General features: G+C 36.7%; 2 protein-coding genes, 1 non-coding gene and 1 pseudogene across 3 annotated transcripts in view; 2 read left to right on the forward strand and 2 right to left on the reverse strand.

Moving 5' to 3' along the window:
* Positions 1-142013: 142013 nt before the first annotated feature.
* On the reverse strand, positions 142014-724841 carry NALCN (sodium leak channel, non-selective). The gene is given in 50 exon segments (XM_043993194.1): positions 142014-143616; positions 143618-143652; positions 146393-146464; positions 146467-146509; positions 148455-148469; positions 148471-148532; positions 148535-148604; positions 152128-152278; positions 155554-155711; positions 157953-158068; positions 158768-158900; positions 159431-159524; positions 162553-162701; positions 164257-164325; positions 166372-166491; positions 167502-167576; positions 167804-167910; positions 168396-168489; positions 182668-182766; positions 182852-182972; positions 188863-188969; positions 193269-193373; positions 196259-196426; positions 199496-199627; positions 199732-199852; positions 200125-200181; positions 202807-202929; positions 203029-203120; positions 207009-207078; positions 207525-207626; positions 226186-226197; positions 227855-227928; positions 266508-266649; positions 268553-268689; positions 322093-322139; positions 322142-322166; positions 341058-341195; positions 396127-396318; positions 412105-412272; positions 429638-429769; positions 467661-467747; positions 476249-476353; positions 476485-476627; positions 584917-585071; positions 643035-643163; positions 643260-643399; positions 645749-645832; positions 685286-685468; positions 689867-690013; positions 721360-724841. Coding segments are annotated over 49 exon segments (5220 nt in total). The 5' UTR covers positions 689975-690013; positions 721360-724841; the 3' UTR covers positions 142014-143457.
* Positions 498264-499499, forward strand: LOC122745960 (annotated as a pseudogene).
* LOC122752438 lies at positions 664516-664643 on the reverse strand. Its single transcript, XR_006356176.1, has one exon. It is a non-coding gene; the product is annotated as a U6atac minor spliceosomal RNA (small nuclear RNA).
* Positions 724842-779340: 54499 nt separating the features above from the next.
* ITGBL1 (integrin subunit beta like 1) overlaps positions 779341-1153433 on the forward strand; it is a 387564-nt gene continuing 13471 nt past the window's right edge. The window contains exons 1-9 of the mRNA XM_043998720.1: positions 779341-779635; positions 780908-781125; positions 945291-945437; positions 947425-947547; positions 950885-951025; positions 956685-956825; positions 982591-982737; positions 1118968-1119084; positions 1145737-1145883. Coding sequence (XP_043854655.1) covers positions 779538-779635; positions 780908-781125; positions 945291-945437; positions 947425-947547; positions 950885-951025; positions 956685-956825; positions 982591-982737; positions 1118968-1119084; positions 1145737-1145883 — 1279 coding nt within the window. The 5' untranslated portion in view covers positions 779341-779537. The remainder of the gene's footprint in view (positions 779636-780907; positions 781126-945290; positions 945438-947424; positions 947548-950884; positions 951026-956684; positions 956826-982590; positions 982738-1118967; positions 1119085-1145736; positions 1145884-1153433) is intronic.

Consider the following 1153433-nt stretch of genomic DNA (forward strand, 5'->3'; position numbering starts at 1 on the left):
GGAGGTAAATTGGGGTCTAATTAATTATCCCAATATACCATATACATGTCAATAACTACCAATATTATAACAACAAATGTGATTTAAAGCCTCTTTGTGATTTCAGTGATGTGCTCCCAGTGTCCATTCACTTAGCAGTTTTCATCTTTGACCTCAGATACCCCTATCGGAACCTTTTACAAAGCAAATTTAATAGCAAATACAACTGTTTCCCAACTTTATCCAAGGAAAGGGTAATCTCTAATTGACCTCTTCTAGGCCTGAGTATCCCCAACTAGACTCAGGCCCACCAGGCTACCACTACATTTCCCCACCCCTCCTTCCAATAGCTAGGGAAAAAGAGGGCGAAGATCTCTTCTTCTGTAACTGCTTCCAGCTGAATATGTGTGTAGAGCTGACAGTGGAAGGTGCAGAAATCCTTGCAGGCCTGGTCCAGATGATGAAGGGGGTATATAGTCTGGAATTGCTAACATAAAATTGAAAGCCTTGAGCTTAGATAAAACAAACTATCAAGAGGTTAAAGAGACAAAGACAAAAAATTTTAAAAGACAACAATAGGGAAAAGGGGCAAACCAAAAGAGTGAATCCAGGAATCCCCAGATCCTGCATCAGGAGCAAAAAGCTGTTCACAAATGTCCTTCATCCAGTGAAAGGTGTCATGAATGCCCCATGCTGTTCAAAGCTTTACCTAGTTCTGTATCTGACAGACATTATTAACAACAAATCAAAGGGTTACCACTATCTTGCTACATGCAAGCCATACAATCTAAATGTTTCAAAATGCCACTGAAGGCAGAACCCTTAAATCTTTCCAAATTACATATATATCCATTGTAAGAAGATGACCACAAATGAACTTACATAAGAGTTACCAAGTTAACTTCAATTCTAATAAAAGACTTAGGATGACATTTAACCAATTAATTTCAAAACAGTGCATGTCAAATAAGTTGTCCATAATAAACCATGTTTGTATTACAGGACATGCTCTATAGACAGATATTATTTCTTCATTACACAATAAACTTATATAACAAAACATTCTATATTTTACTCTTCTCTGTTTTCTTGAAACAGGCTTGAGATGTCTCTGGTTCAGTTTTAACATACATAACTAATAACAGACAGATGACAAGGCTAAATGCTTATACATTCTAGTTGTTTAGATTCTGAAAGGGACTGGAATTTCTAAGCCAAATAGCTTGAATCTTAAACCTGCATCTCACCCAGATATTACAGTATTAATTTAGGGATGAAGAGACAATATTGTGTTCATGCTTATCAAGTGACATGATTATAGGAACTTGCCATAAAAGAAAAAGAACAAAGCTCCAAGGAAAGGTACTTCCCAACTCCCAGTAGAAGTTTTATAGACAGCCAGTGCAATATGCCAGACTTAACATCAGCCAGGTGGGAGAATTTACATTCCATATGTAATATTTGGGGAAACCGAGTCAGGAGACACCTACCTCAGCCTTTGCCAAACAGTCGGTCTCCCATCTTTTCCCAAGAGAACTCCACCTTCAGTGCACACATGTAAAACCCCTATAGGGTTGCTGGTATCATGAATCATATGGCTCACCATTCCTTAATAGTAATAACTGGAGTCAGACTCAGAGCAATAATGATTAATAGTCCCATAACATCTTAGATAGCAAGTCTCAATAATCAGCACTAAAAGCGAATTCATTTCTCAAGGATCGCATATCCTAGACAGCAAGTATTAACTATACTTGTACTTAAATAGGTTTCTCTTTTCATCCATAGGTTAGCACTACACAAATGAATCTGCTTTGAGATGCTCAATAACAAGCAATGGTTGAAATAAGTGTAAGCAATCCCAAATTGCATACTGGGAACAAACTAGAAAATGCCCCGCACAGTAGCACATGGTAAAATGGGTTTAGATGTTAAACATAAGATACTGTCCTCAGAATTCCTCTAAACAATGGGAACATCTTTAAAGTGACAACTAGTTTGCATGTGTTTCTACACATGTTCTAATTCCAATTAATTAAAAACATAAGTAAACTTCAGATTCCCTATTAAGATGATACAAGATAGCTCATAAGTTACTTATTGTTCACTAACATGTCATACATGACAAGTTCAGGCACCAATTTAACTATTACTTAGCACCAATAAATCCAGATCAAAACAGCAAGATCTTTCTCATAGCTTACTAATTATTTAGATGTTCTAGTATTAATTCAATAACCAATTAATTCAATGTTACAATAACAAACTTCCACTTTGTCCATTCTCATAATAGAAATATACACCAAACCTTAAGAATGAAACTCAAATATTCAGATATTCAGGATTCCAGAAAAGCTTTTTCCATTAATTAACACAATTTCACAAATCACAGTAAGTTTGAACATGATTGTTATCAATATCAAATCGCCATCACAACAAATTAGCTTAACTTTATCTCTGCTCCCCTTCTCTCTCATCTAAAGTGTTTGCAGTGGGGAGGAATTTCAGCTTCTTCCAAACCAAAGAGGAAATATTCAAATAACTCATTCCAATCATAATAACAAATTTTACTAGGCCCCTTTTTTAAATCCTCTCATTATCTCTTGTTGTAGTTGTAGTTGTTCTTTCAAACTACAGTATACCAGATCACAATACAACTTAAAGTAATCCAGCAGTTTCTTTTGCCAGTTTTTTTTTCTTTATCTCTAGATTTCGTTTCTTCCTGTCTTTCAAGGTAAGAGACTGCACTAAGGATTTCAAGTCCCATCCCCCTCTAATACCAAATTACATTTCACAAAGAGATCCCATCAAGCTTCTAACTTTTAGAAAAAAGCAAATGACTCTACTGAGGATCTGTTAGATCTTAAAGCCTTAATATACAGCTAAGAATATTCTTACTATGCCCACTTCACAAAAAACCATTATCACATTCAATTAAATTCATAACCCAAAGTAATTTAGAGAATCCAAATCTGACCATATCTCTAATACAATAAACTATTAAACTATTGGGCACTTTTCCTTTACATATTACGAATCACCTTGATGTAGTCAGCTTAAAGTTACACAAATAGAACAGTATATATTTCACTTAGAATTAAATCAGAATTAATTCAATTAAACCTCAATTTGTTTTATGAATGGTATCATATAGAACCTCATTGATAATTTCATATTAGTATTAATTCATCCCATAATCACTTAATCTAAACACTTCCTATTTTCCTGTTTTTGTTTCTCCTTAAACAGTTCCATTACAAAAGAAAATTTTTAAAGTGGCAGTATATAGTTTGTATGATTCCCAAAGTTTCTTAAATAGATAGCCCAATCAAATTCAATTACCCTTCTTGATTCCCTAATAACACAAACTTTTCTTTTGCTAGTTTAAAGGAATATTTTAATGCCACATTTAGTCCTCCAAATTAGTCTGAAAGACAATGCCAGAGCAGCAAGATTCCCCCTGCTCCTCCCCCACTTCCTTAACCTAGCAAGTTGTTTAAGGGTAGCTTCTTCAATTAAACAAAACTTTTCCTTCTAGATTCCAAGCACAGACTTATGCTCTCTCCTCCCCCACAGCAGAAAAAGAGGAAAAAAAAAGGGGGGGGGCTTTCTTTTCTTTCTTCTTTCTCTCTCTCTCTCTTTCCTTCTACTTTCCTCTCTTTTTCCTTCCTTCCTTCTACTTTCCTTCTTTCTCTCTCTCAAAAATCCCAACTATTCACTCTCATACCCCTGGTCACGGTCAATGCAGACAGGGCAGACCATGTAGGCTAGCAAACAACTTCCTAACCATTCATTCCTCCTTCTCACTTAATCAAACTTCCTCATACCTTCTCAACATACTTAAACCATCTGAAACTAGCAAAGTGGCAGCTTAGCCAATATCTCACCAAATAACCCCATTTATCTATTTTAAGATAGACCCAGGGGATTCTCTTCTTTAATCTGCCTATTACAAACTTTAGGTGTTCCCTAAGAACAAACTTCACACTCACTCTTTCTCCTTTGTGGTCAGCAGCCTTTTACCTAAGGCTGCAGACAGGTCACATTCCAATGGCTCAATTCAAATTCTGAGTAATTTACAATTCTACAATCCCCTTCTCAGTCCCTTCTCTAACCCAGACTTCAGGGATCAATTTCCCTTTCTTCTTCTTTTGTCAATACAGTTATTTTGATGGAATTTTTACTCCTGGACCTCTACTTTTAATTTCAATTGAAAAGGTCTCCTTCCAATTATCTAATCCAGGGTTTTTTCCAGCCTCCTCTGGCTCTTTAAACTTGCCCTACTCTAGATGTTCTACCCATTTTGTTCAAGATCCTAGCCTGGTCTGGACTTTTTAACCCTGAACTCACCGGGCTCCTGTTTTTGCTCGGGATGTCTATTCAACCCTGGCTCAGCATGGACCTCCACCTTTAAAAGGTCTCTACCATCTAGCCGGTTTTTCAATCCCACAAACAACAGGTACTAAACCCCCCCTAGGGGCGTTCCTATATTTTGTTCGGGGTGTCTATTGTTGGTTGGGCGACCCCAGACCTTTTCAACCCCGCAAACTCAATAGGACCTAGAGGGCACCCTAAGGTTAATTCTGTATCTCGTATCAGGGTGTCTATTCAGTCCTAGTGACCTGTTCAACCCTGCAAAACTTCAACAGACCTTAGGATGATAACTAGGGGTTCCCCGATTTCTTCCTAGAAATCCCCCTGAATGGTCACCCAGTTACTCACCAGTCTGGGTCTGTGCACACGTTGTGACCGAACCAATCCGGATACTCCTCATTACTTTAGCCGGCATCCCTGTGTCTGGTTGGCTTTTAAGTCTCTCTCTCTCTTTCCGGGCATGGATGCTGAGAAGCCTCACCAAGAGCCAGACCCCTGAACCTGCTGAACTCAGCAGGGACGTCCTTGTTCAGAAGGACAGGCTCCTGGGAGTCTCCAAAGATCCCCAAAGAGATCCCGGATGTGCCCCCATCTGTATGGAGCAAACTGCCTCAGTTTACCCAAATAACTCGAGGAGACCACCAAGTCAAGCAGAGACAGATTTATTACATCCTCATGAGGACGGGCAAAACCCAATTACACATTGAAGTCTTGCAAAGATATGCCCAATCCTCTAGGTTTTTATAGTAATCTTGAAAAGGACTGTCCCCACGTACACCTAGGGTGGATGAGCTCACAATCTAACATCCAATCCGGTCTCATCCAAGGTGCGTGTTCAGCTCGTGATCAATGTATGGAGACATGCATACGTGTTCCAGGAGCAAGGGGGAAAAGGGGAGGGGGAACAAGGTCAAACCAAAGGAAAAGGAAACAGGGGAGTGAGAGTCAGATGTTTCAAATCTCACAGTTCCCACTGACTCCCCTCTCCAGGCCCCTGTCTCTAAAGATAAGGATGACAGGGTTAAAATTTATCTTCAGCTATGTTGGGAAGTCAAAGAAATAATTGGCAATTAAACTTAAAGGAGACAGTGAGAATTTGACAAGCAATAAACTTCTAAACTAACTATATTGGGTCAGGGCTGGGTACCTTCCAGACCCCATCCTCAGAGTTTAATCTGACTCAAATCCATAATCATATCATACAATCTTAACATGCATTTTTTTTGGTGTTAAAACTTTGATATGTGCTGTAACAACTCTATGTAATCGCTTTAATAACCAGTATAATCATTAGATCTGGAAAGAAGCTATTTACCCCTGTGATTTACCAAAGAAAGGACCTGTTTTTGTTTTCTCCCACTGGCTCTATTTCCTCTTCTAACTGATTTTTATTATTGTTGCCTTAGATAAGGACTTCTTAACCTGCACTATGTGAAATTAAAAAAAATTTAATAACTATATTTAATGTTATTTGTCTCCTTTGTAATCCTATATTTTATTTTATGCAATTAAGAACATAATGGTGAAAAGGGGTCCATAGGCTTCAACAGATGGTCAAAAGAATTCACGACACAAAAAGATTAAGGACCCCTGCCTTAAAGCTTATTTCTGCTAGGCCAAAAGTATTTAATAAATCTTATCCTTCTGATCTTTAGCGAGATTCTATCTAACCTTCTGGATCCAGCCACAGATCATCTATTTCTCTGGTTTTCTGGATTGTGCTATAATTTGGGTTAATTTTTGCATTTAGTCCATCTAAGAATTTTAGAATATGAAAATGATAGGGACCTTGGAAGTAATTTGGTTTGATCCTCTCATTTTAAAATTCAAAAAACCAAAACCTTGAAAAGATAAAGTGGCCTGTGTTGGAGCCTATGTTTGAAGCTGGAAGGGACCATAGGAGTTGTCAACTCCAATTACCTCATTTTACAAATGGGGAAACCAAGGTACAAAAAGCTTAAATAACTTGCCCAGAGTAATACTGCTAATAAGTAAGTGCCTGAGGTGGGATTTGAACCTGGGTCTTCCCGACTCCATGTCCTGCCAAATTCTTCACTGTGATACCCAATGCCTCTTGACTTTTTGGGACTATGGATCTAGTTTTTTGCTGGGTCCAGAACTAGAAAGAAGGTCTCAATTCTTACTCTTAGGGTTCTTTCCTCTTCACCATGCCGGAGGAATACTGGATATCATAAATTTATGGAATAGAAGCTAGAGAAATACTCAGTGTCAGTTAAATCATCAAGATAATAGGCTCATAAGATTATAGATTTACAGCTGTAAGAAACCTCCCAGGTCTGCTAATCCAATATCTTTATTTTTACAAGTGAGGCAATGGAGATCTAGAAAGGTTAAAAGATTTGCCCAAAATTGCATAGTAAATAAGAGACTGAGTCAAGATTCAAGTTCAGGTTCTGTGACCCCAGGACCAGAACTCTTTCTACTACCTCATGATGAATGTTAAATACTATATACAAGGATTTTTGCATAGATCTGAGTCTATTAGCAACATTAACTTAGAAGACTTCATTTTCTCATTTCTATTCTTCACTTCAAAAGACACATACCTTGAAAGCTGTTTACATGCATGTGAGCTAGAACACCTGGTAGGCAACGACTCATTATCCTTTGTCAAGGGGCCAGCCCCATCCTCTTCCTTCTTCCAATTAGAGGGATGATACCTAAACAAAAATCCACTTGACTTTTCAATCTGCCTATTGGACTCCATCTATAATGCCATCTTAGGTGAAAAATGATGCTTTTCAAAGTTGGTGTCCTTTCACTTATTTCCTCTTCGTTCATTTGCCATGGGGACAGACCTTGCTCTTGAGATGTCTCTGTCACAACGGTTTTTTGGAGAGTGTAGGGGAAATTACTTACATAAAGTGAATGTAAATGACAAAGCCTCTCCCTTGAATTTCATCCAGAAGCTTCTTTGAGTTAGGGCAGCACTGAGAGAGGACAGATAGGGCCAGCTGAGGACCTGAGAGAGTTAACGCTTCCATTTTGCCCCAATGAGAACGTAGAATGGTTTTTAAGAGAGCCCTTATGTAAGCATGTTGTTCCCAATGAGGGAATTGGAAATCCTAAATTTGTCTGTTTTTAGTCACTGTATAAGATTTTGGGATTTTAAAAGCCTTTGACTTTCTTAATTTATTCTTCAGGAAGACTTGAATTAGGAAGACGTCTTTGACTAGAGATTCAAGTATTGGTTTTTAACCTGGCCCTCAAATGGTTAGAAGCAAAAACATCAGTGTTCTTTTATTGGTGGGCACAGAAGGGAAGCTACTGGAAGCCATTATTTACAGAATCACAGCACCTCTAAATTGGAAAGGATTACAGATGCTATTTCATCCAATCCACACCTGTACAAGAGGACTATTCTCCACAATTTGTTATCCAGTTCCCACTCAAAGAGCTCTACTTAAAAGTAATCTTTCATTAAGTCTGTTCTACTCTTAAAAAAACAAAAACAAAAACAAAAACAAAACTTATTATGTATCAGCCTAAGTGGTGGGAATACGAAGAAAGGCAAAAATGTCTTGGTCCCTATCCTCAGAGAAAGTGAAGGAACTGGATTTGATCATCTCTGAATTCCTTCCCACTTTAAAATTTTGATTGAGGCACTGAATTTGGAGCTACAAACTACATCTCCAGACTGGTACAGAGGAAGGAGCACTGGATTGTAGGTTAGGACCCGAGTTCAGATTTCACTTTTATATTTTAGTACCCGTGTGACCTTGGGGAAAGCATATAGCTTTTTTGGGTTTCAGTCCCCTCATTGGTAAATAAGGGGATTGCAGCAGATGACCTGTAAGGTCCCTTCTAACTATATCTATTATCCTACAAATCTCTCATGCTACACGTGTGTCTCAAAAAGGTGAAATGACTGTTCTGTCATTAGTGTAAGAGCTGAGAGCATCGTCTCCTAACTTCTGCCTGTGAAATAAAGGACAGGGATTGTAGGGCAATCCAAACTTTAGTCCTGCTTAATGCTTCTAATGTGCCTGTCTCCTAGTAGCTATTGCTTCTTTAGGTTAGTGAGCTATCTAATTATATCCTATTAGATTCTGTAAGATCTTAATTAGGCCTTTTAAAATCCATTCTATTTGCATTTTATGTATAGATTATCCTTTAACTCAGTTTGTCTTTGCTGCTTTTATAGCCTCAGCATTCTTTTATCAGACAAGTACCCCTGACCATTGATCCTGAAGGCATCGACATGAGAGACATAATGTGTCATTGAACTTTCAGTATTTTGAGGATGAATCCTCTGTATGAAACAATTTAAAGGAATGTTCTTTAGGTTTTCTGTTTTCCAGCATGTAGGAGTCTAACATTAACATAACCATTTAGATATAATTATAAATACATCAAATGCAATGCAGTTTTAATTATACGAGGGCCAACTGAAAAGGCAAAACATGAATATGCGATTTTAATTAAGATATATCCATAATTGCAAGTGTTCGTCTCATGAGGGAAAGCACAGTGAGGTTCGTTCTTCACTCCTTCTCCTCCCCTTCCCCCACTCCAAATGGTGTTCTTGATCATTAAATTCCTTAATAGCCTTTGAAATTTTCTGCCCTAGTTTTTCCTTGATTGCTCATTGACACCCAGAGTTAAGAACAGAGCCTAGGGCTGACAGAGATTCAGCTGCACCAAAAGAGGTTGTAGTGGGAGTTGATCTGAATGCTCTTTTCAGAATGAGGAAAGGGTTGATAATATTTCTGTATGTCTTAAAAACAAAATGACTAAGAACTATTTAGTTTTTAGAAACTTGTCACCTAGCAAAGACCTTGAAGATGTTGAGTTTCTGAACCACAATTGAAATAGGAATACTCTAATTTCTTTGTATAGCATGTAATTTGGCACTACCCTACAAACATTCACTTGCACTGCCAGGCTGGGTACCAAGGGACAGATGATATTTTCATCCTCTTGGTTCTAGGGGACCCTGAGGCACTGATGGGTGTTGTTCTAATGTTATAGCTTGTGAGTTCCAATGAGTATGCCTCCTTTATGTATCAACAAACTTGTTGATATCAATTAGTAAGCTAGTTTTAATTAGCTTTTAGAAAGGGGTATTTACCAAGGTAGTATAGTAAAAACAACTGGTCAAAAGAATTCCCTCCCAAAGTATGTGACACACTCTCCCACAAGTATCCAGAGAGTCCAGTAAAAAGTGGGCTTATGTTTAGAAAGCGTAAAGGGTTAATTCCTAACTCCTAGAAGTCTTTTGAACATGAGCTCTGAAGATTTTCCTCTTAAACATGGTATAGGTTTTCTCCTACTTTACAGAACTTTGAATCTACCAGTCTTTATTGCATTCAGTCTGCCCTTGGCTCCTAAAGCAAACATTGCCATTGATTGTTGGCCTCCCTGGAACATTACTAGGATACCTAGAAAAAAATTCAAATCTTCAGGTTCTGTGAAGTTCACAAGTTTTTTCCAGCCAGGGAGATGTAGAGAAGACCAAGACTGAGGCCATAACTTTTCTTCTTTCCCTCAAGCAATTCTGTTTCAGGGTCTTGGCTGAAATGGCTCTCCTTTATGCTTGCACATGTTCAAATCACTGGGTTTATCAATGAATAAGTTTTCTCAACCAATCTGAACATACTTAGCATACACCATCATTTTAGTTCAACCAATAGCTTTCAAGGACATGTCAATTGATCAATGGCTTTTTCTGCACTTAAGCTAGACTGTGATTTATTCTACAGAGAAGTGTTCTCACCTGGTTAAGGCATCAAGGTGTCACTTTAAGTAGGGTGCAGTGATTGACTTAATTGTTCATTACTGGGTCAAAGATACCTGGTTAAACATATAAATGGATATAAATATATTAGACCTCATATTTATCCATGCTTACATCACAATGGTTTAGTGGTTCAAAGCTATTTTATTTAATCAAAAGGACTCTCATATATTATCTTCCTAATAGACATCTTGATCTATGTTTATAATAACATACACTTCCACTTCAGAAGACTGTAGAAATGGGATTGTTACTAATCATACTAAGCTTAAATAAATCCCAAATAAGCACATTAACTTTATAGGAATTTGTGAGACTTGTAAAGCTTCATACACACTTCATGTACCTCCATACAATACTTTAGTTGAACTCTAACTAAACAGCTCCTGCTTTATGTTGACATTAAATGATATGGAGGAAGGAGAGGACGGGTTTGCAGGTGATGTTAAATTCCTCAGGGTAGTGTAGAATCAGAACAAAGCTGTTGGGAATAAAGTACATACAGATCTTGAGAATTTTTGTAAGTAAAGAGGAAAGTAGCAGATCAATTTTAATGGAGAAGCACAAGTTATTGCAGCATGAATAAAAAAATTCAAAGTACACACACGCATACACACACACACATACAATATACATACATATAATTAAGCAATCTAAACTATAGAAAAGGGCCTGAGGGATCAATGTACTTTAAAATAAAGGCTAATAAAATGCTGGGCAGCATCAAAAAAGAGGTTGAAAACCAAACCTGGAGGAATTCTTTGTGTAGTTCTCATCACATCACTGTACCTTGGGAAGGATATAATAGAACTAACAAAGACCCGGAGGAGAGAAATAAGAATGAACAGAGGAATGGAAAAGGAGGTGAAGTTGAACTGAAAAGATTAGAATCTTCAGCCTTAAAAGATGAATGCTGACTTTGATCATGATTGAAGTCTATAATTCTAAGAGCAGACTTGTGTCCCTCACACACGATTTTCTGTTTCCCATCTCCATTCATTTGCATTATCTGTCCTCCATGCCTGAAATGTATTCCTTCCTCACCTGTGCTCCTTAGGATTCCTAGGTTCCATCAAAGCTCAGCCAAATGAAGCTTTTCTTAATCTTCCTCCTTTTCCACCCAGGTTCTGGTGACTCCCATTTGAGAATTAATTGGTATTTACTTTGTAATTTTTATATTCTTATATTCATGTTGTCTCCATTATAGAATATAAGCTTCCTGAGAATAGGGACAATTCAATTTTTTGTTTTCATGATCCTCAGCACCTAACACAGTACTTGGCCCAAGATAGGTGCTTAATAAAGACTTGCTGATGGATTGTTGGCTCTCTCTGCTCTTCTCTCTAAAAACTGAGTAGTGTTGACCTTCACCCTGATTCTTCCTTTGGTCCTTTTTTCTTACTGAACTAGATCACAGGATCATAGACTTAAAGTTGGAGAGGATTATATGTTCTAAAGAACCCTTTGTTCTAAAATGTTTATAGCAGCTCTCTTTGTGGTGGCAAAGAACTGGAAATTGAAGGGATGCCCATTAAGAAGTTGCCTTATAGGGGCAGCTGGGTGGCGCAGTGGATAGAGCACCAGCCCTGGAGTCAGGAGTACCTGAGTTCAAATCCGGCCTCAGACACTTAACACTTACTAGCTGTGTGACCCTGGGCAAGTCACTTAACCCCAATTGCCTCACTAAAAAAAAAAAAAAAAAAAGAAGTTGCCTTGTATGATTGTGATGGAATACAACTGTGCTGTAAGAAATGATGAGCTCAATGATCTTAGAAAAACATGGAAAGACCTGCACAAAATAATGAAGAGTGAAATGAGCAGAACCAAATGAGTGTTGTATTCAATAACAATAATAGTGTTTTAATAACATTGAGCAATTAAGTTATTTTGAATATTATAAAATGCAAATTAATTATAAAGGACTTATGAAGAAAGATGCTATCTGCATTCAGAGAAAGAACTGATAAATACAAGTATGTATAGAATAATTTTGCATCTATGTCTATATCTATATATCTATTTGTGTCTAATGGTAGCCTTTTTTAGGGTACAGGGAGGGAAGAAAAAATTACATAATTTTGTTGTATATTTGAAAGGAATAGCAAGTTGTGCATAGTAGATTAGCAGTTTCATGCACTATCATCCTTTTTATTGTACTATGTTATGGAAATGCTTGTTTTATTCCATAACTTAAAAAGAAAAGAAAAAAAAAGGTTGGAAAAGGATTGAGGAGGGCCTAATCCCCTTGTTTTAAAGGGGAAGGAAGTGAGGTCTAGAGAAATCAAACGATTTCCTAAAAGTAACAGGTAATTAGTAGCAGAGCTTGAATTTGAATCCAGATATCAAAATTCAACACTTTTCCCACTGCAAAAAGTCTATAATTTAAAGGGTCCATCCACTAAGGTGTCTTCCTTATTCCCAGATGTAAGATTTTTCCAACTCTTCAAATCTGCTTCCAACCCCAGAGCTCATTCTGGGTACTTGCAGTACTTTATCTTCTCACCCTTCATGACTTTGGTCTTCAGCTCATCTTAATAGAATCATGGATGGGTGCCTCACCCTTCCAAACCAGTTTGAGGAAGGCTTGTCCACTTGTCCTTTCTCTGGGGTAGTACTGCTTGCACTTTTGGTTCAGGTGGACTAGACTGCTGCATCAGAAATAAAAATGCACAGGGGACCAGTATTTTTTTCTTTTGGTGGGGCAATGAGAGTTAAATGTCTTGTCCAGGCTCACACAGCTAGTAAGTGTCAAGTGTCTGAGGCTGAATTTGAACTCAGGTCCTCCTGAATCCAGGGCTGGTGCTTTATTCATTGTGCCACCTAGCTGCCCCCTGGGGCCCAGTATTGGGAAGTGATATCTGTGATTGCTAGAGGCTGTGTCCCCACTCTCTTTTGCTTATCTGCAGGCTCCCCTTTTCTATCCTGAACCTGGGATTACTGACAATGTTATGATAGAGATAATGGAGCTCTGAACTAGAAACTATATTCTCTGACTCTTACTCTGCTTTTTCCCACAGTGCCTTTATAGATTATAATGTTAATGACTTTAAAAAAATCTTACCAGAACTTATACAACCACATGTATAATCTCTTTAATTATCAACTTGGAAGACTATTCGATGCAATTCACTTGAATTTGATTTAATAAATATTTTTTTAAATTACCTACAATGTAAAAGACACCATACCAGATATCACAGATACAAACAGAAAAGGAAAACCATTCTCGGCCCTTAATGAGTTTACATTCTACTAGGGTAAAAAAAAAGAATTTATGTGTATACAGGATAATTTGAATAAGGAAAAAAGCTTTAACTAGGGGCATCAGGAAAGGCTTCCTATAGAAAGTGGTATCTGAGTTGAATATTGATGGAAGATGAAGAAACTAGGAGTTGAAAGTGGAATGGGAGTGCCTTCTACCCATAAAGAATAGACTATGCATTTCTTTTACCTCCCCAGGTTTCCAACCAAGTCTACTGCTCAATGTGCAGGAGAAATGACCCTAGAGTGAATGTGACTCCAGAGAAAGCTGAGCACAAAGTGACGTGTATCTGCAGAAGGGATGGAGTTGGGATGAGAGCTTTGGGAACAGAGACTCTCTGGGAAGACACACATGGAAAGGAAAGATTCTGACATGTAGGGAAAGCCAGGTTCGCAATATTGCCAGCCTGTCTCCCTAGATAGTACTAGAACAGATCTTGGGAGAGATTTGGCTCAATGAGCTGATGAACTGAGTTCAACTCAATCCCAGTTAAATGCTCATTCACTTTTTTATATTCCTTGATATATTCTAATCTGTAAAACATCTCAAATTTTTGTTTGCTATTTGCTTGGATACATGGATTTACTTCCTATTCGTGATTTTTGATGATCTTTTGTGTAAATAGCATTTACTGGGAAGGAACTAACTTGGCTAGTGTAGGTTGAAGCCTACTCTCTCCCTAAAGAGTGTTTAGTGAAAGAGTTTTCCTTCTGAACCATATCGATATCCCTAGACCACATGAGACACCAGTTGGATATAGGTGAAGGAAGAAGCAAGTGTTTTGCTATGGTCCTTCTCCCATTCTGCTCAGTTTCCTTTGGAGGGGGGCAGATTCTAGAGATATCTATCCATGCTACTCATGAGTCATGTCTATACATTTAGACAAACCAGGTAGATGTATCGTATATAGGTACATACATATATTATACTGGAATGTATTCCTTTCTCCTTTCCAGCTCCTAGAATCCTTAGCTTTCTTCAAGGTACAGCTATGGTGCTAGATCCCACCAGAAGCTTTTCCTAATCCCCAACATTCCCTTCTATTTTTTTAGGGCTTTCTTTCCTCCCAAATCATTTGTGAATGTCTTTAAATGCCAAGCTCAGGAGTTTGTGTGCATTTTAGAGTCAATAGGAAGCTATCGAAGGTCCTTGAGCAGAATGGTGACGCGGTCACATCTGTGAATATGATTTTGATAACTGTGTGGAGGATGTTTTTTAAAAGAAAAAAAATCCTTCTTTATTTCCACCTCCTACCTTCCTTCAGTTCTTGGTTAAAGTCCCACCTCCTACAAGAACCCTTTCCCAGTCTTTCTGAGCCTTAGTGTCTTTCCTTTTAGATTATCCCTAAATTATCCTGTATGTAGTTTTATTTTTTTTGTACATAGTAGTTTGCATGCTAGCTCCCTATTAGAGAGCAGAGATTGTTTTTGCCTTTATTTTTTTTATCCTTAGTGCCTAGTTGTTATTTGTCCTTCATGATCGAAGAGGACCAAAATATCATCACGATGTGACTATCTACAGTGCCTGTCACATAGTAGGTGCTTAATAAATGCTAGTTGGCTTATGTCTGAGACTGGAAACAAGGGGATTCATTAGGAAACCATTGTAAGTGTTCAGGTGAGTGAGGATGAAGTTAGGACATATTATGATGGCCTTCTCTCCATCTACTCACAGGCAGAGAAGTCATGATGGGTTGTAATCTGTGTTATTGGAGAGAGTGGGTACATGAATGACGCTATGGATTCATAAGCATAATGAAGAAAATCATTTAAATTGGGGTCAGATTAAGTTTCCAGTAAATTGTATTTAATTACAGTTAGTCTTTTCACACATGCTCAGCCTCCAGTTTGTTACTTGCTTGCCTTGGTTGTCTACTTACAACTTCAGGAAACAGATGGAACATTAGTTCTATTAGTATCTAGTTAGCACTTGGGCTTTGAATTGCCTAGCAACAAAGTATGCACATCTCCTAAAGCTGGGTACAGTGTGACCACTCAGAACACAATGACTGGGAGATTTTCTTTCTTCTGCTTAAAAATGTGCTACCATTATCAAAAAGGTTTGAGTGGAAATTCTCAGCACCACTTTGGAATTGGAAATGCCTTTCAAATTAGTGCCTTTTGTCTTTCAGCAAAATTGGGGGACTTTGTAAGTGGTTTTCTTATGCGACATTCTTTTAATGACTGAGAACAGCATGATGGTTTGTAATTTTTTTTTTATTGAAAGCATTTTCCCATTTTGTAAAGAGGTCTGATTTTATGGGTTAGTACATCCTCCTCCCTCACCAAAAAAAACCTCCCCAACACATCAGCATCTCAAAAAATTGAAAAGTATTTATGTCATTTGTAATGCTCATTTCTAAACATCATCTGAAGTCTTTGTCATGAGCCATGAGGAGGAAATGAGACTATAAGCTATTTATTAATAGGTAGGTAAAACTATACTTACTGTTTCTAATGTTTGAATGGTACCTAATTAGAAGCCATTGAGGTCACCATTGTCCTGCTTGCACTCACCATATAGATACTCCTTAAATATCCCAATTGTATGTATCCCACTCAAAGAATGGGAGTGTCACTGTAATATTAAAAGGCTTGTCTTTAACCCTGTTTTGTCATTCAATGTTACCATAGTTTTCAGTGTCACTGTTAATATTTTTCTTTTTCTTTTTTTCTCTTTTTGGCCGGGCAATGAGGGTTAAGTGACTTGCCCAAGGTCACACAGCTAGTAAGAGTCGAGTGTCTGAGGCCGGTTTTGAACTGAGGTTCTTCTGAATCCAGGGCCAGTGTTTTATCCACTGTGCCATGTAGTTGCCCCCCACCCCAGCCAGTGTTAATATTTTTCAAGAAAATAGAGATGATACACAAGAGATACAAGTACGTTACCCATATCTAACATCTAGGGCAGTGTCTTGAATGCAGTAGGTGTTTAATAACTGGTTATTGAATTGAAATGAATTCAGTAAACTACATGTCTGTTTAGCCAAATAGTCGAGGAAGCAGTATTTTGGTTAGCTCAGATTCTGACTGAGAAGAGATAGTGATTGGTGATTATAAGTTACCATTTCCCAAAGAATTAGAAAACTTCAATGAAAACAAAACATTTCCAATGAAAATGATGCCAAACATTTTTATTCGAAGAATCAAAAGGCACTTCAGATTCTGGTGGATTCACATCTTACCCATAATTTATCATTGTATGGAACTTTGGAAAAACATTCTAGTCACTGGAATTTTCTGGGTATTAGGAGTCTGGGTCCATGGAAGTTTCCTTTAGGTTAGACTCCTCCACATCTTTGCATAAATTGTATAGTATCCAGTAGTCATGGATACAATATAAGTCTAGCTTGGTTGAGACTAGTGTGACTAATGAATCTAGTGTAGTGGTTGCATGTATTCAAATTCACATTATTTGAAATTATAATTACCTAAATATGGTAATTTGTTCCAATCCAGTGGAAATATGCAGTGCAAATTCAAATAATGGGCCCACTATGTAGAATTCAGTACTCACACTAATCAGGACCTGGCTATATATAAGAATTAACATATTGGGTTACACCAGGGCTGCTTAAAACTTTTTTCCATTCATGATCCCTTTTTGCCCAAGAAATGTTTATGCAACCCTGGCTATATAGGTATATAAAATAGGTATACATAGCCTTTTATTGTTGCCATTGTTTTCATGATCATCACATTCAGTTATGTGACCCTGTATGAGGTTGCAACCCACAGTTTAAGAAGCTTTGGGTTACACCACTGGTTTGGAGGCAGTTATGGTAGAGTGAAAAGTGTACTGGATTTGGATTAAGGACAGATGCTTTATGCTGTGTGATTTTAGACAAATAATTTAATCTCTCTATGCCTTGGTTTCATTATCTATAACATAGGAATAACATTATCCGCACCATCTACCTCACAAGGTCATTGTGAGGAAACTGATTTATGAACCCCAAATATCACCTATTATTTCTTATCTTACTATTCTGTTTTGCAGAGTGGAATCTGGGAAAGCATTTACCCCAAACATTTCTAATTTCCTGCCAACCACAGCATGCCCTTCCCCTTCATCTCTCCTGGCCGGACAATGACTCACCCTATTCCACATAGGAGAGAAACAAGAATCCCCATTCTGTTCAGATTTTTGGCCCGCTTTTTGCTTCCCAATGGTGGTGGTCTGGGTCCTTTCCATTCTCTTTCTGCTGCCCAAAACACACAGGGTGGACATAGCTACTTATATTGCTTGGATGGGCAGGGAGTCATTTATAATCCTTCTAGTGAGATTTGGGACCACCAGGCCTTCCCATCTGTTTTTCCACTGTGTTATAAGCTCATCGGGTAAATATTACCTAATCTGCTAATGCAAATTAAGTGCCCATAGACCTTCTAATTCCTTGATATACTGCCACTGCATCCTTAGAACTTCTATATGCGTTTTCTCCCAATTGGAGTGTGAGCTCCTTCATAGCCAAGAGTGTTTTGCTTTTCTATTTGTATCCCTCAGGCTTAGTACAGTGTTTCGTATATAGTAGATCCTTGAAAAATGCTTCATTCCTTCAGTTTGGTTTACTTTGAATCAATTCTTATTATCTCCCCATGTTTTCTCTGTAATTCATTATATTCATCATTTCTTACAGTACAATAATATGACATTACATTCATGAACTACAAGGATTCCCTGATTACTGGGCATCTACTATTTCTTCCTATTTTTTCCCTACTACAAGAACTTCTGCACAAATATTTTGTTGTATATGAGACCTTTCCTTTTTGTCATTGACTTCCTTGGAATATATGGCTAACATTGTCACATACCACAATTCCTCTATAAAGTAATACATGCTCTTCAAGAAATGCTGTGGTTAAAATGTTGACCACTCTTCAGCTAAGTAAAGTGCTTCTCTGAATTTGGTTTGGCTGCTCTATAGACAGTAGACACAAGTCTTGCTGGGTCCATATTTGAAGCCTGTTCAGTTTGCTTACCCTCTACTAGCATAGCTTTTGAGAGACCTGGGTCATGCATATGTGTGCAGAAGCATTAGGATAGGACTGTTGTGTGTCTGTATTATTTATTTTTATATGTGTATTTCTTGTTTTTCCAACTAGATTGTAAAAGTCATTGGAGGGGAAAAAACTATCTTGTACCCCTGTGTCAACCACTTATTAGAGTAATCTGAATGTGGATGGAGTTGAAAATTAATGTCTTGATGATAATGATTGTAAAAACAGGTATGCATATGTGTTACTCTCGGGGCAATAAACTGAGTTGTTCTTCCCTCTTCCTGGACTTTGGTCTCTGGTTTATAGTTGATTTGTTACAAAACTGACTTGCCAACTTTTCTGTATCTGTGTTAATGAGTCTAATGACAATCCTAGACACATTGAAAAGTTTAAATAAGGATCAATTACATTTATATATTCTCAGTTCTTAAATTACTTCCATTTTCTTTGCCAAGGAGCATGACCTTTGCACCAGAAATGATGGAACAACAAAACAAGGCTAGCATGGAATTGACACTCAAGGTAAATAGATAGTAAAAGAACATCTTGCTGCTAGAAAAATTCAAGTGGAACTACATCCTTAGGTAATGAATGAATTGGTGGATATCATCTCAAAGTAGTTTGGTGATCAAAAAGTATGTCTTGAAACATGATTCATCAAGACATTTTAAAATTTTTTTAAATTTTATTTTATATACATTACTATCATGTTAAACATATTTCCACATTAAACAGAACAGGAGGGAAAAACACAAGAAAGAATAAACAAGATTGATAACAAGAAAGCAACAACAAAGTGAAAATAGTATGTTTCCATCTGCATTCAGATGCCATAGTTTTTTCTTAATGTGGAGAGCATTTTCCACCATAAGCCTTTTGGCATTGTCTTGAATCATTGTATCGCTGAGAAGACTTAAGTCTATCACAATTAATCATCACAAAATGTTGTTGACACTGTGTACAATGTTCTCTTGGTTCTCATTTCACTCAGCATCAATTCATATAAGTCTTTCTAGGTATTAAAACATTTTAAAAATTTAAAAATTTTTATTTTATTTATTTATTTATTTTTAGTGAGGCAATTGGGGTTAAGTGACTTGCCCAGGGTCACACAGCTAGTAAGTGTTAAGTGTCTGAAGCCGGATTTGAACTCAGGTACTCCTGACTCCAGGGCCGGTGCTCTATCCACTGCGTCACCTAGCTGCCCCTATTAAAACATTTTTGATCACAACATTTTGAGCCACTGTCTGTGATATCTGAAGGATCATGGTGAACTGGAGGGAGAATCCTGGTCACTGGAAAAGAAAAAAAATTCCTGATTTTTTTTTTTTAAAGGAGGACTTGAGTTTGCAAACTATAGGCCAATGAACTTGACTTTTCTTCCTGGCAAGAAAAGTCTCCCTATATAAATTTTGAGGCACCTAGGTGGCACAGTGAGTAGAGAGCTTGACCTGGAGTCAGGAAGCCCTAAATTCAAATTCTGCCTCATACACTTGCTAGCTGTGTAACCCTGAGCAAGTCATTTAACAGCTGCCTGCCTCAGTTTCCTTTTCTATAAAAGTGAGATAATAATAGTGCCTCCCTCACTTGGTTGTTGTGAGGATCAAAGGAGATAATACTTATAAAGTGCTTTGTAAACCTTAAAGCATTACATAAATGCCAGTGATGTTGATGATGATGACAACAATGACTGGAAATCTAATGAAGAAGCGGTTATTACAAAGAACCAGCAGGGCTTCATCCAATCCCTTTCAATAAACATGTATTACACACCAACTGTTTGCTAGGCATTGTGCTAAGCACTGGGGATACAATTGATAAAAAAAGACAGTCTCTACTCCCAAGGAACTTAGAATCTAACATTCTTCAAGAACAGGTCCTGGCATACTAACCTCATTTACCTTTTTTTTTTTTTTTTTTGGCCGGTGTTTTAAAATGGTTAGGTCATAGAAACACTGTAAATATACCTAATCTAGACATTAACAAAGTATTTAATTAAACATTTCATACTAATCTTGTGGAAAAGATGGATAGATGTAGACTAGATGAGAATAGAGTTGGATGAATTTAGCACTAGTTGAAATGACTAAACTCAAAGGGTGATCATTAATTTGTGAAGAGCATTGGCTCTGGAGTCTGAGGATGTGGGTTCAGTCTTACCTCTGGTATATGCTAATTTTTTTAACCTTGGGTGAATTACTTTAACCTCTCTTGTCTTTAGTTTTCCTAATTTGTAAAATGTGGGGGTTGGACTAGTTTCTTCCAGCTTTAGATCAAGGATCTGCAGGTATTTGAATGGCTAGCCACATGGAAAGGAGTGGTTTGGGGTGGGGGGGGGGATAAGACTTGTTCCATTTGGTGCCAAAGTTCAGAACCAGAAACTTCCTAACAATTAGAACTCTCCAAGAGTAGAATAGATTACCTTGACAAAGAATGGATTCCTCTTCCAGTAGAGGCTGAATGACCAACCTTTTGGGTACAGGCTGGATAATGAAGTCTCTTCTAACTCTAGAATTCTGTTATAGTTCTTTATACTTTAGAAGGCCATTTTGTAACCTCGTGAGGGTAGGTAGTGCAAGTATCATTGTTTTGTTTTGTTTAAATTTTAGAGATGAAACTGAGGCTTTGAGAGGCTGTGATTCTACAAAGTTCTCACATCTAGCCAATAACAGCTACAATTTCAACCCAGGTCTCTCAAGTCCAGTGTTCTTTCTACTACATAACTGACTCTCCAGGACCTGTCCAGACAGAACTGATACTGTAATATTATTTTATAGCTTTAGATGGATTCTGTGTTCGCTATAGTCTGCCAGTCTCTCCGAGGACTTGCTGAGCTTTTGATTTGATTCTCTTACTTCCTTGTCAATCACTGCCTCCCTGGGCCGGGTGATGTTCTGTATTGCCAAGGACAGTCTTTGGCTGCAAGGGAGTATTCCCCTGATGTTACTGGTGTGTGACCTCTATCTCTAAGCTAATTGTCAGTCCTTAGCACCGGGTGTCCCTGCTAAGTGGTTCATCATTTTTCATAATTCTTTTTAAAATTCTGCTTGGAAACACACTGAAGTGTTACTTAATATTTGAAGCTTCATCAGTTGAATGGGTTACATATTTAATTTCCCACAGAATCTGATTTGATCCTATCATCTGCAATGTGTGGAGCACACTTTCCTAAGCACTTGACTAAGCTATGTATAGATAGCAGATTTTTTTCCCCCTCAGAGACTGTGATCTGAGAATTAGCATCAATTATGCTCTATGACTATATTCATGGTCATCAGAATGAAAAGTGTTGGTCTTATTAACATCTCCAGCTTCCAATATTGTCAACAATATACTTTGCTTATTTTAGAAATGAGTTCCATAAGCATCAATACATAAATATCCACTCAAGTCCTGTTTTGATATTTTGTTGTCTTGTAAAAGTGACCCTGGGTTTGTGAAGGATATTCCAATGGAGTATGGGCCCTGACAGGTCCTACCAAGCTGTAAAAGCCCATGTTGATTTTGCTGTCTCTAAGGTCAGCTTTCTATCCCCTGGACCCAGCTGCTTCTCATTCTTCTTCTTTTTTTTTTTTTTTGGTGAGGCAATTGGGGTTGAGTGACTTGCCCAGGGTCACACAGCTAGTAAGTTTTAAGTGTCTGAGGCCGGATTGGAACTCAGGTCCTCCTGACTCCAGGGTCAGTGCTCTATCCACTGCTCCACCTAGCTCCCCCTGCTTCTCATTCTTGAATAATAATCATGCACATTTCTGTAGATCATTAAAGTTTACAAAGTGCTTTCCTCTCAACAATCCCATGAGGCAGATAGTAGAACATTATTACCCTAATTTTATAGGTGAGACTCACAGAGATTAAATGACTTGGTCAGAATCATCAAGCTAGTAAATGGTAGAGCTGGATACAAACTAGACTATCTCTTGCCTCCAAACCCAGAACTCTTTGTAATCTCTCACATTGCTTCTCCCAAGTTTGGTCTTGAAATCATATTAATTAGCATTCTGTCATGTGCTTAATTAACAATTGTCATTTGTAACTAAAATAATCCCATAAATCTCTTAAAATCAACTCGTTATCTCCACCCACGTCCCCAAGTCCTCCCCTCTTTCTACTTTCTTGTCTGTCAACGGCATCACCATCCTCTTGGTTACACAGGCTCTTTACCTATATGTCATCCTCAGCTCTGTACTTCCACCCCTCCTTTCCATTAAGTTGCTCAATTTTGTTGATTCTACCTTTGTAATAGCTCTTTCATATGGTGCCTTCTTTCTTCTGATGCTGCCATCACCCTGGTACAGCCTCTCATTACCTTATTCCTGCCATTCTCTACTCAGTTGTCAAAATACTCTTCTTTGAGATCAGGTCTAACCATGTAACCAGAGCTTAGCACAGTTCTTGGAAGATAGTACGTGCTTGATAAATATTGTTTGAATGATTGATGTAACTCCACCTGCTCAATGAGCTCCAGTGGCTCCCTATTACCTTAAGTATTAAATATAAAATACTCTGTTTCGCTTTTAAAAACCACTCATGGGCTAGTCCCCTTCCTACAGTCTTCTTAATTCTCACTCCCCTCCATATAGTCTACAATTCAGTGACACTGGACTCTGTTATTCCTTGCATAAGACACTGCATTTACAGGCATTTTCACTGGCTGTTCCCTATACCCAGAATGATCTCCTTCATCATCTCTGCCTTCTGGCTTTTCTAGATTTCTTCTATTCTCAGCTAAAATTCTACCTTCTATATACCTTCTATAACCCTCTTAATTTAGTATTGGTTGCCTCCAGTTTTTCCCCTCCCCGCCCCTCTCTCTGTCTCTCTTTCTGTTTCTCTCTCTGTCTCTGACTCTCTCATATCAATTCTTTCTCTGTCTTTGCCTCTGTCTCTCTTTCTTGCACAAAATCATTTGTATTTTGATTCCCTCATTAGACTGTGAACTCTTTGAGAACAGGGGCTGGCTTTTGCTTTTCTTTGTATCCTTAGTGTTTAGCACAATGCCTGCCACATAAGAGGTGTTTAATAAATGTTTGTAGACTGACTGAACCCAGACATGCTTTGACAGTTTGCTAAAAGGGTAGCCTGTAAACTGATGCTCACTGGATACAGTTTAGCAATTAGAAATTAATCAGGAAGCTTCAGTGAATTTTTAACCTTAAGTCAAAGTGAGGACTCTGACAGAAATGCTGATTTTGGTGACTTGGAAATTTTATCTGGATTTTAAATTTTATTAGCACTGGAAATGTCCAACCAGGAAACTGCCTCTACCAATATTGATCTGCAAGTATTCTTCACTTTGTTGTCTTAGGAAGTTATCTGAATAGGAGTCTATGTGACTTACCTGAAGTATCACAACCAGTATGGGTTAAAGAGGACTTGAATTCAGGTCTTCCCAGAAGTAATGCTAGTTATCTTTCCACTAAGTCTTATGGCTTTCTCCCCCAGGAAATGAGTTAAAAATAAGTTGGATTCTTGGGGGGCAGCTAGGTGGCGCAGTGGATAGAGCCTCTGCCCTGGATTCAGGAGAACCTGAGTTCAAATATGACCTCAGACACTTGACACTTACAAGCTGTGTGACCCTGGGCAAGACACTTAACCCTCATTGCCCTGCAAAAAGAAAGAAAGAAAGAAAAAAGAAGGTATATTTAAAAAAATAAGTTAGATTCTTAAGGCACTTATTAGATGGTGATGGACAGGAGGGTTTAACTTTCCAAAGAGCTTGGTATCTTGAGTGAGGGATTTGTTTTTCTAGAGAGAAAACACCCATTCCAGTCAAAGACTAGAGAAAAAGGCAGATTTCTTTCCTCTCTCAAGATGAGGTGACCTTTGAAGGATTTTCCCCTTTATTCATTGATTAACTGGATGAGTAAGGTCTTTTCCTTTCTTTCTTTCTTTCTTTTTTTTTTTAGTGAGGCAATTGGGGTTAAGTGACTTGCTGAGGGTCACACAGCTAGTAAGTGTTAAGTGTCTGAGGCCGGATTTGAACTCAGGTACTCCTGAATCCAGGGCTGGTGCTCTATCCACTGTGCCACCTAGCTGCCCCAGGTCTTTTCCTTTCTAAAGGAAGTGCAACTGCCCCCTCTCTCTTCCCCACTCCCACCTTTAAGATAAAAGAGCAAAAGCAGAGCCCACTCCTCTTATGGGGAAGAGAAAGTGCCTTAACTGAAGAATAGGGCTGAAGCCAGGAGCTGGAAGCATTGAGAATCTCTTCAGCTTTATGATCAGTGGATGTGTATTGAGCAGCACCAACAGGGACCTTGGGATCAGCAGAACAGCACTCAATAGTGTCCACCCAATACCTGCAGGGTCTGAGGCTTGGTAGAGACTATGTGTTAGACCTTTTACCTTTTATAACCGAGAATAGCTCTATTAGAAATTTTTCCCTCTTCATCAAAATTCTTCTTCCCATTGTAAAGGTCATCGTCCTCTTGTTCAGACAGTTGTTGTTTATTCTTAGTTTTCAAAGAGGAACATTGACATCACCTGGTAATGTCTTGACTAGCACTTTAATTGTATTTAAGGGAGGAAGAGTTGCGTAGTCATCAGCCTTGCTCTCTTTTCTAGAGTCATTGAAGTCTTCCTCTCCTCCTGACCTCATCAAGCTTATACTCACTGATCTCTCTCTTTACTCTGGGACATGGAAGGGGCAGCTACGTGGATCACTCTGGGGCAGGACACAGATTTTTCTCTCTCTCCTCTACATCCTAGGTATGTAGGGCTTCTGATCTTTCTGAGCAATATGCTCTCTCTTTATTAATATTTAATATGCTTTAATAAATGCTTAATGACCCAAACTGGTACAGTAGCCTCTAATTTCTACATAGCTACATATTAGAATCCCAGTTAAGTTTCCCTAAACCTGGGACAGCGTATAGGGCAACCCCATATAATTTTAAATGCCACAACACTTACTGGCTGTGTAAACCTGAGAAAGCCACTTAAACATTTCCTGTCTTCGTTTCCCATATGTAAAATGGGAATTTTAATAATAACATCTTACTCTCACTGACCTCCTACTCATTTATACCTTTGGGTTGTTGTGAAGTTCAAATAAGATAATATTAGTAAAGTGCTTAGCTCAATACTTGGAACATAGTAAGCACTGTATAAATGCTAGTTATTGTTATCATCACCACCATCTCCTATAAAATCATCCCTTACTGTTCTCTACTCCAGGCTGAATAATCTTAGTGCGTTAACCTTTTCTTCTTTTGTATTATTTTCCCACTCTTGAATTATCCTCAGTTTCCTTATCTATAAAATGAAGGGGTTGGATTAGATGACTTCTGAGGTTCTCAAGAACTCTAGATCTATGATTCTGTGATCTCTTTGGCTCTTCTCTTTTCCATCTTTTTTTTTTTTTTTTGGTGAGGCAATTGGGGTTAAGTGACTTGCCCCCAGGGTCACACAGCTAGTGAGTGTCAAGTGTCTGAAGCCGGATTTGAACTCAGGTAATCGTGAATCCAGGGCCGGTGCTCTATCCACTGTGCCACCTAGCTGCCCCTTTTCCATCTTTTAAAAAACAAACAAACGTCTTTCTAGTTGTAGAATCCTAAAACATAAAAAAGAAGCTATTTTATCAAGGCCTCAGTAGTCCCAAGTATAAGGGAGGAGTTTGTAGCTACAATCCTAGTATTTACTTACAAATTTTTAACTCTCCTTATGCCAAGGCAGGCCCATGCTCTATTGATGGAGTCCCTTCCCTTTCAGGTGCACCGTTTACTCTGCATGCATCCTTAGTAACTTGACACTGATGGGTAGTCCCACTTCACACCAAGCCTTGGAAAGAGGCTATAGTCTTTCCTAGTCAAGAATAAAGTGTGTTTGGGCACAGTTTCTTGATGTTTTTACTGCAATACTAGAGGAAGGAGACATTCATACAGTATTCACCAGTCCTTCTCAGTCTGAGTTGTCTCATTTGGCTGGTTCTGCTGGCTTAAGTTTATTAGGAGAGCTTCAGTTTGCTGTTCCTCTTGGCTTACTCACTTAAACCGGAACATATCAACATGTGGCTTGCTAGGGCCAAGATTTACATAAATATTTCTAGGCCATCTGAATGCTCTGAATCTCACTCACCAGAGCTCCAGATGCAGGGCATGCAGATAACAATTCCACGTAGAGATCACAGCTCACTAACTCAGGGATAGCTATCCAGAGGAAAACTGTGATTCAATGTAATGCCTCTGTAAGTTGCAGAATAAGGGCCCAGGAACCATGATTCTTTTGGTATGTTGGAGAATCAGGGCAAGGAGCCATTTTTTTTTTTGGAAGGGAAGGGAATTGTAATTTCCTTTTAATATATAAGAAAAAAGTCATTTTGGAACATGCAATATCCATCTCTCAATTAGTATTAACAGTTAATCAGAGTCTGCCAGGGCAGCAGCACTCTCATCTAACAGCAGGCTGCCCGTTTTATTTTTTTGATGCGGCTTAAAGATTATTCGAAAAATCTCCTTCAGGGACCTAGTGTGCAGGGAGCCACCTCGCCCCAGTTAGAGCTTAAACAGATCCAAAATACAATATTAATGATTGATGCAGAAATGCACAGTTTGGTGCTGGGGTTTAATTAGATAAGTGTTGCAGCTGTTTTCGGGTGGAGATGGCTTGATGGCGCACCAAGCTATTAGGGGCCTTCGTATCTATAGGACATCTATTGAAGTGGAAACTGGAGAGAGTTACTAGGAATTACAATGATGACATCCCTCTTTCTGAGTTGAAACTGAAGAACAGCCTGATTTGGGGGAGGGTTGGGCATTTTGCAGTTCAAAAGGAAGGCTAGGGTCTTTTCTTTCCTTTACCTGATATACTTGATCCTCACAGCAACCAGATGGCTACAGCCAACAAAATATCTGGCAATCTGTGTGCAAGAACTACCTTCACTGAGCTCTCCTGGCCCATTCCATTTCACACTTACTAAATCTTTCGGGTCCCAGAACTATCCTTCACCTTGAAAGAGCAACATCATTTATACCCAGCCCTGCAGCAGTCCAAGGAAGGCAGACAAATATCTGTCTGACCACAAATCACACTTTTCCCTGGATGACTTGAGAAGAATTTAAACCAAGGTCCCCAGGGCACTCTTCCTGCCAAGAGGATACTTTGATGTTTAATGACAATAGCAATTCCTAGAGGCTTCTTGGGCTGAACTGAAAATGGCCGAAGAGGTTGTTTTGTGCCTTTCCTTCTTGTCTGTGGTGCTGAAACTCAGTTTATGGGAACATAGTAAGCACCACGTCACTGGAACTGGGGTGGGGTGGGGTAGGGAAGAGAATAATTTATTTGGAGGCAGAAATAAATACTGTGGAGCGAGAGAATTCATTCTTCCAGGATTAGATTCTGTGTTGTGTGAATTTTCAAATGGTAATATTAAATTGATTACCGCCCCCCCACACCAAAAACCAAAAGCTACTTCCATCCAATAAAGAGGAAATCTTTCCTGAATGTTTTGAGTTGGTGGATAATTAAAGCAGTCACTCAGCCAACTATGAAACAGTTTTTAATTGTTGATTGTCAAGAATTTCAAAATGCAAAGTACTTTGGAATACCAAGCATTCTTCTTATTATTATTGCCAAGAACTGGTTGGAAGTGAATCTTAATGAGACTAATCCTGATCATTTATAAATCAGTTTAACTGTGGAAATTTTGAATGGGCCCATCCAACCTTTCCAATGTGAGAAGGGAACAAATGGATCATTTGCTAGAGGTGTGTTAATGCTTTCAAGTAATTAACATAACATTTAATGCACTGAAAAGGGAAATCCACTGAATAGTACCCAAGGAGGAGGGTAGCTAATTCAAGACTCATTTATAGTCAGTTTTGGGATATGTTTTCATACTTAATTTGAAAGTGGGTGTGGCTGACATGCTACATCTTCACTTCACATGATGGAGTTGCTTTGTTGGGGGCAGGATGCTCTATCCAGTATTTTGCTCAATTAATATCACAGATTTAGAGCCAGAAGGGACCTTAGAAGTCATTCATTTTATATATGGGAAAGCTAAGACCCAGAGGAATCCAGTGACTTGCGGACTGTGACATTCAGTGAATGGTAAAGCTAAGATTTGAACCCAGACCCCCTGAACACCATTTCCATTGACCACAATCAAACCTTGCACATTACTTCACACTCCAAAGGCAGTTCACCTAAGCAGATGCACCCTGGCCCCAGATCTTTTGCAGATAAGTTTTTGGGTTTCAAAAATTTTTTGTTTTGGAATTCAGGCTAGTCCAAAAAAAAAAAAGTAAGCACTGACTGAAGAATTAGAATTGGAAACAAAAGATGTTATTAAATAGCATGTGGAAAAGAGGCAATATGATGTGGTGGCATTGAATTCTGAGGAGTGGTGAAGTGCCCCAGGGATATGTCTATAACTTTCTATTATATATTACCACTTATACGGTTATCACCTTTTTTCAGGTCCTCATCATCTTTCAAATGTACTATTGGCAATAGCTTTCTAATTGTTGTTTCTGACCCAGACTCTCCCCTCTCCAGTCTTTATCACACTTGTCAAATAGATATTGCTAAAATACAGGTCTTGATTAAGTCACTCTCCTGCTCAAGAAGTTCTAGTGGCTCTCTCTTTTCCTCTTCAATTTTTGACTTTTAATGCTCTCTGCAACCTAACAATAGCTTATTTTTTCAGGGTTAATTACTTATTTCTCTTCTTCATGCATTCTATGATCCAGAAAAAATGACTTAATATTTGGCTACATGCTATTTAATCACTATCTCCATGACTATATTCCTTTTTCAACTCCATATCATGAAATCCTTGGTTTACTTCAAGCCTCAGCTAAGGTGATCTATCCTATAGGAAGTTCTGATCCCTCAATTTCTAGTACCTTTCCCAAAGAAATAAATTTGTAGACCTTTTCAGCTAGTTGTCTCTTTCATGAGCTGGGTTGCCTTTTTCTCTAATGAAGGTATCTAGGACAGGGAGTTCTTCCCCCAGGCAAAGGCTTGCCCAGACTGGATTTTGTTTATACTCTGAACGAAAATTAGGTCTCCCAGTTGGGTGGGGTCCAGTCCAACTAACAAGCATTGCCTAGAGGGTTAGGAGAATCTCATCAGTCAGCCATGCCCTTCACAGACTGACCGACCTTTTCAGGATTTGTGTTTTAACAGAAATGAAAGGAAAATGGTAGATCAATTAATAATTAGTTATTAATATAATAGCGTAATATTTGTATAATATTAATTTCTCTCAGCTCTTTGGGGCTATTTTTGTTTGTTTTTTGTATCCCAGTACCTAGTACAATGTCTGACACATCAGAAGGTTGGGTTGACTTAAGTAAGATGAAATTCAACATGGATAAGGGAAAATCTACCAGCAATCAAAATATCAATTGTTTGATTAAAGGAGGTATGGCTAAACAACATTTCCTGTGTGGAGAAAATTGGAGTTTTTGGACTTTATATGTTGGAGTTTCAGGAAGTGGAGCAGAGTAAAAAAAATAACCTATATGTGGGCATCTATTTGTAGCAAAAGGTTAACTCATAGATCAGCTCCTCTTTATCTCATATGCAAACCTTGAAAAGTGACATGTTTGACTTATATACTAGGGAATACTCTAAAATATAGATTAAAATGAATGTTTTTAAAAATGATTTCACCTGAAGTGTTTGAATGAGACATTATTAATTCTTAAAAGCCTTTCCATGGATGCAACTGTGGCGTATATATGGGGTTTTCTTTTTGAAATCTCACTGTATATGTAGATGGCATGGTGGATAAAGTGCTGGAATCTGCAGGCTAGAAAATCTCAGTTCAAATCTCACCTCAGATAATTACTAGCTGTATGACCTCAGGCAAGTTCACCAATTTTCTCTGTGCTTTAGTTTACTTAGGTTTAAAATGAGGGGGTCAAGTTTATTGACTTGTAAGAACATTTCAGGTCCCAAGTTTCAGTCTATTGAATTATACTAAAGTTTCAGTCTATTGAATTATAGGCAATAAAATATAACATCTTCATTTTTCAGTGTAGAAAAATAAGGCACAGAGAGATGAAGTGATTTGACACCATTAGGTGAAGTCTATGAATATTCCTTCTTCAAAATCAGAGAATGTCCCCTGGTGGGGACATTAGAGGCCATCAATTCCAACTTCCCCATTTTACAGGTAAGGAAACAGAGGTTGAAGGAAATTAAATGCTTTATCTAGGGTCACACAGTAAATGTATGAGGTGAGATTTGAATGGAAGTCTTCTTGACTCAGAGTCCAATACTCTATTTACTAAGCCCTTCTTAGCATATGAAAAATTGGGGCAATGACCAAAGATATTAGATTGGGGGCCCCATGATACTAGCAGTTGGATAGTAATTGAGAGAGGTGAGCAGTAGAGAAAAAGGAAGTATTTGACCAACTGGTATTAAACGAGAACCAAGGCTCTTGTATCTACAATCAACTCATAAATCACCAACAATAACAATGTGGTAGGATACCCCCTTCCTCTTTCAAAAACCCCCAATCAGGATGCCATTTTGTGAACTTTTTTTCTCTTTTCAAGGCTGCCTTTGGCGTTTAATTGATTTTGACTTCATTTGTATAAAAATGTGTGCCCTTGTAGGGGAGAGGTGGAGAGTACACAGTGTGATAGGTTGTGGATCTCACCCTGTTAGAGATGTCCCTGTCAATGGCAGACTCTATCAGTGCTTTCCCTCTTAGAGTATCTGCATTATTTTAATGGGTATTAGAAGTTTGTGTTGTTTCCTTCCATATGCTCTGTGTAACTAAAGCTGGCTCCCGTTCCCATCTCTTGAGTGGATTTAACAGGTTGTCTTAGCTCCTTGTTTACCTCATGAAAGGATCAGAAGGTTACAAATTCCCATGCTGCTTCTCCAATAATTCCAGTACCTGCTGCAGATGGCTAGAGATGAACAGATGTTTTTTTTTCCCCTTTTGGTATCTAAGAAACAAAAAATGCAGTGTACTTACACTGAGTTTTCTTAAAACCCTCTAATGATTTTTCACACATTCATCCAATCTATATGGAATTGGCAGAGATGACAATAGGTAACCATTTTTGAAAAAGAGTGGGAGAGAATTGGTCTTATGGACTGTTTTTGAAAATATGGGACATGAAAACTAATGGTCAATTTCTAGCAAATATAATAATAACTTAGAGGAGCTATACAAATATCCTTTTAAAGGCTATATAAAATTCAGAGGTTCTTAGCCTGAGGTCTCAGAAATATATTTTTAAAAATATTTTTTAAAATACTGTATTTCAGGGGCAGCTAGGTGGCATAGTGGATAAAGCACCAGCATTGAATTTAGGAGGACCTGAGTTCAAATCTGGCCTCAGACTCTTGACACTTACTAGCTGTGTGACCCTGGGCAAGTCACTTAATCCTCATTTCCCTGCCCCCCCCAAATAAAATAAAATACTGTATTTCAGTATAATTGGTTTCCTTTATAAATCTATGTATTCAGTTCTATGCCTTTAGAACAATATTCTTAGAAGGAGTCCACAGACTTCATGGTCCATGACACAAAGAAGATTAAGGACCCCTGAATTAGATCAATGTCTCTGAACCATTGGTCCATAAACCATTATAAGTCTAAAACAATGTTTTCACTGTATGTTCTTACTCCTGAAAGTCATATGATTTAGAGCTGGGAAGCTCTAAATCCATCCCTTTTACAGTTGAAGAATCCAGGACATACCCAGAAAGGTTAAGTATCTGAGGTCACATTGACAATAAGGAACAAAGCCAGTACTTAAATCTAGGGCTTTGGCTTCCAATTAAAATTCAGCGCTATTTCTCCACATTGACCCTTCTTTAGAATCATAAAAAAATTTAAAAAGCAAAAAAACAAAAAAACAAAAAAAACCCAAACCTAAAACAAAACAACAACAACAACAACAACAACAACATCAAAAAAAAAACATTGCTTCCTAAGTGGCTGAGAACTATTGTAAATAAATTGTAGAGGGTAATGTTTTTCAGGAGGCAGTTTAGCTAATTTAGATAATTTTCCCATGTGTGATATAGTTTGTATTGGGAAACATTGCTTTTTAGCACAATGTCCTGGCCTATTTTCCCACCATTTTACTCATCCTAAACGAATCTGTTTTGTTTTTTTTTTTTTGCCTTCATATCATCATGCAAGTAGGTGAAGGGAAGAATATGAGCTGGAATATTGGTAGAGGTCACAGCTTGTATTCCTCCTCTCCAATTTTTTAAACACCTTCTTAAGGCTTATAGAAGCTTTTAGGCAATTTATACATCTGGATGCTTGCTATGTAGAAGGCATGATGGGGGATTGAGAGGGCAGTTGAATAAAGGATGTATGTATTTTTCTCCAACCTCAGACAAACCATGAGGTGTTGACCATATGGGAGTGCCTTCCCTGAGCTCTGAGGTGGGGAAAAGATGAATGGAATTTAGTTCCCTTCACTCAGTTATGAGTAAGGGTGAGGGGCCTTTCACTGAAAAGGGTAACCCTTAAAAAAAAGGGTAACTCTAGAAACCTTAAAGTTGCCTGTGTAATCCTTTTGTGTATCAACCCGAATGGAAATGTAAAGCAATAAGAGTTTGATAAATGTTTCAGAGCTGGATATGGAAAACTGACGGCATGGGAGCTGGGGGACCATGCTGAGAAATTCATTATGGGAGGAGTAGCTGAAAGCATCAGCAAGATGCAGTTGGTTAACAGGATATGGAATGGTTTTCCAAGTCATTATGTAAGGCCAAAGGCATTAAGACCTTTCCATACCTTGTAACATGTGTTTTCTGGACATTTGTTCCATACTCCTCCTGGTGTGTGAATCTATGGGAAACTGAACTAATTTGCATGTGGTTTGAGAATGGTCTTACTATGTAATTTCTCTCTTTATTTGCTTTTCAGTTCTGTTCCAGTGAAATAACTTGTATTTTGATTCAAGGTTCTTGCCTGTTCTATGGGTGCTCAAGTCATATTTCTTTCCCATATCTGAACCCAAATAAGGTATGATTCCAGAGCTGAGTGGGATAACTGTTACAATTCTTTTTCTTTTCTTTTCTTTTTTTTTTGGTGAGGCAATTGGGGTTAAGTGACTTGCCCAGGGTCACACAGCTAGTAAGTGTCTGAGGCCGTATTTGAACTCAGGTTGTCATGCTTTATCTACTGTGCCACCTAGCTGCCCCCTTGCCCTGTACTTCCAATCTAACTAATCCTTTTTCTGTGTTTACTTTTTAGCTTTGACCTTATACATTGTCTTCCTCTAGGTTTTTCACTGTCTTCACCCTTCTGTTTTCCAGTACTGGATTACTTTCATGAGCTTTGTTTTCTACTCATACTCCTAGACCATCAAGTACTACTGGAACAAGTCACAAAGAGTAGACTGGGACCACTAGTAGGAAGGAAGGAAAGAGGGAGAGAGGGAGAGAAGGAAGGAATGAAGGGAAGGAAGGAAATACTCATGAACTAATTGTTAGGTCCTGTGCTAAGCATTTGAGGAATATTATATCATTTGATCCTCACAATAATCCTGGAACAGAGATGGTATTATCATCTCCATTTCCATTTGAGGAAATCAAGGCAGATAGAGATTAAGTAACTTTCCCAGAGTCACACAGCTAGTATCTGAGGGTAGATTTGAACTATTGCACCATAATCTTTTTATTCATCTCTGATGGACTCCTTATCATACTTCTAGTAATAGATGTTTTGAACTTTCACCTTTCTCAAGTCCCCAGTTCTACTTGTATTAGCACTGTTTATAGTGATTTTTCAGTTGTGTCCAATCTTTATGACTCGCATTTGGGGTTTTCTTGGCAAAGATACTGGAGCGGTTTGCCATTTCCTCCTCCAGCTCATTTGACAGATGAAGAAACTGAGGCAAACAGGATTAAATGACTTGCCCAGGGTCATTTAGCTAGTAAGTGTCTGAGACTGGATTTGAACTCACAAAGCTTAGGCTTTCAGAATCCAAACCCAGCAGTCTGTCTATGGCTCCACCTAGCAAATGAGTTTGTCCCCACTTTAATAAGAGAAGATTGAGACAGCCAGTGGCAAAAATCACTGTCAAACAGTTTGCTGAAATATAGATAAAAATCATGTCTATCATTTTCCACTTGCCTACCAAATTTTCAGTGCTATTAGAACTAAAACTAATTTGATATGATTTAGCTCAGATGAAGTTATGATTAATTTTTGTGATCACTGATTTCCTTTAAAAATATTGAGAAATCACCCTAGATTATCTACACTCTAGAATTTTACTAGGAATTAAATTTAAGTTCACTGGCATCTGGTTTGCAGGTTGTACTCTTCATTTAAAAAAAAAATCAGAATGTCATTTGCCCATCTCTAGTCCTGCAACATATCTCCCATTTTCTCTCTTTTTTTTTCCCCACAGTTCCCTGATGGCACTTCAACAATAATATCTACCCATTCTTTTGGTATTTAGCTTGCAATTTGAGCTTACTAAGAACATCTTACCTTTTCTTGGATTTTAGTTTACTAAGAGCCAGATTTACTCTCCCAACCATCATTCTGTCAGACAGAAAACAGACAAAATTGGAGTTGGGTAGTAGGCCTCCACCAGTCACGGACGACCATGGATCAGCACCTCAAAGAGCCACAGGCCACAGTGTGGCTGTGCAGTCTGATGTGGGAGCCGCAGCTCCTGAGTGACTTATAACTGGTAACTGCCGCATCCCGTGTTGTATCTACCCCATGAGGAATAGCTGGAGTGTCCTCTCCAGGGCGCTGGCCTGGGCAGATCAATATGGAAAACAAGCTGTTGTCCATGCAGCAGGTTTCCCCTCTCTGCGACACTGGTGGATCCAAAGGAGAGGCAGAGCCAATACAGTTTGGTGCCAGTGCCGCTGCAGGGGTTGCCAGAGGGATGTGATGACCAACATCCAACTGCCTAAGGGACTCCAACTCCTGACTTTTCCTCAGGGTAGTTTTTTCTTAACCCCATTGTCCCACCCATCCTAGGTAGTGTCTGGAATCCCCCCCCACTTTTTTATCTTCCTTTCACCCCATTACATTCATCTGCCCAACTCACCATTTATTGTTCTTAGCATTCCTTGCCAACCTCATCTTCTAATTATTTCTGACAATAATTTGAAAGTATCCTGTCATGTTTTTTTTTTAAAGCATGTGGCACTACATTTGTAGCATTGAAAGGTACTAGAAAATTACTGGAATCTTCTCTCTTTATGTACCTATTCCTTATTTCCATTTCTATTGCCACTACCTCAGTTCAAATTCTCATCACCTTGAGCATGAAATATTGCAAGTCTCTTAACTCTTCTTCTGCCATTTAATCTCATTTCCCCTATAATCAATCCTATGTACCATCTGGTTTGATTGCCCTAATGTTCTGCTTTGTAGATGTTGCTCTCCTTCCTGATTTGTACAAATTGCCTTTCTATTCAGTCAGTCAGCCAGTTATCAGTCAATCAGACAATCTACCTGTCCACCAGTCAACAATAAATTATTATGTACCAGGCACTGTACTAGGTTCTGGGAATACCAAGAAAAGTAAAAGCAAACAAATAAAACAGTCTTTGCCCTCAAGAAGCTTAAATTCTGATGAAAAAGACAACATGTAAATAGCTAAGTGTGTATAACAGAGGAAGGTAATCTGAAAGGGGAAAGCATTAGCTTCTGGGAGTACCAGGAAAGGTACCCAACAATTATTCATTCCAGCAAAGCTGGTTGATCTGTTTAGTGTTTTCTAAACATTCTGTATAAATTCCTTTGTGGAATGGAATTGGAATGACCACTTCCTTTCACCCTTGGCTAAGTTTTGCTCTTCCTTCAAGGTCAGCATTGTGTTTCATACCTGTGATATACCCCAATGTGATCTAGCTCTCTTTAAATTGTGGCACTTGACATCTGTACTGCTTGTTTGGGGCTTATTATATGGTATCTCATATCACCATTTATCTTGTGTATGTGCTCTGTCTCCACTGATAGGGAAAAGAGAATGAGATAGAGAGGCTAGTGATGGGGTGGGGGCCAGGGATCCTGAAGAATGGAAATGGTGATTGATGTTCTCATCTGATTCAAGGCTTTAGAAAAAAAAATAGTCAACTGTGTTTTGTGTTCTGTTTTTCTTTGAGTTTTTCTATGTGGAAAAATGTTTGGTCTGCTCAAGAGGACACTGGGAGCAGCTGAACTGTCTGACTGCTAAGAGATCAAAGTAGGAATAATGTGAACTGGATACTTGGCCTATTTGGACAGTGAAAACCACTTTCTATTTATGATGGGTTTATCCTTCTGCATGTAGCATCCTGAGTGCTTTAGCTATTAAAAAAACCCCACAAACACAAACAAACTCATGCTCTTGCCAGTATGACTTATTGCTCCCAGGTTCTATTATCCTTTTGACTACTGTCTTTGCTGGCATATTTGTCTAGCACTAAGCTTTCCCACTGATTCAGTCTCTTAAATTATTTCTCCTTCTCCAGCTTTTTCCATTTAAGTATGATATATTGGAAAGATGGCTTAGTCTTATAGTCTTTGCACTGACACTTAAAAGTTTTGTGTGGGTGTGCAGATAACTAAACCAAACACTTCTTGAGTGTCAATATCTTCATCTATAAAATGATGATATTATAAAAATCTAATATTTTCTTTACCTACTTCACATAGTTGTTAAGAGGAGAGTACTTTGTAAATCCTAATATGTTATCAAAGGCAGGCAGTGTGGTACTACAGGAAAGGGTTGGGTTTGGTGTCAGAAGTCCTGGGTTTAAGACCTAGCTCTACCCTCATGACCTGAGGCAAAAATTTTACCTCTCTGGTTTGAGTCTTCTCATCAGTAAGATAAGAGGGGTGGGTTAGATTAGATTCTCTCTAAGATTCTATCCAGCTCTAAATCTAAGAGATGTAAATTGTTATGAGGAACAAAGAATTGGTGGATCAACTGTGAGTCCATCTCTATAAGCTTCAAATGAAGCTTTTGAAGATCTTGGCTCTTTCCTCTGATTTTGCATACTTTGTTTCTACAGATTGGTTACCTTACCAAGCACTTCAGTATTGGCATTTCTTAGGAATATACCAGGCTATGGAATACCAGGGGTTATACTGTTCCTAAGATTCACTGCCTGAGCTTTCTTCCTATCCTTCTTCCTTTCTGATCTGAATGAATGAAAAAGCATTTATTAAACACTTAATATATGCCAAACACTGTTTTAAGCTCTGGGGATACATACAGAAAAGAAAGATAGTTTTATCTCAAGAAACTTACATTCTAACAGGGGGTAGACACATAAAGGAGGGTTCAACTTGAGGGAAGATGGATAAATCTGGTAGTCCTTAAGGTGCAATTGTAGTTTGACATCAGGCAAGCCATTTCCCAAGTAGGAAGGTCTTTTCATCTGATGTGGTGAAGCTAAATGATATTTGTGTCTAATGGTAGTCATCTCAAGGGTGGGGGGGGGGAAGGGAAGAAAAAAGGGAAAAAGAAATTTACTTGATGACTTTTATATGTTTAAAAGGAATAGCAAGCTGTGATGTTTAAAATCTAAATGTGGGTTCTAATCCCCCCCCCAGTTTTGGGGGGAAAGGTGGCTAAAATCACTGATAAAGTCAGCAAGAATTTAGGCTTTTAGGTATTTATTAAAGTGTATTAGAAATTAGTGAAGAGAGAGAGATTGAGAACAGATTCCTTATAGCATGGAAAATCCTAGTTTAGATCTAGCCAGAGAGAAAAAAACTTCCTTTTCCATCAGCCCATGTGAAGTCCCTCATCACACCAAAGTCCTGGATGAAAAGAGGGGCCCTCTTGTTTTCCGTCTCTTGCCATGCTGGTTCCTCAATGAAAAAAGAGAGATCCAGCGAGCTAACCTCTGCTTCCTAGTTCCTGTCTCCCTCACCAAAAGGGGAGGTCCTTCAAGCTGATTGGTTGAGAGTGGTCTCCTACTGACATCAATAGGCCACAGCCTCTGAGAACAACATGTCACAGGGCTAGCCAAGTGTGGTCTTCATCCAATCACCCTTAAGTAGGTACTCAGTCAGTTTCTCAGTCTCACCCAATTCAAACAATTCTAAATTAATCTTCAGGTGGCACCCCTGGGCATCTGCCAAATCCCATTATTTTATCACAAAGCTGTATACAATAGATTTGCAATTTCGTGTGCAATCATCTTTTTTTTCTAGTATAGTATGGAAATGCTTATTTCATAAATTAAAAATAAAATAAATAAAACTGAGTTCCAAGGAGAAAAATGATAATCTGTAAAGTCCCTTTCAGCTTTATTGTGTGAGCCTATATAGCTTGTACATATTATATATGTTGTTATATATTATATGGAATATATAATGTATTATATAATATACAGTGCATCATCTATATAATACAACCTCTGTTACTGTGTATCTTATGTCAGATACACAATATATTGTGTATAACATATGCAATAACTTGTAATATAGATTATTTATTATATATAAGTTAATATGTTTATATACACTTAAAATTTGTGTCAGATGGAGAACCTAATGGATTGAAAAATTTAGATGACATATTTCATTTTCTATGGAATGAAATTCCTATGGAATTAAAATGAGTGCCATGATCAGAAATGAGAACTCTAGATGACTAGGATTCATTAGATGAGAATACAGTAATTCCCCATTGAGATATAGTAAGTATAAAGCAGAGTCTGTTGTGAAAATGTAAAGTAAGAAAGTTTTCTTTGATATCTGACACTCTAATCCTAAAGATTCCATTGTTACCTGTTTACCCTTAAGTAGAGCCCACCCTTTCTGCTTTGCCTTTCTGATTATATGCAAGGGAAGCATGTGTTTCAGTGTTATTTCTTTTTTTGGGGGGGGGTGTGGCAATGAGGGTTAAGTGAGTTGTCCAGGGTCACACAGCTAGTAAGTGTCAAGCATCTGAGGTCAGATTTGAACTCAGGTCCTCCTGAATCCAGGGCTGGTGCTTTATCCACTGAACCACTTAGCTGCCCCTGCCCCAGTGTTCTCTTTTGAGGCAGTTGATTTCAAGGTACTGCTATTATTCAAGAATCTTTAGAAAGAAAATATAGTCTTGTAGGGAAATGCAATAAATAATATGCTCTCCCTCCTAATTTATACCTTCTGGCTTCATTGGCTTGGTTTGCATATGGGATTCCCCATTAGAATGTGATCTCTTTGAAGGCAGAGACCTTGTTTTTGCCTTCCGTTGTATCCCTAGACCACAGAACAGTGTCTGGTAAATAGTTCCAAGTAATAAATGCTTCTTCTTGTTATTTTTTATTCTTATTTTTATGCAATTTTCCTCTTTATTTTCTCTTTAGTCTTCCTTTATTCTCTCTTTTCAGAGAATATTTGTAGAGTTTTAACATTGTGGTCTCTTACACCCCAAATACTAGACCATCTCTTTGTAGGAAGGAGTAAATACTATGCCTTACTGTGGTAAGATCATTTTAATGGCAAGGAAATGATCATGTTCCAAGACCAGTAATTACAACCTATTCCTCACTGGCTTTCTTCCTTGCTTCCAGCATGGCACCCCTGCAGTCAAGCCTTTTCATAGCTGCCAAAATCATCTTTCATACCCGCTGCTTTGACAATGTCACCCCTATCATCAAAACCCCATAGTGGCTCCCTATTACTCTTCCCACCCATGCCAAAAGCCTTACCCTGACATTCAAGATCCTCTGTTGGGCTGCCCCACATTATCTGACTTTTTGGCTCTGGAGTCCAGCTCTTCTCTGATGATGCTAATGTTTGCATGATCTTTTTGGCCAACTTTTCTCAAGTTTTCACTCTGGGCCTTTAATTTAACATATATTTATTGAGGTCCCAAAATCCTCTCCTCCTTTCCTTTCCCAGGACTGCCAAACCTCTCCCCAACCTCCTTAAATGGCTGTCTCATCAAATTCCTTAGAGCCTTTCAGAATTAAGTAGATAGTAGATTTGTATTCCTTGCACGTTTCTCTTTCTAAATGACAAGAATTTTAAAAAGAGGGAAATAGAAATTTATGGCTCTATGGGGAATTTTAGTTGATTGATAATGAGGAAAGTTTTTATATGTAATGCTTTGTGCCTACCCTGGAACCTATTATCTGGAAAATAAGATAACTCTCATTGAAATTGGGAATTATATTTAGTCATTGAATAGTTTAACTTTTGGAAGCAGTTGAATTGTATTCATCTGTTTAAATGTTACATCCCTACCAGGAAGTTTAGTTGCTTGGGTGCAGGTGACTTCTGTTCATTTTCTCTAGGTATTCTCCCCACCTCAGCCTTGCAAATTTCCCTTTTTTGGTGTGTGTGTGTGTGTGTGTGTGTGTGTGTGTGTGTGTGTGTGTGTAGGGGTCTGAACCAATCAATCAATGATATTTATTAAGCATTTACTATGTGTCAGGCTCTGTCCTTGGTCTTGAAAGGGAGGAAACAAGCATCTCTCAAGTACTCACTACTCTTAGGCACTGTAAGTGCTTTACAAATATCTCATTTCATCATCACAACAAACCTGGGAGCTACATACTATTATTACTGTATTTGAGGAAAGTCAGGTAAACAGAAGTTAAGGGACTTTCCCAGGGTCACAAGGTAGTAAGTATATCAGGTTAGGTTTGAATTCAGGTCTTCCTGACTCCAGGCTGGGTACTCTATCCACTGCATCACTTAGTAATTTACCAATATAAGTAAGAACAAAATAAATTGGGAGGGGATGAGTCAGTGCCACCAGCTAGGAGGATCTGAAAATGTCCTATGTAGAATGGTTCACCCGAGCTGAACTGTGAGAAACAGCAGGTTTTTCAGATTGGCTGGAGTGTGCAAAAGATACTAAAATGGAATAAGCCTGGAAAAATAAGCTGGAGATAGGTTGTTGGAGGGCTTTAAAAGCCAATCAGAGGTTCATGTTAAAGGCAATAGGGAGCCATTGGAGGTTTTTGAGAAGGGAGTGTTCTAAGCAGACCTTTGTGTTGGAAATGCCAGATTGGCAGCTATATGAATTAGAGGGCGTAGAGACTTTAGGACACCAACTGGGAAGATATTGCAATAGTCTAGGTGAGAGACTGTGAGTCTGATGAATCAATTTACCAAGCATTTATTGTCTACAGTGTATAGTATACAAATATGAAAGTGAGACAGTTTTGACCTAAAGGACTTTATGTTTTACCACAGAAGACAACATGTATTAGAAGAAGAGGAAAATGGGGAGTTATAGAAAGAGATTGATATGAATACATAGAGATCTAATCAATTAATTTAGATTTTACATTTTTGATATAAATTTCATTTTTATGGATGCTTTGTTTTTACATCATAATTTTTTTTTTGAGGCAATTGGGGTTAAGTGACTTGCCCAGAGTCACACAGCTAGTAAGCGTTAAGTGTCTGAGGCCGGATTTGAATTCAGGTACTCCTGACTCCAGGCCTGGTGCTCTATCCACTGTGCCACCTAGCTGCCCCTCATCATGTTCATTTTGAAACACATTCCTTTCTTTACTACCTGGTAAGTCATCCAGGCAATAAAGATTAAAAGAGAAAGTGGTTAAAAAAAAAAGCAATAGAGCAAAACTATCTACTATCTCTGATGGTAGAGATAATATTCTATACTCATATTCCCTGACCTTTTCAGCAAAGGGAGGGAGGTACATTTTTCAATTTTTCTTTGGGACCAAGCTTGATCATTATAATCACAAAACACTCAATTTCCTTTTCTTCTTCTTTGCATTTATGCCACTGTAATCAATGTGTAAATTATTCCCCCCCCCTTTTTTTTTTTTTGGATGTAACAATTTCAATGACACCACCTGCTGGAGACTTACTGTAGGAAAGCTCCAACATGAGGAGAGGGCCTCTGAGGGCAGGACCATGCGGCTTTTCTTGGGCGTCAGGAAGTGACGTTGGCTTGTGGGAGGAGGAAGGGGGAGGCTTACACGCTGGCTTGCCCTCTTTTCGGAGGACTCTGATGGAGAAGGGAGCTAGGAATGCTCTCTCCCTTTAATAGATAGATGAATGTAGGCCGTTCTCTCTTTACCAAATTCTTATTCTCCTTAATAAATGCTTAAAAGTCTAACTCTTGCTAAAGCTTATAATTTATTGGCGATCACTCATTAGATATTTTAGACAGTATAGCTAGAATTTTAGCCCTTACATGGACTTCACTCTGAATCAGTTTATATAAGCCTTCAACAACTTCTCTGAATTCTTCAAATTCTCTGTTTCTTACAGTGAAGTAATATTCTAGTATATTCATATGCCATAATTTGTTTAGCCATTCCCCAACTAATGGGCACTTTGTTTCCAGTTCTTTTCTACCTTAAAAATGCTATTATGAATATTCTGGTGTATGTGGGACTTATCTTTTTGCTTCACTTTTTTTTTAGCATATGCCTAGAAGTAGAATCTCTGGGTAAAATGCATATAGCTATTACAGCCAGTTAAAAAAAATATATGATTTCAAATTGTTTTCCAGAATGGCTGGACCAATTCACAACTCCAACAATAGCTTATGAGCTGTCTGCTTTCCACAATGTGACTATCTCCTCCAGCAATGACTATTTACACCTTTTGTTAACTCTGTCAATTTGCCCAGTGTGAGGTGAAACCTCAGAGTTGTTTTGATTTGCTTTTCTGTTGGCAGTGATTTGGAGCAATTATTCATATTGTTGTTACAAGTTTGTAATTCTTTTGAGAATTGCTTGTTCCTATCTTCTGACCACTTATTCATTGGAGGATGACTGATTGTCCAGTGTGTTATATTAATTCATTTATGTATCTTGGATACCAGATTTTTATCAGAGGTGTCTGATGCAAAGATTTTTTTTCCAATAAAAATATTCCTTCTTATCCTGGCTTAGTTGCATTAATTTTGTTCATACAAATGCTCAATTTCATGTAATTTAAATGATCTTTTAAAAAATCTTTTGGTGACCTCAATCAATTAAGGGGCATACGTTAAACATCTATTATGATCCCGGCACTGAGTTAGGAATTGGAGATATAAAGAAAAAATTAAACAGTCCCTGTCCTCCAAGAGCTTAATCCCAGAAGAAGAAAAATATGTGCACATCCGAGTAAATAAAATACACCCCCCCACACACACACACAAAGTAAATACTAGTCACTTTTTGGGAAGAGGCAGCAGTACTGGTCAGGAGGTGGCATTGATCTGAACATTGAAGATAGGGAAGAATTTCTTTATCACTTGGTTGGTGAAAAATTCCATCCAGTGTTTTAAAAAGGTACACATCTTGTTATCTTTTAATTCTCTTGTGATATGCTAACTTAGATTTTTAAAATACATGTGGCACAGTGGATAGAGCACTGGCCCTGAAGTTGGGAGGATCTGAGTTCAAATCTCACCTCAGACACTTACTTGCTGTGTGATTCTGGTAAAGTCACTTAACCCCAATTGCCTTAAAACATCTGAGTTCATCTTCAGTTGTCCTGATGTATGTCTTGCCAATGGACCCAGAAGATTCTGGAGGAGAGAGTGAGGTTGGTGACCTTGTAGAACCCTCCCTCACTTAAGTCCAATTTACTTCAAGTCATGACATCACTTTTCTGATGTCATGGTCCTCTTTGAGAACAAAGGACAAACAATAACAGATGGTAGAAGCAAGGGCAAGTAATTGAGGATGAATACAAAAGCATGACATGGTCCTAAAGATTAGTTTTAAAAGTCAGAGTGAGGGGGCAGCTAGATGGTGCAGTGGATAAAGCACTGGCTCTGGATTCAGGAGTACCTGAGTTCAAATCCGGCCTCAGACACTTAACACTTACTGGCTGTGTGACCCTGGGAAAGTCATTTAACCCCAATTGCCTCACCAAAAAAAAAATTAAAAAAAAAAGTCAGAGTGAGCCAAAGATGGCAAGGAAAGCTGAAGAAAAAAATTTGTATTGGATTGAGTAAAAGAAGATGAATGAAGGGATCGGCCCCCTGCCTGGGTGTCTTGAATGATAATATTGGAATATATAGAGAAGACAAAGTAACTTAAATATAATTTTACTTATTTTTTATATGCCAAAAGAACTATTTTTTGACTAGAAAGGACAGAAAAGTAATGACTAATAGGGAATTAATGATCAAGATAAGTATTGAGTTAATAAGGTGGCAACAAGTTATTAGGTGCAAGTGAATTACTTCCAAGGGTACTTTAAAAAAAATTGTGTTTTCTATTGTTGGATCATTGTCAGTTATCTTAGAATCAATGAGAACAGGAGAAGTATCATAGGAATGCAGAAAAGAATGTCCCGACTTTCAAAGCAGGGTAGAAGTTGGAATCTACACACTATAGGATGGTGAACTTGACTTTGATTTCTATTAAAATTCTAGAATCCATGATCAAAGGAAGGTTAAGGAACTTCTAGAAAAGGATCAAAATAGTATATATAGGGGCAGCTAGGTGGTTCAGTGGATAAAGCACCAGCCCTGGATTCAGGAGGCCCTGAGTTCAAATCTGGCCTCAGACCCTTGACACTTTTTAGCAGTGCGACCCTGGGCACGTCACTTAACCCCAATTGCTTCACCAAAAACAATAGTATATATAGAGGAAGAATCCATAGATTCATCAGAAGTAGGGCATGCCAAAATAACTTTATTTCTTTTTTTTGGTACAGAGTAAACAGAATGATAGATCAGAAAAATGCTATCAGTGTTGTCTATCTTGATTCCAGCAAATCATTTGACAAGGTGTCTTATACTTTTCTTGTAAACCAGATAAAAAGATGTTAGCTAGATGATAGAACAGTTGGCTGGAGGTAGGAACCGGTTAAATGACAGGACCTAAAGGATATTTAGTCATTAATGATTTGATATCATTGTGGAATGAAATGTTTAGTAGAATGCCCCATGTACATGTTTAATCATTTTTATTGATGACTTGTATTGAGGTATGAATACTATACCTAACCAATTTGCATGTAGATCAGATCTAAGAGAGAGACCTAACATGTTGAATGACAGAGTCAAAATCTAAAAATACTTTAGAATATTGGTCTGAATCTTAGAAGATGAAATTGTACTTGAAGTAAAAGAAACGAAGACAGAAAATGTTTAAGTGGCTTTCCCAGGAACAATATTAGGAGGAGGCATAGCTAGACGACAATTAACTTCAAGTGTTATTGGTGTTTTAGTATGCTTCAAGCTCCATATGACTTTAGCATGGCAGCCAAAAAACATCAAGGCAATTTCTTTCTGCATTGAGAGGTGTAATGTCTAGGTAGGACTAGAGAAGTGACAGTTCTATTGTACTCTGAACTGGTCAGACCACATCTGAAGTATTGTGTTCTGGGTGCCAATTTATAGAGAGACATTGACAAATTGGAGTACATCTCGAGGAAAGCAAATAAAATGATGAAGGCCATATAAGAGTCATTTGAAGGCATTGGGAATGTTTGGTGTGGAGAAGAAAAGAAATTAAAATACATATGATAGCTTCTTCAATGATTTGAATGTCATTTATTTGGAAGAGGGACTTTTTTTTCCTGCTTGTCCCCAGAGGTCAGCACTAACTTGGAAAAAGTATGGATGCCAGCCTGATGTGGGAAAAAATCCTAAAAGTTAGGAGTATTCAAAAGGAATGGATTATTTGGGATACAGAGGGTTCCTATTCACAGTGTTTTCAAACTGTTGCTAGACACCCAGCCATTGGATATGTTAAGAATGGATTCTTATTCAGGCATGAACTCCAGTTCTGAGATTCCATAACTGGAACCTCAATTCAAATCCCTCTCAAATCGTTATGTCCAGTTTTGATATCTGAGCTTTAGTCCTGCATTTTCATCTATCTATTGTCATTTTTATTCAGATGTGCTACTGATGTCATGAGCTTAGCTGGTCTATTTCTAAACATCGATTCCTTTTTTTGTTAAAAAAAAGCTCCTGGGGCAGCTAGGTGGTACAATGGATAAAGCACCAGCCCTGGATTCAGGAGGACCCGAGTTCAAATCCAACCTTAGACACTTGACACTTACTAGCTGTGTGACCCTGGGCAAGTCACTTTACCCTCATTGCCCTGCAAAAAACAAAAACAAAAACAAAACCCAAAACAAAACAAAACAACAACAACAACAACAAAACAAAACAAAACAAGCTCCCCCTTCCCGGCTTCTCTATTTTGGTTAATGGTGCAACTTTCCTTCTTACTACCCAGACTTGAAACCTTAATGCCATTTAAAAAATCTTCCCTCTCTTTTTACCCCCTGCTGGCTTCAAACTCAGAAAGCCTAGAACCATACAATATTTGGGGCAGATTTTCCTTAGCAAGCTAAGCTACTGTAATGGGTCTTTTGTCTTGCTTGAACTGGCAATGAGTGTCCCAGCGCAGGTAAGCAAGATCTTTTACCCTGAGAGTAATGGTGGTTGGGGTGGTGATAGCATGTCTCTAGCTGAGAGTCAAGCCAAGAGGGTTGAGATGAGAACCAGAGTTGGTTTAGATTGATTGGTTGGTTGGTTGTGGTCCTTCATTATTGAAGAGGACCAAAGTGACATCGCTATGTTAGAGTTGATGGACGATGTGTCCAGTTGAGGCAGATTGGACCAACATGAACTTGGGATGCTCTACCACAGATAGGACACAAATAGTGCATATAAATATATGTGTGGAGATGACTCTACATTTATTCATCTCATGTTTCTTTTGAGTTTCATTCGTAGAGCACAGCACCTTTTTTGATATGGGCATGCCAAGCTGAGTGGTCCTTTGCCAGTGTCTCCCATGCCATGCAATTGATTCCAAAGGAAAAGAAAATCAATCAGACAGGGCAGAATCTTAGATTTCCAGCTCAAGGCTAGGAGTCATAAGCAACAGTCCAAGTGGAGAGATTAACTGAGGTCAAGAGAGAGGAAGAGATATAGTGAAAGAGGAAGGGGTGGGAGTGTAAATGGAAGGAAAAGAGACCAAGAGACACACATAGAATGAGTAAGAGACAGAGTGATTGAGAATGAAAGAATGAATAAGGGTTATTTGGGGAATCAAACAATTCCAAGGCATAGAGACACTGAAAAGGAAATGAAAATAACATGCATAAGTAATTATGAATGAGTTGTCCTAATGGGGTCTTGCTGTAGGTTATCCCCATTTCCTGAATTTCTTGTCCTGTTTTTACTTGTTTCCTTCATTTTGCTGTGCCCTGATTGACAACATGGTGCTTAGGTATATTCTTGATTTTATTGTTTGAGTATTCCTTCTATAGGTTACAATCCTGCCATAGCCTTTTATAATTCTCCATAAGTTTGCTGCTAAGAGTCTTTTATCCTGTACAATTCTCCATAAATTCACTGCTAAGGATCTACCTGATAAATGAGTTGTCTTCTTATTGTTCCTTTAGTATGACAGTTGCATAATATGTCCTAATTGATGGATTTTTTTTTTTGGTGGGGGAGATGTCCTGAAACTAGAATTTCATCCATGAAGGGAACTAATTCCTATGATATGGCAATGCTAATTGATGAGGAATGTTAATTTATTAGTAGCATTAAGTCTGACTTAGAAAATTTCCTGGAGGAACGGAATGTTAAGGGATTTGCCCATGGGTATACAACTATTATGTACAAAAGGCTGGATTTGAACCTGGGTCTTCCTGACCTCAAGGCCTGATCAATAGTCAAGGTTTAACAGGACAATGAGAGCATTACATCAAATGGTGCTGACTGCTCCTTTAGGTCACCAGGACTTTTCCTCTATTAGGTAGGGGGTCACTCTTCATTTTTGTCATCTTTTTAATTTTTAAAAAAATCTAATGTATTTTTTTAAACTTTTTTTTTGCTGTTAGGGTCCCAGTGGTTCATGCCCCAAAACATGGTTATGAATATGTTTATTTCTCAAGTTGTTTCTACTATTAAAAAAGTTAAACTGCCCACGATCATATTCTTTCACTGTTTCAATGATTTGGGTGATCAATCAATAAGCAATGTGCCAAGCATCAAGATACTGACCAAAGTAAAAATAACGCCTTCACCTAAGGGGTTTACAGTCTAGCCAGGGATCTAGGTCTTACTGGAAAGTTACTTGGCTTCTCTGTGACCCAGCTTCCTTATCTATAAGATGATGAAGTTGGACTAGATGAACTCTTAGGCCACTCCCAGTTTTAGAAGTCTGATTCTATGCAATGAGGTTCTTTAGCCTGTTGAAAAGAAAACTTAAGAAGTGATGTGATGACTGTCTTCTGCAAGAAAAGGAATCAGACATGTTTGCTTTGCTCCCTTAGGACCAATGAAGCAATTAGTGGAAGCTGCAGAAACAGATTTTGGCTCTTGATGAGGAAAGACAACAATTAGTGCTGTCTAAAAAAAATTCAAGTGGCTGCTTTAGGAAATAGTAAGTGTCTCTTGGGAGGCCTTTTTAATTTTATTTAAATTTTTTCATTGTAAACTTAAGTCATTAACAAATGTGAACATTTCAACACACAAAGCAGAAAACGAGGATTGTAAAAGAAAATATGGATTTATGGACGGTTTGTTTTAAAGTGGAAGTTATACATATATAGCACATGAATATGTATTAATGTGTAAATATACATCTATCTCTATATATCTCTATATGTAAATACAATCTATCTTTATATATGTATGTACTGTATACTTATCCACTATATACCACCTCCTCTTTTTCACATACACATCCATATAAGTGTAAGTAATACACGTATATTAACTTTAACAATTTAGTAACAAAAATGCTCTGTACTTCTTTGTTTTCTTCTGTGCATTTGGAAACTCATATATTGAAGTAATTTTTTTTGCATGTCTATCACTATCCATTAACCTACTCCCCTCTATTTCTCAGATCTTCCTTGTGACAAATATGTATATAGTCTAGAAAAATAAAATTCACCACCTCTGGCCATATCTTGTCTCATTCTTCATCCTTAGACTATCATTTTTATGGCAAGAGGTTTAGAAATGTGTTTCATTATCAATCTTTTGAAGTTTCCATTGTAGGGTTCTAGGGAGGTCTTTGAACAAAGGCTGCACGGTTATATGGGTAGGGTAGAAACCCAATTCCTTTGGGAAGAGATGACTTTGAAAGGCATTTCTACTCTGAGATCTAATTTTAAGAATAGTTGAAAAGCTATTAGAAGAAAAGGTAGGGGGGAAGCTAGGTGGTGCAGTGGATAGAGCACCGGCCCTGGATTCAAGGAGACCTGAGTTCAAATCCAGCCTCAGACACTTGATACTTACTAGCTATGTGACCCTGGGCAAGTCATTTAACCCTCATTGCCCCACAAAACAAAACAAAAAAAAGAAAAAAAAAAGGTAGGATAATTATTTTTTTCTCTTAGTTTGGATTGTTTAAATCTTTAGTTCAGTTTAAATTTTAATTCATCTCAGATGTCAAGAATACTTGAAGAGGAATTCTTCTGATTGCTTTATACTGCTGGCAGAACCTGGAATTTCTTATAAAAGCCAAGCTGATGAAGTACAACTATATTTTTTAAAGTTAATAGCAAAGTGAAAGACTAATTGTGGGAGAAATTTTGATTCGATCATGCTACAAGGGATATACCTTTCTCCTCTTTCTCCCCTCTCTTCTTTCCTTTCTTCTTGCCTCCTTCCTTCTCTTTCCTCCTCTTCCTTCTTTCCTTCCCCTTTTCCCACTGTCTTCCTTCCCCCTTCTCTCTGTCTTTTTCTACACTGAATCCCTCTCCCTTTCCTTCCATATCCCCAGAGACTCTACCCACCCCCAGATTTAATCCTGAGGCACCATAATCCTTAATTTTTTTCTTGGCTTTTGTCCCCCACCCCACCCAGGGCCCTGTTCTTTGCTTTGGATTTGAATTGCTCTCATATCCACTCCTATTTACACCAGATCAATGAGAAATTAGAAAGAAAAGAAGGGGGTATGGACTTGCAAGTCAGGAACTATAAGTTTACAGATTAGAAAGTGGTATGCTCCTCAAGGTAATGCTCTTTTCATTTCCATACTTCTGGATATTTATTTATATTGGGTTTTCTCTGGATAACGTGTAAAAACTAAACCTAAATGAATGAGGTGCTCTGTGGTAGGAAGTAGAGAGGAAACTCAAAATTGAGATGCGTGGCTAATCACTTTGGGCTGCTGTTTGTTGTCTTAAAATGTTGAGTAATAGAATCAGCAATATCTTAGGTTTGATATTTTTATACAGCTGGTGTTACATGCAGGAATAATTTCTCTTAGGCATTGTGGTAAGAGAGACAGATTTGGAATCAGGAGAGACTTGAGTTCAAATCTCACCTCAAATACTCAGATGTGGGACCATGAGCTAGGCTGATAACTTCTCTAGGTGATACTTTTCTCATCTTTAAAATAATAATACCTCTAGTACTCGCAATGCCTGTGTAAGCATCAAATATGATAATATAACTCACCAGGGGGTGCTCACGAGTGAATTCAGGAGCTGGTAGCACTACTTTATGATATTATGGAAACATCACCATGGTAACCATGTATGCACAGTTGAAGCCCTCCACCAGACTTATGTTACCTGCATGAAAGTCCTCTCTTCTCTCTGTCCCCCCTCTCCTCCATGCCAGAGGCTAGACTTTTAAATCCATGTGGCTTCTCCTTGGAGAAATAGAAGGTGAGAGGATTATAGTTTTGTCTTCTTAGCTCACATGTGGTCAGTAGTGCAGATCCAGTAGAGACCATAGTTCATTCTCAGAACATCTCTGTCATCTACTGATTCTGGTTGTCATCCCTGTGCCATACTTAAATGATTCATCAGCTTTGACTTCTCTGTAGAAATCCCAAGTAAAGTGACCCCTGGTATGAGCTTTCTTCTTCTTCTCCCAAGTCTTTTCCCATTCAACGTCAAAGGTGGACCCCAGGAACTTTGAGCATGCTGGATAAAACATCTCTGAGAAGCAGCAATGAAAAGGAATCAATCCTGTATGTAGAGGACCATTATTTGAAAGTCTCTGGCCATTTTTGTTCTTGTTCAGTCACTTTTCAGTAATATTTGACTCTCTGTGACCTCATTTAGGGTTTTCAAAGATATTGGAGTGGTTTGCCATTTCCTTTTCCAGCTTATTTTACAGATGAGGAAACTGAAGTAAACAGGGTTAAGCAACTTGCCCAGGGTTACACAGCTAGTGCCTGAAGCCAGATTTGAACTCGTGAAGATGAATCTTCCTGACTCCAGGCCTGGCACTTTGTCTACTGCATCACCTAGCTGCCCCTACAATAATTTGGTGGAGTCCTATTTGCAGACTTTAAAGGTTTGGAGAAAGGCACTTGAGTAGGTACAATCTGCTCCCCCAAGTCTAAGAGTGACTGCTTCCTCCTTCCCACCACACCTCAGGCAGATTACATATGGAAAATGCTTTGAAAGTCTTAAAGAGTTAGATAAATATTAAATATTATTAGCAATCAGATTGCAGTAATCTAGAACAGAGGTGGGCAATTTATTACTTGAGGCTCTAGAATGCCATAGTGCACAGGAATCTCATTTTAACACTATTTGTACCACTTTAATCATGACATTACTTGGGGGCAGCTAGGTGGTACAGTGGATAAAGCGCTGGCCCTGGATTCAGGAGGAACTGAGTTAAAATTCGGCCCCAGACACTTGACACTTACTAGCTGTGTGACCCTGGGCAAGTCACTTAACCCTCATTACCCCAAGCAAAAAAAATCATGACATTCCTTTACTCAGAAACCAATGGCTTCCTGTTGGCTACAGAATAAAGTCTAACCTCCTTATTTTTGTATTTAGGATCATTCATCCCCCAATTGCAACCTCTCTTTCTAGTCTTATCTGACACTACTTCCCTTCACATTTTTTAGGTTCCACATAAATTGAAATACTTTCTGCTCCTTTTAAAAAAATCTACCTTTTCTTTCCCCCCTTATTCTAAATTTAGAAAACACCAAATAAAAGAAGTACTTCTGGGGCAGCTAGGTGGCCCAGTGGATAGAGCACCAGCCCTGGAGTCAGGAGTACCTGAGTTCAAATCCGGCCTCAGACACTTAACACTTACTAGCTGTGTGACCCTGGGCAAGTCATTTAATCCCAATTGCCTCACTAAAAAAAAAAAAGTACTTCTATTTAATTTGTTGTTATATGTTGTTTTGGTGGAAGTATTTCAAGAAATCCTATCTCACACAAATAATGTAGTTAGAAAATGGAGGAATATTTAGTAGGCAAATACTGTCAGTATTTGAAAATAGTTTTGTTCTCCCGAACCTCCTGAAAGGGACTTGGGCATCCCCAGGGATCACAGGTGGATAACTTCTGACCTAGGTAGGTTACCTGGTATTCCCAAGTAGTTTCCCATCCAAATACTAACCATGTCTGATATAGCTTAGCTTCGGAGATGAGCCAAGATCAGGCTTGTTCACTAGTACATACCCCAAGGACTGTTTCCCTGTATTTTGTCATATATTCAATCCTTATGACATTTCTCCCCTCAGACAGTCTTATTTTCCTTACTGCCTATATTCACAAACTATCAACATTTTCTAAACTGTTCAACCTATTTCCGTGTTCATGCAGAATTCAGCATCTGTCATAATGTTGGCCACCCTGAAATTATGTATTTATATTCTAGCTTTATCAAATTGAGGCTAATCAACTTGTCATTCACTGAAGATGTTTTCAATGGAGATTATGCTGACATGTAGCAATACTTATGTCTCATCTATAGGGAAGCTTTTAAAATACATCACTCCATAGGCAGAAATTCTTTGTTAAACAAAATAAAGTTTATATGGATTTTCAGTTCAAATAAACCCTTTCCTTTGGGTCCTATTCAATTATATCCTCATCTATGCCAAGTTCTCTTTGGAATTTTATATGAATTTTTATAATTGCCTCCACATGATAAACACATCACTACTAAAGTACTAAAACAAGTAAATATAAAAAATTCAAATGCACCAAATGTAAGAGCAATGAAGAGTCTATAGAACCAGTCAAGTGCTTTGCTCCAAACCTCAAAGTGTACGAGTAGAATTCTGCCAATGTAGGGTTGGCTGGGTCTGCCACAAACGAGGGTCCTTTTCATAAAGAATTCATTCCTTTTTAGTGCTTATTCTCAGAATAAGATTCACCTGGACCTGCTAGGGATGATAACTCAGGCTCACCTTCAGGTTTTGGGCCCAAGTTGAATTAACTGAGTATTTGGAGGTAATAGAAATTATGATATGTGGCTTCTCAGACTAGTCTCACCATTAACTATATGACTGTTTCTCTGAGCCCCAGTTTTGTATCTCTAGAATGGAAATACTTGCATTACTGCTACTTACCTCACAGAAATATTAATTTACTATGAAAATGTTGGATATTGGTAATTGTATCCTCAGGGAGGCTTAACAACAACTGGATTTAACAACCTCAAAGGGTAATGATGGAATTATTTAGTACTTGTAGGATCATAGATCCAGAAGGGAGCCTAGGGGACATCTGGTATATCCATCTAATTTTATAGTTGAGGAAACTGAGGATTATTTCTTAATTTGTCCAAGGTCACAGAGAAAGTAAATGTCAGAGGTAGGAGTGGAACTCAAATAATTTGACTTCAGAGCCAGTGCCTCTTCATTCAGAGACTGACACAAGTGCCCCTTTCACCATTTTCTTATAGTAATGTCTCTGATCAGAGACTGGCTTTTCAGTTGTCCTGCTCGCTCGCTCATTCTGTCTCTGTCTCTGTCTCTGTCTCTGTCTCTGTCTCTCTCTGTCTCTGTCTCTGTCTCTGTCTCTCTCTCTCTCTCTCACCATTGAACCCACATGACTCTGGAGGAGAGAGTGAGGTTGGTGACCTTGCACAGCCCTCCCTCACTTAAATCCAATTCAGTGCAAGTCATGATATCACCCTGATGTCATGGTCCTCTTCAAGAATGAAGGACAAATAACAACATTTGACATTTGCTGATGATTTTACCTTAGCAAAGTTCTTCTGAAATAAAAGATTAATCTACCCCTCCCAGATGGTAGTCAAATTTGACTCAGCAACCTGGTCTTTGTGAAAAAGAGAATCAGACCTAATTTCTTCTCCAGACCTTGTTACAAACAGTTGTATGACCTTGAGCAAACTATCATCACTTCAAGACTGTTTCCTCGTATATGAAATGAAAGGGATTAGAGTTGGTGACACTTTAGAGAAAGTGTCTTCCAACTCTGAAATTCAATGATTGGGAAATTCTTCTTTTGTGAAAATAATAAGCAAACCCAATAAGCCGAAAAGAATAATAATTTCCCCTTGCATTTTAGAGGCAACATGGTGAAGTGTAAGAGCCACAGATTTGAAATCAGTGGACTCGGATTCAAATCTTACCTTGTATTACTTCCTACCTGTGTGACCACTCTGGACCCAAGATGCCTCATCTATAAAATGAGGGGAATGAAGTTGGTGGTCTTCACTTAAGTCTATCATTCTGTGATCTACTCTTCCTGGATATTGGCAAGAGCTCTTTTGTCACTTCTGTCATCACTGGTCAGACCATATGTGACCTATCTCTTCAGCCAGAGTAATTAGGTGGGGGTTGTAGGTGGCCTGTGTTTGGGATAGTGGCCACCCCTCCAGTAGATGGGCCTTATTCATTCCAGCTCTGAATGTGGGCTTCTTAGAATTGTCCCCTTCCCCCACTTTTAAAAAGAAAGAGTCATTGAGAAGACCTCCTCCAATGCTAATTTAGTGCTGATTTCCAAAGGAATGTTGGATGAGGCAGGAAAAAAATCGCAGTGAAAAATCTAGATGAAGAAAGGATTCTGGCCTTGTGATGTTTATGCCATTTGGGCTTTTAGAGCGAGTATCAAAGAACCTTGGCAAATCTATCACTATGGAAACTAGACTTCACTCCCAGAGGTCATTAAGCCAACATTATTTCTTTTTTCTATTTATGTTTTCTTAAACCTTGGCCTGAAACGTTCTTAGGCTTTGCTGCCTACCTTCTAGTAAATAATATAATTATGTCCTGAATTTCAATGTTTTATGTTAATGATTGTGTTTTCATTTTAGTATTTCTCTTCCCCCAAATACACTCATCCTTCAGACCAGTCTATTGTCTTTGATAATTCATAATAGCAGAGCTTGTAAATTGAATTTGGGGAGCCTCTGTTTCTTGGTTTCCAACAAAGCTGTTGTTGCTGTTAAGCATTCTCCTGAGCAGACTTAATTAAAAATAGTAAGCTACTAAAAAAAATTTTTTTTTTTGGAACTTCCTCTCACAAAGGAGAAAGATTCATATCCAATGATAAAGATTAAAGGCTTTTCTAGAAATCAGAAGTGCATTTTTGGAAGCACAGACACTTCTCTCCCCTTCTCCCCGAGAATACCACTGTGTTTGGAAGGCATGGCTGGAACAGCTGTAGCACATTTGGAATCAGGCTGGTGCCAATAGCATTCAGCTCCTGGGGCAGCTGATGCACCCTGCCAGTCCTTCCTGTCCTCACCACTATTTCTGGTGGCCTATGATTCATGGTTCTAGCCTAATGGGAAGGGCCTTCATTCCAGTGCCTCCTGGGTTTTTATAGGCTAGGGGTAGCTGACTCTTTCAGGCCTTTAATCTCAAACTCACCATCTGGTATTTAGGATTTCCCAGGTATCTCTATGGGGCTGTTCTTAATTTCCTCCTCCTTAGAATGCTCATATTCTCAATTTTACACATAGATTGGATTTTGAAAATCTGGATTTTACACTTGCTGGGTTGTGGGGACCCCATTAACCATGAAGTCTTCATAAAATTTCTGTTGCATTTTGAGGATAGACAAAGGATAGATGTATGGGGTTTTTTTGTTTGTTTTTTAACTTCTCAATGCTTTCTGGAAATCTTTTCCAAAGCTCTTTGAATGAAAGAGGAATGAGTATAGGTTTAACAGTGCCTAGAGAACATTCTAACTGTGATCCAATTACTTTCTCTATTTAAAACTCTGTTTATAGTGATTTTCTTCTTGTCTAACTTGTTCATCTTGTTTCATCTTTGAAATGATGTGTTATTTCGCTACCTGAAGACATTTCTGATGGTCCTGTATTTGTGTTTTAACCCTCAAATGGATTGTATGCCCTTTGAGAAAATGATTATATCTTTCTACATTTTGTGTCTCTCACAGTACCTATAAAAGTGGTTTGACCAGAGGCATTTAGTAAATATTTATTAAATAAATCAACTATTGAATATGAAACTTAATATCATCATTTACATAGGGAGTTCCCCTGCAAAGTTCTTCCTTCTATCAATGTAGATCAATTCTTCTTTTTTAATTTTTTTTTTTAGTGAGGCAATGGGAGTTAAGTGACTTGCCCAGGGTCACACAGCTAGTAAGTGTGAAATGTCTGAGGCCGGGTTTGAACTCAGGTACTCCTGATTCCAGGGCCGGTGCTCTATCCACTGCGCCACCTAGCTGCCCCCTTAGATCAATACTTCTGCAACATCGAATCTTGTGTTTGACTACTTTGTATATATTTGTATTTTTCACTTTCTATTTATGCCATAGGTATTTTTATATGTAATAATAATCATAACAACAATGATAGCTATAATTTATATAATACTTACTATATGCCAGACATTGTACTAAACACTTTAAAAAATTTAATCTCATTCTCACAACAACCCCGTGAGGTAGAAACTATTATTATCTAAATTTCACAGATGAAGAAACTGAGGCAAACAGAAATTAACTAACTTGCCAGGGTCAAATAGTTAGTACTTGGCTTCATTAGAAAGTTAATTTCTTGTAAATAGGGAATATTTCATTATTTTCCTTGTCTCCCTAGCACCTGGGATGTAGTAGATGCTTAATAAACACTTGATTGATTGACTGATAGGATGAGAGGGAATTTGATGGGTTATCTGTATGGTTGGGAGGAGAGCTGACTCATCAAAACATTGAAGTGTTTCTGTATATGCAGAAGATGGATGGGGAAGTAATAAAGGATAAATACAAAAATATAGCGTGATGGATTTATCCAGTTCCACATTTCAGGAAATGAAACACAGCTCTATGCTCCCCAAATTCAACTGTAGTGTTTATAAATAATATACAAATCTTTAATAGTAGATGCCTATACAGGTTACATGTGTTAATCAACTTCACTAATTTCTCAGCTGTCTTATCTGGGTTTTGAGAGGCAAAGATGCGAAGAAAAGCCAGCCCAGTATAGGACTATCTATAGGCAAGGTCTGAGCATTAATAGCATTTAGGGATAACACTGCTTTATAATCACAAGGGTAAAAGGAGCTGCTGCCTTAGCAACAATCTAGGCTAAGCAGACCTCAAGCGCCCTTTGAAATACCCATCATGACTAAGCTAGAGAAGGGTTGGCAGAATTTCTTTGGTGTCAGCGACTGCACTTACAGATTTCTCATTCATTCCTTCTAGCTGTTTCTGTATTCTTTTTGTTCCCCCTCCTCTGCCATGTGGATGAAGGGGCTGCTCAGTCTGGCCAAACTGAATCAAATTCTGTAATTAGTATTAGGATCACTAAAGTTCAGAATGAATGGAGACTGGTAAAGAGAGGTAAGGACAAGTACAAAGGGCTTGCTTGCTTTATGTTGGAAAAAGATGTGGGTGCAAGGGAGTGACAGGATCATGGCTCAGGGTGAATGGGATGATGATGAAGGATGATGGGGAGAAGGTAGAACTCTTAAACTCTTGTTTTCTACTAAGGAGAATGATCTTTTGGCTCCTTTGAGAAGGAAAGAGAAAAAATGGCTAACAGATAGTTGAAACCCAAGATAAATCAGGAGATAATAAGAGTACCCAGCTGCCCTTAATGAGTTCAAGTCACCAGGCCCATGTGAACTGTATCTTGTGCTGAAAGAACTGGTGGATGTAATTACTGAGCCACTGTCAATGATCATCTCTGATCTTTCAGAGATTGTAGTACTTTGAGGAAAACCAGCTCAGCAAAGAAATACAGGCTAGGTCTGTATAGCAATAGCATGTAGGGCTAGCACTGGTTTATACTCAGCAGGGTAAAAACCTGCAGGATTAGAGAAAAGTAAATATGCATATTTTCCAAAAAAGGACATATAATGAAATTAATAAACTAAGGTACAGTGATTTACTTTTTGATTCTTGGCAGAATTGTCTTCCCCTTCCCCTTTCCCTTAGTCTTTGGATAGGTATATGTTCACATGAACAAAAATCTAGAGCTAAAAGGTGCCAAGGGCTCATTTAGTCCAAATCCCTCATTTTAGAGATGAAGAATTTGAAGCCCAGAGAGAATGAAGTGACTTGCCCAAAGTCACAAAGGTAGGAAGCAGTAGAACCAACATTGGAATCCAAGTCCTTTAAATTCAATGCCTGTTCTCTTTCCCCTGCAGCACACTGTTAGACAAGATGGCTTTTGGATTCACTTTCAGCTCTGAAATTTTATGATTACTGAGATCCATTAATTCTGTGATTCTTCCTCCTTCCCTCAAGGCATGGAGAATGTGTTAACTCATATAGGATAATAGCTCCCAGAAATTACTGTAGGCTTAACTTGTGTAGTAAGGAAAGTTTGTTGAAATGAAAAAATGTATGTAAGAAACTGTGATCTTTTTTTTTTGTTGTTTGTTTTTGGTGGGGCAACTGGGGTTAAGTGACTTGCCCAGGGTCACACAGCTAGTAAGTGCTAAGTATCTGAGTCCGGATTTGAACTCAGGTCCTCCTGAATCCAGGGCCGGTGCTCTATCCACTGCGCCACCTAGCTGCCCCAAGAAACTGTGATCTTGAAATCATTACCTATTATTATTTCTCCTTAATAGAACAAACAGAGGTAAATTTGGAGTTGAAGAGTTCTACCTTTTCTTCATAGCCCATTATCATTATAGCCACTCCAAGTGAGCCTCCTGTTTGTTTGTTGTTTTTTTTATCTTCTACTTGTCTCCAAAGTACTTTTTTTTTTTTTAAGGGAGGCAATTGGGGTTAAGTGACTTGCCCAGGGTCACACAGCAAGTAAGTGTTATGTGTCTGAGGCCGGATTTGAACTCAGGTACTCCTGACTCCAGGGCTGGTGCTCTATCCACTGAACCACCTAGCTGCCCCCCCCCCCCAGTACTTTTAAAGTCTTTTTTGGGTTGTTTTTCATGTTTATAGAAAGCCTCAGCTCATACTAATCTTGGCTTTCTTGACATTAATCTTAGTAAACCTTATCATGGGTATGTATTTATTCTGTTAGTCATCCTTATCTTTCTCATACATGTCTAAGCTAATGTTATGGTATCATTAGATAAAGAGCCATAGCACAGAACAAACCAACAACCTCCCAAAACCTGAGACCTTGCACTGACCTGGTGTGTGTGTGTGTGTGTGTGTGTGTGTGTTTGTAGTGTTTCTTCACCTTGGTAGACTACTATCTCTGCCTCACCTTGTCATCTTCTGGAAGTGTTTGTGTTTGTAAAAGTGCAACCCATCAGTCAGTTAGCATTTATTAAGCACTTACTGTATGCAAAGCACTTCCTGCTCTCCAGGAGCTCACAGTCTAATGGGGGATACAACATGAAAACAACTATTCACATACAAAATATATACAGAACATATTGGAGATAATCAGTAGAGGGAAGGCTAGACTAATATTAAGGGGAATCAGGAAGGCTGGCTACTATATCTGGGGGCCTTAGCACCATTTCTACCAGGAACTTCCTCCTTCCAATGTCAGTAAGGGCCAGGAGTCTGGGAGATGACTTCCCTCACCTACTGTACCTGTAGTTGGCTCTCCTCCTTTCTCTCACCTCTTCCCTCCTCACTCTGTACTAGATGAATTTTCTCCAGGTCTAATTTTGGTTATTCATGGCTGTTTAGACTGCTATCTCCTGATTTCCCCTCAGGCCATTGGGTCATACCTATTCTAGCTCTGAACCCTTTGAAGTCTTTTCTCCAAAGGTCCAGGGATGAGAACTGTGATCACCTATATCCACCTTTTTCAGTAGCATTTGAAAATGAGCAGAACCAGGAGAAAATTTTATATAATACCAACAATATTGTAATGAACAATTTTGAAAGACTTGAGAACTCTGATAAATGCAATGGCCAGTTATTATGACTCCAGATGACTGAAGATATTGTTACCCACCTTCTGTTATAGAGGAGATGGACTATGTGTGTACAATAAGATATACATTTTTGAACATGGCTAATATGGAAATTTGTTTTGCTTGAGTATCCATATTTGTTGCATATTTCTTTTTTCAATTTTTTTGGGTGGGGAGGAGGAGAGGTGGGAAGTTATCCAGAAAAACTTATTAGTTGAAAAAAAGTAAAAAGGAAATGAAAATGATTATGCAAACTTACAATGGAAAAAGTAGTTAGATCTTTTAGAACCAAAGAGTTAAAACTTCTTGTAAATTATTCTTTTTAATTTTCTTTCAGAGGGAATGATTTGGAAACTATTCATACTCAGCTGGGATTTCATGTCTATCATAGCTAGTGGAACATTTAAAATGAAAGAAGATCAATATTTGGAAAGAAAGCTCAGCCCAGTAACATTTTTTAAATGAAGTATTATTTAAAAGGAGACACTGAAAAGGAAGTGTCTTAATGTTCTTCACACAGTTAAGGGCAGCACTCTGGCCAATTACTTTTAGAGCCACAGATGCAGGAGATCAATCCAATGGAGAATTCAGAGCCAAGTATTAAAGATGATAGTCTAGCTAACACTGTTAAGAAGTTTGATTTAATTCAGGAAAACCAAAGATTGTTAAATAATGGCAACAGAGAACATTTAGATCAAAGTATTAGCCAGTAATGTACAATTCAAACTAGGAAGATAGTGTCCTATTATTGGTTAGAAATAACTATCGGTATTATGTTTCTTGGTTTTATTTCTCACTTCATATTCAATCTTCAACACCTACACTTTCCTTCTAGCTTGGCCACCCATAAAGGTGGTCCCCTTTGACTTCACCATCACCCATAAGTATTCTGATTCCATGTCCCAGAATCCTAAAATTTCTTTATCTGACAATAAACTATTATTCCATCTCTTTCTATGACTCACCTCTCTCAAGTATATTTTTCATCTCACTATGACCTCTAGTTCCTCTTTTAGTCTAGCAAATCCTTTCCCAGGCAGTTGCTGATACTCTGATTTGATTTTACTTTCTTCTCAATCTTGGGACAATTTAACTTTATACCATCCTCTAATCTTGAATCATTTACCCTGTTTCTATTCATGCCTTACCAAATCTCAACCCTGGATTACCCCCACCTTCTGTCTTCTCTGTTCCTATCTATATACTACTGAAAAGTCCATTCCACATTTATGTTATCCAATCTCAACTGGGACTTTACTGCCAATTAGTCAAACAAGTATTTATTAAGTGCTTTTTGTATACTATGTATAGGCCCACAAACCAATCTGCTTACTACTCTCTAATTGACTATGGTGTCTTCCAAGCCAAGCCTTCTTTTCTCTCTTTAAGCCTTTAGCAGAGGAGAGGCCATTCATGATGGTTCCCTCTTCCTCTATGTTTCAACCCTCTTGGTAACATTCCACACTCTCCTGCTTGGTCTGATTAAGAGATAGACTTCCTGCTGAAAGAGGTCCACCCCTCTACTTAGATGTTTTATTCCATCCCCAACTGATTTTTCAAGCAGATTGTCCCCATTATTATCCCATCTCTTTTTTTAATCTTCAGTATCTCTCTCTATATTAGCTTCCTCCCTAAATACAAACATGCCCAAACCTCCAACATCCTTAAAACCCCTTTACTTAACTCTACCATTCTTGCAAACTTCTATATCTTTAATCTTTTATAGCCAACTCCTGGAAAAATGAATTTGCACTCATTGTCTTCACTTCCTCTCCTATTGCTCACTTCTCAACTCTTGTAATCTGGCTTCTGACCTCATATGATTGAAATTTCTCCCTCCAAAGTGACCAATCATCTTTTAATAGCCAAATTCAATAGCCTTTTCTCAATCCTTAACCTTTCTGATGCATTTGACATGGTTCGCTATCTGAATACTCTTTCTTTTCTGGATGCTTTTTCCTTCTGAAGGCAGCTGTGGTACAGTGGCTAAAGCTCCCATTCCAGAGTCAAGAAGACCTGAATTAAAGTCCAACTTCAGACACTTACTAGCTTGGTGACCCTGGGTAAATCACTTAACCTCTATTTCCTTCAGCTTGTTGTTTGTTCTTCATTCTTGAAGAGGACCATGACATCTGGGTGATGTCGTGACTTGCACTGAGTAGGATTTAAGTGAGGGAGGGCTGTGCAAGGTCACCAGCTTCACTCTCTCCTCCAGAGCCATCTGAATCCAGTGGCAAGATCTATATCTATATCTATACTATCTATATACATATACACATCTATATGTATATGTATATACACATATATGTATATATACACACACACATACATATGTGTGTATACATATATATATATACATATACATGCAATACATATCTATCCATCCACCCATTAATTCATTCATCCATTTATCCATTCATCCATCCATCCATCCATCCATCCATCCATCCATCCATCCATCCATCCATCCATCCATCCATCCAGACAACTGGAGATGGCCCCAGATGCTTAAAGCAATTGGGCTTAAGTGTAAAATGAGGATTGAAAACACCTACCTCCCCCAGTTCCTGTGAGGATCAAAGGAAATAATATTTGTACAAAGCCTTTAACACAGTGGCTGGCACATAGTAGCCACTATATAAATGCTTATTCCTTTGCCCTTCTGGATTTATGTGGCATTGCTTTCTCCTGGTTGTCCTACTTGACCTGCCCAGTTTTCTTTTTCTTCTCCGGATCATCATCCAAGTCCCATCCTCTAATTGTAAGTGTATTCTAGGGCTCTGACCTGGTGCCTCTTCTCTACATACTCTATCAGTGATCTTAACAACTCCCATAGGTTCAATAGTCATACTATGCAGATAACTCCCAGATCAACATATTTGGGCCTCATCACTGTCCTGAGCTCTGATTCTAGATCATAATCTGCCTATTGGACATTTCAAATTGGATGTTTCATAGGCCAAACTTCACATGTTCAAAACAGAATTCATTATCTTTCCCTCAATTGTCATAGTTGTTCAGTCATTTCAGTCTTGTCTGACTCTTCATGACACTGTTTGGGATTTTCTTGGCAAAGATACTGAAGTGTTTTTCCATTTCCTTCTCTAGCTCATTTTAGAGATGAAGAAACTGAGGCAAACAGGATTAAGTGACTTGCCCAGGGTGACCCAGCTAATAAGTGTGTGAGGCCAGAGGTCTTCCTGACCACAGGCCTGGTGCTCTATCCACTGTCCCACCTAGCTACCCCTTCCCTCCAACTTAGTTACCTAGCTTTGCAAGCTTAGAGTTCTTCTTGACTTTTCATTCTTGCTCACCTCCAACATTCATTCAGTTGGCAAGTCTTGTTGATGCTTCCTTCCCAACATGTTTTTTATCTGTTCTCCACCCCTATGACTGCCATTCTATCTTAGGTGCTCATCACCACTTAATTGGACTATTGCAATAATTTAATTGGTCTCTTAGAGTCTAGAGTCTCTCCCTTCTTCAGTTTTTCTTCCTTGTAGCTGCCAAAGTGATATTCCAAAAGCATAGGTCTGGCCATGTCACTTTTCTCCATTGACTTCTGGATTACCTCTAGGTCCAAATGCAAACTCCTTTATTTGGAATTTAAAGAGCGTCCCAATCCTACTCCAGGCTTATTAAACATGGCATATGACTCTTCTTCACATACTGGGTCCTTATAGTAAATTTGGTGTGCTTGTTCCCAATATACAGCATTCTATCCTTGGTCTTTGTTGTTTTACAAAAGCTCTCCCTGCCTTGAAAGTACTCCCTCCTCAGGGCAGCTAGGTGGTGCAGTGGATAAAGCACCGGCCCCCGGATTCAGGAGGACCTGAGTTCAAATCTGTCCTTAGACACTTACTAGCTGTTATGACCCTGGACAAGTCACTTAACCCTCATTGCTCTATTGATGATGATGATGATGAAGAAGAAGAAACTACTCCCTCCTCATGTCTGCCTACACAAAGCTTATCCTGATCCCTCATTTCCTCAAGACATTATTATTTTTATTTGCTTTGCATATGTTTTATATTTATCAATGCATACATGAAATGTTGTTCCTTCCCAATAGAATATAAGCTCAGGGCAAGAGATATAAAGACTGAAATTCTATCAGACAATCACATTCAAGCTCTTAATCCACTTCACTACCCTGCCATAGATAGGAGAGAAAGTGAGGCATTGTGGTCAGACAGCATGGAAGATTGAGAATTATGTCTTGTCTCTGACATATACTGGCTGTGTGACCATTGGCAATTCATTTGACCTAACAGTTTCCTTGGCACTGACGTAAGCAACTTGGCAATTCTTTAAGATGATAAATTGCAGAAAAATGCCCATCTGGATTTGTAGGGCAAGTTTCTTCACTTGAGAGTTTCCTGTACCAATGAAATCACAGTGTTGTGTAGAACAAATGCTCCTGATTTATGTTTCTTCAGTTCATTATTTTAAATATTGGCATGAACAATTTCAAATCAAGCCAATGCTGCAGACAGTCTAAATATATACAGTTTATAGGCTTGAGTGGAAATCATGCATGCCAATATTTAAAATAATGAACTGAAGAAACATAAATCAGGAATATTTCCTGTAAAGGATAGAAACCATTTGGGTTTTCTTTTTTTGGATGGCTAGACAAATCTCTTCTGAATTGTTATCGATTTAAATGAAGATTTAGAGCTAGAAGAGACTTCAGAGTTCAGCTAGTCCACCTTCCTTATTTTATCTATGAGGAAACTGAGAGGAGACTTTTAACTTGGGGTTTGTGATGACTTGGGGAAGTGGAAGTTGAGAAACTGCCACCTAGAGAAGTGCATGGGAGGCTTCAAGTGGTCAGAGGGGCTCTTGAGACAGGATTGCGTGGATGAAACATGCACGAAACACAGTCAGGTTTGGACCTGCACTGTGGAGATCCTATCCTCCCAGAGAGACTAAAGCTGTTGAATTTCTCTCTGCAACTCTCATGAGAGGACAAATCAATTCACTGAATGTGATGCTTCCCTTTGCATTTGGGAGGTATTTACCTTTCTCTGTTTACAAGGTTATTTTGTTTCTTAAGCTGACACATGGGATGAAACTTTTATTCAACATAATTTCTAAACTGGGTGTGAAACTGGTTGAATATAGTTGGGGTGGCATGACTAAAAATGCTATGGAAGGAGAACAAGACTTAAAACTGCTTTATGTGTCCAAGTGAGATGTTTGGTTGGGGGTTCATTGTCAAATAAGAGTTACTGATTTATTTTTACAACTTGCCAGAACAGAGAGAATACATTTCCTGGGCTATCTCTGGGCATCAAAATAAGTTAGGAACACTGTGACAAGCTAACTTGGGGGCATTAAATCATTGCCTTACATCCTTTTTGGAGAAGAAACCCCTTCCCTAGAAAGGTTACTGAGGGAGAACTTCTTATCCTAAAGGTATGGGAGGAGAGCACAAGTGACTGATAGCCCTGCCTGACTGTGGAACTGCCCAGTAGCAAGAAACACGCTTTTTGGGGGGGGGCAATGAAGGTTAAGTGACTTGTCCAGGGTCACACAGCTAGTAAGTGTTAAGTGTCTGAGGCCAGGTTTGAACTCAGGTTCTCCTGAATCCAGGGCTGGTACTCTATCCACTGCCCCACCTAGCTGCCCCCTACCAATCTAGTATTTTTGCAAGAAGCACTCTTGAAATAAAGACAGTAATTTGCTCAAAGTCCAACCCATTCCCCATGCCATGGGGGTGAGGAGTGGTAAAGTAAGAGAATGCCAGCTAAGATTGGGGACAGCAGGGAATGAGTGTGCTCTGACCACCACCATGGATAGCAGTGAAGGCTTGGCAGGAACCCTAACATGCTGTTGAATTAGGTTCTAATGATGCCCCCAATTGACCGGTTTTTTTTCCAATTGACTGGTTTTATGTTTCAAAGATTCAAAAGACTAGGCAGGATGTTAGAGGGTTGTAAACTGGCTCTAAAAGACAAACAACTTTAGCCAAGTAATAGGAAATGACATAAATTCACCACGTATTCTGTTTCTATGTAAAACTAACAAAAAATCAAGAGAAACATGGTGAACAAAATTAGCAATAAAGAAATGTACTGAATATTTGAGTTGTACCATATTAAGACAAATAGAAACTATGTGAAGAAGACTTGAGAGGCAGTTGGTGGTTCAGTGCATAGAGTACTGAGCCTGGAGTCAGGAAGACCTGAGTTCTCTCATACTTACTACTAGCTATGTGATTGAGCAAATCACTTAATCTCTGTTTGCCTTATTTTCCTCAATTATGAAATGGGGATAATACTAGTATTTGCCTCACAAGGTTCTTAGGAGAATCAAATCAAGAAATGTTTTTACAAGCACCTAATGTAGCACCTGGCACATAGTAGGTGATATATAAATGCTGATTCTCTTTTTCTTCCCATGTTTAAAGATGTCTATAGATTTCTAGGAATAGTTGAACAAATAATGGGATATCCTTTAATGCTTATACATTTATTGAAATATGAGCCAAAATACCAAGAGATGACTTCATAGAACTAAGTAAACTAATAACAATATAATATGACAAAGTATAAATAGAAGATATTAAAATGATTAGAATAGAGAGTATTTAAATCATGAACCACCAAGAAATAACAGGTAGAAAATTTGCCCTAGTAAATTTCAGAAAAATTTATAAAAACTATTTGATACTAGAAAAAAATTCAAGAAATAGATCAATGGAATAGAACCCAGAAACCAGAAATAGAAACCAATATTTAAGATTATTATTTGAAAAGTCTATGTGAAAAAAACACTAGGGAGTAGAATGACTATTTAGTAAAAGTTGTTGGGAAAACTGGATAGCAACATGGAAAAAGTAGTTACAACCAAGACTACATAATATAATAAACTTTAGATCAATGCTCTAAATATTTTAAAAACTCATAAAAACTGGAAGAAAAAGGAATAGCATATTTGTCTCTGTTCTGAAAAGGAGGGATGTTTTAATCAATCAAACAAAAGAAAGAAATGTTTGGAGACAAAATTGATGGATTTGATTATAAAAGATGAAAAGATTTTGCACAAAAAAGCAATAAAGCAAATGAAAAAAATATAATGTTGGGAAAATTGTTTGCAATAAATATATCAGAAAATTCTGACCACTGGACTGCATAAATAAATGATTTATATCTATAAAAATATTATTCACTCTGCACTGAAGAGATGGTCAAGATAGACAACTTTTGAAAGAAGAAATAGAAAATGTTCACCCCCCACCTCTCCACACACATACACTAAAAGACATTTAGATTTACTAATGATTATAAAAAAGCTAAATTAAGACATATCAACTAACTTGCCAAAAATTGTAAAATATAATTAAACCCACTTATGAAACACTTAGTATGTGTCAAGTTCAGTGGCAATCTTTGGGGGTGAAAAGATAAAAAAGAAATAATCCCTACTCCAAAAGAATTTACATTCTATGTAGGGAAGCAAAGTGTGTGTATGTGTTTAAAATAAATACAAGCTTAATGAACTGGTTCAACCATTCTGGAGATTTGAAACTATATGGTTATAAAACTGTGTATACTCTTTGACCAACAATACCTGTACTAGGTCTGTATCCCAAAGATCAAAGAAAAAGGAAAAGGACTTATACGTAAAAAAATATTGATAGCAACTTTTTATGTTGGCAAAGAAGTGGAAATCAAGGGGATGTTCATCAACAGAACACGTTGTAGCACATGATTTTGGTGGAGTACTATTGTGCTATAAGAAATGATGAAGGAGGTGGCTTCAGAAAAATGTTGCAAGACCTATATGAACTGCTGCAAAGCGAAATGAGAACTGGGAGATCACTGTGCAAATAGTAGCAATGTTGTTAATGATAATCAATTGTGAAAGACATGGGTACTCTGATCAATACAATGATCCAAGGTAATTCCAAAAGACTCATGATGGAAAAAAAAAAGCACCTAGTGCAGCACCTGGCACATAGTAGGTGATATATAAATTCTGAGAGAGAACTGATGAACTCTATGAGTGCAAATTGAAGTATAATTTTCTAACATTGTTTATTTTTATTGCTTTTTTGGAAATATGGCTAACATGAAATAGGTTTTGCATGATTTCTCACGTATAATTGATATCCTATTGTTTGCCTTCTCAGTGGGCATGGGAGTTGGGTAGAATGGAGGGAGAAAATTTGGGAACTCAAAATTGAAAAAGAAGAGAATATAAAAATAAATAAATAGTAATTTAGAAAAATATTTCAAAATAAAATGAACATCTTGATGTTGGAAAATTTGAGCTAATTTAGGGGAGTAGAAGCACTATCTCCTCTGGACGTGGGGATCAGGAAAGGCCATATATAATATTTGAGACAAGTTGGAAGGAAAGAATGATTCTAAGGGGTAGAAATGAAGTAGTGCATGCCAGGCATGGGAAAGAGCCTGTGGAAAAGCAAAGAAAGAAAGAAGAAGAAATGCCCCATGTGGGAAAGCAGCACAAATGCCAATTTGGCTAGACCATAGAATGTGAGAACAGGAGTAATGTATAACAGTCTCAGAAAAGTTGGATGTAGTCAGGCTGTAAAAGGCTTTAACTACCAAACAGGAGTTTTGTTGCTACAAGCAAGAAAGAGAAAGTTTGAAATTATTGAGGAAGGAAATGGTAAGGTCAGATGTGTGCTTTGGGAGAATCCTTTTAGAAAAATATGTGGAGAATGGATTGGTGAGGGGAGAGACTTGAGGCAGGGAAACCACTCAGAAAGCTATTGCAATAGGCCATGTATGAGGTGATGTGGTCACTGGTTGGGCTGTAGGGAAACAGATACTCCTTTGTGGTGCAGACGGAATTCTAGAGGGGCCCATTTTTTTGAGGAAACACTATGGAAATATATATATATATATATATATATATATATTATATATATATGATAATAGCCACAAAACTGATCATATCCTTTGTTCCAATGATTCTAAGGCAAATGATTTTAATCTAAAGATATCATGAAAAGGGAAAAAAACCATTGTTGGAAAGGGTTAACCACAAGCCAGAGTTGAGCATTTCATAAGATGATAACAGAGATTCCCCAGGTCCTGACAGAAGAGGTTATAAGTCCTAATAGATTAGTAAATAAGAGGGTTATTGAGGAGAGAGCACTAACTACAGGGTTATCTGGGAAAGCTTTAAGTTGACTTTCAGAGGTAACTGAGGTGAACCTTATGGGAAGATGAAGGTTGTGAGAGGAGGAGGTAAAGAGGGCGAGTGCTGTAGTGCTTGGGTATTTATAGCTTCTCCCAAGGCATGGAGATTGAATGTCCAGCTTGATCTGAATGTCCACTTACTTAAAAAATTTCCCTATACCTAGAGTGGTATTTTTGTTAATGGGAATAATATGGAGTCAGGAAGGGAAGGTAGGTTGGGCATACATTATGGAAGCCTTTCAGTGCCAGACTTGGGGATTTGTATTTTATTTTGAAAACAATGCGGAACTACTAGAGATGTTTGAGGAGAAGAAATGACATGGCCATAGCTATGCTTTAAGATGATTCTGACTTTAAGAAGATTTTGGTATGAATTGGATGGATTATAAAGAGGAAGGACTAGAAACAGAGAGACCATTTAGTACTCATCACCCTGATGGGGGGTGATCAGGGTCTCAATTAGGGTAGGGACTGTTTAAGATGAGAAGAGTGTTACAGAGGTACAAACTCTGGACTTCGTAAATGATTGGATATGACAGATGAAGAAGAATCAAAGATGATTCTGAGGTTGCAAATATGGGAAACTAGGATGTGCTTAGCTGAATATAGCTGAATACAAATAGAAATGTTTATGGGATGGGAGGTAACAATTTTGGATTGTGGGAAGGGTCGAAATATTGAGTTCAATTTTGGGCACAGTGATTTGAGATACCAACGGGGCAAGAAGATGTAGTTGCTTACAGGCAATTGCAAATGGGGTATTGGTGTTCAGGGGAGAGGATTAACCAACACATCAATCAATATTAATTAAGCATTATCTATGTGCAAGGCCCTTGGCAATAATCTAGGTGAGATGTAATAAGGGGACTCAGCTTAGTTGGTGGGTTTGTAGGTAGATATATGTAGAATAGAAATGTTTGTGAAGATAGAAATGGCAAGATTTGGCAACTGATTGTATATGTGCATTAAGATAATTGAAGCTCCTGGAAACAGAGGAGATCATCAAGAAAGAATGTTTATATAAAGAAGCTTTCCCAATGGAACCCTGGTTATCCCTTTAGGAGAAGGAGATAGATGATGCAGCAAAAGATCAACAGAACCATCAGAAAGGTAAGAGGAGAACCAGGAGAGAGCAGTGTCATGGAACCCAGGAGAGGGGAAAGTATCAGGTGGAAGTGGCATAAAAGTCTAATAGGATGGTAGATAAATAATGAATTATTTAATATAATGAACTGTGACAGCCTATGCATGTGAAATAGTTATTCATGGAAGTTTTTGAATTAAAATCACTTAGGTGTGGATCATAACAAAATATGGCAAGTCTTCAAAGAGATGGGAGTACCAAATCTTATTACTTGCTCCTGAGGAGCCATATGCAGGCCGAGAAGTAACCATTTGACTCAAACATGGAACAAATGGTTGGTTTAAGATTGGAAAAAATATGACAAGACTGTATATTGTCACCTTATTTGTTTAACTTATATGCAGAGTACATCATGTGAAAAAGCAGGTTGCATGAATCAAAAGCCAGAATTAGATTGTTGGGAGAAATATCAGCAGTCTGAGATATGCTGATGATACTACTCTGATGGCAGAAAATGAAGAAAAATTAAGAAGTTCTTGATGAGAGTGAAAGAGGAAAGTGTAAAAGATGACTTAAAGCTTAACATTAAAAAACAATAAACAGGAGGCAGCTAGTGGCACAGCGGATAGAGCACCAGACCTGGATTCAGGAGGACCTGAGTTCAAATCAAGCCTCAGCTACTTGACACCCAGTAGCTGTGTGACCCTGGGCAAGTCACTTAACCCTCATTGCCCTGCAAGAACAAACAAACAACAACAACCAAAAAAACCCCAAACAAAACAAAACCACAATCTAACAAATAAACCAAGAAACAAAAAACTCTGAAGATCTTGGCAACTGGTCCCCATCATTATTTTGTTGTTGAGTCATTTCAGCTATGTCAGTCTCTTCATGACTCCATTTGGGGTGATTCTTGGCAAAGATAATGGAATGGTTTGCTATTTTCCTTGTCCAGCTCATTTGGCAGATGAGGAACTGAGACAAATAGGATTAAGTGACTTGCCCAGGGTCAGACAGTTAATAAGTGTCTGAGGCCAGATTTGAACTCAGGAGGATGATCTTCCTGATTCTCAACCAGTGCTCTCTCTGTTGTACCACTTAGATCACCCCACTGGTCCCATCACTTCATGGCAAATAGGGGGAAAAGAAATGTAAGCAGTATCAGATTTTATATTCTTGGCTGAAAGATCAATGCAGATGGCAACTACAATCATGAGATTAAAAGATGCTTGCCCCTTGAAGGAAAATGGGCAGATCTGAATACCATGACTAAAAGCAGAGATTTTACCTTGCTGACAAAGGTCCATATAGTCAAAGCTATGGTTTTTCCAATAGCAGTGTATGACTGTGAGGGTTGGATTATAAGGAAAGCTGAGTGCTATAGAATCTATACTTTCAAACTGTGGTTCTGGAGAAGACTTTTGAGAGTCCCTTGGATAGCAAAGAGATCAAATCAGTTAATACTTAAAGAAATTAATTCAGGCTATTCATTGGAAAGTCAAACCCTGAAGCTGAACCTTAAATACTGAGAAGATGGGACTCACTGGAAAAAAAAGACCTTGATGTTGGGAAAGATTGATTATTGGGAAAGATTGTATCTGTATCTGTATCTATATCTACCAATATATACATACATATACATATGTGGTTTTTGTGTGTATATGCATGTATAGAATGTATATATGTACACATATATGTGTACATATGTATATACATGCACACTATATATATGCATACATATACATACATACACATATATATATGTATATATAAACTTTTATAGTGATAAGCATGCTTTGTAATTTCCTCAGAGTGATGTAACTCCAGTTGCCTTCCTCTATTTAATGCTCGGCCTAGCTAGTGGTTTGTTTATTCTGCAGTGTCTATACAAAAGATAGTAGGCATGTAGACCACCTATCCAATGGGTATGGCATTGTCTAAGCTACATGTATTCTGCCTCTACTCTATTTAACTCTTACTAGTACTAATAAAAGACTAGGGATGGGCAGCTAGGTGGCACAGTGGATAGAGCACTGGGCCTTGATTCAGGAGAACCTGAGTTCAAATTAGGCCTCAGACACTTGACACTTACTATCTGTGTGACCCTGGGCAGGTCACTTAACCCTCATCGTCCTGCAAAATCAATCAATCAATCAATCAATGACTAGGGGTATTGATGATAAAGTAATGATGATGATGTTGTAATATATACACACATTCTTCCTATGGCATACAATACTCATGTAGTTCCTCTGCTTTGGAATGGTCTTGACATTTTTCTTACTTCAGTTGAGCCATCAATAGTCCTTGGGAACCAACTGAGTGCTGTGGAAAAGCCAATCTGGGTGCACAGCATGTGTGAAGATGTTGCTTCAGGACTATAATGGCAAGGAAGGAGGTCTAGGTGAAGCTGATAAAGAACTATTCACCTGTAGCCATGACAACAAAGAAGCACAATGGCTGGAAGACATTTCAGTAGAATGTAAGCTCCTAGGGGGTAGGCATTGTTTTGTTTTTTGTCTGTTTTCCTAGTCTGCCCCTTCATGCCTAACATGTAGTGATGCTTCATAAATGCTTGTTAATTTTAAAATGACTTGTACATCTTCTTGTGCTCTGTATGTGTGAATCTTGAAAGTCCAGTGTTAGCCAGGCATGGTGGTGTATACTTGTGATCCTAGCTATTGGGGAGGCTGAGGCTGGTGGTTCTCTTGAGTTTGGGAAGTTCTAAGCTACAGTAGGCTATGGTGATGGGGTAAGCACTAAGTTCAGTATTAGTATAGTGAGCCTCTGGGTTGGAGGGAAAGCATCAGGTTTCCTAAGGTGGATTCCTCTGTGAATATTCTCCTGGTTTTCCATTGATTCTTCACAGAAGCTCAACCAGACATGCTCCAGGCTTCCTTTAGTTACTCATTTTTTTTTCTTTTTGGATATGGTGCCCCACTATCAGGCTTCACTATTGCTAATGGCCATCTCACTTCCTCTTCCAGTGTTTACATACTTTTGTTGTTGTTGTTGTTGTTTTTGTGGGGACAATGGGGATTAAGTGACTTGCCCAGGGTCACACAGCTAGTAAGTGTCAAGTGTCTGAGGATGGATTTGTACTCCAGGTCCTCCTGAATCGAGGGCTGGTGCTTCATCCACTTCGCCATCTAGCTTCCCCCAAGTGTTTTTACGTACTTGAAAGGAAGCATGATGGTGCTAGATGGCATGCTAGAGTTGGATTGAGGAAGACCTGTGTTCAATCCCACCTCAGAGACTTTCAAGCTGTGAGATCCTGAGTAAATCATTTACTTTTCCTTAGCCTGTTTCCTCATCTCTATAGCATCGAATACCTATGGCACTTGGCTCACAGAATTCTTGTGAGGGAAATATATCCAGAACTTGAAGGAGCAAGTTAAAGCTCTGAATCTGTCAGTGGGAGCATCCAATTCTCAAGGATAGTGTAGTCCCTGCACTTCCAGCTGGTTGAGATAGGGAGACCCACTTCTTAAAAAAAATTCAATGCACAAAATTTCTACCTTCTACAATGTTGCCTTCTATTTTCTTGTGGAGAAAAAAGTCTAAGCAAATAAAAGCCGCGAATTTTCTTCTCACTAAACCCTAGGGAAAAAAAAAACCACAAAGAACTTGCTTGCCTCTCTGTATCATGATAGAAAGAAAAAGAAATAAGTCTTGGCACTAGTCAGTCTGATGGCAGTAGCTCAGATCGTGATTGTTCTTGAGGCAAATAAATTTCCAATCACTTAAAGGCTGGTATTGCATTGTTTGTTACTATGACATTCAACCTTTATAGCTAAGGATACCATGTCCTGAAAGAAGATGTTGATCATTCCATTCAGCCCAGATTAATAGTCAGAATAATCAAGAAATGCCTTATGGGTACAGCCTGATTACATTTTAGCAGACCTTGCTAGGATAGCATAGCTTTAAATGGGAATAATGTCAGGTAGAGACAGTCAAGTGAATCATTCATTCCTTTAAAAAAAGGTAGCAAAATTCAGCTTTATACAAGCTTATTGCTTTAATGACTTAGCATGTGAGTGAGAGCCCCAAACATTCCCACAGTTTTTGTATTTCTTAAATGCTATTTCCCCTCCTCTCCTGTCCTTAAATGACACGTATGTCAGTGTCTGGATCAAACACCATGTGGAAGCTTGTACTCTAGAGAGAATTGTTTCTTAATATTTCTCTGGCTATATACTACCATCCAAGATCCCAAGCTATTTATAGTAGTCAATTAGCTAGTTCACTGGTTCATGAAAGCTTTAAACTTTCCTTGTAGGGGCAATAAAATGAAGACACTGCCATCATTTGGAAAGGCAGCATGAATGGTGCAATATGGTTTGTTGCTACTGTCAGTTGTCCTTGGAGTCAGAAACAGCAGCCAACGATGAAGAGCCTTAGAGTCCAATGATGTCTGAAGGGATCTATTTGAGCGTCTTATTCACTTATGGTATTTCTCTAGACTGAACAGGATGTGTCATTTTTGTGAGATGGGGCAAAAACATGACTCTTCACTATGGGAATTATTGTTTTATTTTAAGTCTGTCTCTTTAACAAATACCTTAATTTAAAAATGTATGTAGGGGTATTATGGACTGCCTGTGACAAAGTTTTTGTGTTACCTTTATTAAATTGAAACACCCTTTTCTTTGGTATTGGCTTATATATTTTCAGATTTTTTTTTCTTCTCTTGATCTATCTTTCCTTTCTTTCGTTTTAAAAATCTGTTAGGGCTAATGTTTTTCCTACCAGACTGAGAAATCAGTTCATCAATTAAAAAATAAGCTAACTATGGGGATCTGCTCAATCCAATCTAATCCAGTCCTATCCAATCTATTATTTTTATTTTTTTTGGGGCAATGAGAGTTAAGTGACTTGCCCAGAATTACCACAGCTAGTAAGTGTCAAGTGTCTAAGGCTGGATTTGAACTCAGGTCCTCCCTGAATCCGGGCCGGCCAGTGCTTTATCCACTGTGCCACCTAGCTGCCCCAGTCCAATTCCATCTAACAAACATTAAACTTCCTACTGTGTCTCTGGCACTGAACTAGGTAAATGAGACACAAGACTAAAACAAAATACTCTGTTTCCTGAAGGTATATTATAGTCTAAGCAGAAATTTTATATTAATTTTGTTGTTGTTTAATCATTTCAATTATGTTTGAACTCTTTGTGATCCTATTTAGAGTTTCTTGGCATAAGATATTGGAGTGGTTTGCCATTTCCTTCTCTTGCTCATTTTACAGATAAGGAAATGAGGGTAATTAGGTTAAGTGATTTGCTTAGGGTCATACGCTAGTAAGTGTCCTGAGGTTGGATTTGAACTCCAATCTTCCTGACTCCAGACCCCACATTCTATCTACTGTACCACCTACTTGCCTTTTGTATTAATGGGATCCCAGAAATAGGTATAAGGAAGATAGAAATTTAAGCAAAAATGAAGCATCATGCAGTGGATAGATGGCTAGCCTCTGAATCAGTAAACTTGATTTCAAGTTCTCTGCCTCAGATACTTAGAGCTGTGTCTAGAGGTGTGCAAGATTCAACTGACTGAACGATTGTTCAGCTTTCATATAGCTCCTTGGAAATGTGCAGATGCTAACCTGTCTGTCATTTCCTTATCTGTAAATTGGGAATGACAACATAGGTATTGCTTACTTTCCGGATATTTGTGAGGAAAACACCATATAAATGTGCCTTATTCTTATTATTGGGAAGAACCTTGGCTGGACATTGACAGAGTGCTTCAGGCACTAGCTGGATTAAGTTAAATTTAGTCAGCAGCATTTTTTTTTTTGTTTTTGTTTTTGTTTTTTGGTGAGGCAATTGGGGTTAAGTGACTTGCCCAGGATCACACAGCTAGTAAGTGTCAGTGTCTGAGACTGGATTTGAACTAAGGTCCTCCTGACTCCAGGGCCGGTGCTCTATCCACTGTGCCACCTAGCTGCGCCCTTGTCAGCAGCATTTATTAAGGGCCTACTATGTACCAGGCACTGTTTCTAGGTGCCGGAATTGTAAAACAAAAACCAATATCTCTCAAAAAGCTGTGATCACTTTACCCTGAAAAAACAGCCTTATCTTTCTCAGAACTTCATAGCACTTTGTCATTCTGTTATGTGTTTGGAATATTTTAATTGAGATCGTGGTTATTTATATTCCTGTCTTATTAACCCCCAGAAATGTATTAAATCAGGCTTGACTAGGACTTTTTCCAGGATGTCAAAATTTACAGAGTGCTGACAACACCTTATAAGTCCTTCAACAGAGGAGAAACAATTGAGGATAGTGAGAATCTACTAAATAGGAAACTTTGGGAGTTTTAATCCCCCTGGTGACTGCAGTTCAGTTGAATTCTTCCCCTAAAAGGGGACACTCCCCTTAGTGGTGTCCTTGCCAGGAGAAACTTCAAGGTGTCCTGAGACAGGCTTTCTCTTTCCACTCTAGTGAGATCTTCCCACTCTTTTTTCACTCTGTCCCATTTGCCAGAATCCCCTAAATGGCTACTTTTTTACTTTTTACTTTTTTATTTTTTAGTGAGGCAAATTGGGGTTAAGTGACTTGCCCAGGGTCACACAGCTAGTAAGTGTTAAGTGTCTGAGGCCGGATTTGAACTCAGGTACTCCTGACTCCAGGGCTGGTGCTCTATGCACTGTGCCACCTAGCTGCCCCGGTAAATGGCTACTTTAAACTCCTTTCCACTAAGTTGGGGAAGAGGATATATCTTGCCCCTGCATTCCTTATACCCTAGCACAGTTCACTTCAATGGCAGTTTAATAAATGGTAGTTGAATTGGAAGATACAAAAGAAAAATTTTGTTCAGTGTTCCAATTTCATAAACACACATATATGTATGCTTGTGGTCAGCTAGGTGGCACAGTTGAATCAGGAAAACTCATCTTCATGAGTTCAAAATCAGCTTCAAACACTACTAGCTGTGTATCCCTGGGTAAGTAATTTAGCTCCATTTGTTTCAGTTCTTTATCTGAAAAATGAGCTGGGAGGGAAATGGTAAACCATTCTCTGCCAAGAAAACTCCAAAAGGAGTTGCTAAGAGTCAGACACAACTGAAAACAACCAAACAATACAATACACACAAATGTATATATGTATATGTGTGTATGTATATATAAACACACATATATACAGTACCACACACATACTTACATATATAGTATGTACCTACCTTATTGAGTCCTGGAAGGAGAATATAAAGTAAACTGGAACTTTCTAATTTGCTCAGAAAAAGAACATAAGGTTAAGGTTAAAAAAAACAAACAAAAAACCCCATATCACCATTTTACACTCAACCTAATGCATGAGTCCCTAAGGGCAACCTTCTATTTTACAATATTTTCTTAGGTAACATAGAGAAAAGAAAAGACTTATTTAGGTAAGTGATGCCCCATAATTTTAGGGTTTATTTCAGAGGGATGCTTTGATATCAACCCCCTTAACTGGTGGGAAACAATGCGATTTAGATTGCAAATAGGTAATATGTTACTTTCCAATGAAGAATTGTTGTATGCTAGGTTATACCACCCAATTTTCACAACCACATAGATGATACATGATTAAAAATTCTCAAATTCAGCAGATTATTTTATTTTCCAAATGTTTGAACTAGTTTGCTTTCAGAATTGCACTAGTTTTGAAGAATCTGCTCAGTATATGGACTAATTTTCTTTTTCTATTCAAGTTGTTTGTGTCTTACTGCCACTTAAAATTTTAAAGGATGTGTCGTGATAACTCTAGAAAAGATTATGAGGATTTTTTTTTTTTTTGCGAGGCAGTGAGGGTTAAGTGACTTGCCCAGGGTCGCACAGCTAGTGTTGTGTCTGAGGCTGGATTTGAACTTAGGTCCTCTTGAATCCAGGGCCAGTTCTTTATCACTACACCACCTAGCTGCCCCCAGATTATGATGATTTAAAAATATTCATTTATTATTTGGGCTCAGAGCCATTCCTCTTGCAACTTTTGGTTAACTAAAAGCCTACTATCTATTAGTATTAACCTGACCTGACTAAAACCAGACTCGTGGGATAATAGTATTAAAGGAAGACTTTTGACATTCCCGAGATAAGAAACCAAATGAGAGGAAGTAGGGAATACAGTTTCTTTAAAAACCTCCCAAAGTATTTTATTTGTGAAAGGATTTCCTAACTCCCAGTATCCTGACACATAGATCTCTTTCTCCCAATTAGTCCATTATAACTTCTTTAAATGTAGTCTCAGTTTTTAAGTGTGTGATTTTGCAAACTCATTGTTTAATCTGTAACTGACTTAGTTATGGAGTCTGTTAAACTAGATTTGCTTCTTTCGAGGATTTATAAGATTATGACTTTTGTTAATTAAGTTTGTTCAACTTATGTCATTTAAGGGAGCATGGAATCATGAATCTGTTTCTTTAAAATTTTATAGCCTAAAAGGATATAGGAGATTCCAGTATGTGGAATAATTTATTTTTCAGTCACAGTGATGTAATGTTGTTTATGAAAACCTATTCAGCCTTATTTTTCCTACTTACTGAACTTAGCAAAATAAAACCCTGGGTTTTACTTGTATAATTTCTAACATCATGGCGATGTATGTCAGCATTAGTTGCATACTATGTGAACTCAAAAGGAAATATTTCTCCCATAACAGATGCATAGAATACTAAGAATTATATGAATTTGTACAAAGTTAAATTTAGAATTCTGTGTTTACTGTCATATGATGAATATGTTCATAGAACTAAATATTCCTTGGCATTGTTGGACTATTTCATAGCCTCTCAATTGGTCTTCCTTTCTCTAATCTCTTTCCCTTTGAGTCCATCTCCCATAGAACTACCAAAGTGATATTCCTAAAACACAGGTCTGATCACATGACTCCCTTGCTATTAAACTATTGTTGTTGCTTAGTTGTTTTTAGTTGTGTTCGACTCTTCATGACCCCATTGGAGTTTTCTTGGCAAAGATACTGGAGTGCTTTGCACATTTATTTTCTAGATCATGTTATAGATAAGGAACTGAGGCAAATAAGGTTAAGTGACTTGCCCAGGGTCACTTAGGTAATAAGTGTGAGTCTGGTATGTGAACTCAGGTCTTCCTGATTACAGTCTCCTGGCATTGTATCTAGTGTGCCACCAGCTGCCCAGATTAAACTCTTGAGGCTCCTTATTATCTCTAGGATCAATACAACTCAGGCATTTAAAGCCCTTTAACAATTTGACTCCAATCTACCTTTCTAGTCTTTTTATACATTACCCTCCTTTATACCCTCTGTGGTCTAGCTATATTGACTTTTTTGCTGTTCTATAACTCCCATCTCCATGCCTTTGCACAGACATTCCTTCATGCCTAAAATGCACTTCCTTTTCACCTCTGCCTCTAAGTCCCTAGCTTCCTTCACAACTCAGCTTCAAAATGCCATCAATTATATGAAGCTTTTTCTGATTGCCCTAGGAGAGAGTGTCTCCCCTCCCAATTAGTTTGGTTTATTTTTATATTTACTTGTACATTACTTATAGGTGTGCATGTTATTTCCCTTTCCATAAAGTAAGTTCCCATGAGCAGGGAAAGTGACATTCGTTCCTTCATGTCCCTAAGCACATAGCAGGTTCTTAATGCTTGTTTGATTGATTGATTTCTTTATATGACATTGTAGCCCAATTTCCCTTCCATGTAGGTGTAATTCAAATGGACTTCAGGGGCCAATCTAGATAATTCTACCTAATCAGGAATCCCTTCCATGACATCTTCTTTTTTGGCCTGGGAGAGATGAGAACTAGAACTGTTGAATGAAAGTGGCTGTGAAGCCTATTTCAGATTAATTTAAGGGCAAATTTCTTAATAGATCTATCTAGTAAAACATGAAAGACTGAAAAGTAAAATCTATGTATTACTAATGTTCCTATACATCTTCTGTATAAAATCTACAAATAGATACAACTGAAAATCTATTGCAGTGTTCAATACAAAGTAAAATGCTTTAATAACAGTTTATCAATTGGTAATTATTCATTTAGGGCCTTTGCTGTGCCAGGGCACTTGGCTAAACATTAGGGATACAAGTATAAAGATTAAAGCAACCCCTACTCACAAGGATGTTTACATTCTAACAGAGAGACAAGAACATAAAAGCATACAGCAAAAATAGAATGTGAAGAAATGCAAATATATATGATATACTTAAAATTAAAAGTAGTTTAAGATACAAAAAAAGGAAAGGGACCACATGTACAAAAATATTTATAGTATGATCTTTTTTGTGGTGGCTAAGAAATGGAAATTGAAGGGATGCCTAATCAATTGGGGAATGTCTGAACAAGCTGTGGTATATAATTGCAATGGAATATTATTATGATATAAGAAATGCTGAGCAGGATGATTTTAGAAAAACCTGGAAAGACTTACGTCGAACTGATGCATAGTGAAGTGAATAGAACTAGGAGAATGTTGTACACAGTAATAGTAATATTGTTCAATGAAAGAACTGTGAATGACAGCTATTCTCAGCAATACAATGATCCACGACAATCCCAAAGGACTAATGATGAAGCATACCATCCACATCAGAGAAAGAACTGATATTGTTTGGATACCGACTGAAGCATACTATTTTTCACTTTCTTCTTTTTTTTCCCTTTTATTTGAGTCTTCTTGTATAAAATGACTATAGAAAATATTTTACATAATTGAAAAAAAAGTAGTTTGAGAAGAATGGCACTTGCGGTTGGGGAGATAAGGAAAGGCTTCACACAGATGATGTTGTTTGAGTTGTATCTTAAGGGAAGAGATACATTCCATGACAGCTTGTGAGATGACCAGTGCAAAGTTCTAGGGATAGGAAAAGATGTAGAGTCATGTGGGGAACAGGAAGAAGGCCACTTTGGCTGGATAACAGGATGCAGGAGGGGTAGTAGTGCCCATTGAGGCTGGAGAGATAGGTCAGAATCTGGATGATTTATTTGGGTTCCTAATTCAGAAATGTGAATAGGTAACACTATTTCATATTTTCTTCTTCCAGTCATTCTAGTCATCCTTAGAACTAGTGATAAGAAAATCCTAACCCACTTGGATGTAGCTCCCCTAAAAGGAACCTGTGTATGAGCGCTGTGTATTTAAATGTTCAGAACAGTCAGGTAGGGCATGGTGCCATATTTTCTCACTGGACTCATTTCAGAGTTTTGATTCAATTTTCACTGCTTCTCAGCAAAGAAAGGTTGAAACATTCAATTGAAAGAAAAGCTAGGAGTCGTTCAAATAAGTATCGGTGTCTGCCAAGATCAAAGCAGCGGTTGTACATCTTAGAGTGAAATTCAGCACACCATCTCACACATAAAAGCATGACCTCTCTGTTCTGGAGTGGCCACTCAAGCAGCCAGAGACCTCAGCTCCAGCTGTTTGGTTTCCTGAGTCTGTGAGAGGGAAATGTGAAGTGGGAGAGTTTTCTGTTGGAGAAGGAAGTCAAAGAAAAACTGGATGGAGGAAAAGGGAGGAGGAGGGGAAAGTAAACTAGTGTAAGTCAGTCAACAAGCATAGTTTATTGTCACTAGAAAAAACAATAGTACACTTTGTGCCCCATATTTGCTTCAAACAAGATCTCCCAAAGTGTCATTTTGGGACAAATCTAGTGGTAAACTGAGATGCTTTCAATTTGTGTTGGCTCTGGGCAAGGATGGCTATCAGTATGTGCACCAAGCCCCAGGAATCAATAATAAGAGGTGCATTGTTTGAGGTTGGCTGCTCTTGAGTGAATTTTAATTAACATAGTTTTTTCCCTAAAACTGGTGGGCTTATACTTTAGTTGTATGCTCTCTGCTTTTCTAAGAGCAGCTTTGTAGGAAGGATTCTTCTCAGCCAGTTTTCTAAAAGGGATTTTGAATCCTAATGGTATCTCTCTGCTCTACTATTCCTTTAAATGGGACAGCTAGGTGATACACTGGATAGTGTCTGGCCTGGAGTCAGGAAGATTCGTCTTCCTGAGTTCAAATCTGGCCTCAGACCCTTACTAGCTGTGTGACTCTGGGCAAGTCATTTAACTCTGTTTGCCTTGGTTTCTTCATTTGTAAAATGCGCTAGAGAAGGAAATGGCAAATCACTCCAGTATCTTTGCTAAGAAAATCCCAAATGGGGTCACAAAGACTTGGACAAAACTGAAAAATGATTGAATAATAAAAACTTGTATTTGAATGATGTTGCCTAATGCTAGCCACATAAATAGCTGGAAAAAAAATTTTTGAAGGGACTTTGAAGAAAAATTTCAGGTATTTGCTATGGTCATTTTGTTTGAGGAGGAGATTTCTATTCTGGAAAATACATTTTTGTTTGCATTCTTCTCTTTCTTTTCATATTAAGATTTTTTTGAGGCACAGATTGTTTTTATTCCTGCATATGTTCTGGAATTGTATCTCATATGCTTTAAAAAAATACATGGAAGTGTAATGAACTTATTTCAGATAGCTTGGTTTCATTCCTACCTGATGTTAGTAGGAGAATATTGTATAAATGACTGCAGAATTTATTGGTATGCTGTATCTATTAAAAACTTTGAATACATAATTAATTGTTGTATGCCGATATATGAAAATAGTCATTGGTACTGTTCTAATTTGAATTCATAGCTGATGCTGTGATATTGCATTTTTCAAGTAAACGATTTTAATTGAATAGACAGTTGATACTGTAATACTGCACGTTTATTATTTGCATCAATATTTATGTAATAATATGGGCACATATCGGGACAATTATTATAAAAAAGATGGAAACTAATGCAGTGGAGTGGCATTGGCTTGCATTTTAGAGTGATAACCATTGTTTAAACCTTAAGAATGTGGATGTTTTAAAGATGTTGGGTGCAAAAGTAAAAGGCTTGGGAAATTATAAAATTAAGGCCACTAATGTTAAGGCCTTTGAGTCAACTCAGAAATCAACAATCAATAAACATTTATTAAGCAACTACTATTTTCCAAGCACTGTGGTATGAGCTGGGGATACAAAAAGACAGTTCCTGGTCTCAAGGAGTTTACAATCCAACGGGGAACTTGCAGGTTTTTCTGGTGCTATCTGAGAATTTTGACCACATTGATCTGTCTGAGAAATTGGAATAGGGCTATATTTAAACAGGGCTATTTTTTTTACCCTCTGTAAAAGAGTTGCTCAAAGAAATGGGAAGCCTTCTACTTAAGGGAGGCATTTCTACAGAGGAACTGAATGTCACAATTAAATCCATAAACACTACTTCATCTGTGAGTAAAGATAAGGCACTTGTGATATCTCCCCTTTCAACCCCCATGATAAACAGATACCCTAATTCCCAAATTATAATTTTCTTTCATCACTCTAAGATAACAATACCTGGGTTGGACAAGCAAAGTTAGGCCTGAGAACACCAGAAATCCCCTTAGGCAGATAAAGTGATGAAAATGACAATCTGAGTGGGACAGGCTCAGCTGGAGAGGATAACTTCCTTGGTGTATAGATAGTTATTACCTGGTGTGGCTGTATACAAACTATAGCTGAGATATAGGGGTGGGGACAAGATGATTAAAAAAAGGGCAATGGGTTCTTCCTAGTAGAATGACTCCACTTCAGCAGACTCCAGAGCCTTCTCAGGTATGGCACATGGAAGTAAAACAGGGGAATAGCACCACTAGTCCTGGTAGACAATCTAGGAGGCAGCTGATTAAGAAAGGGAGCAGTACACAAACCTATTCTTATTGGGGAGGTAAAGGGCCAAATGAATGGAGGGCACAAAGGCCTGACACAAGAGCCCCTTTATGAGGAACTCACTGGAGTCACAGACCTACTTCACATTGCAATTATGGATCAGGGGACCATACACATGTTAGTTGTCTTAGTGCCAGTAATGGTGAGTTGATTGTATAAAAACTGATATCTACTTTTCCAGCTTCAAGAAACTAAGTCATGGCCAGGGAAAGGGATCAATTTGGACCTCAAGACTGACTGTCATCATCAATTCTCTTTTTCTTCTTTTTTTTTTTTTTTTTGCAGGCAATGAGGGTTAAGTGACTTGCCCAGGGTCACACAGATAGTAAATGTCAAGTGTCTGAGGCTGGGTCTGAACTCAGGTCCTCCTGAATGCAGGGTCGCTGCTTTATCCACTGAGCCATCTAGCTGCCCCATCATCATCAATTCTAAGGGGCCTATCCTCCCTGGACTGATAGGACCTTGTGTTGTGGTGATGAAATTGTGAAAAATTTAGAAAGGGGGTGGCATCATCCTCCAATTTTTTTTATGACAAGTATTTGAGAGAAATTTGTGATGGTTTGAATGATGAAGCTTGTCTATACCTAGGATATGTCAAGGTGAGTTTGAGATTTCCAAAAGAAGTTGATGGCATCAATAGGAGTGTCAGCATGGGTTGGAGCTAATATGAGTCTTTTTTTTTTTTTTGCGGGGCAATGGGGGTTAAGTGACTTGCCCAGGGTCACACAGCTAGTAAGTGTCAAGTGTCTGAGGCTGGATTTGAACTCAGGTACTCCTGAATACAGGGCCAGTGCTTTATCCACTGCGCCACCTAGCTGCCCCTTAATATGAGTCTTTTTAAAAAAATTTTTATTTATTTATTTATTTTTTAGTGAGGCATTTGGGGTTAAGTGACTTGCCTAGGGTCACACAGCTAGTGAGTGTTAAGTGTCTGAGGCCGGATCCGAACTCAGGCACTCCTGACTCCAGGGCCCACCGGCCCTATCCACTGAGCCATATGAGTCTTTTTAAGATTCTAGTAGGATGCTGAAAAAAACAAGCTGTTTCTCAGTATTTGTACATTTTGATCATCTATGTCAGTCAGTCAAAAAATGTTGTGCCTACTATGTGCAAGGTATTGTGCTAAACTCTAATGATTAAAAAAAGGCTAACGACAAGTCCCTGCTCTCAAAAAAGCTTAAAGTCCAGTGGAGGAGATAGAATACAAACAACCAGGAACAAACAAGCTATGGTAGGATAAATGGAAAACAAGCAACAGAGAGAGGACACTAGAAGTAAAAGGGATGGGGAAAAGCTTCCAATAAAAGATGAGATTTTAGTTGGGATTTGAAGGAAGTCAGAAAAACTAGGAAGAGGAGGTGAAGAGAGAGATTATTTCAGACATGGAGGACAGCCAATAAAAATGGCCAGAGTGGGGCAGCTAGATGGCACAGTGGATAAAGCACTGGCCCTGAATTCAGGAGGACCTGAGTTCAAATCTGACCTCAGACACTTGACACTTACTAGCTGTGTGACCCTGGGCAAGTCACTTAACCCTCATTGCCCCATAAAAAAATGGCCAAAGTTGGAAGATGGAAAATCTAGTTTGAGGTACATTAAGAATGCTGATGTCATTGTATTGAAGAATGTATAGGGGAAGGAGGTATAGGGTATAAGAAGACTGGAGAAGTGGAGGAGGGGGGAACAGGTTATGAAAGGCTATGAATGCCCCAAAGAGGATTTTATACTTGTTCCTAGAGGTGATAGAATCACTGGAGTTTATTGAGTAGGAAGGTGACTTGGCCAGACCTGAACTTTAAGATCACTTTGATAGCTATTTGGAGAATGGAATGCAATTGGTGGCAGGGATAACAACCAAAAAGCTATTGCTGTAGTCCTGACGTGATGAAGGTCTGCACCAGCCTGGCGGCAATGTCAGAGGAGAGAAAGAAGCTTATGAGAATTATTACAAAGATAAAATCAACAGGCCTTGGCAACTAACCAAGACTAATGAAAGTGTTTAATCATCTAGAGAAAGCTAGTCTGAAGCTATTAATGGACAAGTGCCACTTTTACAGAGCTACTATTAACTCACAGGCAATTCCCTTCTTTGTATAGAACACTGGAACTGTAGTCAAGAAGACCTGAGTTCAAATCTAGCCTGAAGCATTTACTAGCTATGTGATCCTGGGCAGGTCACTTAACCTCTGTTTGCCTCAATTTACTAACTGTAAAATGGGGGACATAATAACACTCTCTCCCAAGGTGGTCATGAAGATCAAATGACATAATCTTTGTAAAGTGCCTGACACATAGTAGGTGCTATATAATTGCTTATTTTCTCTTCCCCTCTGATCAGAGAATTCAACCCATCAGACTTGTCACTGGGTTGTTATGATGTTACTGGCAAACCTGCAGAAATGGTTGCACATATCTGGGTGACAGTCCTAGAGATTATTGGTGTGAAATGTGCTTTGCATGCAATTGCATCTGTTTATTGTTGCACGTGGTAATAATTGCATGTTTGAGTATGTTTATTTCTTTTTTTGCTGTTATGTCCCTTTGACTAAGCTGTATCCTTTTAAATATAGGATTACTGATGTTTTTGTTGCTCTAATTAGTTTACAGATCTGGTTAGTTAAAGCCTTCCTTTGCTTTTTTTGTTTGTTTTTAATGGTTGTGGATTATGGATATTCAAGTCCTTTTGAGGCAAGCATGTGCTATGTCTTGCATATATTTAGCATATTGTTACCAAAGAACCCTGTCAGGAGATATGCTGTATATTTCCATATCTATTATATGTATTTTTAATGTGTATTTGTTTTATTTTATTTTCAATTATACTATAGATCAATTACTTGGGGCACTGGAAAAGTACCTTTTGTTTTAATGTGCTGATATTTGTGTATATGCAGTTTGGTTATATGTTTCAAGCTTGCCCAAACTAGATTTTGTAAGGGACTGAAAACAATTTTGGCCTAAGGTAGGGATATAACCCAAGTTGTAAGCCTAAGGCTTTTTGTGGGCTGCCTCCTAGACATGATTCCAGATTGGTGGAGAGAATACCAATTCCACATTGTATGACTGCAGAAGAGAGGAATTGACATGAGACCTTTGGAGACATTCTTCTTTATTACTTCTTTTACAAAGACAAACAGTACCCAGATTCTTTTTAGGGAAAGACTTATGGAGAAAGAGAAAAGAGAATTGGCAAGTGGCAGACATGTAGAAGAACTGGTGCCTCAAAATGTCTCTGAATTCCAGCTTGCCTCTTTAGAGACTTTAGAATATTTCCCTTTCTTTGAGAATGAGTCCTTTCTTGGTTGAGCTGAGGTAGCTTGCTCTCATTGGGGGAGCTCATTCGCTTTATTTTCTCATGTATTCTGATCTGTATAACTTTTCTCATTTGAGTTTTGCTATTTCCTTTGGTAAATGGGTGTACTTGCTAATCACTATTTGTGATAATTTTTGGTAAGTAGCATTTGGTGGGAATGAGTCGTGCTTTGGATGTAAGATTGGGAGGTTACTCCTCTACCTTGATGGTTTAGCAATCTGGGAAACGTGGCTTTTGTTGCTTTGAACCTAACCCCCCGCCCCAAGTTCCTAGACTAGCAAAATTAAGAGCCTAGCATTTTAAACTGTGGGTCACAACCCCTATATGGGAGTGTATAACTTTATTTAGGTGGTGTGAAAAATTTGGTAACAGCAAAAGGTTATGTATACCTATTTTATATACCTATATATACCCAGGGTCACATAAAAATTTCTCGGGAGAAAAGGGGTTATGAGTGGAAAAAATTTAAGAAGCCCTGCCTTAGGGGACAAAATAATTATAATTCTAGATAGATATAACCCCAACATTTGCCACAGTGCAGGCACTAAGGTACATAGTAGGCTCTTAATCAATGGTTATTTATTGATTAATTCTAGTCTATTGCTCCTCTCTTTCAGAGGAAATTGAGCAGTCAGCCTCATTGCCTCTTCTCTTCTGGGGTCCTCTCCATGCATGAATCAAATCCTGCCTTGGAGCAGGGTAAGCAAGATTCCAGAGATACCTACTGGTTGATGCCTCACCATGAGTTGTATGGACATATACAACTTACATGGGCAACACATGCTTTACATTTGTATAATGAAGGCACTAGACTAGATCATCTTAATGATGCTTATAATTCTTAAAGTCTTTAATTCTATCAACTATTATATAAGTAGTTACCGTGATGTTTGGTTATAGGTATTTCAGTATTGCCTGCTATGAGAAACTTCTGGAGGTAGAAATTGACACCGTGGATAATGCAGTCAATTTCCCACAAAAGGACTACATAGAAGACGCTGGCAAATCTAGCTCTAACATCTACGTTGTTATAAAGAGAATGTGCTTTTTTATGACTCCTAGGATTCAGATCAGCCACAAAATTACATTAATGGAACTGTGAGTTATTAGGCATTTGTCCCTTGTCCGTAAAGTAACTAGAGAGAAATCTGAGAGCATGTGTGTCCTTGGTACATTTTCTGCTTATGTATAGTTTATTGCAGCTGCCTACTGACACAATGTTATCCAGCAAAAACCTGTTTGAGTGCATATTATGTGGGGTAGTACTGTGCGAGGGGGAAGAACCAACATAGAAAGGACTTGCAGCATGGGGTACTTTGTGAGTTTAGACAATTGTTCATTTCAGTCCTGACTGACAATAACTAGCTTTATGAACATTGGGGAATCACTTAACTTTTCTGAGTCTGTTTTCTTCTCTGTAAAATGGGGCTAATACTTGTTCAAGTCTCCAGGGTTATTATGAGGATCAGATGATATAATGATTAGAAAGCTTTTTGTAAGTGCTATATCAGTAAAGCCTATTCTTTTTCCAAATACCCTCACCCCTACTTCTTTTTTTTTTCCCCTGCCACATTTCCTTCATTTTCTTAAGACCTTTGATTTCACAAACACATGTTGGGTAAATATTCGTTATCTCCTCAAAAAGGAAAAAGAAACCCAAACCCAAACAACTGATAGATGTGGGTGCACAACCACTTACACAATGCCAAAATGTGCAAGAGTAACTAGACATAGAACATTTTATAATGTCACCGATAAAGTCATTTTGACTCATTATTTACAGTGTATACTCTAGATCTCTAAAGCTCTGGTGTATTTTTTTCTTAGCCATGTTCTATATGTGAATTTAAGCTTGGGAGATTTCAGCTCCTTCTCAAATAAATTTCTTCATTAGGCAGCCCTGCCGTTCTTGCAATGTATATTGTAGCCATTCCACCATATGTTGCCATCTGTTTTTCTGTGAATATATGCAAAACATTTAAACACAAAAGGATGGGTTAGTGAGCATGTTCAGCCCTGTATGACACTTTTATGTGGCCTTAAGTAATCAGACGTTCATCTAAAAAGCAAATCATCACTTAGTTTGTGTAGAAATGAGCAGTAGAATTATCAGAGTTAGGAGCCCAAATGTGATCTTGCCCTATAAAGAAGACCTTATATGTCTGTCCTACCAGGAATAGGCCAGCTATCAGTACTGGGTAGAGATGCAGGGGTTTTACGTTTTAGACTTAAAAGATCAACATACACCACCTACAAGTAGTAAACTGAAATCTTTTATGTTTTGGTATATTAGTCCCAAGAAGCAACTGGAAGATCATTATTTGCCCACTGTCACACAGTTGATACAAGTATCTGGAGGAAGGATTTAAATTCAAGTTTGTATGTTAAAGTCTAATATGGCAGAGCTTAAAAATGCACATGCAGAGAGCAGAGTTAATATAGAACAATCATTATAACTTGGAGCATGCAAAAGTCTCTGGTATGATTTTAGTGCACCAAATGCTGAAGGGCCCTCAGAGGAACATAGCTCACATCTCAGTCTTCTCCAGTGATAGAGTTTTAAGGAGAACACAAATTACTGAAATCCACAGAAAAATCTCCAAACCTCAGTTTAATCAATGGACTGGGCAAGTCAATTAACACCGTTTCCCTTAGTTTCCTCATCTGCAAAATGAATTGGAGAAGGAAACAGCATACTCCTCCAATATCTTCACCAGGAAAACCCCAAAAGGGGTTGAGTTGTCAGCACGACTGAAAACAACTAAACAACAACACTATTTTATTTTCTCAGGACCTTTTAAGCAGAGCTGTATTCAAAGTACCCAAACTAATTTTTGTTTCATCAACATAATTTAGTAGAAGTAAATTTCTTATTTAGAGATTCTTGTTTGAACTTTCTTATATTCAGTACTTATTCTTGATTGTGGTCATTCTGTGATTGTGTTAAATGCAGGTTATCTCGTAAAGCTAAGGTGCTAGAATTCTGGGAAATATGAACGAGTGCCAGAATCAATTAAAAAATATTTGTTAAGTGTCTACTACAAACCCAGACACTGTTCTAAGTACTGAGAATATAGAGAAAGATAAAAGATATCCCCAGCTCTCAAGGAGCTCAGTCTAATGAGGATATAACAAACAAATAACTATGAACAATCTAGACACAGGATTAAACTGGAAATAAATGATAGAGGGAAGGCACTCAAAGTAAGTGGCAAGAACAAGAGAAGAAAGAAGTTTTAAATCAGATGAGAGTCAATTTTATGTGAACAAAAAAGAAATGATTGCCTTATTTCTGTTCTTCCTTCCTCCATGTTCCTTTTTTTTTTTCTTGGTAGGGGCAATGAGAGTTAAATGACTTGCCCAAAGTCACACAGCTAGTAAGTGTTAAGTTCCTGAGGCCGGATTTGAACTCAGGTCCTCCTGAATCCAGAGCCAGGTGTCTTTTCCACCGTGCCACCTAGCTGCCCATCCATGTTTCTTTACCTACCACCCCCAAGCAGGACTAACACAGATAACACAAATGCCAATTTATCTTCATGTATTTAGATTTTTGTTAAACTTAAAGCTAAGATAGTCCCTGAGTTTTGGGTCGAAGTTGGTCAGGATTGTCACTTTGCTGCCTCAAGGAGTCTTAAGGTTTACCTGGAAGTTGACTCATACTAAGAAGGTTTATCCTGGGAAAAGAAGGGAATTACCTGCAGAATTTTCCATTGAGGAGGATCCAGCAAGTGGTTCCTACCAGGGAACTAGAGCTAAGGGCCAGACTTGAGATATTCAGCTGCATGGGAACTGGGAATGGAGGAGCTGGCAGTCACAAAAATGGATTTTTCACACTCAGATATGTGGATAGTTGGCGGTGTTTTTTTTTTTTTTTGTGTGGAGGCAATTTGGGTTAAATGACTTGCCCGGGTTCACATAGCTAGTAAGTATCAAGGTCTTAGGTAGATTTGAACTCAGGTCCTCCTAGACTACAGGCCTGATGCTCTATCCACTGCACCACCTAGCTGCCCCTGTGGATAGTTTTTATGGTAAGGGTGTCACCCCTACATTTTTGTGATTTCTGTAATACCCCAGTCATGTTCCGGAGAGAGTCTAGATGGACACTTTGGAGGTTCTAAAGATGGAAAAAATCTTGGTGTGGGGATGATTTAGTTGCAGCTTCTTTCAGCAGAGCTGATTTGTGAATCTGCTGGTTAAGAAGAGTTCCTTTGCTCCTTCATCCCTTCATGTGCATTTTTTAAAGAGGTCATCAGGGTTGCTAGTAAGTGGTCTGAGCCAGATTCAGAGTCAGGACCTCCTGACTCCAGGACCCATTTCATCTACTGCATCACATAGCTGCCCTGTGTGCATTCTTCCTGAAGCTCTTCTGTTAGATGAGAAAGTCCTTTCTTGATAGAGGAGATAACATATTTTAGTCAGTGGTTTCTAGTTATCTATGTTTTCTTGGTAGCACTTCCCAAATTAGGTATCAGGGTTTATTACAGATAGAAAAATGCTTTGCTTCCATCCCTCTGGGCTGTGAATCTGGATCTGAAATTGGCAAATAGACCTAATTCCAGATTGATTTGGGGAAAGAAGTGATGGTATAGTCTTTGAGTCACTTTTAAGAGGTATGTATCCTGAACACTGTGACATAAAGTCTTTAAGAACATTCATATCTGAAAGTAACAGAAAATAATGTCACAATCTTTGAGTCAACAGGCAAATACATTGATGATCCCAGTAGGAATGGGACCAAAATAGTCCCTGAGGCATTAAGGTTAACATGTGGTTAATGATGTAACTATTTTCTGCCTTTCTTACTTGGCAGGTACCTTTTTGCCTGTAGTATTTGGAACACCAGTCAAAGGAAGGTGGCATTTCCCAAATGGTATTCTTGCACTTTAATGACATTTCAGGAACACAAAGATATTTTGTTTCCTCTTGTACATATGAGAAGCTAAATGACCTGTTCTAAGACAGACCCAGAATTTTTATGATTGCAAGATTATAAAAAATTGCTAGAGGCACACAGAATTATAATTTATAAACTTTCACTGACCTCACATCATTTGATAGGTGAAGAATTGGTCTGTTACTTTTGCAGATACAAAGTTAATATAGATTTCTGAGAACTGTTCTGCTTGGTCTTAGAGGGTAGAACTTAAATCAATGGGTTACATTATAAGGAGGTAGACTGAGATTTTCTCTCCTCTCTCATCCATCCATCTATCATCCTCCATCTATCTTCTATCTTCTTATCTATCTATCTATCTATCTATCTATCTATCTATCTACTACTCACCCAGCCACCTACCTACCTATCCATCTATCCATCCATACATCCATCCACCATTCATTCTTCATCCATTTATCCATTCATCCATATATCCATCCATTCACCATATATCCATCCCATCCATCCATCCATCCATCCATCCATCCATCCATCCATCCATCCATCCATCCAGCCATCCATCCATCCATCCATCCACCATCCCTCTGGAAATTATAGCTTTCCAAAATCAGGAGTTATCAAAGTATGATCGTAAATTCCAAGTCACTGGAGGTATTTGAGTGGGAGACCAGTTACTGGGGAAATTTTAGACATCTTTCATGTTCCAGGTCATGATTGGATTGAGATGGTCTCAGATGTCCTTCCCCACTTCCCAATTTAGTGATTCTTTTTTCCTAAAATATGTACAGAAAATATTCTATTGTTTTTGAAACTGAAAAGTGTCAAATGAGATGTGATATATTATCTTAGTTATAGCCCATCTTTCATCATGTGAACATAGATTTAGAGTGGAAAGGGACCCTTGAGAATATTAGGATAACCCCTTGATTTTGTGAATGAAGATTATAAAGTTCAGAGACATCAAGTGACTTCTCCAAGGTCCACGTAGGGAGCAATTATCAGAGTTAGGATTTGATCTTAGGTCCCCTGACTCCAAAAATAACTGTGCTCTTTCTGCCACAATATTCTGCCTTCTGCTACATTATGCTACCTCATGTTCTATAACAAGACTCTTTATTTAAGATAGTGAAAACTTGAATATGGAATAGATATATTGTGTGTTGCAAACATCTCCTTTTATGGTATGGAATTTATTACAGAGAGTGTTTACTTAAACCTAGGAAAAGATGAAATTGGATTTAATGTTTAACTTATTGGACTGGCAGGAGATGTATCCATTGAAGGCTTTAAAAAAACAACCTATCATCACAATATCTTTAACTAATGATTAATATTAATAATTATTATGTTAATGATTAATGTTAATTCTCATTGGCTACTTTCTCTGATAGCACTTGTTACAGGAACAGCGGAAGAAAAAAAATATTGCTATCAAAATGTTGCTATCAACATTCTAGTGAAGAATTACATCAAAGTCATATGGAAAGGATCCAAAAGGAAAATGTGGAATTTACTAAAGGCCAGCTGCAACTGAATGATGAGTCCGAATATTTTATTACTGTAATGATTGGAATGAGGCCACCTGCTGGAGAGCTACTGCAGGAAAGCTCCGTCATGAGGGGAAGGCGTCTGAGGGCAAGCCATGCGGTCAGGTCCTTGGCATCAGGAATTCCTGACATTTGCTCGTGGGTACTATCTATCAAAATTACCAGCCAATCCACTTAAGGAACCTCTCATTTCTGGGAGGAGAATATGAAGTAGGAAGCAGACACTGGCGGAGGGGTTCTTCCTCTTTTTGTTCTGACCTCGCCATGGCTGGTCGGATGCTGGGGTCTCTTAGAAATAGTTAGATTTTTACCTTCCCTCTCTGATCCTAATGCTCTTTAACAAATACTTAAACACTTAAATACTCTCGCTAAAGCTTATAATTTATTGGTGACCACTCATTAGATTTTAGATAGTATAACCAGAATTTTAGCCCCTTACATTACTTAATTCTGTGTTAACTTGAGTCTTTACAATTTTCTACTAGTCTTTAAATATATGCTGAAAAGATGTGAGTAGACATTGACACTTTATCTAGATGAGAGGGATTCTTTAAAATCCTTTGCTGGGAATAAGTGCTGCCCAACATTACTGAGAATATACTTCTGGTATTCCAGCTTACTTATGGTTTATATGACTTAAAATAATTTTCCAGATATGATCTCACTGAATCATTACAACAAGTATCCAGGGCAATATGCTTACTCCCATTTTACAGATTAGGAAACTGAGGCTCAGAGAACACATGGCAATGTCGAATCTTTTCTATTCAATTTCAAGAGGTTTATTCACCTCCTATAAATTGGATTTTGCAGTTAGGTGCATCTTTTATTAAATGCCACAGTAAATTCAACAGGCCAATTCAATGAAAATTTACCAACTGCTTATTTCATGCAAGTCACTGTAGCTAGGCACTTGGGCTACAAGGAAAAGCAAACACATTCTACCTGTTTTGTGTGTGTAAATTAAAGCTTGTGCAAAATAAATAGATACAAGGTAATTTGAGGAATCAGAAAGTACTAAAACCAAGGAAGTCAGGGAAGACCTCCTCCAAAATGGGGCAACTACGTTGAGCTTTGAAGGAAAATTAGAATTCTATACTGTGGAGGCATTGGGGATATTCAGAGCAAGGTGTGGAGGTTGGAGATGGAATACCAAAATTGGAGGATAGGAATTAGGCCAATTTGATTGGAACAGAGAGAGCATTATTGTGAACGATGTAAAATAAGTTTGGAACCAACATGAGTCCCTAGAATGTAAACTTCATGAGGTAAGGACCTTATTTTTTTGGTTTTTGTCTCACCAGCATACCTGAAGCATAGCAGTTATATAATAAATGCTTATTGATTAATTGAAATGTAGATTGGAACTAGACTAGTCCCAAACTTCTGTTTACTACTATAAGGAATTAATTGTGATTTGGAGTTTTTATAACCTCATCTTTGCTTCATTATGGTCAGACTGAAAAAATGTAAGCTTAAAAGCTAAGAGAAGATGGGTGTGTACCTTGGGAGATAATTGAACAAACAAGAGGAGCTCCTGGGGCCTCTTTACCCCAGAGATTTAGATTCCTTAACTCTATTAACCTCATTTGTTTTTTGAATTGTTCTCATTAATAAACCTGTTTTGTTTTTTGAAAGAGTCTGTTTCCTTTCTTACCCCAATACTACAGCAAGCCGCCCAACTTTACTCTTCCCATACTAAATTTGGCCTTTACACTACCTGTGTGATCTCAGGCTTGTCATATTGCTTTCTTTTATTTATTCTAGCTCTGAAATTCTGTGATCAATACTATTATCACTGCCACTTTGCTATGAAAACATTTGGGAATGTTGGAGAGAAGATATTTCACAAGTAGGCAGATATCTAAAGTGCATAAAATTTTATACTTTCATATCAAGTGTGGCCAAGACAAAGATGGGAAGGAGGAAATCCTTGTTCTTACATAGGTTTAATGAAAGATCTTTAAAAGCTGAAAGAAGGGTATTAAATTGGTCTTACATCTAAAATCTTCAAAGGATACCTTACATTACCTTTAAGATTAAGTTGAGGTTTTCATTTTATCTTAAAAAGTTCAGTTGCTTCAAAGAAATTCATGTTCTCTTCACTCTTGTTATGAATAAAGAAAAATGACTGCTTTGTCTTTATATCCCTAAATGCCCTATGGACTTTCTCCCCGACTCATTAGGTCAAATGGTTTTCTCTCTTTTCTTTATTTGAATTCAGAATTGATATGGTAAAATATATTTTCCTCCCCTAGTGTATTGTTAGACCTGCAAATTAATTATGTATTTTTGCACTTTGTATTTGTCTTTACATATGGATATGATGTAAAATTTGGTCATACATTTCATTTGCTCACCACTCTGTGGATTTTGGAGGCATAGTTTTGCTTCAGCCTAATGGAGAACAACTGGAGATACAAAACAATGGATACATTGCTGTATTTTACTAAGCATATTTTAAATTAATATATCCTAAGATACCAATATAATTATATTCTCCATACCATGCGTATGATGCAGAAAAAAAGAATGCTAGATGCAGAGGCAGAAGGACTGGCATGGAGTCTTAGCTCTAATGACTTAATAGCTACAAGAATGTGAGCAAGGGCCTCACCTTCAAGATCATCAGGCAGTTTCCTCATCTGTTAGATGACGATAATGATAGGCATAGTAAGTACCTACTTGATATATTGGCATCTGAGGATTTTAGTTGAGATCACCTTTTTTATGGAAAATTCTTGTGTGACCATTCATAAATCACTGAAACCTTCCTGTTTAAGTGATTAAACACTTATCTGTACAAAAAATGACTTGGACTGGATGTCCTCTGATGTCCCTTCCAGCTTGAGATCTATGATTTCTAACCATAGCTTTGTCATGAGGAGGAAATGAGATGATGTACTATAGGTAAGGCACTGGGTAAACCATAAGGCATATAACAGGAGTTACTACTGTTTACCACAAGACTCTTGAGCATCAATTCATCATGATGCTGAGATAAACGTATTTGTAACATCACAATGAAAAGAAATAGGATATGTGCTAAGAGAGTAGGGTCACAAGTCTACTGGAAAAGAGAATATTCTTATTTATTAATGAGTCTGAGGAACCACCTTTTCCTTGTTGGGAGTAAGGTGTTACTTGCCCTGGATTTTCCTTTGTTATTATTGGGGCAGAAGCAAGGTAATATTGGTTCCACATGTAACATCAGGGCTGTGACTACAATTCTGGTACACAGTGTGAGGTTCTGGTCTATGCCTGGACTCTGCCAACTCCTTCCCAGAAATTTTGTAAAATGGTGAGTTCTTGTGCCCAAATTTGGATCTTTGTGTTAATCAAACATTAGATTACTCTGGTCATTTACTATTGTGCCTTATCTATTCCATTAATCCACCATTCTATTTATGTGTGTGTGTGTGTGTGTGTGAGAGAGAGAGAGAGAGAGAGAGAGAGAGAGAGAGAGAGAGGCAGTTGGAGTTAATTCACACAGCTAATAAGTGTCAAGTGTCTGAGGCCATATTTGAATTCAGGTCCTCCTGACTCAAGGGCTGGTGCTCTCCTCCACTGCATCACCCAGCTGCCCCTACCATTCTATTTCTTAACCAGTAACAGATTGTTTTCAAGGTTATTGCTTTGTAATATAAATAAAAAAATATTTGTAATATAGTTTGAAATCTGATACCACTAAGCTGCCTTCCTTCACACTTGTTTCCCATTGATTTCCTTGATATTCTTGCACCTTCATTCCTTCCAGATTAATTTTATTATTTTTCCTACCTCTATAAAATAATTCTTTAGTACTTTGATAGGAAATGTTATATATTTTTTTAAATTTTAGCTTGGCCTCTCATGAGTGATGGTCTAGTTATTTAGATCTTTTTATTTGTGTGAAAAAGTGTTTTGTAATTGTGTTTGTATAGTTCCTTATTTAATTATTCATTTTCTCTTCTGTTAATCCAGACATTTTATATTTGTATTTTTGCAAATATTCATCCATTTCACTTACATTGTCAGTTTGTCATAATAGTGCCATATAATTGGACTAAATAACTCCTAATAATTGTTTTTAATTTTATTTTGATTAACCTTTTCATTTGATACTGATAATTTGATCTTCTCCTCCTTCTCCTTCTCCTTTTCTCCTCCTCCTCCTTCTCTGCAGTGAGGGTTACGTGACTTGCCCAGGATCACCACATCTAATAAGCATCAAGTGTCTGAGGCCAGACCTGAACCCAGGTCCTCCTAAATCCAGGACTGGTGCTCTATCCACTGCACCACCCAACTGCCCCAGATTTTCTTCATTTTAAAAAATAAAATTAAACCATTATTTCTTTTATTGTTTTTTAAAATAAAACCAGCTACTAGTTTTCTTTATTAGTTCATGCTTTAACAATTCTATTTTATAATCTCCCTTTGATTTTTCAGGATTTCCATATTAGTATTTAATTGGAGATTTAAAATTTTTTATAGTTTCTTTTTTTGGGGGGGGGCAGGGCAATGAGGATTAAGTGACTTGCCCAGGGTCACATAGCTGAGACTGGATTTGAACTCAGGTCCTCCTGAATCCAGGGCCAGTGCTTTATTCACTGTGCCACCTAGTTGCCCCCTTTCTCTTTTTTTTAAAGTTGCATCCTCAATTAATTGATCTGTTCTCTCTTTTTTTGATGTCTACATTTAGAAATATAAATTATCTGAGATATTAATGCATTGTTTGTAGAGTTGTGAACTGACTCAACCATTCTGTAGAGCAATTTGAAATTATGCCCAAAGGGCTATAAAACCATGCATATTCTTTTACCTAGCAATACCGCTACTTGGTCTGAATCCAAAAAGAGAGAAAAATCAAAAAAGGGAAAAAGACACATAGGTACAAAAATGTGTATAGTAGCTCTTTTCTGTGACAAAGAATTGGAAATTGAGGAGGTGGTCATCACTTGGGGAATGGCTGAACAAATTGTGGTATGTGATTATAAGAAATGATGAACACGATGCTCTTAGAAAATCCTGGAAAAACTTAATGAGCTGATGCAAAGTGAAATGTACTGTGTATAAAGTAACAGCAGTATTGAAAGATGATTAGCTATAAATGACTTAGCTATTCTCAGCAAAACAATGATCCAAGATAACTCTGAAGGACTTATGATGAAAAATGCTATCCCATCTCCAGACAAAGACTGTTGGTATCTGAATACATATTGAAGCATATATATTTTTTACTTTATTTTTCTTGAATTTTTCTTGCCTATGTTTGCTTTCAAAACATGACTAATATGGAAATGTTTTATATGACTATACATGTATAACCTATATCGAATTGCTTGGGCTTCTCAATGGGGGTTGGAAGAGGGAGGTAGAGAATGTGGAACTCAAAGATTTAAAAGTGAATGTTAGGAGCAACTAGGTGGTGCAGTGGATAGAGCACTTTCCCTGGATTCAGGAGGACCTGAGTTCAACTCGGGCCTCAGACACTTAACACTTACTAGCTGTGTGACCCTGGGCAAGGCCCTTAACCCCCATTCCCTCAACTAAAAAACAAAAACAAAAACAAGTGAATGTTAAATTGTTGTTACATGTAATGGGGAAAATAAAATACTAAATAAATTTTTTAAAAAGGAAAAAATTAATTTCCTTCTAAGTACTACTTTGGCTGCATTCCACAAATTTTGGAATGTTGTCATTCTCTTTAATAAATTATTGTTTCTATGATTTCTTCTTTGATTCCTTCCTTCCTTCCTTCCTTCCTTCCTTCCTTCCTTCCTTCCTTTCTTTCTTTCTTTCTTTCTTTGGCAATGAGGGTTAAATTACTTGTCCAGGGTCACACAGCTAGTAAGTGTCAGTGTCTGAGGTTGGATTTGAACTCAGGTCCTCCTGAATCCAGGGCGGGCGCTTTATCTACTACAACACCTACCTGCCCCCTGATTTATTCTTTAGAATTAAATTACTTAGTTTGCAATTCATTTTAATCTGTTCCCATGGTCCCCTATGGTGGTATGAAAAGGGTTAATTTTTAATTTTTCTGATTTTCTACATTTTTTTTGAGTGTTTTACTTCTAAATATGTGATCAGTTTTGTTTTTTTTGTTTTTTTTTTGTGAAGGTGCCATTTACAGCCGAGGAAAAAGGTAAACTTTTTTTCTATTCCCATTCAATTTCATCCAGAGGTCTGTCATATCTACATTTTCTAAAATGCGATTATTCATCTCCTTATAACATTTCTTATTTATTTTCCAATTAGACTTATATAGCTCTGAGAGGAGAAAATTGACATTCCCTACTAGTATAGTTTTACTTTCTTAGGTAATTCATTTAACTTTTCTTTTAAGAATTTGAATGCTATACCTTTTGATATATATATATATATATATATGTTCTTTATAGATATTACTTCATTGTCTATAGTGATTTTTAGCAAGATGCCATTTTCTGTGTTTATCTCTTTTAATTAGGTCTATTTTTGTTTTTGCTTTGTCTGAGATCGTGATTGGTACCCGTCTTTTATACTTCAGCTGAAGCATAATAGATTCTTCTCTAGTCCCTTATTTTAACTCTGAGTGTCTCCCCATCTCAAGTATGTTTCTTATAAATGACATACTGTTGGATTCAGGTTTCTAATCCATTCTGCTATCTGCTTCCATTTTATGAGTGAATTCATCTTATTCACATTCAGAGATATTTATGACTAACTGTTCATTTTCCTCCATCCTATTTTCTACCATTTCTCCTTTTCCTCTGTTTTTTTTTATCCTGTCCTTCTAAAGTACATTTTTACCCTACCTTTTTATAACCCTCCTCATCTCCTTCCTCTCCTACTTCATGTTGGGCAAGATAGATTTCTATACCTAATTATGTGTGTATGTGTATTTTCCTCTTTGAACCAATTTAGATAAGAGTAAAGTTCAAGCATTGCCTGCTGCCCCATTTCCCCTCTCCACTGTAAAAGCTTTTCCTTGTACACTTCTTTTATGTAAGACAATTTCCCCCATTCTTGTAACCCCTTTCTCCTTCTCTCAGTGTATCCCTCTTTCTCATGCATCCATTTTTTAGATTATCCCCACAAAGTTGACTCAGTCCTGTGCTTTCTGTATATGTAGAGTCCTTTTAACTTCCCTAATAACAGTAAGGTTCTTAGGAGTTATATGTATCATCTTCCCATATAGGAATGTCAATAGCTTAGCCTTTGTGAATTCTTTATGATTTCTCTTTCATGTTTACCTTTTAAGCTTCTCTTGAGTCCTGTATTGAAAGTCAAATTTCTATTCATCTTTGATCTGTTCATCAAGAATGTTCGAAAGTCCTTGCTTTCATTAAATGTTCATTTTCCTCCTGAAGCATTATACTGTCTTTTACTGGGTAGGCTATTCTTGATTATATTTCTACCTCTTTTGATTCCAGAATATAATAATTCAAGCCCTCTGGTGCTTTAACAGGGTAGCTACTAAATCTTGTGTGATCCTGATTGTGACTCCATGATATCTGAATGATTTTTTTTTCTGGCATCCTGAGTTTTTTTCTCTTTGACCTTTGAGCTGTAGAATTTGTTATAATATTTTGGGGAGTTTTCATTTTGGTATCTCTTTAGGTGGTGATTAATAGATTCCTTTCATTTCTATTTTGCTCCCTGGTTCTTGGATATTGGGGCAGTTTTCCTTTATAATTTCTTGAAATATGATGTCTCTGCTTTTTTTTTTTGATCATGACTCTTAGGTAGTCCAATAATCTTAAATTATTTCTCCTTAATCTATCATTGGTCAGTTGCTTTTCTAATGGAATAGTTCACATTCCTCCCTCCATTATCTTTAAGTGTTTGTTTCATTGTTTTTTTAATGTCTCATCGAGTTATTAGTTTCCACTTGCCCAATTTTAATTTTAAAGATCATTTTCTTCAGTAAGCTTTTGTAACTCTTCCCCCTTTGGCCAAATCTGCCTTTTAAGATATTTTCTTTAGCATTTTTTGTGCCTCTTTTACCAAGCTGTTAATTGTCTTTTCATGATTTTCTTCCCTTGCCCTCATTTCTTTACCCAATTTTTCCCTCTACCTCTATTATTTGATTTAGAAAATTATGTTTAGTGCTTCCAGGAATTATTGTTGGACTTGTGTCCAATTCACAGGACTTTTATTCTTTCCTGTTTTGACTTCATTGTCATCATCTAAAGTTTGTGTCTTTTCTTCCCTGTTACCATAGTAACTTTTTATAGTCAGGTTCTTTTTTGTTGTTTGCTCATTCCCAGCCTATTTATTGATTTTGAACTTCATGTAAAGGTGGCTCTGATCCTGCTCTTGGGCATTGGGGGAAAGGACATTTCCCCAAGATTTAGGCTTTGTTTTTGCATTGATATTTTCAGAGATAGCTCAAGGGCTTGGAAGTTTTCACTGCTTCTAAGGTAGTGTGATCCAGGGAGAGTTGTTGTTACTGTTCTGGTTTACATTCTGGTTCTTACCCAATAAGGGACCTGATTCCTTGTAGCCTCAAATGATATTGTTCCTCAGGCCCTGCTCCCTTGTGATTGAAAGTGCTTCTCTCCACCCTTGTATTGTGACCTGGAAGTAGGTACAGGCAATGGAGTTACCAAATAGTGTCCAGTCATGTGCCCAGTGCTAGTGTAGAGGCCCCCTTGTAATCTCTTTCTGACTAGTTGCCTGATCCCCTTACTGTCTCTGGCTTGAGAACTCCCCACACTGCCGCTATTGCTGTCTTCACCACTAAGTCCTATCATTAGTGTTGAATCCATGTGGCCTCCAGGCTAGCTCTACCCCTTGTTATTATTCTCTTCTTCCAACCTTCCAAGTTGTCTTGGGATGCAAGAACATCTCTTTAGCTCTCCTGCTCCAAAATTCAATTTGAAGCATTATTTTATAGTTGTTTGGAGGGGAATGTTAGGAGAGCTCAACTGTAGTTCCTTTACTATGCCATCTAGGTTCTCTACCCTAGAAGTTCCCCTAATGTTCTGTTTTCTTTAAAAAAAAAACCCTCTAGTTTCTTGAGCTTTAGAAATCCTGTAATCTGCCTAAATTCTCCTTTTAAAATTATTTTTGGGGGCTGATGTATAGTTGTTCTCTTCTCAAACAGCTTGTGTCCCCTGAGAGCATGGGCTGTTCCTTGTCATTATATTCCCAGGACCTAGCACAATGCCTGGTACATTATAATAGAGTAATAAAATGTTTGTTGATTGATTTCTCATATAGAGTCACAATAGCATATGTTTTGTAATTAATCTTTTCCCTTTTTATTTGCTTCCTCATTTTGGCACCAGTCTTTGAGAAAGTAAAACATTCATGTAGCAAAAGCTTGATGATCTATTTTTTCTTTTCTTAGGATTTTATATTTAATATTGCTATCTATTTCAGAAATACCAGATTTGGGATAAAATCTCCTTGGCATTTTATAAATGATTTAACTGGTATCATTAGCCATATAAGCCTGTAGGTGTCCTTCCTGTAGGCATCAAAGGAATCATATCTGTTAAGTGGTTAGAAGTTCTTATAGTCAAAAAGGAAAGAAATGAACCTGGGGTTCTAAGACTCATCCAAAAGCATTGTTTTGGGTCACAAGTGCTAAAGATGCCCTTTATATAGTAATTAAGAGGGGAGAGGGAAAGCTATGTCTTTCTCCTTCCTTTTTCATGCTTTACCCCCATGAGTTGGAAATAAAATCATAAACCTTTGGGATTTGACATTGGAACCCATCTTCTCTCTTTATCCCAACATCCTTGGGTAGCTAATACATTTTACTGGTACAGTACTCCTGCTTTCACATATCACTGGAGAACTACAGTAATCGATTGTCAGCAGGAAGATATTTAGTCATAACCATAAAAATGGTTGCCAAGAAAAAGAAGTGGTAATTTGTGTAATTGAATAATATCAGCAATATCTCTCTTAGGGAAGATTCAAATCCTATAGTAAAATGGAATTGGTGTATTCCTTTCTTTTGGGGAAAAGGAGTGTTTTTATTGCCCTACTTCTTTCATCAGGCTTTTTGCTATAGAAATCAGAAATATAGTGCTGGATTTTTTTCTCCTATGTGTGGGACCATGGTAGATCTGGCTGCTAGATGGGAACATTGCTTTTCCAAAGTGGGTTTTTCATTGTCCAAAAATCTGCAACAACAAAGTAAATAAGCAAGCTTGAACCCATCCTTATGTCCTAGGAAATGTGATCTCACTTCAACTAAAGTTCATAGAGGGCCAAAGGGAATGCCCGAAAAAGGAAGCTACAGACCTTTGTTTTAACCCCTCTTGCAATTTTTCAAGTTTCAATTAAACTTCAGTAAACCTCAAATGGGAAAATTCAGTCGAGGCCCTGAGATGCTGAGCCCACCATTGGAGTCTTACTGTTTTGTGTTGTATCTGGCTAGCTGTGCTGGCCATTAGTAAGAAAGAAATTTGATGCTTCTCTCATCCCTATATAGTAAAAGGCTGATGAAAATGCTAGGTCCTGGGGATTAAAGAAGAAAATGACAACTAAACATACAAAATAGGCCTGAAGATGGCAGGTGGAATAGTGCAATAATCTATAATCTTGGATAGAAATTTTGCTCATTAGTGCGGCAGGGATCCTGCACTAGGTCTTTAAATATTTCTCTTAAAGGCTGAAATGGCTGTAATGCTCCCTTCTCCAAGTGACATTCCCATTTAACAACTGGGCCTGAGCTACAGAAGCAACAAAGCATTCATTTGGGGTTTGTTTATGGTGAAAATGATGAAAGATGTCAACTGACCCAAGGAACCATGTATTGTGAATATCCTAGGTAAAACATAGAGCATGAAATGGAGGTGACGTGGTATGGTGGAAAGAATGTTGGATATGTAGTCAGAGGTTGTTGTTCAGTCATTTTAGTCATGTCCAACTTTGTGATGCCACTTGGGTTTTCTTGGCAAAGAGACTGGAGTGGTTTGCCATTTCTTTTTCTAGCTCATTTTACAGATGAGGAAATTGAAACAGGGGTAAGTGACTTGCCCAGGGTCACACAACTAATAAATATCTGAAGCCAGATTTGAACTCAGGAACATGAGTCTTCCTGACTCCAGGTCTGGCACTCTATCCACTGCACCACCTAGCTGCCCTTATGTAGTCAGAGGACCCGGGTTCAAATCCTGGTTCTGCTATATAACTGTCTGAGTTATGTTCAGCATAACTTCTTTGGATCTTAGCTTTCTCATGTGTAAAATGACAGAGATATATAAGGGGATAATATCCCTTTTAGCTTTACATTTGTGAGCCTAACTAATAATGGGCACATCTCGAAACAATAAAATGGCTGGTGCTTGAAACAGAGTTCAGCACAGAGCCTGGCGCATCGTAGGCACTTAAAAATGTTTATTGAATGAATGAAACAGCTAGTTGGTGGGGTGGATGGAGCCCTGAACCTGAAGCCAAGAAGACTTGAATTCAATCTAGATTCAGATACTTACTAGCTTTGTGACCCTGGGCAAGTTAAACTCTATCAGCCTCAGTTTTCTCTTCTGTAAAATGCAGATAATAACCATCCCTGCCTATCAGGGTTGTTTGAAGATCACACCAGATAATTGTAAAGTGCTTTGCAAACCTTAAAAGTGCGATAGAAACATTAGCTAAGACAATGATGGTATCTCTTGGAATAATTCTTGGGAATGAGGGTTTAGAGGCAGAGGGATATAAAAAGATCAGTGAATTTGTCATTGGAGATATGGATTTAAACCCCAGATCTGCTGCCTACTCCTTCTGTGACCTTGGGCAAGTCTTTATTTCTCCAAGCCTCAGTTTTTACATATATAAAATGAGGGTGTTAGATGAGGTGATTTCTAGGATTTCTTTATGACTTTAAATTCTATAGGATAGGGGCTAGATCTGTGATTTTACTAGTATAGGGAACTCCTCATTGAGGAAACTCTACCAATGCAGGTTGGCACATTGTCTACAATGCAGAATCTTTGAGAGTTGTCCAGAATGATGAGAAAGTTAAATGACTTTCCTGGGATCAGGAGGGAGTATTTGAACCCATGCCTCCCTGACTCTGAAGTCAGCTCTCTATCAAAACACTACCTCTTCACCTGCTATTTTATATATATATATATATATATATATATATATATATATATATTGCTTGGCACTGTTGTGGAAATAAAGATGAAAAAGACAGTGTATACTGAATGATCTTACAATTTAGTAAGAGAGAAGACAAACACAAATAACAGCAATGTGAAAGGTTGTGACAAGTACATGAGAAAGCTACACAGTATGATGAGACATGGAAGGAGAGGCAGGGCTCTGTTTGGGAATATAAAAAAATAGTCTAAGTGGTGGCATCTAAGAGGGCACAGAAATAGGGGAAGGATTCAACAGAGATGTAGGGGGATTGCATTACAGGGGATAAGAGGGGCAGGATTTCAGCCCTCAGAGATGGAGAAATTAAGCATAGACTTTAAGCTCAGGGGAAGGTATGAACAAAGGCTTATAGTAAAAAGAAAGCATGGGATAAATTCAGCTGTGGGTGAGGAGTACTCAGCTGAACTATAAATGTATGAAGAGAAAATGTATGAAGTAGAGCTATGAAGACAGATTGGAGCCAGATTAGGTAGGGCTTGGAATGCCAGGCTAAGTTAGACTTTAGATTTTAGACTGTAGAAAATGGGAAAACAATGAAAGGTTTTTTTTTTTTTGGTTTTTGTTTTGTCTTTTTTTTTGTGTGGGGCAATGAGGGTTAAGTGACTTGCCCAGGGTCACACAGCTAGTAAGTGTCAAGTGTCTGAGGTTGGATTTGAACTCAGGTACTCCTGAATCCAGGGCTGGTGCTTTATCCACTGCACCACCTAGCTGCCCACAATGAAAGGTTTTAAGAAGGAAAATTATGTGATCAGAGCTGGGAATTAGAAAGATTATCTGATGATGTATGAGATCAAATGGAGTGGTGAGATATTGGGGTGCAAAGAAGGGCATAAACATTTAGACAGCACCTAATATGTTTCCAGAAACTGTGCTAAACACTTTACAAATATTATCTCTTTTGATCCTCACAAAACTCTATGAGATAGATGCTATTATTATTCACACTTTATATATGAGGAAACTGAGGCAAACAGTTTAAGTTATTTGCCCAGGGTCATCGAGCTAATAATTGTCTCATTCTGTATTGGACTCAGGTCTTCTTGATTCTAGTCCCATAATCTAATCTATATGTTTCTGCTTATTCCTCTTTCTGGATCAGTTTATACAAGCTTTCCCAGCTTTCTCTTTCTTTTTTCTTCTTATTCATCATTTCATATGGCACAAAAGTATTCCATTATATTAATATACCACAATTTGCTTAACCCTTCTCCAATTGAAAGGGACCTAAATTTTTCCCCATTTATTTGCTACTAGAAATATGAGATCTTATCCATGTCTTTGATCTCCTTAGGATATATGCCCAGTATTGGTATTATCAGGTCAGAGATCATGGCTTATTGATTTTTGGGGTGTATTATTCTAAATTTTTTCTAGAGCAGTTTAGAGTTTATCCAAAAATATATTAAGGGGCAGCTAGGTGGTGCAGTGGATAAAGCACCAGCCCTGAATTCAGGAGGACCTGAGTTCAAATCTGGCCTCAGACACTTGACACTTACTAGCTATGTGACCTTGGGCAAGTCACAACCCTCATTGCCCCGCAAAAAAAAAAACAAAAAACAAAAACAAAAACAAAATATATATTAATATACTTAGTTTACCACAGCCCTTCTGACATTGGACATTGTCATTATATGCCCTTTTTGCTAACTTCGTTGTGAAGTTAAACCTGAGAATATTTTAATTGATATTTTGCCTATAATGAATATTTTAGGAATATTCTTTCACAAGGCTGTTGGTAGCTTACATTTCTTCTTAAAAAAACTGCTTGTTGGGGGCAGCTAGGTGGTGCAGTGGATAAAGCACCGGCCCTGGATTCAGGAGTACCTGAGTTCAAATCCGGCCTTGGACACTTGACACTTACTAGCTGTGTGACCCTGGGCAAGTCACTTAACCCTCATTGCCCATCAAACAAACAAAAAAAAACCATGCTTGTTATATCCGTTGACTACTTATCTAATGGGGAATGTCTTTTGTGTGTATTATTATACATGCATGCATGTATTTTTATACAACATGTACATATTATATATACACATACATATTTATTTAGGCATATAAGTATACAAACAGGCATACTTACATGTATATAAGAATGTATGTATGTGTGAATACATATACCTGTACACATTAAAATGTACAAATTATCTTTATATTTTTTAATCTGATCTTTATTAGAGGATTTTGCTGTAAAAATTCTTTCTGCTCCCCAACTAACTGCTTTTCTTCTAATTCTGGCTGCATTGATTTTGTTCATAGAAAGTTTTTCAATTTTATGTGATTAAAATCATCCTTCTTGTTGTTGAGGATAACTTTTGTCCCTTGTTGAATTAAAAATTCTTTCATTGGCTTCATAGACATGGACTGGATGTTGTCTATATCTCTGGCATTTCAGATATTAGGGTTATTTTTTACTGTGGGATTCATCAGCAATTAAGAAGTGTTACCAAAAAAAGTGTTACCAAGAAACAAAAACCCAAGAGTTCCCATGAGTCAGCCATGGCTTCTCTGGTACAAGAGCTGCTTGATTGATCCAAATCCAGAACTATTAATTAATTTCTACTCAGTTTTAGGTATTACAGTGGGTTAACATCCTCTCAATTCTCATTATCAAAAGAGACTGAACCTGTAATACTGTTTTGCCCACTAATTTAAGCCATGTCTTGTGTCAGGTGTTTTGCCTCCCTCATCCTTATTATTTCATGCAGAGGAAAGAAAACAAGTGCTAAGGGGTTATTATGCAGCAGCATTGGAAAAAAAAATGTTAAGGGTTACCACATGTTATATTTAGAAAGTAATGTTTGCCAAAGGGAGAAATTAGATTCTGGTTGGACACTCAAGCTGTCTTGTAGGTCTCTGTTTTATCTGGTCTTATAGTCCCATAGGTGTTTATAGCTCCAGTAGCTTTGGGATCTTATTATTAATTCAAGAAAGTAGGAGAAATATTTATTAATAGATTCTTGATTTAGGGGAACAAATCCAAAAGGGGCAAAAATAGGTGGTTGAGTAGGGGAGATATAGAATTATCAAAATTGGTTGCTGCATTTTTCATTTAACTAGATTATATCTTGCAAGTTTTCCTGTGGAAAAAAGATTTATTTTTTTAGTGCCTATGGTGATAAAGGCTATTTATCATAACAAGATACTGTGGCACCCAGTTTATGGGGTGGTTTTAGAGAGGTTTGAGAGTAAAAGGACTAAGTTCTTTGCCACAATTGTGAGACTTTTCAAGTTACGGTGACAGAGATGAACATGACAACACTGTGTGTACATATGATAATTTTTAACTGCATCATAATTGAAATTGTGGAGTAGTTGAATAGTGGGGCAATTTATGGCAGGGGTTTTACTATATTAGACTCCCAAATGTATAAGTGGTAAATCGTATATGTGCCTGTAGGAACTCCCGGGAATTAGATGATTCAGTGAATAGAGTGCTGGACTTGGAGTCAAGAAGACCTGAGTTCAAATACAGCCTCAGACACTTACTAACTATGTGACCCATGGTAAGTGGAGGAAGTCCAGGCCCAGAGTCCTCTGAATTCAGATTAGCATGGAATGAGGACATATTTATTTTTATAAAATATTACTGACATTTTTGTTTCTTACATACACCCATACCACTTTGTAGACGTTATGATAGTCATTGTGTAAATTGTTTACTTGACTGCTTTTTTATTTTTTTGCTTTTGGTCAATTCATGTTTCTCCAGAATTCCTCATCCATTATAATTTTGATGGCATGGTGATATTCCATTTTCATATAACTAATTTTATTAGTCATTGCACAATTAATAGGCATTCACTTTGTGTCCAGATTTTTATTTCAAAAAAGATTCTATGAGAAAATTTTTGTTATATGTAGATTTTTCTGTCCTTGACTTCCTTGGTGGTATGTGCCCAGTTGTATTTCTGGATGAAAAGTTTAACAGTTTAGTGACTTATTGAGTATAATTATTTCCCTAAATTATTTTCTTGAACAGCTGGAACAATTCATAGCTTCATTAACAGTATTTTTGTGTACCTGTCTTCCTATGGTGTAATGGAACAGAATTAAACTGATTTGCTCTTCAGTGGTCCACCAGACTAAAGCCACCCCAGAATTGGTTAGTATTATTTGGATGAGAAATCAAAACAACCCTAAGGTTTCACTTCCCACTTAAGAAATTGGCAAAGATATAAAAGGATACGGAATAGTAAATGTTGCAGAGGTTGTGATAAGATAGGCATTTTAACTACTGTTGGAGCTATCGTTTTTTCCCCAATCATTTGAGAAAGCAATTTGGAATTAAACTAAGAAAGACTTCATCCTTTGGCCCAGAGATCCTGCTGCTGGGTATATAGGAGGTCAAAGACAGAAAGAAAGGTCACATATTCACCACAATTTTTACCAGCACTTTTTGTAGTAGCAAAGGACTAGAAACAAAGTGGTAGCCTATCATTTGGGAAATGGCTAAACAAGTTGTCGCACATGACTGTAATGGTATATTACTGTACTGTAAGAAATGATAAATATGGGGCAGCTAGGTGGCACCAGCCCTGGAGTCAGGAGGACCTGAGTTCAAATCTGACCTCAGACACTTACTAGCTGTGTGACCCTGGGAAAGTCGCTTAACCCCAATTGCCTCACCAAAAAAAAAAATGATAAATATGAGAATATAGAGAAATATGGGAAGACATATAAACTAATATAAAATGAAGTAGTAGAATCACAGAAAAACAACATACACAATGCACAATAACTTCTCCTCCCAAATTAAATTGTGAAAATATAACAATCAAGTTTTCCCCCAAGGGAAAAAAAACACACTTATCTCTTCTCTCTTCTCCATATCACACCATATGCTATGCTATTGTATTTGTTCGATGTGCTGGTTGGTTTTGCTGAAATGCTTTTCTTTCTTCCCTTTTTATTCTCTTTATAAGGATAGGGGAGAAGGAAGTATAATGAAGTCAAAATACCCAAAAAGTCAATATTTTTTTCTTTTGTGACACATGACCTCCATTGCCTGAAGGTCAAATATATTATGACTCACCCCTCGCCCAGAATCCTTCAGTACCCCTAAATAAAGGGGTTAATCCAGGCTGTCATCAGCTATAACCCACTCTCAGTTGTAGGGGTGGGCTTCCCTGAACCCCATGTCCATTTAGCTACTAACAATCAGATTAGCTTCTACGAAGGAATATTTACTTCAATGGCAAAAGAATAAATATACAGATAGCTTAGTTCAGTTCCTATAAGGCACAGTCCCCAGTCCAAAACTCATATTGGAACCAAGTCCCATGAACCCTAGCTTCTCAGTTTCCCTACCAGATTGGTTGACTGCAACATCCCATCTGGAATCCTGACTTCAAGGTCATCATAGCTTGAACAAGTGTTCCAGTGGGGATCATCACCTGCACTCGAAACTGAGAAGTGCAAACAAAACCGAACAAGACAAACACTCCAGGCACAGGGTAACAGTAAGAGAAGGAAGTAAACTCTGCTTTCCCCTCAGCAGTTGAGTTCATGGTGCCTTCTCTCCAGGTGACCAATCTTTACTCTCAGTGATGTACAACATTAATTAATTATATAGAGCTGCCACAGTGAAAAACAAACAAACAAACAAACAAACCAACCGTTGGTACTTAGAAAGGCAGTGTGGAATAGTGGAGAGAACATTGGATTTGAAGTCAGGATTACTTGCATTCAAATCCCACCTCAGAAACTTACTACTTGTGTGACCTGAGCCAGTCACTTTAACCTCTCTTTGTCTCAGTTTCCTCATCTGTAAACTTAGGAAGTTGAGCTCAATGTCCTTAAAGGTCTCCTCCAGCCCTAAATCTATGTCCGTAAATTTTTTTAAAAAAGGAAAAAAAAAAGAAAACATTCATACCACAGTATTTAAGATTTACATGGGACGTTCGTTATACCAAAACAAAATGCCCTATTTTTATTCTGCCTTCTAAGCCAGAATGGACATGTCTAATTCTTCAACACTAAGGTCCTTCAAATATTTTTAAACATATCATCTCTCTACCCATCAACCCTCAAGTTGACTTCTTCCAGGCTTCCTTTCTTTCATCCCCTGTTCCTTTCACTAATCTTAATGTGGCATGATTTCGTTATTACAGACACATCTTGTTTTATTGCGCTTTGGTTTATTTATATATAATATGATATTAATATATTAATATTGTATACAATATCAATACAGTGCATACATAATATCTAATAAAAGACTTCCACTGAGTTAAAAGAAAAAGTGAGTCTTATTAACTTTAAAAGATTTTCTGTTTTAAAACAAATTAAGGATAACAGTTTTATGTAAAGAATCAAATAAAATCCCTTTAACTGCACTTTATAGGCCTTCCTTTTAGAATAAACAAATTGCTAAGGAAATACTAACAGCTGCCAATAAAACTTCCTTATATTTTGGTAAGGTTGCCTTCTTTGGGATACTTTACTTTACTCACTTACTAGTCTCCAGTTGGTCAATAGTAATGAGGAATGCAAAGTGGTGGTAGGATATAGTCAATGTCACAAACTTGTCCAAGGCAAAGGAAGGAAGAGGAAGACTATCCCTTTCTGGTTTGTACCTCAGTCATATGAGCAATGTTTTTGTTTGTCATTGGTTCAAGATTGACATTTGAGTGAAAATTAGCTCTTAGGCTAGGAACTGGGCAGTTACAAATAATTTATAGGACTCTGTGAGGTTCTGTATTTGGACTGTGGGTTGCTGATTTCCTTGTGTTGTGCCCCTCTGGGGGTATCTTCCTCCTATCAACTCAAACTCGTAGATTCATCCCTGGAATGACTCTCCCAGATCACTATGTTTTATGTGTCTCTACTCTTAAAACTATAGCTCACAAGTCCCCACTAGTATGTTTACCTTTTAATAGTCATTCAAAGGTAAAAATTAGCTCAAAGCAAAGGCATTTACTGGAATCACATAAAAAAGCAGGGACAAAACACCCACCTACCCCCATAAACTTGAGGCACATTCACACATAAATACAACTCCTATCACCAGGAGAGTGGGCACACATAGAGGTCATAAATAGATAGGCACCTGTATAGGAAAGAAGTAGCTCAGGTAGATGCAAGGAGAAGTGCATGTTTCATGCTTATAGGGTTTCAAGGCAACTAATTCCTTTGAACTATGCTCATTTCCCCCCTCCCCTCTCATCTCTTACAGTAGCAATTTGTACATAAGCATGTGCTTGGCTGTAGTCTCTGCTGCCTCTAGCTTCTGGCAATACTGAAATCCTTGGTGGTTTTGTGTCACAAGTAGGCTGCTACCCCAGAACTGTGTGGACTGTCTTTATATTTTTTCTCCAAGGGAAAAGAATGAATGAAAAGAAAGGGAAGAATGAATCAGAAATATCTCTTTAGATGACCCATTGCTTAGAACTCTTGAATTCAGGAACTTGGGTTCAGGAAGCAAAATCCTTGAATTCTATTCTCAGACTGTTAGCACATGTCTCCTGTGGATATGCGGTTTTGCTATAAGATGGAAATGTCAGTTGGAAGGAAGGAAGACAATCTATGCACCAGTCTTGCTGTACTCTTGAAGAAGCACAAAGTAAAAAGAAAAAAGTGAGTCCCTCTTTAGAGGTGACTTTGTCCACTCTGTTTTACAGTGGTTGTTTTCTTGTTTTTAAACTCTCACTAAAACCTTCTTCACAGCCTCTTCATAGGCAAATCTGTCTGTGCTAATGTTCTGCCCCTGTTTTCTGAGTTTCAGTCCCTTGCCAGTCTCAAGAGGTATACCTTTACATTTAATTGTCTCTATTACCAGCTCCTTATATCTTGTTTTTTTGTTTGTTTTTTTTTTGTTTTGTTTTTTAGTGAGGCAATTGGGGTCAAGTGACTTTCCCAGGGTCACACAGCTAGTAAGTGTCAAGTGTCTGAGGTTGGATTTGAACTCAGGTACTCCTGAGTTCAACCTCCAGGGCCGGTGCTCTATCCACTGCGCCATCTAGCTGCCTGCTCCTTATATCTTACACATGAGGTTCCTAAATGCCCAAACAACATTAGTCTGAATTGTAATTTCGTATAGTAGATTGGCGGGCTCAAATCACCAGGAAACCTGATCAGTCTTCCTCCCTGCAAAACACTTGCAAACACATTGATTGGTGGTAACTGCTTCTCTCCCATTTAACGATGAGGTTGGCCTTTCAGAGACCTGCAAATGAAAAAACAAAACAAAACAAAAGAAAACAATACCTAGGTTTTCCCATGCAGTTTAAAAGACTTAAAAAATCCTTGTGTGTGTTTCCTAGTTTGATGATATAGGTGACATGAAACCTTTTTGTATTTAATATGTGGATACACACATATCTTTGTGTGTATGTGTACATGTATGTATATATGCATGTATGATAAATAGTGGAAAATTTGAGAAAATGCATTTGCCTCTCTTCTTATAAAGGTATATATGTGCTACCAACCTCCTGACAGGTTTGCCTCTAGATGCAGAATAAGACATGCATTTTTGGACATGATCAGTGTGAGAAACTTTGTTTTTCCTTGATTATTTGCTACAAAGATTTTGCTATTTTCCCCCTTGAGGGGGTGGGGTGAAATAGGAGAGGGAAAAATGCTTGTTAATTAAAAAAGAAGAGAGGAAAAGAAAGCCTGGAGAGGTAGGGAGAGGCCATATGATGAAGTGCCTAAAAAGGGTTTGAATTTTCTCAGAGGTAATAGGAAGCCAGTTTTTGAGTAGGACAGAGCTACTTCATAGAAATATTTTTTGGCAGCTGAGTAAAGGATGGATTGAAGTACTTTAAGATTGTAAGCAGATAGTAGTCTATTATTATAGTCCATATGATAGATGAACAGCATCTGTATTTGAAGACAGTCTAGAATAGGAATCAGTAAACTATAGCTTCAGCACCAAATCTGGCTTTCTACCTGTTTTTATACAATTTGCAAGCAAAGAATGATTTTAAATATTTTTAAATATAAAAAACTTTATCTTAAAAAGTAAAAAAAACCCTTAGCTCTTCAACAGTACAAAAACAGGCAGCAGGATGAGATTTGCTGGCCTCTGGTCTAGAACATTGGCCTTAATCTAGTTAAGATTTTAGTCAAAAGCTGAATGATCACTTTGGGGGCAGGGGTAGAAATAATTCATTTTCAGGGCCAGGTAGGACAAAAGGAAAATGAAGAACCTTTCTCTTCTTAAATTTTTTGATTCTGTGAATATGATGGCAATGAAAGAATTATTACCACCCTGAACTTGATTTTAATGTCTTCTCTGTAGGCCCTCATAGTCAAGGTCAAGCAGGGATATTGAACATATAAAAGCATGTTTATCTACATGTCCATTAATATTTCAGCTTTTATTCTCTGGTCCACTGACAAGAAATGCCTACTGAGGTAAGCATGTGACAATTCAGTTTTTGTTTGTTTGTTTGTTTTGCGGGGCAATGAGGGTTAAGTGACTTTCCCAGGGTCACACAGCTAGTAAGTGTCAAGTGTCTGATGCCAGATTTGAATTCAAGTCCTCCTGAATCCAGGGCCGGTGCTTTATCCACTGTGCTACCTAGCTGCCCCCAATTCAGTTGTTTTAAGCTTGAAGTATGTCCTGCTATTTATTGGAATGTAGCAGCATTCAAAACTTGGCAGTTATATTGGAACCTTTCCTTCTCACAATCTATTGGGGATTTCTGTTATATTACAGAAAAAAAGGATTGTTATTTAAAAGAAGAAAATTAGTCTTTGGTGGAGTAGCTATGATTGGAACTGGTTATACTTCCAAATATCAGATTGGGTAGGGGGGCATTAGGTCCCAAATGTTGGTAGTCACTTGACAAAAAGGTGAAAGACAGATCAGAATGAGGAATCACTATTTCCCTGACCAACTTCAGACTTAATTTTATTTAGGCTGATTTGGCAATATTTGAAAGCAAATCCCAAAGCAGCATACAAACATGGAGTAGAGGATGAGATTTTTTTGTGGAAGTAAATCCTTTGATAGCTCAATCCCATGATTAATTGGGTGATAGGTCCTTTTACTGGTAAATTCTAGTGAAAACTGACTGCTGCAGATTTAATATTTCTGAGGTAATCTTTCCTTGAAAGGATTTCTTATAAACTCATGCTAACATTACATTTATATGGACAGCTGTGCTCTTAGAGGCAGGGAGGGATGGTTGAGACGCCGATGGTTTAAGTCATCATGTTCTTCCTTCTTCCTACATTTGTATTGAGGATCTCTTTCCTTGTTCAAACAAGTGATGCTTAATTATAAATATTGTGTGGTTGTTTTCATAATTTTTGTTGTGGTTGAATCATTTTTCAGTCATGTCTTACTCTTTGTGACGCTATTTAGGGTTTATTGGCAAAGACACTGGAGTGATTTGCCATTTCCTTCTCCAGCTCCTTTTACATATGAGGAAGCAGACACAACCTGGGTTAAGTGACTTGCCCAAGGTTGCATATCTAGAAAGTGGCTGGGGGCTATACTGAACTCAGGAAGAAGAGTCTTCTGATTCCAGGCTCACTGTAGCACCTAGCTACCTAGCTGCTGTTTTATAGCAACATCGCTCATCATCATCCATCTATATGGTACTTTAAGTTTTTCAAAGCACTTTCCAAATGTCTCATTTTATCTCATAACAACCTTGTTAAGTAGGTGCTCTAATATCATCCTCAATTTATGGATAAGGAAACTGAGTCAGATAGAGGTTAAATGACTTGCTCAGGGTCACGGAGCTACTCAGTATCTAAGACAGGATTTGAATTCAGGTTTTTTTTTAACTTCAGGTCTAGCACTGCTCAAGCAGGGAGTAATCGAGCTGTTTGATAAATAGTGACATGCATTGGATAATTTAAAGGTAATGCCAGATTAGTAAGGCAATGGGGGGGAAAGGGCTGCCTTTTGAGTAAAGAAAATGTGGACTGGAGACCTACCTACCTCTGACTGTGACTCTGGACAAATCACATAACCTATTACTCTCTAAACTTCACATTTGACATTGGAGGATGGAGTTCCACACTGATAAAATCACAGTTTACCCCACCCACCCCATACTCCCATTTGAAGTGGCGTGTGTAAGGATGATTACTCCTAAATGTGTAGTGACTTGTCCACGATCATACAACTAGTGGCAGAGCTAGTACTCAAACCCTTTGTCTTCCATTATTATTCTTCATTATTACTTAGACCATTTGTCAACAACCATATTTATACTGTCTATGATCAATTTTTTAAATCTTTTTTTTTTTTTTTTGCAGGGCAATGAGAGTTAAGTGACTTGCTCAGGGTCACACAGCTGGTAAGTGTCAAGTGTCTGAGGCTGGATTTGAACTCAGGTCCTCCTGAATCCAGGACCGGTGCTTTATCCACTGCGCCACCTAATTTTTTTAATCTTAAAAATTAATTTTAAAATGTTATTGCTGCCTCCTCTGAAGCTATCTCATCCCCTCTCAGGTACCTTCTATTCCCCGGACCCCAAATGTTACTTTATGTATATTCCCCCACCAAAATAAAATAATAATAATGGCTTTTTACATAGCACTTAAATTTGCAAAGTGCCCTATAGATATTATCTCATTTGACTTTCACAACCACCCTGCAAGGTGCTATTATGATCTTCACTTTACAGTTAAGAAGACTGATTTTGGGGCAGCTAGGTGGTGCCCTGGAGTCAGGAGGACCTGAGTTCAAATCCGGTCTCAGACACTTAACACTTACTGGCTGTGTGACCCTGGGCAAGTCACTTAACCCCGATTGCCTCACCCCCTCTCCTCCCCAAAAAAGACTGACTTGGTCAGGGTCACATAACTAGTATGTTTCTTTTTGTTTTTGTTTTTTAAATTTAATTTTTATTTAGAATTTTCCCCAAGTTACATGTAAGGAAAGAAAAAAACCCACATTTTTTCACATTGATTTTTTTAATTTTTATTTTATTTATTTATTATTTTTTTTTTTTTTGCGGGGCAAGTGGGGTTAAGTGACTTGCCCAGGGTCACACAGCTAGTAAGTCTTAAGTGTCTGAGGCTGGATTTGAACTCAGGTCCTCCTGAATTCAGGGCCGGTGCTCTATCCTCTGCGCCACCTAGCTGCCCCCACATGGATTTTTTTTAAACTTTGTGTTCTAAATTTTCTTCCTCTGTTGATGGTTTGCATTTTTCATACATCCTTCTGATAGCATACTGCTCATCATTTCTTTCACAGTTACTATTGCTATCTGTACTACTCTCCATCTTATTCCCTCCACTTGATATTTACTCTATTTTCTATCTTCTTTCACCCCATCCCTCCTTAAAAGTGTTTTGCTTTTTATTGCCCCCTCCCCCAATCTGAACTATCTTCCTTTGCCTCTCCCTCCCTTTTCCCCATTTCTATGGTTGTATTTGAACTCAGGTCTTCCAGACTCCTGGTGGCATGTTCTATCAGCTGAACCAGGGTAGGGAATATCTTGCATGCTTGTATTATATCCTCAACATTTAGCACCATACTTGGTACAGCAATCAATTTAATAAATATGTTCTCTTATTCACTGATTATATTTTCACCCATCCTGTTGTCCTTTGCTCCAGCTTCAGAGAGGACTGAGGTGGTCCTCCTGGTTAAAGTTGAACTGTCTACTTTTTCCTTCATCCTTTCCTATCCCATCTCCTTTGGGAGCTTTCCCTAGCTCATTAAAATGATCAAGGACTTTTACCACTAATATCCATTACATATGTATATTCATTCATTTATTCAATCATTCACACACAAAGTTTTTCAGAGAGACCTTGAGAGTGTCCTTGTACCACTTCTTCTGACCTCTGTGTGAGTGCTTGCCTTATGGAAGTTCTCTGTAAAATAGTCTTTTAGGTAGACATACATTTGGCATTTGAACAACATGGCCAGCCCATCAGAATGGCATTCTCTGTAATAGAGTTTGAATGCGTGGCAGTTTAGCCCAAGAAAGGACCTCAGTTTATGGTACCTTATCTTTCCAGGTAATCTTCAGAATCTTCCTAAGACAATTCAAATGGAAGTGATTCAGTTTTCTGGCATGGAACTGGTAGACTCTGCAGGTTTAACAGACATACAAAAATGAAGTAATGGGAAATGCTGGCACAGGACCACCCAGCATGACTTGCCATGATCAAAGAAGGCACCGTGTTCTTATGAACAAAGAATTGCAGTAGCACAGAGAAAACACGAGATGGACAAATCTAGAGACATCTCCATCCCAAATGTTCAGACTCTGTGACCAACCTGTGAACATCCTTCCAAGCTTGCGTTGGACTTGATCAGTCACAGCCAAACACACCATACCTTGACCCAAACATCGTGATGTCATCAGTCTTCTTCAAGTATGAAGGACAAACAACAATAATCATTCATTGCACATACATTTATTTAGCCTCTATAATGGTCCAGGAACTGCCCTTGGTTCTGATGATACAAAGACAATAAAATAATGGGAGAGTCCTAATTTTCAAGGAATTTACATTTGATGTGGAATCTGCTCCCATAAATTGAGGGACAAAAGATTCCAAGGAGTTTTACATATAACAAGAATGATTGTGGATGAATATTCTTTTCTTGGTCAGTCCCATTCAATATTCTGCCCAGTGATTTCAATGGGTAGCTTCTTTATATTGACTTCATGATTTGTCTTCTAGATATCAGCATTTCTGAAGTAAATTAGCTTCCTATCAATAACTCTTCTAGTTAATCCTCATCTTCCTGACTTATTGCACTATCTATTGAACAGCTGCTTGAGGGAGAAGGGGGAGTCCTTCAAATTGCATTAAATATGTTGTTTCCCTCTGCTATAGATTTTCCTACTCTTTTCCTCCCAATGACATTGATTTGATTTTCCTCCCTCTGTTTTTGAAAAAGCTTTGCTCTGTAGGCTTCTTTTATTTTGTTTGCTGACCAAAGTGTTATTCCCACTTTGGTCCCAGCTAGTAAAACCACACCCTGCCTGTTTTCCCTGTGCTCACTGGACCAAAGAGTTCAGTCCCAGGTTGGGTTTATGGGTTCTGCAGTTGAATGTGTTCTTTTCTCCCTGAGGACACCCTCATTCTGTGATAAGCCTGGTAGACTTCAGCTGAAGGAAAAATATTATTTAAGAACTCAGAGGACATATAGGCTTCTACAATTACTTGCTTAATCATTATTTGTTTGATGGTACCTTCTGTTCCATCTTTACAATTACTTGGAACAGTAAAGGGTGGCTGAGATGATCAAAGTACTGCTCAACCAATTTTTCTATGGATAAGTAAGAGTGATGGGAATCATGACCCATCTATAGGTAGTATTAGAAGCATCCAGGGTTAAACTTCAGTGATTTTTACATACATCCAACCCATTTTATGGGGAAATCGAATATAGAAAGAGTTCAGATAATTGAAATCTACCAATCATCTCCAAACTTTCCTTCAAGCCACATAGTTTTATAGAAATGATCACTAAACTGCTTGAATGTGGTTTTTATAAATGAATATGGCTTGCAAGTCTATTGAGATAATTTAGTTGACTTATTGTTGTATTTAACTGTTTGCTTTAACTTTGCAAGAAGCTTGTATTTCTCAAGGGAGAGTCTTTGAAACAACACATACTTCATTTCTGCTCCAAGGAAGGCCTGAAAGCTTTGCTGAGGCTGGTGCTTTGTATGAATCTCAGAGATAAATGATTGGTTTGTTTAGTTGAAAGCCCTTTTCCTTCCCAGTGGAAGGAGTTGAGCAGGAATTTAGGATATTTGAATTAAAAATTTGACTCAGAATTATCTCCTGAGTTAAAACCTTAGCTTTGTTTCATTATTTAGTTTGAACCATGGATTGGAAGTGAATTCCCAGAAGAACTAGCATACTCATAATATAATGGGGTTAAAACCAAAATAAACCAAATATGCATGAGTTTTGGTTTATCCACTGTTTAGGACTACAAATATTTCTGCTTGTTTCCACTGATATGGATGACAGGATGGAACTTTCATTCTTTCCCCTCCAATATTTGATCAGAGCTGCTAATCAGCAGATAAGGTCATTGGAGTCAACTTTCATCCTTTATTTACTTGGTTCTTTCTGTGGAGTTATTACCCCCAACTGTGAAGGAAAAAGAACTTGGATTAATCCAGAATTATAGCCATAAGGGACCTTAAAAATTAGTCACCTCATCAAAGAAACTGAGTCCTGGATAGATTAAGTAATGTGATAATACATGTAGTAAATAGCAAAGCCAAGATATGACTGCAGGTCCCCTGATTGGAAATTCAGATCCCTTCCCACTATATCTTATTCCTTCTCTGACCAACTGAGACTTGTCTAGGAGAGATACTGGATTTATGGGAATTATCAAGGTGATTGGATGGGTATGGGATCTGAATGTTCGCTTCATTATGATTTTTATTTTTTGCAAAGCAGTCATTTTGGTAGTGCCATTGGGAAAAAGCTTGGAGTTTTTCTATATCGTTTCTTCATATTCATGTTAGTCCTTGTGTTTTGAAGTCAACTTTCTGTAACTTGTGGATTCAAGTCCACGACTGCAGGTCATAACACTGTATGCACTCTCAGGCTTGGGGTAGAGAAATTAGGTAATAGGCCATCTGAACAGAAATTGTTTTGTGGTTAGATCCCTCAAAATCCAATATACCCAGAAAGAAGTGATCAATAAACAGATGGCCCAGGTCCATGCACATGCCAAGAGATGAGTTTTCTAATTAACAGTTAGACAAGGGTGTGAGACTATTGCAGAAGTGGACCCAGAGACCCTTCTGGAAGTCCTCTGGGTAAACACTACCAGGATCTGTGGTGCCGACATGTGGATAAGGTAGGGGTTCTCTCCTCCAAAGAAGGAACTCAAAGCCAGGATCTTTATGAAAGTCTCGGATTCCCATGTTCCCTGGGGTCCTCCACTCTCCCTATGCCCAAGAGAAAAATCCTGGCTAGAAAAAAAGGAAGTGATTTAAGATCTTGTTGAATTTCATCCTTGGTGCAGGGAGAGAGTGTGGTATGGTGGAAAGAACACTGGCTCCTGGCATTCAAACTGGGTTCAATCATATCTCTGACACGTACTTTTGCCACCTACTGGGCCTCAGTATCCTCGTGTGAAAAATCAGGGAGTTAGATTTGATAGACTTTGAAGTCCCTTCTGGCTCTAACTCCTAGGTTACTATAGTCACTGACAGAAATCCTGAAGCTTCTGCAGCTAACAATGCTTCCATTGCTTACTATAAAATAACTAAGTCTTTGAAAGTTTCAACAAAATTAAGTAGAGAGAGAAGGAAGGTTTCTAGGCTCCTTGAACTGGATCATAATGCTATTAACTTTCATATCTGATATCAAGGAGTCCTGAAAACATTATTTTCCTTGCTAGACTTTGTACCTCAGCCCAGGAGGAGCACATAGTAAAATTCAAACATGATCAGAGTTGTCCTCTCTTCCTGTCACCCTTTCTTTTAAATGCAGACACTACTCTGATGTACTCTCATCCCACTTTGTATGGGAATTTCTACCTGCTCCATTTCTTATCTGAGCCAACATCCTTAATCCAGTGGCCCCTTGAATCTGGGAATTCACTATATTGTTGCTGAACTTAGTATGGCCAGTTTAGTATAATCAGTTTGGTCTACTGAAGCTCAGAACTCTGAACTCAAGAGATCCAATGGCTTTAGGCTCCTTGCCACAGGACAGTTGCCTTTTGTCCATGCATGGGAGCATACATTGTTTTTGTGGTCTGTGGAAAAAGGGGAGAGCTGGAGTTAAGATTGTAGTCTGTTTTTAATATTTAAAATGTTCCCCATCACTATTTTTATGATCTGATTTACACACACATATATTTTTTACATCTTTAATACTGCCATTGGTGCAGCCCTTTATGTTATCTCAAAATTGAAACATAAAACAGGTATCTCAGGGTTGCTATACCTTAATGCAAATATCCCACTGTTGCTGCAACCTATACATAAAGTACTCCACAGCAACTGCTTTAGCCACCTTCAAGGCCATTGAAACAAATGATTCACATCCTCCCATCCCGTTGCTTTGGGTAGGCATCCCCCTGACTTACCAATGGATTTAAGGCCTATGGGTTACCCTTAACTATGTCTAGTCCATCTGTCAAGTTGGCTTTACCGTGTTGTGGCCAATGCACATGCTACAGCTTCTTGTAACCACAGGTGAGAGTTGGGTGATAGGTGGACACCAAAGGTGGATAGGCAGCCCTGACAAGCCCTCACTCCATGGGTGCTAATCCTCTTTGAGTTGTGGAACTTAGGAAAACAGTGTTGGTGAAGGCTATTCCTTGGGTGTGATATAATATTCCTATATCATGAAAATCTTGGGAATTGCTACAAATAGAGCAACAGTACACAATGTTTTTTAGGATTCCAAAGATTGTATATTTATGGGAGGCCCAGGATTTACCTACAAAGATCACAACTATCCTAAGCCTTAGTAGGTATTTTAATGAGTTACCACAGCCCAGACGAGACTCTCTGCTTATATAATCTAGTTCTTGGAAAATAGAAATATACTCTGATGCTAGAAGTGGTATTTTGATCCAATAATTCCACCAACAAACACTCATTAAATACCTATTATGTGCTAAGTGCTGGGGACACAAGGAAAAAAAAAAGGAATCATTTTATTGTTTGTTTGTTTTTTTTTTTTGGTTGGGCAATGAGGGTTAAGTGACTTGCCCAAGGTCACACAGCTAGTAAGTGTCAAGTGTCTGAAGCTGGATTTGAACTCAGGTACTCCTGAATCCAGGGCCAGTGCTCTATCCACTGCGCCACCTAGCTGCCCCAAAAGGAATCATTTTAATGGGGGAGAGAAACGTATACGTATATAAATATATACTATATGTATCTATATCTATCTATCTATGAAATAAATATGTGGTATTTATACAAGGGAAAGAGATTGATAAGATTTGCCAGAAATTGTGTTTGACAAAGGTACAGCCTTTTTAGAACTCAAGGTCACCTTCATGCTAGAATGAAGTGAGGAAGACTTTGGTGGAATCCATAGGCATTTTTCTTTTTATACTTTTGGTCCCCATGGAGGAATGCAAATGTTAGCATGAGTGAAATCTGTAATCTTTTCTCCTTGCTCAGCATAAATGATTACTTGGCAGGTGGCTCTTTTCTGAGGTTACATGAACCAACTACTAAATAGTAAAATGATACTCATTCTGTTTATTGGAGAGGATGCACTCTTGGCTTCTTAGCCTCTGGGAACATTTACAAGAATGACTGGAAAAAGTCACTTTGTCATGGCTCATGGCCAGTAGAAAACATACAAACAAGACCCATATTGAGGCAGATTGTTTTTGCTTCTGTCAGTCACTCCCTAGTAGTAAGATAGGCACTCAGGAAGGTATAATTCCAGGATCCCTTTGTCAGTGAGTGACAAAGTGTGGTCTAGAGACCACTAAGGGACTATGAGTACACCTCTTGTAGTATGAATGTTTATAAAGTAGATTTGTGTCTATAAATTTTATATTGTCTTTAATTGATAATTCTTTTACATATTCTATCAATGTCTGGTCCAAAGTAAAGCATTCTTTCCCTGTGTGTGTGTGTGTGTGTGTGTGTGTGTGTGTGTGTCTGTGTTTGAGGGAGGGGAGGTAAATTGAGTACTAGTTTTAGAGTCACAAGGAAACTTTGAGGCCATTGAGTCAAACCCTTTCATTTTATCGATGAGGAAACTGAGGCCCATAGAATTTAAATGGCTTGCCCTGGGTCACGTTGTTAAGTGCCTGAACTAGGATTCGAAGTCAGTTCTTTCCAACCCCAAGTACAGCACTCTATATGTTATACCATGTGGACTTTCAAATGGTCCAGTGGGTAATTTGCCTTTTACTTCTCCTGCCTGTATCCATGAACTAAGAAAATTTGAGAACCATGGACCCAGTGGATTAATTGACTTCCTGGTTACTTGAAAGAATGAATATTGACTTACTGTCAGGAAGGGACTTATCATTGTAGAACAAAGTCCAGTCTTTCTCCTCTTCCTCATTTTCTTTCTCCTTTCATATTCCATCTTTCTCCTTTCCTTTTGTACTTATCTCCCTCTTCCTTGTACCGTAGTTATGTTTATATGTCTTTTCTCCATTAAACTGTAAACTCTTGAGCACAAGGCACAATAATTAAGCACATAGTAGGTTATTGAATTGAACTGAATTGAATTCGCCTCCTCTATCACAAATGTTCACATGCACACTCCTCAACAGGTCTTCCCGACTAAAATGAAGTGAAGAATGGCAGTCATTATGCAAATTATTCAGGCAGAAACAACACCCCTCTTTGGCCTAATTTATCTGGATAGTTCCCTGCTGTGGGATCCTGGCCACAGAGAACTTTTCTTGGAAAATGCTCTGGTTGGCAGCCTTTAGCTCAGTCTGTTGATTCATTATTTTAGATTGATTTGACTTGGCTTGAGTTGGAATACAAAAGTATCAGCCTTTAATATGTATTTATTTTCTGAGTGCTGAGAATCTTTTGACAGCACTTTATGGAAAACACAGATGATAATGTAATTCTGCCCTTGCTCAGTACTCAGGGCCCTTTCAGTAACTACAGGTGTGTGTGTGTGTGTGTGTGTGTGTGTGTGTGTGTGTGTGTGTGTGTGTGTGAGAGAGTGACAGCATGTAAATGCTAAACAACCAACTGGAAGATCAGGCATCAGGAACAGTGACTAGAAACAATGCTCCAGAATAAGTGTATTCGCTTAATATATATTACTTGAGGGTCACTGCTCATATCATACAGGAAATGGGAACTACAGATATCAATTTGAGAAAGAAACAGAATGAAACTAAATTATTCACCTCCTAGGTTGGTTGCTTTGTGTAACCAAGCTTTAAGATTTCTATCATCTTCAAAATGCTACTAGCACAGAGTAAGAGGATTGTAAACAACGTCTGCCCAAGCCTTAGACTACACTATTCTCATTTTAATCTGATGGAAAGGTAATGCTAGCCCTCTAGTGTTCAAACAGAATTTCACTGGGGATTATTACACCAAAGAATTTTGAGAAACATAATGGGTAACATGGAAATTATCTACAAAAATGACGCTTTGGGTGCACAATTTTCAGTTCGTTTCTAGGACACTTTGGGTTAAAGGATTATAGTACTTGATTTGAAATAGAGGTAAATAGTTAGCAGAGAGAAAAGAGGTATAAATTAAAACTGACTTAATGTGATGACGGAAGATATTATAAACACATTTTACGGTATAGTCCTTTGAGATTTATGTGTTTACACTTTCATCACAAGAACTGTGTAATGTAAGTAGCATTATTATTTACATTTTACTGATGGGGAAACTGAAGTCCTGTATGTGTCAAAGCTAGGAGCTTAAACAAAGGTTATCTGCCTGATATATGTTTTTTCCACTGTTACATGTTACCTCTGATCCTAATAGGATTATTTAAGGTCATTCTTGCTGAAAGTATGAGACTGGACTTTATTAGGTCGATTTCCAGCTCTAAAGGCCATAAAATAATGAATTTTATTTCTACAAGGCTAGTACTTCTATTGCCATAGGTAACTCCTAGTGAGAAAACCCCATTTACCAATGCAAAGGGGGCAATTCTGTGACTTAAAGTCTTAGAGAGCAGTATAGGGGTCACTGAGAAGGTAAATGATTTGTTCGGGTTCACACAGCCAGTGTTTTTCAAAGGCAGAACGTGGGCTCAGGCCTTCCTAACCCCAAGGCCTGTTCAATATCCACAATGCCAAACTGCCTCTCAAAAATAATGAATAATGGAGGGGTGCAGTAGATAACATACAAAAGTGATCATTTCATCTAGGACCAGATTTTCTCCTGATCCCTTGAGCTATCATGATAAAAGGACCTAAGATTTTCTCAGGTGGTTTTATATCCACATCCTTATCTATATTAATAGTTATGTGTTTCTATATGCATGTGTGTGTGTGTGTGTGTGTGTGTGTATGTATCTATCAAGGTGAGAAAATAAGATTATTTTATCCAAAGGAACCCAGAACCCTGCCTGTTTCCAGGCATTATAGTCTTGAGAGGAAAATGAGGCAGTGTCTAGGGCTAACTGAAGTTGAATTAGTGAATCAGGGCAGCTAGGTGGCACAGTGTATAGAACACTGGCCCTAGAGTAGAGAGGACTTGAGTTCAAATCTTACCTTGGATACTTACTAGCTGTGTGACCCTGGGCAAGTCATTTGATCCCAATTGCCTTAAACATCCAGAGCCATCTCTAGTCATCCTAATATTTATCTTGCCACTGGACCTAGATGGCTCTGGGAGAGAGAGTGAGGCTGGTGACTTTGCACAGCCCTCCCTCACTTAAATCCAATTTAGTACAAGTCATGACATCATCCCAATGTCATGGTCCTCTTCAAGAATGAAGGACAGGGGGCAGCTAGGTGGCACAGTGGATAAAGCACCGGCCCTGGATTCAGGAGGACATGAGTTTAAATCTGGCCCTAAACACTTGACACTTACTAGGTGTGTGACCCTGGGCAAGCCACTTAACCTTCATTGCCCCGCAAAAGAAAAAAAAAAGAATGAAGGACCAACTACAACAACAATAAAAATTAGTGAATTTATCCCAAGATTACAGTTCTACATAGGTCCAGCTTCCAGCTAAACTCAGACTTTATTTTTCTCTCCTGGTCATTATGCATAAAATACAAGACTGTCTGTGGTCTCCATGATGAAAGTCACCATAAGTGGGCTGGGAAAGAGTGGAAAAAAATGGGGATTAGGGATAGCTCAGGCTTCATAGAATCCTAGAATTTCAAAGTTGAAAAGGACTTCAGAGCTTCTCTAAACTGTACCTGAATAGAAAATGTTCCTCCTCTTCCCCTTTCAGGATTACTGATAAGTTCATAGGTTTAGAAATAGAAGTGACCTCAGATATCATGGTGTTCCACCCCTTCATTTTGTATCATAGGAAATTACTGAGACCCAGAGAGGTTAAATTACTGGCCCAGTCATATAGGTGGTGATGGAGTCAGGATTTCAACCTAGGTCTTTTGACTATAGTCCCAACACACCTGGCATCCAACCACATTACCTCCTCCACTCTTTCTTAAGACTTCCAGTAATATTCCCATTACTTACTGAGACACTTCTATCTTTTGTGTGTGTGTGTGTGGGGGGGGGTAGATCAACTTAGGAAGCTTTTCTTACGCTGATCCCATATTTACTTTACTTCTGTACCTTCCATCCATTGCTCTTTCAGGCCAATCAGTTGATTAACCAACATTTCTTAAGTGACTACTATGTATTTGGTGCTGAGGAGACAAAGAAAAACATGAATCTGTCCCTGTCCTCAAGGAGTTGACATTCTAGCAGGGAAGATAATATATTCATCTTTCCCTCTCTGTCACTCTCTGGTTTTATGTATATATGTGTATACAAACAGAGACAGATACACACATATCTCTAAATATCCATATAGGTATAGATACCCACACGTAGGATGTATACTCATGCATATATAGGTTATATATACATATAGATAGCTATACATACATAGGACATATATGTGTATATACACACAAGATACACACATATATAAATAACTATACACATGTATATAGACAGATATACATATACAAGATATACATACACACAGACACGTACATATGTATCTCCTCTTTCTCCCCCTCCATCCCTTTTCCTCTTTCTCTCTCCTTTATATACACATGTGTATCTCCTATTATACTTGTATCTTACATCCTTTGTATCTTTACACACAAACACACACATATATGTGCATGTGAATATATTATCTCCTCTGCTACATTGTAAACTCCTTGAGGGCAGGGATTGATTGATTTTTTTCTTGGCATCCTCAATACATGGCACATTGTAGGTAGGCACTTAACAAATGTTTGTGTCTATTTTGTATGTGTATATATAGAGACAAAATAGACACAAGGTGATTTTGATGGGTAGGATCCTAGTATCTGGGGTATCAGAAAAGGCTTTGTGTAAAAGAAGACAGTGCTTAAGCGGAGGCTAAGAAGGATAAATCTAATTCTTCTACTATATGAAAACCCTTCAAATATATGAAGCTTGCATCCCTGTTCCTTCAGTCAATACCCAGATGGCACAATGTCCAGTCCTTTCAGCATCCTTGTTGCCTACTCTGGACACACTTCAACTTTCCAATGCCCTTAACTAAACCATGACACTAGCTAAAGCCCACACTTCATATGTGGCAGAGCACAACTGAACAATTGCTTCTCTTGTTGACATTTTTTTCCAGGTTCAAAACGTCCACATTGACTGCAATCTTCTGTTCAAGGCGAAAGTAGCAGATCAGGTGATAACTCAAGTGGATGCCCTTGAAAAGGTCTTGGATTTTCAATTTCTAAGCTAAACAACTTTACTTTGATTTTATTCCCACTCTCCACAGTTAGACTGCTCTGAGCAGAAGCCAGATGTTTCATTCAAACCCAGAGCTCTTGAATGAGCTGCCATGGGAAAGACTGACTTTTTTTTTTTAAAACCTTGTTGACTTACCTTTCCAGAATGTTAATATCTGTAATGTCCCTTCCAGCTCTAAAATTCTAAGATTTATTTGGATTTAAACTAGAAAAATAGCTCACTTTTATATTTTACTTTTCTCACAACTACCCAATAAGGCAAGTCAGACAAGTATTATTTCCCCCATTTTATAGATTTGGAAACTAATCTCAGAGCAGTTAAATAACTTTACCAGGATCATAGATCTAGTAAATGATGGAGGCTTCTCTTTAAACTAGGCTTTCTGGGCCTTTCCAGAATACCACACAACCTCCTCAGACCACACTTGACTAATTATAGTCCTCTGTTATTGTGGTTAAGTCATTTCAGTTGTGTCTCTTTGTCACCACATTTGGAGTTTTCTTGGCTAATATTTTGGAGCAGTTTTCCATTTCCTTCTCCATATCATTTTTGTTTGTTTGGTTTTTTAATTTTTGCAGGGCAATGAGGGTTAAGTGACTTGCCCAGGGTCACACAGCTAGTTAAGTGTAAAGTGTCTGAGGCTGGATTTGAACTCGGGTACTCCTGAATCCAAGGCCAGTGCTTTATCCACTACACCACCTAGCTGCCACCTCTCCAGATCATTTTATAGGTAAGGAAACTGAGGCAAGCAATATTAAGTGACTTACTCAGGGTCACATAGCTATTAAGTGTTTGAGGCCAGATTTGAATTCAGGAAGATGTCTTCTTGACTCGAGGCTCAGTGCTCTATCCACTGTGCTATCTTCCTACCCTAATTATAGTCCCAACTAGTGAAATATTATGATATAGTTTTTCTGAGACACTTGGGATCTTAGTATGCTTTCCTGGATTTAATGAAAGGAAATGTATCTATTGTCTGATCTCCATTTACTTCATTCCTGTTGTACTCAGAGAAATGAACTAGGCCTAGTGATACGAATTTTAACTCCAAATCTTGAGCACTTTTCCCTAGAGAGGGCATAGAATGTATACCCTTTGAAAGCAGGGACTTTCATTTTTTTGACCCCTCCCCACCCCAATACACAGCACAGTTCCTGAAAATAGCAGATGTTTGATAAGGAACTGTTGAATGATTACATAGAATTCCAGAAATGCATTAAGAGTTAGCTCAGAACCCATAAAGTCTAAACAGCATCTAAAAAAGAAGCATCTCTAGAAAATATCTGACAAGTGGTCATCTAGCCTTTTCTTGAAGATCTCCTATGATAGGAAACCCAATACCTCCCAAAGCTGTCCATTCTACTTTTGGATAGCTTTGTTAGGCAGTTTTCCTTCTTAGCAACCCTAAATCTACCCTTTTGCTACTTTTATTCTTCTTAAACACTAATACTTAGTAGCTAGTACCATTAAGTATTGTCTGGGTTCCATGAGTCTGTACCCATACTCACAACTCTGTTGATCTTTGGATCCAAAGATCATTTGCAAGACTGACCCATTATGTCAAGTATCCAAAAGACAGGGTATTCCTATTCTCCTATCTTTCCATTCTTCTCTCAAGATCATGAAGACATAAGACTTTCAGACCTTGTCTAATTATTCTCCATCTCAGAACCCTAATAATGATAGGGCTTAGAAGGGGCTCATATATCAACTACCCATACTTGGATGTAAATATTTTATTCTTGTTTAAATCTTTATCATTATTCACATTTACCTTATCATGTTTCTTTTTCTCCTGTGTTTGAAATTCAAAATGTCTCTGCAACTCTGGTCTTTTCATCAGGAATTCTTGGAAGCACTCTATTTTGTTAAAGGTCTATTCTCCCCACTATATTTAGTTCAACTGCTAATTAATTTATGAAATTATGAAATGAGTCCAGGCACACCTGGTTCTTTGAGTACTTGCTGGGAAAACCCATGATGGCAGTGGGAAGTGCATCTTCAATCACCCTTTAATAAAAAACAAAGGGTACAGAGATGAGTGGCAAAAAGGGGTACAGAGGCAGATGTTGTGGAAATGGGATGATAGGATGAAGGAAGACAGTGTGAGGAAGAGGATGGAAAGGTGGGAAAAGCTGACAATATCAATCACATAACCATGGGTTGGAGTTGGGAGCACTGGGCAGCTTGGACTTGATGAAAATGGAAGAGTGGTGAGGGGAAGGAGGGCAGGAGTTTGAGGTCTCATTTTTATAGTATTCTTAGGGGACCAGATTAACTTTTATCTGTGCCATCTTGGAACTAGTTCATTAATATATCCAAATCACCTCAAAGTTGTTGGTAAAACTGCAAAATCAACACGTCCATATCATCTCAATATTATCATCACCTTTTGGTGGTCTGGCACTTGTCTGAGATTTACATATTATAGGATAAGAAATCCTTTACAGCAGCTTCTAGATGGTTTCCTCTGATGCCACATATATTACCAGGATGTGATATTTTGTTAACATATGATGTATTTTATAAATTATGCTCCTTTGATCTTTAGGATGGTTTGTACATGACTTCCAGCAATCTTGTTTCTTGCTATTGACACTTTAAACTGGTTACTTATAAACTTATTATGCTGACTAGCAGGTGAGGATGGTTAGGGAAACAAGAACAATGTACAATTTTTTTTTTTGGTGAGGCAATTGGGGTTAAGTGACTTGCCCAGGGTCACACAGCTAGTAAGTGTCAAATGTCTGAGGCCAGATTTGAACTCAGGTACTCCAGACTCCAGGGCCAGTGCTCCATCCACTGCACCACCTAGCTGCCCCTGAACAATATACAATTTTAAAATATTACTTTTGCTGGTTATTATAGGCCATAGGCCCATATCTTTTACATTCTATAATACATATTCCAAGCTCTCTGCTTTTTTATGGTGGTGGTTGCCAAATAGTGTATGATCCTGACTATGGTGCCTTTAATTTTTTATTTCTAGCTGGTAGGAGTATTTTTTTTTTGACCTGGAAGTTCTGGATTTTGACTATCATGTTCCAGTGAGTTTTCATTTTGGGGTTTCTTCTAGGACATAACCAGTAGATTCTTCCTATTTCCACTTTGTTTTGTGATATTATGAAATCTGGAGAATTTTCTTTTTATGATTTCTTGTAATATGATTTCTAGGCTTTTAAAAAAATCATGGCATTTAGATAGTCCAATGATCCTTAATTTTTTTTCTCCTTGATCTTTTTTCCATGTCAGATATTTTTTCTATGAGATACCCTAAATTTTCCTGTATTTTTTCAGCCTTTGACTTTGTTTTAGTATATCTTGTTGCATCATGGAATCATTGGTTCCTTTTCGGTCCATTCTAATTTTCAGGGAATGTGTTGCATGGCAAAATTTTATACCTCTTGTGCCAAGCTGATAATTCCCTTTCTGATTCTTTCTTTCATAACTCTCATGTCTTTTCCAACTTTTTTCTCAAGCACTTTCATTTCTAGAAAAAAGGCTTTTTCACTCTTTAAAAATCTTCTTCCTTCTCTTCCAGAAATTGTAATGCTTTAATGCTTGTGAAGTGCTTTGCATATATTATCTCTTTTGAGATAATATAAAAAGAAGATGAAACCAACTTTCTAGTACTAGTTGATGAAGCCATGCTTCTTTTTGTGTAATCACTGATACCTTTTCTAGGTGTTTAATAACCACCTTTTAAATCATAAGTTCTAGAATTTTCCAATAATTGAAATTAAACTCATTGGCCTATAGTTATCAGACTCCATTCCCTTCCATTTTTGAAAATGGATGCATTTTCTTCTTTTTCAGCACTTCTCCTTTTCTCCACATGTATTCACACATCAGTGAAAGTGCCTCTGCATTCTCAGCTCACAAATCCTTTTGTGTTCCAGGATATAGTTCATCTAGTCTTTTTTTTTTTTTTTAAGTGAAACAATTGGGGTTAAGTGACTTGCCCAGGGTCACACAGCTAGTAAGTGTTAAGTGTCTGAGGCCAGATTTGAACTCAGGTACTCCTGACTCCAGGGCTGGTGCTCTATCCACTGTGCCACCTAGCTGCCCCCAGTTCATCTAGTCTTATTGACTTCAGTTCATGAAGGGTAGCTATGTGCTGTTTTACTATCTTGCTACCTTACCTATCTTTGGTTTGAACCTTCTCTTAATCATTTTTGTTCATTCCTTTTTCAATTCAGAGATTCATTTTTTTTTTTTTTTGCAGAGAAAAGAGAGACAGATCAGTAGGAGTTAAGTAGTTCTGCCTTCTCTCTATTATACATTATCATTGTCCCATTCACCCAATAAAGCAATATTATTTATTTTTTTGTTCCTTTTCTCTCTTCCCCAAAATAACATTGAAAAAAAACCTTCTTTATTTCAATATCTTTAACAATTCTTTCTAGTTCCATTTCATTCTGAGCTATAACATTCCTGACAATATTGATATAGACTAGTGTCATACTTTGGCATAATCCTCACTTATCTACCCATGCTTTTAGCTTCTATGTTTGGTTTTTTAAAAAATCTAAGACAGTCAATGAGTTCTCTATGCATGGACAATATTCTTTTTTAGATTACTCCTTTTTTCTTCCTCATTGGAATTGTTTCTCTCTGTGTCTTTGGAGTTTCATTCTTGAGAGCTTTTTATCTTTCTTGAGTCAATTTCACCTGTAGAATTTTAGACCAAGGTATCCTACTTATCTGTTATTTTTAGAATTTTCAAAATTATTTTCCCCTAAATCCATAGTTCATGTCAGACCATGCTAGGTTTTTTCTCTTTTTATCACAAATTCTAATATGGAGCAGCCCCTCCTCTTACTAAGATATTCATTATGTTTTCCCCATCCATTAGTTATTTTTTTCCTTGGTGATAAACAGACCCAGAATAGCTATTCCCCTTAGTGGCTTTTCCATGATATGAAATGGAACAGGAGCTATACTTATGCTATACATGACAACCTCTGGTTCCTGTATATACAATTTAAGATGTGGAGAATGGGTGGAAAGAGTCAAATAATGGGAGAATCTGAATAGACCCATGGATTTCCTGAAGCTCTCTTTAGGGTTGGGTAAAGCACATGGCTATCAGATGTGCTTGGCACTTCAATACCTGTTTGTTATTGGAAATAGGATCAGATTAATGCTTAGCCATTTGGTGGTTAAAGAAGAATGAAATTATCATTAACCAAGCCAAGAAGTCATTAATTGCTCTTTCTTTGGCAAAGAAACTCCAGCACAGTTTCTTATTAATTGAAGTCCCTTAACACTGTTATGAGACATCATGTGCTATATTTTATAAATAGATTCCCAGACTTGGAATCAGGAAGTCGTAGGTTCAAATTCAGCCTCTGACACTTACTTAACTGGTTATGTGACCATACGTTAGTCACTTAACCTCTCAATGTTCCAGACAAAACATTATAAATTTTAGAGGAGTTGCTGATCTCTACCGGAGATTCCTTGCTTGGAATTCCCAGTGCTGATTAAGTCAGGCCAAACTATTTTTTAAAACACTATTATATTATGCTTCTTGCCAAGCTTTTGATTTGTTTCTGAGATCCTTCCTCCCTGCCCCATCAATTTCTCCTTTTGGGTCTAGGTAATAAGTATTGTTATTTTGTTCCCTATGCATGGAATGCTTTCTGTGCACTTTGGCCCCACAGATTCCTCCTTATTCATCAAAGCCCAGCTGTAGTGCTATCTTCATTATAAAATTGTTTCTAAGCTTCTCAGGAAATATGGAGAGTCCCCTTGGACCTAATATACAGGGTGGGCCAAAAGTCAAGAAGTGGTTTCAATATTTAATATCTCCTTCATTTTTCGTTTTTAATTTACAGTACCATAGCATCTTATACAGCATATATAGGAAATGAATTAATGTTATGTGTGAAAAAACACATCTTGTAAATGGAAAAAAACATTTTTAAGTTATTAAAACATCATGACTTTTGGCCCACCATGTAGTACTTTGCTTTTTCACCTCTCTAATGAACTTACATAATACTATGTATCATGATTATCTATGTTTGTATCTTATCTCTTTCCTAGACTCTAAGCTCTATGAGGGCAGGGAATAATCATTGGAAGCAAAAGGGACCTATTAAGTGCTTGTTAAATTTGTGATGAATGAATGGTAATGATAAAGGGGAAAGGTCCTGAAGTGGAGAGCCTGGATGAAAAACTTTTTATTTTTTTAGGAGAGATCATGGAGTGGTTTAGACTTGTGACTTCACTGGCATTCAGAAATACCCATTTTATAATGCTATCTTCCATTATATAATGTGCATCTGTTCTGTAAAATTGCCTGAGACACTGAGAGGTTAAGTGACTTCCCTTTGGTCTCAGAGTCAATCTGTGTAAGAGGTAGGACATGAACCCAGGTCCGTGCCTCCAAGATTGGCTCTCTAATCACTGTACTATCCTCTGTCTCTGGAGGAAGCTTTCATGGTAATTCAGATGTGGATTCATAAAAGTTAAAAATAGGATAGTAGTCAGGGGGTTGAAGAAGTAACAAACCTAAGCAATAACACAAATTAATTAAGAATTTTAAAGACTGGGGTACAGACTAGGTGGATATAGGAGAGGGAGAATTTAAAGCTGGCTTCATGGTTTTCAGTTTTGGTGACCAAGCCATTATTATTATTATTATTATTAATTTTTTGTGAGGCAATGAGGGTTAAGTGACTTTCCCAGGGTAACACAACTAGTAAGTGTCAAGTGTCTGGGGCTGGATTTGAACTCAGGTCCTCCTGACTCCAGGGCCTGACTTTATCCATTGCACCACCTAGTTGTCCTCAACCAAGCCATTATTGATTCCATTGATAGAAAGTGGGTATGCGTCTATGGGGAAGATGCAATCAGAGGTGTTAGTATGACACTGAATGTGTCTTTCCTTGGCAGTAAGAGATATGGGTTTTAGGATGAATACTGTCAGCAACTATGGTCTTTTGTAAGCCATATAAGCTCTCTAAGACTTGTCTCCCCCCCTCCAATGTTAATGGAGGAAGTTAGAGTAACTAATCTTAAGAGCCTTTGATTTTGTATAAAAATGATAATAAGAGCCAACATGTATATAGTATTTTGAGGTTTGCATATCACTTTGCATACAATATCTTATTTAATCCTCATATCAATCCTATGAGATAGGTGATGTTATTACCCCCATTTTACAGATGAGGAAATCAAGGCTGAGAGTGACTTGCCTATCACTAGTATCTGAATTCAGGTCTTCCTGATTCCAAGTGCATTTTTTGGTTTACTTTATCACTATATTAGTTGCCTCCTCACTTAAAATGAAGAAATCCTTTAAGTAGCTATGAATGCAGGTGGGAAATTCAGGTTTCAGGTTGGTACTGGAAATATCCATTTGGGAATCATCAACATAGAAAAGAATGGAAGAGATTTGAGGCAGTATTGAGGGAGAATGAGAGAGGGCCAAGAATGGCAACTGGTGTAGGGAGGCTGGTTTAGAGTGAGGGGGCAGGAATAGAAGAGCTGCTGGAGAATGAACAGTTAGATGAAACATGATCTTAGTGTTAGAGAAACTGAAGGAAGAGAGAGCCTCAAGGAGTAGAGTAGGGGGTAGTGGTGATGAACTGAGAAAGAAAAAAACAACCCATTAGATATTGCCAAAAGAGCTAATCAGTGACCTGGAAATAGGATCAGCTGAAGAAACTGAGAACATTTAGCCTGGAGGAGAGAAGACTCAGGGGGAATATAATAGCCATGTTCGAGTATTGGAAGGTTTGTCATGTGGAGGAAAAATTGGATTTGGAATCTATTTGGCCCCACAGGGCAGAACCAAGAGCAATGAGGAGAGCAAAGAATCCAATTTAGGCTCCACGTCAGGGAGGGCAAAACAAAACAAAACAAAAATTACTTTCTGGCAATTAGAGCTCTCAAAAAAAATGGAATAGGTTGTCTCAAGAAGTGGTGGGCTCCCCATTTTGGGAGGACTTTAAGCACAGGCTGGACCACTGCTTGACAGGTATGTTATAATGGGGATTTCTTTTGGTATGGGTTGTTCTAGATCATCTTTGAGGTCCTCTCCAACAATACAATTCTGTGATTATGTCAGTTAGAAGCCTGATTTCAGGGGATTTGGGAAAATGGCTAGGGGGGAAATGGAATGAACTGTTGTAGACCATTGTAAAGGAACTTGTATGTGGAAGAAGGTATTTGCAATGGACATCCTTCCCTTTCCTCTTTGCCCCGCCCTCCCCCCCCATCTTTTTCTAACAGGAAAAGCAGAAGGGAAGGAAGTAGCGAATGGTCATTAAAGAAAGTAGAAAGAAGGGGGATGAGAATAGGAACACAGTTTCCTAGGTTATGAGAGGGAATGAAACCCAGACTGCCACTGAGCTGACTTTAGAGGGGAGGAGGGACCCTCATTTCTCTGAGGCAAGAGTGAAGGAATAGATTGTTATCAACAGAAGTGCTGAGATGGAGACAGTGATAAATGAGGAGTCCTCTGCTAGACAACATTATTTTTCAGGTTTTCATTACCTTCTCTGTTTCCTCAGACTTACCAAATGTACTCCACTACTGAAATGCTCTTTCTCCTCATCTCTCCCCTTTAGAATGAATTCCTTTCTTCCCTTAAAGCTCAGCTTGTGTCTTACCTTCTGGAGGAAGCCTTTTCTGAATACCCCAGACTCCTATTCCCAAGCTGATTATTGGTACTTGTTCCCTCCTCAAATAATCATTTGTTAACTTGTCTATTTACATTTTTTATTCTCTTTAGTAGAATGTAAGCTTCTTCTTGAGGGCAGGGTCAGTCTTTCCTTTTGTCTAGGCACAGAGCTCTAAGTATATTTATAACTGGACTAAAGTCGAATTTGTCGTCTCAAGAGGTAATGAATTCCCCATCACTAGGATCTTTCAAGTAGAATCCGGATGTAGGGGAGGGGATTCCCATTCAGGTGTAGATTTGACCAGACAACCTCTGAGGTCTGTCCATGGAGGTTTGGTTTTCTGACTGTAGGAAGGTATCATAACTTTTAGGATCAAATAGCTGACAAGGACCATAGAGGCAGGCCATCAGTTACAATCCCCTCCTTTTGTTGTTGAGGCATCTTAGACTTAGAGAAATTCTGTGTCATGCAGGTAATGTCAGGGATGGGATTTGAATTTAGGCCCTTTGCCTAAAGAGCCAGTATTCTTTTTGAGGTATCATATCCCTGTGAGCCGCCTAAGCTCAGCATTAAGTTTCTGGCAAAATGTGGCATAAAAAATACACATGTAAGGGGGAATAGAAGTTAAGAGGTTTCTGTGAGTGAAACAATGTTCTGACACCCAGGGAGAAACAGCACTTGACCTAATAACTAAGGTTTTTGTTTTTTTTTCTGCCCTGAGGTAAGAAGTGTTTGTCTTCTTATAGTTTCGTTCAATTTATGGCATAAGAATTGACAATAAGAATTTATGGCAATAAATTGACCACTAAGGTTTAAAGACAGCTTCTTTTGAATACTTATCCCTTTACCAATGTACCACCCTGTAGAGAAAGTCATTGCATTTGGATGGAAAAAATATAAGACAACAGAGAACTCATGCAAGGAATTCATTTTGTATGTCCTGGCAGTAGGGCTATAAGTTTATAGAACTGCTGGTTATGGACATTGACCTGAATTAAAGAGTGTGATAAATTCCAACCACAAATTAACTCAATGTCCAAATCTTGGCCTGAGGTAATTTTCCTCTCTTGCTTGCAGTGATATCTGAGGAAAGGGAAGACTTTGAGGTCTCTCCAACTCTGGGAGACTGTGAACAAATCATTGATTCTCTGAGTGTAGACAGCTATCTTAGCCCATAAGATCATAGAGAGAGAGAGCTACAAGGGACCCCAGCAGCCATCAAGTCTGATCCTCTTCATTTTACAGACCTAGGAAAGTTGATTGACTCACCAAGGTCATAAAGGTAGTGTTAGAGGTGGGATTCGAACCTACAGAGCCAGTGCTTATTTTGATGGTAACACACTGATAAGACCTTACTTTTTGGTAATCAGGTTATAGGAATGTATTGGAAGGGACTTGGAGGAGGATTGGGAAATAAATGGGGTTATCTTCTCATTCAGCATATTTGGGTTGGGATAGGGAAGGGGAGAGGAAATTAACAAAGTAGCCACGCTTGACTCCTCACCTAGCCCAGGTGTGGTTGTTGCCAATAGTTTAGCTACACAAGACAGACAACCAGATTGTCTCCTTGGGCTTGGGCCGAGGACAAAGGGCTGACTGCTGGGTGTTTGATTCTGTAGCCAGCTGTTTCCCATACCACTGGTTTTCGGTTGTTATTAAAAAAAAAAAAGACTGGGTTAATAGCAGCACTCTGCTTGTAATAATGACTTGCCCCTCTTCCATCATTGGTTCTCTCCTTTGGATTTCCCTGATTCGGCCAGATGCCCAGTGCATATGAGGTGGTCTCATTTTAAATCTCCTACCCCTTACACTTAATGGATGCTTCCAGATCAAATGGAATAGTTTTGATTAGAGACAGTGGGTGGTATAATGAGAGGATTAGTACTTGAAGTCTGGCCTCCCTGAGTGCTATGGCTTATTGTCATGTTTTTCCATCTGTGTAACCCTTTCGTTTTAGTTTGTATATGTGTATTTAGTTGTGAAATGGAAGAACAGACAAAAGATTCCCATTCGTCCTCTCTGTCAGCACTGCCTGCTATATCGACAAGTGGGTTGTCCCCTTTTCCCCTTGTGTTATTTTAGGGATGCTATGCCTTTAAATACTCCAGCTGCTATTAGGCCCCTCACTTCCTTGCAGAATGAACAACAATGCCTGCCTCTGCTGAACCTTAATTGCAGACTTTTCAGAGCAGGCTCAGCAGTCTTGGGAAAATGGAGTTCTATTACCCAAATGCACTGAACCAAAAAAAGAAATCTTCCATGAGATGTTGAGAAGAAGTATGAAGCATTGGAAATTACATTACATTTGACATCTGAGGATTCAGGTTCAAATCCTGGCTACTTATTACCTGCTCAACCTTGGGCCAATAATTTCATTTTTTTGTGCCTGACTCTACTCACATGCTAGCTTTTGATATTTTGCTTCATTTGGAATAACAGAATTAAAAAATTTGAGAGTTGGAAGAGACCTCAACAATCATCCAGAATCCTTACATTGTAATGTGATATAATGATATACCCTAAGGTTCTCAGGCCTTTCCATCCTCCCCACAGCTAAACTTTCTCTTAATGGGTTGTGTCTCTCCTATTAGAATGTGAGCTCTTTGAGAACAGGTATTGTCTCACTTTTTTTTTTCTATTTGTATCTTCACTGCTTAGCACATAGTCTTAATAATATGCTTATTAATTAATTAGTCTCGTCCAACCCATACATGAAAGAAATAGCCACTGACAAGTGTCCCTCCAGCTTCTGTCTGAAGACCTCCAAGGTGGAGGAACCCATCACTTATGTCCTCATAACCAAGATTACTTTGTATGTATTTTGCATATCTTTATCCATGTACAGGCTGTTTCTCCATACAGAATGAAAGCACCCAGAGGACAGTAGCTATTTCATTTTTTATCTTTCTTTTTCCAGTGCTTAGTACTGTGCCTGGCACACATACAGGACTTTTAATAAATGCTTTTGGACATTGACTAACCTATAAAGTTAGGGTGTTGATTTAAAGCAGGAGTTTTCAAACTTTTTGGTCTCAGAACCCCTTTAAACTCTCTAATACCACAGAGGACCCAAAAGAGGTTTTGTTTATGTGGGTTATATCTATCAGTAGTTACCATATTGAATATTAAAACTGATACATATTAAAATAATAAATCCATTGCATATTAACTTTTTTGGGGGGGCAGGGCCATGGGGGTTAAGTGACTTGCCCAGGGTCACACAGCTAGTAAGTGTAAAGTGTCTGAGGCCAGATTTGAACTCAGGTCCTCCTGAATCCAGGGCCAGTGATCTATCCACTGTGCCACCTAGCTGCCCTGTATATTAACATTTTTAAAAACAAAAATCTATGTTTTCCAAAAGAAACAAAAATCTAAGAAGAGTGTTACAGTTTTATCTGTTTTTGTTGGTCTCTCTAATTGGCTTAATAGAAGTCATCCGGATTCTTTATTTCTTTCTGCATTCATTCTTTTGAGATGTCTTGTTTTGGTGGACATATATAAAGAAAATCTGGGATAACAGAGGCGGAGTTGGAAAGGTAACTAGCATTTTAACAAGCAAATAATGTCTTAGTATTAGTCAGAAAATGTTTTGACTTCATGGATTTCCGCCCTCCCCTTCCCCCCCAGGATCCCTTGGACCATACTTTGAGAACCACTGAAACTCCCTTCCAAATCCTAAGTCTGGGTCCTGGGCACATATATACATGCATACACACACATACATACATACCTTTATGCATATGTATATATATGTATATAAATATATGTGTGCATATTTATATATTTCCTCATTTGTATTTCAAAAGTTCTCCCACCCAATCTTATCCACCTGTAAATGGAAATATTCTGGCCCACTGAATTAATCTGAAATAAGGTCTCCTTAACTGTGGTATATATCTACTACTGTTTTTTGACAAAAATGGCAGATATTTATGATTTATTAATTAATTGTTTCAGGGAAAAGGAGTAATAAATAATGTGCAACACCGATTTGGTTATTTTATAAACCCAGAGTTTATCTTTTTTTTTTATTATGTACAAAAGGTAAGCTTCAAAACAAAGAACCAAATGTAAACCTTTTTTGACCACAGCGACATGTAGTTTCCCACAATCTCACAGTTACCAGTAATCTCATTAATGACAGACTTTCAACACTTCATCATAGATGTTATACAGAAAAAGTCAAATGTAAGCTATTTTAAGAAAATGTAGAACCGAACCAACTTAAAGCAAATCAAACGCCAAAAGGAATATGTACTCTCTGAGACAATTACAGCTAAAAAAAAAAGTATGAAATGTCCTATACAACAAACCTTAAAACCCAGTAAAGGTGGATTATGTGATCTAGATCCACTTTTGCTTCCCAGGGCCAGCAAAAAATGCCACAAATCCTGCTTTCCAGGCATTCTACACTTTCTCAGAGGAGATACACCATTGACTTTGGGAAGAACAGAAGTTGTCATACACCCTAACTGCTCTTAGGTGGGACCATTATTTCCACAGGAAATTCTGGTGGCAGAAAAGTTGTATTACAGTGAGACAAAGCACTGAGATTCTCACTGCTGAGTCAGGTCATTATGATTAGGAAAAAAAAAAGTAAGAAATGAAGTCTACAGTGATACCATACAGGTGAGTCCTATAGAATCGAACCCCATAGAGTTTCCTTTATTTTATTTTATTGTTATTATTATTGTTATTTGTTGAAGGCTCTTTATGGAAGTTAAGCTATTTGTATAATTATGTCCCCAAGTTATCTATTTACAGGTTTGTCTTAAGCCAGTTAGTCTCCCTAGGCCAAATTCTTTGCCTGGTTCCTACACACAAATTTCCTCTAACCAAGTGGGAAGTTGTGTGAGGATGCCTGAGGCTAGAATTTGACTTGTCCTGATTTCTTTTTTTGCATATTTAAAAAATAATATAAGAAAAAAAAAGTACCTTTTTAAAATTCAGACTTTGGAGTGTGTAAAAATACTATCTCTTAGCATGAGTTCAGGCTGACCTTTTCAGATCAATCATAAATAATAGATTCTCCTAAGAGAAGTAGTTCTAAATGAATTGGGGAAAACATGAAGTAAAGCCATTTCTCCTGAATGGACACTTTGGGCTATTTGCAGGAGGGCATATCTGAATCTACATCTTACTTTATGGAGACAGGGAACATGACATCTAAATGATCTATAGCTGTTTATAACATGATTTCTAACCTTAGTAATAGTACCATCATATACAGATTCTTTAGGGAATGGAAAATAGCCAACTGCCCAAATGTAGCTTCAATAGGCAGGTCTGTTTTGTGATCCTAATGACAGCATGGTGATCTATTGGGGAGGCGGGGAGAAATCAATCCTGGGAGAAATTGGAGTTAAGTTATACATTGGTTACAGTTTGTTCACTTGAAAGGAAAGGGGATATGAAAACTGGTTTTACAATGAGACTTTAATTTGTATTGGTTTGTATTCATATATCCAGAAGGTCATCTCCACTCTCATCACTCTCCACAGTTAGCTGCCGTGTCCACCACTTTTTGACTTCAGAGCCACAGGAAGCGGTGTCGGTCATGGGGTTCATTTTGCATACTACTGACTTCATGGTGGCGCGGCTGCCAAACCTCAAGTTTGACTGAAGACACTGAATGGCTTATTGGTTTTGGTGCTGTGGAATTAGAGAGTGCTGTTATAGGTTTCTATTCTGAATTCTTTTTTGCAGGACCCCTATATGGTTTTAACATTGCATTCATATGACTACTAAAAACTCTTGGCAAATGTGTCTTACACAGTTTACTAATATGAATTCTGCTCATTGATATAATCATTATATATATATTTTTTCTAATCCTCTTGCAGGTTGTCCTAATCATACCTTTTCCCCCCAATATGCCTTTTTTTTTTTTTTAGTGAGGCAATTGGGGTTAAGTGACTTGCCCAGGGTCACACAGCTAGTAAGTGTTAAGTGTCTGAGGCCGGATTTGAACTCAGGTACTCCTGACATCCAGGGCGGTGCTCTATCCACTGTGCCATCTAGCTGCCCCCCAATATGCCCTTTTAAAAAATGTTTCATAATCAATGAAGAAACATGATAACCTGCTGGTTATCATGAAATCCTAACACCTAGATGAAGGGGGTGAAGAAATTGATGTGTAGAAAGATCTAAACATACACACATAGACATAAGAAAGAAGGAGAGAGAATATGGGGAGATTTGGAATAGTTTGGAGAGAAAGAGCCAATCAAGGTAAGCTTTATTTTTCTAGTGAATCCTCACAAGAATCTTCAGTATTGCCTAAGGAGACAGTGATTCTGTAGTCATAGCCAATTTTGAATTTTTCACTTGAGGACCTATTTTTACCTTAGAACTGTGGTAAAAATGATATCAAAAGTTTTAGCTCAATCATTTGGGAGGGGCCACACCTGGCCCACCCTGAGATTACATATGCTACTGAGAAAAACCCTAGATTCCTTTGAACTATTGACAACGCTATGCTAAGGTTTTAGTAAGAAAAAAAAAATCCAGCAATTAAAACAGTTAAAGAAGAGAATCCAGCTTTTCTAGACCAGAGTCCAGAATCCGTTTTCCAGACCAGAGTCCAGTTTCCTCCTGATGACATCTTACCACTCTAAGAAGACAAGAGAACTCAGAGACTTTATACTGAACAGTTTTGTTTTGTTGGTTTTGTTTTCCTCCTTCTGTTATTATATACACCATCTGTAACATGTACTCTTCTGCAGAGGCCCCACCTCTGCAGACCAATGTCAAAGTGTCAAGTCCATGAGGGACCGCCCCTCTAGACAAAACTTTTCTCTCTCCCCTTTTCTATATTGATATTAACATATTGTTAGTTAGCCTAGGATATTACATTCTGTTATTTTTGGCTGTTTCACTGAGCAAACCCATTCGAGTTTTTTCCAATGAAACAAATGGGGGAATGTGGTAAAAATTATTGTGGTAAAGATTAATATCAAAAGTTTTAGCTGAATCATTTGGGAGGGGCCCAACACCTGGCCCACCCTGAGATTATGTATGCTGCTGAGAAGGACCTCCCCTTTTGGGGAGGAAAAACGCCAGCCCACCGCAAGGGAGGGCAATGTCCAGTGTTCTAGAGGTCGGTCTCTTTCGGCCTGGAAAGAGTTTCTGACGGTGGCTGGTGAGTGGCGTGTTTCATGCTCTGTGTTGGGAGTGCTGGTTCTGGGCATGGCGGGCAGTTTGGGTTGGTGAGTTTAAACCTAAGTTCCATAGGCTAAGCTTAGAGCTAAGGACTATCCCACTGTATTTCTACTTCCTTATTTCCCTAATTGGTTTCACCTTTGTGTTCTAATTAATTCCCAAGCAATAAACCCTGATCCTCTATGAACTAAATTTCAGAGGCTCCTTTTCTTATTGGCCTGGGAGGTATATATAAAAGGGGAAAGTTCAAAGGGAGAGATTAATGCTCCATATATCCAATTTTGGCCCTCACAGGACACTGTTTCATAACCAAGGTGTCTATATAAATTAGTGTGATATCAAGATCTTACAGATATGTTACAGGAGGTTAGAGTTTTCAGATAGGGCTCTGATTCCACCCCTGCACAGCACCCTTCACTTTTCTTTAGTGTTTGATGCCTTTGACCACCTACTCCTTCCTAAAACTTCACCTCTTATGAAATCTATAGAAATATGTACAAAATGGAATAGAGTCAAACAGCTTCAAGGATGTAATTTTATTTATTTTTGTTACTTGCTCACTGACACAAATGGTAACCCTTTAGGATTTTAGAGATGGTCTTTAAGAGTTGATATGACCAAAAAAAAAGCAATTACTCTGTGTCAGGCTAGAGCATGAGTGTCTCTGAGCTTAGTCAGGCTGGCTATAAGATTACAGACTTAAGAATGGAAAGGAAATTTGGGGGTTAGGAATCTAAACCCTCTCCCCCATTTTACAGATGAGGAAATTGAAGAAGAGAGAAAAAAGTGACTTGCCCAAGGTCATAGAGTTAGAAAATAGCAGAGCCAAGAGTCTAATCCAGGGCACTTTTCACTTGTTCATCATTGGACTCATGCTTGACTCCTTTCAGCTTGTGGAAGAGTCTACTGAACTTGTGCTCTGCTGGCCATCACTTTTCCTTACCACTGCTGCCCCTTGAGTTCCAACCCTTTTGGTTCTTATGCCTGGACAATTAACAGGAACCTCCAATAATTCTTTCTGCCTCTCCAAACATCCTATGTATTTCTTATGATAAACCAGGATACAATGGTTAATAGCATAAAAGCAAGACCCAGAAACCTAGAATTTTAGGCTAATTTTTGGCTTTCCTTTGGTAAGATGTTATCTCTTCTTATCTCTTTTGGAACCACATTGACACACATGCATTTACAAGTTCTGAATAACAGGGTTATTTATAAGTAATAGACTTACCTGAAGGTAACCGCCACTGCCCCAATTTTCTTTGGGGTTTTCCGGCATCTGTAGAGTCTTGTCGACACCCTCTCTATCTGATAGAGTTGGACTCAGAAGCTGCTGTTGGCTGCTTGTCTAATGGATGGAGAAGAAGAACCAAGAAGTTTTATTTACTTATCACACTGAGTATTTTTTTTCTTTTCCTTATGGCTACCTATCTGAACTACCATCACAGCCCCTGGCTGGTTTAAAAGATTGCTTTAGGTTATGGAGATCTGGGTTGCCATGTGTTGGACTGACTTCCATACATAAAGAAAGGAAATGAAAAACAGGAAGAAAACAAACTGTGGAGGAACAAGGAAGATGGATTAGTAGCAAAAGAAGAAGAATGAATTAAAGGTACCAAGGAAAGGAAAAGAGGCCCCAGCTCTAAATTTGAGGAGGAAGACTTGCCATACAATACCTTCTCCTACATTTTTTCCCTTATATGTTTTTTACTAGAGTATATTTGCTGGGCATACATACAGTGGAAATATTGCTGATCAGAACAGTTTAATTGAGTTATTTGCATTCCAGAAAGGAAGACTTGGATGATGCTCTGCTTGGCATAGGTGAATCTGTCTTTTTTAATCCTCCACTCCCAACTTCTCTTTCTCAGCCTTATCTCTCATAAATTCCAGCTTTTGTACAACTTCAGCTTTATTTTACAATAATGGCCCTTTCCTTCATAAAAACATCATTTGCAGTCCCCTTCCACTTTCCTTTATGTTCTTCTCTTCTCATAACCTTCTCCTTTTTATTGTCTGTCTCTTGCCAGCCATCTTACTTAGTACTGCTGTTTTGGTCTAGATTTTTTGTTTATTGGCTTGTTGTTGTTGTTGTGGACCCACAATTTCATCAATATAAGAAATTCCCTCCTCTGATACCGATGGGCAACTGTTAAGAGTTACCTAGTGCAGTAAGAGTAAGACTAAAACCCAGGTCTTCATGAATACAAGGTATGAATACATCTATCTACTATGTCATGCTGCTTCAGACTAGGTAACTCAGACAAATGGGTCAGAAGGCTTAAGTACATGCGACACCCCACTGTGGGAAACTTTTTGTAAGTCCAGTTATTGACAGAAGTCTCTGTGGTCAGCACTACCCTATAGGTAGTGACAGTTAGTTTATGTCATTCTGAAGATATAAAAGATACATCTATACCTAGCTTATAATTAAATAGTGGTAATTCTGCTGATCTTTTGTGTTTTAGGGTGATGGGTTATCTCTAGAACGGATAAGCTTGTAAATTACACCACAAAGCTTTCAAGCCTTCAAAGAACCCTTCTCAAAATACTGGATTTACTCCAGGTCATTAACCTCAAATAAACAATTGCACATCACAAAGGCTGATGGAAGGGAATAGGATTTCTTTGCCAGCTGTTCCTAATAGCACAATCTCTCCAGGATTTGATTACTGTCTGTCATTTTTTAATAGACTTGTAGATGATTGGGTTTTTATAGATGACATTATGCTATGTCCTGGTAATAGTAGATCCTAGAGATAATTTCAGCTGTATATCCATATGCTATCCAATGCCCAGCCAAGGAAGAAATGAGTCCTGGTGTATTTTCCCACTTAAGTATGTTGGAAGCCATTATAAAGCATTCACTGTCTTTTAGACGAAGTTCATGTGACTTGGTGAATGGAATGAAAATATTAGCTAAGTATCCAGGGTAAGATGAACTGTGTTCCCTAGGATATGAGGTACTGTCTGGAAACAAATCAGGAACTTTTAGGAGCATCATTAATCCTAGCCTAAAGCTGATAGAATTATCATTTAGGGCCACTGAATCTTACTTTGATAACCGTAAAAATAAAGCACTTCTCAAAACAGTATTAACTGGTTTCTAGTATTATACAAATTGGAAATCTCTGGATCAGCAGGCACTTAATAATGTTCTAGTGAGTATTTTCCATTTTTTCCCCTTTAAAGTCAGCTATTGGAATATTGGCATTTTGTCTGAAGTAATTTTTTTACCAGTACAACTGGATTACTTTTCTTTTTTTTAAATAGGCATTGATAAGGATCCATACCTCTGGCTGTAATGTTATTATCTTGATTGTTAGCATTCATATCTTCACTTGGCTGTGTTGTCTCAATGCTAGGAGGTTCAGAAACTTGCTCAGCTCTTGTTGCTGACTCTCTCGAAGGCTGTGGATGATGCTGCATGACTGCTGCTGTTTCTAAGGCAAAAAAGGATTTATGTATATGTATGTGTATATTCATAGACATTTATTTAATAAGGAGGGGAAAATCCCTACTCAGAAGCCTAATAACACAAAATGCCATCATCTGGGCCAAGGTTCTATTTATCAGGACTTTTAAAATCTCATTGTCTCACTTGCTGTCCACTAACAATTTTTAGAGATAAGGCTCCAACTGACCCTAAATGATGGCTGGGAAACAGTACTGTTTTCTATCGTCTTTCATGTCATTTGCATAAAAATTGAATAGTTCTTTTTATTTTTTGAATAGTTCTCTACATTGATTTCAGATTGCATTTCTTTGGTTCTTATCCCTGCCTCCTCCAATCTGCCCTCCCTTTTATCTCAGATTGCATTTTCTTTGGAAAGCATTTTCCTATGTTCATTATTATTGTCTGTTTTCTCTTTCTTGCTTTATTCTACTATTCAACTCTCAGTATTATCTTGGCTTTAGGTAATTTGGTCCTGCCTAGACTGAAGTAATTTCCAATCTAGAGGAACTAGAGAGTCAGTAAGACCATGGAAGATAGAAAGGACTAGAATTGTTCTTACTTTAGTTCTCTTTATAGAGTGGAGAGAATTGTGGTGTTAACGTTGACACCTTCTGAAGCCTGGATGATCTGAAGGTGGGCCAGGCCCATAGACCATTCCAGTCCTCTTAATCTTTCCTGGCTGCATAATATATGTATATATATATATATATATATATATATATATATATATATATATATATATTTCTACTTACTCTCATCCTTCCTAAATTTATTCTTTGTTATCATTTCAGACCTCCAGTCCCCTCCTCGTTCAGTACTTTCTCCAGAGACCATTACCCTGCTCTGACTTCACTCATTCCTCACTCTCAAGTAAGGAGAATGTTAAAAATATCAACTCTAGGATGTCTTTTCTGTTCTTAATTTCTAGCTTCTTTGTCCCATTGCCACTCATTTCTTTTTAAACCTCAGCCTTGGTTGGCTCCTGCCATCTGCCTCCTTCGTTCCTACTTACGTTCATTACTCAACTGAAACTGTTCTCTCCAAAGTTAGTAGTGATTCTATCATTGCCAAATCTCATGCTCTTTTCTCAGTTCTCATCCTTCTTGATGCATCTGATACTGTTCACCACTCTTTCTTCCGGGTGACCTTTCTTTTCTGAGTTTTCATGAAACTACTCTCTTCCTACAAACTGAACACTCTTCAGTCACCTTTGCTGGCTCATTATCCATAATTATCCTCTTTAACTCGGCATTTTCCAAAGTTCAGTTCTCACCCCTCTTCTGTCCTCCCCTTTAAATTCTCTTGCTTGATAACTCTCATCAGGTGGGTTTAGTTATTTATATACCATTTCTGTACTATACTATCCCTTTCTATAGATGATGTAAATCATCTATGTTTTCATATATATGTATGGAATATCTGTTTGTTGGTCTTCATATATCCATCCAGGCCTACTGTCTCCCTTTGGGCTTCAGTTCTGCTTTACCAATTACCTGTTGGACATTTCAAACTGGATGCCTTAGAGACATCTCAAACTCAACATGTATAAACCTGAAGTAATTTTCTTTTCTCCCTTTCCTCTCCCCAAACTTCCCTTTTTGGACTCTCAGGTTTACAACCTTGATATCATCCTCCAAATGTTTAGCTTTTAAGGCATTACTCAACTAAGCCTTAAATTATCATTTGAGTCTCATTGGATAATAGCACCCCCAGGCCCCAACACACACATACACTCTGTGATCTAGCCTTACTTGTCTTCTCTTTGTTCCTCATGCATGACATTTAATCTCCTGTCTCTTTCTATACCTTTGCACTGGCTCTTCCCTATGCGTGGAATGCACTCTCTTTCTCTCCTTACCTCTACCTGAAAGAATCCCTTCTTTTTTTTGAGATTGAGCTCAAGCACCATCTTCTGTATGAACTCTTTTTTTTTTTTTTTTTGGTGAGGCAATTGGGGTTAAGTGACTTGCCCAGGGTCACACAGGTAGTCAGTGTTAAGTGTCTGAGGCCGGATTTGAACTCAGGTCCTCCTGACTCCAGGGCCGGTGCTCTATTCACTGCGCCACTTAGCTGCCCCTGAACTCTTTCTTGATTCTCCCAAATTGCTAGCAACCTAGCAAACAACCTTATATTTAACTATTTCTTATTTATTTGTATTTATTCAATTTATATTTCTGCTTCTTAAATTTATATATGTATCTCTTCTATTAGAATATATGAAGGGATTGTTTCACTCTTTGTACTTGTATCCTTTGTATCTAGCGCAGTGCCTGGCACACAGTAGGTTTATCAATGTTTATTGACTATGTGGTATAGCTATGTAGATCGGCCAAAATACATGAATGAGCCTATCACAAAATACTTGTCTGGGTATTTGTACTGGCCTTACTGCAGACCATTTTGGCTTTGCAAATCCCAAGCAAGATTTTAAATCTTGATCAATGAGATAACATACACAGTGCTTTGTAAGACAATATATAAATATAATACAATATCAATCCTAGTTATTGTTGTTGTTGTTGTTTTTCTCATTATTTCCCAATGGGTTGGTGCTATTCTGAAGTTTCTAAGGGACTATACTTCTCTTTGGAAACAGACTGAAAAATACATATCATAGAGAAACACAAAGTACCTAATTTGAATTTTTTCTTCAAAATCTTAGGTGGGTTTAAAGCTTCTGGAATCATAAAAGATCCTAAATCCAGCCATATAAGTGACATGAACTTTGTATAGTATACTAACAAGATTTTTTTTTGTGAGGCAATTGGAGTTAAGTGACTTGCCCAGGGTCACACAGCTAGTAAGTGTTAAGTGTCTGAAGCCGGATTTGAACCCAGGTCCTCCTGAATCCAGGGCCGGTGTTCTATCCACTGTACCACCTAGCTGCCCCACTAACAAGATATTAATAAAAATTAATTCATGAGAAGCATGATGTTAAAAACCATATTTCAGACACTATGGTTGGAGAAGTGAAATGGGAAACTTTAAAGGTAAGTGGCCTTTACTAGAGATTAAACATTCCTGACATTATGCAGGAAAGCTCTTTAATGATAATATAATTTATTTGTCAAAAAACTTTGGGTAGTTAATACATGGATTTTATTGTTGTTTCAATTCTTTTAAAAAATAGCATATGTTTTAACATAACTATTTTCATAGTCATTATTTGCAAAATTATTTTTTTAAAAACCCTCCAAATTTAAGCACCTCATTCAAAGAATTTATAACATACAGACTTTTGGAATAAGCTGGAAGTAGGACTGCTCTGAAGAAAGTAGGGCCTTTTTTAAACTAGAATTAATTTTGAGTAATCATTATCTTTGTCATTAGTAGCTAGAACTGAATAGTTTAGATTATATTCCATACCCAAGAAAGAATTGAAATTAATAAGGAAAGAATTTAGCTCTTGATCTTAAAAGGCTTATAGTCATAGGTAGTAAATATCATTCTCTCTTTTTCTCCTCCACATTAAAGAAAAAACAAACAAATGTGCTTCCTGTTCAACTCACTGCTCTGATGCGCTTTAAACACTTCTTCAGCCACATTCGTATAGTCTGCTTGGCCACTTCTTCTTCTATGGTATACTCCAATTGTTCCCTGGCAAGGAGCTCCTCCAACTGCAAACTTTTTCTGATGTCAACAGATCTGTATGAGAGCATACTGTTGGAGAAAAGAATGACATTAATATATGGCAAAAGATCCCAGAAGATATCATGGTATATTAATGAGAAGTGAACTAGACTGGTCTAGTTCCAGTTCTATCAGCAACTGACCATGTGACTTGAAGTGGTCAAGTCACTTTTTTCTCTGTATTTTAGTTAAATTATTTCTAAAAAAAAGTGAGGGGGGATTAGATCTCAGAAGACCCTTATGAAATTCTTTGAGAATGTGAGAGGGTGCCTCAAGATTAGAAATACACACACATTTCCAAAGTTTTCAAAAATGGGAAGATGTGTTGAATTCAATATTGACTCCTTGCTAAATTTTAGAAAACATTATATTTTTTTCTGTTTAGAATTTTATTTTCCAAATTACATGTAAAAAGAAATTTTGACATCAATTTTTTAAAACTTTGTGTTCCAACTTCTCTTCTCCCTCCCTTACCACCCCCACCCCAAGAACTCAAGCAATTCAATATAAGTTATGCATGAGTAGTCATGGAAAACATCTCCAAATTAGCTGGGTTGTGAGAGAAAACAGATAAAAACAAAACTTCAGATTAACGTACTGTCAAAAAAATTGTGCTTCAATCTGTCTTCAGATACTATCAGTTCTTTCTCTGTAGATGGATTGCAATTTTCATAACTCCTTCAGAGTTATACTGCATCATTGCATTGCTGAAAATAACCACATCCTTCACAGCAGATCACCTGACACTATTGTAGTTATTTTGTATACAGTACATTTAACTCTGCTTCAGTTCATGTAGGTCTTTCCAGGTTTTTCTGATAGCATCCTGTTCATCATAACTTTTATATAGTACCTTAAACTTGACAAAGAATTTTCTTCACAATAGCCCAGCAAAGTAGGTACCATGCGTTTTGCCATTATAATCAATCATCATAACTATTTCCCTCCATCCTATTCCCTTCCCTCCTTATCCTCTTCTTCCCCTCCTACGTTCCTGTAGGGTTAGATAGATTACTGAAAACATTATATAATAAATGATTTGTGGGCATTTCCAAAGGGTAGTAGTGTTTATTCTAAGCTAGCCTGAATACAAATACAGGTCATGCTAGCTTTATCCTATTTCCATGTTTGAAAATACTACAATAATAGATTAAGAGAATTCTGTAGATAAGTTAAACAATATTTTCAGAAAGTCTTTTGGAGCTCTCTCTCATGATATATATGTGAAAAAAAATGAAGAGACATGGGATACAGTAAGGTGATTTCAGAATTCTGTGAATGTCTGGAGCCAATGTTAAACTGATCAGTTTCAAATAGAATCCTCAAAGTCTCTGAAAACTTATAAAATTTGTTGATGACATGAAGATTTATTGTTGTGGTTCAGTCATGTTCAACTCTTTGTGACCTCCTTTGGGGTTTTCTTGGCAAAGATACTGGAATGATTTCCCAGTATATCCTTTTCCAGCTCATTTTACAGATGAGAAAATTAAGGCAAACAGGGTTAAGTGGTTTACCCAAGGTCACACAGCTAGTAAGTGTTTGAAGTCACATTTTTATTTTTTTTAATTTTTTTAGTGAGGCAATTGGGGTTAAGTGACTTGCCCAAGGTCACACAGCTAGTAAGTGTTAAGTGTCTGAGGCCGGATTTGAACTCAGGTCCTCCTGAATCCAGGGCCGGTGCTTTATCCACTGCACCACCTAGCTGCCCCCTTGAAGTCACATTTGAACTCAGGAAGACTCATCTTCCTGACTCAAAGCCCCAGAACTCTACCCCCTGTGCTATCTAGCTGGCCTGATAAAGGTAGAAGGTATCTAATATATACTGAATGACAGAATTAGTACCACAAAGAGGTGATATCATTGCAATAATGAGATGTGTCCAACAAGATAAAATGTAACAGGGATAAATATAAAGTCTTACATTTATGTTCAGCAATCTACTGTGCACTGAATCGGGAACAAGTGGCTACAGATTTCATGGGAAGAAAGATTTAGTGAACTACAAGTTTAATATGAATCAGCAGTGTGACAATGCAGAGAACAATGACAATCTTAGGCTTTTCCTTGTTTAGAATGAAGGGGATTAGGGGCGGCTAGGTGGCACAGTGGATAAAGCACCGGCCCTGGATTCAGGAGAACCTGAGTTCAAATCCGGCCTCAGACACTTGAAACTTACTAGCTGTGTGACCCTGGGCAAGTCACTTAACCCCAATTGCCTCACAAAAAAAAAGGAATGAAGGGGATTATAGATCTGATGTATCCTTCCTTGGCCAGACCTCATCTGGAATACTATGCATGGGTCTAGTTGCTCTATTCTAGAAAGGCCAGTGAGTGGAATATATGCAGAGAAAGCCATCGAGGGTGCTAAGAAGGAACTGGAAATATTTAATCTAGAAAAAGATAACTGAAAGGGACTCATAGTAACTGACTATCCATTTGAAAGATTGTCACATGGAAGAAAGATTAGACTTCTGGATCTATGAAAAGAACTAAGCAATGATAAAAAGTTACAGACACACAGTTTTGGCTTGACATAAGGAGAACCTTTTGACAATTAGAGTTATCTAGAAGTGATATTGTTGGATGTTTTGATGATAATTATATTGTTGCATTCACAGTCTTAACTATTTTTACATTCACCTTTTTAAGTGTGGATCTCCTGATAAAAATTTCCTACATGTGTTATAACCAGAATTGGCCTATCTTCTCAAAGCAAGCTGGGCAAATTTTTACAGTACCATCAGGCCATTAATCAGTTTCCCCAGGGTGTTGGCTCACTCTTCCAGTATTGCTCAGCAACTTGTACGTCATCATTAGACTATAATAAAGAGTACAGGTTATCCTATGGGCCATTAAGCAAATGCCCAATTACTCCCTGGGGAATATGGCCCAATTCATAACTATGATAGTATAAGTTGTTATTAACATAATTACTTGTTAGAGAGGGAGAGGAGGGGGGAGAGAGAATAATTTTTTGCTAATTAAAAAAATAAAATGAGGGTTGAATCAGGTGATCCCTGAAACACATTCTAGCTTTATGATCCTATATTTAAAATGGATCTAGGGGCAGCTAGGTGGCACAGTGGATAGAGCACTGGCCCTGGAGTCAGGAGTACCTGAGTTCAAATCCGGCCTCAGACACTTAACACTTATTAGCTGTGTGACCCTGGGCAAGTCACTTAACCCCCATTGCCCCACAAAATAAATAAAAAATTAAATAAAATGGATCTAAATCCACAATAAGGTTTTGAGGATTTAGTTCAGAGGATGATTAATACTCTTGTAATGAAAATCTGACTTGTTACCTTAGCACGTCATGGAAGGTGACATCACCACCATTATGCAGCCTCTCCATCTCATAACACATGTGCTTGAACAAAAGTTTGTCTTTGTCAAGATCCACCTCAAGCCTCCCTCGGAGCAGCCTCAGCAGAAACTTCACACGGAAAGTTGGAATTACCCCCTGAAATATAACATGGTGCAGTAAGTCATCATTAGAAAATAGCAATTCAAGGAAACTAGTTGGCGCAGTGGATAGAGCACTGGCCCTGGAGTCAGGAGGACCTGAGTTCAAATCCAGTCTCAGACACTTAACACTTACTAGCTGTGTGACCCTGGGCAAGTCACTTAATGCCAATTGCCTCACCCCCCCCCGCCCCCCAAAATAACAATTCACACAGGTTTCTGTTCTGAGTATAAAATAGAAACTATTTCTCCAAAGATACCATAATTGCTATAGGCAATTACAGTATCATGCTCCACTGCTTTACTAAAGATTACACTTATACTTATCATATATTCTAAGGTAAGCATGAGATGTCAGATTCTGTTGGATGTTTCTCTCATTATTCTTCAGGATTGAACAACATGAATTCCCAAATCAAGGAAGGGGATCCCCACTCCTCTCTACACTGTGTAGGTCAGGCTTATGCTGTTAGCCAATCACCTTCCTACTGGTTTCATTCTCTTCCAATTTCTCTTTAGTACTCTTTGAGTGGTTCATTGCTAAGTCTGGTCCTGGGTATGATTACAAACACACACACACACACATATGCAACTGAAAAGAATGACTTTCTTTTCAGTCATTCCTGACAATCAGAACTTGTAAATATTAATTATAAGTTTTCTTCTTCAATAAATTAAAGCAGGGTCTATGGGAAAGAACCACACAGCTGGAGTGCCACCTGCTAGCTGTATGACTGTATTCAAGTTATACTGTCAAGACCTTGATTTTCTAATTTCTAAAATAGGGACAAGACTATTTGTATTAATTTTATCATGTTTGTTGAGAAGAAAAAAAAATTGGCACTTCCTGGACATCTTCATTTGAGTCATCATCTTCACTCCCTCCCTATTGGAAAATTATGCTCCATCCCTCAAATCACCATGGACTTTGATAGGTCAGTTTTGGCACTATTTTGTCGAGTCTTTGCTTCCATAGTATTTCTTAGACATCTCCAGCCATGTTATCGTGTGTATTTTCCCTCTCTTCCAATTCTTTTTTAGGTTGTCTTTTCTCACTATAATGTAAGTTCTTTGAGGGCAGGGACTGTGTAGCAACCTTTTATGTGTATTTATGGTGCTTGGAACATATTAAGAACATAATAAATGCTCATTTGCTTTCTCTGTGCAATTAATGTTTAAAGCTGATATAAATCTGAGTAATTAACCTGTTCTTATAGTTTTCAATGGAATTTAGATAGAAATATTATTGGGACATGTTATCCTGTTATTATTCTTTTATGTTTAATCTGTACATAAGTATATAACATAGCTGCTTTTTGTAATTAAATAAAAGTGAGATAATAGCTCATTTTCCTTAGACAAATGTACCTCAATATGTTTCCACATGGTTTTGATTTCTTTTCCTCAGTCTCTGTATTTTGAAAGGTTTTATTCCATATAGATTGAAAAGTGTGTATTTGGTCTGATGACATCAAAGAAAATATTTAGAAAAATTTATGTATTATTATTATTTCATGGCTCGTTGTGTTTACAGAATGATTACTTTACAACTCTCTGACCTTTTAATAAATCAAGGTAGGTATGAAATTTATCAATTATGATTCATTTGGCCAAAAAGTATATACTTTCATTGAAGCAGAAAGCACTGGGATTAAGCATCTTTTCACTGTTAGCTAGGTAAGAAGAGCAGGATCAAAAACTGGTCAGTTTGGTAGTAGGAGATTAGACAAAGAAATTATATCATGAAGGAGCTGGTTACCTGTTTGAGGAATGAAGGTACTACCAGGATTGAAAAAGAGTGCTTTTGAGATACTTTATCTTAAGTTCCTTTGGTTTCCTGTCTTTTTTTCCTTCCATTTTCCTCTTTTCTTTTTTCTCTTTCCAAAGTTTGGAATATGATGGGAGATGGAAGAGAAACATCCTATTTGTGTTTTTTTCTTTTCTTTTAGCTCAAGCTCTGGTGAGGGTTTTTGATAATATAACAAAGATATTTCACTAGATTCTTTATAGGTGAGGTCTCATTTCCTGGGCTATTCTCATACCCACAAAAAAAAGCAGATCTTGATGAATTCTTGATTTGAAATGTCAGAGATTCCCTACTGAGCCAATCAAGATATTGTGCATTTCAATTACTAACAGTAAGGAAAGCAGAATGGTTGAGACATCACAATAAGTGTTTTTTTTTGGGGTGAAATGTGAAAGAATTTATAGTACAGAATAGCATCATCAAATTTCCTACCTCTCTTTTGTCATCCACCATATTCCATATGATTTGAAAGTGACGAAGATCATTGTAACTTAAAAGCTGGTCTTCCTCAGTGGAATAAAACAAAGAGAAATTTTCCACAATTATAGCTGAAAGGAAAAAGAAAAACACATCATACAATTAAACATTTCATCTAATTTTCCATGTCTTTCAGAAAAGTAAAGCACATTAAACATAATGGATTTTGTCACCAATAATATAGGCCAAATTTCCAAAGTGGTCTTACTCTGGTCTCCAAGTTGGCATGTCTTAATTTTGAACCAGGCTATTTATGTAAGCTCCTGTCTTTCCAAAACATGAGGGTCACAAGAATAAACATGGATTCTGTGTACACAAATTCCTGCCAACTGGCTTCTTCTCTTACTTGGGGGTGCCAGTATGATTTGTAAAGGCCAAGTTATGTTCTGGGTGGTCTCAAAGCTAGGTGACTAAAATTAATTGCATCAAAGCTAAAGTTTTATTTTGGCTATGCAAAGGTAGCCCTTCATGAATGTTTATTTAAGAACATTAACCCCAAGCCGCACAAACTATAATGTTTGGTACCTGAGCAACTGTGTTAAAATTAAAGTTTATATTGAATAGTGCAGGTCTAGAATTTGCAATCAGTTTTCATTTACATGCCTATGAAATCACTTTTCAGCTTTTGGATTAAGAATCAACACTATAATTAACACTGAGAAATATCCACCCCAAGCAATCCCAAATAATTACTTGAAAATTATGTATACTTATCTAAGTTCCTAGGTTTAAAGAGGTAAATTATTTTATATTAAAAGAATATCACTTACCAACAAGCAGATTTAGCATGATGTAGGCAATGATGACATAAAATGAACAGAAATACATAAGTGCACCAGCATAATTTCCACAGTCTGTTGCCCAGTATTTGAAATCATCTGGTGTGCAAAATGGAGGCTGAACCTTTTTTGGGGGAGGGGAAGAAAGAAAGTACAAAATATTTAATTAATTGACTATATTTAGTAAAAAAAAGAATTCTTGAACAAATAAGACATAATAAATGTCACATCCATCTTTAAATATGATCACACACTGGCCACCTCATCCATTTTATTAATAATAAAATTATATTTTTTGCATTTATGTCTTTCATACTGAAGAGTGTCAAGTGCATTAAATGGGATTAAAAGTTTGTACTGAAGAAATCTGATCCCCATCCCAGTTGATTAAGCAGCCATTCATACAAACCCTGTGTGAACAAAGAAGTAAGGGGGCTTTTGTTTCTCTGCCTTAAACAATAGAGCCAATTTTAGAACGGAGAAAAGTATATGTGATGAGAGGTACAAGTTGGCAACTCTAATTTTAAAGGAAAAGATAGCAAGCCCAGTTTTATTCTATATCCAAAGAAATAATGCTACCACGAAATACTAGATTGCTGATTGGATCCATACTGATTCAAATTAAAGCAGTCTCTGTTATTAGGTCATATTTACCATACAGTCGTGCATAATCTTGTTCCAATCTTCCCCTGTGACGATTCGGAAGAGCACAGTAATGGCCTTTCCAGCTGAGGAAAAATTTGCGTGCCTATTTTATTTTAAAGAGAAACAGAAAAATTTCAGGTGTATAATTGGTCATGGAGAAATTCTGGCAGGTTTTAACTGGGCACAGGTTCCTAAGACCAAAAACTAAAACTGGAAGGAGCCTCTGAGGTCATCTGTATCAAAACCTTTTGCAGATGGGGCCCATGAAGGTTAAATTGTGACTTGTTCAAGGTCATACAAGTGGTAATGGTTAGGGTGGGATTTGAACTCAGGTCCCTTTGATTCTAGAGCCATCAGTCTTGTCAGTATACCAAAGTTGTCTTCATATTTCTTCCTTACTATAATGAAGGGCCATTTCTGCATGTAGTATGATGACATGCAGCAACACAAATGAACTGACAATTATGTAGGGTTATCTTAATAATCAGTCCATTTCATGGAACGATATTTACTGCTGTGCTTACAGAAAGATTGAACTTAAAGGCTACCGATTCCTCTACTCCTAGGTTTGGGATGCCAGACTTTTCTGTAGAAAGTTTCCAAACTGGAAATTCATGCTATCATTAGCTGGCCTTCTTGCTGTTGAATCCTTATTTTGATTCTCCTTTAGATCCCAATCCCACTTCTTTTTTTCCCCAATCCCACTCCTTAAGTTCCCCAATCCCCCAGATTTCAGGGGGTCTTTGAACTCAGGTGAAAAAATTTCATTTTCATTTTCACTAATCATTACTTAAAATTTAGAATTTCTTTCACTAATGATAATTCCCCCTCTTCCCCTCAAAAACAATACCACCACCACCACCAACATTACTCTGAGAAGGAGCCCACAGGCAACACAAAGAAGTCCATCACTCTCTCACACACACACACACACACACACACACACACACACACACACACACACACACGAAAGAATATTAAAAACCCCTGGTCTAGAAGAAGTTCTAGTAAAATCTCGGCAAAGATCAGTAACTTTGTATGCTTTGCCATTTCTTTTTTCAGCTCATTTTACAGAGGAGGAAACTGAGGTAAACAGGGTTAAATAACTCATTCAGGCTCACACAACTAGTAAGCGTCTGAGGCCAGATTTGAACTCAGGAAGATGAGTATTCCTGACTTCAGGCCTGGCACCCTACTGTGGCACCCAGCTGCCCTCTACTGCCCTCTAGGACATACATGATTGTTTGTTTTTTTTTTTTTGCAGGGCAATGAGGGTTAAGTGACTTGCCCAGGGTCACACAGCTAGTAAGTGTCCAGTGTCTGAGGCCAGATTTTAACTCAGGTACTCCTGAATCCAGGGCCAGTGCTTTATCCACTCACTAGCTGCCCCCAGACATACATGATTGTAAAAGAAGGTAGTCTGGCCATGTAGCAAGAGCAAAGGATGACAGAAAGAAAGATTGAGTGCTACAGTAGGGAGACTTAGAAGGCTTCTATTATGTTGAGGAATGTCCCCATGGAAGATCACTGGAAAGGTACAGGCAAGAATTTTACAGACTAAGGAGGCAAGAATAGGTTAGAAACTATAAAGGGGAAGAAATATCCATATCAGTCACATCAAGGATGCACTGATGATACTTCTCTCATCTTACCTAATGATGGAATTTTATGAAGTCTTTCTCTTTTATGCATCAATTTTATCATTTAGTAGTATGATAGTAATTATTATTACCATTATTAAATAACATTTATATAAGGCTTATTCTGCGCCAGGCACTGTGCTAAGTGCTTGACAAATATTAACTTATTTGATTCTCCCAATAAACCTGGGAGGAAGATGTTATTAATATCTCCATTTTATAGATGAAGAAATTTTGGCAAATAGGTTTGTGAGAGGTAAATGTCTCAAGTCATATTTAAACTCAGGTCTGGCACTTTATACTTTGCATGTAGTAGGGACTGAATATACAATATTTGAGTCAAATTTTTAAAATATGCCACAATCTTGTGGTTTCTGTCATTCTAGTCAATAATTATTTACAAATGTATAGTATGTCCTAGGTTCTAGGTAGAAAAAGAAGAAAAAACCCACAAGATATATTATGGATAAGGATAACACAGAATGGGAAATGGTAGGAGAAAAAGAAAATCCTATCTAAAGATCTCTAAGAAACTTCAGGACATAAATACCATTTGCAGCTGGGAGTTGAGGAAAGGGAAATCAGGGAAGACTTCATGGAGGAGGTAGCAGTGGAATTTGCCCTTGAAAGAAGGTAAAGATTTTGGTAATGCATTTCTAGACTGGAGAATGGATTTCATGAATATAATTTCCAATGGGGATATGTTGAGTTTTGGTGAGATTATAAGGTATCTGAGAAGGTATAATAGGAAATATTTGGAAAGGAAAACTGGACCTAGATTCTGTAGAGGCTTCCAAGCATGGAAAAGATTGTTTCCCCCCTATTTATCCTAGAGGCAATAGGGAGTTATTGAAGGCTCCTCAGCAGTGCCGTGCCATGGGAAGGCTTATGTTTTAGAAAAAAATGCTTTAGTGGTTGTGTGAATGATAGGCTGGAGAGAAGAAGATTTTAGTCAAAGAGACCAATTTGGAGTCTATTACAGTAATCTCAATGAGAGATAATGAGTGGGAAGAAGGGAACAGATGAAAGAAAATCTGTGGAGGCAGGCTCAGTATAGCAAAACACAATCACTTATATTGAACTTAATTTCCCGAGCAAGATGCAAGTTGGTAAAACAAAAACAATAATCACATCTCCTTTATCTTTATAAACTTAGAGATTATTGTCTAGACAAAATTCAAAATTATGTCTAAAGTTTTATTTTACTGCACTGAAATATAGACTCAACACAGTGCATATGCAAAGCTTGGGCTTTTATGGGCTGTTTTCAGTGGAAAAAAAGTCACAAGGCTTTTATGTAAAATGATGTGCCTAATTCTGGAAGTTTTAATTGCTTTTGGTTTCTCATCCTCCTTCTTAGTCTCTATCCGATAAAGACCAAAACAAACAAATGACCAACCACACAAGCACCAGTCACATGCTGAGGTGTATAAAAATGGGGATGGTCTCTCTACGTCATTAAAAAAGGAAATAGATACAGGATGTGCCAACCTGTTAATGTTCTCCCCATATTTCACTGTACCAAACAAAACAACTCCAGCAAAGGCATAACACAGCAGCAATAAAAACATCCCCACGATGATAAAGAAACTTTTGTACATGCTGACAACCACTGTCAAAAGGAGCATCTTCAGTGTTACCTATAAACAGGAAGAAGAACATAACTCAATCATGTGGAAAAGGTAGGGAAGGTAGGGTACTTTATTTAAGCTGATCAGCATAAAACCGACCCTCAAGGTTTCTATATGTGAATAGCAACCAAAGAATGCTTTGCTTGGATCAGTGCTAGTTCTTGAAGGGCTGATAAGATGTTTTGGTGTAGAGGATATGGTGTCAATAGTATTAGGTGATGATTGACAAACCTTTATTGAGTACCTTCAACACTGTGCTAAGTGTTTGATTACAAATACAAAGATAAAACAATATCTATTCTCAAAGAGCATTTGCGATGGTGTTATCTGTGCATCCTTGACAATGACATGATGATGTTAAGGTAACAGAGATCCCAATCCCTTAGATGGTTTACATGGAGTTTGTATTTATATTTTCCACCTTATCTATTTCAAAACCTTATTAGTGGAGACCAAGTATGACAAATAGGCAATGAGACTTCTCCAGCTCTAACCTTTTATTTCACTTGACTTGCTAGTACTTTTTTTTTCTGGATGCTAGATCTTCAGACAATTTTTGGTCCTTTTAACCTGGCCAAACAAGCACAGTAAAAAGAACTGTGCAAAATTTCTCTTAGAGGAACAAGGCACCATTTTGATTCTTTTCAGTAGCAATAAATGTTGGTAAGTTTTTTTGGGGGGCGGGGATATTACTAGAACTATTACATAATAGCCGTAAAACATGAAAGTTTGCTCATTTTATAATGTGCTATACTTTGGGGCTCATAGACATTATTTTGTGTCAGATTGTCCTTTCTGGAAAAAGCATAGCAATGGTAAAGGAAACAAACATACATCTACCGTTTACTTTACATTCTGCAAGATATTCTAGAATCATTTTTCATAAGACAATAGAGCTGGAAGGGACCATTCTATTACCTTCATTTTAGAGGTGAAGAACCTGAGTGGTGACTTTCTTAAAGTTACAAAGGTAGTGTCAGAGTCATATTTGAAACCAGGGACAACAGTCTTTCACTGTAATATGCTGTTTCTCAAGTACATGATATTCTTTTTGGTCTCCACAATTATAAGTACCCATAGCTACACCTATCTAAAGTTCTACTTTTGAGTCTTGGTTGTTTTATTGCCTTTACTATTCCCAATATCATTAGGCTGAGGGGACATGGTTTTGATCTATAATAAACATACTCAGATTTTTTTCACAAATGAAGATTCCCATTAAAAACGAAGTTTATAACAGAAAGGAAAATGAATAATACTTTTTGTGGATGATGCTGATCTTTGATTGATGATTTATTTGTTTTGCTGAATGAGTATCACAAAAATTCTATACCATTGAAACCTATGATCCCATCCAAGTGCAAGTAGTTGGTTGGGCTAAGATGGATACTGTTATTGATGAGTTCTTAGGCTTATGATTTTGAATAACTTCTTGTTAATAACCCAGACAGACTTCTACTTAAATATGAAGTCCTCCTTAGGAAGCTCATGCCAACTTATTATTATAGTATTCTCTCTTTACAATACAATTAACTTTCAGAAACACTATCTATGAGATACTTACATGTTTTCCACAAATGGAGAAAAACCTGAAGACAATCACACAGGCCCCCATCATATATGTATATGCATTCTGGAATTTAAATAAAAGAGAGACTTATAATTTGCACAAGAGATTTTGTTCCAGTTCCAGTTCCATTTCTCATTTGAAGCCATCTGAGAAGTCTACTGAAAAATTACCTTAATAAAATGTGGAAATTTATATAGGAAATTTGTCTAAGAAGATGCTGAAAAGGTCACTGTCACATCTCATGAATAAATATTATACATAAAATGAAAATAATAAATGAGACTTGGGACTCTGTTTTGCTTAGGTGGCTTCTATATTGAAGAGTTATTATATGAAATAAGCATTTAACAATCATTGAGTGCTTCCTGTGTGCAAAGCACTGTGCTAGGCACTGGGGAGAGATTCAGAGTTGTGATAAGATGCAGTCCCTGACTTCATGGAATTCACAGATGAATAGCAGAGATGATAAACACACGGATTTCATTTCTATTGATCCTAAGGGTAGAGGATCTTGTGATGAATTATGAGAGATCATGGGATTTAGAGCTAAGAGAAACTTTAGAGTTCATTTAATTTCATCATCTCCTTTTATAGATTAGAACACTGAAGGCTAGAGAAATTACATGATTTGTTCAAGGTCACACAAGTAGTATATAAAACAGTAAGATTTGAACTCAGGTCTGCTGATGCCAAATCCAATAAGAGCAACATTCCTGACAAGGAGGGCAGCTCAGCATTAGAATGAATTACCCAAGAAGATCAAGGCCTCTCCTTCTCTGCAAATCTTTAAAGAGAAGACAGATGCTCCTTAATCTGGGATGATTTGGGTATGATATGCCCTTTCAGTGATGATGACCCTTTAAGGACACAGTCAATCAAATGAATCATTATTTGTTTATCAAAAGTGACCCCACTAACTTTAAAATGAATTAAACAATTGTCTTATTAGAATACCTGATTAGATAGAGCTATAATAACCACTCTGATAAAAAAATAATGGCTGTCAAAGGATGTTTGTGCTATGTTGGGTCAGCTTAACCAAATATCACAGAGAAACTTAAGAAGCATTCTATTTATCAACATATCACAGACTCAGAGAGATATGAGATTGCAGGAACATCAACTCAGAACTGTAAGGTACCTCAGCGGCATTCTAGCCAGTCCTCCTTATTTTACCAGTGAGGAAACTGAGAATTGTAGATGTAAAGTGAATGGTCCAAAGTCACACAGAGCTGGGATTTGAAGCTTGGCTCTTAGAATCCAAATCCAGTACTCCTTTCACCATACCATGGCACCACTCCCACTTGGTAAAGTCCTTAAGCAGAAACATGTCTGTGTCTATGAATATGTTTTATGTGTTTGTTTGTGGGCTAGAAGGGGTTTAGTACCTCTTTTGAGATAATCAGTTCTAAAATGTATGTTGATAAGTGAGGGTGATTTCTGAGTGAAGAAGATAAGAAAATTATCATAGCAGATTGAGTTTCTTGGTTTTAAGAATTCTGATGCACAGTCCTCTGGGTACGGGGTGGGGGAGTAGGCGGGGGCGCTGTCAGTTAGCTGCTACTTATTAAGTGCCTACTATGTGCCTGGAAACTGTGCTGCCTATGGTTGGACCTTGAATGTGAGACATCACTTTTTTCTAGGGCCTGCATTGGAAGGAAAAAAGACAGATTGTTCTTCTTAATCCATTGAAGCACTAAGCAAATGTGCTGGATCCTTCTCCCTCCACACGGCAACAACAGTGAGGATTGGGTTCAGAGAAAAGCTGCTGGTGCCTAGGGGCTCTGACAGCTCACCCTGAGAGAGCTCTACTTCTATAGGAAGGCAGCATAATACATATCACCAACATAGCATTTTCTTAATAGAGTCAGTTCTTGTTTGTAGATGTGGGGGTTCTCTGTGTCATAGATTCTCTATGGCATGCCATGCCACTGACACTGGAGTCGAGTGGAAGGGTGTGTATGTGTGTGTACTCCATAGACAAACGAAGCACTTTCTGAATTAGCCAGTGTCTTGCCTCTTTTATACCTATTCTCTTCTCCATTTGCAGGTCTGATCTGGCTTTAATTATAATAAGCTACAAAATATCATTGCAACTGGGGGTCTTACAAGGAGAGCAAAGTGAAGTATCACCCAAATGACACCAAGAGAAGTCACCAAGAGGTCGTATCGATTCCTTCGGCTTTGCCAGAAGCCAGCAGGTGACATGGCGATAATCTTCATTGTAACCTGGTAAACAATGAAGAAAAAGAACATGATCAATTTTTCTTAGCAAAACTTTAACTTACCAGGCACAAGGAGAGTCTACCACTATAAATGGAAATACAAACGATGAAAATAATTTGAAAATGGAAACAGTCCGTGCAAATTAAAAAGAAGTGTTTCTCACCAGACATGTCTTTTTCTATAAAATACAAACCCATCAGAAATTAAATGAATTATATATTACCTTAATGGCAAGAGTCATTCCTCCATACTCTGTCTTTTTCCACCCACTAATTTAGGCAGAAGCAGATTTTGCTTCTTCAAGTAAAGCACCCATAGGGATAGGAAACATCAAGCACCACATATTTATGGAATATACATTCTAGCATCCTAAAAAATAATTGAACTGAATAGTGATTGTGCAACCAACTTGTATTTGAAGGTAATCTTGGTTCTGTCAAGAGCAAACCCATGAGTCAGCTCTCCTTGCTGTATTTTGAGTACCCTAAATCAGTGATTGTGTAGCTAGCTCTAAATACTTGAGCTGACATCACTAATGCTGCCACGTCTCAGGCACAGCAGCCCACAGTGGTGTCTTGGCAGTTGGAAAAGGAAAAGAGAACATTCATTATACAAATGGAGACCACCATTTTTTTTTTAAAAAGGAGATGTTCTAGTGATGTCTTTTCCAAAACAATTCTTTCAAAATAATGAGATAAAACTTCCACTTTCATTTAAAGCTTCCATCTTAAAATGATAAAATGAGGAGAGCTGGTGTGGTACAGGGGAAAGAGAGCTGGATTTGGATTCAGAGAACCTGGAATCAAATCCCAGCTTTGCCCCTTAATATCTTTGTGATCTTGAGTAAATCACAGAGGTTCTCCTGTGAGCAGTTCAGCTGCTTCATTTGTAAAATGAGGGGGTTTGATGACATGCCCCTTCCAGTGCTAACATTCCATAACCTCTACCCTACGAATGTGAATATCCGGAAAGAAACAGAAACTACTTGGGGAGTCTTAAGCCCTTTACCATACCTCCAGGACAAAAATGAAGGTGAACACAACGGACATTGTTGCTAAAGGAACAGTCACTGGGTCTTCAGCATCCCACTGAAATAGGAAAAAGAAACAATATGTAGCCATGTGATTCCTAAAGATGGTTTTTCTCCTCCCTCTTAGGTGAAGCTTTATTTTTAATATGTCAGAGCTTATGTTTAGACAGGAATGACAGCTTGCTACATTCTCAGCTAGATGGATGAATGAAAAAAATAATTTGCAAATGCATAGTGTGAAGCAAAATATATATTTAAAAAAAAAACTAACACCAACAAATGTACCTTGACTGACAGCAGCACAGATTGAGCCAGGACCAGCACGGCAATAGTCCTCTTAAAAAAGGGATGCTGGGTAATGTCATACATTTTAGCTCTAAAACCATCATTATCTGCAAAACAAGGATTTTTTGCAAGGGCATTTTAGTCCTGGGTCACATTTGCTTTCTTGTTTTTCATTTTCTATAATGATCATCTCAAGACACGTTCAACATTTTTTCCCCCTGCTACAGTTTTAATCTAACTTTGAATATTTAAAAACAACAACTGCATGAAGCCTTTAGTACTGAGAGGACAGTCACATTTCTGTCAGGTTAATACATTTCCCTCACATTATTAAAAGGCAAGCACAAATATATTTTATTTAAAAATTCATTTTTTTCATTAAGGCTTATCCTAAAAGCATTGAAGCACAACCTTTGGGCGGCTAGTTTTAATAGCCTTATGCAGAGATCTGTGCTTAGATGGCTGTTTCTACATTAACTTATGCACAACCTCCTAGTGGCCTCACGATTATTATTTTAATTTAAATCTTAGACTCCTGGGGAATCATGAACACTAGTGCCCAACATGAATGAAATCAGAGCATCTTTGATACCCGGGCGAGGTGGGAGATGAAGAGGTTGTGCTATCTTCAGTCTGCTTTTCAGATCTTCCCATCTTCTCTGATCTACAGTCAGTAACGCCGTTCCCTTAATAAACAAAGCAAAGCATAAAAAGCCTTTTGTCATCTAAACCCAGAACATTCCAAATGTGGTCATCATAAGGAAAAAAAAATACACAGTGCTGCTTTTTGCAGCTTAAAAGACAGCACTTCTTCCCACACAGGGGCACTTGGGTAAACAGGGTCAGAGTTTCTCTCTGTCACCTCGAGAGCAGTTCCCAAAGTTGACGCCTTGGCTGGGAGACCCTACTCCATGAGCACACTTAATGTTTTTTGTAGACGCAGGATAGCCAGTTGTGGAAAATGTTTTATATTTGATTTTCTACTTGCTGGAATCAAACAAAGAGAGGGAATACCTGCTTAAAGGGCAGCTAATTTTTATTCAGTTTGATTGCAGAAGACATTGCTGCAAAATAATGGCTTGCTATTATTGCTTTAGCTTATGAAAGTATTTTTCCGTCCCTCCTTTCTTCCCATTGTCCTCAAGATGCACAATCTTATAAGCCGTAAGGAAGACACATCAGGTGATGAGACAAAAGATTAATGAAGAGGCAACTAATGCTCTGAATTCTGCCAATCCTTGAATGAGCAGCAGAATGATTATATAGCAAGTTCCTTTATTAGAAAATTGTCATATATAGGTGAAAGTAAATTGTAGGTGGTTGAAACAAAACAAAATAAACCTACCCAACATATTTCAAGGATTCAGAAAAAGAAAGTTTTCCCTGTAACTACAGTTCATTTAATGAAAGGCATAGATATGCAAGATTGGAGAGACTTGAGTAGTGATTACTCATTCATTCACTCAGGAAACACAGAGTTCCTATTGTGTCCCAGATACTGTGCGATATATGAAAGGGAGGAATATTTGGTTCTTGCCATTCAGTCACTTATAATGTAGTAATTAAATTCTAGAAAAACCACTAATTGGTTGTAATTTCATACCTGAAAATATTTATAAGTATCAGAAACAACACTATTTCTATGCCATCACATATTCCTTTTTCTCCCTACCTTATTCCACTCCCTTCTTTTCCCTCTTTTTTTTTTTTCTTCTGCTTTGAGTGAGCAGAGCTACCTGGGTTCAAATCCTGCTTTCCTCTGACATGTACTGGTCAGATAACCCAGAAGTCAGTTAACACCCCGAGACTCAGTTTCCTCACCTATTAAATGGGGATAATAATACTTTTAGTAACTACTTCATCTGTTTGCTGTGAAGATCAAATGAGAAAATAAGTATGAAGTGCTTTGCACATGCTAAATCATTATAAATCAAGAATTCTTAGACTGGGGTTCACAGACTCACAAGGGGTCCATGAATTTGGATGGTAAAAAGAAGCACTTTGATTTTTACTAGAAATGAACTGAAATTTAGCATTTCCTTAAATTATTTTAAATCCATTATCCCGAGAAGGAGTTCATAGGCTTCCCTTTACTGTGAGGGTTCCATGACACAAAAATGTTTAAGAACCCTTGCTAAATAGGGAAAAGGGGTACACCTATGCTTTCATTAGCATGGAAAACTCCCTCTACCAATGCCAGTTGGCACCTTCTATACAAATTCGAGTCTTGGTCACACAGCCAGTCACCAATGGGATCTGAACTTTGGTGTTCATGGCTACAAGAATAGCTCCCTATTCACTATACCATGCTACCTCTCCTAAATCAATATATTAATGTCAGTTATTACTATTGTTATTATTCTTATTTTCCTCTTATTCTCCCCTCCCAGGCAATATGTAAATATGTTTCATTAGTATAAGAGAACAGTTCTCATCAAGACTTGAATCTGCTGGACCATTCCAGATTCACCACCACCATGCACCAAGTAAAACAGAAATGCTACAAGGGACCTGCAAGCCTGGAGGAGGGTACTAGAGTTGGAGTCAGGATATTTGAATTGTAATCCAGGCTCTGCCACTGATTAGTTACATGAAAGTTGGGCCTCAGTTTCCTTATCTTTAAAATGAGGAGGCTGGATGAGATCATAAAACCTTTGTTTTGTAGCCATGAGGAAGCTTAGAAGGTAATGGGTCTATTCTTTCCCCTCCTTTCTCTTTACATTTGAGGAAAGAGGCCCAGGAAAGCTGAAAACATCTGTTTAATGAAACAATTTAAATATAGGATTTCAATTATTCTATAATGACCTTCAGCACTTGAAAAAAGAAATTGGGTTCTGAGTTAGGTAAAGACTAGAATACAGACTCCATTTCCTGACTATGTATTTTCACCGGCTGTCCCCTATGCCTGGAATTCTCTCCCTCTTTATCTGTGTCTCCTGGTTTCCCCAGCTTTCTTTGAGTCTCAGCTAAAATCAAACCCTTTTCAAGAAGCTTGTCCTGATAATGCTAGTACAGTTATCCCTTTAGCAGATGACACAGAGCTTGTGGCCAAATACTTAACCCAAATATTATAATAAAACACTCCAAAAAAGAAAAAGAAAAAAATTCAGACTTTTTCTCTTTCCAAAGGGAGGACCAAGAAATTATACATGGATTTTCCAGATCCAGGGGGTGCCGTGCCCCTAACCCCTTTTGATGTGTATATCCCTTGTTGGATATCTCCAATTTATCCTGTATGTGTCTTATCTATATATAGTGGTTTGGATATTGTCTCTCCCATCAGCCTGTGAGCTCATCGAGAGTGGCACTTGCCATTCTTTGTATGCCTGGCACTTGGCATGGAGCCTGGCACATAAAAGGCACTTAAGAGATGCTTGTTAATTTAACTTCTTAAAGTTCACTGAACTCACAGGAGAATAGTTATAGAACTTGGAGGGACCTCAGAAAGCATGAAGCAAGTACACAAACATAATTGCTTTTCTATATTCTTTTCCCTCTTCCATATCTGAAGACTGTTCTCAGTGTCTTAGAATTCCCACTTGCTTTCAGAGATTGGCTCCATCACTACCTCCTATGTGAAGTCTTTCATAAACTCCAACGGCCGGTACCTACCCCGACCAAGAAATGACCTCATGTTTACTTTAAACATACTTCTATATGTTATACATATTGCCTCATTCAATAGGATATAAGCTCCCTGTGGGTAGGGGCTTTGTGATTTTTGACTTTGTATTCCCAATACCTAGCACTGGCATATGTTAAGTATTGAATAAAAAACTTATTGATTGATTCATTTATGTTCCTTCTGAGTCTTCTTCTTTTGAGAGTAACCATATTAATTTTCCTCATACAGTCCTCATATGACACAGACTCTGCTACCCCAGTTGGGTGGCAAAGTGGATAGAATGCCAGGCCTAGAGTCAGGAAGACTTCAGTTCCTGACTTCAAATGTGGCATCAGATATGTACTAGTTGTGTGACCCTGGGCAAGTCACTTAACCCTGTTTGTCTCAATTTCCTCATCTGTAAAATGAGCTGGAGAAGGAAATGGCAAAACACTCCAGTATCTTTACCAAGAAAACCCTAAATAGGACCACAAAGAGTCAGACCTGACTGGAACATGACTGAACAAAAACAAAACAACAACACCCCCATACACCATGCTAGTTACCATAACAAAATTACAGAATCTCAAAGGTGGAAGGGATTCCAAAGGCCATCCTAACAAAGAATTTTCTATGATATCACTGACAAAGGGTCATTCAGTTCTTGCCTTCACTCTAGTGAAGGGAAACCCATTGCCTTCTGACACAAACTATTTCATTTTGGGATACATTAATTGTTAGTGAGTTTTTCTGTATTTCAAACCAAAATCTGATTTTCTCCAATGTTGCAAGCTCTTAGTTCTGTGCTCTGGGACTAAGCAGAAGTTTAGTCATTCTTCCATGGGGCAACCCTTCAAATGCTAGCAGCCAGTTAATAGTCTTAGTGCAATTTTTGTTTTTGTTTTTGTTTTTTTTGCGGGGCAATGGGGGTTAAGTGACTTGCCCAGGGTCACAGAGCTACTAAGTGTCAAGTGTCTGAGGCCAGCTTTGAACTCAGGTCCTCCTGAATCCAGGGCTGGTGCTTTATTCACTGCACCACTTAGCTGCCCCTCTTAGTGCAATTTTTAAGCTGTTTACACTGAAAACTTCACTAAGATTTTTGGTACACCCTCTCTGGTTCCCATCTTTTCCAGGCTAAATAATCCTAGTTCCTTCATTGATTTCTTTTTTTTTTTTTGGTTAGGCAATTGGGGTTAAGTGACTTGCCCACTATCACACAGATAGTGTCAAGGGTCTGAGGCCAGATTTGAACTCAGGTCCTCCTGAATCCAGGGCCAGTACTCTATTCACTGCGCCACCTACACCTAGCTGCTCCTCCTTCATTGATTCTTATATGGCAAGATCCAGTCCCTTCACCATATTAGTTGCTCTCCTAAGTAAGATGTCCAGGTTTTTGCACTTATAGAGCACTTGACCAAATGAAAATGATTAAACTATTTAAAAAATGCATTTTCCTGATTCCTGATCCTGCAGGAATGTGGCTTCTTTCCTGACCCACCAGAGACAGAAAACACTTCTATTTTTTTGGCAGGGAAAATGAGAGAAAGATAGAAGAAAGGATCTGGAGGGAGATTTCCTAACAATAGAATGCAGATAGAGAAGAGGAGACCATTCTCTGGTTTGTGAGTTAAGTTCAGCAAAGAGAATGATCCCTCTTGAGAATGACAGAGGAGTGGCTTCTCTTTGGCTACAGAGAGGATTTTTGGCACAAGTTTTGTTGTTTGGATTCCAGAGATAACGGTTCCTTACATAGTGGCTGGGAATAAAATCCAGGTTTCTATAATGTGTAGAGTGAGAGAATTCTTGTAGGGATTCTATTCATCACAGGACTAAAAAATCTGTTTTATAGTTCTTTTTAAAAATATTGAGTGGTGTCTTTGTTTTCAAATTTAAAAGGAGAACACAAATGCTAATACGATTGGGGGACAAGGATTTAGAGAAAGAGGAATGGGAAGCTCTCTAGAATGAAATTCTGGAGAGGGAAGAAATCTGGGCACAGTGGGATATACAATCTAGATTTGGGGAGAATGGATTTATAAGGTTCAGAGAAAGTACAATTAGGATCCTATGGCCTAAATTTCTAGAGGGGAAGACATTTAGCTGCCGTCAATGAATACAAGTAAAATTCTTTGAACTACATCCTAGGGTACTGGAAGAACTTATGGTTGCTGAGCCACCATCAGTGATATCTGAAAGATACTGGAAAATGAGAGGCATGAGAGGAGGCAGGTCCATTGGTTGATTCAGTGATCACCTCTGTACAAATCTGTCTACCACACCATGGGCTCCAAATACTTACTGAACATTTCTACCTGGATGTTCTGACAATGCTTCAAACTCAATATGTCCCCAAATGAACTCATCATCTTCTTCTGTAAACCCACCCATCTTCTCTCCAAAGTTCCCCATCCCCACTGAAGGCACTAATGTCTTCAAGTCATCCACATTTATCATTTAATGGTCTCCTAATTGTTCTTCTGGACACCAGTTTCTTGACTTTCCTACCCAGCTCCCAAAATAATCTTAATGAGGTACGTGTGACCACGTCACTCCCCTATTCAAAAACCATCAGTGAATCCCTATTGCTTCTAAGACAAAATACAAAATCCATAGATGGTCACACAGTTTTGTTTCCCACCATTCCCTTCATGAATGCTGTTTTCTAGTTAAACAGGATTATTAATTTTTCCCTGGACTCAACAATCTGTCTCCAAGAATTCATCTGGGAGACTAATTTCCATCTTTCTCCTTGTTTAGTTAGTTCCTTTTTCTTCATAAAGATAAGAATTCTCATCTTTCTCCAAGGCTTAGCTCCGGGCAGCCCTCCCTGATCCGTCTTCACAGCACAGGTTCTTACTTCTCTCTCAAATATCTTTGTTCTCTCAGGGTTCTTGGATCTTCTCCTTATACCCCCACTTTCTCACTCCAGTCCTTATCTTGCATTATACTTTTTGACAGTTTTACCATAGGAGATGATGAGGGAAGAATTCTTGCCTTAAGAGAAGGATCCTACCTCTGAGGCCTACAGCCTGTGTGACCTTGGATCACACTTAATCTCCTTCATTTGTAAAATCATCTTTCACTTTTGGAGAGGTGGCTTCTGAGGTCCCTTCAAGCTCTAGGCCTATGATCCTTTGAAATGAAGTTCCTTAAAGGCACAGATTGGGTTTTTCTCCCCCCTCCCCCACTTGCCTTTGTATCCCTAGTGTCTGGCACAGTACTTACACATGGTATATTTTCAATAAATATTCGGTGAATGTTGAATATAATTATAGAAATTGGAAAAATGAGAATAAGTTGTAAACAGATACAAACTACTATAATAGCAATGATAGTAGTAGGAGGTAGCATTTAGATAGTGCTTTAAGGTTTGTAAAATAATTTGTAAATATTATTTCTTTTAAAATTGTTTTATTTTTAATTTATGGAATAAAAGAATTTCCATAGCATAGCATTGCATGTGAAACTGCAAATCTATTATGTACAACTTGAAAGTATTTTAAAATATGTAATAGTTATATAAATTTCTTTCTTTTTTTTCTTCTCTCTCCACTCCCCCCCCACCCTAGAGATGGCTACTGTTAGACACAAATATGCACATATATAAAATTTCATTTTTACAAAATCTTGGAAAGTAGGTGCTATCATTATCTGTTTTATAAATGGGGAAACTGAAGCAAACAGTTTGACTGACTTGCCCAGGGTTACATACCTAGTGAAAGCAGGAAGTGTGGTTTTTTGTTTATCAGTTTTCTGGCCTTTCTTTGGGTCTTCAGTGCTTAGCACAGTGCCTGCCACATAGTAGGCCCTTAATAAATGCTAGTTGACTGACCAGTAAGTATTTGAAGCTAAATTTGAACTCAAGTCTTCCTGATTCCAGGTCTAATGCACTATCAACAATGTCAAGTAGCAGCCTCTAATGACCTAAATTATGGAAATACTTCCCAACAGTCATTCTGGTCAAAGTAGAATGAATAATGGATTATATCTCTTTGTCAGTTTTCCAGCTGAGGCCACTTGTTGGGGGATTCAGCATTAGGTAGAATGGATTGTAGCTATATCTGTTTAATTTTGACTTTGTTGTTGTTTACTCCTGTTCAACTCTTTGTGACCCCATTGAAGGTTTTCTTGGCAAAGATACTGAAATGGTTTGCCATTTCTTTCTCCAGCTCATTTGATGGATGAGGAAACTGAGGAAAACAGGGGTAAGTGACTTGCCTAGGATCACACAACTAGTAAGTGTCTGATGCCATATTTGAACTCAGAAACAGGAATCTTCCTCATGACAGGCTTGGCACTCTATCCACTGGGCCATCATACTGATATAGATCTATATGAACAAAACTATCTATCTATCTGTATGTATGTATGTATATTTATATATGTAACATATGCAAGCATACTCATAATTATACACGGTATATGTGTATATACATATATAAGTCAAAGGAGTATAGATCTGGAGCTGAAAGGGAACTTAAAGGCAATTGAGTCAATTGTCCTAATTTTACAGATAAGGAAACTGAGGCTGAAAGACTAGTGTTATAAGTATCAGGAACAGGATTTAAATGAAATTCCTTGACTGTGCCACCTCGTGGCCAATCCTTAGTATTACACCAACCATAAAACTTGAATAGCAAATGAACAAGGACTTATTTCAGAAGCTTTAAAGAGTACATAATTTGCTTAAGAAGAACCGTTTTTTAAAAATAAGGGACTCTCTTTCCTGTTCTGTCTAATTCTGAATCATAAAAAAAACCATTGCTTCCAGTGCTCACATTATTCCCTGTCTTCCTATTTCATATGTCTTGTATTGATTACCTGACTGAGGAGATAGAACATACTTGCAACCCTGTTTATCTATCACTAGGGAAGACTTTATCTAACAATTTATATTTTCATTTTGAAAACTTAAGGGGGAAGCCTTTCTCGGTAGACTAGAGGTGATTTAGGTGATTTGCTGCAAAGAAGAATTTATCAAAGCTGCAGAGGAGATCTGACTTATAGTTCTAATATTCTCTCTTCCCTTTTCTCTTTAATCTTCCTATCCTCCTCTTCCTCCCATCTCTGAATCTTCACAAAGCTTTTCTCCCTACCTGGAATGTTTTATGTAGCATTGTGAATCATGCACTAGACTTGGAATCAGGAAGATCTGAGCTCAAATCCTTTCCTCAGATACTTGCTTACTATGGGCTAGTCACTCAATCTCTCTGTGCCTCAGTTTTGTCATATGAAAAATGTAACTATTGAACACAGTGGCCTCTAAGGGCTTTTCAAGCTATTATTTATGATCCTATCAAGCATTCTTTTTCTTTCTTTAAAAAAGAAGTATATAATGGGATTGGCCAATGAGTGATTCCTGAGCTTCCAGACTGAGTGAGAATAAGAAGACCTGGTCTTTAAAAACATATGCATAGCTCAGGAATTACTCATTGGACAATCCCCTTTGGATTGGCATAAGAGCTTTGACCTGCTCCAGTTTGCTCTTCCTTGGAAAACTTGGTACCCCCACCACTCCTGGGCATTCAGCATATTTATGCTGAACTTAGAGAGGACATCTGATTGGCTTGCTCACTCCAGAGCTGAAGAGATCCACCAGCTTCAGCCTCTTCCAAGCCGGGCTTATAAATCTTGCTGTCTTTCTTTTTAAAACCCTGCTTAAGCCTCCCTTCTACTAAGCCTTCTCAGATAAGCTTCTTCTGGTTCTGGTCAGTCCAGGTACTTTAGCATTCTGTATTTGTATGTAGTTAAATTAATTATTGATTAATCTGTTTTCCCGAAGACATGCATTTTTATTTAGCTTCACTCATTTGTTCTTGGTCTGTAATGTCTTCTAATTCCTATTAGCAATGTGGGGCATGGTGCTTTGAACAAGCAATATAATGCATGAGAGGCAGGATGGTGTACAGTGCTGGACCAGGAGTGAAGAAGACCTGTCTCAAATCTTACTTCTTACACTTACTAGCCATGTGACTTGTCATTTAACCTCTCTATGCCTCAGTTTCCTCACCTACAAAAGAAAGGGGTTAGACTCACCCTTTATAAGGTCCATCCTAGCACTAAATCTACATTCTATGTTGAAGCATTTTGTGTTGAGAGTACCATGGCAGTTGTTTCACAGGGCCCTACGATGCCTATGTAGACCTTCTAGACTTTCTTTTTACTTGGGAAAATGAGGTGCACTCAGTTTTGTTTTGTTTTGTTTTAGCAGACAAGAAGATAATGATCTCAGACAATTGGCATTTTCTTGGTCATAAATGTATGTATGTCACTTCATATGTTGACAATGAATATTTATGATGATTCCTTTAGGATCCTAGAAGATCTAGTAATGTCTCTGAATCAGCAAAGCAAATTTAATAATTTCCAGTACAACTTTTGTATTACATATAATTTATTGTGTCCTAATTTTTCAAAGATTAATAACCTACACATGAATATATGTGGCTCATTCAGCCTGAATGTTTGGTTAACAAGAACATCTCATTTTATAATATTGTTAAGGTACTCTTGGGAGTCAGGTGAATAGCTTCTACAACACTGCAACCAAACCACTCTTATAGACCACAAACTTCAGGAGGTCCTTATAGCATGCAGAAAAAACAAAATAAAAAATTAAATCACTAAAATGAATGCTGAAAACTACCCTTACATGTAAATGGAAAATAAAATAAAGATTACTAACTAAAGCACAAAAACAAACAAACAAACAAATAAATAGATACAGGGAAGAGAATAACAACAAAAAAAAAAAGCTTCCACAATCAGTTTGCTAGAGAGTTTGTGATTGAAGCAGGCTCCTGGTGGAGGACTTGAGGAAGAACCATACCAGGTTGGAACTCTAGGCTAGATAGGCCTTTTCTTAACTTTCTGAACTCCATGTGAATATCTGTATGCCCCCCCCGCCCCAATCAAATTCCTTTGCTGGGAGTACAAGGTCTCCTATAGTATGGCTGTACCCTAATTCTCCAATTTAATCTCACATTTCTCTTCTTATATGTATCCTATTCTTCAATCCTAATCTTTCTGACATACATGCATTTGCTCACACCAATAGCTAGAATCATAACTAGAGCTCCACTGATGGATGTTTTACCTAGCCTTCAAAAAAGTCTCACATTAATTCTCTTAGTTCTTCCTATACAGGATCAACCCACTCCTATCAGCTCACATTATCTTTGAATTTCACTCCTGGACTTATACACTGGTTTGTATTATATCTGTATCTATACACATATCTGGATCTATATTCATATCTACACCTACATCTTTATCTATATCATTTGTGTACACATCCTCTGGAGACAAGGACCACATCTTCTTTGTGTCATAGGTATTTAAGCATCATTCAGTGCCTAGCAATACATCTTCCTGCAGAATGCATTCAGTAAATATGTAATGATGCTATGAATAACATGTGGATCATGCACTAGACTGAGAGTCTATGCATGAGAGTAAATGAGTAATATTTTAAACCCAAAGCAGTTTATATGCAAAGCTTGAAGACAGAAAATTTGAACAGATTGCATTTGATTGTACGAAAGTAATAGTCAAAAAATCACAAAGCTAAAAGGGATCTATCTCATCTAGTCCTTGCCTCCAGACAGGACTACAATTGATCTATTTCAGAATGACAGCTGTTAACCTATTTATTTAAACTTTCTAGAGGAGGCGATTATCTAACTTTGCTTAATAACATATTCCAGTAGCAGCTTTCCATGTTAGAGTGAGTTATCTTCCAAATATTATACAATTAAATATAAAAGTCCTACTGTAAAAGTAAAAAAAAAGATTGAAAATCTGAATAGAACTGATGGATTCTAAGAGCAGAATGAAGCACATTTTTCCTCTATTGTTCTTCCTTTTTTTCTCACAACATGGCTAATGTAGAAATAAATTTTGTATGATTTCATATATGTACATACATAAATAAATAAAAACTGGTATATTTCTTGACTTCTTAATGGGTGAGGGAGGGGTAGAAGGAAGGTGAGAATTTGGAATTGAAAATAAAAAAAATTAAAAAGAACCTGAATGATTTTTAAGGATAGTTAATCCCTCAAAAATAACCAGGGGAATTTGAAAGGGATGAGTTTGGTGGAAAGATCATGAGTCCTTTTTTGGACATGTTGAGTTTGAGATATCAACTGAGTACTCTGTTCAAAATGTCCACTTGGAAGGTAGCTATGAATGAAAGAGACTAGGGTTGAATAAATTCATCTTTAAAATGGCAAAGAGATGATAACTGAATCCACGGGAACTGATGAGACTGCCAAAATATAGAATGGAGAAAAAGAAGACAGGAGTGCCCAGAACTGAACCTTAAAGTATAGTCATAGTTAGGGAATGGGACTTGGATGATGATCCAGTAAATATGACTAAGGATCAGCCATATAATTATGAGGATAACCATGATAACAATCTCATGAAAAATCAAAAGGGGGCGATGTCTAGGTTGAGACTGTAGTTAACAGTGCCAAATGCTATTGTGAGGTCAAACAAGAAGAATATTGAGAAAAAGTTACCAGATGTTGCAATTAGGTCATTGATAACTTTGGAGAAAGCCCCACATCTCTAGGGTCTGCAAAGTGAATGAGAGCAGAAGTAAAAGCAATGAATGTAGGACATTTTTTTTTCCCTCAAAGTTTAGCAGAGAAAGAGAAATGAGATAGAGGTCAGTAGTGGGAGGGAATAGTAGGATAAAGTGAGAGTTTTAAAGATGGAATTGCCCGGGCATGTTTGTAGGCAGCAATGAAGAAACATGTAGATAGGGCAAGACTGAAGATGAGAGAAAGGATTATAGTAGGGCAGAAGACGAGAGGACATGGGATCAAAGGTCCAAGGGCAGGGGTTGTCATTGGTAAAGGGAAGAATTACTTCTTCATCAGAGACTAAAAGCTTAGAGAATACAGACTCATGTCAAGAGATTTTGAGATATAGAGTTGGGGAGAAGAGTGAGCTCAGAGTAAATGGCTTCTATTTTCTCAGTCAAGTATAAGGTAAGGTCTTTTGCTGAGGGGAAGGGAAGAATGATATGAAAGGCTTGAGGAAAGAAGAGAGTTTGGAATAGCTGCTGTCATGAATTTGATACGATCAATGAAGAAAGAATAAAAGGATTGCCTTACGGCAGTGAAAGCCCATTTAAGATTTAGATAACATTATTTTTTAGTGAATATAATCTTCAAAATTGCATGCTTTCTTTTATCACTGTCCAGAAGCATGTGAGCAAGAGTAGAGAAGACAAATGTGGGGAAGTAAAAATACCTACAAATACTTGATGAAAGCCATGCCCATTGTGTAGTCACAGTTCAAAGAACAAGCTGTCAAGCATGCAGGTTCGTTCTGAGAAAGTATAAAGACTTAAGATTGCAGCTGAAGAATGAATGCTTAGACAATGCACCTGGAATGTGTTCTCATTAGCTGTTGTTCAAGTGGAAGGCAGTCACCCTAGCTAATCAGAACCATTATGAAGGATGCCTCTGTCACTGCTGATCTCATTCTGGCCACTTGCCTCAGCCTGGCTTAGACACGTTATTATAGTATGAAATTCTGTGTGGTTTCACAGTTGAGAATCTCATACTATTGTCTACCCCGAGGAATTCCCTTCTTGCAGGATTTGAGAATCCATCTCTTTCCTTTAATTTTTTTTTTCATTAAAGAGAGTTTTTTCAGGATGTGGCCATTTGGGATTGAGCATAGGGGAGGATATTTCTTAGCTTTCTGTTCCTGGGAGAGTGGATATGGATCCCAATAGTCTCTGTTTGTGGGTACTGAAAAGGAATAAAGTGAATAAAATTGAAGCCAGTCAGAATATTCGGGATGGTAGTCACTGATGAGAAATGGTTTTAGTAGTCTAGCTTAAGTTAGAGGGTTCTTGTATGAGAGGCTCTACTTTTCAGCAGTGACAAGTTGGGGAGTATCCAAGCATTCTCACAACAGAGAAAATACTGGCTCATGCATAAATATTGCTCTGATAAGTTAATTTTATTTACTTTAGTGGAGAGAGAACTGGCCTTAGAGCCAGAATGACCTGGCAAGCTTCATATCCTGGTTCTGACAAATAGCGCTTTTATAAGCTTGGGCAAGTTATTTATACTTTCCATGCTCTAGCCAACTCTCTGAGATTGTGAACTGCAGAGATGGTACTAATCCGCATCACTAGAAGGACTTTCCTCATCTAGGAGGAAATGTTACTGAATATTACTGAAATCACAGCTCCAGTCCCTAACTTTTCAGGTTTGCAAAGCACTTTCCTCACAACGATCCAGTGAGATTGATAGTTTATATATTATCAATCCCATTTTACTGAACAGGAATCTAAGGTTCTACAGAGTTAAGCAACTTGCCTAAGGTCATACAGCTAGTAGGTATCTGAAGTGGGATTTGAACATTTTTTTTTCCTTTTCTTTTTTTTTGTGTGTGTGTGGGGGGGGGGGGCGGGACAATGAGGGTTAAATAACTTGCCCAGGGTCACGCAGCTAGTAAGTGTCAGGTGTCTGAGGCCACATTTGAACTCAGGTCTTCCTGAATCCAAGGCTGGTGCTTTATCTACTGCGCCACCTAGCTGCTCCAAACATGTTTTTTATTTTTATTCCAAATCCAGCACTCACTCCACTGTACATTTATGTGTTTCACAGAAGTCTTGCCAATTGATACTTATTTACTTATTCATTAGTCTTGCTGTTCTCCCAATATTTGTAATCTTGAACTGACAATATGGAATTATTATGAAAGCTTACCCTGTATAAAGTATGCAAAAAATTGGGAACCTTCCCTTCATATCTTTGCAAATTAGGAAGACAGAACAAGATCAATCAACTTCACCAAGATAGGGAAAATTCTACCTTCCCTTCCCCCAACCACTCGATTTTTGATTGCACCAATTTAGTCCATAACAGCATACAATTCATATTTTATGAAAGCAACATTGCATGCAATCACTGAATTCATTTCAGCCTCAGCATTTTAATAACTTTTTTCACCTCCCTTTCAGTTTGAACAATAGGAGATAGACTGTCAGTTGTCAGGGAATCAAACAACACTCTGCTACCCAAAGTGTAAATTTAGTGAAAATTGTATTTGTAAGTAACGTGGCTGAAAGACAGCAATGAAGCAATTTGTAAAAGAGCCATAGAGGTTATTTACGCTAGTTACATTATTGTTTAATATGCTCTCATAGTGCGTGCATAATAAAATACTTCCAAGTAAAGGGCTAGCAACAAATGTGTTATCCCTTGGTATTCAAAGGACGAATTCTTACCTTGTTTTCATTGAAATTAGCAATGACTACTCCAACAAAGAGGGTCAGCCCAATCATGCAACCCAGGAATACGAAAACATGAATATAGATTCCATGGATCTGCATAAATGGAAAATATGGTGATTCATCAAAGCAAATGAAAGCAGCTCTTGAAGCGTTCAAAGGATTCGACTTGCTTGCTTACCGGCCCCACACGATGAATAATAACATCCCTAACTTCTACCCAGCCTTTCAAGGAGAGAACTTCAAACAAAGCCAGCATTGCATTTCCCACATTGTCAAAATTAAAGTTCCGAGGATTGGCCCTGTAATTCAGAGGAGAAATGCACTGTGAAATTCTGATAAGAAACATCCTAGGCCAAGTGGTTGTCATTTCTTTTCAGTTTTAGATGCTGGAGAAAGGCACATCTGACCCCTGAAAATATTGACTCTATGACATCTTGTTTGCTTTATGGAATCAATAAACTAGATTAAATTATTCTGGATCTCGTTTTTATTGGGCAATGATGGACTGTTTCTTTTCAAATAAAATGAAATGTTAGCTATCCCTATATCCAAATTCCCAACCAACTGGTAATGTGTATCTTTTAAAAAAACAAACTCAGATTTTTTTTCCTTTCCTTTCTTTCATTTCTTTTCTACATCTTCTACTTTCAGTAAGCACTGAAAATATATGCACTGAAAAGCTAAATGGAAGGGAAGCTTTCTGTTTTACAATTGCATACAATTCAACGAGCATGTGTTAAGCAGCTACTATTTTAAAGGCACTGTGCTAGGCACTGGGGTTACCCATACTGATACCATGAATAGCTTTTGCTTTCAAAGAACTATTAGGGGATGACTAGCCTAGCTAACTGAGTTTCAGTATGAGCCTTTACACATTGGAAATCGGCAAATTGCTATAAATCTGGGCTTGGTTTATGGTTTTGTGGACTGTCTAGACCTAAGAAAGTGATGGAGAAAACGTTGATAATCCAGATTAAGTTTAAAAGGGTGTTTTGGTGAGCCAGTTTTTAAACATTTACCACCACACTCCTGTAGATATAGCCAGTCAAGAGTTCAATAAAGAAAACTAGGAGGATCAGGAAATGCTTCCCACAGAAAAGGAGGGGCACCTTAGCTGAGCCTTGAAGGAAGCTCAAGATTCTAAGAAGTAGGAGGAAGGGAGGAAGGGCACTCTGAGTATGAGTCTGTGCAAAGTCATAGAGATGGAAGATAGAATGCAGAGTTTAGAGTTCAGCGAGCAGGCAAATTTGGCTATGCTAGAGAATGCATCAGGGTTAGAATTGTGAAATAAGAATGGGAGGGTTCTTGGGTTTACATGGCAATTCAATTCAACAGGCCTCTATTAAGGGCCTACCATGTGCTAAGTAACTGTGCTAGGGGGCAGCTAGGTGGCACAGTGGATAAAGCACTGGCCTTGGATTCAGGAGGACCTGAGTTCAAAACCAGCCTCATGCACTTGACACTTAACTAGCTGTGTGACCCTGGGCAAGTCACTTAACCTTCATTGCCTTGCAAAAAAAAGTAACTGTGCTAGATTCTAGGGGTGCAAAGACAAACCATCTTCAAATAGCTCACATTGTACTGAGGAGAGGGATGATATTGGACACAGAGGAATTATACAAATGTATACAAAGTAATTACAAAATATTTGGTGGGGGACACTAAAACTAAGGGAAATGCTTCCTCTAAGACAGTAGTTGAGCTCAGACTGGAGTAAAGGAAGGGATGTCAAGAGACTTAGGTTAACAGGGAGAACATTTCAGGCAACAGAAACCAGTCTGTGCAGAGGCATGAATGCAGAGGAATTTCTATTTTATCTTAGAGACAATAGGGAGCCCCTGAAGATCCTTGAACAAAAAATTGCCATTCTTGTGTTAGAGAAGAAAGATAATTTTGTAACCTAAGTGAAGGATGGATTGCAGAGGGAAGAGACTCAAAGAAGGAAGGCCAACGATGGTTCTTAGAATGGTCCAGCTGAGAGGAGACTGAGAACCTGCTCTTTTGTGGTGGTCTAAAAAACTGAAAGGGGAAGTTGTGAGAGCTTCTGTGGAAGTAGACTTATCATGGTTCGTCATCTTATTAGATATGTGGGTAGGGCTGTAGGATGATCAGGAGGTGAAGATGACCCCAAGACTTTGGGACTCCATAAGTGGAAGGATCATGATATCCTCAACAGAAATAGGGAAGATTGTATGGGGAGGAGTGGTTTTGGGGGAGAAGAGAATGAGTTCCAATTTTGAACATGCTGAGTTCAGGTTTATATAAGACTTTACAAAGTACTTTCCCCCTCACAATTCATTTGAGAGATAAGGTAACAGATTTAGAGAAATTAGGCATCTTGCCTATAGTAGCACAGCATGAGAAATAGAACCCAATTCCACGTCTTCTGAAAGAAAAATTCATATTTAATCTTCATTATTCTATGGTACTTCTAAGGATAACAGATTAGAAAGTTGGACTGTAAAAGTAATTTCTGTCTGTTCTGGTCAAGTGTAATTGCTTTAAACTCTTACATGTTAACTAAAATTATAAAATTTATACTTCCCTGCCTTAATCAAAAAATATACTCAGTCTAATTTGATGGATTCTTAATAATGCTATCATCATGAGCACAGATTACTGAACTTTGTGGAAAGAGTGTGACTACTTTTGAAGTTATTAAGGTATGACTATTTGCCCTTAGGCTAAGTAGATGGCCCCTGTTTTGTGTGTTCTAAAAAATCTTTTATGCTCACTAACATCAGCATGCCCTTAATGAGACAGTGGTCTCAGGGACCACTAAAGTTTACTTGGCTGTTTGCTCCTGCACTGAATGTTCCCAGTTACATGACCTCTTTTTAGTTGGCATTTTCCACCATAGCTATTTTTCAGATAGAGAATGGGTCTAGAAATTATGTCATAGGAGTTGAAGGAACTAAGTATGATTAGCTTGGAGAAGACTTAAAGGGGACATGAGAGCTATTTTCAAGTATCTGAAAGGATGTAATGACTTTTGTGAGGTAATGACTTCACTGGAAGTCTGCCTTTCATTGCCATCACCACAGCTTCTCATAATCTCTGCTACTGTTTCTGTTCCTTGCTACTCTTTTCATTTGACTGCTCACATTTTTCTTTCATGTCAGCTTTTTCTCTCACTTATCCATATCCTCTCCCCTAGTCACTGACTTTGATGTCCAAAGTGCTTCCCTTTTGAGAACCATTGCTAGCTGATGAGAGCAAACCTTTCTTTTTGTCAGCAGATTGACTACCATATTGCATTCCTTTTCACTTTTATAGCTTTGGTTCTTAGCTTATTTTTGTTGGTATTAATTCTAGGACTTTTTAATTTTATTTTTTCTGAGTATTGTGCTGTTCCAGAAAACTGAGCATACTGGGCATCTTAGGCTGTCTTTATACCCTATTAATTTCATTAAGATTAATTTTAAAGTAGGAAGTGTTAATTTTAAAGCAGGAATGCTGAATATTTTTCACATCATATATTTGATATTTATTGTAGATCTGTCTCTTTAACTATAGACTGGGACAGTGAGGTGGTATAGTGGATAGAAAACTAGGTTTGGAATCAGGAAGATCTGAGCTCAAATTTGGCTTCCAGCACTTACTAGCTGTGTGGCCCTGGGCAAGTCACTTAATCCTGTTTGCCTCAGTTTCCTCATCCGTAAAATAAGCTGGAGAACCCATTCCAGTATCTTCACCAAGAAAACCCCAAATGAGGTCACAAAGAGACAGACATAACTGAACAACAACAGCAAGAATATTTATCTATATCTTTAATTATAGATGAGTTTAGCCAAATTTAACATACGAAAGAAAGTAAGGTCTGATCAGACTCCATGAACCATGGAATACTCTATTTCATTACCATTCCACTACTATTTGCTTTATAGTAGGATAGTAACAAAAAATACTGATGTAATTTTTATCTTTCAAATGCAAAACAACAATAACAACAAAACTGAGCCATATATCTAATAATGAAAACTAAAATGGGGATAACTATTCTATCTTTATCTGTGACAATGATTTTTTTTTTAATACAACTCAGTACTGGCACACAAAATTCACATTTGGGCGTTCTGGTTTTGAACTGTGTTTGATGTATGAAAGTAGATGTGTACTATCCTAGATTACTCACAGAATCTTTCCTTTGGGATTTCAATTGAACTGAATTTTTTTTTTACAGCAGAAAGAAGCTGAAAGGATTTTGCAGATGCCACAGTTTGTTCAAATGATGACTTCTCCCCCTCCCCCTCTCCCCCCCTGGTAGTGTGGCATGATTCTCAGATCTAATGCTGTATACTCTTTGACCCAGGCGTTTTCTTTACACAAAATGGTGGGGGTTTTAGAGCTGAATTTGTAATAACAACCTACTTTCATGATGTATATGCTTCAGGAGTTAGGTTACCTTGAAAAAAACACTTTCAGGATAAAAAGAGCAGAGTAAATCACATATTAAAAAAATCCACCAAAACTTTCAGTTTTAACCATATAAGATGCTGTTTGTGTTCATTTCCTCTCCATTAAAATTGGATGTTAACAAGAACATATCTCTAACTACAGAGGAAACTTTATAAACCACAAGTACCATCCTTTATCGTATTTTCATTGGTAGTATCCTTTCTATCTGAATGAACTACTGTGGCATAATATTTTAGAAAAGTAAATAATTAAGTAAAAAAGTGATGCATTTCTAAATCAGAAAATAAGAAACCACAAAGATAAAAAGTCAGGTTGGACATTAACATTTGCCTAATGTGTATGTTCCAGTAGGAAATGAACAGAGGATAAAATCACATAATATGAACTCATTCATCTGGCAACATTCAGAAATCCTTGTTGATTTAGCTCTTATGTTAGCATAGAGGAAAAGCAAATATTTCTCCTTTTCCTTGTTGTACCCAAGAAAAAAAGTCTGCTTTAAGTCTAATACTAAATAAATATTTACATAATATTTTTCATCCCTTTCTCTCTTTTTAACTGAGGGCATCCCCCAAAATACCAGAGAGCTAGTCAAAAGAATACATTCAGTTTTCATCGAAAGGATATTGAAGAAAGAACATATAGCTCTTCCTAATGAATGAAACACTGTTTTATTATAATCCATAGAGTCTTTGTCTAGCCAAAAATACAATCCCAAAGAATTTTTTGTGATCCTACAACTCTCATATAATTGATGTAGAATAACACATAAAAGCTGATCTCGCTTGGCTAGCTAACTGAAGGATAATTGTAGAAATTATTCTATTTAAGGGTGACATTCATTTGACAGAGAGTTTTTCACCAACCCATTAATAAACCTGATAACATACTAAATTATTGGTCAGCAGCCATGGGAAGTTTAAATGTTATCCAAATTCCCTCACAATTCTAGCATTTTGTGATGATGAACATTTTTGAAAGTAAGGTCAAAATGCTTAATAATAATTCACATCAAACCTGCATTCAGATAAACTAAGATTCATTTATACTTAAAGTCAGAAGAATTGTGATTTACAAAATGAAGGATTAAATAGAAGGAATCTTGTTCCATTTTAGAGTCTATTGATTTCTTGCTTTGAAAATTATGCTCCTATTTTCAACATTAAAATATTTTGAACAAGCTTAAGACTTAGTATTCTGTAAACATTTTATGAAGAAATACAGTTTATTCTAGAATAGTAATGAGTATGAAAAAGTCCAGCTAGATACACCCTAAATAGCTGAGATCTTCAAATATACCACTCCAGTTTTAGACTGAAGTATTGAAAAATATGGTACTGCTAACTTAATGATCGTTGGAACTCCAGCTATGTACTTTGAAATAGTGTGACATGAAGTACTATTAAATAAAATGGCAATTGAATGAGCTTACTGAGAATGGGCTGGGTGTGCCAGCATATCCTGTGGGGGAAGCATTTTCATTGGTCTTCCTTTGAAGGGAATATTCATCCCAGCATGTGCCAGGACATATAGCCCATGTTCTGTGCAAGACCATGAATGACCTTTGTTGGATTTGACTTCAGTGTAGTTACTACTTGCTCCCCTACTTACTATATTCAGAATCCCACTGCTTGGGATTTTATTCTGTACTCTTTGGAATTATTTATAACCCAGTAACTAGCATTTATCTTATTTCCACATGTACCCTTATTACAAATGCTACATCATTCAGATCCCGCAGGATAGTCTTCTCACAATAAAATTACTCACCAGACACGGGGTACCCAAAATCCAGGCTTTTTTTCTCCAGGCCTTAGTTTTAAATTTAAGTTTTTGGAAACACTTACATTAATTCTGAATATGCCATGGCAATCTTCCTAATGGAGAAGCAAACAGAAAAACTAGTAAATAGGTGGATTCCCCCAAATGAAGGATGCAAAGCATGAGATATTTTAAGGGCAGTTTTAAAAACAGGTATTTTAAAAGAAACATGAGCCATTAACATTGGAAAACTTAACAGGGATACAAATCTATAGAGAATATTTCTTAAAACCCCAAATACAATCCTTTGTTATAATTTTATTTTGTTGTACCTTCTTTATTTATAAGGATTGCTCTGGTATCACTTTTTAGCAATAGTGAACGTAAATAAATAAACAAGTAAACACAGAACAATCTCTCAAAACCAGAAAAGAAATAAATTAGTTTGCAGATCAGCACTTGCCTTGCATATACTTATTTTCCAATGAAAAATAGAGAATAAGAATGGAGAACAGAGGACTGAAAGGAAGTTCATGACTAATCTGCTTAGTCTGTGGAGAGATATGATAAGATAGGTATGCTTTGTATACCATGAATTCTACCTCATAAGGACTCCACAAATATGCTCCTGGGAAGCAGTGGAGAATCTTCTAGTAATATAAAAAATATAATATTAACTATCAGTAGCTTCAACCTAAATTATATAATGTGTCTTCTGTTGTTTTTGTGGCACTTTAAGGGTATTTTGTATGGCTCCTTGAACCTACTGCCCTTCTTCTTAAGAGAGACTGAGCTAAGGTTCAGGAGGGATATCATTCCATTCTGCTTCCAGACATCTCCTGACATGCCCCAAAGTCTGACTTTGGTTTCTTTCTCTAAGAAATCATACTTGACTTGAGGATAGGACTGTGTACAGGAAGTAGGTTAAAATGGAAACCTTAAGATACTTAAGGAACAAATACAAATATAGGAAAACCATTCATTAGGTTACCCTGACCAACATCATTTTTGTTTTTGTTTTTGTTTTTGTTTTTTGCAGGGCAATGAGGGTTAAGTGACTTGCCCAGGGTCACACAGCTAGTAAGTGTCAAGTGTCTGAGGCCAGATTTGAACTCAGGTACTCCCAAATCCAGGGCCAGTGCTTTACCACTGAACCACCTAGCTGCCCTACCAACATCATTTTGTAGTAAGATCCATTATGTAATGACAAAGCTTACTATCCACCCCCATAGAAAGAACTGATAAAAAGAACACTTGTAGATTGTACATATATAACCTAGTTGCTGTCTTGTGGAGGGTGGAGGAAAGGGAGGGAGGGAGGCAGAAAAATTTGGAACTCTAAATCTTATGAAAATGAATGTTGAAAACTACCCTTACATGTAACTGGAAAAAATAAATTAATTGTTTGTTGAGATAAAAAAAAAAAAAAGGACAGCGCATGTATGAGGTTCTAATAAGTAACAATTGTAAGGGGCTAAAATTCTAGCTAGTCTGTCTATGATCTCTAATGAGTGGTCGCCAATCAATTATAAACTTTAGCAAGAGTTAGACCTTTAAGCATTTATTAAGGAGAATAAGAATTTGGTGAAGAGAGAGAGAGAAAGGCCTAGATTCATCTATCTATCTCGGGGAGCTACAGTTCTCCTGCTACGCTTTCCACGAGAGTGCTGGAGAAAGAGAGAGCCAGAGCATCCATCTCGCCCCCTCTTCCTCCCACCAGCAAATGGTCACTTCCTGACGCCGAAGAAAAGCCATATGTCTTGCCCTCAGGCACCTTCTCCTCATGGCAGAGCTTTCCTATAGTAAGTCTCCAGCAGGTGGCATCATTCCAATCGTTACACAATCATTTGAATATCTACTAAGGAGATAGGTGAGAAATAAAACCACATATGCCACAAACTGTAGGTAAATTGATGCATATGTGGAAGATTAGTGTCTCTTCTCATCCAAATGAGTGATTGTCACAGAAAAAGATAAGAGTTAGTCTGCTGTGACTTTTATGTGGTAATGGATTTGAAATAAGCTTGGAAGGCTTATGAAAGAGAGGAAGAAGAATGCTCAATTCTTTTTGATTCTCATTGGCTGCTTTTATTTACTGACAATAAATGGGGTTAGAATCATAGCTTTTCTTAGATTTTGGAATGGCATATTTGGAATGGAATAGGTATATTCAAAAGCCACTGAATAAGGAAATTGCCAAGGATGAAAAACTTCTCTAACTCTTTTCATGGCATAATTTAATGGAAAGTAAGCAGAAAGGAAATTAGGTTCCCCCAAAGGAGTCACATTGATAGGTATTCGCTATTTAATAATGCAAAAAATATCATTTGGATCAAAGATCTATTCAACATCCTTTGATTAAATAACGACTAACAGCTAATAAGAGAGGATTATAATTCCATGTAAAGTAGGTTTGCTAGATGCAGACTTATTTTTGTTTGTTCATTTTGTTTATTAAAAGTCTGCCAGCATGGGGCAGCTAGGTGGCACAGTGGATAAAGCACCGGCCCTGGATTCAGGAGGACCTGAGTTCAAATCCGGCCTCAGATACTTGACACTTACTAGCTGTGTGACCTTGGGAAAGTCACTTAACCCCCATTGCCCTGCAAAAAGAATGTTTGCCAGTATGATAAAGTGAACTCCCCCCTGCTATTTTCTCTACCAAGTTCTTTGAATATATCATATATGATTCCTTTCTTCTTGACACTTAGGTGACAGTGCATGGCATGTGGTAAGCACTTAATGAATGGTTGTTGATGGATTATTTCATTTCTGAATCAGCATTTCTTAGAATACATTTGAGAATGATGCAAAGTCAAAGCTGAATGTTGGTGGGGTGCTCTAAGGAGCCATAGCTTTTTTAAGCCAGAGACATTTTAAGAGGCTTGATAAGAAGAGCAATAAAGTGCTTAGGATTAAATTTCTAAAAAAAAAAAAAAAGATCCATTATGACTAGGTTCTCTTTAAATCTATAAAACTTTTCTTATTACATACTGCTATGGAACAAGCTGTAACAGGTGGTATTTTAAATGGGATGTGTGGCCAGGATGGAGGACAGCCACTAAAAATGCCTGTAGTTGGGAGAGGGAATGACATCTCCGAACAAATCGAGACGACAGATTCCTGGAGTTGGGAGGTGACTACATGGCAAAGAGATCACTGTCAATGGGTCACAGAGAAGAAGGTTGGGGAGTTGGGGAGATGAGGAGTGGGGAAGGGGGAAGGTATGAAAAATACCATAAAAGTAGGAGAAGCCAGATTATGTGTAGCTTTGAATGCCAAGCAGAGGATTTTATTTTTGATCTGGAGGTATTAGGGAGCTGCTGGTTTTTACTGAGTAGAGGGGTTACAGGTTTAGAACTGCACTTTAGGAATACCACTTTCACAGCTGACTGGAGGATAGACAGAAATAGGGAGAGACTTCTCCAAATATGGCAAAATTATTTTGCATGTCTTGGCCTAGATAGGGTCCTATGTGGAGGCATGGGTCACATCTCCTTTCCTTGGGCCTTTGACTTCTTTGCTTAAGAATGTCATTACTCCTACTGATTTTCACAGGATTCCCATTCAATCTCCCTATCCTGTCTCACCTCTTCTGGGAAAAGGAATACTATTTCAACTTGATATCCCATTCTATGTATAAATGTATTACCCATCAGAATAGTTGAATACTTGAATTAGATTTAACTAGAAAACTTAAAATTGAAAATTTTATTAGGCTATTAATAATACCCTCTATCACCCCAAACTCCTACAGGCTTCATTCATGCAATGGTGTTATTCATTCTGTTGTATTCTTATTTCAGTTAGCATCTATCAAAATCCCTTATTTCCTTTTTGACCTTGCAGATTTAATATAAGATATGTTCCATTCTTTTCAATTGTTCTTATGTATTCTGTCCTATAGATACTATTTAAAAATATCTAGTTTAGGCAGTCAACAAAAATTTATTAAGCACCTGCTATATGCCTAGACCTGTGACAATTATGAGGAATACAAAGAAAGGCAAAGGACAACCCTTGCTTTCCAGGAGCTTGAAATCAGTGCTACTGATTATTTCAGAACTACTAAGAACAAATGAAATGGTTTTAAGGTGAAATACACACACACACACACACACACATATATGTGTGTATATATGGATATATGTATGTGTTTATATATATATGTGTGTGTATGTGTATATATGTATATATGTGTATGTGTGTATGTGTGTATGTGTATATATATATATATATATATATATATATATATATATATAATATGAAGAGAAACCAGAGCATTTTAAATGGTTTTAGGATAAAAATTAAGGGTTTTAAAATAAAAAGCCTGAGTTGAACTCAGTTTGTTTATTGAGAGAAGGCAACATGATTTTGATTCTGTACCATAAAGGAAAATAAACAGAATTCCTTACCCTTCTCATGATGTGGGGATCATTGCACTTTGCCAGCTTCCCAGCAAAAAGCTGAACTCCAAAGCTTGCAAAAACAAGCATTAATGTCAGCAAGAGAATGGACACCTGAAAGGTTGAAGAAATATGAACACGATTTCCTCACAAATTAAACATTAGAACAATACACCAGATACTTTTCAGACATTCATCAATCAAGTCAGCATATACTTAAGTACCTGGGATGTATCGGGGACCATGCCAAACACTGGAGAGGCAAAAACAAAAATGAAAGCTCCTTTTCTCAGGAGGCTTATATTCTATTAGGGAAAATAGTGTGTTCCCATCTATATAATCATAGATTGTATGCAAAGTAAAGACAAAGCAATTTGTAATATAGATGGGCACTAGAAAATGAGAGTATTAGAAGAGGTGGAGGTTGAGCTAATCTTGAAGGAGGTGACAGATTCTAAGATGAAGAAGTGAGGAGGAAGTGTATTCCATGCATGAGGGAAAACCAGTGGAAAGCTGTAGAGACAGGATAAGTAATATCCTTAGTAAGGATGAGTAAATAATCTAGTTTGGTTAGACCAGACAGTTTGAAAGGGAGTAATGTGTAAGAAAGGCTGGAAAGATCAGGTAGAGATAGGTCATGAAAGGTTTAAAATGCCATATAAAATATTTGGCATTTAAATATAAATATAAAAATATAAGCATATAAAATGCCAAACATTAAAAAATGCCAAACAACATAGGAGTTAGCATTTATCACAGAGGTATTAGGGGACCACAAGTTAGGATTTGGCCTCTGATGGCAAAAGTTATACCTCCCATGTCAAGTTACTTGATTTATCTCTTTGCTATCTACTACCTATATAAACCTTGGGCAAAGCACTTATTTACATCTCTGGTCTTCAGTTTCTTCATCTTTAAGATGGAAAAGATTTGGAATGAACATTAAATCATCAGGACCAAGCCCCTCATCTTAAAAGTCTTTTAATTAAAAAGGGAGGGGTTGGGGGCAGCTAGGTGGTACAGTGGATAAAGCACTGGCCCTGGATTCAGGAGGACCTGAGTTCAAATTCGGCCTCAGACACGTGACACTTACTAGCTGTGTGACCCTGGGCAAGTCACTTAACCCTCATTGCACCACAAAAAAAGGAGGGGAAACAGTGGAATAGGTATTTATTAAGCACGTACTATGTGCCCAGCAGGGGGGTAAGCACTTTACAACTGTTATCTCATTTGATCCTCATAGCAGTCCTAGAAGGAAGGTGCTATTATGATTCTCACTGTACAGTTGAGGAAATTGGGGCATGCAGAGGTTAAGGAGCTGCCCAGGATCATACAGCTAGTAAATGTTTGAGACTAGATTGAACTCAGGTCTTCCTGACTCCAGGCCCAGCACTCTATCCACTGAGCCACCTGGCCGCCTCTAATGACAAACCCAATGTATTTTCTGCTTTGTTCTGCTGCCTTTACTTTACATGAATGTTATTAACACGCAAGAAGAAAGACAGCCTTCATTGATAGCTTTCACTTAAGCAAAGAGTCCAGGTGTTTTAAAAGAATTTTTAGATTCTTTTTCTTCTTTTATTAGCACCAGAACTTCTGTTATCCTTTGTTCAGGGAATTAAATCAGTCCTTTCTTATAGCAATTGGTTTTCCCCCCATTTGCTCAAAATGGATTTCAGTCTCCATCAAAAGGGAACAAATGAGTGGTAGTGTGAAGTTTACTGCCTTGTGGGCGGTCTGTGCCTGTGTGCTGAGATTTTAGATAATAACAGCAAAGCTTAGCCATTGCTGTTTGTTAGGTTCCTTTTGCTCCCTCTGCTGGTTGCTTAATTTAATCAAAGCAGAGAGCACTGGAATAGCTATTAAATTTTACTAGTCGAGATATGAAAATGTATTCTTTCAGTTTGCAAAAAAATGATAAAGAAAATATAATCATTAACAGAAGTAGAGGGTTTGAAAAAACCAACCCTACTGGATGTCCACAATATAAAAGATTATTCAAATGTTTCTTCCAAATTACTAAGCATATAAACAGTCTTGACTTAACATAAGCTGAATATTTGTGTGTTAATTCACAGCATTATATAATGATCCTTTTCATTTGACTGATGCCTGGGAAATGCCATGGAAATCTATTCATGTAGCTCTGGTTTAAAGAAAATATGGAACATGAGAGATATCTTTTAAAGGTTAACATCTATATACTGTTGATATCATCATCTTGTCTTGAGGAATCCTGCTAAGTAAATACAAAAAACTTTGTATTTTGGTTTGTATAATAGGTATGTTGCTGAAGGGTTGCCCCTAAAACAGTTGTGCAAATAGAATCATCTTATAAATATAGAAGAAGAACTCACTACTTCAAGGAATTCAATGGTAATTCCCTTTATAAGGCAAAGATCCTTCTGCAAGGTGAATGGTCTCCCCCTAATTTAATCTATATGTATGTTTGAATTTTTGTTTATCAAGTTGACACCTGTGCCTAAATCACTAATCTCTAGCCATGTTTGTGAGGTAGTGTTAAGTCTTTTTATCCTTAACTTCCAGATAGCAAACTTGAAGCACCAAGAGAAAAATTATGGTCAAAAGTAAGTTCTGAAAGTCGGAAGAAGTTGGCTTTCTTGTGGATTTTGTTGGCTGGTAGATTGGCATTGGATAAACTAAATTTACTGTAACTCAAAAGCATTTTATTTATTTAAATGTCTATCATTATTACTCTCACAAAAATATCCATATTGACTTTTTAATACTCTAATATTAACCAAAAAAGTAAACTTTACATACATCAAATGACCAAAACTTCTCTGTATTGTGTTTTCTTTCTATACTCTGTATCGGAATGAGCCCATTTTCATCTCAATTCAATCAGATAAGCATTTATTGTGTACTATTCACAAAGCAATGACGATACAAAGTTAAGAATGAAACAATCCTTGACCTTACAGAGCTTACATTCTACTAGATTATGTGAATCAGAGATGAAAATCATTGGAACATACCAGAAAGATTTCCTTGAAGCCACTGAAAAGCTCTCGTACTACTTTCCTCATTTGGGGTACCAGTTTGAAGATTCGGAGGGGTCTCAGGCACCGCAGAACCATCAACAACTGAGCTCCTGATTTAGCAGGTACATTCTGAGGCATCCAACAAAGGAATATCAAACTTACCTGGGGGAAAAACAATAACAACAACTCTGGAATATTATTTGAAATATGGAAAAAGTTGTCATTTTCCCATTGTAATTTTCATCAAAATTCAAATATTCCTAGTATAATGTCATATATTCTATTCCTACAGTATTTAGAGTTTTTTTTAAACTGAAGAAAGCCCTTTGTTTTAGATAGTCTGTTATTTATGAGTGGAAATTCATCAATGTGCCACTTTAAAAAAAATTTTTATTTCTTTTTTTGCAGGGCAATGGGGATTAAGTGACTTGTCCAGGGTCACACAGCTAGTAAGTGTCAAGTGTCTGAGGCCGGATATGAACTCAGGTACTCCTGAATCCAGGGCCGGTGCTTTATTCACTGCGCCACCTAGCTGCCCCAATGTGCCACATTTATTAACTTAAATTATATAATGAAACCATTATATAGAAACAGGCTTTAAAGACTCCCAAAGAGAAAAGTTAGGTCAGAGTTACTAGTTGCTCTAAATCAATGCAGAAAAAGGGTAGGCAAGGGAAGAAAGAGTTTCATGATGGAGACTGTGCTCAACACTGCCAAACGCTACACATTAGAAAACAAGGGTGACAACTGAGAAAATGCCATTTCCTTTGCCCATCAGGGGGTCACTGGTAACCTTCAAAAGTGATAGATGCCACATTGCAAGGGGCTGAGAGCTGGTGATAACAACAACAATAATAGCATTTATATAGCAATTTAGGTTTGTGAAGCCTATTATATATTATCTCATTTTATATATTATATTGTGGTGTATACATATTGTGATGTATGTGATACATTACCATATTATGGTATTGTTATATTATATTATGATATTATGAGAGCAATATCATGTCACTTCAACTTCATAATAATCCTGGAAGGGATATTGGTGCTATTATTATCCCCATTTTACAAATGAGAAAACTGAGGCAGAGGTTAACTGACTTGTCCCTAGTCACAGAGCTAGTAATACTGACATTACATCATTGTTTATGGTTCCTTTTAGTAAGATGTAGTTTCCTTCCTTATCTCTTTTAATTAGATCTATTTTTCTGAGGTCAGATTTTAACTGAGGTCTTCCTAACTCTAGGTCTTGCATTGTTTCTATCCATTGTGGCACTATCCTGTCTCAACTGAACAGTGGAGAAGATGTGGAGGGAGTAAATGGGATGGCAAAGAAAATAGCAGAAAATAAATTGATAGGGTAGTAAGGTTGGGTGAACGTTTCTTTTAAGTTAAAGGAAACACTCAATATAAATTTAGGCAGAGGGGAAAAACCAACTGAGAGAGAAAATTTGAAAATTTGAATCAAGAAAAATAATATAGCTCTGAGGTTAGACCCATGAAGTTAGAAGATATTATTTTAGTGGAATTGAGTTGTCTGATTTTATGACTTTCTTCATCTTATTGGAAATAGCAACTATCCTTTGGCAGAAAGGCAGGCTGGTATAGCAAATGCCTATTAAACTAAAATCATTAAAATAAACAGGAAGAATATTTTCAGAGAGTGAGGGAAGTAGGTTGGTTTGGGGATTAGAAGAGAGACACAGAAATTTGGAATTCTAAAGGGAATGTGATTGGTTTATGCAAGTAGAATAAGGATTCAAAAGTTGAAGTAGATTGTTAGACATTTGTGAGGGTCCAGTTATAGTTAGATAGTAAGAATATATAGTGGACAAATTTGTTCTGTTTTTGTGATGCCATTAGCAAGGAGTAGGATCAGAGAAAGCAAATGCTGGGGTTTATCCTGGGTTGGAGAGTAGCAAACAAACTTATTTGATGGGAGGTAGAAAAAGATATTGTTAAAAATACTGGGGTCAGGAGAACATAGCAACAGAAACAGCAATTTTGTAATGATGATCAACTATGAAAGACTTAGTTACTCTGATCAATACAAGGATCCATGATAATTCTAAAGGACTGATGATGAAAAATGCTAATCTACCTCTAGAGAAAGAACTGAAAAACTCTGAGTGCAGATTGAAGAATATTTTTATTCTTTATCTCTTTATTCTTTTTCTGTTCGTTTTTGGCAACATGGTTAATATGGAAATAAGTTTTACACGACTTCACATGTATGCTGGGTATCTTATTGCTTGCCTTTTCAATAGGTGGAGGAGGGGATGGAGGAAAGGAGGGAATTTGGAAGAAAAAAATGAATGTTAAAAAAATTTTAAAAAGAAATTAATGGGGTCCAGGCTGGATAGAGAGGCTAATGAAATCTAGGTGGAAGTATTGGGAAGGAGTGAGAGAAAGCACATAATGATAAGAATGAATTGCAAATTCAGTGGGGAGCAGAGAAGGTATTGACAACAGGAGAAGATAATGAGGAAGGGAAGAAAGATGAAGAAAGGAAACATAAGGAATGTTTTTTGAAAGTGATGTATTATTTCTCAGTCCCGTCACTCAGCCATGATGTATAACCATATTTATCAAATCAGATTTGATCTGTGATCACTTTAATGATGGATATTTATAATAATTCAGGCTGAGTACTTAAGTTTACATGAATAAGTCTTATGTGATAGATGAGTATTCAAAGAAAATTTCATTAATTGAATTGAGGGGCTCAATTCTGTGATTGACCCTTTCTTCCATGACTTACTAATTGAACTACTGAATACTGATCTTGAAGTCAAAAGACCTGTGTTTTCATCCTAGGAATAATCCAATCCTTCTATGTATCACAAGTGTGACCTTGGGACAATCATTGATTTCTCTGGGCCACAGTTTTCTTATATATAAAATGAAGGGGTTGCATCTGATGACCTCTCGAGTCTCTTGCAGCTCTAAATCACTGATACCATGATGATAGATTTGGGAAGAGTACTTAACTCCTCATCTTGTCATTTCCTTTATCTATCTATATAGAGAATAATTCTTGTGCTACCTACTTCACAGGGAGGTTGTGAGTAAAGTACCCACAAACCTTAAAGGGCTGTCTATATAAATGTGACTATTATAATTATCATTATTGAAGGCAGCCTGTCCATGTACCAAAACTATCACTCCTACGAATGCAGGAAATTTCAAAGCTGTAAAGTCCTATATTGATAAGACATTAAAACTTACAAGATAGATAAATATGTCCATTACTCCTCCAAAGTCCCTTATGACTGCAGTTGGAGTGAAAAACAAACCATCTGCCATAATCTTCAGATTGAGCTCAATGCTCATGAAGATCACAAACACATATTCAGCGATCTGCAAAAGCAAAAGGCAGCAGTGAATTTGGGGAAACTCAGAGGTTCAAATTAGGCATTAGTCATTCTCTGTCTTATTTGTGAGCTATGATTTGGTGGTAGTACCTGCAATGTGGGTGCATGCATGACTCTCCGAAAGGGGGATTCAAACATCATTGAAATGCAAGAGCAGATCGTCACAATGATCATCACCCAGTCCAGGTAGGTAACCAATCCCAGCAAGTCACTGCCAAACAGCAAACATGGTCGAAAATCATGAAAAGCTTCAGAGAAGGGCTTTAGGAGTCATGGGATATTGCTTATGTGAATATCTTAGCTCAACTGAAAGACTTGTGAAAGATTTCATCAGCTACTTCACAGAACAGCATAATGAGGGAATAAAGGGCTTCACAGAATAGCATAATGAAAAAATAAAGGACAATACAGAAACTTGATGCAGCATAAAGTAGTACATGAAAACTCCAAATGTGCATGGAAACCCGACTTTGTGATGCTTACTACAGTTGATGGTACTTTGTATTTTTCACAGCTCCTGTGACAGGGTCGGTTTTAGAACTGAAAGAGATAACAGGGATATTAAGTTAAACAATACATCAAACAGAGTAAGACTCAGTAGTGTAGTGTTTGTACACAAGCCTCAAATAGCCCAAATCCATAGAGTTTCTAGTGATTTGAGTGTATAAATTCTGATAGAAATCTCGTAAGTCTTACTGACTCAGACACCAAGTAATAGTAGTTTCAATAACAAAGGGTAAAGAAAAAGACTTTATAGATTTATTTTTTTTACACAAATACAAAGTATATTTTTACCACTTCTAATTTTTTGGTTCAGACTTTGTAGTTGCACTCAAAAACCTTTAGTTGGAGCTTAAAAACAAATGTGATTCTGATGTCAAATATCACTTGAAAACAATGCTCTAAAATAGTCTTTGCCCCATGAACCATGAGATTTCTTAAAATGATTCAGTTAAAATAATTTATGTTTGATACAAAGTACCTCCTGCTACATCTGATCACTATTTTGTAGTATACCTGCACAGAGGACATTTAGGTTGGAATCAGAATTAGACTCTAAAGTTCACGAGGGCCAGGATCATATCTTATCTCAAATTTATATCTCTTCCTCAACACCTACCCTCAAATTCTTAGAACAGTGAAAGAGCTCCGATAAAGTAGACATTCAATAAATGTTTGTTGAATGAACAAATGAAGTCTGTTTTGTGTGTGGCCAGATGCTGATGGGTCTTAAGTTGATTATGTGAAATAGAAAAAGCAAAGTTGACAATAGAACTACAAAGATCTGAGTGTATAAATAACAATTATTTTACTAAATGTAGGCATTCAAGAATAATAATAACTAGTATTTATATAATGCCTACTATGTGCCAGACACTGTACTAAACACTTTATAAATATCTCATTACTCTTGAGGTAGATGCTCTTCTTATTTCCATTTTATGGCTGAGGTAACTGAGGCAGGCAGATGTTAAGTGACTTGCCTCAGGTCCCACAGCTAGGAAATGTCTGAGGCTGTATTTAAAATCAGGACTTCCTGATTCCGAGGCTAGCACCCTATTCACTGTACCACCTAGCTCTCTCATATAATCTAGATAAAATACTCCACTTTGAGACTTATCTACATTGATCCAATTAATCTGTTACTTGCTATTCTTTTCACTTTGTAAGATCTCAGTTAAGTTTTCAAGGAAAAAATAACCTTGAATTTAAAGTGGCAAGAATTGGGGTAAAATTAGAGAGCACTAGATTGGGGAGTGGCAAAATTTTGGTTCTAGTCCTAGCTTTCTCATCAACTAACTGCATGACCTTAAATAAGGCATTCTATTTTGTGAGACTCCATTTTCTCATCTATAAAAAGAGGAGTCTGGAAGAGATATAATCTGATACCCCTTGAGCCCTAGAAGTATGGGATTCTATAACAAGATTATAGTATACAATTTCTAAGATCTCTTTTTTCTTTTCTTTTCTTTTCTTCTTCTTTTTTTTTTTTTGGTGGGGCAATGAGGGTTAACTGACTTGCCCAGGGTCACACAGCTAGTAAGATATAAGTGTCTAAGGCCAGATTCGAACTCAGGTCCTCCTGAATCCAAGGCTGGTGCTTTATCTACTGTGCCATATAGCTGTCCGCAATAAGATTTCTATTAGCTTTAAAATTCTACAATTCACAAATGTCAGGAGAAGATAGGACTTTAGATATTATCTAGTTCTATGACCACAAAGCAGTAACGTGACTTAATCAAAGTCATACTGCTAGGAAGAGAAAGGAGGGAGACTTGAAGAATTCATCTGATACCAAGTCAAGTGATTTTCCTAGTAATGGTGGAATACTTGATAATGGCAGAGAATCACCACCAATAAAAGGGATCTGTTTTCATTGATTTTGGCATTGGGGAAGATTCATTTGAATGCAAGCCTAGACATGGAAAAATTTCACACTTAAGCTTTACTTCCTCTTGTACTTCTGGTTTTAACTGAGGTTTTACTTAAAATAACATTTGAGGAAAAAAAATCTTCTTTCACATTTTATGTTCCCAATAAGTCTGGTCTACAGAGCCAAGAGCATGCTTCATTCTTATGGACTTTTCTGGCTCCCTCACAGCTTTTAATGTAAATCTTGTCTCCCTTCAGGTGGGAATAGAGAAACAGAAGGATAGAAATATGCACATGGTTGTTGCCAACAGAAGCATTATTTCTTTACCCCCATTTCACTTAATATTGAATTACACTGACTGGTATATTTTGATATAAAAGAGGCTGCAAAATTTAAGTGAAGGCATAAAAACTCAATCCTATTCTTGGACTGATTGGTCACTCATTACAAGGCATTGGTCAAATCATTTAATTTCCTTATGACTCAGTTTCCTACTAATAAATCATGGTGCTAATAACATTGATCCAAACCACATTGAGTGGCTGTTTGAAATAACAAGCAAAATGATTGTAAAGTGTTTCGCACAATGATTGAGTGCTACATAAATGTTAAATAATATAAACTTTCCACTTGTCCCACCTTGTTGGTTTGCTCTAAAAAAGTGAACAGTTTGATTAATTAGTTCAAGGATGTTTTTATGACCCTCTAGAATTATACATTTATTTTCTCATGAAACAACTTGAACTTTGTGAATTTAGAAGAAAGAACTGACCAAAACAGAACATACTTACGCATTAAAGCGTGCTCGGACCACTACTCTGCAAAAATTTCTGAACCTGTGCTCACGGCCAACAATGAAAAGGGGTTTGTCAAAATATGGATGGTTTTCTCTTAATTCTTCCTCTTGTACTTTCCTTGGGGAAAAAGGATTCATGAGAAAGTAAGGCTCAATTTTTTTTCAAAACAAGCATCTTCTAAAATGTGACCCATGGGCCCATTATATCATTCAGTACCTTTTCATTTCAGCTTGTTCCTTTTTTTCCTGGATCATCTTGATTTCACTATCTTCTCTCTGTGCATTTCTATATCTCACTGTGTTTGAATGCTATAAATATGTAAGAAGAACACAGGGAAAATGAAAGAATTTCATTTACATGATCATAATAAAATCATTTAAATTTTTCACAAAAAGTTATATTCTCATTCTATAAAGATAACATAGAATTGCCTGTCAATGGGATTTCTCTCTTTAAATATAACCTGAAGTTCATATAAAGTCTTTATTGAGGCAGCATGATATCAGGAGAAAAGCATTTGACTAGGAATCGGGAGATGTAGGTTTTATTCCTGGTTCTGTCATGTGTCATCTTGGTGAAGTGATTTCTTCTCTTTGAACCTCAGTTTCCTTATTTGTAAAATGTGGGAGTTGGACAAGATGTCATCTAAGATCCCTTCCAGATTTGGGGTCTAACATTCTATGATCCCATATTTGTGATTATCCATGCTTATGTCAGGTCGAGTATTTAGAAAAGAAAAAAATTACTAAAATTTAAAATTTTCACTAACTCACAGTGTCTGAATTAGAGCAGGGACCCATAATGGAAATTTAAATGAGAAGCTTGTAGAAATGCAAAAATCTTGTGAATCCCAGGAAATTCTGCCAATGTAATATGGTGGATGTGTATTGTTGTTTTTATTTTTTGTTATGAATCTGTCCCACCCCAAAGTATAATGAAATCCAGCAAGATAAGGGAATTTTCCATTCTGCATTTGGTAATTTCCCTGTAGGGTCCATGTATCACCAAACACAATATATGTTTAAAGCCATCTTCTGTTTTGGACTTTTCTTTTTTTTCTTTTTTTTTTTTTTTTTTTTTTTATTAGGTCAGGCAATTGGGGTTAAGTGACTTGCCCAGGGTCACACAGCTAGTAAGTGTTAAGTGTTTGAGGCCGGATTTGAACTCAGGTACTCCTGACTCCAGGGCCGGTGCTTATCCACTGCGCCACCTAGCTGCCCCCTGGACTTTTCAAATAATGAATTTTTGGTGAGTCAAATTGAAACTAGTACTCCGAGTCAGTATTGTCTCTGTTGGTACTTAGACAAATTTCTCATGATAATATTCTGTCTAAATATTCATCAAAAGAATGATGAAAGGGGGGCAGCTAGGTGGCGCAGTGGATAAAGCACTGGCCCTGGATTCAGGAGTACCTGAGTTCAAATCCAGCCTCAGACACTTGACACTTACTAGCTGTGTGACCCTGGGCAAGTCACTTAACCCCCATTGCCCCACAAAAAAAAAAAGAATGATGAAACCAAAAATCAATTGGGGAATAATAATCATAACTCTGTGATGAAACATCAGTGATTTGTTGGACAGATCTGGATTACAAATAGGTTAAGAATTCTAGTTTTAAAGGAAAACTTACTTGACTTGTATGACATGACTATGAATTAGCTGGTAAAGATTCCAGAAGGCTTCATCATGATTACAGGCAAATAATTTTTTTCAGGCTAGGCAGTAGGTAAAGATCAACTCTGCCCATAATACCCACCACTCTCATATGTCATAGAATACCCATGTAGGCATTAAGGGTTCAAAGCACTGGTTCCTAACCTCATTCTATTGATTCCATGCTTCCTCTGACATATCTATTTATCCCCTAGCTACATGAACAGGAGTTGAATAAGTTTCAAAAAGACTCTGCTATGATTCTCAATATTGGATAAACTGCTTAAGTTGCCAATGGCTTAAGCCTCTCTGCTTGAAATGAGAAATTATATATTCTTCCATCTCTCTTCACTAGAGAAATTTACCAGCATTATGTTTGACTCTCTCCTTTATGCTGACAAATCACTTGCTTATCTTCTACTGTTTTGAATGGTACATTAAAAGCTGTTGGATCCAGTGCTCCAACAGTCAGAAAACTTTTCAAATTGGTTTTTGTGTCCTCTGGTGCATAGCACAGTATAGAGTATGCATTGGATTGATTCTTGTTGACTGAATGATGTCATCTTCAGTTTTTTTATTATAGAATCAGAATGGCTAACAAAGATAGCTATATATTTTGGAAAAAATATGACTTGAGGTTACACAGAATCATGCTAATGCGGGCAGGGGGAGGACTTTTCCACCGAAACTTTACATAAGTGAAGGTTTTTTTTTTCCTTTCCACTTTTAAAAAGTAGAAAACCTTTTCCCCTTTGAAAAGTGGAAATGTTCTGAAAGGATCTGAATTGAGGGAGGCAGTGACAGAAAGGCAAATCTGGAGGGGACCTCTAAGGGCCATCCCTACTGACTGTAAGTTGGGATTTGAAGGGCTCTGCAAAGTTCACCATGCCTCAAAAGTTCTTCCCTACTCAGGAGTCACGGTGCTTAGAAATCTATCATTAGAGAGTCATTGGTGGAGGTGGGGGTGGGATGTGTGTGTGTGTGTGTGTGTGTGTGTGTGTGTGTGTGTGTGTGTGTGTGTTAAATATTGCCCTTTCCACTTGGTCTTTAAAAAAAAAAAAACTCCTGGGAGGGACAAAACTGTAAGTCGCTAATATATTAGTGTGAATTAGTTTAGCAGATTATCACTTTCCTTTGAAACCAGAAGTCATCTGGGCAATAAGAGAACTCTGGGTACCTGGGGGTAAGAATGAAAGGATGGGGTGGGGGAAGGGATAGGAAGGCAAGACAGGGGTCACTGAAGATGAACTTTGCCTAGCTTGTGATTTTGACTGGATCATTTAGCAACTAAAATAAACTTAGAGGATGAAGCAATCAGAACTCCATTTTCCAAAAATTGACAGCAAAAATTTAAAGCTGAAAACTTCTAAAGTTGTCAGGAAAAGGCAAAGAAATGACTTACAAGACCTTTTATTTCCTATCTTGCCATTTCTTGGATTATTTTCCTGCATTATTGTTGTAATTCATTTTATCTTCCCAATAAACCTTAGAAGTAGGTTCTATTATTATTGTATATTTTACAGATGAGAAAACTGAGGCAGAGAGAGGTTATATGACTTACTGAGTGACCCTACTAAGTGAATTAAGTCAAATTTGAACTCATTTCCTCCTGATTCCAAGTCTAGTGTTCTGGCTGCTGTGCAAGCCAGTGACAACTACATCAGTAGCGTCAAACTCAAATGGAACCTGGAGTCTACTAAACTGTAACTAAGGATCCCTGTAGACTACATACTGATTTAGAAAAAAACATTACACATCAATATTATATATGTTTTATTTTATTTTTATTTTGTTAAATATTTCCCAACTATATTTTGATCTCATGGAAGCAGCACTAGGGAGTGTTGTGAGCTGTGTACAGCCCATGATCTGCATGTTTGACACCTCTGAGTTATATAATTACCAAATTATATCAGGAGCTAAGTAATAATTCCCTCTTTGAGCAAGAAGTGAGTGTGGAATAATCCAGGAGCTTTAACTAAAGGAATGCTTGACTGAATACCAAACACTGAAAGATTAAGGCTTTCAGAGTGTTCTCTCTCTCTCTCTCTCTCTCTCTCTCTCTCTCTCTCTCTCCCCTCTCTCCTCTCTCTATTTACTCATTCATCCATCCATCCATCCATCCATCCATCCATTTTCAGAATGCAAGCTTCTAGAGGTCAGAAACTATGTCTTTGCTACTAAAGCCAGAACATTTTAAACTTAATATATGTCAATAGTAAATGATGCTCATTATCTCTATTACATAAAGCCTCTTTGTTAAGTCTTTAATTATAATATAAATATATTCCTCAATTATATCAACTATTTACAACTTGTTTTCATTGAACTAAAATACTACATAAGGAACATTTTTTGGTTCTTCTACAAATACTATTATATATCACAGTGATGTCATTTTTAAAAATTCCATTTGGGACTGAATCTCAGGGCACTTGGGAAATGTGCTCCGAAAGTCTAGACACTTAATTTGTGTAAACAACCATTTAAATGGAAAGTCATAATTTTGTTCTCTAAACCCAAAGCATCACGTAAAGACTTACATCTTGAGTCAAGGTTTCAAGAGATTTTCCCCTGCTGATTCGCTGGCTGTTAGAACCATGTCTCAGTGACCTGAAACAATGATAATCAATTTGGTGACAAATCTCAAGATCAAACTGTGACCTTTAAATGAGGGCCATTATAAAGAACAACTTTGCTCATATGTGTGTATGTAAATGCAATATGCTTAGATTTCCACTTTCTTTTTATACGAAGCTTCTGTTCTTCAATTGTCTCTAATCCTTTTTAAAATGAATTTTTCCTTTGAATCTTTCAATAGCTCTGTAGTCAGTGAAGGAAATGACATTTGAATTTTTTTTAAAAAAGCCTTTTCCTGTTTTATGAGACAATAAGCCTCATTATTGTTACTATCCACAGATGCAACTTATTCTGTTAGTTCTTGCTTTCCAAGAATAGCAGTTATGGTGTGTGCACATTTAACTCTTTCAGTTAAATACTTTCTAACATTTTTTTCTTCTGAAAATTCTCTCCTTCCTCTCCCTGTCCAGTGCCTTTACCTGCGTTCTTGACGAATATGGTGCTGCACACTGAGTATTGACCTTTCTTTTGCTGGCTGCCCCTCAAATGATCCGCTCAGCATGCGTTGTCTGGTACAAGCCCTAGGGGGAAAAAGAAAGAACCAAAGTTAAATGCATAATTCTGAGGCTTCACTAGAAATAATACACAATTGCTAATTATTCTTATTACTTTTTAGGAAACCTATCCGAATGCAAAAACATGGCAAGCTGCATAGGATCGTAAAGTAAAGCTAAACAAGCTAGGGTTAGTGCCCAGAATACCAGCAAAACAAAACCACGATGATAACCAGGTGCTGGGAACAACAACAAAAAGTTCTTCACAAAAACAAAGAAAGATGACACAGTTAAGGAGGCTGGAGTTGCATGATTTCCTATAATTATAGGAAATCATGATGTCCAGTTTTGAATAAGGAAAATGAGGCTTTGTAATGAAAGGTCCCTGAGAAGGAGCTGTACAAATAGGCTCTTGAAATTATGAAGACTCAAGGTTTCCAGCTCTACTTGAAAGAAGTTTTAGAACAGGAAAGACATATAACAATAAAAAGATGGTCAAGAGCAGTGCCCAAGCCTAGAATTAAAAAGTTAGAAAAGTTGAAACTGAATTTATACACAGTCAGACGAATGATAGAAACCACTGCTTTCTAGGACTTTATAATAAGATCCAATGGAACCACATTATGTAGACCAGGGCTTTTTAAACTTTTTCCACCTGCAACTTCTTTTCACCCAAGGAATTTTTATGTGACCCCAGGTATGTAGGTATATAAAATAGCTAAACATAACTTTTTACTGTTGCAACATTTTTTGCCACCTCCACATTCGGAGCTGCAAGAAACAGTTTTAGAAACTTTGACATAAACCATGGCCACCCTTGTGTCAATTTCAGCTAATATAGATTTTTTTGGTAAGGCAATTGGGGTTAAGCGACTTGCCTAGGGTTACAAAGCAAGTAAGTGTCAAGTGTCTGAGGCCAGATTTGAAGTCAGGTCCTCCTGACTCCAGGGCTGGTGCTCTATCCACTACGCCACCTAGCTGCCCCAGCTAATACAGATTTGCTAAGTTAATACAATTATAGTCATGATGAAAATGATTTTGAAGAGAAAACATATCCCACCTCTTCCAAGAAACCTCCCCTAATGAATTCTGGAAGAGTTGCAGTAATTACTCCTGAAAAGACAGTATATCAACAAGAGCAATGGACCAGGAGTCAGCCAAATTTGGTTTGAGTCCAAGCTGTGCTATGAACAATCATTGACAAGCCACTTAAACTTCCAGGGTCTTGGTTTTGTTGCCTGTAAAAAGACAAGGTCAGGGGGGCAGCTAGATGGCACAGTGGATAGAGCACTGGCCCTGGATTCAGGAGTACCTGAGTTCAAATCCGGCCTCAGACACTTAACACTTACTAGCTGTGTGACCCTGGGCAAGTCACTTAACCCTCATTGCCCCGCAAAAACAAAAAACAAAAACAAAAACAAAAACAAAACAAAAAAAGACAAGGTCAGACTAGGAGAGTCCCTCCAGGTTCAAAAATCCCATGTTCCATAAGATGCCATTTCTGAGATACACTTTTCATCCAACTCAGTAAATCCATTTATGATGCCTTAAGTATTGATCTTATTTATGTGTGTATTGCATCTCTCTGATTCATGACATTGCTGCCTGCCTTAGAATATAAATTCCTAGTGGGGGAAGAGACTGCCTCTTCTAAACTCACCAATATGAATCATTATACCATGTTCCAATATGTATTTAAAAATGCTCTTGATGATAATCATGATGATGTTCAAAATAATGACTGGGCCGATATACATGTTATATGACATACTGTAATTATTGTAAGAAATATACAAACTGGCATCACCGTTTATATATTTTAAATAACAAGAAGTGATTTGGGAGGAGGGTTCCATCAGAGTCAAAATTTTATTTCAGAAAACAATGATTATAGCAGGAGTAACAGAAAAGCAACATTTAGCATCAGAATGAAAACTAAGTTACCAATATAAGAGAAAAGCAATATTTAGCATCAGCATCATAGCTAAGTTTTCAATATCAGTTGAAAAACTAGGCTCCTACCATAGGCTATATTTTTGGTCAGGGCAAAGAAGATATCACAGAATCTTCGAATGAATAACTTCAGTTCTTTTGGAGAAAAGGGGTAAGAAATGTGTCATTTTTGATTACAAGGAAGCATCTTTAGTAGAATTCATTCAGTGAAACTGTCTCATATATTCATATGCAGTTAAACCTGCATAGTTCTTGTCAACAACTTTTGAGACTTATTTTATAGTACAGAATGCCTGGCATTCATAAGACCTGGGTTTTAGTTATTTAAATGTTATAAGCTGAAAGGCTAAAATTCCTTTTCTTTTTTATTGCTTGTCTCTGTCTTTTAGTACTGTCTTCTAGAGAGAAGTTGAAACTGACATATAGGGAAAAAAGTATAAGTCAGTCAATAACTGTGGAGATACCTACACACAGTCAAAACTGACAACAACTAGGTTAGAATTTTACTGCAACAAGTCACAAACTCTATCCTCTATTTTTTTTTTCTTGGAAAGATATCAACTCTTCTCCTTCCTTCCTTCCCTGACCTGAATCTCTGCTTGTGATCAACAGCTGAAAGGCTCAGGGATTTCTCACACACAGAGGACAGTACAAAGCAGAACAGAGAATACTCTCCGCTTTCATGTTTCCTGTTTATTAATGAAACTCTTGTTAGCTGACTCTCACCTTCTGGAATCTGCACCTTGCCTGTATAGACACATGATAATTGTCTAATCCTCCCTTCATTAGCTGATTTCTCTAGATGAAACATTTAACATGCCTAGAAGTATCATACCTACCCAACTCTCCCTACCTAGCTAGACTATGCTATTTAGTTCCCTTTCAGCTTATGCCTCAAAGAAACACTACTAAACAATCTAGCATAGAAGATGCCAAAGCAAAAAGAAAAGGATGCCATCATATTTTATTGATCTTTTGTATTCTGTATTGAAATACTTTTAGGGGGAGGGATCAATTATTTAAAGAATTCCTTTAAAATAATTGTTGATATCTTATTTTACATCGTCAAAATTTCTCCTAGTATTCTTCTCTCCCTCTTCTCTCAGAAAACCATCTCACATTACAAATTATATTTTTAAAGAAAAGAAGAGGGAGAAATGAGCAAAGCTCTTCAATGAACCAAAAAAAAATTGAAAATATGAGCACTGTACCACACCTATGAACCTCTTATTTTTGCAAAGTAGTGGGGTAAGGTTGTCTTCTTACATTTTGGAGGGGATAGGGGAGCTGTGCTTGTTTCTCATGTCTTCTGAGGTGTCCTATTGCTCTGGGGTACAACAATTTTTACAAGTTAGCATTTGTCATTTCTTAGCTGAGAAAAGGGAATTATGTCCTTTTAGCAAATTGCCACTTAGAAAATACTTCTTGATGAAGACTACTGAAACAACAAGCAAAGATAAAGACATATATCTTGAAAAGCTTTACTCTAGAGCTAGTGGATGGAATGTTACTAAAAAAATTCTCTAACCATGTGCTTCATCTTAAATGTTTAAAATGATCAGTCTGTTTATCTAAAACAGTTCCCCCTCCCCCCAGAAAAAGTGATAGCAGCAATGAAACAAGTTCTGTACCAACATACATAGTTAAAATAGAAACATGTGGGAATGCCTAATTAGACCATACAAGGAGACATGCTTGCAAAACAAATCAGCAGGTTGCTAGTATGTTGTTCATGAACTGAAAAAGAAAATCTAAGAGCAAGGGTTCTTAACCTTATCTGTGGATAGACTTAAGGAAGTCTGTTAATTTTTTTTTTTAAATTTGATAACTGTTTCAAAATAATTATTTTATAACCTGATGTATCTTATTTTATGCATGAAAAAAAGATCATTCTAAGAAGGGGTCCATAGTCTTCACCCAACTACCAAAGGGGAGAATTCTATTCCACAAAACAAAACAGAAAAACAAACAAGACTTAAAAACCTTGCCTTAGAAGAAATGGATATGAGCTTATTAGAGAGTGAGGGAAGACGGTTATAGGCATTGAGTAGTCATTCGGCAAAGGTGACACTGAGATATAATATGGTAAAAAAAAAAAAAAAGCTGCTTTAGAAGTTCTCCAAAATGCACTGAACATAGAGTCAAAAAACCTAGGTTTTAGGGTGCTTCTGCTATTCTCCAGCTCTATGATCTTAACCGCTCTGAGCTTTAGATTCTTTGCCTATTAAATGGAGACAATGATATTTTCCTACTATATGAGATGAAATGAAAGAAAACATGTGACAATGCTTTATAAACTATAAGGCACCACACACATATAATATACACATATAAATGTATGGTGTTATTATCGTATTACTTGCTGAATTCTTTCAAAACATTTGGCTAGATTGGAAAATATTTGAGCAGTATTCTGGTAAAAAAAATAACATGACTTTAATTTGCTACACTACAATCATCTTCAGATGGGGGAGTATACCTGATCTATGTGATATGATTTACTGATATGGCAGAGTGCTCTAGAATTTGTCAAATGGTGGAAAGCAGGAATATTTAAGAAAGATGAAGGAGTCAGGGAGGAGGTGGGTAGCCTAGTGAGTTCCATCTATAGCATATCACCAATTACAAAAAGTCCTGATTCTCAGAGGCTTTCCTCTCCCTGGCCAGCATCATGGGAATTTTGCTTGTAACCTGCTGTTTACAGACATGATCGAACAGGCATGATGGGTCACTTGGCGATGTTGGAGAGATGATTCTTGTTAAAGAATGACTTGGATTAGATGATCTCTGAGGTCTCTTCCAACTGCCTCCCAATTAGATTGTGAGCTTCTTGAGGACAGGGACTGTCTTTTGCTTCTTTTTATATCTCCAGTGTTTAGCACAATGCCTGGCACATAGTAGCTGCTCAATAAATGTTTATTGATTGATTATGTGCAATTCTGTATTTGAATTTTTGTTGCCTTTTCTTGTATGAAAATTATAAAGCATTTTGTTTGACTCAGTGAGAAAATTGTTCCTGACACAGTATATCCAATTCTTCTAGTCTTTCTTCTTAGAGTAGCACTGTAACATACTAGGAACACTGAAGCATTTTCTTTTTACCAGCAGGGGTGAACACTCTACCCTTCCTCCCCCAAATGCATAACAAGACAAGGACCCCCTGATGATGATTCAAATGTAGGGATATTTTTTACCAAACACACATCCCCACTTGAAAAAATATTATCCCTGGTACTTTGCCAAGTTCACTGAAAGACTGGGTTAGGAAAACATGAAAGATTGATTCTTTTTATTTCTGTATTACCTTCATGCAATGGAATTTTCATGACCTCTTCCATGAAAGTCACGTATAAATAAATCTATATGTGATTTTTTTGGGGGGAAGGGGAAGGGATACATATGTCTTAAGGAGTAATTTTCTATATTTTATTTGATAGTTCAACATCAAAAATTTAGAAATTGGCTCAAGAATAATGGTTATGAAGGAACTTCATTCTTCTTTAAACAGCACTTATTGTTTATAGAAACAGTAGAAGAGATCTTGGTTTCTGTGTTCTCTATCTTCATGTCTTCTTTATTAACATTTTAGAATAAGAAATAGGGAAAACCTGGGATCTGTAACAAAAGAGAGAGGCTTGTGATTCCAAATAACCCTTCAGTATTATTTTTACCCTTTAAGTCAGCATTCATTTCAGAAAAATGTATGAATGATTACATTACACTATATCATATCAAATACCATTAACCTTCTAAGGGAACTGCAGTTCAGCTTTGAAGAGCAATAAAATTTGAGATATTCTGGTCAAATCATGACCCCCCCCCCATGTAATAAATATTAAGTGCTATCAGATGCTGGATAATATAATGTAATCACCCTGAGACAGAAGAAAAATATTTCAGCACCAATTATGCAAAGACACAACTATAGAACTATAGAAGAGCACATAATGAGTATTTCCTGGGAAATGGGTCTTACCTGTTCCATTAGAGTGTCAGTGTGATCATCCAAAGGAGAGACAATAGCAGGCTCTTCTACCTAAGTCCTTTGTAATGGTCTCTTGCTGAGATTACAAAAAACCCCTGCATTTTATCTATGTAAATATCATGAGGATGAGTTACTCCTTCCTAAGCATATGCCTCTGGTTCTTAAATGGCTAGAAAAGATTGCCATTTTATTCTGGTGTAATCTTTCATATAAATGTTTTTCCACCCTGCCCAAAGCATAGATTATCAACACATTTAATTTATGATCATTAAAAAAGCTCTTAAACTGTATTGATAAGACACACATACTGTCACTTGGATGTGATCTTGTATGATTACAATAAACCCACAAAAGTGAACAGTTAATGAAAACCATGTCTTTTCCATGCTTATGAAAAAAGGCAAAAAAGTTGATTTTGCTGGTTTCAAGTAAATGAGTAGGATTCAAATCTTAGTTTTAATAGCCTAACCTTAGCCATCGATAGTTAATGTACCACAACACAATGTGAATGAAAGCTGAATTAGCTGATGATGAAAAAAAACCTTTTTAATATTCTTAACAGCTATATAAGTGATTTTGGCGGGGGGGGGGGGCAAAAACAGGTCAGTTATTTAAGCTCACTGATACAACAAACAGAAAAGCTTACATAATGATAGCCTTTTTTGTGAGGCAATTGGGGTTAAGTGACTTGCCCAGGGTCACACAGCTAGTAAGAGTAAGTGTCTGAGGCCGGAGTGGAACTCAGGTCCTCCTGAATCCAGAGTCAGTGCTTTATCCACTGTGCCACCTAGCTGCCCCATGATAGCCTTTTAAAAAAAGCAAATATAAATTTCCCAAAATATCTTCCCATATGATAAAATGCAATAGATAGTTGAATTTATTCAAATACATAATTAATCTTTCTCATTCTCCAAGTGACTTATAAAATATGTATTATCTCAATAGGTTATAAGATTTCATATGTAATATTAGATACTAAATAGATTGAATATGAGGTGTTTTGGAAGGTAATGAATTAGTAGCTCACAGAGTTAGGATAGGCTTAATATAGAAGGTGATCCTTGGGCTGAGGCTCAGAGAGGTTGATAGTATTATTTTAATAATATTACATATTAAATTTAAGATTTAATATGTTAGAGAAGGCAATGGTAAACCACTCCTGTTTCCTTGCCAAGAAAACCCCATGGATGGATGGTATGATACATGGGGTAATGAAGAGTTGGACACAACTGAATGACTAAGCAACAATTTAATATATTTAATAATTTCATTTTGTCATATTTTGGATGTTTCTGCTTATCCATCTATATATTTATATATCTATCGCTATAATATATGTATAAATACATACACACAACTTGTTCTTACCTCCTTCCTTGGTTTCTGATGTCCTGAAAAAGCTCAATTCTCATTAGTTTATTCTATCTCTTGATCTTCAAATTGTTTCTCAAATTTATCTACATGGATAATAAATGTAATGGACACCCCAAAGAGGTCCAAAAGGGTTCTCTCTTTGAAGTTTCCAAAAATTCCAAGAAAAATATTCACTGAATTAATATGCAGCATTAGCTCTCCTCTCTTGGGAGAGTGAAGGTGAAATTTGGGATGGTGCTGGAAGAAGGAATCTGTGGCTTTGTCAGAGCATCCTCCTCACAAAACTGGTGCAAAAAAAAAAAAAAAGCAATGCTATCATTGGCAGAGTCCTGGGAGGGGGAAGTGAAGTTAATCTCCTTATCTCAGTATCTAAGTAGATTTATTGTCCTGCTTTGCTGCCAGCCCTCCCTTCAGCCAGCTCTCTTGCTGCTGTGGGTGGGTGCTACTGAGGCTCCACTGGAAGGATCATGGAACGCCATGACATACCTGGCACATCTGGCAGCACTGGAGGTGCGTTTTGCCCGACGTACCTGGCACGTTAAGCAGCGGTGAAGTGGTTTGACCTCTTCCAAAGATGCTGAATTGTAACTGGTTAAGAGAAGAAAGGGTAATTTTTAAAAGGAAATTTGCCAAATGGGAAAGCCAAATTGCTGGAGACATGTTTAAATATATATATATATATATATATATATATATATATATATATATATATATACATACATATTTTCTTAAGTCCACTGGGATTTGTAATTATCTAATCCAGTTTGATTTAGTTGGCACATTTGGGGCTTTTAGTCCAGAATCTGGAGGGAGGAGTACTGTTGAAGACTTGTTTCCTGCCTCCTGTTGTTAATTTACATTTTAATGGGCAGCAATCATACTCATTGGCAACTAGTTTGGTTCTTAGAAATTACACTCAGCTATTATGATCACTAAGTACTTCTCTCTAGACTTCTCTCTAGGCTACTCAGACTCTGGAGATGCAGGCTTGCCTAGTGTTCCCTTCTAAGTGCTCTTAGGTGGATAGAAACCTTTTCAGATGTGATGAGCACTTTATCAGTCACTTCAATTGAGACCTGTTTTCCACACCCATGAATCAACAAGGTCAATTGAAAACTTACTTGTAACTTGGTATTGTACAAGATGGTATGTGTGTGTGTTCGTGTGTGTTCATGTGTGTTGGGAAGTGGACAGGAAAGAACAAGGGACTGTAGGTGCAGAGGAAGACAATCCAAAGAGAATGTTGTGGTCCTGCTTTTATGGAATAAAGACTAACTAGTTGGGAAGATAGAATGCAAACACATGAAACAATGGAAGATACCTTTATGAAACAATTTCTATCAAATGGTTGTTGTATGGACTGTGCAACACATTAATCCTGTAAAACTAGTGTACACAGAAGATTGCATAGGATTAGGAAGGATGAATCATAGAAAGTTTCCTCTAGTAGGGAGAATGGTGCAGGTTCTGGAAGAGGGCAGAGGAATGGGTTAGCAGAGAGCATGGGCGAAGGCATGCCAGTTAGAAAAAATAATGTATAAAAGGACAGAGGCAGAAACAAGCAAACTGTGGTGGAACAGTGGCTAACATATGTTGACTATAGCAGTAGGTCCATATCCCAGAGTAATGAGAAAATGAGGTGAATGAGATGAGAATGTTTTATTGGATAAATACAGACAATAGAGTCTTTTAAAGCTTCAAATATAATGGTACGCCTTGCACAGAACAGATAATTGATCCAACCTGCAAAGTTTGCTTTGTGGGGAAGAGAATAAAAATCCTTTGCCCATTTCACTGCCACATCCAGTGACTATATAACTCTTGTCCAGGTAAAATGGCTAGGGCAAAGCAAAATTCAAGCCAAATAGACTTTCCCACATCAAAAGAACTTTAGAACAACTTCCTACCCTGGAGGCAGGAAAATTTGAGATTCAGATCACACCTCTGATGGTTGCTAGCTATGTAACCCTGGGCATAACACTTAACCTCTCAGCCTCAGTTTCCTCATCTGTAAAATGGGAATAATAGCACCTACTTCAGAAGTTTGTTGTGAGTCTCCCAATGAGATAACATGTAAAATACTTTGCAATTCTTAAAGTGCTATATTGCTGATTATTGTTGTTGTTGTTGTTGTTGTTGTATCCTTACCCCCCCACACACACATAGGAAACATATGAATGAATTGGTTATTCCAGACATCTCTAACATTGTCTTCATCCTTCCACTCCCTGAACCTTATGTCTAATTAAGGACTTTGGTCTGGAAAAAAAACAACTCATGCAGTTTAGAGGTTGATTACACCTTAGTGTGAACCAGCTATTTAGGTCTGCTAGCCACTCAGACCTATTCTTCCTTCCCTCCCATCTCTTTCCAAAGTATCTGATACCTTGTGATTCCTCTAACATATTTTGACCTGAAACCAAACAAAGAATTAATAAACACACATTTATTAAGTGTTTACTGTGTACCTTGCACTGTGTTAAGGGCTGGGAGATACAAAGACAAAAGTGAACTAAATGTTCCCTGTTCTCAAGGAATTTATATTTTAAATGGGGAGGTAACATGTAAAATATATAGATTGCATATAAGGTAGTTTTGGGAGGCAGTGAACTAGCAGCTATGGAAATCACAAAAGGCTTTATATAGAAGGTAATGCTTGAAAGGTAACCCTTTTATATAGAAGGTAAATTTGGAAAGAAACCAGAGATTCCAAAGGATAGAAATGGGGAGGGAGTACATACTAGGTATGGGGGATAATGCCTTGTGTGTTTGGAATGAGGCATCAAAATATTCTGTATGATTACTCTTTAAATTTACATCATAGAGGGCAGCTAGGTGGTACAGTGGATAAAGCACTGGCCCTGGATTCAGGAGTACCCGAGTTCAAATCTGGCTTCAGAGACTTGACACTTATTAGCTGTGTGACCCTGGGCATGTCACTTAACCCTCACTGCCCCACCAAAAAAAAAAATTACATCATCCCCATCTATAGTAGGTATTTGTGTAAAGAACCAACTCTCCAACCTTACAGAGCTGAAAAACAAATATTTTGGTTTAAATTCAAAAGGCCAGTGGAGATTGTTTCCCACAATATATCTTCATGGCAGTTAAGTTTAGATAAATTCTTCCTTAGGAGAAGGTCACTTTTAACTTCTCTCTTCAATGATTCTCTTCATAGCCATAATCCACTCACTGTCTTGCATGATACAAGCCATGCCCTTTCATGTAAAGCTTGACCTTTGAAGCATGTCATTGTAGGTAGACCTCAAGCGAATTCAAGATTTTGACCTTTTTCCCAATTGTTAGTCACTTCAAGAGCTGAAGGAGATTTCTATGTATGGCTACTTAACAGGAACAAAAGGGCAGACAAAGCTTCTTAGGTTTTGTCCAATGGGGCTGGTTACCTTTTTTCAATTTTTTTTTCTTTCCCAAGCAAAGGAGAGAGGTCAAGAATACTGACTTGTCCACATTTAAAGGGTGTTTTCTTTGTTGCCAATTGGGACTATGTGACATTACTATTAGGTTGCATTAAGAGTAAATTGGTATCTTTTGGTGGAGAAGACTGTGAGGGATTATACAACTCCTCTACAATTATTAGGCAGAAGATAAAAAGTTGCATGATAGTAATCTTATATTAAGTGGTATTAATATATTACTACCTAGGAAGGAATACTTTAAAAATCTGGCTATTGAGACAAGATATCAGAATCTTCTTTTATAGAGAAGTCTTGAAAATAGGATAGCATCATTGGTCTAGGATGGTTTAAGTGTTCATGTTTAACTAGAGGGAATAGGCAAGAAGAAAACCTGTAAATGCTGAGTTGGGGAAATAGCTTAGTATTCAATTTCATTTTCAAAATGCTTATCCAGGGGCAGCTAGGTGGCGCAGTGGATAAAGCACCGATCTTGGATTCAGGAGGACCTGAGTTCAAGGCCAGCCTCAGACACTTGACACTTACTGGCTGTGTGACCCTGGACAAGTTACTTAACCCTCACTGCCCTGCAAAAAAACCAAACCAAACCAAACCAAAGCAACAAAATGCTTATCCAGTGAGTCATGTGAACTGTGACACAGTCTTCCTTTCTTTTACATGAAAATAAATTTTGTAAAAATGACTTTTTAAACTTTAGCCACAGAAGAATACATGTTTATTATCATGTCCAGCCTACTTTCCCATTGGGTTTGATTGTAGTACTAACAGTAACATAGTTTTGCCAAATTATATTGTTAGGAGCATTCATTTCCCCACTTATCCTTCAGAGGCTTTATTATATTAAATTCTATGGAGTGACATAAGTATCCTTGATTTACAAGAAAAGATGATGGAATCGATGTGGGTAGGGAAGGGAGAAGCATGGGGTTGAGAGTTGAAGGAAACAGAAAGATGGGACAAGGGGCTCCAAAACCTAGTAGTTAGCATAAAGCAGCAGTCAGTGTTCATTGTCATTAGTGAATTACAAGGAGAGGCTGAGGTGGCCACAGTTGGGTAAGAAAGAAGGGAAATTAGTGCTTAGCAGTTAAGATGTTGAGGGCAATAGGCCATTCAATAACTGTTGCAAGGATAGCAGGGAGTACATTTCAGAGAAATAAGTTCTACGATTAATCTCTCTCTTTTTCTCCATATACATAGATACATAGAAACAGATATTGTTATTTATTCGCATATGCATATTTGCTATGTTCATATTCATTCATATAGCTACATCATATATCATATACCTATACCATAGCTATTTAATCTGTTTAGGAATAGTTTGGTGGTCATTTAGAAACGTCAAAGATGTTCAGTGAAAGTAGTTTGTTTGGATTCCTTCTATATGGTTCTTTATTATTGAACTTGCACTGCTATTATCCCAACCAGGGAGAGAAGACAAGAAGGAAGCAGCTGAATCAAGCAATCCTAATAAGTATATCAGCCCCTTTTCTACATTAATGTTGCCAGCAGACAAAAGCAGTTAGACATAGGATCTCTGGGCTGATGTTACTAAACTGGTTCTCAAACTGTGGATGTGGGGTTGATTGTGTCAACAGGAAGAAAATAGAGCCAGATGTGGCACAGCAGGCCAGCTTACAATTGCATAATGTTCTCAGCTGGATTTTGCTTTGTTTTTGTATTTTTGTTTCCCGACATGGTGAATATTCCTGGAGAAGTCTTGGGCATCCCAGTACCAAACATATAGAAGACATTTAATAAATGCTTCTTGACTTGATGTGACTTGCACCCATAATTGTGAATGCATCTGTTATGCAAGCTACTTGAGGTCTTCGGCATAGAAAAGAAAGAGTTTCGTCATCAGTGACAAGATTGGTTCACTGGTTCTTCTATTTTCTATGGTATTTATCTCCAAAATAGGTCAGAGATCCCATGTCCCCCTACAATTCTCAAGTTATTTCCCTGCCATGATTACATACATAATATAATGCATTAAACACATTTAAGTTGCTAATTCTGTACTAGTAACCTAAGGAGTAGGTAAAATGAACAAGCAAGCAGGTGGGATTTCATTGCTATAGACAATAGAAAGTGAAGAACTTTCTTCTAATACCGCAGATTAATTGCTCTGTTATTTACAGTCTTAGCGAATTGCTTAAAAGCATCAAAAAGTTAAATGATTTGCCCAGGATGACGTAGCCAGCTTTTGTTGGAGGTGAGTCTTAAACACCCATCCTTCACCCACACTTTATAACTATCTTTATATCCACTACACCCAACTGCCTCTTTTAATTATATTAAAAATGGAAAATATTAAAAAAAGGAGTTGACCTGAGATAAAGTGATTTAAATATTATCCTGAGATCAAACTTCTTTTCCTTAGACTTTTACACTAATACAAATGTTGGAGAGAAATATGTTAATTTGGACAAAGCCAAATGAAATCAATCATACTTTAGAACTGTAAATATGTCATTATGAATATTAGAAAATTCACTACGTAGCACAGAAGATGTCTTAGCTAGATGGAGGCACTTTTGGGCAAAACATACAAAGCAGTATGGAACTTGTCAAGGCATTTACATTTCTTAATTATTTTCCATCAATATATTAGTGTATCCATTTCTTCACAGGAGAAATAATACATTATTACCCCCATGCTTGGCATCCTGCAATAGATGAGCTGATGACACTGTAGAGAAATGAGGGGGTTTGGTGATGAGTTTGAAAGCACACTGTTACAAGTTCTTGATTTCCTGTGATATATTGAAAAGGTCACTGCATCTTGAAGAACACTTTCTTTGGAGTAGCTGAACAACACTCTTTAAATCAGAATACCAGGGAATTTAATAGTGCCCTTGGATTTATAATTTAGGCAGTAAAACACCATCTCTCTCACAATACACTTCAGACAAGTCTTCAAAAACAAGACAGATGATTGTACCAAGTGAAAACCCACACTTATATCCAAGACCCATGATCCTCTCAAACTCTGTAAAAATGCCATAGATGTTTTCTTATTAAAAAAAGAAAGATTTACTTTATCTAGTAGTGGTTTGGTATTGATAGTAATAAGAATTAACTTGAAAAGACAAATTGGTAGAATGCACAGATGCTAAGGTGAAGAAATGACAGAATTCGCTGTTATTTACAAATTCCAGACTGAGGTGCACTGCATGTCTAACCAGCTTTCTCCTTCAAAGGGTTGAATTTCCTGTCTGTGGCAATTTATAAAGCAGGCCCCTTCCATTACAAAGAATGTTACGAGTTCCACTTCAAATAATGACACGCATTTGGGAATTTGAACCCTCAAAGTGGGTAGAAGTATCCGCCTTTTATAGGACTTGGAAGATTACTATTGCCTATAATAGATAAAAGCTGATGGCTTACATTGAAAATGGAACATTTAATAGACATAAAAGTACGTAAGGCATTTTACCTAACATTAAAAAGCTATTCTTGCTTTCCACTCTCCTTGGATAATTTGTTACCTTTATGGGGTCAGGGAAGTTATATAATGTACTAATTAATGATGTTGACTATGTTAGAAAGACCAGTTCTCTTTCCCCCCACATAAGCTTAGGAATTTCACTAGAATTAATGAGGAGAAAACTTGGGAAATACTAGAACCTCAGACAGAAGTGAAAGGGACCCTGGGAACTCTCTAGACTCAGATTTTTTTCCTCTCTCTCTCTCTTTTTTTTTGGGTGGCCTGGATCTCTTTGGCACCCCTTTTCAGAACAATGTTGGTTTATTTTATTTTATTTTTTTGGTGAGGCAAGTGGGGTTAAGTGACTTGCCCAGGGTCACACAGCTAGTAAGTGTCAAGTGTCTGAGGCCAGATTTGAACTCAGGTCCTCCTGAATCCAGGGCCCATGCTCTATCTACTGCGCCACCTAGCTGCCCCTCAGAACAATGTTTTAAAACACTTAACACAAAAATTACAAAGGAAACCAATTATGATGAAATAAAAAAAAAAAGCAAGGTTGGGGCAGCTAGGTGGCACAGTAGATAAAGAACTAACACTATATTCAGGAGGACCTGAGATCAAATCTGGCCTTAAGCACTTGACACTTACTAGCTGTGTGACCCTGGGCAAATCACTTAACCCTCATTCCCCAGAGAGGGAAGAAAAAAAAAGCAAGTTCATGGAGCCCAGGTTTAGTACCCTGTTCTAGTCCAGCTCTATCCTTTTAATAGAAAATAAAATAAAAAATCAGAGAACTAAAATAAATGTCTTTCCTACTGTCATACACCCTCCACCCACCCAGGCAATTTAATTTCCAATATTACAATTTGGTTCTGTTCAGTTTCATTTATTCACAAAGTTTGGAGCTCATATGATTTATCAGTCACCTATTAGGGAAAAATGGACATGGTCTCCATGTATGCAAATGTCATCTTAAGGTCCACAAAATATCTGATGCAAAGGGTCATTAGTATCCTTTGTAACCCAACTCCTCCCTGCTACTTATTTTTTCTTTTGACCTAGATCTGTGATTTGATTATTGTAATGAAGATAATCACTACACCAATTGGTATAGATGGACAAATCCTCTGGAAGTTAAATTTCTATAATTGCCTGGGCTGCCAAAAATGTATGGGACTTGTCCATGGTCACACAGCTAGTATGAATCAGAGACAGGACTTGAAATTAGGTCTTCCTGACTCCAAAGCCAGAATGCTAGCAGCCATGCTGCTCCTCTGCCTGGATCATGGAAATAACGGAGTGATGAAGCTTACTGTCAGTTTTGTTGTTTGGCAAGCACCCACCCATTTGCAACTCCTCATGCAACTCTTCCACCAGCAATGCCTCCTCACATTGTTGCCCACTTCCTGACAAAAAGGTGATGGATTAAGTATTTAATCCCTCATATGTAGGATGAGACATATTTTTGCACATATTCCCAGAATGCTTGACTGTGGATATTTGTTACAAGATATTTTTGTTTTGTTTTGTTTTTCCCCATAGGTAAAAGGTGAAAGGTTTTGTTTTCCCATGGGGAGGAGAGGTAAGAGAAAGATAAAATAAATGTTTGTTAATTTGAAAAAATAATTGAAATAAGAGCAAATGGAATATAGTCCCCCAAATATCAACCTCACCACATGTCATTCTATCAATATGGTCCCATTCCTTTGTGTTTTAAGAGCCTTTCCAACTTTGAGTCCCGTTTAAAATATGATACCTTTAGCAAGGGTGACAGTTTGATTATTTTCTGATAACCTTAATTACCAGGTAATACCTTAGCAGTTGACAGCCAATTAAGAACAAAAATGAGACACAGAAATAAATCTTAATGATAAAGAATCAGAAGAAATCAATAAAAGTTATTATCACTTAATGTATAAGGGGTACTCTGACAAGTCTTGGAGATAATAAAGATATGCATAAGTATAATTCAGGACAAAATGTGCTAAGTGCAAAGGAAACATCTTTATGAAGAAATTTGAGAAATTTGAATGTGAAAATCTTTTTTCCAGCTAGAGGCATCAGCGAAGACTTAGGTATATGTAGAATGGCTAAAAGTTCAGTTTGCACAGAATACAGAGTGTGGGAAACAGAGGAATGTGAAATAAGGCTTGGATGGTAGCTTGGAAACAGATTGTGGGAGGCTTTGAATATCAGACTAAATGGTTTTTATTTGATTTAGTACAAAGTGGGAAGCCAAAGAAAATCTTTGAGCAGGAGAGTGCTAAGGTCAGACATGTTTATCAGATTACACATTAGGTTATGTGAAAGACTAGAGAGGAGAAATGATGGAGCAGGGACCAACTAGTAGTTAAGAAGAGGGTTAAGGAAGGCCTGAACCACAGTGACATCAGTAGGAGTATTAAGGAAGGGGATAATGAGAGAGGTTAATGAGATAAACTTGATAAGACCTGACAACTAACTAGGGGTTGATCAGGGGTGTTAAGAGGACATAAAATAACCAAGATCCTTGAGGGAGTATCAAAGAGAAACTGCCTGCTTCACAGTTTTGCCTCAGGGAAGCTATATATTTTGGTCTGAAATATTTTGGGTCAATTGTCCTGACAACTCTAAAGATAGTTTTTTTCCCCTAACTTAAAGAAACTTAGGGTAGTATTTGGAGTGTTTTGGACACAATGACAACAGCATATCCTTTTTATACCCATGGCTTGCTGTATAATGTATTCATTTATGAGTAGAGCTCTCAGCTATCTAGACCTTTTTTTCTTTAGGTAATTCTATATCCAAAGTTATTCTTTTCCTTTCCTCACTCCCTGGTGTTTCCTAGAAAAAAGGACATTTTTACAGTATGAGAGCATTACTTGAACCTTTATCCAGAGGCCTAGACTATAGACATATTCTGGAAATGACTAATCATACTTAATTACAGTGGCTTTCATTTCAGAAATGTACACTTTTACTTTGTGGCCTCAGTGGCCACCAGTGAGGCAGCAAACACTTGTTCCCTAAGAGTTTCTGATTCTCAGTCATTTTTCTAATTGTAGATTGCTATTTCTTATGATATACATGGAACAAATACACAGATATGCTGAGAACTGTTGAGCTCAAGCACTAGCATTGGCATCCCAGTAGCAGGAATTTACAAGTATGTCCACCATCTGGTATATAACAGACCCTTCTAAAAAGGCCATTCCAAAGACAGCTTGGGTCATGCTTTGGCAGGTAAGTTCCATATTCTATCTCAACTAGTTATGATCCCTTTGACATAGGAGTAAGGGTCAGAGGGAAGGCTTTGGATTGGCTAGAACCTTCGGGAGCTGCAAATTACCTGGTTAGGAGGGAGGGAGGGAGGGAGGGAGGGAGAGAGAGAGGAAGGAAGGGAGGAGGATAGGGAGAGGGAGAGGGAGAGGGAGAGAGAGATTGCTTTGGATATGTTCAGAATGTGTGAGTTTTCAGGTCTCATATTGAAATATCTTGGTTCAGACAGCTTTTGGAAAATGATACTAAATTTGGTAATGTGTGCTCGGGCCATTCCATTGCCTAGCAGTATTGACTAGGTTAGATGTCAGAGTTGAATGCCTCATCATCCTACAGGTCTTTGCACAGATGACCCATGGGTAAACTGGGGTGTTGTAGTATTCTATGAAGATACACAAAAGCATATCTTTCTTTTCATGCTGAAATATGTCTTTACATATTTATCCCATGGTACCCTGTGAGTGACAGTGTAACATCTTTCTCTGTCTAGATGCACTCATTATTTTTTCATCCTTAGGACCTCTTTTGTGCATGAAATCTTGTGTACCCAATTTTCGGTCATCCTACTTAATTCTTGACATACTGAAATGCATTTCCCTCTGAGAGAAAGTGGACAACTAAAGCAGTAAAAAACAGTAATAACTGGGAAGCCCCTGAGGACTCCTTAAATAGAATCACCAGAATCAGTGGCAAGGGCAAATCATGGCAAAGCAATACTCTCACCCTCCGCTCGGGCAATGACACCACTCCTCTTCACTACAGTCAGCTGGAAGATGCTTCTCATGGAGCACTTAAACCAAGTTTGGAGATGGGTGGTTATTACAAAGTCTGAGCTTCTCACACACTGAAATCTAAAGGACACTTTGTTTGTCCATATTTGAAATCCACTCTTCATTACAACACGTGTCCCATTGCTGTTATTCCCAATGTAGAACAGCAATTTTGTTCCTTTAAGGGTTAAGTTGGAAAAAGGTCATTTTATGCACATGCAAAATTGGAGAGGGATACATTTCATTACCTTTTTTTTTTACTGTATGCATGCAAATGGATTTTTGTTAATGCATATGATGATTGTATTCACAAATGAATGGACATGCAAATGCTGTGGAACACATAAATGGGAAGTCCATTTTTTTAAAGGCCCTACTATACCTTGGTCTGAACCTGTAAAGAAATAAATAATTTCCTCAGTTGGAGTGTTCCCTTTAAAATCGAGCAATATGAGTTATTATATTGGCTGCACCATATTGCTCAGGGATTGTTACCTACTTAGCTTTGACATGTATACTACCAGCTATCAAGTTCAAAAGTACATTGTCCATTGGCTTTGGTAAGGAATCTCAAGACCTCTTAATGGGAGACTAACATGGGATTTGTGGTTTTTTTTTTTCTGTTTGGTAGCAATTCGGAGTTACAGGTGCTCTTTTATCTTTAAGCTACAAGTAGCTAAGCTTTTGTTTACAGCAGCTGTGTTGCTACAAAGCCTAGGATAGGTAATAACACAGGAGAAAACTGTACTAAAAACTCAAAGAGCATAAAAGGCAGGTGATACTGTCCTCTCTTATATCTGATGGTGTCTGTTAATTACCATAAACACCTGCTTTTACCTGACAAAAGCTATTCAGGCCTAACACTTAGCTGTCTACAAATGTCTCTTTCTTTGGTCAGAATGGGGAACAAATTTGTAGAAGATTGTCTGGCTGATTAGCATATCTAGATGCTATAATTTTAAGGTGAGTACAAGAACAGAGCTGTGCAGATCACACACTGTCAGGTTGATTTTTGGCTTTTTAGGCCATAATAAAGAGCTATGTGGGGGAGAAAACTCTGCAGTGGTAACTCTTAGTAGAGAAACCGTTGGGAGATAGGGAAGAAGACAGAACGAGGCTCAGAATTCCCTCATGACCCAAAAGATTTCTCTAATTTTGTGATCTTCAAAGATAGCCTGTCTCTAATTTTCAGTCTTGGAGAATAGGTTTTGTTATACCTTGACCAAAATTTTAACATTTATATACACTTAATGTAATATAGACCGTAATGAAAAGAATATCTAGACTTGTTTGAAATACATATAATCTGGGGCTAATAATTAAACTTTTTGTTTCACGATGGTTATGCATCTGAATGTATTGTCAAAATTACAGAATGTAATATTTCACTTATATACTTTACATGATTATTTTGACTTTCCTCCTATCTGTACTAAATTTCAAAACTTTTTGTTCTGTAACCAAATTATAACATTTAGTAGAATATTCTAGGATATGTAACTTTTCAATTATGTTAAACACCTCTTATAGTAGCACACTTTTACTACAGAAATTGTTTCCTTTTCTATCAATATATGGCTTCCACATACCTGGATATACCATAGATCCCACAAAATAAGTAGCAGGTAAATTGTAAAGATAGTGAACTCTTATGGTAAACATTTTGTGGGGTTACTCCATATTTAAAACTTTTAAATACAGTTTAAAGATATAGAAATAATAAAGAACTATTGAATTTTGTCTCACTGAGCTCATTACATAATATTCGAGGAGGGACCACAATTATGTTAGTTATATTTGTTTGTAAGTAAAAGTAAAAAAAAAATGAAAATTCTTTCTTTTCAGAAGCTGTTATAATTATAATGATCATAGATACATAGAAAATAAGTTGAGTTTTTAACATGTGTACAGGATATATATATGTATATACATACACATTTATATATATATGTATATACTTGCTATATTATGCTTATATATGTATATATGTAGGTATATAATATATATCTATTTTTAAAGGAAAGATGTAGCAATCAACTGTTAATTGTTACCTGAGGATTTTTGTGACTGCTGTCTCCTTTTCCAGAAGATTCCTTGCCCTGATGCTGAAAACAGACTTACGAAGCTGTAAAATTTAAAGAAGGTAATTTTAGATCTTGTGCATGATAGGAAAATACATCGGCAGATAGTGCAACAAGTAACATTATTAAGGATTTGTACAAAGATTGCTTTTCATGAAAGGATCTCAAAATAGGTCTAAGACCAGTATTAGTAGCCCCATATACTGAATGCCTGTACCTTTTGACTCTATCATTAGTTTTTCCTATAGGAAGGAAGGGGACAGAAGAAAATTTCCCCTGATATCTTTTAAATAAATATGAGCAATTTTTGGCTGCCTGATAGTCTTAGCACTGAAAAATAATCCACAGTTCTGCAAAATATTCACTCTTGTGACCCACAGGATAAGTGTATGGAGATGATGTATTTGTACGACCCGTACTTCAGTGTTGTAGTCATTCTGTAGAATAGAAAATGTTTCTCTGCCCTTCATTTATAGCCTAGGTTGGTATACCACCATTAATTTGAATAAATGGTTTAGGTCTAAATTCTTGTAAAAAGAGAAGATGAGCTTCTAAAGTCTCTTATGAACCAACTAGTCTATGATTGATTCTGAGAAGACTGATAAAATAATCCTGGAAGGCTATTTGCTGAACAGCCTAAAAGCCAGACTCCTCATAGCCATCTCTTTGCAGTGGGGTCATCTGAAGAAAATGGCCAATGACATGGTAGATAAGTGCTTGGAGCATGATTAACCAAAGTTGGGGATTAAATGAGTGGGTGGAAAGGATAAAGTGAAGCATGGGTTCCAGCAGGAAGTCATCATTGTAAATGAAGAAGAGTATCTGTAGGGGAATGAATATGCTGGAAGATAGAAACTAGCAACTCTGTTATTATTGTTGGATTACCAACCAGTCAAAGATTTATTGGGTACCTATGATGGATTACAAATCCAGCACTGTTTATTCCTATTAGAAAACACAGAATACAGTCAGACTCTCCATCAACCACCTTCAACAACCTCTCCTGAGATTCATGTTATCCAAATATGTTACTCAGTCCAGATCCTCTATCAGCCCTAAGGATATGCTCCTTCCTTTCTCAATGAGTTCAGTGCCTGAGTCACAGTATTGTTTTTTCGCCTCCCTATCTCTTGCCCTCATACTGAGGGACTTCAGCATTCATAATGAGGTTTCCTCAAATGCTCTAACTTCCCAGATCCTCAATCTACTTAACTCTCATGACCCATTCCTGTGCTCTATCTTACATTACATGCAAAGAGGTCATTTCCTAGATCTTGCCATCACCACCAAATGTTCACTTCCACACTTATGAACTCTGAAATTTCTTGAACTAATGATAATACGTTATCATTATATTCTTTCTCCATGTCTTATGACTCCTAACTCTGTTCTCTGTCCTCTCTCTCATCTCCATTCCCTTCATACCTCAGTTCTTTCCAAGGCTATCACCTCTACACTGGCTACATCTTCTTCCTTTTATATCTTCCCTTTGCTAAACTAACTCAATTCCACATTCTCCTTCATTCTTGAATCCCTTGACCCCTGATCCTGTTGCTGATCATGACATCATTCCTCAGTAAAAGAATAATCAAATCAAATATCTGGTTTGTATGCTGCTAAAGGGAGATGGATAAAATCAAGAAATCACACACAGTATACTGAGACCACCCTGAAGGAAGGCAAATATTCTATTCTTCCTTAATTCATTTGCTTTTCCACTACAATAGCTATTCCAATCCTTCTTGTTTCTCCTTAAGCCTTTCATGGGGATCCATAGCCCCACCAACCCTACTCATTGAAGGAACTTGCCTCAAACTTCACCAAAAATTGAGACAATTCACTGAGAGACCCCTCTTCTCCCTACCACCTTATTGACATCATTCAGACAACCTCTACAACAATTGTTTCCAAATTTTTATAGAGATTAATTTTGGGGATTCAGAAATTTAAAAAGAATTCCTGAGAATTCTCAAAATAGCAAGTTATTCTATTTTTCTATAGTAGTATGTTTACATATTTTACAATAATAATAAATGATCATAATAGCAATGAATCATTTTTCTGTGATGGGAGTTATACTAAAAGTTTCAGAGGTTTTCTGTAAAAGTGATATAATAATAAATTTATGGTTTATTATGATGATGGTGGGGCAGCTAGGTAGCACAGTGGCTAGAGTTGCAGGCTTGCAGTCAGGAAGACTCATCTTGCCAAACCTGGTCTCAGACACTTATTAGCTATGTAACCCTGGACAAGTCCCTTACCCTGTTTGCCTCAATTTCCTCAATTGTAAAATGAGCTGGAGGAGGGAATCTCAAGTTACTCAAGTATCCTGGCTAAGAAAATTCCAAATGGGGTCATCAAGAGTCAGAAATGACTGAAAATGACTGAAGTTGTTATGAACTGATATAGTGTGACAATGATTTAAAACATCTGGCAATATGCTGACAGAAATCCTTTATTTAAAAAAAATACTTCCAACATTTTTCATACTCTTTATTCATTATTATGGACAGCTAAAATGTGTTTGAAAAATATTATTTAGTAATATTTATAAAGGACTGTAGCCTATAACAAATATTTAAGTACTGGAAAATGTCAGGGGACATTACTGAGTCGTATTTTAAAAATGTAACATTCAGATCTTATAGCAAGGTTAACAGCACTACATAGAATCATATATTGAAATAGCTAATATAAGGACTTAATGCTTTCCAGATTTGTTATTTCTTGGAACACCACTCACAGGATTTGTATAAAGTATATGATGCATATAAAGTTATTAATATTTATTTGCAAGAATGACTCACTGTTAGCAAGTTAGTCAATAAGCATTTATTAAGTGTCCACTATATGCCAGGCATTGTACTAAGCTCAGGGGAAACAAATAAAAACAAAAACAAAGATAGTCCTTGCCCTCAAGTAGCTTACAATCTAAGGGGGGGGAGTCAACACACAAAAGGAAAATAGTGGGGGTACAGGAAGGAAGATCCCCAGCCTGAAGTCCGAAAGGAGTTTAGCTGGTGGGAAATGGGAAGAAAATTCCAGTCAAATAATCCAATCAGAAGAGAAGAAGGTATTGACAAGATGGGAGATTCAATCTTGCAGAATACTGATATCTCCTTATGACTAGTTTCCTGGGAAAGAACGGCATGATGGAAAATTCCAGAGGAGCCCAAAAGCAGTGTAGATGGTGGAAAATAGGGAGCAGCAGACAAGGTTGCGGATAGACACACAAAATGGCGAAAGGTACAAGCAAGATTGACTAATTAGATTGTGACCAGTTTTCTCTTGTATGCTCCTGTCCCAGTTCCTAAAAATTTTGACTTTGATTTTCAACTCCACGTACTTCCTGCTCTTACTTTTGACTTGACTTGTAATATCTCTATGTTAATTGTTAAACTTTAATTTTAACAATAGAATTATAATCCTTTTTATGATTTATTGACTTTTCTCAGGATTTAGGATTTGTAAAAACATAAATTTCCCAAGAAATTCCAGGAAGGAATTCCTGCACAGGAATGTAATTCACTACTATCTTCTTCACTTCAGTCTCAGATGAAGAGTTGGTCCTTTTCCATGTCAAAGCTACCTTCTCTAAATACACCTTTGGTCCCCATCCCCTACCAACTTCTCCAGTCAATTGCTTCTATTCACTCTTCCTCTTATCTTCAGTTTCTCCTAATCTAACGGTTGTTTTCCTGCTGCCTATAAACATGCTTATGTTTACTCCCATTCTGAAAACAAAACAACCCTCTCATTTGATCCTAACTTTCCTGATAACTAGTATATATCTTGGACACCTAGGTGGCATAGTGGATAAAATTCTGTACCTGGACTCAGGAGGACTGACCTTTATGAATTCAAATCTGGCCTCAGATACTTACTAGTGTAACCCTAGGCAAGTCACTTCACCCTGTTTGCCACAGTTTCTTTGCTGAGAAAACTGAAAATGGGGTCATGAAGTATTAGACAAAACTGAAATGACTGAACAACAACAACAACAACAACAACAACAACAACAATAACAACAACAGCAACAACAATGTGTATCTCTCCTTCCTTTCATGGCTAAAATCCTTGAGAAAATCTGTTGTGTCCCTCCACTTTCCCTACTTTCACTCTCTTATGAACCCTCTATAATTTGGCTTTAAACAGCATTATTCAACTGAAATAGCCCTCCTCAAACTTGAAAATGACCTCTATATTGCTAAATCAAATGTCCTTTTTTTCAATCTTGATATTCCCTGATCTCTCCGTAACATTTGAAATTCATGACCTTCTTCTGGAAGTACTCTATTTACTACATGTTAACACACAGGAAACGATTTACAAATAAACAGCCATTAAGTCAAAAAGCCTACTTAGTGCTAGGCACAGTGCTAAGTACTGGGGATACAATGAAATCCACAAAACAAAAAAGAAACGCAAACAAAAATCCCTGCTCTCAAGGAGCTCACAATCTAATGAGACAACATGTAAACAACTATAGAGGATAAACTGGAGACAATCGGAGAGGGAAGGAACTAAGATTGAGCTGGACTGAGAAAGGCTTCTTGTAATGTCGGGACCATATTAGTAAGTGCTAAATGATTCTGTAAATTAAAGTGAAATAATTTCTTACAAGCAAAGATCTTGAAAATCTTTCAAAGCAAAGCAAAGCAAAGGGGCAACAAGTGATGATTGCTTCATAACATCAGTGGTACCATGTGGGTACAGTTGGGAAAGAATTGCTTATAACATGTTGGTCTTTTCAACTATATCTGGAAACAGATAAAATAGTGCTATCTTCAAACATGGTGAAGTATAAAAAATTTTAGGTTTGGAATCAGGGGACCTGCATTCAAATCTAATTTCTACCAAGACCTGGGGCAAGTTATTTAACTTTTCTATCCCTTAATTTCTTCATCTATAAAATGAGGGTTGTAGTAGATAATCACTGAGGTCCCTTAGAGTTTTAGATTATGATCTTATGATCTGTTTGATTAGATGATTTCTAATGTTCTTTTCAGTTCTCTATCTGTAACACTGATCCTGTGGGGGAAAAAGACACCAGAATGAGTCTAAGATAAAAGATGAATATACATGGAAGAGGGCAGCTAGCTGGTGTAGTAGATAGAGCACTGTGCTTGGAATCTGGAAGACTCATACAGTCTCACACACTTATGAGCTGTGTGATCCTGGACAAGTCACTTTACCCTGTGTACCTTAGTTTCCTCATCTGCCAAATGAGCTGGGGAAGGAAATGGCAAACCACACCTCTTTCTTTGCTAAGAAAACCCCTAATTGGGGTCCCAAAGAGTTGGACACAACTAGAATGACAGAACAACAACAGATGTAAGAAAACACAACCCGTAATGGGAATGGTAACATGATTTTGATAGAGGAAAATTCTGTTAATATCTGACATTTCAGTAGGCCTTTAAAGTTTACAAATACTTTACATACATTATCTCATTTACATATATTATCTCATTTAATTCTCAATGCTATTACTATTATTACTCCCATTTTCCAGATGAGGAAACTAAAACTAAACCAGGTTGTCTTGTCTACAGTAGTATAGGTAATAAGTGTCTGAGATGGGATCCAGATACAGGCTTTCCTCAAAAACAGTCCACCATTCTATCCTCTCTACCCTATTGTCTTGTTAGAGAACTTCGTGGCATATAAGTCTGTGGAAAAGAGAGGACCAGAGAGCATAATTTATTTAGATTTTCAAAAGGTGTTTGGCAGGATTCCAAAGAAAAGGTGTTTTAAAAATTTGAACTACCATGGGATTGGGGACAATGTTTTTTCACAGAGAAGGAACTGGCTCCTAGACAAAAAACAAGGGTGACCTTTAGCAGAGGCTTAACCTCTTTGGCCTGACATCAAGGATAATAATCACTCTCTCTTGCTAGATTATTGGAATCACTGTCAATGATGGAATGACTGAGCTGAATGGAATATGGTCATTAGAGTCATTGTGGCAGTTCATCTATTATTAAACACACATGCATGCATAAACACATGTGTTCACAAGCAAGGCCAAGACTATAGAAACATTTCAGGGACGTGTGGCAGGACTACAAATCACACATTTGTCTTTCCTGTTACACTTGGGAAATAAGCAATGCCATCTTCAAAAGGTGATGAGATGTTTCAGTCACCTTTTCCTTATCGAAAGGTGGCAGTCTGAATTCAATCAAGCACAGTCAAAGGAAGTGATTGAGCTATTGACTCGTGACAATTTTCAGCCTGTTAGAAAAAAACAAAACCTTTTTTTTTTCAGAAACTGAAGAGAATATTTGTTGAACTGTTTCTTACATTATTTTTATGCTACATATGCTTAAAATACTCTTTATTGTTTCTTCCTCTTGTTTGAAAAGATAGAAAGGGGGAAATGAGTTACTAGTGAGAACATTAGAGCTAGTTTCCTGACTGCTAGTTATTTCACCAAGTTAAGTACAAATACTGAGAATTTACAAGGTAGCAGCAAATGAATGTTTCAGTAGAAACCCTTCTGATGTTACACATGTTCTTGGGTTTTAACTAGATTGCACTGGTGAAAATCTTGAACAGAGTGGGAAATGTTAGTTATAAATGCTTAAATAGGTACATAAAATATTATAATTTACTGATAGTGCTTTTTTCTAGAGAATAACAACAACAAAGGATAGAATTTTCCTCATTTATTGTAACAGTCTCTCACAATGCTTTACTAAAAGTTATTTGGTGGTCATTTAGCAATGAAAATTCTTCAATCACATCAGAGTCCTCTAGACCTTTGGAGACTGTGGGCTTACACTAACTACTCTGCAGTGCCATCTTCTGTTTCTGAATGATACTGCTTGTCACTGCAGAGGCTAGAGAAATAACTACATAATTTCAAAAAACCGAGATTTGATTCAAGAGAAACAAGATAAACTGGCAATCATGTGTCAATGAGAGAATTGATTAATCTAAGACTGATTACTAAAATAGGTATAATGGAATCCAATCTATGCAAGATATAAAAGCATCCCAGAAGGAGCACTTTTATGGAGAGTTGGAATCTATTTTACATAGACAGGGTATAGATTAATGAGATTAAAAACTTTTTTTTGTTCTAGGACTTCATATGTCCAGTGCATTATTTTTAACTAAATATATGGAGAATAATTTGCTTAAATAGCCAACTGATGCACTCCAAGGGTCACCCCGAGGGTATTTGAATATAACTTTTTCATTCTTAAATATGTTTTTTAAAACCATGGTAATGCTGACAGAAGTTTAACTCAGCATTCTACATTCTTTGCATAGATTTATATGTGGAAGACTGTTATAGTTTTAGGATGCAGAATTATAATTGTATTCCACTGGAAAGAGTAATGAATGTAGACGTTATCACTTCACTTTTGCAATTTTAAAGAGCTGAAACCTGAATAGGTTAAGTAGATCTTTAAGATTTTGATAACCAACAAACATGAACCTGACAAAAATGAATAAACAAGAAGTTTACAGATAAGTGTCAGGACTTCAGCAACAGGTCACTATTTTAAAATAATGTATAGAGAACAATAACCAAATAGCAGCTTTACAGATAAGGCCAATGAGTCTCAGAGAGATTAAGGGACTATCTCTTTACACCCAACTAGGTTCTAGTTCTTCTCTCTAGGCTAAAGCAGAGCAAGCTTAATCTCTTTTTTACCCCTAAAGCCTTCAGATGAAGGCTGTAAACATATTCTTCTTAACTCTTATCTTCTCTAGGTTAAACATCCCAAGTTTCTTCAAATAATCTTTGAATATCATGGTCTTCAATACCTTTAACCACGTAGTTGACTCTCCTTGGTCATGATACTTTTGGTCAATACATTTTTTAAAATGTGATATGAAAAAAAAAAAAAACGTGATACGCAAAGAGGAACATATTTTCCAGATAACACATGATGAAATCAGAGTAATTACAGCGAGATTATTGAGAGAGATTATTATCTCTCTTCTTGGAGACCTTAATCCTAAAAATGTAGTCTAAGATTTTGTCAAATTTTGTTTTGTTTTGTTCACATGTCACACTACTGATTCAAATTGGGTTTGCACTTCACTAAAACCCTAGGTGGAAAAGTCGTTATAGTTAGGCTTTTCCCTAAACATAAATCTTAAATCATATAGATAAGTTTTGAAAAGAAACACAGAAATTCTACATTAATCTTTCATGCCCATGTTTCATTTGACTTGGGATTCACAAGAACTACTGGGCTTAATGTAGGATACATTGGATAAGCATTCCTTAGTTGTTCAAGTGTTATCAGTTGGGAACCAGTTGGGAACAGCCCTGTGAAGTAGGTGCTATTATTATCAACATTAGACAGCTGAGGAAACTAAGGCAGAACAAAGTTAAATAACTTGCTCAAGCTCACACACCTGGTCTTTGAAGCCAGATGTGAACTCAGGTCTTCCTTCAGGCCCAGTGCTCTATCTATTGTGCCACCTAGCAACTAATTTTTAGATTTGACTCATTCTGTTTCCAGGCCTTTTTTTTTTTTTTTTTTGGATCCCAACTCTGTCATCTGACTTGTATGCTAAACTTCTCAAATTTCTTTGATATTCAAATTTGATGAACGTGATATTTCTGCCTTCAATGAGGCCATGATAGAAACAGCACAGTGTCATCCAACATGGAAAGGGGCGCTCCATTAATGACTCACCTCTAATATAGTATTGACATGTTTGTGACTCTCTTTGAGTACAGTGATTCACTAAGATTTGAGTCCACTAATCAGTACCACCATCTAGCCTACAATTGCCAATCTTATCCTTTAAGTTAGTATATGTGGAAGGTCAACAATTACCTTGCTGTAGCTAAATATCAGACAAAGTCATTGATTTCACCAGCCTCCAATTCAAAAAGACTTTTGATCATCTGAAACTTCATCTTTTGTTTTCTCAATTGATGATGAAGCTGGACCTTCTTCAGAAGAAGTAGCTTCTTATTTTTCATAGAAGTCTAAGGACAACTGAGAGATACTACCTTAAGAAAGGATAGTTAGGTGTGACCCCAAGAAGCCTGTGATGATAAGTAAATGGTAAGTTAAGTAAATGAAACTCCCAGATTATTTACTTTGTCCTGGTGCTAGCTTTCAAGGCTTTGTTAGGAGTTTAAAGGAATTTATCCATTCCAACCTAAATATCATGCAGTCTTGAGGAATTTACTGATAACAAAGAACAAAATGGTCAAAAGACAAGACTTTCACTCGAAGTCCTCTGCTATCCTGGCTGAGTGTAACCATAGTTCTTTTTAAATTTTAAAAATTTTAATTTAATTTAATTATTATTTTTCATAGTTCTAAAAAGAGAGATAAAATAGTCTCTAGGTTTGGAAAAGTTCACAAAATAGAGATGAAAATTGCCTTTGCAGAGAAAGAAAAACCAATAGCACAAGAGAACTCCAACAAATGGTAGTGCTTCATCCAATATCAGAGAAGTAGCCCAGGATCAAATGTCAGCAGCTCAGTGGAAAAGAAAAAAGTGGCATTTTTGAAAGTAGAGTAGACACTGGGGCAGCTACATGGTGCAGTGGATAGAGCACCAGCCCTGGAGTCAGGAGGACCTGAGTTCAAATCCAGCCTCAGACACTTGACATTTGCTGGCTGTGTGACCCTGGGCAAAATCGCTTAACCCCAATTGCCTCACCCAAAACAAAACAAAACAAAAAAGAAAGTAGAGTGGACATCATTGAAACACAGTGAATTGTTAGGAGACTAACAGAGTTGTGAGTCGTTCCAGTTAGAGTGCAACCATAAAAATGTGAATCGCCAAAGGAGAGTTCTTTCGTCCTCCCACAACACGGTAATCTGTAGGATATTGTGCCTCTTTGGATATGGATGATATTCTTTAGTTGTTATTAATTGAATGCCTTTTGCTTTGACTTAATGTTTCATCTTGCTTGGTTTGACATAAGGAAGTAAATTGGGAAGAGAGGAGGATTAGAAATGCTGGTCATCTGAAGCAGAAGAAACAATAAGCAGAACCCAGGCTTACATTTGTCTTTGTCAAATGATTTGCTGAGATACAGGTACATTATATCTCTGGCCATCTCCAGACTAAGTCTAGTATCCCAATTCTAAAAGAAAATGCTATTAGTCTGGCACAATCTGTTCTTTCTTAATCCAATCAGGCTCTTAAATCATCAATACTTATCTTCCCTGGATGGTCATAAACTTTCTTTATATAACATTCTAAAATTTTATCAGGAGTTCAAGTCAAGCTCAGCAGTATGAAGCTTGAATCTATCACCCTTTTTCCCCTTTTAAAAATACTGGTACCATATTTGTCTTTCTACAAATTTGTAGCATGTTTTATATTTTCCATGATTTTTTACAGTTTACAGACAGTGGCTAAGTAGTCACATTCAATTCAGTTCAATAAAGATTTACTGGCAGTCAGGTGGCCTGATGGATAGAATGCTGGACCTGGGGTCAGGAAGACCTACCTTTGTGAGTTCAACTCTACCCTCAGACAATTGCTAGCCATGTTACCCTAAGTGAATTACTTCACCCTGTTTGCCACAGTTTCCTCATGTGTCAAATGAGCTGGTGAAGGAAATGGCAAAGCACTTCAGTATTTTTGCCGAGAAAATCCCAATTGGGATCCCAAAGAGTTGAAAATTACTGAACACCAATCACAAAGATTCACTTGAGTACCTACTATAACCAGGCATAGGATAATCTCTTCTTTTCTTAATCAAATCTGGGTCTAGTTCACTTATGGTATCTGTCCAAGACATATGGGCTATCAAATTGCATATAATAATCTAGACAAATTGCATTACTTAATTTTGCTTGCATATATTCTTTTTGTGTGTGAGGCAATTGGGGTTAATTGACTTGCCTAGGGTCACAAAGCTAGTAAGTGTTAAGTGTCTGTGGCCAGATTTGAACTCAGGTCCTCCTGAATCCAGGGCCGGTGCTCTATCCACTGCACCACCTAGCTGCCTCTTATGTATGAGTTCTTAATGGGTGCTCTATCCACTGTGCCACCTAGCTGTCCTGCATATATTCTTAAATTGAACTTGTTGGCTGATCAATGGATTTTATTGAAGAGGCCCTGTAGTATTATGGATTTTAATGCAATGAGTGCAATGTCAACTGCAAATAGGAACAACTATAATAAGAAAATCACCATTTATTGGGAATTCTTCTTCCAATTGTGCTTAGTGCAAGGTATCTTCAAGCCCACTGACAAACACCTTTGACAACCAAACATATGTATCTCTGTTTTATTCTTTGATTTCAGAGTGTTGTTGAATTAACCAAACAGTAAGCATTAAATGCCTGCTAGGTGTTACTGTGCTAGGTGCTAGGAATACAAAGGAAAAAAAATACATATGCTCAAGAAACTTGTATTTTACCAGAGAAAACAAAAAGCACATACCCCAAAGTAAATATAAAATATATACCAAGTGAATACAAACTAATTGGGGGAGCGTTCTCTCGCAGGTGAGGTTTACATTTATCAAGGAATCCTGCATGATCTTAAGATATTCATGGATGACAACTTGTCAGAGAAGAGTCTTAATAGCTCTATGATGTATAATGTTTATCTGTTGTCAACAAGTAATAAATATAGTAGCAGCTTTACGCATTTTGGTCAATTGTGTGACTGTGAAGGTGAGGTTTGCTATAGACAATCAATTGTGAAAATCTTCCTGTTTCTTTCTATTATTTTCCTCAAAAATTCTTTTAATACATGCAAAGACCACATCTGTGGGAATTCTCTTGCAATTAGAAAGTAGGCATATGAGTTGGTAGTTGTGGAAGTCATCTTTCAGTGGATGTCTGTTTTGGTATTGCTGCTTTGAACTTATTGAAGAAACCCAAGTGTTTCCTTCTTATCTTCTCACTAATTTTGGATTTCAATTCCACATTGACCATTTTATGTTATCTTTCTAAGCCTAAGGATCATTGTCTTCGGAAGAGAAGATGGAAGCAGAGAAAAGATTGTGCAGTTCTGTAATATCTGTATAATTTATTGCCTACTAGCAAAGATGCTTACGGACAAAGCATCATAAGCATGTGTCAATGTCCAGAATAAAAGAAACATAGCAAATTAAGTAACTTAGCATGAAGAGACAAATATGACCAGATAGATACACATTACATAAATATACCCTCCCCACCCCTCTCTGAAATGTGATAGAATGCAACTTACAACTGCAATATGACAATGGAAGGTCTGCTTTATTCAAAAGTACTCAGTTAAATAGAAGGGGTTATAGGGAAATATTGTGCTTTAAGAAGAAGAGCGTGGTTGCAACATTTGGGCATGGACTGAAAGAGAAAAATAAAAATCAAGCACATATTAAATGCCTACTATATGCCAGGCATTGTCCTAAGGACTTTATAAATGTTATCTCATTTGATAACTTTGAGAGATTATTATCCTCCTTTTAGAGAAAAACAGGTGATACCCAGCATTTTGATTCTTATTTGATTATATGTTCATTGCCAAGGAGAATGGCAATGGCAATGGACTTTTGACTGGAAAATAAGGGGAAAAATGGATAGTAGGCAGTTGATACCCAAGTTAAGGAGGGAAATAGTAACAGAGCACCTAGCTGTTCTTGATAAATTAAAATCGTCTGACCAAGATGATTTGACTATATCTGAAGGTAGTGAAAGAACTAGCAGATTTGTTTCTTCAGCAACTGTTAGCATAAATTGAAACTGTGGAGAATGGGAAAGGTGAGATGGGAATAGAAAAGTACATATATTGTCCAGATTTTTCAAAATGGGAAGAATACAAATTTTGAAAATTTAAGCCAGTGAGCTTGATATTGATTTCTGGCAACCTTTTAAAGAAAACTATCATCATAATTTACCATATCAATAGCAAAAATGACAAAAATCATACAGCTGTTTAAATAGATACAGAAAAACCTTTTGACAAAATACAACACTCATGACTATTAAAAACACCAGAAAGAATAGGAATAGAGTGTTCCTTAAAATGAGAAGTAGTAACTTTCTAAAACTATTAGAAAGCATTATCTATAATGGGGATAAGATAGAAGTCTTCATAATAAGATCATATGTCAAGCAATGATGTCCATTTTCACCACACTTATTCAGTAATTTAAGGAATAAGAACAGTCAATGATGAAACAAAACTATTACTCTTTGTAGATGATTTAATGACACAGAGAATCCTAGAGAATCAACTAAAAACTAGCTGAAACAATGACTTTAGCAAAGTTGTAAGATGTAAAATAAACCTACATTAATCATCAATTTCTCTACATGTTACCAAAAAATATAAAAAGAGGAATTCCATTTAAAACCATGACAGAAAATCTTAAATACTTGTAAGGAAGAGATTTTGGAACTCAGAATGTTAAAAAAGTTAAAAATTATAAATTAATAAAACTGGGCCTTGTTTTCTTTCTTGACAGTTATTAAATTTGAAGTAAAAGGGAATGCTTTAGATATAATTTATCTCATTTTAAATAAACCATTTAATAAAGTCTCTTATGTAATTCTTGTGGAAAAGTTGGAGAGATGGAGTAGTACATAGCAAATTTAGGTGTATTCAAAATTGGCTGGTCAGATTCTTTTAATGGCTAGTCACCTTAGAATGAAGTCTCTGGTGGATTGCCACATGGATCTGTATTTGGCCTTTCACTCTGTTTATGATTTTTATTAATGACTTGGATGAAGACATTTATGGCATGGTTAGCAAAGCTGCAGATGACAAAGTTGAGGTAGAAAGATAGCTAAGACACAGAAAGATCAAGCCATTATTTGAAAAGTTTTTGACAGTACAGAATGCTGGATCAAATATAATAAATTTTAAAGGGATAAATATAAAGTATTATATGGGTATAAAAATTTTACTTCAGAAATACGAGATGGGAGAGGCATGTTAGACAGCTGTTCATTTGAAAGAGATCTGGGAGGAAATGCAGTAAGCTCTTGGAACTTACAACATAATCACTCCAAAGAAACCTTCAAATAATGCTCTAAGAAAATGCCTGGAGCAGCAAAACCCACAAAAGAATGGTCTGAGATCATTTTCCAGACAAAGATGGCTTAGAAGGTCAGAAGGAGGGGGCTGCTGGGCCAGGGCAAGAGTGGAGCCCAACCCCACAGTCATGCTGACACAGATCAAGTCCCAGGCAGTCAGAGCCAGGGAAAGAGACCCCTGGAGCCTCTGAATCAGCTGCAGTGACAGTGTCATCTGGAACTAAGCTGATGAGAAGGTCTGATGAGAGGGCTGAGTGGTTGGCTGGTGGTGGTGGTGGTGGTGGTGGGGGAATTACAGAGGTCTCTACTGGCACTGTGACAGAACTTGGGTTTTTCACCCCTGCTGGAAACCGGGAAGTAGGTTTGAGTAGTGGTGGCCCAGGTGGGGGAGGGGTACAGGCTCCTTGGAGATAAAAACCACAGCATGCAAAGTTTTTCTATCTGGTTAATCAGCAAGTTGGCCTGGTGTCATCTACAGACCAGGGAACAGGCCAGGCAAGTGAAGAACTTGCTTCTCCTTAAATCATACCACCTGGGACCCCTGAAGCTTGGGGTAGTGCTGCCTGGAAATAGTGTCCCACTTTAAGGAGTTGAAAGTCAAGTAAAAGACAGGGAATATGACCAGACAGAGAAAGGTGAGGACTATAGAAAGTTTCTTTAGTGACAAGGAAGATCGAGGTGCACCCTAAGAAGCAGATAGCAATGTCAGGGTTCCTACATCCAAAGCTTCCAAGAAAAATATGAATTGGTCTCAGGCCATAGAGACACTCAAAAAGGACTTTGAAGATAAAGTAAGAGAGGTAGAGGAAAAATGGAAAGAGAAATAAGAGTGATGCTGGAGGGTCATGAAAAGAAAGTCAATAGCTTGAAAAGCTAAATTGACTAAATGGAAAAGGATGTTCAAAAGCTCTCTGAAGAAAATCATTGCTTAAAAATTAGGATTGAGCAAATAGAATATAATGACTTTATGAGAAATCAAGACACAATAAAACAAATCCAAATGAATAAAAAAAATAGAGGGCAATGTGAAATATCTCCTTGGAAAAACAGCTGACCTGGAAAATAGATACAGGAGAGGTAATTTGAAAATAATTAGACAACCTGAAAACCATGATCAAGGAAAGAGCTTAGACAATCATCTTCCAGGAAATTGTCAGAGAAAACTGTCCTGATATTCTAGAAGTACAAGGTAAAATACAAATTGAAAGAATCCACTGATTATCTCCTGAAAGAGTTGACAAAAGGAAAACTCCCAGGAATATTATAGCCAAATTACAGAGCTCCCAGGTCAAGGAGAATATATTGAAAGCAGCCAAAAAGAAACAATTCAAGTCCCGTGGAGCTATGGTCAGGATAGCACAAGATCTAGCAGGTTCTAGATTAAAGGATTGGAGGGCATGGAATATAATATTCCAAAGGGCAAAGGAACTGGGATTACAACCAAGAATCACCTATCCAGAGAAACTGCATATAATCTTTCAGAGGAAAAAATGGAACTTCAATGAAAAAGAGGACTTTCAGGTATTAGTGATGAAAAGACCTGAGCTGAATAGAAAATTTGACTTTCAAAAGCAAGAACCTAGAGAAGCATATAAAGGTAAACAGGAAAAAGAAATGAAGAGGGATGTTAAAAGGTTAAACTGCTTACATTCCTACATGGGAAGATGATATGTCTAACTCATAATAACTTTCTCAGTATTAGGGAAGATGATAGAAAGAAATTTAGACAGAGGGCACAGGTGGGAATTGATTATGAATGGATGATATATGTAAAGTATTTATTTTTTATCTTTTTTTGTAGGGTGGTTGGAGTTGGATGACAGGCCTGGGGTCATACAGTGGGTGAGTGTCTTGTGTCTGAGGCTGGATTTGGCCTCGGGTCCTTTTGGGTCCAGGGTGGGTGCTTTGTCCACTGTGTCACCTAGCTGTCCCATGATGACATCTTTGTGGGGTAAAATTGAGAGGTGAGAGGATTGCACTGGGAGAGAGGAAAGGGGAGAGGTAGAATGGGGTGAAATTCCACATGAAAGAAACAGGAAAGGGTTTATGGAGTGGGGGAAGAGATGGGGGGGAGCAGGGCAGTGAATAAACCTTACACTCATAAGAATAGGCTCAAAGTCCTTAATCTTATAAAAGTTGGCTCAAGGAGGGATTAATATAAACACTCAATTGGGTGGGGTAATCTATATGAGCTGGGCAGTGAATGAACCTTCCACTCATCATAATTGGCTCAAAGCCCTTAATCTTATCAGAGTTGGCTCAAGGAGGGAAGAAGATACACATTCAATTAGTTGGAGTAATCTATCTAACCCTGAAGGAAATTAGGAGGGGAAGGGTATAAGGAGGGAGGGGTAAAAGAAGGGAGGGAAGGTTGGGTATTTGAGAAGGGATAGGGTGAAAGAAGATTGATAATAGAGGGAAACAGTTAACAATAGTAAAAAATAGGGAAAAAGGGAAAAGAAAAAAATGTACAAAACATATTTATAGCAACTTTTTGTGGTGTCTAAGAATTTGAAATTGATGCAATGTCCATCAATTGGGGAATGACTGAATAAGCTATGGTATATGACTGTAATGGAATATTATTGTGCTATAAGAAATAACAAGCAGGATGCTTTTAGAAAAACCTGAAAAGACTCATATGTACTGTTGTATAGTGAAGTTAGCAGAACCAGGAGAACATTGTGCACAGGCACATCATTATAGCTCTATGAGCAATTGCGAATGACTTACTCTCAGCAATACAATGATCTAAGACAATCCCAAAGGACTAATGACAAACATACTATTCACCTCCAGAGAAAGAACCAATACTGATTGAACACAGACTGAAACATGCTATTTTGCACTCTCTTTTTTTTACTTGAGTCTTTTTATGTAAAATGACTAATATGATAATGTTTTACATAATTGCACATGTATAACCTATAGTGATTGCTTGCAACCTTGAAGGGTACGGAGGGAGGGAATGAGAGAGAGAGAGAATTTGGAACTCAAAACTTTAAATAAATAAATAAACAAATAAATAAAAATAAATGCGTGGATGAATAAATAAATAGATATATAAATGTTTATTGACTAAAAAAAAAGATCTGGGGTTTTAGTGGACTGACAATTCAAAACATTAGATTAAAAATGTCACATGGCAGCTCCCCTAAAAAATTAATGTGATATTGAACTGCATTAAGAAAAGCAAATTTTCCTGGACTAAGTTTTAGTCTTGCTGTGCTTTGTATTGTCTGTACAACTCTGGAACATTATGTTCAGTTCCACTTACTGCTCCTAGTTTTTTCTTCTAAGTTTTATCTATTTCAGGCTAAATATCCCCACTAGAAGTTTAGGGGAAGGTAGTGGGAATGTTTTGCCTGATGTGGATAAGAATCAGAGGAAAAAAGAAGAAACTTAGGAGTAGTCAGTAGTTGTTCAGTTCAGTCATGTCTGATGCTTTGTGACTCCATTTGGGGTTTTCTTGGCAAAAATACTGTAGTGGTTTGCCATTTACATCTCCAGCTCATTTTATAGATAAGGAAAATGAGGTAAACAGGGTAAAGTAACTTGTCCAGGGTCACAAAGCTAGTAAATGTCTAAGGACAGATTTGAATTCAGTAATTTATCTTTAATAGACATTGACTGTTATATGATTCATCAGAGACTTGGAAAAATGGAGTATATTTATCCTGTTTATACATATCACATCTTAAAGAGATGGTTAATATGCTGTATGGAAGAGTTAGAACTCCAAAAGATTTCAACAGACTGAAATAGTCAGCTGAAGCTTAAAAAACTGAAAAGCTGAATTGAAACTAGGGCATCCATTATAAGGATTATGATAGTTTAACTGTATTCTCCAGAGTCAGACATACAGAATGATGTGTCCAGTTCTGAGTAACACATTTAAGGAAAGACTTTGATAAACTAGAGTTAGTCCAGAGAGGGAGACCAGTATAATGAGATAATTCAAATCCCTTCATTTTATAATTAGAAAACTCAATTCCATAGAGGATGCCCATGGTTACATGAGGCAAAACCAGATGGGATTTAAAACCAGTTTATCAGACTATACGAGCAGTGTACTTTTCACTTTACTGTGTAGTTGGAGGGTAACGGCAATCAGGATGGTGAAAAGTCTCACGATCATTCTAATGACTGGTAGAGGGATTAGCCTATAAGACAGAAGGAAGACAGAACCATTTTATTCAAGTACTTGAAGAGCTGTCATAGTAAACAGGGTTGGTTTGTTCTGCTTTGAAGAAGACAGAATTAGAAACCTTGGCTAGAAAGTACAGAAAGTCTGCTTTCAATTCAATACAAAGGGTGGGGTGGCGGTCATGATGGATTTTCCAACAGTCTTGTATAAAAATAGCATGGGATGCCTCAGGAAGTACTGAGTTACCTCATCACTAGAAGTCTTCAAGCAGTGGAGAACTGACATAAAAGAGATTCTCAATAAGTACTGGTCAGAGGCTAGGTGGCGCAGTGGATAGAGCACTGGCCCTGGAGTCAGGAGGACCTGAGTTCAAATCAGGCCTCAGACACTCAACACTTACAAGCTGTGTGACCTTGGGCAAGTCACTTAACCCCAATTGCCTTACCAAAACCAAACCAAACCAAACCAAACCAAACCAAACCAAACCAAACCAACAACAACAAAACCTTAGGGGCAGCTAGGTGGCACAGTAGATAGAGCACTGGCCCTGAAGTCAGGAGAACCTGAGTTCAAATCTGGCCTCAGACACTTGATACTTAATAGCTGTGTGACCCTGGGCAAGTCACTCAACCCGAACTGCCTCACCAAAAAAAAATATTGGTCAGACTAGATAACCTTAGATTTCTTTTACATCTGTGAGAATCAGTGCTTTTATGATAATTGAGTTCAAATATCTCAAGGTTTTGAAAAGTTATATAGAAGATAGATTAAATTTGTTTTGCTTAATTATGGAGAAATCAATGGGTTGTACTGGGTCAAATGGACTGAATATACAGGGAAGAAGTATTCGACTAAATATAAGGAAAACCTTATTGAGAGAACTATGAAAAAATGTAATGAGTAGCTTCATGGAGGGCAAGTAAATTCCCCATTACTGAGGATTTTCAGGGAAGGACTGAATGATTAAAGATTCCTACTTTGGACAAAGTCTGGAGAAGGTGATTTCTGAAGTTTCTCTTTATTCTTAGATTCCTGATGATGATTACACCTTGAAGCAGGGAGAATTTAGAGGCTGTGAATTAATAGTCTTGTGCACCAGTAAATGTACTTAAGAATAAGAAGCTATTGGTCTTTTAGCCTTGGTGCTTTTCAGATTATTGAATACATTAATATTTATTTAAAAAACCCAATGAAATGAATATTGCATACTTTCCTTAAAAATCAAAGAAAAATGTTTATGTATTATACCACATATTGTTGGTCCATCTGTGGGAAACTGGGGTTGCTGGTTGATTTCTTTTTCTTTACTTGAAAAAATCAAAAGCTTCATAATATGTGGAAAATAGTTATAATAAATATATGACCTCAAAGAAACAAAACAATGGTCATATGAATAGGGCTTGATAAGAGTTATTTCTGTTAGAAAGGTGTAGTACAATTATCACAATGAGCTACTTTATTGAATGAGAAGCCCACATAAAATATAGCAATTGGGAATAAGTAATTACTCAAAATTATATAGTCAGAAAGTGGCACTTTACTTGAGTGTATTTGAAAGTTTCATGCAACCATGAACTAAAAATCACCCCCAAACTCTGGATGACAGATCTTTAACTGGTGAGAAGGTTAATATACAGTAACATTTTATAGTACCATTTAAAGAATGAAACAGAAAGAGTTTCATTAAGGCAAAATGAATAAAATATCCATGTTAATATTGATTAAGTGTACTATATTGTGATGTTAGCTGGAAGAATGATATGTGTCTATATATTTTATTATGAATTGTTGTTGTTTTTTGTCCTGATGTCATAACTTGCAGTGAATTGGGTTTAAATGAATCAGGGCTATGCAAAATCACCAGCCTCACTCTCTCCTCCAGAGCCATCTTGGTTCAGTGGCAAGATAAAGATCAGGATGACTGGAGATGGTCTGGGATGCAGTGGGAACTAAGAACTTTCCCAGGTCTCAGTTGGCCTGAGGCAATGCCCATTCACTGATTAAGGTTAGGTAAGAAATTGGGCAAAGAATGCCTTCTTTTATAGAGTCAAAAGAAAGGAAGGAAGGAAGGGAGAGAGGGAGGGAGGGAGAGAGGAATGGATGGAGGGAGAGAGAGGTAGAGGGAGATGGAAGGAAGGAGGGAAGGAGAGAGAGAGAGAGAGAGAGAGAGAGAGAGAGAGAGAGAGAGAGAGAGAGAGAGAGAGAAGAGAGAAGAGAGATAGAAAGAGGGGAAGACCCTTAGGATTTATGGCCAAAACAGAAACAATTATTGTTTACACTAACTCTGAGCCATTAAGAGGGCAAAGGATTCTGATCTTTAGTCTATATAATCTGCTAAAACCTGAAACTTTTGGAAACATGACATCTGCCAAAAAAAGAAGAGCTCCCATCTCTGATAGCTGTTATATATGTACATTTGGTCAAGTCACATAGCCTTAGGCAACATATCCCTTAAGCAACTCCCTAGATTTATCTATTAAGTTAAAGATGATTGCAGTCTACATTTGTGAATGAAATTTCCACATCTGAATTCCTTACACTGATAAAATCATATATGCCCTGTATATGTGTCTTGTCCATAATTAAGTTCCTTTTATTATGTACTGCACATCAATAATGCATTATGACATCTCTGACTTCTTCCCATCTTCTTGTGAGAACAATGTGTGCACCAGTAGAGGTGGATCATTTGAAATCTTGGAGAGAACTCAGAAGTTTTATAAAAGGTAATAACCCATTCACTTTGTAATAAAACCTTTATTAAACTCAATTAAATGCATATTTTTGGGCAACTCAACTTTAATCTTTAACAATTAGCACTTATTCAATAAATCGAATCCTATGATTCATTCTGGAATTATTTTACACTTTAGCCTGATATATAGCATTAGTATTGGAAAATGAAAATGAATGGTGAAAATGAAGATAAATATGTCAAAACAGCACCAAAAGAGTATTTACATTATTTTATTATGTCTGATGTATAATGCTTATTAAGGCAGGAATGTAGACTAGTAAAACTTTTATCAAATTTAAGAATAAGAACCAAGATGGCAGAGGACAGGCAGTGACTCCTTGGAGCTCTCCCTCAAATCCCTCCAAATCCCTTCAAATAATGCCATTAAACAATTCCTGGAGCAGCAGGACCCACAAAAGGATGGGATGAGAAAATTTTCCAGTCAAAGATGGCTTAGAAGGTCAGCAGGAAAGGTCTGTTGTATTGGGGTGAGAGTGGAGTACAGATCCAGCCCCAGATCCAGCCCCAGAGAATCAGGCCTCCAGAGCCTTGGAACCAGCCAAGGCAGTGGCTACTTCTGGAACTCAGCTCATGGACTGGTGAGGGGGTCAAGTGGTTGGCTGGGGGGAGATCACAGGGGTCTCTGCTTGTGTTGAGGCAGAACTCTGTTATGTTGCCCATGCTTGGAACCAGGAAGCAGTCTGGAGTGGTGCGCCAGGTGGAGGAGGAGAGCAGGCACACCAGAGCTTGCAACCAAAGTGAAACAGAATTCTGCTCCCTGGTTAAAGAGCAAGCAGGCCTGTGGTTACTTAAGACCAGAGCGCAGGCCAGGGGAATGTAGAATGTACCTCTCCTTAAATCGTACCACCCAGGACCCCCTGAAGCTTGGGACATTGCGCCATGGAAGCATTGCCTCACTGAAGGAGGGACATGAAAAAAGAGTCAGTATCTTGAAAAGCCAAATGGAAAAGGAGATACAAAACCTCTCTGAAGAAAATAATTGCTTAAGAATTATAATTGAACAAATGGAAGCTAAAGACTTTATGAGAAATCAAGACACAATAAAGCAAAACCAAAAGAATGAAAAAAATAGAGAGCAATGTAAAATATCTCCTTGGAAAAACAGCTGACCTGGAAAATATATCCAGGAGAGATAATTTGAAAATGATTGGACTACCTGAAAGCCATGATCAAAATAAGAGCTTAGACTTCTTTGGAGAAATTGTCAGGGAAAATTGCCCAGATATTTTAGAAGCAGAAGGCAAAATAGGAACTGAAAGAACCTACCAATCACCTCCTGAAAGAGATCCCCAAATTAAAACCTCCAGGAATATTATACCCAAATTCCAGAACTCCCAGGTCAAGGAGAAAATATTGCAAGTAGCCAGAAAGAAACAATTCAAGTATGGTAGAGCTACAATCAGGATAACACAAGATTTAGAAGCTTCTACATTAAAGTATTGGAGGGCATAGAATATGATATTCCAGAGGGCTAAAAAATTGGGATTATAATCAAGAATTAACTCCCCAGAAAAACTAATTATAATCTTTCAGGGGGAAAAATGGGAATTCAATGAAAGAGAAAACTTTTAGGCATTCGCTATGAAGAGAGCTGAATAGAAAATTCAACTTTCAAATAAAAGACCCTGGAGAAGCTTTTTACAAAAAGGTAAACAGGAAAAAGAAATCATAAGGGATATTAAAAGGTTAAACTGTTTACATTCCTACTTGAAAAGATAATACTTCTAACTCATATGAACTTTTTCATTATTAGGGCATGTGGATGGAGTATATTTAGACAGAGGGTACAGGTGTGAGTTAAATAAGAAGGAATGGTATCTTTAAAATAATATAAGGGGTGAGAGACGAATTCACTGGGAGAAAGGGAAAGGGAGAGATGGAATGGGGTAAAGTATCTCAAAGAGGGAATAAAATACACACTCAATTGTGTAAAGGAATCTATCTAACCCTGCAGGAAAATAGGAGGTTAAGGAGATAAGGGGGCAGGGGTAAAAGAAGGGAGGGCAGATTGGCAGAGGGGGCATTCAGAAGCAAAACACTTTTGAGGAGGTATAGGATGAAAGAAGATAGAAAATAGAGTAAATATCATGGGAAGGGAATAGGATAGAGGGAAACACAGTTAGAAATAGTAACTGAAAAAATTTGAAGCAGAAGCAAGAGCAATGTATGATGATGATGATGATGATGATGATGACAACAATGATTAATGGACTGCTGATAATTGGATGAAGAGGAGGAGTGATTGATTAGGGTTAATTGATCATTATTGATTTATTGGTGATGATGACGATAAAACATATGGTATTTTGCTGGGCTATTGTGAAGAAAATTCTTTGTCAGGTGTAAGGTACTATATAAATGTTATCTATTACTGTTGTTTATTGTAAGGAAATCTCTCTTTAAAGTACTATACAAATGTAGTTTACTATTTAAAAAATGATGAGCAGGATGCTATCAGAAAAACCTGGAAAGACCTTCATGAGCTGATACAGTGTGAAATGTACTGTGTACAAAATAACAGCAATATTTTAAGATTATCTGCTGTGAATGACTTGGATATTTTCAGCAATGCAATGAAACAAGTCAACTTTGAAGGACTTATGAAAAATGCAATCCATCTATAGAGAAAGAACTGATGGTATCTGAATACAGATGGAAGCATAATTTTTTTTGTTAGTGCCTTTATCTGAAGTTTTGTTTTTGTCTGTTTTCTTTCACAACTTGGCTAATGTAGAAATGTTTTGCATGACTACTCATGCATAAATTATGCTGAATTGCTTAAGTTCTTGCAGGGGAGAGGGAGAGAGGAAGAAAATTTAGAACATGAAGTTTTTAAAAAATGATGTCAAAATTTGTTTATACATGTAATTTGGGAAAATAAAAATTCTAAATATTAAAAAAACACAAAAAGAAAACAAAAGACCCCAACATTAATGGACAATTCTCAATTAAAAAGAAAATTAAATTAACCCAATATTCTATTCCCTCTGTATGTTGAGTCAACAATTTTCTTTACTAACACACACACACACACAGACTTACATGCACAACTTTTGAAAAACATTTTTCCAACTACATATAAAATGATTTTTAACATTTATTAAAAAATTGAGTTCCAAACACTCTCTCTCTTTCCTTCCCCTTGCCCCTCATTGAGAAGGCAAGCAATCTGATATAGGTTATATATGTGTAGTCATGAAAAACATATTCCCATATTAGCCAGGTTGTTAAAGAAAACACAGACCCAAAAAAACCCCAGTGAACAATGAAGTAAAAAAAAGTATGCTTCAATCTGCATTTAGACTGCATCAGTTCTTTCTCTGACCAATAGTGATTTGGAGCATTTTTTCATATTTCAAATAGCTTTGATTTCTTCTTCTGAAAACTATAACCTTTGATATTTTATCAAGTGGAAAATTACTTGAATTCTTATAAATTTGACTCTATTCTTTACATATTTGAGAAATGAGGCCTTTATCAGAGAAAGTTGCTGTAAATTTTTCAGTTATGATTGCTGTGTATTTCCCTTCATCCTATTGTTTCCGGTTCCGCTTCTCTTTTTTTTTATACTTTCACCTTGTTCCTCCTTAAAAGGGTTTTGTCTCTGACTATACCTCACCCAATCACCTTTCCCTTTTTATCAACCCCATCCTTATCCCTTTCTCCTCCTACTTCCCTGTAGAGTAATATAGCTTTCTATGCCCAACCAAGCATGTATATTATTCCCTCTTTGATCCAATTTCAATGAAAGTAAGGATCAAGCATTGTCTGCTACCCTGAACCTTCCCTTTCAATGTACAAGCTCTTTTGTGCCTTTTTATGTGATAATTTATCCCATTCTCTTCTCCCATTCCCCTTCTCCCAATGCATCTGTATCACCTCTTAATTTTTTTTGGATATGATCTCATAATAGTCATGTCTCTTTCTTACTCCTTAATTTAATTTTTTAAATATGATCCCATCGTAGGCAACTCACACCCATTCATTCTGTTTATGCATACTCCTTTTAACTGCCCTAATATTGATAAAGGTCTTATGAATGTTCCCATGTAGACATGTAAATAGTTTAACCTTATTGAATCCCTTAAGCTATTTCTCTTTTCTGTTTCTCTTTTTATGTTTCTCATGAATCTTGTATTTGAAAATCAAGCATTCTATTTAGCCCTGGTCTTTTTTAAATTTTAAATCAGGAATGCTCTAAAGCCCTCATTAAATATTCATTTTTACTTCTGATGGCTTATACTCAGTTTTGCTGGGTAAGTGATTCTTGGTTGTAATTGTAGCTCCTTCACCCTCTTGAATATTATATTCCAAACCCTCTGAAACTTTAATGTAGAAACAGCTAAATCTTGTGTAATCCTGACTGTGGCTCCATGATATATGAATTGTTTCTTTTCTGGCTGCTTGTACTATTCTCTCCTTGACCTAGAAAATACTCCTGGGAGTTTTCATTTTTGGATCTCTTTCAGGAGGGGATTGCTGAATTCTCTTTTACCCTATGATATCAAGGCAGTTTTCCTTCATAGTTTCTTGAAAGGTGATGTTCAGGCTCATGATTTTTTTTTCATTTTGTTTTAACCCTGGCTTTCATGGTAGTTCAATAATTTTAAATTATCTTTCCTCAATCTATTTTCCATGTTAGTTGTTTTTTCAATGAGATATTTTATATTTTTTCTTCTATTGATTTTGTTTTATTATTTCTTGATGTCTCATGGAGTCATTAGTTTGCACTTGCCCAATTCCAATTTTTAAGGAATTACTTTCTTCAGTTACTTTTGTACCTCCTATTCCATTTGCACAATTCGATTTTTAAGTTCTTTTCTTCAGTAAATTTTTGTGCCTCTTTTTCATTTGACCAATTCTGTTTTTTAAGGAGTTATTTTCAGTGATTTTTTCCCCCATTTTAATAAACCATTTGACCTATTCTGTTTTTTTAAAGAGTTGTTTTCATCTTTAAGGTGTTATATTTGTGCCTCCTTTACAAGCTGCTGACTCTTTTCTCATGATTTTCTTGTATCACTCTCATTCCTTTTCCCAATTTTTCCTCTGCCTCTCTAATTTGATTTTTAACAACCTTCTTTGAGCTCTTCCAGGATTTCTTTTTTGAACTTCAGACCAATTCACATTTTTCTTTGAAGTTGTGGATTTTTATTGTTTTAACTCTGTTGTCTTCTGAGTTTGTGTTTTAAACTTCCCTGTCTCCATAATAATTTTCTTTGGTTAGGTTTTTTTTTGTTTTTTTGTTTTTTTTTTGTTTTTTGGTTGTTGTTGTTGTTGCTTTTTCATTTTTCAGCCTACTTTTAATTTAATGTTCAAGTTGGGTTCAGCTCCTGGATTCATGGGGACACTGTTCAAAATCTCAGGTTTTTTGTGCTTCTGTATTTAAAGCTAGTTTTGGAGATCTGTAAGTTTTCAGTTCTTCCATGGTGGTATGATCTAAAAAGAAGTGCTGGGGCAGCTAGGTGGTGCAGTGGATAGAGCACCGGCCCTGGAGTCAGGAGTACCTGAGTTCAAATCCGGCCTCAGACACTTAACACTTACTAGCTGTGTGACCCTGGGCAAGTCACTTAACCCCAATTGCCTCACTAAAAAAAAAAAAAAAGTGCTCTTCTGATTTGTGCTCTGGTCTGTGAACTATCACAAGCACTTTTTTCCACCCTGGAAACATGACCAACATCCCTACTCCCCTGTGGCCCCATGCTCTTTACTACAACTATTCCTATTTGCCCTGGGACTGAGACTTGGAACATGCAACAGAGACCTGTAATGCAACAGACTTCTGCAAAGAGTTCCCTATCACTTCTTCTTCTTTTTTTTTTAGTGAGGCAATTGGGGTTAAGTGACTTGTCCAGGGTCACACAGCTAGTAAGTGTCAAGTGTCTGAGTCCAGATTTGAACTCAGGTCCTCCTGAATCCAGGGATGGTGCTTTATCCACTGTGCCACCTAGGTGCCTCTGGGATACTCAGTAGTTTTTTTTTTTTTTTAAGGGTAGTTTTCAACATTGATTTTCATAAGATTTAGAGTTCTAAATTTTTCTCCCTTCCTCCCTCCCTTTCCTCCAGCCTCCACAAGATCGCAATCATTTATATATGTACAATCCACAAGTGTTCTTTTTATCAGTTCTTTCTATAGGGGTGCATAGTAAGCTTCCTCATTAGTTCCTTGGGATTGTCTTGGATCATTGCACTGCTGAGAGTAGTTAAGTCATTCACAATTGCTCACTGAACAATACTGCTGTCACTACATACAATGTCCTTTCAGCTCTGCTCACCTTACTATACATTGATGTTCATTAGTCTTTCCAGGTTTTTCAGGATCATCCTGTTTGTCATTTCCTGTAGCACAAGTCCATTCCACGACAATCATATAACACAGCTTTTTCCATCATTCCTCAATTGTTGGACATTCCCTTGATTCTCAATTCTTAGCCTCCACCAAGAGTTGCTATAAATATGTTTTGTACAATTTTTACCCCTTTTCTCTTTTCCATGATTACTATTGTTAACTGTTTCCCTTCCATCCTATTCCCTTCCCCACGATATTTATTCTATTATCCATCTTCTTTCATCCTATCACTCTTCAAAAGGGATTTACTTCTGTCTGTCCCCTCCCCAACTCTGCCCTTCCTTCTTTTGCCCCTCTCTCTTTATCCCTTTCCCCTCCTATTTTCCTGCAGGGTTAATGAGATTGAGGTCTTTGAACCAATTTTGATGAGTGTTAAGCTCCTTTACTGCCCAGATTAAATAGATTACTCTACCAGTTGGGTGTGTTTGTTAGTCCCTTCTTGAGGCAGCTCTGATGACTTTAAGATCTTTGAGCCTTTTCTGATAAGTGTAAAATTCATTTACTGCCCTGCTCCTCTCCCATCTCTTCCCCCACTCCATAAGCCTTTTCCTGTTACTTTCAAGTAGGATTTCACTTCTGCCCTTCCCCCTCCCCCAGTGAATTCCCTTCACCCCTCAATTTAACCCTAAAGATGTTATCATCTAGCTAAGTGACACAGTGGGTAAATCATCACCCCTGGACCCAGGGGTATCCCAGCCAAAACCCAGCCTCAGACACAAGACAGTCACCCACTGTATGACCCCAGGTATGTCCCCCAGCTCCTATTTTTTTTTTTTTATGGTTCTCTAGGGTCTTGTATTTAAAAGTCAAATTTGCCATTCAGTTCAGGTCTTTTCATCACAAATATCTGAAAGTCTTTTTCATTAAAGTCCCATTTTTTTCTATTGAAAGATAATGATGAGTTTTGCTGGGTAGGTGATTCTTGGTTGTAATCCCATTTCCTTTGCCCTTTGGAATATCATATTCCATGCCCTCTGGTCCTTTAATGTAGAAGCTGCTAGATCTTGTGCTATCCTGACTGGCGTTCCACAGTACTTGAATTCTTTCTTTTTTGGCAGCTTGCAATATTTTCTCTTTGACCTGAGACCTCTGGAATTTGGCTATAATATTCCTAGGAGTTTTCTTTTTGGGGTCTTTTTCTGGAGGTGATCAGTGGATTCTTTCAATTTCTATCTTAGCTTCTTCTTCTAGAATTTCAGGGCAATTTTACCTGAGAATATCTTGGAAGATGGTGTCTAAGGTCTTTCCTTGATCATGGGTTTCAGGTAGACCAATAATTTTCAAATGATCTCTCCTTGACCTATTTTCCAGGTCGGCAGTTTTTCCCAGAAGATATTTCACATTGCCCTCTATTTTTTTATTCATTTGGGTTTGCTTTATTGTGTCTTGGTTTCTCATAAAGTCACTGGCTTCCATTTGTTCAATCCTAATTCTTAGGCAATTATTTTTATCAGAGAACTTTTGTGCCTCCTTTTCCATTTGACTTTTCAAGCCATTGACTTTTTTCTCATGTCTTTCCTGCATCACCCTCATTTCTCTTTCCATTTTTTCCTCTACCTCTCTAATTTTATCTTCAAAGTCCTTTTTTGAGTATCTCTATGGCCTGAGACCAATTTGTATTTTTCTTGGAAACTTTAGCTATAGGGGACCTGATGTTGACATCTTCCTCTGAGGGTGCCCCTTGGTCTTCCTTGTTACTGAAGAAACTTTCTATGGTCCTCACCTTTCTCTGTCGGCTCATCTTGCCTTTCTTTTACTAGACTTTTAGCTCCTTAAAGTGGGGCACTGTTTCCAGGCTGTAGTATCCCAAGCTTAAGAAGTCCCAGGTGGTATGATTTAAGGAGAATCAGGTTCTTCCCTCACAGGCCTGTTTCCTGGTCCTAGATGACCCCAGACCAACTTGCCAATCAACCAGCTGTACCTGGGCCACTTCTACTCGAGCCTACCACCTGGTTCTCAGTAGGGGTGTAAAATCCAAGTTCTGCCTTAGCACCAGCATAGACCCCTATAGTCTCTCCCCTGCCTAGGGCTCAGCCCACTCACCAGACTGTGAACTTAGTTCCAGACGACACTGGTGCTTCAGCTAATTCAGAGGCTTCGGGGGTCTCCTTCTCTGGTGAGGACTTCCTGAGACTGGATCTATGTCAGGGTGACTGTGGGGTTGTGTTCAACTCCTGTATCAGCACAGCAGCTCCCTCCTTCTGACCTTCCAAGCCATTCTTGGTTAGAAGATGATTTCAGCACATTCTTCTGTGAGTTTTGCTGCTCCAAGTATTTTTATATGACCTTATTTTGAATGCCTTTTGGAGGGATTGTGTCATGAGTTTGGGAGATCACTGCCTTTCCTCTGCCATCTTCAATAGTTTTTAAGAGCGTACAAATAGGGAGCAGCTAGGTGGCACAGTGGATAAATCACTGTCCCTGGATTCAGGAGGACCTGAGTTCAAATTCAGTCTCAGACACTTGACACTTACTAGCTGTGTGACCTTAGGCAAGTCACTCAACTCTCATTGCCCCACAAATACAAACAAACAAAAAAACCAAAACAACAACAACAACAAAAACACTGATTAAAAAAAAGGGTGTACAAATACCCTGGGACCAAAAAAGTTTCTTTTTTTTTCTCCTAATTATAAAAATTTTTATTTATTGTTTTGAGTTCCAAATGTCTGCTACATTTACATAATATTTGATATCATAACATTTGATAATTTCATATTTTAATGTTACAATCAGTTCTCTGATGCCCAAACAGTACAAATACTAACAGTGCAGGCTCAATTTCAAAGCCCTGAGGCAAAGACTTAGTTGCGCCATCCTAAATAAGAGTGTAGATACTCGAGTCACGTCTTCAAAATAGGGCTCCATCATTTTCTTAAACTCACTTCACAGATCAAATACATCCGTATGCTCATGTATATAGAAAAACCAAATAAAAACTAAATATGAATTATCTTCTCATTTCCTGCCACTCTGAGTTATCTGTTCATCTGAAAGCATGGAATAGTAGATAAAATGCTGAGCTTATAGTAAAGAAGACCTGGGTTCAAATACTTCCACTGCCAAATACTGGTTGTATGATGGTGGGTCTGTCGTGTACCTTTCAAGTGCCCCATGCACCACCATTCTTTGGAAAACAGGCACTGAACTAAACTACTGGTAGAGAGAGCTTATTGACAGGAGCTCATTATATCAAGGAAATCATGGGTCCAGTAAAAAACAAACAACAGCTCCCCCCCAAAAATTGTTCTCCCACATTAACATAGCTAAACATAGTCAGACAATAATGTGTTTCCAAGCTAAAAAGAAAAGACTGTCTGATAATCCATTGTTTGATATTATCCATAACACTTCCCTATCCCCTTGCGGTAGTAATTTCTTGTCAATTTTTTAGATATGTCGCCAAGTGGTGAGTGATGTGATTTCCCACCTTTCTTCAAAGCTGTATGTTATATGTTATTACCAAAGTCCTCACTTATTTTGGAAAGCTATTAGAGGATACATAATTCCAAGAAAAATGGTAACAGGCTAATTTTTGGAGTGGAAAAAAAACAGGCCAACCCTGAAAATTATAGAGCAGATTACCAAATCATACCTAGGAAGTGACTAGAACAAATCAAACAAGATGCAATCACCAAGAAGAGCACAACGTGCTGGACAGCAATCACCAGGGCTTTGTTGCGAACAAATCGTTCCTGAACAACTTAATTTTCTCCTATGATAGACTGAGACGCTGCACAGACAAAGAAGGACGCAATGGAAATGTCATGGGGAAAAAGCCAATTCTTCTCTTCAATGAGGGGAAAAAACAATTGGTAATTCATGCATTATAATTTTGTTTGGCCTTTAATCCCAAGGCTCATTTGTTCAAGGAAAGGACCCTTGCCTTGATCAAAGCTCAAACTACCCAAGTTTTTGGTGTGCAGCATGGAATGCAACACTTGTGTAAATATGAATACCAAACAAAAGCATGATTATGAATCTACTCTATTCTTGCCTCTTCCCTTCAACCTAGGGCCAGTCTTTAAGTATAATATAAACCACTTATGTGGATTTCAACAAGGCTTGTGATTCCATACATCCTGTCATTTTATTAATGAGGCAGAAATACCCACAGGCTCTAAACCAAGCTGCAGTGTCCTTGGACAAAAAGGAAGAGTAGCATTTTTCTGACAGGGTGTGGTGACAGAAGCTGCTTATAACCCTCCTTCAGTCTTAAGCTGATACTGTTCTTTGGAGGTCCATTCATGTTTTCCAGACATTTACTTGAGGATTTCCTAGTCTGGATGCACAGAGTGGCAACATTCTCAGTAACTCAGCTGAGAGAGTTGACAGGGAGAAAAAGGTGGGATGGGAATGTGGAAGGAGGACAACAAAATTGAAAGAGGTAACTGCAGAAGTTGGACATCTATTGAGGGAGATAAGGCAATGATATAAGCTAATGTGTGGTTCAGGGTGCCCACATTTCTAAACTGCACATTTAGAAGCACAGTAGAGATTTCCCCTCGCAAATAACATCTGGAATTGCAACTGGACACATACAATTTACTTGCACAGGTTATGGGAAAGCTCCAACTGCTTCTGTGTTTAGGCTGATAAGGGTAGAACAAGGTGCTAGGTTATATTGAATCCCAGCATAAAAGAATATAGGGTTAATCTTGAAAATATGGGGAAGGGTAAGCATGGGTCTCTATTTTAGAATAAACACTGTTTAGCCTCCTTTCACTAAATGAAAAAAAAAATCCTCTCAACTGTCATAAAGAAGAGGAAATTCCTACTTTATCCATCCATGTCTCTGCCTTGAGTTGGTAAACCCTAATCACTGTGGAAATTACTATTTGAGACTATTTCATGGCCAGAAGGTCAAAGCTGTGTGACAAGTAAATAAAACAAGACAGGATTTTCTCCCTCCTTGTCCTCCCTCCTGTTCCCCATTCTGTCATATACCTTAACTTCTTATTCGTTTTGAATATGAAATGTAATAGAAACTGGTGAATCTTTTGTTTCCAGGAAGAGAGACAGGTGTTTAAAAAGTGGGATCAAGGTAATCAAGATAGGATATTTTTTAAAAGCTTGCCAGAGATGTGGAGTTGCCATGGCAACCACTTGTTACGGCTAAAAGCCAGTGTAATTACTCTGACAAAATCTTCCCTAACATACGCTTCCTCCCTCCATTTTCTGCCATTTGTGAAGGGCACTTTGGTTTTTTTTCACTGATTTCCTTTAGGTTTTTGAGGGCTTGAGGCTTCTCCATCAAGAGAAAAATGGATTTGCTTCCATACAGAGGTGGATAGGATTTTTCTAACCTAAGGGTAATGATCACGGGAAGAAATTTTGTCGTTGCTTTGAGTCACGGATATACTGGCCAACAAGTTCTCTCTTTTTCACTTCTCCCTAATCATTGAGGAGAAAAGAGCTTATTTTTCCCCAAAAAAGTGCTGCTAGAGCATTTTAATAAAGTGAAGAATGCTTCACCTGAAATATACAAATGGGCACTTCCTGAGGTCACTGTAATTTGGCATGCCAGTAGAAATGTCTCAGCCTCTCACTGGCAAATTAATTTCATTTGGGGTCCCAATGGTAGTTTCTACTCAGTTAAAATCGAATATAATTTTTATTTTTAACCCCTTCAAATGATTTCCATATATGCAATACATAAATTCTAGAAATTTTATACCTGCATCCCACTTATTACTTCTAAGGTCCTTTCCAGCTTTAAATTTAGCAATTTAGAGCCCTGTTTTTTATCCAGCACCAATGCATTTAATTTCACCGATAACATCTGTTCCTGGTATTCCTAGCTATACTGCAGAGTACAAGGAAAAGTCTCAATCATCTCGGATTTGGGACATGAGAAAACTAGTGATAAAAAGGACAAGAGGAGATTGACAGGTAAACTAAGTTTGATTTTTTGATTTTTAAATTGGACCTGTGATTTCATTTGTGTATGGACTTTTGTCTCCCAATGAGCATGGGACACTGAAAAGTTTAATCCCTTGGGCATAGTCACACAAGTGACACATACAAGCAAGCCAGAGGTGGGATTTGAACCCTGGTTTTGATTCTCAGGTAAACTCTCTATCCATCTTACTATCAATCTTCCTCCCTTCCTCCTTTCTTTCTTTTCTTTCTTCCTTTCTTTCCTCCCTCCCTCCCTTCCTTCTTTCCCTCCTTCCTTCCTTCTTTCTGCAATTGGAATTAAATGACATGTCCAGGCTCATACAGCTAATAAGTATCTAAGGCCACATTTGAACTCAGGTCCTCCTGACTCCAGGGTTGTTGCTCTATCCACTGTGCCACCTAGCTGTCCCTTCTCAGATCTATTTCCACCAGATTTTAAATAATTCTTTAAGTTTTAAATGATTCAAAGAATATCCCTTATATTCTACATTGGGGATTCACTTCTTGGAACCCACACATCTCAGGCTTCCATTCACATTTCAAGGTTTCTAGGCTTACAGTTGCTAAGGCAGAGGTGACAATCCCTTACTATTAAGGCTGTAGGAGGAAGAAACTTGAGTTCCAGGCATCCTAATTTCTGATAGAAACAATGTTATAATTTGTGTTTGGGGTCTATAATTCCCTAGCTCATTTACAACATGGGTAGAACTTTGTGGACTGTGTTGAGAATATTTACTCTATTCCATTATGAAAACACATTCCACATTCCATTTATATAAGTTGTAAATAAACTTCTGAAACACATTTTTTAAGTTGATGAACAACTCATGGTGTAAAAAAGTTCTAGATCTTTCAGACACTTGCCATCTAAACATATCCACTGGTACTGTAGATAAAACATGTGGAACAACATTTCTAGGACCTGCAAGCAACATCCTTAGTTTGTCTATCTCCCCACATTTTAATAATAATAATTATTTTAGCTGGATAGCCTTTACTATTTCTAAAAAGATAAAACTAGAATGTAAAAGTATGATGTTCTTAAATTTCATTGTCTGTGAAGAAGGTTTACATTTTTAACTGACCTGAAATAAAAAGTCTATTTAAACCAGAGGAGGCTAACTTTTAGCCTATAGGAAAAAAATCAGCCCTTAAGCTTGATATTACCTTGTCCCCTAGGGCAAGTAACAAGAGATGAAGAAATGACTATATTTATGTTTCTTGTGATCACAACCCAATGTGGATAGAAAAGTTTTCAGTACCAAAATCCTAAAAAGCAGTAAGATCTCAAACCTAATTCTTAAAATGTCTTTTCTTTATGAAATCATAGTTAACCTTTCTAACCTTCAAGGGCAGTAATAATAAATAGACAATGTAGAATTTTTAGAAGTCTGTACAATTATTTCTACATATTATCTACTCTGGCCCTCCTAACAACTGTATACTATCATTCTCATATTACTGTTGAGAAAACTGAGGCTCAGACACTTACATGTGTAGCTAAGAAGTGTTACAGAATAGACTGATAAAATATAAATTCATCAAGTTATCCCCACAATACCTCATGAATGTCTACTTCCCTCGAATACAGAGAGAAGATTTCTATCATCTTTGAAGGTATAAATTCGATAGTAGTTTTACAAGTTTTGTCACAGTTTAGTTCCAAAGTCTTACTTTAAAAAAGACTTCCATTAGTGAATGGGTAATAATTTGGTTTCTAAAGCTTGGATCAAGTTGCTTTTCTGTCTCTGTCTTCTTTTTCTCCCTAATTTTTTTTTTTGGCAGGGTAATGGGGGTTAAGTGACTTGCCCAGGGTCACACAGTTATTAAGTGTCAAGTGTCTGAGGCCGGATTTGAACTCAGGTACTCCTATATCCGGGGCCGGTGCTTTATCCACTGCGCCATCTAACTGCCCCCTTTCCCTAATTTTTAAACTCTTAACATACCCTGATTTGGGGTAATAAGTTTGAGTTGCCCTATAGGGTTATCTATGAATCATGGCATAGAGTCCTTTTTTATAGTCTAACAACATGGGAGCTTTGGGGCCTACTTCTGGTCATGTGGTGACTAGGTAGATTATTTGAGTTCAGGAATTTGGAGCCGGAGCGATGCTATAACTAAATGGCTGTCAGCGCTAAGCCTGGCACTAATATAGTAAACCCCTCCACCCCCCAGAAAATAGTATCAACAAACTGCCTTTTCCATTGTACTTGTGCACTTGAACACAGCCTCAAGGGGCATGTATCTAGGTATGGAAGTGACCGAGTTATCTGGAGGTTTTGGGTCCAATAAGTGGAGTCAGCTGGAAGGAGAAGATCTTGCTACTGAAGAGGAAGTTCACCATCAAGAGGATTTATCTAAGTGTAGTTATTTCACAGCAAAACTATTTTGTGGTGCGGAAGAGTAAAAGGGAGACATGACATAAAATGGCTATTTAGCAATCTCGTTCACTGGGAGACATAATATAAAATGGCTATTTAGCAATCTCGTTAACTGCTTTATGCTCTGATGATGTTTCAATTATCAATCTCACAGAAGACTCTAATATTAGTTTTAAGTTATGGAATTCTCTTTATTTTTTTCTCGTAAGGAATTTTTTGGGAGGGGTCAATTTGTATTAGTGACTCTTTGATGTTTACCATTTCTTTTATGTGAAAGAATAAATTCTGTCTCAGAATTGATTCATACTGTACACGGGATATCTCTGTTACTTCCATTTTTTTGGAGGGAAGGGAATCCCTAGATATGAGCCAGTAAGTCAAAATGTTCTCTAGACACTGGGCTGGGGATTTAACGAGTTGAAAGTTTGGGAGAACAGGGATCCTAGTCCCTTTCTCATTAGAAGAAATGTTCCCTAAACTGAGACTGGTCCAATCCTCATGCCTGGGAAGACAACAGGGAGTGGGCATAGTAACCTCAGCCATTCCTATGGGCCCAAAAGTTATAGTTTCCTCAGTGTCAGAATTGAATTAAAGTGCACTTTCAGTATTAGCTATATTTGATGAATAGGTTTTATGATTACTTTTCTCAATATGAAAAGTAGATGAGTTGAAGTATAGAAACAAAGAAGTTCAGATTTGGAAGGAATCCTCGTAGTCACCTAGTCCAACTAATATCCGAGAAAGAATTTCCTCTAGAACATGCTTGACGAGTTGTCAACTAGCCTTTGCTTGAAGACCTCTAATGAAGGGGAATCCAGTAATTAATGAACCAATCCATTCCACTTTAAGTGATTTCTAATTGGTGGTAAAATTAATATTTCTAAATTTGCCTCACTGTAAATTCTTCCCCTTATTCCTAGATCTCTTATCTCTGGCCAAACAGAACAAGATTTAATTTGTCTTCCACATGACAGGCTTTCACATATTTGAAGACAGTTTTTATGTCCTCCCTGAGTCTTCTCTTCACCAGAAAAAAACATGCCTTATTCCTTCACTTGACACTTATACAACATAAACTTGAAGGCCTTTTACTATTTCTGGTTGCTCTCCTCTGGGTATTCTCTGGATAACAATGAGCTAACCGTGATATAGCACTTACTCTGAGCCCCAAACTGTGCTAAACACATTATAATTATTAGGTCATTGGATCTTCATAACAACCCTGTAAAGTAGTTTGCTATTATTAACCCCATTTTACAGATGAGGAAACTGAGACAAACAGAGGTTAAATGACTTGCCTGGCATCACACAGCTAGCAAGGTTCTGATTTGGTTGGATTTGAACTCAGGTCTTCCTGACTCCAGGGCCAGTGTTCTATCCACTGGGACACCTTCCTGCCCCTAATAATCAATACCCTTCCTGAAATGTGTTACCCAGAATTAAACAGAAGGGCCAGTTGTAGTCTGATCATGATTGAGTACAGAGGAACTATCATTTCCTTATACCTGGAAGACATGCCTGTAAATGCAACTCAAGATTCTATTAACTTTTGTGGACATTATGTAGCTCAGTGGATAGAGTACTAGGCCTAGAGTCAGGAAGATCTGAGTTCAAATCTGGCCTCAGACACTTATTAGCTGTTTGGCTCTGGGCAAGTCACTTAACCTTGTTTGCCTCAGTTTCCTCAGCTATAAAATGAACTGGAGAAGGAAACGTCAAAATACTTCAATATCTTTGCCAAGAAAACCTCAAATGGGGCCATGAAGAGTCAGACACAACTGAAAAATGACTGAACAACAAACAACAAATGTTTTGTTTCATTTTTCTTATATACATCCCCTTTTCCCCATTCATTTGCCCACCATCCTTTCCAATGGATGATTGCAATAACTTTCTAATTGTGTGTCAAAGGCTTTCCATCCTCCGCAAAGATGTAAGTATGATTCTTCTGAATTATGGATCTGACCATGTCACCTCTACTCAGTAAAGTGCAGTGGCTCCCTATTGCCTTCAGGATCAAATATACAGTCCTTTGTTTGACATTTAAAGCTCCTTACAACCTGGCCACTTCCTACCTTTCCAAACTTAATACCCTTTACCACCTTCCATGAACCCTAAGATCCATTCATACTAACTTACCTGCTCTGTATGCATGAAACTCCATCTTACATTTCTGTGGCTTTGCCCTGGGTGTCCCCTGCCTGGAACGACCTGTGTTTCTTAGTATCGCTGAATTCTGTTAAAATACAGTTCAAATGCCACCTTCTTCAGAAGGATTTCCCCCAGTTGCTAGTGCATTCCCCTTTAAGGTAGCTTTCCATCTATTCTGTACATATCTTACCCAGACTTGTACATATTTTCAAGCCCTTTTATGATATAAGTTTCTTGAGGACAGGGGTTATTTTTGCTTTTCCCCCCTTATTTGTATTCTCCGTGGTTAGCACAGTGCCTAAGCATTATAAGTGCTTAGTGAATAAATGCCTGTTGGTTAGTGGAAAACAATTTCCTATACCTTTGTGGCCCTTGATTGATTTTTCTCCTTCCTCTGCCAACTAGGAGTAGAATTAACATTCCTTAATTCTGTTTTGAACTGTAAGGAAATAAGTATAGTAAAGGGAATATTCCCAAAATTAAAAAAAAAAGTAATTCTCTGGCCTTAATATTCTTCCAATCTGCTCTTACTTATCATAAACAAAAGCAGAGAGAAGCACATTTTGAACTCAACTTCTGGTTGTTCTTTTTGTTTGTTTGTTTGTTTTTGATTTTTAATATCACCTAGGTCATCCTGCTCTATCGTTCTATGTCAGAAGCTTCCAGATGAGCCTGAGCAATTGGATTGTGGAGCCAAACAGAGTGATAGTATGCATTTTCTTTTTTTTTTCCAATTTTTTTTTTAAGTGGGGCAATGAGGGTTAAGTGACTTGCCCAGGGTTACACAGCTAGTAAGTGTCAAGTGTCTGAAGCCGGATTTGAACTCAGGTAATCGTGAATCCAGGGCTGGTGCTTTATCCACTGCACCACCTAGCTGCCCCCACCAATAGTATGCATTTTCTTAACGCAGAATAAGTGGACTTAAAAACAAATGTGGTTATTTGAAATGGTGCTACTTGCCTTTTGGTCAATGTATTTGTTGTCCTCTATTGCTGATTTCTTGGAATGATCACAGGATGAGGAAGAAGCTGAAGGAAGTCTTCGTAAGAGGCAGCTTGTGTCTTGTTGTTGACGGTCAATGAATTGTTTCATAAAGCTTTCCCTTTTTGTAAACAAACCAAAGAGATATCAAACTCAAAGAAAAAAAGGAACAAATGCCCATTTTCTGGAGTGACATGCCTATTAAATGCGTGTTCAGACAAAACAGGGGAGGAAAAAAGTGGGGATGCATAGAGGCTGCATAGAAACAAAAAGCTTAGATTCTGAACAACTTACTCTTTGGCCAGTGTTATCTTTGATAACATCTCAGACATTCTTTTTCTTTTGCAGTAGTATTCTGCAGCGGATGGCATTTCAAAAAAAATTCTCTTCTCGTAATAGTTACAGATTTAAAGAATCTGAGATTTAGGAGAGATCTTGGGTTCATCTAGTCAAACCTCCCACCTGATACAGGAATTCCTTTTATAGATATTGCCTCATTAAAAGAATACAATGATGTAGCCTTTGGGGAACACACCACACTTGAATTTATAAAGGTGGATTAATAACTGAGGAGGATTTTCATATAGCTTCAAGATACTTTTGCTCAGAAACATGAAAAAGAAATCGTCAGTTTTAAATCTCAGAGAGTATAAGCAATGAACATATGTAGTATATGTATATATTATGGGTAAATAATATTTATGAAAAATTAAAATTCATATTACTTATTAATTACCACTCAGAGATGTATCAAGCTTCATCTATCTAAATAGTCACTAAAGTATCTAATTTATTTGCATCATAATGATCTTATTCTTCACATTTTCATTTGGGTAGTACATTTAGTAGAAATATAAATAGACTATTATTTGAATTTTAAATATCATGGAATCAAAACTTGTCAAATACATGAGGAATTAACCCCCACCCCCATCTTCTAATCTCATTAATTACAGATAAGGAAACTAAGGCCCAGGAAGGTTATACAACTTGCCAAGGTCACAAACATGGTAAGCCTCAGAGGCAAGATATGAATCCAGGCCCTCTGACTAGGAGAAAGCCAGTCTTCTTTCCACTGTACTATATCCAATGCTTGTATCTTGATTCTCTTCTAAATATGTGATTCTCACTTTGCAGTTATTTTCCCGCTGGCCATAAGTCTATGATCAGACAATGATTAGGACTTGACGTTGGTTGTGACTTGTCTGATACACATTTCTATGACACTAAAACTGGTTTTCTACCTATTTGGTGCTCAAAAAAAAAAAAAAAGAACTAAGGAAAAAAGTCTCAGGGGAAAGGTCAATTATTGCCTGGCTCGTGGAAAGTATCCTCTTTATCCAGGATCAAGGAATAGAAACCTAATGGCAGCTTTGTGTATCAATTTTGTTGGGGCAGGGGTGTCTTCCTAGACCAATAGTAAATTTTCATTTCAAAAGATAAGTAATAATAGCTAATTCTTCTATTGAACTTCATGGTTTACAAATTGATTTACATATCTTGTCTCATTTAATCTTATTTTAAAGATGAGAAAAATGAGGCTGAGAGATCAAGTGACTTAAGCTCATATAATTAGCAAGCCTTTAAAGGTGGGACTTGAATTGAGATCTTGATTCCAAGCCAAGTACTATTTGTACTATTACAGGCTACCTTTTTGAGGGAGGAAAAAGTAATTTGAAGAAATGCTTAATACATTTGAAAAATGCTTCCCCCTCCCCTTTAATTGTGAATGTATATGCACTTTCCCATACACACATATAGATACATGTATTTTTATATATTGAGGAATTTGAACATTTTCAGGAATGTGTGTGTATATATATATTTGTATATATAATTATGCATTACAAAAACATTTACATACAAACACAACTCTGTATTGTTACATATAATTCTGTACTGTTACACAGCACGGAACTGTTTATATACATATAAATATATTCCTGAATCTGAAATATAGAACTTAAAACCAGATCTGAACTTTGGGCAATGAATCTAAGAAATATAATTTTTTTAAAAAGTACCTGATTTTAGGAACTGTAAAGTCTGAAGGAAGCTTGGAGATTTTCACCATTTGTGGTCGATTGGGAAATTTTTCAAAGATACGCAGGCGCAAAGGGAGCTTTTCTTTGGTGTCTGCATTTGCTTCACTTTGCTTTAACTACAAAAGAATGAAGGGATATCAATAATTGTAGGTTAGTGATTCATAATCAATGGAGCAATAAGAGTAATCACACAATGAAACATAAGATGGCAGCAAAGACCTACCAAGCACTGCAGTGCTGATTGCCTTGAACACTAAGATACTGAAATTCTGTAAAGTTCAAAACTAGGAAAGCGACATGTAAAAATCCATAATGAGAGAGAAATTGCTTGGGCTTTTATTTTCAGATGTAAGCCTCTTGAGAGTATCATATATAAAATTCTATTTCATTTATGGTTCATTCTTTTGTTTATTTAACAATCAAAAAATGATATTGTTTACTTCTGTGTCAAGTACATTTCCATATATATATATATATATATAAATATATATATAAAATATTCCTTTTTACTCCCTTATTATGGTTAAATCTTTTAAAAAAATTATTAGAACTTTGATTTTATTGGTGTAAGAAGCTCCTGATAAGGAACTCACTTTATCAACACAGATAATTATTATATTAATAACAATAACAACAACAATAATGATAAAAGTGTTTTATAGGTTTACAAGGCACTTTATAAATACTATCTCATTTTTATACTCATTAACAACCCTGGGAGGTAGGTTTAGCTATTATCTTCATTTTACAGATGAGGATACCAAAGCTTTCCTGATGCCTTTAATTCTATTGCCTTTCCTCTGTTGCTTATTTCCAAATTATCATATACACACAGACGTTTTATTTTTGAACATATTTGTTTGCATGTTGTCTCCCTCATTAGACTGTGAGGTCCTTGAGAGGAGGGACTCTTTTTTGCATTTTTAAAAAATATCTTCCATGCTTAGCACGGCATCTGGCACATAGTCGGCATTTAAGAAATGTCTGTTGACTGATTTAATGACTTACCCAGGGTCACACAGCAAATAAGTGTCTGAGATGATATTTGAATGCTTCTAGGTCCAGAGTTCTATCTACTGTGCCACTTATCTGCCTCTAGCTCTAGCCTACCCATTCTGAAGTTAACAGTATTGGAAATTTGAGGAAAGGAATAGGACTGAGATATTCATTGACTTGTGCCAGGTCACACAGCGTGTGTGTGTGTGGGGGGGGGGGCAATGAGGGTTAACTGACTTGCCCAGGTTCACACAGCTAGTGTCAAGTGTCTGAAGTTAGATTTGAACTCAGGTCCTCCTGAAACCATGGCTGGTGCTTTATCCACTGCACCACCTAGCTGGCTCCCAGAAAAGAGCTTTTTGAAAAGTTTGTACCACATGAATATGTACTTTATATATATATATACACAATCTGAGTGTGTCTGTGTGTACAGACACATACACACATATATCACTTGACTCTCCTGAATTGCATAAAAAGTACGAACTTGTACTGGTAGTTTTCTCATTCAGCAGTTGCCTATAGCAATGAAAGTAAAAATCCAGTCCTTACTCCTTCATGGGGTTTACTCAACCCATCTATATTATCCCCACATACAGTGAATAATATATTAGTAGACATTTATATAACTTAATGGTTTGCAAAGTGCTTTATACCAGTGGGGTCAAATATGCAGCCTGCAACTCTCCTGATTAGGGACAGAAGGAGATTAAAATATAATTGGGAAATATTTAACAAAATAAATACAAATACAACAGAGCATAAATAATAGCAATGTGCAGTTTTTTAAGTTGTTATGAAGCTGGCAGGGATCCCTATGTGTGGTTCAGTGGCCCTATTTCTATTTGAGTTTGACACTGCTGCTTTACTTGATAGTCTCATTTGATCTTCATAACATTTATGAGATAAATGCTATTAGCATTAGTAAATGCTACAGCTATTATTATCTCTATTTTATAGAGGAGGAATTGAGGCTGAGCGTGATCAAGTGACTTGTTTATGGTCACTCATCTATAATGTCTGAGGTGGAATGTGAAACCAGCTCTTCCTCACTTGTCTCTTTCCTTTTTTAAGGACTTCAGCACCCAGCTCATAGTCTTCCTTTACCCTTCAACTCTCTCATATTAGAGAACTTTAATAGATATGTTGATGGCACTCCAAGCATTTCCTAAAGTGCACTCTCTAATGGGATCATCAGTCTCCTCTTTTAATGTTCAGCCCTATCTTCCCCTCACCAGGGTTCTACCTCTAGAAAAGTCTGAAAAGCCTGGCAGTATACAATGCTGAGGCAAAGAAAAGTTCCTTCTGATAGGGGAGGCAGAAGTATTCATAGGAAGTTGTAGTCTGAAGGACTATTTCCTAGGTAGCTTTGCTTTTCAGGAAGCCTCCAATCCCTGCCTAGGGCATTCTTGTTGAAAGAATTCTCACTTCTATGAGTCAAGCATTGGAAGCAAATCTAGCCTACTGGCAGCATCTGTAAAGAGAAGCCTCTCAACCTCCCCAAAGAATCTGGGCTTTGGAACCTTGAAGTGACTTTATCTGCATTCTTTCTCCTCATCTCACCTCCACTGCCATTGACCCAATGAAATGCCTTCTCCCATTCCTTGGAAATAAGTTCCTCTCCAAACCTCACAAGAAGAGAAGAGGTTAATGCAGTAGCATCAGAATGGGAGTGGCTTTCCCTATACATTTCCTACCCTGGGACCATTTTCCTGTCCTTTCTCAGTACTACCTTCCTGAGGCAACATGGGCTAGGAGAGGAATTTGAGGGACAAGAACAATGGTTTCTAAATTGCCAACAAGGAGGATGGAATGACTTCCTGCCCATGTCAGTGCATGGTAAAAAGCCCTGTCTGCTAGCCTATACCACACTAATTACTACTCTGAGTGGAAGGAAGAAAAGGGTCTCTTCTCTCTTCCAACCTCCTCTCCTCCCGTTTTCTGAGGATACTTTTATTTTTCAATTAATTAAAGGTATGAGGGCATATCTGAAATTTTGACTTGAGGAAGAAGGGAGGGGAAAGCAGAATGTAAATTATTTCTTCTAATTACAATAGATGTGAATGTTTTATGGTTTCTCCCATGTAAATATCTGACTCCTATCATTCCCATAATTCACCACCCCAGAAAATGAGCTTAATTTTTGCTTCACCTGATGTAAATAACTTGAATCATATATATTTATTCAATGGTTATGTTGATGTTTTTATATCCTATCTACCATGGTGCCCTTTGGGGTAAGATTTGATGACATTTATATAATACTTTAACTTCTACACAGTTTTTTTTAAAATAAGAATCCTATGAGGTAGGCTGTACAAATATTATCATGCACATTTTGTAGATGAGAATCAGGCTCAGAGAGTGTAAGTGATTTATCTAAGGTCACTCACCTATATGTGATAAATCCAAAACTTGAATCTAAGTCTTTCAACTTACTTTACCTCTTGGACAAGAGGTTTATCTGTTTACTTTGCGAGCTCTCTTTCTCTTATTATATATAATATAAAAATATATATACACATTCATACAATATATAATATATAATTATATATTATATATCTATATCTGAATATATCACCAAAACCATCATCATGTAAAGTAAGGCTATTATTACTCATTAATGTTCTGAGAAGGAAAGTGATGATGATAGTGAACTGGAACCTTCAAAGGCCACAAAATATAAAATACAATCATACCATCTGAGATCATTAAACTTAAAAAAAACTAACAGTAAAGAAGAGAAGCTAAGCAATACAAATATGAAAAAAAACAACCAAGAGACTAAATTAAAGAAAACACTGTCCAATGGAAACATTAGAGGAAAAAAAAACAGCCAGGAGTGGTGAGAGTATACAAATAGAAGGTAAAAATAAAGAAAACCAAAGTAAATATGTAAAGCCAGACTAAAGAGGAAGATGACTAAGACAGAAATTTAGAGAAACAATAGAAAGAGTTGAAGCATAAGCGAAAGATGTATAGCAGAGAAATGAAAATGATGTTAATGGTAGTGCAGATCTGAAATGGGCAACTAACTCTCTAAGGCGTGGGTATGGTAGAAATATAGGAGGAAATAAAAATATCATTTTATACACAATATTTATAGCATATGGTTTTGTAGCAACAAATATCTGGAAACTAAGGAGCTACCCTTCAAATGGGGGTATGGCTGAAAAAAATTATGGCATGTGAATGTAATAAATATTGTGATGTAAGAGATGAAGAGAGAGATACCTTTAGAGAGACCTGGGAAGACTTGCATGAATTGCTGTAGAGAGAAGTGAGCAAAACCAGGAGAACAATTTACACTATAACATAAATATTGTAAAAATAAACAGTTCTGATTGACTTAAGCACTCTGGTTGATGCAATGATCAACCATGATTCTAGGGGACTGATTATGAAAAAAGCTGCCCACCTCATGGCTTGGTGATGGATTAAATATGCAGGATGAGACACACATTTTTATGGGATTTCGTTTTCCTTAAACTATGCTTATATGTCCCAAGGGTTTTATATTTCTTTTTTTTCCTCTTTCATGTGGGGAGGTAGGAAGGGGAAAATCCTTTATAAGTGAAAAAATTAAACCTAAAAAATTATAGAACATTTCTGAAACATTTCAGAACTGTAGCACAGTAAACTTTCTTCTAGTAGACCCACTTGAAGAATGGTAGGGTCTAGTTTTTGAAATAAACTTGTTAAGTGTTACAATATACACAGATTATTGATGTTTAAAGAATCAGGTTCTAGGAAAATATACTGAAATCTAAAATAACAACAAATATAATTGCTATCTGGTGATTCAAAACATAGTTTGGATGTGTTTATGTGCTATTTAAAACAAATTTCTAGTTCACGGAACATCAGATAAGCAAGGTTTTACTGCTGAGTCACAAAATTATATCCATATTTCTAGATGGCCATATTTCTTCTCCACAATAATTCTGAAGAGGATTCCTTCTGACCTTAAATGATTGGAGAGATATCCCACGTATATAATAGGATTTTTTGTAGGTGGTTGATTTACTAGGAAAGAAAGCAGATCCTAGAGACTAGAAGAGATTTGGAATTGCACTAATCAAGAAAATAAGTTTCTTTGAGAGCTCTCCTCAGGCGAAAAAAAAATAGCATTTCAGTTATCTTCAGAGTTGCCCCAGACTAAGGCAGGATTCAATTCAATTAGGGTTTACTTTGTGCCAGGGACTATGCTGGACGTTGGACATACAAAGACAGAATGATAAATGGTTATATCAGATAAATATTAATAATAAAAATGGCAGAAATGAATGGGCCATACTTGCTTTGGTATAGTTAATGTAATTCAAGAAACATGGATTAAACATGAATGAACTGTTTGGGGAGTGTCGTATAGTTCAATGTGGGCTGAAACATAGGAGTCTTGAAAAGGATTTATGGAAAATAAAAGTGGGAATGATAAATTGGGGCCAGATCATGGGGGGCTTGGAATACCAGATTAAAGAAGGTGCACTTAGTTTGGGAGACAGCAGAGATATATTGAATGTCAGAGCAGTATTTTAAAAAAAATAACCAGGGGGGCAGCTAGATGGCACAGTGGATAGAGCACCGGCTCTGGAGTCAGGAGTACCTGAGTTCAAATCCGGCCTCAGACACTTTATACTTACTAGCTGTGTGACCCTGGGCAAGTCACTTAACCCCAATTGCCTCGCTAAAAAAAATAAATAAATAAATAACCAGGCAGAAGTGTGTAAGGATAGACTGAAGGGAAGACAGGGGGTGAGTAATTAATTAGGAAACTATTGCAATAGTCTTTGTGAAAGGTAATTTGGAAAGTGGAAATGGAAATGTAAACAAAGGGATGATAAAGGAAAATAGAATTGAAAAGTCTAGGTGACCATTTAGGTGTAGGGAGTGAGGGTAAAGTATGAAAGATGTCAGTGGTTTGTAGTTTATGTGACAAATGCTGACTATCAGAAGGGTGATTTCGAGAGAGACATTAATTTCAATTTGAGCATGTAGAATTTGGTGGAATATGCAGGTGGAGATCTCTGTAAGGTATTTGGAGCTTTGGAAAGGACAGGTCTGGAGACAAAAACCTTGGCAGTCAATGTCAGAAACAATTCTATGCAATTCAACATACATAAAGTTTCTACTATGTAGAAGGCAATATCCTAGCAGCTTAAATGGAAATGACACAATGATTTTTAGAAACCTATGGTTCACAGTCTGGTAAGGACAAGAAATAGAAAAATGAATAATTATAAAGTTAGAATGAGATAAATTATAAATAACATCAGAGGAAGTTGCAGAGGGGGAGATCACCGCTACAGGTGATCAAGGAAATATAGAGAAGTTGGCACTTGGACTGGGTCTTGAAGGGAGAGAGGGGTATTAACAACTGGGGTCAGATAGAGGATGTTTACTCCATCTACAAGTCATGGCAAGAACCAATGCATGATGGTGGGAGAGGAAAGGATGAGGACAAGGAATGAGAATAATCCACTGTAAAGGAGTCTGGAAGGAATGAGATCAAAGTCCTACTAGTTTTCCTTGGATAGAAGGGTTTATTTCCTCAGAGTGAAGAGGGAATGAGAAAAGAATCCACATAGGGATAAAAATAAAAAAGAGATTTCGGGCTTGTGGGAAGTTGAAGGGGCTTAAGTCAGGTAGATTTAATATCAGTAAAATCAATAAAATAAAAGGTTAAGTTCATTTTCCTTGGGTGAACTGAGAAAACTGGGGACTTGAGGAGAGTGTAAAAGGTTCGGAAATAGCTGCTTTGGGAACAGCAATAAAGAGTTGCTAAAAGAGCTGTGTAGCAGATAAATTTCGATGACTAGAATGGTCCATATACTTATATAATAAGGAATTATCAAAATACCTAAAAGATGGTCTCCAGAACACTGAATGAACCCCTTGTGAAAGATCTGTGGCAAAGCATGGGGTCTTAGTGCAAGGATTCTTAACTTGGGATCCACAAACTTGTTTTAAAATATTTTGATAAGTATTTCAATATAATTCATTTCTTTTATAGTTATTACTTTATTTCATGCATTTAAAAGCATTCCAAAGTATTCCTAGACTTCACCAGATTGCTAAATATGAGCATGATACAAAAGCTAAGAAAGGCTGCTTTAGGGGATGAGAGTGTATGTGTAGCTGGCTCGGTTACAATTATCAGTGGCAGACGTTATCCCTACAATCCATGAGATCACAGATCCATTGATAAGGGGCAGCTAGGTGGTGCACTAGATAGAGCACTAGCCTTGGAGTCAGGAGGACCTGAGTTCAAATCTAACCTCAGCTTCTTGACACTTATTAGCTGTGTGACCCTGGGTAAATCACTTAATCCTGATTGCTTCAAACATCTGGGGCTATCTCCAGTCTTCCTGATGTATATCTTGCCACTGCACCCAGATGGCTTTGGAGGAAAGAATGAGGCTGGTGACTTTGTAAAGCCTTCCCTCCCTTAAATCCAGTTCACCCCAGGTCATGATATCACCCCTATGTTATAGTCCTCTTCAAGAATGTAGGACAAGCAAACAACAGCACCAGAAACAACAACAGGTCCATTGAGATACTGAAATATATCCCATGTGTAAAAATTTAACAACTCTCTCCTAGCATGTTGCCTAATAATGCTTTCTTTTTTCTCCTTGCATGTTATAACATCCAAAAATCTAATCTGAATTCTATGTCCCAGGGAAAGCAACATAATGATAGAACTAGTTAGTAATGTGTGTTATCTCAGTAGCCTTTAAGGGAAAAATAAAGAATGAGTAAATTTGCCTCCAATTTCTACATCACTAGTCCAACTACCTATAGTAAGACAATCATGGAGGAATATCAAGAACAGTAAATGAATTAATGTCTACTGCATAATGATGTTTGATGATAATAGCAGTCCAGGATACTCTTGGCTCTCTAAAAAGGCACTTCATCAACTCTTCAACAAGAAATAGATGATAGATAATCCCACCCATCCCCATTGTCCATCACCTTTTTTCTATGTCAAACTTAAGAAAGAGTTAATATTGAAACTTTAATTCAAAAATATGAAAACTCTGTATGAATTTATCATCTTTCAAATCTTTGATATAAACAAACTAATATCACAGTCTCCTGGCTCTATATAAGCATCCTAGGCAATACCAATTATTACATGTAATGAGGAATCCACACCAACTGTAGTTGAAAGCTAGGGATCCTTGAGAGGCTGAAATATAATTCATGGGAACCAAGGTTTTTATTTTTTCAGATTCTAAAAAAGAAAGTGAAATCCAAAATGTAGCACAAAGAAGGGAGTTTATATTGGCTTCTATTGAACAAGAAACCTAAATAGTGCAGATAGAAAAGATAGAGCTTTGTAACAAACATAGTAACAAAAGCAAGCACAGCTGCACCCCTCCCCACCAAAAAAGTAAAGGAACTTAAAAAAATTCTTCGTGCTCAAAAAAAAAATCACTCATCTAAGCTTAGTGCTAGTCTATGGCTCAGCATCTGTGACACTGAGATATCATTATGTATTGGGCAGCTGAAATCATTCTGCCTGACTGGCCTCTTGAGAGATCTCAGCTGTAATTGCTCTGCAGGACATATACCTTATTCTGCCTCATCACTTTAACCTTCCACATTTTAGCCTGTGCTTTCTTAATTTAAAAAAATATATATGTATGTATGTAATATATATGTATATATAGAACACTATTCAGTTTCATTTCCCTTCTAAATATGGTACCTAACAACACAATCAAGGGATTCAGTTGAATGAAATTAAACAGTGGTCTGGGTTAGTATTATTTGGGTGTATTTTTTTCAAGAATTTTTTTTAATCAGATATTATTTTGTTGTTGTTCAGTGGTTTTCAGTCCCACCTGACTCTTCATGAACTCATCTGGAGTTTTCTTGGCAAAATTACTGGAATGGTTTGCCATTTCCTTCTCTAGCTCATTTTATAGGTGAGAAACCTAAGGCAAATAGGGTTAAGTACCTTGCCCAGGGTCACACAACTAGTAAATATCTTAGGCCAGATTTAAACTCATGAAGATATCTTCCTCATTCCAAGCCCAAAGCTCTATCTACTCCACCTACCTGTTGCTACTATTACTATAAAGAGTTTTTTTTTTTTTAAATCAGATGTTGAGGAGGCAGCTAGGTGGTACAGTGAAGAGAGCACTGGCCTTGGAGTAAGACCTGAGTTCAAATCCAGCTTCAGACACTTGACACTTACTAGTGTAACAATTGGAATGATGCCACCTGCTGGAGACTTACTATAGGAAAGCTCCGCCATGAGGAGAAGGCACCTGAGGGCAAGACATGTGGCTTTACTTTGGCATCAGGAAGTGATGTTTGCTTGTGGGAGGAAGAGGGGGCGAGGCTGGCTCTCTCTTTCACTAGAACTCTAGCTCCCCGAGATAGATAGATGAATCTAGGCCTTTCTCTCTCTTCACCAAATTCTTATTCTCCTTAATAAATGCTTAAAAGTCTAAACTCTTGCTAAAGCTTATAATTTATTGGCAACTACTCATTAGATATTTTAGACAGTATAGCTAGAATTTTAGCCCCTTACACTAGCTGTGTGACCCTGGGCAAGTCACTTAACCCTCATTGCCCTGCCCCGCCCCCCCCCCCAAAAAAAATCAGATGTTGTAACATTTATTTGTAAATTCAGTTTAGGTTTCCTCTCTGGAGGCATTGCATTGACATCTGTTAGTGTAACTGGTGGGTACAGGGAAATTTTCAGGCTCTGACATACTGCTTTTTTGCCTTCATTCAGTGCTAAAGAGATACCTTTTCTTTAAATCTTCATTATGAATGAAACAAATAAAAAAGTGGGGTCTTAATGATCTCATTCATTCTGCTGTTTTTCTAAGCCCAAGTATGATGCAGTAGGTCAGAAGTCATTTTCAAAATCAGAATTATTATTTCCAGATGAGTCATTTCTATAGCTATTTTGCATAAAGAATTTTACAACTCAAATAACATGGCTTATGGGTAAACACAGGGATATATAGTGACATCTGGAGCAACTATGAAATATGTGGATTTCACTAATGCATATGCATTTCTGCAAAGTCTTGCTACACTAATATGAAGACTTTTCTATTTGACCCTGTGAAATCAAAGAGGCAGCTTTATAATAAAGAGGAAGATTGGGGCAGCTAGGTGGCACAGTGGATAAAGCACTGGCCCTGGATTCAGGAGTACCTGAGTTCAAATCTGGCCTTAGACACTTGACACTTACTAGCTGTGTGACCCTGGGCAAGTCACTTAACCCCCACTGCCCCGCAAAAAAATAAAGAGGAAGATTATCTCATTTTCTGTACTGTATATGAAAGAATCAGATATAATATAATATAATGTAACAATGTAACATAATATAATATACTATAAAATTGCATAATATGTTGTATCATGTAGACAATAAATCTGAGTTGACCTTCTTTGCTTGTTTACTTATTTTTGATGAATTATATTCTAATAATTAGTTCTAATAATGAATCTAAAATATTTCAAGTTCAAACTGAGGTTTCATTGAGTAAAGCTTAGTTCACTAGGAAGACCAATCAAAATGTCAATTTAAAAGTAATTGTTAGTTTTCTTGGTCAGCCCACAAGAAAATGAATACTGCCTTTATATAATAACATCTAACACCCAAGAAGCTCAAGGCTGAGGATGTTTGCCCATTAAGTGTTCCTATTGTGTCTCTTGAGAGTCTCTTCAGAGTTCATACCTGTTTCTTCATTTATCCTATCACTTCAGTGATTCAGATAAGAAGAGTTATTTTCTTTAGAATCTTTGGTATTGATAGGTAAAACAACATATCTGTATTTACCATGTAAATAGTGGCAAAACTGGAAAATGGGATTCCTGTGGGCTTTGACCCCTTTAGGAAACTCCATCTTATTTGCATACCCATACAACATGTCTGTGTCCTACAATGGAAGTTTAATGTTCTACTTTTATTGTCACTTCACAGTTCAATAAACTCCAATGGCTCCCTATTATTTCTATGACAATATATATATATTCTCATGTGTGGCATTTAATTCACAAGTTGGTAACCAACTTCCATTCCCTTTAGACTGGTTAGTTCAACCAAACTGGAATTCTTAATGTTCTTTACAAAAGATACTCCACCTCCTATACCTGTGTCTTTCCACACATAGGCTGCCCTTATACATCAAATGCACTCCCTTCTTAACTGTGTGCTACTGGATCTCTAGTCTCCTTCAAAGATCAGGCCAGTTGTTAACCACCTTCCAGCTACTAGTGACTCCCTTCCCCCAAATTGTCTTATACTCTTTTTTTTTTTTAGTGCATACCTACTTAAGTGCATGTTGTCTCCTCTGACAGAATGTAACCTCCTTGAAAAAGGAGCTCTCTCTTTTTTGCCTTTGTATCTTAGCCTAGTGTGGTGCCTAGGCCATGATATTTGTTCAGTTGTTTTTCAGTCATGTCGACTCTTTGGGACCCCATTTTAGGGTTTTTTTTGGTAAAGATAGTAGAGAGTTTTTCCCTTTGCTTCTCTAGCTCATTTTACAGATGAGGAACTGAGGCAAACAGGATTAGGTGACTTGCCTAGGGTCACACAGCTAGTAAGGGTCTGAGGCCAGATTTGAACTCATGAAGATGAGACTTCCTGACTCTAGGCCTAGCTTTCTGTCCGCTGTGCCACCTAGTTGCCCAGCACACAATAAATGCTCAATAAATAATTGTTTACTTCATTCTCCAAGAAGACTTACCTGACTGTTCCATCTAAAAATGATCATTATCATCTTAAATTTCTCACAACACTTTTCCCAAACCACTTATTTAAACTTACCAAAGTTTGCCTTATATGCTATTTTTAGTAGACTTTCCTCCCCTCCCCACATAGAATTGCAAGTTTCTTGGAGACAGGGAATGCTTCTTATTTAGTGTTTTTTATTCCCAACCCTAGCCCTATATCTTACATAAGCATTTGTTAGTTTTAAAATTCCATTATTATCTTGCAAATGGGACCCAAGGCACTGGAAGATTTAGGTGACTTTCAGCAGGTCATATATTATAACAACAATATAAGCAGGGAATCAGATCAAAACCAATCTAGTCTTTTCTATTCAGGAAGGAATAGAATCTAATGTTGGATTAATGATTTCAACTTTATGAGAGCTTAACCTCAAATGAAGCTCTTTCCTCTTGAAAACAGGCCTATATTGCAAGAGTTATTTTTGATTTGGAGTTACAGAACTTTGCGTAGCATTAGAATTATTCATAAAAGAGGTCATTATAACAGATGACCATAGCAGGAAGCATGGAATAGTAGAATGAGTGCTAAACTTGGGGTCAGAAGTGTGGGGTTTAAATTTTCCTCTGTTACTTTGGTACATTTGTGACATTGGGGTTGGACTAGACTAACTTATGAAACATCCATGTCTCACAGTAAATTTTCCTAGTAAAAAGAGCCTCGATATACTTTACTACTCTTGTCACTTTGATTCAAGACTACGTCAGCCCTGTCATAATTTAGTCATAATTTGTTCACATCTAAAAAGCAAATTATTTCATAATTGATTAGATTAACCATCTGTAAATTGGATTCAGTCATCAGAACTTTTGAAAGTATCAAATTGTGTATGTCTTGGCTTATTTTGTCATTCTTTTATATTTAGTCACTGGCTAGATGATATATGTGTATACTTACAAATAGTGTCAAATATTCCAGAAACAGTATCACTACTAAATACAGTGTCATTTGCTGCTGTGGTTGTTAGTCCTTAATATATAATCGAATGTATACCTTAGACAATTTAATGATAACTACTATTCCATTAATAAGAAATTGAATGAGGTTCCAGGCAAGTATTGTGAAAATAATTCCTCCAAAAATCTTGATTTTTGTAAGTCCCCTGAGAAAGCAATATTTTAGAAAGTTGTGACTGGAATTTATTAAAAAATAGTTGCATATAAGAAATGATGGACATACGTAGAGAAATGCACATGAAACAGCAGAAAAGAGAATAGAATTCTTTTCCTTAAAATATACACTTTAAGGGGCAGCTAGGTGGTACAGTGGATAAAGCACTGGCCCTGGAGTCAGGAGGACCTGAATTCTAATCTGGCCTCAGACACTTTACATTTAATAGCTATGTGACCCTGGGCAAGTCACTTAAACCTCATTTTCCAGAAAATAAAATAAAATAAACCAACTTTAGCAAAAATTAAGTTATGCAGAGAGGCAGCTTTGAATGGTAGATAGAAAGCTGGCCTTGGCTTCATGTTCTGCCTCTGAGACACACTGGCTGTTTAACCCATGGCAAAATACTTAACCTCTTAATTCTCTCTCAGTTCTCAGTGGTGTCAACCTCAGAAATTGATGTCACTAAGCTATACAAAATGATCCCTGTGGCTACCTATTGACTTAGAAAACCACACGTTTATTTCTTTTTTTAAAAATTAATTCATTAACACATTAAAATCAGATAGGAACTACATTTTAATTTGGTACTCATCACACATCTCATTACCCCTCTCCTCCAAAGTTGGGAATGGGACATGGCTGTGTGTTTCACAGCTCTGCCTAGGCAACTCTCTACGAATCTAAGAAGCAAAAAAGGTGCTTTTTAACTGGTCAGAGTTGTACTCTTAATAAGAAAGCCATGGTAACTGCACTAGAGAAACCATCCCTAAGCTATGATTGGTGACTTGAGCAGTATCACCCCATTGGCCTGATGAAATTAAACCTGAAGGTGGTTTTGGCTCTGGACCAAAGCTTTACCACCTGTGCTTTGGATAAATATGATTATGAGAATGCCAATTAAAATATTAATCACCTAATTCAAATTTACTGAAGAAGCAAAGTTTTCATTAAATCATTTTGTCCCCAAAATTTGGTTAAAAAGGAATAGAAGGATGTTGGAATAAGGAACAAAATCTGCTTTGGCATCAAAAATAAAACTCTGCACACAACAATGAGTGTGCATGTGTGTTTTAAGCACTGCTTCTCTCTTTGGTTGTACAAATGAGCTGCCTCGATTTCTGTGAGAATTTGCTGAATCACAGAAACATCTTCCTCATGATTAAAACAAATCCATTTCTGCTCTACTTCAGATGAAATTATATTAGATTTCCATGTAAACCAGATACTTGTTTCTTATCCAATGAATATTCAGCAATAGTTTAAAGAACCTGCACTGAAAAGAAATAAATACCAGATGTTCTTATGCAAACATCTTAACTGGGATCTCTTTTGAGGAAACATGTAAGACTGCTTAAAGAATGGTGAAGAGGTGATGAAATCTGGGTTCAAATTTCTGCTTGCTGATGTCTTGCTGTGCTGTGCTAGAAAATTTCCTTAACCATTCCGGGTTGCAGTGTTCAGTGTAAAAAGAAGGATCCCTAAGAATGTTGTGAATATCAGTTAGATAATACAATAGTAACATATTTAAAACAATTTAAGCTCCTTGGGAGAAATGTTGTATGAAAGTCTAATCTGATATTAAACAGCTGTAAATGCTGGCTTTGGTATAAAGGATTTAATTGACTAAGTGTGGAGGAATGAAGATGACAGTAATGTAAATGATGTGTTTTCTGTTTGTGATTTGGGGATTCCATTGTGTGATCTGGTTATTTCTGCTCCTCTACTAAAAAAAACAAAAAAACAAAAAACAAACCAAAAAAACTCTTCAGCGTCTCCTCATTAAGTATGGAATGACATTCAAGGACCACCTCCCTTATCCGCCAATCTGGCTTCAATCTCCCTCTCATACTATTTTCCACAAAGTAGCCTATGGTACAGACAGATTAAACAACTATCCTTCTTTTCTCATCCTGCCTTCTTTGCCTTTGCTGATTTCCAAAGTTCTTACAGTCTAAAGCTGGAAGAGATCATAGAAGCCTCCAGTCCAAACCCCTCATTTTACACATAAGGAAAATTACTTGCCCCAGGTCATATAGGTAGTAAATAGGAGAGTTCAGATGTGAACTGATTTTTTTCCACTCCAAATTTATTCCTCTATCCATTATATCATAGAATATTGGGTCTATAACTGAAAGGTACCTCAAATTTTATCTAGCCCAAACTCTTCATTTTATATACGAGGAAACTGGGACTAAGGTTAAGTGACTTGTCCAAGGTCACACATGTAGCAAGTGGCATTTAATATCAGGATTTAAACCTCAATGCCTCTCTTCTACATGCTTGAACTGATGCTTTCCTATCTCTGTTGAAGTCCCGCTTTTCCTTCAAGGCTCAGCACAAATGGCACCTAAATGATCTTTTCATCCTCCTGCTTTGCACTCTTTCCAATTTTAGTGAAGAAGTCACAGTTACTTATCTTTGTCACCAATTAGAATGTCAGCTCCTGCAGGGTAAAGTCTACATACTTGCACCTTGTGAGCACTAACAAAAAGGTTTGTTAACAGAAAGATGAAATGAAATACCTTTTCTTGAAGCTTGTTACAACACCTATTTGATGCTTTATAGAATCTAAAATATTTACATAAACAAACAGCTTCACTTTCCCTTTAAGCCCTGGATGGAAGAGGAGGCATATCTATCACTACAGAGCCACATGGTTCATTCAATTCAACAAATATTTATTAAGCATCAGAATAGGCACTATGCTATGTGCACAAAGATACAATTGGAAAAAAAATAATAGTTACTTTTCTCAAAGAACACAAATTCTATTTGCAGAAAAAAACAGTTAAAACACAAGTAAATACATGATAATTCGAGGAGAGTACAAACAACTAAAACAGGGATGCCTCACTATTTTGTTGTCCTGCCCCTGTTTAGGAGTCTGGTAAGGCATATGGGCCTCTGCTCATATTTATAAATATTGAAGTAAATGCTAAATTCCAGGCAGAGGTTAGTGAAAACACACACACACACACACACACACACACACACACACACACACACACACACTCACTCACTCACTTTTCCCCGGATATAAATTCTATCTCAGGAAAGCCTTCATAAATGCAGTGGTATTCTAAGAAGTAAAGAGGGAGTAAATTCCAGGCATGGAAACAGCCTAGTTCAGGGTTCTTAGCTGATATCTGGGAACCTCAAAAGGGTCTGTGACTAGATCTCATAGTTGTTGAAAGATGGCAGCAAAAATTAAAATTTAATTTTCACTGTCTTTTAACTGAAATTTAGGATTTCCTTCAAGAAAACAACAATAACATTATTCTGAGGAATCTGTAGACTTTACCAGACTCCCAAAGGGCTCTATGACATGAAAAAGGTTAAGGATCCATGTTCCATGTAAATGAACAAGGTAGGGTATTGCTCACAGGGAAGAGCAAGGAGTTCAATTTTCAATTTCAACTGGAGTCTTTGAAGGGGATTATTGTCAAGCAAGACAGGAAAGACTGGCTGGGTCTAGATTGTAAAAGGTCTTAAATGCCAGGCTGAAAGGTGTGGGGTTTTTATTGGGGGGAATGGGGCCATGAGGGTTAAGTGACTTGTCCAGGGTCACACAGCTAATGTCAAGTGTCTGAGGCCACATTTGAACTCAGGTCTTCCTGAATTCAGGGCCAGTGCTCTATCCACCATGCCACCTAGCTGCCTGAAAGCTGTGCTTTTTAATCATAGAGACACTCAAGGAAAAAATGGGGACTTCTCAGATGCAGAGTGAGATGGACTGCTGGGTGGAAAAGAAGTCTTCTGCAAAGTCTTACAGGTAATTTAGAGCTGCCACTTCCTGGAAGGGGCTGGTTCAAAAGTATATTCCCTTTCTAGGTCATGTCCTTTTTCACCTCTCTATTACCTCCCAGGACCTGAACTCCAGGTGGCAAGGGTGGGGAGAGGGCTGTGCAGACTGGGAAACAGGCTGATGAAATTCAGGACGACTGTACTAGAAGATTCTGATATTCATCACTGAAGAAACTTAGGGGCACATTATTTTAAATCATTTTACAATTTTTATGGAATCGACATGTTTTTATCTGAGGACATCTGCTTCTCAGCCTGATTCTCCCATTATAAATATCTTGTTTTTGTTCTGAAGCAAACATGGATAATCATACTGTTGGTATTCCTGTGTCTCAAAGGAGAAAGCTGACTGTCTCTTAAGCTTTCTTTTTCCTTTAGTACGTCAATATTGATATTTTAAGGATTGACTATGAAATGTGACTAATAGATTTGTCATTTTTTTTGCTTATGGTCATAGGGTATATTGTTGCTATCCTGAGATCTGAGAATTCTTAGGATTATGAGGATCTAGACAGAGGCTAGGAGCCAGGATGAGGATACTGGTAATCCGCTATTAAATATTTATTTGGTAAGGCCATAATGTGTATAATTTAATGTTATGGACCTGGGGCACCTCAGAAGTTTTCTGGGGAAAACCAAGGAACCTTCTCCTTGAGAAGCTAAACCAAAGGACAGACACACCTAAAGAGATAGGCCCATCAAGTGTGGCTGCTGCCTTTGTGGCACAAGGGGGACTGAAATGGCTAGAGACTGGAGCTGCCTCTCACACAACTTCCCCCAGTCACCACCAGGGGGGGAACAGTCCTCCCCCAGTAAGGGAACTTTCCACAGTCAGATGATTGCCCCATCAGACCACCATTGGTCCTCTATAAAAGTATTTGCCTATGTCCTGCTGGAGGACATAAGTATCTCAGAGAACTGTGCCTCTGTGCCATGCCTTCTCCCGATGAAAAATCCAAAGACTTCTCTCTTGGTTTCCTTTCTTTAAAGCCTAAATGAAATATTATTTTATTCTAATTGTATTTGTGTGCAAGAGGGTATAATTCTTTAAAGAGGAATTCCTAAGAATCCCTACCCCAAAACCCCACCAACTTCCCCCATAACAGTTAATATTTTGTTGCATTCCAGAAAATGAATAAGGCAAAAATTGGGGCAGGGTCAGCAACAAGCAACTTTAGATTTGACATAAGGAAAGACTATCTACTTGACTTATTTCAAAGCCAAATGGGCTACCTATTGGAGGTCTTTAACGCAAAGGCTGGATGCCCACTTGTCCAGTATAATGAGCGGGGTTTATTTAGTTACAAGGCTAAACTGATAATAGAAATGAGTGGGAGAAATATTATGAAAACAAAAATAACAGGACTTTGATGATTAGACATATAAGAAGTGAAAGAGAGGGAAGAGTTAGTGAAAACACCAAGATCTCAAATACAGGAGAACAGGTAACTGATTTACTGAAGTAATGAAGCTAAGTTTAGAGGGAGAGATAAACAAGACTCTATCTTGGGGCTAGAATCTGACTGTTTAGAATAAAGAAATGGCCTTTTATGAATAACGAGGCACAATTTCTTTGGCCTTCATTGACCTATGCCACTGAGAAGTGTGGTGCCCTCCAAATATCCTAAGAGATTTATATTAGACATAAACTTATGCATGTAAAGAAAGTACATGACACCCACACTTATAGCCAAAGTAAGGCTATAACCACTAACTTGTCATCTGACTTCAGCCCCATCAGCGGCCTTCCTCCATTATTCAAGAGTTCTCAAAAGTTATCATCCATTCTTTCTTTGTTTGGTTACAGAAAGAGTATCTCTTCTCTTCAATAATTCTATTCCCTTCCTCAGATCTTCAGTCTTTCCCTCTATATTGGCACATCAGGTGCTTACATATATGCATAAAGTTCCTCAATCATAAGATCAATCAATTCATTTACTACATCCAGCTATCATCTTTCTTCTCCCTTTCAGTAATAAATATCTTAAAATTTAATTTTTTAGGCATTGAATAAATGCTTGCCAATTTGACTTAATTGATGAGGAATCTACTTTCTTACTGGCCATTCTCAACTAATGACTAAATTATGAAATTCAATGAACTTCTTAAGGCTTAACCCTCTTTGGCCTCTCTGTAGATTTGACATTTTTTCTTCTGGATAATCTCTAGTAATAGTAATAATAATTAATTGTAACAATAGTAATAGTAGTAATGTTAATATTAATAATAATAATAGCACTTTTAGATTTACAAAGCATTTTACAAATATTTTCTCATTTTTCCCCTCACAACAACCCTGAGAGGCAGGTACTATTATTATCCCTATTTTAGAGTTGAGAAAACTGAGGGAAATAAAGATTAAGTGACTTGCCCAAGGTCACCTAGCTAGTAAGGACACATTTGAACTCCAGTTTTCCTGACTTCCAAGGTCCAGTGCTCTATCCTTTACTATACCTAGCTACCTACTGCCTTTAACCTTGTTTTCTTAGAGAACACAAATTTTCTTCCTTCTTCAATCACTCCTCTCTTTCACTATCTCTGTGTTCTACAGGCTCTGTTCTTGACTTTCCTTACTTTTCTTCCTCCTTTCTCTTTTAACAGTTCCATTCACTTTCATAGTTTAACTTAGCACCTGTATAAAAATAACTCCCAAACCTTTTTTTCTTAAGTCTTTATTATTCTTCCAGACCTGTCTCTTTGACTAGGTGTTCTTCCTTAACTTCTAATTTAATATGTCTTACGTTAATTTGCTTTTCTCTTCCTGTATCCCTATCTATTTCACTGTTTCTGTCTGAGGCACCATCATTTACCTAGTCTCCTATATTTGAGATCTGGGTGTTATTTTTTTAACTCTTCCCTCTTCCTTCATTTCTCACATAGAATCAGTTTTCAAATCATGTTACTTTTACTTTCATATCTCTCTCATCCATTTGACTGTCTAACCTCATGCCATCATTCTGGCACAGAATGAACTCTCCCCATATGGAATCTGGCCCGAAAATATCCAAACAATTCTCTATCATTCAATCCATCCTTCAAATAATTGGTAGACTAATCTTCTTTATGAATCAATCTGGCTGTGACATTCTTTCACTCAAAAATATTCAGTGGATCACTCTTGTTTACTGAGTAAAGTCCTGAGCCTTTTTCCTGGCATTCAAAGTCCTCCCATAGCCTTATCTCATACTACTCATCAATATGTACTATACTCTCAAGTATAGGTGAAGTACTTTATGTGTTTTGAACCTACCCTGCTCTTAAGCCTCCTGATTTTTGCTCCAGTTTTTCTGTATGTCTGCAAAATCTCCCCTTTCCCCTTTTTCTCGTTGAATAAATTGTTCATTGTGTTTTTTTTTTGCCAGGCAAAGAGGGTTAAGTGACTTGCCCACTTATCACACAGCTAGTAAGCATCAAGTGTTTGAGGTCACATTTGAATTCAGGTCCTCCTGAATACAGGGCCAGTGCTTTATCCATTATGATACCTGCCCCATAAATTCTTGTCTTATCCCTTTAACAGACTATAAATTCTAAGATGTGTAAAGATCACATTCATGCTAAATTTTCTGTCTTTCCAAGAGTTCAAGGAACTCCATAAAGGTTTGTTAAGTTTGAATTAGCATATATATGCAAACACACATAAGTGTATGTATACACACATCCACATAAACACACACACATATATATGCACAAAATACAGTATATATAGCTAAACCTTCTCTGAAATAATTGATGCATATTTTAATGTGATGTGATTAAGAACTAGAAAATCTTTTTTCTTTCTTTTTGAGATCTGTCTTTTTCTGTTTTGTATGCTTTAATGGGTGAAAAAGCCAAAGTAGAAAGATTATGTCCATAAATTTAGATTTGCTTCACTGGTGGATTTATGCATTGGGGGGGGGAGCTGAAGTGGGTAATTCTGTAAGTAGTTTTCTCCAAGAATAAGAATGCAGCTCTGCTTCTTGATAAAAGGAAGTCTTATTTGTACCAAAACAGGAAAGAGACAATAAGAATATAAGTTCATGTGCTTCCTGTTCTCTTGTTATAATAGCTATAATTGGCTTAATACCTTATATACAAAGATTGACTGTGTAGTAAAAACAGGCTGCTCAGTGGACAAAAACCAAAAGAACCAAAAACCAACCCCCCCCCCAAATACCACCACCACCACCAACAACAACAACAACAAAAACTGAGGTAAAAATGGCCTGTATCTGATCCATATTTGTACTGGTCTTGAATCACTCAACTATACTCTTTAATCTTACTAGAAATTTAATTTTTTTTCCTTTGGTACTTTGAAACAACCCTAATAAAAAGAAAATAATCCTATTAACATACTGCTTTAGAATTGTGTGTATACAGGTATGTGTATCCTGAGTAGTGGGGGAGAATTTAGAAAAGGAAATTTTATAGGGAATATTGGATGAGGAAACTCCTGAACTCCCTCAACCAATGAAGATTAGCATCTTCTCTATAATTTGTAGTTTTAGAGAGTTGTTTGGGGGCATTTAAGGTTAAATAGCTTGACCAATATGTGTTGGAGATAGGATTCTAACCCAGGAATTCTTGACACTGAGACTAACTCTTTTTACAATGGCCAGATTTCCTCCTCCAGAATTAACAGCCTTTGTGAAATATCTTTCTATATGTGTACATAAAATGCTGTGTAAACCTTAAAGTGCTATATAAGCACTATTATTATTATTATTATTAACTAGGAGTATAATAGTAATACTTTTTATTACTTTGCAAAGTATAATATAGCCTGATGACCTAGGATGTTCAAAGAATGGGCTATTCTATTTGATTCTATTTTCTGGTTAGCTGAAAGTCAACTTGAACAGGCTTTGTTAAGCAGTAAGCATCAGTCTGCTTTCCCATCATAGTAACAGCATAGGGAGTGAATCTGTAACTTTCTTTGATGACTTATGACCTTAAGTACAAGAATATTTTAATCTAAACAACAATTTTCCCTGTGCAATATTAAAGACGTCAAAAGCAAAGATTAACTGAGCATTTATTGAATGTAAGAGTTATCTTCACTAAATCCTGCATGTGTCTTGTTTACTGATATGCCCTCTTCTAAAATAAAGGGAGAATAAAAGCTTCAAGGTAAACATTGATGAGACCGAGGTGCCCAACATAATTTCTTTGGATATTTGAATCTTTGATTAATGCTCTGAAAATAAATTCCTATGAGAATTTAAAAAATCCAAATAGCATTATAACCAAAAATTCACAACTTTGCTTCAATTATTAAGAGGAAAAGCTCCCCTTTTAATTTTTTTAAATTTCAGATTCAAGGCAAGAAAAGGGAATCATTTTTTTAAGTCAAATATTTTGGGAGTAGCAAGTGCCTGGAAAAATTCTCTTTGATTTTAAACAACCGTCCACAGAATCTCCTATAATTTTCATCCTCTTTGTAACTAGTCACTGTTTTAACCTTTTCTGAATTGAGTGTCCTTCTGCTTTTGTTCAGAGTCTAGATGTTATTCATCACCCAGGGCACTTTCTCTACAGAAGTAATACTGACCAGTAGCATCAATACAAATTAAATCAAGACTCTACCCTTGTGAGGAAAATAGTTTTGAAAATTCCTTAAAATGGAACCCCTTTTGAGCCATTTGGAAATTGAAGGCTATGTGAGAGAAAATGTTTCTAGGACCTTCCTGTATATAGCATTGTCCCTGTGGTTCCACTCTGACTGACCTCAGAACTCTCATCTTTAAAGTTGATAAACAGTTCCCCTTATCCTTCACCAATGGGACTCTCCCCTCTTCCTCTCTAAATGAAATGTCTCCTGGACCATAACAACTTCACCTAAAACATTTTATCAGGAACGGAAGTTGGGAAAATGCCCATGGGTGATGTTTTTGTGCTTTAGGAATGGGTCTTTTTAACCAAATATATGCTTAACTCAATTCAAACCAGTTCTAATTTCCAGTGAGGATTTCCCCAGCATACAATAAAAACACTTCATCTGATCTAACTGAAACAGACAAATTCTGAAACCAAGAAATTGAAAACTATATCTGTAAAAGACTGTCTAAAGAATGGATGTGATGGTATCACTCACATTGGTTACGTGTATGTTTTAACATTTGTGCTAATTAATTACATAATTACCATGGCTTATTTTAGGATGATTACACTTATGTCTTCATATTTATGTTGGTTTGCACAATGTTGCACCAAGGTAAAAATAACAATAACAACAATAGCAACAACTACAACCACACAATAATATAACACTTCAAATATTACAAAGTTCTTTCCTCATAACATCTCTGTTGACTCCAGTTTGCAGATGAGGAAAGTGAGGCTCTGTGAAATTCATTCTCTAGTATTATAACTCAGGTATCCTGACTCCACGTCTGGGGTTCTTTTCACTACAGAAATGCCTCTGTTCATACTAGTCAGTTTATGCTAGTCAAAACACTTTGGTTTTTGTTGCCAAGAAGAAATTGGAAAACTGAGATAAACTGGAGTGGCAACAACAGGGTAAGTAGTGGATAGAGTGCTGAGTCTATAGTCAAGAACAAAGACTTGAGTTCTTATCTGGCCTCAGATATTTATTAGCAGTATAGCCCTGTGCAAGTCACTGATTCAGTTTCTTCGATTGTGAAATAGAAATAATAATAGCTCCTACTTCCTAGGGTTGTTGTGAGGATAAAACCATACTTGTAAAGTACTTAGCACAATGCTTGATTTATAGTAGATGCTTAAATACTTACTCCCTTACTCTTCCCCACCAAGAAAGCAGTGCAATGTGGTAAGAAGAGTGCTGAATTTGGAATTAGGAGACTTGGATCACATAAACACAAGTCAATAAAACAAATGAAAACAAAATATCAAGCTCTTCTGATATAGTTTTCAATTTGGGGCTGCCAAGACGCTCATGAACATGGGCAACTCTGACCCAAGATAAATAATATGGGTGAACTTTTCTTTTTGTAAAAATTGTGTTTCTGAAAAATTGCATGGAAAAAGATTTTTTAAAAATCAATGTTAAAATGCACTAAAGGGGGCAGCTAGGTGGCGCAGTGGATAAAGCACCAGCCCTGGATTCAGGAGGACCTGATTTTAAATCTGGCCTCAGGCACTTGACACTTACTAGCTGTGTGACCCTGGGCAAGTCACTTAACCCTCATTGCCCAGCCCCCCCCCTCCCCAAATGCATTAAAAACATTTACTATTTAAAGGAGTCCTAGGTAAAATTCTTTGGAAAAGCAAAAAAAAAATACTTTGACAAAGCAAAATCTTAAAAAAAAAATAACAACCCCTCCCAAACTTCTTTATTTATTTGTTCTATAAATCCTAATGTTAATTTATTGGATTTTATTTAAATTACAACATTCCTTATGTACTAAATTAAGGAATAAAGATGAACAACAGCATAACAGACTGAGAATGAAAACCTCTGTTCAAAACAAACTAATTCTTACAGTAAAACACATTTTCTAGGAAGAGGAAAATTTGACTACTTAATTTTAGGCTCCAATCTTTGGCTTAAAGATAACTTTTGAAAATGTTCTGACCTGCCAATGCAATATAGCTAGAAAATAATGCAGTGAGTTCTCCAAAAAGGCAGATCATAATAGAGATAATAATTACCACCAAATAATTATTTTAGTAGAGTATTTTAGGTACTATATTTTACATAAAATGTAAGTTTTCAGGAGATGTTCAAAGACCTTTAATTTGTGCATGTACAGCACAAATTAAAGTCAAGCACAGGTATATTTAGATAATTTGGCACAGTAGAAGTACTATAATATCATTATTTTAAAATCATGGTTGCTATTACTGCATTATTTAGTATCTCAATGGTGCACTGTAATCACTTCTATAGAGTATTTCTTATTCTAAAAAGTCTGTTCTTATTAGGGTTATAATTTCTCCCCATCATTTGTGTATTCCTAGATATGAAATATGGCCATATTATACTATTCACATTTCATAAATGAGGAAATATTTTTGGTTTTATTTGAAATATGCATCTGGGACCTCATATATTTTTTCTTATTTTTGGTGAGTTTGAGAAATGATGATATCAGCAGCTGACAGACTGTGTGAAAAGATTACAATAAGTAACTATTATAGTCCAAATTCGTTGAGCATAATTTTTTAATAGGATAACAAGTATATAGCTTATAACATATTTGCCCTGTTTCACCAAAGGAGACAGTCTTATTTTCTTGAGTTTTAATTTTATAGGGATGACTGCTATTCTATTTTCACATTTTAATGTATTATTTAGGACTGTCACCAATGTATTTATGGAAAGTTATCTCCTTTCTCCATCTTAGCAGCAAAAACAGATATGTATGTATTAAACACTTCCTTACAGCTATCTATATGCCTTCAAACAAAAACTGAGAATAAACACCACTCATTTCTTTCACATTCAAATATAAATCATCCAGAAAAATATATTCTCTCAATTTTAGGGAAAACTTTCTGCTCAGTGACCATTAGAGAGAGGTAGAATTGTGTAGGAGAAAGAACACTGGCTCTGGAGTTAGAGGAGATGGATTAAAATCTAACCTGCAAAACAGAGTGCCACCATCTGTACCACCCTGAGCAAGTCACTTAACCATTCTTGTTCTGTTTCCTTATCTATAAAATCAGGAAGTTGGATTCAATGGTCTCAGAGGTCTCTTCCAACTCTAGATATGTGAGCCTATGATCTAAAAAGATATTAAAAGGGGGGCCACTTGGTAGCACCAGACCTGGATTCAGGAGGCCCTGAGTTCAAATCCAACATCAGACACTTGACACTAGCTGTGTGACTCTGGGAAAATCACTTAATCCTCATTGGCCAGCCCCCCTGACCCCCTACCCCCAAAGATATTTTTAAAAACCCATGATTTCTTCTATAAAAGTATTATTTTTTTTAGAGAATCTTCACTTGGATAATCTAATGTTTGATAAGTGTAAAGCTTAACAAATTTATTTTTACTTGTGGTCAGGAGAATTAGGTCTGAGTTCTAGCTATATGATCTTGGCAAGGACAATCTCTAGGAGCCTCATTTGTTTAACTGCAAAATGAGGGAAATTATAACTATTGCTTGTGTCTCAGAACCTTGGTAGTGGTCCCATAAAATTCTGTAATTAATGTGCTTTGCAAACAAAAGTGCCAGATGAATGTCATTTATTATTGTTATCTATAAAATGGTTTAAAAATAGCTATTCCTCATACCTGACAGTGTTATGGGGAGAATTAAACATATGAACTAGTGCATGTGAAAACTAAACTATATAAAAGGTCATATTCAAATTATTTTGCCCTTTAATTTTTTTTTTTTTGGTGAGGCAATTGGGGTTAATTGACTTGCCCAAGGTCACACAGCTAGAAAGTGTTAAGTGTCTGAGGCTGGATTTGAACTCAGGTACTCCTGACTCCAGGGCCAGTGCGCTATCCACTGCGCCACCTAGCTGCCGCTGCCCTTTACTTTTGTATACTAACTTTTATATTGTTGTAAACTATATACAACGTCATATTTAAATTATTTTGTTATCTATTGGGGACACAATAGCCAAGAAAGGGAATAGTTTTCCAAGTGTCCAAGAACTTTTATCAATTCTCATGATTAAAGATCTACATTTTACACCATTAAATCCCTATACAACCACTGAAGGCTCATTCCTATGTTTCCTTCTCTATAACACATTACCTGACCTCAACAACTATTAATGACTGCTTCCTTTCAACACATTTAAAACTTTATTTTTTGTCTTTCTAGTGCATTTCTGAAATATGTTGCATGATAACTATCTATGTTTCCTATTCATCCTTCCATTAAATGTAAGCTTTAAGAGGATAAAGCATGTCTTTAATAAAACCATTCTTTCAGAACCTAGCCCGGGTTCTGAATATATCATATGTTGTAGGTGGCACAGTGGACAGAGCACTGGCCCTGAAGTTGGGAGGACCTGAGTTCAAATTTGGCCTCAGATACTTAACACTAGCTGTGTGACCCTGGGCAAGTCGCTTAACCCCGATTGCCTGAAAACATCCAGGGCCATCTCCAGCTGTCCTGATATGTATCTTGCCACTGGACCCAGATAGCTCTGGAGGAGAGAATGAGGCTGGTGACTTTGCACAGCCCTCCCTCACTTAAATCTAATTCACTGCAAGTCAAGACATCACTTCCTACTGTCATGGTCCTCATCAAGAAGGAAGGACAAACAACAATGTTGTAGGTTTTCAACAAGCATTTTCTAAACGAAGGAATGAATGCTTAAATTTATATCTCCATTTGCTTAAATGTCAGTGGGTTGAAGGCTTTAGGATCTGTGGACATAATGAGAGAATTTCAACTGAGGCTAAGACAATAACTTATTTTTTCCCCTCTCTTAGGGATATTATTTTATTTATTTAGAATTTAATTTTTTCCCTAATTACATGTAAAAGCAATTTTAAACATCCATTTTTAAAACTTTGTGCTCCAAATTCTCTTCCTTCCTCCTTCCCTCCCACTCAGAAATAACCAGGGAGTTCCTTGAGAAGAGGGGCTGGGGTGCGTGTGTGTATTTGCCTTCCTTTGTATTCCTAGCAGTTAGTATAATGCCTGTCACTTAGGGGGAGCTTAATAAATCCTAGTCGACTGACTGATTCCCCTGCTTACATATCTTACCTTCTACCACCCTGTCTGTTTTTTTCCTTCCAAAAATTCAAACTTTTAATTATTTCTTTGGTAGGAAGATGCCTATAAATCCACCATAACACCACTGTAGGGGAAAATATTTCTACATGACATTCAGATGAGAGTAGAATGGTAAGTGACAAAGGAGGAAGAGATGTGGAAGGAGGGAGATGAACAGTTGTATTAATGGGGGAAAATTTTTCTAAATAGAAGAAGGAAAAAAGAGTCTGAGACCCAATGACTAAACCACAGACCTCTATCTTTTCACCCTTTGAAGAGAATAATGAAAGGACAACGTGGAATTATGAAATGTAAATGAAGGCCACAGGACAATAATCCTTTGTTTAAATGATTCCAGATGAATCTGGCGTCTTGGTCTAAGTGAGTTCAGCAGGGGATTCTAATGAATTTCAAAGAACATATCTGTATTTTTAAATTTGAGATAGAGAAAAGGTATCCCAAGATCCCACTAGTGAGATGTAGACTTAGTGTTTACACAGAGCCAGTGGGATGAAGCACTAGAATACTAATGCACACTCAAACGCATCTGACACTTGAAAGTATTTTTTAAAGAACTTTTTCTGTGTGGCTGCTGACATTCTAGTTCTCAGATTAAAAATGACCTCCACTGGTAACCTAGTGACAGCACAGTGATGATGAAACTTGGGAAAATGCTTTATTCCTCATATCTCTTGCCCTTCCAACATGTTTAAAGCCCTTTTCCATGAAGGGGACATTAAGCTGATAAACATCAGAACTGATCAATAGTACTAGGAGACTTTATTTCTTTTTCCTTCTCCTTCACAAATGATTAGCTTTCTGAGAGATTACAGAGGCATAAAGGCAAATAAAGCATAACTAATAGCATGAAATGGCCCCATTACCAAGGTTTCTCTTCCATTTTCCTAAACAGGCAACAGCTTCAGAGTTGACTGAATTCTTCAACTGTGGGATATGTTCTTTAGGAGATGTATGAATGCAATGAATTAGTGAAATAAATACAGTATAAAATATGTTGAGAAGTGGAAGAAAATATATTAATTTTCTCTGAACAGATGATCAAAGGGCGTATGAGAAGAAGGGGGAAAAAAAGACTCTAGGACCTAAGAAAACTAATAGCATTCAGTTCAGTTCAATTCAGTTCATTTCAATTCACTGACTTTCTGTAGGGGAGTGTCAAGGAGAGAGTGGTAAGTCATACACAGGTAAGTGAAAATAAATTGACAAAAATAAAGCACAAGGGAGAGAAGAGGTGCCTAGCACTCAATGAAAGAATCAGGAAAGACCTCTTAGAGGCTCATCTTGAAGGAATCTAGGGATTCCAAGAAACAGAGATAAGGAGAGAAGACATTAAGCAATAGGGACAGACTGTCTGTGCAAAGGTACAAAGTCAGCAGATGGAATACCATGTGGGGAACAGCAAATAGGTCAGTTAGGATAGAACATAGTGTGTGACAGTGGAAATCTATTGGCATTAACAGTAAAGAACCCTCTCTACTCTTCTTTCCCTCTAAGCCTAAAATATCCTTTAATGAACAAATCCGATGTTAAAACATGTCTGGGAATGCCAGGAAGTTTGTTCCTATGTGGGAATGTAATCCTCATTTTGTTCTATCCATCCCTATCTGTATTATACCCCATCCCCTACCCATTTTCAAACGATAGCCAGAGGAAGCTGGCTCCTTGTGGTAAAGTTTACTCATTTCTGATTTTTTTTTCTCTTCTGAGGTCCTAAATAAAGTGCTTGAAGAAATCTGTGATAGGTTGTTGAATTACTAATTTACTGTATTTTACATACTTGGAAGAAAGAGCTTTTTAGGTATATGATGCAAAGTTGTAGAAATTGATACACAATTTATTGCAAAATCAACATGAAAATAAGAGTAACAGGAAACAATGAAACATGAAAATATGTCTCTGAGTTTCTTGGAAATACTCTAGGGTGCCCTACTATAAATCTAGGTGAATTTTATACTTCTAGCTATGGCTATTTCCAAAGTGTATCACGTAATTTGATTGGCAAAGTATTACATTAATGACAGAGTTGTTTGTAATTTTTCTTTCTATTGTTGGTCTTTACTATAAGAGGGTCAACATATGTTTATCAGTTGTATGAAAACACACACACATCGTTTATGACATCACGCTACACAAGTGCTTATCCTATTATTGAAAAACAACTTATTTGAAACAAATCAACTGCAAAATGGAGGTTTAAAATAAAATGGAGGGGCAGCTAGGTGGTGCAGTGGATAGAGCACTGGCCCTGGAGTCAGGAGTACCTGAGTTGAAATCTGGCCTCAGACACTTAAACACTTACTAGCTTTGTGACCCTGGGCAAGTCACTTACCCCAATTGCCTCACTGGAAAAAAAAAATAAAAACAAAAAACAAAATGGAGTCAGTTATGCAAAGATGAAAAATGTATTCCTATTAGATTATTAAGGCAATGAACCTTTTTCTTGCTCCATTCAAGGGGAAGGCTTACCTTTTTCCTTAACTGAAACCTGAATGGGAAACAGGGGCTTGCCCTAAAGCTTGTGTACTTTAGTTCTCATTCCTGTTAACTCATAAACAGAGCTGCTGAGGGTGGGACAGGAATTCCCATTTTGTATTCACAAGAACTCAGAACTAATTGTCAATGTGGACAGATTTCTGTTTGAGAGTAAGACAAATAAGAATAAAAACAAGGTGGATGTGATAGAGCAGGAGAAATCCAAACATAGACCTAGAAGAAATTTAAGGAAGGAGAGTTCATTTTGGCCTGGGGGATCAGGGAAGATAGCCTAGAGAATGTCACCCTTGAGTTAAGCCTTGAAAGATGGGAGGGGATTATACAATTCAACTAACATTGAATTCAACTGGCAGGTATGTGAAGGGAATGCATTCCAGGAATGAAGGTAAGTATCTACAGAGGCAAGTAGGGAAGGAGAGAAAAGGGCAGGAAACATCACTGGGTCATGTAAACTCCACAGGAGTCACGTTGCCTAAGAGGCATTCTTGGTCTTCAAAAGCACCCATTCCATTCTATTCCAGGTACTCTTTTTTTTTGGGGGGGGGGGGGGAGGCAAATGGGGTTAAGTGACTTGCCCAGGGTCATACAGCTAGTAAGTGTCAAGTGTCTGAGGCTGGATTTGAACTCAGGTCCTCCTGAATCCAGGGCCAGTGCTCTATCCACTGCGCCACCTAGCTGCCCCTATTCCAGTTACTCTGCTGGACACCTAAACTCCAGAGCAGTTTCCCTTGGATCTTCATGTTTTCCCCGTACACCCCATCCTCCTCAACCCAATCCTACCACTTCCACTTGAAAGTTATCGACCCTTCCCCTACACTCTTTGGAATGGTTCCTCCATATGTAAAAAAACTAGCTTTGATTTCAAACTACTTACTATCTCTCCTATCATCTTCTTGTCCTTATAGAAACCTGGCTATTCTTTCCAGCACTGGCTGCACTTTCACTTATTCCTCTAACTCATTGGTTAAGTGGGAAAGTTGAAATACTTCTTGTCTCCACTGCCACTTTCAGACAACATCTAACTCCTCTACCACAATCACTTAGCAATCTCATCTGAGGCTCATTCAATCCATATTTATAACCTAATCAAGATTTTAGTAGCTATTGACTACCAACCTCCAGTATACTCCATTGGTCAATGAGTTCAGTGACTAAAACATGGTCTCTCTCCTCCCCAACTCCTGTCCTTTTAGTAGGGGAATTCAACACATACTCTCTCAAATGCCTTTAACATTCCATTTCCTCAATTTACTCATTTGCTATGACTTATTCCTCTCCTCAGATTCACACATATATGGTCATCTTTCCTTTACCCCCAAATATACCAGTTCTTTATCTGGTTACAATCTGTTCTCATTCTATCTCTTCTGAAACCCCCTAAACTGTTCTTTTCCCTCACTACAACTTCCAAACATTCCATCCTTCAGTTCTTTTTCAAGCCATTCATCTTTATACTGGATGTACTCCCCTGCCCTTCTCCATCTTTACTCCTAGGTGAACTGCACTCTTCTCAAATGCCATTCAGTTGTGTCCAACTCTTTGTGACCCCCTTGGGGGTTTTCTCGGCAAAGATACTGGAGCAGTTTGCCAGTTCCTTCTCAAGCTCATTTTACACATGAAGAAACTGAGGCAAACAGGTGAAGTGACTTGCCCCAGAGTCACATAGGTATTAAGTTTCTGAAGCCAGATATGAACTCAGAAAGATGGAGTCTTCCTGACTCCAGGGCCCAGAACTCTATCCACCGCTCCACTTAGTTACCCTACTCTTCTCAATTAGTAGTCCATTATATTAGTCTAAATAAGAAGTAATTTGGGCCTGACCATGTTGTCATAAGAATAAAAAGGCGAAAGTATATTAGAGACTTACTTAACTGGTAGAAATTAAGAGGAGTTATTGACTGAATATGGACAGGAAAAAAATGAAAGATGAAAATCAGAGTTTTGGAACTTTGGTAGCTGGGGGTATAGTGATGCCATAAACAGAATGGATGAAATAAGGGAAAGGGGCAACCTTTTGAGGAATGATGATCACTGAGGCAGAATAGTACAATAGAACCCCAGCTTTGGAGTTAGAGGAAATCCATTCAAATTCTTCTTTCTGGTGTTCATTACCTATGTGGTCACTAGCAAATTATTTAATACATCTGGGGCATGTTTCCGAATCTGTTAAAGATGAGGTTAGAATGATGGCCTTTGAGGTCTCCTATAGTACAAGAGGTATCAGCTTATAATTATGGACATGATAAAAGACTCATATCACTTCCAGGAGGTGCTTTACCCAGGCAGTTGGTCATGTAGCAATGGAACTCAAGTTAGGAAAAGAGATATAGACTTCATAGTGACTTTCACAGAAGTGATAGGTTAAGTTGTAGGAAAAATTTGGTAATTTAATCAACACAATATAATAAACATTAATTAAGCATTTTTATGTGTAAGGAGGGACAGTATAGGTGGTTCAGTGGATAAAGCGTCAGGCTTAGAGTCAGGAAGACTCATCTTTCTGAGTTCGAATCTGTCCTCAGATGCTTACTAGCTGTGTGACCCTGGGCAAGTCATTTTACCTTGTTTACCTCAGTTTCTTCATCTGTAAAATTAACTGGAAAAGGAAATGGCAGTTGCTCCAGTATCTTTGTCAAGAAAACCCCCAATGGGGGTCATGAAGAGTTGTAAACAACTGAAATGACTGAACAATGATGACAACAACAATATGTAAGGAATTGTGCTAGGTGTTGAAAGGAAAAGACTAGAGGGAAAGAGGGGAAGTCTGAAGACAGAAGTACTGATCTTGGGCAATTTACTTAACTTTCCTGTACCCCATTCTCTTCTTATGTAAAATGTCCTCAGCGGTCCCTTCCAGCTTTAGATCTATAATCTAGGGAGAGAAGGAGGGAGAGAGGGGAAGGAGGGAAGGAAGGAATAAGAAAAGAAAGGAGGAATGAAAAAGAAAGGAAAAGAAAGAAAAAAGGAGTAAAAAGAAAAGAAGGAAGGGAAATGAGAAGGGTTGTGTGTTCTATTAGCTAAGGGAAACCCAAGTAAGCTTGTAGGCAGTGGATAAGGAGCCAGGGGGGAAGGCAAGACTTTAGAGGAATATTAGGAGGAAGATCCTGGAAGAGGCAAGAGGGGATGGATAGGATCAAAACCATTACAAGATTTGCTTTTACAAAGAAGAAGAAGAGGCCAGGTTGAAAAAACAGTTTTTTGAACTTTGGAGCAGAGACTTAGGAGGGCTTATAGGTAAGGCAATCTACCGAGGGTGATTGAGGGGAGTGGAGCATACTTGGAATATAATTATGACAACAACAACAACATTAATAATATAATAGATGGTTATAATAATAGATGATGGTGATAATGAGATGACAACAACAACAACAATAATTTATATATCACTCACTATGTTTCCAGGCACTGTGCTAAATACTTTAAAACCATTATCTCATTTGATTCTTACAATAATCCTAAGAGGTAGGGGCTATTCTAAAGATGAGGAAACTGGGGCAGACAGAGGTTACATGATAACATAGGCAAGGCTATAAAGTTTTAAAATTCTATTTTCAATCTGTTTTTTTTCCATGTGTCTTTTTTGTGAGGGGTAGATCTGGGATATTGACTAGTTTTTTTTTTACCTGTTTTATGTTCAATGTTTATTTCCTTTTATACATGAGAAGAAAATCAAGACAATTCTACTAATCAATCAATAAACATTTATTAAGCACCTACTATGTGCTAGGTACTATGCCAGGCACTGTAAGATATTGAAAACAGTATTGTAATGTCCAAAGTATTTTGTTCTTGAGGAGGAAAACAAAGGGTTAAATCAAAGACAACTAGAAGATTAGCTGTTGGCAACCCAGAAGAAAGAAGGGAAATAATTTGCATTCATTCTTCTTTCCCAGCCTGTTGCCTCATCACTCTCCCTCCTATATTCCTGCTTTCTCTAGCAAGGGGACTTAAGGATTTTTTCCAATTTTTCTTAACATACCTTCAAAGATATAGTCAATGAGAGCTTGGTCATTGAATCAAAGAAGCTTACAGCCCAAACTCAAATTTGGTAGGGAAAAAAAACACCAAAACCCTAATCCTACGATAAATAAATAAATGAAAATCCACCCTTCATTCACTTGAGAAATCTCTTTCTGACTTGTCCTACAGAAAGCACAAAGAGCCTGATTAAAGCTCAAGTACTGAGGAACTTTGGAGAGAAATGTTTAGTGTGGATTCCAATTAACTTGTCACTGTTTGCTGTGTAAATCTTAGTGTCAGAGTATCTTCACTAAACGAAGGTGAGAATCTTGAAAAATCAATGCAAGCTGGCCAAAGGGAATGCAGGCACAGGCTCCAAGTGCTCATCTGATTTCCTCTCCTCTGGTTTTAGAGTAAAAATTATTGTAAGGTGGAAAAAGAGGGGCATTTACTTGTGTATGAACACAGTAGTTTACAAAAGGGAAGTGTTAGTGTCCTGGTGTTTCCTTCTCTATAATCTATGCATGATTTTTTTAAAGCAGCAATGTCTAGCAGAATTTAAAAATAAAACAGGTATATCCATTAACTGGAAAAAGGCCATGCCTCATTTCCTGATAATGTCTTTTACCTACGGAATAAAATGTTTATAGTGAGGATCTACAGAACCCTTTATCACACAATTTCAGGAACTGAAGACTTGCCAACCTTTGGCCATAAATTGGTTGCCATTACTTCAGTGTTGCTACCACACTAACCCTCTCCCTGGTGTTTGTCAGGAAGTCATTACCTCTTTTTTGCTTTCTTTTCTTTCATGGGACCAGAATTTTAGAGCTAGAAAGGTCATTTATTCCAATGCTTGACTTTTTATATAAAGAAACTGAACACTAAAGAATGTGGACAATTTGCTCAAGGGAAACTGTGTGGTTTTTTTTCTACTTGTGTTTTTCCAAATAAGGATAGTTTATTTTCTCATTATTTCTCATTTCTCCAGTTCTTATGCTTTGGGATCAGGAGAAAGGGAGGGAAGTTCAAGGGAAACTTTGTACACTTTAATAGTGTTCTACTAACTTTTAAGTGGATAAAAAGTATAGAGCATTTATCCTTACTATTCTGACTGCTTTTCTTGTTTTTGATTTTCATTCTCTTTCTTTCAACTTCCCAGGTCAGAAAGGTATAAATAGGAGTTATGGCAGTATCGTCAAGGAACAGGTTAGGAAGTTGTCCAGAATTCTATCCTCTCCTCAATCTCCCTGGTTCTTAATGGCTTCCTCATATAAATGGTCTTTAAATGGTTCCATGAAGGAATACGAAAGAATTGTCTCCTTTTGTAGTAGCACCGGTTTTGCATATTGCAAATTTTCCCTGTTCCCCATGTCTCTCTCTTCCCAGTTTGTGCCCTAGCCTTTGGCCAAAACCAGAATAAAAGCAAGACAAGAATGCCATACTACATTGACCATACAAATGGTGAAGTATAAAGCATTCAAAATGGATTGGTCTACTATCTACACTAGGAAAACAAAGTATATGAAAAACACATATTACTCAATACATAAAATACTTGTGCTGGCAGCCCATCCATTGGGAGTCAAAATAACTCTGAAAAGGGCTGCAGAGTGTAGGGTTGGACTTCTGTTGACTGTTTAACTGAAATGTACACAGTGGTGAAGATGGGAATACCGATATGCAGGAGATCATAGATTTGTCCAAAAATTAACTATAGAGAAATTCCCAAATGATTGATCTTAATGTTGCCCCAAAAGAAGTTTATCTAATTCAATTCTAGCACCAGTATTTTTCAGAAGATAATGAAAATAACCCCTTTACTAGAAGCATCCTTATAGAGAATAGACAACTTACAAAGAAATAGCAGATGGAAAAAGGAAAGGGTTATGAATAAGGACTATAAGACAGATGACAGGAAAAAAATAAGGAGGCTGAGGCTAGAAGTGGTGGAAAAAACAGGAAGAGAAAGGTGTAGATCACTTTCTACTCCCTAAATATGTCTGTGACTTTGTTTACTTGTTTTCTGTGTTTTAAATTATTTGTAGGCCTAGAATTCCTCCTCTCCTTTCACTCCTCTCTGATGAAATCTCATCTATTCTTCAACAACTACCCAAACACACCTTTCCCATGAAGTCTTCCCTGATAATCCCAGCCAGGAATGATTTCTCTCTTGTTTATGTGCTTAGGTAGCTGTCCATGGAAAAAACCTCAGGTTGTAGAGCTGTGAGACCTGGGTACAAGTCCCAGTTCTGACACGATAGTAATGTAATGTAATGTAATGTAATAATATTCAAACCATATATGATATGAAATATCACATGATATGATACAGCACAACACAATGTAAAAATAATATAACATGACATAATGAAATATAACATCAGAAAGTATAACATTACTCATATAAATTGTAATATAAAATAATAAAAACAACAAAAATACTAGCATTTGCATAGCATTTTAAGGTTTGTGCACACTTTACACATATCTCATATGGTCCTCATAACAACTCTGGGAGGTAGGTGTACATTATTATCCTCATTTAACATAAGTGTAACCATGTAGTAAGTTCATCTATTGAGCCCTCACCTATAAAATGGTGGGTAAAAATTCTTGCATTACATACTTGAGAAGGCGGTTGGGAGGGAAACATTTGTTTATTTAAAGAACTATCTCTAGAGTGAGGAAGGAGGGAAGAAAAAATGGGAAAAAAGAAATTGACATGATAACTATTATATATTTAAAAAGCCTAGTTGTACATAAGAGATTTAGCATTTCATGTGCAATCAACTGTTTTCTTTCATAAATTTTCAGTTTTTCTGCCTTTCTCACATATTTATCAAACTTTACATTGTTACATAATTATTTGGTATATATGTGTTTTTTTTCTCTACTGCTTTAGAAGATCTGTGGGGGCAGAAGCCGTGTCTTATTAGCTTTGTATTCCTAAAGATCACCTGGTAATGTGATCCTGCACCTAGGATGACTCAATAAAGGTCTATTCACTTGAAATTGATGGGTTTTGTCTCAAAAGAAGCCAAGGCGAAAGGGCAATTTAAAAAGTATACATGTGGCAGTGCTTAAGGGTAAACTAGGTGCATACCACTATCATCCCTTCTCATTTCTCAGTAACACATCACACATACAACCCCTGCTTAAAATCAATTCTCACCCACCCACCCCTGCCTTAACAGTCTAATTTCCTATTGCCTGTGAAAGGAGCTTCAGCAAATGTGTCAGCTTTCTCTTAGCTAATTATCTTCCTTGTTATCTTTGATAGTGCAGAAAGTTCTGGGTTCTTACAATTTTGTACTCTTGATGAAAGGAACCGTCTGAAGCCGAGTTCACTAAGGGCTAGAATCCCAGGGATTCTGAGTTGGAGCTATGGCTATAAATATGATCTTACTTTTTCTGGACAAATTATTCTTCCATGCTCCCCTTCTTTTCAAATGAGAAGTTACTTACTTTGTAGAAGTGTTGTGGAAGAAATGATAGGAAAAGCAGTAAAGAATCATCATGTAATTAGAATTTAAAAAGCTAACAAATGCTCACTGAGGGAGCTTGGGCAGGTCACAAAAGCTCATGTACATAGTTATATGTCTAATGCAGGAAGACACTGCAGTGAGAAACCACCTGCTAAGATGTCAGTGGATAGGGTGATGATTAGATTCTGGTCTCCTTATTCCCTCTCTCTCCAATTCTCCCTCCCTTTGACAAAAAAAAATGGGGATGGAGGGATCTTGTTTACTCAATTGGAATAAAACCGAGATTCTGTTCTTAGTGATAACCATAAAATGTTTTGGATTTTCAAAATTTTCACTGGAGTGAAAGGCACAGTCTTTTAGAGTTACCTACTTTCTATCTGTAAAAGAGAGGCTGATTCCCCATTGCCTTTTAATCATATAGAATAATTAAGAACATTTTCACTGCACCAGTTCCACCTCATACCTCCTCTCTTTACTCCTACCCTTAAGCAGTATCATCAAAGTAGTTGAATAGTAGTAACTAATGTTTACAGAGAGTTCTTAAGGCTTGCAAAGCACTTTACAAATAGAATCTCTCTCTCTTTTCCTCCCTCCCTCCTCTCTCTTTTTTAAATTAAACAGCAATCCCGGGAGATAAGTGGTATTATTGTCCTCATTTTATAGAAGAGGAAACTGAGGTAGACAGAGGTTCAATATGGTCCCAGAATCACACAACTAGTAAGTAAGTATGTGAGGCTGTAATTTGAATTGAGATCTTCCTGACTCTGTGTCTAGCACTCTATCTACCACACCACCTAGGATTAGATTTGGAGCTCTGGGTTTAAATTTTGGCTCCATAAGGTACTACTTGTATGATGTTGGCTAGTCACTTCCTCTCCCAGTCCTTAGTTTCCTCATTTGTAAACTAAGGGGCTTAGACTAGATGATCTCTCAGGTCCCTTCTAACTAAAACTCTCTGATGTATGACATAAGAAACATCTTGTTTCTCTTGTTGTTCAATCATTTTAGTTTTGTCTGGCTCTTCATGACCCCATTTGGGATTTTTCTAGACAAAAATACTGGAGTGGTTTGGCATTTCCTTCTCCAGCTCTCTCTTTTTTGGGGGGAGCGTATTGGTTTTGTGTGTGTGTGTGTGAGGCAATTGGGGTTGTGACTTGCCCAGGGTCACACAGCTAGTAAGTGTTAAGTGTCTGAGGCCGGATTTGAACTCAGGTCCTCCTGACCCCAGGGCCAGTGCTCTATCCACTGTGCCACCTAGCTGCCCCACTCTGGCTCATTTTTACAGATAAGGAAACTGAGGCAAAATAAGGTTAAGTGGGCTTAACCAGGGTCACACAGCTAGTGAGTATCTGAGGCCAGATTTGAACTTAGGAAATGAGTCTTCAGACTTCCAACCTGGTGCTCTATCCATTGTGCCAACTAGCTGCCCCTTTGTTCCTCCTACTCTACAGTAAACTTCAATCACTTATATGCTCCTTAGGATTTGGGACTGCCCTTCCAGTTATGAAAGCAAATATAAAGAAGACCAGAAGTCAAACTACTATTGTCCCAGAACCACTTATTCCTGCATTCTCATCTCTGATGCTCTGGCTCAGAATTAAACATTTTCTGCCTTTAACATTGATACCCAATTGTGATTTTTTCTTACTTTTTGCCCATCCGCCAACTTTCCGCTTGCCAGACTTGCCTTACTTCTCGGAAGTGACCCTCTGGATGCCCTTCTCCCTGATGTGATCTCTTGGCTTCTGGACCCTTGAACTTCCTGCAACCAGGGTAACCTCAAGCCCAGTCTTGTTGGATCCAAACTCTGTTCTCCTGCCCAGGTCTCTTCCTTTCCAATTTCTCACTTAATCTGACTTATTGTTGCCTATTTCCTGGCATCATGGAAATGTTAATTCCAAGGAGTGAGGTTTAGAGAGGTTGACACAAGATAAAAAGGAAGAGCCAGCATGGAGTGATGGAGAAATGCTGAGATGAGTGTAACGGAGGCTGGGCTGAATTCTGACTCTTCTAGGTACTGTATCTGAGTTGGTGGGCAAGCCACTTAACCTTCTTATTATTCAGTTTCCCTATTTGTAAAATAAGGGGGGCTGGGTAAATATTCTCAAAGATTTCTTCAAAAATTTCTTCCCCTATTTAGTGTAGATGTGCATTAGTGTATGCACAAGGAAGTTCAAATTGAGCCTCAGGCACCCATTGCCTATGTGACGTTAGGCAAATCATGTAACTACAGTCTGACTTAGTTTCCTCAACTATAAAATGGGGTATGATAAATACCTACTCTTCAGTGTTATTTGATGATCAAGTGAAACAATATTTGTAAAGCACTTGGTACAGTGCTTGGCACATAGGACATACTTAAGAATTAAATATATATATATATATATATATATATATATATATATATATATATATATTTAGTGAGGCAATTGAGGTTAAGGTGACTTGCCCAGGGTCACAAAGCTAGTAAGTGATTAAGTGTTTGAGGCTGAATTTGAACTCAGGTACTCCTGACTCCCAGGGTCGATGCTCTAATCCACTGCGACACCTAGTCTGCCCCTAAAAAATATATTTTAAAGGTAAATATTTGCTATTCTATCAAAATGAAAAAAAAATAAAGCTAAACTCATATTAATCCATACCTTAAACCAAACCAACCCATGAAATTAAAAAAGTAAAATCATGATTTTTTATTTTTAGACATTAGGATGTGCCCAGGCACATTCCGTACTCAAACCTATCCCTCTGAACAGAGATGAAGGGTAAAAACAATTCTAGAAATAAAATTGTAAGCTATGTTAAGAAGAGACTAACATTTTCTCTGCAGCATCTACAACTCTTTCCCTGACCTTCCCTGCCAGACAAGCTCTGCCAGGCACATACCAGGGAGAGTCATCAAAAATGAAAAGTAATCAAATTTAGTTTAGGAGGGTGAAATAAGACTTTTTTTTTATTAGAACTGGATTTTTTTAAAATCATAGCTTTGAATTAATCTAAACACACTATCTAACATTTCCTTTTCTCATTATTCTTTTCCTGAGGCATCTCCATGGTTTTCTCAGGGCTTAATAGATTCTATATAGCTTTACAAAAACACAATCATATATATGAGTCCAAGGATAGGTTAAAAAAGTCATTAAGGGAGTAGGGGAGGAACAGGGCAGTAAATGAACCTTACACTCATCAGAATAGGCTCAAAGACCTTAATCTCATCAGATTTGGCTCAGGGAGGGATTAACATCCATACACACACACACACACACACACACACACACACACACACACACACACACATATACACATACATGCACACACACATATACACACACACACGCGCGCACACACACATATATATTCTGTTTATGGATACTAGTTTATTTTTATTCTCACTCTCAATGTCACTACTTCCTTCTCCCTTCCTCCCCAAGAAGCTTATGCATTTGCTTTTTCCCTTTCTAGCTTTCTAGTCTCAAATAAGATGAATTAAAAGAATTCCTTGATGCTAGAAATTTGGTGCAGCTTTTCCAGAAACACCGAATGGTTACAAGGTACTTCATCTACTACAGGGCTTCCTTAATGTTTTCCACTCTTGACCCCTCTTGCTCAAGAAATTTTTATGTGACCCTGGGTATATAGGTATATAAAATAGGGATACAAAATCAAAATTCACTGCCAAATTTTTTGAGACCCTCCTCCACATTCAGTTACAAGACCCAATATGGAGTTGTGACCCACCATTTAAGAAGCTTTGGTCTACTATACCTCTATGAATGTTTTCTTTTCTTTTTTCTGCTGTTATCTTAAACTAATTTACTTAAAGTTCTGAGTTCCTAATTATATCCTTCTCTCATTCCCTCCCTCCCCTTTCCCTTCCCCAAGGCTGCAAGTAATCAGTATAGGTTATACAGGTGCAATTATGTAAAACATTACCATATTAGTCATTTTACATAAAAGACTCAAGTAAAAAAAAAAGAGAAAGCACAAAATAGCATGCCTTCAGTCTGTGTTCAATCAGTATCAGTTCTTTCTCTGGAGGTAGATATTATGCTTCATCATTATTCCTTTAGGATTGGTCTTGGATCATTGCATTGCTGAGAGTAGTTAAGTCATTCACAATTGCTCATAGAACAATAATGCTGTCACTGTGCACAATGTTCTCTTGGTTCTGCTCACTTCACTATATATCAGTTCATATGAGTCTTTCCAGGTTTTTCTGAATCATCCTGCTTATCATTTCTTACAGCACAATAATAATCCATTACATTCATATACCACAGCTTGTTCAGTCATTCCCCAATTGATGGACATTCCTTCAATTTCCAATTCTTAGCCACCACAAGAGTTGCTATAAATATTTTTGTACATTTTTTCTTTTCTCTTTTTACTATTGTTAACTGTTTCCCTCCATCCTATTCCCTTCCCCCATAATATTTACTCTATTATCTACTTTCATCCTATCACTCCTCAAGAGGGATTTGATTCTGACTGCACCCTCCCACAATCTGCCCTCCCTTCTTCTACCCCTACATCCTTATCCCCTTCCCCTCTTACTTTCCTGCAGCGTTAGATAGATTACTCCACCCAATTGGGTGCCTATTGTTAATCCCTCCTTGAGCTAACTCTGATGAGATTAAGGTCTTTGAACCTATTCTGATGAGTGTAAGGTTCATTTACTGCCCTGTTCCTCCCCCATCTCACCCCCAACTCCATAAGTGCTTTCCTGTTTCTTTCATGTGGGATTTTACCCCATGCTAACTCTCCCCTTGTCCATCCCCCAGTGCAATACTCTCACCCCTTAATTTTACCCTAAAGATGTCATCATGGGGCATCTAGGTGACACAGTGGACAAAGAACCCACCCTGGACCCAGGAGAACCCAAGCCCAAATCCAGACTCAGACACAAGACACACCCACTGCATGACCCCATGCATGTCACCAAAGTCCAATCACCCCATTAAAAGAAGATAAAAAATAAATACTTTACTGATATCCTCCCTTCATAATCAAATCCCACCTGTGCCTTCTATCTAAATTTATTTCTATCACCTTCCCTAATACTGAGAAAGTTCTTATGAGTTAGATATAACATCTTCCCATGTAGGAATGTAAACAATTTAACCTTTTAACATCCATCTTAATTACTTTTTCATGTTTTCCTTTTTATGCTTCTCTAGGGTCTTGTATTTGAAAGTCAAATTTTCTATTCAGTTCAAGTCTTTTCATCCCAAATGCTTGAAAGTCCTCTTTTTCATTGAAGTCTCATTTTTTTCTCCTGAAATTTTATACTTAGTTTTGCTGGATAGGTGATTCTTGGTTGTAATCCCAATTTCTTTGCCCTCCCAAATATCATATTCCACGTCCTCCAATCTTTTAATGTAGACACATCTAGATCTTATGCTATACCAACTGTGGCTCCATAGTACTTGAATTGTTTCTTTTTGGCAGCTTGCAATATTTTCTGCTTGACCTGGGAGCCCTGAATTTGGCTATAATATTCCTGGGAGTTTTCTTTTTGGGATCTCTTTCAGGAGATGATCAATGGATTCTTTCAATTTCTATTTTACCTTCTGCTTCTAGAATATCAGAGTATTTTTCTTGACAATTTCCTGGAAGATTATGTGTAAGCTCCTTCCTTCATCATGGGTTTCAGGTAGTCCAATAATTTTCAAATTATCTCTCCTGGATCTTTTTTCATGGTCAGCTGTTTTTCTAAGGAGATATTTCATATTGCCCTCTATTTTTTTATTCATTTGGATTTGTTTTTATTGTGTCTCGATTCTCAAAGTCATTAGCTTCTATTTTATCAATCCTAATTTTTAAACAAGGATTTTCTTCAGAGAGATTTTGAACATCCTTTTCCATTTGGCAAATTTGGCTTTTCAAGCTGTTGACTTTTTTTTCATGACCCTCCTGAATTAATTCTCATTTCTCTTACCAATTTTCCCCTACCAAACTTACTTTATATTCAAAGTCCTTGTTGAATGCCTCTATGGACTGAGACCAATTCATATTTTTCTTGGAAGCTTTGTTTGAAGGTGCCCTAATGTTGCTATCCTCTTCTGAGGGTACACCTCGATCTTCCTTGTCACTAAGAAACTTTCTATGGTCCTTAGCTTTCTCTGTCAGCTCATCCTGCCAGTCTTTTACTTGATTTTTGACTCATTAAAGTGGGGCACTATTTCTGAGCTTCACTGTCCCAAGTTTCAGGGGGTGTCCCAGGTGGTATGATTTCAGGAGGGGCAGATTCTTCACTTGCCTGGTCTTTACCCTGATTCTGTTCCCTGGTCCATAGATAACCCCAGGCCAACTTGCTAATTAACCAGACAGCAGGACTTTGTGTGCTGTGGTTGTTAGCTCCAACAAGCCTGTACACCTACCTTACCTGGGCCAGCACTACTCAAGTCTACTTCCTGATTCCCAGTGGGGAATCAGTCCCGAGTTGGGGTTTGTGTCTGCTAGTAAATTATACCAAACTAAAACACTGCTTTTTAAAACAATCTTTAAGCTTGCAAAAAATGTCATCTTACCCAGTCCATTATCAACATTTACCAAGCTTGCAAAATCTGCAGAATGTCATATTATGTGGCTGGGGCGGGGAGTAACCAATGAAACAGAAGACAAAAAGACTCAAGCTCCACGTTTGTTAGAAGGTTTAGGCAAAGGATCCTGGGACAATGACCTTCATTCAAGATGTGCTATTTCTCTTTCTGGATTTAAGTACACTGAACTGTCCCTTCTTGCGCCTCTCAGTGGGCTATCTCCAAAGCCATAGAACTTTATCTTCCACTTCTTCCTTCATCTTTCCCTCTTTGTGCTGTTATTTTTTAAGTTCTTCAGCTGGTTCTCACATTCACTTTTCTAACTCTAGTTCCTCGAATGGCACCTTCATGTCACATTAGGGCAAGAGCAAGGCTTATCTTGGTAACAGAGACTCGCTTCACTCAGTTGAAGCTTGTCTCTTTCCTTAGCTTAGGAATTATCCTAGGCCCTTTCAGTGACAGTTTCTTATAGCATCAATGTTTGTCCAAATAGAAAAGAAACTACAAAACACACACCATGTGTCTGTAGCCTTAGGTAGCAACTATGACAAAGGCATCTGTCTGAAGTTGAATGGAATATTTTACATCCATATAAGTTTCTAGTGGGCTTATTTTCTACAAATTCAGCTATCTGTTTTACAGGAGCTATGAATATTGCATCAGATCACTGTAAAGAGTTTGATGGCTCTTTTTTGCTGGGTAGCTATTAGATGAATACCCCATTCTAAAGCCTTTTTTCCCCTTTACACACTTTCTTTGAGTGGGCATAATGATCAGGGAAGCACGATTATAAATGAGTGTACAGAAAATCATATGCAAAAAGCCAGCCTTAGATATGGTATTATACTGCTATTTGCTTAGCTTTACTCAGAAGTGTTCCCTGTGTTCAGGGTCTTATGCAGAGTAAGACAATATGGAACATAGGACTGAAATATTGTTGACTATATAACACACAGATAATAGTAATCTTTTTTTTTCTGGCAATGAGGGTTAAGTGACTTTCCCAGAGTCACACAGCTAGTAAGTGTCAAGTGTCTGGATCCGGATTTGAACTCAGGTCCTGCTAAATCCAGGGCTGGTGCTTTATCCACTGTGCCACCTAGCTGCCCCCATATTAATCTAAAAGTACATTCATATATGCATATGCGTGTTCATATACGTATATGAGTATTAAATATTTAGTATAAAGCTGTACTAATCTTATGTCTTACATATAGCTTTAAATAAATATAATTATATTAGTATATTAAAGCTTTTATAGCTTAAAACTGCACTAAAAATCTTTGGGAGACCTTTTATGAATATAAATCTCTTCTGGAGCTAAAATGAGTATATTTCCTTTCCTACTTTCCCCAAACTAATTATTTCTGAATTCCAATAACCATGTCTATTGCACACATTTAAGACTTTAATTTAATGTCTTTAACTTGATAACAAAATAACTGAAAAAATTGTGAATAACTTTATAGAGATTTTGAGAGGTCATAAATGAACAAAAAAGGGTCCCTTCAAAATTTCCCCCTCCTCCAATGTGCTAACTCTTAGCACTGAAATTCTTTAAATTAGTCATATAATAAAGGTCAGAATCATTAGGGATACTGAAATGAAGTAGATTGGAAAATGAAGGAACACCTATTGAAAACCAGCTGTTAAAAGAGAGGACCAGAGTCATTTTAAATCATAATAGTGTGTGGGTCCATATCTCTTTTAAAGAAAATAACCAGTGGTTGAGAGGAAGGAAATCCAAAATTGCCCCCCCAAATCTTGTTGTAGTTTTTTTCCAGGGCAATGAGGGTTAAGTGACTTCCCCAGGGTCACACAGCTAGTAAGTGTTAAGTGTCTGAATCCAGATTTGAACTCAGGTCTTCCTGAATCCAGGGGCCGGTGCTTTATCCACTGCACCACCTAGCTGCCCCCCGTGCCCCCCCAAATCTTAACAAGATACATAATTTCATGTAAATTATCAAACAAAAAGTATAAATTAGCAAGCAAAAATAAGAAATCAGTATTATAAAAAAACAAAGAAAAAAAACCAAAACTACATCGAAAACTAGCTAAGGATTGGAGATACAAAAGAAAGAACAATAACAATCTTTGGCCTCAAATTTTTTTGTTGTTGTTGCGTTATTTCTGATTGTGCTTTCCAATGATCAAATGGTTGTATGTATGTGAAGAAGCTCCTTGACACTGCAGGCAAGAGCAATTGGCTGTATGCACAGTAGCTCCTCATTCACTCAAACAACAAAGCATCACTCAGAGCTACCCAACAGCTAACCAAAAGGCATTTATTCATTAGAAAACAGATGAGTTATTCTCAAGTAATACAGCATATATGTGCATACAATTTATGGTCCAGGAAGCAAGTCTCATTATCATCTAAAGCCTTGAATTCTCCCACTGTTGATTTTCAATTTTAGGGAGTATATTGATTTGCCTTTCATTAAAAAAAAAAAAAATTCTGAGCATCAGGTCCCAAGTTGGGTTTTGTGTCTACTAGTAAATTATACCAAACCAAAACACTGGAGAAAGGCACAACATTAGAAAAATTCTAAAAATTAGTTTCAGCAGATAAACTTGGAAGGCAAAACTATTGCTGGGTTTATTAATTTCCCTGCTTCCTTACCAAACCATGGGCTCACAAATTGAGGGACCAATGAATACTGGAAAATTCTATTAAGTTGGAACTTGAAATTGTTTTCATTGTATCTACAGTATGAATACACATCCTAATTACTTTTCCCATTGGTTATTCATAATCTATGGATCCTAACACAGTTCAGAGACTGGTAAATAGGAAAATACATAACTTAAAAATAGAGACTATAATTGGATTTGGAAAGCTTAGTCTGGTGCTGTTTATTAGATAGAATAAGTCTCTCTTTGAATATAGCTACATTAAATTATGGTCAAATTCTAATAGATAAACTGTCAGTATATTTTGGCAATGTTGTAGAGACTTTATAATATAGTTACCTTAGTAGCAATGAAGACTGTTGGTACTTTAACCAAGGTTTTGGTTGTCACTAATTGAGAATTGCTGGAGTGAAAAAAACAACATACCATACATATCCTTAAAACAATTATGTGTCATGATTTAGACATAAGAGGTGATACCATAGGTAAATTAGGAGAGAAAGGAATAGTGTACCTATCAGATCTTTGGAAAGGAAAACAGTTTTTTGACCAAACAAGAGATAGAGTATATTTTAAAATGCAAAATGGATGATTTTGATTATATTAAATTAAAAAATTTTTGTACAAACAGAAGCAATGCCTCCAAAATTAGAAGGGAGGCAGAAAGCTGGGAAACAATTTTTGAGGCCAGTACTTCTGATAAAGGCCTCATCTCTAAAATATATAGGAAATTAAATCAAATTTATAAGAATCCAAGTCATTCTACAATTGAGAAATGGTCAAAGGATATGAACAGGCAGGTTTTCTGATGAAGAAACCAAAGCTATCTATTCCCATATGAAAAAATGCTCTAAATCTCTAATGATTAGAGAGATGCAAATTAAAACAACTCTGAGGTACCACCTGACACCTATCAGATTGGTTAAAATGACAAAAAAAGAAGATAATAAGTGTTGAGAAGCTGTGGGAAAATTGGAACACTAATGCATTGTTGGTGGAGCTGTGAACTGATCCAACCATTCTGGAGAGCAATTTGGAATTATGCCCAAAGGGCGATAAAGCTGTGCATACCCTTTGACCCAGCAATTCCACTTTAGGGCTTTTTCCCAAAGAAATCATGGAAGGGGGAAAGGGACCCACATGTACAAAAATATTTATAGCTGCTCTTTACATGGTAGCAATGAATTGGAAGTTGAGGGGGTGCCCATCAATTGGGGAATGGCTGGACAAGTTGTGTATATGAATACAATGGAATACTATTGTGCTGTAAGAAATGATGAGCAGGAGGAGGTCAGAGAAAGCTGGAGGGTCTTGCGTGGGCTGATGATGAGTGAGATGAGCAGAACCAGAAGAACATTGTACACAGTATCATCACATTGAGTGTTGACCTACTGTGATGGACTATATTCTTCTAACCAATGCAATGGTACAGAAGAGTTCCAGGGAACTCATGATAGAAGAGGATCTCCAAATCCAAGAAAAAAAAAAAAAGAACCGTGGAGTATAGATGCTGATTGGACCATACTATTTCTTTTGTTTTGGATGCTGTTGGTTTTTTTTTTTTTCTATTTTGAGGTTTTGCATCACTGCTCTGATTTTTTCTCTTGTAACAGGATTAATGCAGAAATAGGATTAATGTTATTATGTGTATATATATATGTGTGTGTATATATATATGGATATGGATATGGATATATAGATATATAGATATAACCTATATCAGATTACCTGCTGTCTACGGGAGGGGGAGGGAGGGGAGGTAGGGAGAAAAATCTGAAATTGTAAAGCATGTATAAACAAAAGTTGAGAGCTATCTTTACATGTAATAGAAAAAATAAAATACCTTATATGTAAAAAAAAAAAACAAAAAACAAACAAACAAACAAAAAACCCAAAAAACAATTATGTGTCTATTTAACCCATATCAGATTGCTTTTCATCTTGAGGAGGGAGGAGGGAAGAGAGAGTGGGAGAAAAATTTGGAACTAAAAATCCTATGAAAACAAATTTGAAAACTATCTTTATATGTAGCTAGAAAATGATAAAACACTTAAAAAAAAAACAACCCCCCCCCCTCATGTGTCCCTTCATATTCTGCCTAGCATGGCTTAAGCATAGGAAATGGCTTAATGTTTTCTGTTGAATAGATAAAGATGCATTTCTCTTCACACCAACCTTTCAGGACTGTAGGAACTGGAGAGACAACCAAATGAAGGATTAGGATGCCCAGAGACTAGACTGTAGCTATCTAAAGTGTATACTCTATTAGAGACCAGAATAGAGGTAAAGAGATAGTGAATTTCTTTTTTTTTTCTTTTTCTTTTTTTTTGGGGGGCAGGGCAATGAGGGTTAAGTGACTTGCCCAGGGTCACACAGATAGTAAGTGTCAAGTGTTTGAGGCTGAATTTGAACTCAGGTCCTCCCGAATCCAGGGTCAATGCTTTATCCACCATGCCCTGGGTGTGTTCTTGATATTTAAGTCAATAGAATGAAGGTCTCATTGTGCCCAGAAACTGGTTTTTTGTTTGTTTGTTTTTAATTTAATCATTGCACACCTCTGACCCTGGCAGTGATAAGTATGTGATATAGAATATTAGGCATATTAGAGAATTTTCTTTCTTGTTATGACCAGGAAAATTACAGATAATTATGTAAGCACTTGTATAAAATTGCAGATTTGATAGTACAACGAGCTAGAGAAAAGTTATCACCTAATACTTATTACCCAATATAAGTGAATGGGCAATACCTTGGCACCTAGAACTACCATTAGTAAAATCAGGCTTCATTTCAAAGTGTAACCTTCAGAAGAAGTTTTTTATTGTTTTGTTTGTTTGTTTGTTTGTTTGTTTTTGCAGGGCTAAGAGGGTTAAGTGACTTGCTCAAGGTCACACAGCTAGTAAGTGTCAAGTGTCTGAGGCTGGTTTTGAACTCAGGTCCTCCTGAATCCAGGGCCAGTACTTTATCTACTGTGCCACCTAGCTGCCCCGCCTTTTTTTTACCCCCAAGTGAAACTAATCTGAAAAGTAAGAAACCATTGTTCAGCTCTTCAGGTTTTCAATTGAGTAGATAATTATGGCAGAAGTTTTCTTGTTTCAAGAGATCACTATCTATGATGCTTTTTAAGGGCAACCTACATTTTTTTTTACATAAACATACATTCATATGCATCTGTTGCATTGCTTAATTAAAAAGAAACTAAAAATATTTTAGTGTAATTTCTTTTTTTTTACATATAAGGTATTTTATTTTTTCCATTACATGTAAAGATAGTTCTCAACTTTTGTTTATACAAGCTTTTAATGTAATTCTTAATCAAATGGTTGGAAAGAGGGATGCACTGGGAGAATGGGGAAGGAAGAGGTAGGTACCAGGAAATGCTTCAATCTCATCTCATTAGAATTGGTTCAAAGAGAGATATATCTATATCTATCTATATCTATATCCATATCTACATCTACATCTATATATCTATATACAGATACCTATAGAGATAAATAGATATATCTTTATATCTACACAGACACACAGTTGTGCATAGAAATGTAACTTCTACAATAGAGAAATAGGAGGGGAAAGGGATAAAAAGAAAAGGGAGAGGGAGGTGATAAAATTGGAAGTAAAATAGAGTTTTAAGGAGAAACAGGATAAAAAGAGAGAAGAGGAAGAAACAGAAGAAAATGTGATGGAGGGAAACATATGTTATTTGTCTTTGATTTTCAAAAGGCATCAATGACATCCTTAATGATATCTTGACTTGGGCATGCATTGGATTTAAGGAAGGTCGAGTTGTATAAGGTAGTTAGCCTCACTCTCTCTCCTGGAGTCCTTGAATTCCAATGGCAGAAAACAATCAGGATGATTGACAATGTCCAGAGAAAAATCTTCACATATTTGGGGTTAACATCCTCTGAATTCATTGATGAGTTTGAAGCCTATCAGTTATCCTCATCCTACTTAAACTGATCAAAACAATAATTCAACATAATTCTAAACCATACATGATGAAAAAATGCTATCCACCTCAGAAAGAGAACTAATGAACTCTGAGTATAAATTGAAATGTAATGTATTTTTTGCTTGAAAAATATATCTTTCTGGAGATATTAAATAAAAGAAAATGTGGGGCAAGCTAGGTGCACAGTGGATAAAGCACCAGCCCCTGGATTCAGGAGGACCTGAGTTCAAATCTGGCCTCAGACACTTGACACTTACTAGCTGTGTTACCTTGGGAAAGTCACTAACCCTCACTGCCCCACAAAAAATAAATAAATAACAATAAAAAAAGAAAATGTAATTTTTTGATAATTTGAATCATCTGACATTTACTACAAGTCAACTGCAATCATTGTACAAAATTTAATTTGGTCCGCTAGTCTTCAAATTTGAAGATTAATATTAATAATAGAATTTTTAAAAAGGTGAATTATGAAAGTGACCAAGAGCACTGAGAATAAAATAAAAATCAAAATTTTATACTGTCTATGGCTACATATTGCATATTAGAAGTGAAAATTAGTCACTGAATATCCTAAAATATATTAGAAGTTCTCACATTAATCAAAATTGGTTGTGCCTTGGAAATGTCATCTTTCACAACATTCCATTTTCCCCCCATGTGATGTTAGAGAGGTTAAGCCCAGACTCCATTATTCAAAAGTTTTCTCAGATTTTTGAGTAAATGTTCTTAAATGGTAGAGCCAATATAATAGATAGCATAAAATTAAGGCTAATTTACCTACTTTCTAATGTTGTCTGTATAATGGAAAATATAAATGAGTCAGTAGTTCAATTCCATTTTTCTCTTATCAAAAAGAGAACTAATAAAATTTTTCATAGCTAATAGTCCAACGTTAATATCTTAAGAATATGTTCTTCTCCTCCAGTGTGATAGATGAACTGTACAGAGTTCGAACAAAAGACTTACCTATTAATAGTAATGTGCACCAAAGAGTCCTCATTACAGATATCAGTATACTAATGGTACCAGGTATACTTACTGATATACACATAGCAAAAGAAGTCTAACTATTCACAATGATAACATAAAGGAGATTAAAAATATATATTAACTATATTATAAGGATACCGATAGATAAGTATCCCAATCTAATCTTACTCCCCTTCACTTCTTTTTGGACTTACACTGCAAGTGGATGATGAGGTGGTGCCATAATTGAGTAGGAGATTGGGTTGTCTCTTACTTGGGAGGTGGACAGTAGTTTTAGTTTCTCACACTATTCATTCATTCAAAATTCTAGCTCTTTTAAGACCAAAAATTCTCTCAGTGATGTTGTAAGCCTAAAAATCATGAAACACCAATATCCCAAAAGAATCAAAATTACAAGCAAAAGGCAAAGGAAGTTGCATCACTGGTATAAGTATGTATACATAGTTTATTGCCAATGTTGACTTGTATGCAAGAAAAAACATGAACTACACAAATGAAAAAAAAATTAAAAACTAGAAAAAGGAGATAGTAGGATCAGCAGTTCAAGTTAAATTTTCCAAAGCACTTTCTAAATCTCCTGCCAAGTAAATAGTATATGTATTTTTATTACCTTTTGATTGGTAAGGAATCTGAGGCACCAAGAGGTAAAGATAATTTTAAAGGAGCATACAGCAAATGAGAGGTGTAACTATGATTTATGCTGACTAGAAATATAGCATTCTTGCCACTCCACTGCTTCCCATGAGACAAAATATATAGATAGTCATAACAGAACTCCCAAAACATAAAAAGGAATAGAAGATGGCAGCTAGCACATTGGGTACATCCTCATGAGTATTATACATAGTGGGCCAAAAGTCATGAATTGGTTCCAATATTTAATAACTCCTTTTTTGTTTTTAATTTATAATACCATACCATTATATACTATATACATATAAGAATTGAATTACATTGTATGAAAAATAAAATCTCATAAATGGCAAAAATAAAGAAAAAAATAATTTTCAAAAAGTTATTAAAACATTGTGACTTTTGGCCCACCTTGTAGAATACACAAGAACCAAAGGCACAAAAGAGTTTTAATAAAAGTACTATATCGGAGCAACTAGGTGGTTCAGTAGATAAAGCACTGGCCTTGGATTCAGGAGGACCTGAGTTCAAATCCACTCTCAGACACTTGATACTGCCCAGCTTGGTGTGAACCTTGGGCAAGTCACTTAACCCTGATTGCCTCACCAAAAAAAAAAAAAAAAGTACTATCCACATCAAATACAGTATAATCTGTTGGCATACATTATCTCAGTATGCACTTGAACATTTATGGTACAACTAAGCCCAGTTACTGCAAACAGTAACCTCATGATATGGATGCATTGTTCAAATGCTCAAGGTCTATTTCTATTGGGCTGGGACCAATTACCATATTTCACATATAACTGCAAATAGTGCAAATTCAAATAATGCAAAATTAAAATTACACCCATTGGACACCTGGATATACTCTGAAAATCCCTAGGGACAATACAAGGTGAAGCTAAACTAGGTGTTGCTCCCAGCCACCACACCCCACCTCCCCATGCCTCAAGAGCCAGGAGAATATCTTTCTTAATGTTCTTTGCTATACTGGACAATACCAGAAACAACAGATATCCATTTAATTTTTTTTTAAAAAAAGATGATAACAATGAGTATTTTGAAGATTCATATAAGGCTCTGGCTCCTAGATCTTTGACTTCTACTATTACTTTCATACCAGGTAGAGGATATGAATATTACCCCCAAATTCCATTTTATGAACAATGTTCAACTGACTTTTTTTCAACATAGTAATGAGAAACTATTCACAGAAATAGTTATAGAATGGTAGACATTTCTAGAGTTCTTAATGGTTATGGTAATAAATACAGTATTTTATTGTCTAGAAATATATTAAAGAGAGCTTAAATTAATGTAGAGTGAACTCATAATATCTTTTAGAAAACAGTCTAATGCAGTTGTATTGACTACAGTATATTGAACGGTATAATATAATCCTATTTTCTTGAAAATAGAAATATTAATACAAATAACCAGATAACCCACATGAATATTGCTTACTTGTTTAAGTTTCTTTAGATCTTCATCAAGCTCAAGGTTGTCCAAATAACAGCAACAAACAAACTCAAGAGAATCTGTAAATGATGAGGCACAATTAAAAATCAAACAAATAGCACACATGCTCAGAATATATCTAACCATGTATACTTTTTCTTTCTCTGGTTTACTCTGGTTTATAATTAGAAAATAAAAACTGAAAATGTGAATCTGTTTAATGATAATAGGAAAACATTAATTGAAAATAGACAAACAAAATATAACTGTTTATCATAAAGATAGCTGCCCAATTGAATTCTCTTCTGAAATGTAATGAACTACATGGTTAAAAAAGAAATACATTTCTTTTAAAAATTATATTAAATTAAAATTTCATACAAGTTATTTTTTATATTTGTATTCCTCTATTTATCGAGGAACTATCATGTCACTCCATTGGGAAAATCTCTTTTACTAACATCTTCCTTTTTATATTCTCATACTTTTTCTCCTCATTCATATATTCAATTATTTAGAATTATAAATGGCTATTATATGACTAGCACTATACTATGGTAGGCTTTGGGGATAAAAATTAAGTAGAAAAAAAAAGCCTTGCCCTCAGTGAGCTTACATTTTGATTTGGGGAAAACAATATGTGTACAGATGAGTAAAAATAAACATATTCAAATCAAATACAAAGTAAAAAATGGGGGTAGTAAGATTATAAAAGGCCTTTTTGAAGTAGATGAGCCTTTTGCTAAGCCTTGAAGGAAGTTTAATTTTTTTGAGGTGGAGGTGAGGAGGAAGTATATTGCAAGGCAAGGGGGATAGATAACCTGTCAAAAGAAACCCAGTTATGGGGGCAGCTAGGTGGTGCAGTGGATAGAGCACCAGCCCTGGAGTCAGGAGTACCTGAGTTCAAATCCGGCCTCAGACACTTAACACTTACTAGCTGTGTGACCCTGGGCAAGTCACTTGACCGCAATTGCCTCACTTAAAAAAAAAGAAAAAAAGAAACCCAGTTACTATTTGTTTGCCATCTATCAAATTGATTGCTAAGAAGGTCAAAACAACTTAACAGATTTCAAATTTCAGGCAGTTTGTTAACCAAAATATTTTCACCATCCTTCATGCCCAATGAGAAAAGAATACAAATAAATAAGGTCAAGCATTATAAACTAGCTACCAGGCAGGATTTCTTTATAGAGAATGTTGTTTTAAAAAAAAAAAAGAGATTTAGTAAAAAAGGAAATTCTCCTTTCTCCTATTTCTGCACTGATATGAAAGGTGTTCTTTTAGATGAATGGTTTAAATGACTTCACACAAACTAATCCTTAAACTCTCATACACATTTTTGTGTGTGTTTCTTAGTCCTCTACCTTTTCACTGGCCCATCCAAATCCTTCAAGGTCCAGATGAAGTTTTGCACCTATTTCCCCTCTCATCAATTGCTATAGCACTCGTTGTCTATGCTATTTGTTGTTGTTCAGTCAGTTTCAATCATGTCTGACTCCCTAGTGCCCCCCATTTGGGGTTTTCATGGCAAAGATACAAGAATAGTTTACCATTTTCTTCTCAGCTCATTTTACCAGATGAGAAACTGAGGCAAACAGGGTTAAGTGATTTGCCCAGCATCACACAGCTAGTATATTTATCTGAGATCAGATTTGAACTCGGGTCTTATTCCATTCCAGGCCTAGCACTTGATCCATTGTGTTACCTAGATATCCTTATATCTCCCTAGGATTACTCAAAGCCATACTTGAGAGTTTTTGCATTTTAGACAAATATCGCCACTGTTCCTGAGGCAAATAGCCTGAAATATGTCCTCTTTTGAATGACCACGGATGGATGGGCAGAAAAAAAATTTTAAAAAGATGGATGGGCAACAGGGTTGGGGGTAGATGGATTGCAGGGCCAGTAGTAGAATTTATACTTTCAGTTTTATTGATTTTTTGTTTTTTACAATTCAAACATTGGTAGATCATTCCCCTTCAAAGATATAACATAGAGAAAGAGTTAAGTAAAAACTAATCATAGTTATATTGTCTGAAAGCTCATGCAACATTCACATCTGTAGCAATATCCAATTATCTATTTTTCAAATATTAACATAAATCTGTTTTCTCTCCCCCCCATTAAAATAGTAAAGACAAAAAAGGGCAAGTTTCTTGTAACAAATATGTACTCCACAAAACCTCCCCATGGCTGTACACACATCTCCACAATACATCCCACTCTAAAGCTATCACCTCTATATACTGACGAATAAATTTAATCACCATTCCTCTGCAATTTTGAATTGTAATTTTATTGATTATAGTTCTTCATAGCCTTCAAAGTTCTTTTTACAGTGTTTTTATTTTATACATTGCTTTTGTTCAGCTCAATTCATTCTTCATCAGTTTATAAAAGTCTTCAAAATTATTCATTTTTATAGTATTGACCTGGTAGTATGAATTGTTCTGGTTCTACTTACTTTACTCTGCCTCAGAGAGCTACCTATTTTAATGAATTATTTATTGTTAAATAGGTACTAAGCTCTGCTATTTCTAGATAATGTAGGGTTATAATCACTATTATCATCCTCTAAGTGTGGTGCCCTCTCAATTTGGTATGCTTCAGTCACACAACATGAATTAGGGTTCAACCTTAGACTGTTAGCTACATGAGGGCTAGCACTATGATCATATATTGCTTTATATTTCTTTAAAGCACTTAGGAAATTGCCTTGCATAGAGTGATTGATTAATAAATATTGTTTGAAACGACTGCTTTTTCCTTTCCTTCTTTTCTTTCCTTTCTCTCTTTCTCTCTCTGTCTCTGTTTCTCTGTGTCTGTCTCTCCCTCTCCTTCTCTCATCTCTCTCTCTCTCTCTCTCTCTCTGTCTCTCTCTTTTTGTGGAGCAATGAGGGTTAAGTGACTTGCCCATGGTCACACAGCTAGTAAGTGTCAAGTGTCTGAGGCCACATTTGAACTCAGGTCCTCCTGAATCCAGGGCAGTGCTTTATACACTGTACCACCTATCTGTCCCTCCTCATTTCTTTCCTGTAATTTCTACTATGGGATAAATTTCCTTTAAGTTCTGGTATAGATGAAACTAGTTGGTTAAGAAAAAAGAACTCTGGATTTAGGCAGAAAGATCTGAATTCAAATGCAGCCTCACAAACATATCAGCTATGTGACCCTGGGACAGTCACTTGACTCAGTTTCCCTCAGGTTGCCTCATCTGGAAATTTGAATAATGCAAGCTTCCAAGGCCACTGCGAAGTTCAAATGAGTTAACTTTTCTCAAGTACTTTATACTATAGCACTATGTAACTAACACTATATAAATGGTAGCTATTATTATCTATGGAGAATTTATTCATTTGCAGTCAGCAAGTTCATTGGGTATATAAAATGATAATACTTATTTTATAGATTAATGAAGATTCTGTTCTAGACCAATTATATCAAACTCAAATAGAAACATGAACCACTAAACTGTACACTAGAATCCTTGTGGCCCTGTGTGTTCCCAGAATGTTGACTTAGAAAACCACATAACAACATTATTTATGCTCTTTTGCATTTCTTTTTTTCTTTTTGGTAAATATTTCCCAATGACATTTAAACTTGTAAGCAGCTATGTGGTCTGCCAGCAGCAGCAGTGTGCTTTATACTCCTCTGTCTACTATGGCAATCACCAGACTAAGTAGTGGAGGACTGTAGAGATAGACTTCAATAGATGGAGAAAATAACTTTGGCAATGAGTTACCAAAGGAATCCATATTGTACATGAAGAATCTTATGAGAATGTAGAGAAAGAAGAGGCTCTAGGCTAGGTGTTAAAGGAACTGAGATGAAAACAAATAGTTTCTGCCCTCAAGTAACTTACAGTTTATTATTAGGCTGCTCCACCATATAGAGAAATAAATATAGCATTAGGTAGAATTTGATGAAGGCAGAATTAGAGAAAGTGCTCTAGGAAAAGCTCCAAAGTCACTCTCAGGGTGCTGGTGTTGGTGGTGGTGGGAGTTGGAAAAGGCTTCATGGAAGAAAGGGCACCTCATGTGAATTTGAAGGGAGTAGGTTTCACAGGCCAGAAATGATAGGGAAGTGTATTCCAGGCATAAGGGAATATCCTCTGCAATTGCTCCGAGCCAGGAGAATATAAGTCAAGTTGGAATATAGTGGTGTAGTTTGACCTTTAACTTAGAGAGTGTGAAAACAGATTAGTGTAATTACACCGAAATTGTACACAATCTGGTATAGTAGAAAGAATTTTGGATTCACCATCAGAAGACCAACGACTCAAGTGTTAGTTCCCCATAGTTATCATTTAAACTCTCTGAACCTCAGTTTCTTCATCTTTACCATAGAGTTAATAATCATTCACATGGTGGACATAAGGAAAGTGCTTTGGAAACTATAAATCACCACAAAATTGTGTTTGTGTTATTTTTGCTTATAAGGCAGTTTGTTTACATATTTATATATATATATATATATATATGTATATGCATGTATATCTGTATACATATATATGTATATATACATGTATATCTGTATATATGTGTGTATATACACACATACATATATATGTATACACCCATATATCCATCCATCCATGCATGCATCCATCAGGAACAGGCTGGACAGAAGAAGATCATGACATTGTCTTTAATGTTTTTGTTCCTGTGCCTCTTGTTCTTCCATTTATTTCCACTGGAGACCAAAATAATTATAATCTAAGGTTATGAGTGGCTATTAACTCAAAGGGTATCTTGAACCTGTGGTAGCCTAGTATGGGGAACCCACTGGACAAGTTCTGGTTTGTCCTCTGCTGATTCTTTAGGAAGTTCCTAATAAAATAATATTTCTTCATTATGATAGTAATGGGAAGAAAGAAGACTAATTCAGTTTTTGTCACGTTTCATTTATATTGTAATATATGTCAGTAATCATGTCAATAATATTATATTGTCAGTAATAATGTAGTTTAAGATATTCTAGTTCAGAGTACCAAACAAAATTGGGCTGAATGTAGCATACAAATGTTACTGTAATCTTTAATAATCACTTTTTGTTTCTGTTGTATCTCACAGTTGGCAAAATACTCTCATTTCTGCCTCTTGACCTTTGGGTCTCTTAGAGCTCCAAAGGAGGAGAGAGTAAGTAAGGGGATAGAAAACATTTACTGTGGGGTAGCTAGGTAGCGCAGTGGATAAAACACTGGCCCTGGAATTCAGGAGGGCCTGAGTTCAAATCTGACCTCAGACACTTGATAATTACTAACTGTGTGACCCTGGGAAAGTCACTCTTTGCCCCTCAAAAAATTTACTGGGAGTCAATGCACTGGGGCTAATCCCAAGCACTCGGGAGCATGATGAAGAGAGGTGTCTGGCCCTAGTTCTGCCAGTTCTGGATCAGAAGTACATCTTTTGGAAGTTGTGGGTAAGGAGGTGGGAGCTTGTTTTTTAAGAATCAGGATTTTAGAGGTGGAAAATAATTTGTAGAGCATCCAGTTCAACTTTGTTTCTTTTTCATGTGAATAGGCTGAGGACCAGGCTAGACCTATGCCCATTCCTAGATTTTCTTTTTGTGCATGTATGTGTGTGTGTGTGTGTGTGTGTGTGTGTGTGTGTGTGTGTGTGTGTGTGTGTGTGTGTAATGGGGATCTGGGGAGGGTAGGAACTATTTAATTTTAATTTTTCCTTTGTTTTCCCAGCACCTGGAACAGAGCATTTCACATAGAAGGCATTTAGTAAGTGCTCGATGAATTGAATTATGGTTAGCACAGTTAGGAGGAAGGCCATGTCAAGTCACATCAACACACGGTTTTTATTCAACTACTTATTATATGCCAGGCAATGTATATGGAGTAAGACATACTATTCCTATTCCTTAATGGTGTTCTTTTGAGGAACTATCCAATAGAGATCAGTGTGATTTCAGAAATGCTGTATTTGTTATGGGGGGAGAAAGGGTGAAAGAAGAGATAGGAAATATTCCCTGTTTTCTGATCTATGGGGAGACCTGTAATATGAGGAGTGGGTTAGATAATCTCAAGTCCATTCCAGCTCAAAATTCTAAGACCCCATGAGAAAGATTTACAATGATAATCCTCTCAATGTACTGGGGAGGAAAAAAAAGAGTGCATTTCAAATAACAACACCTAGATTGAGATAAAGACAGTGGTAGGGGGAAGGGCTTCTGTATTTGAACAAAGGTGAATTCTTGGTGGGTTTTCTACAGCAAACTCCCTTTTGCAGGGAGCATAACAGATGTGAGGCAGGGGAGTGAGTTGTAAGAGAGGCTCTGGAAGAGGGTTGGGCAATCTGTGCCCACTGGCCAAATACAACCTGCGACCTTTAAAAATAGTTTTATCTTATTTTATTTATTTATTTTTACATTTGAAAATACTTTATCTAGCATCTATCTAGCTATTGTATTTATATATTATATTTAAAGGTTTAAAAACCATTTTGAGCTCACCACTTGGCCCACAGGTCCCTCTTCTACTGAGCCCAGTTCTAGAGAAAGTCAGAGAACTGTTCTTTAGCTTTGACAAGGATGTCTAGAGTAGTAGAAATAATAATGTATTGAAAGCCAGAGGATGTGGATTCAAATCCTGAGGTGGTTTACTAATTTATGCTTAATAAGTGCTAGGTGAGTTGGCTTGAATTGTGTGGGTAGAGAATGGCTACTAGGATGGTTGGCAATGGCAGGAGGGAGCCCTTGTCAGGTCACATAAACAAGCGCTTATTAATCAATTACTTACTAAGTGCCAGGTACTATATAGAAAGACATCCTGTTCCCGTTAATTTGAGGAGATATCCACTAGAGCTCCATATGATCTTGGGTGTCACTACTCCTATCTAGGAACAAGTTTTCTCAACTGTAAAATATGCTGGATGAACTGAATGCCCTCTAGGACCCCTTCAAATTCTACTTTGATTATTCTATGATCTGTTATCTTGTTTAGATCTTACAATAATCATGTGAGATAGGATGTATTATCTTGAATATACAACCTTTAGAATTATTAAATGGACTTGATTAATGCTGACTGATAAACAGCAAAGCTATGACTTAAACTCAGAGACATAACTAGGAATTTTTGAATGTAGGGCAAATACCACAAAACATGCCCAAGAAAAGCAGCACAAAAGTCTCCTCAGGTGAGTGAAGAATGAATGGACAAAAATACCTGGACAGAAACACAGGACTCCTATTGGTGGGGCTCTTATGGGGTTGGGGGGGTGGGTTAACTAGAACAGGGAGAGAGGAGACATGATGCTATCTATCCAAGAGAGTCCCATTTTCACTATTCTTTCTAATTAGGTGCTAAGTTATGTTGTTTCTATGCTCCTCCCAAAGGACTGAAAATGCTGTCAGGGTCCTCTAAATTCAGGAACCTCTAAATTTAGCATCTTAAGGCAAATGCTCTGGGGCTCCACCCTAGCTACAGCTATGCTAGAACTTAAATTCATTTTCATCCTATTTTAATAATGTTTCTACAGTACTATACTATTTTTCCAAATACATAGAGAGGGATAAAAGAACTAATAGTTCAGAAATAATTGGATGCTTTTCATGTAAATCACTTTATTTTTTGGAAAAAAATGTAATAATGCATATAAACTATCTGAGCTAATTAGAAAGTGACCTATAAATATTTAATTGTTATGCATTATTATTCGAGATGCTCTTTCAAGAAGGCCACATGTACTATGCCAAAAATAGTTCTTTAGCTACTAAATGCAGCTGAAGGATGTGTACGAAGCAGTATATTAATGTAGCAGAGAACTTTTAAAAGTTTTATGCCATACCAATTTTTGAAAACTTCACAGTGAATCATTATTAAGATGAAATACTTTACCCATTATGATTCACCAGCTCTAACTTATTCGGTCACCCTGCCCTGCTTTAGTGCTTATAATAATTTTTATTTCTGATTCTACATTATTACTTCATGGTACATTGTAATAGCCATTGCTACTTTAGAAATAGATGTTCCTTCTCCATGGGAAAATTCTTAATAATTATTTAAAACACTGCATATATTTCTTAGTTCTTTCCCCACTGCCTGAATATTTTATCTTTGTGCTCATACTTTTTCAAAATTTGTTGGAAACCTATAGAATTGAAGCCTGGTAAGATTTCAAATTGAAGGAGGGAGAGTACAGATGATTAGGGCACTGATTCTTTCCTTAGGAAATCTTTCTTGCAGGTATCAACAAAAACTTAATATGATATACACATTGACACCATATATATGTATGTGTATGTGTATGTGTGTGTGTGTGTGTTATAGTCCTAGTTACATATACACTGATGTATGGGGAGATCTGTAAGATGATCTTGTTATTCTAGCTCAAATCCTACGATCCCATGAAAAAGATACAGTTAATAAATAATGTACAATTTTATTCTAAATTCAATGATTTAGTATAAAAAAGATTTACAATGAATAAAAATGCCTTCTAAACTCATTTAGGGACAGTCTAGGGGGTGTAGTGGATAGTGTGCAGTCCTGGAGTCAAGAAAACTCATCTTCCTGAGTTCCAATCTGACCCTCAGATACTTACTATGTGACCCTGGGCAAGTCACTTCATCCTGCTTGCCTCAGTTACTCATCCAGTAAAATGATCTGGGGGAAAGAAATGGCAAACCATTCCAGTATCTTTGCCAAGAAAAATCCCATAAATGGGGTCATGTAGGGTCGGAGATGGCTGAAAAATGGTCTGAACAAGAACACCAAACTCATTTTACCTTGTTGCTGCACTTTCAATGAAGTTTTCCCATGCTATCCATGTCTCATTATGAACCTTTAATCTTTTGACACCCAGATACCCACATGAAGTAGTAAGTACAAGATGGGATATAATGGGGAAAAAATAAGCATTGGACTTGAAGACAGGAAGTTTGGAGACTGAATCCTTCCCCTTACAACAATGAGAAAATCACCTAACCTACCTGATTCTAAGTTTTCTCATCTGTAAAATGGGGACAATAACAACTTCTTTCAAACACACAACACACGCACATCCTTAGTGAATTATGAGTAGAAATAATATGGTGAGAGTAAGGGGTAACCATTAGACACTGGACAGGCCTTGTTCCATTGGTATCCAGGTAATATCAGAAATCAGGAGGCCCCTAGGATATAGGGGTGGACCCCTATGTACTATTTACAGGCGGACAAGGACAAGGAATCAAGGCCATTGATGGTATAAGATCTGCATTGTTGGAGGGATTACTTCAATCAGTGAGCTCATAGAGCCATCCAGGGTGGGGCAACTAGGTGGCTCAGTACATAAAGCACTGGTCCTGGAGTAGGAGGACCTGAGTTCAAATCTCACCTCAGCACTAGCTGTGTGAGCCTGGGCAAGTCACTAATCCCTATGGCCTCAAACATCCACGACCATCTCTTGTCATCCTGACGTCTAGCTTATTCTGGAGGAGAAAGTGAGGTTGGTGACCTTGCACAGCCCTCCCTCACTTAAATCAAACTACCTGCATGTCATGACATCACCTCTGAGAACGAAGGGCAAACAACAACACAACCCACCTAACCCATCGGTTTGTTATGAAGATCATATATACACACATATATACACAATATACACACACACATTCTTGGTGTATATCATATGTATATGTAACTTCTGAATTTTACTGCATTACCTAAATGTCCTGGCTTCCTACTTTGTTTTGTATAGTATTGTTTTGCTCTGTCACAACTTGTCCTTTAATTGGAATAGGGAAATTGTGCTGTGGTGTAACCTCTTTTATCCATCTAAATATCAACTGTTATGCAAAATTATAGGTTTAGATTTGTGCTTAGGGCACCAACAGGTTAAATGGTTTGCCAGGCCCCACATTCCCCATGCCATTTAAAGGGCCCTTAGAGGTCATTCAGTTCAAATGTTTCATTTATAGCTGGGGCAACTAAGTCTTGGAAAAGGGATGGAGACTTGAATAGGGCCACACAGCTAGTAAGTGTTTGAGATGGGGCTTGAACCCACATCTTCCTGACTCTAAGATTATGTCTTTATTCATTATGCTATTTTGCCTCTCAAGGGCAGTTATGATCATTTCCCCTTATTTGTTTCACACACAAAAAAAAACAACAAAAAAGCAGACTTGATTGTCACTTCTTACTCCTCATACGACATTCACTGCTAATAGCTTAATTTGCCTGACGCAGCGTTACGAGCTGTTACAAGGATTAGGATGGAAATAGTTCCTAGCTCTGCCACTTCCTCTTTAGGTGACCATGGGAAAATTTCATTTCATTTCTCTGATCTTCTTTGGTAAAATGGGATACATCTTCTTCCACAGGGCTGTTGTGAGCAAAGTGCTTCACAGCTCTTAAAGTCCCAAATACTTGTAAGATATTATCATCAAGCCTCAAGGGGGTAGTGGAACAACCGGGTGGGGACTTGAAGTCAAAATAGCCAGATTCAAATCCTATCTCTGGCCACACATAACCTCTGTGACCTGAGCAAGTCACTTAAATCTCTCTGCACTTGAGTTTCCTCATCTTTATACGGTTGGGGATGGAACTTTCAATGTTTCTTAGCTTTTTTCACTGTTTTTTTGTTTAGGTCCTTTCATCATCCCAGATTCTAGATTTTGTTGTTTATCTTTCCTTCCCTCCCTTCCCTTTCACTCAGGAGGCATTTCTCTCTGCACAGAGCATCACTTCTAAGCTCGGTCCAATCACTGCTCAAGTCGCTGAAAGTTGTCATTTATTGTTATGTTATGCTTCATTGCTTTCGAAGTGCCTCTTTCACTTCTTAGCCCTCCTCTGGGTTGTTTCCCTAGCAGCACGACCTACTTTACATTCTAACTCACCATCCCAGTCATGCCCTCTCCCTCTCTCCTTCAATTTTCATTTTCCATTTTCTTTTGTTTTTAAATAGCTTGCATCTATTCTGCGTTTCTACCCATGCTCATCTCCATATAGCCTAAAGATGGCCCTTTCGCTAAAATGTCACCCTTTAATCTCAATCCTTGCTCTGTAGTGAACTTTATTAATAAGCGCTAGTTCTGTTTAATTTGAAGCTTACGCCCTGAAACTCCGCAGGAGTCTGCTTTTGTTTTTGTTTTGTTTTGCCATTTGTGATCCTGTCCCATCCTATGCTATCTTGCAGCCTGTGGATGGAAACCCTTTCCATTTCTTTAAATACAAAACTGTGAATTTGATACCAATAATATAAATTGTGATATTTTCAATGTGGATATGCTGTCAACGACTTTTGAACGTCAAGTTATTTAATTCACACTGGGCTAGGCTGCATTTTGGCCAATGAAAGCTGTTAGGACCGAGTTCCCCTGTATCGGTACTTAAAAGGGAATACGACTGTTTTTAATGCCTGCTAAATTGTTCATCTTTAAGCATTCCCATACAACAACTTTTTCTTTGAGACCACCATAAGGGAAACTACACACAAACCTAGTGTATCCTCATGTGGTAACAGTCAATATGCTTTCCTTATTCACCAGTCATAGACACGAACTGGGTTGGGAAGGAGCAGGTGTTAATCAGACTTAAAGGACAATGTGAGAAGATAGAAACAGAGAGCAAATAAACCATATTATACAAGGGTGGTCCTAAAGGGGTACTCAATAATGGAATATGTATTCATCGTGTATCCTGAGTTTAATTTTTATTTGAGGCTGACAAATTGGTGCCCTCCAGGAGACAATGAGATGGCATGCTGTTTTTTGTTCTAGTACAAGCTGTAGGAAAACATGTTTTGCTATTTGGCACATGCCTGGCCCTGTAAAAACTGAAGCAGGAGCACCCACAGTCAGATGGCACCACTGGCCAGAGTGGATAGCAATTATAATTAGCTGTTGTTTAAACATGATTATTTATGATTGTTAAAATAGTTCTCAAGAAGGAAATCAATACCTACAAAAGGGCTGAAATTTAGTACATGTTAAAACTCAAAGACACCATCATGAAATAGGGATTAACATGACTAAAATACAGCCCAAGATTACATACGACAAACTATTACACATCCAAATGAGTTCTTTTGAAAAGGAAAGTTTATAATGGGACCTCACAAAACTATCACTCAGCTCATTTTAATGCCATTCCTTGTAATACTTTGTATCAAGGTTAATTATCAACTGCTGAAGAAGAATTGATTATAGTTGGGTATCCGGAATTTTATTCCTCTGCAATACAAGCTCGGAAGGCAACTATGGCATAATAATAACTATAAAAAATTAGAGAATAATTTAAATAGTTATCATAAATAAATAAAATAATTATATAAATTAATAAACTTATGACATAAACTTCACAGTCGCAAAAGAAGGGACCTGGCCTAGAGTTAGGGAAACAGTGGTTCATACTACAGTTCTGTTATATGCCTATGTGATCCTGGTACATACATTTAATCTCTGAGTATCTGAGCCAACTCTCTAAGACAAGATATAGAATAGATCTGTAGCAATGGAAGGACAGTCCCCTGTAGCAACAAAATCCAAGATCCAATTCTCCCTCCTCCCCAATCTGTCCCAGAAGACAATAACCGGGGTAACAAACTAAAACAGACAGAATGATGTATTCAAGTCGTTCTGTGACTGTTAACATGTGATTTGACATAGAATTTCACAAAACTCTGCATGTTCCTTTAGTGTGCCTTCATCAAAGATGTTCTCAAAACATGCCAGATTTTGTTGATATGCATAAATGAGTGAAAAAAAAGCATTTATGAAGTACTGCATGCCCAAGTAATAGGCAAATAGAAAATAGAAAGCTCACTAGAAAAATCCCTGCTCTCCAACTCAAACCCAAAGAGAGGAGACCAATACATTTACGTAAGTCCAGCTGCCTGTCAGGTTGAAAAGCCTGGTAGTCACCCATCCATCTAACGACAGAGACATGTTGAATCTCACATCATCCAAGCAAGTAAAAAGTAAGTTATCTGGGTAAAGGGTATGTGCTCACAAGGTGTTGGACTTTCTCAGTCTATATGGGATGGGATCTAGGTCGAAAGCAGTTATATTGCTTTCGTAATAGTTGATATTTTTCAATATCCTTTTTTGGAGTTAATGATATGCAAGATTTTGTCCCTGTGTGTGGTGTCCTCTCTTCTTTCTTAAGTCTTGGAAATTGATTGCTCAATGTTCTAAAGATTTCATTGTCTTTTATGTATAGTCCAGTAGCTCTTCTAATTGCATATGTCTAGGTTTCTATTATCTACTTCATTTCTCTTTTCTTATGTAGCACAACAGTAACTATGACAGCAGAATCCAAATGTGGTATCTCAAATGCCAATATCAAGGTATTATTATTATTATTATTATTTTGGTGAAGAACCTTGACAGATCGTAACCCATTTTTATTTTTGTTTTTCTTTCAATTTTCATCCTCTAATACTCTGGGGCATCTGGAATTTTAGAGTCTTTTGTTTTCCATAAACTAATTTTTCCCTTTGATTGCTTCTTGCTATTTTACAAAGTGATACTGCTCCTAATCTTCCATCATAGATTTTTCAGATAAATTTATATTATAAATTGGTGTTGCCTGTGGCTGTTCTATTTTTCAGTTTATCAGTTAGCACGCATTTTTATTAAGCGTCTCATCTGTGTCAGGCATTGTGCCTAAATGTTATTGATAACAAGAAAGGAAAAAAATGGTCCTTCCTTTTAAGGAGCTCATAGTCTAAATAGATCAAGGTTTTGTTGGCTAATGTGATTTGTAGGTGGTTCTATTTTCCTCTGTGGCAATTTATTTAACTCATTTTAAATTTGTTAGGAAATGGTGATATTCTGTTGTCAGTGTTTATTCTTTTATTCATTCCTCAATTTTTAATGCCATTAGTTGTTTTTTTTTTTTCTAAACAACAACAACAACAGATTTGAGTTGCTTCAGGTAGACAATAAAGCTTCTTACTTTTTTCTTCAAATTTAATCAGATTTTTAAAAATTTTGATCTTAGATCTAGCCAGCTGGTGAACTCTGTGTAAATAGAAAATTTATGTGATGTGATTTTCAGCTCACCATTTCTATTACCCCTGACTTTCTTAAATAAGCTATTTATGATATATAGCTTTCAAACCTTCTTCTCTTTCACTTATTACTCCTAAATTATGTTTTCCAATATGTATCTTAACAGTTCTCCCTTATGAACACTCTAGCATTGAAATCTACAGATATGGTTGATGAATATAAGATGCAGAGGAGGAATCATTCTTTTTGGTGGAGGGATTCTCCTCATAAGGAGTTTCCTCTGCTAAATGGGATTATAGATTTCCTCTGTGACCTCCAAAACAATTCTTACATTATTCCTTATCTTTTATGTGTCTAAATGACTTTGTTTTTATTTATTAGAGGAAGCTGGTTGAGCAGTCGATTGAACACTAAACCTGGAGTCAGGAAGACCTAAATTCAAATTAGGCCTCAGATACTATCTGAGTATAATTCGGGACAAATCACTTAATCTCTGCTTGCCCCCTTTTGAATGGGGCATAATGGGAAATGGGAATAATAAAGCACCTACCTCTCAGGGTTATTGTGAAAATCAAATATGACAATATTTCTAAAACACTTAGCACAGTGGCATGTAGTAGACACTATATACATTTATATTCCTTTCTCCTTCCTCCTCTTTTAAAGTTTTATCATGTAGTTAAATTTTTAGAAAATGTCCCCAAGTTATCTGATAGGTATAGAACCAAATCACCTAAGCAATTTGGTTAGGTTCATGGGTTTTATTATATTGATATGACCTCATCATCAACGTTGATTATCTCTTCAATGTTAGTTTTCCAAATGTTTCCCTGTTGCATTTACAGGGAGGAGGCATGATCAAAAGAATCAAGAGACATGTCCTGAGTAAGAAAAATCTGAGTTCATCTCCTATCTTACTAGTTGTCTGACCATGGACAAGTCATAAACTCAGTTTCCTTAGCTTCAAAATGAAGGGGTTCAACCTGATGGCCTTTAAATTCCCTTCAAATCTAAATCTGTGATCCTGTTTAATTTGATAGGTGGAAGGGATTCTGAAATCAATAACATATCTTATTATCTTAAATAGGATTTTCATCCTTTTTCTTTCTCCTAGATTTTGATAAGTGCAGAGATGCTTTTAAAATTTTGTGGATTTATTTTTAATTTGTTACTTTAGCAAAGCTATTAATTATCTCAGTTACTTTTTTTCAGGGATTCTATAATTCAGGGGTTACTAACATTTTTTTTTTTGGATCATGGACCCCTTTGGAAAGCCTGTGAAGCCTATGGATCACTTCTCAGAAAAAGAAGTTTTTAAAAAATAAGAAGAATTACAAAAAATTAAAAAGGAAATAAATTGTATAGAAAAACAGTGATCAAAATAGTTGTAAAAATAAGTTTACCCACCCCAGGTTAAGAAACTTCATAGAATTACCTTAATTATACAAGTTTACAAGTCAAGTGACAGAGCAAAAAGTTTAGCACTGGTACTCAGAATGCCAAACCCTTGTATCAAGGTTTGGCCCCAGTTACTTTGACTATGTCACAATTTTGCCAAGATCAGTTCTATTCTGTAGCTCTGTTCTCCATATCCTTCCCAGTACTCCCCACTAGCCTCTTGTGGCCCACAGGCTATAATGTTCTCTCTAAATAACATGTTTGCAGGAATAATGATAAAGCATATCCTTGCAGAAATAAACATAATCAATTATTAAATGTAATAACAACAAAAATCAACTTTTGTTTGCATAGAATTTTAAGGCAATGATAATAATCCAAGAGGGGAAAGGAGGTACTAGTTAAAAAAGTAAAATAGGAGAAAAATGAAGACATATGGATAGGGACATTATTACGTAAGAAAATTATACCTTTACAAAGTCAATCGTGAGTATTTTGGATAAGGAATAAAATGATCTCCAGTAATAAGTCTTAATAATAATTATGTCTCGTAATAGGTCATAAGTATAATTCTTTGATACAACATATAAAGTAGTGATTTGTCCAATGAAAATGAAAGGAGGAGGGACTTTTGATTAACAGAATTGATTCATGAACTCTTAGAGCTAAAGAGACATCCAAGAATGTCTATCCAGGTGGTCTGTGGGGAGATATTGGGGGTTAGGTACAATAAAATCACATCTTTATTGTAATATAAGTGGTTGCTTCTGTAATGCTATGTATTTTATTTTAGCCATTTAAAAAACAGTATTTTGGGGGCAGCTAGGTGCTAGAGCACCGGCCTGGATTCAGGAGTATCTGAGTTCAATCCGGCCTCAGACATTTGACACTTACTAGCTGTGTGACCTGAGCAAGTCACTTAACCCCCCATTGCCCCACCAAAAAAACAAAAAACAAAAAAACCCAAAAACAGTATTTTAAAAAAGTGTTCATAGTCTTAGGGATGAATGAAAACCCTGAGATACAGAGTTTCTGGGCAATTAATAATCAATTTATTAATTAGATTAGTTGGCCATCAATAAATTGATGGTCAGTCAGTGCCTTCTCTCGGTTACTAAGACAAGACCATGGAGAGGCTGAAAACCTTAAATACTTTTTGAAATGACAATTCAAATTGACACACAAAAAAATTGAATCGAAAATTGAAATCAATTCTGATTGGTGTACATTTAATAAGGAATTGAGCTAGACGTCTTCTCAGCTCCTTCTGCTGAGAATGTGGTTTAATCAAGAGACTCAGCTGCTTACAGAAATCTGGACAGGGCAATCGATCTCCATCCAGACCACTTTGGTTGGTTATCTCCTTCATGAGCTACATTACACTAAACTGTATGGAGAGGTACAAGGAAAGGGGCTCTTTTCCCCTGGGATAAGAACCTCACCAATATAAAGGAGAAAAGCCTGGATCCCAAATTAATAATTAGTTATTAACATAATAGTAAAATAATATAACCATATAATAAATAACATGATAGTAGAATAAATTCTCACAATAGATTGTCAAAGATGTCCATGACAAAATGGTTTATCTAAGCCTCAATATATCTTCTCTTGCAACTACCCCTAGTTCTGTTCCTTAATAATTTTTACCTAAAATGAAGGAAAGATTTGAGAGATTTTAGGACCAAAGAGAATTCAGCTGTCCAGCCAAGGGGAAGATTGGTAGGTGGGAAGGTAACAAATTTATGGGCATCTATTTGATTCTGAGAGAAATTTGTATATGGTTCAGGTTCTTTTAAATGTGTGTATATGTATATTATATCTATGTTTGATATATGTATAGAATTTAATTATATATCACAAATAAAAAATAAATTAGGGTTAGGCAACTAGGGGACATGGTAGATGAATGTTGGACCTTATTTTATAGTTAGAAAAAAGTAATAAAGGAAACAATCTTGGTTTCAGGAAAACCTGGGTTTGAGTAAAATAAAATACTGTAAGTAGCAAGAATGAAAGTTCATTTCAAATGTTAGAAGTCTCCCCAAATTGGGGTTACAATGCAATTTAAGCATAAAGTAAGTGATAAATGGAATGAATGCTATTCAAGGGTTTGGTCCATCACTTAGCTTCAGTTCTACAGGTAGAAATTCATATACCAATAACACATTAGATCGTGAGATTTATTTCAAGTCATATATCCATGCTGGTAAATATTTTACAACCAGTTTTGTGTGGGTGGGTGGAGTACCTGACACACATTTAAATTTAATTTGCATAATTGACATTTTCTCCATCACTTTCTTATGTCTAGACAATCAACAATACAATAAATTAAGCCCTTGTTTGTAATGTTTGCTGCTTTCCAGGTGTAAATGCCCACATGAAATTACCTCTCTCTCTCTCTAGTATGAGCTGACCCTAGTAAGCCACTGCAGCCACTAGTCATAGCATAGACTTGCCAAAGTTATCATGGGAAGGAAAGCCAAGGTTTTAAAATAGGATTTCTTTACTTCTTTTTACTTCACTATTTGCAATGTTGCCTCACACTCTGCAATGCTCCCTATACATCCCTCCATCACTGTATCTCAGATTAAAAATTCCAGAGTTCTACACACAACTCCTATCCAATTGACATTTTCTAATATGATCAGTGAGTTGGGTAGAGACCTTCATCATGATAACTTTGCCTATAGTAATTACTGCAAGAATTATTATCCCCATTTTATAGATGGGGAAACTGAGGCTAAACACTTTGTTCTGGATATACAAATGATAATGTCAAAGACAGAATTCAAATCCAGATTGCTTTTCATTTCAAACCATCACCTCCCATGTTTTTGGGAACAGGTCAAGGCTAGAATTTGTATTTTCTCATCCTCTAGGGATGGGGAAAAGAATAATACTAGGTCAATTACAAGTTAGTGGTGTTTTGGGGCTGCTTCTTGAAGATGTGGAGGTCCCATTCCTGTAGATAGGCTATTCCTGTTTCATAGGGCCATGAGAGATATTCTTCAGTGTATCCTAGTAAATAGTTCCTAACTTTATTTTCCCCTACCATGGAAATGCACAGGAGAGAGATTTTTGTTTTTCTGACAGGATTGAATATCTCATGGATTTTATTATTTCATTTTGTTAAGTTTTTCCATGATCTAAAACCATGCACTTTTCTCCCATGTGATTCTTTCAGGAGAACACAGCATGAAAACATTGTGCTGATTTCTAATTAACAAACAGCACCCTGAGGTCTTAGGCTTCTGTCTCTGGTTTAATTACAGCTGTGAAGAGAATATAATGAAACCAAGGAGAGTGTCTCTACATGATAAACAACAAAGCTTGGTTCCGTTGTTAGATAATCTGAACTGTGAATGCTCACAATGGTTAAAAGTACCAGATGAGCAGAGGGATTTGCTTCTTACTGCAAGGAGTCATACCTGACAGAGGTTAACCACTTCCTTTAGAAACTTGAAAGCTAGTTCATAACATGTGGGAGATCAAAGAATTAGTCCTCTGGCTCTCATAAAGAATTTTACAATAGATTAAACAAGATGTTTATTATAAAACCCAACCTAAAATGAAAAACAATGGTGATTAAAAATTTTAATGTGCCATGCCCAACTCACCAGAGTAGCAAACAGGTGATACAGAATGAAGTAGATGGCAACCACTGGTGCCCACATGTGGCCTACAGCATTAAGAGTCTGGTCCATGACATCGACCCATCCTTCCTGAGTAAGAATCTGGAACATTGACATAAATGCCTAAAAGAGAAAAAAAATGCCAAATATTAAGACACAAGCTTTAAATCTGAATTTGGTGCTGCAACTGGCCTAGACATGCCCAATAGGTAGTGAGTTTAAGAAGAGTCAGGATATGGGAGACTATCACCTAGGACTGTTCACTGTTAAGAAGCTTCAAGGAACAAATTTGTAAGAATCATGAGTAAGAAACTAAACAAGTGATACTTAAAGGTGAGAATTAGAAATTCATTCATAGAGTCATCCAACAAATATTTATTCAGATTTGAGACATTGCAAGGAGGGTCATAAACAAAAATGTGATGTGGTCCCTGCCCCTTGGAGCTTAGAGTCTAGTTGGGCTGATAAGCAATGAATACAAGTAATTATAAAATAATACAGAAGTTAAAAAAATAATTTTATTGATATATTTTGTTTAATGTCCCCTATATTTCCCAAAATATTCTTCCCCTTCCTTATAATGCCTTATAATGAAGAAAAAAAGAAGAAAAAATACAGCTTAGCAAAACTAATCAATATATTAAAAGCCTGATACTATATGCAGTAAGAATCAAGGTATAATTTGAAAGTACAAGGAACCTAAACCATAGACACATTCTATCAATTGCTCGATCAGTGCCAAGTACAATTTTTCCCCCTTGCCCCCAGCCTTTCTTTTCTTGTGAAGTGACTATAAGGGTTTCAAAACTAGATCACTGCCCCATGAAGATAAGCAGAAAACCAGTATATCTCAATCATGCTTATTTGACACAGGATAGAGGGACTTGGTTTTATGCTAATAAATGTATGAATGAGCATTTATTAAGTATGTACTATATGTCAAACATTGTTCTAGGCAGTGCGAATGAAATGCGATGAATGGAAATAGTCCTCTCACACAAGGAATTATGGCTGACTTAAATTCTCACTCACCATTGTTGCCTAAATGGATGTTTTCCAAAGGAGGTATCTCTGGGAATCTGCACATGAAGGTCCAAAAGGCACCCTTGATTTGTCCAAGGATCCACCCTCAAATAAATATACTCACTCAGAAACATTGATTTACGTACCCTTAGTTTCCATAAATCTGCCTTAATTAATAACACCATACTTCAAAGTATTTGTTTCAAAGCAAACACAAACTTTCCAACTAGTACATAAACTGTGCTGCATCACAAATACCTTGAAACAAGCATGTAACCTTGTTCATTTTATAGCCCAGGGGAAAAAGAGAATGATTTTTGAGAACTAAAAGTGGTGTAAATTTTTTCCCCACTGATGCATACATGTGTTCCCTTTTTAGTGACTATGAAACAAAGAACTATTTTAGTTCAAAGAAAGGTGAGATTTTTTTGGTGAGGAAGAAGGAGAGAAGGCCTTATGGAACAGGTGGTATTTGATCTGAGTTTGACAAATTAGTAGAAATTGGGCAGATGATGTTATGAGAAAGGGAATTCTTTGTAGAGGAAAAGATGTGAACAAAGGTATGGTGGTGAGAAGCCATGCTTTGGGAACAGCAAGTCATCTTTTTTGGCTGGAGTTTGAGACTAGTAGAAAATAAGTCTAGAGAGGTAGGTTGAGGACTTACCTAGAGGTATGCTTGTAAATTTTTAAAAACTAGCTCTCTAAAAACAATATATATATAATTCACTTTAACAGTTGAATCTGTATTATTAATATTTTATCATGATCTCTTAAGTATAGCAAAATCAAACAATACCATAAATGAAGCACTGATTTCTAGCTGACTGTTCAAGGTGTAAATGCTCACACTGCAAAGTTAACAGGCAGCTAAGAGCCGCTAAGAGCTGACTCCAGGATGGAGACCTTTTGTTGCGACGGGAATTTGGAGGACCTCAAATGCAAACAGGGAGGTAATAAGTAGCCTACAAGCACTTGTCAAGCACTTGCTATGTTCAAGAAGAACACAGTGCTAAGCACTGGGAATACAAGGAGAAGCAGAAAGATAGTACCTGCTCTCAAAGAAGGTTGTATATTCTATTTTAAAAATTATTTCTGTTTACTTTGTTAAAATATTCTAATTGCTGGAGGCTGGGTGGAGAGTACTTCCAAAGTGAAAAGGAAGCCTCAGAATAGGGTGATCTTCCAGGGTAAAGAGGCATGACAGAGAAAGTCTGGTGGAGATAAGTCCGCACTGTAATCTGGAGATGGATGGATGATGAAGGTAACCTGATCAGAACTGTGGTCTTAAAGTAGTGTTCCAGCTTCTTGTAGGAAAATAATGTTTAAACGTACAAAAAATTGGAAGTTGGTCTGTCTTAGCCCTTATTTTCTTCAGATCAAGCCTACCCATTAAAATTCTAGTAGATTATCATGTTTCTGTCTCTAAATTGCAACGTGTTATTTACAGCATACTAGAGTTGCATGTCTAAACGCTAATATGACAACACTAATAAACCATGATTTTGCTTTATAGTACCCATCTGCCAAATATTCTCAGACATCATATTAAACACGTGGCTTTTAAAATATTAGAAAATTATTAAATGATATTGCCATGCAAACATTTTAATAACAAACACATTTTGTGCTTTAAAAGTGGCCTAAATCCAGGCCCTGGTGAGGCTTAAAACATAAGAATTTTCAAAACAGTCAGCCAAGCTGTTAAGGTTCATTCTTATTATAACAAATGAAAATAGAAATGTCGATAAAAGGTAACCCTCAAAGGACAAAAGGACAGCAGCATCACAATCTGAAGAGTTAGAAGGCAATCTAAAGGGATCATTTTTTGAACCACTTATTTTTACAGATAAAGAAAACTAAGGCACCAAAAGTCAAATTGACTTGCCCAAGGATTCACAACCATCAATTGGCAGTCTGCATTTTAAATCTAGGTCTTCAGATATTAGTCATGTCTCTCTACACAATTTAAATGGATAAACATTTATTAAGCATGTGCAATGTGTCACACAATACATTAGGTAGTGACACTACAAAGACAATGACTGAGAACATGGTCCTTGCCCTCAAACAGTTAATATCTTACTAGAGAAGAGGGATAGGTATGCAGATAATTAAATACAAAGTATACCAAAGTAAAGTTGTGGCTGTATACTATAAAGAATAAGAAACTTGGAGCACTGGGAATAATAAGAAGAAGGTACTAACAATTGGACAGTCAGGAAAAGCAGTGTGTAACCAAGAAAAGTTAATGTGCTATTCATCTACTCTAACAGAGGCAGAACTTTTAGGAATAAGAAGGTGATAATAGTACTTTTGTATTATGCCCAATTATACATGTCTGGAGCATTATGCTTAAGAATGGCAGAGTTTGAGGTCAATGATAAGTTGTGTTTGAAGGAATCTAAGTATCCTTATAAGTGGAGGTGAAGAAGAAGAGTCTTCATGCATGGGAGCTACATGGTGTATAGATATGGAAGCAGGAGACACAATGTTGTGGATGGGCAACAATTAAGTTGGGGAGCAATTAGTCTCTCAAAACTACAGAGATGTTTGTTGACAAAAATTGACAATGATAAGATTGAGAAAGAGAAACAGATGGATTTTCTTGCCTTAAAAATGGCTTATACTACATATTTTCAGATAAAAACAGAATGAATGCATAGAGTTGTTGAGAATCACTAAAAAAATAAGAAGAGTAATGATTGGGTGTAAAGACCTGAAGAACAGATATATATGGAGCAGGAGCAGTTTGTCAGAAAGGCAAGCTAAATAAGAAAGATAGGTATAACAGGTTGGAAATGGGAAATGGGAAGAATATGTTTGCCAGAGAAGGTAAGTTGGTAAAATGGATAGGAAGTTGGGGCTAGAAGACAAGAAGGATAGCTTGTGTGCTGCAAAGTTGTCTTTGAAATAAGGGCTGCCAAGTTACCAATGAGGCAATAAATGACTAAAGTTCTTAACAATGTACCTAGGGAAGAGGTATAAAAGGTAAATAATGGATTTTAAAGGTCTTAACAAGGTGCCTATAGTGAAGGCATAATCATCTATGAGTTAAAAAATAAGAGGTAAAAAAAATGTCAATCACTATTGAGAGCAACTTTGCAATAACTTGCAACAAAAATGTGACCATTATACATTGCCTTAGTGCAATTTAAGCTTGGGGGTGGGGGAAAGTAATAAGCATTTATTAAGTGCTTACTATGTGCCAGGCACTGTGCTTTACAAGTATCACTTCATTTAATCTTCACAAAGTAAGACTTTTGGGAAAGGCTATATTTTATATATGTCATATATATATAAAAAATTCTATGATGGATTATTCAAGAGATGGTTAGTAAACATCTAGAAGAGGAAACAACAATTACAATGGGACAGTGTGCCTTTACTAAGAAAAGGTCATAGTGATTTAGAACATTTTTTCATGTGATTGTTGATGGTTTTGATTTCTTCTGAAAACTGCCTGTTCATATTCTTTGGCCATTTATCAATTAGGGAAGGGATCTTATTTTTATAGATTTGGCTTGGTTAAATATATATATATTTATGAAATGAGTCCTATATCTAGAAACTTGCTGTCAAATTTGTTATCAATTTCCTGTTTTTCTTTTAATTTTGGCTGCATTAGATTTTTTTTGTGTGGGAAGTTTATTTTTTAATTCCACATAATTAAAATTATCTAATTCACTTCCTATATCCATCCCCCCCCCAATAAACTCTTTCCTTATCCATCTGACAGGTACTTTTTTCATGCTTCCCTAATTTACTTATGCTATCATGCTTTAAATTAAATCATTTATCTATTTTGGTCTTATCACGGTATACAACATGAAATGTTTGTCTATGCCTGGTTTCTGCCAAACTGCTTTTCTGTTTTCCTAGCAATTCTTGTTCGAATGGTAAATCCATATCTCAAAAGCTTAGATCTTTGGGTTTATTAAGCACTAGATTACTATGGTCATTTACTACTGTGTTTGGTGTACCTAATCTATTCTACTGATTTACTGCTTTATTCCTTAGCCAGTGCCAGATTGTTTTAATCATTACTGCTTTGTAATACAATGTGAAATCTGGCACTGCTAGGCTGCCCTCCATATTGTATATATATTTTTTATTGATATACTTCACCTTTTTTTTTTCCTTCGAGGATGATTTTTTAAAAATATTTTTTCTAGCCCCATAAAATAATTTGGTTTGATTGGTATGGTACTGAATAAGTAAATTAACTTGGTTAGAGTTGTCGTTTTTATTATATTAACTTGGTCTACTGATGAGCAATTAATATTTCTCCAATTGTTTCAACATGCCTCTGTGTAAAAAGTGTTTTGTTATTGTGTTTATATAGTTCCTGAGTTTATCTTGGCAGAATCCCAAGTATTTTATGTTGTCTGTAGTTATTTTAAATAGATTTTCTCTTTCTATCTCTGCAGTTTTACTTGTTGGCAATATGGAGAAAAGCTGATGACTTATGTGGGTTTATATTATATCCTACAAATTTGCTAAAGTTATTGCTTCAAGTAGTTTTTTAGTTGACTCACTAGGGTTCTCTAAATATAGCATCATATTATCTTACAGTTTTGTTTTCTCATTGCTGATTTTTATTCCTTCAATTTATGTTTGTGCCTTATTGCTATAGCTAGCATTTCTAGCACGATATTGAATACTATTGATGCTGGAGGATATCTTTGCTTCACTGAGTTAATCTCCATTAAAAACAATAATTGTTCTTGGTTTTAGAGAAATACTATTTATCATTTGAAGAAAGGCTCCATTGATTTCTGTTTTCTATTGTTTTTAAGAGAAATGGGGTTTGCATTTCGTCAAAAGATTTTTCTGCATTTATTGATATTATGATGCAATTTTTGTTGTTTTTGGTTTTGGTCAGTTATGTTGATGTTTCTCTAATATTGAACAGTCTTGTATTCCTGGTAAAAATCTCACCTAGCCATAGTGAGTGATCTTTGTTATATATTGCTGTAATCTTTTGCTAATATTTTATTTAAAAATTTTATATCAATATTTCATTAAGGAAATTGATCTATAGTTTATCTCTTTTTTCTCTCCTTGGTTTAGGTATTAGCACCATATTTGCATTGTAAAAGGAATTTGGTAGGACTCCTTCTTTGCCCATTTTTCTAAATAGTTTGCATTATATTGTAATTAAATGTTATTTAAATCTTTGTTAAAATTCATTTGTGAATCCATCTGGCCCTGGGGATTTTTCCTTAGGAAGCTCATTTACAGCCCATTCAATTATTTTTCTAAGATAGTGTTATTTAAGTATTCTATTTCTACTTTTGTTAATTTTGGCAATTTATATTTCCTTAATTATTCATACATTTCATTTAGATTGTCAGTTTTACTGGCATATAATTGGGCAAAATAGCTCTTATTAATTGCTTTAATTTCATTTTTACTAGTGGAACAATCACCCTTTTCTTTTTGATAACAGTTATTGGATTCATCTTTCTTTTTTCAAATCAAATTAACCAATGGTTTATCTATTTCATTTTTTCCATAAAACCAGCTCTTTAGTAGGTCAATTTTTTCTTTCAATTTTATTAATTTCTTCTTTGATTTTTTCAGGATTTCCATTTTTCTATTTCATTAGGAATTTTAAATTTGTTCTTTTTCTGTTTTTTTTAAGTGTATGCCCAAATCATTGATATATTTTTTTGTCTCTTTTACTGCTATATGCACTTAGAGATTTTAAATTTTCCTCTAAATACTGTCTTGACCACATCCCACAAATTTTGGTATGTTGTTTCATTGTTGCCATTTTCTTTAATGAAATTATTGTTTCTATGATTTGTTCTTTGATCCACTCATTCTTCAGCATCAGATGATTTAATTTTCAATTAAATTTTAATATATGCTTCCAAAGCCTTTTTATTGAATACAATTTTTATTGCATTGTGGTCAGAAAAGTATGCATTTATTATTCTTGCTTTTCTGCATTTGCTTGTAAGGTTTTAATGTTTTATTACAGGGTCAATTTTTGTGAAGTTACCATGTGAAGCTAAGAAAAATGGATATCCCTTTCTATTCTTATTGTGTTTCTACAGAGTTTGATCCTAACGTTTCTAAGATTCTGTACATTTCCTTATCTTCTGTCTTATTTATTTTATCTAACATCTGAGAGAGGAAAGTTGAGGTCCTCTACTAGTATAGTTTTACTATTTACTCAAGTAATTGATCTAACTTTTCTTTTGAGAATTTAAATGCGATGCCATTTTGTGCATATCTATATATCTATATACATACATGTATATATACATATATATATATGTATACATACATATACATTTAGTATTGCCTATTACTTCATTGTCTATTGTTCCTTTTGGTAAGACATAGTTTCTCTGCTTTTTCCTTTTAATTATATCTTTTTTGATTTTTCTGAGATCATGATTGCCTACCTCTGCCTTTTTTTTACTTCAGCTGAAGCATAATAGATTCTGTTCTAGCCCCTCATTTTAATCTGTGCGTGCTGTCTCTCTGTTTCAAGTGTGTTTCTTCTAAACAACATACTGTGGAATTCTAGTTTCTGAAGCATTCTGCTATCCATTTCCATTTTATGGATGAGTTCATTCCATTCACATTCAGAGTTATGATTACTAAATGTGCATTTCCTTCCACCCTATTTTCCTTTGTTTGTCCTCTCTATCTCTCCTTTTCTAAAATCGTTTTGTTATGACCATTGTTTTCTTTGATCTGCCTTCCCTTTTAAAAATCTCCTTTTTTCTTTTCCCTTTTTCCTCCTATTTCCTGTTGGACAAGATAGATTTCTATGATGGATTATATTTTTATTTAAGGTAGGTGTGTGTGTGTGTGTATAAACATATACATACACATATTTACCCCCCCACACACTCTGAACCAATTAGATGTAAGTGAGGTTCAAGCATGCTTCTCCCATTCTTCTATACACTGTAAAAGCTCTTCCTTTCATGTCTCTTTTATGTGAAATAATTTTACCCATTCTTCTTATCCCATTCTCCCTCCTCTCAAGGCATCCTTCTTTCTCACATATCCATTTTTTTTTACATTATCCCAACATAATCAATTCACTTCCATGTCCTCTGTCTATGTAGAGTCCTTCTAGCAGCCCTAATGGTGATAACATTCTTAGAAGTTACATGTATCGTCATCAAAATATAGAAAAGTAAACAATATAACGTTATTGAATTTCTTATGACTTTTCTTTAATGTTTACCTTTTTATGTTTCCCTTGAGTCTTGTATTGAAAAGTCAAAATTTTATTCAGCTCTGGCCTTTTTATTTTTTTAATAAGGAATTCTAGAAAATTATCTATCTTATTAAATATCTGTTTTTCTTTTTGAAGGATTATATCTATGTCTTGCTGAATAGGTTATTCTATTTTTTTTTTTGTGGGGCAATGAGGGTTAAGTGATTTGCCCAGGGTCACACAACAAGTAAGTGTCAAGTGTCTGAGGCTGGATTTGAACTCAGGTCCTCCTGAATCCAGGGCTGGTGCTTTATCCACTGCACCACGTAGCTGCCCCCGAATAGGTTATTTTTGGTTGGAAGTACAGCTCTTTTGCTTTCTGTAGTATCGTATTCCATGCCTTCCGGTACATTAAAATGCTGGTGCTTTATCCACTGCACCACCTAGCTGTCCCAAAATATTTTGTTCTTTTTGTGTTTTTTGTTGTTGTTGTTCTGCAATTCTTCAAGCAGAGGCTCTATGGCCAGCTACTGGACTTGGTTTAGTTAGAATTCCTTTATGGTATGGTAGGACTATATAGTTACTAAGTTTTTGTTCCAAACCTCCAATTTGTAGTTCTACAGCTAAAAAGAGAAAATGAAAGAAAAAAAGAAAATCTACCCTAAATAACAGTATGGTCATATGCCAAGAAGACTTAGATCCTATATAGCACTACTCCTACTTTTTCATTATATAGCTGCTAGGCACAGTGGCTAAAACATGAGCTTGGAGTCAGGAAGACTTCAGTTTGAATCTGGCCTCTGACACTTAATAGCTGTGTGACCCCTGTGCAAGTCACTTAACCTCTGCCTCAGTTTCCTCAATAGTAAAAGTGGTAATAATAGTATTGAACTCCTAGGGGTGTTGAGAGAATCAAAGATGATAATATTGGTATACCACTTAACAAAGTATTTGCCACATAGTAGGCGCTTAATACTTGTTTCCTTCTTTGTTCTCCTTCCCTATCCTCCTTCTTTCTTGCCTCCATTATTACTCCCTTCCTTCTTTTCTTGCTTCTTCTAGATGAGAAGTCTAGTTCCCAGAGAAGTTAATGAGTTGCTAGGGGGTCACACAAACCAATCAGTGTGAAAATCCAAACTCAAACCAATAATTTCTAACTCTGTCTCCTGTAATATTATGTAGAGTATGAAGGAGAATCTAAGCTTAAAAAAGAGATACTTATCAAACAATTTTTTCTTCCATCTCATTTCAAGTTAGCGTTTTTATTAAAGTTGTTGTCACAGAGTACAAGTTCCAAGGCAGTTTTTATTTTAAAATATATTATGGCATTTTCGTTAACAAAGCTATAACTAATGTGAGAATACCCACTGACTAAACAATTCAATAATATAAGGTGAGAAAGTCAATAATAGAAGCTAGTCAAAAAAAGAAACTCAATTGACATGTTTTTTTTTTTTTTTTGGTTTGTTTCTCAAGAAATGGAACAAAAGCTGATGATTAAGACTGGAGTAATTTATTCTGGGATTTGTGATGTCAGATACTGGAGTGTTACACCTCAGCTGACTTTGGCACCAAAGGCCACGATTTCTGTGCTCATATTGTGGTGCCTTTCATGAAAGCAGAAGTTATTATGCATTCAGGGAATGCTTAGGAACAGGAAGCTCAGAGCAAAACAACCTGTTGTTGAGAGATAAGCAATGTGGGCAAGAACACAAGGGTTATTCTTCATTGTTTTCAGAGTTTCAGTAGGATTCATGAGACAATTTGCATAACTCAGCTATCTGAAATTCACATTATGAAAAGATCTAAAATATATTCCAGATTAAAGTTATTACTATGGGGATGCCTGTGTTTTGTTGATAGTTACTGTTGGTAATGGAAAAGGTTGTGAATAGGTAATTTTAGATGCAATACCACTCACGTAATTGGTGACCTTAGACAAGATATCTCCTGTTAAGTAGCATATAAACTATGACATGAATAAATGGACTAGATTATATTTAACATTCTATCTAGCACTAAATTCTATGATTTTCCCTAGATAAAGTAATTATAATGGTGCTATTCAATAATTCTCTTTTTAAAAATGGATAAACAATACACCATTATGTTATATTCCTAACACTAATATTTAAATCATATTTTCTCATGTTCTGAAATACCAATGACTTGGTGATAACTAGCATTTATATAGTACTTTAACATTTATAAAGCATTTTAAGTAAATTATTTTATTTGAGCCCCACAATTACCGTAACATGTAGGTTCCAGAGGTATTATTATAGATTAGGAAAATGGGGCTCAAGGAGAGGTTAAGTGACTGGTCCATGATGAGAAAAGTACCAGAGTTGAGGTCTGAACACTGGGCTTCCTCACCCCATCTCCAATACCCTACTCACTGCTTCACTTTCACTGAATTACAGGATTCACAGGGTTCCTAATTTAATTAAAATGACCCTTGAAAATATGTTTAGTTCCAAACCACATTTCTACAGCAATCCCATTGGTAATAGTGGCTGCAAAATATGAAACTAAAGGTTGCTACCTGACTCAAAGAATTTTTGGCAGCAAAATTCTAAAGTCATGGAAAGTAGAGGTTTTGCTAATGAAAGTAAACTTTAATTTAAAATAATGTAGCACTCATTTTTCTGAGCAGGAAATCATGTGTTTTCTTCTTTGGAAAGTGCAGAATTAAGATTTTACCCATGCATAATATGTATCCTCCTAGATTTGAAACACTTAAGAAAAATAAATCATGGCAGCATTTACCCAGTTTTGTAAACTAAGGAGATAGATTTCATTAAAACAAAAGTGAGGGGCAGCTAGGTGGCGCAGTGGATAGAGCATTGGCCCTGGAGTCAGGAGTACCTGAGTTCAAATCTGGCCTCAGACACTTAACACTTACTAGCTTGTGACCCTGGGCAAGTCAGTTAACCCCAATTGCCTCACTAAAAAAAAAAAAAAAAAAAAAAGTAAAGTGGGCAAGCTAGTGGAAAAGCATAGTGGAAAAAGCACTGGCCTTGGATTAAGGAGGACTTGAGCTCAAATTTGACCTCAGACACTTGACGCTAGCTGTGTGACCCTGGGCAAGTCACTTAACCCTCACTGTCTCACAAAAAAGTGAAAAAAAATAGTTACTTATTAAGAGTTTGCTTGGTCTTTTACATTTTAGCAAAAATGCCAATCAAGTTTTAAGATGTATGTATGGTGAGGAATCATGTTTCACCTCAAGTAATCTTTTTCATATAAGTAATATTTTCATAGTTCTATGTTTTGCCTGGGTTTCTTGACACAAGAGGTACAGGACCAAGCATAACTTGACTTAACTTGGTTGGAGAGATCCGTATTCTCAAATGGCTGCTTGATAAACCTGGATATAGAATTGGACAGATGGGAATTCTAAGATAACAGGTGAGTGAACATCATCAACTTTTTTCCAAGGATACTTTTAGAACTAATACCTTTCTTTATCCTTAGACTTTCTATGCTTTAAAGACGCAAGTTTTTTTGATGACCTAAAGGTAATGTTCTCCTAGGCATGCCCCAAAGTGACCATGTACACACAGAGACACACACCTTTGTAAAGTGCCTAGCACATATGTATGTTTGTATATTTTGTCTTTGCTATAATTCTCTATTACAAACGATAAATGTTATAGTATTTTATAGGGGAGGAGATTGGTCAGTGAGACCTTGAATAGTAATTTAAACCTTTAAAAAGCAGGTGATAATTGTAATGGTATTTGAACAATGCTTAGGGTTTGAATGAAAAGAGCTGAATAAACATTTATATAATTATTACTATGTGCAAGGCACTGGAGATATAGAAATAAAATAATCTCTCCATTCAAAGAACTTACACTGAATTCTCTATTCCATTACTGCTGTTTTTGATATCTTCTAATTAACCTTCCTCTGATACTGCAAAGACAACACAAAGAAAGGACAGGTCCTTTGCAATTATATAATGCCAGTTACTGATACACATGTAGTGACTTATATGCATTAGATGTTTCAATCTTCGCAAAAGGGCAAGGGCTAATATTATTATCATCCTCATTTTACAGATGAAGAAATTGAGGCTGAGAGAGGTTAACTGATTAGCTCAGTATCAAACAACTAATCAGTGAAGTGGGATTTGAAGGTAGCTCTTCCTGACTCCAGGTTTAGCACTGTATGAACTAAACCATTTTGCAGCTTCTTGATTTAAAAAATCAATCAATCAACCAAGGTACAGGACCAAATTCCTGTCGGCGTTGTAAGTGCTCGAAAAAACATGATAAACATTATAGCAGCTGACAGATATTCATTTTATCCTTGGCAGGGTTGAAGACCTCTTTGTCTACAATGGTCTTTCCTTACAAGAAAGAAAGGGAGAAAGAGAAAGAAAAGAGAAAGAAAAAAAAGAAAAAAAAAGAAAAAAAAGAAAGAAAAGAATCTACTTGACAACTCACAGAATTGCTCACCTTTAATTCAGTGTGTGCCTGCTGTGTCTTACAACTAGGCATTCCAAAAATAGAAAGAAGGCTTAGCTTGATGGTATTCACTGAAGTGCAAAAGTGACACCTCCTTCTGTGTCAATTATCATAATTATGCACCAGCTCTATGACTCTCTCTCTTCCTTTCTCCCTTTTCCTCTCTCCCCCTTTCTTAAATACATGCAACTGAAATATATATATATATATATATATATATATAAATCACACTGACCTTGTGACATCTGTAGTGTTTTGCAGGATAATTCTTTCTCTAAATTGCATTTAACTACTCATATTCTAGCTATTTTTTAAAAAGGGTCAACAAAGGAAAACAGTTTCTGAGGAATGTAAGATTTCTGACTTGTATGGGAAGCTCTAGCTAGGTTCCCTTGATGCCTTTTTAAGAAAACCTGGGTGACAAAGTACTTAGTGCATTGGTAATTATTCACCCTTTCCTGAATGTGGGTTAGTAACAAAGCACCTGCAACACTATCCCTTTATGTTATCTAAGAGACACAAAACATCTCCTCTCCTTCTCTATCACAATGAATATCAGTACACAGCACTAATATTAATAATTAGACTACTATATGGGAAAAATGGAAATGCAACTATTTAGTTGATCCATCCACAAGTCTGTATTAAACACCAACTATGTGTTAGGCACTGTGCCAAGTGCTGGGATACAAATTCAAACATGATGGAGCCCTTGCCCTCAAGGAACTTGCCATTTTTTAAAACATGATTTACTGAACATCTGTTTTTAAGTAGTAAAAGGCAGAAACATTAGACAGATGATACATTTTACTTTGATGTTTAGAAGGGTCTGAGATTCCATTGACACAGCCTTCTGAGCTCATATTAGTCTGACCTGTCACAGATACACTATATCTTGACTCCAACATAGTAATATCATTTTGTTCCCCTTTGAGAACAAAGGACAATAACCAACCAACATTTATATATGTGTGTATGCACACACATATATGTAACTAGAAAGGAGATAGGAGAAAAAAGGAGGGAGGGAAGGGAAAGAGAGGGGGGAGGGAGAGGGGGAGGGGGAGGGAACAAAGCAAACAAAATGCGACTAATTATTTTGGAAGTTGCCAAAACATTAAAAATTCACAGACCCAAGGTTAAGGATTTCTGCAATAGAAAAACTGTCCTAGTGACCAATATTCTGGTGATGAAGTTTCTCTATCCTTTTTGCATGACCACCAATCAAGGTACAGGATCAAAATTGATCATCAGGCACACACACACCCATTAAAAGAAAAAAAAAAGCCCTAGCTTGGTAATACCCATCTAAGCCTGTGTTACAGTGATATAGACTACAAAGACCTAGGGTTAATTCCATAACACAATGAGGCATTATAAACTTTAGTGGTGGGAATAGCATGTACAATACCAGAAGGAATAAGGGAGAGACGATTTGAGTTGATAGGTAATGATAATGATGGCACAATATTATTAAAATATAGAATTCCTTACTTAAAAGACATTTTGTATTGTGAAATGATCTTTATGAAAATAATAAATAATAGTAGCAATCTTATGAAAAGTTAACAGACCTGGAACAAGGCCTCCTATGTATTGGATAGCTCTGGGGAGAATTTGTATGATGATAAGACAAAAAGAAGAGAGGCTTAGAAGGTATGGGTGGGTTGCAATCTTCATTTCATGAAGGTGTAGCAACACTAATGAGATCACAGTTCCATCAAGTTATGGAGCAAGAAAATCCCTTTCATAATATATAATTCTTAAGTTTGTACAAGCTCTCAAATGAAGGCAATATAAATGGAGTACTAAAGAAAGTATAATGAAGGCTGCCTAATAAACACATAATTAAGATCTATTAACAAAATAATTCCCTTTAGAAGGAATGGCTAAAATATTGAGATTTTAAAAACCAATTTATACTTCTGGGTAGAGCTAAAATAAAACATGAACTTAAAAGTTAAGACAACAAAACATTGCTCTTTCCTATAGCCTTGAGGGAACACAATTTCTCATGTAATAATTTCAGGTTCTACAGTCTTCATAAATTTATTATTTGAATATTATCAATACATCTTGTTATAAAATCCGTTTATGTCAAATATATTTTATAAAATGTTGCCTACATTCCTAATGTAGATTTTTATTTTATTGCTCCATGGAGTCAAAACATTTTTGACTCTAAGAGCTCACACTTTAAATAGAAAAAAGACTGGATTACCTAAAATTTGCTTTACAATCAATTTTCTCAGAATGCTTGGATTCTATAAACAGTCCAGAAAAACTGAAGGAGGGAAGTTTGTTTAAAATTGTCTTTATACTCATGAGATTTCTGGTATTTTCAGTTTATTGTAGGGCCACTTATAATAGCAAAAATCCAGTGCTGTATTTGAGGAATTTCAAAATGATGTGACAACAGTACTATGTAAATAAGGTGTATTAATATGTCATAATATGCATTTAACTTATGCCTTGGACTTTACCTATAATAAAACTTGATATTAAACACACTGGTGTGAGGTAGTCACATTGTTAGCGACGTGTAGAGGGTTCAACTGGCAACATAACTTAAGGACAATATATTTAAGACCTATATCAAACTGGATTAAGATTCCTGGAAATCTATAATAACAGAATTAATATTGTTCAATAAACCTCTTAAAATAAGTGTTAGGAGAGGCATAAATGAAGGAGAGGTGGTGCTTGCCAAAGTTGTTTATCACTTATATAAACAGTTCAGGGTGCAAGCTGAAGAGACATCCCTTTTCAATGGTAGGGTCACATATATGTTCCTTTTATAGAAGAAATTGTATTTATTGCATCAAGCCCTAGAATACTGCAGAGCCTCTTGGAAACTGTCTATAACTATTCAAAAGATTTAGCCTGTCTATTCTTATAGGAAAGAACAAGGGGAGGAAGAATGGTCCATGGCCCAAAATATGGCATAATGTTTAGTGTATGGGTAGACATGAGTGAATTACACTATTATCACTAGAAGGAACATCTAAACTGATGAAGTCATGGGGTAATTTGTACATGAGTATCTTAGATAGAGCTTTGAGATAAAATCTTGTTTCTCTCTAGACCTGCTCACTTTGGAATATTTACAGAATTGTAAAAATCCATAATCAATATGAACCTTTATTATTAAGAGCAATGGCAAGCTGACATGATACTGTACTCAATTACTCTATTAAATATTGTATATCTTTTGCTGCTGTTTACTACTCAGAAGAACATGGGCATGCCACAACTGGTATTTTTAAATGATGATGCAACTGTATTCTCAAATTGGCAAGGAAGAACTGTTTCCTTTCAAAGTGAAACCAAATTATTTTGTTTGCTTTTCTATTCTCAAAATATTTGCGTTGCCAAACATATTTACAGATACAAATTTGACACAGAGAGAAGAGAGAAACAAATAGTAACTTTTAAAAACAGTTTAAAGTCTACTGCAAAAAGGTTTAAGATGGTGAAAATCAGCTTCATATAAAAAAGAACATAGATTTACTCAAATAGATCTATAATTTCATCTATTGGGGTACTCCCTCCAATATTACAGATTGCCACTCATTTATGTGTACCCATCCTGTGTGACTCTTGCCCATGTCCTACCAAAAGTCTGCCATGGGTAGGGTTGAGGAAATATACCCCAAATAACATTGGGCCGTTTCCCCTAAAATCAAGAGTTTAACAATGGAAATTCAGGCCTTCCATATGCAATCCTTCCTTCTATCCACCAATTTTTTCTATCTCCTTTACTTATTTTCTATGTACCTATTAATGCACATGCTGTTGCTCCATTACAATATAAGCATGTTGAGAGCAAGGGCTATTTTTGTTTTTTGTATTCCTAGAACTTAGCAAACTTTTTGTCACATAGTAAGCTTCTTTGTTAGTTTATTGATAAGATCTTTTTTCACTCATCCATTTCCCCAACTAAATGCTAAACTCCATTTTTTCTGGGAAGTTCTTTGTTATATGTTGCAGCCTGCTCACATCCACATGAGTCAACTCCAATGGCCTTTGTTTTGCATTAATTTTTATGGATGGTAGGGTTCAGTGACTCATTGCCATACAACAAAACTGGTAGAACATTGATATTAAAACCATGGGCTTTCACTTTCAGGAGAAGCTTGGGATCATTAAATGAACTTTGCAACTTCCTGAATGCAATCAATTCCCTCTTCCCATATTTAATTCTTACCTTACTCCCAAACTCGTTGCTCCTATGTACTTTCTTTCAATATTTATGCATATTGATTAACACAATGTCTCAATGGACTGTTTATCTGGGCAAGAGACTGGTCTAGGCATTAAAAAGACCTGAGTCTAAGTCCCACCCCTAATGAATCTTGACTTTGTCACCAATTCCAGGCAAGTCACAAGATGCCTAAATGACTCAGGTCAAATGACTCAAAGGCTACAAGATACAGAACAAGTGTAGATCTTGATTAGTAGATAGATAAGAGTTTCCTTGTTGGAAATTCTCACAACCAGTGAAATCATAGGTCTCATCCAAAAATATTAACTGCATATTAATATATTTGTGAAAAAAAATTACTTTAGATTGTGTTTACACTTAGCAATTTTTAGGGGGGGCAATCAAGTTTGGGTTACTTGCTCAGGGTCACATAGCTAGTAAGAATACGAAACTAGATTTGATCTCAAGTCTTCCTACCTCTAGGGACAGTGCTCTATACACTACACTACCCAGCTGCTCCTTAATAATGGTTTTGAAGGAAGGAGGCACTGGCCCACTTTGCAAACTGGGCAGCTGGATGAAATTGTCAACAGGTTTAACAAATCTTATTTTAAAAAACACTAATATAACAGTATATATTGCTATTCATTTTCAAACAATTCATTTTGTGTGATTTATAATTTAAGAAAGTTTCATAGGACACTTAGAGGTTAAATAATCTGCCCATGATAATGTAGTTAACATATTTTATGAGTAAGATTTAAAGAGTAGTCCGGGGGCAGAGCCAAGATGGCAGAGAGAAGCCAAGAAGTTGCCTGGGCTTTCCCATTTTCCCCTCAAAAACAACATTAAATCAAGCCTCTAAACAGATCCTGGAAGTACAGAACCTACAAAAAGACAGAGAGAAACAACCTCCTAGTTGAGATAATTTAGAGGACTTCAGGAAAGGTCTGTCTCACCTGGTTGAAAGGAGAGGGCAATTCAGCACAGCTCAGCTCAGTGCAGTGTGGCATGGCTCAGCTGGCAGCTCAACACAGCTGCAGCTCATCACAGCTGAGAGTGGGGCAGCTCAGAGCTATAGGAAGCTAGCAACAGTGACCTCTGTGCCTCAGGGGCAGACTTCAGCTTTATAAGTTTAAAAACAGACTACAGGGGGCAGCTATGTGGCACAGTGGATAAAGCACTGGCCCTGGATTTGGGAGGACCTGAGTTCAAATTCAGCCTCGGACACTTGACACTTACTAGCTGTGTGACCCTGAGCAAGTCAATTACCCCTCATTGCCCAGCAAAAAAAGAGCAAGTCGATTACCCCCTCATTGCCCAGCAAAAAATAAAAATAGACTACAACATGAGTAAGAAACCAAAAGGAACCTTACTGTTGACAGCTTTTATGGTGAAAGGGAAGACCAAAACTCAAGCTCAGATGAGTTTGTGAAAATGCCTACAAGTGAAGACTCAAGTGGGAAGAGGATCTTGTCTCAAGACCAAAAAGCCTTCTTTGAGGAGCTCAAAAAGGCTTTTAAAAACCAAATGGGAGAGGTAGAAGAAAAAATAGAAAAAGAAATGAGAGAAATGAGAGTTATGCTAGAAAAATAAGCACAAAAATTGACTAAGGAAAACAATTCCTTAAAAATACAATTAGTCAAATGAGAGGAAAAAATGTCCAAATGGTAGAAAAGAATGGCCAAATGGAAAAGGAGGTGCAAAAGCTTACTGAGGAAAATAATGCCTTAAAAATTAAAACTGGGCAGATTGAAGCTAATAACTCCATGAGACACCAAGAATCTGTCAAGCAGAATCAAAAGACTGAAGAAATAGAAGATAATGTGAAATACCTCACTGGAAAAACAACTGGCCTGGAAATAGATCCAGGAGAGATAATCTAAGAATTATTGCAATACCTGAAAGCCAGGATCAAGAAAAGAGTCTAGATAGCATATTCCATGAAATTATCAAGGAGAACTGCCCTGAAATTATAGAATGAGAGGACAAAATCATCACTGAAAGAATCCACCGATCCCCTCCTGAAAGAGACCCCAAAATGAAAACTTCAAGGAATACTGTAGCCAAACTCCAGAATTATCAGGTGAAGGAGAAACATACTCCCAAGAAACCAGAAATAAACAATTCAAATATAATGGAGCCACAGTCAGGATTTCACAGGACCTGGCAGCTTCAACATTAAAGGATCACAGGGCTTGGAAAAATGATATTCTGGAAGGCAAAGGAGCTTGGATTACAACCAATAATCAACTACACAGCAAAAACTGATCATTCTTTTTCAGGGGAAAACATGGACATTCAATGAAATGGGGGACTTCCAACATTTCCTGAGAAAAAGACCAGTACTGAACAGAAAATTTGAACTCCAAATACAAAATTCAAGAGAAGTAGGTAAACAAGGGGGTGAGGGTGGGGGGAGTTGTGAAATGAGGTTAAACTGTTTATATCACCATGAGGGAGGAGAATACTTTTAATTTTTGGGATCTGTATCTCTATTAAGGTATTGTTTTTAAATTGAGTTTGATGTGATGATATAAAGAAACTTAAGGGACATAATAAAAGGAGACTAGGGGGAGGAGAAGAAGGGGAAGGTAGAATGGGGTTAATTACATCATATGAAGAGGCACAAAATGAACCCATTACAACAGAGGGAAAAAAAGGGAGGTGTGAGCATTGTTTCAACCTTACTCTCCTCAGATTTGGTTCAGGAAGGGAATAAAATATACTCCCATTTGTATAAAGAAACTTAGCTTACTCTTCAAGGAAACAAAAGGGAAAGGGGATCAGGGTGGTATTGATAAAAGTGAGGGCTGAAGGTGGGGAAATGGGGCAAGAAAATGAAGGGCAGCTGATAAAAGGGAAGTCAGATTGAGAGAGGCAGTGGTCAGAAGCAAAACACTGGTCAGGAGGACTAGGTTGAAAGAAGGGGAAAAAGAGTTCAAACAAAGGAGAAAAGAGGATGGAGGGAAATAAACAGTTAAAAATCTTAACTGTGAATGTGAATGGGATGAACTTTCCCATAAAACGGGAGCAAATAGCAGAGTAGATTAAAAATCAGAATCCTACAATATGTTGTTTACAAGAAACACATTTGAAGCAGAGAGATACACACAGAGTAAAGGTAAAAGGTTGGAGCAGAATATATTGCTTCAGCTGAAGTAAAAAAAAGCAGGGGTAACAATTCTTATCTCAGACAAAGCCAAAGCAAAAAAGATCTAATTAAAAGAGATAAGGAAGGAAACTATATCTTGCTACATGGTGCTATAGATAATAAAGTAATATCAATACTAAACATGTATGCGCCAAGTGGTACAGCATCCAAATTCTTAGTGGAGAAGTTAAATGAGTTACAAGACGAAATAAACAGCAAAACTATACTAGTAGGGGATCTGAACCTTCCCCTCTCAGAATTAGATAAATCTAACCACAAAATGCACAAGAAAGAAGTTAAAGAGGTGAATAGAATGTTAGAAAAGTTAGATATGATAGGTTTCTGAAGAAAATTGAATGGGGATAGAAAGGAATATACCTTTTTCTCAGCAGTACATGACATATATTCAAAAATTTACCATGTATTAGAGCACAAAAACCTCATAGTCAAATGTAGAATGGCAGAAATAGTAAATGCATCCTTCTCAGATCATGATGCAATAAAGATTACATGGAATAAAGAACCATGGAGGGGCAGCTAGGTGGTGCAGTGGATAGAGCACCGGCCCTAGAGTCAGGAGTACCTGAGTTCAAATCCAGACTCAGACACTTAACACTTACTAGCTGGTGACCCTGGGGAAGTCACTTAACCCCAATTGCCTCACTAAAAACAACAAACAAACAAAAAACCATGGAAAGGAAGACCGAAAATTATTTGGAAACTAAATAATCTCATTCTAAAGAATGAGTGGGTCAAACAACAAATCATAGAAACAATCAATAACTTCATCCAAGATAATGACAATAATGAGACAACATACCAAAACCTATGGGATACAACAAAAGCAGTGCTTAGGGGAAATTTTATATCTCTAAATGCTTACATGAATAAAAAAGAGAAAGGGAAGATCAATGAATTGGGCATGCGATTTAAAAAGCTAGAAAAAAGAACAAATTAAAAATCCCCAATTAAATACTAAATTAGAAATCCTGAAAATCAAAGGAGAAATTAATAAAATTGAAAGCAAGGAAACTATAAAATTAATCAATAAAACTAAGAGCTGATTTTATGGAAAAAATCCAATAGAATAGATAAACATTTGGTTAATTGGCTTAAAAAAAAGAAAGAAGAAAAGAAAATCACTAGGATAAAAAATGAAAGGGTAGATTTCACCACCAATGAAGTGGAAATTAATGCAATAATTAGGAGCTATTTTTCCCAACTGTATGCCAATAAATTTGACAATCTAAATGAAATAGATGAATATTTACAAAAATACAAATTGCCCAGGTTAACGGAAGAAGAAATAAAATCCTTAAATTGGCCCATTTTAGAAAAAGAAATTGAACAAGCCATCAATGAACTTTCTAAGAAAAAATCTTCAGGGTCAAATAGGTTTACAAGTGAATTCTACCAAACATTTAAAGAACAATTAATTCTAATATTATACAAACTATTTGGAAAAATATGTAAAGGAGTTCTACCAAATTCCTTTTATGACACAAATATAGTGTTTATACCTAAACAAGGCAGAGCCAAAACAGAGCAAAAAAAATTACAGAACAATTTCCCTAATGAATATTGATGCAAAAATCTTAAATAAAACATTATCAAGGAGATAATAGCCAAGTGATCACCAGGATAATACACTATGAAGAGATGGGATTTATACCAGGAATGCAGGGCTGGTTCAACATTAGGAAAACTATTAACATAATCAACCACACCCATAATAAAACTAACCAAAATCATATTATTATCTCAATAGATGCAGAGAAATCGTTTGTCAAAATACAACACTCGTTCCTATTAAAACCACTACAGAGCATAGGAATAGGTGGAGCTTTTCTTAAAATAACAAGCAGTATCTACCTAAAATAATCAGCAAACATTATATGTAATGGAGATAAGTTAGAGGCTTCTCAATAAGATAGGGGGTGAAACAGAGATGTCCATTATCACCTCTATTATTAATATTGTACTAGAAATATTGGCTATAGCATAAGAGAAGAAAAAGCAATTAAAGGAATTAGAAACTTTCACTTCTTTGCAGATGATATGATGGTTTACTAGAGAATCCTAAATTATCAACTAACAAACTGGCTTGAAATAATTAACAACTTTATCAAAGTAGCAGGGCCTAAAATAAAACCCACATAAATCATCAGCATTTATGTACAGACCTGCAAAGCTCAGCAGCAAGAGATAGAAAGAGAAATTTAAAGTAATGGTAGACAATATAAAACACTTGGAGTCTAATTGCCAAGACAAACTCATGAACTATATGACACAATTACAAAACACTTTTCACACAAATAAAATTCAAGAATCTATGTAATTGGAAAAAAATCAAATTGCTCATGGATAGGCTGAGCTAATATATAAAAAAGACAATTCTACCTAAATCAATTTACCTATTTATTTAGTGCTATACCACTCAGACTACCTAAAAATATTTTATTAGAGTTAGAAAATATAATAACAAAATTCATCTGGAAAAACAAATGATCAAGAATATCAAGGGAACTAATGAAAAAAATGCACAGGAAGGTGAGCTAGTTGTAACAAATTTGAAGCTATACCATAAAGTGGTAGTCATCAAAACTATTTGGTACTGGCTAAGAAATTGAGTGGTGGATCAGTGGACTAGTTGATTGCACAGAAGACACAATAGTGAATGACTTTAGTAATGTACTGTTTGATAAACCAATGACTCCAGCTTCTGGGATAGGAATTCAATATTTGACAAAAAACTGCTGGGAAAACTGGAAGATGCTATGGCAGAAACTTAGGCATAGACCAACATTCTTAGACTTTTTACAAAAATAAGATAAAAAATGGGTTCAAGATTTAGATGTAAAGGGAGATACCATAGATAAATTAGGAGTGGAAGGAATAGTTTACCTCTCAGACCTATGGAGAAGAAAACAATTTATGTCCAAACAAGAGATAGATAATATTATGAAATGCAAGATAGAAGACTTTGATTACATTAAATTAAAGAGGTTTTGTACAAACAGAAGTAATGTAGCCAAAATAAAAAGGGATGCAGAAAACTAAGAAATATTTTTTACAGCCAGTATTTCTGATCAAGGCCTCATTTCTAAAATATATAGGGAACTAAATCAAATTTATAAGAACGTAATTCATTCCCCAATTGAGAAATGATCAAAGGATATGAACAGGCAGTTTTCTGATGAAGAAATCAAAGCTATCTATTGCCATAAGAAAAAATGCTCTAAATCACTATTGATTAGGGAGATGCAAATTAAAACAATTCTGAGGTACCACCTGAAACCTATCAGATTGGCTAATATAACAAAAAAATGTTGGAGAAGCTGTGGAAAAATTGGAACACTAATGCATTGTTGGTGGAGCTGTGAACTGATCCAACCATTCTGGAGAGCAATTTGGAATTATGCCCAAAAGGCTATGGGACTGTTCATACCCTTTGACCCAGTGGTACCACTGCTAGGTCTGTATCCCAAAGAGACCAAAGAAAAGGGAAAAGGACCCACGTGTACAAAAATATTTACAGCAGCTCTCTTTGTGGTGGCAAAGAATTGGAAATTGAGGGAATGCCCATCAATTGGGGAATGGCTAAACAAGTTGTGGTATATGAATGTAATGGAATACTATTGTGCTGTAAGAAACGATGAGCAGGAGGATTTCAGAGAAACCTGGAAGTACTTACATGAACTGATACTGACTGAGAGGAGCAAAACCAGGAGAACAATGTACACAGTAATAGCAACATTGTGTGATAAATAATGGTTTTAGACTTGGCTCTTTTCAGCAGTGCAAGATCCAAAACAGTTTCAAAGAACTCATGATAGAAAATGTTCTCAACATGCAGAAAAAAGAACTGTGAATTATTAATGCAGATTGAACCATACTGTTTCTACTTTTGGACTTTTTTGCCTTCTTTTTTGAGGTTTTTCCTTTGTGCTCTGATTCTTCTTTCACAAAATGACTAATGTAGAAATATGTTTAATATGATTCTATATATATAACCTATATGAGTTTGCTTTCCATCTTGGGGAGGGAAGGGAAGGTGGGAGAGAATTTTAGAACTAAAAATCCTATGAAAACAAATGGTGAAAACTATTCTTATATGCAACTGGAAAATAATAAAATACTTTAAAAAACAATTTAAACTCGGGTCTTCCTGACCTCAATGCTGGCTTTCTATCCATGATATCATGCTCCCTCCAAAACCATCTTTGATATCATATTTTTACCACTTCTTCCAATGTTTTGAATTATTTAAATGTATTATATTTACCTCATTTCCATGAATTTTTTTAACTCTAATAATCTTTATGCAGAATAGCAGAGGACACATTTTAGACAGGTAGGTGATATAGTGGATTAGAGCACCAGATTTGGAGTCAGGAAGACCTGAGGTCAGATTCATCTTCAGATATTTACTGTGCAACCCTGAACAAGTCACTTAACCTCTGTTTCCCTCAATTTCTTCATCTGTAAAAATGTGGATAATAATAGCACCTCCTTCCTAGGGTTGTTGAGAGGATCAAATGAGATAATTGTAAAATGCTTAGCATAATACCTGGAACATAGTAAGCACTATATAAATGTTAGCCATTAATAGGATACATTTTTCATGTTCTGCATTTTTGCAAGAAAAGTGCTACACTCATTAACATTTTTCAAAGTAAAGGAAGAACCCTTCTACTTTTTTTTTAAATCTAAAATTAACTAATGAACTTCAACAATAAAAGAACAAAAGGAGAAGCTGAATGGCTAAGAGTTTTATATTAAAAATATTTGTTCTAAGGGGGAGGAGTATCAAGAGGTGCTGAACGATTGTGTATTTTTCTTCCTACAATATGTCTTTTACTTCAAGTTATTTTTAGTTGAAAGGTACACTTCCCACTGTTTATGTTAAAATAATTTTGAAATGCAACCATCTAGCTGACAAAACCAACAGCTGTGAAAATGATACCTAGAGATTTATGCAAATAGGGGACTTCTGAATTAATTTTCTTCATAGAACAGACTGTCAACTTTCTTTGAGTATGTATGTACTATTTCTTAATTAACTATTTTGCTGATGTTACTCATGCTAAATTTTCATAAAGTGAAAAATCTACTTCATTTTCAGATACTGCAAAAAAAATCAAGTGAATGTAGCAGCCTATTGCTTTCTGTATAATTAAAAATACACACAAATGGACATTACTCAAAAAAACAAACAAAACACCCCCCAAAACCCTAAACTTAACAGTAACATCAAGGAGTAGATAGCAGCAGAACTTTGCACAATAAAAACAATCCTGGCTGCACTGTTTTGTTCCTGATTTCCAGCAAACATTGCGTAGCAGTTTCTGATGCTATCATACATAAAGATATTTCTGGCAGGGTATCTGTTTACAATTCATTGGAAAAATTACACTCAAGAAATCAATGCTTTGCCTGCTAATTTCTCTCAATAGAAGAAAAGAAGGGTTGACTTGTCACTAAAAAGACTGAATTGTTCTTTCTTTAAGCCATTTCAACAAACCATTTCCTAGTATCCTTTCTTTAAGACTCATAGAAAGATAACAGGTCTTAAAAATCCAGTGATTATGAAAATTGGAAAATTCTTCCAAATGTGTGTGTGCATATATGCTTGTGTGATATGCTACTTTTGTTCCTCTACTTTCTCTGATAAGTCTAAATAATGGATTAGGCAATTTTTACATAGTTGTCTGTTCTTTTCCTTCCTTATATGTCAAAGTCAGGCATTTGTCAAAATAGTTCATTTAGAGTATAACATGGTCCTTTCACATAAATTCAGCACATGTTTGATGATGATTATTAAACATACTTGGTGTGGACATAAAAAGACTGATTCTACAAAATACACAAGAACACATCTAATTACTTCATTGCCACAAATCAAGTTTGAGTGTTTTTTTTCTCTCCCTTTCTTTCTCTCTTTTTAAATTTTTTCTCCTTCCTTCCTTCCTTCCTTCCTTCCTTCCTTCCTTCCTTCCTTCCTTCCTTCCTTCCTTCCTTCCTTAACAATACCTCCTTATTTTACACTATATGGACAATCTTCTGAATTGTCTAGTCTCAATGTAAGACGGGAAAAGAAAAACCTACCTAAAATGTTTTCTTCTTTACTCAAACAAGATTCTCAATAATGTTATCATTTTAACATTTGCTTATCCTCGCTTACTATAGCTTAGGCTTGAAGCCTTGACATGTAAAAGATAGGATACAGAATTAAAGAATCTTCATTCATTATTCTCCTTTGTTTTGGAAGGCAGTGCAATGGACACAGGAGAACTTATATAGAAAGAAACATTAAAATAGTTTAAGGTTGGACAGTGAGAAACCAGGATGGAAAGGAGAAACCACTGAATTGCATTGAGGCTTTATCAGTGTCTCAAAACATAAGCGCAACTTTCAGAAGAACGTGAAGCAAAGTAAGGATGTTTTTTGTTATGACTAGTATGACAATTTGTGGGAATAGCCATTGCTGTTCACCAGAGTTCTGCTATGTAGACAAAGCTACTATTTATGTATATTCATCTTTCTTAAATATATGTACATGATTAAAATATTAGCATCATATAAAAGAGAATAGCATATGTATAATAGTTTCTATTCAACTAAAAACTACAGTTAAATATTTTAAAATGGCATCAAGACATAACTATTAAAATGAAAGGAAACAATTAGAGGCAAGAAATTTAATTTTATAGCTTATGGATTATAGTATGAAATTTAAAACATAATTAGAAATAATTAAATTAATATATTATATATAATGATTAATATAAATAATTTAAAATAGATACTTTGCTGCTCTATGCCATTTGTCACTATATGCCACACCATCCTACTTTATTAATTTGGTTTCCATAAAACCAAAATGACAGACCTAATAGAAACAGAGATTTAGAGCTGGAAGGACCTTAGAGCCATTTTAATCCAGTCCCCTCATTTTACAGATGAAGAAACTGGGGTCTTTGCCCTACATTACAAAGAAAATAAGTGGCAGATATGGGATTTCAACCCAAGTTCTCTGCTTCCAATTCTGCTTTTCTTTCCACTATATTTCCTCTGGTCTCCTCTGACAGTTCCCTTTCCCATTTTTTGGTTAGTTGTTCCTTTAACCCCCTAACCATGGTGCTTTTGCTAAGTTTCTCTACTAAAACCCTTTTGGGGGGGTGATTTTATCAATTCTACTGACCTCTGAATTATTCCTTAAGTAGAAGACACCAAAATCTTCATCTCTAAGCCTAACCATTCTCTCAAGTTTAGTCATGTTTTCTCAATCACCTACCTGATATCCTGATCTGGATATATCTCTAGTACTTCAAATTCAGTATTTCTATAAGTGATCTCAGAATTTTCTTTAACCCTTTTAACCTGTCCTCCCAGAAAGTTCTATTTCAATCAATGGCACTCTCTTCTATATATATAACCCTACCAAAATTGAATCTGTACTTCTTAAATTCTTCATATTATATGGAAACATGCTATTTGTAACCATTATAGAAAGACTGTTGTCTGTTCTCATTTATGTCAGTGTATCTAATTTTTCCATGAAGTACTTTCTATTTTACGTGGAAAAAAGTGTCCACTCCTAAATTTTTCTTTTCTTTTTTTTTTTGTTACTATACATCAGTCCCAGCAAAAACATGATTTGTCTGATGTTACTGCACAGCATGCCTTCATCTTATATGTAATTAGCCATATGTCTTTGGGCAGGGCCATGCTGTAGAGCAGCACTTCTTTTTCTTAGGGAGTTCATTAATGGCTTGTTCAATTTCTTTTTGTAATATGGGTTTATTTAAGGATTTTATTTCTTCTTCAGTTAACCTGGGCAGTTTGTATTTTTGTAAATATTCATCCATTTCATTTAGATTGTCAAATTTATTGGCATACAGTTGGGCAAAATAATTCCTAATTATTGATTTAATTTCCACTTCATTGGTGGTAACATCACCCTTTTCATTTTTGATACTGGTAATTTAGTTTTCTTCTTTCTTTTTTTTAATCAAATTAACCAATATTTTATCTATTTTATTGGTTTTTTCATAAAACCAGCTCTTAGTTTTATTGATTAATTCTATAGTTTTTTTGCTTTCAATCTTATTAATTTCTCTTTTAATTTTCAGGATCTCTAATTTAGTGCCTAATTGGGGATTTCTAATTTGTTCTTTTTCTAGCTTTTTAAGTTGCATGCCCAATTCATTAATCTCCTCATTCTATTTTTTATTCATGTAAGCATTTAGAGCTATAAATTTTCCCCTAAGCACTGCTTTGGCTGCATCCCATAGATTTTGGTATGTTGTCTCATTATTGTCATTCTCTTGGATAAAGTTATTGATTGTTTCTATGATTTGTTGTTTGGCCCATTCATTCTTTAGAATGAAATTATTTAGTTTCCAATTGATTTTCATTCTACTTTTCCCTGGCTCTTTCTTACATGTAATTTTTATTGCATCATGATCTGAGAAGGATGCATTTACTATTTCTGCCTTTCTACATTTGACTATGATGTTTTTGTGCCCTAATACATGGTCAATTTTTGAAAATGTGCCATGTACTGCTGAGAAAAAGGTATATTCCTTTCTATCCCCATTCAATTTTCTCCAGACATCTATCATGTCTAACTTTTCTAGTAATCTATTCACCTCTTTCACTTCTTTCTTATTTATTTTTTGGCTAGATTTATCTAATTCTGAGAGGGGGAGATTCAGATCCCCCACTAGTATAGTATTACTATCTAATTCCTCTTGTAAGTCATTTAACTTCTCCTCTAAGAACTTGGATGCTATACCACTTGGCGCATACATATTTAATATTGATATTACTTCATTATCTATAGTACCTTTAAGTAAGATGTAATTTCCTTCCTTATCTCTTTTAATGAGATCTATTTTTGCCTGCACTTTGTCTGAGATAAGGATTGCTACCCCTGCCTTTTTTACTTTAGCTGAGGCATAATATATTCTGCTCCAGCCTTTTACCTTTACTCTGTGTGTATCTCTCTGCTTCAAATGTGTTTCTTGTAAACAGCATATTGTAGGGTTCTGGTTTTTAATCCACTCTGCAATTCGCTTCCGTTTTATAGCAGAGTTCATCCCATTCACATTCACAGTTATTATTACTGACTGTCTATTCCCCTCCATTCCATTACCCCCTTTGTACTTTTCCCCCCTTCTTTCACCCTATTCCTCCTCTCCGAGGTTTTACTTCTTGCCCCTGCCTCCCCTGATCTGCCCTCCCTTTTTATCACCCCCCTCTCTTTTCTTTACCCTTTTCCCCCTTGCTTTTGTCCTTCCTTCTATCAGTCCCCCCCTTTCCCTTCCCCTTTTGTTTCCCTAAAGAATGAGTTAAGTTTCTTTATCCCAATGAATGTATATGTTATTCCTTCTTTGAGTCGAATATAATGAGAATAGGTTTGAAACAATGTTTCCCCCTCCTTTCTTTCCCTCTATTGTAATAGGTTTTTTTTCCCCCACCTCTTCATATGATATAATTCATCCCATTCCTCCTCCCCTTTCCTCTCCTCCCCATAGACTCCCTTTTTAACCCCTTAATTCTTTTGTATCATCGCATCAAAGACAATTTATATTTATACCCTCTATGTAAAGTCCTTCTCTCTGCCCAAATACATTTACAGTTCTTAAGAGTTATGAGTATTATCTTCCTGTGTAGGGATATAAACAGTTTAACCTAATAGGGTAACCTTTTTTCCCCCCCTCTGTTTACCTTTTTAAGGTAGGTTTTTCCATTGTCCTTCTTGGCTGCCAGATTTTTGAACCAGGTTCCAGGGCCCTCAGTTGTTCGGCTGTGGCCTGCAGCTCCTGCTGACTTGCCCCGACCCCCTTGGCGCTGGGTTGCTGCCCTGCGCTGGGCCTCCCTTTTGCCCGAGTCAGACCGACCTTTTCCTGAAGTCTTCTAAATTATCTCTGGTTGGAGGACTGTGTCTCTCTGTCTCTTTGCAGGTTCTGTAGTTTCAGAATCTGTACAGAGGCTTGATTTAATGTTCGTTTTGAGGGAACAGAAGGAGAGTTCAGGCAGCTTGCTGCTTCTTCTCTGCCATCTTGGCTCCGCCCTAGAGAAGCACTTCTTAAACTTTTTTCACTTGTGACTCCTTATTGCCTGAGAAAATTGTATGTGACCTTGGGTATACATAACCTTTTACTGTTGCCAAATTTTTCATGACCCCCACATTCAGTTATGTGACTCCACATGGGGTTGCAACTTATAGTTTAAGAAGTTAGGCTCTAGAGGATGAATGCTGTCAAAACCAAAAGATAAAAGAACATTTTTTCCTCAATTTTGTCCCAATAGTAGCTAAATAGTTAATGATTCTCCCTGATTCAGCTGGGTATATTTCCCAAGCAAAAAAAGTCCTTTCCCCAACTCTATGATATTGAATTTGCATGTTTTTTCTTTGCTATATAATTCTGTTTGCTTGATGCTGAAATAGTTAATTCAATGTTGTTAAGTAACAGTGAAAAATTATTTACTTAAACAAATAATTCCAGTTAAAAAAAAAAAACATTGCATTAAAGTGATGAAGGGGTTTTTTTTGGTCTAAATGTATAACTAATGAAATATCATAAGGGAATTAGTGGGTTTTAAAAATTATTTTTATAGCTGACCACACCTTCACAATCACATAACTACAGTATACAACTTGTAGAAAAAAATACATGGTTTTCCTTCAACAAAAATTCTATGAGTTATCAAATTCCTTGATAGATATAAACACAGAGATAACTTTGTTAAATATCACTGATATTTAAGCTCAAGCAAGGCCTAAAAAAGTTCCACTCACAAAAGGCATAAATCATGTTCATGGAAGAAGTCCTGTGCAGAGTTCAAATTAGAGAAGAAGAACTTCCTAGGGAAATCATCTATATAGATGTCTGTTAAGATAATGGAATTTGGTAGATGCCCAGGGGTCTGACTTGATTGACTTAGTAGTGTTTGAATTGGGTGTGAATGAGGAACTACTAAGTACCCACTTAAAGGTGATTAGATTTTAGCCAACCCTGAGGTCAGTGTGTTCTTAGAGGCTATGGACTGCAACATCAACAGGAGACTGCTCTAAGCCAATCAACTTGAAGAACCTCCTATTTCTGGGAAGAGGACAGGAAGGAGGAAGTTGAGGCTGGTGGAAGGAATCTTTCTCTTTGGTTTGAGACATCGGCTTGGTGGCAGGACTTCACATAGGCGGTTGGGAAGGCTAGGATTCCTATGCCAAAAGGAATCTGTCCTCAATTTTTCTCTCTCTTTACTATCTTATATCTTTCAATAGACCCTTAAAAGCCTAAACTCTTGGTGAATTTATCAGTAATTTTAGCTAGTTTCCCCCAAAACTGGGGGGAACAGATTAGAACCCACACTTAGATTCTTAAACCACACAGTTGATATTGTATTGATTATAATAATCTGCAAGACACTTCAGGGTCTCTGCAGAAAGATCCAAAACTACTCTAGGAGACAACAATAAACAATAAAACAAAATAAAAAGGCTGAAACATACAAAAGAATGTGAAATATATCTGAAGAAAAACTACTGACCTGGAAAATAAATCAATAATAGAAATAATTGATTAAAAAGCCATGATAAAAAAGAGCCTACATATTACATTTCAAAAATTTATAAAAGAAAACTGTCTAAATATCTTAGAATCAGAGGGTAAAGTAGAAATGGAAAGAATCCATCAATCATATCCTGAAAGAAATTCTAAAATGAAAACTCCCAGGAAGATTACAGACAACATTCAGAGCTCCCAAGTCAAGAAAATACTATAAACAGCCAGAACTGAAGTATTCCAATACTATCAAGACAGTCAGGATCACACAAGATTTAGCATCTAACATTATAAAGAAAGGAGGGCTTAGAATATGATTTTCTGAAAGGCAGAGGAGCTAGAATTATAACCAAGAATAACCTACGTAGCAAAACTATATATAATCTAATATGGGGAAAATGGACATTTAAGTGGACTTTCAAGCATTTCTGAGGAAAAGAACAGAGCTGAATAGGAAAAAAATAAATATGACATTCAAATACAAGGCTAAGGATAAACATACAAAGTTAAACATGAGTGAGAAGTCATAAGAGATTTAACAAAGTTAAAGTGTTTACATTCCCATATAGGATGATGATACATATAACTCCTCAGAACATTATAATTATTAGAGTAATTAGAAAGAGTTTACTTAAAGAGAGGACCTGAGTGAAATGAATGCTCTTAATATTTCTGCTTTTCACTATAAATTTTTGCGCCCTAATATATTTTCAATCTTTACAAAGGCACCATGACCCAATGAGAAAAAAGGTGTATTCCTTTCTAATCTCATTCAATTCTTTCCATATATGCATCATATCTAGCTTATTTAAAATTCTGTTCACTTCCTTGATTTTTCTTATTTATTTTTTGATTAGACTTATCTAGTTCTGAGAGGGAAGATTAGAATTTCACACTATTATAGTACTACTATCTATTTCCACCTGTAATTCATTAATCTTTTCATTAAAAAAATTAGTGCTATAGTATTTAGTGCATATAGGCTTATTATTGATATTTCTTCATTGTCTATGGTACCTTTTATCAAAATTTAGTTACTCTTTTTATCTCTTTTAATTAATTCTATTTTACCTTTAATTTTGTCTGAAATGAATACTGCTACCCCTGCTTTTTTCATCAGTCAAAGCATAATAAATTCTATTCCAACCCTCTATTTTAATTCTTTGTATATCTCTTATTTTCAAATGTGTTCCTTTTAAACATGTTGTCAGATTCTGATTTTTCATTTATTCTGCTATGTGTTTCCATGTTGTATGTGAGTTAATTTCATTCACACTCAGAGTTATAATTACTATTTGTTTATTTCACTGCATTTTATTTTTCCTCACTATTGTTCTTTTCAGAGACTCTTTTTACCCTATCCCTCCTTAAAACATGGATAGACTACATGAAATAATGAAGACCAAAATGAGCAGAACCAAGAGAATGTTTTATACAGTTAACAGGAGTGACTAAGTCATTTTGACTAGTATAAATACCCAAATTCAATACAAAGGACCTATGAAGGAAGATGTTATCTACATCCAGAAAAAGAAATAACAAAAAGAATTACGTATAGAATGATTTTGCATTTATACATATGTTATATGTACACATACATTATATACACATATTTATATATATTTTACATATATATGTTTATATGTGTATATGTATGTATTTATTTCTGTCTATTGGTAGTTAACTCTAGGAGGAAAGAAAAAAAGGGGGAGAAGAAATTAACATGATAAGTATTTTATATTTAAAAGGAATAGGGGCAGCTAAGTGGCACAGTGGATAGAGCACTGGCCCTGGAGTCAGGAGTACCTGAGTTCAAATCCGGCCTCAGACACTTAACACTTACTAGCTGTATGACCCTGGGCAAGTCACTTAACCCCAATTGCCTCACGAAAAAAAATTAAAAAAAAAAAAAGAAAACATATTAAAAGGAATAGCAAGGGGCGGCTAGGTGGCGCAGTGGATAGAGCACCGGCCCTGGAGTCAGGAGTACCTGAGTTCAAATCCAGCCTCAGACACTTAGCACTTACTAGCTGTGTGACCCTGGGCAAGTCACTTAACCCCAATTGCCTCACTAAAAAAAATTAAAAAAAAAAGATTAAAAAAAAAAAGGAATAGAAGTTGTACATAATAGATTTGCAATTTCATGTCCAATCATCTTTTTCTTCTATTCTACTATGTTATGGAAATTCTTGTTTTATTTTAAGTTCAAAATAAAACAATTAAAACTTAAAATATTATCCTGTCTATCTTTTTTTGTACATAGTTGCTTGTGTGTTGTCTCCATCAATTAGATATGAGCTACTTGAGTGCAGGATTAATTTTTCCTTCTTACTTATCTCCAGGAATTAGCCTAGTGACTGGCACATAGTAGACACTTAACAAATGTCTGCTGCTTTATTTCACATTTTGGAGCTTCAAGCATAACATGTACAAGGCAAATAAGACTCTCAATTTTTATTACTGAAAAATAATTTGAATCATGTTCTAGTCACAGCTGAAAATTATATGGAGAAACTTAGAGAGGCAACAATCCCCAGGAAGAACATTGGACTAAATGGACTCTGGGTCTCTCTCAGTTAATCTATCTATAATACTGTGATCTAAAAGGAATTCACATAAAATTTCTATGAAAAGTAGCATGAACCACTATACAAAATGCTGGATTTGGAGTTAAAGGAATACTGTTCAAAACAGCTCTGCCATTTACAAAGTCAAGATTGACCTTTGGTGGGGGTTCTTAATTTTTTAGGTCTTCAGTTTTCTCATTTGTAAAATGAGGTGTTAGGACTTAAAGACCATTAAAGTCCCTCCTCTTTCTAAATTTATGACTGTATACCCTCAAGTATCCAGTGTTTAATACAAACAAAAATACCTGAATTAAAAAAAATCTCAGAAAATTTTCCTTGATTATTTTAGGTGCCATATAGTCGAACAGGTGGCAAAACATACAAAATTCATAAACTCTATGGTTTTTTAAAAATTCTCTACAAGGGAAACCAAAACATTTTAAATGTTTGTATGAAAGCCAGAGAGAAGAGTTACAAAATTCTATTTTCTCTATTTGTGGTAATGACCTTTTATTTTTTATCTATAAATTTGAAATAGCTAATTAGTTTATTTTTACATATACACTGAAATCAAAAGATGGAAGTTGATGGAAAACTATAAAACTATAAAATTAAAATCAATTATCCTTACAGAAGATAAACTTCTATAATTTAATTTGAAAAGGGAAATGAAAGAAATCAAAGAAGTTGACCATTAAACATTGTAGAGACCTTCCGGATACACCTCAAAAATGAGCACCAGGGTTTGTGATGCTAATTCAAAACTCAAACCAACAGTGATGTGTCCTATGCCTTAAGCAAGGACAGAGTGCATTCTCGGATATCAGCTCAACATTTTGTGCCTCTTATTATCTTAAAGAATAAAAACTATTCCCTTGGCCCCACTCCTTTCTAGGTAGTGTCCTAGGTTCTTAGCTTAGTGTCTGTTACTTAGATTTTCCAAAAAGCTCCAGATCCAGCCTAATTCAGAATGGGAGAGTAGAGTATGGTTCTCTTTGATTATACCAATTACATGCAAAAATCACAGGTAATGATGCACATTTATTATCAGTAGTCATAGTGGTAGTGGTGGTGATGGTGATAGTGGTACTAGTAATTTATATAGCACTTTGAGGGTTGCAAAGTACTATAATCTTATAATATCCTTCTAAAAAACCCTATTTATATATAAAGAAAGCAAGCTGAAAAAGGAACAGTGATTTGACCAGTGTCATGCAGCTAGTAATGATCTCAGACAGGTTTTGAACTCAGGTCTTCCTGACTCCAGGTCCATTTCTCTTTCCACTGTTCCACCTAGCTGAATATTTCCCCCCATAACCTCTACAGGAGAGGAGAATTCAGGACAAAAAGGGTACTTAGATATTTTCAGAAGTCAAGAACATTTGGCTCTTTCCTCTTTCTATAGGGATCAGTCCTCTCTGTTGACTAGCAGCTCACTTCAGAATTAGGGAGGCACTAATTTTATCTTTTTGTTATTATAGAAAATTGGTTCCAAAGGAAGCCTACTACCACATTTAGTCCAGAAGATTAAATGATGCCCAACATTTATGAAAATTAAATAAAAATAAGATTCTATTAGAAAGAGAAGAATAACAGATGAATTAAAGTAATATCCACAATTGAAAAGGAATAGAAGCAACTCCACTCAGGGAAAGCATCAAGACACTCACTCAGAAAGGGAAATTTTCAACAGATAGTCAGGTATTACAATTTAGCAGCTACAATTTAGTGGCTCTTTGCTAAAAATATTTCTCACAATAAAATAAATGCACGCATCTAAGACAGTTTTATGTTAAAGAATAATCACAATGACAATTCTAACTTTTTTTACAGTCTGATTAAAACCAAAAGTTTTCTTAAATGGAATTTTCCCTAAATAATTACATTTAAATTGTTTAGTTGGGGATGTAAGTTGTTCTAAAAAAGATCTCTTATTCTGATTAAATGAAGACAACCTCTCTTATCTTGATAATACATTTAAATTAAGGTATGCAAAATAATGAGAGCTCAAGAACTATGTTTTTCTGGTTTTATTCCAATACTTCCCTAAACCTGTAAAATCCAATTAAAATAGCAGTAAATAAATAGCATTAAAAGCACACTTTTTTTTTCTTCAGCAGAGATAAATCTTTTTACATTTCACAGACATAGGATCTTTGCTTATCAATGTTAATATGGTTAAATTGTGGTAGAGATCAACAAGCATGCTTTAAAAACCTTGTATATGTTAGGCACTGTGCTATGCCCAAGGTATGCAAATATGAAAGTAAGACTTCTTGCCATCAAGGAGTTTATATTCTAGAAACAATGTAAAAATAACAGATGGCAAAGAAGTAATTTTTATTTGACTTTGGAGCTTTTCACTATCTTCTTACAGGGAAACTGCCTTCCTAACATCCTTGGGCTAAGTTCACATTAAATGCATCTTGCTTTCCTCAAGCACCTGACTGCTGTGCAAAGAGAGTTATGTGGAAACAAGAGTCTTGTCTCTAAAACCCTTTCTGGATAAAAAAATTGGCCATTATCTATAAAAATTTGCAAGTAGCAAATCCAGAGTTGATGGTGTTCTTAACCATTTCTAGTGACAGCATCGATCTCATATCATCAACCATTAAAACTATTTTCAATTATGAATGATAGGCATTCTTTATCATATCTTTATAATTTTAAACTCTTTATGTAACATTCAGTAATTCCCAAGAGATTTCATATTTTCATACCTATAAGCAAGACTATATCAGTGACATTTCTAGGCAATTAACATTTATACGTTATTATAATGACCAATTTCTTTATACTTGATCATATGGCTTCACAATTCATGTGACTCTTCCATTAAGTTAGCCAAAATTATCAGTTGATGGAATTTGAATTATTAGAGAGGATAGATTTATTAACATTTAGTTATTACTATTATTATTATTATTACTATTACTACTACTACTTATGTCTGAAAATTCTCCATACAGAACTTACCTGAATCAAATGATTCAATCCTGTTTAGAGACAATCTTTCATTCAAAAGCTAACATCTCAACATGAAACAAAGAAATATACCTGATTATAAAATACACAGTTTTGACTGGCCCTGAAAAAAGAAATAAAGTTGAAAAGGAATGGAAATTAGAGACCTTGTAAGGAAAGAAAGGAAATGAAGTTATTTCACTTAGAGAAGAGAAGGATGGCAGTAGCAATCTATATATTCAATATAAAGTTCTATGTTATTCAATATAAAGGGTAGTAATATGTTTTTCCTCTACCTCAAATCAAGGGAGAAGTAAAAATTATCAGAAGTGAAGTATGAGTGAAGAATTTATATATGAGAGAATACTGATCACACAGTCAGTAGGGAGAGGAGGATTTCAAGTAGGCTCAGGGGAAATGATTTTTCAGTGGAGATCTGAAGACTGACTCTACTTATCCCCCTTGCACTTTTTTTTGTGAAGTTTATTAGTGTCCTATATTGATGAGATATTGATTGGTTATGCATTGAAAAAAACATAGAGAGGAAAGGCAGTGAGCTCCCGAACTCATGACATGATCGCTCCAAAAAACATCCAAATAACACCATAGTAAAATGTCCGGAGCAGCAAAACTCACAGAAGAATGTGCTGAAATCACCTTCTAACCAAGAATGGCTTGGAAGGTCAGAAGGAGGGAGCTGCTGTGCTGATACAGGAGTTGATCCCAACCCCACAGTCACCCTGACACAGATCCAGTCTCAGGAAGTGCTCACCAGAGAAGGAGACCCCAGAGCCTCTGAATCAGCTGAAGCACCAGTGTCGTCTGGAACTAAGCTCACAGTCTGGTGAGTGGGCTGAGCCCTGGGCAGGGGAGAGACTACAGGGGTCTATGCTGGTGCTAAGGCAGAACTTGGATTTTACACCCCTGCTGAGAACCAGGAGGTAGACTTGAGTAGCAGAGGCCCAGGTGGGAGAGGGGCACAAGCTTGTCGGAGCTAACAACCACAACACACAAAGCTGGTTGATTAGCAAGTTGGTCTGGGGTCATCTAGGACCAGGAAACAGGCCAGTGAGGGAAGAACCTGATTCTTCTTAAATCATACCACCTGGGACATCTTAAGCTTGGGATACTACAGCCTGGAAACAGTGCCCCACTTTAAGGAGCTAAAGTCTAGTAAAAGAAAGGCAAGATGAGCTGACAGAGAAAGGTGAGGACCATAGAAAGTTTCTTCAGTAACAAGGAAGACCAAGAGGCACCCTCAGAGGTAGATGTCAACATCAGGGCCCCTATATCTAAAGCTTCCAAGAAAAATACGAATTGGTCTCAGGCCATAGAGATGCTCAAAAAGGACTTTGAAGATAAAATTAGAGAGGTAGAGGAAAAAATGGAAAGAGAAATGAGGGTGATGCAGGAAAGATATGAAAAAAAGTCAACAGCTTGAAAAGTCAAATGGAAAAGGAGGTACAAAATCTCTCTGATGAAAATAATTGCCTAAGAATTAGGATTGAACAAATGGAAGCCAGTGACTTTATGAGAAACCAAGACACAATAAAGCAAATCCGAATGAATTAAAAAAATAGAGGGCAATGTGAAATATCTTCTGGGAAAAACTGAGGACCTGGAAAATAGGTCCAGGAGAGATAATTTGAAAATTATTTATCTAACTGAAACCCATGATCAAGGAAAGAGTTTAGACACTATCTTCCAAGATATTCTCAGGGAAAATTGCCCTGAAATTCTAGAAGAAGAAGCTAAAATAGAAATTGAAAGAATCCACCGATCACCTCCAGAAAGAGATCCCCAAAAGAAAACTCCTAGGAATATTATAGCCAAATTCCAGAGGTCTCAGGTCAAAGAGAAAATATTGCAAGCTGCCAAAAAAGCAAGAATTCAAGTACTGTGGAACCCCAGTCAGGATAGCACAAGATCTAGCAGTTTCTACATTAAAGGACCGGAAGGCATGGAATATGATATTCCAAAGGGCAAAGGAAATGGGATTACAACCAAGAATCACCTACCCAGCAAAACTCATCATTATCTTTCAGCGGAAAAAATGGGACTTAAATGAAAAAGAAGATTTTCAGATATTTGTGATGAAAAGACCTGAACTGAATGGCAAATTTGACTTTCAAATACAAGACCCTAGAGAATCATAAAAAAATTGGAGCTGGGGGACATACCTGGGGTCGTACAGTGGGCAACTATCTTGTGTCTGAGGCCGGATTTTGGCTGGGATCCCCCTGGGTCCAGGGGTGATGATTTGTCTACTGTGTCACTTAGCAAGATGATAACATCTTTAGGGTTAAATTGAGGGGTGAAGGAAATTCACTGGGGAAGGGGGAAGGGCAGAAGTGAAATCCTACATGAAAGGAACAGGAAAAGGCTTATGGAGTAGGGGAAGAGATGGGAGAGGAACAGGGCAGTAAATGAATTTTTACACTCATCAGAAAAGGCTCAAACACCTTAAACTCATCAGAGCTGCCTCAAGGAGGGACTAACAGACACACCCAACTGGGTGGAGTAATCTATTTAACCTGGGCACTAACACTATTTAACCTGAGCCCTAACCTGGGCACTAACACTATTTAACCTGAGCCTAACACTCATCAAAATTGGCTCAAAGACCTCAATCTCATTAGAATTGGCTCAAGGAGGGAATAATGTACATAATCAATTGGGTGGAGTAATCTCTCTAACCCTGCAGGAAAATAGGTGGGGAAGGGGATAAAGAGAGAGGGGCAAAAGAAGGAAGGGCAGAGTGGGGGAGGGGACAGACAGAAGCAAATCCCTTTTGAAGAGTGATAGAATGAATGAAGATGGATAATAGAATAAATATCATGAGGAAGGGAATAGGATGGAAGGGAAACAGTTAACAATAGTAATCATGAAAAGGAGAAAAGGGGGGAAAATTGTACAAAACATATTTATGGCAACTCTTGGTGGAGGCCAAGAATTGAGAATCAAAGGAATGTCCTTCAGTTGAGGAATGATGGAAAAAGCTGTGTTATATGACTGTAGTGGAATGGTCTTGTGCTACAGGAAATGACAAACAGGATGATAACTGAAAAACCTGGAAAGACTAATGAACATCAATGTATAGTGAAGTGAGCAGAGCTGAGACGACATTGTGCGTAGTGACAGCAGTATTGTTCAATGAGCAATTCTGAATGACTTAACTACTCTCAGCAGTGCAATGATCCAAGACAATCCCAAGGAACTAATGAGGAAGCTTACTATGCACCCCTATAGAAAGAACTGATAAAAAGAACACTTGTGGATTGTACATATATAACCTGATTGCGATCTTGTGGAGGGGGGAGGAAAGGGAGGGAGGGAGGGAGAAAAATTTGGAACTCTAAATCTTATGAAAATGAATGTTGAAAACTACCCTTACACGTAAATGGAAAATAAAATAAATTTTTGTTGCTAACAAAAATAAAAGAATTTATGCTTCTTGAAGACAGGGACCATCATTCTCCACTGTATTTGGATCCCCCATACTCAGTATAGTGTCTGGGGCATAGTTGGTGTTTAATAAATGCTTTATCTTTCCCCCCCAAAAAAGAAAGAAAAAACCATAGAATACAAAATACAGAAAAAAAGTTAGTTCCATCCCCTTCTCCCTCGCTCCCACTCCAAATGCTCATTATGATTTGGTCAAAATAGGGCTCAATGTTAGAAGTCCAGGTCGTGGCAGGAGATTTGAGCAAAATATTTTTGGTTGCCTTAATGTTTCTTTCAGGGCTGTGAAACAGTGGGATTGTCGGTCAGAGTGGCACAGGCAGAACCAGTATGCTGGAGTAAGGCAGAAATTTGTCTGAACTCTTCTAAATTCACCTACAAACAACTATAAAAATAATGCCTCAAAACAAATTCTGGAGTCAAAACCAACAGAAGGACAAGGTGAAGGACTTTTCCACCCCAAGACAGCTTAGCAGGTGAGCAGGAAAGATCTTTCTCACCGGAGCAAAAGAGGAGAAAAGTCCAATTTTGGTGGCATCTGGGTAAGAGCAAGAGGCTGCACTGCAGCAAGCCAGAAGCAAGGGCCCTAGCTCCTGAGCAGGTCAGCAACAAGACCCTGCACCCCACATAGGTCTGCAAAAAGGCCCTGTGGTCCCCAGTGCAAGGCACCAGAGAAGCCCCATGTGGATCAGTGCAGGCCAGCAGGGGAGGCCCCATACCACTGGCATGAGAAGCTTGGGACATTCTGCCCACCATCCCCACCCCCTTTCCCCTGGGAGCAGAACTCCATTTTAACATAAAGTTAAAAAGTCATGAAATAGTCTGGAAAAAAATAAACAAGCAAACAAACAAAAACACAACCAAAGAAGGTTGGTATGGTGACAAGGAAAAACAAAACAAAACACAGGCTCAGAAGAGGACAACTATGCCTAAACAGCTTACATGCAGAGTCTCAAAGCAAAATGTGAATTGGTCTCATGCACAAAAAAACTCCTAGAAAAGATCAAAAAAAAGTTTTAAAAAGAGAAAGAGAGAGAAGATGGTGGAATATGTTGGAAAACTCTTAGCTCTCCAAATTTCCTCCACAAAAAAGACAGAAAATCACCTCAGAGGGAATGTAGAGCAGCAGAAATAAACCAAAATTGGAGCAAAGCAGCTGTCCTCCTCCCAAGACAACTTGAGAAAACCCCAGGAAAGACCCAATCTCTAGGACAGAGGTTTGGCCTGAGTGAAGTGCAAACACATCCAGGAAGACTCTACTTAATAATAATATTTAAAAACAAAAACAAAAAAACCCCAACCCAAACAAACCCTGAGGGTAGATGGGTTAGGAGGTTGCCTCCAACTCAGGAAGTTTGACATTACAGACAGTTTAGGAGTCAGAAGGATGAGTATTGTAACGATTGGAATAATGCCACCTGCTGGATACTTACTGTAGAAGAGTTCTGCCCATGAAGGGAAGGTCTTTGAGGGCAAGACCAGGAGTCAGGAAGTGACGCGGACTAGTGGGAGGAGGAAGGAAGAGACTGGCGCTCAGTCTCGCTCTCTTTCCTCTGGACTCGGGTGGAGAGCGGAGCTAGAAATGTGCTCTCCCTTTAATAGATAGGAATCTAGGCCTTTCTCTCTCTTTACTAAATTCTTATTCTCCTTAATAAATGCTTAAAAGTCTAACTCTTGCTAAAGCTTATAATTTATTGGCGACCACTCATTAGATATTTTAGACAGTTTAGCTAGAATTTTAGCCCTTAACAGATGGCTGACCACGAAGAGGAAAGCTAACCCTCAGTCTTCTGATCTGCTGGTTGGGTAAGAAATTTCCCCTCCCTCTCCCTTTAACTGCTAAGTACTGGCGCACTGGCTGTGTTTTCCTTTAAATTTTTTCGAATGGACCTTTTAAACTCCCTAATTACCCTATTTTTGATTTTAGTCTGTTTAACCAGACAAATGGGAGATAAGATCATGTTAATGCTTTGTTTTTGTGGATTTTCTATTTTTCTTTTTATTTTTGTTAAAAGAGCCAGCAACTTACTCACACAAGGAAATATCTCTCCCTCTCCCAACCATGCTTTTTCAGAGAAACCTGAAGAGATTCCTGCAGCTTTTCCCAATTCTAACACTAATTGTTGCTCTAATTTTGCATGCCTGGAGGCAATGACCCACCCTCTAGAAGCTTTTAATCCCCTAGCACCTGGAGGCAAAGTGGGGAAAGAGGAATCCAGGCCTGAGTTCAAAATCAAGTCTGATTCAAATTGCTCTGGTCCCTCCCCTCCTCTCCAGACCCCACCCTCTACTCCTCCTATGGCCAAGCCCATAGCTTCCCCTGCCTGGGAAGTCCAGAGATCTGGTGCGCATGCTCAACTTTTTCTACCTGCATTTGCAGCTTCAGGCTCAGCCCTTCCCCAGCCTGGCTGTGCTTCTAAGACAACCTTAGAAAACTCTTTAAATTCTAGATATGCTCGTTTTGTTCATAATTTTGCTAACCTGCTTTTGTCTTTAATTAGTAATCTTATAAAGCATTTGTATGGTGAAAAGCCTGACAGACAATATAGAGGGGTTAAAGAAGAAAAACTTATGGTGAATAAGAATGACAATCATCAACATAGTTCAAGACTCCACTTCTTTTGCCATGGAAGGGTATATATTTCACAGAAATGTAGCAGTAAGCAGCAAGGTATTGATATGAGTATTGGGGATTTTAGATATCGGAATCAAAAGTGTTCTGAATTTACTCAGAGTAATAGTATCAGTTCAGAGGTTACATAGGATTTCTATGCTATTACATATGCATTTTGAAATTAATGGTATAGGTTTATTTTCATAGAGATTTTAATGCTTTTGAGATTGTGTCTTATACTTAGTTTCTAAAACAAGGAGAATATTTGTAAAAGCTTTTTATAGTCATGTGATCAAGTTTATATTTTGTAATACTCTTATTAATATTAAGTTCATATTCATTTAGATTTCCTTAGTTTGAATTTCACTGTATTTTATTGTTCCATGTGTATTTTCTTCTATTCATTTGTCTATCTAATTTTGAAACATTGCAAGATGGTTTTGTTTTTATTATACAATGTTAATTCTAGGAGTATTGTGCTCCCATATTCTGAGTTGTTTGTTTTTGTTATTTTTTCTCAACTGATTATTTGATCAAACTCTTTGAAGCATTTCCCTGGCAAATTGGTTGCCATGGCAAGTGTAAAGAAGTATTATTTTTGATAAGCATATTCAAAAAAAAAAAAGAGGGGAACATTTGTAAAAATTTTCTTTTTTCAAAAAAAAAAGTTTTCTTTGAGATTCTGTTGTGCTTTAACTTGTATTTAAATATGTTCAGATTTTTCACAAAAGTAATTGTATACTAAGTAAAAAAAATGGGTATTATTTGAAATTGTTGCGTAATTATATATTGTGTTCTGAGTCAAGATGTATTCACATTTTTTGCAATCATTTATTATCCTCAATTTTAAATCCATATGAGACTTGGATTATGGGAACTTATCATTTAAGACATTAATTGCCTTTATTCTGAGTTATCAGATGCCAGTTGGCCAAGATGCCATCCAATCACAAGAGGAATACATGCAAGAGCAGACACTGAACTGTCACATGAGGGGAGACATGCATGAAGTCAAGGTATGGCCGAGGGAACGGCTTTTGACTAATGTTGAGGTTGGATTCTCTTGGTTTAATATTTTATTTTTCCCCACAATATTGTACAGATGGCTGGAAGTATTCATCCCACCCATCTCACTCCTACACCTGGCTTCTATGCTCCCTCCTATATGCCTGATGCCATGGACATCTCAATCCCATGCATCTGATTAAGTCTGACTCAGTTTCTTCCAATATGTTCGGTGGCATGGACATATATTCCATCCACCTATTTTAAGCCTGGCATACTGTATGGGCAGTACATATTGCTCAAGTGTGGGAATGCTCATATCCCATCATTTCTCTGTTCTTTTATGGTAACCCCCATAATTATCTCAGGTGTCATGATAAATACAGTGTTGAATTTGGCCTTGACACCTGTTACCAATTATATTAGATTTTGAATTTCTCATAATGGCATGAGGATAATTAGGCAGATGATGCAAAAAGTGATGAAACAAAGATAAAAAATTATTTTTAATAATTAATATCGCAGCAATTGTCTTCTCAATTACCCTCCATAAGGGGGGGACTATAGTAATATTATAATTTTAAAGAATGGTTCAATTTTTGTTTTATTATATGTTTCATGTGTAACAACTAAGATTCTGAATTCCCTTAGACATGTTTTTGAGAACTTTCATTGTTTGATTTGATTATTGACAAAGCTATTTAAAGTTGTGTTAAGCTCAATTTTGTAGGAAATTTTCCTGGCTGATTACCAGCATCCACACATCAACCCCTGAAAAGACTTCCATTCCACGACTACACCTAGAGGACATCTGAGAAAAGACTTTCAGAGACTTTAAATGAACAGTTTTGATTTGTTGTTTTTGTTGTTTTTTTTTTCTCTTTCTGTTATAATATACACCATCTGTAACATGTTTTCTCTGCAGAGGCCCTCCCTTTGCAAGACTAATGTCAAAGCGTCGGTTCATGAGGACAAAAAAAAAAAAATCGCCCCTCTGAACAAAACTTTCCTCTCTTCCTTTTCTATATTGTTGTTCACATATTATTAGTTAGCAATAGTTATTATATTCTTTTTACTGTTCCGTCAAGGAAACATTTTGTTTCTTGAGGAACAACAGGGGGGACTGTAACGATTGGAATAATGCCACCTGCTGGATACTTACTGTAGAAGAGTTCTGCCCATGAAGGGAAGGTCTTTGAGGGCAAGACCAGGAGTCTTTTCTTCAGGAGTCAGGAAGTGACGCGGACTAGTGGGAGGAGGAAGGAAGAGACTGGCGCTCAGTCTCGCTCTCTTTCCTCTGGACTCGGGTGGAGAGCGGAGCTAGAAATGTGCTCTCCCTTTAATAGATAGGAATCTAGGCCTTTCTCTCTCTTTACTAAATTCTTATTCTCCTTAATAAATGCTTAAAAGTCTAACTCTTGCTAAAGCTTATAATTTATTGGCGACCACTCATTAGATATTTTAGACAGTTTAGCTAGAATTTTAGCCCTTAACAGTATGAGTAAGTTACTGCCAAGGGATACCAAGCATGGCTGTGCTGAACAGACACATTCCCAGGCTGGGGTTGTAGGGGAGAAGGAGCTAGCATATGCCTGGTGAGTATAGTAACAGAGGGTGTGGACCTTACTGTCTGAGGGCACTCGTAGGAGAGCAGAATCCCTAATTTCAGTTGAAGAGCCGAGAGGGCAATTGAAGTCCACAGCTGCCAGAGGGACCCTAGGGAGCAAGAGTGTTTGTAGGACAGTATGACTGGGGCCCTTGGCCATGGCCTGAGGGTGGGAATTCCCTAGGTTGGGCAGTGGGACTGAGCTCATAAAATAACATCAAGAAGGACCTGAGGCCTGGGGCATCATTCCTCATACCTTGGTAATAGAATTTGATCATAACAATAGCTGCCCAAAATAAAATAAAACAAAATAGAGAATCAGATTTCTGCTTCCAGGTTAAAGAGAAAGAAAACTGTGTTTACTTACAGGCTAGGTGGGCTAAGAACAAGCCTCTCATTAAATAGTACCACCTGGGACCCTCAGTAGCTTGGGACAGTCCTTCCTGGAAACAGGGTTCCACTGTAAGAAGGAGTTAAAAGCCAAAAAATAGGCCAGCAAGATGAGCAGACAGAGAAAGCATCAGACCATTAAAAGTTTCTTCGGCAACAAGGTAGATCAAAATACACCCTCAGAAGAAAAAGAAAATAAAGTCCTATATCCAAAGCTTCCAAGAAAAGTATGAATTGGTCTCAGACCATAGAGGCACTCAAAAAGGACATTGAAGATAAAGTAAGACAGGTAGAGGGAAAAGTTAGAGAGGTAGAAGAAAAAATGGAAAGAGAAATGAGAGTAATGTAGGAGGGTCATAAAAAAAAAAGTCAACAGCTTGAAAACCCAAATTGGCCAAATGGAAAAGGAGGCACAGAAGCTCTTTGAGGAAAATCATTGCTTAAGAATTAGGATAGAGCACCGGCCCTGGATTCAGGAGTACCTGAGTTCAAATCCGGCCTCAGACACTTAACACTTATGAGCTGTGTGACCCTGGGCAAGTCACTTAACCCCAATTTCCCCGCTAATAAAAAAAAGAAGAAGAAGAAGAATTAGGATAGAGCAAACAGAAGCTAATGACTTGATGAGAAATCAAGACACAATAAAGCAAATCCAAATGAATCAAAAAGAGAAGGCAATATGAAATATCTCATTGGAAAAAACTGCTGACCTGGAAAATAGATCCAGGAGAGATAATTTGAAAATCATTGGAATACCTGAAACCCACAATCAAAGAAAGAGCTTAGACATCATCTTCCAAGAAATTGTCAGGGAAAATTGCCCTGATATTCTAGAAGCAGATGGTAAAATAGAAATTGAAAGAATCCAACAATCACCTCCTGAAAGAGATCCCCAAAGGAAAACTTCCAGGAATATTATAGCCAAATTCCAGAGCTCCCAGGCCAAGGAGAAAATATTGCAAGTAGCTCGAAAAAAAGGAATTCAAATACTGTGGAGCTACAGTCAGGATAACACAAGATCAAGCAGCTTCTACATTAAAGGACCAGAGGACCTGGAATATGATATTCAGGAGGGCAAAGGAATTGGGATTACAACCAAAAATCACCTACCCAGCAACACTGTGTATAATCTTTCAGGGGGAAAAATGGGACTTCAATAAAAAAGAGGACTTTCAGACATTCATGATGAAAAGTGCTGAAATGAATGGAAAATTTGACTTTCAAATATAAGACTAACCCTAGAGAAGCAAAAAAAAGGTAAACAGGAAAAAGTAACCTTGAGGGATATTAAAAGGGTAAACTCTTTTTTTTTTTTAAAGTGAGGCAATTGGGGTTAAGTGACTTGCCCAGGGTCACACAGCTAGTAAGTGTTAAGTGTCTGAGGCCAGATTTGAACTCAGGTACTCCTGACTCCAGGGCCTGTGTTCTATCCACTGTGCCACCTAGCTGCCCCAGGGTAAACTCTTTACATTCCTGCATGGGAAGATAATACTTCTAACTTACAAGAACTTTCTCGGTATTAGGGCAGCTGAAAGGAATATATTTAGATAGAAGGCACAGGTTTGAATCGAATATGAAGGGATGATATTGTAAAGTATTTATTTTTTTCTTATGCTTGTCTTTTGTGGGGCAGGCAGGTTGGGGTGGTTTATGTCTGGGGCTGGAATTGGGCTCAGGGCTTCCTGGGTCCAGGGCTGGTGCTTTGTCCAGTGTGTCACCTAGATGACCCATGATGACGTCTTTAAAATAAAGTCAAGAGGGATGTACTGGAAGAAAGGGAAAGGGAGAGGTGGAATGTAGTAAGGTAGCTCACATAAAAGAAATAAGAAAAAGCTTATGGAGTGGAGGAGAAAATGGGGAAGAAGCAGGGGAGTTAATGAGACTTATTCTCATCAAAATTGATTCAAAGAGGGAATAATATGCACACTTAAGTGGGTATGGTAATATATTTTGCCCTGAGGGAAAGTGTAAGGGGAAGGGGATAAGGGAGTAGAGGTGAAGGAAGGGAGGGCAGAATGGGGGAGGGGGCAGTAAAATCAAAACACTTTTGAGGAGGGATAAGGTGAAAGAAGATGGAAAATAGAATAAATATCAAGGAGAGGGAATAGGATGGAGGGAAATACAGTTAGCAATAGTAATTGTGAAAGAAATGATGAGCAGGATATCAGAAGGATGTATGAAAAATGCAACCATCAACAGAGAAAGAACTGATGGTATCTGAATAAAGATTGAAGCATAATTTTATTTGTTAGTTCCTCTTTCTAAAACTATTTCATCTGTTTTCTTTCACAACCTGACTAATGTGAAGATGTTTTGCATGACTGCACAAGTATAACTTATATTGAATTGCTTGATTTCTTAGGGAGGAGTGAGGAAGGAGGGAGGAAGAAAATTTGGAACACAAAGTTTTAAAAAATTTATGTGAAAAAATTTGGTTTTTTTACATGTAACTTGGGGAAAATTCTAAATAAACAAATTAATTAAGAAAAATAAAAATAAAAATGACTATGCAAAGGAGAAAGAAACCAACCACAGATATATACTATAAGAATAGAGAAGATCTAGGTTTATATTCAGAGGAAGATACTCTTTTCAATGGGAAATGTCAAATGGTCTCAAGACCAAAAAGAGTTTTTGGAAGAATTTAAAAATGATTTTAAAAATCAAATAAGAAAGATTAAGGAAAATTTATGGAAAAACCAATAAGAGCAATCCAAAAAAATCAAGAAAATTATGAAATGAAAGTCAACCAACTGGAAATATAGAATCAGAAATATAACAAAATAATTCCTTGAAAACTAGAATTAGGCAAGGGGAAATTAATGATGTTATAAGACGCCAAGAAATAATTAAAAAATGAAAAGAATGAAAAAATAGAAGAGAATGTGAAACATCTCATCAGAAAAAAAAATTGTTCTGGAGAACAGATTGAAGAGAGGGAATATAAGAATTGTAGGACTACCTGAATGCTATGTTGAAATAAAGTATCTTGATACAATAAATTTTCTTTTTTGGACACAATATTACAAGAGATTCTTAAGGTACTTTATCCTGAAGTTCTAGAAGAAGAAGTAAAAGTAGAAAAAGAAGAAATCCACTGACTACCACCTGAAAGAGTTCCCAGGAGGAAAACTTTCAGTAATATCATAACCAAGTTTCACAGCTCCCAGGTTAAGGAGAAAACATTGCAACAAGATAAAAACCAAACACACAGAGGTACAATCAGCTTTACACAAGGCCAAGTGTCTTCTATGTTGAAGTATAATATGTCTTGGAACACTATATTTCATAGAGCAAAAGAGCTGGGGTTATCACCAAGAGTAACTTACCCAGCAATTTAGGTATAATCCTGAATGAAAAACAAAGCAAAACAAAACAAACCTGACATTTAACTAATTGGAAGACTTTCAGGAATTTGTGACAAAAAGAACAGAACTTAATGGAAAATTCAACATATAAGATCTAGGAGAACTATAAGGTAAACATTAAAGACAATATTATAAGGAACTCAGTAAGGTCAATGTTTACTCATATGTGAAAATGTTATTAGTACTTTTATGACTGTCATCATTATTTGGGTGGTTTGAAAGAAAGGCTTGACTGAGCTGTGTATGATGGGGTGATTCTAAAATAGAACTGGGTAGGAGTAATTACCTTATACAAATGAGACATGAAAGGAAGAACTGATGCAGAAGTAAGTAGCGGGGGAGGGCTACTAGTCCTGGAACAATCACTCTCAATTAGAAATGGGTTATAAAGGAAGAACACATAAAATGAGAGGGTAAATGGGAATGAGTCTTCAAAAATTAGAAAGAAATTAGGGCTAGGGGAAAGGAGAAGGGAGGGAATTAGAGGGCCTATGTAGATTAACAATCATGAGAGGGAGAAGATAAGGGAGAAACTCTTAGAAAGATAGTAAATGAAGGTGGAGGGTCAGGAGAGGATAAGGGTGTGACTCTTAGAGCTGTGGGTAGATTGAGAAATAGGAGGGGCAAGGTAGTATAAACAGGTGAGAAGGAAGTGACGAAAAATAAGGAGGGAAAAGCACAACAAGTGATTATAGATTAGAATATGAATGAGATGAATATACCTCTAAAACAAATGGATAGCAGATTTAAAATGTGAATTCAACAATATGTTTCATTTAGGAATACAATAAAATTGGGATAAACATACACAGAGATAAAATAAAGGGCTAGAGGAGAATTTATTATGTAAAAAAAGGCAGGGACAGTAATCATGACTCAGGCAAAATAAAGCTAAATATAGTTAATTAAAAGAGAAAAATAGGGAAACTACACTATGTCACCATATACTCAATATTGTATTAGACCATTCAAAACTAGACAGTTTACATATATATAAATATGTAATATATTAATAGATAAAAATATACAAACATACTACTGTAAAGCTGCTATCTGTACAGGGCTGAAATTATAGCTAAACTGTCTAAAACTCTATTGAGTGGTCGCCATAACTTAGAAGCGTTACCAAGAGTTTAGGACTTTTAAGCATTTATTAAGGTGCATTAGATCTAGAGATCAGTGAGAAAGAGGCCAAGGTTCCTTCATGTTATCTATCTCAGAGAGCCAGCCATCTCAGCTGCCACCTTAAACCCAGGTCCCGGGTGAAAGAGCACTTGCTCTCCCTTCCACCTCCCAGAAGCCTCTTGTGAAACAGCAAACACACACACACACACACACACACACACACACACACACACACACACACACACACACACATCTCCAAGCTAATTGGCTGGTAGCTCTGACTGACAAGTCTAACAGGCGGCTCTACAGAGACAAGTACCTGGAACACCGGCCCAGACAAGTCTAACAGGCGGCTTCTACAGAGTCAAGTTCCCTGGACACCGGCCCAGCCAGCTTCCATAATAAAACCACATGTCTTCCAAATCACATGCCTTCTCCTCATGGTGGAACGTCTCTACCATATCTCTCCAGTAGGGGGTGCAATTCCAATTCTCACATTAAATATTATACCACACATCACAGACACACACACACACACACACACACATGAATATGCCTAAGAGTATATTACTAAAATAAACAAAGAAACTATATAGCACAAGCATAAAAGACTTCATAACAAATAAAGTCAGATTAAATAATTGGAGTAAAATTTCTTGTCAAAGATAGGTAAAGCCAATATAATAAAAATGAACAATTTTTTTAACTAATCTATTTATTCAATTGCCTCCCAATTAAATTACTAAAAATATATTTACTGAATTAGAAAAATGATAAAATCATTTGAAAGAACAATAGTAAAGAATTTAAAGAAATTAAGGGGCAAAAACATAAAGGAAGGAGATTTAGCAGTATCAGACCTTACACAAATGTTTAAAAAGTGGAAAATGCTATCCAGATCCAGAGAAAAAACTGATGCAATCTGAATGCAGAGCAAAGCATAATATTTTTTTTTACTTGTGTGTGTGTGTGTGTGTGTGTGTGTGTGTGTGTATATGTGTGCACGCGTGCACATGTGTGTGTTTGGTCTGTGTTTTCTTTTACAACATCACTGATATGGAAATGTATTTCGTATGATTGTACATGTATAACCATAGGCCTCCCAGGCTGATGCCTTCACTGATTAGCATAAGAGTATGAACCTATTCCATTACTGAACTGGGCCAATTAGCTACTCCTTAGGCAGCTAGGTCTCACCATTTTCTGCTAACCCACTCACTTCTTTAGTTCCCACAGCTTGGTTAGTTGTTGTTCTTCATTCTCACAGAGGACCAAAACAACATCACCTCATTAGAGCCAAGTTACACTGTATCTGACTGTGGCTGATCAGAGCAATATGAGCTTGAATGCTCTACCACAGTCAGACACAAATTGTCCATGTGAATGAATATTTTGGGCAGATTCACTAAATTTGTAGTCTGGACCACAGGGTCGGGGATCACTGCCTGTTGCAGTAAAACAGGCCAGGGCAGGGTAAAGACACAATTTTTAGGACACCTTTTCTAGCCCCTACCTCACACCAGGAGGTGAGCAGTGTGGTCATTAATAGGTTGCTCAGATACTCAGAGGGCTGCCGCCAGATCCCACTGCTGCTTCCAGTGAGAAAGGTTTTGACTAAAGATCTCAGTGTATCTACACCCTCTGCTTCATCACTTGCCCCACTGCCAGAGGGCTTTGGGATGAATAAAAAATGGTGATATCTTGATTTGTGCACAAATTGGATTTAAATCTGAGTTGCATGAAGTCGTTGGATCATTCTCTCTTCAGAGTTATCTTAGTCCAGTGGCAGAACATAGTCAAGAGTTCTGGTATTGGCTCAGGATGCAGTACATGATCTTGATGTCTTCCATGTCTAAACTAGCTCTAAGCACTCCTGCTTATTCAGGAGTGCTTGCTTCACCTGCCATCATGGCTGTTGGAACAAATTGTTCTCATCTGCCCATTCCACCAGAGGAAGACTTCACATGCTTGTTGTAGACACTCCTAACTCAAGAAAGGGTTCGAGACCCCTAAGTTACTTGCAACCTGGTTTAGGCCCATCTGCTTAAATGATTGCTGGGGGTGTGACTGCTGTGCATGCTACAGCTTCTTGGAGCTACAGGTGAAGTTTAGGTGGATCAAGTAGATACCAAGGGTGAAAAGCAGTCCTGAAAAGGCTCCACAGCCCTTAAACCAGAGGGTACAAATCTTCTCTGAACATACCCTACACTCCAGTTCCCACAAATGGTTGGCCTGCTTAACTCTACTACAGCTCAGAACTCAAAAAGTCAAGTAAGCCCCCAGGCTCAGCCTCCTCATTAATAGAGATCACACATGTATCCCCTGATGTTTAAAGTATTTCATTACATAATATTCTTGGGAAAATTCTAAAAAATAATAAACATCAATTTATTCCCAATCCTTTTACGACTTTGATTATTAGATATGCCCCATATCCATTCTCTAAGTGTATTTATGACATACACTTGTCACTTTTCTATGTTAGCATATAATAATATTTGGTGTAATGCCATTTTTGCTAATTTATTTTATGGGTATAGGATTTATTTCTCTCTTTAATAGATTGCTGTTTGTAGGCTGGGACTATGTCTCCTACTTTCTGTGTATTCCCTTTTGTACATAGCACACTACTAGCTGCATTAGTAAATAACTCACATTTATATTCCTTCTATTCCTTCATGAAGTAATGTAACCACATGCTTAAAATCTTTCCTGATCCTTCTGACTGCTAGTGTTCCTTCCCTCCCATAGTACTGTGTATTAAGTATTAAAAGGTTTTAAGTGTAATTTTTTTAACTTTTAAATGTATTGTCAATACTAGGTGATTATTTGGGGGGGGGGGCAATGATGGTTAAGTGACTTGCCCAGGGTCACACAGCTCATAAGTGTCAAGTGTCTGAGGTCAAATTTGAACTCAGGTCCTCCTGAATCCAGGGCAGGTGCTTTATCCACTGTGCCACCTAGGTGCCCTAGTTGATTGTGTAATGACTGGAATAATGCCACCTGCTGGAGAGTTACTGTAGGAAAGCTCCACCGTGAGGAGAAGGTGTCTGAGGGCAAACCAAGCAGCTTTCCTTGGCATCAGGAAGTGACTTTGCTCGTGGGTACTGTCAATCAAGGCTACCAGCCAATTAGCTGGGAGAAGTGTGTGCGAGTGGATGGGATGTTCCCAGTTTTACAGGAGGCTTGTGGGGTGAAGGAGGTGTGAATCACTCTCTTTGATGAGGACTCTCATGGAGAGTGGAGCTAAAATGCAGGCTCCCTGAGATAGATAGATAGATGTAGGTATCTAGGCCTCTTTCTCTCTCTTCACCAAATTCTTAGTCTCCTTAATAAATGCTTAAAAGTCTAAACTCTTGTTAAAGCTTCTAATTTATTGGTGACCACTCATTAGATATTTTAGACTTTTAAGCATTGAAAACTGAGGTGGTTGGTTGGAAATGAAGTAATTTACTTATCATTACACAGCTATAAAGTGCCTGAGATGAAACATAAACCCAAGACTCTCCACTCAAACTCTATTACTTAATCTACCACACCAAGCACTCCTACATATTCCTCAATTTAGTCTCATTTTCCTGGTGAGAATTAAATATGCTCTCAAGAATGCAGAGATATGGTTCAGATGAATTCTCAGAGATCTTTTTTCCCCTAAAGATTCTTTACCTTTTGCTAACCCCAAGACTCATGTTAACTTTTTTTAACCTTTAATATATTTTCTTTATCCTTTTGATAATTTAGAAATCACAAGTTAAATATTAGACCACATAAATGATGTAAACAGTCACTGAAAACAATACTCACACAACCAGCCTACTCTATCTTAAGTACCTTTCTTTTCTTTTTTTATCTTTTTTTTCAGGGCAATGGGAGTTAAGTGACTTGCCCAGGGTCACACAGCTATAAGTGTCAAGTGTCCTGAGGCCGGATTTGAACTCAGGTACTCCTGAATCCAGGGTCGGTGATTTATCCACTGTGCCATCTAGCTGCCCAGCCTACTCTATCTTAAAGGGAATTCATTCTACAAGCATGCCCCTCTTTGTTAGCCTCAATTTCATTCAATTTCAGTATTTAATTCTGAAATATTCTTCCCATAAATATTCAGGACCATTGGAGCAAATTTTACAATGGCCAGAAGATGCTTAATACCATATGCTACAGCATTGGTAACAACAAGTTATTTTTCATCAAATTCATATTATCCTAAGACATCAAAAGGGTTCTAAACAGTCATGATAACTACTAAAAATAAAAGATGTCTTTTTATCTCTTATTAGTATTCCTATTCTGTATTAAAACCCAAAGAAAGATGTTGCATTCCATTCTTTTTTTACCTACCCTTGGAAAAGTTGTGAATCTGTCCAATTCTTCTACAAAGCAGAACATTTGTAAACTAATTGCTGACATCACAATTAAGAGACTGGCAGTGAACACAACCAAACTCCCAAGTTTCTTCCCAGGACCAAATATCTTGTATACAAAGTCTTCTAAAGCAGGAGAAATCTTAATAAGTCGAACTACTCGAAGAACCTGCAAAAGAACAGAAGAAAAACATTAATTATTCTCTTGATAAGCAAGTTCATTTCAATAGTCACAAGAAAATTTCATTGTCTAGCTCTTTTACAAAACAGCATTTCTCCATTAAAGAAGCTATGGGATAGAAATAATGCTGAGAAGTTAGTTAGCATATGTATTATTAAAATAATTTCAGTTAGTTTATATATTATTAAAATAAGTGTAGTTAGTATATATAATTAAAATGCAGATAATAAAATGTATTATTAAAATAAGTTCCATATTTTTTTTCAACAGACAAAATTGGGAAGGCCTTAGTTCATTAACAACAATTCTTTTTACAAAATAAGGTTTTTTTAAAATCTTTCTTACCTACATAGAACAATTTCTCTAAAAGAAATTAATCAAAACCATTAAAAAGAAGTTAAGATTAAAAAAAAAAACCTACCAATTACCTCTACCAAGGAATCTTTACTTAGCCAGCATTTCAAGAAAAAGTATTCCAGTTCAGAACATACTGACCAATGCTTTGCTAAGCACTGTAAGATAATATAAAATAGAAATTAATCTAAAATATCATTCTTGCCCTCAAGGAACTTTTGATTTTTTTTTCCCATGGGCAAGGAGGGTTTAGTGACTTGCCCCGGGTCACACAGCTAGTCAGCATCGTGTCTGAGGCTGGATTTGAACTTAGGTCCTCCATAATCCAGGGCCAGTGCTTTATCCACTGTACTACCTAGCTGTCCCTCCACTGAACCACTTAGGTGCCCCTCCACTGAACCTCCTAGTTGCCCCCTCAAGGAACTTGCCATATATTAAGGAGGCAAAAACTAATATGAAACAATTTTAGAACAGTAGAAGGCAATATGTAATTAAGTGGCAAGATCTGTGGTACTATTTTATATAATTTCATGCCAAAATAATAACTACAGGTAAAATTTTTCAAGAAAAAATTATCATTGATATCATAAAAGTTACTGGACACAACTGATATGATTCATAGAAACAATACAACATGGGTTTATTAAAGTAAATAACATAAGCTAAGAAGTTAAGAGTACCAAATTAATTTTAGATGACTGAGTAAACAAAATCCATGAATTTGTTGGACTTAATTGATTTTGATCTACATACCTACTCTCTCCCTAAAATTTTGAAAAAAAAAATATAAATCTTAAGTACTCATTCTGTTCCTCTGCTAAAAAATCTCAAGAACCCTCCCACTTCCAGTGCCAAACAGACTGCAAACAAGTGGCCTTCCCAAACAAACTACAACTTTTCATGTTAAGAAATACTGAGCTTTACATGTGTCTGTAGATTACTGATCTGCACACAAACATATTTTATGGAATTTTGTGTATCCTCTGACATAAATGTCATTAACAAATTAAATAATAGCTGTGTCTAGGCTATATACCAGCTGGCTAAATGAGAGGTTATAGCTCAAAACTTTGAAACTTCATACTTTCTTGTCTATTTGTATTAATATCATAATTATAAGATGATCCAAAGAATTTTGATTTTCATCCCAGATACCAATAAAAAGCTCTTTCAAGAACATCTGTTAAATTTTCACAAACCAATATTCATTGGATTGAAAAATCCCCTTTACTTTTTATCTACAAAAAATTTAAACCAATTGCCATTTTTAAGGAACTTGCTGAGTTCTATCAAAAGTGAAAGGTGATTCTAACATCCTAGAAATATGAGACCTTTATTTAGTATTCCAAATGTTTTCTCTCTTTTAGTTGGGACCATTCTAAATTTTATCCTAGTTAACTCCACAATAAAAACCAAATTATGTGATAATTTCAAACTTATAAAACTTTATAATAATGTTTTACATAAATTGAACATGTATAACCCATATCTGATTGCTTATTGCCTCAGGGAGGGGGGAAGGAGGGAGATAGAATAAAATTGGAACTCACAACTATAAATAAAAATGTTTGTTTTTAAAAAACAATTCTATTTCTCCTAACAAGTTACTTTCCAAAATTAAAAAATATATATATCTGAAAAACCTAGGAATCACGACAAAAATTATGAGAATGAGATGTGATTTGGCAAATTCCAATCATGTTTTCTTACTCATCTCTTCTTGTTTATGTATCTCAAATACAGGCAAAAACATTTTATTATCAAAGATGAGTCTTTTAGAAAATTCTTAGATCAAGCTTTCCAAGGCACATTTTTTTTCTTTAGTCAAGCATCCTATTACAACTAGTTGCTCTTTTAAAACCATGAGGGGAAAATATGATAGGAAAACATTAGTATACTGTATTTATTTAAAGATATTTTATTTTTGGCAATTACATGTAGAATTTTTAAAAATCCATTTCCATTTTATATTCCAAATTCCAAATTCTCTCCCTCCCTTGCTTCCTTCCTCCCTGAGGAGTTAATTTCATATACATTATACATATGCAATCATGTAAAACATATTTTCACATTGGTCGTGTGTGAAAGACAACAGAACAACACAACAAAAAAGTAAAACAAAAAAGTTATACTTTGATCTGCATTTAGACTCCATCAGTTTTTTTTTTCTTTTGATAGTGGATAGCATTTTTTCACCATGAGTCTTTTGGAACTGTCTTGGATTACTGCATTACTGAGAAGAGCTGAGTCATCACAGTTGATAATCATACAATATTGTTGTTACTGTGTACAATGTTCTCTTAGTTCTGTTCATTTCACTTAGCATCCAGCTCATGTAAGTCTTTCCAGGTTTTTCTGAAATACTCCTCTTTGTCATTTCTCATAACACAATAGTATTCCATTACAAACTATACCATGACTTGTTCAGACATTCCTCAACTGATGGACATTCTTTCAATTTATAATTCTTTGCCACCACAAAGAGAGCTGCCATAAATATTTTTGTACAAATAGGTCCATTTCCCTTTTTTGATCTCTTTTGGATACAGATCTAGTGGTAGTATCAGTAAAGCACAGGACAGTTTTATAGTCCTTTGAACATAGTTCCAAATCTCTCTCCAGAATGATTAAATTACTTCACAATTCCATCAGCAGTGCAATAATGCCCCTATTTCCCATATCCCTCCCAACATTTGTCATTTTCCTTTTTCTGTCATATTAGCCAATATGAAATACATGAGGTGGTACCTCAGAGTTATTTTAATTTCTCTAATCAGTAGTGATTTAAAGGTGGCAGCTAGGTAGCGCAGTGCATAAAGCACTGGCCCTGGATTCAGGAGGACCTGAGTTCAAATTTGAGCTCAGGCACTTGACACTTACTAGATGTGTGACCCTGGGCAAGTCACTTAACCCTCATTGCCCTGCAAACAAACAAACAAAAAACCAAAAAAAAAAAACCCCACCCCAAACCAAAAAAAGTAGTGATTTAGAGCATTGATTTCTTCTGAAAACTGCCTGTTCATAACCTTTGCCTATTTATTAAATAGGAATTGACTTGTATCCTTATAAATTTTACTCTTCTCTACATATTTGAGAAGTGAGGCCTTTACTAGAGACATTTCATTGTCTATGGTTGTTGTTTTTGTTCATTTCAATCACGTACAACTCTTTGTGACCCCATTTGGGCTTTTCTTGGCAAAGATACCAGAGTGGTTTGGCATTCTCTTCTTTAGCTCATATTACAGATGATTAAACTGAGGCAAACACAGTTAAGTGAATTACCCAGGGTCACAAAGCTATTAAGTGCTTTAGGCTTGATTTAAACTCATGTTTTCCTGAATCCAGGGCCAGAGCTCTATCCACTGCATTACCTAGCTGCCCCATTATCTAAGATACCTTTTAGCAAAATGTAGCTTCCCTGCTTAGCTCTTTTAAATTAGATCGGTCTTGCTTTTACTTTGTCTGAGATCACATTCGCTACCCCAGCTTTTTTTACGTCATCTGGAACATAATCTGCTCCAGCCCCTTACCTTTATTCTGTGTATGTCTTTCTGCTTCAAGTATGTTTGTGGGTGAGTTCATCCCATTTACCTTCATATAGTAGTATAGTAGGCCTCTACCAGTGGCGGACAACCATGGATCAGTGCCTTGAAAAGCCACAGGCCACAGTGTGGCTGTGCAGTCCAATATGGGAGCCGCAGCTCCTGAGTGACTTCTAACTGGTAACTGCCACATCCTGTATTGTATCTACCCCATGAGGAGTAGCTGGAGTGTCCTCTCCAGGGCGCTGGCCTGGGCAGATCAATATGGAAACAAGCTGTTGCCCATGCAGCAGGTTTTCCCTCTCTGTGACACTGGTGGATCCAAAGGAGAGGCAGAGCCAATACAGTTTGGCACCAGTGCCACCACAGGAGTTGCCAGAGGGATGTGATGTCCAACATCCAACTGCCTAAGGGACTCCCAACTCCTGATTTTTCCTCAGGGTTAACTCCTGAAGCCTTTCCCATATATGGGTGTAGCCACAAGGCAGTGGAGGTTTAAACTCAGGGTTTCCTTCCCCTAGGCTGGTTTTGCCTGCCAAGGCTAATGAGCCCCACCTGCCTGAAGCAACTGGTTTTAAGGCACCAGTGACTCACCTTCACCCCTTCTCCTGTTAGTGAAAACAGTTTCGCCACGAGAAGGCCAGGAGTTGGGCTTTGGTTGTCAGAGGTTATTTGAGACTCACGCTATTGGAGCATTTTATAGAGAGTGGGCGCTTATCCCTACTCCCACCCTGGCATGACAAACCCATTCACATTCACAGTTATGATTACTATGTATTTCCCTCTTCCTTTATTGTTTTCTTGATGTCTTATGGAGTCATTAGCTTCCTAATTGTCCAATTCTAAATTTTTTTTTGGGGGGGGTGAGTCAACTGGGGTTAAGTGACTTGCCCAGGGTCACACAGCTAGTAAGTGTTAAGTGTCTGAAGCCAGATTTGAACTCAGGTCCTCCTGAATCCAGGGCCCGTGCTCTATCCACTGCGCCACCTAGCTGCCCCCAATTCTAATTTTTAAGAAGAGCGAGCTTTTGTATCTCATTTTCCATTTAGCCAATTCTACTGTTTTATAGGAGTTCTTCAGTGAATTATTTTAACATCTTTTTCCATTTGTCCAATTCTGCTTCTTAAGGAGTTTTCATTGATGAATTTTTGAACATCTTTTCCCCCCCATTTGGCCAATTCTGGTTTTTTTTAGTGAATTTTTGTGGATCTTTTACCATTTGACCTATTCTGTTGTTAAGGTGATATTTTCTTCAGTATTTTTTGCATCTCCTTTACCAAGTTGTTGACTCTTTTTTGGTGATTGTCTTCCATCACTCATTCTCCCCACCCTTTTTCCTCTATCTCTCTTATTTGATTTTAATATCCTTTTTGAGTTTTTCCAGGAATAATTTTTGGTCCTGAGAGCAATTCACATTTTTCTTTGAAGTTTTATATGTTTCAAGTTTGACTTTGTTGTCTTCTTCTGAGTTTGTGTTTTGATCTTCCAGGTCATCATAGGAACCTTCTTTGGTCTGGTTCTTTGTTGGTTATTTGCTGTTTTTTCTAGTCTATTCTTTGACTTTGAACTTTAAACTAAAGTTATGTTCTGCTTCTGAGATCGAAGGGTCACCGTTTCAACCTTTAGGTTTTTTGTGCTGTTGTTTTCAGAGCTAGTTCTGGAGGTTTGTAAGTTTTCAGTTCTTCCAAGGTAGTATGGTATAAAGCAAGTTGTGGTCACTAGTCTCTTGGCCTGTGGTCTATGAGTGATCACAAGCATTCTTTTCTGCCCTGGGACTGTGACCCAGAATCACACATGGACAATAAAACAAAGTCTTGCTGCTGGTGTCAGTATACTTTCTCCTATATTCTCCTTCTAAGCAGTTGTCTTACTACTTTACCATCTGTTGGGATGAAATCTCTGGAAGCCTCCAGTGATTCAGTCACCCCCAAGGCCTATGGCTAGCTTGTCCAGGCATGGCCAGTGCCAGACAACACTACACTGTCACTACAGCTAGACTGTGCTCTATGAGCAAAACAGAATTGCAGTAGCTGAAAAGAAATATGAGCTGCATAAATTTGGACACCTCTCCATTCCAAGTGTTTATATGAACTATTTGTGACCAACTTGTTGTAGAGCCTTCCAGTGTGATCATCCATAGTTGTACACAGTGTACCTTGACCCCAACATAGTGTTGTCACTTTGGTCTTCTTTGAGCATGAAGCACAACAACCAGCTAACCTTCCAGGTTGTCTTGAGCTGTAAAATTGTTTCACTGCATCCTTTTGTTGGTTTTACAACTCCAGAATTTATTTTGAGGCATTATTTAAAGTTGTCTGGAAGGGAATTTGGGAGAGCTCAGACAAGTTCCTGCCTTTATTCTGCCATCTTGGTTCCATACCTCCAATCTTCCATAATTTAAACAAAAAACCCAATGACTTCATATAAACATCTAATTATTAATATTTAAGGAACATTTTGACTTGGTAATTGTCATAATAGTCCAAGAAATGTGTTTCTTCTTGTTTACATCTACCTTCAATACTAACTCTGTAGAAACCTGGGAAAAGTATAACTTAATTAAATTTAACATGTAATAATTGTGATGTGTACTTTCTAGGAATTAGAATATGAAGAAAAATCCAAGTGTACACTATCCTCAAGGAACACATATTGTAGAAGGAAGGTGTCTGATAAAACAAAGAATTGCTAATGTTTAGGCAGTCATTAAACCTTACAGGATATATAAACGTGGACACAAAGAAAGATGAAAAAAAAGTAAAATGTGGTAACTTTAGTGGGGCTGCACAAATGTTTATTTATGATGTTTATTATGGAATAACAATGTTTAGAACAGATAGAAAATTGGCCTTATATGCAGAAAGACAGATTCAAGTCCTGTCATAATACATACCTATGTGAATCTGAGCAAGTCATTAAATGATTAATTCTTTTTGTCCTCTGTAAGATTGGAGTTCTTAACCCTGGTGTTCATGGACTTGTTTTAAACATTATTTTAATAATTGTATTTAAATATAATTGTTTGCCTTTGTAATCCTATGTATTTTATATAGCTTGTTTGTATATATATATGATTGCATATTGTCTCCCCCAATTTGATTTTGAGCTCCCTGAAGGCAGGACCTTTTACCTCTTTTTTCTAGAATAGTATTCCCAGAAATTAGCACAGTGTCTCGGACATAGTAGAAGCTTCATAGATGCTTATAGACTATCTGACATGTAAAAACATTATTCTAAAAAAGAGTTTATAGGCTTCACCAGACTGCCAAAGAGGTCTGTAATACCATGACACAGGAAGCTTATTATTGGGAAAACCTCATCACCTTGTAGGATGCCATCTATTTCCTCACTGCCCTCTGACCTTCTGATTCAAGGCTGGAGCCATGAACTCCAAAACTTCCATTTAAAGAAGAGGCTCAGCTTAGAATATCTCCCCATTTCACATGCTTTTCAGCTTCCTTTTGTGTGCTGTCTTCCCCCATCAGATTGTAAGATCCTTGAGGGGAGAGATAATCTTTCTGTGCTTAGCACAGTTCCTGGTACATGCTAAGCATCTAAATCATGTATATTTATTGACTGACAAAAAAGTTAAGAAAACCTGCTTTAAGACTATAGTTTCAGAGAAGGTGCTAAACTGCAATGATAGAGGAAGTTCTTCAAACCAAGGTAATCACAGATCTTGCTCCTGTCCCTAGTATGACATATACTAAAATGTCATAAGTACTTTAAAAAGTTTTTGAATCCAGATAATTCCCAATTATTTCACTAAAAAAGAAGCAAAGTGATCTTTTGCAGAGTAATAAATATGCCAAACCACCTAACTATACCCTACATTAAGATTATTAAATTATAATTTTAAAGGTCACCAAAATATTAAAATGCCCAAACTTCACTGACTGTGTATCCTGCTACCTCAAGCATCAAAAGTATTGAGATGATGGATGTAAAGGTGTTGATGAGATGTACATGTTAATATTGCTGTGAAAATGAAACAGTGAATGGAATTAATTTTGAAATAGATATCTTTGTCATTAAGTCCTAAGTAACAAATTTGATGGAATTCTAGTTTGGAAAAAGCCTTCCTTTCTCAATCACTCATCATATCAATATTGCTCAATATCTAATATCCAACACATAATTACTTTGTGTCCTCATTTTTATTACTTTTAATTGTGAGAGTTATAGAACAATATATATCCTGAAACTTCTGTGAAAACAAAACAAAATGATAAAAGAATAATTTCATTCATGAGATACCTGTAGGAGAGGGGATAGGAAGATAGGGAATTATAACTTTTAGAAGTGTGCTAAAGTTTTGAGTTAGAAATAGCATCATAAATTATTTTTACCAAGATATAAAATTTCATGTTTATATGATTAAATATATTATTAAATAACGGAAAATAGCCTAGCATAATAGAGGAGAGAGCTGGCTTTAGAGTCAAAAAGGTCAAGCTTTAACTCCAGTTTCTGGCTGTGACACTAAGTAAGTCATTTAACCTATTAATGTCCCTTAGAATCTTTCTATGTATACATGTAAGTGTTGATGCATGCATATATGTGTACACGTGTCTATATATATATATAGGTGTACATTTACACATGCACTCTACACTGTCTTTACACTACAGTATTCCCACATAAAAAAATATTCCTTACACATTTTATAGTAAATGCTCAATAATTACCTTTAAAATGAATGAATACTGACACTTGGGACATATTCATAGGTCATTGAGTAAAATTACAAACAAGTATAGAATTGGAATTAATCACAGTGCTCCTAATATTTAAAAACTATTTTTCAACATTCTGAGGTAATTTTAATTAATTATTAATTTATGTATTATATTCCAGTACACCAAAGACCTGGGGTTTTCTCAGTGTGAGAAATCCCTGTATGGGAACTCTCTTTACTAATGAAGTACTATGCTCTACTTGTAATTTTTAATCTTAGAGAATTGCTAGGTGAGGTTCAGAAAGACTGCTTATGGTCACACAATTAGTGAAGTTCAGAGAGGAACTTGAACCCATGTCTTCCTAACTCCAGGTCCCCCACTCTGTCTATTATAGAACATTGCCTGTGTGTCAGTATAGACGCCTATATCTATAATAATATTGATGTCATCCTACCTCATGAGCTCACATTTCTCTATCTCTAATTTATGTATTTTATACGCTTATACAGACACACAAGTGGATCACTTCCTGAAAAGATGTTCCAACAACATGATGGAAATTAAAAGTTTGTAGTATAGCTATACCACAGGTGTGTATTCATCCCTTTGAGGGAAAATGAATATTTACTATAAGGGAATAATCACGTTTTTTTTTTTTACTTCTGTTGTCTTGAATTTTTCAACCACTGCCACTACAAATAAATTCATATACAAACTTACTATAGGTTATATTTCAGGTGTCCCTAGAACTATACCAGATAAATAAGACCACATTTATGTGCACAAAAAGTTTGAATGAACTTGTTAAAGATCTTTTCATTTATAATTATACAATCACACACTGATTTGTGTGAGTAACTATTTGGCTAAAATAATTGCTCCATTTAATCAAAATTATTAAATTATATATATATATATATATAGGTATAGTTTGATTCATGGAATTTTAGAGATGACGGAGGACTTAAAGGCTGTATAGAGCAACTTATATCTAAGATTACCCCATTACACACTCCCCAAAAAGTGACAGAGCAAAAAATAATAATGCAAATTAAACTTAAAAGTGTGCTGTGCAAAATTTTTCTTTTCTTTCTTTTTCTTTTTACTTTTTTGGAGAGATCATTGTTAAATACCACACCAGAGGGGCAGGTAGGTGGCACAGTGGATAAAGTACTGGCCCTTGATTCAGGAGGACCTGAGGTCAAATCTGGCCTCAGACACTTGACACTTACTAGCTGTGTGACCCTGGGCAAGTCACTTAACCCCCATTGCCCCGCCCCCCCCAAATTGCTATTGCTCTAATATCACACCAGACTAAATTCCCAAAGTCTTTTATTAAATATTTGCTTTCTAGACATTCCTCCCCTTTGTGTAGTTGATTTTTAATCCAAGTCTAAAGCTTTACATGTACCCCTATTAAATTCATCTTATTAGATTCAGCCTCTAGTCTGAGATTTGTTTTTGTTTTTGTTTTTAATTGTGGCTCTATTTTCCATTGTGCTAGCTATCTCTTCTAATTCTGTGATATTTGTGACTTATCTAAACCACTCACAAAAATTCTAAATAACATAGAACCAAAAGAAAATACCTGGAGTACTTCAATAAAGATCTCTCTTTAAAGTGGCATCAAATCATTATTGCCTCATCTGTGTTTCCAGACATTAGTTCCAAATATCTCTAACTGGTTTGTAGCATACCTTTTGACATTTAATCCATAAGGACAGAAGGAAAGCCTTTGTTCAATGGTTTTCTGAAATAAAGGCAAGCTATCTAAACAGTATTCTCATAATTTATGCTTATAAATACTTGGTTAAAACAACAGAATTATCATCATCAACAACACAATAACAAAACAATAGCATAGAAATGAAATTAGCTTAACACAGTTTATTCTTGATTGAACTATGGTCTTTTTCATCTCAACTTTCCTTTCTGAACCTTGAGTAACCATCCTTCAAATATTATGTTCTAAAATTTTGCTAAAGAATCAAAATCATGGTCACTGGTCTACAGATTTCAGACCCTGCTCTCTTTATTTTTTAAATCGGTATTTTGGAACCTTTATCATTCTCTATTATCTCTGATAGTGGCTCAGTCATATCACTGAAAGTGCCTCAGAAAACACAATTGTCTAGCCTTTCACTGCTCTTTAATGTAGTTCATATAGGTCTTATTGGAACTCATCAATAGACTCTAGATGAATCCATGTTTTACTTGATAACAGTCAATTTGGTTTTGTTCTTCTGGTTCAAAGATCCATGAAATGAAAATAAAAACCAAAAGTTCTGCCTTCTCTCTTTTAGAAAGCTGTCATCATCTTATGCACTCTGAGCTGTTGTCCTATCTTTTTTCTTTTTTTTTTGGTCCTCTGATTTCCCCTTCCATAGCTAAAAACAAAACCTCACTGTTTTTTTAGTCCTTACCATTAGTCATTAGCTTTAATTCAATTTGAATTTTAGTACTCCAAAGAATATTTACAGGACAGTTAGTATTCATTATTGAGTGAACAAGCATTCTGTGCCTGCTAATTTGCAGGCGCTGTACTTGGGATAAAAAAGAAAGAGGGGAAGAGGGATACCTTGAACTCAAGGAACTCACAATCTAATATATAAACAACTATGTACAAACAAGAGATATACCGGCAAAGTTTGGAGCTAATCTCAAAAAGAAGGCATTAAGATTAAGAAAGACTAAAAGAGCTTCTTCTTTTTTTTTTTTTTTTGTGAGGCAATTGGGGTTAAGTGACTTGCCCAAGGTCACACAGCTAGAAAGTGTTAAGTGTCTGAGGCCGGATTTGAACTCAGGTACTCCTGACTCCAGGGCCGGTGCTCTATCCACTGCACCACCTAGCTGCCCCTAAAAGAGCTTCTTGAAGAACGTTTGACCACCTAGGACTTGAAGAAAATAAAGCTGAAGGAAGAAAGAAGAGCTAGGGAAGGCAGGAGTTCCAGACATGGTTGACAACCAGTCAAGATGCCCAGAGTCTGAGGAAATTGTTATGTTCAGGGAAGAGTAAAGAGACCAGTGTTACTGGATCACAGAGTAAGTACGGAATGATGGATGGAGTAAGGTATAAGAAAACTGGAAAGTTAGGAAGGTGCTTGGTGATGGGAGGATTTAAAAGCCAAAAGGAGAGCCACTGGAATTTACTGAATAGAGGAAGGGGTGAGCTGGTCAGACTTGTCGTTAAGGTGGCCTATTGCAATATAGGTGGTAAGAGCCTGTGTCAAAGGACTGAAGTGCGTGTATTCAAGGCATGTTACAAAGACAGAATTGACAGGACTTGGCAATTAATTGGATCTGCGGGGGTGACAGATAATGAGGAGTCTAGGATGATAGTTAGATTGGGAGACTGTGGTACCAGGTGACTGGGAGGATGATGATTTTCTTGACAGTAATAGCTAAATTAGGAAGAGGGAAGTGTTGAGGGGGAGATATGATAAGTTCAGTTTTGGACAATGTGAGTGTAAGATGCCAGTGGGACCTCTTACTAGAGAAATTCAGTAGGTGGTTAGAGAGTGAGAGACAAGTTCAGAAGGTTGGTTAGGGCTCAGTGATCTGAGAATTGTTTACACAGACATGACAGGTAATTAAATTTATGACAGCTGATAAAATCACTATGCAAACACATTTTATCTTCTGTACACATCTTTAAAAATCTAAGTTGCAGTATAAACACATATACGTGTGTTTATGTGTGTATATATGTATACATGTATATACAAACATGTATATATGTTGGCCAAATATGTACCCATCAACCCACAACTGACTTTTAAAGATAATTTCCTTTTTTCTTCTTTCAGAATTATTTCTTAAGAACTCTGCCTTAAGAATAAACGCCTTAAGGGGGCAGCTAGGTGGCACAGTGGATAAAGCACTGGCCTTGGATTCAGGAGGACCCGAGTTCAAATTCAACCTCAGACACTTGACACTTACTAGCTGTCTGACCCTGGGCAAGTCACTTAACCCTCATTGCCCTGCCCTCCCCCGCCCCAAAAAGAAGAAAAAATGCCATAAGACTTCTCAAGACCTTCCCATCTCTCCCAAGACAAATTTTCTCATAGAATTTTCAGTTATGTCATCCTATCTATACTTGTTTTAAAGTCTTTAAATTTATTCTTCCCAAATCCAGGGTACATATCACATTGTTTTTTTGTTTTTCTTCCTTCCATTTCCCATCATTTCTACTTCATGAATAAATTCCTCTTTGTCCATGAGAATAATATCTAGAAGTATAATTCAACTGATTGGTTCCTCCGTTTTTTGAAGAATGCATTTACGATGAAAGGAGAATAAGAATTTATTTTGCTGTACTGATTGTGGTAGAATGAGCAGTCCAATCATTGAATCATTCAAAAAGCGTTTATTAATTCCCAATTATGTGATGTAGTATACCACAGTGTTAAGCACTGGAGAACTATAATCTAGGAGATTTTGAAATCATTTCCCCATTATTACCTTTATCAAATCTCTATGATACATCTGTGATCTATTTTCCCAAAATTACATATAAGTACTCCCTCTGTTTTAGTCATCTGTAATATCAATGATATTTGTTTCTAATTTTGTTTACACTGATGTTCCCCTAAATTCTCTCCACCACGCTTTTACCCTTTGGAGTTACATATGTGAACATATCTTCTAAATATATTTAGTGCAAATATCTATCTAAATCTATACCTGTATCTATATCTACATATCTATATCTATAAGTCAGAGGCTATTTCCTTTTTATCTCTTATATTGTGAATATATGCACTTATTTGTGTCCCTAGAGAACTACAAGTTATAAAAGTAAATGAGACAGGTATTTCAGAAATTTAAAAGGGCTTGATTTTTCTAATGTGTGTGACTTCATGTAATTAAAATCAATAAGAATTTTGTAATTAGTAAAGATCTTTATTAATTAACAAGATTAACATTATTTGAGTTTTGATTAATTTTTCATCATCTTCCCTCCTATAAAAATTGTAAAACCAGATTTTCACTGAAAGCTTGAATTAAATGCTATAATAGAGTAGATAATTACAAGCCAGATGGTGAACAGAAAGTGAAATAAAATTTAGCATTTTTATACTTAAATTATGAAGACTCTCCTGAAAAGAACTGAACCTAGGTAAGATAGTAAAAAAAATCTTGAATTCTGTTCTTTATTCACTGACCCAACACACATGATACAAAATACACATGATCACAGGTTCCTGTCTTCTAGGAGTTTATGTAGAGCAGAGGTGTCAAACTCATAGTTTATAGGTTGTCAAAACTCCTAAGTGGGCTGAACACAATTAAAATATAACTGGGAAATGTTTAACAAAATAAATACAAAATACACCACAACACAGATAACGTTAATTTGTGTTTTTCTAAGTCAATATGCATCCCACAGAGATTTGTTTCTATTTGACTTTGACACAACTACAGAACATCACATGGAAGACTATAGTCTGCCAATATACTTAAATCTGCATTATTAATGGGGCGAGAACATTAATTGAATAACCTCATACCTGTCAAATCTCGTGTTTTTTCTCAATCTTCATTCTTGTCCTCCCTAAAGCATTTGATATGTTTTTTGTTTTTGTTTTTTGTTTTTTTGTGGGGCAATGGGGGTTAAGTGACTTGCCCAGGGTCACACAGCTAATAAGTGTCAAGTGTCTGAGGCCAGATTTGAACTCAGGTACTCCTGAATCCAGGGCCAGTGCTCTATCCACTGTGCTACCTAGCTGCCCCTGATATGTTTTTTAAAACCCTCTCCAACTATATGCTCCCTTTTCTCTAGATTTTTTGTGACAATATATTTCCTTATTTCTCTTCCAATGTGTCTGACCATTCTTCCTCAGGCTATTTAGCTGCCTATTCATCCATATCATACCCATTACGTGTGAGTGTTCCTCAAACCATTATCTATAGGCTTCTCCTCTTGTCTCTGTCATTTGGTGGTCTCATCCACTCCATGGATTTAATGATCATCTCCAGGCAGATGATTCCCAGATGTCTATATCCATCCCTAGCCTCTCTTAGGCTTACATTCTCATGTCATCTAGTTTTTGGACATATCAAATTAGCTATCCTTTTGGCATCTTAAAGTCAACATTACTAACATAAACATTACTAAAATAAAACTTGTTATCTTTCTCCCCATATTCTCTTATTAATTTTGAACTTCCTTACTGTTAAGGGTACTACCATCCTCCCAGTCACCCAGTTTCATCCCCAACTCCTCCTCTCCATTTATCCCACCCAATCTGTCATTAAATTCTTTCATGTCTACCTTAATAACATTCTTCCTCTAAGTTCCCTTCTCTCTACTCAAACAGCCACCATCCTAGTTCAGGTGCCCATATGATTACAATAACTTTCTAATTTGTCTCCCTGCCCATTAGTCTCTTCCTACCACAATGCATTCAGTTCTCAAATGATTTTGTAAATCAATGGCAATTTAACACCTAAATGGTATGATAAAGTCACTCCCTTACTCAGTAATCCTAATGGTTTCATATTATCCCCAGGATCAGATGTACCTTCTTTGTTTGGCATGTAAAACTTTTTTTTTTTTTTTTTTTTTACAATCTGGCCCTTTTATGCCACTCTTTCTATCTTCTTACACTATAATCCCCTTCATGTATTCTGCAACCAGGATACTCCATTTCTCACCTGTTCAGAATCTTGCATTAGATGTCTTTTGTTTCTAGAATCTTCTCCACCTCACCTCCAACTCTTAGTTCCCTACCTTCCTTTAAGACTCAGTAAAAAATTAAACACCTACAAGATGCCTTTCTCATTGTCCCTCCCCTCATGGGACTACCTTTCATTGTGTGTGTGTGTGTGTGTATGTGTGTGTTTGTGTGTATATATTTATCTATCCATCAATTCCTAATTATTTATGCGTTGCCTCCTCCATTGGAATTTGAGTTCCTACAGAGCAAGGATTCTTTTTGCCTTTCTTTCCATTTTTCACACTTATCACTATACCTGGAACATAAGGACTTAATAAAAGCTTAATTACTGCTTCCTTTTAGTGAAACATTGGGCATTAAATGTCTAGAAAATAGAGGCACTCTTAATTTACTAGCTAGTATAATGAGATGTTTATCAAATTCTTCTATGGCTAATAAAATCATACAGAGTAAAGTACTGAAATGAAAACTAAATAAGAAAATCATAAAGAGGAAAATATTAGAAATTATTGTCATTACCTGAAAGTATGTGAACTGTGAGTGATAGAGATCAGGATAAACATGAAGAGTAGTTCCAATTACCAGGAGCAGTTCAAATTTGTGTAGAGATGAGCTAATATAGCCAGTAAATCCCAAACACCAGATTTTCAGAAGGGCTTCCAAATCAAACAGGACGGTAAAGGCCACCTGGTAGAGTATTTAGCAAGGAAAAGAAATACTGACATCTGAATCCAGAATTATGATTTACAGCAACACAACTCAAGCTTCCAGAATAAATGAACTTTGGTCAGTACAAACTTAAATCAAGGTAGACTAACGAAGACTTTTAGTCTTTGAATTTTAGTCTTTGAAAGAGAAAAAAAAACAACCAAAATTTAGATACATATTGATTAGATAAGGAACTATAATAAAACCGAATCAACCTAGAATACCAATCAATAAATATGTCCTTTTTAAAGTTCCAGAAAGTTATGTTGTAATTTATTGTCTACTTTAAATATTAAAATAATTTCATTGTCAATTAGAGAATTGCTGTGATTAGAGATTCTTGTTCATATATATACTTGACACTTGCTAAAGCTCAAGTTTCCTTAGACATTTGTTCAACATTCTGAACAACTGTAAATAGATATATAATTTTTTAAATTATGTCAAATCAGGTATACACTATTTTGGAACAGAAGAATAAACAAAGGAAACTGTGATACTTGGAATCATAGAACTGAAGCAACTTTAAAGGTCAGCTATTCCAAACCCTTCTTTTGTTTACACAAAGAGAAGGAAACCTATGAGGGCCATATAAACTAAGCAAGTCTATTTTATTTCTTAGATAATTGTTATTCAAGTTTTTAGAAAAAATTCCCTACTACTTGTTACATATTGGTATTGAAGAATATACATCCAAATACTATATTTTTGTGTTTATCTGCTCTGTGGGAATGGATGATTCCATTTTTTTTTTTTTTTTGGTGAGGCAATTGGGGTTAAGTGATTTGCCCAGGGTCACACAGCTAGTGTTAAGTGTCTGAGGCCGGATTTGAATTGAGGTCCTCCTGACTCCAGGGCTGGTGCTCTATCCACTGCGCCACCTAGCTGCCCCCGATGATTCCATTTTTAAGGAAGGAGAAGGAGGAGATAAGTGAATTGGAAACTGAAACTGCCAAATATTTGAATTAGGTAGGCATGACATATTTCAATGAGAAGTTAGAGACTTAAGCCCCAAATAAAAGGGAAGAGAGTCTAATTCCTAGTGCTCTTCTCTATAGGATCTCAAATACCAGATTTTCACCAATATTTAAAACTCTCCAGTGATGTGGAACATGATATGGAAGTTCTTGTCTCCCCATGCATTTATTAATGAATCCATCCAATAACCATTAATTAAGTGTTAATGCTTAAAGTACTATACTATGTGGACACATTTTTAAAAAATCTGTTTTCATGACATTTATGGTCTAGTATGAAGAGATAAAGCACTTCAAAAAATAACTCATCCGAGGGTAAAATATAAAATATAAGAGGTAAAGCAGGTACAGAAAACTATTTATAGTAATTCAGAGAATGGAGAGATTACTTCTGACTCAAGAAAAATGAGGAAAGTCTTCAGAAGAGACTGTTTTTGGCCTGGATCTTGAAGGAAGTCTAAGACCTATACATGTTGAACAGGAAATATCCCATTTAAAAATGCAGGAGAATAATTTACATTTTAACTCCAAAATTTATCAAGGTTTTCCTTGCTCCAACTCCTCCCAATTAGAGATAGCCTTTCCTTGTCTTTATTGGAATAACATGTTTAACTGTAGAGTTCCACATTCTTTTCTTTCATTATACATTTGGAATTTCAAATAAAACTATAACGTATATCTCAATATATTATCATGGATCTTATTATATACCAACGAACCTATTCACTTTATTAATTTTAGATATGCAATCAACAGGAATAAATGAAACTATATGAGAGACTTAATTCATAGTAAAAATTTGTAGGCAGTGCTATCTACCTTTTTATTTGTTCTATGGGAAAACTTTATGCCTTTTAAAGACACCCAAACACTAATAATAAAAATTGTATCAAATGATTTGCATAAAATGTGGGTAACATTAAACACCTGTCTTTCTACTGATAAGACAGTTATTGGTCCTTATGAAAGTGGACAGGAGACATTAGGAAATACATATCCAGTCTGATTTTGTTGTGAAAAATATATTGCTCTAGAGGTCTGCATAATATTTGGAAATACCTCAAAGGCAATAGCATTTTAGGGACAAGTGATACATTTTCTATATAGAGAGAAGATTTATAACTTGATATGAAGGTACAAAACTTTCCAATCATTGTCTTTATTTCAGAAGCACAAGATTGTCTCCCATACTTAAAAAAGTACTTCCCCATTCATTTCCCAACGTATATAGTGAATTCATTATATTTGTGGCAGATGAAAACTGTGATTTATAAATACACAAGGGTTTTCTTTAGTTGAAATATTTCCATGAATGTGAGCACTCTGAAACAAGGAGGAATAATAATATCTCACTTTCAGACAGGGCTTTACAGGCAATAAAGTATATTTGCTTAACAACAACCTTTACAAGAACACAGTGAAATCCCATCCCCTCTACAGGATCTCCAAAATAGTTACATACATTTAATAGATGAAGAACTGGGGCACAGAAATATGAAGTGATTTCATATAGGTAATCTGCAATGGTACAAAGGTTAAACCTCAGATTTTTCTGACCATATATTTTGTGCATTTTGTCCACTAGACTAAAATGGAAACAGCAACAGTTTAGTAAGACATGTATGTGGTTCTTCCATCAGAGGATCTCCATTCTCTCTGAACCTTCCTATAGCCTTGTTTGTTTGTTTGGTTTTAAATAATCATGGAATCTAAAACTTAGAGATGGAAGAGAACTTAAGGGCCATTGAGCACAACCTCTTCTTCTCTTAGGTAAAGAAATGGAAGCTAACAGAGCTTAAATGACTTATCCAAGGACACAGAACTAACAAGCATCAGTGATAGGATTTTAACTCAGGTTTTCCTGATTTCAAGCCCTATACTCTATTCCCTGCATCACCTAGAAAAGTAAGAGATGATAAAAGCAACTGATCCTCTGGAAAAAGGCTTACCTCCATTCCTAAAAATTCTCTGCATCGTTCTGAAGTTGATTTCAGAATTTTGTAATTTTGAAATTACAAGGAAAACATAGCATGGTAACTCTGTGGAGTTACCTTCTCTACCTTATAGATGAAGAAATAATGATCCCCACCCCTTATATTCCATTGCTAAGGAAGTTCACATCATAAGAATAACTTGTAATTCATATGGCCCAGACCATGATAAACCTGTATGGCCTGAGGGAAATATGGCATAAGACAAATGTTAGCACTGAAGAATTTCTTGACATTTACCTGTTCTCCATACAATATGGTCATATGGAAAACATTTTTAATGTGAAAGATGTTGAGAAATTTACTAAAATATCTGTTTTCCAAAATAATCCATAGGTATTTGATTTGTGAAGCTGGAGGGCACAATAACTACCTTTTAGACAACTATTGAAATATCTGAAAAAATTTAAAAATGAATAGAAATGGGGCAGCTAGGTGGCACAGTGGATAGAGCACCGGCCCTGGAGTCAGGAGTACCTGAGTTCAAATCCGACTTCAGACATTTGACACTTACTATAGCTGTGTGAACTTGGCAAGTCACTTAACCCCATTTTGCCTCACCAAAAAAAAAAAAAAAAAAGAATAGAAATGCCATTTTAATATCCATTAACAATTTAATTCATTTAAAAACATTTGGGAAAGCCGTGATAAAATTAAATCTTAACAGTAAGGAATTAATAATGACAAATGGAAAATCACAAATTAATTGTCAGTCATCTAATTCTAGTAAAACAAAATGCTTATTATTCATATATTGAAAATTGCTTACAATTTAGCATTCAAAACTGCAAACATTAGTTTTCTGTAAAATTCATGGAAAAATGCTGATAACTCATATTGGGCCATGAGAAAATTAATTTAGAAGTTTATAGAAAATATGCTGGAGATATTCAACAGTTATTCATTCTTTTTAAATAAAATTTAAGATGAAAGCATCCCCTATCATCCTAGAGCCTAAATTTGTCAGTCAATCCATAATTAAAAAGTCAACTTGAGTATGATACCAGGAAGAATTCTTTGGAGATGGAAGATCATACCACCATAGATGTAGACCAGGAACCCCATAATTCTGCTGATCATGAAGAGTGAAGCCTAAGGACTTGTCTGTAGTCATACAGGTAGTAAGCAATTAGAGAGGGGCACTTGAATTCTGGTCCTATGTCTGAAAGAGTCAGTGCTTTTTCCATTATGCATTCTTCCTGAGGCTTGATGAGTTGCCTCCCATGTTAAAATAGTTTGACACTTTCTGAGTTTAGTAAGCCTAAAGAGAAATCTTGAGTTGTATGGATATTCAAATTATTTAACTGTCAGAAAAAATCTTTTAACTAGCATTTCTGTGAAAACTTAATTAAGCCTAATGATAATGTCAAGGAGTGAAGCTCAAATGAGATGGGATGCAATCTCTCAATTTGGTCACTGCATGTGATTAATGAGACTAAAATGAGGGTATCAAGTTTTAAAGACACAGAAATTAATGAATTCTTTCGTTATTCTTTTTAACAAATGCTATGAAACAAAACATATTTAGAGAGAAAATACAGAAATTTATTTTTAAAGGAAAAGTTTCCAATGGATTGATATTATAAAAACAAATATAATTGGTAAAGGGAGATAGATCTAAAAATAATTTTCTTTAATACTACCAAGGAAATTATTCATTTATCATAATTAATTTTAATTCATCAATTATGGATTATTTTGTTGTTATTTAACTGTTTCCATTTAGGTGTGTATAGATAGAAGCCCACATTTCCTCCAATGTAAACTACTTTGTAAAAGGAAGTTGGACATCTTTGGAAAAGGAATGAGCTATCCCAGGGTAGAAGAATGTCTTCAGGTCTTCTCAAAGAGTAAATGCCACTTCTAGATTCAGAATCACATAATTTCTACGATAGGCAAAATGTAAGTCTTATGTTTATGCAGCTTTTGACTCTCACCTAAGTAATTGAATTGGCATGGTTTTAATTAAAAAGTGATTTTATGAGCTTTTACTTAGGAAAAAATCAGAGAAAAAAGCATATCATGGCTGGTCATCTAAAGAGTCACATTTATGAACATTTTTATCATATGCCCTTTCACATACTGTTCTTACATCTCTTTATGATAGGGTGGGTCAGAATACTGTCTTTGATAACACTGAATTTTGAATGATTTTTTTTAACTAAGGGTATAAATCGTGATTAAAATAATAATGTCAATTCCTACTAAGCAAGAGTTGTTTTTTTTTCTTTCCTAAACTCCCATCCTTCTCGGTATAGATACACAATTTTTTCATAACTTAGACCTAGATTCCATTGAAACAATTTTAAAAAGTGAATTGTACTGATGCCACAAACTGTCAATCAATACAATCACCAATCCATCACTCAAAGTGAAATGAAACAAATTCATTGTCATGTGGACTCTGCATTTCCTCAAAAATGATAGTGGCTATGTATGAGCTCTCTAATCTTAAATTGATGTGCTATAACGGATAAAGAACTAGCCTCACAGGCAGGAGGATGTAGGTTCCAGTCCTGTTTTTGTATTGGTTGTGTGACTTTGGGCAAATCATTTAACCTTTCAATGTTTTAGGTAACTCACTAAGACTAATATTCATTGACAGAGAATGTGCCAATCTACATCAGTGGAGATTTCTCATCTTACAATTTCTCATACAAATGAGATCAATGCTTCTTATCTCCTACTAGTATTATTTTTTAAAAATCACTGTAAAACAGATTTGATTTACTTTAATTGAAATAATAATATTTTACTTTTATCTGAAATGCACTTTAAACTTTGTGAAGCCCTTTACATACATTATTTCCTTTGAGCTTTTAAACAAACATGGGAGGCAAATACTACAGTTATTATTATCCCCACTTTATATATATGGAAACCTGCTTAGGGTCATATAGCAGTAACTATCAGCAATAGGACTGAAGAACCACAACAATTGTATATAATCTGAAAAAAAGCTTCTGCAACAACAGAATTGACTTTGATAAGTTTTTTCTGCATTATTCATGTTATAAGAGAAAAATCAGAATAATGAAAAACCTCAAAATAGGAAAACAACAGCACCAAAACCAAAAGTAATAGTATGGTTCATTCAGCACCTATACACCACAGTTCTTTTTTTTTTTTCCTGGATTTGGAAATCCTCTTCTATCATGAGTTCCCTGGAACTCTTCTGTACCATTGCATTGGTGAGAAGAATATAGTCCATCACAGTAGATCAACACTCAATGTTGATGATACTGTGTACAATGTTCTTCTGGTTCTGCTCATCTCACTCATCATCAGGCCACGCAAGACCCTCCAGGTTTCTCTGAACTCCTGCTGCTCATCGTTTCTTACAGCACAATAGCATTCCATTACATTCATATGCCACAACTTGTCCAGCCATTCCCCAATTGATGGGCATCCCCTCAAATTCCAATTCCTTGCCACCACGTAAAGAGCAGCTATAAATATTTTTGTACATGTGGGTCCCTTTCCCCTTTCCATGATCTCTTTGGGAAAAAGACCTAAAAGTGGTATTGTTGGGTCAAAGGCTATGCACAGCTTTATAGCCCTTTGCACATAATTCCAAATTGCTCTCCAGAATGGTTGGATCAGTTAACAGCTCCAACAACAATGCATTAGTGTTGCAATTTTTCCACAGCTTCTCCAACATTTATTATTTTTCTTTTTTGTAATTTTAGCCAATCTGACAGGTGTCAGGTGGTACCTCAGAGTTGTTTTAATTTGCATTTCTCTAATCATTAGAGATTTAGAGCATTTTTTCTTATGGGAATAGATAGCTTTGGTTTCTTCATCAGAAAACTGCCTGTTCATATCCTTTGACCATTTCTTAATTGGGGAATGACTTGGATTCTTATAAATTTGATTTAGTTCCTTATATATTTTAGAAATGAGGCCTTTATCAGAAATACTTGCCATAAAAATTGTTTCCCAGCTTTCTGCATCCCTTCTAATTTTGGATGCATTGCTTCTGTTTGTACAATTTTTTTTAATTTAATGTAATCAAAATCATCCATTTTGCATTTTATACTATTCTCTATCTCTCGTTTGGTCATAAACTGTTTTCCTTTCCAAAGATCTGAAAGGTAGATTATTCCTTTCTCTCCTAATTTACCTATGGTATCACATCTTATATCTAAATCATGTATCCATTTTGACCTTATTTTAGTATAAGGTGTAAGATGTTGGTCTATGCCTAATTTCTGCCATACTATCTTCCAGGTTTCCCAGCAGTTTTTGTCAAATACTGAGTTCCTATTCCAGAAGCTGGAGTCTTTGGGTTTATCAAACACTACATTACTAGTGTCATTTACTACTATGTTTCCTGTGCCTAGCCTATTCCATTGATCTACCACTCTATTTTTTAGCCAGTACCAGATAGTTTTGATGACTGCCACTTTATGGTAAATCTCCAGGTTTGGTAGCACTAACCCACCTTCCTGTGAATTTTTTTTTTCATTATTTCCCTGCATATTCTTGATTTTTTTGTTTTCACAGATGAATTTTGTTGTTATTTTTTCTAGCTCTATAAAATAATGTTTAGGTAGTCTTATTGGTATGGCACTGAATAAGTAAATTAATTTAGGCAGTATTCTCATTTTTACTATATTAGCTCTGCCTATCCATGAGCAATTCATATCTTTCCAATTATTTAGATCTGATTTGATTTGTGTAAAGAGTGTGTGGTAGTTGTGTTCATAGAGTTCCTGGGTTTGTCTTGGCAAGTAGACTCCCAAGTATTTTATATTATCTACCGTTACTTTAAATGGAATTTCTCTATCTCTTGCTGCTGGACTTTGTTGGTCATGTATAGAAACGCTGATGATTTATGTGGATTTATTTTATATCCTGCTACTTTGCTAAAGTTGTTAATTGTTTCAAGTAATTTTTGAGTTGATTCTCTAGGATTCTTTAAGTATACCATCATATCATCTGCAAAGAGTGATAGTTTTGTTTCCTCCTTGCCTATTCTAATTCCGTTAATTCCTTTTTCTTCTCTGATTGCTAAAGCTAACATTTCTAGTACAATATTAAATAATAGGGGTGATAAAGGACATCCCTGTTTCCCCCCTGATCTTATTGGGAAGGCCTCTAATTTATCTCCATTGCATATAATGCTTGCTGATGGTTTTAGGTAGATACTGTTTATTATTTTAAGGAAAGCCCCACCTATTCCTAAACTCTCTAGTGTTTTTATTAGGAATGGGTGCTGTATTTTGTCAAAAGCTTTCTCTGCAGACTTTGATAATTTTTAAGAGCTACAATGATATATATTTTGCAATTAAAGTTTAATTTGAAATATAATTAAAAAGAAAATCAATAGGTCATTTGAACACAGTCTAAGACACAAAAGATTATGTAATGGATAATCTCTGCCTTTTGCTTATTCATATCCTAGATGAGACAGGCAAGTTTTTTTTCCTTTTTTACTTCTAAAATGAGTTCTCAATTCAATTGAATATGTTCAAGGAAAACAAAACGCCAGTTTGAATAGAGCAAGGATATTATTTTAATACTTAGGGGCCTTTTTTACTCTAACTACACCTTGACTCCTAGCAGGCAGAATGGCTTTCTTTAGTTTTACAAAATAATCAATAACGAAGTCCCTGGGAATGTGAATTATTATATCACCTGGGAGGAACCTAGGTAAAACATGTTTCTTAGAAGGTTACATAAGTATATTGTTTCAGAGACCTTAACTTTAGAGTTTATAACCTTTTTTTTGAGTCTATAACCTTTGAAAGAATATCTTTGATCATTTATACTTGAGTGTTGTGAGATTAAAATTGGATATTAGATCATAAATCTCCCCTACTTAACTTTTCCCTTAATTTATCTCCCAGACTTGTAATAGAGGGTTGAGGTAGTTATGCAATGTGTAACACTTTTTACCACCATGTGTCTGGATCAAAGCCAAATTTAGTATGTGTTCATGACACCTGAAAATGTTATGGAAAGGTTAGCATACCATATCTCATGGTTCTGAGACAGCCAGTGATTGTGCTAGGCCACAGGTGAATTCAACTGAGTGAGATAAAAAGATAAATAAGTTCAGTTAAATTAGGTTAAATTAGGAGGGAGAGAGGATGAATACTGGACTGTGCCTAGTAATTGTGCTCTACATAGTCACCATCATAAGCAAACCATGGACTTACATATACCTGTCTCTCCTTTTGTTGCACATATATTCTCTCCAGGGCCTGCATCAGAGTTCACAGCAAGTTAGTCTCTGAAATGATGTTTCCATATTTCTGAAATCTCATTAATTTCACCAAAGACAGTATGATGGTAAAAATGTGTGCTATGCTGCATAACTGAGAACATATTAGTGATATATACAATAATTCCAAACCATACCCAGAGTATAATGACATATAAATCTGGACTCTGGTCTGGATTCTGGACTCTGGTCTGGATTCTGGACTCTGGACTCTGGTCTGGAAAGCTGGATTATCTTCTTTAACTGTTTGAATTGCTGTATTTTTAAAACCTTAGCATAGCATTGTCAATGATCAAATTAATAAATTCCATTACAGTGTCGAGAAGGTGTCTTCCAATCTTAAAGCCCTTAACAATGTCACCATGCCAAACTTTCCATGCTTATTTCCCATTATTCTCTTTTGTGCACTGTTCCTTCAGTCTCTATTGGCCTTTCTAAGGCCTGATCTGAAGCCTTCATGTCCTCCTTGCATGGTTTTGCTCTCAAGATGTCCCCAATACTCACTCCTCACCTTTTCTTCTTATATTGCCTGGCTTTTTTCAAGACTCAGGTCATGTATCACTTCCTATAAAAAGCCTTTCCTGATGACCCTAGTTGTTAATGTTCTTTGCAAGTTGCATCTCCGTAGGATAATGTAACCATTTACTGATAACCTAACATAAACGGTTTGTTGTTGTTGTTCATTTGCTTAAGTTGTGCCTGACTCTTCATGACTGTTTGGGGTTTTCTTTGAAAATATATTAGAGTGATTCTCCATTTCCTTCTCTACCTCATTTTACAGATGAAGAAACTGAGGCAAATATGATTAAATGACTTGCCCTGTGTCACACAGATACTAAGTGTCTGAGGCCAGGTTTGAACTCAGGAAGATGAGTCCTCCTGACTTCAGGCTGGACACTCTATCCACTATGCCACCTAGCTTCCCAATATTTGGTTTCCTTCCTAAGGTTAAAATGGGCTCTGTAATGACTATACTGTATATTAGAACTTGCCTTCTCCACAGGGGAGAAAGACAATGGAGTTATATAACAATCAGCTAATTACAAGGATTTCTGTGGCTCAGAACTGCTTGACATAGCAGTGATCCTTTGACAGTAAACTCTAGCCAAATTTGGAGATGCCAGTAGCTCCCAGCAACCATAGAACCAGCCTTGATCAGCTCAGGGGGCAACCTTGAGCAGAAGCTGCAGACTTGAGACCTTGCTCAGGATTTTCTAAAACCCTGTCATCTGGCTAATTGTGTCTACAGATGTCTTTTCCCTTAATCCCTAGCTTCCTGCCCAAATGCTTCTAGAAACTATAATATCTCTCCCTTTCCCTGATCCCCTTAGAGCAGCTGAGAACTCTCCTCTCTGTTCCCTTGTAGGAACTTTTCTCCACAAGTCTTTTCTCAGATAAAAAATGTTTTTAATTGATGCATTGGATTTGGTTTCATTTGAGGTCCCTTTATGGACCTGGGGGGGGTGTCTTTTCTCATCACTGGAAAGAAAACTAATACTTTGGAGATAGAGAAGTGTAAAAGGCATAGGGGAAGAAGTAATTATACAGCACCTAAAAGGTGCCAGGCACTGTGCTCAATGCTTTGCTTTTTCAGTATTTTCTCATTTAATCCTCATGGCAACACAGTGATGATATTATTACAACCATTTTACTATTGAGGAACTGAGGCAAACATGTTAAGCAATTTGTCCAAGTTTGCAAAACTTTTAAGTATCTGAGGCCAAATTTGAACTCATGTCTTCTTCACTCCAGGCCCAGAGCTCAGTCAAACATGCTTACATGAATAAAAAAGAGAAAGGGGAGATCAATGAATTGGGCATGCAACTTAAAAACCTAGAAAAAGAACAAATTAGAAATCCCCAATTAAATACTAAATTAGAAATCCTGAAAATTAAAGGAGAAATTAATAAAATTGAAAGCAAGAAAACTATAGAATTAATCAATAAAAACTAAGAGCTGGTTTTATGAAAAAACCAATAAAATAGATAAATCACTGGTTAATTTGATTTAAAAAAGAGAAGAAAACCAAATTACCAGTATCAAAAATGAAAGGGGGTGATTCTACCACCAATGAAGTGGAAATTAAAGTAATAAGTAGGAACTATTTTGCCCAATTGTATGCCAATAAATTTGACAATCCAAATGAAATGGATGAATATTTACAAAAATACAAACTGCCCAGGTTAACTGAAAAGGAAATAAAATCCTTAAATAAGCCCATATTAGAAAAAGAAATTGAACAAGCCCTTAATGAACTCCTTAGGAAAAAAAATCCCAAGAGTCAGGTGGGTTTACAGGTGAATTCTACCAAACATTTAAAGAACAATTAATTCCAATATTATACAAATTATTTGGAAAAATAGGTGAAGGAGTTCTACCAAATTTGTTTTATGACACAAATATGGTGGTGATACCAAAACCAGGCAAAGTAAAAACAGAGAAAGAAAATTATAGACCAATATCCCTAATGAATATTGATGCAAAAATATTAAATAAGATATTAGCAAGGAGATTACAGCAAGTGATCACCAGGATAATACATTATGACCAGGTGGGATTTATACCAGGAATGCAGGGCTGGTTCAACATTAGGAAAACTATTAACATAAACATTGTTAATTCCTACTTAAGAAGCTTCAATTTAATTATATTTTTTTCCTCTACAAAATACTTATCCTCTTTCGAGATAATCAATGGGCATACTGTCCTTGAGAGTAATAACTATTTTTTATCTTGTCTTCTTACCCCTAATAAACAGCAAAACACCTTTCAAATAAATAATTGATAATACTTATTGGGTAGGTTTAGAATTTTGTAACCCGACCAAAGCATTTTTTATGACTTTTCAGATTTCTTTCATTCACATAAAAACATATGCACATACCCTTTGACCCAGCAATACCACTTTGGGGTCTTTTCCCCAAAGAAATCATGGAAAGGGGAAAGGGACCCACATGTACAAAAATATTTATAGCTGCTCTTTATGTGGTGGCAAGGAATTGGAAGTTGAGGGGGTGCCCATCAATTGGGGAATGACTGGACAAATTGTGGTATATGAATACAATGGAATACTATTGTGCTGTAAGAAATGATGAGCAGGAGGAGGTCAGAGAAACCTGGAGGGTCTTGCGTGGGCTGATGATGAGTGAGATGAGCAGAACCAGAAGAACATTGTACACAGTATCATCAACATTGAGTGTTGATCTACTGTGATGGACTATATTCATCTCACCAATGCAATGGTACAGAAGAGTTCCGGGGAGCTCATGATAGAAGAGGATCTCCAAATCCAAGAAAAAAAAAGAACTGCGGAGTATAGATGCTGAATGAACCATACTATTTCTTTTGTTTTTGATGCTGTTGTTTTTTTCTATTTTGAGGTTTTTCATCATTGCTCTGATTTTTTCTCTTATAACATGACTAATGCAGAAGTAGGATTAATGTTATTATGTGTATATATAACCTATATCAGATTACCTGCTGTCTAGGGGAGGGGGGAGGGAAGGGAGGGAGGGAGAAAAATCTGAAATTGTAAAGCTTGTATAAACAAAAGTTGAGAACTATCTTTACATGTAACGGGAAAAAATAAAATACTTTATTAATTAAAAAACATGCACGTACACACATGTACATACACACATAGCTTTTAAAATATATAAAATTTAGTTTTACTTGGAGGAAAAGTTATAACTGTACTTACTCCATTTGTATCATAGAAGTAGTGTCATAACTGTTTACCTGCTAGTATGCCAGGAAAGTAATTATTTACTCATGGCATATCATGGCAATCATTTAATAACCCTCTGACCCATATTTCCTCATCTGTAAAAGAGGGATAATCATAATGGTGCAGTTTACTTCAGCTGGGTTTGGGGAGGGGAAGCTCTCTGTAAAACTCAAGTGATGAGAAACATGCTATTATTACTCCTCCTTTTTATAAAAATAATCTCCTTAATATTAAACAAAACAAATTAATAATCACTAATGATAGATTAGGAACATAATTTCTATTAAGTGAATTGTCTGTTTCACAGGATTAAAACAACACTGCATGGGTTGTTAAAAGTCAAATGATGGGCAGCCAGGTGGCACAGTAAATAAAGCACCGGCCTTGGATTCAGAAGAACCTGAGTTCAAATCCGGCCTCAGACACTTGACATTTACTAGCTGTGTGACCCTGGGCAAGTCATTTAACCCCCATTTTCCTGCTCCCCCCCAAAAAAGTCAAATGAACTTTTAATGGTCAAGAAAATCACACCCTTACTTCTTACTGCCCTGTTCTTCAATATTCTTATGCAATATTCAAATAGTTCTAGCTACAATGCTAATTACTATAATTTCCTTGAAATTCTTCTAGTCAAAAAATTTTAATTGGCATTTAAAATGAACATAAAAGTATTAGCAATTTATAAATACTAATAAAAATGGCTTGCTTCCTACCACTTTGTAGATACAGAAATGTAGAAGGTAAGTAAGGCAAGGCAAATAGGTCTGTCATGACTAAAATAATAAGGTGAACTTCTATTTCAGAAGTTTCAATTTCATTAATTTTTCCTTTATAAGATGAAATGTCCATTCTCCATAATTCAGTTCTGGATTTCATTTTAAGATGGTGCAAGGCAAAATATGAAATATTAATTTCGCAGCTACATTTGAAAGTCAGTTAACTAACCAACTCATCACTCAAAGATCACATAAGTAGCTATAACTTTCATGTTTGGACCCTCTGTTATTAAACAGGGTTTTTTTTATAAGATCTAATTTTATTTTAAAATAGAATAGCTGTCTTAATTTGAAATACTTCATTTAACTAAAATGACTGATCTCTATATAGCACCTTAAAATACGTGGTGGTATAAACTACACCACAATTCACTTCCTGTTCTTTTCTTTCCCAGTTGATCATATTATTCATATAATATGTCAAGGTTAAGTAATAACCCATTTACTTTGATATATCAAAGACAGCCATCTCAGATAAATTATATAATCTATCTTCCTCACAATGGAATGATCCATTATTTTATATTCTTTTTTTAAGACTCAATTTTATAGAATGAATATTTTTTCAAGATGTTAATCTATTTGTTCCCAGTGAACCTGGAAATACTTTTTTGATTCATGTACAAATTGTTGATAGAAAGGTCAGTTTTGTTGATAGCTCTTTTTGTGGCCAAATAGTAAATTATGGAAGATGAATTGAAAAGAATATGGATTCTGTATATTTCATTACACAGATATTTTGTAGAGCAAATGTAGGATTGCAAAATGCATGTATGTGCTTTTATTAACTGCAAAAATGCTACTTTTAAGTGTTAACCATAATTCACATATTTGCATCCAAGTATTTTGTATTTACCAATAAAAATAATTTTAAAAAATCATCTAAAGAAATTTATTTCATATTTACCAAGCAGGTCCTAATTGACCTGACCATTAAACTGGTCAGGAAGCAAGGTATTTCATGTAAGCAATTTTTCCAGAAGAAAAACATATTACTTTAAATACCAAAACATTGTTTTCTACAATTTTAACAATTTTTGATGGAATCTTTTTTATACTCATTTAAAGAAGACTACATATTGCTTAAACCTGATGATTACAAGTCACTGTTACAAACCACCATTGTCATGCTATGTAGTGAAACAGTTCTGTATCTACTTTATAGTTTTCAGTGTCAGGCCATCATCTGGGAATGTTGGGAGCATTAAACACAGACTTTTCACACATACATATCAGCAGCTACAGGAGTAACTGATAGAGATGACTTGTCCTGAAGACTTTCCTTTTCTGCCTTTAGCTACTAATCTGCTGTAGTCTGAGAAACCAGATAATAAAACTTTTTATGAATTGTATATCGAATAACAAATCAGCAAGTCTCTGAGTTATACACAAAGGAATAAAGTGAATGGCTTTAGTTCAGCATTTTTGTGACAACTATTCTATGGGCTTATTTTCTTTCCTGCTCTTGGAGATATGATTAAAAAAAAAAGGTTGAGGCTTCTAGAAGAGATTGCTAGATAAACATAAGGCACTCTGCTCTGACAGAGGTCTATCTAGTCTTAGACTTGACTCTCGGTCTCTGCTTTCCCTTTGTTCATTGGGAAGTAAATAGCTTAACATATGAGGGAAATACATGGGACAAAGAATCAACTTCAGGTTTAGAGATGATCGATAGATAGACAGACAGACACATATACATATACACATAGATGCACATACATATACACACATATGCATGAGTATATGAATTATTGTTAGATATTCTCCATTAGCAGAAAAGAAAAAAAGGGAAAATCCATTTATAACATTTTCTTGAAACCTGAGAAACTGTCAGAAAAAGATTTTTCACTATACCCAGTATTGCAAGACATGAAAGATTGATACTGACATCAAGTGAAAATAGGGCAATCTGATGGGAATGAACTTTCAGAGAAGCAAGGAGATTTTTACACCATTTGGATATTGGTTACACTGATAAGAAATTTAATAGGAAATGAGCAATTTGGCAGCTCTACCACCTTGCTTGCAGAAGCTCTACTCCAGCATAAGTTTATTATCAATGACATTTTGTTTCAGGAAACTATCTTCAGGACAGGTGGTTGACAGCACTTTTACATACTGTCAGCGGAACTTGAACAATAAGGAAAGGATTCTAAAAAGGTATTAAAAAGTGACATATTAACCATTAAGTGACATTTGTATAGGTGTCTATTTCCTACAGGTATAACTGGTTTTATGAAATTTATGTTATCCTGAAAAATTGTGCAAGTTGTGTTTCTGGAAACTAAACAACTGCAAAAAGATTGGAAGAACCCTGAAGAAAATTTTATTTTAGGATGTAAAATATCTTCATAGTGTAAATAATTAACCTCATAAGTATCTATTTTTAAAAGTGTACATGTTCATATTAAGGCTGCATTATGCACTGGGTAGAAAGTTGACCTTGGATGTGAAGAACATATGGCTCCGATTGCTGCCAATGACACATAAGTCATTTAACCTCTTGGTGATCAAAACAACTTCTCTACAACTATAAGTCATAGGAATGACATTGATCTGCATGGGTAGAGGGAGTTCTATCCCAATGAGTTCTTATTAAATTAATGAAATCGGGGGCGGCTAGGTGGCGCAGTGGATAAAGCACCGGCCCTGGATTCAGGAGTTCCTGAGTTCAAATCCGGCCTCAGACACTTGACACTTACTAGATGTGTGACCTTGGGCAAGTCACTTAACCCCCACTGCCTCGCAAAAAAAAACCCCAAAAAACAAAAACAAAAACATAAATTAATGAAATCACAGTTGAAATTCAAAACCAAAATACTTTCAAACAAGTTTTTTTTTTTTTAAATGAGGTACACTTAAGGGAGAGAGCAGCAATCTGATGGTTCATAAACTTGAGTTTGATTCCCTCTTCTGACAATATATTAGCTGTCTGAAGCTGCATAAGCCACTAAGTCTCCATTTTATCATTGTAAATAGGGATTATACTTCACTATCTACGTAAGTGGCTTGTAAGGAAACTGTTTAATAAACCTTAATGTACTACCTGGAATTATGAACCTGGAAAAATAGGTTTATATTTTATCCTATAGACTATAAGAAGCCACTTGGAGTTGGTTGAGTAGGGGAGTTAGATGGTAAGGTCTGAATTTATGAAAATGAGTTTGATGGAAATGTGTAGGATGGATTGGAGTGATAAAAGAGTTGAGTCACAGAGAATAATTAGGAGGTTGTCTCTAGGTGAGAGTGACAATTATAGTCATTTTCTGGGACTAGTTACAAGGGGGAAGTGCTCTGAGGTGAAAGATACATTCTATTTGGGGGAAAAATAAAAACCAGACTTATACCAGAGCTAAAATGCCGAGGTATATTGTCAGTAGTCTTCTTTTTTCTTTTCAGGTTCAGAGCAAGGACTATGGTGTGGGCAGAAGAATGAGCTTCACTTGACTTAGCTGCATTAAACCAAAGACCAACAATTCTCATTTCTTTTTCCAAATAGAAGAAAAAATTGGCCATGGATCTATTTCCTCAAGGGAAATGATCAGCTTTGCATCCAGAACACCGAGGTTTTTCAGTGGAAACTGACCCATGAAATTCTTCATTTTCATACCTGAAAAATATCTAGATGTTATTAATATGCTCACCTCTGCCAGGTAGAACTCATCATATTGTCTTCTGAAATTCTCTCCTTTGTAGTAGTTGCTAGCAGCAACAATGACATCTACAGTCACCATGCTTAGTATAAACATATGAAAAACTGAAGACCTCATCATTTTCTGAAGAGAGAGAGAGAGAGAGAGATATCATATGTCAATGTAAGAGATCATTTTCTTGAATAAGAAGAGCTTCTGCTTTTCAAGGTATAACTGAACATAACACCATTTTCATGGTATGAGCTCATATGTCTTAATAAATTTCCAATCACTAGAGGTCGTTAAACAGAGGTTAAGTGTGGGTTGCAAAGGAGATTCCTTCTCAGGGACAGGTTAGATTAGATTACTTCTCTAGGCCCTGACAAATAGGGATTCTGTAATTATTGTTACTGTGTGAATGACTCAGAGCTATATATTCATCTCTAGTCTTGTATCACCAGATGCCTCTTGGACATCTCCAGATAGGCCTCCTATAAAGCATATTAAACCCAACAATTTCAAAACAACTCATTTTCTTATCCCAAGAGTTTATTGCTCCTTTAAACTTCCCTATTCATGTTAGAGCATCACCAATGAGTTTTCTGAAAGTCAACCCAGTTCATAACAGTGGTCATCTTTTAATCTTTTAGTTTCTACTCTCTCTCACTCCCCATATGCAGTTAGTTTTCACTATCTATTGTACTTGTGCAAAATCTCTCACACCAACTTCCTCTCTAATCACACCTCCACCACCATAATTTAGGTTCTCATCACATTTGATTGGTCAGGCTTTTAAATGGGCTCCCCAGACTTTAATCTTGCCTTTCCCATCCATCTCCCACAACTGCCAAAATAATATTCATTAGGGATAATTCTGATCACTTTGGTCCCCTCTTTAAGAAATTTCAATGGCTCCTTACTGCTTCTAGGATAGAATAAAAACAACTTGGTTTGGTATTTAAACAATTTCACAACCTAATTTAAACTTACCTTTCCAGGTTTGTTATATATTACCCCCTTTCATACATCCTACATTCCAACCCAACTGGCCTATTCAATGTTTCTCATGTCCAAAATGCAGTCTTAATTTTCCACTTTATAATCCCTAAATTTGTTCAAGGCTCAGTTCTTAAGCTATATCCCACAGGAAACCTTTTCTAATTCCTTCAATAATTAGCTTTTACTTTCTCTACTTCTAATTATTATATACATGTTTTATCTGTGTTACATTTCATCTTTTCATTAGAATGCAAATTCATGTAGGAAAAGGGCCATTTTTTTCATTTTTCTTTTGATTCCTAGCATTTAGCAAAATGACTCACACATAGTAGGCATTTAATAATTGCTTTTTGAAATGGAGTTTAACTTCTATGGTGAATTGTGCTTTTTGATGTACAAGGCACAATTAAATTGAAACTTTCCAACAGACTGCTTATCTAGAAAAGCTATATTTTAGCAAAACATTTTCTGGAAATGTGTGCTCAGAAGGAAAACTACTGCCAATAGCAGGCTTGATTCCACATTCCACTCTCCCATCCCTCCAATTCTTTTTGTTCTAAAAGTAGATGTTTCACCAGATGTTGCTTATGTATCTGCCTAGTATACCCCTTCTTATGCAGACAGAGAAATTATCTAAGATCTGGTATCAAAGGCAAGAGGTGCTTATGCAATGTGAACTAAAGAAAAGGAAGAAGTACACTTAATTTAAAAAATTACAAAGCAGTACATATAACTTTTAACAAGCAGAAAGAGACTTAGGGTTATTTTCTCTCCTGGTAGGTATTGTGATAGTTTTTCACAGGCAATCTACCTGAGTACTCATTAAAGGTCCTCTTAAAATGACTCTCTTTTGAGTGACAAACAAACAAAAACAGAATGGTTGTTATGCCAATTGTGACCAATGCTTACTGAGTGGCAGAGGACATTTATATTCCGGGACCTCAAATTTTAAAACTGTTTTAGCCTACCCTTAAAATAGACATATGTTTTTAACAGACATAAGGATCCTCAGTTAGATGAGTATAAAATAAAACATAAGCTAGAGTTGAGTAGAATTAGAAAAACAAAAAAGTATAAGTAGGTATTTAAAAGGGCTCAGGCACCTCTCTAGTGGTGATTTTGGTATTAATCCTTAATTTGTTCCAGACCATTAGCTTGACTATTGCTGGTTTCCAACATTTTCCTTCCTATTACATGTGATCCTGCCTTTGCTGGATCACAGATCTCCAAGGCAATGTAGGTCAACTTCTTAATTTTACAGATGAAGAAAGGATCTCCGGAGAGGTTGGTAAGACTTGTCCAAGATCACAAAGTCAGAAGGAATCTTGGTTTTTGAACCCAGATCCTCTTACTGCAGAGCTGGTAGTCTTTCTCTATGGCATGGTGCTTTCTCAGCTGGAGGATGATAGTGTACTTTGCCATTTTCTTGACCATGATTTCTGTTTATTGCCTCTCTTTTACATTACCTCTCTTTTAACTCCTGTTGTTTGTCTTCCTGTCCATAAATCCTATATAGCTACTTCTTCTGAAATGTGCTTTGGATTTGATAATTTTTGGCCTTGGCTATATCTCATTTATGAAAGACTTTCCTTTGTAGCTCATTAATTTATTCACCAAATATTCACTGAATGCTTCATATCCATGTACAAGGCACTGAAAGGATGAATATAAACGTGAAGACACGTTTCCTAGCACCTTGGGGTTTACACTCTGGTCAAGGATGGGGTGAATCACAGATTTACAATTGGAACTAATGCTGAGTTCCTTCCATCTAGTTTAACCCTCTTATTTTAGAGATGAAGAAACTGAGACTCAGAAAGTTTAAACATTTTGTTCAAAGTCATACAGGTAATACATGGCTGATGTGGAGTTCAAACCCAGGTCTTCTGACTTCAAAGAAATAATTTCTTTCCACTGTTCCATATTGTATAAAAAAGAAGTACATAAATAACCTTAATATAAGTCTGAACATTACAAGTACCTTAAGAGAGTATAAAATTTCTAGAGAATTCAATAGTGAAAACTCAGTTTCAGTTTTTGTATGTGAGGAGGGAATAGTAGAAACTAAAAAGAAAACTTGAGGGAATGTGGAACATATCTGGAGAATGAATCTATCTCTTTAGAAAGAATGTGAGGGTATGCATAAAGTACTATTGGGAGATAAAGTTAGAAACATAATTTGAAGTGTATGAAATCACATTGACCACTAGGCTAAAAAATATGAAGTTCAATTGGTAGGCAACAGAGGACCACTGAAGCTTTTTGAGTGAAAGATTGACAGAAGATGATAGATAGATAGATAGATAGATAGATAGATAGATAGATAGATAGATAGATAGATAGATAGATAGACAGAGAGACAGACAGAGGTTTAGATCATTTATTAAGGATTTACCATGTGCCAGACATTCTACTAAGTACTAGGGATACAAATGAAAGTAAGACAATCCTTGTCCTTAGTATAAGACACATATAAAGAGGACCTGTGTGTGTGTGTGTGTGTGTGTGTGTTTTATATGTGACTGGAATTTTCCAGAAAATGAATATGTATGTATGTATGTATGTGCAACTGATTATACATAGGCCAAACAACATTTATTAAACAACTATAACATTCCAGGTACTGTGCTAATTACCAGAGATACAAAGAAAGGCAAAAGACAGTCCTTGCTCTCAAAGAATTCATAGTGTAATGGGGGAGACAACATGCAAACTACTATGTATGAATAAGATACAGAAATAATAAATTGAAGATAATCAACAAAGGAGAGACACAAGCATTAAGGAAGGTAAATGATTTGGGGAAGCAAAGATAGCACAGGGTTTCCAGCCCTGGAAAATGGTGGTACAATGAATAGAAATAGGGAAATGACACATGAAACTCTTTGGTAGGGAGGATATAGTGCATCTGGATTGGACTTGTTAAATTTTAGGTATGAGGAAGAAATCTAAAGAACAATATCATTCAAGTATTTGGAAATAGAAAGCTGGGGTTCAGAAAAGAGGTCAGGTTTGGATGTACAGATTTAGTAGTACTCTTCATAGACAGAAGTGAAGCTATGGAAGTTTATGAGATCACTAAAGCAATAACATTTAGAAAAAAACTGAAGAAGGTTGAGAATAGAGCCCTGGGAGATAATCATTTTGTGGATACAGGAGGTGGAAGTAGAGTCAGAAAATGAAACCAAAGAACTGATTAGAGGCAGGGTGGGGATCAAAGCACTATAGTGTCATGAAACCAAGGCAACACAGCATTTCAAGTAAGAAAAGCTGATCAACATGTGCAGGAAATCAAGGAGAATGGGAACTCACAAAATGCCATTAGATTTGGCAATTTTGATTGTAGTTGACCTCTAAGAAAATAATTTTCGTAGAATGGTTGAGATGTAAGTCAGATTGAAAGAATTAAGCGGTAAACAGGTTCAAAGGAAGTATAGGCACAAAGAGAGTGTAAACTATTATTTGAATAAATTTGGCAATAAGGAGAAGATAAAATAGCAAAAATAGTTATAATAAATTTGTTTAGTTTAAAAAGCACTTTACTAAAAACAATTCTGTAGATCAGTACAAGTTTTACCATATCTATTTTATAAATCGAGATAAGTGCTTTGCCGTGTGCTAAAGTGCTTTGCTCATGGTCACAAAACTAGTAAGTCTAGAACTGATACTCCAATCTAGGCCTCTTGACTCCACTTCTGTTTCTATCATATCATTCTGTCTTAGTAGCTTAAAGAAGCAGCATAATTAGAAGGTGATGTGTGTGTGTGTGTGTGTGTGTGTGTGTGTGTGTGTGTGTGAGAAAGCATTATTACATTATATGTTTAGGATATAGAGAAAGCAAAGAGTTGTTGTTTTCTTGGTTCAATCGTTTTTTAGTCATGCCCAACTCTTCATGACCCCATTTGAGTTTTCTTGACACAGATTCTGGAGTGTTTTTCCATTTCATTCTCCAGCTCATTTTACAGATGAAGAATTGAGGCAAGTGATTTGTCCAGGGTCACACAATTAGTAAATATGTGAGGCCAAATTTGAACCCATGAAGATGAATCTCCCTGATTCCTGACCCAGCACCTTATCCACTGAGCCATTTATATGCTGGAGGATAGGAACCCATGTGGAATAAGACAGTGAAGAATATGGAGCAAGATAACTGATGGAGTACAGTCCTAGAGCAGGGCTTCTTAAAATTTTAACTCTTGCCATACCTTTTTTGCCTGAGAAATGTTTACATGACCCCAGGTATGCAGGTATATAAAATAGGTGTATATAACATTTCCAAATTTTTCACAACCCCCACATTCAGTTATGTGATCGCATATGGGATCATGACCCACAGTGTAAGAAGGTAGGTCCCTGAGAAAGTTGGACAGGATGAAAAGGAAATATTAAATTATGTGCAGAGCCATTAGCTTTAGTCGGGCAGAGGAATATTTATTCTCCAGAGGCAAGAGAAAAGGAGAAGTGCAAACATGAAATTATAGAGAAATTCTGAGGTGATGAAGAAGAAGGAAGTTAAGGGAAGTCATGTGGGCATTTGATTTTCTCTGCAAAGTAGGTTTTTTTTGTTTGTTTTTTTTTTTAATTAGAATTCTTTAAGAGAAGACAGAATGTAGTTGGTACCCTCAATAGAAAGGAATCATTTTGGAACAGTTCTTGCTACAACTCAACATCAAATCAACAACAGACAAAAGGATTGCTGAACAATAATGAGGACTCCTAGGCAGGTTGGTGGCTCAACAGATAGATCACTGGACCTGGAGTCAGGAAGACCTGAGTTCAAATTCAGCCTCAGAAACTTACTTGCCTTGTGATCCTGGACAAGTAACTTAATGCTGTTTGTCTCAGTTTCCTCACCTGCCAAATGAGCTGGAGAAGGACATGGCCAACCACTCTAGTATCTTTGTCCAGAAAACTCCAAATGGGGTCATGAAGTGTCAGACATAACTGAAACAACTGAAGAAGTAAGGACTGAGGACTTCCACTGACAATCATATCTATCAAACAACAACAGCAACAACAACAAAACATCTAGAATAACAAAATTTCGGAGAATGATTCGCAAACATGTATAAGTCCATTAATGTCATTTAAAGGTAAAATAGAATTCAAATTTATTTCTTTCCATCAGCATATTCCAGTGTATTACATAGAGTAATTTATAGGAAACCAGATCATTGGATCATCAATTCAGCTATCAAGTTTTTTATTCTCCTTCTGATTTTTATGGCTACTGGGTCTTTTTTTTTCTATTATGAAACAAGTGAAAATATGTGTAACTAGAGTATTGTTCATTTTTCTATACCTTCTTAGCACAATATTCTATTAAGAACATTTAAAGAAATCTTCATTTCATGTGCCAAACAAAGAGCTTCACATTCTCATTTTCCTTCTCTTGCTTGAGGAAGTTTCCTTTAAAAATAAACAGTTATTACTTAAAGGTCCAAACAAAGCTTCTAGCCACGATTGTCAAAAGCATTTTTAGTTGGGTTTTCTGGGTGTCACCACTCTACTTTCATGCTGTCATTATAATTATGTTGTTTTTTATCTGAGTGTCTACATTTCTCTGCTGATAGAGTCATTAAAATAATCTCTCACAATGGATTTTGATACACTATAATCACCTATTCAGTTGCCTTGTCCAAAGGAACACATTTCAAATATTCGAAGAGATTTAAAGTTTAAAAAAACACACAAAAAACAACAAAAAATTCCACCATTGATTTTTGTTAAAAACTGATGCAGTACCCAGACTTAAATGTTGAAGTTACAGACTATGTGTTATATGGCATGCTAATGAATAAAATAGTTTTTAAAAGAACCCAAATCTTTTAAACATGAGATGACTCATAACTTGTCCAGTTTGCTAGATAAGTTTCTAAGACAAGCCTAACCTGATAAGTTCCTTGGTGTGTTTCTTTGAATACTTTGTATTGATAAAAAAAAAAGACACCAGTACAAATATTTACAGTTAAAGTCACTGAGCCATAAAATAACAAATACTTTGAAGTTCACAAAACTCTATTACTACATATTGCTGTGAAGTGTCCTTTACATCTCATAGTTCTGACCTCTTATAAGCATAGTTGGTATTCCTCTGAAGTGCTCTGATGTTTTGGCTTCATGCATCTTTTTCCATCTTTTTAAAAAATTTTTAAACAGATCTGAACACATTTAAGGTACAACACAGAGTCAAACACTGAATTGACACTTGGCCATAAGAAATAGAATCTATTGAAGTTTTACATAGGAAATTACAACTCCATAGGTTCTTTCAAAACTACAGCATCTATCAGGAATATTAGAAAATAGTCTTATACATGGTGGGATATCAGGTTAGGTGACCTCTATGGGTCATGATTCTCAATAACAATGAAAAATCTTAGGCACTATCTGGAAGTCTCTCTAATAAGTGGGCTCTATAGATGGCCTCCCAATAACAAATTAAATAAAATCATTTATCAAAAATGTTCAGTGTAATATGAAAAAAATGATCAAATCACTGAATTGCTCATTGACTCCTTTTCCCTCTCAATTCCCATCTCTGTTAAGCCTTTCTGTGGATTACTCCCCATGTATAGGATCTATGCCTTCCTTACATCTAGCTCTCAGAAATCCCCAGGTTCCCAAAGCTCAAATCAATTGGCACTTTGTACATGAAGCCTTACCTGATTCTACAATTGTTAAGAATCCCCTGAAATTGATTTTTAAAAATTTGTTTATGTTTACTTATTCATATGTATTGTTCCCCATACCTACTCCGAGCCCAGAATGTAAGGTCTTTGTGGCCATGGGCAGTTTCCTTTCCATCATAATATCCCTACTACCTATTATGATAGTACCTTGCACATGAGAAGGGCTTAGTAAGTGCCTTTTGGCTGACTGATTGCCATAAGTCTGGTACTAAATTTAGGGTTGGAGAAGTTGGGTTTAAATCTCCACTCTCGCAATTACTACTTATGTGACCTTGGGCAAATCATGTCACCCCTGCTCCTGCATGCTGTTTTCTGATCCATAAAATAAATATGTTACAGTAGACAACTAGTAAGGTTTCTTTCTGTCCTCGGATCTTATAAACACTTTATTAAATGGAAAAAAAAACATATGTCAGGAAATGAGGATATCCTAGAAGATATTTGATGATCATGAATTCTCATATATCACAACATTTAAAATGAAGGAGAGACCTCAGTGGGTATCAATCAATATTTATTTGTAAGTGCCTATTATAATATGCCAGGACTTGTGTGAGATAACTAGAGATACAAAGAAATATGAAATTGATCCAGTCCTAAAGTACCTTCCCCTGTACTCTACTGGGGAACATGCATGCATGTTAACTATATGGAAAATAAATAAAAAGTGGTGTTGGCATGGGGGAGATATTAGCAGATAGATGATCAAGAAAGGTTTCATGGAAGAGGTTTCTTTTCTTTTCTTTTCTTTTCTTTCTTTCTTTCTTTTTTTTTTTTTGGTGTGGGCAATGAGGGTTAAGTGACTTGCCCAGGGTCATATAGCTAGTAATTATCAAGTGCTTGAGACTGAATTTAAACTCAGGTCCTCCTAAATCCAGGACAGCTCTTTATCTACTGTGCCACCTAGTTGCCCCAAGAGGTATTCTTTCAAAGAAACTAAGAATTATTAAAACCCATATACCAAAATATGGCACTGGGTGGTACGGTGGATAGAGTGTCAGCCTGCAGTGAGGAAGACTTATTTTCTTGAGTTTAAGTTTGGCCTCAGGCACTTACTAGCTGTGTGATCCTGGGCAATGTGAGAAAATATGGGTTTTAGGGATCCCAGAGCCCCGCCCCCCTCACTTGAGGGAGCCTTGCCTGACCTCTTTTAAGGCCAGCCCAGAGTCAGGAGAATTGCAAAGGAAATGTAGTTTAACCTTCCTGACTACCTAAAAGGAAGTTAATTTACCTAGGCAACCCCAAGTCATATCACTCAATGGACTGGTCAATTAGCTTGGATCAATGTGCAGTGACCCACCTCTACCAGAGAGAGGATAAAGATCTTTGGGGAGAAGGGGGTTGCTCTCTCTTTTGTGTGTGCTCTCTCTCTCTCTCTCTCTCTCTCTCTCTCTCTCTCTCTCTCTCTCTCTCTCTCTCTCTCCCTCACTCTCTCTCTATATATATAGCCTAGGTAAGGTAGGGATTCTGAACTTTTGGAGCCATGTGCTCTCTCTTTAATATGCTTAAATAAATGCTTAATGCCAAAGACTGGTGCTATAGCCTCTAATTTATAAGTAGCAATATATTAGAAACCTCAGCTAAGTTGCCTAAAACTTAGGACAGGGATAAGCACCCCCATCTATATTTCAAATGACACAGCAAGTCACTTAACCCTATTTGCCTCAGTTTCCTCATCTGTTAAATGAGCTGGAGAAGGAAATGGAAAACTACTCCAGGATCTTTTCCAAGAAAACCACAAGTTAAGTCACAAAGAGTTGGACATAACTGAAATGACTGAAAACCAACAATATACCAAAATAATCTTTTCGATGAAAAATCTGAGAAGAGGCAGTTATAGAGGTAATCCATTACCTACTAAAGCAGTCTATTTTACTAATGTTTAGCTGTAATTTTTAGGAATTTTTTTTACAAGTCTAAATTTTTCTCTTTGCCATTCTGACTCCCCCTCCATTCCTTTTCTAATATCTATTATTCCTATGTACTGGTTCTCTACTGCATATAACTCTGCCAATGTCTCTCCCCCTGTACTCAAAAGACCCTCCCACTTGATCCTACCCTCTTTTCAAACTATTGTCCTGTATTTTTCTTCATCATCTTGTCCAAACTCATTGAGAAAGTAAGATTTTAAATTCTGCAATCTGGCTTCATAGTTCAAATGAAATTGCTTTTTCCAAAGCCGACACTGGTGTCATATGGGACTCCTACATCACACGCTGTATATTCGATCAGTTCCCAAGTCTTTATTTCCTTCTCAACATCTTTCACAAACACCCCTTTCTCCACACTCATACAGTTCAGACTCGCATCACTTCACACCTAGAAAGATGAATTGGTTTCCCTGTTTTAAATCATTCACAGCTCCATCTTCACTCCACTGCCAACATGATTTGACCACTTCATCTTCTATTTCTAATAAGTTTCAGTGGCTCCTTATCATCTCTAGGATCAAATATTAAATCCTCTGTTTAGCTTCTATTTTTGTTTATCCTTTTTTTTGTGGGGCAGGCCGGGTAGGGTGGCTTATGTCTGGGGTCAGGTTTGGGCTCGGGGTCTCCTGGGTCCATGGCTAGTGCTTTGTCCACTGTGTCACCTAGCTGCCCCATGATGACATCTTTAAAATAAAGTTAATTGGTAAGAGGAATGCACTTGAAGAAACGGAAAGGGAGAGGGGAATGGGATAAAGTAGCTCACATAAAAGAAACAAGAAAAAACTTATGAAGTAGAGGGGAAGATGGGGAAGGAGCAGGGGAGTGAGCAAGCTTTGCTCTCATCAGAATTGGCTCAAAGAGGAAAAACATACTCATTCAAGTGGGTATGGTAATAAATCTAGCTTGTATAGCCCTTTACAGCCATCTACCAAAAGTTCCATGTGCTAGGATTGAACCTAAAGGGATTTGATGAAACATTTAATAAGATTAAATTTTCAGAACCTGTAAACAGAATGAGAGAGAGAGAGAGAGAGAGAGAGAGAGAGAGAGAATATGCTGTATTCTAAACTTTGCCTGTCTGTGACATATTCTAGCTATATATTACTTTTTTCCAATAAAGTTATGATTCTAAAATGTTTGACAAAGAAGTAATCTCTCTCTCCCCCCCAACCCCCCACCCCCGCCGAACTGATGAGAATAGAACCAAAGTCACTGTAGATGTTAAAGGGAGGTAGAAGATGGCAAAAAAAAAACCCTCAAATAACTGAGTAGGAGCATAGAGGGCTCAAGATGCCCAGTGCTTAACTTTTTTAAAAGCTCTCTATCTTTAACTTTGAACAAGTTCTTTGATTTTTATCTGAGACCCATTTTTCTCATCTGAAACATGGAGAGTAATAAAGATATTGCCTACCTCACAGTATTTTTAGGTACTGCAATAGCAGTTGCACTCTAATTGTAAAGGATTACATAAATCAAGAAATAAGTTATTGTCATTTATACTTTTTCAGGCTCCCAACCTCCATATCATCCTTTAGACCTCAGTCTCAACTCATTCCACATGTCCAATGTGTTGCCAAATCTCATTACTATCTTTACAACATATTTCACATCTCCCTTCTCTCCAATCACTGGGCCACCACCCTAGTTCAAGTTTTTATAATAGTTTGACTGGATTTGGTGTCCAGGCAAGTCTTTCCCTACTTCCAACCTCATTCCATTCAGCTGCTATTGTTATTTTGCTAAAGCAAAGTTCTGACTCTTCATCCTCATATTCAATAAACTTCAGTGACTCCCTATTACAATTAAGATTAAATATAAGCTCTTCTTGACATTTAATTCTCTTCATAATCTGATTCATTATTGCTTTTGCAATTTCCTTACTACATACTTTACCATCAAACTATTTGTTTTTCTTCATAAATGATACTCCACCTTCCTTTCTACCACCTGTCTTCCATTCCTAGTATCCTCTCTCCTCACCTCCACCTCTTATTGTCTCAGTCTCCCTACTATGGGAAACCTTTCCTGATCCTCACACCTGCTAGTATCTTCCCCTCTGAAATTACATTACTTTTACTCTCTCTATATATCTTATATGTATCTAGTAATTTACCTATCATCTCTTCCTATTAAAATGTGACCCCTTTAAAAGCAGTGACTTTTACCTTTATCTCTCCACTGGTCAGCAGAGTATGTAGTAAACAGTAATAGCAGAAATAAATGCCTATTGAGTTAATGATTTGGTTCCACAATGGTCACAACTACCCCAAACAACGTTTTGTTCTTTCTGCTGAAAAGGTGATGACTAAAGACTTAGGATCAAAGGTCTAGAACTGAAAGACAAATCAGGAACACACTATTTCATTTCCCTCAATTTACAGAGGAGGAAATTGAGATCCACTCAAGTCAAGTGACTGGTCCCAATTCACAGAAATCATAAGCATCAGGGACAGAATTTGTTCCTCTTACTCTAGAATAAGTAGTCTTTAATCTTTACCACACTACTCCATTTCGTATTTCTTAATCAGATGCTCTTGGTTGTAGATGTGAATGCCAGATGATACACTATACCAAAAAGACATTTTAAAATAGATTGGTAAGAAGCACTTAGGTTTAAAATCTCATGTAGCACTGATTCCTTCTGAAGCCTTGCAAGGAAGTTAATGCTCTTTGTGGTAAGGTGAGGGCACTTGTATCACCATTTTACCAAACTAATTCCTGAATTTCCAATCAAATCAGTACCAGATCTAATCTAATTGTATTACACCCAAAGGGTTCATCAAGGCACTTAAGGACAAAGGCCATATGTGCAGAGCATATTACTACAGTAAAAAGAAAAGAGAAAACTTTTCAGAGTGTGATAGTAGTTTCATTAAGTCAGCACAAACTATATTGCATGCATCTTTCTAAGAAATGAGTATTTGAAATTCATATAAATTTTCCAATAAGAAACTATTTCAATCCTGAACCTAACCTGAGCTCAACTGTAATTGTTTATATAATCTCGTAAATAAAGTTAACATGTTTCCACAGCATAGTCTGAATTTAAATTAATTTGCAGCATACCTCTCCCCTGTGTGTGGGTGGGTGGGGGGGAGGGAATCATTGTATGTATACAGTAAATATCCATGCAAAAGGGACAGGAAAGTAAAAAAAAAATATGTAAAATTTTCAATCAGTAAGATTGTAATTTAAGAATTAAGAATTTAAGAATATTCTCTTAGCCATCTTTATTCCTGAGGAATGACTTTCAGAATATTTTTAAAACCCTAAAATCACAGATATTTTTCAAGCTCCAGGACTTCAGTCCCATTTCTCATGCAGGAATATCATTCTATAGCATCTTTTCATTCTAAACTTCTCTACTGACTTTTCTCTTTTGGCCTTCAAGAATGTTTAGGCTTCTTTTACCTCCTTGCCATCCTCCCACTTTCCCTTCCTTCTTCTCTTCAAATCTTTCTATTCTTTCTTTTTTTTTCCCTTTTCTATTATCCCCTTACTATTCACTTTTTTAATCCTCTCTAAATTATTTGAATAGTACTCTCATTGTTACACAGAAACTATTGTTTGAAATTATCACCAAAGCCAGTGGTTTGTCTTACTTTTTATATCTCCTCTCTCTCTCTCTCTCTCTCTCTCTCTCTCTCTCTCTCCACTTTCCCCCTCTTCTCCCTCTCTCTAACTGTTGGCCATCCACTCATTGGAACTCTCTTCTAGGTCTACCCTTCTGAATGTTTCTTCTATATATTTGCAAATTCCCTTTCCTCTCTTTCAAATCAATCATATTCGTTTATTTCTTAAAATCATCATCTACGACTCATTCTTTTACTACATTGTAAGCATAGACTGTGTCATTTCTTAAATTTGCATCCCTAGTATGCAACATGGTGACCTGTACATAGTAAGTACTTAATAAATATTTTGGGGATTGAATGAAAATCATATAATTTACTTCACTCCATAGATATTATTAATTTTGGTTTCCAAAAGTAATAAAGAAATGAAATGAATAAAAATAAATTAATAAAATTAATAAATAATAAAAAATTTAAAACTATTTCATTTGGGGGGATAAATGGGAAAAACAGGAAAATGGGGAGGCGGTATATTTATGTGTGTCATATTCAGCCAAATGTTGTCACTTCAAGCTGTTTTTTATTTCCTACACTTATGAGTTCATATTTATTGATTTGACTTCTCACCAAATTAGGATGAAGACATTGTTTTATATATATATATATATGTATGTATTCCAGAGGCCTTACTAGTTGAATGAAATTCATATTGTGAGTGAGATTTTCCCCATCCCTTAGTTATAAGAGATTTAACATAGTTATAAGTGATTTGATTAAGATAATAATCAATATATTAACTAAAAATTGTGATTTATTCTAATATAGATTACATAAGGTCAAAAGGTTAAGTCTTTTCTCATATTTCCTAATTTTCCAATGTCAAGCATTAGGTAATATCACAAGATCTAGCAGTCAGCAATGCTATATTTTAATAATCATGAGTGACATACTTTCCCATAAAGAGTTCACACGCTGCTGACCAGTGGCCTAACAATGACCCACCCTATTGTTATCATAATGCTGTCATTTATAGTGATTTAGGTAGTTCCTCATATTTCCTAAGAATATGTTTTAATTTTAGAAGCACAACTAATGATATAATACAGTACAAGTCTAACTTTGGAAGGGTATATAAACCCATGGATTGTGTAATTCTGGGTCTTTCAGGCCCAATGCCTGGATGACCAGCTTTATTGGGAGGCTAAAACCCTCTCAATAAACCTATTGGCTTTGTTGGGGGACTAACCCTCTCTCAATAAACCTATTTGCTTCAGCCTGGAAACGTTGTTGTTTTTGTTCTTCCATCGGACTTAAAAATTTTCCCGACAATATATAGATTGCTTTTCAACCCTAATTTTTTTATCTATTGCCCTGTTTGGTATTCTAGGTTTGATACCTTAGGACCCACACTTCTGTCACCATCTACCTCCACAAGGGCAGAAATTACACTCATGATTCAACTCTATAACCTTTGGAATTAATCACCACAAGCTAGAGTATACAATCAGACATTATTCACAATGCTGAATAATTACAGAAATCAAAGTAGTTCTATCACATTGTCCCTGGATAATTTAACATTAGATAAATAGTCAAATAAAATCTTTGTTACTCCAGCTCCCCCTTCTCCGAAATTCTCAGACAGTCAACACATGCTCAGTGCCAATACTATCCTCTTGTATAGCTCCCACTTTTCAGCCCACTTATCAAAAAGTATTCAATCTTAGAGGTGACAAAATCTACCTTCCATTTCTACTTTTTAACTTAACACCAAGAAAACAAAATTTTATGCACAAATGTCAGGAAGTTTAATACTGGTGTGGCATTTAAAAAAAAGTGAGACAAAATTCCTGGGTAATTTAGTGATTTTTATTAATAATGCCAGCATTTAATAAAAGGATGGTCATTTGGCTATAGATGGTCATTTGTCTTAGACCAAAGACAATCATAGCAGCAGACTCACAGACTTATGTTTATCTTTCTCTAAAAGAAGAGTGTTCCCCTGGGTGGCAATCAACTGTGGTTACTTAACAATTAACAAAAGAATGAATATTACAATGAGGGGCTGGACCTGAACTTTGATTGTCATTTACTTCTTAATTTAATTCTGGCCTTGGGCAATTTATTCAAAGAATTTATCCCCACCCAAACCTCAAAACACAATGACTGCCCCACCAGGCTGGGGTCTGGATAGAAGAAAAGGTTAGCTCATCCTTCAGAGACTGAGGTCTTGACATGAGGATAAAAGAAAAATGGGGAAATCTAAATCTCCCCAAATCATTGGTTATTGAATGATAACTCACTGGAGAGTTTTCAAACTTTACTAAACCATGTAGGAAAGTCCTTAAAATAGAGAAGCACAGAATCACAATTCAGAGTGCAACTGATGGTTTGTATCTCCTATTAATAGCATTTGATGTTAACCTAATACCTTTGCTTTTGCAGTAGTATTTGTTTCTAAACTCTCATTTAATGAGCTCTAGATATAGTGGCACATTTTCCTCTAAAGGGTGCCATATTTAGTGCTAGAAGAGACCTTATGTATCATTTAATCCAACCTCTTTGTTTTATCAAGTGATATAACTTAGGCTGAGTCAAGTGAAATGCCTTATCCAAGGTCATACTGGTGTCATGCGTTTGAGGTAGAATTCAAACCCATGTCCTTTAACCTCTAAATCCTATATTGCACTCATTCCAAGACATTCTTCCTTATTTACTACTTATATTCATATGTATATAATGATTTCTTCAATTGAACATAAGCTTTGTGAGGGCAGGCATTAATTCATTTTTTTTTGTACCTGGCATAAGCAAAAGCATATGGCCCATAGTTGACACTTTATAGCAGTTGTTGATTGATTGTACTTAGTATACAGACAAGTGGAAAAACAATATTTTACTAATTGGAATTAGATTATTGTGTCTTTTCCTTGCCATGACTCCCTGGGGAATTTACTTAATGAATAGCATTATAAGAATGCAAACCCATGCACTTGATACAGGTATTGTAATAGAACACAGGAAACCTTTATGACTCAAAAGCTGTTTATAAAATCACAATAATCTAGAAACAGCAAGTAGCTCTTAACTGGCCTGAGACTTTCATCAAATGTTGAAAGAAAAAAATTTCCAGACAGTTAAGTGCCTACAACACTGACACATCCTCCCCCCTCCACATTTGGAAACATTGTGCCCTGGTGGTTGATGGCCTTCAATAGCCACTTTTCAATAGCCTAGAGAATCTTACCAGTCAAAGTCTTTGAGATTTTGTCCTTTTCCTTTCTCTACCATGATCCAATAATCTTTGGTACTCGTGCTCCTCCTTCTCCTCATACTAAATTCTCACAGAGTCAACATATACTAAGTCCTTTTACTACAGACCAAGAGAGTAATATTATCAACTATTTTCAAGTTAGATGACCAGAATAAAGAGTAGACACAGGGGTAAACTTTTAACACATATACTTCCATCCCTCTTAGTCTATTCTTTTCAGTCTCACAATTAGTTATGGCAGTTAGCTACTTAAATTCAAATTCTCTTCTTAGCCAATAAACCATCTTCTTAACTAAACTCCATTCTCCTCATTCAACTATCATTATGGTTCCCTGACATCTGTTTTATAAAACCCCAATACTTAGTTTTCCTTACACCATCTCTTGGGTTTATTTTTATCCATTTCTAAACTCCTAAAGTAATTTAATACCTTAAAGCCAGGTGGATAAACCAACCAATCAAATTTTTAAAAATCACCTACTATGTGCCAGATCCTGTGATAGGCACTGGATATGTAAAAAGAATAATCACTCCAAATCTCTATCCACAAGGAATTTATACTGCATAGTGGGAGAAAGTAAGTACACATACAATTATATATAAAATATATACCAAATAAATATAAGGCAAGTGGTAAGTACAGTACTAGTGTCTAGGAAAGGATTTTTATAACACGTGCCACTTGAGGTAAGCTTTGAAAGAAACTAGTGATTCCTAAAGGCCAAGTGTCCATTCATGGTATGGAGATCAAGCTGTTCAAAGCCACTGACAGAGAAGATGGAATATCCTGTGCAGAACATGAAGCTTAACTTTGTTGCTTTCTTATACTTTGTCCAAACTGTTACACATGCCTGAAACAATTTCCCTATTCTTATTTCCTTTTATGCTTTTTTTTTTTTTTTAGTGAGGCAACTGGGGTTAAGTGACTTGCCCAGGGTCACACAGCTAATAAGTGTTAAGTGTGTGAGGCCAGATTTGAACTCAGGTACTCCTGACTCCAGGGCCGGTGCTCTATCCACTGTGCCACCTAGCTGCCCCTATGCTTTTAATATTGATCTATACTTTGTCCCATAAATCTTTGCTTGAATAATTTGAACCCCCCCCAAAACCAGAAAAACACAAAAATAAAACAAAAAAAAATCAACTCTATGAAGTATGTTTCTCTGAATATAAATGAAAGGATAGTGGAGATTACATGTCTAGGGCTGGAAGAGACTCCAGTGGTCATCTAGTTCAACCTAATCATTTTATACAGATGAGATAACTGAGGGCAAGGAAGGAAAAGTGACTCACTCAAGGCTATACAGGTAGGAAACATCAGAGGTCTGATCAAACCTTGATCCTTATTCTAGATCCATCTCTTTCTACTGTGCTGTATGAATATATGCTATTATCCCTTTTGAGGCAAGAGCCTTTTCATGGAGAATATAAATTCACTGAAGGCAGAAACAATATTTTCACCTTGTCTCAAACTCAAAGCTATGTAGTACATTGTAGTAACCATTTTATAATATTAAAGGATATATTTAACAGTTCTTATTTTCTTTCTCTTTAGTGTCTGAAATTACCTATTCATTATAATTCTCTCTTCCCTTGGAACTACACTTTACTGGGTCTAACCTTCTGAAGATTTTCTTATTTTATTGAAAGGGTTTTACTAAAAACATGAGTGGGATCATCTAGGTAAAAATGTAATGAAACCAAATGTCATCCTTTAAACCCAAGAAGTGCTAGTTACCTCATCAAACTGTTTTGCATACATTAAACACACATTTTTTTTCAAATGACTGACAACACATATTAGAATAGTATTTTAAGCTTTACAAAGCTTTTCTTTTTCAACACTCCTGTGACTGAAGTAGGACAAATATTTTTATCCATACTTTACAGGTGAAGAAACGTAGCATGAGAGAGTTTAAGTATCTTCTGATCTCTCTCATGACTGAATTTCCAAAGAAATAGCAAATAAATCTTTAAAAAAGCACAAACACCAATCATATTCTTGATAGAACATTATTCAATAAAATAGTAATTAAACAGTGCTTATAAACAAAATAACCTGACTTAAGTGGAGACAATAATCCTAAGTGGATCACATAACAAGTCATAGAAAGAATTAATAACCATGGGAAAAACAATAATATGGATGAGACAACATGCCATAATTTCTGGGCTACATCTAAGGCAGTCCTCTGAATAAATAGTATATGTATTATATATTATGCTAAAATTATATAATAAAAATTATGCATTAACAAACTACATATAAAAGAAAGGACTGATGAAATGGTCATGCACTTTTAAAACTTAGAAGCCAACTAATAAAGAAAGTCCAAATAAGCAGAAGAGGAAAGCTTAACAAGTATAGGAGAATTAGGTAATTTGGAAAGTGAAGAGTACAGGAGTGATAACAAAACTAAAAATAAATCGTTGTGGTAGCAAAGTACTGATGAAATAAAACAACTTTGATACAAAAAATGAAGTAAGCATAACTAGGAAATTAGCAAACTACAGATATAGAAAACAACCACAAAAAACCCCAGAACCCCAAAACAAAAACAATTAAACTGAATATCATAGGATTGTAAATACCTAGCTTGACCCTAAAGGAAAAATATGAGAAGAAATCTCTTCCCTCCTCCCATTTTTGCCAAAGGATGATAGGTGTAGAATATTACCTATAAACACAGACATATTACCTATAAAGAAACACATATCTACTAAATAAAATTTTTGTTGTTCAGTTGATTTTGACTCTTTGTGACCCCATTTGGGCTTTCTTGGGCAAATATACTGCAGTGGTTTGCCATTTCCTTCTCTGGCTCATTTTACAGATGAGGAAACAGAGGCAAATAAGGTTAAGTGACTTGTCTAGGGTCACATAGTTAGTAAATATCTGAGGCCAAATTTGAACTCAGGTTTTCCTGACTCCAGGCTTGGAACTCTAACCATTGAGTCATCTAGTTGCCCATTATATAAAACTACTACATTATTAATAGTAAAACTTCTATGCAAAATCTATATATAATATACAAGATGGCACTGTGAGAAGAAGTGGGGGCATAGATACAATGGGAATTTTGAGGGATTAAAGAAACAAACAGTAGTCTTGCCCATTTAAAAATCACAGGTGAAGTGCAGGATAAAAGTTGTCCAACAATAGTTACTACACTTTTGGATCAGTAGTTCCATGAACCTCCTATGCAATACTCCTAGATTTATACCTCAGGTGTAAGGATAACAAATATAATTTTGCTTCCCTCAACTAGCTCTTTAAAATGCTTAAAGGAAGCTTTCTGAATCTCTCCAGTTCTTTTTTTTTTCCCTCCAGGCTAAAATCTCACAATTTGTTCAATGGATTCTTGTATAGCATATGATCCATAGTTACTTGAAGGGAAAAGTTTCTATAAAGTTTGTTCTAATTATTTATGAAAGAGTGTGAAAACACCTTACAAGATAAATGGATAAAACAGCTAGTATTCTTTCATGCTATCACAGTTTCCTACTTTACTCAATCTTGTCACCAGTGCTTCATTCCCCAAGGATTCATGCTGCCCCTTTAAACCTTTACATTTCTGTAATTGTATAAAACAATATCCTTTATTTCCACCCCCCCCCAAAAATAGAAAAGAGAAAGAAGGAAAGAAGGAAGGAAGGAAAGAAGGAAGGAAGGAAGGAAGGAAGGAAGGAAGGAAGGAAGGAAGGAAGGAAGGAAGGAAGGAAGTTTGAAAGCAAGAAAGGGAAGAAGAAAGCAAGCAAGCTATATAGCTATTTAAATATCTGGTTCTGGTGTGATAGGTTTTAAAAGAGGTTATATATTTAACCCCACAAATCAAGTCTTGTAGGAAAAACAGAATACAGTCATCATTTCCATGGTAATTTCCATAGCAATCAAACTCTGACACTAACACACCCTCCAAATAGTTGATTATACATGTAGAGCACAGAACTAGTAAGTGTCCACTGATTAATATAATCACACATGTAAAAGTTTCACAGTACTTATTCAAACTGGAGTATGGGCATGGAAATGAATCTGAATCCTAGTACTAAGCTATTTGAAAAACAGAAAACATAAAGAGGTTTAGAATATGTTTTGCTTTTGACAAACTTCATAAATCCAAACCATATGTCTGTGAAGGGGGTGGGGGTTAAAGAGATGTAAAATAATTATATATGATTTTTAATTTTTCCTTCCATTCCAGCAACTGAAAAAACTGGTATATTTTCCCCCTAATGCCTGGATAACACAAGTTGTCAGATATTTTAAGAAAGGTTTAAAACATATGTATTACTCATGGGTCTCATAACATAGACAAATTTCAGAACAGAATATTTCCTTTGCAGGCTTCGATTCTGACATGACATTATTCTTATTGTCTTTGGGTCAATTATCCAAATCTATTAATTTTTTTTATTATAAGATTCTCTTCCTTTAAATTGTGTTAGAACAATGTATTGAAAGCCCTGATGGAGCCACCTATTCCATCTAAAGCTTTCATTTTTTCAGTATCCAGTGAAAAAAGGTATGAGTATGCAAAATTTATTTCTAGTTTCCGGGACCTATACTGTAATTCTTTAGGAAGAAGTTTCATTAATAGATGACTAAATGAATATAATTCCTTGTTAGGAAAACATTAGAAATTCCCTCAGTTTTTAAGTTTTCCACTGGTCATAGATCAAAGAAAAGAAGCAAAGTAAGCCAAAGTTAGAAGAAATTTAAAATGAATAAGTAATTAAAACTAAGCATTGAAGCATTGAAACTCAATTAAATTATAATTTTTAAATCAATTTACCTTGGAATTGAATCATGCATTCATTAGTTCAACAAATATTTCTTTTGGTTCCATTACGTGCATTGTACTGGGAAAAACAAAGATGATCCCTGTCTATAACTAGTTTATAGTTGAGAGGGACATATGGATATGACCCTCCACTGAGATGGAAAGTGCCCCCCCTTCGGCCTAGTGATCTGATCTCAAAGTCTTAAAGTCCTTTACAGCCCCCTATTTCTCTCCCTCTATTTTTTTCTAGAGAGAGGCAATAATGGGAAGCTACTATCCCCCCCTTTCTAAATATAGGCATATCAACTTAAAAACTGTTTCAAAGAGTCTGCACTGAGACATTATGTAGACATGATAAAGTTGTTGCAGAAACTGAAAATGTTACAAAATAAGTAATCGCTGAACATTCCAGGAGAATGATTCATTCTGAACCCAATTACCGCATTTTGCTCAAATTAGATGTCTGTAAAAAGTATAAAAACTGCTTGATTTCTAATCCCGGTGTGTCACACCTCCTGGTTGTCCCAGTGAGTGTGGTACACCTTTCTTTCGAAAGAAATAAAATCAATGCTTTGGCCTCCTTTCTCCTCGAGTCTCTATTACAGGGGTCAGTGGGTGTACTCCCATCCCACTCATAGTGAAACAGATATTACATGTACATGAATAAGTAAATACAAAATAACAGACAATAAACATAAAAGCAATATGAACAAGGAGTCAAAAAGTTCAAAGAAAACAAAGATTAGGGAAGAGAAAGGCCAAGTCTTCCTATCTTGCCTAGCCTGAAAGTGTAGGAGCCAGTCATTTGCCCAACCCATTCTAATGGGCACAGAAGTCTTTACCTTCCCCATTTTGAACCTGGACCGGTTCTCCCTTCCTTAGACAAAGTGGGTCCCCTTTTCCCCTTCCAAGTGTGCTCATCATTTTAAGGTCATATTTAGAACAGATATCTGATTGGCTCATCCCATTATAACTCAGAAATCTCTAGCCTCAGCCTCCTTGGCAACAGGGACTACAGGCATGTACCATCATACCAAAGGAAAAGATTGTGTAAATTTATTTTGATTTGGGGACCCTACCTTTGGGCTGAGATTAGAAAGCCTTGGGCCCTCAAGGTTTTTCTGTGTGAGGAGCTGGTGCCCCTCCCCCTCTGCTTCAGCTGAGCCAAAAAGCCCTGTGGGCTGAGACTCCAGGTCAGACAGCTGGGGGAAGGGTCCCCAGCTCCCTCCGTCCTGAGCGGATCCATCTGAGAGATCCAGGGCTTGTCTGGGTCGGCCTCTGGTGTAGCTTGTGCAGGTTGGCCTCTGGTGTAGCTTGTGCAGAGGTCCCTGGGTGCACAGCAGGGGGCATGGGCCCCTACAGCCCTGGGTGTGATATGCATGGGACTCTCCAGCGTCCCCCCCACAGCCACAGCACTAGTGTGGCTGGTGTGTGTGGGGGCACAGAGAGCCCGAGATTTGAGCGGTGAGAAGGAACACATATAAAGGGAGAAGGCCAAAGGACTAGAAGGAAGGGAGAGGCTGGAAGGTTAAGAGGTTGGAGAGGAACTGAAAGAAAGGGGCTACAAGGACACTAAGGAGACTGAGGCTACATAAAGAGAGGGGGAGGCCAGAGAACTAAGAGGCAGCGGAGAGCACAGAAGCAGTCAGCACAGGGTACAGGTTGGAGAAAGCCAAGATTAAGAGAACAGAAAGGCTGGAGCACTAAGAGATGGGGGAAGGAGAAAAAGCTAAGAGAAAGAAGGGACGGAGGCCAATACGGAGCACGGGGGCTTTTCAGTGACGGGAATGCTAGAAGAAGGTCCGTTGGTATGCACGACGAGGATAAAAAAAGTTCCAGATGCGGCAGAGACGCACTGGAAAGCAGTCAGGTTGTACATTTTATTTTCCCTGTATTCCTAATTTTAAATTGTATCTCATAAATAAACTGTCTGCTGTTAAAATAGAAGAGGATTCTTAAACTTTTGCTTATTAATTTTGGGAGTGGAGATGTGTGATACAACTTTATAAATTGCCCATATTAATAGCAGTCAGATAACCAAACAGTCAACAATCTCAGATTAAGTACCCCAGTCAGATTAGGCCCCCCCCATATTAGGCCAGTAATAATATTTTTACATTTGAATGGCACCCCAGATGGGACTTTGGGCCCAATTTTAATTTTTCTAAACTTATAATTTTTCATATAGTTATATTTTTTCAAATTAGATATAGTTATTAATAATTGTTTTTTACAAAATAATCTCTAAAAATCTCTCCTACCTCCATTCCCAACCCTAGATCTCCATCTTATGATGCTCCTATAAATGACTTATTAGGAAGACATAAAGTAAATTTTTTTTTTTGCGGGGCAATGGGGGTTAAGTGACTTGCCCAGGGTCACACAGCTAGTATGTGTCAAGTGTCTGAGGCTGGATTTGAACTCAGGTACTCCTGAATCCAGGGCCAGTGCTTTATCCACTGTGCCGCCTAGCTGCCCCTTAAAGTAAATTTTAAAATATACTACACAGGTATACTTCTTCTCAAAGAAGAGAGAGCTGCCTCGTTAATGTGAAAAAATTTAAGGAACTAAAAGGTCAAAGAGTCAACAGAATGAAAAACTAATTTGGTCTTGGGCTATATCTTAGTATTCAGAGCAAGGGCACTGATATACACATTGTTCCCTGCTCTGGTTAGACCACATCCAAAGTTCTATGACCAGTTTTGGGTGCTACATTTTAGAAGGAATATTCACAAACTGGAGCATGCATAGAAGAGAGAGATGGAAACATCAAAGCATATTTTATGAGGATTGGTTGAAGTAACTGGGTTTGTAGGAGATTTTGCAAGCTGTGTTTTTTACTGTCAAAAATTCTAAGGTTACCATATGGAGGAAGGATAAGATTTATGCAGTTTGGCCAAAGTGGGTAGGGCTATGACTAACTAATGGAAATCCTAGGGAAGTAAATTTTTGCCTCTCAGTATAAGGAGGAAATGATCAACAACCTACCAATATGAAATGCGTTTTAGTCGGTAGTAGAATTTTTTTTTTTGGTCACTTGTAGTGTTCATGTGAAAGCTCAAGGATTTTGTAAAAGAGATTCATACTTCATGCTGTTATTTAACAAGATGATTTCCAAATATGCTTCAAATTCAGAGAATATTATGCTTTGATGCTAAGGCTTTTGATTGGAGTGCTCATGATGCACTTTATGAAGGAGGCAGCAATTTGAGTTAGAATTTGAAGGAGATATCATTTGGACAGGGGGTAAGCGGAATTGAAAAAAGACATGTTTTGTGTGCAAACATTAAATAGTCCACTTTAAGTGAGGAATAGGTAGAGAAGTGTTAGGGTATACAACATAATACAATACACATTTAGAAATGTCTCCTGCGTGTGGAGAAAGCTATCCTTTAAGTCAAGAAGACCTGGATTCAAATCTAGCACTTTTAGATGCAACAATATCTCTACTCTTGAGGAATTAGTAAATAAGGCAAAAATGGTAGGTGAGATCAAATCAAAGCCTTTCAATGCCAAGCTGAAAAGTTTAGACTATTTTGTAGGCAATGAATAACCATTTGGAACTTTGAGCAGGGAAACAAAAATGATAAATTGGTCCTGTTAAAAGTTAATTTGGTGGCTGTATTTCAGATAGATTGGAATGTCAAGAGGTAAGATATGTGGAAGACCTATTAAAGGGCTATTGTAATAGTGTATACATAAGTTAATAAGGGCTTGGACCAGTGTAGAAACAAGAGAAATGAAAGGAAGGGGTATGCATGGAAGTATTAAGAAAAATTAACTAGAACTGAGAGAAAAGAGAGGTAGAGGGGTCAAGAATGAATATGAGTTTTCCAGTCTTTATGACTGGGATATTGGTCGTGCAAATAACAGAAAGAAAGAAGTCAGGAAGGAGAGCTGATGAGTCCATAGGGATGGAAAAGATGATGAGATTTATTTTAAAAACAATTTTACATATACTCTGCTTCTCAAACAGTTTTAAAATTACTAAAATACTGAATTTAGATATTTATTTTTAGGGCCCTGCTTGAACAGATGAATATATAGGAACAGAAGTAGGGAGAGTAGGGGCAGCTAGGTGGCGCAGTGGATAGAGCACTGGCCCTGGATTCAGTAGGACCTGAGTTCAAATACGGCCTCAGACACTTGATACTTACTAGCTGTGTGACCCTGGGCAAGTCACTTAACCTTCATTGCCCCACCAAAAAAAAAAAAGAAGAAGAAGTAAGGAGAGTAGTTGGAGCTCAAGTTATAGATGAGAGAGTCATACACATAGACAGTAGTCAAAACTATGATGGTGAAAGAGGTCACCAAGGGAAAGACTAAAGATATGAGAAGAGATTTGTTTTGTTTTGTTTTGTTTTTTTGTGTGGAGCAATGAGGGTTAAGTGACTTGCCCAGGGTCACACAGCTCATAAGTGTCAGGTGTCTGAGGTTGGATTTGAACTCAGGTCCTCCTGAATCCAGGGCCAGTGCTCTATCCACTGTGCCACCTAGCTGCCCCATGAGAAGAGATTTAAAGAACATCTGAAGAATTTGGAGGAAGAAGAAAAAGACAAGAAGGCAAAAAAGTAGTAGTTAGAGATGTAGAAGGAAAACTGGGATTGTGACATTCATGGTAGGCAAGGGACAAGAGAGAATCATATGGAAAAACACAGTTAACACCGTCAAGGAGGCAGAGGTACAATAGTAATCAGGAAATCACTGGTGAGAGAACACTTTTAGAATAGGAATAGGAATAGAAAAACATATTTCAAGGAATTATGGAATGACCACGTGATAAGGAAATAGAGGAAGTAAATGTAGACAATATTCTTTAGAAGTTTTACTGTGAAAAGTAGGAAATAATTAGGACAGTAGCTGTAGCAAGCCTCAATAGCTCAAGATAGATAATATAAAGGATGGAAAATTCAGGTTAGGGGGCAGCTAGGTGGTGCAGTGGATAAAGCACTGGCCTTGGATTCAGGAGGACCTGAGTTCAAATACAGCCTCAGACACTTGACACTTACTAGCTGTGTGACCCTGGGCAAGTCACTTAACCCTCATTGCCCTAAAAAAAAATTGAGGTTAAACTTGGGCTTGAGGAAGGGTAATATTTAAAGACAACCATAAGGCAAAAGTTTCTAGGGTCATATAGAGAATGTTAATTAAAAGATGACCATTGTTCCAAAATGAATAGAGGTAAGAGGTCAGATAACTGACTCAGAGCATGGGAAGAGTGGTAAAATAAACAAAAGTCAAGATGAGAGCCAAAAAAAGTTCAGTAATAATACAGGAATTTTGTTGGTGAAATGTAAAACAATGGTGATCAAAGAGGGATTTCTCGAAGTTTAGTTGAAACAGTTCCAAATAATGACAAATTCCAAGATATACCCATACCAGTGGGTGGATGGACTGGAGAAGTGAAAATCGATGGAAATGAGAAAATTAAGGGACTGTTTTCCATAGTGTTAGATGGGTGATCAAAGTTTAAGTTGAAATTTTCAACTATAATTGCAAGGAATGGCAAAGGGAAGAAAATCATAAGACAGGTGTTCAAATCATTAGAGAGAATACTCAGAGATTGGGGAATGATGAGTAGGAGGCTATGAACAGGGTGGTATAACTGGGTAGCCCAGACTTCAGAAGAGGAGATCCTACTGAATGATGATAGGAAAACAATGAGGAGGCTCTACTAGAGAACAGAACAACCATAACAGAGAGATGGATGAAAAGAGAGTGAATGATGGAAAAAAATACAATATAGGGGAGTTTTTCCACAAAAGTATTGAGATGCCAACAAAGGGAAAAAATTAAAATAAAAAACTGAATTTTTTTCAGTTGAATTATGCCAACTTCAAATCCAGTCACTAATATAATTGTATATATGATTTTTCTTTTAGTCAATTAATATTTTATACAGAGATTCTACTGCTAGGTCTATATTCTAAGGAGCTGAAAGAAAGAAAAGCCCAAATATATACCAAACTATTTGTACCAGCACTTTTTTTTGCAGGGTTAAGTGACTTGCTTGGGGTCACAAGGCTACTGTGTCAAGGGTCTGAGGCAGGATTTGAACTCAGGTCTTCCTGAATCCAGGGCTGGTGTTTTATCCACTGTGCCACCTAGCTGCCCCTATAGCAGCACTTTTTAAGGTAGCAAAGAACTGGCAACAATCTAGAGAATTATTGACTAGGGAATGGCTAAATGAGAGTGTGATACATGGATGTGAAGGAACATTTTTTTTTAAATATAAGAAAGGATAGCTATCAAGAATATATAGACAGGGGCAGCTACGTGGCTCAGTGGATAGAGCACCGGCCCTGGAGTCAGGAGTACCTGAGTTCAAATCTGGCCTCAGACACTTAACACTTACTAGCTGTGTGACCCTGGGCAAGTCACTTAACCCCAATTGCCTCACTAAAATTAAAAAAAAAAAAGAATATAGAGAGTATGGGACAATTTTGATGAAGACATGAAACGTGAAGAATATAGAATCTGGAAAACAATATTAATTGTGACTACAACAATGAAAACGGAAAGAACAATAAGAAAATAAACTAATGTAAACTGAATGGTGTGAAAACATGACAAAATTTCATACTAAAAAAAGAGAAATCATTATCTAATTCAAAGAAGGACGTATTAGACTATGCATGTAAAATGCCAAATACGACATCTTATTTAACTATTGAATTTGTTATTTTGCTAAATTTCTCCCCCACTTTTTTGTTTATTCTTTGTTATAGGAATGGTTTTGTAGGTGGGGTATGTGGATAAAGAGATTGGGAAATAAGTAATATAAAAGTAAATTATATCAATAATTTTTAAAAAGTCAATCAAAACAACAAGGCCTTTTTAGTGATTTTGAAGAAAGTCTTTAAAAATAGGACATAGATTTTAAAATCTCTGATCTATGACATATCTGTCTTTGCTAGTGCTTAGCATGGTATCTTGAACATAGAAGATGCTTGAATATATAAATGATTGTTAAGAAAAGAAGTAAAAACATCTTCTTTCAGGCTGTCTTTCCCTTTTTTTGATGATGGCAAATTACATTGTCCATGATTTCCCCATTCTCTTATTTTTACCTGGACTGCAGCTTATTATAAAAACATTTCTTTTCATACTCCGTGTATTCAGATTTTTGGAAAACTTTTGTTTCTCTAAGTCATATTTTAAAATGTTTTGGTTTTTTTTTTGCTACCAACAATTCCAAATAAAAGGGAGGAGGGAGATGGTGCAGGGAGAGTAAGAGAGGGAGGGAGAGAGGCCGGGAGTAGGAGAGAGAGAGGGAGAAGGAGAGAAAGAGGGAGAGGAAGAGGCAGAGGCAGAGGGAGGGAGGGCGAGAGAGAGAAGGGAAGGGGAGAGAGAGAAGGGAGAGGGAGAGAGAGGGAAAGAGAGGGAGAGAGGTTAGTGACTATAAGTGTAATGAAAAGGAAACATGCAAGCAAGAAATTTATGGAGGTAGAGTGAACAAGACTTACCAACTATTTAGTAATGGGAGAAGGTTAGGGTAAGTTGGGGCTGGGAGAGAGAGGGAGAGAGGGTGAGAGAGAGGGGAGAGTATGCCTCTAAAGGAGTTAGCATTTGCTTATATAAAAAGTTGTATGAAAATGAACTTTTCTTTTCTTTTCTGGAGTTAGACAAATAAAAACTTACCTAAAAGATGTTATTGAATAGGTGAATGGGATATTATTGCATTTATAAAAGACAGTAGTTATGTGGGTGGAGCCAATACATACTTAATGGGTGAATCAGATTTTCATATGCCTATTCATTATCTGAAAATACTTCCCAGACTATGAGAGATTTCAGTAGCAAAATTGGCAAGGATTAGTCTCTTTATATTACTATGTTGATATATGAAAGAGACAAAATAAGGAACTACACACACACACACACACACACACACACACACACACAGTGCCCAACTGCATCTTGGAAGAAATTATCATCCCAAAATTTTAATAAAAATACAGCACTACAAAAGCTAAAGCAATAATTTAGCAACAAATTGACCTACTTCTGGTATGCACTCATTATCCCCCATTCTTTAGAGAAAATGGGACAAACACAATGGAACATTAGTAGTGAGGAAATGAATGCGAGTATGTCAGGTTTCATGTATGCTTTCATTTTCCTGTCACTGACTACCTTGAAGATAATACAGCATTGGCAGCGTGTTGGAGGATGGCAGGAAACACCCAGACACATCCATCAAACTGTCAAAGGGAGAATACTACCTGAACGGGAGTAAGAAAACAGCCTGTCAAAGCAGCAACTATAATATGAAGTTGTGGTTCAACAGACCTCTACTGTGTATTTCGGTGACCGCCTCAAAAAACTGCCGATTAAGCATGAAAATCATTTGTACTCTGAGGTAACAGAGAGTCACATTTGGATGCCATTCTGACCTCATTTTAAATTTAGTGAAGAACCCACACCACTTCTTGGATGCCTTCACTGCAGCTGAGGACAGAAATGAAGTCGTTAGATTTCCAAAGTTCATATCACAGGCTAGAACTGAAATGCCTTTGTGCTATACGTGGATCCAGATGAACATAAAAAAGTTATGTAGGAATATTGAAGAAAATTACAATATGGCCTATTGTTCATTTAAACAGTGCCCTCGCCCTCGCTACGCCCAAAACTAAACATTCATGAGAGACAGACAGACACACACAAAGACAAAGAGACAGAAAGAGGGAAAGAGAGACAGAGAGACAGACAGACACACATACACACAGACAGACACACACACATACACACATTGGAACTTATGGAGGATGGTAAATGTGTGTGGGTAATCTCTATGCAAAATAAATTAAAATGGAAATCCTCCTTGTTATTTTTCATATCCTACACACTGTTCACAAGCAAGTGTTCTTCTAAAACTCTCTAAACACAGGCAAATGACATTTGTTTATGATCATGTAGGCAACAAAATTCCCAAATATGATTCAAAAGGAAATAGTCACTGATCTGAAATAGTGAATGAAATCAAACATAATTTTTAATTATTAATTACATTATATTTTATTACAGTTGCTAGAACACATAAACACTTATACCCCGCAAAAAGCCTATAGGCAATGGGGAATATCAGCTTATCATATTAAAAATGATAGCGGCAGCTAGGTGGCGCAGTGGATAGAGCACCGGCCCTGGAATCAGAAGTACCTGAATTCAAATCCGGTCTCAGACACTTAACACTTAATAGCTGTGTGACTCTGGGCAAGTCACTTAACCCCAATTGCCTCACTAAAAAAAAAAAAACAAAAAGCAAAAAACAAAAACAATGATAGAGGACCAAGAGAAGCAAGTATAGCAGACAGTTAGAAAATCATATCTATGAAGAACGTTTACATACAGTTGTTCAGCCCTTGGAAGAGAAGGCTGAGGGATTGCAAGATTTTTAAGATACAAGGAGACGCCAGTGGTTGTTCTCTGTCTAGAGAGGAAGGAAGCTTACATTTCAAGGTGACTGTGTTCCAACTTAGCCATAAATTATGTGTTTTTTTATTGAATAGAATTTTATTTTCTAAAATATATGTAAAAACAAATTTTAACATCAACTTTTTAAAAATTTGTGTTCCAACTTCTCTTCCTCCTCCATTCCCACCCCCCACCCACTAGAACTCAAGCATTTTAAAATAAGTTATACATGAGTAGTCATGGAAAACATTCCCACATTAGCTAGACTATGAGAAAAAAGTCAAAAAAATCCCCAAACTTCAGATTGAGGAATTGTCAAAGAAGAAAAAAAATTTTTAAATGTGTTTCCATCTGTTTTCAGATACTATCAGTTCTTTCTCTGTAGATGGGTTGCCATTTTCAGAAGTCCTTCAGGGTTATATTGGATCATTGCCTTGCTGAAAATAACCACATTTCCCAGCAGATCATCTTACACTATTGCTGTTATTGTGTATATAGTACATTTCACTCTGCTTCAGTTCATTTAGGTCTTTCCAGGTTTTTCTGATGGTATCCTATTCATCATAACCTGAATATAGTACCTTAAACTTGACAAAGAATTTTCTTCATATTAGCCCAGCAAAGTAGGTACCATACATTTTGCCATTATAATCAATCATCATAACTATTTCCCTACATCCTATTCCCTTCCCATGATATTTACTCTATTTTCTATCTTCTTATGGGGGGGGGCAAGAGGGGAAGGAGGGAAGGGCAGATTGGTGGAGAGAACAGTAAAAAGCAAAATACTTTTGAGGAAGGTAAAGATGTTCTACATAACCGCACAAGTATGACATATTGAATTGTTCGACTGCATAGGGAGGGTTGAGGAGGGAGGGAGGAAGAAAATTTAGAACACAGAATTAGTTCAAAGACCTTAAACTCATGAGAGTGGGCTCATGGAGAGAATAACATTCACACCCAGTTGGGAGGAGTAATCTATTTAACCCTACAGGAAAGTATGAGGGGAAGAGGATAAGGAAGGAAGGGTGAAAAAAAGGGAGTGCAGAGTAGGGAAGGGGACAGTCAGAAGTAAAACACTTTTGTAGAGGAATAGGTTAAAAGAAATTATGTTTAATTCTCAGAAACTGTAAAGCCAAGGGGGAAGATGAACCAACCCTCCCTTACTACATAAGCAAACAAACTTTTTTTACAAGAACTAAAAAAAATAAGAAAATTTGAAACATGTGTGATAATCCCCTTGCTTCAAAATTTCCTATTTCTATTGAGTCAGCCTCCTAGTCACCCAGGTGAGTAACCTCAGAATATTCTAAACTCTTCCCAGCCCCAACTTACCCTGACCTTCTCCCATTACTAAATAGTTGGTAAGCCTTGTTCACTCCACCTCCATAAATTTCTTGCTTGCATGTTTCCTTTTCATTACACTTACATTGTTACTAACCTTAGTTCAGGTCTCATTACTTTCCACTCTTTCCCTTCTCCAATCTATCCTTCACACAGAATCACAAATACTTCATGTATTCATAAAATCACAAATAATTATTAGTTAATAATGACAATAACAACTAAGGTAATGTAAGAGTAGTGCTATAACATTTATGCTTTCACATAAATGTATGCCACTACTTGTTTCCACTTGTTGCCTAATCTCTTTGAGGCCTAAGGGGCATGTTACAGAATTACAGGTTAAAAGTCACCAGTAGGAAAACAACTAGTAGAGAAATTTGAGTGTTCTATTCTCTTATGGAAAAGTAGTACCTGATGGAGAAAGACATACATATTGCATTTGAATGTTTTTGAGAGTTTATTTATTTAGTATACAGAATGATGCTGATTGATGATATGAAATATAATAATCATAAATTTCTAGATTTTTAAAAAAAATTTCACAGTTTTAAGAATGAGATCAGGAAATATAAAGTCCAAGTAGCAATATATAAACACCATATCAGAGATATTCTATCCATCATTAAAATTAATAAATCAGAATTCTTCTATTTTCCCTAATTTTTTTCTGTGATCACAACAGTCCACAAAACATTTTTTTCCTTCAATTTTTCATTTTTTCCTCATAAGTCCTTACATTTGTGTCCTTTTGCTGTAATTTGCTTCTCTGTAACACATTCTATTACAGTACTGATATCATTGGTAAGCAGATCATTCTCAAATCTATAAACCTAGACTTTGCCTTATTTCTTGGGTCATTTTAAATCATTCAGGGTCTTTTCAACAGTATGTTAACTGGAATAAAGAAAGCAGATAGTGAGAGTTCCTTGGGGCTAGCCTGGTGGGAAAGATGAAATGTAGATGAAATTATAGAATGGTAGTTAATACACTCCTGGATTGGTGAACTGTGGGGTCCTGACTTGGAGGGTAAGCAAAGTGAAGCCAGAAAGAGATTCATGGACTGACAAGGGAATGAGGAAATAGAAATGTGTGTGGGGAGCTAATTAAATAATTAGTGACTAGATGGGGAAAGTGATCTAAGAAAATTTTAGTCTAAGATTCTGTGAAGGTGGTCCAATTTTGAGTAATGATTAATTCTAAGCTGAGATGTGTTGGTGAAGTAGAAGATAAATGTCAATGGAATTGAGGGAAGTAAAGTTCCTACTATGTGCCAAAAAATGTGCTAAATGCTAGGAATACAAAGAAAGGCAAAAATTGTCCCTGCATTCAGGGTGCTCACAGTCTAATGGGGGAGACAATATGTAAAGAATTATGTAAAAACAAGATAAAAATTTGCAGAAGGAGGAATTTTGAGTTGAGATGAGGAAGCCAGGAAGCAAAGATGAGAAGAGACAGAATTTTCAGTATGGGAGACAGCTAGTGAAGATGTACTGATTTGGGAAGATGGCAGAGAGAAGCCAGGAAGTTGCCTGAGCTCTCCCGAGTTTTCCTCAAAAACAACATTAAATCAAGCATATAAATGGATTCCAAAGCTACAGAACCTACAAAAAGACAGAGAGACACAATCTTCCAACTTGAGATAATTTAGAAGACTTCAGGAAAGGTCGGTCTCACTTGGGCAAAAGGGGAGTGCATCCACAGCTCAGACAGCTCAGCACAGTGGAGGGGGTCTGGGCAAGTCAGCAGGTAGCTCTTAGACACAGCAGAGCAACTAAGGCCCCTTGATCCTGGCTCAGCAAGCTAGTGGCACAGTGGGCCAGTTGTGAGATCCACCAGAACCAGCTGAGAGGGCAGGCTGCCAGCCAGAGGGCCACCCACTGGACAAGCACAATGGGGCCTGGCCATCCCAGTGCCTATAGCAAGCACAGGGAGTAAGCCCAGGGCAGTAAGAAATCCAAAAGCCATAGAGGCCTTGGAGTAGAAAGGCAGTGAAACATCCCCTATCCTTCAGCACAAGAAACTTGAAAAAGTAACCCTTGTGCCACAGGAGCAGACCTCAACTTTAAAAAAATAACCTGCAATATGAGTAAGAAACAAAAAAGAGCTCTTACCATTGAGAGCTTCTGTGTCCACAGGGGAAGAACTAAACACAAACTCAGATGAGGACGAACTGCCTACATGTGAAGCCTCAAGAGGGAAGATGAATTGGTCTCAAGACCAAAAAGCCTTTTTGGAAGAGCTCAATAAGGAATTTTAAAATCAATTGAGGGACAGCTAGGTGGCACAGTGGATAGAGCACTGGCCCTAGAGTCAGGAGGACCTGAGTTCAAATTCAGTCTCAGACACTTAACACTTACTAGCTGTGTGACCCCCTGGACAAGTCACTTAACCCCAATTGCCTCACCAAAAAAAAAAAATCATTTGAGAGGGTAGAAGAAAAAATGGAGAGAGAAATGAAAGCAACACAAGAAAATTATGAAACAAGAATCAGCAGCTTGAAAGAGGAATCACAAAGAATCAAAAGCTTGGAAAAGGAAGCATAAAGATTGACTAAAGAAAACAACTCCTTAAAAAAATTCATTTAGCCAAATGGAAAAGGAGGTGCAAAATCTTACTGAAGAAAAAAATGCCTTAAAAGTTTGAATTGGGCATATGGAAGCTAATGACTCCATAATGCACTAGGAAACAGTCAAAAAGAATCAAAAGAATGAAAAATTGAAGAAAATGAGAAGTAATCATTGGAAAGCCAACTGACCTGGAAAATAGATCCAGGAGAGATCTATTTTTCATATAAGAATTGCAAGGCTTGGAATATGATATTTCATAATGCAAAGGAGTTTGTATTGCAACCAATAATCAAGTACCCAGAAAAACTGATCATTCTCTTTCAGGGGAAAAGATGGACATTCAATGAAATGGGGCACTTTCAAGGTTTCCTGATGGAAAGATCAGAACTGAATAGAAAATTGGATCTTAACATATAAGACTCAAGAGAATTTTAAAAAGGTAAATGAGGGAAAATGTTATTCAATTAAGGTTAAACTGTTTACATCCCTACATGGGAAGATAATACTTATAACTCTTGAGAACTATTTAGGCAGACAGAAGGAATATACACAGGGGGTATACATATACATTGTCTTTGATGTGATGAAGTAAAGAAAATTAAGGGGTGACAATAAAGGAGTTTAAGGGGAGAAGAGGAAAGGGGAGGTGGAATGGGGTTAATTATATCATAAGAAGAGTTGCAAAAAACCTATTACAACAGAGGGAAAGAAGGGAGGGGTGAACATTGTTTCAACCTTACTCTCATTAGAATTGGTTCAAAGAGGGAATAACATATACATTCATTTGGATAAAGAAATGTAGTTTATTCTTTAGGGAAGTAAAAGGATAAGGGGGAAACGGGGGGCACTGATAGAAATGAGGGCAGAAGCAGGGGAGAAATGGGTAAAGAAAAGAGAGGGGGGCTGATAAAAGGGAGGGCAGATTGGGGGAGGCAGGGGTAAGAAGCAAAATATTGGTGAGGAGGAATAGGGTGAAAGAAAGGGGGGGAAAGTACAAAGGGGGTGAACAGAATGGAGCACAATAGACAGTAATAATAACTGTGAATGTGAATGGGATGAACTCTGCCATAAAATGGAAGTGAATAGCACAGTGGATTAAAAACCATAATCCTATAATATGCTGTTTACAAGAAACACATGTGAAGCAGAGAGATGCACACAGAGTAAATTTTGGAGCTGAATATATCATGCTTCAGCTGAAGTAAAAAAAGCAGGGGTAGCAATCCTTATCTCAGACAAAGCAAAGGCAAAAATAGATCTAATTAAAAGAGATAAGGGGGGCAGCTAGATGGCGCAGTGGATAGAACACCAGCCCTGGAGTCAGGAGTACCTGAGTTCAAATCCGGCCTCAGACACTTAACACTTACTAGCTGTGTGACCCTGGGCAAGTCACTTAACCCCAATTGCCTCACTGAAAAAAAAAAAAGAAAAGAGCTAAGGAAGGAAACTACATCTTGCTAAATGGTATGATAGATAATGAAGTAATATCAATACTAAACATGTTTGCAGCAAGTGGTATAGCATCCAAATTCTTAGGGGAGAAGCTAAATGAATTACAACAGGAAATAGACAACAAAACTATACTAGTGGGGGATCTGAACATCCCCCTCATAATTAGATAAATCTAACCACAAAATAAACGACAAAGAAATTAAAGAGGTGAATAGAATGTTAGAAAAGTTAGATATGATAGATATCTGGAGAAAATTGAATGGGGATAGAAAGGAATATACCTTTTTCTCAGTGGTACATGGCACATAGTCAAAAACTGAACATGTATTAGGGCACAAAAACCTCATAGTCAAACGTAGAATGGCAGAAATAGTAAATTCATCCTTCTCAGGTCATGATGCAATAAAGATTACATGTAATAAGGAGCCATGGAAAGGTAGACTGAAACTTAATCGGAAACTAAATAATGTCATTCTAAAGATTCAGTGGGTCAAACAGCAAATCATAGAAACAATAACTTCATCAAAGAGTATGACAAAATGAGACAACATACCAAAACCTATGGGATGCAACCAAAGCAGTTCTTAGGGGAAATTTTATATCTCAATGCTTACATGAATAAAAAAAGAGAAACAGGAGATCAATGAATTGGGCTTGCAACTAAAGAAGCTAGAAAAAGAACAAGTTAGAAATGCACAGGAATATGGGCAAGCTGTACCAAATCTGAAGCTTTACTATAAAGTGGCAGTCTTCAAAACTATTTTGTACTAGCTAAGAAATAGAGTGGTGGATCAATGGAATAGGTTAGGCACCAGAGACACAGTAGTAAATGACTTTGGTAATGTACTGTTTGATAAACCCAAAGACTCCAGCTTCTGGGATAGGATCTCAGTATTTGACAAAAACTGCTGGGAAAACTGGAAGATAGTATGGCAGAAACTAAGCACAGACCAATATCTTATACCTTATACTAAAATAATGTCAAAATATGTACATGATTTAGACATAAAAGTTAATACCATAGGTAAATTGGGAGAGGAAGGAATTGTTTCCCTCTCAGATCTTTGGAAAGGAGAACAGTTTATAACCAAACAAGAGATAGAGAATATTATGAAATGCAAAATTGATTATTTTGATTACGTTAAATTAAAAAGGGTTTGTACAAACAGAAGCAATGCATCCAAAATTAGAAGGGATGCAGAAAGCTGGGAAACAATTTTTATGGCCAGTACTTTTGATAAAGGCCTCATTTCTAAAATATATAGGGAACTAAATCAAATTTATAAGAATCCAAGTCATTCCCCAATTGAGAAATGGTCAAAGGATATGAACAGGCAGTTTTCTGATGAAGAAATCAAAGCTATCTATTGGCATATAAAGATGCTCTGTAGAATAAGGTTAATATACACCCAACTTAACTTACAGGGATCCCACAATAATCAAAGTAGAGAACCCTTTAAAATGCTATGAAAACTACAAAACGTTATGGGAATATGAGAGCATTGTCAATTATTTTTTTTACATTTAAGTTCCAAACTGTCTCCCTCCCTCCCCACCCCATACTAGATAAGGGCATCATTTGACAAAGATTTATACATATATGTAAAATCATACTTTTATTTATCAGGTCTTTCTCTGGAGGTGGGTAGCATCTTCCTTCATGGGTCTTTTGTAGATGACTGGACTATTTATAATACTCAAAATAACTTGGTTGTTCACAAGCATTCTTTGAACAATATCACTATTACTCTACACATCATTCTCTTGGTTCTGAAATGTTTTTGGAAATGTTAATGTCCTCACACCTAACTCCTCCCTCCACCACAAATTCTTCCTTCATAATTATAAATGAAAACCATTTTGGCTTTTCATTATTTAGGGTTGATCAGTTAATCTGTAAGTTTGTGGCTTCTGGATTCTAAGATCTGTAAGGGTTGTTGTTTATGATAAAAGCAAGCAACCTTGGCTGATTTTATAGAAATAGCATTGAACTATACCTGCAAGCAAGCTGGAGCTCTGCCCTGGGGTTTATTGACATCCACAGCCACTAGTTGCCATCCTCCAGCAGCATCTTCATGAAACATCTTCAAGGCAAAACAAAAAAAAAAGATAGAGAAGGACAAACAGGAATACACTTGTCTTAATAAGTAAATTTGGCATGTCAAGAATGTATCTTTTTAGTTTTATGCTATGTAAATGTATAAATATGCACATATTTATTTTAATAAATATCTAGCATTATTATTTTAAATCGATGTGAAAAAAATATTTTAGCTTTCACATATAAAGCTCATGATTATAAGTATGTACCAGTAATACAGATATTAGGTAAGGGTAATTAAATCAAGCTGAATATTGCAAAGCATTTAATTTAACATGGTACACATGTAGTATGACACTATTGGAATATACTTATAAATTTCCTAAAAGACTCTTCCCTATTGATATAAAGTACAGAATAAGCATAACGTCTCTTTGGGGAGAAATGTGATTAGGTATAGAGGGTGATCTTAAGGTAGGAAAGTGATATTGCTACCAGTAGAAGAAAGAAATATTATTTAAAATAGGTCAAAACTAAGCTATTGAGCTGAAATTTGATGCATATTTCTGAAACAAGTGGTTATCTTTGACCAACTAGTCCTTCTCTCTCTCTCTCTCTCTCTCTCTCTCTCTCTCTCTTTCTTGGGGGGGGCAGGGCAATGAGGATTAAGTGACTTGTCTAGGGTCATACAGCTAGTAAGTGTCAAGTGTCTGAGACCAGATTTGAACTCAGGTCCTCCTGAATCCAGGGCCAGTGCTTTATCCACTGTGCCACCTAGCTGCCCCCTGACCAGCTAGTCTTAACTGTGTTTCTCAGCACCAGGAAATTATATCGTTAGCTTCTCAAATCTACACACTGAGTCTCAAATGCATTTTCCCTCATTTTAGAGGTCAGGATCAAGCCTACTATATCTAGTGCTTCTTCTAACATGTAACTCACCTTTTAAATAGGTACCTGGTAGAATTATTTTCCACTTATACTTTTCCATTAGTATTTTCTCCTCTCAGTCCTTTCATGAAAAAATAATTTTTATTTTACTAACCAAAGGTACTTTATAACAAAATAAACTAACACTGTATTATCTCTATTATAGAACATAATTTTAAAATGTAGATTTTTTTCCTGCCTCATATACTTGAATGCTTATGTTAGACAGACCCTTTATTCAGTAATGGAGTAACAGGGGGAAAACGAGAAGGTATTAGAGTATAATAACAATTATGTCCCATAACATAAGGGCAACTTCTGATAGATCATGCAATAGTTTGACTCTATTAAAAGCCAAGTAGTTGTTGCAGAAGTTATAAAGTGTGATGACACAATTAAGAGATGATCTAGGCTACAGAATAACAGCTAGGATTGTGTGTGTGTGTGTGTCCATTGTGCTAAGACAAAATGTAACTAAAATGATTATTTCTATCATGTAGCTATGCCTAAAAATGTCAGGAACACTTTTAACTCCATCTATCCAGGCATAGGATTCTTATCTTTTTAGTAGAAAAAGAGCTAATTTATTCTGGGAAAGAATCATGAACAACCTATTCCTTCATAACTCAGAGTCTTACTCTGAAACCATATAAAGTGACTCGAAATCTCTTCAAAGTCATTGAAAAACCTCTGCATTTCCTTCTAAGGACAAAAGGCCAAATCAATCCTGTCAGTCATGAGCAAAAATCCTTCTGTTGATATATCCTGTGCTTTCTTATCATGGCACTGAGATCCCTGGGGCACATATTTTCTTTGATCAGTGGCAGACTAATTTTCTCTGTTAAATTAATTTTTCCATTGGACAAAAATCAAATAAATCAATTTAATCATCAGTAAAAGTATGCTGCCAAGGTCACTTCTTTGTGTGAAATGAAGGGAAGGACATGCAAATGTGTTCAGTTTCTGTCTAGTCTTTTGAATCAAGAGTGAGGTTTTGATCATTTGGGGCAGAAATGAATGAATGCAGTTTTCCTAAGGTTATCTAGGCAGAGTTTCTGCATTAACTGCTGGCAAACCAGGCCTTCAGCAGATGTAGAGATCCTTTTAGCTTCTAGACATTCTCTTAGGGTGACTGTTATTAGAGGCAGCTGGTTGCATAGTGGATAAAGCATTGGGCCTGGAGACAGGAAGCCCTGAGCTCAAATCTGGCCTCAGCCACTTACTAACTTTGTGACTTTAGGCGAGTCAACTAACCTCTATTTGTCTCAGTTTCCTTAATTGTAAAAGGAGGATACCAATAGCACCTAGATTGAAGGATTGTTATGAGGGTTAAATGAAATAATATTTGGAAAAAGAGCCTAGCACAAAATAGTTACAAATTAAATGCTTATTCCTATTCCTTCTCCTTCCCCTATATAAGTCCTCTTTACTTAAGAGATAGGTTTGCTGCAAAAGTAAAGTGATTAGATCAGCTGAGTAAGAAGCTAGATATGGAGCCAAAAAAGATATAATTGTTTACTGATGATATCTGTACTATCTACCAATAACCTTGTCATTAAAAATGGTTTGTGCTTTTAAAAAAAATTGGGTATCATTTCCAAAACCTATCCCATGATCAGTAATTGCTTTTGACTGCTTGATAACCTTTCTGAATTGGGACCATTAACTTCAACCCTATGGGGATTTAATGCCTGCAAAATCTCCTAGACATTAAGATTTATAATTGCTAGGGATTCACAGTGATGGATGGTGAAATTCGAAGTTATTTTGGAACTATTGGGGGTGGTGTTTAATGTATATATGGGGAAAAGTAATAAAGAGGTGTGTGTGAACAGTGCATAGAAGGATTACTTGTGGAAAGAGCCAACTAGAAAAAACATACATAATGGGAAAAAGTGCATAAATGCAAGGAGACATATTAGTTTATTCCTATTAGGAAAAAATTTGTCTCTGTGTATACACATATACATGTGTGTATGTATATATGAATATATGTATATATTATTTTTCAAGTCATAAATACATTGGAGATCTTTTGAAAAATCAATCATCTGGAAACTGAATGCAGTCCTTAGTTACACAAGCTGATGAGGGTGGATATACAGCTTGACTTCATTATTAAATAATATATTCAGTGACTATCTTCCCTAACTTTAATTCTCATTTGTCTCTTTTCACGACTGAACAATTATCCTGTTGCAATGACTCCTTATTACAATCTGGTTCCCCCCACACCTTCCTAGTCATTATACTCACTGAAATGATTTCAAATATTTATATAAATTTATACTTATAAAAATAACATATTGTTAATAACATATTATTATATAACATTATGCCTTATATTATAATATATACTTTAAGTAGTTTTCTAATATATCTTCCTAAAATGTTTTCATGTGGAGGCCAGTATCTTTTAAATTGCTATAAATGTTAATTTTTTTAAAAACAAGCTTACACACATTTCTTTTGTTGGGATAGTTTTCCTTATCAAAATACTTTCACTTTTCTATTCTATGATTACACATTTAAACAGAATAACAAAGTATTATACATTATCTCTTGGTGGGAATGGTATGACTAATAAGAATAATTTCATTTCTCCTCTTTGTTTTCATTCTTTTACTTCTCCTCCCTTATCTTCCATATTAGCTCTATTAAATCTCTGGTAAAATCTAACCTCTAATTCTTATGGTCCAGAAATGGTCCTTTTCACTGGGAGAAAAATATACTACAGTTGGGGTGGCTAGGTGGTGCAGTGGATAAAGCACCGGCCGTGGATTCAGGAGTACCTGAGTTCAAATCTGGCCTCAGACACTTGACACTTACTAGCTGTGTGACCCTGGGCAAGTCACTTAACCCCCATTGCCCTGCAAAAAAAAAAAATAATAAATAAATATATATATATATATATATACACACACACATATATACATATATATACATACATACCTATATATATATATATATACATACACACACACACACATATATATATATATATATACACACACATACATACTACAGTGATAAACCTAAGAACAATTGCTGTTTCCCTACCCCTAAACCCATTGAGTGCCACTCTAAATCTCATGCCAGATGTTAGGTATAGAGGCAGTGCTTGATAAGTGAGGGCCAGAAGCTGACCAAACCCTATAAAGAAAAAGTGGAATTAAAATACAGTTCTAAATTGGAGCAGATAATAACAGATATTAACCAAGCTCTTTTGAAGTTAGCAAATTTCCATGCATTATTTCCTTTAGAGGCAAGTGAATTCACGTTCAGACAGGTAAGTGACTGGCTCCCAGTAAGTAGTCGGCAGAAGATTTATATCTAGGTTTTCCTACAGTCCCAAAGAGCACTATGAAACACTGACCCTAAGGATCTACCAGATCCACAGAAGTATCAGATTCCTGATTCTTACCATGAATATGGTCAATGATTTCCAGCAAAGGCATCCATGATGCAGAGGTTGTATTAACTCATTCATTTGATTGTGACTTGAGGGATGTTTTATGGCTATCAATTTACTTCTGAGTCTAATTGTCCATCCCAATTGGCATGTGCCAAGCATCTAACTGAACTGTACTATAAATAGTGTGGACCCTCTGGGTAGATGGAGGAGATTTTCTTATCACAGAGACTCATCAAGATATCAGGCTTTTTACCACAAGACTTGCTGCCTATACATAACTGCCTATCATTCCTGTCTCAATTTCTCTCTGCATCTATGATTCATATTAATCAAGCATTCTTACTGTTTTCATTTCACCAGGGAATTCAATGACTTTTGTTCACTACCCAAGTTCTGCAAAATCAGCTTCCACCTTATTCTTCTAGTTTTTATTTTGTTTTGTTTATTGTTAGATCATTGACTGCAGGAGACTTCAGGCATTTGGCTGTGAGCATATGAATGAATGATGTCTGTTTTATAGTTTTTAAAGGTAGGGACAGTCCTCCTGATTATCTTTTGCCTCCAACAGTGAGCATTAGAGCCAATTCCATCTAAGCTGACCCACTACAATGTCTCAGTCTTCTTTGTCTGAAAAATATGTAATCTGCTTCTCCCAAAACTCCACAAGTCCCTAACAGGGAAAGTTTACTCATTTAAGAACATGAAGGCCAAATGATAGGTTCCCTTTTTAAATTTGCTTAAAGCATTCCTTTAGTTATTCTTTACAATGTCAAACACTCCAGAGCTATAAAAAAGGAAGAAAGTCATCGTCCATTTTTGAAACAAATTTGGACTTATGAGATAGTATCACTATTCTCTTGTATTTGTTTAGTTTTTGCCAGAGGCTTCTTTATGACTTAGCAGGAACAGAAAACTTGACTGCTTGTGGAAAGGAGCATTAATTCCTTTGAGTGGGTTCATATATAGATTTTTTTTCCCTCCAAAGATCGCAACTGTAATAGATCTACAACAAATACAGTTCTTTCCATGCTATACCCTGTAGTGAGCATTAGGGCCACTTGCTATGCTGCTCCTAAGGAGGTGGGAGGGGAGGAAGGGCTGGTTGCTAGGCAGTGTAAATAGTGTTTTTGTAAGAGGATGAAATACTTGTATTTCTGTTGCTTAGCAACTGGGTCCACAGCAGTAGCTTTTTTCTTCATCTAGATTTCCTGCAAATTTTTGTATTATTTTCTCTGTTGAATTTCAAAATGTTTTCCAACTGATTTACCAACTTTCTCTACCTCGTTGCCACTAAATTATTTGACCCAGCTCTGATTTCTTTCCTCATCTTTTGTTTTGTGAAGCAAATGTATACTAGGTAATAATTCCCAATAAAAAATCTACCCCGAGAGATGCTTTTAGATAACAGTTAATTTCTAATTATGGTATTTACCTTATAATATTATGGCTGATTAAACAATTGTGTGTGCAGCCATTTTAAATAATCTCTTAGGTACATTCGAATGTAAGACCTATGGACAGGTTCATACTGTAATATTACTGCAATTTATTTCTTAGCACATGCAACAAAAATATACAAAATTCTTAGAGTATATCTTGACTAGTTTTGATAGCAAATCCAGAGCCTAACTGGAAAACATTTCAAGATTAATAACAGAAACAGGCTAATATATTGCTAAACATTATATATTTTTAACTTCTTACTTTGAAATTGATGGATATATTAATTTACCCACTTGAATTTAATTTTTATAGAATTTGCCTTTTTATATTATAGCCCATGTATATATTTTAAAAGTTTTATGTAAAAGTCAAAGAAGAATTCTACACATGAATGCTATTGTACTTATAATCAATAAGCAGGAGAAAACTGCTTTTATTAAAGTATCTGAGGCAGTATTTTATAGCTCATCTTTTGCAAGTATGTGAAATCTTTCAAAATAAAAATAAAAATTATAGGGCAGCTAGGTGGTGCAGTGAATAAAGCTACAGCCCTGGATTCAGGAAGACCTAAGTTCAAATCCAGCCTCATACACTTGTCATTTACTAGCTGTGTGACTCTGGGAAAGTCACTTAACCCTCACTGCCCCCACAAAAGCAACAAAAATAACAACGAAATACCCAACGATATCTCCAAATAACTTAGGGGCAGCTAGGTGACGCAGTGGATAAAGCACTGGCCCTGGATTCAGGAGGACCTGAGTTCAAATCCGGCCTCAAACACTTGACACTTGTTGTGTGACCCTGGGCAAGTCACTTAACCGTCATTGTCCACCAAAAATAAAATAAAATAAAAATTATACCTTGAATCTTTGAGAAAAACAGGCATCATTAGTTCCCTATGTTTATTCTATAATTAAAGATAAGAAATAATGGTTTCTTAGAATAATGCTCATTTTATTCCTGTATTTTTCACATCTTCCTAATATATTCACACTCTCTCTCTCTCACACTCTCTCTCTCTCTCTCTCTCACATACACACACACAAACACACTCTAAAATAAATAAGACAATCAAAAAAGTATATTCCCTATTCCCTTTCTCTTCATGCTAGGAGAGTACTAAATTTCTAGGTTTTCTCCTTCTGTCCATCTGAAAAAAAAAAAAAAAGTCCTGGACCTAAATGTCATTTTTAGCAGAGACAACCAGGCATAATGGATAGGTTTCTGCATTTAGAGTCAGGAAAACATAGCCTTAAATCCTACCTTAGAAAAATTACTAGCTGTGTTAACACACACACACATACATACATATATACATACATATATATATTACTCAATTCGTCTGATTCTCAGTTTCTTCATCTGCTAAATGGGGATAATAATAGTATCCACCTCAAAGGGTTTTTGTGAGGAACAAATGAGATAGTATATGACAGGTGCTTAGCAAAACAGAGTGTCAGAAACATCAGCAATTATCATTAGATCTAAGGGAAATAGAAGATTTTGGTAAACATAAAACTTTTTCAGACAGGAAGGGGTTGAAGAGGGGAGGGGAGGGGAGTAATTCTTTTTTGTTATATTTGTAGATTGGGACATATTTTCCTTTCTAATGGATCTAACTATGTGGTATTGTGGATACAGGTCTGGAACTAGTCAGAAAGAGATGAGTTCAAATCCAGTTTCAGGTACAAGTTATGTGACCTTGGGCAACTCAGTTAACTTCTGTCTACCCTAGTTTCTCATCTATAAAATGGATATAATGATAGCATATACCTCCAAGAGTTGTGAGGATGAGACAAAATGTGTTGCAAACCTTAAACTATATAAATGATAGTTGCTGTTGTTATTTTTATCATTATATATTATTACACATTCATGTGCCCCAAATGTGAATCAATACTCATCAAAGAAACTGTAGGGGAGAGAAACATACAATTCCAGAAGCTTTTGCTAGCTGTCACATCTTTTAAAAAAGTTCTTGGCTGTTGTCTTCTGAACAAAGACACATGAGAAAAGAGAGTATGTCTTCCTCATGTCACATGTGATATAGGGTGGGCTAAATTTACGAATGGTGATCCTCATTATTAGTATCCCACTAGTGTCCTATTTGCATGTTTCACAGAGCTGGGGTGGGACCTTGTACTCTTGAAGGCTGTGTAAGTGGATGAGAAGGCAGGGTTTTATTTAACTGGAAAAGTGCACACACACACTCACACATACACATACACATACACACACACACACAGACAAACAGTACACTGTCAGAGGTTTGTGTGTGTATCATCAAAGATCCTATAATCCAGCTAAGTTTGGCAAAAAGATCCTGATATGGGGAGATTGACCCCAAAATCATATATAATTTGGCCTAGCAAATAATGAATACCTTCTACTAAGTTCTACCTTCTTATACTATGGGTCCTGACCCTATATGGGGTCACGTAAGTGAATGCAGGAGTCACAAAAAAAAAATCTGGCAACAATAAAAAGAACATGGACAGCTATTTTCTATTCCTATATACCCATGACTGCATAAAAATTTCTTGGGCAAAAAAGGGTGACAAGTGGAAAAAGTTTAAGAAGCCCTGAATTAAGTAACAGAATGGTTGTGATCTACTTCAGTTGACAGGGTATTCACATGGATGAATCTGCAGGCTTAAAAAAAAAAAACAAACAACACTGAGTCACTGCATATTTCGCATATTTGACATTAATCAAAATTATTTTTCTCAGAATTAATTAAAATACTGCTGATGCTTTACCTGGGTTGTAGCTGTTGAAGTAGTGCTGCTCCTGGATCCCCACATTTGTTGGAACTGTACTCTGATTTCTGCAAATGTCTCAATAATGACTGCAATAAATACATTCTGAAAAGAAAAAAAAATACAGATATAAACCAGACTTACCATAAGATTCAGCAGAGGTGGAGGAAACCTAGTAGAAACTCAGAAGATCATTTGTATGCCTCACGGGTTTATAATAATAAATTATACAATACCTTAACGAGCCAGGCAAGAAAGAATATTAAGGTGATGAAATAGAAGTATGAACGCCATCGTGGAAAGCTGTCAATTGCTCGGTACATAAGGAATACCCAGCCTTCTTGAGAGGCAGCCTCATATACAGTGAAAATGCTTGTACCTGTTGATAAAAAGGGAAACGGGTTGTGTTTCTTTTTTAGATAGAAAAACTTTTCTCAGAAAACACAATTTTTGCCTACCTTCTTTTAGTGACAAAAGCTCTACCAGAAGCATGTTTTAGATGGTACATTATTGGTTTTTGTTCTTAAAACTTCGGGTAAGCTATTCTTATCATGTAAAAATGAAATTCTAGGTATTTTTTTCATAAAGAGATAATTCAGGGCAATCTAGAGATGCTGAGAACCCATCTAGAGATGGTGACCATTCACATGTTAACATTTGTCTACTATGTAAATGTACCATGAAAGTGAAGTAAAGCAATGACAAGCTACCAGGGGGGCCTGAATATGGTCAAAAGACCATATTTTGCACATGTCCTTGCCATCTATGGGACAAATAGATTCAACAGAATTTGTTATTTTTGAAATATATCTAAAAACTGTCCTTTTGATTCAAAGCACTATTTTAGAAAGATGACTCTATCTGGGCATCTCTGAATAGATGCCACCAAGCCCATCTTTGGTTTGTTGTCTTTACTGAATACCAAAGTCATGTGCTATTTCATCTTTTCTGACAGAATAATCTTATGCCAAACCCTTCCCCTCAGCAGAAAGTTAACAGGTGAACAGGTGAATAGATTTAAAGCATGCTGCTGACTATAAAGACAAAACAAAATTTCCAAGTGCCAACAAGCCTTAGGGATTGCTTAGGAAATAAAAAGGAATCTTGAATTCCTTAATTTTAATCTAGCTGTTGTTTTTCATTATTCCAATTTCCTTTGGGTTTTAATTTTTAATAAATTGATTAGGAAACTGACTCCCAGCTGATCACTAAGTAAAATAACGAGAAAAAAGTTGCTTGTTTGGATGACTAAAAGGAGAATTAAGAGTAGAAAAAAGAGCATATACAGGCAGATGGTGGAGTTAATAAAAAGGGCAAAAGGATTATAATAGCATGTCTGACACTACATCTTTAGGTAAGCCCACAGCTAAGGTTAACACAGAATGAAAGCAGAAAAACACACCATACCTATAAGCAGAGAAACTTTGTAGAAAAGTTAGGCATTATGAAATAAATAAAATTGGATATAATAAAGAGGAGTAGTTCATTTCTATCTAAGATGATTGTTATTATTTTCTAGCTTAGGAATAGCATAGGAATCCACAGAAAACTGACACTAAAGCTTAAATTTTATTTACAAATTGCCTATTTACTGCTGAAAAGTCAAACTTAATATGATAAACAAAAACAGCCAAGGTCCACTAGTACAACCAGATTTCTAGCTCTATTTTAGGGGAAAGAAGTCAACTCAATTAAATTCAGTTCAACAAAATGGTAGGAAGGAGAATCACAAAATCATAGTCTTCTAACCTTCCCATTTACTGACTTTTATATTTTCTGTTTGGCAAAGATCTGACTCTTAGGAAATTAATTTCTTGATGTTCAAAATTTCAGTCCTTCTATTTTCATCCTGACAACTAATAAAATAATGTTGATAGATAGAAAGAAAAAGTGCAAATAAGAAAATAAGTCTCTAAATTGTCTGAGCATAGGAAAAAGTCACATCCTAAGGGGCAGCTAGGTGGCATAGTGGATAGAGCACTGGCCCTGGATTCAGGAGTACCTGAGTTCAAATCCAGCCTCAGACACTTGACACTTACTAGCTGTGTGACCCTGGGTAAGTCATTTAACCCCCTTCGCCCCACAAAAAACAAAACAAAACAAAAAAAAGTCACATCCTACCCAATTCTACGTTTGAAACAATATTCTGAAAGAATTAATCACAACTTACCAAATATAATGTCTAATGATCAAATGACAACAATAATAATTTGAATAAACAGGGAATTGGCTCAAATATTATTGTATCAAGAAATGTATATTTCTGTTTGAAGTGCTAATAAAACCTATCTTAAAATAAATCCAGAAAGGCCAATTCATGGTTGGGTCAGAAAAATGAATTACATTTTGTTATTGGCCATATCACAGAATCATAAAACATTAGAAGAGGAAGGGATCTTATTCCTACCCACTCGTTTAATAAAGAAAGACCCTAAGGAACAGAAAATAACTTGCTCAAGGTAACATAGCTAATTTTGTTTTCAGGGACTTAAAAAAGCATTTTCTCCCTACCTTGGTTAGGAAGAATATGTCATTTATGTATGTTATAGATTAATTTCCCCAACACTTTAATAATATACAGCTTTGGACACATTTTCCTACTCTAAAGGTGTTGTGTGGATAGAACACTGAGCTTCTCAGGGCTAAGTGAGTGGAACACAGATTCTAGCAGATCCTTCTAAGCCAAAGGCATGACAATGGTATAGATATTTAAGTTGAAGACTAAAAAAGACTCATCAGCAGAAGATTGCCCGCAAGGTAATAAGACATATGTTTTTGGCATTTGGCATTGACCATAAGTCATTAAACCAAAAAATAACTTGCTCAAGGTAACACAGGTAATTTTTGTTTTTAGGGACATAATAACATTTTCTCCCTACCTTGGTTAGGAATAATATGTAATTTATGTATGTTATGAGTCAAATAATTAGATTAATTTTCCCAAAGGATTTAATAAAATATAGTTTTGGATACATATTTTCCTACTCTAAAGGTGTTGTGTGGATAGAACACTGAGCTTCTCAGGGATAACTCAGTGGAACACAGACTCTAGCAGGTCCTACTAAGACAAAGACATGGCAATGGTATAGGCATCTAATTTGAAGGCTAAAAAAGACCCATCGGGAGCAGCTAGGTGGCACAGTGGATAAAGCACCAACCTTGGATTCAGGAGGATCAGAGTTCAAATCTGGCCTCAGACACTGGACACTTACTAGCTGTGTAACTCTGGGCAAGTCACTTAACCCTCACTTCCCCCGGGGGGAAAAAGACTCATTAGCAGAAAGCTGTCCACAAGGTAAAAAGATATATGTTTTTGGCATTGAGGTCACCATTTTTTAAATGCAATGTTTCACTCCATGTAGGACACTTGCCAACTCCCAAATTTATGGATTATCTTCGGGAAGGCTAATTCAGTAGGAAATGAAAAAAACCCACATTTTTTCCACCAACAAGATAAGATATTGATGATTTCTAATAAACCAAAAGATACCTAAAAAGTGAAAAAAGACTAAGCTGAATTTCACTACAGAAAATTTTCTATTCAGATGAAGATATTTTTTAAAGTTCATACTTTTGTCAAGGACTCATGTTACAATTAAAGATCAAGTCTGAGATAACCAGGGAATTGATCTGCAAATTCACTAATTGGAGCCTCATCATTGTAAAAAAAAAAAACCAAGCATTTATTAGTTTAGGCAAGATCTCCTCCTATAAGAAATTGGTGCCCGAGAATAAAATTTATATTTTGTAACCAAGACTTAAAAAAGAAATAACAGACTCCTGGCCAGGGATGGAGTAGACCTCATGAAAGTTGGTAAACATGTATTTGACTTGAAAATCCAACAAAACTTAAAAAAAAAAAAGATGAGGGAGAATGTGTTTATGAAACTAGATATGATTGTAATGAAGGAAGCATAGAAGGTGAGAAAACAGGAAATGTAAAGGAGGCATAATCCAATAAAAATGCAGCAAGGGTTTTATGTGTTGTGTGTGTTTTTTGTTTTTGTTTTTTTTATACCTTCAAATGTCTATAAACATGTAAAGTTTAGTACACAGAAGTACTTGCTTTACATTTGCAATAAGAGGTGTGGTACGATAGCAAAATGGGTTGCTATATCTGGGTAAGCCACCAGATGGTGATCCAAGCCTTGAGCTCCCAATTTGAATAACTGCCCAAACTTTCTACTGTAGAAACCTGTAGGTCCCCAGTATTCTTCAGTCATCCTGTATATTTTTGTAAACTGTCTTTTCTATCTCTTGAACTATAACAAAGTGCCTCTTAGGGCTCTTAGCTAATCTAAGGGTATGACTCAATCCGTCCCAAAATCATAATTCATGTGTTTGTTCACTTCCATCCCAAAGGATCAGTATATCTTTTCCAACTTCCAGTGACCCTAAAGAGTCACTTATTACAAAGAGAATAGGATATATTTATGCAACAAAATCAAAAGTGAAAGGTAAAGCATTATTAAGCCCTATCATAGCTTCAACAAGCCATAGTATTTTGTGTTCATTAGGACTTGACCTCTTTCCAACTTCCACCCTTCTCTTCCTGTGATTTGTCTTTCCTTGCTGACACTAAGACAAGGATACTTTAAAGTCCTTAGAGCTAAATGGTGCTTGGTCTCATACTCATAAAGGGTTTGAAGAAAAAGGAAGGTGATTTAACACTCTCTGATTCAACACCCCTTCCCTCCCCCCTTACTGTCCATCCAGTGACAACCATTGTCTCTGACTTATATAGGGATCTTCTCTTCTTGGGAGAAAACCAAGTGAAATCCACGGCCCAGTGATTTAGCAGTCTCATACTCAGAGGTTATGCGGTCAGGAACTGACTTGTTGCTTTCTCTCGGTGGGCTCTTCAATGAAGCCCCTAGGGAGTTTCCATTTACAGGTCAATGGCTACCATGCCATCTCTGCTTTCTTAATGTATTTCAGGGACACTGGTCTCTCCCAGTATTGTTGCAGAACCTGGACATGATCCCAATGAAAATTTTAAAAAGAATGACCACTTTTAAGCAATTCATTCACCTGAAGAAACCTACTACCATGGTCTCCACTTTTTTTTCTGGAACCTTAGAAAGTGCACTGTGCAGGGAATAGACAACAAGAGAAGATCGCACAGTGCAGAGAATAAGCAAGAAGAGAAGAAAATAACAGAGTAGATAAGAGTGGAGGAATAAATCAGGAGTATAGTCCTATAAAAACGGTGTCAGGAGTACTAAAGCTCAGAATAAACAGATGCTGCTAAGGAAATCTAAGAATAAAAAAGTATTGGTAGGTTTTTTTAGCTATACCGAAGACTAATAGTGATTGATGACCAATTGACAACAGAAAGAAGTCAAAGGTGTTTAATTCTTACTTTACTTCTCTTTTCTCTACCAAAGAGGATTACCTTAAATTGGAAAGAACAAAAAACAAATTGCTAAAAACGTATAACCAAGATATGTAAAGAGTTTGCACCCAGTTGTCCTAGATGGATTCAAAGTGGCCAACATAAAATTTTGAGGTATGAAAAGTGTGATTGCTGAAGCATGTCAATAATGGAAAGATCATGAGGAATGGGAAGGGTTTCACAAGCCTATAGAAAGTCAACTATTGGGGCATATTGTAGATATAGTTTCCCTGATTTTTTAGAAAATTTCTTTCATAAAGTATTTTCACACACACACACACACACACACATTTTTTTTTGTGTGTGTGTGGAAAACATGTTAAGAGATGTTCTTCCAGAAACTGCCATTAGATTTTTCATCAGATCCCAAGAGCCACCAATGGGAAATAAAGAAAATTCAACTCATACATACTTGTGAAATTTAAGGAGACCTCTTAATGTGAATTAGGAATGATATAATTAAGTAAGGACACAGATTCAAATCAAGAACTATTAATTTGACAATAGCTACTTAAATATGACTAACATAATTCTAACAGTTAATATCATTTGTAATTTCAGTTCCATGTTTACAGTTGCTGGCTCATTAGTTTTTGTTGTGATATACACTTAGATTAGTGCAAAAAGATAATTCAGTTGCCTGTACAGAAGAACACCATGCATAATCTTTTTTTCTTTAATGCTATTTTGAAATTAAGTCATCCTTATTTTGAGAGTTCCTTTTCTTTTGACTTTTTGTAACATGAAAGTGACCTTGGTATCTCCATCTTCTACTACAGAAGAAGAATTACAAGTTCTGAGTGATTCTATAACAGAACAAAAAATCTGCTAGCATAGCCTTGGAAAAAGAGGCTCCTCACCATAAGGTTGTTTACCAGGTCATGGCCTTTTTTTTATTTTTTAATCACAGTAATTTGTTAAGTCATCTGCTAAAGACAGAGGGATTGAGACCTCTATTGGTAGAAGGATAACCCACAGGAATGAAATCCTCCATTTTCAATGATAATTTAATAAGTTTAAATTAAGTACAAATAACTGTTTGATGTTTCAAAACACCACTTCTCTCTGTCCTATGAGAAATTAATATCCCATGACAATAAAAAATACTTCAACTTTTTGGAAACATTTTCATTGAAATTTCTTGAGAGCAGTCATTAACAGTTACAATCTTCCCCCAAATTTCAGTTTTGATATATTTACTATTAGGAATTTCATTCATTTGTCCTTAAATGCCCCCAACACATGAAGAAATTGGCTTAACAAGTATTAAAATTTCTGATTTATTCAATTCATTTCACTGGATGAGAAAGAAATAACTATTTAGAAATTGAAGCAAGGGAACAAGTGAGATCCCAAAAATTTATAGTAAAATGTCCCTTGTAACTCTTTATAGTATCAATATTCCTTAACACAAAAATTTCTCTGCTACTACCATTCCTAGATTCAATAGCTGATTAATCTTTACTGAATTACAAAGGCTAGAAACCAAGGCACCAGTGTTGTATAAATGAGGTATTTTTTTTTTGTAGGTTGTATCACAACACTGAAATGTCTCTGTTTCTTGTTTAAATAGCCCACACACAAATACCTGGTTACGTTTCATATACTGTAATTTAATCAGGATGTAGCTATACAACTCAAGTTAATTAAAGTCAAGAACCATTTATCAAACACCTATTGTGTGCCAAATACTATTATTTCCAGGGAATATAAACATGAATAGTACCTGCCATCAAGGAATTTACACTACACTAATTAGTAACATCAAATGTACTGATGCAAAAAAATAGGAAATATATGTACAATGGATACCAAGTGATTTTAGGCATGCACTATAAACAAATAGAGATATCAGGAAAGGATACTTATTGGAGGTAGCACTTGCACTGAATCTCAAGAAAGCAGGGAATTTCAAGAGAAGGAGATCAGGAGGGAGAACATGCCAGAAATGAGACATAATTTGTATAAAGGCATAGCAGTAGAATACTGAATGTTGTGTTCAAGTAGGACAGCTTGTCTGAAATTTGCCGGGGGTGGGAAGGGAGGGAGGAAGAGAAGTTGGAACACAAAGTTCTAAAAAACTGATGTCAAAATTTGTTTTTACATATATTTTGGAAAATAAAATTCTATTCAACTAAAAAAAATAAAATTTAGTGTAGCAACAATGGTGGATAGGAGAGCTCTTTAAATGGTGAAGAGTTTATGTTTCATTCTAGAGGCAATCAGGAGCCTTTCTTGAGTTGTAAAATGATATGGTCAGACCCTGCCTAAAGATTCTCAATTTGGATGTTGTATGAAAGATGAATTGAAAATGGGAGAGTAGAGGGTAGAGCCAAAATTCTGAAGAAATAGCAGGGATTTTCTGAATTCTCCCAAATTCACTTCCAAACAACTTTTTAAAATACCTCAAAACAAATTCTGGAGTGGCAAAACCACTTTATATAGGGTGAAACAATTTCTAGCCCAAGAAAACTTAGAAAGTTAGCAGGAAAGGTCTGTTTCACTGGGGTAAGAGTAAAGCACTGTCCACTGTGAGCCTCACCCCAGCTATCCAGCATCACGCCTTGATGGGGTGGTGGTGACTGAATCAGTTGTGACAATGAAGGCTTCTGGACCTTTCAAGCAATAAACAGTAAAGGGGCCATACAACTGGTCAGAAGGACATGACAAAAGTTATTTTGCTGGCACTGATTGTAGGACTCTGTTGAATTGCCCATATGTGGATCTCATTCATAATTCTAGGGCAAGGAAGAGCACTAGCAGAACAGAGTTTGCACCTGAAGGGACCCTGGGACCCTGGAAACAGTTCAGTGGTGGAAAATATTGTTTGTGGTCAGTCACAGAACAAAGCACAGGCCAGAACAGTAGTAAATACACCTCTCCTTAGATCATATTTCCTTGGAAGAATTGAAAACTTATAGAACCCAACAACTAGCTTCAAAAACAGCTGTACAAAAATATCTGAAACTTGCAACAGTGCCCCCTCTACACCAGAAACATAACCCAACTTTAACATAAGGGTAAAAGTCAAGAAATAGGTTCAGAAAATGAGCAAAGAACAAAAAAGAACCTTATTGTAGAAAGTGACTATGGTCACAAGGAAGATTAAACACAAACTCAGAAGATAAGAAGTTAAAATTTCAATATCCAAATCACCCAGAGAGTGAAAAATGTTAGTTGATTTCAGGCCCAAAAAAGAATTCCTGAAAGAGTTAAAAAAGGATTTAAAAAAAAAGTATTTTATTATTTTCCAGTTGCATTTAAGGATAATTTTCAACACTTACATTCATAGGATTTTTAGTTCCAAATTCTTCCTCCTCCCCAAGACAGAAAGCAATCTGATATAGGCTATATATGTGCAATCACATTAAACACATTTCTGCATTAGTATATTGTGAAAGAAGAATCAGAGCACAAGGGAAAAACCTCAAAAAAGAAGAAAAAAAAAGGAGAAAAAAGCCCAAATGTAGAAACAATATGGTTCAATCTGGATTCATAAATCACAGTTCTTTTTGGGAGGATATTGAGAACATTTTCTATCATGAAGTTCTTTAAAATTGTTTTGGACCATTGCATTGCTAAAAAGCACTAAGTCTATCAACATTATTCATCACACAATGTTGCTGTTACTATGTACAATGTTCTCTTGGTTCTGCTCCTCTCAGTCAGCATCAGTTCATGTAAGTCTTTCCAGGTTTCTCTGAACTCCTCCTGCTAATAATTACTTTTCACATTGATTTTTTAAAACTTCATATTCTAAATTTTCTTCCTCCCTCCTTCCTTGACCCTCCCTATGAAATTAAGCAATTCAATATAAGTCATACATGTGCAGTTATACAAAACATCTTCACGTTAGTCAGCTTGTGAAAAATGATAGGCAAAATACTTTAAAAAGAGGAGCTAACAAATAAATTTATACTTCAATCTGTATTAAGATAACATCAGTTCATTTTCTGTTAATGTTTTGTCTTTTTCATATGTCCTTCTGATATCATCCTGTTCATCATTTCTCTCATAATTACTATTTCTAACTGTATTACCTTCCATCTTATTCCCTCCCCTTAATATTTACTCTATTTTCTATCTTCCTTCATCCTATCCTTCCTCTAAAGTGTTTTCCTTTCTTTTACTGCCCTCTCCCCCAATCTGCCCTTCCTTCCTTCCCACTTTCCCTCAGGTCACAATATATTACTATACCCACTTGAGTATGTAAGTTATTGACTCTTTTTTTTTGGGGGGGGGTTGCTGGGCAATGGGGGTTAAGTGACTTGCCCAGGGTCACACAGCTAGTAAGTGTCAAGTGTCTGAAGCCAGATTTGAACTCAGGCCCTCCTGAATCCAGGGTCAGTGCTTTATACATTGTGCCACCTAGCTGCCCGAAGTCCCAGTCCACCCTCCCCCTTTCCCTTTCTTCCAGTGCATTCCTCTTACCCCTTAACTTTATTTCAAAGATGTCTTCATGGGTAAACTAGGTGACACAGTGGACAAAGCACCAGCCCTGGACCCAGGAGGCCCCAAGCCAATATTCAGCCCCAGGCATAAACCACCCCACCCTGCCTGCCCCACAAAAAACAAGGATAAACAAAAAATAGATGCTTTACATATATCATCCCATCATATTCAAATCACACCTGCATCATCTGTCTAAGCATATTCCTTTCAGCTGTCCTAATACTGAGAAAGATCTTATGAGTTAGAGTATTTTCTTCCCATGTATTTAATCTTTTAATATCCCTAATGATTTCTTTTTCCTGTTTACCTTTTTATGATTTTCTAGGGTCTTTTCATCATGAATACCTGAAAGTCCTCTTTTTCATTGAAGTCCCGTTTTTCCCCTGAAAGATTATAGACAGTTTTGCTGGGTAGATGATTTATGGTTGTAATCGCAGTTCCTTTGCCCTCCTGAATATCATAGTCCATGCCCTCTGGTCTTTTAATATAGATGCTGCTAGATCTTGTGTTATCCTTACTGTAGCTCCACAGTATTTAAATTTCTTTTTTTCCAGCTTCCTGTAATAGTTTCTCCTTGACCTGGGAGCTCTGGAATTTGGGTATATTATTCCCAAGTGTTTTCCTTTGGGGATCTCTTTCAGGAGGTGATTGGTAGATTCTTTCAATTTCTATTTTACCTTCTGCGTCTAGAATATCAGGGCAGTTTTCCCTGACAATTTCTTGGAAGATGCTGTCTAAATTCTTATTTTGGTCATCATTTTCAGGTAGTCCAATGATTTTCAAATTACCTCTCCTGGATCTATTTTCCAGGTCAGCTGTTTTTCCAAGGAGATATTTCATATTTCCCTCTATTGTTTTTATTCATTTGGATTTGCTTTATTTTGTCTTAGTCTCTCATAAAGTCACTAGCTTCCATTTGTTCTATCCTAATTCTTAGACAATTATTTTCTTCAGAGAGTTTTGTGTCTCCTTTTCCCCTTGGCTTTTCAAGCAGTTGACTTTTTTCTCATGACTCTCCTACACAGCTCTCATTTCTCTTTCCATTCTTTCCTCCATCTCTCTAAATCTTCTTTCTATTTCTCCTACTTTTTTTAAAAAAAATAAATGTTAAGAGATATAAAAGAAAAATTAGGAAAAGAAATGAGAGTGATGCAAGAAAATCATTGGAAAAGAGTCAGCAGCTTGGTAAAGGAGGTAGAAAAAAGTGAAAATAACACCATAAAATACCAAATAGGTTACATGATAAAAGAGGCACAAAAATCCACTGAAGAGAAGAAACCCTTAAAAAAGCAGAATTGACCAAATGGAAAAACATACATTCACTGAAGAGAAGAATTCCTTAAAAAAGCAGAATTGGACAAATGGAAAAAGAGATATAAAAATTCACTGAAGAAAAGAACTCCTTAAATAGGGTGAAAAGGAGGTACAAAAGTTCACTGGTGAAAGTTAATTCCTTAAAAATTAGAATTAGGCAATTAAAAGTTAATGACTCCATTATACAGCAAGAAACAATAAAATAAAATTATAAAAAATGAAAACAAATAAATGTGAGATATTAAAAATATAATTTACCTAGAAAATGGATAAACAAGAGATAATTTAAGAATTATTTGACTATCTGGAAGCCAGAATAAAAAAAGCAACACATAGATATCATCTTTCAAAATATTACCAAGGAAACTGCCCTGATATTCTATAACAAGAGGGTAAAATGGAAAAGAATCCACTAATCACCTCCTGCAAGAGGTCCAAAAATGAAAACTGAAAAATATTATAGCCAAATTCCAGAACTTTCAGGTCAAGCAGAAACTACTGCAAGCATACAAAAAGAAACAATTTAAGTACTGTGGAGCCATTGTCAGAATCACATAAGATTTAGCAAATTCTACATTAAAGGATTGCAGGGCTTGGAATATGATATTGAGGAGTGCTAAGGCATTAAGGTTATAATAAAAAATCACATATCCAGAAAGACTGAGTGTAATCCTTCAGGGAAAAATGCATATTCAATGAAATAAAGGACTTTCAAGCATTCTTGATAAAAAGATAAGGTTTGAATAGAATATTTTACTTTCAATTACAAGACTCAACCATAGAAAAGTATACAAGACTATATTGTTTACATTCCTACATGGGAAGATGATAGTTCTAACTCCTAAGAACTTTATCATTCCTAGGCCAGTTAGGAGTATACATAAATAGAGGGAATGGCTGTGAGTTGAATATGATGACATGCTATCCAAAACAATAAAATTAAAGGGTGTGAGAGAGATGTACTAGGAGAAGTAGAATGAGGTAAATTATCTCACATAAAAGAAATGCAGGGGCAATTAGGTGGCACAGTGGATAGAGCACGGGCCCTGGAGTCAGGAGTACCTGAGTTCAAATCTGGCCTCAGACACTTAAGACTTACTAGCTGTGTGACCCTGGGCAAGTCACTCAACCCCAATTGCCTCACTAAAATAAAAAAAAAAATTAAAAAATGCAAAAGTTCTTTTACAATGGAAATTAAGATAGGGGTACTTGAACCATACTCTCACTGGAATGGGCTCAAAGGAGGAATAAAATACACACTCAGTTGAGTATAGAAATCTTTCTTACACTATAGGAAAGTAGGAAGTGAAGAAGAAAACAGAAAGGGGAGTGGGGAGAGAACTGAGAGAAGAGAGGGCAGATAAGGGGAGTTGGTAGCCAGAAGAAAAACACTTTTGAGAATGGACAGGCTGAAAGAAGAGATTGTATGATAAACAGGAGAAAAAATAGGACAGAGTGAAATAATATACATTCATGTATATACATGAATATATGTATAGGCATATGTGTGTGCACACACTCATATATATATATTTATATTTATAACTCACATTTAATAATCATAATTGAAAAAATTATAGGGCAGCTAGGTGGCACAGTGGATAGAGAACCAGCCCTGGAGTCAGGAGTACCTGAGTTCAAATCCAGCCTCAGACACTTAACACTTACTAGCAGTGTGACCTTGGGCAAGTCACTTAACCCCAATTGCCTCACCAAAAAAAATAATAAATTATAGCAAGTTTCTTTGGTAAAGGGCTCATTTCTCAAATATATAGAGCACTGAGTCAAATTTAGTTTTTAAACAGAGCCATTCACAAATTGATAAATGGTCAAAAGATATGAAAAGATAGTTTTTAGATGAAGTAATCAAATCTATAGTCATGAAAAAATGCTCTAAATCACTATTTATTAGAGAAATACAAATCAAAATAACTATAAGGTACCACCTCACACCTATTAGATCAACTAATATGAGAAAAAAAGGACAAATATTGGAGGAAATGTTGGAAAATTGGGACACCAATGAATCATTGATACAGCTTTGAATCAATTCAAAAATTTTAGAAAGCAATTTTGTAACTATGCCCAAAGGGCTATATAAAAGCTTGTATATCCTTTGACTCAGCAGTAGCACTACTACAACTGTGTCCTAAAGAGATAGCAAAAAAAGGAAAAGAACCTATATATACAAAAATATTTATAGCAGGTGTTTTAGAGTTTACAAAGAATTGGAAATTGAAAGGAGTCCATCAATTGGGGAATGGATGAAGAAGTTGTGGCATATGATTATGATTGGACACTACTGTACTTTAAGAAATGATGAGCAGGATGTTCTCAGAAAAATCTTGAAAAATAGATAAACTGATGCAAAGTGAAGTGAGCAGAACTAGGAGAACATTGTATATAGGAAAAGCAATATTTTATGATGATTAACTATAAATGATGGTTATTCTCAGCAATACAATGATCTAACACATTTCCCAAGGACTTAAGATGAAAAATACTATCCATCTACAGAAAAATTGCTGATGGCATCTGAATGCAGATTGAAGAATAATTTTAAAAATTTTATTTTTCTTGGGTTTCATTTTTATTTTTTGTTCCATTTGTCCTTTCACAATATGACCAGTATTTAAATGTTTTTCATGACTGGACATTTATAACCTATATCAAATTGTTTACCTTCTCAATGAAGGGGGAATGGAGGATAGAAAGGAGAGAATTTTAATACAAATTAAAAAATATATACAGGGTAAAATATTTTCCAGCCAAGGACAACTTAAAAGGTCAGTAGGAAAAATCTGTTGTACCAGGGTAAGAGTAGAGTGCAGTCCAGTACAGGCTGCACCAGTGCAAAATGAACCCCAGCAAACCAGGAGCAGGCCTTGGGTGCCACTGAATTAGCAGCAGCAGTGACTGCTTCTGGAACTCTTAGCCCAGAAATGGTAAGGGGGTCTAACAACTTGTCAGAAGATGATTACAGGGGTCCTTTTGTTGCCACTGGGGCAGGATTCTGTTGCTTTTCCCATATATAGATCCAGGTTGTGGTCCTGGGTATCAGTTCCAATAGAGAGACTAGTACTAGCACACCAGAGCTTGTAGCCACGGTGGAACAGGGACCCTCTTCACAGTTCCAGGGCAGAAAAGAGGTCTTGTATTTGTTCACAGACCAGAGTACAGTCAGGAGAGTAGTAAATACATGTCTCCTTAGATCATCCTACCTTGGAAGTGTGAGAAAATAATTACTAATAATGGATTCCTTGGGGTACCCAGTGATCACTTTCTCTGTCCTTTATCCCCCCCCCAACCCCAAGTGTCCAGTTATCCTTGAGAAACCTCATCAGATATCATCTCAGACAAACCCAAGGAATAGAGATAGATTATTCTGTTTACATGCGTGAAGGACTGATGTGATCAAACCACACTTTGAATGAACTTTGCCTTGAAGAACCTGAGTGAAGGGTCTTTTGCATTCTTTTCTCTGATGTCATCCCTTGAGTTCATTTTAATGTAGGCTACCTTCAAGTCATGTCAACCAATAGAGTTGAATGATGCTAATCAATTAGATTTGTTTGATGTATAATGACCCAATTAGTTTTGACCAAGGTATACTGACCCACCCACCTCTATGAAAAGAGAATAAAAAAATAGGAAAATGCCATGTCAGGGCTTCTGGGGTGTCATCTGAGCTTTTCACTTGGGGACCACATAAGAGGGGACTCACTGTCTCCCTTGGGTCTCCTTGAGACCACATACTGTCTCTCTGAGATATAGCATGGGTCTTTTGGGGCTTTTCTCCTGCTTGTGCTAATTGGCATTCTGAAGTTCTCTCCCTACTTTCTCTGCCATGTGACCTGAGACCATGAAAAGTTAGGGAGACATGTGGTCAATCCTTTACTGGTATGATATTGATAAACTAATACTATGTTTACCCCAAACTGATATAAATATTAATTAATTTATAAAAAACACAGAAGAAATGAAATCTTACAGGTCCCTAGAAGTATCTCTGACCATAGCTGCACAAAACACCTGAAGTTTAGGACAGTGTGCTCTCCATCCTACAAGCAGAGCCCTACTTTAACAAAGAGTTAAAATTCAAGAAATTGGCTGGAAAAATAAACAAACAACAGAAAAATGTTCTGACTATAGAAAGTTACTATGGTGACAAGGAAGAATAAAACATAGTCTCAGAAGAAAATAACAAAGTCAAAGCTTCTATATCTGAAACCTCCAAAAAAATAGGAATTGATCTTTGAAATAGAAGGGCTTAAAAAGGACTTTGATAATCAAGTAAGATAAGTAGAGGAAAAGATTGGAAGAAAAATGAAAGTGATGCAAGAAAATCACGAAAAAAAAAGTCAATAGCTTGGTAAAGGTGACAAAAAAATACTTAAGTAACACCTTAAAAATCAGACTAGGCCAAATGTTAAAAGAGGTAGAAAAAGCCAGTGAGGAGAAGAATGCCTTGAAAAGCAAGACTGGGAAAATGGAAAAAGAAGCACAAAAATTCAGGAAAGAAAAAACTCCTTAAAAATATAAGTGGTTGAATGGAAAAGGAGGTAGAAAAGCTCACTGAAGAAAATAATTCCTTAAAAATCAGAACTGAGCAAATGGAAATTAATTACTTTATGAGAAATCAAGAGACAATAAAACAAAGCCAAAAGAATGAAAAAATAGAAGGCATTGTGAAAAGTCTCACTGTAAAAAACAACTGATGTGGAAAATAGATCCATGGGAGATGATTTGACAATTATTGGACTAACTGAAAAGCATTATAAAAAAAGAGCCTTGACATCTTCTTCCATGAAATTGTCAGGAAAAACTATCCTGATATTCTAGAAACAGAAGGTAAAATAGAAACTGAAAGAATCCATTGATCACCTCCTGAAAGAGACCCCCAAAATGAAAACTTCCAGGAATATTATAACCAAATTCCAGAGCTCCCAGTTTACAGAGAAAATATTGAAAGAAGTCAGGAAGAAACAATTCAAGTATTGTGGAGTCACAGTCAGGATAACACAAGATTTAGCAGCTTCTAAATTAAAGAATTGGAGGGATTGGAATATGATATTCAAGAGGTCAAAGGAACTGGGATTACAACCAAGAATCCCATAACCAGCAAAACTGAGTATAATCCTTCAGGGGAAAAATGGGCATTCAATGAAAGAAAGAACTTTCAGGCATTCTTGATGATAAGACCTGAGATGAATAGAAAATTTGACTTTCAAATACAATACTCAAGAGAAAGGAGAAAGACATCTTAAGGGATATTAAAAGGCTAAACTGTTTACATTCATACATGGGAAGATGATATGTGTAACTTATAAGAACTTTCTCATTATTAGGGCAGCTGGATGGAGTATATTTAGACAGAGAGCACAGGTATGAAGGGATGATATCTTTAAAGAATAAAGTTGAGGGGTGAGAGAGGAATGCACTGGGAGAAAGGGAAAGGGAGAGCTGGAATGGGGTAAATTAGCTTACATAAAAGATGCAAGAAAAAGCTTATACAGGGGATGGGAAGATAGGGAAGGTAGGGGAGTGAGTGAACCTTACTCTCATTAGAATTGGCTCAAAGAGGGAATAACAAACACACTCAATTGGTACAGAAATCTATCTGACTCTGCAGGAAAGTAGGAAGGGAAGGGGGATAAGTAGGAGGTTTTGTGCTAGAAGAGAGGACAGTGTGGGGGAGGGGGCAGTCAGAAGCAAAACACTTTTGGAGAGGGACAAGGTGAAAAGAGATACAGAAGAGAGAAAATGGTATGGAGAGAGAATAGGATGGAGGGAAATACAGTTAGCAATAGTAATTGTGAAAAAAATTGAAGCAAATTTGTCTGATAATGGCCTCATTTCTCAAACATACAGAGAACTGAGTCTAATTTATTAAAATAAGATCCATTCCCCAATTGATAAATTATCAAAAGATAGGAAGTTTTTAGATGAAATCATCAAAGCTATCTATAGTCATATAAAAATTCTCTAACTCACTATTGCTTAGAAAGATGTAATTCAAAACAATTCTGGGGTACTGCCTTATACCTATTGGATTGGATAATAGGACAGCAGAGGAAAATAACAAGTTTTGTGGGGGATATTTGGAAAATTAAACATTAATGCCCTGTTAATAGAGTTGAAAACTTATTCAACCAATCTATAGAGCAATTTGGAACTATGGCCAAAGGGTTATAAAACCATGTATACTCTTTCACTTAGCAATACCATAACATGTATCCAAAAAGAGAAAAAAAAACCAAAAAGTTAGAGGACCTATATGTAAAAAAATATTTATAGCAGTTCTTTTCTGGTGGCAAACAATTCAAAATTGAGTGGATGCCTATCAATTGGGGTATTATTGAACAAATTGTTGTATATGATTATGACGGAACACTATTGCACTATAAGAAATGATGAGATGCACATTCTCAAAAGAACCTGGAAAGACTTACCAGAGTTGATGCAAAGTGAAAGGTACTATGTACAAAATAACAGCAATATTGTAAAATGCTCAGTTGTGAATGACTTGGCTATTCTCAGTAATACAATGATCCAACACAACTCTGAAAGCCTTATCATGAAAAATATTATCTATCCCAACAGTAAGAACTGAAGGTGTCTAAATATAAATTGAAGTATAATTTGTTTTATTTTATTTTATTGAGGTTTTTTGTCTCTTTTCTTTCACATGACTAATATAGAAATGTTTTGCATGACTACATAAGTATAACCTAATTGAATTGTTTGCTTTCTCAATGTGCGGGGGGAGAGAATTTGGAAATCAAAGTTTTTGTAACTGGATGTTTAAGATAGTTTTTACATCTAATTGGGGAAAATACAATGCTAAATTAATAAAATAAATAAAAATAAAAAAATATGTAATTATATTACATTGAACTGTTAAGTGCTCAGTGATCCTGAAGTCAGGAAGTCCTGAGTTGAAAACAGGACTCAAACATTTACTAGTTATGTGCCCCTGAGCAAATCACTTAACCTCTATTTACCTTAATTCACTAGAGAAGGAAATGGCAAACCACTCCAGTATACTTGCCAAGAAAATTCCATGGACCATATGGTACATGGTATCACAAAGACTCAAATATTACTAAACAACAACAACAATAACAACAACAACATTATATTGAACTAGATATATCTTAGATAATGAATATATTTACAGGGCCCCATTATTATTAAAAATATAGAAAAGGAAAAATGGATGAAAAGAGAACTTTATCAAGAGTCTGTTGTGAGGGGGCAGCTAGGTGGTGCAGTAGATAAAGTGCTGGCCCTGGATTCAGGAGGACCTTAGTTCAAATCTGACCTCAGACACTTGATACTTACTAGCTGTGTGACCCTGGGCAAGTCACTTAATCCTCATTGCCCCTCCGGCCCCACAAAAAGAGTCTATTGTGGGGGCAGCTAAGTGGCACAGTGGATAAAGCACTGGCCTTGCATTCAGGAGGACCTGAGTTCAAATCTGGCCTCAGACAATTGACACTTGCTAGCTGCATGACCCTGGGCAAGTCACTTAACCCTTGTTGCCCTACCAAAAAAAAAAAAAAAAAAAAGGTCTATTGCATTGGTCCAGGCCAAAGGTGAGGGCTGCTTGACTTTTAGTAATGGCTGTATGAGTAGAGAGAAGGGGATAGATAAAGAAATGACAAACTTGTCAAGTGACAATATTGGAGAGAGGATAGTGCCGAGTGAGAGTGAAGTGTTGAGGATGGCATCTGATTATAGCCCTGGATGACCAAAAAAAATGGCGGGGCTCTTGATTAAAAAAAAAAAAACATAGGGAAGTTAGGAAAAGGATAATTTCACTTTGGGGCATTTTCAATTTGAGATGATGGCTGGCCACACAGATTTGGGACTCATGCTATATAAACACAAACTATTACACAATGATTGTCCTTTAGTGAGTATAATACAATATTAATATATTAACTTAAATATCCGGGGTTTTTGTTTGTATTTTTTGTTTGGTTTTTTGCAGGACAATGAGGGTGAAATCCACTGGCTCTTAAAGCTTCCCAATATAACACCTTCCTACTCTCCCTGTCTTCCTAAATATTTTTCCACTAGACATCCAGTGGCAATGGCCTTCCTACTGTTCCTTGCATGAGACACTCTATCTATTTAATCAGTATTCTGATTGTCTCTCTTCCGTATTATCTCTGTCTTCTGACTTTCCTGGATTCCTTCAAATTTTAGCTAAGCTCCACCTGCAGAAGGCTTTTCCGAGTTTTCCTTAATATTAGTGTTTTCCTTCTGAGACTACCCCAAATAAACCTCTACATATCTTGTTTATACCCAGCTGTTCATATGTTGTAACCAAATTAGACTGTGAACACCTCAAGACGAGAAATGGTTTTTTTGTTTGTTTGTTTTGTTTTGTTCTCTTTGTATTCTCATCCCTCAGCAAAGTGTCTGGTACAGGGTAGTTGCTTAATAAATAACTGACTGATTCATCCTCACTGTCTTGTGCCTGTTTTTGAACCAAAGTATAAGCCTTTACTTTCATCATTATTAAATTTCATCTTAGTAGATTTAATTCATTATTATAGTCTGTCTAATTCTTCTGGAATCCCCATCTTTCATCTAGTGATATGAACAATAGCTGCCATTTTTATTTAATCTGCAAATTTGGTAAATATGCCATCTAGGCATGCATCCATGGTATTCATAAAAATGATAAAACGTCCAAGTACAAATCCCTGGAGTGATGCCAAGACGGCATCCACCAAGGCTTTGAGGGCACTTTGTATAATTCTATGAGAATTATACATTTGAAGAGAAGCTCATCAGAAGTGCAGAAGTGAACCTAAGGAAGTATTATATATTCCAGACATGGGGTCAGGAAGAGAGGTTCAAGTTTTTCCTCTGACAAATCCTGCTTATGTGACCCTGGGGAAACTATGTTAACTGTATGTAACTTTGTGTCCCCATCTGCAAAATGAGGGGATTGGATGAGAGGCTCTCCTCCAGCTCTAAATATATAATTCTATGTTATTTCATTTTCTCTACAATAGAGAGAGCTTAATAAATGTTGGTAGAACTGTTGGATCTTGTTTTTCTTGGTAATATTCACATAGAGATATAAAAGCCAACCAACATTAAACATTTAAATGAAATGTTGCTATTGCATTTCTGCATCTTTCTAGTAAATATATGTGGGCCCTATAATTAGATAAGCTATAATTTGATACTTAAGGGCCATTTTGAAAAATGTCACAGTGTTTTAATTTTCTACTGTCACATTACTTGACATTTTTATAAATTATTTGTATTTCCTTCCCTAAGTCATTGCAAGACTTAAAAAAATACTAATTTGATCTCCCTTCTAAAAATGCATTTTGTTATGGTTGCTAGCTAAAGTATATTAGAATTTCTTAAATTAAAAAATTTAGGAGACAGCCAAATAAAACCTTCGCCATGAGTTATAGTGACAGCAGATGCAGAATGCCATCTGCCCCACAAATGTGATTCACTTGTGGTTATCACAAAACAGTTCAATTCTCACTACCAGTACAAGCTGCTTTCAGAAGCATGTGAATGAAAAAACAAAGCTAGTGAGGAATATCTCTACTTTAATTGGACATGAGTCTACAATAAATAATAAAACTGATGTTTCTGTACATATATTCATGAACAAGATGTGAAAAATATCCGTGAACCAGCTCAAAGCAGCAAAGAGCCAGTTTGATTAGTAAATTTAAACCAAATGAAACATTTAAAATCAAATTACAAAGGACAATATCTCCTTCCTGAAAAATAAACTTGTCACCAGCAGCAATATTTTCTCTTCCTTGCAGGAGGATCTCTTTCCGCTGAAATATATTTCACAGCTAATCAATTCAAGATCATTCCCTAGTAGACCTAACGGTAACTGTATAACTTTTGTTTTGAAAACAATAAAATCCGTGATATGAATTAAAGAGGTAAAAAGAAGTTAAAAAAAGTGAAAAGTCTTGCCAGTGTCATTAAATAGTGGAAAGAGATAGCTATATGCACTCTGTAGTGAGAGGCATGCTAGCCTGCCCTGTATTGTCTTCAACAGGTTATTTGACTTCTCTCAGTCTCTATTTCCTCCTCTTAAAAATTAAAGTTCTTACAGCAATCGTATCATACTCAAATCAGGCTGCAAGCTGACTCAGAAAATAAAAATTTCACACTATGTTTTACTGAATTTTTATTTTGTTAAATATTTCCCAATTACATTTTAATCTGGTTTTTGCCCACACTGGGGAGTTGTAAAGGCTACAAATTTTATTCCTCTGGACTCTTGACAACATGGTGCCTATGGCCATTTCTAAATTGACATTCCCTTTGCCATGCTTTTTGCAGCACATGGAACTGGATGAAACACCTTTTCTTTTTGTCCCTTTTTCTGTAGAATGTGCTCTTTCTTCTGACCTGAGTTTTCATCCACAGAGAAAAATTTATGGTTAACTAAACACTAGTAAAAACTTAACTCTGTTGGCGAATTCATATCAATACAATGATATGGATGCTGCTGGTTCTTTTTTTGCTAGAGCTAAGACTACAGAATAGGAAAGGTTCAGCTGAAGTCACACAGTTGCAGCAAAATCTTTTATTGAGACATAATGGCTGCTCAGATATAGTCTCTCCCCACTGCCTCATGGAAGCTGGGGTGCCACAGCCTGCTTGTATCTTCCCAAGTGCCCATGGGGCACTGTGGTAAGGGAACAGCACTTCTTGGGTGGTACCTCTTCTGGCTCTCCAGGGTAGGCTTTCTCTTTACTTTTAGTTGACCTGCAGAGAAGGTTCTCTGTGCTGGATCCACCTGCCCTGTCTCTAGCAGAGGCTCGGTTCTCAGTCCCTCTACCCACCATGGTGCTGTTCCGCTCTTGCTGCCTGTTTTTCGAAGCCAACTCTTTCCACCTGGGCCTCAGCACTAGAGATAGCTTCTGGTCCATTGATGTAGAGATTGTCCCTTCCTATCCTCTCTACAGAAGCATTGAAGAGAGAAACTAATTGCCAGAAAATGAGTCTGGGAGTTGGGGCCTAATGAGATAATAATAGGAAAATTTATTGTTTTTCCAAGTGTTCATAAGGCAGAGGCTCAAATTGCAGGGAGGTACCTGGACAAAGAGTACCTGCCCATTGCAGGAGTGGCTGAATTTTGCAAGGCATGAAAAGAGCTAGTACTGGGCAAAATTAGGGAGGTGCTGAAAAGCAGCCAATACATTACTGTATAGACCATTTGTAGAACTGGAGTGTTAAGGTGGGAGCCAGTTTTCTGTTAACAGTTCTTCAAATTCACTCATGTCTATCTTCCTAACCATCCTAGGGAAATCACTCCCCCATCTTCAGGGATTACCACATGTAACTGAATGGCTACAATTACGATGACCCCATGATTCTTGCCTTTTACAACACAGGAGCAATGTAAGACATTTTGAAAATCCCAGAGCCAAGTGTTGTCCTCCCATATGCCTGTGCTCACAACTTCATGGGAGTCAATCCTCATCCTGAGCAGTATAAAGAAATAGCATCCCTGGCAAAGTAAAGGGGACTCTGCCTTTTTTTGCCATCGCATACCAGGTCTTTTCCAGTGGAGATGGCAAAAAGGATGCCTGGTCTGTTCATCACTTCAGTGATCAGAACATCAATGTCTCTTTCTGACATTGAAATGAGCCTGTATGTGAACACGTGGAAGCCTTTACTGTGAATTGTAAAAATGCTTATCAAGTCAAAAGGATAGAATCCTGGATGAAAATCCTGATTTGCCCCATGTATTCCAACTCCCTTCTCAATGGGGCTCAAATTGCTTTCAGGATCTTAATCATCCTGTCTGAAAAGCCAAAGGTTGCAAGAGGCAAAAGGCATGACAGATAATATCATTAGCATGCAGACCCAGTTGGTTTTCAACTTCAAGAAAGAGGCCTCCTCCCACAATTGGCAGCACATCAACAACCAGATTGGCATGTTCTTTTTCATGGGCCTGAAACCTGAGTAAGTGGAATAGCTGACCAAAGAATTCTACATGTATATGACAAAAGAGGGCCACATTTCCATAACAATATAGAGTACCTTGCCCACACCATTTACCAAGTAACCAAATAATTCTCCTTGGCAAGATGGAGCAGAGGCAACCTTCCCACCTTCAGACTCTGAAATCTGAAATTCAGAGATGATTGGTTTGGCAAGTATACATAGGGTTTCTTTCAATCAAAGTGCCTAATATACTCAGCCATTGAAAGTATCTCAGTTCATCAATTGGGGAATGGCTAAACGAGCTATGGTATATGATTGGGATGGAATATTATTGTGCTATAAGAAATGGTTTCAGAAGAACCTGGAAAGACTTATAAGAACTGATGTATAGTGAAGTGAACAGAACCAGGAGAACATTGTACACAGTAACACAATTTCGTCTGATGAAGAACTGTGAATGATTTAGCTGTTCTCAGCAATACTATTCTCAGCTGTCCATGACAATCTCAAAAGACAAAGTATACTATCTATCCACCTCCAAAGAAAGAACTGACAATGCTAGAGGACAGACTGAAGCATTGTATTTTTCACTTTCCTTCTTAATTTTTTTTTCCTTTTGAGTCTTGTACAACATATGGAAATGTTTTGCTTAACTGCACATGTATAATCTATATCTGCTTGCTTACCACCTCAGGGAGAGGAAGGGGAGAAAGGAGTGAGTGATAGAATTTGGAACTCAAAATTTTAAATTATAATGTTTAAATTTAATGTTTAAATTATAATGTTTATTAAGAAAAAGAAAGTATCTCAGAAAAAAGACCTTTGAGTAGGGTAAGGTCTCTGAAATTAGTATTTGGAGCTTTGTGGGTCTAACCCAAACTCCCCAAACCCATCCTCCACAAGTTTTCCAAAATATTTTACCCTTACAGTAAATCAATCAAACGTCCTGCCCTAAAACCAGAATTCCTCTTGCTCTTCCCTTTCTCTAGTCTTAGATCTCTTAGTATCACAATGTTGTTCAAGAGTTTTAATTAAGGTAACAAATATAATTTAGCCCATGTAGCAGGAACTCTCAATGGTGCTAAAAGCTTATATAGAAGAATGCACATTGGACTGCAGCGTTTTTGAAAATCATTATTATACAGCAAGGCGAGAGAGGCCTTTTTCTTGGCATTAAGGAAAAAAAAAACAGAAGAGAGAAAGTGGCTCTCACCCATTGGACACCTAAGACCTTTTTAACTTTTCCCTCCTTCCCCGTTTTTATTGCTGTCCTTCCCCTACAACCCAAAAATCCAAATATGCCCTGGCTTCTCCCCCTCACTCTGTTTGAATTAACCTTTTGACCCTTCCTATCAGGATGCATATATTTTGAAAATTAAATAAAATGTAATTTAAGAAATGAGCATATTATCTGCTCACATTTCTCAGCAAAAGTTGGAAAAGTCAGTAAAATTATTGCACTATAATATTAACAACATTGTAAAGTTTTTAATCAACTTCTTTTTTCCCAATCACCCAGCCAGACCTCTTCAATGTAGTTGTGCAATAAGTAGTCTATTGGCCTCTGAAACTTATTCACTTTTCCTTCCCCCAATTAGTTGGGACAAAACGTCTTGTCAAAAAAGAAACTGCGTCACGTACTATACATATAAAATATACCTGTTACCAAACCTTATCACTGACTAGAGAAACACTGTACTCAAAGCACTAGAAAAAAAGGGGGGGAATTAAATCATTTCCTTCCACATTTTTAAAACAAAAAGTAATTTCTGAGACCAGAATCAAATAACAAGACAAGGGGTGATTGGATTGAATTTGAGAAATTGTATACCATTTTAATTACCCACAAACTTTTCCTAGAAATGAAAGTTTACCTTTTAAACATCAAAATTCTTCCAGTTGTGCTTTATAGCTATAAGCAAATTTAGTCAAGCAGACGGATGGCATAGTATGGAGTCAAGAAGACCTGGGTTCAAGTTCAGCCACAGATTCTTACTAGCTCTGTGAATCCTGGGCAAGTCATTTAACCTGTGTTATGCTAAATTTCCTTATTTATAAATTAGGGATAATAGGGATAAAATAGGGATAATAACACCTACCTAACAGGATTATTATGAGGATAAAATGAATTAACATATAAAATATTTTGCATACCTTAAGGCACTGTATAAACATTAGCTATCACCATCATCGTTATTCAGTCAATAAACATTTAGTAAACACCAACTATGTGCCAAGGCACTGTGCTAGGTGCTGCGGATTTTTTGTAGGATAAAATTCAGTCTCTGGCCTGAAGGAGTTGATAATCTAATGAGGGACACAGCATGCAAACACATTATGTACTAACCATATACATGTAAGCTATATACACAATAAATTTTAAATCGGCAAAACAAGGGCACTAGAATTAAAGAAGATTGTGAAAGGAGTCCCATAGAAGGTAGAGTTTTAACTGGGACTTTTAAAAAATCCAAGGGAACCAGGAAGTTGAGATAAGGAGAGGATTTCAGTCATGAGGTACAGCCAATGACCTGGAGTCAAGAGATATAGTGTCTTCTCTGAGGAGTAGCAAGGAGGCTACTATCTGTGGATCACAGAATATACTCTGTGTGTGTGTGTGTGTGTGTGTGTGTGTGTGTGTGTATGTGTAAATGTCATCTGTATTGTTATGATAAAGTCAGGAATACATGACATCTATGAAGAACCAAAGTTGCTGATCATCCAAATGGAGGTAGAAAGGCATACAGTGATTTTTAGTAAGCTACAGCAATTGCCAAGGAAGAATTGGACAGGATATCATCAAAGAGAAGTGTTCTTGGAAAAGGAAGGTTATGGTCTTGTGTAGAGAGGGAAAGGTAATCAACGAACAATTTATATGATTCATTAGTATTTATGTAATATCAAGACATCTAGAGAAAGACCTATAATGTATTGGTTCGCTATCTATAGAGCCCTTATGGCTGGATGTGGATGAACATCACACAAGGAAGTGTGAATTAGTTACCATCTTTGCCATTTGAGGACATATTTGCATCATTGATACCAGGATTCATTGAAGTATCAGATTATAAATACAAGAGTAAGATCCCACTTCTGATACTATTTGTGTGATCTTGGGCTAGTTACTTAACTTTTCTAAGCCTCATCTATAACATTTTGCATTTTATACATGAGATTCCTCATCTATAAAAATGAGGAGGTTGGGGGCCAGCTAGGTGGTGCAGTGGATAGAGCACCAGCCCTGGATTCAGGAGGACCTGAGTTTAAATCCTGCCTCAGACCCTTGACACTTACTAGCTGTGTGACCTTGGGCAAGTCACTTAACCCCAATTGCCTCACCAAAAAAAAAAAATGAGGAGTTTGGACTCAATGAACTTAGTAGCCCTTTCTAGGTCTCTTCTTCTTTGGTTTGAGTATAAGTTTCTTGAGAGCTGGAGCTATCTTGATTTTCCATCTGTATTCCTAGCACTCAGCAGAGGGCTTGGCATGTAGTAAGCACTTAATAAATGCTTTTTCATCATTCATTTCTGAGATTTTCTCCCCTTTGGACTTCAGGCTCCATAGAGTTCACATCTCTGCAAAGTCATGGCCAACCAGCCAAATGAAAGCAGATTTTTTAATCCACGTGATTAAAAGCCATTCCACTAGCACTTGTGGCATGATGTGCCTGGCATATTAAGCAAACAAATGTTCCAAAATCAGCAGAGACAGTAACAAATCATGATCATTTTCATGTGTACTCAATGAAGCAAAACAAGGTCTCATATCAATTGAGTGACTTGTAAAAGAGCTTAGTTAGCACAGAGCCTGGCACATAGTAGACACTATATAAATGTTTATTCTATTCACCTTCCCCTTTCCCAAATTAGGCCATGAGTTATACACGTATAAACACACACACTCACATTCTTATTCCACAAAAACAGTTATCCCTCAAGATTCACAGGGGTTAGGGATGCAGGACCCCCTCAAATGTGAAAAACCTCAAATAAGTCTGGGCTCCAGCCCAAACCTTTATTTTTTAATAATTTTGCTCATATTTAAGACAGAAAACAAGTAAAACAACACACTGTGTGGATGAAAAAGTTTTAGTTTCAACATGAAAAGATTAGTATCTTGCATAAAACGCAGTCTTCTAGCCACCTGTATAGCTGCAGCAACTACTTCATAGATTCCTTTATCCTACCAAAAGTACAAGATAACAAGGATCATGGCTGGAGAAAATCAAGTGACTGAGTCTGGATGATACAGAGAAAAGGAGGAAATGTTCCCAAAGAGAGTATGTTGCTTTAAAATTTTTAGTGCACTGAAACTTTGAACAAAATTTACCTTTATAATCAATTTATATGTTTATCCTTTATGATAGCAGATGATAAAATAGATGTACAATATACAGTACATATGCAATTATGGCTTACTAATTTTTTTAGGATTTTTTTTACATATACATACTGTCTGAATTTTCTGCAGTACACAATAAATCTCCAAAAATTCCCATTTAGTTTTCAATGGCCAACACATGAATAACAAAACAGTGAATGTAAGATCCAAGAATGTTGAAGGATGATTGTATACACAGACACACTCACACATATGTGTGTGTGTGCATGAACAGAGCCTACAAAAAGTGTTATTCAAACATCTGCCAGGTAAATATAGAGCAAAGCCAAATTATAAGTGGCATGAAGCAAAAGAATTTAACATGTTTTCTTCCTAAAGACAGTCATAAACTATAAGTATCTTGACGTATTTAAGAGTGAAGAGAAAATGGGTATCTTTTTTTTTTCTTGTATGCACTAGTTAACTCCAAAAGAAATACCAAAATTCCCGAAAAAGAATGCATCTGAAGAAAGAATCTATTATTTTCATGTGTACTTGCCTCAGAATAAACTGCCACTGTGCTATGAAAATGTTCCAGGAATGTCAGGAATGCTTCACTAACCCTTCATGGAAAATAGCTTTTAAATGGCAAAACAATGCAGGCCATGATTAAGTTGAAGCATTTTAAAGAATACCACAAGAGTGTGTGTTTGTCTTTGTTTACTGATAGTTTACTGCTCAAGATGATGCCCTAGTTTTTAAATTCTGTTTTTAAGGTTAGGTAAGGAATCTCTTCTGAACTCAATTTCAACCCTTTCTTTTTCCTTGGCTACCTTATCAAATTTGTTTCACCATTGTTGCTTCACTGTCTCCATGTATTTATTTGTGAAGGCAACATTCCTATTATGATATTATTAACGTGAGATATTAATCATTGGGGGTTTTTCCCAACTTTTCTTCTTGCTTCTCCTCTTTCATTAATTTCCCTTCTTTCCCATGTTTAACACATCACTCTTTCTACCTGTTTCACCCCATTCCTCCCCATTTTCATATGTTCTTATTAATAATTAGCCAACTTTCTAACTTTTTCTTTAAATGCTTCAAAAATTCCAGTTAAGAGAAAATGGGAAAAATTTAAAGTATTATCCTTGGCAAAAGTATAACAAAAGCACATGGCATAGATAATATAGAGCACCTAAGAGTTAGGAAGGTCTCAGTTTATGTGACAAATCTTGGCTTTGTGAACCGTGGCAAGTCAGATAATTTCTTTGGGCCTGTGATGTTTAAAATCTAAATGTGTGGTCTCCTTAAATTAGAAGCTTTAGCACCATTCTTTGGGCATCAAGCATTTATTAAAGCATACCAGGTATTCATATGGAGTTCAGAAAGTTAAGAAAAGGCCTATCTAACCTAGAGTTCCAGGCTGGTTGGGTTCTTCCTCAAGTCCTCCAGCACGAGTTAGCTTCAACCATGAACTAACTCCTCTCAAACTGAGTGTGGAAGCTTTTTATAGGTCTGGAGCAGAGGTGGTATTTACACACTGCTTCAAGCTGTATTGGTTGGCGTCATCCAAATCCATTGGTTCACTGGACTTGAAGGTTTTCCCCAGTCCAGTTCAAAGTCCTTAGCTTCTGAGAACAATACCCTTCTTAAGGGCTAGCCAGGTGCGATTACAATCTAGTTAACTTGAAGTAGTCTAATCAGCAGTCAATCACTCTCACTTAATTCAATCAGTTTAGATTAATCTCCAGGTAGGCCTTAGAGTATCTGTTAAATTCCATTATTTTATCACAGGCCCCAGGAAATATTCTAACACTGTATTTGTGATGTAGATCCTTTAGAGATCTAAAGGCATTTCTTCACTCAGAATGATGGCCAATCAATGTGTGTATCCATGTACATACACACGTTTATACATACATGCATGTGCACATACAAAGACATGTATGGTGTATGTGTATGCATATATATATATATATAAATATATGTGTGTACACATATAAATACAATATATTTATATAATTAAATTACTTTAGGAAAAAAAACTAGATTTGATTTTAACTAAGCAATAATCTTTGATCAGATTGTTTTGGTTTTTGTTTGTTTGTTTGGTTTTGTTTGTAGGACAATGAGGGTCAAGTGATTTGCCCAGGGTCCCAAAGCTAGTTAAGTGTCAAGTGTCTGAGGCTGGATTTGAACTCAGGTCCTTCTGAATCCAAGGCCAGTGCTTTATCCACTGAGCTACCTAGCTGCCCCCAGATTGTCTTTTGTGAATTTTTTTTTTATTATGTAAAACTCATATATTCTATTTCTGTCCATATTCTTCCATAAACTTCTTCTTCTTTTTTTTTTTTTTTTGGTGAGGCAATGGGGGTTAAGTGACTTGCCCAGGGTCACACAGCTAGTAAGTGTCAAGTGTCTGAGGCCAGATTTGAACTCAGGTACTCCTGACTCCAGGGCTGGTGCTTTATCCAGTGCGCCACCTAGCCGCCCTCACCATAAATTTCTAAAGCTATTAAATTGGCATTTCCAGATGAACTGAACTTTAGATAATAAATACTGAATTCCTTCTATGGGTGTGACCACAAGGGCTAATTTATAGAGCCCAGAAAGAATCAGTTTAATAAGCTTTGTAATTATCTAGCTTAAAGAAAACTGCAATTTGTATTAAAAGCTAATGGGTTTGTTTTTTTTTTTTTTTGGTGAGGCAATCGGGGTTAAGTGACTTGCCCAGGGTCACACAGCTAGTAAGTGTTAAGTGTCTGAGGCCGGATTTGAACTCAGGACCTCCTGACTCCAGGGCCCGTGCTCTATTCACTGTGCCACCTAGCTGCCCCCTAATAAGGCGACCACATTTATTTTTTTTTTAAGTGAGGCAATTAGTGTTAAGTAACTTGCCCAGGGTCACACAGCTAGTAAGTGTTAAGTTTCTGAGGCCAGATTTGAACTCAGGTACTCCTGACTCCAGGGCTGGTGCTCTCTCCACTGCGCTACCTAGCTGCCCCAAATACATTGGATTCTTTTTAATTTTTTTGGTGAGACAATTGGGGTTAAGTGACTTGCCCAGGGTCACACAGCTAGCAAGTGGTAAGTGTCTGAGGCGGGATTTGAACTCAGGTACTCCCGAATCCAGGGCCAGTGCTCTATCCACTGCGCCATCTAGTTGCCCCCAGCTAATGTTTTTTAAATGTCTTTTGAAAGGTGATTGGTTAATTGAAAGACATTGAAAATTCTATTTTGAGAAGGGGAGTTCCCTAAATTAAAAGTTATGAAAATTAGTAGTCAATGAAGGAGCAGAAAAGCAGTTTCATGTGGTATAGATGTTTCCAAATGAATCAGTAATACTGAAGTCTTTAGTTTGAAATTGTGAATTAACCCTCTTAGGGAAGGAGTGGTATTGACACCCTTAAGTGAGAGGTATGAAGCTCCCATAAAGTATGGATTGTGACTATATTCTACTGAAGGAAAAAGACCTCTTTTGTTGCATTATACACATACACATTTGCACATATGTATATTTATAAAAATGAATGTATGTATATATACATACTCATATTTTATTTTATTTTCCCTCTATAATCAAAATTGTTTGCTTAGCAACTCTAATCAAACTGCGTATCTTGATGTAAGATAAAACTTTATTTATTGAGCCTTTTTGATTAGAGGGCTTATGAAACTCAAGCACATTTGCAAAATCCACTTCAATAGAATACCAATTATTCATATTAAAAAAAATTCATCACTGTGTGGTCAGTTGTCTAGAGACAAATCTTTCCAAAATATTCTAGACTGGCCTTCACTTGGAACAAATAGAGCTAATCTACTGCCAGGCCAGTATTTAAAGACTTTCCAACGTGGTAAAATATGCCTGAAGTTTTGCTCTGAGAAAGCAGGCTGACATGGTGAAGTTCTTAAATAAGGACCCACAGGTAGTTTAACACCTATATAAGTAATAGGTTAAGGCTATGCATATACATGTATATACATATACATACATATACATATACACACACATCTTGTATAAGGAAAAGGAAAGTTACATATGTTTTGAATATTTTCTAGCTGTTTTTCCCTCACTGTAGACATTAGACATTATTTTTCTAGTGGTCAAAAAAATCTTTTTTTTTTTTTAACCTCTCTGCACTCGCCTCTCCCTCTATCTCATGCCTCCACCCCTCACACATTATGCCTCTACTGTTGTTCATCCTTAGTTTTTTTTTTTGGAAGAAGACCAAAGATATCACAAGATGGTGTCTTGACTTGTGCCTGAATTGGAATTATGTGGGGCAGATTTGCTCATAGTCTGCATCCTCATTCTCTCTTCCTGAGTCATTGAAGTCCAGTCCACAAGACAAAAGTTAGTGTGTGTGTGTGGGGGGGGGGGGGTGTCTAGGTTTCTCTCAACATTCCATTCTTATCTTCCACAAACAGGGAGAGTTGGTGAGTAGGAAAGAAAAATAAAAGAGTCAAGTGCAATAAAATAAAAATGTGGATATAGCAAAAGACTGAGAAAATTCTAGTTTATCAAGATAAAACTTTGTATAAAGCAGAACCTGGATGTTGGACATCACTGAAGTGGTCAAAGTGTGACAGTATAACTTTGTTCAGATTTCATCGAGTAATGAATTGACATTCTGGTGTGATCTTGGAAATATTTAATCTCTCTGAGTTTCAGATTCCACATTTAGAAAATGAGAATAATATTTGTACCACTTATCTCACAGAGTTGCTGTGCTTTTTTAAAATTGGACCTGTAATTTCATGCATGTAGGGGGCTTGCTTTTAAGAACTTTATGAGTGCAGATTGATATTTACTCCATAAATTCTACTCTTAGAGATTTACCTAGAGGTCATTGCTTTCTGTGGAGAGCCAAGCTTTCAAGATGTGATCTCTGCCATCAAATAGGCTTATTTGGCACAATGTGGTTTGTTCTTTCTCACTCTATTCATGCCAACTTCATTAGCCAGATCATGGAGAGCATTCTTTTCCCTGATACCCTGTGAGCTTTATTTTTAAATGCCATTGGGATAATCACATTTAATTAGATTTCTTGCTAAGATTTTATAAAATATGTTTCCCTTCTACTAACTCTTTTTGTTTTATGAGGCAATACTCCTAATAATCTTCCATCTTCCTCCTCAATAAGATGTTATGAATTAAAGTATGAGTTACAAATTATGTGGATTATATATAGTCTAAAATCATATTGCTGTTGGTTGACATATGTCTCTGCTAGGCAAGGAAATCAAATGCTTGTTTGTTGTGGTGTAGGTGCTTTTTTTTGTCTCCTTGTAGCAACTGATTAGCTTCAGTTATACTTCATTAGAAATGAAGAAAAAAAGAACATGATGATTTTTGTAATTTTTGTTCTTTTATCTGAATCATTTTTGAATCAATTTATTTAAATAGTTAAAATTGGAACTATTTAATTGCGTGCAAAATCTTATTTTAATTTTTTTCTAATATGGTTGATTTTAATTTTAGTTTATTTTAATCTTTCATGTAACAATTTGATGGCCTCACTGTATACAGACAGATGATTCTGAAATTAAACTGGCTGCTTCCAGTCTCACAAGTTATTGTCAGTTTCGTGTGTGTGTGTGTGTGTGTGTGTGTGTGTGTGTGTCTGTGAGAGAGAGAGAGATGTTTATCATTGTTCTCCCTGCCCAGTATACCCTGAATATCTTTTCTTTCTTTCTTTTCTTTTTCTTTTTGGTGGAGCAATGGGGGGTTAAGTGACTCGCCCAGGGTCACACAGCTAGTAAGTGTCAAGTGTCTGAGGCCGAATTTGAACTCAGGTCCTCCTGAATCCAGGGCCAGTGCTTTATCCACTGAACCACCTAGCTGCCCCTGAGCCCCTGAATATCTTTTTTTTGGGGGGGGTGAGGCAATTGGGGTTAAGTGACTTGCCCAGGGTCACACAGCTAGTAAGTGTCAAGTGTCTGAGGCCAAATTTAAACTCAGGTCCTCCTGACTCCAGGGCTAGTGCTCCATTCACTGCACCACCTAGCTGCACCCTACCCTGAATATCTTGAAGACGGTAGGTTCACTCTCTTCCCTTTCTCCATCTTCCCTATTTTCTCTATTCTATTTCTTAATCTTTATTTGTATTTCCCAATATACTTTTCACTTTTTTCCCCTCCCTATACCAAATGATTTGTATTCAAATTAAGTATTGGAATTTATACACAAATACACACACACTTACATGTACAAATACATTGTTTTTAACAGCTAACTGGCATAGTGAATAGAGTGCTGCTGGACTTGTAATCAGTGAAACCTAAGTTTAAATCCTGCCTCAAAGAATTACTGGATATATGATCCTGGGCAAAGGCAACCTCAGTTTTCTCACTTGTAAAATGGGGAAGAAGGTTACACCTACATCCCAGAGTTACAAAGGTGATCAAAAGAAAAGGACTTTACAAACATCCAAGCACTACATAGATGTTAACAGATATTATTATATAATATATGCTGAATTCATTTGAAAGGTCTTAACAAGTACTTCATGGAACTGTTATCCTCTGTCATGCTCTATGCAGATGTTGACGCATAAGCGGAAATTATCTTCCTGGAGCTCTTTTTGCAAATGGCCATCACAAGAACCTCACTATAAGATGACTAAGTATCTTATGAAATTCTGTTTCTTGTTGCCTTTGGATGTGGGGAAAAAAAAAACTATGCCAATTCTTTTACTTGTCTTTTCAAGGAGAACTTAAGCCATGAGCCAAGACTTCAATAGATGGAACTCTGTTCCAATTTCTGGTTTCATTTATAATGAGAATGACATACAAAAGCTTTGTAAAACACCTCAATAAATAGTCTTGCAAATGCCAATTTTGGTTTGGATATAGGCATGACATTAATGAAGTTCTTAAAGTTTAACAGCTTGCCGTGACTTAAATAGGTCTTTCTCAAACTCATAGCCTAGTGATTATTTTATCCAGAAAAAAAGACAACATACTTACTTTTGCCAGCCTTTTTATCCCTTAAATCCTATTTTGGCTGCTTTAGAATATCAGAGGACTTATTTTCTTAAGAGGATTTAACAGAAGATAGATCTCCAATGCTTTGATCTTATTTACAAGATACACTGGAATCTAACAAGATCTGCTCTGTTTCCCCAAATTACAGGTGGTAAGCCCCTTTTTATCATCAGGTATTTACCGAGCACCTACAATGAACAACTGCTAGTGCAAAGCGTTTACAGCTCCCAAGGATTACTAGTTTCAAACAGAACTGAAAGGAATTTTTCCTCAGCATTCTCAGAAGAATAGAGGATGATTTTGTTTACTCCTAGCACATCCTCCATTTTTCTATCACATGTAGACTTTTGTATGGCCTCCAGGCAGCACCTCTATAAGAGATGACAATAACTGATATTCACTTTAAGTTTGCAAAGCACTTTACTTAAATTGTGAGGTAGGTGCTATTATTATTTTCATTTTATAGATAAGGAAACAGTCTCATATAGGTTCAGCGAATCAAAGTCTAGCATTTTATCCATGACTCCAGGCTTCCTGAGTATGATAACCATGTTCCATTTTCTTCATTAGACAAATTCTGCAATTGATAAATTTCCTGAGAACTTATAGGACAATAAGGCTGCCATATGCCTTATCTGTGATTAATTATGGGTTTGAATAAGGCCTCTGCATTACTTTTATGTTGACCCTGGGCAATATACAACATACACCTTTGCCTTCCAGAAAACATGTCTGACCATCATAGGGTAGTAGAGCATGAGATCGATTTGGATTGAGCGGATTGGGTTTAAAACTTCTTTCTACTACTTTAAGAACACTGGAAGCTTTACAACACTGCAGGTTTGAGTTGCCTCAGCTACACATTCATACATACATGTCCGCCATTCATGTTTCCTGGCTACAAAGACTGTCACATACACCTTTACGTATGTTTCCCCCAACCCACACATATTTCTTCCATAGGCATATCATACATATTCATTTTTTAAAATGTATCTTCAGTGTATGTGTGCCCTCTTTCCACAAGAGGTATGGTAACTTGTGGGAGAATTAATTTAAAAATATAATCACTAGCTTATTTATGTGGTGCTTTAAAGTTGGCAAATCACTTTATAAACATTATCTTGTTTGATCCTCAAAAGAACCTTATAAGCTACTGGCCTCATTTTACAGAAGAGGAAACTGAAGCCTAGACTAGTTAAGTGATTTGTGCAGGATTACATAGCTAGTAAATATACAAACTAAAACTAGTTAGCATTTACTAGCAAGTACTTTACGGAGTATTTTATGCTTTGTATTTATCTCATGTTATCTTCACAACAACCCTAGGAGATAGGTGCTATTTTTACCAACCTCTCCCCCCTTTGTTTGTAAGGATACTGATGCAGACTGAGGTGAAGTGACCTCTCCAGGTCCCATAGCTTGTAGGTGTCAGAGGCTGGATTTGAACTCAGATATACCTGACTCTAAGCACAATGCTCTATCCAGTGTACCACCCAGCTACCTTAATGGAATTGCATAAATGGGGCAGCATAGCTGGAGGTAGAAGGAAGAGTTCACCCCATAAGAATGTTTCATTTTAATGAAAGCTTTTTGGAAGTGCATCTTAGAGGTACTTTTAAATGGAAACCATAGGAGGTGGTGATAACATTCTCCAGGAAAGAAACAGTCCTGTGGTTAAGTATGTTGAACCTGAAAGGACTATGTCTGGCTAACCTTTATTATCTTAAATTGTCTCTGTTTTCTGTGTTATAGGCATTTCTAGAGACTGGGATACAGTCAGGGTCATTAGTAGAACCTATGGTATAAAACTAATTCTAGAATATAATCCATTTTCCAAATTAGAGGTTCAGTAACACAGACAGTGAACAAAAAATAGGGCAGATTTAACTTCTGTTGAGCTCTAGAATGCACCACATAATCTTTTCAAAATAGACGTTTAGTTTCCTGTGATGTCGCCTATATGATATCAATACCATCAGGTGAAAAGTAAAGGAAAAATCAATTAACTAACCAGATATTTTTTCTATAGAATGTTAATCCATGGGATTAACATATTGAAACAAAATTGACTCATTTGGAGAGTGGATAAGCAACTATCCAATGTTCAGCTTAGATTAGCATTCATAAGATTTACAATTTGATCTCATTCTTCTAAAGGTAATTCACCATGTCAAATTTTACTGATGAGGAAAATGAGTTTGACGTGGGGAGGTAAAGTTATCTTTCCAGGGCTCAGTAGGCAGTAAATAGCAGAGGTAGGATTCCAGTTTGTTTTCCATGAATCCTCTCCGTAAAAGTGGTGAGATAGCAAAGTGAGGGAGTAATACAAGGAAAAACAGGCTGTAAATGGAGCATGCAGATAAGCCTTTATGACACAGAAAAGTAACAGCTACTACAAATAGTTGAAGAAAAAAAGTAACAGAGATCTAAACCAATTAGCAAAGTTTTGGAATTTAATGGCTCATGAAAACTTGCCTAAGAATTCTTTGAAATATTCTGATGAAATAGAGCTTTTGGCTTTTGTGACTAAATGGTGTGATTCAATAATACAAGTTATGATAAGTTGTTTCTAAAAACTAAGGAATTGCTTTTTAATTGACTCTACTGATAAGGCATAGAAACACATCAAATGACTGCTATTTTTCACTGTTAAAACATTAAAATGTAAGCAAAGTTCTAAGAATAAACTACATCCAATTATATTAAAAAGAAAAAAAAACTGTACTGGAATCAAAACACACCCACAGACCTTCACATACTTGAAATGACTACCAAACCTACACCTTGTGATTCTAGGCAGAAAAACATGAGAATTTTTTTTCTGTTGTTGTTGCAGCAAGAAGTATTTTGGCTCTTCATCAGAAAAACTGTAAGATATTTCAGAGACTCTGAACATATGATCACTGGTTACAGTGATGGATGTCACTGTCATATATAAAGCTGAAACTCCAGAAAGTTAGTAAAGAAATGGAAGAGATGTATGGCTTCATTCCCTTCCCTGTCAATCAAAAACACTCACTGGCTCCATCAAAAGAGCTTCATCTATTTCCAGAAATCTTCAAAAAAGTAAGTTTCATGGTTTTTTCCTTAATATGATACCTAGAATCATATAGTATGCTTTGCATGCAACTTAGTAAGTTTGTCTAAGTCTTTGCTAATTTTCCTATTTCAGGCTAAACAATAATCATTTCATTTCACAGAGAATTTCCTTTTTACCCCTAAGGAAAGTTAATATAAAGGGTTCTTTTGGCCTCTATTTAAAAATGAAGCTTTTGGCAATTTACAAGCTCTGCTTCATGGACCAGTGACTGAGTTCTGGAGTACTGAAGCCCTTTCAGGTCTAGAACTTCCACCTGAAGAACTACTATCCTAATTGGTAAATCGACCTACTTTATTTAGGGGTTTTAGCCATACTTCACTTTACTTCCTTTCCAACTCCTCATCGTCCTTTTTGCTGTTCTACAAATACACTGACCCTAAACTTTTCAGTTTTGAGACCATAATAAAAGCAACATTATCAGGGCTCCTGAAAGGCTAGGCCAATCTACTTCCCTATGACTCTACTCATCATTCCACTGACTTCCCAAACTAATATAAAGGAAAATTATGGTTGAATCAGTAAATGGAGAGTTGCACATATGGAAGGTATGATATCCTATTAGTCATAAGTAATATGAATTCTTGTTTTCCTAAATTAGAACCAACAAAATATATGTAGGAGAAGTAGTGAGTATACATGATGTCATAAGGTAGAGTTCTTCCTGGGTCAGGTAGTAACTTTCTGAAAGGTTCCTTTTATGGATCATCTTTTCTGTAGTATGGACATTTTCATTTCTGCTGCGGCCCATGATTTCACTTTTACTTTACATAACTGTGCCTAACTTACTATGAGCCACGGCTTTGATTATCATCACCCATACTTAATGGTAAATTATTCATTTTTTATTCCCTTTCCAAGAAAATAGTGTGGTATTGCTTTTCCCAAGTGCTACAATTATACTGGCCAAATGTATTTAACTTTTATCCTAATGCTCCCATTTATGTATTCCTGGTCCACTGAATAAGCTTCTTATATTGTAATCTATATTCTTACCCAAAGAATGTAAGTTCCCTAGGAAAAGACATTGTTTCCTTTCTGTCTTTGTTTCCTTAGCACTTATCACATATCCAGACACATAGGAGGGACTTAATAGATGCTTGCCAGATGATTCTTACAGACCCCTCTACAATAGTAACAGTCACAATGGTGAATGGGTAAGGCAGATGAGCTAGTTGAGGTGCCTATGAGAAGAGGCAGATTTTGCTGGATCCTTTCTGTGTGTTCCTAGGAGAGCACTTGACATTTTATTAACTATCAATAGTGACTACAATCACTGTTAGTCTCAGTTTCCTCAACTTTATAATAGAGGTAATATATGCTCTATCAAATCTAGCTCACATGGTTGGTAGAGAAAAGCCCCTTGCAACTTTAGCAATTCTCAAAAAGAACTCCTAACACACCATATAAGTTTGCTAGCTTGTCAGGTTAGTAGTTAAGAGAGTAGGAAAGGACAAGGTAGAGTCAAACAGGCATAAAAAAATAAAACTAACCAGGACCAAGAGGATTTGACTGGAAGGGGGTGGTGGAAAGGAGAGTTTCCAAGATGTTTTCCAAGAGGAAGCCAAAAAAAAAAAGATCCTAGAATCTAGAGGAGGAAGGTGACTGAGGGGGCATTTAATTCAACCCTTTCATTTTATAGATGAGGAAACTGGGGACCACTGTGTTTAAGGGTTACATAGCTAGTACACATTAGAGGTGGGATTTGATAGAACAATTTACTAGAGCCAGCACCAGTTGTTAAATTTTCAATGTTTAATGTGTGTGCTTTAGGAAAGAACTAACAGTAAAAATCAAGATGATGTATTGTTTTGCTGATTTGTAGATTTAAGAAAGTGATGGGAGAAAATGTTTTATATACACACACACACACATATATACACAGAGACACATGAATTAAAAGTGTGTTGTGGGTACATTTTTTTTTCAGAGCAAGTTGTTAAACATTTGTTATTACAGTACTAGATTTAAACTCAGGTCCTCTGATTTGACAGCCAATGCTCTTTCCATTGCTTATTAGCTCCCCTCTGCCACACAACTTTATTATCAAGAAAATATGGCTACTGATGGATCTTATCTAGTAACAAGATAACCATTAGTTCTTCTGCATATTTCTCATGAGTAGGTTACTAAGTTTATCTGTTTATCTTTATATTAATCCACATATAAACAAGAATCCCCTGCACAGCATACCTAACAAATAATCATATGCCATGTGAGGAAGAAAACATTACTTCCCAAATTAGCTCATTCTGTTACTAGAAGCATTTCCCTACATCAAGCCTAAAATTGCATTCGTAGGACTTCTCCTCATTACTTCTGTTAATGCCCTCTGGGGCAAAAAGAACAAGTCTCTCTTCACAGAATAGCCATTTAAATACCTGAAAGGGGGGGAAGGTTAGGGATACAGACATTGATTAAGTGCCTACCATGTGCTAGGCACTGGGCTAAGCACTTTACAGATATTACCTTATTTGATCCTCACAACAACCATGGGGGAGGTATGTACTATTATTATCTATATTTTACAGTTAGGGAAACTGAGGGACATAGAAGTTAAATGACCTCTCCAGGGCCAAAGAGCTAGTAAGCATTTGAGAGTGCATATGAACTCACATCTTCCTGATTCCAAGTCCAGTGATCTACCAAGTGAATCACCTACCTATCTGCCTGCCTATGACAGACAGTTTGATCATGTCTTTCCACTACCCCCCCAACCCTACAACACCATTTGCTATCTTCTCCTCCCTAAGCATTTCCAGTTCTTTTAACCAATCCTCATTTTGCTTGATATTGTGCCCCTTCACCATCTGTGTTATCTCTTCTAGATTCTTCAGATTATGTCACATGTGCTATATGAGTCTTCCTATCTGAAACAGTCACCAATTCTGTTGATGCAAGGTTGTGAACTGGCTTCCCCTGCTACAGAAGAAGAAAGGCCTTAAAGCACATTTCTCTGAGCTGACATATCAGAAAGGATGAAGAGCTATCAATCAGGCTGGAAGGAAAATACTTTAAGAAGTATTCTAGGAAGAGTCAATCATTTATGAAACATTTAATAAGTGCCTAACACGCACCAGACTCTGTGTGAAGCAGTATGGTTACAAAGACAAAGATATAACACTCCTCACTGTCATGGAGTTTAGAAGCTATTTGGGGACAGCAGGGAGAGGTAAGAATATGCAGAGTAAGTACAAAATAAATGTAGGTTAGTATACCATCATCTCATCCTCAAGGAGTGAATGTTTTTCATACAATCTTACTATCCAGTAATTCCTGTTAAGATATGAATTGGAAGAGATTACTTTTAATTCTCAAAATCTAATCTGATAAAGAAAAAGATCATGAGATTTTGAAGGCCAATACAAAGAGTCTAGTGATTGAAGGAACATGTCACAGAAAAAAAATTATGCTTCCCTACAATTCATAGCTCTTTTGTTTTGCTTCGTTTTTTATCAACAAGAACCAAAGAACACCTATGGATGAGTTTCCATGTTGGCATCCCATCTGTCAACCCACCCACCAGGAAATCCTACAGGTTTAATTAACATAGGTCAAAAACATCTTGGAAGGAATTCCTACCATCATATCTTGAATTACCAATATTCTATGTTAGCAGAAAACTGAGACCATTCAGCTGTCCAAGTTTCTATCTCCATTCATTCTCCCAATTACAGTTATTTGCTCCAAACCAAAATGAAATCGGTTTCTCCTTACTTAACTCCTCTAATTCCAAAATGAAATCGGTTTCTCCTTACTTAACTCCTCTAATTCCTTCATCCCAAATGGAATCTGCTGTATGATTCCCAGGACACCTTCAGTTTGATCCTGCTGTCCCCAAATAGCTTCTAAACTCCATGACAGTGAGGAGTGTTATATCTTTGTCTTTGTAACCATACTGCTTCACACAGAGTCTGGTGCGTGTTAGGCACTTATTAAATGTTTCATAAATGATTGACTCTTCCTAGAATACTTCCCAGTCTACTACTCCATTTTATCCTCAAGAATCTTATTAAAAACAAACAAGCAAAAAATCCCAACAGTTTCCTGTATCCTTTTCTTCCAACACTCTTTTAATCTCTGATTTAAATTAAACCTGACTCTCACCATTGATGGCCACTTTTTCTTGCTCTTCTTTCCACCCACACCAATTTTATAGGTCCAAGAAAGAAGATCATCATGCCCCATACTCCCTCCCTTCACAGATGCTTCCTTATTTTTCTTATAGAATCTTAAGTACTCTAATGGAAATATGACTTCATTCATGTGGGTGTCCTCTCCAATGATGAACATTACATCACATTCATGCCTGTTTATCCTAATGACTCTTGTCCAAGTGTTTTCTTCCATTAGTTCACTGTTTGTTTTCTCTTGATATCTCAAGGATACCACTAATGCAAATGGTTTGTCAGTTGTCCCTCATTCTTGCCTCATGATCAACCTACTTTTTTGTCAGATAATTCTTTGTTAACACCCTTTATTCTCTTCTCCTACATGATTCCTTACATATAATGTCCTTGCATTATCAGTCTTATGCCCACCATGCACCTGTTTCCTTTTGATATTGTTTCAAATCTTCCAATACTCTAGTTCCATAATTTGTAGTCATAAAACACTGGTAGAATAATGGTTTTTAAAATATGGGCCTGTGTTTAAGAGAAAATATTGAGGTCACTAAAATAAATATGAAATCTCCAAAGGTAATTCAACTTGCTCTCTTTCTTCTGTTCAGTCCTAGGTCCAACTTACTGCCCACTTGAAGTGCTTCTTTAAGATAAAGATATATTGATAGATGATCTCTATACAATGTCAACTGAACTGGGCATAATTCATATTCTAGAAACAAGCATTCTTTATTCACTTGGTTTTCAATGGATGGATATTTAGGATGAACACTTTAAAATATTTATGGTTTATGAGATCTGCAATATTTTAAGAAAATAAAATCAGCCTTATATATTTGAAAACAAGACAATCTAAAGGACCTCTCCATCCAATCAGAATTCTTTCCCTGAAGTGTATGCAATGCGTTTGTCACTCTCTCCTTATCATATTTACTATAATTGATTAATCTCCATATTACTCTCCCAAGTACCCTAAAGACTTTAGTTTCTAGTTTACAATCTTCATTGCTATAAGCCACCATTATTTAAGGGGCTTCAGTATTCATATTGTTCACCTCATCATACTCATATTACATAATCCCTCAACCTCCTTAAATTCAAAATATTCCCTTCCTACTCCATTTTAGTCACATGCCATCATGGTTATGCTTTAGAACTCACATTCAAACAGGCTTGCAGAATCTCCAAGATCTTGAACTTGAATTTATTCTCTCCAAATACAAGTCTTTTTGCTCCCACCTTTCTCAGTCCTATTTTTATGCTAAATTTGTTCTTTGATTTCTTTGGTACACTTGGGTCTTTTTAGTCTGAGCACACCCCCCCCACACACCACCACACATACACCATGCACCCAGTTCCTTTACTGATTCTGGCTGTATTTCTGTACTTGGACCATTTGATCCTTCAACAAAGGAAAAAGAGACAGGTTGAAGATCCATGGTAAAGAATGATTATTTTTTTCTTATAAGATTCAGGAAAAAAGATGACAGAATGGGCTATGATTCTGAAAACTTTTAATGGATAAAAGGAGCTAAGGGCTCTCCCATTTTTTATCTCAATCCTATCATTGAGGAAGGAGGCTATTGTGGGAGGTTGAAATTTTTGTCAAGGTCTTAAGACAAATAGGAAAAATAATCAATATTTGCTCTAAGAAATAGATAAGAGACCAGTCAGAGAAGAATAGAAGCATTTCTAAGTAGCAATAAGTCCCTAACTCTCTACCATCTATCTTCAATTTGTCTGTCTCTGACTATGATTTCCCCTGCCTCCACCTCCCTCCCTCTCCCTCCCTCTCCCTTCTCCCCTCTCTCCCTGCCTCCCCCCCCCACACAATCACCCCAATCCTAAAAATTCCTTTTCTTGAATACTACTCTTCAGCTAGCACTCTTCATCTCTCTTCCTCTTCTTAAACACACTATACCAACACATTCATTTCTTCTCTGTTTAGTATTGTCATTCTAGACTCCATCCTGAAAACAGGAAATGGGGGAGATTTCTTAGAGTAAATTTATCTGATAAGATTCTCATTTCTCAAATATATAGGGAATTGAGCCAAATTTATTAAAATAAGAGCCATTCCCATACTGAAATTTTCAGAAAAAAAAATCAAAGCTATCAATAGTCATATTAAAAGGTTCTAAATCACTAATAGAGAAACGCATATTAAAACAATTCTGAAGTACCAGATTGACCAACATTATCAGAAAAATAAAATGACAAATAGAGGAGGGGATGTGGAAAAATAAGGACACTAATGAACTGTTGGTATGAACTGGTCCAATCATTCTGGAGAACAATTTGGAGCTATGACCAAAGGGCTTTAAACTATACATACTCTTTGACTCAGCAACATCACTACAATGTATCCCAAAGAGATAAAAGGAAAAGGAAAAGCAACTATTTGTACAAAATTATTTATAGCAGAATTGAAATTGAAGAGATGTCTATCAACTGGGAAATGGCTAAACACAGTTGTGGTATTTGATTGTGCTTGAATACTTTGATTTTATAAGAGAAATTACAAGGGGGATTGTTTCTGAACAACCTAGGAAGACTCATATGAACTGACGCAAAGTGAAATGAGCAGAACCAGGGGAACATTGTCCACAGTAATAGCAATATTGTAAGGATGATCAAGTGTGAAAGACTTAGACAATTCCAAAGGACTCTTGATGAAAAATGCTGATGAGAGAGAACTGATGAAATCTGAGGGCTGACTGAAAATATCAAATCCACAGGGCAGCTAGGTGGCACAGTAGAAAAATCACTGACCCTGGATTCAGGAAGACTTGAGTTCAAATCTGGCCTCAGACACTTGACACTTACTAGCTGTATGAACCTGGGCAAGTCACTTAACCCTCATTGCCCCGCCCCCCCCCAAATATCAAATCCAAACATACCTTCCATAGAGATACACACACACACACACACACACACACACACACACAGAGGCATGCTGTTCCTCAAAATCCATCAATAGACTCCCTTTTATTTGTCAAGTAAAGTTGAAGTTCCTGAAATGTCTTTTTCCCAAAAAAAAAAAAATATTTCCTATCTTTTATGGCTCAGGTCAAACGATACTTCTTCCAAATCTTCAGTCATCTTCTTGACTTTAAGTAATACTTTGCTTTTACATCTTCTCTTATTTTAAACTATGACTTTTTATGTATGTGTATCATACCCACCATCAATATTATGTTTTATTAAAGTAGTTGCCTCACCATGGCTAAACTTTGTTTCCCTTTGCTTAACGTCTACCGCGTTGCTATTCTACTAATACATGTTTATTAACGGTTTGGTGAATTGTCCTAAAACAATACTGCAGACCCCTACAGTTATTCTACAGGCATGAGGCTCTACCCATAGAGAGCTAATTTAGACTTTCAAGTCCTACTTAGGAAAATTAAGGACAGGTGATACTTTCAACACATTGAAGAGAATGGAAGATAGGAGGAGTGAACCTAATAGATGCTGGAAAAAAAGGTTTTTCTGAGAATGAAAAATGATCAACTTCTGGTTAGGAATAGAACACATTGTAGCAAGATTTGGAAAAGTGTTTGGCCTTATCAAGATGAATTTATCCTGAAATTTAAGAGAAAGTGGTGGTAGTGGTGGTGGTGGGGAAGCTGTGTAAATTGATAAAATCAGGCACTATGGAGGACAAGAATTAGACAATGGCTAAATTAGAAAGGGTAACAAGTGATTCAAAGTCAAAAACCAATAGGGAAGTGAGCATATAATACTATGGCTGACCTCAAATATTCATAAATTAATTTAGCAAGGACAAGTAATAAAAAAGTATTAGTAATTTAAGTACAAGGAAGTAAATAAATCATAGGGATTAGATAAGATACAGCAGATGAGAAAGTTTATAATAGTTTATGCTAAAAAGGAAATTCACAAAACATAGTTGAGAACACTTGTATATCAGTGAGAGAAAACAAACTGCTATAGCTGTTTGCAGGTATTATAAACCACCCAATTATGTGAATTACAGACAATATTTTTAAGAATAAAGAACAAGTAAAAAAACACAATAGCAATGGGGGACTTCACCTACTCAGTATTCCACTGGAAGTTTCCATCTGCTAAACAGTCTATTAAGTAAACAATCTGTTTTTATGTACAATTTTATCTTTAAGAAGGTAGTGAAGCAATTCCAGAATACACTGGAAATTCTGACTAGAAAGAATTAATTGCTGAAGTGGGAGTAAGAAACATTGAAAGGAAATGATTGTTTTATCTTGGAGTTGGTATAAATAAGAAGGAAGAACACCCAATCAAATGATGATGTGTCCCAGACATTAGAAGTGCTTATATTTGGATTAATAAAAAGAAGGAACTTGCTATATGCACTGGGGAAACGAATAAAAAACAAGAAAGACTCTGTCCCTCAGAAGCTTATGTTCTTGTGTGGGAGACACTACACATACAGGAGTACCAGGTGTGTTCCAGGTGCTTTGCTTTAAAAATCATAGGGATGAAGAGCACAGCCAAAGAATAGGTAATGGAAATCCTATCAAGCTACAGCAGGTAGATTGAAAGACAATGTCCTGGGCAGCTAGGTGGCACAGTGGATAGAGCACTGGCCCTGGAGTCAGGAGTACCTGAGTTCAAATCCAGCCTCAGACACTTAACACTTACTAGCTGTGTGACCTTGGGCAAGTCACTTAACCCCAATTGCCTCACTAAAAAAAAAAAAAGTAAGAAAGAAAGACAATGTCCAAAGTTGTTATCTGAATGGAATACTAAGTATGCTTTGTAGTCATGGGCCAACTATATATAATGGGTTGCATGAATTTGTGCTCATTCACTTAGCATAACAAGAGCCCAGTGGCAGGGTAGGAATTCCAAAGCTGAGTGTAAAGCCACAGTGAAAATAAACCAACACCCTCCACTTATCTGTTCAACCAATTTATTAAACTTCAACTTTATGCAATGTGTTATTACTCTTAATTGTTGTCAAACCAATATATATAAATCAAACAACTAATTTGAGACCATAATTTAAAGAAATTCACACTTAAATGCCCTTTGGTCAACAAAATGGATCAAAATAAGCCCACAAACTCACACCAACAACAAAATGTGCAATTTACCATTATAAAATATCTTTTTTCACTCATGACTGCTTTATGTTCAGTTTCTCATATATAACACGCTATGGGTAATGAAGTAGATAAAGTGTTTATGTCTGATAAACAAGCTGTCAGGCTCTTTGCAAATAAGTCAGTCACTTAGAAAATTGTGATACAGGTAAACTATGGCTTTGTTAACCTTTTGCAGAGTTACTGCTACATACCCTATGCTGTTTCATTACCCTTTCTCTCTGGAAGATGTGTCAATTTGTTGTTGTTGTTGTTCAGCAACGAAATGCCTCACCAGGCTAGGTTGTATTACGAACTTTGTTTTCTCTATTTCTGTTCACAACTAGTCTTTTCTAAGAGACATGGGGAATTAATATTAAGTTAGTAACTTGATTTATATATCAGTATACACATATGCATGTTACTGTTGTTTTGGTTGTCCTAGACATGTGAACTCAGTGATGTGGAGAATTCTAAGGATAGAAACTCCCATCCCTAATGAAGAGAGATAACTTCTCTCTACAATGTAAATAATTAGCTAGAATTAAGTGACTTGCATCTAAGTGGTGCAATGGATAGAGTGCCAGGCCTAAAGTCAGGAACAATCATCTTCCTGAGTTCAAATCTTGCCTCACTTACTAGCTCTGTGACCCTGGGCAATTTACTTAACCCTATTTACCTCAGTTTCTTCATATGTAAAATAAGCTGGAGAAGGAAATGGCAAGCCACTCCAGTATTTTCAACAAGACAACCCCAAATGGGGTCATGAAGAAGTGGACAAAATTCAACTGACTGAACAACAAAGTGACTTGTCAGTTCCCACAGTTAGTATTACATGACCCATGTCTTCCTGATGATAAGAACCAATCACTATTCACTGTATCCTAATGCTTCCAGCATAATTAACTTTATATATATCATCCCTCCAATAAACAACTTGGTCAAAATGCACATTAAGATGAACGTTTAAGAGCCATCTTTAATATTAGGAAATTAATGTCAACCAATGGGAAAATATTTTGGTCAAGATTTGAGCTCTCAAATCATACTTTGGTTACAGGCATCACCAAGTATGAAGTCATATAAAGTAGATTCTATTATGTTTAAAATTTTTTTAAAAAAATATTTAAATGTGATTAGGCTATCTTTTTTCATAATATCTAAATTTGCCAGTTCAGTGTTTTATGACTTTTAAGTTCCACACATGAATCACATATTTTCAGAACTTAGACTTTTAGCATTAATCTTTTCCCTCTTTTCATTCAGCACTGGAAACATTGTTAGAGCCAACACAGGAATTTTTCATACCTGGGATTCTCGAGTAAAAGCACTCAGTTTGTGATGCCCATCAATTGGGGAATGGCTGAACAAACTGTGAGAGGAGATTAGGTTGGAGCACTATTGTGCTGTAAGAAATGATGAGCAGAAAAAAAAAAGAAATGATGAGCAGGATGGTATCAGAAGGACTTATGAAAAATGCAATCCATCTACAGAGAAAGAACTGATGGTATCTGAATACAGATTGAAGTATAAATTTTTAGTCAGTTTCTCTTTCTAAAGTTTTTTATCTGTTTTCTTTTACAATCTGTCTAATGTGGTAATATTTTCCATGACTGCACATGTATAATTTATATTGATTTGCTTGAGTTCTTAGGGAGTGGTAGAGAGGGAGAGAAGAACAGAATTTGGAACGCAAAGTTTTAAAAAATCGATGTGAAAATTTGTTTTTACATGTAACTTGGGCAAAATTCTAAATAGATAATTTTTATTGACAAGAAAGAAATCACAAGTATGAACAAAGGAAAAAAGCACCCAATTTTTCTTGGATATAGATTCCTGCCACCTGTCAACACTGATCTTTCTTATAAAAAATGAGGTATTTCTATACCCACACATTAGAATATTGCTGTTTGAACTCCTTATATTATTTTGCCACTGGAAATATAAATAGCTTGGAAAGTAGAAAGAATAATATTGAATCCATATAGATGTCTATTACTTTCTGATCCTCTCAAAGAAGTGCACTTACATACTTCTATTTGGAAAAATCTATAAGTAAGGTTCATGAGACACATTATCATGATGTAGCAGAGATATTGAAGTATTTTAGAGTATCCAATAAGAAGATACTTGTCTTGCTGTATGACTATAGGTAGGTTATTTACCCTTCTGAGATTCAGTTTCATCATCTCAAATTAGGATAATGATACTGGATGATCATTCAAGCCCCACTCCCTAACCATGGGTATAACCTGAAATACCCACAAGGTTTCAGGTCCACTTCTTTTGTCTCTCACACTGTCTCTCTTGGGAATTTCATCCATTCTTCTGGGTTCAATTATCATCTCCATATAGATGACTTCAACACTAAATATTACAACCCCTTGTCTCTTCTGAGCAAGAGTCCCATCATCATCAACTGCTTATTGGACACTTTCATCTGGTTGTCCTTTAGGTATCTCAAACTCAACATGTTCAAACAGAACTCATTATTTTCCTCTCTAGATCCACTGTTCTTACAAATTTCTACATGCATGCTGAGGGGACCATCATTCTTCAGTCACTCAATTTTGCATCTTCAGTCATCCTCAACTCCTCACCCTTCCTCATCTCATGCATATAAACAGCTGCCAAGTTTTGTTGATTCTGCCCTCACAATGTATCTTGAATCCACTGCCATCTCTCCACTCACAGTCACCATCCTAGTTCAAGCTCTCATCACCTCTCATTTCAGACATTACAATAGCCTCCTAAATGCTACTTCTCCATCAAGTTCTTTCCTCTTCCCAATAGATTCTCTCCACAGTTGCCAAACTTCTATTCCTCCTACAGGCAGGCAAGGGGCACATTGGAAGAGAAATGAAGCTGCAGTCAGGAAGACCTGAGTTCAAATCCATTATCAGACACTTATTACTTAAACTTAAACTCCGCCTGCCACAGTTTCCTCAGCTATGAAATGGGTTTAATAATAGAAGCTATGTCCCAAGATTGTTATGAGCATAAAATGAGATATTTGTAAAGTGCTTTGTAAACAAGAAGACACTGCTTAAAAGGCTCTGGTGATTGCACATTGCCTCTAGGAAAAAATACAAACTTTTTTTGGCATTTAACACCTTTCAAACCAAGTCAAATCAGAAAGTAAGCAAGTATTTTATTATATACGTATTATGTGCTGTGTATCATGCTAAACATTGGGCATATAAAGAAAAGTACAAGAAAGTCCTTGCTTTCAAGGAGTTCACAATCTAATGGGGAAGACAAAATGCAAGTAACTATGCACAACACATATACATATATACACACATATGTATTTATGTGCATATATGTATGTACATGTGTATATGTAGCTATCTGTATACATCTGTATATAGCATATGTACATACATAGACAAAATGCTTATTTATGTATATATGTAGATATACACATATATACACACAGGAGAAATTGGAATTAGTCAAAAGGGAGAAGGCATTCATATTAAGGAGAGTCAGATAAGTCAGACTTTAGTTGAGACTTAAAGGAAAGGAGATCAGCTAGGAGGTAGAAATGAGGATAGACAGAGTTCCAGGCAAGGGTGACAGCAAGTGAAAATGCCTGGAGTTGGGAAATGAAATGTTTAGTTTGAGGAATAACAAGGAGGCCAGTATGCCTTCATAGTCTAGTTTAACATATTCTTCCAGATTTAGTACAGGTTATTCCCTTTTATTGACTCCATATATATCCAAACTAGCCTACTGAACTGTTTCTCTTTTTCAAGACAGTCTATACCCCATCTCTGGGCATTTGCAATAGCTTTCTCTAAAACCTGGAACATACTTCCTCCTCCTCATCATGGATTCTTTTTTTTTTTCCTTTCTGTTTTCTTTTTTTTCTTTTCTTTTCTTTTTTTTTTTTTTGGTGAGAAAATTGGGGTTAAGTGACTCGCCTAGGGTCACACAGCTAGTAAGTGTAAAGTGTCTAAGGCTGGATTTGAACTCAGGTCCTCCTGAATCCAGGGCCAGTGCTCTATCCACTACACCACCTAGCTGCTCTGATCACAGTTTCTTGGCATTCCTAGTTTCTTTTAAAGATCATCTTATTCCTGAGTTTTCTAGTTCCCTCAGCTAAGATCTCCTTCAGTAGAGTTCCTTTCTGATCTTCTCTTTAAATATTTCTTTGAATTTACTGAATAAATATTTAATTTACCTGTCACATCCTCCTAATGTTCCACTGAACTCTTTAAGTAGCAAAGATGGTGAGGACCTCCATTTGGATAGGGGAACGCTTCTCAACTGCAAGTTCCTTCTGTCAGTGAAATCACAGATTGCCTCTCTCTATTCATGATTTTCCAGTATGAGAACCTCACCCTTCCTACTCTGGATCTGCTATGCCTCTGCTCACCTTTGCTTGCCTTTCTTTACTGCAGATCAGATCCACAATTCTGTGCTTCTGAAACCAGCCTGAAATCTAGATCCCATGTCCTGATTTCTTCCTGACTCGAACATCTGGCACTGGCATTATTTGTCTTGGACTGTACTAATGGCAATTACTCTAACCAGAGCAGATCAGTACAAAGCGCTGGAGCTGTTCCCCTCACCATTAAATATTTTTCTTGTCTTTTAAGGCGTGCAGATAAATTGGAAGAAAGGAGGCAGAGAATTATGACAATAATAATATCTATCATAAAACTATTGTTTAGTCGTTTCGGTCATAATTCAACTCTTTGCGACCCCATTTGAGGTTTTCTTGACAAAGATACTGGAGTGGTTTGCCATTTCCTTCTCCAGCCCGTGTTACAGATGAGGAAACTGAGGCAAACAGAATTAAGTGACTTGCCTAGGGCCACATAGCCAGTTAGTATCTGAGGCCATATTGGAACTCAGGAAGATGAGTCTTCCTGAATCCAGACCCAGCACCCTGTACACTGTGCCACCTAGCAGCCCTACAAAAACTATTATTATGAAGGAAAAAGAGTTTAGGGGTTATTCAATATGGGAAGAGCTTTCACAACAATATTCAAATATTTCCAGGTTCATTTCTAAGATGGAGTAAAAGAAGAAGTCCTTCCCCTCTCGCTGGTTCAGTTCATAGTACCCATGCTTTGGGTATGTATACTGCTATCCTCACCCCTGGATACAGGAGATAAGAGTGGCAGAAAAGAGAAGCAGACAGCAAGAGTTCTCAGTCTCACTGACTTTAAAGACTCAGGCTGTTAAACAAAGGAGGCTTCCCCCACCCATGTGGTAGGGGACAGACACAGAGGCCTCCACATTAAGCAATCTAGACAGGCTCCAAAGGCTCCCCTCTTCCAAGTGTACCTCCATGTAAGATTAACTAGACGTGACCAGACCAGTCTGGGTTACATAAGAATGGTTATGTGAACTATTTTGTCTTTGATTGAGACCATATTGATCCATCCCATTCCTATAATAAAGCTGTTATTGTTAGTTAGCATGTTAAGGGGAATGCATATTTTCTTTATTTAAAACTAATTAAAGTTGTTATATTGAACACCTTTACAATTAAACAATAAATGAAGTGATGTAATTGAAAGCCAGTTTATTAAATTTGCAAATGTAGCATAAGTGAGCATACTCATACTGGAAAATAACTGGAAAATGGTGAAATGATCCACAAAGAAAACAGAACACATGACTTTTGTAGAAAGAACACAGGAAAGAAATGAATAGATATAAATATTGAGAAAAAAAGACTGGGGGTCAAAATTGACCAAAGATCAACAATGAATTTAAAAAGCCAAGCTGTCATGAGGGGGGAAATGTTACACTATGTTTGCCTGAGTATGATTATAATCTATATCATCTAGGACGTAATCTTTCTGCATTTTTAAGTTCTTAATGACAACAAACACCCTGCTGAATGTTAATCTTTATAATAAAAGACATATCTATGTTTATTAATTTAAAAAATAACATGGTCTTATAAAAAGTATGAGAAATGATTGTTAATAACAAATATCTTGGGAAGATTCAGAGGCTCTCACCTTCTTCTAAACTCCTCATTTTCAAAGTTCAGTTTTTTTCCTCAGAAAGACATTTCCAGGGGTAGCCAGGTGGCACAGTAAATAAAGCATAGGCCCTGGATTCAGGAGGACCTGAGTTTAAATCCAGATTCAGACACTTGACACTTACTAGCTGTGTGACCTTGGGCAAGTCACTTAACCCTTTTTACCCCACTCCCCCCAAAAATACATTTCCAATGAGATCGCCTAATGTCTCCTCATCTTGGTTAGACCCCACCCAACCTTGAATGGAATTTAATTGTCTTTGGTCTAAAAGACACTGTCAAATTTCCAGACTTTTATTACTAACCTGCTGGTCTTATTAATAAAATGATTAAATTACCCAGAAACTATATCTCTCTAATGTTTTTACTTAATAGTACTTTTTTCCCCAATTACATGTAAAGGTAGTTTTTGACACTCATTTTTGTAAGATTTTGAATTCCAAATTTGTCTGTCTCTCTCCTTTCTGTTCCCCCCCTTCCCCAAAGCAACAAGCCATCTAATACAGGTTATGTCTGTATGATCATGTTAAACAATATTCCTCATTAGTCATGTTGTGAAAGAAGAATCAAAACAAAAGGGAACAAGCACAAGAAAAACCAAAAACTAAAGAAAAGTGGAAATAGTATGCTTTAATCTGCATTCAGACTTCATAGTTCTATTTCTGGATGTGGAGAACATTTTTTCAGAATCTTTTAGAATTGTTTTGGATAATTGTATTGCTTTGAAGAGCTAAATATATCACAGTTTATTATCACACATGTTCTCTTGGTTCTGCTCATTTCACTCAGCATCAGTTCATGTAAGTCTTTGCAGACTTTTCTGAAATCCAGCTGCTCAACATTTCTTATAGCACAATAATATTCCATTACATTCATCTACCACAACTTGTTCCCCATTCCCAATTTATGAATATCCCCTCAATTTCTAATTCTTTGTGACCAGAAGAAGAGCTTCTATAAATAATTTTTGTACATGTGGGTCCTTTTCCCTTTTTTATGATCTGTTTGAGATACAGATTTAACAATGGTATTGTTGAGTAAAAGAGTTTGGACAATTTTATAGTCCTTTGGACATAGTTGCAAATTGCTCTACAGAATGGTTGAATCAGTTCACAACTCCACCAACAATGCATTAGTGTTACAATTTTCCCACATCTTCTCCAACATTTATCAGTCTCCATTTTTGTCACATTAACCAATCTGAGAGGTATGAGATGGTACATCAGAGGTTTTTTTATTTGCATATCTCTAATCAATAGTGTTTGAGAACATTTTTTTTCATATGACTATAGAAAGCTTTGATTTCATCTGAAACCTGTTTATATCTTTTGACTATTTCTCAATTGAGATATGACTTGTATTTTTATAAAATTTGATACAGTTCTCTATGTATTTGAGAAATGAGTTTTTTTTATCAGAAACACTGGATGTAAAAATTGTTCCCCAGCTTTCTGCTTTCCTCCTAATCTTGGTTGCATTGGTTTTGTTATGTAAATCCTTTTTAATTTAATGTAATCAAAATCTCCCATTTTATATTTCATAAAGTTCTTTACCTCATTTTTTATCATATATTCTTCACCTCTCCATAGATGAGAAGGGTAAACTCTTCCTTCCTTTCCTAATTTTCTGATGTTATCACTCTTTATGCATAAGTCATGCTCATTTTGACCTTATTTTTATACATGGTATAAGATGTTCATCTCTGCCTAGTTTTTGTCATACTGTTTCTAACTTTTTAATTGTCACAAAAGGATATTTGACTTAAGAGTCAAAAAGGCTGGAATTATAGTAGGGCACCTTCTAGGTGAATGTTATATTATATGGCTGCTAAGGCTCCTTTAATTCTAAGTTCTACTGTTTTCTGAATACTGGCTCTGGTACTTCCTTCTGGCTGGGTGATTGTGGTTAGATCACAACCTCTCGAAGATTTATTTTCCTCATCTGCACTACCTCATAGGTTGTTGCTGAAATTGTTTTTTAATAAACCTCAAAGTACTATATAAATGTGAGGACTTCTGGTCAATAATAAAAACCAGACTATCCAGTTACCCAAAGTAACCTATTCCTTAGCTACTCTTGATCAAGCGACTTGATTACTATAATGTAAGCTCTCCAAGAGTAGGGAACATGTAATATTTGTATTTACATTGCCTGCAATGCCAAATAACCAGCTCTGAATATCACAGGTGCTTAATTTCTCTTGAACTGAACTGATTGTTCATAACACCCTAAAAAATTTACTTCTCTAATATATCTTAGGACAGGAATATATGCATGACTGAAGATTTCCTTTGTTCATGGCCCAGCCTAGTACCATGAAAGCTTAAAAATGTCATTTTTGAATTCTGAAAAGGAGCCAGAAAATGTCATAGTTTCTATGAAGTGAAAGATCAAAAGATTTCTTGTGAAATATCTTCCACTTTATTAAAAAACAAAAATCACCTTTATTCTATTATAATTGTCCCCATCTTTTGCTCCTTTCCATTCTTTTTTTTTTCATTTTGAGTGGAGAGCTTTATGGCTCCTAAGAAAGATCTATTTCTCCCTCTCCTTCAGGCACAGAACAGTGAGGGGACCCCATCATCAAGGATTCTGCTCAGTACCTCACTGCAGGAAGTCACACAGTTTTTATAAATGAGACTTGTCTCCACAGGTAGCAACTTTTTGAGTTATGTAGGACTTCTTCACATCCACTGAACTTTCTTAGGGTTTTTTCCTCTGTACCTTTCAATCCATTTAAATTGTATTAAAAAGAAGAGAAAATTGGAGAATCCTAAGGATTCTAAAATCAAATACCAGCTAGTAAACCCCAGGCTCTCTTTTAGGTTTGATTTCAAGGTTTTTTCCATCCTTGTTTTTAAGTGAAACAGCACACTCCAGGGCATTTAAAATTCTATAGTTATTTGGTTTTCAGTTTTGTACGTTTTTAGGCACTTGAAGTACTTAGCAATGTCACAAGGTATAATTCTTGCTGTGTACTATTCCTTTCTAATAATGTTTTTTTTTTTTAAGTCAGCTCTTGTAAAAGCAGCACACTGGGTGGGAGAAAAGAATAATTATTGAAAGTTATGTTCCATTAGTTTATAGTTTATCACCTTTTAAGACCTTAACTTTAAGGAATGGTCTATTACCTGAGGCTCTTCTATTTAATGTTTGTTGTCAAGATTCCTGCTGCTCTTTACTTCAGGCATTTAGGCGTTCTTTTTTGTCACCTTATCCTTACTTTTGAATGACCTTATAATCCCTTTTCATGCAGTCATTATTCTCTGAATGTAGAGAACTCTCAAATATTCCTCTTTGTTCACATCAACTTTCTCTTTATTTAATTCTATCACCATTTATTCTATTCTGTCCTATCCTAGTCCATTCTATATGGTAATATTTATTAAAAAATATGCTATGTACTAGGAATCTTACATCATCACTATTGTGAATACATTTACCACTGACCAAACCAAGTTACCCACAAAATGGTAAAGAAAAATATGGTTTCCTTATAGCACTCTACAATGTTAGGTTCTTGATAATGGTAAGGGGCGCTAACTTTGCTAAAGACTCTATGGTCATGATGTGAAACTATTTCCCATTATTCATTGCCCATTTGTGTTATATTGTTTAGTCATCTATAATATCTCATTGTTACTTCCCTCCCCCTCCAAGTTAAATTCTTACCTAGGATTTAGTTATGTCCTGTCTCTTCCTCTTTCTCATCCCTCAAAAACATGTACATCTTCCCGTTATATAACTCACTCAGATTATTAGCATTTACTAAGTGTTTACTCCATGCAAGAAACTGTGTTAAACACTGAGGATACAAAGAAAGTAAAAACAGACAAACAAACAAACAACAACAAAAACAATAACACCAAAAAATACCCAAAAACCACCACCAACAAAAAAACACATTTCTAATTTCTTGGACCTCACAATCCAATGGAGAAGACAAAATAGAGCAACTCTATACATACAAGATATATCCATGATAAATTGGCAGCAATTTCAGAGGGAAGGCACTAAGACTAAGGATTATTTATAAAGGCTTGTTGAAGAAGGTAGAAATTTAGTCAAGACCTGAAGCAGTCAGGGAAGCTAGAAGGCAGAAGTGAGGAAACAGTGTTCCAGACATGAGGGATAGCCAGTAGAAAAGTTTGGAGTTGATAGATGGAATATCATTTGACAGGAACAGAAAGAAGACCAGTGTTACTAGATCAGAATATTTAGAATGGAGTAAATTGTAAGAACACTGGAAAGGTAGGAAGGGGACAGGTTATATAAGGAATATATAAAGTCAAAGAGAAGATTTTATACTTGATCTCATAGGTAATAAGGAGCCACTGGTGTTATTGAATAGGTAGTGTGTAATATGTTCAGACCTCCACTTTGGGAGGATCAATTGACAATTTAGTGAGTTGCAGACTGGAGTGAAGAAAGACTTAAGACACAGAGACAAAGTAGAAGGCTACTGCAATAGCCCTGGCATAAGGTGATGAGGGCCTGAATCAGGGTGGTATGCAAATATAATAAAAACTATATATTTATCACTAGTTAATTGAAAAAGAGTAAATATTCCAATGATTTATAATGGCATGAAGATGATTATGGATTTTCAAAGGCTGTTGATATAAAGAAGAAGGAAAGGTTGGATTGCTCCTATATGAAGTTAGAAATAATTCAATATTCTACGCATTTCATCTGAAAATCAGTTTGTGATTAGCTAATTTCATAGAATCCCATAATCAGAAGAATGGTTACTGAGTGTCCTTACCAAGAAGAAGTAATGAAGAAGTGTCCACTATGAGTTGAAATCTGTCCTAGGGGTAAGAGAGTATAATGAAATCACAAAACTCTGAAAATGTGAGCTCCTTGAGGGGCACTATTTTTGTTTTGTTTTAGTTTTTCATTGCCTTTGTATCCTTGGTACTTAGCACAAAGGAGGTGTTAAATAAGTGTGTTGAATTAATGAATATATGAAAAGCCACTTCCATCTTGGCATTTAGTACACTCTTCAATTCATCTCAATGAATGAATTCTATAAAATGCTTAAATCCAATAGTCTCTCATGAACCCCTTCATTCCAACCAAATACATTTTTTCTTAATTTCTTTATTTTTCTTTTTCTAAGTGACTTCTTATTCATGTAATAGATTCCAAATTCTACACTTTTCCCCCTTTTTCAAAAGCATTTCATCTTACCACCTCTAAAAATAGGGTGGCTAGGTGGCACAGTGAATAGAGTACAGGGTCCAGAGTTGGAAAGACCTTCATTCTAATTTGGCCTCAGACACTTACTATTTGTGTCACCCTCTGCAACTCACTTAACCTTACTTGCCTCAGTTTCCTTATCTGTACAATGAGCTGGAGAAGAAAACAGTATCTTTGAAAAGAAAACCCCAAATTTAATCACAAAGAGCAGGGCACAATTGACAATGACTAATAACAACAAAAACTTCTAAGAATCCGTATTTGATTAGGCAGAATTAAGAGAAAATATTGCTGCTATCACTGTATTTTCCCCTCCCCAAATATCAACTAGAAACAATATCTCTACCTAATCAAAATCCAGCAGATAGTATAAATAATCCATCCCCTAATCTACAATCACTTGTAAATACTGATTATAAAATGTAAATTGAAAGCTGGTAGAGGGTATATATTATTAAAGTTTCATATTGTTCAAAAATTTCATGTCAAGTATATTTGCCTTATACTCAATATAATTCTTATTTGGATTAGAACATAGTTCAGTATTAGTAATTAACTGTATGACTAAAGAATTGTGTCAATATTTTCAAGTTGAAAAATATCTTAATTAAAAAAATTAAGGAATCTACTATTATTCAGTAAGGAGACACATACAAATACATTTTGGGGAGTTTCTATTTTCACAAGTTTGCGAATCATGTAGAAATATGGCAATGACAGACCAGCAATACGGAGTTCTTGGGATAAATGATATTTACTTTCACCACCAGAAGCAAAAAAGTCAATTTAGATGTTTTTCCACCAATTCCAAAGGAATGTTCATCTTTAAACAGACTATTTGTAGCTTACTTAGTTATCTTTAGCTAGATAATCAAATAAATTAGTATATTAATATATATTATGCCTTTTATTTGTATACTATCTTAACTTAGCAGAAGGGTAGAGTGGATGATCTTTTGTATATGTTTTATCTCAATGCCTATATGATATGATTTCATAAAACATTACATTAAATTTATGTTCCTTAAATTAAGACTGAATGCAATTTATTTGTGAAAGTTTTGAAGCCTACAAATACAAATTCATTCAGTAAAATAGAGTCTACTGGGATGGGTTACTTAACATGAAGTTTCATTAACCAATGTACCAATAATTTCCAAATTAATCAGTTAATATGTTGGTTTGCTAGATCTTCATATTATTGGCATAAATAATTAACATGCTAATTTTCTTAGCAGATGACAAGGCTTAAATAACTCATAATTAAAGATCTCAACCATTTGTCATAACTAGGAAAAGTGTCTCTTGAGTTGTCAAGATTTGCCAAACATTTTACATATTTAATGGCATCATCTGTTGATATTAAAAGCCAATCTGTACTCAAGATTTCTGAAAGTGAACACAGCAATCCAATCTCCCTAATTCAGCAAAAGCACAGTATGTTCCTGGACCGTGATTCTCAATACTCTTTGTTCTTAAAGAAGCTCTTTTTTAGGATTGCATTTTTATAGTACTTAATGTTAATAGCAAATTAGTTTACTAGAATGACAAAAAATTAAATTACATAACACTCTAAATAAAATGGAAAGTTTCACATATAAATTATTTCTCCTATTGCCATCATATAAGCAGGTCAAAGTAAAGTTCATCTATTATAATCATTAATAAAAAGATGAGAGGTCTTGTTTTGGAACGATGAAACAAATATGTTAAAAGATTCACTAAAAAGGCAATTAAAGAAGCCAATATAGTTGCATGCTTAAAAAGAATGTATTGAAATCCTTACAAACACTAAATTCACCCCTTCCTCTTTTCTTTGGCTATTCAAATTTTACTCATCTTTAAGGCTCATCTCAGTCTTTGTTTTCTTCTCTCATCTTCATGACCTTTTGTAGCACCTATTGTTTATACAATATTTTAGCATATGATTATACTGTCCTTCAAAAATGAGCTAAAGGCATACCTCCTACATCAAATCTTTTCTGATGACTCAAACTCAATCATTAGTCATTTCTCACTCCTCGAAACTCCTAGAATACTCATCGCCTGTACTCTAACTTGGCAATTTACTCTATATTGCATAAATTATTAGTTAATAAGTATGTGTTTTTCTTTTCTGTCCAGTGAAATAGCAAGTACATAGATGACAAGGATCATGTTTCATGCACATTTAAATTCCTCCTCCCTAAGTGCTCATTTTGTTTTTTTAATTTCAAATTATAAAACAGCAGAGCTGGAAAAAGGCTTACATTCACTAGCTAAGTGATCGTGTAACCTGGTCGTCTTTCTTTACTTGTGAAAAAAGGAATAACAATATTTCTACTAGGTGAATCATAGGAATGTTATGTTGGGAACAGTTTATGAATGTGGATATACTATAATTTGATACTTTGAAGGACCTGTTTTCTAATCAATGCAAACACTCCTGTCAACATCATAGGTTACAAAACTCATGCTAGTCCTCATCTTGTGTGACTGTTGCCCACAACTTCCCCTTAGCTTCCAACACTTTGTTGGAGGAAATGCTAAAGGAAATACTTTATTATAACCATCCAACAAAAAGCTAGGTGAATTATGGTATTCTCTGTACCATTGAGTCAATTATATTATTGTAAATAGGTGATATACAATAAAATACCATTTGTGAAGATTTTTTTCATTCTAATACATTCCTCTAGCTACAGTAGCAATCTATTACCATGAAAATTTTGTACAGATGTTGTAGGAAAGTGGCCATGTAGATTAGTAATTCTTTATATAGTTTCTGTTTGTTGCCGTTTTTGGTAGAAATAATGTCTGGGATTCATCTTCCCAATAATGTTTTAAAAATTGTGAATCTTAGAATATTTTACTTTATTTCCCAGCATTCTATCACTACCACTGTGAAAGCAAAAGAGGTTCTTTACAGTACTGAGGGCCAGTTTGCATTTTTCTGTTTCATGGGTTACCAAGTCCTAAGAATTAATGGTTTCATGGCCTTCTTACTAATTAAAGATTTCCATGTAGTGAGAATGGATCTTAGAAAGCAAACAATCTATTTCTGAGACTGTACCCAAAGTTTTTACAGGTTTGTAGAGCCTAATACATACTTTGGAAACCTAAAGTCATGTTCATATCAAAATTAGTAGGATATATGTTATCTGCGTTATGTGGCTTATTATTTAAAATGTTATTTTTATTATTGCTCAGTCATTTTCCGTTGTGTCCTTTGTTCTTTTTTTATGTATAAGGTATTTTATTTTTTCCATTACATGTAAAGATAGTTCTCAACTTTTGTTTATACATGATTTACAATTTCAGATTTTTCTCCCTCCCTCCCCTCCCTCCCCCCTCCCCTAGACAGCAGGTAATCTGATATAGGTTATATCTATATATCTCTATACATATACATATAGATATATATATACACACACATATATATATATACACATAATAACATTAATCCTATTTCTGCATTAATCCTGTTACAAGAGAAAAAATCAGAGCAGTGATGCAAAACCTCAAAATAGAAAAAAAAAAAAACAGCACCCAAAACAAAAGAAATAGTATGGTCCAATCAGCATCTATACTCCACAGTTCTTTCTTTCTTTTTTTTTCTTGGATTTGGAGATCCTCTTCTATCATGAGTTCCCTGGAACTCTTCTGTACCATTGCATTGGTGAGAAGAATATAGTCCATCACAGTAGGTCAACACTCAATGTTGATGATACTGTGTACAATGTTCTTCTGGTTCTGCTCATCTCACTCATCATCAGCTCACGTAAGACCCTCCAGGTTTCTCTGAACTCCTGCTGCTCATCATTTCTTACAGCACAATAGTATTCCATTGTATTCATATACCACAACTTGTCCAGCCATTCCCCAATTGATGGGCACCCCCTCAACTTCCAATTCCTTGCCACCACATAAAGAGCAGCTATAAATATTTTTGTACATGTGGGTCCCTTTCCCCCTTCCATGATTTCTTTGGGCAAAAGACCTAAAAGTGGGATTGCTGGGTCAAAGGGTATGCACAGCTTTATCGCCCTTTGGGCATAATTCCAAATTCCTCTCCAGAATGGTTGGATCAGCTCACAGCTCCACCAACAATGCATTAGTGTTCCAATTTTCCCACAGCCTCTCCAACATTTATTATCTTCCTTTTTTGTCATTTTAGCCAATCTGATAGATGTCAGGTGGTACCTCAGAGTTGTTTTAATTTGCATCTCTCTAATCATTAGAGATTTAGAGCATTTTTTCATATGGGAATAGATAGCTTTGGGTTCTTCATCAGAAAACTGCCTGTTCATATCCTTTGACCATTTCTCAATTGGGGAATGACCTGGATTCTTATAAATTTGATTTAATTCCCTATATATTTTAGAGATGAGGCCTTTATCAGAAGCACTGGCCTCAAAAATTGTTTCCCAGCTTTCTGCCTCCCTTCCAATTTTGGATGCATTGCTTCTGTTTGTACAAAAATTTTTTAATTTAATATAATCAAAATCATCCATTTTGCATTTTATAATATACTCTGTCTCTTGTTTGGTCAAAAACTGTTTTCCTTTCCAAAGATCTGATAGGTACACTATTCCTTTCTCTCCTAATTTGCCTATGGTATCACCTCTTATGTCTAAATCATGTATCCATTTTGACCTTATTTTACTATAAGGTGTAAGATGTTGGTCTATGCCTAATTTCTGCCATACTATCTTCCAGGTTTCCCAGCAGTTTTTGTCAAATACTGAGTTCCTATCCCAGAAGCTGGAGTCTTTGGGTTTATCACACACTACATTACTAGTGTCATTTACTACTGCATTTCCTGAGCCTAGCCTATTCCACTGATCTACCACTCTATTTTTTAACCAGTACCAGATAGTTTTGATGACTGCCGCTTTATAGTAAAGCTCCAGGTTTGGTACCGCTAACCCACCTTCCTGTGAATTTTTTTTTCATTATTTCCCTGGATATTCTTGATTTTTTGTTTTTCCAGATGAATTTTGTTATTATTTTTTCTAGCTGTATAAAATAATTTTTAGGTAGTCTGATTGGTATGGCACTGAATAAGTAAATTAATTTAGGCAGTATTGTCATTTTTACTATATTAGCTCTGCCTATCCATGAGCAATTGATATCTTTCCAATTATTTAGATCTGATTTGATTTGTATGAAGAGTGTGTGGTAGTTGTGTTCATAGAGTTCCTGGGTTTGTCTTGGCAAGCAGACTCCCAAGTATTTTATATTATCTACGGTTACTTTAAATGGAATTTCTCTTTCTATCTCTTGCTGCTGGACTTTGTTGGTCATGTATAGAAATGCTGATGATTTATGTGGATTTATTTTATATCCTGCTACTTTGCTAAGGTTAATTGTTTCAAGTAATTTTTGACTTGATTCTCGAGGATTCCTTAAGTATACCATCATATCATCTGCAAAGAGTGATAGTTTTGTTTCCTCTTTGCCTATTCTAATTCCTTTCATTCCTTTCTCTTCTCTGATTGCTAAAGCTAACATTTCTAGGACAATATTAAATAATAGGGGTGATAATGGACATCCCTGTTTCACCCCTGATCTTATTGGGAAGACCTCTAATTTATCTCCATTGCATATAATACTTGCTGATGGCTTTAGGTAGATACTGTTTATTATTCTAAGGAAAGCTCCCCCTATTCCTAAACTCTCTAGTGTTTTTATTAGGAATGGGTGCTGTACTTTGTCAAAAGCTTTCTCTGCATCTATTGAGATAATCATATGATTTTGGTTGGTTTTCTTATTGATGTGGTTGATTATGTTAATAGTTTTCCTAATGTTGAACCAGCCCTGCATTCCTGGTATAAATCCCACCTGGTCATAGTGCATTATCCTGGTGATCACTTGCTGTAATCTCCTAATATCTTATTTAAGATTTTAGCATCAATATTCATTAGGGAAATTGGTCTATAATTTTCTTTCTCTGTTTTTGCTTTGCCTGGTTTTGGTATCACCACCATATTTGTGTCATAAAAGAAATTTGGTAGAACTCCTTCTTCACCTATTTTTCCAAATAATTTGTATAATATTGGAATTAATTGTTTTTTAAATGTTTGGTAAAATTCACCCGTAAACCCATCTGGCCCTGGGGATTTTTTCTTAGGGAGTTCACTAATAGCTTGTTCAATTTCTTTTTCTAATATGGGTTTATTTAAGGATTTTATTTCCTCTTCAGTTAACCTGGGCAGTTTTTATTTTTGTAAATATTCATCCATTTCATTTAGATTGTTCAATTTATTGGCATACAGTTGGGCAAAATATTTCCTAATTATTGCTTTAATTTCCACTTCATTGGTGGTAACATCACCCTTTTCATTTTTGATACTGGTAATTTGGTTTTCTTCTTTCTTTTTTTAATCAAATTAACCAATATTTTATCTATTTTATTGGTTTTTTCATAAAACCAGCTCTTAGTTTTATTGATTAATTCTATAGTTTTTTTGCTTTCAATCTTATTAATTTCTCCTTTAATTTTCAGGATCTCTAATTTAGTGTCTAATTGGGGATTTCTAATTTGTTCTTTTTCTAGCTTTTTAATTTGCATGCCCAATTCATTAATCTCCTCTTTCTATTTTTTATTCATGTAAGCATTTAGAGCTATAAATTTTCCCCTAAGCACTGCTTTGGCTGCATTCCATAGATTTTGGTATGTTCTCTCATTATTGTCATTCTCTTGGATAAAGTTATTGATTGTTTCTATGATTTGTTGTTTGGCCCATTCATTCTTTAGAATGAAATTATTTAGTTTCCAATTGATTTTCATTCTACTTTTCCCTGGCTCTTTCTTACATGTAATTTTTATTGCATCATGATCTGAGAAGGATGCATTTACTATTTCTGCCTTTCTACATTTGACTATGATGTTTTTGTGCCCTAATACATGGTCAATTTTTGAAAATGTGCCATGTACTGCTGAGAAAAAGGTATATTCCTTTCTATCCCCATTCAATTTTCTCCAGACATCTATCATGTCTAACTTTTCTAGTAATCTATTCACCTCTTTCACTTCTTTCTTATTTATTTTTTGGCTAGCTTTATCTAATTCTGAGAGAGGGAGATTCAGATCCCCCACTAGTATAGTATTACTATCTAATTCCTCTTGTAACTCATTTAACTTCTCCTCTAAGAACTTGGATGCTATACCACTTGGCGCATACCTATTTAATATTGATATTACTTCATTATCTATAGTACCTTTAAGTAAGATGTAATTTCCTTCCTTATCTCTTTTAATGAGATCTATTTTTGCCTGCACTTTGTCTGAGATAAGGATTGCTACCCCTGCCTTTTTTACTTTAGCTGAGGCATAATATATTCTGCTCCAGCCTTTTACCTTTACTCTGTGTATATCTCTCTGCTTCAAATGTGTTTCTTGTAAACATCATATTGTAGGGTTCTGGTTTTTAATCCACTCTGCAATTCGCTTCCATTTTATAGCAGAATTCATCCCATTCACATTCACAGTTATTATTACTGACTGTCTATTCCCCTCCATTCTATTTACCCCCTTTATACTTTTCCCCCCTTCTTTCACCCTATTCCTCCTCTCCGAGGTTTTACTTCTTGCCCCTGCCTCCCCTGATCTGCCCTCCCTTTTTATCACCCCTTTCTTTACCCTTTTCCCCCTTGCTTTTGTCCTTCCTTCTATCAGTCCCCCCTTTCCCTTCCCCTTTTGTTTCCCTAAAGAATGAGTTGTTTCTTTATCCCAATGAACGTATATGTTATTCCCTCTTTGAGTCAAATCTAATGAGAATAGGGTTGAAACCATGTTCCCCCCTCCTTTCTTTCCCTCTATTGTAATAGGTTTTTTTCCACCTCTTCATATGATATAATTCATCCCATTCCACCTCCCCTTTCCTCTCCTCCCCATAGACTCCCTTTTTATCCCCTTAAATTCTTTTGTATCATCACATCAAAGACAATTTATATTTATACCCTCTATGTAAAGTCCTTCTCTCTGCCCAAATACATTTACAGTTCTTAAGAGTTATGAGTATTATCTTCCTGTGTAGAGATATAAACAGTTTAACCTAATAGGGTAACCTTTTTTTTCCCCTCTGTTTACCTTTTTAAACTTCTCTTGAGTCTTGTATGTTGAGATCAAATTTTCTATTCAGTTCTGGTCTTTTCACCAGGAAAGATTGAAAGTCCCCAATGTCATTAAATGTCCATCTTTTCCCCTGAAAGAAAATGCACATTTTTGCTGGGTAATAGATTCTCGGCTGCAATCCAAGCTCCTTTGCCTTCCGGAATATCATATTCCAAGCCTTGTGGTCCTTTAATGTTGAAGCTGCCAGGTCCTGAGCAATCCTGACTGTGGCTCCATGATATTTAAATTGCTTCTTTCTGGCTGCTTGGAGTATTTTCTCCTTCACCTGATAATTCTGGAATTTGGCTACAATATTCCTTGGAGTTTTCCTTTTGGGGTCTCTTTCAGGAGGTGATCAGTGGATTCTTTCAATGATGATTTTATCCTCTGATTCTATGATATCAGGGCAGTTCTCCTTAATAATTTCCTGGAATATGGTGTCTAGATTCTTTTTCTGGTCATGGCTTTCAGGCAGTCCAATGATTCTCAAATTGTCTCTCCTCGATCTGTTTTCCAAATCAGTTGTCTTTCCAATGAGATATTTCACATTTTCTTCTATTTTTAAATTTTTTTTATTCTGCTTGACTGATTCTTGGTGTCTCATGGATTCCTTATCTTCCAACTGTCCCACTTTAATTTTTAGGGCATTGTTTTCTTCAGTGAGATTATGCACCTTTTTTTCCATTTGGCTAAGTGAATTTTTTAAGGTATTGTTTTCTTCAGTGAGATTATGCAGCTTTTTTTCCATTTGGCCAAAATGAATTTTTTAAGGCTTTGTTTTCTTCAGCTTCCTTTTCCAAGCTGCTGATTCTTTTTTCATAGTTTTCTTGTTTTGCTTTCCTTTCTCTCCCCATTTTTTCTTCTACCTCTTGCAATTGATGTTTAAAATCCTTTTTGAGCTCTCCCCGGAAGGCTTTTTGTTCTTGCGACCAATTCACCTTCCCTTGTGAGGCTTCAGATGTAGCCAATTTGAGGCTATTGTCCTCATCTGAGTTTGTGTTGGCTTCTTCCCTATTGATACAGAAGCTCTCAATGGAGAGGGCTCTTTTTTGCTTCTTACTCATTATTGCAGCTTATTTATTTATTCTTTAAGTTGAGGTCTGCTCTGGGGGCACCAGGGTCCCTGTTTTGGGCTTCTTGTGCAGGTGTATAGGTGCTGTGTGACCGTGCTTTTACTCTGAGGCCTTTATGGTGTGTGGAGATCCCCCGCCCTGCACTTCCTGTCTGATTGTGCTCGGCCAGCCAGGCGCCAGACCCCGGCGTCTGATCCCGCCCCGTTCGTGGCCCTCTTGGCCGGTGCAGGTAGGTTTTTCCACTGTCCTTCTTGGCCACCAGATTTTTGAACCAGGTTCCAGGAGCCTCAGTTGTTCGGCTGTAGCCTGCAGCTCCTGCTGACTTGCCCGACCCCCTCGGCGCTGGGTTGCTGCCCTGCTCTGGGCCTCCCTTTTGCCCGAGTCAGACCGACCTTTTCCTGAAGTCTTCTAAATTATCTCTGGTTGGAAGACTGTGTCTCTCTGTTTCTTTGCAGGTTCTGTAGTTTCAGAATCTGTCCAGAGGCTTAATTTAATGTTCGTTTTGAGGGAACAGAAGGAGAGTTCAGGCAGCTTGCTGCTTCCTCTCTGCCATCTTGGCTCCGCCCCTCCGTGTCCTTTGTTCTTAAAAAATACAATACAATCCTAAAAAAAAAAAGAGCTTCTTGACTCTTTGGGATTTTCTTGGCAAGTACTTGGCCATTTCCTTCTCCAGCTCATTTGACAGATGAGAAAACTGAGGCCAAACAGAATTAAGTGACTTGCCCAGGGTCACACAGCTATTAAGTGTCTGAGACCAGATTTGATGCCCATTAATTAGATTAGTGATCATGTACCTCAATCCACTATTTGTGGAATTAATAAAGCCTTCCATGATTCTTACAGACATACCTATCATCTTCCAGAGGACTTCACCCTTTTTCAAAGGCTTGAGATTTTTCATAAATCTGAAGGTTTTTGCTTTCAACATGCATGAAAATTTTTGTTATTTTTTAGTAGAATGTTCTTTTCTCCTCTAGGCTTATTCTGCTTTGTTAATTCTTGAGTCAACTTTTACCTTTGTATTTTTATGAGGCTTTTTTCATAGTATGTTGTGGTTGATACACACTTTGGTTATTAGTTTGAATACCAGTGGTTGGTATCATGTAGTATTTCTAAAAATGCATGATTGGGGTCAGCTAGGAGGCACAGTGGATAAAGCACTGGCTCTGTATTCAGGAGGACCCGAGTTCAAATCCTGCCTCAGACACTTGACACTTACTAGCTGTATAATCCTGGGCAAGTCACTTAATCCTTACTGCCCCGCAAAAACAAAAACAAAACAAGTAACAAAAATGCATGATCAATAAATATAGTTATGCACTGACATCTCAAACTCAACCTGTCAAAAACTGAATTATTTTATCTTTACCCCCAAATCTTCCATTCTTCCTAATTTCTCTATTATGGTTGGGAATACTACCAATCACTAATAACCAAATTCTCAAATTAGATGCCATCCTCAAATCTCTTACATCTATTCTGAAAACAAATCCTGCTGAATCTCTTCCTTTCACTCATGTATGTGATTTTCTCTTCTCTGACATTGTTATCCCTGAGGTTATTGCAATAGCCATCTTTTTTGCCTCTATGTCTCTGGTCTTTTCCTATTCCAATACATCTTCTACTCAGCTATCAAAGTAGTCTTCCAAAAGCCCAGATCTGACCACATCACTCCCTTATGAAATAAACTCCAGTGGCTCCATTTTGTATTTAGGATCCTCTGTTTGGTTTTTTAAAGGCCTTCATAAACTGGTCCCATTCTACCTTTCCAGATTTCTTACATTTTACTCCCTTCCACATGTTCTGCTATCCAGTGAAACTTGTATACTTGCTATTCCTTACACAAGACACCTCTGATTTCATGTATTTTCACTGGTTGTCCCCCATGACTAGAATTCTTTTCCTCCTTACCTTTGCTTCCTGACTTCTCTGACTTTCATCAAGACTCAGCTAAAATCCTCCCTTGTGAAAGAAACCTTTTGGGTCCCCCTTAATGGTTGTGCCTTCCCTCTAAGATTATCTCCAATTCATCCTATATAGACATATATACATATACATATACATATATATATATATATATACACACACACATATAATTTGTTCATACTTCTTTGCATATCATTTTCCCTCAGAATGTGAGTTCCTTGGAGGCAGAGACTATTTTAGCCTTTCTCTATATCCCCAGAACTTAACATTTTATACCTACTTTGTGGCAAGTACCTTCAAAGGAACTAGGGATATGGACATCAAGACAAAACTGCTTCAATGAGTAAATGGTTCAACTTTCTATTAGCCAGAAAATCCCATTTTCCAATCATACAAACTAACTAGGGTATTATGTATAAATATTAATAGCTTTAGGTGCTATTTAGGCTATTTATCATGTGCAGTCTATCTCTTCAAGGTATTTGTTATTCATCATAATGAGATTATCTCAAAACACTTCAGGTTTTCCTGATACATAGTAAGAGCTTAATAAATGCCCATTGATTTGATTTGAGTTGATAATATTTACATATAAAACATCAGGAATGTGTCCTTGTTAGAAAGAAGAGAGAGTGACCTTGCCATGGGGAACTGAGCTTTATTTCTGTGCCTTTCCATTTACATAGAAGAATAGAAGAGTCTTAGGGTTGATAAACCTAGACATCTCCAAGCAAAATGACTATTTGGAAGTGAGGTGTATAGTCCTCACATCAATAATAACCAAGGACAGTCTGACTTTCAGAGATGAAAACTGAAAAACAAAGGAAATGTTCAGTATAAGTTATAGTGAGTTTCAGAGAAATTTAAATCCTTATAACAAGGAAAGAAGAAGATAGATTTGAACTAGTGGGTACTAATTACTTAGCTAGAATTATCTGAGTCCTCTGTTCTAAAGTTTGGGGTACCTAGGGCTGAACAATCTACATCTACAAATGAGAGCTCAGGGGGCAGCTAGGTGGCACAATGGATAAAGCACTAACCCTGGATTCAAGAGTATCTGAGTTCAGGGGCAGCTAGGTGGTACAGTGGATAAAGCACTGGCCCTGCATTCAGGAGGACCTGAGTTCAAATCTGACCTCAGGCACTTGACACTTACTAGCTGTGTGACCCTGGGCAAGTCACTTAACCCCAATTACCTCACCAAAAAAAAAAAAAAAGAGTATCTGAGTTCAAATATGACCTCAGACACTTGACATATACTAGCTGTGTGATCCTGAGCAAGTCACTTAAAGCTCATTGCCCCAAGCAAAGAAAAAAAAATGAGAGCTCTCCATAACCTTGAAAAGAATTTCACTCTATAAGGAAAGAGAGAATCCAAGGAAGTTACCCACCAAATCCCTACCATAGCTGTTGCTATTCTTTTAGGAATAGGTTGAGAACAGCTGTTTTCCTTTAAAAATAAAATAAAAAGTCTTTAAAAAACTTAGAGCATTGAAGATAGAACTATATTTAAAGATGGTAGTCGAGCCAGATGTCATGTTAAGCCAGAAGTTGGAAGCAAAAGAAACTCTCCAGCCAAGACTACTATTGATCAGTGAAGAAATACAGGAAACAGGCCAATGGAAGAAGCATAAAAATTTACCAGAAGACATTGGTGGCCCTGAAGTAGCAGAAGCATGAGTGACCACTACATGTATGTTTTGGTCACACATGTTCCCTGTGTGTGCCCCTCAATCTATGCATTCTAGTCACATATGTTATCTACATATGTGTACCCTGAACATAGATCTATCTCTACCTTTGTTCACTCTTTCCATTGTGAAAATGTATATACTTGAGAGAGACCATGTACCAGGTTACATAGAAAATGTTTTATTCCTACTTGTATTATGTGATCATTTCATTAAGTTCTTTTGCTTTGAACTAATTGTGTACTCTAACTATTAATGGCAAACACAATAGAAGCTCATCCCTTTCCTTTGACCCAGGGCTCTGATAGGTGACCTTTTACCATGTCTCACCTAGAGCCAGGTCACTCATTTTATCACTTTCTAGTTATCTTCAAACCATGCCAGTAACAGTGATACTTTTCCTTCTAATAGACTAGTATTCCATATTAGAATATAAGCTCCTTCAGAGCAGGGACTATTTTACTTTTGTAATTGTATCACTAGTCTTTGGCACATAGCGTTTAATAAATGCTCTTCCATTCATTTATTGTAAGTCATAATTTCAGAAGATTCTGATCCACAGTATTTTGTGCACAGAGTACCTATCTCTAGAACCTATACTTTGTGAGCTGGAGGAGCTGCCCAGAAATACTACAGCCATGGTATGCTACTTACTGTGAAATTTAAATAATTTACTAACTTCTTATATTATGCAAACATATTCAAAAAAGTTTACTTTTAAACTATACATAAAATAGGAGAAATGTATACAATATATGCTATATTCAATAGAAATAAAATTATAATAATTATTACTTCAATTTCATCCGATATATTTTTTTATTTTAAGGACTAAATGGGAAATACATCTAACTAAAAATTTCTTTTGAATAGGAATTTAAAATAAATTATTCAGGTAAAGACCAAGAAGGAATTTTATGTTGGTCTTAATTCTTCTCTAGGCATTGTTCATATCATTAATTTTTCTAATTAAAACTGAAGATTGTTCTAACAACTTAACTAAACTGTACAGAGATGATTCCACAGAGGTTCAGATTATGTGACCATTTGGAATAATATCAAAAGGTGTGAGTCAGCCTAACATTATAACTACAAAGGGGAAATTGTCACTTAGGTGGATTTTGTGAAATATACTCTACAGATTTCTAACTATAGCTGACTAAAGAAGTTTTTCCTCAGGAACTCATTGAGCAGCAGTAAACCAATGCTCTTAGGGGAAGAGCATTTAAATGAAAGATTGTAAAATATAAAATTTTGCACACTAAAATCTTCCTCTGATATGTCCCAAGAGATTGGAAGTGACCTAGGGTTTTTCAAAACTATTCTAGTAAAATACAAGCTTGGAGTTCCTAACAAAATGAAAAGGTTTCCAGTGATGGCCAGGGGATGGACTACATGCCTGATATGTGAGGGTCAACCAGCCTATTTGGATATTCACTAGTGACTAGCTGCAGATGTTGATGGAAGGGTAAATAAAATGTTTGCAGCTATTCTTAAAGATCATTTACTAAACTATAGAGTTGTAGAAATCAATGTCAGCAGAGGGAGTGCTTACATTGACATCATCATGGATCATTAAAATCTTTAATAATAATAATAATCAATAATAGCTAGCATTCATATACTCCTTTAAAATTTGCAAAGCACTTTACATATATTGTCTCTTTTGAACCTCATGACAACCCTGTGAAATAGGTGCTATTAATTTCATTTTACAAAGAAGGAAACAGGCTCAGAAAGGTTGACTGGCCCAGGTAAAAAACCTAATTATATATGCAGCATGGCACTGAGTAAAGCATTCCTCTATTTATTTAGTTATTCATTCCTCTCACACAGAACCATAAGTTCTTCTTCCTCCCATTTTAAAGGTCTCTCAAGTACTTCCTGACTACAATAAAGTATCCTTGAGTTCTGCCCTCAGACCAATCAGTCAGTGGTGCTTACCTCCCTCAGCAGGGTCCACTCTTAAAATCCATCCCATTTCTTCTTTCCATTGGCACAGGGCCCTCTCAACCCTTCTCTAGGTATGAGCACAATAAGGATTTAACCTCCGACTGTTCCCTTTCATTCTTTGTAGAATGGTCCTATTCTTCCTGGGGACTTATGGCTAGCTTTCTTCTTAGCCATGGCAGAGTAATTACATACAGCTACAAGCTAATTAACCCCTCCAGGTGTCTTCCCTTAGGTTAAAGTGCCACACAGCTTAAGACACAAGCCTGTTACAGAATGGGAGAGAAGATGTGTTTTCAGCTGTCTTTTCCTCACATTTCAGAATTCTTTCAGGAATATTGTGGGTGGGGGGAAGGCAGCTAAGCAAAAAAAAAAATGCTATTTAAAATAATCACAAGTAAAAAGTAGTTAAAAATAAGAAAATGAAAAAAAAAAGAGAAGAAGGTTTGGTGAAAGAATAAACTCCCCCCCCCCATTCCTATCACAAGATAGGATCAGTAGATACTTTTAAAAAACCACATAATTAGTAGAGGCCTCTTTTTTTTGTTTGAAGAATACAAGTTTATTTTCAAATACTCTAAGGAGTTATTCTGGTGTGACAGCCCTTTCTCTGAAATTAAACATGATGCTTTAGTTCACATAGTCAAAGCTCAAAGAAATCAAGAAGCGGCCAAGTATGAGTGGGAACAATAATGACTGATGGAGAACAGTGGACAAGGATCTTGGTTTTGGAGTCAGAGGGTCTGGCTTGGCATCTCAGTTCTTCAGCTCACTAATTGAATAACCTTGAACAAGTCATCTAACCTCCCTGACCCTCAGTTTCTGTATTTGAAAAATGAAGGGATGGGACTCAAATATCTCTAAAGTTTCTACTAGCTCTAAATTCATGATTTTATCAAAGTGTGAACTGTAATGCTAAACTTCTGCAGACTACTGATGCTCATTGTCTTTATTCAAAACAATAATGTGAGAATGTAGAAATATATAAAATATATATTACCCAAGCACAACACACTATCAAGATGGCATTTTATATTCTTCCTGAGGGTGCAAAATTAGCTACTTATGGTGCTGAAATATGATAATACTGTTGTACTAAATGTAGTACTGTTTTAAAAATCAAAATCCCTTTTTCTTTCCTTGATCTCTATGCTTTTCATTAATATATCCTTTATAACACAGACAGTGGAATTGCATTTACCTGATGATTTTGGATCCTGGTTCCCTAATACCATCCACATTTTTAAAAGGCAGCTTGGTTTACTCATCAAAATGTTCAAGTTAGAGGAAAAACCTGTGTTCAAGTCTCCTCCCTCATACATGCTAGCTATATGATGTAATCCTGAACAAGACATTTAAACTCCCTGGGTGTCAGTGTCCTTATCTGCAAAACTAAGAAGGTCAGAATGACAGCTTCCAAAGTCCCTTCCAATTTCAAAACTATGATATCTTCCATCATTGAAATTCTTTTTAAAAAATATACTTTATCTCATTGAACATTTCCAAATGACATTAAAAATATTTTACCATTTTTTTTTTGGTGAGGCAATTGGGATTAAGTGACTTGCTCAGGGTCACACAGCTAGTAATTGTTAAGTGTCTGAAGCCGGATTTGAACGCAGGCCCTCCTGAATCCATGATGTTATTATCACTTATAAGGCTGTTGTGAAGATCAAATGAGAAAATATCCATGAAGCACTTTGCAAAACCTTAAATCACTTTATAAATGCTAGTTGTTATAAAATCCTAGGTGCATGGGTGAGTTTCATGAGACCTGAGCATGAAGATCACTACCAACAGGAGGGCTCTAGAGAGGTTTTCTTCTTTAATTTATCCTTTAAGGGATAGAAAGGGGGAGGAGGACGAGGGGAAGGGGGAAGAGCAGGGGAAGGGGGAGGAGGAAGAGGAAGGGCAAGGGGAAGAGGAGGAGGAAAGGGAAGAGGAGGAGGAGGAGAAAGAAGAAGAGGGGAGGAAGAGGAAGGGGAGGAAGGGAGGAGGAGGATGAAGAAGGGGAAGAGAAAGAAGGGGAAGAGGAGAGGAAGGGGGAGGAAGTGGGAGGAAGGGGGAGGAAGTGGGAGGAAGTGGGAGGAAGGGGGAGGAAGGGGGAGGAAGGGGGAGGAAGGGGGAGGAAGGGGGAGGAAGGGGGAGGAAGGGGGAGGAAGGGGGAGGAAGAGGAGGAAGAGTCCATTCTAGGCATAGGGAACATGAGCCAAGACATGCAGACAGAGAGCACAGAGTGAGTTTGGGGGTCAAAAATAGTATTGTTTAACTGGGGCATAGAGAGCAAGAAAGACTGTGGGATATGCTGGAGTGAAAGGTTGGTGTTGGATTATGGTGACCCTAGAATATTAGGCAAAGAAATTTAAATTATACGATAATAAAATTATAGCTGAAAAGGAGTTTAAAGGTTATCTAGTCCAACCTTCTTGTTTTATAAATGGGAAAACTGAGGCCCCCAAAATGGGATGTGATTTTTCCATCATTCCTTTAATTTGTAACAAAACATGGAAGATACCATAAATGTTAGACAATGAGTAATAGTCATTGTAAAAAAATTAACTATATTTAATCTGAAAAATTATATAACTGTACTTATATGAAAAATTATAGCTATAAGAAAAATTATAAATTTAGAAAAATTATAATTGGACCGTAAATCCTGCCACGGTCGCCATTCAAATGTTAAAAATACTTTAACTCAACTTGGGCCTAATCTGTGGACTTTTGACTGGCTGGCTATCTGACTGTTATTAATTTCTTAAGCCTGTTCCTTCCCCCACTGCCTCTCAGACTGATAAGAAAAAAAAAGGATTAAAATGCCTCTTTTAATTAAAGCAAATATGGGGTTTATTTAGGTGAATAAACTTAGAGGTAAATGTATAAACAAGGATAACAAAAGTAAAATACAACCTGTCAGCTTTTTAAACTTTCTGCCACCTCTTGCCTATGGGTGTGCTGGCTGCTGCCCCTCAGGCCTGGAGCCATGCCTCGCTTAGACCTGTTTGCCTTCAGTCTCTCCAACTTCTTCAGTCCAGTGCTTCTTCTAACTCAAAAGCCCCCTGCTTCACTGCTCCTGCTTCTTCTAACTCTAAGCCCCCTTCTCTTTGTCAACCCCCCTTTACGTCTTCTCTATTTGCTCTGTCAGTCCCCCTTTTGTCTTCTCTCCTCTCCACTGTAGCGACGGACCCTGAAAAGCCCCTAACTCCATACTCTTGCGAGCCCCTTTTCTGTACTGTCATGATGGTCCCCCAAGCGCTTCTTCTCTCACCAACCCCTCAGTGTCTCTACCTTCTCGCTAGCTCTTTCTCCATGTTCTCTGTACCTTCCCTTGTGAACCCCCAGCATCTCTTTTTATTAAGCTTCTTTCTCAGGTGAAACTCGGGCTGGCCGCCCAAGGGTCAGCAGAGCCCTGTGCTGGGCAAAGCAAACTCCAGCATCCCTCGTGTTTTTTTTTTTTTTTTCATGAACATCTCTGATGTGCACACAGGCCGCGCCATGCCTTGCCTGAGGCTTTTCGACCATGCAGTTTAACCTGGCTCAGAGGTACCCCCCCACCACAAGCTGAAGCAGAAGGGGAGGGGCATCTCTGCTCAGGGAGCCTGAGCCTAATTTTAACACCTACATCATTTAATACGCACTTACTATGTGCCAGGCACTGTGCTAAGCAGTGAATGGTGGCACAACAGAGAATATTATGAAATCAGAAGACAGCATGAGAGAAATAGTACAGGCTCTATTTTGGATATGTTGAATTTGGGATATTGTTGGGACATTCATGTAGAGAGGTTCTGTAGGTAGTTGGGTCTGTGACTCTCACCAGAGGTCAGAACTGGACATAACTCTAGGAGTAATTTGCAAGAAAATGGTAGCTGAAACTATAAGACTAAATGAGATTGCTAAGGGAAAGATTCCAAAGAAGGGAAGAGCATTAAGAACAGACACTTGTGGGACATGAATATCAAAGGATCAGGACATCATAAAAACAATGGTCATTAGAGAAAAGAGACCCAAGAGAGTACCATGTCTTTGAAGGTAAGAGACGATAGAGTGTCTAGTTGGAGGGTACAATCCATCATGCCAAAGGCTACAGAGGAGTCAAGAAAAATGAAGACTCGGTAAAGGCCACTGATGGTATTGGTGAGGATAGAAGGACTGCTGCAAATGACTGGGAAGATATTAGTGAGGAAGTGGGGGCATCAAGTATAGAAACTTCCCTCCAATCCCTAGAAGTTTAGCAGTAAATGGGAGGAGAAAGATTGAATGGTAGCTAGTTGAAACAGTGAAATCAAAGAAACCTTTAAAATTAGGACTAAGAAGACCTTTAGGCAAAGTCTGGAAAAAATGGTGAGGAGAGAGATTACTTACAAAATAACAGAGGAAGGGCCTGGAGGAGATGACAAAGATTTAAGGTCCATTCATATCTATTGTTGTTGCTTGCACTTCTTTCTCAAAGAGGAGCATGACATTTGGGTGATTTCATGATATTCACTGTTTTGGATTTAAATGAAGGAGGGCTGTGCAGGTCACCAACTTCATTTTCTCCTCTAGAGCCAACTGGATCCAGTGGCAAGATATAGATTGGGACAACTGGAGATGGCCCCAGATGTGTAAGGAAATTGGGGTTAAGTGACTTGCCCTTGGCCCAGCTAGTAAATTTCTGAGATCAAATTTGAACTCAGTTCCTCCCAGGTTCAGGGCTAGTGCTCTATCCATTGATCCACCTACCTGCCCCCATACTGATCTATCTTTGTGGAACAAGAGGGCTATCTTTACATTCTTGTAGTATAACTGACATCATTCTCCCACCCTTCAGTTTTTGGACTGAAGAAACAGAGATTTAGGGAAGTGAATGATAAACTCAAAATGACATTGGTCTGGGATTAGAACTGAAATTAGGATTAGGATCAGAACTGAAACATCTGACCTATAGCCCTCTGCAGGCATACCTCCAGAGGCAGTGCTCTTGCCATTGTACATTGATTGTTTCTTCTGTTTCCAGAAGGGAGGAAAAGGCAGATGATGATGGTAAGAAGTTCTGAGGGCCTGAGGTGCCAAGAGGGAGATCATATGCAATGGCTTTAGTGTTCTCAGTAATCCTCTGCATAATTAGGGGTTTGGGTTTCAGTTCAGAATGTAGAAGGAGACAACATTTTGTTGTGGATGAAGTATGAATAAGGAACAGATAAGGGGAGAAGGACTGAAGAGTCACAGGATGTGAAATTGAGACAAGAAAAGTGAACATATGGGGCAGCTGGGTGGCGCAGTGGATAGAACACCAGCCCTGGAGTCAGGAGGACCTGAGTTAAAATCCCACCTCAGACACTTGACACTTATTAGCTGTGTGACCCTGGACAAGTCACTTAACCCTCATTGCCCTGCAAAACAAACAAAAACAACAACAACAACAAAAAGTGAACATACTTTTGTAGAAAAGTCAAATTCATTTGGTGATTTTCCCCAACACCTTTAATTTAGCATTTTGTCAGCCATTCAAGGCCATAGTCAGACAAACTTGGGGAATTCTGGTGAATTTCAAAAACTTTCTCGAGGGCAGGAACTATCTTCACTTTTGTCTTTGTATCCCTAGAGCTTAGCCCAGAACCTGACATGTAATAACTACTTAATGGCTGCTTGTTGAATTGAGAAGCTTCTACTAGCAATAGTTTCAAAGTTAAAAAAAAAAAAGGTCGGTGATGGAAATGATGGAGAAAATAATTTTTCTCGATTCCCTTTTCACAATGTGCCTACAGGAAAGACATGAGGAAAAATTCAGAAATAAATATGCTCTATATGGAGTCAGTAAAATGGGGAACAATTCTTGATCTATTTTGCATTATAACATAATCTAGAACTAAGTGAAAAGTGGTTTTAATTTTTATTCTCTTAACTTTCCAGTTCCTTTTCATCCAGTAGCAAACAAGCTCTCTTCTAAATATTTTAAAATTTGTTGATGAGAGAATCAGATTTGCTTAAGGAAGCTGTGTTCACTTCATTTTCCAATAAATTCTGATTAGAGTTTCTTATTCTGGACTTACTCCCTAGAGGATTTCTATTCAGAGCTAGAAGATATGAGTATATATTGCAATTTGTTACAATTAAGAGACACTTAACTGGGTACATTTTTCACAGGGCTCAGAAACTGTCATTGCATATTGTGAGCCATTGTCCTCTACCCCATATGCAAGCTGTCTGTTTTGGAAAACTACCATGGACAGCAGGGGAATCCAGAAGCCAAATGCATGCCAAGGAAGTACAGTAGCAGTATCTGCAGAGATTAGAATTGGTCAATTCATTCCTTCCCCCCAAACCAGTAAATAATGATGAACTTGGGGAAATACTTAAAGGATTAACGATTTCCTTAAAACTGGGGAATACCAGATATAGAAATTTCCTCTACAAAGGCAGATCACAACCTTTCTTTATTTACTCATACTAGAGAAGTCCTAAGGATTTGAACGAGGTGCATAGAGTTTAAGTGATATGCTCAGGGTCACACAGCTAGTTGATGTTAGAAGTGGGGTTAGAATCTTGATCTTCCTCATATATTTATATATGATTTTGTGAGGCCCTGACCTGTGATATCACCAGTATGGGGAATTCCAGTGTAGAAACTTTATTCAACCATTCAGATAAGAAATTCATCTTTTTGTTTTGTTTTTGTTTTGTTTTGTTTTGTTTTCGGGGCAATGAGGGTTAAATGACTTGCCCAGGGTCACACAGCTAGTAAGTGTCAAGTGTCTGAGGCCAGATTTGAACTCAGGTCCTCCTGAATCCAGGGCCAGTGCTTTATCTACTGTGCCACCTAGCTACCCTCAAAAAATTCATCTCAACTTACATCTTACAGATTTTTCAGGTCAAGGGGCTGAGTGGCTTTTTTATGATTATATAGTCAGGCCAAGGCAGAAGCAAGATAGAAACTGAGGTCTTCCTGACCCCATGGCAAGCTCTCCATCAACTCTGCCCTTTCCTCAACTATAAAATTGGGTTAATAATAGCATATACCTTGTAGTGTTGTTGTAAGGATCAAATCAGATAATATTTGTCAAAAGCACTTATTAAAATGCCTAGGATGTGTTTTTCCTCCATCTTGGAGCCTTGGAGGCCTCCTGGAAACAGCACTTCTAGAACAGCAAAATGTCTGGAAGACTGTGGTCGAAGGCCATTTTTACTGGCTACAAGTGAGGCCTGCAAAACTAGCAGGAACATACAGCTCTTTTGAAAATTGAAGGAGTCTATGCTCGGGATGAAACTGAATTCTATTTGGGCAAGAGATGCACTTATGTATACAAAGCAAAAAAAACCATTGACTCGTGGTGGGAAACCCAGGAGAACAAGAGTGATCTGAGGGAAAGTTACTTGGGCTCATGGTAATAGTGGAATGGTTCAGGCAAAGTTCAGAAGCAATCTTCCTGCCAAGGCCATTGGACATAGGATCTGAAGGACGATGTATCTCTCAAGGATCTAGAATATGAAAACTGATTGAATAAAATTACACATTTTTTGCAAAAAAAAAAAAACATGCCTAGGATGTAATAGGTAATCTAAATGCTTCTTCCCATTGCTTCTTCTCATTAACACCAGTATTCTGATTTGATGCTACATCGCCACAAATTATAGCAATGGGGGTCCAGAAAACTTAAAATGACAAATTTCCCAGAGGGAAATGAAAAGACAGCTTAAAGGATACAGTTATCTGCTAAAAAGAAGGAAGAGGTTCGGTGATGTAACAAGAATGAGAAACAACAGATGTATAGTTTGAATGGCCACTGGTGCTATGATACTAAAAGAATAAATGGAAAGGTTCAAAATACTTAGAGGGATCCTCTTTGGAGAATTTATGAATAAACCTGAAAAGGAATCTCAAAAGTGAAGAAGGCATGGAAGTATTTCCATTTATTTTGTTTGGGGATGATGGATACCCCACAACTGAAAACAAGAATCTTTCAAAGCACCAGATTATGGAGATGCAAAGGAAACAGTTAATCTGCAAAAAAGGAAGGATAATAATATAACAAATTACAACTTAATTTAAGTGGATTAAATTATTTCCTCAGACTATATAAATAGCTAAAATTTTGGTGGATACTTCAATAGATCTGTCATCTCAAGGATAGAGGTTCTTCCTCTAAAGATAGAGATTAAAATATATTTACAATTTCAAATTCTGCACTATTCTTGCCATTTCTCTGTGGGGCTGGGAGCACCCAAAAGGTTTAATGGATCCCTCTAGGTCTCCTGACATGACAGGAATTCCATTAGAGCATAACTAGCCTTCTCTCTTGATGCATTCCTAGCCCACCTACTTCTTTGAGTTGTGTGTATTTTTGGTGAAATTCTTGATGCTGATTCTCCCATACAATGCTTTTCTGGGAATACTTTATGTTGTAATCTGATGCCTACCATGTATCTATCTGTTGCCTTTTTGGTGGCTGTCAACTTTAAATCTATTGAGATTATGATATTCTATGATCACAGTCAAGCAAGTATCTATTAAAGAATAATTATTTTTAAAGAGATTTTATTATTTTCAAGTTACATATAAGTACAATTTTCAAGATTATGTTTTCATAGCATATACAGTTCCAATTTTTTCTCCCACTCTCCCTTCCCTCCCTCCTCCCCCAAGATGGAAAGCAGTCTGATATAGGTTTTATATGGACAATCATATTAAATATATGTTGGTCATGTATAGAAATGCTGATGACTTATGTTGGTTTATTTTATATCCTGCAACTTTGCTAAAGTTGTTAATTTTTTCAAACAGTTTTTTTAATTTATTCTTAAGGATTCTCTAAGTATACCATCATATCATCTGCAAAGAATAAAAGTTTTGTTTCCTCCTTGATTATTCTTATTCCTTTCAATCCTTTTTCTTCTCTTATTGCTACAGCTAACATTTCTAGCACAATATTAAATAATAGAGGTGATAATGGACATCCCTGTTTCACCCCTGATCTTACTGGGAAAGCCTCTAACTTATCCCCTTTACATATAATGTTTACTGATGGTTTTAGGTAGATAGTGCTTATTATTTTAAGGAAAGCTCCACCTATTGCTAAGCTTTCTAGTGTTTTTATTAGGAATGGGTGCTGTATTTTGTTAAAATCTTTCTCTGCATCTATTGAGAAAATGATATTATTTTGGTTAATTTTTTTTATTGATGTGGTTGATCATATTGATAGTTTTCCTAATGTTGAACTAGTCTTGCATTCCTGGTATAAATCCCACCTGGTCACAGTGTATCATCCTGGTGATTACTTGCTGTAATCTCCTTGCTAAAATCTTATTTAAGATTTTTGCATTGCTATTCATTAGGATAATTGGTCTGTAATTTTCTTTCTGTTTTGGCTCTGCCTGGTTTAGGTATCAGCACCATATCTGTGTCATAAAAAGAAACTGGTAGATATTCTTCTTCACCTATTTTTTCCAAATAGTTTGTATAGTATTGGAATTAATTTATCTTTAAAAGTTTGCTATAATTCACTTTTAAACCCAACTGGCCCTGGAGATTATTTCTTAGGGAGATCATTTATGACTTTTTCAATTTCTTTTTCTAAAATGGGCCTATTTAAGGATTTTATTTCCTTTTCAGTTAACCTGGGCAGTTTGTATTTTTGTAAATATTCATCCATTTCATTTAGATTGTCAAATTTATTGACATACAGTGGGACAAAATAGCTCCTAATTATTGCTTTAATTTCTACTTCATCAGTGGTGAATTCACCCCTTTAATTTTTGAGACTGGTAGTTTGGTTTTCTTCTTTCTTATTTTTTTAATCAAATTAACCAAAGGTTTATCTACTTTATTGTTTTTTTTATAAAAACCAGCTCTTGGTTTTATTTATTAATTCTATAGTTTTCTTACTTTCAATTTTATTAAATTCTCCTTTGATTTTCAGGATTTCTAATTTAGTATTTAGTTAGGGATTTTTAATTTGTTACTTTTCTAGCTTTTTTAGTTGCATACCCAATTCATTGTTCTTCTCTTACTCTTTTTTATTCATGTAAGCATTGAGAGATATAAAATTTTCCCTAAGCACTGCTTTCGTTGTATCCCATAGGTTTTGGTATGTTTTCTCATTATTGTCATTATCTTGGATGAAATTATTGATTGTTTCTATGATTTGTTGTTAGACCTACTTATTCTTTAGGATGACATTGTTTAGTTTCCAATTAATTTTCAGTCTACTTTTTCATGGCTCTTTATTACATATAATTTTTATTGCATCATGATCTGAGAAGGATGCATTTACTATTTCTGCCTTTCTACGTTTGACTATGAGATTTTTGTGCCCTAATACATGGCCAATTCTTGAGTATGTGTCATGTACTGCTGATAAAAAGGTATATTCCTTTCTATGCCCATTAAGTTTTCTCCAGATATCTTTTCTAATATTCTATTCACCTCAGTAACTTCTTTCTTATTTATTTTTTGGTTAGATTTATATCATTCTGAGAGGGGAAGATACAGATCCCCCACTAGTATAGTTTTGCTGTCTATTTCCTCTTGTAACTAATTTAATTTCTCCCCTAAGGATTTGAATGCTATACCACTTGCTGCATACATTTTTACTATTGATATTACTTCATTATGTAACATACTTTTTAGCAAGATGCAGTTTCCTTCCTTGTCTCTTTTAATTAGATGCATTTTTTGCTTTTGCTTAGATAAGAATTGCTACCCCTGTTTTTTTATGTCAGCTGAAGCATAATATATTTTGCTCCAACCTTTTACCTTTACTCTGTGTGTATCTCTCTGCTTCATGTGTTTCTTGTAAACAACATATTGTAGGATTCTGATTTTTAATCCACTCTGCTATTTGCTTCTGTTTTATGGGAGTTCATCCCATTCATATTCACAGTTATTATTACTGTCTATTTCCCTCCATCCTCTTTTCCCCTTTGTATTCTTTTTAACCTTCTGTCACCTTATTCCTTTTGACCAGTCTTTTGCTTCAGACCACTGCCTCCCTAAATCTGCCCTCCCTTTTTTCAGCTGCCCTTCTATTTCTTGCCCTTTCCCCCCTCTCACTTCTGCCCTCCCTTCTTCAATACCACCCATTTCCCCTTCCCATTTTGTTTCCTTAATGAGTAAGATAAGTTCCTTAATACAAATGAGAGTGTATTTTCTTCCCTCCCTGAACCAAATCTGATGAGAGTAAGGTTGAAACAATGTTCATCGCTCTCATCATTCCCTCTATTGTAATGGGTTCTTTTTGTGCCTCTTTATATGATGTAATAAATCTCATTCCACCTCCCCCTTCCTCTCGTCCCCCTAATCTTCTATTATTCTGCCCCTTAAGTTCCTTTATACCATCACAAAATCAATTTAATAACAATACCTTAACAGAGATACAGATTCCAAGAGTTAAAAGTATTATCCTCCCTCATAGGGATGCAAGCAGTTTAACATCATTGAACAACCTTCCCAGCCCCCTTGTTTACCTCTTTATATTTCTCTTGAGTATTGTATTTGGAGATCAAATTTTCTGTTCAGTTCTGGTCTTTTTTCTCAGGAAGCCTTGAAAGTCCCCTATTTCATTGAATGTCTATCTTTTCCTCTGAAAGAGAATCCTCAGTTTTGCTGGATAGTTGATTATGGGTTGTAATTCAAGCTCCTTTGCCTTCCTGAATATCATATTACAAGCCCTGCAATCCTTTAATGTTGTAGCTGCCACATCCTGTGAAATCTTGACTGTGGCTCCATGATATTTAAATTGTTTCTTTTTGGCTGCTTGGAGTATTTTCTCCTTCACCTGATAATTCAGAAGTTTGGCTATAATATTCCTTGAAGTTTTCCTTTGGGGTCTCTTTCACAAGGTGATTGGTGGATTCTTTAAATGATGATTTCATCCTCTGATTATAAAACTTCAGGGCAGTTCTCCTTGATAATTTCCTGGAATATGGTATCTAGACTCTTTTCCTGATCATGGCTTTTTGGTAGTCCAATAATTCTCAGCTTCTCTCTCCTGGATCTATTTTCCACGTCAGTTGCTTTTCCAATGAGGTATTTCACATTTTCTTCTATTTTTTCAGTCTTTTGATTCTGCTTGACAGATTATTGGTGTCTCATACAGTAATTAGCTTCCATCTGCCCAATTTTAATTTTTAAGGCATTACTTTCCTCACTAAGTTTTTGCACCTCTTTTTCCATTTGGCCAGTTTTTTCTTCCATTTGGCCATTTTTTCCTCTCATTTGGCCAATTGTATTTTTTAAGGAATTGTTTTCCTCAGTCAATTTTTGTGCTTCTTTTTGCAGTGTAACTTTAATTTCTCTCATTTCTTTTTCCATTTTTTCTTCTACCTCTCTCATTTGGTTTTTACAAGTCTTTATGAGCTCTTCAAAAAGGTTTTTTGGCCTTGAGACATAATCATCTTCCCACTTGAGTCTTCACTTTTAGGCATATTGACAAACTCATCTGAGTTTGAGTTTTGGTCTTCCCTTTCACCACAGATGCTGTCAATGGTAAGGGTCATTTTTTGTTTCTCACTCATGTTGTAGCCTATTTTTAAACTTATAAAGTCGACATCTGCTCTTGGGGCATAGGGTTCACTGTTGCAAGGTTCTTACTGCTCTGAGCTGCCTCACTCTCAGCTGTCTTAGGTTGCAACAGTGTCAAGCTGCCCACTGAGCTGAGCTGTGATGAGCTTAGCTGCCAGTGGAGCCGAGCAGTGCTGAGCCACCCTCTCCTTTCACCCAGGTGAGAGAGACCTTTCCTGAAGTCTTCTAAATTATCTCAAGTAGGAGGATTGAATCTCTCTTTTTGTAGGTTCTGTAGTTCCATGTGTTTAGAGGCTTGATTTAATGTTGTTTTTGAGGGAAACACGGGAAAGCTCAGGCCACTTTATGGCTTCTCTCTGCCGTCTTGGCTCTACCCCCGGAGGGAAAATCAAGAGTAATGATTTTCACAAATTTTCCTTTTTTCAGGGAGATCCTTGAGTTCACTAAAAACACTGCAAAATTTCTCTAGTTTAACAAACTTAGATAGTTCTACATGCCTGAAAACATGGACAGATAATATGGTATCTTGTCTAAATGTACTCAATCCTGGATACATAATGTTAAATTCTTGATTTTCTCCTTGTTTACTTTGGGGCCCCAAATGTGAGTTAATACTTTCCTTTTCTATGTGATTATATATACTAAGTTCTCTGTATCCTTGTTCTCTTCAAAAAAATATCCAATACTCTATATGTCTTAGCTAATGGTGAGTTTAATGTAGATTCCTTATTTTGCATTTGTGATAGGGCAGCAGACCCAGACTCAAGATGGCAACCTACCCCTCCCCCCTCCCTCTCCCTCTCTCTCTCTGATGCTCTATTCACAATGGTATGTCAAAACCTCTTCTTCCTACTTGCCAATCTATGGGAGTAACTCCTACTTTCATCTTCCTATTTCTGTTTTTAGTGGGTCTGAGCTTACAGCAAAAGAGCAGGAAAAGGGGAAGAGGTGGTTCTGTATTGCTGGAAGTTATCTCCCTGGACCCTCCCTGTTCCTAAGACAATAACTGACATTAAAGAAAGCTATTAAAATAGTAAAAAAAAAAAAATACGAGACTTTTCAGAGGGCTTTTCTTTCTCCATTCTCCAATTGTTTATCAGGTGAAATGAATATGTAATACCATGGAATGTCAGGGGAATTTATGTTCCACTGACTATTTGTACCAGCAGTAAAGTTTTCTTTGTCAGTAGAAGACAGCTGTACTAATCTATTCACATTAGTTTCACCTGATTGCCTAGTTTAATGTAGGCATTGGTTATTTTGAAAGTGAAAGCAATAAATTAAAATTTTATAGATTTATTTTAAGATTCAAAATGAAACTATGCAACAATTTACTGTGGAAAAATGTAGCAATTCCCTTATAACAGATAAACATTTAGCAAGTGGCTCTTGAGGTCTTCACAGGGTAAGCCACTAAGAGAGATATAAAAGCATAAGAAATATACCCTTACCCTCAAGGATAAGGAGGTTGTAATTTAGATAGTTAGTTGAGAAGACATGACATATGTATTTAAAAAATTAAACAAATGTAAAAGACTGTATAAGTGATAGAATATGTGTTACAGAAAGTATATTAGTTTTCTAATGAGAATAAAATAAAGATAAAAAGTCTTAATAGATGAAAATATATTTGAGCAGTTATTAAAGCATGGGTAGAAGAGAAGTGGAGAGTACACAGAGTATGACAAAGACATGGCAAAGAGAGTAAGACTTATATGGCGGAAGAGTCCTTAGCAGATGTTTTTGGCAGTTGGGTGGAGGATCATTTGGAGAGGGAAAGCCCAAGAAGAAGGGCAATTATTTGGAGGCTATTGCAATAGTCAAAGCAAGAAGTGTGGAAGGCTTGAACTAGGGTAGCTGTTGTGAGAGTAGAGTTGTGAAAAGGGGCAAGTAGGAATAGATAAAGCATTGAACTTGGAGTCAGAAGGACATGAGTTTAAATCCTACACCACAGCCCTTACTGATGTCATGACTCCTGGGCCAGCAACATAATCTGTCTGAGCTTCAGTTTTCTCAGCTGCAAAATGAGGGAGTTTGACTTAATGGTCTCTAAATCCACCTCCAGAACAAAATGATACAATAATGATACTATCATCCTATATCATAAGTCTATATACTCCATAACTATGTATTAGCTACTCCATAACTATCTATTAGCTACTCTGTATCTACCCCATATCTAGCTATATCCCCATCCCTATTTATGATACTATAATCTTACATGATGTGAGAGATATTTTTGAAGGCAGAATCATCAAGACATGGCTACTAAGTGGATATACTGAATGTGGGGAATGAGAAAAAGGAAAGGATAATTTCAAGATTGCAAACATACATGACTAAAAGGATAGCAGATGTCCTTAACAAGAATAAGGTAATTTGGAAGGGAAAATAATGAGGTCTCTTAGGCACATGTTGGGTTTGAAATTACTATAGAAACAAAGTTTCAAAAGCACAAGAAATCTTCACTAAAGAAAATCATAATTGACATAATTCTCTTCAAACATTTGATAACGGTCATCTGTACATGATATAGGGGGTCAGTAGAAGATCTTTTAAGAAATATACTTGGGAAGTCAATGGAGACAGGAGCCAAGAGGGAAATAACACTAAAGTAAATAGCAGGTTATGATTTACTTATTTAAAGTATTTCTACCCAGGGATAAAATCTTCTTGATGGGTTATATTCTTCACACATTTCCAGGACCCTTCATACTTTTGCTTAAAGATGCAACTGTGAACATTTAGTAGCCTACAATCACTTCCAACTAATCATGCTAATTTCCCTACATGTAATGCCATCCACATTTCTCCATGCTCATATAAGTCCTAAGTTTCTTCAAGGTCTGTTTGATTTTCACTTTCTTTATGAAGATTTCCCTTATCAAATCAGTCTGAAGTGTCTGTTTCTTTGAACTCCTTTAATGTCTATAACATGTTTATTAGTTGCAACTTAGATATATCTTTAACATCTGGGTAGTCCCTCAACTGCTGCCAGGCATAACCCCTTCACCTATTAATCATTCAACAAGAATTTTCAAAGCTCCTACTATGTAACAAACTTTGTGCTAATTGGGAAGGAAATGGGAGAAATGGAAGAAGGCAGGAAGGGGAAGAAGAGGAGGAAGGGGAGGAAGGGCAGAAAGGGGAAAAAAGGGAGGAAGAAGGAGAGGAAGAAAGGGAGGAAGAAGGGGAGGAAGGAGGGAAGGAGGGAAGGAGGGAAGGAGGGAAGGAGGGAAGGAGGGAAGGAGGGAAGGAGGGAAGGAGGGAAGGAGGGAAGGAGGGAAGGAGGGAAGGAGGGAAGGAAGGAAGGAAGGAAGGAAGGAAGGAAGGAAGGAAGGAAGGAAGGAAGGAAGGAAGGAAGGAAGGAAGGAAGGAAGGAAGGAAGGAAGGAAGGAAGGAAGGAAGGAAGGAGGAAGGAAGAAAGAAATGGACTGATTCCTACGCTCATGTCCTATTCAATTCTCCCAGAATTATATGATTTCAGATTTGGAGGGGAAATCAATGACTATTCTGAGCTATACCTGAAAAGTAATTCTCTCTACTACATACTTCATGAGTTGTCTTGCAGATTTTGCTTGATGACTTCCAATAGAGGAAAAATATTCTGGTACCCCATTCAACTTTTGGACACTTTTAGCTGTTAGGGAATTTTTTCTTACAATAACTTATAATTTGCCTCTTTGTAACTTCGAATTTTCCTACTTAACTCCCCTGGGCCAAAGCAATTCAAGTCTTAATCCCCCAACCACAGGAAAGTTCTGCAAACACATGAAGAAAGGTAGCATGTACCCTAGGTCTCTAGTTTCTGGAGTCAGCCTCTGGAACTTCCTATTTGTGTCACTTTTAAAAAGCCTCAAAGCTTCCCTAAGCCTCAGTTTCTTTATCTATCAAATGAGGCAGTCAGACTATATGGTCTTTCAATTCCCTTTGAGCTCAATATATGAGATGCTCACAAAGCCTCAATTTCTTGTACTTGTGAAACAGAAATAATACTAACAAGGATTACTATGAAGCTTAAAAGATAATATATAGAAAATATTTTGTAAGCCTTAAAATATTAAATAAACAAAAGCTGTTATAATCTTTATGGCATTCTTTAGGTTTCTAATAGGATTTCCTTTTATATTTTTCATTGGACAAATAGTTTGTCTCTGTGTATTTGCCCCTCCCTTTTTTTAATACTTGAAGGATTTCTGTTGAGAACATAGAGGGTGTTCCAAAACATGAGGTGAATCATCTGGTTAACTAATTAAATGAACCAAATTAAGTTTCATGATGTTATGAGTCAGACTCTCCCACTAAACACATGAATCCCTTGGATATCAGACAGTCTAGCACTTGTGAAGTTACAGAAATTCTATGGGGACCAAAGGCAACCAATTAGTAACTTACTGCTTCACTGCACTAAATGGTACTAGGGTGGCCCAAAGAGGTAATGTGCCGGTCATTAATACCTGATGTATTCTTAGGTATTATTCACCTCATGGGATAGTCTGACTCAGTAAATTGTCCTCCTTCACCTCATTTCATCTTTTATAGACTTGTACTTTTCTATTTAGTTTGTAATATAAAGCAATTTTCACTCTGATTCTCCCTGAATCGTCTACTAATGGGACAATGGCATACTTAAAGGTAAGGAAGTTGTCTGACTGAACCTCTTAAAAACAGATTTGTAATTTGATTATTTTAGGGAGCTCTGGATGAAGAAGTTTCCTAGACCAGGTACCCTGTTGTCTTAGAGGTGTCTATTGTCTTAGAGAGTTGCCTGGAGGGGGGTGGGGGTTGGAAGAGGCTAAGCAAAATTCAGAATTCACAGAACCAATATGTGACAAAAGAGGGCCATGAATCCAGATAGTCATGGACCTGAGGCCTACTCTCAGGGTCAATGCTGCTTTTCCTCCCCACAAGAGCTTTATGATGGAGGAGACATTAGAGAAGAGGGAGGCTCCAAAAGAAGGCATGGAAAGATATGTGGCAAGATAATCACTTATAGCTAAGGTATTGATTGGCTTGTTAGAAAGGGAAACAAACAAATAAAATCCTACTCTTTGTCAACAAAAGGGTGTATCTATCCCCATCCCAGGGGTGAGAAATGTCATTACATGTGGTCTATATGGATGGTTTTTTACCATTATGCCATATCTATTTATATTTACTTAATTTTACTTTTATTTACTTAGTTTTATGCACTTTATCTTGTTTTCCTATACTTAATAAAGATCTTAACAACTAACAATATTGATTTCTTAAAGCAATTTTAATTTGCCCTTTTATTAGATTTATATGAAATTGACTTCTTTTTTCATGTGTTAATTCTTAAGGAAATGCTATGGATATAACAAATTTATTTAGAATCCTTTTCCTATTAAAGAAAAAATTATGGCCTAGAATTAGCCTTCTGACTAAATTCCTTAACCCAACTGCTTTGTTTTTAGCATGAATGAACAATTAATTAGCAGATGAAAATGCCACATTTTATACTCATCATTTCCAGTTCTAAAATGCTTTACCTTCTTTTGAAAGATCATGACATTTAAATTATCAGTTTCATAAGTATTTGCTGTTACTCACTCATGTTTGCATGTAAGATAGATTCAGAATTTCTTCTAACTGGCATATCTCATTTGCTTAGCTTAGCTAGCTGTCTCCACAAGGCGTATTTCTCCAAAGGATGGAAGTACTAATTATCCTCTCTGGAATTAAGAACGATGTCTCTGTGGGTTTTTTTTCATTTTCTTGAGCATTACCTTCTTGACTTCCCACTATCTTTGAATATAATAATACTCAGAGAAGAAAATGGCCAAGTGGAATGTACCATGAACTGGAATCCGAAATAGAATTGAGTTCTAGTCCTGCTTTCTCCAATAACAACCTGTGTAATCTTTAGAAAAGTCCCTTGCTGGGTCTCAATGTTCTCTTATTGTAAGTATTAGAAGGGTGATAATAATGATTAATAATAAGACCTAATATTTGTACAATACTACTTTCCAGGCACTATGCTAAATGTTTTACATTATCTTATATGATCCTTACAACAACCCTGGGTGGTACATGCTATTATTATTCCCACTTTACATTTGAGGAACCTGAGGCAAAGTTTAAGTGATTTGCCCAAACCTCATAGGTTCCTCATACCCCACATCAGTGCAAATAACCATTCATAGAAAAACAAAAAACATTTGTATATTACCTCCCGTGAGCAAGCCAAATAGGAAGCTAAGTGGTATAGTGTACCCCCTATGGGATTGCGACCCACAGTTTAAGAAGCTTTGACCTAGAAAACTTTGGTGTCATCTTGTCAATGGAATAATGGATTCAGAGTACAACTTAATGGTGGAGAGCTTGATGTGTCATCAGGAACATCAAATACTGCCACAAACATCAACATCAGGTATATGTATGTGTTCCTGATCAAATCATTTAACTTTTCTCAGTCTCAGTTGCCTCATCTTTAAAATGAGAAGAGGAATAGCATCTAATTCCATTGTAAGGATAGAATGAGAGAGTATCCAAAAAGAACTTGAAAATCTTTAAAGCAGTTGTGTCAAACTCAAATAGTAACAGAGTACCGCTAATTTTAGGCAGCAAGTTGACTTAGAAAACCACCTATCAACATTATCTATATTTATTGTATTTTTATTTGTTAAATATTTATCAATTACATTGTAATCTGATTCTGAGGAATTGAAGTATTGTGGGACACCTGGAGAATGTGTTTGGCACCTTTTTTTTTTTTTTTTTTTGGTGAGGCAATTGGGGTTAAATGACTTACCCAGGGTCACACAGCTAGTAAGTGTCAAGTGTCTGAGGCTGGATTTGAACTCAGGTCCTCCTGAATCCAGGGCCAGTGCTCTATCCACTGTGCCACCTAGCTGCCCCGCATCTATGCCTTAAAGCATTCTAAATGCTACTTTGGAATCTTAAAGCACTATGTAAGTGTTGTTGTTGTTATAGGTACAACTTGATATCCCGGAGGCTTTTCAATATTTTATGGGAACCACTATAGTACCCAAGTTACCCATCTGATAGTCTTGGCTCCCACTCCATAGGATGTTCAGGATCACCGATAAAGAGGTTTAAGGGACCCACAAGGTTGTCCAGTCCAACACCTAGTTTTAGAGATGAGGAGGCTGAGACCCAAAGGGTAGGAGTGCCAAGATACCTGCTAATAAGCAAAAGAGCCAGGATCCAAGCCTTACTCTTCTTGACTTTAAAAATAATGTCCTTTCTACTTTTCTTTTTAATTATACGTTTCTGGGATGATCTTTTCTATGTAAATTCATGGATCTAAGACGTCATTGAAGACAGGTTGAAGTCTACTTATACATAACAGGTCCATTTGTGGTCAGCTACAACTTTTAATCTTTAGCTACTTACACACTTGGTGTTAAATAAGATGGGTTTTGAAGTCAAGAAATACCTTCAGAATATTTAAAATAGTGGGGTCAAACGCTCTGTCTGCCTCAAGTGGCTGACAATACTCACAAATAGGCCAAAACCAGATTAAAGTGTAATTGCGAAAAATGTATAAAATAAATAAAAATAGAATAACACTGAGATAATATTACATTTTTAAACGAAGTCAATATGTCACCTGCAGGAATCTTCATGTATCGATTTGTGTTTGACATCATCACTGATTTAAAGCATGTAGAAATTGCAAAATGAATTCCAGCACTCTCCAATTCTCCCTGCTTAATTCTGGCTTCAGATCATGGCCTTTTTTCCCTCTTCTTTTTTATCTCCAGTATGTATCACACTGCCAGGGACATAGTAGGTTGTTTTTGTTTTTTTGTTTTTTGGTTTTTGGTGAGGCAATTGGGGTTAAGGATCACACAGCTAGTAAGTTGTCAAGTGTCTGAGGCTGGACTTGAACTCAGGTCCTCCTGACTCCAGGGCCAGTGCTCTATCCACTGTGCCACCTAGCTGCCCCATAGTAGGTTTTTAATAAATGATTATTGACTAACAGATCACTACCCATCCACAGTATTTGCCTAAGACATACACCCTAAGGGAATAATTAATTCAGTGATTTCCTCATCTCAGTGATGGCAGTAAGGATTCTTCCTTTATTTAGGTTCCCTGTATGGTTCCAAATGGCCAGTTCCTTGGGAATGATTGTGGATTTCAATTAGGGACCAGATGCTTTGGTCAGCAATATTCTCTGAATAGAGGGACATCTACAAGGCATCACAGAATTAGTCACGTTTTGGTAGCATATTCTGAGGTTCCCTTTTCATAGGACCATAGCTCTAAATTTGGAAAAGATCTCAGAAAACCTTTAGCTCAACCTTTCATTTTAAACATGAAGAAACAGAGGCCCAGATATGTTAAGTGGTTTGTTTAATGTCACACAACTAGTTAGCATCAGAGGGGTTGGACTTGAAACTAAGTACATTCATTTCAGGAGACCCAATTCTTCTAAATGCCTTGGGTAACTCTTCCATTTAGTCTCTAGACAGAAGAGTCAATAACAAGCATATACTATGTGACTACTGTGTGTGGGCACTGTATGAAGCCCTGAAACTACAAAGCCTAAACATAATTAATGGTCCTTACTTTCAAGAAGATTACATTCTATCAGAGGCAAATATTTTTGTGATTTTTAAAAAATTTTAAAAACATTTTAGGCTTCATTTGATATTAATAATCAGTATAAGTTTATGATCATTATCAGAATCACTAAATACAATTGATTGATTATATCTATCAAGAACTGAACAGGGGGCAGCTAGGTGACACAGTGGATAAAGCACTAGCCCTGGATTCAGGAGTACCTGAGTTCAAATCCGGCCTCAAACACTTGACACTTACTAGCTGTGTGACCCTGGGAAAATCACTTAACCCTCATTGACCAGCAGGAAAAAAAAAAAAAGAACTCAACAGAGGGGTTATGATTAGAAATCATGATGGAATATGTACATGTGGCAGGTACTTCTTTAGAGAAGAAATTTATGTCTCTAATTCTACAGAGTTGCTATTGTGTTCTGGTAATATTATCAAGCTGTTCTATCCTGGGCCTGCTCCCATTTCCGTATTTGAACTCTGTGCCAAGGTCATATAATACTCTTTCAAAATCTATGAGAGATTCTGTGACTAATAAGCCTCTTTCCTATAGAGGAGGAAATGGTTCTGTCAGCTCTTTTAGCCACCTCTATCATTCACTGAGTATGGGAGGGTGCTGTGATTAGTAAGCCTATTCCCTGCAGGGGAGGGTTACAGTTCTCAGTCAGTCCTTTTAGCCAATGTCTTTGAAAGTCTTCCCAATAACCAGACTACTCGTATAAGGTAGCATATGCCCAGGTTGAGATAATTTCTTCTCTCTGTAATTCTCTCTCCTCCACTATCCCATCTGACTTCCTCAGTTCATCTCTCATTTTGCTTAAGGTCAGAAATCCATTTTCATTTTTATTTCTTAGTGTAATCCTCTAGCTAAAGAAGTGTCCCCAGGCTTCTTTTCCTTCAGAGAAAAAAAAAAAAAGAGCTTAGCAAAATTGTTGTCAGAATATGACCTTCAATTTCCCCTCTTTCTGCTTTTCCGTTTTATGCAAATAAGAAAAAGGCTGAGCTGCTTGGAAAATCCTAAGAAGCCTGTTGGCCTATTTTATTGCTTTGGTTTAATTTTATTCTATCAATAACTCATACCCTAGTATCTTCTCTCTGGCCTTTCTACACTTGGGAGACACCTTGGTGGAGAATAGTCCTTAAGGATTTACTTTACTTTTACTCAGAAATGTATTTTTGCAAACAATAAATAATAAATACAGTAGGATCTCATATTCTTTGCACCATTAATTCAACTGTGTGATTCTAAAGATGTGATATGCAATGTAAATTTGTCCATAAAAGTCTTCCTGTCCCTTATATTTAATCAAGTATTTATAACAATCATTAGATTTGGAGTAAATGGGAATGGGGTCTGCCACATTCTGGGGAAGGTCATTTCATCTCCCTGCATCTTAATTTCCTCAATGGTAAAATGAGAGGATTGGTATAGATCAGGGTTTCTTAACCTGGGATTCACAGATCCTCATTTCAGGGAATTCATGAACTTAAATAGAAAACAAAGTTAAATCTCTTATTTTAATTAATCTCTAATTAAAATTTAGTATGCCCTTCAATTATGATTTTAACACAAAACATTATTTTCAGAAGGGGCTTATAGATTTCACTCAGAAGAGGTCCATGACATGAAAGGCTAAAAACCTCTAGTCTAGATGCCTTCTAATGTCCCTACCCGCTCAAAATCTATGCTCTAAGACCTTTGATATGTTTAGATAGATATTATTTCCATAACACTTTATAGAGGTGAGATAATTCAGTATGTGAGAAATAATTATTAATAACCAATACCGGGGGCAGCTAGGTGGATTCAGGAGGACCTGAGTTCAAATCCGACCTCAGACACATGACACTTACTAGCTGTATAACCCTGGGTAAGTCACTTAACCCTCATGCCCTGAAAAAAAAATCAATGTCTTGGGGAACCCAGGGATCTCCTCTTCTGAGTCCTCTTCCCTCCACTCAAAGACAAAGTGTCCTTGAGTGATTTCATTGAATCTCATCTAAAACCCAACCCAAACTCAAGGTCACAAAAGGAGCCTTTTGTCTAGGTAAGCCAAACTAACCTACTTGCTCCTTCCCCCATCCCCCAATATGAAATTTCTTCTCCCACCTCTCTGTCTTTGCCCAGGATATTCTCCACACCTAAATTGCAACTTCTTTTTATCTCCACCTCCTGTAATGCCCCATTTTCCTTTTAACACTCACCCCAAGTGTCACTTTTCTAAAGACTGTTTTCCTTCAAAATTTAGCTTAATACAACCTTCTGCATGGAGCCCTTTTTATCATTGCCTCAGCTACTAGTGACTCCCCACCTTAGCCTCTCAACAGATGACTTTGTATTTGTTCTTTATGTATTTTTCATGTGTGTCTACTGTTATCTCACCTATTAGAATGTAAGCTTCTTGAGGTCAAGATCCATTTTACTCTCGTCTTTGTAATTCCAATACCTAGCACAGTACCTGGAATAGTAGGTGGTTAAGAATACTAGCTGACTTTGATTTTGTGTCTATTTGTTCTCCAATTTCATCATCAAATGTTCTTGGAATGATCTCTCTTGGTTGTTACTCAAGTGTAACATCTGTAAGCTTGCTTTTCCTCCATTCCTTCTAATGCTTAGTCAAGTGATTGATTTCAACCTTCTATCACCTTCTCCATAATGTTTTGCAAATGGATATAAATTCTGAATTGGTAGTACTCTTAACTACTGTGTCTGTTTACTTAGCGAAAATAAATGGCTTGGGGAGCAGCTAGGTGGGGCAGTGGATAAAGCACTGGCCTTGGATTCAGGAGGACCTGAGTTCTAATCCAGCTTCGGACACTTGACACTAGCTGTGTGACCCTAGGCAAGTCACTTAATCCTCCCTGCCCTGCAAAAAAACAAAAAAAAAATTAATAAAATATAAAAATAAAAAATAAATGGCTTGGGCCTTCTGTCCCTCTCCCTCTCCCTGTGTGTGTGTGTGTGTGTGTGTGTGTGTCTGCAGCAATTCCTTTACACCACTTAAACTTTTCTAAGAAAGGTCGAAAACACTTTACTTAATCTTTATTCATTTTCCATTATCTACAATTTATTTGAGACATTCATGTTGGAACTGAATTTCACGGTATTTTTTCCTTTATTTTAATTTCATGTTAATTTTGACCTCTGCTCTAGCTGATCAATGATCTGCTAGAGGAATAATTAGAAATTTTCTTACTCAGGGCAAAAACACGCAGATAGGCAGAAGCACAAAGAAGAGTTAAGGGGAAAGGCAGCAATGACATTGAGGAGAAGGCATCAACTTATGCAGAGAATGGTAGTCAGGTTGGTAGCTGTACTAAGGGTACAGCTATCCTGAAAGAGAAGCCAGCCATAGAAGTAGAGGTTAAAGCCAGAAGTGACCTTAAAATTGAGTTCAGCCCCCTCATTTTACAGATGAGGAAACTGAGGCCCACAGAGGTTAGTAACTTGCCCAGGATCATATAGTGTTTAAGGTAGAATTTGAAACCATGCCATCCAGATTTCAAATTTAATGCTCTTTTTAGTTATAACAACTTTGCTCTCCATCTCCTCCCTTCTTCGCCATTCTCTTCTTATCATCTACTTGGTACCTAGCTCTAGCAACTCTAATTGGCAAAGTATGTTCATATGGGGATCTAGGTCAAAGCTCTGGCTATTCTACCCTAGTTTTGCCTCTGGTCTGAATGCACAGAGACAAATTATTCTGAAGTAACATCCACATCAGTAAATACTCCACAAGTAGTAATCAAGTGGATACAACATACAATGAAAAGATCACTGAATATGGAGTCAAAGCAACTTGACTTGAATCCCAGCACTACCACTTGTCAACTGTGTGGCCTTTTGACTATAGTTTACTCATCTTTATAACAGGAGGAAAGTGTACTTATGGCCCTAAGTTTCTTCTAACTCTAAATTTATGATCCAGTTATTTTATACTTAAGGTATTGTCAATTATTTCTTTACCTATTCTTTTTTCCTCTGTTACATATCTTATCCTCCTCTTCCTTCTTCTCTCTTCTCTTTTGCTCCTTTTTCTTCCTTGTTGAGAAATAAACTACCCTGAGTCTTTTCTACAAGCCTATGACCTCTTTTTTTGTGCCTAATGTATGTTGTCTAATACTTTTTTTGACCTTCCTCCCTTGTGCTCTTGCATAGAAATCACAAGATATCAAGGTAAATGATAACTTGATTTAGGGGATCTTGTCAAGATTTCCATAGTATGTATTTACTTCTTCAATCTCCTTAACAAATTTTGGAGCATAAGAAGGATTAAATTATTTTCACAGTCATCATGCTTTTTATATAAAATGACTTTTTAGAAATTTCCTTTGGGTCCCATTTAAACTACATCCATGAACTCCTTTATCTGACAATGCAAAAAGAATGTCAACTTCCTTGTTTTCCTTTTTCAACATTATCAAGAGAATCTCAAAATAGATTATGACTTGGGTGCCCACTGTAGAATAAATTGCCTCTCACTGGACAAGGAATTTGCTCTCATGGTGTCAACAAATAATATAATGTTTATAGACTGTTTCTAGACCTTGCTCTTCTCAGCATTGCAATGATCTAAAACAGTTTCAAAGAATTCATGATAGAAAATGTTCTCAACATCCAGAAAAAAGAACTGTGGATTATGAATTCAGATTGAACCATACTGATTCTACTTTTGGGATTTTTTTTCCTTCTTTTTTGAGGTTTTTCCCTCGTGCTCTGATTCTTCTTTCACAAGATGACTAATGCAGAAATATGTTTAATGTGATCTTACATATAAAAACAAAATAAGATAAAATAAAGAATGCACACTACCCATTCCCATCATTTTCACTATAGAAGCAAATGAATGTTTTGGCATTTTTCTTAATTTCATGAGTTGTCATGGCCAAATAATCCATTACCAAGTGGCCAAACCACTAGTGATGAGTTTCTTTGTATTTAGGTAGGAAGGTCTTCAGTAGCCACAGTTAATCATTTGGACCACTCTGTTATTTTTTCCAACCCCCTCAAATCTGTTAGAGATTATGCTCTACTGGCACAGCATTTAAGAACCTAGAATCACTTCCATACAAGAGAATAGGACTCTTGAGAATCACAAGACCAAAAATTATACATTGGTGATTTGATATTTTAAGTTTTGAAGGTCTTTGTTTTTGTTTTTCAAGAGCCTTAACTCCCTACCCCACCCCCTTGAAATGTAATTTCATCTAGGAAGGGTAAATTCTTTCTATTAATTGCTAACATCCCTATGAATGAGTGAGCTAAAACTGTCAGCTTCTTAAGATAAATGCTGATTAACAACAAACAATAACTGGAGGAAAGGGAAACATTGGCTGGTCATGTGAGAAGGTGTAACTGATGGGAAGGTCATATGCTACCCTGAGAGTCACACAGATTCCAGGGATCTAGGCACAAGTCTTCATACAGTGGGCAGACACTTTTACAGATTATTTATGGGAGAATATGGATGAAATGATGGGTAGGCTATGGCTATGATATGGATTAAGAAAGAAGTTCCTACATCAATAAGAACACAAATGTATAACAATAATAAAGTATGACAGGAACAATAAGGGAAGGAGAAAAGGAGATCTGAGCTAAAGGATTAACCATTCTCTTCCTTATCTAGCTCACTTTACATTTTGCAGCTACAACAATATAGGGTTAGAAATTTAGTAAATACTTCTTCAGTACCTAGTATCATCCTATGCCTGAAAGAAGTTAACATACTGTTTTATGCTAATTTGGTAATACCACAATTCTAATTCTAACATTTTGCATATATTTTCATCTAAATTGAGGATTTAGTTATTCAACTGCATAAGTAAAGATTTTAAATTTATTTATGTCCTACCTTAACTTTTATGGAACTCAGGGTAGGAACTGGATATCTATGAAATTCTAAACAGGTCTTTCAAACATAGGAGTGAGCAAGGAGTATTAATAATAGATGATATGTGTATAGCTTTTTATATGTATCTTATCACTTGAGCCTCACAAAATCTCTGTGAGACAGATAACAGATATTCTTCATTTTGGAAAGGAAGAAAAGTAAGGCAGCTAGGTGGCACAGTGGATAAAACACCGGCTCTGGATTCAGGAGGACCTGAGTTCAAATCCAACTTCAGACACTTGACACTTACTAGCTGTGTGACCCTGGGCAAGTCACTTAACCCTCATTGCCCCACCAAAAAATAAAATAAAATAAAAATAATTTTAATAATTTTTAAAAAGAAATGAAAATAGTAGACTCACAGGGTCTTATAAAATATCAACTTCTTGAAAATAGGAAGTGCATATCTTCAACACCTAGCACAGAGTTTGGCATATGCTAAGTCCTTGAAAAATGCTGGTTGAATGATTGACTAAATGACAGGCACATATATTTCCAGTACACATCAGGTAGTGTTTCTTACTCCAAAACCTATTGTATATCCACTATACCACGCTGCCGATCTAACAGAAATGAAGAAGATTGGGACCAGGTAGGGGAAGGGAGAAGTAGCATTAATGTGCCAGGTATTGCTACTAATCACTGTACAACAATTATCCCATAAGATATGACAGATATTGAAAATGACAAGAGTAAGGTTAACAAGAACATCTTTGCCACTAAATTTCAAAAAATTAAAAGGACCACAGGGTATGGTGATCAAAATTCTATTTCTTCCTCCTTTTCCCCTTCTTAATCCCTTTCATTTTTCTTTCTTGCCCTCTTCTTCTTCATCTACTTTCAGAGGTCTAGTTGCCTTAACTGATTTCCTACAAAAGGACTGGGGAAAATCATTGCTGAATTTAGAGACTGCTGGAAGACTTACTCTCAAGAGATGTTAATTATTCTGTATTTCCTGGTTTCAACATCAGATTCTGCCTCACAGGCCCCACAAACATATCCCTTATATTCTGCCACTCTGTCTCCAATTACTTCCTTATGGCTTATCCTAGCAGCTATGCCATAGTCCTCTGAGCTGTACTTGACAAATCTGTAGATTCTAACATTTGCTTCCAACACATTCAACCAAAAAATATAATATCATTGGTACTTTCATAGAAATTTAGCAATTATTTCATTTATTCTTCCCTCAGATGAGAAATATAATTAGGATTCAATAATAGCATCATGAGAACATAGATTTAAAGCCAGAAAGGACCTCATCCTAACATGGAAATTCAGGGGTGTCATTTAATCTAGCATTCTTACATATGTTACAATGTGGGATATTTTTCAATATTATTGCCATTATATTTTAAAAAGATAAAAATAATTTCATGAACAAAAAATTACAACACAAGTTTGAAATGGAATGAATTCCATGGCAATTTGATTACAAAGAAAAAATAAAGGCATAGTAGCCTTTAATTAATCATGAATATTTACATATACAAACACGCTAGCCAAATTTAGATGCACTATTAGGCAGCTAATTATGTCACACACCCAAGATCGCCATTTGTTTCACAGTTTTTAGATCCAGCAAAAATCTTCACCATGACCTACTAGAAATATTCAATTTTGTGAAAATGTATTCACAGGTACTATAGAGTAACAGTGACAGGTTTTATCTATTCTAAGGTTTCCATGTTTTTTTGCACATTATATGCTAATTATATATGCAAGTAATATTTGCATTATCCAACCACCAGTTGTACTATATGGCCACAGGTGACTCTAAACAACTAAATAAAAAACATTTAATTTTTAAAGTTTGCTTTTTGTCTTTCTAGAATGTTATGCTCTTTATGTAGGTCTCTGTTACAGTGACACAGACCTCTTGTTCCTTGTGCTAGACCCTTCATCTCTCTACTCCATGCGTTTTCATTGGCTGTCCATCATGCCTAAAACTCTCTGCCTCCTGATATCTGCCTCCTACCTTCCTTTGGTTGCTTCAAGTTCCAGTTAAAATCTCATCTTCTATGAGAAAGCTTTTATACTCATCCTCAATGCTTGTGCCTTCCCTTTATTTATCATCCCCAATTTATGCTGTCTTTGTTTTGCAAATAATTGTTTTAATGCTTTCTCCCCCATTAGCCTTTAAGTTCCTCAAGAGCAGGGACTGTCTTTTGCCTTTCCTTTTTATTCCTGCCCCTGGTACAGTGCCTGGCACAAGGTGAGGGCTTAATAAAAGTTTGTTGATATGGACAAAGGGAAGACAAAATACTGGCATTTAAAATCAAACAAAAAGTAGGAACCATGAAAGAAATATGTTGAAAAAGAAAATAATCATGTCCTCTATCATAAACTAGAACAAGTTAACATTGACCTGAATATAATGCTAAAATCTTTAATATCAAGCAAAACCTTTAATGCAAATTAAATTTAATGCAAATAGGACTTACAATATTTTGAGGAACATATACTATTTTGTGGAATTCATTTGATTTCATTTTACAAACTATTACTTGTCACTCTTCTTGTCTTTTCTCTGGGTAAAGTACAGTCAGATCTCTACCTATGCTGTAGGATAGTCATAAAACTGGGTCCTACTCTTTTTCTAAGGATTGGCCAAGCACTCTTCACATACATCTCAGAACAAACAACTGCTTGGCACTCATCTAATGTTATTCTGTGTCTGTCACACCAGTGGTGGAAATTACACACCCATTTTGCATCAACCAGATTTCTCAAAGGTCAGACAAGTTGTTGGTTGTAATGCCAAGAGAAGAGAATAGGTCATGGCATGAGTGACTTTTCTCCATCTATCCATGCATTCATCCATTCATTAATTATGTACCTGCTTTTTATATAGGATAACAGAAATATCCTTCTGTCCAATTGTCTTAATTACAGTCTCCTGTCTAACATTTGGTAAACCCAGGGTAATCCAACTCAAAATTCAAGAAGCAGAGCTGTCTCCATTTGGACCATATTCAGTCTCCCATAAGAAACTCAAAATGCTTCCCTTTGGATCTGAAAACCTATACCATTTTGATTTAGTGTCACCATCCTCAAACTATTATACAGTTATTTTTTTAAAGTATTAATTTGTCAACTTTGATAATCAAGTGTGTATAGCAGATTAAATTGCCAAAAAATGAAGTTATACTAATTTTATAGCAAATGTAAAGATCTTTGATTACTCTGTGTGATGATGCATTTTAGGAATTAACAGGACATTTAAAGCACCATATTCATAAAGCAAATTGCTCATTCATTTTGTGCATGTTTATTATGTACTTTTAATGCATGTTAAATGTATATCTAATTACTTGAAAATGATTTTAAATGGTATAATTTGAAAACCAAAAGAGGTAAGACCATCAAACATCTGTATCTATATTTACATTTGTAGATATAATGGTATACACAGACATATAAACTATGCATGCAGATCCTGATTTACAAACGAGTTCCTCTCCACCTCCTCCAATCTCACAATTCCAAGAAGGCAGTGCCACCATGAATATTTGAGGTGTTAGAGAATTTCTGCCTTTAGATAAGCTGTGTAAAGCAGTTTAGGATAGCCAGACCACCTTCCCTTTTTGCCTTCTTCTTCATAAAGCCCTATGCTCAAATCACCAAGAGTTCAAATTAGTAAATAATGACTATAGTTCCCAGGACTACCAATTCAGTGTTCAAAGGTATCTTAGAGGCCACAGAGTCTAACCCCATCATTTTAGAAATGAGAAACCGAGGGAAAAGGAATTATGAATTACCCAGAATGATAAAGATCATAAGTTTCTTTCCATCTACGATGCCAAGCTGCCTCTCAGTTAAGTTATATAATGAGCTAAACGGATTTTTCTTTTGAGTGCATGTAATCTAGACTTGGATGCTATTTATTATTTTCTTTTTTTCCAGGGCAATGAGGGTTAAGCAATTTGCTCAGGGTCACACAGCTAGTCAATGTCAAGTGTCTGAGGCCAGATTTGAACTCAGGTCCTCCTGAATTCAGGGCTGGTGCTTTATCTATTGCACCACCTAGCTTCCCCCTATTCATTATTTTCAACATTATTTCTGTAGGATTCTTCCAGATATTAGGAGTAGCAAAATATCTGTTCTAGAGGGGCCTGGAACTATTTTGGACTTCAGATGCTAAGGGCTGGGGAAAAAAATAACATAGCCTACTCCAAAAGAGATTCTCCAATATGAGTCTCAGTGGAATAACATATTCAAGGACCTCTGTTTCTGTGGGCTCAGATATTTAGAACTTAATGTACCATATGTAGTGTTTCCCTTGAGTGTACCACATCTCCGGCCAATTGTGGGCTCAGTCTATCCCAGAGGACATTAACACTTTCCTAGTGATGATCAACAACATGGGTCTCACAACTATTAAAGATCCTGGCCCATAAGGTATCAGGCTCAGAAGTCTTGCATTAGTTTCATATTAGTTATCACAAGCTTCTAGAAAGTGAGTGCCCCTTATGATGAACCATTACTAGATTCTGTGGTAGTCAAATTCCCAGCTGCTAATTTCCATTAATCTTTTGCTATATTGTCAATGTCTCTGGTGGTAAAGACACTTGCCTTCTACGGTTCCCCAGATTCTCATTGCTGTCTATTTCAATAGTCCTCTATAATCTATATCATTCTCTTATTTCTTCTTCCACCTCACTCTCTGGTATTCTCATTACTACCTTATTAACACACTTGTCCTTACCCTTTACATTTTCCATCATTTTTCTGCTATCTCCAGAAGACAATATATCACCAGAAGACAAAACTGCTTCAGTAGTGGGTGCATCTTTTCTCATGTTCTCCCAAATCGCTTGACCAAAAGAGCAGATATTCTCCGTGTTCCTCATACTGATTCCAACCATCTCTTTTTTCCACCATCACTCAGAAACATCCTTTGCTTTCAGGTTCACTTAATCCATCTTTACTACCCATTCCAGCTCACGGCTGTAGTTATTTACTACCTTCCAGAACAATTTTCCTTTCATCTCAAGGAATTTAGGATCTGGGTCACAATCTTTCTCCCATAATCTCTGCCTTCATACTTGAAAACACACAGAGATATATACATGTATGTATAAGAATGTATGCACACACATACACACTGTTTTTAAACTCTTCACTCTACCTTAAGCATAAAGAAACCTTTGTGTTCTAGGTGCTTACATGGCAAGGAACTGCTCTAGCAGTTTAACTAGTTCCCACATAGCCTGAATTTTTATCTATATTACACAGCCTGCTTAAAGCTAGGTAATTTTGAAGACTCTGGCCAGGAAAACCTAGAATGTAAAGTCATATACAATAGGGCTCCAATCCACCTTTGTAGATTTTATTGTTTATTTATTACCTATTACCTATTACTTATTTCATATTACTCCTTTTCTTGTACTATAAAACCAGCTAGGTAGGTGTTCCTCATATTTGACATTCCAATCTCACCTCTATGGCTTTACATGTGGCTCCCCACATCTATAACACAATCCCTCCTCATTTTAGCTTTGTCAAGCCAAGCAAAGCTCACATGCTATCTCCTAAGCAAGACTTTCCTAATTCTCTCAAAAATTACTATTACTATGGATATACTTTGTATTTTTACTTACTTCTCTACAGTTTGTTCCATATTCATCCCAATGGGGGAGCTAGGTGGCACTGTGGATAGAGCACTGCCCCTGAAATTGGGAGGACCTGAGTTCAAATCTCACCTCAGGCATTTACTAGCAGTGTGACCCTGGGCAAGTCACTTAACCCCAATTGCCTTAAACATTCATGGCCATATCCAGTCATCCTGATATGTATCTTGCTACTGGACCCAATGGCTCAGGAGGAGAGAGTAAGGTTGGTGACTTTGCATAATCCTTCCCCACTTAAATCCAATTCAGTGTAAGTAATGATATCTCTTTCCAATATCATGGTCCTCTTCAAGAATGAAGGACAACCAGAACTATCTCAACAGCACATAAGCTGTTTTATGGCAGGGACTTTTCCATTTCTTAACTACCTATAACCTAGTATGGTGCCTTGCTAAATGGCACTTAAATATTTGTGAAAATAAACTGAACTTTAAAGTGAACTTTGGGATTTTATCAAAGTTGAGAACAGAATGTATATATGTTTGAGAAGAGGCTTAGGTTTAAATATATTCACACACATAGGTTTAGGTAGATAGATTTGTGTGTATACATATATGCATGTATATGCACATGTATATGCATGTCTATTTCTATAAATACAGGTATATGTACACATAAGCATGTTTATGCATGTAAGCATCGACATGCAAAATATATATTTATGTATGTGTGTACATATACTAGATAATCTTGTGTTTCTATATGCATGAACAAGGTAGGCTTATATATAATTTGAAAATAAAAATAGTTTATAATTGGAGATAACTAACCATCATCTCTACCCCTGAAATACAGGGAACGAGGAAAAAGATGAAGGTCTCATGTGTACATTTCTTTCTATAAATACAGAAAATAAATACTTATTGACATAAAATCATATATAAAAAGTATAGAATACTTTTGCATACCATTGTATGCAAATTACTGCATTATATACTCAGATTGTATATTTTATATACAACAGATGCATACAAAACAGAGAAAGCTGTCCACTGTATTAGGTAGATGTAAAGGGGTTGGGACAGTATTAACAAAGTCTGAAAAGTTAGAAATTTCTGTGATGTCCATATAATATTATTTATATATACCATAATAACACATTATACATATACAAAGATTTAGAAATCTACATAGTAAGTGTAGATAAACTTGGAAGCATAAGTGATATACACATGTGTAATATAATTTACTTTGGTGTTCTAGAGATACCCAAACAGTGCTTGTCTATGTACTTTGATTTTTTTTTTTATTTCATTCATGTGGATATTTCTTATACCAATAACTCATAATGATGAGCACAAATACTAGAATTAGGAATATTTGGGGCAAAAGTTTGGTCATTACCACATATGGACTTTGACCCTGGTTAAATCCCTTAACTTCTCAGTACTACAGGCAACTTACTTTGGTAGCAGGTGTATCCTCAACCAGGAGTTCCTTATACCATTTAAATCACAGGTACAATCCTTATTCAAGTTAAAAATTTATCACAATCCTTTTCCACCAACTTTACACACTACAGACTTTCCTCTAGTTCAGAGAGCATTTCAGGGGTACTAAAGAAAATCAATTATCTCCAATTATATATCATCTTGATTTTCAAATCACATCATTAAAATCGTTCTCCTATAAAATGTATAATGATAATGGCTTATATTTGTATGGTTACACAGTACTTTACATCTTTATAGTAGCCCTAGGAATGTTATAGTAAAATAATTTATATCCCCATTTTAGAAAATGGGGAACTGAGCTTCAGAGAATTTGTGATTTTCCCAAGGACATAAGTGTAATAAGTAGTAGAGTTGAAATTGGAGCATAATCCAATTCTTTCCCTACTATAAGTATGCCATGTTGATTAATTAGTATCTAAAAAGTTTATGATATATAAAATTGAAAATAATACTGATTATAAATTGTACTCATTTTTAAAAAAATCACATTTGTACAAATACAGTATTAAAACACTTTAAGAATACAAACTCCTTAGAAACAGGTGCTGGTTCATTTTTATCTATGTATTGCCACCACCAGCAGAGTTCCTGGCATGTAGTAGGTGACTAATAAACTTTTCTTGATTGATTGACCACAGTAGTATGTATACCTGCAAAATGAATATGTGTTTTTCTTACCACACTAATAACAAACACAATATTGCCCTTGTCCTGTTAATTCTATAAAAATGCAATGTAGAATAATCAAAGATGTTAGCATTTGCTATTTATTTCAACATTTAATAAACACAGCTAAAATAATTTGCATGATTCAATTTAATATAATAAATTATTAAATTTGATAAAATACAACTGAAAATAACTGTATTAGTTTGCAGGTAGTAATGAATATCAAACAATATGTAAACAGAGACCATTATCTATTCACTGCTTTCTATGCAATGTATGCATACACGTATGTATACATACATTCACTTCTCTAAATATACTTATTTAGGTGGTTCCCAATTTTACTAACACAGATCACACCTCCACACCTCCCCAGAACAAGAGACTTGTCTCTTGTTCTTTTGGTATTTCAGGAATATCAAAGGTTAATTATTCTTCATAGCTCCTAGTATAGTACTTTGTACATAACAGCTACTTATTAACACTTTAGTTTTGTTCTACTAGGTTTGGGAAGATGCTTAGGGGTTGATCACCCCCATAATAGCTATGCTCCTATAGAATACTCCATATAAACTATAGAAAGCTTTTTGTTGTTGTTGATTTCAATTACATTCTTCTACCATGTTTATCCTTTTTTATTTAGATTTGCCTCCTCTTATAAGGAAACTCAAATTTAAAATTTTCACCACAATACTGGAATGGAATTCTTTTCTAAGAAGACATGTAGGGCAACAACATCAATGTGCTATTATAAACTATGACGGCTATTAAACAACAACTGGTGGTTCATTTAAGTCATAACTAAGTTATTTTAGAAAACATGCTTTGGTCATCCATCTGTGGCACTGAAAATATAAAAGTAGATTATGCATGAGATACCAATTTATCTACCCAAAGGAAATTTGTTCAAGTTTAGAGTTCAAGTGAAACAAAACAGATAATCATTTAATCTATGTAGGGTGATTTCAAATGGACATTGGAAATGAAACCCAAATTAGACATTTCTCTATAAAAGAGATTTTTTTCTTTTTAAAGTCATTTTACAAGTTTAGTCCATAAAACTGCATTGAAATAAACATACCTTTATATCATTATTCCAAATAATTAAATGAACTACTTTTATTATATATGAGTTTTGATTTATTTTATAAAAAAATGCATTCAGACTTAACTTGGAAAACCTTTTACATGTCAACTCTACCCACTTTATAAACATTTTAAACAGATACTAAAAATGTGTTTTACCAGTAAGACAGACCTATCTCATTAAAGCCACTGTAGCCCAGCTCTTGCCTGCTAAGTCCCAGATCTTCGAGGTCCATGCATTTAAATCCTGGTGGGCATTGATAACCTTCTTCTATTTCTCTGGAGCAGTGGGTATCTGGGATAGCTAAATTATTCCAGGTCACATTTCTGTGTAGAAATACATGAAAAGGGTTAGTTAACATAAGTCAAGGGCCAATGGATTAACAATGTTGGAAGTTAACTTTAATTATTGTTTATTAATTACTACTGAAAATGGAGTTGAACTTGAAATTAATTATTTAAATATAGCTAACAGAGTCTATTGTGTTTTTCATACATTATCTAATTCATTCTTAAAGTTGCCCTGTATATTAGACTACACATGTTATTATACTCTATTAAACTGTGAATTCCTTTAGGGAAAGGACTGTTTTGGCACTTTAAAAAAAATCCCTGACAGTTATCAGAGTGCCTGGCACACAGTAGTCATTTAATAAATGCTTTTTTACTTAAATTCCTCTTCTAAAGTTTAGGAAAGTCACACACTAGCAAATGAACAGGGGAAGGACTATTAACCTAAATGGGCGTCCTGTGAAATTAAACACAGAATATGTGCCCTGCATTGAATTCTCAAGTCTCTGATGATTCTTCATAAATTTAAGTGAAGAAATGAGAATATAAGCTTCTTGAAGGCAAGTAACTCCCATGAGCCATTGTATTCCCATGAAAGATAACATGACTTAGGGGCTAGAGGACTGGCCTCAGAGTCACGAAGCCTTAGGTTGAAATTCAGCCTCTGACAGATACTGGCTGTATGATCAATGGAAAGTCACAACCTTTCAATGCCTCAGACAACAAGATGCAGAACAGGTACTGATCTGAATTGGGAAATCTATTTTCCTCATTTGGACCCACACTGACCAATACAATTATAGCTCCAGATATATTCCCACCACCTCCCCCCCAAATTTTCAGTCTCAATATCAATGTCTTACATACAGGAGGAGCTGAATGAGTGCTTTATAAATCAATTTTTGTTGTTCAGTTGTGCCTGACTCTTGGTGACCTCATTTCAGGACACTGGAGTGGTTTGCCATTTCCATTTCTAGCTCATTTTACAGATGAGAAAATTGAGACAAAAGAGTTAAGTCACTGATCCAGGAACACACAGCTACTAACTGTCTGAGTAGCGATTTGACCACAGGAAGATGTCTTCCTGACTCTGGCCTGGAATCCTATCTACTGCACCACCTAGCTACTCTGTCATAATCAATACCACAAATCAATAATGATCATTTTCCTGTATTTGTTCTTTGATTAAGAGATGGACTCATTGGATTTAGAGGTTCAATGGATTATGAGGTCATTTACTCATAGGATTAAAGGCTTATGGATTTTATATGTGAAGGAATATTAGAAGTGATCTAGGCTAGCCCCCTTTCCCCTCACCTTTTACAGATTAAATAAAATGAACAAATTAAACAGGCCCCGAGAGATTGAATTATATTCCCAAGGTTACACAGGTATCTAGAAGAAAATCTAGGTTCTTTGACTCTAGGTAGATTATAGAACATAGTCCAGTGGAAAGAGAACTAGAAAATGCCTTCAAAGATCTTGGTTCTCATCAAAGTTTCACCACACAAAGACTATGTCATCTTAAGCCAATAATTTAGTTGCTCATACAGAGAATGTTTATTGGCTTTGGAGTTTATGTTTGTACATGTGCATCTGTCTTGATAGGGCTCACAAATGTACAAAAAACTAATTATTAATAACTATAACTAACCTGGAAAAATTATATAATTGGATTTATGAAAAATTATGAGTGTATGAAAAATGATAAGCTTAGAGAAATTATAATTGGGCCGTAAGTCCCTTCATGGTCGCCATTCAAATGTAAAAATATTTTTGACTTGATTAGCCTAATTTGGGGGGCTAATCTGACTGGAGGACTAAACTGGGGACTGTTGACTATTTGGCTATCTGACTTCGTTAATTTAATGTGGGCCGTTTATAAAGTTCCACCACACTGCTCCCAAACTGATAAACTAAAGATTAAGAAGCCTCTTAACCAAATAATCAAAGTAGAGTTTATTTATGAGATACTATTTAAAATTAGGAATACAGGGAAATAAAGTGTACAACCTGACTTCTTTCCTGTGGTCTCTTTCCACTGTGTCTCTTTCGCACCTGCTTTGCTTGGAACTTCTTGAATACAATAAAGGCCTTAGCCGCCTCCAGCCTCAGGGCACGTTACACTTTCCCTGGTTTGTATTAAGGCCTGTAACCTTGTCAGCCCTGTTTCTCCTTTTCCCAACCGGACTCTCCTCTGTCCTTGTCCTAGCTCCCTTCTAGTCAGCCTATCTAGTCTGTCCTCCTCTAGTCAGCCCCTATCTCCTAATCTTGTCTATCTAGTCCGTCCTTCTCTAGTCCCTCTCCTTAATCTTGTCTATCTAGTCCGTCCTCGCTCCTTCTTTTAGTCTGTCCTGTCTCCTGTCTAATTCCCAGGTCTATATATACCTTTTCTTCTCTCCACTCAAATCTTGGGGCTTCTTTTACTCCCACAGACCAAGCTAATCCACCAGCCAGAGCTGCAGCTGGTGTGGGGGGGTGCTATTGAGCCTCATGCCTCAGCACAGGCCATCCAGGATCCTTCAGATAGCTCTGCTCAGGTCGGAGGGAGCTGGGGGCTTTTTTTTTTCCCCCAGCTGTCTGACCTGGCATCTTGTATAGCCCACCGGGCTTTTTCGATCAGCTGAAGCTAAGGAGGAGGGGGAGAGACCCTGAGGGCCTGAAGCTTTCTAATCTCAGCCTAAAGGTAGGGTCCCCAAATCAAAATAAATTTCCACACAAAGAACCATGAAAAGATATCTCTAGTCTTCTCTGCCACTCTTCCCTAAGGAAGAAGTGATTCCTGCCAGGATTCAAAACAAGAGACTGACACCAGAATCTGCCCACTCTGCTCTCTTCAGAGAAGCATATTACTTGGAGGGAATTAAAACTATCTGGCTTCCTAAATAGTGCTAATTTAGGAGAATTAATTTTCAGGTTGTTAACCAAAAGTCAAGACTCCACAAGATATGGATAGTAACTTGATTTATTGCAAGAGAAATGAACATTCCCATGGAATTCCTTATATCAAGTATGAAGGAGTTCACAATAACAGCCAGTATCTTGAATATTTATGTTTTACAAAAGGGTCTCATGGGAGGAGCAGAAGGCTAGTCTCCTCCCTTTTAGGGAGGAGAAAAGTAGATAAAGGGAGGGGGAGCATGAGTAAGTAATATGGCCAAAGTAGCATTATTTTCCCTTGGGAATGGCTGGACTATGAAGATATGATGGTCTGCTTATCTACAAGGTCCAAGCTACACAAATAATTTAGCAGTTTGGTGGAGATGGACTGGTGCCTGTCATGTAGCTGGTTCGACTCTCAAGGATACACAAAGTCTAACTAGAGGTGGAAATAGCAAATTATGTCAGCTCATCCTTAACTCATTCTGGACGTCCCACATACTCCAGGCCTAGTGTTTCTATATCTGGGAAAAATGGCCTGAGTCAATGAGCTCAAGCTTCCAGAGAGCCAGAATTATTGAAGTAAGGTCAGAGACAAAGATAGGCACTTGGGGGGGGGCAGCTAGGTGGGCGCAGTGGATAGAACACCAGACCTGGAGTCAGGAGGACATGAGTTCAACTCCGGGCTCAGACACTTAACACTTACTAGCTGTGTGACCCTGGGCAAGTCACTTAACCCCAACTACCTCACCAAAAAAAAAAAAAAAGATAGGGGCTCAGGCAATTTACAATATATTGGGTATGATACAGAATAGTTTCAACCACAAAGTGGGACCAGAATCTTCAACTAATCACAATACAAGCCATAGCAAGAAATGTTCAAAATCAGGAACTAATACAGAGAAGAAATTTATATAACACCAAGACAACCAAGAGATCAAACTTTACTCCTAATGTCTAATTCAAAACTAACTCCTGTTCTCTATTACTTAACAGGGAAGGAATGCCACAAGCTATTTAACCAAGGCTTGACTACTTTCCCATTAAATGTCTGAATCACAAAGACCACAAGTAGAGAATAGCAAATAAATTCATTTAACAAAATCAACAGCAAACTGCAATCTGAAAAGGTATAGGGATGAGATAATACCAGAAAATATACAGAGTGAATGAGCTGTCCTATGGGGGGAGAAGGGAGCTGAGGGGAGAAAGGCTAGTAGAGGAGAAAAGAGCATCTAGAGCTCTCCAAGGTGAAATTAATTCCTGAATCTCTACTGCAGTAAGTAGGGGTTAGGCATATGGCTGTGGTACTATGTCCTCCACATGTTAACTTCTTCACAGAGTCTCTCTCCCTTTAGAGATCCAAAGAGAATATATACCCCAACATTTCTTCTCTTTTGAAGCTAGAAATCAGAAGACCAGAATCTTTCTTCTCCCAAGCTACTGCCAACTCCACCTATCATACAGATAACAGAAAACCTAGTAATCAATTCCCAGGGATAAGGAGAGTCTTATGCAAATGACCTTTGAACTGAGGGTTACATTCTGAACCTCAAGTTCATAGAATCATAAATGTAAATCTAAAAAAACATGTCAGTGCTCATATAATCCAATCTTTTCATTTTAGAGTTGAGAGAAGCAGAGGCCAGAGGGGGAAGAATAACTTGATAAAATCACACAGGTAATAAGTTGCAGAGCCAAGATTTGAAATCAAAGCCTGAAATCTACCACTCTTTTCCAGTGTACCACAGTGACTGCCCAATTACATATCTGTCAAACAGAGATTCTATTTGAATTACATTCCTCATAGGATTGAGGTGAGGATTAAATGGGGCAGGAATTGAAAGCACCATGATGATGATAACAGCAATTAGCATTTATATAGTGTTTACTATGTTCCAGGCATTCTACCCACTCTACTAAGAATATTACATTCTCATCTGACCTTCACAACAAACCTGAGAGGAAGGTGTTATTATTATCCCTACTTTATAGTTGAAGAAGCTGAGGCAAAAAGAAGTCAAGTGACTTGTCCAAAGTCACATTCCTAGTAAGCATCTTAGGCTAGATTTGAAGTTGAGCTTTCCTTTCTCCATGAAATGTTCTTACTTGAGGGTTCGGGTCATGATAAAAGTTCTTTAATGGTGCATGAAGCAGTAAATAATTCCCCATTATGTTTCAAATAGCTTTCCCTCTGTGAAGGTAAGCATGTGCACGTTTAAAGCATTATAGATTTCTTTCCGCAGTGATATGAAAGAAGCATGATCAATCACAGGATGATTTTGGTGTTCATGCAGTGGTGACATCAAATCCTTAAGTGCTTCTAACTTGGCACAACATGTTTTTGCATTTTCTTTAACTGTCATAAAATTATTTCCCAAATGCCAGAAGGGATCAACATTTAAATGCAAACGAACTCCCAGGGGATAGTCATACACATGTGAATACCCTCATTTGCATTCTGTCTACTTACCAGATTACTCCTCTCATTTCCCTCAGTTCCCCAGCAATCAACTGTTATCAGCTATGTAATCATAATCTAGATACTAGGAAGATTCAAAGTCTTGCAGCACAAATGTCATGCCATTTGAAAACCCTGATCACCTGGCATGAGCATTAGAAACCATCTCCAAACCATCACAGATCATCACAAACAGTCTGCAGAAACAAGCCTTAGGTCACCTTTCATCAGAGTTATTAGGGTAGTTTTCTGATCTTATTTTCCACTTATGTTACCATTCTTCTTTATGGTAAATGCTCAAATGAACTGGTTGGCAAAATTATTCAGACATTCAGCACTTTCTGTGAGAATATAACTGGGTCCCAAGGGTGGAAAAGAAGAAAATCACATCTAAAGGTATTATTTCCTTATACAAACTAATTTAAATATGAACTGTAATTAAGCAATACATTCATTAAACATCATGTCCAAATCTTCATGATCCCTTTTGGGGTTTTCTTGGAAAAAATACTGGAGTGATTTGCCATTTCCTTCTCCAGCTCATTATACAGAAAAGGAAACTGAGGCAAACAGGGTTGAGTGACTTTCCCAGGGTAACACAGCTAGTAAGTGTCTGAGGCCACATTTGTACTCAGAAAGATGAATCTTCCCGATTCCAAGCCCAGTGCTCTATCCCATGTACCACCTAGCTTCCAGCAGAAAAATAATGTACTTAGTTATTCATTTTACCCATTGGTTATATAGCTAAAATAATTTTCCAAATGAATTCCTCTCTCTCAGCAAGAGAGTTTGTAAAATTATCTTACCAATTATTAACATATACTAGTAAAAAATGTTACTTGCCTTCTATTATTGTTTTAAATCAAAATACAGGGAAAAAACCCAATGCAGAACCAGATTTAAGAGTGTATCAAGCTAAATATTGCAAAACTTTGTTCAAATAAAAAAGTCAAATATAGAAATTTAATTTGTATATAATTATTATATGTTAAACATTCTCCAAATTGTAACTTACTTAATTAAAAATGTAATTTATATTCAATAAAATTTATAAAATAAATTGTAAATGAAGTCTTGTAAGTCTAGGAGTCTTACAGAATTGCTGCAAGAATTATACATATGAAATTTTCACAATCATTTTATACTTAGTTTTATAATTGTATATTAGTGTTTTCATAATAATTGGTAGAATAGATTTTTATAATTACACAATGTAAATTTTTATTTGGAGCTTTTGGGTGGCAATCTTTATCACTGTATTTATCATAAACACTTAATGAATATAATCCAAAAGAATGTAATAATATATTCTATTATCCTGGGGAGTTGCCAACACAATTTTTAATTTTGGTGTTGGCTGAAAATGGATTCAAGGAACAAAAATAAACAATTAAACAAACAAACAAATAAATCATTTGAAATCCTTTGCCTAAGTCTATATACTATTTGCAGAATAGGCATGATGTGGTTTAAGAATGGTATAGGACTTACGGGAAAAGATTCAAGGTACTGAAATTACTTAGTCTGAAGAAGACAGATAGATAGTCATGGAGCACCTAATAACTACCTTTAAAAACAGGCAGGTTAAAAAGAGAGGACTCTGGTCTGCTCTTATCTCCTCCCAGAGCTGAACAGAGCTTAAGCTAAAGGAAAAAGGATTTAGATATAAAGAAGAGTTTCCTGACAGTGAGAGGGTTTAGAAATTGGAATGGAAGTTGTGCAATCTCATCCTGGAGAAATGATTAAAAAATAGGATAGAGCAAATGACATCCCAGATAGCCTAAGAGTAAGTCTGAAGATAGAGCCACTTTCCTGTGTCCCTACACTGTTTTTCACTACAAAGTCAATCAGCAGCATTCCCAGGGAATTTGTCATGGGACATCCCAGGGAAATCAGTTTGTTTGAAACCTTGCCTTAGAGGAACAGTCAGTTTTGTCAACTCTAATCATTGGTATCATTCTGCTTCTTCTTTGGTGCCCCTATCTCTCCTTTCAATGCACCTTGCTATACCTCCTCTCCTGAGGTCCTACTTTTTGTTTGTTTTCTGTTTTCTTTTTTAATATTTACTTTTTATTAAATATATTTTAATAATAAACATTTTATTTAAATTTTTGAGTTCCAAATTTTATCCCTCCTTCCCTCCCTCCCCTTCCCTCTTCCTGAGGTGGTGAGCAATCCGATATAGGTTATACATGTGCAATTATGTAAAACACTACCATATTAGTCATTATGTATAAGAAAACTTGAAGAAAAAAATTAGAGAAATAAAGTAAAAAATAGCCTGCTTCAGTCTGTGTTCAAGCAATATCAGAAAATTGGGAAAGAATTTTTGAAACAAGTATCTCTGACAAAGGCCTCATTTCTTAAATATATAGAAAATTGAGTAAAATTTATGAAAATACAAGTCATTCCCTAATTGTTTTTTCTTTTAAACATTTTTATTTAAAGTTTTGAGATCCAAATTCTACCCCTCCCTCCATTCTTCACTTGCCTACCCCTTCTCTGAGGTGGTAAGCAATCAGATATAGGTTATACATGTATAATTAAGTAAAACATTTCCATATTAGTTATTTTATATAAGACTCAAATAAAAGAAACAAAAGAGAGAAAAAAGTGAAAAAATAATATATTTCAATCTGTATTCAATCAATATCAGTTCCCCCCCACCTCAGCTAAATAGTATGCTTCATCATTAGTCCTTTAGGATTGTCTTAGATCATTGTTTTACTAAGAATAGCTAAGTCATTCACAATTCTGAGGTCAGTCCTACTTTTGCAGCAACTATGTCACAGTAGACAGGTATACCCTATCCAAACGTGATCATGATCTTGGCCTGTCCTATATCCACAGGAAAATTCATTGTTTCTTTGACACTCCTTCTAAATAAATATTAAACTAGACAGTATTATCTTCGACTCATTGTTCTGACTTCCCGTTCATGTCCAATTAATGGCCTGCAAAATCTGTTTCTTAGGATTTCAGATGTGCTACTTGTTATCTGAGTTACTTTGTATAATCAATCAACAAACATTTCCCATGTGCCTATTATGTGCCATACATAGACCCTGGAGATAAAAAGATAAAGATAAAAGAGCTCCTGTCCTCAGGGAGCTTATTTTCTAACATGTACATATTTAAGTATAAATAAAATAAGTACAAGGCATTTTTTTAGAGGAAAGCATTTGGGATGATTAGGAAAGGCATCATGTAGAAGAATAAGTCACTTAAACTTTCTAGGCCTCAGATGATTCTTATGTAATATGATAGGATTAAATTAGATGACCTTTAAAGTATAATATGAAAGGATTGTACTGAATGACCTTCAAGTTCTTTCCCACTTCTAAATCCTATGACCCCTACTGTCTGTTCACTCCTTGGTGTTTTATATATCAACATCTAGTCTACAAATCCAGCCTCAGACACTTGACACTTACTGGCTGTGTGACCCTGGGCAAGTCACTTAACCCTCATTGCCCCACAAAAATTAAACAAAAACAAAAAACAGTTAGTCTAGGCTGTCTTATCTCTCATGTAATAGCTTCCTAATTTGTATGCAAGGTGAAGACCTTGGGTCTATTTTATAGTCCACAACTATATCTGTCTTCTGATAGCATCATTTGTTAGCCTTCATATGCTTCCTAAAATGAAATTCTAATGACTTGTTTTGTACTCCACAAACTCACTGCACACTGCTTTTTCATTTTTTCACACATCTATTTTGCACTTAAATTTATAACTGAGTAAAAACAGAAAAATTCCCCACTTTTGTTCTTCATTTAATTTCCTCAATCCCTGAAATACCTTCCTCCTTAAGCCACCACCCATTCGAATCCTACCATACCATCCAAAAATATGCAGCTCTAATTCTCAGTTTTCTATATAGCCTTTTTAAATCCAAGCTAGAAATTTTCTCTCTTCTCAGAACTCTCCTATCACTTTACTTCTATCTTTTATAGACATTTATCTTGTTTTAATTGTCATTTTCTTTTATTTTTGAAAGTTTCTTCTCTCCTGTAGGTAGATATAGTGCTGGACTTGAAGTCATAAAGATCCGAGTTTGAATGCTGCTCCAGACATTTATTAACTGTATTACCCGAGTCACTTCATCTCTCTAGGCTTCAGTTTCCTTAGAAGTAACATGATATGGTAGCAGTTGATGAACCCTTAGGTCTCTGAGTTCCAAGTCTATTTTACCTCCTATATTGTAAGTTTCTTGAAAGGAGGGAACCAAGTCATATTAGCCTTTGTATTTACTTAAGTTCTAGCATTAAAACTTTAAATATATTGCTGTGGTTCAGTTGTTTTTCAGTTGTGTCTGACTCTTCATGACCCCATTTGGGTTTTCTTGGCAAAGAGATACTGTAGTGGTTTGTCATTTCCTCCTTCAGCTCAATTTACAGATGAGAAAACTAAGGTGAATGAAGGAAGTTAAGTGACTTTCCCAGATTCACACAGCTAGAAAGTTTCTGAGGCCAGATTTGAATTCAGGAAGATGATTCTTCCTGACTCCAGGTCTGGCATTCTATCCATTGCACCACCTAGATGCCCATTTGAATATATTGGGCCCCCAATTAATATTTTTTTAATTGTTGTTGAATTTTTTGTATATTTGCCAATATGATATAATAATACATGATAAAGAACTAATGCATAGTATAGGATTATATATTAGGGAAAAGTAACATTACTTTTTAAAATATTCTAAAAATATCTTATTTCAATACTCTTACACCCTACAAGTAAATAGCAGCAGTAAATTAGCTGGGTATTTTTATTATTTGATAGTTAAAATTATTTTATTCTTCCCAATTTTGTTTTTACCTGATTTTTGCTGTTTTGTTATTATTTATTGATGTTTATACTCTTCTCTTTTAGTCATTTCCCCCTCAAAAAAATGTCCCATTATCCTTTATCCTCTGCCTAATACTAATCATTTTCACTTAGGTGTCATTCAAAAAATTCTGGTCACTATTATGATAAAGACAAAGAAATGTAAAATAGTACAGTTTAATCTAAATTGGATAAGTTCTTCAATTGTCTCGTCCTGTTTTTTTCTGGTATAAAATTTGTGTTCCCACCTTCATCATAATCAAAACACTTAAATGCCTACTGGAGAGTTATTTACAAAATGATTAAGTACTCATGATACATATACCCTGAAGGCAGTAGGCACTAAAAACAAGACGATGAAATTAAAATTAAATTAATTTTTACTCCACCAGTATGACTACATCCTCTACCAGTAAAAATTAAGACTTATCCATGACTTCCAGAGGCAGAGCCAAGATGGCAGAGGAAAGGCTGTAACTTCTTGGAGCTACCCACATGATCATGAAAAAAGCCTCCAAATAATGCCATAAGACAATTCTTGGAGCAGCAGAACTCTCAAAAGGATGGTGTGAAATCACTTTCCAGACAAAGATGGCTTGGAAGGTTAGCAGGAATGGTCTGTTGTACTGCGGTGGGAGTGGAACAGAGCCCTGTGGCCCTGCAGCTGTGCCAACAAAGATCCAGCCCCAGGCAAGCCTCACCAGAGAAACAAACCCCCCTGAAGCCTCTGAATCAGCTTCAGTGGTGACTTCTTCTGGAACTAAGCTCATGGTCTGGTGAGAGGGTGAAAGAAAAGGGGAAAAAGTACAAAGGGGGTAAATAGGATGGAGGTAAACAGACAGTAATAATAACTATGAATATGAATGGGAAGAACTCTGCCATAAAATGGAAGCAAATAGCAGAGTGCATTAAAAACCAGAATCCTACAATATGTTGTTTACAAAAAACACATTTGAAGCAGAGAGATACACACAGAGTAAAGGTAAAAGGTTGGAGCAAAATATATTATGCTTCAGCTGGAGTAAAAAAAGCAGGGGTGGCAATCCTTATCTCAGACAAAGCAAAGGCAAATACAGATCTAATTAAAAGAGATAAGGAAGGAAACTATATCTTGCTAAAAGGTATGATAGATAATGAAGTAATATCAACACTAAACATGTATGCAGCAAGTGGTATAGCATCCAATTTCTTAGGGGAGAAGTTAAATAAGTTACAAGAGGAAATATATAGCAAAACTATACGAGTGGGGGATCTGAACCTTCCCCTCTCAAAATTAGATTAATCATACAAAAAAAAATAAGAAAGATGTTAAAGAGCGGAATAGAATGTTAGAAACGAAAGATATGATAGATGTCTAGAAAGGAATATACCTTTTTCTCAGCAGTACATGGTACATATTCAAATATTGACCATGTATTAAGGCACAGAAACCTCATAGTTAAATGTAGAAAACCAGAAGTAAATGCATCCTTCTCAGATCATGATGCAATAAAAATTACATGGAATAAAGAGGCATGGAAAGGTAGACTGAAAATTAATAGGAAACTAAACAATCTCATCCTAAAGAATGAGTGGGTCAAACAACAAATCATAGAAACAATCAATAACTTCATCCAAGACAATGACAATAATGAGACAACATACCAAAACTTATGGGATACAGCCAAAGCAGGGCTTAGGAGAAATGTTACATCGCTAAATGCTTACATGAATAAAAAAAGAGTAAGAGAAGATCAATGAATTGGGCATGCAACTAAAAGAGCTAGAAAAACAACAAATTTTAAATCCCCAATTAAATACTAAATTAAAATTCCTGAAAATCAAAGGAGAAATTAATAAAATTGAAAGTAAGAAAACTATAAAAATAATAAATAAAACCAAGAGCTAGTTTTATGAAAAAAATCAATAAAATAGATAAACCTTTGGTTAACTTGATTAAAACAAATAAAGAAAAACAAATTACCTGTATCAAAAATGAAAGGGGTGATTTCACCACCAATGAAGTGGAAATTAAAGCAATAATTAGGAGCTATTTTACCCAACTGTATGCCAATAAATTTCACAATATAAATGAAATGGATAAATATTTACAAAAATACAAATTGACCAGGTTAGCTGGAGAGGAAATAAAATCCTTAAATAGGCCCATATTATAAAAAGAAATTGAACAAGCCATTAATGAACTCCCTAAGAAAAAAATCTCCAGGGCCAGATCGGTTTACATTTGAATTCCATGAAACATTTAAAGAACACATAATTCCAATATTATACAAATTATTTGGAAAAATACATGAAGGAGTTCTACCAAATTCCTTTTATGAAACAAATATGGTGTTGATACCAAACGTCAAAACAGAGAAAGAAAATTATAGACCAATTTCCCTAATGAATATTGATGCAAAAATCTTAAATAAGACTTTAGCAAGGAAATTACAGCAAGTAATCACCAGGATGATATATTATGACCAGGTGGGATTTATACCAGAAATTCAGGGCTGGTTCAACATTAGCAAAACCATCAACATAATCAACTACATCAATAAGAATACTAACCAAAATTATATGATTTTCTCTATAGATGCAGAGAAAGCTTTTGACAAAATACAGTGCTCATTCCTAATAAAAGCATTAGAGAGCATAGGAATAGGTGGAACTTTCCTTAAAATAATAAGCATTATCTACCTAAAACCATCAGCAAACACTATATGCAATGGGCATAAGTTAGAGGCATTCCCAATAAGATCAGGGGTGAAAGAAGGATGTCCATTATCACCTCTATTATTTACTATTGTACTAGAAATGTTAGCTTTAGCAATAAGAGAAGAACACAGAGCACACAGAAACTTGGACTTGGTTTTTTTTCTTAGTTTCTTCTTGGGAAACTTGAACACCTATGAGACTCCTTGGGGAAACATATATACCTAGAATAAGAGGAAACCATGTAGCTTCTGAGATGGCAGTGATCAGAGGCATCATCAGACTCAAAGGCTTTTCTATTTTCAGCAATAATGGAGGATGTCCTGGACAACACAATGTTTCTAAACCAAAAGAATTCCACAACAAAGGGGATGAGAAAGCTAAGAAACAATATAGGGAAGCCATGATGGAAAAGAGAAAACCTGGATCTTGCTCTATGCAGGCTTTTCCCTTGTGACAAAGTCTGTCTTAGTTTAGTACTATAATTAAATATCACAGCAAAAGTCCTTGAAGAAGATGGAAACCCACTGTAGAATAATGGTGACTTGTTTTGAGTGTTCAAGGGTTCAGGTACAAGTTATTTGTGTTTCACATTTTTAAGGTATTATTAAACCTGTCCTATATTTGATGTAGGAACAGACCAAATGTTTGTATGGAAATTGAAAACATTTTTTGCTTTTTCTTTGAAGAGCTAAACATGAGTTGGATTCTGATGTTTCCAGGAAAGACTGGGTGGGACAAAATGAGCCAGAGAGATAGACAGAGATAGAGACACACACACACACACACACACACACAGCAAGAGAGAGCAAGAGTGAGAGAAAGCAAGAGCGAGAAAGAGACAGACCACTCATACCTCTTCATGTTCGTAGGTAATATATATCTGTTATCAGTCATATACACAACTTCCATGAATCATGGGATTACTGCAACAACTTTACTATATGTTACATAGTTTACTAATGGTGTGCAGCATATAGTAGAAGTGGAACTAGTAAATCCCATCTGTCAGTCATTTTGTCTAGTCTCCAAAAAGAGACATGAAGAGTTATTGTATACAACTTCTCTATGTGAAATAAGGATTATGGGGGTCTCTTCTAATTCCTTCAAAAGGTAAGTCAAATTTGAAAATTTTGCAAGGTAGTAAAAAAAATGCTCAATTTATCTTCAGGTGTGAAAAGAAAGGCAAAGTTGCAAGTTTAGTGGTACAATATTATTTACTTAAGTCCCTGGCATGCTTTTTTAATTCGAGTATGATTCACATTTAGGATTATAAATGTCATAATTGACTTCAATCTGAAACAGTTTTTTTGATCAAAGAAATAGAAGCAGAATCAGAGGCAGCATTAGTGTAATAGAATGAGAAATAGATTTGAGATTTACTATCAAAGGACCTTGTTTCAAATTCTTGATTTGCTACCATGTGACTGTGCAAGATGCAGCTTCTCAGTTTCTTCATCCATAAAACATCAGAGTAAACTGTGTGATATCTAAATTCTCTTCCATCTCCAACTCAATAATCCTATGTTTTGTGACAGTCTTCTGATTTAAAGGAATCCATTTTGAAAGCATATAGGGTTCCCCTATTGATCCTTGCTTTCTACACCTGGGTTCACAGTGCCTTACACCCCTTAGCACAGGTGTGGCTGTCAATAGGTTAAGTCTTTATCCAGGATGGGTTTTTGTCTTAAAGGAAGGCCTGTGCTCCAGGCAGAGAAGTCAAGGAAAATAACCCCTTAATGAATTTGAATGCCAAGAATAATATGTAGAACAAAGGGAATCAGTTCAATAGTAATTACTATTGGACAACAATAGACAGAAAGGGAAAGGTGAAGGGAGAAGGGGAGAAGATGGGGGTTCAATAAATAGCATGGACCCTACACACACACACACACACACACTAGTGGAATGAAACTCACACAAGGGTGGCACTGAATTGGGGAGCACAGAGACACATGTCTATTCACCTGGGGAGGTGTGCTTCAGTGAAGAGGTGTTTTCTTACTGAAGGGGAGGGTGAGCTATGTGAGTTTTAAAAAAACTGAAATCCATTTGCACTGACACAGCATGAATGTGAAACTCAATTAGTAGACCAATGCAAAGTAAGAGTTTGGGTCTTTGGAAGGAGAAGATGGAGGAAGGTTGTTTTTTTAAAAATATATTACTATTTCCTTGAGATAAGGACATAATAATTCCATATGCCTATAAATTTATGAATATAATTTAGAGAGATGCCTGTTAAAATCAGCTCTGAGATTTCTCATGATCTCTGAACCTTATTCCATTGATTTTGTTATTCTTTACAATATGAAATAATAGCTAGAACCATAGAGTGCAATTTAAAAACTGACAGTATTCTATTCAGTTACCACGTTTAACAAATGGAAAATACAGAAATAAATTTGGAGCATGGAATTATTTGAGGATAGCATACCAAAATACAGTCCTTGAAGGACCATTAAAAGGGTATTTTTAAGTCCCTATGTGTGGAATACACACTCATAATTTTATTAATATGTAACAGAGGTTATGTTTGCAATTTGTTTCATAAAATTCTCATGGACCCTAAAAGAAGGACCTGAGAATATAAGATGGCCATATTAAATCTTGGACAGCAGACCAACCTAAGGCAGTAAATGGCCCTTGGGAAAATTGAGGTTCTGTATGATACCATTTGTAAAGATAGATCTGGATGTGATTGAGTTTATTAAGTCTCACTTAAAGTGAAGTATGTTCTCCTATTAGAATAATTATAATCTTTGATCCTCTATAAGTAGATCAGGCGTTAATGGAAAATATACTTCATATGTCACATTAAGGCAATATGTTTGGAAACTAAAATAGAAAAAAAAAATTAAAGCCTAATTGGATGAAAATTACTCTATGCTGGTCTTGAATGAAATCAGTATAGAATGCCAAAACTGATAAGATTAATCAAGTGATTTTCTATGTAAGATAATTTAGAGACGCATTTAACTGAATTGATGTAATTTGACTGGCGATAAGTTTTGTTTCATGTTTGAAATTCATATATTTTAAAATTTTAATATTATTTCTCTAAATTTTCTTGAATTGTGTATTTTGGAAATCCATTGATTAAGAAAAACTGTTAAAAGAACAATGCAAGTTTATCATTAGTAAATTGACTCTTCCTTTTATCTCGATACTATTAAATAATTAAGTTATTAGAGGCTGTTATCATAATGTTCAAACTTATCAAGTATTTAATTGGTTATATATTGCTTTAAAAGGGAGAATAATAATTACTTACTTTGTAAGAAAGGTACAAAAAAAGGACCTTGTAAAAATATCTTATTCTGTAAACTTGCCAGGGACCTTCTACTGGGACAAAGTCATAAAATCTTATTGGCCCTGTGAAAAAAGTTGCTAAATGTTGTAAAATTCTAAAATAATGAATTGGTTTACTGAGAAATTGGGGTCCTTTCCTTCATTACAAACAGTTACAGAGAGAGTAATGAGGATTTATATGTTTACTTATAGTTAAGAAGTGATTTATACGACAACTTGTGACTATGAAAATTATGAGATTATACCAGGAATACTATGTTTTGATGTTACATCTTGAGTCAGCTTAATATCAACAGATTCTATCCTTAAAGATTTACTTTGACCTTAAGGAGTTAATATACAATACTCACATATTATTCTTGGCATCAAAACTCATTAAGGGCTTGTTTTCCCTGATGTCTTTAAGCTGGCTCCTGGGCCCAGCCCTTAGTCATAAACTGAGTCCCTGGACAAGGAATTAATTTATTGACAGCTGCATCTACACTGGGGAAGTATGGCACTGTGAGTCTAGCTGTAGAAAGCAAGAGTCAATAGGGGAATCTGTATCCTCCCAGGAGGGATTTATTTATGGCAGAAGACTGTCACAAAACATCTCATAAATAAAACAAGCTCCTTTTAATGTCCCAGGCCTTGTATACAGGTCAAAACTAAAATGGATCCCAGAGAGGGAGCTATTCATTCTATTGCGTTCTATTAGTGTATAAATACATACAAAGTAAATACTGAGTATCTCCAGTGTTAATGTAATTTTAAGATATTAATGCTTCTAAAGCTTTTGGGATACCCTGGATGAGGTAATCATCAGGGCTAGGGAATACACTAGCCACTGAGGATATCAGAAAGGCCTCATGCTAGAGGTGGTGACTGAGTTGAGCTTTAAAGGCAACTAGGAAATTTAAGGGGGCAAAGGTAAGGAGGGAAGACATTCCAAGTATGGGAGTAACCTGTGCTAAGTCATAGAAAAAGGAGATCTTATGAAAGTATTTTCTAGAACCACACATCCTAGCCTTCTGTCACTACCATCCAGTTCTTAATCTCCATACATGATAAGCCTAGTTCTTTAACCTAAGGGTTGGAGAATAGGTTTTGTAAATGATCAGTGAACATCCTTGATACTGCTATACAGAAGAACAAGTGAGGATGCTTCATATAACTCTCTCTTCTCTGCTCCACTTATCTTTTTCTGAATACATGAATATATGACTCTTCTATGACTATATTCAACCTAGGTTAGCAGAGATTTTTAAATTATGTAAAATTTCTGCCTTAATAGTTTCCATATTTCAAAATGAGTGCTCTGAATTCTCCAGAGGAATCATTTTTCAAAAGGCTTTAATTATCTGCCCACTAACAGATTTTTTTCTTAACATAAGCAAAAATGTTAGTTGAGTATGGGTATGTAGAAATTTAATATCTAAGAGAATGTAACCGACGTTTGATATTAACATCGCTACAATAAGATCTCTCACACCATATCTCATCCCTTTAGCTTTCATGGCTTTAAGTTTTGCATCATTAAAGAATAAAAACACAGTACTTGTCACAGGGAGGTAAGAGATCTGAATTCTTCTCTGGGTTCTACTATTCAGAAACCGTGTGATCTGGAGAATTCATTTATGCTTTTTGAGTCTCTATTTTCTCATCTCTTAAAAGAAGGAGTTGGGGATGATCTCTCAGACACTCATGTCTCTAAGATGAAATAATTCTATTAAGAGCCATCTTGTTTCATCCTAACACTTCAGCTAAAGACAATAATTACAGTGGGACAAGCTGACATCATATTGCAAAGCATGGGTCATGATGTAATGTCAAGGATTATTATAAACTCCCACCAATTCTATAAGCATTAGGAAAAGACTTTATGTTCCAATTAATTGGTTCGTTCTTTAGTCTCAGTGCCATCTATCCTTTTTCTTTTCAAAACACCATCACTACATGTGGCAAGACATTCACTGCTTTCTTCCCTGGACCTCTAATTACCGTCACTAGAAGCCAGGAGTGTGTTTATTATTATTTAGTACTTCCTTGGCAAAGTGTTTTACTTCTGCATGTACAAGGTATTCTGTACAACATTCCTGTCTGTGTTAACTCTTTTAGAAATAAACTTTAATTGCATTCTTTCCCTCCCTCCCCCTCCCTCTCCCTCTCCCTCTCTCTATATATATACACATATATATGTATTGGTTGTGTTCAAAGTCTGAATCTCCTTTTCCCTCTTTCCTCTCTTGCAAATTTTTGCATAAATGTAACATCCTTTCACAATCCTTTGCCAATCCTTTCCTGTGGCAAGGCATAACCATTTTTCTATGTTCATTATGAGGTGTGTTGGGGAGGAAGGGGGAATGGCTTGAAGGTTCAGATTGAGTAATTGCCTTAAGGCATGAGATAGAAACCACCAAAGTTCAGGTTTGAAATTCAAATCTAAGCTTGTTTGCCCTAGATGTGGGCATATAGAGTCAGGCTAGCCTGGGGATGGTTAGGGTAAGTGGAAATTTCTGGCAACTACACTAGCATCTTTAAAATGTCATTACATATTAGATTTCCTCTCATATTCCTTCCATCTCTTGAACTCATTGAATTCATGCTGCTCCTCCCTTGTCTCCAAAGACATTTCAATACTGGCTGCCTGTAGTAATTAGTATGAGTAGGAATTTCTGGTACTTTGGCAACTACCTCACCATCTCTCAAAGTATACTGCATATTAGATTTTCTCTCACATCCTTCCTATTTTATTCAACTCATAAAAATCTACAACACCTCCATGACCACCAAAGATATCTGAACCCCTGCAACCCTCTATTACACTGAGGCAATATAGGTAGCATGACAGCAGAAAGAGAGCTGTAGTCAGATGAAACAGGTTCAAATCCTGCCACTAACTGGTAGCTATGTGTTTCATTCAGAACCTTTGTTTGGATCATAGTAACACCTATCGCAGAAAGTTGTGAAAAAATTAAATAATGTTTGCAAAGCATTTCATAAACTTTGAAATAATATATAAATGGGGAATACAATAATAATATTTCATGATTATTTTAATTAAATTAATGTTATAATATAAAATAAATAAAAATATTGGGTAAATCTTTAATAACTAAATGTACTATTATTCTTTCTACTGGATGCAACTTTCCTTATGTTTCCTCATGAACATAATCAGGAATCTTCTCTCACTATCACTTCTTTCTTTCTAATGCCACCATTTAGACTTGACTATCAAAACCAACACTTTGGGGCAGCTAGGTGGCGCATTGGATAGAGCACCAGCCCTGGAGTCAGGAGTACCTGAGTTCAAATCCAGCCTCAGACACTTAACACTTACTACCTGTGTGACCCTGGGCAAGTCACTTAACCTCAATTGCCTCACTAAAAACAAAAACAAAAAAACACTTTGCTCAGCTCAATGATAGGTCACTCCCAAACCAGATTTCTTGACTTACTTTTTCTTTGCATGCTGTTGAAAAATGATGGAAGAAGTCATACAAGTATGCTAAGGCAAGTCCATTCTTCCAAACTGGGTCCTCATTGTTACATAATAATAATGACAACAACATCAATGGCACTAATGATAATAACAATAACAACTATCATTTATATAGTGCTTTAAGGCTAGCAAAATGTTTAATAAATTCAGTAATATTACACAACAACTCTGTAAAGTAGGTCCTATCATTATCCTCATTTTACAAATGAGAAAATTGAGAAATAGAGGTTAAGTTAATTGCCCAGGGTCACACAGTTTCTAAGTGTCTGAGGCAGGATTGGAATTAAAGGCTTCTAGACTCCAAGTCCAAGGCTCTATCCACCATGCCACCAATAGCTGCCACTACATATCAATCCTTTGCTTCTTCTCAGATAGACTATCAACTTTACCCACATGAGAGTTATTCTAAAGTTTCTCATGTCCTCTCAAGCCACCAGTAGCGCACGCTGCAGTGGAGGACCTCATCTCCTCCTGCTTTATTGAGAAAATAGAGGACACCCATTATAAGTTCCTTTATTTCTTCATCAGGAGCTTCTGCTGCTCTTCTTCAAAAGACATTTTAACTCTACCTGCTTGCTGAGGGTACTTAGGAAGGATAGGAATTTCTAGTCATTTGGCAACTACACCAACATCTTTCATACTATATTACATATTCTGATGATGAATTTTCTTTCCCACACAGTCTTTGACAAAGCACATCTAGAAAGAGCATCCATATTGTATAAGAGAAACTCTGAGACCCTTCACCTGAAACAAATAAAAAGATCATTTTTATCTTAAAATAATTCATTCAGCTTTTAAAACCACAGAATGCTTTTGTCTGCTATTAATGGCAAAATATGAAGGGTAAGTTAATTTTCTAGAGCAAAGTTTATCTATTGCTATTCAGCTTCTTAGCCTTCACTTCATTTGCATTTAATTACACTGACCTAGCTATTCGTATCTTCTCTTTCAAGTTCATTCCAGGGAACCATCTAGTTTCATTTTTATTCCTAATTAACTTTGCCTTGTGCAGACTAATTAAATATCACTCTGAATTGGCCCAATTTTAATCTGAGATATTAAGGTAGGCCAATCTTTACTAGAAATTTAGAAGGTTTACTGGCAAAGATGACATTGTTTAGTGATTTTTAAAATTCTTTAACTGATCTGCCTTTGATATTAAGGATTGTTTAAAAGGGCTAACTCTATTTTCTACAAAGTTCACCTATTCCTCAGGTCAGTCCCAGGAAGAGATTCTGGCTTAAAAGAGGGCCTGAGTGCTTCAGGGATAGCAGGCCTTGATTCCCCTAACAAGAGGCACACAGAATTTTGTTCCAAATATATGTATATGCCTACAACCAGTGGTTTTCATGGTCCTCCCTAATCCTACCCCTGTCTTGTGAGAACCCTGCCTCATATTTCAATGAATAAAAATGAAGTCATTCACCAAGAGCTCCAACTTCTCACCTCACATCACATCACTTAGATGCTTTCCCCTTCTTCCTCTCCTCTGTCACCTTCATTTCACATAAAGAAGTAGTACTCTTTGCAAATGATAAACACTGTTTTCTCAGTTCTTCCACTACCTATTTGACTGCTCCTCAGTCTCTTTTTTCTTCATCTGCCATCTATAGGTGTCCTTGTAGACTCTGTCCTGGATCCTCTTTTGTCCCTCTATACTATTTTACTTGGTGACTTTTTCAGCTCCCATGAATCCAATTCTAAACTCTATGTAGATGATTCTCAGATCAATTTATCCTGCCTCAATGTCTCTCCTGACCTCCAGTCTCATCCCTCCATTTGCCAATAAAACACCTTAACTGGAGGTCTCAAAGTCATTTTAAATCTAAAACTGAACCTAATATCTTTCCAACCAAGCCCTCCCTTCTTAACTTCCAGGCTCACAACCTAAGTGTCATTCTAAACCTCTCACTTACGCATTGATATATAACCAGTTGCCAAAGCCCTGCAGAACCTGCCCTTTCCCCCACCTTTTGTAGTGTGGAAATTTATTTTGATTTGGGGACCCTACCTTTAGGCTGAGATTGGAAAGCCTTAAGCCCTCAGGGTCTCTCCCCCTCCTCCTCAGCTTCAGCTGAGCGAAAAAGCCCCGTGGGCTATACAAGACGCCAGGTCAGACAGCTGGGGGAAAAAAAAAGCCCCCAGCTCCCTCCGACCTGAGCAGAGCTATCTGAAGGATCCTGGATGGCCTGTGCTGAGGCATGAGGCTCAATAGCACCCCCCCACACCAGCTGCAGCTCTGGCTGGCGGATTAGCTTGATCCGTGTGGGCGAAGGAAGCCCCGAGATTTGAGTGGAGAGAAGAAATGGTATACATAGACCTGGGAGTGAGACAGGAGGGGGGGGGGGAGATAGAGTAGAGAGGAGGGGCTGAGGAGACGGACTAGAGGAAGACTCAGGGGTTCAGACAGACAAGAAGTCAAGAGGCGGCTGAGGAGACAGCAAAGATTGGAGACTAGAGACGGGGCTACGAGGACGCAGGAGAAGACAAGAAGGACTAGGAGCAGGCAAAAGAGAGGCCGAAGGGCAAACTGACAGAGCAGACAGACAGAAGGTTACAGGCCTTAATACAAACCAGGGAAAGTGTAACGTGCCCTGAGGGCTGGAGGCTGCTAAGGCCCTTATTGTATTCAAGAAGTTCGAAGTGCAGCAGGTGGGAAAGAGACTGCAGGAAAGCAGTCAGATTGTATATTTTATTTCTCTGTATTCTTTTCAACAGTATCTCATAAATAAACTCTGCTTTGATTATGTAGTTAAGAGCCTTCTTGATCTTTAGTCTATCAGTTTGGGAGCAGTGTGGTGGAACTTTATAAACGGCCCACATTAAATTAATGAAGTCAGATAGCCAAATAGTCAAAAGTCCCCAGATTAGTTCTCCAGTCAGATTAGCCCCCCAAATTAGGCTAGTCAAGTCAAAAATATTTCACAGTGGTCTTCTTACACCTTACTTCCTCCTCTCCTCCTACCATATACTACAGAATCTAGTGACACTGGCCTCTTTGCTCTTCCTGTCACAAGACACTCCACCTCCAGACTTGGCCCATTTTGAATGATTGTCCATGATGCCTGAATTCTCTCTCTGCTCATTTCTGCCTCTTTCCACCCTGGCTTCTTTAAAATTCTAGCTAAAATCCCATTATCTATAAGAAGTTTTTCTTGACTTCCTCTTAATTAATAGAGTGCCTTCCCTCTGTTAATTATTTCCAATTTATTCTATATTTTTCTTGTTTCTATGTAGGTCTTTTTTTTTACATTGTTTCCTCAGGGGCAGCTAGGTGGCGAAGTGGATAAAGCACCGGCCCTGGATTCAGGAGTACCCGAGTTCAAATCCGACCTCAGACACTTAACACTTACTAGCTGTGTGACCCTGGGAAAGTCACTTAACCCCAATTGCCTCACCAAAAAAAAACAAACAAAAAAACAAAAATACATTCTTTCCTCAATAAGACCGTGAAGTCTCTGAGTAGGGGTTGTCTTTTGCCTTTCTTTGTATCACCATGTCTGGCACACAGTAGGTAGGCACTTAATAAATGTTTACTCAATGACTGAATAGAGACTCTCAAAACCTAATAATCATCTCTGGACATTTGCACTACTCTCTTGTCCTTATTGCAAGTTTTGGCCCACTCCATTCAAGTCTCCACTTTTCTACCAAAATGATCTTCCTAACGTGCAATCCCTCCCCTTTTGAATAAGGTTCAATGACTTCCTATTGCATATAGGATCAATTATAAAATACTGTGATTTGCTTTAAAAAAAAAATTATATGGGGGGGGGGCTAGGTGGCGCAGTGGACAAAGCACCAGGCCTGGATTCAGAAGGACCTGAGTTCAAATTTGGCCTCAGACACTTGACACTTACTAGCTGTGTGACCCTGGGCAAGTCACTTAACCCCATTGCCCCGTGCCATGCTAATCTTTTCTGTGTCTTTCCAATTTTACTATATGTGCGACTGAAGCAAGCACATTATTTACTTTTTTTTTTTTAAGTGAGACAATTGGGCTTAAGTGACTTGCCTAGGGTCACACAGCTAGTAAGTGTCAAGTGTCTGAGGCCGGATTTGAACTCAGGTCCCCCTGAATCCAGGGCCAGTGCTCTATCCACTGCGCCACCTAGCTGTTCCACATGATTTACTTTTTGTTTTGTTTTTTGGCGGGGCAATGGGGGTTAAGTGACTTGCTCAGGGTCACACAACTAGTAAGTGTCAAGTGTCTGAGGCCAAATTTGAACCCAGGTACTCCTGAATCCAGGGCCAGTGCTTTGTCCACTGTGCCACCTAGCTGCCCCCCATGATTTACTTTTTTTTTTTAGTGAAGCAATTGGGGTTAAGTGACTTGCCCAGGGTCACATAGCTAGTTAAGTATTAAGTGTCTGAGATGGATTTGAACTCGGGTACTCCTGACTCCAGGGCCAGTGCTCTATCCACTGCACCACCTAGCTACCCCCATGATTTACTTTTAAAGTCTTTCATAACTTTGCCCCTTCCTGTCTTCCCAGTACTCTTATACCCTATTCCCCTCCCCATACTCTACGACCTAATACAAATTTAAAATTCCATCCCGGTCAGGTCAAAGTTCTGAAGGCCATAGAATCTGAATCGGAAGGTACCTCAGCAGGCATTTAATCCAATCTATGCCTGGTAGCCATCCCTTCTACTCCATTCTAAATTAGTTTTCATGTTACTTGTTTTGATTGGATCCAATAGCCTATCATTCACAATTTTTCTAGAATCATCAGTTGTGCTTTCCCCCCCCCCTTCCTTCCTCCTCCCTCCCTTCATCTGTCTCCTTTTATTTAGCTTCCTCACTTCACTTCCTCCCCCCTTTCTTAATTCTGTGATGGAAAGGTCTGTGTCTTTAAATCTATAAAGCCCATGCATCCCATATGCTGCAAAAGGAACACCTGATCCCAGAATGTAGCAGAGAGATTTACTTTTTAATCTAATTAGCTAGCACACATGAACTAGTAGGTCAGCAGTACTCAAACACCTGCCCCCATAATAGTTGTGTAAGTGACTGCTAACCAAGGGTAGTAAAAGCAGCCTCCAATCAATTCTAAGTTATAGCTAAAGTTAAATATAAGTAATTATAAATTTAATTTTATCAAGCTGCCACACATGGATTTTTGAGCATGTAGCGCTGTTGACAAATTTTGATGGCCTTATTACAATAGGACTACAATCCCACCCAACACCATTTTTGGGGACAGCTTACCTAGTCTCCTATGCATTTAGAGAGAGATCCCTAACCTCCTGTCCATCCTTTTATCTACTTGGGGAAGCAGAAGGGGGAGTGTTCCTTAGTGCTCTGCGACTATTTTTTAGGCTGTTTTTTTTTTTTTTTTACTTTTTATATAATTAGAGAGGGCTACATGACTCTTGTATTCTTCACACCTGTCCTCCTTGACTTATATTCTTGCCATCCTCTAGAAGTTCACTTGCTTTGCCTGGAATATCTAATGTGTCAATTTATATTTACAGTATGTAGAGTCAAACTTTTATTGGCTTAATTCTTTTTAATACATAAACAGACTTAAGCAGTAGCATTATCAAAGAAGAGAGGAAGAGGTATTGCAGAGAAGGACAGATATTTATGATATAGCAAAAAGCATAAAGCAACTGAAATCTGTGAATGACAGAATTACAGAACCTTCAATTTGGAAGGAAATTGTGAAGAGCATAAAAATCTGCTGGCCTATGGCTTTACTCAGAATACATTTGGCCATTTCTCATTTAATGGGCCTTCCCTCAATTTCCAATATTTTGCCACCACAAAAAAGCTGCTATATATTTTTGCACATGTAGGTCCTTTCCCCTTTTTTATGATTTCTGTAGGATACAAACCTAGTCGTGGTATTGCTGGAGCAAAGGGTATGCACAGTTTGTTTGCCCTTTGAGTCCAGTTCCAAATTGCTCCCCCAAATGCTTGGATCAGTTCACAACTCCAGAAGCAGTACATTAGTATCCCAATTCTCTCACATCCTCTCCACTATTATTTTCCTTTTTAAAAAAATCATATTAAGGGCAGCTAGGTGGCACAGTAGATAGAGCACCAGCCCTGGATTCAGGAGTACCTGAGTTCAAATCCGGCCTCAGACACTGAACACTTACGAGCTGTGTGAGCCTGGGCAAGTCACTTAACCCCAATTGCCTCACAAAAAAAATCATATTAGCCAATCTGATGTGTGAGGTGGTAACTCAACATTGTTTTAATTTGCATTTCTCTAATCAAAAGTGATTTAGAATACTTCTTAATATGCATTTGGTGGCATTGATTTCTTCATCTGAAAACTGTCTGTTCATATCATTTAACCATTTATCAATTGGGGAATTGGCTTATATTCTTATAAATTTGACTATTTTCTATATATTTGAGAAATGAGGCCTTTATCAGAGATGCTTGCTATAAAAATTATTTCCCAGCTTTCTGCTTTCCTTCTAATCTTGGTTGCATTGAGTTTGTTTGTGCAAAAGCTTTTTAATTTAATATAATCAAAAATATTTCTATTGTATATTTTATAATGCTCTCTAACTCTTGTTTGCTAGTGAACCTGTAACTCAGTTAACTCCTCCTTTAAGAATTTGGATGCTGGGGCAGCTAGGTGGTGCAGTGGATAGAGCACCGGCCCTGGAGCCAGGAGGACCTGAGTTCAAACCTGGCCTCAGACACTTGACACTTACTAGCTGTGTGACCCTTGGGAAAGTCACTTAACCCCAATTGCCTCACAAAAAAAAAAAAGAATTTGGATGCTATGCCACTAGGTGCATATAAGTTGAGTAATGATATTATTTCATTGTCTGTGGTACCTTTTAACAGATGTAGTTTCCTTCCTTAACTCTTTTAATTAAGTCTATTTTTGCTTTTGCTTTGTCTCAGATCATGCTTGCTACCCTTGTTGCCCTTTAACTTCAACTAAAGCAAAAGAGATTCTGCTCCAGCCCCCTACCTTTTCTCTATGTGTGCTTCTCTGCTTCAAGTGTGTTTCTGGTAAACAACATGTTTTAGAATTCTGGTTTTTGATCCATTTTGCTATCTACTTCCATTTTATGGGAGAGTTCATCTCATTCACATTCACAGTTATGATTATTAACTGTGTATTTCCCTCCATCCTATTTTTCCTCCTGTTTGTCCTCTCTCTTTGCACCCTTTCCTTCCTCAACAGTTTTGCTTCTGTCTACCTCTAGTCTATCCTCTCTTCTATCGGCAACCCTACCCCCTTTACTTAATCTCCTCCCCTCCTACTTTCCTGTCAGATAAGACTTTGTGTGCATTATTCCCTCTGAGCCAATACTGATGAGAGGTTCAAGTAAAGCCCGTCGCCCACCCTCCCATCTTTCCCTCCACTGTAATAGGTTTCTTTTGCCTCTTCATTTGAAATAATTTACCCCATTCCACCTTTCCCTTTCTTTCTGCACCTAGTGTACTCCTCTTTGTCATCCCTTAATTATTTTTATTTAATTCCCTCAATTTCACCTTATACCTTTACTCTATGTCTATGTATAGTCCTTCTAGCAGTACTGTAGTGATACACTTTTTAAGAATAACAAGTGATATAGGAGAATTATTACAGTTGACTGCTTTTACTGCCATCTTGGCTCCCAGAAGTCCTGTTCCAATCATTAGATGTTTTGACCACTATATCATACTCTTGACAAATATAGGGCTTGCTGTCCAATAAAAACCCCAAATCTGTTTTTTTCTGATCTACTGCTATTTATCTTCTTCATCTCATACTTTTCAAGTTAATTTTGCTGAACCCCATAGAAAAATGTTATATTTCTCCCTACTAGATTTCATCTATTTTTTTTTTTTTGGTGAGGCAATTGGAGTTAAGTGACTTGCCCAGGGTCACACAGCTAGTAAGTGTCAAATGTCTGAGGTCAGATTTGGATTCAGGTACTCCTGACTCCAGGGCCGGTGTTCTATCCACTGCACCACCTAGCTGCCCCCATAGATTCCATCTTATTAAATATTAGCAAATGTTCTAACCTATCAAAATCTTTTTTACATCATAATTCTGTCTTCCAGCATGTTATGTATTTCTCCTACTTTTGTGTCATCTATAAATTCAATAATGATGCCATCAATTCTTTTACCCAAGACATTTATTAACAAAAAAGTTAAACAATACAGGGTCAAATAGATATTTGGAAGACTCCATTACAGACCCCCTTCCAACTACTAAAGCATTAATATCTATTCTTTGGGTCTGGTCATTCAGTCTGTTATGAGTCCACCTGATTGTACTATCATCTGTCCCAAATCTCTTCATCTTTTCCACAAGAAAAGCCTGAGACACTTTTGTAAAAATGCTTTGCTAGAAAGTAGGTGACTGATGTCTTCAACATTCTCCTGATATAACAATGACAACAGCAACCCTATCCCAAAATGGAAATGGGGTTAACTTGTAGTGACCTGTTCTTGAGGAAATCATGTTGGCTCTTTGTGATCAATGCTTCCTTTCCTAGATGTCATTCCTTTTAGAATTTTAAGAAGAACTCTAGTTACACTCAGTGGTCTACAGTTTATATACTACTTTGTTCTCATTTTTTTAAACCTTCCACATTTGACATTATCCAGAATTGTAATTCCACCCCCATCCTCCACAAATGGAAATAAAGAGAGAATAAGTGTGTATTTCAAATGCTGCATAAAAGCCTAAAACTGGGAGACAAGAGTGCCTGGCACCAAAGGGGTAAGAGCATAGATTCCTATCTAAATCAGTTAATGATGGCTCAGAGAGGTTGTTACTTCCCTAGAATGTAGAAGTGGCCAATTCAGGACTGAAATCCAATTCATGTGGTTCTAAATCTAGTTCTTTTTCCACTACATAACACATTGCATTCTAGCTGCTCTCTACTTTTATGCTCTTAAGGATCAATACCATTTCTATATTCCCAGCAGCTGTCTTCCATCTGTCCTTTGTCCATGTATAGTGATCATATTTTCTGACTGAAAAACTTATCGAGGTGAGATATTTTTTTTTTACAAAAAAATAGCTTAAAATTTGTTTCTTCTTCTTGAACTTGGGACTTTTCAGGAAAATCCAGAATGCATTATTGTTGTGTACATAGAAGCCACTCTAACAACCTCCCCCACTTTGGTAAAATGTTGTTTATTTCTATAGAATTCTGCTAGAGTTTGTGATAACTCAGAGATGGAATTTTCCAATTTTTAAAAATTAGCATTTGACTATGCAAGATGAACTTCACCAGAAATTGAGATTTTAGAAATTTCTAAGCATCAATTTTTTTGGGAAAGTCTTTGTAAAGCTGCACTTCCAGTACCATAACATGATGTTAACACACATTAATATAAACATTGTAATGAACTAACTTATGCCTCCTGAAGGAGATCAACTACCTGGAGTAAAAACCTCATGAGACAGTAGATACACTGTAGTATGGATGTTGGACATGTCACTTGACATTGCATTGTTTTACTCTATAATATTACATATTTTAGAGGGGTTCAATTATGTAAACATATTATATGCAGTCATCAGGTTTTACCATAATGGAATCTATTGATGTTTCTTTATTGTATCTCCAACCAAATTTCTTTAAAATGCAAATACCCCAAATACCTGAGAATGTGTTTTATGTAAATTCCTTTTTATTCTGCCTACTGAAAGTAGAACTCTCTGGAGGAGAATTCCTGGGCTGCTCCAGTTAACTTTTCAAAAGAAAAGCAGGCATCAATCAAAAAGACCTCATAATGTCTGTCACTGTTGCCCTTCTGCTTTTCTAAATTCTAAATATCTCTCTCCTCATGTAACACACAAATCTAAAAACAACATTGCTACCTTTCAATTTGGTTCAGTTATTTGTTTCTTTGATATGTGCGCATGTATTTAAATAACTTTTAATATATTGCCTCTTCAATGAGTGTTATATCAGTAAATGAACAAACAGACATTTCAGTTACATGGAAGAGGACAGAAAAAAAGGGAGTGGAAGGAAAACAACTATACCTGAATGTATATATTTCTTAATGCAGCCTAAGATTACATTAGCTTATTTGGCTCCTAAGTTTTAGAAGAAGCTGAAATAGCAGCAAAATTAAAAGCCTGTCTAGTTATTTATGAAATTTAAAGTTCAGCTAGAATGAATTCAAAAGTAAAAGAAAACACTTCCCATGTTTATATATGTAAAATAATTATTTATCTGCCTTATAACGTTAAACTTACTTTTCTTGTGTGTTTGCATGTTTGTGTGTGATAATTAGGAATATATTTTCTTTCATCACAAAAAACCCTGTTTAATGTGGATTAATCCCAGTTAATCAGCTAGTAGGGAAAAAAGGACATCACCTTGCCTTTTAATTGTCTGTGGCCTTATTTTTCCATTGGGCTCAGCAACTATAAACTTCCATGACCCAATGCTACTTTGCCCCTACTCTCATCTCTCATTACACCAACCTCTTAAAGCTGCCACTAGATATTTCATTTCTGAACCCAGGATCACTAAAATGTGCTTGGATAACTGATTGAATTTTGCTTCATTACACTTTTGTAAAGACATGAATTTCAAAAAAAAATTTATCTTTTCCTTAGGGATAACTTAAAAAGACACCCTCAATTACCTGTAGCTTTTGCTCCTTCCTCTGGAGTAGCAGGAAGATATCAGGTCTTTATATTTTTTCTTTTATCTGCTGGTTATTTTTTTCTTTTGTTCCTGCTGTAGTATCACATTTCTTGACAGCAAAACAGACATTTTCCAACACCTGTTTCTGCCACAGACCATTACTTGTCTCAACTTTTCTTAGGCTATGAACTGATTATTTTCAGGTGCTTCATAATTACCTTAAGTCTCCTTTCATTAACAAGCTGAGATACAGGTTTTCCTGGCATTTCTGATTATGAGATGGCTGAGGATACCTTCCTATTTACTACTGAGAAATTCCATTCATTTAAAAAACAGCATTTACAAATTAAGCTGTTTTTCCTCTGTCTTTTGGACTCATAGATTAAATATAATCAGTTCCAGAATTTAACCAGAGAAAGCTCAAAACAGTCTTATAATAGATAAGTTTGTCTGAAAATTATCCCTACAATTAGATTATGTTCCCTTTCAATCAATAGAGTTATTGAAGGGCAATGCCTAAAAAAGATAAGACCGATGAGGGCACTGGATCTGGTGACTGCTTGACATATCAACATCATAACAAGGGCTAATATCTGACTAATAAGGGACATCATAAGGGAAATCGCTATTGCTAATAAGGGAAATCATGTCCAATAAACAAGAAAAACTGAGCTTGACTTTTTCCTGTGCTACTTTCGGATTTTGTCTGTTTTTATCTGTGGGTTGGCATTGTTTGATTAGAAATATGACAAGATGCCACCAAAGAAATTCCAGAGTAGAAGAATTTGAAGAATCCTTTCAACAAGAATGGCCTATATGACCATCCCACAATACTACTTTTTGCTTGAAGGATTTTAGTAAGAGGAAAGTTGCTAACTCCTCCAGCAGTCCATTCTACTTTTGAATAGCTCTAATTATTTTTGTTTTGTTTTGTTTTTGAGAGGCAATTGGGGTTAAGTGACTTGCCCAGGGTCACACAGCTAGTAAGTGTTAAGTGTCTGAGGCCAAATTTGAACCCAGGTACTCCTGAATCTAGGGCCGGTGCTTTATCCACTGCTCCACCTAGCTGCCCCTGAATAGCTCTAATTATTAGGTGAAGCAGCTAGATTTAGTGGATAAAGCACTGGAGTGGGGAAGGAGGAGAAAAAAGAGAAGGGGGGAAGGAGGGAAAATGGGGGAAAGAGGGAGTTGCGACCCAGGTTCAAATCCAGCCTCAGACACTTAGTTGTGTGACCCTTGGCAAGTCACTTAACCTCTGTTTGCCTTAGTGCATTGGAGAAGGAAATGGCAAACCACTCCAGTATCTTTGTCAAGAAAACCTCATGGATGGTATTGGCATGCTGTGGTCCACTGGGTCACAGAGTTGGATTTGACTGAACAACAACAATTATTTAGGAAGGTTTCACTCACATCAAAATACCTCACTACCCAACAAAATTCTAATTTTTGTTCAATTTAACACTCCCCTCCCCCCAAAAATTCAGGAATATGTGCTCCCCTGCCTTTTCTTCTCTTAGATAAGCATATTTACTTTGTTCAATTGATTGTTTTATTACGCAGTCTTGAGGTATTTTGTCATCTTGGTCATTCTCCTCAAATGTTTTCTCATGTATTAAACGTTATGACACCTAACACTAAACACTGTACTGTAAATGTAGTCTGTGTCAGGGTGCAGTGGGATCATCACCTCCCTTTATCTGAATGTTATTTATTTATTCATTCATTCATTCATTCATTCATATATATATTTTAGGTTTCACAAAGGTTTATTTTCAAACCATGGAGGCAGCTCCTCAATGAGTGTTATATCAGTAAATAAACAAACATACATTTCAGTTATGTGGAAGAAGACAGAAAAAAAGGGAGTGGAAGGAAAACAACTATACCTGAATGTATATATTTCTTAATGCAGCCTAAGATTACATTAGCTTATTTGGCTCCTAAGTTTTAGAAGAAGCTGAAATAGCAGTAAAATTAAAAGCCTGTCTAGTTATTTATGAAATTTAAAGTTCAGCTAGAATGAATTCAAAAGTAAAAGAAAAACAAAACACGTCATTAGTCTTTGCCAACGTCTGTCATTGCATGATTGATGGTCACACAGCTTCTCCCTAGTTAGAAAATTGTACTGGCCACATTAAAGGGGGGTAAGGAGCTTTTAAATATTTAATGGTGCTTCTAGGCAATTTCCAAATTATGGGAGGGCAAAGTATTCTGAAGATATGATTTGAAAATTCAAAGTCTGCAGGAAACTATCACTCTTTTTCCATTTAAGTTAAGTATTGTAACTTGGAAATCCTACTCCCATTTATGGAATAGTTTATTTATGCTCTCAATTACCTTCTTAGAATGGGTGGCAAACTTAAAAGAGTACTTTCCCCCCAGACTTATGTAGTTTCTAAATACAGAGTCGGGTATGGAGCTATGCAGGATGGCTTTTTCAAATGATATAATATTCAGCTTGACCTCCATGGTAAGCATGAAAAATTCCCAAGACTCCTCAATTCACCTTGTGCTGAATTTATCAAAGTTAAGTTGATTTGTAAGCATTGTGCTCAGTTGTGCAGATATGTTAACAAGTTCTAGAATTTCTCATTCTGAGTTACTTTAAAGAATATAGAACTGTAACTTTAAATGCTCATGCTGGAGTGACTAGTTGTTCATAGAACACAGACTCTTATTCAACCACCTCCTCTCTCTCTTCCTCACCTACATATTCACTGTCTTCAACCCACTATTTTATTCCACCTACATATCCATTCATTCAACAATTTAGACACATCCAACAAATGATATAGCTACCCACACAGTATTTTCCTTCACACACTGTCTCTTCTTTCTCACCCACTCACTGTAATGTCTTACTTACCAATCCATGTACTGTCTTTCTATTTTTCCTACCTTCTGTTTATTTGTTCTTATCTTTCCTGATGATTTCTCATTGCTCTAAATCTCTCCTTTTTCACCCTATACTTTCTGCTTTTCTTCTCCCTTCTTTCTTCCCTTCTTTTTTTCTTCTCAGGTTTTTTGTTTTCTTTCACTTCTCCTAATCACAGGCTAATATCTTAGCAACACCAAATGCTTGTGTAAGGCGTTCATTTCTCAAAAATGTTTTCTTCTGTGGGGAATTTGCAAGAGAGAATACCAAGTGATGCTTCTAACAGGAATTAAACTTTAACTAAGTGGTTAATTTTGTTTATTTAGTACTTCTATTTACAATGCTATTTGATGGACTAAATGGCTCTTTCTTGATTATATTGTTTTCAGTATATACAAATTATTTAAGTTTATAAATCTTGATTCCTAAAAGGAAGTAGCCTTTTCAAATATGTTCAGGTGATAAAAGTTTTGACCAAGGCAAAAGATCTTAACTAAACAAATGGATGAAACATCTTAAGAATTGAAGTTTACACAAATTTACAATTAATGAACTGGACAATTTGTCTCCCTCCAATGGTTGTTTGTTTTCAACAGATAAACAGAAAGAAGAATTCCTCTTCCTCCTTTCCAAGTTTAACCCCCTCTATCAAAGTCTTTGTTCCTAATTATATCTTGTTCCCTAAATTATATCACCATCATATTCAATATGACATAAAACATACACAGATTTCCACTCCCTTGAGAAAAGAAATCACTCAACCCTATTATCTCATCTAGCTACTATTCTATTTCCCTTCTGCCTCTTGATGTAAATTTATTAAATGAGTGGTCTTAGTTATTTACCTCTATTTCCTTATGCTCACTCTGAATGATTTGAAATATGCTGTCTCATGAATTCTATGGAAATTGTTTTCTTCAAAATAACTAATAGCTTTCTAATGACCAAATGTAATGAATGGTCCTTTCTCTGTCTTCAATCTCTTTGATTCTTTGCAGCACTAGCTTGACAAATATATCACCTCCTCTTGGACAATCTCTCCTCCTTTTGCTGTTTTCCTGTTTTTTCCCTTAAAAATAACCATCCCCTATCTTCATGATGGATTCTCTTCCATTTAAAGCAGTAATTCGTAGCATGAGGTCGACAAAATTGTTTTAAAATATTTTGATAAATATGGCAATATAATTGCTTTACTTTATAATTTTGTATATTTTATTTGACTCATTTAATAACATTTTTCTTTTCTTTCTTTTATTCTTTTTTTTAGGGAGGCTATTGTGGTTAAGAGACTTGCCCAGGGTTTCACAGCTAGTAAGTATTAAGTGCTGAGGCCGGATTTTGACTCAGGTCCTCCTGACTCCAGGGCCGCTATCCACTGCTCCACCAAGCTGCCCCATAACATTTTTCTGAGCAGCAGTGGATAGGATTCAGCAGATTGCCAAAGAAGTCAGTGACAACATACAAAAATGTGAAGAACCCCTGCTTTACACCCTCCAGGACATGCTTCCATGTCCATGCTTTCTCCCTTTCTCTGACACTGAAATACACATATTACTCTTTCATAGCTTTACTTTTATGTAAACCCCTGAAATGTATTTTATCACCCTAAATTCTCACTCCAATTTCTAATTTTCCATTATAGTAACCTCCTATAATCCCCAACACTGCATATAAAATAAAGCCTATCATCCACTACTTCCCTCTCCAAAAACAAAATTAAAACATCTCCATGACACAACATGACAAAAACCCTCCAATGACATCCCTATTTACTATTAATGATATTCTCTCAGTCATTCAGACTTGAAACCTCGGAGTAAAATGAAATCTTTCTCCTTTACTTTTTGTTGTTGAGTCATTTCAGTCATGCCTGACTCTCCATGACCCCATTTGGAGTTTTTTGGCAAAGATGCTAGAGTGGTTTGCCATTTCCTTCTCTAGCTCATTTTACAGCTGCTGAACTGAGGCAAACAGGGTTAAGTGACTGGCCCAGGGTCACACAGCTAGTAAGTATCTGAGATTGGATTTGAACTTAGTCCTCCTGACTACAGGGACCATTCTTTTTCTACTTCACCCTCACCTAGCTGCCCTCTCCCTTACTTGCTGAATCCATTTAATCATTAAGTCCTAACCATTTTTTCTTAACTTTGTCTCTGTCACCTATCCTTTCTTTCAATTTTTACTTTCACTTGCCTTGTTCAAGGTCTTACTGATTGGACTGAACTGTCAAAGATGTCTCTTAACTGGTGCACCTGGATACTGTCTCAGATTTTATTTGTAAAATAAATTAATAATTTTTATTTTATTATTTTATAAATGTTAATAATAATCGACTAAATTCCTTGGACTGGCATTTATAACTCTCTACCTGTTTTGTAACTTCTTATACATCACTGTCATCCACTTGTGATATGTTCCAGACACATTAAACTGTTCTTGATCATACCCTCTTCTTCAATTTTCAGACCTTTCTGTACACACTCCTTTGTATCTACAATTAGTTTCTTCTATCATCTCTAACTTAACAAAGATTTATTTGTATTGTTTCTATTCTTCCAAACCCAGCTTAGAGGTGATCACTCCTTTCTTAAAGCTTTCAAGTCACCCCATTTGACCTCTCTCATGAAATTGATAATTTTGTATCATCTCTATTGTATGTGTGTTTATAACATGTATATACATATATAATTTTATTATATCATATATGCATTTAAGATATATAGAGACAGATACATGTATCTATGTTTGTAATTGTGCTATATTGCATATATGTGTGAGATATATATATATATATATATACATATATATATATTCACATCCATAAATCTATGAAAATAGAGAGCATGGCTACATTCTACTATGAAGCTTATTTTATTTTCCTTTTTGGTGTGGCCATAGAAAGTCTATGCTACAGGAGTTTAGAGTATTCTAGCTCCTACCAAAGTGAAAAAGCTTCAAGTATTGCAGGGAGATAGACTGCATAATCTTCTTAACTTTTCCTAATGATAAGGTCATCCTTCTAAGTTTTATTCTGGATCTAATTCTCAAGAAGAGGGTGGAAATATTTGCTGGAGTACAAAAAATGGGAATCTTGAGGAGAAGTAACCATTCCTTTATTGATGTTGATACAGAAGGGAAGAAAGTGGGCACAGTCTAATGTGCACCCAAGAGCTGGGGAAAGCAGATTTCAAAGGCTTCAGACGAAGCAAAAGCAGGATCATATGGAATAAAATTCTACATTGGAAGCAAGCTCAGAGGGGATAGGAAACCATGCATTGAAATTCTGAAGACATAATGGAAAACAATCCCAAAGGAAAAGGTAATCGAGTTGTATGAAGACATCAATGTAGATATACATGGAATTTACCAGGTGATATTTATTTAAATGGAAACAAGGAGTGGTAACAATGAATAGAAGAGGATGGTGTGGTATGGTTCTATAAAAAGTATAAGAAAAGTTAAAAGCAAAGCTAGCAAAAAAGCTAAAAGCAATAAAAAGCTTAATTTTAAAGGTACATTTGGAGAAAAGGGAGGATGGAAGAAGGGATAGAGTTGTGGCTTCCAATGGAAGATAACAGATATAAAAAAGTTATCCAATACTTATTTTGCTTCCATTTTCTCTAAGAAAGACTTTTAAAATAAATTAATTTTCAGGGCAGCTAGGTGGCACAGTGGATAAAGCACCAGCCTTGGATTCAGGAAGACCTGAGTCCAAATTAGGCCTCAGACACTTGACATTTACTATCTGTGTGACCCTGGGTAAATTACTTAATCCTTATTGCCCTGCCCAAAAATAAATTAATTTTCTTTTTTTCTAATTAATATTCTTTTTTCTCACTATCAAGAAAATCCTTAAAATAAATATGCGTAGTTAAGCAAAAAAAAAAAAAGAATCCATCACTGACCTTGTCAAAAAAGTATACATCTCAATCTGTACTCTGAATACATCATCTCATTGACAAGATGACACCGAAGTTGGCTAGGTCAAAGCTTCTTAAACTGTGGGTTGTGATCCCATATGGGGTCACATAACTGAACATGGGGGTTGTGAAAAATGTGGCTTATATATGTGTGTGTGTGTGCGTATGTATATGTAAATGTATGTAGATACATAGATATGTCAGAATAAGGACCAGGGGTGAATGTATATATCCAGGGATAATTTGCATATAACAGAAAATAATTGAACCTATGGAAGTTGATAATACTGCAAGGTGATTTTAGCATAGAATGAAAAGAAAAGAGGACATAGTACAGAGTATTACAGGATATCCATATTTAGTGGGCAGGACATGGACAAAAATACAAAAGAAACTGAGGCCTAGTCATACATATAGGAGAAGAACCAAGAGGAGCTATGCCATGAAAATCCAGAGAGAATAGAGTAAGGAGGATTAGGTGTAAGGTGATTAACAGTATTAAATGCTGCAGAGAGGTCATGGATGAGGACTGAGAAAAGGCCATTAGATATGATCATTTAGAGATAATTGGTAATTTTAGAACGAGCAGTTCCAGTTCAATGATGAGAGCGGAAGCAAGACTGAAGAGGGGTTAGAATCAAGTAAGAGTGAAAAAAGTAGATTCTTTGTTTACCGCTTTCTCAAGGAGTTTGAACACGAAAAGGAAGTAACATAAATTGATAGCTAGCTGGGATGGTAAGATCAAATAAGAGATTTTTAAAGGATGGAAGAGACATGAGTATGTTTCTAGGTAACAGAGGAGTGGCCAGTATAAATGGAGAGATTGACGTTTAGTGAGAGTGGGGATGGATGAAGGGGCAATCTACCAGAGAAAATGGAAAATTATAGGGTCAAGGGTGTATATGGAGGCGTTTCCCTTGGCAAGGAAAATGGTTTACTCTTCATATGAGACAGAAATGGAAGAGATAATGGAGGTTGGGTGAGAAATATCTGCAAGATATGAAACTTCTCAGCAAATAGTATCTGTGTGTGTGTCTGTGTGTCTGTGTAAATTATGAGGTGAGATTCCTCAAATGAGGGAGTAGGGGGAGAGGGTTCTGTGGAACAACAAATCAACTAGTGAGAGCAAAATGATTGCCTTGCTTTCATAAGAACCACATTCAGATAAAATAACAAAATTTTTGTGGACCCAGTCATCATAGTTTTGCAATTTCTTCCAGTTCCATCCAGTAGAATGTAAATAGCTAGGAATAATCTAGGATGTGGGGTTTGGCAAGGAATGGTGAGCAAGAGGACAAAGGAAAAGGAATTTGTCAGTAGAAGATAATGTAGAACAGTGGTATCAAAATCAAATAGAAGTAGAGGTTATTAAACCATACATAAAGTATCCTCACAGGCCACATATTAATTTAGCAAATATACAGTAATATTATCTATGTTCTAGCATATGTTTTATTTTGTTAAATATTTCCCAACTACATTTTAATCTGGTTTGAACTGCATCTGGGAATATTATGGGCAGTGAGTTTGACACATCTGATATGGTTTACCAAAGGGTCAAGATAGGAAAGGAAGGGGAGTATAACCATAGAAAGGGTGACAGTATGAGAAAGAACTGAATGGATAAAGAATGGGTAGTAATGATGAGGACCCAAAACAAAGTTGCAAGTAATAGGCAAAAAGTTATGGAATAATAAAAGATTATCATTATATAAAGGAAATAGATTTCATAAAAATAGAAATGAACATTTGTAGGTGATGACACAATCAAGAGTATGACCACTTGTGTATGTAGCTGTGGTGGAATGGAGTGGGACATAGGAATTGATTACATTGAAGGACTATGAAGCTAAGGTATTTAAGGGAATATCATTATGTAATACTGAAGTCTCCTAGGGCAAGATTTAGAAAGGAGAGAGAAGTTATGAGCCATGCACTGAATTCACCGAGGAAGAAAGGGAAAATGTCCTGGGGACTAACAGATAATGGTCATCAGGATTTGTACAGGACGGTATATTTGAATAGTGGGAACCTCAAAGGAAGAGGGTTTGCTGAGTGTTGGTGGGAAATATAAGATACGGAATGAAAAGATTTCCAATTCTACCTCCATGTCAAGTAAGTTGTCAGGGTATGAAAGAAAAGTATAATCACTAATAGAAAGGGTAATGATGAAATTCCTGGAACAGCAAAATCCGTAGAAGAACATGCTGAGATCATTTTCCAACCAAAGATGGCTTAGAAGGTTGGAAAGAGGGAGCTGCTGTGCTGAGACAGGAGTGGAGCCCAACCCCACAGTCACCCTGACACGGATCCAGTCCCAGGAAGGTCTCACCAGAGAAAGAGAGCCTCAGAGCCTCTGAATCAGCTGCAGTGCCAGTGTTGTCTGGAACTAAGCTCACAGTCTGGTGAGTGGGCTGAGCCCTTGGCAGTGGGGAGAATACAGGGGTTTGTGCTGGTGCTGAGGCAGAACTTGGGTTTCTCACCCCTGCTGGGAACCAGGAGGTAGGCTTGAGTAGCAGTGGCCAAGGTGGGGGAAGAGCACAGGCTTATCAAGGTAACCACAACAGCACACAAAGTTTTCCTGTCTGGTTAATTAGCAAGTTGGCCTGGGGTTATCTATGGACCAGGGAACAGGCGAGGCTGGTGAAGAACCTGCCTCTCCTTAAATCATACTACGTGGGACACCCTGAAGCTTAGAACAGTGTAGCCTAGAAACAGTGCCCCACTTTAAGGAGCTAAAAATCAAGTAAAAGACAGGGAAGATAAGCAGACAGAGAAAGGTGAGGACCATAGAAAGTTTCTTTAGTGATAAGGAAGATTAAGGTGCACCCTCAGAAGAGGATAGTGTAACTTTCTATAGCTGGCTGGCTATCTGAATGCTGTTAGCTGCCTAAGCCAGTCTGTAGGCTTTTATCTGCCTATTTAATCTGTAAGGGGGGGTTTAAAAAGTCCCCCAGGTTCGCTAAGCCCCGGGGATCCAACCTGTAAGGGCCTGCCCCCTCCCCAACTGCTTCTCCCAGCCTGATAAGAAATGAGATTAAAAAGCCTCCTTTCAATTAAAGCAAAAAACAGGGTTTATTGATAAGAATAAACTTAGAAATAAACTTAGAAAAGTATGACATATGACCTGTCTGAGTTTAACTTTCTTGCCTGCCACAGTGAAATCTCCTCCCTGCTGCCATGAAATCTCCTGTGTCTCTCACCTGTGGGTGTGGCTGGCCACTGCCGCCACCCCCTGCACTTACACCCCTGAGCCATGTCTCCTTCTCCTCTAGTTCCCCTACTCCCCTCTGCTCTACATCTTGTCACCTCTTCCTTCTTCCTTCTATTGACCCCCCTCTCTCCTTCTCCTCTCCATTTCCTATGTCTACTTCACTTCACTATGTTCCCCTTTCACTAACCCTGTGTCTCTTAAAAAACCCTTCTCTCACAGGAATCTCAGGCCAAAGGGAACAGGTGCACAGCTTTTTCATGCATATCCCTGCTGAGTGGAGGAGACTGGGCATGACGCCCTGGGGCTTGTGTTCCTGGGGTGGGGGGGGGGGGCAGGATGCCGGGCAGAGTGCCCTGTGGCTTTCTAACCTTAGCCAAAGGTGGGGGGGGTCCCCAAATCAATTCTTACAGTAGCAACATCAGGGCCTATATATCTAAAGCTTCCAAGAAAAATACAAATTGGTCTCCGGCCATAGAGGTGCTCAAAAAGGACTTTGAAGATAACGTTGGAGAGGTAGAGGATAAAATGGAAAGAGAAATTGGGGTGATACAGGAAAGACATGAGAAAAAAGTCAACAACTTGAAAAACCAAATGGAAAAGGAGACACAAAAGCTCTCTGATGAAAATAATTGCCTAAAAATTAGGATTGAACAAATGGAAGCCAGTGACTTTATGAGAAACCAAGACACAATAAAACAAATCCAAATGAGTAAAAAAATAGAGGACAATGTGAAATATCTTCTTGGAAAAACTAGAATTTGCTCAAGAAGGGAATAACATACATACTGAATTGGGTGGAGTAATCTCTCTAACCCTGAAGGAAAATAGGAGGGGAAGGGGATAAAGAAGGAGGGGCAAAAGAAGGGAGGTCAGATTGGGGGAGGGGACAGTCAGAAGCAAATCCCTTTTGAAGAGGGATAGGGTAAAAGAAGATAGATAATAGAGTAAATATCATGGGGAAGGGAATAGGAGGGAGGAAAATAGTCAACAATAGTAATTGTGCAATAGAGAACAGGGGGAAAAATTGTACAAAAAATATTTATAGCAATTCTTTGTAGTGGCTATGAATTGGAAATCAAAGGAATGTCCATCAATTGGGGAATGACTGAACAAGCTGTGGTATATGATTGTAATGGAATATTATTATGCTATAAGAAATGACAAGCAGGATGATTTCAGAAAAACCTGGAAAGACTTATATGAATTGATATATAGTGAAGTGAGCACAACTGGGAGGACATTGTGCATAGTGACAGTAGTATTGTTCTATGAACAATTGTGAATGACTTAACTACTCTCAGCAATACAATGATCCAAGATAATCCCAAGGGACTAATAATGAAGCACACTATCACCTCCCAGAGAAAGAACTGATATTGATTGAACACAAACTTAAAAAAAAAAAGAGCACTTGTGCCTTGTACATATATAACCTATATCAAATTGGTTGTTGTCTTGTGAAAGGGGGAGGAAAGGGAGGGAGGGAGAAAAATTTGGAACTCTAAATCTTATAAAAATGAATGTTGAAAACTACCTTTACATGTAATTGGAAAAAAAGAAATGTTTGTTATGGAAAAAAAAAGAAAGAAAGTGTAATGATAAAACCAGTTTCATTAAGAGGGCACCAGGGATCATGGAGTAGAAGACAAAGGAAGGAAGGAGAAAGGAAGAAGTTTAGAGGACATTTGTTAATTACAGAGTAGACATTCCAGAGGGCACAGTAGAAAAAGCAGGATGATCTAGTATTGGAAGTGGGGGGTGAGAAGGGTGTATCATTGAGAACTAAGGAAATGGGTGTTTAGGGATGGGACATGGGATTTGGATATTGATATCCAGGGTTTTGGCATTGCTGAGATAGGAAAAAAATGAATGGATGAGAGTATGTTAAGCACTATGTCCTGCACTGCCTGGAGGCAGTGATGCTTTCCCTACAGAAGAAGGCTGTGAGGGACTGGAGGTTGATGGAGTCTTGCCCCAGGGTTGCCTGCACTGGAGAAGACCATTTGAATAGGTCTTGCCAGACTAAATTTATTTTCTTTTTTTGTCAAAGGGGATGTTGTAAAATAGTTTTCCAAAATTTTAGCCATGAAGTTAACAAAATGCATTATTTTTCCCTATGAAAAGGAGAGAAATGAACTAAAAATATTACAGTTATTGAGATTGAGAAGAAATTGAATTGGTGACTAAAAATAGCAGTTCAATACTTAATACCAGCTGGACATGAAGTGTTCAAGGGAATAGCCACAGGAATATGTGCTAGACTCCATACTATTTAACGTACTTATCAATTACTTGGACAAAGCCATATGACATTCTTATCTCATTTGCAGACAAGATAGTTAACATAATAACAGAAGAACAATCTAAAAATACCATGGCCGACTAGAGTGATGAGCTGAATCTAATGAGATAAAACTCTGTTAGGATGAAGGTAAAGTCAAACTTTAGTTGAAAAAAAAAATCAACTTTACAAGTAAGGATTGGGGATTTATGGTTTAATAGTCATTTGAAAATGACCTGGGGGCTTTAGAGGACAACAAAATTAATATGATTTAACAGTATGATATAGCTAGAAATGTGATAGGTTATTGTACTACATTAAGGAAAACATCCAGAAATAAGGAGGTGCTATTTTCACTATATTCTGCCTTGCTTAGACCATACCTAGAAAACTGTTCTGTTCTGGGAACTGGAATTTAAGAACACTGATAAGCTGGATACAGTCTCAAAAAGAGCAACCTGGATAGCTAATGACATCAAGTCTATGTTTAGCAGGATAGATGAGAAGAAATGGGAATATTTAGTTTAGATAAGAGCAGATTCAGTTAGATTACAATGATTTTGTTTAAGTATCCAAAGGCCTAACCAGTTGAAAAGAACAGACTTGTTCTATTTGACACCAGAGTGCAGAACCAGAAGAAATGGCCAGAAGTTACAAAGAGGCGAATTTAGGCTTGACATAAATGTTTTTTCCCTAATAATTAGAACTATCCCAAAGTGGGTTCTCCCTCATTAGAGTTAGTAAAGCAAATTCTAGACAACAATCTGTTGGGTATGACATAGTAGATAGGATTCCATACAGGTACAAGTTGAACTAGATACCCAGTGAGAACCTTTTCTGCTCCAATAATTTTGTGAACATGAAATCATAAATAATTTAGACAACTAAGGAACATGTTATTATGTTAGAAGGCCTCTCTCTGTTTTAAAGTATTAGTTGTTCATCCGCCATAGACCAGTATAACTAATGACAAATAGGCAAAAATGAAATATCCCAGAGACTGAACAAAACATCAAAATTAATTCACACAGCTAGCCAATCAAACTCATCAAATAAAATCTGTGCCTCATCATTTGTTGACATGTGCAGGGCAGACACACAAGCAGATACTCTAGTGTAACTGAAGCCAGATGGTTAATCATAGCCACTAAAAGGATAAAATGACTTTAACAGAAATCCTTTCACAAAAGGCTTTATCAGCATTATATTATGTAGCAACATCAATTAGGGGAATTTGAGCTTTTAAAAACAGCTTTTAATATTTATTCCCCTTTCAGTAAGATAAATTGGATAAACTATAGCAGGTCAGGATCCATTTGCAAAGTGCTCTGTGATTAAAATAGGCAGATTCAAAACCACAGAAACAACAAATGCTAAACAAAATGTATGGCATGGTCTTCATTCATTCCTTTAGGAATGTCAGAGCTGGGAGGTACCTACTAAATCATATAATTCGGTGTCAAACTCAAATTTTGACCACTAAACTGAATATAAGGATCCATGCAGGTCACATATTGATATAGTTTTTAAATGTTATGTTATCTTTCTGTGTTGTGTTTTTATTTACCTTCCTCTTTCTCTCTCTCTCTCTCTCTCTCTCTCTGCATACATATATATATATGCATACATATATATATGCATACATATATATACACATATATATTATATATACATATATATTTTTATTTGGCAGGGCAATGAGGGTTAAGTGACTTGCCCAGGGTCACACACCTCCTGAATCCAGGAGGGCTGGCGCTTTTTATTCACTGTACCACCTAGCTGCCCCATCCCAATTACATCTTAGTCTGGTTCAGAATGCACTTGGGTATTGTGGGTCATAGGTTTGACACCTCTGATCTAGTCCAACAACCTCATTTTTCACATAAGTAAATTAAAGCCTAGAAAGGAGGAATGGTTTACCTAAAGACTCCAAGATACTATTTGTATGAGCTTTAATACAAATCCTCTCCAAATTCAATATTCTTAAGAAGTATTTTTTTGTTTTGTTTTTATTTTTTTTTCAGAGAATTAGTATTTAAGGTCTTGTATAGAAGTGATCTTTTTTTCTTCTCAGCATACTGGACCCCATTCTTCCTGAAATTCAGTGAGGCTGATTTGAAATTATATTCACTTTTCCTCCATATCACTGGAGTCCAATATAATAAATGACTCCTTCAATGCCCCCAAATGGAGTCTTTGTAGAATTGTAGGGGGGAAAACATATTGTCATCTGCTTAAATGATGATATATGGCTTCTTACTTATTGGTAATGAGAACGGGGTAGTTTCCAGGCAACCAATTTGCCCCCCTAGTTCAAAAGGAGAATATGATAAGTAGTTCCCTATAATGTTTTACAAGCAGAGTGGTTAAGGAAAGCCCTATCAAAGGATGAGGAAGTCGAGTTTTTAGATATTTTCCCTCACTGAAGGAAGAAATCTTCTGAGACTATGTAAAAGTTAAAAAGTACAAGGTAGAAGCAGAAATCCCAGTAGATGGCAATTTATTTTTGAAAGAGAAGACAAAAAGTTCAACAGGGACAATCTGCTGTCTGTTTCCCAAATAAATAAGGGCCCAGTTTATATAATAAATACCCATGAGCAAAATGGAAGACGTATTCATAAAGTGTTTTATATCAGGCAAAAATTCTTCTCAGCCATAAAATGCAGCATAATAATTACAATAAAAACTCATATTTATAATAATAACAATTAGAGGAATAACAGCACACATTTATACATGTGAGGGTTTCTTAAGGAAGTGGGAGCACAAATATTACTATCCACATGTTAAAGATTTTATTAAAAACGGGGTGTTAAATGATTTGTCCATGGTCATACAACTAGTAAATGATAGAACTAATCCAAGTTGCCTAATTCACGTTACTATACCACATTACAGAATGAGATAAAACAGGAGAGAAAGGTATCATGGGATCAAAGATACTGAGCTAGAAGGATTCTTACAGGCCGCCATCTTCATTTTAAAGATTAGAAAAAGGTAAGTTAAAGACTAGTCCAGCATCATACAGATAATAAATAATATCAGAGGTGGGCTTTTAACTCAGATCCTCTGACTTGCTTTTTGCATTATACCATGTTCTGGAAGTCTAACCTACAAAATTTTGATTCTGTTAAGTAATGTTTTTTTTTCTTCTCTAAATATGAGTTTGCCTAAAGGGGATATGAAGAAAGGCCCACACTGAACATCAAGTCGTTTATTTTTTTTAAAATGTACAAATGTGTGTGTTTATCAATTACACTGAAATTTTATCTCAGGTTGAAGGAGTGAAGACTTTAGCAAAAATGGCTGTTAAAAGTAACCATTTACTCCCCCTACAATTATTTCGTTGAAAACATAGAAAGACATGGGTATAGAAAGAACACCACAATGAATTGGAATGGGGAAATCCAATGAAAAATCACGAGTCATTTTTCCAGCTCCGGTTAGCATAGGGAGACAAAGCAATGTGGAACTGTGGCCCCCCAAATCACTAAACTGTGCATATCTTGGACCCAGCAGTACCACTACTAGACATACAATCCAAAGAAATTAATGCAAAAGAAAAAGGATCCACACAGACAAAAAATATTTATATCATTTCTTTTTGTAGTGGCAAAGAACTGAAAAATAAGAGGGTGCTCATCAACTGGTGAATGGCTGAGCAATTACTCTATATGAATATAATGGAATATTATTGTGCTAATAAGAAACAATGAAAGGGAATGCTTCAGAGACACCTAGGCAACTTGTACGAACTGATGAAAAGTGAAGTGAGCAGAATCAGGAGAGAAATTTCTACAACTTTGTAAAGCCAAACTACTTTTAAAAATATTAATCTCAGTGACATACTATGACTCCAGAGGATAGATGATGATGCATGATATCCGCTTCCTGACAGAGATAATGGACTCAATAAGCAGAATGAGATATGAGTTTTTGGATATGGCCATGGTAAGAATTCATTTTTTTAACTGTGTATATTTGTCACAAAGATTTTGTTTTCCTTTTCTTTTTCCAAACTGAGATGTGGAGGTGAGAGGAAAAGAAAAGATTTTCTTTGAGCGGGAGGCAATCAGGGTTAAGTGCCTTGCTCAGGGTCACACAACTACTGTCTGAGGCAGAATTTGAACACAGGTCCTCCTGACTCCAGGGCTGGTACTCTGTCCACTGTTCTAATTAGCTTCGTTTGTTCATTTAAAAAAACACACGCCAAAAAAACAAAAACAAAAATAAACTTTTTTTTTTTTAAGAAAATGGAAGAGGCCTGTTATATAATCTGGTTTAGAAATTCTGAAAGTATGATCTGGAGAATACTGGAAGGGGGTGGGGAGGGGCTGCACTGAAATCAGCTTGTACCTGCTTGTTAGAGCTAATTGTTAATTTTTTGAACCAGTTATTAAACACAGTCGATGTTTGGTTCAATCAGTTCCTTTATTTAAAAGAATTGGTATCAACCAGAGAAGAATATATTTTCAATACATTACTCTCTATTTTAGATGATTGTTGCCTTAATAATGAATATTCAAAAGCAAATTCTACAATATTTTGTTCTGATGATACTAATATGGTGTTGGGAAGAAGGTTTAGAATGACCACAGAGTTGTTAGGAAATTTTTCTCAACTCATCATTTGCCACTGTTTAAATCAATGGTATCAAACTCAAATGGAAAGAGATCCATTCAGGCTAAATATCGACTTAGAAAACCACGAAGTAACATCATTGACCTCTTTACCACTAGAAACCATTTTTATAATAAACATATAGAGTGAATAGTAAAGAACCCCATTCATCCAGTCAATAGCAAAATTGTAATTAGGGAACATATAGATGGGGGAAAAGTATATACCAGACAATAGAGAATAAAGGAGCTCTCCATTGGGAGTGAGGTAACAGCTTAATCAAGAGACAGAGTCCCAGATCTCACCAAAGGGGTAATTCCCCAAAGTCTCTAGCGTAGCAATCTGGAGAGAAGGACATGATGGAAACTGTTAGCTCAACTCATGCCAGCTTCCTCTCAGAATCTTATTCTCCTTTCAAGTTGGCATTGCCCATCTTTTCTCTTGAAAAGGAAGCTAGAAGCACCCAAAGCCACTACAGAATTTGAAAAAATGAAAGAGACCCAAAGAAGGCCATTGACTAAAGAGCCTGAAGAGACTGAAAAACCCTAAAGAGAGTGAAGCTCTCCTTGCTCCCACTCTAAGCAATTCTGCTCTGCTCCTCATGCAGGTTCAGGGAACTAATCTCCATCAATGAGAAGAGACTCCCATAGCAATAGACTTTGGATTTGAAGATACACTAAAAAAATGATTTTGTATGAATAACAATTATTTCACAACACCTTCATAGTGAAAATGGGCCATTTCTTTTGTATTTAAGCTGGAGAAGTACTTATTAAATTTTTCCTATTTTATAAAATGCATGAAAGATTACTTAAGACTGCATTTGATTTCAAAAGTCCTTTCAAATATCTGAGTTTCCAGATGTTTTCTATAGCCAGTTGAGAAATTTATGAACTATTTAAAAAATCATATTTAGAACAAAATTTCTGACAATGTGGTAACACATTTTCTGGCTAGAAACACCAAAGGGGGAAGATTTATTTACATCTCTCTGACTTTCAGTCTCTCTGTTCTTTCTTTATCCCATGTTTACTTCCTGGCAAGTCAAAGAAATTATTTCTAATATCAACTCAAACATATGAAAAGACAATTCCCCACTCCATATGTATTTTCTCACAAAATGAAGTTTTTACATATCAGTCTGATAAAAAGGATTGATAAGAAATGTGTAAATGAGATATTATTTATGCAAAGAGCTGTATATGCACAAATTATAATGTGCTAGGAAGGAGAAAATTCTCAACAGTTGAGATTCACATGTAATATATTTCGCAGAGAACAAAGACATAGAAAACTTGTTAGGAAGAGATACTGAAGTTCTCTAGTTGAAAACATGAGAAAAAAACCACCTTAATTCAAATTAGCTGAGTTAAAGGAGCAAGCCTAATATATACTAATGCTGCAGCAGCAGCAGCTGCTGCTAAACATTTATATAGCACTTTAAAATTTACAAAGCACTTTACAATGATTATCTCATTGATCCTTTCAACACCCTGGGAAGTAGGTACTATTATTATTTCCATTTTATAGATGACAAAACTGGGTCAGACCCAGTGTCCCATAGCTACTAAATTTCTGAGGAATGATTTGAATTCAAGTCTTCCTGACTCCAGATCAAGTTCTCTATCCACTGAGCCACCTAGCTGCCTCATATACTATAGTTAACATGCAAGGTGCAGGTTGTTTCTGGAATGAAAAAGTTAAATAATTTGTTTATTTTTTTTAATTTGCTTTTTGTCTTTGTATCCCAAGGCCTAATGTAATTCCTGGCACATACTCATTACTATGTATTTGCTGATAGTTTACTTGATTAATGGGTGCTCATCTTTCTCATCTGCAAAGCAAACGGGTTAGTTAGATTGAATACTCTGCACGTTTTCTTCCAATGATAAATAGATGATGCTGGCGTTTTGGGACTTGCTAATAACATTGAATTCCCTTAAGCAAATACAAAAATCTATTAAGGTCTGCCAACTTCTGGACCCACAATTCTTTTTTGGATTCTTCTTGCCTGAATCAAGTACACATATAGATCATGACTTATCTCCAAAGTTTCCACTCTGGATCAGCTCTGGCCATTGTAGCAGCCAACACAGCAGTTAACTAACTTTGATAAAATGTTGAGTTACTGTGACTGGGTAAGGGAAAGATTGATGTAAAGAGCTCAGAAGTGTCACCAGAATTTCTGGACTTTTCTTAGAAAGCTTTAGTATGTCTCCATGATTTTGAATTGTTTGAAAATAACTACTTCTATATTATTCCTAATGTATGAACTTAAAAAAAATATATTGGGTTGAGAAGACCATGGCTAATAGGGTTATTTTACGACAGGGGCTCTTAGACATTTTCCATATCATGGACCCTTTGGGTAGTCTGGTGAGACCTATGGATTCCTCAGAAATTTTTTAAATGCATAAAATGCAATATATAGTTTTAATTTTAAAATAGTTAGCAAACATTTATTAAGTCTTTACCATGTGCCAGGCACTGTACTAAGCAATGGGTCACACAAGAAACCAAATTATATTCAAAATCAGTTTTCAAAAATTCACAGACCTTAGGTTAATAAACTTTGCCTTAGAGGGTAGATTAGAGTAGGGATTAGTCGAAAGCAAAGCAAGCTAAGGATATACAAAAATACTTATAGTTCTTTTGGGTGTGTCAAATAATTGGAATCTGAGCAGAGTACTCATTATTGGGGAATGACTAAGGATGTTATGGTTACATGAAAATGTTGGAATACTATTATGCTTTAAGAAATAATGAAGGGTGGTTTAGAGAAAGGGGTATTATGATACCATAAGCAAATGAAGAGATCAAGCAATAGTTTGCTTGTCACATATATGGAGAAGAATTTATGACCAAATTAGACAGCATTATTAGATGTAAAATGGATTATTTGGTTAAATTAAATTAAAATTAAAAATGTTAGTACAAACAAAACCAATGTAACCAAGATTAGAAGGAAAGCAGAAAACTGGAAAACAATTTTTACAGAAATAGTCTCTGATAATGAACTTATTTCTTAAATATATAGAGAAATTAGTCAAATTTATAGAATATGAGTCATTCTCAAACTGATAAATGGTCAAAGGATATCAACAGGCAGTTTTCAGAAGAAGAAATCAAAGCTAACTATAGTCATATGAAAAAATGTTCTGCACACTAAAACAACTATGAGGGACTACTAGATTTGATAATATAATAGAAAAAGAAAACAAATGTTGGAGGGAAAGTTGGGACACTAATGCTCTGTTTGTGGAGCTGTGAAGTGATCCAAGCTTTCTGAAAAGCAATTTGGAACTATATCCAAAGGACTATAAAATTGTGCATACCCTTTGATCCAGCAATAGAACTATGGGGGTGGGTATTTGTAAAAGAAATATTTATAACAGCTCTTTTTGCAGAGGTAAAAAATTGGAAATTAAGGGGATTAAGCATCAATTGGGGATTAGTTCAACAGGTTTTGTTTATGATTCTAAGGGAATACAATAATAAATGACAAGCAGCCTGATTTCAGAAAAAAACTTGGAAGGTCTTATATGAACTGATACAAAGTGAAATGAACAAAACCAGGAGAACACTATACACAGTAACATCAATATTGTATAAAGATCAATTGTAAATGATTTAGTTATCCTCAGCAATATAATGATCTAAGACAATTCCAAAAGACTTATAATGAAAAATGTTTTCCATGTTCAGAGAAAGAACTGATGGAGTTGGAATGAAAATTTAAGCATACTATTTTTACTTTGGGCTTTTTTAGTGGTTATTTCTTTGTATTTTCTTTTAAAACATGACTAATATAGAAATATATTTTATATGATTTCACATGTATAACCTATATTAAACTGCTTACCATTTCAGTGTTTTGGGGAGATGAGAGGAGAAAGAAACTCTGGAACTCATTCTTTTAAAAATGAATGTTAAAAGTTGTCTTTACATGTAATTGGGGAAAATATTTAAATTTTTTAAAAAAAGAAATAATAAAGGGGATGGCTTCAGAGAAGTCTGGGAATATTTATAAGAGAATAATTTATACAATGACAACAATTCTGTAAAGATTAAAAACTTTGAAAGATATCTAAACTACAATTAGTTTGATGACAAACTGTATTTTGAGATTAATGCTACCCAACTCCTGATATATTTGTATGTGTGTATACATGTATATACGTATATGTATATATGTGTGTGTATATATGTATACATACATTTCTCAATTCAATAATTATTTATTAAGTATCTAATATGTGTTTTCTCTATATATTTACACACATATATGCCTCTACATACACATTATATATATACATATATATGTGTAGATAGATGATAGATGATAGATAGATAGATAGATAGATAGATAGATAGATAGATAGATAGATAGATAGATAATGCATATGTATGGGGGAAGGGATTGTTTTTCTTTGTTTTCAGTCATGTCTAACTCTTCATGAAACTATTTGGGGTTTTCTTGGAAAAGGTACTAAAAGGGTTTGCCAATTACTTCTCCAGTTCATTTTATAGATAAGCAAACTGAGACAAACAGGGTTAAGTGACTGGCCCAGGGCCACATAGCTAATAGGTGACTGAGGCAAGATCAAACTCAGGTTTTCCTGCCTGAAGGCCCGGCACTCTATCCCCTGCTCCACCTAGATGCCCAAATATACCCTCACATCCCACACACACAATATAAATATGTATATATGTGTATATATCTCTATATCTTTATTCTTTTGAACAGGGTCAGTGCAGAATTTTGTTTTGTTTGATTATTTACATTTGTAAGAGGGGTTTCTTTTTCTTTTCTTCTCAAATGGGGAAAGGCATGCATGGGAGGGAGATATAGTGGATTTTTACTTATTAAAAAAAAACTAACTTAAATAACCAACCCTTCCTTAGGGTATCTTTCAATTCTTTCCAATTCTGCTGCACCTGTATAAATGGTCTAGAAGGCTGGCCAATGAGGACCCAATCCTTGAGTAAGAACAAAGTGAAATAAGAACAAAACCAGAATATAAAGAATAATCACAACCTACTATGCATGGTTCTTTGCTACCACAACTGAGAATATAAAGGAATTAGAGAAATAACTTTAAGAATATAAAATTTCTGAACTAACAGTATAGCAAATGTAAATTTTAAATAATGAAATTTCAGAAAAATAAATCAAACTCACTGTAAGGGAATCTGTAAAAAAAAAAAAAAAAGAATTTCATAATCTCCATGGATTGATTCACAGGAGAACTCTATCAAATTTTTAAAGTACAATTAGTACCAATATGACACAAAATATTCTCAAAAACTGAGAAACAAAGCATCCTGTCAGAATCCTTTAATGGAATCATTTTAGTTCTTATATTTAAAATGGGAAGGATAAAGAACAGAAGAAGAAATTTAGACTTATATTATTAATGAATATCTATTCGAATATTTTCAATAATATCCTAGCAAACAGACTATAGCAATTCATCTAAGAGATCATTCATTATGACTAAGTGGAACTTATACCAGGGATAGAAGGATGGAGAGGTAGATGGACAATTACCATTAGGAAAACAAGCAAAATAATTTAATACTATTTTTAACATATTAAAGGAAAAAGTACCCTAAACCATTTGATTTTTTCAATAGATGCAGAAAAAGCCTTCAAAAATACAACAATCATTTATATTAAAAAAACAACAAAACATAAGGTACAGGCATAGAGAGACCATTATAAAAAAGTTACTCTAAAACCAAAAAGAAACATCATATGCAACAGATACATTAGAACTAGAATCAAGATACCCTAGATAATAGCACCAACCTTCCCAGAGCTATTACAAGAATAAATGTGTTTCCATCTGTTTTTTTAGATACTATCAGTTCTTTCTCTGCAGATGGGCTGCAATCTTCATAAATCCCTCAGGGTTACATTGAATCATTGCCTTGCTGAAAACAACCACATGCTTCCCAGCAGATCATCCCCCACTATTGCTGTTATTTTGTATACAGTACATTTCACTCTGCTTCAGCTCATGTAGGTCTTTCCAGGTTTTCCTCTTTGACAATTCCTTAATTTGAAGTTTTGGGGTTTTTTGACTGTTTTCTCTCACAACTAGCTAATATGGGAATTTTTCCATGATTACTCATGTATAACTTATTTTGAATTGATTGAGTTCTTGTGGGTGGGGGGTGGGAATGGAGAGGGGAAGAGAGGTCAGAACACAAAATTTTTTTTAAAAATTGATGTTAAAATTTTGTTTTTACATATATTTTGGAAAATAAAATTCTATTCAGAATTAAAAAAAGAATAAATGACAGAATATTTGTAAAATATTTTGTAAAACTTTAAGTATCACTTATTATTTTTATTATACAATAAATGCAAGAATAAATCAAGGATACCCAATATCCCCTACTATCTTTATTTGCTGATGACATACATACTGGTTTACTTAGAAAATCCTAGGGAATTAGCAGATACCAAATAAGACAACAGCTTCAGTAAAGTCATAGGTCACAAAACAAACCCTTTAGGGTTTGTTGACTTTAGTCAACAGCATTTTGTATAACAATAATAGAAAGATCCTAGAGTCCAGTTTTCTCCTGATGACATCTTACCACTCCAAGAAAACAAGAAAACTCAGAGACGTTATATGAACAGTTTTGTTTTCTTGGGTGTTTTTTTTTCCTTCTGTTATATACACCATCTGTAACATGTACTCTCTGCAGAGGCCCTCCCTTTGCAAGACCAATGTCAAAGTGTTGGTCCATGAGGGACCTCCCCTCTGGACAATACTTTTCTCTCTCCCTTTTCTATATTGTTATTTACATATTGTTTGTTAGCATAGGGTGTGTTTCATCAAAGAACACCCTGTTCCTAGAAGAAACAAAGGGGGGAATGTGTTAAGCTAATGGATTTAGCAGATACTCAGGGACTTACCTGGAGATTTAAACTGATTGAATTAGATAAGGCCACTGACTGTTCACAGTTTACTAGATTGTAAGCACATCTGGCTGGTACTTAAGGGTACTTAAGAAAGTAATTGTTCTCAGAAGCTAACAACTTTGAACATTGACCTTCTTCTGGCACAGTCAACCAATCAGCTTGAAGGACCTCCCATTTCTGGGAGGGGAACAGGAAGGAGGAAGCTGAGACTGTGCAGAGAGCTCGCTCTCTTTGGACTGTAGAGATCAGCATGGTGGAAGGACTTCACAGGGAAGTTTAGGAAAGCTAGGATTGCCAGGTTAGAGGAAGTCTGTTCCCAATCTTTCTCAGATTAAAGAAATGTGATTAGAACCCATATTTAGAATGTTAAATTACACATTGTGTATGTATGTATGTATATATATATATATATATATACATATATACACACACACACACACACACACACATATATATATATATATGTATAAATTGCTGCCTTAGGGGATCTTTTAGTCCCATCTAATTCTGCTGGAGTTTTATAAATATAACTAAGAATTAGCCAATGATAACCTAATTCATGGAGTGTATATATGTGTGTGTGTGTGTATGATTGTGTGTGCATGTGTGTGTATTCTCTGCCTGCTGCCAGTTCAAAATGTAGAATTTTGAGAAGTTAGTTTCTCGTTGTAAGTGAGCTCAAAGAAGGTACTGCTTTATAGCCTTTCACCTTTATAGTACTTATCAAATATAGTAGCACATATTTATTTTGTTTCTTTAATATTTATTTACTCATGGTACTTACTATGAAAGTATGGTATTCATGGAAATTTTCCCCATAATAATTTGACATATAGACATTGAAAGAAAAGAGCTTTAAAAAACCTAGGGTAACCAACATCTTACACCTTATACTAAAATAAGGTCAAAATGGATACATGATTTAGACATAAGAGGTGATACCATAGGTAAATTAGGAGAGAAAGGAATAGTGTACCTATCAGATCTTTGGAAAGGAAAACAGTTTTTGACCAAACAAGAGATAGAGTATATTATAAAATGCAAAATGGATGATTTTGATTATATTAAATTAAAAAAATTTTGTACAAACAGAAGCAATGCATCCAAAATTAGAAGGGAGGCAGAAAGCTGGGAAACAATTTTTGAGGCCAGTATTTCTGATAAAGGCCTCATCTCTAAAATATATAGGGAACTAAATCAAATTTATAAGAATCCAAGTCATTCCCCAAATGAGAAATGGTCAAAGGATATGAACAGGCAGTTTTCTGATGAAGAAACCAAAGCTATCTATTCCCATATGAAAAAATGCTCTAAATCTCTAATGATTAGAGAGATGCAAATTAAAACAACTCTGAGGTACCACCTGACACCTATCAGATTGACTAAAATGACAAAAAAAGAAGATAATAAATGTTGGAGAAGCTGTGGGAAAATTGGAACACTAATGCATTGTTGGTGGAGCTGTGAGCTGATCCAACCATTCTGGAGAGGAATTTGGAATTATGCCCAAAGGGCGATAAAGCTGTGCATACCCTTTGACCCAGCAATTCCACTTTTAGGTCTTTTTCCCAAAGAAATCATGGAAAGGGGAAAGAGACCCACATGTACAAAAATATTTATAGCTGCTCTTTACGTGGTAGCAAGGAATTGGAAGTTGAGGGGGGTACCCATCAATTGGGGAATGGCTGGACAAGTTGTGGTATATGAATACAATGGAATACTATTGTGCTGTAAGAAATGATGAGCAGCAGGAGTTCAGAGAAACCTGGAGGGTCTTATGTGAGCTGATGATGAGTGAGATGAGCAGAACCAGAAGAACATTGTACACAGTATCATCAACATTGAGTGTTGACCTACTGTGATGGACTATATTCTTCTCACCAATGCAATGGCAAAGATGAGTTCCAGGGAACTCATGATAGAAGAGGATCTCCAAATCCAAGAAAAAAAAAAAAAGAACTGTGGAGTATAGATGCTGATTGAACCATACTATTTCTTTTGTTTTGGGTGCTATTGTTTTTTTTTCTTTCTATTTTGAGGTTTTGCATTACCGCTCTGATTTTTTCTCTTATAACAGGATTAATGCAGAAATAGGATTAATGTTATTATGTGTATATATATGTGTGTGTAGATATATATATATATGTATATGTATATAGATATGGGGGAGGGAGGGAGAAAAATCTGAAATTGTAAAGCTTGTATAAACAAAAGTTGAGAACTATCTTTACATGTAACGGGAAAAAATAAAATACCTTATATGTAAAAAAAAAAAAACCTAGGGTAAGGTTTAATGTTTACAGTTTTATATATAAATTCCCAAAATAATGTTAATGGTTTTACACATTAATTAGGTTTTAATTGAATTTAACTGAATTGTTCAATAATGAAATAAACATTAGTTGAGAAAAGTCTCTAAAAATATGCTTACATAGCCACTAAATTTTTTCTCACACTGTATATTTGTACACATATTCCATGTTTAGTTTTTGCATTTCATTTCCTCACTAATACAAATGGTTACTCAGATAGTTCATTCATTATTCCTGTCATAGACACTTCACATTTTTGACAGCAGAAGTTTACCTAGAAATTTAATAATTGGCACTATCCTGTTTTGCTTCATATTTTCCTTCCCAAATGCCATTTTAAAGGAAAAATGTAACTACATTTCAGAAAAGCAATAATGGTTTTGGAAACAAATGAAAACATAGTGCTGTCAACTTTTCTGGCTTGAGAGATTATTTTTAGAATGCACATGGTTTACTTATTTTTCTTGCTGTTAGATATAATCATGCTGGACTTTTTTGTTTTGCTTGATTTTTGTAAAACGTGTATTTTGGAAAAGCATGAATTTAAATTAAAATCTTTGCAAATTTTCTCATTGTTTCCAAGAGACATTAATACAAACTGACAACTTTAGAAAATCCACGATTCATTTTGTTGTTCTATTATTAAATTACAAAAGCAATTAACTGTTCATAGCTATTATTCTATCACATTCTTATTAAAGAAGAACTCAGTTTTTATTACTTATTTTTGTTCTTCATCTTATGTGTTATTTTTCTCATTTAGGAGAAATTATAAAAAAGCATAACAATGTTTGTAGAAAAACATGTTATCTTAAAGTGCTTATATATGCCTTTTTGATGATTTTTCCAGGCTGTTTTCCTGTTTGTAGATTATCTATCTAGCTATCATATTTCAGCATGTGTGTATGTATGTATGTATGTCCATTTGTATAAAGTTATCAAATGTAAAAAGGAATAGATTAGTCTTGCTATTATGAATAGATTTCATTACATTTGCTTTTTTGGTAATTGATTAATGTTTTAATAAAACAAATTGTTTTCCATCAAATATGATAGAAGGTCATTCTGTTGCACCTCCAGATCACACACTGGAACAGGGCTTCTGAGTTAGACAGGACAACTATGAATGATTGAGATTTCTCCAATTCCCTGTCTAGAGCCATACCTCTCATTTATGCTTCATTCCTTTCCAAAGATGAGATAAAAAAGAATGCTCAGAGGTTACTATGAGGTACTTTTTCTTCAAAAAACAAACATTAGGGGCTGCTAGGTGGTGCAGTGGATAAAGCACCGGCCCTGGATAAAGGAAGACCTCAGTTGAAATCTGGCCTCAGACACTTGACACTTACTAGTGTCACCCTGACAAAGTCACTTAACCCTTAATGCCCTGCAAAAACCAACCAACCAACAAACAAAAAAACCCCCAAACACTGCTATTCCCAAGTAATAGTAATAATGATGAAGAGGAGGATAAGGGTTACATAGTATAATAGACATTAGAAAGCCCTGTTTCAAGGAGACAGATACTAAGTTATGTACAAATATCTTTTTCTAATAATCTAGATTAAATCAATGTTCATATAGAAACTTACCCCGGCTGAGTGTCAATTGTTACACAGTGATAGGTAAAAGTGCCAAACATCTGAACTCCTAAAATTCCATATAGAAGTAGAAAGAAAAGTAGGAAAATTGAAACACTCCAAATTTGTTCTCCTGAACGCCTAGGAAAAATAAATGTTTAATAATACTTAAGATAATAAGCTTGCTTACAAATAATTCATTAAAAGTTCATTAAAATTATGGATTGTAATACTTACTTTAAAATATTTGTTATCCTTGTTCTTGGTAGCTCAAATCGGAAATAAATACGGAATGCCCGGATCATAATAAGAGGCCTTGGGATCCTCAACATTCCCCATGGTGACATCTGATCAACTATGTCAGCAATTTCAAATACCTGTAAATACACAGTAATAGGATGGGTTTTTTTTCAGATTGCCCTTCACTTATTTACATTTTTTGTGGACTCTAAGAATTTCATCATTACAACGATGCTTGTATTTCATCTCATATAATCCATATGTAACCAGTAATCCTGTCTACAACATCCTCAACAAGTAGTCCATTAGCCTATACTGGAAGACAACTGGTGAAGGGAAATTCATTGTCTTCCAAGGTATATGATTCCATTTAGGAGAAGTGTGTATGTGGGGATGATAAGAATTATTTGAAAGTTTTGCAGATTATTTGTTTAAAATTAGCTACATATAGCACCCTGATTTTAATTTTAAGTGAAATTACTATTAAGGTTAATTAAGAAGGGATTATTAAATATTGAAACTATCAAAGCTAAGATTTAGTTTTATTCCATCACTGTGCATGATAACTTATTCGTAAAATAGTCATTAATGTAAAACTGTAATTACTTCAGAATATCAATTTAGATATGAATAAATATAGACAATTTATAAATACTCCTTTTTATTGCTTAGATCCTTATTAAAATTATATTAATTTGAGTTTAAATTTTTTGTATCTGTAAAGATGCAAATCTAAAAGGTGTGGGAGGCAGAGAGCGGAAAACTCTATAAGGAAAAATGTAAATAGTATCATTTAATCTAAGAGAAGAAAGCAACGGAGTTTTTTTTTTATAATGGTACTTAGAACCTTTATTCCAATGAGGGTAGAAGACCATAAACTATAATTATGTCAGAAGGAAATCAGTTTAAAAGTACGGAGGGCCATCTAGGTATGAAGCACTCCAACTAGCTAGTAAAAGAAGTTGCCTCTTTCAGATAGATTTTTTCAGGGTGGGGAGGGAGTAGGAGTGAGGTACTGGCTGGATTTTTTTCTTTTTAATTTTAGTGAGGCAATTGGGGTCAAGTGACTTGCCCAGGGTCACACAGCTAGTTAAGTGTTAAGTGTCTGAGGCCGGATTTGAACTCAGGTACTCCTGATTCCAGGGCCGGCGCTCTATCCACTGCGCCATCTAGCTGCCCCTGGCTGGATTTTTTATTTCATTGATATTAGGACCTCATAGAGGAAACACTTTCTACCAGCTGATTGATGTTCTGCAATTTAAAATATTTAATACTGTATGTGAGATACTAGGTTAAGTGGCTTGCCCTGCTGAATCAGATAGTCTGAAAGTATGAGAAGTGCCACTTGAAGCCAAGTTTTCCTGGATAGTCAATGAGTTAAGTAAGAAGCATTTCTTAAGAGCTTACAATATAAGACCAGTAGAAACAGATTCTACACTCAAGACACATTCTAACGGAGGGAACTCCAAGAAAATAACTCTACATACAAGATATATACCATGTAAATGTAAGGTAATCTCATAGGGAAGATACTAGCAATAGGGAAGGATGAGAAGGGAATCACTTCCTACAGAAGTACCAGCTCTCCTATTCACTATACTAGGATGCCTCTCCAGCTATATCTTTAAACACAAGAAAGACAACCAGTTTAATTGAAGTCAATGTAAATGATAACTGAATGCATTATGATAAACTAGATTATTTACTATTGTTATTCAGAATAAAGCTTTACTTTATTCCCTTTTCAAACTGTATAGTGCTCTAATTTTCTTTAGAAGGAGCCTTCTTCTCTACCCTGATCCAGTTATATCTGTAGTGGTGAAAATAAATAAGAATGTGTGAACTGTTTCCCATTACTTTTCATCATTTAATACCCTATAAACCAGAAAGGCACCTAGATTTCCTTCTCTTATTTGATTTCATGTAATTTTTGATATTTTGTGATGAGGCAAGGGAATGAAGAGCAATCTAATATAGGGAGGATAGATAGCCAAACTTGGATCCAGGATGACCTCAGGTCAAGTTCCTTCTCTGACACATTCTGGCTGTTGGACCCTGAGGAAGTCACCTAACTTTTCAGTGCTCCCAATCAACTCTTTAAAAAAACAACAGCAGAACAATGACAGATCTACATTGATAGGAGGCTCTTTTCTCAAAGAGATTCCTGCACTAAGGAATTCACAAGTCTAGACCAGAAAAAAAAATATGGTGGGGTAAGCCACTTTATCTTAGGACAGATTATAAATATTGTGCAGATGGCATGCTAAAGTAACACACCAATTAAATAAGGAGCAAAGAGTGGAATAAATTTCTCACATGTAATTTTCCAAAGAAAGGTAGTATTCACCAAATGGTATGCAATTAAATGTAATTCTGCATATTCTCAAAAAAGTTCCTTTTTTACCTCTATTTAGATAATTTTACTTAAGAATAGGTAGGGTACATTTCTGAAAATGTGGCCCTATAATTTAAAATTATTTAATTACCTGTAACACCAAAGACACCCAAAGGCAAAAGACCATAAATCCATCAAAAACACACCAGCGATCTTTCACGTAGGAATTATCCCCCTAAAAAAGGAATTTTGTACAGCATTATTGTCAATTCATATGAAAATGTTGCTTGAGAAAGAAGAAAAATTTTCTGACCTCCTAGAAAGTAAATATTTGAATGTCATATCATTTATTAAAGTCAAGAGAGAGAGAATTTTATTATCCATAAAAAATAGACATTCAAAGTCTCATTCCTAAGGTGCCCAATAATAAATACTACTAACAATCCTACACTGATTAAATATATGTAATTATCTTAACTTCTTTTCTCCTATGAACCTTTTCACTAGGTGAACCTTGAGTCTTCTATAAGGGAAACATATATCTATGGCATATTTTCAAACTTAGGGAATTGAGTCAAATGGAAAAGATTAAGACAACTCATTTCTTGGAACATTCTCTTCCTACTAAGTTGACAGTTTGCAGGAGTCAAGTTAACTGAAGGAGCCATTAAAATTGGCCTATCTACAAATCTTAGGAAGGAAATTTATCAGAATTAACCAGAATCCCAGAGTTCATAGTACAGAACTCAGTGTTTAGCAAAATGAAGAAGCTGTGTATGTGTGTGCGTGTGTGTGTGTGTGTGTGTGTGTGTGTGTGTGTGTGTGTGTGTAGGATAATGATAAAACTCAAACTAAATTTTGCTCAGGTGAAGAAGGTAGAAAGAAAAGAGAGGCCCAGAACCACACTTGCTGAAAAAGGTCTTGGGTCTACTCTACTATTCTATGTAGTGCTTACTCCAGTTTGGAATGTGTTTACATAATGTTGGTTTTCTGAAAGAAATCCTTCTTTGCAATTATTCAAGATGAAAATGTTCATATGCTGAAATGCAAGAATCCATTCTTATCTTAGACTGTCTCATATGAGGTTTATATTTTATGGAAGTGTATGAAATCCTGGGCTTGGTCTGATATTATATTCTGTCCCTTCATTAACCAAAAAAAAGAAGGAAAAAAATAGAAGCACAGGATGTCAGGTTATTAAATAAGATGGTGAGGGAGATAAAAAATCTCTTGAATCTTTCCAGTCAAGGTCTTTTCCCTAGTCATTTTTAGGATCCAAGTTTACTTGAGATTCTTCAAAACATAAGAGTGTTATTCAACAAAACACAGATTATTAAAACCCACATATTTAGTAAAAATATAGATTCGTTTGTTTTCCTGCTTAATCTCACTTCTGGCTATAGCTATATTTTTATGTTCTTTGTTGAATTTTGTCATTTAAAAATGTATTGAACAACTGACATTTGCAAAATGATAATTTTTTTTTCACTCTGCTACTGCAACCTCACTCCCTCCTTCTAATATGTCTATTGTTTGGTTGTATTGTTAACTCAGATGAAAGTTGTTTAAGAAATCAAGTAGAAGCTTTAGAAGAATTTGGTGTTTGTGCATTCTGGGGTGAATTCTCAAAGATCAGAAAAACAAAAATTGGCAAGAGTGAAGGAGACAGATGTGACAGCTATGAATGACAGGCAATACTAAGGCCAAAGGTGGAAAAGGAAAAAAATATGCCTAGAGAGTATATTTGGTTGACAGATTGATTTTGTAGATAAAGTAGAAAATGAACAAAAATGTTTACTATATTTTTGAGGTTGGTTTCACAATCTGATCTCTAAAAGAGATATAAAAGAAATGTTGGGTGTTAAAAAAGGAAATAAATAAAAAACACCAGGTATTTCCAACACCAATGGAAATACTTTCCAGATTTTGCATTATCTAGGCCCAGATTAATAGTGAATATTACCACTGAAGAAATATATCAAATTTATTGAAACAAGAGAGCTTAGAAAATTTAACAGCTATGCTAATTTCATACTCTTGCTCCTTGTCTTTCTGAATAGAGTAAAAATTTCTGTAGCAAAACAATCCCACTGTATTCTGCTGCAAAAACAGGGTTTGCTACAAAAGAAGATATTCTACTAACATTATCCCTCCACTTCTCCTCTTTTGCCTAGAAAATTCCTTCATATGAGGTTCAACTGATAATTTCCTATAATATATTGCCAAAAGCATGCTATAGCTTCACTTTATAAAGTAGTGCCCATGCCCATGCTCCCTTATTTTAATGCTTTATTATGGAGTAGACGTGGTCCAGGGCTGTCAAACACAAGGACAATAAAGCCCAATCTCTGACAGGTGGTACCAAGCTGAAATGTCTTTAAATACCAGGCCAGTGACAAGTAATGTCTTCTGTCCGTCAGTCATCCTAGATAAATAAGGAAAGAAATATCACCAGGTTGGTCAAGAGGTGATGAGTTTGTGGGGGTTTTTTTAGTGACAACTGGAGAAACATATACAATTTTTTAAAAATAGCCCTCCTATGCAATGCTCTGACACTTTTGTAGTGAAGAACCATGCAAAAGTGAAGAACCTTCAAGAAATATTAATAGCAGTGATTTTGTGGTACCACAAAATAAAAAGTATCTTGAAATAAAGCAGTTACTCATCAATTGGATAATGAACCAATTCTAGTGTGTGAATTTAAAAACAAGGACTATGAAGAATTCAGAAAAAATTGGGAAAAACTTACAAATTGATGTAATATAAAATGAGCAAAAACAAGAGAACAATTTATATGGGAAGAAAATGAAAACATTGAAAAAGGAATCAAAACTTGATTAATGCAATCCAATCTTGACTCCAGAAGACTGGCAATAAGACATACCTCCTTTCTCCCAGCAGTGAAATAGTACACTATATACATGTAAAATGTATACTTTATCAGATTTAGGGAAGAGACTGACTTGTTTTGTTTGACTATGCTTCTTCTTTTGATTTTTTTTCTTTTGCAGGGCAATGAGGGTTAAGTGACTTGCCCAGGGTCACACAGCTAGTTAAGTGTCAAGTGGCTGGGGCCAGATTTGAACTCAGGTACTCCTGAATCCAGGGCTGGTGCTTTATCTACTATGCCACCTAGCTGCCCTACTATGATTCTTTTTACAAAGGAGAGTTCTATTAGGAGGTGTAGGGACTATTTAGAACTAGTGGAAATGTGAAAAATAATCAATAAACTATGTTTAAAGAAAAAATGCAGTCACTGGGTATTGGAATCACAAAGTCCTTAGACCATTAACAAAAATGAACTCAACTCGTTTGAAATTTTATTATTGGACAATAAAATGGATTTCATACATTACAGGAGAAGGTAAATGACCTCGATTTTGATGTTCTTGTCATTTTTCCTGGAGAGGAACTGAAATGAATCTATGATTAGGGTAATCTTCAGGTATGTAGAAACACAGTCTTCCTTTAAATTGAAAGACAGAGTGTGAATGAAGCAAAACCCGGCTGGATTGGAATTAGAATTTCTTTAGACCACCAAAATCTAAGATAGAACAGGAATCCAGTTATTCAAGCGGTTCAGGACAGGAGGCAAGTCATAGGGAGTACAAGCGGCTATGACCAGCCTGCTGATTTGTCTAGCTGGAGAAAGTTTCTCCCCACTCCAGTCTATGTTTTCCTCAACTGTCAAATTGGTCTTGCTCAAGTGCCCATTTTATCAGGTAGAGGGCGTTGTTCCCATTCAATAAAATACAGGGGCTCCTAGATATGATTGGCTTTCAAAACCTTTCATAACCTGGCCTCTTCCTACCTTTCTAGTCTTATACTTTCCATCTCTCTACATGCTCCAAGCCAGCAACATAGGCGCCCTCAAGGTTCCTTGCCCAAGACACTCTGTCCCCCAACTCTGTGCATTTTCACTGACTGTCTTTCCATGCATGGAACTCTTTACTTCCTCATCTCCACATTCTGGCTTCAACATAGTTGTATACAGGATATCTCCCTCATTAGACAACAAGCTGCTTTAGAGGAGGGACTTTTTTCCCTTTTTTTGTATCATTAGTACTTAGCACAGTGTCTGGCACAAAGTAAAGACTTAATACATGCTTGAGGACTTAATTTGAGCTGAATACTATCAATTAACTGATTGCTTATCTAGTAAACTCTTCTCTCTATACACTTTTTTTTTGGTTGGGCAATGAGGGTTAAGTGACTTGCCCAGGGTCACACAGCTAGTAAGTGTCAAGTGTCTGAGGCCGGATTTGAACTCAGGTCCTTCTGAATCAGGGCCGGTGTTTTATCCACTGTGCCACCTAGCTGCCCCCTCCATACACTTTTCTTGATGATTTCATAAGTTCCCATGAGTTATCATTTCTATGTAGACGACAATGTATGCAACTCACCTCTTTCTCATCTTCATGCCTATTGGGCATTTTGAATGCATGCCCCATAGTCATCACAAATGCAACACTTTCCAAGATAGAGCTCATTTTCTTTCCCCCTGATACCTTTACTTTGAACTTCCCTATTTCTGTTGAGGGCAACCATAGATTTCTAGTCATTCTTATTCACAACCTTGGAGTTATTCTGGTCACAACCCTAGGATAGGGTTTTATCATCTCTTGCCTAGACTATTGCAAGAGTCTCCCAATAGATCTTGCTCAAATCTTTCTACGGTAATTTATCCTCCAAAATGCTTATCTTAAATGGAAGTGTACAAAACCCTGGGTTTGGTCAGATATTACATTGACCTGCTACAATAATTGACAGTCTGACTTCAACCTTCCTTTCCAGTTCTTGTTATTCCCCTTCACATAATCATTAGTTTAGATAAAATGATCTTTTGGCTCTTTTTTTGACCTTTGGCTTCTTCTTTTTTCAATCACATAGACTATGTTCTATTTCGTCTCTGCACCTCTGTACACAGCGCCCCTCTTCCCCTTTGTCTCTTAGATTCCTTTGTTTACATCAAAGTTCACCTCAAATGGGGCCTGCTAATGAGTCTTGTTCTGATTTCCCTGATTCTGCTTGTATTCTCCACTCCACCAAACAAACAGACAAAAACTGTATGTTTGTTGGATGTTCATGCATTGTGCACTGTTTCACAGAGAACATATAATCTCCTGAAGGGCAGGAGGAATTTAATTTTTGCCTCTGAGTCTCCAACACCAAACATAACATGTGGCACATGTTATTGTAGTTCATTTGTTTTCAGTTGTGTCTGGCTTTTTCTGACCCCATTTGAGCTTTTCTTGGCAAAGGTACTAGAGTGGTTTGACATTCCTTCTCCAACTTATTTTATAGATAAGGAACTGAGGCAAACAGCGTTAAGTGACTTGCCTGAGATCACACAGCTAGTGTCTGAAGCCAGATTTGTACTCAGGAACAGGCGTCTTGCTAACTCCAGGTCTGGCTCTCTATCTACTGAGCCAACAAAGAAATAATCAGAGAAATTTGTTACTTAGTCATGTCAGAGTTTTCATGATTCCATTTGGGGTTTTCTTGGCAGAGATACTGGAATAGTGTGCCGAGCACTCTATCTGCTGTGCCACCTAGCAGCCCAATAGCTACATGGCAAATTAATGCTAGCTGATTAATGTCCCCTTGAATCTCCTCCACTTTACCAAAGTAATGTATAAACTCCAACCTGTTATATTTTGACAGATGGGCCCTTGCCTGTATAGGTACACAGTATAGAACCCTTTCCTACCCTTGTGTAAAAACAGTTGTTGTAATGTAGGCTATTCTTTCCCTTAGAACAGAGGTTTTAAAATTTAGGCCCACAGATTTAGTTACAAAACTCCCAGATCAAAGTGTAATTTGGCAATGTTTAGCAAAATAAATAAAAATGCAACACAGATCATGTTAATTTGTGGTCTTCTGTGTCACATGATGCTCCCTGTTTATATTTGAGTTTATCACCACTGCCTTGGAATGCTCCCCTAGAAATGAAGCTATGGCTTGGTGAAATAAAACTGATAGGTCTTTAATCAGCTAAGGTTTTTACATGCTTCAACCATCCATTCCCTTTCCTTAGCTTCATACCTCTGTTGACAGCTTAGTTATTAGAAGTAGCCCAATTACTATGGGGATGGGGTCTAGGATTTACTGCATTATTTTCTCTCTTGCCTATCTACAGTCAATGACAGACGGTAAAGATTATGGGGTTGTTTGAGGTAAACCCACATCAACAATGACTAGAGAAATGGAAGAAGGAAGAAAAAGAATTGTAACATTGCTGGTAGGCCATTATATACAAGGCCCGTGAGAGAAGATAGAGACTATAAAGGAACACTAGTTTTCTAAAAAGTCTACTATTGTGGAGATAGTAGTATTTCAGATTTTAAAAATCCATACCTGTGACCTCCCAGTGTGTAACCTCTCATGAATACAGATTAACAAACACTTGACTACTTATATTGTGGTTTTTTGGAAGTTGGAGGGTTTAACACGAATAAAAATGTGCAAAGCATTTTTACTCATTTTCTTCACTCCTTGGTCTAGCATTTGAATTGGTGAGGTTGTTCGCTAGCTGAGCTACTTTGTCAACAACGACTTTTCAATTCTTAGGGGAAACATTGTGAGCAGTCTCAGCACAATAAGATTTGTTGTACAATCAGGAACACCTCTAGCTCTTTGATATCATGAACCAAAAAACTTCTCAATAGTGGTCTCTCATTATCATGCCTTGTTAAGAGTACATTCTCCCTACTTCTTACCCCCTTTCTGTTTCCTTTTGTGGGTTCTGTCCCATTCAATTAAAACTTCTTTGATCAAAGGGGCCATCTTGCAATTTTTAAAAAGCTGTATCCCCATAGGTTAGCACAGTGGCTGGCTCATGGGGGTATTTAATAAATATTTATAGATTCATTTCGAAGAGGTGTAGTTTTGGTGGGGCAATGAGGGTTAAGTGACTTGCCCAGGGTCATAAAGCTAGGAAGTGTCAAGTGTCAAGGCTGGATTTGAACTCAGGTCCTCCTGAATCCAGAGCCAGGGCTTTATCCATTGCACCACCTAGATGTCCCAGAGGTGTAGTTTTGGAGGGAAACCTACCAAATTATGTTTTGGACATAATAAATATCTTTCAAATATCCAATTAGAGGGGCAGCTGGGTGGTGCAGTGCATAAAGCACCGGCCCTGGATTCAGAAGGACCTGAGTTCAAGTCCGGCCTCAGATACTTGACACATACTAGCTGTGTGACCCTGGGCAAGTCACTTAACCCTCATTACCCTACCAAAAAAAATCCAGTTAGAAATGTTCAATAGGCAATTGATGATGTAGTAATGAAGCTGAATAGCTGGTTATATATATCTGGGAACCACTGGCATAGAGACGATAATTAAAGCCATAGGAGCTAATGATATCACTAAGAGAGAAGACAAGGGAGATCAGGACAGAGCCATGGGTAACAGACACAGCTGGGAGCCATGATTCACATGATAAACTAGCAAAGAAAACTGAGAAAGAGCAGTTGGAAAAGAAGGGGATCAAGGAGAGTGTCAGGAAAACACAGGGAGAACACAGAATGGAGGAATAGAATGTGATCACCAGTGTCAAATGCAGCAGATAAGTCAATAAAGATGAGGACTGAGAGAGGACCATAAAATTTGGCAGTCTGAATCATTTATAACTTTGGAGAGAGGAGTTCTAGTTGAGTGATGACCTAAGATGCCAAAATGCAAAAGACTGAGGAGCGAACAAGAGAAGATGAAGGAATGGCAGCAAATATAAATGACTTTTTCTGGGAGTTAGGCTGAGAAAGGGATATTGGACAGAAGTTTGAGGGGATAGTAGGGTCTTGGACATTTTTGAAGACAGCTGGGAAGGAACTAGCTGATAAGCTAATAATAATAATGATAATAACTAGTGTTTATATAGAAAGTACTATGTGCCAGGCATTGTGCTAAGTTCTTTTTGTTTGTTTTTGGTGAGGTAATTGGGGTTAAGTGACTTGCTCAGGGTCACACAGCTAGGAAGTATCAAGTGTCTGAAGCCAGATATTAACTCAGGTCTTCCTGACTCCAGGGCTAGTGCTCTATCCACTGCACCACCTAACTCCTCCTATTGTGCTAAGTTCTTTACAAATGTTATCTCATTTGATCCTGACAGCAACTTATTGGTGCTATTTTCTTCATTTTATGGTTATGAAAACTGAGGTAAACAGATGGTAAATGTCTTGCCCAAGATCACACAGGCAGTAAGTGTGAGGCTGGATATAAACTAAGGTCTTCTGCAAGCCATAGATGTCCTAGCTACTGTTGAGAAATAACAATAGAAGGAATTTTGCTATAGAAGATTGGAGGGAATGGGATCGAAGATAAATGAAGAGAGGTGGCTTTGGCAAGGCAAAAGGTCATTTCATTGTTAGAGACTGGGGGAAAGGAGAAAAAGGTTAAGAGATGATGTCAAGGTGTTTTGAAGTGAAGAAAAGAGAAGAGAGAACTCATATACAATGGCCTCAACCTTCTTAGTAAAGTATAAGGAAAGGTCCATAGAACATGGGGAATATTTGAGAAGAAGAAACAGTTTGGAGTAAGTTCTGTAGCAAGTAAGATGGGAATCCAATTAGAGAAGACTAAAAGGATTCCCTTGCTGCAATGAGGGCATAGCTGAATTTGTATAACTTGACTATATAAGATTAGTTGTGTAACTCCTTCCAGCTCTATATACACCCAACAATAAAATTGGGGCAAAAGTTATGGTTATTTTTTGTTTATAAATTTTACTCTAAACAACCAGATTGCTCATTTAAAGGATTGTACAAGTTTGTGATTCCAACAAGAATGAATGGGTACACCTCTTTTGACACAAACTGACAAACACTGAGGAGAGAACCTATCTCCTAGGATTATTGTGAGGATAATATGAAATGATACATATTTGTAAAGCAACTTGCAAAACATCAAGTGTTAGAGAAATGTTGCTATTATTGTTATTGTTAGTATCATCATTATTATTAATTTTAATACTTTTATTGGTATGAGCCATTACATGTATTTTTCATGCAAACAGAAGAAAAGAAGAGACAAGGTTTCTCAAATGAGTTTCTAGGTCTTTTTTAACAAGATCTTCTATAACAAGGAGATAGGTGCTTAAACAGGAGATAGAGATTACAAATCAAACCTGAATGCTGTACCTTTAACCACAAAATATTAAAAGATTTAGAGGAAATTCTTCATTATATTCAGCATAACAACTGAAGAAAAGAGAAATAAATTATACAAAGATTAAAAAGGCATAATAGATTGTGATTTTAACCAGTGGAGGGAATAATCATTTTAATGAGAATACTGAACCATCCAAATATCAAGGTAAGTCCATGACCAAACAAAATAGTACTTTATTATCTCTCGCACTTATTAAGTTATAGAGACACAAGTTTGCTTTCTAAAGATGTTTAACACATATGTAATATCCATTGCATCTCAGTTAATCATCTCAGTTAATTTCATCAACTAATGAAAGCTTATAGACTATTAGTAAATACACAGCTAAATATTTAATGTACCAAACTAATTTGGCCATTTCAAGAAACCAGAGATATTAGAAATTATCTTTGTTTTTGTTGTTTGTCCTTCATTCTCAAAGAGGACCATGACAAATGTCATGACTTGCAATAAGTTGGATTTAAATGAGGCTGTGCAAGGTCACCAACTTCACTCTCTCCTCCAGAGCCTTATGCATCCAGTGGCAAGATATACATCAGAACAACTTAAAATGGCCCTGGATGTTTGAGGCAATGGGGGTTAAGTGACTTGCCCAGGGTTACTTAATGTCTGAGGTGGGATTTGAACTGAGGTCCTCCTAACTCCAGGGCCAGTGCTTATCTACTGCACTACCTAGCTGCCCCAGAATTTATCTAGGATTACTTCTATAAGACTATAATGGAAGGAATACTGGATTTTTAAAGGGACCTGGGCAAAAATCATGACTGCTACTACCTGTGTAGACAAGCCCATTCACTGGACTTCAGGTTTTTCCTCTGTGAAATGAAGAGGTTGGACAAATTGACTCCAAATGTATCTTTCAACTTTAAGTCTATCATTCTGTAAAAATGTTATATTTATTGTACAAATGTCATAACACAATTTGTACTTTAAATGGAATATAAATATATTTTGAAAAACATGCTTCGATCATAGAAAATCTGACTACAATTCACAGAAATGCAAAATAGATGTTTTCTTTGAAGCTCATTTCATTTCCTCAGTTTTTTGTTTAATGTCAGAACTGATAAAATACTTACTATTTTGAGCATTAAATATGTTTTAAGGTTTCTTTGAGTTCCCCAATATGTGAATGAAATTATTAAGCTTTGACTTTCATCATAAATATACTGTGTTAATTATTTCAATACATCAAAGATGAGGACACAAAACAGAAAATAAACCACTTAATGTTTATTAAAAGAACTAGGCAGTAGAGCTGATTATTTTGAAATTCAAAGAGCTTAAAAATTAGAACTAAAATTTTCAGGGCCTCAGAAAAGAGCTATTTAAAGATGGGAACAATTAATAAGTAAACACTGAATAGGAGAGAAATAATTATATATCAACTGGGATAGAAGCACCCAAAAGAGGCTGGCATTTTTTAGTTTATGTGGTACTTAAAAAAAAAAAACAGTAGATACTGTTTTTTATTTTGTCATTAACAAAGTTATATGCAATGTCACTACAATTAGCCTCTCTTTATTGCTTATAATTTGCCTTAGCAATGAACTAAATTTAATGAAATAGCATGCTAAGGCATCTTATATTAAGGATTGTTTTAAATGAATAAGAATATTTAATATGGAATGAAGAATGCCTCAATCATTTCACCTATTAAAAATCTTCTTTCCTAAGTGCAACTAATGCAATTTAATGTCACTAATTTTGATCCCACTAACAAAGAATGTCAAGTAACTCAGAACAAATTTTACCTTTTAATTAGCTATGAAACAAATGGTAAATAAATCTTGCAGTCTTATGGTTTGCTAAGCAAATTAATAGCAGAAACAAGTTGCAAATGGTATTTTTTAACCTGTTCAAGCTCTTTTGGTAGCAACATTTGCACATACAAATAAAAGCTAATTGCAAATAATACTCTAATTCATCAAGGCAAGTGCAACATTTCTATTAGTTAACAAAATCATTAAATGGAGTTATTATAAGCACTTGAAAGTAATTAAAAATGAACTGCTTTTTAAAATTTTGTCCTTTAGGCTTTCCATGAATTCACAATTACCTCATACAGGCTGAACCTATAGGCCAATAAGATTGACTTACATTCACTTCCTTTGGAATGTCTATGTGAATGCTATGTGCCACAGATTTTGCATGTTCCACATTACACGTTTACTTCTTATGTTTGTCGTGAATAACTTCTCAGTTTATGCCTTTTTCCCTGACTCCACCCTGCCTCTGCCCTGTAAGCAGACAACAATTCACTGTTTAATTTTATAGCTGCTTATTATTTTTGTCCCTTTGTTGTTTCAGGGTGCTGTGATACCTGGTACTAAAATTCAGGCATTTTGAAGGCCCACTCAAGTCTATTTCCTTATACTCTAATTTGATTACTTTCTCTATTCATTCACCCCAACAATAAATATGTATACTCACTTTATTTATACTATAATAATTCAGCATTCGCAAACAGACTCAAAGGTTCAAGTTTTAGTCTTGCCTCCAATTAACTGTACGGACATGGGCAACAAATTTCCCCTCCCTGGGTCCCAATTTCCTTATTTGTAAGATGAGGGAAGTTGAATTAAATAAACTTTAGGGTATCTCCCACGTCCAACATCCTATGTTTCCTACTTGGGTCTTTGTGTTTCTTTTCAAGTCCCTTCTTTTGTTACTCTGCTTTTAATTTCTATTTATTCTAATAATATCCCCACTAAATAGCTATAATTTCAGAGTTAGATCTTCTAAATATATGTATTCTATATATATTCCCATAGTTTTATTTTGTTTATTACACTAAATTCTTACTTTTAAAAATAATACTATTGTTAGATGGTACATAATTGAATAATATTAGATACAAGTACTAAAGTTACTTATTGATTCTAATGGATTTATGCAAAATAATATATTTCACAACTTAAAGGGCTTAATTCTGTTTTGTCTAATTCTGGAAGAAGAAAGCTCATTGAAAACATGAAATTATTCAAGAATATTATTTTACATTATTGTTTATTTTAGATATTTTTAATTCTATACATAGCATAGTTTCAAGTAAGCAGAGTCGAATGTAATGAACAAAAATATAATACTGAGCCTTAAACACGCCAAGCAGGATAACACAATACAAAGTTAAATTCATGCCATGATGAGTAAAAAAACAACAAAAAAAACCTTTACCTTTACTGGCAGAGAAGGAATAAAATTTAACCAGTCATATATCTCAAAGCTGGAAGGCTTGAAGTCTAATTTTGTTTTTAAATTTTAAGAATGACATGCTTATCATCCAAACTTCATCCCTCAATTTCTATTTTCAAAGGAACAAATGCCCATTGAATATATTTTGTACTATTCTACATACACATTAATATTCCAAATGAGCAGGCTAAGATTCTAAAATAATATCACTGTACTCAATTTGCCTACTTATGTGTTCTCAATAAATCACTCCTTTTTCTAAATATACACACTGAGACATGGAACCACACACACACACTTGCATATAAAAATTTTAATATCTTTCGTATGGTAAAGTGTAGGGCCTATAGGTAGCATCAGGGAAAACATGGTGGGGAAACATTGTAAAGATCTCTCAGACCATGAAAACAAAAAAAAACACAACATTTATAGACTGTGTGTACTAGGCATTCATGAACTGTCAATCACTTTTGTTGTGAAAGGTTAAACACTTCGAAGGTGCTCATCAACAGTGCAGAAATATGGAGCAGCTTAAAAAAAAAATTGCCATGAAAGTACTGAACAAGCGGAGAAAGCAAACACCTCCACCTGAAAACATTTACACGGATGTATTTATCAGTTTTTAAATGTTACTCACTGGGATAGCCTCATAAAAATAGATGGCTTATGTTTATGAGTTTCCAGGAGCCATCTGTTACTATATTTTGTCATTACTGTTACTGCAGTAGCTCAAAGGGCAAATGGTATTTTAAGCTTGTTCTGCTCCCAGTGAAAACAAAGGACAGGGGCCAGGATGAAGAATCTGAAATGTACAGGATGCAAACAAAGGTCCTTTTCTCGAATGGTTTCTTATGAGTTGACAATCTTGCTTCTTACAACAGCTGTTACTGGGAAGCTTTTTGAAAGAGGGCTGGTAGGCAGCATGAAATAAATCATCCAATAAACAGCTCTATGCATGGGGAATCCTTATGCCAACTGGGCTGGAACTGTTTCTGTTTCAGTATTTTCTACAGCACCCAGGGTATTATTGGTAACAACAAAGATTAAATAAGAAGAGGGTTTCGAGAGAAAAAGGAAGTCTAGGTACTTTGGCTTAAGTGTAAAATTATCTTTGAGTACATTTTAATACAAGATAATGTGGGTAGTTGGTAGTGTTGCGCTTAGACTCAGAAAGATTTAGGTTCTATAATTTCGTCTTTGACATTCACTGTGTGACCTTAAGTAAGTCTCTGAATTTCTGTCTGCCTCAAGCAGCAATTTAGGATTTATTTACTAAACGTAATCTGTATTACTGGGAAGAATGTCTCATTGGGAGTATCCTAGGCTATCAAAATTGCAGGTCATTCCTGTTTATTTTAGTATATAAAACAAAAAACTTGAGATTGTAAAAAATATTGGGAAATATGTTAAAAATCACATCCCCTCCTCTTTTGATTGAAAATAGTCAATTGTTTACTAGTTGTATTTCTAGGACATGCTATGTCTTACTTCTGTATCATTTGTTTTAAATCAATTGTTCATATGTATGATGCACAGGTTTTGTCCAAACCACAATAATTCTGAACCAAAATTGTTCTGGTTTTTAAAAACAGCATAAGATACATGGGCATGGGCTCTTTGGTTATTCAAGTCAATGTTTTACAATGACTCAGTCCATTTCCATAGAGATACCACCCTTGTACGGAAAAATGGGCTGACATGCAGCCATCCTAAGGTACGAACATCCAGCACACGAACACATTTATTTACAAGGGGTAATCACTGTGGAGATGTGGGTGGTGATTTCCTAACCACAACGCCCAGTTTATTCCACAAAGCTGTTTTAATCAGTCATTTGCAAAGTCCTCAAGGTTTGTATAGCTTTGTACTGGATCGTGGTGAGGGATTATAAAGAAATTTTGAAAAATGGTGAGATACTAGGAGTCATAGAGATACAGAAGAAAGACAGCTAAACTTTGAATAACAAGACCTGAATTTCAGACTGAATTATTATATTACTCTCTACCAGTGTGATACTGGGTAGGTCACTTAGCCTGTTTCTTCAAATGTAAAATGAGTGGTTAGGATCTAATGGAGGTGGACCTCTGAGATTTCTGCCAACTCTAGAGCTGTATCTATGAATGCATGAAGAGAGAAATAGCATATTTTCAAATATGTATGTGTGCATATACAGACAAAATTACTCACTTAATTTTCATAAATATAGGTGACACAGGGGTGTGCTAGAACCAGCTCAAACCAGCTAGTCATTTGTTACATTTTTCAGTGTGAGCATTAAGGACTCAGAAATGAGCAAACATGACAGATTTGGGTTTGGTTTATTGTTTTGTTGTTTTCTAGTGAAGTGAAAAAATGTTGATAATGCAGACTAAACTTATTTATTTATTTTTTTGTGGGGCAGTGAGGGTTAAGTGACTTGCCTGGGGTCACACAGCTAGTAAGTGTCAAGTCTCTGAGGCCAGACTCGAACTCAGGTCCTCCTGAATCCAGGGCTGGTGCTTTATCACTGTACCACCTAGCTACCTCAAATGCAGACTAAATTTTAAAGGGTATCAAAGGAAAAAAAGGGGGTATCAAAGGTACTTCCCTCCCACCCACACCCAAGATGGTTGTTAACTATTTAACATCACACCCCTGCTACAGACATTTTTATACACAGTATAACTGGTAAGTTCGATGGAATTTACTGTAAGGTTTGGGGAAAATATAGGCATGTGCCCATCAGTTGGGAAATAGCTCTAAAGCTGTGGCATATGATGGTGATAGAATATTATTGTGCTATAAGAAACAACAAGCTGGATGATTTCAAGAAGGGCCTGGAAAGACTTGTATGAACTGATGTATAGTAAAGTGATGTGAACCAAGCAAACATTGTGCACAGAGACAACAATATTGTTTGATGAAGAATTATGAATGACTTGACTATTTTCAACAATACAACGATCCAAGATAATCCCAAAGGACTAAGGATGAAACATACTATCCACCTCCAAAGAAAGAACTGATATTGATTAAACACAGACTGAAGCAGGCTATTTTTCACTTTCTTTTTTTTTCTTTTATTCAAGTTTTCTTGTACAAAATGACTAATATGGTAATGTTTTACATAATTGAACACATATAATCTATATCTGATTGCTCACTGCCTCAGAGAGGGGAAAGGAGAGGTAGGAAAAAAAGTGGAATTCAAAACTCTAACTAAAATGTTTATTATCTTAAGAAAAAGAAAATTGAGGCATGTGGGGCAAAAAGTACAAAGACTTCATGGAAGATGTGAGTGATAAGAAGGGAGATCATTAATATGCTTTTTGAAAGTCTTTGATTCAGACATTTGATACTTACTAGCTGTGTGACCCTGGGCAAGTCACTTAACCCTCATTGCCTCAAAAAAAGTCTTTGATTGACTATAATAAAAGGCATAGGAAAAACTGGTAGATGACCTTAAATAATTTGAAACTCAAAAGACCTATGATCTAATTGGCATGAATGTTCCTTCTATACCATACCATGTATATTGACACAGTGGAAAGAACACTAGTTCCAGAGTCAGAAGACTGGGCTTCAAATGTTCACTATCACTTAGCTCCTCTGTGATCTTGGGCAAGTCATTTAACCTCCTTGGCTCCTGATTCCCTTATATGTAAAATAGGGTGGGGATTTGGATAGAGAGCCTCTGAGGTTCCTTCTATTTCTAGATCTATGGACTATATAAGCATTAGGAAAGTGCTTCTCTGAAATTAACAAAACTAGCTTTTTAATGATAGGCAACAGCTCAAGTCCCAGTTTCATGACTGAAATCTTTCTGGACTTTTAGGATCTGGAAAAATTTATGCTCCACTGACAGAGAATCTACAATCAACTCAAAGTCACAATAAGCATCAGAGTACAATGCAAAGTGAGGTCTGGATACACTGGAAAATTAGCAAAGGGTTCAGCGTCATGAAAGAAGTGACACCTGAGCTGTACCTTACTTATATCACAGCTTTTTTGCCCTTGTCTCATCCTCCTTATTGGCCATGAGCTCACAGAAGGAAAAGTTTTTATATCCCAAAAGACAAAGCCTTATGCATAGGAGGAACTTAATGATGGTTTATTGTATATGCTCAAGTAATCATTTGAACTATATCTAGGAGGTCAAGGTCTCACAATAGCAACTGATAAATACCTTCTGTTGAAGAGCCCTTTGGCTCAGTGGAAATTCCTAAATCCCAGGGATGGGAGGACCCATGGGCCATCCAATATTATAATCAGGGAGCATTTTTTATTAGATCATGACCAGAGTACGCCACAAGGTCGGTGTTTACAATGCTAATGTCAACTTTAATACTGGGTTTGGTTAGAAAGCTTTAAAAAATTCCTCAGAATAAGGAAGTTCTAGGATGAGGAGGTCTGGGGATTTAGGATGGTGTGGACTCTCATTATCCCCTCTGAACTAAATGGAATCTCTAAGATGGTTCAGAAACATCTTGCATTTCCCCCATCCTGCATTCTGTGGCCTAAGGGATAAGACAGGCAGATCTCTTACAGAACAATAGGTAATTTTAGTCTTCTTTGGGATAGGATGCCTGAAAGGTCCAGAGCAGTGATTCTTAATCATCAAGGGGTCAGTGAAGTTGGATACGAAAAAAAATCTTTCATTTTATTTCCACTAACCTCTTGCTGAAATGTAGCATTTCTTCCAATTATTTAAAACATTATTCTGAGAAAGCTTCCATAGGCTTTATCAGAATACAGAAGGTACCCCTAATACCAAACAATGTTGAGATCATATGTCTGGAGCTTTTCTTAGTTCTCCATACCACCCTTTGGGCTTTGTTAGTGCATACAATTAAATTCAACCAATGTTTATTATGTCTGTACTATGTACAAAGTAGTCTTCAGTACTTGAGAAACAAAGACAAAAATTAAAAATAGCCTCAGAGCTTTTATTCTATCGAATGGCAGGGACATTTTAGGGTCATTCTGCCCAATGGAATCATGGCAAACTATTAGCATATCTTTGATATTATGAACAAAGAATGAAGCTTATCACTTAAGTGATTCAGGCTTGCCATAAATTCCTTATTTCTTTTCAGCTGTGCTACTTTATTGAGGCAGGTGTTCTCATATTTCTATTCTCTTCTATTATTCCTCTCATGTCAGAAAGCAGTTCCTAAGATCAGCTGTTATTTACTGCCTCAGTGTTTCCTACTAAAGGAGTTGGTTGCAAGGGAATCTCAAAGAGCATGCTTATTCTTACAAGTATGTTTCATTTGAGAAGATGTTTACATTTAAAGCCTAATTAGGGAAAAGATTTCCTTAGGATACAACACTAGGATGAATCATTTATGTTCTCAAAGCACTGCCCCTCATCCATACTTCTAGTCTTGCCATTGTCCCTTTTTTTCCACTGCCGCCTTTTCTGGCCTTGGCTGTTAAATGGGACATAAGTGACAATAATAAACTAAGCCTCCATTCTTCTCATAATTTAATTTAATTTTTTTCAATTAACATGTATTTTCTCTCCCTTCTAACTCCACCATTCAACTGGAGGACAAGGAGAGAGGAAGGGAAAAGAAAAGAAAAAAAAACACCTTTGTAGCATCTACTCATAGTCAAGTGAGGCAAATTCCCAAATTGGACATGTACAAAATATGTTTCTTTCTATATATAAAGATCAGTGGAATGTGGGTGCCATTCATTCATGGGGACCTTGGAATCATGGTTGGTTATTATGAGAGTTAGTAAGCCTTTCAAAGTTTTTTATATTCACAACATTGTTATTGTACATATTGTATACCTGTTTCTGATCACTTTAATTTCATCAGTTCATATAAGAATCCCCAGATTTCTATGAAACTATACTTTTCATCATTTTTATAATATAGTAATATTAGATTAAATTCATATGCTACAATTTTTCTTCAGGGCAATGAAAGTTAAGTGACTTGCCCAGGGTCACACAGCTATTAAGTGTTAAGTGTCTGAGGCCAGATTTGAACTAGGGTCTTCCTGAATCCAGGGCTGGGGCTTTATCCACTGCGCCACCTAGCTGTCCCCTCATATGCTACAATTTTTTACCTATTCTATAATTGATGGGCACTCCCTTTATTTCTGGACAGCTAGGTGACACAGTATATAGAGTTTCGGTGACTAGAGTCAGAAAGACACATCTTCATGAGTTCAAATATGACCTCAGATATTTACTGGCTATGTGACTTTAGGCAAGTCAACCTGTTTGTCTCAGGTCCTCATCCATAAAATGAACTGGAAAAAGAAATGGCAAACCACTCTGCTATCTCAACCCCGCAGTGGTGTCATGAACAGTCAGATATAACTAAAACACCTGAAAAACAACCCTTAGTTTCCAGTTCTTTGCCACTCCAAAAAGAGCTTTTATAAACATCTCTGTACATATCGATTCTTTCCCTCTTTCTTTAATCTCCTTGGAGATATCTAAATAATGAAATCACTGGATCAAATGGTATACACAATTTAGTAGATTTTGGAGCACAGTTAGTAATTATTTTCCAAAATGGCTGGATCAATTCACAGCTTCACCAACACAGCATTAATGAAAAGCATGGTTAGATGCCACAGAATATGTAGCAATGCTTTAACTTTGTATGCACTAAAAAGGTAACTAGGTCCATTTACATCCTTAGAAAGGTAGGTGCTAACCTTCTCTCTTTTTTTATTTTTGTTGGTTTTTTGGGGTTTTTGGTGAGGCAGTTGGGGTTAAGTGACTTGCCCAGGGTCACACAGCTAGTAAGTGTCATATGTCTGAGGCCAGATTTCAACTCAGGTCCTCCTGAATCCAGGGCCGGTACTTTATCCACTGCACCACGTAGCTGCCCCAACCTTCTCTCTTTTCATACATCTCATAACTTTTTACTTATATCCTTATTTATCATTATATGATTATATTATATTATATCATATCATATCATATATCATAAAATATTTCCTTGTTCAATTTTTATTGATGTTAATTTCTTTTTAGATATTCCTATCACTTTTTTTTTTTGTGGGGCAATGGGGGTTAAGTGACTTGCCCAGGGTCACACAGCTAGTAAGTGTCAAGTGTCTGAGGCCAGATTTGAACTCAGGTCCTCCTGAATCCAGGGCCGGTGCTTTATCCATTGTGCCACCTATCCATCCTGATTCCTATCACTTTTTTTTTTGTTTGGTTGGTTTTTGTGTGTGTGTGGGGGGGTTTTTTGAGGTTTTTTTTTTTTTTTTGGTGGGGCAATGGGGGTTAAGTGACTTGCCCAGGGTCACACGGCTAGTAAGTGTCAAGTGTCTGAGGTTGGATTTGAACTCAGGTCCTCCTGAATACAGGGCCGGTGCTTTATCCACTGTGCCACTTAGCTGCCCCGATTCCTATCACTTTTTATGGCAGCTATGTGCCATCAAGGCCTATAGTCAGGCAGACCTGAATTCAAATGTGTCCTCAGAAACTTACTAGTTTTGTCACCCTGGGTAAGTCACTTAAGCCTGTTTGCCTCAGTTCTTCATCTGCAAAATGAGCTGGAGAAGGAAATAGCAAACCATTGCAGTATCTTTGCCAAGAAAACCCAAATGGAGTCAGGAAGAGTTAGACACAACTGAAATGACTGAAGAACAACAAATCGCTTCGCAATGACTACATCCATCCAACAGAATCCTTCCTTATTACAAAAAAGTAAAGTCAAGCAAGATAAATCAACATAGTGCCCATGTTTAAAAATGTGCACTGCATTTCACATCTATAATTCATCTCTCTCTGTTGAGAATATGGAGGCATGTTTCACCATTGGTTTATTCTCCAGAGTTATAATTAGATGTTGCATTAATCAGCACACTAACATCTTTGAATGTTGTTGGCCTTTACATTATTGTAAATTATGCTCCTGGTTCTGTTTGCTTAGCATTAATTTATACAAGTCTTTTCAAGATTATCTAAATTCTCACAATAATATCAATTTCCAAAACATTTTCATATATCCCCATCCCATATAATCTCCTCAAATGCCCTAAGAGTTCAACAAGATCAATATTACTGTCTTTCTCATTCAATAAATAATGGAACAGGGAGCAGCTAGGTGGCAGAGTGAATAAAGCACTGGCCCTGGGTTCGGAAGGACCTGAGTTCAAATCTGGCCTCAGACACTTGACACTTACTAGCCATGTGACCCTGGGTAAGTCACTTAACCCCAATTGCCCCACAACAAAACAAAACAAAACAAAAACTCCAAACAATAAAGAATGGAACTCTGGAAGATCATGTGATGGTCATTGAACAAAGCAGGTCTCAAGTATACTAATAAGGTTCTCTTTCCATGTCAACCCAAAGCTTAAATTGGTGTTGATATCTAGAAAATAAAGTGTGTTTCTTGCAGAAAAGGGCCCACCTTGGGTAATGTGATTGACCAAACTGCCTCAAGGTCACACTGCCAGAAATAGAAATATAAAGATTTTTTTTTCTTTTGTCTCAGTTTGTACCTCTTTCATCTCTATGTATTTAACATCCTTATAAGTCATCTTAGTCATACTAGAAGAGCACAAACTCTGGTTATTTCTACTTATAAAGGTTTCAAGTATGGTATTCATGACATATTGCTGTCATAAGACCAAACTAGATCAATGTGGAGAGGCTTATTCAAAAAATATTAGCTACAGGGTGATGAATTTTGTAACAGCAACGTACTAAACTGTTGGAATGGAACTGGGAATATATGCATTTACTTGGCATTTGAGGTTCTGGATGAGAAATGTAAGGAAGAAATTTATTAAGGAGGAGGAGTTGAAATATCACAAGTATGTAATATGTCTTAAATATCCAAAAATTGCACATTTACAAAGAAAATTTACCATATGATCACTTGAAGAAAACTGAATGAGGAAAGAACTAAATGGGAAAAAAAGATTTAAGATAAGATGACTGCTCCAACATAGAAAAGAGGAGGAAATCAAGAATCCTAAAATCTTTTTACCATGGAAAAATCTATACCAAAAGATATTATCATGACTGCTTACATTGGTGCTTTTGGTGGGAGGAGATTTTATGATAAAAGCAGGATCACTAAGAGGCAGAGGGAGCATCTGTATAGAGTTGGGGTATAGGACATGTTTCTGACATAACAAAAATTGAAGGTTCTATATGATGACTTCAAATCTAAATATATATATATATGTATGTATATACATTATATATAATAAGACAAAAAAGCAATATAAATACTTAAGTACTTGTGGCCAAAATACACCCTAGGGAGATAAAGTTGCGAGGGTAGTAAAGTAGTAGGATGTACCTCAAGAACACCAGAATAAACAGGGACCATCTACTAAGGTAATGTGATTTCCATCAGTAGACAGTCCTATGATGATGAAATCAAAGCTGCTTTGAAATAATGAAGCCAAGTCCTTCCACCATCAACTTACCTCAAATGCTCAACTCACTGCACTCAAACTTTTTTCATATCACAGTCTTGTTTTCATACTTAAAATTTGTCAATTTCAAGAGTTTAAATAATTTTTGTTTCTAAACTCACACAAAATTATTACATTGATCCCTTAACTAAAATGAATATTCTAGAAGTAATATTTTTCTAATATTACAATGTTTATAGATTAACCAATAAGTATTCACCATATTTTAAACATTTTCTTTATCAAATAATGAAAAGAATTATGTGAGATCTTTTTTCCAGTGACCAATTAATGTAATATTACTGGAGAAATGGAATCATTTCAACATTGCCATTCTTGTTATAATAAGCAAGAGTGGGGGAAGAAGTACACTTGGCTTTATAGTGTTTAAAGGCAACAAGAAAAATCATTTCATGTAACATTTGGTTATCTCTTATTGCAGTGCTCATGATAAGTATTTTCAAAAGACCACCATGAAAAAGACTGCAGCTTATATGCCAACATCTGTTCCAAAGGATAAAGAAGGAGAGAAATTCTATGGAAAATTTTGTTGGGCTAAGATCAAGTACTAAAACTTGGGCCAAGATACTGCCAACTAATGAGAAAACTCCTGGTGAGGGATGTTATGAAGTGGGATAGGGACATTTATGTAGAACATATAACTGGAAAGAAGCAATATTATGATTGTTCTTTTGTTCTGTTTTATGAAGGCAGGACATGTTTCTTTTTTCCCAAGAAGTACACTATTTTAATTGACACATATATTTTTTTTCTTGTTATCCATGTCTTGACACTTTTTTTTACTATTTTTTAGAGTACACATCTGTCTCTTTTTATATAGGATTCGTTTTATTTCAGACAGATGTTAGTTTTCTAAAGTTACAGTCCTTGTGCAGATATGGAACTGTTTTATGTGGAATACTAATCTAAATATATGTGCAACTAAATTCACTATACTTGAAATATTTTAGCATTTTTAAACATGAACTAAAATAAAATAAAATAAATGTTTATCAGTTCTATAAAACTTCTGAAAATAAACTGATTTATATATTACTATTTTATTAATTCAATGCAATGGTAATGTAACGATTGGAATAACGCCACCTGCTGGATACTTACTGTAGAAGAGTTCTGCCCATGAAGCGAAGGTCTTTGAGGGCAAGACCAGGAGTCTTTTCTTTGGTATCAGGAAGTGACGCGGAGTAGTGGGAGGAGGAAGGAGGAGACTGGCGCTCTTTCCTGAGGACGCTGGCGGAGAAGGGAGCTAGAAATGTGCTCTCCCTTTAATAGATAGGAATCTAGGCCTTTCTCTCTCTCTTTACCAAATTCTTATTCTCCTTAATAAACGCTTAAAAGTCTAACTCTTGCTAAAGCTTATAATTTATTGGCGACCACTCATTAGATATTTTAGACAGTTTAGCTAGAATTTTACCCCTTAACAGTAAGAATAAATCATGATGGAAAAATTGATGGAAAATATGATTCAGCAGCATGAACTGAGAAAGGCCAAAGGCTAACATACAAGGTTCACACTGATACATCTTTAATTACTTCCTTGGAGGAAAGAATCTGAGGGCAGTAGCCATACTGAATACAGAATCACATCACACATAAAAAAGAAGCGGATTGTATTTTAACAGACAGGAAATAACTCTTTACTGATCTGGGAATTATTCCTGAGTCAACAGTCCCTCTGCAGTCATAACACTGACTTAAAAATTCAAAATTAATACAAGGATGGGAGAATTAAAATGAGAAAAAGGTATATTAGTCATTAAATTAAATTAAAACAGATGGAAGAAAGGACATTGAAAAGGATTATAACAGTTTTATGCCAGATATTGATGTGAAACAGTTGTCACAGCAATGTGGTATCAAGGAGAGAGGGAAAGCCTTAGAGTAAGGAAGAACTGGGTTCCAATCTTATTTCTGACACCTAGTAGCTGCTGTGACCAGAGGCAAGTCACTTAAGCCTTTGTTAGCCAACTCTTTATTTCCCTTATATATTTGTTTGTTGGTTGGTTGGTTCATTCATTCATTCATTCATTCATTCATTCATCCATTTATCTATTTATTTATTTCAGGGCAATGGAGGTTAGGTGACTTGCCCAGGGTCATACAGCTAGTAAGTATCAAGTGTCTGAGGCCAGATTTGAACTCAAGTCCTCCTGAATCCAGGGCCAATGCTTTATCCACTGTGTCACCTAGCTGCCCCATACCCAACTTTTACAGAGGTAACTCTATTAAGATAATTTATACTCAGTGCCTAAAGCAACAGGCTAAAATTATATATTATCTGCACTATGGCAGATTATTTACACTCTGATGATTCCTGGCACTGATAAAGTCACAGATAGGGACAAAAAAAAAATAACTGCCATAAAGAAAAAAACCAAAAGAACCTATGATCTATTTCAAACACTGGGGGCCAGCTAGGTTGGCACAGTGGATAGATCACCGGCCCTGGATTCAGGAGGACCTGAGTTCAAATCCGACCTCAGACACTTAACACTTACTAGCTATGTGACCCTGGGCAAGTCACTTAACCCCAACTGCCTCACCAAAGGAAAAAAACAAACAAAGACTGGGCCCATTTTCCAAAAGGAAAAGATATGCCAACTAAAGATAGCATTTAGAATTTGGGGATTTTCAGTTTCTGATCTGGAACTTCAGCTTACTTCTAAAATCTTATAGAGAAAGATGTGGAAGATATTGACAATGTTGACTTGAAGCAGGAAGAAGCAGTAGAGAGGGGAGATGTTTTATAGAAAGCTTAACTAGGATGAAACCGGACAACAAATACGTGAAAATGGAAATGATCTGCAAGGAGTGTTTTTTATTATTTTTTAAATAAACAAACTTTTTATTATTAAAGACAATGTGACCACTACATTTTGATAATCATATAATAATTCTGGATGTGCTCACAGAGGATATGCAGATAATACTAAAGAAAACACAGGTGACAAAAAGTGGCAGGACCAGACCAAATATATGCAAAATGAATCCATGCAAGAAGAGACACAATTTAGTTATGTAAGATAAGGAAATATACCCAAAATGTGGAAATAAATAAAAACGTTTATCAGGAGAGCATCAGGGATTACCTATCCATATGCCTTCTTTCTCCACTATATAAAATATTTATGAAGTAATCTGCACATATATTAAAGGTATCCTTGAAGACAGTTTTAGAAGGGAAAAGTAATGCTTCCTCAAGAGATATATATTCCATTTCATGCTTCTTTACTATCATGCCTTTGATAGAAAAAATGTAGAGAGAACATAACAACCCACTAAGATTTTGTTTTGTTGACCATAATGAAGTATTTATGTAGCAAATCCCTAATTAAAGCCTCTTTTTAGGCACAGGCAAGAAGCCAGGTCTCCACTGCTATCCAGAGAGCTTGCTCTTTCCCTCCTTCCTTATAGTGACTTAGGTCCTGGCCTTGGCTTGCCTGTAGGTAAACCTGTCCTCCTGACCAGTGGCTGCTAAGTGCCTGTTACAGAAGTTCTAGGCCCTGGTGGAGAAGGTACTTCACTGAGACCTTTCTACTGGCTTTCCATATCCTTCTTGGGGGCCAGCATTAGCATTACAGGGTCCAATTGTACTCCTGCATCTGACAATCAGCAAGTGGGGCTTTATCAATCACATTGTTTGGATTGTGACCCCTAAAAATAAACATAAAATTGAAGTTAATCAATGTAGAAGAAACCCTCATAAGCTAATTAAAATAAAAAATTATATAGATGTGTGCCCTGAATGTGACTGTCTGCAACAAAAGCATGTCCTTTGTGGTTATTGCTACAAGAAAGTTCACAACCAAATGAAGAGGCAGATTGGGAGACACAAAGGAGGACTTTTAAAGGCCTCTGAGGTTGAGACTATGGTATTTTACCAAGGACAAACTCCCTCATAAAAAGATCAAGGCAAGAGAATCATCAAGCAAGACAAGGTGACTATCCCAGTTAGTCAGAGATTGATGATGCTGCAGGTATATTTAAAGAGAATCATCTCATATTAAACCTCAGTTTCTACATCTGTAAAATTAATGGATTAGGCACAATAACTTCTAAGATTCTTTCCAGCTCCAAAGCTGTGACTCTGTTGGCACACCTTGCCACTGGAATCTGCTTCTGATGCTAACTAGAACGTGATCTGAGAGCAGAACTGATTACCTGACCTAACATCAGAAAATGCGAATACTTGCAAGTGTCTTTGCAGGAAAATGTTTACTTTGCTGCCTATAACTTACATGATTTTTAAATTAATGTGAAATGGGGAAATCTGAATTTTGTTAAGAAAGCTCTTTTGAGGGTAGCTAGGTAGCACAGTGCATAAAGCAACGGCCCTGGATTCAGGAGGACCTGAGTTCAAATCCAGCCTCTGATGCTTGACACTAACTAGCTATGTGATCCTGGGCAAGTCACTTAACCCTCATTCCCCTGCCAAAAAAAACCCAAAGCTCTTTTGGGGGTGGAGTCAAGATGGCACAGGAAAGACAGTAAGTGCTCAGAGCTCCTGACATAATTACTCCAAAAAACTCCAAACACATCCAGAAGACAATTACTGGAGTAGCAGAACCCACGAAAGGATGGGCTGAGATAATTTTCCAGTCAAAGACAGCTTAGAAGTTCAGCAGGAGGGAGCTGCTGTGCCAGGATGGAAGTGGAGTCCAACCCCACAGTCATGACAACCCATATCCAACCCCAGGTAGGCTTCACCAGAGAAATTTACCCCTGAGCCTCTAAATAAGCTGCAGTACCATCGTCATCTTGAACTATGCTCACAGTCTGATAAGAGGGCTGAATGGGGGAGGTGGGGGGGCGGGGGGGGAGACTACAAGGGGTTTCTGCTGGAGCTGAGGAAGAATTCAGTTTTAACCCAGGAGGGAAGTGGGAAGAAATCTTGAATGGTGGTGGCCCAGGTGGGGGAGGAGCACAGGCTCCTTAGAGCTAACAGCCACAGCAAACAAAATTTTGTTGCCTGGTTAGTTAGCAAGTTGACCTGAGGTTATTTACAGACCAGAGCATAGGCCAGGTGAGTGAAGAACCTGCCCCTTCTTACATTTTACCACCTGGGACCCCCTGAAGCTGGGGACAGTGCAGCCTGGAAGCAGTACCCTACTTTAAGAAGGAATTAAAAGTCAAGAAATAAGCAGGCAAGATGAGCAGAGAAAAATCCTAACCATAGAAAGTTTGTTTAGTGACAAGGAAGATCAAGGTGTACCCTTAGAAGAGGACAACAACATCAGGGATCCTACATTCAAAGCTTCCAAGAAAAATATGAATTGGGCTCAGGCCATAGAGGCACCCAAAAAGGACTTTGAAAATAAACTAAAAGAGGTAGAGGAAAAAATGGAAAGAGAAATTAGGGTAATGCAGGAAAGAGAAAAAAAAAGTCAACAGCTTGAAAAGCCAAATGGAAAAGCTCTCTGACAAAAATAATTGTCTAAGAATTAAGATTGAACAAGTGGAAGCTAGTAACTTTATGAGAAACCAAGACACGATAAAGCAAATACAAATGAATTAAAAAATAGAGGGCAATGTGAAATATCTTCTTGGAAAAACTGCTGATGTGCAAAATAGATCCAGGAGAGATAATTTGAAAATTATTGGACTACCTGAACCCCATGATCAAAATCAGAGCTTAGGGGCAGCTAGGTGGTACAGTTAATAAAGCACCGGCCCTGAATTTAGGAGTACCTGAGTTCAAATCTGGCCTCAGATATTTCACACTTACTCGCTGTGTGACCCTGAGCAAGTCACTTAACCCCCACTGCCTCGCAAAAAAAAAAAAACACAAAAAAACAAAACTTAGACATCATCATCCAAGAGGTTGTCAGGGAAAATTTCCCTGATTTTCTAGAAGCAGAAGGTAAGATAGAAATTGAAAGAATCCACCAATCAATTCCTGAAAGAGATCCCAAAATGAAAATTTCCAGGAATATTATAGCCAAATTCCAGAGTTCCCAGGTCAAGGAGAAAATACTGCACGCAGCCAGGAAAAAAATCCAAATACTGTGGAGCCATGGTCAGGATAGCACAGGATCTAGCAGGTTCTACATTAAAGGATTGGAAGGCATGGAATATGATATTCTGGAGGGCAAATGAATTGGGACTGTAGCCAAGAATCACATACCCACAAAACTGAGTATAATCTTTCAGGGGAAAATTGGGACTGCAAGGAAAAATAAGACTTTCAGGCATTCATGATGAAAAGACCTGAACTGAATAGAAAATTTGACTTTTAAATGCAAGACCCTAGAAAAGCATAAAAATGTAAACAGGAAAAAGAAATCATGAGGGAGATTAAAAGGTTAAACTGTTTACATTCTTAATGGGAGGATGATGCATCTAACTCATAAGAGCTTTCTCAGTATTAGGGCAGATGATAGGAATAAATTTAGACAGAGGGAACAGGTAGGAATTGATTATGAAGATATGATATCTGTAAAGCATTTCTTTTTTCTTTATCTTTTTTTTGTGGGGTGGTCGAGGTTGAGTGGCATGCCTTGGGTACCGGATTGGTGACTGTCTTGTCTGCCACCTAGATGCCCCAGGATGACACCTTTAGAGTAAAATTGAGAGGTGAGAGGATTGCACTGGAGGAGGGGAAGGGGAAAGGTAGAATGGGGTCAAATCTCACATGAAAAGAGCAGGAAAGTGCTTATGGAATGGGGGAAGAGAGGGGGAAGAAATGTGGCCATGAATGATCCTTACACTCATCAGAATTAACTCAAAGACCTTAATCTCATCAGAGCTGGCTCAAGGAGGGAATAATATACACACTCAATTGGGTGGAATAAGCTATCTAACCTCACAGGAAAGTAGGAGGGGAAGGGGATAAGGAGGTAGGGGGGAAAGAAAAGAGGGCAGAGTGGAGGAGGGGGCAATCAGAAGCTAAACCCTTTTGAGGAGGGATATGGTAGAAGAAGATAGAAAATAGAGTAAATATCATGGTAAGGGAATAGGATGGAGGGAAACAGTTAATGGTAATTGTGAAAAAAACTTTGAAGCAGAGGCAAGAGTAATGAAAGATGATGGTGGTGGTGGATTGATTGACTGATGATGATTGGAGGAAGATGAAGATTGATTGATGATAATTGGAGAAAGATGAAGATTGGTTGATGTGGATTGATTTATGATGAGGACTGATTGATGAGGAGGAGGGCTGAATGAAGAAGATGAGGGTTGATTGACAATGATGAGGATTGAGTGAGGATGATGATGAGTATTAATGGATGATGGATGATTGATGATTGATTGATGAGGATGATGGCAAAATGCATGATACTTTGCTGGGCTATTATGAAGAACATTCTTTGTCAAGTATGAGGTAATATATAAATGTTATCTATTACTCTTTTTGTAACAATCAACCTCATGGGTTTATTGTTAGGAAATCTCTCTTTAAAGTACTATATAAATGTAGTTTACTATTTTTTAAAATGATGAGCAAGATACTATCAGAAAGACCTGGAAGGACGTGCATGAGCCGATACAAAGTGAAATGTACTGTACACAAAATAACAGTAATATTTTGAGATGACCTGCTGTAAATGACTTGGCTATTTTCAGCCATGCAATGATCCAAGACAACTCTGAAAGTCTTATGAAAGATGCAATCCATCTATTTGAATACAGATTGAAACATAATTCTTTTTCTTATTTCTCTTATCTGAAGTTTTGTTTTTGTCTATTTTCTTTCACAACCTGGCTAATGTGGATGACTGCCTGGCTGCTAATGTGGATTATGTGTAAAACTGCTCATGTATTGCTTATATTGAATTACTTGAGTTCTTTCGGGGAGGAAGAGAATTTGGAATACAACATTTAAAAAACTGATGTCAAAATTTGTATTTTGAACGTAATTTTGAAAATAAAATTATAAATATACACACACACACATATATATATATTTTTTAAAAAAAGAATGTTCTTTTGGAGCTTCAATTACTTTTACACAATAAAGTCTGTGTTTTGCCCTCCTTCCCCCAAAGTTTCTTTTATAATAAACTGTCTTCCAAGCATTCTGTCAACATGGTATAAGAGAGATTCTTTATAAGAAACAACAGATATAACCTTGCTAAAAATTACTTTAAAAATTTCTAAAAAACCTCACAGATCATTAATATCAAAAACAACAAAAAATTGGAAGACATATTCACGGATATTTTGAAGGAGATCCAGTTCAGAAGCCAAGTCAAAAAGGGATTCCTCAGTAGCAATGAGGTCATCCAATATTGTTGTTTGTGAATGCATCTTGCTAATTGCATCAAGTCCCATAATATTCCAGAGTCTTATTCATGAGATCTATAATCACTTAAAAGAGCTTGACCTAATGATGCTTAACACTCAGTGCTCAAATGGCCTCATACCTTTTATATCATGAATAGTTCCAAAGTCACTGGACATGGTGAGTACCAAATAATAAAGGAAAAAAACAAAGAAACATTATATTTTAACAAAAACAAAAGCTATTATTAATGCGAGTTTTCTCTGAATTAATTCTATATGTACAATCATACCACTGACTTGTTAGAGTAAAGATTACAGTTTGTAAAACTAAAGAAGAAGAATTAATACAGGATATGGTATACAATTGAGATTCAACTTTGTACTATGTATACAAATAACCAGTCATGAAAAAATAATTGGAATCTGCAATGACATTAAAACCTAGAATTCTTTTATACAGATTTTAACTGCTATAAATGTGTTATCACTAAAAACCCTATTAAGCCCGGAAAGTGCCATTATTACCTAACATTTGATTTATTTCCCAAGTAGAGAGAAATGATGACCAAAGTTGACACTAGTTTAGAATATAAACTTTTTTCTAAAATCTTACAAAAAATGATGATGGATGATTCTGATCAGTTTCATCTTATCAACCAATAACTAATTATTAATTGCTAGTTACTATACTAAGAACTGGTAAAACAACACATTCACAATGAAAACTATTTGCACAGGAAAAAAGAAAGAAAGAAAGAAAGAAAGAAAGAAAGAAAGAAAGAAAGAAAGAAAGAAAGAAAGAAAGAAAGAAAGAAAGAAAGAAAGAAAGAAAGAAAAACTATTGTCCAGATGTTGATATGCAGTTAAGTTGGCCAACCTATAAAGCTCATGCATTAGGTTATTCTCTCTTTGATAGACACAGGCTATCACACTTGTCCATTGGACTGTTATAGCTTTCATTGACACAGTCAATAATCTAGGCTTCTATTTGAACAGGAGGAGAGAGTGGGCTATATTGTCTATAAGAAAATATAAAATTGTTTTAAGGATCCCTAAGCTTTTCTTTGAAACAAAGGTTAAACTTTTAAAATAACAATGTTCTGGCCATAGTCTCTGACGAATTTGAGCTAAAGATTACCCTAAGGGGAATGGAAAAGTTTTTAATGTAGAAGGGCAAACTGCAATGATATAAATAAAAGTTATTCTTCCCCCCCCCCCAAAAAAAAAAGAGTAAAAGGTCTCATTTAGATAGAGTAAGATATGAAGATATCTACCTCTATCTGTATGAGATATATCTATATCTAATTGAAGGAAATGACCATCCCTGTGGGTGGATGAACCAGAATAAAGATAAAAGTTAAGAGAGTTGAGGTTAACGTACTTGGAGGTTAGAGTATTTGAGGAGACATTGATATGAAGAACCTAGCTACAAAGAACCTAGTTTCTTGAATATGGTAGGTGCTTAATAAAGGTTTATTGAATTAAAACAAATAATGGATATTTGTTATCTTGAAAGAAGACCTGGCTTTATGGTGAAAGAAAGGGATACGTAATGGATGATCCATTTGGTACATCATCATCTCAAGAGAAATCAAGGACAGTCCCCAGGGTATTGGGTGGACCCCTCATGGCAGATTTATGTCAAAACCTACACAAGAGTTATATTAGGTAGTCAGGAAAGGATAGGTTATTTTCTGCCCTATTTTAAGGAATGCTTAGATCAATCTGATCACAGATCCACTCTAGCTATAGTATTAGCAAAATACATAAGTTCTTTTCATTCTTGAAATATTTAATAAATGCTTGGCTAATAAAAAATATGCATCACATTTAATTTATTTTCATTTATGTGTCAGAGATATAAAAAGTGAGCTAAGACTACATGTTTCTATTTCCTTTTTGTTTCTCTTTTAAGATAAGAACTCAGGTATTTTAGAAATGGTGAAAATGTTAGCTCCCTGTTGTTTCCCAGGTAACTATGTAGAGAAATACTTTCTTCTCCAGAGAAGTAAATGAAAGGAAACAGCTCTGATTTTTTCCACTGGAGCAAATATTTAACTGCTTAAATGTGGTAAGGAAAAGGGAGGGAACACGTACAGGAGAACAGGGAGATTATATTCCCTTATTTATCCACCACCCATTTCAGCAATGAAACCAGGTGACTTGGCAAAACATACACTAAAAACTGGCTCAAGCCTCTATTTCCAGAACTACTTCACATTATCCCCTTTATATACCCTACAATCCAGCAAAAATGGTTCACTGCTGTTCCTTAAGCATTTCACTCCATCTCCTACCTCTTTACCTTTGGAAAGGTTGTTTCCATACCTATCAGATTGGCTAAAATGAGAATAAAAGGAAAATAATAAATGTTGGAGAAGCTGTGGAAAAATTGGACCACTAATGCATTGTTGGTAGAGCTGTGAACTGATCCAGCCATTCTGGAGAGCAATTTGGAACTATGCCCAAAGGGCTATAAAACTGTGCATACCCTTTGATCCAGCAATACCACTATTAGGTCTTTATCCCAAAGAGATCATAAAAAAAGGAAAAGGACCCACATGTACAAAAATACATATAGCTGCTCTTTTTGTGGTGGCAAGGAATTGGAAACAGAGGGGATGGCCATCAATTTGGGAATGGCTGAGCAAGTTGTGGTATATAAATATAATGGAATACTATTGTGCTGTAAGAAATGATGAGCAGACAGATTTCAGAGAAACCTGGAAGAACTTACATGAACTAATGCTGAGTGAAATGAGGAGAACCAGGAGAACATTGTACACAGTATCAACAACATTGTGTTTTGATCAACTGTGATAGACTTGACTCCTCTCAGAAATACAATGGTCCAAGATAGTTCCGAGGCACTCATGACGGAAAACGGTCTCCAAATCCAGAAAAAAAGAACTGTGGAATCTGGATACAGATTGAACCATACTATTTCTACTTTGTTTTTCTTTTTTGAGGGTTTTCCCTCTTGTTCTGATTCTTCTTTCACAGCATGACTAATGCAGAAATATATTTAATATGATTGTACATATATAACCTATATCAGATTGCTTGCTGTCTTGGGAGGGAGGAGGGAGGGGAGGGAGGGAGAAAAATTTGGAACTAGAAATCTTATGAAAACAAATGTTGAAAACTGTCTCTACATATAACTAGAAAATAATAAAATGCTTTTATGATAAAAAAGGAAAGGTTGTCTTTTAAACCTAGAATTCTCTCACCCCTCACCTCTGACTCTTGGAGATCCTAGTCTCTATCACAGCTGAACAGTAGTTTCTTCCCATCAGAGGCTTTTCTTGATTCCCTTCATTTGTAACTGCTCTCTGACAGCCTATCCATGGAATTAACTTGTATCTATTCACATTTACTTATCTGGATATATGTTATTTTCCTTTCATTGACTATAACTTCTTTGAGGTCAAGATTGTTTTTCCCCCTTCACTTTACCAATGCCTAACACTGTGCCTTGCACATAATAGGCACTTCCATATTGAATCCTTACCTCATCAGAACTTTTCCAAAATCCCCCTTCACTAACAAGGCAGAGTAAAACTGCAATTGTAATTTTAAATGAGTGCTTCTTTTACCACTATATTTCCCCCTTAGTATTCAAAGTTACACCCATGCTGTGTACTTCCTTTCTGTTTCCTATTAATTTGGTTACAGAATTAGAAATATTGAAAATTAATTTTCCCTGAGGATATCAGCCTATCAAAACTCAACATAATTTGGTTATGGTGTAGAATCACATAATATTATATTCTATTAAGACAATATACAACATAATTAAATGTTTGAAGCAGACATTGTGTAGCATAATAATTGACGACACACTTAATTTATTAATTCAATCATATCTGCATGTTTGCATACTTATAAAATCTATACACCTTTGCATGCAAATTATCCTATGTAATAAAATACAAGAGATGCAAATATGTCATATTTCTATTGTCTAAGAAGAATGATGGTTTAAGGTTTGTTTTGTTTTTAACATATCAAACAGCATGGTATAGTCGATAGAGGGTCAGCCTGATAATGAGGGTATCCTGGGTTCAATTTCAGTATGAGACACATACTGGCCATGGAATTGTGGGCAAGTCACTAAACTTCTCATTGCCATGATTCTAAGACTGTAAGTTACAAAGTTACAAAGAAGTTCCTTTAGAGAATGAATTTCCTCTCCATGATCTCCATTCAGCAGGGAAGTCATCCCAGCATGAGATCATGATCATGATGTCTGATTCTTTCTCTATATGTATGTACATGTGTAGGGCTTCATAGTAAGAATTCCTGTTTCTTCTCTATTCCTCCTCTTGTCTCACCATCTGGTAATATTACACCTCTGCTCAAAATACTTCAACAGTCCCTTATTGCTTCCTCAGTAAAGTTAATATTATTTTTCTAAGTATTGAAGGCCCCTCCTTGCTTTGTTAGATTTATTTCATGTATTTTATGCTCCAACCCAATCTGAGGCCAGGGACCCCCATACTTTCCTATCTCCATGCCTTGGTCACACTATTCTTTATGCCTGAAATAGTTCTGCAGTTAAATTTCTGCCAAATCCATACAGGCTAATTCATAGGTCACCTCCTGGAAGAAACTTTTCCTGATTTCCCCAGTAATTAATGAGTTCCTCAGACCTCATGATTTGTACCTCTCTTACTGAACATATTTATCATCTATTATTTTGTATCATCACTATCACGGTACTTCACTGTGCAATGAAGGTGACTATAGTTTCTCTAAGGCTACTATGCTAGTGGATTCGTAATTGGAAAGTCCTACCAAGGTGGGAAGGATTTGAGTATAAGCCCAATGATGGACCATGTGTCTTTTATGTGAAGGCCAATGTAGCCATGTCTGGAGAAGTCAATAACCAGAATGCTGGTCACCAGTGCTTTTAGGGAGATATGGGATAGAACAGAGAGGAGTATAGCAATGCTCGAAAACATCTAATAACACTGGAGCTGGAGGGTAGGGGTAGGCATGTATTGATGTCCATTCAGAAAGAGGAGTACATAATCATGTGAAAACACACTTCACTGAAATACAGAAGAAAATATTTTCTATCACTATTATCCATGTCATATCTCCCTATAAGACTGCAAGCTCCATAAGTGAAAGACACCTGTCTTATTTGAACTTTGAAATTCACCCAGCACCTAACATATTGATCTACTGTCATTGAATAAATTTTTGTTGAATTTAAATTTCGTGTCATGAAATTGCCAGAGAAAAATGAGTTCACTTTATGCCGGATCTCTGAGAATTGTAGTAGTAATAACAATTACATCAATAATAAGAGCCATAATAGCAACATGTTTGATTTTTATGTAGCCCCCTTTCTCCTTAGAACAAATAATTTCGTGAATATCATGATTGATTTTTACAGCATCATTATAAAGACAAGAGTGATAGATTTTCCTGGCCAGTTAATTAATAGGTTGACAGCTATAATTCTGTAGATCTTAAAATCTGCAATGCATAGCAAAGTTTGGCCTAGTAAAGAATACTCAGTCCCCAGCCTAGTGTATTATGTTTTACAATGCATTATATCATTGGGTACAGTGACCAATGTCCTTATACAGAAGAATAATTGTTAGTTTACAAATTAACTGCTAATAGGTAAATGCATCTCTTCATCTCAATGGATTACAATTTATGCATCTTTCCATGACCATTAACCAATGTCAACAAATCTCAACTGATCAAAAGAATCAAAAGCTACATTCCTACAATAAACATATTAACAAGCTCTATTCACTGCCCTCCCATATGTGTCATATTGATATTTTTTTAAAAGGTGATTTATTTGGATTCAACTAATCCCACATTTGTGACAGTTTGATTAGACAGGGCTTAATTTACCTTTGCATTATCTATAAAGCAAGGATTTGTGGAGCAAATCCATAGTGTAAACAAAATTACTAAGAGGGGTATGCTTAGCCTGCTTAAGAGAACAAACATTTTAAGGACTTTAGTGCATCAATTATTCTCATATAAAGCAATGAGTCTTCTATAGCCTCTCTTCATGCACTCTGAAAAAGCATTTATGAAATATCTATAATGGGCACAATATAGGGATAGTCTTAAGAGTACAAGGACAATAGCAAAAGTCTATGTCTTTAGGGAGTTTACATTACTGGGTGAAAACAGCATGTATGCATACCAAAAAAAAAGAATAAGTACAAAACATACATAAGTAAGACGCATAGTAAATTCCTGGGTGAGGTAGCTTTCAACCAGATAGGTTCCCTTTGGTCTAGATGGTGGCACTTGTACTGAGTTTGGGAAGAAGCTATTTACAAAGTGAGAAGGCATTCAGGCATCAGGAATAGCCAATGTAAAAGCCAAGCAGATGGAGATGGAATGGTGTGCACAGCTAATCCCTCCCTGGCAGTTGGAAACATTCTCTTATCTGTAGTTTGTCAATAATGGGTTATTGTATTTGCTGAAACAAGACAGCTTAGGCATGGGTGCATTAGTAAATGATGGGCAACTGGATCACCAACACACACACACACACACACACAAACACACACATTTTTATTAACATTTTCTCCTTTACTTTCTTAACTCTAGACAATTAAAACAATAAAACAAGCCCCAATTTGTAGCATTTGCCAATTTTTGAAGTGTAAATGCTCACAGTAGAAATTTAACAATCCAAGGAAGGCACTAAGAGCTGGCTCCTGCAACATCCTGGAGTCTAGGACATAACACCCTCAAATGGAATACAAGAGAAGTAGTTATAAGTCTAGCTCTTCCATTAGCAAATTTGGCTAAAACATAGAAAGTGTGATGCAAAGTAAGTTGAAATAAGCCTGGAAAGCTTGCCTAAAACCAGATTGTAAAGGCCTTAAACACCAAAAAGAGGAGGGTTTTTTAATTCTACAAGAGATAAAAAGCCACTGGTATTTTTTAAGCAAGGGAATGACATGTTTTAGGAATATTGATTATTGATTTGGCAGACACATGGAGAATAAGGTGGAAGAGAAATGAGTTTGTAGGGAAACCAATTAGCAGGCTATTGTAATGGTAAAGGTAAAATGTGATGAGGGCCAGAACTGTAGTAGTGGCTATGGGAGGGGAAGAAAGGTAGTGCATATTTGACATATTGTTGAGGGAACTGGCAACTAATTGGTCAGGAAGAATGAAAGAAAAGGAAACAGTGAATCAATTAACAAGCATTTCTTAAATAACTACTGAGAATATCAAGACAAAAATTGAAATATGTCCTGCCTTCAGCCAGGTTACATTTTATAGGGGTAGGGAAGTGAACCCAATACATACATATAAAGTCTATACAGAGCAAATATAGAGTAATTTAGAGAAAAAGGACTACAGAAGCTGGGAGACAAGGAAATGTTTCAGATAGAAAGTAGAGTTTGAGTTGGGTTTCAATGGAAACAAGGCCATGTTCATGTACTAAAGGGATCTACAGGGGCTAACACCTGGTCATGACATCTAGTTACTTGACAAGAGTGAGATCCATTATCTAGTAGTTGGGAGAGGCAGGATCTCTGAATGATAGCTGAATGACACATACAGAAAAAATAAATGATGTACCCAAGGGGAAATTTTGTGAGGACTCCACAAGGAGAAAAGGACATCAAGGCCTTCCAATTCTGGATTTGTGAATTATTCTGACCACATATATTCCCTATGCTGGTGTAGTTCAAGTCACGAAAGACCTGAGTTTGAATGTGATTATAACAAGTATTACCTACTAAAATAACTAAAAATAAAATTAAAATTAAATAATATAACATTAGGTTAAATGAAAGCTACTAAATAATAGCTGTAGTACCTTACTCAAGAGAGCTGGGCATTGATGGTAGAAAACAGACCACAAAGTCAAGAACTTTGGGACTGATTCCCACCCCTGACATACACCAGCTGTGTAACCCTGCACAAGTCACTAAAGTTTGCTGTGCTTCATATAAGTCTATATAGCTATAAGAAATAGAAGAGTTTCTAATGAAGAGTGAATTTCTTGCATGAATGAAATCATAAATCAGGCCAGAAAGAGTACATCTCATCTGAGCTGTTTTAAGAAGCAAATTAGATAATGTATTGAAAGCCTTCTTCAAACTTTAAGGCAGTATTTAAATGAGTCCTTACTTATAAGAGAACCTCATTTTAAAAAGATGGCCCTAAGGCGAGCCATTGAAAATCTATATAATATTGCTTTGCTGCCTCCTAGTTGGAAAGAACAAAAGTATTAGCAATAAACAAAAGTTATAGCAATAAAATGATGCTGGAAATGAGAACTCCATAAAACAAATATGCTCATTGTAAGAAAAAATAAAAGAGGCAGAGTTAAGTGATCTGTCCAGGGACATGCAACTGGGGACAGATTTGAACTCAGATCCTCCTGACTCCAGAGCCACTGTACCACCTAGCTGAACACTCCCCTTCTGACAAGTATCTTCAATTACACAGAAGGTTAAGCAGTTATCGTTGACCTCCTAGAGCTTCTAGTGAAAGTTTTTTCTACTAATACTGATAAAAGAGCTTACCTTATACCCTATACTTCTTTTTTTTTTTTTTAGTGAGGCAATTGGGGTTAAGTGACTTGCCCAGGGTCACACAGCTAGTACATGTTAAGGGTCTGATGCCAGATTTGAACTCAGGTACTCCTGACTCCAGGGCCGGTGCTCTATCCACTGCACCACCTAGCTGCTCCATACCCTATACTTCTTATCTGAAGATAAGGCTCTTTATTATAAGTATCATGGAATATGAGAAAGGCTGGAGGAGACCTCTGGACCCATCTACTCCATTCCCTTCATTTCCCAGAAGAGGAAGGAGGTCCAAGCAATGTCATTGTCAGAATAAGAATTAGGCCTTGAACCCAGTCATTCTGATTCTTCTCATTCATTCACAGGGAATAAGCTTTCTTAGGCTTCCACAAGACCTTTCCCTGAAATTTCTCTCCTCTTCCATATTCTCCTTTACTCTCCCCTTCCACTATGACTCTCTCTTCTACTCTGCCTCCTTCTCATGCTCTTCTTTCCTGCTATCCATAAATGTTTTCTATTCAAGATAATAAGCAAAGTAAAGAGTTTTTTTTTTCTAAAACATGGTGTTAGGGTAACAAATCCTTAAAACTTAGAGTAAATTCAGCATTAAATGAAAATACTAACCAAAAAATATAACCTTGTAAAAGCATCAGAATACATGACACAATCAGAAATATACCAAGAATTGTCTTCTCTAGAAGTTATACCTCAGAGCACTAACTTCCCTTTTTTTCCATTTTAATACACTCCAATGCCTCTTCTTAATATGCCCTAGTCCAAACATTTCTTTCTACTTTTTAATCTCTCTCCAGATGTTGAAAGGAACTCAGGCTGCTAGCATTTCCCCTCAAATCCTGTCTCTCTGACTAAACAGCTACCCTTCATCCACAGTTTTGTCTTCCCCTGACAGCCATCACCAAGCCATGCATGCACTTTACATAGTTTCTATTTTCATTTTACAATTGTATTTTTGCTAAAGCTCAGTAATCATATTATTTTACTCCAAGGAATTTGGCATGAAAAACAAACTACACGAAAATTAAGCTGGGCTAGTTGTTTTACTAAATCAAATACACTAATAGTATTAAGCTTTCCCCATTCAGATTCCCATGTCTTTTGTGTATGTGATATTTTTTTTAATTGAAAAGCTCACCTTAACTATGCCACGAATGTGCATTTTTGCTATCATCTCAGCTGTGTAGAGAAACATCAAAAGAGTATCCAGGGTAAAGGTGACATACTGAAGAGGGGGATAGTGTTCGAATGTCTTTGGAGTATTCATACAAACGGAAATGACACTGATGATGGCACAGATGCGCAGCAAGGAATGAACCCACTGAAAAGAAAGCAGTTAAGTGATTAATTTGACTTCATCATGTGGTATGAAGCTCATACAATAAAAATAAAGTGAGATATATGAAAACAGACAAATTACAAATTTGCCAGATTGTAAACTTTCTCATTATTATGTAGAGGAAATGAAGTTAAATTACAATCTACATATAGATTTTTTTTGCCTTTTTTTTTTTTTTAGCATTTTTCACATTAATGCTATGTGACACTTTGCAAGTATAATCTGTTGGTGGGGTGGATAGAATATTGGATTTGGAGACAACAAGATCCTAGTTCAAATACTGCCTCAGACATTTACTAATTGTGTAACCCTGAGCAAGCTAGTTACCATCTCTAAGTCTGTTTCCTAACCTGTAAAATGGGCATACTCTGAGTTCCTACCTCATAGGGTTGTTGCAAGGATCAATTAACAGAACCTATATAAAATACTTTGCCAAACATAAAGTACTTTATTAATGCTAGCTATTATTGTTGTTGTTATTACTCCTTTCTATATACTCTTTTATTAGTATATCAGGCACTCTTTTTAAAGTACAGTGTTTTTCAACATATTTTATTTATTCTATATATATTTTACCAATTACATGAAAAAATTTGATTCCCTAATTCTTTCCTTCCCTCCCATGCCCCTCACCACTCCTTGAGAAAGCAAGCAATTTGATATTGATTATACATGTGAAATCATGCAAAATATATACCATATTTGCCATGTTTCAAAAGAAAATGGACAAAAGCAAAATAATAAAGAAAGTAAGAACAGTATGCTTCTATCTGTATCCAGTTCTCTCTCTGGAGGTAGATAGCATTTTTCATTATGGATCCTTTGGGATTATCTTGGATCATTGTCATGATCAGAGTAGCCAAGTCTTTCACACTTGATGATTGATACAATTTTGATGTTAATTGTGTACAGTATTCTCCTGGTTCTGTTCACTTCACTTTGAGTGAGTTCATGTAAGTTTTCCCAGGTTTTTCATATTGCTTCCCCCTTGTAATTTTTTATATCTCAATAGTATTCTATCACAATCATATACCACAATTTGTTCTTCTATTCCCCAATTAATGGGAATTCCCTTGATTTCTAATCCTTTGCCACCACAAAAAGAGCAGTTATAAATATGTTTGTACATATATGTCTTTTCCCCTCTTTTTTAAAATTCCTTTGGGACATAGACCTAGTAGTGGTACGACTGGGCTAAAGGGTTTGCACAGTTTTCTACCCCTTTGTGCATGGTTCCAAATTGATCTCCAGAATGGTTGGATTAGTTCATATTAGTGTCCCATTTTTCCCACAACCGCCCCACAGTCATTTTCCTTTTCTATCATGTTAGCAGATCTTATAGCTATGAGTTATTTTAGAGTTATTATCAGTTATTTTAATTTGTATTTTTCTAATCAGTAAGGATTTAGAGAATTTTTTTTCAGATGACTATTGATAACTTTGAATTATTCTTCTGAAATTTGCCCATTCGTAGCCTTTTAACCATTTATCAATTGAGTAATGACTCTTATTTTTACAAATCTGACTCAGTTCCCTATATATTTGAGAAAGCAGAGAAATTTGCTGTAAATTTGTCACCAGAAATATGTTTCACATAATTGTACATATATAAACTATATCAGATTTCTTGCTGTCTTAGGGAGGGGGAAAGGTAGGAAGGGAGAAAAATTTGGAATTCAAAATCTATAAAAATGAATGTTGAAAACTATCTTTACATGTAATTGAAGAAAAACAAAATACTATTTTTTAAAATCCCGTCAGTTTCCTATTTTCTTCCTTCTAATTTGGCTACATTAGTTTTGCTTGTGTGAAAATGTTTTCATTCATATAATCAAAATTAACCATTTAAAAAAGTAGAGTGTGTTTTCAAATTCAATCTCACTCCCACAAAGGAAATAGAATGACATTGATCCTCACCTTTGCCCATAGGAAATATAATCTTTCTGAATTAGGAAAGACTCATCAATCCCTTCTCCCAGGTTTCTATCCCTTCTCATGAGTGAAGGGAAGAAGAAATCTTTTGGCTGGCTTTTGGAGACATATTATATTGCTACACTTGAGCAGTCTTGAGCTGGGGATTCCTCTTCCACTTGTTTATGGGAAAAGTCATAATCACAGTTCCAAAGAGCTGAGGAGTCCTACTCTTTGTCCATGGCCCCCTTTAAGATATGCCTGCTAAGAGTTTTTACTTTCATAACTGACTTTTGAATTAAAAGATTCAAAGAAAAGAAGATTTTCAACTCAAAATAAAGAAAAGAAAAAATAATAATTCTATATCAACAGATATAGATAGGTGGATAAGTATTAGTAATTATGTATGTACAGGACTCAAGTTCATTCTCTTGAATCACTGAATGCCTTAATATGAGAAAACTTTTTTTCTTTTTTTTTAAAGCACTTAATAATCAATCTTATCGGGGCAGCTAGGTGGCACAGGTGATAAAGCACTGGCCTGGATTCAGGAGGACCTGACTTCAAATGTGGCCTCAGACACTTGACACATACTAGCTATGTAATCCTGGGCAAGTCACTTAACCTTCATTGCCCCCGCAAAACAAAAACAGAACAGAAACAAAAAACAAACAAACAAACAAAAACCCCAAAACCAAAATAAATAAATAAATAATGAATCTTATCTACATTGTAAGCAAGCCCAATTTAAGGTATTAGTAAAGTATTAGTAATATATAAAAATATATATCATTTCAACAAATGAGGAAAATATAGAACACAGTCATGGCTTTTAACATAACATGTATGAATTAGTTTCTTGTCATAAGCGGTTTTAATTTTGAATCTTACCCTCACTGAAAAAACTTGTGTCTTGGTCTGGCAATATGCTGAACCTGCAGTTGTATAAAATAACACCTCAAGTAAAAATAAAAGTGCTTGTCAGAACTTTGAGGAATCTCAGTCACTGACAGACTGGTGAGTGGGCTATGATTTATAATGTTTTCCTGTTCTATTATTTGCATGAAGGAAAATGAAAGTGCTTGTGTTCATATAAGTCATTTCAAGCCTTTTTGAAGGGCTGCCTTCCTGAGGGAGTTGTGAAGGAGCTGATACAGTTTATGAACTTAGTGTGATGTAGATCTTCCAATTAAAGACACTAATTAACCGAACTGCCACTAGTTTGATACAGTGGAAAGAGCCCTAGATTTAGACTAAAAAAGTCTAGGTTTGAATCCCAGCTCCTTTCCTTACTATGCTTAATATGCTATTAGGACCCTCTTATTCTGATATACATAAAATGGATACTAAAGAAAATTGGATCTTACATGATATGATAGCTCATTTATCCCACTATTTCAAAACAGTTTATAAAGGTAATTACTGATACCCATCATATAATTAATCTTAAAAGTCACAACTGATTCTTAACTTTTCTCTGGTTCTGAGATACATGCATATGTCATCAAGAACATAGATTATTCATATTGTTAAGGGTAAAAAACATATCTTAAATGCACATTCTCATCAATGTGATTAAAGTTAGTTACCATATCCTTTGATGTTGTTATGTTCCATTTTATTTATTTTTATTCTGCTATGAATTCTACAGTGTAGAAAGGGACCTCCTGAAGTAAAACATTAACCATCTTCCCAGCTCAGGAAATGTGAATATGCATGCATGCATGTGTGTATTATGTATGCATGTATATGTGTCTGGTTTATATATGTGCATATATTACACATACATACACATACATGTACACATACATATATTCATATACATAAATTTGATTTAAAAAAACAACTTTTAATGACTGGAATGTTTTCTCTCCTCTGCTCTGACTACTGACCTCCCTGAATTCGCTTAGGTCCCAAATGAAATCCCACTTCTACAGCAAGTCTTACACCAGGCTTTCCCTCTTTTAATCATTTCCTATTTATCCTGTCCATAGGTTGTTTTGTATATATTTGCTTTCATGTTGCTTCCCTCATTAGACTGTAAGTTCCTTGAAGGCAGGGACTTTCTTCAATCTTTTGTATTTCCCCAGCATTTAGCACAGTGTCTGGCACATAGTAGTCACTTACTAAATGTTTATTGAATGAATGAATTTATTGAGAGGGTAGTTCATCTTTGTCTGATGGTATCGCTGCTACAGAAAGAATATTTTTAAAAATCTGAGCAGTTCAGCTTTCTAATTCTTCCTAGGTACAATATTCATAGTACTTTAAAAAAAATTCATATTAATTGTGAATTTCCAGAACTTGAGACATACCAATATTCTCATAAATTACAAATGTTCACTTCAAAGTCAAATACAAATGATCTTAGATTGTTGACACCATCTTTCTTCCATTGGCATGAAAAATTAAACAACTTATATTTTTTTATATAAAAAGAAACCAACCACAAAACAAAATACAACTTACTGGTTTGTTAATCCACAATATATCTGCATTATCAGACAAAGATTCATCAGGACCAAAGTCTGTAACTGGTTGGGCTTCCACCCTAGAACTCTGTTTCCTTTTAAGCATGCTGGAATTAACTTTGGTCAGCTAAAACAATAAAATACCCTGAAAAGAAAAGAGAAAATGGCACTATATATATCAGTCACAATTGCTTTTAGCTCATAAGAGCAATGTGTCAATTGCAAGCTAACTGTCAAGTACTGACCCTGGATATTGAAGAACAGTGAATATTACTTATAGATTAGAAATGAATTCTTAAGCTTTTTGTGCATCTGGTAGTCTAGTGAAGCCTAAAAACCCATTCACAGAAATTTTTTTTTTAATTCATAAAGATTAGAATTATAAAGGATAACAATTAAATTGAAACACAATTATCAATAACATGTTTTTAAAGTTCACAGAAACCAAGTTAAGAAACCCTTCTCTAGCGAACATATTTGTACATCTAGGTAGGAGCCTCTCAATGGAGTAATCTTCCATAAACTTTACTGATTAACCCAAGGGCTGCAACTAAAAGAAAAACATTTTCTGGAAAGAAGTTTGCTTCTAGAGGTCCCTAGTTTCTAGTAATAGTCCCTTTTTTAGTTGTCAAATGTTGGGGAACTACCTGAGGTAGCACATCCTTGTCAGATAGTCCAATCTGCCAGCAGTGAGCCGAGTGGAAAAAAGTATGTCATTTCTTTTAAGTGTCATCCTATCTACCAACTAATAGAGAAGATGGGAATGACCACTTGTATTCCTATCCTTAAAATCTCAAAATCTGTTCTTTAAGCCTTGAGGCTTCTACGTGTTGCTTTCATCCTCTCTACTATCCTGTTGCTATGGGAATGGGTATAGATTAGAGAAACAGGGACATCACAAGGGGATAGTTTACACTTCTATATAAGTGATGAGCAGACCATACATAGAAAAGGACAGAGGCTATCAATAAAAGGGCCTCATTTTTTTTTCAGTAAAATATGATGTGAAGTCTTCAGTTGAGAGGGGAGAGAAGTGAAAGAGAATAGCATAGGTTAAAAAAAAGAAAAAATTGGGGGAATGAAGAAACAAGGGGTATGTCTGTATAGTAAAAATCTTAATCTGTGTGTTTGTATATTGTGAGGGTGGGAGGGTTTCATCCCAACTGCATTCATTCACGTGTATGTGACTGTACCTGTTAATCCCAGATGTGGTCAAATTAATTGGATTTTAAAGGCATTAGGTATCTCTTGTCTGTCATGCATGCCCCAAATACTAGAATTGGACTTTGCAGTCAGTCGTGGTAATTAATTTTATTTTACATAATTGGAATTAGGGATTCTTTAAATGAATATGCAAATATATGTAAAGATATTCAAATTAGGCAGGTCCCTGATTTATCAGAGTGGGGGTGGAGAAAACGACATCTGGCAGCCTTAATTTGGGATTCCTTTTCAACAGCATTTCTTGAAGTCCCTGTGCTTAAATCAAGAATCTTATAGGGAAACCCCACAAAGATTTTACACACAATATGGAGAAAAATCCTGCGGCATAATAGAAACAGCTGCTCTAGGGTTGCATCAAAAAATAAGGACCCTGGTTATAATGCCTTTTCTAATTAACCATTAATTAAAAATTGGGTAATAAAACAAGAGATCCTTAAAATAGCTGTCTTGGGGGATGGCTTGGGGAAAGTGGATAATGAGGGAGAAAGGAAGAGGAATTCTTTATTACCAACTCTACACATTTACCTTGAAAGGTCATGTCATTTTTGAACTCATTCTTGAACTCAAAGCACTTCTCAGTTATCCACTTACTCATGCATTTTAGCTCCCCAATCAAACCTTTTACCAGAACAGCTAACACAATCACCATACTGGTTATTGGCCTCTAGATTTAGCTTTGCCCTCTTTTCACCTTCTGGGAAAAAGAGCTAACAAGCAGTGAAAGCAGTAGTAACCTGAGTAGTAGCAAAACTAGGAAAAGAAGGAGAGATTGTTTAATTCATGGAGTCCTGGATGTTAAGAGTTTAACGCTATACTATTTTCATAAAGACCTAACCTGAGGCAACAAATTATATCTTCCAAACCTCGTCAAAGTTAGGTCACAGTTAAGACTCTCTTTTGCACAAGGAAAACATACTCGTCCACAATAACATTTGTTGAATCAATATAGCCTAATACATCAGACCTATTATGCAACTGTATAAAGACCAATAGGGATAGTTAAGTATCCAAGGGAAGCTGAGTCATATTGATAATTCCTACAATTTATTTTAGCTATATTGTAATCTTATCATACTTAAATATTTGCTGGCAAATGTTTTCCTGTTTCCAAGAGTTCCTTAACTACCTCACAATGATTGATCAGTACAGTTTGGTAAACATGTTTTTCAATAGCTTTTTTATACTTATTAATAAGAGTGGTATAGAGGGTTAAAATGTGTAGCTGGGCAGAGGCCTGATTACATGTACACTAAACTACTTAATGGAAAATACACAATACTGGGAGACAAGAAAATCTAGGTTCTTGTACCAAGTTCACCACTGACTCTGGAAGGTCATTTTGTTAACCTGTTCATATGTAAATGGGATAATAATCTCCATGTCTATGTCAGGAATTATTTCAAGAAAGAATAAATTATTCTCTAAATACAGTTGCTATTTTACTATAAATGGCACATATGAGGCTAAGGGAGAAAATATATTTGTTGTGAGAATCTGTAATGGCATCATTATAAAGAGTTTCTAATGAGTAAATTCTACCAATATATAGATATGTTGTTTCTTCTGCTATTACCAGACTTATGATTATATAATAGGTTTTATAGACCTATCTTTATTACTGAAGTTCAAGTGACCTTATTCAGTCACATGGGTATTATATATCTGGAGGTGAGACCTGAATCCCAGAGTTTCTTGACTCCAAATTTTTTTCTCTCTCCACAATAGCATGCTATCCTTCACATTTAAATAACTAAAATTTGTATGCATTGATTTCCATTTTTATTATTCATAAAAGTACATGTTTATCAAATACCTCCATTTATCGTTAATACGTTCCTTCTCTACTTTCATTCTTTTAAACCTTTCAGCTACATCACATTAGAGACCCTTCTTTTTGCCTTTTGCATCTTGATTTCTTAAGCTTTTTGGGGATCACCTATTACCTTTTAATTGCTTTCATATGCTGTGTCCTCTTCCTGAGTCCTTCTATGTTTGTATAAACAGAAACCCTCTGTGAGGAACCTTACTCTTTTTTTCTATTTAAACTCCCTTGAAAAATCACCTGTTTATTCATAGTTTTGAAAACTCTATATAGACAGCTTTTTAAATCTAACTATCTACTTCAAATACCTCTACCTCATATAAAAGGTGTTCCACTGGATAACTAAAATTCACAGAGACAGCTTTTCTGTTTCTATATCTAAACCCTTCCCATTAGTTCCCAGTCTTCTTGTTATTGAGGCAATGGGAGGCTATAGGTACAGAAACATAGGCTGTCTTTTTCAATATTAAGTCATTTCTGTGCTGCCTACAAACTTGAAGTGAATTTGAAACATTTCTCTTCTACATAAAGTTTATTCACAAGTTATTTCACTTCCTTCATTATGGCATATATAAAAATCCATCCAATTCTCTTCAGTTTCATCATGGTTAACTGAAGCCAGGCTACAATATTCTCCTTCAGCACGATGTAATTCAGAAGATATAGATTCAAATCCCAGCTGTACTTCTCTTTAACTGTTAGAGAATCACACCCTTTTCTTGGGTTTACTTTGTTTATATGTAAAATTAAAGGTTTTTGACTAGATCTGGGTTCTTAATCTGGGTTGGTGATCCCTGGTGTAGGCAGATGAACAAAACAATAATCAAGCCCTGATTTGGAGCATTTGATGAGTTTCTGGGGTATAAAATTTCACACTGAAAATTTTAAAATTATTTGAGAACCAGTCAGCAGAGCTGCTGATTGTACCTCTGTATCTATCCCAGAATTCAAAGTCTCACAAATAAAAGGTGTAAAATACATATTTGTTGATGCAAACTAGATTGAATTAATTGACCTAAAATGCATGAACCTCACATTTGAAACTTGAAGGAAAATAAATTCTTATGGAGTTCTTAATGTGTTTATCAACAACTTGGTTACCAATGTTTTTTGCTCCTTGCCTCTCGCTCTTTTCACAAATATTACTTGAAATTTTATAATTTTCATACCTTTGCGTAAAGGAATCTTCCATTTAAGAGGCCCCTTTTCAGGAACAGAAAGACTTACTAAAAAAAAATTTTAAAGCCTGCATAGATTCCAGTTAACTCTGCCAGCGTCCAAATATGGGTGAGTCATTGCCATTTAAGCAAATAGAGGTGTGAATCTTAAAGATTAATGAAAGTTGCCAAGGTTGGCAAAAGCTCAGGACCCAGATGTTTGAATAAATTTGTCCTCTCCATCTCCCTTTGACAGAAAAATCATTAAATCAATTGGAATTGGGGTGAGTGGAAAGATAATGTGTGTATGTGGTTTTGGAAGGGATTGTGAAAGTAACATCTGTATATTTTTTAACCTTGCTTGTCATTAATGATATGTATATACAGTGGGATCACATATATCCCAAAAATATAAATCTACCCTAATACCTTGTCATGAACAATATAAATACTCAGTAAATATTGATTGTTATTGTGAATGATGACCAATGAACCGTAAGCTATAGAACTGTGACATTCAATCCTCTTTTTTTCTAATGCTATAATTCCCACTAATTTTTTATTGCAACTTGTCTGAAAGCAATGTGCCAAGAATAAAGTAAAAAGAAGTATATATCAATAAATATTCATTTTAAGATTTTATCTTATATTTTCTTAATGCCAATTTTATATATAGAATACAATTCATCAACTAATTTTAATATAATTTTTCCACAATATATTGTCTTCTACTAAAAGGTTTACTTTAAAAGTTATCTATTCTTTTTCGGTTTGCTTTATGACATGCTATTTAAAAGAAAATTATGTGTTAGCTATTTTGAAACTTCCAACATAATTAGGATTCTGCTGCTAATACAGTATGTAAAAAGGTCCTAATTATAATAACACTAATCTATGTGATTTATTTGTTATGCTGATCTTGAAAAGGGCATTTGTCTTCTCTGGATCTGTTTCCTCAATTATTAAATAAGGGGATTGGACTGAGTGTATGAGTCTATGAAAATCAGAAGATTTCAGAAATGACAATCAATTATGTGGTGAGTAGAAATTCTTCTTTCATTCTCATTCTCTTTCTTTCTCTCTTCTCTAATGTGAACATTAATTAAAGAAGGCAATCTAACCAGAGGAAGACATCATGAATAGTATACAGTAAGCCAGTCTGGGAGTCATCTCTCAATCAACCACCAAATATTTATTCATCCCTTACTGTTTACCAGGTGCTGTGAAAAGCTCTGGGTATTCAAAGAAAGGGCATAAACATACACGTAGACCGAAACAAACAAACAAAAGATATTGCCTTAAAGAAAATTCTATACCTATGTACACAATATATAAATAAACAGATACATACAGATCAGTACCCATATATTTTGATGAGATCGAGAAAGTACAGTGAGGAAAAAAGAAGAGAACTCAGGACAGAAACATTGGGAATCAAGAGGTTGTGATGAAGATCAGAAAAGGAAAACTGAGAAATGTTCACATAGGTAGGAAGAGATAAGGAGAGTGCTGACAAGAAAATGCATGGAGGAAGGAGTGATCCACTGGGGGAAAGTAATCAACAGTGTCAAATGCAGCAGAAAGGTCAAGAAAGATGAGAAATGAGAAAAGGGCCATTAGATTTGGCATTTAAGATATCATTGCTAACTTTGGAGAGATCAGTTTTTAAATTATGAGGTCAAAAGTCACAAGGCAAGAAATTTAAAGAAGAAAATGTGGAAATCAGCAAGTATAGAGAATTTTTCAAGGAGTTTATCAGAGAAAGTCAGGAAAGATACAGGAAAATAGCTGTGAGGTATGGTACAATCAAGTGAGGGGTTTTTGAAGATGGGAGAGAAATGGTTATGTTCAAATGCAGCAGGGAAGGAGCCAAAAGATAGGCACGAATTGAGAATTTAAGAGTGGGGTTGATGGGGGTGGTAAACCTAATGGAGAAGACAGGAGCAGAGGGCATCCAAGTAGTGGGGCCAAGAGAAGGGCCATTTCTCCAAAAGAGACTAGGAAGGAAGGATACAACAGTGAAATGATTTCAGAGGGATGTGAAAAATAAGAGAAATTGGGATTGCCCAGTGTATGGCCTCACTCTTTTTTGGTGAAATGTGAGGTAATGTCCTCAATTGTGAGGGTAGGGACCAGATTCTAAAGTGAGGTATGAGGAGAGAAGAGATTTGGAACAGACACTGGTGAATAGAACAGAATATCAATTAGAGAGCAATAAAGTGATTGACATGCTCTAGTGAAGGCCAAAATCTTCTTGAACTCAAATCAGCACAGCTTTTGGAGGCAGCTAGGTGGTCCAGTGGATAGAACACCAGGTCTGGAGTCAGGAAGATCTGAGTTCAAATGCAGCCTCAAACGCTTACTAGATATGTGACCCTGGGCAATTCACTTAACTTCTGTTTGCCTCAATTTTCTCATCTATAAAATGGGAATGATGACAGCACCTACTTTCCAGGGTTTTGTGAAGATCAAATAAGGTAATAATTGAAAGAGTGCTTAGCACAGTGCCTGGCACATAGTAAGCACTATATAAATGTTAGCTATTATTATTGTTGTTACTGTGGTTTGTTACTTCTTCCAGATCCATTCATCAGAAGGGTAAATAGAAGCAAAGCAGGCAAATGATAGGAATAATCCAAGGTTAGGGTTTAGCAGGGTGTGACTGGCAATAGAACAAATATGTGGCAGGATGGAGAGTAGATAATTGTATAGGATTGAGTTGGTCCAAATTGGGGAAACTATATCAGAAGGAATGCAGTAAGATTATGAAATGAATTGGAGGGGGGCGGCTAGGTGGTACAGTGGATAAAGCACCGGCCCTGGATTCAGGAGGACCTGAGTTCAAATCCAGCCTCAGACACTTGACACTTACTAGCTGTGTGACCCTGGGCAAGTCACTTAACCCCCATTGCCCTGAAAAAAAAACAATGAATGGAAAAGCTTCTTGCAGAAGATGGGACTTCAGCTGCGACTCAGAAGAAATCCAAAGGATCTAGGATGCAGAGATGGAGAGGGAGAGAATTCCAGGCCCAGGGGGCAGTGAGGCAAAACATAAATAGATATCCCAGAAGCAGATTGTACTGATGAGGTGTCAGTTCTAGGGTTGATATAAACTTGCAAGATGGAGAGTACCTGGAGCATGATGAAATTCAAAGGAGTTTGGCACCTTCGAGTCAAGGAAGGAGAATCACACATCCCCATAGTGGGCTGTAGTTAGGTCCCAGTCATGGAAAGTTGGTGCTTCAGGCTACAGCAATACTCTGTCCTTGCTCAGCACAGGGCCAGAAGAGCTAGTGGTGAGAGCTGTTCTGATCCTGGCTCAGGGCTCAACAGGCAGGAAATGTGGGTCTCAGCAGAGAGCAGATTGGCTAACAGCAGCAGTCACAGCCCAGTGTCTGAAGAATGACCAATGGCATGTGAGGGGGCAAATGGTCGGCCCCACTGTAGCCCATACTTCCTCTAACATAAAAACTGCGTGGACCCCTACAGTGCTCCCAGTACAACTCCTCCCCTGTGAGAGCTGGGAGAATCCAGGGGTACTGTCATTGGAAAGAAGTGGCTTTCTTTCCCCTGGAAGGGGGAGGTGAAAGTGTCTAACCAGTCCCCCCAGAAGACAAAGATATTCTAATTCTACCCCTCTCTCCCCAGACTCCCAGAGAGGGGGAATGTCCCAGCTACTAAGCCAGGGAACACTAATTTAATGGGCTATAGAGGGTAATTCTCCATGTTCTGTGATTGATGGAAGAAGCATCAACATCTTTGATGTAGCTCTGTTCTTCCTCGTACAGCTCTTACTTATGTCCCCTTTCTACATTCATAAACCCCACTGTAAACTGAGAATTGTCATCAACCATCACTTGGAGAGGAGCACTCAGACCCCAGATTCAGTCATTCCTTAGGCAACTGTTAATTGTTTGTTTGGTTCTTTTTTCCTTAAGTTTCTTTTTTAGTCATTAGATCTCTCAGTGCCCCAAGACAGCCTTTAAGGAGGGGTTCTTAGCTTTTTTGGATATTTCTCAGGGATGCCTTTGGCAGTCTTATAAAATCTAAGGACCTCTTTTCAGAATAACATTTTTTCAATGTATAAAATTACATAGGATTTACAAAGGAAACCAAATAAATTAGTGAAATAAAGGTGTAATTTTTCCCACACTCAAGTCCACAAGATTCCCTAAAATCTCTGTGTAGCCCTTTAGGGTTAGTGGGTCTCAGGTTAAGAACCCTTGCTTTTAGGTGAATAAACTATGGCTGAGTTGGACAATGGAATACCCAAAACAATAAAATCACAGAATCCAGACCAAAATAAAACAAATCAAAAAGTCCCTATAAGGAGTAAAGACAATGAAGATGATGTGTTAGTTCTTATAAAGGAACTGTGCTTATCATCTTTATGGGATGTTGAGGCAACTAGCTGTTATAGTGGATAGAGTGCAGAACTGTCCTTAGAAGGGCAGAATTCAGATCCTGCCTTATATAATTATTAGTTGTTTGAGACCCTGGGTGAAGTAAACTTCTCTCAACCTCGATTTTCTCTTCTGTAAAATTTAGACAATGATACCACCTACCTCATATGGTTTTCATCAGTAGAAAATGAGTTGATATATGTAAAGTTATTGTGAAACTTAGATCACTATATAATATATTAGCTATTATTAGTATTAGTAGTATACAATAATGTAGGCTTCTCTAAGAAAAATGTGGGTGATTTCAAGCAGAGCTGGACTGAATTTGTGTTTGGAAAAGAGAGATGATTAAACAAATGAATCTGTTTTTATCTCTATTTCAAATTAAAAGTCTACATACCAGTTTCAGCTAATAATGAACCTTAAGAGGGGAGCAAAATGGTTCTCCAGAAGACTTGAAGACAAAGTGACCATCTGTTCTATAAGCTTAGACCATTGTTTCTGTTTCCAAGTCTTTTAAAAAATAATGGATAAATTTCTCAAAAGAACTTAGCATGATAGAATGAAGGTTGCTACAACTTTTCTAAGGTAAGATTGGGGGGAAATGATGAAGTTATTACTAGACATTGTAAGGCTCTCCCCACACACACACACTTAAAGGCAAAGCCTACATGAGCCAAGAATCTTCCAACACTAAATTCTCTGTACTAAATTGTACTCTGATGTCTAATCACAGGGTCACCTGAGTCTCACTTCTCACAGTGGTGAACAAACTCTGGTGGGCCCTACAAAGCTAGGCAATAGGGTTAGAAAGACAAAAAAGGAAACAGTCTGAGTACTCAACAATCTTACATCTTATGGGATTATAATATGAACACAGATATGTCTAAAGAACAGCCTAATTACATATAGAAATACTCATCACCAAAAGTTCAGCCACCAGGTAATGAATTCCTCCATCCAAAGCAACTTACAAATATTATCTAAAAATAGATTATAATATATGTTGGTGAAAACACTGCCCATACTGGTGAAATCCTTCACCCTTGAAGTAAGGAAGAAATAATTGATATTCTGATACAAAATAATTGCTTGTAGGTATGGGGAGCATTTAAAACAAAACAGGACTAGCGGTATCCTAATTTAGTTTAAAAAACCCTCCAAATATGGCATGACATACACACACATATAGCATATATGCTCCATATATGCATATATGCTATATGCACATATGCTATGTATATGCATATATGCTATATGCACATATGCTATGTATATGCATATGTGCGTGTATACACACAAACATCCATATATACACATCCATATGCTACCCCATACATATTTCAGCCCTCTTTATGAAAGAAACCTGGACAAAATATCTAGGAAAACAGTATAGCTTCTGAATATAAAAAGTGTAACCACTAGATAATTTCTTCCTTAAATACCTGTTTGTTGGCAAGTAGGTATGGTCAGATTGTGTTCAAATAATCATTTATGTAAATAAATAAGTAAAAACACAAGAAGTAGAGATAAAATGAGAAAATAGCATCCATCTATCATCTATCTATCTCTATAGCTCTCTACCTATATATACATATATCATATAACATATATATGTATATATGAAAATTCTATTATCTTAAGGAGCTCATTCTATCACAAATCTTTCTAATTGGTCAAGCCCTCTAGTTCTCTTCTCATGCTCCAAATGATGTTTTTTCCTTCTGTCATCCTTAGCATCGAAAGAAGTTTCTCCAAAATTGGCCTACCTAAATTATCCTTTATTGCTATCCTGTTAAACCCTTTTCTCCCATGCCATGGATCCTAGAAATATCCTCATTATATTTTTCTGGAATCCAGAGTGGTGTGGAATTCCTAATCTTCATGTGACTGACTCCTAGCACTGACTCCCAGAGAAGTATGGTGAAGCTGGCAGATTTATTGAACTCCCTTAAATGATTTCTGATCCCAGAAAGTAATGTTTAGTAGTTTTGAATTTGACAACCAGAACACTGACTTGGGGAATGTAAGTGAAGATTCATGGACAAATAGAAATATGGCAACATATGAATGTTATAAAAAAAGATGATATTTCCCTGAAGTTTTGAAAAGATCTATTCTAGTCAACAAGAGTTTATAAAGTGTCTTCTATGTACATGTTACCGTTCTAGGCACTGGATTGGAGGGTAGAGGGGTGTCAGGACAACAAGGAAACCACCATATCCCTCACTGAGTTTGCACTTTACTAGGATACAAAAGATATACAAATAAATAATTTTTCAAAGCACACAAAGCCATTTTAGAAGGATGTGGGAGAAACAATAACAGGAGAGATGAGAAAGGGCCTCATAAAGAAAGAATTGAAGTTGTTAGAAGGGAAAAAGGAAGAGAGAAAGATGAAGAGATGAAGAATTTGACACACTGGGAGGGGAAATTGAGTCAAATTGTGAGGGGCTTTAAAGGACAAACAGGTGCGTTTGTATTTTATCTTAAAGGCAATGGGGAATGATTGCAACTTAAGCAAAAGAGTAACAAAATAAGATCTCTGCTTTAGGTAAGATTGGAGGGCAAAAATGTGTGAAGTAGGGCCCTACTTATATTTATATTTGCTATCTAGAGAATAGGACAAATTATACTGACTCTAAATTCTAATTTCAAGCATTTATTAAACTCCTACTATGTGCTAGGGACACAAACATTCCTGTCCTCAAGGACCTTACATTCTATAAGGGGAAACAGCATATAGATACAAATAATCTCTCTCTCTCTCTCTCTGTCTCTCTGTCTCTCTGTCTCTCTCTCTCTCTCTCTCTCTCCATATACAGGGTGGGCCAAAATTCACAATGTTTTAATAACTTTTTGAAAATTATTTTTTCTTTATTTTTCACAGCTAATATAAATTCATTTTCTATATATTGTAAATAAAATTTTAAAATAAAGGAGTTATAGGGGGTGGCTAGGTGGATAAAGCACCGGCCCTGGATTCAGGAGTACCTGAGTTCAAATCTAGCCTCAGACACTTGACACTTACTAGCTTGTGTGACCCTGGGCAAGTCCCTTAACCCCCATTGCCCCACATAAAAAAATAAAATAAAGGAGTTATTAAATATTGAAACTCTTTTGTGCATCCTGTGTGTGTATATATATATACACACACATATATATATGTTCTTGTACACATATATGTATGTATACACACATATATACCTATATGGATTATATATATATATGTATAGGCATATATATTCGAGGTATATACAAAGTGATATTTGAGGTAGGGGAGGGCAGTAGCAATTAGGAAGGGAAAATCAGCATAGACTTCCTGTAGGATATGACACTTGAGCTGAGTTTGATGGGAACTAGGTATTCTAAGAAGTGAAAGTGAAGAAGGAGTGTATTCAGGCAATGGGGGACAGACAGCCTGTGCAAAATCACAGAGAGGAAAAAATGGAATGTATGCGGAAACTGTAAGGCAGACAGCTGGGTTGGAACATATAGTGTGTGAAACATAATGTTCAATAAGCCTGAGTTGAATGCTAGTCTATATTATAACAAAAGGCAAAACCAGGACTAGTAAAGTTATATTGCTAATTCAAAAAATGCTGATTCAAAATAAAGAATTTTCTATTAGCGCTGTCCGATCATGTACTAGATGACCCCTGACATAGTAGTAAGCTCTTAAGCCAATATATTCAAGCTAGGGGACTGAGGCCAAGAAAGGGCTGGTGCCAAGGTCACATAGGTAACATACCATTCCTAACCCATCTGTTTTACTGAACCTGTTCTCACAACTCCTTCCTGTGGTAGAAGGCAGCCTAGAATACTGAAAATGGTGCTGCACATGAAGCAGAAGAGAGCTATGCTCAATCCTGGTTCTGACATGTTTTTAGCTGTAATAACTACGTAACCTCTCTGGGGTCTATCTGTAAACACTGCCAACTTCAGAAGATCATGAGAAAAGTGTTCTGTAAAATTTTATAAAATAAAATGATCACCATCCATTGCTTGGCTCCCCTTCCATGCCTTTTTTATCTGAACCATGCTGGTTTTGTTAACACCTAGAGACATCACACCTTCACCCTTTCCCTATATTCAACTAGTTAATCCCGTCTGTCTGCTTTCTTCATTTCTGCTCCCAAGGTGGTGGACATTAATGGATAATGTAAGGAAAATGTATTTACCAAATGTACCATGAGTGCCCTCGCACTTGACAAACCCAATGTCATTTTCTCAGTCTTCTAATCCTCTTTGATCTCTCTGTGTTTGACACTGTTGATTGATTACTCCCTCAAAATTCTCTCCTTTTTTGGTTCCAGACACTTTTCTCTCTGCATTCTTGTTTTGCTCTTAACACTGTTCTGCCCCTTTTATTGATCCCTTCTCCTCTTCTCATTTTCCAATCATATCCATGTTCCAAAGTTCTGTCTGCCTCCACCTATGCTCTGACTTAGTTTTCTTCCTCTGCTAGTTCAACTACTCATATAAACTTCAACTGCTGAATTACCTTTGGGCTGATGACTTCCAAATCAATATTTTTCGTCTCAAACTCTCTCCCAAGTTTCAGGCTCACGTTTCCAAATGACATCTTCACCTCGTTGTATTACTTGTACTTCAAATCTAACATTTCCATAGTGAAATGTGTGATGCTGTCCCTTGAAGCTATTGTTTCTGACTATTCTATTTCTATCAATTTTCCTACCACCCTCTTAGTGACCGAAGCTGAAACCATAAGCATTATGTTTGAATCTTACCTCTTGTCATTATCCACATCAAGTCAATTCAAGTCAAGAAGCACTTATTATATACCTACTATGTGCCAAGTACTGTGTTAAGCACTGAGGATACCAAAAAAAGGACAAAAAACCCGACTATAGTAACAAAAAAAGTCTCTGCTCTCAAGGACTTCATAGTCTAGTGGGGGAGACAATTGCACAAGATAAATTGGAGATAATCACAGCGGGAAGGCACTCTCATTAAGGGGGATCCAGAAAGGCTTCCAAATAAGTAATATTTGTTAGGGACTTTGCGCAGTGCCTGGCACACAGAATTTAAATAAAAGGTCTGTTCACTTCCCTTACCTACTTCTCCATAGAAGGTAACATTTTAAACTGAGACTTGAAGAAAATCAAGGAGATCGAGAGGCAGAAGATGAGGAGGGTGAGCAGTTCAAGCATGGCAGAGAGCCAGTGGAGAATGCACAAAAATCAGAAATGAATTGTCATGGATGAGGAAAAAGACAGGAAGCAGTTCAGAGTACATGGGGGAGAGTAAGGTATAAGAAGTTTGTAAAGTTAGGAAGAGGCCAGGTTATGAAAGGTTTGGCATGCTAACCAGGATGTTATATTTGATTCTGGAGGTAACAGAAATCCACTAGACATTACTGGGCTGATGCGGTGAATATAGCATGAGGCCTGGAGTCAGGAAGACTCCTATTCCTGAATTCAAATCTGGCCTGAGACACCTAGCTTTGGAACCCTGGGCAGGCCACTTAACCCTGTTTGCCTCAGTTTGCTCATCTGTAAAATGAGCTAGTGAAGGAAATGGCAACCTACTCAAGTATCTTTGCCAAGAAAGCCCCAAATGGGGTCATGAAGAGTCAGACTTGACTAAAGACTAAAATGATTGAACAACAATAAGAGTTTATTGAATAGGGGGAGGAGTGATGTGGTCAGATTGTGCTTTAAGAAGATCATTTTGATAGTTGAGTGGATAATGGACTGGAATATGGAGAGATTAGAAGTACAGAGGAAAACCAGTAGGTTACTGCAATAGTCCAGGTGTGAAGTGATGAGCATGTTTATGGCAGCATCCAAGGAGTAAAGGTATATAAAATAGATGTTACTAAGGTAGAATTGATAAGACTTTGTTTTATTCATCTTTTCTTCTAAATGTCTTTAATACATATCCTAATGCAATCATGGAGTGGTCCCCTATGCAATAATATACTCATTATTATAATAACCTCCTCCTCATGGATGTCTCTGATTTTAATTTCCTACCAAAGCAATCAAAAACAATATGTTAATGTTTGATAATCTTTCCCATATTCTAAAATTAGTCCCCTATACCTTCCAGATAAAACTATAAACTTAACAAGTGTTAAAGACCTTCCAAAAATTGATCCCTGACCCAACCTAATTCTCCCAATTTATCTTCTACCACTCCATTTTGTCCATTGCCATCAGCAATCAAAAGACTGGAGTTAGCATTATGGTTCACACACTCACTAGATATCTGACCATGGTTAATTTACACTAACTCTCTGTGCTTCCTTTTCATCATCTGTAAAATGAGGGAATTGGATCTCATGGCCTGTAAGTTAATATCCATTTCTTGTGCGATTCGAAGATCCTGTGATGATTGGTCCTTCCCCTTCCACAGTGAGCTGGAAAATGGGAGAATGAATCACGGGGCATTCTGAAATAGTTCCCACCATCTCACAAACAACGAAATAGCAATTAAGCCCTCAAAATTAAAACCAGACCACTATTCCCTCTCATTCCACAAAAGCTTATCTGCTATATTCACCTCAACCTCTTTCAAGTATATCCCCAAAGAGAACGACACCTTCCCATCTAATCTGGCTGCTGTTGGGTGTCAAGGGAAATGTAGTCTAATGGATACTTTTCCTGCCATTAAAGAGGCCTGGATCCTTTCCATACCCATTTAGGCACATAGTATAACCCATTTACTTGTGAGATGGATCAAAGCCACATTGAAAATGTGCTTATCAGTTTTGCCATTGATATTTACAGCTTAAATAAACTACTGTTTGCTTCTGCAATTATAGATTCTTTGGAGATGATCTTAGGACCTCTTTTTACAAGGAAGCTGCCCACGTTTTCCTTCTTTTCTCTCTACTCATTTCAGTTTGCTTTGGTCTGCTTACTAATTTCTCTCCCAACCCCCACCAAATAAGAAGAGTATTACTGAAAAAACATAATCTTTCATGGATAACATTACACAGCAGGACCACAGTGACCACATAAAACTGGCAAAGAAATGAAGGAAGTTGAACATTTCAAAGAAATATCTCCAAAGAAAGCCTCTTCTATCTGTTTTTCTTTTTTGTCAGCACAACTGATTATAAATAAGAAGCAGTTTGGCAGTTTTTACACTGAACCCATCACAAATCAGAAAAACAACACCTTATATATTTTTTCTAGTTATGACTTCAAATGCCTTCAACAGAAGAACCATTCTCTCACAAAAATGAATTTTTTTCAAGTTGGTCAAGGTACATAATTTTGTCTGTAAAAAAAACACAACAGATTTTTAAAAGTCTCCAATATACACAATGACATACCAAACAATTTCTTATCACTATATTATAAATTTGAAGCTGGAAAGGATCTTTGAAGTCACAGGATCATGGATTTGTGGATAGAAGGAGTCTAGCCCAACTTCCTTATTTCATGAGTGAGGAAACTGAGCCCCCGCCCAAATTAAGTAACCAGCCTAGCATCACACAAGTAGTAAAAGCAGAGCTAGGCTTTAAACAAAAGTCCTTTGTCTCCAAATCTAATATTACTTCCACCCTCTCACTGTGTCACCTCCTCCAACTCTTCATTTTTTATCTGAGAAAACTCAAGGATGCCAAAATAAAACAGGTTATAAGCCTATGAGGAGACAAGAAGCATTTCTATCACCTACATCCTGATATGATTAGGAATTAATATAATCTATAAGCATACTATAACTGAGCACCTATATTCCATCCTCTACCCGAAAATGTCATCTGTTCACTTAATCTTTTGTTCATTATTTGTTTTTAAAGGAATCATACAGCTATATATGAGGGGTTTTCCCCCCCTTCTGAGTACTTACGTTATTGGTACTAGGTAAGAATGCCTATATTTAAAAACACCAAAGGATAAACTGTGGTTTTCTAAATATATAAGTTCAAGGAAAGGGAAATTTTGAAGGGAAGGTTGTCTTTTTAACCAATTAAGTTAGAAATGATCATGTACATCAAAGTGGAGAGACATTGTGTATATAAGTGGCACAGTGGGTAGAGTATTTAAAGTTGTTAGGAAGACCTGAATTCAAATGTGCTCTCAAACACTTGCTAGCTGTTTGACCCTGGGAAAGTCATCAAACCTCTGTCTGTCTCAGTCTCCTCTCTGTCTGCCTCAGTTTCCTCATCCAAAAAATGGGGTTAATAATAGTACCTACCTCATGAGGTTGTTATTAGAATCAAATGAGATAATCCTTGTAAAATGCTTTGCAAACTCTTCAGACATTATATAAATGTTAGCTTTTATTAGAGATGTAGCTTTGTCAAGAGGATGTGATAGTGGTGATATATGTAGGAGTGAACCAAGTGTGAGAGTTTAAATAGAGAATATAAGTTGAAGCCAGAGGAAGATAAGGAGACAGGGAAGGAGCAGTCAGATCGATAGGAGAAAAATATGAGAGTACAGTGTCTCTGCCCCATCATATGAGTAATCCCTTTAAAAATATATGTTCCAGGGGCGGCTAGGTGGCACAGTGGATAAAGCACCGGCCCTGGATTCAGGAGTACCTGAGTTCAAATCCAGCCTCAGACACTTGACACTTACTAGCTATGTGACCCTGGGCAAGTCACTTAACCCCCATTGCCCTGCAAAAAACAAAACAAAACAAAACAAAAACAACAACAAATATATATATGTTCCTGGGGCAGCTAGGTGGCATAGTAGATAGAGCACCGGCCCTGGAGTCAGGAGGACCTGAGTTCAAATCTGGCCTCAGACATTTAACATTTACTAGCTGTGTGACCCTGGGCAAGTCACTTAACCCCAATTGCCTCACCAAAATTAAAAAAACAAACAAACACAAAAATGGGCAGCGAGGTGGCGCAGTGGATAGAGCACCAGCCCTGGAGTTAGGAGTACCTGAGTTCAAATCCGGCCTCAGACACTTAACATTTACTAGCTATGTGACCCTGGGCAAGTCACTTAACCCCAATTGCTTCACCAAAAACAAAAACAAAAAAGAAACAAAAAGAAAAAAAACATAAAAATATATGTTACTACAAGGTAGATAGAACCTTTATATTTAAGATGACATCCAAATTTGAAATGAATTTACAGCTATTTTTCTTTTTATTCCAACTGTGATTTGTGACTTGTCATGTTTTCACTTAAAAGTGCTTAAAATCAACTCAGTTTTCTAGCTATATTGTCCTTTTCCTATTTGGGGGACATTGCTGGTTTGATTAATTCAATAACTATGTAGTAGGTCATTTGTCTGGAATAACTGGGGAATGGTAAACTCTGGTTAACTGGAAAATGTCACTAAAGAATTACCTTTAGCTGGATCATATGCCAATTTCCAAAAATGTATTTATTATTAAAATTATACTAAATTTAGGAAGCAAGAATGGGATGGTCCACAGTGCCAGATGAAACAGAGAGGATGATGAGGATCAGGATTAGAGAAAAAAAAGAAAATTGTTTTTCATGGTTTGTTTTAGGATGGATTTAGCTATGAAGTAGTCATTAATGACCTGAGAGAGCTCCATCAGAATATAGATGTAATTGAAAAATATTGCAAAAAACTGAGGATTGAATGATGCAGAAGTGGGGGAAGCAAGTATGGACTATTCTTTCCAGAATTTTGTCAGTTAAAATATTCTCCCAATCTCTGAGAGAGACAGAAAGAGAGAGAGAGAGACAGAGACAGACAGAGACAGACACAGAGAGAGACAGACACAGAGAGATAGGAGTATATAAATCATAGGCTATTGAAAAACAAGCAAAATTCTTTGCAACTTTAACAAACATAGTATCAATCTAACTTCGATACTTATTGTGAAAACAGAAACTCATAATATCATTTGTAAGGTTATTTATTCTATTCTTTACATACTTAAATGTTCATGTTTGTCAAGTTCATAATAAAAATAAAAATAATAATTGTAATAACTAATCTTAGACCCAGGGAAAAGAATATTGACTTTACTATCAGATATACTACTCTTCTGTATTCCTCAAAGAACTGTGAAGAGGGCTTCACATATAATAGGTAGCCAATTGATATTTGCTTATTGATTAAAGCATAAGAATAAAGCCCATTCCTTGGGACTGTAAAGAATTAATTGTTATTTGAGGGTTTTATGACCCCATATTTTGGCTAGATGATGCCATGGCACTGGCATCTCACATCATCAGCACTTGCTGAGGCCTACATGAGTCTGGAAAAATTATAATGATTGGAAGCCTAGTGAGAGCAGTCATGTGACTGTCAGAGCAGCCAGCCAATTGGCTGGGAAGGGGAAAGAGAATTCGCCATTCTAGCTGGAAGCTGGAAGGCAACAGGAGCACTACTATGTACTCTCAGCTGATTCCTGGGTGTTGGTATTTTTCAGGTTGTATAATTTCCCTTTCCCCATTTTATTTCCTTTCCCTTGATCCTACTGATCCTGTTTGTGTTTTTCTTTTTTAAGTTTGTTCTTGTTAAAATAAATACTGTTCTGTTTTGAGGGAGGCTGCCAGTCTCCTTCCTTGCCCCAATATTGCGGCAAGCCACTTAGCTAACACTCCCCAATTAAAAATTGGTCCCCACAGCACCCTTCCTTCCACACCATTCCTGCAAATGTATTGTCTCCCCCATTAGGAAGCTAGCTCCCTGAGAGCAGACATCTCCCTACCCCAATACCTTTTGTATTGGTATATTCAGATGCAGTGCTTGGCACATAGCAAGAGCTCAATAAATACCTTTCATCCATTCATTTGATCAAGATTACTTTGCTAGTTAATTTCTGAGCTGAGATTAAAACCCAGATCTTCTAACTTATGAGTAAGAAAAGCCCAGTGCTCTTTTTCCCAAAGAGATCATAAAAAAGGGAAAAGGACCCACATGTACAAAAATATTTATAGCTGCTCTTTTTGGGGTGGCAAGGAATTGGAAATTGAGGGGTCGCCCATCCATTGGGGAATGGCTGAACAAGTTGTGGTATATGAATGTAATGGAATTCTATTGTGCTGCGAGAAATGAAGAGCAGGAGAAGTTCAGAGAAACCTGGAAGGACTTGCATGAATTGATGAGCAGAACCAGAAGAACATTATACACAGTATCATCAACATTATGTGTTGATCAACTATGCTAGACTAGATTCATCTCACCAATACAACGGTACAAGAAAGTTCCAAAGGACTCATGGTGGAAAAGTATCTCCAAATCCAGAAAAGAAAAAAAAAAGGAACTGTGGAATATGGATGCTGATTGAACCATACTATTTCTTTTGTTTTTGGTGCTGTTGTTTTTCTTTTTTGAAGCTTTTCCTTTTTGCTCTGATTCTTCTCTTATAACATGACTAATACAGAAATATGTTTAATGTTATATATATGTGTGTGTGTGTGTATAACCTATATCAGATTACCTGCTGTCTGGGGAGGGGGGAAGGAGAGGAGGGAGGGAGAAAAATTGGAAATTGGAAATCTTATAAAACAAATGTTGAAAATTCTCTCTACATATAACTGGAAAATAATAAAATACTTTTATTTTAAAAAAAAGAAAGAAAAGCCCAGTGCTCTTTTGGCTTTCATGCTGCTTCTCACTGAGAATAACTTACATTCATGACGTGCTATAATATTTACAAATTTCTTTCCCTTTGACAAACCTGTCAAGTTATATAGCAAAGATAATCACCCCCATTTTGCAGACACAGAAACTAAGGACTTCTCCCTCCTACTCCTAGATGCAGTGACCTTATTGCCTCACATAAATGGAATATTAAGTGATTTCCATCTGGATATTGTATGATTTAGTAGCTGTTGATGACATTCAAAATTGAAATTCAAAATTGCAACTACTCTTTATATACTCCAGCTGATATATAATAGCCTATAACATGTAAAGTGTTTGTAGTTATTAGGTATTCATTGTGTCATAATTGTGTTCTTTCACCATCTTCTAAACATTGCAAGTCTAATTAATTCAATTAACATGCATGATAGTTGGTTAAGCTCTGGTTAATTGAATATTCTGGTTAAATGAGAATTGCCATAGAGATCATATGACAATTTCCATAATTCGCTGAATACTAAAAGTATACTAAATTTAGTTCAGGCTACTTTAGATAATTCAGAAAACATTTTAGAATCTTGTGATGCCTAAGGGTCGCTACTATAAACTTTAATTTTCATTGCTTAGAATTTTAAAGTTCATATGCATTGAATTCTGGATAAATGGGCCTTACTCTAATGTTTAATCAATAAGCAAATATTATCCAGTTGCCTGTTATATACTCAGCACTCTTCTAGGTGCTGTGGGAAATGCTTATTAGTATGACAAGGCAACCTCAACATTCTTCTTGGTTAGATGTGGCTAACACTCATGCCACAAGTGTTCCATATGGAACAATATGTAATTACATAAAATGATATGATAGAAACTGTAAGTTATTTGGAAATCGATAGGGGCTGTAGTAATTAGTGGAATCCTCAAGGAACCTTGTGGAAATGAAATGCAATCATGAAGGATGAGTAAGGTTCGGATATGTAGTACTGTAAGGTATCACCTTTAAGCTAGAAAGAACATGAGGAAAGTCATGATTAAAGGTAATAAGAGTAATGGTAGTAGGGGCAGCTAGGTGGCGCAGTGGATAGAGCACCGGCCCTGGAGTCAGGAGTACCTGAGTTCAAATCCGGACTCAGACACTTAACACTTACTAGCTGTGTGACCCTGGGCAAGTCACTTAACCCCAGTTGCCTCACTAAAAAAAAAAAAAAAAGAGTAATGGTAGTAGCAGTAATAAAAATAATAGCCAGCATTTATATAGTGCCTACTGTTTCCCAAGAACAGATCTCATTTGATCCTCACAACAACCCTGGGTTCTATGATGCTGGATTGGTTTTGATCATGGTCTTGGTAACAGACTAAATCAACTTTCTGTCAATCAATCTACCAAAGAATAAAGAAATCATAGTGGGGATTTCTTGATCCTCTATTGGTTGGATTAGATAGATGTCTGCCAAGTTCCCTTCCAACTCCCATGTTCTGTGATTCCATTATTCCCTATGGATGGTGAGGTCTGTTAAATACTCTTGTTTGCAGATGATACTGTCTTTTTAGCATCAGATCCCAAAACATTACAAAGGCTCCTGAAATAGATCTGCACCCACTCAAAAAAAGTTTGACTGAATCATTTACAATAGAAAAAAACCAAGTACATGAAGAATATCTTATTGATCAAATTTATGAACTACAGAGAAGATGGAAAACCTATGGAACTCATTATCACCATGAATATATATGGGTGTGTGCATATACATGTATCTGTATCTACATGTGTAGATTCACAGATATAGACATAATATATGAATAGAACATATATACTAGGTATATACATAAGGTAGATTATATGTACAAATATAATACTCATATGTACATATACACATTTATGTAAACATATATTCATCGGTGTATATTGTGTCAACAGCCTAAGAGTTTCACCATTATTTGCATTATGTCATATCTACATCTATACTTTTCTTTCTAACTCTGTCTGTATTTTATGATGATTGAGCCAAAATTAAATGGGAACGAGGAAAACAGACAGGCTTGCTTTCGGAAATAGCAAAGCTCTTTTAATGAACTTAAACTTCCCTCAACAATTAAGCCTTATCTTTTAAAAATCATTGTCGATGGGGGACAGCTATGTGGTATAGTGGATAATGCACCAATGCTGAATTCAGAAGGACCTGAGTTCAAATTCCTCTTCAGCTACCTGACGAAGTATTTAGCATGTATGACCCTGCAAAGTCACTTAACCCTCATTGCCCCACAAAAAGAAAAAAAGAAAAGAAAAATCATTGTCCTACCAGAATTATTGTAAACAAATAAAACGTCCTTGGCAAGGGTTTGCAATGGAAATAAAAAAAGTATTTCATAAGAGAACACTATAGGTATTAACAGGCTACAACTTATATTATCATATCATATCATATTATATATATATATATATGTATATATAATATTAACATACCTCATAAAAAAACATATGATTACAAAAGAAGGTTAGCTGGCCAGTCAGTGAGGAAAAGAGAAAACAGGTAGAGAGCCCAAGTGTTCATTAGTATAAAGGTCTTCCCTTCTCCCACCTCTTTTCTCCCACTTAGTGGGGTTTCTATGCTGAACTTACAGGAGGACATGAAGGATGAGCAGGCATGGATGTTTGAAATCTGCATCCTTATTGGATTGTAGAATTCATGAGAGTGTAGATCTATTTAAGCAGTTGACTAAAATGGGAGTGCTAAGTAGGATATATAGGAGAAAGAAAATGAGTGACCAATGGCAACTATATCAATAATACGGGAGTAATCAATAAGATCAAGGGGATAACAAAAGGATTTTTGACTGATTGTTGAGGGTGATGGGATAACGAAGTTAAAAATGGCCACAAGAGGGGCAGCTAGGTGGCGCAGTGGACAGAGCACTGGCCCTGGAGTCAGGAGTACCTGAGTTCAAATCTGATCTCAGAAACTTAACACTTACTAGCTGTGTGACCTCGGGCAAGTCACAACCCCAATTGCCTCACTAAAAAAAAAAAATGGCCACAAGGCTTAATAACTAGGTGATGAGGAAAATACTTATTTTTTTAAAATAATTTCACTTTAGTTGTCCTTGATAAGATGACTATTTCATATTTCTCTTTCCTAATGAAAATATTTTCAAACAGTTACTGTGAGTGACCAATTTACTTCACATTTTCTCCACATCTCCCCCAGACTTTTTGTTGGCATAAAATCTAGATGATATGGGACAACTTCTCCCCATTCCCTTCTTTGCCTTTTGATGTTTTTAAATTCTAGAATAATAAATAATCATTTCATATTAGCTCTGAAAGGTATGCAATTGAAAATAAACACAACAATGATGGCTTCTAGAATTTTAGAACTTTAAATATTACATTCCGTTTTGCATGACTACACATGCATAACATATTGAATTGCTCGCCTTCTCAAAGGAGGGTGGGGAGGGAGGAAGGGAGAAAATTTGGAACTCAAAGTTTTTTAAATGGATGCTAAAATTGGTTTTACATGTAATTGAGGAAAATAAAATACTAAATTAAAAAAGGAAAAAAAACATTGTTTCATTGTTTTCATAGACACTATTTACCTAAGATGAGTTTGTGTCAATACCCATTCCCACATTCCCTAAGTGTATTGCAGTAGGAAGAGCATTGAAATCACAATCAGAAGATATGGAAGGGGGAGGCAGCTAGGTGGCACAGTGGGTAAAGCACCAATGCTAGATTCAGAAGGACCTGAGTTCAAATATGACCTCAGACACTTGATACTAGCTGTGTGATCCTGGGCAAGTCACTTAACCCTTATTTTCCTGCACAAAAAAATAAAATAAAAATAAATAGGGACTTGAGTGCTTTTTTTGGTCACGAGCTTTGTGACCTTGAGTAAATCACTTATTTTCCCAAACTGTAGTTTTCTCATTTGTGAAAAAGGAATAACATTTGTGCTTCCCATCTTATAAAATTGTTATTAGGATCAAATGAGACAAGGTATTTGAAAACACTTTGTAATTATGAGATGCTATAAAAATATATATTGTTATGATATCCTTACAGCTGTTCCTGAGGATGATTCTTATAGTTTTTGCTATACAATGTCTTGATCGTTTGTATTGTTATTGTTTAATGTACCTTATTAATTCATTTACACTCATATTAGTGTATTTATATTTGCTATGAAATCACCATGAGCAAAGGTAAAACAAAAAATATACAATAGTGCATAGAACTAAAGTCATTTCACATTGGAATTTACATAATTCTTCCTAGAAGTTAAAGAACTTTTTCTATTCCTATCTGGGAATATAAAAATTAGTATGTATGTTTTAATTGAAGGGTTTAAATCTGTAAAAATACATAGTTATGTTTTGGGAGAGCCTTTTACATGAAGTGTCCCTTTCCCTCATTTAAAATTTATAGTTGGGAAAATAAATTAGAAAATAAATTAGATAAAAATTAGATAAAATAAATTAGAAAATTGGGAAAATAAATTAAATGGGGGGGGTGGAGATTATACTGACCTCTGGAGAAACATCTTTTCAAAAATCTTTCAGGTCAGATAATTAATGATTTGCTTCACTGAACTGGAATATTTGTGCATAATTTGAAAAAAATGTGATATACTTACAAAAGTCAAAGGTAATCTCAATTTTTCCTTATAAATTCAGAAATCCAAATTACCAGATCCTGAACCCTCTCTCAATCAGTCCCTTTTGTAACATCTCTCGAATACACCCTTTCTCTCCTTTGATACTTCCTCTAACCACCGTGGTGCAGGCCCTTATCACCTAACTCATACTGCAATAGCCTGTTGGTTTTTCTGTCTTTCTCTCAGCACTCCAGTCTAGTCTCCATTTGGCTATGAAAGTGATTTTTCTAAAGCAGAGGTCCAATTTTGTTATCCTTCCTACTCAATAAACTCCAGTGGCTCCCTATCACTTTCAGGATCAAAGCCAACATCTTCTGGTGTTCAAAAGCAACCTTACCCCTCTACTTCTCCAGTCTTCTTCTGCCTTTGATCAGGTGACACTGTATTCCTTGATGTTCCTCCAACAAGACATTCTTATCTCCTGCCATTTTGTCTTGTCTGTCCCCTATGTCTGGTATGCCTTTCCTCCTCATCTTCATTTACTTCCTGGCTTCTCTGGCTAACTTTAAGTCCCAAATAAAATCGCATCTTCTACAGGAAGTTCTTCCTATTCCTTCTTAATTCTAGAACCTTCCCTCCATTACTTATGTCATATTTATGTGTATATTGTTTGGCTATATTTTTTTGTTTTGAGTTTTCCTTGTTAGATTGTGAGATCACTGAGGACAAGGACTGTCTTTTGCTTTTTTTTTTTTTAATCCCAAGATTTTAGGACAATGTATGTCATATAGTGGGCACTTAATAAATGCTGATTTATTGACATTCTTAACAGGAATTTTTAAAGCTATTGATTAGCTTTATTAAGAATAGAAAATGGGGCAGCTAGGTGGCACAGTGGATAAAGAACTGGCCGTGGATTCAGGAGGACCTGAGTTCAAATCTGTCCTTAGAAACTTGACACTTGCTAGCCATGTGACCCTGGGCAAGTCACTTAACCCTCATTGTCCCACCAAAAAAAAAGAATAGAAAGTATGAAAAAAAGAATAGAAAGTATGTAAGTTTCTCATTTTAAAACACTGTGTTCAACTTTCTTTTTCTGTTGCTTAATCTGTGTATTCTTTTTTGTTAGATTAGCAAAATTGGGAGAAAACTTCTTTAGAGATAAGATCGAATTTCTAGGCTCTTTATATACTCAATTGAATCAAAGGGAGGGATTGAAAGTAATGCAGAATAACCATGATTCTTTTAACCTTTAACATTAAATTTAAACACATTAAATAAGGTCCTAGGGGAACTTATCATCAATCAATCAATAAACATTTTATTAAGCACCTATTCAGCATCACAAATCACAGACCTCTAGTCCAGCCCCCTATCATATACATAGCATTCCTGATAAAGGGTCACCTTCATTCATTGACAGAGAAATCCTTGCCTTGTAAACTAGTCTGGCTCATTTATTAATATAGATTTAATTTAGGAAGGGTCTCCTCATCAAAATGAAATATACTTGCTTGTAAATTCAACTCCCTGGTTGTAGTGGAGCCCTGTAAAGTTACACAAATTAGTTCTGGAAAACAGTATAATTAAGTACGAAGATACATGAGACAGACTCTAAGTGTTGCAGTAATTTAGAGGAAAGGGAGATTAGTATGGATTAAAGTGGCTACATAGGGCCGAAATACTGACATAGGGTTGGGATGCATTTAAGGAGGCATTCGCTTTAAGGAGGCAATGAGGCCAAACTTCCAAATTAGGTTGGTACAGAGCACTAGGGCATAGAAAGTCCAGGTTGAGGCCTATGGGGAATTTGCATTTCTGAAGTGTAATCAGCATTCCTGCTGCTCCACAGGACATCTTTTTAACCCAGCTTTGGCCTGGGAAAATGGACCTCTGGGGAGTGTTTTTTTTTTTGTTGTTGTTCGGGTTGGTTGGTTTGGTTTGGGTTTTTTTTTTTAGCAAATTGCATCATTTTAATCATATTTGAGTAAATTTATTTATTGAATTTTATGGTTCGTGACTATTTCATCCATTCCAATCACAAGGCCTTAACTACTGGGATCTGTCTAAACTAGGGCTGGCTCAGAACACCTCTGAAGGTTTCAGGAGGACCTTGAAGAATGATCAATATTTGGAAAGGCAGGCAATGTTTCAGGCAAAAGTATTTCAAGTTTTTCAAGGTTTTTTTTTTTAATAAATCTATTTTGTTGTAGGGGAAATGAGCTCCTTTATACTTCCTAAAATGCATAGCTTTTCTTCCAAATCTGATGTCAACACCCTCAACTAAGTGAAGACACTGAGTGAGATAAAGAACATTGAATGTGATCAATTTTTCTGTTGGAATAATAGCAATTCACCCATATAGTGCCTTTAAACCTTCCTCACAGCAACCGTGTGGTACGGGTAACAGAAACATTGGTCATATTTTACTTATGAGGATACTGATGCTCCAGTTAGGCGAGGAGACCTGTCCATGGCCACACAGATAGTGACAGAGCTAGGATTCAAAGGATGCTGTCCTGACTCCTAGTTCAGCAGGTAAGACCATTTCCATTATGACAAACTACAGCACAAGCTTGGCACTCAGGGCGCATCACTCTTAAGATCCTTCAAAAGGTAAATCCTGCCAATACTAAACTGTATCATCCTAACAATGAAGATGAAATTGGTGGGTAAAGCACTGGCCCTGGATTCAGAAGGACCTGAGTTCAAATCCAGCCTCAGACACTTGACACTTACTAGCTGTGTGACCCTGGGCAAGTCACTTAACCCCCAGTGCCCCGCAAAAAAAAAAAAAAATGAAATGGAAGACATTGGAGATCACTCAGTATGTTTCTTCCTCTCTCTTTTGATGCCTTTTCTCTTCTCTTTTGGCTAACAGGGTGAATAATGGAAGTGGAATCAATTGAAGTGGAGAGACTAGGCGCAATTGAGGGCAGCAGCATTTGGTAGCCAAACTATCCCCATTTGGTTTGGGTCATTTTTGTCAGTGTGGTATAGTGAATACAGTGACAGCCTTAATAAGTCCCCTACTTGTCCATATTGAGTATATGACCCTGGGCAAGTTACTACTCTTTCTTGTCCCCAAAGCTCGTAAGACAGACTATAAATTGGCAGAGTAGATGCTGCCAACTCTGTACATACCAAAGAAGTTACAAGTCTGATATAAACAAAATGCATAGCAATGACTTTTGATAGTACACACAAAACGTCTTCTGTAAAAGTTCAAAATAGTCTTTGTGAACGTTTCTGACACTCTGTAGCTCACTATGTCTCATCTCATAGGATTTTTGAGCTGGGAGGAAATTAGAGAGCATTGATTCAGATAACTGACATTTTACAGAAGAGGATTCTGAGGCCTAGAAAGGTTAAGTAATTTGCTGAGGTCAAACAGAGAAACACACACATATAAACTAGTTAGCATTAGACATGGGACTCAAACCTAGGTCCTCTGACTTCAAAATTCAGTCCTCTGGCCACCATGCCACTCTGTCTCCACCACCACCACTCTTGTCCACTCCACCTAAATCTGCCTAACAAAATGTTTCCTCTATCTGCCTCCTCAGATGTTCCCCTTCTTTGAATGTTCAGCAGCATCCTTTTGAATACTAATATGATTATATGGTTACAATAATTCCACAATCAGGGTCAAATAAGGGTTAACCTTCTTCAGAGGCATTTGCATTACAGATGAATTTAAAAACAAATGTAACAAAACATAACATAAAAATCAATTTTAGCAAGCAAACTAAATCTCCAGCTGGTAGATATACTTTAGAGCAGGGGAAGCTGTGGATGCTTTCTTCTCCTTTTCCTGGTCTAGTCTGCCTGGGAAAACAAAAAAGTCATTGCTTTGGGGGAAATCTAAGTTGAAAAGGCTGATTACATATATTGGAGTATGAATCTTCAAGAGAGTCTCTTATAAGAGCTTCTGAATCCATTAAGGTGGAAGCTTAGAACTTCATCAAGTCTACACTGGCCTGACAAGGGGCATCAGTCATATTCATTTTTTTTTGAGTCTGGCAGATTGTGCATTTGAACAGAACTTTGGGGAAAACATGAACTAAGCCTGGGAGGCCTGTCATTTACTTTTGTGCTGCCTTCATCATTCTCAAGATGTCAGTGGAAACAGACTATCATTCAATTCAAGCTGGATTTGTTAAAGGGTGATTCTGAACTTACCCTGGTTAGGAGTATAGGCCAGTATATTAGCCTGGAAAAGGAGGAATAAACCCCAGATGCTAAAAAGAAAAGGATTTTCCTCCTAATTAATGTCATATCCCCTCATTCAAAATATACTTTAAAAAGATACTTTATGTCATTATTGCAATAGTGTCTTACAGAGATCATAGTCTCTTAAAATGTCAGTCAGGGTCACATATGGCAGCAACACTTCTTAAGGCAATGAGATAGATAAGTTCAAGAGTATGAGGCGTGTATGATTATATCCATATGTCAAAGCTGCTTTAGATTACACTGTATTATTTTTAATGGGAAAATAAGGGACTTTTTGTAATCCAGAGCATAACTATAGGTGCCTAGGAAGAAAGGGCAGATAAACCTGTCTCCTGGCCAAAGGGGTAAAGAAAGGTAATTGAAGTTATTATCGATTTAGTGACTCATCCCCACCCCCATAAATCTAAAATCTCTATGTGACAGTTATAGACCTTTTTCCTGTTTGTATAAAAAAAGTATCCATAAAAAAATTCTGACACTGATCCTGTCTTAACAACCTCAGAGAAACTGATAAAGAACATGTGCTCTAGTTGCAGTTTTTGTAGTTTCCTTGGCTAGAAAGGTAAAAGACTTAATCGATCCCATTTGCTATGACTGATAAAAAAAAAAGAAAAAGAAAAAAGAAAAGAAAAGAAAATGATTCTCAAAGCCTCCTTTTAGAGTTTTTGGCTCCAATGTGATCTTAATCATTTTTAAACATGTGTTGTTGCCTTTTTCTTTCAGGTTTCTATCTATCTAGAACTGTCATCAAGACAATAATCAGAATGTCTAAATTTTAACAAGAAATAACAACTCCAGTTTTCACATGCTCTCCCACAAAAATCCACAAGACAAAAGAGAAAACTCCCCTAGAAAATCTGTTTAAGCAAGATTCTACCAGTTTGCTGTCCTTATTCTCAAAAACCTTTGAACTTTCAGGTTCTTCCCCAAAGCCACATTTTTTGGTCATTCATACAGTTTTAGCTCTTCCTAGGGCTGAGGTCTGCCACAAGTCTGAGCGGCAGAGTATTCCATCAAGGTCCAAGAGGAAAGAACCATAAAAGACAAGCCAAATGGCTTGTAAATACTTTCCTGTGGTTAGAATCTTAGAGGAGAGATTTTTAAAGGTGACAGCTGAATATATCTATTTAGCATGCCAGTTCACCTGTGCATTAGGCTGAGTGGTTGACCACACTACTACTTTGTTTCCTCTCTGATTTAATTTCAAACCGCAGCCGTGGTTATGAAAATATCAATAATGAACAATACCATATCTGTCTGTCAAGTTCTGATCCATTATTCAGAGTTCTTTAGGAAAGTTTGTTCTTGTTTTTAACCACTAGTAACATTTTTATTCACCACAGCCCTTTGAGGTGTGAAGTCACTAGTATTATTCTCATTTCATAGATGAATTTGGGGCCCAAACAGATTATCCCACATACAGAGGCAGATATGGATTCAAGGTTCCTGACTCCTCAGTCTATGCAGAAACCTATACAAGAAATAATATTTTCTCTTGTGAAAACTCTTATCTTTCCAATATATTTTATCCCCAGAGGGAATTAAATTATCTACCAGCATCTCAGTTCACTGTTGAAGGGTAGCCATCCTAAGAAAGGAGGAGGAATGTCAAAGGTTTAACCTATTACTGACGGGTCAAGGGAGCAGCGGAGGGATTAAGGCCAAACTCTCCTACCACCACGATCACTAAGGGCAGCTGAACATACATACCCCAGCTCTTTAAGGCTCAGGGATCCAAATGGTGTAGCTAAGCCAGGAAGATGCATTGTGTTGGTGGTTACCCTAAAGAGAGACGCTCAGCAGCCCAATGAATAAAGAGGAGGGCTGATAAGAAAATAACGAGCCAAGGAGGCAAGGAAGGGTGGAGGAGGGGCAGTGCGGCCTCCTTTGGAACCGACCTGGCGCAGAAACTTCTCCCCACACCTGCAAACAGCAAGTCTTCCCCTGGAGCAAAAGCAGCTGCAGTGGACCAGAGAAAGCCACCCCGGCTGCTGCCTCTGCGGGAATCGATCAGACCCCTCCCGGCTTCCAGCAGCCCTCTCTCCCCCACCCCCCAGCCCAACTGCACCTGGAACGGAGACAGGCCTGGGGCTTGACCAGGGGAGAGAGCTTACGACCCCTCCACCCTCAGCGTTTAACACAATTGCAACCAAGGCCAGAGGAGCCGGCAGCCCGCCTCCCGACTCCGAAAAGACAGCTCACTGCAGGGGACAGCCAGGGTGGGATGGAGAGGGAGGGCGCATCCCCATTCCCAGCGGGTCGCAGCTCCCACGGAGCCTGACTGTGCCCCACTTCTTCTACCCCTCCCCGACCTTTGGCCACGGGCAGCCGGGAGGGGGGACCCCCGGGGCAATGCAGATACACCCGCATCCTCCCACCTGCCTCGGAGCTTTAGTCTGCCCCAGCTCCCCCTCACCCCCTCCCTCCCCCATTCCCACCGCCAGCCTCCGGCCCAACCCCTGGGAGATGCAAAAGCGAAGACGCATCGCGGGCCTCCAGCATCCGAGCCCCTAGCCTCCCCCCAAACCACAGCAGCGGCGACCAACCTGTAACCCTAAGAATAACCATGGGCACGGGCATCGCGGGGAAGCGGCGGCGGCGGCGGCCACACCGGGGAAGCTCGGGCCGGGGAGAAGCGAAGCCGGGAAGAAATCAGTCACCAGGGCGCGCGCGGCTCCGACACAGGCGGAGACTCCCCAGCACCTTACCTAGCGCAGCTCCCACCCGTCATTGCGTGATCGAGGGGGGACTGGTGGCTGTGGCTCTGGGGCTATTTTATTCGTGTTGTTACTACTGGGCCGATGATTATGATAGTGTTGGGGGCAGTGAAATTGGGGGGCTGGGGGCTTCTTTCTTTTTCTCTATTTTTTATCTCTTTTTTTAAGTTGTCTTCGCTGCAGGGTCTGCAATGATGCTGTGGGCTGAATGGAGGAAGTGAGAGAGGAAGCAGAGCTGCAGTTGGTAGGGATAATAAGGGCGTCGGTACTGGCAGGTTTTCTCTGTGACTGCAGCCTTCAGTCTCAGCAACAGCTGGGATCTTCTCATCTAAACACTGCTCCCCCCCCCTTTTTTTCTCCCTCTCTCTCTCTATTTTTCTTCCTCTCCTCTCCCCCCACCAACCCCTGTCCCTGTCTGTCTGTCTTTTGTCTCTCTATCTTTCTGTGTCAATGTCTCTCTGTCTCTCTTTCTACCTTCCTTCACCCTCCCCACCCCATACCCCTACCAACACAAGGAGCATACACATGACAGGTGTACGCCAGAGACAGGCAACATGACATGCATGCAGCACTACCACCTAAAAATTAAAAAAACTCGAATATTTTTCATATTCAGATAAGGAAGACCTGGCTTTTAAATCCTGCCTCTGACATTTGCTAAGCTTCAAGAGCATGGGCAAATCACTCAATCACTCCGAGTTTCAGTTACATCATCTGTAAAAGGGGGTGATAATACCTGTAATGCCTACCTAACAGGGTTTTGAGGCTCAAATAATATAATGTATGTAAAGGACTCTGCAAACCAGAAAAGCAATATAAATATTGTTGGTGATGATGGTGGTGGGGCTGGGAATGGGGAAAGGGTGGAGGAGACAGGGGTGGTATGAAGATGATGACCTCAGTGATGAGGAGGAGGATGGTAGTGACAATGACGTTGATGCTCCTTTGATAATTTCTAAGTGGCCAATGGGCAAGTCATTTTTCCTCCTTGAGCTTCAGTTATCTCATTTCTAAAATGGAGATAATAATACCTGTAGGACCTACTTCATAGGGCTGCTGTGTGGCTCATATAAATTAATGGAATTAACTCACTTTGAAGTTTGTTGTGTAAATGCCAGGTATTGTGATTCTTTTCTTTCCAATAGGATTCAGTGTACATATAGTATTTCTGTGTACACAGAAGACTTAAGTATATGGTATAGTTTCACTCATGACCATGAAATAGCTAACTTTTTGGAGCTGATTTCATTGGTTACCTTTGGGGGTGGAATTCCTGCAAGGAGCTCCCTCCATGAATGCAGATCAGTACCTTCTTTGGACCTTATAGTCTTAGAGAGTTTTCTGAGTGCAGGAAGAGGTTATGTGGCTTGCTCAAGGTCACACACCCCCTATGTGTCAGAGGGGGTCATTTGACCATGTCTAACTGATCCTGATGCCAACTCTCTAGTCATCACACTTTAGCTAACTTGAATATGCCTTTTGGGGAGCTACCTTTCAAAGTGTATTGGCATGTCATTTGGTTTTTAATATTTTTCTGCTTTTGAGTGAGACTCTTCTGCCTATTTGAAATTTGAAATTTAAAGAGCTCCCTTAATGATATGTCCTCTGTGGACCAGTAAAAATATGTTGCTTGAAGCTTGATCAGAAGCTTTCAGACAATCCCTAATGTATGTAATAAAATGTCTGCACATAATCAAACCACCTTAGAACTGTTGATCACTACATATCACATAATTTTATCCACATGTACACCCATCTAAAAAATGTGAGAGTAAGTTCTCTGCAGCAACCTAAAGTGAAAAACAAGACATCTATTGATGATTATTCTGTATCTTCAGTACACTGCCAGAGTTCACCTCATATCCATCCGAATAGCAAAGATGACAAAAAAAGAAAGTGATCATTGTTGGATATCGAATGTAGGAGAACAGGTGCACTGAAGAACAATTAATGGAGCTGTGAAATCTATCCATTCTGGAAAACAATTTGGAACAATACTACAAAAGTCACCAAATTTGTGAATATTCATTGACCCAGTATTTCCACCATTGGGTTTATGCTCTGAAGAGATCATGTGCAAAGGAAAGACCACATATGGACAAAAATATTTATAACTTCTGTGTGTGTGTGGAAGGAAAGAACTAGAAAATCAAGGAGATGTTGAACAACTGGGGAATGGCTAAACAATCTGTATCATAAGAATGTAACTGTTATTGCATTTTAAGAGACAATGATAAAAGGAAGAACCATCTGAAGACTTGTATAAACTGAGCAAGCTGGACTTGGTGGCGCATGCCTGTAATCCCTGCTACTTGGGAGACTGAGGCTGGTGGATCACTTGGCTCAGGAATTCTGAGCTGCAGTAGGCTAAAAGTGTCTAAATAAAGTCTGGCACTGGTGTGCTGAACAACCTGGGATCAGAGGGAGCCACCAGGCTGCGTAGGGAGGGGTGAACCAGTCCAGACCAGAAATAGAAGTTCAACCTTTCACCCTTTGGATTCTGTAAGTGGCCACTGCACTTCCAGCCTGGGAAAAATAGGGAGACCCAGTCTCAAAAAAAAAAGGTAAGAAGCAAGTGAACAGAATTAGAAGAACCATGTGGCTCCAATAATACTGTAGCAATTTTGGAAGACTAAAGAACTTTGATCAATACAATAACTACCCAGACTCCAAATGACAAAAAAAAAGCTACTTATCTCTTCCAAAATGTGATGGACATAGACTGTAGAATAAGATGCATATTTTCAGACATGGTTGATGTATATAACTGTTTTGTATAAGAAGGCTTATTTAACACATTACTGCCTAGACAAGCCTGTGCCTGGAATGAGGGATGAGCACATCCCTCTTTCATCTTTCCTAAAGTAAGTGACCTTGTAAGTTCAGAAGATCCAGTGCAGAGGGTTAGAAGCAAGGAAAGAAGCCCCAGAAACTACTCCAGTGCTTTTGGGGGGAAGAGCCACCATCAAGAAGAAGGGACAAATCTGGCCTGTTTTACTGTAATTGATTGGAAAAGCTGAGGTGAAATGCAAAATGTCTAAATAGAGGCCTTTCAGACTATATTCTGATGTAGACAAATTATCAGCCTCTCAGCAGATTGTAATAGTAATTATAGGTTGTTACTGAATTTTATTCTAATAGTTCTATAATATGTGCTATGATTCTTTTATGCTTAGTATTCCTTTATGTGAGTAGGAATAAATTATCTGTCCAAAATCTGATTCATATTGTAAGTTGAGTACCTATTTTTCTCTGCTTCCTTTTGAAGAGACACAAGCATGAGACATGACTTACCTCATGAATAAAATTGTCCAAAGGATTCCTGGGTGGTGGACTTATGGTGTTGATGAATGTGAGAAATGGATCACAATCCTCTTAGTTAATGAAAAGCTCCCCTAGCACTGGATCTGAAATAGAAGTTAAAATGTCTAGACATGAGACAGAGAGTAGCTCAGTACTCAGATGCTTTGGGGCTTAGCAATAGTGCCTTTATATTATATGTGGGAATCTCATTGAATCTTGAGAGGCTGATTTGATTCCATCAACCCAGAGGCTCAATCTCTTTTTGGAGATGTTTAAGGCATATCTGACTTTGTTTTCTTTATTATGGACAAAACTTACTTGTCCTGTTTTTGGTGGTTAGGAATTCATTAGGATTATCTAATGGATACCTAACAGGCATCCAATGTACAAAAGCAAATAAGCACAGTAGTCTAAGATATGATAAATCTAAAGATCCCTGCTGTTTTGGTAAGGACACAGTATTCAATAAAAAAGGTTGGAAACATAGGAAAGTAGCCTTGCATTAACTAGGTCTAGACCAATATTTCACAATGTATACTGACATAAGTTCCAAATAGGTACCTGACATAGGCATAAAGTGTGACAGTGTAAACAAATTAGAGGAGCAAAGGTAGAAATTACTTGTCAGATTTATGAATAGAGGGAAAGCTCATGACCAAATAAGGGATAAAGAAGATCACAAAAGACCAAATGGATAATTTTGATTATATAAAATTTAAAAGTTTTAGTATAAACAGAACCAATGCAGTTAAAATTAGAAGAGAAACAATGAAAGGAGAAAATAATGCTCATAGCAAATATCTCTGATAAAGAACTCATCAGGAAATTGATTCAAATATATAAGTATATGATCCATTCCCCAATTCATAAATTGTCAAAGGATATTAACAGACACTTTTCAGAGGAATAAATCTGTTATCAATAACCATATCAAAATGTTCTAAACAACTAATAATTAGAGAAATATGAATTAAAAGAACTCTGAGGTTCCATTTTACTCATTAGATTGGCAAAGTTGACAAACATGGAACATGGTACCTGTGAGAAAACACATATATTAATGGAATATTTTTTTTTTGCTCTGAAATGGTCCAGCCACTCTGGAAAGCATTTCGCAACTATCACCATCAAGTTTCCAAACTATTTGTAGCCTTTGTCCTAGTCAATTATAAGTCCATATCCCCAAAGAGATAAATGAAAGAGGAAAAAGACTCAAAGGTACAAACAGGTGCATAGATGAATAGATAGAGACATCATCTCTTTTCATGGTGGCAAAGAGTTGGAAACAGATGGTGTCCATCAATGGGAAAATGTCTAAACATGTTATGTTATATGAATGTGAAGGAATACTATCCTTTTATAAGAAGTACTGGAAGGACTGGATTCAGAGAAACCTGGGAGACTTGATTGAACTAATGCAGAGCAAAGTAACCAGAATCAGTAAAATAATTCATACAATAACAATATTGTAAACATAAATAACATTGCAATATTTTTGTCAATAAAATGACTAACAAAATCACTATTTCTGGGGCAGCTAGGTGGTGCAGTGGATAGAGCACCAGCCCTGGATGCAGGAGGACCTGAGTTCAAATCTGACCTCAGACGCTTGACACTTATTAACTGTGTGACCCTGTGCAAGTCACATAACACCAATTGCCTTACCTAAAACCAAACAAAACCAAAATCACTATTTCAGAGAATTCATGTTGAAACATGATGCCATTCTTTTGACAGAGAGTTGATGGACTTAAAGTGAAGACTGAGACCCCACTTTTTTTTGGTCATGACCAATCAATCAATAAACCTTTGTTAAGTCCTTGCTATGTGCTAGGCACTTTGCTAAGCTCTAAATGCAGGAATTTCCCCTTCCCTCAACTATATGCATTTATTAAAAGTATTTTCTTTTTGTTTCTAAGTGGGGATGGGGATCTAAGAGGGAGATAAGACAGAGTTTAGGTGATTTGGTGAAAGGGAAGGATTACCCAACCCAATCCCGAGGTCCCTGGAAAAATTTTGATGTGGCTCTTTGTGATATAGATGTTTTATTCAAACCTAAAATGGATGATGGATAACCTTTCACCTGAAACATTTTCTTCTCTCACCCTTCCAAGATTGAATCTATACTAGTTATTTTGTTTGTTTAAAAACATAAGCTTTTTACAAATAAAGTATATAGGGGCAGCAAGGTGGCGCAGTGGATAGAGTACCGGCCCTGGATTCAGGAGGACCTCAGTTCAAATCCAGCCTGAGACCCTTGACACTTACTAACTGTGTGACTCTGGGTAAGTCACTTAACCCCAATTGCCTCACAATAAAAAAAAAGCTTCCCAAAAAGTAAAGCATATAGACTTTATGAAAGCAATAAAAACCATGTGAAATATTTTTACCTCATATCCTTGAAATTCTTAAAGGAAAAGCTACCATTTCCTTCTAGATAAAATTACAAATCTAGATAAAAAGGATAAATAATAAACACATATTGGAAACAAACAAAAATCTTTATAGTTATTCAAGCAAAGCAATGAAAAATTAGAACACGTATGAACAAAATCATTTCAGAAACTTAATTCATTACAATCAGTTTACTTGACTGAAAAGTACCAGAAGAAGCAGATCAGTTGCTCATTTGAAAGAGAGCTGGGCTTGGAGTCAGGAGTTAAAATCTGGCCTCAGACACTTACTGGGTATGTGACTCTGCACAAGTCATTTAACCTCTGTTTGCCTTAATCCTTTGGAGAAGGAATTGGCAACTGCTCCAGTATCTTTGCTAAGAAAACCCCATGGACAGCATTGGCAAGTTATGGTCTATGGGATCACAAAGAGTTGGACACAACTGAATAACAACAACAAAAGTAGCAAATGTTATTTTCTTAATACCAATATCTAGTTTCTTAAATAAAATATATTAGTATTCTTTGAAATTCATTAATATAGAGTGGAAGTCAGGAAATAAATGTAAATAAAAAATTAAAACTAAGCAAATTTAAAATATTAAACCTTTTTGAATTTCAAAGCATTGATCTGTTTCACAAATGGAGTTTCAGTGCCTCAGTAGTAAGATGGATCAGCTCCATTCATAATCCTTTGTATATAAAACATTTCATTGTCCTCTTTACCACTTTTACTCAGCAGCTAAATTGCCTAAACAAAGTGGTATCTTTGACATAACTCAGGCCCTTATTATAGTTCTCTTAATCATGAAAAGAACATGGTGGCCTGAAAGTGTCTGAGGGAAAAGGACTGGCAGAATGTGAGAATCTGCATATAAATATTAGCCTTCAGAAACTCTCTGGGTGTTGAAAATAGGAAATTGTCTGAAGAGACTGATACTGAACTTTTCACTTGTTTATTAACATAATCCCTTCATTTTCCTCAGATGAAAATGAGGAGGTTGGAGATGAAGTCCAAAGCCCTTTCTACCTTGAAGAATACTTGTTTTTGACTAACTTTGGAGTCATCAGAAATGACCAAAAAGCATATATGGATCAGTATTGGTGAACATGAGGAAGACACAATTCTTAACTTTTTAGAATTGTCAAAATACTGATAAGTTATATAAATATCTAGATAAGGCAATTAAATGAAACCTAGAGAAATCTGTATTTAATAACCACCAAGTCGTTAGGAAGAAAAGGAACTAACAAATGTTAAAGGGTATAAAGTTTTCATGAAAATAGATTCTTTGTGTGTCATTAATTCATCTGTTCCTACTGTTTATTTCTATCTAAAATTAGTATCCTTTTTGACACCATAGTTAGTATCTGGGTAAATAATGACAGAAGCTAAAAGAGAGAATAGTAAAGTCATGTATGGAATGACATGAAGTATAAAGCAATACATGCCACCAGAATCTTTTAGGTAAAAAAATTCCCTTAGGTCAATGTTGTGAGAAAACTTCTGTTGAATATGATATACTCACTTTTCAACATATAATAAACACTACTATGTATAAAACACTGTCCTAGGTTCAATGGGAAATAGTTACATAATGCAGGACCATTGTCCTTAGATAGCATACACCCTTATTAGAACAGCCATGACATCTATTCAGTATTTTATAACTTACTCAGATTTTTTCTCAGAACAATGTCAATGCAAACATTATTATATTTGAAATATAAGAAAATTGGGGGTAGCTAGGTGGCACAGCAGATAAAGCACCAGCCATGGATTCAGGAAGATCTGAGTTCAAATCCGGCCTCAGACACTTGACACTAGCTCTGTGACCTTGGGCAAGTCACTTAACCCTCATTGCCCCTCCAAAAAAAAATAAAATTATATATAGATATAGATAGATAGATAGATATAAGAAAATTGAAATTCAGTGTGAGTTTTCAAGGTCAGGAGGCCAAGATTTCAACATGGGTCTCCTTTACTAAGTTCTGTGCTCTTTTCTCTCTAGTAGTGTCTGAGGCACAGCTCAAATTCCAGCATGTTCTGGTTCAGTACTGGGATAGAATGAAGGACTTACAAGTTAGTGAATATTTAATACAAGTTTACTTTTTCCAAACACAATAGGGGTATGCAAGGCTACAGTGGTACTTAGTTTCTTGAGAGGTAGCCCCACTCATCTCCAAATGGAAACATGCCTGCTCACCAGGACACGGTGACATTATTCAGAGAGCTTCCAAAATTTACTAAATTTGAATTCACCTAATTTCCACATGACTGTAACTTGTTATGTCCTAAAATGACCAAGAAACTGTAGATAAAAGGAAGATCCAAAAACTAGAAGTCAGCGTCATAGATGGTTACAAAGTCAGAAACATCATTAACATGGAGGACATTATGATTGGCTGGAAATTTGGAATTCAAGGCTAGCACAACCCTTCCTTCCATGTTGTCGGTATGAAAAGCTCATTGGTGGTGTCTACCTACATTGCTGGTTAGTATCAGAGTCATGACAGACCAGACTTTCTTGAAGGATAGCTAATGGTGCAGATATAACAGACCAGACTCCCTGGCATCTATGTGTACCCTTCAAGGATAACAGATTTCCTTGACACAAGAATAAAACAGTGATTAGCAGGAAAACTGAACTAAACTCAGAGACAATGAGTAATTTATAGGAAAGCTGAACTTTCATACTTAACCCAGGGATGCTCCTCCTTTTGACCATAAAAGTTATTTTTCAGCCTCCATTTAGGGTCTTAACTAGCTGAGGAAGCTAAGACTCTGTTTATTGGTCTTGTGCCTGAGTTTATCTTAGTGTCAATAGCAACAATTGACAACCATGAAGGAACTGGGGCAGCAGCTGAGCCCTGGGATAACCTCTTAGGAGAACACTCTCAGGGGCTGAGCCAAGATGGCAGAGGAAAGACATTAAACAAACAGGGCTCCTGACACAATTCCCCCCAAAACAGCCATAAAACAACCCCTGGAGCAGCAAAACCCACAAAAAAAACAGGCTGAGATTATTTTCCAGCCAAAGATAGCTTAGAGGGGGCCATGCTAGGCTGCTAGAAGAGTCCAACCCCATGATCGCACCAACACAGTCCGCAGGCAGGCTGCAGAAGAGAAACCCTGAACCTCGGAATCAGCTGCAGAACCAGTGTTTTCTGCAACTAACCTTATGGGTCTGGTGAGAGGGCTGAAAGGCTGGTCTGGGACCAAATGGAGGAAAGAATGGAAAAAGAAATGAGAACAATGCAGGAGAGTCATGAGGAAAAAGTCAAAAGCTTGAAAAGCCAAATACAAAAGGAGATAGAAAAGCTCTCTGAAGAAAATAATTGCCTAAGAATTAGGACTAAACAAATGGAAGCTAGTGACTTTATGAGAAACCAAGACACAGTAAAGCAAATCCAATTGAATGAAAGAATAGAGGACAATGTGAAATATCTCCTTGGAAAAACAGCTGACCTGGAAAATAGATCCAGGACAGATAATTTGAAAATCATTGGACTACCTGAAAACCATGACCAAAATAAGAGTTTACACACCATCTTCCAAGAAATTGTCAGAGAAAATTGCCCTTGTATTCTAGAAGCAGAAGATAAAATAGAAACTGAAAGAATCCACCTATCACCTGTAGAAAGAGATCCCAAAAGGAAAACTTCCAGGAATATTATATACAAATTCCAGAGCTCCCAGGTCAAGGAGGAACTATTTCAAGCAGCTAGAAAAAAGGAATTCAAATACTGTGGAGCTACAGTAAGGATAAAATAAGATCTAGCAGCGTCTACATTAAAGGACCAGAGGGCATATATCCCAGAGGGCAAAGGAACTTGGACTGCAGCCAAAAATCACCTACCCAGCAAAACTGAGTATAATCTTTCAGGGGGAAAAATGAGACTTCAATGAAAAAGAGGGCTTTCAGACATTTGTGATGAAAAGACCTGAACTGAATAGAAAATTTGACTTTCAAATACAAGACTCTGGAGAAGCATAAAAAGGTAAACAGCAAAAAGAAATCATGAGGGATATTAAAAAATTAAACTGTTTACATTCCTACATGGGAAAATAATACTTCTAACTCATAAGAACTTTCTCAGTATTAGGGCAACTGAAAGGAATACACTTTGACAGAGGACACAGGTCTGAACTGAATATAAAGGTATAGTATATGAAAAGCATGTATTTTTTGTTTATCCTTGTTTTTGTGGGGCAGGCAGGGTGGGGTGACTTATGTCTGTGCCCAGATTTGGGCTCAGGACCTCCTGGGTCTAGGGCTGGGGCTTTGTCCACTGTGCCACCTAGCTAACCCATGATGAAATCTTTAAAATAAAGTTAAGGAGTAAGAGGAATATACTAGAAGAAAGGAAGAGGGAGAGGTAGACTAGGGAAATGTAGCTCACATAAAAGAAATAAGAAAAAGCTTATGGAGGGGAGGGGAAGAGGGGGAAGGAGCCCAGGAGTGAGTGAACCTTAATATCATCAGAATTGGTGCAAAGAGGGAATAACATATATACTCAAGTGGGTATAATAATACATTTTGCCCTGAGGGAAAGTGGGAGGGTGAAGAGATAAGGGGGGGAGGGGAAGGAAGGAAAAGCAGGTTGAAGAAGGGAGCAGTTAAAAGCAAAGCACTTTTGAGGAAGGTGAAGATGTTCTGCATAACTGCACATTTAAAACTTATATTGAATTGCTTGATTTCATAGGGAAGGTTGAGGAAGGAGGGAGGAAGAAAATTTAGAACACAGAATTAGCTCAAAGACCTTAATCTCATCAGAGTGGGCTCAAGGAGGGAATAACATACACACCCAATTGGGAGGAGTAATCTATCTAATCCTGAAGGAAAATAAGAGGAGAAGAGGATAAGGAGGGAAGGGTGAAGGAAGGGAGGGCAGAGCAGGGGAGGAGGCAGTCAGAAGCAAAGCACTTCTGAGGAGGAATAGGATAAAAGAAGATAGAAAATGGAGTAAATATCATGGCAAGGGAATAGGATGGAGGAAAATAGTTATGAATATTTATTATAATGGCAAAACATATGGTACCTACTTTGCTGGGCTATTATGAAGAAAATTGTCAAGTTTAAGGTACTATATAGAGGTTATGATGAACAAGATATTATCAGAAAAACCTGGTAAGACCTACATGAACTGAAACAGAGTGAAATGTACTGTATACAAAAAAACAGCAATAGTATAAGATGATCTGCTGGGAAGGACATGGTTATTTTCAGCAATGCAATGATCCAATATAAGTCCTCTGAATAACTTATGAAAATTGCAATCCATCTACAGAGAAAGAACTGATGGTATCTGAAAACAGATTGAAGCATAATTTTTTTGATAGTTCCTTAATCTAAAGTTTTGTTTTTTTCTGTTTTCTCTCACAACCTGGCTATTGTGGAGATGTTTTTCATGATTACTCATGTATAACTTATATTGAATTTCTTGAGTTCTTGGGGGTGGGGGTAGGAAAGGAGGGGGGAAGAGAAGTTGGAACGCAAAATTTTTAAAAATTGATGTCAATTTTTTTATATGTAATTTGGAAAATAAAATTCTAAACAGAAAAAAGGATATCACTCTCTAGAGAGCTCCAGTAGAATTTTCACCAGGCAGATTTCTCCATGGAGGATTGCATTGGTTGTCAAAATCTCCCCTCCACTCCCCCCACCCTAATTAAACTCTCAATTCTTCTGAGCCAGTAAAACTTCCATTCCATTGGTGAAGTTGCAACTTTGCTTGTATGTATTACTGTTACATTTGTGTTTGGTATAATTAGCTGACAATAATTGACAATTATACCCAGGAACCTTTATTTTTTAAGAATATTCATCAGTAGTGTTTAATATCTTTGTGTCTATCTTGTCACTTATATTTAATGTCTCCATGTCTCTCTTGTGGTGACAATCTCTCATTTCAATATAGTTGATCACTGTAACAGAGAGAGAGAGAGAGAGAGAGAGAGAGAGAGAGAGAGAGAGAGAGAGAGACGGTCTGCAGGTTCTGTGTTCATACTATTATTCTGACTTAGTCATAAACTAAGAACTTGAACAAGGATTTAACCCATTGACAATTAAACCTATACTTGGGAAGAATGACACTGAATACAGTGGTAGAAAGCAAGGGAAACTCTATATCTTCCCAGGAGGGTCTCCCTTGTTCCCACAGGCTTTTCTACATACATAAACTAACTACCTGTCCTGCAACAACAATTGTTGGAGCCATTCCGAGGTTATCTTTAGCATGGTGCTATGATAGCAGTTTCAATAGCAAAGGCAACCTTTTGGGATGGTGTGGACTACCAGGAGGGAATTCCTGATAGAACCTGGCATGTTTTATTAGATTTATAAGCTGAGCACCAGGTCTGTTAGTAGGTTGTTCAGCTGAACCATATGACCTCTTGAATAGGGACTCCTAGGGAACAAGTAGAACCCTATCAGGATGCTCTGGTCTTTTTACTGCAGAGCATCCTGGAGACAATGTCTCTATACAACTAGATATACAAATATTTTAATTTGAAATTAGATGGATAAATATCTTCTCCTAATTGGAAGAGATTAAAAGAGAAAAAGAAGGTACCTTTACTTTCGTTGCCTTGATTAGCACTAGTGGGAGACACTTCACAGAAGTTGATTGGTCCTGAGCCTTATTTGTCTGGGCATCTGTGTATTTGTACATCTGTATTTTAGTATCTTACAAATTTTTCTATAGCCTGATCTAAGGAACAATTTAGAATAATAGTGTCTAATAACAGCATGCCAAAAGAACCCCTCCTTCCCAGACATACTCTTCACATCTTGGGACAAGGGGGAGCTTCTGGTTCAGCCAGGAGTGAAAAAAGAAGTGTGCTATCACATTATATGAGATTTGGTCTAAGACAGTAAGAGTTTCAGCTGAAAAACTTATTTTGGCCTCATTTTGTTACATTTGAGCATTATAAAAGGAAACACTTAAGATTAGTTATAGGAGATAAACATCCAGATTAGATAGAATCTGGTTTTGCTAGGCAACATTAATTAAATTATCTGAGGTATCTGATGACATATGTCCAACAACCCTGGAGGTACCTTGTCTCTCCCCTGCTTTGTTTTTACCCTCTCCCATTCCTTTATCTTCTTCCACTCTTTTACAACCCATTTTGGCTCTTCCTTTTTCTGCTACTATTGCCTTGCCTTCCCCTCCAGCTGCAGCTCCCCCTCCTTTCCCTTATTTCCTCCCCTACCCTATAAACCCCTACTTTATTCTCTTCCTATATCAACTAGAGATTTTATTTCTTTGGAAACTGAAGGATAGCTTACCAGTATTTTCCCTCTTTAAGAAAGGTTTGTTTAGTTACAGTATGTGATTATAATGGGATATTATTGGGCTATTAGAAATAATGAACAGGATGATTTCAGAAAAACCTGAAAAGACTTAAATGAACAAATGAAAAGTGAAGTGAGCAGAACCAGAAGAACATTGTACACAGCAATGACATTGTGCAATGATCACCTGTGAATGACTTAGCTACTCTCAATGATGCAAAGATCCAAGACAATTCCAAAGAAGTACTCATGATGAAAAATGGTGTTGGTGTCGTCAGGCCAAAATTATCACATTCCCCTTGTAAAGATTGGAATGATGCCACCTGCTGGAGAGCTACTGTAGGAAAGCTCCGCCATGAGGAGAAGGCGTCTAAAGGCAGGCCATGCAGCTTTCTTTGGCGTCAGGAAGTGACATTTGCTCGTGGGCACTGTCAATCAAAGTTGCCAGACAATTAGCTTGGAGCTGTGTGTGCATGTGAGGGATGTTCCCAGCTTCACAGAAGGCATTGGGGCCTTTTTGATTCCTGACTTTGCCATGGCAGGTCGGATTATGGGGTCTCTTAGAAATAGTTCGATTTTTACCTTTCTCTCTGATCATTAGATCCTAATGCTCTTTACTAAATACTTAAATACTCTTGCTAAAGCTTCTAATTTATTGGCAACTACTCATTAGATATTTTAGACAGTATAGCTAGAATTTTAGCCCCTTACACCCTCCATATAAAGAACTGATAGTATCTGAATGCAGATCAAAGCATGCTATTTTTCATTTTCTTTATTTTTTTCATTTTTAGTCTATATTTTATTTCAGGGAATGATGGATAAGGAAATATATTTTTCATGATTACACATGTGTAACCTACATGGAATTGTTTTCCTTCTCAATGGGGGGGAAGGAAAGATGGGAGAGAATTAGGAACTAAAACTTTTTTAAATGTTAAAAATCATTCTTTTTTTTGTTTTTTTTTTAGTGAGGCAATTGGGGTTAAGTGACTTGCCCAGGGTCACACAGCTAGTAAGTGTCAAGTGTCTGAGGCCGGATTTGAACTCAGGTACTCCTGACTCCAGGGTCGGTGCTTTATCCACTCCGCCACCTAGCCGCCCTAAAAATCATTCTTACATAAAATTGGGAAAATATTATTTTTTTTAAAAGGAAGGTTTGTTCACAACCATAGGGATAACCTGGTCATTAATCAACATCAGACTTTCAGTCCCTCTGATCTCTATCCGGAGAAAGAAAACCCCCAAATTTGATGAAGACCCTGGAGTTGTTTGTTTCTTGTCATTTGTATTTGAATAGGACCAAATGATTTCACTATGTCAGGGTCGAGGTACAATTTGTCTGATGGTAGTTGATCAGACCAATAAAAATTTGGAAGTCTCTACTACTATAGGTCAGGCATAAATAGACCATGTGAACATTTGGAGTCAAGATATTTTAAAATTGACACATCTCAGATTTCTTTTGAGCTCCTACAATTCTTCATTCTCAAAGAATGCTTTGATGTTGGCATGCTATGATGGGCAGTCTTGTGCCAATATCTCCCGTGTCTTACAATCTATTCCAAAATTCTTCAGAGAGACCTTGAGAATGTCCTTCTTTTGCTTTTTTTGACCTCCATGTGAATTCTCTTGTGTGAGTTTTCTATAAAATAGTCTTTAGGCAAGCATACATTCAATATTTGAACAATGTGGCCATCCTACTCTTTGCAATAGAGTTTGAATGCTTGACAATTCAGCTTGAAAAAGGCCCTCAGTGTCCAGAACCTTATCTTGTCAGTTGATGTTCAGAATCTTCCTGAGAAAATTCAAATGGAAGCAATTTAGTTTCCTGGGATGGTGTGCGTATACTGTCCAGGTGTCATAGGCCTATAACAATGAGGTCAGCACAATGGCTCTATAGACCATTAGTTTGGTAGACAATCTAATACCTCTTCTCTACCATACTTTCCTTTGGAGCCTCTAAAATACTGAGCAAACTCTGGCAATTTGTATGTCAACCTCATTATCTATGTATATTCCTGGAAAGTATTCTGCCAATGTAAGTGTACTTATCCATAGAATTCAAAATTTCTCCATTTGATGAAACTGATGTTTCCATATATGGATGGTGTCTTGCCGACTTGTGGAGAATCTTTATTTTCTTGGTGTTGTCAGGCCAAAATTATCACAGGTAGCAGAGAATGGATCCAGAGTCTGCACTGAGTACAAAATCATTTGCAAACAAAAGTCCTGCACCAACACTTTCTCCACTTTAGTCTTGGCTTGTAGTCTTTTGAAGTTAAATAATTTACCATCAGTTCAGTATATGACCTTAATGCCATTTTCTTCCTTAATGAAGGTGTCTGACAACATTGCTGAAAACACCATGCTAAAAACCATAGGAATGGGGGCAGCTAGGTGGCATCATAGAAGAACTTTAATTATTAATATCAGCATAAAACTGAATTCCATCTGTCTTCTTACTGAGTCAAGAATCCTGCATTTCTCTAAGCTTCACATACACTTTACTGTTGATGGAGTTAGAGATGGACAAACTATCCTGCTGGTGAAACCTGTGGTATTCTCATTTTTCATTTATCAGCTTCTGAGTTTCCCCATTATTTTTGTCAAACCAATCTTGATGTTTCTGTTTTGGCCCAGATGAGTAAATGCAGTGCTGTACATCCTGAAGTTGTTATCACCCAATATGAAACCATTTTAGGAAATATAATCCATTTGGGGAGATGTAACTGACTTGATGCAGACTTTACTATCCCCAGGAGAGAGACAAGCCATTGTAGAAGCAGCAAATAGATAATCCTCAGTAGTTGGGGCAGTTCCTGGCCCTATGGATCTACTGAATTGGCCTTTACAAGAGCCACATTGGAACCACAATATCCAGGCCTATTATGCAAGGTTGCAGCAGGCTAAGGAGTCTCTGTTTTGAGATATGTAAGCAGGTGTGAAACCCCTAACCACTTTTTAAATAACATACAGGTGCTCAATGATATGAATGATTAGACTCATTCAATCTCAAGATGCACTTAATATTATTATCACATGCTTGTTAATCAATCCCAACCTGAAATACAAATATATTCCCATAAGAGACGCCCTGGCTGGCATAAAATGCATACTGGCCAACCTAAAAGCAGTACCCTTTTATTTATATGAATGAAAGAATAAAGAGATAGAGAAATAGGAGAAAGAGAAACCTATGAAAAAAGTGCAGGCTGTTCCAGTATAGACCACTCTTGTTTCAGCACAAGCCATGCCAGAAATTCACAAAACCTGTGAATATTTTATTGCCAAAAGAAGGTCCATATTGTCTAATCCGTATGGGGAAAAATGTGACCATAAGAATAAGGGATGGTGGCCCAAAAGGTTCCCAGGTAAACTTTACAGCACGAAGGTACAGGGGAGAGAAAAGGGCTGTGGATTTTGGAGAGGCCTCTTTGTTCCCTGATCCTGACATGCTGGCCCGAGTTATTCTGGTCTATTCTTCTCTCTGCACATGTGTACTTCATGTCACCCTTAAAATTGGTAATACAATCTATGATTAGTCACTGGATTCGGTGACCTCTAATTTGGTTCCAAGTAAGTTTGACTCCAAATGTACTTCTATTGGGTCTTTAAGTGTTGTCAGGGTTTTGGAAAAGTATCAGAATGTTCTGAAACTGTCCCATTGTTTGTTGGTTAATTGTCTGTTGAACACTCTTTTCTTCTTATCGTCAAATCCCCTATAAATATATTGGGGGTGAGATCTCTTATGAAAACTTAGAAGTAGTATTACTTGTACTTCCAGTGGTACTCAGTCCTTGCAGGTGCCTGAAGTTCCCTTCTCTTTATTCCCCATTTTCATTCAAGCTGACCAGGAGGTGGTTCGGGATGCTTCTGATATTCCATATGACATCATTTGTGTTTTTAAAAATTATTGCTGGGGCAGCTAGATGGCGCAGTGGATAGAGCACTGGCTCTGGAGTCAGGAGTACCTGAGTTCAAATCCGGCCTCAGACACATAACACTTACTAGCTGTGTGACCCTGGGCAAGTCACTTAACCCCAATTGCCTCACTAAAAAAAAAAAATTATTGCTACTACTATCTTTTATAAATTAATTCATTGCTATTTATATATTAATGGCTATTATGCAATTTTTGGCAGTAAGCATTTTTATTAATTAATCTATCAGTAAAGAATTGACCATGTGTCTCCCTAATTTCTCATAGTCTCAGGACTTCATACTTACATGGTCCTAAGAGGAAGAGTCTGCACTGGGAGAGTGAGCCTAGAGAGAACAGGTAAAGAGGGAGGGCCAAGAGCATGACCCTTGCATGGTAAAGAGTTTTATCTTCTTTTGATAGAGGTAGGTCATTATATATTAATCTAAGTTAATTGGTTAGCATCATTCAGTTCCACTGAGTGACATGGCTTGAGGATTGTCTAAATTCAAATGAATTCCATTCATGACATAAGGGAAGAGACCCTTGCTGAAGGGCAGTATCTAGCTGTGGTTTGATCCCATCAGTTCACTGAGCTAGACAAAAGAAGCAATCTCCATTTCTTTTGTTCCCTTGGGTTTGTCCAACATATTTGCTGAAATTCCTCAAGAACTGGACTTTCTGAAGTGGGAAGAGCAGGGGAGAGGACTGAAACTAATCTCTGGATCCCCCAAGAAATTCATTATTAATAATTATTTTCTCACATTTTAGCTCTCTACGGGCCTCTTTGTTTTTGGATGTAGGGCTCCTAAAATCTGCCACCATAATTAAGGGAGGCCCTCTGTAATCTATTTCTCAGTACCCTTTGTCCAGTGAAGCTATGGAAGGCATTTCACCTATCATTGACTCTGTACATTTCTATGCAATACTCTAATCCTCTCCATTAAGAAACTTAACCTAGGTCCACCTGATAAGCATGTTTATCATTTTGTTCAAGCATCATCGTTGCTTATATTATACCTAGGCACCCAACATTTGCTATTGGCATTTCCTCAATTACTTGTGAGGCAACCTGTTTTACTGTGGTAGATGCTTGCTCAGTGGTGTTTTGGTGGGGTGTGGGGGGCATGGTGGCATTTTGTTTGTTTTTGTTTTCTTTTTAGCATTCCAATTCACACAGATTCTTAGCACCTGTCCGCCTTCACCTAAAAGATCTAACAATGGACGTGGACTTGTCTACCTTAAGGGTATATAAAGAGCCTGACTTTAATTCTCTTAAATTTTGCAGCCGGATTTAGCCTGCATTGCTTTTAAAAGTGCCATCCTAGTCCAATACATGCGTAATCTATTTTTAGCTGCTGCAGGTATTGAGGGTTTTTTTTTTTGAGGCAATTGGGGTCAAGTGACTTGCCCAGGGTCACACAGGTAGTAAGTGTTAAGTGTCTGAGCCCGGATCTGAACTCAGGTTGTTCTGAATACAGGGCTGGAGCTTTATCTACCACGCTACCTAGCTTCCCCAGGCATTGAGGTTTTTGAGGAGGAAGGTCGTCATCTATTACTGGAGCTTCACTAAAGAGGCCATAAAGTTTCTAAGTCAAAAGTTGAGTGGTACTTTCCACAGGTGGAATATTTAGGGTTTATTTTAGCTGTTGGGACTCATTCTGTCTCTCCTAAATGCATTCAGGCCATTCGATGACTCTCTGTCCCCACTATTAAGTGGTAACTCTGTGTCATCCTTGGAAGACAATGGTGAGATTGCCAAACCCTTTGTTTCTTTGACTAAAGTGTGTTCCAGAACCTTTGCAGCTTGACCATTAACACCACTCTATCCTGGCATATCTCAAAAGCTCCCTATTATCAGCACTTGCACTGGGAATCCCAGATTACAGTAAGTCCTTCTCCCTTTTTTATATTTGAGCAAAATGAGCTAGCTTCTGGTGTCCTAACTCATGTATTTGGACCTGCCCTACACCAGGTGGTTTATTATTCTGTTCAGCTTGATGCTGCCTATGGGATTGGCTACCACTCCCCTTTTGGTAGAGAAGACTTGTTAGTTTTGGGATCTCCCTTAATAGTATGATGTCCTCATGAAGTAGAGGCCCTTTTATTCATCACCAAATTATAGCCTTTCAGGATAAGAGACTTTCCAAATATGAAGTGACCTTGCTTGATAAGAATATAGACTCTCAAGTGTTGTGCCATCCTCAATCCTTTTGTATTGCTCCCCTCTCTGCCAATCTTTGGGAAGCAACTCCAAGACTGTGCCTCAATTGTGGATATGATGAAAAACCCCTCAGTGTCCTTACTGACATTCCTTTGTAGAATCTTGATTGCATCTAGGCACCCAGTAGAAATTTTTATAAGGGATGGGGTTCACTATCCTGGAAAAGCTGTGGTTTCTGATCATTTTACTGTCTAGGTCACCTCACTGTCCTCTAATCTTAGTGCTTAAGTGGCTGAGCTCATGGTCCTTACCCAAGCATGTCACCTAGCCAAGGTAAAAAGTGCCACAATTTATACTGACTCATGGTATACATTTAATATCTGTCATGTTTTGGACATGTAGCCAGACTGCAGAGGGTTTTTTTGACATCTGCCAGTAAGATCATTATGGCCTATGTGGATTTCATCAAAAATCTCTTTTCTGCATTAAGACTTCCCACTGCCTTAGCCGTTGCCCATTGTCCTGCCCACACTGGTGGAACTGATTCTGTTTCAAGAGGTAACAACCAGGCTGATTCCACTGCCAAACTTGCTGCATCAGAAAACCCTATGGATGTTTTTAATCTCTTTCGTTTTGTGATATTTCCCTTTCCTATGATGACTCTGAAGTTGCAAAGTAGAAACAATGATTTAGGACTAAGCCAAAAAGGTTACTGGGGTCTGAGTGACGGTGAAGGGCAAACCATTCCTCCCTAACGTTTCTATCATCAGGTATGTCTGTTTATTCAGGAGGGGGGCACATTTTAACACTCATGGAATTTTGGGTTTGATTAGGAGGGCTTGGATTGCCCTAAGTGTCACTCACACACTTGCCTATGTGTGTTCTTCTTGCCTACCTCCCAGAAATTTAATCAACATGTTTTTCAGGCCATTGACTATGAAGAGTGTCCTCTAGTTTATATGCTTTTTGAATATTTGCAAATTCATTTTATCTGCAAGTCTAAGTCTAGTCACTATAAGGTCTACCTTATTATTAGTGACCAACTGACCCAGTTTGTAGAGGACTTTTCTCTTAACTGACAGTTGGATTTGTTGCTAAAACATTATTAAAAGAAATTGTTCCTCACTTTGGCCCACTGGGACATACTGATGCTGACAAAAGTACCCACTTTGCTAACTCTATCCTATCCCAAGTCTACTCCTTTCTGGGAGTTGTTTCATATTTCCTATCACCCCCAGATCTCAGACCAAGACAAATGTATAAAAAAGGAGTTTGAAACTATGGTTGACAAGTTGTGTACTGAGACCCATCTGAAATGGCCTGAAATCCTTCCCTTGTTCTATCTGAGCAGTAGAATAAGCAAGAATTACATGTATCTTCTTTTGGATTGCTTTTCAGGCACACTGTTCCTCCCCCGACCTTCAACCAAGAATGACTTTTTTCTCCATTGTATACATGCTTACTGGGAGGAGATACCTTTGTCCCTTCCTACATGCAGGAACTACCAAAAAGACTGCATGAACTGTGCAATGCAGAAATGGTAGTACAGATTGGAGATCTGGAGTTTTGACTCCATTCTGAAGATAAAGTGTACATCAAGAATTTCCAGGAGACCAATGGGTCTCAACCTGCTTGGGACAGACCATGTTGGGTGCTGCTGACCACTCCAACAGCAATCAAGATCAGGGAAAATGATTCCTGGAAATACTGTTCCCAGGTGAAGTCTGCCCCTTCCCAAAATACATAATGTTCTCTTTGTTTTATTTGATCATAATACTACCATCTGTTGTTCTTTTCTCTCCTGTCCACTTATGGGAGGATTGGGAAATACTTAATGCTATTAGCAGTCTCCATGAGATAGTGGGATAGGTATTGTAACATCTCAATGGGGTTGGCCCTCATGGATGTTAGATTTGTCATCATTTCCACCAAAGAGACCCTGATCCGTGCAAAATTTTGCACATTACTGAAAAGCAAACTCTTTATAACCCTTTACTTTTAAGGGTTTTTTTTTGCCTTTTGTTTTAGCCACCTGTAATCTTAAGACCTAAGATGAAAGAATGATGAAACAGTCAAGAACCATTTCCTTTACTTCCCTCAGAAAGAACCAGATTACTCTGAGGTTAAGTCACAAGGTATTATTAAGATTAATGCCAGAAGAAAGCTGGGAAACAATTTTTGAGGCCAGTGCTTCTGATAAAGGCCTCATCTCTAAAATATATAGGGAATTAAATCAAATTTATAAGAATCCAAGTCATTCCCCAATTGAGAAATGGTCAAAGGATATGAACAGGCAGTTTTCTGATGAAGAAACCAAAGCTATCTATTCCCATATGAAAAAATGCTCTAAATCTCTAATGATTAGAGAGATGCAAATTAAAACAACTCTGAGGTACCACCTGACACCTATCAGATTGGCTAAAATGACAAAAAAGGAAGATAATAAATGTTGGAGAGGCTGTGGGAAAATTGGAACACTAATGCATTGTTGGTGGAGCTGTGAGCTGATCCAACCATTCTGGAGAGCAATTTGGAATTATGCCCAAAGGGCAATAAAGCTGTGCATACCCTTTGACCCAGCAATCCCACTTTTAGGTCTTTTGCCCAAAGAAATCATGGAAGGGGGAAAGGGACCCACATGTACAAAAATATTTATAGCTGCTCTTTACGTGGTAGCAAGGAATTGGAAGTTGAGGGGGTGCCCATCAATTGGGGAATGGCTGGACAAGTTGTGGTATATGAATACAATGGAATACTATTGTGCTGTAAGAAATGATGAGCAGGAAGAGTTCAGAGAAACCTGGAGGGTCTTACGCGAGCTGATGATGAGTGAGATGAGCAGAACCAGGAGAACATTGTACACAGTATCATCAACATTGAGTGTTGACCTACTGTGATGGACTATATTCTTCTCACCAATGCAGTGGTACAGAAGAGTTCCAGGGAACTCATGATGGAAGAGGATCTCCAAATCCAAGAAAAAAAAGAAAGAAAGAACTGTGGAGTATAGATGCTGATTGAACCATATTATTTCTTTTGTTTTGGGTGCTGTTGTTTTTTTTTTTTTCTATTTTGAGGTTTTGCATCACTGCTCTGATTCTTTCTCTTGTAACAGGATTAATGCAGAAATAGGATTAATGTTATTATGTGTATATATATGTGTGTGTATATATATATCTATATGTATAGATATATATAGATATAACCTATATCAGATTACCTGCTGTCTAGGCGAGGGGGGAGGGAGGGGAGGGAGGGAGGGAGAAAAAGCTGAAATTGTAAAGCATGTATAAACAAAAGTTGAGAACTATCTTTACATGTAACGGAAAAAATAAACTATCTCATAATGTAAAAAAAAAAAAAAAAAAAAAAAAAAGATTAATGCCAGAATGTATGGGGTATTCACGAAAGACTAGTACCTTTGATTTGAGGGATGACAAGCCCTTTTCAGGGCTGCTCCTCAACCTTTGTTGTTCATCTGCCACCCTACTCTCACCTGTGTCTCCAAGAAGCAGTAGCATTCATAGTGGCCACACCCCAGTGTGTTCAGTAAAAACATCTTGGCAAATAGGCTTCAAACTGACAGGCCTCAAAATGATCAGTGAGTTGGCAGGTGTCTACCCCAAGTATGTGAAGACTTCTCTGGTGGAATAGGTGAATGTGAACAATTTGTTCCAACAGGGCCATGAAAGTAGTCAAAGCAGGTGCTGTGGTGTCCTTAGAATTTATTCAGTTATTAAACAAGAAAGGCTGGGGGCAGCTAGGTGGCACGGTGGATAAAGCACTGGTCCTGGATTCAGGAGGACCTGAGTTCAAATCTGGCCTCAGACACTTGACATTTACTAAGTGTGTGACCCTGGGCAAGTCACTTAACCCTCATTGCCACGCCAAAAAACCCCAACAAAACAAAACAAAACAAAAAACTTAGTCAGTTATTGAAGAAGCCAAAGTCATCCATTGCAGCCTCATCTTGCCACTGGAGTGCAATGACTTTGGAAGAGAAAGTGAGGCTGAGAACTTTGTGCAACTCTGCCTCATTTAAATCCCATTTGCATGTGAGTCAAAAGATATCACTCATGCCATTTTAGTATTTTATTATTTTACTAGGTTACAATTTTACTGTTTTACTTACCTCAAAGTCTTGTGGTGATGGGCTAGTGATGAAGCAATAGCTATGGTTATACTGTGAGCTGTAGTCACAACCCTACACACATAGGAAGCCCAGGGCATACGGTCATTTTCTCACTGGACTAAAGCAGCAGAGGTGTTCAGGAACCCCCTGGGTGTCTGAGCAGCCTTTATAGGTACCTTTCAGTGTGGAGAAGGGGCTAGAAAAGATGACCTAAAATTGTCTGCTTCACCTAACCCTGGCCTGCTTATTTCAGCAGGCAGGGATCCTACCCTATGGACAAAACACAACCACAAAATTTTACAAAATCTTTTATGAAGATGATTCCACTCACATTTTATACATGGAGTATGTATATGCTTATAGACAACACAAAATCCAGTAGACATGAGAGATGAATAGTTCTCATCGCAAGAGAACTCAGCAAATATTTCATTCAAATAGTAGCCCTGAGTGAAACAAGTCTGGCCATTGAAGTCCAACTTACTGAGGTCAGAGTTGGATACACATTTTTTCTAGAGTGGTTGCCATGATGAGAAGCATTATGAATCTGGTGTAGCTTTCACAATTAAATCTAATCCAAATAACAAATAATTCACAAATAAATCTAATCCAATTAACAAGTTTCATTTATGCCTCCTAAATGAAGTGAACAACTTCAGTTTTATGCTGATAATATTAATCCAAAGCTCTTTTATGATGCCTTGAAGGCTATTTATGGGCCAAAGACCTTTGATGCATCTCAACTACTCAGCATTGGTGGAGCCACACTAATCAAAGATAAGGACATGATCCTGACCACTTCCACAGTGTTTTCAACAGATCATTATCAACAAATGCTGACCATATATGCCAGGTTGAAGTCCATCCCTCTCTAGCTGAACTTCCAACTAAAGAAGAGGTTTTGAATGGTGTTCAGCTCCTCTCATGTGACAAAGTTCATGGTGCTGATTTTGTTCCAGCAGAGATCTAAAAGGCAGGGGCTTCACTGCTCATACAAAAGCTGACTGAAATCTTCTAAGTTACATGGCAAGAAGAGATTATGCCCTAGGAGATCAAGGATGCCTCCGTTGTAAAGGAAGTCTTATAAAACTAGCTTGTAGACAAATGATTTATGGGAGACATATCTCCCACTGATCAAAGTGGGGAATTGAAAATTGAAAAAAAAATTAAATCAATTCTCTTCTGTAATTGATTTCATTTTGTATCAGTACTGATAGTTTTGTGTAACTACCTAAGTCATGTTTCATTTATCTCTGGATTAAGTTTATAAATTCAGCTTTCCTGTATATCACTTATTGCTTCAGAGTTAAGTTTACAAGTTTAATTTTCCTGCTAATCGCTGTTCCAATCTTGTATCAGGGAAACCTGTTATTCTTGAAGGATTCAGGAGGATTCCAAAGAGTCTATTCTTTTATCTCTACACTGCTGACTATCATTCAAGAAAGACTGGTCTGCTACCATTGTGACATTAACTAGCCATGGAGGTAGACACCACCATGGGCTTTGCATAGAGACAAGATAGAAGAACTTGCATTCCAAATTTCCAGACAATCATATTGTCTCCCACATGCATGATGCTCCTGACTTTGTAACCAATCATATTGTTTTCCCCATCTATGATGCTGCCTTCTTGCTTTTGCATGCTTCTCATTTTGTCCATAAAATTATCTGTCAGTCCTCATTCAGGATCTTAGATAGCTGAAGAGGCTCCTGATTATTGTCAAATTTGTACTTAGCTAATAAATTGATTGTGCTTGGAGATTTGTGCCCCGGTTTACCTTAATTTTCACATCACAGGTGAGAACATTGTAGTCTTCTGGACTTTTTGGAGTGTTTCAGGTCACAGGAGTACTGGACCACTCTGGTTATCTCAGTCTCAAACCTGTTGGTTCCCAGACCCTTATCTGCCATCAGAGTATTGCTACTCTCAGGCCACCCTGGAGCTTCCTCATCATCGTTCTCTAGGCTTCCTTCTCTAGGAACAATGCATTGTGGACTTTATGCATTCCCTAGAGCATCTCTGGTCAAAGCTCTATTACATTTGCTGCTTGTTTACCTGAGCTTGCATTTGTTTCCATTGCCAAATGTCTTTCCCAGGCTTCATAGGGATCTGGATACATACATACACACACACACACACACATACATATATATATACACACACACATATATATGTATGTATGTATGTATGTATACACACACATATATACATATATGTGTATACATATATATATGTGCAATTCTGGACTGGATGAAGGAACATACTATTATCACTTTTTAAATTTATTAATCATTATCTTATCTAATCTAGTGCCTTAAAAATCTCTGTTCGAGTGTATATGGTATAGTTGAGCTTTTAAACAACCTCTCTAGCTATAATCTTTTTTTTTACTATTTCTTTTTTTTAAATAGAATTTTATTTTCCAAAATATATGTGAAAACAAAATTTTAACATCAATTTTTAAAAAACTTTGTGTTCCAAATTCTCTTCCCCTCTCCATTCCCACCCCCACCCACAAGAACTCAAGCTATTCAAAATACGTTAAACAGATGGAAACACATTTAAAAACATTTTTTTCTTTTCCTCTTTGACAATTCCTTAATCTGAAGTTTTGGGTTTTTTGACTGTTTTCTCTCACAACTAGCTATAATCTTAACAAGAAGTATATATAGAAACATTTCATTCAGAGGCGATCATCTCTGGAAGTATATATTAGTGATATATGCTATAACACAGCTTCTACCTACAATGAGCTTCTACCTTTCTATGAGACAAGTTACATCTATTCTTTTCAGAAGTCAATGAAACACAGTGATATGATGGAAATGAACTTGAAAAAGGCAGAGAAACAGAATATTTACTTAACAAAAAAGTATTTGGGTCCTTTTAATGAAAAAAAATAGACTTTCGCTAATAGGTAAACATGTACAACAAGAAAAAGGGAAGAGATAAGTATGGGTGAGCCAACACTGACAATTTTATGGTATCAACATTTTCAGCTTATCAGTAACATGGAACTAATGTTTCTATGACTGGTTGGGTGGCAGCTCTTTGATGTTCGTTGAATGAGAAAATACTGGCAGTTTTACTTGATTTTCCAAAGAAAATGCTTCTCAGTAGGAAAAAAGGGAGAATCCCAAGTCAGGGACAGGCAGTTAGCCTGATGAAACAGTTCTGCACAAAAGAAACCTTATTGTCCTGTTGCACAGCTGAGCCAGTAATAGAAAGAGGCTGATGAACTTTTGTTTTGTTTTGTTTTGTTTTTTTTGCGGGGCAATGGGGGTTAAGTGACTTGCCCAGGGTCACACAGCTAGTAAGTGTCAAGTTTCTGAGGCCGGATTTGAACTCAGGTACTCCTGAATCCTGGGCCAGTGCTTTATCCACTGTGCCACCTAGCCGCCCCCGGCTGATGAACTTTTAAAAACAAAGGTTGTGCTTCAAGTGAATAGCCCAGTTATGAAATTATAGGAACAAATTTAGGAAGAATCGAATTGTCTGTTAAAGGTTTCATGGTGTTTTTCAGTTCTCTAAACTGAAAAAAGTAACTAGAGAGTTCACTCTTTACATAGTGTTTTCAGTCCCCTACTCTGCAAAATAGAGTTGGACCAGAATTTTTCTAAGGTAAGTCTCTAACATCCTGTGAGTTATGGAGAGATCATGTTTTATGGGATTGAATTCTAGGCATATTGTCACAAATTCAGTCAGAAAATATTAATGATGAATGTGAATCAATGAACAAAAGAATTTTTAAAAGAAGAAAAATATGTGCAACCTAATTTTAAGGAGCATCAATTTCATATATATATATATATATATATATATGTATATGTATATATATATATTCACACATATGTATACATATATATGATGTACACACTATCAACATTTCTTATAATTCCATAATCAGATCTAAACACAACAGTAACAAGCATGCAAGAAAAATTAATTTCATTTCAACAAATATTTATCAAACAACTGTTACATGCAAAAATGTTGAACTGGACTTGGGGTTATAAACATTTTTTACAGTATGTTAAAATGGAATTTATTCTGGGGATAGAGGTAAGGAGATACAACACACAAAGGTTAGAAATATTCAGGGTAGGGGCAGCTAGGTAGTGCAGTGGATAAAGCACCAGCCCTGGATTCAGGAAGACCTGAGTTCAAATCCAAACTCAGACACTTAACACTTGCTAGCTTTGTGACCCTAGGCAAGTCACTTAACCCGCATTGACCTGTACATGATGAGGCAAAGGAAAGATCCATACAATGTGCATGCTCTATGAAAATGTGAAGAAAACACTTTCAGGTAGGGAAATATGGTAATGGATCACAAAGAAGATGCCCCCCTCCCCCCCAACTGAAACTTAAAGGACAAGAAATCCAAAAAAGAAAACAAGAAAGCCCATTTTGAGTATGAGAAATAACTTGTGTAAATTCATGGAGATAAGAAATTGAATGTTGAGTATTTGATGAATTAGAAGTCCAATTTGGCTATCCCATAGACACAAAAAAAATCCACACATCTAAAACATAACCCTTTCATCCCCTTCTAAACCTTCCCCTTCTGGTTATTAAAAACATTACCATCATTTCATTAACCCAGATTGGTAAAATGGAGCATAACATCTCCATGAGATCTGTTACTTCTTTTAATGGTGACCTGGCCAGTGCTCCCCAAGAAAGTGTGTAGTATGCTTTGCCTGCTGCCAAGCCGTGTGCAAGAACCCAGGGACTCTCTTGCCCAACTATCTCTGGATCCTCCAACTTATTTCTGGGACAGAATAAAAACTGATCAACGTATCATTTAAAGTCCTTCCCCACCTGGCTCCAGTATACCTTTAAAGAATTATTTCACTTTAATACCCTCCATGAGAAACTATAGTTTATTTATTTTCCTTCCAATTTGATCTAGTTATTATTTTTCAAATTGGAATTCCATCTCTTGCTTTTTCAAATGCTGTCTCTCACATCTGGATCATATTTTTTTCTGCCGTTATCTCTTAGAATTCTTTACTTTCTTTAAGGCTCATTTCTGCCTTGTGCACTCCTTAAGTGGTAAATGTTATAATGGATAAGAGTACTGGATCAGTTATCAGGAAGGGAAGGAGGGAAATATCAAAGGAATAAAGAAAAAACTAAAAAAAGGTAAAAAAATGAAGGAAAACAAGAATGAATGAAATGAGGAAAGAAGGAAAAGAAGAAAGGACAGAAAAAAGAATGAAAAAAGAAAAAGAAAAAAAAAAGGACCTTTAACATGAATGAGCAATTTGTTTAGGTCATAGGAAGCCTCCCCATGAAATAGTAAAAAGTTCTTGTCACCCCAATAATAAGTACTTTTGGGGTTGTTTCAAAACAAGGCTTTATAATTTTCTTCAAGGTGAGCTAGCCCAGGAGAAAATGTGTGATATTCTAACTGGTTAATGGACAGTGGTTTTTGGATAATTTAATGAAGTCAGTGGTTGCTAGAAACACAGAATTCACATTGAGAGCATGTAATCAGTTTGTAAGCATGGGCAAGATTATTTTTAAGGTGCTTTTCTTGTGTAATACTAGAAGGAAACAATCCCATATTATGGTTTAAAAGTTGGAACTTCAGTCTTAAGAACTTTTTCTTTTTTGAGGTTTTTTCCTTTTTGCTCTGACTCTTCTCTTATAATATGACTAATGCAGAAATATGTTTAATGTTATTGTACATATATAACCTATATCAGATTACTTGCTGTCTTGGGGAGGGGTGAGGGAGGGGAGGGAGGGAGAAAAATTTGAAACTAGAAATCTTATAAAAACAAATGTTGAAAACTATCTCTACATGTAACTGGAAAATAATAAAATACTTTTATAATTTAAAAAATTTATAAAAGAACTAAGCATTGATATTAGTGCAAGGTACTACTTTTTCACACAGAGAAATTTGGTGCTGAAAGTGGCAGGAAAGCACATTTTTCCCAAAGCAAAAAGAATTTAATCAATTCATAAAGTAGTTTCTCATAATTTTATAGTCAAGTAGTTCAGTGCGTGAAAGAGGAAAATAACTTTATTGATGTGGCTAAAATTATGCGTGTAACAAAACAATATTCAGATAGGTTAAGAGCAGTTTGATTGCAAAAATATGGAAAATATAGTGTGGCATAAACATAAAAGCTTATGCCACCTTGTAAAGGTTGTAGAGTGATGCCTCTTTTGTAAGTGAACAGTTTGGTTTCTTAAAAGGGCAGAAAAATAACTTTTTTATTAAAATTGATAAGATGTCAGTATAATACAGTTGTCAGAGACATGGATTGCTATATTAAACCTTTTTCAATAATAGAGAATGGTTAAAACTATAGAGTATTATATTCCTCATTTCATTTCATGCAACTTTTGGGGGACATAAGAAGGTAAAACTTAAAAGGAAATATTAAATAATGGTTTAGGCACCATGAAATGAATCCATAAGGATGACTGATTTTATTGGGAGGGGGAAGTACTATAGTTTTTATCTCATAAGTGAAAAGTGAATCTTTGAATACCAGGAGCATCTGATTCATATCACTGCATGTAGTAAAAAGTGGACTATAAAGAACATGGCAAATGAAAACTGAAGCATGAGCAAGGGATAAAATAAGGTGAATTCTGTGGAATCTTTGTGAAGAAACTGCAGCTAGAGCAATCAGCTGATAATAGACTTCAACTGTGAGATACCTAAATGGTTGATAAGAGGCCAATGTCATTTGACATCACTGATTGTCTTTCAGTACCACCTAGAGTGTGACAAAAATGAAACCTATTTGAAAAGAAAGAGGATAGAAGGAAGATAGACTAAGCAGCTATTTTGCTGTGAGCACTTGTTGCTACAGCCAGAACATGTGCTCATGTTCTACTCTCTTCTGATTTACATTGCTTTCCTGAGCATAAATCACTGAATAACAGTTCTAAGAGGGAGTAGACATTTCCAAATAGGCTGAAGGAAAAAACAAGATGAATTTCAAGGACAAACATGAATTCTTCTCTTCCCCCCTCTCCTAAATTCACTCATGGGATTTGTGTTGAAGATCTCCACCCTTACCTACTAGATGTTCATATGTTAGGTTTTGAACTGTTCTGCTATATTATGCAGGATCTACAAGTTGTGACTGTTTCCTCAAGAAATTCAAACGCAATGGCAGCTAGGCGGTGCAGTGGATAGAGCACTGGCCCTGCTGTTGAGGACCTGAGTTCAAATCTGGCCTCAGACATTTGACACTTACTAGCTGTGTGACCTTGGGCAAGTCACTTAACCCTTATTGCCCAACCAAAGAAAGAAAGAAAGAAAGAAATCCAAACACACTTGCTATGAAATGTCACTCCAATTTACCAACTGTTTTCAAAGGATATCTAAATTTATAGACTTTTTTGAACTCAGTCTAAAGCCTGAGACTAATGCAACTGGGCAGTATCTTCACCTAGTTAACTTATCAAGTAGTCACTTATTTTAAATGGGATAGAGTAATTTATTGACAGACCCCTAACACCCTTACAATAGCAATGGTCCCTGGTCTCTCTCCTGAAGACAGTAGGCTAAGGCTACTTGAGATCCCATTCTAGGACATACTTTGTCATTTCATTTCTTTGTTCTCTGATAGCATTAGTTTATCCCAAGACAGGATTTTCCAATTTTCAGTACTTTTTCTTTCCTGTCTGAGAACAGCTCTGCACCTTCAACTTTATTTTAACTAGCCTCTACCTCCATCCAAAACTCCCACATACATTTTCGCAGTTTGCATTTTTGGGGGTGTATTCAATGTTGCTTTGGTTATTATTTAATAACATTTGCTATTTCTTTGGTGGCTTAAACTTGTTGCCTGATGTCCTGGAAAACAACTTAATGGCTTCTATATCAATTTGACTTTTCATTATGAAGTTATTAGGAAAAAATGTCATTGGAATTCTCTTTGTTTTAGTTGTAATTTTGGAGTATGTTTTAGTTCTAGTTTTTAAGTAGGACCTTGGTCTGCCTCTACGTAATGTTGCAAAAAGACATTGGGCTTGGAATTAGACAATCTAGATTGAAACACTACCTCAGAAAGGGTTTGAATTGGCAGCAATAAGTCAACTACTGAATATCAGAGTCTCAGTTTCCACATCTTCAAAATCATAATCAAAAATGCTCTCACTGATTCACACAGGGTAATTGTCAAGTAAGCTCTTGTTAAACTCTAGGCACTACATAAATTAGATTATTATTTTCAATAATAGCAAAGTATAATAATGCATATGAGATGCCTTGAATTCAACCATAGTTAGTAAGATTTATTTCAACAAGTAAGTTTCACATTGATCAACACTGTAAGGAGCAGAAAATGAAATCAAGAGACTTGTGGATAGGTTCTCATTTTTCTTTACTGCTTGTGATTCCTGGTACACCTAATTTCCCTGAGAATTTAATAACTGTTCTAGCTATAGATGGGGCTTGCAGTGTGAAGAACAAAATAAGAAATGACATAACGAATGAAAAGAAAATCACAGCTGCTCAAAACAGCATCGGGCTAAGTAACAAAAATACTTATTAAAGTAGCATGGCTGGTGCTTTATCTCTATAACTATTCAGTTCCTTTAGTATTCAGTTATCTTCAGTTATAATTGACTTTTTTTATCACTAGAACCTAATGATTTAAAATGAAAGATCACATCTAAAAGAGGCAAGTTGGATAGGACCAGGGGGAGAGATAAGACAATGATTAATAGTGTGAGGACACAAAAATATCACTTTTAATTGCAATGAAGAACAATTCTTTTGTATACCCATGGTATGTATTTTACATCAATTTAAAAATTTGGGTAAAAGTGTCATATTATTGTTTTTAAAAAGGTAAAACATAGCTTTATACTGAAGCCATTCTGTATTCCATTTATGTTTATTGGCTGATTAGAGACTGAACCTGAGGTTTCATTGGCATAAGGAATGCATACATGAGGAAACTGTCTCTACCCCTGCAGGTCATTACCTTCTCTGTAACATATAGAGAGCTACCTAGGGCACTAAGAAATTAAGTGACTTCTTAAGTGTCACACAGTCAAGGTATATTAGAAACAGGACTTGAACATAACTCTGGCTTCTGGGTCAATTTAGTATACACTGTGCCATTGCTGTTTCAATATGTAAAAAAACCCACAAAGTAAATTTTATGGAAATGGCACTATCATAAAGTAGTAGTTTCCCTCTGTTTAAGACACTTTTCTTCTCTCCCTCAAGTACCATGTCCTAGCCCCTCTCCTTCCTGTTGATGCTGGACATATAGTGAGTGAATGATCAATACATATTTATTGAGTGAATGGATTAATGAAAGCTAATTTGGTATCTTATTTTTCTATCTTTAAGGATTTTTAACAACTTATTGGGTTGCTGCTTATTCTGTCATAATATTTTAGCTATACAGTTAAACATTTATGTCCTAGGAATTATAAAATTTCCTGTTTCTCAAGAGAAATCAAACCTTGGCTAATAGAATGTGCAATCACTAGATCACCAGATAATCTGTTTCCTATTTTTAGTATGAGGACAAAATTGGTGAGATGATCGCTTACTATAAAAGTCTGCAGGATATTTTCAAATAATTCTGGAAAGAGTCATGAGGACCACATTCTCTATCTCCCACATACAGGCAGGACTATATCAAAATGATCTCAGAAATTTAGTTATATACCTTCTTTTTGTTTTAAAGATAAAGCAATTTAGGGCAGTTAAGTGGTGCAGTGGATAAAGCTCTGGCCCTGGATTCAGGAGGACCTGAGTTCAAATTCAGCCTTAGATGCTTGACACTTACTAGCTGTGTGACCCTGGGCAAGTCACTTAACCCCAACTGCCTCACCAGAAAAAAAAAGATAAAGTAATTTAAAGGGAAAACAATTCTAAAAAGACTTTGAAATATAAGAAAATGGGAAAATTTCAATAAATTGCTAAAGTCAAGAAAAAAATTATTTGAAAAAATACTGGGAAAATGAGTAGGATTTATTTCTTTATTCAATAAGCATTTGTTATGGAAGAAGGAAGGAATAGAGAAAAAGCAGAACTACTCAACTCTTATTTTACTTCTGCTTTCTCTTCCAAGAAGAGTGCTCTTTAGACTGGAAAGAATGAATAAAAATGGTCAATAAGGAGATGAAACTCAAGACAAGAAAGCAAATAATAGAGAAATATTGGTGTCTCTTAATGAGGTTAAGGGAGCGGTTCCAGATGAGTCACTTTGCAGGATTTTGAAAGAAATAACAAATGTGATTATTGAACCACTATACTGGAGAACTAGAGAAAGAAAATGCTATTTTTAAAGGAGGAGTCTGAAAATGGAATACCTAACTTAACTCTGATTCTTGTCAAACATCTAGAAAAGGAAGCAGTGATAACAGACCCTGCCAGACATTTACATTTTTGACAAAACTCAGGGCAACCTTTTAGACATTTTATCTAGATTTTAATAAAGTATGCAACAAAATCTCTCATACAATCCTTGTGTACAAGATAGAAAGTATAGGAAATAAGATAGTAGGTATATAAGGATTATAAGGTGTTAGGTCTGATTCTTCTCTCTTATAACAGGTTTAAGGTGTGGGCAACTCACATATAACACAATAATCACTCTTGACTGGGTTTGCCTGGCTTTTCTTTTTCTTTTTTCAAAAACATATTTATGTAAAGTTTTGAGTTCCAAATTTTATCCCTCCCTTCTTTCCCCCTTCCTGAAGTAAGGTAAGAAATCAGATATAGGTTATAGAAGTTCAATTATGTAAAAAACATTTCTGTCTTAGTTATTTTGTATAAAAAGACTCTAGTAAAAGAAGAAAATGAAAGAAAGTGAAAAAATAACATGTTTCAGTTTGTATTAAATCAATAAGTTTTTCCCCCCTCTGGAGGTAGACAGTATGCTTTATCATTAGTCCTTTAGGAAAGTCTTCGAACATTGAGAATAGCTGTCATTCTTAGTTCTTTATCAAATGATATTGCTGTTAATATGTACAGTGTTCTGGTTATGTTCACTTCACTGTACATAAATTCACAGGTTTTCTGAAGTCTTCCTGCTTGTCATTTCTTATAGTGCAATAATATTCCATTACAACTGTTTTTCAAAATTTGTTTAGCCATTCCCCAATTGATGGGTCTTCCTTTGATTTCCAATTCTTATCCACCACAAAAAGAGCTACTAGAGATATTTTTGTACAGATAGGTCCTTTTCCCTACTTTTGGATGTCTTTGGGATATAAACCTAGCAGTGTTATTTCTGGATCAAAGGGTATGCTCAGTTTTATAGCCCTTTGCTCATAGTTTCAAATTGCTCTCCACAAGAGTTAGATCCATTCACAACTCTACCAAAAGGATATTATTATCCAAGTTTTCCCACATCTTCTCCAACATCCAATATTTTGATTTTTGATATATTTAGATGTACGAGGTGATAACTAGTGTTGTTTTAATTGGAATTCTTCTGATCAATAGTGATTTAGAACATTTTTACATGACTATAGATAGTTTTGATATTTTTGCCTGAAAACTGCTTGTTCATATCCTTTGACCATTTATCAGTTGGGGAATGACTTGTATTTTTATAAATTTGACTGAGTTCTCCAAATATTTGAGAAATTAGGCCTTGTTATTTTGGTTTCATTGTTTTTGTTTGTGCAAAAGCTTTTTAATTTTATGTAACCAAAATTATCTATTTCATATTTTGTAATGCTTTTTATATCCTCTTTGGTTATAAATTCTTCCCCTGTATTGCCTTGCTTTTCTTTCAAGGACTTAACTCATATGTATGGCTTTTTTCTCTCATTCTCTCACTCTCATTGTTATCTCTATAGATAGAAATATATAGATAGATGCCCATATGTATACATACATATATACATACATCTATATTAATATGTGCACGTATATACCTATATACATATATCTATACACACAAATACATGCGTAATTTAATATCTGCTTGCTGACTCTCCTATTTTTGGAAACCTATGCTTGTCGCTTCTGGCTTTTGGGATCTCTAATTGTGCCCAGTATCAGATCCCCATTCTTCCCTCATTCTGCAGTATGTAATATATCTCCATCTCTATAGGTATCAAAATCTTTTCCAGAATTTCTGTGAGCAAAAACATTAATCACAAAAACATTGATTAGAAAATGCCAAATTTTCATTTTTTCTCAAGTGAGCAATGAAGGTTTAGGAGAACAGTTATTTAAGCAACAGCTCGGTGTTTTATGATGGCAACTACAGAAACAGAAACAGACTTTCCTCATTTTAACTCTTTTCCATCAATAGAAAGAAGGAGAGAGAAAATTTGGATGAATTTGCCAGATAAATGAGGATGATATGTCACTTAGGGAAAGGGAGAAGTCCAGACTTGGTGTATACATTATCTTATCAACTATTATTCCATCCTCAGCAATGTTTTAGCTACCCCACAAGTCAGATTTCTCCATATTGCCTAATTTCCCTCAAAAGTATTGGTATATAGAGGGCCATAGGGTATGAAGAAAGGGGTCCCATTTTAGAACATGCCCTTAAAACTCTACAGACAAATTCCATGTATCAGCATGGCTAAAAAGATGTACAGAAAATTCCTTCTGTCTTCTCTTTCCTGGAATCCTCTCAAGATTTTCCTCTTTAAAAAAACCAAATTTGAACATATTATTTGAATGGTAAACTATTGAGCCTCCTGTTGACATAATGGTACGTAACATGCAGGTACCATAGGTGCATTTAAAATTGATTGAAAGACTGGATTTCATAGATGGGAACGATTGGTACAGGGAGCTTCCATTGAAGAACTTCCTCTATTAATGCATATCTTCAACTTTAGTCTTAGAGAGTTCCCTAGAGTACTGAAGCATTAAGTGACTTGTCTAGAGTCAGGAAATATATTGAGAGATAACTTAAAATCATCTTTTCCCAACTTTGAGGTCAGTTCTCTATCTACAACACGATGCTGATTGGACCAAAAATGCCCAATGGAATGACTCATGTCAACTCATGGTGGTTTGAAATAGAGTGCTCCAGTAATTTGTGCTTGTGAAACTGCTGTTTAACATTTTTTAATCATTGACTCAGGTGAATGAATTGGCAGTATTGTCATCAAATTTGAAGATGACACAAAAATTACTGGGGTAGCTCAAACATTGGATGAAGGGTCAGGCTTGAAAAATGTTTCAATGGAAGAGAACCCTGGGCTGAATAATAATAAATAAATAATAATAATAATAATAATAATAATAATATATTTAATCTGGGCATTACCCCTACACACATCCATCTATATCTATAATCCTGGTAACTGTTTTGAGACTCTCATATATTTAAAACAAAACCAAAATGATTTACTTTCACTTTTAATCTAATTGATTCTGTGTATTTGATGTGTGTTTCTACTCAGCTCTAGTATTTTCTTTTAACATGGCTGGAAGGGGCAGCTAGGTGGCACAGTGGATAAAGCACTGGCCTTGGATTCAGGAGGACCTGAGTTCAAATCCAGCCTCGGACACTTGACACTTAACTAGCTATGTGACCCTGGGCAAGTCACTTAACCTTCATTGCCCTACAAAAAATATGGCTGGAATTGAGGGCAGATAGGTCACACACTGGATAAAGCACTGGCCCTGGATTCAGGAGGACCTGAGTTCAATACTGGCCTCAAACATTTGACACTTACTAGCTGTGTGACCCTGGGCAAGTTGCTTAACCCTCATTGTCCCACAAAAAAGGCTGGAGTTGTTGTATATGCATGTAATGAAATACTATTTTGCTTTAAGAAATGATAAGCAGGTGACTTTCAGAAAAAAAAACACGGAAAAACTTACATGAACTGATTCAAAGTGAAGTGAATACAACTAGGAGAATATGGTTTTATGCTTGTATTTTTTGCATTCTTGAGTAGCCTATTCTAAGTTTACCAGTCTTATGGAATTGTGTCTGCTAAATATTGTGCAATTTCTGGTTATGTCTCCCCAGTACTTTAATTCTTTCTGGCTTGTTTCAGTGTTTTGTTTTTGACTTAGAAGGTCTCAATTTGGGCCATAATATCTTTGGGAGTTTGCATTTTGGAGTGCTTTTCAGGAGATGACAAGTGAATTATTTCTATTTTTACTTTGTCAACTGATTCTAAGAGACCCATGCAGGTTTGTTTTGTGATTTCTTGAAGCACTATATGGAGGCCCTTTTTATGTTTATGGCTTTCAAGTGCTCCAATAATTCTAAAATTATTTCTCCTTCAGCTATTTTTCAGCTCAATTATTTTGCATAGAAAATACCATACATTTTCTTCTGCTTTTCCATCCTTTGATTTTGTTTTAATATTTTTTGTTGTTTCTCATGGAATCACTTCAACTTGGTCCAATCAAATTTTTGTGGATTTTGTTGCTTGGTTAATAATTTGTATCTCCTATGACAGTTGTTAATTCTATTTTCAGTTATTTTTTGCATAGCTATAATTTTTATTCTAATTTCCCCTCAAGTTCTCTTACTTCATTTTAATAATTTTCATTTTCATTCTAAAAAAGAAAAATACCTCTTGCCTCATTTCTTCTAGGAATTCAAGTTGAACTTATACGCAAGCTGGAGTCATTCTTTTCTTCTGGATTTTTGTCTTAAGCCTCCCCATTACCATAATATCCCTTTATTTTGGGACTCTTTTAGTTATACTTTACTCATTCTTTAAGCCTTAATTACTCTGGGGTTTTTTTTTTTTGTTAAGATTAAGCACAAGGGGGCGGCTAGGTGGCACAGTGGATAAAGCACCGGCCCTGGATTCAGGAGTACCTGAGTTCAAATCCGGCCTCAGACATTTGACACTTACTAGCTGTGTGACCCTGGGCAAGTCACTTAACCCCCATTGCCCTGCAAAAAAAAAAAAAAAAAGATTAAGCACAGAATATTTCTGGAGAGAATAGTTGGGTCATGATTGGTCCTGTTTTATGTCCTCATAGGTTATGCTGCTGATTTCTTGGTATACTGACTATTGTGTTAATCAACTATCTTTGGGGTAGCTCAGGATGGAGACATGAAAGCTTTCAGTGATTTTGAAGTAGTCTGATCTAGGGCAAAATCTGAGGGTCTGAGCTTTTCAAATTCCTGCTTTAGGTTTTGATCTAAACAACATAACTATGGGATCACCCCTGATTAGAAAATGAGTAGAATGTTGCTAGAATCAGCCACTATCACTATGGAAATCTTTGGAGGTCCAGAGTGACAAAAGAAGAGTCTCTTTGGTCTGCACTTCTGCCCTGATTATTCTTATTTAGGCTTCCACTTGGGCTGGTGGCTGGATCTAAGACCTCTTTCTGCTCCAGGAATCAGAGTCATATAGCAGATTATTACTTCTATATTTGTTCCATGTTCAGTATGCAGCCCTGGGCCCATGATATTTCCTTGCCCTGGACTGTAACACGTAAGACCCTTCTTCAGTGTGAAAAGGATCTGTGATTCAGTTTTTTAGAATGAGTGACAGAGCTGCCAGTTGACACCGATTCTTGTTCCCTGAATAATTTCTAGCCTCATTGTTGCAGAAATTGGAACCCTTTTGCTTCATGTGTGGTGATGGTCAAGTCTTCTTTCAGTCTCTATGCTGGAAGGTTTAGTGAAATATATTCCTGGCAAGACTATATCCTCAGTTTTCACAGACCTCTTTGTCTCTGTATGCGAACCTGGGCTGGAAAAATGACTCACTGTGAATATTTTCCTGGATTTACCAATCAGAATTCCTTCCTTTTCTCTGCTTTTTCTATGTCTTTGTTTGGGACAATTGGGGTATAATATTTTCTCCTCCTCTGCCATGTTGGCTGGTCTCTTTCTAATAGATTCTTTTCAGACAAAAATCACATGGCATGAATTTATAGGAAAGAAATTAAAATAAAACAAAACAGAACAACAATAATGCATTGGCTTGGGTATCAAACATTCCTGGTATCCATACCCAAATCCCTGATGACTTTACATTTGTGTCCTGGGAAGGAATGGTATTGGCTCATTATTAACCATTCTATCTCCATGTCACAATAGAAAGAACATAAATCAAACCAATCAAGGTGGAGCATTTGGAAATTAATGACAACTCTTGGGAGTACAGTACTTCTTGGCAAGATCTCTATAGGGTAGGGAGGTCCAGGCATCCCTTAGAATAGTAACTGTAGTCTAAGGAAAGTAGGACTTCTCAACATGAGAACTGATCACAGAAATCTTTTGCTGCAATTTGCAACATCATTAAATAGGTCCAGCTGGAACACTAGAACTCCAAATGCTGCATTTTCTTCTCCAACCTCTTCAATAAACCTTTATGTTTTCTAATCCCATATCTCACTCATTGTGAGACTTTCTCTAGGACTTTCCAAGCATCCTGCTCTTGGAGACTTCTCTTCCTACAAATGCATACATAGCCTTCTGAGATATTTGGTTTCATAATAAACATGGAGTCCATGGCATCTTGACAAAGGCTTCTCTTACATGGATAAATGTGAAGTCCTATCCTAGAGGTAAAAAATATTTCAGCAGAGAGTCTAAAAATATCCACAGGTGTATAGATATCAATGCTATTTTGAAGCATTTTGGAGGGACTTATGTAAGCTTCTTCGGGCTATTTCATTTTTGTCTTATATCCCCAGAATCTAGCAAAATTCCTGGCATATAGTGGGCATTTAATAAATCTTTATTTAATTGAATTGTATATGAAACCTTTCCCCAAGTATGTGAAGGTCCCTTCTGTGGAAGATGGACTTAGCTTATTTTTCTTAGCTCCAGAGGACAGAACTAGAAGTAAAATATGACAGTTGCTGCTAGGCAGAATTTGGTTCAATGTAAGGAGAAAAAACATCAGTAATTAGAGATACAAAAAATTCAAATGAACTAAACTCTTTTTAGAGAATTCCTCATCAAGTGGGCTCTTTAATAGAAACTTAGATGGTCATTCTTTGCAAATGTTGGATAAGGTATTCTTGCTCAGTTATGGAAGTGAGTAAATGGCTTTTAAAATTCCTTTCAATTCTGATAATCTATTATTTTTTTGTTATAAATTAAATTATGAGATTCAAAAAGTTCAAACTTTAAGGGATAGTTCGCAATTTTTTTCCTTGAAAGGAAAATAAAAGACATGGAAGAACTGATTTCATCATGTGTCATGGGGCAACAAGGAACATAATTTTATGGAATATATCCTCTCACCTGGTAGTGTACAAAACAAAGGTCAGGAAACAAAGAACCATGGATATAATTGCAGCTTATGTATCACAAAGTTTCAGGGGATAATGAAACAAAAAATGCTAAGAAAACTTGATGAGATGGATAATACAAATTAAATAAGTCTATATTGTGGTATTTTGTGACTTTGATGTGAAAGTACACAGGATAATAAAAACTATATTGGAAAATATGAATCAGGATTAAGAGGTGAATGATGGCAAAATCTTGTAGAAATTACACACCTGAACATCACAAAATATTTTCCTTAAGAAGCAAGTAGGGAGGCTAGGTGGTGCAGTGGACAAAGCACCGGCCCTGGATTCAAGAGAACCTGAGTTCAAATCTGGCCTCAGACACTTGACACTTGCTAGCTGTGTGACCCTGGGCAGGTCACTTAACCCCCATTGCCCCGCAAAAAAAAAAAGAAGCAAGTAGGAATATACTAGACATAGCAAGCAGTAAATGACATAAAAATGAAACCATCTATATCTTAACAGACAGGAACGTATTGATTGATGATGTAGCAGTTCAGAATCTGCTTTCTATGTCCAGCCTGATCAACAAATAGGTGGAACCAAGGTCAAAATCAGTACCATATTCCAAAAAAAGGATAAAGATAAGACATCAGGTGCAAATACAACATAGTAGACAAAAGTGAATACATAGGATCACTAATTAGTCTTTAAAGATATTCAAAGTAAAACAACAGTATAAGAAATGAAAAGGCCCAGGAAATCAAATCTTAACCAGTAACGATCTTAGTCAAATAGGAAGATTTTGTAAATCAAGGGATAATATTTACAAAGAGGACAAACTCATGTGCAAAACATTACATAGGATGAAGACAGAGGATAAAGAAAAATATCTTTAAAAGTTGTGGTTACACAAGATTGTCATGAGAAAGCCTGCACTCAGAGTCCACAAGACCTGGGTTCAAGTTCTGATTCTGACTTCCCTGGTCAGGAAAACAAAACAAAACAAAACATACTCACTGTATTTTTTTCTTGGTTTTCCTGTTTCTTGTTTTGTTGTATTTTCTTGATTGTTATTGAAGAGATATGCTAGCTGAGCTAGGCAAAAATCCTTCATCTCACTGCCATCTTGACTTTGCTATTTCACTATTTTCTCTTTGCTACTCTGATGGGTATGAACTAAAACATATAAGTTGATTTTACTGGATTTTCCCTTACTTTTTACTTACTTGGAACATCTTTATATGGTTGCGGAGAACTTCATTTATTCAGTTAAGTATTGTAGTTCCATATCTGTTGACCATGTATTTATTGGTGTAATGGCTCATTCTTATTATATATATATATATATATATATATATATATATATATTTCTATCAGTTAAAAAAAATCAGCATTAGGCCTTTAACAGAAAAAAATGTTGCAAAGGCTTTTCTTTTCCATCCAAAGTAATTCTTCCCTTTCTAACATTATTTGTTTCTTCATTTAGAAGCTTTTCAGTGCTTTGTTATCAAAGTGATTAATTTTCTCTTTTATCTTCTCATACCTTTTTAAGACAAGAGTTCTCCCCTTTGTCATAATAGTAAAATATATCTTCTTACTTTGTCTTCTATTTTTCAGGGTGGGGGTGATATGACATTTTATCTTTAGATTATATATCCATTTGGAGTTTATTGTGGTATCAAATATTGTTTTAAACTTAATTTTTCCAAATGCCTATTACCTTCTGTTTTTATCAAGTGTATTCTTCCTCTCTATGGAGACCATAGTCTTAGGAATTATATTAAAATGAGAAAGTAGTCAAGGTTTATCAATGTTTTCTTGCCTGCCCTTTCCCCTCCAAATAGCATTCTCTTATTATCACCATTATTTTGAGATCCACTTTGGTTACAATGTCACTGATGACAAGGCCAGATTGTAATAGATATATTAGCAAATCTCCTGTGTTTCATGACTGTCTACTCTTTGCCTTGTGTTGTTTATTTATTATAGGGCATGGTTTTATCTACTATGTTCAAGATGCTCTGCCTGGGAATACAAATAAAAATGAAAAACAATTCCTGCCTTCAGGGGCCTTACATTGTATTCAATATGTATGAAGATAAATACACAGTTGCATTTACAAATTTTTTGTACCTTTTCTATCAGTTTAATCTCAATGCCAAAGTTTCTTCAACTTCACCCCTTCCTCTCCCATCAATGAAACCTACAAATTTAGTTAAGTCAGTACGTGAGTATAGTAATTAGCATACTTAGCCATGTTCTCCCAGTGTTAATCACTTCCAATGGAAGTTGTTAGGTACTTCGAAAAGTTCCACTGACTCTTTCAGGATACTGGGGTATTGGGATATACTGGAGGCTTTTAGCAGATGTTTAGAAAATGAAAGTTCAGTTAATCAGTTGGATGTTTTAGTCATTCAGTTTATATGATGCCAAATTGACTATATGGGAACTGAATTAACAAAACTAATCAGTTGTTTGGGCATTTAAGCCTCAAGTCAAAATGCAATTTACCCAATGTGGCCACCAAGGTCAATGAGTACACAACTGGGGGAGAAGTAGTTTCCTTGTACAGCTATGGTTAGAAATAGGTAGCCCCTGACACCCTCTCTAAGACTCTTTAAAGATGCCTGAATAATCCAGAGTCGAAGTAATCATTCTTAGACTGTGGAAATATTGGCTATCTCTTTTATTGGATTGAAAATAACAGTTCCCACTAAATTTCTGTTGGTTACTATTAAAGCTATCTTGGTTTGTTGCAAACAATAGTTTGTATGTTTATTTTTGTTGTTTCTCTGAGGCAATGGGCTTCACAACCCAAGAAAAATGAATATGCCCCACTTTATTTTGATTGTTAAATTGTTCTTGAATGTGATACTTATATTGTCTGTCCAGATAATTCTAATGATTTGGAAAAAGAAAATGTATATGACAAACTGTCTAGTAGAATAAGTTACTGTAAGAATCTTACAAAATCTATCATAAACACTCTTTATATCTGTAGTTTGATTTTTGTAAGTTGTACAATATTATGAAAAAGAAGAAAAAAGTTTATTTCTGTACTATAACATCTAGTCATAACAGAAGAACTAATGTTTATTTTTTCATTTTTCTTATTGATGGGAATACTAGATTATCAAGCAAATATTTAGGATTAAGAATATTGCCTCAGGCTCCTGAATGTGCTTTTTCTGATACTTTCATTTGCCTAAACCAAGCTTAATATTTCTTCCTTCTTGTTTCTTTTTTTTTTTCAGCATAGACATGTTATATCTTTTATTTTATACTTTTGAAATAAAAATCTTTTTTTTTCCTTTACTGGTAATTTCTGCACTTATTCACTCAATATTTTTTCTGGATGGTCAGGTGATGTTGTATATAACTAGAGACTGGCCAGTAAGACCAGTCCCTCCCATCAAGTTTGTTTTTTTAAAATAGTTGAATAGAATTTTATTTTCCACAATATATGTAAAAAAAACACAAAACAAATTTTGACATCAATTTTTTAAAAGTTTGTGTTCCAACTTCTCTTCATCCTTCTCTTCCCAGCCCCCCAAACCAGAAGAAGTCAAGCAATTCAAAATAAGTTACACATGAGTAGTCATGTAAAACATTCACATAATTAGCTAGGTTGTGATAGAAAACAGTTAAAAAACAAAACTTCAGATTAAGGAATTGTGAAAAAAAATTTTTAAATATGTTTCCATTTGTTTTCAGACACAATCAGTTCTTTCTCTTTAGATGGATTGTAATTTTCATAAATCCTTCAGGGATATAGTGGATCATTGCCTTGCTGAAAGTAACCACGTGCTTCCCAGCAGATCATTTTACACTATTGCTGTTATTTTTTATACAGTACATTTCACTCTGCTTCAGTTCATGTAGGTCTTTCCAGGTTTTTCTGATAGTATATTGTTTATCAAAACCTGTATATAGTACCTTACACTTGACAATTTTCTTCATAATAGCCCAGCAAAGTAGGTACCATACATTTTGCCATTATAATCAATCATCATAACTATTTCCCTCCATCCTATTCCCTTCCCATGATATTTACTCTATTTTCCATATTCTTTTAACCTATTCCTCCTCAAAAGTGTTTTACTTCTGACTGTCCCCTCCCCTGCTCTGCACTCCCTTTTTTCACTCTTCCCTCCTTATCCTCTTCCCCTCCTACTTTCCTCTAGGGTTAAATAGATTACTCCTCCAACTGGGTGTGAATGTTATTACCTCCTTGAGCCCACTCTGATGAGATTAAGGTCTTTGAGCTAATTCTGTGTTCTAAATTTTTCTTCCTCCCTCCCTCCTCAAGCCTCCCTATGAGATCAAGCAATACAATATGTCAAACTTGTGCAGTAATGCATAACATCTTCACCTTCCTTGAAAGTGTTTTGCTTTTTACTGCTCTCTCCCCTAATCTGCCCTTCCCTCCTTCCCCTCTTCCCTTCCCCCCTCCCCTTATCTGCCTCCCCTCCCTCAGGGCAAAAATATATTACTATACCTACTTGAGTATGTATGCTAGTCCCTCTTTTAGCCAATTCTGATGATATTAAGGTTCACTCACTCCTGGGCTCCTTCCCCTCCCCTCCATAAGCTTTTTTCTTGTTTCCTTCATGCAAACTACCTCTTTCCAGACCATCTCTCCCCTTCCCCCTCCCCAGTTTATTCCTCCTACACCTCAACCCTATTTTAAAGATGTCACCTTAGGTTAGTTAGGTGACACAGTGGAAAAACACCAGCCCTGGACCCAGGAGGCCCCAAGCCCAAATCTGGTCCCAGACATAAGACACCCCACCCTGTACCTCACAAAGAACAAAACATAAATGGTTTACAGATATCATCCCTTCGTATTCAGTTCAGACCTGTCTCTTCTGTGAATTCCTTACTGAGAAAGTTCTTATGAGTTTGAAGTATTATCTTCCCATGTAGGAATGTAAACAGTTTGATCTTTTAATATCCCTCATGAAGTCTTTTTCCTGTTTACCTTTTTATGCTTCTCCAGGGTCTTGTATCTAAAAATCAAATTTTCTATTTAGTTCAGGTATTTTCATCCCAAATGCCTGAAAGTCCTCTTTTTCATTGAAGTCCCATTTTTTTCCCCTGGAAGATTATACTCAGTATTTCTGGGTAGGTGATTTTTGGCTGCAGTCCCAGTTCCTTTTCCTTCAGGAATATCATATTCCATGCCCTCTGGTGCTTTAATTTAGATGGTGCTAGATGTTATTTTATCCTTACTGTAGCTCCACAGTATTTGAATTCCTTTTTTCTAGCTGCTTCAAATATTTCCTCCTTGACCTGTGAGCTCTGGAATTTGGCTATAATATTGCTGGAAGTTTTCCTCTTGGGGTCTCTTTCAGGAGGTGAACGGTAGATTCTTTCAATTCTATTTTGCCTTCTACTTCTAGAATATCAGGGCAATTTTCCCTGACAATCTCTGGGAGGATGGTTTCTAAGCTCTTATTTTGGTCATGGTTTTCAGGTAGTATAATGATTTTCAAATTATCTCTCCTGGATCTGTTTTCTAGGTCAGCTGTTTTTCCAAGGAGATATTTCATATTGCCCTCCATTTTTTTTTTTATTTTGCAGTTGGATTTGCTTTACTGTGTCTTGGTTTCTCATAAAGTCACTAGCTTCCATTTGTTCAATCCTAATTCTTAGGCAATTATTTTCTTGAGAGCTTTTCTATTTCTTTTCCCATTTGGCTTTTCAAACTGTTGACTTTTTTCTCATGACTTTCCTGCATTGCTCTCATTTCTCTTTCCATTCTTTCCTCCATCTCTCTAAATCTTCCTTCTATCTCTCCTACTTTCTCTTCAAAGTCCTTTTTGAGAGCTTCCATGGCCTGAGACCAATTAATATTTTTCTTGTAAGCTTGGAATGTTGGAGCTTTGACTTTGTTATTATCTTCTTCTTCTGAGGGTGTATTGTGGTCTACCTTTCCCCCAAAGAAGTTTTTGATGGTCTGCTGCTTTCTCTGCCTACTCATCTTGGCCAGCTATTTCTTGACTTTTAACTCCTTATTAATGTGTAGTTCTGCTTCCAGGCCACACTGTTTGAGCTACAGCATGGCCCAGGGAGTGATTGGGCTTCTTCTCAGCCTGCCTGGACTGTGAGTAAGCATGGCTGCTTTCTCTTTGACCCAGAAACAGAAGTCTGATTGAACTGTGATTCTCTATTGTTGGAAGCTTGGCATGCTTGTGCAGGGGCACACACAGGTGGCCCCACTGGGCCATCCCCACTCGATTCAGCCCACTGGTTCAGAAACAGGGCACTTCACCCCAACTCCAACAGAGACTGCCTCTACTTCACCCCAGCCTACTGCCAGACCCTCTCACCAGTCCGTGATCAGAGCCTCAGAAGCTGCTGGTGCTGAAGACTCTGAGGCACTCTGGAAGCACTGTCTCTTCCTGGCTGGGTCCGGACTACATGCTGAGGTGGAGGAGGAATAAACTGTTCAGCCTGATCAGTAGGTGATTGCAATTGCCCTCTTTTGCTGAAAAATAGTGTCACTCTGTTCTTATGTACATTAGGCTGCTTTGTTTTTTTGTTTTTTTGTTTGTTTGTTTTTGTTTTTTACCACATTATTTGGGAGTGAGTGGATGGGTTTATCTGGAGCTTGTGGGAGTTACAGCCTCTCCTCAACCATCTTGCCTCTGCCCTTCTTGTTTCTTAATATTACTATTTGGTGACATAATGAAAGACTATAAGTGAACAGGCATGTTTTAAATGGACAGGATTTTGTATTACATATATGAAGATAAAAAAAGTTTTCTAGGTGCTACATGAGTAGACAGGTACCATTTATGTAACATGGCTAACCACATCATGCAACTTAAAGACACCACATGTATGAAAGAAATTTGGTAGCTAATGTAAAGTCATGCTATATAAAAAACTATTTTTGACAGTTGCTTGTGACATAACTTGTTACTGCTTTTACTTTGTTCTCACTTATCAAACTCTATTATTTCTATCTCAAATTGTTCATTAGTTTATTATATACTTTTATAGTGGTTCTTTTCCCCACTAGAAAGAATACTGAAATTAGAAAAAGAAGACCCAGGTTCAGATTCTGACTTTACCATTTACTAGCTATATGACCTTGACCAATTCACTTTTCCACTTTGTTGCCTTTTTTAAATGTATTTTTTCCAGTTATTAAGCAATTATTTGCCCTTTCTCATACCTCCCCCTTCTTCTGCAGCAGTAAAAAGAAAGGAAAAAGGAGAGAAATATAGAAATATTATATCACATATGCATAGTCAAGCAAAACAGACTCCCATGTTGGCCACATACAAAGTTATATTTCTCAATCTATAAGATTAGCACATGATCTCTCTCTCTCTCTCTCACTCTCTCAGTGGAGAGCACTCCATATTAATTACAAGAACAATGAAAATCATATTCTATCATTAGATGCAGAAAAAGCTTTTAAGAAAATGTATCATCCATTTCTGTTCAAACAACAATAACAACACTAGAAAAAGACTAATAAATGGAACTCTCCTTAATGTGGTTAATAGTGTGTGTTGGAAAGAAGAGCCAACATTATATGTAATAAACTAGAGTCTTTTCCAGTTGCACTGGGGTAAAACAAGGCTGTCTCTTGCTAGCACTCCTAGGTGACATTGTAATAGAAATTCTAGGTATAGGAATAAGACAAGGGGAAAAAATGAGGGAATAAGTATAGTTAAAGAAGTAGCAAAATGAGTGCTTTTTACAAATAATATAATAGTTTACTTAAAGAACCCTAGAAAGTTGACTAAAAACAATAACTTTAGCAAAGTTGCAGCATATGTAGAAATTCATGCAAGTCTGTTTCTTCATCTGTAAAAGGAAGGGGTTTTAATATCTATTTAGTATCCATGATCCCCTCCAATTCTTAATCCAAGATCCTTATATCCCTTAGCCAAAGGGTATTCATTTATAAGAAATATAGCCTTACAAGAGGCCCAGAGAGTTTGAGGTACTTGGCAAAGGTAACTCAGCTACTGAAGCTGCTGGGAGAGTGGGGAAAGGCATCTCACTCTCCTGCTTCCTAATTCATTACTTTTTTCCATTATGTGACTTGCTGATTTTCTCCAACTATAGCTAAGAGTTGAGCATTGCATTATTTTTTTGTAGAAAGCAGTTCAAATTGTGTAAGGTATTGCTGAAAAGACAAATTTTCTTTTCTCCTTTCAGTCTGACTTCTCTTTCATTTAAATCTTTAAACAACTTTTATGTATCACCTGGAATTTGTGTCTCATTTTTTTTATGGAAGAAAAAAATCCCTTCCTATCTCAATAATTCCTGTTTGCTTAGGGTACTTTTTCTTGGCCAGGGGGAGAAATACCTTCTTCTCTGCATTTGTGTCTGGAAAAGATGTTAACCAAATGCCTTTTTATTCCACAGCTCTGGCTCAGCTGAATTCTTTTTCTTGGAAATGTAAACTTCTTTTTATTGCTGCCTGTGATTATTGAGCCTTCCTGAAAGCTTTGGTGTACCTTTTTTTGTTTAAGAACTTGGAAGGCCCTTTCTGGTTAAAAGATTGTCCAATTGGGTTTTGATTAATTTTGAGAATATTTTGCCTTCTAATTTTATCCCAGATCATCACAACTCTTGATTTACTGAATCTGAACTAAACATCTTGATTTTCATGTTATATGTTTCCTTTTCTTAGTCATAATTGATTATTTTCTTATCCTACTTAGTAATCTCCTTCCTAAATGCCTTTAGTCTATCACATTTTGAGTATGGTACAATTCCACTTAACAATTCAATCCTATCAATTTTTATTATGTATTCAGAGGAACCATGTGAAATATTAGGGAAGAGATGGCCCCAGTCTCACTAGAGCTTACTGCATAATAAAGGGGATACAACACATTCAAATAACTATGATACAAAATAGAATATATTTAGAAAATAGAGGTACCTTTGATACTAGCTAACATTTTTTATTACTTTAAGGTTTATGAAATATTATGTATATAATATAATCTATTATATATTATATAACCACATCACATTGTATTGTATAATATATTATATGGCGTATTGTATTATATATTTATCATTGTGAATTATATTATTCAATCATATAATATACATCATACATAATTATATATTATGTTATATATTAGGTATGTGCATATATGTATGCATATGGCAGAAATGAATATACTGTTATATTAATAAGCATTTATTAATCTGTGATTCACCCTTTTTCCTTCTCATTTCTCTTAAAACCCAATATCCTGAAAAGGTCAATCAGCCTCTGAAGGGCATGGCTGGGTGATGAGATTGGCTCCTAGCTCTCAAGGCACATGCTTGTTAGTTGGGTAAGACCCCACCCAATTGGGAGATATACTTTCTTTTTACAATATAAACAGAATCCAGTCTGGGTGAGCCTTTGCCTAGAAGAGGAACCCCCTGTCCTTGGAACCCCCTCCATTAGAGTTTAGGGCAACTTACCTCAAGAAGGAGAAAACTAGCTAGAAAGGTGCAGATGGAGATGGCTTCCCTTAACCATTTGCCTTGTGGCTGCTGAGTCTTATGATCAAGCCAAGTTCTCAGTAGGAGCACCTGAAGACTTTTAGCCCACCTTCTCATTATACATCCACCACTCAGTGTTGATTTTCACTTGTCAAGGGAGTTCCCTTTCAGAAGGGACTTTAGATATTTCAGGGTCTCCCTTGGAGTCAATGGTTATTGAGAGAAATAACTGATGATCATTATTGCTTGACAGCTAGCTTAATTAATATACTGATTATTAATACCCAGAAATTATGTCTCAGTGTTTTCATTTGTCTCCTATATGTATGTGTGCATGTTTATATACACACACACACACTTTGTGTGTATACACATATATATGCATGTCTAGGTATACATACATATATGCATGTGTATACATAAATATACTCATACAAATAGACATAAAGATGTGCTTTGTGTGTGCATACATATATATACATATGTGCAGATTATGAATACATATGTATATTATATATATATATACATATATAAATTTGGTTCTTACAAAAATCTTGTAAATTACTAATGCTAACTCCATTTTAGAGTGAAAAAACTGAGCCAGAGTGATTGGGTCACTTTCTATGCATCACATAGCTAGTAAGTTTCTGGGGGAGATTTGAACTCAGGTCTTTCTGGTTCTATCTCCTATGCCACCAAAGTACCTCTGCATAGCAAGTGTTATATGAAACTTGGGTAAAAAAATAAAAGGTCAACTTTTGATCTGGATATCAGGGAAGTTGTGATGGAGGAAAAGGCATCTTAGGTGGATCTTAAATGATGGATAGAATTTAAACGTGTGGAAATATGATGGGATGAGGTAGGTTGATAAGAATATTCCCTGTCCTTTTTCCATGTCCTTTTCTTTAGAGCTAGTTCTGCATATTTGAGAACCCTCAGCTCTTTCAAGGTGACATGATCCAAGGTGAGGTCATTGCTGTCCTGACTTGTGCTCTAGTCTGTGAACAACCATAGAAACTCCTCTGGAGCCATGACCAGGGTCCCTGTACCCCACCTATAAAATGTGGATAAGAATAACTGACTTCCCAAGGTTGCCTCAAAATGCTATAAAATCTTTGTCCACCAGGCAATATCGTGATTGGGTAGAATGGGGTGGGATGGTATCAGGAAAGATTTGGCCTGAGTTGGGCCTTGAAAAAAGGAAATCCAACAGCCAGATGGGTCAGGGAAAAAAAAGTCTCTTGTGAAACCAGAGCTTTGAAAATGTGCTGAGCAAACAAAAACAATGCAAACAAGATTAGAAGGAAAGCAGAAAGTTGGGAAACATTTTTTGTAGCCAGTGTTTCTTATAAAACTCTCATTTCTCAAATATATAGAGAATGGAATCAAATTTATAAGAATAAAAAATATTCCCCAATTGAGAAATGGTCAAAGGATATGAACAGGTAGTTTTCAGATAAAGAAATTAAAGCTCTCTGTAGTCATATGAAAAAATGCTCTAAATCACTATTGATTAGAGAAATGTATATTAAAATAACTCTGAGGTACAACCTCGCACCTATCCGATTGGTTAATATGACAAAAAAGGAAAATGATAAATGTTGGAGATGATGTGGGAAAATTAGGGCACTAATGAATTTTTAGTGGAGTTGCAAACTGATTCAATCATTCTGGAGAGCATTTTGGAACTATGCCCAAAGGACTATAAAACTGTGCATACCCTCTGACCTAGAAATACCACTACTAGTTCTGTATCCAAAAGAGATCATAAAAAGGGGAAAGAATGCACATGTAGAAAAATATTAATAAACATCTCTTTTGTGGTAGCAAAGAATTGGAAATTGAGGGAATGACCATCAATTGGGAAATGGCTGAACAAGTTGTAGAATATAAATGTAATGAAATACTGTTGTATTATAAGAAATGATGAGCAGGTAGATTTCAGAAAAACCTGAAAAGACTTAAGTGGACAGATGCTAAGTGAGGTGAGCAGAACCATTGTACATAGTCACAACAATTTCGTGTGATGATCAACTATGATAGACTTAGCTCTTCTCAGCAATATAATGATCCAAGACAATTCCAAAGGACACATGATAGAAAATGTCCCCAACATCTAGAAAAAGAACTATGAAGTCTGAATGCAGATCAAGGCATACTATTTTCACTTTTCTTTTGCTGTTTTTGTTTTTGTTTCTTTGGGGTTTCTTGTATTTTTTCCTTTTGTTCTGATTCTCCTTTCACAACATGACTAACATGGAAATATATTTTCCATGATTGTACTATATAACCTATATCAGATTATTTGCTGTCTTGAGGGGATGGGGATGAGATGGAGAGGGAACTCAAAATCTTATAAAAATAAATGTTGAAAATTATCTTTACATGTAATTGGAAAAAATAAAATGCTATCAAGTGAAAATAAAATAACATTAAAAAAGAAAAAAAGAAAATTGCTGGTTTTTCAAAGTGAGTCTCTTCTGTTTTAGAATTTCATATTCCAAATGTCATTCACTTTATTCTTACTCTGATGCTTCATTATGGTATGAGCATGACCGTTGGGTTCTTAAAGGCTGTGAGAACAAAGAACAAACTCTAGCAGAAGCTACTGAGTTGGAAAGACGTAATGTACATTCCCACATGTCTTGTATGTCTTGGTTCTGAAGAAATAGCTTTTTTAATCATTTCTGTCACATCTGAGTCCTTGTGACATCATTTAGAGTTTCCTTGGCAAAGACACTGGGGTGGTTTGCCATTTCCTTTTCCAGCTCATTTTACAAATAAGGAAACTAAGGCAAACAGGGTTAAGTGACTTGCCCAGGGTCACACAGCTAGTATCTTTGACTAGATTTGAACTATGAAACATCAAGTCAAGTTCATCAACCTTATCAGTCCTTTCCATGTGTTAAAAACAAAGTACTCTAAAACAAAAAAACTTGAATATTTTTATTTATAATGTGTGTTATTTTGAAATTAGGGCAAATAGATGAGCCACTCCCCTGATCTGTAGGATCCTAAACAACATATGCATAGGCCTTTACGTACTGAAGAGGGGTGATGCAGTAAACATGGAGTGGCCCCTGGGTCTCTGTAACATGCCTGGGGAGTTGTGTATCATTCCAAAATGTGAAGCCTTACAATACTAGGATCCCAAAGATCAAAGTGTGTGTTCAGAGCTCACTGTTTGTCTCATTGCATATGTATGGGGGTGCTGGAATCAGTTTGAATCAGCACATGAGAACCAATATTAAATGTTCAGCATGAGTATTTATATGTTCGAAATTAGGGGGCAGCTAGATGGTGCAGTGGTTAAAGCACTGGCCCTGGATTCAGGAGTACCTAAGTTCAAATCCGGCCTCAGACACTTGACACTTACTAGCTGTGTGACCCTGGGCAAGTCACTTAACCCCCATTGCCTGGAAAAAAAAAAGAAAAAGAAATCAAATGGGGGCTGCTAGGTGGCTCAGTGGATAAAGCACCCACCCTGGATTCAGAACGACCTGAGTTCAAATCCAGCCTCAGACACTTGACACTTACTAGCTGTGTGACCCTGGGAAAATCTCTTAATCCTCATTGCCCCAACCCCCCCAATCAAATACTGGAAATCAGTGGGTTTTTTATTGCTGGACTCAAGAAAGTGATGGAGAAAATATGAATAATGCATATTAAACTTAAAAGTGTATCATGCATACTTTGTTCCCTGAAGAGCTGGTTGTTAAACATTTATCAACGCTGATTGCAATGTTTGCTCTTCAAGGCATTCCAACATGCCTCCTTATTCCCCTTGTCAGTAAGTGTACACTTACACCTGTAGCTATGCAAGAATTGGGAATAATTTAAGATGTTATCTCTCTTAAGAGCAGAGCTAACTGAAGAGCAAAAAACCAGATGATTAACAAAAGTGAAAAGAAAAAATTACAAATGTCACCAGAATTGTCAGATAACAGCTATGATTTAAAAAATAAGAGAGTGAGTCTAATTTTTATACAAAGAAAAGAATTGTCTCCTCCTGTGAACACTATGGTCATGCCCAGCTGGAAACCTGGCATAAGTAGACTATTTTATTGCTGTGAAAGTGGACTTTTTGTTTTACTGTCTAGTATCACAGGTCAGAAGTAGGAATTCTAGTGCCTGAAGCAAAATGAATTGATCATGGGGAGGAGAGGAACGGGATGCAGTCCAATGTGTGGCCACTCCTGCACAAAGTTGAATAGACTATCACCATAGATAATGGTAATTGGAAATGCTGAGGAACTAGAGGGCCAGGGTGTTCAAATGAGTCAGAAGTTGTGGTTGAAAAGAAAACTGAATCCTGCTATGAATTGGGAAGCATTATCTGGGTTAGGGAAAAAGGTTTGCCCATCACTCTTCATATCCTGGTTCCCCCAAGGCAAAGCCTGGGTTCTGCTCTGCTACTTTTGTCTACTCTGATCTTGGCTTATTCTAAGGGGCAGAAATCCCAAGGACGGGAATTGTATCATATTTGTCCTCTACCTTTTCCTTAGTCTAATGCTGTGCATGTATTAAGTAATTGATATTTACTACTTCTATTTTTGGAGATTTCATATCTCCTACTTCCAAACAATCCACTTTCCTATTAATGAATGAAAAGGCATTTATTTAGTATTTATCAAGTGCCAGGCATTGTGCTACATCCTGGGGCTACACATACAAAGGTGATGCAGTCTTTGCCCTCAAGCAACTTATATTCTAATAGGAGCATACAATAAATATAACAAAATAGTGGCCAGGAAAGGGTGTTTTGATCTGGCCAGTCATAGGGACTGGAAGTGGAACAATAAACAAGTCAATTTACATGTCATTTCCAGAAACAAACAGGCAAATCCAACCCACATAGTCACTAGATCTAGCAACATATGTTATATTGTACATCCATAGTTCTGCATCTCTCCAAGCCAAAACATGTTTTTCTCAGGACTGAGATTGCTCATTAAAATTATACAATTTTTGACTCTGTATTTGTTAATATCCTTAACACTTCATATTCTTCCCACAGTTCTCTGCATTCTTCATGTTCCTCCTCTGTTATGATGTAATAATATTCACTTACATTTATATATTACAATTTGTCCAGTCCCAATTAAGGAACATCCATTTGTTTATAGATATTTTTTTGCTAGCACAAAATTGCTGCTTTAATAATCTGGTATATTTGGGATATATGTTTTGGTCTTTGTTCACCTTGGTGGAATAGGCCCACCAGTGGCATCTCTAAGTCAAAAAGTACATCCATTTTAGCCGCCTTAATATTGAGTTTTGTCCCAGAAGCCCAATGGCATCTCAGAGCTATGCCAAAGTGAATTCAAAGCAATTGCTCATCACCAAACTTACTTGAATTTCTCCAGGTTTTCTAAACTAGAATAATGTGTTTCAGAGTAAGTCTGATACAGAGGGCCCATCCAGAGCACAATGTGTTCCACTGAAAGAACGTCATGACTTCTCCAGTTTGAACTCAGTTGTCCAGCCCTTGCCAAACTGGCATCTGGGAGTAAGGGAGAAGGTAGATCACAGTAGAATAATGTTTTATAGCTTTTAAAGCTCTTTTAAATATGTGTTCTCTTTCAGTCCATCAGATCAGAAGCAAAGCTAGGTTTTGTTCATTTTCAATGGGTAACAAAATTTGAGTCAAGTGCTGTACAAGGATCATTGTTTTGCTGCTATATTTCTTTTTAATACTCCAGACCACATCTGAAGATTTTGATTTAGTTACAGGTGCCTTCTTTTGAGAGGGGTATTGAAAAGTTGGAAAGACCATGATCAGAATGATAGAGATTCAAAAGAAGTTCAACATTGTGTGTTGATCTACTGTGATGGACTATATTATTCTCACCAATGCAATGGTACAGAAGGGTTCCAGGGAACTCATGATGGAGGAGGATCTCCAAATCCAGGAAAAAAAAAAGTTCATCCTCATTGTTTTCAAATAGTAAAAGGGCCATCTTCACCTTATTCTTTGAAGGTCCTGAGGGCAGAACTAGGACCAATGAATGGGTAGAAGTTTCAAGTGGGTCAATTTTATGTGAGGAAAAGAAAATATAGAGCTGTCCAACAATCGAATAGGTTTTCCTGTGAGTTAATGATACTTCTGTTCTTGGAGGTATTTAAGCAGAGACTAGATTGTCACTCCGTTACTTTGGAGAACATTCATGCTTTTGTAGAGGTTGAATTACAATACCCTCAAAGTTCTGTAGAATGCTAAGAATCCATCATTTGATGTATCTTGGGGGGGGCAAGGCAACGAGGGTTAAGTGACTTGCCCAAGGTCACACACCTAGTAAGCATCAAGTGTCTGAGGCCGAATTTGAACTCAGGTCCTCCTGAATCCAGGGCCAGTGCTTTATCCACTGCACCACCTAGTCAATGTATCTTTTTTTCAACTTTTTATATGCCCTGCTTCCACATCCATACCAGCCCCCAAGTCAAATAATGTTAGCCCTTGAAATGGTAGGAGGTGGTTGCTGCTTTTAAAATCTACACATCACAGATATGTGAGTTGCTTCCAGAAAAGAAAAAGGCACCAGACTGTCTGCTAATCAGAGTACATTTTAAGTTATTCATGGTATTTTGACAGAGATCCTGAGGACAAGAGATATTCTACTGAGTCACAGTGTCAGCTATAATACAACTATTTTAACTTACTGGAAATGTTTCTTCTGTGAGTCACAGAAACAAAATGATCTGAGAATTTAAATGTTTTCTAACAGATAGATATTTATTTTCCAGCTGTACTTTTTATGGAATACCATAGTTTGTAAAATATTAGAGATTAAATGACTTTGGGAAGTTTTAATCCTCAAAAGAGGTTTTCAAGAAAAATAAGACCCCTCTTTCAACACAATGATTTGTTTTCCTCCATCAAAATAATCCCCCATCATATATCAAAATTATTGAAATATTTAAAAACAGGGGCAGCTAGGTGGCGCAGTGGATAGAGCACCAGCCCTGGAGTCAGGAGTACCTGGGTTCAAATCTGGCCTCAGACACTTAACACTTACTAGCTGTGTGACCCTGGGCAAGTTACTTAACCCCAGTTGCCTCACTAAAAAAAAAAAAAAAGAAATATTTAAAAACAAATTACAGTCAGATTATGGGTTTGATTCTTCCCTTCTCATATTCTGAAAGACTGCTGATTTTTATGGGTTATTTAAAGAGGATATTAGGCCCAATAACAATTAAAGTAGAATTATATATATATATATATATATATATTCTTGTGGTATGTATTGGTTATACCTGCCTAGAGAAGCATTCATGAGCCAGGAGTTTTACAGATATAAATATAGTGAGCAGAAATTCTGTCAAATTACCCAGCTTTACTCCAGTTGTACCTCAGGGGGCAAAACTTTGGTAAAAACTTAGGTGTTCCAAACACTGGATGAGTTGAAGAGGTGGGGGAGGGGAGGTTTCTATATTTTGGCTGATCTAGGTTTTTGACCACCTTCAGAGATACTGTTCTGTGACATGCTAGTGGATGGGAAAATAGAAAAATCCCAAACCACATTTTTGAAAAAAAAATTCACAGAAAGAAAGAATTATAATTTTAAACTGAGGAAAAAAGACTGAGTCTTCTAAAAAAAAAAAAGACGACAAATTTAAGGTCTCCCACTCATTGCCAAAATGACAGAGGCCCCCTCCTGTAAACTATCAGGCTGCTGTTACCACTAATGTTTTCTGATCATTGTGGGCTTCCCCCCACACCCCATCACGTCTCATAGATCGTCTAACATAATCATTCATATAAGCTAGTCCAAATACTCTCTGTTCAAATATTTATGGTGCCTGTACTTGAAGAACTAGATAGTTTTCTCAAATCTGTGAACAGGACACTTTTTATGTCAAAATAAACCATCTGCTTGTACAACTGTTTCTAATTACTTCCCTGCCTAGACTGTAAACTTTAGGGTTTGGCACCAACATCCCGCCCAGAGGAGTGCGGCTGCTGCCCAAATCCTTCCAGGCAGCTAATCAAAGGCACTTGCAGCACGGAGAAGAGCTTCGAGTCCGTTTTGGCCAGCTCTGGCATTTTCAAACCAAGGTGTCTGGCTGTCTATCTGATCAACTGTCTGTCTGTTTGCCTGGCTGGCTGCTGGAGCCTTCTCCTGTGCTACCCCTACCTTGCAGAAGGGCACAACTTGGGATATCTCATCATGCACACACAAGGTCTCAGCAAATTCTTACTGCTGGCTTCATCTCTTTTCTTCACTGTGTCATCAGCTGTTCCCCAAGGTTTCTCACCATCCCTGAGGTAAGTTAGATTTGTTATCCTAAAAGACATCCATGGCTGATAGTTGCTTGATGTGGTAGGTCCCAGTTGTACCTTATAGTTATCGCAATTATACAAGAGTTCCTAAGTTGAAAGTAGGAGAAATTATTTTCATCCTATTCTCATTTCTCTCTCTAAATCCAGACTTTCATGTGTTTCATAACTCTTAGATTGCCTTTTCTCTCTATATGTGTATAAATTTATGCTATCCCTACATAAAAGTATATATAGAGGAAATATGTATATAGTAAAGACTCATTTTTAAACAGATTCAGATATATCATGAGGAAGACTTAATAGGATAACTCCATATTCTAAAAATTTGTAATGAAATTTCCTCTAATAACAATAATATAAAGAGATTTCCACAGTGAATATACATTACATTGCAAAAGGCATCCATGAGATATATTAAAAATGCAAAAATTTTTGTTATTTAAAGTTTTATACTGTTTTAAGTATGTTTATATTATTTTCTTAGACAAATCAGTTTTTTTAAATCCATATTAAGAAAGTAAATATCTATAGCCATTAATATCTTTGCCATTTTAGATCTAGTATTACTCTGCACTGCAAATAATGCTTATCTATAACTTCATTGGTTTTCAAAGAGGAATTGAAAAGCTTTCAAGGGAATTAAAAAAAACAATCAAGTGGCACACACTGGATTAATTTATTCAAACTTAAACATGCGTGTATGATTCAAAGACAAAAAAAAAAAATTGTCCTGGGGCAAACACATTTCTCCACTTTCAGCTACTGTCCTGGCCTTCCTCGGCTATTCAAGGACTGCTAGGCAGATCTGGGCTACCTTTGCCCACTAGGAAACCAGGAATGAGCTGCCAGACCACTGGGCAGACCTTCTGAGAAACTACTGCTTCCTTGGGGATAGTGGATGTGGCCCTTGGCAACTAGGCACTGCTGCTCTCGGCATACTACAAGGAAAGTGATGAGCACTCATGGGTGGCCTGACCCTGAGCAAGGTAAATTAGGGTAACAGATGTAGCAAAAGAAATAATTAAAGTCTACCCTGACTCTACAAAGGAAGTTCTGAGTTCCAAGTTTCATGACTTTTCAAAGATTTCTGCTAAGTCCTCATTTCTGGTCACAACATTAGGTATATTTGTGTGTGTTGGGAAGGCGAGGGGGCAGAGGCAGGGAGAGAAGGGAAAAGAGGGAGAGAGAGAAACAAAGATATGAATAACTAATATTCTTTGCCCTTATAAACAGATTATATATTTTTTGTCCATGTAGGAGCGGGCCAGGTGCTACCTGTAGGTTGTCCCGGACAGAGGCAGAACGCAGGTGCAGGGCACCAGGACAGCCACCCGGGAGCCAGCTGTGCAATGGCCGAGGCCGCTGTGACTGCGGAGTCTGTATCTGTCACGTGACAGAGCCCGGCATGTACCTGGGGCCTCTCTGTGAGTGCCATGAATGGGTGTGCGAAACCTACGATGGGGAGACCTGTGCAGGTAAGGGACTAGACCCGGACAGGAGCAAAGAGAGGTATCGGGATGCATAGAGTGCGCCTTCCCTTCTCATTATACATTCTTAGAGTACCAAAAGAAAAACAGATGTGCCTTTGAACATGCTTGACTTTTATACCTTTGAAAATGCTTGATGAGTAATTAGTTCCTGAGGCTTCTGTCATCGTGGCCTAGGTGGGTCTGTGTGAAGGAGTTCCTATGTTAGTAGGCAGGAAAAAGCGTTTTCCAGTTACTGATTAAGATATTATTTTAACGAGTCCCGTTTGGAATAATTTATTCTTTTTTTTTTTTTTTTTAGTGAGGCAATTGGGGTTAAGTGACTTGCCTAGGGTCACACAGCTAGTAAGTGTTAAGTGTCTGAGGCCGGATTTGAACTCAGGTACTCCTGACTCCAGGGCCGGTGCTCTATCCACTGTGCCATCTAGCTGCCCCGGAATAATTTATTCTAATGCCTTCCTTCCCCGCTGCATTAGACACAAGATTTGATAGACAAATTTTATATTACTGGAAATCCGCCCACTACACCAACCTATCAGACTCAATTGCTCCATTTTAATGTTTTCATTTTGGAAAAAAAAATCATAATTCTGCTGATGAACTTTTGATTTCATGGAGTTTTTATTACCCTGAATAAGAATTCCAGTTCATCAAATAGAGGCTATCACATCAGAGTCCAAACTAGGGTGGTGCAGTGGAAACTTTGCTCAAAGGATCCAAAAGTTAGAAGGTGCTGACAATACTTTTACTCTTTTATCAAGTAGAAACTAATGAGATTACACCTAGGTTTTTGTTTCTGTTTCTGTTTCTGTTTTGTTTGTTTGTTTGTTTGGGGGGGGGGTCTGTCTGTTTTGTTTTGCTTTGTTTTTGTAATCAGACCTAAGCAACAGCTATTTCTGGGTTTATAATCTTAAAGAGTTCCTTATTCAATGGAGAGATTAATTGATTTATATAGAGTCGGAACAGCCACTAGTGTTGAGGGTAGGACTTAAATTGAGGTGTTTTGGTTTTTTTTCTGACTTAGAGACCAATTTCCTATCCACTAGACAAGGCTACCTCTCCTATTCCCCATTTATCAAGATTAGTTAACACAGGAAAAATCCAATACTTCCTCACAGCAGGTGAAGTCTTCTCCCGCCACAATCCACCCTGCCCCACTCTCCATCTGGCCTTGAGAGGTCCTCTTCAGCAATTACCTTACAGGAAATTGGGTGACCTTGTCTCCCCTCTACTCTTCTTCTTCTTCTTCCTCACAAAATAATATTCCTGGTGTGTATCCTCCAATATAATCTTCTTTGACCCTGATGTCTGAGGTCTCTCTCAGAGTTTCCACTCCCAGACTGAAGTTGTTTCCAAGACTACATCTGAAACCACCTTCCTTATTGGTTACCCTACGGAAAGATTTGAGCTATCTGCTCCAGAAGTCACAATTGTTTATTATTGTTCTGCCTCAGATTATATTTTACCTAAGAAATTAGTGATAATTTCATTCCATTTTCCTTAGATTTCCAGTTTTCCTGTGTCTTTAATTTCTGAGTTACCTATTCATCCTTGAGCCTTAGCAGAACTTAGGACCATAGATCTACAATTGGAGAGGACATTAGTTCAAGCCCCTCATAGAACAAATGAGAAAACTGAGGAATATTAGATACTGATTAGATTTGCCCAAGGTCATACATATAGGTACATTGAGGAAGAACTTTATAGAGGGGCTACTCAGCAGTGGACAAAGTAGTTATGTAAAGAAGTGAGAGAGGCACAGGATGTGCTGTCTAGTCAGTTTGCCCTTTGCAGGGTCATGCTTCTATTCTTTACAGTACTATAAACTACAGTAGTTACTCTGCTGGGTTTTGAACTAAGGTCTTATAATTCAAAGATCAATATTTATTCCATTCCAACACATAATGCCCCAGATTGCTGAGTGTTTGTGATGCGTGTTAGAATTCATGTAAATATAAACAAGAAGATAAGCATTTGCTATATAAGTAATATTACTACTTTAAATTTTGAACTGCTTCTATTTGAATCTTTTACAAAGTATTTCTGTAGATAGTTAAGGAATAGCTGTGTGAGGACACCTTTTCTTAAACACTATTTTTTTTTCTTTAAGAAAAGGTCATGGACTCCTGATAGGGAAAAGTGTTGGAACAACTCTTCTTTCTAGGGCTGTCTCTAACCTCTTTCCTAGTTTTTATAAACGTGTCATTTTTTGAGGCAACAGCCTCAATTAGGTCATTGTGAATGTTAAGGAATTCCGTCTAGTAAAAGGATACACAAATGCATTCCAACAGCGGGTTTGGCAAGTCTGGTAGGAAAAAAGAGCAACTTATTTTAGCAACAATGTAGCTAAGAATATGAAGTCAATACTAACACAAGACTATCAAGAGCAGTTTATAACAAAAAAAAAATGTTCTGTGGTTGGCCTCAAGGGCCTCCTGGTATTCTCACAGAGAAGGAACTTAAATGCAAGCTTCCCCTAGCAGTGGAAAAAGTAATCATGTAAATAATTGGGAAAAGTACAGGTGCTCCTGGCTCCTGGGCAGCCTGTTTCCTCTATGAAGGACCCAGGCTCAATCCTTTAAAATATGATGTGCCACGGTTTGTTATTTTAACTTTCTACGACTCAGAAAGCAGAGTATTATTGAGGGTAGCCATTTGGAAGGGAAACTATATATCTCCCATTTCATTCCAAATCCAATTGCTATGTGGCTTTTACTGCCAGTGGTATTTCCTCCTGTAATATCATGAGTTCTTAACACTCTCTTTTAGATTTGGTTTTGTTTGGTTGAGAAAGTGAGAATTGAATCTGAGAAGTCCTCAGTTGAGCAGCCAGATTATTAAAAGCCATTAGGTAAAAATCTCACTATTAAAAAATATGAACTGGCTTTGTTGTCTAAGTTGGGAAAATGAAGGTTATAGCTGTGAATTATTAGGGTTTTCTGTTTTTTGGTGAGTTAAGTGGCTTGATATTAATAGGAGATGATACACTATGAGTATTCAGAAGACTGAATAAAGTGGACATTTCTTTCCAATATAATCTGTCAAGGTTTTTTCCCACCAATAAGAATACGTGTCTTTACAGAATAGTAAAACTTAGAAATGAGAATGATAATCCAGCTGTCCAAAGCCTGGTTTGGACCTAGGTAGCTTTATATTGCCAGTATATAAGTGGATATCCAGAAAAAGCACCCTAAAAATTCAGCCCATTCAAGGTTTTCTCCAGTCTACTCAGTTGCCTACTTAGCTGCTAGAATTAATGAGACAGAAACAACTTTTACTTCAAAATGGGGAATTCTTTTTTTTTAATTTAAAATTTTTATTCATTTTAAACTTAAATATAAAATGAGAGGGGAAAAGGAACATTTTCACAAGCATAGGAGAAGATAAAGAGAGGGTTTAATATAAATTTCCGTTTCAGACTGTTTATTTCTTTTCTTTCTTTTTTTTTTTAATAATGATTTTTACTTATAGTTTGGGGTTCCAATTTTTATCCCTCTTTCCCTCTCTCCTCTCCCCTCCCTTCCCTGAGATGGCAAGCAATCAGATATGTTATACATGCATGATTATGTAAAACATTACTATATTTGTCATTTTGTATAAGAAAACTTGATTAGAAGAAAAAATAAAAGAAAGTGAACAATAACATGCTTCAGTCTGTTCCATGAATATCAGTTCTTTCTTTGGAGGTGGATAGTATGTTTCATCAATAGTCCTTTGGAATTGTCTTAGATCATTGTATTGTTGAGAATAGTTAAGTCATTCATCGGTGTCTCTCTGCATAATATTCCCTTGGTTCTGCTCCCTTGAATATACATCATTTCATACATGTCTTTCCAGGCCTTTCTGAAATCATCCTGCTTGTCAGTACAATAATATTCCATCACCATTATATACCACAGCTTGTTTAACAATTCCCCAATTGATGGGCATTCCTTTGATTTCCAATTCTTAGGCACCATAAAAAAGCTGCTATAGGGGCAACTAGGTGGTGCAGTGGGTAGAGCACCAGCCGGGGAGTCAGGAGGACCTTAGTCCAAATCCGGCCTCAGACACTTGACACTTACTAGCTGTGTGACCTTGGGCAAGTCACTTAACCCCAATTGCCTCACACACACACAAAAGGCTGCTATAGATATTTTTTGTACAAATAGGTCATTTTCTCTTTCTGGGGGTGTCTTTGAGATATAAACCTAGCAATGGTATTGCTGGATCAAAGGATATGCACAGTTCTATAGCCCTTTGGGCATAGTTCCAAATTGCTCTCCAAAATGGTTGGATCTTTTCACAACTCCATCAACAGTGGATTAGCATCCCAGTTTTCCCACGTCCCCTCCAACGTCCAATATTTTCTGTTTTTGTTATATTTGCCACTCTGATAGATGTGAGTTGATGCCTCAGAGTTGTTTTAATTTGCATTTCTCTATATCAAACTATCAAAAATATTTTATAGACCTAGAAAAATAATAACAAAATTCATCTGGAAAAACAAAAGTTCAAAGATGTCATGGGAATCACTGAAAAAAATACAAAAGAAGGTGATCTAGCAGATCTCAAACTGAATTATGAAGCAGTAATTATCAAAACAATCTGTTACTGACTAAGAAATAGGTATATCAGGGGATTAGAATATATAAAAATTACACTGTAGTAAATTACTATGGTAATGTAGTATATATACATGATAAACCCAAAGATCCAAGCTTTTGGAACAAAAACTCATTATTTGACAAAAACTACTGGGAAAGCTGGAAAACAGTATGGTGGAAACTAGGTATAGACAAAATAACCAATATGATAGGTGTAAGAGGATATCTTAAGGTTGTATTTTCTTTCCCTTGGAGTCAGCTAGGTAGCACAGTGGATAAAGCACCAGCCCTGGATTCAGAAGGACCTGAGTTCAAATCTGGCCTCAGACACTTGACACTTACTAGCTGTGTGACCCTGGGCAAGTCACTTAACACTCATTATCCCACCCTCCACAAAAAAAGACATTGTTCTATGTCTAATTTCTGTGAAACTGCTTTCTAGCTTACCCAACATTTTTTTTTACCAATAATGAATTCTTATTCCTGAAACTCAAACCTTTATATATGTCAGACACAAGTCATACACATGTGACTTAGTATTATTATGTCTAGTCTATTCCACTGATCTACCTTTCTATTTCTTAGCCAGTACCAGATAGTCTCACCTCCTTCCTTTATATTTCTTCCATTAGTTTCTTTGATATTCTTAACCTTTTGTTCTTCCAAATGAATGTTATTATTTCTTCTAACTCAGTAAAATAAATTTTAGTAATTTAATTGGTGTGGCATTGAATAGATAAATTAATCAGGTAAATATGTCACTTTTATTATATTTGTATTGCCTACCCATAAATATTTCTCCAATTACTTAATCTATTTTTATAAAGTATATTTTATAATTATATTCATGTAATTCTTGGGTCTTTTTTGGCAGGTATACTCTCATGCATTTTATATTGTCCACAGCTACTTTAAATGGGTATCTCTTGCTATCTCTTCTTGCAGGTTTTTGTTAGTGATATATAAAAAATTCTGATGATTTATGTGGGTTTATTTTATATCCTACTACTTTGCTAAAATTATTAATTGTTTCAACTAATTTTAGTTGAATCTTTATGATTTTCCAAATGTATTATCAAATCATCTTTAAAATGAGATTATTACCGCAGTTCCCATTCTGATTCTTTCCATTTATTTTCTTTCTCTTGTTGCTATTGCTAGCATTTCTAAAATAATATTGAATTATATTGGTGACATATAGTGCAGTTTCCCTATTTTTTTAATTAAAACTATTTTAGCTTTAACTTTTTCTGAGATCATGATTGCTACCCCTGCTTTTTTTACATCACCATGATAAATGATAAATTCTACTCTGGACCTTTATTTTAACTGGTTCTGTCTCTTATTTTTAATTGTGTTTCTTGAAAAGATGTATTATCAGACAGATTTTTAATCCATTCTATTTCCATTTTATGGGTAAATCATCACATTCTCATTCAAAGTTATAATTTCTGGTTGTATATTTACCTCCATCCTATTTTTCTTTACTATGCTTCTTGTCCTGTTTAGCACATACCTATACTTACATTTCTAATTTACTTGTAACCACTACCTTGCCCTATTATTCCTGATTCTACCTACTCCTCTGGAATCCTTCCCTTATCCTCTCTTTCCACCATTCACCTTAATTTGAACCTTTCTAAAAGACTTTCTCTTACTCTATCCCCTTGTTCTCTTATTTCTGTATATATTTAGATGATTTTATACCCCTTTAGATATATATGTTCTTCCCTCTTTAGCCTATTTCCAAAGAAAGCAAGGTTCCAGTAATAAAAAATCTATAACCTCACTTGCTGCTTCTGTATCACTTCTTCAGTTAACTCCTTATTTGTATGAGAAACTAATTTTTAACTTCTCCCTGCTCATTTTTTTAATCAACCTGACTTATTCAGTTCAGCCCACTCCTTTCTTTCAAACTGCCCAAGTGATGCTAGTCTTAAGAGGAATGCTAATATTTTCACATATAATAATCAGTTTCACATATAATAACTAGTTTGAGCTTATTAAACTTCTTATAATTGGTCTTTCATGTTTATTTTATGTTTCTCCTGAATCTTATATGGCAAATTTTCCATTGAGTTCTAGTCTTTTGTCACAGATACCTGGAAAGTCTTTTAGTTGATTGATGTCCTTTTTTTTTTCATTCAAGATTATACTCAGTTTTGCAGGGTAATTTATTTTTGGTCACAATTCTAGCTCTTTTGCCCTTCAAAATATTATGTTCCAAGACTTATGTTCTTTTAACACGCAAACTGTTAGGTCTTATGTGATCTTGATTGTAGCCCTGTGGTATTTAAAAAGTTTTTTTTTTAACTTGTTGCTTGCAGTATTTTCTCCTTAACCTTGGAGCTTTGAAACTTGACTATTATATTCCTGAAAGTTTTCATTGTGGGATCTCTTTCAGGTAGTGATTAATGAATTTTTCTATTTCTATTTTGTATTTCTTGTTCTTAAACTTTGGGGCAATTTTTCTTAATAATTTCTTAAATACTCTATTAAGACTTTTTTGATTGTAACTTTTAGGGTGGTCCAAACAATTCTTGTATGTCTCCTCTTGATCTGTTCTCCAGATCAGTTGTTTTTTCTAGTAAGATATTTTACATTCTCTTCTATTTGTTCATTCTTTTGATTTTGTGTTATTATTTCTTGGTTTCTTATAATACCACTGGCTTCCCCTTGCCCAATTCAAGTTCATGTGGAGTTATTTTCTTCCTTAAGTAATTTTAGATCTCTTTTTCTAAATGGTTGACTTTCTTCTTATAATTTTATTGGATTGTTCTTGTCCCCCTCCTCAATTTTTCCTCAATCTATCTAATTTTATTTTTGAAATTCTTTTTAAGTTCTTCCACTAACTCTTTTGGTCTTATTATAATTTGACATTTCTCTTTGAGTTAGTAGTGGCTTTTTTTAACCTCATTATCTTCCTCTGAATATGAACCCAGACCTTCTCTATTCCCATAATAGCTGTCTATGGTCAGGTTCTTTTTCCTTTGCTTACTCATTTTTATTTTGTTTTGTTTTATTTAAGGCCCTTATTATTGTAATTGGCTCTAAACTAGGGTGTGGGTTATAATTCTCCAGACTCAGGTCTTCTTACTATTATTTTCTGAGCTCTGATTTGGGTAAAGGGCAACCTCAGGCACTCCTTTCCACCCCAAGCATAGCTAAGACCCTCAGCAATACTGTCCCATAAATGCTCTTGCTCCCTTCAATCTTTTCTGTGGCTGCCAAACTTTATCTCTTCCCTCTACTCTCGAACCAAACCAGAGACTGGCTTTTCTGTAAGCACCCACAGCCAGCAGGAACCCAGGGACTCTGCTACTGCACCCACTCACTCCAGCCACAGCCTTGGAATTGTGTCTAGTCAGGACATTTGGGCCTGGAGTCCCATGATTGTGGAGAGTCCTTCAATCATTTCCTGCTCAGCTTGTCTGACCCCCTACACTGTCTATGAGTTGAAAAGTTCCAGACCCAGCTGTCCCCAGGCTCTGTTGTTTGTTATTGTTGTTTCAGCACAGTCTGCCAGGAGGTGTTTACTCTTTACTCAGGCACAATCCTCTCTGCCCCTGGAATTAGTGCCTTTCCTGAGGTCCTCTCAAGGTGTTTTAAGAGAACAACTCCTTAAACTGAATTTTATTTCTGCTACCATATGTTTGCTTTGAAGTGATGTTCTGTTTTTTAGTGGGGGGAATTTAGGGAGCCTGGGAATTTTCTGACCCACCTCACCATCTTCCCAGAATCCTCTCTCAAAATTGGGAATTCTTATGAAATTATCCCCTAAAAGCCATAGAATGTGTGACAATAAAACTTGAAAGTATATAAGTCTGGAAAACGTTACTCTTTTAGAGGCATGTCTTGCAACAAAAGTAACTCATCTTTTTGAAGTTTATTCCTCTGATTGCTTCAGGACCATCAAAGGTCACAATGAAGTGAATATTTTGGTTTTGTAGCTGAGAATATATTATATATGCATCATGACATTTAAACTTTTTGTCCATAGCATCCTCATTCTAGGAAACATCGGGTATAGAACATAACAGGTTTAAATTTGCATATGCACTATTTCCAATTTCCAATTTGTTTATGACTCAGGAATCTCCCGCAGAATTACGTAGTTTGAGATAGGACCCAATGATCATCTCTTTGAATTTTATTATTTGGTTAGTAAAATGCATTGTTCTGTGCAAGGATGTGTTGTAAATGTTTAAGAACCGCTCTCCAGAGGGAAAAATTGTAACCTATGACATACTTTTAAAATATAATCTACATATTAACATTCTTTTCATTACTTTCATATCTAATCAATAAAAAAAACCAACAAATCAAGCCTTAATTCATAGCATTTGCAAGTTTGAGAGTTGTAAATGCACACATTGAAAATTTAAGAATCAGGCTCATGAGGAGTTGGTTCTAGTACATCCCTGAACCTTATTCCTTTTTGTGGGGCAATGAGGGATAAATCACTTGCCTAGCTGAGGCCAGAATTTGAACTCAGATCCCTCCTGAATCCCAGGGCCGGTGCTTTATCCACTGTGCTACTAGCTGCCCCTGCACCTTACTCCTTAACCTCAACAAACATGCTATGTTGATGGTCTAATCATGGTTTTGGGGAGACCCTAGGTTTCCAACGGTGAAGTCAGAAGAAAGCATAATCTCAGGCTACTTTGATCCATCTGGAATAGACTCCACCTGCTGTCAGTCACCACTCTAATTCACGTCCTGATCACTCCTAAGCAGAAGTATTATAATAACCTCAGAATTGTTTCCCTGCTTCTTGTTTCTTCCTTTTCAATCTACCCTCCCATATTGTTGCCAAAGTGATATCTACAATTCCCCATTCTGATCATGTCACTCACCTTCTCAGAAGCTGTAGTGATTCACTCTTGCCTCTGTTTGCTACAACAGTTCCTCTGCTGGGCCTTTACCAACCTTCACAATCCAGCCTATTTTTTCCAGACTTATAAGATATTCTTCTCCTATACATACTCAATATTCCAAACTGGATCTCTTGTCTCTCACTTACCACATTCAATATCTGGCCTTTGCACAAATTGTCCCTGCTGGCTAGAATGAGCTCTCTTCTCAACTCTGTTTCATAATCCCTCTCCTTCAAAATTCAGCTCAGATCCCACCTAATCCCTCCCTCATCCCTCTTGGCATCCATGCCTCTGCCCCACTCCAACCTGAAATTATTTTTCCTCTACTTTGTGTTTATTATATGGAAACAAAATTGTTTTCCCTCAATAGACCATAAATTCTTTGAGAAGAGGGACTATTTCAGTTCTGAGAACATTTTCTTGTACAAAGTGTCTCACACTTAGTAGGCTCTTAAAAATGCTTGTTGGTTCAAAGAAAAATGAAAGCAGTGAGAAATAACAGATGGAGAGTCTGAGTACTGTGTTATTACTGAAGGGATTATATGCTTCTCTGAAGGCAGGCTAAAATTGTATTAGGGGATTTTTTGGTTGCCATATCCCACTTTGATTCACTATTGGGATCTTTTTCAGATAAAGTGCTTTTTAGTAGCACTGACTTCCACTCCTTCTTGTTTGTGAAGTGATTTTTTTAAACCTACTTGCCAGTGTGTTTCACCACCCCCCTCTCTCCTCCCCTATCTGTTTACCTATCTTTCCAGTCCTCTATTGAATATATAGATCAATGGTAGGGTGAAGTTTAGTATGCTATTGTGACTCCATCAACTTTAGAGCACTCAGTCAAGAAACTCTCCACCCATCTACTTGGAATAGAAACTCAATAGTTATAGGAAGGTGCCTGGGGCACTGAGAAGTTACATATTTAACCTGTGACTGCATAGTGTATATACCCCAGAGACAGAACTTGATCAGAGCTCTTCAAGTCCTGAGCTAGCAAAGCTAGCTTCCTAACCACATGCCGGACTTCACTTTTTACAATTCTCTCTGTTAAGCTTTTTTACTTATTAGGCTGCTTATTGATTTGATTTTTTTTTAAATTGTGAACTTAAAATCAGTTTCTTAAGTTGGGAAGCAGGTTGGACATAATGGATAGGGCCTTGGGTTTTGGAGTCATTAAAATCTAAATTAAATTCTGTCTTTAGATCTTTGTGTACATAAGGAAGTCACTTAACTTCTCTTGCCCTAAATTTCCTCATCTGTAAAATGGGGAAAATAATAGCAACTATCTCATATATCTTATATGTGTGTGTGTGTGTATATATATATATATATATATATATATATCTTACCTTCCCCCTTAGAAGGCAAGCCTCTTGGAAGGCAGGGACTACTTACTCTTTTTTTGTATATCCGGCTTTTAGGACAACATTTTTCCCATGCTAAACAGTTAATGCCTTATTGGTTGATTAATATTTCCTCAGTAATTCAGAAGGCTATTCAGTATCTTTCTGTGTGTCAGGATCATTGTGAACTCTATTGTTGTCTAGAATGCCAAGGAAGGAAGGAAGAAGGAAGGAAGGAAGGAAGGAAAGGAAGGAAGGAAGGAAGGAATGAAGGAAGGAAGGAAGGAAGGAAGGAAGGAAGGAAGGAAGGAAGGAAGGGAAATAGGTTATTGGAATTATTTAAAGTGTGAATAAAAGGATTCTCTTCTATTTCTTGCAATTTACCTTCCTAGGATTTCTTTCAACTTCTTTTGGGGAGCCATTCTCAGTAAACTTGTCTTCCTTTATTTTTCTCTTCTTTACATAGAGCCATACCATGCCTAATTTTTTTATTCCATTTAGAACTCCTTTTGGAGTTTATCATCCTTTCATATTATTCTTGTCCACTAATTACCTTACTCATTACATTCTTTGGTACCCCATCTCTCTACTCCATAGAGGCCGTTTGCCTTACCCCAGTTCACACTTAAAGGTCAAAAGTTCCTTCTACCCAGGGAAGGAGCAAAGAGCTAGAAATTCTCTTCTCCCCAGGTAACTGTTTTATCATGCCTACAGCTCTGCTGCAGTGCCCTGGGGGCATAGGCAACTTGCCAGTTGCAGAAATATCCTGGCACAGGTCCAGTTCAATTCAAAGCTTGGAAGCTCTAGCTGGGCATATTTCTATCATTATATTATTTTGGCCAAATATTAAATAATATTTTCAACAATATTAAAAATAGTATATTTTCAACTGCTATTTCTCAACATTAAAGCAAATGGGTAAAGTTTCCCAGGAAATAGAATAGGGCATATGAAAACAAATTCATTTCTTATGTTTAGGTATTTTAAAGGCATGGGTTTTTCCATGGGCTCTTCAAGTCATCAAGGTATATAAAAGCCTAGATCCAATACCTTATGGACTCAAGTGCTATATAAGAGCTGCTAAGTTTTCTAGACTTTGAACCAAGAATTGCTGAAAATAAAACTTTTAGAAATGTGTACTCTAAGGAGAGAGATAAGAGAAAAAGAGAATCTAGAAAAGGTTCTTTATTCCTCATCCTTCTGAAATAAGTAGGAAGACTTTTTTCTAAGTCACAAGATCATAGGGCATAGGACCAGAAGGGGACTTTAAAGATACTTTAACCTCCCAAATAGTACAGAACAAAGAACTCAAATGAGTTGTCTAAGGTCACATAGATAATGTGCTATAGACTCAGGATTTTGACTCACATCTTCCAAATCTAGTATTCTATCTACTGTATGCACTAAGCAATAAAATTGCATTGTCATAGCTAGAATTGAAATGTTGTCTAGCTTCGGTGTGGGAGGTCAATTGCAGCAAAAGTGGTCATTCAATAATAATAATAATAATTATTATTATTATTATTAACATTTTATAAGGACTAATAAATCTTAGCACAATAACCCCGGAAGGTAGATAATATTGTTCTCCCCATTTAACAGTTGAGAAAACTGAGTTAGACAGAAGTTAAATTACTTATCCTTGATCACATGGCTTGTAAGTATATGAGGTCAGATTTGAACTCAAGTTCCCCTGACTCTAAGTCCAGTGTTCTATGCACGGTAACACTTAGCTGCAAAAGAAGAAGCTAGCCTAGCAAAACTCAAGTTGTCTACCTAGGAGAATACAATCACCTGTGTGTATAAGATCACTGAAGCCAAGGACTACCTCATTTATTTTGTAACCCCAGAGTAGTGCCTGGCACATAGTATATGTTTATTAAATGCTTTTTTTCCTGGGTGGTTATGTATATTTATCCTAATAGGGAAATGCTAGAAGAATAATGGAGCTGTCCATAGCTGAAATTTCTACAGGAGATCAAGGTGGTTGGTGTTAGCCCCAAATGTTACCTCAGGGAACTCCATTGGTACATTCACTGGGCTAGGCTTGTTAGGTTGGGAGATAGACCTTCTGTATCTGTATGCAGAAAGTGACTAATTTGCCCTTTGTTTCTGGGTCAGGTGAAAGATGAAGTGACTGAGGGAACAAAGGTTTGAGCTTCCAAGCATATTGATTTATTAAAGAATACATGCCAATTGCCTAAGAAATTGAGAGCAGTAACCCTTCTCAGCTTTGTCACTAGACCCCAAATGCAATGGGAGACAGATTTTTATACATTAAAAACAATTAATCAAATGAAACTAATTAATTAGAAGAAAAGAACCACAATACAAAATAAAGTAATCTGATTTCTAATTGGAGAAAAGATTAGAGATTTTCCAAGTTGGGAGAGAGTGAACATGAATAATTTCCTGAAATCAAAAAGATGTGTCCCACCCTGTTCAAGTGTCTGTATTTAATCAAAGAAACATGGAAACAATAACTGATTGATCAGTATGGGGCCAGTTTTCAGATAAGACATATGGGTTGCTTGAAATATACAATTATGAAAAAAAAACTACTTTTATCACTCTGCAGATCTGGCTGATTTTCTGCTCAGCATAAATGAGGTCCATAGCTGAGGGTCTCTAAGTAATAGGTAGATGTGCTCTAGATTCCTAGTCACACAAGACTAGGTTTAAACAGTGCAGTAAGTTTTTCTCCCAATTCGCACAACTGAATAAAGTTCTCATGGAACAGAAGTTGGACTAGACACATAATTGAATAGAAAGGAAATTGAGCTAGCTCCAGAATTGAGTCACAAGATTGAATCAATGTGGTTCACTCTATTCCCACAATTAACCACTTGCTGTTCTAATGCCCTCAATTCCCTAATTTCCTAGAGATCGTGGGTTGATGACCTATATTTCAAGACCATGGGTATAACTCCTGCATCTGGCTGCTCTCTCTATTTCATACCATGTAATAACTTCTTCTTTGTAAAGACCCTCGTTTCTCTTCTGGCCCCTCACCATTGGAATCATTATCACCACAGATACACCCACCTGGGCCAGAACACTTTGCCAGCATCACATTGTCGCCTTTGGCAAGTCCTGGCCTGGTATTAGAGTCCACTTTTTCAGGCCATTTGTGTTCTTAATTCTAAAATTTTCCATTCCTGAGTCTGCCACAATATTTCTAAGTATGAACCTATCTTCATTTACTTGAAATTAGGCTCCACTTCTTTAGGTCCAGCTTCATACCTTTCAGCCTTTCTCTTGGCCCTAAATCATTATTCTTTGCCTGATTCTCCCACCTCCTGAGGATATAACTGTGATTCTGCGACAAGGCAGTATGAATGGTCTTTAATCTTCTAGCCCTGGAGAGGCTTATGATATACTTAAGGGCCTCAGTAACTGTTTCTCATCCTGAAGAGCTGAATTACTGATTTAATCTACAGCTTTGCATACAACCCCACTTTCCTGAATTGTGTTTCAAGCTTTAGGCAAATAATCTGAACTAATTGCTCAGGATTTGGGGCTTTAATTATTTAACAAAAATATATTGTCATATATGTATAAATATATATACATATATGTGTATATCTATCTAGCTTAACAGATACACACACCCACACCCACATATATATATATATATATATATATATATATATATATATATATATATATATATACATATATATATATATATATCATATATCCTGAATACATCACCATGTCTTATCATTAGTCCTCTGGAATAAAGGATGGTTATTACATTAATTAACTGCTTTCAGAGTAGTTTGTCTTTACACTATTGTTGTTATTTTATGATTTTTTTCCTTCTGATTATGCTATTTCAGCTTATATTTTTCTTATTAGAGACTCTAAGTCTCTGGCCCCTTTCTCTATGAAACTCATATCTGTTTTGATCCTTTCTTCTACTCCTCTCTTTCCCCTTCTAGTGTTTCTTGGCTTAGGATTAGAACTAGCAACCTAACGTATATAAAATTAGGGACAACACTTTTATCAGAATAGAAGTTGTCAGGCATGAGCTTTGAAGTGTTTTTTTGTTTTGTTTTGTTTTGTTTTTCTGCAAGACAAGCTGACTCATACTAGCTTTGTGACTCTGAGGAGGTTATTTAAATTCTCAGTGTTCTAACCCATTCTCTAAGACTACATTTTAGAGAGGGTATTGATCTGCATTGATAGAGTGTGTTTCCTCACCTGGGAGTTCCCAACCAATGGAATAACAGATCCAATTCTTATTACTTATATAATATATTTGAGACAAAATGTTGCATAGTGAATAGAAGCTGCCTTAGAGTCAGTAAAGAACATGGAGTCCTGCGTCTGAATCATAGGGTGACTCTGGTAAAATCAATTAACTTCATTTACCCTTTTGTTGTAACATAATTTCAGTGGTGTTTGACTCTTTGTGACATCTTGTGGGGTGGGGTTTTCTTATCGAAGATACTAGAGTGATTTGCCATTTCCTTCTGCAGTTCATTTTACATATGAGGAAACTGAGGCAAACAGGGTTAAATAACTTGCTCAGGGTCAAACAGCTAGTAAGTGCCCAAGGCTAGGCCCCATAAGGATTTCAGTAATTTTTCAGTCATGTCCAATTCCTAGCAACTCTCAAAGACTAAGGTAAAGAATAGCTGCCGATCTATATTTTATAGAGGGACTTTTTTCACATTTACTGATGAAACCACAAGTCTGGATCTATACGTCTAGGTATTCGCATCTGTGTGTATACAATATTATATCCAATATTGTATCAAATTTTCATTTTGAGAGTCAGCTCCTAGATAAGGAAAACATTTTGTTTCCTGCACTGGGGAACTGAGCCCTTTCATATAAGCAGGCATATTTTCCAAGATTCTATGTTAGTCCTGGCTTGGACTGCATATTTAATTCACTGGAATTTATGCCCCTGCTCTAACTTTACCTTTTATGAATAGATGAAGACTGTGAAAAATGCCTAAGGGAGTTTCTGCCAAGGGCCCAGTTCCTCCTGGGAATTAAATGAAAGGTGGTAAAACAGGATCACCGAGTATACTCAATTGATACAACATGGTAGGTAGCTCTTAGGCAGAATAAAGCTAATTACAAGGATGTTTCTTATCTGTGAAAAAATCTTGTATGGATTTATTTATTCCACCAGGAAGATGCTATGTGGTATCATCAACACAGATGATTCGAAGCAGAAATAGAGGACTAAGACTAGGTTCAAAGATTTAAAATACACACGCAAAAACATATACACGTCCAAAATGGAACATCATCTTCTGCCCCTCCACAAATAAGTTCTGTCCCCAGTCTTTCTGTCTCTGTCAATAATTCCAAAATTGTCTTAGTCACTTAGATTTGAAACCCTGGAGAGATCTATAACTTATTCCCCATTTTCTCCTTTGCCTCCCAAATCCAATAAATCAAGTTTTATCATGGATATGAAATTCGAGGTTGAATCAGAGTTAATATATCAAGAGAGTCTCATGTCCCTACTAGACCTTTTAAAACTTTGTTTAGCAAGATCAAAACCAGCAAAGAATTCTTTAAAATGATGTTTGTTTAAAAAATGCTGCTATTATTACCACTAAAGAAATTCCATGGAGCATTCAGAAATCCCTCAGAAGCTTTTATTGCATGCTAAGTCCCTGACTGAAGGGTTTGGAGATGAAAATTACTTTGGGCTTTTGGCAAACATAGCCTCTAGGGGAAAATGCACTAGAGAACAGAAGGCCAGTGATGAATTCCACGGATCCACAGGGGTGCCCTCACACCCTCCCCCACTGTGGTTTTGCATCTGGACATAAATCCTGTTGTGTAAGGGAGAAACTCCCATCTGTAGCTCCTTCTACATTTTCTGACAGCATCTTTTCAAGGGGAAAACAACAAATAAGAAAACCCCACCTCCATCTGGTCTCTCAGCTGTAGTTTCTTCTCTTTCCAGAATCCTTTCACTTTGATAGTAAAAGTGCTTAGCAATGTGCTACCATTGTATGCACTGGGGCCATGACAACTACAGACAAAAAAATCCCAGAAAAGGTAAGCAAACAATAAAAGAACATCTGGATATGGATCTTTAATTTGGAAGTAATAATTTCCTTTGCAAAATTGCAACTCATTCTTTTTCAGGAACCCTGAACCAAATTTTACAATCTTTTTTTGAGGGGCAGTGAGGGTTAAGTGACTTGCCTAGGATCACACAACTAGTAAGTGTCAAGTATCTGAGTTCAGATTTGAACTCAGGTCCTCCTGAATCCAGGGCTGGTGCTTTATCCACTGAATAAATTTGTAAATTTGTAGGGGGCAGTGGCCCCCTACAATCATTTTTAAAGCTTATTTCTCTCTTTTGGCCTCCATATTCAGTATGACTAAAAATTTCTGTTCATATCATATCTATCCTTTCCTTTCCATCCCACTGTCACCACCATAGATCGATATTACCTGCACCTTGGCATATTCCCTAATTTAGTGCCTTCCTTCTGAGGTTATCCTCAATTTATGCTATATTTCTACAAAGTCATTTGCCTGTTGTCACCCATTAGATGATGTGTATTGATAGATGCAGCAGGTATTGGTTTTTATGCCTTTCTTTATATTTCTAGCACTTAGCATAGTATCTGGCTCATAGTAGATGCTCTTGACTTGACTTGACTTGAATTCACTTGATTTGACTAGATACTCTGTGCCTCCAGCTTCTCCCCCAATCCATCCTGCATAAGGTTACCACCAGGATATTCTTCTCTAAAATTATTTAAATCCTTCATGTCAAATCCTTCAAGGCCTGCTTCTTGTGAGAAGCCTTCCTTGACTACTTTAGCCCCCTTTTATTTCTCTCTGCTTTGCATTAAAAAAAGAATTTGTTGTGTTTACCATACAATTAAGTTATTAATCATATATAATGTGCTTTGCCTTTGTATCCAATGTGCAATGAAGCATAGAGCTATGCTTTGTAAAATGGAGTAAGAGAAGCAAAGCCAGCATGAATGCCCTGAAATAAAAGATGGTACCATTGCAAGAACTTGCTAACCTCAAATATTTTCTTCAGCAGACCATTCTACTAGACCTAGCTCCTTCCCACTTTCCCTTGTTCAGTTTGTTATCCTGCTGATGATTTTGCTTTATGCTTTTGGCCCTACCTTTTGCTTTATTCCAGACTGATATCTAAATCTGCTGTTTATCATAGGCATCACATTGAGACTTGTTTCCAGTTCTCTCTTTCTTCTCATTCTCAGACCAGGACACATATCTTCTAACTATCTCTTCTATTTAATATCTATGTGACCATGAGCAATTTGTTTATTCCCTCTGGAGCTCACCTTCTTTCCTTCAACAAAATAAATGAGAAGGTGAGATTAAATAACCTTAGAGGTCCCTTTCAGGTTCACTGAGATACCATAAAGAGTGCTGTTTTGGTCATCTGAAGTCCTGTGTTCATATTCTCTCTCTGTCAATAGGTTTTGGGGAAACCATTTAATCCCCTTAGTGCTTACCATCCTCATTTCCAAAATGGTGGGGGGTGGATTACATGATTTATTCCAGTTCAATATCCTGTAATCCTCCAACAATGGTCCTGCCCCTTTCTCTCTTCCAAAACAGGCTATATGCTTTGGGATGATTTACTCTAATGAATGTAAACTGAATCTTGAAGCCTATTTGTATGGGACTCTCTTCATTGGTGGAAAATGATTACTTAATAGTCCATACCTGTGTGAGGGGTAGGATTGTTGAGGGAAGAGAGACATTGCTTTTTTGGCTTTCTGTTTTGAGAGAAAAGACACAATGATTACAGATTCTCATGTAAGGGAAACTAAGAAGAAGCCAACATGTAGAGTTGCTGTCACTTTGATTATATTCCTTTCTCCATCTTTTTACACTAGAGACTTCTGGTGAGATCTAGGTCTCAATCTATGTGTCTCTCTCACCTATCTCAATGGTAGAGCTCACAGTCTTTGTGGGTTGTCTGGTATATTCTCATCTGTATGCCTTTTTCTGGTTTTTCTTTGCTATAAGCTTGGATAATTTTAATTGCTATTAGCTACATGTCTTTATGGAACTGGCAATGTTATGATAAGGGAGCCAATCCTTGGATATAAAGTTTTAGGACACCTTCCCTATTAAGGTATACTGATAAGAAATTCAGCTTAAACTAGATTAACTAGAATTCCCCCCAATATTTAGGGGAGGAGATAGATCTAATTCTAGCCAGGTACCTAATCTCTCTGAGTAGAGCAAAATAGCCAGTCTCTAGCACCAATCTCTTGCTAGCTTTTCTGGAAGGAATCAAAGTCTCCCTTGGAGAAAGATGAGAGAAGGAGTCTCTAGTGATATCTATTCATGACTTCCTGCAAGGTACATCTAGAGACACCCACTTAGACACAAATAACCTACATGGACAACACCCTCTTCTACATTCAGTATGTGTTAGCATCATTTCCCTTTCTTGTTAACATCTTAAAAGTAGAGACCATACTTTGCAGTTAATTCAGTTTCCCAGATATTTATCAAGCATATATTGTTTTCATTTCTTCTGAATCTTGTCCCTGGCCTAGCACTGGATGTAATAAATACTGCTGATTTTGTGAGTCATTGAAACTTTCAAATTGTGAGGGTAGCTAGATGGTGTGGTGGATAGAGTCCTGGGACTATAATAAAAAAGACCTTAGACACTCACTAGCTGTGTGACCCTGGGCAACTCTATTAATCTCTGTTTCCTTCAGTTTCCTGAATGGTAAAATGGAAATAATAATAGCATCTCCCTGCTGGAACTTTTTTGAGGCTAAATTAAGATACTATTTGTAAAACATTTAACAGAGTCTGGCACATTTTAGGTGCTTTATAAATACTTATTTCCTTCTTTCCCAATAGCTGTCTTCCCTAGACCATTTAAGACATGATTGAATTTGCCAACAATCATTGATTAAATCTTCTTTGAAAAAATATATTGCATGATATAAAACATTGCATAAAATAAGAGAACTTCTGTTCACTTCTGATAATTTTTCCTGAAAGTTAAAAGAGCTAGAGGTAAGGACAGAGCCAAGATGGTAGAGGAGAGTCTGTGACTCCTGTAAGCTCCTAATAAACCCATCCACTCACTCCAAAATAATGCCATAAAAAAACCAGAGCAACCTTACTTACATAAGAACAAAGTTAAACTATTTTCCAGCCAAAGATGGCAATTGGCATCACCTGATGATCAGGTTGAGAGAGGAACTCAGCACACTCTTCGGACCCAGGAAGGAACAGACTTTGCCTCTAGCACCTTTTCTAGGTGCTAGGACTACAGGCAAAAATCACCTACCCAGCAAAACTGAATATAATATTTTAGGAGGAAAAATGGGACTTCAATGAAAAAGTCATTTGTGATGAAAAGATCTGAACTGAATAAAAATATGACTTTCAAATACCAGACCCTAGAGAAGCATGAAAAGGTAAATAGGAAAAAGAAAACATGAGGGATATTAAAAGATTAAACTGTTTACATAATACTTCTAACTCATAAGATCTTTCTCAGTATTAGGGAAGCTGAAAGGAATATACTTAGAGGGCACATGTGTGAATATGAAGGCATGATATCTGTAAAGCATTTATTTTTTTCTTTATCCTTGATTTTTTTTTTTTACGGGGCAATGGGGGTTAAGTGACTTGCCCGGGGTCACACAGCTAGTAAGTGTCAAGTGTCTGAGGCCAGATTTGAACTCAGGTACTCCTGAATCCAGGGCCGGTGCTTTATCCACTGCTCCACCTAGCCGCCCCCTTTCTCCTTGATTTTGTGGGGCAGACAGGGTGAGAGGGCTTATGTCTGGGGCCAGATATGGGCTTGGAGCCTCCCTGGTTCCAGGGCTGTGCTTTGTCCACAGTCTCACCTAGCTGACTCCTGATGACATCTTCAAAAATAAAGTTAAGAGTAAGGGGAATGCACTAGAAGAAAGGGAAGGGAGAGTTGACTGGGGAAAAAGTAGTGCACATGAAACAAGAAAAAGCTTATGGAGTGGAGGGGAAGATGGGGAAGGAGTGGGGGAATGAATTGGCTCAAAGAGGGAGTAACATACACACTCAATTAGATAGAGTAATATATCTTGCCTTGTGGGAAAGTTGGAGGGGAAGGGGATAAGGGGGGCGGGAGAAGCAAAGGAAGGAAGAGCAGATTGGAGGAGGGGGCATTAAAAAGCAAAACACTTTCGAGGAGGGATAGGGTGAAGGAAGATAGAAAATAGAGTAAATATCAAAGGGAGGGAATAAGGTAATAAAATTAGCAAAAATGACTGAAAGAAATGATGAACAGAATTATATCAGGACATATGAAAGGTGCAAACCATCAACAGAGAAAGAACTAATGATATCTGAATACAGATTGAAGTATAATTTTATTTATTAGTTCCTCTTTCTAAAGGTATTTTGTCTATTTTCTTTCACAAGCTGACTAATGAGAAGATGTTTGGCATAGGTGCACATGTATGACATATTGAATTGCTGGATTTCATAGGGAGGAACGAGGAGGGAGGGAAGAAAAAAATTTGAACACAAAGTTTTAAAAAATCAATGTTAAAAATAATGATGAGCAGGAGGAATTCAGAGAAACCTGGAAGGAGTTACATGAACTGATGCTGGCTGAGAGGAGCAGAACCCAGGACAATATTGTACACAGTAACAGGAATATTGTATGATGACCAATGTTGATAGACTTGGCTCTTTTTAGCAATGCAATGGTCCAAAACAATTTCAAAGAAGTTCATGATAGAAAATGTTTTCAAAATCCAGAAAAAAGAACTGTGGTTTATGAATGCAGATTGAACCATACTGTTTCTCCTTTTGGGCTGTTTTTTCCCTTCTTTTTTGAGGTGTTTCCCTTGTGCTCTGACTCTTGTTTCACAAGATTACTAATGCAGAAATATGTTCAATGTGATTGCACATATATAAGTTAGATTACTTTTTGTCTTGGGGAGGAGGGAAGATAGGAAGGGTCGGAGAGAATTTTGGAACTAAAAATCCTATGAAAACAAATGTTGAAAACTATCCTTATATGTAACTGTAAAATAATAAAATACTGAACAGAAAATAAAAAATTATAACTACAAATGTGAATGAATTAAATTTGCCAAGAAAAAATAATTGAGCAAGGGATAAGAAAATAAAACCCAACAGTTTACTACATATATTTTTTAAAAATACATTTAAAACAGAGCAAAATATATACATATGTGCATTTTTATATGTATATACATATATACCAGGAGTAGCAAACATGATTTCAGAAAAGGTAACAATAACACTAAAAATAATCAATAAAGGCCACTAAAATGATGAGGGGATCCCATGCATGGAAATAGTATAAAAGAAGGAGGAATCTTAAGGTGGGAAAGATGAGGATGTGAGGGCATGTGATCAGAGTCTATACAATGGTATAGAGAGGGTAAAAATTATCTCATTCCTAAGTTTTCTTCCTATAAGAAATAGGAAGTATTTCTTGAAGCTTGATGGAGACATTTTTATGACAAAAATGTCTGTACCTTTCATGGGAGATAGGATCCATAGTAACTTTATAAAAGAGGCAGGGCAGCTGTTTCATTCACAAGTATTGTAAAGAGAGCACTTTGCAAATTTGAACGGGGGCTATGGAATGGTAGGAATCATTAAAAAGGAAAAAAAAACTTCCACTAGATTAATAGCCAGCAGAACTGGGGTCTAGGACCAGCTCTGTCACTGATTAGCTGTGTCATTTTGGGCACATCACTCAAATAAAATGGAGGGGTTAGTTAGAGGTGCCTTACAGCTCTGAAATTTTAGGACTCTCAAAAACACTATAGCAACCAAGGAAGTCATGTAGACTATTCTTCAAGGTCCGGAGTGGTAGATAATTCATATGCTTCTTGAAAATGATTAAAAATTTATGCAAAGAAAAGTTTCTCTCCAAAGGGCCATTGAAGGGATGATGGAGATGTTTGGTTCCATTGGGATATCTGAGTAGATATGAAGAACATTTTTCCCACAGATCCCCCCTTCTCATTGCTGTCATAGGCAGAGCATGATCTAAATAGACCCTAAATATGATGCTGATCTCTGACCCAGTGTTTCTGCATATACAGGGTGTCTCAAAAACTTAGTAAAATTACTAAAATTTAAAACTGCACTAAGACTTTTGGGGCAGTCTTATAAGGTCAAACATTTTATGCATTCTCTATTTCTATATAAACGTGCCTCTTTCATGAAAGTAAATTGGGTATTAATATGGATTTTTAGCAGGGCAGGCAGGTGGCAAAATTAATAGAGCACCAGGCCTAGAGTCACTAAAACCCATCTTGGTGAGTTCCAATCTGGCATCAGACACTTACTAGCTGTGTGACCCCGGGAAAGTCATTTAACCCTGTTTGCCTCAGTCTCCTGATCTGTAAAAAGAACTGGAGAAGGAAATGGCAAACCACTCCAGCATTTTTGCCAAGAAAACCCCAAATTGGGTCACAGAGTCAGACAGCAACAAATGAACACAACAATAATATATATTTTATAACAACTTATTTGCATGAAGTAATCAAATTATAGATGAATATGAAATCCAGAGAAAAATTCATGTCAAAACAAAACAAAAAGGTAATTTTATATGAAGACAAGACAAAACTCAAGTAAATTAGCCCTCAAACTACTTGCTGCTAGTATAGTCTTTTTCCTTGTATATATTATGGCAACAACATTTCTGGGCTAGAAGAGTCTGAATAATGATATGATTCCCCAATAGTCTCATCTCTCTGGGTCTCCTCTATGTCATTTTTAGACACGTCTGTGTTTTACTGTTAAGAAAACAGAAACTTTGGATAGAAAATTATTTGATTTCATTTGGTTTATTTTCAAATCAGAGGAAAAGTCCAGGGATTTCATTGATATAGGAAACTCCCTGTTAAAGAAACCTTCTACTGCTGCCAGTTGGCAGCTTCTTAGTAATTTATAATCTCAGAGTTGCCCAGAATACTGAAAGGTTAAGGAATTTCAGCAGAGATAAGCAGCTATTATGTGTCAAGAGGCAGAGAGTCCAGGTCTTCCTGGATTTCAGGCCAACTTTCTTTTGGCTGCACATCTATTATATATAAAGCAGTCAGTAAAAAGGGTTTGTTTTCTTTTTAATGAAAGAGCACATAAATATAAAGGAATTATATCACACAACTAACTCTGAATTACAAAAGAACTTAAGCAAACACCTGAAAATAATGTAGCTTAGATTTGGATAACCTAAATCATGCTCCCAAGCTCATGCTCCTCTGGCTGAAAGAGTTTATCTCTGTTATTCAGCATTTATGTCATAAAGAATTTCTACTTTTATTCCCTCTTGAGTTACTAAAATCAGATATCAGAAAGCTTATCTAGGGCAGCTACATGGTGCAGTGATAAAGCACTGGCCCTAGATTCAGGAGAACCTGAGTTCAAATCTGGCCTCAGACACTTGACACTTACTAGCTGGTGACCCTGGGAAAATTGCTAACCCTCATTGACCTGCCAAAAATAGATCGATCGATCGATAGATAGATAGATAGATAGATGATAGATAAATGAATGAACAAATGAGTAAATGAATGAGTAAATAAATAAATGAAATAAATGGATAAATAAATAAATGGGTGAATGAATAAATATTTTTTTCAAAAGCCTATCTGCTCACCAGGATGCACAATGAATAGAGTGCTAGATGTGGAATCGGGGAGATCTGAGTGTAAATCCTCAGACACTGACTAGGTGTGTGACTATGGGCAAGTTATTTAACTTTTTTGTGCCTCTGTTTCCTCATCTATAAAGTGGAAATAATAAAAGTCCTTGGGTAAGTCACTTAACTTTTTGTGCCCTCTGTTTCTCATCTCTAAAGTAGAGATAATAAAACGACATATTTCCAAAGGTCATCATGAGGATCAAATGAGAGTACAAGTAAAGTACTTTGTAAACTTTAAAGCATCATATAAATGCTAGCAGTTGTCAGAAAATTTACATTGATCCCAATTCCCTGGTATATGAGAACCAGTCCTCTTTCAAAGCCAGTAACTCGGTTAAGAAGAACATAAAATGAGATTCAACTTCGAACAGCTTGGTCAAAGTCTTGGTAAAAGTTCTATGATGCAGTTTATAATCTTGATCAAAGTAAAACTTTCTTTCAACTGTATACTTTCAGAAACAAGTGGGGCTTGATGAAATTGTGGGTATTTCAAACTAGGTCCATCAGTACCTCTCAGAAAACAAACAAAGAAAAACCTTTGTAGGTAATTTGCCAACCAACCAATAAGTATTGAGAATTTACTTTGTAGAAAACAACAAAAAAAGGAAAAAAAGAAATCTTTGTTTAGAAAGCCCCAAATTCTGCTCCAATGTGGCAACAGGTCTAAAATTAGCTATTTGTGTGTAAAGTCAAAATAAAGAACAAGTTAGACCAAGAAGAAAGAGATAAAGATAAGAGGATGTTGATTGAAAGTATAAACTTCTGACTTCTCCTGTTTAAATAAGCTAAAAACAGAAAATGGACAACAGTAAAGACATTAACCACGACTATTACCATTCCTAGAAAAAGTTTAATCAGTATAATATATGCTCATTTAACAAAAAAACCCTACCAAAAAACAAAACAAAAACCCATGGAAGACAATGACAATATGATGAGCAATATTATAAATATTATATATATTTATAAATATTATAAAGCAAATGAGGAAATCACAGTGCAAAAAGTTTGGTGTGAGTTCCTATTACATTCTCTTTCTCTCCCTCTCTCTCTCTCTCTCTCTCTCTCTCTCTCTCTCTCTCTCTCTCATATATATGTGTGTGTGTGTGTGTGTGTGTGTGTGTGTGTGTGTGTGTGTACATATATATGTTTTTCTGAGAACATATTTAGATGGGGCCAGAAGGCATACAACAAATACATGTTTACATGTGACACAGAATATGTCTGTTAGCATCTTTATGGTGATCTAGCCTGATTGGCAAAAAAAAATGCCATCACTTTGTTTTGTACTCTCCTACCATTATATCTAATGTGCAATGTAAAGACAGAGTAACATTGGAGGCAACACAATTTCAAATCTTGCATTTAATTCTCAGAATGGAAAATATGTGCGGTGCTTTTGCCACAAGTAAATCAACAACAAAGACATCAACCAGTAAATATTTATAAAGCTCCTAATATGTGCCAAGACCTAAGTTAAGCTCTGGGGATACAAAGGAAGGTAAAAGACGTTCGTTGTTCTCCAGGAGTTCATAGTATTTGGGGAAAGACAACATGCAAAGAACTATGTACAAACAAACCATATATGGGATAAATTAGAAATAATCAATCAAAGGAAGGCACTAGATTAACAGGTATTGGGAAGGACTTCTTGCAAAAGGTGGGATTTTAGTTGGGATTTGAAAAAAGCATGAAAGCCAGGAGGTAGTGGTGAGGAGGGAGAACATTGCCGACTTGGAGAACAGTCATTGACAATGCCTCGATTTGGGAGATACAGTGTGTTGTTATAGGGGAGTGTGTTTTTAAAAACCTTCAAGGAGACCAATGTCACTGAATCAAAAGTCCTATGGACTTGGGGTTATGTGTATTTGGGCAGACTGGAAAGGGAAGAGAATGGCAAGGTTAGGAAGGGCTTTAAACACCAAACGGAGAATTTTCTCTTTGATCTTTAGAGGTAATAGGGAGCCACTACTTTCTAAACTCCAAAAAGTCTTTATGAGAATGGTTTAGGTATTCATTGAAGGCACTGTTAATGAAAACTTAAGAAGGAAACAGGAAGGCTTTTGCAGGTAATTTTCTACATCAGCCCATATAATATAGTCACATAGTTGATAGTGATGTGTAGAGGCTACAAGGTTGTATTCTATTGTTTTTATTGATAATTTGTGTTTTGACACAGCCAAGGAAGACAAATGAATGTAAAGAAATAACAGAACATAAGAAGGATTGTGACTGATAGGACATGACATTACACACTATTGTAATTTCCTGTTTGGAAGTGCATTTAGTGAGATAGTACCAGAGTCACCTATAGGAGTTAACCTGAGTTGTTGGTATTTTGTGTCAGGGCAGCTAGGTGGAGCAGTGAATAGAGTTTTAAGTCTAGAGTCAAGAAGATCTGAGTTCAAACATAGTCTCACATATTTACTAGCTCTGTGTCACTGGGAAGGTCACTTAACCTGTTTACTTCAGTTTCTTTATCTGTAAAATGGGATAATACTTATCTTATGAGGAGAAAATGTGATAATAATTGTAAAGCACTTAGCACAGTGCCTAGCAACATAGTAAGTGCTATATAAATGTGAGCTATTATTATTAATATTATTTTCATCCATATAATTGCTATCTATGTGTAGTTTGCTTTTTGATCTGCTTTCTTGCTACTGCATCACTTTGTGTTTTGCCAAATGCTTTGAAAAATCATTTTGTCTTCTCATGGCCAAACAATATTCTGTTATACTGATCTATCACAGTTAATTCAACTATTCCACTCTTATTAGGTATGTAACTTTTTTCATTTACCCTACTTCATGCTCTCACAAACAACACTGTTCTAAAATACATAGATAGAACTTTTCTTTTTTTTCATTAACTCCTCTGGGTTATTAACCTAGTAGTGGGATCATTAAGTGAAAGGGATAGGGAGACCTTTGTAACTTTGCTTGCATATTTCCATAATGCTTTCTAAAATAATTGAACCAACTCATAGCTCTCCCCAAAGCAAATTAATCTGTTTGTCTTCCCAAAATCCTGCCAAAATAGAATTTTAAAAAATTTTATTCCTTTTGCCTCTCTTTGGTCATTAGCAATTTTGAATAATTGTTCTAGTGGATAAGCACTTACTAAATGTTTAATTGAATGAATTAATTGGTTTGCGACAATTGTTTTTCTCCAAAAATTGGCTTCATATACTCTGAACAGTTATCAGGCAATGACTATTAATATTATGTATAATGGACATATTTTTTCTTTTTTTCTAATCTGGATATTTTTTATTTGGTGTAAATGCTTTAAAATGTTAATTTAATTTAAATTGTTCATTTTAAAGGCTTAAGTAATAGAAATATTTCATATTGATGGTAACATTCTACAAATGTTTACATTCACAGATTGCATGAGTTGTATTAATTGCATAAATCCAAGGAGATTACAAAACCTCTCCTTGCAATCCTGGTACCATGAAATAATTGTTGTATACATGTTGAACTTCAGAGAAGTTGCAGTCTATAAAATAACTAGCTATAAGTCATTGCCATTGTGATTTTACCAGCAGAAAGTATTAGAAAGTACAATTCCAATTAAAATAACTACAGAATATATAAAATCTTCTTAGTCTACCAACCAGCATAAGACCTATATGAATAGAACTACAGAACCATCTTTATGTAAATAAATAATTGAAGGATTATTAGTTGTTCCTAGGTAGGCCAAGCCAATATGATACAAATTATAATACTAGTTAAATTTATTTAGTCAAGATTATGCAAATAAAAATGATAAAAAATTACATTATAGAATTAGAAAAAATGGTAATGAGATTCATTTAGAAAGACACAATGTTCCTCCAACTTCTCAAGGGAGATAATTTTAAAGGTGGGAAAGTAAGAGGCTTAGCTGCACCAAATCTCAAAGCATACTTGAAAGCAGTAACCATCAAAACAGTTTGGTATTGGTTAAGAGAGAGGCTGATTGGTGGAATCATAGCTTTTAATTAACAGAGATACCTCAGGTATTGGGCTAACGACTGGTTTTGCAACACAATCTCCTGGGAAAACCGGAAAGCAGTCTGGCAGAGATTAGGTATAGATTAATATTTCGCACTTTACAACAAAGTTAGATCCAAAAGGATACATGAAAGATTTATCATGTCATCTCATAAATGACTTAGAAGGACAAGGAAGAAATATCCTTCTGGATCTATGGATAGGGGAAGAGTTCATTATCAACCAAGCAATAGAAAGGGTAACAGAAAATACAATGGACAATTGTGATTTTTTTCAACTTGAAGTTTTAGGACAAAGAAAATGTAACTAGAAATAGTTACAAGGAGGGAAAAAAATCTTTGCAGCAAGTTTCTTTGATAAAGGTCTCATTACCAAGATATACAAGAATTTGAATCAAGTTTATAAAAATAAGAGTCATTCCCCAAATTATTAAATGGTTAAAGGATATGAAGAGGCATTTCTCAAGTAAAATATTAACAGTCATATGAAAATAATCCAGGTAAATAAAAAGTAGGAAAATGAAAATTAAAGCAACTCTAAGATCCTACCTCAGATGTAGCATATTATCAAAATTAACAAAAAAGGAAAATCACAAATGTTGGAGGGGCTGTAGGAAAAAAAGCACATTAATGCATTTTGGGTAAAGCCATGAATTGATATTGCCATTCTGGAATGGCTAATTGAATGAAATGATATAGCCATTCAAATGAATTTCCAAGTATGTCCAAAAAGCTCTATTAGACCTATACCCTAAAGAGAGGTATAAGGGCCTTATGTTACATTAATTTCTTATAGGTCTAGATATGTGGACCAGGGATGTAGACTTTCTTGATTATTTCATCTACATTATTAAGGGTTTGGAAATAAGCAAAAAGACAGGTTGGTGTTTATGTAATCTTGTGTTCAGGTGAGTGAAATCTCATATTACCCATTACTACTAATCTTCTACTCTCTTAATTACTCAGGTAAAAGAAATATCTTCATAATACATAGAATTGTAATTGAAAATATTTTTTAAATGGAATTAATGTGGTATACTTTTTGTGATTCCACAGTCACAGTGTTTGGGATTGTATTCTATACATTAGAATGCAAGCGATATGAAGTTAGGGCATTACCTCTTACTAATCATTAATGCTTTTCCATGTTCTGCAAAAGAAAACATTTTTCAATGATATGCTTTTTTAAGTCAAATAATCTATTCCAGGTGAATAATAAAACATAATTTCATTTTTAAAAATAAGGCATGTTTTGGAAGGATGATTAGCTAGGTTGTTTAAAAAGAAATTTGAGCACAAGAGCTTTTAGGCATTATAACTGTGAGGGCCAAAATTTGATATACGGAGCGTTATTTGGGTGACTTGCCTAAATATTGGGGGTCCCAGAAATGTGAGGGACCTTTAAATTCACCCTCCCCTCTGAACTGCCCCTTTTAGATATTTCTCCCAGGCCAATAACAAAGGAGCCTTACATCTTTAATTCACAGAAGGATCAGATTTTATTACTTGGGAATTAATTAAAAACAAAGGTGAAACTAATAAAAATCAAAGATAAGGAAATAGGAAAAAGAAATACAGATAAATACTCTTAACTCTAAACTTAACTTATGCAATCCCCAGATCATTTACAATTAAGCTAATTCAAAGGAATTTAGAGTTTTCTGTTGTTCACTCACCAAAACCTGGAAAGTCTACAGTTGCTCATGGCACCTAAAGGGGAGAAGCCAGAAAGAGAGAGAGAGCTAGGGTTCTGGAAGTGCCTCCGCTTCCCTTCAGGGAGCGTTCAATCTTTCCTCCCCCAAAAGGGGAGGTCCTTCAAAAACTGCCTATGGAGAGTTCTCCTTCTGACCTCAGTAGCACATGTAACTTCAGGGTTGGCCAGATGTGGCCCCTCCCAAATGAGTCAGCTAAAACGCCAATAATTTTTACCACATTCCTCATCAAAACTCAACATTCCACTGCCTCCATTTACTCATACAAGGCATCCTGGAAATGTCAACCTTCTTTATCTCAATCTCTCAAAATCTTTATTTTCCTTCAAGGTTCAATTCATGTGCAACTTCCTTTATGAAGGCTTCCCACACTTTCCCAGTGATTGGTTTCCTCTTAAAGTTATAATTCATTTACCTTATTAGCATGTATGTTATCTAAGGCAGCTAGGTAGAGTAGTAGACAATTTGCCTGGCCTGGAGTCAGGAATTCTCATCTTTGTGAGTTAAAAAAAAATCTGGCCCCAGACACTTACTAGCTGTGTGACCCTGGGAAAGTCGCTTAAACTTGTTTGCCTCAGTTTCCTCATCTGTAAAATGAGCTAGAAAAGGAAATGGCAAACCACTCACTCTAGTATCTCTGCCAAGAAAACCCCAAATGGGCTCACAAAGAGTTGGACATGACTGAAAAATGACTGAATAACTACAGTGCGCATTATTTTTATATAAAGTATACCTGCTGATAGAAAGCAAGCCCCTTTAGGGCAAGGATTTTTAAATTTTTTATCTCAATATCTTCAGCACCTAGAACCCAATATGTGCTTAACAAATGTTTGCTAGAAAGAGTGTTTTGTTAAATCGATGTATTCCTTTATATGAGTGTTCTACATGCACCTTTGATAGTTTACTATCATCAGGGAAGGAGGATGGTGACCCTATAAGCCAGAAGTAGAAAAATCAAAACTGAGTGTAATTTATTTCTCATTTCATTGTTACTGCTCTTTCAAGGCTATCATTTTCTGCTGTGCAAAATAGTTAGAGGAGGGTAGCTATTTTTCTTAGTAAAATGAATTGGCCATTTAAACATTCTTTTCCTCCCTGAAATAGAAAAGCACAAGTTATATGCTAGTTTCTTCTCAGTCAATATCATTAGTTATATAAGCCCTGAGGGCATTCCAAACATTAAAAAATTCATTTCCTTGAAAAAATGAATGATTATCGGATTCAGTAGATTGTTATACAATATTCTCATTTCAGATGCTTTCAGAGGCATAGTTTGACTCTGGAGAAGGAAAAAAAACCACAAAACTTCCTTCTAATTAGAGCTGCCCCACAGTGGAGGCAGTGGCCTCAGGAAATAGTGTTTCCCAGTGAGAGAGGAGTGCATTCCAGACATTTGGGGATAGCTCATGCAAGGGTATAGATTCTCCTGAAATAAAACTTCACTATTTCTGCTAGCTCACTATTCATATCCTCATCTATTTCAGTTCTACCTCACCCCAGTTTTATTTTTTAGATTTTTTTAAAAGGATGAACTTGATTCATATCTGTAAACATGAATATTTTCCTACCCAAAGAAGAGGTTTGAGAAATAACAAGATGGCTAGTTACATAGAATCCAGAAGTCATGAAGGGAAATAATGTGAATATATCTCTGGAAATGTACGCTGGAGTGAGTCAATAAACATTTATTAAATATCCAGTCTGTACCAAGTACTGTGCTAGGCACTGAGTGAGTGAGATTGTATAGGGCTTTAAATGGTGAGCTGAACATTGTATTTGTTTCCATTGAAGAAACAGTGAGACACTGACATTGCTTGAATCAGGGCCTGGACACTCTTCTAAACAGGGCTTTCGGGTTCCAAGTCTTTTCTCTCTACTATACCACCCAGCTGTGTTGAGGACAGAACTTTTATAAATATATTTTTAATCTTTGAATCCATATCCCCTAGCACAGTGCCTTGCAAATAGTTAATTTTTAATTATTGTTTGTTGTTGTTGAGTGACCAGATAGTTGTTCACCTAGTCATGATTTGGGGAGACTATATCCCCACATGAAATAATCTCCTAATGCTCCAGAGTTTGTAATCATATGTTGGTGAAAGAAGCAATGAGCCTGATGAAAACACAAATCTTTGGAAATATTTACAGCAGCTCTCTTTGTGGTTGCAAAGAACTGGAAATTGCAGTGATAATATCCATCTATTGGGGAATGGTTGAACAAGTTGTGGTATATGATTGTGATGGAATATTAGTCTATAAGAAACGATAAGGTTAATGATATTAGAAAAACATGAAAAGCAAAATGAGCAGAACCAATAATATATTGTATGCAGTAACAACAGTATTGTTTTGAGAATAGCTTTGAATGACTAAGTAATTTGACAATTACAAATACCCAAATAACTAAAAATGACATATGAAACAACATACTATCTGCATCCAGAGTAAGAACTGATCTATAAAAGTGTGTGTAGAGTGTTTTACATCTATATGCACATATACATACCTACAGTGTATATATGCACACACATATATTTTTGTCTTATGTATTTGTATATCTCCATATATAACATATATTTTATATATACATATATATCTATTTTATATGTGTGTACATGTAATGGTAGCCATTTCTAGGGCAGGGTGGGGGAGAAAAAGAGGAAAAAGAAAAAAAAGGAAAGTCACATGATAACTTTATTATATATTTAGAAGGAATAGCAAGTGTGTATTTTCTCATACAATCATCTTTTTAAAATTCTGCTGTCTTATGGAAATACTTGTTTTATTTCTTAAGTTCAGAATAAAATACATTAAAAAAGAAATGTTATTGAGAAACAAATTCTGTGTCAGAGTTCAAGGGCTGACTGTAGAAAGTGATATTCTTATAAAGTGACTGTGGGATGTCAACTCATAACGAGTGGATCTCTTTCCATCATCTAGCTGGGAATGATCCTATAGATATGCATTATGAGCTAGCCCATTTGTGCCTTAGGAGGATTCTGCAGGATATTCCGAAACACAGAGACTTAATTGTTCCAGGAAGTTTGCTGATTCTGAGCTTATAAACTAAGAAACAAGCAAAGAAACAAATGAAAAAACAAAACAACCTCTTCTTGGCTTTAGTCTAGAGAATCAAATTAAAATCAGGCTCATGTCAAAGTTACTACACTCCCCCCCGCCAAATCCTGCCTATATAAAATAATACCTTTCTAAATTAGTGTTCAAAGAGAGACCCAGGTGAGAGCAACCACTGAATCCAAATTGCTTGTCACCCCTTGAGAGAGCAGTTCCCCCAGCAGTAATTGAGGATCTCAGAGCAATTTCATTTAAAGTCAACTATTATCCAAACAGGCAGCTTCATTCTGAGTCAGCATGGCAGCCATTCTCTCATTAGCCTGGACTTCTTTTTCCCTTGTGGTGAAAAAGAAAACAGAGAAAAAATAACTGATAAAGTTTATTTTCATGGTTATTAGCTATTTTTATACTGTATGCTTTGTATAATTTCTGTTTATTATGAATAGTAATCACACAACAGGGGCTTTCTTTGGCTTTTTGACAACTATACTTCACATAAGACCACTTGAAATTTAGATAGAAAACAGACCCCCCCCAAATTCATATATTCATAATGATTTACTTGTGCTTAGAGCTATTTTCATAACCAAACAGTGGGACTCAAAAGGTTTTCTAGGTTAAGACTCCTGAGAATAGGGGTGGGCAGGAGACAGGGAGAAAAGTAAAGAGATTAAATACTTTCACTGTCCCCAAGGCCAACAAACCAACTTGGATATTTTCTATGGTTTGATGAAGCACCAGGGAAGGCCTATGTGTGTGTGTGTGTGTGTGTGTGTGTGTGTGTGTGTGTGTGTGTAAATGTTTGCATGTATTTTATAAAAAACACACATATATGCCAACATACATATATATGAAATAAATGCTCTTAAGTATAATCTGCATTAACATTTTGCTATTATTTTCTTTAAAAGTCTAGACAATGAACAAAACAATAAATCCAATGCTGATGTGTAGCCAAATTTTTGAGGTGTAAATACAACTGACACTGGAAATTTAACAATTGGTTCTTGCAAGCCATCCCTGTAGGAACTAGCCCCAGCAGAATTCCAAATATAGGTCTGAAATTCCACCGTTAAAATTTCATTTTAAAAAAGCATTCATTTAGAGTAAAGTGCACTCTCTTATTAAAATACAAACACATTTGATCTGGGCCTTAAAAGACAGATAACAATCAGATTAAGGGGCAAAGATTTGGAGTCAAAATATTTTAGAGATAATTACAACAAACAAAAAATTTAGCACTTTAAGGCTTATGTTCTCACTTATGTTATCAAATAACAATGCTGAAATAGTATAAAATATTTCTCTCTTTTTAATAGATAAGGACAGTGAAACTCAGAAAAAGTTAATGACAATCACACAACTTGTGTCAAAGTCAGGATGTGAACCCATATTACTTTTAAAGTTGTCTTAACTGTCACGTGTTTATGTCAACTTCCTTCCTTTTGTCATGAATTTTTAAGGTATTTCTATGATCCTGGTTTTAAAATAACATTATTGCTAGTTCTCTCTTTTTTCTCCTATCCAAATCAAAATAGAAATTCATAGCCCCTCATGACAAATAACTGTAGGCCAGCAAAACACTTGCTATGTCCAAAAAAATGTATATCTCATTCTATACCCTGGACCATCACCTTTCTATTAGGAGAAAAATTACTGTGCATCATCATGTTTCCTCTGGAATCTTGATTGATTCCCTCCATTGACCAAAGTCCTTAAGTCTTTCAAAGGTCTTCATTTTTTACAATATTGTTGTAATAATACAAATTATTCTTCTGGTTCTGTATGTTTCACTTTGCATCAGTCCATACAAATCTTCCCAAGTTTCTTTGAAATTTCTCATTTCATCATTGCCTAAGAATAATGAAAGTGTGTTATGTTCATGTATGATGTTTATTCAGTCATTTCCCACTTGATGGGTAACCCTTTTGATTCTATTTTTTTCTATGACAAAAAGCTCTTATTAATGTTTTTATACATATGAGTCACTGCCCTTCTTCTTTTATCCCTTTGATCATAGGCCTATTGAGTGATATCTTTGGGCCAAAGTGTATGCACAGTCCTGAGGCAACTAGAGTATTGGGCCTATAGTTGGGAAGACCCAAGTTCAAATCTGGCCTCAGATACTTATTATCTGTGTGCACCAGGGAAAGTCATTTAACCCTGTTGGCCTCAGATTTTTCATCTGTAAAATGAGCTAAAGAAGGAAATGGAAAATCAGCTCAGTATCTTTTCCAAGAAAAACCCAAATAAGGTCATGAAGAGCCAGGCCCAACTGAAAAAAAAAACTGAACAACAAAGGGCACAGTTACAAATTATTTTCTAGAATGATTGTACTAATTCATAGCTCCTTTATCCAGGCATAAAGCTTCCCATGTCTTCTTTAAAAATGATCATCTTTGTCAATCTATGGTGAGAAGCCACACCTCAGAAATGTTTTTACATGCATTTTTCTTATTAATAGTGATTTGGCACCTATATCAATGTTATGCTTGTTGATTGCTCATATTTCTTCCTACTTCCTATGAATAGCCTATTCATGAGTGAATTTATGTTTTAATAGGGTGAGACAATGCATATAGGGTGTAATGACCATGGAAAGGTATTTGGTTTATGAAGTACCAGGGATGGTAAGTTCCTAAATAGGTCAGTCAATTATTTTGATTACTACGCCCAGAACAAGAGGTAGAAGGGAAGAAGGGGAAGGGAAGGAAAGAAAATTCATGCATGACAGCAGGCAAATAGCAAGCTAGTGTAGGATAGTGATTGTCTAGATGAGATATAATATTGAATCATGGTCCAGAGCTTCAGACCTTTTAGTAGATAATAGTAGACTAAGTAGTATAGTTTGCCCTCGCTCACTCACCAATCAAGAGCTCTAGGACTTAAGGTAAGAGCTATAGTAATGTAGCTTCTCCAAGGGATTGAAGGCATGGATAATATAGATCCAGTATGGAGGTGTCAAGCAGAAAATTAATAAAATAATCAATATAAAAAATTAAGGTCTTTAATGGGGGCAGAGGAGTTGCAACTCATAATAATGTCATGGCAAGTGCTAGGAGTACCTGAAGAAGGGGGCTGGAAACAGAATTTATATAGGGGACAAAAGTCATATAGGAAGTGTAGAGACTGCCTTTGTGATTGATTAACTCATAGTTTTACCAGTTAAATTCTTTTACATAACAAGCTGAGTGATGAGATTACCTTTTGGGGGTGGTTAAGTATCAAATAGTTTTATAAGGTAAACCATTTTATATAACAAACAAATGTACATAAAGAAAGCTTGGGACTCTGGAGGGGAGAGTTTGGAAGATCTACAAAATAATCAGAGGCTGGAATTGACAGTAAATAAATAAATTAATTAACAAACAAACGAATGAATGAATGAATGAAAAAATTAATGAATGAATGAATAGATAAATAAATAAATGGATGGATGAATAAGTGAATAAATAAATATATTGGTACACACCAGACAATTCATTGACCTGGGATTGGAGACCAGGTCAGGATCAGTCAGTTCTCAGTTAATTGTTTTTGTTAAAGGTTCTAGACTTGACCTTGGAGTACTTGTCCAGGTGAAGAAAAGTGGGTCATCAGCAGCATCCAGATAGCAAGATGGCTTGGGTAGATGCCTAGATTGCATTTATAATTGAAGCATGAAGCTAAATGCCCATACATAAATAGCTAAATATAGTAAGACTTTTCTCCCCTAGGTAAAGCTAGTATATATAGAATTTTCATTCTCCCATCAGGTACAACAAAGTTTAGATTTTTCTTTGTTTTAAGGACAAGTACTAGGATTATATTCTTTCATGATATGAAACCTAGAAACTAGATTGTCAATCCACTTCTTTGTTTTTCAAAACATATTTCCTCTTGGAAGTCTTTGAGATCAACTACAGTTAGCATTTATTGCACCTTTCATTGGATCCTTACCAAGAGATTTATTCAAGTTATACTGTGCTGATTTAGACTGTCTTCAACAGACTAATCATGCTGGAGGGAATCTTACAATTAATTTATTCCAATTCCCTCATTTTAAAGATAAAGAAACAGACCCAGAGACGTTAAGTTGCTTATCCAAGGACATAACACCAATAAAGGCTTGGAGAGACTCAAGTCCAGTTCTGTCTCCAACTCGTGTTCTTTTCATTGAGGTTTTGCCTATTGTTTCTATTGGTTTGAGTTCCAAATGAGCTATTTACCTGTTCATAGGCACTACTATTTGGACAGATTTCTTGCCATATATTTTAATTGCCTAGTTTCTCATTTGTCTTATTGAATTTTTGAGAACTAATTTAATGGCAATTTCTATCCTCTCTCCATATTCTCAAGGTATTTTTTAATATATTTGCCCATTTTTCTAATTAGATTGTACTGTCCTCAAAGGAAGGGTATATATATGTATGTATGTATGTATGTATGTATGTATGTATGTATGTATGTATGTATGTATGTGTGAGTATGTGTGTATTGTATGCATGTACACATGTGTATGTATATGTGTGTATATGTATACACAGTGTATATACACATATAATTATACACCATATATGTTCTATTTATATGTAATTGTATATATTTGCAAATAGTATAGAATTTATATATACATGTGTTTATATATATATTTATACATGTATGTTTGTGTGTATGTATGTTTTATAGACTTTCTTCACTTAACACTCCTAGAACCTAAGTTGTCTGAATACAGCAGGCTATTGATACATTTTGTTGATTGACTAATGTTTTATATATATATATATATAATATATATATATATATATCCACACACAAACACATATATGCCATTAATTCTCAAAATATAATTGGATCTTTTTCATGTAACTTTCTTTTTTAAAAAACGATTTCTTATTGCATGGTACTAACTATAATAGGAGTATATTTAGTTATCTTTGAACCTTGGAGATTTTTACATAAAGGGAAAGGTTTAAAAACATGTACCCAAAATGTTAATCCTTGAGCTAAGTAAAGTTGAGAGATATTGAGAAAAGGCTATGTTAACCTCATTTTGAGGACTCCTGGGGGGGGTATTAAATGTGTGATTTCATTAATATCAGGAACTCCTAATGAATAAATTCACTCTACCAATACAGATCAGTGCTTTCCTCACTATTTATAGTATTAGACACTTGTCTGTGGACACTGGAAGGTTAACTCAGGGTCACATACACCACGGAATGTATTAGAGGCAATACTGAATCTGGCTACACCTGTGATGCCAGATTGACATTCATATTAGCATCAGAAAAAAAAGACAAAGGGGCAGCTAGGTGGTGCAGTGGCTAAAGCACTGGCCCTGTATACAGGAGGACCTGAGTTCAAGTCCAGCCTCAGACACTTGACACTTACTAGCTGTGTGACCTTTGGCAAGTCACTTAACCCTCATTGCCCAAAAAAAAAAAAAAAAAGACAAATTTTTAAAATTAGTTAGTTTTCTACCAAAAATAAAATCTGGGATACTTAGCTCAAATGTACAATTTCTTTCTTCTCATCCATATTTGTGGATCATTTGAAATTGCTGATGTTGTACCACATTTTGTTTCCTTTTGACTTTGTTAGCAGCCCAACAATATATTTTCTTTTTTTTTTCTTTCTTTTTTTTTTGGGGGGGGGGAGCAATGTGACTTGCCCAGGGTCACACAGCTATTAAGTGTCAAGTGACTGAGACCAGATTTGAACTCAGGTCCTCCTGAATCCAGGGCTGGTGCTTTATCCACTGTGCCACCTAGCTGCCCCCCCACAATGATATATTTTCTATGGCTAAATTGGTTTCCTAAAGAGGAATCACTTCATAGAGTTTTCTACTAACGCCCTTAGAAAAACAAAGTGGAAAGGTAGCAGTCCCCTTATTCAAAGGGAATACTCCACTAGTTTTCACAAAACTAGAGAATTTTATTTCCTTAAGAGGAAAGAGAAATAGAATGAGATGCAAATTGTCTTAGCTTTCACTGCAACCATCAGAAGAAGAGCTTTTGAGAACTAACTGAAAAAATAGTCCATTCCTTTCCTTAAGTAAACAAGATGAATAAGTTCTCTTCTTTAATTAGCATTCTTATGGTACTTAAAAATGATTAGTTTTTAAACCCATAAACTCATAAACGCCATAATCTCCAATATATTAAAAATTATATATGTATATGTGTAACCACATGCATATATGCATATGCATACATGGATGGATGGATAGATGGCAAGAAATCTGTCCAAAGCAGTAGTGACTATGAACAGGTAAATAGCTAATTTAACTCTCAAAAGAACAGAAACAACAGGAAAAAAATAACCTCAATGAAAAGAACACTTGAGTTGGAGAGAGAGAACTGGACTTGAGCTTCTCCTAGCATGTGTGTGTGTGTGTATATATATACATACATATATATATATATATATATATATATATATACATACACACACACATATATATATATATTTAAAGCCCTCCTCTGATGCTTCATCAAGGAGCAGAGGCAAACCTGTTGTTTTGAGAGGATACAGAAGTTATGCTGAGAACCATCATCTTGGTCACAAATTCATGATTGTTCTAGAACATCAATTTTCCACAATAATTCAATTTTAGTGAACTCCATTTTATATTTTCCAGCTATGCACAATGTAATAAACTGGGTTCTACAGTAATAATCATCTGTTACAGTTTTCCAGATATATTACTAATGGAAAAAAAAAACAAAAAAAAAAAGAAAGAAAAAAACCACTAAACAAGTGGCTTCATGAAGCTAGCTTGTTAGTGGCAATCCAGGCTCTGTAAGAGCAACCAATTCTGTAACCTTGTACAATTCACTTTACAGGCACAGACGCAGGTTTTATTTTACTCATTAGAAAATCAGGAGTGATACATCTAGATCAGGGGTCTGCAAACAACTGCCCATGGAGCATTCTGTCCAGTCCTGTTTTTGTACTGACTATGAGCTGTGAATTGTTTTTACATTTTAAAGTAAAGTTTTATTGCATCAAAAAATGTAGGAAGTATTCTTAGCTAGCTGGCTCTATAAAACCCGCCTGTGTTGGGGCAGCTAGGTGGCGCAGTGGATAGAGTACTGGCCCTGGATTTGGAAGACCTGAGTTCAAATCTGGCCTCAGGCATTTGACACTTACTAGCTGTGTGACCCTGAGCAAGTCACTTAACCCCAATTGCCTCACCAAAAAACAAAACAAAACAAAACAAAAAAACCTGCCTGTGTGCCACATTTGACTTTCTGCTATAGGTCACTAACCCCTAAGTAAGATGACTTTAATGATTTCTTATTATATCTTTGGGATTTTCTGAAGATATCATGTTACAAATTTGTCTAAATTTTCTTACTGAGAGATTGATTTCAAGGACATGAGGCATCAGGTCAATCAGTGAGCACCAACGATGGGGCAGGTGTTGTACAGCACTGGAAACAAAAAACAACAATGAAAAACAATCCATACCCCAAAGGAGCTTCTATACCATGGAAAGAGAAGAGTGATAGGTTACTCAAAATGGTAGGAGCAACCATGATGAAAAGCCATAATGAGGCATAATAAACATCAAGATCCGATGGGATATTCACAGAAATGGGGGGGGGGGAGGTGAGAGATAAAAGGGGAAGAGAGTAGGGATAAAATAGAACACAGATGTCAAACACAGACTGCCAGCAACATTCCTGAGCGTGGCCCAAACCAGATTAAAATGTAATTGGAAAATGATAAACAAAATAAAAATATAATAAAACATTGATGATCTTATTCTGTAGTTTTCTAAGTCAATATGTGTCCATAGGGATCTTTATGTATTATGGACCCCATTTCTATTGAGTTTGACACACTAATGTAAAGAATCAATTCCATATAGTGGCAGAAGAAGACAAGCATCAGCTGCTTGCCACAGCAAACATACTCATACTGACATCCAGAAATCCAGAACTGTGGAGAGGAGAGTTCCCTAGGAACAACCAAGGACATCTAGCCAGGGCTGCAATAAAGTATTTTTATATTTATTATTTATTTTACAATTATATTTTTAAAAAATTTTGAGTTCCAAATTCTCTCTCTCGCTCTTTCTCTACCCCTCCCACTGAGAATGCAAGCAATATGACATCAACTATACATGTGAAATCAAACAAAACATATTTCCATATTAGCCATATAACAAAAAAGCATAAAAATTAAATTAAGAAAATGATACATCAAGGGACAGCTAGGTGGCATAGTGGATAAAGCACCGGACCTGGATTCAGGAGGACCTGAGCTCAAATCCAACCTCAGACACTTGACACTTACTAGCTGTGTGACCCTGAGCAAGTCACTTAACCCTCATTGCCCTGCAAAGAATAATTTTTTAAAAAAGAAAAAAAATTATACATAATTTTGCACTCAGAGTTTATCACGTCTCTCTCTGCAGGTGGATAGTATTTTCCATCATGAATCCTTTGGGATTGTCCTTGATCATTGTATTGATCAGAGTAGCTAAGTCTTTCAAAGTTGATCGTCATTAGAATATGGCTGTTGTGGTATATAGTGATTTCATCATTCTGCTCATTTCATTTGCATCAGTTCATAAAAATCTTCCCATGTTTTTTTCCCCTGAAACCATTCCCTTTGTTATTTCTCATAACACAATAGTAGTTTATCAGAGTCATATGATACAACTTGTTAAGCCATTCCCCAATTGATGAGTCTCCTCTCACTTTCCAGTTCCTTGCCATCAAAAAGAGAGTTGCTATATTTCTTGTATGTCTGGGTTCTTTCCTTTTTCTTTTATCTCTTGTGAAGAATCTTGATATGAAACATGTACCAAGAAGCAACACTAGAGATACACCTAATTGGAGCCCTAACCAAGATAATACTACCATTGACTGAGGCTGCAAAGATTTCTAGGAAAGGGTTGCTGCTGTGTTGGTATCATTTTCCAAGGGTTCTGATGACGACCCTAACCATTTTTCATTGATCTTTAAACAAATCCATACATTTCTTAAACCAGATGTTTGGAAGAGTGATTGGGAGAATATCTTTAGAGGTGGCAACATGGAGTTCCCAGATTTTGTGGGTGGGAACAATTCCTAAACCAATGTCTATAAAGTCAACTGGGAAACATAACACATTTTTTTTGTCAAATGATAATCAATATCTATGACATACTGAAAAAATTAAAGCCTGCAACTTCTGTTAATAGATATACTTTATATCTTTATAAGTGGGTTATCTGATAAATAACTTCTCTCAGAAGAAAATGTATTAACAAGTTCAAAATGAGAAAACATAGCAAATCTTTCACTTCCAGTAAGTGAACATTAGCCAGAACTGAGCTAAGGTTATCAAGTTAGTTTGTAGGAAGGCTCCGAACTGCTGATAACTGTTGTTCTCTTAACTGCTGATTACAAACTGTTCTCCTGACCCACTAGTTCAGTGATCTTTTCATTATGCTATACCTGAAAAAAAAAAAAGAAAGAAAAAAAGGCAAAACTGTGAGAGAGGCTTGTTTTACTTTTAGTTTCTCCATGGAAGCATGCTCCAGGAGTAGTAGGAATTTCTGGAGGGAGGAAGAAATGTTAAGAGGTTTCATTAAGGTAGTAAGAAACAGTGTGACTAATGGCACCTGTGGGATTATTTTAGGCCATCATTTATTGAATATTCCTCCATAAATGGCATTACTTTTGTTTATCAAACTAAAGAAACAAAAACTTGGGTAATTGTAAAGAAATTTACAGTTAAATGTTACTTTAAAGTATGAACAAAAATGAGGTGTAAAATACCATTTTTTGGAAGATATTAAAATGACTGGACACATTCTTCACACCCTGTATCAATGCATATGAAGCCTCGATTTACATCTCATATCAGATACTTAACTAGCTGCGTGACCTTGGACAAGTCATTGAACTTCCCCAAATCTGTTTCCTTATTTGTAAGAAGGGATTAATAATATACTATCTCATAGTATGGTGAGTAAAGCACTCTGAAAATCTTAAAACAAGAATCTCCTTACTCATATAATTATTTATACATACATTTGAGTAGTTATAAATTAGCTAGATCAGGACTCAAATAATCATAGTTTCTCCCTTTCTATTTTCATTCCTAATCCCAACTTTAAAGTACAGGAAGATAAAGAAGAAAAGGTTATTTTTTTTAAGCTTCAAAAACACATCAGCCAACTGGAAAATAATAGAAAATGTGCGAACATTTTCTTAGCAATTAACTTTGCATCATCTTTTTATAAAAAATAACAATTTCTTAATTTTTGTTCATGATAACACCTTGAATTTCTTAGCACTTGTCTGCTAGCTTGCACAAAATAACTAACAAGAAATTTTATTTAATTTTACTCTATTTTAGTAAAATAGGCATGCCTGTCTTACAAGTTTTTCTTTTCCACCAAAGCAGATATTCTTCTGCATAAGTGAACTGTGTTTTCATAGCCTGAAGGTAGGTGTTGGAATCCTGTCAAATTTCACAAGCCAACTTCAAGTCACAGGAGGTCAGTTGCTGGGAGACCTAGAGGAACACAGGAAATGATATGGATTCTGTGAATGACATTCTACCCTTGAACTAAGACTTAAAACCAAATCTTCCTGTTTGTCCACACCATTCTTGATTGTTTTTTAAAATGGGATACCCCCATTGGAGATTAACAGTAGCACCGATAAAACACCCCCCCCCCAAAAAGTCACTAAAGTTGTTTTTAAATGTGCCTGCAGTTGTTGCTGTTGAAATGTCGACCACATCAATGTAGGCAAAATTGCCCAATAAAAAGTTACCAAGAGACATTTAAGCATTAATGAATCAAACTTGATTCCTTTATACAGAAATAGAAATCCGAGGTTGGCTTTTGGCATGGTTTCACTACTTAAGAAAATAATTGACCATTCATTTGATAATATAATATCGACCAAGTCTTTTTCCCCTTTCAAGGGCTTGTCTGTGTTCAGTGAACAGTGGATTGTTTGTCACTACTTGTAACACTTAGCAGTAGCCTGGCATCATGGAATTTTTCTTCCTAGTTAATTCAGGAAATCAGTTGAACCCCATGGGTCATAATTTCAAAAGACAGACTTCCATGTGGTTATTACTAAATAATAAGGAAGTCTTTTTTTTTCAACCAAGAATTATTTAAACTACTGCTTTATGAAACTATTTCATGCTTGTTTTGTTTTTTTCAAACTGAAAATAGGAAATAATTCCCTGGCTGAACTTTCAGAGAAGGCAATTAAAACTTAATTGTAGCAATAAATATTTGCTGCTGAACACATGTGGTTAGATGCCACCAGAAATGTATGTTTCCAAAGTTTCCATCCAAATGCATGTATGTATATATATATATATGTGTGTGTGTGTACATATATTCATACATGTATATACAAATACATATATATGTATTGGTCAAGGAAATTTGTTCACTGTGAATTTATTATACCATTGACATCATAAGTACAGAGTAAAAAACCAGAATTTATATACATATATATTGTACATGCATATGTTTGTGTATATGCACACCTGTGTTCATGTGTTTGCATACACATATGCATTAATAACTAACATTTATATAGTGCTTGTTATGTGTCAAGCACTTTGCTAATCACTTTATCACTTTTGAGCTTCATAACAACTCTGGGAAGCAGGTGCTCTTATAATCTCCATTTTACAGATGAGAAAACAGAGGTTAAGTGACTTGCCCATGATCACAAAACTAGTAACTACCTGAGGCCACATTTGAACTCAGGTGTTCCTGACTCTAGGTCTGGTGCTCTATCCACTGTGCTACTTCCTTGAAAGTGCATGTGTATGTATGTTTGTGTGTCTGTGAATGTGTGGGTGTATAAGTGGAAGACATAGTTGGTCCAGCTTTATATTTCCATCTATGTTGATGTCTTCTAGTGTGGGGATATCCCTCCTCCACTGCAGGTAATTAACTCAGTTGTAGTTTACAGTCTTAGCTTCCTGAAGCAGTGAGAGGTCATAATTGTATTCTTACTTACTCATAAAGATAAGATTAGCTTTTGTGCATTTCTAATATATCCAAATCACTAGCCTTTATCAAACACATTAGCCCTATATAACCAGAGATAGAATTAACTAGATTTTAGGAAGTAGAATAGTTTAATGAGCATATTTATGCTATATTCTAAAAACATGGTCATAATTCAAACACCATCTCTCAGATACCTCTGAAGAGAAATATGGGCACCTGAATCAAGTGAACTTGGCAGTAAGATCCCCAAATTCCAGCGTTAGCCATAAAATGCCTGGAAATTTTAGAATAAATGTTTCCTTACTGTTGCAAGAGCCAAATGAATTTTCAACTAAAAGAGAATCATGTGTGTCACAGTGTGATTGTTGTGACTCTCCAAAGAAGCAGGCTAACCATCTATTGTTAACTTGCGATCTTTCTTTGGGCCAGAGCCCAAATATTGCAATATTTGTATCTGTCAAAGATAGCTTAAGTAAAAGTTTATAAAATTTTTAAAAATAGTTCAGAATGATGTGATAAGGAAGAAACATTACATCAAGGATAAGAAAAAACATGGGACTTCTAATATATAAAATATAAACATATTAGAATTTTTTTCTCCAACTGATAATTGCTCAAAAAATTTGAAAAGGTAGTTCTCAAAAGAAAAAACAATCTATCTACAAAATACTATTGTGAGCTACTGAAATTAGCTTCAGTCACCCCGAATGGAGCTGGCCCTTCTCCTCTGTTTCAGCTACAGGGGCCTCAGAGCCAAGCTAAGCAGCACAGACAAAAACCCTCAGGGCCCCAGGCATGGCAGGCATGGCCCTTGCAGAGATCCCAAGCATGCAGTGGGGGGCATGGCCCCCTAGAGCACCGGGCATTCCTGGCACGGGGGCTTCATGCCCCAGTCAGCCTTGGGTGCTGCCCACGAATTAGCTTGGGTGTGTGGGCATTGGCCGGCTGATGTTTCTCGTGAAAGAAAGGGTGTTTTATGAGGGAGCACAAGCGGCACAGGGAGGCCTTTCAGTTAGTAGGGGTGGTTGCTACAGAGAGAAGTTAGAAGAGGGGAACGCTATAGGGACGCAACAGAGACAGGAGGAAAAGAGCTAAAGAGAAGGTAGAAATGCTGGGGAGAGGCTATAGAGACGCTACAGAGAAAGGTGATGAAGATGTTACAGAGAAAGGTGATAAAGACGTTACAGAGAGAAGAGAGCTAGCGAGAAGGGATTGACTGAGAAAGAGAGACTGAGAAAGGGAAGCACAGAAGGCAGATGGTCGGCCGCACCCAGAGGTGAGATATGCTGCTCAGGTTTGTAAGCACAGGCAGTGGCAGGAAAGAAAGTGAAAGGAGAAAGTGGAGAGTTCATTGGCCAAGGTTTCAGGTTGTATATCTTACTTTCCTGTATTCTTATTTCTAAATTGGTGCTTGTAAAGAAACCCATTTAGTTAAATTGTAAGAGGCTTCCTAATCTTTTTCTTATCAATTTTGGAGAAGCAGTTACGGGAATTTATAAATGGCCTATACTAAATTAAAAGCAGCCAGATAGCCAGCCAGAAGTTCACAGATTAGGCCCCCCAGAGTAGTAATAATATTTTTTACATTGAATGGCAACCACAGCAGGACTTAGGGGCCAGTTATAAATTTTCAGCTACCTATAATTTTTCATATAGCTTACAGTTAAAATTTTTACAGATTAGCAGTTAAGTTAATATTTTTTACACTATATAAAAGAATGTTTCAAATCACAAGGTGTAAGAGAAATGCATGCCAATATAACTAGTTTCTGCTCAGCCAATCAGGTTGGTAAAGATGGAAAAATATAAGCGTGACAAAGTTGTTGGGTCCGTAGAGGTTATCTAGTTCAACTCCCTTTATTTTACAGGTAACAAAACTGAAGATCATAGAGTTTAAGTGACTTGCCCCAAGGGATATAGGTAACAAACTGCTGAGATGGAATCTGAACTCAGGTCTTCTATCTCCAGATTTAGATTCTTTCTTTTACACAATGTTGCTTCCCACGTGGAAGCCAGTGGTATGTGATTGATTCCACAAGTAGGATAATGGAACAATATCTTTTCATCTGCTGCTTCATGGACTCCTTTGAAAGCATGATGAAGCATATAGACCCTTTTGTTAGAATGTTTTTAAATGGATAAAGTAAAAAAATATGATTACAAAAAAGCCAATTATGATGAAATAATTATAAACATATTTTTAAAAGAATTCACAAAGGGCAGCTAGGTGGTGCAGTGGATAAAGCACTGGCCCTGGATTCAGGAGTACCTGAGTTCAAATCCAGCCTCAGACACTTGACACTTACTAGCTGTGTGACCCTGGGCAAGTCACTTAACCCCCATTGCCCTGCAAAAAAAAAAAAAAAGAATTCACATATCTCTCTATATACCTAGATCTAGGAGGTGATGCTTCAGCTATGCCTTGAAGAAAGAGGGATTCTATGCAGTAGAGGGGAGAAATAAATGCATTCCAGGGATGACAGAGATCCATGTAAAAGCACAGAGATGTGAAATATAGTGCTGTGTGTGGGGAACAGAGAGAACGCCAATTTAGCTGGATCACAGAGTGTGGGAGGTCATATCCAAAGGGTGTAGAAAGTTAGAGTGGGACTGGGCTATGAAATTTTTGAAGCTAAATGAAGACTGGGTAGTAGTAGATTATTTCTAAGATATTTTATCCTACAGGCAATAGGGAACCACTGCAGATCACTGAGTAGCGGAGTTAAATAGTCAGGTCTGCAGTTAAGGAAAATCCCTTTGATGGCATGTAAGGTGACAGCTCTGTTCTGCTCAATTTATGCCAATTGTAGGGTAGCATACACTCCAAGAAAATATAGAGATACCAAAGAAAGAAGGGTTCATACCAGCTTGATTATTAATAGGTTTTATTAAGGTTAATTAGGTTAATTGGGGGAGTTTACTCACAAGAAGCCAGTTGTCCTGAATAACAGCAGGACAAAGTAACATTGTACATCCCTGCACCAACTCCAGGCCAGGTCAATTATCATATAGAAACAGAACAAAGAAGGCCAGGATAGCTCAGGGTCATGTGTAAGTTTTCCCATGGGATAGTTGGAGCTTCTTTTGATGTTTTCATTTACTAAAGGTAGTTTACATTTTTTTTTCTGTAGAGTCACAGGTCACGTTCTCACTCTTGTTACTACTGTGCACAGCACTATGTGGAATAGAATGGAGTGGGAAGAGATGAGAATGGGAAACAAGTTAGGAGCCTATTGTAAAACTTAAGATAAGAGGAGATGCGGACCTAAAGTAAAGAGGTAGTTAGGAGAGAAAGAGAAAGAGAGAGAGAGAGAGAGAGAGAGAGAGAGAGAGAGAGAGAGAGAGAGAGAGAGAGAGAGAGAGAATATTAGATTTAAGAGTATAAGTAGAAACATTAAGAACTGGCAGCAGATTGGATATCTGGGATGAAAGATAATAAACGGTAGATGATAATGCTGATGTTACAAACTTGGCTGTCTGAGAGAATGATGGTATTTTCAAAACCAGTAGAAATTTTGGAAGATGGGGATTTTAGTGAAAAGAGAGTTACATTCGATTTTGGACACAAGTTTGAACTTCCAGTTTGAAATGTTGAATAGGCAATAGGCAGAACTAAAGCATCTCCTATCAGAAGAGAAACTGGAGCTAGATACTAGATATATAGATTAATAAATCAGGGAGTCATCTGTGTATAATGACAGTTAAACACAAAGAAGCTGATGGGGTTGCCAAAAGAGAGAGTGAAGATGGAGAAGAGAAGAAGGTGTATGGTATATTCTTTGGGAACAGCCACAGTTAGGGAATGAGATATGAGTGATGAGCCAGCAAAGAAGACTGAAGAGTGGTCTAACAGATAGTAGGATAACCAGGAGACTTGTGGCATGCAAAGTCAGTGAGAAAAGTATATTCAGGAAGAGAGGATGTTGAATAGTGTTAGACAAAGGAGAGGCCAAGCAAAAACAAAACAGAGAAAAATAAAACCCACAAGATTTGTGAATTAAGGCATCAGTGGTAATTTTGGACAGACCAGTTTCAGTTGAGTCATGAGGTCAAAACCCATTTTTCAAGGGGGTATTCAATGAATGATATGGGAAAAAAAATTGAAGCAATCACTATAGACAACACTTTTTAGAGTTTAGCTGAGAAGGGGGGAGAGAAGTAGGGTAATAGCTTGAGATTATACTTAGGCCTAGGGGTTTTATTTATTTTTTAAGGATCAGAGACACGGACATTTTTGAAGTCTACAGCAAAGAAACCAGTAGGAAAGACAAGGTTGAAAATTTGAGAGGGCATGAATGAAGTTTCAATCTGCTAAATAAGATTATAGGAGATGGAATCATGTTCACCTGAAGAACAATTGGCCTTGTTAAGAAGGGTCACTTCCTTGTCAGGTATTGGGGGGAGAGTAGTTGAAACTAGGGGGATAATGTAAAGGGATTTTGGATGAAGAGAATGGGAGAAAAGAGGTAGCTCATGTGGAATGGCCTCAGTCTTCTCAATAAATTAAGAGATAAGGAGTTCAGCTAAGAGATAAGGGAGTGGGGAAAATGTGGGAGACTTGAAAAGAAAAGAGGTTAAGATTAGCTTAAAAAACAAACTTGTAAACCTTTTTTCTTTTTCTTTCTTTTTGGTCTTTTCTTTCACAACATGTCTAATATCAAAATATGTTTTGCATGACTGCACATCTATAACAACACTGAACTCCTTGCCTTCTTAGGGAAGGAAGGAAAAAGAGCGTTTGGAACAAAAAAATTTTTTTTTTAATGTTTAAAAAATTTTTTATATGTAATTGGAAAAATTAAAAATTAAAATAAAAAAGAATAGCTTTGGTGGGGATTGAGATAATCAGGGAGGAATAAAAGCCTGCTTTGATGCAGTCAAGGCCTACTTGAAATTGAGTAACATGAATTTGTAATGCACCCAGTCAACCTTGTGTTGGGGGGAGGGGGCAGGAACAGAGGAGGAAGGTGATGGAAGTAATACAGGAACAAGGTTTGTTAAAAGATTAGCTGCTTAAAAGCAGAGGACAGGGAAGATTTAAAATGACTAGCTAAAGTCAGAGCATAGATTGAAAAAATACCGAGGGGTGGAGGGGTGGAGGTCTTGGTGAGAATGAAAAAAGGTTTAGGAGGCATGAAGCAAAGGGAGAAATGAAATGATGGCAGGTTATGATAGATAAGAAAGCTAAAGGCTAGATTTTTCTGGCTAAAGAAGTAGAACCTTGTGGGTAATGTTGAGATCCAATATACACCAACACCTATGTGACTAGAGTAGAGATTAGTTCATAGTATTAAAGAATATGGAGACACTGTGAGGGAAGAGGGTTCAAGGGAGTATAGATATGATTATTAATGTCCCTTAGTTGATAAGGGCATGAGTTAGAGAGGAAGGAAATTGGTAAGCCAGGTAATGAAGTGAGTTAAAGGCATTTTTACAAATCTCACAGTCCAGCTAATGGACTAGAGGGCATGTTCCAACCCTGCTCTGCCCCTAATTAGCTATGTCATCCTAGGCAAGTCCCTCTGTCTCTATGAATCTCAGTTTTCTCATTCATAAATGAGAATTTTTTTTATTGTTGAGTTGTTTCAGTCATGTCTGACTCTCCATGACCTCATTTGGGGTTTTCTTGGCAAAGATACTTGAGTGGTTTGTCATTTCCTTTTCTGGCTCATTTTATTTGTTTTTTGTTTTTTGTTTTTTGCGGGGCAATGGGGGTTAAGTGACTTGCCCAGGGTCAAACAGCTAGTAAGTATCAAGTGTCTGAGGCCAGATTTGAACTCAGGTACTCCTGAATCCAGGGCCGGTGCTTTATCCACTGCGCCACCTAGCCGCCCCCTCCTTTTCTGGCTCATTTTATAGGTGAAGAACTAAGGCACACAGGGTTAAGTGACTTGCCCAGGGTCGCACAGCTAGTAAGTGTCTGAGGCCAAATTTGAACTCACTTCTTCCTGACTCTAGGGCTGGTGCACTATCCCTCTATACCACCTAGCTGCCCCTTAATAAGGAAGAATGGAAGGAAGGAAGGAAGGAAGGAAGGAAGGAAGGAAGGAAGGAAGGAAGGAAGGAAGGGAAATGAATGAATAAATAAAAAAATGAGGGTACTAACATTTAAATTCTACATCTCATAGTCTTTGGTAAGGATCAAATGAGATGGAATAACCCCCCCACACAATATCTGTGTCAATTATTATTATTCACATCAGATCGAATTTTCAGGATAGTTCCTATGCTATTCCAACATCATTGTTAAACTCTCTAGGACCTTTTTATATTAACTTTAAGAAACACTGTGTCCTTTTCTTTATGTGAAAGTCTACCTCTCCAGACTTAAGCATCACTTTTACTTCATTCACTAGTTTTTCATCATATATTTCTGAGAAAAATTACACTTAACATCACCTAAAGTGGGACAAAATTTCAGGTGATCCTCATGGAGTGCCTCTGTGATTGAAGAAAAAATAGATCTGCAGCAAATGGTCAAATGCCTTAAGGAAGGTTTTCAATATTTTCAACTTTAATAAGCTCAAACTCAACCTCACAGAGTCTCAGAGCTGGAAGGTAACTTAGAGATCATCTAGAACAAGCCCTACATTTGACAGACAAGGACATGCAAGGTCAGAAAAATGAACTGAAATCTATGAGTAAGCAATAGACGCAGGCCTAGAACTCATCCCTCTAATCATCCAGAAAGTACTCTAAGGTTTCAAACTTGGCTGGCTGTGATAGCTGACAAATTGCCTCATTCTACTCCCTCTTCTAATGTGTAAGTTAGGATTTCAGAATATCCTCAGATAGGAATCGGTAAATTATCCAGTTGATAAGTTAACCTTCTTTATCCACTTCATCTACAATCTCTAAAGTGATGGGACCAGTTCTCAGCAAACTTCAAATACTAGATTATAGTTTATGTAGTGCTTGTATTATCTCATTTGATTATCAAAACAATCCTGTGAGGGGAGGTACTGTTATCATCCCCATTTTACATTTGAGGAAACTGAGACACAGATTAATAGAGTGTCTCTGATCACTTCGTCTTGACTGAAGAAACTTATCTCTGCCCAGACCATCCTGTCTAGGGCAATCTAATCAAAAGGGGGAATCTACTTCCAATCAGACCTCTTTGACTAAAACACAATGGACCTTAATTCACCAATTTACCTATGTAAAATTTTCTTTACCTTTTTGATCAAATCTAAGTTTTCCCAGTTGGGCATGTTTTGCCCAATATTTCATCTCATTATCAGCCCTGCACTTCAAAGGCTGGCTGAATAATCTATGGGTACAGATTTCTGAATAAGGAAATAAAATGAGGAAAAATCTTAGTCCTAATTAATTGATTATTAATATAGGAGAGAAATAATCATTTCTCTGAAAGCAGAGGGTAGCAGTAAAGGGTAAAACTGATTTAAATAAAATACTGGTAAGATAACCAACTAAGTAAATTCATCCCAATGGCATTTCTGGATGAAAATGGAAGGAGGATGACAAATAGAAGAAAAATGGAAAAGATTTGCAAAAAAATCATTATAACAAACTATTTTCTCCATCAATAAGTAGAAGCAAGACCCTTGGAATGTAATATCATAGTCTAAGATGTGCACCAATATTGAAGCTTGCGCGCATGCGCGCGCGCGTGTGTGTGTCTGTATACTGGAGATTTTTGTTGGATTGAACACAATTTGGGGATGTTTAGGGACCACTATAGAAAATACCAAAGGTATAGAAACAATCTTGAACCATATTAATGTTGAAATAGATGAACAAGAGAATATCGGTACCTTTCAGTCTATAGACTTACTGTCCGATGTATGCAAAGTAGAGTCTTCTGTGTATAAATGGAGCACATAATCACTTGATATAGATAAGAGGGAACAAGTTTTCTCAAACAGTATTGAACAATGGAATATATCTGTACAATTTAGCAATTGCCTTAAAGGTATAGGGAATAAAGATCTCATTTTTATTGCTTGTTGATTATTAAAAAAAAACATTTTATTTACTAAAACAAAATGCTGCCTTATGCGTGCTTCTACAACAAGCTGTCTCCCATGTATACATCAGTCATTTAAGATTCCTTGGAATATATAACAACAGAAAAACAAAAACCCTTTGTTCAACGATCCTCTGAAAATGAACGTCAGATGAGGCAAAGGTCAGGAAGATATATGTCTGCCAAAGACATTTGCCACTGGACTAGACAAGATCCAGCACAAGTTCCAGGTCAAAGAAAGATTCCCTATAAGTGTTGAAGTCCTCCAGATGCTCCTATCGGAGAATATTGTGCTGATAGCATCAAGTCTCAGAACACTGACATTCCTTCTGGAAGAATTCTGTAATCTCATTAAGGAGATTGGTCTGCCCATCTATACAAGAAAGACAAAAGTAAATGAAAATTAAATGAAAAGCATTTATTAGGCAGCTAGGAGGTGCAGTGAATAGAGTACCAGGACTGGAGTCAGGAAGATTCATCTTCCTGAATTCAAATCCAACCTCCAGACACTTAGTGTCTGTGTGACCCTGGGCAAGTCACTTAAACCTGCTGGCTTCAGTTTCCTTTTCAAGAAAAGGATCTGCAGAAGAAAATGGACTTCAGTCCAGTATCTTTGCCATGAAAACTCAAAATGGGGGTAACAAAGAGTCGAATAGAACTGAAAAACAACTCCACAACAAAATGTGCCAGATCACATGTACTTCTATAATCCCTCTAGTTGGGTGTGAAAATACCTTTCCTGCCTCATGAATGATTTCTATGCTCCTCTCTTATAATACTTAAGAACTTTGGCCTTGTCTGATGGTTAATTATGAACATTTTTTATCTGACTTCTGGATTGTGAGCCCCATGAGGATAGTGACTGTGCCTATTTCATGTCCATATCCCAAGTATCTCTTTCCCTAAAGTCCTAGCCTATTGTCTCATCATTGTGTGACTCTAAACCAGGATTCTGAAAGGCTACGGCAATGAAGCAAAAAGCCAGGATTGGGAGTATTACTTAAGGACAAGTGTAGCTAAATTTAGAGAAGTTCAACACTGGAAATTTGGCCACCAAGTAATGAACTATTCTGACCATAGACAAAAGACTGTATCGAAGACTCAATTATTCTACCTATCAACACATACATGTTGATGGATAGAGAAACCACCTGTATTAAATCACTAGTCTTTTGATATACTTAAGAAATGCATAAAAATGTATAAGACTCTATACTAGGCTGACTTAATTGAGTTGCATTGACTAACTTAATTGAGTTGCATTGAATGAATGTTCCTGAGCAATAAATATTCCATTCAATGATAGACTCTAGTAGTAACATTGGGTAGATATAATTCCTTGGGTATGGATGCAACACATTTTCTGATCCTAGGTTTCCTAAACTTCTCACCTCTTTCAAAAGTTTAGAGAAGGAGGTATATAGGAAAATGTTTTGTCTCTGGATGGGGTAAGGCTGTAAGTCGAAATATTATAAAAAGGAAATGTTTTCTAGGATTCAACCTGACATCTACACATTTGCATCCTTTTAATGCAGTGGCAAAGTCTATGAAGTCAGAGAGGAAGTCAAATGAGCTAATACAGTTCAGGGCACTTTCAATGTGAGAACAGGTCAGTAATTTGAAACAACATTAAATAGAGGAAGTTTTTCTAATTCTTCCCCTAAATATTTTTGATAAAATCATTATTTTCTGGAATTTCCAAGAAAAATAGTCCTAAAAACCACCAAAATTGGAAAATAGTTTCAAAGGATCCCTAAGGAATATCTTATAGAAAATGACCAAAGACAAAACAAACCCAAAAGCAACAACAACAACAACACAAAGACAATGCTTTAAAGGTAGTTTTTAATATATAGGGAGAGAAAAGAAGATACAAGAAAGTGGATAAAGATACTGCGTAAGATAAAATAGATACGTAGGAATAAATTTCCATTTACCTAGTTGTATTTACCATAAGACAAAAATATTTTTATTAAAAATATAATTTTAAAAGTATATTAGGGGGCAGCTAGGTGGTGCAGTGGATAAAGTACCAGCCCTGAATTCAGGAGTACCTGAGTTCAAATCCGGCCTCAGACACTTGACACTTACTAGCTGTGTGACCCTGGGCACGTCACTTAATCCCCATTGCCCCCCACACACACAAAAAGTATATGGTTATTTACACTAAAAATAAAGCTAAGAAATAAGTACTAAAATTAAATATTATTACTGTATCAAAACAGAAAAGCTATGCTGTTATTAAATTGCTTTAAGTAATTTTTGCAAGCTTGTTTCTCTTTTCACATCATTTAAAATGTTATTTCCTTGTGGATATTTGGATTATTAATGCCATCTATATCAGTAAGAAGTTTGTAAAATTTGCATGAAGATACATTTGGCAAATGTATGCTAAAATCTTCAGTGAAAAAAAAAACACTTGGTAAATGCAAATTTTGTAATCGTGACCACCACCACAACAGAAGACACTCACATTCAAACAAAACTGTTCTTCTCTGTCAGGGATAGCAAAGTAGCTGGTTACCCATACTATCTTACTGCCATGTTTTTGCATTTGTTGTTGGGTGCCTTAAGTATATCTAGGAACTAGGTTTGTTTCTTTTGACTTGTAAGCCCCCACTTATTTTGTCACTCCCATTTATCCCTTCCAGCTATGTACCTTTGAATGGTTTCTACAAAGGTCATTGTTTTATAAAAGTGAAATCCCAGTTTGTGTTTTTATTCCCCAGTGCCTCCAATAGTGCCCAGAGTAGTAGGCATCTAATAAATGTTTGTTGATTGAATGATCATATGTATTTCAGACCTGTCCTCCTTTGACCCTCTGTTAGGGAGGACAAAACCCTGAGAAGTTTATTTCTCAGCTATTAGAAAATATTGTTTTTATTCATGAAGTTGTCAGTTGCTCAGACTGTGCTGATGAAGAAGAAACCACAGGAGGCTTGGTCTCTCTCAGTTCTTAAATGCCATATACAGGGGTGTAAATGAAGAGGAGGTAGCCAGAGTTGATGTCACATTTCCTGGCTCCACTTGAGTTATCTCCATTGCTAGAGATGAGACACATATATAGACCTACAATACCTCTACTACTAGAACAATTTTTCTTTCTCTATTGTACCTGACTCTCAGAGGCCCTCTGAGGACAGGTGACATGAAGGGGACAGTGGACTAGTTCAACTTGTCTGGTATTCTTCTCTTGAGAAGTCAAATACTCATTCATCTAGTAGTAGAAGGTAAGCTCTAAAATCTATACTGCCTGATTCAAGGACTCTTCCACTATAAATAAAGCTAATAAATAAAAATAAAGATTTATATGAAAGATCAAATTAAAGATATTAGTTATTTAGAAGAGGATTTAAAACACTAAGTCAATTATTCTAATATATTCTAAATGTTATCATATTTTACCAAAAAAAATTAATCTGCAAGTAAGTTTCCCAGAGAAGCCAGTTTTCTAGGCAGCTGGGTGGTGCAGTAGATAGAGCAAAGGGCATGGAGTTAAGAAGACCTGAGTTTAGATCCAGTCTCACATACTTATTAGTGGTGTGACCCTGGGCCAGTCACTTAATCTGTGTTTGCCTCAGTTTCTTCAACTATAAAATGGATATATTAACAGCAGCACCTACCTGGCAAGGTTGTTTTGAGGATCAAATGAGATCATGTTTGTAAAGCACTGAGCACAGTGCCTCACACAGAATAAGAGCTATATAAATGTTGTTTCATCCACTGGGAGTTCCCATCTCCCAGTAGAGACTATTTTTCTGCTTCCTTGGTAGAGTTCTTCTTTGTAAGGGCAATGAGGTGGTTCAGTGGATAAAGTGCTGGGCCTGAAGTAAGGAAACGTCATCTTTCTGAGTTCAAAACTGGCACTTGTGACCCTGGGCAAGTCACTTAACCCTGTTTGCCTCAGTTTCCTCATCTGTCAAATAAGCTGGGGAAAGAAATGGAAAACCACTCTAGTATCTCTGCCAAGAAAACACAAATGGGGTTAGAAAGAGTGGGATATGACCGAACAACAAAAATGATCATTTCCTTTTCTCAGAGCATTTTTATTATAAGCAAGATATACTTGTATCTCATCATATCAACTGGTCATTTTGAATATCCAAGATATGTGACCATTTTCTAAATTCAGAAATTTTTCTTAACCAGAATTTTTTAAAATTTATTTTATTTAGTAACTATCAACAAAAATATTCAAATAAAGTCTTAATTTATATTTATAATTTGTTTTTAAAGGTATAAGTTCGACTTTAGTAAAGTAATATTTTAAAAATCAACTTTTTGGGGCAGCTAGGTGGTGCAGTGGAAAAAGCATCGGCCCTGGATTAAGGAGGACCTGAATTCAAATCCAGCCTCAGACACTTGACACTTACTAGCTGTGTGACCCTGGGCAAGTCACTTAACCCCAATTGACCCACCAAAAAAAAAACACCATAAAACCAAAAATCATCTTTTTTGCTTCTCTGTTCCCATCAGATCTTTTTTCTGTGTATTTTATGAATATTTTCACGGAGACTCATCATTTAGAATAAGAAGGGATTTTTTTCATCAAAGTTATGGTCAGTGTTTGTTTTGCTTTCTTCTTTTTGCATCACTCCATATAGGTCTTCCCATTTTTCGTTTTCTTCACATTGATTATGTGTTAAAAAGGATATTCCATCATGTTCATATATTGGAATTTGTTTAGTCATTCCCTAATAGCTATATATACAAGCTATTTCTACTGGTGTTTTTTTTTTCCTGTTACAAATAGCCTTCTTTGAATATTTCTTTTAGAGATAGGTCTTTTTTTTCCTTTCAAAAACTAAGATATAATTTTAGTAGTATGATCACAGGTTCTTTCTGCAGACACTTTGTAACCTTTATGTATATTGTCATAGTTAAGCCAAAAATCCTATCCAAATTATGATAGTCAAGAGCACAGTAAAAAAAAAAAAATAGATCTCACTTCAAAATTACCCCCAGAACAAATTGTGAAACAGTTTGTTTTTTGAGCTGGTATCTTTGACTTTGGCCTACCTTCTGGCTATCACATTATCATGCTGTCTCCCTTCAACAAACGGTTTCTTTCTACTATTATTTTCCAGAGTTGTGCTGAAGCCAGCTCAAACTCATGAGAACTGATTGTTAAATTTTTACTATAGGCAGGTACACCTCAGAAATCTGCAAATGCTACAAAGCAGGATTTACTTTATCATTTTGTTGATTGTGTAGATATAATAAAAAGTAGTAGAGAAAATCTTAATGATGCAGATTAAATTAAAAGTGTGCCCTGGGTACATCTTATTTTTTTAACCCAGGAGATCTATTGTTAAACATTTGCCAGCATACCCCTGCTATCAGTTCTTACTCAAATTTATTTCTTTTGTACTGAAGAGAAGCAATGTGGTATGGTGGTAAGAGTATAAATTAGCTGTCAGGAAAGACAAGTAATTGATACTTAGTTCTATTCCTTTTTAATTGTCAGTCACTCTGGGCAAGTTCTTTCACTTTACCAAACATTAGTTTCTTATCTATAAATTTGGGGTGATAACATTTGTCTTGGGGTAGTCAGGTGGCATAACAGATAGAGTGATGGGCCTAGAGTCAGGAAGAGACATCTTCCTGAATTTAAATATGCGCTCATATACTTACTGACTGTGTGACCCGGAGAAGTCACTTAACCCTGTTTGACTTAGTTTCCTTATCTGTAAAATGAATTGGAGAAGGAAATGGCAAATCTCTCCAGTATCTTTGCCAAGAAAATCCCAAATGATGTCAGGAAGAGTCAGAAAGAACTGAACAACAACAAATATTTGTATTATCTGCCCTATAAGTTTGTTGTAAGGAAAGGAAATCTACATAAATGTACATTATTGGGGCAGCTAGGTGGTGCAGTAGATAGAGCACTGGCCCTGGATTCAGGAAGACCTGAGTTCAAATCAGGCCTCAGACACTTAACACTTACTATCTGTGTGACCCTGGGCAAGTCACTTAACGCCAATTGCCTCACAAAAACAAACAAACAAAAATAAATGTACATTATCATTAACCCAGAAAGACAGGGGTTCTGCCTTCCAAAATGTCAGTTAAAGTGATGATGATGGACATCATCATATAAAGGTATTATGATAATGATGATGAATGTCATGTTCATCATCATCATTATCATAATACTTTATAGAAGCAATACATTTTCATAGTCTTTTACAATTTAAAGAAAATTTGATCTATATTTTTTTAGTTTGTCTCACAACACCCTCTTGTAATGTAGGTAGATAGTACATGTGCTCAACTTGAGAGTCTAGATGACTTGACCAAGGACCCAAGATTATTAAATGCCAGAACCAGAAATAGCACACAAGTTTTCTATTTTTTTTTCTTTTTAACTTCTACTTCACTGCTCTTTGTAGGCCACCACACTGGTCTGTGCGTTTAACTGTGGTCCTCTGGAAACACTGCCCCCTAATTATCTTGTTAAGCTGATCAGTCGTTGTGAAAATGAAAATTCCAGGCCAGGCCAGGACAATGAGGGAGAGATTTTGAGGCAGGCCAGGGCTGTGGCTTCCCTCAAATAACCCTTCTTTAGCTGCCAGGCCTGTGTTACATCATTCCTTTAAAGACTGTCGACAACCTGGATTTCATCCAATCTAAAGGGAAGGGAAGACATTTCCAATTCCTCTTCCTTGAACTTGCTGATTAAATACAATCATCTCTAAAATAAATCATGGTTGGGTTTTCATGAAAATTAAGACAAAATGATTCGAGACCATTAAAGATGGAAAACTGAATCCACTCTGTGCTATGTTTGCCTCTTCATCGTAAATACCAGCATAGATCAATGAGAATATCTGAGGGGATATTTTAATTCTCCAATATTAGTGAATGTCCACAATAAATCAAGGCATAGAGTCCTTGGATAACCCAGGTTAAATCCCTGAAGGAAAGAGTGCATTTGGAGTTGTTTTTTTCTCATGCTACAGGCACAGAACCACATGTACTGCTGGTGATGAGGTCATTGGTATCAAAGAACACTGAAATACAGAGGCAAACTGATAAAACAGCATTCAGTTCTTCTGACTCACTGGTCAAAAAATAGAAACCCTTGAAAGGTGGATTGCAGAAGGTTGATTTCCTGATGTGATGATTGCTAGCTTTTAGAGGAGAAAAAAATTGAAAAAACAAAATGTTTTTATGTTAGACTTCTTGTCATAAGAGCTAACATATGGTGACTTATGTAAGGACCTTAAAATTTCAGTCTTTTTAATATTTTGCTTTGAATCTTATGTATTAGTTCTTTATTGTAACATCCTTCCAATAAATGAGATCTTATGAGGTGTTTTTTTTTGGGGGGGGCAGTGTATAGATAGATCCAAATGGGCTAAATTCAGAATAGAAATTTAGAGATGGAAGGGATCTTAGTAATCATCAAATCCAGCCCTTCCCATCTCATTTTACAGTGAGGAAAATGAGTGTGAGAAAGGTTAAGTGCTGTATTCAAGGATGTGTAGCCAATGAAAGTGTGAGTTAGAATTCAAACTCAGCTCTTTCTGATTCTAAGCCTAACACTCTATCCACTATGCTACATAGTTATGTCATAAACACTAAGACACCGCCCGATTTTCCAAAGCAATCTTCTTAGCTAGCACAGATCCAGGTTAATGCTGCCTAGCGTCAAAGATCAAATGGAAACTGCTTTCTCTTAAACAGTTCATCATCTTTCATGTCTTTCCTCTATGTGAAATTAAACGTCAGGTGTTACTGTCTTTATCATTTCCTCTTTTTGTCTTTTTTTTCCCTTGGGAAATGGTTGTTACCCAATCTGTTCAAGTCACACATTCCCTTTGAAAGATTTTAGAGTTATAATAGAAGGTTTCAACTCAATTCTATCTTACATTGTTTAGTCCAACATTCTTATTTTATTCTTTTCCTTTTTTAATGTTATTTAAAAAAAATAGCCTATTTTTTCTGCCCCCATTGAAAAATAAAGGAAAACAAGAACAAAGCTCTTGTAACAAGCACCTATAGTTAAGCAAAACAAATTCCCATATTGTCCAAGTCCAAAAAATATGTCTCTGTACCGAGACCTTCATCTCTCTGTCAGAGGTGCAACATACTTATTTTGGCAAAGAGAAAACTGAGGCCCAAGGAAGTGAAATGACTTGCCCAAGGCCATACAACTATTAAAAGTCAGATAAGTCAACCTGTTAAATTGTCAAAGACCACTGTATTTGGAGTCATAGGAGGTGAGTTAAAATCCTAACTCTGCTATTTACTAGGTGACTTTGGGCAAGTTATTTAACTGCTCAAGCCTTCTGTTTCTTTTATTTACAAGGGATGAGACCTCTAAGGTGTCTTCTAGCTCTAAACCTGTGATTCCATGGTCCTATGATCTGATATTCAAATCCAAGTCTTCTGGCTCAAAGTCCCACATTTTGTCCATTGAACCACACTGCCTGTGAGGTACATCAAAAGAAGTCCTACAGGGACAGTAGAACACTCTGATCATTTTCCTCCTGCCTCTAAGGGTCTGGACACCATAATTGGAATGAAAGTATTTTATTTCAGTATTAGGTGAAAAAGCCTAGCCATTGAAGTCTTCATCAAGACATGGCAGCTATTTGGAGAAATAGCAAGAATGTTGATAACATCTCACAGTTATGTACTACATGTCAGTTAAGAAGACAAAATCATGAGTTTAAAAATAACACAACTTCACTGTTCCCTGCATTGGTGATAGTAAAGCATTTATTTTGTATAAATGAAAGATAGTACCTTACGAAAGAGTTCAAATCATTGACTTGTGGGCCTGATAGTTTTATAAAATACCTAGACAAAAAGTATGTAAGGTCCTCTATTTGGGCCCGTTTGGAGAAAAATCTGGGTTTGTGCTAAGTCCTTAGGTGCAAAGATAATAAAATGCTCATATTGTCATGAATGCATCTCATTCTTTTAGCAGGAGGCTTTTGAGTTCATCTTAGAAGCCATTACCCAAAGCTCATTAGACATGTAGCCACAGGATCATGGGATTTAGAATCAGAAGGAAATGTAGAAATTTTTTGTTGTTGTTGTTTAGTTGATTATTCATGTCTTACTCTTTGTGACCCTATTTGGGGTTTTCTTGATGAAGATACTAGAGTAGTTTGCCCTTTCCTTCTCCAACTCATTTTGAAGATGAAGAAACTGAAGCAAACAGAGTTAAGTGACTTGCCCAGGGTCACATAACTAGGAAGTATCTGAGGCTAGATTTGAACTCAGGTCCTCCTGACTCCAGGGCCTGCTCCCTATCTACTGTGCCACCTCGCTGTCCAATTGTAGAAATAGGCTAGCATAAAAATAAGTGTATTAGTTAAAAGATACCAAGCCATCTTGCATAAAAATCCTCATTCATTGTCTTGTGGATGTGACCTTGGGTTTTCAAAGATTTCATAAATGAAGTAAAATTTCTGATAGGTGTTTTTTAAGCTAGAAAGGATAGAAAAGCTTAGTCTGTAGGCCAAGTAAAAGAGGCTATGCCTACATCTGAGGACTAGCCAGAAATCTGGCCTTTTCACACTAATTATTGGTTTTGCTATGGGAATCTGTGAGTTAAAATGTAAAATGGTCTACAATTGTGAGGGCTTCCTTGTGCTTCTATAGGGATAGTGATGGGAAAAAGAGTATTGGGTATTAGAAGTCACAATTCTTTTTTTTCCTTTTGCAGAGCAATGAGGATTAAGTGACTTGCCTGGGGTCACACAGCCAGTAAGTGGCAAGTGTCTGAGGTTTGAACTCAGGTCCTCCTGACTCCAGGGCTGGTGCTCTATCCACTCCACCACCTAGCTGCCTCAGAAGTCACAATTCTTAACTTGTGTATATTTATATCCTGAAGTTGCTGGTGTAACGATTGGAATGACGCCACCTGCTGGAGACTTACTGTAGAAAAGCTCCACCATGAAAGGAAGGTCTTTGAGGGCAAGACCATGCATCTTTTTTTTGGCGTCAGGAAGTGACGTTTGCTGGTGGGAGGAGGAAGGGGGAGCTGGGCGCTCTGTCTCTCTCTCTTTCCTTTGGACTCGGGTGGAGGGCGGAGCTAGAAATGTGTTCTTCCTTTAATAGATAGATGAATGTAGGCCTTTCTCTCTCTCTTTACCAAATTCTTATTCTCCTTAATAAATGCTTAAAAGCCTAACTCTTGCTAAAGCTTATAATTTATTGGCGACCACTCATTAGATATTTTAGACAAACTAGCTAGAATTTTAGCCCTTAACACTGGTGAGATGTGAATTTTATCCTGGGACCCAGAGTATATAAGTAGTCCATAATTTGAGCAATGGAAACATCTATATTGATATTCTGACTGTAAAGAAACTAGGGTATACAACAATGTTGTACCTAAATGAAATGAAGGTTGGCAGGTTCTCTTCATACAGGCAAATATAAGAGAAGCTGAAACTTGTTTCATTGTGTATTCAAAGGCAAGAAAACAGTGTTGATCATTTTACCTATTGTTGTTCACAGTAAACAATAAAACAAGCAGAACACATTGAAACTAATTGCACTATGTACTGAATATTGTACTAGATGAAAAGATGAAAAAAAGATATGAAATGCTTGACGAGATCCTCCAAATCAACATATACTTTGATATGCAACATATACTTTGATATTAACTCAGAGGAGTATGCTGAGAAAGATGGCAGAAGTAATATTGAAAAATATGATAAGAAATGAGGTTTGTAGAGCAGCTAGGTGGTGCAGTGGATAGAGCATAGGCCCTAGAATCAGGAGGACCTGAGTTCAAATCTGGCCTCAGACACTTGAGACACTTGATGCTTACTAGCCATGTGACCCTGGGCAAGTCACTCAACCCCAACTGCCTCTCAAAAAAAAAAGAAAAGAAAAGAAAAGAAAGAAAGAAAAGAAATGAGGTTTGTGGGATATTCAAAAGCCTCATGCCTTTTCATCAAAAATATTTTATTCCAGAAGATGTTTATCATGTTGAGGACCAATAATATCACAACAAGTGAAATTGACTATATCATAATATACAGGAAATGGCTGGTTACTGCTTATAAGAGTCACTTTAGAATCAGTTACCTCCATGTGGTCAACTAATTGACTGATTAGTACAAAGATCAAAATCAAAACCAAGTATAAAGGAGAAGACACTATGTTCAGTCACAGTAGCTCTATCCTGACCATTTAAGCAAAATGTCAAGTCTTTCCCCTAAAAATCTCAAAACAACAGAGAAACAAAATAGGCAAGGATAAACACACTTCATAATAAAGTTTAACTGATATACAAGCAGTTGCTACCATAAGGAGACCGAAAATACTGCCCCTGCCTCTGCCCCAGAATACCATTGTCTAATAAACTTTTGATGGTGACAATCAGAGAAAAACTAGAAATTAGGGGTTCAGAGTAAAATTAATTTACAAAATCTCAATAAAGAGGGATATGCAAAATTATTAACAATAGCATTTTCCCCACCTCTCCCCCCCCAAAAAAATAGAGGTCACTTAGTGGAAAAATGAACTTGGACAGATTGGTATCAAACTCAATTAAGCCAGCACATGACAAAATATGTGTAAATGAAACTAGTATTGTATCAACAAACAGATGAGAAGCAGAATGCACCTGCCAGCATGGCTATAGTGATCTGTTCTTACAGGGAAAGCTAATGGAACCACCTAGTTTGAATTCTATGAAGTGAATACCTGGTGTACGTGGTATTGGCATTTAAGGAGTTTTTAAACTTCATTGAATATGCATAGAAGAAGTTTTTTCTGGAGGCAAGACTGGTTTAAAGGGGTTCAAGGGTTGATTTTCAAGGTTACTGAATGAAGATTCTAAGAGAATATAAAATATCATTGTTGGTACTTTTAACCAAAAGGGATGATTGGGTAGACATTAGCAACTACCTATCCATCTTCCAAATTTCTCCCATAAATTGCTTGTTCGACTTTGTATATTAAATAGTCCTTTGAGATGCTTGAATTGAAAAAAAAAATCTTTATGAGAATGACTATGTATGAATGACAATGAAAACATAAAAGATAATAAGTCTTTGTAGATTATTTTTGATTGTAGACTATAGCAAAGTCACACAACTTGCTGCTAGCAGAAAATGATGTAAGATATGTCATCATTTGCACATTTCAAAATGATTTTAAAAAAAAACAGAACAAAATGAGATCCTTAAAACAACCTCTCATGAAACAAGGTAGTCCCCACATATAGGTTATGACCACAAAGACAACTTTGCTCAAAGATACCCTGAATATCAGCATCATGTGAGAAATGGAATAAAGAGACATGCTTATCTGTGTGGGTGTTGAAATTAGCCTCAGGCCCCACAAGTGGAGCTTCCTAGCTTCCTCTCCCCCTGTGCTTCAGCTTGGGCAGAGGGCCTGTGAGCTGGGCTAAACTGTGCAGATGAAAAACCCCAGGCCATGGTGTGGGTGTGCACACAGTGGGGAAGCGCACAAAACCTTCAGAGATGCTGGGGTTTGCTTCACCCAGCCTCCAGCTTGGCCCAGGGAGCAAGCTCAGCTCGGCTGGCCAGCCCTGGGGGCGGCCAGCCCCTGATTCCACCTGAGAGAGAGAGAGAGAGAGTTTAATAAAGAGGCACAATAGAGATGCTGAGGGAGGCAGACTTACAGAGGTTAGGGGAGGCCGGAAGATTAAGAAGACAGTAAGGGAGGAACTGACCGAAAGGGGGGCTCCGGAGGATAGAGAAGGGAGGCTGCTACAAGGACACTAAGCAGACGATACAGGAGGTTGGAGAAGACAGAGGAAGGAGCAGTACGGAATAAGGGGATTTTCAGGGGTTCATTGCTAAGGTAGTGAGAGAGAAGTAAAAGAGTGAAAGCACAGGGAAGCTGGAGTGAAGGAGAAAAAGAGTGAAAGTTGGAGAAAGCTGGAGCATACCCTAAGGCAAGAGGCAGCAACAGGGCCCTTATTATATTAAAAGCAGACAGGTTGTATGATTTGCATTTCTCAACCCTTATCATTTACATTGATTATTATAAATAAATTCTGCTTTGATTATTTAATTAAGAGGCTTCTTAATCTTTTGCTTATCAACTTGGGAGCAGAGCAAGTGTGAAGAAATTTTTAAACGGCCTATATTAAATTAATAGCAGTCAGATAGCCAGCCAGTAAAAAGTCCCCACATTAGTCCATCCTCAGATTAGTCCCCAGTATGATTAGGCCCCAGGCCAGCTAGTCAGAAAAATATTTTTACATTTGAATGGCTACTGTGGCAGGACTTACAGCCCAATGACAATTTTTCTAAACTTATAATTATTCATATAACTACAATTCTATAACTTTTCAGACTAGATTATAGTTAATGATTTTTTTTACATCTACAATATGTTTTTTTTTTAATTTTGTGGAGGGTGTTCTCTGCCACTTCCAAATAGAATAAATATTTCCTATCCATGTCTTTTAATCAGAATTCTCCAAATTCTCTTATTTGCATGACATTGTTATAACAGGGAAACACTACAAATCCTCTAAGAGGCTTAACCATCTTCATTAGAAAAATATAAAAATGTATGTTGTCTAAATTATGACATGCACATTTATGGGCAAGCCATTGAATCAGCCCATCAGTACACATATGTTGAAGAAATGGTCCTGACAGACAAAGGGCCGGGCCCAAAATTGATTTTGGAAGGACAGGATAGGGCTGGCTTCTTTTTATGTTGCACTTCCAGGTGTTTCCAAGCTGGTTGCAACTACATAACCCCATTTTTAAAATGTTAATGCTCTTCATGATTATCTCCAAAAAATCAAAGCTTCAGGCAAGTCAAAGTGAAATGCATAGGTGTGGTAACAGGATGCATGATGTGGACATTGGCAGCCTGCATCATATTGCCAATTATAACTTGAATTTAAGGAGAATTTTAAAAAGGACACATAGAGGCAGCTAGGTGGCACAATGGATAAAGCACCGGCCCTGGATTCAGGAGTACCTGAGTTCAAATCCGGCCTCAGACATTTGACACTTACTAGCTGTGTGACCCTGGGCCAGTCACTTAACCCCAATTGCCTCACCAAAAAAAAAAAAAAAAAAAAAGGACACATCAAGGAAAGGTATAACCAGGAAAAGCTGTTCATGCAGGGACATTAATGGGTAGTCTTAGTGCTTCTTCAATATTTTCAATCATTAAAATGTCGGGAAGATCTTCATCACATCAGGTAGATTGTATATGTGAGATTTAGGGAAAGCTGTGGATTACAAATTACACAAACCTACAGGAATGGGTTGAGATCTACACCAGTGAAGCAAGTACTTCTACCAAGGAGATCCTGTAGACATTCACATCTGGGTATAAACAATCCAAATACTGCCACAAAGCAGACTTTGTTGATTTGTAGCTCAAATTTAACTTTCCCAGGCTAGCTTATACAGATTTGCATAAAACTGGGAGACATTTTCTGACTCAATAGAGAGATCAACTCTGAATAGTTTTCCAACTGATGAGCTGAAAATGTCACAACTCCCTAGTGTTTTCAGAATCAGCTTTGCTCAAAGCCAAAGGACGTTTATTGACATTTAATAAAGTAAAATTTTAGCATTTTCCTGCATATCTGCTTTTACAATTCCATTCCTTCTCCCTTTCTGAATGAGTAGTATGCTAGCATATGCATGTGTAAGTTATTTTTAGAATTTTTGGAAGGCACACTTGGCTGAAAAGTCTGATGCTGGGTTATTTTTAAAAGGCATTTATAATGTTAAGTGTTATACAATTTGTAACTGCTAGTGTGTCTCCAATTTGTCATGGAGGAATTTATGATGGGTAGTTTGTCTCTGAGTTTCTCCGCCCCCCCCTTTTTGTTGTTTTTAAGAGACTGCTGGTTCTAGTTAGTTACTTTTTCAGTACTTAAAGGTATTGAATGAGACATCACTAGAGCATATCCAAGATCCTCAGCAAAGTTAATTACTATCTACTGCTCTCAGCCATCCCCTCCTTTTGCATATTTTTTTCTTTGAATGAGTCCCCAGGGAAATTGAAGCCACCAAAGAGAAGGTCAGAGGCATAATGTGGACAGTGTAGTCTCCTTCTGGAATAACAAAAGACATATTCTTAGGCTATCCTGAAAGGCCAAGATGTATTGCTATTTTAATTTAAAATCTACTAATGGCATTCTCTTACAATTGGGTTGCCAAAATACAGCTGGGAGCAAACGTCTCAGGAGATGATACATTCAGCAACTGCTCACTGTGATAGAAGTTAATTCATATTGCCATCTGGTGTACTGTCCCTCTTAAGAAAGACTGAATTAAAAGGAAAAAGAGAGAGAAAAGAAAAGATTATTTGGGTTGAATTTCAGGATATCTGTCTGTGATCTTAGTGGTCCTACTAATGGTTGAGCCTTATCCATCTTCTTGAAATTCCTGTTCCCTACTACTGATTCTTTTTAAATGTATTTTTTTATTATTCTTTTTTTTTAAGTGGGGCATTTGGGGTGAAGTGACTTGCCCAGGGTCACACAGCTAGTAAGTGTTAAGTGTCTGAGGCCAGATTTGAACTCAGGTACTCCTGACTCCAGGGCCGGTGCTCTATCCACTGCGCAACCTAGCCGCCCCGACTGATTCTTTTTAACAGCTAGCCTACCGGTTGCTAACTAGGTCCTCTCTGTGCCTTAGTTTGTTCATATGTAAAAGGAGAAGATTAGATTAGTGCCCACTATGGTCCATTCTAGCACTAAATTCTGTCCTCTTATCTAAACATAGTGGAGAGGTGCTCTTTCCACTCACTGAAAATGCTTTTTAATTCCAATTCCTTGCAAAAACTTTGGACCTTCATGTGTAACAGTGAAGGGGAAAGCATAGGTACTAAGTACAAGGGTTGGCCCAGAGAATGTTACCTTCCTTTAAAACCATTTTACTTTTCCATTCATCAAAAAGTTCATGGAGCAGGTAGATGGCATCTGTGGAGTTTTATTCATAGAATCATGGGAGATCAGGGCTGGCACAAATTTTATGTATTATCTAATCCAAACCATTTTACAGAAAATGAGTCACAGATAATTTCAAGATCTGTCTTGATGCAGATCTAATCCTTGGCAAAACCCAGGCCTCCTCAAAATTTGGAAGGTGTTTGTTATGCTATAGAGTAGGGACATTTTCTCCAACTATTCATTTTATCTTTTTGCAAAATGTTTGTCAGGCTTTGAACTGCTATGAAAGATGCTCATTGTTGCAAAGCACTCAATGGCCATAGTGCTCATAAACACCTTCAACTTTTATAGATCCTTTATTTTAAAAAATCTCAACTAAGTTTATAAGCATGAGCTCATTCATATGCATGCTAAGTTGTGAAATAGCAGCAGAGATTTTGTTATGGTCATGAACATATATTTGAATACAATGATTCATTATGAACTGATTTTACTACCTGGGCTAAGTAGAAAGAGAATAACTATGAAACTCAGTTCTAGAAAGTGATATTAGAAGTGTGATGGTCATTTTAATAACTGGCGTGATGAATTGTATTTCATGACTCATTATTCTTTTATTTATTTCACTGGACCTGTGATTTCATCATTATAGGTAACTAGGTGATGCAGTTGATAATGAGAGTGATAGACTTGGACTCAGGAAGACTTGAGTTCTATTCTTGCCTCAGACATTTACTAACTATGTGTCTCTGGACACACCACTTAATTGATGTTTGCCTCGGTATCCTCAACTGTAAAATGGGAATAATAATGTATGAGCATAAAATGAATTAATATTTGTGAATATTAAAATGTCATATATCCATTAACTATTATTCTTAGATAGCTGACAGTGTTGAACTTTTTCTATTGATGAAGATAGGCATCTGTTCTGTAACATAACTTTAGAGAGTTGCCTGGGGTCCTGACACTTTAAATGACTTGCCCAGGGTGACCTAGCTACATCAAAAGTAGGATTTGAAATCAGATTTCCTCACACTGAGATCAGATTTTTATCCATTATGTTAGATTGCCTCTTTTTATAGCTTCTGAAATTTTTTATAAATGCTAGGTTGCTGCTTAGGTTTGGGTTTTTTTTTTTTATATTTATGGGGTTTTGAGGCAACTAGGTGGCAAAGCCAAGGCCTTGGATTCAGGAGGACCTGAGTTCAAATCTGGCCTCAGACACTTGACACTTACTACCTGTGTGACCCTGGGCAAGTCACTTAACAATCATTGCCCTGAAAAAATCAAAACAAAACAAATATTTATAGGTTTCAATTCACATTAAGTCTATACATCCTATAGCTGCGTATTCCCCATAAGTGAAAAATGAGGATAGCCTGGAGTTAAGGCCTTCCCAGAGTAGAAAGATCAAAATAGTAATAGGTAGTCTCTCTCTGTCTCTCCTGTGATCTGTGCCTGTGCCTGTGTCTTTCTGTCTGTCTCTGTATCACTCTTTGTCATCCTCTCTGTTTCCCTCTTTATCTCCCTCCTTGTCTCTGTTTCCTTCTCCATTTCTATCTCTGTGTCCTGAGTCTGTCTCCCCTCCTATCACCCCCCACCCCCGGCTCTTTCTTTTGTTACCAATGACAGAGTATTGTCATTTTGTACTTGAATAATGTGGAGGATGGGGGAGGGGATGAGGAGAATGCAGGATCTAAGGATGAAATAATTGTTCAGAATCCTGAAATCATTCTGTCAAAACTCTACTTCCAAGGACATGAACACAGGCCTAAGAAGACCACTAGCAGTCATTGCTCATCTATAAAAGGGAGGGAGCATGTTGAGCACTTAGAACCACCCCTTCCAAATTCCCCCTAGAAGATGATGTGCTTTCTATCTGTTATTTTCTGTCCCACTAATGTAATGGCTTCTGTGAAGATGAAGAATAAAGAAAATACTGGATTATTTGAGGGTCTTTATTTAAAATGAAAAAGTGAAGAAAAAATGAATCTTTAGGGGGCAGCTAGGTGGCACAGTGGATAGAGCACCAGCCCTGCATTCAGGAGTACCTGAGTTCAAATACAGCCTCAGACACTTAACAATTACTAGCTGTGTGACCCTGGGCAAGTCACCTAACCCCAATTGCCTCACCAAAAAAAAAAAAAAAAGAATCTTAAGGGTAATGGGATATTTATATAGGACTAAAGAGGATAATAAAGCCTCCTTTTGAGATACTTATGTCAATGACCTCTATTCTAAAAGGTTACCCACTTGGTTGGGCTAGTTCCTACGTGTGGAACAGAATATTGGAATGGAGACTATCTTTAAACTATGCCAAGCTGCTCCAGCTGTCTCAATGTCTTCTCCCAAGTGCTATGAGTCTTGCCTTAATCAATCTATCATCCTGCCATTTCTTTTCTCACATTTGTCCTCTCATTCTGTGAAGCTTTTAGCTTACATGCCTAATGGGAAGAAGTTTGCTTGGGGACTTGAGAACTGAAGCCTTTAGTGTGCTGTTCTCAGTTTTTGTCATTTGACACAACTCCATTTACTGTTATCTGCCTCTGCCTCTGAGACAATCTGAGCTAAGTAGCTATCTGCCTATACTTCTTAGCTGAGTCTTTGAAAAATTTCAAGGTCAAGTGGAAAACCTGTCTGGTATAAACCATGTTGACCAGTACCTAGCTGCCAGTCATATATATATATATATATATATATATTGGGGGGAGGGGGGCAATAGGGGTTAAGTGACTTGCCCAGGACCACACATCTAGTAAATGTCAAGTGTCTGAGGTTGGATTTGAACTCAGGTCCTCCTGAATCCAGGGCTAGTGCTTCAGCCACCGTACCACCTGGATGTCCTAGTCTTGTATATTTTTAGGTTTTTTTTCCAGGAAGCCAATGGGAGTCACATATACTTTTTTTTCAATTTCAGGTTTTGTTGTTGTTGACAATCTCTAAGATTTTGACCTTGGATAAGTCACTTAACCTATAATCTCAGTTTCTTCATGTGTGAGGTTTGGACTAGATGACCTAATGTCCCTTAAGTTATAAATCTATAATGCTAGAATATATTTTGGACCTTCTTTTCTTTTTCTTTTCGTGAGGCAATTGGGGTTAAGTGACTTGCCTAGGGTCACACAGCTAGTAATTGTTAAGTGTCTGAGGCCAGATTTGAACTCGGGTCCTCCTGAATCCAGGGCCAGTACTCTATCCACTGCGCCACCTAGCTGCCCCTATTTTGGACCTTCTAAAATCATAAAACCTAGCTATTGGAGGAAGGAGATGAATGGAGAGATTTTTCCTCTAAATCAGCCATCTTTTGGTAGGCATAATATTAATGTGATAACTAAATGGCAAGTATACACACATATTCACATATACAAAAGTATACATATACATACATATATATATATATATATTTAGGAAGGTGGATAGATATCTAGATTGATAGATGGATAGATAGATGATAGAATAGATAGATAGATAGATAATGAAAGTGTCTTAGAGGTGTCATATATTGTAGAAAGCAGGAAAGTATCTTATAAATGTCCTGATATACCATGAAGACATTGTAGAGATCACCAACTTATAAAATCATAGAATGTTAGATCTAGAAGGGGGCTTATATTTCATTGATTCCAATTCCATCATTTTTCTTTTTTTTTTCTTCTTTTTTTTGGGGGAGGGGGGGCAGAGCAATGAGGGTTAAGTGACTTGCCCAAGGCCACACAGCTAGTGTCAAGTGTCTGAAGTCGGATTTGAACTCAGGTCCTCCTGAATCCAGGGCTGGTGTTCTATCCACTGTGCCACCTAGCTGCCCCCCTTCATTTTTCCAGATGAAGAAATTGGGGTCTAGGAGAAAGAAAATGGCTGATCCATATTCACACAAGTGTAAAAGCTGAGATTCTAGCTTTGGACTTTTGGTACCAAAGCCAATACTCTTTCTTTTCTTTTCTCTTCTCTTCTTTTCTCTTCTCTTCTTTTCTTTTCTTTTCTTTTCTTTTCTTTTCTTTTCTTTTCTTTTCTTTTCTTTTCTTTTCTTTTCTTTTCTTTTCTTTCCTTTTCTTTTCTTTTGCGGGGCAATGAGGGTTAAGTGACTTGCCCAGGGTCACATAGCTAGTAAGTGTCAAGTGTCTGAGGCTGGATTTGAAATCAGGTCCTCCTGAATCCAACACTGGTGCTTTATCCACTGCTCCACCTAGCTGCCCCAATACTCTTTCACTTATGCCAGACTGCTTCCCTCATTATACCAATAAGGAGGCTAGGGCCTGTACAAGTTATTTAATTTGCAGAAGTCCATATACCTACTTTGACAGATCTGTCTAAAATCAGGCTGCATATCTTCAGTAACTACTATGTGCAAAGCACTTTGCTAGTTTAGTGACAGAAGTTGAGTTCAGTATGAGTGCATAGTGAAGACCATATCCATCCAAAGAGTGCATTTTGATATATCTATGTCAACTTAGAGGGAACTCAATAGTGGCACATTGCTGGGTCCAGTCTTATTCATCATTTTCTTAAAAAAATTTTTAAACCACTGCTATTATAAATTGAGATATCATGACTTAGTGGGTTAAGAACTGTACTTAAACAAGGAAGGCCTGCCTCTTTCAAATACTGACTTTGCTACTCTGGGCAGGTCATTTATAAGTGTTATAGACAACTATCTAAAGCTGTCAGTTGTGAAGAAAATGCCAAACTGCAAATAATGCCAAATGCCAAATCTCAAAATGCCAATAAAAATCACTGTTCAAGTCCCTGTTATGTATTATTTTAGTTATGCTTTTCTTAAAATAATTTTACTGATTTTCTTATTCTGGATGTAAGAACAACTATGCTTATCTAAATAACATAATTCATCCGTTAATAAAGGAGGGGAGTTAACTTGAGAGTCCAATAAAATTGCAGAGCAGGACATCCCCTCCAGAAAAAAAAATTAATCTCTAGCAACATTCCACATTATTCTCATGTCTCCTTTGACCCAAAAAAGGTTTTATTTCAGTTTCTCTATCTTTAGGTTGACCTCTATTTAATGTAAATACTTCCCCTACCAATGTGCCACATTTACTGAAATTCCTACTAATTACAGTGACTCATTTTGGTCAAAGCATTTTGTTCAGAGAAAGTTCCATTTCTGTGAAAATATCCTACCTAAAAGGAATGGCACTGACATTCAATAACATGAATTAGTTACTGATAACTAGTAACATATAAGAAATTTAACATGTAACTTTCAAAACTATCCTATTTCCTTTTATTTCCTCGTGGCTTTCCTTCTACTCTCTTCTGGGCATTTAAGAATGCATCAGTGATTCTTTTTTTCCTTTATTTTCTTTCTTTTTTGACAACCTCATTGCTAACTTTCCTTTCTCCCTCAATTCTTCTCCAATTGGGAAAAAACACCTCATAACATATGCATAATTAAGAAAAAGAAATTCTCACATTGTGTCCTATATATACATCTATACATGCATATATGTGTGTATACAAATGTGTGCATGAGTGTGTACATACATACATATATACTTCTGAGATCTCTTCTTTGGGGACATGCCTATTCTTTGTAATTTTGCAGTGTTCACTTTGGGTTATTTTTTGGCTGTTGTTCTTTCCATATTTGTAGTTGTAGTCATTGTCTATATTGTCATAATTAATTTCACTTTACCTTGCTTCATGTAAGTCTTTCCATGCTAGTCTGTATTGATCACTTTAATGGTTTCTTACAGCATAGTTACATTTCTTTATACTGTATTCATATACTACAATTTGTTTAGCTATGCCCTACTACCATAGAAAATGCTGCTATACCGTACCTTGGCTTATTCTTTTCTCAGTTCCTTCAGATATATGCCTAATAAAGATGATCAGGACATTTTAGTCTCCTTATTTGCATAAATTGAAATTGCTCTCCAAAATGGTTATAGAAGATGCTACTTAAGAAGAGAAAGGTGAGGGAAACGTTCCAAAAGAAAAGTAAAGGCAAAGAAAGAAGTTAAATAATGTCTCAATTTGGATTCAGTTTAGTTAATCTTTGCTTGAATAAAGAGGTGATGAGTAGAACATTTCATGTCCTATGCATCTTTGAACCCAGGTGCCCGAGTAAGAAGCATAGTGTCTGCCTGTTTCATCTGGGAATAGAAAGAGAGCTTTGGTACTTTTCTTTTTGGATCAAAATTAAGAGACTACTGAACAAAGTTAACTAGATATCTAACAAAATATCAAAAAGTCCTTTTAAAAATTATTCTTTTGGGGGCAGCTAGTTGACGCAGTGGATAAAGCACTGGCCCTGAATTCAGGAGGACCTGAGTTCAAATCTGGCCTCAGACACTTGACACTTACTAGCTGTGTGACCCTGGGCAAGTCACTTAACCCTCATTGCCCCACAAAAAAAAGTTTCTTTTCATTAAAAAAAGGTTTTACAAAATATTTTTTTCCTGCCCAAGTAGATTTTTTTTTTTTAGTGATGGGTTGCAAAGTTGGTTCTTGTAGACTTCAGAATTGTAGACTTTCAATAGCAGTGAGAGTTGGATACCAGGTTTTACATGTTTTTCTAATAGCAGCATCTGGTGTTATAGGGGGCATCTGAAATGCCTTTGAAACCATCATGCCTAGTGTTTATAGGCACCATGTTTTAGTTTAATATTCTGGATGTTTGTCTTTAAGGAACTTAGAGGAATTTTTCCTTTATTGAAATTCATTACAGAACAAGTTGTTCTTCTCTCTGAGTCCTTTGCCACTTTTATTTGGAAACAACTCTTATATTCCTATTCATTTTGTCTAGGATCTGGACTTTGGTTTCAGCTACATGCTGATGTGTGTTATATTTTTGTTACACTCTGGTCAGTAGATTACCTTTTTAGCAGATGTAGTTAACCTTCTTTATTTCTTGAACAAGAGGAAGTCCATTCAAGATTGGTGAAGTACTTCCTTGTCCTGAATTGGACTGAAGGAAACTGTTGCTTCTGGATAGATTGACTAGAGGCTCATTAAAGCTTTTTTTCATCTTTTCCAAAAATTTTAATACCTGTGAGGTTTCTGTGTTAATAATGATAACTTAGGTTGACTGTTTTGTTCAATTATAATATGAACAATATTTTAGTAAACACGTCTTAGTTCCTTTTATGTTTTATAGAGTAATTTGGGACCATTGCTTTTTAGCTTTCTCTCTTGGTGTAAAAAGGGTAATATATAATTATATTATATATTTATGTATTACATAATAATATAGAAAGAAGCCTTTTTAAAAGTTCCCAATTAGTAGGGTGAGTTTGGCTCAATGAAATCTATTTTGATCATCTTGAAAATAAAGATTTCTTTTTTGCCAATAAAATTAAAGAAATGCCAATCTAAAAATTCCACATTGTTCTCTATAACTGGATTTCATTATCTCTAGATGATTATCTTTTCTGTTGAGTAGCTCAGTGTGTTTTCTGAATATTAAGCAATTATTATAACACACTCTCCCAGGAAGTCATGACTATTCTTAAATACTGAATAGAATTTTTATAAACACTAATGGAATGCAATACAATATTGTATAGTGCCTAGAGTACAGGGCTTCGAGTCAAAAAGATCTGAGTTCAAATCTTGTCTTAGTCACTTACTAGCTCTTTGACACTGGACAAGTCATTTGACCTTCATATATCTTAGGCAAATCCCTAGAATTTATCTACTAAACTATAGATAGGCTCAATAGTCCAGTAATTTATGAATAAGTAATCCTTCCTAGTATAATTAAATTATATAAGTCTAAGACAGCTATGTTGCACAGTGAATAGAGCATTGGACTTGGGAGACAGCATCTGAGTTCAAAACTATTTTTAGATGTTTTCTAGTGGTGTGATACTGGGCAAGTCGCTTAACCTCTGAAATTTCTTCAATTGTAAAATGGAGATATACTAATAATAGCACCTACCTCCTGGGATATTGTAAGGATAAAAGGAGAATATTTTAAGGCACATTGTACACTTTAAAGCACTACATAAATGTTAGCTACTATTACTAATAAAATACATCTCTCCCATTCAGAACTGGAATGACAAAGGAAGGTTATTCAGGTCATTCATTCAGTTCTACTCAATGAAGACATATCCATGGGCAAAATTCCTGTATCAAGTTAGGGATGTACAAATGAAAAAAATGGCTTAGTTCTTGCCCTCCAAGAGCTTACAATATTGAATTGAGAGGTACTCCATTACTGAAATTAAGTATACTATCAGGAAGAATATAAAAGATTTAGAGGGGAGGTCTAGACAAAATGGCTTAAAATTGTTTTTGAGAAAGAATATATCACCTTCAGCTGGGGGATAGAGAAAACTGAAGAGCTACCAGAGAGGAGGTCATACTTGAGCTGGGCCTCCTTTGAAATATGAGGCAGGATAGAAAGAGAAATTCCATTTAAAATAATTGTAGACAATATAAAATATTTGGGAGTTTACTTGAAAAGACAACCCCAGGAACTATATGAATACAATTACAAATCACTTTTCACAGAAATAAAATTAGATCTAAACAACTGGAAAAATATCAATTGTTCACGGGTAGGCTGAGCTAATATGACAATTCTACCTAAATTAATTTATTCAGTGCCATACCTATCAAATTACCAAAATATTTTATAAAGCTAGAAAAAATAATAACAAAATTTATCTGGAAGAACAAGAGGTCAAGAATATCAAGGGAATTAATGTAAAAATGCATAGGAAGGAGGCTTAGCCATAACAAATCCAAAACTATATTATACAGCAGCAATCATCAAAAATATTTGATACTGGCTAAAAAATAGAGGGGTGGATCAGTGGAATAGGTTAGGCACAGGGGACACAGTAGTAAATGACTATAATATTCTACTGTTTGATAAATTCAAATACTCTAGCTTCTGGGATAAGAACTCACTATTTGACAAAAACTGCTGGTAAAAAACAGTATGGCAGGGGCGGCTAGGTGGCGCAGTGGATAAAGCACGGACCCTGGATTCAGGAGTACCTGAGTTCAAATCCGGCCTCAGACACTTGACACTTACTAGCTGTGTGACCCTGGGCAAGTCACTTAACCCCCATTGCCTCACCAAAAAAAAAACAAAAAACAGTATGGCAAAAAATAGGCATACACCAAAATCTTACACTGCACACCAAAGTAAAGTCAAAATGAGTATATGATTTAGGCATAAAGGATGATACCATAGACAAATTTAAAAGAGGAAGGAATAGTTTACTTGTCAGATCTATGGATAGGGGAAGAATTTATGACTAAATAAGAGATAGGGAACATTATGAAATACAAAATTGAGAAATTTGATTACATTATTTTTTTTTTAAAAGGGGTTTTGCACAAAGAAAACCAATGCAACCAAGATTTGAAGGCAAGCAGAAAGCTGGGAAACAATTTTTACAGCCAGTGTTTCTGATAAAGGGCTCATTTCTAAAATATATTGAGAACTGAATCAAATTTATAAGAATACAAGTCATTCCCCAATTGAGAAATGGTCAAAGGATATGAATATTTTCAGATGAAATTAAAGCTATCTTTAGTTATATGAAAAAATGCTCTAAATCACTTTTGATTGAAGAAATGCAAATTAGAACAACTCTGAGGTACCAACTCACACCTATCAGATTGACTAATATGACAAAAAAGGAAAATGATAAATGTTGGAAAAGATGTGGGAAAATTGGAACACTAATATATTGTTGGTGGAGTTGTGAACTGAATCAAACATCCTAAAGGGCAATTTGGAACTATTTCCAAAGAGCTATAAAACTGTGCATACCCTTTGACCCAGCAATGTCACTACTGGGTCTATACCCCAAAGAGATCATAAAAATGGAAAAAGACCCACATGTAGAAAAATATTTACAGCATCTCTTTTTGTGGTGGTAAAGAAATGGAAATTAAGGTGATGCCCATCAATTGGGGAATGGCTGAAGAAGTTATTGTATATGAATGTGATGGAATTTTATTGTGCTATAATTGATGAACAGGAGGATTTTTTAAAAACCTGCAAAGACTTAAGTGACTGATCCTGAGTGAAGTGACCAGAACCAGGAGAACATTGTACACACTAATTGCTCTCCAGCAATTAGCTCTTCTCAGCAATACAATGATACATTGCAATTCCAAAAGACTTATGATGAAAAATGCTCTCCACATCCAGAAAAGGAAATATGGAGTCTGAATGCAGATCAAAGTATATTATTTTCACTTTATTTGTGTTGTTATTTTTTCTTTCTTGTGGTTTCCCCTTTTGTTCTGATTCTTCTCTTACGACATGACTAATATGGCAATATGTATAGCATGATTGTATATGTGTATATATACATATATACATACATGACATGAAGTATAAATATATGATATGGTGTGTATATATATATTATATATATGATTGCTTGCCATCTTGGGGAGGGGGGAGGGGAGAGAGGGAGGGAGAGAACTTTGAAACTCAAAATCTTACAAAAATATTTGTTGAAAACAATCTTTACATGTAATTGAAAAATAAAATAAAATTCTACCAAAAAAGAAAAAAAGAAAAAGAAAAGAAAAGAAAGATGAGGCAGATATAAACCAGAAAGAATGAGGAGACATAGAGGGAAACCTGCAAGGGTACACAATAGGGTCAGATAAATATATGTGTGTGTGTGTGTGTGTGTATGTGTGTGTGTGTGTGTGTGTGCGTGTGTATTACATCAATCTTATTGAACCTAGAATGTAATGAAGGCAGTAATTTGAAACAAGTCTCAAAAAGTAGGTTGATGCATTAAATGCCAATTTAAGGAGTCTATATTTTTATAAAATATGGAGCCACTGAAAGTTTTCAAGCAAGGAGTGCCATTACTGCTAACCATTCTGCAGTTTTTTCTACTCTTCCTCTCCAACCCCTACACTTAACTTTTATATTTCTGAAGGTAAATGAAGAAGAATATTCCCTAAAAATTCCTTTTAAAAAATCTTCAGTCATCCCAATGAAAAGTAAATTATAAAACAAAAAATAAAAAATCAAATCCGTACTTGGATCCCTGCTCTGGGAAACTACATATAGTAGATGCTTAGTAAAATTTGTTGCATGAATTATGAATCTATGTTAAATATAACCCATATGGCAGAGATAAAAGTATGTAAGAATGTTCAGGTTGCCATGTATGGTGTGCTATTTTCATTAACCTGTTCCAGAGGTATGCTGGAGCCAGCTCAAATTGGCTCTTGACAAACAATTGTTAAATTTGCACTGTGAACATTTACACCTCAGAAGTACTCAAACATTATTTACTAATTTTTAATTTATTTATGATTTATGATTTTGTTGATTTTCTAGGTGTAAGATAGTGATAGAGAAATGTAAATAATGCAGATACAACTTAAAAGTGTTTCCTGTGACTTTCCCCCCATAGATAATCAGTCATTAAACATTTGTCAATATCCCCATCCTGTTTCCACCTAAAATCCTAGGCAGAACTTTTCTCACTCAACCGTATATTCTGTTTCTACTTCCCCCTGATAATCACACACTTAAGCATAATTCTAACCATCTTCTTCCCTACCCTCAAAAATTTCAGTAGCTCATTATTACCTCCAGAATCAAATATAGTCCTCTGCTTGGCATTTAAAGGTCCTTGCCATGTCATTTCTTTCTACCTTTCTAGTCTTACACTTTATTCCCCTTCAAACACAATATGATCCAGCTACACTGCCCTTCTTGTAGGTCTTCCCATACCATATCACGTCTATCTCCATGTCTTTACATTGGCTGTCCCCCATCTTTGGAATTCCTTCCCTTCTTACCTCCACCTTTTGGCTTCTCTGGTTGATAATTACAATTTATATATTTTCTTTTCTATTAGAATTAAAATGCAAACACCTCGAGGGCAGGGACTATTTTTATCTTTCTTTGTATCTCTAGCACTTAGCAGCTACCTGGAACATAATAAGGCAAAATGCTAGTTAACTGACATTGGTTGCAACATACAAACTAATTTTTTTCCTTCTTCTAAAGAGAAAAGAATTGAGAGGAAAAGACAAGGTAGGACAGGGAGCAAGAGAAGTTGGGAAGAGTAGCCAAAAAGGGAATCTTATGAGATTAGAATATAGGCTAAAAGGGATGTTAGAGAGACTTTTAGCCAATGTAGCACAAGTCCTACTGACTGTAACATAACACTTGCCTGGATTGATTTTAAATACAGGGCTCCTAGGGATTATATTTCTAAATGAAATCAGATTTCCGGTTGTTCAAAATGTACTTAGATTGAAGTTACTACAATTTCTAGCCAATGAGAAGCCATATTTCTTAATAAACATTTTGAATAATGCCAACCCAGTTAATTCAAAGGTCAATGTTATTGTCCTTTATAGTTTGAACTAAGAAATTTTAGGAATGAAGTGACAAGTTTCAGGACAAAAAATCCTCTAAAATCGACCTAAAGATTACTCTGCTTTATCACCTGAATTTTTCTTTTTAAATTAGTGAACTCCATTACTCTTTTAGAATGATAGTAAAATGAAAAATGATAGAAAAAATGTGGGGCATGTCTGTCAATTGGTAAAAGAGCAAAGTAATTTTAAATCGTTGACACTGAAGGAAACCCTGCATGTTGCTAATACAGTAAAGCATTTTTCCAGACATATTTAGCTATTGGAAAGTATGTTCCCTATGGTGCTGTCAGATTTACTGTGGTGTTGGCTGATGGACTCTTGAAATATATTGGTCTAAACAAATGAATCTTTTTAACTTCAAGCTATATCTACAGGATCCAAAACAATTGGTTTGATCTAGTCAAACAATAGGTTAATTCCGTTTAAAAATAAGAACTATCATAGAAAAAGGCGTGGCTAATTCTGGGTCAGGACAGAAGGACAGAGACATGAGCCTAAATTAATCAGTTAATCAATAAACATTTATTAAATGCCTACTATGTGTCAGGTGCTGTGTTGGGATTGGAGATAAAAAAAATACAAAGGATGAAACATTCCTTACATACAAGGAATGTGCAGTCTAAGTGGGGAGATAAAAATACACCCTATATAGAAATATATGCAGAATAAATCTAGATAGAACAAATATAAATACAAAATAGATAAAGACAAGAAAGGTTGGGAGGAAGGGTGCTAGAAGTTGTAGGGGTAAGAAAACTTTCATGCAGAAGATGATGATTTAGTTGCATCTTGAAGTAATAAAGGAAATCTGTGAGGTGACCATGAAGATAGTGCAATCAGATATGAGGGAAGGTTAGCACAGTAAAAAGGTTTGGAAACAGGAGGCTGTGTTATATGTATGCTAAAGAAAGAAGAGGGATGATGTCCACCAAGGTTGGAAATATAGGGTGGGGGTAGGTTGTGAAAGGCTTTAAAAATCAAATAGAAGTCTATATATTTTATCCTAAAGGCAATAAGGAGACACTGGAGCTGGTTGACTGTTCCTCTTTAGTTCTTTGTTCTGTTCTCATTATTAGATTCCTTAACCTTTTTTAATGCCTGACCCCGCCTCAAGCTCCTCATAGCTCCTCTATGAACTTAGTCCTACTTCCACCAGTGCCCACACTTTCTTTGTGGTAGCCTACTTTTTATCCCAGCTAGAAATAGATGATGTCAAGAGTTTCCTAACTATAAGGAAAGTTTTTGAATTTGGATTGGACCTATGATTTCATTACTCAGAGAAACTGTTGATGAGACTTCCTCTAAGAAAACAGATATCTCATCCTCTAAAATTTATAATCTTAGTGGGGCAGCTAGGTGGCACAGTGGATAGAGCACCGGCCCTGGAGTCAGGAGTACCTGAGTTCAAATCCGGCCTCTGACACTTGACACTTACTAGCTGTGTGACCCTGGGCTTAACCCCAATTGTCTCACTAAAAAATAATAATAATAAAATTTATAATCTTAGATAATTGGGGGAGGGGGGCAGGGATGAGAAGTTAAGTGACTTGTCCAGGGTGAGAGAACAAGTATTTGTCAGAGGAAGGAATTGAATCCAGGTTTTCCTTACACACTTTTCTTCATCAGGCTGCTGTTCATAGTGATAGCATGGTAGTGGTGTTAAAAGACGCATGTCGATAGTGTAACAAAAAATCATGAGTATAGAGTTGATGAGTAGATCTTATTGGAAAATTTTTTTCCAATGTGCCCCCTAAAGTTTGGGTCTTCACTCCACATGATTCAGACATCTTTGTTCAGGAAAAGTACTGTTCTTCACTAATGTGCAATGAGGGGTAAGTGACTTTCCCAGGGTCACACAGCTAGTAAATGTTAAGTGTCTGAAACCCAGAAATATTCCATATGTCATAGTCAATTTATAGCTGGAAGAGTCTTCAGATTCATGGAGTGCACACACACCCCTCATTTATATAGGAGAACTTCATGCTGTGGACTGAATCAACTGATCAATTATGCCAGAAATGTAGATAACATAGCTATAGCCTGAGTTTCAATATTTCAGAATCTTCATTTGCTCCTTATTGATTCATTGCATTGAAAACTTGAAATTGTCAAAAAAATGGAAGTATAATGAATCATGTTAAAAATTAGTGAAAGTGGAGAGATTCCACCAAGTTTAGTTATCCTTCTATTTTGACCAATATACTTTTCCCCTTGGAACAAGCTCACCTAAGGAAACATAATTACATCATGATAAAAGACACTGGGATTGCAGTTGACTCATTCATTTAACTTCCTTTTAAAGCTGCTTCCTCCTTCTTGTCTGCTTTTGAGGGGAAAACATATCTGGCAAATGTCTCAAATGTGCATTACGTTGTATTTGGGGAAAATGCCAAATTTATGTAATGTCAAAGGAACAAGTGCATTACACTGGCTTTTTTGTACAAATTAGGGATAATTCAAGGAAAGTAGAAGTAGGTGAAGGGAGAATACAGTGTTCAGCAGGTCATCTCCACATGAAGTGCTTAGCACTCAGGCATTTTATGTATCCATGCTGTGGCTTAAGTTGTTATTGTGTCACAAGGTTGACTCTGTACTTATTATAAACAACTAAAGTGGGAGGTTTCACAAAGAACCAAATTTAAAAGAAAGTGCATTTATGCAAAGAAGGAAGGTGGTTGGGCATATTTTTCTGCCCTCAGAAAGATTGGCCTTGGAGCTGTCCAGGGAGAAATCTAAGTCCTTCTCAGTTCTTCATACAGAAGGTTAATCTGCTTTGGACATTAAAAACAAAAAGGTTAATCTGAGCCTTTCTCTGTCCCTATTTATGTGTTACTTTATCAAAGTCCAAAAGTGAAATGACCTCTTAGCATCTTGCCAATATTCTAAACAGAGAAAAAATTTAAAAAAAAGATAGAAATGTTTGGATTTAGAATATTTAATTAATAAATTTTTTCTTGCGGACTTCTGCTTACCAAAAAAAAAAAAAAGAAAGAAAAGGCAAGAGACAGATAGTGGGCACAGGGAATAGACTCCTGGGCCTGGAAACAGGAAAGTATCAGTATTGGAACTCTGGGCAAGTCACTTAACCTATTTCTGCCTCAGTTTCCTCAAGTGTAAAATGAGAATAATAATAGCACCTATCTCCAAGGGTTTTTGTGAGGATCAAATGAGATATTTGTAAAGCATATAGCAGAGTGTCTGGCCCAGAACATGTTCTTCATAAACGTGTGCTTCCTTCCAATAAGGCCAAAAATAAGTAGATGATCCTTTACAAAAGTATCTCTACACGAAGAATATGACTATCTGAGCCTGAAGCTGTTGGTTGGGATTGGAAGGGACTGAGTCAAGAGAGTAATATGGTTCATCTGGCCCATTCAAACTTTTTCATGGCAGACATGAGATGTGTACAATTTTTTTTTTTTGGCCAAAATACAGTGAAACTTGAGTAAGGCATTTGAATTGGACTATCATTCTAATCTAGTTACTAATCTCATACAGACCTCCCTAGCTTGGAATATCTACTTCAGAACCCATCTCAAGCTCTTTGATTTTGGTGTTTTGGATAAACCTTGGCTCCTGTCCCAGACCAGCCTCTGGTTTATGTTTGCGGAGATCCTAATTCCTGTCCCTGTGTTTTCTTCATAATTGCTTGAATTCGCTAAATAAATCTGAATGAGGACTCTGCCAGAGTTCTAGGAGTTTTAAAATAAAGACCCTTGATCAGTTCTCTGCAGCCTTTTCAATATATTTGGTGGCAAAGGTCTCTCCGATTGACTTACTATGACATAATTCCTTCTTCTATACAAGTGAAAGGAAAAAGGAGAAAAGCCATAGAATATTTGTTTATCCAAAAGAGATTTATTAAAGATCATTTGGGCAGTTCACAAAAGCCTCAGCAGGATTAAGGATAAAAAAGACTTATGTGTTCCTCCAGGGTTCCATCTAAATTACGATGGTGGTGTGCCATCTCCCAAGATGGCTGTCTAAATCTTCCCTTTTATTATACAGGAAGAGTCCCATCTTTGATGTGTATTAGGGATGCTCTTTCCCTTTTGAGTGGTTCCAGGGTGGTGATTGGTATGTAATCAAATTAGTGTAACCTCTGCTACCAGAAGTATGCTTTGGGATTTTTGAGCATTCTAATTGGAAGGGAGGTAAAGGAAGGAGAAAAGGAAGTAGGAAGAGAATCTGACTCGTCGTCTGGCTATTTTTGGACCTAGTCTCATAGATGTAGAATTTACTCTTTATGGGCCTGGCTGGACTTCAGAAAAACTCTCCCTGGCATAAGAGATCATAAGCTCATACAAAGAACAAATTTTCCTGAGCTTATTCATTCCTGGCCCAAATTAACTCAGCTCTCTGATGACAATCTCAAGTCTTTATATGATGGAGTTGTTCTAATAAATAGGCTAACATTTATTTAGGGCCTTTCGTAAAACATTTCATATATTAGTATGCCTTGTATGTATACAATGGGACATGAGGAAGTTTGCCCAGGAGGAGAATATGTTTGTCTGTTTGTTTGTTTGTTTTTTAGTGAGGCAATTGGGTTTAAGTGACTTGCCCAAAGTCACACAGTTAGTAAGTGTTAAGTGTGTGAGGCCAGATTTGAACTCAGGTACTCCTGACTCCAGGACCGGTGCTCTATCCACTGCGCCACCTAGCTGCCCCTGAGAATATGTTTTAACAAATCATCCTAATAACTAGCCTATATGGATCCACCTGAAAGACCTAAAATATAAACTACAACCTCTAGGTGGATCCAAAGCCAGAATTCTTTCTCAAGTATCAGAACTATTAATTGGTATCTAAAATGGTAAAATGAAACCCTTGCCCTGCATAGAACATTATAATCTTGAAACAGACCTATTTCCAAGAATTCCAGTCCTAACTGGAAACATCAGCAACATTATCCTGCGCAAAAGATGAGAACATTCTGTGGAGACTTGGTGCTATTTATTAACAAAGAAGAGTAGAATATTACCCCTTCTATTTTTATAAAGTTCTGAACATTATCATTATCTGGCTTCAGTACCTACTACTCTTAACTCGACATGTGCTGGACTGATTGGCAGGGTCTGTGATATCGGACCAATGAGGAAATTGGTGATAGATAAAACTTAGTCCAAATATGAAAAGATGTTGAAAGGAAGATGCCTTTCTAGGCCCAACGAAGCTCACAGAGAGCCTTCTGTTAATAGCAATAGGGGTTAGTTTGAGCTATGAGAAAGCTTCCATGTTCTTCTCACTTCTTGTCTCTCTATTTCAATACCTTGCTTAAATATTCCTGTGTTCCATATATTTTGCCAGAGTTTATGCTCATATTGGGTATGCAGTATTCCAAACAGTGTCTAAGCTGTGGTACAGTCCTTATGTGTTATGTTTTGTATTCTGCATATGATTGGGAAGGATGTAGCTCCCAAGAAGGACATATCACCCCTTGGATTATCTACGTTTGTGTTTCACCCCTCTACTAAATGTTAATATTCATAATAGGAGGGTCTTTTAAAATCTAGCTCTTATAGTGCTTCTAGGCTCCACCTAGAGGTTATAGTTTATATTCTATGTCTCTTAGGTGGATCCTTACAGGCTAGTTATTAAGAGAATGTCGTAAGATTCACTCTACACCTGGGCAAATTTCCTGATGTCCTATTGTATAGATACAAGGCATACTAATTTATGAATTGCTGTACTAAAAGCATTAAATAGATGTTAGCTTATTTACTTGACTAATTCAATGATTTAAAGGCTTGAGATTATCATCAGAGAATTGAGTTCATTTGGGAGAGGGATGAATAAGCTTGGGAACATTTGTTCTTTGTATATATTATAATAATATGCTGCATACAGTAAACATTAAACAAATGTTATTGAAAAATAAATGAGGGGCTGCTAGGTGGCGCAGTGGATAAGACACCGGCCCTGGATTCAGGAGGACCTGAGTTCAAATACAGATACTTGACACTTACTAGCTGTGTGATCCTGGGCAAGTCACTTAACCCTCATTGCCCCACAAAAAAAAATAAAATAAATGAGTGGGGGGCAGCTAGTTGGCGCAGTAGATAAAGCACAAGCCCTGGATTCAGGAGGACCTGAGTTCAAATCTGGCCTCAGACCTTTGATACTTACTAGCTGTGTGACCCCGGGCAAGTCACTTAACCCTCATTGCCCTGAAAAAAAACAACACACCAAAAAACAAAACAAAAAATAAATGATTGGACTGCCCTATTGTTTAAATATAATTATGTCTATCTATCAATCTAATACTTCACTCACTTATGATCTGTCCTTTTCTTAGTGTCCTTTTATTTACTCCCTTCACCTAAGCAGATTGAAAACTCTTTACAATTTAGTACCAGGTCTTTAGCTGTTGCTATAGACAAAAATTTCATCACTCTTCAGCCAGCCTTGGGGTTAGCATATTATTTAGGCCGATCTTTGGAGTATAAGCTATAGTCTGTCTGTTACATGGCCCATATTTAAATACTTTCCAGATTGGTTGTGTCTACCAGAGTGTGTGTTCTGTTACTGAAGCTTTCAAGACACCAGCTATCTTCACACCACTGTAAGCTATTGGACTAGGGTTTAGAAGAGGATGAGTAATAACTGCCTATATATGCATATATAACCACACACACACACACACATATATATATATATATATATGCATAAACACATATACCTTACATATGTATATATGTCTATACACATATATCTATACCCATTTGTGTGCTTGTATGTAAGTGTGCTTGTATATATATAAAATTTTTTAATCTAGTTCATTAGTTCAAATCAAAAGGCATTTCCTGAAACAACATAGCAAATAATGTCATAAGAAAAACTCTCCCATGAATGCATGATATATACTCTCCCATCAATTTTCACACCATCAGTAGGGAAAGGCACACACATAAGGAACATGTGTTGCCAGGGAACCTGAATGAAGAGCCACATGTCTAGGAGCCCATGTGGCCAAGTAAAGGGAAGATACATATATGTAAAAAAACATGTGTCCGGCGTGAATGCAAAGCAAGGATAGCATAGTCAAAGATCCATAACTGCAGTATCTTCTGGTGATGCCATTGTCCTCCTTTTGGTTGGATGTCTCATCTCTGCCTCAGCAGTATATCCCTCATTTCCATAGCATCACTTTTCCTGGACATCTCTGTTCTCCTTATTCCCAAGTTTTTCTCTGCTACCTTAAGCTAAACTTCAACTATTTAGCCTCCTTGCCCCTTAATTTGCTGCCCTCTGCTACTATTTACTGTAGCATAGTAATTAGAAAGCCTCTCCCTGACAAGGGAGGAGGCTGATGCCATTTTAGTTCATTCCCAAGTGACAACACGCCCAGACAAGTATCCTGTGAAAGCTAGCAGTGTTCCTGAAGATAAGATGGTCTATTCTTCTGATGACATTTTTCTTAGTACTGAGGTCTGTGGTTCTGTATAACTGTCTGACTTTGGGAGTGGGGGTATGATGGGGTCAGCACCTATAATTTCATCAGGGTGACTGTCTAATGTGATGTTAGAGGCTCTTTTAACTCCTGCTAATTTCTTGTTCATGTAAAAACATACCCCTAAAACCCATTTCAGGGATTCCATTTGCCAAAACTCCATACTCAAATGTCCTTAACCATTTTTGTGCCATGGACCCCTTTGGCAGTCTGGTAGGCCTATAGAGTCCTCAGAATAATGTTTTTAAATGTATAAAATAAAAAAGAATATTACAACTATATTAAAATACAGTTATCAAAATATACATATTTTTAAACTATGGGCCATCCAACCAACTCCTGCAACAGGCTATGAAGCTTCTGAGATCATCACTTTGTATTGATGTGTAAAAGAATCTAGGGTCAAGACAAGAAGCTAGCTGCAACAAGTAGGGCCTTTTTCTTCTACTTTTCATAGAAATGTCTATCTCTGTGATGCATTCATGCATATATCAATTTAGGTACATGTTGTTTCCCCAATTAGAATGTCAATTTCTCAAGAGGGCAAAAATTACTTTTGCTTTTTCTTCATATCCAAATGGATAGCAAAGTGCTTGGCACAGATTTCTTGATTGATCTCCTTTCATTTTCTACTCAGTGGTTGTAAAGTCTGTTTTAAGGATCAATCCACCAGCTCTCCCGTTTGCATTTTGTATCCTCAACATTGTCAATGTTTTCATAAGGCTTCTTAAATGACTCATTTTCTGGCCATATAGGGCCTCTCTCAATCTCATTCCTCACCTATACAAGCCTCCACACCTCATCTCTATATTATTACAGCAAATTCCTTCTGCCCTACCCTTTTGCCTATTCTTTCAATATCCAAACAGGGGCAGCTAGGTGACATTGTGGATAGAGCACTAGCCCTGGAGTCAGGAGGACCTGAGTTCAAATCTCAGATACTTATTAACTATTTGACCCTGAGCAAGTCACTTAACCCTGACTGTCTCAAAGATCCAGGGCCATCTCCAGTTATTTTTGATATATATCTTGTCACTGTCCCGAGATGTCTCTGGAGGAGTGAGGCTGGTGAACTTGCATAGCCCTCCCTCACTTAATTCCAATTCACCTTGATGTCTTGGTCCTCTTTGAAAACGAAGGACAAATAACCATATTAATGTCATAAGAGTCCATCAAGTCTACATCAGCATTCATTGTGTCACCCCATGGTGGTCTACCTGAAAGAACAGTAGGTTTAGAGCTACATGTGTTCTTCCCTCTTTGAGTCTCAGTTCCTGCACACCACCTACTTCACATAGTTTTGTAAGAAAAGTGTCTTAGCCTGGCATTGAAAGCACTCCCCTGTTTCTCACCCATCTTCCCAGACATCTCACATTCTTTCACATGCTGTGAGTTGCAGCCAAAATAACTGAAACTATTTTTTGAACTTGATATGCTATTTCCCACCTCTGTGTCTTTGCATAAGCTGTCCCTCATGTCTGGAAAGGACTGCTTTCTTACATTTTAAAAAATCCTTAGCTTCACTTTAATCAATACAATGATCCATGACAATTCCAAAGGATTCGTGGTGAAAAATGTTATCCATCCAGAGAGAGACCTGATGAACTCTGATTGCAGATTGAAGTCTTTCACTTTTTTTTCCTTTGTCCTTTTCCTTTTCAAATTTATTTATTTTTACATTATTTTCTTTATAAATTTTGGATTTCAAATTATCTTTGTCCCTCCTACCCCTACCCCACCCAGTAAGAAGCCAAGCAATGTATCAATTATACCTGTAAAACCATGCAAAAACATTTCTATATCAAGTGAGAAAATAAATTTACCCTCAGAGTTCGTCACTTCTATCTCTGGAGGTAGATAGCATTTTTCATTTTGAGTCCTTTGTAATTGTCTTGTTTCATTGTATTGATCAGAGTCGCCAAGTCTTTCATGGTTGATCATCATTACAACATTGTTGTTACTGTGCACACTGATCTCTGATTTTTTTTCACTTCACTTTGTATCAGTTCATATGTCTTGCTATGTTTTTCTGAACCCTGCCCCCATCATTTCCAAAGGAACAATAGTACTGTGTTACAACCATATGCTGCAACTAGTTCAGCCATTCCCCAACTGATGAGCATCACCTCAATTTCGACTTATTTGGTACTACAAAAAGAGCTGCTATAAATATTTTTGTACATACAAGTCTTGATTCATTTGGAATATAGACCTAGTAGTGGTATTGCTGAATCAAAGGGTATATGCAATTTTGTAGCCCTTTGGGCATAATTCCAGATTTTTCTCCTGAAAGGTTGGATCAGTTTACAACCCCACCAATAAGTAGTTTATTAATGTACCTATTTTTCCTTCATCCCTTCCAGCATTTGTCGTTTCTTATAGGTATGAGGTAGTACTTCAGAGATGTTTTAATTTGCATTTAACTAATTAATAGTTATCTAGGGCATTTTTCATATGATTTTCATATGATTCAAATGGTTCATGATGAATCATTTTGTATTATTTATTGTAGATAGCTCTGAATCTTTCTTCTGAAAACTACCTGCTTATATCCTTTGACCATTTAACAACTAGGGAATGCCTTTAATTTTTTATAAATTTGACTCAGTTCCATACTCAGTATGTATTTGAGAAATGAGGTCTTTTTCAGAGAAACTCACTGTAAAAATTATTGATATTACTTCATTGTCTATGGTACCTTTTAGCAAAATGTAGTTTCCCCGATCATCTCTTTTAATTAGATCTATTTTTGTTTTTGCTTGGTCTGAGATCATGATTGCTACCCCTGCCTTTTTTTTTAACTTCAGCTATTTCAGCCCTTTATTTTAACTCTGTGTTTATCTTTCTATTTCAAGTGTGTCAGTCTCTTATAAACAGCATATTGTTGGATTCTGGTTTCTAATCTATTCTACTATCTGCTTCCATTTTATAGATAAACTCATTCCATTCAGTTTCAGTTATGGTTTCTATGTATTTCTCTTCATTCCATTATCTTCTGTTTCTCTCTCTGTCTCTGTGGTTCTGTCTCTGTCTCCGTGTTTCTATCTCTTTGTCTCTATCTCTCTCTGTCTCTGTCTCTCTCTCCCCCCTGACCCTCCTCAAAAGTCATTTTGCTTCTAACCATCTCCTCCCTTAATCTGCCCTCCCCTTTTTCATCCTCATTTTTCTCTTATCCCCTTCTCTTCCTATTTCCCTATTGGGTAAGTTACATTTCTATACACAACTGAATGTGCATGTCTGTGTGTATTCTTCCTTCTTTGAACCAATTCTAGTAAGTGTAAGGTTCAAGCATTGCCTGTCAGCAACCCCTCCCCCCAATTTTGTTTCCAGTAAAAAAACTCTTCCTTATGAACCTCTTTTAAGAAAAAATTCCCCATTCTACCTCTCCCTTACCCTTCTCCCAATGCATCCCTCTTTTGCCCCACCACCTTCATTTTTTTGGGAGATCATTCCAATATAATTGACTCACACCCAAGCTTTCTGTCTATGTAAACTCCTTTTAACTGCTCTAATAATAATAATGTTTTTAGGAGTTACATGTATCATCTTCCCATATGGAAATGCAAACAGTTTAACTTTATTGAGTACCCTATGATTACTCTTTCCTGTTTTCCTTTTTATGCTTCTCTTGAGTCTTATGTTTGAATGTCAAATTTTCTATTCAGCCTTGGTCTTTTCATCAGGAATGTTTGAAAGTCCTCTATTTCATTAAATATCAATCTGCCCCCCCCCAGAAGTATTATACTTAATTTTACAGGGTAGGTAATTCTTTGCTATAATACTAGATCCTTTGCCTTCTGGAATATCATATTCCAAGCCCTCTGCTCCTTTAATGTGGAAGATACCAAATCTTGTATGGCTTCACAATATTGAATTGTTTTTGACTATTTACAAAATTTTCTCCTTGAACTGGGAGCTCTGGAGTTTGACTATAGTATTTCTTGGAGTTTTCATTTTGGTATATCTTTCATGAGATAATCAGTAGTTTCTTTTATTTTCTATTTTAGTCTATGCATTTAGGATAATGGGGCAGTTTTCCTTGATGATTTCTTGAAAGATGATGCTTAGGCTCTTTTTCCTGATCATGACTTTTACATAGTCTAATAATTCTTAAATTATTTTCCTCAGTCCATTTTCTAGGTCAATTGAATTTCTGATGAAATGTTTTAAATTTTCTTCTATTTTTTCACTCTTTTGACCTTGCTTGTTTCTTTATGTCTCATGGAATCATTAGGTTCCATTTGCCAAATTCTGATTTTTAAAGAATTATTTTCTTCAGTGAATTTTTGTACCTCCTTTTCCATTCAACTTATTCTGCTTGTTAAGGAGTTCTTTTCTTCAGTGGATTTCTGTGCCTCTTTTTAACATTAGGCCAATTCTGTTTTTAAGGTATTATTTCCTTCAGTATTTTTGTGCCTCTTTCACAAGCTGTTAATTCTCTTTTCATAATTTTCTTACATGCTTTTCATTTCTTTCCCTAATTTCCCCTCTATCACTCTTATTTCTTTCTTTAATGCTTCTAGGAATTCCTATAGGGATTGGGTCCAATTAAAATTTTTCTTTGAGGCTTTTTTGGGTAGCAGTTTTGCTTTGTTATCTTCTTCCAAGTTTATGTCTTAGTCTTCCCTGTCACTGTAGCTTTGTATAGTCAAATTCTTTTTTGTTTGTTTTTGTTCATTTTCCCAGCCTATTTCTTGACTTTGAACTTCATGTTAAAGTTGGGCTCTGTTCACCTATGGGTGGAGAGGCACTGTCCTAAGCTTCAGGTTTTTTCATGCTGCTGTTTTCATAACTAGTTTTGGGGATCCACAAATTTTTGGTGCTTCCAAGGTAGTGCGATCCTGATTACCGCTCTCCTTGTCTATGCCAAGGGGGCAGTGGTGGGGCAGGCCCCTGTGGCTGTAGAGGCTAGCATTCTTCTTTGCTTTGGAACTGCAACTAGGGTTCCTTGCTCACTTGAAACTGACCCCCAGCACTCCTTTTTACTCTGGAACTGTGTCCCAGAACTGTGTATAAGCAATAGAGCTACCAATCAGTGCCAGCTATACTCAGTGCCAGCCAAGGGGCCCCTTTAATCTCTTTCTGAGAAATTTGTCCAACACTCTCACTGTCTCTTGGCTGACAACTCCTAAAACTGCTGCTGGAGCACCACAACCTCCTGTTTGATGTCTGGATAGCTTTGTACCCCAGTGTTACAGAATTCTCCTGTGTGCCTCTTTAGTTTTCTTAGGCTAGAAAAATATCTCATTCCAACTTTTTGTTGGCTCTGCCACTCCAAAATTTGATTTGAGGTATTATTTTAAAGTTGCTTGAAGGGGAATATTGGGAGAGTTTATCTGGGTGGCTGCCCCTAATTCTCCATCTTGCCTCCACCATTTTTTTCTTGATTCTTTTTTGCAACATGACTAATTTAGAAATATGTTTTGCATAAATTCATATGCATAGTGCCTATCATATTTCTTGACTTCTTGATGGGTTGGGGAGGATATGGAAGGAGAGGGAATTTGGAACTTAAAGTGAAAATAAAATAAAATAAAATTTGTTGCCTCCTCCAAGGCTTAATGTTGATGTTACCTCCTCCTCAGATCTATCCTTAAATTCAGTTATTTCTTTCTCTCTTCTGAAATTTGTTTATATTTATTCATCTGTGTATGTATATTCTCCTCCTATGTGTAATAGAATATAAGCTTCTTGAGGGAAGAAACTTTTTTATTTTTGTCAAACATGGTATGCACTCAATACATTTTTTAATTGAAATAAAACACTTTATTATTTTGCCATACTGGCCTGACAGCTAAAAACATTGTCACCAAAAGCTTAAGGAACACTGAAGAGGTAGCTTATTGGTGGAGACTTGGTAGCTTGTGGAAAAAGTTCATCAGTATAAATTTCTGCTTTGCATGGTGAAGTCATTATGTCAAATTCTATGACTATATATTTAATAGTAAAATAATAAAATTGTTACTTAGGTTTCTGGGGGAAAAGTTTCATTCCATTCAAGAATTTTTTTTAAACTGCCATTATTTCAAGATAGCTATAACCAGCTCCTAAATTATTGAATGATTTTGTTCCTTCTTATAATCCAGTTCTTTGTAGCTTAGAACTTATTTATCCCTTGAGACAATGTAATATCCACTAAGGTAAGACATCAAGTACACCAAAAGTCTATTTAATCCTAATGTACCTGAAATATCATATCACTCCATGTACTAATCATTCTTTGGGAAGCTTACCAAGATGAATAACCCCTTTTATATGTGAAAATGCACTGAGTTCCAGCTTGGGCTGCCAGGAATACTTGCCCTCTTGTCCACCTCTCTCCTCTCCACTCTTTGGGAAGATCAGAGCCTGAGCCTTTATAGCCCCTGCCCATCACTGGGAACCAGGAAGCTATCCACTCTAAGGCATTGGTGGTTGGACAATAATAAAAACAGGATGCTGGAAGGCTTAGAACTGGGGATGATGGGGACCAGGAGCAAGCCTTTCTATAGAAGACTCAAATTAGGAGCTAGGAAACAAAAGTTAGCAGTTAGGTGACATAGTGGTAGATAGAGTTCTAGATATGGAGTCAGGAATACCTAAATTCAGATCTTACATCAGATACTTTTAAGTTATTTGACCTGGGTAAGTCACTTTATCTCAGTTTTCTCATCTATAAAATGTAAGGGTTGGTCACAATGACCTTCCAGATCTATTCCAGCTCTAGTTTTACAATCCCATGAAGTACCTGCTCACTCTTCACAATGGAAAACCCTAAAGGTACTTCTGGGTCTCAGTGTGTGGAAATGATTTTTCTTCCACTCAGAACCCTTATTAATTTCCACCAGGGTTTTTTTTCCTTCCCTGACCCTCTGCAAAACAGAATGGGTGGATTCTTTTTGAGGTTTCCTAAGGGATTTGACTGCAAGTAAGCTACCTACTTCCTGATAAGGAGGTGATGGACTGAATATGAATAATGAGACACATTTTTGCACATAGTCCCCTAAGTGGGGTTATGCTTATTTGTTACATTTTTCCAGGTGGAGGAGATGTGAAAGAGAGAACAAACAATGCTTGTTAATTGAAAAATAACATTTAATTTTAAAAAATAAGGAAAATAAGACTTGAGTAAAACAGTTCCCTCTTATCCCATCTCCTTTTCCTTTTTACACTTAGACTCTCTAAGGAAAAAAAAAGTGAAAATGTGCTCATGCTAAGTCTTTCTTCCTAAGGAAGCAAAGTAAGCTGTATTTACATTTCAAAGGGAAACTTAGAAGACTCTGTGGCATTTTTGACTCTGGGGTTAGGGCTGCTGAATCTGGAGCAAAGTACGGGAGCTCTGGGTTAAAGGTTTCTCAGGAAAGCCAGAGAAAGTACTGAGGATGAAAGCAACTCAAGGCCTGTTATAGTAGGTAGACAAAGGAAGGAGGGGGAACATCTTTAGGGTTTGCCTAACTGCCAAGGTGATAAAAGGGAGAACTGGGAAGGTGAGGCTCCCTCCTGGAGGGAGGCAAGGAGGAAGGAAGGTAAGAAAGGAGTGGGGCAGATAGGTGGTGCAGTGGACAAAGCACCAGCCCTGCATTCAGGAGGACCAGAGTTCAAATCCGACCTCACACTTGACACTTACTAGCTGTGTGACCTTGGGCAAGTCACTTAACCCTCACTGCCCCCACAAAAAAAAAAGGAGGGAGGGAGAGACAGACAAAACAGAGATAGACAGAGAGAATACTTCCTAAGTAGCCATCTTAGGAAAGGAAGCAGCAGCAACCCTGTAGTCATTTGATATACCTGGCAAGTTTTTAAGAACATTTATAAAGTGCAGACTGACTGTATTCTTTTTTTTTTTTTTTGCAGGGCAATGAGGGTTAAGTGACTTGCCCAGGGTCACGCAGCTAGTAAGTGTTAAGTGTCTGAGACTGGATTTGAACTCAGGTCCTCCTGAATCCAGGGCCAGTGCTCTATCCACTGCGCCATCTAGCTGCCCCAGACTGTATTCTTTAATAGAACAGCAGTTTCTTTAGATTATTCTGATATACTTCTATGATCTGACTGGCTAAAAAATTTTAGCCAAAGTAAATAATAATAATAATCATACATACATACATACATACATTCATACATACATACATACATACCAAGATACCTAGTCTTCCTTTTATTTGTGACTGGTTGTTTTTCTCTGGTGTGTGTGTGTGTGTGTGTGTGTGTGTGTGTGTGTGTGTGTGTGTGTATGTGTGTGTTTATATGTGAAAATTTTTAGGCCTTATTTCACCATCAAATTGAAAAACCTTATATTGAAAGATGACATTTAAATCAAATCAAATCAAATGCCCAGGATGTGGCAGCCATAAAATAATAGGCCCAGTCAGTAAAGCTGAGTCTAGGAGAGGATATGCCACTATCTTTTAGTTATTGGATGTAAGCTTGGTAGGTATGCCTAGAAGTGTTTTCTCTATCCCTAGCACCGATCACCATTATAGAATCTTCATCTTCTAGAGAATGGCTAAAGATCTGTCTTATCATAGTATCCCATATCAGTACCTGATACTAGAACAAATGAATAGGAAGATGCTTGCCTACCATTCATTTAAGATGTTTTGACTTAATGTACATTAGACCATTTAAATGAAACTTTCGCTTCCCACTTCCTACTGGCCATCTTCCTAATGGGGCTTTTTGGTTACCACTAACAGGCCCTGGCTAGAACCTGATTAATGACTCTGCAGGCAATGCACAAGAAGCTTCCAGGTTGAGGCAGATGTTGCTTTAGTTTCCCATTTCTTTTTCACTGGTAGCTTGTGTCTCCTTCCTGACTGCTTGCCTGGTTCATGCCCCGCCCCCTCCCGCTTTGCCTTAATTTCTAATACCTGTCCTTGATTGCTTTGCTTCTGATCCCTGGTTTCATCCTATTATAGTAAAGGAAAACTCTTTGGCCCTCATCAAATGAAATAGCTTATGTAGAGCATTCTGTACATCATTAAAGTACTAGATGAACGCTAGTTATTACTATTATTGTTATCCTTACACCCTTTATCTTGGCAGGAATTAGACACATAGGTGCTTCTCTCACTTTTGGGAGTTACACAGATAAAAATCTTGACAGCTTTCCCCAGATCTAAGATAACACTGGATTTCCAACAAAGATGGAATGTTTCAGGGATCCTGCCTCCTCCAACCAGAAGGAAAGGTCGAACTTTCTAACTCTAACATTGTTATTCTGCATATATACTTTCCATCAGACTTGGAAGAGATTCCTTTATAAGCATGCTGTAAGAGAACAATTAGAGCAATAATCATGCCCTCCAGGCTGCTCTTCAAGGTGTCAGCACATCAGAGAAGGCCAGGCAGCTGAGCAATGGGTTGTGGCCAGAGAGCAGCTGTGCTTAATAACCCTGATAGCTAACCAACCTTTCTTTTACTTGGCAGTAGCCTGCATGTAGCATAAGGGTAGGTAGATAAGTAATGCTTTTTGGTCCTTATGATTGCATTTTTGCAAAAAAACAAAACTGCCATATTGAAGGAAAAAGAAATAAGGTAAGTCCTCTATCACAACAGACCAGCTCAGTTGTGAGGTTCACATGTTCTAGGGAATTCCTAGAACATAGTCCCCATGTATTTGTGGAAATTGCCTCTTTCCCTTGTGTATGTTTCCTTTGTTTCCTGCTGGAGTTGAGTGCAAGTGTGCTCAAGCTCATATGTGTGTGTGTGTGTGTGTGTGTGTGTGTGTGTGTGTGTGTGTGTGTGTTGCCAAGCTGCCCAGGGTCTGAGAAATGCTAAGGGATTTAGCAGCCATGTCACAAGATTAAATAACAGCTATATCCTTAGCAGCAACTTCCAAGTCCCTCTGTCTTTCCTAAGGATAATGAGTCATGGGCTGTGGGGTTACAGTCGGTGATGGCTAGAATGATGCAGAGAGATTCACTTACCAATAGAGCATTATTATTAGAGCTTACCTGATAACCCCTTGACTGTTTCTGCTTCCTTGTTTTGAGTCTAGCTACCTTCCATCTCATCATGTTCATCTAACCTTAGAACATTTGCTGTTTGACTTCTTCCATTAATTTTTATTTTTGGATTCTGTTCTTTTACACTTCGGGCCCTTCCTGTCCTAGTACTGGCTTGAACTCTTTTGACAAATTTCTGGTCCATAGGCTGCAAATACTACCTGACCAACTCTTATATCTGGTTATCAATCAATCAATATTTATTACATGCCTACTATGTGCCAGTTACTGTGCTAGCAGTTGGGTATACAAAGACAAAAAAAAAAAAAAGAAATAGTTCCTGTCCTCAGAGAGCTTATATTCTGTTGGGAAAATAAAAATGTGTATATGTGTGTACATGTGTATGCAGACAGATACAGAATAAACACGACATAATGGGAGAAGGGAGAAGAAAAGGGAAGAGGCAATAGTATTTGAGAGGATCAAGAAGGGACTGGGCTTTGGAAGAAGCTAGGGATTCCAAGAGGCAGAGGTGAGGAGGGAGTGCATTCCAACCCTTGGAAGAGCTTCCCAACCCTTTCAACTTGATCCTTAATCACTAACCTTTCCACTCATTTCCATATTATAAACTTTCAATTTGTTAGTGATCCCTCCACCTCGGTCCTAGCCTTGATCTATCTGTCAGCTGTTAAGAAGAACTATCACAGGGCAGCTAGATGGCACAGTAGATAGAGCACTGGCCTTGGAGTCAGGAGTACCTGAGTTCAAATCCGGCCTCAGACACTTAACACTTACTAGCTGTGTGACCCTGGGCAAGTCACTTAATCCCAATTGCCTCACTAAAAAAAAAAAAAAAAAGAAGAAGAACTATCACAATGCATATGACCTGCCTGTTGAATTCCACTAGGCCAGTGAGCCGGAGCTCAGACAATAACACAACCCCTTTCCAATTTGGGAAGATACAGGTTTTCCTACTGTGTGGGGCTCGTTTTCAGTGACTGGCTCCCCACATAAATCTTACTGCACAGCTTCTGAGTACTAACTCTGCCTGGCTCTCCTTCCTTTAGTTTTCAGTCTGTCTCTGTTTCTCCTACTCCTGATCTTTCTGCCTGTTATCATGATCCATCCTTCAAAATGATTCTAGTATGACATGACCCAAAAGGAAGAAGAGAATGACTTAGGGTCCATTCAGAGTCCACAGCACGGATACTCTGAATAGACAGTGTCAGGTCCTTTTTCTCAGTCAGGAAAGAGACCTGGTCTGAGACTCAGGCAAACTGGATCTTAGTTTTTCTATCTGTAAAATGAGCAGCAGGTGTGGTAATGTTAGTTGTGTAGAAGACAGAGGCTCTCACTGAACATGTTAAGATGTGAACTCCTTGAAGGGAATACCTGTCTATGCCTTCTGATGGGGCATTCCATTATGTCCTTCTCAGAGCTTGACTTTACGGCTTTCCATAGATTAGGGTGACACTTCCTAAGATTAATAACAGAAAAAGGATGTGGTCAAGTGATCACCACCCAGGAAAAGTTCAGAAAGTCTGGGATTAGTTTTCTGAGCTCTCCATTAGAAGATATCCATGTAACTGAGCTGAGGAGGTGAAGGTTGTGTCCAGATCAGAGGAACAAGTTAGTACTAAATAATCCCCATCAGCCATATACATATGATCTGAGACAGTAAGAAAGCTCAAATATCATTAGAAAAATAAATATCTAAGTTTCACCAGGAATTTGAGGCAATTTATTAACACTAGATTTCTTGTGAAAATATGCATGTTGTAATGGCCTGATATAAAAGGTATGTTCAGGTCTAGGTTTGTCTCTTGAATCTGTTTTTTATTCTGTTCTGTACCAACCTCTTGAGCTTTCTTGGCTCACTTATCAACTTCTTGATCCATCAGATTGCTGCCTTGGCAACAGAACTTGGAGGTAACTTTCAGTTCTGTATTGCTGGTGGAGATTACTCTTCAGGCTCATGTAGGACTTCCCTGCAGCACTGACTTATTAATCCAAATTAAAGTTGCAAGAAAGGAGATTCATGCTGTTTGGCATGTTTTCATGATTATACCCTCCCAGGTGAGAATCATTATTTTACTAAAACTTGTTAAAATGCTATCTCCAAGAACTTAGATATCCACAGCTTCTTCTGACATAAACTGCCTGTTATCTATTCTGTTATTGTTTGCATCTTCTGTTGCTTTTAGGCAAAATTAATATCTCTATCCTATTTTCTTGTGTTTTGAGTTTCTCAATAGCAGATATTCATCATTCCCCTCTCCCCAAAAAGAACACAACAATGTCAAATACTTTTTTTGTGTGTAAAACAGCAATTATTTGCCATATTGATTGGTATTGCTAATGCAATTACTCCTATGCACACAAGTTTTCTAAGACAGGTTATTTAAAATCTTAATGGACCCTCCACATTTCTACAGTGCTTTAGTGTCCTTATAAGATGGTATGGTAGAAAATGCCCTGGATTTTGCACTAGGAGACCTTGACTCTGTCTGTTACCCAATTTGGGGCAAGCTACTTGGTCTCTCTGATCCTCAGCTGCTGAAGATAATTTAATCTTCCTTTCCCTCCACCCCCCTCCAGAAGTTACTTTCAGACTTGCAGTGCATTTGGGTAATTATTTGAGCTTTCCAATAAAAGGGGACACATAAATCATAGACTCTAAAAGCTAGGAAGGGAAATCCTTTGAGGCAACTAGTCCAAACCATCCCTGACTAAGCATCTCCTCTAATAACATTGTCTGTCCTCTATTATAAAACTCCTAAGGAGGGGGAACTCGCCACTTCCAGAGGCAGCCCATTATTCTTATAGATAACTCTAATTGTTAAGACTTCCTCCCCTTATATTATACATAAATATTCAACTTCCAACCCTTGTTCTTAGTTTAAATCTAATTCTTCTGCATAAAAGACTTAGAAATTCATTAGGTCCAATATTCCCAGTTCTTTCAATGTATCCTTGTATGTCACCTTTGCTAGTCTTTACATGGCCCTGGTCTCTCTCTTATACATATTTCATCTCTTCTTGTTTTTCCCCCCCCAAAATATCATGCCATCAACTGAATAAGTAATGCAAAAATGTGACCCGATTAAGGCATACTGGAATTACTTCTCTGGTTTTCTTACTATATCCTAGGAGACCATTAGCTTTCTGGGCAACACTGAATATTGTTTGGCCTATATTGAGTTTGTAGTCTTTAAAACTTTTTCTGGTTTTGCTTTTTACAGACATTGTGATTCAGACACATCTACAATTCTATGCTTTTGAATTTGGTATTTTTTCAACTTAAATATACATAGTGCTTTTCCTTTAAATTTTATTGGATTTGGCTCATCAGTCTAACTGCTTTAGGTCCTTTTGGAACTGGACTCTGCCATCCAACATATACTGCCTAACCTTCCTAATTTCTTGTCATAGGCAAATGCCATTTATTTCCTTCAACTCAGTTTAATTGTTTATATGGAGGATGTTGGGGCAGACACATAGCATTGGCTTTATGTATAATAGAATTCACATGTAATTTGGGACCCACCTACCTTATAAAGCCTTAATTGGAGTGTTTCATGAGGTCTGTGCATGGTGATTAAAAACCTTTAACACCAGGGTGGGACAGGAGCAGATCCAAGCTAGCTGGCCAGCCTCAAAACCAAGGCCAAACAACCAAGAACCTTCAAAAACTGTGGTGCAACTTCCTCAACCCTGCTTCATGTGAGTTTTTTCTTTGCTCATATTCTTTTTGCATTAGCCTTTCTATACCTAGAAAAAGGGCTGTTAATCTTGTGTGTGTGCATACAACTACATATGCAAAATACATATAAGTTTGTGTATTTACCTATATAGAGGACTCTAGGGAGTGGCTCCTAAAATGGCACAGTCACTTATTCACTAGATTCCTGTCACATCTACTTCAGCAGCTAGTTCTTTCTTATTTCAGAATCAGATCCAGAATAGAAGTTCCTTTTCTAACTCCTTCTCTTAGAGGGATCAAATAATCACTGAGGCAAGTCATCAATTTATGAGCTGTTCTACTTCTGACCATGAGAGCAGCACTAGATGCCTAAATAGTTGAAAGTCCCCTATTTATGAAAGATTATTACTCTGTACCTTTTAATGATTTGTTTCCCAAAGTTCTCATCTAAAATTTCCTGTTGGTTAGGATATCAGTAATCATGCAGAAATATTGCTTGCCTTTCCACCTCCATTGACCTTTACCTAGTGACCCTCTATCATGTATCTCCCACAGCTTCTTGTCATTTCCTTACAGGAGTATATATTAATAATATATAATGCTCACTCTGTGTATTTAATCCATCACCTCTCTGTCAGTGGGTAGCATACTTTGTCTTCAGTCCTCTCTCATCATGATTAGTCATTACATTGACGAAAGTTCTTAAGCTTTTTCAAAGTTGTTTGTCTCTAGAGTTATTCCTTAAATGATCTTGGTTCTCTTTATGTAGATTTTTGGATGTGGCCAATGTGTGAATTTATTTTGCTTTTTTCCCCCTAGTGGTCTAGGAGGAAGTGGAAGTGAAAATATATATTTATTGTTTGGGAAAAAAATCTAATTTAAAATAATTTAAAAATACTATTCCATATGTCTTCTGTCTATCTTCTATTGAACAAGGTATACCCTTGGAGTCAAAGCCCAGTCATAAATTCCTATCTTATGAATCTTAGTGATATATAAAAGATCAAATTTTCTTCCTTCCATCAGAGTGCATGATACTGAATACATTTGTATATCTGAGGTCACTGGTTAAATTGTTGGTTTTCTCCTTTGCTAATATTTGTCAGGGCAGCTTGCTGGTGTACTGGATAGAGTACTGACCTGAAATCAGGAAGACATATCTTTATGAGTTCAAGTCTGGCCTCATACACTTACCAGCTGTGTAACCCTGGGCAAGTCAATGAACCTTGTTTGTCTCGGTTTCTCATCTGCAAAATAAGTTGGAGAAGGTAATGGCAAACCAGTCCAGTATCTTTGTCAGTCACAAAGAGTCAGACATAACTGAACAACAACTATTATCATGAATTACTCATCTTCTGTTCTGTTTTTCTTCCTCTTTATGCCACACCTGATTTATATTTGCTACTAATGGATACCAAACTTGTCAGAGCAAATAATAAAGTAGTTTGCTCTTTTCTCTGACTATTTCAGTTTAAAGACCTCTGAATGAGTTTTGAAATCCTCCAGGTATTTCCCTCATCTCTGTCCTGGCCTCAGGTACATTCTCTTGTTGCCAAAAGCCTATCATTCTTATGTTTTAGAGTATTACCCAGAAAGACAAATCTCATTTTCAGACCTTATCTTCTTTTTCCATTCTTCAACTGGCAAAACTGTTATTCTCTTCTGAATCTCCTACTTTCAGTTTGAAATAGTGGATGAAATCAGTACAAAAACCTTGACTTTTCCCTCCAAAGGACTTAAACTTTAAATGCTTTCTCAGTCATTATTTTTCCTCTCTGAATCACTAAAAATAGATGGTGGTCATCAGATCATCAGGAGCTTCTTTGTTGTACCCTCAGAAACATTCCCCAAAGTATCAGTTGACCTGCCTATTGTTCATGCCAAGTCAGAAAATCATTCAGGTATTCAACAATAATTACTACTTTTTATCCACTGACCATCAATGAGCGAACCTTTCACTTAATGGTACCTGCAGATTTACATCATCATTCCTTGGAGCACAAAAGAACCTACTTCCCCCACCCCAGACCTCTTTTATAGGAAGAGCCTAAATATTCTGAATGTGCAGTGCATTTTCTCTTCCTGCTCTGCCACATTCTTATTTTCTCCAACCATTTGACTTGGGCAAAAATGCCTCATGCCTCTTCACATCATCTTTCTTTGTTTTTGCTTTAAAGTGTGGTATTAGAAATTAGTTCTGTCAGCCCTTTTTAATCCCTCCTCTACAATGAAAACCAAGCTTTCTTTTGGGCATACATGTACCAAGGTGCTTCATAGTACTAAACAGAATAGTTTACTGTCTCTTACAGATCACAGCACAAGATTGTTGCTTTACAGATATATGGCAGTTTCTTTTCTTCAATCTAAAATCAACAGTGATGGATTTGCTGAACAGGTATACTAAATAAGAGAAAACATTAAAGATCAATGATGAAACTAATATAGTCCAACTGCATCTTAGGACTTGGGGAGGGGAACCTGCTGACTATACTTAAACCTTATTGGAGCCATCTTTGACATGTTTGTGGTATGTAGTTCCTCAATACTGGCACAGAAAATGCAGTATCTAAGTATTTTCCAAAATAGAGCATTTTTCTTGTTATTTTTAAAGAGCTAGATTTGCGGAGTCAGAAATGTCCTAAAATGTTTGTATCTTTATAGACATCTGTGTGTTTTACCCTTGCACTATGGTGGATAAGTTGTTTGATTTTTTTTTTAATCCTGATTTATAAGCGAATTGCTGGAAGAGTATTTTGTAAACATTAATTGTTAAATTTGTGTGTTCTCATCCTCATCATGACTATTGCTTTTTTGCATTGGACCTGTGATTTCTTTGGTTAAAAGAAATTCCCAGTATGGAAAATTCCTTTACCAATGGTGTTTGAGAACTGCTCTGTATTTTAAAGTATCCTAGGGGAGGCAGGGTTTTCAACTAGAGGCTAAAATTCATTCTATGAAAAAAATCTACCTCTTTTAAATTGCCTTTCTTAAACTGGGTCCCTCAAGTGAATAAATGATTCCCTTAGAATTAATTAGGCACTTTTGGAAGTACATTAACTCTTTCAGATCACAAAGGGTACCATTTGGTGAATTACATCTAATTATTTTCTATAACAGGCCCCAAGGGGACCATTCAGTAAGAGTTAATAGTTCCCAAAGTCTCTGACTTGCTCTCTGGGGTGTCATTTATGCAGTGAGAGACTTCAGTAAGGTTATATATTTATAATCAGTAATATGTCCAGGATGAATTTAATCATGCTCAGTAATATTATTGGGATTTGAATTTTTCCTTTCCCTTTCTGTTATTAATATTGCACCATTTCACAATCAGTTTCAAATAATTCAGTTTCTTAGGAACTAATTTTTTTTCTTACCACAAAGGTACAAATAACAAGCATAGTCATTTAACATTTGTGGACCTTGCACTTTAACTTCAGTTCTTCCTACTTGATTCTTTCTCCCAGCCTTCACTGCCCCCTCCTTCCCCCCCAAAATGGTCTGAATATTCCCTGTCAGTAGTAAAGAGTTGGCTATCATTAACTAAGATTTTTTGGCCACCAGAGGGCTCCCTATTCCTTCCATCTAATGTGAATGAGCCATAGCTTTGAAGGGAATCTAAAATGTTCAAATTCATAATGGGTACCCATCTCGCATATAAGAACTCTTCTATTCACTGGCCGCATCTTACTTAGGCTAAAATATGTTAAACACATGTACAAAAGTAGAGTGTTCTTGATTGTTCTGGTTAATAAAAAATAAGGGCCAGTTTACTCCATTTCTCTTAAATCTGTACCCAGGGAAACTGAACCTAAAAACACATCACCCAAGTCCTACTGACTTCATTCAACATAATTCTTGTTCATTAGTGACCAATCTGGAATTCCTTTTAAAAAGTGAGTGCTCTTCTAATCAATAAGTATCAATTACTTCAAAGTAAAATGAACAACACAAAACAAAGACAGAAAACAATATAAAATGGGATTCTACAAATATGGTTTTGGGGCAAAAGGAATCAAAGCTATTCTTTGAGGCTAACTTCCAGTGTGAAGAGCTAACAGGGGAGAGAAATAGAGGAATCCTTCCCCTCTGATCTTCCTCTTGGGAAACCATATGTCTAGGATACTCTTTTTTTTTTTTTAAGTGAGGCAATTGGGGTTAAGTGACTTGACCAGGGTCACACAGCTAGTAAGTTAGGATACTTTTAAAACAGGTCTTAGTGGCTGAGACAGTTTAGAATGAGATTTTGATGTTGGGAGGGCCTATAGAGATCTAGACCAATCTCCAAACTTTCTAGATACAAGGTAGACAGGCTGTAGTTTTATAAAGAAACTCTATAGACTGAGGCCCAAGGTGATTAAAGTGATTTGTCCTTGGCTACATCATTAATAAATACCAGTTAGGATTCAAACCTGGATCTTCTGACTCCAAATAAAGTTGTCTTGTGTACTGTATCTCAAAGTTATTTGGAGAAAGAAAGACACCTTCCCTTTTGGTTTTTTAAGTGGCTGGACTGCAGTTCAGTAGATATTGTTACGCCCTATTATATGTGACTACATTCAGGTTCTTCACTTTCACCCTCTCAAATAAGGCAGTTTAGCTTTCTTTGTTCTTGACCTTGATTTCTTGAGTTCTTGGAATTTACTTTTGCCTATTCTAGTCTGTACTTAAGAGTCCAGGAAAGAATCACAGGAGTACCCTGACTCGGAATAGACTTGCATGGTAGGAAGACCATAGAACTCTGAATAGGGACCCAGAAACCTGCTAGAGCTCTGAGCTGAGACCAAGTAGAATTGGTAGAAGTCTGATTCAGGGAATCAAGAAATTGGGGTGAAGACAAAATAGGTTCTGTCTAACCTCCCTTCCTGGTCCCCCCATTTGACAGTGTGGGAGGAGAAGAACCTAGCTCTGAAATAAAATCTCAAACTGAGGACTGAGGAAAAGAGATATGAATAAATGGAAAAAAGGAACCTGGAAAAGGTGAGTAACTTCATTAAAATTTAAGCAGAGATATGGAGGAAGAAATTATTTGACCACAATGATTATAAGAGTACATGGGGGGCAGCTAGGTGGCACACTGGATAAAGCACTGGCCCTGGAATTGGGAGGACCTGAGTTCAAATCTGGCCTCAAACACTTGACACTTACTAGCTGTGTGACTCTAGGCAAGTCACTTAACCCTAATTGTCCTGCCCACCCCCCAAAAAATAAGAGTACATAGCTCAAATGAAGCAAAAGATATAAAAGGAATGATAATTAAAAGCTTTGGAGCAATGAAATTTAAAGACAATAAATGATGTAGAACAGAAAGCTGAAAAAGTTAGACTATACCAAACAGAACTCAATGCCATCAAAACAGAATAAGAAATATTAGAACAAAATCAAATCTGGAAAAAAAAAGATAATAGAAAATGGAAGTTATCTATTACCAGAACAAATAACGTGGGAAATGGGTTGAGGAGAGTAGACTGAAAAACTATTAAGCTCCCTGAAAACCAAGAGAAAAAAAAGCCTAAATACTCTATTTCAAGAAATAAAATGAAAATTTCCCATAATTAAGACCTCAGAGGAAAGTAAAAATTCACAGGACTGTGAAGAAAATATCAAGAGCTTGTAAGTCAAAGGAAAATACTACAAGCGGATCAAAAGAGAAAGAGTCAAAGTACCAAGAAACTAGAGTCACAATCACACAACACATTATGGGCTAACATTGTAAGGAAGAGAAAGGTTCTTGGGTACAGACCATATGAGAATGAAGAATAGCATCAGGAATTACATAATTGCTTTCTTCTAGTACTAGAATGGGTGCCTTTTGCCAGAGGCATTAGACTTGTTTTATTTGACTCAAAAGGACAGAGCCAGGAACAATGAGTAGAAGTTGACAAGAAGCTAATTAGGCTCAATGTTGAGGCAGGGGTGGGGGAGAGAAGTTTAAAAAAACAAACAGTGCTATCAAAAAGTGGTATGGAGGCGGCTAGGTGGTGCAGTGGATAGAGCACTGGCCCTAGAGTCAGGATGACCTGAATTCAAATGTGACCTCAGACACCTGACACTTACTAGCTGTGTGACCCTGGGCAAGTCACTTAACCCCAATTGCTCACCAAAAAAAAAAAAATGGTATGGGTTTCCTTTAAAGCTGGTTCATCCCCCATCCTTAAAGGTTTATGACTGCCTGGCCTTTTGTCAAAGGCCACACTGGGAATTCCTTTTGTGTATTGGATTGGTTAGATGACTGACAAATATTCCTTTCTACCTCTGAAAGTCTGTAGCTTTGTGGCTTTTGTAATATAATATTTCACAAGACAAAAGAAAAGATTACCAAACTTGCCCTGACAGACTAAATTATGTATACAGGGGGAAAAAAAAACAACTGTCTCTTTAATGGAATAGAGGACTTTTTAACCATTTCTGGTAGAAATATGGTTGCTTGAGAAGCTGGGCCGCCAAATGTAAGTGCTGGTATTGGAACTCAGCTGCAATGACGACAGTGGCGAGGACGTGGAGGTGCCGTATGTGCGCTACACGATTTGCTGACCTGGCGGCAGACAGAAACCTTTGTCTTCCCCTTCCCCTTCTTCTCCTGCCCTCTCCCGCACCCGCCCCTCAGGAGGGCTGGGTTCCCTCCTCCTCCCTCCTTTGCCTAGGGCACTGGAGGGCATGACTTTGTATTGAACCCGTAATAAAGTTATTGACGGAACCAAAAAAAGAAAGAAAGAAATGATTGCTGAATAGACACTTTGAAACATAGGGATCAAGAGAAACCTTAAAAAGTAAGTACATTTTTGGAACTGGAAGGTGCTAAACAATGATGAAACACAATTATAATAAGGAGGTAAAAGACAAGTGTCTCTCCTGACTCCTAATCATAAGGGGGAATTAAATAAGACAAAAAGAGGGCCTGGCCATGGCTTTTTCTGTTTTTAAGAAAGAAAAAGGAAAGGTAAAAGAAAGAAATACACTATGTAAGAAATGAGAAAGGATGTGTGGAACTTATATTTCTTGTAATTGGAACACATGAGAAGAAAAGAAGCAAGAGAGAGAGTCAAAATCGAGCAAGTGGTAGGGACCATATGTGTTGCATGAACCCTACTTTTTATGTGTATTGGACAAAGGGTTAAACATTGAAAGTTTACATTAAACTTAACAGAAAAAAAGCATTTTAATCTATAAGAATAACTGGGCTTTCCTTAATGTGATAAACAGTATTTCTCTAAAATGAAAAGCCAACATTTTAGATTTGGTTAATTGGACAGTTCAAACTAGCATCTCATCAAACAAATATTTGTATGTCTGTTCAAAAATTAGAGTTCATATTTGTAGATGGAGAAATCAGCAGTCAGATATGGAAGGGTGAAGGGGATCATAGAGTAAGGTTGAGGAGAAGGTGGAAGGAAATGGGATCCAATGCACTGTGAAGGGAATTTTTTTACAAAAAAATGTGGAGGATACTTATCCCTCTGAAGCAAGAGGGAAGGAAAGGACAATGAATGAAAGAAGTTTTTAAGATATGGAAAAGGAAAGTTAATAGAGTTCAAGTCAGGTAGCCCCAGTCTTCTAGATAAGGTCATCTCAAAATGACCAACTCAGGATGAATTTGGAAACTTCAAAATAGTAGAAAAGAGCTGTAACATTGGGCATCAAAAAGTGATTAAAAAAATAAATCAATTAATCTTTGTTATAGGATATGAGGCCAATGTAGCATTTATGGAAAACCTCATGTTTTGTTTTTGTATTTTAGAAGTTTTTTTGTTTAAAGGGAGAGTCTTTGGGACCAGTCTGTAACTTACTGTTTTACTACTTCACCTGAACCATCAGGCTGATTTGTGATGTGTTTTTATGTCACCCATCATTTATTATCAATAAGTGAAAAGCTTATTTATCATCCTACCTTTTTGAATTACATATTTCTAGAATTCATTACTTATAATTTCTGCACTTAAATGTGCATTCAGGAGAATAACAACATGAAGGGACTGATTAACTCAATTATGCCACCCACACCTAGATAAAGTCTTTTTGACTACAAGACTGAAACATGGTGTTTTGAGAGAAAATAAAGCAATCTGTTCTCCTTAAAAGCATTATGTTCTTCTAGCCTGAAGAGCACTGTGCTTTTTTTAAAGGAAAAAAAAATACAAATGATTGATGTTAGAATCACATGTAGTATAACATTTAACATTTTATAGATAGAAAAACAGCATCATAGATATAAAAATGTCTCAATGTTATTTTTAAAGATATAGTGGTGGTGGTGATGATGATGATGATGATCATCATCATCATCAGGAATTTGAGCCCTCCTCTATCCTGGTATCATCTTTGGTCACAATTTGTTAAATTGCTTCAGTGAATGGAAGAGTGCAAAAGAACAAGTTTATTAAATGTTTATCATATGCAAAGTACCAATCAGTGTAGAAAATAAATCTTGTAGAAGAAGTTCCAAGTGGTAATTTCATTGATGCTGGAAACTCCAGGTTGGAAAACTCTCTCTACCAAGGCAAATCAGCAAGTGTTCTGCAATTTATTATTGTGTTTTTAGGTGGAAATAGGGAACAGCACTGAGAGATTAAATTCTTGCCTGGAGCCACACAAGCATTATGTGTCAGAGGTGGGACTTTAACCACGACCTTTGTGGCCCCTTATGGGCCAATTGTCTATCCACTACACCATACAAATTCCACAGATGATCACATAATATCAAAATTTCTTTGTGTGCATGACTCTGTTCAGTTTGTCTTGTCTTTGTTAGCTTGCACTTTGGAGTGTTTCACAATATTACCTCAAAAGAGAATTTTTTTTATCATAATCCTCTTTCTCATCCTGGGAATCTGTATTCTCTCATGCCTCTTCAACTTCTGTATATTAAGAGTCACAGAGTGAAAAATTTAATTCAGCTATTACCCATGATTCACTGGGATTTACATTTGACAATGCTCATCAGACATTTAAATTCCATTTCTGCACAAAGAAATCTCCAAAAATTGCCAGTGCTAATCAACTTTATTATATGATTCTCCCTGTGTTCTAGTTTTAAACATGAATAAGGGAATGGAATGTCTTTCCTTAGAGATAGGTAAAGATTTTTATTCTAACAAAATTAAACATTAACATAGTCCATCCTCTGTATCGTTTTAAATGTTTTCTTGGGTGGAAACAAGATTTTCTGATCTGCAGTGACTTCATTTAGTAATCTCTTTCTTCATGGTCTCACTAGACTATGCCAATACAAAATGAGAGATTGAAACAATAGTTTGGATTATTATTTAATTCAACTGTCCAGAGAGTGGAGGAAGAATGGCTCTTGGTCAGACAATGATATGAACTTGGTGGGAGGATTCATTAGAATAGATTTTCAATACTTATGTCTTGGACCAGTACTGTACATGGTCAATGAAGTGGCTGCATAAGTGAATAGGAGGAAGAGAATAGATAGTATTACTTCCAAGAAATTGCCCGGTGCTTTAATGTCCCTGACCTTCTTCATGAAATATAGATTTTTAAAAACAATATTTTTCTGGTGACAGCATAATGTAATAGATAAATGATCTTTTCTTGGAGTCGAGAAGTTCTGAGTTCAAGTTCTGATTCTAACACATACTAATTGTGTGAACCTGGGCAAGTCCTTTATCCTCTCAGAGCCCCAGGGAACATTAACATTATAAGTGGCTGGATTTCTCTCATTATTCATTGATAAAGGAAGTTTCCTCAATGGGAATTCAATCCACTGTGCTAAGCATTGAAGATACAAAGAAAAGCAAAAAAATCCAAATAAACAAAAGGCTTTCCCTAACTTCAAGGAGCTAACAATCTAATGGGGGACCAAATATACAAATAACTGTGTATAATCAAAATATATTCAAGATAAATTGGAGATAATCTTAAAGGGAAAGCACTAGTGTTAAGGGGGATAAGGAAAAGCTTTTTGCAAAAAGGTGATATTTTAATTAAGGCATGAACAAAGCCACAGAAGGAAGGAGGGAAACCATTCCAGGTATGAATGGGGAATAGTCATTGAAAATGGGAGATGGTTTATCTTGTGAAAAGAACAACATGGAAAATAGTGTTACTAGACTTCAAAGGGGCATAAGGTCTATAGAGACTGGTAAGGTAGAAAGGGACCACGTTATTAAGTGTTTTTAAAAGTCAAACTGAAGATTTTATGTTTGAACTTGGATGTAATAAGAAACCAATGGAATTTCTTAAAATAAAGTGTAACTTGATTGGATGTGCATTTTATAAGTGTGGGTAGCTTAGTGAAGGATGGACTAGAGTGGGGAGAGACAGGTCACAAGGAGGCCAAACAGAAGGCTATTGTATAAATCAAGCTTATACAGAGTGATGATGAACTGCACCAGGGTATCAGTAAATATCAGAGATGAAAGAAGGATATGTAGGAGACATGTTGAGAAGATAAAATGGGTACGACTTGAAGTCAAATTAGAAATGGGAAGAATGAGAGAAAATATGGAGTGAAGGATGACACCTATGTTGTGATCCTTGGTGACTGGGAAGTAGTGATATTCTCGATAGTAATTGTGGAAAAGAGGAAAGTTTAGGGGGGAGAAAGATAATGAGTTAAGTTTTGGACAATTTGAATTTAAGGTGTCCATGGGGCATCCAGTTAGAGATATCCACAGATGTACTTGTTCAAAGGAAAATGAATATCACACAGCTCCTACACCTGGGGCAATTATTTGTGCTTAAAACCTCTAGTGCCAATTAGCAGCAGTATTTTTCCTAGGTTCTCAATCCATATTAAATGTTTTTTTCTCTCTAATATTTGGGGTGACCTCTAGTTTTAAAAATAAAAAAACCCACCAGACAAAACATATTAAATTAAATCCTAATGAATTAAATCCTTATAAGCCAAGGCATTGTACTATGATGTCCAAGAAATCTTTGAAGTTGCAGATGGGTCATAAGTTCAAATCGTAAATCAGCTGTTTACTGTGTAGATATGGGCTAGTATTAATTTCAAATGTATTTCCGCAAGAATGTACTAGTGTTGAAGCCTAAGAACCTACTGATAATTTCCTAAAGCATTTTAAATTATTTTATCAATATATTTGGTTTCTATATCAACTTCCCCTTTAATTCACAATATATTGCCCCTCCTTCTTTCACATGATTGCACATGTATAAACTATATTGGATTGTTTATCATCTCAGGGATGGAGAAGAAGGAGGGAAAGATAGAATTTTGAAAATCAAAACTTTTAAAAGCTATATTTAAACAGTGGTAACGTAATTGGGGAAAATTATATGCACACACATACACACACGCATATAATACTAATTATATATATTATACTAATGAGAAGATGTAGAAACAGATTGGATATATGGAGGTAGTACAAAAGAGGAGTTGAGGATGACACTGAGGTTGCAAGCCTGGGTGATTGTCATGGAAAAGTTAGGAAGAAGGGACAGTTTAGGAAGAAAATATAATGACTCTTTAGTGTTGGATATGAATTTGAGGTGCCTACCAGACATCTAGTTAAAGATGTCCAATAGATCGTGATTTTAGAGTAGAGGTCAAGAGAGGTTAGTGCTAAGATATATTGATTTTGGAATTATCTGTGTAATTGAATACATAAGTAATGTTGAAATCATTAAGTGAAATAGTGTACAGGGAGAAGGTAAAAGGGACTAAGAAAGATCCTTGGGTAGATACTTGGAGTAGATTGGGCACAATCTAGATAAAAATCCAGCAAAATGGACTTAAAAGGTTTGTTTAGACAGCACAAGAACAAACAGTGTAACCAAAACTTAGAGAGGAAGAAGTAACCAAGAGGGAAGGTTGATCAACTCTATATGGGGGGGGGGGGGTAGGGAGAGGGGTTAGATTGGGAAAGAGAGCAATTTCAGTTGAATGATGAGGACTGAAGCTAACTGTTGAGTATTTAGAAGAAAGTAAATAAATAGGAATTTAAGGCACTAAATGTGGTGACTTTCTGAAGGAGGTTAGCTGAGAAGGAAAGGAGCTATAGATATGTCAATCATTTTTTTTTTTTTTAGTGTGTGGAAAAAGATGCTCATGGTTGAAGGCAATGAAGGCACCACTTGATACAAAGAGATTGAAGAATAAAGAAAGAGTGGGGAGGATTGAAGAGACAATTTGGACAAGATGGGATGGGATGATGGATGCATGATGAAGTCTTTGCCTTGGACAAAGAGAAGGGCCACTTCTTCATGAGAGACAGTAGTAAAGGAGGACATAATAGGGGAAGATGTCCGAGTCATGTGAGATGAGGAAGATGGAAAAAGAGGAAGTTTTTGTCCAATGGCCACAATTTTTCTGTGAAATATGAAGCAAGGTACTCAGCTGAGGGGTGAAAATGCTTGAGAAGAAATGAAAAGGTTTAGAATTCCCACTGGTGTGAATGTTTCTTTTGTTTTGTTTTGGTTTTTTGTGAGGCAATGAGGGTTATGTGACTTGCCCAGGGTCTCACAGCTAGTGTCAAGTGTCTGAGGCCAGATCTGAACTCGGGTCCTTTTGAATCCAGGGCTAGTGCTTTATCTACAGCACCACCTAGCTGCCCCCTCAACCACTGTTGTGAATGTGAGAGCAAATTGATTTGGTTAGGTATAAAAGGATTGTAGTGACCAGCCAGTTGAGATTATGTAACATGCATTTGTAGTGGACCCACTCTGTGTAGTTTTGTGAATTTCTCCAGCTCTGTTCAGTAGCTTTGAAGGAGTGAGGGTGGCAGATAGTGGGAGTAATTCAGTGTTGGGGTTTGGCAAGGCATGTTGGCAATAGGACAAGGCACCTAGGGATTCAAGTATAGAGCTTAATGTAAAGTTGAACTGACTCATCAAGCAGTTGAAAGAAAGAAGGGAACAAATACAGCCAATTCAGATGAGATGGCATGGAAAAGAACTGAGAATTAGCAGAATGAGAGGTCATAGTGAGGATGAAGTTAGGGTAGTAAAAAAAAAATGAACCAATAAAATGTTAGTATCAGACAAAGGAATGTTGGAGCTCATAAACATGGAAGAGAAACACTTGTGAGCAATGGCAAGATGAAAGGTATGGCCATTTATGGTCTCACCAAATGGCATCTTCCCTTTGCCTCTTGTTCTCCTATTATCCTCTCCTATTTCTATGCTTTTGCTCAATTTCTCTCCCCAAGTATCTTGTAAAGACACCACTCTTCCCTCATCTCTACCTTTTGAAATCACTCCCTTCCTTTAAGATTTCACTTAGGTGCCACTTCTCTGCAGACTTTCAGTGATATACCCTACTGCCCCCTAGCTAATAGTCATTTCTCCATCCTCAGATTTCTCATAGCACTTGGTCTCTCTCCTTTGACTCTACCAAACTTTTTAATATAGTTTTTCCTACATGCCTTATCTTTCCTCTTAGAATAGACACCCTTTGACTGAGTTTGAGTAACTTAGAGGTGTCAAACACGTGACCCTTTGGCTGCATGAGACCCACAACATTCAGAAATTTAGCCAGAACCACATTAAAATGTAATAGGGGGCAGCTAGGTGGTGCAGTGGATAAAGCACCAGCCTTGGATTGAGGAGGACCTGAGTTCAAATCCAGCCTCAGACACTTGACACTTAACTAGCTGTGTGACCCTGGGCAAATCACTTAACCCTCATTGCCTTGCAAAAACAAACAAAAACAAAAAACAAAATGTAATTGGGAAATATTGAACAAAATGAATAAAATACAATAAAATATATATAATATATAATAATATAATATAATAATGTCATTTTTGTGGCTCCTGTTTTTATTTGAGTTTAACACCACTAGGCTCAATCTCTGCAGTCACTCATGACTCTAAATCTTGTCATCCTCTAAATATGCCCAGTCCTTCCTAGATAAGCTTAATCCCTCCAGTTCCTACATCTTATCTTACTTTTACCCGATATTCTCATTCTTCTTTAACTTCCCCCGTTCCCCGCCCCCATATCCCATTCCTAGCTCACTTAGAATTCTGATTAAAGATCTGAGTTATATAATGTGTGATTTAATTTGACTTTTAATTGAATTATATAAGGTGGATAGAGTAATATAGTATAATATAGTAATACAGTGGATGCAGTAATAAGGTAGAGAGAGCCTAGCATCTCGATTTATATCCTTATAATAGGGAAAAAAGAATTTCCCCCCCTCATCTTAAAATGTTCCTTAGGCATGAAGGAGAATGCTAAAAGTTACCCCCTTTGTGCTGGAGTTTATCTTCTCCAATTAAAGCTTTTCTCTTCCCAAGTAAAATACAGCATATTTAATTTCATGTCTAGAGACAAAATGTGTAATGATGACTCTTACCTTCAGCTAGCTTCGTCTCTCTAACCATGAGATCATTTGATTAAAAACTCATTAAAAAAGTACGCTATATTAACATATTCATCTTAAGACTGTTTTGACGGATAATTTCTCTCTGTCTTCCCCAGGTATTTATATAGTCTGTCTAAACAGCATTAATCACATTTAAAATTGCATAAACTTGTACCAGCTCCAGGGTAACAAACTGAAGTCGAATTGGTTTAGTTTCACTTCCAGCTCCATAATCATTCAGAACATTTGAATGACTTTTTGGTTCCATTTTCTTCCTTCAACTTTATAGAAGATTGGAGTTTAAGATATAGAGAAAGGGGTACCAGTAGGCCCAATTTTCCAACTCAAGCCATTGTTCTTTCTTGTCATAAGGCCCATCTTAGGAGGAGCAGGAGTCACTTAAGAGAAGAGATCATTTTTGCTGAACTGATATGCAGGAATTAACCAGTTTGATGACAGAATTCTTTTGCTGCAAAGCAGACTATTTTTTTTTCTTTTTTGGGGGGTGGGGCAGGGCAATTGGGGTTAAGTGACTTGCCCAGGGTCACACAGCTAGTAAGTGTCAAGTGTCTGAGGCCGGATTTGAACTCAGGTCCTCCTGAATCCAGGGCTGTGCCACCTAGCTGCCCCCAAAACAGACTATTTTAAAGAAAAAAATTGTAATGAAACATTTTGTCAGGCCGCCTGGATTGTATCATTAAGAAACTGTCACCTATACATAAGTTTATTCTTCTTTAGAGAGTTTATAGATTGTTCTTTGTTACCTTTCATAGCAAGAGATTAGAGATTTATAACTGAAGGAATTTCATCTAATAGGGAAAACAAAATCTAGAAAACAGATTTAGGAGAGGTTTGCTTGAATTCTTAAAAGCGATCTTTTAGAGCTAAGAATAAATTTTCTTTTTTAAACTTCAATGTGCCCTTGCTAGTGGAAATACAAAGGCTGGGAAAAATCTAATCGTAATCTATAATGTTGCATTTGTTGTGGACCTTTTTGACTCTTCAGTGTCAAAAGGGGTGCTTTTAGTTAAATTTCGCAAAAGTTTTGAGCAAGGGACTGAGCCTTACACTTGGATATAAAGATAAGGCTGTATTCTTGATGCCCTTTTGATCTAAAATGTAAAGGAAAAAAGAGATACTTAAATAATTAGAGGACATAGTAATAACAGATAAACACTATAAGAGAAACTCAAAGAATGTGCTATGAGGGTTTGCAGGTTAAAATGACAGCACTCCATTGGGAGGATCAAGGGTAGTTTCACGAAGAAGTTGGTATTTGGATTGGTCCATGAAGAATAGGTTAAATTTTTACAGCTAGAGAATGCTGTACTGTATCATATTGCCTTTAGTCCAGCCCCTTTCTTGATGCTGTTCCTTTGTTCTTTTTGATTACCAATTGTAACATTTAGGAGCAAAAGGCAGTAAAGATTTATACTTGAGGGAATTCTTGAACCTGTGGGCACCAAAGATGAATTTGCATTTTTGATTACTCAGAAATTGGGAGCTGAGTCCTTGCTCTGCTTCAAGGATATTTTTGCATTATTCTCATTGGACTATCTTGGGGTTAGGCTAAGAAGCTGACTGTTCACTGCCAATTCAATCTTGACTTGAAGGATTAACCTATAAATATTTACTATCCCAGGAGACAGAGCCCATTGCATCTTATACTTCTCTATTCCTGGTGCTTGGTGTGATGTTGTATATGCTCATTAGTGTAATGATGATGATCTTGAATTATATGGCCACTATTCATACTCAAATAACTAGTGAGTGTCTGAGGCTGAATTTGAACTCAGTTCTTCCTGAGTTCTATTAACTATGCACCAAGATGCTTAAACCTGACACATATAGGGAGGAGGTTATTTGGCTCCCTTGCCATCTAAAAAACATGAGGCCTAACCTAAGGGAAATTTGTGAGAGAAGTATTATCAGAGCTCTTACTGACCACATTCCAAGAATATTGTTCTGAACTGGAGTGTCCAGTTGCTGGTTGCTTTGGTGACTGCGGAGACAGGAAAGAATAGCATGTATTATATGCTTTGAAAATGATGAGTTATATTCTTTAAAATTTCTTGTGATTAGTAAAGTAGTTTTTGTTGCATTCATGGACTTTGCGTGACTCATTGCAGTTTAATCCCAATCCTGAAATACTGTACTGACCTTGTTTGGTCTTGCCCAGACTATGGACACTCCTTCTCCCTCTAACATTCTATCCTTCTATATTACCCTTTCCAGCTCATTGTTGCAATATGATACTGGTCTCCATATAAATTTCCCTCCATTCTCAAGGATTTGAGGATATGGATCATAGAGTTCTATTCAGTCCCTCCCATCATATTTGGGAATTTCTATATAAAAATCAATGTCTCCTTTTGCACTCTAGATTCCAAGGTGATTAACTTCCTAAACTCTTATAAATTCTCATTCCACCTGCCAGAATGATCATAACTTAAATTTCATCATCTATGCTTCTGCCTCCTTTATCTGAAACCCTGACATTCTTCTTTCTTATAATAATCTGTGATCCTTTCATGTCTTTCTCTGTCTCATTCCCCCCAAAACTAATTCTTCATCCTTTCTATGACCCTCCACACCACTGTGTTCTCCAAACCCATCACTGCTACTACAGCCTCACTTTTCTTTCTTCACAGTTGTAACTATACTATTGATTAATACAAATATATGTAATACACATATATGTAAATACACACACATACACTTTAACTTCTTACCTCCCTCCCTTGACTTACTGCCATTGTGCCCTAACATTCTCACTCTGACCTTCTTGATTCTCCTCATCTTCTGTTGTACATTCACCTTCACATTCTTGTTATCTACTCTCAGCTGGGTCCTTATTACTGAACAGAAATCCTTTTATTCTCTCCCAATTTTCTTTCTGTTACACTCTGTGAAGTGACTGTACCTACATTCCCTGGATCCCCAGCCCCTTATACCTTCTCCATTTCCCATTCTCTTAATTGTTCACCTCAACACCTACTTTACTGAGAAAAAAATGATCCCTCCTTGAACTTTCATCTTTCCTTCTGCAAGCCCTATACTATCTCTGTTCTCTCTTTCCTTTCTCTAGCCTCTGAAGAAGAGGTCTTTCTCCTTGTCGAGAACCTCTACTTATACCCTTCATCCCACTGTTTCCTCTGGGAGCTTGCTCCAGTGATCATACCCTCCCTCTCTCTCATCTCTCCTTTCCACTGGCTTCTTCCTTGCTGCTCATAACTATGCCAAAGTTTGAACTGTCATCTTCCTTGACCATTCTGCAGCTTTGGACACCGTTGATCATAATGTACATATGCATATTCACTCTTCACTTGTCTTCTTTCCTCTCCAGCTTTCATAAGCTTCCATAGGTTCAATATCACCTTGTGTAGAAAACTTCCAAATCTACATTTTTAACCACAATCTCTCTCCTCAATCATAGACCTGCACTGCCAATTTTTTCTAATGAATATTTGCTTCTACATGTCCAATTTTCAATGAAACATGTACAAATAGAAGTGATTATCTTTCCCTATAAGTCAGACTCTACTCCAAATTTCTCTATTTCCATTGAGGGTACTTACCATATTCCCAGTTATCCAGGTCTATAACCTTGGTGCTATCATGGATTCTTCTTTCTCCCTTGTCTCTCCATTCAGTTAGTTCTACCTGTATACCCATCTCTAATATTTGAGCCTATTTTCCCTTCAATGATCATCATAGTTCAAATTCTTATCTTCCCTGACCAGAATTTTTGTAATAGTCTTATTTGTCTCACTGATCCCATTCCCTCTCCTGTCTGATACATTTTTCATACATGTTAAGTCATGTGATGGAACAGTCAGCTAACTTTAGATAATAGAGCCAATAGAAATAGAGATATGTGTCTTTTATTCCTATAAAAGCTCCTGTATAAAGACCTTCTTTCATCTTAGCCTATCGAGCTATAGACATTGCTGTCCACTTAGATAAACGTGATTCACTAAATAGGACTTCCTTAACACTGTTAAGGGTAATAACAAGACTCCTTTCTCACTTATTTGGTACTACTATTTATACCAGGTTGATTAGGAGAACTATACTACCATCGAAAATAGGAAAGGCGAGCAGCTAGGTAGTGCAGTGGATAAAGCAACAGCCCAGAATTCAAGAGGACCTGAATTCAAATCTGGCCTCAGATACATGACATTTACTAGCTGTGTGACTCTGGGCAAGTCACTTAACCCTCACTGCCCCACAAATAAAAAAAGAAAGAAAGAAAATGGGAAAAAATAATAGGTGGAAGCAAAGTTCTTATTTTCTCCCCACGCCTTCCATCCAGGAGAAATAATGAGTTTTGTTTGGACCTTGTCATTATTTATATACAAAATTCTATTTGTCCTTTGTATAAGAAAACCTGTTATACATTTATTAATCTCTGGGAAGCAGCTTCTCTATTCTCCAAAATCAACAAAATCTCCTGTCTCCCCTGAGGCCCACTCACAATTCCATTCCATGATTTGAATCCCAGTAGGCGGTAAAAGTCCTTCCTTGCACAGAATGAAGCCTAGTCTATTCTTCATTAAGAAACCACTTGTACTGTGGAATGTTCTTGATTTTGCAAGAAGCCTAATTTAATTATCATCCTGATGTTACTCATTTGGGTATATATTGAGGGTAGGGTAAAAGATATTTGGACTGCAACATTCAAGTTATGAAACTCCTGTCATAGCTGCAGCCTGCAGAGGGACTTCCCAGTCATTATTTTCTCCATAAGTATAGATTACAGAGATATGTCATTGTCCTGAGTGAACTCACAAGCACACAGAATTACTAATGCAACTGAAAGTCATTTGCTCAGGGGATTTTATCATAAAGGATAGATGTTTGCATGAGTCTTATGAACATTATAAATATTGCATCAGAACACAGAGTAAACTTGTCCACCCTGAGGGTTTATATAAAAAAAGAGAGTCCATGCGCAAAAAATGTTTATTTTCCCTGTATGTTATACTCTGAAATCAATAGGAAGAAGTTTAATTCAATCAAAATTCTACACAAGGAGCAAACTGTGTACCCAGTGATTCAGAATCAGTATTCTGTATTATATGCTTTTCTAATTCATTCCATTAAGTTTGTCCCCTCCAAAAACCCAGTTTTCTTGGAAACAAGGCAGAATCCTTCCCACTGTTCACTCTCTTAATCAGTGAAACACATTCCTGCTGCTGTTTTATGGGTAGTACTCACAGAATGCTTTCAAAAAAGTCTGAGGCAATATATAGATTTTTTTTCCTTGTCAAGAAATTCATGCAATAGCTTAAACACTAATACCTATGAATTTTCAAAATTCATCCAAAAGCATTCTAAATTTGGTTTCACTTCCTGTATTGAGTCAAAAGAATAAACTGTATTTACATTTATATGTATATCTGTAGCTATATATCTCTGTCTTTACTATCTTAGGGAATGAGCAAAACCCTAAAATCTACTATATGACCCAAACTAGGTGAGCAAGCAGGACTTGTTTTCTTCGATTCTAATGAAAAAAAAAATATATTCAATTAAATTCTCCTAACAGAGAAAGCCTTGTTCCTCTATTAACTTTCTTTACTCTCTACTGCACCTCTACCAGGATTGGGTGCTGATGAAAAGCTGGCTGACCAGTTGATTGAATTGATTGACTAGAATGAAATCATTCTCCTGCAGGCAGGTGAAAGGACTTCAAGTCAGGATCACTTTCTAGAATATGAAATCAGTCATCAGAAAAAAAAAATAGGAGCAGCAGCTGGCATGGTGGACCAAATTGGGCTCATTAGTATTCATGTTATCAGCTTCCTGGTGACTCATGCAGTGTTTTACAAAACTCAAAAATCACTTCTCGGACATAGTGAAAAAAAGAAAATGAAGCAGTGATAGATGCCCTTAAAAATAAAACTGGGTCAGTAGACGGGAGAAATTGAAAGTTATACGGAAAGATGCAACAGGGACACGATTTTTTATGCCTAATATTCTCTAACACACTTCTGATACAGATAGACTGACTCATTTCCTTAATAACATGTATTAGACAAAGCTTCCTCAACAAATAACACTCCAAACTTCATTTATACAAGAAACAGGGGTGCAAACTAGACTTGAGATGAAGAGTTGACAAATCTTTCCTAAGTCAGATGATTTTAAACCATTGCCTTTTTAGTAGATTTTAGTAGATTTCCACTTTCCAAGGCATTTCACAAAAGATCAAGGTTCTACTCTGTCTCCATTATTTCTAGCTCCCTAGGAGCACCAGTATTCCCCAGTAACACCAAAAAGGATGTATTGGAAAACAACATAAACCTGGATAAGTTTAAGTACTAGGTCCTGGTGACAGAGGACAGGTCATATGTGATTGAATAGAACTTCCACAGACAGAAAAATAAACCAAGAAGTGGAAATGTCTCTGTGTTCCCAAATAACTACAGGTAATTCCCATGGAGTTTATAAACCTCCAGGTTGCAAAACTACAAACATCAAAGAAATGAAAAAATTCATGGCAGCTGATGTATTCATTTGTTTTACCATGATTTACAGCTAAGTGATCTGGAAATAGGAGAGGGGCATAAAACAGTGAGGATAGCCCTTCCAACATAAATTAACAATTTTCACTAAAAGATAGTTTGTTCTTCAAATTTTCTCATGTGCATCCCATTCAATTTGCCAGGCAGTTATTTTATTGACAGGTGACAGATTTCAGAATACTAAATGGAAAAAAAAAAAAAAATATATATATATATATGGGCACAGTCAAATTATTTTTTGCTTAGCTATGCACATTTGTTACAAAGATTTTTTTTTCTCCAGTGGGGTAACAGTGGGAGGGAGAGATTATAGTTTCCTGTTAATCAAAACAATAAAACTTAAAAAAAAACCTACTATGTCTAACCATTGGCTAGAAACTGAAGATAAAAAGATTAAAAATGAAAGTTACTATGCTCAAGAAACTGGGGGTGGGGGGGAGGGCAGGAAGTGAGGTTGGAAAAGGGAATGATATGATTAAAACATGGATGCAGAGGAGTAAAAATAAAGTATATATAATCATTCACAGTAATGTAGAATGGTTGAGAACACTAGTGACTGCGGGGATAAAGAAGATTTTATTAGGAAGTGACACCTGATCTGTGCTTTGAACAAAATTGGAGACTCAGTGATCACCAGTGTTACCTCTTTGGCCATTATTCTATTCTGACACACAGCAATCCTAAGAGAGCAGAGTTAGTCTAAATGGTAAAGAAAATAAGCTAGTTTCCTCTCCAGTTAAGGAAAAAATTAACCTAAACGCAAACAAATATATGTAAGTTATATCTCATTCAAAAAATTTTGAAAGACTAGTTGCTACTCTATTTAAAATTCATGTGAATTTCTAATAAACAAAGACGAGGTAAGAAACTTAAAACAAAGATTGTAAAGCAATATTTACAATGCCTCTCTCCTTTAATTCTAAAGCTTTATTATGTTAAAATGAGCCTGAATATGTGAAGCCCAGAACATTATCAAATACAAAGCATGTGTTTGAATTTGACTCTACTTCACATTGATTCCCCCCAAATTTTAGAGCAATATTTTAATGAGATGTCATGGCATGGCAGATTTATAATCCCTATACTATATTGAACAAAAACCTATAGTGATGTAGAGGAGAAAACATAACTATGGGGAAACAGGAAGTAGAAAATATCATCCCCCTCAGCCTTTTAACAAATAAAATTGTCCTGAAGATATTTTGAGTTTCCAATTACATACATACATATGTGTATTGTATATGTTTATGTGCATATATACATATAGAGAGTCCCATATGTATATACACACAATCTACATTTTATCTTCATTATTTACAAAATTGACAACAACAAAAACATAAAATAAGTGTGTCCCAGAACCGTTTGTCTGAGTTCTGTTAGAATAAAAAATAACAAGAAATGTGTCCACTAATAATATTTATACATGTACATAGGAAGAACTTGGAGATTTACAAAGTGTTCTTCTCGTGATTCTGTGAAGTGAGTAAATATCCATCCAGGCACTCATATAGGCACTTTCAGAGACCTTGAAATCTATGTGAGCCTAGAAGTACCACATGAAGTAGGAGTCAGCTGTAGCAAAGATCAGCTCTGGTCTAAGGTTGATACAAGAGAGTTGGGGGATATCCAGAATAATAAATTGATTCTACATTTCTATAGAGGTTTTGACTTGTTTGGCATATAATACAAAATCGAAACTCATTTTCCCAGGATGCTGCTTCTTTTTTCTTATCCCCTAATCAAAGTTGATCAGAATTCCAGGAATCTCAAAAACAATGTGCTCTCATTGGGGTAGTTTTGGTCTTATAAGATTCATTTAAGAGGCAATATAACACTGTGAGGAGTATCGTGCCTGGAATTTGGAGATGTGGCTTTTGTCCTAGCTCTGCCATTTACTAGCTGTGTGTCCCTGGGTAACTCCCCATCATATATTTTTGTTTTCCTTATTTCTAAAATAAGGATATTATTTTCAACTACTTTACTGAGTTGCAATGGAAAAGAAGTCCTACATAAATAGGAACCATCATTACTATTATGTCTTTCCCACTGACTTAACTATAGTTTTGGTAACTCCTACTGTAAGGAGCACGCTCTCCATGAATTCAGGTATTGTTTCCAGAAAGCCTCTATTAAAATCCAAATATTTACATAGGAAAAACAGCACTCTGGATCAAAAAGTAAAGCCATGAGGTAATTGGATAGAGTACAGCAAGTTCAAAACAGCACAGATAGAAAGCTTAGTTCAACAACTTGACATTAATTAAATGCTTACGATGTTCCTAGCACTGTGCTAAGCATTGGGGACATAAAGGAAGCAAAACCAAACAAAATATTAATCTTGTACTCAAGGAGCACACGTTGTAATGAAGAGGACAATGTTCGAATAACTTTGTAGTATATACAGACTACATAGAGTGTTATCCTGCCTCGAAAAGGCCATTACACTAATATAGATGGGGGCTGATTGGTGAGGGAAGAAACTGATAGTGGGACGATTGGCGAAGGCTTGTATACGGTTGAATACATATTGAGTCTTAATGAACACCCAGGAAGGCAAGAAGAAGAGGTGAAGAGTGAGCATTCCAGAGACAGAGAAAAACCACTGAAAACGTATGAAGCCAGGGGCAGCTAGGTGGCGCAGTGGATAGAGCACCAGCCCTGGAGTCAGAGAGACCTGAGTTCAAATGTGGCCTCAGACACTTGACACTTGACACTTACTATCTGTGTGACCCTGGGCAAGTCACTTAACCCCAACTGCATCACAAAGAAATATATATACATATATATGAAGTCAGGAGATGGAATGTTTGTTATGTACAAGGGACAGCAAGAATGCCAGTGTTGCTAGATCATAGAATTGGGGGAGGAGAATGAAGTGTAAGAAGAGACCAGGTTATAAGGACCTTTAAAAGTCAAATAGATAATTATATATTTGATCCTGGATCTAAAAAGGAGCTAGTATAGTTTATTAAGTAGGGGGATGAAATGAGCAAACCTGCATGTTAAGAACACTTTGGCAAATAATTATTAAAAGCTGATATCTGGGAGAGATTTGGAGCCCCCCTCCCTTTCTAAGTCATTCAGGTTCTTCCTGAAGGACTCTATTGATGCTATTTGGACTAACTTTCTTGCACCAGCCCATACCCTGGTAGAAGCTATTGTGCTTAGCTCAGCTTGAGAGAATTGATGTCCTTATATAGACATCCTTTCCCTATCCAAGTGCCCCTTGGGCAGCTCCCTGTCATATATTTTTGTTTTCCTTATTTCTAAAATAAGGATATTGTTTTCAACTACTTTACTGAGTTGCAATGGAAAAGAAGTCCTACATAAATAGGAACCAGTCCATTTTATTATAGCCCATCTCCAATAACTTAAACCAATTAGATCTATTTGCTATTTGATGAACCACCTAAAGTTAGAAAGGCATATAATCTGTGTGTCCACCACCATTTTGGGTCCTTGACTTGAGCAAGACCGCCAATGAACATCCTTTTTTAATAACCTGCTGGTCTTATTAATAAAATTATAAAATTACTTAGAAACTCTCTCATATTTTTAATCATCACAAGTGGAAGATGGATAAGAGTAGGGAGGAAATTAGAAGTCAGGTAGACCAAGTAGCTGGCTATTGATGAGGGCCTTCAATAGCTTGTAGCTGTGGCAATGGAAAGAAGACGACATGTATGATAAATGTTGTGAAGTTAGGATAATATTTTGGCAATAGAGTGGATATGTGGGGTGAGTGCAAAGCAGTGAGCTTTGTGTCTATCAGAAAAGACAGGTGCAAGTGGCATCCTAAATTTAAATTTCTGGGAAATTAAGGGACAATGTATGATAGTAATACTTCTGGATTGTTGTTCGAGCTGTCATTTTTGTCTTCTTGTCTTTTACTGTGTTTTCCTGTTTCTTAACTCCATTTCCTATCGTGTGTGTGTGTGTGTGTGTGTGTATGTATGTGTGTGTGTGTGTGTGTGTTATCTTGTTTTGGCTCATTGAAGTTCTGGACAAAGTCGGGAAGATCTGACTTCAAATCCAGCCTCAGGCACTTATTAATTATGTATTCTTGGGCAAAACTTCTAGTTGCCTCAATTTTCCTAACTCTAAGAGGGATAATAGCACCTAACCCCCAGGGTTGTTGTGAGGATAAAATGAGGTAAATTTGTAAAGAAATTCACAAACTTTTAACACCATATAAATGCAAGCTGAAATCATTATTACCATTATTAAGTATTACTATTAGAATATTGGTATTTAATATTGTTGTTCAGTTGTGTCATACTCTTTATGACCCCCTTTGGGGTTTTCTTGACAAGCATACTGGAATGGTTTCCCATTTCCTTTTCCTGCTCATTTAATGTGAGGAAACTGATGTAAACAGGGTTAAGTGACTTGCCCAGGGTCACACAGCTAAAAAAGCATCTGAGGCCAGATCTGAACTCAGGAACATGAATCTTCCTGACTTCAGGCCCTACACTCTATCTACTGCACCACCTAGTAGATATTCTTCTTCTTCTTCCCACTATGACTTTGCCCAACATTTGTTCCTGTCAGAACCTAGAAGCTCACTCCCATGGGCTAATGCCCTCCCTCTCAAACTGCCCCCACTGTTATACTACTTGGTAAATATATGTACCCACCTTATACTTATTCTGCATATGCTTATGTTTTTGTTTTCCCCAGCAGAATGCAGGTGGGCTGTTTCATTCTTTTTATTTGTATCCCTAATTCCTGGGCATATTAGAATTTAATAAATGCTCTAGGATTGAGCGAGTGATTGATGGTGTTTAACTTGCCCCATTTTGCTGTTCCCTACTGAAACTCCACCTCATTTCTACTGTTTTAGTGAAGTTGTAGTACTTTTATGAGCCAGATGGCCTGGAATAATATGCTTCAGGTATAGTCAAAAGGCTTCTTGGTGTTAGACTCATCAGCCTCGAAACTCTACCTCACAAGCATTAAAAAAAAAAAAAAAGAAGGTAATTTAGGCAGCAGGGAGACAATGGTGACTCACTATTATTAAAGGAAAGTATTCATGCCTTGCCGTTCAGATGATTTAGGTGACTAAATTCTATTCACCTGTTGTCTGTGTCATAGTATAGTAGGGTGTCTCCGTATTGTCATCATTTTCCATTCAGTGTTTTTGAATTTGGGAAGCTATATCCACTTGGGAAGATGTATGAATTGGTGCAATGAACAGAAACAGAACCCTTCTTCTTCTTCTTCTTCAGCAGCAGCAGCAGCATCTCTAGCATTTATATGATGCTTTAAAATTTATAAAGTGCTTTGCACATATTAATTGTTTTGATCCTTAACAATCCTGTGAGTTGTTATAGTTGAGTTGTTTCAGTCATATCCAACTATCTATGGCCCTATTGGGGATTTCCTTGGCAAAGACACTGGAATGGCTTGACATTTCCTTCTCCAGTTCATTTTAGAGATGAGGAATCTGAGGCAAAGAGAGTTGTGACTTTCCTGGGGTCACACAACTAGTAAGTGTCTCAAGCAGAATTTGAATGCAGGTCTTCCTGACTCTAGACCTGGCACTCTATTCACTATACCACTTAGATGCTTCTTTATTATATTTATGTAGTAACAACATTGTAAAAGCAGTTTTGAAAGAATTAGCTCTGATTAGAACAATTCAATTGTCAGCAACAATTTGGAAGACCAATAAATAAGCATGATACCCACCTCTTGACAGAGAAGTGATAGACTCAAGATACAGAATAAGAATCAATTTTTTGGACATGGCCGGTACATGATTTTTTTTTTCACTTAACTATATTTGTTATAAACTTTTGGTTTTTCATTTTTTTTATAGGTGGCAAAATGTATAGAGTGTTGGGCCTAGAGTCAGGAGAACCTGAATTCAAATCCAGCCTCTGACATTTACTAGCTATGTGACCCTGGGCAAGTCATTAAACTTCAGTTTTCTTATCTCTAAAATGAGATTAATAATGGCATGTACTGCTCAGAGGTTGTTGTGAGGATCAAATGCAATAATAATTGTAAAACACATAGCACACTTGCTGGCACATAGTTAAGTGCTATATAAATGTTAGCTATTGTTATCATCATCACTAAAAGTGGGTGTGTGGAACAAAGAAAAAATAAATACTGTTCATTTTTTAAAATGAAATTTAAGAAACAAGGTACCAAATCTAACTTTTAACTAAGCTCTATTGTTCTTTTGTACCGAAAGCTTATTTTTAGGTTTTCATATTAGATATATTAATACATTTGTCAGTGTAATACCCAGTCTTTTCTTGTGTCACTGTAACTCAGTATTTTCCAATAAAGCTTGGTGTAATATATGATAGCCCATTCAAATTCTAAAAAGTTAGAACTGGAATTAAATATTTATTGACATTAATAGCCAAAATTGATTTCACGGGCTGCTTTTAATGTCCTGGATAATAGCTCATGGCATAAGTAAGAAGACTTTAAGTCTCTGTCTTTCCACCCTGAGTCCAATTGCTCCCAGTTCTTACTTAAAATCACCATATGACAGCTATGTTATTGCCTGTGAGCATAGGTTCTATATTCCAGGAATCTCCAACCAGCAAAAGATCTTAATTCAATCAGCCACATTAGAATAGCAACACATAAATCTATGTGCTCGAGCTGCTAAGTTACAACATGTTCTCTTCTATGAAAGGAACATTCAGGTAGCAGCAGTAATGAGACTCTAATAACATTGCTAAATAAATCACCAAGGCCAAAGTCCTCATCTTCATACAAAATAACCGAACATCCTAAATATTTGTTCAATGGAGTTTTTTTTTAACAATCCAAGAATGATTACTCTCTTAGAATTTCTAGACCACCTAGATTTCTCAAAACTATAAATAAAGAATGTACATAGACACAGAGTATGGAAAAATATATAGATGGAGAGAAGAATGACCTTGAAACTGGAAAGATTTGGCTTTATGTACTGACTCTTGACAACTACTCAATATGTCAATCTGTACATGTTATTGAACCTCTCAGGGCCCCCTAACATTTGCTGATTAGTTGCTCATCAAATACATACATACATATGTGCATCCATGTTTACATTTAAAATCATGAATGGTTAAAATATTTTATTATAAAATAATTTTGTAACCTCATCACCAAAAAAATAAACAACTATCTCTATGGCATTTTTTTTCTGCTTTCATTTAACCACATGCACAAAACTAAACAGAAAAACAAAGAAAAATTCCCAGTCACATGAACAAGAAGATGAAGGACTAGATTTTTTTTCTAGTACCCCTTAACTCAGGGAAAAAAACACCACCAACAATAACAAATGAAAAGTAATATTCCATAGGTTGAGCAATTATAGCTATAAACAGGATGGGAAGGCAAGAAGCCCAACAAGCTCTCACCCTTAAAAATTAACAGTGCAACACATTAATGCCTAGCAGTCACATAGTACTCCCCTTCCAGTCTAGCCTCAGTACCCAGTCAGAGACTATAATCCAATTCACTTATATGTGTTTTGGTATCTAGCAGTTCCCTCTGTTATTGTCTCTACCAGCACACCTGTTTCTGCTCTTACCCAAAATTCTGCAGTAATTAGAGAACCTCAACTCCTCCCAGAAACTTGTGGAGACAAGACAGAGGAGGAGGGGATTTGGCTCTGCCTAAGGAAACCACAAGGTAGCAAAAATTCTGCTAAGAAGACCCATTCCATCCTCTTCTAAACCTGCAAAACATGGTAGACACCAACTCACCTTAGGCTAAGAAATAAAGAATTGAGGGAATTAGGATAGTAAGATTCCCTGTGTCTGAAGGAAAGAACACTGGAATATAGCTGGGGTAGTCCTGTACACCCAGAAGTTTACTTGTGCTAGGAATCAAGGTAAATGAAATGAACTTCCCATCTCTTTAAACTAGTGGGATGAAAGTATCATATCATGTCTCTTCTTACTACTAATGCTTTGTTTTTTGTTTATAATTTTACAACATGAAATTTAGAACATTTGATATGTGTGTGTGGCTTCTATTTATATTGTTGTCGTCACTGTGTATATTATCCTCATAAGTGCTTAGAGCTCAATAAAGAATGAAGATTCTTTATTAGTTCATATAGGTCTTTCAATGTTCCTCTGTATTCTTCACATATGACATTTCTTACATATCAATAATATTTTATTATATTTATTTGTTACATTACATTTATTACATTTGTTTTGTTTTCCACTCAATGGACACTAATTTTGTTTCTAATTCTTTGCTGTCTTAAAGTTCTGTTATAAATATTTTGATGTATATGAAGACTTTCTTCTTATCAGTGGCCACCTTGGGGTATTAGCATAATGGAATTTCAGGGTCAAAGGGTATGTACGTTTGGGGCATTTTATTGCATAATTTCAAATTACTTTGTTGAATAGTTGAATTAATGTTCAGTTTCACCAACAATGCACTAGTCAGTGTGCTTGATTTCCCGCCATCCATCAAATGTGACTATTTCCATCTTTTGTCATATTTACCGATTTGCAGAATTTGATGTAGAACCTTAGGTTTGTTATCGTAACTATTGGAATGACGCCACCTGCTGGAGACACTGTAGAAAAGCTCCACCATGAGGTGGAGCTTTTTTTTTCCATGGTCTCTGAGGGCAAGACCACGCGTCTTTTCTTTGGCATCAGGAAATGACATTTGCTTGTGGGAGGAAGAAGGAGGAGCCTAGTGCTCTGACTCTCTCTCTTTCCTGTGGACTCTGGCAGAGATTGGAGCTAGGAATGCTCTCTCCCTTTAATAGATAGAGGAATCTAGGCCTTTCTCTCTCTCTTTATAAAATTCTTATTCTCCTTAATAAATGCTTAAAAGTCTAACTCTTGCTAAAGCTTATAACTTATTGGCGACCGCTCATTAGATATTTTAGACAGTATAGCTAGAATTTTAGCCCTTTACATTATTAATTGCATTTCTCTTATTAATACTTTGGATGATTCTTTTATTTGGTTGTTAATAGTTTGCCATTCTTCTTTTGACACCTGTTCATATCCTTTGATTACTATATATTGGGGAATGTCTTAATATTATGTGTGTGTTAATTGTTTATATATCTTGGATACCATACCCATAACAGAGATATTTGATAAAAAATATTTTTGTTCCATTCAATTGCTTCCTTTCTTATCCTAGGTGCCTTAATTTTGTCTGTGAAAAGCCTTTCAGTTTCATATAATCTAAGATATCTATTTTATCTTTTGTAACTTCTATTCCTTGTTTGGTTAAGAATACATCTCTTAGGGGCAGCTAGGTGGATAGAACACTGGCCCTGGAGTCAGGAGGACCTGAGTTAAAATCTGGCCTCAGACACTTAACACTTACTAGCTGTGTGACCTTGGGCAAGTCATTTAATCCCAATTGCCTCACTAAAAAAAAAAAAAAAAGAATACATCTCTTACTCGTATCTGTGATATGTCATCTGCTTCTCTTCTATTTTTTTTATACTGCAATCTTTAGTATTAAAATCACATATCCATTGTATTATGGTGTGTGATGTAAGGTGCTAATCAAAGCCTAATTTTTGCAAGACTGCTTTTTAGTTTTCCAAAAAGTTTTTAATATTGATCAGTTTTGCTATTTTTTCATCATTTTTTCTTCTTTTTTTTAAATGTTATTTAGAATGGGGAGAGTGGAGAGATTATAAAAGTAATAGTTTTCTTTGGTTAGCCCTTCAACCTTTACAGATGCTTTATAAATGTTATCTTATTATTTCCTCAAAACACCCCCAGAAAAGGATGCTATTATTATCCTAATTTTACAGATGGTGAAATTTAGGGTGATAGAGGTTACCCTTGCTTAGGATCACACAGCTAGTAAATACCTAAGTCAGGATTAGAACCTTTCCTGACCCCAACTCAGATGCCCTAATCACTATGCCACCTATTTTCCTAAAGGGGGAAATTTAGGCAATATAAAACTAAATAAATCAGTAAAAATGTATGAGACAGAGAGAAACAGAGAGAGTTTATGATATGTGGATGAAATGTAACTTGGGAGTCAAACATTCCAGTTCTCTTTAAATCACTTTCATTCTTTTATTTATTCATGCTTACTTCATATTCTTTCTGATAAGTTTAATATTCAATTTTTATTTTTTCTTCACAACTTACAATCCTGCCTTCTGACTATATTCCACCAAATATTAATTCTTAGAAGTTACCAAATTTATGATATCTTTGTTGCCAAATCCAATGGCATTTTCTCAATGCTCATTCTCTGGGGTCAGCTAGGTGGCACAGTGGATAAATCACTGGCCCTGAATTCAGGAGGACCTAAGTTCAAATCCGGCCTCAGACACCTGACATTTACTAGCTGTGTGACCCTGGGCAAGTCACTTAACCCTCATTGCCCCACAAAAATCCAAAACCCAAAAAAACCCCCAAAACTCTCATTCTCCGACTTCTCTGCAACCTTTGAAATTGTTGGTCACCCTTTCCTCCTTGATAGGAAAAACTTTTGGGGTATTTTGGACACGATTCTACTGGTTCTCATCCTATGTATCTGAATACTCCTTCTTAATCTTTTTTGCTGGATCTTCTACCAGATCACTCCCTCTAACCAGAGGTATGCCACATGTTTCTGTCTTGGACTCTCTTCTCCCTCTACTTGACTTGGTGATCTCATAATTATTGTTACTATACTGAAATTACTGTTTCTATACTGAAAATTCTCAAATCTACCAATCCTATCCCAACCACTCTGCTTACCTCCCGTTTCTTATTTCCAACTCTCTTTTAAAAAATCTAGAATTAGATGTGCAGTATACAGCTTGAATTCATATCCAAAATAGAACTCATTATCTTTCCCCCCAAACTCTTCTCTCCTACCCTTCCTATTATTATAGAGGGCAATATCATCTTTCCAGTTATCAGGCTCATAAACTAGGACCTATCTTGTACTCCTCTATCTTTCACCCCCCCCCCCAATATTTAATCTGTTGCCCTTGTCTGTCAGCTTCACCTCTGGAACATCTCTAGTACATGCCCCTTTCTCTCCTCTGACACTGAACACCCTGGTACAGACTCTTATCACTTCATATTTGGACTGTGGCAACAGCCTGTTTGGTATGTCTGTTTGTCTCATGTCTCTGCTCAAATTCATCCTCTATTCAACCACTAAAGTCATTTTCCTAAAGCTCAGGTCCTACCACATCAACTCCCTACTCAATAAACTAGTGTGGTTCCCTATAGCCTCTAGGATCAAATATAAAATAGTCTGTTTTCATATTCAGAATGTTTCATAACCTAGTCCTACAATTTTCTTGCATCTTATTTCCTGCTACATGCTCTTCAATCCAGTAATACTGGCTTCCTTGATGTTCCTCAAACAAGACGCTCCATTTTGGGCTCTCGGCATTTTCTCTGCCTTTCCCTATGCCTAGTACACTCTTCCTCTTCATCTCTACCTACTGACTTTCCTGGATTCCTTCAAGTCCCAACTAAACTCCCATTTTCTACAGTATGCCTTTGATAGTTTCTCAAGAACTGGACTTTCTGGAATCCCTTAAGTCTTACCTCTGCTAATTATTTCCTACTTAACCTGTATATAGCTCGTTTGTATATATTGTTTATTGTTTCCCCCTTTGGATTATAAGCTCCTTGAGGGCAGGGACTATATTTTGGCTCTTTGAATATAAGTTACATAAAAAAATGGATGTTTTCCAGAATAAGGAATGTTATAACAATGTACCTTGTTTTGGTCAGATCATATCTGAAATATTATTATTTAAGCTATATGACATATCTATATTAATTAGATTGGCATTATATAATATGATATTTATTAGTATTCCATTAATTTTAATTTGCTGTTGGTATTTACACATTTTGTGTAAGCATTTATTATTAATATAATACCAGTAGAGGATTGACCATGTGTCTCCCTAACTTCTCATGGTCTCAGGCTGCATGGTAGAGAAAACAGGGAGAGAGTTTCAGCATGTCAGTTAGCTTAAGCAGTAGAAAAGTCCCCAGAGAGATAGCACATGGTCTCAAGGAGATGAGAGAAGCCTATAAAGTCTAGAAGACCTAGAAGACCCTGCAAAGACCCATGCCGTCCTAAAATCCCCTTCATGGAATCTTCCAAGGGTTTTTATCCTCTTTTGATAGAGGCAGATCATTATACATTGATCAAAGCTAATTGGTTAGTATCATTTGATTTCATTGATTGACATGATTTGAAGGTGTTTTATATTAAAATGAACTCTTGAGATGATATCAGGGAAAAGAAATTGCTAAAGGCAAAGTTAATTATCTAGTTGTGGTTTATTCCCCCCAAGGTTCTTCAGTCATCTATAGAAAAGAATCTATCTCCATTTCTTTTGTTCCCTTGGGTTTATCCCAGATGAGATGGACTTTCTGGAGTTGGGGTGGGGTGGGGAGAGAGAGGACTGAGAGAGTGACCCCTTCATTCCCCCCCAAGAAATCTATTATTAATAATTATTTTCTCACAGTTATAAATTATATTTTTATATATTAATCATGTTATATATTGTATAATATTATATATTATGTTAGCATCATATTATTTACCTTAAATTGCTACATTGTTTCAAAAGAGAGCTATAAGGATGGTGAGAGAACTGCAGATCATAGCATGCAAGGGATGGTTCAAGGAAATGGCTGTGTTTAGCCTGAGGAAAAGGATACTTGACAGAGTGTTGATAGTAGCTTTGAAGAAATTGAAGGGCTGTAATGTGGAATATGGATTATTTTGCCTGCTCCATATCAAGAAGAGTAGGTGGAAGTTGCAAAGAAGCTCAAATTGGTTGTAAAGATAAACCTACCTAACAATCAGAGGCATCTGCAATTGGAATGATAAGCCTATCTTTCACCATGTGCCTATAAAGAACCTACTATGTTTTAGGCACTATACTAGTTATTTGCAATAGAAATACAAAAACCAAGTAGTTCCTTTCTACAAGGATCTTCTATTCTATTGGAAGTGGAGAAAACAGCATGCACTGAGAAAAATGAAAACAAAATAGATACCAAGTGATTTTAGGGTGGAGAACAAGGCACTAGGAATTGGGAGGTATCAGGATAAGCCTCATATAGGAAGTGGCTTTTGGACTGAGCCATTATGTATAAAATGAGTTTGAAGTGTCTATTGAACACCAAATTGGCACTATCTTTGTTTGTTTTGTTTTGTTTTTTTGAAGGGCAGTGAGGGTTAAGTGACTTGCTCAGGGTCACACAGCTAGTAAGTGTCAAGTATCTGAGGCCACATTTGAACTCAGGTCATCCTGAATCCAGGGCCAGTGTTTTACCCACTGAACCATAGCTGCTCTCAGCACTATCTTTTTAAAAATAATTTTAATTTATAGAATAAAACAAGCATTTCCATAACAAAGAATAACAAAAAATGATTGCACATATAACTACAAATCTATTATGTACAACTTCCTATTACTTTTAAATATATCATAAATTTATAATGGGAATTTCTGGAAATTTCTGACCTACTCTGCTATCTTCGCAGAATGCATCCATGGAGATGTCTAAAGGGCAAAGGAGTGACTTGATCTTGTAGTCATTTGCATGGAGGTGATCATTTAAATTGTCCAAACGTGGAAATGCCCTGCCTCAGACATGGTGGGTTCTCCTCCTAGAGGTCTTCATACAAGGTCTAGACAATTACTTGTCAGGTTGTGATGTGGATTCCTTCTGTGCTTAGGTTGCACTAGGTGACCTCTGAAATCCCTTCTTATTCTCAAATTCTTTGATTCAGATTCTTTGACACATCTTGGCTCTGCTGCTTATTCCTTCTGTGCTCTTGGACAAATTATGTCACCTTCCTCAGCTCCAGTGACTTCATCTTTAGAAAGAGAAGGTTGGACTAGATAACCTCTGAGGTCCCTTCCGATTCTAAATCTATAATCCTCTGTGGAGGCATGGCACTCATTGTAGATGAGGGCTAGTCTAAACAATAGGATATTCCATGCAACATAGTGAAAGTAATGCTTAACCCAATGATTGGCTAGGTGCCATTTTGTAAGTTGTAAATTTCAGAAAATTTGTAAAGAGGGTCATTGAGGGATACAGTGGAGTTAATTCTACCATCTACCATTCTTAGCTAAAGGAGTACTTATGCCCATTAATCAATACAGCAAAGCATTAAGTAGGAAAAGATCAAATGGAATTATATAAAACTTGGAAAGCGATTAATGTCAACCGACACATTTCTGAAAGAAGTAGTTTTTTTTTCCCCTAGAGGGAAAAAAAAAAAAAAAAACCAAACCCTGAACATCTTTCCATACTGAGGGCAGTAGTCTCTTCTAAAGAACAGAATGTGTATCTGGCTGAGCCAAGCAAAGGTCCAGAAAAGGAATACAATTCTTATGGATCTTTGCTGATCTCATTAACAGCTCACAGATTTATCATGCTTAACTGCTGTAAAAAATGCTCAGCTTCCCACCTTCTTCTCTCCCACTCCCACTCCCACACTTGCCTGAGTGTCAGCCTGTAATGAGTGAGTTACTTGGTCCTAGCATACAATTCCATCAGCAATCAATTTTTTGCTACCATTGTAACAGACTGAGTCTGGGGAGCTGGGAGGACAGTTTTTAGCAGTTAGTTATGGTCCAGGCAGTAATTGCTCATGCATGTGTGGAATGGCGATGTTCTCCACAAGCTGGGTTTGACTCATTCCATCTGACACTTGCCTCTGTTGGCACAAGAACTGAAGATTATTGCAAGGTGGCCACACATGAGCCAGTATCTTCTCTTAACTTTCTGTGGGAATGGATGTCTGGTCCCAGATGGACATTGCAGACTCTTCTATTCTCTAATTATTTAAAATATAAACAAATGTTTTATAAGAGAAAACAACAGAAGTTATCCAGAATAGGAAGAATTTATGTGCCGGTTTACTATGGAGTAAACAACTTGGTTTTCAACATTTGGAAAATCAGTTGCTTTACAAGTTCAAGCAATATGCAGAATAGAGGCAAAAAAAAAAATAGACATTTTAAATCTACACTAATACTATTCACTATAATACTATATATTGTACTCTACAGTAGAAAGTGATAACAAAAATACAGGAAGAAATGGAATAAAATGTGTAAATGCAAATGAAACTAATAGCATTGCCTAAATGTACTATTCATCAAAAACAAAACAAAAAATCTCATAAATTTGACATTTGTGAGACCAAAATATTATAAGAATAATAACTTCAAAAGTACAATGCTTTGAATGATACATACCCCAGAACACTTCCCAAGTAGACTTCTTTAGTTAAGTAACTAAACATCTCTGAATGACCTTGCTTAGTCAAGGAGGGGAGAAATAGTGAGAAAAAATATTTTAATTTATTTTATTTACAGCCCAATCTTGGTTCTCTATTTCTGTTGACAAGTAATTAAAGATGCCCAAAGATGGTTGAATCAGTTCCAAGTAACAGTCATATTTCTATGAATTCTTGGCATCAAGACCAGCTATTTAGTTCCAGTTGCAAAGAAGCCAGTGTGGATATTCCTCACTGTGGAATCGATATGTTTTTGCAGAGATGATTGTAAAGGGGATTTCTTTGAAACTAGGCCCATTTTCTTTCTAACTAGCAGCATGTGATGATAAATTTACTTTTAATAAAAAGGGATCCCCAAATTACTGGAGTGGAAAATTGGGAGAAATGTAGATGAGAAAATAGTCAATTACCTAGCATTTAGTAAGTGCCTACTCCATGCTAAGCACCGCATTTACAAAGAAAGGGAGGGAAAGTTCCTGCTCTCAAGGAACTCACAATCTAATAAGCGAGACAGAATGTCAAAAGAGAAAAAAGTACAAAAACCACATATACAGGATGAATTGGAGATAGTCTCAGAGGGAAAGCACTAAGATTAAAGAGGGCTAGGAAAGGCTTTATGGAGAAGCTGGGACTTTAACTGAGACTCAGAGGAAGCCAGGAAAGCTAATCTTACTTGTATGGAACACAAGTAATATTTGTCCTGCTTGGCATTGCAGTCCACTGCTTGGGCTTATGGAGGTCAAGGTTATATGGTAAAAGTGAAAAAACAAACAAACCTCAAAACAACGACTTTTCAGTTGGAAGACCTGGATTCAAATCTTAGTTCTAGTCCTTACTACCTGCATGACTAGGGCAATTCTTTCTTAACTCCTCTAGCCTCAGTTTCCTTAGACTACCTAGACTCCAAGGTGCCTTCCAACTCTGGTTTCCTGATCTTGTGGTCCCGTGATCCTAACTTGCCTAGTCCAACTTTCAGCATATTATTTAGCCCAGGATCTCCCTTCTGTCCTTCTTCATCTTGAACCATCTGGCCTATACTCTCCAAGGCTACATGTATATTTCCTTTGCCAGGAGATTCTCTCGTTCAAAATCACTACCAAAATTTAGCTCTCCATTTTTCTCTTTTAATATTAAAACGTAAATTATCAGTTGATGTAGAGCACAGACCTAAAGTTTGGGGATCTTAGGGCCCTGGTCCAAATCCAGAACAAAACAAGCAACATAGTTGCTACATCAGCATGGTAAAAGAACAGCTAGCACAGGCTTGTGCAGATAACATTCAGAACCGGGAGGAAGTCCCACAGGCAGTATTGAGGCTCATAGTCCAAACAGGAAGTGGGGGGGGGGGGGAAATAAGAAACTTAGTGTAACAAAGTTATAGTTTCAGGTGGCTAGCAGCTACAGTTTTGGAGGATAAAAGAGCACCTCTCTAGGAGCCAGGAGGAACTCTAATCATGTGATACATAGACCCACGCTGGTCGTGGAGCAGGCTGCTGCCAATAAAATATGCCTTCTTGCTTGTAAGATTTGTCCCTGAGTCTTTCTCTATCGTCTCCTGATCCGACCCCGCAACAAGCTGATCTGGTCTGTGACAGTGACGATAGATTGGACTTGTGATTTCATTGGTATAGGGAAGTCCCACATAAGGAAATTCCCTCTATCAATGGAGATCAGGACTTCCTCTTGAAGCTTAGTGTTACAGAGAGTTGCTTAGGGCACTACTCAAAGTCACACAACCAGTGTATGTTAGTGATATAGTGGGAAAATGGGGTACGGGTTGGGGTTGGGGTTCTTGGGAATTCCTCTTTAAAGAATTACACCCTCTTGCACACAAAACGTAGTTAGAATAAGGTGATAGTTTATTTAGGAGCAAGGGAAGGGAAGGGTGGGGGGAGGGAAACCATGAAAGAAATCCTTAGACTTTTCATGGGGAGATTGACATAAAGCACATGGCTCAGAGGTACCAAATCTCCTCGAACAGGAGACTGGAAGGTACTTTTATAGAGGACTGATGGGGGTGGACCATCTGCCCGTGAAAAGTTCCTTTAGTGAGAGAGGACCATCCCCCACTGGTGGTAGCTGGGGGAATTTGGTGAGCAGTGGAGGACCATCCCCCACTGGTAGTGACTAAAGGAATTGGGTGAGGGGTGGCTACAGATCCCTCTTCAGAACACAAAGGCCGAAGCCACACCCAAATTTATCTCCCCAGGATAAGGGAGACCAGAATGTAGGGTAGGAATCCCAAGCTAGCTCAGTCCGATTTGGTTCCTCTAGGCGTTATCTGTCCTCTGGTTTAGTTTTTCAAGGAGAAGATTCCTCGGTGTGCCCCAGAGAAATTCTGGGGTGCTCTGCGCCCCATGACATTAGAAAGTGGGACTTATACCCAGGTCTTCTGACTTCAAGACTAGCTCTCTTCATAATACTGTGTTGCATCCCTTCTCATCAATTATAAAATATGGAAATGAGAGATATGGAAAGGAAATAGGGAGGGGCTGGGAGAAAAGTAAGAAGTAAGTGTTATTATTATCATCTCTATTTTATAGAGATGGAGACTGAGACAGGCATAGATCAAAGGGCTTGCCCAGGCTCATACAGCTTTTAACTTTCTGAAGTCACCTTGAAATTTGGGACTTCCTGGACTCCAGGTCCAGTGCTGAACAGGCCCACTATTCCACCTAGCTGAGAAAAAGAATTGCTGCAAAACATTGAGATAAACTCAAAGATTGGGGTCTATATAATAGGGAACAATTCAGAGCTTGGGATTTCACTAAAATTCTACTGTAGCTTTGACCCTGGCTGTGTGACTTGGGACAAATCATTTATCCTCTATGCTTGCGAATTTCTCTAAGACTATAAATTATCAAAAGGCTACTTGTATTTTCAGAGGGAGATTCCAAACACAGAGCTCCTTACAATGCAATCATAACACCAGACAAAACCCAAACCAAACAAAAATGTTTTATTCCATGCCCATTTGACTAATGCTCATTTTATAGCTAGGTTACCAGTTTTTCTCTCTCTAGCATTTCACAATGTTGACCCTCCCTTTTTGTAACTCTCTCCTCTGGGATAGACACCCATTAGTTAAGCTACATATGTGTGATATTGAATGTCTTTCATGACTGTCGAAAATACTTTTTGGTATGTCTTCCTATTTAATGCTGTGGTTGACATTAATATTGTTATCTAGGAACCAGCCCTCACCCCCAGCTTCTTGAGATTTTAATTAAAATTTCCAAAGCTTTTTGCAGTTACTTTGAAATACCATGTAATTTTGTAATATTTACAAAATTTAGCAAATTTCACCAAAATAGTTTTTTAAGTCCTTCAGGATTTATATGAGCCATTGTTTTGTTTCTATTTGACTTAATTAGGCATGAATTAAATATCAGGTTAATCTCATTACCCTTTAGTGGTATTCTGATTTTGGGGAAAATAAGTAAATTCCTTTAGAGATTTTATGTTTCAAATCGACAACTGTGTAATATTGAATGCTACTTTGTTCAGTTCAACAGGATTAAAAAAGCCTTTATGAGTAAAAACTATTGGCTAGTCATTATGTTTGACTCTACACATACCTTCCTTTCTATATAAACTGCCAAGTATACAACTGTACAACCTCTCTACAAGGGACTGTTTTGTTAGCCAGGGTAGGTTTTGGCTTGACTAAAGTAGGGAATCACTTGAAAGGCATGTGGATTCTTTGAGATTCTGTTGTGCTTTAACTTGTATTTAAATTGATTCTAGAAGTATTATTTTTGATAAGCATATTCCAAAAAAAAAAAAGAGGGGAACAGTTGAAAGGCATGTGGAAAAATCTCCCTGAAATGTTTAATTACTTTGATCTCAGATATCCCAGCAGTTTCATGGTTTCCGAAGCAGTCAACTTATTTTTTGCTCTTCCTTTTCTATAGGAGAAGAAGAATGTCATGGCCATTGTTGAGATTCAGAATCAGAGAGATCCTTTAAGATGTCAGAGTGGGTAAAATTATACCAAAGGGAGCCTGCAAAGCAGTGTCACTAGACAACTTGTCTTAAAAGCTATCCAACAGACTGGTTCTATTCAAGTTTCTCTGATTCTAGCCCAGAAAACTTTTAGGGATTTTCACCTTCTATCTTCAGTTCCTATTTCCCCCCTCTTGTCTATCACCTATTATCTCTTCCTAGTACTATTTTAGTGGTTAGAATGATAGTATGGAGAAAGGCAAGGTTGTTGCCTCCAATCTCCTCATTTTACAATGAGAAAATTGAGGCATGGGATGGTAGTACTCACTTGTCCTATGGCTAGCTAGTAGCAGAGCTTTGATTTGACTCACCTTCCAATGAATTTACATCTCTCCTATGCTGATCGTATTGGTAGCCTGTCCCATTTGACAATCACTTAATCCACCAACAAATACTTATTAAATGCTTACTATGTGCCAGGCACTATGCTAAGCATTGGTGAAACAGTGACTGCCCTCAAAACCTTAAATATTCTAATGTACATATGTAAGTATATGTATATGTATACATGCATGCATGTGTATATATATTCACATATATCATACAAAATGGATTGTGAGATTTAAAATTGGATATTAGATCATAAATCTCCCCTACTTAACCCTTCCCTTAATTCATCTCCCAGACTAGTAAATGGAAGAAGCTTCTGGTTTTCTAGATAGAGCCTTTATTGTATATAAGGTGTTGTTGATTAGAAGGATAGGAAAACAGAAATACAGTACAAATCGTCTTAAATCTAGGCTTAGTCTATATTCCTTATAAAAACTCACCAAACCGATTTAGGCCACCTTTGGAGTGAGTCAGACCGTCTGTGCCGCGCCGCCCGGAGTCCCGCCAAGCAGGCAAAAAAGGCTACTCCCGTTCTCTCCACCCCGGAAGTCAAAAAACCCGGCAGGCAGTCTGACATGCGCAGCAGGCGGACTGTACCCGGCAGGCAGTCTGACATGCGCAGCAGGCGGACTGTACCCGGCAGGCAGTCTGACATGCGCAGCAGGCGGACTGTTCATCTCCTCCCCAAAAGGGTGGTCCTTGAAAAACTGGCGTCTTTCAGTTATCCTAACCGACTGTTAAAAACTTTCATATTTTACCACATTTCCCCCCTTTGCTTCCTCAAGAAATGGAATGTTTCCTTGATGGAACAGTAAAAAGAATATAATAACTTCTGCTGACTAATAATATGCGAACAACAATACAGAAAAGGAAGAGAGGAAAGTTTTGTCCAGAGGGGCGATTTTTTTTCTTTCCTCATGAACCGACGCTTTGACATTAGTCTTGCAAAGGGAGAGCCTCTGCAGAGAGTACATGTTACAGATAGTATATAACAGAAAGGAGATAGTAAAAGCTAATAAAGCAAAACAGTTCATATAAAGTCTCTGAGTTCTCTTGTCTTCTTGAAGTGGTAAGATATCATCAGGAGGAAACTGGATTCTGGTCTGGAAAACTGGATTCTGGACTCTGGTCTGGATTCTGGATTCTGGACTCTGGTCTGGAAAGCTGGATTTCTTCTTTAACTGTTTGAATTGCTGTATTTTTTTTTTTTTTTACTAAACCTTAGCATAGCATTTTGCAATCAGTAACACTTTTTACCACCATGTGTCTGGATCAAAGTCAAATTTAGTATGTGTTCATGACACCTGAAAATGTTATGGAAAGGTTATCATACCATATCTCATGGTTCCGAGACAGCCAGTGATTGTGCTAGGCCACAGGTGAATTCAACTGAGTGAGATAAAAAGATAAGTAAGTTCAGTTAAATTAGGTTAAATTAGGAGGGAGAGAGGATGAATACTGGACTGTGCCTAGTAATTGTGCTCTACATAGTCACCATCATAAGCAAACCATGGACTTATGTATACCTGTCTCTCCTTTTGTTGCACATATATTCTCTCCAGGGCCTGCATCAGAGTTCACAGCAAGTTAGTCTCTGAAATGATAAGTTTCCATATTTCTGAAATCTCATTAATTTCACCAAAGACAATATGATGGTAAAAATGTGTGCTATGCTGCATAACTGAGAATATATTAGTGATATATACAATAATTCCAAACCATACCCAGAGTATAATGACATATAAATAATAAACGAATGTAAATAGCTGATTATATTAGACATTGTTACATAATCTTCTTTTAGACATTATTACATAATCTTCTTTTAGCAATTAGACCACATCATCTTATACATGAATTCTCTAGTATAACAGTAGCAGATACTTAAAGTGGTGATTAATTCATCAAAAAGAAATAAGACTTCAATAAGCAAGATTCAATATTCAATAGCATATACTTAAAATGCCTTTGAAAAGTCACTTAGTTTACAAAATCGGGTTTTTAAAGAAAAGCAAAAGAAACAAAAGTAAAAAAAAAAAAAAAAAGCAAAACCAAAAACCAAAAATAAAAGGCAAAAGATTCGCTAAGCACCCTTTTGTGCTCTTAAAGAATTTAAAGGTGTGGTGAATTCCAGGTCTTTTCAGTGCCTTTCAAAAGTCAAAACAAAACAAAAAGCAAAAAGGATAAAAAAAAAAATAGGTATAGGGTAGGGAAAAGGGTGGGAGAAATTGAGGTGGGCCAGAAAACTAGGCCATGTGCTTCAGTGCTTTTGCCTGTGGAAGGAAATGCTTGTTAAATTTTAAGGTATTTAAGCTGCTAGAGTTTGGGGTATGCCACATTGTTTTAACTGGTTCCCCAATTCTCTGCATGCCAAAGTGGCAGGGGTTTCTGAATTGTCATTGATCTTCCTAATGCTGTCATAATGTTCTTTATGGTAGAAAATGTGGAGTTCTCTAGCATCAGTTTTGTCTGTGCCACTGATTTTCAATAAAGGCTGATTTAATTGATGAACCACAACATTCAGCTGATGCTGCTTAGCAAATGCTACAATTGTATCATTTCCTCCCCACTTTCCAAATTTCTTTAATTCATCAACATATTCTTCAAAAGGGGAGTCATTTACTATAAAAGACTCAAACTCTTGTCTATGGTTAATCATATAAGAAGCAGCTTCTTGTCTGTGTCTGAGATGATTTCTACAGTGACCTTCTAGCTGGTCTGCTAAAGCCCTAAAAAGGCAATTTCCGTCTCCTGATACTTTACGAAGACTGAGTCCCAAAGCATTTAACTGATCAGTGGGATTATTAAATGGGAACTGCCTTTTTCCTCTGAACTCTCTTTGCTCTTTAACAGTTGCTATCTTTAGGGTTTTTACCTCTTTAGCGTCTACCTCAGGTCTATCTGAAATCTCTTCACCTATGAATGGTGCAGGCTTTATATGAGAGCAATGAATCCATGAGTCTTTTTCACCAATTTTAATGGCAGTAGGAGTTGTCAATAATACCTGAAAAGGTCCTTCCCAGGCAGGTTGAGTTCCACTGGTTTTCTGAAAATTCTTTACATATATTTTATCTCCTGGGTTGAAGTTATGCAATGAAAAGTCTAATGGTCCTGCCTGGACCACAGCTCCTGCCTCATGGAGTTCACGTAGCCTGGTCTGTAATTCCTGTATATAGGAAGCAACAGAAGTATCACCTCCCACCAGTGATGTATAAACTGGGGAAAAAGTTTTAGCTTGGATAGGAGGGTGACCAAAAAGCATTTCATAAGGAGATATATGAAGTTCTCCTCTTGGTCTACTTCGTAGATAGAATAATGCCAATGGTAGAACATCAGGCCATTTCAAATGGGTTTCAGTACATAATTTGCCAATCATACTCTTAAGCTCTTTATTCATACGTTCGACTTGGCCTGAACTTTGTGGATGGTAGGGCGTGTGGAATTTTGGAGTCACTCCCAAGAAAGAGTAGATTTGGGATAAAATCGAATCAGTGAAATGTGTGCCTTTGTCAGAATCGATGCGGGCTGGTGGGCCAAAACGAGGTACTATCTCTTTAAGAAGAATTTTGGCAACAAAGGCAGCTGTGGCTCGGGGGCTGGGAAAGGCCTCCACCCACCGAGTGAGCTGATCAACTATAACAAGGCAAAATTTATAATGTCCTGCTTTTGGCATAGTAATATAATCAATTTGTAAGTGCTCAAAAGGTGTATATGCTAGAGGACGCCCTCCATAAGCTTTGACCTTAAAAGCATACTGATTATAAGACTGACATGTGGAGCAGCCCGAGCAGATTCGAGATGCTGTATTAGTCACACCTGGTGCTATCCAGGTTCTCTTAATAGAGTCTACAATGCCTTGTGTACCAAAATGGCCTTTTCTGTGAACAGAGAGGCATACCTGGTGGTAGAATTTCCGGGGAAGAAATGGCTTACCTTCCGGAGACACCCAGATGCCATTGATCTGTTTCGCCTTAAATTTCTTTTTCCACTTTTCTACTTCAGAATCGTCATAGGTTAGGTTGGAAAGAATATCCTCAGAAGGTGAAAGGTTAAATACATGTTCAGGAGCTTCTAATGCAGCAAGCTTGGCTGCAGAATCGGCTCGTGCATTTCCCTTTGAAACAGGATCACTATTCCCTGTGTGGGCAGGGCAATGTACAACGGCTAGGGAAGAAGGCAGTTTTAGGGCATCTAAGAGGTCCTTGATAAGGTCCCCATTGGCAATAGCCTTGCCCGAGGATGTTAGAAAGCCTCGTTGACGCCAAATCATACCAATAAAGTGGCATATGCCAAAGCCATATTTCGAGTCAGTAAAAATGGTGGCACTCTTATCTTTAGCTATATTACAGGCCTGTGTAAGAGCCACAAGTTCAGCAGCCTGTGCACTAAAATGGGAAGGCAGAGAAGCTGCCCAGAGGGTGTCATAATCAGAAACTACAGCAGCTCCAGTAAAACGGGTTCCCTCTCTCATAAATGAGGAACCATCTGTATAGAGGACAAGATCAGGATTTTCTAAAGGTGTATCAAAAAGATCATCATGGGGTTTTTCAGCCATATCAACTAAAGAAGCACAGTCATGCAACGGTTCCCCCGAGAATGGTAAGTTAGGGAGTAGTGTTGCTGGATTAAGAACTGTGCAGCGTTTTAAAGTGATATTCTCATTACCTAACAGGGTTATTTCATACTTAGCCAGCCTTTGATCTGAAAAGGCTTGTGTCCTGTGACGTAGTAAGAGAGCCTCCACTTCGTGAGGGCATTGCACAGTTAGAGGGTTACCTAGGACCAAATCAGAGGCTTTTTCTACCAAAAGCGCTGTGGCCGCCACTGCTCTAAGGCAAGGTGGCGCTCCAGCCGCTACAGGGTCCAGCTGAATTGAATAGTAGGCTATAGGACGTTGGTTAGGCCCCAGTGACTGAGTCAGGACTCCAGAAGCCACCCCCCTTTGTTCATGCACAAAGAGAGTGAAAGGCTTACTATAATCTGGCAGTCCTAGGGCAGGTGCTGATAACAAGGCCCGTTTTAATTCTTTTATGGCTGAGAGATGCTGGGGATCCAACTGTAAACTGTCTGGAACAGAACTTTTTGTAAGAGCTATGAGGGGTTTAGTAATTTCACCAAAAGAGGGTATCCATTGTCTACAGTACCCAGCTGCTCCCAGAATGGCTCTCAACTGCCTCTTAGTAGTGGGGGCAGAGAGTTGTTGAATGGCCTGGACTCTCTTAGAAGAGACAGAGCGAGTTCCAGCAGCCAAAATAAATCCTAAATATTCTACCTGGGGCAAACACCATTGTACCTTTGTCTTGGAAACCTTGTGTCCTCTCTTGTGCAGCTCCAGCAGTAAGTGACGGCTATCTTCCTGACAAATTTCAGCATTAGGAGAGGCCAAAAGTAAGTCATCAACATATTGTACTAGTATGGAGCCCTTAAAGGTAATAGAGGCCAGATCCTGCTGTAAAATTTGGGAAAATAATGTGGGACTGTCTACAAATCCCTGTGGGAGTCTAGTCCAGGTCCACTGTCTATTTTTCCAGGTAAAAGCAAATAAATATTGGAAGTCCTCATGTACTGGTATGGAGAAAAAGGCAGAGCAAAGGTCTACCACTGTGAAACATGTAGATTCATAGGGAATCGATGAAATTATCGTAGCCGGGTTTGGAACTATGGAATGTCTAGGAATAACATAATTATTAATCGCTCTAAGGTCTTGCACAAAACGATAAACAGGTTTACCATCTGGCCCAGGCTTGGGTTTTTTAACTGGCAAAATGGGAGTATTGCATGGAGAGTGATGACATGGAATAATAATACCCTGGCTTTTCAAAGCCTCAATTATAGGGGTGATCCCTTCTATTGCTTCCCTAGACAATGGATACTGTGGAATGGAGGGGGGTGGTCCCCCCTTAACTTTAAAGGTAACAGGCATGGCAGACTTAAGGAGCCCCACCTCATTAGGGGATGAGGCCCATAAAGACTCAGGAATGTCAGAGGGGATTTTGGATACCTCCCCTGCTGTTCCTTGAGCTTCTGTAAGTAAAATTGGTAATAAATGAACAGTATCCTCTGGCAATTGTAAGGAGACAGCCCCATCTGGAGCACAAGATATGGTTGCTCTAAGCTTGCAAAGGAGATCACGACCTAATAAATTTACAGGGGCATCAGGCATGAGTAAAAATGAATGTTCCACTGTTAAGGGCCCCATAGATACCATGCGAGGATTCAATTTTGCCACTCTCTGGCTCTTTCCTGAGACTCCCACTACATTCAAAAATCCTACAGGTCTACACCCAGCATCTGGTTTGCTTACTAATACTGATTTAGAGGCTCCTGTGTCTAGCAGACAATCATAATAAGTCTCCCCCACTTTTAAGGTGACATGTGGTTCATTACTCTGGGGAGGTGAATGGACTGGCACAAGTGCATTCAAAAAATCTGGATCTGGGAATATATGGCTTTCATTATCTATGTTCCATTCCTCCCCAAGACACCATCATTCCTGTGTCCTCTTCTGAGGGGGGTCTTGGTTACCATTATTCTGGTACTGCCTTTCTGTATTCCTCCAAAAAGATCTATTTCTATTTTGATTTCGCCTGTAATTAGAATTAGAATTTCTTCTCCAAGTCCTACATTCTCTCAATTCATGCCCCTCCTTACGACAGTAACAACACACCTTAGTGTCCTTGTTCCGGTGTCCACATGGCTGACTAGGAATCGCTGGTGCCAGAATGCTCTGTTTAGGGTGATCTGGATCTTCCTCACGTGAGTCAAAGACATAATTTGCAAGTTCCTTAATTCTATCTACTGAGAGATTTCTCCAGTCTGGACATTGTTTCAGAAAGTATCTGCGTATTTCTGGCAGTGAATTATAAACAAATGTGTTGAGAATGATACAGGAATCTCTTAAATCTACTGGATCCAATCTGGTGTACTGTCTAGCGGCCTCACAAAGTCTATCATAAAATCTGTTTGGTCTTTCATTAGCCTCCTGAGGTAGGCTTAAAAATTTCTGCCAGTTTTCCGGTTTTCTAGAGCAAGATTCCATTCCCTTCAGAAGTGTTTCTCTAGCATCTTTTAATCTTTGGAAATCCCTATCATCATTATAATTCCACTCTGGATCCTTTAGAGGCCATTCCACATCGGCCTTACCTTTCGCAACAAGGGCATTTCCTGCTGAGATAATATCTGTAATCTCAGTTGGGGACAGTAAAGTTTCCAAAAGGCAAGTAACATCAGCCCAACTGGGTTGATATGCATTAAATATAGTCCTTAACTGTGAAATTACAGTGTTTGGATTTTTCTCAAAACTAGGGATGATTGATTTCCATGCGCTCAAGTCACTTGGTCTAAAGGGGCTATATTTTCTGACTTGAATTGGCACTCCCTTCTTACTATGTTCTATAGCTTCCTGCAGAGGGAGTAGTTTCTGCTGATCTGATTCTGAATTTGGATCATCTCTAGTAGAAACAGCCATTTTGAGGTCTCTCTCCATATGTGAGAGTTTCCCCCACATCATAACAATGATAATAACAAAAACAATGATAATAACAAAAACAACAAAAAAACAACAAAAAAAAATAAAATCCTTAGTCGTATGAACTATGGATGTGGTATTAAAAGGTATTTCAATTGCAGGCATAAAATTTCTACTTATATTAAACGTATTTTCCCAAAGATTCTCACGTATACTATTATACAAAAAACTTTTTGCTGCCTGAATGAGGAAAAAACCAATAATGTTATGAAGGACCATTGAGTAAACTATTCCTCTAAGTCGGGATGTTATGCTGTCCCAATACATTCCGATGAGAAAAATCAAAGGGATGGTAGAATATTCGAGCATCTTGCCCTTTAAACTGGGCTGGCTTTTCTGTTTAAAGCAAGACTTTTAGAGGCTTAAAGTCTTTAAGGGAGACTAGACAAAGGGAAAGTCCGCGGGGGGGGGGGGGGGGGGGGATTTGGAAAATCCACCGAATTAGCCGGCTTATGGCCAAACTAGGGAGGGTGGGAGGGTCCTTAAGGTCCCTTCGGGGTCGCCAAACTGTGAGATTTAAAATTGGATATTAGATCATAAATCTCCCCTACTTAACCCTTCCCTTAATTCATCTCCCAGACTAGTAAATGGAAGAAGCTTCTGGTTTTCTAGATAGAGCCTTTATTGTATATAAGGTGTTGTTGATTAGAAGGATAGGAAAACAGAAATACAGTACAAATCGTCTTAAATCTAGGCTTAGTCTATATTCCTTATAAAAACTCACCAAACCGATTTAGGCCACCTTTGGAGTGAGTCAGACCGTCTGTGCCGCGCCGCCCGGAGTCCCGCCAAGCAGGCAAAAAAGGCTACTCCCGTTCTCTCCACCCCGGAAGTCAAAAAACCCGGCAGGCAGTCTGACATGCGCAGCAGGCGGACTGTACCCGGCAGGCAGTCTGACATGCGCAGCAGGCGGACTGTACCCGGCAGGCAGTCTGACATGCGCAGCAGGCGGACTGTTCATCTCCTCCCCAAAAGGGTGGTCCTTGAAAAACTGGCGTCTTTCAGTTATCCTAACCGACTGTTAAAAACTTTCATATTTTACCACAGGATACAAGGCAATTTTGGCAGAGAGATAAAGCAGAGCTTATCAAGAAGGTGGTAGTTGATTGAAGTTTTGTAGAAAATCAGGGATTCTAAGAGATGGTTGTGAGGAGGGTGTATACTCTAGGCATGGGCAAAGTCATGGAGACAAGGGATGGAGATTTTATTTATATGCAACTTGGAGCTGGCCAGTATGGCTGCATCAGAGTTCATGGAGGGAAGTAATTTGTAAGATCATTGGAAAGCTCAGACTGAACTAGATACTGAAGAAATATAAATGCCAAGGAGGAGTTTATATTTGATCCTGAAGTAAATAGGAAACCCTCATAGTCTATTGAATAGTGATGCAACATGAGCAGAAGTATGCTGTAGGGAAAATACTTGGGCTAACAGGGGTAATGGATTTAAGTGGGGAAAGACTTGAGGCAAGGAGACCAATTAGAAGGCTATTACAGGGCAGCTAGGTGGCGCAGTGGATAAAGCACTGGCCCTGGATTCAGGACTCCCTGAGTTCAAATCCAGCCTCAGACACTTGACACTTAACTAGCTGTGTGACCCTGGGCAAGTCACTTAATCCTCATTGTCCTGCAAAAAAAAAAAAAAAAAGAAGAAGAAGAAGGCTATTACAATAGTTCAGATTAGATGTGATGAGCACCAGAACTATAATTGGTGGTACCTGTAAGTGGCAAGGTGGAGATATATGTAAAAGTTATCTCCACTTTCATATATGTTTCTATAATGAGAAAGCCAGGGCAAGATTTAGTAAAACTCGACCAAATGATTTGTCTTTACTGCAGATGATCTGGTTTCCTTTCCTCCTTTCCTTTCTGGTATTTTCTACACATGGATAGGCTTCCAAGAATGAATAATACTAGTAAACCTGGCTTCCTTGGCAGTTTTCTATGATGGCTAAAGGAACCCAAGGAAATCTTGTAAAAAGGGCTGAAAATAATTTCAATTGAAACACTCTTACAAACTTAATTCCATTGCCATAGTGGAAATATGGTTACATCTAATTGAATTTATAAATATTTTTTAGGGCCAGATAGGTATATTACAAAATTTCACCAAATGACAAGGCCTTGTGTTTGATATATGGCCTGATGAATAGTATATGTGAATGCTTAATTACTGGGTAACTGAGGTATTGTAAAAAAAATTATTATTCATAACTATTCTTGAAAAATTATATATAATTGGATTTATGAAAAATTATGATTATGTAGAAAATGATAAATTTAGAAAAATTTTAATTGCACTGTAAGTCCTGCTGCAGTCACCATTCAAATGTGAAAATATTTTTGAATTGACTGGGCCTGATTTGGGGCTAAAGCTGACTGGAGGACTAAACTTTCTGGGGACTTTTGACTATTTGTCTGTATCTGACTTTGTTAATTTAATGTGGGCCGTTTATAAAGTTCCACCACACTGCTCCCAAACTGATAGACTAAAGATTAAGAAGGCTCTTAACTAAATAATCAAAGCAGAGTTTATTTATGAGATACTGTTGAAAAGTAAGAATACAGGGAAATAAAGTGTACAACCGGACTGCTTTCCTGTGGTCTCTTTTCCACCTGCTGCAATTTGAACTTCTTGAATACAATAAGGGCCTTAGCTGCCTCCGGCCTCAGGGCATGTTACACTTTCCCTGGTTTGTATTAAGGCCTGTAACCTTCTGTCAGTCTGCTCTGTCAGTTTGCCCTTTGGCCTCTCTTTTGCCTGCTCCTAGTCCTTCTCATCTTCTCCTGCGTCCTTGTAGCCCCGTCTCTAGTTTCCAATCTTTGCCGTCTCTTCAGCCTCCTCTTGACCTCTTCTTGTCCGTCCGAACCCCTGAGTCTTGTCTATCTAGTCTGTCCTCAGCCCGTCCTCTAGTCTGTCCTCCCTCCTGTCTCACTCCCAGGTCTATATATACCTTTTCTTCTCTCCACTCAAATCTCAGGGCTTCCTTCACCCCCACAGACCAAGCTAATCCACCAGCCAGGGCTGCGGCTGGTTTGGGGGGGGTGTGGGGGGGTGGTCTCAAGCCTCATGCCTCAGCACAGGCTATCCGGGATCCTTCAGATAGCTCCGCTCAGGTCGGAGAGAGCTGGGGGCTTTTTTTTTTCCTAGCTGTCTGAGCTGAGGAGGAGGGGGAGAGACCCTGAGGGCCTAAAGCTTTCTAATCTCAGCCTAAAGGTAAGGTCCCCAAATCAAAATAAATTTCTACAGTATGTAGGAATAAGCTCTCTTTATCTTTGTTAAAATCTAAGTAGGCAGGGGCAGCTAGGTAGTGCAGTGGATAAAGCGCTGGCCCTGGATTCAGGAGGACCTGAGTTCAAATCCAACCTCAGACATGTGACACTAGCTGTGTGACCCTGAGCAAGTCACTTAACCCCAATTGCCTCACCCCCCCCAAAAAAAAACCAAGTAGCCATTACTTTTCTAAATAAATACATATCTGTATATAAATTGAAAAAAATACCCAAGAGGAGTATTTTTACCCTTTCAAGACTTATGGAGGCATGAAGAAGTGTAGCTAATCCAATCATAAAATTATATTGGGTTGTTTATTTGAGTACAGAATACACACATACTTCCCTCAGACAAAAGCTTTGGTCCCCTGCTTTGTTTTTATTTCCATTATTTTTCTTATTTTTGGCAGGGGTAGGGATAACCAATTATATTTTGTTGTTGTTGTTTTTAAACGCCATTGGTAAAGAATGCACCAAGTCTAACAGCCTTTTTCTTTCCATGTAAAACAGTTTATTTTAATTTAAAGAGCAGAAATATTTTCCTTCTTAGTGTATTAATGTATTTTGATTAGCACTTATCTTTATTTGCTGAGGGAGATTAGTGACTTTGTACACCTCTTAGCCCCAAGTAAAGGAGATTATGAAACTAAGTTGTTGCATTGTTTATTTAAAGAACCACAAAGAACATTTTTCCCTGTGTTTTTCAGAGCTGCAGACCTTTATCAGCAGAGATCAAGTCATTAGCTAACTTGGGAAACAAGCAGTGAGGGAGGTTCACTAAGCTACTCCTTATATTCTTAAAAATCAAAATAAGATTTTTATTTTACCCTCCACAGGGGGCTTATCTTCACTTGCCAGTGAAGACTCTACCAAATACCACTGGCCACCACTGAAGCAGCAAAAATAGCAGTTAAATCCCTCCCCTCTTATACCCATTCCCATCCCAATAAATTGGTTTGGGGATCTTTTGCTTTGCAGACATTCAATTTTTTCCTTGCCTCATTTGGCTCAGCTTTGAAGGTCAGCCGACTTATTTTCAAGTATATGGGATTGTTCATTTTGAGATACATGCTTTGTACCTGTACAATTTAAGATATCCAGCAAAGGAAAACTTGTGTTGGAGATTGACTTTATTAATAATGTGGGATGGTTTGTGCTGCCACCAGTAACTGAGTTATGCATGGCTACCTCAGATGAGGTATTAACATCAACTTTTACATAGATGAACATGACTGTAAGGATTGATTATTTAAGGATTTATCAAGGGTTTTGAAAAAAATCAAGTACCTTCTAAACCATGTTTTTAGTATTGTTTTGATAAACAAATTCTGTATTATTTGATTTCACCAATATTTTGTATCAGTAGAACTCTTCAGTTACATTAGCACTTAATTTTGTTCTGATCTCCCATCAGAATAGCAGAATATTTGGCATTCTACCTTTAATTTGAATCAGGTTTTTACAACTGCCTCATGTGGAAATACACTGAAGGATCTATGATTTGTGATTTCATCAGTGTGGAGAACTCCTGCTATGGCAGTTTCCTTCATATGACTTAGTAGATAAATTCTAGGAAATTGATGGAGGCACCTAGAGGTTAAGTTACTCTCTTTGGCTAATGTCAACCAGTTGGTTAGTGTCAAAGATGGATCTGAAATCACAGCTTTCTAACTGTGAGCCCACTACCCTATACATTTCATCAACAGTATTTAATACAACATGATAATAGAAGAGGGGAAACTGATCCTGTAAAGTCTATATCAGGTAGGCAATGTGTTCTTGGTGTCACTGGCTGATTACTAGTGGAACCTACCATCATATTTGCCTTGGTATTTCTCTTCCTCCTTTCCCCTCTTGTTTACTCTCCCTCAAAATTTATTTATTTTTCTGACCTCTCTCCTCTCCTAAAGTTATTGGTGGAAACCCAGGCATTGCTTGGTACAGTCTAAAGAGGAACCTAATCTCTAGTTTCTATGGACAAATTCTAAGGAGGGTAGGGAAATGTCATTGCTTTATACCAAATTGAAATGAAATCCTGGTAGCGATCTGTGTTTTTGTGTTCCAAGTCCAAGAACCTCTCATAGGATCATATGATTGTAGATTAGAACTGGATAGGACCATCATTGAGTTTAGTCCCATTACTTTACATATGAAGAAACCAAGACACAGAAAGGTTAAGTGACTGCCCCAGGGTCATACACCTACTAAATGCCTGAGGTAGGATTTGACCTTTCCATTATATCAACTTGTCCTTCAGTGCACAAATTATTCTTGTTTATTTTCTTAGCTACATATATTTAAAGGTGGCAAAAACAAATGTACAAAAACAACAAACACCCAAAACTCTGTCTTCACTGTTAATTTTCAGGGCCTCTCAAAGATTCATAGTTCTGAACAACTTTCAAATTTCAAAGTCCATAACTTGTCAACAAGCACTTATTGAATAAACATTGTCCTAAATTGTAGGGATATATAGAAAGGTGAAAATAGTCCTTGCATTCAAGTAGTTTGCATTCGAATTGGGGAAATATTATATAAAAAATCAGACACATAAAAGATAAATACTATATTTGATATTTAAGGTCCTTCAAAACCCCTACCCTTCAGTTTTTCTTCTAACTTAATTCCCACCCAAACCAGATATCCTGTGATGCAGTGACAATTGACTTCTTTCTATTCCTTGACCAAAACACTCCAACTCGGAGTATTGTTATTGACTTTATCTCGTGCCTGGCGTTCTGTTCCTCCTTGCCTAGGCCACCTGGCTTTTCTGGCTTTTTTCAAGTTGCAACTAAAGTCCTACCTTCTACAGGAAGCCTTTCCCAATGTCCCTTAATTCTAGTGCCTTCCCTCTTTTTATTGCCTCCAATTTATTCTTTGTCTTGTTTGTTCATAATTGTTTGCATGCTATCTCTCTCTGGGAGCTGTGAGTACCTTGAAGGCAGGGTCTTTATGTCATTAGCACTTAACACCATTCCTGGTACCTACTAGGCTTTTAATAAATGTTTATTGATTAATTTGAGTAGGGAGAAGATAATATACTAGTAGGAAAGACCCTAGCAACCAAGGGGAACAGGAAAGGCCTCCAGAAGAAAGTGGGATTTGAACTGAATCTTGAAGTAAGACGAAGAAACTAAGAGGAGGAGGTGAGGGGGCAGAATATTCTAGATGGTGATAAGAGCCAGGACAAAGGCATAGGGATAATCCATGAAAAGTCATGTTACATGAAGTACAAGTAGACTAGTGTTGCTGAAGCACAGAGTGTATTGAGGTTTTAAAAGTATAATAGAACTGGAAAGCTAAAAAGGAACCAGGTTATGAAGAGCTTTAAATGCCAATCAGAAGATATTATATTTTATCTTGGAAATAATAGGGAGCCATTGAAATTAATTAAGTGAGGGTTGACATAGACCTCTGCTTAAAAAACAAACAGCACTTTGGCAGTAGAATAGAGGAACAATAAGAGTGGGGAGGGATTTGAGGCAGAGATACCAGTTAGGAGGCTATTATAATAGTATAGGTTAAGTGTTATTAAAAGGAAAATATATGAAAACAAAATAAAAAACCAAAAATGTGAGACTATGCAAATATTGTGTATATTGGGTATGTGCAATATAAATTTAACAAATCTTGTGTAAATGCTTTTTTCACCTTTTCAAATAATTACTAATGGAAAAATCCCAAGTGTTGTACAAGATCACAGTTCAAATTGACCAAGACAAGACCTAGAAATGCTTATCCTCAGAGCTGATCAGTTATAATCCTTTACTCACTAAATTCAAAGCCCTCCCTTCCCCCTTGATTATGATGACCAATGTCACCCTCCTGTTCCACCTCTGATTGCTCCTGGTTATTATACCAAAGGAATATTGTATTTAAACTTCCTGAAAGCATTAACACAGCATCTAAGTTGCTAATTTACAACCAAGAGGAGTTTAGGCCCTCTAAGAATTTGGCTTAACATTTTAATAAATAGATTGGATGGTTGAGTAGAGAGCACACTTATGTTTGTTGATGATACCAAGTTGGCTGGGATTGCTTGCACTCTGGAGGGCAGGACTGGAATCGAAAATGATATGAACAACTTGGAGGAGTAGTCAGCATCAAATGAGATGAATTTCAATAAGGGCATATGCAATACTTTCTATTTAGGACAGGATAATTAATTCCACAAATGCTTGTACGATTAGGAACTGGCTACGTGGAATACGGCATATGGAAGAATGTTGCTGAGAGACAGAGTGGGACACATACTCATGCTGTGTCTGTCTATGGCCAGACTAATGGACTGTGACAGATCGGAACCATTTATCTTGGCTGATCAATCTGGATCACTATGATAGATTAGACTTGGTACAGCCGAGTGCCCAGATTGCCAAATAGGCAATGACTCTGCTGTGCCATGCTCTGTTTATTTTCAGTATATGGACAGGCATCTTTGTGAGATCATGAAAGGAAATTGGCTGTGGAGAGAAGAACCAACTTTTGTGTTATATATAGTCAATCAAATCTTTGATTACTCACTCTTTGCAAAGCATTAGGAAGGAAGCAATGCTTTTCTTTTTGGCACTAGTGAGACATCAGCTGTAGTTCTATGAATTCAGTTTGATTTAATAGACATTTATTACATCAGAATAAGTCGAAAGCTCATCTACATGTAGATTGAGACAGGTTTTCATACTCACTATCTTTTCAATTCACCTTTACTTGTGTTTTCACTCTGGTTGGAGGGTAGAGCATTAAACTCCTCCCAAAGTCTTCCTTTGTAGAGGGTTCAAAACCTTCAAATCCATTTTCCATCAGCAGCTCTGCTTAGCTTCATCTCCATAGAACCTGGTAATACTATGCCCCTATATCCTCTCAGCTTCCTTCTTAGATTGTTAGCTCCTTGAAGGCAGGGGCTGTCTCATTTTCCATTTATATCCACAACCACAGGGTCTAGTATACATTATGTGCTTAATAAATGTTTATTGAAGGGGCAGCTAGGTGGTGCAGTGGATAGAGCACTGGCCTTGGAGTCAGGAGGACCTGAGTTAAAATCTGGCCTCAGACACTTTAACACTTACTAGCTGTGTGACCCTAAGCAAGTGACAACCCCAATTGCCTCACCAAAAAATATATTTTTTAAATTAACAAAGTATTTTATTTTTTCCCCATTACAAGTAAAGATAGTTCTCAACTTTTGTTTATACAAGCTTTCCAATTTCAGATTTTTCTCCCTCTCTCCCCCCTCCCTCTCCCCCTCCTAGACAGCAGGTAATCTGATATAGGTTATATATATATATATATACACACACACATATATATACATATATACATATATATATACACACATACACACATATATATATACACACATACACATAATAACATTAAAGATATTTCTGCATTAGTCATGTTATAAGAGAAAAATCAGAGCAATGACAAAAAACCTCAAAATAGAAAAACATCAGCACCAAAAACAAAAGAAATAGTATGGTTCATTCAGCATCTACTCCACAGTTCTTTTTTTTTTTTTTCCCACCCTGGATTTGGAGATCCTCTTCTATCATGAGTTCCCTGGAAGTCTTCTGTACCATTGCATTGGTGAGAAGAATATAGTCCATCACAGTAGATCAACACTCAATGTTGATGATACTGTGTACAATGTTCTTCTGGTTCTGCTCATCTCACTCGTCATCAGCCCACACAAGACCCTCCAGGTTTCTCTGAACTCCTCCTGCTCATCGTTTCTTACAGCACAATAGTATTCCATTGTATTCATGTACCACAACTTGTCCAGCCATTCGCCAGTTGATGGGCAACCCCTCAACTTCAAATTCCTTGCCACCACATAAAGAGCAGCTATAAATATTTTTGTACATGTGGGCGCCTTTCCCCTTTCCATGATTTCTTTGGGAAAAAGACCCAAAAGTGGTATTGCTGGGTCAAAGGGTATGCAGAGCTTTACTGCCCTTTGGGCATAATTCCAAATTGTTCTCTAGAAAGGTTAGATCAGTTCACAGCTCCACCAACAATGCATTAGTGTTCCAATTTTTCCACAGCTTCTCCAACATTTATTATTTTCTTTTTTTGTAATTTTAGCCAATCTGATAGGTGTCAGGGCCTCACCAAAAATTAAAAAAATGAAAATAAAAATAAATAAATGTTTATTGAATTGAATCTACTATATACAGGGCTTTGTACTGGGGGAGTAAGGGTGTGGATGGAATTATGGCTATTTTACAGAGAATTTTCAGAAAATAATTACTTTCTCTTCTAGATTAGCAAATCCTATTCTTATATTTGTCTTTCAAGGCTCCCATGAAGTCTTATCATCTCAGTTCAGGTCTTTTCATCACAAATACCTGAAAGTCTTCTTTTTTCATTGAAGTCTCCTTTTTCCCCCCTGAAAGATTATACACAGTTTTGCTGGGTAGTTGATTTTTGGTTTTAATCCCAATTCCTTTGCCCTCTGGAATATTGTAATCCATGCCCTACAGTTCTTTAATGTAGGAGCTGCTAGATCTTGTGCTATAATATTCCTGGAAGTTTTCCTTTTGGGATCTCTTTCAGGACGTGATTGGTGAATTCTTTCAATTTCTATTTTACCTTCTGCTTCTAGAATATCAGGGTAATTTTTCCTGATAATTTCCTGGAAGATGATGTCTAAGCTCTTTCCTTGATCATAGTTTTCAGGTAGTCTAATGATTTTTAAATTAGCTCTCCTGTATCTATTTTCCAGGTCAAAATTTTTCCAAGAAGATATTTCACATTGCCCTCTATTTTTTTAAAAATTCATTTGGATTTGCTTTATTGTGTCTTGGTTTCTCCTAAAGACATTAGCTTCTATTTCTTCAATACTAATTTTTAAGCAATGATTTTCTTCAGAGAACTTTTGTACCTCCTTTTCCATTTGGCCAATTTGACTTTTCAAGCTGTTGACCTTTTTTTATGACCCTCCTTCATACTCTCACTTCTCTTTCTATTTTTTCCTCTACCTCTCTTACTTTATCTTCAAAGTTCTTTTTGAGAGCTTCTATGACCTGAGACCAATTCATATTTTTCTTGGAAGCTTTAGATGTAGGAGTCCTGATGTTGCTATCTTCTTCTGAGGGTGCACCTCGATCTTCCTTTTTACTAAAGAAACTTTCTATGGTCCCCATATTTCTCTATCTGCTCATCTTGCTTGTCTTTTACTTTACTTTTAACCCCTTCTTAAAGTGGGACACTGCTTCCAGTATGCACTATCCCAAGATTTAGGGGGTCTAAGGTGGTATAATTTAAGGAGGGACAGGTTGTTCATTCATCTGGCCTGTTTTCTGGTCTGTAGAAAACCCCAGGCCAACTTGCTAATTAACCAGGGAGCGAAACTTTGTGTGCTATGGTTGTTAGCTCCAACGAGCCTGCACCCTTCCCCAACCTGGGCCACAACCACTCAAGCCTACGAAACACTCAAGTTCTGCCTCAGCACCAACAGAGACCACTGTAATCTCCCCCTTGGCCAACTCCTCTTACCTGGCCATGAGCTTAGTTCCAGAAGATCCCAGCACTGCAGCTGACTCAGAATCTCTGGGGTTCTCTTTCTCTGGCTCAGCCTGCCCAGGACTGGATTTATGTCAGCATGACCTCAGGGTTGGCTTCTGCCCTGGCACAGCAGCCCCCTCCTGCTGACCTTCTAAGCCATCTTTGGCTGGAATTATCTCAGTCCATTCTTTTGTGGGTTCTGCTGCTTCAGGAATTGTCCTATGGAATTATTTGGAGGTTTTTTTGGAGTGATGATGTCATGAGTTCTGAGAGTTTTGAAATACTATCAGTGGAATTTTCCTTGAGTATTCAAGGGCTCCTGTTGTCTCTCTTCTTTTATCTTTTACTGATTTTACATCATCTATGATTCCCATCCTACTTGGGCAAAGTTTTGTATAGTAGTTACCCAGTCATTCAGTTAACACAGTGTGTACAGATAACAGACTGGCTCTGTCTGTCAGTCTCTCTCAATTCTAATTTAGCTCTTTCCACAATATTATGATGTCTCTCTTTTCATCCATTATAAAACAGGGAAATAAGAGAGATAGAGATAGAATGGGAGAGGGAGGTACAGAGAAGAGGGAGAGGGAGAAAGAGAGAGAGAGAGAAATTGTACAGTGGAAAAAGTGCTAACCTTGGCTTGGCAAGGTGTCTGCACAAAACACATAATAGGCATGCTCTCTCTCTGTCTCTTTCTCTCCTGGGTGTATCTTTGTCTTTCTGTCTCTGTGTGCCTCTGTTTCACTCTGTAGCTCTTTCTCTCTCTATGGCTGTAATGGAAAGAGTGTAGAACATGGAATCATAGGACCCAAATTAGATTCCTGACTGCCTCTACCTGTGTAACCATGGATGAGTCACTTAATTTTCATGAATCTTAGTTTTCTGATCTGTAAAAATGAAGAGGCTGGGGGCAGCTAGGTGGTGCAGTGGATAAAGCACCAGCCCTGGATTCGGGAGTTCCTAGTTCAAATCCAGCCTCAGACACTTGACACTTAATAGCTGTGTGACCCTGGGCAAGTCACTTAACCCCGTTGCCCCGTAAAAAAAAAGAAATGAAGAGGCTGGACTAAATGATGTCAAAAGTCATTTCCATCTCTTAATCTCTGATCCTCTGATGCTATGAAATATGTGTTGCTGTTTGCTAATGATGATACTATAGTGTTTCATGTTTTTGTGATATCTTCCCAATTAGATTATTAGTTCCTTGAAGAGACAGAAGCAGCTAAGAGATACAGTGGATATAATGCTGGATCTTAGACATTCACATCCAGCTTCAGACACTTACTTGCTGTGTGACCATAGGAAAGTCATTTAACATTTTTGCCTCAGTTTTCTCAAATATAAAGTGGGGATAATAATAGCACCTATCTCCCAGGGTTATTGAGAAGATCAAGTGAGAGTATTTGTCAAGCACTTAGAACAGTACTTGGCATATAGTTGACACTTAATAAAAGCTTGTTTCCTTCTATTATCCATATACTTTTGGATCTTCATGGTATCTAACTTAGTTGGGCATAGTTTTTCATAACTTGTACTTGTCTGTTGATAGGTTATGAGAAACCAGCACTTCAGTCAAGCAAGGACTCAGATGATAGTTACAGTTAAAACAAAGGTTCACAGGGGCAGCTAGGTGGCTCAGTGGATAGAGCAATGGCCCTGGATTCAGGAGGACCTGAGTTCAAATCCACCCTCAGACACTTAACACTTACTAGCTGTGTGACCCTGGGCAAGTCACTTAACCCCAATTGCCCTGCAAAAAAAAAAAATTTAAATCATAAAACAAAGGTTCACAATCATAAGAAAGGTTGTTTATTGGACACTGTCTAGGAAGAGAATCATGAATTTATGGTCATTCATTTGAAAAGAATGGAGAATACCTTTGTTGGAATCAGTGAAGTCTTTAGATTGATAAAATAAATACAATTTTAAAAGAAATATTTAACAAAGTGGCTCTTTCAGCTGAAGACTTTTAGTTTTATCTGTAATATGTCAGTTCTTTCTGATCTATGTTAGTGCAAAAAGTATCCATATTCTAATAATATAGTTGATTCTCATTCTTTGTATAACATAATAGTTTTCATGAGTTTCTGTGGCCAAAAAGAAAAAAAAGATCAACACCCTGAGGGTTAAACTTAGTGTTGTACTTCTCTAAACTTAGCTGGGCTGGTCTCAAGAAGACTCATGTACAGTGGACCACTGGGCTCAAAGATTTTTCAGCATAATTGAACCCATCATTACTCATCCTCCCATGACATAATCTTTAAGAACACAGAGTCACCTCCATGCTTTGATGAAGCATCAAAGTAAGACTTTAGTGGGGAAAAAATTCTTCCAACTATAATTAAATGGCAACTAAAACCCAATCTCTCAAGCATTCAATAAGCACCTACTGTATTCCAGGGACTAGGCATAGTACAGAGTGATTGAAAGGAATTCCACATTAAGAACAGTATCAGTGTATAAGGTTGTTGCTTTTTGTCTACTACTGAGACAAAAGACTGTGTGTTCTATAATTAACACACACACAGATGTAACTTTGAATTGAGCTGTGTCACTTAAAAATTATAAAATGAGTAAACATTTCAATCCACAGTGAAAAGTCTAATTGCAAAGATTGTTGATTTATTGTTTTGTTACATATCCTAAAATTTCTTGATAAACTTACTTTGGCCTACTTTAGAGAAAGTTACTTAACATGAGCTATGTGAAAGGAACGTTTTACTTAATATTGTAAGAAAATAGCAAGAGCAATAAACACGAAGACCCACCAGAGCTGTTCATGTTTGATACTCGCATATCCTTTAGAGATCTTAGTCTCCCTTGTTTTTGTTATTATGCTAATTGGATATTACTTTGTTGAATTCCTAGGCCATGGAAAGTGTGACTGTGGCAAGTGTAAGTGTGATGAAGGATGGTATGGTGAAGCTTGCCAATACCCAACTAATTGCAACCTCACAAAGAAAAAAAGTAATCAGATGTGTAAGAATTCTCAAGATACCATCTGTTCTAATGCAGGTAAGAATTTTATTTTTCCCTTATGAATATAATCTTTTCCCCCTGTTAACTTGAAGACTGTGCTAATTACGTTTTGAGTAAAATGTTCAGCTTTGGGCCTTTTAATGGAAGTGTGTAGCTGTGGAGAAATGCTGAAGCACCAAGTAAGAATATTTTCCTGAAATGAAATCCAGATAAATCAATAGGAAAAAAAATGTCATCTTGCTGAAGCTCATAAGATTGACATATACTCCAGCTGTTCAGAATGCTTCTTCATGCAGGATATTCACTGGAAACAAAACCTCGGCAACATTTTATGTAAATTTCCAAAGAGAAGTTTCAATGCTGGATTAAATCTTTAGTAGGGATTTATGTAAACTGACTTAATTATTTTCTATGTTACAGATGAAGAATGCTTTAGATTTCCCACCTTAACATCAATTGGATCTATAGCTGTCTCAGATGAATGCTTATTTCACCTGACCTGGTTGTAAAACTCAAAGGAAAAAAAAAATAAAAGCAAAACCACAGTAATTACAGGAACAGAGAGTAATGTAGATTTTTTTGTGTTTGTTTTGACAAAAATACATCATAATGTTTAGAAGGCATTTGAAAACATTCCTCAGAGATTGATGAAAAAGCTGCTAAGTCTCATTACTAAAACTGGGTGACAGGAAACACTTGAAATTCCTGCTGACTGGAATGATCTTTACCAGTATAAACACCACCCTTTATTTTCCTGGCCATATCATCAGTTAGAATCCCATGATGGTCCTACAGAGAAAACAAGGTGTTAAATTTGACAGTGGTGATTTTGTCAGCCTGTTGAGGAAGCTTTGTGTGTATTGGCGGAGCCCTTTCTGAAGCAGGGTAGGTACCTAGTCATAGATTCTTTGATTCCTCCAAATTGCTTTGTATGGATTGAACTGTAAAAAAGTACATGGGTGCTAAGTTTCTCATTGTAACCAGCAGATAGCCCAAGGGTCATGTCCAGAGTGAGTTGTCATCAGCTCAGGTAGGGGAATTCTTTACTCCTGGGTCACTTTGTATTGTCACTGATATTCCCAAATATTTATTTTCAGCATTAATTCCAGGGCCTCATTTCTAGTTGCTGGCTGGATATTTCCACATGCATGTCTCTATTGGAATTTCAAATTTCAAATAATCATTTTGCCATTAAAACTCTTTATTAACATTTTGTTACCAGCACTAACATTCTTCCAATCAGCTCAATAATTCCAAATCTTAGAATTGCTGTGTAAAGGGAAAAAGAACTAAAATAGCATGGAGAAAACCAGGGTAGATATCTTTCCTATTCTATTTAATACCTGTATGACTTTGAATATGTAATTTTACTACTCTGTGCCTCAGTATCTTTATATGGAGAATAATACCCAAGGTCTCTTATGGTCTAAAACCTAGAATGAATGAATGAGTCAATGAAGAAGCATTCTAGGTACTTACTATTTGCTTGGTGTTGTTTTGTCATGTTTTTTGGTCATACCCAACTCTTTGTGACCCTTTTGGGAATTTTCTTGGCAAAGATACTGGAGTGGTTTGCCATTTCCTTCTCCAGCTCATTTTAGAGATGAAGAAACTGAAGCAAACAGGGTTAAGTAACTTGCCCAGGGTCACCCAGCTAGGAATTGTCTGAGCCCAGATTTGAATTGAGGAAGATGAGTCTTCCTGACTCCAGGACTGGTGCTCTGTTCATTGTGCCACTGAGCTTCCCTGTGCCATTTTCTAAACAAATCTTGCATTATCTTGCTTTCATTTTTTTGCACATGTCACTTTGGGAATTCCCTCCACCACTTTTTGAATGGCACCTTTTCCATGCAGCCTTAACAGTTTTTCCCCCTAGTCTTCACATCTATGCAAACTAGACACGAGTTCTCCTTCCACAAGACTGATTTTTTTGTTATATCTTCTTAGGAGGAAAATGCAAAATGACCGCTTAAAACTGACAAATACTAAGCACATTTCTCTCCGTTGCTTTTAATATTTTCAGGTACATGTCACTGTGGCAGGTGTAAGTGTGATAATTCAGAAGGAAATGGACTAGTTTATGGTCAATTTTGTGAGTGTGATGACCGAGAATGCATAGATGATGAAACAGAAGAAATGTGTGGAGGTATGTACATATAAAAAAAACAACAACCCTTGAAATCATTTAAAAATTCTGCTTTTCAATATATTGTGCAATTCTTAGAAACTTATGTTAAGGTTCATTATATTTTTAAGGTTTGATTTATTTTTCAAGTCTAATTACTGTATGTTCTTATATTTATATATGAGCAACCTTTCAATTGCGGGAGGGACAAGCATTTCAGTACAGTTGAATGCTGCTCTAAAAAAGATGCAGGGTTGCTCCTAGCATAAAGATAGACAAGGCAACCTAGATGGGTAGGTCACTGAAACAACTATTACATAAAATGAATTTTTCTTTGTCTTCACTTCTTTTCCTCTCCTTGTCTCCTCTCCCACTCTAGATCATTTTCCTCCTTTCTCTGTTCTTCCTATCCCTTAATCTAAACAGGGTTATCTAATGGTATTTCTTAGCTCTGTGGGCATCAATAAAGATCAATATATGTACTTAATTTGGAGTTGGCATAATATTTCAAGTAAATATACTATATGAACTATTCTGTACACTACTCATGATTATCTTGTTTCCAGTAACCTGATAACCAATCATAACCTCAGAGACTTGGTATATTGTTTTTCTTCTAATCTAAAGCTTTTTGTGGCTAAAGAAATTGTTCATCCTTGACCAGCACAAAGTTAAGTGGAGAACTAACTAAGGTGGGTGCCTAAGTATGTAAACATGCCTTTGAAACTTACATCTGTTAGCCTAATTCTTCCTTTCAGTCCAACAATTGTTTACATCTCAGGATAGTATTTGAACATGCCAATTGTGTATTGTGTGTGCACATGTGCCTGCGTGTATGTGCGTGTGTGTGTGTGTGTGTGTGTGTGTGTGAGAGAGAGAGAGAGAGAGAGATTGATTTCATTGTTTTTGAGTAGTCCAGGACTCTAACCACTGTATTGAGGATATTATTAAACAGTGACTGAACTCAAAAGGACATAGGAGTCAGAGAAGGTGATATCACATTAGAACAAGTATCACCACCCTTAGTAATACATGTCCTTGTTTCCTCAGGTCTTTTCACGTTTAATTCCTGTGGTGAACCAGATGCTCTTCTTGTACATCTGTTTCCTCCTTTCTCCTTGGTCTCTTCACTTCTCTCCCTCCCTGTAGAAAAAGTCCTTCTGTTCAATTTTCAAGCTAGTGACCTATGCTGGCTGTAACCCAGGCATTCCTATTCAAGGACCTAGTCTAAATCCTTTGAACAGTTCAACAAATTCGCCCACACGAATCATGTATTTGCAGTCTTACCGTTTCATTATAGTTCATGAAGACAAAGGGGAAAAAGAGAACAAAAATATCTAGAGGCCAACAGCAGATTACTTATATTTGAGAACATTTGCCTCATTGATACCTAGTGAAATGTAGATGTGCATTTTTCCATGTAAATATATAATTTCCTCTTGGTTTGTATCATCAGTAATTATTTAGCATTTGGCTCATGCATTCTATGATTTAAAAATATAATATAAACAATGTGTAATTACATTCTATTTTAAATTTCATTAAATTGTTTGTATACACATATGTTTGTAATTTTTTCAGGTTTTTGAATGAAGGCTTCAGTTCCGTATATTGTTCTTATTGATTTGCTACCATTATAGCCTTCATCCTGGTGCTTATAGTTAAATAATAAGGTCTTTTCATTGGTGTTTCTACCTGATAAGCTGTTTTGTTATATATGTTCAAAAAAGAATTGCAGCCAACTCATGATTAGCGTTCATTTAGACTGACAAAATAGTGTGTTTGCTGGGCCTTTCCCTCCCATTGGCAGGCATGCTGTCTGATTAATAGGAGTCTTGCCGACAGGGATATCCTGGACACCAACCCTGTCCTATCCCCCACTTCCTACCCAACCTCCACATTCTCCATCTGCTCTCCCACCACCTGTCCAAGCTGTTATATTATAGAATTTAAATAGCCTTACAAGTAGTTTTCTCCCAGCCCTGAGCTTTTGTGGGTTTTGTAAAGGGATTAACAGAAGGTAGAAGGAGAGAGAGGAAGAATAGAGATTACATGTAAACAACTTTTGAGAAAACAGAATATATGAGATAGAATAGCTGAAGAAAGGTTGAAAGACCAAAAAGTTTGCCATCAGAGAAAAATTCAAATTCTAGAAACACAGCTACATTAATATCTTCTAATAAAATCTAAAGGAAGACTAGAGGTCTGGCTACCTCAACATATAGAAAAAGTCTGATAGGAAGGGGCAACAGTCTTAGGGCAGTGAGAAGCAGAAACAGTCACAGAAGAAAGAAAGCAAAATTTGGTGAAAGGTTACTTGGGTAGTTAAAAGTTTGGGGGAAGTTGAACAGAAGTTAGAAATGAGGTTGATGTTAATAAGACCATGGACATACAGCTGGAAGGGATCTTGGTATTCCCAAGGAAGTTGTTCAATTCCTTAATTTTACATTTAAGGAAAATCAGGCCTAGAGAGATAAATTTTAGAAGCTTATGCAGTAGTAACTGACAGAACTAGGATTCAACCCCAAGTCTTCTACTTCCCAATCCAGTTTTATTTTCCATTGTATCACAACATGCTGAATTTGGAGAACTGACTGGAGATGGGCCTGGTTATGTGGAATCTTTTTGTCACTAGTTAATCTTACCTTTAATATCACATGTTCAAATGAGAGCAAGAGACTACATAGGTTGAAATGTGCATTAAACTTTGACTGAAAACCATTTTTTTTTATATTGTGTAACACTGTCCAGAGCAGTTAAGTAAAACCCTCACCAGCTAGAAATGTTGTGGTCACTAATAAAATGCCTATGAGTAAAGTTTGAACTATTTAATTTGGTTTCCAAATCATTACTGGTAGGCACTTGCTTCAAGGGTTACTTCAAAAAATGTCACATAAGAAAATGTATCAAGAATCATATAATTTGGTGTGTTAATTTTGTCTAAAGATAGAATAATTTGCACAGTTCTCCATTTGACTTTTTGTTTTATACACACACACACATACATACATACATATATATATATATATACACATATATACATACATACATACACACATATACATTTACACCTTAATTATTTGAATACATGTGGTGAAAAGGGTTTTTGGCTTGAATCATCTCCATACATCATTGCCTCCATTTTCCACTTGATTTGGGAACTGTGAATGAGGCTGTGATGTGCTGGCACATGTCAGGAAATAAATTGCCTTAACTGGGAAGCTATAGATATTGTTTTATAATGCCATATATACATATATATGTGTGTGTCACAAATGGCCAGGATGTTAATTCTGCTTTTAAAAGTTGCTTTCTTTTTTTTTTCCTCCTCACTGTATAAAATTCATTTTGGGTAAAGGCCATGGAAAGTGTTACTGTGGAAACTGTTACTGTGAGGCTGGTTGGCATGGAGATAAATGTGAATTCCAGTGTGACATCACCCCCTGGGAGAGCAAGAGAAGATGTACATCTCCAGATGGCAAAATCTGCAGTAACAGAGGTGTGTCATTCATGTACTCTACTACAGAGATGAAAACAAAGCCAGTAATTGCTGATGATACTTTTCTCTCTCACCCACCCCCCACATTTCCTTTCATGAGAAAGGATGTCTGCTTTTAAGTCATTCATATGTGATGAAAATCAACATATACTCTGTACATAATTTTCAGAGCATTTTTTTTCCAATTTGACAAAAACAACATAGAGATAAGAAACTTCCTTTCATTATCTTAGCTTCACTGAACAAACAGTTAACAGGGACAGTAATTTCTTTGGCCACTGTCCAGAGCTGGCACAGTACAATTCAAAGGCAATTCATGGAGCTACTCCTGTTTAAATGTTGCTTGACTAACAAAGTCTTCTATAGCATGAGCATCTAATTATCCTGAGAGCATTTGGAAAATGCTCTCATCTTAATTATAGGGAAATTGAGAGCCTGAGTCATATCCAGAATGGATGCAGACTGATTTCACTCCTAGATTTCAGCAATGAAAATAATATCCTGAACATGATATAAATATATAGAGAGAAAGATAGCATGTCAAGTAAAGTATTCGGTCCCCATTATATTGGTGATATTTTAGCAAATGAAGTTAGAAAGGTCTTAGGCAAGAAATACTTCTTTATGTATTATTAGAAATGATGGTAGGTGATACTCATCTAGATGCAGATTTCTGCAGGATATTGAATGGAACATTTGGGAGCATCTTTGCCTATGGCCACTAGCATCTCATTTCTCTGCCTGCCGAGTGCCTAGGGAAGCCTGACACACTTTGCACTTCTTTTCCCTTATTCTGCCATTATTAAAATGGTGATATTTTATCAGATGAAGCTAAGAAAGACAACAGAGCAGGAAATATCCACCTATATAAAGAATACATAAATGGATATATTTAATATGTTGTACATTAAAGAAGAGCAGTATGAAAAGCATTTATTAGACATAGCATGTCTTAAGCACTATGCAAAGCACCATGGATACAGATAGAAAAAGTGAGGTAGTCTCTGCTCTCAAAAACTTCACATTCTAATTGGAGAAAATAGCACCTAAAAGAGAGTTTGGCTACAAGGTGGATAGAAAAGCCAAGGGTACAGCTGCAGGGTCCATGGCATGGTTCCGACATTCTCTTGTGGCGTAGACATAGAAGAACAAATGTGACATTTTTCTGCAGCAAGACAAAAGAAAATGTTATCTGCACAAGGCATAAACCTTAGATAAAACGCATGCACATACACAAAATATCCATTTAATATTATGCAGGTATTTTTTGTCTAGATTTCACTGGGAAAGAAGTCATCTTTTGCTTCTATTACTAAATCAAGACCTTTTTTCCTGCCTAAGTCTTTTCTTTCGCTATACAGCAACATATCATAACTATATATTGATAATTCGTAATGTTAGAAAAACAGTTCTGCTGACTAACTAACATGGTGCCAGTGGGAATGGAGAGGAGGAATTATACTTGAAGGAGGATGAACATGAGGAGCCTTGTCCTAGAGCAGAGGATTGATTAAAGAATGCAAGAAAGAGAAAGGTTTTTTTTTTTTCAGAAGAGTAATGTGTAATGATGTTAGTTTTATCTCCCACATTTTATCTTCCCCATCTAGGTATTTCCTGGCTTTATTATTTGTCTTGAGACTGGGTATAAAGTAGATTCCAGAGGCTGATACACATATGAGAACTTTCCACAAAGCAGGTGTCTAGGAAATATCATGGATAAGTGGCAGAGTTAGGATTTGAACACAGGACCACTGGCTCCAAACCAAGTGGGCATTCTGCTTTACTTCAGCTGTCCCCTGAGCTTAATCATTACTTTTAATCGTATTCCTATCGTTTAAGGGTGCTGATGTATATATACAGAACACTGATATTTTTATCTCTGCTCTAGAATTTAAACTAATTGTTTTACCCCTTCACATTTGTCTCTTATTTATAGAACTAATAAATGAAAGAAGAGGCTAAAACTTTACATGAATATCTGTCATGTTTCATTTTATTTGATTCAGTGCAATGTTTTAGCCTGTCAGGGTTTTTTGGGACTCTGACTTTGGCATCCATTGTGTTGGCCATTTTTCCTAGCTTTGTGCCAAATTTGATAAAGATGCCTTCTATTACTTCATATAAGTCAGTGATAGAAGTGTTGGGTAAGCCCCTCTTCTTCTCTAGGCCTCAGATTTTTTAATGGTAAAATGAAGGCCTGGACTAAATGATTTCTAATGTCCCTTTTAGCTCTAAATCTGTGAATGTAGTTAATGCTATTATGTCAATAATTACCAGTCCAGGTAAATGGATACATATATACCTGGTGCTTTCCCCTGGAGACCTCTCAATTTAACATTAAACTTTTAGTGATTAGTTTGGGGGTTCAATAATCAACCTTATTCTAAATTTTTCTATTTGTATTATCACCTATCACATCTCTCGATCTCTTTCATAAAACCAGAATGGGATATTTTATTGGATGCTTTGCTAAATTCTGTGCAAGCTATATTGACATTGATCTACCAATTTAGTAACCCTATTAAAAAAAAAGGAAATCAAATTAATCTGGAATGACATGCTCTTGATAAATAACATACTAGTTCTTTGTGAATAATTCTTTCTAGAATTTTTCCAAAAGAGGAATTTCAGGTCAATGGCCCATAGACTCTTTTCTATTATCTTTCCTTGATTTTTGAAAAATTAAAATTTATTTTAATTTTCAATTCCAAATTTTCTCCTTCCTCTAGCCCCTCTCCACCCATTGAGGAGGTAAGAAATCCAATAACCATTATGTATTTGTAGTAATGCAAAATATATTTCCACAGGTTCTGGGGGGAGAAAACAGGGAAAATGAAAGAAAAATATACTTCAATCTGTACACTGAGTCTGTAGTCAGTCCTGTATCTGGAGATACACAGCATTTTACATTGTGTCTTTTGGAGTTGTGATGGATTGTTTTAGAGTTACTGGGTCTTTCACAGTTGATTATCTTTACAATATGATTATTTATTTTATGATTATCATATTTACAATATGATTATCTTTACAATATGTATTGATTTAGAGTTACTGGGTCTTTCACAGTTGATTATCTTTACAATATTGCTCTTATTGTGTAAATTGTTCTCTTAGTTCTGTTCACTTCACCTTGCATCAATTAATATAAGACCTCCCAGGTTTTTCTGAAAGCATCCTCTATATCATTTCTTATAGAATGATGATATTCCATCACATTAGTATACCAGGGACTTTTCAGCCATTCCTCCATTGATGGACATCTTCTCAGTTTCCAAAATTCTTTGCCACCACAAAAAGAGCTAATAACAATATTTTAATACATGAGTCCTTTTCCTTTTCCTTTGACCTCGTTGGTGTATAGACCTAGTAATGGTATTGCTGGGCCAAAGGGTATGTATAGTTTTTATATCACTTTGGGCATAGCTCCAAATTGTTCTTCAGAATAGTTGAACTAGTTCACAACTTGACCAGTGGCAATTAGTATGCCTATTATCCCACATTTGCCATTTTCCTTTTCTGATATGTTACCTAATCTGATGGGTGTGAGGTGGTACCTCAGAATTGTTTTAATTTGCATTTCTCTAATTATTAGTGATTATGGGCATTGTTTTCATATGACCAGCAATAGCTCTGATTTCTTCTAAAAACTGCCTATTGATATCCATTGACTATCATTTGGGGAATGGCTCCTGTTTTTAGAAATTTGGCTTATTTCAGAAATAAGGCCTCTATCAGAGAAAGTTGCTGAAAAAATTCCCCATTTCCTATTTTTATTCTATTTTTGGCTATATAAGTTTTGTTTGTACAAAAAATTTTAAGATATATGTAAATAAAATTGTCTATTTTACCTCTTCTGATCCTCTCTTTGTTTTGTTTTATCATGAACTCTTTCCCATCCGTTGACCTTACAGGTAACTTCTATGCACCCCCAATTTGCTTATGATATCATTCTTTTAAATCTAAATAATGTAGCAATTATAAGCTTTTCTTGATATATGATGTGAGATGTTGGTTTCTGTCTAGTTTCTTCCAGATTAATTTCCAAATTTCCTAGCAGTTTTTGTCTAATAGTGAGTGCTTGCCCCATTGTTCTGATCTACAGATTTATCAAATACTAAGCTACTCTGCAGGTTTGCTTCTATATATTGTGCACCTAATCTCTTCCATTGATACTACACTCTGTCTTATTTAGTACTAAATTGTTTAATGATGACCACTTTATAATATAGTTTGAGATCTGGGACTGCTAGGCTTCCTTCCTTCACATTTAAAAAATTGTTTCCCTTGGTAATCTTGACCTTTTATAATTCCAGATGAATTATATTACTTCTAGCCCTATAAAGTAATTCTTTTGTAGGGGTGTGACAAAATAAATAAATATAGGTAGTATTTTCCTTTCTATGATATTGACTTGGCCTATCCATGAGCAATTAATATTTCTCCAAACATTTAGATGTCTTTATGGTGAGTGCTTTATAATTGTGTTCATTGTGAATTTCTCAGCAAATAAACTCCCCAGTATTTTCTATCATCAGTAGTTATTTTTAATACATTTTTCTTTCTATCTTTTCGTGCTTGGTTTTGCTAGTAATATATGGAAATGCTAATGATTTGTATAGTTTTATTTTATATCCTGAAACTTTGCTAACATTTTTAATTGTTTTGTTTAGTTTTTTTAGTTTACTCTACATGGCTCTCTAAATATGCCATCATATCATTTGCAATGAGTGATAATTGTATTTCCTCATTGCTCATGTTGACTTCTTTAATTTACTTTTCTTGTGCCATTGCTATAGATAGAATTTCTAGTATAATATTGAATAATAATGGTGATAATCAACATCCTTGATTCACCACTGATATTACTGGAAAGACTTCTAACATATTCCCATTACAAATAATGTTTGTGTTTCTATTCTTTTCCTTTTTTTAAAAAGAGAATATTTACCTTCTCTAGTCTTGCTGTACTTCTGAGCTTTGTCATGTTCCATATATCATGGAGAGGGTCAGAGCTCATGATACACATCTACCAGTTCTTTCAGTATTCAAGGCTTCTTTCAGTGTCTAAGTTTGTCTGTGCCAGGTGATTTGTCTTATACATCCTGAACATCAGGACTCTACCTTCTTTGATCCTTCTCTTTTCCACAATAGAGATTAAAAATAAACAAAAAAACCTCAACAACATTTTTTCATATTGAGCATATTCCAAACTAGCATTCCTAACCATACTAAACCTTTCTATGTATCCTCTGTTAACTATCATTGCTTCCATGTTTTGGATTTATATTCCTTAAATTCTGAGCATCCTCATTGTTTTCTTCAGACAACTCTTCTTTTTTCTCCCTCATTGGAATTGTTTCTTTTTGTGAAAAGACATCACCTCACTCCTTGTTATCTACATATACAAAGCAAGCAACTTTTTTAAAAAAATCAAAATTTTGGGGGCAGCTAGGTGGTACAGTGGATAGAGCACCAGCCCTGGAGTCAGAAGGACCTGAGTTCAAATCCAGTCTCAGACACTTGACACTTACTAACTGTGCGATCCTAGGCAAGTCACTTAACCCTCATTGCCCCACAAAAAATAAAAATAAAATAAAAATTTCATTTCTTTGGTTGAGTTGATCTATGGACTAATACATACCATGTTTTCCCTCCCCAGGAACATGTGTGTGTGGTGAGTGTTCTTGCCATGATGTGGACCCAACAGGAGACTGGGGAGACATTCATGGGGATACCTGTGAATGTGATGAAAGAAATTGTAGAGCAGTCTATGATAGATATTCTGATGACTTCTGTTCAGGTAAGAGGCAGCTGATGTTAAATGGTTAGAATGTGCCCCATATTTTTTGTTTTAAACTAGTGGTACTATATTCAGTCATGGTATTAATTTGGATTCTCACTGGAATTGGGCTAAATGCAGTTGTAGTCTCTTCAGTAGCATTTTTTTTCAAACACTTAGCAATACCTTTTATGAAAATGGGCCTTTAGTATCAACATTAGTCTAATTGCTTACTCTTTGAGAAGTCACCAAATTTTTCTGGATCTTAATTTCTTCCTCTGTAAAAGGTGGGGGTTGTAATAGGTGATGTCTAAACTCACTTATAGTTCAGAAAATCCATGGCTCAAATACCTTGTTGCAGAGAACCAATAGTGGAAGAGATTCATTGTTCTATTTGCATTTTTAAAATTTTGGTATGTACCTTTGGTTTCATGTGTACAGTACACTCCCAGCAGAAAAAACTTCCTTCACTGGTAGAAATGGCCAGCTATTTTGTACCTTAGGTAGAATTGCTTTGGGATACTGAGAAATTAAATAATATACTATTCTATATGAAAGGCAGGGTATATACCCACATCATCCTCACTCCAAGTCGATAGCTCTTCATTTATTCTTATGTTGGCTTTTATTTTGCTAACAAAATCTCATAACTGGAAGGCTTAAAGTATGGGAGCCATGGACATAATGTCAGGCGTCCTATCATGAATCTTATAACATATTAACATATTAAAAATCCTATGTTAATAAAATCATTAGATATTTTTTAGATTTTTTTAAAAGTCTGATTTATTATAAGTATTGCAAACATAATTAACTTTCTGCTCAGTCTTACTATAAAGAGGAGAGTTTACAACATAAGGATTCAAGTTGTCTCAATACATTGAGGTTGCTATATTTTTGAAAGATATATTCATTACTAAAATGGAATTATGAATTTTTTCCATTTCTATTTTTGAACTGAGACATGCCATAAGTCTGTCTGACTAGCTGAGGTGTAGTTAGGAAACTCCATTTGTCCCTTTGAAAGACTACCAGCAGAGAGACAGATAAAAGACTTGCCTTATTTAAATGTAAATATCCAGCTTCAAAGACTCTACAGGATTGGTATAGGAGACCCTGCTGCTTAAGACTTCCCATCACAGAGGGCTCTTTCCTTTGGAGAATTCACAGTACTTTGGGGGATTTCCTAGTTACTGCCTGAACTTCCTATTGCTAAGTGAATATCCTTTTAAGATTTTTCTTCTGAACTTTTCAGTATGTAGCTAAATATTTGTTGCTTTGACATTTTCTCTTTTAATCATTCCAGTTGTTTTTAGTGAGCTTTCTGAATTCAATCCAAGATCATACTTGTTTGTTTGTTTTTTTTTCCTGGCTGCTAGATCATAATGTTCATTCATATTAAGCTTTCAATCCACTAAAATTAAACTGCCAGATCTCTTTCACAATACAAACAATAATATTTCATCAAGAAAACACTAAAATAAAAATAACAGACAGGTATCCTGTTGTTCATTTCACGTCTTCCTCCTTTTCTTATCCTAGAGAGGAGTTGAGTTAAGGAGAAAAAAGAATAGTGGAATATATGATTGGTTTACATGGTTTATGTTTTGAAGTTATTATTGATTCACTAATGGAATTCTAACTCACAAGGCTATTTGCATTATTTATTTATTTAAAAGTGAAGCAAATATGCAGTCATAGATGTTCATGGAAAATAGTTTATTTTATTTTACTATTTTGACACCTTTTCTTAAGCCTGTTTTATTCCATATATGTATAAAATACATTTCCATATTTGACATAGTGCCCCAAATGAGCAAGGTGAGAGTTCTGATATGGTCAACCAAAGTCAAAAATATCTTTTTTCAGTCACATTTTAGGAAGGTTATTGACATGCTAGAAATATTTCACAGAAGGATGTTCAGGAGGGTGAAAGCCATGCTTTATGAAGACTGGTTGACAGAACTGAGGTATTTTTGGAGCATGGAGAAGAGAAGACTTAGAAAACTATAATTGTCTTTGAGGGGCTTTTTTATGGGTGAGGAATGATATTTATTCTGTTTTATTAGAAGACCTATATAAGAGTCACTGGTCGAAATTTCATAGAACCAGAATTAGTCTTGGTATAAGGAAGTTTATCCTAATGAAAAGAGTTATCCAAAAGTAGGATAATCTACACTGGCAGTGGGGAAGGGAATTGGAGGGGTCATGGGGAATTAGTTCTTCCTCACTGGAGGTCTTCAAACAGAGCCTGAACAATGACTTTATTGGGGACAACATACAGAGGATTCTTGATCAGCATAGTTACAACTGGTCTTTGAGGTCCCATCAAGCTCTGGGATTCTGAGATCATAAGGGTGAATAGTTCTGGACAAAATACTCAATGAGTTGGTATCTACAGATAGAGCCAATCAGAATAAGATTAAGGTGTCATTTTGGAGACATGAGGCTCATTTTGGAGATATTGAGCCATATGAGCCTCAACTATCTAAGGCACAAAAACTTTTTTTGCCTTATTCATTCAAATAAAACTGCTCAGTTTTCCAATTTATCATGACAATGAACACCTAGACTGTAACTGAAAACATTCTATTATTGTGATAATAGTGACATATGATTACAATGGGAAAATATTTTGGTTTATTGGAAGGATAGTTTGGAGTTAGAGGACCTGACCTTGGATCTCAGTTTTGCTCTGTGTGACTTTACACAAATTACTTAAGCTATCATGGCCTAATTTGTCAAATGAGAGGTTTGGACAGATGATATCTTTTTATCTGAATTCTTTAATCTCTATGGTAGGTGTCACAGTGGATACAACACCAGGCCTACAGTCAAGAAAACTCATCTTCCTGAGGACAAATCTGGCCTCAGACACTTACCAGCTATGTGACTCTGGGAAAATCATTTAACCCTGTTTGCCTCAGTTTCTTCATTTGTAAAATGAGCTGGAGAAGGAAATGGCAAATCATTCCAGTATCTTTGCCAAGAAAACTTCAAGGGAGGTCACAAGGAGTTGGTCATGCCTGAAACAATTTAACAGAATCAAAATCTCTATGGCATGGACAAGCTTACATCTTTGTATAAGAGTTTAAAGTGAGCCACAGGCATCCAGGCTGTGTCTAGCATGGATTCACAGCTATAATTGGAGTATCCCATTCCATGTCTTCAGGGAGACAGTGAGTTCTGCCTTTGTAGAGAACAAGAGGGCAGCTGTGACTGGGCAATCACTCCACTTTCTTATTTTCAAAAGACTTCATTACTGCTCTCTCTCTGCCTTTCCCCCCTTCCTCCCTCCCCCTCCTCCTCTCTCTGTCTATCTCTCTTTCTCTCCCCCTTAATCTCTACCTCTGGCCCCATCTCTCTCCCCTTTCTCCCCTTCTCTTCTCATTGTTGTAAAGAATTTCCACTGAGGAGACATTCTCTTCCAGTGAATATTTGTAACCATTTTGCAACTTATACCCTTAGAGAATTGGCTGGAGTCCTGAAAAGTTAAGGACTTGACCAGAGTCACACATTTGGTATGTGCCAGAGATGGACCCTTCAATATCATAGCTTGGTCAGGTAGAATCTGGAGTTTTGTTTTCAGTTCTAGACACCACAATTTAACAAGTTTATTAATAAACTAGAAAGCATCCAGAGGAGGGAAACCAGGTTGGTGAAGGGCTTTCAGTCCATGCTATTTAAGGATCACTTCAGGGCAGCTAGGTGGTGCAGTAGATAAAAGCACTGGCTTTGGATTCAGGAGGACCTGAGTTCAAATTTGACCTTAGACACTTGACACTTACTAGCTCTGTGACCCTGGGCAAGTCACTTAACCTCGTTGCTCAGAAAAAAAAAAAAAAGAAGAAGAAGAAGAAGAAGAAAGAAAGAAAAAAAAGGATCAGTTGAAGAAACTTAGAATGTTAAGCCTGGAGAAAAGAATACTCATAGAATCATAGAAAGAATTGGAAGGGACCTCAGAGTCTATCTAGTCCAATTTTTTCATTTGAATACATGAGGAAATTGAGGATCATATAGACTAAAAGTTTGTTCAAGATCATGTAGATAATATATATTTTGCAGGGCAATGAGGGTTAAGTGACTCGAATAGGGTCAAACAGCTAGTAAGTGTCAAGTGTCTAAGTCCAGATTTGAACTCAGGTCCTCCTGAATCCAGAGCCAGTGCTTTATCCACTGTGCCACCTAGGTGTCCCATATAGAAAATATTTGGTAAAGATGGGATTTGGACCCAGGATGCTTGACTATACTACCAGGGCTATTTCCACTGTGCCATGCTTCCCACAACTATTTTCTTCAAAGTAATGTGGAAGACTTGTTCTACTTGACCCCAGTAAGTATACCCAGGAGCAATGAGAGGAAGTTTTTTGTTTGTTTGTTTCGTTGTTTTGGGGGGGTGGTATTTCTAGCTTCTTTTTTTTTTTTTTTTGAATTAGGAAGCTTTTTTATTTTGAAACATTGTCCTCTTCTGGGTAAAGAGAAATGACTACATATGTTTTTCAACATTCATTTTCATAAGATTTAGAGTTCCAAATTTTTCTCCCTCCCTCCCTCCCTTTCCTCCCCCCTCCACAAGATCGCAATCAGGTTTTATATGTACAATCCACAAGTGTTCTTTTTATCAGTTCTTTCTATAAGGGTGCATAGTATGCTTCCTCATTAGTCCCTTGGGATTGTCTTGGATCATTGCACTGCTGAGAGTAGTTAAGTCATTCACAATTACTCATTGAACAATACTTCTGTCACTATGCACAATGTCCTCTCAGCTCTGCTCACTTCACTATACATAGATGTTCATTAGTCTTTCAAGGTTTTTCGGGGATCATCCTATTTGTCATTTCCTGTAGCACAACTCCATTCCACTACAATCATATAACACAGCTTTTTCCATCATTCCTCCATTGAGGGACATTCCCTTGATTCTCAATTCTTAGCCTCAACCTAGAGTTGCTATAAATATTTTTTGTACAATTTTTCCCCCTTTTCTCTTTTTCATGATTACTATTGTTAATGGTTTCCCTTCGATCCTATTCCCTTCCCCGTGATATTTATTCTATTATCCATCTTCTTTCATCCTATGCCTCTTCAAAAGGGATTTGCTTCTGTCTGTCCCTTCCCCCACTCTGCCCTTCCTTCTTTTTCCCCTATCTCTTTATCCATTTCCCCTCCTATTTTCCTGCAGGGTTAATTGAGTGTGTACATTATTCCTTCCTTGAGCCAATTCTAATGAGATTGAGGTCTTTGAGCCAATTTTGATGAGTGTTAGGCTCATTTACTGCCCAGATCAAATAGATTACTCCACCCAGTTGGGTGTGTCTATTAGTCCCTCCTTGAGGCAGCTCTAATGAGTTTAAGATCTTTGAGCCTTTTCTAATGAGTGTAAAATTCATTTACTGCCCTGCTCCTCTCCCATCTCTCCCCCCACTCCATAAGCCTTTTCCTATTACTTTCATTTAGGATTTCGCTTCTGCCCTTCCCCCTCCCCCAATGAATTCCCTTAACCCCTCAATTTAACCCTAAAGATGTTATCATCTTGCTAAGTGACACAGTGGACAAATCATCACCCCTGGATCCAGGGGGATCCCAGCCAAAACCCGGCCTCAGACACAAGACATAACATAAGTTGCCCACTGAACGACCCCAGGTATGTCCCAGAGCTTCCATTTTTTTTTTTATGGTTCTCTAGGGTCTTGTATTTGAAAGTCAAATTTTCCATTCAGTTCAGGTCTTTTCATCACAAATATCTGAAAGTCTTCTTTTTCATTAAAGTCCCATTTTTTCCACTGAAAGATAATGCTGAGTTTTGCTGGGTAGGTGATTCTTGGTTGTAAACCCATTTCCTTTGCCCTTTGGAATATCATATTCCATGCCCTCTGGTCCTTTAATGTAGAAGCTGCTAGATCTTGTGCTATCCTGACTGGGGCTTCACAGTACTTGAATTCTTTCTTTTTGGCAGCTTGCAATTTTTTCTCCTTGACCTGAGAGCTCTGGAATTTGGCTATAATATTCCTAGGAATTTTCTTTTTGGGATCTCTTTCTGGGGGTGATCAGTGGTTTCTTTCAATTTCTATTTTAGCTGCTTCTTCTAGAATTTTAGGGCAATTTCCCCTGAGAATATCTTGGAAGATGGTGTCTCAGCTCTTTCCTTGATCATGGTTTTCAGGTAGACCAATAATTTTCAAATTATCTCTCCTGGACCTATTTTCCAGGTCGGCAGTTTTTCCCAGAAGATATTTCACATTGACCTCTATTTTTTTATTCATTTGGATTTGCTTTATTGTGTCTTGGTTTCTCATAAGGCCACTGGCTTCCATTTGTTCAATCCTCATTCTTAGGCAATTATTTTCATCAGAGAGCTTTTGTACCTCCTTTTCCATTTGACTTTTCAAGCTGTTGACTTTTTTTTCATGTCTTTCCTGCACCACCCTCATTTCTCTTTCCATTTTTTCCTCTACCTCTCTAATTTTATCTTCAAAGTCCTTTTTGAGCACCTCTATGGCCTGAGACCAATTCGTATTTTTCTTGGAAGCTTTAGATATAGGGGCCCTGATGTTGACATCTTCCTCTGAGGGTGCCCTTTGGTCTTCCTTGTTACTGAAGAAACTTTCTATGGTCCTCACCTTTCTTTGTTGGCTCATCTTGCCTTTCTTTTACTAGACTTTTAGCTCCTTAAAGTGGGGCACTGTTTCCAGGCTGCAGTATCCCAAGCTTAAGAAGTCCCAGGTGGTATGATTTAAGGAGAATCAGTTTCTTCCCTCGCCTGGCCTGTTTCCTGGTCCTAGATGACCCCAGACCAACTTGTCAATCAATCAGTTTTGTGTGTTGTGGTTGTCAGTTCTGATGAGCCTGTGCCCCTCCCCCACCTGGGCCACTTCTACTCGAGCCTACCACCTGGTTCTCAGTAGGGGTGTAAAATCCAAGTTCTGCCTTAGCACCAGCATAGACCCCTGTAGTCTCTCCTCTTCCCAGGGCTCAGCCCTCTCACCAGACTTTGAGCTTAGTTCCAGCCAACACTGGTGCTTCAGCTGATTCAGAGGCTCTGGGGGTCTCCTTCTCTGGTGAGGGCTTCCTGAGACTGGATCTGTGTCAGAGTGACTGTGGGGTTGGGCCCGATTCCTGTATCAGCACAGCAGCTCCCTCCTTCTGACCTTCCAAGCCGTTCTTGGTTAGAAGATGATTTCAGCACATTCTTCTGTGAGTTTTGCTGCTCTGGGCATTTTCCTGTGACCTTATTTGGATGTTTTTTGGAGCGATCATGTCATGAGTTCGGGAGCTCATTGCCTTTTCAAGAGGAAGTTTTTAAGAAAGTTCCGTGACATTTAGAATTGCTCAAAAGTAAAATGTTGTACCTCTTGGAATAATGGAATCTATTTCATTGAAAGCCTTCAAGGAGAGGCCTGATAGTCACTTCTTAATAATGTATGTTATAACTGAAGATTCCTTTGGGAGTATAGGAGGAACTAGATGTGATTTTGTGAGACAGACCCTGCAGTCTTTTGGTATCTGAGATTAGTTCTCTAACCAACAGACTGCTCTTACCTCTCCTTTGAAATTATATAATATATTTGTAATTTAAGTAACAAAACATCACTTTCCATTTTCAAACTCATTTTATTTTTTATTTTCTGTTTGGAGAGTATTTTTGGTCCAGCTCTTGTATTACTTTTAATTTATAAAATAAATATTTATTAAGTACCTATTCTTAATAAACAAAATAAGCCATACTGGACATACAAAATGTAAAACCTCTCCCAAAGCCCCTGCCTTCCAGGAGCTTTTATTCTGTGGGTGGGGAAATACAATATATCCACAGGTAAATAAGTACAAAATAATTTGGGTAAAATGCAAAGTTTACTGTTTGACCTTTAGAACCTCTCATGAGCTGGTTTCAGCTTATCTTTCTAAGCTGAGAGTTCTTGATTGTTTTTCCTTTGTGATGATCTTTCCTTTTTGACAATCTGGTAAAAGTGAGGACCCTTGGGGCAGCTAGGTGGTGCAGTGGATAAAGCACTGACCCTGGATTTAGGACCTGAGTTCAAATATGGCCTTAGACACTTGACACTTACTAGCTGTGTGACCCTGGGTAAGTCACTTAACCCTCATTGCCTTGCCAAAAAAAAAATATTGAGGACCCTTTTTCAGATTAAAAAAAAAATACTCTCATAATCTGATTCCAATTTATCTTTCTATGTCCAGGGTTCCTAATCTGTTTTTATGTCATGGACCCTTTTGGCAATCTGATAAAATCTTTGGTCTCCTTTTCAGGATAAAATATGCATAGATATAGGTAGAGAGATATGTAGATGATAGATAGATAGATAGATAGATAGATAGATAGATAGATAGATAGATAGATAGATAGATAGTAAGTATTAGAAAGAAAATCACTTATAAACTCATAGCCCTGACATTAAGAACACCCACTGAGTCTTTCCTTTATTCTCTATAAGTCCAACCAAATGAGCCTACTTGCTCCTTATACATAATGAAATGTCTCCTGCTTCTATGATTTTGTACCAGCTGTTACCTATGCTAAAAATGCTCTTGATCTTTATCCCTACCTTCTGGAATACCTAGCTTTCTTCAAAGAAGAGCTAAGTTTCTATGCCCCAGGAAAGGCCCTTTCCTAATTTTCTTAGTTGTTAGTACTTTGCTCCCATATTCTAACGTTACTTGACATTTTCTCTGAATACATTTTGCATATTTTTTTGTACATGTTCTCTTTTCCCTCAACAAATTGCAAGGTCATTGAGAGAAGACTCATTTTTGCCTTTATTCCCAGCACCTGGCATAGTTCCTGGTGCATAGTAGGCACTTAATAAATGTTTATATTTATTGCATCAGCTTTGGAGCAAATCTCCTTAACCTCAATTCAAATTGGCAGAATGGATCCCAGAGCAAGGATGGCTGCATCCTCCCTTTAGGGTCCCAGGTGGCTTACTAGTGTGTTTTCCTTCATTACTTTCAGTTTGTATCAATTAGTCAGCAAGACTTAACTGGCCTGCAGAAATGTATATTTATTATGATGGTATAATTGGCATAAAATCATCTCCTTAAAAGTCTGGGACACATTTTCCCACAGAGACATACAGAGTCTGAGAGAAGGTGAGCTCAACGTTACTTGGAACACATGTAGCAAAGTGGTTACTCATAACTTCTCAAAGTCTTCCTGCTAGAGTTATCAAGGTGTTGCCTTTAGGTATAGTGTACCTTTCATGCTAGGTTCTTCATAGGGTCTTAAATCTGCCTTTCTTTATCTTGTCCAGTTTGTCCTTACCTCCTGATACAGACATTTTCTCTAGCTATTACTGTTCTAGGTATAGGGATGGATGATGAAACAAGTCCAAATCTTCTCACCCTCTGAAGTCTACAAGGTGCTCCTTGTAGTCAAAAGAAGCAACAGGGAAAGGGAGATAAGGAGACCAAGGTGGACCCAGAGGCCAGGGTGCTATTTCCCTGTTTCCCAGACCCACTTCAGTCAAGCAAAGCCTACTCTACTGGTTGTTTACCTCATGAACTCTTGTTCCATGAGAGGTCCAGGCATGCTTCTCACTTCACTCCCAGCTCTGATCACTCTCTGGACTGCTCCATCTCTACAAATTGGTACCTTCCCTTTTCTTCCTCCCACACCTCTTTCCCATTCCTATCCTTCCTGACATCTTTTTTGTTTGTTCTTCCTCTATTAGAGTTTATGCTCCTTGAGAGGAAGGACTTATCTTGTTTTCTTGTGTTTGTATCTCCAGCATTTATCACATAGCCTTATATATAGTAAGCACTTAGTAAAGGCTTTTTCTATGTTTAATCTGTCTATATTGAAATATAGCTATAAGATATACATATATATATGTACACACATATATACATGTATATATATGTGTACATGTATATATGTGTATATATGCATGTATATGTGTATATGTGTGTGTATATATAAATATTAACAGAGTACAGGTTAAGAATCCATGTCTAAAATCACTTCATGACTTCATATAAGTGATTTTATAGTAATGAATTATCATATTGGCAGCATTCTAGAACTCCACTGGGGAGGATTTTTAAAGTGTGGCATGGTTTACTTTAGAAGTTGCACAGGAGGGCAGCTAGGTGTCACAGTGGATAAAGCACCGGCCCTGGATTCAGAAGGACCCGGGTTTCAAAGCTGACCTCAGACACTTGACACTTACTAGCTGTGTGACCCTGGGCAAGTCACTTAACCCTCATTGCCCCACCAAAAAAGAAAAAAAAAAGGTAAAGGGTAGGGGGGCATCTAGGTGGGCATAGTGGATAAAATACCAGCCCTGAATTCAGTAGGACCTGAGTTCAAATCCAACATCAAACACTTGACACTTATTAGCTGTGTGACCCTGGGCAAGTCACTTAACTCTCATTGACCTGCAAAAAAAATAAAGAAGAAGAAGAAGTTGAACAGGAATAGTTTATTAGATAGTAGTCCAATAATATTAGGAGACATCCAGAATCTCTAGAATACTCGAAGTCTAGAAATGGCAAAGGGTGTTTTAGAGACAGCCCACATCCAGCCAAATCATTTATTTTCCTGAAAAATGATCTAGGAAGATTAGTGGAGCATCAGAATGAAATTGTTTTTCAGTCATTTTCAATCCTGTCTTACTCTTTGTGACCCCATTTGGAATTTTCTTCACAAAGCTACTGGAGTGGTTTATTTCCTTCTCCAGCTAATTTTAAAGAAGAGAAATCTGAGTCAAACAGGGTTAAATGACTTGCTAAGAGTCACACAGCTTATAAGTATCTGAGGCCACATTTAAACTCCAAAGATCTAGTCTTTCTGAGTAGAGGCCCAGTACTCTATGCACCATGGCACCCCCAGCTGCCCAGAATGATAGATCAATGCAATATTCAGATGGTTAAAACATCATCTCACTAATTTTGGTTTGGTACTATGGCAGGGGTGGGGGGGGAGGGGCGAGGGGCAATGAGGGTTAAGTGACTTGCCCAAGGTCACACAGCTAGTGAGTGTCAAGTGTCTGAGGCTGAATTTGAACTCAAGTCCTCTTGAATCTAAGGCTGGTGCTTTATCCACTGCACCACCTAGCTGCCCCCAGTTTGGTATTATTTTAATCTTTATTGAAGTGAAAGATGCCTTGAATGCCTCCTCATGGCTTCATGGAGACAACCCTTAGGTCCCAAATCTAGCATAGATTCGTTCCTCATCTCTACCTCTTTGAATCATTGACTGCCTTCAAGGTTTAATTCAGGTGCTACCACCTATGGAGACTCCTTATTTCCCTAGTTCAAGTCAATACAGTAAATAAAGTGTCAAGGTATGGGAAGGTTATTTAGTCATTCAATCAAATCACTCCACCTCACCCATCTAAAAAACTGACAAGTTCTTATTCTCTGATACCTTTGTCAGGACACACCTCAGTTGAATCAATCATAGGTATAAGCTAAGACTCAAAGACTAAGGCTCTGGCTTGGTCTTCATTCTTCACCCTAATTCTCTAAGCTCCTCTTGACCTAAAGAGCACTTCGTGGACTTTGATAGGTGAAAGGATTTGTACTTTTTCATCAGTGTCCTAGCAGTGTGACTAGCACAGAAGGGGCTGGAGGCAATGTCTGTATCAGGAGCCAAGGACAAAAGGCACAATGAGGAGAAACAGATTTCATGCTTTATAAGGAACCATATATGTGTGTGTGTGTGTGTGTGTGTGTGTGTGTGTGTGTGTGTGTGTGTGTAATACCTAACAGAAACGTTTTGAGGATGCCGGCAAAAAGACTTTTTTCTGAAGGTGGATAATACAGTTGGAGAGAACATGGAGGAGGTGAAGAGTGAGTTGAGTTGAAAGTGAAGTGAGTGGTAAACAATTTTATTGGTTTCCTTAGTATTCTTGTCAATTTTTTATGCATAAACATTTCCTTTGCATAAAAAATATTCTGAGAAGTCCTTAGACTTTACCAGAGTGCCAGAGGCATCCATGACATAAAAATGGTTAACCCATACTTTATAACTTTAGACTTCAAAGGGATCATAGTAGGTTTTAGAACTGAAGGCAATTGAGGCTAACCCTTCCATTTTGCTGATGATGAAACCAAGGAACAGAGAGATATTGGGTGACTTGCCTAGGTTTACACAACTGGTATTCATCTCTGAATGGATTTGATGCCAGAACTCTTTCTTTTAAATCCAGAAATCTTTCCACTTTGCCATACTGCCTCTTAGAGATTGTCTACTTCTACCCTTTCATTTTAGGAGACTAAATGTAGAGATCAAGTAGCTTGCCTATTATTATACAATGGCAGAATTGAGTGGTTTTGTCACCAATCTGCATTGTTCCAGAAAGCCTGGAAGCAAGATATGTTACTCCCAGTGCAGTGGCCTTGTTACTAGGCTATGTCTTCTCTTTACCAATGTTTTAATTTCCTCAATCTATGTCTTTCCTAAGATAGTTCTTATGCTATTTATCATGGACTGGTACAGAACCAATTTGCACCTGTAAAAAGTTGCCACCTCTGTAGTATAAATCTCTGAATCTTTACTGTAGTGGGATTTCATAGAAAAACCACTAGTTTTAGAATTCAGAGGCCCCGAGTTCAAATGTGTGTTCTATTCCTTACTATCTGTGTGACCTTGGGTTACTAATCTTATTTGGACCTAACTTTCCTAGGCTGAAGGATAAGGTAATTATTCTCAAAAAAATTACACAATACACATAAAGTGAACTTGAAAGTAATTTTAGAGTGTGTGGATCAAGAGAGACCTCATTAAGGAATTGGCATTTAAGATGATCTTTGAAGGAAGGTAGAGATTCTAGAAGTCTAACATTCTAATATTTTTCTAATGTTAAGGGTTAAAATTCTAGCTAGTCTGTCTAAAATATCTAATGAGTGGTCGCCAATAAATTATAAACTTTAGCAAGAGTTAGACTTTTAAGCATTTATTAAGGAGAATAAGAATTTGGTAAAGAGAGAGAAAGGCCTACATTCATCTATCTATTAAAGGGAGAGCACATTTCTAGCTCTGCTCTCCACCAGAGTCCAAAGGAAAGAGCCCCAGAGCGAGAGTCAGTCTCTTCCTTCCTCCTCCCACTAGCCGCGTCACTTCCTGACGCCAAAGAAAAGACTCCTGGTCTTGCCCTCAAAGACCTTCACTTCATGGGTGGAACTCTTCTACAGTAAGTCTCCAGCAGGTGGCGTTATTCCGATTGTTACAGTTATAGTAATTATTTATGACAGTCAGAGGCCAATGAGAAGATTCCTTGAATGTGCTACCTGAAAATATCAAAATTTATATTACCCTCTAGTTTCTAATGTATGACTTTAACTTATTTCATGATATATTAATTTTCTAATTGAGTTAGCTTTGTCTCTAAATTAGTTTAAAGTTACATGTTAACTTGTTATCATCCCCAAAAGGTGTATTGTCCACCCTTGCTTGTCCTTGTGGGTTATCTCCCTAACAAACCCTTCTAGGCACTAGAGAGTCTGCTAACTCAGGACCACCAACAAGGTCTACAAGATGCTGAAGGGTCCAATATAATAATTAATATTTCTTAATTGTCAGAAAGAGGTGATCACTAGCCCCAAGTGACTGTGCTATTCCACTTTAAAATAACAAATTATGTTGTCCCTTTCTCATCATGCTATCTACCTTGTAATCAATTGTATTATCTTGCTCACCTACCCAATACTGTACTCTCCCAAACTATATTAAGGCTAGCAAACCCTACCACAGGGTCTTTGGTCATCAAGAGAGATGATTAACCAAATTTATTAGTTATTTCTAGTCACACTAATAAATTGATCACGTGCAGATCATTTTCTCTCTGCCTTAATTTTCGTTTAGAATTTTATTTACCAAATTACATGTAAAAACAAATTTTGACATCAATTTTTTTAAACTTTGTGTTCTAACTTCTCTTCCTCCCTCCCTCTCCACCCTCCAGCCCCAAGAACTCAAGCAATTCAATATAAGTTATACAAGAGTAGACATGCAAACTATCTCCATATTAGCCAGGTTGCGAAAGAAAACAGACAAAAAAAAGCCCCTTCAGATTAAGGAACTATCAAAAAAAAAAAAAGAATTATGCTTCAATCTGTTTTCAGATACCATCAGTTCTTTCTCTGTGGATGGATTGCAATTTTCATAAATCTTTCAGTTATATTGAATCACTGCATTGCTGAAAATAACCATGTCCTTCACAGCAGATCACCTTACACTATTGCTGTTATTTTGCACACAGTACATTTCACTCTGCTTCAGTTCATGTAGGCCTTTCCAGGTTTTTCTCATAGCATCCTTTTCATCATAACTTTTACATCGTACCTTAAACTTGACAAATAATTTTCTTCACAATAGCCCAGCAAAGTAGGTACCATATGTTTTGCCAATATAAACAATCATCATAACTGTTTCCTTCCATCCTATTCCTTTCCCATGATATTTGCTCTATTTTCTATCTTCTGTTACCCTATTCCTCCTCAAAAGTGTTTTGTTTCTGGCTGTTCCCTCCCCCGTTCTGCCCTCCCTTCTTTCACCCTTCCTTCCTTATCCCCTTCCCCTCCTACTTTCCTGCAGGGTTAGATAGATTACTCCACCCAATTGGGTGTGTATGTTATTCCCTCCTTGAGCTAACTCTTATGAGATTAAGATCTTTAAGCTAATTCTGTAGTGTATAAAGCTCCTTTACTTCCCCATACCTCCCCCATCTCTCATCCCACTCCTTACACCCTTTCCTGTTTCTTTCATGTGAGATTTCACCCCATTCTGTCACTCCCCTATCCCCTCCCCCAGTGAACTCCTCTCCCCCATTAATTTTACTTAAAAAATGTCATCATGGGGCAGCTACATGACACAGTGGACAAAGTGCTTGCCCTGAACTGAGGAGGACCTGAGCCCCAAATTCATGCTGTGTTATCCTGACTGTGGCTCCACAGTATTTGAATTGCTTCTTTCTGGCTGCTTGCAATATTTTCTCCTTGACCTGGGAGCTCTGAAATTTGGCTATAATATTCCTGGAAGTTTTCCTTTTGGGATCTTTTTCAGGAAGTGATTGGTGAATTCTTTCAATTTCTATTTTACCTTCTGCTTCTGGAATATCAGGGCAATTTTCCCTGACAATTTCCTGGAAGATGATGTCTAAGCTCTTTCCTTGATCATGGTTTTCAGGTAGTCCAATGATTTTCAAATTATCTCTCCTGGATCTATTTTCCAGGTCAACAGATTTTCAAAGAAGATATTTCACATTGCCCTCTATTCTTTTTTTATTATTATTATTATTCATTTGGATTATTACTCATTTGTGTCTTGGTTTCTCATTAAGTCACTAGCTTCCATTTGTTCAACCCTAATCCTTAGGCAGTTGTTTTCATCAGAGAGCTTTTCTATTTGGCTGGTCAAGCTGTTGACTTTTTTCTCATGTCTTTTCTGCATCACCCTCATTTCTCTTTCCATTTTCTCCTCTAGCTCTCTAACTTTATCTTCAAAGTCCTTTTTGAGCACCTCTATGGCCTGAGACCAATTCATATTTTTCTTGGAAGCTTTAGATGTAGGGGCCCTGATGTTTCTATCCTCTTCTGAGGGTGCACCTCTATCTTCCTTGTCACTAAAGAAGCTATCTATGCTTCACAGTTTTTTTCTGTCTGCTCATCCTGCCTATCTTTCACTTGACTTTTAATTTCTTCTTAGTGTGGGGTCCTGCTTCCAGGATGTACTGTCCCAAGTTTCAGGGGGGTCCTATGTGTTACGATTTAATGAGGGGCAGTTTCTTCACTTGCCCGGCCCTTTCTCTGGTACATAGATAACTCCAGGCCAACTTACCAATCAATCAGGCAAAACTTTGCTGTGGTTGCTCTGAGGAGCCTGCAACCCTCCCCTGTCTGAGCCACCATGGCTCAAAGTTTCTTCCTGGTTCCCCACTAGGGTAGGACATCCAAATCCCCCCTTAGCTCCTGCATACACCCCCATAGACTCCCCACCTTCCCCCCAGCCAGACATTCAGATCTCTCACCAGACCAGGAGCTTAGTTCCAGAAGACATGGCACTGCAGCTGATTTGGAGGCTTGAGGGTAAGTTTCTCCAGTGCAGCCTGCCTGGGGCTGTATCTGTGTTGGTGTAATCAATTGAGGGGCTGGACTCCACTCCCAGCCCAGTTCTCCCTTCTGCTGAATTTCCAAGGTGTCTTTAGCTGGAGAATAATCTCAGCCATCTTTTTTGTGGATTATGCTGCTCCAGGAGTTGTTTTCTGGCTGTGTTTGGAGGGTTTTTTGGAGTAATTATGTCAAGAAGTTTGAGTGTCTACTGCCTTTCCTCCACCATCTTGGCTCTGCCCCCTCTCCCCTCTGCCTTAATTTTCAAACTTAATACTATGGGCTAACTAATACATGCCTTCATTTGTGCATTCTATGTGTCTTCATTATTGACAGGTATCACTGCTGATTATGACTGCATACAGGGCATGACCTTAGTAAAATGCATCTGAATGTATTGACGTTTTATTAGGCATCTGTAATTGTCTGTGAGGAACGTGAGCTGCTGGCAATTCAATTCAACACATATTTATTAAATGCTAATTATGTGCAAAGTATCTTGCTAGGCCTTGGGAATTCAAAGACAGAAACAATATAATTCCTATCTTCAAGGCATTTACAATCTATTAGCTATAATCTGAATTAGAAAAAAAAATAAAATGTATAAGAGAAGGCAAATGGAGTGGCCTGACAAATTCTAGGAGGCAGGGATCATTTCTAACTGGTAGAACCAAGGAAGACACCATGGAAAGGATATCAACCGAATTTTCCTTAAAGAAGGAGTGAGACTTCAAAGGCAGTGAAGAGAAAAATGATTAAAATTATAGGGATGAGTTCACATGGAGTAAATAGAAACAAGGACAAAATGGAGTAAGAGTAAGAAGTTCAGGTTGTATTAAGAGCAAACCATGTAATAAATCTTGAACTAAGACTACAGTTAGTAGATTTTCTTCAATGCCAAGGGAAAGTGGGGTTTATTATAATTATAATTATTATTCATTAGGAAATAGGGAGTCACTAAAAAAAGTCTTTGAACAAGACAGTGTCCATAAACCTATGTATTAGGAAGATTACTTTGTAGGATTGATTGAAAAGTAAAGAAATGGGAGACAGAGAAACTATTTAGGAAGCTATTGTAATTAATTGTCCAGGGTAAAGATAACTGAGGCCTCAGCTATAATCACAGTAGTGTCACTTGGCTGCTTAAGAAGCTTTGCTTAGCTTTCTATTGCCTCTAGAATAAAATACACATCTCTCCCTTGGACATTCACTTATTCATTTCAATCTATAGATTGATTACACATTAATTCCTCTTATGTACTCTATTTTTCTACTATTCCTCCATGCCTAGAATTCTCTCCCTCCTTACCTTTTCCTTTAAAGGCTACTGATCCCTCTACATTTTTGTGTATTTCTCCAACTCTCATCAGCAACTTTTTTGCTTACTACATATGTTTTGTATAGACCTACCTGTGTGCACATTGTTTCCTCCTAGTAGATTGTAAACTCTTTGAGACTTTGAAATAAGGACTTTCTTTTTTTTTTCTTTCTTTCTTCCCCTCTCTCTTACTTTCCTTCTTTCTTTCTTCCTTCTTTCTTTTTCTTTCTTCCTTCCTTCTTTCTGTCTTTCCTTCCTTCCTTTCTCTTTCTTATTTCCTTCTTTCTTTTTCTTTCTCTCTTTCTCTCATCTCTTCTCTTCCTTCTCCATGGCTTAGCACTGAGCTTACCCATAGTAGGTGCTTAATCAATGATTGTTGAACTGAATTTAATGGAAAGATTGCTTTTGTTCATTCTGCTGCTTTCATGTACTTTAACTGATTTAATAATCTCAACACTTGTGAGATATGTAGGGAATATATTATTGGACTTATAGAGTTGTAAACTGACACTTGGAGAGATTAAGTTACTTGCTTAAAATCACACAACTAGCAAATGGCAGAGATTGGATTTGAACCCAGATCTCCTGACTCAGTCTAGTGCCTTCTTCATGAAACTAAATTACATTTGATCTTTGGAATATAATTTCTATATGGAGAGCTTCGAGAGGTTGTGGGGATGAAGGAAAATATGTAGTCTTCCATCTTATTGTTCACATGACCCAGAAGTCCTATAATATGTCTTCTTTCTTCATATGCTACTATATAACTCCTGCCATTCTCCTTGGATTAAAAGATCTCCATATCTATTTCTATCTCTATTTCTGCTTCCATATGAGTCTAAATGTTATAGTAGGTAGACTTCCTGCTCTGCCCCTTCATTCAAAATGCTGTGGGTTCAAGTCCTGCCTATGGCATACCCTAGCTATGTGATCATGGGCAAATGATTGAACATTTCAGTGACTTCTGGAAACTCTGAAATTATAAATTGCAGAGAATTTGATGGCATGCATCAAGAGAAGATGTTTTCATGCTTTAAGTTTCCCATATGAATGAAATCAAAGGTCCAGACCACCCCCACCCATCTCCCACCAAAATTGCCATTGCTTAGTGCAAAGATGCTATCAATTTTAATAGCATTAATGATTCCCAGCAAAAAAGATAATTTTCCTTAGGATACAAAATATATTTGCATTGTTTCAGTCTATGTCCTTTCTAACACCCACTCATCTTTCCCTTTTAACTGTCACCCCATATCATTTGCTTTATCCAAGAGCAAGGAGTAGAGCTAGTAATGAACATCATATAGCAATCGTCTACCATTAAGTATGAATCTAGATATGCTATAGCAGTAGGCACTTTTCAATGCTTTTGCTTTAAAAGAATGACACCTGCCACTCTTCATAAACAATAATTTTCTGTAAATCTCCATGATCAGTCAAAAACCTTACAGGTATGTGTGTGTGTGTGTGTATGTGTGTACATACACATATACACCCACATACATACACATGTACACACATATATAACCCTATAACCACTATGAAACTTTAAAACTGAGCTTTTTCCCCTTTTCTTCTGACATTGTAAATCTCTATTTAAATCTCTTCCTTAGTAGAGAGGAAAGTTGCCTTTCTGATGTCCAGATTGAAGTTCTGTTATTTAATTTAGTTGTGAAAGTGTTAGTCTTCCCAGAAAAGACAGCATGTTCTTTCTTTGTCCAGCTTTCTGACAGCAGGTCTAGCTGTTCTACAATGAAGCTTCCCACTTTCAAACCTTTTGAGGCCACTGGAACCTAGAAACCAATAAAATACTTGATACCTTAAAAAGCTGTTCCTCTCTCTCTCTCTCTCTCTCTCTCTCTCTCTCTCTCTCTCTCTCTCTCTCTCTCTCTCTCTCTCTCTCTCTCTGTGTTTGTTTATTTAACTTTATATACTACTCTTTCCCTAAAACAATATGGTAAGGTTTGTAAAAGCATTGGAATATCTTAAGATAAATTATGGGAACATGTTATATCTCAATCTTTTTCCTCTGGAATGGATTTATTATTCTAAGGACTACTTATTCAATCTTTGAATTATTTCATTTTCTAGTCCTAGGCAATCATATTTATATGTTGTTAAATGTCATAGTATAAAGTGAGTAATCATACTTTTTCTAAGATCTTAGAAATTAAAGCTGAAGTGGGCCCCCAAAACATCTTCATTTTACAGTTGGAAACAAACCCTTAGTGAAAAAGTATGATGAGATTGTTGAATATTAAAAATATATATAGTTTATTTTGCCTGTCTCCTACAAACAGATCAGAGAAATTTATCTTTAATCTCTCCTATGAAATTAATAAACAGATAAGAGAAATTATAATACATATTATCTCCTACAATTCGTTTCAATACTTGTCCTCTTACAAAAACCCAGATCAGAGAAAACATAAATCTCCTACCAAAACCAGATCAGAGAACCAGATTGGAGACAGAAAGAAAAAACATAATACCAATTTAATTTTGTCCCAAGAAGAACTATAAGATGATCATGTAGAGACTCCCCTCCTAAGAAGGGAACTTGGGGACTCCCCCTTTATGAGGGTATATTTGGTTTTTTTGTCCATGGGTTACAGTGTGATCAGCTTCAATAGTATGATACAGAAGCAAAGTCAGTTAACAATTTAAGTTATAACAAATATGGAGTAAATACTAAAACATCATGATAAGTTTACAGGATTCCAAAAAAGGGTTTGGCAAGGATGGAGGACACCCAGATGTCCTGAAGGAAAAGAAGTCACTAGGTAGAGTCTTTTATCTGCTAGCTATCTGGGTTCAGTTTGGAGTTCAATTGAAGGAAATTTTGTTCCTATTAATCCTATTAATCCAGGATTTCATAAAAAATACTTTTGGATAAGAAAGCACCTCCATCAAATCCAGGTGATCCAAATATTCATATTAACAAGATCATGGACCATGTCTCACAGAGTCAAATGAGGAATATTTGATTTGGAGAAGAGATGAATGGTCTTCAGATATTTGAAGGAGAATAATGTTGAAGAGTGATGAGTGATGAGACTGGTCTACTAGACAATAGACATAACCTTTACCTTTTCATATTCTTTCACTTTGTCCCTCCCTCCTCTATGAAAATTGTTTTGGACTCTTCAGGATGGTTTTAACCTAACTGTAGCTTCACATATGCTCTTGGGAAAATTTCCTACCCCATGTTGCCCATTTTCTATCTCCCAGTTCATAACTGAGGCAGAAATACCCGGGGTGGTGGGAAAAATAGAAGGGGGGGGGGGAGCGAGCAAGCGAGAGAGAGAGAGAGAGAGAGAGAGAGAGAGAGAGAGAGAGAGAGAGAGAGAGAGAGAGAGAGAGAGAGAGCTTGCTTTAATCTGTATTCAGACTTCATCAGTTCTGTCTCTGGAGATGCATAGCTTTTATGATAATAATTCCTTCAGAATTGTCTTGGAATATCATATTACCGAGAATAGCTAAGTCATTAATATTTGATCTTTGTATGATATTGCTATTACTATGTATGCTGTTCTGGTTATGCTCACCTCACTTTGTATCACTTCATGTAAGTCCAGGTTTTTCTAAAAACATCTTCCTCATCTTTTCTTATAGCACAGTAGTAGTCCATCATAAACATATACAACAACTTGTTTATCCATTCCATTCCACAATTGATGGGCATATGCTCACTGTCCAATTCTTTGTCACCACACACACACACACAAAAACCTGCTATAAATATTTATAGATATTCCCCACCCCTTTTTTATCTCTTTGGGATACAGACCTAGCAGTGGTATTTTTGGGTCAAAGAGTATGCACAGTTTTATAGTCCTTTGGGCATAATTGTAAATTGCTCTCCAGAATGGTTGGATCAGTTTACAGCTCCATCAACAATGCATTAGTGTCCCAATTTTCCCATATCCCTGCCAAAATTTGTCATTTTTCCTTTTCTGTCATAGTAGTCACTCTCAGAGGTATGAGGTGATACCTCATAAATTGTTTTAATTTGCACATCTTTAATCAATAGTAATTTAGAACATTTTTATATAACTATTGATAGTTTTGATTTCTTCATCTGAAAACTGCCTATTCATATCCTTTGAACATTTATCAGAACTTGTAGTTTTAAAATTTTGTCTTGGTTCTCTGTATGTTTGAGGAATGTGGCTTTTATGAGAAGAAACTGATTTTTATGCTTTTCTTGAATCTTGCATTTGAAAGTCAAATTTTTCTTTTCATCAGGAATGCTTGAAAGTGCTCTATTCATTGAATATTCATTTTTTCCCTGAATAATTTTACTCAGTTTTTCTTGATAGGTGATTCTTGGTTGTAATCCTAGCCTCTTTGGCCTTCTAGAATATCATATTCCAAGTCCTCAAATCCTTTTAATGGAGAAGCTGCTAAATCTTGTGCTATCCTCACTGTGTCTCTGTGATGTTTGAATTGTTTCTTTTTGGCTGCTTGCAATATTTTCTCCTTAACTTAGGAGATCTGCAATTTGGCTATAATGTTCCTGGGAGTTTTCATTTTGGTATCTTTTTCAGGACGTGATCACTGCAATGTTTTTCAATTTTCAATTTTACTCTCAGGTTCTAGGATATTGTGGCAATTTTCCTTGATAATTTTTTGTTTGATCCTGTCTTTTAGTTAATCCAGTGATTATGAAATGATCTTTCCTCAATCAATTTTCTAGGTCAGTTGTTTTTCCAATTAGATATTTCACATTTTCTTTTTGTTTTTAATTCTTTTGCCTTTTTTTTAATGTCTTATGGGATTATTAACTTCTCATTTGGCCTCTTGATGGCTCAGAGTGGGTATAAATAGCAATGGTCTATTTTGACCCCATATTCCCATTTATTGATTTTTATTTATTATTATTATTGATTATTAAATTATTTGTTTATTTTTCTTTTTGACTAGGGAAAAGAGGCCATTCTTTGCCTCATTTCTTAGCTAGCCTTAATCACTAAATGGGCATTGCCTCAAGAAAACTAAGACCTCTAAAAGACCTTAGCTTAAAAAGGTCTCCCACTTTGTCTGGGGCCATCTCCAGTCATCCTGATCTATATCTTGCCAGTGGACCCAGATGGTTGTGGAGGAGAGAGTGAGATTGGTGAACTTGCATAGCCCTCCCTCACTTAAATCCAATTCAGTGCAAGTCATGATATTACCCTGATGTCATGGTTCTCTTCGAGAATGAAGCACAAACAACAATAGTCAATTCTGCTTTTTAAGGAGCTCTTCTCTTCAGTGAATTTTTGTGCCTCTTCAAGCATTTGGCCTATCCTGTTTTTTAAGGTGTTATTTTCTTCAATAGTTTTTGTGCCTCCTTTATTAAGCTATTGACCTTTTTTGGGGGGAGGAAGGGCTGAGACCAATTAACATTTTTTGAGGCTTTGGATATAGTAATTTTGACTTTGTTGTCTTCTGATTTTGTGTTTTGATCTTCCCTATTGTCATAGTAATGTTCTGGGGTCAGATTCTTTTGTTTGCTCATCTTTCTAGTATATTTCTTGACTTTTAACTTGATGTTAAAGTTGGGCTTTCTTCCTGGGTTGGAGGAGACACTGTTCCAAGCTTCAAGATTTTTGTGATGCTATTTTCAGAGCTAGTTCTGGGAGTCTGTATGTTTTCAGTTCTTTCAAGGTGGTATAATCCAAGGAGAAATGTGGTTACTGATCTCCTCTCCATCTCTGTGGTCTGTGAATGTTCACCAACATTCTTTTCTGCCCTTGGACTGGGCCCAAGGACCCTGATCCCCCATGATCTAGTATGTGAGTGGTCCTCTTCATCCTAGGACTGTCACCTGGAACCAAATATAGATAATGTGATAGAGTCCTGCACACACTGCCATCAAAGGATCCTCTGTAACCTCCTTTTTACCATTTGTTCTACTGTCATACTGTCTGTAAGCTGAGAGCTCCAGAAGCACCCCATGCTTCTGATTCAGTCAACCCCAAGCTTGCTGCTGACTTTGTAGTCATGGCCTGTGTTGGACTGTATTCTGCTCTCACCTCAGTGAAACAAACTTTTCATGTCCACTTTCTAAGCTATCTTGCTCTGGAAAATTGTTTTATCTTGTGCTTTTGTTAGCTCTGCCACTCCAGAATTCATTTGGGGTGGGCGGCTAGGTGGTGCAGTGGATAAAGCACCGGCCCTGGATTCAGGAGTACCTGAGTTCAAATCCGGCCTCAGACACTTGACACTTAGTAGCTGTGTGACCCTGGGCAAGTCACTTAGCCCCCATTGCCCCACAAAAAAAACCCCAAACCCAAAAAACAGAATTCATTTGGGGCAATATTTTAGCATTGTTTAGAGGGAAGTTTGGGAGAGTTCAAGCAAATCCCTGCCTTCACTGTGTTATCTTCACCAATCATCTCTAAATTGCCAAGAAAAGATAGTAAGAAAGGGCAAGAGAATCTTGAACCAAACCTTTGGGCATATTGAGAGCTAGTAGATGTGACATGGATAATGATCCAGCAACAGAAACTAAAAACTAATAGCAAGAGAACAGGAGAAAGAAATGTCACAAAAACTGAGAGAAAAGGATATTTAGAAGGAGAAGGTGGCTATTTTAAATGCTGCCTTTTCTTTTTAGACCGTCTCAAGTGCTCATTAGTTCCATGGATTCATGTACTATCCAGAGGGTTACTGGATTCAGATGTCTGGCCTTGGTCATTCTGCTAAAGGCCAGCCCCACAATATGAACTGCCTAACACTATATCAAATTGGATATTCCATGGATCACTCAAAATGAACATGTGCCAAACTGAACTTCCTCTCCCTACAAACCCATCCCATTTCAAAAGGTGCATTTGACTATTGAGGACCCAATCATCCAATTACTGAATTTTAAACCTCACCTCACATATGCTACCATATCTTGTAATTTCATTCTCCATAAAACTGCCTTCTCTCTACTTACATAAGTGACTACTCTATTTTTGGCCTTTATCATCTCTTGCCTGAATTATTTCAATAGTCTTCTAATTGATCTTCATGCTTCAGAACTCTTTTCATTCAAATTCATTCTCCATACAGTTGCTAGAATGATTTATACAAGGTATACATCTGACCATGTTGTTCCCTTTTCCCTCTAGAATTAAACAGAAAATCCTCTCTCTGGTACTGAAAACTCTTCATTAACTGGACCCTTTCTACATTTCCAGTCTTCTTATACCTTGCTCCCTTCCATGCAGTCTATATTTCAGGTACATTGAGCTATGTGCTGTTCTCTACACATAACCCTTCAGCTCCCCTCTCTGCCTGGTGTGATAAAGGAAAACCAGCACCACTCCCTTTAAGGTCTGTGATGTAACTTAAAGCCCGAAATCAAAGTCCAACTTATTTAACACCCCCAGGAGTAAATAGAAGGATCTTACTGGGAATTAAGGAATTTCCAGTTGCAATCATTTTGCTTCCCTTTGTGAAACCAACTCCTTTCAAGTGCATTCGATCCTTAGAGGAGGGAACATCCTTTGCTCCAGGGTTTTTTATTGATCTTATGAACATTTCATGTAGAGAAAGGTTTTTAACTCTTTCCTAACCCCAGAATGGTTATTCTGCAAGACCTTGAATTCCATGCAGGCTTTAGCTTAATCTTTTTCCTAAGCTTCTCAGCCAAGGGAAGAATGGAGCTCAGAAGGCATAGACATTGAAAGCAAAACAATTTGGCTCCTATTTCCCAAAGTTATCCTCCTTAGCAGAACTTAAGTGTCATAAGAACATAGAGGGAAAGATACATTCACTAAGATACCAAATCCAAACCATAGACATGCTCTACTATTGGGGTAGCTATGGTGATGACCTTGGATAGAGTCAAGAGGACTGAGTTCAAATCTGACTACCGACACTGTACTCGCTGTTTGACCCTCACGAGAATGACTTAACCCCTCAAATTAGCCTCAAGATCAGGGGCCATCTCCAATTATGCTAATCTCTATCTTGCTACTGGACACAGATGACTCTGGAGGAGGAAGTGAGTTTGGTGACCTTTCACAGCCATCCCTCACTTAAATCCAATTCACTGTAAATCAAGATATCACTTCTCAAGGTCATGGTCCTTTTTGAGATTGAATTAAAAACAACAAAACATCCTGTATGTTGTTGTTGTTTTGTAAGAACCTAAGGGAGCTAATTAAATGGCATGCAACTGTATTTCTCTCGTGCTGATTGATTAAGAATCTGTCTAGCAAAAGATTGATTTTATCCAGCATGATTGAACTCCATCAACATAATTTAATAAAAAATCATCTTAAAGAATTTTAACATTATACAAAATAGATTTTAACTCCATTTTTAAAGTATTGTCCAAATTAAGATCTTGATTAATAGAACATTATTATTTAAATAAAAACAACTTCTGATTTAAAAAAAAATTGCTGTACTGTTTTAAAGGTCATGGGCAGTGTAACTGTGGAAGATGTGACTGCAAAGTTGGCTGGTCTGGCAAAAAGTGTGAGCATCCCCTTTCCTGCCCACTGTCTGCTGAGGATAGCATCAAGAAGTGCCAAGGAAGCTCCAATTTGCCCTGCTCTGGAAGAGGTCAGTAAGGTCATCAAATCTTTCTCAGTTCCTTTTCATTCTGTATGTGTACTCTCCCCCCCCTCAGTCTCTGTCTTTCTCCACATATAGCTATATATATGTCTGCATGTATGTGTGTATGTATATACACACACAGATACATATACAGACATACACAGATATGTATTGCTTTTTACAAAAGCAGATGATCTTTATTGTTAATTCATCTCATAATGGTACTCAATCACATTCATATATTAGAACTTATTCAAACATTTTACAATTTTAGATATCCTCTTAGTTTCCAGTAGGTTTTTTTTCCACCACAAAAAGAGTTTCTATAAATGTTTTTCTACATAAAAGACTGTTTCTTCTTTGTTCATTCTCTTTTAGGTATAAGTCTAGCAGTGATCTAGCTTGGCCAAAGGGCTCTGCCTAAAAGGAGTTTTGCATTTTCAGAACTAATAAGAGTTGCATGTACATGAGTGAGGACAAATGGGAAAACACAGACACAGACAGACAGACAGACAGACAGACAGACAGACACACACACACACACACACACACACACACACACAGTTCAACTATACTTTGATCCTCTTCCTTTTCTCTTTGTTTAGCAGCCCCCTCTCCCCTGTTCCTTTCTCTCCAAGCCTTTCTCCCCTTTAGCTTCTGGCATATTTGATTCACTTTTGCGTTCGATGATTGTGTATGTAGGGGATTTTTAAAGTTCATGTAAGATCAATTTTGATGTTTATAGATGGGTGTTCTTCAGCCAGAGCATATGAATGACAGCACCTAATTGTCCCAGTGACATTTCTGAGACCTTAGAACATTGCTTGTGGAGCTTATTGTCTTTGGCAAAAGGCTTTGTCTAAAACAGATATTTATGAATTGGCATCTGCTGTTGGGGAGAGCATGCAGTCTCAGGTGTCTTCCCAGCATTGGATCAACACAAATTGGAGGCCAGAGAAAAATCCATCCAGGAAGAAAACTATTTCCATTCTTTTTGATTTATCAAAATATGAAATGTGGTTTCATCTCTCAGATGAGAATAGAAAAGTAAATGTGAAATGGACTTTTGTGGCCATGAGTAATTGAAGTTATTACAAATGTTACCCACTGAAGTTCTTGATAGGGAAAGGAGGAAAGCTGTTCTTTACCCTCTATGGATGACCTTCAATTTCATTTAATTTTTATCCAAGTCTCTTTATTAATATTATTTATGCTAGAATGCTCAAAAGTTTAATATACTTTCTGTGCTTAATAGTCCCACCATAATTTCCCTATCCTCAAATTTATACCAAGAGAATTAACCATGGCGCGCTTTCCATGAACATACAAATAGCATTCTTTATAGAAACAAAGAACTAAATATAGATTATAATCAGTCTACTATTTTACTTTTGTTTTTCCAATGCAATCTCAGTGGATTTGATGGTTGGGCTGCTGTTTGCAAAGTCAAAACTTGTTTAGTAGTGGCAGGAGAAAATGGTTCATAGAAAGCTTGTATTTAATAGTATTTGGAATCACTATATTATGAACTTGGAAGCTTGGGGGTGAGAATGGAAATAACTCATTTTGCTTCAGAGTATGGTTTGATTGCCATGAAAATTCTGATCTCCAAAGTTTGCTTTTCATATATGGTGATGGGAGAATTTGGAAGCAGTGACCTCTAATTGGGTGAGGGTGAGAGATGACTGGTGGAAAGGCATCCGCTGATATTCTTGAGATGTCAGGAGAGAGACAGGAACACATCATGCATTTTTGGGTAGAACTCAAACATGGTGAATATATTGGAGGATTTTAATAAAATCCCACAGAATGGGCAGTATGGGCAAGCTGGGTTGAACTCTCTATCAGAGGAGAGTACTTCCAAAGCAGTGAGATCACAGGGCCATTTGCCTATTTTAGACCTCTAATTAGAGATGGTCTAAGTATAAAAGGCTTGTAAAGAAAAAAGCAGTCCGCTCTATTCAAGCTAAACTCTAGTATGTAGTTCTATATAATAACTGACTTGTGATATCACTTGTTAGTAATGGGACATAGAAAGAAATAAACAAGTGGAAATTTTACATGGTACTTCAAGTTGAGGAGACAGAAATTGTTTTCTTTCATTTAAAACTAAAAGAGAATTTGGGCACAGCTAGGTGGCACAGCAGATAACGCACTGGCCCTGGATTCAGGAGAACCTGAGTTCAAATTTGGCCTCAGACCCTTGATACTTACTAGCTGTGTGACCCTGGGCAAGTCACTTAATCGTCATTGTGCCACCCAAAAAGAAAAAACTAAAAACTAAAAGAGAATTTGAGTAAAGTCCAGTACATTGTCAGATGGATACTTTTTGGCATATTTATGAGTAGATATGGTTGGACAGTGATATCCATCAATGGAGGGAATGCCCATACTTATGATATCATAGAGCCACTGGGGTATTGAGATAAGTTTTTGGGAAAGTTATTATTTTTGAAATCATATTTTGTCATATTAGATAGGTTTCAAAAAGGGGGGAGATCATAGGATGTGAAAAATTCTCATAGCAATTCTTCACAGAAAAAAACCTCTTTGTTTTAAATTTATAGATAGTAATTCATTCATTTTCTAGATAACATTTGAATTTTTACATATGATAATATGCATATGTGTTGTAGGCTTCACATAACCTTTCATAAACTTCTGCATAGAAAAAGTCAAGCATTCCTTTACTTCTATCCAAGACATATTTTTGCACATCTTTCTAATAGTGCCAGTAACTTATTTTGCTATTATACTTAAGCTATGCATCACTATATTTTATTATAAAAATGTTGGGAGTGAGTACATACCAATATTGCTTTGCATTTTTATAGTTCCTTTCATCCGAGCCTCTTGAAGTATTTTACAAGCAAATAATAAGCTTATCCCTTTTTTCTGGCTGGGAAATTGAGGCATAGAGAAGTTAAATGATTGGCCAAGGTACCATGACAAATTGAAACAAATTCAAGAATGAAAACCAAGGACTTATGATTGCCAGTCCAGTCCTCAGACCAATGGATATTGCTCCTTTCTGTGCAACACATCACTACACCTGCAAAACTCCTTGGCACAGGGTATTTTTTGAAGCAAATGGCTAAATTGGAAATTTTTTTAAAGGATTAGATTTACCGTTTATGAATGAAAAAGGCAGCTGCAGTTACACTAGCGAAAAAAGCAATTACAAGGCCCATCAATTCTCATGCTTCAGAGCCTCATCTGCACACCAGCTGGGGGTCAAGGAAGAATTCTTCTCTTGGTAGAGTTGTGTATAGTGATTCTGGAATTATTCAGGTAATGTTGCAGAGGAAATGGAATTCTAGATTATCTGTTTCTGCCAGCAGGTGGTTGTGACAGTGACAAAATCACTGGTTTTGGCATCAGGTGATCAAGCTCTGCTGCTTGCTACCTGTGTGACCTTGGATGGGATACTGAACCTTTTTGGCTTTCGTTTTTCCCATCTGCAAAACTATACTAGATAATTGTTTGGGTTTCATCCAGATTTAATTTAGATTTACAGTTTAAATTATATTCCACTGTGTAGAATGTAAGTCTCTTGAGGATATGGATGGTTTCATTTTTTAGGTACTTTTATACCTAATAAAGTATATGCTACACAATAGGTACTTTTTTTTTTTCAAATTGAACTGGAATTGCTTTGAGCTAGATCTCATTGTTATATCCTGAAGGTAAGGGGAATAGTTAATTGACTTCTTGGAATCTCTTTTGATCATATGAATAAATATATACATGTATACAAGTATATGTGTATACATATACACACATGCATATTATGCACACATACATATACACATGTATACACAAGCCTGGCTCTTCTTGTAGACTTTGTTTCATTGAATATTTTGACTATATTCAATTTTTAAAAATAATATTTTTAAATTCATCATTCTTCTTCCCACAGATATACAATGAATATTGTATCATATCGTCTCCATTGTGCCAGGGTTTTAAAGAATCTTTTACATTTGCCTCCAGCCTAATCATCCAACCATTCCCCTTATACCCTTCCTAAACTGTCCTTTCCATTTAGGTAGTAAGAGGTCTAACACCATTTCACTCCTTGCTTTTTCCAGCCAAGTGATTTTGCTTATGCTGTTCCCGCCAGTGGAAATGCCCTTCTTCCTCTTCATTTAGCTAATAATTATTTATCCTTCAAGTATCACCTCAGATGTAATCTCATCCACAAAGACTTCTTCCAGTCCATTCTGAGTATTCAAAGCAGCATAAGATCATAGATTTAGATCTGGAAGGGACTTTAGAGGTCAGTTAGGCCAATTGTGCTCATTATTTTGTAAATGAGAAAACTGTGGTTACAAATGACAGAGCAAGTCAAGTTGAGTCAACAAGCATTTATTAAGCATCTACTATGTGCTGGGTACTGGCTGAAGATATAAAGAAAGGCAAAAATAGTTTTTGCTCTCAAGGAACTCACAGTCTAATGGGGGAGACTACAATCTCAGAGCGAAGGCAGTAAGATTAAGGAGGACTAGGAAAAGCAAAAACAGACAAACAAAAAGTTTAGTCCAGACTTAAAGAAAGCCAGGGAAACCAGGAGGGGAAAATGAGGAGGCAGAGAGTTTAAGGCTTGAAGGGTAGCCAGGGAAAATGCCTGGAGTCAAGAGACTGAGTATTCGGTGCAAGGAATAACAGCTATGCCAATGTCATTGGCTTGCAGAATATGTGGCAGCAGGGGGACCGAAGTCTCATTTGATTGGCCAGATTTTCTAAAGCATTTTTGTTTTTTTGTTTTTGTTTATGTTTTTTGTAGGGCAATGAGGGTTAAGTGTCTCGCCCAGGGTCACACAACTAGCAAGTGTAAAGTGTCTGGGGCCAGATTTGAACTCAGGTCTTCCTGAATCCAGGGCTAGTGCTTTATCTACTATGCCACCTAGCTGCCCACATTTTTTGTTTTTAATAATTAAAACAAAAGAACCTCCAACCTCTCCCTCAGCTTTCCTGTTCATAAAATGCTCCCTCTCCCAGCACACAAATTTGAGATCCAAAGGGACAGTGTCTCTACTAGGACTAAGAGATTTGACATGGAACAGATGCGCTGTATCTGTATGTCTTTAAGTGCTCTCTTCAGCTGTACAGAAAGTACCTAGCCATCCCAGGATCTTTCCAGATGGAAGCAACTAACTCACCCATTCTTCACCTAAACAAATAGCACTTGCAACTGTCAGCTTTCCCAGCCTCTAATACCTTCACAAGCAGCTAGGTGGTACAATGGAAAGAGTGCTAGACCTGAAGTCAAGAAGTCTCATCATACTGATTCAAATCTGGCCTCAGATGCTAGCTGTGTGACCCTGGGCAAGTCACTTAATTTTTTTGACTCAATTTCCTCATCTATAAAATAATCTGGAGAAAGAAATGACAAACCACTCCAGTAGTATCTTTGCCAAGAAAACTCCAAATGGAGTCACATGGACCTGATTGAAATGACAGAACAACAATAACAATGCTTCCAAGGAGTCTTATGAATGGCTGTGACTATCCTAGCTTCTGGCCTTCTTCTTTGCTTGAAGCCATATACCCTGCTTATCCCAATCAGGAAGAATGAACTTTTTGAGGTTGCCTGTTGCCAGATGAAATCAAGGAGAGGTAATAAAGATGAAAGTGCATCTTTTAAAAGTCCCATGGGGGGGGCAGAGCCAAGATGGCGGAGGAGAGGCTGTGACTCCCACAAGCTCCAGATAAACCCGTCCATTCACGCCCAAATAATGCGGTAAAAATCAAAACCCAGAACAGCCTAATGCACATAAGAACAGAGTGAGACTGTTTCTCCGCAAAAGAGGGCAATTCTGATCACCTACTGATCAGGCTGAACAGCTCAGCGCGGTCCGGACCCAGCCAGGGACAGTGCCTCCAACATGTCAGAGTCTTCAGCACCAGCAGCTTCTGAGGCTCCGATCACGGACTGGTGAGCGGGTTCGGAGGTAGGCCGGGGTGAAGTGGAGGCAGTATCTGCTGGAGTTGGGGCAAAGCGCCCTGGGTCTGAACCAGTGGGCTGAATCGAGTCGTGGTAGCCCAGTGGGGGAGGAGTAAAAGCACGCCAAGCTTCGGACCATAGAGAATCAGAGTTCAATCAGACTTCTGTTTCCGGGTCAAAGAGAAAGCAGCTGTGATTACTCACAAGCCAGGCAGGCTGAGAAGAAGCCCAATCACCCCCTGGGCCACGCTGTAGCACAAACAGTGTGTCCGGGAAGCAGCGCTACACTTTAAGGAGTAAAAAGCCAAGAAACAGTAAGCCAGGATGAGTAGGCAGAGAAAGCAGAAGACCATCGAAAACTTCTTTGGGGGAAAGGTAGACCACAATACATCCTCAGAAGAAGAAGATAATAATAGGGTCAAAGCTCCAACATCCAAAGCTTCCAAGAAAAATATGAACTGGTCTCAGGCCATGGAAACTCTCAAAAGGGACTTTGAAGAGAAAGTAGGAGAGATAGAACGAAGATGTAGAGAAAGAGAGGAAGGAATGGAAAGAGAAATGAGAGCAATGCAGGAGAGTCATGAGAAAAAAGTCAACAGTTTGAAAAGCCAAATGGAAAAGGAGATTAAAAAACTTGTCTGCTGAAAAAAAAAAAGTCCCATCAGAGTGCAGAATAGTGTGATGTCTGACAACCATTTCTTATGTTAGTGTAGAACATTTTTCATTCCATAATTTCATGGCAACTATGGCAACTAAAGATCCTCCCAAATGGGAGGAGAACACAATCTTGCAGTACTCTCTCTGATAAGCACCATGTTATCATTTTCCACATAGGACTATTTTAAAGGTATTTGTCATTTTGATATTCATCTGCCCTTGTGGCTGAGACAACTTTTCAATCCATATACAGTCACATCATTGGCTTTCTCTCCACCCTTTATATCTTCTGATATTCTGATGTTTTTGATCTCCTGCCATTAACCTTGCTCTGTATACACTATTACAAACATTTTAATTTTTCTGGCATGGATTCATGGAAGTATAACAACCTATAGGATATTTTATAAAAGGAAATAGAAATTAAAATTCTAGATTAATATGAAAGGAAATTTTATATATTGTAACATTCTATAAAATAATAGTTATGGCTGTTTCTATCAGTTAATGTACTTTAATTAATGAATACGTATGTTTCAATTCCTCTTTGCAAGACAATTCTTCCAAAGAGAAACGGCATGCCAAATTTCCAACATCTGGAGATTTTTCAGCTTTCATAATTGCTAAGTCTCTCTTTGTTCGCTTATGACATATCTATAAGATTTCTAGCTTACATCTCAGAGGATCATTGGGCTGGAAGGGACAACAGGAATCCACCAAAACATTTCCCTATGAATAACAATTTTCTATCTAAAATTTTTTTTCCACATTATTTTGTCACAGCAGAGAATTTATTTTTCTCATTCATGTAAGATTTTTTTGGAGGGTGGGCGTGGAGTTTGAATGCAGTCTTATCCAATAACCTTTTTTATTTTGGTGGGCCAATGAGGGTTAAATGACTTGCCCAGGGTCACACAGCTAATAAGTGTCAAATGTTTTAGGCCAGATTTTAACTCAGGTCCTCCTGAATCCAGGGCTGGTGCTTTTTCCACTGCACCACCTAGCTGTTCCCAAATAAGCTTTTATTAAGCATATAATATGTTCAAAGCGCTGTGTTAGGGATAGAGGAAGACAAAACAAAACAAATCAAATAAAAAACACTCCCTGCCCACTAAGAACTTGTAATGTACTGGACAAAGATCAGTCTTCCTTGCAATCACAATACTGTACTACAAATAATAAGAATATAATGACCATAATAACAAAAGTAAGACTAATGAAATGTCACAAAACTTAAATCACTCTATAGTTGTAATATGAGTGCTAGATGAAAGAGGTACAGTGAGTTTTCAGGCCAGTGGGATTTTAATGCACTGGCCCTGGATTCAGGAGGACATGAGTTCAAATCTGGCCTCAGACACTTGACACTTACTAGCTGTGTGACCTTGGGCAAGTCACTTAACCCTCATTGCCCCCCCCCCAAAAAAAAGAGTCAATCAATTAATGTAATACCACTACTGGGTTTAGAACCAATAATTCAGAAGTTCTGAGTAGTGTTCCAATTGATGTTTGGTCACATTAGGAAGCTGCCTGTTTGGTGTCTGTTTCCCTCTTTTATAAATCATATACTCTGCTTGGTTATAACAATCAACTTCTACAATTAAAATGGTGAAAATGATTCAGAACATGAGCTGCTTGAGTTCAGGGGCTTTTTTGTCTTATTCTATTTCCTAACAGAGTAACTTAAAAATAGCATTTTTAGTGCTCAAGAAACAGTTCTTGAATTGAACTCAATTGGACCATGGCTGATGAATCATGCTGTAATGACATATTAAAATATTGAATGAAAGTATGAGAAAGTACTAAAGGATAAATAGAATTTTTCACCCCTTAAGGGGATGAGAGTGAAGAATTAAGACCAATGTTACATGGGTAGAAGGACATAATCATGATGAAATCTCTACTCTTTAAGAATGCTTCTATCCTTGGGGCAGCTAGATGGTGCATTGGATGGAGCACCGGCCCTGGAGTCGGGTACCTGAGTTCAAATCCAGCCTCAGACACTTAACACTTACTAGCTGTGTGACCCTGGGCAAGTCACTTAACCCCAATTGCCTCACTAAAAAAAAAAAAGAATGCTGCTATCTAATTGTTGTCCTTTGTTTCTGTTGGTCTTATTTCCTCTTTTCTCTATTTTATAATAAAGAAGGAGAAAAGATAGGGAAGAATAAAAAGTCATGGTATGTAAATGACATTTTAGCACTATAGGAAGATTAGTGAAAGAGGAGGAGAGAGGTAAAATGATAGCCAGAGTGAGAATTGTTAATTATCTGTGGTTTCCATTTGCCATACTTTGGGAAGGAAGGAAAGAAATAAAGAAGGCTAAAAAGGAGTTATATCTCATTATCACTCATTATATGTTGTGATATTTAAAATCTACATGCGGGTACTAATCTGCCCCCCCTCCCATTTTGGGGGGGAAGCTGGCTAAAATCACTGATAAATTCAGCAAAGAGTTTAGGCTTTTAAGGATTTATTCAAGTGTATTAGAAATTAGTGAAGAGAGAGAGAGAGAGAGAGAGAGAGCGAGAGAGAGAGACAGAGAGAGAGCGAGAGAGAGAGAGAGAGATTGAGAACAGATTCCTTATAGCATGGAAAATCCTAGTTTGGATCTATTTGGTATAGCCAGAGAGAAAAAACACAAAAACTTCCTTACCTAGCAGCCCGCGTGAAGTCCCTTACCACACCAAAGTCTGGACCTGAAAGGGGGGACCCTCCTTCTCTTCTCTGTCGCCACCAAGCCAGTTCCTCAACAAAATGAGGAAGATCCAGCAAGCTAACCTCCGCTTCCATTTCCTGTCTCCCTCCCCAAAAGGGGAGGTCCTTCAAGCTAATTGGTTGCGACTGGTCTCCTACTGATGTCAGTAGTCTGAAGTCTCTGAGAATAATATGCCACTCAGGGCCAGCCAGGCATAGTCTCCTTTTGATGTCACAGTCCACAGCCTCTGAGAACAACACCCAACTCAGGGTTGGCCCCAGTCTCCACTTAATCATTCTTAAGTAGGTACTCAGAAAGTTTCTCATTCTCATCCAATTCAATCAATTCTAAATCAATCTTCAGGTGGGGCCCCTGGGTGTCTGCCAAATCCCATTATTTTATCACAATATCTAGTGTATACCATGAACAAGGTATTGTTATCACTTCCAATAAAAGCAGAACAAATATTTTCAAAATTATTATGGTCAGTCAAACACATTTTTGGAGTATAGTTAATCTCTGCTGACACAGGACAGTTTATATCATAGATTGTAGTCAGTGCAATGGGATGAAAGATATTGATAATTTTGGCTGTGATATCTATGTGGGAAATAGACTAACAAACCTCCAGCGAAATTCTTTGGCTAAGAAGGAAAGTATTCTAGTCAAAATTAGAATAAATATTGTCAAAGCCTATTTGAAGAGAGCATGGAAAGTTGGATAAGCTTTCAATTACAGTCCTTTTAAATAAGCATGAAACTGAATTTGTGACAAGTGTGGCATTGCCTTTACTACAATGGCATAGTTATACTGAATCTATTCCTACACAGCGCGGAGTTTGGTATGGAGATTTGGAAATCAAGTGACTAATCCTAGTCAATGGAAAAAACCAAATCAGATACTTTAGGTTGAAAAAAAATTGAATTTTTAGTTTGGCTATTGCCTGTTTATATTGACCAAAACCTCAAAAGTCTTCTTTGTATTTTGGCTTTGTATTTCCTTTGTATATACATATACAAAAAGAGAGGCAGCATGGAATGATGAACAAATAGCTGTCCTTAGCATGAGGAGGACCTATTTTTATGTCCTGTCTTTGATACATACTGGCTATGTGATGCTTGGAGCAGTCCTTTGCTTCTCTGTGCTCCATATAACTTCAAATTGCAGGTTTTGATATGTACTAATAGAGGGAGTTTCCTGCACTATTTAAATCATAAATCTGATCTCTCTAGCTCCTCATTTTTACTTTGTCTATATTTAGATATACACATGTACATATATACACACATCTGTGTACACACACACATATATGCACATGTGTATATATAGTACACATACATACACACATAGCAACTGGCATAGATCTTGGCACATAGGTATAACAATAGGGATTAGAATTTGCAATATCATTGATATGTGGAACCTGCAGGTGAAAAATTCTCTATCATTGCAAGTCAGCACTTTCTCTGAATCTTCTAATTTTAAGAGAATTGCCTAGAATATGGAGACTTTAAATGACTTGCCCAGGGTCATACCTGAGGCTGAGCTTGACACTTATCAAGTGCTAAATGAATACTTGATGAACAGAAATGAATTTTTGTATATTTCCTCTATTCATTCAGATAAGAATCCCTCAATGCTTTGGAAGGTAGTTCTTATGATTTGTTGCAGTAAAAAGAGGCACTGCCTTATTTATTGGTTTTAGAATCATAGCATAAAATATTAGAGATAGAAGGTCCTTGGGTTATCATCTATTTAAATCCTTTCATAATAGAAAAGGTGGCATATGATTTATCTCATTAAGGAGTACATTGAGTTCTATAAGAAAATGCAATTTAAGCATTATTCAACATTTCATAGGATCATAAAACTCATAAGTCAGTCATCAAACATTTTATTAAGGCCCACTATATACCAGGTGCTCTCTCCTTGAGGATATAAAGGAAAGTTAAACTATCCCCTGCTACTAAGATACTTTCAATCTAATGAGAGAGGTAATATGTAAACAACTAATTATAGACAAAATATATCAAGGCTAATTTGGAGACAGCCTCAGAGGGAAGGCACTAGTATTGAGAGGGTTCAGGAAAGGCTTCTTGTAGAAAGGGAGCTTTTAGCTCAGAGTTGAAGAAAGCCACATTAGCCAGAGAAGGGAGGGAAGAGAAGGAAAAAATGCCAAGGCATGGAGAACTGCAGTGTAAATGTCTGGGATTCAGGAGATAGAGTTTCATGTTTAAAGAACAGCAAAAGGCCAGGTGTCAATGAGTTTCAGAGTACATGGCTGAGAATAAGGTTTTAAGAAGACTGGCATATAAGGAGGGGGTCAAGTTATGTAGGGCTTTGAATGTCAAATATAGAATCTTTATATTTAATCACGGACGTGATAGGGAGCTATTAGAGTTTATTGGATGGTGGGTCAGACTTGTGCTTTAGGAAGATAAAATTTCAATTGAGTGGAGGTTGATCTGGAATGAAGAATCTTGAGTCAGGAAGAGCAGGTTCTTATAATAGTCCAGGTATGAGGTGATAAGCTCCTGTACTAGGGGAGTAGCAGTGTCAGAGGAAACAAGGGAGCTCATGTGAGAGATGTTTTGAAGGTAGAATATTCACTGAGGACATGGCAACATATTGTATTAGGGGTAAGAGAAACTGAAGAGTCTAGGATGACACCTAAGTTGTGAGCTTGGTGATGGGAAGGATGGTAGTACCCTCAGTGGTGTTATGGAAATGTGAAAAAATAGGTTAGATTTGCTAGAATTCTCCAGTTATCCAGTTAACCAGAAGGGACTGTATGAAGACTTGAGTGACATACCAATAATTCATTGCAGTGACCAACAGTAGACCTTTTGAAGACATTGGAACACAAATTGGTTTATCTGCAGAGACTCTTCACATTCTTTTGGTGGTTTATGGACCTTCCAGATATAGCCTTATCTGCAGAGACTTTCTCTTTTGCCTTCCTTTGTCTTATTGTTTATGTTGGAGACTTGAACTGTCAGATTGTGAATGGAATGAGGAACCCAAGTGTCTGTCTTCATCAGTACCAGTGGCAGAATCCTGAGTGTACAAACATCACATTTACCACTGTGAGATTTAAAATTGGATACTGAGCATTAACCTCCCCTCTTTAACCTTTTCCTTAATTTATCTCCCAGACCAGTAAATGGAAGAAACCTCTGGTCTCTAGTTAGAGCTTTTATTGTTTGGTAGTTACAAGGTGATGTTGATTAGAGGGATAGGAAAGTAGAAATACAAAACAAATAGTCTTAAGTCTAAGCTTAGTCTATATTCCGTATAAAACTCACCAAAAGCCCAAGGCCACCTTTGGGGAGGAGAGCCGAGTCAGGCACGTGCTGCTAACTGCGAGCCGGGCCACGTCCAACTCCAGTCAGTGTCTGTCTGTGTGTCGAAGTCATCGGACCAGGAGAGCAGGAAGGAGATCCCACTTCCGTTCTCTCCTTGCCTTTTAAGCTCACACCCTGGAAGTGGAGTGCTTAGCAGCCAGGCTGGCATGTGTAGCCCATGCACAGCCCATCGGTCTCCTCCCCGAAAGGGTGGTCCTTCAAAAACTGGCATCTTTCAGTATTCACTAACCGACTGATAGGAAACTTTTTACCACACCAGGAAAACAAAAAAGTTTTAACTGTAACCCCCAAACTGTGACCCTTCTATTTAAATAACCCCCTTCCCTGAGTTAATGCTGAATTTCTCTCTTAAGAAGTTGCCATGCATGCACGTCTCCTTTGCTGATTAAAATAAAAATGGGTGCTTGGCTTGGCCCATGTACTTCTCTCTATTTTGTTTCCTGTGGGTAACAGGTTTCTGTTTTTGACAGGAAGTTAGGAAGAAGGGAAAATTTGGCTACCCTCCACATTAATAGAAAAATTAGGAAGGGGGTATGGTATGGAGGAAAAGATAATGAGTTTATATCTAGATATGTTGAAAAGTATCAGTATCTATATAGAAGTCCATTAGTCTGGGGGCAGGAGTCAAGGAGCAGAGAGATTATGAAGAAAAGGAGTGTCCTGAAGGTTGGTAATTAAGAGCCACCAGAATTTTGATTTTGAGGTAAGATATGGATTGAGCTTTAAAGGAGAGATTATTGAGTGGTAGCAGTAGAGTGAGAGCTTGAAAGTGAGTATTAGAGGTTTGGTATAAAAAAAAGAAAGGAGTATTCTAACTCCCTCACCAGGACTGGTGAGTCAGGGCAATGAGTTAAGGTTCAAACACTATTGGAAAGGCTGCCCAGGGAGACTGTATTATCAGGAGGGAGCCAGGACTCAGTGAGAGCCAGAAGACTGAGGCAATAGAAAAGGAAAAGGTTCAGAGAGAGTGGAAAATGTGGATAGTTTAGAGTAGTCCATTGGTGGAGTTGGTTTGAGGAGGATGGGCATGATGGAGCAGGCAGTGGGTAACTTAAATAATGATGGCATCTAGGGGATGAAAATCACTGCAAGGGAGAGGGTATGACTGGGTGGGTTTTGTTAATCATTGAGGAATGAGTTCAGAAGATACCTTAAAGGTTAATTAGTCGAAGATCCTCATTTTACAGATGGGGGAACTGAGGTTCACAGATCAAGTAACTTTGCTAAACTTACAAAATTAATAATTGCTATTGCTGGTTTTCTTTTTTTTTAGCATTATTTCCATTTTAATGAAGCTAATTATAAAGTCATAAAACCATAAAATCTTAGAATCTTACATTATATCAGGTAAAGTGATTCGAGTTATGTGATTATCTTTTTTCTTTTTAGTTTTCAACATTTGTTTATATAAGATTTCCAATTTCAAATTTTTTCCCTCCCTCCCCTCCCTCACCCCCCCCCCCAGACAGCAGGTAATCTGAAATAGGTTATATATACATAATAACATTAAACATATTTCTGGATTAGTCATGTTATAAGAGAAGAACTAGAGCAAAAAGGAAAAACCTCAAAACAGAAAAACAACAGCACCAAAAACAAAAGAAATAGTATGGTCCAATCAGCATCCATATTCCACAGTTCCTTTTTTTTCTGGATTTGGAGAGCCTTTTTCCATCATGAGTCCTTTGGAACTTTCTTGTATCATTGGATTGGTGAGAAGAATCTAGTCTATCACAGTTGATCAACATATAATGTTGATGATACTGTGTATAATGTTCTTCTGGTTCTGCTAATCTCACTCATCATCAGTTCATTCAAGTCTTTCCAGGTTTCTCTGAACTCCTGCTCATCATTTCTTACAGCACAATAGAATTCCATTACATTCATATACCACAACTTGTTCAGCCATTCACCAATTGATGGACATCCCCTTAATTTCCAATTCCTTGCCACCACAAGAAGAACAGCTATAAATATTTTTGTGCATGTGGGTCCTTTTCCATTTTTTATGATCTCTTTGGGAAAAAGACCCAAAAGTGGTATTGCTGGGTCAAAGGATATGTACAACTTTATAGCCCTTTGGGCATAATTCTGAATTGCTCTCCAGAATGGTTGGATCAGTTCACAGCTCCACCAACAATGCATTAGTGTTCCAATTTTTTGACAGCTTCTCCAACATTTATTATTTTCCTTTTTTGTCACATTAGCCAATCAGATAGGTGTCATGTGGTACCTCAAAGTTGTTTTAATTTGCATCTCTCTAATCAAAAGTGATTTAGAGCATTTTTTTTATATGGGAATAGATAGCTTTGATTTCTTCATCAGAAAACTGCCTTTTCATATCCTTTGACCATTTCTCAATTGGGGAATGACTTGGATTCTTATAAATTTGATTTAATTCCCTATATATTTTAGAAATAAGGCCTTGATCAGAAGTACTGGCCATAAAAATTATTTCTCAGATTTCTGCATCCCTTCAGATTTTTGATGCATTGCTTCTGTTTGTACTAAAACTTTTTAATTTAATGTAATCAAAATCGTGCATTTTGAATTCCATAATATTCTCTATCTCTTGTTTGGTCATAAACTGACTGTTCTCCTTTCGAAAGATCTGAGAGGTAGACTATTCCTTCTTCTCCTAATTTACCTATAGTATCACCTCTTATGTCTAAATAATGTACCCATTTTGACCTTATTTTGGTATAAGCTGTCAGATGTTGGTCTATGCCTAATTTCTGCCATACTATCTTCCAGTTTTCCCAGCAGTTTTTGTCAAATACTGAGTTCCTATCCCAGAAGCTGGGGTCTTTGGGTTTATCAAACAGTACATTACTAATGTCATTTACTACTGTGTCTCCTGTGCCTAGCCTATTCCATTGGTCCTCCACTCTACTTCTTAGCCAATACCAGATAGTTTTGATGACTGCCACTTTATAATAGAGCTCCAGATTTGGTACAGCTACCCACCTTCCTGTGTATTTTTTTTAATTATTATTTCTCTTGATATTCTTGACTTTTTGTTTTTCCAGATGAATTTTATTAGTATTTTTTTAGCTCTATAAAATAATTTTTAGGTAGTATGATTGGCATGGCACTGAATAAGTAAATTAATTTAGGTAGGATTGTCATTTTTATTATATTAGCTCGGCCTATCCATGAGCATTGATGTCTCTCCAATTATTTAGATCTGATATGATTTGTGTGAAAAGTGTTCTGTAATTGTGTTCATAGAGTTCCTGGGTTTGTCTTGGCAAGTAGCCTCCCAAGTATTTTGTATTGTCTACCATTGCTTTAAATGGAATTTCCCTTTCTATCTCTTGCAGCTGGACTTTGTTGGTCATGTATAGAAATGCTGATGATTTATGTGGATTTATTTTATATCCTGCTACTTTGCTAAAGTTGTTAATTGTTTTAAGTAATTTTTGAGTTGATTCTCTAAGTATACCATCATATCATCTGGAAAGAGTGATAGTTTTGTTTCCTCCTTGCCTATACTAATTCCTTTAATTCCTTTTTCTTCTCTGATTGCTAAAGCTAATATTTCTAGTACAATATTAAATAATAGAGGTGATACTGGACATCCCTGTTTCACCCCTGATCTTATTGGTGTTAAAGCTAAAATTCTAGCTATTCTGTCTAAAATCTCTAATGAGTGGTTGCCAATAAATTATAAGCTTTAGCAAGAGTTAGGATTTTTAGCATTTATTAAGGAGAATAAAAATTTGGTAAAGAGAGAAGAAAAGGCCTAGATTCCTATCTATTAAAGGGAGAGCACATTTATAGCTCCCTTCTCCGCCAGAGTCCTCAGGAAGAGAGCCCCAGTCAGAGTGCCAGGCTCCTCCCTTCTTCCTCCCACAAGCAGACGTCACTTCCTGACACCAAAGAAAAGACTCCTGGTCTTGCCCTCAAAGACCTTCACTTCATGGGGAGCTTTTCTACAGTAAGTCTCCAGCAGCATTCCAATCGTTACACTGGGAAAGCCTCTAACTTATCTCCATTACATATAATGCTTGCTGACGGTTTTAGGTAGATACTGCTCATTATTTTAAGGAACACTCCACTTATTCCTAAGCTCTCTAGTATTTTTATTAGGAATGGGTGCTTTCAAAAAGCTTTCTCTGCATCTATTGAGATAATCATATGATTTTGGCTAGTTTTCTTATTGATGTAGTTGATTATGTTAATAGTTTTCCTAATGTTGAACCACCCCTGCATTCCTGGTATAAATCCCACCTGGTGATAGTGTATTATCCTGGTGATCACTGGCTGTAATCTCCTTGCTAAAATCTTATTTAAGATTTTAGCATCAATATTCAGTAGGGAAATTGGTCTATAATTTTCTTTCTTTGTTTTTACTCTGCCTGGTTTTGGTATCACCACCATATTTGTGTCATAAAACAAATTTGGGAGAACTCCTTCTTCACGTATTTTTCCAAATAATTTGTATAATATTGGGATTAATTGTTCTTTAAATGTTTGGTAGAATTAACCTGTAACCCATCTGGCCCTGGTGATTTTTTTCTTAGGGAGTTCATTAATGGCTTGTTCAATTTCTTTTTCTAATATGGGCTCTAAGGATTTTGTTTCCTCTTCACTTAACCTGGGCAGTTTGTATTTTTGTAAATATTTATCCATTTCATTTATATTGTCAAATTTATTGGCATACAGTTGGGCAAAATAGTTCCTAACTATTGCTTTAATTTCCACTTTATTGGTGTTGGAATCACCCCTTTCATTTTTGATACTGGTAATTTGTTTTCTTTCTTTTTTTAAAATCAAATTAACCAGTGGTTTATCTATTTTATTGTTTTTTTTTCATAAAACCAGCTCTTAGTTTTATTGATTAATTCTATAGTTTTCTTGCTTTCAATTTTATTAATTTCTCCTTTAGTTTTCAGGATTTCTAATTTAGTATTTAATAGGGGATTTTTAATTTGTTCTTTTTCTAGCTTTTTAAGTTGCATGCCCACTTCATTGATCTCCTCTTTCTCTTTTTTATTCATGTAAGCAGTTAGAGCTATAAAATTTCACCTAAGCACTGCTTTGGCTCTATCCCATAAATTTTGATATGTTGTCTCATTATTGTCATTCTCTTGGATAAAGTTATTGATTGTTTCTATGACTTGTTGTTTGACCCACTCATTTTAGAATGAAATTATTTAGTTTCTGATTTTCAGTCTACCTTTCCATGGCTCGTTATTACATGTAATTTTTATTGCATCATGATCTGAGAAGGATGCATTTACTATTTCTGCCTTTCTACATTTGACTATGATGTTTTTGTGCCCCAATACATGGTCAGTTTTTGAAAATGTGTCATGTACTGCTGAGAAAAGGTATATTCCTTTCTATCCACGTTCAATTTTCTCCAGACATCTATCATGTCTAACTTTTCTTGTATCTATTCATCTCATTCACTTCTTTCTTATTTATTTTGTGGCTAGATTTATCTAATTCTGAGAGGGGAAGATTCAGATCCTCCACTAGTATAGTATTACTGTCTATTTCCTCTTGTAACTCATTTAGCTTCTCCTCTAAGAATTTGGATGCTATACCTCTCGGTGCATACATGTTTAATATTGATATTCATTATCTATAGTACCTTCTAGTAAGATGTAGTTTCCTTCCTTATCTCTTTTAATTAGATCTATTTTTGCCTTTGCTTTGTCTGAGATAAGGATTTCTACCCCTGCTTTTTTTTTACTTTAGCTGAAGCATAATATATTCTGCTCCAGCCTTTTACCTTTACTCTGTGTGTATCTGCTTCAAATGTATTTCTTGTAAACAACATATTGTAGGATTCTCGTTTTTAATCCACTCTGCAATTTGCTTCCATTTTATGGGAGAGTTCATCCCATTCACATTCATAGTTAAAATTATTAACTGTTTATTTCCCTCCATCTTCTTTTCCCCTTTGGACTTTTCCCCCCTTCTTTCCCCCTATTCCACTTCACCAGTGTTTTGCTTCTGACCACTGCCTCCCTCAATCTGCCTTCCATTTTTTAAGCTGCCCTTCTTTTTCTTGTCCCTTTTTCCCCCACTTGTGCCCTCCCTTCTATCAATACCACCCTTTTCCCCCTTCCCCTTTTGTTTCCTTAAAGATTTAGCTAAGTTTCTTTATACAAATGGGAGTGTATTTTATTCCCTCCCTGAACCAAATCTGATTAGAGTAAGGTTGAAACAATGCCCACCCCTACCTTCATTCCCTCTATCATAATGGGTTCTTTTTGTGCCTCTTCATATGATGTAATTAACCCCATTCCACCTCCCCCTTCCTCTCCTCCCCCTAGTCTTCTTTTATTCTGCCTCTTAAGTTCCTTTATATCATCATGTCAAAGTTGATTTAATAACAATACCTTTACAGAGATACAGATCTCAAGAGTTAAAAGTATTATCCTCCCTCATATGGACTCAAGCAGTTTAACATCATTGAAGAACCCTTTTCTCCCCCTTGTTTGCCTCTTTATATTTCTCTAGAGTCTTGTATTTCAAGATCAAATTTTCTGTTCAGTTCTCGTCTTTTTCTCAGGAACCCTTGGAAAGTCCCCTAGTTCATTGAATTTCCATATTTTCCTCTGAAAGAGAATGATCAGTTTTTCTGGGTAGTTGATCATAGGTTGTAATCCATACTCATTTGCCTTTCTGTATATCATATTTCAAGCCCTGCGATCCTTTAATGTTGAAGCTGCCAGGTCCTGTGCAATCCTGACTGTGGCTCCATGGTATTTAAATGGTTTCTTCCTGGCTGCTTGGAGTATTTTCTCCTTTACGTGATAATTCTGGAGTTTGGCTACAATATTCCTTTGAAGTGTTCCTTTTGAGCTTGCTTTTAGGAGGTGTTCAGTGGATTCTTTCAATGATGATTTTATCCTCTTATTCTACAGTTTCAGGGCAGTTCTCCATAATAATTTCTTGTAATATGGTGTCTAGACTCTTTTCTTGATCCTGGCTTTCAGGAAGTCGAATAATTCTCAGATTATCTCTCCTGGACCTATTTTCCAGGTCAGTTGTTTTTCCAATGAGGTATTTCACAATTTCTTCTATTTTTTTCAGTCTTTTGATTCTGCTTGATAGATTCTTGTTGTCTTATGGAGTTATCAGCTTCCATCTGCTCAATTTTAATTTTTAAGGCCTTATTTTCCACAGTAAGCTTTTGCACTTCTTTTTCTGTTTGGCCAAATTTTTCTCTCATTTGGCCAATTGTATTTTTTAGGGGATTGTTTTCCTCAGTCATTTTTCTGCTTCTTTTTGCAGTGTAACTCTCATTTCTCTTATTTCTTTTTCCATTTTTTCTTCTACCTCTCTTATTTGGTTTTTTTTGTTTGTTTTTGGTTTTTTGGGGTTTTTTTTTTGTGGGGCAATTGGGGTTAAGTGACTTTCCCAGGGTCACACAGCTAGTGTTAAGTGTCTGAGGTCAGATTTGAACTCAGGTCCTCCTGAATCCAGGGCCGGTGCTCCATCCACTGCGCCATCTAGCTGCCCCTCTTATTTGGTTTTTAAAAGTCTTTTTGAGCTCTTCAAAGAAGGCTTTTTGGTCTTAAGACAAGATCACCTTCCCTCTTGAGTCTTCACTTGTGGGCATTTTGACCAACTCATCTGCGTTTGAGTTTTAGGCTTCCCTTTAACCATAGAAGTTGTCAATGGTAAGGGTCCTTTTTTGTTTCTTGCTCATGTTGTAGGCTATTTTTAAACTTATCAAGTTGAAGTCTTCTCCTAGGGCACAGGGTTCATGGTTTCCAGCTTCTTACTGCTCTCAGCTGCCCCACTCTCAGCTGTGTCGAGTTGTACCAGTGTTGAGTTGCTGAGAGAGCTGCCCACCGAGTGAGCTTTGCTGAGGTGAGTTGCCAGCTGAGATGAGTGGTGCTGAGCCACCCTCCCCTTTCACCCAGGTGAGACAGAACTTTTCTGAAGTCTTCTAAATTATTGCATGTAGCAGGTTTTTGTCTCTCTTTTTGTAGGTTCTGTAGTTCCAGAATCTGTTTAGAGGCTTGATTTAATGTTGTTTTTGAGGGAAATACAGGAAAGCTCAGAAAGTTCCTAGCTTCTCTCCACCATCTTGGCTCCACCCCTGGAAGTCACTATTGCTGGTTTTCAAAACCATTTCTCCTACTCCAAATCCAGCTTGCTTAGTGCTACAACACACCACAAAATAATGTCATTTTGGTTGTCATATAAGCATGCTAATTTATATATATACATCTTATTTAAGGTTCACAAAGACATGAGAGGGGAGGTAAGAGGAGTTAGGAAGATGGTTTAAATTACTTTTAAAGACAGAAGCAGAAGAGAGATGATTCTGCCTAAATAAATATAATATATAGTCTGTCTGAAGACTCTAGTTTAATGCATTGTAAATGCATTCATCCCAAAGATGAACACCTGGGTCACTATCCTTTGCATATATTATTCTTTAAAATTGTTATTTTGCTCTTTTCTTTTGTAGTAAAAGATTGTTACAGCATTTAAAAAATGAGACACTTTTGAGTTCCCTACATATGGATAGAAAATAAAGCCTTAGAGGCATATACAGTGGAAATCTATTGAGAAAAATTTAAGTTGACTTTCATCTCCTAACTGTCAAAATTATGTTATCTTTTTTTTTTTTTGCAGGGCAATGAGGTTTAAGTGACTTGCCCAGGGTCACACAGTTAGTGTTAAGTATCTGAGGCAGATTTGAACTCAGGTCTCCTGAATACAGGGCCACCTAGCTGCCTCTATCTGTTATCTTTTGACTGCATAGAGGAATAAAACCTTTAAACTCATTGCATTAAAAAGTCTGATTGTGAAAAAAAAAAAAGCAGAGAATTATTCATTTTAGTGGTCAGTTCAGTTCCCAGAGATCCAGAAAGTATATCATTCATTTCAAGTCCCTCCCAATTCAGCCACTACCAATGTACTGATCTAGATACTTGGATACAAAAAAGAAGCAAGACCTATTCCTTATCACAAGGAGCTTGCAATCTAGTAATTATGTTGGAGTTCAGTCACTTTCAATTGCATCCAATCTTTGTGATCCCATCTGGGATTTTCTTGGCAAAGATACTGAAATGGTTTGCCATTCCTTCTCTAGTTCATTTTACAGATGAGGAAACTGAGACAAATAGGGTTAAGTGACTTGCCAGAGACATACAGCTAGTAAATGTCTGAGGCTAGATCTGTCTTCTGGAAGAGTCTCCTGACTCAGGCTCAGCACTCTATCCACCCGTGCCACTTAGCTGCCTTTTTGGGAATGATTTGGGAAAAAATTATGTAGCACTGACTCATGTTTGTCAGTCAAGATACTTCCATTTTGTCACACAGATCAAGAAAATTTGGTGATCTCTAACCTTCCTAATCTATGCACTAGCAGCATAGAACACATGGTTGGTGCTCCATAGTTAAAACTCCACCCCTCGGTTGATGCCTTGTCCAAGTTAGTCCAGGTGACATCTACCAACTAGTTTACTTAATAGAGGCCTAAAGCTTTCTGAGGCCTTAAGGGAGATGTAATGAGACATTGCAGTGGACTAAATAAATAGATTTGAATTTGAATTATTTATAACTGAAAAGTTATAAGCATTCAGTTTAAGTTAACTCAAGTATGTGAACCTAAACTATCTACTTAAGATACAAGTCTGTATTTAATGACCCATTAATGCCCATTAAAGAAATGACATGATTCAATTTTTAGCTGGAAAAAATGTCATCTAATATAATTAATTTAGAAAAACAGAAATGAAAATAGCAATTCATTCTATAAATCCTTCCAGTCTTCTAGAATTGTAATCTATTCTAGAAGCTTAAAGACCAAGACTCTATACCTTAAATTAATAATGTAGCTTATTCAAAAAAAGAACAACTTCAAAAATCATTCAGAAACTAAGAATTAAGCAAAGACAACAGTGCCCTCCCAAAAATTTAATGAAGAACTGAACTCTGAGTATTTCAAACCACAAATTAAGGTGAATGTATAGATTAAAAACTAGAGAACAATTGATAACCTTTTGACATAAATGTTAGAAAATAGACCAAAATAATTAGCATCCAATTTTCCATCACTAGGGGCCCACATTTTAATAGTTTATTTCCAAAAGGTGAAAAAAACAAACAAAAACAAGAACACAAAACCTTAGAAACTTTTCCTTTATAGCAAATATTTCTATAAAATATAAGCTACTATCTGTAATCAAGATATAGTAAGAAAGATGTGAGATAATTCAATAAAGATAAATTAGGTAGAGGAATTTTACCTAATATTGTTCTGAAATAAAGAATATTTTTAGCCAAAAGAATAGTTCTGAATTTATAAGAGGGAGTATGGTCTAATGGTTGATGATGATAGGAAAATTCCACATTATTTGATAATGAATTCTTCTTCTTTACTTATTTAAGATGGCAGAAGACAAGAATTACAATAAATTAATGAAAACCTAACCAAAATACCAAGTGACCAATAATTCCTTCCCTAGTACACATAGACTCACTGTACATAATTTTTTAAGGAAGTGTACAATTATTATTAGGCAGTTTGCTATGACATTTTATTGATTTCATTAAAAAACAACAACACTGAAATTTGCTTTTAAATTTTTTTAAGAAAATAAATTTTGGGGGATAAATCAACAGCCCTGGAGTCAGGAGGGCCTGAGTTCAAATCCAGCCTCAGACACTTGACACTTGCTAATTGTGTGACCCTGAGCAAGTCACTTAAACTTCATTGCCAAAAAAAAACCAAACCAAAACAAACAAACAAACAAAATTCATTGCCTGGCCAAAAAAAACCAAAAAAAAAAAAAAAAGAAAAAAGAAAAGAAATTATCATATGATCTTTGTAAATGTCCACCATATAAAGTTGTTGCAGGGCCTTACAATGTTTTGAATTGAAAAATATAAAATAAAGTTAACATTTCATTAAATCTAGTAATTATGATAAGATAAGCATGCAAATAAATGGATTAGAAAAGACCATATAGAAAGGAATGAGACATTTCAGAAAGTATCAGTTAGGATGGGTCTAGGGATATGGATTAAGGAAAAGAACAGAAGAGATAGCAGCTTAACAAAATCTTGAAGATAGGAGAGAAGTTCAGTGTCAGAGTTATGGGAAAAGAGGAAATTCTCAGGGGTGGGAGACCACAGGGTACAATGGTAGGAAAAGGCAGAAAAAGGAATAGGGTTGGTAAATAGTTCAACTTGGCTATGTGAAGAAGCATAGTATATGAGAACACTGCAAAGATAATTCAGAAACAGATTGTAGGGAACTTTAAGTGGCAGACTGAGGAGCTTGTTTTCCAAATATATTTCAGCTGGAAGGCTGAACCAACATGCAATTAAATAGCATTTATATAATGTTATAGATTACATTTCTTCCTATAAGACATAGGGCAATACTGTCCATACCTTGAAAAGTTATTAAATATACCATTGCCCTGTAGCAATATGAGTATTTTAAATCCAACACTGTATATGCTAATGTAAAAGAAAGTTGTCATAGAAATCCCTTTTCTGAATGTCAAAATAAGGACAAGCAATGTCAATGAAATGGAATGTGCAAATGTAGACCATTCTAATGGGAAATAATGTATTTTCACTTTATAATCATCACTGAGTATTTTTAGAGCTACTGTAGTTCACTAAGTGATATATTCTGGCCCTTTCCATCTTACTGCCATGCCATGGGAAGCTACAGGTGCTAGACTGCCAGACCTCTTGCTTTGGGGGCAATGCTGTCCTGACTGGAATAAATTCTGTTGATCTGGGGTTGTGGCCTATTTGTTGTGTAAGGCTACTCTGATGTATAGTAGGTGAAGCCAAAAGTAATGGAAGCCAAGCAACTCCTCAGAGTTCAAGCTAATCAGTCAAGCAACAGTAATTTATTAAGTCCCTACTGTGCTAAGCATCAGGGATACGGATGCAAAAGAAAACTAAACAAAACCAGCCTTCCTTACTCTTCAAGGAACAAGGGCTCTGGGATAAAGAAAAAGACTGTGAAGTTAGTATTGAGCTTATTTGGGAGGAGGGAGAATGATATCAGTATGGACCTGGAAAAGATAGTATAAACTTTAAAGGAAGAGAAGTGTTTATTTTCTATGGTAGAAAAGAAAATGTTTGTTCATGGCAGAAGGGAATAAAGAGTATTCAGATTTCTGGCCTGCATGACAGGCTATGTGGGAGAAAGAGCAGTCAGCCTTAGGGAAAGTGCAGGATGTTATGTCTGTAGGAAAAAAGTATGTTACAGCCAGCAACCTGGCTATTCTGTGAACAAGATACTCCATGTTGTGGGGAAAAAGTGATGGGGATCCTTAGGTATTCCTCTGTAAAGAACTATACTCTGACACATACAGTCTAATTAGAATTTAAATGGTCTTTTATTTGGTGCTAGAGAAATTGACCAAGGGGTAAATCAAAGATTTCACTCCTGGGGAGGAGATGGCTTAGAAATATCTTCCTCTCCAAACAGAAGGAAGGCAAAAGATTTTATAGAGGATAGATGGGGTGATCACCTGAAAATAGAAAATTCCTTTTGGGGGTGCAGTGGGGAAAGATACCTGAGAATCAGGGGGATTTTTATTTTTTTGGAAATATAGTCCTGACCTCTGGAGTTATCTCTGTCTTCTAACTCAGGTAGTATCCACTTTCCTGCTATAGAATTTTATCTCCCCTTCTTGGGTGTGTCTGTCCTGATATCTAGTTGGCTAGTTTAAACTTTAGTAGTCTCTTGACTCCTTGATATATCTGTCCTGTTATCTGGTCATCCTAAACCCCATGTCATTCCATCTCTCAGCTCTGGGCATTTTCCCTAGCTGTCCCCCATGCCTAGATCTCTCTTCCATTCAATATATTGACCTCCATGACTTCCTGTAAATCCCAACTAAAATCCCCAACTCCTATTAATTCTTTTATCTGTTAATTATTTTCCAATTTATCCTATAAATAGTTTGCTTTGTGTATATTTATTTACATGTGGTCTCTCCCATTAGATTCTAACTCCTAGGCAGAATGTTTCTGAAATACAGGAATTTGAAGAGCAGGAGGTTGGACCTTTCTTGATATGATTAGTGCAAAACACTCCAGAAGCAAAATCCAAAATTCTAATTTCTGGTAACAACTGATCCATGACATTCCATGTGCTGTTATCTCCATGTCAGACATGGGGAAAGGATGGCTGTAGAGAAGGTCTATAAAGGTCCATCCCTGCTAGTTATCATCCCATATCTCTCCCCACTTTTGTGGCTAAACTCCTTGAGAAGGTGATCTCCAATTGTTGCCTCCCCTCCCTCTACTCTCTCTCCTTAACTATATAGTCTGGCTTCCAACCTTATAATTCAACTGAAACTGCTCTCTCCAAAGTTTCCAGTTATCATTTAGTTGCCAAATCTAACGACCTTTCCTCAATCCTAATCCTTTTTTCTGAAACCTTTGACACTGTCCATCACCCTCTTCTTGATATTACCTTCTCTCTAGGTTTCTACAACACTGGTTCTCCTCTTACCTGTCTAACTTCTTAGTCTCTTCTGTTGGATCTTCATCTGAGTCATACCCAGTAATCCAGTAGATGTCCCCTAAGGCTCTATGCTGGGCCTTCTTCTCTACTGATATGAGCTTAATTGATTTCAGAGTTACTAATCTTCTGCTTGTATAGCTAGGTTTACTCTCAGACACTACAAAGGATTGTAAAGAAATTATGGTCTTTAGTCAATATAGCCAGTCTTCATAAAATTCTTCTTGGTTACCTGGATAATAAGGGAGTTCAAGCAAGTCAAGATAGTTTGGGGACTCACTAACAAATGCATTCATGTATACATTCTTGATGATCTCATCAGCTCCTATTTATTTAGTTATCATCTCTATGCTATTCCCAAATCTACTCATTCAGGCTTCTCTTTGGGATTATCTCCAATTTACCCTATATGTAGTTGTTTGTATGTTATCTCTTCCATTAGACTATAAGCTTTTTGAGAGTAGGGACTATTTCTTGCTTTCCTTTGTATCTCTGGTGCTTAGTATAGTGCTTGTATACAGTAGGCACTTAGTTCGTATTTATTGACTGACTGATGGATGAGGTGTGTGGTTTGAGAACAGTCCTACTTAGTTTCTTCCACTGAGGTGTGTTGGCAAGTGATAGCCTGGGTCAGAGTGTGTTAGGGAAGATCAGTGTCATGTGGGTGTCTAAAAGTATATCCAGGATTTTAAACACTAACCCCTAAGTCCCCAAATATCAGCACCAAGAGGACATAGTTAAGTATGCCATGGTAGTTCTGTACCTGTTGTACAAGACAGGATTTTACCTTTAAGCAACTGCTATTTTTCCCAATTTCATTTTTCATTATAGTTCTATATAGTATATGATAAAATGTAACTGAAAATGGATAGAATGAATCAAAAACTAAAAAAAACCCCAAAATATCATTTTCTATGATATCCCAACCTCTTCATCTTTATCTCTGATTCTTCCTCTATACCAATTATCTTCCAACCAAACTTGGCTTTACCACATAATTGTCAAATAACCTTGGACAAGTTATTTCACTTCCCTGGGCCTCAGTGTCTCTATTTGTAAAATGGGGATAATAATTTCATCTCACAAGGTAGCTGTATAATCCAAAATTGAGGAAATACTTTTTGATAAGTTATGATGAGTCACCAATCAGCTAACTGCTAGTAGAGAGACATAGAAGTCCTCAAATAGCTTAAAATTTAGTAGGAGGGAGTCAACAACCCCTCCCCCCCCCAATCAGTAATAGCAAGTAAAAGCTGAGAAGGGCATAAGTAAAGTAAAGGAACAGTAGTATATGAAATTCAAGGAAGAAAATCTCATTCTGCCTGAAGGGATTGCATAAAGCCTCAGAGAGAAGTAGGCATTTGATCTTGAAGGATGAAGAGGATTTCAACAGGGGAAATTTGGAGAGGGTGATTTGAATGAAATAATATAAGGCTAGATAGCTGGAAAGGAATATAGAGTCCACCTATTCCAAATGTCCTAGATTGGTTTGATATTATAGGCAATTATTCCTAACTGATTATATGAGAAATTTAAAGCTTATTGAATGCCGTGAGGTTTACTGTAAGAACACATAGGATCTAATGGTAACCAGCAGTCCTTTGATAGGCACTACAAATGATATGGATCCTGGATGGTAGTCTCAATGGCCACGTGCCTTTCCTGTCCCAGGTGCCTAATTACCAAGGCCATAATGGATCCTGTGGATGGTCAATCAGGAATGTTGAGCAGCTTTTGGAATTATTGCTGAGAATACTAAATGGTCTATAGCCTCCTTCCTTGGCAAGCAGATTATAAGTCTCAGGGGCAAAGTAGAAAAAGTAAAATAGAGAAGTTCCAATTTAACTGCAAAGTATAGCCATGATTAATGACACTGCTTTATCACTTTATCACCTAATTTATTAACCTCCCAGTTAGTCCCTAATAAAGTACATTTAAGGAGAAGTCTACCTTGGCAGATAGGTGGCACCATGGTTAGGGAGCCATATTTGGTTCTGTATCAATACTTGAGTGAGGAATACTTGAGTTCAAATTCTATGTCACACATTTATTAGTTTTGTGACCATGGGCAAAGCACTTAATTGTTATTAGATTTAGTTTCCTCATCTGGAAAATGGGGATCATTGTGACACTCACTCCACAGGGTTATTATAAATATCAAATGAAATAATATATGCAATGTACTTTGCAAACCTTAAAGTGCTTTGTAAATGCTGATGGTGGAGGTGATGGTGGTAGTGGTGCTGCTGCTGCTGGTGGTAATGATGGTGGTGGTGGTGGTGGTGGTGGTGGTGGTGGTGATGATGATGTCAAGGGCTTGGACTTGTGGTAGGTGCCTGCCTTATCTTGGGAAGCAGCAATAGGATTAAGTGCCAGAATTAAACATTTAACCCAGGTTCTATATAAATCCTGTGCTCATTAAATGGGAAAAATAATTTGGAAGCTATAAAGAACAAAACAAATTTAACATATTATTATGCTATTTCCAGTTATCTTTGTTCTCACTTCTAACCTTTTCTGGAATTTCCTCTTCCTTCCTCTCCACATTGTCTAGATTTAACCTTTACTTTTGGAAAATTTTCTCTTTTTTTATAGTTACCTTTTGTTTGTACACTCCTTACTTATTCATTTCCAAATGTAACTCTTCCTGATTTCCTAATCAACAAGCTTTTTCTTAAAACAAATTTTAAAATAAAAAAAGTTCAAAAAAATTCATCAAAAGCAACCAACTTCTTTTACCATATCATATTTTACACATGCAAGGTTCTATATCCACAATCCCATTATCTTAGCAATAAAGGAAATTATTTCCCTTGAGATTTTAGATTTTTTTGTTTCTCCAAATGAATTTTATTGTTTTGTCTAGTTCTATCATATAACCTAATGATAATTTGATTTGTAACTTTGTAAATTAATTTATCTAGTATTATTTTTATTAAATCTATATAGCCTAACCTTGAGCAATGAAGAATCCTCAAATTATTTGTCTATGTTTATTTCTGTAAGGGGTGTTTTAGAAATGTGTTTCTGTCAAGTATGTTTTGAAAAATTGATTTGGAGACTTATTGTACTTCTTTTGAGTGGGATATTTCTTTTTATAATTTCCTTTTGTTGAAATGGTTACAGGTTTTTCTGGATTTTTTTATAACCTACTTTAATGAAGCTGTTAATTATTTCAGTTAGTTTCTTTGCTGATTATCTGGGGCTTACTAAGAGAAAATCATCATGCCATGTGCAAATATGGATTGTTTCATCTGTTCTTTATCGATTTATTTATTTCTCTTGTCTTATTATTCACATTTCTAAAATTGTAGTACACACTAGTGGGAAGAAGGTACTTTTCCTCTAGCTCAGACACCACCTCCCCAACAACACTTTTCCCTAGCTTCCCCAATCTTCAAAGAGTGATCAATGTTTTGGGGCTTCCAGAGCCCTATTTCTCTTCAGCACAAAGTAATGGCAATGATACCAAAGAAAACAAGGATAGGAAAAGCAACTATACTGGAGCAAAGTTACACAGAGAGAATCTTGCTAAAAGAAATATGATTTTGAGAATGTTAAGGGATCAGTTGTCAAGGTATTACAAAAGGAGAGGAGCAGAAGAAACATTCCAGAATGAATGAAAAGGAGCACAGATAATTTCTTATAAACAAACAATAAATATCACTGGCATGAAGTCAGCCTCTGTGTACCAAGTTTCTTGTTTTCTCCTTTCTAGGACATTTTTATGAACATTGTCCACGAATGCATCAAGTATTCTAAGGGAAAATTTGAGAAAGGAATAAAGTCTTTTTTCTGGTAATTCTCTAAGTAGACCATATATTCATGGTTACATAATTATCTGGATTGTAGAAAATGTAAAATTATTCTATTTTTCTTGTTTACTGATTTTAAGAAGTAATTTGACCAAAAAAGGTGATATGCCACCTTGAAGGATTTCCTCATACAAGTATTTGAAAATCATATATGACTCCCTGGTAGATATTACTAAACCTATAAACTTAAATAATTCACTCACATTAAAGGAGATCTTCTGTCAGAGATATGTTTACAATGGTTTTTGTAAGCATAATAGAAGATATCATATGATCCTATCAGGTCTTCCTTGCAATAGCAATATCGTCCATGTATTTCTCTGTGCAAATGAAAACCTTGAGGATCCAACAGCAAACTAAATGAGCTCTCTGACACTGTAAAAGAAATGTATCTAATAGTTTATGGCAGAAAAAATAATGTGGATGAAAACAGATGCTGTTCAGAATATGACAACCTTTTTATATAGTAATAGTTACCCCTAAAGGCTCCATCAATATTTTCACCTTAAGTCTTTCAGATGAATAATTAAATGGATCTTAAATGGAATGGAAAGAGTAGGTGGGCTGAATGGCATTTGGAAAATTGTGCAATACTTTTGATAATCCTAAACTATGCTACTTCCATAACCAATCTATAAGGTAGAGGGAAGAATGAGAAAAGCGTCAAAAGTCGCACTGGAGAGAAAAACCTTGGCAAGGAAGAAAGACATTGCTTTTACCAAGACAAAAGTGAGACGGGAGAGAAATTCTAATGAGACAGAGGGCTTTTAAAATGGCTAGGAAGGAAGTTGAAATTGTATGTAGATGTCTGTCATGGCACAAAGGACTAATTATAGACTAGCAAAAGTTGAGTCAACTAGTGATTAATTTTACTGCAACATATTACCTGGATTTGATGTTGTCTTATTTTCTATAACCCATCTTGCTAACAATTTCAGGAGGAAAAGAGTGTGACTTTTGCTTAGTTAGCAGAGTTAAGGTTTTATATAAAGTGGATGGTCCAAATACTATAGTTGGCAAGATGTTTGCAATTTGGGAACATTGCCCCTTTGTGAATTGCTATAATTATTGTAATTGCTATTACCAAATCAAAGAATGGACTGACATTAATTTGTCTCAGACTTCTCTTCCATTTATTATTTTTTTTTTCCTAAATAGTCTTGGAGTAGATTCACATCTGTTTTGGTAAACACCTTCAGAATCCAGAAGAAAGTAAGCCATTGATAAATGATTAATATACTTAAGATTGATTTATTTGAGAGTTGCAGTTGGCTTTCCTTATCAGCCCAGGAAATCTGGCTGAAAGCTATACAAGACTATGGAGTAGAAAAAGTGCATCTTTTTTTTTTTTTTAGTGAGGCAATTGGGGTTAAGTGACTTGCCCAGGGTCACACAGCTAGTAAGTGTTAAGTGTCTGAGGCCGGATTTGACCTCAGGTACTCCTGAATCCAGGGCCGGTGCTCTATCCACTGCGCCACCTAGCCGCTCCGAAGAAGTGCATCTTAAGGTTCTTTTCCCCTCCCCATTTTATCCTCCTCTCTCTCTGTTCTTGTTACTTTCAAGACCCTATGTCTGCCATACTATATCTACCCCTATTTCACCCACTGCATGTGGGAACATATTCTTTTCATTGTGTGAAAGCACAAACTGGTATTTTGCCTTTCTTTATATTCCCAGCCAGTGCCTGTCACATAGTAAACACTAATAAATGCTAGTTGATTTGATTTGAATTCTCTGGATATAATAATAGCTATGATTCATATGGTGCTTTAAGGTTTGCAAAGGACTCATTTCATTCTCACAGCAACTCTAGGATGTTAATGTTTTTATTATTACTGCCATTTTACAGATGAAGAAACTTTCCCAAGGTCACAGAGCTAGAAAATATCTAAGGACAAATTTGAGTTCAAATCTTCCTACTTAAATAGGAAGGCTCAAAAGTGCACTATAGCTTTCCCCACCATGCCACCTAGCTCCATAGTGTTTGCACTTAACCCCTTTTCAAATTTAGTTATTCTGATCTCCATTCTCCAAAAACACTCCTATTTGTTTTCCAGTCTGATAAACTAATGTTGTCTCTGATAAACTAATACCTCCTAAGCTTAACTATAGTTAGTAACAGGGTCACCTATTATTCATTCAGAGGGTGTTTGAATTTTAATAGAGAACTCCTGGTATTAAAAGAAATTATTCCATCAGGTCATGTGAGCAACAAGATAGCAAAGTGGACATTTTCTCTGATCCCTTCAACCTCTCAAACCTCCCCAAAACAGAAATTATACAAAGATAAAGCAATGTCAGCTGTTTACATGGTCTAAGAAACCAAGAATCTGAAAGAAGATTGAGAAAAAAAAACAAAAAACATAAACCCAGGAACTCATACTCATTTATCCTGAGCTCACTCAGCACTCTTTCTTCATATCCCATGTTATCCCATGCAAGACTGTACTAGCAGACCCAGAGACATGACACAAATTCAAATACAAATATTTTTAATGATATTTTTCTTTTTTGTAGTGTTTGGTTGTCCATAAATTAAGTGAAGTCATGTTAAATATCACTTTAAAATATGCAAGTCATTTCATACCTCTGAACACCCACTCCCTCATTTATAAAATTGGCATGATAGCACCTGCACTACCTTCCCACCTTGGTGCTGTTGTCAAATGAGGTAATGCTTGTTTAAAAAAAGAAGAAAAAAGCAGTGAGCACAGTAACTAGCACATAGTAGGTAGTATATAAATGCTTATTCCCCTCTCTTCCCTTATGCTCAATGCTTTCTTTTTATTTTTAAACATGAGAGAAATGGACGTTCAGAGCTATCAAGTGACTTGCTAAGGGCCACACATCCAGTAAATTCAATAAGCAGATTGTGTATTCTGTCCTCTCCTGGTTTCCAATTATAAAATCTTTCCAATACCAGTTTGTAATCTCTTAGACCTTAACTAAGGGCCAACATTGCATACATATGACCATTCATATCCAAATGCCACAGGAATATATTGGTACCCTAAAACATTTGTTTTTAAAGTTAGTTGCCTGCCTCTCTTTGATTTTGGATTTTACTTTATATCATGTATTTCAGTAGGTGTAGTATGAGACAAGTATGTAGTATGAGACAAGGAGTTAGATTAGACTCATCGATGATTCTCATTAGGACCCTCCGAAGCATAGGAAATTTAATGGGATAATATTTCATAGAAAACTTCCATGATAATTATTTCCCTTAAAAGAGAGCTGCTCTTCAATAATGTTTCAGGGCTCAATTTCTGTTGGAGGAAGCTATTTTGATCAAGAAATGCTTGTAGCATCAGATAGCTCATAAGAGTGCAATAAGGCATTCCAAAAATACCGAAAGAACAAGAACCAAAGGGAATTTCATTTGTATGCTAATTGAGTTTCTATTTGAACTGCTGCAAGGAGACCCATCTCACTAGGTATAAAAACATTTTTTTAAAAATACAAGGAACATTGGTACCTAATTGGGACAATGCAAAGCTGTCATATCTTTAAATACAGCTTCATCCAGGCCAAAATCATGTTTCCAATCAGAATTATGGGATATTTTGGTTACTTGTTGCATGTATTATATACCTATATACCATTATAATTTAGACATTAACAGGTTAGTGTTCATATAAATTCATTCTCTGGCTAGTCCCCAACATGTGTTTGGCAAGTACAGCATTCAATGTTTAACCAGCTGGTGTTGACATCTGCCACATGAGTTATGTTAACATTATGAGGTTAATGTTTGAGATGGATCATAGGATGATAGGATTTAGATCTGGAAGGAGCTTTAGAGACCTAATCCAAAATGTTCATTTTGTAGATGAGTTACTAGAGAACTTTAATGACTTGTGCAAGATCATACCAATAACTGAAAGCAAAAATGAGATGCAAATCCAAGTCTTACAATGCAAACTCAGTCATCTTTTTGCTATACTACGTCTACCATATGCCTTTTCTTTTCTCCATATTCTGAATTTTAATGGATAGTTTTCATTAATTTCCAGATGCAACTGCAAATTGGCAGATTTGTATATAGGACCTGTATTTTATACTGACACAAAGACTAAAGACCAAGTTGGCCCAGAAGCTAAATTCATGAATTCAACAATTCTTATCAAACACTAATTTACCATAGTTGTGATTCAATTTTGTACTAAAATAATTTGTTTAAACAAAAATTTCACTATTTTACTTAATTTTATTTCCTGTCAATGAAAAAAAGAGTTTATTTCACAAGTGTATTATATTAACTTTTAATTTCTTGATCAAGATCACCCTCAATCAATAGTCTTTTCTTTCTTTCTTTGCTTTTCTCTCTCTTTTTTTTTGGGGGGGGTGAGGCATTTGGGGTTAAGTGACTTGCCCAGGGTCACACAGTTAGTAAGCATCAAGTGTCTGAAACCAGATTTGAATTCAGGTCCTCCTGACTCCAGGGCCAGTGCTCTACCCACTGTACCACCTAGCTGCCCCTAATAGTCTTTTCAAAATAACTTCTTCAGAAGACCCAAGTGGTGCAGTGGATTCAGACAGAACTCTTTCAAGACCAAGCTCGAATCAGTCCCTATGGAGCTCTCAGAATGAATTGTGTGCAAATAAATGCCTTTTATACCCACTTTGACACCTTTTTGAAATACTAAGGACAGCCATTTATAGCTATCAGTTTAGAATTCACACCTATTAAATTCTAAGGCAAAGATAAGCATTTTGTTTTAAAGAAGTGAAAACAAATTGAGGTAAGGTGACTAAACATATTTTCCCTTTATTTCTGGATGAAATTTCTTCTTGAAGTATAATCCTGAGGAACAATAACCCCATGGGAAAAAAAGTATGTTTTCATTCAAAATTCACTTTTTGCATTAAAAAAAAAATCCATCATAGTGCTCCTGTGGTTGCAAAAATACATTTAAAAAATTTGTATAGCTCCTGAGATAAACCAGTCACTGATTTACAAATGTTTTCGCTTTTCAAAAATGTAAAATTCTTGAAATAGTAGGAAGTGGGTTCATAATTGTATAGATTTTCAAAAGAATTAACTAAACTTGAAAGTATAAGCAGGCCTCCTCTGTCACTTTTCACAAGGAAAAGAGAAAAGTAATTTAACTCACTTATTTCTCTGAGAAGTGAGGAGTGTTACATTTTGTTTTTCTGAGGAGGAGAAAACCATTAGAGATAAAACCTTTAAGAATAGATGGTTTAGGGGGCAGCTAGGTGGCACAGTGGATAGAGCACTGGCCCTGGAGTCAGGAGTACCTGAGTTCAAATCCGGCCTCAGACACTTAACACTTACTAGCTGTATGACCCTGGGCAAGTCACTTAACCCCAATTGCCTCACTGGAAAAAAAAAAAAAAGAAAGAAAGAAAGAAGAAGAATAGATGGTTTAGGCAATCCCATTTTTTGTTAATTAATGGAATACATAAGTTTGTCACCCTGAAAATTAATGAAACAATCAATTTAGGAGAAATAAGGTCTTCAATCAGGGCAGAGGAGCTACAACTCAGAGTATTGCAAAGCAAGAATGCTAGGAATACCCAAAGATGGGGACTGAGGACAGGGTTTATATGGAGTAATAGAACAAAAAGGAAATATGAGACTGTCCTTGAGTGAAGTATAGAAACTACTTAATGTAAATGGACCATTTTACATAATAACCTAAAGGCCAAGGAGTAAGGTTGGGGAATCTTTGGGAGGGAAAAGTTTGTTTTAGGGGAGTTCCATAAGACAATGAAGGGTCTGGAATTGACAAAGATTGGTTAGCCCCAGGCAATTCATTAGCCTGGGAATGGGGAATAGCTGGGGACCAGGCAGTTCTCAGTAAATAGTCTTTATCAGGTTTAAGTTCATAGTTGTCTCAAAGTTTTTTCCATAAATGCTTTCTTTAATATTTTATTCATTAATTCACTTGAAAAATATTTATTGAGCTCAATTGATTCAATTTCTAAATCATCAGCTTATTCAACTCAATAAACATTTATGAATCATTTATTATATTCATAGCAGTCAGCTAGGCAATGGAGACAACATTTAACTAAATTAGTTATAGTTTCTTCTCTCAGGGAATTTATAATCCAGTATAGAAATTATAATACAAAATATAATATAATAATTAAGAAAATAAAATAATAATCAAGTGATATTGACACAGGGGGCTGGTTCTTAGATATTCCTCAGTAAAATATTACCTCACACATGTTTCAATAAGAATTAAATTGGTTTTTATTTGGCACAAGAGAAATGTAGCCAGGAGTCTAGAACTTTAACCTCCTGGGGAATCAAAAAGGTAAAAAAAAAAAAAAAAGCCTCCAAGAGCCAGAGGGAGGGAAGGCAAAGCTTTTATAGAGGATAGATGGGGGTGGGGGTGGGGGTGGGGGTGGATCTCAAACCAGAAATTTATAGCCTTTGGGGGGCAGTGGGGAAGAGAGTTGGTATCACGTTTCCTGAGCTCTCAGGTTACAACCTTTGGGGGCAAAGGGTGCTTGTCACATTCCTGAGCACTGGGATCTAGAGGGACTTTTGATATGATAATCCTGACGTCTAGGATTATCACTGCCTGGCTCCTGGCTCCAGTCAGGTAGTAAGCACACCAGATTACTATTTTATATTCCTTTACTTCTATTATCTGGTAGACTAATCATTTTTCACAGGAAGAGCTTCGCAGGCTCTGTTGCATCTTTTTAATTTTACTTCTCAGAGGGAAAACACCTTCTGGTTGATTTTTGGCCCATGTCACTATGAAAGTTCATAAAAAGGAGAAATCAGAAAGAACTTTGTGGAGGAAATGGACAAAACCTTTTAGGTGGTTAAAGATGAGGGTTGTTGTGTAACCAATAGTAGAATCTCATCCTGTCATTACCTAGTATTGCTATGTGTGAGGAAAAGAAATGATCCTCTCCCCAATAATTTTCAGGAACTCAGCAGCAATGTGACAAAAGCTCATTTTTATTTCCTTCTCTGGAGAAAGGGACACCCTAGTGTGCATTAGTCAGTGGGTGCCAACAAAATTGAGGCTCTTGGGTTTTTTATCCTAGTCCCTAATGTGAATAGCGCTCCCCTTTTTCATCATTATCTTTGATTACTCAAGAATGCAAGAACTGGCTAATTAATCAAAGGATGTATCCCATCCCAGTACCCCAATCCCTCAGCATGGATTTTACATGGGAAGATTTCTATTTGAAATAACCCCCATTTGTGGATATTAGCATTTGAATCCCATCTAATCCACTTTCCCTGACAAGATCTCTCAATCTGCATACACAGTCCCCTGTGGGTGTATTCTCAGTCTAACCATCACCTTGATGTGGGCTGGAATTTTGTGTCAAACTGATAGTGAGTCATCCCAAAAGAATTACAAGACTCAGTGACTCAGTTTCCCAAGTTTTATTGCAATACTATGGGTGACCACAGGGAGAGAACCAGAATATTGGAAAGGTATCTCTCAAATAAGGAAAGGAAAGACAGTTATATTTATAGTATGGATAAATTGATTATCAGTCTCATTACCTTGGGGAGGTACAGGGGAGGGCCTGTCCTTCTCATTGTAATATTCTCCACCTAGGGGTATTACAAGGGAGGGCTTATCCTAATTTGGAGTGCAGGGGATTATTAATCTATCATTTTAAAAACTTTTATAACCTAAAGGAATGTACAAGATTGCAGTAGTTAAAGAAATTTATTTCTCTGTCTCTCTGATGTAATTTTCTTCATAAAATTTTTCAGAAATGCCAATCAGGGTTCAAGATTATTTTTGGACCACCTGAGCCTGTGCTTAAGCCTAGCAAAACCTAGTGTGTTTTTTTTAATCTCTCTAATTTCTGTGTTGTAGTAGAATTATTTTCACAGCAGTTAGCACTTGAACTAAAACACAAGATATCTCTCCCATAAGATTGTTTAGATTGAGAAGTACCACACGCAAGATTTTGCCCAAAGTGGATAGCTGTGACATAACATGAAAACTGCTGCCAGTAATTTTAAAAGAGTTATAACAAATTATAACCACACACAAACTCTAAAAACAGAACGGATTTTCTTTCTACCCATCATTTGGACATCTGGATAACTGAGTTAACAAATTTTCTGTAATTGTGTTATTTTTAAATAAATCTTATTATTTTTTTGTTTTTAATGTTAACCAAGTTTATCATTATTTTCCTCTACTTCCTTTTCTCTGAGAACCATTTCAAATGACTAAGACTTTTTCAAAGAAAAGAAGTCATCGAAAACAATCAAAATGATGAAAAAAATCTGAAAATATGTGTACTCTACTACGTTTCTGAACCTACTTACCTTAGCAAAGCAATGGAAAGGGATCTCTTGTTGATATTGCTTCTCTGAGGCTGTGTTTGTAATTTTGCAATATTCATTTTTGATTGTTTTGTGGTAGTTATGTGTTCTTCAACATAACTGATTCTCAGTGGTCTATCTACCTTTTTGATTTTTCAGTGATGTTATAGTTTGGGCAGTACAACCTCACACCATGACACACAACCATATTTACAAATATACATAACTACGTGTACACAAACTCTAATATAGACATGTCATGGGGTGCAGAGCACCCCAGAAGCTCTCTGGGGCACACCAAGGAATCTTCTCCTTGAGAAACTAAACCAGAGGACAGATAACACCTAGAGAGATAAGCTGAACCAAACCGGGACTGAGCTAGCTTCGGATTCCTACCCTTCATTCTGGTCTCCCTTACCCTGGGGAGATAAATTTGGGTGTGGCTTCAGCCTTTGTGTTCTGAAGAGGGATCTGTAGCCATCCCTCACCCAATTCCTTTAGTCACTACCAGTGGGGGATGGTCCTCCACTCCTCACCCAATTCCCCCAGGTACCCCCAGTGGGGGATGGTCCTCTCTCACTAAAGGAACTTTTCACGGGCAGATGGGCCACCCCCATCAGTCCCCTATAATAGTACCTTCCAGTCTCCTGTTCGAGGAGATTTGGTACCTCTGAGCCATGTGCTTTATGCCAAATCTCCCCATGAAAAGTCCAAGGATTTCTTTCATGGTTTCCCTCCCCCCACCTTTCCCTTCCCTTTGCCCTAAATAAACTATCACCTTATTCTAACTACCTTTTGTGTGCAAGAGGGTATAATTCTTTAAAGAGGAATTCCCAAGAACCCCAACCCCAACCTGTACCCCATTTCCCACCATATCAGACACATCTGAATAATGTGTGCATATATGTACATATACACAACTATGTATATGTATATAGCTTTAGATATACACACATGTGTGTTTTTCTTCTTGGAGGTCGATAAAAGATTCATATGGTAAGACATTGTCACAAAAATAAATTGTATGTTTCTCAGTGATAATTATTTACCTTAAGATAGACTTCAAGATGTATTATCTTTTCTAGAATCTCCAATCTCATCTGGTAACCTTTTTTGTTGATTTTGTAAAAATCAGGCTCTTTAAATCTTCATAGTCTCTACTCCAATATAATCCCACCCATGCTCTCTTATCCCTTCAAAAGGAAGATTTGTGGTCATAAAAATTCAGAGACAGAACTTGCCTGGTTTTTTTTTCCACTTAAAAAGGGATAAGAAAATTGATCCACCCTTAGACTAATCATAAGCTCCGGATCAGATCTGTATATTCATTTAGACGGATTCCTATACTTTTGGGTCTTTACAGTAGCTTTGGGAAATATTCCTGGCTATCTCTTTACAGGATATGCTAGACAGAAGAATTTCAGTCTTAATGCATTGATAGGAAGATAATAGAAAAAGGAAGGATTTTCCATTTTGGAGGTGCCTTTGGGGAATGATGGGCTTTTATCTTACTCAAAGGGGAGCAGGACTGTTGGCAGAAAAATTAAAGCTTTGAAGGGAAGCAGGGGGAAATAAAAAGTCTAGCAGATTATACTGAAAACTCAAGTCAGACAGTGAAATCCCCCAGAAGCACCACAGGTATGTGAGAGTCTGTGTAATATATAGTTAGGCTCTAGCAAAAGAGATATAATACTGGGATAGGGGGTGGGGGGGAGAATGTATCAATCACAAGGCAAAATGAATGATGGCCTTGACTTTGGATACATTAAAAAAGATCATTTTCATTAAAAATTATATTATATTTTCAGTTATTAGCCTTGACACTGTGCTGGACTATTATTAAGTCTTCTACCATATGTCACTTTTTCTCTGTTATCGTAGATACCAGCCTTGTTCAGGCCCTTATCACTTCTCACTTGGACTACTATTTGTGTTTCCTAGTTGCCTTCTTGATTCCATTGGCTCCTCTCTTAACTCTGTTCTCCATACAGCTACCAAATTGATATCCCTCAAGCATAAGTTTGACCATACATGTCAAGAAATTTCAGTGGCTCCCTATTTTGCCTAGGATAAAATACAAACTCTTCTGTATGTCATTTCTAGCCTCATTCCTGACCTGTTTCACATTACTATCCCTCATTCCCATTGTGTCCCAATCAATTTAACCTACTTGTTGCCTCCCATAAGTGATATTCAATATCCCAAATTTGTGCCTTTGTATAACATGCTTTATCTATTCTTAGAATCCTCCCCTTCCTCATGACTACCTCTTGGAATCTGTGATTCCATTCAAGATTCCATTCAAGATATCCCCTACTAGGAAAAAAAAATGCTAGATGCCTTTACCAATTTCCTTGGTTGTTGGTGCTTTCCTCTTCCTGAAATTACTTTATATTTACTTAATTTTTTTTCTTTTGGGTGGGGCAGTGAGGGTTAAGTGACTTGCCCAGGGTCACATAGCTAGTAAGTGTCAAGTATCTGAGGTCAGATTTGAACTCAGGTCCTCCTGAATCCAGGACCAGTGCTTTATCCACTGTGCCACCTAGCTGCCCCCACTATTTCAATATTAATAATTATACCACTACCCCAGAGTAGGTGCACCTTGAACTGAATGTATCTTGTAAATGTGTCTTGAACTGAAAGGAATTATTGTTTTATCATTTCAGTTGTGTCAGACTGTGTCCCCATTTGAGATTTTCTCAGCACCTGGAGTGGTTTGCCATTTCCTTCTGCTCATTGTATAGATAAGGAATTGAAACAAACAGGGGTAAATGACTTGCCCAGGTTCACAAAGCTAATAAGTGCCTGGTGTCAGATTTTAACTCAGGAAGATGTCTTCCTGACTCCAGGCCCTATATTCTTTTTTTTTTTTTTTTTTTAGTGAGGCAATTGGGGTTAAGTGACTTGCCCAGGGTCACATAGCTAGTAAGTGTTAACTGTCTGAGGCCGGATTTGAACTCAGGTACTCCTGACTCCAGGGCTGGTACCCTATCCACTGAGCCATCTAGCTGCCCCCAGGCCCTATATTCTATTCACTACACCACCTAGTCCTTATAAAAACCCTTCAGCATTGGATTCATATGGTGGTCTACAGTTTTCTTTTTTTTTTTTTTTTTTGGTGAGGCAGTTGGGGTTAAGTGACTTGCCTAAGGTCATACAGCTAGTTAAGTGTTATGTGTCTGAGGTCGGATTTGAACTCAGGTCCTTCTGAATCCAGGGCCGGTGCTCTATCCACTTCATTACCTAGCTGCCCTCTACAGTTTTCTAATTTTGCTATGCATGAGCTATAAATTTCTTTTAGTCAAACATGCAACATGTCTTTCAGTCATTTGCAGGACACTATGCCATTACCAATGGGAAATTATTTTTTTATTAAGCTTAATTCTCCTTGGTACTTAGAGCTTTCCCAGGTAGTAAATTGAACACTTGGGGAGATAAATTAATATTTTCAGGGTACTAAACTAAAAGACTGTTTTGTCGTTCTCTGTATCTCACAACCTAATTTATTTTTATTTCTTCAGTCTTTTGAAACCAAATTAATCTGTTCGTTATCCCCTCCCTACAGTTTGCTTATTGTGTCTCCTAGAATATGTCCCTGAACATGTCACTATATAAAGTATGTGTCATTTCCTCTACTTAGAATATATTTGTCTTTTTCTCTATGCCTAGGTTATCTTTGATCTGATTCAAAGGACACCTCTAAGAAGACTCTCTTGATTGTTGACAAAGCATTTATTTGTTCAATGTTTTCCAACAATTATGTACACAATCTCATAGCCTTTAGCCCTTGCATTTAAATTTTTTTTCAAGTCACTTCATGAGTACATGATTTGCTTCCTCTACTAAGAATTCAACTGACATATTGAATTGAATTCACCAACATTGTGTAGCTAAGAAATCCTTAGGCACACACACATACACACACATACTCACACTCACATACACACACAACTATCCTATCTTTCTTTCTACACATATATATTCACACAAACTGCCACACCCCTCAAAAAAAAGTATTCCATGAAGGAATTTTTCTTCTATTGTGATTGTGATTCACAACATTTTAATGCTAGAGGAGACTTTTTAGAAAGTCTAGTTCAATCTAATCATTTTCAAGATAATGGAACTAAGACTCAGATATTTGAAGTAAGGTATTTGTAAATAAGATCAGAAGGGTTCTAAGTAGCAGAATAAGGATTGAATCCAAATCTCTTGAATTCCAATCTAGTGCTTTTCCCACTGTGCCATATTGTTACTCCAGTTGTGATCTGTTCAGGATAAACTATAGAAAGTGAATTGCTGGGGGCAACTGGTAGCACAATGGATAAAGCACAGGCCCTGGATTCAGGAGGACCTGAGTTCAAATCTGGCCTCAGATACTTGACACTTGCTGGCTGTGTAACCCTGGGCAAGTCACTTAACCCCCACTGGCCTGAGGGGGTAAAAAAAAAAAAGTGAATTGCTTGCCTCATTGTGCATATTACATTTCTCTTAATATATCGAAAGATCACATTAGCTTTTTTTTTGAGGGGGAAGGGAGAGGGCTACCATATCAAACTGTGGCAATTTTGCTTTTGCAGTCTAGGGATAAAAACCTCAGGAGTTCTTTTTTTTTCCTTTTCTTTTTCCCTTCATGAATTATTTTTTTCATCATACCAAACCCTTATCTTAGTTGTGTGGCTAATATTTTGAATTCCAGTGTAAGACCTTAATTTTCAAATTTTATCATTCCAGCCAGGGGACATGTTTGTAGATTTCAATCTTATCTCCTTTTTATAGCTTCATGACAGCTATAGATTTGACAATCATAATACTGTTAACCTGGAAATTAAGGAAACAATCAATATAGGAGAAAATAAGGTCTTTAATTAGGGGCAGAGGAACTATACTCATGGTATCACAAAGCTTGGAAGCTAGAATACCCCAAGATGGGAACAGAGGACAGGGTTTTAATGGGTAACAGAACAAAAGGGAACCAAAAAGATTGCTCCAGAGTACAGATAGCTAATTAATGTAAACGAACCGTTGACAAAAAGATATATAGAACAGCTCCTAATTTACTACTTAATGTAGGTGGACCCTTTTAACATATCATAAAGTCCAGGGAGTAAGGGTGGGGAACATTGGTGGGGATAAGTTTGCTTGGGGGGAAGGTCCATAAGTCCATCATGAGTCTGGAAATGACAAAGACAGTCAGCCCCAAGCAATTCACCTGCATGGGGAAAGAGGGGACTGGGTGGGGAATCAGTTCTCATAAATTTGTAGTTCCTCAAAACCTATATCTCTCAAAAATGCTGAACACCATAGTACCCATTGCAGAGTCTTATAACATTCTACTAAATACCCTTTTCCAGTTTACCACTGATTCCATTAAATAACATTCTTTGTATCTTAGTCACTTAACTTCTGTTTGCCTCAGTTTTTACATCTGCAAAATAAGGTAGTAATTGTATGACATCCCAGGTTTATTTTGAGGATAAAATAAAATAATATTTTTAAGCATTTTTCCGACCTTAAAGAACTATATAGATGCTAGTTTTTCTCTTCCTCCTCCTCTTATCCTTTTAAGTCTTCCTCCTTTTCCACCTCTTCCTTCTCTTCCTACTCCTCTTTACTCTCCTCCCCCTCTCCTTCTCTTCTCTTCCCTTCTCTTTCCCTCCCTTTCTTCCCTTCCCCTCCCACCTCCATTTCCTCCTCCTCTTCCTCCTCCTCCCTCGCCCCCCTCCCTTTCCCTCCTCCTTTTCCTTCCTCTGTTCCTTAACCTTAGAACATGACCTTTACTAGCTGTGTGTAGATATTTCCTTTCCATTCCATTCTATTTTGTCACTGCTCTCCACTCTGCTCTTACAGACAACTTTTCCTGCATGACCCAGAAGAAAGAGATCATAGACAAAATAACAGGACCATGATTCTAGCCTCCTACCAAACAGTAGTGGCAATTGACTTAGACAGGCTTATCCCCCTTGGGAATTTATTAATGTCAATAGATCGGTATCATATTCCTCATAATGCTTTTGAGCCTCTATCCGTGTAAGCGAAATCTTCCCATGATTCACTTTTCTCCTATATGCCTAGACCAGTCTATGTTCCTCTCTTTTGCCACTCTCTATTCACAAATAGGAAAATGCATGAGTAATGATTCTTTGTCTACTACAGTGCTTCTCAAAGTGGAAGTGATGCCAAAAGGTCAGCCGTGTTTTAGAAGTGGTACCAAAAGAAAGTGATATGGGGGGAAGTGGGGTACGGGTTGGGTTAGGGGATGGGGTTGGGGTTCTTGGGAATTCCTCTTTAAAGAATTACACCCTCTTGCACACAAAAGTAGTTAGAATAAGGTGGTAGTTTATTTAGGAGCAAAGAAGGGAAGGGTGGGGGGAGGAAACCATGAAGAAATCCTTAGACTTCTCATGGGGAGACAGCACAAAGCACAAGGCTCAGAGTACTAAATCTCCTCGAACAGGAGACTGGAAGGTACTTTTAGAGATGACTGATGGGGGTGGACCATCTGCCCGTGAAAAGTTTCCTTAGTGAGAGAGGACCATCCCCACTGGGGGGTAGCTGGGGGAATTGGGTGAGGAGTGGAGGACCATCCCCCACTGGTAGTGACTAAAGGAATTGGGTGAGGGATGGCTACAGACCTCTCTTCAGGACACAAAGGCTGCAGCCACACCCAGATTTATCTTCCCAGGTTAAGGGAGACCAGAATGAAGGGTAGGAACCCGAAACTAGCTCAGTCTGATTTGGTTCAGCTTATCTCTCTAGGTGTTATCTGTCCTCTGGTTTAGTTTCTCAAGGAGAAGTTTCCTTGATGTGCCCCAGAGAACTTCTGGGGTGCTCTGCACTCCATGACAAAAGGAACCAAGAAGACATCTACTGTTGCCAACTCTATACCTATTTTCTAATCTCTAGAAAATCTTTGACAAAGGTTTATACACAGATTCTTGATGAAAATATGAGGAAGTATATAGCAAAGTGTATCTTCAAACTCACAGTACCAACTGAAGATTATAGAAATTACAAAATCTCTTTGAGTCTATTGCTTGCTGATTCTTTGAATAAAACAAAGACTTAAAGACACTTCACCAAAAGATTTTCTTCCATGCATGTGTAATTCATATAAGGTATGCCTGGCAATGCCTTCCCTAATGTAATTCCCCCCTTGGGGCAAGGACTTTCTACTCTGGTCTGAATCACTTATCTTCATACTGTTAGGCCTGAATTCTCAGAGAAGGATCATTACCACCATATTATGTTGAAATTCTTTCAGGGTCCTATGGGTAATCTTGATATGGAGAAATATGCTGTGTGGAGAAATATGTTAATAGGGAGAAATAATTAATGTTACACTGAAGTATTAGCTAGTAGTTCCCTTCATTAAGCCAGGGGACTGCAAAGTTCATTCATTAGGCTTAGACTGGCTCTGGGCAAGGACCTACTTGAATTTACCACTATATTTCTTGGATTTGTTTTGTTTTGTATTTTTTTTTTTGCAGGGCAATGAGGATTAAGTGACTTGCCCAGGGCCACACAGCTAGTTAAGTGTCAAGTGTCTGAGGCTGGATTTGAACTCAGGTCCTCCTGAATCCAAGGCCAGTGCTTTATGCACTGCGCCACCTAGTTGCCCCTACCACACTATATTTCTTGAGCCCTTGACTGGGCTCACTTTCACTTGCAGCCACTAAAAATAATTGCACCATTAGGTGCTAAATATAACCATTTACCTAACACCAAGAAAAAAGTAATAATTAACATATCATAGGTACTTAGTATAAATAAATTGAGAAAACGAATCAATACATCACATTCTACATGTAAACCTTGGCCCCACTGTCCCTCTAGTGTCCTTCCCAGTATTTGTGAAGAAAAATAGGCACATATTTATAGAATTGTGTCATGGAGATACACAAGTGAGGAAAAACTATGTGCTTGGAGTAACTCATCTCTAGATTGCAGCCTTTAATTTCAATGGCCAGTTTGCTAACATCAGCACCACACAAAGACACGTTTCTATTGAATGGTCTGCATTTAGTCCATACAGCTCTCCTGCTGGACAGATCATCTTCTCTTGTTCTCATAAACTTAGGAAGCATTGACAGACTCTTTAAAATCACAATCACCCTTAACAGAGCTTGGGAAAATGTTATACTATTGTATTAGCTAGTATGGTTATCCCTTCCACATCACTGAGTTAGGGGGCTGCAAGGAGGAGGTCCCCCATCCCCATAATCTGAAAAATCCACGTAAAAATTTTTGGCTCTCCCTTCCTACCAGAGAAGAAGTCTGATTTTCTTTTTCTTTTATGAGGTACTTACAACCCTACTGTAAAATACTGTATTTGGTCATAGACTCTATGTCATCTGATGGCCTTCATGTGTCATCTGCAGCTTCTGCAAAGCTCCCTAAAATTTCCCATTTAATTTTTTTATACCAGTCTGCAATATATAGAAACCATGATGGGGAAATTTGTTATTTGGAAGGGATAACTGTAATTCCCTTTAAGCCAAGGGTCTACATGTATCATTTCTCTATACAATAATGTAAGCCATTGGATTTACATAATTGGACACGTCCCTTGTCATTTTTCTCCACTTGAAAAAACAAACAAAAACAACCTACCTTTTTTATGCTTTTCTTGAGTCATGTACTTTTGTATCAAATTTCCTATTCAGCACTGTTCTTTTCTTAAAATCATATTTCATGCAATTTATAATTGCTAAATCTTGTGCAATCCTTACTGTGGTTCCATAGTACTTGAATTCTTTCTTTGTTCCTACTTGCAGTATTTTCTCCTTGACCTGAGAGTTCTGGATTTCACTTAAAATATCTTTGAGAATTTTCATTTTGTGGGTTTCTGTCAAGAGGTGACCAATGGACTTTTCATTTTCTACTTTGCATTCTGGTTCTACAAAATCTGGCCAATTTTCTTTTATAATTTCTTGAGCTATGATGACTAGGCTGTTATTTTTATGTTGCTTAATTTTTCTTGATATCTCATTGAGTCATTGGCTTTAATTAGGAAAATTCTAATTTTTAGAGTTGTTAAGAAATATTTTATGCTTTTAAATAATGCTACTAATATCTTTTCATAATTTTCTTGCAAAGCTCCTATTTCCTTTTTTCTATTTTCTATTTTCCTTTACTGCTTTTTGTTTTATTTTTTAATTCTATTTTGCTCTTCCCTCCACGCCCCCCCCTTCTTTCTTTAACTATTCTAAGGGTTCTTGTTAGTCTTGTGTCCAGTCTGCATTTTTCTCTGAAGCATTGCTTGTAGATGTTTTTAGTCATTATCTTCTGTGTAACTCTCCTGTCAACATAGTAGCTCTTTGGGGTTGAGTTCTTTTTTGTTTCCTCAACATTCTAACCTACTTCTTGGATTTTATTTTATTTTAGCACTGGGCTCTGCTCACTTTTGGAGGACATGTCTAATCTGCAGTTCTGTTTTTATGTATCCTCCTGCTATTTTGACAACAAAGTATGGGAGCCTGCAAGTTTTCAATGCTTCCAAGATGATGTGGTCTGGGCAGAGGTTTATTCTTACCCTTCCTGGTGTGAGCTCTGCAAGTTCCTGACCTGGTTTTGGATCTGTTGGCTTCTGTGTGGTTGAGTCTCAGTAGACTACTGCTTGACTCATTCACAGTTAGCCCACTGAAAATTTCTTCAGGTTCCTACTGACTAAATTGTCTGACTCCCTTTTGATCTGGGTTTTCTGCCCTTGTTATTTCACTAAAAACTGTGAGAGGGTAAATATTAAAATGGAATCCCCCTTCTGCTTGTGTCATCAGAGCCATATAGCTAAGCTTTGGTGATATCTGCCTTGCTCTCTTCACAGCTAGGGCCTCTCATGCTATCTCTTTCTTTCTTTTTTTTTTTTAGTGAGGCAATTAGGGTTAAGTGACTTGCCCAAGGTCACACAGCTAGTAAGTGTTAAGTGTCTGAGGCTGGATTTGAACTCAGGTACTCCTGACTCCAAGGCCAGTGCTCTATCCACTGCGCCACCTAGCTGCCCCCTCTCATGCTATCTCAATAACTCCTCTGCCCTGGAAGTCTGATCTGAAATTGGGTTACAGTTGACAGTTGGAATCCATTCCTGTTCCCAGAACTGGTTTGCCATCTATTGGGATCTCTTTCTGTTCCCATGCTTCCAGTCCTGGTGTTCATTCTCAGTCCCCTTACTATCCTTCAGTGCTAGAATGTCCTCTACCACTGCCACTGCCATTCTGGCTAGCCCCTACCCTCATATCCATAGACTTCCCTGTCTGCTTAAGTTGCCTTGGGCTTGAAAAAATGACTCACAGTGACTCATTGTGACTTTTTCTTGGCTTTCTGGATCAGAATTCAGTCTGGTATATTTTTTAGGTTGTTGTGGAGTATGTTGGGCTAGCTAGGCAAAAATCATATGAAGATAGATGCTCTCTGCATCCAGAGAAAGTACTGATAGATACATATATATGTTCATTATTCTATACATAGTTTTATCTATACACACATATAGCTATTTATGTCTAAGGATAGCCATCTCTAGGGTGGGTGAGTAGGGAAGGAAAAAAGGGAAAAAATTTGCATGATAATTATGTTGTTTATTTGAAAGGATTAGCAAGTTGTGATAGATTTGTAGTTTCATGTGCAATCATATATTTTAATTCCATAAATGAAAAATAAAATAAATTTCTGTTTAAGTGCAAAAAAAAATGATGATTCGATCTGCCATCTTGACTCCCCAGATCTTTGATTTCATTGTAGGGAACTCCTTACGGGGAAACTCCTACTAATAGAGTTTGGTAGATTTTTGTTTGTTTGTTTATAGTCTTTGGAGAGTTATCTGGGGGTTTCGAGGTTAAATGACTTGCCAAGGGTCACATAGACAGTTCTACCTGATATTTTTGCAGTTAAATTATATTTTTAAAAAAATCTTATCCTAAATTTTGAATTGCTTAGCACATCAGAGTCTTTTTTTGTTTAAAGAGACCCTATCCCTATAGGTGGAGACTAAATAATGGAATTAGATTTCCAGGAAAAGTCAGGGAGTAACCAGCCAGGGGAAGGAGGAGTTACTAAAAATTAAGGTTCTTTTATAAGGTCAGAAATATCTATGGATATTAATGGATAGGAACTGAAAGGAAAGCAGATATGACATAAAGTAGAGATACCAGGAAATTCTGCCTGCTTTTTCTCCTAGTCCCTCCCCACTGTCAGCTTTTCACCAGTTCATACTTAGGAAGCCGGGAACTTTATTGAGTGTCAGGCATGAAAGCCAAACCTCAAGGATTTTCCTCTCAATTCTCATTCTGGTGATTAGAGCCAGATTTGCTGAAGCAGCCAGCTGGAACCACCCACAGATTCCCTTTGTTGATAAGTGGTTCAGAAAGGTGAGGGAAGCCCTAGTTCTGCAGCAGACTGCAAAAGAACTAAAATATAGAACAGTTCACCATGTAGCTAACATTTGACCCTCATTTCCAAGGGAGAGAAAAGGTATTTTTGCGGTACGACAATGCAGTATGTGAATCCTGTCATATCCCCAATTAAAAGAGATTCTACTGGTAAGCTGTATACAGTGGGAAGAGGCAGGTAATTATTCAGAGATAATGCTCCTGGAACAGAATGTTGTCACAGGATAATGGTCCCCTGCTGAGAGATAAATGCAGAGGCAAAGTCAGTATGTTTATTCTTCAAATCGGGAAACATTTTTTTCCCTGTGACACAATTCCAGCTCTTGCAATTACTTTTCCTGTTTTACCAAATGAATGCTATAGATTTAATCATTGTGTCTGATGGATGGCTAATGCAGTGAAGTGACAAGAGCTTTCCCAGTGATTATGAGCCTACTGTTCTCAGATTGGCTTAGAAAATAGGCATCCTTGAGTGTTAACCAATGAGGGAATAATCATCTATAGATGGACAGATTGTTGGTCGAATATTCTCGACTTTTTTGAATATTGCACTCCAGATGGTTAAGGCTTAATTAGTTTTTGCCTTGTCAATTAAAGTTGGCTGGCTAAAAATCCATGGGATGGTGATTTTAGGGCATGGTTACAACTGATTTGTAGTTTTTGTTTTGTTTTTTTTTACTATTTTAAAGCCTAGGTAGGTAATCAAAACTGGCTTTTGGTGGATTCTTTGTGGTATTGCTCACCTCTGGCATCAACTGCTGCAACCAATAGCTGCTCAGATGCTTGCTGGCCTGCAGCAGAAGATGAACAAAGCATATTATTTTTCACTAACTTCTTTTTCCGGGGGTAGCTAGGTGGAGCAGTGGATAGAGCACTGGCCCTGGATTCAGGAGGACCTGAGTTAAAATCCGACCTCAGACACTTGACACTTACTAGCTGTGTGACCCTGGGCAAGTCACTTAACCCCCATTGCCCCACCCCAAAACAAAACAAAACAATAAAAAAAAACCCCACTAACCTCTTTTTTTCCTGTGATGCCCTTTGTTATTGCTCTTACATTATTTTGTCTCTCCTGGCCCATAGCTTTTCCTTAAAACCCAGACTCATCCCCCAACATACTTCTTGTGGTGCAAGCCCAAATATTTTTTCATTGGAGATGATTTCCCCTCTATCAGTGACTGGCACAGGAGTGAATCTTGCCTCTCAGTCCTTACCTATCTTCATGATCTCCCATAATTCTTTCATTTCCAATCTTTCGTGGGTAGCTTAGCAACCCTCCCTCTTCTTATGAATATGCTTTGCAAGAGTTGGCATATTAGATGCTTTCTCCAACTTGGACACCACTAGGATGACCATATTTCATGTAATTTTAGGTTATGGCATTTTAAAATGTACAAGTTGGTTACTAATTATGAAGTACGATATTACCTCAATAAATCATTAGCTAATTCTAATGCTTCTAAACAGATCAACATTAAAACCAATGATAGAGAATCTCTTCTTTGCTAAAGGGTTGTGACACATGGTAAAATCAATTCAGCTTCACATAAATATAATGTACACTTTAATTCAGTTATAGGTTTCTGGGTTTAGTTTTAGTGAAAAAGAAATATAAAATATTTCCCTTGCCTAGTTTTCAAAATAAGAAAAAGAAATGCTAAAATCTACTAAATAAATGAAACAAATTGTAATAAAACTGCTTTAGTTGCATGTTTTGCTGTATTAAGAGAATAAAATGGTAGAAGGAATGGGAAGAGAAAAGATAAGACCCAGGTATAGCCAAAGGAAGGAAGATGTAGTATCAGCTTAGTTTAGCCCTTTAAAAATTAGAAATAACGTGTTATTCACAAACAACCCTGTGAACAAAACCCTATTGTTTAGCTACCCTGTGAGGTAGGCAGCAAATTGTAATAATGCCGTAATTTTGCAGTTGAGGAAACCGAACCTTCAAGAAGTGGAATGACTTGCCAGAGATCTTATAGCTAGGGAAGTTGTAGAGCCTAGATTCACATACAGATTGTAAGATCCTAATATCATAGATTTTAGAACTGGGAGGTACATTATGCTTATCTAATAGTGGGTAGTTAGGTAGCTAAGTAGATAAAGTGCCAGTTGGAGTCAGGAAAACCTTAGTTCAATTTTAGCCTCATGCCTAATAGCTATGTGACCATGGGCAAATCACTTAAACTCCATTTGCTTCAGTGTCCTCAACTGCACAATTGTAGTATTAATACTTGTACTAACTACCTCACAGGTAGGTACACAATAAACTTTTGCTCCCAGGTTTGTTGTGTAATTAAAATAACACCTACCTCCCAGGGTTGTTGTGAACATCAAATGAGATCATAATTATGAAACACTTATCTAGCTACTAATAGAAATACCTGGGGCAGCTAGGTGGTGCAGTGGATAGAGCACTGGCCCTGGACTCAGGAGTACCTGAGTTCAAATCCAGCCTCAGACACTTAACACTTACTAGCTGTGTGACACTAGGCAAGTCACTTAACCCCAATTGCCTCACCAAAAAAAAAAAAAAAAAAGAAATACCTGTAGTAGCAGTAATCTTTCTTATTGTCATTATCATAGGGGTTGTCCACCTACTTAACTTTACATATGAATAAATAGAGTCATGGAGAGTTTAGGATTTGTCCAAAATCACACAAGCCTAAGCCTAGGATTCAAAATATTTAGCCTTTGATTCCAAAACAATGTTCTTTGTACTATATCTTGTCTTCCCACCTCCAACTCCCTAAAAATAAAAAAAGACATTTGGAGACTTACAGAGGTACAGATATGTATGCACAGAAGACAGAAATAAAGGCATATACACTTATCATAGGAAAAAAGACACGCGCACACACACACACACACACACACACACACACACAGATAGGCAAGGATTTAACCTATTTCCAAATGTATGTGAGTATAATATGTATTTAAAATCAGTCTAGATTTTTTTTTACAAAATCAAAGAATAGGGTGGCGCAGTGGATAAAGCACCAGCCCTGGATTCAGGAGGACCTGAGTTCAAATCAGACCTCAGACACTTGACACTTACTAGCTGATGAACCCTAGGAAAGTCACTTATCCCTTATTACCCCACAAAAAAACAAATAAACAAAATCAAAGAACATTAGACAAGTAAGTTATAAAGAAAGTTTTCATTCCTTACCTAAACGTAAGCATTCTTGATAAGAAAATCCCCTACATTCTTGTTCTGGAAAATGTAAGGTAATGCAATATTCTTCACAGGAAAATAAAATAAAAAGTTTTCCTCTTAACAAAAATAATTGCCCTTGTTTTGATAACCTGTTTGACTCTTGCTCCTAAATATTTCCAAAGCAAGTTTACACTGACATAAATAATCTTTTCATTTGGGATTCAGGTTGGAGAGACTATATTGTTTAACAGAATCTATGCAAAATAGATGATTTTGGATTCTACCATTTTATTTTATTTTATTTATTCTTTGCAGGGCAGTGAGGGTTAAGTGACTTGCTCAGGGTTCAACAGCTAGTAAGTGTCAAGTGTCTGAGGCCAGATTTGAACTCAGGTCCTCCTGAATCCAGGGCCAGTGCTTTATCCATTGTACCATCTAGCTGTTCCCCTACCATTTTATTTTAATGAAATTAGACTCCATCATCGCCCTGGCACCCATTCTCCCACCTTTAATGTCTTTTGCTAATGAGAAATCTGAAACCTTACTGTAAACATAAAATCAAAGAATGCTAATGCCAAAAGAGAATGTAACAGTATGTTCTTTTTGTTTGGGGAATTTGGCAATAATCAGTCAGCAGACATGTATCAGGTATTATACACCAGACATTGACTAAGGATGGAAAGAAAAAAGCAGCACAGTTCCTGCTCACAGAGAACTTACATACTAATAGAGAATACAACAGGTAAATAAATTGACACATACAAGATGAATACAAACTAGATAGAATGTAAATGGAGGTAAGAAAGATTTAATAATTCATCTAAGGTCACATGTTGTTTTATTGAAAAAGTGCTATACATAGAAGCCATAAAACATTCCTTTTTCCCCCTTCAGCTCTGCATACCATTTCTTTATTTTTTTATTTTATTTTTTATTATTTTTTTTGGGGGGGGGTGAAGCAATTGGGGTTAAGTGACTTGCCCAGGGTCACACAGCTGGTAAGTGTTAAGTGTCTGAGGTCGAATTTGAACTCAGGTCCTCCTGAATCCAGGGCCAGTGTTCTCTCTACTGTGCCACCTAGCTGCCCTCATTTCTTTAAATGATAGCACTAACATACAATATGTTAATGTCATCTTCATGGCAATGGTTGGGTTCAGGAAAGATATTAGTTTACATAGCTCTAGGAGCCTAAAGAATTTGTCTGTTTGGTCTTTCGTCCATGGGTTGCAGATCATGAAATATCATTCATATCTTGGACCCATGATTCTATTTTGTATGTCCTGTACTCACAATCAGATGTGCTTAACCTTGTGACTCAGAAGCCTCATCAAATAATGATCAGATGATTGGGCAATCCCTAGACATCACAGTTAGCCATAATCATCTATGTATTTTAGAGCTTAATTTGTTCTACATTTTTAAAACAATGACATCTCTGCCAGCTGTAACTAAGTAAAGTGATGCAAAGTTCCCAATTTCCTTTCGTTGTATAAAATTAACTTGCATGAATTTTAAGCAAAGTTGCCTGACATCATTTAAGTAAATGATGTAACATTAAATAAAATCTTTTGTAAACAGTTCTTTTTTAACGATTCCTCTACAAGAAACCTAAGTAAATAAAATTAACTGGATATTCCTCAGTCTTCTAGATCTACTTGAGATGATGTAAAATGATGCCAAAAGATATAAACGTAGCCAATCTGCAGATTTTTAAAAATGCTTTTAAACAAAAAAGTGGTAATTTATTCTCTTTAATTTGAGGATACTGGTGCCCTTTAGATACCTTTGAAGATTGAATACTATATGTTTAGTACCTAATCAATAAATCAGCATTCAGCACTTATTTATCTACAGCTCCCTTAGTAGTTCATTATTTACCCAACTACTTTTATTTCAATTCCTAATTATTTAAAGCAGAGGATCTTAACCTGGGACCCATGAACATTAAAATAATAATAATAATAATAATAATAATAATAATAATTACTACTGTTCAATATAATTAGTTTCTTTTGCAATATCATGCATTTTATCTTGAACATTTTGATAAGGGGTCCATAGGCTTCATCTGACCAGCATTCAGATGACCAGGACCTATGGGTGGGAGCTATGACACACATGAAAATTTTAAGAACAGTTGATTTAAAGTACCATTTGCTTATAGAGAGGCTGAGGTTTAAAGGGTCAATCAGAATGAAAATTTCTAAATTCCTTTTTGTCCTCAGATACAGAGCTAATCAATTGTTGAATCCACTTGCTTCTACAAATCAATAAACAATTTGAAATGCTTGCTAGGCCTTCCTCTTTAATCTGCCTTAATTACCTTAGCACAGTTGCTTGACTTTTCCTGCCAAGAGCATTATATCCTTCTGATCAGTCTCCTAGCCTCTAGAATAACAGAATCTTAGTGAGATGGACCCAGAGGTCATTGTCATATTTATATCTTAACAAAAAATTTCCTTTGTATTATTCTTGGCAAGTGGCCCTTAAGCCTCTATTTGAACAACCTTGGTTAGAGAGAAAACACACTACCTCTAAGGTAGCCCATTCTACTTTTAGATAGCTCCAATTATTAGAAACATGTTCCCCTTTTGCTGTCCCCTCTCCATGTCCCCCATTCCTCCCCAGCCCCATATTGAATGTAATGTGCTTCTCTTCCACTTTCACCCATAGTGACTAGTTCTGCCAGTAGAACATTTGACAACCTATCAAGTACTTGTGAATACTGCTAACATATAACTCACCTGGTTTCCTTATCTCCAAAGGACACCTTCCTAGTTTCTCTATCACTGGTCTTTTATGAGATGGTTATCTGATAGCTCAACTCTGGATGTGATCTAATTTAGAAATTGTGACATTTAAAATTGGATATAAGAGCATTAAATTCCCCTTTCACCTTTCCCTTATACATCTCCCAGACCAGTAAGAGAAAGAAGCCTCTGAGCTTTAGTTAGAGATGGATTACTTAGCTTTTTTTGTTTGGGAATTAATTAGCCAACAAACAGGGTGATGCCAATTAGAGAAATAGGAAAGTAGAAATACAAATAAATAGTCTTAGATCTAAGCTTAGTCTATATTCCTCATAAAACTCACCAAATCCCAAGGCCACCTCTGAGGCTGAGAACCGAGTCAAGCACGTGCTGTTACCGAGGACCAGGCCAATCACCAGACCATGCCGTCAAACCTGAGTCAGAGCGTGTGTATGTGTGTGTGTGTGTGTGTGTGTGTGTGTGTGTGTGTGTGTGTATGTAGAGAGAGAGAGAGAGAGAGAGAGAGAGAGAGAGAGAGAGAGCAAGACCACTTCCATTCTCTCCTTCCTTTTAAGCTCGCACCCTGGAAGTGGAGTGCTTGGTCACACTCTCCCGAGTATTAGCATGTACACGGCTGTTTGTCACGATCTCCTCCCCGAAAGGGCAGTCCTTCAAAAACTGGCATCCTTCAGTTATTGTTTAGCCAACTCTTAAATGTTAGTTAAAAGCTTTCATTTTTTACCACAAAATAAAATGTGAATGGCATGGGTGAGGATGAGAGAGGAGAGAGTGATATCAAGGAAATCCAGGCATCCTATACATCCAGGGATTCTGAATCACGGAGTTAGGCGAAGATGAGGGGGAAATTTGGTAGCCACCCCGGATTTTGATTTCAATTGTTTTACTTTAGGAGACACAATTTGTTGTCATAAAAGAACACTGGACTAAAAAACAGTATAATTCTATTAGGGATTCTTTCACTAGCTACCTACCCTCTCACTTTGCTCACCTCTTTTGACTCTCATTTCTCATTTCTAAAATAAAAAGGCATATTTTACTTGTGAATACTAATGACATATCATTTACATAGTTTCCTCATCTCTAAGCAAAACTTTCCCAGTTTCTATATCACTGGTGTCTTATGGAATGATCTCTGGTTGCTCAATCATGGACATGGTCTAATTTGATTTAATGTAGAAATTTCCCTGGGTCAGTTAGGTGGGGCAGTGGATAGAGCACCAGTCGGGGAGAGTCAGGAGCACCTGGGTTCAAATCCAGCCTTAGACACTTACTACTGGGTGAATGGGCCAGTTGCTTAAGACTGATTGCCTCAAAAAACAAACAGAAATATCTTTTCTAAAATGTGTAGCCAAAAGTTCTCTAAATGTGGTATGAGAAGAGCAGTCTTGAGCAGGATTATCACTCCCTCCAGCAGCTTAGATTCTGAGGCAGCCATTACCTCCTCATGCTCTAACACTTTTGTTCATGTTACTCATGAATACTCCATAAGGAAACTCCCCAACTTGTAGAACCTTTATTTCTATCCCTTTGTAAGGAGTAAATTGTATGGGGAGAGTTAATTGGGTGGCTCACCGTAATACTGGGGTAAGAAAAGAGATTATCAGCCTCTTTTCAAAAAAAAACAACCCCAGGGTTTATTAATGGGAACAAATTTAAAACACTAGTAAGGTTAATAGAACTAGGGACAATGAAAAAGGGAATAGGGGAAGGAAAAAATACAACCCGCACACTCACCACCCCCCGGAAAAGCAATTTCAAAGAGAACCCGCTGCACAGTGTCCTTCTCCCTCTTGCGTGTGTGCCAAAGTGAACTCTCCTCCCTTCTCTCTCCCAGAAGCCCCATTTCCTATGGGAAACAGGGCTGACCACGCACACAGCCCCAAGCTAATTGGCTGGCAGCCCCGATTGACAGAACTAACAAGCTTCTCTACAGAGATGAGTTCCGGATGCTGAAGACCACCTGACTTGAACTCACCAGGCTTCTCATCATGGTGGGGCTTCCCTCATTATAATTTGGCCAGGCCCATGTCCAAGCATGGGTGTCTAGCACGAGGCCAGCGCACACTGGTGCACACCGAGGCCTCCAATCCCAGCCAAAAATGGGGTCACAGAAACCCCAAATTACAAACAGTTCCTTACACCTTGATATTGTTTGAATGTCCATGGAAGACACTGCATTGCTGGCACTAATCCCTATCTCTGGTTTTGTGACTTTCCCATCAACTTTTCTGATACTATATTATCTCATGATATTATTTTTTTTTCATGATATTCTTTACAGAAATTCTGCATAGTTCTTCATTAGTATTCTGTCTCAGCCTGCTGAAACCTGTCGTGGGCTTTTTCTCTTATGCTTTCGGTGACCTCCAACTTTTAATCTTCATACATGATGACATTCCATGACTCACAGCTATACAATATCCTTTAAAGAATATTCATTTCGAAAAGCTTCACCTTTGTTTCAAGGAGAAAGTTGGAGTCATTAAAAGCAAGCACTACAATTTCACAAAGACGACAACCCAGGCCACTCTTCTTCTTATAATAAGTTCCAGCTCCAATTTATTTTCCTTTTGCAGGATCTGCCCAAGATATCGATACTGATTGATAGAAGAGCTCTTTGTGGTGTCCATCAAACTGAACACCATTGCCAGGTCAACAGGACCTTTTCATTCACTTGTTTTATCTATATGGATAGTTAGGCTGAACTATTTAAAAATATATATATCTTGGGGGCAGCTAGGTGGCGCAGTGGATAGAGCACCGACCCTGGATTCAGGAGTACCTGAGTTCAAATCCGGCCTCGGACACTAGACACTTACTAGCTGTGTGACCCTGGGCAAGTCACTTAACCCCCATTGCCCAGCCAAAAAAAAAAAAAAATATATATATATATATATATGTACATATATATATATATACATATCTATATCTATATCTATATATATATCTTGAGGGATTATTTATCTCATAGGGAGACTCTATAATGTTCTAGGACTTGATGCAGTGAACACAATGCTGCCGCAAACAGAAGTATCTGAAAGACCTCACCATCTATAGGGATCTGTCTTCCTCTTTAGTCTCTGGGCTGGTGTGTGGTAAGCATGCTTTGCTTCATTTGATATTAATAGTCCCAATCACCAAATGAGGCTATTGCCAATAACTCAATAAATAAAATAATGAGAGAATATATTATCAGAAAAAGTGTTGGGAAGGTCACAAAACCTAGGGATTACTGCTGGGGCTGCCGTGTCATCCATGGGCATTCACACAGTATCAAGGGATAGAAATGAAGTCTATCTTTCAAGATTTCTTCAATAGTTTTGCTTTAAATATGGGAGACATTTTGTTGGAAGAGACATTTTAAAACCAGAGAGGTTTTCCCCTTACTGAATAAAAGGTGGTGGTTGCTGTTTTTTTTAAAATAGTCAATGATTTACACCATATGTTTTTGGATTTCAGTCAATTGTGTAACTGGAAAGATGTAGCCTGCTACTGGATTGTTTGTGAAAACCTGCCAATTCCCTTCCCAAATCTTCATCAAGGATGCCCTTGATTTTTGTACTTGCTCTTGCCCCCACACCATTTAATTTGCAAGTTCCTTTAGAGGAGAATTTGTCCCATAGCTTTAAATTCAGTACTAGTGCAGTACCATCTAAATAGCTTAATGCTTAATAAATATTTGTGGAATTGAATTATAGTTTTATATCAATACACAATCTGTACTTATCCTAATATTTTCATTTCAAAGACATTATGAAAGGCCTGTGGTTTGTTCTTTGGATGTCACAGAGAAGACCCACTGTGGATTAATTACCATGCAGAATTTGAACAGATGGCTGAGTCAGAGCCTACAAAAAAAAATGAAAGGGCAAATTGGATGAGGAATCAGGGGACTGGATTGATCTCAGACAATGGAGTTGCCAATCACTCAATCAACAAGTATTTATTTAACAACTGCCATTTGCAAAGGATTGTGTGAGATGCTAGAGGGGTGCAAAGCACATGGTACTTAACATAAGCTTTCTTGACTGAAATGTTTTGGTTTACTTGTTTTTCTGGTAATTTTATATACTTCCACCTAAGTTAACTTTTATAAATAATGCACATTTGAAAGACAAACTAAAAAAGAAATCTGTCTTATTTCTCTGAAGAAAGAAGATTGAGATTTAGAGCTAGAAATGCAGCATTTTCATTTTAGAAATGAAAAATGAGAGTCCAGGAAGGTGAGCAATGAGAGAGAGTAGGTAGTTGCTGAAAAGATCAGGCTAGAATCATACTATTTCTTAGTCCAGTACTTTTTCTTTGACAATAGATTGTATCCCCTAAAGTTAAAAAAAAATCAGAAGTGACTGGAAAATTTCCACTTCATCTTGCACTAATCCCAGGATGCAGAATCCCTAGATAACTAAGATTCTTGGATGCTGTTGGTATCATTCTTTCCTCTCCCATTCTCAGTCCTACCAGCTACGTCCTTTCCAAGTACTTCGCCATTTACTTATCCATATCTTCCACATCCTTCCATTTTATTAGGAACTCAGGACTTTCATTTATCAATTCTCCCTCTTTTTCTCCCTCTAGTTCCTTTTATCTTTCTGCACTGATGGGAATTTTTTCCTCTCCTTTTCCTCTTTTCAGCCAGAAGATAACTACATACCTGGCTACCCTTTTTTAGTACTAGATGTGACTTTTTCATTTCTCCATTTGCTTCCTAGCATGGACTGGATCAGTAGTCAGTCAATCAAGCAACAAACATTCATCAGACATTTACTTCCTACCTGCTGAACACTGTTTTCAGTTTTGGTGATACAAAGAAAAAACAGAAACAGTACTTGAAATTAAGATGTTTAATTCTAATGGGGATGACAACACATATACATATATGAGTGTGTATCACACATATACATACTCATGTACATAAATAAACATAAATGTGTCTATATATACACACACATATATAAACACTTGTGTATCTATTCAAAAATATATGTATATTTTCTACCTATGCATGCGTGAATATACGTCTTTCTATATGGACATATGGAGTAAATGAAAGGTAATTTTAGAACAGATGATACTAGCAAATTGGGGAAGGACACTGTCCTATGAAAGAATGACCTTATCTTAGGGAACCCTTTGGAATAATTCATCTCATACCTTGGGAAGAAGTATGCAGGCACATACCTCTAGGGAGAAGATCACCTACCTTCCTCCTTCAAGAAAGCACTTAAGGAAAAGTAGCCTCAGGAGAAGGCTCAGTTGAAATTACCTAGAAAGAATTTTCATGGATCAAGACCATACAGCTCTGTGACCTCATAGTCATCTGGGGACGCAGAGCAGGAGCTGATATTTCTTTTCCTCCATTTTCCACAGCAAATCTGTTACTAAGTCATATGGATTCTAATTCCCATCTATTGCCTTCTTTTGACTCCCTCTGAAACTGTCTGAGTTCAGACCTTCATTACCTTTACCTGAACTACTGAAATAGCCTTCTAATTGGCATCCTTGACTCTAGTCTCTTCCTCTTCAACCACTAGTTCTCTGCTTAGGGAAGTCTTTCTAATGCATAGACCAAATGTCAATCCTGTATTAAAAGACTTTTTGATTGCCTTCATCTGAAAACGAGTGCTCTCTCCTCATATTTCTCAGAACAGGTTTGAATTTTCCTTAGGTAAAGTTGAGTCACACCAGTTGCATTAACATGCTGGTCTACAACAAAGGGAGAAGACTAAAGTATATCTCCCCAATAGATGCTTCAGGTAGATTAGAAAGTAGATAGATTTCATGGGAGTTGAGAAAGAACTGTCCACAGAGTTAAAAATATTACAAAATCCAAAGACAGCCCAGTCTTATAAACAAGAGAAAACTTCCCCCTCTGGGTTTACCTTCTCTCTACTATGTATGTATCTTTGATGTACATATTTATTTAAATGTCTTTCTTATTAGATTGTAGGCTCCTGAATTCAGGGACAGGTTTTGTCTTTATATCCTCAATGCTTAGCATGGTGATCAGACATAATAAACTCTAAATAAATGCATATTACCTTACTGAATGACTATAAATGGCTCTCTGTATAGCATGATATAAGGGTAGAATGCCAGTTCCCAATGTATTTATCCTATTATTTGAAATAGGATAGAAGCCTACTACTAGAGATTAATTTTCTTTGGTTTGTTCATTCATAAATTCATTTCATTAGTAAATATTTATTGTGCTCCTACTGTGGAAAGGGCTCCATTCTAAGTGTTTTGGAGTATTAAAAGAATAATAGAAAAAAGAGACATAGAACTAGGAAGGTGATTATCCTGTGAGTATGATGTTCTGTTCTGAGTGCCATATTTTAGAGAGAACTTTTTGTTTTTTATAGAAAGTATAGAGGAAGCCAAACCAGAATAGATATATACCTTAAAATACTGAGATTCATTTGAAGGCAATGAAGATGTTTAGAATTGAGAAGAGAATACCTAAGAAGGGATAAGATAACTGTCTTCAAGTATTTAAAAGACTAATAGGCTTTGGGCTTAATTCTGTTTTAGTTCTGGGGGATTGAGGAGGAAGACAGAAATAGGAACAAAATTTGGAAGATAGAGATAGAAGTAGAGAAGGAGAAAGGAGAGAGACAGATACACAGAGAGACAGAGTGAGTGTTAGGCTTAATGCAATAATAATAATAATATTAATATTAATAATAATATTAGAGCCATACAAAAGTAGAATGGATTTTCTTGAGAGGTAGCAGGATCTTTATCACTAGACCTTTTTCCTGATTTTTCCCCACCCCTAATTCTACTGTTAGTGTTCTCTATCTCTTCAGATAGTCTTACATTTGCGTATTTATTTATATATTATAACCCCAGTTGAATGCAAGTTCTTTAAGGATGGACTCTTAATTTTTATTTTTGTCTTTGTATCCCCATAACTTAGCATAGTACCATGAACATAACATCTACTTAGTAAATGCTTGATGAATTTGATTCAAACAGTCTGGTTGACTACTTGTTGGGAATGTTCAAATGGGGATTCTTGTTCAGGTGTAAGTTGGACTAGATGGTTTACCAGGATTACCTTAGAGCTTAGAGCTTCTTTGATTCTGTTGAAAGATGAAACTTATGTACAGGAAGCTTCTTAACTATTTCATGAAACTTTGCAGTCTTCAAACTGCCCCTTCTAAAACATAAATATACTTAGGGGAATAGTAACAACTCAAAGGTTGTCAGTTACTTTGCTATCTTAGGAGCAAGCTTAAGAGTCCTACAGGCCTTCAGGTCTGACCCTGGAGAGTCACTCTGGGTATAGGGTGGAGGTACCTTCTTATAGGAAGTAGAGTTGGCAATCAAGTTTGTCTTCATGTTTCGGCACTGGCAAGGATGCTGTGAGATCAGTTATTTGGAAAGTAGTGAATTTCTTAAGAGAACCAAAGTCTTCTTTAAGTCTCCATCATATTACCCCATCTATGTGGGTACCTCTCCAATTGAGCTATGCCTCCACTAAGCCTTGTAAGGCAGTCTCATAAAATGCTTTTACTTCAAATTGTTTATGATATGTAAGCATGAGCTGAAAAGCAACTGCTAATGAGATAACAAACTGCACTATAAGCCTCTTGGTAAAAGTATATTTTATAGATTTTCATATACCTTCCATCACATAACTAACTCTCCTACTCACAGGATGCTTATATTTATTGTAGTTGAGAAAAGAGTGAGGGTAAAAATGTCTGAGAAGGTTTAAAATGTTGAGTTGTTGGCAAAGAACATGCTAAAAGGAGGAGACCAGTTCTGCTTATTTTCTCTTGATTCTACATATGGAGGTTTTTGTTTTCACAACAAAGCAAGTTTCAGGCCTGCTGTCTTAATTATTGTGCAGGCAGCCAGACTGTAGCTACAGCAAAAACAGAACTGTTCACCATTTCCATCATCTGAGCAGGGTATTCCTTTCAGGACCAATTGTGATTCTTTTTAAACAATTACCACACCAAGGTTTTACATCTAGTTAAATCATGAAGATAACTGCATTCAGCTAAACTGCTTTTCTCATCTAGTCGATGATTCTCCCAAGAGCTCTTGAAAGGACTGGAATCAGCTATCTGATAATGAAGGGCATTTCTGTCACCTAGCTCTTCTCCTAGGTGTCTTGGAGTAGCTTGTTTGTTTTCCATCTCAGCAAAGATCTGAGCCCATTTATGTAATATCATGAGGAGAGGAAATAGGTTACCTCTTGGAACTTGGAACTCCTTGAGGTATATGCTGTGTCTTGGAGGACAACCAATCAGTTGCCTCAGAGTGGTAATTAATCTTCAGTGGGCAAGTGCTTTAATGAATATAAATTACTGCTTCTGAAGAGGCATAGGGCCCAGTTTGGCAAAGTTCATTTATACATTGATTTAATGTAAATTTATTGCTGCATAAATAGGGCACAGAAGGCTCTATGTGCAGGATCTTACAACCCAATACAGGGACCAAAAATCTTTTGAAGATGAGGCACCATGTTTCTGACCTTTATTCTGTATATGTGTGTGAAAGAGAGTCTAAAGAAGACCCTTCTGTTACAAGGGATTCTTCCATGCATTCTACCAATTAGAGATTCACTGGGATTAAGGAAATTAAATCATTCATACTTGATGTGACTTTGTTTGGATCTCTTAGATTTTCTTTTATCCCAAAACTCTGGAAGAGAAATTATGATTGATAAAAGAGTAAGGGAAATAGAACGATTGGTATTTTTTGCAGTTTGTGGCCAAACTGGTTTCAGAATCCAATAATCTTTTTTCATTTCTCATTTATAAAATCTGAAATTTTGACAACTTTCTCTTCTTCCCCCTTATGGATATTCACCCTTCCCTTGTCTTTTGTTACATTCCTCTCTTACACTTGTGTAGCCAGCCATTCCTTCTTAGCCTCTTTCACTGCATAATCATCATCACCATCTCATCATCACCACCACCACCATCATTTTTTTTAATTGTTCTTTTTTTTTCTTTTTATTAGTGAGGCAATTGGGGTTAAGTGACTTGCCCAGGGTCACACAGCTAGTAAGTGTTAAGCGTCTGAGGCCCAATTTGAACTCAGGTACTCCTGACTCCAGGGCCGGTGCTCTATCCACTGTGCCACCTAGCTGCCCCCACCATCATCTTTTTATCTCCTTAAGTGTGGTGGACATCCCCTATAGTTCTATCTTTGGCTCCCCTATCTTTCCTATATAAACCATCTCTCTTAATGATCCTATAGACTTCCATAAGTTCAATTACCATCCCTAAGCAGAGGAATGCTAGATCTGTATATATAGATCCAATCTTTCCCCTAAACTCCAGTCATATATTGTCAGATGCCTGCTGAACAGCTCTACCTAGATATCTTATGGGAATTTGAAACTCACCATGTCCAAGATAGAATTCATAGCTTTTCTTCCTAAACTAAGCCTTCCTAACTAGATTATTCCTATCTAAGCATCTACTATTTACTAAGTACTTTTCCAAGTGTTGGGAAAAGCAAGACAAAAGCAAAGTAGTGCTTGCCCTCAAAAAGCTTATATTCTATTAAGAGATTATCTGTGTCTGTCTATCTGTCTATCTACCAATATACTTATCTATCATCTCTCTATCCATTTATCTATCTAATACTCAAAACAGAAAAAAGTCAATACAGGTGAATGGGATTTTTAGTAGCTGAAGAGACTCAGGAAATGATTCATGTAGAATTTAACATTTGAACTGAGTTTGGAAGGAGAGATTTTGTTCTTTTTTTTTTTTTTTGCAGGGCAATGGGGGTTAAGTGACTTGCCCAGGGTCCCACAGCTAGTTAAGTGTCAAGTGTCTGAAGCCAGATTTGAACTCAGGTACTCCTGAATCCAGGGCCGGTGCTTTATCCACTGGGCCACCTAGCTGCCCCCTGGAAGGAGAGATTTTAAGAGGAATTCTATCATTCTGGTAGTAGAATGAAATAATAACCTTAACTGGAACGATGCTCTGGGAACTTCTTTGGTTTTTCAAGTGGTGTGTGTGTGTGTGTGTGTGTGTGTGTGTGTGTGTGTGTGTGTGTATACATACACACACACACATACATGTATATATATGTATATATTTATATCACATGTACACAGACACACATACACATATACGTAAGACCATACTAAATATATTTCTACATATCAGTTCTTTCTCTGGAGATGGATAGCATTTTCCTTCATAGGTCCAAGTCTTTCTAACTTTTTCTAAAATCAACCACCTAATCATTTCTTATATCACAGTTTGGTTCCATCACAGTCATATACCACAATTCATTTAGCCATTCCCTGATTGAAGGGCATGAGTTTAACAGGTATATGCTTTATGTTATTTTCATTTCACTTTGTATCAATTCACATAGATCTGTCAGGTTGTTTTTTTTTTCTCCTGAAAGTACCTCCTTCATCATTTCTCGTAGCATAATAGTACTCCATCATAACCATATGCCACCTCTTGTTCAGCTATTACTCAATAGAGGGGAATCCCCTCAGTTCCTTTTTTTTTTTTGCGGGGCAATTGGGGTTAAGTGACTTGCCCAGGGTCACACAGCTAGTAAGTGTTAAGTGTCTGAGGCCAGATTTGAACTCATGTACTCCTGAATCCAGGGCCGGTGCTCTAGCCACTGTGCCATCTAGCTGCCCCATCCCCTCAGTTTCTAATTCTTTGTCATCACACACAAAAAAAAGAGCTGCTATAATTTTTTTTTCTTTTTATATGTGCATCCTTTAACTTTTCCTCTGATCTTTTTATGATACAGATCTAGTAGTGAATTTGCCCTTTGGGCATAGTTCCAAATTGTTCTACTGAATGGTTGGATCAGTTCACAAATCCACCAACAGTTGATTAGTGTCCCTGTTTTCCCACATACCTCCATAATTTGTCATTTCTTATAGGTGTGAGGCGGTACCTCAGAACTGTTTTAATTTGCATTTCTCTAATCAATAGAGATTTAGAGTATTTTTAAATGACTATAAATAGCTTTAATTTCTTCTTTTGAAAAGATTCCTGTTCATATATTTTACAATTGGGAGAGGACTCTTGATTTTGAATTTAATTTGAATTTAATTTGGTTCTCTATTTGAGAAAAGAGGCCTTTATCAAAGAAATGTCATAAAATTGTTTAATATGAATTCACTGTCTATGGCATCCTTTAGCAAAATATAGTTTCTTTGATTATCTCTTTTACTTAGTTATATTTTTACTTTTTCTATATCTGAGAACCTTTTTAAAAAAATTTCAGCTAAAGCAGAATAGATTCTGTCCCAGCACTTTATTTTAACTCTATGTGTGTCTTTCAGTAAACAACATATTGTTGAATTCTTGTTTCTAATCCTTTCTCCTGTCTACTTCTCTTTTATGTGTGTGTTTGTGTCAGGGGTGGGGGGTGGGGGTGGGCAATGAGGGTTAAGTGACTTGCCCAGGGTCACACAGCTATTAAGTGTAAAGTGTCTGAGGCTGTATTTGAACTTAGGTCCTCCTGAATCCAGGGTCAGTGCTTTATCTACTTCACCACCTAGCTGTCTATTCTATTTCTATTTTTATGGATGAGCTCATGCCTTATACATTCACAGTTATAAGTGATGTGTATTTCCCTCCATTCAATTTTCTTCTGTTTACCATTTTCTTTCTCTTTTTATTCTCTTCCATCTCAGAAGTCTATTTTAATTCTGACCACTGCTCCCCTTCATCTGCCCTCCCTTTTATCATCCCCCCGCCCATGTCTTATTGCTTTCATTTCCTGTTTCCCTATTGGATAAGATAAATTTCTATACCCAACTGAGTTTGTGTGTGTATACCTGTGTCTGTGCCTATGCCTATACATATACCTAAACCCATGCCTACACCTACATGTGGTCATTGTGTTTTTGGTCAGCACTCTGGTCTTTACTGAGGAAGGGCCCCTGCTCACCTGGAGCCACAAGCATTAGCATTCTTGTAAACAGGTCAGCCTTCCATTGTCAGCATTCACAAGCACTCTTTTCTGACCTGAAACTGTGAATTGGAACTGCATATAGTTCAGTTGCCAATTAATGCCAACTATTCCCAGTGCCAGCAAACAGTCTCCTATAATCTCTTTCTGACTAGTAGTCTTTGCCACTTTACCATATCTGGGCTGATAATTTCTGAAGTTGCTCTCACTATTACAGCTGCTACCAAAGCCCACCACTGGTGCTACTTTTGAACTCCAGGATGGTCCCTAGCCCTGGGTCACAGACCTCTCCTGCTGACCTTTTAAATTGTCTTAGGCTGGAAAAAAAAAGTCACACTCTGATTTTTGTTGGCTCTTCAATTTTTTTTTTTTTACTTGAGTTAATTTAAAGTTGTTTGTAGAGGTATGTTGGGAGAATTCAACTAGGTTGCTGCCTATTATCTGCCATCTTGTCTCTGTCTCCTACAGGTGATTTAATAGCATAGGTATGGAGATAGACATCAAGACTTTGTAGACATATAATGTTGACCTCAAAAGCTGTCCATTCTCAGTAAGAACCAAAGAGTGTAGACTTCTCAGCAGGTCACACTATATAATGGTCTAGTACTTTACCCCTACTAACTTAATGGACCACATCTTCCTCTGGTTACAGCATAGCCACACTTCAAGGAACCAAGGGAAATATATTTTTCACTTATTAGTAAACATAGCCATGTGTTTCAGCCTTTTTTCCTCATCATAGTTTGCATTTTGAAGAATCCCTATTGAAATGTAGAAAAATGGAAACTATTGAAATTTGAACATGAAAAAAAATGTACCATTTACTCTAAGTCTTTTGTTTTGATGGGGGTGGGGGGGAGAAAGAAATGTAAACTTCTATTGAAAAGCAAGGCTGGGGCAGCTAGGTGGAACAGTGGATAGAGCACCGGCCCTGGAGTCAGGAGTACCTGAGTTCAAATCCGGCCTCAGACACTTGACACTTACTAGCTGTGTGACACTGGGCAAGTCACTTAACCCCCATTGCGTCACTAAACAAAAAAAAAAAGAAAAAAGAAAGAAAAGCAAGGCTCATATTCTTTTTGCAAAGGGTTCCTCTTTTTTATTACATTACATTTTCCAGCCAAGATTCCTACTATCAGTTAAGAAGGACATCAGCATTGAAACCTAGACATTTCTTTGGTAGTATCAGTGAATTTTGTTCTTTAATGGCAATGCTGGACTAGGGATGAGGGTAGGAGGAAACAGTATTTAATTTCCTTAAAAGATTGGCAAATATGTTAACTTTCCAAGCCAAATCAATGGCTTGATCTACAATTTTTGGGGAGGGGATTGAAAATTCATCCTTATTTGTTCCTTTTTTTTTTTTTTTTGCTTGAAATTCACTGTCAAACTGAATGGGTCAGATGAAAATTTGATATTTCATTTTAATTAAATGAATATATTGGATTAGAGAATGAATCACTATGGAGTTTGCAGGCAGTAAATTTCCAAGTAACATTTCCCCCTTTTTTCTCTTCAGATTATTTTTTTAAAATAAAAGAATGTTTTCCAAAATTAATTGGACCTTCTTTAGTGACTTTCTTTGAAAACACTGAATCCTAAGATAGCTAGAAATTTATGTAAGTCTAGTGAACAATTTAAAAATATCTTCAGCTTATGATTTTTTGAGGCAGGGAGGGGGAGTATCAGATAACTATTCTTTAATGTATAATAAAGTGGAGATGATGATTTTTATTGGCAGTTCTTCCTGGCATCATATTTATATGTCTTGATAGTGTTTTTTCTTGAAGTAAAAATATCACAAATTAGTATGTTCTAATACTTTTAATGGATATGTGATCACATCAGATATGGTTACTCCTTACCCATATCTTTCTTTCTTTTCTTTTCTTCTTGTTTTTTCTTTTTCTTTTCTTCTTTTTCTTCTTTTTTTGGTGGGGCAGTGAGAGTTAAGTGACTTGCCTAGGATCATACAACTAGTAAGTGTCAATTGTCTGCATCCAGATTTGAACTCAGGTCCTACTGAATCCAGGACTGGTGCTTTATCCACTTCACTACCTCCATGAATGCTAGAGGGCTTCCTCTGCATTATTTTGTTTGTGTATTTTATCAGTACCACTGCAATATCAGTCCTCTCCATCTACAATAACTCATTCCTTGTTGTATAACATTTCCCATTCCTGTTTTGGTCATACATATTCTTTATGATACCATTTATGCCTATTTTTATGTGCAAGTCATTGGTAATATATGGTTCCATACTTGTACTCATCAATTTTTTCTCCACTATTATATAAGGCAGCTGTAGTTTTGATTCTTCAGAGATCATGCTGCTCCATGATTTATAGCTACATAACACCACCAGGATTATATTAAGGTTAGAAATATATACTTTGAAAAGTGCATTTAAAATATATACATATAAATATAAACAAATATATATACATATAAAAATAAGAAAGACATGACTAGTATGAAGCATTGTTTTGGTTGACTAGGTATATTAGTTATAGCAGTTTGAAAATTTGTTCTTATATATTTCTTATTTTTTTCTGGTGGGCAGATAAGGTAGGGAGAAACAAAATGCTTGTGAATTGAAGAAAATGAAATTTCAATAAAACTATATATAGTGCCCCCCCACCAAATAAATCCCACTACAGTAATAGCTACTTGAAAGAAATAAGCCTAAACATACATATTGGAAAAACAGGATAAGAAAAAAAACATGTATTATCAAAGCTATGAAACAATTCAATGAGTAGCTATAATTAAGCCACCTAGGAAAGAGAGATGCTTTGGAGCATATATTTCTTGACTCTTTTTTCACTTTTATGAAGTCTGCTTATTCCCTACATATTTGGAAGCCAATTGTCCCTGCATCTTCTAGGCAATGGACATTGAAATGTCTGAAAACTGAATCCCACAGGACTTTCAAAATGTTGCTCAAGACAAAGAGATATTTAATGGAAAACATTTAGAACATAGGAAATGGTGGAAATTAATAGTTTTACAAGAGTTGCAACTCTTGGCTTAATCCATCTCAACTCCTGATAATCTAGTTATATTAAGTTCATTATAATAATCCTTGCTTATAAGTTATAACTCTTAGCTTAGTGTAAATATTAAAACCTACCAAATGTAACTCTTCAGGTTGAAAAGAGAATTCTTAGCAAGGATTCTTAAACTATGTAACGATTGGAATGACGCCACCTGCTGGATACTTACTGTAGAAGAGTTCTGCCCATGAAGCGAAGGTCTTTGAGGGCAAGACCAGGAGTCTTTTCTTTGGCGGGAGGAAGTGACGCGGACTAGTGGGAGGAGGAAGGAAGAGACTGGCGCTGACTTTGGGGCTCTTTCCTTTGGACTCTGGTGGAGAGCGGAGCTAGAAATGTGCTCTCCCTTTAATAGATAGGAATCTAGGCCTTTCTCTCTCTCTTTACCAAATTCTTATTCTCCTTAATAAATGCTTAAAAGTCTAACTCTTGCTAAAGCTTGTAATTGATTGGCGACCACTCATTAGATATTTTAGACAGTTTAGCTAGAATTTTAGCCCTTAACAACTATAAGATCCACAATTATGTCTGAAAAGAGAATGGCAACAAATTTAAAAATTGATCATTGTCCCAGGCCAAGAGGCCCTATATGAACTCGAGTTCGTGAATAATTCTGAACTCTAAGTACAAGAAGAGAGTGAATGAGAGAAAAAGGAATAATAAGATTTCTGGTCACTGAGAGAGGCAGAGACAGAGAGAGACAGAGACAGAGACAGAGACACAGAGACAGGCAGAGAGAAAATGGGATAAAGGGTATGGGGGAGGCGGGAAGAGGGAGAAGAATGAACCTCATTTTCTTCAATCTATGGTACCATGGGAAGTACTTCTTTATGGCCTAAAGCCAAAGAACTGTCAACACATGAGTCCATAGACATATATGAATAAAAGCCTTGTGTTATTTCTGATACTATCAAGGATGGCAGAGCTAAGAAGGCCTTCAAACATAGCCTAATGTACATCTAGAACAGTTGCTTCAGGTGGCATTGAACAATATCTTGGCCAGAGGAGATACCAATTAGAAAATTATGCCATGCTTTCAATGGTCACAAATTCATGGTGATGTGATATTAACTTAGACATAATTATGAAAATCTAGTGTTTTTATTAATCTCCCCCTATGGCATGAAGTATATTTTTATATTGTCTGATGATATTTATTGAAAAAAATGTTATCTAATTTCTGCAATAGTAACCAGTTAATGAAAAAAATGATAGTCTTATAGATATATTGGTCCCTTGTATATTTAATTTTCTTTCTGTTTTCACTGCCACCATGTTATTATTGGACCTGGTGACCACCCATGTAGACCACTGTAATGGTCTCCTGACAGACCTCACTCCCAATTGCTTCCTCTTACCAATCTGTCTTACACATAACTACAGGCATGTTGTTTGTTTGTTTGTTTTTTTAGTAAGGCAATTGGGGTTAAGTGACTTGCCCAGGGTCACACAGCTAGGAAGTGTTAAGTGTCTGAGGCCGGATTTGAACTCAGGTACTCCTGAATCCAGGGCTGGTGCTCTATCCACTGCGCCATCTAACTGCCCCTGTTGTTTGTTTTTTACATAGATTTTTGTCATATCATTCCTGGTATCAAAACCCTGTAATGGGGGCAGCTAGGTGGCACAGTAGATAGAACACCAGCCCTGGAGTCAGGAGTACCCAAGTTCAAATCTGGCCTCAGACACTTAACACTTACTAGCTGTGTGACCCTGGGCAAGTCACTTAACCCCAATTGCCTCACTAAAAACAAACAAACTCTGTAATGTTTGGATTGTTAACCATTATTTTTGGTCACAGAACTGTTTAGTAGGCTGGTAAAATCTATGGACCCCTTCTCTGAATGTTGTTAAATACATAAATTGAAATATCGGATTATATAGAAAACTAAGTATAAAATAATTATTTTTAAGTCATTTCAGTAATGTACAACATGACCCCATTTTGGGAAAGATTCTTGGCAAAGATCCTTGAGAGGTTTACCATTTCATTCTCCTGCTCATTTTACAGTTGAGGAACTGAGGCAAACAGGTTTAAGTGACTTGCCCAGGGTTACACACCTAGTAAGTGTCTGAGGCCAGATTTGAACCCAGGTCCTCTGGACTCCAGGATTCATGCTGTATCCACTGTGCCACATATGAAAAAGAAACAAACAAAAAAGTTCATGGCTTCCAATTTAGAAACCCTGCTTTGAAAGCTCCCTATCCAGTAGTGAGTAACAACATTTAAACTGATATTTAAAATCCTCTACAATTTGCCACAACCCTAATTGAACAATCTTATCTACTCCATAGGAACTGGACTGTCTTTTGTCTCTGGCACATACTGTAGACTTTCTTACTTTTGCATCCTTCCTCGTGTTTTTCTCTGTATTTTGATTGCTGCTGCCACCATATTCTCCACACTCAGCTTGCACATTGCTTTCTCCAGAAAATCTTCTTCATTGTTCCTCAGTTGATAGAAAATCTTCTGAAATTACTTTCATGTTCTTTGCAATTTTTCTATATACTTATCATGCATCTTTTTATATAATGGTTATCTGAGTATATAATTGTTGAAAGAACACTGGATTAGATCAAGATATTTAATCTTTTTAGTATCATATACCTTTGGTAGATTGGTGAAGCTAAGGATGTTTTTAGGTGCGTAAAATAAAATACAAAGGATTACAAGGATTAATTACATTCAAATATAGTTATCAGAATTACATTGTAAAATGTCATGGGTTCCCAGTCGAAGAGCTCCTGATTTAGACTCAGAAGAGTTTGGCATAAATCTTAGCTCTCCTCTCATCACTTTGTTGTTTTACTTTGGACAGCTCCCTTATCTTTTTCAGCCCTCAATTTCCTTAAGATTAGAAAATAAAAGGCTGAACAAAGTGCTTTTTTTTCTTTTTCCTTTTATGTTTTATGTTTTTGTTTTTGTTCTTTTGTGGGGCAATGAGGGTTAAGTGACTTGCCCAGGGTCACACAGCTAGTAAGTGTCAAGGGTCTGAGGGAGGATTTGAACTCATGTCCTCCTGAATCCAGGGCTAGTGCTTTATCCACTGCGCCACCTAGCTGCCCCATGGACAAAGTGCTTTTAAGTTTTAGATAATGATTCTTCTTTTAAAGAAAAAAAAATTGTGCCCCAAATCAAATAATTATCTTAGTTGATCACATTCAATCAAATTAATAAATTATTATGTATTTTATAACAAAGCACAATAAAGTAATATGCAGATATTAATGTGTCAAATTCAATGAAAAAAATTCACCTTTATAGCTTATGAGAATAATTACCTTAGAGGGGCAACATGGCAGAGAGAGTACCTAGAGACCCAGCTTCAGAATAAGGAAAGCTTGGGTCAGATCACTGCTTTTGGGAGGCAGCTAGTTGGTGCAGTGGATAAAGCACCGGCCCTGGATTCAGGAGGACCTAAATTCAAATCTGACCTCAGACACTTGACAGTAGCTGTGTGATCCTGGGCAAGTCACTTAACCCTCATTACCTCACCAAAAAAAAAAGAAAAAGAAAAAGAAGAAGAAAGAAAGAAAGAAAAAGAAGAGAAAAATCACTGCTTTTGATTCACACTGATGAGTCTGATATTCCCTTCCCCTCACCTTATTCCATGTGACCTTGTCAAGTCACTTATTTTCTCATGGCCTTACATCTCTAAGATCATATGTTGCAGAGCAGTTGTCAACCTGCTTTTATAGAGTAAGTTTCCTCTTATTGAATTCTCTATACCAATGCAATCACAGGTCTAACTAAAAATAGTATTATTAATGTAATATGTGGGGATATTCTTTTTTGGGGGGAAGCGTGCAAAGTTTCTTAAAAGATAAATGTCTTTACTTCTTTTTTCAATAACTAATGAAGATAGTTATTGAATCTTTATAATTACTATGGAAGAAACACTATTTTACACAAATAAGTTATTCTGTATGATAGTAAACTGTAACACTGCTTTCTTTGATCAACAAAAAGTTCTTAATTTTTACATAGTCAAACATAGTTATTTTTAGGTTCAAACTTTCATTTCAATATACTGTCACAGATCTGTCAACTATTCTTACTCAGCTAAAGTAAGACTAAATGTACATATTTATCCCATATTTGTTCTAATTAAATCTCTTGTACTCACTTTCAAATATGTACATATATATACTTTCACATATTAAGTAGCAAAAATAATCTCTTGTACTCACTTTTATATATGTACACATGTACATATATAAAAGTGAGTACAAGATATTTAATTAGAAATAAACACTCATGTATGTTTGTATGTACAGGGTAGCTAGGTGACACAGTGGATAGTGGGCTGGGCCTGGAGTCAGGAAGACTCCTGTTCCTCAGTTCAAATCTGGCCTCAGACACTTACTAGCTGTGTGACCCTGGGCATGTCCCTTAACCCTATTTACTTCAGTTTCCTCATTTGTAAAATAAACTGGAGAAGGAAATGACAAATCACTCTAGTATCTTTGCCAAGAAACTCCCAGTGGGTCACGAAGAGTCAGATACAAATGAAATGACTAAACAAAAATGTATATTTATCATACACTCTGTTATGTATACATTTACAAATTCATATATGCATATACATGTGTATATTTAAATCTAATACAACCATGCTGTTTCTTGTTACCACATTTAATGAATTACCAAAGTAGAGGTAGGGATTAAACTTTTCATTTAAATAGGATTGTTTTTTTCAGCGTGGATAACTTTTTAAAGAAAAACACCCCAGAATTTCACAAGATGATTAATAAGATCTTAACATAAATAAAACTAAGAATGTGAGAGAATTAGGTGAAAAATATGTTAGGCGAACTTTTGCTAGTCATATGAAAACTCAAGGTGTTATATGAAACCTTGATTGAAATTGGCATGTTAATCATTTCTTTACCCCACCCCTTCATAGGATTATCTGCATATAAGACAGTAGAATAGTCTGACTAAGGGGTAGAGGAAAGGTTTTGGATTGTATCATGGGGAGGATTACCTATGCTTATGAATTTATAGCTCCTTAGAATATTGCAACGTAGTATAGATAAGCTATTTTCTGAAAGATACAACTGAATTCATATGCCTAGTATTTTGAAAAGGGGGACCACATTATTTTTGCAGTCATCAGACATTTATCTAAAAACCAACCAACCAAACAAACAAACAAAAACAAAACTTACTATGTGCCGGGGGCTGTACTAAATGATACAAATACAAAGAAAGCAAATTCAAGGAGCTTGCATTCAAGGATCTTATATTCCAAAGGGAGACAAAATGCAAATAACTATGTACATGTAAGATATATACAGTGCAAATAAGGGGTAATCTCAGAGGAAAGCAGTGGAAGAGGGGGTGGTGGTGCTAGAAAAGGCCTCTTGCAGAAAGTAGGCTTTTAGCTAAATCTTAAAGCTAGGGAAGCAAGGATGTGGGAAAGAACATTCAAGGCATGGAGGATAGCCAGTGAAAATGCATAGTTTTTTTAAAAAATGTTTTAAATATAATATTTTATTTTTCCTCAATTACATGTTCAGATTAAAAAAATATTTCTTGTAAGTTTTGAGTTCCAAAATCTATCTTTCCTTCCCTCACTCCTCCTCCCTGCTCAGACCATAAGCAATCCAACATAAATTATGCATGTGCAATCATATAAAACAGTTCCATGGTAGTCATTTTGTACAAGAAGATGCAAAAAAGGAATGAAAAAAGAAAGAAGCTGAAAAATAGCATGTTTTTGTGTGTATTCAGACAGTGTCAGACAGCATATTTCATCACGACTCCCTTGGGATCACCTTACATCATTGTATTGCTGAGCATAGCTAAGTCACTTAGTTCTTCATCGAACCATATTGCTTTTACTATGCTCTTGGTTCTGTTCACCTCACTTTTCGTTAGTTCACGTAAGTCTTTCCAGGTTTTTATGAAGTAATCCTGCTTGTCTTTTCTTATAGAACAATAATATTCTATCACAATCATGTACCCCAGTTTGTTTATGCATTCCCCAATTGATGAGCATCTCCTTGATTTCCAATTCTTAGCCAGCAAAATAAATAGAAAATGCCTAGAGTTAGGAGATGGGATGTCATGTGAGAGGAAGAGCAAGAAGACAAGTCGCTGGATTGTAGAGTATGTACTAGGAATTAAAATGTAAGAATACTAGAAAAGTAGCAAAGGGTCAATTTGAGAAAAGCTTTAAAAGCCAAACACAGAATTTTATATTTGATCCTGGAGATAATAGAGCCTTTAGAGATTATTGAGTAGGGGAGATTATATATTCAGCCTTCCCTTTGTTGTTATTTTTGGTAAAATATTATAATTCAGCTATCTGATGATATTGGGTACTGAATCAATCTAGACAACTGAAATTTATTTATTTATCCTTTTTTTTTTTTGGTGGGGCAATGAGAGTTAAGTGACTTGCCCAGGGTCACACAGCTAGTAAGTGTCAAGTGTCTGAGGTTGGATTTGAACTCAGACCCTCCTGAATCCAGGGTCAGTGTTTTATCCACTGTGCCACCTAGCTGTCCCAACAACTGAAATTTAAACTAAAAATTCAATGCTGCATATTGGAAGCAGCACTGGGCTTAGATTTGAAAGCCTTGGTTTTGAGATACAGCGTATTAGCTGGATGTCTATCAACCAGTTACTTATACATTTTAAGTCTCGGTTTCCTTATGTATAAAATGGAGAGATTTGGGGGGAGATACTATCTTCACATATAATACTGATATAATATTATACATATATAATACCTATACTACTATATAATATTTGTGCTACCTGTCCCACAGGAATGTCATGACGAAGGTATTCTGTAAATGTGAAGATGCTATAGAAATATGAGCTGATATTTTTATTTCATTTCTTTATACTGATGCATCACAAATGAGAACAAGCTCCACATTTTAGCTAAACAATGTATCTTAGCATCTAGCACAGCACTTTGTATGCAGCAATTATGTTATAAATAGTTGTTGAATGGAATGACAATCTAGCATCATTTCATCAGAAATTTTAATGCTCATAGAGGCCACGAGGTTTGATTCTATATAAATGCAAATGTTCTTCAAATACCTAATTTTGTTGTTTCATGTTACACAGCAGTACAAGTTACAGTCTATTGTATAATTTCATGTTACCACCTTTAATGGCTATTGTATTCAATGTAAAACAAAAAAAATGAAAATGAGACAGTTGGCAGATTGAGCTATTTCATGCCATACAAGTGACATGGACATGAATGGCAGGTTGTTGAAGTTGTGTTTTACACACTGAGAGAAAGTGATTGTTCTACCCTAAAAATAGATGCATCTACAGATGTTTGATATCACACTAATTTCCTTGCATTTAAATAGCATATTTTGGAAAAGACATGGAGATAAAAGCATATTGACTATTTGGTAAAACTTTGGTGGATGGTAGGAGAGGAAAAAACCTTTTTTCCTTTTCCTTTTTTTCTTTTCAAATTCAAAAAATATTCTCTAACTTCCTGGTATGGGAGATTATCTGTGGTAGACATTTGATGGTAGGCTTTCTCCCAAAATACAAACCCTCTTTTTCCCAGGATGCCATTGGATTAATGAGAACTGGAACATAATCGTGACTTAGAATTAAAATATGCAAGCTGTTGGGAAGAGCTGATGAATGGTTTATGTAAGGTCAGAATACAAATATTTTTTATTTTGCTATGGAAGGCAAAGGAATCTAAGTAGTTCTCCCTTATGAAATATGGCCAATCTACAGTTTAAATGGTTATCTTTTTTTCCCTTAAAAGTGCTCATCTTTCAAAAAAATGTTTTAAGTGCAAGCTAATTATGCATACATCCCCATATATATATATATATATATATATATATATATATATATATATATATAATAAAAAAGTTCTCTTAATTATTTATCCAAATGTAAAATTTTGAAAGTGGATCTTGTAAGCTTAAGGAAGGCCTTATTCATTTTATATTATTTTTTGTCTTCATTTAATTCAAATGTGTTTTTATAATTCTAAATTTCAAACATTCCTGTTGTACATTTGTAATTAGATGGCAAGCATTGATTGACTTCCCTTGGCCCATTCTAGCATTTTGTTTGCTTTATCTCTAAAATGCATTAGTGCAATTTTATTTTTCTTTCAGATCATCCAATTATCAGAATATCACTATGTACATAACATTGAAGGAATGAGTCATTCACCCATTTCCCATCTTTTGTTTCCTTTGCTGATTGAAGGGTTCAATAAATTACTGTGGCTCAAAATGACTATCAAAGTTAAACACTATTTTTATCCATTCAGCTGTGCTTTGAATACAGCTTTCGTATCTATCATTCTGCCATGGACAGAAACTCTAGAAACACTTGACAACTTATAATCTCTCCTGTCCATATTTATGTGAGAAAGATTACTTTATATGCAGTCACATCACAATTTTTAAAAGTTAAATAACATAAAAGACAACTTTTTAAATATTACCTTACATCAGTGCTTGCTGAAAATAAAAACGTTATACTTTCTAAGGAAACACAGCCTTGATTTTAATTGAATTATATATTTTATTTTTAAAATGAAGTATGTGTGATGTGTTTATACAAGATTCTCTTGTTCAGTTATACCCAATTTTTGATACGTTAAAGTGGAATGAGGATAATAATACTCAGAAAATACTAACCATGTAACAATTTGTGTTTTAATTTTAAGAGAAAATGCAAGCCATGATTTAGACACACATTCTTTTCTATTAGAGTACATGCTTTCTTCAGTATTTTTACAAATGGAATGTAACTAAACATTTTGAAGGATGGGTTCAACCTTTTATGTCTCTCAGTCTTTTATTAGCCCATCAAGATCTTTTCACCAAACACCATATTATATTGCATTTGTTCATTTGTCACTTTTTCATTCTTCCTTGATTGTTTGGTGTGCTCCCCCAATTAGATAGTAATCACTCTGTTTATTTATATCTCCCAATGTGACCACTTTGAATGACTTCAAAGTATAGGCTCATTTATTACTTGTCTGAATGGCTGAGAGAAATATAAAATTTCTGAACAAAATGATCTTCCATCCTGGCAAGGAAATTTTTTTGTGACTTCCTGAAGTATTGAGGGAAAAAAGTACCGTGCAAGTATTTCCATGAAACTTACTCCTTTTTTTTTTTTTTTTACAAGGGGAGCATCTGATGGTCTAGGCAATGTGGAAAGCAGCATGCATTACATAGAAAGAGAGTTGTGAAGGGGGACGTTAGTTCATATGAGCCAATAATAAAGAAGTAGAAAGGATATGATACTCCTAACATCATGAGATTTAGAGCTAGAAGGGATGTTAAAGACATTTTATCCAACTCCACTCATTTTAGAGATATGGAAGCGAAGTTCAGAGGAGTTAAGTTACTTTCTCATGATTCCATAGGGAATGAACCAAATTATTTACTCAAATAAAATATTCTTTCCACTATGCCATGCTTCCTAGAGATCTTTTTAAAAAATTTTTTTGAATAGAATTTTATTTTCCAAGATATATGTAAAAACAAATTTTAACATCAATTAAAAAAAATTGTGTTCCAACTTCTCTCCCTCCTCTATTCTCACCCCCCACCCACTAGAACTCAAGCATTTCAAAATAAGTTATACATGAGTAGTCATGGAAAACATCCCCACATTAGCTAGGTTGTGAGAGAAAACAGTAAAAAAAAACTCCCCAAACTTCAGACTGAGGAATTGTCAAAGAGAAAAAAAAAAGATTTTTAAAAATGTGTTTCCAGGGGCAGCTAGGTGGCACAGTGGAGCACCGGCCCTGGAACCAGGAGCACCCGAGCCCAAATCCAGCCCTAGACACCCAACACCCACCAGCCACCTGACCCTGTCAAGCCACCCAACCCCAATCACCTCACCAAAAAAAAAGAAAAAAAATGTGTTTCCATCTATTTTCAGATATTATCGCTTCTTTCTCTATAGATGGGTTGCCATTTTCATAAGTCCTTCAGGGTTATATTGGATCATTGCCTTGCTGAAAATAAAATCTTAATTGAAGAAGAAAAGAAATATGGTTTTGTAGCCATTTGTCACTGAGGCTTAGTAAGATAAGTCATGACTAGAGTATAAGAGGTTTCTCACTTTTCAAAAGGAATTAAATAGATAGTAGGAATAGCATAGTAGTATACTCTATGAATATAACATGCAGTTGTAAAGAAGTCCAAGAATCTAATGGGGAGCATGGTGGAGAACATTTAAGCATGGATAAAAGGAGGAAGAAATAAAAATAATAATGGTTAGAATGCTTTCAACTGCCTGCCGAGTTTAAAGAAACAAATGAGTTCTTAATGTAGCTCCTATCAGATGGGGTCTCAGAGAATGTATTTCATTGAGCCTCTGAGAACACAGACTAACCTCTATATTATAATGAGGCATTAGAGCTGGATGAATTTATATTTATCACAAACATTTAAAACTCTTCTTTTTGAAGTGTTAAAGCTATTCACATTCTTCTGCCTCACAATGGGTGAACTTTGCTTAAAGTGCTGAGGATATCATACTTAAATTGCCCACTGTAGCATAATGTGCTTTATTATACATAATCATTTCCTGCAAGGTATAAGGTACAGAGAATATTAATACTTAATCACCTCAGCCTTCCTCTTCACTGAAAAGAAAATAACTTCTAGATGAAACTAAAGGAGTTGTGTTAAGATTAGACAAAGCTTCAGTTCCTGAAACTCTATTTCCCATTTATCTATCACTTTTCTTTGGACCCATCTGGCCTGTTTTGACTGTTAGGTGCATCTTGGATTAATAACACCTCAGAGAATGTTCTGGTTGTTGTTAGATTTCACTCTGTTCTTCCAACCAAACTTCTTTCCTGCATGACTTCAGTCACTTATTTTGCAGAAAGAGCAGTAGAACTTTATTCCTCCCTTGAGCTCATGAGTAAACACTGATTAATGCTAACTGGAGATAGAGTACGTGTTCAGAGTAAAGAATATGCCTACTGGTTCTTCTGGACATTAGATTAATGTGTTTCTTCTGGCTCTAAACCACATTTGCTACCCTGTATCCATAATAGTGCTTACATTAAAACATTCTATCAATCTGAAAGGCAGTGTGATATGGTGGCTGGAGCACTGTCTATGGAGTCAGAGTACTTGGGTTCTGGTATTATTTCTGACTCTAACTGTAGGAGTTTAAGTCACCTAAACTCACTGTGTCTCAGTTTCCTCATTTCTAAAATAGTGAGGATTTGGGAATAGATTGGATCAAATTGCCTATTTCAGAATCTATGATCCTATGAATATCATATCAAATAAGACATGAGATGTCTTGTAGTGACCCAGTTCTCAACCTATTTCACCCATTCCACCGAGCTTCGTGATGAAGGCAACTTGAATATTATAACTGGTGACACCTTGAGAGGAGAATTGGGTAGAGATAAAGAGGAACAACTGATAACTTTCTTTATCATGCTGCCATATTAGTCAATAATAAATGCCTTATATTTATCTACCACTTATGTATCTACCACAATGTATTTTCAGACATATTCCTATTTTTTCCTTACAACAATCCTTTGATAAGTGGAGAAATATCACCAGCATCCTTTTAAAAGGGAAGAAACTAAGTGCCAGAGAGCTCTGTTGATTTGCCAGTAGTCAAATACTTAGTAACTGGCAGAAATGAAACTGGAACCTGGGTCTTCTGACCCAGTCATTTCTCTTTACACCAGGTCATGATCATATTCTTTGAATCAGAGATCCCATAAACAGGTGTTAGGCTCTGGGGATATAGTGTCAAAAATGGAAAAAAAATTAATCTCCTCCCCTTAAGGAGTTTTCATTCCACTAGAATAGAACATTTACACAGGCAAATAAATACAATATAATTTGATGATGGAGAGAATCATAACATGCTGGGGTAAGGAAACAAGTTTGCCTGGAATACCAAATGAGTGAGGAAGAAAATGGAGGAAGAGGAGATAAATTTGTAATGGTATACTGGAACTATACTGTGAAGGGCTATAAATAACAATCAGAAGAATTTACCTCCATTTAAAGTTTTTTTTTCTTTTGTTTTGTTTTTTGGGGCAGGGCAATGAGGGTTAAGTGATTTGCCCAGGGTCACACAGCTAATAAGTGTCAAGTGTCTGAGGTCAGATTTGAACTCAGGTCCTCCTGAATCCAGGGCCAGTGCTTTATCCACTGTGCCACCTAGCTGCCCCTCCATTTAAAGTTTAAAAAGAACACTCACTGTTGCAATTAGGACCAAATTATTCCCCTTAATGAGAATTTTTTATATGAAGTAGAGGAGTTAGCCTTGGCAAAGAGAAGGATATCATCTTCCTTCAATATTGGATCAAAGGAGGGGAGAATGCATAATAATGATGAGGTGGTTTGAAGTATAGGAGTAGATAGAAGAGGGAACTGCTTGATGCATGGCTTTCTTTTTCTTGGCAAAAATGTGAATTAAGATCTAAACAGAGGAAGTAAGGAGGAGGTAGGAGAGGTGACTTGAGATAAAAAAGTGATTTTTAAAAGCCATTTGGGAACATATTATGGAGCCAATAAGTCAATAATAAAAAAACTGATTTGTAATAATGATAATCTAGTTAAGGTAGAGGCAAATTTATACTTATTTCAAAATAGAAATAAAGATCTGACATTAGGAAATTTTAACAATTGATTTGTTAATATGTAGAGTTTAAAATCAGGATATAGCTGGATATGATTTTATTTTATTGACTTTTCTTGTTTAAATGTTTTCCTTGGGAGAGAACTCAGTATGCCTGTTTTTGTTTTTTGTTCTACTCTGATATTTCATCATTGTGTGGAAAAAGATATTTTAGTTTCTGAGGGTACACTGAAAGTCCTAGTAGATACTGCCAGCCTTCTCCTATGGGCCTGGTCACAGACTGTGCATTTCCTCTCTTGAATGAGGCCAAATCATTTATTCTCAAAGTGCATTCTCATTGAAACCATGAAAAGAAAACAGACTTTGTGAAATTTTGACAACAACAGAACACATCTTTATAGTCAAGCAAGTAATTCAGAGGTTTAGATGATATATACTCTCATTTCATTTATGGTTTATTCATATTAAAAGAAACATTTGGCTCAGTAGAGCAAAATACAGACATAAAATGTTCTTTTCAGTAAAATTTGTCTCATGAATAGTTCGGAAATATGCAAGACTTGATGATGGATGTGACTACTGAGATTAATTATTTGGTTCAGTGCTCTGCTGTTTTAAGAGATATTTAACAGAAAGGTGCATGTTCATCAAGGTTTTGGTCCTTGTCATGGAAGATTTCCAGCACATGAAGTCCAAAAACAAGGAGTTCCTACTGATGGCATGGTTCTCCAAATGTTCTTATTGACTAATAACATTTCAATATTTTCATTGAGTCCTAAAATGATACAATTTCCTCAGATAAAATCAGAATAATATTTTATTTTCCCCAATTACATTTCAAAATAATTTTTAAACTTGTTTATAAAGTTTTGAGTGCCAAATTCTATTCCTCCCTCTCCGTCTTTCCTCCCCGCCTCCCTGAGTCAGTAAATATAAAATCAGAAAAATTTAAAGGAAACTTTTAAACTATCTCTCTTATAAAGACAAAGTTGAAAAACTGCCTCTTCACTATACCACAATACTTTGTAGTCCAATGAGCCACCCAACAACATAGTCTGTTCATGACTGCATCCTTGACAAATGGTATATAGACTTGAGACAGGACTGAATTAAATTTGGTGCTTTCAGTGAGCTATAACTTCATGTCATAGAAAATACTGTATCTCAATTACTAATAATATCAAAATAATGTTATAAAGGCCACAGTCTGAATCATGGCACCCAATGATCATAGAAGAATTTGAATAGCAAATAGAAATAACATTGTGAAAATGTAAGGTTCATAAAAGAAGACTCTAACGGAACCCAGGGGCAGCTAGATGGCATAGTCGATAAAGTTCCAGGCATGGAATAAGGAAAAACTGAGTTTGTATTCTACATTGAACACTTCTTATTGAGTTCTTTTATTAACTGAGTGGCTCTCATAAATTACTTAATCTTTCTGTTCCTCAGTTTCCACATCTGTAAAATGGAGATGATAATAACATTTATCTCACCTATCTCATCTACCTCATCTATCCCATCAGTATCTCAAGGTTGTTGCAAGAACCAAATGAGATAATATTTAAGTGCTTTGCAACCTCAAAATTATATATGTGTTAGGGGTTATTATGATGAAATTATTTTTATATTGATGGGCACTTGAATGCAAATAGTAATGTCAAAGATGAGAAAAACAAAAGTTAGGACTATGTTGCAGCCTATTGAATTACTGTATATGTTTCTAATCTAGAATTGCAATTAAGTCTGGTAAGACTAGTCATTGAAAAAATGAAAGAAACATATGTAGACACAACTATGCATTTCAGGAAAACCCTGGCAATACAAAAAGAATAAGAGACAAACATACAAACCCACTGCAGCAAAGGCATTTTGTTATCTCATTTGTATTTTCAACCAATATCAACTATTACATTCATTTTGATCTACGTTCAGTTCATAGAAATCTTTCATTCCATAACATTGGTGTTTGTGTTTTCCTGTTTGAGTTGGGAAAAAAATAGTAACTCACTTGGGAAAATAGTGGAAAGAGCCCTGACTTGAATTCATAAGAACTAGGTTTACATTATGCCAATAATTCTTACTTATGTGGCGTTGAGAATGTTACTTCTCTGTGGTCTCAGGTTCCTCATGTGTCACTTGAAGGTGTTGGACTATATGACCTTTGAGTTCCCTCTTGCTCCAGATTTATGATTCTATGAAGTAGTGTAGACATGCCATCATGATACAAAAGGATCAAGAGGATGGTCTCCAAAATCTTCGATGGATCCTTTATAAAAGATATATGATAACACACAGGCATCAAACAGAATGAAGTCACAGAGGATCTGTGATCTGAGCTGGAGGAAGGACTATCATCTTAATAAAATAATAAATGACTCAAGGTATCAGACTATAATAATTGTTTTTGTAGTCCAGGACTTCTCTATGTCTCAGATTCCTTTTTCATAACTTTCTAAAACCAAAGTAAGTTGGATATGTGTGACTCCTGTGGTTTTCATTTCTGTAGATACATCCTGAAGCTAAAGGCAATATACCTACTTTTGCTTTTCTTAAAAATAGGCAAAAAACCAGTTTGGCTTTTTAACTGAGAAAAATTAATATAAAAACTTCTGCAAATAAAATGCTTTTGCATGTAATTGATGACAGCTGTGTGTGTGGTCTCTTACAGAATTCATTTTCCCACATATTATCTCCTTTGATTTCATGGTAATTTTTGACATCTTGAACCTTTGCCCTATCTTTACCTAGAAGTATGCCAAATTTATGCTAATTGATTACATTAATCACTCAACTTCGGCATCTGCTCTGAAATATTGCAGCTGTAGCAGTATACATTAATATTCTCACTAAAGTAAACAATATTAAGCACCAGATTTCATGGTATTCTCTCTCCCCATTTAGATTGCAAGGCCATTAATTAGTTTGTCCCTTAGCAGAAAAGAGAGAATTTTTATTAAAAGAGAGAGTATTTATTTCTGCTATCTCCCTCATCACTCCTATGACTTTCAGCTCTCTCATTATGTATGTCACCTGGCACAGCTGTGCTTCCTGCTTTGTGCATTAGCCAGTCCAGCCATGCATATAAGAAGTTTACATACCTTACTTACCTATTTGAAAATAAAAAGAAAATCAGAAACACCAGTGCAACCTGAATAGTTGTGTAACTTCCAAATAATCGTCCATCTTTTTCTTTAGTGAACAAAGCCTTTTAATGGCAACTTCACAGTACCCACATTTAGGAAAACCAAATGAAACTGGCCAATAGACAGTGGCACAGATTTGGTCAAAGAAAGAAAGATTAGGGTTGAAAATAATTATTTCCAATAATCTGGAGGTGGTAATTGATCTCAGTTGAGTATATGGCCTTTTTAGAGGAAGAAGAGCAGAGAGATGCAAAATGGTGTTTTGCAAAATGGGGACACATACATGAATGTGCAAAAGGAAACAGAACTTTCCAAACCTCAGAGTTATTTTTGACTTTTTCCTCTCCATCTTCCCCTACATCTAGGTAGTTGCCAAGTTCTATTGTCTCCACTTTGACAACATCTTTTGCATATATCCCTAGCTCAGGTCCTCATAGCCTTTTAGATGGACTATTGTCATAGGATCCTAATTGATTTAATTACCTGCATTCTCCTCCTAGCCACCTCATTCACTAGAAAACTAACAGAATGATAGTCTTGATATAGAGATATGAATATTATACCTTTCTCTTCAAAAACTTCAGTAGTTTCTTATTTCTGGGAGGATAAAATGCATATTTCATGGTCTGGCAATTAAGTTCCTCTGCAATGTGTCTCTCTTTTCATTTTTCCAGAATTATTTAATATTAATCCTCCTCATGAACTCTTTGTCCTTCTAAAATCAGGATAGTAGTTATTTCTTAAACCAGCCTGCTCTCCCTCATCACTGTGTCTGCAGATATACTTTTCCCTCATCTTAGGTTTTCAATATCTGTGTCTTCCTTCAAGGTTCAGCTGAAGTTGCCTCTTCCATAAAGTCTTCCCTGATTTCTTGCAAAAGTGTTCTCTCCTTTTTCAAGTTTTCCTGAAACAACTTCCTGTTAAGGGCTAAAATTCTAGCTAAACTGTCTAAAATATCTAATGAGTGGTCGCCAATAAATTATAAGCTTTAGCAAGAGTTAGACTTTTAAGCATTTATTAAGGAGAATAAGAATTTGGTAAAGAGAGAGAAAAAGGCCTAGATTCCTATCTATTAAAGGGAGAGCACATTTCTAGCTCCCTTCTCCGCCAGAGTCCAGAGGAAAGAGCGTGAGACCGAGCGCCAGTCTCTTCCTTCCTCCTCCCACTAGTCCGCGTCACTTCCTGAAGCCTGGTCTTGCCCTCAAAGACCTTTGCTTCATAGGCAGAACTCTTCTACAGTAAGTATCCAGCAGGTGGCGTCATTCCCATCGTTACATTCCTGAATCCTTCTTTTGCTGCTATCACCCTCTATATAAGGGGTTCTTAAGTCTTTTTTTGATGTAGTGGATCTCTTTGGCAGTCAAGTGAAACCTACTTCTCAGAATTTTTAATCCTCAGAATTTTCAAATGCATGAAATTTAATATGTGGGCTTACAAAGGAAGTCAATCATACTGAAATAAGTCACCAAATATACGAAAAAAAAAAAAAAGCTCAGACAATCCACAATAAGAACCTTCGCTCTATATTATACAGCAAATCTTCAACTTTTATTGGTGTGAAAGTTTAAAAAAAAATGAATGTTGATACATTGAACCTATGAAAAATAAAGGGTGAGGTTCCCAAGACTACCAAAACTGTAATCTTTCTCTGCAGGGTGCTGAATACTTTTCTACTTATAATTCTTTATAAAACACTAATTCAGATCATATGTTCTTTTCCTAACACAGTAACTATCAAATAGTCCCTAAAATGCAGTGCACAAAATGAAATTGGTAACATGCAAAACACGTTTCTCACTAGTAATTCCTTAGAATTCTATGACCTTTTATTTTAGTATCTCAATAAAAAACATATTTATTTCAGATAATATTTACTTTTCATTAATCTATAGTACCATAAATATATAAAATCCTTAAAATTAAAAAAAATTAACCCAAAGTTTACATTTCACTGTGTCAGATGGAAATATGAGGGTACTGTACTATATATTATACTGCTGTAAATCTCCCTAGCTTGGCAACCCTCTAAAATTCAAGGGAGAGACTGCTGGACATTAGGAATTCCTGCCTGCATGTACATTTCTTTCTAACGGGGAAGGCAACACATAAATAAATAGGTATATATAAGATAAATGTAGATTAGATGGAAGATAGTCTTAGTGGGGAAGACCACAGGTACGGGATAGGTGAATATAGACAACAAAGCATACACAAAAGTATAAGAGAATATGATGGAATTTTGCATCCAAGAAGTCATGATTAAAAATAATATGATGGGGGCAGCTAGGTGGTGCAGTGGATAAAGCACCAGCCCTGGGTTCAGGAGTACCTGAGTTCAAATCCGGTCTCAGACACATGACACTTACTAGTTGTGTGACCCTGGGCAAGTCACTTAACCCCCATTGCCCCACAGAAACAAAAAGAAAAACAAACAAACAATAATATGATGGTCAAAGTGGTACAAGTCCAAGAATGAAGGCGAAATCATGGACAGTAACTTGATAAATATTATTTACTTTAACAAATTACTTTTTACATTAAAAAAAGGCAGAATTCCATAATCAAAGTTGGGAGAAATTTGATAGAAAAGAAATGGGGAAATATAGACAAATAACTAATATGCGCATAGTGTGCGATAACACACAAATTGATTTTTTTTTTTAAAGGTATGGGCTCAGCACATCTGTTTTCCTTTTCCTTACTTAGTATAGTCACACATGGGGAAATATAGTTGCTAGACATGCATATTTAAAGGAGGTGAGAAGAGAATTGGTAGACAACATAATTTAATAGTAATAATTTATTTTCAGAATTTGCATATCTCCCTTAGCAGTTTTTCTACTCTCGAAAATGTAATTGAAACACTTATTTAGCCAGTACATAGCAACCCTTTAAGGGGATGTTAGACAAGGTGGCTACCTGTTATATCAAGTTACAAAGTGGAAAAAACAAAACAAAACTTGGGCTCTTTATTTTTTCACTCTAATCAATCTTTCCAAATTAAACATGTTTCTTAACACACATGTATACAGGTATGTATCACCTCTCTATATACCCACAAGCAAATAACATGTGTACATATACACATGTATACATATGTGTTTAAGCCTATGCATACATAAATAAATATGAAAATTATTCATCAAGTATTGAGTAAGTACCAACTATGTGCCAGGTACCACTGTGCTGAGGATTCACAAACAAGAATGAAGTATCTGCCCTCAAGAAGCTTATATTCTAACAGGACAGACATTTACATTGCTTTATATATAAAGTGTGTGTGTGTGTGTGTGTTTGCAGGGCAATGGGGGTTAAGTCATTTGCCCAGGGTCACACAAATAGTAAGTGTCAAGTGTCTAAGGCCAGATTTGAACTCAGGTCCTCCTGAATCCAGGGACAGTGTTTTATCCACTGTGCCACCTAGCTGCTCCTTACATTGTTCAATAGGCTATATATATATGTGGAGGGTGGTGGTGGCAGCTAGGTGGTGTAGTAGATAGAGCACTGGCCCTGGAGTCAGAAGGATGTGAGACCTAATCTGGTCTCAGACACTTGACACTTACTAGCTGTGTGACCCTGGGCAAGTCACTTACCCGTGATTGCCTCAAAACATTTGGGGCCATCTCCAGTCATCTGGATAATACATCTTGCCACTGGACCCAGATGGCTATGGAGGAGAGAGGGAAGCTGGTGACTGCACAGCCCTTCCTCACTTAAATCAAATTCATTGCAAATCATGATATTTATCTTGGGCCTCTTCAAGAATGAAGGACAGGGGCAGCTAGGTGGCACAGTGGATAGAGCACCAGCCCTGGAGTCAGGAATACCTGAGTTCACATCCGGCCTCAGACACTTAACACTTACTAGCTGTGTGACCCTGGGCAAGTCACTTAACCCAAATTGCCTCACTAAAAAAAAAAAAAAAGAATAAAGGACAAACACCACCACCACCACACACATGTATATGTATATGTGTGTGTATGTATGAATGTATGAATACAGGGTAGTTTTTAGAGGGAGGACACTACTAGATGGGGGGGGGCGGTCAAGAAAGAATTCAGGTAGAAAGTTGTACTTAGTCTGATTATTGAAGGAAATCACAGATTCTCAGAAGTGGAGGTATAGAAGGAGAACATTCTGGGAATATTGGATAGCCTATGTGAAGACATAGATTGGAGAAGAAAGGCTGTGTCTCAAGATAAAAAATGGATAGATAGGTTGATGATAGGTAGGTAGGTAATTATGTAGATAGACACATACACAAAAAAGCAGATAGTTTCCTATATTTCATTGACCTCTCAGTTGTCTTATTCAGGGGCTGGAAGTCTATGGCATACAGTGTAATTTTAAGTAGTACACAAATTTGTCACTTCCATCATCTTGCCACTTGCTCCACTTCTAAGATTTGGTGCACAGTCATAGTCAACAGGCCAAAATAAGAAAGATGCACTGCTTGGCATATTTAAAAAAATATTAACTCTTGTTCTTAACTTTCATTCTGATATAACCATTTTCTAAATCTAATATCTCTTATTTTTATTTCCTTATTGCAGTCTCATAATTCTGTTTAGATTATTGGACTATATTACATCCTTTAACTTCCTCCCAATTACCTTGTTTCTTTTTCATTATAATTAAAGAATTACTTACATTTCAATAGGGCTATAAGGTTTACAAAGTACTTTGCTCACAACAACTTTATGAGACATATAGTTTATGTGTCCCTGTTATGGTTTAATAAATGAACAAATTGTGGCAGAGAGGTTAAGTGATTTTTTGAGGGTCCCAAAGTTGGTAAATCAAGAGCAGATGCTGAAACTCTGGTCTTCTAACACAAAGACAAGTGCTCTTTATAGCATTCTTATATTGGTTTTAAAATCATATTAATTAATCAGTAAATGTTAAACAATCAGAGAGACAGCATGGCAGAGTGGATAAAGAGTTGATCTTGAAGTCAGGAAGACTTGGGTTCTAGTCCCATCCCTGACACATACTGGCTGTGTGCCCCTGGGCAAATCACTTAAGCTCTTAAGTATTTACTTTAGGTACTTATCTAATGCAGTAACAGAGAAAATCCTGTCTTCCATTGATAGTGGGAGTTTTCTCATGTGGGAGCTCCCTGTACCGATGAAATCACAGATCCTGTGCTTATCCTTATGATAAACACCTATTATGTGTTTAGAGCAATTGATGGTAGTGTTCAGTCATTTTTCATTCATGTCTAACTCTTCATGATTCTATTGGGGTGTTCTTTGCAAAGATATTGGAGTGATTTGCCATTTCCTTCTCTAGCTCATTTTACAGATGGGGAAACTGAAGCAAATAGGGTTAGGTGACTTTCCATAGAGCACACAGCTAGTAAGTGTCTGAGGACAGATTTGAACTTAGGAAGATGAGTATTCCTGACTCTAGGTCCAGCACTCTATCCATTGCATCACAAAGTTACCTAGAGCAATGCTACTCTTTATATCTATACCTATAGCTATGTTCATATATACCTACATATGTATACATGTATATATTTAGTGGCATATAATATATAAATATGTTGAAAACCTACTACATGTTAGAGCAACATTGTTGTAGTGCAGGACTTATTAAACTTTTTCCACTCATGACCCTGTTTTGCTAGAAAAATTTTTACACAGTCCCAGGTACATAGGTATATAAAATAGGTATACAAATCAAACATTTATTGTCAATTTTTCACAACACTCACATTCAGTTATGCAACTCCATATGGTGTCACAACCCACAGTTTAAGAAGCTTTACTATAGTGCACATGTACAACTGTGTATATATAAATATAGATGTAGATGTAGATATGTGGATATAGAGATATAGAGATAGATATATAGTTATGTAAATGTGTATATATACATATATAGTAGGATATATTTATGCATTTATAAAACATTCTAAATGCATAATAACTGGCATAGGGATGTATATATACATACATATATGCATACATACACATATATATAGATAAGTAAAAATAAGATATTTAGAAGTGTACATATATATGTGTGTGTATGTATGAATAGACTGATAAACAGCATTGCTATAAGCACATAGTAGGTATTTAATTGATGTATAGGGATTAAACTTGTGATTTCCAACCTGAAAGGATGCAGAATAATCTCTATATGTATACTTATATGCCCATGTGTGTGAGAGAGACAGAGATAGAGAGGAAGAGGAGGAGGAGAAAGAGGAAGAAGAAAGGAAGGGAAGAGAAGGGAAGGGGAAAGGAAAAGGAAAGAGAGGGGCCCTAATGTCATGAAAATAATAGTACACCTGAAGCCAGAAGACTTAGGTTGAAATTCTTCCTCTAGTACTGACTAGTTTTTTGACTTAGGGTAAGTAATTTAACCTCTCTGAACCTTAGAATATCCCTCTGCAAAAGGAGGATTTTCTAAAAACCAGATCTGTAATTTTATTGGTGAAGGTTGCTCCTGCTGAGAGGAATTTCTTTTTCCCAGTGAAGATCGGCAGTTTTCTTTCTAGGTCCTTTGGATTTTTTTCCAAATATTATAACAACTTTGTCTCTAAAATAATATAACATCTTATTAAGATAGTGTCTCATTTTTTAATTCTAATGCACAGGTCAAGGTACTCCAGGGAAAATTGCCATCATCTTTGTGGCCTTATTTCTTAAACGTTCCCCTCTGTTTGAGTTAGATTCTAGGCTATCGACCTCCATGTTCTGTCTAATCATTCAATGAATATTAATGATTCCTTCCATAAATGATGAACAAGAACCTACATGGTCCAGTACTAAATGGGATTATTCTGTAAATATACAATAAATGCAACAAAGCAAATTCTTGCCACTCTTTTGTGCTACTATCTCCCCTCCCCCAACACAGACAGAAATCTTTCCTCTGGCTCTGCAAAAACAGGCATGAAGGGGTGACTCATCTATAAAAACTTACACACAACGTCACAAATGGACTTTGGAAAGATTAATTTGTTCGCATGGAGATGGCCTAATATTTCTCATGATTGAATCAGCAACCTCCTCCCCATAGGGAGAAAATGAGCCACTATTCAGGCTGAAGGGAAATTTATCTAAAGCTGAAACTCTGTCAGCAGAATAAGTCTGATTGTCTATAAAAAGGATTGATTTGGCAGACTCCAAATGTAAATGTACTTAAATATAAATACATGCACACATACATATCTATACACACATACATATTCATATCTCCATACATATATATGTATGATTGTTATATACAATGTATATATGTATATGATTATGCCACCCATTCCATGAAATGAACTTTGGCTTAATCACAGGATATGTGTGTATATATATGAATATATACATATGTGTATGTATGTATTTGTATGTGTGTGTATATGTATATATCTATATATAAAATGAAAATAGTATGCTTCACTTTGCATTCCGACTCCATGGTTGTTTTTTTCTGGATGTGGATATCATTTTCCATCATGAGTCTTTTGGAGTACATACATACATGCATACATATGTATGACCTCTCAGTTGGCACAGTTTATAAACACACATATCTATCTATATCTATGTCTACGTCTATCTTGTGATTAATCTTGTAGAATGGGTGACTTATAACCATCACTCTGGAGGGCAGAATACAATTAAGAGGAACAGTTTTCAACATACTATTAATTATTTTCAATGTTAAAAATGGGGAGAATGAGAGTTGACAAGCAAGGCATTTTTTATGGGGGGGATTGGGCATAAGATTTCAGCTTCTTAGACTGATACTGTACATGTTGAAATTAAAGAGGTGTCTCTCTGGCTATGGTATGACCATAATGACCTGGAATAATGCTAGGTATAAATGGGCAGCCATGCTGGACATTTATTTATTTTGTCTGATTTCTGGACACTGCATTAAAGAGGATTAGCCACTTACTGAAAAAGTCAGCTAAATGTAACACTCGTTGGGATCTTCAGAAGTAATAAAATAAGTCTTCATGCTCATTTGTGAAATAGATGGATTGGGATGAGCTCATCCAACATGACTAGAGCTGTCCTATGAAGGACTTCAAAACCCATTGTATATTATTTGCATTTAGGGGTTTATTGCGTCCCCAATAATTTAGAAGTATCAGGAACCATCTTTTTGATATCATCACAAAGAATAAATCCCTCAATGATGTGTATGTTTCCAGTGAGATAAACATGGGTTTCTCTAAACTCTACATTTTAAAACTCTTTTTAAACTATTAATTAAGGATGTGTGCGTGTCTAAACTGTGCCATATTTAAGTCACAGAATTTATGTTCATAGCCTGACTCTGATCTTTATTACCTCACCACCCTCAAACTTCCCTTATTCTTAGCTTCCCTGTTACAGTCAAGCACACATTCTGTCAGTCCCTCAGGTTTGCAGTATCAATGTCATCCTTAACTTCTAAACTGCACTTACCTCACATATTTAACCTATTGCTAAATCTAGTAGTTTCTATCTTGTCAGCATCTCTCCACACAACCTCTTCTTCCTATTCACAATCACTACCTTATATTGGGGCCTTGTTGCCTCTCCCTATGTTGCTACAATATCCTTATAGATGGTTTCTGTACCTTAAATCTGTCCACATTCTATTATATCCTTCACTCAGGTGCCCAGTAGCATCTAGATATTTTCAGATTGGGGTTTCTTTTAGGAGGTGGCCAGTAAAATTGTTTCTTCTTGATTTGCTTCTTGGACTTCTCTTCACTTATAGAATTTCTTCATTAAATTATTTGTTCTCTTTGCTTTGTTTATATCTCGACCATCACTTCCTATATTGGTACTTTGTGACAGGGTCAGTATCTACTGCTTTATATAGTCTTAGGTGAGATACTTTTGCTGCTGTCTGGATGCCAATACTGGATGCCATAATTCTGGATGGGGTGACTAAGTCTTGGTCCTCTTCCTTGCCATCTTCCATAACCGTGATCTGGAGCAGAAAACCAGAATAGGAACTGGGAGCAGGCCCTGACCTCTAACTTAATTCCTGGATTTTTCCTCCATCTCCTTGTGGAACAGAAGTCATAAACCTGCTTTTTATCCTGTCTCCTTTCAAATGAAGTAACTTCTATCCCTGGTGAAGCCCTGACAATTTCCAACTGATTTTTAAAAAAATATATTTTTTTTCTAATTGCATGTAAAGATGGCTTTCAACATTCATTTTCGTAAAATATTGAATTCCAAAATTTTCTCCCAACCTCACTTCTCTCCTCCCTCTCAAAGGCAGCAAGCAATCTCATATAGGTTATACATTACAATCATGTTAAACATATTTCCATATTAGTCATGTTGTGAGAGAAGAATCAGAACAAAAGGGAAAAAAAACTCAGTGAAGAAGAAACAACAGCAACAAAACAACAATAAAAGTAAAAATAACATGCTTCACTCTGTTTTCATACTCCATAGTTCTTTTTCTGAGTGTGGATAGCATTTTCCATCATGAGCCTTTCGGCATTGTCTTGGATCATTGCATTGTTGAGAAGAGCTAAGTCTATCACAGTTGATCATCACACAGTGTTGTTGTTATTGTGTACAATGTTCTCTTGGTTCTTCTCATTTCATTCAGCATCAGTTCATGTAAGTTTTTCCAGGTTTTTCTAAAATCTGTCTGCTCATCATTTCTTACAGTTCAATAGTATTCCATTACATTCATGTTCCAAAATTTGTTTAGCCATTCCTTAATTAATGGGCATCCCCGTAATTTCCAATTCTTTGCCACCACCAAAAGAGAAGCTATAAATATTTTTGTACATGAGGGTCCTTTTCCATTTTTTATGATTTCTTTGGGATATAGACCTAGTACTGTTATTTCTGGTCAAAGGGTATGCACAGTTTTATAACCTTTAGGGGATGGTTCCAAATTGCTCTCCAGAATGATTGGATCAGTTCACAACTCTACCAACAGCCTATTAGTGCTCTATTTTTCCCACATCTTCTCCAACATTCATCATTTTCCTTTATTCTTATATTAGCACATTAGATAGGAATTAGGTGGTATCTCAGAGTAGTTTTAAATTTGCATTTCTCTAATCAGTGGTGATTGAGAACATTTTTTTTTCATATGGCTTTAGATAGCTTTAATTTCTTCATCTGCAAACTGCCCGTTTATATCCTTTGACCATTTCTCAATTGGGGAATGATTTGTATTCTTATAAATTTGATTTAATTCTCTATGTATTTTAGAAATTAGGCCTTTATCAGAAAAACTGGCTTAAAAATTGTTCCCCAGCTTTCTGCTTTTGTTCTAATCTTATTTGTAACAGTTTTGTTTCTGAAAACCCTTTTTAGTTTAATGTAATCAGAATGATCCATTTTGTATTTCATAATCTTCTCTATCTCATCTTATTCATAAATTCTTCCCTTCTCTATAGATCTGGCAAGTGAACTACTCCCTCCTTTTATAATTTGCCTATGGTATCATGTACCCATTTTAACTTTACTTCGGTATATGGTGTAAGATGTTGGTGTATCTTAGTTTCTGCCATACTATTTTGCAGTTTTCCCAGAAGTTTTTGTCAAATAATGAGTTCTTATCCCAGAATCTGGAGTCTTTGGTTTTATCAAACAGTAGCGTTCTCTACCTATTTATTGCTGTTAGGTTGTGTGCCTAACCTTTTCCACTGATCTGCCACTCTATTTCTTAGCCAGTACCAAATACTTTCGATAGTTGTCACTTTATTTTATAGTTTTAGGTCTGGTACAACTAGGTCACCTTCATTTGCATTTTTCATTAATTTCCCAGATATTCTTGACCATTTGCGCTTACAGATTAATTTTGTTATAATTTTTTCTAGCTCTATGAAATAAAATTTTGGTAGTTTGATATGGCACTGAATAAGTAAATTAATTTAGTTAGAATTGTCATTTTTATTATATTAATATGGCCTACCCATGAGTAATTTATATTTTCCCATTTGTATAGATCTGATTTTATTTGTATGAAAAGTGTTTTGTAATTGTGTTCATATGGTTCCTGGGTTTGCCTTGGCAGGTAAACTCCCAAATATTTTATATTTTCTAGAGTTACTTTAAATGGATTTTCTCTATCTCTTCCTCTGTTCGTTGTTTTTGTGCTTTGTTGGTTATATATATAGAAATGCTGATGATTTCTGTAGGGTTTTTTTAATATCCTGTAACTTTGCTTAAGTTGTTAATTATTTCAAGTAGCTTTTTAGTTGATTGTCTAGGATTCTCTAAGTATACCATTATATCATGTTCAAAGAGTGATAGTTTTGTTTCTTCCTTGCTTATTGTAATTCCTTCTATTTCTTTTTCTTCTCTTATTGCTAAGGCTAACATTTCTAGTACAATATTAAATAATACTGGTGATAATAGATAGCCTTGTTTCACCCCTGATCTTACTGATAATGCTTCTAACTTATTCCTATTACATGTAATGTTGATGGTTTTATATAGATACTGTTTATCATCTTAAGGAAAGTTGTATTTACTCTTATGCTCTCTGCTTTTTTAAATAGGAATGGGAACTGTATTTTGTCAAAAGGCTTGTCTGCATCTATTGAGATAATCGTATGATGTGGTTGTGTTTTTGATGTGGTCGATTATGTTGATAGTTTTCTTAATATTGAACCGTCCTTGCATTCCTCGTATAAATCCCACCTGGTCATAGTGTATTATCCTGGTGATAAATTGCTATTATCTTTGTTAATGTTCTATTTGGAATTTTTGCATCAATATTCATTAAGGAGATTAGTCTACAATTTTCTTTCTCTGTTTTTGCTTTTCCTTGTTTAGGTATCAGTACCATATTTGTCTCATAAAAGTAACTTGGTAGGATTCCTTCAACTATTTTTCTAAATAGTTTGTATAGTATTGTAATATATTGTAATTAATTGTTCTTTAAATGTTTGGTAGAATTCACCTGTAAACCCATATGGACCTGGAGATATTTTCTTAGGGAGTTCATTGATGACTTGTTCAATGTATTTTTCTAAAATGGACTGATTTAAGAATTTTATTTCCTTTTCTGTTAATCTGGGTAATTTATATATTTTTTAAAATATTCATACATTTAATTTAGATTGTCAAATTTATTGGCATATACTTGAACAAGATGACCCAATTATTGCTTTAATTTCCACTTCATAGGTGGTGAATTCACCCTTTTCATTTTTGATACTGGTAATTTGGTTTTTTTCCTTTCTTTTTTTAAATCAAGTTAACCAAATATTTATCTATTTTATTGTTTTTTCATAGAGATCTTAGTTTTATTTATTAATTCAGTAGTTTACTTACTTTCAATTTTGTCGATCTTTCCTTTGATTTTCAGAATTTCTAATTTGGTATTAAATTATGGGTTCTTTTTCTAGTTTTTTTAGTTGCATACCCAATTCATTGATCTCCTCTTTCTCTATTTCATTCAAATAGGCATTTTGACACATAAAATTTCCCCTAAGAACTGTTTTGGCTGTACCCTATAAGTTTTGGTATTTTGTTTCATTATATTAATTCTCTTTTATGAAGTTATTGATTGTTTCTATGATTTGTTGTTTGATCCACTCATTCTTTAAGATGAGACGAGTTTCCAATTAATTTTGGTCCATCTTTCCATGAAACTTTATTACACGTATATTTACATTGTGTGATCTGAAAAAGATGCATTTACTATTTCTTCCTTTCTCCATTTGACTGTGAGGTTTTTATGCCCTAATACATGATAAAATTTTGTGTACATACCAAGTGCCAATGAGAAAAAGGTATATTCCGTTCTATCCCCATTCAGTTTAATTCAGAGGTCTATCATATTTAATTTTTCTAAAATTTTATTCACCTCCTTAATCATAACTGTGAATGTGAATGGAAAACATAAAAGAGAAGTGGAGAACTTAAAAACTAGAATCCTACAATATGTTGTTTACAAGAAATACATTTAAAATAGAGAGATACACACAGAGTAAAGGTAAAAGGTTGGAGCAGAATATATTATGCTTCAGCTCAAGTTAAAAAAAAGCAGGGGTAGCAACCCTTATTTCAGATAAAGCAAAAGCAAAAACAGATTTAATTAGAAGAGATAAGGAAGGAAACTACATCTTGCTAAAAGGTACAATAGACAATAAAGTAATGTCAATATTAAACATATATGCACCAAGTGGTACAGCATCCAAATTCTTAGAGAAGAAGTTAAGTGAGTTATAGGAAGAAAAAACAACAGTGCCATACTAGTGGGGGACCTCAACCTTCCCCTCTAAGAACTAGATAAATCTAACCACAAAATAAATAAGAAAAATTAAATATGATAGATTAGTGTCTATTTCCCTGCATCCTATTTTCCTCCTTGTTAATACTTTTCTTTCCCCTGTCCCTTCTAACCAGTGTTTTGCTTCTGACCACCACCTCCCTCAATCTATTCTCACTTCTATCAGGCCCACCTCCTTTTTGCCCTTTCCCCCTCTCCCTCCTAGTTTTGCCTTCCCTTCTATCAGTCTCACCTCCCTTTTCTTTCCCATTTTGCCTCCTAGTTTTACCCTCCCTTTTATCAGCACCCCACCCTTTTCTTTCCCCTTTCTCCTCTTACTTCCTTATAAGATAAAATAAAATTTTATACCCAACTAATTGTGTACTTTATTCCCTCTTTAAGCCAAATCAAATGAGAGTAAGGTTGAAACAAAGCTAACCCCTCCCTTTTCCCCTGTATTGTAATAGGTCTTTTGTGCCTTTTCATGTGATGTGATTAACCCCATTCTGCAATCCCTTTCCTCTTCTACCAGTATAATTCTTTTTGTTACCCCTTAAAGTTTTTTTTTTTAAATCATCACATCCAAATCAAGTTATACCTATACCCTCTGTCTATGTGTATTACTCCTATCTGCCTAATAGAGATATGGTTCTCAAGAGTTACAAGAGTCTTCTTCCAATGTAGAAATATAAACATTTTAACCTTATTGAATAACATGTTTGTTTGTTCTTTCCCCCTGTTTTACCTTTTTATGTTTCTCTTGAGTCGTGTATTTGTAGATTCAATTTCCTATTCAGTTCTGGGTTTTTGATTAGAAAAGTAGGAAAGTTTTAAAGTCCCTTACTTCATTGAATGTCCATCATTTTCCCTGAAAGGCTATGTTTAATTTTGCAGGGTAATACATTCTTGGTTATAATCCAAGTTCCTTTGCCCTTCATAATATCATATTTTAAGCCCTCCGATATTTTAATGTTGAGGCTACCAGGTACTGTGAAATCATGATTGTTGTTCCTTGATTGAAATTGTTTCTTTCTGGCTGCTTGAAGTATTTTCTCTTTATTTGATAATTCTGCAATTTGGCTATGATATTTCTTGGAGCTTCCCTTTTGGAGTCTCAGAAGTTGATTGGTGAATTATTTCAATGGCTATTTTTTCATTTGGTTCTATAACATTAGGACAGTTTTCCTTGATAATGTAAGGAAATATGCTTTCTAGGCTCTTTTTTTGATGATGGCCCTCAGCCAGTCCAATTATTCTTAAGTTTTCCCTCCTGGATATATTTTCTGGGTCTGTTGTTTTTCTGAAGAGATATTTTACATTTTCTTCTACTTTTATATTATTTTAATTCTTCTTTACTTCTTCCTGTTGTCTCATTGAGTCATTGACCCTGTGCATGCTACAAAGGTGCCTTTATCACTTCTCTGTCTCCTTGGGTAGTTGTGTTCTGGCAACTGGCTTTTTTTCTCTTTGCTTTATCTCCAATAGACCTGAACCAAAATTGTCAAGTCCAGGTTATCAGAAATGGTGGATAGAGTCTAAGGATAAATAAGTATAGTGTTAACAGAAAAAGCCATAATACTTTTCTTTAAGAATCATTTCATATGCACATTAGAACAGAAAAAAAGGTAAACTCTGTGAAATGGAAACTCAGATAAGTATAACTGGCTTTTTTCTCCCAATATATTGTAAATTTAACTTGTTCCTCTCAGAGCTACTCTACTTCTCTGTGATTCTTTTTGACCTCCCTTTTGTTCTCTTTTGCATAAGAAAAAACGTTTCTTTCTTTTTGTTGGCAACAGTATATATTTTTAGAACAAGTGGATTTATGATAGTGGATGTTGGTCTCCTACAATAACCTCTGAGAAGCTTATTGTATATCAAGATCCATGTTGATATAGTGAAGTGAGGTGTGGGTTCTACATGTGGCAAGGGACTGCCATTGTGTTGTCTGAAGAGGGTATAATAGACATCCCTAGCCTCTTTCCCCCACCCCAGTCTTCTCCCAGGAAGTCATTCATTCCTGCCAGGAAAGGAAACAGGAAATTGTGGCCAAGGCCACTCTGTTCTCAAAAGAGGCACTACTGGGGCAGCTAGGTGGCCCAGTGGATAGAGTACCGGCCCTGGAGTCAGGAGTACATGAGTTCAAATCCGGCCTCAGACACTTAACACTTACTAGCTGTGTGACCCTGGGCAAGTCACTTAACCCCAATTGCCTCACTAAAAAAAAAAATAGAGGCACTACTAGTTTACTATATCTATTATATTAGACTAAATGTATATATCTACTCCCTTAACTATTGTTTGTCTAAAGCAGCTGATTGGGTTTGACCTAAATCCTGATTGCTTTGTCAATTGGGGAGAGAGTAAGTAAGGTCCCACGCTCTGTATCCAAGGCTTGACACCTTTCCCACCTTCCATAATGAACACACATACAAAATAGCCAAGAAAGCCATTTGTCCAAATATTAGCAAAATAGAAATCAGAGAAGGTATATAGAGTGAAAGAGATCTTCCATTGGGAATAAGATAACTCAGCTCAACCAAGAAAATCCTGGATCTCAATGAAGGGGAAACTCCCTGAAGTGTCTACTGTAGCTAGCTGGGGACAAGGACATAATGGAGAATGCCAGCTCTTCTGTTGTCTTCCCAGAGTATTATCCTTCAGAAGCCTGAAGTGAAGTCAGACTCTCTCATTTTCCCTCTCAAAAATGGAAACCAGGGGTGCCCAAAGAGCCTTAATGCTCAAAAAAGACCAGTTCCAAAGGGGACTAGCCCTGAAGAATCAAGAAGAGATGCTTGACACATACCTGTCACCAACTCTGCCCCATTCCTCTGCAAGGCAGGGCATCCATATCACCAATAAGGAGTCCCATACCAGTAGTCTTTTGGACAGCAGTTATAGTCCTTCCCTAGGCCACAAAATTTTGCAGTCAAAACATAATCAAGTGAATATAACAGCAAATTAAAAACAAGCATGGTCAAATATGTAGTGATTCACATGTACAGCAATAAAAATATGCAATTAGAAGCAAGAGACTTTTCACAAGAGTAATCCCCTAGACAAATAATATTTAATTGAGGAGTTAGATATCATTCTAGCCCGATTCCCCCTTTCTCTGAAGAAAGTAGCAGTGTCTGACTCCAATTTCCTGCTCTCTCTCCTAGCAGAAATTAATCTCCTTTGTAGAAGGGCTAGGGAAAAGGAGGCTAGAGTTATCTATTCTGCCTCCCTTTGAGCTCCACAATGACACCCTCTCACTACATGTTGGGGATAGCCTTCACCACAATAAAAGTAATGATTATATTTAAATAATACTTTAGGGATATGAAATACTTTACATGGTTTTTGTTGTTGTTGTTGATACTCACAGCTATTCATCAATGAAGATAATGCTTTGCTCATTCTCAACCCCTCACTTTCATTTCCCTACTGTGAAGAATATCAGATAATTTGTCTACTTTGCAATCTCAGTGCATTTTAAATTAGATCTTAAATGAACTAATAAAAAATTATTAAGCACTTACTATATTCCAGGCACAATGATAAGTGCTGGCAATAAAATCTGGGTCTTTCTCTTCCCTCAAGGAGCTTACAATCTAGTAGGGGAAGATAGCATATATGAGGGAATCAGACAGGGTCAGAGAAGGAAATTTTGATCTGACAATCACAGGAATGGTCATTGAAAAATAGGGAAGTTGACTAATCTACCTTTTCCCAAAGTATTGGTTGTTTTGTTATGCTTCTTATGCTCAAGACTAAAGTTGGAACTTGGGGAAGGTAAAGAGTATATACTCAGAAGCAAGTGGATAGATAGATGGGGAAGTGAAGCTGAACAGTCAGACACAGTAGGCAAAGTGAGTGTGCACTCCCTTATTCATTTTTAAATTTTTATTTAATTTTAATTTTTTTTGGTGGGGCAATGGGGGTTAAGTGACTTGCCCAGGGTCACACAGCTATTGTCAAGTGTCTGAGGCCAGATTTGAACTCAGGTCCTCCTGAATCCAGGGCCGGTGCTTTATCCACCGAGCCACCTAGCTGCCCCTTCCCTTATTCATTAGCACTCAGCACCAGCATGAAAATTCCAGAGAACAGTGGTTTAACTTAACCAGGAATTCAAGATATGGTTTCTAGAGGACTGGATACTGAGAATATTGTTCCAGATGTCAAGAAACTTGGTAGAAATAAGAATACTGAATAGATGGCCCAAGTGGGTCACTGGATAGGATGTTAAATCATAGGAGTTAGAGCTGAAAGAGCCCTGAGAGATCATCCTGTTCAATCTTCTCAATTTGCAAATGAGACTAATGAGGGAGGTGAAATTTCTTTTCCAAGATTATACAAGTAGGAAACAGCAAATTGAGGAATTATGATGATGATATATATCAACAAAGATGATATAGCACATTCAATTTTATATACATTTATATACAAATTTATGTACATTATCTTATTTGATCCTCACAGCAACCCTGTAATGTAGGTGCTATTATGATCCCCACTTTACAAGTGATAAAATTGAGGCTGAGAGATGATCAACAATTTGCTCAGGGTTCACAGAGGTAATAGGTGTTTGAGGAGAGGGATTTAAACTCAGATCTTTTGAAGTCCAGCATTCTAGGCACTGTGCCACCTAGCTGCATCCAAACCAGGTCCTGCATCCCAATTCAGTGCTTTCCATGATGTTTCTTTAGCTATCTACATTTCTTTTAACCTAAACTCTGCCTTACAGGGTACTTTCACATTTTCCCACAAGCCATATTTCAAAAGAACTGAAAGGAATAATGAACCTACCACAAGAAAAGACTGATTGTAAAGAGGCCTTGTTTGAAACTATTACTTTTTTTTTAAGGCAACAGGAAATATCCAAATAAGATAGGAATTTACATGACCTTTTGTTTCACCTAATTGCTATCCAAACAAATATTCCTCAACTATTTCATTAGTCTAATAAACCACAGTGAACATAATCGACCCAAGAGCCTTTCCAAGCAAGGGAAAGAATAGAATAAGATGACACTATTGAGGCTAAGTGATTACATGTTTTAAATAATGATAAGCCAGACATTACACAAAAGAGCATTGTCAGAGGAGCTCTGATTACTTTTTGTCTCATTTGATCTTTGGTTAATATACCTGATCATTGCCTTATCATCCAGAGGCTTGATGTCTCACTCATTTTTTTTTTCATGGTTTGCTATGTAATGAGTCATATTATTAATTCTACTGGGACTCTTAATTTGATATTAATTTACTATGCTGCAAAATGTCAACTGCTTTGTGAGACATTTAATTATTAAAATTCTAACCTCTTCTTGCTGTTGGCTGTTCAGGGGGAATTGAAACTCAAACTTTTTAGGTTTGATTTAAGGTAGGAGACAGTATACTATTTATTCTCATTTTACTAAAGTCCTTCCTTTCAGAAATATTATTCCAAGACAAATTTTAAACCTGAGAAACACCAGTACGAGGTTTTGACATCCACAAGTCTTACTTGAAGATTATAGGGTGATATGTGCAGATACCATGGCAACAGATACAATCATCATCTGTCTGGCTTCTTAAGTTACTCTTCAGAACATTTCAAGGGGGTGCTAACCAGCATTTACTTTTAAATTGCTTTAAAATGGAAATGCATTAGGGTAAGTAACTTGAGCAGTTGCTTCTAAGAAAGGCTTCTTCTTGGTCTTAGAGCATAAAACACCATCTACTTTTTTTTTCCTTTTCTTTTCCTTTTTTTTTAAAGACTAGCTTTTTCCCATCTCACTCAGGTTGGAAGTTCACTGGCTACCCACAGCTTTTTCCCACTGTTGCTCTGTACAGGAGTTTTGACTTGCTCCACTTCTGGAATGACCTGGTTCTCCCCTTCTTAGGCAAGAAGCAGGTGCTCTTCTATTCATAGGGACTTAACAAAATGGTGCTGAATTTCATGTGGATAACCCACTCAAGTTCAGAACTAATCTACTAAAAGAATTGTCTATCACAACAAGAATTGTATATCACAAGAGTTGTAATCACAACCACCCAAGTATCTTTGATTACAAGTGTAATCCCTGTCCAAAAGCCCATTGGTGTGTGACTCTCCTTATTGGTGGAGATGAATACCCTATCTTACATGGGATGTGGGCAGAGTTGGGGAGAGGTGTTAACCAAGTCTCCCTTCTGGACTTTTCAGGGCCAGTCCCCTTTGGGACTGACTGGTCAAGCATCGAGTATTCTTTGGGTGTCAAGTCTCTTCAGGCACTCCTGGCTTCCAAAAAGAAAATGGAAGAAGCCAACCCCACTTCAGGTTGATGATAGAAAAGATTCTGTACTTAGATGTCTTCAGTTTTATGGAATAATCTAAAAGAATTTGAGGGCCAGTGTGAAAACACAACAAAAACACCCCAACTTTGATTTTTTTGCACTGGGGGTATGTTGTGGGATTGTGGATAGGACTCAACTGCTTGAAACTGATTTGAAAGGAAAGTATTAGGATAAAGGAATTAATTGGGAGTTACAGGGGCTTTCTAACTCTGTGTCCAATCAGATTTGAGACAAGGGCTTGCATCTTAACAGGCAAAAAGGAGTTTAAAAATTAGATAATCTCAGCCTGAATATACTCAGCCTGGCTTTTGATTATTAATCAAGCGTGGTTACTCATATCCTCATGGTATTAATTCTCCTCATTATGGAGAAGCTTTTTACCTATTGATTCCTGATTAGGATTGAAGGTTGTCATTGGGTAACAGAAAGAGAAGGAACACAGAAGCTTATAGCAAAGAAAAGCTCAGCAACTTTGAGAAGAGCCGAGTTAAATGACCATGAGATCAAGAATCTAATCTAGCAGCAGTCACAGAAAGGCAGCAGACAGAAACACCTAGGAAAGACTTAGCTACATCACTATCTCTGCCAGTGGATACATACCTGGCAGACTACAGGCCATTAGAAGGAAGTAGGGAACATTCAGCAAGGGTATTGGCATGATAACATCTCCACAAATCATTGGTGGCTGGCCCTGCAGCATCAGAGAAGTGAATTGTGTTCCGGACATGTTCAGGCCACACATACTCCCTACTTGTGCACCCACATATGTGTTTATTTTCATGTGTTCATATGTGTGTGTGTACCACCAAATGGTTGCTTGCGTGTGTTTTTGAGGGAAAGGGTGTTCTCAGTCACTGGGAGAAATGTGCTTACACTTTGGGTTGTGTCGTCTGTGTGTATGTTTGCTTTGCTATTTCATGAAATGATTTGACGTTTAATTGTGTTATTTGGGTGAGTAATCAAAGCAAACACATCAATAAGGTCTTGTTAGTGATGGTTTGGAGTGGATGTGAACATACAGAGTATCTTAAAATCTGGGTATATTTCTTTGAAGGTACTGAATGTGATCAAGGGATATCCCAGGAGTTACATTACTATAATTTCATTTATTTTCTGCCATTGTCTACTATTAACTGAGAATAAAACATACCCTAATAAGGTACTTTCTCCTTTCTTAATTTTTATTTATTATTATTTAGGGGGGGGCAGGGCAATGAAGGTTAAGTGACTTGCCCAGAGTCACACAGCTGGTAAGTGTCAAGTGTCTGAAGCCAGATTTGAACTCAGGTCCTCCTGTATCCAGGGCTGGTGCTTTATCCACTGCACCACCTAGCTATCCCCTTTTCTTTCTTTTTAGAAGTAGAAATGTATTTTTTGTTTTGTTTTGTTTTACTTCTTTATGTTATAATGGATAGAGAAGTTGCCTTGAAAGCTTGAAGATTTAGGATTATTCTTGTCTCTGAGGAAGTCACTTAACCACTCAATACTCTAGGCTATTCCATAAGATTATGAATTGCAGAGAAGGTAGAGGGAGTTTCTTCACCCCAGGGGATTCCCTTATACTAATGATCACATTTTTACTGTTGCTTTTCAGTCATGTCTGACTCTTTGTGACCCCATTTGGGGTTTTCTTGGCAAAAATCCTGGAGTGGTTTGGCATTTCCTTCTCTAGCTCATTTTACAGTTGAGGAAACTAAGACCAACAGCATTAAATGACTTACCCAGGATCACATAGCCAGTAAATGTCTGAGGCCAGATTTAAACTCAGGTCTTCCTGACTCAAAGCCTGGTGCTCTAGCCACAGCACCAACTGGCTATCCTAATGAAATCACAAGTCCGACCCTTGTTGCTATCTTAACTTAAAACTTAAAAAATGGACTTTTTGACTTAGTATGTACAAAAGAATAGAGAGAAATGTTGTTTTTTTTTCAGCAGCACATTTATAGAGGCAATATGGCATAAAAGGAAAAACAAGGCACTTCAGGTCAAGAAAGACCCAGGTCTAAGTTTAGGGTCCAGCACTTACTAGCTATATATGACCATAAGCCAAGTCATTAAATGTTTCTATAAGCTTAATTTGGAATAATAGTGGCATTCTCTCATCTGTAATAATACTCACTCCACTTTTTATTGTCTGGATCCATTTTCTGTGTGAGAGTATTTAAAGAGACTTTTCCAGCCTCTCCATTATAGCAAAGTTCTTGTCCTTTCAGAGTCACAGAAGGGCTTTGGCAAGTCATTTCACCCAGCCACATGTTTCTCTACTGTTTAGTTCTCTCCAGCTACTCCCTTTTCTAGGTTTTTCTCAGTGGGAGAAGCCTCCAGTTACTTTCTTTTCTTATATCTTAATTATTGTTGACCCAGATCAATCTATGTATCTGGGAGTGGGGTGTTGGGCTGTCTTTTCTTAATATCCCATAGATAAATATAGGAAAATCATCTTGACTCAGTTCTAGGCATCTTTCTTTTTATTCTAAAGCATCTCAAACATTTTAGTTCCTCCAGGCCCCCTCAGGTTGTATATTAGAGTTTTAATTCCAATATAAAATCAGACGTATTTATTTTTTGTTTTCTGAAAAAAGATATTCAAGGAAAATTTTGCCTTTATAATATTACAACTAATTTTAAATAAAATACTATAGATGGAGAACTCTGGTACACTGAAGAGAAATATAGTTTATATGCAGATTGTGTCCAAAGAAATTATTCTTTTATCTTTGAATTATACTTTACAGGAAACAGAATTTTAAAGTGATTAGAAGTATACTCAAGTCATTATTTTACAAATGAAGAAACTGAGGATTAAATAAACTAGGTGACTGGGCTAAGGGCCACAAAGTTAGGCAGAAAGTCCTAGAATCAGAAATCAAATATCCTGACTTCTCATTCAGCATTCTTTCCAGTATACTATTCTTTACCCTTCTTGCTCATGCTCGCTCTCGAGCTCTCAAGCTCTTGCTCTCTTGCTCACTTTCACTGTTTCCCCTTCCCCCTCTCCCTCACTCCCTCCCTTTCTCTCTCTTACTCTTTCTCTCCCTACCTCTCCCCACTTCTCCCTCTCCCTCTCTTCCTCCTCTCTCTCCCTCCCCTCTCTCCATCTCTCTCTCTGTCTTTCCATCTCTCTCTCCTCCCCCATTCTTTCCCTTGCTCTTTCTTTTTTTTTTTTGTTTTTTGTTTTGCAAAAGACATCTATTTTATTTTTTCCACTTACATGTAAGGGTGGTTTTCAACATTCCTTTTCATAAGATTTAGAGTTCCAAATATTTTTCCCTCCCTCCCTCCCTTTCCTCCCCCCTCCACAAGATAGCAACCAGGTTACATATGTACAATCCCAAAGTACTCTTTTTAGCAGTTCTTTCTATAGAGGTGGATAGTAAGCTTCAGCATTAGTCCCTTGGGATTGTCTTGGATCATTGAATTGCTGAGAGTCATTCACAATTGCTCATTGAACAATACTGCTATCACTATGCACAATGTCCTCCCAGCTCTGCTCACTTCACTATATGGCAGTTCATGAGTCTTTCCAGGTTTTTCTGGGATCATTTTGTTTGTAATTTCCTATAGCACATTACCATTCCACCACAATAATATACCACAGCTTCTTTCATCATTCCTCAATTGATGGACATTCTCTTGATTCTCAATTCTTAGCCACCACAAAGAGTTGCTATTAATATTTTTGTACAATTTTTCTTCCTTTTCTCTTTTTCATGATTATTATTGTTAACTGTTTCCCTTCCATCCTATTCCCTTCCCCATGATATTTATTCTAGTATCAGTCTTCTTTCATCCTATGCCTCTTCTGTCCCCTTTCCCAATCTGCCCTTCTTTCTTTTGCCCTTCTCTCTTTATCTCCTTCCCCTCCTATTTTCCTGCAGGGTTAGAGGGATTACTCCACCCAATTGAGTGTGTATGTTATTCCCTCCTTGAGCCAATTCTGATGAGATTGAGGTCTATGAGCCAATTCTGATGAGCATTAGGCTCATTTACTGCCCATATTAAATAGATTACTCCACCCGGTTGGGTATGTGTATTAATCTCTCCTTGAGGCAACTCTGAAGAGTTTAAGGTCTTTGAGCCTTTTCTGATGAGCATAAAATTCATTTACTGCCCTGTTCCTCCCCCATCTCTTCCCCTACTCCATAAGCCTTTTCCTGTTTCTTTCATGTAGGATTTCATCTCTGTCCTTCCCCCTCCACCAGTGCATTCCCCTCACCACTCAATTTAACCCTAACGATGTCATCATGGGGAAGCTAGGTGACACAGTGCACAAAGCATCTACCCTGGACCCAGGGGAATCCCAGCCAAAACCTAGCCTCAGACACAAGGCAGTCACCCACTGCATGACCCCAGGTATATCCCCCAAATCCAATTTTTTATGGTACTCTAGGGTCTTGTATTTGAAAGTCAAATTTGCCATTCAGTTCAGGTCTTTTCATCAAATACCTGAAAGTACTCTTTTTCATTAAAGTCCCATTTTTTCTTCTGAAAGATTATGATCAGTTTTTCTGGGTAGATGATTCTTGGTTGTAATCCCACTTCCCTTTCCCTTTGGAATATCATATTCCATGCCCTCCAGTCCTTTAATGTAGAAGATGCTAGATCTTGTGCTATCCTGACTGGGGCTCCACAGTACTTGAATTCCTTCTTTTTGGCAACTTGCAATATTTTCTCCTTGACCTGAGACCTCTGGAATTTGGCTATAATATTCCTAGGAGTATTCTTTTGGGTATCTCTTTCTGGAGGTGATCAGTGGATTCTTTCAATTTATATTTTATCTTCTGATTCTAGAATATCAGGGCAATTTTCCCTGACAATTTCTTGAAAGATGATGTCTAAGCTCTTTCTTTGATCATGGTTTTCAGGTAGACCAATAATTTTCAAATGATCTCTCCTGGACCTATTTTCCAGGTCAGCAGTTTTTCCAAGAAGGTATTTCACATTGCCCTCTTTTTTTTTATTCATTTCAATTTGCTTTATTGGTTCTTGGTTTCTCATAAAGTCATTGGTTTCCATTTGTTCAATCCTAATTCTTAGGCAATTATTTTCATCAGAGAGCTTTTGTACCTCTTTTTCCATTTGGCCAATTTGACTTTTCAAGCTGTTGACTTTTTTTCTCATGTCTTTCCTGCATCACCCTCATTTCTGTTTCCATTTTTTCCTCTACCTCTCTAACTTTATCTTCAAAGTCCTTTTGAATGTCTCTATGGCCTAAAACAAATTAATATTTTTCTTGGAAGCTTTAGCTATCAGGGCCCTGACATTGACATCTTCCTCTGAGGGTGCCCCTTGGCCTTCGTTGTCACTGAAGAAACTTTCTATGATCCTCACCTTTCCCTGTCTGCTCATCTTGCCTTTCTTTTACTTGACTTTTAGCTCCTTAAAGTGGGGCACTGTTTCCAGGCTGCACTATCCCAAGCTTCAGAAGTTCCAGGTGGTATGCTTTAAAAAGGATCAGGTTCTTCACTCACCTGGCCTGCTCCCTGGTCCACAGATGACCCCCAGACCAACTTGCTAATCAACCAGCTTTGTGTGTTATGGTTAGCTCCTATTGAGCCTGTGCCTCTCTCCCACCTGGGCCACTGATACTCAAGCCTATCTCTGGGTTCCCAGCAGGGGTGAAAAAGCCAAGTTCTGCCTCAGTGTCAGCATAGACACCTGTAGTCTCCCCTCTGCCAAGGGCTCAGCCCTCTCACCAGACTGTGAGCTTAGTTCCAGCCAACACTGGTGCTGCAGCTAATTCAGAGGCTCTGGGGGTCTCCTTCTCTGGTGAGGCCTTCCTGGGACTGGATCTGTGTCAAGGTGACTGTGAGGTTGGGCTCCACTCCTGTCTTAACACAGCAGCTCCCTCCTTCTGACCTTCCAAGCTGTTCTTGGTTAGAAGATGATTTCAGCACATTTTTCTGTGGGTTTTGCTGCTCCAGGCATTGTCCTTTGGCAATATTTGGATGTTTTTTGGAATGATTGTGTCATGAGTTTGAGAGCTCACTGCATTTCCTCTCTTGTTCTTTCTTCCCGTTATGTTATTTCTTATATTTTTTCCCATGATATAATTTTATTTATTTATTTGGTAAAACTATAGATCACACCCTTTAATAGTGAATTTTATTGATGGCTTTGTTATATCACATACATTTTTTGAATATAACACACCATCTAGTGACCCTTCCCTTTAATAGTTGTTTTAAAAAGATAAATGCAGTTTAAACCAACCAACACATTAAGTATGTTTAAGACTATATGAAATATTTCATACCCGTAGCCCCCATCTTTACAAAGAGGTGCCAGTGATACACTTTCTGAGTGCAAATAGTAGGCACAGAGAATAGTGTTGGATTTGGACTCAGGAAGGCCTAAAGTCAAATTAAATCTCAGCTTATGAGCTCCTTAAGGATACAGACTATCTTTTACCTTTTTTGCATCCCCAGCACTCAGGAAAAAACCATACAATAAGTAGAAGTCAGGAAGTAAGGTCAAAAAGCATTTATTTAGTGCTTTTATATGTGCCACATAATGTGCTAATTGCTGGGAATACAAATACAAGTAGAAAAAATAACAGTGCTTGACCTAAAGGAGCTTACATTATAATGGGAAAAGACAACAGACAAGGGAGGGGAAAGTGAGAAATAAGGTAACCATATGGTGACATTGAGAGAAAGGGAGAAAATCTGGAGACTTAGACTGGAACCTTAGAGGAATGAAGATATGGTTGGCCTGGACACTTTCTTTAAAGGTTGTTCTGGGAGAAACTGAACAATCAGAGAAAGGGCCTTAATGGTACAGTATATTTCCAGGGTGAGAAGACCACAAGTAGAATGAACTTCCAAGGTGATGAGGCTATAAGAGCTCAGTGGAGAAAGCCTCAAGATTCAGGAGTGGAATTCAGAGAGGAATGAGGAAGCCCATCCAAAAGGTGCTACTCAAGACCAATAGAAGGGGACAGCTAGGTGGCGCAATGGATAAAGCACTAGCCCTGGATTCAGGAGGACCTGAGTTCAAATGTGACCTCAGACACTTGACACTTACCAGCTGTGTGACCCTGGGCAAGTCATTTAACCCACATTTCCCCACAAAAAACAACAAACCCCCAAAACAAAAAAAAACCCAAAAACCAAACAAAAAAAGATCAATAGAAAACACCACCCAACAGACAGTGCCAGATTCTAACTCACTATCTTCATTTAAAAAAAAATAAAGTTGAATATTTTAGAAAGTATTTCCTTTTGTTGAACTGGAATCTCTCTCCCTATAACATGACCCATTGGTTTTGGCTCTACATTCTGGTGCCAAGTAGAACTGCTGTAATCCTGTGATAACCCTTCAAATATCTGGAAACTTTAACTGTATGCTTGGAGCATCCAAGCTATTGTCATTCTGATTACTCTCTTCTGGATAAGTCCCTGATTGGTACCTAGATCTCTTCTTCACCCTTGCCACTTTCTCTCCTGTACCTCCCATTCATATCTTCCCATTAAGACTGAAAACTCCTTGAGGAAAGAGATGATGTCTTGCTTCATCCTTGTATATTGAGATCCTTAGCCCAGTGCCTTTTAATAAATGGTTGACTAAATGGATTTAACTCTTCATGAACAACTCTTCTAATAATAGGTTCTAAAAATTTAGTAGGAGTTAATGTCAAGTTCATTGGTCTGTAGTTGAAATTATTCATTGAGTTTTCAAAATACAGGAATTTACTTTTTTTTTTTTCAAAGTCCTAAAACTCCCATTCACTGTAATTCCTCAGAGGGCTCTGAAGGAAGCAAAATAAGCTTATTTGTAAGTTTGTTTGTTTGTTTTTCCTGTACTGTGAATACAGATTATCTGGCCCAGGTGGTGTGAATTCATAAGGAAACTGGGTTTTCAGGATTCTTTTTTTTTTCACCAAATTTGTTACATTAAATTTTAATTACAGGGGGGCAGCTAGATGGAGCAGTGGTTAAAACGCTGGCCCTGGATTCAGGAGTACCTGAGTTCAAATCCAGCCTCAGACACTTGACACTTACTAGCTGTGTGACCCTGGGCAAGTCACTTCACCCCCATTGCCCCGAAAAAAAAAATTTTAATTACAGATTTGTTCTATCTTTTCCATTACTCCTTTGTAGGTAAAACAGAAGTTAAATAATAGTTGGGTACCCATTCCTTGCCTCAGTGGTTCACTATCACTTCCCTATCCACACCAATCAAAATTATTCATTCCTTTTCTTTTTTTTTTTTGCTTGCAACATAGCTAAACATGTTTTCATTGGCTTAAGCTTTTATCACAAGCCTCATTTTCTTCCTGTCTTTATCCTTCTTGTCCCTGTTGTTGTAGGATACTATTTTTTTTTATATTAGACTTCGGCTATTTTCAATGTTTTTTTCATAGATCTTTGAAAGGTATCACATAAAATGAAATTTATGAAATCAATGCTCTTTTCTATTTGACTTTCATAAAAGGTTTCTTAACCAGGTGAAAAAAATATGGTAAAACTGTTCTGAGTTTTAATGTTCTTCATATTTAAAACATCATTTTGGCTATTTTGACTATAATTTTCCCTACTGCTTGCTATCTTAAGACATTATTTAACTTCCTAAGTTTCCTCACATTTAAAAAAAATTTTTTTAATTTTTAATTTTTTTTGGTGAGGCAATTGGGGTTAAGTGACTTGCCCAGGGTCACACAGCTAGTAAGTAATAAGTGTTTGAGGCCGGATTTGAACTCAGGTCCTCCTGACTCCAGGGCCAGTGCTCTATCCACTGTGCCACCTAGCTGCCCCCCTTTCCTCACATTTTTAAAAAATGTATTTGGTGGCCTCTCAGATCGTTTTGCAGCTCTAAAGATAGATCTGGGATCCCATGATTCTAACCCTATCTCACAGAATATACACTTCATTTAAAAAGTCTTTTAAGTGACCTTTTGATGTATTGTAACAAATGTTTGTTGAATGAATAGGTGAATAAGGTCCATGCCTTTTATACATAAAAATGTGATTTTGCAATTTTATTTGAATCACAATCGAAGCAGTATAAAAAAGCATTTTTCCTCCTGAATAGCAATTAGTAGAAAGAATCATCCTATTAGTGTTCAAGCTCTCATTCTAGGGAACAAATCAGAAAGCACTGGCCATGAGTAAAATGTTCTCTGCTTGCTGGGTAACAACAGATTTAGTGTCTTTATAGAGAATAAGTTCAAAATGCTACCACAAGAGCAGGCAGATGGAAAATATATGTAGCCATGAGAGTGATCAAGCCCTGAAAAATTAAGAGAATGAAAAATAAACTAATAACCCAGTAGCAGAACTTTACCAAATGGTGCTTAAAAAGAGAGCATGAAGCAAAAACTACCAAGACAGTTGTAGGAAGAGCAACAGAAGTATTTTGCATGACACATTCGGGAATTGGCATGAGAGATTGCTCCAGATAATAATGAGTTATAATTTCAATGTTAATTTGCCATTGAGTACACATGACTAGTTTATATGTTATCAGTCAACTGTGTCATAGAGTTGTTGATTTTTGTTCATATTTTTTTTGTTTGTTTATTTGGTTTTTTTAGTGAGGCAATTGGGGTTAAGTGACTTGCCCAGGGTCACACAGCTAGTAAGTGTTAAGTGTCTGAGGTGGGATTTGAACTCAGGTACTCCTGACTCCAGGGCTGGTGCTCTATCCACTGCACCACCTAGCTGCCCCTTGTTCATATTTTTGATGAATATAAGGCTCTGAATGAGATACCACCAGGAAATTGTAATTTTGTGGTAATGCTTAGGTTAATTAGAGTGATCCTGAGACACATTTGTCTTTTTTATTGGTTTTGGTTTGGTTTTGTGTGTGTGTGTGTGTGTGTGTGTGTGTGTGTGTGTGTGTTTTAATCTGTAAAATGGATGTAATAAGAATTTAATTAATGACTAAGTTGTATGGTGGAAGGAGCTCTGCTTGTGTAGTTGGGATAACTTCATCCCATTTGAACAGCTTTATTGATCACTAATTTGAATCTTTAAGTCCCTTAACCTCAATTTCTTTATCTAAAAAATATCACCCCAATACCACTTGAACTACCTATATAATCTTGTGAGGAAAAGTTCTCAATAAATCCTAAAGCTCTAGATAAATATGGATTCTTGCTAGTTTAAATTATCTTACACCTGCAGGTATGATTTTGGTTTTCTTCACTCCATCTTTTTTAGTTTTACATATAGGTTAATCTCTGAGGAAGAAAAGAGGAGAATTTGGCCATACTATGTTGATGGTTTTATGAAGCCTCAAATATATATATTATTCTTAGAAAAATAACAGATTCTGAACTCTAGCCTGCGGATGTTTACATGCTGGGTGACTTTGGGTCAGATATTTGAATCTTGTTTGAGCCAGTTTATAACTTACAAAACCACAACCTAGAATTCATCATATTCAATTATTGTATTTATGAGATGTTAACCTTTAAAGGGACTTTAGAGGTTGTCTAGACCAGTCTCTTCACTTTGCAGAGGAGAAATCTGAGGCTTTAATATTAAAAATGAGAGTAAAGCAAATTTAAATACATACTGCTAAAGTAATACTCATTACCAAAATGAGCAATACATTAAAAGTGAATCACAAGAGTAATATGTATCAATAGTACCTCAGTGGCATACTTTATGAAGAGCATAATGGAATTACTCTAAATGCATATATATTTTTTTAACATTGCTCATTAAACTGTAGACATTTTATAGGTTGTCTGGGAACAAGTCAATGAATATATTGAGAACTGAGGTTTTAATATATCATTTGAGGTAGGTCAGGGGATGCTTAAATATAGGGGGAAAACACTTTCTTTCAGGAAACTATGCTATACTAAAGGTGAAGTGGAAAGACTACTGAATTTCAAACCCAAGGACATTGTAAGGATGGAAAGGCACTTTTTTTTTTGAGTATCCTTTAGTTTTTATGTTCATCAAACAAGGTATAGACTTGTTATTTAAGGTCCTTTTTAGGTCTACAGCTATAGTATGATGGATTCTTCCTTTAAACGTAATGCAAATCATATTTCCCACTCTTCATATATATGATTTTCAAAGAATAAAGCATAGAGGAAGAGTTGGGCAAATTGCCAGAAAATTCAGGATTTATCTATAAAGTAAAAGTAAGAAATTTGAAAAAGTTCTGAATGTGTTACTAAAGAATCAAGAGGCTATATTTTGAAAGATAAGGTATTTGAAGATACTTACGTTAGTGGAATATTAGGAATTATTATATCTATGTGATAGACTCCATTGGACTTCTGTGGGGAAACTGCTTTAAAACCTTAAAGTAGAGTGACAAAATGAACATCGGCTCCAATCCTGTTTAGGTACGTACTAGCTGTATGTCTTTAGAGAAGTCACTTAATCTCTCAGCCTCAGTTATGGTTGTTCTGGTTGTTTTTAATCTGTAAAATGGTGGTGATAATAGCACCTCCTTCATAGAACTGTTGTGAAGATAGAGTGCGAAGTGTGAGAATATATGTGCATGTTTGGGCACGTGTAATCTCACATTTGTGTTTGTGTGTATATATATATATATATATATATACACATATATATATATACATATATATATAAAGACATATATAATATGTACATATACATAAAAACACATACAAACATGTATTTGTTTATATATACAGATATGTTGGAAACATCTGTATGCATATATTGCTAGTATGAGTATACATTTATAATTATATGAAGTTCCATATAAAAGTTATTATTGTTATTATTATCACCAGTATTAGAATCATAATCTGTTTCCTTCTTTGTAAAGTGAAGAGATTGGACTAAATTCCCTTAAGGTCCCTTCTGGCTCTATGATTCCATGATGAATTCTGCCCCCTGCCCCACCCCCACCCCCCCATAGTAGAAGGATGGTTCAATTTAAACAATAACTGTATTCCAAAAGCAAATTTGGTATCACTCTTTCACTGTTTCTATTTTCTCCCCAACTCAGGAATTAAGTCCCTTACTCTGTCAAGCGGTTTAGTTGAGAATTACTAGGAAGTAGGAGCTGACAACTCATTTGGGGGGAAAACCATAGGAAAGTGGGGAACCTTCTACAATGCCCAATGACTGAAAAAATAGGAGACATTATCAGGCTACCCAGAAGTTGACACCATGATAAATGACTGCATACTTTGATCCTTGGATGCCAGTAAAGCAAGCTCAGCACTCTTGTTCCTGGATGTGACCATTGTTTCTCATATAATTTGCTGAGGTTTGGAATCTCAACAGATCAGGTTGTTGTTCTCCCTTACCTTATCCCCGTTGGTAGGAATCAGATGAAAATCTCACTTGGATGCCTCCAAGCCTAATGTTAAATTTCCACTAAATCCTTAGAACTTTAGACCTCTTTCTCCTGAACTAAGAAAACGGAAGCAAATGTGGCTTCATTAAAATATAATTAACATCCTCAAGGCCAAGACTATTCTCTCTGGCAAAAAAAAAATTAATTAATTAATCTTTTCTGGCAAAAACCCCTCTTACTGAAGTTTCAAACTTAGGTTGTGGGTTTTTACAGGTCAAGAAGATTTTACCAACTATTTGTACTTAAAAGTTAACATCATAGATCCGGAAAATAAAAATTCCAAAGGAAAGTTTTATGCACTTATAGAAAGTGAATTGACTTATACCTGTAAGAATATGTGTGCCTATGTTTATAAATACAAATATATCACATATTGCACATGTACAGGGAGGACCAAAAGTCACAAAGGGGTCTTAATTTAGAATAATGCCTTTATTTTTCATTTTTAATTTATAATAGCATAGCATCATATGAAGTATATATATTATATATATATGTAATATATAAAGTATATATAGAAAATGAATTTACATTATATGTGAAAAATCAAATCTCATAAATGTCAAAAATAAAGAAAAATAATTTTCAAAATATTATTAAAACATCATGACTTTGGGCACCCCCTATGCATATGTACAGGTATGTGTGTATATAAAACATATGAGAACATATGTAGCGGCAACCAAACAAGGAACATCATGTAAAAAAACACATATAAATAAAATCAGTGAACAATTATTATGTGTTTGCTTTGTCTGTCACTGTACTGAGCACTGTGGATTCAAACAAAGGAAAAAAAAACAACATCATTGCTCCCCTCAAGGAACTCACACACATTTTAATGGGAGAGACAACATGCAAATAATGTACTTATATATGGTGTAATTAGAAGGTGATCTCAGATGGAAGTAATTAGCATCCAGTGGGACAGTAAAGGCAGAAGGTGAAATCCAAGCTGAATTTTGAAGGAAACCAAGGAAATCTTGAAAAGAGATGAAAAGGAATAATGAAAATAGCATTTACATACCACTTTAAAATTTGTAAAACAACTTTAAATACTTTTTTTGTGTGGGGCAATTAGGGTTAAATGACCTGCCCAAGGTCACACAGCTAGTGTCAAGTGATTGAGGCCGGATTTGAACTCAGGTCTTCCTGAATCCAGGGCCCATGCTTTATCCACTTTGAATACGTTATTTCACTCCATCCTCCCAACTCCATGAGGGAGGTGCTATTAATCCCCATTGTGCAGATGGGGAAACAGTTTAAAAGGGTCAAGTGACTTGCCCATGGTCACACAGATAAGTGTCTGTGATAGGCTTTGGACCCAAGTGCATCATTTTATCCACTTTACCTGTTAGTTGCTTAAGGCGGCATTCTAGACATGAGGAGAGTTACTGAAAAAAAGCATGGAGTCAGGAAATACAGTGCTCTATGTGAGGAATAGTAAGTGGGCTAAAGTAGCTGGGGGAGAGAGAGAGAGAGAGAGAGAGAGAGAGAGAGAGAGAGAGAGAGATGGAGATATGGAGGTGTAAGAAGATCAGAAATGTAGGAATGGGCCAGATTGTGAAGGGTTTTACAAGCCAGAAGAGAGGACGTTCAGGTAGCTAGTGTAGGCTGATTTCTCAAGCACTTTAGCAAAGATAGGGTGTCATCCAGAGTAAATGGAAAGCAACCACGGGGGAGAGATTCTAGCAGCTGAAGGACTGGAAGGCCACTTGCCTGGATTATGAAGGAAGCCAGGATTCTAAGAATGGAGGGGAGGGTGCATTCCTGGAATGGGAGACAGTCAGTGAAAAGACCTAAGGATGGAAGATGGAGTACTGTGTGGGAGGAGGACTGAGTACTAATAGAAATTTAGGAAGGGACCAGGTTGTCAAAAAGTTTGATGCCAAATAAAGCACTTTAAATAATTTGCCCCTGAAATTAATAGGGGCCATTGTACTTAATTGAGTTTTATAGGGATCGTGTATGTGGAAGAGACATAGTCAGAATTATATATTTGCCTATATATGCACACATATTTTTTTGTTTCCATTTTTTAATTTTCCTTTACATCTGTCAGCATCCCTTTGATGGAAGTTTGAAATGGTATTTCTGTTTTCTAGGTAGTAGTCAAAGAGTGAAGGCTTGTTTTGAATAACCATAGCTAGTCCTCTTGGAGTATGTACTCCAAACTAAGGGTGCATTAGCATATATATTTTTAGTAACACAAGATTTAGACAAGGAAGGGACATTTGAAATCATAGAATTGGAAGGGACCTTAGAGACCATTGGGTCTACTTCCCTCATTTTGAAGAATTAAAACTCAGAGTGACTTACCTAAGATCACACAGGTATATCATCTGGTCCTTTGGTCTCATTTTACAGATGAGGCAGCTCAAATTTGCTAGACATCATATAGAGGGCATTACAATTTAGGTTCTCTCACTTTAAATTCTAATTTTTTTTTAACTAGACCATATTGATCGCTTTTTTTCCTGGCAAATTGAAAAATGGCAAACAAAAAGACATGGAAGTGAACTAGAGGAACCAGGTGATCCCCCTTTCTAGTTCTCTTCAAATATCCAACTTCTGTCCATATTTTAAAAATTATTTCAAAACTTAACTCTTCATAAAAATTTCCCTGTTTATTCCTGTCCACTAATCTTTCTCCTTTCTCTGTAGTTCTCTGGTATTAACTTATTTATTTATTAATTTTTGATGAGACAATGAGAGTTAAGTGACTCACCCAGGGCCACACAGCTAGTAAGTGTCGAGTGTCTGAGGCTGAACCTGAACTCAGGTCCTCCTGAATCCAGGGGTGGCATCCTATCCATTGTGCCACCCAGCCACCCCTTCTGGCATTAACTTATACACAAAACCCATTTGGCATGAAAGATACAAGGTCATTCTTGATGGTGTTGGACTTTGGGAAAGGAAGACTTGGCTTCAAATCTAGCCATTAACATTGACTAGCTGTACTACCATAAACACATTATTTGTTCTCTGAGAATTGCACAATTTCTTAAGTTTGTGAGTTCCAGTACCAAAAGAAGGAAATGACTAGTCCTTGCCATATTTTCTATATGTGATAGGATGCATCATACTCCTATCACAAGGCGTCTGGGTTTGCTAGTGATCTTTTATTTCTACCATTAGATCAGAAACCACTTTTCCAGCAGGAATCAGGGAATTATAGAATTATAGACTGCTAGATCTAGAAGGGATCTGAGATCCCTCCACATTTACAGGTAAGGAACATGAAATGCAGAGACATGTGACTCAGCCCAAATTAAATGAAAAATGATGAAGCCAGGATTCAAACTCGGTTGTCTGACTCCCAAGCCATGCTGCAACTGTGATTCAGATTATGTATTTTCTGTAGTGCCTTGCATGTAATAGTAATAATGATAATGATACAGATCTAGTAAGTATTCAATAAAGATAATTCATTAAATATTTAATTTTATAGATATATTTTTGAGAACAAAAAGAAATTATTGAGAGATGGCAAGTCATCTTATCAGTCTCTGACCCTAATCCCTCACCAAAGCATGAACATGGGAATACAACTATTCTTAATAGTTTATTCCATAAACAATACATAATAAGTTCCAGTAGAAGAGGTACACTATGGGAAGTCAGGTTAATCACTGGCAATTTTATTTTTCATCACGCTTTTCCCATAAGCAGGCATTTCACCTTATTTTAAGGTAGAATTATCTTATTTTGTGGCCTTTTTGCCCTGAATCCTTGGAAAAAAACTCCATATGGTACAGTGACGTCTTTCAGTTTCAATTTCTTTCTCAACTCTGGCCACTTATGGAAATCAAGATAAAATTGTAATCTGAACAGCCTTTATTGGTCTTAAATGTGCAAGTGGTTAAATAATTGTATTCATGAATGTGTGTCTTGAAACCACAAGTAGCTGTCCAGACATTTAGCCTCATTAAAAGGGACCAGTTTCTCTTCCATCACCAACAATTGATCTGTAATGACATTGCATTTTAAGAAGTTTCACTACCAAGTCTGAAAAGGATGGGAAAAAGCTAACTCTCATCTCAGAGGTCAAGAGGAAAGCTACCTCTCACTCTTATGATGTGATTTTTATTTTTATTTTTATTATTTATTTTTTTGGGTGAGGCAATTGCGGTAAAGTGACTTGCCCAGGGTCACACAGCTAGTAAGTGTGTAGAGTGTCTGAGGCCAGATTTGAACTCAGGTCCTCCTGAATCCAGGGCCAGTGCTCTATCCACTGTGTCACCTAGCTGCCCCATGATTTTTATTTTTTAAAGTTTGAGTAAAATGGTACTGAATATCATAGCTCTCAGGTGTTTCATTCCTACTATGTGATCTTAAAATTTTCAAGGAAATTTAGGGTGCAGTTTGTAGGAGATTTTTCAGCATAATCCAGTTGTTATGGTAAACTTATTATTCCAGGCAAAGAAGAAGCATCTTTAGTAAAGTGTGAATCTTTTTTTTTTTCTGTTTTATGTGAGCCTCTAATTACTCTTTAAATATTGAGTTTGAACTGTAAGTGTGGTTATTACAATAAAAAGTGAAAGAATAAGGTCAGAGACAATGTTCCTGCTATTACTCAATTGGCAGATGCATTTTATAATACAATGTTCTTCCTAAGTGAGTTCATTCTGTGTCCTGTAAATACAGGTGAAAATGTAATGAATTGTAATTAATGTTACCTGCTGATGCCCAGGACGATGCTGTGCATTTTGGGGATGTTAGCTGTACTTATCTGTGGCATGGATAACCACTTTTTTTTTCTTTTTTAACATTTTCCACAAATTTTATTCAATGGTAGCATAGAAAGGGAATTCAGAGAGTGATTAACACTCCTCTCCCCCACCGCACCCTACCAAAGACAAAAAGAAATAAAAGAACATCAATGAAATTTTTAAAATAATGCACATAGAGAACAGAAGGTAGATCACAGGGAAACCCAGACAAGCGGGATAGTTTTGAAATATTTTCTCATATTCATTCTAGGTATAAGGTTGTTCCCCAGTATGGATTGTTTTGTGTATATCAAGCTTTCCCTTTAGATTTTCTCTATATTCATCATATTTATAGGTTTTATTTCTCAGTTTGAATTATCTCATATTGCATGAGCTGCTTAAGGTCTTTTTAAAATTTTAAATACATTTTATGGTTTTCCCCTGTATGAGTCCTTTGATGTCATATATGAGCTGTTTCTGAAGGTTTCCCCACATTCATTACATTCAGGAAGAAATAGCTTATGTATTTGAAGGAGTGCAATCATGGCGAAGGCTTTTCTACACTCACTATATTTATAGATTTCTTTCTAGTATGAATTTCCTGGTATTGAGTTGGTCATTCTGCTTAAGACTTTTTCACATTTGTGATATACAAAGAATTTCTGACCTATATGGATGTGTGTATTTCAAGGTATTTCTTCTGTCTGAAGACTCTCCCACATTCTCCCTCCAATATTCTGATGTCATCTAAGGGATGACCTCTGCTTGAAGACTTTTCCACTTTTCACATTTGTTATATTTATGAGATTTCTCTCTATTATGAGCTCTTTGATGTTCAAGTAGTTATTGCTTGGTTCTGAAGGCTTTCCCACATTCATTACATGTATTGAGGGAAGGTCTTACCGCTATGATTTTTTTTTAATACAAAGTCATGGGGGCAGCTAGGTGGTGCAGTGGATAAAGCACCAGCCCAGCCCTGGATTCAAGAGGACCTGAGCTCAAATTCGGCCTCAGACACTTGACACTTATTAGCTGTGTGACCATGGGGAAGTCACTTAACCCTCATTGCCCCACAAAAAAAACAAACAAAAAACCCAAAAAACCTAAACCAAACCAAACAAAAAGAAAAACCAGAAAAAGAAAAAGGAAAAAGAAAAAAAAAAGAAAAATTATCTTGTAGGAACTCCCTTTTGAGGAATGAGGATTAGGGTCAGACTAATGTTTCTTCTAAAAGATTACATTCACAAATATTTAATTTATTAATAATTTTTCTGTGAATGACTGTTAATTTTCAGTGTAGTCTCCCCTTGCTGAATTTCTTTCTCTTTAATTTGAGGACACAACCCCAAACTTTTTCCAGCTAAGAATTCCAGGGACAATCCTTTGGGATTCTCTCCTTAGATGATACTTCCATAGGGATATTGGAATTCAATTATTGGTTTCAGAGTTGATCATCTGAATAATGAAATCTAGGTATGTGCTTCTTGGTACTGTTTCTGTTAGAAGAGTTGGTGCTTCTCTTTTCTCCCAATGGGAGATCAGAGCTGCTTAAGAAACTGGAAATGCCCAGGCATACAAAGTTCTCCAGAAACATGTTTCTGAACAGGTCCTCCTGGGGGAGGTCTCAACAGTCTTGATTTCTCTGGTTCATGTACACCTCTTGGGAGGTCAGAGATTTCTCAAACCTAGCTGTTATGAAACCCAAAGTCATTCTCTTCTCTTCTTCCTGCTCAATTCCCCTTTACTGGGAAAGAATAGAGTCTTGAGATGCCAGAACTGTTGTTTTGGGTCATGCCTGAGAACTCAAGTCAATGTGATGGTTCAGGTTAAGAATTTGAATGAAATAAAATATTTATAGGTCATCCAGCTGGACAGCTAGGTGGCACAGTGGATAGAGTGCTGGGCCTGGAGTCAGGAAGACTCATCTTCCTGAGTTCAAATCTGACCTCAGACACTTACTAGCTGTGTGACTGGGCAAATCACTTAATCCTGTTTGCTTCCGTTCCTTATCTGTAAAATGAACTGGACAAAGACATGGTAAACCACTCTAGTATCTTTGCCAAGAAAACCTCAAATGGGCTCATGAAGAATTGGACATGACTGAAAAATGACTGAACAACAACAGACCATCTAGCTTCGAGAAAGACAGTCAGATCTTCAGCTGTCCCAGTGGCCCCACAGGTCCAAACTCCACTGGAGTCCCCTCACAGGACCAAGTAGTTAGAAATGGATTGAATCATCTCATTCAGCATCCTCCTTTTATATATCAGGAATCTGAGATCCAGAGAGGTTGAGTGATTTGCCCAGGGTCACAAGGCCAGGGTGCAGCAGCTGGGTGGAATGCTAACCCAGGTCCTTAGCTTCCACATCTCTGCTCTTCCTGTCCCAAGCAACACCTCCTCAGTTCCTGGATCCTCAGAAAAGAATGAAGATGACCCAGGGGTGAGCACACTCACCCACCCACCTACATTCACCCAGCCCCTCCCTCAACACAATCTCAATCTCAATCTCTCTCTCTCTCTCTCTCTCTCTCTCTTTCTTCCTCACACACACACACACTCTCACACTCTCACACTCTCACACACTCACACACACACAGGATTTCACAGTTAGCCCCTCCCCCTACATGCTCACACACTCTCACTCAGCTCCTCCCCCACATTCAGTTCTTCCCTCCCCCTCAACAGGATCACACACACACACTTCAATGGGATAAGACATCCCCTCCATGTATCCCACCCTAACCCAAAGATTTAAAATGTGGCTATAAACTCACTTTCCCAAACAGTAAAAAGTAGGGAGGGATTCTACATGGCCTCAGGGAGTCCTTTCAGAGATAAGTCTGTAATTTTAATGTAATTAAAAAGGATTTTTATCTATTATTTGGGAGGAACCCTAGATTTGGAATTCTAAGTCTTAAAATCATGGGCTTAAAACTAGAAAGGACCTTAAAGGTCATGTGGTCCAACGACCTCATTTTACAGGTAAGAAAACAAATCCAGAGACATTAAGTGACTTGCCTAATATCACAAAATCAGCAAGTGGCCATGTCAGCCTAAGGATGGAAGATCTGGTGGTCTTACCACTGCTCTACTCTGCCTCTAAGATCCTCTAGTAATTCTGCAACTCACTGCTTGTGTGAACCTGGGAAAATCACTTCTGCTCTCTGGGCCTGAGTCTTTACATCAGGACAATGAGAGGTTGGAATGAGATCATCTCTAACATCTCTCCTTGCTCCAAAAATGATGAGCCCCAGCTCTTTGTTATCCTATATACACCTCACATCTACTCTTCTTGATACAAGATCTTGAGGGTCCATACGATGCAGTCCTTTGGGTCAAGGTGTTGTGAGAAAATACTGACTATTGATAATGGATTTCTTGGGGGACACAGGGACCCAGTTTTAATCAGCTTTCTCTTCACCCCTATTTGAAGACTTAATTTAATAAGTAAAGAGATTAAAACCACACCTATCTGAAAGCACTTTTGCCCTCATGGGGTTTGTCTTTGTACTAGACCCTGATGTCAGCATGGTACAACTAATTTTAATATGGAACACCCTTAGGTCGTGTCAACCAATGGAATTGAGTGATTGAATGCCATTCTGGGGGACATGCTAGGTGAATAAGGCTTTCCAGTAGCTCTCTCTCTTTCTAGGTAATATAGGACTTCTGAACTCTGCTTGGGGCCTTGTGCTCTCTCTTGCACCAGAGATGCTCTTAAACTAGCCACGTGCCTGCTCCTCTTTTTTTCTGGGACTCTTCACACTGAGTATGTAACTAGTTGGGAAGTCAGTCAGACATGTGGTCAATATTTTAGTCATATGTGATCTTAATTTATAATAAATGCTTAATGTCAAAACTGGTGCAGTAGCCTTTAATTTATAAGTAGCAATATATCTTAGAAAACCCCAGCCTAGTTTCCCAATAATTTAGACAGAAACAGACTAGTACCACAATATTTTAAATGACAGTGTTGAAAATCATAATCTTTTACCAAGTTCTACTATGATGTCTCCTTGTGGAGTACTGTCTTCAAGGTCATGACGGCTGGGCATTCATTCTAGTAGCTGTTACCATAATGGAAGGACTTTGAGCATAAGCTCATTGACAGACCATGGCTGCTGTTTGAAGGCCATCAAAGCTAAATGTAAAGATACCACCAGTAGGTAGGACACATAACTTTCCTTTGTCTCCACTCACATGACTACCACCCAAGGTAAGCCCTCATTGCCTCTTATTATGACTATTGGTGGAGCCTCCTAATTGACCTCTGCTTCTACCTACCCCTAAGGTTAATTTCATAACATTGACCTGAATCACTACATTCCTTTTCCAGACAAACTGGAACTGACCTTCTGTCTTCCTCCTTCATGAGTAGTCACACAAATTCATTCCCATGCTTAGAATGAGATCTCTTTTCATCCATGCCTCTTATTGAATCCTTAATTTACTTTGAGACTGAATTCTCTATATATACTTATTTGTGTCTAAGGGTAGCCCTCTCTAGGATGGGGGGAGGGAAGAAAAAAAAAGAAATTTACATGATAATATATTTAAAAGGAATAGCAAAATAGCAAGTTACATATAATAGATTTGCAGTTTCATGAGCAATCATCTTTTTATTATACTATGTTACGGAAATGCTTTTTTTATTCCATAAATTTTAAAATAATAATTTTTAAAATCATTTTAAAATATTTATTTATTTTATTTCTTTCTTTCCTTCCTTCCTTCCTTTTTTTTTTTTTTTGATGGTTAAGTGACCTGCCCAGGGTCACACAGATAGTAAGTGATAAGTGTCTGAGCCCAAATTTGAACTCAGGTCCTCCTGAATCCAGGGCTGGTGCTTTGTCCACTGCACCACCTAGCTGCCCCCAAAATCATTTTTTTTTAAAAGGCTTGACTCTCTTTGCCTCCTTTCATATTACTGATCTCCCCAGCTTCCTTTAAGTCCCAACTAAAATCCTACTTTCTATAAAAAGTCTTTCCTAACCTGTATTAATTCCAGTGTTTTCCCTTTTAAAATAATTTACTATTTATCTTGTACATAGCTTGCTTTGTATATATTTGTTTGTTTGTCTCCCTTTTTAAGCTTCTTAAGGGCAGCCTCTTTTTGTATCCTTACCACTTATCACAGTCCCTGATACATAGTAGGTACTTAATAAATATTTATTGAATAAAGGAACTTGTGTCATCTCCCCTGAAACATTTTCTCTGATAACAGATAGTTATGTAAATTTTCCTTTTTAATTGTTATTTAGATAGGAATAAGGATAAGGATTGCTTATCATTTTACTTTTATGGGGAATCCCCCAGTGAGAAACTTTCTTCTATCAGAGTGTATCATCATCCTTCTTTAAACCTTGATAATTTTCCAGAATAGTCTAGAGCATTGATAGGTTGAGACCTAGCCAGGATCTCACAGACAGTATGTGTCAGTGATGGGACTTGAACAGAGCAGGTCTTCCTGGCTCAGCAGACAGCTCTCTATCTACTCTGCAAGGCTGCTGCTTTTATGTATATATTCAATCCCCTAGAAGAATATAATGTTCTAGGTGGTGATAGCTTTCATTTTACTTTTGTTTTTACGTGTTCGGATTGTAACACAGTGCTTAACACATACTGAGGGTTTAGTAAATGTGTATTGACTGATAGTCCAAGATTATCCAATGATATTCCAAGATAATACAAAATGCAAAAAAGCAAATATATTATTAGGTGTGTATATGTGTGTTTTAGGGTTTAGAAGGAGGTAGGTGTGACATTGGACTATTAATACTTCCCTAAATATTAACAAATTAAATACAAATGAAAAATTAACAAATAAGAAATTAAAAACAACTTCCTAAAAGAAAAAGGCCATGGAACATTTTGAAGAGAGGGGAGAGGGGGAAAGAGCAAAGCAGAAAAGAAATGTACAGAGTTTGAGAGAAAAGGCTTTCCTGGGATTTAGGAGTTGGATAACTCAGGAAGCAAGGGGGTGTGATAACGTAGCAAGAGAACTGAGGAGAGAAGAAAACATTTTTTGTTGCCACAGTTTTGCCTAGCAAAGGCTGTATTGATTATGAAAATGAAGTTAAATCATATTTTCTTTCGGATTTAGGAAATAGTTTTCAATAACTTGCATTTTGGGGGTAGATACTTAATTTATGGCCTTTAAAATTACTTTTGGATATCTTCCCAGTTGGATGTAATGGTAATGGGCATCATTCAAAGTTTCAGAATCAATGTTGGTAGATTTAAGCTATTAAAAGGGGGAAAAATGGGGAACTGGCATACTGATATAGATCTTCATTCATTTTAAAATCCTATGAGGGCAGATGTTATGAAGGAGTTGAATTAGAACTGGTATAGAAAGCAGTTGAGAACTGTCGATAAGAGGTAAAAGCTAATGAGCTGACATAATAAAGTTTTGACCTTTCAGTTTCTAAAAACATAGTCCTTGTAGTCTTCATTTGATGAAAGTCTTAGATGGCTCCCAGAGCTACTTCTTTTCATTTCATCCTATAATTTGGTTGTACTGTTTTGTCCTACAATAGAAAATGTGCATTCGCAGAGGGATTATCTCTTACTAGCATTGAGATAATGGAACTTTGTGTATAATTGCTTTAAAGTCACTGTTGACAATATCAAGAACAGACATTTCTTATGGAGTAGGTTTTAGTGTCTTTAAACATTTTGGTAATTATAGAGATGCAGCAAAATCACTTTTTCCCAAAGGAAGCTTTATTATTTTATTATTTCTGCTCATTTTGGAGGCATGTGAGAATTAGCATATGGTTAGGATGCATTAAGAATTGGTTATAAACACTGAACTTTTTTTGATGTGAATAGACTTTTAAAGAGCTGTTTTTGTTTTTGTTTTTTTATTGAGAACTCCCAGGCAATTACTTAATCCAAGGAGTAAATGTGAAGATTTGCTTCTACCCCTTACTCTATTTTCAGTTGTCCAAGGTAGTAAAAGACTTTTTCAGGGATTTTCAATGATTCAGACATTCTCTCTATGATAGAAACTTCCTATTCATCCAGTTCAGTGTTTGTTCATATTCTTCCATACATAGTCCCCCTCAGAATTCATCTAATATTATATCAACCTCTGTCTGGGACATTCATATTCTATAGATACAAGAGGAGCTGTCTATCCCACACACTTTTCACATGACCAGCCCCACCTTTTTCAATTGTATAGTTGTAGTTACAACCAGGGTGTCCCAAAAGTCTTAGCAGTATTAATCTTTAATGGTTTAAACTTTAATATTTTAAAGTTCTAATAGTTTAAAAGTGCCCTGAGTCTTTTGCCCAAAGAAATCATGGAAGGGGGAAAGGGACCCACATGTACAAAAATATTTATAGCTGCTCTTTACGTGGTAGCAAGGAATTGGAAGTTGAGGGGGTGCCCATCAATTGGGGAATGGCTGGACAAGTTGTGGTATATGAATACAATGGAATACTATTGTGCTGTAAGAAATGATGAGCAGGAAGAGTTCAGAGAAACCTGGAGGGTCTTACGTGAGCTGATGATGAGTGAGATGAGCAGAACCAGAAGAACATTGTACACAGTGTCATCAACATTGAGTGTTGACCTACTGTGATGGACTATATTCTTCTCACCAATGCAATGGTACAGAAGAGTTCCAGGGAACTCATGATAGAAGAGGATCTCCAAATCCAAGAAAAAAAAAGAAAGAAAGAACTGTGGAGTATAGATGCTGATTGAACCATATTATTTCTTTTGTTTTGGGTGTTGTTGGTTTTTTTCTTCTTTCTATTTTGAGGTTTTGCATCACTGCTCTGATTCTTTCTCTTGTAACAGGATTAATGCAGAAATAGGATTAATGTTATTATGTGTATATATATATATGTGTGTATATATATATCTATATCTATATGTATATGTATAGAGTTATATAGATATAACCTATATCAGATTACCTGCTGTCTAGGGGAGGGGGGAGGGAGGGGTGGGAGGGAGAAAAATCTGAAATTGTAAAGCATGTATAAACAAAAGTTGAGAACTATCTTTACATGTAATGGAAAAAATAAAATACCTCATACACTAAAAAAAAAAAAAAAGTGCCCTGAGGATTTTGGGACCCCATGTATTTCCCTTATGCCACTTTTAAAAACAGGCCTTTATGTGAAATACAATACAAAATAGTTCAGTTATACATACCAAGAATGTGTGTATTAGTCTTTGAGTCTTCCACAAGGTTCTACTCGAATACTTCATCATGTAGTACAGGGGAGTGAGCTCATAAAGTCAATGAGCTGTGCTGGAAATGTTTAGAGCACCATCTCAGTGACAGCCTTAGTCCCCTGTCTGAGGATCAATCTATTGAAACATGGAGATACTTATCTCCAGGAAGTTGGTCACCAGGTAATTACTTCTTTGGTCATAGTGTCTCAAAACCACCAAATGACATAAGAGCAAAAATGTGGTAACAGACCCTGCATACCTTTTCTATGGCAGCCAAATAATGATAATTCTAACAGGAATAATAATATAATAAATAACATTTGCAGTAGTAGCACTTAACACACAAATAAAATAAGATCTAATAACTTGGAAAAATATTAATTGTTCATGGTTAGGCCAAATCGATATAATAAAAATGATAATTCTATCTAAATTAATTTAATTGTTCAGTGCCATACCAATCAAGCTACCAAACAATTATTTTATAGTTAGAAAAAAATAAAATTAATCTGGAAAAACAAAAGGTCAAGAATATCCAGGGAATCAATGAAAAAAAGGTGAAGGAAATGCTATCCTGGATCTCAAATAGTATTACAAAGATCTAATCATGAAAACAATCTGGTACTGGCTAAGAAATAGTATGGTAGATCAGTAGAATAGATTAGGCACACAATACCAAGTAATAAATGGCTGTAGTAATCTTGTGATTGATAAACTCAAAGATAAATGTTTTGGCACAAGAACTCATGATTTGACAAAAAATTCTGGGGAAAATGGAAAGCAGAAAATATCTCACAAGGTATGCATGATAACATCAAAATTGGTGCACGATTTAAAGAGATCTATAGATAAAGAATAAATTTATGACCAAGTAAGAGCATTACAGGAAGTAAACTATATAAAACTATATAATTTGGATTTCATTAAATTAAAAAAGGTTTTGCACAAACAAAACTAATGCTACTAAGTTTAGAAGAAAAGCAAGAAACTAGGAGACATTTTTTACAAGAAGTTTCAATGAAAAAGTCCTTATTTCTCAAATATATAGAGAAGTCAAATTTATAAGAATATGAGTCATTCCCAATTGGTAAATGTTCAAAATATATGAACAGGCAGTTTTCAGAAAAAAGAAATCAAAGATATCTATAGTCATATAAAATGCTTTAAATCACTTATTAGAGAAATAGAAATTGAAACAACTCACACTGATCATATTGGCTAATATGACAAAGAGAAAATGACAAATGTTCAAGAAGATGTAGAAAAATGGGGGCACTAATGCATTGCTTGTGGAGTTGTGAATTGATCTAACCATTCTGGAGAGCAAGTTGGAACTATGCCTACAAGGTTATAAAACTGTGCCTACCCTCTGATAGCAATAGTCTTATTACATCTGTATCCCAAAGAAATCAAACAGAAAGGGGGGGGGGAAGGACCTACATTATACACAAAGATATTTATAGCAGCTCTTTTTGTGGTGGCAAATAATTAGAAATGGAGGAAATGTCCATCAATTGGGGAATGGCTGAATAAGTTGTGGTATATTACTGTGATGGAATGCTATTTTGCTATAAGAAATGATGAGCAGGATGATTTTAGAACAACCTGGGAAGAATTGTATGAACTGATGCAATCAATGGAGTTCATCCATTTATTCAGGATTTCATACTGTCAACAAGCCTTAGTTTTAAGCACCAAGTATATAAAGAAAGAAAAAAAAAAACAGTCTTTGCCCTTGAATAGTTTCCTTCTACTGAGGGTTCTTCTTGTTCTCATTCAATTATATCTGATTCTGTGTTTCCATGGACCAGAGCACACCAGGCCCTTCTTTCCTCCATTATTTTTGAAGTTTGTCTGAGTTCATGTTTGTTGTTTCCATGACACAATCTATCTCATACTCTGCCATCCTCTTTTATTTTTGCCTTCAATCTTTTTCAACACCCCAGTCTTTTTTAATTAGTCCTGTCTTCTCATTTTGCAGACAAAATATTTAAGCTTCATCTTAAGTATTTAACCTTCCAGTGAATAGTCTACTGGGATTTGGACTTTTGGGTAAATAGAAATTTTCTGCAAAATAAAAATAAGTCACTTTAGGGATGAGGATGGTACTAACAACTGAGGAGCTTGGGAAAGGACTTAGGGGGCAGCTGTATTAAGGGCATATAGGAAGGTGACTGGATATTGCATATAGTGATCTGGTTTGGCTGGTGTGAAGTGTACAAGTCTTCAAAAACAGATTGAAGTCAGTCTGAAACAGAGAGTATGTATTTTTTTGGAAGTGAAAGTAAGCCTTTGAAGCCTCTTGAGCGGTGCAGTTTTGTGCTTAAACCCATCTTAAGCAATATCAATTTGCCAGCTGTGTCTGGATGGATTGGAGAGAAGAGACTTGAAAAAGGGTATTGGGAGGCTGTTGTAATAGTCCAGATGAGAGACGATGAAGGTTTGAATTAAGGTGGTGTTTTTATTCGTAGAGAGGAGAGTGATATTGTGATTTTAGAATTGGTACGATTTGACAAATGATGGAAATGGGTAATGAGGGAAACCTCAAGGTTGAAACCTGGATGACTGGAAGGATGTTAGTATGTTTAACAGAAATAAAAAAGTTAGTAAAGGTAAAAATAATGAATCCTTTATTGGATATGTTATATTTGAGATTCCTGTGGGTCATACAGGTGGAGGTGTTCACAGGATATTTGTGGTGCCTGCCTTGACCTCAGGAGAGGGCTGGATGTGTAGATTTAGGAAGTTTCTACATAGAGGTGATAATTGAGTCCATGGTAGCTGACAAGATCACTGTATGGGGAAAAATAATGAAGAGAAAAAAGAAAAGAGGACCAAAGACAGAATCCCAGGCTACAACAAACTTTAGATTGTAGAACATAGCTGATGGACACAAAATGTGCATGCTCTTGGGGGAGAGATTTATCTTACTCTCACTGAGTGGGGTCTCTTGACAACTCCCACCATGGCCTCAAATGTTAGTCCTTTCTGATTCTTTTCTATAGCTATATTTAGACACCTTGTGAGCCTGAGTGCTTATATAAGATATTTGGTTCTTACCCTTTGTTCCTATCAGTGACAGATGCTGAAAGCAAGCTCCCAGTGAGAAGTATAGAAGTCTATCCATAACGTACCTTAGTATTAAGAGGGAACCTCTAACACAAGGATGGATTGAGAGCCAGAAGGATCTTTAGAAATAATCAAATCCAACCTCCTCTTTTACAGATGAAGAAACCGAGGCACAGAGAAGTGATGTGATTTGTCCAGAGTCACACAGCTATTTAATGTCAGAGGCAGGATTTGAAATCAAGTATTCCTGACTCCAAGTTCAGTGATATATCCACCATAGTCCACTCCTCTTACTTTACTGATGTGGAAATTGAGTCGCAGAGATAAGTAGCTTGCTTAAGGACTACCAAATCACAGAGATTGGATTAAAACACATGTTTTCTGATACCAAATACAGTATTTTCCCTCTGTACCCAATTGAATATTCCATTACTAGCACACCTCTGAGACTAGGAACAGGGACCTACCCAGTTCTGGTAGAAGTAGGATTGGGCCATTTGTAAAGATCTTCACAAGAAACAATGAAGGTTCATGTGGTGGTATTGTATCTAAATTTAATAAAATAACAAGGTTTAAAAAACAATTTACATGTATGTGATTTTCTCCTCACATCAGTTTTGTGAAGTAGGAAATGTTATAATCCCCATTTAAAAATTTTTTAAAAAAATGTTTATTTGGCCTCAACTTTCTGCCAAACTGAAGTCCTTAAAAAAGGTTTCATAAACATCAGACGATTGACAAAAGATAGTAGAGACAGCCGTGAAGAAGCCCAGGAAAATTTTGGTGGACTTCCTGTAATCATAGTAGTTGATCTAATAATAGATTGTAAGAGATCTCTCATACCATAACTATATTTTATGAAAACCAATGCCACTTTCTCAGAGCAGGTCTAATTTAACAAATACTTATTATGTCCCCACTATTGGCAAAGAACCATGCTAGCCACTAGATAGACAAATAGTCTATAGAAAGCATATAGATGATATATAGAATAAAATAGCCCCTCCTCTCAAGGATACTGCATTTCATTGCAGAGAAACAAATTATGCTCATATAAATAAGTAAAAAATTATATGTGTAATAATGTCCTGGCACATGTCTGATGTGAAAGATAATTTGTTAACAAGAGAACAATGGTTGCATAGGGGATAGTAGATGACTGGGGAAAAGTGTGACAGGGACACAAGAGGAATGGGACTGGCATGGATCTTACTCAAAGACTAACAAATGACTATTAATACCATTCTGATTACCTCTATCTAAATATTTTCATATGTTCTCTTTTATATCAAGAATAAATAACAACCAGGTTTTTTAGCACCTGACTCTTGTTTTTTTGTTGTGGTTGTTTTGTTTTGTTTGTTTTTTCAGGGCAATGAGGGTTAAGTGACTTGCCCAGAGTCACACAGCTAGTTAAGTGTCAAGTGTCTGAGGCTGGATTTGAACTCAGGTCTTCCTGAATCCAAGGCCAGTGCTTTATCCACTGCGCCACCTAGCTGCCCCTAGCACCTAACTCTTAAGAGCTTGTTATGATATATAATATATATGTGTGTGTCTTTGCATGTTTATTTACTATAACTATTAGTTCTTTGAATTGTAGAAGTAATCACAGAAGAGATATTCATTTGAAAATGATATTTGCCAACATGAATTTCAAGATGGACGGCTGAGTCACAAATTAAATTCTGCGTGTTTCAGGATAACCTTTAGTGTTGCAATACTCAATAAAAATCCATCAACTCCTTTGAAATTTATTGCCAGATATGAAATGTCACATGACAGAGTTGAAACTATGACCTTACTTGCTCTTTTTAATTAAGTTGGTGACAAGAGAAGACTGACTCAACTGAATTATCTTTATAAGTGAATGACCAATGAGAAAAGATAATGGTGGATGACTCTCTGGGGTGAATAGTCCCTCAGAAATATTGAGCAACTTCTGTGCCCGTACTCTTTAGAACTTGTGTTTGAACTTCATCTTGTTAAGGACACAAACAGAATGCTAGATATTGAAGTATTGGCAGGAATATAATTGATCCAGGCTGCTTTTGTTTGGTTTGTTTCCCTTCCTCCTCACATCTCCCCCCAAGTTATTATTATTATTATACTGTGAATCTAATTGTGTCTTCTTTTTCCATCATTGTCTCCCCAGGCAAATGTGAATGTGGCCAATGTACCTGCTACCCTCCAGGAGATAGCAGAGTTTATGGCAAGACCTGTGAATGTGATGATCGGAAGTGTGAAGACTTGGATGGGACAGTTTGTGGAGGTGTGTATTATCCATCCCCCAAAGGGAAATGGTTATTTTGCCTTATGTGTAACTTGTATTGCTTGGAGTAACTAGGCAGTATAGTGGATATAGTGCTGATCCTAGAGTCAGAAAAATCGGAGTTCAAATCCTTTCTCAGATAGTTACTAGCTATATGACCCTGGGAAAGTCACCCAACCATTTTGGCCTCAGTTTCCTCACTTGTAAAATGCAGATAATAATAGCACCTACCTCCCAGGGATATGAGGAGGATCAAATGAAATAGTAATTGTAAAGTGCTTAGTAGATTGTCAGGCACAGAGTAAGCTTTATATAAATGTTAGCTATGATTATTAGCTTCCATTATCATGATCTCATAACTTTGCCCTATAGATAGTATTGTAAAAACTAACTTGTATCTTCATTTTAACTGGAAGATATTACTTTCTACACAAAATTTAGAGCTGTAATCTGAACATATAATAATACGTTTTTAAAGGATGTTATTTCTAAGCATTCCTATTCCAAGAAAAAACCTTTCATCACTTGAAATAGAAGGAGCTGTAGGTGAAAGAGTGTGCTGGACATGCAGGAAGGAATATCCGAGTTCAAATATGATATTAGGTGTGTGGTCATGGGCAAATCACTTAACTTTTATGTGTCTCAGTTTTCTCATCTCTGAAATGGAGGTAATAGCAATTACTTCCCAGGGTTGTTTCAAGGATATTTGAGGTGATATTTGTAAAGCACTTTGCAAACCTAAAAGCATTATGTAAATATTATTATTATTTCTTGACCTTTTGTTGCAATATTACTCATTAATAAGAATACTACCATGCTCCACCCCATGATTTCCCTGTGAGTACCTATTGCATCTGTCACACTCCAATTAAGGCTGTAAAGTTTCAATTATAAGAATAGTTAGAGATATTTGGATATTGCTTAATGATAATTTTAGAGATATCATTGGATGATTTATTCTGAAGCCCAGAGGACAAGTAAATAGCAGGGTATGAATTCAAACTATCTATATGGAGAATCCATTAAATCATAAGTTCCCAGATTTTCAGTTTTGCAAGTATTCAGAGAGGTTATCTCTTCCAACCCAGTCAGTCTCAAAGAATGATCCTCTAGCTTCAATTAGAAGATCTATGGTGCTAGGGACCCATTTCGGACAATTAGGAAGTTTTCTCTTACAGCAAAACAGAAATCTGCCTCATTGGAGGTTCTACCCATTGCTCTTAGTCCTGTCCTTCAGAGCCAAAAACAAAATTTAAGTTTAAAAGTTTAATGCCTTTTGCATATGACTGCATTTCAGCTAGTTAAAAAATACCATTGTCTTCCTCAACCAAGTTTTTCTTTCTTTCTTTTTTTTTCCCCCAGGCAACACATTCCTACTTCCTTTGACTAATTATCATCTCTAGCCCCCTCAGAGTCCTGGTCACTCCTAGGTGATGTGCCCCAGTTTGTCAATGTTCTTCCTAAAATGTAGTGTCCGGGATTAAAAAAAAAAAAGAATAAAAAAGGACTATTTTTAAGCATCTTGGACACTGGAAATCTATTGATATACCCTAAAAACATTTTAGCTTCTGTTATAGCATTTTGTTGATTCATATTTGGTTACCAGTCCAATTCTTAGATTATTGTCACATGCTATGCCTCCTTTTACTTAAACTTAGATGTTTATTTGAATCTCAGTGAAGGATTCCCCACCCCTACCCCCACCATTCCTTTTTAATTTCATTTTATTCCCCAATTATTACCTAAATAGATTTTTAGATTATCAAAGTGTTCTCTTCATAGAGATGATTGAATACACATAATAGGCACTAGCCTTTGAGTGTGTAATATTCGTGCATGGAGTAAGAAAGCTCAGTTTTTGGTGGAACAGTCATGGAGCTGGTATAGAAAATAGTTATGAGGATGAGGGGGAGGGAGGGTAGAAGACAGTGACTGTGATCTAGTGAGTCTTGGGTTGAAAGAACTGAGAAGACTGGAGTCTCAGAGATTATATATGGGAGTGAATCAGCAAGTGTGTGCCCAGGAGATTAGAAGTTTGTGCATGAGGATAATGGAGGAAAAAAGGACATTTGTTTTGATAGAGCTTTGAGAGAAAATATGACAGGCTCTGTGTGAGGGCAAGTCTGAGTGTCCTGACATTCGGAGATGCAAGGATGGGAGCAATCATGAGGGAGATCAGTGAGAGTTCATATATCTGATTGGCCCAATTCTGAGCACCCTCTACTTTCTGCACAAGCTGATGCAAATGGCATCAGTAGCAAGAGTGTGGCTACCAATGAATAAGGCCACAGTGGCAATAAATACAGGGATGCAGTATCTAGGGCTTTTATGGTATGGTTGAGTGCCTTGCCCATGGTCACACGACTAGTAAGGTTATGAAGCAGCTTTCATACAGATCTTCCTTCTATGTCCAGCCTTCCCTCCATTATATTATACTGCCTCTGTGTAATATGCTACAGGCAGGTCTCACCCAACGGTGTTCTCTCTGATGCCCTTGGGGTTAACCTTCATGTTGATCCTTTGGAGATTGTGGTATTTCATGTCTCATAATGGTGTTAAAATATATATGGGGTGGGGCAGCTAGTTGGCGCAGTAGATAAGGCACCAGCCCTGGATTTAGGAGTACCTGAGTTCAAATCCGGCCTCAGACACTTGACACTTATTAGCTGTTTGACCCTGGGCAAGTCACTTAACCCCCATTGCCCCACAAAAAAACAAAAACAAAAACAAAAAAATCCAAACAACAACTATATATACATATATATGTGTGTGTGTGTGTGTATGTATGTATGTATACATGTATGTGTGAATATATGTACATATGGGGTTTTTGTAAAAAGGATTTCTTCACCATAACTTTACTTATCTTTTGGTGCGGATGAAACCTGGCTTCCTCTGGGAGAAATTGTATCCTTTCCTCTCTCCTCTAGTATGTGGTGTTTCTTCTGGACCAAGAGAGGAGGTAGACATACCCTTCCCCATTGCTGCTTCAGTAGTGCCACTATCTTTAAGCAGCGTCTCCTCACCGATAGTTCACTCTATTCACCTAAGTTACCTAGTCTAGGTTCCTGATGAAAACATGGACTAACTGCCAGGTCTTTCTCAAGTCAATCAATAAGCATTTGCTTGTTTGTGTTTGCTATTTGTTATATACTATACCATGGATACAAATGCAAAAATGAGACAGCTCCTTCCCTCAAGAAAGCTGAAAATATATTCCTAGGTAAGCAAATACAAATCACATACAAAATAAATATAGAGTAATTGGTAGGGGGAGGTATTAACAACTGGAGAATCAGGAAAGACCTCTTGAAGGAGGTGACATGTCATCCTAGTGATGAAGGGAACTAGATGTTTCCAAAGGCAATAGTGAAGAAGGAGGGTATTCCAGGAATAGGAGACAGAAGACAGGCTGCGTAAAATGTTGGAGATGGAGTTGCAACATAGTGTAGATTAGTCTGTCCCTACTCAGAATTACGAGGCTGGAGAGGTTGGAATCAGACTTCTATCTCCCTAAAATCAATGGGGGCAGCTAGGTGGTGCAGTGCATAGAGCACTGGCCCTGGAGTCAGGAGGACCTGAGTTCAAATCCGGACTCAGACACTTAACACTTACTAGCTGTGTGACCCTGGCCAAGTCACTTAACCCCAATTGCTTCACCAAAAAAAAATAATAAAATAAAAGTGAATCAATGTGTTTGGAGGAGGGGGGTGGGGTAGGCATTAATAATTGGGCAAATGGGTCAATGGAAAAAAAATGACAGATTAGGTGAGTATGTAAATGGGAAGGGGAGCTGGAGGATGGCATGGAATATCTGATGTATGCTTAACAAGTCAAAAAAATAAATAGACTCGTTGATTTTCTCAATAAAAAAGCTTGGTGGAGAAAGAAAGGTGGCAGAAGGGAGAGAATGAAACTAATCACATGAAAGGAGGGGAACACAATGAAGTCCTAATGAAGAGCACTGTTGTGGAGCAAGGGATGTGTGCTGGTGATGAGAGATGAAGATGATGATAAAGAACGGGTTACATTTGTGGGAAATTGGTATATTGAAAGACTACTTTCTTTAAAAGAATATTTTGGGGGGCAGTTAGATGGCGCAGTGGATAAAACACTGCCCCTGGATTCAGGAGGACCTGAGTTCAAATCCAGCCTCAGACACTTGACAATTACTAGCTGTGTGACTCTGGGCAAGTCACTTAACCCCAACTGCCTCACTAAAAATATATATATATATAATTATATACGTGTGTGTGTGTGTGTGTGTGTGTGTGTGTGTGTATGAGAGACAGTATCTTGGTTCAGCAGAACAGACAGATGACCACCTTGGAGGAGTTAAGACATGGATCAGTGGGTCTATTAATTTATTTTTCTTTTTTAAAAAGCAAATTCGTATTGATATTTTTCATTTTGCATTTCCTACCTTTCCTAATATAGCCTTCCCTTCCCAGAAAGTCATTCACTTTTTTTTTTACAAGGAAGAAAGAATAAAAAAAAAGTTCAACAAAACTAGCCAACACAAAAAAATATGACATTATCTAGGTGTTCCCTCCTACTCATCATCCCCCATCTTAGTAAAGAAAGCTTAAGAGAAATGTTTCAACATATTTCTTGTTCAAGACCAAGCTTAGTCACTATGATTTCACAGCATTCATTTGCAGTCATTCTGTTGTTTTTATGTTGTGGTCATTGTGACTATTTTTTTTCTGCTTTCACTTACTTTATTTTGCATCATTTTGTGGAAGTCTTCTCATGCTTTTCTGCAATCATTATATTCGTCATTTCTCACTGCATAAATAATATTCCATTACATTCATAAATCATAACTTGCTTACAAAATTGCCAATCTAATCACCCTTGTTTCCAGTTCTTCACACTATAAAAATCATGCTTTCTTTGGAAGTATATTAAGGAGGGCCATCTCAGGTCGATTTTATTTCCTCTTTTCTCATAATTTCAAGTTGTTTTCCATAGTTGGGCCAGTTCATATGTCTACCAATAATGCGTTAGTGTGCCCATCTTCCTACAAGTCTGCTATCATTGATCATGCTCAACTTTTATTATTTTGGGAGGTGGGACTTGGAACCTCCGAATTCTTTTTAGGTACATTTTATTACTAGTGATTTGGTGTACTCTTTTCTATTGTTAATAGTTCTCAATTCTTTTGAGAACTTTTCATGTCCTTTAATCAGGTATCTATCTATTGGAGAATGGCCTTTGGCCTTATATACCCTTTTTCTAAAGGTTTCTTTTAATGCATGACATTTCTGTTATCAGGAAAAAAAATCTTGCATTTCCTTTATTTCTAAACTGTTCCCTGTAAAGAGAGTGGAAGAGATGAGTGCATTCACTAAAATAAACATTGAGTTATTTTCCCCAAAGGAGGAGAAGGAGAGAATTAAGATACCTGACAAGGCAAGACAATTGTAAAGATGAATCCAAGTCTCCAGGCCTGTTTTTTCTTTCTTTTTTATTATAATGGAGAACTTCAGAATTGTTGTTCTCTCCTAGGAAATGTAAGATCTTCTGTTATAGATCAGTGTGATTATTATGGGATATAACACAGCTGCATCTGTACCTTCCTATAAATTCCTTTATAATTATAGTCCCCTTCTTTAGCACTTTGAATGGCTAGTCTCCCATCTAGGAGGGGGAAATTATTTTGTTGTGCAAAAGATAATGTCTTTTCTATCTCTTACTGCTCTTAACACCCTTTTTATCCTTGAACTAAAATTCTCAAATCTGTCTTTTCAGAATTATTTTTAACAGAGTGTCTTCAACTATGCTCTTTTCTTGGAGAATCTTCCTGTAGGATAACCCAGTCTTCTTATGATGGATATTATACAACAAAGTGGGTCAGGCCACTTAAATTTCTTCACATAGCAGTATGATTAAAGTCTCATTTTCTTGATATATTTCAAATTTCCATCTGCACCTAACCACTCCACCTTTTTCATAGATTATCTTTGCATGCATTTTTTTTCCAGCAGAATGTCTTAGAACTTTTCATATTTTTTTGGTATATATTTGTACTTACATTTTTAAGGGTTGGTTTTCTGATAGAATTTAAGCTCCTTAAGGGCAGGAACTACTCCAGTTAGTCAATAAACATTTGCTAAGCACCTACTATGTGCCAGGTGCTTCACCCAGAGATACAAAGAGATAAAAGACAAACCTGGTCCTCAAAGAACTCAAAGTCTATTGAGAAGGGCTAACAACCAGAAAATTATTAAAACAATGTACAGGAAGAATGGGAAATAATCAACAAAGGTAAGGCACTATAATTAATTAAAAGGGTTTGGAAGAGGCTTCCTAAAGAAGAAAATGTCCAGAGCCAAAGGAGGAGTGTCTTGTTCAAAAAGTAACAAGGAAGCTAATTTCACTGTATCAAAGAGTGTATGGCAGGGAATAAAATATAAGTAGACTCAAAAGGGCTGTGGAATTAGGTTAGGAAGAGATTAGGCTAGGAAGAGCTTTTAAGGATAAACAAAAGATTTTATATTCAATCCTGGAAGCAAGAGAGAGCCACTGAAATTTACTGAGTAGTGGAGTGACATAGTAGGACCTGAGCTTTAGGAAATCACTTTGACAGCTCAATGGTAGTTGAATAGGAGTAAGGAGAGACTTGTGGCAGGCTGACCCATCAGGAGAGTATTTCAGTACTCTAAAAGTGGTGGCAGTATCAGAGGAGAGAAGGGACTATATTCAAGAAATGATGTCATGGTGAAATTGACAGGTCTTGGTAAGAAGGTGAGAGATAGTAAAGAGTCTAGGATGACTCCCAGGTTGTGAGCCTGGGGGCTAAAGTGATAGTGTTGTCTTGTATAGCAATAGGTAAATTAGGAGGAGGAGAATTTAGAGGAAAAGATAATGAATTCAATTTTGGACATGTTGAGTGTCTACTGGATGTCTTCAAGGAAGTTGGGGTTGTTAGATTGGAGGACAACAGAGAGGTTGGTGGAGGAAAGGTAAATTTGAGAATCATTAGCATAGATATAGTAATTAAATGCATGGATGATGATATCACCAAGTGAAATCGTATAGTGTGATAAGAAAAGACAGAGAACCCTGTGAATGCCTACAGGTTGTGACTTGGGTGTGGATCCAGCAAGGACACCTAGAAGAAGCAATCAAATGAGTAGGAGGAGAGCCAGGAGAGAGTGGTTTCAATTTTGTCTTTGTGTTCACTGTGCCCAGTTCAGTGCCTGGCTCATAGTAGGCATATAAATATTTATTGTTTGATTGATTGACCTACTTATGTATTATCTATAATTTAGCCATCTAAGTTTTCCTCTTTGGGGGCTCTTTGATAGTTCCCATCTTGTTTGTTATTTAAAAAACTCTTGGTAGAACTTATTGTCAATTCTACATTTATGGATCTATTTGGTTCTGCTGATATTTCTTCTGAGCATGCCAAAGTGTGCCATGTACTATTTATGCACCTCAATTGATGTTTGTGTCTTAAAATCACTTTGTTTTTGGAAAGTGAACAATTTATGACATGCTCAGTCTGTTACAGTGCTTCTCTGTATCTTTGCTTCAAAAGTAGATTTTTAAAATAGGGGATAAAAAGTGGATTTGAGGTTGCCTGTAGGGGATCATCTTCCTAATTTAAAACAAAGTATAACATTTGCATCAATTATCTAGATGTTTTAATTACCTGAAGTAATTGCATAGTTGGTTCCATTTTCAATTTCACTTTGTTGGGAAGACACCGTTTGAGTTTCATATCATTACTTTGTAAGGGGCTAAAATTCTAGCTAGTCTGTCTAAAATATCTAGTGAGTGGTCACCAATAAATTATAAGCTTTAGCAAGAGTTAGACTTTTAAGCATTTATTAAGGAGAATAAGAATTTGGGGAAAAGAAAGGGAAAGGCCTAGATTCATCTGTCTATTAAAGGGAGAGCACATTTCTAGCTCCCTTCTACACCAGAGTCCCGAGGAAAGAGAGTGAGAGCACCAGCCTTGCCCCCTCTTCCTCCCACAAGCACACATCACTTCCTGACACCAAAGAAAAGCCACATGGCTTGCCCTCAGGAGTCTTCTCCTCATGGTAGAGCTTTCCTACAGTAGCTCTCCAGCAGGTGGTGCCATTCCAATCGTTACAACTTTCATCTCAATAAAATTTCATTTCAAGTGGAAATATGCCTTTTGGCTTAGTAGAGTGTTCAGCAGACAAGGAAACATAGAGTGCCAATTACAGTTTTCCTTGTAAATGCACTGTGACCTTTAGAGAAAGAGAAGGATGGTTTATTTTTTTTTCCATTTAATCTGTTTGAATAATCTGCCTTAAAATTCCAAGTTAAGGGAAAAGAAATGAAAACTGAGATCCTTCTCTGAGTTATTCAGCCAGCTAGTTCCCTATACTTCAAGGGATTCATCAGTTCATAGCTGCAGTCTAGGAGAGATTGGCATGTAGAGTTTAAGCAAAGCCTTTAGAAAAGAAAAATAGCTTTTTCTAGTGAATATCTGGTTAAGAAGTTGGTGCCAAAGAATAGGATTGGGAATTCCGGAATCTGGACCTTAAAATGTAGTAATTATAGAATCTTGACAAGTGTAGAACTATACCTAATAAGACCTGTGTTTTTTTTTTTAATAGCCTGAATTCTTGCGAATCTAATTTTTAAAACCTTTCCACTAAAAAGGAAGGGGGGGGGCAGCTAGATGGCGCAGTGGTTAAAGCACCGGCCTGGATTCAGGAGTACCTGAGTTCAAATCCTGCCTCAGACACTTGACACTTACTAGCTGTGTGACCGTGGGCAAGTCACTTAACCCCCATTGCCTAAAAAAAAAAAAAAAAAGAAGGGGGAAGAAAAAAATTACTTATGTATATCAACCAAGGTAGATACTTTAAAGAGTACCTAAAATTTAGCAGGAGTTTTCAGAGGAAAAACTCAGCAATTCACTAGAAACAAAATAAAAGGGGGAAAAGCCCTAAATAAAACCTAAAGCCTAAGATGTCTACATACAAGTGCATGAAGTTTGGGTTATAAGTAATTTGAATTAGTGATCCCAACAAAAGGAGACAAGTTTATCAGTAAATCTTGATGGCATGAGACCTGGGCCTGGGATCTCATTCTGGAGGGGTATGCATTATTCAAAAGAAACAATTGATACAAATAAGTGGTAGCAGGGAAAGTAGCATTGTATATTTATGAGATATACTTGTGTGACAAAATCTAAGAATGTGGAGTGGATAGGGATGGTGATCAATCATCCATCAAAGAATCAGCAAGTATTAAGTGCCTATGACATGACAGATATTGTGCTAGGCACCAAGCATGTAAATACAGTGAATGAAACTATATTTATGAGGAGTTCATTCTAATGGGAAGACAACAATAAACCCAAAGGGAATATGCAGAATAAACCCAAAGAATAAATATGAATAAATAAAATGTAGGTAGATAATTTAAAAATTATTGGTCTACCTGAAAACCATGATCAAGGAAAGAGCTTAGACATCATCTTCCAAGAAATTGTCAGGGAAAATTGCCCTGATATTCTAGAAGCAGAAGGTAAAATAGAAATTGAAAGAATCCACTGTTCACCTCCTGAAAGAGATCCCAAAAGGAAAACTCCCAGGAATATTATAGCCAAATTCCAAAGCTCTCAGGTCAAGGAGAAAACATTGCAAGCTGCTAAAAAGAAAGAATTCAAGTACTGTGGAGCCCCTGTCAGGAAAGCACAAGAACTAGCAGCTTCTACATTAAAGGACCAGAGGGCATGGAATATGGTATTCCAGAGTGCAGAGGAATTGGGATTATAACCAAGAATCATCTACCCAGTAAAACTATGCGTAACCGTTCTGAGGAAAAAATGGGACTTTAATGAAAAAGAGGACTTTCAAGTATTTGTGATGAAGAGACCTGAACTGAATAGTAAATCTGACTTTCAAATACAAGATTCTAGAGAACCATAAAAAATTGGAGTTGGGGGACATACCTGGGGTTGTTCCGTGGGTTACTGTCTTGTGTCTGAGGCCGGGTTTTGGCTGGGATCCTTCTGGGACTGGGGTGGATGCTTTGTCTACCGTGTGACCTAGCTGCCCAATGATGACATCTTTAGGGTTAAATTAGGGAGTGAGGGGAATGCATTGGGGGAGGGGGAAAGGCAGAGTTAGCATGGGGTGAAATCCCATATGAAAGAAATAGGAAAGAGTTTATGGAGTGGGGGTGATAGATGGGGGAGGAGCAGGGTAGTAAATGAATTTTACATTCATCAGAAAAGGCTCAAAGACCTTAATCTCATCAAAGTTGCCTCAAGGAGGAATTAATATATACACACCCAATTGGGTGGAGTAATCCATTTAATCTGGGCAGTAAATGAGCCTAACACTCATCAGAATTGGCTCAAAGACCTCAGTCTCATCAGAATAACATACTCACTCAATTGAGTGGCATAATCTATTTAACCGTGCAGGAAAATAGGAGGGTAAGGGGATAAAGAGAGAGAGGCAAAAGAAGGGGGAGGACAGATTGGGGGAGAGGACAGACAGAAGCAAATACCTTTTGAAGAGGGATAGGATGAAAGAAGATAGAAAATGGAGTAAATATCATGGGGAAAGGGAATAGGATGGAGGGAGACAGTTAATAGTAATCATGAAAAATAGAAAAAGGGGGAAAAATCGTACAAAAAATATTTATAGCAATTCTTTGAAGGAGCTAAGAATTGGGAATCAGGGGAATGTCCATCAGTTGAGGAATGACTGAAGAAGCTGTGGTGGTATATGATTGTAGTGGAATGGTATTGTGCTATAGAAATAACAACAGGATGATCCCAGAAAAATCTGGAAAGACTCATATGAACTGATGTATAGTGAAGTGAGCAGAATTGGGATGATATTGTACGTAGTGACAGTAGTATTGTTTGATGAGCAATTGTGAATGACTTAACTATTCTCAGCAATACAAGGATCCAAGACTATCCCAAGGGACTAATGATGAAACATACTCTCCATCCCCATAGAAAGAACTGATAAAAAAAAAAAAAAGCACTTGTGGATTGTACATATATAACCTATACCAGATTAGTTGATGTCTTGTGGAGTGGGGAGGGAAGGAGGGAGAAAAATTTGAAACTCTAAATCTTATGAAAATGAATGTTGAAAACTACCCTTACATGTAACTAGAAAAAATAAAATAAATATTTGTTGAAAAAAAAGAAAACATTTTGCTTATATATTGGGGAATGACTCTTGGTCTAACATAGGGAATCTCATATACACACATATAAAATCTTGGATATAAAACTTTTTGAAAAATATTTAATGTGAAGAGTTTTCCAAACCTGATTGTTTTTCTTCTTATTGAAGCTGCATTTATTTTGTTTGTGTGAAAGTTTTTTTTACTCATATGTAACAGAAATTGTCTATTTTTTTATCTTATAAAGAAAATTCCCTAATCATAGTTGTGACAGATACCTCCTCTCATTTTTCCCCCTGTAACCCTTTATAGCTAGCCACTTGTAGTTTATTGTGCTACATTGTGCATGAGGCTGGCCTATACTAAGTCTTTACCAAATTTCTTTCCAATTTTCCCAGTAATTCTGATAAAAATCTTATAAAAATAATAAATTCTCATAAAATCTTCTAGTAGTTCCTTATTCTTGGAGTTATCAGAAATTGAGATACTCTGTTTAATTGTTTCTAGTCATGCTTATCTCCTCTATTCTGCTGATATACATTTCTTTTATTCTTAACCAGTATTGCTCTAAATAGTTTTGAATTTAAAATAAGTTTATAGCATAAAATTTGCAAATGCTATATTCCTCCTTTATGGTTACTTTTTTATTATCTCATTTCAGATTTGACTTTTTTATTTCTCTAAATTAGTTTGGTATCATTTCTCTACTTTTATAAAGTAACCCACTGGTTGTTTTTATATGGGAATAAATGTATAAATGGACTTCAATAGTTATTTTTTTATAGGAATAGGCTAACTATAAAAATAAATATCTCTCAAATGTTTATATCTTCCTTAATTTATGTAAAGATTATTTTTCAATTTCATTTATTAAATTCTTTAGAGTGCTTCAGTAAATGTATCATATAAGGTATATATTATTAATGTTATTGTTATTTTATTAGAGTTTCTCTTCCTGTCTTTTCTTATTGCATTATGGTATATGAATGTTAGGTTTGTGAATTTCTTTTGCATCATATTGTTTAATTCAAGTTCTTAATTATACATATTAGTCTCTTGATTGAATAATTTCCGTAATATAGGCATTAATTGCTTTTTTTTTTGGGGGGGGGTCTGGGCAATGAGGGTTAAGTGACTTGCCCAGGGTCACATAGCTAGTAAGTGTCAAGTGTCTGAGGCTGGATTTGAACTCAAGTCTTCCTGAATCTAAGGCCAGTGCTTTATCCACTGTGCCACCTAGCTGCCCTTGGCATTAATTTCTTTTTACACATTTGTTACAATTCTTTTGTAGTGAGTTTTTTTTCTCTTTACTTTTAGTGGTCTAATTTTTAAATGTTTTATTTATGGAAATTGAGTTTTAAAAATGTCAATTTCTTCTTGGTAAATATAATTTTTATTATCTATAGTTATTTTATTTTTTCTCTAAAATTATTTTAGTATTTTCTAGTTACATGTAGAGATGATTTTCAGCATTTATTTTTATAAGATTTCTAATTTCAAATTTTTCTCCCTCCTTCCCCTCTGTCACCCATCCCCAAGACAGCAAGTAATCTGATATAGGTTATATATGTATAATCACATTAAATATATTTCTGCATTTGTCATGCTGTGAAAGAAGAATCAGAGCAAAAAAGGAAAAATGTCCAAAAACAACAACAACAACAAAAAACAATAGAAATAAGTATGGCTCAACCTGCATCTAGATTCCACAGTTCTTTTTTTTTTCTGGATTTGGAGAGCATTTTCTATCATGAGTCCTTTGGAACTATCTTGGATCATTGTATTGCTGAGAAGAATCAAGTCTATCACAGTTGATCAACACATAATGTTGATACTATGTATAATGTTCTTCTGGTTCTGCTCATCTCACTCAGCATCAGTTCATGCAAGTCCTTCCAGGTTTCTCTGAAATCCACCTGCACATCATTTCTTACAGCACAATAGTAGTATTCCATTACATTCATATACTGCAACTTGTTTAGCCATTCCCCAGTTGATGGAGAACCCCTCAATTTCCAATTCCTTGCCACCACAAAAAAAGCAGCTATAAATATTTTTGTACATGTGGGTCCTTTTCCCTTTTAGTAAATATGAATTTAATAAATAATCATCAACTTCCTTTTTTTGCTGGAATTTTCATTGTTCATAGCAAATTTTGGTTATTTTCTTTTATCTCCTATGTTTTTGGTGTTTTGGGGGGCAGGGCAATGAGGGTTAAGTAAGTGACTTGCCCAGGGTCACACAGCTAGTGTCAAAGTGTCTTAGGCTGGATTTGAACTCGGGTCCTCTTGAATCCAGGGCCAGTGCTTTATCCACTGGGCCACCTTGCTGCCCCCATTTCCTTTGTTTTAATTATATATTAACTATATACATAGTATTATATATTAATATATATTGTTCTTTTTAAAGTTTTCAAAATATGATTATTTTCTTTCTTTTCATCAGATTAATCAAAGTTTTATTGCTTTTACTAGTCTTTTAAAATTTATAGTGTTATTATATCATTTCAGCTTGATGTCCTCTTCTATTCTTACCCACTTTTCTATACAGAAAACGCTCCTTTCTAACAACAAAAAAAAACTCTAAAAGAAAATAAAAAACATAGTTCAGTAAAATTAATTTATATGTCAGTCCAAGTCCAACAGTATAGTAATGTTCTACATCCATATTCCTCCCCTCTTCATGAAATCTTCAGTGAAGAACACAGGAGGGAGAGGGGTGGTCATAAGTCTTCTTTATGGTCAAGCTTGGTCATTACAATTTCCTACATTTTTATCTTCATTATTTTATTATTGGTGTTCTTTCCATTTACATTTTGTAGCTTATTATGTGTGTGGGATGTTCAGGAAGACTAACACCTCTGTTATGGAGCTTGCTGAGCCCATTTGAGGGCTATTCATCCACCTATGGTGTCCACCTATCACCCAACTCTCACTTATGGCTCTAAGGAGCTATAGAGTAGCCATGTCCCAGAGAACTGTCTTAGCAGACAGACTAAAGCAGGTTGAGGGTAAACAACAGGCTTCCAATCTGTTAGTGAGTTAGAGGGATGTTCATCCCAATCATGGGAAGACTTTCTCCAGTATAATGGTCAGATGAGAACAATTTTTTCCAGTGGCTATGAAGGTCGCTGAAAGAGGCATTGTGGAGCATTTAGAGATTGGGTAGGCATTGGAGATGGCAACGTCATCCACTGCATCCTAGGTCATCACCAGTCTTCTTGACTTTGGTCCTGCCACTGGACTTTGATGACTTAGGGGAAGAGAGTGAGGCTCATGACTTTGTATAACTTTGCCTTACTTAAATCCAATTCACAAACAAGTCAGGATATCACTGGTGATGTCATTGGTCCCTCTCAAAAACAAAGGACAAGCAAGAGTTATTACGTGTAGCACTTTCTGATTCTACTTACTTCACTTCACATAAATTCATTTTTATAGCATTTTTATAATTTTTTAAAGTGTAGTAAAATATCATCACATTTATTTAACAAAATTTTCTTGGTCATTCCCCAATTGATGAACATGTATTCTGTTTCCAGTTTCTTAATATTTTTTTGTATTAAAAAACAACTTCCCATTTTTTACCTTATTGCAGTAATATGCCTGGCAGTTGACTCTTTATTCAAGAGCATGAACATTTTGGGTAAATTTGTTATTTGTTATTGAAACTATATAACTGAAATACAATACATATCGAAGTTTGAAGTATGTAGATAGTTGTTTTTTTTATATCCTTGATCAGTGTTTTGTTGTCTATATTAGAATGGTTTGACCATTTTGTATTATTTCCTGCAACTATGGTGTTCAGATCGTTTGATATGTCACACTCTGCAAGGAGACTTATGATCCTTATATTCTGTTAGCAAGATTAGTCATTTGACTTTCATAGAATTCATGTGTTCTTTTAAGATATGTACTTTTATTTCTTTTTTTTTTCCCAAAGTTTTCTTCCAGTCCAGTGTCTTGTGGCTTCAATGTTATTCTCTCAAAAAGCTTTTAATTTTTAGGAGTCCCCATTATATAGTCAAATGTTCTTTCTCTGCTAGTATTATTATTATTTTTTTTAATTCTACACTGAGAATGTCAACTTCTAATATAAATTCATTTATGTGTGTGTATGCGTGTGTGTGTGTGTGTGTGTGTGTTTCATGAGGATTTTTTCTCTTTTAAATGTTTTTTTTTTTAATTTCTTACTGTCCATGATCTCTGGGGAGGGTCCTTGGGAGTTTGTCTTTTATAAGGTACTATTGTTTTATTTTTCTTTGAGGGAATTGAAAGAATTGAAGCAATTGAATAAACCACCCCTGACTTCATTTTATTACTCAATTCTGGACCTCACTCAGTTCCCTTTCTATTAAATTATGGGTCTAGTCCAATTTCTGTCTTTTGAGAAAACTTTATTCGATTGTGGGAATTGAGAAACTTTGCTGCATTGTATGAGTCTAGCCCTATGTGGGTGGGAAGCTGGACCACCTCTATGTGCTATTTAGAGACCCTTAACTAAAGACCTAGGTTATTCTGACCAGAAATTCTGTTGGATCTAAATCCACCTTTGAATTCAGTAATTATTTCATAGAGCTCTCAGGAATTTAGATTATTTGGTCATTTGATTTTGTTCAATTTTCTTTCTATTTTTGTTGTTTTTCATTCCAATTCTGTTCTTTTTTTCCAGAAAATTTATTACCTTGAAGAATTTCTGATTTATGACTAGATTTTCTGCTCTCTTGTTTATCTTAAGGATTTCTTTCTTAAAAGCTCCAATTCCTACCTTTTTTTGGGGGGGGGGGGGGGCAGGGCAATGAGGGTTAAGTGACTTGCTCAGGGTGACCTTCCTACCTTTTTAACAATCATTATTGTTGTTGTATTACCTACATATTTTTTTCAGTTGTTTAATTTTCATTTGTAATACTGTCATCTGTTTCAGAAGTATTCAATGAAACATCCTTCAGTAAAAAAGTACTTATTCATTATATTAGATAATTTTCTAGACTGCATATATTTCTTCCTTTGCCCATTTTTCATCTACTTTACTCACTGTTTGATTTCTGACCAGTAATAATTTACTTTAAAAAAATTTTTTTATCTTTTTTTATCTAATTTACTTTTTGTGTCATGGAATATTGAAACAGACTCAAACTTAGTACTATCCATGCACTGATGCCTGTTCCAAATTACTGGGTTGTAGAGTCTTCTGTGACGTACTTTTAAGCATAATTGACTAAGTATCTGTCAAAGGGATATTCCTACAGATCTTTGAAACAGGGCATATTTTCCTCCTTTCATTAAGCACTCCTGCAAGAAGCCTAGTCTATAGTCTAATATACTAGTAACACCCCAACCACTTCTACAAGTCTGGGCTCTTTCTTCCTCCATAGTTGTCAATGTTTTTCAACCTCAATCCCCCAATTCATGTGTCTCAACTCCTGAAATGGCAGGGACATTTTTGAAAGCAGAACCCAATGAGATGACTTTTTATCAGGCCTATGCTCTAATATTCACTACATGTTCTGCTGAAATCCTCCTTTGCTAGTGTGGGTGATATACAAGAATAACAAGATCCCAGAGTATCAAACTTATCTTGGGGGTTATTGAATTCACCAGCAAGAAAGCCCCACATGCATGGGCAGATAGATCCCCTAAAGTGAATTTACATGGGGCTTAAATATGTTTAAAATACAAAGGAGGAGGGGCAGCTAGGTGGCACAGTGGATAGAGTACCATCCCTGGAGTCAGAAGTACCTGAGTTCAAATCTGGCCTCAGACACTTAACACTTACTAGCTGTGTGACCCTGGGCAAGTCACTTAACCCCAATTGCCTCACTAAAAAAAACCAAAAAACAACAAAAATAAAAATACAAAGGAGGGGGAAGGCTTCAGGCCAAATGAAATTGGAAGTGATGTTGCAAGAGCTGGTTGATCAGGGAGCAGCTAGGTTGCCCAGTGGATAAAGCACCGGCCCTGGATTCAGGAGGATCTGAGTTCAAATCCAGCCTCAGACACTTGACACTTAGTAGCTGTGTGACCCTGGGCAAGTCATTTAACTCTCATTGCCCCTCCAAAAAAAAAAAAACAGCTGGTTGATTAGATAGATACCTTGACGTGAATTACTAAGCTGATTCCTGAAATTATTGAACTTTTGAAGTCTCCTAGAACAAATGTTATCCACTTGATGTTCTTATGGAGGGATCATTGGGGAGCTTGGCAAGAAGGTCCTTTAATTGGTGAGCTAATATTTAACACAAGGTGAGGGAATTGCATTCAGTTTGTAATCCACACTAGATAGTGTCCTAATGAGTGCTATACTTCTGGCCTCTTGCCTACTATATTACCATTTTTCTTCCAATCCAATCCCCAGGGGTGCTAAGATTCATGGACCTACATCAACTAAGGGGTGAAGTTGTGGTTTCTGGCTATGAAACTTCTTGTTTTTGTTTTTGTTTTTGTTTTTTTTAGTGAGGCAATTGGGGTTAAGTGACTTGCCCAGGGTCACACAGCTAGTAAGTGTTAAGTGTCTGAGGCCAGATTTGAACTCAGGTACTCCTGACTCCAGGGCCAGTGCTCTATCCACTGCGCCACCTAGCTTCCCCTGGCTATGACACTTCTATGCAGGGAAAACTAAATTTGATCTCTGACACTAGCATCCACACAGAGCTCAAGACATGAATCAGTAAAAAAGTAGCACTAGAAGTGGCTAGCTTATAAAATGACTTTCCATTAGGTTTCTTCCTTCCTTCCTTCCTTCCTTCCTTCCTTCCTTCCTTCCTTCCTTCCTTCCTTCCTTCCTTCCTTCCTTCCTTCCTTCCTTCCTTCCTTCCTTCCTTCCTTCCTTCCTTCCTCCCTCCCTCTCTCTTTCTTTCTATCCATCTATCTTTATATCACTATATCTGACAATTACATGATGGGCAAAATAATTCTTTGTTTCTCTTGTTATTTTTATTATGCTACTGGGTACCTTTCTTTTTGAATTGTGAGGTTATAAAAAGGGATCCAAGCCTACTATCCATATCTAACTCTGCCATCTTCCTGTAAACTAGTCTTGATCTTTTAAAGGGAGATATATGAGTGGAAAGCCAATGATTTGAATACAAATTTTTCCCTCCCTTAGTCCTTTATCTGACCTGCAATGCATTATTAATAGCATGCCATCCAGACCAGATGCCTATGGAGCTACTGGGGAAAGGATGTAATAAATGAAATAGTAAAGTGATAAAGAAGCCTTATTGCTTTGCATCTGAAGGTTTATAATGAGTCACTTGCTACTGAGGAGACAGCTGTTCACTGGGATACTATTAGCTAGAAAAAAGGGTGCTTTCCTGGAGAAACCTCCTGCATTAGGACCTAACATGTAATCCACAGTAATTTCTTGATCTGATTTATGTTAGGCCTATGTTGACATATAATGCTACCTGACCCCACCCACTCTTTATATTTTAAACTAATTAAAATTTGATTGATTAAAAGCCCCGATTTTGACCAGAAGCATTAGCACCTAGCAAGTTGAACCATGTATGAAAGATGGCAGACTTGGTCTTTTGTTTTGTTTTTGATCATTAAAAGCATTTTTTGTCACAAATTCTTAAGATTTTCTTGGAAAGTCCAATATAATTTCTGACACCTTTGAGACTGCCTACCAAACAGAGAAATAATATTGTGTTTATGGTAGATTAGTAGCATAGATTCAGAGCTATAAATGACCTCAGGTCATCTAATTCAACTCTCTTATAGAGTAGGATAACTGAGGTGCAGATAGATCAAAGTACTGGTTCAAGGGCAGACAGGGAAGTAAGAAGTGGCACTAGAATCTGATCTAAGGCTTCAACTTGGTATCCACAACTGATCCCAGAGGCATTTTCTCAGAAGGAGTTCCAGTTTTCTGGAAGATTTCAGAAGAATCAATTGTTAAAAATAATGAATGGCATTATCCTTACAACAGGATGTTTATATTTAGGAATATATATATATATATATATATTATATATATATATACACACTGCATATGTAGATTCATACACACAGTACATATATGTGTATATACATACATTAAATATGTATGAGTATATACATATATACACACAGTATTAGGTTCTAAGTAGATATGCAATTTTTAGATAAAAGCCCCTTTTCTCCATTAGCTTACAGGGCTGTTTGGGGGTAAAAAGATACATATAATCAAGTAGTTGAATAAGAAAGCAAAAATTGGAAATTACCCAAATAATTAGCATATGCATTAAGTGCTAAAAAAAATTTATGAAATGAGATCACTGTGAGATCATATGGAGAAGATCGGTAACCCTGAAGAATGCATAATATCATTTCCTCAGGAGAAAGAAAACAATGTTCATTTGAAGGAACTGCATCAGTGTAACATGATAAATTAGCATTTTATCACAATCATTCATGCCATGGGAAAGTTTTCAACATCTTTCCTTTAATACTTATTGTGTTCCCATTGATAGCATTTGTAAAACAACATGCTTCTGGAACTCAAGGAATTTCGAATATACAAAAAACCCTAAGGCACAAATGAGGGTGGGTTTGGAACAGGTCCAGAAGTCTATCTTTAGCTGTTCATTGACAGATATGAAGTCAGAAGCTTTGCTTTTTGGTTCAGACATAGAATAGAACAATTGACAGACAGGGAACAACTAGAACTATCTATTTAATTGTTCCTCTACATGACTAAGTAATTTATTTTCCTTCAGCTGAGCAAAGGTTTCGGTCTCTCTCTCTCTCTCTCTCTCTCTCTCTCTCTCTCTCTCTCTCTCCATATATATATATATATATATATATATATATATATACATACATATATATATGTATGTATAAAATTTTATATATATATATTTAAATGCATTATCTCTGCTGGTTGGTCTTGATGAATCCAATTTCACGATGGTATATGTTCTTTTGGTTCCTTATTATTTATTTGCCTTTCTGCTTTCACAGTAACTCATCTGATCTAATTATTGCTCATCCACAGAGGTGAGAGGGATGGGTGAAAGGGGAAAAAGCTCATGCAGTACTGGGAGTATTGATGGGAGCCCTGAAAGAGCACTTGGAACTGCTGGCTCCTTGTCCCAGTATCTTGTGTTTTACTGGCACCTAAACTGTAGAATTCAGTAGATGACAGTGTAGGAGGTAAGGAAGGAAAGGCATTTTTTGTCACTGTTCTAAAGTATCTCTTATATGATTACACCTTAATGGCTTTGCTTAGCTATTCTTCCTTCCCACAGTACCTTTTCTTCTCCTCACCTTTTCAAATTTTAACTCTCCTTAGAGGTTCAACTTAAGTTTCACTTTCTCCAGGTGATCATTCCTTCTGATCTAACTTTCCTCTGAACTCATAGCACCTATCATCTATACCTTTCACTTGCCAACTGGTCACATATTGGCTTGTCCTATTTCTTTTAATTCTTTATTTTTGGGGTATAATTATTTAATTTCTTATATGTTTATATTATATTGAGTGAACTAAGTGGTATAGTACATAGAGTTCTGGGTCTGGACTTCAAATCTGGCTTCAGACACTTAATAGCTATGTGAACCTAAGCAAGTCACTTAGCCTCTGTTTTCCTCTAGTTCCTCATATGAAAAATAGGGATAATGATAGTACCTACCTCCCAAAAGTGTTGTGAGGACTAAATGAAATTATAATGGTAAAGCATTTAGCATAGTTCCCTGTACATATTAAGTATTATATAAATATTTTTTATTATTATTCTGTCTTTTAAAAATTGTTTTTCAATAGTCAAGGGTTTACTTATTTCCCCCTTTCCTAGGAGAAAAACAAAACCCATGCAACAAATAAGGATAGTCAAGCAAAACAAATTCCCATATTAGATTTATCCAATAATGTCACATCTTGTCAGCTCACTCACCTTGATTGCAAGAACCTTAAGAGGAGGGAATTTTTTCATACTTACTTGTATAACTCATCACATAGTATAATGTTTTGTACAAGATATTCTGCATAAGAGGCAGTCTAGCACAAGAGAAGGAACACTGGGCTTGGAATAAAGAGACTTGGGGTATGATCTAGGCTCTTCTATGTACTTGCTCTATCTCCCAAGGGCGAGTCTTTATAACTCTGATCCTCAGTTTTCTCAGCTTCTAAGATTAGAATGTGATACTTGTCCTACTTGCCTTACAGGATATTTATGGTAGAAGCATTTTGTCTGTCTTAAAGGCTAATGTTAATGTGAACTATTATTTATTATTAATAATTTTTCAACCTTTGAATCTAAATTCAATAGGTTGTTGGTTCATAGTTTCTCACTTTCAGACCCTGACGGGTGTAGCTTCTACTGCAGAATTATTTCCTTCACTCTCTTCCATTCCTCTCCATATTCTAACTCTCTTCTTTATTCTTCCTCCTCTGCTTGTCTTCTACGTCAGAAATAAGTAGCATAGATAGTAAGTGCTACAAAAAGACAAGCTCAATGTGGGGCCATGTAGCAAAACTTTATATAGAGGGTGGGACTTGAGTTGGGCCATGAAGAATGGGTAATGTCCAGTTCCCTGGAAATGGGCGGGGGGAAGAACTGTGCCATTTTGAAGGAACTGTATCAAGAAAGGGCTAAGAGTTGGGACTAGGCATGCTGTATTCAAAGAACAGTCAGGAGATAATAGCTTCAACTTTCTTCATCCTGTCCTTTTTCTATTTACTATGCATGACAATGTCTTCTTCCCAGACTGATGCTTTTGTGCTTGTCTCTGCAAAATGTTGAGTTCAGGCAGCAGAATTGCTTCTGCTTCTACTTCCTTTTCCTTCCTTTCCCCACCTAATAGTAAGTAGCAGACAGGGAACACTAAGAACATGTATATGGTTGCGGTAGAAGGGAGAGAGATGGCAAGAACAGTTCAAGTTGTTCTGATTCACTTTTGTTTCCTTATTAAGGGACACAACTAATGTTTCCTTGACCCCAAAAGGAAAAAAAAAACACTTTCCATTGAGAAAACAAAGCCAAGAAACCTTTAAAAGCTCCCTACTGAGCATATAGCCTTCAACATAATATCCTTGAAAAGTAGACTTTTAGTTTAGGCTTGAATCTTCCAAGTAGCATGAAAATGAGCACCTTTCAAGGTAGCTTATTTCATTTTGGGGGAACACTTCTAATTTTGGGAAACATTCTGGTTCAAAAAGAGAAAGCAACTCTAAGACGATGTAGAACAAGGTAATACTAGAGATAAGAGTTCTGATAAGAATGTTGCAATCAGCCAGAGAAAGAGAAATATATCACTTAAGAAGAGGACAACATTTTTGTTGTTGTTAAGTCATTTTTCAGTCATGTTTGACTCTCTCAGACTCTATTTGGGGTTTTCTTGGCAGAGAAACTGCATTGGTTCACCAATTCCTTCTCCAGTTCATTTTACAGATGAGGAAACAGAGGCAGAGTTACACAGATAGTCACACAGATAGTGTCTGATGCCAGATTTGAACTCAGAAAGATGAGTTTTCCTGAGTCCAGGAGTAGCACTGTATCCATTGTGCTACCTAGCTGGCCTGAGGACTATGCAGAAAGAATAAAAATAAAGAATGAAATAATTAGGCTAAAGGAAAGGGTTCATTTTGTTAACAAGATGCATAGCTGGAATGAAGGGTAGCAAAACATTGAATTAAGTCTGACAATTTGTCTTTGGAATGTTGGTGATTGTCCAGTGCTCACTGGGATGGAATGTTGGTGATCTCCTAGTGTTCCTAGTGAGGAATTAGGGATAGATGGAAAGTTAATAATTAGCTAAATGTTCATTATGCTTTTTTTTTGAGTGGCAATGAGGGTTAAGTGACTTGCCCAAGGTCACACAGCTAGTAAGTGTCAAGTGTCTGAGGCTGGGTTTGAACTGAGGTCCCCCTGAATCCAGGGCCTGTGTTTTATCTACTGTGCCACTTAGCTGCCCCTCATTATGCTTTGTTTGACTTTGTAACAAGCTATATATTTTGATATTGTAATGGTTCTAGCCAAGAGGGGAAGTTCAGAAGAGGAAACAATGCATCTCTATCTCAACTGCAGAGAGGTCATAGTTGAACCTATGGAGGTTCAATAACAAATATATAATATCATACAGGGGCAGCTAAGTGGCACAATGGATAGGGTGCTGTGCTTGTAAGGAAGACTCTTCCTGAGTTCAAACCTGGCCTCAGATGCTTTCTAGTTGTGTGACCCTGGGCAAGTCACTTAACCCTGTTTGCCTCAGTTCCTTATTTGTAAAATGAGCTGGAGAAAGAAATAGCAAACCACTCTACTATCTTTGCTAAGAAAACCCCAAATGGGATCCCAAAGAGCCAGATGTGACTGAAAAATGACTGAACACCAATAATATTACACAAGTCCCAGTACAAGAGGAAAAAGCTAGAGGCCCAAAGGCACTGCTATCTGAAGATGGTCTTACTGCTAAGCAGACACTATTCAAATAAGGAACAATGAGAAAGAAGTCTGAAAAGTTCCATATTATTGATGGCCAGGGCATATAAAATGTTTAGCTGGCTATGCAAAGAAGATTTTGGATGCAATGAATTGGTGAATGTGCTTTTTGTGCATTTTTTTTTCGGGGGGGGGGGCCCTGGGATAAAGGACGGATATCTTTGGCACAGGGATACTTCCAGGGAGGAAATTCTCTCCAAAAATGCAGATCTGCAACTTTCTTGTAATTTACAGTATTAGAGAATTTCATAGGTTGCTGAGAGATGAAGTAATTTATTCATGATGACACAGCTAGCGTGCATCTGAGGCAAGACTTCAACCTAGGACTTCCCGACCTATACTTCCTCCCACCTATAATGAATCTGCCCTTTGTAACTAGCTTTCCCCTTGCCTGGAATGTTCTTCTTCCTCATTTTAGTTTCCTAGATTCCTTGGTTTTCTTCAAAACTTACCTCCCATGAAATCTTCTGCAGGAGGCCTTTCCTGGTTACCCTCAACTTTTCCTTCCCCATAGGACTTTCTCCCTCAAGATTACATGTTTATGTTGTGTTCACTAAGCTTGAGTACTGGGATTATGTTGCTTTCATCTGTGAGTCCTCAGTATTTAGCACAGTGGCAGGCACATTAGTAGGTAGTTTGTAAAGGTGATCTGGTTGTTGATTGTTCTTCGTTCCTGAGGAGGAACCATGACATAAAGATGATGTCATGACTTGTAGAGAATTGAATTTAAGTGAGGGATGGCTGTGCAAGGTCACCAACCTCCCTCTCTCCTCCAGAGTGATCTGGGTCCAATGGCAAGATATATATCAGGATGACTGGAGATGGCCCCAGATGTTTAAGGCAATTGGGGTTAAGTGACTTGCCCAGTGTCACACAGCTAGTGTCTGAGGTGAGATTTGAACTCAGGTCTTCCTAACTTTAGGTCCAGTACTCTATCTACTATGCTACCTAGTTGTCCCCAGGTGATCTGGTGATGAATATGTTAAAGGAAAATCAGTCATTGGCAAGTTATTGATCAAGTATATAGGCATGTGCACAGCAATGTGTCTTTTTTAAGAATAACAAATACGGGGCAGCTAGGTGGCACAGTGGATAGAGCACTGGCCCTGGATTCAGGAGTACCTGAGTTCAAATCCGGCCTCAAACACTTAACACTTACTAGCTGTGTGACCCTGGGCAAGTAACTTAACCCCAATTGCCTCACTAAAAAAAAAATTAAAAAAACAAAGAATAACAAATACAATATATCAAAACTAGAGGACTTAGTTTCACATCACAATATTGAGACTTACCTATGTTACCTTGAGGAAAGTATTTAAGTTACTGGAGTCTCACCATGTTCATCTATAAAATGAGGGGTTTGCATTGGATTGCCTTGGTGCAGGCACCCTTCTAGCCCTATATCTATGATCCTAAGTACATAACATATAGACACACATAAACATCATGTCTTTAGCTACTTTCTATAATATCCTCTAGATAGCAATTGAGAGAGAGATATTCTCTACATGGCCAAAGAATCTTCTAGGTTATGAGGCCAATGACAGTAATAAACTTACACACACACCCACACACACACACACACACACACACACACACATATGTATATTTCCCCTGGGATCTTAAGCTCAAATTTCATTATTTTAACATTAATCCAAAGAGAATTGATATATCCATATTATTTCCATCACTGTTAGACATATTTCTACTGTAACATAAGTGATAAGTGTACCCAGATTATTAGGAAGACTTTAGGTGGCATAGTGTAAAGATCATTGTAGTTAGATTCAAGAATATCTAAGTTCAAATCCTGCCTCAGAAATTGATTAGCTGTGGGATTCTGGATAAGTCACAACTTCTCTGTGTTTCAATTTATTTATCTATAAATTGGTGATAATAGCATCTACCTATAGGAGGGGCCTTGAGGTTTAAATTAGATAACATATGTAAAGTACTTTGCAAACTTCAGAGTGATATATAAGTGCTAGATATTCTTATTCTTAGGCATATTTGTTACTAAGCAATATAGAACCAGAAGCCTTTGGTAGCAAACAGTTAACTTTGAATACCTCTTAGGAAAACAATCGATGAATTTTGCAAGTAATTGAAACGTGACCAGCTTTTCAAATTGGTGCAGATGTCTGTGGAGTCCATGATGAGAATCAGCTCTGTCTTTTTAACTGATAAAAATACAAATGAGGATGTGTTTTGTTATCAATAGAGGATAGAGGAATTCCACTTTAAATAACTTCAAAGTTTGCTTTCCTCTTGGGTCCTCCTCTGATTCAAGCTCCAGATTTATCACATTAAGCTTGAGCACTGTCTGGAGAGTTCATCTGGCAATTATAGTTGAGCTGACTAATGCAGAAAGAAGCAGAACAGTGTTTTTCTCAGATAGGAAGTTAGATATTGTAGTTTATTTGAAGCAACCTGCTTTAGTGAAGAAAGCACAGGACTTCTAGCTTCCTTTTGTGTTTGTTTTAGATTAGATTATAAAATCCTTGAGGGCAGGGACTATCTTTTTTATTTGTATCCCTAGCTCTAAGCACAGAGCCTGGTGCATAGGAGACATCTAATAAATATGTCTTGATCATTGATTTGGAGTCAGAAGGCCTGTGTTTGAATCTCTTCTCTGACACTTCACAAGATCATAGATTTAGAGTTGGAAGAGACATCAAAAGTCACCTCTTTATTTTATTGATGAGGAAACAGAGGTTAAATGACTTTTCCAAAGTCACAGAGCTAAGAATTAGGAAGGCTACAATTAAAATTCAGGTGTTCTGACTTAAAATCCAGTTTTCTTTTCGCCTCTACAGCATTATTTCTCAATTCTTAGTTACCCCTGAGCAAGTCACTAAACTTATCTGGGCCTTAGTTTCTTCATTTGAAAAATGAGGATAATAGTGCTCATATTATCTACCTCACAGGGTTGTTATGAGGAAAGCATTTTGTAAATAGTAAAGTAATATAGAAATATAACCAATAAGAAGAATAATGATAACAATTGTTTATTTCCCTCTGAAAGCTCAGGTAGAAATTCTGAGTTTAATGAAGCTTTATCTGTCTTTCTTTTTGGTTTTCAGGTCATGGTAAATGTTCCTGTGGTCGCTGCATTTGTGAGAGAGGGTGGTTTGGAAAACTCTGCCAATATTCAAGAAAATGCAACATGACTGAAGAAGAAAGCAAGAGTTTGTGTGAATCAGCAGATGGCATATTGTGCTCAGGGAAGGGTAAGTATTGGAGCCAAATACCCAACCAGAATACGGTTGTCCTTATGTTTTCTATTGAATGAAAACTCTGATTCCTTGTATCTGCAATATCTATCTATCTATCTATCTATCTATCTATCTATCTATCTATCTATCTATCTATCTATCTATCTATATCTTTTTTGGGGGGGGGCAATGGGGGTTATGTGACTTGCCCAGGGTCACACAGCTAGTAAGTGTCAAGTGTTTGAGGCCGGATTTGAACTCAGGTACTCCTGAATACAGGACCGGTACTTTATCCACTGTGCCACCTAGCCGCCCCCTTATCTGCAATATATTTTAAGCTTGAAGAATAAACACATAAATCTGAGTAAATGAGACTCAGAAAGTAGGGTTAATACCAAGAGAATCCCAATCATAATTGCAACATGGAATCACAATACATGCTAAAGCAAAGAAGTATTTTGTCAGGAACCATATATATGAAGAAATAAGAGAAGGGGTGATACGAGTTAGCTTCTAAAATGCTAGCATACTGTCACATAGTGAGGTCATTACAGGATATAGGGCTAGCAAACAGATGCTTTTTAGCTTTGATGTGGGAAAATTATAGGAAGAAAGACAGTGTGTGAAGTGAGAATGAAAGGACAAATGTAGGGATCAGATACATTCTTTCTTCAAAAATTCAGCAAGCTTTTTGGTCCTTAAGCACTTGGGTTTGCCTTCACATATGATATACATTATAGGATATTACCTAACATTCTACCTGCTCCAACTCTAATGCATTATGGTGGTGTGAAAGTGATCTTCATTACTGGAAGGAATGAGACACAAGCTCAGACAGTTCCCACAGAGCCAGATATGTTTCAAAAACAGACCCATGAGAGACAGTTAATCTGCAGACCATCAATGCTAAATGTTTTGTGAAAAAAAAAATCTATAAACTGAAATAGGATGGTGACCTTTTTTTTTTTTTTTTGACCACACCAACTCAAAAGGTAGTCTTCCAGGTCACAGTGGGTTTTGATTGTTTTGATGTGGGGAGCATCAGGGAGCTTTGAAATACTTAATATCATAACTGTCACAATCTGTCTCAATTTCCCCATTAGACCATAAACTCAATGAGGGGAATGACTTTCTCATCTCAACATTTTCCTGTTCCCGGTGTTTTAAAGTCTTAGAAATAGTGGAAAAAGTGAAATCACATTGAATACATTTATGCAAAGTAGCTTGTACCTACATGGATAGTTTTTTTTTTTTTTAAGTGAGGCAATTGGGGTTAAGTGACTTGCCCAGGGTCACACAGCCAGCAAGTGTCAAGTGTCCGAGGCTGGATCCGAACTCAGGTCCTCCTGAATCCAGGGCCAGTGCTCTATCCACTGCACCACCCAGCTGCCCCTACATGGGTAGGTTTTTTAAGAAATTAGACTGAATATTAGAATAGAAGAGAGTAATAGAATATAAACAATATCTATCCATTTTTTTCCTCTTTGTTTCTTAGGGAAGCTACATATATATTTGCTTTTGTCATACATTTATTTCAATTCTTTTCAGTTTCTAAGAGACCTAAAGGTAGTAGTCAAATAAGGACTATGGTGTTATTTTGTGTGTGAATTTAATGTGACTTCTCTTTTTTTCAGTCATTTTATTGAATTTGTCATTTTCTTTTTGAAATAAGGGTCTTTGTTTTGAATGGAAATTTAGTCATATTTCAGATTCATTTAGCAGATGTCATTTTAATTACATTTAATTCAATTCCACTAACTTTTATTCCATGTCAGCTGTGTGTAAAAGATTGGGGTAAACCCTGGGAAAAAGGTCATGTTGAGATATAACCTCTGTCCTCGTGGCACTTAGAATCTCAGGCAAATAAGACTGATATAATTATATGATAATAATAGCCAGCAATTATATTGTGCTTTAAGGATTGCAAATTGCTTTAAAAATATCTGAATTTATCCTCATGACAACACTGGGAAAGTAGGTGCTATTTTTAATCCTCATTGTACAGATGAGGAAACTGCGGCAGGCAGAGATAAGTAACTTGCCTTGAGTCATACAGCTAGTGTTTGAGGCAAAACATGAACTCAGATCTTCCTAACTTCAGGCCTTTTATGATCTATAACACCAACTGGTTAATTCATTTATCTATAAACACATAATACTGCAAGGATCCATGAAATTAGTCATGCAGGTAATAAGAATGTATATAAATCTAGCTTTCAAGAAAAAATTCAAGAATAAGTCTGATTAAAATCCAGAATGAGTTTAAGAAGCATACTTATATTATTTGTTTTTTGGTTTGTTTGTTTGTTTTTTGGTAGGACAATGAGGGTTAAATGACTTGCCCAGGGTCACACAGCTAGTAAGTGTCAAGTGCCTGAAGCTGGATTTGAACTCAGGTCCTCCTGAATCCAGGGCCAGTGCTTTATCCACTGTGCCACCTAGCTGCCCCCATACTTATATTATTTATCTCAATGCAAAGCATGCTTATATTTATCTAGTGCAAAGCATACTTACATTATTTATCTCAAACTATTAAAAACATCTCTGAAGAGTGGAGGTCCTCAGTGCCTAAGGATCTGTGGTACTTTCTTCTTAATGGTAAAAAAAAAATCATTTTAACTTAGGAAATGAAGAGGTCCCCAAGTCCTTCCGTAGGAAAACCTTATCCTTTTCCAGAGAAAAATACATGCACAAACATAAGCATACATAAATGTCTTGTGTATTTGTGTGTGTGTATGTGTGTGCATTTAGCTCTTGATTATCTGTGTTTATGGAATAATGATATAGATCTTTGTAGATCTATAGATTTACCTGAGATACGTAGATTAATAGATAGGTCTCTATAGATATAGATCTTTATCATGACTCTCCATAAGCAGTGATACATATATGTATACACGAATATGTAAATTTTATATCTGTGATAAAGATCTAGACATACAATTTATATTTGGATTCTGTGACCACATCTAGAGTATTCCTTTCAATTCTGTATGCCACATTTTAGGAAGGAATAAGTTGAAAGTAGATTGAGTGCAGCTAGGTGGCACAGTGGATAAAGCACCGGCCCTGGATTCAGGAGGACCTGAGTTCAAACCTGGCCTCAGACACTTAACACTTACTAGCTGTGTGACCCTGGGCAAGTCACTTAACCCTCATTGCCCTGCCAAAAAAAAAAAAAAAGGACATTGAGTAGGATGGTGAGATTTGAAATCATAGTATGTAAGGATATGTTGAAAGTACTATGAGGATTTAGACTTTAGAAGGTAAAGTTTTACTAGATATAGTTTTGTCCCTGGGTTCAAGACCTATATGACATATATTGGCTGTGTGACCCAAGGAAAGTCAATTAACCTCTCAGTGCTCTGGGTACCTCTAAAAGTTTCAGAGAAGGTGTCAACTTGCACAGATCCAATCACTACTGCTAAGAAGAGAAGACTAGGGGTGGGAGGAAGGTATGAGATAGAAGATAGATCTCCTCAAGCATTTAAAGGGTTGCTAGTAAAAGAAAGATTAGATGTTTCAGTTTAGGTCCCTAGGGCACAATTAGGAGTAATGGGTTGACTGATTTAGGATGGATGACAGGAATAACTTCCTAACAGTTAGGAGCCTCCAAAAGTGGAATAGGAGATAACAGATTCCCACTTAATGGCAGTCTTTAAAGAAAAGCTTAATGATCCCTTGGTGGGGATGTTCTGGAGAGAATACCTTTTTAGGTATGGGTTGGACTAAATGCCTTTTGAAGTCTTCTACACTCAGAGATTTAAGGTATATGTCAATTATTTAGAAACTGTTTTTAACCAATATTCACAGGAAGCATGTTCTATGGTCAACTGGAGCTTTTTGCTCACTCATCTAGAGAAAGATGTAATTTTATTGGGATAATGAAGATCTTCAGTTTTAGTCCTATAGGGTCTCTTGAATTATCAAGCAGGCTAAATTAAATTTTTTTAGTTAATTTGATGTGTATTTTACTATATTCTGTGGAAATTATTATTTGATATTTGAGTAATATATGAGATATGTTACATTAGGACCTCTACTCTATTCCAATCAGTAATAATCAGTTTGATTAGTGATTTTACGTAAATCATATCAGGATAATTAGATAAGATAGGTGCTGATGGTAGGTCTCAAAGTTTAATGTAATGTTCACTACTTCTTTACCAGTTATGAAGCACACTTGCACAAGTACAAGAAGGCTGACAAAGATATCTCCATCCTATTTTATTCAAATTCCATATCCAAACTCAGCATGGGGCAGGGGCAGCTAGGTGGTACAGTGGAGAAAGCATCAGTTCTGGATTCAGGAGGACCTGAGTTCAAATCCAGCCTCAGACAATTGACATTACTAGCTGTGTGATCTTGGGCAAGTCATTTAACCCTCATTGCCCGACAAAACCAAAAACAAACCCAGCATGGGTGGAATGCTTTGATTCTTTGGAAAGTCTCTCAACTTATTTTTCTACCTCCAGACCACCCTCTCTTGCACAACGTTAATAGGTGACTATCCTATGACCATTGGGTCAATGGAGATGACCCTTGCCTTGCCCGTCTTAGACTCTTGAGGACCAAAAATTATCAACCAATGAGATTCTGTATTTTGTATAGTCCCTGTGGAGTATTCAGGTATCAAAACTGTTATTAAACCTTATAAAAAAATAAGGCACTGAAGGAAGGGGGCATCTCAGATCATGAGGAAGATCTGAAATCCACTTCATTACAGGGAACCATGAATCCTTTAATAAAGTGCTATTGGCTCAGAGCTCTGCCTCAGTGGTTTTTCTTGCAGACTGGGCAATTATAATCTCCACACATACTTATGTGTAGGTGCTTGGCAATTGCCTATTTTTTTCTAAGTTGGTGATGTCACAGGGTATTTGTGGAATAAGACTCCCTGCCCTAGTATTGATCCAGCAACTTGTCTGTGACCTATAATCTTAGGGAGAAGTTGAGTCAACACTTTGCTCAAGGTCACAAATGCTGCACAGTTTTTATCAGAGGCAGGGCTTGAACATATGCTTATTTCTCAGTTAATTTCATTTCCAGATTCTTCCTGTTAACTTTTTTTGGGGGGTGGGGCAGGGCAATGAGGGTTAAGTGACTTGTCCAGGGTCACATAGCTAGTAAGTGTCAAGTGTCTGAGGCTGGATTTGAACTCAGGTCCTTCTGTATCCAAGGCCAGTGCTTTATCCACTGTGCCACCTAGCTGCCCCCCTATTAACTTTTTGAACAGAAACTTCTCAGTGCATAGGAGTGTATCTCTGCTTCTAATGAGGCTGATAACAAAATAATGAAGCACAATGATGACCTGGTTTAGAGAGAGTTAGAAATTTATGCCAAGAAGCATCATTCTCTTTTGGAAAAGAAACTGACCTCAGATTCAGTAAAAACTAGGTTTAAGTCCTACCTCTGATTCAAATGGATTATATGCTACCTTAGTCAGTACACTAAATTTAACTCTAAGTTTCCTAAACAACACTCTGAGACTATAATTTGCAAAGCAGTTGATAATTTGCATTGGTAGAGGGAGTTTCCTGACCTAGAGTTCCTTACATCAGTGTAATCACAGGACCAGTTCAAAAGCAAATGCATAAATAAATGAAGGCTTACTATTTTCCCCACCCTATCAGGGAATTTTCTCCTCTATGTCCTATTCGATGCTGAAAATGTACAGCTGATACAATAAATTACCTTCAGCTGAGACTTTCTATCTTCTGGTCTAAACATGATAAATTCCTCGCCCCTGCCTTCCCTGGCTTAGAGCCAGTATTTACGGATTTAAAAGGCTTCCCTGGATTTGGGGTTCCAGGGGAATAAATAGGAATTAGGAGCGGTGAATAGAATAATGTTGGCAAAGGGCTTTCCCACCAACACTGCTGCATGTTGATAAGACTGAAAGATCAAGATATGGCATCGATAATTTTACTACAAGGAATGAAGTGTTGGTCATGTCTTTTCCCAAGAGGTATATATCAAGATTAAAAGTATCCTAAGATAAAGCTTCAGGGATAACCACTAATGGAGAATGTATGCCATAGAGGAGAAAATTTTAGATTCTGAATATCCAAGTTAGAAGGTCATTTAATCCAATCTATACATAATTAGGAATCCTCTTTATAATATCCTGACAATGAGGTCATTTAGCATCTGTTCAAAGAACTCTTGTGGAGGGTAAGTCACCACTGAGTATACACACACATAGTCATCTATCTCTACATATGTGTACATATAATACAGATACATACATATACATGTATGTATGTGTGTGTATATATATATATGTGTGTATATATATATATATATGGGCATACACATGTTTACTACCAAAAATGTTTATAGGGGAAGTGCAGGGTTATGTGAGGGGTTATCTGCAGAGGCCCAGGGGGAGCTGGTGAACCAAATAAGTATAAAGAAACAATTTACAAAAGTCAACTGTTGAGTTGTAGTTTATCAGCCTGCCCTATGAAGGAATTATCTTACACTTTTTGTTTACATAACAAAAGTATTCTAAGATCTAATGAATTGCTTAATCTTCAATATTTTCCCTTTTTAGCTGTTACCTAATTCTTCCTTTCCCCCATCCCTTAAATCTCTCCTGCCTCCCATGTTATATATAAAATTACATATAGCAAGGCATCATGAGAATATTCATGCAACCCATTAAGCTGTTCCTTGAAGTCTAGGAGTCTGCAAAGCTTGTTTTAAGGAAAAATTTTAAGAAATTATTACCCACTCCCTTATAATTTGTTCAAGTTTCTTCAAAATATTTTCTAGCTGACAAGGCAACATGATGCAATAGCATGCATTGAATTGGGATTCAGAGGACCTGAGTGTAATTCCTGGTTTTACCACATCCTACCTGTGTAAGACTGAATAAATCAACAAAACTCTGGATCTCATATTCCCATCAGTAAAATGAGGGGGTTAGGTTGGATGACCTCTCAAGTTCCTTCCAACACTATGTATTTGAGCATATGAGGCACAACCATAGATCAATGCTTTTGGTTTATTTTGGGAGGAATACTGTACTGTCAGGAAGAACTAAGCATTCAAAGCAGAGGATCTAGTCTGCCTCCCCCCACCCCAAGGTATCCAGTTCAACATTAGTTTGGGTAAAGGAAAAATTTGAGGTACCATGCTATAGTGGAAAGGTAACTGGCCTAGGAATTGGCTGCAGAGGCAGCAAGGTGGTCTGGGATTGGAGTCATGAAGACCTAAGTTCAGATATTGCCTCAGACACATGCTAGTTGAGTGTCCCTGGGCAAGTTATTTAAAAAAAATCTGTTGGCCTCAGTTTCCCCAATTGTAAAATGCAGATAATAGCATTTAACTCACCCTTCCAGCATTGTTGTGAGGATCAAATGAGATATTTGTAAATTGCATACACTGTGCCTGGTACATACTAGACATTAAATAAATGCTTGTTTCCTTCCTGGAAATTAACCCCAGCTCTACTTATCAAACTATTTGGTGATCTTGAGCAAGTGGTTTCACCTATCCAGGTGAATTTTCTATTTAAATGAAGGGTTTGGACTCATGCCCTCTCATATTACATATGAAGA

This window comes from Dromiciops gliroides, chromosome 3, assembly GCF_019393635.1.
Source record: "Dromiciops gliroides isolate mDroGli1 chromosome 3, mDroGli1.pri, whole genome shotgun sequence".
Lineage (NCBI taxonomy): Eukaryota > Metazoa > Chordata > Mammalia > Microbiotheria > Microbiotheriidae > Dromiciops > Dromiciops gliroides.